This window comes from Pteronotus mesoamericanus, unplaced genomic scaffold (genome assembly GCF_021234165.1).
Source record: "Pteronotus mesoamericanus isolate MK-2021 breed Mesoamerican mustached bat unplaced genomic scaffold, CSHL_Meso_final contig_37, whole genome shotgun sequence".
NCBI classification, from domain to species: Eukaryota; Metazoa; Chordata; class Mammalia; order Chiroptera; family Mormoopidae; genus Pteronotus; species Pteronotus mesoamericanus.
Window position 1 is genome coordinate 898194 of NW_026555144.1, and position 927578 is coordinate 1825771.

The 927578-nt window shown below is 37.7% G+C and overlaps 1 protein-coding gene, 3 non-coding genes and 3 pseudogenes across 4 annotated transcripts; 3 read left to right on the forward strand and 4 right to left on the reverse strand.

Moving 5' to 3' along the window:
* Positions 1-96479: 96479 nt before the first annotated feature.
* IL1RAPL2 (interleukin 1 receptor accessory protein like 2) lies at positions 96480-841019 on the forward strand. The gene is made up of 9 exons (XM_054576924.1): positions 96480-96793; positions 145754-145940; positions 177506-177659; positions 419048-419122; positions 728919-729048; positions 767596-767741; positions 790034-790177; positions 813910-814080; positions 840322-841019. Exons 1-9 carry the CDS (start codon positions 96480-96482, stop codon positions 841017-841019), a joined length of 2019 nt encoding a protein of 672 aa, XP_054432899.1.
* On the forward strand, positions 282461-283353 carry LOC129073230 (developmental pluripotency-associated protein 4-like; annotated as a pseudogene).
* On the reverse strand, positions 366332-369075 carry LOC129073229 (AP-2 complex subunit beta-like; annotated as a pseudogene).
* LOC129073261 (U6 spliceosomal RNA) lies at positions 442789-442895 on the reverse strand. The gene has a single exon (XR_008529424.1). It is a non-coding gene; the product is annotated as a U6 spliceosomal RNA (small nuclear RNA).
* Positions 509683-509784, forward strand: LOC129073259 (small nucleolar RNA SNORA32). The gene has a single exon (XR_008529423.1). It is a non-coding gene; the product is annotated as a small nucleolar RNA SNORA32 (small nucleolar RNA).
* LOC129073231 (S-phase kinase-associated protein 1-like) lies at positions 577988-578708 on the reverse strand (annotated as a pseudogene).
* On the reverse strand, positions 636999-637102 carry LOC129073257 (U6 spliceosomal RNA). The gene has a single exon (XR_008529421.1). It is a non-coding gene; the product is annotated as a U6 spliceosomal RNA (small nuclear RNA).
* Positions 841020-927578: the final 86559 nt, after the last annotated feature.

Sequence of the window (927578 nt, forward strand, 5' to 3'; positions counted from 1 at the left end):
TTTAATTAATAATTTAATTAAAATTAAAATTAAAAATTAAAATTAAAATCATTGTCACACAATCAGATTAATACATATTACATATATTTGTAATCTAAGGTATTGAAAAGTGTGAAAGGAACTGGGTATTCATAGACCCTTTTTATTATTCTTATACCAGTCCCCTTAGGATATCTTACAATGTTGGTTTCGTGGAGGTATATTCTTTTAGCCTTCTTTTTTCTGGGAAACTCCTTATTTTGCTGTCCATTTTCACTGAGAGTCTTGCTGTGCAGAGCAGTCTTGGTTGCAGGCTTTTGCTTTTCATGACTTGGAATATTTCTTGCCATTCCTTTCTGGCTTGTAGTGTTTCTGTTAAGAAGTCAGCTGTTAGTCTTATCTGGGATCCCTTATATGCTTCTAACTCTTTCTCCCTTTGCCGCCATTAGAATGCTCTGTTTGATATTTGTCATTTTAATGGCGATGTGTCTTGGAATGGGCCTCATTGTGTTCCTCTTGAGTGGGATCCTCTTTGCTTCATGGCCTTGTGTGATGTTTTCTTTACTCAAATTAGGGAAATTTTCCATGATTACTTTTTCAAACAGTTTCTCTATCTCTTCATCATCCTCTTCTTCTGCTATCCCTTTTACATGGATATTATTATATTTCAGGTTCTTCTGCATTTCCCTCAAAACCTCTTCATTCCTTTTGAGTCTCTTTTATTTTTCTGCTCTTTTTGGGAGCTTTTTTCTACATTATCCTCCAGCTAACTGACTCGAACCTCAGCTTCATGTAGCCAAATTTGGTTCCTTCTACTGTGTTCTTCAATTTAGAAATTGTATTTTTCCTTTTGTCTTGTCTCTTATTGATATTTTCTATGTTCTGTTTCATGCTGATGTAGTTTGCAGTAAGTTCATCGTAGTTTATCTGTAGCTTTTCATATTTCTCTCTACGCTCATTGAGTTCATTGAGCTTCCTTATAACCATTGTTTTGAACTCAATATCTGATAGTTTTCTTTCATCTCTTTCATTTAGTTCTCTTTCTGGGGATTCCCCCTTTCCCTTCAAGTGGGATGTACTTCTTTGTCTTCCAATTATGTGTGAAAATTTCTTTCTGCTTCTACTTCTTAAATTGATCTGACTTGATTTCCTGAGTTTGTGATGTGAGATTGTATGGTAGGAGACTGCTATTTTTCCTTTCTGAATCTGCATTTGATGATTTCAGATGTTGTCCCTATCTGACCTTAGGCAGTCTGATGGAGAGTTCAAGGATTCTCCTCTCTGTGGCTGCCTCCTTCAGCTGTTAATCTAGTCACTTTGCACTCCGCATGCTGGCTTAGAGAGCAAAGTGCAGGGAGCAATCCCACCTGGGGGCAGGGCTATTGGGTTCTCTGATGCTGCTGATGCTCAGGGGAATGGTCTCTGTCTAAGCAAGGTGGCTGCTGCTGCATGGGGGATGAGTCAGCAGCAAGATCCTGTCAGCTACACTCTCAATTCTCTTCCCAAAGCATGCATCCATGTTTCTTCTTATGGATATCTAGCCCACTCTGCCCCACCCTTTACCCTGGGGCCAACTCTGACCCAGGGTAAGTAGCTGCAAATATAAACTTATACATTGGCCCTTCAAACTGATCTTTGTGACTCCAGCTCCCTGTCTCTAGAACAGAGCAACCCTACCACATTTTGCAGCTGGGTGTTTTTTGTTTACTTTTTGGTCTGGTGCTGTAAGTTGAAGGTATCTGCTTTTGGTTTAGACCCCACTCTTCTCCAGGAGATCCAACTAGCCCTTTCAATATCCTTCTGGTGCTGCTGTCCATGGGAACCCAACCTGTCTTCTTGAGTCCTATAGCACTCCTTACTGGTTAGACTGCAATAAAGCTGATTCTTCTGTCTCTGAGGTTATATGACTCCTTTGTTGCTATTGTTCAATCATTTGATCCAGGTGATTTCTCCACAATTTAGTTGTAACTCTAGAATTATACTGAGAGGAGGTCAGTGTGACTTCTACTCCTCAAACTTCTTGATTATCCTACATATTAATTTTTCACTCACCTGAAAAATTTTTGTACAATATGTGAAATAGGGCTCTACATTTCTTTTATTTCAAGTAATAGTGGCCCATGCACCTTACTTGTTGAATAATCCTTATTTTACCCATTGATTTGAAATACCAACTTATTCAGGAGAAAAAGATGGCGGAGGAGTGAATGGAAGTCATGCTGATCTCCTCCTCCCAAGACCAAACTGGAATTGCGACTAAATAGTGGAGAAATCACCTGGAAATCAATGGAATGATGGTGGGAGAGGAGCCTTGGAGCTTCAGACAGACACTGGAATCAACTTTCAAACATCCGAATGGGTGAGAAGTGTGGTGGAGGCTCGAGAGGGTGGGCTGGGTGCCCATGGGCATGAGCAACAGAGGGACATTGAAATGGCCAGTTAGCTCCCTCCAAGAACAACGGGGTCTGAATCATAAACAGGGACCCCTAGAGTACAGCAGCTGAAACCAGGAAAACACACAAATGAAACACAACCTTGAAAAGCTTAGGGGCACTTTCTGCCAGAGACAGGCAGCTGGAGATGCAAAGAGACATTTAAAGGGCCAATGGAAAAATTTGCAGTGGCAGCTGCCCTCCTTGATCTCTGGATAGAGGCAGCAGCTGAGTGGGCTGGTGCCTGAGGAAAGACTAATGAGGAAAACTTTGTGAAGAGAACTGAGATGGTGGCCAGCGGAGCCCTGGTGATAACTGACCTCCCACTCTGCAGCTACCATCTCACTCAGGCATAAGTGCAGCAATAAACCTGCATTTTGCGAGCTCTGCACACAGCTTGTGCGTGTCTGGTCTGGGGGCTGAGTGAAGACTGGCTTGAATAAATAGTGGATCCCTGGCCAAAGGAGACACTCAACTGTCTGGAGACCCTTGAGGAGAGACTGGAGACAGAGGCATTGGGGAAAGAACTGGAGGAGTAACCGGAGAGTCTAGAGCTGACTCCTTCCCCTTTCCGTAGTCTTGATTTTGCATGGGCAGGCCATGTCCCAAAAGAAACAAAAGCGGGAAAGCACCCACTAGAGGGCCCTACACTGCCCAGTGCTGGTGCGCGCTTGCTAATGGCAGGCGAGTGCAAGAGTGGGCCGGCGACCGAGTGGACAAGCAAGTGCATCAGTGGGCTGGGGAGGGAGTGCAGAGTGGTCCGCAGAATTAGTGGATCTTTGGCCAAAGTGGACACAGAGCTGCCCGGATACCTTTGAAGAAAGACTGGAGACAGAGGCTTTGGGGAAAGAACTGGAGGGGTAACTGGGGAGTCCCAGTGCTGACTCCTTCCCCAGTCCACATTGTCCTTCTTGCTCAGGAGGACTACTCCCCTGAGTGACAGCAGCCTATAAGGACATGATAGTCCCACCATGAGGAGGCACTGCTTCGCCCTGCGATTCCTAAGCCTGAGAGATGAGGAGAGAGGGACGAGATTGACAATTACAGGAGACAGACACTGACAGTAGATTACAGGAAGTCTCAGACAAACAACACAAGGATATATAGCGTCAACAACTGACATCATCAGAGGCAGACCGAGAAAGAAAAAAAAAGAAAAAAAATAAATAAAAAGAACCGCCTACTACCATAGTAGTTTAATCGACAAAATCAGGAAATCTAGATGGATCAATTGAAGCAGAAGGGGGAAAAAAAACCTCACAAAAATGTGAAGAAAAAGAAGTTTTCCCCAAGTAAGGGGAAAGGAAGAATCCTGACAGAGAGAGCAAAAAGATATAGAGGCATGTGAACTATTGGATACTGAATTAAAAACAATGGCTGTAAGGAAGGTCAGTGAGCTCAGCCAGCTCAAAGAGAACAATGAGAAACTACAGGGAAACTATCAGGAACTCACTGCAAAATATATAAACTTGGATAGGGCATAGAAACTATCAAGAAGACACAAGAGGATATGAAGAATACCATTTCTGAATTAAACAACACAGTAGAAGGAATCAAAAGCTTACTAGATGAAACAGAGGATGAAATCAATGACCTGGAGGACAAGGTAGAAACAAGCTCCCAGAAAGAACAAGAAATGGAAAAACACTCAAAAAGAATGAAGAGGCATTTAGAGAATTCAGGACAACCTGAAACACAAAAATATCCACATAATAGATATTCCAGGAGAAGAACAAGAACAAGAGATGGAGAACCTCGTTGAAAAAGTAAAGATAGAAAATTTCCCCAATTTGAGAAGAAAGGTCTCACAAGTCCAGGAATCAAAGAGGGTCACATTCAAGAGGAATTCAGTAAGGCCCACTCCAAGACACATCATCATTAAAATGGCAACTATCAAAGACAAAGAGAGAATCCTCAAGGCAGCAAGGGAGAAGGAGAAAGTAATATACAAGGGGTCCCCGATACGGCTAGGAGTTAACTTCTCAACAGAAACACTACAAGCCAGAAGGGAATGGCAACAAATATTCCAAGTCATGAAAAGCAAAGGCCGACAACCAAGGCTGCTCTACCCAGCAAGGCTCTCAATTAAAATAGAAGGCGACATAAGGAGTTTCCCAGACAAAAAACAGCTAAAAGAATAAACCTCCACCAAACCAGTTTGCAAAATATGCTAAAGGGACGGATTTAAGAAGTTGAAGAAAAAGAGTGAGAAAGAGAAAAACACCAGTACAAAGGGAAAAAAATCAACAAGTACCTATCAATAATAACTCTCAATGTATATTGAATAAATTACCCAATGAAAATACACAGGGTAGCTGAATGGATAAGAAAATGTGACCCACACATATGCTGCCTATAAGAGACCCACCTCAGAACAAAACACTTACACAGATTGAAAGTAAAGGAATGGAAAAAAATATTCCAAGCAAATGGGCAAGAAAAGAAAGCAGGAATAGCAATACTTATATCAGACAAAATAGATTCCAAAACAAAGGCCATAAAAAGAGACCCAGAGGGACATTTTAAAATACTTAAAAGAAGAATCCATTAAGAAGACATAAACATTACAACTTATGTGCACCCAACATAGGAGCACCCAAATATGTAAGGAAAATCATTGAGGACTTCAAAAAAGAGACAGCAACACACTGATAGTAGAGGATTTTAACACACCACTGTCAAAAATGGACAGGTCTTCCAAACAAAACATCAAGAAGGACATTATGAAGCTGATTACGCATTAAATCAAATGGGCTAACTGACATACATAGAACCTTACATCCCAAAGAAGCAAATTACCCAATTTTATCAAATGTGCATGGAACTTTTTCAAACATAGACCTCATTTTAGGACACAAAGCAAGCCTCAACAAATTCAGGAAAATTTAAATAATTCGAAGAATTTTCTCGGACCACAAGGGCGTGAAACTGGAACTCAACCTCAAAGAGAAATCTTAAAAACTTACAAACTCATAGATACTGAACAGTACACTATTAAACCATGAATGTATCAATAATGAGATTAGAGAAGACATAAAAAAAGTTTCTGGAAAAAAATAAATTGAACATACAACAGTCCAAAACCTATGTGACACAGCAAAGGCAGTCCTGAGAGGGAAGTTCATAGCAATACAAGCCTACTTAAAAAGATCGAAGCATTTCAAATAAAACACCTAAAACTACAATTTCATGAACTGGAGAAACAACAACAAATAAATCCCAGAGCAAGTAGAAGGAAGGAAATGATCAAGATCAGAGCAGAACCGAATGACATAGAGACTAAAAGGAGAATTCAAAGGATCAACCAATACAGGAGCTGGTTCTTTGAAAAGATAAATAAAATCAACAAACCTTTATGCAGACTCATCAAGAAAATAAGAGAGAGGACCCAAATAAATAATATGAGTAATGAAAGAGGAGAAATAACAAGTGATACCACAGAAATACAAAGGATTGCAAGAAACTATTATGAAAAATTATATGTCAAGAAATTTGAAAACCTCCATCAAATGAAGAAATTTCTAGAAAAGCATAATCTTCCATCACTGAAGGAGGAATAAGCAGAAAGCTTGAACAGACAGATAACAGCTCAGGAAATTTAAGGAGTCATCAAGAAACTCCTGGTACACAAAAGCCCAGGGCTGGACGGTTTCACAGGAGAATTGTACTAAACATTTAAGGAAGATCTAACCCCTGTCCTTCTCAGACTATTCCAAAAAGTCTAAGAGAGGGAATAGTCCCAGACTCTTTTTATGAGGCCAGCATCACCGAAAACCCAAAACAAGGTAAGACCCTACAAGGAAAGAAAACTACAGGACAATTTTGCTGATGTACATAGACACTAAAATCCTCAACTAAGTATTGGCAAACCACATCCAACAATACGTGAAAAAGATTATCCACAATGATCAAGTCAGATTCATTCCAGGGATGCAAGGATGGTTCAATATATGCAAATCATAGATGTAATACATCAAAAACACAAAAGGAAAGACAGAAACCACATGATCATCTCAATAGATGCAGAAAAAGCATTCGATAAGGTACAGCATCCATTTATGATCAAAGTACTCAGCAAAATGGGAATAAATGGGGCATTCCTCAATGTAATGAAGGCCATATATGAAAAGCCTATAGCCAACATCATACTCAATGGGCAAAAACTAAAAGGTTTCCCACTAAGATCAGGAACATGACAAGGATGTCTGTTTTCACCACTTCTGTTAAATATAATATTGGAAGTCCTAGCCACAGCATTCAGACAGGAAACAGAAATAAAAGGCATCCAAATAAGAAAGGAGGAAGTAAAATTATAATTGTTTACAGATGACATGATAGTGTACATAGTAAAGCCTGTAAACGCCACCAAAAATCTACTTAACCTATTAAGTGAATTTGGCAAAACAGCAGGATATGAAGTCAATATTCAGAAATCAAAGGCTTTTTGTACACCAGCAATTAAATAGAAGAAGAAGAAATCAGAAAAAAAATACCATTCAATATAGCAAGAAGAAAAATCAAGTGTCTAGGAATCAATTTAATCAAGGAGGTAAAAGACCTGTACACAGAAAACTATACAACGCTGAAGAAATAAATTAAGGAAGACACATATAAATGGAAGCATATATCGTCTCATGGATTGGAAGAATTAATATCATCAAAATGTCCATACTACCCATAGCAATTTATAGATTCAACACAATCCCTATTAAAATAGCAATGATGTATTGCACAGAAATAGAACAGAAATTTCCAAAATTTATATTGAACCATAAATGACCCTGAATAGCCTCAGCAATTTTGGGAAAGGAAAACAAAGGAGGAGGGATCACAATACCGGACATCGAACTATACTACAAACCCATTATACTCAAAACAATCTGGTACTGGCACAAGTGGAACAGAATACAAAGCCCAGAAATCAGCCCAGGACTTTATGGGCAACTAATATTTGATAAAGGGAACAGAAGCGTAAAATGGAGTAATAATAGCCGCTTCAACAAATGGTATTGGGAGAACTGGACAGCTCCATGAAAAAAATTGATATTTGATCACCAGCTTACACCATACACAAAAATAAACTCAAGATGGATAAAAGAGTTAAATATAACTCGTAACACCATAAAAGTCCTAGAGGAGAACATAGGCAGGAAACTCTCAGATACACCCGCGCAGTAATTTTTTCACCAATATGTGTCCTAAAGCAAGGGGTATAAAGGAAAGATTAAACAAGTGGGACCTCATCAAAATAAGAAGCTTCTGCATGGCTAAAGAAAACATCAACAAAATGAAAAGGGAGCCAACCGTATGGGAAAATATATTTGCTAATGATACATCACATAGAGGTTTGATCTCCAAAATATATATAGAACTCACACGACTCCACTCTAAGGAGACAAATGATCCAACTGAAAAATGGGCAAAGGACCTGGGCAGACACTTTTCCAAGGAGGAGATACAGAGGGTCCAGAGACATTTGAAGGAATGCTCGGCATCACTAGTCACCAGAGGAATGAGTATCAAAACCATGATGAGATACCACCTCACACCAGTCAGAGTGGCCATCATAAACAGATCAACAAACATATGGTACTGGCAAGGCTGTAGAGAAAAGGGAACACTAGTACATTGTTGGGGGGAATGCAGACTAGTGCAGCCATTGTGGAAAACAGTGTGGAATTTCCTCAAAAAGCTGAAAAGGGACAAAGAACATGTATGAATGACTCATGGACACAAACAACAGAGTGGGAATTGACTGTGGAAATGGGGGATGGTGTGGGATGGGTAGAGGAGGGCAAAGTGGGAAAAATAAGACAACTGTAATAGAATAAACATGATTTAAAAATTAAAAAAATAACAATAACAATGAGAAAATATTATCTTCTTTCCAGTAGTTTGTCAGAAGATCGCTAGTTTATAATGAGATGCACCTATTAAAAGAATGCAAGGCACATATCTCAACTGAGTGTATATATTCCCTCACCTCTGGAAAAAGAAGGAGTGGATCAAACATATCCTCTTTCTGCATGATCAGTGATGCACAGGAATAATTAGTAGATATATTGTCTTTAATTTAGTTGGTGAATTAGAACTGTAAGTTCTACCAGACTTCTCAGAAAAAAGAGAACACTGAATAGGATTTCTTTGTGGTTAGTGATGGCTCTGATAATGGAGAAGAGGGTTATTTAAATACATATTTAAACATTCAAAGCTGTACATGCTGGTATATAAGTGAACTACTATTTCTCTTTTCTTAAGTGAACTTAAGATAAAGCTACATTTATCAAAGTTCTCATTTTATCCCCCTCTACAGTTCTTCAAAACCAACAGACTTTTAAACAAAGACCCTCCATAACTATTTAGCATATCTGTTCATGGGTCTCTCCCAAGATGATTTAAAGATAAGTAGCCTGTCTCAAACCTGGCTTGCTCCAGTGCTATAATCATTGATGATTCCTTTTCGAAGTAGCAAATTCTCATCAACTTTAATGCTATTAATCATGTAGTTAAATGTAACATCATCAGGACAATTTCAAGTTTTGTTTTTTTTTTTCCCTGAAGATACAACTTTGACTTCCTACATTTGTAAATTGGCTCATAACAGCTCTGGCACTCTGCTAAAGTGCTTAACTGGTCATTATTCCTTCCTCTTATTAAAAAGACTTCATGCTGCCAATAGCCCATGTCACCTTTTTGTTGTTTTTTAGTCATGTTACCTTAAAAACTGTGATACTTAAAACTTTTCAGTGGGCGGGGTGGGGATGTAGAATGGGTCAAAATCCATTTTTGAGAATCTGGAGAAAACTGGAAAATCTATCCAAAGGAAAAAATACACATACACACAGGTTTTGCATATATTTTGAGGGGATTTATAGATTTATAAAGCCTATCCACAGACCTCAGATTATAATGTTTCAGTGCCAAGATTCACAAACATATTTATTTGGAATAAGCACTATCCATACTGACTCATAGGCTCATTTTTAATATCATATTTAATAAATGATTTTATCAAAAGGTGTGTGTATTTCTGTTTTTCCCACTCTGAATTTCTCTTTGAACTTTTTCACCCGCTTCAAAAGTCTCAACTTCATTAAATTAATCACAGTGACAAGTGTATAAAATTTGAATAAATGTTTATCATATGTTTTTGTGATTCCTAAATGTATTATCTTGAGTTATTTATTTGTTTACTTATTTTTACTTAAAGAAGAATTTTTAATGTAACCACACCTTACACAACTTTGTACTTATTTAAATACAGTCGGATCATTCTTTATTTCAATGACACAATTTGTGTTACTTCCTCTTCCATCTGCTTGTGCTTGATTTCCAGGCATTTGGAAGAGGGGATATTGTTTGTTAAATACAAATACCTGTCTTCACTAAATTTACAATGGTTAATTTTATAAATTTCAAGAAAGGGATTGAGTTTGTTTTAGTTTCCTTTATATCTATTCCCATAGTTTAGCACAGTGCCTGACAGAAAGTGCTCAAGAAATGCATGTGAAATGTATGAGGCATTGAAACTTGCTAATATGGAAAAAATGTAATGTTTAAAAACATAATTTAATCATTGTAATACTGCCAGCTTCTTCAATGCTCATATATTTTTCTCAAAGTCATATGCTAACTCTTTACTAATTCTGGCTGAATGTTGATTATAGTGACAGGTATCCCACAGGAGGAAAGCCAGTCAAAATAGCATTTTTGAAGCTATGCAATTCTATTTCACCCAAGCACAGAAACTCCACATAAACTAATAAAAAATTGTTTCCAAATAGATGTTCTTTGATTGTGTTTAAGATATAGGTGAAAATAATTTGTTATTACTTTTTTCCTAAGTAAGTATATACTTACTTAAGTATTTAAAATCAGTTATCTCAAGTAGGTTAAACAGTTCTACAAAACAATTTCAGAAACCACATACTTCCCATTCAGTATAGAAAATCCTTCGACAATATCCCTCTACAATGACAAACGGCATGCTAATTTTGCAGGCAGTCTATTCCATTGTTGAAAAGTTCTTTCTAAATATTGACTCAAACCTTGCCTTATTGTAATTGTTGTGTATTTAGTCCTGGTTAAACCTCTGCACCCCCACAGAATAAACGTACTTTGTCTCCCATTTGAAAATGTCTCACATTTTATTGCCTCAAGTGGAGGTGACAGACTCACCCCATTGACCTAGCATGTAACTCTACACTGATATGTCTTAGCTGATGTCCAGGAAATTTCAAGCTAGAAATTATTTGGTGAATAGAAATTACATCCACAGTTTTCTCCTTGAACTGCCCCCTCTCTATAGGGAATCATGTGTGAAGGTAATATGACCACCATTCTTTGGTTTAGCATATTCCTTTTCCTTTCTCCAGATATATTGAAAGGCAAAATTTATCAAGGTTTCTTTCTGAAATGTTACAAGCCGCAAGTTAGTGAGTGATACTGATGTAGTTATACTGTGATGCTCCACCCCCCCGCCCCAAGGATTAAATAAGCTCCCCGTTTATCCATTTGTTAAAGAGATGACTAATTTTTCCTCTGGTTGGAGTTGAGTACAGCAGGTACAACAAAATTAATTAATATGCTGAAATGTGCCAGAAAATTTAATGTGGAAATTATCTTCATCTTACATATGACAAGGCAGCAAAGGTTTATGTTATGATGTAGGTAGGAACTGTACTAATTTTCTCAGAATGCAATCAGACATTTTCTTAATAATACATATAACAAAGCAATATACCAGAAACTGTGTATTTTTCCCAAACTGGTCAGGTATTGTTGCAAAGTTCTCCCAGAATGGCATCACTACATAAAATAATGATCATAGCAATTGCTCTATGTTCTTTGATATTTTGCCCAGAAATGTTTAGAGTTAATTACAGTATAGCAAAAAAGCTGCGCACATTAGTGAAAGGCTCATCTTTTCTTCCTTATTTTTCCTTCTGAAAATGTGAATATGGTAATTTTCCTCTATTTTTTGCATGTATGCAATAGAGATGTCCAAAAGAGCAAGCAAGGAAAGGAATTTAATTGTTAGATGCATTTGAGTAGATCTCAGCTAAGGACAGGGTAATCAGTGAAGTTATAAAGCAGTAAAAAACCAATAACTTTTATTCCCAACTAATGATTTTAATATATTTAAAATACAGATTTTTTTTTCATTTCAACAAAGGAAGAGTTATATTGTTAACTACTTCCCTAAGTACTGTTAACAACTATTCATTCAATATATACATCATGGTTTATTATTTTGTTTTATGCACAGGTATCTGCATTATATATGGAATAAGTCATGTGACTGAGGACCATAAGTGTTTATTTTGAGCTTGAGTATAAGTTGTACATGATGATTTTGTGGGAACATATATTTTTATAATAATCAGAAACAGATCTTTTGAGCTTCCAGCCACATTATACTAAGAAAATTATACATTTATAGGATTAGAGTGACTTCTAAAGTCACACAGCTGGGGTTTTTTTTGGGGGGGGAACATAGTGATAAAACTCTTTATGTGACCCTATTTAGAAGTCGCTATGCAAAAAATAGGCCCTAGCTGGTATGCCTCAGTGGATTGTGTACTGCCCTGCAAAACAAAGGGTTGTTGGTTTGATTCCCAATCTAGGGCACATGCCTGGGTCGTGGGCCAGGTCCCCAGTAGGGGGTGTGCGAGAGGCAACCACACATTGATGTTTCTCTCCCTCTCTCTAAAAATAAATAAAATTTTTAAAGAACAGAAAAAAGCCACCAAAATAATACCTTTAGACTTTATAACACATTTGAGCCTTGCCAATTAGTTGTATTAAATTAAAGTCTTCTTGTATGAAGTACATTCTTTGTTTCCTTAGCTGTGTTAACTTTTAGGTCTCGAGGACACCACAAGGATAATTCAAACAAATAAAAACAAATTTTTATTGAGAATTGCAGAAGAATTAAACAACTGCAAATAGAAACCTACCAGCCTCAAGGGCATACTCCTTTCATACATCTCCTAGCCCAGTCTCCTAGACTTCATTCCACTTAATGATACGGAGAATTTTATAACATACATAGTACAAATACAGAGAATTATTTTTGAGAATGCATTATAGTTTAGTATGTATACTTCCATATAACTAAATCAAAAGAGTCCAAAGGACTCTGCTATCTATTTCCAATTCCTTCTGGCTATGATACTTGTACTAACTATTAAAGAGTGGCTAAGAGAAGGATCTGATAGAATTATTGATCCTCCTTTCTGTGTCCCTGGGCTTTTCTCAGTCAGGTTTTGGTGAAATATTTCCTCTTTGCTTCAAGAACATTGTTGCTAACCCTTCATTTCTTTGTTTTTCTTTAAGTAATTGCTTGAAAATTGGACTGTAAGTGCTGTCTTTTTCCCTACTCATCCCCCTTCTGATTACTCTTTTCCATCATAACCTCTACCCTCAAACCAGTATTAACAACTTGGTGTATATTCTTGCATAACTTTCTATACACATAAGCATATACATAGGAGATTTTGTTCATTTTACACATGTGGGATCATGCTACATACCCTTCTAAGCATTCTCATTTAATGGTACATCTTTGAAATCCCTCCAAGTAAGCTGGTATGATATATCTAACTCATTTTTAAAAATTACTTTATAGTGTCATAATATGTGAGTGTAACAGAATTTATTCAACCATTCATGTAGTGTCTCGTGACTCCATATATTTGATAATGTTGTTGACTCACTTTGTTTTTACTACTGCTTCATATTCCATAGTTTCAAAATGCTACTTCTCTTGCTGCGCTTGTCCTGACTATCCCACCTATTCTAGTATTTGCTTCTAGCTTGTGTTTCATTGCCCTACAGTGATTTTTCTTTTTCTTTTCTTTTTCTTTTTCTTTTCTTTTTTTTTTTTTTTTGCATTTAGGCCTTAGTTCTATAGATGAAATGTAAACTCCTTAAGGACATGCATGGATTTTGTCAATTGTTACAGCAAAAAACAAAGTGCTCTCACTGAGATAGTGTCAGTTTGATAAATTAACAATGGTGGAGTAGAAGTTTTAGAGCTGTAAGTCTAGACTATGGAAGGATACAAGAATCTCAGAGCCTTAAGTTTTCTTTGTACTGTTATTTCTGCCTGTCATTTAACTATTTTCTAAACCCAACTCAAAGTATATCTTTTATAGATTGATGCTTAGTTTCGTGCATTGTTTGTCCCCATTAAGTTATGACTTCCTCCTAGACCTTTGATTATTTTTTCTTTAACCTCTTGCATACTCTTAGCCAGTGTGATTAATTTATTGACAAAATAGAAAGACTTCAGGGGTTTCAGATCAAGGGGTTATTCCAAATCTCAGGTAGCTCTGGAATTGCTGAGGATGTATCTCTAATCAGCAATTATCTGATCAAATATTATGTGATAATATTATGTGATAATAGTTATTATCTAACCTACATGTTGAGGATGTCTAGGATTAGAATTCTTATTATGCAACAGAACACCACAGTTCCTGTTGAGAACTAGGTGATCCTTTGTGACCCTTTTTGTTCTAGACTCCCTTACTACCCACTAAGGTCAAGTCCATCAAAGCTTGAGTAAGGCCTCTGCTTAAAACTCTTCAATCATTCTCCAGTACGTGCAGATTAGAGTACAAGTTGATTACTATGGGAATGAAGCCCCACATGTTCTCTTCTCATCCCATCTACATATTGAGCTTAATTTTCTACTACTCCTGCTGCTGATGATAATAATGATGTGATGGCAGTGGTAATGATGGTTATCTTTATGATAATGCTAATGTTTATTGAGTGCTTACTATATGCTAGACACATTATTCTACAGTTAAGTTTTCACAAACCCTAAAATGTATGTATTTTGTTATCCCTGTTTTATAGATGACCAACCCCAGTCTCAGATTGGCTAAGTAATGTGATATTACAGAGCTATTAAATGAGAACTAAGAATGTTCCACAAACAAACAAACCCCCCTCACATTGTTAACCACTACTCCAGTGCTTCTTAAATATTATTGTGTATAATAATCACTTGGAGCATTTTAAAAGAACATAATTTTTAGACCTCATGCAAGAAATTCAGATTCAATAGGTCTAGAGTTAAGGTCAATCAATATGTATCTTAACTTAGTCCCCCCAGGTGATTCTGATATATCAAAGCCCACTGTTTGGGAAGTACTGTCTCACACCAGTGCTTCTTAAATTTTAAAATGCAAAGAGTCATCTGGGGATCTTGTTAAACTGCAGGTGCTGATTCAGCAGATCTAAGGTTGAGCCTGATTTTCTGCATTTCTAACAGGGTATACATATTGCTGGTTTATAGGCCATAACTGAATCAGAAAATTCCTACACTACTGCATGACTTAGTGGACCAAGACTGAACGTCGACTTAGTGTAAACATGGGGATAATTTTAGTTAAATAGCATATAATACAATAAATATATCCCAGAGAACTCATGTGCAAATTTAATTTCTGTTACTTTAATTTCATTTTCTCATGGACTTTCATGGTGATTTCAGAGTTATTGCCATTATTTATTTCTGATAGATGTCTAATACTTGGTAAGAGACCTCTATACTCAATTACTCTAAAAGGAAGAGCTTACTAGATAGAGAAACTCTGCAGTGAGCTGTTTAGGAAAGTGAATGATTTTTTTTTTGTTATGTTTATAAGATATTTAAAAAGAGAAGACAATCTGAGATTCCTATATCTGAAAAAGATCAGAGAAATAATTTTATTCAAACTTTTAGTTTTAAAATTATGAAAGGAAAGGCAAAAAAAGAAAAATGGTGTGACTAAATTCACACGGAGTTAGTGGCAGAGCTGGAACACAAATCCTATTCTGGTTGGAATTTATATGTCCTTTTTGGTTTGTTGGTTTCATTTTCACAAAGTATTCTCAATTCTATCTTGGACTAAGTATTTGGCAGCTGTATTTTTACTTCTTCATGTAAGGGGAAAGGTATCAACACTTACAGCAATTTTCCCATAATTAAATATAATTTTAGACAAGATGCAGAAAACATTTCTTTTGAAAAGGGCCAGGCAATAAATATTTTCGGCTTTATGAGCCATCAGGTCTCTGTTACAACTATGCAACTGCAGCTGTAGAATGAAAACAACCATATATAATATACATATAAGATATACCTCTACTGCCCTGGCTGGTATAGTTCAGTGGATTGAGTACTGGCCTGTGAACCAAAGGGCCACTCATTTGATTTACAGTCAGGGTACATGCCTGACTTGCAGGCCAGGTCCCCAGTAGGGGGCGCATGAGAAGCAGCCAGAAATTGACATTTCTCTCCCTCTCTTCCTCCCTTTCCCTCTCTTTAATAAATAAATAAAATCTTTTGAAAAAAGATATACCTCTCCTGATATCTATCTATCTATCTATCTATCATCTATCTATCTATCATCTATCTATCAATTAAACAAATGACTCAGTATGGACACACAATTTTGAATTTTTATATGCCATTAAATATTATTCTTTTAACATTTAACCCACTTAAATTAAACTATAAAAACCATACTTAGTTCATAAGTCATTATAAAAACAGGCAGGAGGCCAGATTTGGCTGAAGGGTCATAATTTGCTGACCTTTCATGTAAATTAGTTTAATTCTTACAATCAAATACTAATATAACCTTTACTAAAGTAGAACAGATATTAATTTCTTGAACATCATACGGAAAGCAAGTTAGACTTTCAAAGTTCACTTGTAGCTTAGTGGTATTGCATGCATTCTAGTTACAAAGAAAAAAATCTGTCAGAAAGAGGCACATGGTAGTTTATGAAGGGATGCATCATTTTTCCTAAATTATTTCTAATCTCAAGGGGGAGAAAATGAAAAGCACAAGAAAGCAGACATGCTAAAAAGCAATTTGCTTCTGTATAGTTGCATCAGTTTTTTTTTTTTAAGTTAAGGACACTTTTTAAAAGGAGTCTATGTTCTGTAGTACTCACAGGTTAGGGGAAGGGAAATTTGCTGAAGTTGTAATGTGGTCTGTTCCTTTAATTTATGGCAAGGTGGCAGGAAAATGACAACAGTTTGAAGGCAACTGATGTACAGGTGGCACTTGGACAAATACCAAAGGTTTCAAAACTTGTCTTCTTGATTCATTGTCAGATCACAGGGAAGTACCAAGAAAAAAAAAGGAAAATGTCATATTAACATAGTTGTTTTGCAAATGTCAGCTTTATCAATGCTCAGGTAACCAAGTTGGGTCTCCACCATGTATTTATTTTAATCAAAGGAAAATCACAGTTGGAAACCCGACCAGAATGCTATCAAATATCACTAGCTTCATTTTGTTTGTTTTATTCAAAATGGTGGCTGGGTTACCTCTTCTCAGAGGGGTTCAATTAAGATAACACCAGCATTTAAAAGTCAGTAAGAGTCTTTATAATAATAATAATCAACATACAATTCAGTGTTCTTTAAAAGAAATAGGATTCCCAAGAGAAAACACAGGCATGAAATTAACCATTCCAGTGTGATATTTTCACTGGCTATCCAACCTTGGGGTCACCAGCTGCAATAGGAGGATGGTTAAGAAAAGATGACAATGTAACTGGCTGGCTTGCCACCTTACTTTCTTTCCCAAACTAATGAATTCCCTTATAAAAAGTTAACCTATAAGGAAACCTAGAAAAGGATTCTTGTTAGGGATATATGTAGAAGAAGGAATTAACTTCTCAAAATATTTACTAAGAATAGGTCATGCTGTTTCTTGTATTCCTTGTATTGTGATTAAAACAGAGAGAACACATTTTGGGCAAACTCATTAGTGAGAGAACAGCACAATTTGGAGTTTCTTGGGACATCAGAGGTGAAACAATTGAAATATATACGGGAAAATGCATAGAGTAAAAATTATGGCTCTGACTGTAGGAAACGAATTAACTAAAAACATGATATGTGTAGAGTTCTTTGTGGAATTGAAGTTTGTTCAATAAAAAAGTTTCTATGAAGTACGTTGCTTTTCCTACTTTACTGGAAAGAGTTGAGCATCAGAATTACCATCATTGTTTTTTTTTAAGCATCCTTGCATTCATAAATCTGAAGATATCTATAATTATCTAAAAATCTACCAAAATATTAAAGTGAAGGTAGACTTCATTTTGCCCACTAAGTTTATTACTGGAAATATTATGTGTAAGTAGAACCTCTGAATCAAATTCTATTTCCATACTGATTTTTGTGATTTTGGAGAGAGTTTAAACATTACTTTTATTATTGTTTTTCAATAAACTATGGTTGCTAACTCTTTAGCATTTTTCCTTCCTACTACTAACTTTTGTCAAATAGCAAGTTATAAACAAAAATTTAAATGTACTTGCAACTTAAGGCAATTTAGCTTTAATGATTTCTACATGGTGAAAGCAGTATTTACACAAATAACCATCTCAATCTACTTGCTCTTAATTTTATAGAATTTTAAGTAATGGATTCTACATGCATTTTTACATGAGAATATGTGTGCATGTGTGTGTGCACAAGTTTCTTTCATATAAATTTATAAATTTTCTTTCAGGACCAACAACCAAACAATTCCAAAATATTATTTATTTATATTATATCATCACAAAAAGACCTACAGATGTATTTTTATCAGAAAATGAGATATATACTACTTTTTTATTTCTGTGAGGTATAATTATAGCTTAGTATTTGTAACATTGTCTTGCACTCTATTTCTATTTTTCTAATTGACTTCTTCAACTTGGGCAATTTCTAATGTCACAGAATTATTGTATTAATTGTAAACATTTACCTGTGATACCAGAATAATTCAAAATTTATTCAGTCATAGTAGTTCATTTTACCTGATCAATCCAGTGATCAAATTCAATTCAACCTGCTTTCTGATGGAATGGGCCAATGGTTGGAGGGAAATATCTGGTCAATTAAGTCAAAATTGTAAAAAAAGTAGTTTCATGTAAACATGGCTATATTATGGGCTTTTGCCCCTCCACTCCATGTTACTGAGCTAGTGTAATGTGTTGCACACTCATTCTCTCAACAAATATGTATTGTTTGCCTATTATCTGAAAGACACTGCACTATGTTCCAGAGATATAGGGAGGAATAAGACAATGTCCCTTGTTTCAGTATTCTTAAAGACAGAATTATTCAAAGGCAGCTGCCTATTTAGTTTTTTTCCCACTCTAGTGTCAATATTGTGATTTTAATAGCTAAGTAGGGTTTTCTAGGTCAGATATATAATATTACCCATAGCGACTCTTCATCTGAGGGACAGGGGAGACTTTATGAATAAAAGAGTTGATAATTATGTGGGGCCAAACTCTATAATGAAGACTTTATGCATTTTAAAAGCCTATACAATGGACTCTAATATCAGCCTCCATTTATTCTTCATAAAGAATTTAGTGCTGTCCTGGCCTATTATGGATCTTCTTGTGTGTGCCCTATATTTGTACCTATCCCATCAAGTTTGTTCTCTGCTTCTTTTTTTCTAGTGAGACCCTTAATTCAAAGACTTAACCTTTGGTCCTTAAGAGCAGAAGTTACTGTGAAATTACTATACCTTGCATCTCTGTCTATGGTTTGTTATCTCTCCAGCCTCCCTACCAGAGTTGTTCTACTTGTTGAGGCTAAGATGGAGCAGAAAAAAGAGGGGTACTATTTTGGAAAAGACATATCTTACTTGGATTTAGAGCTAAAATATGGACCCCCAAAATGGTAATATTAATGCTGTAGTTGTCGGTGCCATCTTCTAGGTAACACAATTAAACATCTCCAGATAATGGTAGTTGCTATTTAATATATTTAATAAGTAAGCGTTGGGATACACTGTGGAACACATTATAATGAGGGAAATCCTACTGGTACTTTTTATTTCAGTTGTTCTTGGGAGTTTAATTGCTGTAGCTGCTGACTGGTGGTTCAGGAGTTAGAGAAGCCATAAAATACTGTATTTGTAGGATCCTCCTATAAACGCATATGTTACTACTATTGAGTTTTTTTTGTTTGTTTAGAGGCTGTAAAAATACATTTGTTAGTTGTTGATTTAGATTGAAATAAAAGAAGAATTTCAAAAGCAAATCTTTATGCTATCCAAGATTTTCATTATTTAATTGCCAGACTACATGCTATTGGAAAGCCTCATTTTGTAGTAGTAGAGATAATGGGTAAATGAATTATTTGACAGTACTAATACATGATAGTAGAACTAGAGTGGAAAATTAAACTGTGAGGCCCTTGGGTATGTGAGCTGTATCTTAAATTGTATTTTTAATCCTTAGTAACTATATAGTGATGGACATATAAACGCTCAAAAATCATTGGATTATTTTATAAAATCAAAATGATCATATTGGTAATTTATTACTGCTCTAGCTTAGAGGTTTCAGAAGAAATTTGGGAAATATTTACCTGTCACAGTGTTCCACAAAAAGGTATTTTATATAGGAGGCAAGGTCTTTCTAAAGACTACTGCCTTTGCACTATGTGTCAGGAGAGGTTTAGCATTTTCAATCACTGGTTGTTCTTCTGCTCTACTGAAACCTTAAGTAGAGGTTTTAAAAACTCAAGTTGTGGATTTGGAATTAACTCCACACTTTAGCATTTCTTGGGATTGCCACCACAGAGAGACCTGGGAGACTAAAGAGTTACACAGAAGGCCTGCAGGTTGGTATCAATTTTAATGGAATTGCCTCCATGTATGTCAAGTAGTGGGCAACAGGGAGGATGGGGGACATCTGTAATAGTATCAACAATAAAAAAAATAAATAATTCAATTAAAAAAAGACCAACTGCCAGCATGAGGAAAGATAGTGTTTGTCACTTCATGCATTATCAAATGGATTCGAGTGTTAACAAGGTGATTACACATTGCACCTGAATATGCATCTAGGTTAGTGTTTATCTATTGAAAGGAGATTTAATTAGGATACTGTTTATTTCACATTAATCCAGCTGAATTCAGAAGACTTTTATACAGCCAATTACTGTTATAAAACCCAGGCTTACACTAAATTTTCCCTACTACTAATTTTGCTTACTTTGACGTTTATTGTCTATTGCTCCTAAACCTTTTTTTTCTGGGCAGTTGAAAATGGGCTCAGTAAATATCCTCCACATAGATATGTGTAAATATGATCTCTATTTTCTGTCACCCTCTACTACATGCAGTGCACAAATGCTATGAAGAAAATGAACACTTGAATACTATAGTGAGTCATACTGTTTAATGAAGCTGTACTCAAATATGATGTTTACTTACATATACTCACTAATTGACTCTAAAGAATATCATTATTTGCTTATGGTTTATGTATTCAGGTTTTTTGGAAGAACTGAAGTCATCTTCAAAAAATTACATTATGTCTCAATATTTTAGTTGAGAGTAGGTTGTAACAAGAAACTAATTTTCTTCTAACCCCTCCCGATTGCATCACTGACTTCATGCACTGCATACTAAACTACATTTGCAAAAGATTAGTGGAGTTAGACTGCATAATGGGAAGGAATATTGTGGTGAAATTTTCTGGGGAAGTCAACTTTTAATTTATCTTGTAAGATGAGAGGGTTAGGTGTGAGAGGGCAATAGAGCCAAGTTAGAATGTCCTGCTAAGTTTTCTAATGCCCTGGCTTGGAGATATCATAAGGAGAGATAAACTATATAAATGTCTATCGGGCTGTGGGTGGTGAGGCTCAGTGGAATGAGTACTGGCTGGTGAACCAAAGGATTGCCAGTTCGATTCCCAGTCAGGGCACATGCCTGGGTTGTGGGCAAGGTCCTCAGTAGGGGACTTGTGAGAAGCAACCACACATTGATGTTTCTTTCCCTCTCTCTCCCCCTTACCCTCTCTCTAAAAAGAAATAAATAAAATATTTATAAATAAATAAATGCATACATACATACATGCATGCATACATACATACATACATACATACATATTGGATTGAGTAGTCCCCCCCGACCATGAACAAGTAATCTCTTGCCCTGCCAAGTAAGCCAAGTTAGGAATGTGATATCTGAGTCATTGTGTGCTTTCTAGTGCATGAATGAAGACCTATAATAGGAGATTCTTGAGAATTGGAGAGCTGAGGCAGATAGAGTGTAGATAAGACTGTACAAAGGGGCCTGTTTTTCTACACATTCTAGAATTGTGCTGTCCAATGCAATAATCACTAACTAAGTATGTCTACTTAAATGTAAATTATTTCAAACAAATTCAATTACAAATTTAGTTTCTTAGTCACATTAGGTACATTTCAAGTACTCAAGACCCACATATGGCTGATTACTACTATATTGGCAAGAACAGATATAGTACATTACCATTACTGCAGAAAGTTGTGTTGGACAGTACTTTTCTGAAGCAATGGGCAGGAATAACTATTTGACACATTAGGTGATAGGGGGCCCCCAGAGAGTTATGAGTTCCAAAGTGACCATAAAACTCTTTTTTTTTGTGGAACAATTAAGAACACCATTGATATTAAATGACAAAGCAAGAGACAAAAGCACATAGATACATATTTCAAGCTCTTGGAAAGTTCAAATTCATTCTGTGATGATTTTCTTTTAAAAATATACGTTTTATTGATTATGCTATTACAGTTGTCCCAATTTCCCCCCTTTGCCATCCTCCACCCTGTACCACCCATTCTCTCTGTCTATCCCACTGTCCTTAGTTCATGTCCATGCGCCATGCATATAAGTTTTTTGGCTTCTCCATTTCCTATACTGTTTTAACATTCCCCCTGTTTATTTGGTACCTACCAATTTGTAGTTCTTAATACCTGCATCATTTCCTCCATTCTCCCCCTCCCCTTCTCAACTGATAACCATCCAAATGATCTCTGTATCTATGATTCTGTTTTTGTTCTACTAGTTTGACTAGTTTGTTTTCTAGATTCAGTTGTTGATAGTTGTGAAATTATTGCCATTTTAATGTTCATAGTTTTGATCTTCTTTTTCTTAAATAAGCCTTTATAGTATTTCATAGAATAATGGCTTGGTGATGATGAACTCCCATAGCTTTTCCTTGTCTGAGAAGCACTTTATGTGCCCTGCAATTTTAAATTATAGCTTTGCTGGAGAGGGTAACCTAAGTTGTAGGTCTTTGCTTTTTATGACTTTAAATACCTCTTGCCAGTCCCTTCTAGCCTGCAAATTTTCTTTTGAGAAATCAGCTGACAGTCTCATGGGAACTCGTTTGCAATTAACTCTCTGCTTTTCTCTTTCTGCTTTTAAAATTCTCTCTTTATCTTTCACATTTGGCATTTTAATTATGATGTGTCTTGGTGTGGCCCTCTTTGTGCCCATTTTGTTTGGGATTCTCTGTTCTTCCTGGCCTTGTATGTCTATTTCATTCAGCACATTAGGGAAGTTTCCTTTCATTATTTTTTCAAATAAATTTTCCATTTCTTGTTCTTTCTCTTCTTCTTCCACCTATATGATTCAACTATTGGTACGTTTGAAGTTGTCCCAGAGGTTCCTTAGCCTACCTTTTTTTTTTTAATTCTTTTTTCTTCTTGCTGTTCTGATTGACTGCTTTATTTCCTTCCTCATGTTCCAAACCATTGATTAGATTCTTGGCTTCCTCCACTCCATTTTTTGTCCCCAGTAAATTTTTCTTTATTTCACTTAAAGTGTAACCTTCATTTCTGCTGGAGTATTTTTTTATGCTATTGAAGTACGCAGTGAGTTTCTTGAGCATCCTAATAACCAGTGTTTTGAAGTCTGCATCTGATAGCTTGCTTAGTTCCATTTTGTTTAGTTTTTTTTCCCCTGGAGTTTTATTTTCTGCTTTTATTTGTGTCATCTGTCTTTGTCTGCTCATTTGGCAGCCTCCTTGTGTTTATTTCTATGTATTAGATAGAACTGCTTTGTCTCTCTGTCTTAGCAGTGTAGGCTATTGTAGAAAAGCACACAGGTAAGTTGAATAAATTGAATGAGACAGAGCCTTAGGTAATCACCAGGATTGGGCAACCTGTGTAAATTAGGTTGATGGAGTCTTTGATATGGTGTTGCCCTTCTGTGGTTCTGTGTTGGGGAGGGCTCAGAAAGAGGACAATGCTGCTGCCTGGCCTCTGGAGTTTTGTTCAGGAGGAGGCTGTCCCTTGACATTTGACCTGATGCCAGACACCTCAGTTTCTCCCTGTAAGCCACTGGCAACCTTTCAGCTGCTTCCCTGTGGCTGGAGACTAGAGGGAGTGCATCTGAGTAAGGCCTGAATCCATTGCAGGTCCTTTACGAGGAGATGCCTTAGAATCCTGCAGTTTCTTCCACTTCACCGACGTCCACTGGTTTTTGCAACCAGAAATTATGGGAACTCACTTTCCTAGCACCCTGGTCTTGGTGGTATGGTGTAGGGCTGAGATCCCTTACTCCTGAGGTATCCCTCCCTATTTTTATCTACCACACATGGGTGTGGGGCCATCCATTATGCATCTTTGGGTCTCCACACATCTCTGCATCTCTACCTTTCCTGCCTGTGTGGATAAACATGACTTTAATTCTTTGGTTGTCAGAATTTCATACAGCTTGATTTTCTGATGATTCTGGGTGATAGTTGCTTTGTAATTTTTCCTGTGGTTGTGTAAGAAGATGAGCCATGTTTTCCTCTGCTTCCATCTTAAGTGGAACACTCAGTTTTCACTAGAAGAATAAAGCTAACTGTATACTATTTCAGGGTGATTGAGGGTTTACTTTTTTAGGTTTTGTTTGTGTTGATTTGTCTGGTGCTTTTAAATAAATACCTATATCTGGTAGACTTGTCATTTAAAATCTTACTTATTTTAGTCTGATTTAGGCATTATCAAACTGCTGCTGCCTATACTTCCAGTATAAAATCAAACCTGTATAAAGGACATCATGAAAGCATAATTATTTGTGTTCTTTTTATTGTACAGTCTGTTATCAGCTTCAGGGATATAGGGGATAAGAAAACTTTGGTAAGCATTAAGTACTAATCAGGCTTCCAGGCGAGATGACAGAGTAGATAAACATGATACTTGCATCTTCCCATGATGACCTCAAAATTACAACTAAATTACAGAACAGCTGTTATTGAAATCCACCTGAAATCTTGCTGAACAGAACTTTTATAACTAAAAATATCCAGAAGCCACACCAAAACTGGTAGGAGGGGTGGAGATTCTTAACAGGCTCACCACTCATCCATGTATGATAGTTAAAAATTGGGAGGAATATCTTAGCTGCAGAAGGCACCCCCTGAGAAGTGAAGGGTCCCAGCCTCAAATAAGTCTCTGCAGTCCAGGGTTCCAGTTCTAGGAAGGGAAGTCCCCATAACTTCTGACTGTGAAAACCAGCAAAGCTTGTGGCTGAACGAGATGAAGGGCTTCTGGAGTCCCAGGCATTGTAGTTAAAAGGCCCATATGGACTTATTCAGAGTCATTCACTCTGAGCTCCAGTGCTGGGGTAATAGCTTGAAAGGCACTAAGGACATACAGGAAGAACTGAATTATCTGGATTCAGGGAAAAGGCTGGAGGGCATTTTTCTCCCACACAAAAATGCTGGAAGAGGTTATTTTTCCTCTTCTGGGTCCTCTCCTTGCAGGCTCAGGCCAGTGCTATATCTGAGTCTCCATCAACCTAGCTCACACTCTTCACCCTGCCCTTGTAATTTCCTGACACTCCACCCCACCCCACCTCACCTAAATTTTGGCCCCACCCAAGCTACTTCTAGGGGCTTTTCAATATAAATGGCCTGCCTTGGCTCATGCTTCAAACTTTCTTCAGATCTCTAGAAGATCCACAAACCATAAACAAACAGCATCTTACCTTGGCTTCTCCCATATCTCTTGTTGGTATGCAGTCTGGCAGTAGCAGCAGCCGGCCTCAGTTCCCAGCTTAGCCTCTCCCAGGCATCTCCAAGCCAAACAATTGGCAACAATCTGCAGCTCAAATTGTTGTTCTTGCTGGATGGCCCAAGGCAGGGCACAAGCAGTGGCTGATCCTTCCTGCACCTTCCTGCACCTTCCTGGAGGCCTCAGAGCCAGGGAACCCAGTGGACAGCTTCAAACCATGCTGGACACCACCCAACTGCATCCATGAGCTACACATTCCAAGGGCAGAGTCAGTGGACACAAGAAAGCTGCAGAAGCAAGTCCTAGTCCATGGGGCAGACACCTGCACAGTACCTCCTCTGCTGTAGTCAGGGCCAGTCCTTACAGCTGATCAGACTGAGGGTCAATCCATTCTATTGATGGGCCAGTAGCAATCAAGGCTCAACTACAATAGGGGGTGCACACAGCCCACCCAGGGTGTACACCTGGAGTACCTTACTCAGGTGACTGGGGAGGCTGCACCACTGGGCTGCACAGGGCACTTACTCTATAAGTCCACTCCACCAAGCCTTGAAGACATAGCAGCTCTACCTATTACAAACACAGGGAGGCTGCCAAGATAAGGAGACAAAGAAACATTTCCAAAATGAAAGAACAGGACAAAATTCCAGGAAACATACTAAACAAAATGGAGATAATATACCAGATGCAGAGTTCAAAACATTGGTTATAAGGATGCTTAATGAACTTGAGGAAATAATATATCAACTTAGTGAGAATATCAACAAAGAGATAGAAAACATCGAAAAGAACTAGTCAGAAATGAAGAATTTGATAACTAAAATTAAAACTACACCAGAAGAAATCAAGAATAGATTAGATGAAGCAGAAGATTGAATCAGCTATTTGGAACAAATGGTAGCAGAAAACACTATCAGAACAGCAATAAAAAAATAAAAATAAATAAATAAATAAATGAGGATGGTTTAAGGGGCCTCTGTGACAACATCACGTATACCAACATTTGCATTGTAGGGGTGCCAGAAGAAAAGAGAGAACAAGGAATTGAAAATTTATTGGGAAAAATAATGATAGATAACTTCCCTAAACTGGTGAAGGAAATAGACATACAAGTCCAGGAAGCACAGAGTCCCAAACAAGATGAACCCAAAGAGGCCCACACCAAGACACATTACAAAGTGCCAAAGGTTAAAGACAAAGAGGGAATCTTAAAAGCAGCAATAGAAAAGCAGTTAGTTACCTACAAGGGAGCTCCCATAACACTGTCAGCTGATTTCTCAACAGAAACTTTGCAGGCCAGAGGGGACTGGGAATAATTTTCAAAGTAATGAAACATAAGAACCTACAACCAAGAGTACTCTACCCAGCAAAGCTATCATTTAGAGTCAAAGGACCAATAAAGAGTTTCTCAGACAAGAAAAAGATAAAAAAGTTAATTACCACTAAACCTATATTATAAGAAATGTCAAAGGGTATTCTTGAAGAAGAAGAAGCAGGAGGAGGAGGAAGAGGAGGGGGGCCAAAAATATGAATAATAAGCCTTTGCCAGTGTGGCTCAGTTTGTTGGGCATCGTCCTGCAAACCAAAAGGTCACTGATTTGATTCCCAGTCAGGGCACATACTTGGATTGCAGGTTCAGACCCCAATCAGGGCACATGCAAAAGGCAACTGATTGATGTTTCTCTTACATCAATGTTTCTCTCCCTCTATTTTTCCTTCCCTTTCCCTCTGTCTAGAATCAGTAAAAGAATATATATATATATATATATAGATAGATAGATATATATATAGATATATATATAGATATCTCTCTCTCTCTCTCTATATATATATATATAAATGAATACATATCTATCAACAATCACTTCAAATGCAAATGGATTAAATGTTTTAATAAAAAGTCACAGGATGACTGAATGGATGATTAGATAAAAAATTATGGTTCATATACACAATGGAATACTACGCAGCAGAAAGGAAAAAAGAACTACTAAACTTCGCGACAGCATGGATGGAACTGGAGAACATTATGCTAAGCGAAATAAGCCAGGGGGTGAAAGACAAATACCATATGATCTCACCTATAAGTGGAACCTAACCAACAATACAAAGATGCAAGGAAAATAAGACTAGCAACACTGAAAGGAATAGAAATCAACAGAGACAAGAGGGAAGGAGGGAGTGGGGGTGGGGACAAGGAAGGGAAGGGGAAAGTCAAGGAACATATAGCAAGGACTCATGGACAAAACCAAAGGGGAAGAGCTGAGGGAGGGTAGGAGGGAGGAGGCAAGGGAAAGTGGTGGGGGGTTGGCAGAGACAAATGTATTTGAAAAAATAAATTAAAATAAAATTAAGAAAGAAAAGAAAACAAGACCTATACATATGCTGCCTACAAGGTTCTCCCTTCAGATCAAAAGACACACACAGAGTGAAAGTGAAAGGATGGAAAATATTTTATGAAAATGGAAGTGAACAAAAAAGCTGGGTCACGATACTTATACCAAACAAAATAGACTTTAAAACAAAGGCTACAACAAGAGACAAAGAAGGACACAATAATTCTACTTCTGGGTATTTAGCCAAAGAAACACAAAACACTAGATCAAAAAGACATATGCATGCATATATTAATTGCAGCATTATTTACAATAGCCAATATATGGAAGCAGCCTAGGTATCCATCAATAGATTAATGGATAAAGAAGAAATGGAGCTCATATACAATGGAATATGTCTCATCCTTAAAAAGGAATTAAATTTTGCCATTTATGACAACATAGATTAGCCTAGAGATATTGTATGGAGTTAAATAAGTCAGGCCAAGAAAGACAAATGCCATGTGATTTTACTTATCTGCAGAATGTAAAAAACAAATTAAACAAACAAATCAAACAGAAACAGACACATAGAAACAGAGAATATTTTGATGGTTGCCAGACAGATAGGGTTTTGCGGGCACTGTTTGAAACGATGAAGGGATTAAGAAGCATAAATTAGTAGTTACAAAACAGTCATGGTTTTACCTATAGCATAGGGGATATTGTCAATATTATTGTAATAACTCTGTATCGTACCAGATGGCTGCTACATTTATTGGGGTGATCACTTTGTAAGTTATATAAATGACTGTAATCACTGGGTTGTACATCTGAAACTAATAAAATATTGTAAGTCAACTGTTATTGAAAAATTAAAAATGTACTAATCAAATGTGAAGCTATCAGAAAAGATGAAATACTGCCTTTTGTGATATGGGTGGATCTTGAGAATATCATGCTAAGCAAATAAATCAGACAGAAAAATTTAAGAACCATATGATTTTACTCATATGTGGTATAAAAACTAAAAGCAATAAGTAAACAAAGAAGAAAAACAATCAAAAACTTATTGGTACAGACAACAGTATGATGTTACTGGAGGGAAGGGCATCAGAGATAGTAAAGGGTAAAGGGGTCGGTCAAATATATGGTGACAGAAGATTTGGCTTTGGGTGGTGGTCACACAATGCAGTATACAGGTGATGATAGAATTGTACACTTGAAGCCTATATAACCTTATTAACCTCTGTCACTTCAATAAATTCAATTAAAAATAAAAAGAATATATTAACTAAAAAGCAAGTAAAATGAACAGCTCTATAATTATATTATCCATAATACTTAAAGAAATATACACATTTTGATAATGAAAAGATGTTTGCTTGCATTATTTTCTGTGAATTTTCTATGGAATTCGTGGCTGTACTTCCCTCAAAATGCAATCTCCTTACAGGTGAGTGTAATGGTAATTCATGTGTTCCTATTTAAGTCCTTATGGAATTGAAGGGTGACTGCTTGCTTATGTAGATGACAGACATTAGGATTAAGTAGTTCCTTGCAATTTCTTTTCTTTTCTTTTATTGTTCAAATATATCTGTCTCATTTTCCCACCACCACTTTCCCATGCCCCAGACCCCGACCCCCCACCCTCAATTCTTTCCAATTTTTGCTTTGTCTATGGGTCCTTTATACATATTCTTTGATTTGACCCTTCCCCTTCTTTTCTCTGTTACCCTCTCCCTCCTTCCCTCTCGTTACGGTCAGTTTGTTTTTTCCTTCAATGTTCCTGATTATATTTTCCTTGCTTGTTTGTTTTGTTGATTAGGATCCACCAAAGGTGAGATCATATGGTATTTGTCTTTTACCCTCTGGCTTATTTCACTTAACCTAACGCTTTCCAGTTCCATCGATGCTGTTGCAAAGAGTAGTAGCTTGCTCTTTCTTACTTTCTGCTGTGTAGTATATTACATTGTGTAAATGTACCATAGTGTTTTGATCCACTCATTTATTGATGGGCACTTAGGTTGCTTCCAGCACTTGGCTATTGTACATTGTGCTGCTATGAACATTGGGGTGCATAAGTTCTTTTGAATTTGTGTTTTGGGATTCTCGGGGTATAATCTCAGCAGTGGAATTGCTGGGTCAAAAGGCAGTTCCATTTTTAGCTTTTTGAGGAAATTAAAAAATGTTTGTAATTTCTTTGTACCATTTCAAATGCCTCCACTGACCAGCAAGGAAATTAATTTAGATAGTTCATATGTTATTTTGGATGAATTAGTTTATTTTCCCCTTATTTCATTCAGCAGTGGAGCATCTATCATCTTTGAGATATTATTATCAAGACTGTAAAATTCATGAAGTTAAATTAACTATTCCTTGTCCTGACGGTGTTTATAATCTAAAAAGAGATGCTACAAAAAAAAAAAAGAGGAAAATGAAAATCACTGAAAGAGAGATATAGGCAAGATACCATGGAAAATCAGAAGAAGTAAGTTTCTTTGGGGCTAGGAAACTGGCAACATGACTGCCATTTATTAAATACTTACTATATGCCACATTTTTAACCTATATAACCTACTGTTACACCGCCATGTCTAAAAGGCTAATTCTTTTATGGAAATAATACATTTTCAGTAGTAGATAAATATGAATATAGTTAAAGTGCATAAGATGATATACAGTATTTGTAGACCATAGACAGTTAACCTCAAATCAGCACTTGGGTGTTCCCTTTCTCCTTTTCACTCCTCTGCCCTCTCCCCAGAGTACTGACTATGTTGTGCTAGCGACCCATATAATAGAAGCCTGTGAGGCTATCCTTTTTGTGTCTATGCTGTTTGTTTTAGATTTCCACAAAGATAAGTGCTTTTAGAGTATTGACATTGGAGAAGTATAAAAATGAATAAATATGTTTATTGGTAAAAATGATAATTTCTTGTGTAACTTTGCCAACATCACTAAAAAGAGCCCTTACCAGACATAAGGGTTACATGGAAAAGGGGCTATAGAAGCATAACACTTCATTGTGTCCCTACTCCCAGGACTCTCATACTCACATTATTTCATCCAATCATAAAAGACTTTATGAAAGTCTTAGAAGGATTTGGACATTGAATATGGTAGAAAGACATTGCATTCAAAGGTACGGATTTAAATCCCATGATTTGTTTTTCCTTGCCATTGTTTGTTTCCTTTTTTCAATGAAATATATTACACAAAATAAGTCATATATTTTAGATTGAATTCAGAACAGTGAGTAGTTCATTCTGAGAAAAGGAATGGGATATGGAAGAGCAGTAGGACATAGAGCTGGAGAGATTAGTAGAGAGAAGTAGAGTTGAAGAGGGTCTCAAATGCCAAATAAGTTGTTGGAATTAATTTGGTAGAAGCAAAGAGCTAAAAAACCATCTAATGTGACTCTACCTTTTTAAAAAAATGACAGGTGTTGCTTGCTTTCTCTTTTTATGAACTAAGGTCATAGTCACACAGACAATTGTTACCTAGTTAAGTGGTACAGGGGATGTGTGGTAGATCTGCCTTCTTGGTTCATTCAATTACCATCAGACGTGGAGTGGTTCAAGTATGCTAAGGGGAAGAGGGAGATGCAAAAGAAATTAAATTAATCAATGACCTCTGACTTCAGAAAGTTTTATAGTTTAATTAGGGCATAGATTGTAGTCAGACTTAACATGACCAAAGAACAGCACTGCAGCAAGTGCTGCTGAAATTTCAATAGTCATTATCCTTTTTACCTTTTTATTGCATTTGAGAATGCAATGAACTGCATTCTCAAATTCACTTGCAATTGTGACGATTGTGTGGTGAAATTCTGCTAAAAGGCACATATGTTGAGATTAGGCACTACCTTTTTCTGCTTTCCTTCCTTTCTTGACTAGAATGCAAGACATTACTAGGCTGGAGTTAGGCAGCCATCCTGGGACCATGAAGTGATAAGCACAAGGATGAAAATCAAATATCAAGGATAAAGTATAAGAATAAGATGAACTTAGAATGTTGATGATTCTGCAAAGCAGTTATACCAGCCTTGGGTTTCTTACTTCAGGCCTTGTCATGCAAGAGGAAAAAAACCCTGCCTATTTCTTTCAGCCACTGAGGATGGGTTTTCTGTCAGTCTCAAAGCTAAGTGCAAACCCAATTGATATAATACTTTTGAAGTAGTAGCCTATCCCAAAATGCAAATTTATATGTAAATGCTAACAATTTAAGAAGGCTTTATGGAAAAGTTTTTAAGCTTAGGTGGAAGTCCTTAAGTATTAAAGGGGCAATTTCAGATGTTTGATAGCAAATACTAATACAATGTAGTAATGAGAAATGATGTTCTTGAGATGAAATGATTTTTGAAAAGCCAATTGTATAACAATTATTGTTAGGAGTGTGAGAAGTTAATGCGGGTGTGTGGAAGAAAAGAAGTGCAAGTTGTGGGTATGAGAAATCTTGGGGTCCAAATAGTAACCATGAAATTCGCCAAACTCATTGGCACACAGAGGTTGCAAGGGAATGCACCAGCCAAAATGCAAAGTTCCTTCCCTGGGATCTGTGTCCTCATTTATTCTTATAAATGAAACTATGCTCTGTCTCAAGGCAAGCCTAAATAAAGCCATTCTTTTTCATTAGTAAGTTCTTAAAATCAATAATGTTTTATTTAAGGAAAACTTTAGCTGTTATTAATTTATATCTCATTAATTTTACACTTTGTTTTCCAAGGATCAGCCTAAACAAAATTTTCATTGAGATTTTAATCTACAGATTATATGTAATTCTATGGAAATAACCAAGACACACAAGATTAGGCATTCGAAAACCAGAAGTGAAAATTAGTTTAAAAACTTTGAGTTTTGCAAGCCTTTGAAGGAATTTATAGGTCACTTAAAGGAATGTCATGTAGAAATAGATAGTGGTATCATAGGTGAATGAGACAGAGAGAGGAGGGAGATAGAAACAGAGAGAATTTTCTGATCTTAAGTGTATAATTCAAGGTAAATTAGGTTATATATTTTTTATGTGTAGAAGCTAAGGCAAGCTACTATGTCTCAAAGAAAGAAAACCTTATATCTAAATGTTTTAGATGCCATATATCAGAATCTTTGATTAGCAATCAAATAGCATCTCAAAATGGCATTATACAAGATTGTGTAGCCATAAAGACTAAGAATTTAGTACACTTTTCTGTAAAAAGCAGTTGCCTGAAAGTAGAACATCAGTAACCCATTATTTCCTTTGCATCAAATTAACACATCACAACCAATGGTTATTTCCAATTATGTGGCACCAAATGAATCTTAAAATAATTAGACAATGGGTATCCAAGATAGTGGAAGAGTGAGTGGAAGTTACACTAACCTCCTCCCAGAACCAATCTCAAATAACAACTAAATTGTTATTCACCCAGAACAAACAACTGAAAAGTAGTGAGAGAAAAGCCTTATAACCACAGACAGAAGAATCTGCTTCACCACAATGTGACTGGAAGGGAGTGTGGTGGAGACTTGAGAAAGCTGGTTGAGTGTCCATGGGCAGCAGCTGAAGTGCTGGAGGGATATTTAAGCAGCCAGTTAGATCCCCTTCAGAAGTGTGGGCTCTGAACTCTAAGCTGCGATACCCAGACTAGAGCACCGCAGCCCAAAAAGTACACAGATAACATCCAACTGTGAAAAGTGGCAGGGTTGTTCTCTGACAGAGATGGATGGCTAGAGAGGCAAAGAGTGGTTTAAAGGGCTAACACATAAATTTTCACTTGCATAACTTACCCTTAGTTCTGGCAAAGGTGGGGACAGAGTGGTTTGGGAAGAGAACTGAGAGAATAGCTGCCAGGATCCCAGTGCCAGGATCCCATACGGCAGCAGCCATCAAGTTTAGACAGACCACTCCCCTCCAATTGGCAGCAACCTGAGAGGAAACAATAACCCTGAACACAGAAGGGACCCTGCCCTGTCCTGTGATGATTAAGCCTGACTTCTGAATGCAGAGTGACTAGATTAACAACCAAAGGAGTCAGCCACAAACTGTAGATTTCTGGTAGTCTTGAATAGGCTGCCTAAGGTTGTTGGAAGTCACCATCTAACATCACCAGAGGTGGATCCAAAAAGAAAAAAAAAAAAACAGTGGTAAATACTAGATGCTACTGAGATGAAATCCACTGTGGGTTTCTCCATGATTTGAGATATTTTCTTTTTGGCATAGCTTCTTAATTTCACTTCTTATCCTTCAAGTCTGTGCATCTTAAATCAATAGATTTATACTCTATTTTATTTCAATTCGCATATTTTGTTCCTCCATTCTCTTACCCCATTTTACCTTCTTCTTTCTTCTCATTATTTTCATTTTAAATTTTCTCTCTTGCTACAACTTGTTTCCTTTCCACACTCTTACTTTTCCTCCTCTGTCCAGCCTATCAAAACCAATTTTCCTGTCAATTCTCATCTCATATTCTTTTTCCCACTCCTAAAATACCAGCGTTCTCTCTCCACCTTTAGAAATCTCTGTTTGCTAGTTATGGATAGAGCAGTTTTTGTTGCATTTTGTCAATTTTATCTCTAGATCTTCACTAATTTTGTATTTCAAATATGAAATGTTCTGTTCCCATTCCTACTCTTTTATTGTCCCAAATTTTAATTTTTCCCTGTCTTAGCGTGTTTTTTTTTCTCTTTTATCCTGCCTTTTTTCCTCTATTTTTCTTTTTCCTTTTTCTTTTCATATCAAGTTTTATTTTTTCCCTGTCTTAGCCTTGTTTTCCTTAATCACTGCTTGGATTCCCTCTCCCCCTACAATCTCAAAATCACTTCCTTTTCCTCCGGGCATCCCTTAAGCTATTTTTCTTTCTTCTTTCCCCTTTTATTTCTCATCTGACCTATATTAACTTTATCTAATTTGTTGTTGATAGGGCTGTAGTGGGTATTTCTTTCCAATTTGAATCTTACCTTTTTATTATTTATTTAGTTTTTCATTTTTCTTTCTCTTTCACTCTTTATTATATTTTCTTTTAACTTCTGTTTAAACCTAATACTATAAGCTTCCTTTCTTTTAATCCATTCCACCTTCTTCATTCCCTCTTTTATTCATGATGTAAAATTTACCTTCTGTCTTCACATTACTCTAGTTCCCTACTCTTATTAGTGCTCCTCTCTCTACTTGCTCAAAATCATTTTTCTTTCAATAGGTCATCTCACATTTGCTCTTTTTTAAAAATAATAGTCTTAATATCTTTACATCCTTATCAATACTTGTTAATTTTCTATTGATAGTGGGATTGTGAGTAGGAGTTATTTTTGCAGGTTTGGGTTTGTTTCCTGGACTTCGTGGTTTTGTTCTGGCAGTACCTTCACAACAGTATACAAGACGTGGTGGCTGGAGTGACCCTCAGTCAACCACGTGGAGGGAAGGAACCACAAAATAATGACCCAAGAACAACCAAAACTTAATTAAATCCAGAGAGCCAACATAAATGGCTTGAAGCACAGCCCAAGAACATCAAGTTCAGGAGATCAAGGAGACTTCACCACTGAATCACACAGGTCTCCTACCATAGAAGTTCACACCACCAAAGTCAGGGAGTCAAAACAGGTCAATTTATGAAGCAGAATCAAACAAGAAGAGTCTCCCCTAAAATGGGAAGAGAATAAAGGAAAAACACCTCCCAATCACAAGGAAAGGAGGAATCCAGAGAAAGACTGCTAAACAAAATAGAGGCAAGTAAACTATCAGATATTGAGTTCAAAATAATGGTTATAAGGAAGCTCAATGAGCTCAGTGAGAATAATGAAAAACTGCAAGGAAGCTACCAGACACTTATTGTGAACTACATCAACATGAAAAAGGGCATCGAAACTATCAACAAGAGCCATCAGTAAAGGTAGAATACGATTTCTCAACTGAAGAACACAGTAGAAGGAATCAAAAGCAGGCTAGATGAAGCAGAGGACTGAATCAGTGAGAAGGAGGACAAAGTAGGAAACAATTCCCAGAGAGAGAAGAAAAAGGAAAGAAGACTCATCAAGAATGAAGGCTGGTTAAGGGAACTTAAGGACAACATGAAACATAATAGTATCTGTATCACAGAGATACTACAAGGAGAAGAGGAGCAAGGGACAGAAAATCTGTTTGAAAAAGTGATGATGTAAAACTTCCCTAATTTGAGGAGAGAAAAAGTCATGTAAGTGCAAAAATTACTAAGTGTCCCAGCAGATGAACCCAAGAGGCCCACTACAAAGATACATCATAATGAAAATGACAAAATTCAAAGACAAAGAGAGAATCTTGAATGCAGCAAATGAGGAACAGATAGTGATATACAAGAGATCTTTGATAAGGTTAGCAGCTGATTCCTCAACAGAAAAACTACAGTCCAGAAGGGAAAGATGGGAAATATTCCAAGTAATGAAAGGCAAAAGCCTGCCACCAAGACTACTCTACCCAGCAAGGCTCTTATTTTAAATGGAAGGTGAAATAAGAAGTTCCCCAGGCAAAAGAAGGCTAACAGAATACACCTCCACCAAACCAGCATTGCAGAACATGCTAGAAGGTCTGCTTTAAGAAGATGAAGAAAAAGAGAGTGAGAAACAGAGAGGAACACTAGTGCAAAGGGGGAAAATGGCCATGAAAATTACCTATCAATAATAACTTTAAATGTAAATGGAATAAATGTTCCAATAAAAAGACATAGTATAGCTGAATGGATGAAAAAGCATGACCCACACATATGTGGCCCACATGAGACCAACCTCGGAAAAAAAAAAAAAAAAGACTTGCACAGACTAAAATTGAAGAGTTGGAAAAAATATTTTAAACAAATGGATAGATAAAAAAATAACCTGGGGTAGCAATAACTGTATCACAAAAAATAGATTTCCAAATAGAGGTCATAAAAAGAGATTGAGAAGGTCACTTCATATTACCAAAGGGAATAATCCATCAAGAACACATAAATATTGTAATCAAATATGAACCCAACATAGGAGCTCCAAAATACATAAAGAAAACCATGGAAGCCATCATAAAATATGTAGACAGCAACACACTGATAGTAGGAGATTTTAACAGCTCATTGTCAAAAATAGAAAGAACCTACAAACAAAATATTAAAAAGGATATTGTGGAACTGAAAGACACATTACATCAAATGAACTTAAATGATATGTACAGAATCTTGCAACCCAAAGAAGGAAAATACACATTCTTTTCTAAAGCACATAGAACATTTTCAAAGATAGGTCACATGATAGAACACCAAAAAAGCCAAAACAAATTCAAGAAAATTGATGTCATATCAAGCATTTTCTCAGACCACAAGGGCTTGAAACTAGAAAAGAAACTCAAGGAAAAATATCAAACACATTTAAATTTATAGATATTGAATAGCACACACTAAACAATGAAAAGGTTTATAACGAATCAAGAAGAAATAAAAAATAGAAAACAATGAAAATGAATACACAACAGACAGAAACATGGCAGACAGCAAAAGCAGTCTTTAGAGGGAATTTCATAGCAATAAAGGTCTACCTAAAAAAGACAGAAACATTAAAATAAACAACCTAACCCTACATCTACAAGAACAGGAGAAATAACAACAAACAAAGCCCAGATAAAGTAGAAACTATGAAATAATCAAGATCATAGCATAATTAAATGACAAAGAGACTAAAAGAACAATTCAAAGGATCAATAAATCCAGGAGCTGTTTCTTTGAAAAAAATATACAAAATCGACAAGCCTTTATCCAGACTTGTAAAGCAAAAAATACAGAATACCCAAAAAAATAAAATCAGAAAGGAAAGAGGAGAAATTACAATCAATACAGCAGAAATACAAATGGTTGTAAAAAATTACTACAAACAACTATAACCCAAGAAATTTGAAACGTGATGCAATGAACAAATTTCTAGAAACATATACTCTTTGAAAACTGAAAGAAGCAGAAAGCCTGAAAAGACAAATAACAGCTGATTAAATTGAAGCAGTAATCAGAAAACTCCTGGCACACAAATGCCCTGAATCAGATGGATTCACAAGAGAATTTCACAAAATATTTAAGTAAGAGCTGACCCCTGTCCTTCTCAGACTATTTCAAAAAATCCAAGAAGAAGAAAGACTCCAAGAATCTTTTTATGAGGTCAGCATCATCCTAATCCCAAAATCAGATAAAGACAAAAGAAAGAAAGAAAACTACAGGCCAAAATCACTGTTGAACATAGATGCTAAAATAGTTAACAAAATATTGGCAAACCCCATCCAACAAGAAGTTAAGCAGATCATCTACCATGATCAAGTTGGATTCATCCCAGGGATGCAAGGATATTACAGTTATTTGTAAGTCAATAAACGTAACACATCACATTAACAAAAAGAAAGATAAAAATCACATGATCATATCAATAAATGTGGAAAAAACATTTTATATGGTATAACACCCATTTATGATAAAAAAAAACACTCAGCAAAGTGGGAGTAGAGGGAGCATACGTCATCATAATAGAGGTCATGTATGAGAAACTCAATAGCCAACATCATACTGAACAGGCAAAAACAAAAATTTTCCCCACTAAGATCAAGAAGAAGACAACCATGTCTGCTCTCAACATTTTTATTCAACATAAATTTGGAAGCTCTCGCTCCAGTTATCATACATGAAAAAGAAATAAAAGTGATCCAAATTGTAAAGGAGGGAGCAAAACTGTCATTGTTTGCAAATGGCATAATAGTATACATAGAAAATCCTATAGACTATACCAAAAATCTTCTTGACCGAATAAGTGATTTGGCAAAAACAGCAGGATACAGTCAATACTCAAAAATTGAATGCATTTTTGTTGTAAAATATTGAAAGGTCAAAAGCAGAAATCAGTCCTGGCTGGTGTGGCTCAGTGGATTGAGTGCCATCCTGTGAAACAAAGGGTCGCTGTATTGATTCCCAGTCAGGACACATGCCTGGGTTGCAGGCCAGGTGACCAATAAAGGACACAAAAGAGACAACCACACAGTAATGATGCTATCCTTCTCTTTTTCTCTTCCTCTCCCATTTTCTAAAAATAAATAAATAAAATCTATTAAAAAAGAAACAGAAATCAGAGGAAAATCCCATTTGCTATAGCAAAAGAAAAATAAACTACCTAAGAATAAACCTAACTAAAGAGGTTAAAGACCTATACTCATAAACCTACACTACTCTGAAGAAAGAAATTGTGGAAGGCACAAATAAATGGAAGGGTATAATGTGTTCATGGATTAAAAGAACTAACATCATCAAAATACCAATACAACCAAAAGCAATTTTTAATTTAATGCAACCCTTATTAAAATATCAATGACAAAGATAAGGACTTGAAACTAGGAATCGACCTCAAGAAAATACTCAAAAACATTCAAACTCATGGAGACTGAATAGTATGCTATTAAGCAATGAATGGGTCAATAACGAGATCAAAGAATTTATCAAAAATTTTCTGGAAACAAATGAAAATGAACACAAAGTCCAAAACTTATGAGACACAACAAAGGCAGTCCTGAGAGGGAAGTTCATAGCAACATAGGCCTACCTAAAAAAGATAGAAATATCTCAAATAAATGACGTAACCCTCCAGCATCGAGACCTGGAGAAACAAAAACAAACAAAGCCCAGAACAAGTAAAAGGAAGGAAATAAACAAGATCAGAACAGAATTGAATGATTTAGAGACAAAGAACAATTCAAAGGATTAAGCAATCCAGGAGCTGGTTCATTGAAAAGATAAACAAAATTGATAAACAAAAGCTTTAAGGCAGACTCATCAAGAAAAAAAGGGAGAAAACTAAAATAAATAATATTGGAAATGAAAGAGGAGAAATGACAACTGATACTACAGAAATACAAAGGATTGTAAGAAATTACTATGAACAATTATATGCCAAGAAATTTGAAAACATCGATGAAATGGACAACTTTCTAGAAAACTATAACCTTCCAAACTGAATGAAGAAAAAGCAGAAAACGAACAAACCAATAACAGCTGGGGAAATTGAAGCAGTAATAAAAAACTTCCAGCACACAAAAGCCCTAGACCGGAAGGTTTCACAGGAGATATTTAGAAAACATTTAAGGAAAAGCTAACCCTGTCCTTCTCAGATTATTCCAGAAAAATCCATGAAAAGTGAAGACTCCCCAACTTTTCTTATGAGGCCAGAATCATCTTAATCCCAAAACCAGATAAAGACACAACCAGGAAAGAAATCTACAGGCTAATGTTACTGATGATCATAGACACTAAAGTCCTCAACAAAATTTTGGCTAACCACATCCAGCAATACATAAAAAGGATGATCCACCATAATCAAGTTGGATTAATCCTAGAGTTGCAAGGATGGTTCAATATTAGCAAATCTATAAATGTAATACATCACATAAACAAATGAAAAGACAAAAATCACATGATCATATCTAAGATGTGTAAAAAGCATTTGATAAGGTACAGCATCCATTCATAATATAAACACTCAGCACTGGGAGAGTAGAGGGAGCATACCTCAACATAATAAAATCCATATATGAAAAACCTACAGCCAACATCACACTCAATGGGCTAAACCTACAATGTTTCCCACTAATATCAGGAACAAGACAAGGGTGTCCACTTTTACCACTTCTATTCAACATATTATTGGATGTCTTAGCCACAGTGCTCAGACAAGAAAAAGAAATAAAAGACATCCAAAGTGGAAAGGAGGAAGTAAAATTGTCATTGTTTGCAGGTGACATGATAGTGTACATAGGAAACTTGACAGACTCCACCAAAAAACTACTCCACCTAATAAGTTAATTTGGCAAAACAGCAGGATACAAGGTCAATATTCAGAAATCAAAGGTATTTTTTTACACCAAAAATGAAATATGTGAAGCAGAAATCAGGAAAAAAATTCTATTTGCTATAGCAACAAGAAAAATAAAGCACCAGGGAATAAACTTAAACAAGGAGGTTAAAGTTGTGTACTCAGAAAACTTCACTACACTGAAGAAAGAAATTAATGAAGACACAAATAAATGGAAACAGATACTGTGTCCATGGATTGGAGGAATTAAAATCATCAAAATATCCATACTACACAAAGCAATTTATAGATCCCATGCAATCCTTATTAAGATACTAATGATGTATTTAACAGGTATAGAAGAAACATTTCAAAAATTTACATGGAATTATAAACCACCTCAAATAGCTGCAGCAATTTTAGGAAAGAACAACAAAGTAGGAGGGATCATAGTCCCTGACACCAAACTATATTACAAGGCCACTGTACTCAAAACAGTCTGGTACTGGCATAAAAATAGATACCTAGATAAATGGAACATAACAGAGAGCCCAGGAATAAACCCATGTCTCTATGGTCAACTAATATTCAACAAAGGTGGCACAAGCATAAAATGGAGTAAAAGTAGCCTCTTCAACAAATGGTGTTGTGTGATCTGGTCAGCTACATTAAAAAAAACTGAAATTTGACCACCAACTAATACCATACTAAAAAATAAATTCAATATTGATAAAAGAGTTAAGTATGTCACAACACCATAAAAGTCCAAGAGGAGAACATAGTGTGGAAACTCTTAGATATTCCACACAGTAATATTTCACCCATATGTCCCCTAGACCAAGGTTCATAAAGGAAAGAATAAACAAATGGAACTTCATCAAAATAAGAAGCTTCTGCACAGCTAAAGAAAACATCAGCAACATGAAAAAGGAACCAATAACAGGGAAAAATATATTTGCCAATGGTCCATTGGAAAAGGGTTTGACCTCCAAAATACATAAGAACTCACACAACTCCATTCCAGAAATACAAACAATCCAGTTAAAAGATGGGCAAAGGATCTGAACAAACACTTCTCCAAGGCAGATATCAACAGGGCCCAGAGACATATGGAAGGATGCACCTCATCACTAGCCATCAGAGAAATATAAATTAAAACTGCAATGAGATACCGCTTCACATATGTCAGGATGACCATCATAAATAAATCAACAACAAGTGCTGGTGAATTTGTGAAGAAAAGGAAACCCTTGTATACTAGTGGTGGAAATGTAGACTGGTACAGCCACTGTGGAAAACAGTATGGAATTTCCTCAAAAACCTAACAATGGAACTACCTTTTGACCTGGCAATTCCATTGCTTGGAGTAGTCCATAAGTATCCTGAAACGCCAATTCAAAAAACCTGTGCATCCCAAAGTTCATAGCAGCACAAGTTACAATATCCAAGTGCTGGAAACAGCCTCAGTGCCTGCCAGTAAATGAGTGGATCAAAAAAACTGCGGTACATTTACACAAAGGAATACTATGCAGCCGAAAGAAAGAAGTAATGCCTACCCTTCACTACAACATGGATAGTTCTGGAGAGCATTATGCTAAGTGAAATAAGCCAGGGAGTGAAGGACAAATACCATATGATCTCACCTACAAGTGGAACCTAATCAACAAAACAAACAAGTGAGCAAAATAGAATCAGAGACATGGAAATAAAGAACAAACTGACAGTGAACAAAGGGGATGGGAGAGGGGGATAATGGGGAAAGAAGGGAAAGGGTCAGATGAAGGAACATGTATTAAAGATACATGGATAAAGGAAATAGGTGGGGAGGCTTGAATGCTGGATTTAGGGGGTGGGTAGGATGGGGTAGAATAATGGTGGAAAATAGGGACAATCTAACTGAACAATAAAAATTAAAATAAATAAATAAAATCTTTAAAATATTTATGACAAAAAAATGAGAACAAGATATGTAGTTGCTTTGGAAATTCCTGCAATTGACATTTTGCCACAACATGATTTCAGATTATGTCAAATTGTACAAATGCATGTTTAGCCTGCTTTGGAGGAGGGATTCTTTTCAATTCCATCATGTTGGGAATATTTCCCACAAAATAATAACAGTGCCTTTGATATGCAAAAGTTTATAATTGCTTTTGTTACTCTGTCAAATGCAAGCTGAAATATTGATTCTTTGTTTTATTATCCAGCATATCATGCAAAATAATAGAAGTTACTGTTTATATCCTTGAGTTCATGAGATGGAGATCAAATTCTCTTCTTCCTGAAGTCGTTTTCTTTTTCTCAGAGGTGTTCTTTACCCACAACCTTGAAAAAAAATAAAAGAGTTTAACTTACCACTGAAGGATTTTGACATTCAGAGTTTCTCCTTAGTCTTCATGTGTATCTCAGCAGTCCCTTATATGCATAATAATTTTGCTAAAAGAGTTGCCTCTTGGAAGGGGACTTTTTAATAAAGTATCCATATAACTACCTACTTATCTACTATTTGATCTTAGTGCACTTTTAAAAAGTTTTCCAGGAGTCTCATTCTTCCTCATCATTTAAACATGAATAATGTTTGCCCTGTTCATTTTTTAAAAGAAACTTACATTTTATTCACCTGGGCTCATTTCACCTTCCACTCATTGCTCAAGAGGCCTTTCCCTGGATGTTGCATTTTCCCCATGATTAGTCACATGGGGAAAGGAGAATGGGAAGGAACAGTGTGGAGGAGAAACAGTCCTTCTGCAGCTTCAGTGAAGATCATTTAAATTTGTGACTTTCAGAAGACATTTCCAGTTTAGGGCATGTGTCCATTTTCTCACACAGCGATTCTTTTATAGAGACATTAAATACTTAGAGCTCTTGGTATACCTCTTAGACTCAAAAGATTACAGCCAGAGCCTCCTTTGGACAATTGATATGGGTAATGTGTGAGTGTATTGTCTTTCTTCTGTTTCTGTTTTTCTATTTGCTTATGACAATCTTTCCTGTGCTCATGGTTTCTTGTCCATCCTCCCTGGGTGGAAACCACCACTTACCGACAGCTGGTCATTAGCAACACTATTTTTTTCTTAATTCACTTTTTATTTACTTTTATTTGTTATGAATTTATTGTGGTGACATTGGTTAATAAATGGAGTGGTACATTTACACAAAGGAATACTACTAAACTGCAAAATCGAATGAACTCTTACCTTTTGTGACAGCATGGATGGACCTGGAGAATATTATGCTAAGGCAAGTAAGCCAGTAACAGAAAGACACACACTATATGTTTTCACTTATATGTGGAATCTAATGAACAATGTAAGCTGAAAAACACAATACAAACAGACTTATCGATACAGAGAACTGACTTACAGATATCAGAGGGGCGAGGTTGGAGGTCTGGGTGAACAAGAGGAAGGAAATAAGCAACGTTATTTATTTTGACTTTTATTGTATTTTTCCGCTAGCATTTGTCTACCTTTTACCTTCTTTCACCTCCCCCCACAAATCACCACATGCTCTTGATGTCCATGGGTACCATTTCTTTCTTGCTCTATCCCCCATCTCCTACCCAGCCCCTACTCTCTTATCTATGAGTCTGTCTCTATTTTACTTGTTAGTTCACTTTCTCCATTAGATTCCACATACAAGTGAAATCACATGGTATTTGACTTTCTCTGACTGGTTTATTTCACTGAGTATAATGTTCTTCAGGTCTATACATGCTGTTTCAAAGGGCATAATTTTATTCTTTTTATTTTTTTAATTTTTAAATCATGTTTATTCTATTACAGTTGTCTCAATTTTTCACTCTTGGCCCTCCTCCACTCTTCTAACCCCATCCCCCTCTCCCACAGTCAATTCCTACTCTGTTGTCCATGTCCATGGGTCATTCATACATGTTCTTTGTTTAGTCCCTTCTCATTCTTTCCACCATAGTCCTCCTTTCCCTTCCCCTCTGGTCACTTTCACTCTGCTCCATATTTCCATGCCTGTGGTTTATTTTGTTCACTAGTTTATTTTGTTGAAAATATTACCCTTTTAGGTGAGACCATATGGTATTTGTCTTTCACTGACTGGCTTATTTCACTTAACATAATACTATCCATTTCAATACATGTTGAAGAAAAAGGTAGGAGTTTCTTCTTTCTTTCTTTCTTTCTTTCTTTCTTTCTTTCTTTCTTTCTTTCTTTCTTTCTTTTGTTAAATGCAGATTGATTTTATTTATTTATTCTTAAATATCAGATTCCATTATAAAATATTCTTAAAAATTAACCGCATTATAAAGTCTCAGTAATTAAAACAACATGACACCAGCACAGAAATAATCAAGTAGATCAATGAATTAAAATGGGCCTTGTAGAAACAAACGTATATATCTGTATAACAATGTAATATATGACTAAGTTGATATTTCAAGTCAATCGGGAAAATAAGTCTTATATAACAGATAAGGTGCATGGGCCACTATAACTTGAAAAAAAATATAGAACCATATTTCACACATTATACAAAATATTCATTTGAGTTAAATATCAATATGTAGGAGAATCAAGATGGCAGAGGAGTGAGTGGAAGTTACACTGACCACCTCTCAGAACCAACCTGGAATTACAACTAAATTGTGGAAAAATCACCTGGAACAAACAACTGAACAATAGCGACAGAGGACCCTTATTACCTCGCACAGACAGAAGAAACACCTTTAGCACAACCTAACTGGTAAAGAGTGCGGTAGAGACTCAAGAAGACAGGTGGGGGTGCCCACAGGTGGCAGCACCAGAAGGATATTGAAACAGCCAGTTGGAATCCTCTGAGAAGAGAGGGGTCTAAAGCAAAAGAGGGATATCTAGCCTACAACACCAGAGAACAAAAAGTACACAGAAAACAGTCAGCTGCGAAAACCAGCAGGGTTGCTTTCTCCAAGTGACAGGTGGCTGGAGAAACAAAGAACTGTTTACAGGGCCAATGCACAAATTTTTATTTGAAGCCACTTACCCTTGTCTCCAGCAAAGGAAGGGGCAGAGTGAGCTAGAGACCCCTTATGAGAGACTGGGAAAGGAGGCTTTGGGGAGAGAACTGAGAGAACAGTTGGTGGGATCTTGGTGCTGACTCATTCCCGATGTGGCAGCAGCCATCTTGCTCAAGCAGAGACCACTCCCCCAGAGTGGCAGCAACATCATAGGACTCAATAGCCCCATTCACAGGTGGGATTCCATCCCATCTGGTACTGTCAAAGCTGCCTGCGCAGTGCAGAAGGGCAGCCACAGATAGTAGACCCCTGGCTAAAATGGGCACAGAGAGGTCTGGAGACACTTGAAAAGAGACTGGGGACAGAGACTTTGGGGAAACAGCATCCAGTGGGATCAAAGTGTTGACTCCTCCCCCATACGGCAACAGCATGTGAGGGTCCAATAACCCTGCATCCAGGAGGAATTCCGACCTGCCCTGAGCTGTCTAAGGCGGCCTGCTGAGTGCAGAGTGGCTGTATTAACAGCTGAAGGAGACAGCCACAATCTGGAAGTCTCGAACACACTGCCTAAGGCCAAACAGGCACAACATCAGATATCAACATGCATATCAACAGGCCAGAAAGTAAAAACAGTGTTCTCCTACCATAGAAGTTCACACCACAATGTCAGGAAATCAAGAAAGATCAATTTAAGAAACAGAAGCAAAAAATAAGAGTCTCACAAATAATGGGAAGACAAAGAAATACCCCCCACTTGAAGGGAAAGGAGGAATCCCTAGAAAGAGAACTAAATGAAATAGAGGCAAATAAACTATCAGATATTGAGTTCAAAGCAATGATTCTAAGGAAGATCAATGAGCTCAGTGAACTCAGAGATAATTACCAAAAAACTGCAGGGAAACTAGGAGGAACTTACTGAAAACTATATCAGCATGAAAAAGGACATAGAAACTATCAATAAGGCACAAGAGGAAATGAAGAATACAATTTCTGAATTGAAGAACACAGTAGAAAGAATTGAAAGCAGGCTAGATGAAGCTGAAGACTGAATCAGTGAGCTGGAGGACAAGGTAGAAAAAAGCTCCCAGAAAGAACAAGAAAATGAAAAAAGACTCAAAAGCAATGAAGAGGCATTTAGGTAAATACAGGACAACCTGAAACATAATAATATCCATATAATAGGGATAACAGAAGGAGAAGAAAAGGAGAAAGGGATAGAGAACTCTTAAGGGATAGAAGAAAAGGAAGTGGGATAGGGGAATTGGGAGGAAATGGTGATGGTATTATGAAGTACAAAGTGGTAGTTACAGAATAGTCATGCAGATGTATAAAGTACAGCATAGGCAATGTAGTCAGTAATATTCTAGTAACTATGTATGGTGTCAGGTGAACACGAGTTTTTCAGTATGATCAGTTAGTAAGTTATATGATGTCTAATCACTGGGTCATATAACTGATAGTAATATCTTATTGTATGTCAAGTATAACTGAAACATTTTTTAAAATTATTTAAAAAAGATTTTGGCTTTAACTCTGAGTTTGGAAGCTGTTGAGGGTCGTAAGGACCAATGACATGATTTAACTTTCACTTTAAAATCACTCAGTCTGTTTAACAGAGGCCAGATTGGGGTGAGAAAAGTGTAAGGGAAGAATCAAGAACAGTTAGAAGTCTATTTCAATAATCTAATCACAGATAATTGAAATAAGGTTGCATGACATAGGTCATGATAATTTGTCAGATTTAGACATATTCCAAGGGCAGAACCAAACTCATTTGCTAAGAAGTTAACTATAGAATATAAGAGACAGAAAACTGTCTGGGATGACTACTTTCAGCAACTGGAAGGGTTAAAGTGCCACTTGTTTAGATGTAGAAAGTTTTGTAAGAGCAGATCTGACAACGGAAGATTTTGAGATGCATAGTAGATATTCATGTGATGATATCAAGTGGGTAGTTAAATATACAAGTCTGAAGCTAAAAGATAGGTCCCAAGATGGAAATATAAGTGTGAGAGTCATAATCCTATAGAAGAAATTCAAAGCCATGAGACTTGATGCAATCACTAAGGAAAAAATGTCATAGAGAAGAGGTCCTGTGAATCTCTAGGGCAGTCACATATGTAAATCAAATTAGAAAGAGACTAACAAACAAAACTATGAAGGAATAAAAAAAAACTCAATATGCAAAATATAAGGGGTTTTAGGAGAAAATACAAAATAATATTTTTCATACCCTGAAGTAAAATATTCAAACCCAGAAGCTACAAGTAAAAATATTGACAATATGACTATATTAAACATTTAAGACTATACAGTAATACACATATAAAAAAGTTAAAGGAGAAGTAATAGAATATGAAAGTATTTGCAACTCATCTAAAAAATGGTTAATATACTTTTTGAGGGAAAAATTCTACAAACCTTTAATCAATAAACGGATAAAGAATACCACAAAGTCACTTAAAGATTTTAAAAAAAATAGAAATAGGCAAGAAATATACTAAAACTAGTTTAGTTTCAACAAAAAATAAAGGAACAATTAAAATAACACAACATTGCACAATCAGATCAATAAGTATTAAAAATATTGGTAATATCAAGTATTGGTAACTCTGAAAGGAACTGGGTATTCACAGATTCTTTTTCTTCATCTTCTTAAAGCAGTCCCTTTAACATATATGACAATGATGGTTTGGTGGAGATGTAGCCTTCTTTTCTCTGGGAAATTTCTTATTTCTCCTTCCATTCTCATTGAGAGCCTTGCTGGATAGAGCAGTCTTGGTTGCAGGCCTTTGCTTTTCATGACTTGGAATATTTCTTGCCATTCCCTTCTAGCTTGTGGTTTTTCTGTAGAGTAGCCAACTGCTGACCATACAGGGGCTCCCTTATATGTTACTACCTGTTTCTCCCCTGCTTCCTTTAGGATTATATTTGTCTTTGATATTTGCCATTTTAATTATGATGTGATTTGGAGTGGGCCTCATTGGGTTGCTCTTGTATGGGACCCTCTGTGCTTCCAGGAATTTTGTGTCTTTTTCTGTCCTCCAATTAGGGAAGTCTTCCATCATTACTTTTTCAAACAGGTCCTCTATCCCTTCCTCCTCTTCTTCTCCTTCGGGTATCCCTATTATATGGAAATTATTATGTTTCAGGTTGTCCTGAACTTCCCTGAATTCCTCTTCATTTTTTGTGTCTTTTTTCTTTTTCGTGCTCTTTTTGGAGCTTTTTTCTACCTTATCCTCCAGCTCACTGATTCATTCCTCTGTTTCATCTAGCCAGCTTTTGATTCCTTCTACTGTGTTCTTCAATTCAGAAATTGTAGTCTTCATTTCCCTATGTGTCTTATTGATAGTTTCTATGTCCTTTTTCATGCTGATATAGTTTGCAGTATGTCCCTCATAGTTTTCCTGTAGTTTTTTTGTAATTCTCTCTGAGCTCACTGAGCTCATTGATCTTCCTTAGTACCATTGCTTTGAACTCAATATCTGATAGTTTATTTGCCTCTATTTCATTTAGTTCTCTTTCTACGGATTCCTCCTTTCCCTTCGAGTGGAGGGTATTTCTTTGTCTTCCTGTTATTTGTGAGACTCTTCTTTTTTGCTTCTGCTTCTTAAATTGTTCTCTCTTGATTTCCTGACAGTGTGGTGTGAACTTCTACGGTAGGAGAACACTTTTTTTTTTCTTTCTGGATCTGCCTCTGATGATATCAGATGTTGACAATGTCTGACTTTAGGCATTCTGTTCGAGACATCCAGTAATCTGTCTGTGGCTTTCTCTTTCAGCTGTTAACCTAGGCCCTCTGCACTCAGTAGTCTGGCTTAGAGACATCACAGGGTAGGGCAGAGTCATTTCTGGGTGCAGGGTTATTGCGTCCTCCCACTCTGCTGCCACTCAGGGGATTGGTTGGCCTGAGCCAGATGGCTGCCGCCATTGGTGGAGGAGTCAGCACTTGGAACCTGCCAGTTACTCTCTCTGTCCTTTCCTGAAAGCCTCCGTCTTCAGTCTCTCCTCAACTGTCTCTAGACCACTCTGCACCCCTTTTAGCCAGGGATCTAATAACTGTGGCTGCCCCTCTGCAGTCCGCAAGCCCGCTAAGAGACACCACTGGTCTAGGTTGAGACCCTCCTGCAGTGGGGTTATTGGGTCCTCTCACAGTGTTGCCGCTCAAGGGAGTGGTCTGCCTGAGCAAGATAGCTGCTACAGTGTGTGGGAAGAGTCAGCACTGGGATCCTGCCAGCTACTGTATAAGTTCTCTCCCCAAAGCCTCCTTCTCTATTCTCTCCTCAGGCATCTCTAGCCCACTCTGCTCCCACCTTTGCCAGAGACCAGGGTAAGTGGCTTTAAATAAAAATTTATGCCTTGGCCCTTTAAATGGCTCTTTGCATCTTGAGCGGCCCATCTCTGTCAGAGTGTAACCCTGCTGCTTTTCACATCTGGCTGTTATCTGTGTCCTTTTTGGACATAAATTATTATGTTTCAGGTTGTCCTGAACTTCCCTGAATTCCTCTTCATTTTTTGTGTCTTTTTTCTTTTTCGTGCTCTTTTTGGAGCTTTTTTCTACCTTATCCTCCAGCTCACTGACTCATTCCTCTGTTTCATTCCTCACTGATTCATTCCTCTGGTGCTGTAGGCTGGAGAACGCCACTTATGGTTTAGACCCCTCTCTTCTCAGGGGGTCCAACTGGCCTTCTCAATATCCTTCTGGTGCTGCCTCCCATGCACCTTGCTCAACTTTTTGAGCTCTACTTCACTCCTTACCAGTTAGGTTGTGCTAAAGCTGTTTCTTCTGTCTTTCTGAAGTTATAAGGCTCCTCTCTCACTAGTGTTCAGTTGTTCCAGTGATTTCTCCACAATTTAGTTGTAATTTCAGGTTGCTCCTGTGAGGAGGTCAAATGACTTCCACTCTCTCCTCTGCCATCTTGATTCTCCTCTATTTTCTGTTTATACTTTTTGTCGTCATTACTACTCTGTGAGATTTGATCTTGCCTTTCTTCAACCACATAACCAAGCAGGCTAGGATTAGGAGTCCAACTCCTCTCACCATTTGTCTGAATCTTCAATCAGGAACTCTTAGATCAGTGACTATAGTAGTGAAATAGATGCTTGAACTCTGATACTCAGAGACAATGAGGAGAAGGAAAGTTTGGCCTAGCACTCTGTGATGAAAAGGTGGAAGTATTTATCACTTATGATCAAGAATTTTGCTCATCCCCCACAGGGGTCCTCTTACTAGGGAATGATGCCTTCTTCTCTCTGTGAGCCAGCTCTATGGGATGAAACCAAATGTTCAGGAGCTAAATACTACTTACTAAAATCAGTTTTATTTTTCCTTATCATGGACTTCTCCAGCTGCAAGACCACACTCTTGGATTGTTGCTAAAGATGGCAAAGCACCTGGTCAATTTGGTCAATTCAATAAGTCCAGTGGTCAATCACTTTAATAGAAAATGACAAACACACACACTTATGTGAAAACAGCTTTGGGAGTTTTACAGAGAGAACTGAGATAACATGGCATTGCCCTAGCCCATCCCTCAACACACACACTGAAATAGCAGCTTCCAGAACAGCCTTGCCCACAATAGTATTGGGGCAGCTTCATCACAAATCTATAAACCTGGAGAAGTGTGTCTTCAGGAAAGGCAGTAAAGGAACATGCACTTTGGAATCTAGAAACTATTTTGCCAAATTATTTTTATTATCAATAGCAATGTTTGTAGTTTTAGAATATTTACTAGGCACTAGGATCTGTTCTGGGTGCTTTATATAATTTACATTCCATTCTCTAGTACCCCAGAAGAAAGGTACTACTACAATCCTCATTTTATAGATGGGAAAACTAAGGAATAGAGAGGTTTTCTAACTGTCCAGTGTCACACAGCCACAATTGATAGCAGACTCAATTTAAACATAGGTATGCCTAATTGCAGTTCCTAAATTCTTTAGAAAAAAGTCCTCTTCTTATTTTCTAACAAATATGTGAATGTGACCAAGTAATTTAACCTCAAGATTCCCAATCAATGTGCTACATATAAGCTAAAAGAGTGCTAACACTTTGATTCTTCAGCTCTTGGTGTGGCCAGTAAGGCCTAGTATGGCAGCCAGTTAATTAGATATGTTAGAAATCTTGCCATTTTATCCCAATGTGTAACCATATTTTATCATTTTTATGTGCACAATGACATGAACAAGTTAAAGCAGTACAATTTAATTTCTGTGAAATTCATTGTTCTCATCTATAATGTGGAAATGATCAAAATTATTTTCTATATATATATGGAATTGGCCTATGATTTTGGAACCTGAGAAGTAACAATGTCAGCAGTCAGTACACTGGAGACCCAAGACAGCCAATAGTGTAAATTCCAGTCCAATTGCCAGTGGACTCAACTCAGGGACAGGTCATGTTTCATTTTGAGTCCAAAGGCAGGAGTGAACCAATGTCTTAGCTCAAAGCAGTCAGGCAGGAGGAAATTCTCTCTTACTCAGAGAAAAGTCAGCCTTTTTGTTTGATTATTTAAAGGACTTTATTTATTTATTTTTAGAGAGAGGGGAATGGAGGGAAAAAGAGAAAGAGAGAAACATCAATGTGTGGTTGCCTCTCGTGTGTCCCCTACTGGGGACTTGGCCTACAACCCAGGCATGTGCCCTGACTGGGAATAGGACCAGTAACCTTTTGGTTTGCAGGCTGGCACTCAATCCACTGAGCCACACCAGCTAGCACAACTTTTTTGTTTTAGTCAGGCTTTCATCTGACTGGGTGAGGTCCATACACATGATGGAGAACAATTTGCTTTACTCAGTCTACTGATTCAAATGTTAATCTCATCCAAAAATACCCTTATAGGCACACTCTTAATAATATTTTACTAAGTATCTGTGAACCCTGTGGCCTAGTCAAACTGATATGTAAAATTGACCATCACAGTTACCTTAGCATTATATCGGACATGCGGTAAGGACTTAGTGGAAGATTCCCTTTTCTCAGGTCCTCTTCCTTGATCTTTATCACAACTTTCTACAGTAAGTAGTCCTACAATACATAGGGCTAGTATCTCCACTTTACAATAATAAAATCAGATTCAGCCCAGATATTCTCAAGTGTTGTTATTTTTCTTTTTTCTTTTTCACTATACCATCTAACCTTCATGCCACTCTTTGGTGAATGATTTAACTTACTAAGAGTCAGAGAACTTCTAAGAGCTAAGTATATCTTTCATTTTTCCCCCATGTCTACTTAATAAAAACTATCCATCTGGGGTCCTATTTTCTCAACAAATTAAAGCTGGTTGATGATAGGAGTAATGGGTTAAGGAGATAAATGAATCTATGTTAACATATAATAATAATATATCTGCTAGGAGGTTTGTCACTCTAATTTGGTAAAACTGCATGATTTCCCAAAGGTTCTTATACTCTGTTTTCTCTTCAGAACGAACAATTCTTTCACCTTTTACCAAAGACTCTAAAAGGTGGCACAAAGGAGGTTTGCCCAGGTAAATACATTTTGTTTGAAAATCTTTTGTTGCCTCTCAAAATGAACAAGGCCTGGTGGGTGCAGTGGTGGGAGTGAGGAGGTTCTTCTTGTCCTCCTAAGCTGACCTGGTCCTCAGGCTTAGTCAGGAAGAGCAATAGGCTCTGTATGCTGAAGTTTTGAAAAATCAGCAGACACCAACAAGTTATCTACTTCAGATCCCCTCTTCCAGCTGCCTCATAATAATGAAGTCAATGTCATAAAGGCCAGAACATAGGTAGCCACAGCTTCTGCCTTCCTCCAAAAAATTTCCAGGAAGCTTCCTAATAGTGACCCAATACAAAGAGATATATAGCAAAGACAGAGAGTCTTTTGAATCTTTTGTATTTGTTATGTGGACAGCAGTATGCAAATATGATAATAGGGAGAGAAATTACAAATGAACATATTAAAGTATTTATAACATCTTAAAGGGAGATTATTAAGATAATGAGTTAAATTATGGTTCCCAGTGTGAATTGTATTAGTGCTACTGATATTATACATTATTTCTAATAATATAATTTGTAATTCCTAATATTAAACATAATACCATTCAGTATATTACTGATAGTTACCACTGTTAAAGTTATAAATTAAACTGTATTTACAATCACTACTATTAACAATAACTAAATCTTACTGAGAGTATAATAGATGCTAATACCGTGTTTTCTAAGTCCCTAGTGTGTATTCATTATCAAATCCTTACAGTGATGCTATTAAATAGGCAAGATATTATCTGTTTTGCTAATATGAAAATTGGAGCACAGAGATGTTAAAATAATTTCTCCAAGGAAACACAGATAAGGCATTACAAGAGTGCTATACTGTTTGTCTAGAAATTTCTTTTCTAGACTTTTCTAGTATTTCATGTCATTTTAGAATCTGTTGGAAATAGGCAAAAAGTAGTGTAAAGGGTCCATAAAAGACTGGACGTTTGTCAGTGTTTTGATGAGTCCATCTCTTTTATTTTTTAATAGGGTTCAGAGAAATTTAGGCACTGGCTAGAAATCAAAAAGCATTAAGCAAATCATAGCCAGAGACTGGGGCCTGGGCTTGGAACCCCCCATTTATCAAGGTGACAGGCTGAGGGAGAAGGTGGTAGACTTATCCTGGTGATGTAAAGCTCATGTTCTCTTGGGAGTTGTTGAGCCAGCAGGACTAAGATAAAAGAGACAGAAGGATTTAAATAAGAAAGTTCATGTTTTGGAGGTATCTATATTTACTAATGCCCCACCTCAGCTGAAGAAAGGTTGTTCAAATCCAGAAATCCACCCTTTTGAAATTGAAATTCAAATAGAATGTCCCCATCTAACCATGGGAACTGCGGTATCTCTGGAAGCAAACCACATTCTCCACTGGTATTCCCAAATTGTCCCTACGGAGCCTTTAACAGAGCCCTCTGGGGCCTGTGGTGGAAGGAGGTTCCTAGAAGGAGATCATCTGATATGCAGTTGATGTCTGTGAATATGAATGAAGACACACATGTTACTAAAGATGGTTATATGCAGGAATAGAATGAACAGGATTACAGAAGTCAGGAAGAATGTGTGGTCTATCATAGGTACCAGAGACAACAGGCCCACCTCAGTGCAGCTTTCTTCCCATTTTCTCTTTGTCCCCTCATACCTTACCCTCTTACTGCATAGATAATAAGGCTAAGTTTGTATTTTGAAGAGGAGTCTTTTTCCATTGCCAGGTATTTTGTGTGTCTGTAGAGGAACATGATCTAGCCTCAATCATGTTAGGGAGCATATCTGAGGACATTGGCCATGATATCCCCATTTGTTTTTATTTTGGTTAAAATCTTGATAATCTCAGTACTAATTAAAATGGTCAAAACCTTTGTGTTTATGTGAATGTGACTGTGGCCTGGGCAGACCCTGTTGAGCACACTCCCTGTAATCTCTACCCCAACTCACCTGGTCTGCCTACCTTCTTGTGTCTGCCTGGAACATAAATACCCTGAAGGGTGAAGGTTAGTGCTGGGGAATCAGAAAATGTCCCTCCTTGGCTTTCACAACCACAGGGTAATTTATGCTTCAGGAAATATTTCTGACTATTCACAATGTGACAGAGTCAAATACCAGATCTCTGTGAATTCAGCCCATTCTCTGTCTTAGAGTTCATGATCTGGCTATGGTGAAGATAGAGAGAACAGCATGGAAGTGGAATAGCACCAAGAGTTTGGGTTGTGGATGAAAGAGATAGGGAAGAAGTGAATGAGAAATTGAGAGAAGGAAGATCCATCAATGGTGGGGAATATTGTCAGGGTACTTTGGGGGGGTTCAATTTTATTGAAGTATAACTCTTGGAGCAGACTCTTGTGCTCTTACACATTTTGCTGGGTATACCTACAGTGCAAGGTCTGACCACACTTTACTCGGGCCATTTCCTAAGGTTGTGTTTACAGCATGCAACTTTGAAAAATGAGGTAATGTCTCTCTCAAGACAAATACTGAGCTAGCTTACTGCTTGCTACAAACTGGTGGGTTCCCCAAGCTCATTGTTCCTCAATTCTAATGCAAAAAATCCATCTGGATCGCTGTGTCATTCCCGTGGAACTCAAGGAATGAGGGTAACCTATGAAAATATACTGATTTTCATACTACTGCTGTCCCAAAAGTAGTAATATCATTCACTTGTTTCCAACCCACAAGTCTTATTCTTCTACCAGCATCTATTAAATAGTATCTGGCTAATTTATTAGCTTATAAGTACAGTAAAATAAAATCTCCAACATGGCAATAACATGTACAAAAAAGTGTGCATATTTCATTTTATTTTTTAATTAAAATTTATTTTTTTTTAGAAAGGGGGGAGGGAGAAAGAGAGGGAGAGAAACATCGATGTGTAGTTGTCTCTCAAGCGCTCCCAACTGGGGACATGGCCCGCAACTCAGGCATGTGTCTCGACTGGGAATCAAACAGGCAACACTTTGGTTCACAGGACAGCACTCAATCCACTGAGCCACACCAGCCAGGGCAAAATTAAGCATATTTTAAATCTACAGCTTAAGAAATTGACAAAAGTGAACATATCTGTGATTAAGCAACCAGATCAATGAGCAGAGTCTCACCAACCATCAGAACAGCCGGGAGTTGATGCTCTTGGGAAGGCTGAGGATCTTAAGGAAGAGGATCATCTTCAGAAAGAGAACAAGTCTTACAGAGTCTGTAGCCAGGTATAGAACTGACAGCTGGGAACTATGAGGATCTTGTCACATTTCTCCTGGCTCTTGGGTAGACTGCTGAAGTATGTGGCATTTTTTTTTTAGCTGATGGTTAGTTGATAGGCATCAGCCTACAGGCATTATGCATCACTGGCTTTGGAGCATGTGGTTGAGCAAAGGAGGCAGGGTAGCACCTGTGGATAGAGAGGGAATAGCACTTCCCCTCCCAACTCCAGACCTTCTCTATCCTAAAAAGAGGAAAGCAGCAGGGACTTTAAGAGAGGCATAAGGACCAAAGACAGCTGGAAGTCACAGGGAGCAGACCCTGAGTCAACAGGAATGCCTGGGGAGGGCACATTCACAGAATTGTCACATCCTTTCTAGGAGAACTTGTGTCAGGTAAGATTGAACAGAAGCGCAATATATATCATTTTTGAGAACTGCATATCCCCAACTCTCAAAGTCCTTGGGAAGGGGCAGAAACCATGCCAAGATAGTCAGCACAGTGTGACCCTGGACAAGAATACCTGTAGTCTGCCAACCATCAGCACCAGAAGGCCAGGATGCCCTGGGAAGAGGAGAGAATCAGCTCTATTTGGCAGTCCTGGGAGGACAGCTGGGTGAAACTTGGTAGGCAAAACACATGCCTGGAAGGCCTAAGGACAAAGAGTTTGAACAGGGCAAAGGCAGCAAGGGCAAGAGACTAGAGATACTAACATAGAAAAACCAGTCATGTTTCTAGATAGAAAAGGAGAGGAAGTGATGTGAGAGGCCTCCTTAGGGTCCTGATAATCTATGGATTAAAAAAAGAAAGAGGTAGGGATTAAAAATGTATATTATGGTGACCTTGGTTAATAAAATTATATAGGTTTCATGAGTACGATTCTATAATAAATTATCTGTATACTATATTGTGTGTTCGTCACCCCAAATCAAGTCTCCATCCATCACCATTTATCCTTCCATTGCTCTCTTCTACCTCCCTGACTCCTTTCTCCACCTAGTAGTCACCATGTTGTTGTCTGTATCCATGAGTTGTTGTTTCTCTGTTTTTTTAAATAAAAAGAAGTATACTAGAAAAAATGTCACATTTATATGTATTGTGTAAAGATAATTTATCATATTTTTAAACTCCTTACCCAAGGATATGTTTATTGATTTTTGAGAGAGAGAAAGGGAGAGAGAAAGGGACAGAGAGAAACATCGATGTGAGAATGAAACATCAATCTGTTGCCTCCTGTACACACCCTGACTAGAGATTGAACCAGTACCTTAGGTATGTGCCCTGAACGGATATCAATCCCACAAACTTTTGATGCACAGGACAATGCTCCAACCAACTGACCCACCCAGCCAGGGCATAATTTCTCATAGTTATAAAAGTATTAGCCCTGGCTGGTGTGGCTCAGTGGATTGAGTGCTGGCCTGTGGACCAAGGGGTCACTGGTTGGATTCCCAGTCAGGGCACATGCCTGGGTTGTGGGCCAAGTCCCCAGTAGAGGGCACATGAGAGGCAAGTACACTTTAATGTTTCTCTCCTTTCCCTCCTCTCTAAAAATAAACAAATAAAATCTTTAAAAAAAAATAAAAGTATTGATGTTATAAGCAAATATCTGTGGATACAAAAATTCAAAACAATAATATTCTTGAAACTTCATAAATTAAGAAATTCCTTTTAAAAAGTGATTAATATGAAAAAACATGTTGTTGCTAAAGAAATTGCAATCTCTTGACATAGATGTGAAACTCTCTGTTGTAGATACAAACTAAAAGTAAGAAGAAAACCAATTTTAAAATGTTATATTAGTTTTCTATTGCTGTCATTACAAATCACCACAAGTTTAGCAGCTTCAAATAACACCCATGTATTAAATCAATGTGTGGTAGATCAGAAGTCCATGTAGGCTCAACTGAGTTTTCTGTTTAGGTTCTCAGATGGCCAAAGTCAAGTGTCAACTGGGCTGGACTTAGATAAAGGCTCTGAGGAAGAATCCCCTTCTATGCTCATTCAGAGTGTGTACAGGGGCCAGGAGCTGCTCTCTGTGCCTCAAGGCTGTTTGTGTCCCTCCAGTGTCCCTTTTCATCTTCAAAGCCATCAATCCTGCTTGGTGTGGTTTTCATGCTTCAAGTTTCTGTGATTTCCCTTTTTTCTGTACCTGGAGAAAGCTTTCTGCTTTGCAGGCCCTGTGTGATTAGGTCAGACTCACTTGAATAATCTTATAATATCCCAATTTCATGGTCAACTGTGCCATATGAACTTACCATTATCACAAAAATAATATTTCAGTCATATCCACAAGTTTTGGGGAAGAGGATGGGGCATCTGAGCAGCGAGTGGGCCATTGTCAGATTTCTGTCAACAAGAGTGTCTGTGGGGTTGGAGGCAGGGACTTCATATTTGACTAGGAACATCAGGCTCCAAAGGTCTACCCCACACCTTCAGGCAAAGTGGGGTCTAGGAACTTGTTTTGGTGAGGGAGGTAGGTATGTGAGTGAGAGGAAGATAGTAGCCATATCCTAGAAATGGTGACCTCTTAACAATTTATGATTTACTGATATTGATGGGTCCCAGTAATAGAGCTACAATGACTGGAGGAGAGAGTAGAAGGAGAGGAAAATGGATCAGGGGGCCCTTTGGGTTCTGAGACTTAAGGTTTCCTCATTTCTAAGTCTCTTAAAAAGAATGTGGAGAACCACCCTTCCTGCCCCCAGCCACCTAAATAAGGGCAGTACTTATCCCTCTGGAACTTCATGGTGAGGCCTATGTGGCAGGGTCATATCTGATGTACAGAGTCACCTCCATCTGCGTCACATTGAATGACCTAGGAATATGGTGGGTAACAACTACATGTTTGCTCAGGAGCAGTTTGGGAGAGAGCCCAAAACAAAACGGAGCCCAGCAGAAAATGGTGTCTGTGGCCTCTAACTTCAGTTTTCTAGGAGTATTGAAGGAGGGGAACGGATTGGTCTAGCTTCCATAGTCTGGTCCAGGGATGGGGCACTGAGCCTGAAGCTCCTTATCCCAGTGACTCTAAATCTGGCATTCTGGGCTGTTATTCTCACATGCTCTGAAGAATGTCCAGGCCCAATGGTCAATAAGTAACCATTAACAAGAAATTATGGCCTGGACTGGGTTGGCATGTCCAGGTAAACCATACCCTCTCTGTTTTACCCTCTAGAGAGTAAATCATCCAGCCATTTACTAGTGTGTGGCACTAGTGTTGGAGTGGTGTACCTAGGGTTCTGTTTCCTTTTTGTTCAATCCTTTCCTGAGGATATGTTTATTGATTTGGGGTGATGAACACACAATATAGTATACAGATAATTTATTATAGAATCGTACTCATGAAACCTATATAATTTTATTAACCAAGGTCACCATAATATACATTTTTAATCCCTACCTCTTTCTTTTTTTACTCCATAGATTATCAGGACCCTAAGGAGATAGAGATAGAGATAGAGAGAGAGAGAGAGAGAGAGAGAGAGAGAGAGAGAGAGAGAGAGAGAGAAAGAGAGAGAAAGAGAGAGAAAGGATCAATATAAGAGAGAATCATCAATCAGTTGCCTCCCTTACACACCCAGGCCAGGGACTGAGCCTGCAACCTTTCAGTACATGGTATAATACTCCAACCAACTGAACCACCTGGCCAGGGTTGTGGTTCTGTTTCTTAAGTGTACTTAAACTGATCCTGTTTTTAAGTCTTACCTTCAACCTCCCACCACTCCTAGAGAAGATTCTTACCTCCAATTCCTCACAAATCTTTATCCCATTAACACCTCTCCTGTTCCTTCTCTCACTGCCTCATTCACCCAAATGTCATCATCATTCATTCATCCCTTCCTCCTCCCAGGGAATGGAGACTCATTCCATTCTCTCCACAGGCTTCCAGACCATGCCAAAAGAGCTGGACTTTATCCAAGTATATACTGGATACATTCAGGCTAGAAGCCTTGTACTACTACTATGAGATGTCAAATACTAGCTGCATAAATAGCCATAAACAACAGACTGTTGACCTGATGTGTCTTCTTTTGAGCAGGGAGGGCAGGACAATTGGATAAAGGTGAAGAGGGTGGTGGTAGAGATGGAGAGAGAGAGAACACTCAGTAAGCAAGCAATATCTTTCTTTACATTTTTATTTTTTAAAGTTTGCTTGGTCTTTTTACTTGGGCTACTAGGAATCTAAGCATCATAAAGAAGAATTAATGAATCTTTCAGAAGCATTTATTATGCACCAATACTCTACTGGGTGCTTTTGGCCTGAGATACTTGAAATGAGTCTCCTGACAACATCTGGAGGGAGAGATTTATCCCCTCTTGCCTCTACACTGGTCACCCCCACACCTGCCTGAATCCCCAATATCAGCACCTCTAATATAACTACTGTGTGTGCTTATGACCATCTTTTGATGAAATAGAAGTAACCCTCTTTCTTTTCTTATATATCATGATCATAATATAATGACTTGCATAAATATATTAAATATATATGATAATTATTCCCATTAATATCTAAGAGAAGAGTAGTGGTTAAAAGAATGAAACATGGTCTTAAACTGGCTAGGAAGCCAGAGGCAAGATGATTAACCTCTCTGAGTCAGTTTGTTCAAATGTAAACTGAGGATACCCGTAATATCTGTTACATATAAGGTTGTTATGAAGATTAAATGAGTCATTGCATGTAAGGTGTTTAAAGAAGTGCCTGTTATGTGGTAAGGAGTTAAGAAAATCTCTTGTTATTAATATTACCATGATTTCTACTATGTACGAGGTTTTAAATCAATTAAACCTGAGAAAAATCCTGTGAAGTCTGAATTTTCCCTAGTTTACAAGAAATACTCACTCCTAAAATTAACATTAATTGCAAATATAGTATCAATATAAATGCAAATAATAATATCAGTGATGCCTCATAATTATCTTTGTTTTACAGATGTATGCCAATATTCTCAGGAGTGATATTAACTATGATTATAATATAATGTAAATTATATTTCAAAATCATCTCCATTTCACAGGTGGAGAATAGATAACATTATATTCTTATATTGCCATCCATCAAAAGGATAGCTGTAATAATAATACTTACTATATCTATTGTTCTAATAATAATAACATTAACCATGTGATATTATTATGCCATTTCCCAGAGGGAACAGTACCACACTAGCATTACCAGTAGTAATAGTAGTTACTGCACACACACACACAGATTATATGTATATGTTATACATGATATATATGTATGTATGTTTATATATGTTGTATACATATATAATTAATACATAATATATGTATGATATATATTTTTTTCATTTCACATTTAATTTTTTTCAATTACAGTTTATATTCAATATTATTTTGTATTAGTTTCAGGTGTACATCATAGTGGTTAGACAATCAATCATATGTTTTACAAAGTGTTCCTTCCAATATTTCCAGTACTAACCTGGCACTATATATATTTGCAATAGCACAATAATGCAAGGACCTGCATTAATTCTTTGCCTCAGTTATCCTGATTTTGCAAAGATTAAAAGGTTAACACAAGAGTTTCTTAGCAGTATAGAATTTCTTTATAATTAATTATATTCCTTGGTAAATTATCAAAATTGTGTTGTACTTAATATAATACTTGTAATAAATAATATGATTATGGTATACATAATATTAAGTAATACAATTTTGGTATTCATTATAATGAGCAATTAATAATATAAACACTTAATTATAACAGTTATAATGGATATTACACCTTGGCCAGTGTAGTTCAATTGGTTGGAGCATCATCCCATAGACTGAAAGGTCATAGTTTCAATTCCTGGTCAGGGCACATAGCCAGGTTATGGGTTCGATCCCCAGTTGGGGCACATATGAGAAGGCAACCAGTTGATGTTTCTCTCATATCTCTCTTTCTCTCTGTCTCCTCCCTCTCTAAAAGCAATGGAAAAAAAGTCCTCAGGTGAGGATTAAAAAAAATGAATGCTATAAAGGTAAAACAATTAAATAATATAAATAATGAATGATGATATAAACATAAATAACCATGTATGCAAGATTATCTTTGATTAACTTCCATGACCCATACAAAGTGGTGGTCCCTGAGTGGGAATAACAGGAGATTGATAAAGGACAACATAACACAAAGATACAACACAAGACAATTAAGAGAAAAGCAGGGGCCAGGTGGGACATTGTCCTCTGGTGAACAGTCCCTCTGATGGAGAGACAATGACAATGACCACAGTCTCTGCATTTATTTTATAGGGATTGGTTAGGTAAAGCTCAAAGGAGTTTTTCAGATTTAGAGGAACACTGTGGGTATGGATTGTTCCATTCCCAAGCTATCTAGATGATAAAACTTTCTTCTGCAAAGGTTGCAGTCATCTTCAGCAGAAGCTTGCAGGTATCTACTCCCTTCTCAACCTCCCCGGGCTCGGGCTGTCACCAGTTGCCAGCTTGCTCTGCCTTGCAGATAACAAGCAGTTGAGCATGGCCTTGCCAAGCACTTAACCTGGCTCTTGACGTCACCCTTCACCATCCTCCACAATTAACAAAAGGTAAAACTCATTACATGCTTTCTTGGTGCTTTTTGCATGGTCAACTAATATTATAAATTATAGTATTAATATAACTACAAATTACATTATGATGGGTATTCTATAATTGCGCATCTTTTACCATGATGATGGACAACCAGTACTTAGGCACAGTGACATATATGAATTATCTAATATTAACCTAAGTGCACATAATAATATTATAGACTCTCCTGTATACATACCCATTTCTGAGAGGGGAGAATGCAAGGCCAGCATCCTGGATAGTGAAACTGATTATGGTGCTAATATGCAGATGCAAGCTATATTCAGGAAATACTTTGAATGTGGCAATTTCCATTGCAGGGAAGGCCTGGAAAGCTCCGCCATGAGTATTTCCCCCTTGAGCACCAGACTGAGCCATGTTAGTGCTACAGGTACCTAGCCTCCTTGTGCTGTGCCTCACAGACACTCCCTGCAAACTCAGCACCAATTTCAGGGGCCCATTTGGTGACTTCTCAGCCCACAGTGCCAAACTGCTGGCTCTGCCCTGATGTGTTACCTTCTGGCAGTTACTGAGGAGTGGCATTCTGCTGTGCCGGTGGCTTGGAAATTTCCTCCTCAAAGCTGTGCAGACCAACCAGAACTTCCAGGTACCCCATAGCTCCTGTATCTCCAAGAGGTTGGGATTGGTCACTGGAAGTGGGTGTGCAGGTCTGCCACTGGGGGAACAGAGAGAATAAATGGCTTCCTTTTTCCATTACAGGCCCTCCTCCACATGGACCTGGATGAGGCTGAGGTTCAGAGTGCAGACCATGTGCACAGTTCCACTGGATGGATATGTGCACATGAGGGAAGGGGGAAAGAAGGGAAGGGCTCAGGATCTGGAATCTGCATCTGGAGATGATGTGAGTCCACAGAAGTTGTAAAGCTACTCATCTTTTTGTCCCATCAGTCTTGGGACCAGTAAATTTCCTTCACCCCAACTTATATGAATAGATAAGTGAAGAAAAGTGCCAGCCAGTGAGTCATGTAGATATCTGAGGGAATAGTATACTAATGATAGGGCACAGCCATTGCAAAGGGCTGGGGCATAGAAGAAACTTTGCTGCTTTTATGAACTACCTAAATTGCGAGGAACAATTTGTGTTGATAAATAATAAAAATATTTACCAACTAACAGCAGTTCTGAACCCCATCTGGTTTTACCCTCCTTTTTATGCTAGTTATAATTTTATTTAATGCATGTTTGTTTAAATTTATGATATTTTATACAACATATTAGGATGAGTCATATGAAATTGTCAATATTTGACCTGTTTGATTTATAAAAACAGCAATTTCACATGATGCAATCTATCATAGTTAACTTATAAATATAGTTATAAATACAGTTGTAATGGAGGAGCTCCAAACTGAGAAGATGCTTAAGTGTTTGTGATATTCCATTCCCCCCCCAAAAAAAAACAAAAAAAGAAAAAGAAAAACATTCAGTTGGCTAGAGGATGTGGACATACTGTTTATTATTTGCCTTACAGTGGAGTGCACCAATGATGGATTGGTGTGAGAGAGACTGTACCTCCTCCAGTCTGACACTCATTATAAGGGATCCCAGAAAAAGGCAGCACGGGTCCAGGTTGCACAAACCACTGTGTGGCTCAAAGCTACATTACAACAGTATGTATGTGCAGAAGAAAAAAGTCAAGAAGCAGTCAAGGGACAGAAAGCCACTCCCAAAAAAAGAAAAGGAGAGAATTAAAATCCATTTCCTAAACAATACACATTCCTTCTGGCCAGGGGCCCCCGATAAGCCCTCAGTCATGTCAAGGGGAAGGGCCATGCCCACTGACACAACACTTCATCCCAACATTGCTCTCACACCTCTCAATCTTCACATTAATACTTCTAGTGGGGGACCTGTGTGGTGAGCATGTTGACACATTGCATCCATGTACCACAGATACAGTAAAGTCTACATCCTAAGACTAAAAGTTCAACATAGAAACCAAAGAAGCCCAGAAGGAGGAAACACCACCAATAGTCTGTAGCAGTTAGTACTGCAATATTCTTGCACAGGGTTCCTGATATGCATCCCATAAGTTGCACAGTTTCATTTGTAGTCCCATTTCTGCATTCAATACATATGGCTATGGGCTGCCGTACTTCTACCTGTAATGCTGGCAGTCACCCCACATTATCCCAAACTATGTACCTGAGCTATAGTTTGGTGTGGTTAACCTGATCTTTCATGAGGGAAAACACCTTCTCACGTGTCTGTTTGAAGAGGATGTTAGATGCTTTCCCGTCTTGCAGCCAGCTCCAGCATATCTAGTTCACAGGGTAGATCCACCATGGCAAGCCAGCAGAGGCCACATTTGGGAATTCAGTGTAAACCCAACAGTCTGAGCAGTTGTTTTCAGCAACCAGCATTCCTGCTTATTGGGGGGAAAGTGTTGTTTCCAGAGAATCGAGCCAGACAACCCCTAAGAATCTGACAGAGAAACCAGGTAAACAAGGTCATAGTATACATTCTATGAAAACAGAAAGAACGCAAAGGTTAATGAACACAAAAAATCATAAACCCGTTTCTGGGCCTCCAAGAGTGTCACATGAGAGGACTTCCAAATGCAAAACTTTTGCTGAAATGAAATTAAGCAGTGACAATCTGATAGATCTTTTTTATCTGTAGTTTAAATGTCTTTGGTGATATCATCAGGTGCTCAGACAAATTCTGTATGGTTGACACTGCATCAGTAGTTCTCAGTAATTCCAAATCAAATGATGAAGGAAAAAAAGAAGCACTAATTTGAAAGAAAACCAGAGAAATTCAGGATCCAGTCTAGTTAATAGGTGAGAAATAAAATTTTACAGACAATTCACTGAATTAGTGTCCACTTTCCATAATTGTAGATAACAGATTTTATTGAAACATAATTTTCCCCTAAAGTCAACCTTAATTCTCTCAAGAAGCCAAATCAGACCAATTCATTTACTGTATTAAGTCCAGTTTCAATTTGGCCTGATTATTTGCATAAACTCAACAGGAATAACAATTAATCATATGAGCTTTCTTAAAGTTATTGTAATTTGCTTGAATATTATGAGAAGTTCCTGGATTGAGCTTTAATTTGCCCCACAGGACTGGAAAGCTAAGCAACAAACTTCAGTAATGCTTTGCCTGCAGTACCTTCAGATTTGGGTGAGTTTCTCAAGTTCTTGAGGTTACCAAAATGTCTTGAGGTTCTTCCCATGCCATATTATAGGAAAGTAACCTTCATGCTTTATGTCTGAAGACTGCTATTAACCATGCAACTAAGTAAGGTACCAGGCCATTTCTCCAAGGGACTTTTATTGGCTTCAGAGTCAATCTTAATTCCTTATGGCTTTTTGATGGCATCCAGAGTTCAGACAAGACTCCTTTGATCATAACATTCCAGACAAAGACTTAGTTGATAAAATCACAATTGGTAACTGGCTTTACATGTCCTGTTATGACAAAATCATATTACTATTGGATTTATGCAAACGAAAGTATTGCTATGGTAAGAATAATACTCATTAAGAGCTTCCAAATTCTAGGGGAATTAAGTAGGGAGAAAAATATAAATGTCTCGATATTGCTTATGAAAGCATATTTTGCCAAATTTCTTTAAGAAACAGAAAGTTTTCTTATGTCTTAAAACAAAAGATTAAAAATTAATAACATTTATTCAATGAAAAGTTATAAAAGTCATAATCATCTTCAGTTTATTATGTTCCATAACTAATTTATGATTATTCTGCTTGTCTGCAAGTGCCTCTATACATCCAGTTATTTCACAGAGCTCTAGTAATCTTCACTCAGTTCAAAGGTATGATCCAAAAATCAATTCTCAGAAATCTGCAATACAAAACAGAGTCCTCTCCATGAACCACTCCCAAGGCATAATATATTTTTAAATGCATTGGAACAAAACAATGACTGTTTATAATGACAGAACTTAAAATGACATGGTTACAGAGTTCAATATAATGCAATTGACAGAGGAATTTGCTTTCCTGTAACAACATTGTAAGATAACAACTAAAATTAAAAATGAATGTATGTTAGAACTTATATAATTCTTAGATCACATACTTTAATAATAAAAATATGTGTATACAAATAGAACATACTTAATATTTATTTGACAGAACTTCCCATGTACTTTAAGCATATTAATTTTTCCCAAAACTTCTCCTTTATAAAAGATGGAGAACAAATACTTGATGTATTCCAGGGGCCCATTGGAACAACCTAAGGTCATTTCTTAATTAAAAAATCTTAAAATTTGAACTTTGGGAAGGCTGTCAAACAAAATTAACCAAAACATTATAACATAAACTTTTTGTAAAACAACACATTTTTATGGTAATAACTTGAAAAGATATTAATTAAACTTAAAACTGGTTTTCACATCAAATAATTTGTCCAGAGCACAGTATCCTGTTTAATTTATGTAAGTGTTTACTTTTTTTAAGCCAATAAAACATTTCACCCTAGTTATGCCATACAGGGGCTAAAAAACACATGACATGTACAATACAAACACATATAACTTAAATATCATACACATAAAGGCTGAACACAAAAACTATATACATAATTTGACCTACTAATTTGTGTAGAGAAAGGATATGATGTTCTCATTTGCTTGTCTTTTTTAATCTTCCCTCTACACAATCCTTCTGAAACTTTCCTAGCCTCTTTTAATCCAAAAATTAGAACAATCTACTTTTAATTTTATGTTATTCAAAACATGTCATAATGTATATATTTTATTAATGAAGCCATATATTCTTTCCCCAACTTAAAGATAAATAATTAACATTCTTTAGATTGACAAATTCAAGAATACATATCCTAAATAAAACCCCATTTACCATAACTATACCATTAGCAAAACAATTCTAATAAGTCTAAAATGGGACCTAAGCAGCTCCTTTCCAAATAAGAAACAAAAACAAAATTTAAAGCAAAGGTAAAATTTCAAAAAGGGACTAAGACCAGCCTTAGACTCTCATCTCCTTATCTTTCTGTCTAACTTAAGTTCACCCTCTAATAGCTGTATTTTTGCTCCAGGTGCTTCTTCCTTTCCCCCCACACAGGTCCTCTACCAGGCCCGTGGTAGTGTTGGGGGTGTCCCCCAAATATGGTGAACCACAGAGGGATTCTCCTCACTACTCCCAGGATTACCCCCTGGACTCCCCCACCAAAAATGTTATCACATTCAGTCTACTCAACAGGGGTATTTTCTGGAGTATCCTATTAATAATGTTAATTGTAAATCAGGACCTTCAAACTGAGGAAGTGCTTAAGTGTTTGTGATATTCTAGAAAAAACAAGGAAACACCGTGGTGGACTTGCTGATGTGGGCATGCCTATTATTACTCACATAACAGGGGAGTATATCTATGGTGGACAGTTGGTGTGAGAAAAACTGTAACTCCTCTAGTCTGAGGCTCACTATAAGGGATCCCAGATAAAGGCAGCATGGGTCCAGGTTGCAGAAACCTATGTGTGGCCCAGAGGTACATTACATCAGTGTGTATGTGCAGAAGGAAAAAGTCAAGAAGCAGTCAAGGGACAGAAAGCCACTCCCAAAAAGGGAAAAGGAGAGAATTAAAATCCATTTCCAAAACAATACACATTCCTTCTGGCCAGGGGCCCCCTGATAAACCCTCAATCATGGCAGGGGATAGGGCCATGTCCATTAATCCCAGAACAGTTATAACAATTTATTTTATAATATAAATATGTTATGTGACTAAATAAGTATAAAATAAACACATTACATGCATATATGTATTTGTTAATGGCAAACAGCACCAGATGTTAGACATTGGTCCTTGAGTTTGGCTAGGAAAGAATTCAAGACTTAAATATAAGCATAAGTTTATTTAGAATAGTAGAAGGAGGGAGCTAGCCAGGCTGCATGGACTCAGGAAACTAGTTATAGAGGCAAAAGAATTGCCCTTGGAGCTCAGGAGAAAGAAAGAAAAGGTACACATCTTGAGGAAAGAAAGAGGGAAGAAAAGCATGTGTGTGTGCATGAGAGAGAGAGGGCGGTGAGGGGGAGGAAAATGTGCTGGGTCCTTCATCTTGAGGGGATTTGTGTGCTTTCTAAAGGTGAGGGTGTTAGGGGAGGTCTCAGGGGAGGATATCAGTAGCATATTCATCTGTTTTTCCAGGTGTGCCCTTTTAGGATAGTGGCCTCTACTGATTAGTCAGAACTAGGATAGGGAGTCATTAGTCATTGTATCTGATCTTGATGTCAGCAATGGAGTCACTTCATTTGGTTTTGCTGTTTTTTTGGGGCATAGAGCTGAAACACAAATGATACCTAAATGTTATATTTAGTTTAACTGAAAATCTGTCTCTTCAGTCAACAGACCTGAAGCTTTATTCTAAGATTATTTGATGTGGGCCAGACCCTCATTGTCCTGAGGGGTTAATGCTTAAGAGAGTGGTGCAAGAACTTGTATGGGAGTCATACGAGGCTGCTCTCTGGCCCCATTTTTTGTCCTATAAAGGAGTCTATCACAGGAATAGCAATATGCCAGAGGCAGAAGGGTCAGGGAAGGGTCCAAACTTCATGTCCAGTAATATGCTAGAGAAGGAAAGATCACTCTGGGGTGATGTCTCACACTACAATACTTGTTTTCCCAGTTTTGCCCACTACTAGGCACCTGAGACTTTATGCCCTGGTGACCTTGTGTACCTGGCCTATTGTCCCTACTCTGCTTGTGCCTGTCTGACTACTACATCATACACAAATTTATAAACCATAACTATGATATGCAATCTACAATAAAGAAAATGTAAATATAATTATGAAATATAAGTATGATATGTAATCTATAATAGTATATCAGTTATTATAGCATACACCTAGAACACATGTGAGTATATGCAATTAATATGAAAAATATATCATGTTAAAATATTTCATGATGGCTGTTTGCTGTCCTGAAATTAATTTTATAGGTAATATGACTCACCTATAACACAAATTTGAAAGAAACGTAATGATCTAAATGTAATACAAAAATGATATAAAAGTCAATTTTATTGAAATAATGTATATTATCACATCTAAAGGCTTGAAGAATACTGTAGAAAAATTAACAAAATAGATATATAATTAATAGAAGTAGTAATATAATCACAAGTGTAATAGGTAAGATTTACTGAGCATTGATTGTGTGCCAGGCTCCACTGTAAACACTTTGAGTGCACTGAGGTCTGTGACCTTAAAACCCCCTGAGAGAGCCAGGGTGAGGGCTTCCATTATTGGCAAAAGGAGAGGCTTATGGCAGCTGAATGGTATGCCAATCTTGCATATGAAGAGGAAAATAAGTTATCAAAAGAGGAAGGCTAGGTCCTAATCTGCACTTCCTTTGTAGTCTATACATCTTAGTGGACCCAGAATTTGACTTGAAATAGGGGGAGCCAAGCGTAGAGTAGAAGATGTGGACCCTTCCTCATGCTTGTCACTTTTAGAGCCTTGTTATCTTAAGTAAAAATTGTGTCTCTGCTGTGAATTAGAATTTTCCCTATATCGCAGAAGAATGTTGACAGTTCCAGAGGTCTCATCCTGAAATCTGTGTGGCAGTACACAGCATAGTAACAATTAATTTGGGGGCAGAAAATATCTCTATAATCTGAGGTTTGCCCCAAATAGGGCTGTGTGATAGGTGTAGGGTGTAAGGATAAGTGTAGGGTCTAGTGTATGAGGTGTGTACATTACTCAAGGGATGCTCTCTTCGACTTCAATTGACTGGAATCCCCCTCACAAGAGTGCTGAGTAAACTGATATTTATTCACACCAATACTCCCCACTGTAAGGCAGACTTTTGGTCACTACAATAATTTTTCTTCAGAGCACCTGTCTATGTATTCAAGTCTAAAAGTTGGAAGGAATAGTGATTACATCCAGGCAGAGATTAAAGGTAAGAATGGAACTGTGTATGGTGCTTAAAAATTATATTAATTACCGTATTTTGCTGTGTATAATGCACATCCATGTTTTGGTGCTCATTATATACAGGATTATTATACCCATTACATGTACTAATATAAAATGTGCATCCTTATTTTTCCTCAAAAATTTGGGTGAAAAAGTGCACATTATACATGGCAAAATGCAGTATACCTGTGATGTTTTATTTATTTTTTAATAAAAGAAAGCTACTGAAAGCAAATTGGGGAAAAGTTAACATTATTATATTTAGATGGTGGAATCATGGGAGTTTGTAATATTCTTCTTTTTACTTCTCTGTAACTTTGAAACTAAGAAAAAATCAAAACAAATATTAATAACATAGATTTTCCAGTTTACCATGGATGCAATTCATCTTCATAAACAAAGATATCACTAACCATCGAATAATCAATTTTTTTGGTGCTGGGTTAGAGTGTGTTCAATTTAATTTCTCCATTTCTTTTGGGAGTAGAAATTGATTTTCTCAGTCACATATCTCTCTAAAAAGGTAAGGGTGGAATGACAACCTAGAGTTTCTGATCTTCACCCAGCTCTATGCTCTTTTCACTCTTCCACACCCTCTTCTTATAGTGCCTTGGCATTGGGGTGTAGGGTAATGACCATGAGTGTCTGATAAATCTTCAGTTAATCCAGAAAGATTTCATTCTTATCACAGTTATCTAGTTAGAAAGGCATAAATGTGAATTTGGACATTTAGAAAATACTTTCAACAATCCAAAGGGTAACCTCCAGCTAATGTGAAAATTAACATGACCGAAGTAGTTCATTCTACTCACACTTAATTGTGTGAGATTGCATGGGATGAGAATGTATAAACCTATATTCAGTAAGACCCACTAAGCATCTGGCCCAGGAAGTGCTTGAGGAGAAATTACAAAAAGAACATAATATGTAACCATGACTAATGTGCCAGTCAGTGTATTAGAAAAAACAGGATGCCACTCCTAACTTTATATCTAGGTAAATTAATTTCAGTACATGATTAGGGTTTGGTTGGAAGAGGCGTGGAATTTGGTAGAAATGTTATAAGGGTAAAGACAGGACAAGAGACCTCAGCATAACTGCTCTCTGACAAGGTGGGCTAAGTTAGGACAAGGAGGGATGAGGTTAGCCTGTCAAGAGCAGGGTTTTTCTCTTGGAGAGTGGTAAGCAGCCATTTTGACAGGGCCTGGTTTTGAAAGGCTTGGGAAGTAGACTGCGGCTGACTCCCAGGGAATCGTGAGTTCTGGGTCAGGGATGTGGCAGAATTCATTTTTTTTTATTCCTGTGTCTAGTGATGCTAGCTAATGGAAAGCTGGCACTCACTTGTTATGGGGAACATATTTTGTGCATTGGGACCTATCCTCTGACATTCCTATCAGAGTTTGACCACACCACTGATGTGCTGCATAGTGACAGGAGGAGGATTTTAAAGTGTCTGACAAATGCAAAAATCTTTTGATTATTAGTGATTTTGGGAAATAAATACACAATTTTATTTTTTACAGATTTAATCTGCCTATTATGTGCAATGCACTGGGCCTTGTCCTAGCGATACAGTAAAGAAGACACCTATTTAACTGGGAAGAAGATGTATAAACAAACAAATGGACAGCATAACAGGTGAAAAAGTTCACTTGAGACAATTAAGTGCAATTTAACAAAATAGAAGAAGTGGCATTTGAAACTGTGTCTTGGAAAATGAGGAGGATATCAAAAGATAGGCATAGAGGCAAAGGGGTTTCTAGTGGAAGGAACAAGAATAACAAGGGCATGTTCAGGGAGTAGTGAGTCTTGATTAAAGGGTAGAATGTGTGAAGACTTGTGGCTAGGGGTGGGAGGAAGAAAATACAGACAGTCCATCTTTATAAGTGAACCAGGGGAACTAGGCTTAGGGATTTACATATTAGGAGCCACTTCAGATTTTGAACAGTAAAGGAACATGGCCTTATACTTTCGGTAGTAGTTTGTAGGACAAATTGGAATGGAATGTTTGAAAGATCATAGAGTATATTGCAACAGTCCAAGAAAGATATAATAATGGTCTTGGCTTTCATTTCTATGAGAATAGAGAAGAGGGAAGATATTTGGGTGACTTTTTAGAAATTACAAGTTTTAGTGTTTTCTGGAAGGAGCAGGAGGTGGTCAGTGAGAAGGGAAAGACAAAATTAAGGGATGAATCCCAAAGTTTTGGCTTGGATGACTGTGTACATGGGAGGCAGAGATTTGGCAGGGGAGACATGGGATGTGAGGAAGCAACAGAAAGCCTACTAGAGGGGTTGGTGGGCAGTGCTGATATCCTGTCTCCTACAGGCACATTTGCTGCTATACCCTTGAAATTAACATCAGTGGATCTGAGAAGAACTACTGATTAGTGGCTAATTCCCAAGGAGGCTCATCGGGTCTCAGGTAATCAGGAGTTGAGGATTCAGTTGCAATGCTTTATATGGCTTCACCACTGCAATGTAATTGAAGCTCATTTGTTGGATAAAAATTAAAAATTGAAGGAATAGTATTGACAAAGCATAGCACAGATCCTGCAATGAAAGAGAAATGAAAATAGTTGTTAGCCCATTATTAAGCATAATAACTAGGTTGAAATGAGATGAAGGACTTCATCTGGGAAGAACTTTCCCATTGATTAATAGTAGAGGGTAAAGGTGTGAAAGGAAAGCATATAATCCAATTCATAAAAAATGTAGATTTTTTTTAAAACCTGAAGCAATAATCATTTATTGTATCTGCGGAGCTGAAATGAGGGATAATCTCCCTATGGATGGATACTGATACACAGATGAAATTTTAAAAATCCAATTTTTTCACCAATAGAACTTTATTTAAAAAAATAGAGAAACAGCTCTGTCCACATTTCCAAGATGGGAATAAGGAAGCAGGGGACCAAAAACAGGGGTAAAGGCTATGCACTTCTTGGAGAATTTGATTTCTTGTGCTTGGGGCTGGCTGCCCACTTGAGGTAGGCAGCTTCCACTGCGATGGGTATAAATAAAAAGGAAGTTGTTGACAAGTGTGTGTTTGAGGGAGAACTGAGAAAAAAGCAAAAAACATTCAACTCCCACATTAAAATATTAAGAACAAGGAGAATAAATTTATATTCAGTTAGTATAATACATAAGTACAAATGTTAAGATAGGCCCACAATGTTATTTCTAGTTAACAATTTTAGGAATTGGGTGATCATTCCTAGATATTTAATTTTAAATAAATCAATACATGTCTGATAAAATGTATCCAAGTTTTTGATCTGATCTTCAGAGGTTAAAAAATGCATAAATTATTAATACTGCGTGTAGTTAATAGATAAATAACTGGCACACATTATTTGACTGCTGATATTCCCACAGTGGTTATTACTTGGGGATATAATATTACTCAGCTGGACAGGTTGACTCTCCTGGATAGGTAAGTGCTCTTTGGAATATGTATGAAAATTTGGGTAACACCAAGCATATTTTAGTATTTTAATGGCTCATGTGCTGAGATGAGGATTATGGGAGGCAGTATATAGAGCATACAGTAATTAAGCAGATAGGTTCTGAAGTCCAATTTACCTGGGTTGGGTTCCAAACTTCATCACTGCAACTTGAATGACCTGGAGCACATAGCTTAAACTCTCTGAGCTTTTCGTTTTCTCTTCAGTATAATGGGTATAATGAGAGTTCCTACCAGAGTTGACATAATAATGAAGTGAGAAAAAATATATACAAAGCATCTAACACAGTGCTTACCTGTTCTGTACTAAGGGCTTGATGAATGCCAGCAACTGCTTTTGTCACACATTTCTGTGCTGGGTCATGCACCTGCTGTGTATGTAACCTGGACATCCAGTTTGAGCATGCCTAAGTTTTGGCTCCCTCTGTTATCCACAATGGTGCATCCCCAGAAGTGTGCTGTTATCTTTCCCCAACCACTGATTGGCAAGTAACAAATCCTTAGTTTTAGAGATTAGGTAGAGAAAATTTAAGTGCTACAGAAAAACTTGGACAACCCGCTATCTAGGGGTCAGGTTGTTGAACTTCCCCCAACAATTGCCCAGTTGATTTAAAAGCAGGAGAGCTGGCCATGTAAATAAATGGGATATAACGGTAGTTGAGATAATTACAAGGAAAACCGGTTTAAGTAAGTAACTTATTAATCACAAACAGATAACAAATTAGTATTAGATGTATATCTCCAGGCAAAGGACTTAAGTTGTAATGAATGTCCTCAAGAAATCTGGAACTTCCATATTTTTCAGGTGATAATTATTCATTTTACTTAAAGGGATTTCCAATTTGGGACAAAAATCAAAAATTGACAATTGCAAAAACACCCAAAATGCACACACGCATCCACACACACGTACACACAGAATAAGCAGTTCTTTATGTAGTTATATATCCTATTTTTATTGTTCTTCTATTCTTTTGTTTCCTTTTTTTAAATTTATTTTTTCAAATACATTTGTCTCTGCCTTCCCACCACCACTTTCCCTTGCCTCCCTCCCTCCCTCCCTCCCTTCCTCAACTCTTCCCCTTTGGTTTTGTCCATGAGTCCTTGGTATAACATCCTGGACTTTCCCCTTCCCTGCCTTTTGCCTCGCCTCCCCCACCACTCCTTCCCTCTTGTCGCTGTTGGTTTCTTTTCCTTTCAGTGTTGCTACTGTTATTTTCCTGGCATACTTGCATTGTTGGTTAGGTTCCATTTATAGGTGAGATCATATGGTATTTGTCTTTCGCCCCCTGGCTTATTTCGCTTAGCATAATGCTCTCTAGTTCCATCCATGCTGTCACGAAGTTTAGTAGTTCTTTTTGGTTTTTTGCTGCATAGTATTCCGTTGTGTAAATGTACCATTATTTTTTGATTCAATCATCTACTGAGGGGCATTTAGGTTGCTTCCAAAGCTTGGCTATTGTAAATTGTGCTGCTATGAACATTGGGGTGCATAGGTTCCTTTCAACTGGCGTTCTGGGATTCTTAGGGTATAGTTCCAGCAGAGGAATCAAAGGATCAAAAGGCAGTTCCAATTTCAGCTTTTTGAGGAAATTGCACACTGCTTTCCACAATGGCTGCACCAGTCTGCATTCCCACGAATAGGGTATTAGTGTTCCATTTTCTCCACAGCCTTGCCAGCACCTATTGTTTGTTGATCTGTTTATGATGGCCATTCTGACCGGTCTGAGGTGGTACCTCATGGTGGTTTTGATCTGCATTTCTCTGATGGCTAGTGATGCTGAGCATCCTTTCAAATGTCTCTGGGCCCGCTGTATCGCCTCCTTGGAAAAGCATCTTCCCAGGTCCTTTGCCCACTTTTTCATTGGATCGTTTGTCTTCTTGGAGTAGAGTTGAGTGAGTTCTTTATATATCTTGGAGATGAAACCTCTGTCTGATATATAATTAGCAAATATATTCTGCCATATGGTAGACTCCCTTTACACTTTGCTGACATTTTTTTAGCTATGCATAAGCTTCTTATTTTGATGAGATCCCACTTGTTTATTCTTTCCTTTATGTCCCATGCTTTAGGAGACATATCGGTGAAAAAATTGCTGCGTGGGATATCTGAGAGGTTCCTGCCAATGTTCTCCTCTAGGACTTTTATGGTGCTGCGACTTATATTTAAGTCTTTTATCCATCTTTAGTTTATTTTTATGTATGGTGTCAGCTGCTAATCAAATTTAAATGTTTTCCATGTAGCTGTCCAGCTAACACAACACCATTTATTGAAGAGGCTATTATTACTCTATTTTATGCTTCTGTCCCCTTTGTCAAATATTAGATGCCCATATAGATCTGGGCTTATTTCTGGGCCTTGTATTCTGTTCCACTGGTCTATGGGCCTGTTATTGTGAGAGTGCCAGATTGTTTTGAGTATAGTGGCTTTGTAGTATAATTGGATGTGCGGTATTGTGATCGCTCCTACTTTTTTGATTAGGGTGATGCTGGCCTCATAAGAAGAGTCTGGGAGTCTTCCGTTCTCTTGGATTTTTTGGAATAGTCTGAGAAGGACAGGGTTTAGCTCTTCCTTAAATGTTTTGTAAAATTCTGCTGTGAAACCGTCCAGCCCTGGGCTTTTGTATGCCGAGTATTTCTTGATTACTGCTTCAATTTCCACAGCTGTTATCGGTCTGTTCAAACTTTCTGTTTCTTCCTCCTTCAGTGTTGGAAGATTATACTTTTCTAAAAATTTATCCAATTCATCAAGGTTTTCAAATTTCTTGGCATATAATTGTTCATAGTAGTTTCTGACAATCCTTTGTATTTCTGTGGTATCAGTTGTTATTTTTCATCTTTCATTTCTGATATTATTAATTTGGGTTTTTTCCCTTTTTGTCTTGATGAGTCTACTTAATAGTTTGTCAATTTTAGTTATCTTTTCAAAGAACCAGCTTCTGGGTTGGTTGATCCTTTGAATTGTTCTTTTCTTGTCTATATCATTAAGTTCTGCTCCAATCTTGACTATTTCCTTCCTTCTCCTTGATCTGCGATTTATTTGTTGTTGTTCTTCCAGTTCTTGAAGTTGTAGTGTTAGGTCTTTTATTTGAAATATTTCTGTCTTTCTTAGGTAAGCCTGTATTGCCATGAACTTCCCTCTCAGGACTGCCTCTCCTGTGTCTCATAGGTTTTGGACTGTTGTATGTTCAATTTCTTTTTTTTTCCAGAAACTTTTTTTATGTCTTCTCTTATCTCATTATTGACCGATTCATTGTTTAATAGTCTACTGTTCAGTCTCAATGAGTTTGCAAGTTTTTGAAGTTTTTGTTTGAGGTTGATTTACAGTTTCAATCCCTTGTGGTTCGAAAAAATGTTTGGTAATATTTCAATTTTCCTGAATTTGCTGAGGTTTTCTTTGTGTCCTATCATGTGGTCTATCTTTAAAAATCTTCCATGAACATTTGAAAAGAATGTGTATTTTGCTTCTTTGGTATGTAAGGTTCTATATATGTCAGTTAAGTCTATTTAATTCAGTGTGTCATTCAGCTCCACAATATACTTACTGATATTTTGTTTGGAAGATCTGTCCATTTTTGACAGGGGGGTGTTTAAATCCCCTACTATTAGTGTGTTGCTATCTATATCTTTTCTGAAGTCATCCAACAATTTCCTTATATACTTGGGGGCTCCTATATTGGGAGCATGTAAGTTTACAATGCTTATGTCTTCCTGATAGATTCTTCCTTGAGCATTATAAAGTGCCACTCTGTGTCTCTTTTTATGGCCTTTGTTTTGAAATCTATTTTGTCTGATATAAGTATGGCAACTCCTGTCTTTTTCTCTTGCCCATGTGCTTGGAATATTTTTCCATCCCTTTACTTTTAATCTGTGTAGGTCTTTTGCTCTGCGGTGGGTCTCTTGTAGGCAGCATATGTGTGGGTCATGTTTTCTTATCCAGTCAGCTATCCTCTGTATTTTGATTGGGACATTTAGTCCATTTACATTGAGAGTTATTACTGATAGAAACCTATTCATTTTTTCTCTGCAACTGTGTTTTTCTCTTTCTCACTATTTTCCTTCATCTTCTTAAACCAGACCCTTTAGCATTCCTTGTAGTGCTGATTTGGTAGAGATGTATTCTTTTAGCCTTCTTTTGTCTGGGAAATTCCTTATTTCCCCTCCTATTTCAATTGAGAGCCTTGCTGGTTAGAGCAGCGTTGGTTGTAGGCCCCTTCTATTCAGGACTTGGCATATTTGTTGCCATTCCCTTCTGGCTTGTAGTGTTTCTGTTCAGAAGTCAGCTCCTAGCTCTAATGGGGCCCCCTTTTATGTTACTTACTCCTTCACCCTTGCTGTATCAAGGATTCTCTCTTTGTCTTTTATCGTTGCCATTTTAATGATGATGTGTCTTGGAGTGGACCTCCTGGAGTCCCTCTTGAGTGGTGTCCTCTGTGTCTCCTGGATCCAAGAGATCTTTTCTCTCCTCAATTGGGGATATTTTCCATCATTACTTTTTCGAGGAGGTTCTCCATCCCTTGCTCCTCTTCTTCTCCTTCTGGTATCCCTATTATGCGGATATTATTGCATTTTATGTTGTCCTGCATTCCCCTGAATGCCTTTCCATTCTTTTTGAGTCTTTTTTTCCATTTCTTGTTCTTTTTGGGAGCTTTTATCTACCTTATCCTCCATCTCACTGATTCTATGCTTGGGTTCATCCAGCCTGCTTTGAATTCCTTCCACTGTGTTCTTCAATTCAGAAATGGTATTCTTCATATCCTCTTCTGTCTTCTTGATAGTTTCTCTGTCCTTTTCCAGGTTGATATAGTTTGCTGTAAGATCCTGATAGTTTCTCTGCAGTTTCTCAAAGTTATCTTTGAGCTGGCTGAGCTCATTGAGCTTCCTTAGAACCATTGTTTTGAATTCAATATCTGATAGTTCCCTTGACTCTATTTTCATTTAGGTCTCTCTGTGGGGAATCCCCTTTTCCACTCATTTGGGGAAAGACTTCTTTTTCTTCCCATTTTTGTGAGAGTCTGTTAAGTAATTTATTTGTTTATTTATTTATTTTTTCCTTCTGCTTCAATTGGGTCATCTAGGTTTCCTGACTTTGTGGATTAAACTTCTATGGTAGTAGGTGGGTCTTTTTATTTATTTATTTATCTATCTATCTATTTATTTATTTGCTTGTTTATTTATTTTTCCTTTACTTTTCTTTCTGTGCCTGCCTCTGATGTTGTCATTTGTTGACCCTATATGATGTTGGGTCATATGTTTGAGCTTCCAGGAGTTTACTCTCTGTGTCTGATTCCTGCTTTGGGCAGCTCTGTGACCCCTTCGGCCAGGGATCCACTATTTCTGTGGATCGCTCTGCACTCTCAATGGGGCTCCTTGAGTATGCTCTCTGCCCGGCATTATCCCCTGCCCGCCTTGGCTCGTGAGTCTTGTCCCAGCCCAGGGGGCTTATTCGCAACCTCGCGTACTCGTCTCTCCACCCAGGCCAGCAGGCACCCCGGCACTGGTCAGTTTAGGGTCTTCCATTGTGTGCTTTCCCTGCTTTTGGCTCTTTGGGTGCGTTGTCTGCCCTCGCCTAATGATTACTATGGAAATGGGAGGAAGTCAGCTCCAGGACTCTCCAGTTAATCATGTCTCCAGTCTCTCCTCCAGGGACTCTGGGCAGCTCTGTGACCCCTTTATTTGGGATCCACTATTTCTGTGGACTGCTCTGCACTCGCGGGCCTGTGTGGGTCGGTTTACGCCTGACCTCGCCAATCTGTGCACTCCCTTGTAGGCCCCATCGGTGCCAACTTGTGAGAGGCCTTGCCAGCCTGCACGAGCCCTCGCCAGCCCGCGCAGGTCCACAAACATGCTCGCCAACCCTCGACGACCACTGGGCGCAGGTGTGTGTGCCTGCACTGGGTGGTTTTGGGCTGTCTTTTGTGTGCTTTTCAGCTTTTGGCTCTTTGAGGGTGTGGTCTCTTCCTGTACAGTGGAGACTACAGAAAAGGGAAGGAGTCGGGACTCCCCGGTTCCTCCTCCCTTTCTTTCCGCAACGCCTCTGTTTCCAGTCTCTCCTCAGAGGTCTCTGGGCAGTTCTGTGACCCCTTGGGCCAAGGATCCAATATTTGCGTGGACCACGTTGCAATCGTGGGCAGTCTGGTTTGTGCGCCCCCACTTCTGCCTCTTTCGGGGAGCGCCCTGCTTTCCCATGGAGACTACGGAATGGGGAGGGAGTCGCGACTCCCCAGTTCCTCCTCCCATTCTCTCCCCTGCGCCTGCTCCTCCTGTCTCTCCTCAAGGCTCTCAATGCAGCTGTGTGTCCCCTTTGGCCAGGGATCCTCTATTTCTTCCAGCTTGTCTGAACTTACCCCCCCCAGCTCACACGTTCACAGAAGTCAAGTTAATTGATTCCCTTATGCCTGAGCAAGATGGTAGCTACAGAGTTGGAGGTGCATTATCACCGTGGCTCCACCGGCCGCCATCTCAGTTCTCTTCACAAAGTTTTCCTCACCAATCTTTTCCCAGGCACCAGCCCACTCAGCTGCCACCTCTACCCAGAGATGAAGGAGGGTGGCTGCCACTGCAATTTTTGCATTGGCCTTTTAAATGTCTCTTTGCATCCCCAGCCACGTGTCTCTGGCAGAGAGCGCCCCTAAGCTTTTCGGGGTTGTGTTTTGTCTGTTTTCCTGGTTTTAGCTGTTGTAGTTTAGAGTTTCCTATTTAAGATTCAGACCCCGTTCTTCTCAGGGGGGTCTAACTGGCTGTTTCAATGTCCCTTTGGTGCTGGTTCCCGTGGGCACCAAGCCCAACCTCTCGAGCCTCCACCACACTTCTCACCAGTTGGGATGTGTGTGAGTTGAATCCACTGTGTTTCCATGGCTCCAAGTCTCTTTCCCTGCTATCATTCCATTGTTTTCCAGGTGAATACTCACTATTTAGTCACAATTCCAGTTTGTTCTTGGGAGGAGGAGGTCAGCGTGACTCCCATTCACTCCTCTGCTATCTTCCTCCTCATCTCTGTTCTTCTATTCTAGTTGTCCCAATTTTCCCTCTTTGTCCTCTTCCACCGAGCCCACACCCCTCTCCCACAGCCAATAGCCACTCTGTTGTCCATGTCCGTGGGTCATTCATACATGTTCTTTCACTAGTACCTTCCCCTTCTTTCCACCATTATCCCCCTCCTGCCTCCCTGCTGGCAACTATTAATCTTTTCCATGTTTCCAAGTCTCTGTTTCTATTTGGCTCATTAGTACATTTTGTTCTAATAAGTGAGATCATATGGCATTTGTTCTTGAAAGTGAAATGATATGGTGTTTGTCTTTCATTGACTGGCTTATTTCATGAAGCATAATATTGTCAACTTCCATCCATGCAGTTGCAACAGGTAGGAGTTCTGTCTTTCTTTCTGCTGCATGGTGTCCTATTGTGTAAATGTACCACAGTTTTTTGATCTACTCATCTACAGATGTGCACTTAGGCTTTTCCAGCATTGGTTATTGCAAATAACATTGCTTAGAGTATAGGGGTACATAAGTTCTTTGGAATTGGTGTTTTGGGATTCTTAGGGTATATTACCAGCAGTGGAATCACGGGGTTAAAAGACAATTCCATTTTTTAAATTTTTTCAGGAAATTCCATACTGTTTTCCTCAGTGGCTGTACCAGTCTGCATTCCCACTAACAACGTATTAGGGTTCCCTTTTCTTCACAACCTCGCCAGCACTTGTTGTTTGTTAATTTATTAATGATGGCCATTCTGACCAGTAGGAAGGGGTTCATCATTGTGGTTTTACTTTGCATCTCTCTGATGTTTAGTGATATTAAGCATCTTTTCAGATGTTTATTGGCCCTCTGTATATCCTCTTTGAAGAAGTGTCTATGCAGGTCCTTTGACCATTTTTTAAAAAAGATTTCTTGTTTATTTATATACAGAGAGGGGAAAGGATGAAGAAAGAGGGGGAGAGAAACATCAATGTGGGGTTTCCTCTCATGCACCCTCCTACTGGGGACCAGGCCCACAACCAAGAGATATGCCTTGACTGGGAATTAAACCAGCATCCCCCTGGTTTGCAGGCCAGTCCTCAATCCACTGAGCCAGACCAGCAAGGACCATCCCCTGCTTTTTTTTTTTTTTTAACAACCTAACAAAATAAGTTTCTTTGGTCTCTAATTTTTTTTATTTTTATTTATTATTATTAAGTTTAAAATTTTTATTGTTGTTCAGTTACAGTTATCTCCATTTTTTCCCCATCACTCTCTCTTGCCCTACCCACGTACCACCTCACACATTCAATCTTCCCCACCATTGTCACTGTCCATGTGTCCTTTACACATGTTCCATGACTTAGCCCTTTCCCTTCTTTCCCTCATTATCCCCCTCCTCCCTCCCATCTGGTCACTGTCAGTTTGGTCTTTGTTTCCATGTCTCTGGTTTTATTTTGATCAATTGTTTGTTTTGTTGATTAGGTTCAACTCATAAGTGAGATCGTATGGTATTTGTCTTTTACCACCTGGCTTATTTCAGTTAGCATAATACTCACTAGTTCCAGCCACGCTGTCTTGAGGGGTAGGAATTCTTCCTTTCTGCTGCATAGTATTCCATTGCATATATGTACCATTGTTTTTTGATGTACTCATTTTTTCACGGGCACTTAGGCTATTTTCAGCACCTGGCTACTGTAAATAACAGTGCTATGAACATTGAGGTGCATAGGTTCTTTTGAAATGGTGTTTTGGGATTCTTAGGTTATCATCCCAGCAGTGAAATTGCCAGATCAAAAGGCAGTGGAATGGTTAGTTTTTTGAGGAAATTCCATACTGTTTTCCACAGTGGCTGCACCAGTATGCATTCCCACCAAGAGTGTACTAGTGTTCCCTTTTCTCCACACCCTCGTCAGCACTTATTGCTTGTTGGTTTGTTTATGATTTCCATTCTGACTGGTGTGAAGTGGTATCTCATTGTGGTTTTAATTTGTATCTCTCTGATGGCTAATGATGCTGAGCATCCTTTCATGTGTTTCTGGCCCCTCTGTATGTCCTCCTTGGAGAATTGTCTGTTCAGGTCCTTTGCCCATTTCTTAATTGGACGGTTTGTCTTCCTGGTGTGGAGTCTTTGAGTTCTTTATATATTTTGGAGATCACACCTTTGAGGTATCATTGGCAAATACATTTTCCAATATGGTTGGTTCCCTTTTCACTCTGCTGATGGGTTCCTTAGCCATGCAGAAGCTTTTTAATTTGATGAAGTCCCATTTCATTATTTTTTGCTCTAGAGGACATATTGGTGAAAACATTGCTGCATGGAATATCTGAAAGTTTCCTGCTTATGTTCTCTAGGATTTTTTTTTTTTTTGGTGTCGCAAATTATATTGAAGTCTTTTATCCATTTTGAGATTATTTTTCTGTATGGTGTAAGTTGGTTGTCAAGTTTCATTGCTTTGCATGTATCTATCCATATCTCCCAACTCTATTGTTAAAGAGGCTATTTTTACTACATTTTATGCTCTTGCCCTCTTTGTCGAATATTAAATGACCATATAGTCATGGGTTTATTTCTGTGCCCTCTATTCTGTTACATTGATCTTTGTGTCTGTTTGTATGCAAGTACCAAACTGTTTTGGTTACAGTGGCCTTGTAATATTGTTTGATATCAGGTATTGTGATCCCTCCTATTTTTAAAAATATTTTATTTATTTTTAGAGAGAGATAAAAATAGGGAGAAAGAGAGAGAGAGAGAAACATCAATGTGCACTTGCCTTCATACACCCCCACTACTATGGACCTGGCCCACAACCCAAGCATGTGCCCTGACTGGAAATGTGACTTTTTGGTTCATAGGTCAGTGCTCAATCAACTGAGACACATCAGCCAGGGCCTGGTATTTTATTGATTTTTTAAAAAGAATTTACTTATTTGCAGAGAGAGGAAGGGAGGAAGAATGAGAGGGAGAGAAACACCAGTGTGCAATAGATACATTGATCAGTTGTGTCTTCCATGCCCCCAATTGGCGTTCTGGTCTGCAATGAAGGCATGTGCCTAGACCTGGAATTGAACAGGTAACCGTCTGGTCTGCGGGCCAACACTCCATTCACTCAGCTACACCTGCCAGGGGTGTCTTTGGTATGTTAATAGGGATTGTGATGAATCCTTAGATTGCTTTGGATGGTATGGACGTTTTGATAATGAATCTACAGGGTTTTGATTACATTGCCCTTGTAGTATAGCTTGATGTAAGTATTGTGATGCCTCATACTTTGTTCTTGTTCCTCAAAATTTCTGAGGCTATTCAGGGTAATTTATGGATCCTTATAAATTTTTAAAATATTTGTTCTATATCTGTGAAATATGTTATTGGTATATTAATATGGATTGCATTGACTGTATAAATTGCTTCAGGTAGTAGGGACATTGTGATGATGTTAATTCTTCCAGTCCATGAACACAGTATATGCTTTCATTTATTTCTGTCTTCCTTGATTTCTTTATTCAGTGTTCTGTAGTTTTCTGAGCACAGGTCTTTTACCTCCTTGGTTAAATTTATTATTAGGTACTTTATTTTCCTCATTGCTATAGAAGTGGGATTTTTTCCCCTTAATTGCTGTTTCTGATAGTTCATTGTTTGTGTACAAAAATGCTTTTGATTTCTGAATATTGACTTTGAGTTTGGCTGTTTTATCATTCACTTATTAGGTTAAGTAGAGTTTTGGTGGAGTCTATAGGGTTTTCTTTGTACACTATTATGTCATCTGCATACAATGACAGCTTTACTTCCTCTTTTCCAATTTGGATGCCTTTTATTTCTCTTTCTTGTATGATCACTGTGGTTAGGACATCCAACACTATGTTGAACAGAAGTGGTGAAAGTAGACATCCTTATCTTGTTCCTGATCTTAATAGAAAAATTTTTAGTTTTTGCCCATTGACTATGATGTTGAAAGTAGTTTTCTCATAGATGTTGAGGTACGCTCCCTGTATTCTCACTTCACTGAGTGTTTTTCTTTATCACAAATGGTCTCTAGATTTGATCCAATGCTTTTTCAGCATCTGTTTATATGATCATGTATTTGTTTTCATTTTGCTTACGTGGTATACTATATCCATTGATTTGCAAGTATTGTACCATCATTGCATTCCTGGGATAAATCCCACTTGATCATGTTGTATGATCTTTTTCATGTATCGCTGGATTGGGATTGCCAATAGAGGATTTTAGCATCTATATTCATTAGTGATATTGGCCTGTAGTTCTCTGTCTTTGCTGTGTCTATACCTGGTTTGGGAATTAAGATAATATGGCCTTGTAAAGTGATTTTGGGAGTCTTCCTTCTTCTTGAGTTTTTTAGAATAGTTTGAGAAGAACAGGAGTTTTTTCTCCTTTGATTGTTTGGTAAAATTTGCCTGTGTAGCCATCTTGTCCAGGACTTATTTGTGAGAGTTTTTTTATTACTGCTTTGATATCACTATGTATTATCAGTCTATGCAGGCTCTCTGTTTCTTTTTGTTTCAGTTTTGGAAGACTATATGTTTCTTTGGACAACTATCTTAAATATTATGTATTGACTTTCTCTGTGTTTTATGGACTTTGTTTGAAGTCTAGTTTGTTTGATATAAAAATTGCTACCCCAGATTATTTTTTCATGTCCATTTGCTTGGAATATTTTTTTCCATCTCTTAACTTTCAGCTTAAGCATACCATTTGTTCTGATGTGGGTCTCCTGTAGACAACATATATACATATTGTATTTTCTTATCAATTCAGCTACCCTATGCATTTTGATGGGAGAATTTAATCCATTCACATTTAGGGTTATTATTTTAAGTGTTTATTCACTGTAATTTTTTCTCTCTGTGTCTGTGCTCCTCTCTCTATCTTTTTCTTCACTTTCTTAAAACAGTCCCTTTAGCATCTCTTGCAATACTGGCTTGGTAGAACTCTAGTATTTTAGCCTTTTTTATTTAACCAGAGAGCTCTTTATTTCTCCTTCCATTTTGAATGAGAACCTTGCTGGAGAAAGTGGTCTTGATTACAGATCCTTGCTTTTCCTTACTTGGAATATTTTGTACCAGTCCCTTATAAATTATAGTGTTCCCGTTGAGAAATCAGCTTATAGCTTTAACAGCGCTTCATTGTATGTTACCAGCTGTTTCTCCATTGCTGCCTTTAGGATTCTCTCTTTCTCTTTAAAATTTGCCATTTTAATTATGATGTGTCTTGGCATGGGCCTCTTTTGGTTCATCTTGATTGGGACCCTCTGTGTTTCTTAAACTTGCATGTTGTTTTTCCCTCACTGAGTTAGGGATGTTTTCTGTCATTACATTTTCAAATAGGTTTCTATCCCTTGACCCTTTTCTTCTCCTTCTGGAATCCCGATGATGCAAATATTATCACATATCATATTGTCCTACAGCTCACTTAAACTATCTTCATCCATTTTGAGTCTTTTTCTGTTTGGTTTGTTTTGTTGCTCTGACTGGGTTTTTTTCTACCTTGTCTTTCAGCTCGCTGATTTGATCCTCTGCATCTTCTAGCTTGTTTTTAATTCCATCTAGTGTATTTGTAATTTCATATATTGTATTCTTGATTTCCTTCCAGTTCTTATCCACAGTTTCTATGTTCTTTTTTATGTTGATATATTCCCCACTAAGTTCCTTGTAGTTCTCACTGAGTTCCTTTAGCATCTTTATAACCATCACTTTAAACTCTATGTCTGATACATTGCTTGTCTCAATTTTGTTTAGCACTCTTTCTGGGGATTCATTCTTTCCTTTCTATTTGGGATTCCTTCTTTGTCTCCACATTTTATGTCTCTCTTTTTCTTTGTTTCTGCATGTTAAGTTGATCTGCTTTCACTCCCTGTCTTCTTGTGGTGGCCTTCTGTCATAGGAGTCCTGTGGGATTTAGTGATGCAGCCCCCTTGATCTCCTGAGCTGGATACTCTAGGGATGCCCTTTATGCAGTTTGTGTGTGCTATCTTGTTGTAATTGGATTTTAATTATTGTTGGCTCATTCATTGGTGGGCTCTGTCCTCTAGCTGGTGGACTGAAAGTCACAGTCCCCACCACATCTTGTATTCTCTTGTACAGGAACATCCAGAACAAAACAAAACAACCTAGCCAACAAAACCCACACCAAAAAAAGTACCCTGAAACTACTACTACAATATTAACAAAAATGAGCTAAGATTAATAAAGGTGGGTCGAGAATAAGAATAATATATAACAGTAAAGTAAATATGAGGTGACTAAAGGCAATAAAAATAATTTTGAGAGGGTAGGAGGAAGACAAATAATAAAAGTTGGACATTGAACAAGGTAAAGAAGTGAAGAAAATGAAAATTACAATGTAAATAAAATAGGGATGGAATAGGCTAAATTTGAGTGAGAAGAGGGAAGAATACATCATGAAATTTGGAGAAAAAAAAATAGGAACCAAATTGAAGAAAAACAACTACTGCAGTTATATCCCCAACAAAAGAGCTAAGTTTAATAAAGGTGGAAAAAGGACAATCATATCTTAAGAAAGAAAAAAGAAAGGAAAAGAAAGATTCTGAGATATCTGAAGAAGAGAAAAATGATTTTGAGTGGAGAGAGGGAAGATAATAAGCATAAGGGTTAGAAACCAAGCTAAGAAGGGGAGAAAATAAAATACAAAATGAATGTAGGACTTCCAGCTAAGATAGAAGCATAGGAAGAAACACTTTGCTTCCTCGCACAACCATAAGGACAACAACAAATTAAAAAAAAAAAAACTGCTAGAAAATTGAACTGTATGGAAGTCTGATGACCAAAGAGTTAAAGAAGAAACATTCATCCAGACTGGACTCCTCTTCCACATGCAGCACCAAAACACAGAAAAGTGGGTTGCTCCACCCTGGCAAATATGTAAGGCTCCACTCCTTAGAATGTAACAGATGCACGGAGACAAAGAAATATGGCCCAAATGAAAGAACAGATCAAAATTCCAAGAAGAGATCTAAGCGATGAAGAGATAGACAACCAATCAGGTGCAGAGTTCAAAACACTGGTAATCAGCCCTAGCTGTTATGGCTCAGTGGATTGAGCACAGGCCTGTGAACCAAAGGGTCACCAGTTTGATTCCCAGTGTGTCACAAGCCTGGGTTGCAGGCCAGGTCTCCAGCAGGGAGCTAGCGAGATGTGACCACACGTTGATGTTTCTCTCCTTTTCTTTCTCTCTCCCTTCCCTTCTCTAAAAATAAATAAACACAACCTTAAAAAAACACTGGTAATCAGAATGCTCACAGAAATGGTTGAGTATGTTGTAAAATAGAGGAAAAAGTGAAGGATATGCAAAATGAAATAAAGAAAAATATACAGGGGACTGACAGTGAAGGGAAGGAAACCAACAGTCAAATCAACAATTCAGAGCGGATGGAAGAAATAAATACTCAACCAGAACAGAATGAAGAAACACAAATTCAAAAAAAAATGAGGAGAGGCTTTGGAACCTCAGGGGCAACTTAAATGTTCCAACATCTTAATCATATGGGTGCCAAAGAGAGAAGAGGAAGAGCAAGAAAATGATACTTACTTGAAAGAGTAGTGAAGGAGAACTTCCCCAACCTGGTGAAGGAAATAGACTTCCAGGAAGTCCAAGAAGCTCAGAGAGTCCCAAAGAAGTTGGACCCAAGGAAGCACACACCAAGGCACATTGCAATTACATTACCCAAGATTGAAGACAAGGAGAAAATCTTAAAAGCAGCAAGTGAAAAAGAGACAGTTACCTTAAAGGTGTTCCCATAAGACTCTCAGCTGATTTCTCAAAAGAAACCTTACAGGCAAGAAGGGGCTGGAAAGAAGTATTCACAGTTATGAAAAGTAAGGACCTACATCCAAGATTACCCTACACAACAAAGCTATCATTTAGAATGGAAGGGCAGATAAAGTGCTTCCTAGATAACGTCAAATTAAAGGAGTTCATCATCACCAAGCCCATATTATATGAAATGTTAAAGGGACTTATCTAAGAAAAAGAAGGATATCAAAAACTATGATCAGTAAATGACAACAAACTCAACAATTATCAACAACTGAAACTAAAAAACAAAAACAATCTAAACAGCTAGAACAGAAAGGGAATCACAGAAATGGAGATCACGTGGAGGTTTATCAGCAGGGAGGTGGAAGGGGGAGAATAGGGAAAAAGGTACAGGGACTAAGAAGCATAATTGGCAGGCACAAAAGAGAGAGGGGGAGGTTAAGAATAGTATACGAAAGGTAGAAGCCAAAGACCTTATATGTACGACCCATGGAAATGAACTAGGTGAGGGAAAGTATGCTGGTGAGGGTGTGCAGGGTAGAGGGAACATAAGGGAGGAAAAAATGGGACAACTGTAATAGCATAATCAATATAATATTTTTAAAAAGTAAAATGAATCTAAGACTGAGCAAGAGCAAGGTGAAATAGAGTAGGACAGGGGAACAGTAAAGAATGAGATTTAAAATAAAAAATAATGATCAACTAAGTATAAAATTGAAGAAATGCAACAGCAATCCCCATATCAAATGACAATCAAGGAAATAGTAATAAAAGTGAAATGACAATAAGGATATTATAAGAAAGGGAAAAGACTGTGAGATGATTAATGGAAAGAACGATGGTTTTGAGAGAATGGAGGGAGGAGAAATAGTAAGAGTGAGGAACAGAAACTAGGCATAGAAATGGAAAAATAAAATTTAAAACAAAAATAAGAAAGATGAAAGCAAAATGGAGTAAGAGAAGGGAAGAGTAAAATATGAGATTGGAATTAAATCTAAAATAAGAATAAAAAACTAATAATAAATATAAAATATATGTATAATAATATAAAAATAGTGAAATAATAGGAACAAAATTGAAGACAAAGGAAAAATGTTGAAAATATGTGCAGGAGAAAAAGTAGCAAATAATTAAAATGAAAGGGGATGGAATTCGTCTCAGAAGAGTCTAGTGTTTGTTAGCCTACTGTCTTCTCCTTCAGGATCTGTCCCTGATGTTAGCTGGTGACCCAGTCTAGCTTTGCACAGCCTGTTCAACATTACAAGCAATTATAGTCTGTCGCTGTCTCCTTCAGGCTTGGCTGGCCACCGCTGTTCTGCCCTGATGGCATTTGATCAGCACAAGGCCCAAGGGTGGTTCATCTAATGTCTGACAGCACTTCATGTAACACACTTCTGCCTGCCCCCAGAGAGGACCTCTGGTGAGACCAGAAAAGTGGTGTCCCTGGGTCACCCCTGGGAGGCACTTTTCAGTCTTCAAGGAAGATGGTGAGTGTGCTTCCCTCCCCCTTTATCACACATCTTGGTCTGGCCCAGATTATTTCTAGTAATGTATAGTTTCTGATGAATTAGCTGCCTATTTCATGTAAGGGGGCAGTCTGTGTAAAAGGGTCAGCTCTTTTCTGCTTGGTGCTAATGGAAGCTCTGTATGAGAGCTAAGGCTGGGTGGGGCACCTCTTGCTGTGCCAATTCCTAATCTCTATGCTCTGCTCTTTTCAGTTGAATAGGGCCCAAGGAGGACCCAGTATAGTGTCTTATTAAAGTTCATGGAGGCCTCCTTAGGAGAGTCTCTCTCTTTGCCTGGCATATGTGAACCTGGCAGGGGGTTTTTGAACCTGGTCTTACTGTTCTGCAGAGTTTGCAGTCCTGAAGGTAGGGGATGGGCACAACTTCCCCTTTCCAGAGCTCTATACTCTGGTTTTAGTGTTCCTGCCTGGCTGGAAAGTATCTCAGGTGCTCAGCTCCTGCCTGTCCAGTTCCCAGCTCACTGCTCCTGCAGGAGGCTAACCCTCCATTCTGTACACAGCCCCCTTCTCAGCAGTCACACTGGGTTAGTCCCCCATAATCTCTTCACTGTGTAGCCTTCCACTCCTCCTGGCCAGCTGGGTTCAGCAGACAAGAACATCGCTTTGAATCTGGCCACTTTGCTGGCAGGGCAGCTGCATGCATCTGCTGGGTTCCCTGCTCAGCCACCTCTCCACTCGCTCCTGAAAAAGTTCCTATATGTCATCCACATTACATCTCTGAGCCACTGCCTGGCTCTCCACACAGTCCACTTCCCCAAAAGCCAAATGACTTTCTTAGTAAGGTCTAGCTGCAGCCTGCTAGTGCCTCCAACAGTTTTAGGAACTAGAATTTCTCTCTGGGTCTATCCTGGTTGGCGCTGCCAGGCATGTAAGTTCTGCTCACTCTGTGTGTGCAATGTGCATTTCCCAGACTGTGTATACATTCCCAAGTCTCTCTTGATTAGGATCGGGGGTTACCTGTGTGGGACCAGGACCCCCCACAGCAGGAGGGGTGGGGGCTACTAAACTGTGGTTTCTCTGCTCTCTTCTCCACTGCAGGCACCTTGTACAGGGTACCTCCCTTTCAACTTATACAATTTCTTATTATAAGGCGCAAAGCCTTCTTTCTACTCCTTGGCTGCAAAAATTCATATCAGCTAAGACTCCATAGATTGTTTAGGTCACTTGTCAGAATATCAGCTGAAAATCCATACTGGGGGCATGAGCAAGTGGGATCAGCTTCCACCTATTCGATCACCATCTTCCCATCTCTCCTCTCTATGTAGCTATACAAGCTCTGTTCAGAAGGTATCCTGCCATGTAATATGAAACATAGAGACATTTATTGAAGAAGGTACAACATATGCGAGAAACATTGTACATAGGATGATGATGCCTCAGTCCCTTCAAAGTAGGCACCTTGAGATCACATACAGTTCTCCTAAATTCCATCAGCTGCCCCATTGTATTTTCTTGAATCATATCGATGGTCTGAAATTTCTTACCTTTGAAAGGTGATTTTAGTTTTGGTGAAAGCCATAATTCACAGGGTTGCAAATCTGGGTTGTTAGGGGGTCTGAATCATCTGGGTTGATTTGATGTTTCACAAAAAACTGCACAAGATGTGATGTATGAGAAGGCGCACTGTCGTGATGAAGCTGCCAATCACCAGTTGTCCATATTCGTAGCCTTCTGAATCATCGAGAGTTTCTGCAGAGGAATGTTCAAGTTTAATACAAAATTTGATTCAGATTTAGTACTCTACTTACTCAGACATTTTTTGAATGCAAGAACCACATAGTACACATGCTCACTCAAAGGCGCACTTCACAGCCGCCACTGAGTAGTACAGTGAAGTTGTTATTGTCCACACATATGCATTTCAGTCCACTCTCCTTGGCTGCTGGGTTATATCGATGTCACACAAACCATTATAATTATATTAAAAATAGCTAGACTTTTTCCAGACAGACTTTCATATGTCTTATTGTCCCATACAAATTGTCATGTACCTGACCATTAGAGTTTGTAATTTTATTGCACACAATACTTTAATAAAATCATATTATAATTATTCTTATTGATAATAACATACCATTTTCTTTTAAGGATTTACGAACTTTTCTCAAGGCTTTGTTTTCACAGCAGGTAGGAGTGGTAGGGTTTGCTCTTTTGACTGTATTGAGGAGGAAACAGAGGCTTCTTTATAAAGAGGCTAAATAAGTTTGCTTTGGTCACTCTGGGTACTTTCCAGGGGACTGTATTAGGTTTTACCTCTACGAGTCTCCTTTTGGAAAAATAAATTGCACGGACACTAACATGCACTTTTATATGCTTCATACACTCTTTGAATCTTCATGTCAAATATTCTAAACATATGTTTATTTTTCAGATTGGAGTGAAAATGATTAACATGGAGACCTTTGTTTTAAAGTGGCTTCCTTTGCTCCATTATAATTGGTTTTGGATAGCTCAGAAATTAGAGGATTTCTGCCAAGAAGATCAAACCAAGAGCAATAACTTTGAGCCTAACAGAAAACTAAATCAAGAGAGTAGATATGAGAATCCAAAGAAACACAATTGTTATTTTAAATATTACTTAAATTGTTATTCATAAGACTTAAGAATGATCAGAAATGGATAGTTTAGAAATAAGAAGTGTTTTCTAATGCAATAACAGGGTTATTTATAATCATACTGTGTGATTGTGAACCAGAGCACAGGCATACACTCACTTATACTTTCAATGGTTTTGCTGTGTAGCAAGCTTCAATCCAACTGCAGAATTTTACTGTTTTTTGGTTTTTTCATTTTTGATAATAGTGTTTTCCTTCCTGCAATGTCTCTATTTACACTTGCGGCTTGGTCAGTGAAAACCAGTCATCAAACCACCTGTGGAAGAAGCCAATATAATCAGAAACCAAATTTCTTGGGACCCTCTTGGAGGTTGACTGAAACAGGTGCCATTGGAGTTGTAAACAAAATAGAGCTGGATTGCTCCTGAAGTAGAGACTAGTGCTGATGAGGTCAAGCTTGTAGATTGCCTTCCACGGTGGGCTACTCTGTTCTAGAATATCTCCAACCTGTCCATAGCCTGAACCTTTGCCAGTTACATCACAGATCGCTTCCTTCACCTCTTTGCCAAATGAGTATGGAGTGTCAACATATAAGGGGCTCTGAAAGTGTGGCATGTTATTGTGAACTTGTTATTACAGAATCATGACTTGCACTGGTGATTTCAGATGACATCATCTTTGATTCTTGAAATGGCCCTTGGCCAATCGAGTTTCACGTGATCTTTCCCTTCCTTCTGCTTTTCTGTGACCCTCTCATAATTTTCAGTGCTTAAACTCAAGGTTTCAGTCTCTTCACGCTGTCTTGCCACCAGACTTTCTGGGAGTCTTTCCTCAGTACATCCTTCTGAATTGGTTTACTAGTCCCAAACGTAAAAATTAAATGCACGCAATCATATCCCCCCTCATCTTGCCCAACTATTGATTTGTTTTCCTTAGAGCAGCACCTCAATAAAAACAACTCTTACCACTTGTTGGAATCTGGTAGTGATTCAGTGCTCTCTAGATGAATGTTCAGTGTGGAAAAATATTTAGTGGTAGGTGGCCCTTCATTGATTCCCTCAGGTCTCTTGAGATACCTTATATTGTAACCTTGTACTGTGAATACTAAAGGAAAAGAATAAAGGGCATGATGTTTGGGAATTTTTGTCCCCATTACTATGTATCTTTTCTTTGCCTACTTGCTACCTTATAACTAAATACCCCCTCTCTGCTACCCAAAGTTAGGGAACAGAAGAAAGTGAACCATAAGACTATTAAATCAAAGGCATTTTGCTCAGATGTTACTTAAAAGGAAATTAACTCTCAATGAGTTCTCAAGCTCTGTATGATAAAGCTAATTGTAACAAAAGTTAAATGTCTTCAACTGCCTTAGAACATGAATGTTGTGTCTGAGGAACAGATATGTTGATAATCTTCAATTCCAGCCATATCTTATTACTAAATGGATCAAAAAGCCTATTAACATTGTAAAGGTGTATATTATGCAAAAGATCTTTTAGAGGAGGTAACTAAAGGGATTTAGAGAGAAAATAGAAAGACCATTCCAAAGAGTTTTTTTTTCCCCCTATAAATTAGGTAATTATAGAAGTTGAAGCTACTTTGCCAAGACAAAATTTTTAATTCAAAAACACTTGATATGCACTTTTTGGTTAGGGAAAAACAAAAATGGAAATATCAATTTTTTAAAAATGTATGCCAATGTTTTCTTTCTATTAATGAACTTTTAAAATTAAACTCTTTTAAAACACTTATATTGTTACTTGTCAGCTGTGTTAATTCATTGAAACCATGACAGAGATAATCCATAAAATGGAATAACATAAAATTAAATATGATAAAACAATAAATATTAAAACTGCATTTAATACAGAGGTATATCACTCATAATTTATTATGACCCAGAAAGGTCAACTCATGCATATTTCCCTGTCTCTGTCCTTGACAGTTATGAGACAAATGACAGGTAAATGACTGATACCAGGCAGTGAATAAAAAAGCCCCCAAAAGGTAGCCATTTTTAGTCCAGTCCAGCAGTACCTTCTTGACTTCAACAGTACACAATACAAAATGATGGATCTTGTACCCTCTGAATTCTCAAATAAAGTTCAAATACTCTTCAGCATAAATTTAGAATGAGTTATTTGATTTTTAATTTATTTCCAATGAATCCTTCACATATTATAAGAAGATTTGGGGGAGCTTATAATAAAAGCCAATATGCAGCAGAGCAGTGAAAATTGAAGTCATAAAGAGAAATTAGAAAACACAGAGTTCAAAAACTTTCTTGGGCCATAGACCCTTTGAAAATCTAAAAATGAGCTATGGAACATCTTCCCAGAAAAGTATAACTAAGCACATAGGCACAACATTTTACCAACAACCTTGAAATCTATCCAGGCACACTCTTCCCTGGGTGTCCATGCACCCCTGGTTAAAAAAAAAAAAAAAAAAAAAAAAAAACTTGTATATAGAAAGAAAAATTCTAAGGTAAGATAGTTATTACACTTGACCATAGCATTTAGCTCTGAAGTTGCTGTCAGCTGAGGTTAAAAGAGATACACATTAGGTTATAGAGTTCTCAACATCTAAAAAGAAAAGGTGAACATCAGGTCATAATTTATAAGTGAAAAATATCATTTATAAAAGGGTAATCAAGTAATACTAAGGGATATAGCATAATTTGATGAAAATTTTTTGAAAATAAGCAATCGGATGTAGAATATCTATGCTAATGTATTGACTAGCATAATAAATTAGTCATAGTGTCTCATTCCCAACCCTTCAGGAAAGAAGGAATTTATGTCTTTTTTTATGGTAGCGTTACCCACCTAATATTATTTAATTAATACTGATATTAATATAATACATTCTCATGAGCACACACCAGCTGAGCAGCAAGGGAGGCCTAAGGGTATAAAAAGAAATCAAATTGTGAATAAATACCTGGTATTAATAGGTCATACTATTGAACACTTACATGTACATAATGGTAAATAATTACTTTAGGTGTCCACTGCTTCCTGCCATGAATTTACTTTCTAAAAGGCAAATAAATAACATAATAGTTCTTGTCAGTGATAGGCAAAAGCAGTATAAGGTTGGGGTTAAAAACACAGTCTCTGTAATCAGAGACTGTTTTTCTACCACTTATTAGCTGTGTTACCTTGGGCAAAGTAACTGAATCTCAGTTATTTATTATCTGTAAAACAAGAATAATAAAAGTATCAATCCCAGGGCTACTCCTAGACTAAATAAGACCCCTGTGGAAGTGTTTGTTTTGTGGGGCTCCTGTCTATAAAATTAATTTGAGTCAACTAAAACCAAAATGTCAGTGTCATTCTAACAATTCAGTCTCACACTGTGATGGTATTAGGATATACCCACGACGTCCCAGGCAAACCCCATAGCCATGAGTGTTGGAGCTCCTTGGTGGATCTAGTCAAGCCCAAATGGAAGGTTACTGTACAGGATTAGAAATACCCCAAAGGTACAGGGCTAGAGGAGGTATTCTGTTTGCCCAGGTCCAAGGAAGACACTGGTTTACCTGATAGGACCACTGGGAAGACTGAATGATATAATCTAAGTAAAGCCCTTGACATAGTGCCTGGCTCATAGTAAGTCCTCAGTACACATCAGCATTGATTGTTGCTCATATATCACCATTATATACAATGCTCACTGTATCTCATGACTCATCTGGTTCTCTTTCAGTGGATGGATGCATTGATTGGTCAGTGGATCTCAAGACATACATGGCTTTGGCAGGTGAACCAGTCCGAGTGAAATGTGCCCTTTTCTACAGTTATATTCGCAAAAACTATAGCATGGCCCAGAGCACTGGGCTCAGGCTCATGTGGTATAAAAACAAAGGTGATTTGGAAGAGCCCATCATATTTTCAGAGGTCAGAATGAGCAAAGAGGAAGATTCAATATGGTTTCACTCAGCTGAGGCACAAGACAGTGGATTCTACACTTGTGTTTTAAGGTGAGTGCTCCATGAAAATATTACTCTGTACCATAGCTGGTAGTAATTTGATTATGGCTGGAGTGTGTTCAGGTGTGCCTCACCTCATACATTAGGTATGTTTTTGAAAGGTTGCTGTGCATGAAGAGCTTCCATAAATTCAATTCTAATTATTTATTGGAACTACACTGCAGGTTCTTACCAAATTTTCATAAAATGGGACTCCCATTTACTGTGTGTGCTCATGTATTTGGAAAATTTTATGATTCATTTCTTCCCCAACTCCACCACTGCCCCAGGGCCTTATATTAAAAATTGTTTTTGTGTAGAGCCAGTTGGCTCAATGGTCTTGATATCTGGCCATGAAAATAACAAGTATCACTTAGGCCAAGGTCCCTCCTGGCTTGTTGGAAAATAGCTTCAGTTGCTGCTTGGTTATCTTGTAGCCAATGAGCTACTGTTGAGATTCTTCATAGAATTGCAATGTGAGTTTGAGTCTATTGTTTCTAAATACTCAGCATGGACCCCTGTAAACATACAATCTGAGTTCCTAGGTGCTATACCGGAAACATTTCACATACAATTCCTGCTTGCGAGAAGTTTACAGTCAAAAGCAACCTTTTTTATCATTAGGGATTCCACAATATGCCCTTCCTTCCCCCTCCACCCCAGTGCTAACATCTAGGATATAGGATCTCAGATAGACTTCATTAAGTGTTAAAGTGGGTAGCTGAGATAACTTTTAAATCACTTCAATTTTGTCATTTTGGGAGTCTGTGATCTTGCCCACCAGGGACCTTCACTGTATTATTTGATTTTATCTTCTTGGAAATTCAGACCCTTCTTATTTTTGTCTCTTGTGGACTTTGTCTAATGCTAATGCTATGTCACCTCTTCAATCGAAAGCACCTGGAAACCCCTGGTGAGGCCTCATTCTTCAAAAGCCCAGGAGAATAAGATGGTGTATAAATAAAGAACCTTTTTGATACTCTAAGAGCCACCTTTTTATGTATGTGGAGAGAGTGTTATTGAAACAAATAGTGAATTTAGTCTTAGTTTTTGGCGGGCAAGAACTCTAGGATATTGACAGAGCTAGAACTCATTCTGATCACACCCTTAGTAATAATGAATATTTAAGCTACTTGAGCAGCTGTTAGTAAAATTGGTAAGTGGGTATAATTCAGCTTCAGTGACTAACCCTATATGCTTTAGGGTGCTGCTATTATTTTCTTGCTTAGCCACTGTCCATCTCCAGCACTCATTAAATCCTGACAATCAAAATAGAACTCTTTCCCTCCCAACTCCATTTGCTATTTTCTTTTGTTTTCACAAATTTGAAATTTTATTTGCAAAGCATCAGCTCACCTTATACAGGAGCTACACTTAAAATTAATTATTGCTTACTTACCTTACCCTGTTTATGCCTCCAGTCTTGTTACCTTTCCTCTCTTCCCTTCTCCATTCTAACACCATTCCCCTACTCTGAACAATGTTAACAATCTAATGTGTATCCTTGTACACATTCTTCCTACTCTTTCAGACATATGAACATATATACTTGAGAGTTTTCTCCTCAGTGCTTTACAAAAAGCAAAGGAGACATATATTTCTCTCCATTTTCTTTTATTAGTAAAAGTACATAGTAAAAGTCACTTGATAGAGTGTTCAGTCATCAGCCTCACAATTAAGGAGCTATCTTAGAATATTTCATCTCTTTATACCTATGAATACAATCATCTTTCACCTGAGTGATTCCTTCAGCCTGATTCTCATTTCATATCTCCAAGAAGGTGAGTTTAATAAAGAGACTGTGCATATGATTCCACTATTTATCTTTCTGACCACTGTCAGGTCCGTCAGAGCTGTGCTTCTGACTGCCCATGTAATGTGACAAACAGCCACGTGTTTGGTTTACTTCATGCGACTTCTCTCATAAGTGGTTCATATTTTATGGGTAGCTGGGGTACCAACTTAGTATGTTGGATGAGTAGTGTGTAATAAAAACCAGAATTAGAAATGTAAAAAAAAAAGTATATAATATTCTGTGTTGCTTTATACTATTTGATATCACAATTTAGACAATTTCCATTTCCCTACTGATGTGCATATACTTTGTTTCTAGTTTCTTGCCCCTATAACAATGCTCTGATAAAAGCCCTCATTTGTTTTTAAATGAACTTTTTAAAAATATTTTATTTACTTTTAGACAGAGGGGAAAGGAAGGAGAAATGGAGAGAAACATCAATGTGTTTTTGCCTCTCACACACCCGCCACTGGGGGAACTGGCCTGCAACCCAAGCATGGGCCTTGACTGGGAATCGAACCGGTGACCCTTTGGTCCACAGGTTAGCACTCAATCCACTGAGCCAAACCAGCCAGGTCAAAATAAACCTTTAAATTTTGGGAAAGTTTTAGATTTACAGAATTATTACAAAGATAGTACAGAAAGTTTTTGTATGTTGTATATCCATTTCTTCTGCTATCAACACCTTACAGGACTATGGAGCATTTGTTACAATTAATGAATACATAGTGCTACATTATTATTAAGTCTATTCTTCATTGAAATTTCCTTAGATTTTCCCTAATGCTCTTTTTTCTGTTCCAGGGTCCCATCTGGGATACCATATTACATTTAGTTGTCATGTCTCCTTAAGCTCCTTTATTGCTAAGGCAATTTCTGGACTTTGTTTCTGATGACCTTGACAGTTTGAGTAGTACTGTTCAGATACTAGGTAAAATGTTGGGATCTTAATTGGGATCTGATTGGTTTTCAGAGTTAGACTGGTGTGATGCATTTTGTGAGAAAGATCACAGAGGTAAAATACCATCCTCAATCACATCCTATCAAGTGTATAAAGTATCTGTATGCCTTATCACTGTCAATATTGACTTTTATCACGAGCTGGAGATTGTCTTCCTCCACTGTAAAGTTACTCTTCTTTATTTTTCCTTTTTAATACTCTTATCTTTGGAAGAAACTAGCTATTCACAGCCCGTACTTAAGGAGTGGGAAATTATGTTCTACCTCATTAAGTGTTGAGTCTGTACATAAAATTATTTGGAATTCTTCTGCATGAGATATTTGCCTCATTTCTCACAGTTACTCATTTATTCAATCATTTATTTATATCAGCATTGACTCATGGATATTTACATTATGCATTGGGTTATAATCCAATGCTACTTTATTTTCTGGCTTAAATTATTCCACCTTTGTCCATTGAGAGCTCTTTCAGTTGGTGCGTCTGTCCCTTTGACACAACCTTATAATTGTTTTTTTTAAGCATTTCATTTTATAACACTACAATAAGATATCCAGCCTTGTTCATTTCCTGCCCCAATCTTAGATCTGCCGTTTGTCCAAGGAGTCCTGGTTCCTTTTTTTTTTTTATTCTTCAAATATATTTGTCTCCGTTTTCCCACCACCACTTTCCTCTGTTTCACCCACCCCCACCGCCCACCCTCAGTCCTTCCCCACTTTGGCTTTGTCCGTGGGTCCTTTATACATGTTCCTTGATTTGACCCTTCTCCTTCTTTTCCCCATTACCACTGTCCCTCCTTCCCTTTCATTACTGTCAGTTTGTTTGTTTTTTTCTTTCAATGTTGCTAAGTATATTTTTCTTGCTTGATTGTTTGTTGATTAGGTTCCACTTATAGGTGAAATCATATGGTATTTGTCTTTCGCCCCCTGGCTTATTTCATTTAGCATAATGCTGTTCACTGCCATCCATGCTGTTGCAAAGGGTAGTAGCTCTTTCTTTCTTTCTGCTGCATAGTATTCCATGTGTAAATATACCATAGTTTTTTGATCCACTCATTTATTGATGGGAACTTAGGTTGCTTCCAGTACTTGGCTGTTGTAAATCATGCTGCTATGAACATTGGGGCGCATAGGTTCTTTTGAATTGGTATTTTGAGATTCTTAAGGTACAATCCCAGCAGCGGAATTTCTGAGTCAAAAGGCAGTTTTATTTTTCGCTTTTTGAGGAAATTTCAAACTATTTTCCACAGTGGCTGCACCAGTCGGCATTCCCACCAATAGTGTACTAGGGTTCCCTTTTCTCCACAACCTTGACAGCACTTGTGGTTTGTTGATTTTTTTTTTTATGATGGCCACTCTGACTCGTATGAAGTGGCATCTCATTGTGGTTTTAATTTGTGTTTCTCTGATGGATAGTGATTCTGAGCATCTTTTCATATGTCTCTGATCTCTGTGCCTGGTTTCTTTTAATAGAGAAACCATGATTTGGGTGCTTGCTGTGATTTTTGCTACTGGGGTTTGTATGCTTTAAAATGCAGATATGAGATATTTAGTAATACTATCCACCCATTTGAATCATAGCAGAAAAATTTACTGTTTGTGACCTCTCAGTAGCCAGTTAATCATTTTGTGTTTGTTTTTCCTTTGGCCAGTATCAAGAGTGATTAGTTGAATTTTTCAGTATGTCAGTAGGTTATTAATAAATAAATGGTGGGAAGGTAAGTCATATTTTGAGAGGCAGTTTCGGTCCCAGAATTACTGTCTCCCTGTCTTCCCACATGAATCTTTTCAGTGGAAGCACTTGGTAGGATAAAACTGATAAGATTAATTTTATTTCACTAAATCCCACATATCACTTTCTCAGCAACTTGGAACAAGGGGCTACTTAAGCTGTGGACGAAGATAGACATATCCATATAATCCTGAATTGAATTCACAGTTATTTAAGAGAATAATTAAATGTAATTGAACATTAACAGAATCTGTGTGTTTGGGGATCACAATATTCAAGTGCTGAGAACAGGTTGTGGGTTCAAAAATCATTATGACTAATTATCTCTCAAATGAACTAGGCAAAATAAGGAAACTCATTTTTAAATGGGAACATAAGTGACGATTTTTGTGTTTTTATTTTTTTTTGGTAATCATTGATGTAAAAGACATTCTAAAATCTGAATCCCTCATAAATTCTTTCTAAAGTGTTCCTTAACACATTTACCAGCTCTGAGTCATGATCTTTACCTTGCTACTCATCACATTTGTGTGATTCTTTCTCTAGAAAAACAACATCACTAGAAGAGTTGAGTAAGGTAGAGATATTTGAAATAAGAACTGCAGTATGTCACTAGTTATTGAATCTGTACAATTAGTACATGAGGGTTTATTATATTAATCTTTTTACTTTTTAGTATGTTTGAAATATTCCATAATAAAAATAAAAATAAATACAGGTGTAATGTAATTTTGGCTGATTTTAATGGCCCTTAAATGATCCTGACCTATGAGTGCCTATGTAGATATATTAAACAAGTTTTATATTTCAGTCAACAGTCATTGAGCATGTACCATGGGATTTGCTTTATGACATATTGCAATGAAAACTATGCCTTTAGAAAGACAAATAATTGTTCTAGTCTTCCTAAGACTCTACAAAATGCTTTTATCACCTTACACCCTCTTATTGTACTTCATACCATGGTTACCCAGAGATTTTCAAGGACAGTGAACATTTCTTTTCTTTTAATCATTGTTCAGTTACAGTTGTCCCAATTTCCCCCTGTTGCTCTCCCCTGCCCCACCCACAACCCCACTCCCTCAGTCAATCCCCACTATGTGATCCTTTACCATGGGTTCTTTATACATGTTCCTTGACTAGATCCTTCCCCTTCCTTCCCCTGTTATCTCTCTCCCCCCTCACCTCTGGTAACTAATGAACATTTCTTCTAAGTAAATTCCAACTTAATTATTGATCCTTGAAAAGTTAGAGCCAACAAGTCAGTTGCGCAGATAACAATTTCCAGGAGAATAGACAGTTTCTTGCAGGAAAAATGAAAGCCTGGATATTACAAAACTTATTGACTTCAGAAAAGATCAAGATTGTACAGCAGGGTCTTGAGACAGCAATGATGACTTCTGTGGCCCACATAGGCTAAAGTGTGAGGCAGTGAGTTATTTTTTCTACCTACTTTTGGTTATAAGCAAGATTCTCTAATTTACTTATTTTTGTAGCAATTATGCATAAAGGAACACATATATAACTTGAAAAGTGTATTTTTTAGACCTTCAAAATTTAATAATCTACTTGTTTATAAAATTATAGGTACCTTAAATAGGAAAATAGTGGCAATTGTAATCTATTTTTATTTTATTAATAATGAATTTGAACACTGTAATGTTTAGAAATATAGCCATACTGTTGTATTTTAGCTATGTAATATTCAGAAATATAATCATTACAATACCTATGTAATTTGAACTACAGTTAGTTTGTTTATTGGAAGAAAACAGATGTTTCCAGTTTAGTTAGCAGAGTTACATGCTTTATAAGAATTAATAGGTTATAATTGATAGCCATAAAGCAGGAATTGATTTCATATAATACTGGAGAAATAGCTAATACTGGTCTTGATATATATATATATATATATATATATATATATATATATATGTGTGTGTGTGTGTGTGTGTGTGTGTTGTGTGTGTGTGTATGTATACATTTCCTTATATATAAGCAAATATATAAACAAATAATATATATTATATATTATATACATATTATATATAAACAAATATATATATATATTTGTTTAACCTCTTGTATGATTATACAAACATTAGTGACTTTCTGTTTCAAGGTTCTTTTGCTCACATCTTGTTTTATTTTAAGATTTTCTTTCTTTATTTATTTATTTACTTTTAATTTTATTTCAATTTATTTTTTCAAATACATTTGTCTCTGTCTACTCCCCACCACTTTCCCTTGCCCCCTCCCTCTTTCCCTCCCTCAGCTCTATCCCTTTCGTTTTGTCCATGAGTCCTTGCTATATGTTCCTTGAATTTCCCCTTCCCTTCCTTTTCCCCACCCCCCCTCCCTCCTTCCCTCTTGTCTCTGTTGATTTCTTTTCCTTTCACTGTTGCCGGTCTTATTTTCCTTGCATCTTTGTATTGTTGGTTAGGTTCCGCTTATAGGTGAGATCATATGGTATTTGTCTTTTGCCCCCTGGCTTATTTCGCTTAGCATAATGCTCTCGAGTTCCTTCTATGTTGTCGCAAAGTTTAGTAGTTCTTTTTTTCTTTCTGCTGTGTAGTATTCCATTATATATATGTACCATGACCTTTTGATCCAATCATCTACTGATGTGCATTTAGGTTGCTTCCAACACTTGGCTATTGTAAATTGTGCTGCTATGAAAATTGGGATGCATAGGTTCTTTTGTATTGGCATTTTGGTGTTCTTAGGGTATAGTCCCAGCAGGGGAATCACTGAATCAAAAGGCAGTTCCATTTTCAGCTTTTTGAGGAAACTCCACATCGCTTTCCACAGTGGCTGTACCAGTCTGGATTCCCACCAACAGTGTGCTAGGGTTCCCTTTTGTCCACAACCTCGCCAGCACCTGTTGTTTGTGGATCTGTTTATGATGGCCATTCTGACCGGTGTGAGGTGGTACCTCATGGTGGTTTTGATCTGCATTTCTCTGATGGCTAGTGATGCTGAGCATCCTTTCAAATGTCTCTGAGCCCTCTGTATCTCCTCCTTGGAAAAACATCTACCCAGGTCTTTGGCCATTTTTTGATTGGATCGTTCATCTTCTTGGAGTGGAGTTGAGTGAGTTCTTTATATATCTTGGAGATCAAACCTCTATATGATGTATGATGAGTGAATGATTTTCCCATATGGTTGGCTTCCTTTTCATTTTGCTGATGCTTTCTTTTGCTGTGCAGAAGCTTCTTATTTTGATGAGGTCCCACTTGTTTATTCTTTCCTTTATGTCCCTTGCTTTAGGAGACATATCAGTGAAAAAATTGTTGCGTGGGATATCTGAGAATTTCCTGCCGATGTTCTCCTCTAGGACTTTTATGGTGTTGGGACTTATATTTACGTCTTTTATGCACCTTGAGTTTATTTTTGTGTATGGTGTCAACTGATGATCCAATTTCTATTTTCTGCATGTAGCCGTCCAGCTCTCCCAACACCATTTGTTGAAGAGGCTATTATTCCTCTGTTTTATGCTTCTGCCCTCTTTGTCAAATATTAGATGCCCATATAGACATGGACTTATTTCTGGGCTTTCTATTCTGAACCACTGGTTTATGGGTCTGTTCTTGTGCCAGTACCAGATTGTTTTGAGTATAGAGGCTTTGTAGTAGAGTTTGATGACCGGTGTTGTGATCCCTCCTACTTTGTGTTTCTTTCTCAAAATTGCTGATGCTATTCGGGGTCGTTTATGGTTCTATATAAATTTTTGAAATGTCTGTTCTATTTCTGTGAAATATGTCATTGGTATCTTAATACAGATTGCGTTGAATCTATACATTGCTTTAGGTAGTATGGACATTTGGATGGTATTAATTCTTCCAATCCATGGACACAGTATATGCTTCCATTTATTTGTGTCTTCCTTAATTTCTTTCTTCAATGTTGTATAGTTTCCTGCATACAGGTCTTTCACGTGTTTCTTTAAATTTATGCCTAGGTACTTTATTTTTCTTCTTGCAATATCGAATGGTATTTTTTTTCTGATTTCTTCTGCTTCTCTTTCATTGCTGGTGTACAAAAATGCCTTTGATTTCTGAATGTTGACTTTGTATCCTGATGTTTAGCCAAATTCACTTATTAGGTTGAGGAGATTTTTGGTAGTCTACAGGGTTCTATATGTACACTATCGTGTCATCTGCAAACAATGATAACTTTAGTTCCTCCTTTCCAATTTGGATGCCTTTTATTTCTTTCTCCTGTCTGAACTCTGCGGCTAGGACTTCCAATACGATGTTGAAAAGAAGCGGTGAGAGTGGGCATCCTTGGCGTGTTCCTGATCTTAGTGGGAAAGCTTTCAGTTTTTGCACGTTGAGGGAGATATTGGCTGTAGGTTTTTCATATATAGCCTTTATTACGTTGAGGAATGCCCCATTTATTCCCATTTTACTGAGTGTTTTGACCGTAAATGGATGCTGTACCTTATCGAATCCTTTTTCTGCATCTATCGAGATGATCATGGGTTTTTGTCTTTTCTTTTAATTATGTGATGTATCACGTTTACTGATTTGCCTATATTGAACCATCCCTGCATGCCTGGGATGAATCCCACTTGATCGTGGTGGATAATCTTTTTAATGTATTGCTGGATGTAGTTTGACAATATTTTGTTGAGGATTTTAGGATCTATGCTCATCAGCGAAATTGGCCTGTAGTTTTCTTTCTTTGTAGGGTCTTTGTCTAGTTTTGGGATCGGGGTAATTTTGGCCTCATAGAAATTGTCTGGGAGTCTTCCCTCCTCTTGGTTTTTTGGAATAGTCTGAGAAGGACAGGGGTTAGCTCCTCCTTAAATGTTTTGTAAAACTATCCTGTGAAATCGTCCAGCCTTGGGCTTTTGTGTACCTGGAGTTTCTTGATGACTGCTTCAATTTCCCCAGCTGTTATCGGTCTGTTCAAGCTTTCTGTTTCTTCCTCCTTCAGAGTTGGAAGATTATACTTTTCAAAAATTTGTTCATTTCATCAAGATTTTCAAATTTCTTGGCATATAATTGTTCATAGTATTTTGTGACGATCTTTTGTATTTCTGTGGTATCAGTTGTTATTTCTCCTCTTTCATTTCTGATATTATTAATTTGGGTCCTCTCCCTTTTTTTCTTGATGAGTCTGCTTAAAGGCTTGTCAATTTTATTTATCTTTTCAAAGAACCAGCTTCTGGATAGGTTGATCCTCTGAATTGCTCTTTTCGTCTATATGTCATTTAGTTGTGTTCTAATCTTGACTATTTCCTTCCATCTACTTGCTCTGGGATTTATTTGTTGTTGTTTCTCCAGTTCTTGAAGTTGTAGTGTTAGGTCTTTTATTTGAAATGTTTGTATCTTTTTTAGGTAAGCCTGTATTGCTACGAACTTCCCTCTCAGGACCGTCTTTGCTGTGTCCCATAGGTTTTGGGCTGTTGTCTGTTAATTTTCATTTTTTTTCAGAAATTTGTGATTTCTTCTCTTATCCCATTATTGACCCATTCATTGTTTAATAGTGTACTGTTCAGTCTCTGTGAGTGTGCACCTTTTTTAAGTTTCTCTTTGAGGTTGATTTCCAATTTCAAGCCCTTGTGTTCTGTGAAAAAGGTTGGTATTATTTCAATTTTCCTGAATTTGCTGAGGTTTGCTTTGTGTCCTATCATGTGGTCTATCTTTGAAAAACTGCCATGAGCATTGGAAAAGAATGTGGATTTTTCTTCTTTGGGATGTAAGGTTCTATATATGTCAGTTAAGTCTCTTTGATTCAGTGTGTCATTCAGCGCCACAATATGTTTCTTAATGTTTTGTTTGGACGAACTGTCCATTTTTGACAGTGGGGTGTTGAAATCCCCTACTATCAGTGTGTTGCTTTCTATATCTATTTGAAGTCATCCGGCAATTTCCTTATATACTTGGGGGCTCCTATATTCGAAGCATATAAGTTAACAATGCTTATGTCTTCGTGATAGATTCTTCCTTTAAGTATTATAAAGTGCCCCTCTGGGTCTGTTTTTATGGCCTTTGTTTTGAAATCTACTTTGTCTGATACAAGTATGGCAACCCCGGCCTTTTTCTCATGCCCATTTGCTTGGAAAATTTTTTTCCATCCCTTTACTTTCAATCTGTGTAGGTCTCTTGCTCTGAGGTGGGTCTCTTGTAGGCAGCATATGTGTGGGTCATGTTTTCTTATCCATTCATCTACCCTGTGTCTTTTGATTTGAGCATTTAGTCCTTTAACATTGAGAGATATTAGCGATAGAAACTTACTCATCTTTTCTCTTTGTACCTGTGTTCCTCTCTCTCTCATTCTTTTCCTTCATCTGCTTAAACCAGTCTCCTTAGCATTTCCTGGAATGCTGGCTTGGTAGAGATGTATTCTTTTAGTCTTCTCTTGTCTGGGAAACTCTGTATTTCCCCTTCTATTTTAATGGAGAACCTTGCTGGGTACAGCAGCCTTGGTTGTAGGTCTTTGCAATTCAGGACTTGGCATATTTGTTGCCATTCCCTTCTGGCTCGTAGTGTTTCTGTTAAGAAGTCAGCTCCTAGCCATATTGGGGCCCTCTTTTATGTTACATTGTCCTTCTCCCTTGCTGCCTTGAGGATTCTCTCTTTGTCTTTGACATTTGCCATTTTAATGATGATGTGTCTTGGAGTGGACTTCTTTGAGTCCTTCTTGAGTGGGGTCCTCTGTGCCTCCTGGATCCATGAGAGCCTTTCTCTCCTCAAATTAGAGAAATTTTCCATCATTACTTTTTCAAGGAGGTTCTCTGTTCCTTGCTCCTCTTCTTCTCCTTCTGGTATCCCTATTATATGGATATTATTGCGTTTCAGGTTGTCCTGACTTTCCCTAAATGCCTCTTCTTTCTTTTTTTATCGGTTTTCCATTTCTTGTTCTTTCTAGGGGCTTCTTTCTAGCTTATCCTCTATCTCACTGATGCGATCCTCGGCTTCATCCAGCCTGCTTTGAATTCCTTCTACTGTGTTCTTCAATTCAAATATGGTATTCTTCTAATCCTCTTGTGTCTTCTTGATCGTTTCTATGTCCTTTTCCAGGCTGATATAGTTTGCTGTAAGATCCTGATAGTTTCTCTGCAGTTTCTCATAGTTCTCTTTGAGCTGGCTGAGTTCATTGAGCTTCCTTAGAACCATTGTTTTGAATTCCTTATCTGATAGTTCCCTTGCCTCTATTTCATTTAGCTCTCTCTGTGGGCAGTCCCCTTTTCCACTCATTTCGAGGGAACTTCTTTTTCTTCCCATTTTTGTGAGAGTCTGGTAAGTGTTTTTGTCCTTTACTTTTCTTTCTGGGACTGCTTCTGATGATGTCAGTTGTTGACCCTATAGGACCTTGGGTTGTTTGTTTGAGCCTGCCAGGAGTCTCCTGTCTGTGTCTGACTTCTGCTTGGGGCAGCTCTGTGACCCCTTCAGTCAGGGCTGGGCTATTTTTTTGGATCTCCCTGCACTCTCACGCCGGCTCCTTGCGCGCGCTCCTTGCACGGCCGTATCCCCCGCCTGCCTGGGCTCGTGTGTGCTTGTCCCAGACCAGGGGGCTTATTCGCGACCTCGTGTACTCATCTGTCCCCCCTGCCCGGTGAGCTCCCTGGCACTGGTCAGTTTAGGGTCTTCTATTGTGTGTCTTCCCCGCTTTTGGCTCTTTGGGTGCGTTGCTTGCCCTCGCCAAATGGGGACTATGGAAATGGGAGGAAGTCAGCTCCAGGACTCTCTGGCTAATCCTGTCTCCGGTCTCTCCTCCAGGGACTCTGGGTAGCTCTGTGACCCCTTCGGGCTGGGGATGTACTAATTGTGGGCAGCTCCGCAATCACGGGCGGGCGGGTCAATTTATGCCTGCCCTTGCCGCTCTGTGCACTCCCTCGCAGGCCATATCGGTGCCAATCTCTATATCACTATTTTAACAAATGTTAAAGTAAGTCCTCCTTTTGCTTCCTACTGTAACTGGATTCCACCCTCCTTGGATTTTCACTGGATTCATCTCTGCCAGTTCTTTGCCCTGGGTTTAGCAATGATGGATTCAAGTTTCTCACTGAGAAAACTGATAAGAAGAAAATCTTTTAGCTCTGGTTCCCCTCCCTCTTGTTCTTTTTATCAAACTTCTGGGAGGAATGTGCTATCCATTCTATAGCTCCTCAGTGTCAGGAAATATGACATGTTCAGCCCCAGTTCAGCCAGGTCAGGAGCCTCCCCAGGCCTTCGCAGATTTCTAAGATGCACCCAGGCACAGAGCATTAATCACGATGATTATCTTTGACATTATTCAGATTTTATTTATTTAATTTTAGAGAGAAGGGAAAGGAGAAAGAGAGGGAGAGATACATCAGTGTGTGGCTGCCTCTTATGCACCCCCTACTTGGGACCTTCCTAGCAACCCAGGCATATACCCTGACTGGGAATTGAACCAGCGACCCTTTGGTTCACAGGCTGGCGCTCAATCCACTGAGCCACATCATCCAGGGCTTATATCATGGTTTTAATCTATTCCAAGAGTTACCAATTCAAAATACTGTCAGGGGCCAAGAGTATAATATAGTGATTGTGGCATACTATCTAAAACATTTTAGAGTATTAAAGACTGTAGTAATCCCTCCGTAACCTCATTTTCATGTATTCTACTCTTGCCACCACCTCTAACTCACTGTTTCTTAACCCCAATTCTGTTAATTTTTGACCCCACCCAGAGTTGCAGCTAATTGATCTCACAGTTCCTTCAAAGCCCTATGCTTTCTTCTCACCTTGCAGAGTTTAAATTCCTTGATCAATTATTTTAATCACTCCAACATACAAGGGTGATTTTAGAGCATGAGACTTTGAGAAATTGACCAATTCTTAGAAAAGAATCTAACTGACATAACTAATGACACCTTAACTGGCACATTTTTAGCAGATGATGCTTCCATGGAGAAAATATATGTTTAAAGTGGGTAAATGCCCTTCTCTGCCTTTTCCCTTATTAATGAAAGGAAATGCTGCTGATGTCAGTATTGTCAATCAGAACATGCATTCCATGTTTGTTTGTTTTTTTCTCAGAAATGAGGATGAATTCACAGAGAGCCATCTCCACTATCTCACATTATCAAGATAACTAACTGATTAAGGATTGGTAAGTACAGTCTATATGGCTGTGAAGAGAAAATCTAAGGAGGGCGATGTGTAGTTCCACCCCAAGGTCTTGATATAATTAAATCAAGTCCCAGATTAACACCAATCAACACATACTCATTTCCGGACCAGATCATATTCTTCAACACTAAGGCAATATACTCTTATCTCTGTAGAGAAATCTTAAATTTGCAGTCTCATTACCTATTTCCTCCCAATACCTTCCTCTTGTACCCCATAAAGGAGGGGGATTTTGTCATGTTTCATATCTACATTCATCTCTTTTAATCCCATGCAGGATTTCTCTTTCTCTCTCTCTCTCTCTCTCTCTCTCTCTCTCTCTCTCTCTGTTCCCCCTTTTTTCCTGAGTCTAAAGTTTACCCCTGAACTACCGACTCCCACACTTGACACAAATATTCACACAGGGTAGACTTTTCCATACTTTTAGTTGCTGACTTAGTGACTGTAACGCTCAGGTCACTGAGGTCCAGAGATTATTAATTTGGTAAAGTACATGTTTTTTTTTTCTAATATGTTAAGTTTTATCAATAGAAACAGAAATAGATAGCAAAAAGGCAATTATTATGAGATGACATTACAAAGAATGATGTTGGGAAGACAAATATTTTACAACAGGGTGTAAAGCTTCAGAAAATTCTGATTGTTAAGGTTTTAAGGGAAGGTTCCTATAAGGTAATGTCTTTGTACAAACTCTTTAGCAAACTTTTAACTTTGATCCCACATGAACTTTAGCAAAGATCAAAAAAACATTATTGTTTCTAAATAAAATATGGTTTCATTTAACTTTACATTAGAGACAGGTGTAGGCAAGTTTGACTTTTCAGTGTGTAGATAGGTCATTAGAAAGAGGTAGGTAAACAGGGGCTCCTTCCCTGGTTACTCCCTCTCACTACTTTGCTTACTATTTTCTCAAATGGAAAACCCAGACAGGATCACTACCATTTTTTTCTAGAGATAAAAATCACTGATTTTGATCAAGACATTGACCCTTGTGAAATTTCTATTCCCTTTTCTTACTTGTTAGTGCCTTTTTTTTGTTTTTGTTTTTTTTCCTTCCAGCAACATGGTTTTTAAAGCTGTCTTACTCTTTAATGGCCCATCTCACTAAGCATGCTAGCCGAAAGGCTCAAAGACCAAATCATATCACCTCTGTTGGGTTTGTTGTGGCTTTTTAATGATAGAAGTGGAATTAATTTATTTATGTGATTTTCAGTGAAAAAATGTTAAAATGGGTATAAGACATGAAATCATAAAAATGCCATTATCTTTCCTTAATTCTACCAGGTATAAAACCCAAACCCAAATCCAAAGAAACTGGCTTAATCATTTACTGAAAAAAAAATAAGTTATGAAAACAAGCTGTAACATCAGAGGTTTGTTTCTGGTATCCTTTCTAGAACTATTCACCTTCCTTTCCAATACCTCCTTCTAGACTCCTACTGCCCTCTCCTTTGGTTTTCTTTCAGTTGTGCCCTATCTAAATTGGGTCCTCTGTGAGGCTTGATGATCCTTTATTCCACCTACGCCGATGTTATTCCTAAATGTGCTATTGCCAAGAAGCACCCATCCCGACCTTCTATCTTCCCTCACTCTCTGTGACTTGTCTAAGGTGCACACAGGTAGGATCTCTCTTGGTTTCCTATCACTTTGCCACACAGGTCAGTGTCTGCTTTCCTCTGCCCTAGTTCAAAAGGAAGAAGGTGGCCTTTCCAAACCTACCCAAGCAGGTAAATTCAATTCATTTTATTTTTTGTGTATTTGTGAACATTTAATTATTTTACTTGCACAACACAGAAATATATAAAGAAGTAAAAGACCTGCATCTTACTGTTCCTATCTTATTCAATTTTTCTTAAGAACATTTTACTGGACCTTTTCCTGTGCTCAAACATAATTCCATAATATAGAGCATACATAAATCTATATATCTATATATCATACATATACACACAAAAATATTGGTGGATATTTTGTTTTACAAATATAGGGATCCTGTCATATGATTTTTTTCCCATTGAACAATGCAATAGACATGACTCCAATACAGTATGAATGGATTGTCTATCTCATTCTTTTACATTTTTTTTTGCATTTTTCAGCTATCTCCTTCCCCATGGCTACAATTTCTCCCATATGCAGAAGAACCCTCTCTCAGCTATTTATCTCACCTTACTTGTTCCCTTCATGGCAAGGAGTCCTTAAAGAAGAGCCCCCCTTGGTGACTGCATGTCCTGCTCACCCCTCAGTCCTTGCAGTTTGGATCCTGCTCTTCTTCTGTGTAAATCTGCTCAAAAGTCAAAAGGGCATGCCAGACCCAATGAACACTTAGGAGGCCCCCTGTAACCCTCAGCAGAGCTGAACATGCTCCCCTTACAGCTGTCTTCCCCTTTGGCCTTCATGAGTCTCTGTTCTTCTAATTCTTTCCCTGTCATGACTGCTCTTAATTACATCATTGCCTCCATGGGATGGCATCTACTGGGTAGAAGCTAAGGATTCTGCTGAATATTCTAAATACACAGGAAAACCTCCTGAAACAAAGAAGTATCTAGCTCCAAGTGTAAACAATGCTGAGGTTAGAAAACCCTGTCCTAGAAAGATATAAACATGCCCAAGGACATTTCTGACAAGTGTGGGCCCTATAATAACTAGCTAGGGATCTGGTCTTAAATCTGAATAATGATTATCCACATGTGTCCCCAAAAGACATAACCCAAAGTCAAATTCAGCTGCTGCAGAGATGTCCCAAGGATGTGACACCTTCAGTCTCTAGGTCTACAGTCCCCAGGTGATATCCTGGGCTCCAACAGTTGTTTCAGTCTGGTGTGAGTCCTCACCATCCTTCCAAGTGGTGACTCAGACCATCCTCCCAACTCCCCCTTTCTCAATTCACCCCGTCCTTTTGGAGACTGACTTCCCATTGGGATATGTGCTATTTCACATTTCTGAATTCACTGAAGGCTTTGTATACAGATTCCACTCCCACATTTATCCTGGTTATGGGTTGGGGGGTAGGATCACTCAGGGTGTCACCATGCTTTGGTCAGTGGTCTACCAGCAAACCCTCTGTGCACTGCAGTTGCTGACTCACCTCTTTGAGAGTGGCTCCAGTTCCATGTTCAGGTTTGATCGCCCCCAGTTCTGCTCACAGGGAATGTGGAGGATTCTCTTGTCCTGAGGCTGAACAACCATAGCAGTCATGGCTTGCAGCTGGTGCTGGTGTCCTCTGTAGGCAGCCCTGAGGGATTCCCTTATACGTGGTAAATCTTTGCTGTTGTAAGCCCAGGGTTAACTCCAGGCCTGTTTTAATCGTTTCTTCTGATACAGCTCACGACATGAACAAGTTTCTTGCCCAATTCATCCGTGGAGACTCGTGGGGTGCAGGAGCCCCAACTACCCATCACTCCCTGAGGCACCTGTCCAGCCAGTCCCAGGATTTTCTTGGATGGTCTGTGGTTTGCAACTGCTCATCATTCCAGGAAGTAGAAAAGTGGTTGGGCCACCACTTTCTTATCTCTGGGGTCACAGAATAACTCTTCTGCTTCTCTGCCTTTCTGCTCCTTGAGATGTCTTACTGGTGTCCTCTAAAATACACTTATCCTCTATAAAGCACATGGCTCTGCTTTCCCATACCCAGGGCCAGGCCTCAGCTGTGGCCTCCATGTCCATGGGTCTGACCTTGGCCCCAACTCCAACTAACCTACTGCTTCATTGCCCAATACAATCCTGATTATGGAATCTGCCTCTGTTCCAATTCTCTAGTATGAGAATCTGTTTGGTTTGAGGTGGGTCAAATGTCTATTCCTGCTGCAATTATCTAGAGCCTAAGTGGAGGGTGAGAGATTGGGTACCCATGTCCACCAGATACTAAGGTAGCTGAGAAACACACAAACAGAAGCTGCAGCATTTCTGGGGTGTCACATGTCACTGCCCTGGAATGAAAAGTGGGTCACCAAATAATGGTTCTGTCTCTGTGTCTCTTTCTCCCTAACCTCACAAGGTATAATGTCTCCAGCCAATTCCTCACATCCTACCTCCCACCCAACCTCCTCACTTCTCTCACACCCCCTTGCCCCATCATCCTACCCATCCTTTACCCCACAGTCTTCCCAAAGCCTCCCCCAGCTCCCCTATTAGAATATTGATTCCCCATTGAGATATGTTTCTGTTTAATTCCACAATTCTGAATTTAATGTTTAAATGTTTCTATAGCCAGATTTGCTTCCCACAGTGGAAGCAAGTTTTCCGTCGTAAAAAATTCACAGCTCTACAACAAGGGCAGTCCCAAACCCCGGGCTTTTGAAATATTGCAGGTCTCCTTTGCTGACAGGGTTTGGTGTCTCTCCTATCTCTTTGGAGTTCTTGAGGGACTGTTCCATGTGCCCTCACATGAGACTGCAAGCTCACACCAGAGGGCCCCTTGAGACTTCTAAGATGGAACTGCTGCTGTGAAGGCTCCTTCTGGTGGAGATGGTAAGGATGCAACCAGGAAGGGGAATGAGGGGCATGAATATGGGCATGCCAATAAGGTAAGAATGGTAAAGCAGACCTGCGCTTCAGGGTCTCAGAGAAATAAAACATGTTTGTTTGGTTTTTTTTTTTTTCCTACTGACCTGAGATCTCCCTGTTTCTGCTTGCCAGAGGTGTTATCTTTTTTGCTTGTCAGCTCCAGGAAGCAGCATGAGACCACCACCCACCTCCTTAGGGGCCTCTGCCCCTGATGCTCCTGCTGTCCTCATTGCCCCTTCCTTCCCTTCCACCTCCTCTGCATTTTCTGCCTTCCTCCTCCTCCTGCAGTGTCAACAGCAGTAGCAGCAGCTCCTTCTTTGTCTTCTTCCTTACCAGCTCCTTTGGTCCAAGCCGCACTGGTAGTGGCCAAGCCTGGCTCCTCTGTGACCATCTCCTGGTCTTGGGGAGACCCCATCTCCTAGAGAGAAGTGGGCAGGGTTAATTTCTGTTTAGGGGCGGGGCAGAGGGTGGGATGAGGAGAAGAGGCCAGGAGGCCACGTGGGGTAATCTTACAGCCCATAGTAGCTTCCATCTCAGCAAGCCCTTCTCTTTCAGAACCTCAGTTTGGCCAAGGTCAGCCTCAGCCAGTAGGCTGCCTCCTTTCACTTCATCTCCTGCTATACTTTGAGCTCTTTCAGGTCTGAGGCTAAGGCTTGTGAGGCCAACTTTTGCAGTTTGGATAATTTGTATTATCCTATAGTCATTTAACTGACCCTGATTTCAGGTGAAGCACATGCCCAGGGACAGGTTACTCCAGGCACAGGACTCTTTAGCCTTCCTGGTTATCCCGCTGTCCTCCAGGACGGCCCTGAGCTTGTTTTCCATCCCTGTGTAGGAGAGCAATATATTCTCCAGGTAGAACTTTGGGCCTTTCATGTGTCTGGTCATTTTCTCACTGACAAAGACCATCACATTGACACGATGGAAACTAGCAGAGAGATCCTCGGGTCTCAAGGCCATGACTGCAGAAGGACTTATAGGCCTAGTTGTTCTGCAGGGCTGAATCAACCAGTTAGCCCCTCCCCTCTGACTCCTCCCAATGGCTTGACCTCTTCAGACCCTCTCTTCCCCCCCAGGATACCTCCAACCAAGCTTCATCTCTCCAGATGGTAGCCAGAGGAAGTGTGTGTGGACCACACCAACCTACCAGCCTAATGAGAGAGGCTATCTTTGGAGTCTTACAAGCCAGAACTGTTCCAACTTCCAGAGACAGCAGGGATGAGAGCAAATGCACCAAGAAGTCCTTTCTCCCCTTGCCCCAGTATTAATGGACATAAGGGACCCCACTACATTGTTCAAAGCTCTTGAAGGTGAAACAGGACTGGTCAGAAATGACTTAGAGCCAAGAATGTGAAGTACTAGTAATCAAGTATAAAAAAATTTCACCCATCCCTCACTGACACAATGGTTTGTCCCATGCAAAGGTAGGGGGTGTTTTCATGCTTGACTTGGGAAATTCCAGAATAGGAAAGATCCCCGACCTCTCAGGGGCCGCAAGTACCCACTGGAGGAAGAGAGTGGGGCCAGAGGACAGCCTAATTCCCCCATTGACCCAGAACTGGATGTTATAGGCACTCTAAATGGTCATAAATCCTGGCCTTATGTACCCCTGACACTGTCTTGAATGTGCCTACCTCAATGCCTCCCACCACCTTAGTCCAGGGCCCACACTCCCCACCATCTTTTCCCTGGACCTCAGCTACCATTTAATGCCAGGTCTGTCTCCTGTCCTAACATCATTATAGGGATCTGACCATGTCTCTTTAAACTTCCAATGGCTCTCTGAAGTCTATGGGATAAACCAGACAAACCCTAGGTTGAACCTTACTCTGCCACTTACTATATGAACTTGTGCTATAACTGAATTTCAGCTTATATCTGTAGGCTTACAATGAGGACTGAATGAAGCACTTGTGATCAAGTTCAAAAGGAGTCAGTACCCCATCATAATGGTTTGTCCCATGCCAGAAAACTCACTAGCAGTGAATGTTCTAGGTTCTAGGAAAGGAAACAGCTTCAACCTATGGTAGCTTTCGGAGCCTCTCCTGGAGGAAGATTTTGTAGCTCCTGAATTCTAATACAAAGTGCTAATGCAGCAAACTTTTCCTTTTTTATTTAATTTATTTAAACTAAAAACAAAATAAGCCCTGGCTGGTGTGGCTCAGTGGATCGAGTCCTGGACTGCGAACTGAAAGACTGACAGTTTGATTCCTCGTTGGGGCATGTGACTGGGCTGTGGGCCAGGTTCCCAGTGAGGGGCTCACCAGAGGCAACCACACATTGATGTTTCTCTTCCTCTCATTCTCCTTCCTTCCCTCTCTCTCTGAAAATAAAGAAATAATCTTTTTAAAAATTCCCAAAAATCCAGTTCACCTATTTCTCCTCCTCACCCCAATGGCCCTACCCTCTGGCAACCACCAATCTGTTACATGTATCTATGATATTGTTTTATATATACATATTATACATACTTACATATACATATATATGGAAACATTAACAAAACAAAAGGGAAACCTAGGGAATGAAGACAATATTTGCAAATTGTGGACAAAAAAGTGATGCTGTAATACATCATAAATCCCTAATAGGGCTGGCCATTGTGGATACTCATGTCCCAAACCAATGCAATCTTTATTCTTTTTTTATTTGAAGATTTTATTTATTTATTTTTTAGACAGAGGGTAAGAAAGGGAGAGAAACATCAATGTGTGGTTGCCTCTCACACACCCCCTACTGGGGTCCTGGCCTGCAACACAGGCATGTGCCTTGACTGGGAATCAAACAGGCAACCCTTTGGTTTGTAGGCTGGCACTCAATCGACTGAACCACACCAGCCAGGGCCTATCCTTATTCTTTACTGAAAGGTTTTTAAGCAATATATATATATTGCTTAAAATTGCTTATTGGGTTTGATGTTATATTTATATATATATGGAATATAATATATGGATTGGTTTTTAAGCTATATATATATATATGGAATATATGTATGGAATATATATATGGAATATATGTATGGAATATATATATATGGAAAGGTTTTTAAGCTATATATTCCACATATAAGAGAGGTCTTGCAGTATTTGCAATTTCCTTTCTGACTTAATTGACTCAGCATAACACCCTCAAGGTCATCCATGTTGCCACAATGGCAATTTTTCATTTTTTATGGATGAATAATATTCCATTGGGTATATATCCCATTATTTCTTTATCCATTTATCCACCACTGTAAACTTAAGTTGCTTCTGTATACTGGTTATTGTAGATAATGCTGCAATATGCATGCAGGTGAATATATCTTTTCAAGTTAATGTTTTAGTTTTCTTTAGATAAATACCCAGAAGTGAAATTGTTGGACCATGTGGTTGTTAAAGAATATGTAAATTTAAAGATTTACTTGACTTTATTGACTGATCATGAATCAGATAGCATGCAATCTAATAAACAGAGAGGTACTCCTAGAAGTTTACAAGATGGAAGGATTTTATAGGCAGAAACTGGGCAGTACAACAAAGTTATTAGCAAAATCAAAGAAAAGATTATTTCAGGCAAAAGCATCTTTCTTTGGGGGAAAGCCATCAGGGGTCTTATCAGGAAGATTATGCTACTAGTGTTGATTAGAAAATCCCAGACTTAAAGTCATATACCTGGCAGAGGATCAAACTGCAACTAAATCTGGTTTGTCGTTCTTTAAGGAAGGAACTCTATCTTGGGTTTGATGTTTCTTTTTATTAACAATGCAGTTTTAGTTTTAATTTTTTTAGGAATCTCCATACTGATTTCCATATTGGCTGCACAAATTTACATTTCCACCAACAGTGCAGAAGGGTTCCCTTTTCTTTAAATACTGGCTATCACCTGTTATTTCTCATCTTTTTGAGGATAGTCATTCTAACAGTTGTGAGGTGATATCTTATTGTGATTTTGATGTGCATTTTCTTGATTAATGATTGTAAAACACTCTTTTGTATGCATTCTTTGGAAAAATATCTGTTCGGATCTTCTTCCCATTTGTTAATTGATATTTGAAAAAAAACTTTTTTGCACCCTGGCTAGTGTGGCTCAGTGGATTGAGCGTTGAACTGCGAACCAAAGGGTTGCTGGTTCAGCTCCCAGTCAGGGCATATGCCTGGGTTGTAGGACAGATCCCTGATAGGGAGCGCTCAAGAGGCAACCACATATTGATGTTTTCTCTCCCTCCCTTCCTCTCTCTCCAGAAATATATAAATAAAATCTTTAAAAAAATTTGCTATTGAGTTTTATGAGTTATTTATATATTTTGGATATCAACCCCTTATCATTTATATGAATCTGTTGACATAAGAAATGTCCAAATTTGTAGAGAATTTTTATGACTTTATCTGAACCAAAACAAATGACATATGTTAGGCCTCAAGATCTCAAATGATCCCAAGAATAACATCTTCACTTTCTTTTATGCATTTGCAATTAAGGAGGGAACATAAGGAAGATTATATGAAGGTTGGAAGAAGCTGGCTGGGGGAAGCTGGAGGAAGATTACGAGATAGTTAAGATTATTTGCTCTCTTGAGCGTGGTCACCCTTTAGAAAGAAGAGTCTAAAAAGAGGCATTTCAAAGGTGTGTTAACATAGATGCACAAGAATAGTGGACAGGGCTTGCTTAAAACCTTTCACCAAAGTAGTTAGGGGCCTGGGGCTTCACTACACACCATGCTCTGCCCAGTCAGAAATTTATGATTTATTACATAATTTATTGGTCCACATTTTGCAAATATCTTATCCATTCACTAATTTACTTTTGAATTTTGTTGATTTTTCCTTTGATGTGCAGATGCTTTTCAATTTGATATAGACCCACTTGTTAATTTTTGCATTTGTTCCTTTAGCTTTTGATGTCAGAGTCAAAAAATCTTCACCAAGACCTATGTCAAAGAGCTTACCATCTGTATTCTTCTAGAAGTTTTATGGTTTCATGCCTTACATAGAAGTCTTCAACCTATTTTGAGTTAATTTTTGGTATGGGGTAAGATAATAGTCCAGTTTTATTCTTTTACATATAGTTGTCTGGTTTTTCCAACATAAATTTTTGAAGAGACTGTCCTTTTCTCATTGAATATTCTTGGCTCCTTTGCATAAATTAATTAAACATGTACATGTAGTTTATTTCTGGGGTTCCTATCCTGTTCCATTGATCTATGGTATTTGTTTTATATACAATTACCATGCTGTTTTGATCACTGCAGCATTGTAGTATAGTTTTAAATCAGGAAGCATGATGCCTGAAGCTTTTTTTTTTTTTTCCAAGACTGCTTTGGCTATTCTGGAGCTTTTGTGAGTCCATACGCATTTTAGAATTGTTTGTTCTATTTCTGTGAAAAATGTCATTGGAATTTTGAGAGGGATTGCATTGAATCTGTATGTTACTTTCATACTATAGATATTTTAACAATGTTAATTCTTTAATTCCATTAGCACAAATATCTTTCCATTTATTTGTTTCTTGTTTAGTTTCTCTCATTACTTTCTTGTAGTTTTCAGTATACAGGTCTTTTATCAATACTTCCTTGGTTAAATTTAATCCTAGGTGTTTTATTCTATTGTAAGGAAAATGTTTATTCTTCAGATGCAAAGATGATTCAACAACCATAAATCAATCAACACAATTTATCATATTAACAAAATGAGGGATAAAAATCATATGATCATCTCAATGGATCCAAAAATACATTTGACAATTTAACATAGTTTTATGATAAAATCTCTCAACAAAGTGTATATAGAAGGAATATACATTGCTATAATAAAAGCTATACATGACAAAACCACAGCTGATAGTATACACAATGGTGAAAAGCTGAAAGATATTTCTCTAAGATCAGGAACAAGACTAGGATGCTCACTATAACCACTATTATTATTTCAACATAGTATTGGAAGTTCTAGCAACAGGAAGCAGACTAGAAAAAAAATAAAGATCATTCAAATCTTTATTTGATGAAGATTTGAATGAAGCAAAACTCTATTTTTAGATGACACGTCTAAAGATTCCAACAAAAATAATTTCAGAAATAATAAATGAATTGGTAAAGCTACAGAGAAAGTTAATATACATAAATATATTTCATATCTATACACCGAAAAGAATGATCCAAAAGAGAAATTAAGATAAAAATCTAGAGGGCAAGATGGTGGAGGAGTGAAAGGAAGTCACACTGACCTCCTTTCAAGATCAATCTGAAATTACAACTAAATTGTGCAGAAATCACCTTGAGCAAACATCTCAACAATAACAAGAGGGAAGTCTCATATAATGAGATAGAAAGAAGAATCACATTTAGCACAACCTGACTGTTAAGGAGTGCAGGAAAGACTTGAAAACATGGGCAGAGCACCCATGGGCAACAGCACCAGAGCAATAATCAAATAGCAGGTTGAATACCCCTGACAAAAGTGGGGTCTAAACCATAAGCAGGGATCTCCAGCCCAAAAGGTATGCAGAAGACACCCAGCTGGAAAAAGAAGCAGAGTTGCTCCCTGCCAGAGACTGGCAAAGCTGTTTAGAGGATCAATGCAAAAATTTATATTTGTACCCACTTACCCTGGGCTCTGGCAAAGGCAGGGGCAGGGTGGGCTAGAGACACCTGAGGAGAAATGGGGAAGGAGGCTTCAGGGAGAAAACTGAGGGAAAAGCCAGAGAGATCTAGGTGCTGAGTCATTCTCCATATGGCAGCAGCCATCTTGCTCAGGCAGACCACTCCTCTGAGATGCAGCAGCATAAGAGGACACAATAGTACTGCCCCTCCCTGTGATGCTTAAACAGTCTTCTGAGTGCTGATTAGATTAACAAATGAAGGAGACTGCCACAAACAGTAGATTTCTGCAAGTCTCCAATAGTCCACCTAAGTTCAGACAGGATCAACATCTAGCATCATCAGAGGAAAATCCAGAAAGAAAAAAAAAACAAAAAACAAAAGATAGAAGTTCACAACACAAAGTGAAGAAGTCAAGTAAGATCAATTTAAGAAGCAGAAGAAAAAAGAAATAAGAGTCTCACAAATAATGGGAAGAAAAAAAACAATTGAAGGGAAAGGAGGAATAACGAGAAAGAGAACTAAATGAAATAGAGGCAAGTAAATTATTAGATATTGAGTTCCAAACAATGGTTCTAAAGAAGCTCTATGAGCTCAGAGACAATTAAAAAAATATACAGAAACTACAAGGAACTTACTGCAATCTATATCAGCATAAAAATGTATATAGAAATTATCAGTAAGAGGCAAGAAGAAATGAATAATATAATTTATAAACTGAAGAACACAATAGAAGGAATCAAAAACAGGTTAGGTGAAGAAGAGGATCAAATCAGTGAGCTGTAGGACAAGGTACAAAAAAGCTCCCAGAAAGAGCAAGAAGATGAGAAAAGATTAAAAAAGAATGAAGAGGCATTTAAGGAAATGCAGGGCAAACTGAAATGTAATAATATCATTATAATTGGGATACCAAAAGTATAAGAAGAGGAGGAAGAGATAGAGAACATGTCTGAAGAAGAAATGATGGAAAACCTCCCTAATTTGAGAAGATTAAAAGACACACAAGTCCCGGGAGCAGAGAGGGTCCCACTCAAGAGGAACCCAATGAGGCCACTCCAGGACAAATCATCATTAAAATTGCAAATATCAAAGACAAACAGAGAATCTTAAAAGCAGCAAGGGAGAAATAGATAGTAAAATGCAAGGGAGCTCTGATATGGCTAGCAGCTGACTTCTCAACAGAAACACTATAGGCCAGAAGGGAGTGGAAAGAAATATTCCAAGTAATGAAAAGCAAAGGCCTGCAACCAAGACTGCTCTACCCAGCAAGGCTCTCAATTAAAATGGAAGGTGAAATAAAGAGTTTCCCAGAGAAAAGTGGGCTGAAAGAATACACCTCCACCAAACCTGCCCTGCAAGGCCTGGTAAAGGGACTGCTTTAAGAAGATGAAGAAAAAAGAGTAAGAAAGACAGGAATGCAAGAAAAAAGGAAAAAAATTAATAAGTACCTATCAATAGTAACTTTAAATATAAATGGATTAAATGTTCTCATGAAAAGACAAAATGTAGCTGAACGAATTAGAAAACATGACTTGCACATATGCTGCATACAAGAGACCCATCTCAGAACAGAGGACCTACACAGACTGTAAGTAAAAAGATGGAAAAAATATTCCAAGCAAATGCACAGGAAGAAAAGAAGGGGTAGCAATACTTATAAAAAACAAAATAGACTTCAAAACAAAGGCCATATAAAGAGATCTAGAGGGGCACTTCATAATACTCAAAGGAAGAATCCATCAAGAAAATATAAACAATGCAATCCCATATGCACCCAAGATAGGAGCACTCAAATATATAAGGAAAATCTTGAAGGACATCAAGAAAGATATAGACAGAAACACACTGATAGGACGGGATTTTAACATCCCACTGTCAAAAAATGGATAGATCTTCTAAACAACATATCAACAAGGGTATTGTGGAACTGAACAATGCATTAGATGAAATGGGTTTAACTGACATACAGAGAATCTTTCATCCCAAACATTCAAAATACACATTCATTTCAAAAACACATGAATCAGTTTCAAAGACAGACCACATTATAGGACACAAACAAGCCTCAACAAACTCAAGAAAATTGAAATCATAAGGAGCATTTTCTCAGACAACAAGGGCTTGAAACTAGAAACCAACTTCAAGGGAAAAACTCATAAACATTCAAACTCATGGAGATGGAATACCATGCTGTTAAAAAATGAACGGGTCAATAATGAGATCAAAATAGAAATCCAGTTTCTGGAAACAAATGAAAATGAACACAAAACAGAATAAAGCCTATGTGGCACAGTGAAGGGATGTTCATAGCAATAGAGGTCTAACTAAAAATATAGAAATATTTCAAATAAACCACTTAACCCTACATTTTCAAGACCTGGAGAAACAACAAACCAAGCCCAGAGAGAGTAGAAGTAAGGAAATAATCAAAATCAGAACAGAATTGAATGACATAGAGACTAAAAGAAAAATTCAAAGGATCAACCACTCCAGGAGCTGGTTCTTTAAAAAGATAAACAAAGACAACAAGCCTTTAAGCAGAGTCATTAAGAAAAAAGGGTAGAAGAATCAAATAAGTAATATCACAAATGAAATAGGAGAAATTACAGCTGATAACAAAAATACAAAGGACTGTAAGAAATTACTATGAACAAGTATATGTCAAGAAATTTGAAAACCTGGATGAAATGGACAAATTTTAGAAAAATATAAACTTCCAACACTGAATGAAGGAGCAGAAAGCTTGAACAGACAGATAACAGCTGGTGAAATTGAACAAGTAATCAAAAAACTCCCAGCACACAAAAGCCCTGGACTGGACTGTTTCACAGGAAAATTTTACAAGACATTTATGGAAGAGCTAAGCCCTGTCTTTCTATGACTATTCCAGAAAATCCAAGAAGAGGGATCACTCCAAAACTCTTTTTATGTGCCCAGCATCTTACTAATCCCAAAACCAGATAAAGACATAACAAAGAAAAAAAAATTACAGGCCAATATTGCTGATGAATATAGATGCTAAACACCTCAACAAAATATTGGTAAATTCTATCCAGAAATACATTGAAAAGATTATGCATCATAACCAAGTGTAATTCATCCTAAGGATGTAAGAATGTTACAATATTCACAAATCAATAACTGTAATATATAACATAAACAAAGGGAAAGATGAAAATCACATGATAATATCAATAGATAAGGAAGGAGAAAGTACTTGATAAGGCAAGCACACATTTATGATAAAAACATTCATTTAAGTGGGAGTAAAGGGAGCATTCATCAACATAATAAAGGTCATATATGAAAAACATACAGCGAGCATCATACTCAATGAGGAAAATCTAAAAGCTTTCCCACTAAGATTGTAAACAATGTCCACTTTCACTGTATCGATTGAACATAGTATTGGAAGTCCAAGCCACAATGATCAAACAATAAAAAGAAAGAAAAGGCATCCACATTGGAAAGGAGGGAGTGAAACTGTCATTTTTTGCAGATGACATGACTATACATAGAAAACACCATACACTCCACCAATAACAATTATGAGGGGCAACGGGTTGAGCGGAGCGCAGGGCACGGGCACACCTGTATCTGAGGGTTACTGTCTGGAGCCAGCTGAGGAGGGAGTGGGCCTCTGAATCCTGCAGAGCCTGTCCCGGGGTTGTCACAGATGGGGGGGGATAAACACTAGTAGTCACAAACACTCCTCTGTTTTCCAGGAGTGGGGATATGGCAACCTCCATCTCCTGGAGAAGGACCCGAGCCCCTGTCTTCAAAAGCTTCTATTGATAACCATATGCATAGGGGTATGGATGCAAAGCTCATTTTTTATCCTTTCTCCTACTTTTTATTTTATTATAGTTTATTTTTTTATTTTTTTAATTTTTAAATTATGTTTATTCTACTACAACTGTCTCACTTTTCCCCCTTTAACCCCTTCCAACCATCCCACCCCCAACCCTCACTAGCACAGTCGATTCCCACTCTGTTGTCCATGTCCATGGGTCATTCATACATGTTCTTTGTCTACTAACTTCCCCTTCTTTCCTCTATTGTCCTCCTTCCCCATCCCCTCTGGTCACTTGCAGTCTGCTCCATGTTTCTATGCCTGTGGTTTATTTTATTTGTTAGTTTATTGTGTTGAATAGATTCCACTGATAGGTGAGATCATATGGTATTTACCTTTCACCAACTGTCTTATTTAACTTAGCATAATATTATCCAGTTCCATCCATGTAGTCTCAAAAGGTAAGAGTTCCATCTCTTTCTTCCTTCATTCCATTCCTTCCTTCCACCTTTCTTTCTTTCTTTCTTTCTTTCTTTCTTTCTTTCTTTCTTTCTTTCTTTCTTTCTTTCTTTCCTTCTTTTTTCTTTCTTCTCTCTCCTTTATAAATGCAGATTTATTTAATTTATTTTTTAATATTCCAAGTCAATTATAAAATATTAAAAAGATTTAAACAATTATAAAGTCTAATCAATTAAAACAACATGACATGAGCATAGAAATAATCAAGTAGACCAATGAAATATAAAGAGCATTCTGGAAACACACATTTAGATCTGTCTAAAAATGTAATGGAAGATTAAATTGATATTTCAAATCAATGGGTAAAATAAGGCTTATTCAACAAATAAGGTGCATGGACCCCTATTATTTGAAATAAAAGAAGTATAGAGACCGATTTCACACATTATACAAGAAATATGCAGGTGAGTTACGAATCAATATGTATGAGGAAAAAGATGGCGGAGGAGTGAATGGGAGTCATGCTGACCTCCTCCCAAGGCCAAACTGGAATTGAGACTAAAGAGTGGAGAAATCACCTGGAAAACAATGGAACGATAGAGGGAGAGGAGCCTTTGAGCTGCGAACAGACAGTGGAATCAACTGTCACACATCCAAATGGGTGAGAAGTACAGTGGAGGTTTGAGAGGGTAGGCTGGGTGTCCACAGACACCAGCACCAGAGGAATATTGAAACGGCCACTTGGATCCCCCTGAGAAGAATGGGGTTTGAAACATAAACAGGGACGCCTAGACTACAGCAGCTGAAACCAGGAAAACACACAGACAAAACGCAACCCCTAAAAGCTTAGGGGCGCTCTCTGCCAGAGACAGATGGCCGGAGATGCAAAGAGACATTTAAAGGGCTAACACAAAAATTTGCTGTGGCAGCCACCTTCCTTGATCTCTGGGTAGGGGCAGTAGGAGAGTGGGATGGTGCCTGAGGAAAGATTGGTGAGGAAAACTGTGTGAAGAGGACAGAGACTATTGCCAATGGAACCCCGGTCATAACTCACCTCCGACTCTGCAGCTACCACCTTGCCCAGGAATAAGAGAATCAGTTAACCTGCCTTTTGCATGCCCTGCACACAGCTTGTGTGCATGTGGGCTAGGGGCTGAGTGCAGAGTGGATGGAAGAAATAGAGGATTCCTGGCCAAAGGGGACACACGGCTGCTGGAAGACCCTTGAGGAGAGACTGGAGACAGAGGGGTTGGGGAAAGAACTGGAGGAATATTTGAGAGCAGAGTCCCTCCCGATTCAGTAGTCTCCATTCATGCAAGCAGGCCACACTCTCAAAGAGGCAGAAGCGGAGGTGCAATTAGGGTCCAGAGAAATAGTGGGTCCCTAGCCGAAGTGGTCACAAAACTTCCCAGAGTCCTTTGGGGAGAGACTGGAGACGGGATTAACCAGAGAGTCTCAGAGGTTACTTCTTCCCATTTCCAAAGTCTCCATTTTGCATGGACAGGTCACGCCCCAAAAAAGCGAAAAGCAGGGAAGGCATACAATAGAAGACCCTAAAATGACCAGTGCTGGGGCACGTGCCAGGTGGCAGGGGAGCGAGCAAGGTTGGGCCAGTATTTTGGCCCACACCGGGGCGAGCACACTCAACGGGTGAGTGAGCAGAGCAATCCACATAAATAGTGGATCCCTGGCTGAAAGGGTAACAGATCTGCCCAAAGCAGGAGTCAGACACACAGAGAGAGTAGATTTCTGGAAGGCTCAAACACATGACCCAAGGTCAGATAGGGTCAACAACTGACATCATCAAAGGAATACCCAGAAAGAAAACCAAAGAAATAATAAATAAATAAATAAATAGAAGACCCACCTACTACCATAGAAGTATAATTCACAAAGTCAGGAAATCTAGACCGAACAATTGAAGCAGAAGCAAAAACACACAAACAAACAAACAAATAAATAAATAATATAATCTCACGAAAAGAGGAAGAAAAAGAAGTTCCTCCCAAATGAGGGAAAACGAGCAATGCCCACAGAGAGAGCTAAAAGAAATAGAGGCAAGGGAACTATCAGAAATTGAAATCAAAACAATGGCCCTAAAGAAGCTAAATGAGCTCAGCCAGCTCAAAGATAACTATGAGAAACTGGAGAGAAACTATCAGGATCTTACAGCAAACTATATCAACCTGGAAAAGGACATAGAAACTATCAAGAAGACACAAGAGGATATGAAGAATACCATTTCCGAATTGAGGAACACAGTAGAAGAAATCAAAAGCAGGCTAGATGAAGCTGACGTAAAATCAGCGAGATGGTGGACAAGGTAGAAAAAAGCTCCCAGAAAGAACAAGAAATGGAAAAAAGACTGAAAAAGAATGAAGATATGTTTAAGGAAATGGAAGACAACCTGAAACGCAATAATATCCACATAATATGGATAACAGAAGGAGAAGAAGAGGAGCAAGGGATAAAGAAATTATTTGAAAAAGTAATGATGGAAAATTTCCCCAATTTGAAGAGAGAAAAGGTCTCATGGATACAGGAAGCACAGAGGGTCCCATACAAGGGAGGACCAAGGAGGCTCACACCAAGACACATCATCATTAATATCGCAAATATCAAAGAAAAGAGAGAATCCTAAGGCAGAAGGAGAGAAAAAGGGAGTAACATACAAGGGAGACCCGATACATCTAGGAGCTGACTTCTCAACAGAAACACTACAAGCCAGAAGGGAATAACAAATATTCCAAGTAATGAAAAGCAAACACGCACAATCAAGGCTGCTCTACCCAGCAGGGTTCTCAATTAAAATAGAAAGGGAAATGAGTTTCTCAGGCAAAAGAAGGCTAAAAGAATACGTCTCTACCAAACCAACATTACAATATATGTTAAAGTGACTGGTTTAAGAAGATGAAGAAAAGGAGTGAGAAGAAGAAAAACAGAGGTACAAAGAGAAGAAATGAATCGGTTTCTACCAATAACAACTCTCAATGTAAATGGACTAAACAGCCCAAACAAAAGTCATAGGATAGCGAAATGCATAAGAAAACATGATCCACACATATGCTGCCTACAAGAAATCCACCTAAGAGCAAAAGACCTACACAGAGTGAAAGGGATGGAAAAAAAATATTACAAGCAAATGGACAAGAGAAGAAAGCAGGGGTTGCAATACTTATATCAGACAAAACAGATTTCAAAACAAAGGCCATAAAAAGAGACTCAGAAGGACACTTTATAATACTTAAAAGAAGAATCCATCAAGAAAACATAAATATTGTAAACTTATATTCCCTGAACATAGGGGCACTCATATAGATAAGGAAAATCTTGGACAACTTCAAAAAAGATATAGACAGCAACATACCAGTACTAGGGGATTTTAACACCCCACTGTCAAAAATGGACAGATCTTCCAAACAAAACATCAACAAGGATATTGTGGAGCTGAATGGTGCTCTTCAACAAATAGACTGAAATAGACTGACATATACAGAACCTTACATCTCAAAGAAGAAAAATACACATTCTTTTCAAAGGCCCATGGAAGTTTTTCAAAGATAGACCACATGATAGGACACAAAGAAAGGCTCAGCAAATTCAGGAAAATTGAAATAATACCAACCTTTTTCACAGAACACAAGGGCTTGAAATTGGAAATCAACCTCAAAGAGAAAGTTCAAAAACTTGCAGACTCACAGAGATTGAACAGTAGCCTACTAAACAATGAATGGGTCAATAATGAGATAAGAGAAGAAATAAAAAAAATTCTGGGAACAATTGAAAATGAAGATACAACAGTCCAAAAGCTATGGGACACAGGACAGGTAGACCTGAGAGGGAAGTTCATGGCAATACAGGCTTACCTAAGAAAGATAGAAAAATTTCAATTAAAAGACCTAACACTACAACTTCAAGAACTGGAGAAACAAAAACAGATAAATCCCAGAGGAAGTAGAAGGAAGGAAATAGTCAAGATTAGAGCAGAACCGAATGACATAGAGACGAAAAGAACAATTCAAAGCATCAACTAATCCAGAAGGTGGTTCTTTGAAAACATAAATAAAATTGACAAGCCTTTAAGCAGACTCATCAGAAAAAGAAGGGAGAGGTACCAAATAAATAATATCAAAAAAAAATGAAAGAGGAAAAATAACAACTGATACCTCAGAAATACAAAGGATCGTAAGAAACTACTATGAACAATTATGTGCCAAGAAATTTGAAAACTTCTATAAAATAGACAAATTTCTACAAAAGTATAATCTTCCAGCACTAAAGGAGGAAGAAACAGAAAGCTTGAACAAACCAATAACAGCTGGGGAAATTGAAGGTGTAATCGAGAGACTCCCGGCACACAAAAGCCCAGGATTGGATGGTTTCACAGGAGAATTTTACAAAACATTTAAGGAAGAGCTAACCCCTGTCCTTCTCAGACTTTTCCAAAAAATCCAAGAGGAGGGAAGACTGCCAGACTCTTTCTATGAGGCCAGCATCACCCTGATCCCAAAACCAGATAAAAACCCTAAAAAGAAAGAAAACTACAGGCCCATTTCGCTGATGAACATAGATGCTAAAATCCTCAACAAAATATTGGCAAACCACATCCAGCAACAAATTAAAAAGATTATCCACCATGAGCAAGTGAGATTCATCCCAGGCATGCAGGGAGGGTTCAATATATGCAAGTCTATAAACGTAATACATCACATAAAGAAAAGGAAAGACAAGAACCACATGATCATCTTGAAAGATGCAGAAAAAGCATTTGATAACGTACAGCACCTATTTATGATCAAAACACTCAGCAAAATGGGAATAAATGGGGCATTCTTCAATGTAATAATGGCATTTATGAAAAACCTACAGCCAACGTCATACTAAAAGGGCAAAAACTGAAAGCTTTCCCGCTAAGATAGGGAACAGGACAAGCATGTCCGCTTTCACCACTTCTTTTCAACATCGTGTGGAAGTCCTAGCCACAGCTGTCAGACAAGAAAAAGAAATAAAAGGCATCCAAATCGGAAAGGAGGAAGTAAAATTATCATTGTTTGCAGGTGACATGATAGCATACATAGAAAACCATGTAGACTCTACTAAAAAACTCCTCAATCTAATATGTATATTTGGCAAAACAGCAGGATACAAGGTCAATATTCATAAATCAAAGGCATTTTTGTACACGAGCAATGAAATAGTAAAAGAAGAAATCAGAAAAAAAATACCATTTGATATAGCAAGAAGAAAAATAAAGTACCTAGGAATAAATTTAACCAAAGTGGTAAAATACCTCTACACAGAAAACTATATAGCACTGAGGAAAGAAATTAAGGAAGACACAAATAAATGGAAACATATACTGTGCTCATGGATTGGAAGAATTAAGAACATCAAAATGTCCGTACTACCCAAAGCAATTTATAGATTCAATGCATTCCCTATTAAGATACCAATGATATATTTCACATAAATAGAACAGATATTTCCAAAATTTATATGGAATCATAAATGACCCCGAATAGCCTCAGCAATTTTGAGAAAGAAAAACAAAGTAGGAGGGGTCACAAACCGGACATCAAACTCTTCTACAAAGCCACTATACTCGAAACAATCTGGTACTGGCACAAGAACAGATTCATAGACCAGTGGAACAGAATAGAGAGTCCAGAAATAAGCCCAGGTCTTTATGGGCAACTAATATTTCACAAAGGGGGCAGAGGTGTAAAATGGAGCAATAATAGCCTCTTCAACAAATGGTGTTGGGAGAGCTGGACAGCTACCTGGAAATATTGAAATTGGATCATCAGCTGAAACCATGAGTAAAACTAAACTCAAGATGCATAAAAGACTTAAATAAAAGTCCTAGAGGAGAACTTTGGCAGGAAGCTCTCAGATATCCCACACAGTAGTTGTTTCACCGGTATGTCACCTAAAGCAAGGGACATAAAAGAAAGAATAAACAAGTGGGACCTTATCAAAATAAGAAGCTTATGCACAGCTAAAGAAAACAACAGCAAATTGAAAAGGGAGCCAACCATAAGGGAAAATATATTTGCTAATGATTCATCAGATAGAGGCTGTATCTTCAAAATTCATAAAGAACTCACTTGAATCCACTCCAAGAAGACAAATGATCCAATGAAAAAAATGGGCAAAGTATCTGGGTAGATCCTTTACCAAGGAGGAGATACAGAGGGCCCAGAGACATTGGAAGGGATGGATGCTCGCCATCACTAGCCATCAGAGAAATGCAGATCAAAACCACCATGAGGTACCACCTCACAGTGGTCAGAATGGCCGTCATAAACAGTTCAACAAACAACAGGTGCTGGTGAGGCTGTGGAGAAAAGGGAACCCTAGTACACTGTTGGTGGGTTCCACTGTGGAAAGCAGTGCAGAATTTCCTCAAAAAGCTGAAAATTGAACTGCCTTTTGATCCAGTGATTCCTCTGCTGGAACTATACCCTAAGAACACCAAAACACCAATACAAAAGAACCTATGCACCCCAATATTCATAGCAGCACAATTTACAATAATCAAGGGTGGACGGAACCTAATTGCCCATCAGTAGATGATTGGGTCAAAAAATTATGGTACATTTACACAATGGAATACTATGCAGCAGGAAGAAAAAAAGAACTACACTTTGTGACAGCATGAATGGAAGTAGAGAGCATTATGCTAAGTGAAATAAGCCAGGGGGTGAAATACAAATACCATATGATCTTACCTGTAAGCGGATCCTAACCAACAGTATAAAGATGCAAGGGAAATAAGACCAGCAACTCTGGAACGAAAAGAAAGCAACTGAGACAAGAGGGAAGGAAAGAGGGGTTGGTGGGGGAGAAGGGAAAGGCAAAGTCAAGGAACATATAACAACATAATAGGGGTCATACATGAGAAACCCACAGCCAATATTTTATTCAATGGGCAAAAGCTAAAAGCTTTCCAACTAAGATCAAGAACAAGAAAAGGGTGTCTGCTTTCACCATTTATATGCAACACAATATTGGAAGTTCAAGGCACTGTGATCAAACAAGAAAAATAAATAAAAGGCATGCAAATTCGAAAGGAAGAAGTAAAACTGTCATTGATTACAGATAACATAATTGTATGCATAGAAACTCAATAGACTCCACCAAAAAACTGCTCAACCTAATAAGTGAACTTGGCAAAACAATGGGATACAAAGTCAATATTCAGAAGTCAAAGGCAGTTTTGTACATGAACAATGAGATATCAGAAAGAGAAATTAGGGAAAAAATCCCATTTGCTAAAACATCATGAAAAATAGTGTACCTAGGAATAAACATAACTAAGGAGGTAAAAGACCTGTACTCAGAAAACTACACAACACTGAAGAAAAAAATATGGAAAACACAAAAGATGGAAGCATATACCATGTTCATGGATTGGAAGAATATCCACACATTTACGCAATGGGATACTATGCAGCAGGAAAAAAGAAAGAGCTACTACCCTTCACTACAGCATGGATAGAACTGGAGAGCATTATTCTCAGTGAAATAAGACGGGCAGAGAAAGACAAATACCATATGACCTCACCTATAAGTGGAACCTAATCAGAAAAGAAAGCAGACAAGGAAAATATGACCAGCAACATTGAAAGAAAGAAGAAACCAATGGGGAGGGGAAGGAAGAAGGGAGTGGGGTAGCGGGAAGGGGAAGGGGAACAGTCAGATCAAGGAACAGGTGTGAAGGACACATGGACAAAGCCAAGGTGGGGAAGGATTGAGTGGAGGAGGTGTCGGGTGGGTCAGGGGAAAGTGTTGGCAGGTAAATGGAGACAAATGTATTTGAAAAATTGAAAAAAGAAGAAAAGAAAATGTCCACACTACCCAAAGCAATTTATAGATTCAAAGCAATCCCTATTAAAATACCAATGACATAATTCAGAGATAGAATACAAACATTTCAAAAATTTATATGAATCCATAAATGAACCCAAATAGCCTCAGCAGTTTTGAGAAAGAGGAATTAAGTAAGAGAGATCACAATACCTGATATCAAGCTAAATTAATAAATCGCTGTAATCTAAATAGTCTGGCACTGACATAAGAACAGACACATGGGTCAATGGAACAGAATAGAGAGCCCAGAAATAAACCCATGTCTCCATGGTGAACTGACATTCAATAAAGGGGGCAAGATTATGAAATGGAGTAAAAATAATCCTCTTCAACAAATAATGCTGGGAGACCCAGTCAGTTACATGCAAAAAATAAAACTCAATCACTCATTTATACCACACACACACACACACAAACTTAAGATGGATAAAAGACTTAAATATAAGTTGTGATATCATAAAAGTCCTACAGGAGAATATAGGTAGGAAAATTTCAGATATTTCAGGCAGCAATATTTTCACTGATATGTCCTACAGAGCAAGGGATATAAAGGAAAGGAAAAACAAATGGGACTACATCAAATTTAAAACCTTCTACACGGCTAAAGAAAACATCAACAAAATGAAAAGGGAGCCAACCATATGGGAAAATGTATTTGCGAGTGATACCTCAGACAAGGGTTTGATCTCCAAAATGTATAAATAACCCACATAACTCCACACCAGGGAGACAAACAATCTACTTTCAAAATGGGCAAAGAACCTGAAGAGGTGCTTCTCCAAGGCGAACATATGTTGGGCTCATAGACCTATGAAATGATGCTCAGCATCACTAGCTATCAGAGAGATGCATATTAAAACTACTATTACATACTTCATACCAGTTATAATGGCTGTCATAAAGAAATCAACAAACAAGTGCTAACAAGGTTGTGCACAAAAAGGAACCCTAGAACATTGTTGGTAGGAATGCAGACTGGAGCAGCCACTGTGGAAAACAGTATGGAATTTCCTCAGAAAAACTAAAAATGGACCAGCCTTTTGACCTGGCTATCCTACTGCTGGGATTATACCCTAAGAATCCTGAAACACAATTCAAAAGAACCTATGCACCCCAATGTTCACAGCAGCACAATTTACCATAGCCAAGTGCTGGAAACATCCTAAGTGCCCATCAGTAAATGAGTGGATCATAACAAATTAAATTAGGAGGAAAACTACCTATAAACTACCTACATAGTTTATACTTTGGAGGGGTAGAAGTGAAGACACATAGGAGTCACTGGAAACTTTGCATAGAAGTCTGGTCATTAGTATAGGAGTCATTTGCCTAGGAAATTCCCAGAAAACTTAGTGGAACAATTTTCTTAAAAAAATCCTCACCCTAGGATGTGTTTATTCATTTTGAGGGAGAGAGAGAGAGAGAGAGAGAGAGAGAGAGAGAGAGAGAGAGAGAGAGAGAGAAGGGAGAAACATTAATTGGCTTCCTCCCTTATGACCCCTAAGTGGTGACTGAACCTGCAAACTTTTGGTGTATGGGATAACACTCCAGCCAACTGAGCTGCCTGGCCAGGGCTTTAGTGAAACTCTTACTAACAATTTGACCTCCATGGTTCTGGATTTGGCCTAGTAGCTAATACTCTTAGTACCTGGAATTTTCTGCCTTAGCTACTCTCTCTTGATTCACTTCATTTTGTGTTTAGGTCACTATATCTTTTTGATCCCTTCAGAACTTCATGGCTCTCTGGTACTAAGTCTGTTGCCCAGGTGATCTCTTCTAGATGCTTTCTTATCAAGTAGTTCTCCTAACTCAGTGGCATACCTTAACCCATTACTACCAGTGTTGTTTTATTTTGTTGGTTATTCATAATTACTATATCACATATACATTATAATTATTATTTGTTAAATATGCATAACTAGTAATCCTAGCAGCAATAACAATTCTAAATACAATTTATTAAATATCTACTATGTATAAGATGCTATATTATGTGTTATATATATTATTTTAGTTGTTATAACAGCCTGGAAATGTCTGGTATTGCAATCATTCCAACTGAAAACAGTAAATATACTTTTGTTCATGGTTTTATAATGAAAATAACTTCTTTCTCCAGCCTCCAATGGAAACACCATAAGGACTTATCCTCTTTTTTTAGTTGAGGAAAATGACTGAGAGATGTTATATACCTTGCCCAAGTACATAGAATGAGTTGAACCCATGGGATCTTAGCATTTTGTGAAACAAAACAAAACAAAACAAAACAAACCACTGCATTATTAGTGATACCTTATTTAACTTACCATGTTTTCTCCCTGGGGGTAAATACATTCAAAGTAGCTTCTTCAAGGACATTGGGAATTCTATTCAATTCTGCTTTTGAGACTGCTGGTCAATAGTTTTGTTTCACTGGGGTAATAACATAACAATGGCTAGGTATTTAATAAGTAAGTCTCCTTCACCTACATGGATGAAAACCATGGAGCAGATATGATCAATGTCTGTAACATTAAAATCTGTTCATAACATTACATACCTAGCAGAGATCATTCTCTTTCTTATGTGTTCAATATCTTTTAAAACCTGTAAATATTTATTTTACATCCATCCCTTATATTTACCCTAGTCTGATTAGTCTTCAGATCTGGCCAGTACATTCCCTTTAGGTGGAACGCTGATGCACAAAAACTTTGCTACTCCTTACCTTTGTGGTGCAAAAATAGTTGAAAAATTATTGAATCATATTTAAGTAGGACATGTGATATTTGACCAGCCATATACCTGAATCTATAAAATGGGATGGGTGGAGGCTGATTCAAAAGTAGAGCAGAAAGAACATGTCTCTTGAATACATGCCTACTCATTTAACCAACTAACATTTACTGAGTACCCACTATATATTCATTTAGATCCCAGGAATAGAATGATGAACAAGATCAACAAATTCTTTGCTTAAATTTACCAAATAAACAAATGATAGAATATCAGAGAGAAGAGCAAATGCAAAAGTCCATGGCTTGAATAGCCTTACTGTACTTGAGGAAGAGAGAAAATGCTATTGCGATGACACCCTAATGAGTGAAGGACAGAGTATTATGATAGGTCAGAACATGTAGGGCCTCAAAGGGAGTAAGAAGATATGAAAATGCTTATCACTGAAGTAATGAAAATGGGGTCAAGTAAAGCCAAACACATTGAATTAATTTTTACCTTCTTGCCTGAGACTTAAAAAAAAAAATCTGGTGCCTTTCGTTTTTAATGGGCTGTCAAATATCTAACAAGAGAATGAAGTGCTATTACATTTGATCTCCAGTAGGCATATCTTGTCTTTAGGTTCTAGGAACCTACACTGAGGAAGAGAGAAAAGTAATATCTCACAATCTACATTGATTAATAAGGTTGCATTTGAATATCAGAATAGGAGTGATTTGATAGCATCCTTCACAGATGACATAGACATGAGAATAGTCAGCAGTACTTGCCAGTGATTAACTTTACTAGAAATCCAAATAGCAATTATTTTTATTAACTTAGTTTATAAATCAAATGGACAGCAACAATATGCACTCCTGTGCTTTGTAAGATACCTGGCATATTGTGAAATTTCTGAGTACTTAGTAGTATGAATGCTAACAATATTGTGAGACCATCTTGAAATTATTGTTTGTCTTGTTAATCATATATGTAAGGATTGTAATCACTTGATTTTTTTATTTTTTATTGAAGTAATTGGGGTGACATTAGTTAATAAAATCATATAGGCTTCAGATGTATAATCTATAATACATCATCTGTATATTGTATTGTGTGTTCACCACCCAAAGTCAGGTCTCCTTCCATCACCATTTATCACTCACCATTACTCTCTTCTGCCTCCTCCCATCCCCCTTTCCCTCCAGTAATCACCATACTGTCATCGGTGTCTATGAGTTTTTTTTTTCCTTAATTCCTTCACATATTTCACCCAGACCCATAACCCCCTTCCCTTCTGACAGCTGTCAGTCTGTTTTCTATCTATGAGCTTGTTTCTATTTTGTTAGTTTTTTTAAATTAGATTTCACATATGAGTAAAATCATATGGTACTTGTCTTTCTCTGACTGGCTTATTTCACTTAGCATAATGCTCTCCAGGTCCATTCATGCTGTTGTAAAGGGTAATATTTCCTTCTATTTATGACCAAGTAGTATTCCATATTGTAAATATACCACGACTTCTTTTATCTATTCATTCACTGATAGACAGTTGGGCTGCTTCCAAATCTTGGCTATTGTAAAAAATGCTGCAATGAAAAGAGTGGTGCATATATTTTTTTGAATTGGTGTTATAGTTCTTACAGTTATGTTCCCAGAACTAGAAACTCTGGGAATTAAGACAGTTCCATTTTTAATTTTTTGAGGTAAAACATACTGCTTTCCAAAATGGTTGTACAACTCTGCATTTCCATCAACAGTGCATGAGGGTTATCTTTTTACCACATCCTTGAAAACACTTGATGTTTGTTGATTTATTGATGATAGCTCTACTGACAGGTGAGAGGTACTATGTCACTGTGATTTTAATTTACGTTTCTGTGATGATTAGTGATGTTTAGCATCTTTTCATATGTCTATTGGCCATCTGTATGTCCTCCTTGGAGAAGTGCCTATTCAGGTCTTCTGCTCATTTTTAATTGGATATTTTTAGTTTCAATTTTATAAATTCTTTATAAAATTTGATTATTAACCTCTTACCAAATATATCATTGGTGAAAATGTTCTCCAATTCAGTGGGTTGTCTTTAAATATTGGGTTTTTAAATTTATTTATTTATTTTTTCAAATACATTTGTCTCTGCCTATGGCCCACCACTTTCCCTTGCACCCCCTCCCTCAACTCTTCCTTTTTGGTTTTGTCCATGAGTCCTTGCTATATGATTCTTGACTTTCTACTTCCCTTACATTTCCCCTGCCCCATCTCCCACCTTCCCTCTTGTCTCTGTTGGTTTATTTTCTTTTCAGTGTTGCTGGTCTTCTTTTCCTTGCATCTTTGTATTGTTCGTTAGGTTCCACTTATAGGTGACATCATACGGTATTCGTATTTCGCTCCCTGGCTTATTTTGCTTAGCAAAATGCTCTCGAGTTCCATCCAAGATATCACAACATTTAGTAGTTCTTTTTTTCTTTCTATTGCAAAGTATTCCATTGTGTAAATGTACCATCATTTTTTGATCCAATCATCTACTGATGGGCATTTAAGTTGCTTTCAACATTTGGCTATTGTAAATTGTGCTGCTATGAACATTGGGATGCATAGGTTCTTTTGAACTGGCGTTTTGAGATTCTTAGGGTATAGTCCCAGCAGGGGAATCACTGGATCAAAAGGCAGCTCCATTTTCAGGTCTTTGAGGAAATTCCACACTGCTTTACACAGTGGCTGCACCAGTCTGCATTCCCACCAACAGTGGACTAGGGTTCCCTTTTCTCCACAGCCTCGCCAGCACCTGTTGTTTGTTGATCAGTTTATGACGGCCATTCTGACCGGTGTGAGGTCGTACCTCATGGTGGTTTTGATCTGCATTTCTCTGATGGCTAATGATGCTGAGCATACCTTCAAATGTCTCTGGGCCCTCTGTATCTCTTCTTGGAAAAGCCTCTGCCCAGGTCCTTTGACCATTTTTTGATTGGATCATTTGTCATCTTGGAGTGGAGTCGAGTGAGTTCTTTATATATCTTGAAGATCAAACCTCTTCTGATGTATCATTACCAAATATATTTTCCCATATGGTTGGTCCCTTTTCATTTTGCTGATGTTTTCTTTAGCCATGCAGAAGTTTCTTATTTTGATGAGGTCCCACTTGTTTATTCTTTCCTTTATGTCCCTTGCTTTGGGAGACATATCAGTGAAAAATTTGCTTAGAGGGATATGTGAGAGTTTCCTGCCAATGTTCTCCTCTGGGACATTTATGGTGATGCAACTTATATTTAAGTCTTTTATCCATCTTGAGTTTATTTTTGTGTATGGTGTCAGCTGATGATCCAATTTCAATTTTTTGCCTGTAGCCATCCAACTCTCCTGACACCATTTGTTGAAGAGGCTATTATAGCTCCATTATATGCTTCTGCCCCCTTTGTCAAATACTAGTTGCCCATATTGACCTAGGCTTATTTCTGGGCTTTCTATTCTGTTCCAAATGCTATATGGGTCTTTTCTTGTGCCAGTACCAGATTGTTTGGAGTATAGTGGCTTTTTAGTAGAGTTTGATGACCAGAATTGTGATCCCTCCTACTTTGTGTTTCTTTCTCAAAATTGCTGAGGCTATTCAGGGTCGATTATGATTCTATATAAATTTTTGAAGTGTCTGTTCTCTTTCTGTGAAATATGTCATTGGTATCTTAATAAGGAATGCTTTGAATCTATAAATTGCTTTGAGTAGTATGGACATATTCATGATATTAATTCTTCTAATCCAAGAACACAGTATATGCTTCCATTTGTTTGTGTCTTCTTTAATTTCTTTCTTCAACATTGTATAGTTTTCTGTCTAGAGGTCTTTTACCTCTTTGGTTAAATTTATTCCTAGGTACCTAATTTTTCTCCTTGCTATATCGAACGGGAATTTTTTTCTGATTTCTTCTTCTTCTATTTCATTGCTGGTGTACAAAAATGCCTTTGATTTCTGACTATTGACTTTGTATCTTGCTGTTTTGCCAAATTCACTTATTAGGTTGAGTAGATTTTGTAGAGTCTACAGGGTTTTCTATGTACACTATCATGCCATCTGCAAACCATGATAGCTTTACTTCCTCCTTTCCTATATGGATGCCTTTTATTTCTTTTCCTTGTCTGACCACTGTGGCTAGGACTTCCTATATGATGTTGAAAAGAAGCGGTGAAAGCGGACATCCTTGTCCTGTTCCCGGTCTTAGTGGGAAAGCTTTGGTTTTTGCATATTGAGTATGATGTTGGCTGTGGGTTTTTCATAAATGCCATTATTACATTGAGGAATGCCCCATTTATTCCCATTCTGCTGAGTGTTTTGATCATAAATGGGCGCTGTACCTTATTGAATGCTTTTTCTGCATCTATCGAGATGATCATGTGTTTTTTGTCTTTTCTTTAATTTCTGTGATGTATTACATTTATTGACTTGCCCATATCGAACCATCCCTGCATCCCTTGGTTGAATCCCTCTTGATCATGGTGGATAATCTTTTTAATGAATTGCTGGATGTGGTTTGCAAATATTTCGTTGAGGATTTTAGCATCTATGTTCATCAGAGAAATTGGCCTGCAGTTTTCTTTCTTTATAGAGTCTTTATCTGGTTTTGGGATTAGGGTGATGTTGGCCTCATAAAAATAGTTTGGTAGTCTTCCCTCCTCTTGGATTTCTTGAAATAGTCTGAGAAGGAGAAGGGATAGCTCTTCCTTAATTGTTTTGTAACGTTCTCCTGTGAAACCATCTGGCCCTGGGCTTTTGTGTACTGGGAGTTTCTTGATTACAGCTTCAATTTCCCCAGCTGTTATCTGTCTGTTCAAGCTTTCTGTTTCTTCATCCTTCAGTGTTGGAAGATTATACTTTTCTAAAAATTTGTCTATTTCATCAAGGTTTTCAAATTTCTTGGCATATAATGGTTCATAGTAGTTTCTGACAATCCTTTGTATTTCTGTGATATCAGCTGTTATTTCTCCTCTTTCATTTCTGATATTATTAACTTGGGTCCTCTTTCTTCTTGTCTTGGTGAGTCTGCTTAAAGGCTTGTAGATCTTATTTATCTTTTCAAAGAACCAGCTCCTGGATTGGTTGATCCTTTGAATTTTTCTTTTTGTCTCTATGTCATTCAGTTGTGCTCTAATTTTAACTATTTCCTTCTTTCTACTTGCTCTGGGATTTATTTGTTGCTGTTTCTCCAGTTCTTCAAGTGTAGTGTTAGGTCTTTTATTTGAAATATTTCTATCTTTCTTAGGTAAGCCTGTATTGCCATGAAGTACCCTCTCAGGACTGCCTCTCCTGTGTCCCATAGGTTTTGGACTGCTGTCTGTTCATTTTCATTTGTTTCCAGAATTTTTTTGATTTTTTCTCTTATCTCATTATTGACCCATTCATTGTTCAATAGTCTACTGTTCAGTCTCCGTGAGTCTGCAAGTTTTTGAAGTTTCTCTTTGAGGTTTATTTCCAGCCTCCAGCCCTTGTTGTCTGAGAAAAAGTTTGGTATTATTTCAATTTTCCTGAATTTGTTGCAGCTTGCTTTGTTTCCTATCATGTGGTCTATCTTTGAAAAACTCCCATGAGCATTTGAAAAGAATGTGTATTTTGTTTCTTTGGGATGTAAGGTTATACATATGTCAGTTAAGTCTATTTGATTTTGTGAGTCATTCAGCTCTGCAATGTCCTTATTGATATTTTGTTTGGGAGATCTGTCCATTTTTGACAGTGGGGTGTTGAAATCCCCTGCTATCAGTGTCTTGCTGTCTATATCTTTTTTGAAGTCAACCACCAATTTCCTTACATACTTGGGGGCTCCTATATTGGGAGCATATAAGTTTACAATGTTGATGTCTTCTTGATAGATTCTTCCTTTAAGTATTATAAAGTGCCACTCTGGGTCTCTTTTTATGGCCTTTGTTTTGAAATCTACTTTGCCTGATAAAAGTATTGCAACCCCTCATTTTTTTCTCTTACCCAATTTCTTGGAATATTTTTTTCCATCCCTTTACTTTCAATCTGTGTAGGTCTCTTGCTCTGAGGTGGGTCTCTTGTAAGCAGCATATGTGTGGGTCATGTTTTCTTATCTATTCAGCTACCCTGTGTCTTTTGATTAGGACATTTAGTCCTTTCACATTGAGAGATATTACTGATAGAAACTTACTCATCTTTTCTCTTTGTACCTGTGTTCCTCTCTCTCTCATTCTTTTCCTTCATCTGCTTAAACCAGTCCCCTCAGCATATCTTGGAGTGCTGGTTTGGTGGAGATGTATTCTTTTTGCCTTCTCTTGTCTCGGAAACTCCATATTTCCCCTTCTATTTTAATTGAGAGCCTTGCTGGGTAGATCAGCCTTGGTCGTAGGCACTTGCTTTTCATTACTTGGAATATTTGTTGCCATTCCCTTCTGGCTTGTAGTTTTTTTGTTGAGAAGTAAGCTCCTAGCCTTATCAGGGCCCCCTTGTGTATTACATTCTCTTTCTCCCTTGCTGCCATGAAGATTCTCTCTTTGTCTTCGACCGTTGCTATTTTAATGATGATGTGTCTTGGAGTGGACCTCTTTGAGTTCCTCTTGAGTGGGGTCCTCTGTGCCTCCTCGATCCATGAGAGCCTTTCTCTCCTCAAATTGGGGAAATTTTCCATCATTATTCTTTCGACGAAATTCTCTGTCCCTTGCTCCTCTTCTTCTCCTTCTGGTATCCCTATTATGTGGATATTATTGCGTTTCAGGTTGTCCTGCATTTCCCTAAATGCCTCTTCATTTTTTTTTTTTTACTCTTTCTTCCATTTCTTGTTCTTTCTGGGAGCTTTTTTGTACGTTATCCTCCATCTCACTGATTTTCTCCTCAGCTTTATCCAGCCTCCTTTTGATTCCTTCTACTGTGTTGTTCAATTAAGTAGTGGTATTCTTCATATACTCTTGTGACTTCTGACTTCTTCATAGTTTCTATATCCTTTTTCAGGTTCCCATAGTTTGCTGTAAGGTCCTCATATTTTCTCTGCAGTTTCTCATAGTTATCCTTGAGCTGGCTGAGCTCATTGAGCTTCCTTAGGACCATTGTTTTGAATTCAATATCTGATAGTTCCCTTGCCTCTATTTCATTTAGTTCTCTCTGTGGGAAGTCCCCTTTTCCACTCATTTGGAGGGTACTTCTTTTTCTTCCCATTTTTGTGAGAGTCTGTTCAGTAATTTATTTATTTATTTATGTATATATGTATGTATGTATGTATGTATGTATGTAATTATTTATTTAATTTTGCTTCTGTTTCAATTGGGCCATCTAGATTTCCTAACTTTGTGAATTAAACTTCCATGGTTATAGGCAGGTCTTTTTATTTATTTATAAAATATTTAATTTTTTACATTATTTTTTTCTGCTCTCATTTGGTGTTTTTTTCATACCTTGTCTTCAAAACTGCTGATTTGATTCTCTACTTCATCTAACCTATTTTTTATTCCTTCTGGTTTACTCTTCTTTTCAGATATTTTATTCTTCATTTTTGAGTGTTTTTTTTCATGTTCTTTATGTACTTTTTTTAATGCTTTTGAGCATTGTTATAACCATTACTTCTAAGTACGTATCTGTTAAATTGCTTGCTTCCATTTCATTTAGCTCTTTTCTGGAGATTTCTCCCATTCTTTAATTTTAGGCCTTTTTCTTTTTCTCCTTACTTTGGCTGCCTCTTTGTATTTGTTTTTATATATTAGATAAATAGATATGCTATGACTCCTAATCTTTGTGTGGTAGCCTTATGTAGTAGGTGCCCTGTGGGTTCTGATATTGCAGTGTCCTTGATCTCCTGATGTAGGTTTTCCAAAATGTCTCTTGTGTGAGTCATCCAAGCCTTTCTGTTCCAATTGAGTCTTGATTGCTATTTGTACCTTTGTGCCTAGAATTGACCCTCAGTATGGGTAACAGTGAGGCTCAACCCCGTCTTTGTCCTATGAGCTGCTTTGCAGGCTCTGACCTCATGAAGTATAACTTGTCTCAGCAGAATTTGTTTCCTGCACAGATCTCTCTTTGGATATGCCACTTTTGAAACTTCTTGGATCGTGCTCTGATGTTGTTTAAAGTTGCCTACTTCTTTTGCTGGTTCTGGTTCTCTTGAGACAGGTTATAGTGTAGAACATTGTCAGATGCTCCCTGTGACTGGTCATGGGCAACCTGTTAGAAGAAGTATCAATGTGGCTTCTTTTTTAAATCCTCGATTAGAAGACTTATCATGTAATTTAAAAAAAAATACTTGGTTTTGAAGTATACTTGGTACTTTGTATTTTTAACAGCAGGTATTCATTGATTTTTTAAAAGATTTTATTTATTTATTTTTAGAGAGAGGGGAAAGGAGGGAGAGAAGGAGAGAAACATCAGTGTATGGTTGCCTTTCATGTGCCCCCAACTGGGGACCTGGCCAGTAACTCAAGCATTTGCCCTGACTGGGAAACAAACAGGTGGTCCCTTGTTTCACAGTCTGGCACTCAATCCACTGAGCCACATCAGCCAGGGCTATTCATTGATTTTTTAAACAGATATGGTCTGGTAATTCCTACCAAGAAATAAGACATTTACTTTCTTCTAAGACTTACCAGGCTGTTTCTAATGTCTTCTTCCACTTTCCAGTTTTTATTGTGTGTGTTAATGTATGTATGTTTGTTTTTGATATCTTCTGGAGTCTATGTACAGTAGGGTGGAAAAGACCATTGGATATACTTTAAGAAACAAAGGCAGTATTATATTTTATAAATATTCTTAGGTAACAAGTTAGGTAATTAATGACAAGTTTCTAAAGTCATCTTATAGTAAAATTTAGTGCTGGAACTCATTTATAATGCAAGTTTTGGTGGAAAAAAATAATCCAGGCAGATGACTTTCTACTAGGATTTGTCCTTTGCAGGAGTCCAAATTTGGACCCCTGACATATCTCAGTAAACAGTATAAAAATCTATGTTAGTTAAGGAGATTTTTCTGAACATTCATCTGATTTTTGGTATGTATCCTGAGTGTAGAGGTATATATATGTTGGCTTAGAAATCAATGGAAATATCAAATAACCCTTAGAATATCTGGTAATGGACTGACCATAGGGGCAGAGCAGAAATGGCTGTATTTCTAGTTATAGACATTCTCTCAAGTATTCACTATCAGATTTTTAACATAAAAATATTTATCTTTTATTAACCAATGTCACCCCAATAAATTTAATACAGGGAATATTTTTCTTGGAAAAAACGTATGACTATCTTATGGTTCAGAAGATGGTTACATCTATTCTATGTGGCTACCTCATGGTCAGAAACATCTGAATTAGCATTTTTCATATTTTCTTGTCAGTTGAAGTGGAAAACTGTTCTAGGGTTTTTTAATATTGTTTTTCTGATTTCTAAGCAATATCCTTAATGGAGATTTCAATACTCTTGAAATATATAGAGTGCAATGAAGTTGTAATCACCCAATAAAGCCATTTTACTATTTCTCTGTTCCTACAGAAATTCGACATATTGCATGAAGGTGTCAATGTCCTTGACTGTTGCAGAGAATGAATCTGGCCTGTGCTACAATAGCAGGATTCGCTATTTAGAAAAATCTGAAGTTACTAAGAGAAAAGAGATTTCCTGCCCAGACATGGATGACTTTAAAAAATCTGATCAGGAGCCTGAGGTTGTGTGGTACAAGGTAACTCATCATGGTGTAAAACACATTTTTGTACCTTAAGTCAAAACTGGTCTGGGAATAGGAAAAGGGTGAGACTTTATTTCTAGATTTTGGTATTAGATATTTTACTGAGAAATCACCAGATCCATAGCTAAGTAATTCAAAGCTATAAATCCTATATACCACTAGTTTTAATGTACTTCCATCAGCATGTGTCAGAAGCAATCCCACCTTTTCCAATTCCTACAAAAGATGGGCTTGCTTCTGACATATGCTGATTTAAGTAAGTTTTTGAGTTACATAGAAATATTATTTATTGTTATGAACAAAGGCCCATCTTTATAAGTAATAGTATAAAGAATAACTGTTATTTTGGTCTATATTGTGAGAATCACTGCAGTTAATGGAGAAGAAAGAAACTGGTCCAGTACAGGATGTGTGAACACCACAAATAACATGTTTAGTTAGAAATAAACCATATTCAAAAGTTTAACAAAAGAGAGTAAAAGGGACTATTTATAGAGGTGTGGCAAGGAAAAAGCAGTGTCACTGGAACCTGGAAAGAGTGATGTAAGCCTGTCCAGAGCTGTGGCCTTAATGGATCATATGGGCTGTGGCAGATAGAAAGGGAGTGGGAAGGATAAATACCTTAACTGCTCTTATCTCCTGCCTTCCAGTTTACTGTTAGTACCTTCCCCTCTCACTCATGCAAACTCAAACAGAAGCCAGGGAGCAAAACCAAGAGATAGAAAAAAATATTCTTTACCTTCCTTGGTGATAGAGAAGGGCCGAGAAGGTCAGAAAATGGATCTAGGCTATGAAGCAGAGAAATAACTTTACAACCTTCCAGCTATGATACTTTCACTACTAGCCAGAGGCTCTGTGGTCCTATAACAAGACTGGATACCCACTCCCAGCTCTGAGCCACAGAATTTTAAATATGATAACCAGGGATGACCAAGGAGGTTTATGCACGAGTGCAGTGCACATTGTTGAAACCAAACACACATAAAATGTGGAATAGGCTGTTTCTATATTATCTGACAGACCCTCAGTTCTCAGGGAAGACTAAACCCTAGCTCCTACACCTTCCAGTGGTTTTACTTTTTGAAAGCCTCTCCATTTGACATCTGGAGAATTTACCTATAGAGACCAAAGCCATGTCCTGAACTAGGACTTCAAACCTCTATGTGAATTGTCCTGCAGTTTTTATTTTCTTAAGGAAGATAAGATTATGACAGATAAAAAGGAACATGGTATTCATTATGCATATATATAGAATATTCATAACTTTGTAGGATTCTTTGCACATCATCAACTTTCTTAGTAATTATTAAGCACTTTCTATGTGCCATTTATTGTGCTAAGCTTGGTCACTACATTATCTCATTTACGTCTCAATGGAACTCTGCAAGGTGGACACTATTATCCTCATTTAAAAGAGAGAATACTGAGGTGTAAAAAGATGTAGAAATTTGTCCAAAGTTACTTAGCTAATAAAGCCTGATTTTGTATTTAAGGAAGTGTGACTCCAGAGTCCATTTTTCTTAATCACTACACTTTCCTAAAATCAGTCTGGGTATATACCCAGCCTTGATAACAGAATTTCTTTCATATACAGCACTAGTTAGATGATCCCACCAAAAGCTCGAGTAACATGGTTTTATTTCAATTTTATGGTTGAAGAAGGGAAGTTGACCAACTCAAAAGTTACCAGGTAGGAGTAAAATTCAGATCATCAACTTTTTCTTACAATATTAATTCTATTATTTCATCTTTCTGCTAAATTCTTTCATTTATTCACATCTGTAGATATCACTCTCATACCAAAACAATTTATTCATTGGGCAATGCAGACCCTCAATATTTCTTAGTAATGGACCAACAATGGTGAAGCAAATTACTTTTCCAGCTATGCCTGGATATCATTTAATATTTCTACAACATTTTATAACAAATTAATAATAATAACATTTTTCAAGATGGCAGAGGACTGAATGGAAGTCACACTAACATACTCTCAGTCCAATCTGAAATTACAACTAAATCTTGGGGAAATTGCCTGGGACAAACAAATGAACAATACCTAGAAAGAAGCTATATAACCTGGGAAAGACAGAAGAGTCATTAACACAGAATGACTGAACATGCACAAAAACCCACAAGACATTGTGGGTAGGGTGACCCTCAGTCAACAAGCTGGAGGTTAACACCCACCAAAGAATGACCAAACAACACTCAAAACCCAATTACTTCCAGAAAGCCAACATAAATGGCATAAAAGGCACCCAAAGAGCAGAAAGTTCAGGAGATAAAGGAGACTGAACAATTGAATTTCATAGGTCTCCTACCATAGAAATTCACACCACAAAGACAGGAGATCAAGACACATCGACTTAAGAAACAGAAGAAAAAAAGAAGAGTCTCACAAATAATGAAAAGACAAAGAAACGCCACAAAATCAAAAGGAAAGGAAGAATCCCCAGAAAGAAAGCTAAATGTAATAGAAGCAAGTATGTTATCAGATACTGAGCTCAAAATAATGGTTATAAGCAAGTTCAATGAGATCATTGAGCTTAGGAAGAATTACCAACAACTATAGAGAAACTACAAAGAACTTACTGCAACCTAAATCAGCAGGAAAAAAGACACAGAAAATATCAACAAGAGGGAAGAGTAAATGAAGAATAGATTTTATGAATTAGAGAAAACAGTAGAAATAATCAAAACCGGGCTAGGTGAAGCAGAAGATATAAAAAAAGGGATACAGGGCAAGGTAAAAAAAATCTGAGAAAGAGCAAGAAAATGAAAAAAAGACTAAAAAAGAATGAAGAGGCATTGAGGGAAATGCAGGACAACATGAAACGTCCTAATATCCATATAATAGAGATACCTTAAAGAAAAGAAGAGGATCAAGAGATAGAACACTTTTAAAAAATAATTATGGAAAACTTCCCAAATTGGAGGAAAGTCATACAAGTCCAGGAGGCACAGTGGGTCCCATTCAAGAAGAGCCTAGTTATGCCCACTCCAAGATGCCACATCATGAAAATGGCAAATATCAAAGACAAACAGAGAATCGTAAAGGAAGCAAGGGAGAAACATGTAGTAACATAAAAGGGAACCCCAATACAGCTATCAGCTGATTTCTCAACAGAAACACTGCAAGCCAGAAGGGAGTGACAAGAAATATCCCAAATAATGAAAAACAAAGGCCTTCAACCAAGACTGCTCTACCCAGCAAGGATCTCAATGAAAATGGAAGGCAAAATAAGGAGTTTCCCAGACAAAAGAAAGCAAAAATAATACATCTCCACTAAACCAGCAGTGCAAAATATGCTAAAGGGAATGCTTTAAGATGAAGAAAACAAGTCTATGAATACCCAGTTCCTTTCAGAGTTGCCAATACTTGATATTACCAATATTTTTTAATAGGTATTAATCTAATTCTGACAATGATGTGTTATTTTAATTGTTCCTTTACTATTTGTTGAAACTAAACCTGTTTTAGTATATTGCTTACCTATTTCTATTATTTTTAAAAAGTTTTAAATGACTGGTATTATTTATTCACTTTTTGATTAAATGTTTGTAGTATTTTTTCCCTAAAAAAGGAAACAAAACAAACCTTTAACACTATTTTAGATTTGTTGCAAATACTTTCCTCTTATATTACTTGTACTTTAACTTTTTATATATATATACATATATATATGTATATATATTACTGTACAGTCTGAAATGTTTAACATAGTCATAGTGTCAATACTTTATACCTTCTGGGTTTGACTATTTTACTTCAGGGTAAGACAAATATTTCTTTATATTCTCTCCAAAACCTCCTTAGATTCTACATATTGATTTTTAACTCACCATCATATTGGTTGTATAATGTGTGAAAAGGGCTCTATATTTGTTTCATTTTAAGTAATAGTGGTCCATGCACCTTATTTGTTGAATAAGCGTTATTTTACCCATTGATTTGAAATATCAACTTAATCATATATCACATTGGTAGACATATATACCTTTGTCTCTAGAGTGTTCATTATATTTCATTGAACTACTTGATTATTTCTGTGCTGGTGTCATGATGTTTTAAGTGTTGAGACTTTATAACGGTTTTAATTTTTAAATATTTTATAAATAACTTTGACATTTAAAAAATAAATAAAATTAATCTGCATTTAAGAAAGAAAGAGACAGAGAGAGATGGAAATCCTGCCTTTTATGACAACATGGAAGGAACTAGAGAATATTAAGCTAAGTGAAATTAGTCAGTTGATGAAAGACAAATACCATATGATCTCACCTATAAGTTGACTCTATTCAACAAAATAAACCACAGGCATGGAAACATGGAGCAGACTGAAAGTGTCCAGAGGGGATGGAGAGGGGATGGGGAAAGAGGATAATGGTGGGAAGAAGAGGAACAGACTAGACAAGGAAGACATATGAAAGATTCATGGACAACAAAGTGGAAATTGACTGTGGCAGCAGGTGTGGGAATGCGATGGGTGGAGGAGGGTAAAGTGGGAAAAATTGAGACAACTTTAATAGAATAAACATGATTTATAAATTTTTAAAAAATTCCACCAAGAAAATGAAAAAGACATAAGGTAGCTGAAAATATTTGAAAACCTGACCTGCACATATGCTTCCTACAGGAGAACCACCTCAGAATAAAGGACATACACATGCTGCAAATAAAGAGATGAAAAAATATATATTCCTAGCAAATAGATAGGAAATAAAAGCAGGGGGAGGAATATTTATATCAGACAAAATAGATTTCAAAACAAAGGCCATGAAGAGAGACCCAGAGGGGTAATTTATAATATTCAAAAGAAGAATCTATGAAGAAGATATAAACATTGTAAACTTATATGCACCCAATATAGGGGCAGTCAAATATATAAGGAAAATCTTGGAAGACTTCAAGAAAAACATAGATAGTAGCACACTGATAGTAGGGGATTTTAACAACCCACTGTCAACAATGGAGAGATCTTCCAAACAACGCATCAGTAAGTATATTATGGAACTGGACAATGCATAAGATCAAATGGATTTAACTGATATAGATAGAACCTTTCACCCCAAAGAAGCAAAATACACATTCTTTTCAAACACATATGGAACATTTTCAAAGATAGACCACATGGTAGGACACACAAAAAAAAGTCTCAACAAATTCAAGAAAATCAAATCATAACAAGCATTTTCTTGGACCACAAGGGATTAAAACTGGAAACCAACCTCAAGGAAAAAACACAAAACATTAAAATTCATGGAGATTGAATACCATGCTATTAAACAATGAATGGGTCAATAATGAGATTAAGGAAGAAATCAAAAATTTTTTTTGGAAACAAATGAAAATGAACACACGACAGTCCACAACCTATGTGATACAGTGAACGTAGGCCTGACAGGGAACTTCATAGCAATAGAGACCTATGTAAAAAAGACAGAAATGTTTCAGGAGGTGGAGGAATATGGTGTAGGAGTGAGTGGAGATCACATTGATATCCTCCCAAGACAAACTTGGAATTGTGACTAAATTGTGCAGAAATCAACTGGGAAACAATGGAACAATAGTGTGAGAGGAACCTTGCATCCGTGGATGGACAGTGGAATCTACTTTCACACATCCTAATGGGTGAGAAGTGCTGTGGAGGCTCGAGAGGATAGGCTGGGCACCCACAGGAACCAGCACCAGAGGGACATTGAAACCATCAGTTGGATCCCCATGAGAAGAACAGGGTCTGAATTATAAGCGGGGACCCCTAGACTACAGCATCTGAAACCAGAAAAACACACAGACAAAACACAACCATGAAAAGCTTAGGGGCACTCTCTGCCAGAGACAGGTGGCTGGAGACAAGAAGAGACATTGAGAGGGCTAACACAAAAATTTTCAGTGGCAGCTGCCTTCCTTGATCTCTGGGTAGAGGCAGGAGCAGAGTGGGCTGATGCCTGAGGAAAGATTGGTGAGGAAAGCTTTGTGAAGAGAACTGAGACAGTGGCCAGTGGAACCCCGGTGATAACTTACTTCCCACTCTGCAGCTACAATCTCGTTCATGAATAGGGAATCAAACCTGCCTTCTGCATGCTCCACCTAGGGCTTCCTTGCATGTGGGCTGATGTGCTGAGTGCAGCGCAGCCAGCAGAAATAGTGGATCCCTGGCCAAAGGGGACACAGAGCTGCCTAGAGACTCCTGAAGAGAGACTAGAGATGGAGGCATTGGGGAAAGAACTGGAGAAATAGCCAAGGATTCCCGGAGCAGACGCCTTTCCCATTCCATAGTCTCCATTTTGTGCAGGCAGGCCATGCCCCAAAGAAGCAGCAGCAAGAAAGAAAATAGTGGCCTTGCCCTCAGGACTGTCCAGCCAGGACAACAGTTGCGTGTGAGACTTGGTGCTGAGTGCAGAGCTGCCAACAGAGATAGTGGACCATGGGCAAAAGGGGACACGGAGCTGCCTAGACACACTTGAGAAGAGGCTGGAGGCAGAACCCTTGGGAAGAGAACTAAGGGAGTAGCCGGGGGATATCATGGTGCTGACTCTTTCCACATTAAACAGTCTCCAACTTGCTCAGGCAGATCACTTTACTGAGTGACAGCAGCGTGTAAGGATATGGTAGTCCTGCCTTCAGGAGGCACTGCCCTGCCCTGTGGTATCTAAGCTGGACAGTTGAGGGCAGAGTGACTAAATTAACAATTTCAGGAGACAGGAAAAAAAGTAGATTTCTGGAAGGCTCAAACAAATGTCCTAAGGTCAGAGAGGGTCAACAACTGACATCCTCAGAGGCAGATCCAGAAAGAAAAGAAAGAAAAAGAAAATACAAGTAATAAACAAGCAAACAGACCCGCCTAATATCATAGAATTTTAATAGACAAAATCAGGGAATCAAGACTGATCACTTGAAGCATAAGCAAAACAAAAATACAAAAAAACAAAACAAAACAAAAAAACAAACAAACAAAAAACACTCCTAAAAATAATGGGAAGAAAAGGAAATATCCCCCAAGTAAGGGAAAAGGAGGTATCCCCAAACAGAGAGCTAAATAAAATAGAGGCAGGTGAACTATCACATACTGAATTCCAAACAATGGCACTAAGGAAGCTCACTGAGCTCAGCAAGCTCAAAGTGAAGTATGAGAAACTACAGGGGAACTATCAAGAAGTTCCTAGAAACTATATCAATCTGGAAAAGGACATAGAAACTATCAAGAAGACAGAAAAGGAAATGAAGAATACGATTTCTAAATTGAACAACACAGTAGAAGGAATCAAAAGCTGACTAGATGAAGCAGAGGATCAAATCAGCGAGCTGGAGGATAAGGTAGAAAAAAGCTCCCAGAAAGGACAAGAAATGGAAAAAAGACTAAAAAAATGAAGATGCATTTAGGGAAATGCAGGACAATCTGAAACACAATAATATCCACATAATAGGGATACCAGAAAGAGAAGAAGGGGAGAAAGGGATAGAGAACATCTTTGAAAAAGTAATGATGGAGAATTTCCCCAATTTGAGGAGAAGAATTTTCTCAAGGGGCCAGGAAGCACAGTGGGCCCTATTCAAGATAAACCCAAGGAGGCCCACTCCAAGACACATCATCATTAAAATGGCAAATATAAAAGACAAAGAAAGAATCTTAAAGGGAGCAAGGGAGAAACAGGTAGTAACATACAAGGAAGCCCCGATACGGCTAGGAGCTGATTTCTCAACAGAAACACTACAGGCCAGAAAGGAATGGAAAGAAACATTTCAGGTAATGAAAAACAAAGGCCTACAACCAAGAAAGATGTAACATAGCAAGTCTGTAAATTAAAATAGAAAGGGAATAAGAAGTTTCCAAGAAAAAAGAAGACTAAAATATACGTCTCCATCAAACTGGCACTGCAAGATATGCTAAAGATACTGGTTTAAGAAGATGAAGAAAAATAGTGAGAAAGAGAAAAACACAAGTACAAATGGAAAAAATGAATATGTTTCCATCAATAATAACTATCACTGTAAATGGACTAAATGCCCCAGTCAAAAGACACACAAGAGCTGAATGGATAAGAATACATGACCCACACATATGTTGCCTACAAGGCACCCATCTCAGAACAAAGGACCTACACAGACTGAAAGTAAATGGATGGAAAAAAAAACTATTGCAAGCAAATAGGCAAGAAAAAAGCAGGGGTAGTGATACTTATATCAGACAAAATAGGTATCAAAACTAAGGCCATAAAAAGAGACCCAGAGGGACTCTCTATAATACTTAAAGGAAGAATCCATCAAGAAAACATAAATATTGTAAACTAATATGCACCCAACATAGGAGCATAAAATATATAAGAGAAATCTTGGAGACTCCAAAAAAGATATAGACAGCAACACAATGATAATAGGGGATTTTGACACCACACTGTAAAAAATGAACAGGTCTTCCAAATGAAACATTAACAAGGATATTGTGGAACTGAATGAAGCATTATATGAAATGGACTTAACTGATATATATAGAAACATCCATCCCAAAGGAGCAAAATACACATTCTTTTGAAATGTGCATGGAACTTTTTCAAAGATAGGTCACATGATGGACACAAAGCAAGCCCCAACAAATTCAGGAAAATTGAAATAATAACAAGAATTTTCTCAGACGGAAAGTGATTACAACTGGAAATCAGCCTTAAGGACAAAACTCAAAAACTTGCAAACTCATGGAGACTGAACAGTAGGCTATTAAACAATGAATGGGTCAATAATGAGATAAGAGAAGAAATCAAGAAGTTTATGGAATCAAAAGAAAATTAACATACAACAGTACTAAACCTATAGGACACAACAAAGGCAGTCCTGAGGGAGAAGGTCATAGCAATACGGACCTACATAAAAAAAGATAGAAATTTTTCAGATAAATGACCTAACCCTAAAACTTTAAGAACTGGAGAAACAACAACAAATAAATACCAGAGCAAGTACAAGGAAGGAAATAATCGAGATCACAGCAGAATTGAATGACAGAGATGAAAAGAACAATACAAAGGATCAACCATTCCTGGAGTTGGTTGCTTGAAAACATAAATAAAATTGAAAAGGCTTTATCCAGACTCATCACAAAAAAAGGAATAAGATACAAATAAATAATATCAGAAAGGAAAGAATAGAAATAACAACTGAAACTACAGAAATACAAAGGATATTTTTTAATTTAGTTTTTCAAATACATGTGTCTCTGCATACCCCCACCAATTTCCGTTGCCCCTCCCTCCCTCCCTCCCTCAGCTCTTTCCCTTTTTTTTCCTTCATGAGTCCTTGCTATAGGTTCCTTGACTTTCCCATTCCCTTCATTTTCCCCGACCCCCTCCCTCCTTCCCTCTTGTCTCTGTTGATTTCTTTTCCTTTCAGTGTTGCTGGTATTATTTTCCTTGCATCTTTGTATTGTTGGTTAGGTACCACTTATAGGTGAGATCATACGATATTTGTCTTTCGCCCCCTGGCTTATTTCGCTTACATTAATGCTCTCCAGTTCCATCCATGCTGTCGTGAAGTTTAGTAGTTCTTTTTTTTTCTTTCTGCTGTGTAGTATTCCATTGTGTATATGTACCATCATTTTTTGATCCAAACATCTACTAATGGGCATTTAGGTTGCTTCCAACACTTGGCTATTGTAAATTGTGCTGCTATGAAATTTGGGGAGGATACGTTATTTTGTATTGGCATTTTGGTATTCTTAGGTTATAGCCCCAGCAGGGTAATCACTGGATCAAAAGGCAGTTCCATTTTCAGCTTTTTGAGGAAATTCCACACTGCTTTCCACAGTGGCTGCACCAGTCTGCATTCCTACCAACAGTGTACTAGGGTTACCTTTTCTCCACAGCCTCGCCAGCACCTGTTGTTTGTGGATCTGTTTATGATGGCCATTCTGACTGGTGTGAGGTCATACCTCATGGTGGTTTTGAACTGCATTTCCCTGATGGCTAGTGATGCTGAGCATCCTTTCTAATTCTTTTGGGCCCTCTGTATCTCCCCCTTGGAAAAGCATCTTCCCAGGTCCTTTGCCCATTTTTGGATTGGATCGTTTATCTTCTTGGAGTGGAGTCAAGTGAGTTCTTTATATATCTTGGAGATGAAACCTCTATCTGATGTACCATTAGAGAACATATTTTCCATTTGGTTGGCTCCCTTTTCATTTTGCTGATGTTTTCCTTAGCCATGTAGAAGCTTCTTATTTTCATGAAGTAACACTTGTTTATTCTTTCCTTTATGTCCCTTGCTTTAGGAGATATTTTGGTGAAAAAATTGATGCATGAGATATCTGAAAGTTTCCTGCCAAAGTTCTCCTTTAGGACTTTTATGGTGTTGCGACTTATATTCAAGTCTTTTATCCAACTTGAGATTCTTTTTCTGTATTGTGTCAGTTGATGATCCAATTTCAATTTTTTGCATGTAGCCATCCAGCTGTCCCAACACCATTTGTTGAAGAGGCTAGTATGATTCCATTTTATGCTTCTGTCCACTTTGTCAAATATCAGATGCCCATATAGACCTAGGATTATTTCTGGGCTTCCTATTCGGTTACACTGCTCTATGGATCTGTTCTTGTGCCAGTACCAGATTGTTTTGAGTATAGTGGTTTTGTAGTAGAGTTTTATGTCCAGTATTATGATCCTTCCTACTTTGCTTTCCTTAATCAAAAGTGATGCAGTTCTTCGGGGTCTTTTATGGTTCCATATAAATTTTTGAAGTGTCTGTTCTACTTCTGTGAAAGAAGCCATTGGTTTCTTAATAGGGATTGCATTAAATCTATAAATTTCTTTGGGTAGTATGGACATTTTGATGATATTAATTCTTCTAATCCATGAGCACGGTATAAGCTTCCATTTATTTGTGTCTTCTTTGATTTCTTTCTTCAATGTTGTATAGTTTTCTGTGTATAGGTCTTCTACCTCCTTGGTTACATTTATTCCTAGGTACTTTATTTCTCTTCTTGCTATATTGAATGGTATTTTTTTTCTGATTTCTTCTTTTACTATTTTATTGCTGGTATACAAAAATGTCTTTGATTTCTGAATGTTGAATGTCTATCCTGCTGTTTTGACAAATTCACTTATAAGGATGAGGAGTTTTTTGGTAGATTCGACAGGGTTCCCCCATGTACACTATCATGTCATCTGCAAACAAAGATAGCTTTACTTCATTCTTTCCTATTTGGATGCCTTTTACTCTTTCTCTTCTCTGATCGCTGTGGCTAGGACTTCCAATACGATGTTGAAAAGAAGCGGTGAAAGCAGGCATCCTTGTCGTGTTACCGATCTTAGTGGGAAAGCTTTCAGTTTTTGCCCATAGAGTATGATGTTGGTTGAAGGTTTTTCATATATGGCCTTTATTACATTAAGGAATGCCCCATTTCTTCCCATTTTGCTGAGTGTTTTCATCATAAGTGGGTGCTCTACCTTAGAAAATGCTTTATCTTCATCTATCGAGATGATCATGTCATTTCTGTCTTTTCTTTTATTTATGTGATGTATCACGTTTATTGACTTCCGTATATTGACCATCCCTGCAGGCTTGGGATGAATCTCACTTAATTGTTGTGGATAATCTTTTTAATTTGTTGTTGGATGCGGTTCGCCAATATTTTGTTGAGGATTTTAGCATCTATGTTCATCAGTGAAATTGGCTTGTAGTTTTCTTTCTTTGTAGGGTCTTTATGTGGTTTTGTGATCAGGGTGATGCTGGCCTCATAGAAAGAGTCTGGGAGTCTTCCCTCCTCTTGGATTTTTTGGAATAGTCTGAGAAGGACAGGGGTTAGCTCTTCCTTAAATGTTTTGTAAAGTTCTCCTTTGAAACCGTTCAGTCCTGGGCTTTTGTGTGCCGGGAGTTTCTTGATGACTGCTTCAATTTCCCCAGCTGTTATCGGTCTGTTCAAGCTTTCTGTTTCTTCCTCCTTCAGTGTTGGAAGATTATACTTTCCTAAGAATTTATCCATTTCATCAAGATTTTCAAATTTCTTGGCATATAATTATTCATAGTCGTTTCTGACGATCTTTTGTATTTTTCTGGTATCAGTTATTTGTCCTCTTTCATTTCTGATATTATTAATTTGAGTTCTCTCCCTTTTTTTCTTGATGAGTCTGCTTAAAAACTTGTCAATTTTATTTATCTTTTCAAAGAACCAGCTTCTGGACTGGTTGATCCTTTGAATTGTCCTTTTCATCTCTATCTTTCAGTACTGCTCTAATCTTGACTATTTCCTTCCTTCTATTTCCTCTGGGATTTATTTGTTGTTGTTTCTACAGTTCTTGAAGTTGTAGTGTTAGGTCTTTTATTTGAAATATTTCTATCTTTTTTAGGTAAAAATGTATTGCTATGAACTTCCCTCTCAGGACTGACTTTGCTGTGTCACATAGTTTTTGGATTGTTATCTGTTCATTTTCATTTGTTTCCAGAAAATTTTTATTTCTTCTCTTATATGATTATTAAACTTCATAGTAGTAGGTGGGTCTTTTTAAATTATTTATCTATCTATCTATCTATCTATCTATCTATCTATCTATCTATCTATCTATTTATTTGTTTTCCCCTTACATTTCTTTCTGGACCTGCCTCTGATGATGTCATTTGTTGACCATATATGACCTTGGGTCATTTGTTTGAGCCTTCTAAGGGTCTATTGTCGGTATCTGACTCCTCCTTGGGGCAGATGTGTGACCCTCTTCGGTGAGGGATGGACTCTTTTTTGGAATCGCTCTTCATTCTCACAACAGCTCCTCCAGTGCGCTTCCCGGTCGGGCAGGATCCCATGCGTGCCTGGGCTCGCGCGTCCTTGCCCGGGACCAAGGGCCTATTCGGGACATCGCGTACTCGTCTGGCCCCCCTGACCGGTGAGCTCCCTGGCACTGGTCAGTTTAGAGTCTTCTATTGTGTGTTTTCCCCCCTTTTGGCTCTTTGGGTGCGTTGCTTGCCCTTGCCAAATGGAGACCGTGGAAATGAGAGGAAGTCAGCTCCAGGACTCTCCACTTAATCCTGGCTCCAGTCTCTCCTCCAGGGATCTGGGCAGCTCTGTGATGCCCTCAACCTGGTATATGATAATTCTGTGAGCGGTTCCACAGTCGTGGGATGGGCAGGTCAATTTACGCCTGCCCTTGCCGCTCTGTGCACTCCCTCATAGGCCATATTGGTGCCAATCTTCGGAGGTCATGACGGCCAGTTCAAGTGTTCGCCAGCCTGCCCGGGTAACACACAAGCTATCCCACCCTCGCTGGCCACTCGGCGCAAGTGTGCGCCTGCCCTGGGTGGTTTTGGGGTGTGTATGTGTGCTTTTCAACTTTTGGCTCTTTGGGGGTGTGGCCTCTTTCTGCATAATGGAGACTACGGCAAGGAAAAGGAGTCGGGACTCCCCGGTTCCTCCTCCTGTTCTTTCCCCAATGCCTCTGTTTCCATTCTCTCCTCAGGGGTCTCCGGGCTGTTCTGTGACCCCTTCAGCCAATGATCCACCCCCTGTGTGGACTGTGTTTCAATTGCGGGGAGTCTGATTCATGCTCGCCCATTTTCTGCCTCTTTGGGGGTTCGCCTTTCCAGCCCACAATGGAGACTCAAGAATGTGGAGGGAGTTGGGACTCCCAGGTTCCTCCTCCCTTTCTTTCCCTAATGCCTCCATTTCCAGTCTCTCCTGGAGCCTCTCCCAGCAAGTCTGCACTCAGCCACCTAGCTCACACGCACAAGCTGTGTGTGGAGTGCACAAAAGTCAGGTCAATTGTTTCCTTTATGCCTGAGCGAGATGGTAGCTGCAGAGTGGGAGGTGCGTTATCACCGGGGTTACACTGGACGCCCTGTCAGTTCTCTTCACAAAGTTTTCCTCACCAGTCTTTTCCCAGGCACCAGCCTACCCTGCTTCCGCCTCTACCCAGAGATAAAGGAGGGTGGCTGCCACTGCAACTTTTGCATTGGCCCTTTAAATGTCTCTTTGCATCCCTAACCACCTGTCTCTGGCAGAGAGGGCCCCTAAGCTTTTTGGGGTTGCATTTTGTCTGTATTTTCTTGGTTTTAGCTGCTGTAGTTTAGGGGTCCCTATTTATGATTCAGACCCCGTTCTTCTTGGGGGAAGCTAACTGGCCTTTTCAATGTCCCTCTAGTGCTGGTGACCGTGTGCACCCAGCCCACCCTCTCAAGCCTCCACCGCACTTCTCACCCATTGGGATGTGTGAGAGTCGAATCCACTGTCCGCGTCTCCAAGGCTCTTCTCCCACTCCAGATACAAAGGATTCTAAGTAAATACTATGAGTAATTATATGCCAAGAAATTTGAAAATCTTGATGAAATGGACAAATTTATAGAAAAATGCATTCTTCCAACAATATATGAAGAAGCAGAAAGCCTGAACAGACTGATAACAGCTCGGGAAATTGAACAGTAATCAAGAAACTCCTGGCACACAAATGCCCTTGGCTGGACGATTTCACTGAATTTTACAAAACATTTTAGGAAAAGCTAACCACTGTCCTTCTCAGACTATTCCAAAAAGCCCAAGAGGAGGGAAGACTCCCAGACTCTTTTTTGTTTTAATTTTTTAAAACATTTATTTACTTTTTAGATACATTTGTCTCTGCCTCCCCCCACCTCTTTCCTTCGCCCCCTCCCTCCTTCCCTCCCTCAGCTCTTCCCCTTTGGTTTTGTCTATGAGTCCTTGCTATATGTTCCTTGACTTTCTCCTTCCCTTCCCTTTCCCTGCTCCCCCCTTCCCTCTTGTCTCTGTTGATTTCTTTTCCTTTCAGTGTTGCTGGTATTATTTTCCTTGCTTCTTTGCATTGTTGGTTAGGTTCCGCTTATAGGTGAGATCATATGGTATTTGTCTTTCGCTCCCTGGCTTATTTCACTTAGCATGATGTTCTCCAGTTCCATCCATGCTGTCGTGAAGTTTAGTAGTTCTTTTTTTCTTTCTGCTGTGTAGTATTCCATTGTGTAAATGTACTATCATTTTTGATCCAATCATCTACTGATGAGCATTTAGGTTGCTTCCAACACTTGGCTATTGTAAATTGTGCTGCTATGAACATTGGGGTGCATAGGTTCTTTTTTATTGGCGTTTTGGTGTTCTCAGGGTATAGTCCCAGCAGGGGAATCACTGGATCAACCCAGACTCTTTCTATGAGGCCAGCATCACCCTGATCCCAAAACCAGATAAAGACCCTACATAGAAAGAAAACTACAGGCCAATTTTGCTGATGAACATAGATGCTAAACTTCTCAATAAAATATTGGCAAACGGCATCCAACAAAAGATTATCCAGCATCATGAAGTCAGAATCATTCCAGGAATGCAAGGATGGTTCAATATACACAAAGCAATAGATGTAGTATATCACATAAACAAAAGGAAAGACAAAAAACACATGGTCATCTCAATAGATGCAGAAAATGCATTTGCTAAGGTACAGCACCCATTTATGATCGAAACACACAGCAAAATGGGAAGAAATCAAACATACCTCAATGTAATAAAGGCCATGTATGAAAAATCTAGAGCCAATATGATACTCAATGGGTAAAAATTAAAATCCTTACCACTAAGATCGGGAACAGGACATGGATGTCCGCTTTCAACACTTCTATTAAACATACAATTTGAAGTACTATCCACAGTGGTCAGAGATGAAAAAGAAATAAATGACATCCAAATTGGAAAGGAGGAAGTAAAACTATCATCATTTGCAGATGACATGATAGTGTACATAGAAAACCTTGTAGACTCTACCAAAACCCTATTCGATATAATAAGTGAATTTTCAAAACAGAAGGAAGCAAAGTCAATATTCAGAAATCAAAGGAATTTTTGTACACCAGCAATGAAATAGAAGAAGGAACCAAAAAAAAAATAAAATAAATTCCATTTGCTATAGCTACAAGAAAAAAAAAAGTACCTAGAAATAAATTTAGGAGGAGAAAAGATGGCGGAGGAGTGAAAGGGAGTCACGCTGACCTCCTCCCAAAACCAAACTGGAATTGCAACTAAATAATGGAGTAATCACCTGGAAAGCAGTGGAGCGATAGTGGGAGAGGAGCCTTGGTGCCGCGGACAGTGGATTCTACTCTCACACATCCCAACGGGTAAGAATTGCGGTGGAGGCTCGAGAGGGTGGACTGGGTGCGCACGGGGACTGGCACCAGAGGGACATTGAAACAGCCAGTTAGTGTCCCCCCGAGAAGAACGGGGTCTGAATCATAAACAGGAACCCCTAAACTACAGCAGCTAAAGCCGAGAAAATACAGACAAAACACAACCCCAAAAAGCTTAGGGGCGCTCTCTGCCAGAGACAGGTGGCTGGGGATGCAAAAAGACATTTAAAGGGCAAACGCAAAAGTTGCAGCGGCAGCCACCCTCCTTGATCGCTGGGTACAGGCGGCAGCAGGGTGGGCTGGTGTCTGGGAAAAGAATGGTGAGGAAAACTTTGTGAAGAGAACTGAGACTGCTGCCGGTGGAGCCCGGGTGATAACGCACTTCCCACTCTCCAGCTACCATCTCGCTCAGGCATAAGGGAATCAATTAACCTGCCTTTTGTCCGCTCTGCACACAGCTTGTACGCCTGTGAGCTACGGGGCTGAGTGCAGACTGGCTGGGAGAGCCTTGAGGAGAGACTGGAGACAGAGGCATTGGGGAAAGAACGGGAGGAGGAACCGGGGAGTCCCGACTCCCTCCCCGTTCGGTAGTCTCCGTTGTGGGCTGGAAAGGCGCGACCCCAAAGAGGCAGAAGCGGGGTGCGCATGAACCAGACTGCCTGCGATTGAAATGCAGTCCGCACAGGGGTTGGATCCTCAGCCGAAGGGGTCACAGAACTGTCCAGAGGCCCCTGAGGGGAGACTAGAAACGGAGGCATTGGGGAAAGAACGGGAGGAGGATCCGGGGAGTCCTGACTCCTTCTCCTTGCCGAAGTCTCCATTGAGCGGGAAGAGGCCACACCCCCAAAGAGCCAAAAGCCGAAAAGCAAACATAGAAACCCCCAAAACACCCAGAGCAGGTGCGCACACTTGGGCCGAGTGACTGGCGAGGGTTGGTGAGCGTGTGTGTGAACCACGCGGGCTGGCGAATGCTTGGACCTACCGGCAAGGCCTCACACAGACTGGCACCCATATGGTCTGCGAGGGATTGCACAGAGGAGCAAGGGCAGGCGTAAATTGACCTACCCGCCGGGATTGCGGAGCAGCCCACAAAATAAGTAGAGCTGCCCAGAGTCCCTGGAGGAGAGACCAGAAACAGGATTAACCAGAGAGTCCTAGAGCTGATTTCCTCCCATTTCCATAGTCCCCATTTGGCGAGGGCAAGCAACGCACCCAAAGAGCCAAAAGCAGGGAAGACACACAATAGAAGACCCTAAACTGACCAGTGCCGCGAAGCTCGCGTGCCAAGGGGGGCCAGGTGAGTACGCGAGGTCGCGAATAAGCCCCCTGGTCTGGGGCAAACACATGCGAGCCCAGGCAGGTGGGGGACCCTGCCGCGCTGGGAACGCGCTTAAGGAGCTCTCGTGAGAGCTCAGAGAGATCCCAAAAAATAGCCCAGCCCTGACCGAAGGGGTCACAGAGCTGCTCCAAGCAGAAGTCAGACACAGGCATTAGACTCCTGAAAGGCTCAAACAAACAACCCAAGGCCCTATAGGGTCAACAACTGACATCATCAGAGGCAAGCCCAGAAAGAAAAGTAAAGGACAAAAATACTTAACAGACTCTCACAAAAATGGGAAGAAAAAGAAGTTTCCCCCAAATGAGTGGAAAAGGGGACTCCCCACAAAGAGAGCTAAATGAAATAGAGGCAAGGGAACTATCAGATATGGAATTTAAAACAATGGTTCTAAGGAAGCTCAATGAGCACAGCCAGCTCAAAGATAACTATGAGAAACTGCAGAGAAACTATCAGGATCTTACAGCAAACTACATCAGCCTGGAAAAGGACATAGAAACTATCAAGAAGACACAAGAGGATATGAAGAATACCATTTTTGAATTGAAGAACACAGTAGAAGGAATCCAAAGCAGGCTGGATGAAGCTGAGGATCGAATCAGTGAGATGGAGGACAAGGTAGAAAAAAGCTCCCAGAAAGAACAAGAAATGGAAAAACTGCTCAAAAAGAATGAAGAAGCATTTAGGGAAATGCAGGACAACCTGAAACGCAATAATATCCGTATAATAGGGATCCCAGAAGGAGAAGAAGAGGAGCAAGGAATAGAGAACCTCCTCGAAAAAGTAATGATGGAAAATTTCCCTAATTTGAGGAGAGAAAGGCTCTCATGGATCCAGGAGGCACAGAGGACCCCACTCAAGAAGGACCCAAGGAGGTCCACTCCAAGACACATCATCATTAAAATGGCAACTATGAAAGACAAAGAGAGAATCCTCAAGGCAGCAAGGGAGAAGGAGAAAGTAACATACAAGGGGGCCCCGATACGCCTAGGAGCTGACTTCTCAACAGAAACACTACAAGCCAGAAGGGAATGGCAACAAATATTCCAAGCCATGAAAAGCAAGGGCCTACAGCCAAGGCTGCTCTACCCAGCTAGGCTCTCCATTAAAATAGAAGGAGAAATACGGAGTTTCCCAGACAAAAGAAAGCTAAAAGAATACATCTCTACCAAACCAGCACTCCAAGATATGCTAAGGCGACTGGTTTAAGCAGATGAAGGAAAAGAATGAGACAGAGAGGAACACAAGTACAAAGAGAAAAGATGAGTAAGTTTCTATCAGTAATATCTCTCAATGTGAATGGACTAAATGCCCCAATCAAAAGACACAGGGTAGCTGAATGGATAAGAAAACATGACCCACACATATGCTGCCTACAAGAGACCCACCTCAGAACAAGAGACCTACACAGATTGAAAGTAAAGGGATGGAAAACAATATTCCAAGCAAATGGACATGAGAAAAAGGCTGGCGTTGCCATACTTGTATCAGACAAAGTAGATTTCAAAGCAAAGGCCATAAAGAGAGACCCAGAGGGGCACTTTATCATACTTAAAGGAAGAATCTATCAAGAAGACAGCAACATTGTAAACTTATATGCTCCCAATATAGGAGCCCCCAAGTTTATAAGGAAATTGTTGGATGACTTCAAAAAAGATATAGATAGCAACACACTGATAGTAGGGTATTTCAACACCCCACTCTCAAAAATGGACAGATCTTCCAAACAAAACATTAATAAACATATCGTGGCGCTGAATGACACACTGAATCAAAGAGACTTAACTGACATGTATAGAATCTTACATCCCAAAGAAGAAATAAATTTAAACAAGGAGATAAAAAAGCTGTACACAAAAAAAGATACAAAAATGAAGAAAGAAATAATGGAAGACACAGATAAATGGAAGCATATACTGTATTCATGGGTTGGGAGAATTAATATCCTCAACATGTCCATATTACTCAAAGCAATTTATAAATCAACGCAATTCCTATTAAAGTACAAATGATGTTTTTCTCAGAAGTAGAATAGACATTTCAAAAATTTATATAGAACCATAAATGACCCCCAGTATCCACAGCAATTTTGAGAAAGAAAAACATAGTAGGAGGGATCACAATACTGGACATCAAACTATATTACAAAGCCACTATAATCAAAGCTATGTGGTACTGGCATAAGAACAGACCCATAGATCAGTGGAACAGAATAGAAAGATCAGAAATAAGCCAAGGTCAATATGGTCAATTAATATTTGACAAAGGGGCAGAAGCATAAAGTGGAGTAAAAATATCAGGTTCTAGAAAATGATGTTGGGAGAGCTGGACAGCTACATGACAAAATTGAAATTTTATCATCTGCTGTCACCATACACAAAAATAAACTCAAGATGGATAAAAGACTTAAGTATAAGTTGCAACACCCTAAAAGTCCTAGAGGAGAACATTGACAGGAAACTCTGAGATATCCCAAGGAGCAAAATTTTCATCAATATGTCTCTTAGAGAATGTGACATAAAGGAAAGAATAAACAAGTGAGACCTCATCAAAAATAAGAAATTTCTTTATTTTCTTGGTTAGGTTCCGCTTATAGGTGTGATCATATGGTATTTGTCTTTTGCCCCCTGACCTATTTTGGTTAGCATAATGTTCTCTAGTTCCATCCATGCTGTCACAAACTGTAGTAGTTCTTTTTTGTTGTTGTTGTTCTGCTGCTTAGTATTCCATTGTGTAGGTGTATCATAGTTTTTTGATCCAATCATCTGCTGATGGGCATTTAGGTTGCTTCCAATACTTGGCTATTATACATTGTACTGCTATGAACATTGGGGTGTCTAGGTACTTCTGAAAAACAAAAATATAAGGCAAATAAGACCAGAAACACTGAAAAATTTAAAAAAAGAGAAGAAACCAAAAGAGACAAGAGGGAAGAAGGGAGTAGTAGGCGGGGAAAAGGAAGGGAAGGGGCAAGTCAAGGAACATATACCAAGGACTCGTGTACAAAACCAAAGTGGGGAGGGGTTGAGGGAGGGAAAAGGGGAGGGGGCCGGGAAATGTGGTGGGGGAAAGGCAGAGACAAATGTATTTGAAAAAATAAATATTTTTTTAAAAAGACAAAAAAATAAAAGATCACCAACGTTTGACTGTCAAAAAAGAAGAAGAAGAAGAAGAAGAAGAAGAAGAAGAAGAAGAAGAAGCAGCTTCTGCATGGCTAAAGAAAACATCAGCAAAATGAAAATGGAGCCAACTGTATGGGAAAATATATTTGATAATGATATATCAGATAGAGGTTTGATCTTCAAAATATATGAAAAACTCACATGAGTCCACTCCAAGAAGACAAATTATCCGGTTAAAACATGGGAAAAGGTCTTGGGTAGACACTTTTCCAAGGAAGAGGTACAGAGGGCCCAGAGTCATTTGAAAGGGGGCTCAGTATCTGTAGCCATTAGTGAAATGCAAATTAAAAGCACAATGAGATGCCGCATCACACCGGTCAAATGGCCATCATAAACAGATCAACAAACAGGTGCTGGATAGGCTGTGGAGAAAAGAGAACCCTAGTACCCTGTTGGTGTGAATGCAGACTGGTGCAGCCATTGTGGAAATCATTTTGGAATTTCCTGAAAGTGCTGAAAATGGAAATACCTTTTTACACAGTGATTACACTGCTGGGATTATACCCTAAGAATCCCAAAACACCCATTCAAAAGAACCTACGTACCCCAATGTTCATAGCAGCACAATTTACAATAGCCATGTGTTAGAAACAACCTAAATGTCCATCAGTAGATGATTGGATCAAAAAATTATGGTACATTTACACAATGGAATGCTAAGTAGCAGAAAGAAAAAAAGAACTTCTACAGTTCTTGACAGCATGGATGGAACTAGAGAGCATTATGCTATGCAAAATAAGCCAGGGGGCAAAAGACAAATACATATGATCTCACCTATAAGTGGATCCCAATCACAGAATAAAGATGCAAGGAAAATATGACCAGCAACATTGAAAGAAAAGTTGAACCAACAGGGTCAAGAGGGAAGGAGGGAGGGGTAGGAGGGGAAAGGGAAAGGCATGGTCAAGTCAAGAAACATTTATCAAGGACTCATGGACAAATCCAAAGTGGGGAATGTTTGAAGAAAGGAGGTGGGGGAGGAGGGCAGGAGAATGTGGTGGGAAGGTGGAGATAAATGTATTTGAAGAAAAAATAAATTAATAAAATAATAATGATAAAATCGTTTCAAATAATCCACCTAACCCTACAACTTTAAGAACTAGAGAAACAATATCAAATAAAGTGCAGAGTGAGTAAAAGGAAAAAAAAAATGAGATCAGAGTAGAATTAAATCACATAGAGATGAAAAGAATATTTCAAAGTGTCATCAAAATACTGGAGATGCTTCATTGAAAAGATAAACAAAATAACAAGGTTTAAACAGACTCATCAAGAAAAAAGGGGAGAGGACCCATATAAATAGTATCAGAAATGAAAAATGAGAAATAACAACTGATACTATGGAAATACAAAGGATTGTAATAAATTACTCTGAACAGGTATATGCCAAGAAATTTGAAACCTGGATGAAATGCACAAATTTCTAAATTAAATATTACCTTCCAAAACTGAATGAAGAAGAAGCAGAAAGCTTGAACGGACTGATAACAGCTGGGAAAATTAAAGCAGTAATCAAAAAACTCTGGCACACAAACGCCCTGGTTGGGAAGGTTTCACAGGAGAATTTTATAAAACATTTTAGGAAGAGCTATCCACTATCCTCAGACTTTTCAAAAAAATCCTAGAAGAGGGAAGACTCTCAAACCCTTTTTATGAGGCCAGTATCATCCTCATCCCAAAACTAGTTAAAGACACAACCAGGAAAGAAAACTACAGGCCAATATCTCTGATGAACATAGATACTAAAGTCCTCAACAAAATATTGACAAATCACATCAAGCAATACATTAAAATGATCATCCTTCATGATCAAGTGAGATTTATCCCAGGTATACAAGGATGGTTCAATATTAGCAAATCAATAAATGTAATATATCACATAAACCACAGGAAAGACAAAATTCACATGATCATATCAATCGATGCAGAATAAGCATTTGATAATGTACAGCACCCATTTATGATAAAAACATGCAGCAATATGGGAGCAAAGATGACATCCCTCATCATAATAAAGGCCATATATGAAAAATCTGCTGCCAACATCATACTTAATGGACAAAACCTAAAAGCTTTCCACCAAAGATTGGAAAGAAGACAAGGATGTGTGCTTTCACCACTTTTATTCAACATAGTATTGGACGTCCTAGCCACAGCGATCATGGAAGAAAAGGAGAGAAAAGGCATCCAAGTTGTTAAGGACGCAGTAAAACTATTACTGTTTTCTGATGACATGATAGTATGCATAGAAAACCCTAAAGACTCCACGAGAAAACTACTTGACATAGTAAGTGAATTTGGCAAAACAGAGAGATACAAAGTCAATATTTATGCAAAGTCATAAATCTAAGGCATTTTTGTACACCAAAAATGAAATATCAGGATCAGAAATCATTGAAAAAATCCAATTTGTTCAAGCAACAAGAAAAATAAAGTACCTAGGAATAAATCTAACCAAGGAAATAAAATAACTGTACTCAGGAAACTATAAAACACTAAATAAAGAAATTAAGGAAGACAGAAATAAATGGAAGCATACACCATGTTCATGGATTGGAAGAATTAACATTATCAAAAGGTCCACACTACCCAAAGCAATTTATAGATTCAATGCAATCATCATTAAAATGATGATGTACTCCACAGATATAGAACAAACATTAAAAAAAATTATATGGAACCATAAATGACCCTGAATATCCTATCCACAGCAATTTTGAGAAAGAAGAGCAAAATAGGAAGTATCACAATACCTTACATCAAACTATATTACAATGCTACTTTACTCAAAACAGTCTAGCACTGGCATAAGAACAGACACCTAGATCAATGGAACAGAATAGGGAGCCTAGAAATAAACCCATGTCTCTATGGTTTATTAATATTCAATAGAGTGGGCAGAAACTTAAAATAGAATAAAAATAACCTCTTCCACAAATGGTGTTGTGAGACCTGGACAGCTACATGCAAAAAAAAAAAAAAAAAAAAAAGAAAAGAAAAGAAACTCAACCACCAACTTACACCATACACAAAAATAAACTCAAAAATGGATAAAACACTTAAATATTAACCTTGGCACCATAAAAATCTTAGAGGAGAACATAGGCAGGAAACTCTCAGATATCCCACAGATCAATATTTTCACTGATATGTTCCCTAGAGAAAGGGTCATAAAGGAAAGAATAAACAAATGGGACTTCATGAAAATAAGAATCTTCTGCACAGATGAAGTAAACATGAGCAAGATGAAAAGGAAACCAACTTTATGGGAAAATATATTTGCTAATGATACCTCAGACAAGGGTCTGATCTCAAAAATATTTAAAGTACTCATATGACTCCACTCCAGGAAGACAATCCAATTTAAAAAATGGGCAAAGGACCTGGACAGGTACTTTTCCAAAGAATACATACACAGGGACCAGAGACATATGTAGTGATGCCCATCATCACTAGCTATCAGAGAAATGCAAATTCAAACCACAAGGAGATACCACTTCACACTGGTCAGAATGGCCATCATGAACAAATCAACAAACAAGTGCTGGCTAGGGTGTGGAGAAAAGGGAAACCTTGTACACTGCTGGTGGTAATGCATACGGGTGCAGCCACTGTGGAAAACAGTTTAGAATTTCCTCAAAAAGCTAAAAATGGAATTACCTTTTGACCCAGCATTTGCACTGCTGAGATTATACCCTAAAGATCCGTAAACACCAAGTCAAAAGTACCTATGCACCCCAATGTTCATAGCAGCACAGTTAACAATAGCCAAGTACTGGAAGCTACCTAAGTTCCCATAAAAAATCAGTGGGTCAAAAGAGTACGGTACATTTACACAATGGAATACTACACTTCAGAAAGAGAGAAAGAGCTACTACCCTTCACTTCAGCATGGATTGAACTGGAGAGCATTATGCTAAGTGAAATAAGCCAGGAAGTGAAAGACATATACCCTATGGTCTCTCTTAATTGGGACTTAGTCAACAAAACAAACAAACAAGAAAAATATAACCAGCAACATTGAAAGAAAAAAAGAAACCAATAGTAATGATAGGGGAGGAAGGAGGCGGGTAATGGGGATAAGAAGAGGAGGGGTCAAGGCAATGAACATGTATAATGGACACATTGACAAACCAGAATGGGGAAGGATTGTGGGTGAAGGTGGTGGGGGTCATCGGAAATGGTGGCAGGAAAATGGTGACAAATGTGTTTGAATACTAAAAAATAAAGAAATAAGTAAAAAAATAAAAATAAAAGCAAAAATGATAAACAGATCAGTTGAATAGTATAGAGAAACCAAAGCCAGATAAAAATAGGTATGTATCAGAATTTAGTATACAATAGCACTTCATTTTAATGGTTATGAAGGGGGGATAATAGCTTATTAAGTTCTATGTCCACATAATTGACTATTCATTTGGAAAAAATTAATTAGATCTCTGACTCATACCATGTTTATGAAATACTCCAGGCAATTTATAAGGAGTTAATTTCACCTACTAAAATTGTAGAGAAAAGTTTAGGAATGGCCATTTCTAAATGCTTTCACTCATTATAATGAGATAAGATTCAAAAGTTGAAAGCTTTACATTGCTTTATCTTGTGATACATCATGACAGTTTTCTTTCAAGGAGGAAAAAACATCATTGAAGATCACATAATACCACAACCAAATTGACTAATACTTTGTTACTAAAACAAATTGGCAAAATGCTTGCAGGTATTGAATCACCTTTGGAAATGTAATGATAATATGTGCTTTCTTTTGTAACCATAAAGTTGTACTCCATCCTTGCATTTTTAATATCATAACTAGAGTTTTCAATGGCATATTTTTCCAGAAAGAATGAGCTATGAAACTCATGAAAGCTTCAGTTTGAAGTGTGCCAAAGAAGTACACTCAGTGACACAAGATTAAGACCCATTTATCCTTGCTTTTCCCTCCTAGATAAGGCAGTAGAAGCGAGAGAAAGGTTCTTTACTATTTGTAAATTATGAAGAATATGAGGTAGTATGGGCAGAATGAGTCCTTGAGTATGGGGACCTGGATTCTGGTTCTTATTGCACCATTAAGGTAGATAAGTAATTAGGATCTTGCTGAGCCTCTGTTTCCCCATATATAAATAGGTATAATAATTTCTACCATATATCTCAGACATGTTATAAAAATCTAATGAATGAAGTTCTGACTTGATATTTCCTGCTACTATGGAAAAGGAAATGTTACATGGGAAGCTAGAAATGTAGTTGACTTAAGACATCTCAGATTCTAATTGGAAATTTTATGTTGAGTTTTTAAAGTAATTTATTCTAGCCCTGACTGGTTTAGCTCAGAAGATTAGGCATCAACCCACAAATCAAAAGGTCACCAGTTCAATTCCCAGTCAGAGCATATGCCTGGGTTGTGGGCCAAGTCCCTGGTTGGGGGCATGTGAGAGGTAACTGATCAATGTTTCTCTCGGACGGTGATGTTTGTCTTTCTTTCTCCCTTACTTTCCCTCTCTCTAAAAATAAATAAATAAAAATCTTTAATAAAATAAAAACAATAAATGTATTCTATATAATGTACATATATAAAATTCATCCTTTTTACTTATATAATTTGATGTGTTTTGCCAAATGTATACACCACAATCAAGATATAGAACATTTCTATTACTCTAAGTTTTTCCATGTCCCTTTATAGTTAATTCCTTCCTCCCAGCTGCAGTCCTTGGTAGAAACTCAACTATTTTCTGCTCTGGTAGTTTTACATTTTCCTAAATATCATGTAAATTGAATTGTATGTTATGGGGCCTTCTTTGCCTTTCTTCTTTTACTTAGCAAGAAACATTTGAGATTTGTCTATGTTGTGCTATCAATAGTTCATTCCTTTTTTTCTGAGGAGTCCAATATTCCACTGTAGAGATGTACCATTGCTTGGCCATTCACCTATTGATGACCATTTGGATCATTGCTGGTTTTTGATGATTAAGAATAAAGGTCTCAGTAAGGTTGATTTTTGAGTGCAATATTTCTTGATTTATCAAAATGATGTTTTGTCAACTTTCATAATCTTTTGATGTACACTTTTCTAAAATGTAACAGGAGTTTGCCATTGTTCTTTCCTAAATTGGTATAAGAACCTAGGCTTTGAAGCAACTTCCAAAGATAAAAACAGCCTGAAGCCAATTAAAACCTCTTGAGTAATGTCTCTTTCTACAGTCTAACCACCTTCTGTATATTCATTTGAATGGTCTTTCAGAAATGCACATCTGACCATAGGATGCCACTATTTTAACTGTCCAATAAGTCCATAAAACCACTAAGTGAATAGCCTTTTTTATTGTTTATAGGTCCTGACCATGTGCCATGCATGTTCATCCACTATCTAATTCAAATCTTAGAACTAATGAAACATAAGTCATACATTGGCAGAACTGGGATTTGAACCCCGATGATGTGCAAATATTTTAGATTGCAATTTAAGGTTTTTAATATCTGGTATGAACTTACTCAGTGCCACTCTTAACAGAGTACAGATATTTATAATTTGTTGTCCACTCAATGCTTTTTCACATTTGGGTGCTCTTACAAATGTTCTTCCCTCTTTCCAGTATGTCCTACCTGCCTAACTTTCACATGTGGTTTAAACCTCAATTAGATGCATATAGAAGCTCACCTGCATACCAGACTTCTCTGTTCATGCCCAGTGTGCTGTAATCATGGATGCTCCAGCGTTAGAACGACTTAAGATATTTCTTTTCCTTTCTCCTTTTTGTCTTCTGGTATTCTCATTGCACTTGCATTACCTCTTTTGTATTTCACTCACAGTTTCAGATATTATGCTTTATTTCCATTCTTTTTTATTTTTGTTTTTAAGTTTGGGAGGTTTCTACTGACATACTTTCAAATTCACAGTTGTGCTCCTATCTCTTCCATCTTGAGGAAAGTTCAGGATCCCTACATCTAGATGTCCAGATGTTCTCTGAAATAGTTCAGTCTTTAGGGGAATGGAGAGAAATAGAACTGAAGGGGTGTTAGGTATTTGAAAAAAGACGTTTTGAGGACCCGAGATTATATCATTGGCTTATGCTTGCAGTGCTGTTTTGTGTCTGAATTTCACTATCAGAATAAATACATTTTCCTTGTGTTCTTGCCGTGAGAAATGAAATACATGACCTGAATAACACTGAAGTTTCCATGACTGACCAACAAAACTGATTGAAAAACAACTGTGGATATGATTCTGATATCTCAGGAGTGAGATATAAATACATTAGTGAATATTTCAAGGTGGAAACTCAGGGATCCAAATATTGCTGACATCAGGTTACTTCAAGGGGCTTAGTTAACAGATGTTTCCATTGAACATCCTGGGCTCCCAACCCATCAATTGCTGGCAAGTGATATCTGCCACTCAGGAAGGATGGGAGGCAGGGAAGGAAGCTGAGCTTTAAGGGTTGTGACTGATTAAAGATGTCCTACAACAAACTACTCTATGAGGGGACATCCATGTCATGAAGTGGAGATGTTTGTTGAACTTAGTCATATTCAGCAAGACTGGCACTCAGCAAAATTTTCAGGTATATGATATTTATTTTAATGGTCTCAGAGTCATTAAATAATAGAGGGATTACACACTAAAGACGATATTAGGGATCTGTTCACTTTTGAGGCTTTGGCGGTTTGTTGGTTTAACTGTGGCATAGAAACATGTAATCTTACCTCAGATAAACAACCATATTGATATTTGACCAATATGTTTCAAATTTCCTTGCCTAACAGCCTGTCATAATTAAATTAAATAGGCCTGGGACATTGAAGTATTGTAATGTTGTGTGTCCACTAGGAAAGAGATGATGGCATAATTGGGGGCAGGAAAGAAGCAGTGACAGTGTTAAGACTAGCAGCCAGTAATTTAAGGAAGGGATGCTGAAAATAATGGAATAAAGAGCTTGAAAGACTTGTGAGGTTCGATATAGGTACCCTGATATTGGTAAGATAGCCAATCAGGTAACTTTGCGAAGGATTGGTTGGTGAGGGACAGGACAGTCATCTACAAAACTCTTTTGAACAAAATGTAGTTCTTCTACCCACCTGCTAGGATTAGTGTTGGAGTGGCCTCTTAAGCGCTATACACTTTCAATTGGTTAGTGTTACTGGGGGATGGTTAACTGATTAGTAAAGATTTGTTTTTTTTTAATTTAATAAGTTCATTAGTACTAATTTTCACAAGCAGAGCTGGAGGTTTGCAAGAGACATAATTCAGGATTGTGAAAGTTCAGGGATGGAAACATTCTGTGTAATGGATGGCCATGAGCATAATGAGTAAACCCTGCAAGCCTGTAGATTGCAGCTGTTCACAGGGTAGCATATATTATCCCCCTTATGCAGTGCAAGAAACAGACCTAGATAAGTTAAGCAAATGTGCCCAAGATCACAGAACACGGGAGAAACCCAGATTTTGACTTAGAGTTTTCATGTTCTAAAGCCAATGTCTCTTTTCAATCATACAACATTGTCTGAAGAAGGATGGAATTGACATAGATTACATTTTTTCTATGCCCCAGTTAACAAACAAACAAACAAATAGACCTATATTGGTTACAAAGAATCTTTTATAATTCTAGATGGCAACTTAGAAAGTACTTAGGTACTATCCAGATATATCCTGGAGAATATGTGAGGGTTACAGTTTATTCTTCATCAGGAATTATTTTTTAATTTCTATATATGCTTTTTACTTTCTGGGGAAAAAACCAAAGCAGTGTGTAGAGAAAATGAAAATGGTTAGAGTTAATTGCATATGAACTTTCCCTGCAAAATGACATTAGCAAAGAATGCTATTTGTCTTTGATTAAAATGAGTGTGTGGGTTCATTTGTCTTCCCTAACCACCACTATGTGAAAGTGAAGCAGCCTAGATTCCATTTTCCTTTCCTCTCAAAATGCTCAGGGAGACCATAGTTTTGTTTAATGACCTTCAAAATTATCCGTTAGAAATCTGAGACTATCAGAGTTGGAAGCAATGAAAACATAATTGTAGATTATTATTGTATGACGATAGCGGCAGCTGGGCTATTTTTTCTTTCTGCTCAGGCTTTCTTCTTTATTTTCCCAGAAACCTTATATCCCAAAGTTTAACTCAGAAGCAAATTCCATGTAGGTTATAAACCTCACCAGACATGATATGCAATATAATTTCAGACAGATCTTTAACTGTTCTTTGGAAAGACCCTACAGAGTAAAGAAGTTTTATGTATAGATGCCCTAGATAGTATTACTTTTGTTTACTCTCTGAAAATGTGTGTGGGTAGTTGTATTGGATATAAAGCAAGCATAGCTCTTAAGTATTGTACTTGTGAACTTAAGTGCCACCTTTTGTGGTTTGTTGTCAAAACTCCCACTATCATAAAAGAAAAAAAAATTTGTTACAGTAAAAAATAATAATACATTTGTACTTGTTTTCCCAAATCATTTACACTCATGCAAAAAGACACACATAGATACACATGCAGAGCTGGGAACTGAACAACAACACTGATTCTATCTTTACATGAATTTTAAAGATGTGTGTGAGGAGGGTGGGGGTGAGTGGGTGAGGAGAGGCAAAGAAGAATTTTTTATAGTTTTATAGTTTGGAAATTGGAAAGTGCTCTCAACAATTATTCACATAGTTTATCTCGCACTTTGTTATTATTTTTTAATCCTTACCCAAGGATATGTTTATTGATTTTAGAGAGGGAGGAACAGGGAGAGAAAGGAGAGAGAGAGACATTGATGCAAGAAAGAAACATTAATCAGTTGCCTCCTTCATGTTACCTGACAGGGGATACAACCCACAACCTAGGAAAGTGCCATGACTGAGGATTAAACCAGTAATTTTTGGTGTAAGGGATTATGCTCCAATCAATTTAGCCACCCAGCCAGGGCCACAATCAATTTTTTATTGCCTTAACTGAGATACTGAGAATTTTTTATGTTAAAATATTTTACTTTGATTATTCAGCACTCTCTCTCAACTATTTCCTACACCTCCATTGATGTTTGTAGAGCTTTTGGTTACCACTTTGTTTGAACATTTTAGATGAGTAGCAATCAAACTGGAATAATATCTAAAAAGCAATCTGAGAACATTCCAAAAAGACAAGGCCACTTGACTGGATATTCTTACATATCTGGCTATTGCTATATCCTTGTCACTCTCTGGAAAAGAGATAAACATTTCCTTCTAGGGAAGTTCAATCCCAATAGCAAGATCCACGACATTCCCATCAGGAGAGTAGAAAAATATATTGCTGAACCCAAAAGTAGGTAGATAATATATCCATTCTGTTACAAAAACAGAGTATGTCCTCATTTTACTTAGCTATGTTTCTAGAGAAATTTTTAAGCCAAGTTTTCTAGACCTCTGTCTTCATCATACAAATGGATCTCTTTGCTATGGGGAGGGAGACTCTGGGATATTATTATAAGTTTTTACTATGTGAATTAGTTCATTAAACCATTGTTAACATCATTGTTAATGTGAAAGCTTATTAAAATATTTTAATAATACCTAAAGCACCCTTGTGGTATACTATGTTGCTAAATGATAACTACTCTTAGGAAATATCCCTGCCTAAAAGAAAGAGCCAGAGCATTATGATGCCATTTAGTGATGTCTGAGGTTCTGCTATACCAGTTTTTCATTCAGGGGGCTTGTAGGCTTTTCTGTTTTAGCAGAATGTCTCCTAGATAATTTTTGCTATTTGGATCAGACCTTTAAAATGGCTCTTCAGGTGACAGTTGTGATATGTGAATTGGAAACCTTGTGATGTTTTCTGATCATTTACTTAACTCATTAGTTATATATTTTGAAAACTAAAGAGAAGAATAATAAAAGTGAAAGTACAAACTTGTACATACTAAGACAGCGATGCAAATTTTTATTTTTCACTTGCATGAAAATATTTTCTCTGCAGGAATGCAAGCCAAAAATGTGGAGAAGCATAATAATACAAAAAGGAAATGCTCTTCTAATCCAGGAAGTTCAAGAAGAAGATGGAGGAAATTACACTTGTGAACTTAAGTATGAAGGGAAACTTGTAAGACGAACAACTGAATTGAAAGTTACAGGTAGGAATTGGCCCCTCCAAATTATGGCAATTGAGATTTTGAGTAGAATTTTATATAAAGACAAATAAGAATGTCCTACAAAGAGCCAATTTTCTGTGAATTTGGAATGGCTACAAAGCAAATAGTTGAAAAGTTCACTATTAAAATGTTGTACTGATAAGCTATATGCAGAACATGAACAATTAGTTTAGGGAACTGAGGCTCAGTTGCTGTAGGCCTGTTCTATGCCTTTATGAAATATTTTTAACTATAAGGTTCCACTTATAGGTGAGATCATATGGTATTTATCTTTTACCACCTGGCTTATTTCACTTAGCATAATGCTCTCCAGTTCCATCCATGCTCTTGAGAAGGGTAGGAGTTCCTTCTATCTTTCTGCTGCATAGTATTGCATTGTGTAAATGTACCATAGTTTTTTGATCCACTCATTTACTGATGGTCACTTAGTTTTCTTCCATCACTTTGCTATTGTAAATAATGCTGCTATAAATATTGGAGTACATATGTTCTTTTGAATTGATGTTTAAGATTCTTAGGGTATAATCCCAGCAGTGTAAATGCTGGATTAAAAGGCAGTTCCACTTTTAGCTTTTTGACAAAATTCCAAACTGTTTTCCACAGTGGATGCACGAGTCTGCATTCCCTCCAACAGTGTACTAGGGTTCCCTTTTCTCCACAACCTCTCCAGCACCCATTGTTTGTTGATTTGTTCATGATGGCCATTCTGACCAGTGTGAAGTGGTATCTCATTGTGGTTTTCATTTGCATCTCTCTGATGGCTAGTTATGATGAGCATCCTTCCATATGCTTCTGGGCCCTCTGTACGTCCTCCTTGGAGAAGTGTCTGGTCAGGTCCTCTGTCCATTTTGTAATTGGATTGTTTGTCTTCCTGGTGTAGAGTCATGTGAGTTCTTTATATATTTTTGAGATCAGACCTTTGTCTGAGGTATCATTGGCAAATATATTTTCCCATATGGTTGGATCCCTTTTCATTTTGCTGATGTTTTCTTTAGCCATGCAGAAGTTCTTTATTTTGATGAAGTCCTATTTGTTTATTCTTTATTTTATGTCCCTTGCTCAGAGACATTGAAATAAATAACAAACTGACAGTAACCAGAGGGGAGGGTGGAAGGGGATAACGGGGGAAGTAACGGGAGGGTCATGAAGGAACATGTATAAAGGGCCCATCGACAAAACCAAAATGGGGCAAGATTGAAGGTGTGAAGTGGGGTGGGTGGGAGAGGGTTAAGTGGTGGAAAAATGGAGACAACTGTACTTGAACAATAATAAAAAATAAAAAGAAATGAAAAAGTATATTTTATTTTTTTAATTTATAAATCATGCTTATTCTATTACAGTTGTCTCCATTTTTCCCCTTTTGTCCTCCTCCACACATCCCACCCTGCTGCCCTCATCCATAGTCAATTCCCAGTCTGTTGTCCATGTCCATGGGTAATTCATACATCTTCTTTGTTTATTCTGTTCTTCTTTCCATCACTGTCCTTCTTCCCCATCTCCCCTGTCACTTTCAGTCTGCTCCATTTTTCCTTGCCTGTGGTTTATTTTGTTCATTAGCTTATTTTGTTAAATAGATTCCACTTATGAGTGAGATCATATGGTATTTGTCTTTCACTGACTGGCTCTTCTCACTTAGCATAATATTCTCCAGTTCCATCCATGATGTCGCAAAAGCTAGGATATCCTTTTTCTTTTCTTAAAGAAATAAAAAAAAATATGATGGGATTATGGTTGTATTTTGAAGGTAGATACAGCATGTTTTTGCATATACAGTTTTAGACGTTTTGGGGGATTTGTAACTAAAAGTTTGGAGTTGTTGATTATTGAAATGTGGAAGAATGTGAATCAGGAGTTTGTTTTCAAACAATTTGTATCTGAGATGTCTCTAAGACATATAACTGAAAATGTGGTTTTAAGGGTTTATACCATGAAGATATAAATTTGTGAGGAAAAAGCATATAAATGGTAAACAAATCCATGAGATCATTGAGGCATGTAGATAGATAACAGAGGATGCCCAAGTTCTGAACTGTGAAAACCTGGCAGCATTAGAGGTTGGGGAGATAAGAAGAAACTGCAAAGGAGAATGAGGAGAGCATCCATTGAAGCAGAAGGAAAACCAAGAAGGAGTAACTAAAGTCAGTTGAAATCCAGAAGGACTGTGTTGAATGCTGTTGATTGGTCATACAAAATAGAAATCAGACCTTTAGATTTATAAACATAGATACTGCTATATGACAAAATTTTAATCTTAAAACCTACATTCCTTTCATTATATAACACTGCCTTTCAAGATCTTTGTCCTTAAGAATATTTCTTTTTACTTCTTTGCATAGCATTTACTTAAGAACCTGTTTTATGTCACTCATTGTCCTAGCTGCTAAAACCCAAAGGTAAATAATGTTTAGTCTCTACCTTTAGGGAGTCCATGGTATAGTGAAGAAGTGAACTATATTAACAGTGATAATAAAGTATGTTTAGTGCTGCAGTATAAACTTGCACAAAATATTATGGGAACACAGAATTTATCTTGAATAAAGGTACGGTAACATGGGAGGCTTTGAAAAGGGGATAAATTTTGACAAGGAATTCAGCAATGAGTTAAAAGTTCAATTTAAAAAAAGCAAAGTTTGGTAGCCAATCAAGATGGTGGAGGACTAAGTGGAAGTCACACTGACTTTCATCCAGGACCAACATGGAATTACAACTAAATGTAGAGAAATCACCTGGAATGAAGAACTGAAAAAGAGCAAAAGAGGATCCTTTTAACCTCAGACAGACAGAAGAATCAGTTTTAGCACAATTTAACTTGTAAGGAGTGTCACAGATACTTGAGAAGGTGGGCTGGGTGCCCACAAGCAGCAGCACAGGAAGGATATTGAAATGGCCAGTTGGATCCCACTGAGAAAAGTGGGGTCTAAAGCATAAGCAGGAATCCCCAGACTACAGCACCAGAGACCAAAAAGTACACAGACAATAGCCAGCTGAAAAAAAAAAAACAGCAAGGTTGCTCTCTGACACATATGGGCAACTGGAGATGCAGAGCCATTTAAAGGGCCAATGCATAGATTATTGTTTGCAGCCTCATTCCCTGGGCTCCCACAGAGGCAGGGGCAGAGAGGGCTAGGGACACCTGAGGAGACACTGGGGAGGGAGGCTTTAGGGAGAGAACTGAGAGAATACCCAGCAGGGTCCCAGTGTTGACTCCTCCTCCAGATGGCAGGAGCCTTCTTACTCAGGCAGACCAATCCCCTGAAAGGTAGCAGCATGAGAGGACCCAATAACCTTGCCCCTAAGAAGGACTCTGACCATTCTGTGGTGACTCTAAGCTGGCCTGCTGAGTGCAGAGTGACTATATTAACAGCTGAAGGAGATACCAACAGACAGTAGATTCCTGAAGTCTTGAACAGATCACCTGTGGTCAGACAGGGTCAACATCTGACATCAACAAAAGAAGATCCAGAAAGAAAAAGAAAACAGTGGTCTGCTACCATAGAAGTTCATACCACCAAGTCAGGAAATCAAGACAGATCAATTGAAGAAGCAGAAGCAAGAAAGAAGAATCTCACAAATAATGGGAAGACAAAGAAATATGCATCTATCAAAGGAAAAGGAGGAATCCTCAGAAAGAAAACTAAATGAAATAGAGGCAAGTCAACTATCAGATATTGAGTTCCAAACAACGGTTCTAAGGAAGCTCAATGAGCTCAGTGAGCTCAGAGAGAATTACAAAAAACTGAAGGGAAACTATGAGGAACTTACTGCAAACTATATCAGCATGAAAAAGGACATAGAAACTATCAATAAGACAGAAGAGGAAATGAAAAATACAATTTTTGTATTGAAGAACACAGTAGAAGGAATCAAAAGTCGGCTAGATGAAGCAGAGGATCGAATGAGTGAGCTGGAGAATAAGGTAGAAAAAAGCTCCCAGAAACAGCAAGAAAATTAAAAAAAAAAAAAGACTTTAAAAGAATGAAGACGCATTTAGGAAAATGCAGGACAACATAAAACGTAATAATAGCTGTATAATAGGGATACTAGAAGAAGAAGAAGTGGAGCAAGAAATAGAGAACCTGCTTGAAAATGTAATGATAGAAAACTTCCCTAATTGGAGGAGAGAAAAAGTCACAAAATGCCCAAAAGCACAGAAGTACCATTTAAGAGGAACTCAATGGGGCCCACTCCAAGACACATCATTATTAATATAGCAAATATGAAAGACAAACAGAGAATCCTAAAGGAAGCAAGGGAGAAACAGGTAGTAACATATAAGGGAGCCCCAATATGGTTAGCAACTGACTTCTCAAAAGAAACACTACAAGCCAGAAAGGAGTGGCAAGAAATATTCCAAGTCATGAAAAGCAAAGGCCTGAAGCCAAGACTGCTCTACCCAGAAAGGCTCTCAATTATAATGGAAGGCAAAATAAGGAGTTTCCCAGACAAAAGAAGGCTAAATGAATGCATCCTCACCAAACTAGTGTTGCAAAATATGCTAAAGGGACTGCTTTAAGAAGATGAAGAAAAGAGTCTATGAATGCCCAGTTCCTTTCACAGTCAGCAATACTTGATATTACAAATATTTTTATTACTTATTAATCTGATTGTGACAATGATGTGTTATTTTAATTGTTACTTTATCTTTTGTTGAAACTAATCCTGGTTTTGTATATTTCTTGCCTATTTCTATTATTTTTTAATAAAGCTTTAAATGACATTTCAAATTCTTTATCTTTTTTTGACTAAATGTTTGTAGAATATTTTCCCTAAGAAAATACTATCAACCTTTTTTTTAGATGTGCTGCAAATACTTTCCTAAGCTATTACTTGTCCTTTAACTTTTTTATTTGCATATTATTGTTTGGTCTTAAATTTTTAATATAGTCATATTGTCAATATTTTACTTTATAGCTTCTGAGTTTGAATATTTTATTTCAGGGTAAGAAAAGCATTATTTTGCATTTTCTCCTATAACAACTTAGATTTTATATATTGATTTTTAACTCCCCTGAATATGTGTTGTATAATGTGTGAAATAGGGCTCTATATTTGCTTCATTTCAAGAAATAGTGATCCATGCACCTTATATGTTGAATAAACCTTATTTTTCCTATTGATTTGAAATATCAATTTAATTATATATTACATTGTTAGAAAGATGTAAAAAAAGCAAAATTTATCCAGAAATTATTCACCAATCTGAAATATATGAGCACTGTTTTGAGAAATGGATTATAATTTATCAAGTGGAGAAGTTGGAGAAGTGCTAGAGAAATAGGCAAGGGCCAGATGATTCAGGGTCCTGGATGTTATGCTAAGGAGTTCAGGTTTTTTCTTGTAGATGACTGGTTGCCATTGAAGTCTTTTACTGGGAGAACATTTCTGTATTACAGGACTCGGTGACTACAAACTGGGTAAAAGGAAGAGAAAAAGAAACAGATGAATAACTTTCTCATTTCTGGTTGGGTGATTGAGCTGATGGTTATTCCAAAGTCTATTAGATTATTTAAGTTCCACTGAGTATGTCAGAAGGAGTACAGATCTCTTGCTCAAATTTGATTAGATTTAAACATCCTTACACTAGAGAAGTGAATACAGAATAACTGGATAACTCACTAACACTTAGTAGAGTTGGATTTTCCTCTAAGTGAACCACCTCAGTTCATCAAAGTTTCTTTTCTAATAGGAATATTTCTCTTTTGCTAAGGCAAAAGTGGGTCAACTTCTGGGACACTGGCTCTGAAGGACTATTATCCGAGATCCACAGCTGGGTCCTTAGGCCCTCATAAAGACTGTTTCTGCCTATTGAAAACCTCTTCTAGGCTTAATCAAAATCAAAACCATTTTGAAGTATAATGAATTACTACATTTTGTGCTGCATTGCTATTTGTTGGAGCCTCTTCCATAGAACAGAATGTCTGAGAACTGAGTTCAAAGGAACAATTTGTTCAGCGTTTTGTTCCTTAAAAAAAAGGAAATGAGAATCTTACAAAATATATATATTAGAAATGTATATGTAAATATACTTATGAAAAAAGGCCTGCCCACTGCCTTTAAATATTTGCTTATTCTTCATTAATTATTTGACAGAATATCAGGGGAAGCAAGAATGAAACTTGAATGTGAAGACCTCTGTCCAACTGAATCATAATGTTTTTCAGGCTATCATGGTGGATTTCTGCCATTTACAAAATGGTCCAAAAATCATTAGGAATATGAGCCACAGTTTTCAAACATAGGCCTTATGTTCTGTTAGAAACTATTGTTGAAGTCACATAGCTTTGTTAAAGAAACAAAGAGAATATTTTCATCAGTCTTTACATTTTTTATTGTTCAAATATATTTGTCTCCATTTTCCTACCCCCACTTTCCCCTGCCCCACCCACCCCCACCTCCAACCCTCAATCCTTCCCTAATTTAGCTTTGTCCATGGGTTCTTTATACATGTTCCTTGATTTGACCCTTCCCTTTCTTTTCCCCATTACCACCCTCCCTCTTCTCCTCTGGTTACTGTCAGTTTGTTTTTTCTTTCAATGTTGCAGATTATATTTTACTTGGTGGTTTGTTTTATTGATTAGGTTCCACATAAATGTGAGATTATGAGATTATATGGTATTTGTCTTTAAACTCCTGGTTTATTTTGTTTAGCATAAGGCACTCCAGTTCTATCCATGCTGTTGCAAAAGGTAGTAGCTCTTTCTTTCTTTCTGCTGCATAGTATTGTATTGTGTAAATGTACCATAGTTTTTTGATCCACTCATTTATTGATGGACACTTAGGTTGCTTCAAGCACTTGGCTATTGTAAATTTTGCTGCTATGAACACATAGGGGTCCACAGGTTCCTTTGAATTGGTGTTTTGGGATTCTTAGTGTATAATCCCAGTAGTGGAATTTAAGACAGCTCGTTTTTAATTTTTTGAGGAAATTCCATACTAGTGTCTAAAGTGGCTGTACCAGTCTGCATTCTTACCAACAAGTGCACCAGGGTTCCCTTTTATCCACATTCTCACCAGCAATTGTTTGTTGATTTGTTAATGATGGCCCTTAAGTGTGAGGTGGTATCTCATTGCGGTTTTAATTTGCATCTCTCTGATGGCTAGTGACCTTGAGCATTCTTTCATATGCCTATGGGTCTTCTATATGTCTTCCTTGGAAAACTATATGTCCACATCCTTTGCTCTTTTTTTAGTTGGGTTGCTTGTCTTCCTGTAGTGGAGCCCTGTGGGTTCTTTATATATTTTTGAGATCAAACCTTTGTCCGAGGTATCATTGGAAAATATGTTTTCCTAAACTATTGGTTCCCATTCCATTTTGCTGATGTTTTCTTTAGCTGTGCAGAAGCTTCTTATTTTATTAAGTTCCACTTGTTTATTCTTTCCTTTATATCACTTTCCCTAAGGGATATATTGATGAATATTTTGCTGTGTGTAATATCTGAGATTTTCTTGCCTAGGTTCTTGAATGATTTTTATGGTGCCATGACTTATATTTAAGTATTTTATCCATCCTGAGTTTATTTTTGTGCATGGTATAAGTTGGTGGTCATGTTTCCTTTTTTTTTGCATGTACTGTCCAGATCTCCCAACACCATTCGTTGAAGAGGCCATCTTTACTACCTTTTATGCTTCTGCCCCCTTTGTCAAATTTAATTGACCACAGAGATAGAGGTTTATTTCTGGGCTCTCTATTCAGTTTCATTGATCTATGTGCCTGTACCAGACTGTTTTGATTACAGTGTCTTATAGAATACACTTTGACATCAGGTACTGTGATCCCTCCTCCTGTGTTCTTCTTTCTCAAAACTGCTGTGGCTATTCAGGATCATTTATGATTCCATATAAATTTTTGAAATTATTATATTATATCTCTGAAATATGTCATTGGTATTTTTATAGGGGGTGTTTTGAACCTATAAATTGTTTTGGGTAGTATGGACATTTGGATGGTATTAATTCTTCCAATCCATGGACACAGTATATGCTTCCATTTATTTGTGTCTTCCTTAATTTCTTTCTTCAGTGTTGTGTAGTTTTCTGAGTACAGGTCTTTTACCTCATTGGTTAAATGTATTCCTGGGTACGTTATTTTTTGGGCACTATAGCAAATGGGGTTCTTTTCCTTATTTCTCACTCTCAGATTTCATTGTTTGTATATAAAAATGCCTTCAATTTCTGAATATTGATTTTGTATGCTGCTCTTTTGCCAAATTCACTTATTAGGTAGAGTATTTTCTTGGTAGATACTGTAGGATTTTCTATGTACACGATCATGTCATTTGCAAACAATGACAGTTTGACTTCCCCCTTTCCAATTTGAATGCCTTTCGTTTCTTTTCCTAGTCTGATCACTGTGTCTAGCCTAGATTGCTTCCAATACTATATTGAATAGAGGCGGTGAAAGCAGACCGCTTTTTCTTGTCCCTGATCTTAGTGGAAAAGCTTTTTATATTTTGTCCATTGAGTATGATATTAGTTGTAGGATTCTCAAATATGGCTTTAATTATGTTGAGGTATGCTCCCACTACTTCCATTTTGTTGATTGTTTTTATGAAAAATGGGTGCTGTACCTTATCATATACCTTTTCCACATCTATTGATATGATTGTGTGGTTTTTGTCTTTTCTTTCTTTATCTGATGCATTATGCTTATTGATTTGCAAATATTTTACCATCCTTGCACAACTGGGATGAATCCCATTTGATCATGGTGGATGATCTTTTAATGCATTGATAGATGCAGTTTGGCAATATTTTGTTGAGGATTTTAGTGTCTATGTTTATCAGCGATATTGGCCTGTAGCTTTCTTTCTTTCTTATGTCTTTACCTGGTTTTGGGATTAGCATGATGTAGGCCCCCTAAAAAGAGTTTGAAAGTCTTCCCTCTTCTTGGATTTTTTTGGAATAGTCTGAGAGGACAGGAGTTAGCCCTTCCTTAAATGTTTTGTAAAATTCTCCTGTGAAACAGTCTAGTGCAAGGTTTTTGAGTGCCGGGAGTTTTTTGATCACTGCTTAAATTTCCCCAGCTGTTATTGGTCTGGTCATGCTTTCTGCTTCTTCTTACTTCTGTGTTGGAAGATTATATTTTTCTAAAAACTCATTGATTTCACTCAGGTTTTCATATATCTTGGCATATACTTGTTTGCATTAATTTATTACAATCCTTTGTATTTCTGTGATATCAGTTGTTATTTCTCCTCTTTCATTTCTGATATTATTTATTTGGGTCCTTTCTATTTTTTCTTGATGAGTATGGTTAAAGCCTTGTTGATTTTGTTTATCTTTTCAAAGAAACACCTCCTGGATTTAATGACCCTTTGAATTTTCTGTTTCCTCTCTATGTCGTTTATTTGTCCTCTCATCTTGGTTATTTCTTTCCTTCTACTCTCCCTGGATTTGTTTGTTCTTGTTTGTCAAGTTTTTCTAGATGTAGGGTTAGGTTGTTTGTTTGAAATGTTTCTATCCTTTTTAGGTAGACCTGTACCACTATGAACATCCTTCTCAGGACTGCCTTTGCTGTGTCCCATTGGTATTAGGTTGTTGAATGTCCATTTTCATTTCTTTCCATGAACTTTTTGATTTCTTCTTTGATCTCCTTATTGACCCATTCATTGTTTAATAGCATGCTATTCAATCTACACGACTTTGAATATTATTTAGTTTTTTTTCCCCTGAGATTGGTTTCTAGATTTATGCCATTGTGGTCTAAGAATGTACTTGATAATATTTTAGATTCTTGCATTTGTTGAGGCTTGGTTTGTATCCTAACATGTGGTCTATCTTTTCAAAGGTTCAATGTACGTTTGAAAAGACTGTGTGTTTTGCTTATTTGGGATGAAAGATTCTATATATATCAGTTACGTCCATTTTACCGAGAGCATTGTTCATTGCTGCAACACCCTTGTTGATATTTTGTTTGGAAAATATATCCACTGTTGATAATGGGTTATTAAAATTTCCTCCTATTACTATGTTACTGTCTACATGTTTCATGAAGACCCCCAAAATTTTCCTTATATATTTGAGTGTTCCTAGGTTGGCTGCATATATGTTTATAATGTTTATATCTTATTTTTCTATAATTCTTTTTTTTTGAAATTTGTAAATCATGTTTATTCTATTGCAGTGTTCTCAATTTTTCTTCCTTTCTTCTCCTCCACCAATCCCACCTTGCTCCCAATTCCCATAGTCAATTCCCACGCTGTTGTCCATGTCCAAGGCTCATTCATACATGTTCTTTTTCAGTAGCTTCCTCCTCTTTCTGCAATTGTTTTATTTTTTTTATTTTATTTTAATTTATTTTTTCAAATAAATTTGTCTCTGCCTACCTCCCACCACTTTCCCCTGAACCCTCCCTCTTTCCCTCCCTCAGCTCTTCCCCTTTGTTTTTTTCCATGAGTCCTTGCTATATGTTCCTTGATTTTCCCCTTCCCTTCTTTTTCCCCAACCACCCTCCCTCCTTCCCACTTGTCTATGTTGATTTCTTTTCCTTTCAGTGTTGTTGGTCTTATTTTATTTGTATCTTTGTGCTGTTGGTTAGGTTCTACTTGTAGGTGAGATCATATGGTATTTGTCTTTTGCCCCTGGCTTATTTTGATTAGCATAATGCTCTGCAGTTACATCCATGCTGTCTCAAAGTTTAGTAGTTCTTTTTTTCTTTCTTCTGTGTAGTATTCCATTGTGTATATGTACCATTACTTTTTAATCCAATATCTACTTATGAGCAATTAGGTTGCTTCCAACACTTCGCTATTGTAAATTGTGCTGCTATGAACATTGGGGTGTATAGGTTCTTTTGTATTGGTGTTTTGGTATTCTTAGGGTAGAATCCCAGCAGGGGAATCGCTGGATTAAAAGGCAGTTCCATTTTCAGCTTTTGGAGGAAATTCCACAATGCTTTCCACAGTGGCTGCACTAGTCTGCATTCCCACCAACAGTGTACTAGGGTTCCATTTTCTCCACAGCCTCGCCAGCACCTGTTATTTGTTGATCTGTTTATGATGGCCAATCTGACCGGTGTGAGGTGGTACTTCATTGTGGTTTTGATCTGCATTTCTCTGATGGCTAGTGATGCTGAGCATTCTTTCAAATGACTCTGGGCCCTCTGTATCTCCTCCTTGGAAAAGTGTCTGCCCAGATCCTTTGCCCATTTTTTGATTGGATCGTTTGTCTTCTTGGAGTGGAGTCCAGTGAGTTCTTTCTGTATCATGGAGATCAAACCTCTATCTGATGGATCATTAGCGAATATATATATTCCCATAGGGTTGGCTCCCTTTTCATTTTGCTGATGTTTTCTTTTGCCGTGCAGAAGCTTCTTATTTTGATGAGGTCCCACTTGTTGATTCTATCCTTTATGTCCCTTGCTTTAGGAGACATATCAGTGAAAAAAATGGCTGCGTGGGATATCTGAGAGTTTCCTGCCAATGTTCTCCTCTAGGACTTTTAAGGTGTTGCGACTTATATTTAAGTCTTTTATTCATCTTGAGATTATTTTTGTGTATGGTGTCAGCTAATGATCCAATATCTATTTTTTGCATGTAGCCATCCAGCTCTCCCAACACCATTTGTTGAAGAGGCTATTATGGCTCCATTTTAAGCTTCTGCTCCCTTTGTCAAATATTAGATGTCCATAGAGACCTGGGCATATTTCTGGGATTTCTATTATGTTTCACTGGTCTATGGGTTTGTTCTTGTGTATACCAGACTGTTTTGAGTATAGTGGCTTTGTAATAAAGTTTGATATCCGGTATTGTGATCCCTCCTACATTGCTTTTTTTTTCTCAAAATTGCTGTGGCTATTCGAGGTCGTTGATGGTTCCATATAAATTTTTGAAATGTCTGTTCTATTTCTGTGAAATATGTCATTGGTATCTTAATAGGGATTGCATTGAATCTATAAATTGCTTTGGGTAGTATGGACATTTTGAGGATATTAATTCTTCCAATCCATGTCACGGTATATGCGTCCATTTATTTGCGTCTTCCTTAATTTCTATTATCATTTTTTTAAATTTTATTTTAATTTATTTTTTCAAATACATTTGTCTCTGCCTCCCCCGCACCACTTTCCCTTGCCCCCTCCCTCCTTACCTACCTTAGCTCTTCTCCTTTGGTTTTGCCGATGAGTCCTTGCTATATGTTTTTTGACTTTCCCCTTCCCTTCCTTTTTCCCACCCCCCTCCCTCCTTCCCTCTTGTTTCTGTTGATTTTTTTCAATGTTGTATAATTTTCTGTATACAGATCTTTTATGTCTTTGCTTAAATTTATGCCTAGGTACTGTATTTTTTTTCTTGCTATATCGAATGGTATTTTTTTTCTGATTTCTTCTTCTTCTATTGCATTGCTGGTGTACAGAAATGCCTTTCATTTCTGAATGTTGACTTTGTATCCCGCTGTTTTGCCAAATTCACTTAATAGGTTGAGGAGTTTTTTGGTAGAGTCTATAAGCTTCTCTTTGTACACTATCATGTCATCTGCAAAAAATGATAGCTTTACTTCCTCCTTTCCTATTCGGATGCCTTTTATCTCTTTCTCTTGTCTGACCTCTGTGGCTAAGACTTCCAATACGATGTTGAAAAGAAGGGGTGAAAGCGGACAACCTTGTCCTGTTCCCGATCTAAGTGGGAAAGCTTTCAGTTTTTGCCCATAGAGTATTATGTTGGCTATAGATTTTTCAAATATGGCCTTTATTACATTGAAGAATGCCCCATTTATTCTGATTTTGCTGAGTGCTTTGATCATAAATGGGTGCTGTACCTTATGGAATGCTTTTTCTGCATCTGTCCAAATGATCATATGGTTTTTGTCTTTTCTTTTACTTATGTAATGTGTCACGTTTACTGATTTTCATATATTGAACCATCCCTGCATGCCTGGGATGAATCCCACTTGATCATGGTGGATAATCTTTTTAATTTGTTGCTGGATGCGGTTTGCTAATATTATTTGAGGATTTTAGCATCTATGTTCATCAGTGAAATTGGCCTGCAGTTTTCTTTCTTTGTAGGGTCTTTATCTGGTTTTGGGATCCGGGTCATGCTGGCCTCATAGAAAGAGTCTGGGAGTTTTCCCTCCTCTTGGATTTTTTCTAATAGTCTGAAAGGAAAGGGGTTAGCTCTTCCCTAAATATTTTGTGAAATTCTCCTGTGAAAACGTCCAGTCCTGAGCTTTTGTGTGCTGGGAGTTTCTTGATGACTGCTTCAATTTCCCCAGCTGTTATCGGTCTTTTCAAGCTTTCTCTTTCTTCCTCCATCAATGTTGGGAGATTATACTTTTCTAAAAATTTGTCCATTTCCTCAAGATTTTCAAATTTCTTGGCATATAATTGTTCATAGTTGTTTCTGACAATCCTTTGTATTTTGTGGTATCAGTTGATATTTCTCCTCTTTCATTTCTGATATTATTAATTTGGGTCTTTTCCCCTTTTTTCTTGATGAGTCTGCTTAAAGGCTTGTCAATTTTATTTATCTTTTCAAAGAACCAGCTTCTGGATTGGTTGATCCTCTGAAATGTTCTTTTCGTCTCTTTGTCATTCACTTCTGCTCTAATCTTGACTATTTCCTTCCTTCTCCTTGCTCTGGGATTTATTTGTTGTTGTTTCTCCAGTTCTTGCAGTTGTAGTGTTAGGTTTTTTATTTGAAATGTTTCTATCTTTTTTAGGTAAGCCTATATTGCTATGAACTTCGCTCTCAAGACCACCCTTGCTATGTCCCATAGATTTTGGACTGTTGTCTATTCAGTTTGATTTGTTTCCAGAAATTTTTTTGATTTCTTCTCTTATATCATTATTGACCCATTCATTGTTTAATAGTCTACTGTTCAATCTCCATCAGTTTGCAAGTTTTTAAAGTTTCTCTTTGAGGTTGATTTCCACTTCCAATCCCTTGTGGTCTGAGAAAAAGTTTGGTATTATTTCAATTTTCCTGAATTTGCTGAGGTTTGCTTTATATCCTAACATGTGGTCTATCTTTGAAAAACTGCCATGAGCATTTGAAAAGAATGTTTTTTTTCTTCTTTGGGATGTAAAGTTTTATATATGTCAGTTAAGTCTCTTTGATTCAGTGTGTCATTCAGCACCACAATATGTTTATTAATGTGTTGTTTGGAAGATCTGTCCATTTTTGACATTGGGGTGTTGAAATCCCCTACTATCAGTGTATTGCTGTCTATATTCTTTTGAAGTCATCCAACAATTTCCTTATAAACTTGGGGGCTCCTATATTGGGAGCATATGAGTTTAAATGTTGATGTCATCTTGATAGATTCTTCCTTTAAGTATGATAAAGTGCCTCTCTGGGTTTCTCCTTATGGCCTTTGTTTTGAAATATACTTTGTCTGTTACAAGTATGGCAACACCGGCCTTTTTCTCATGCCCATTTGCTTGGAATATTTTCTTCCATCCCTTTACTTTCAATCTGTGTAGGTCTCTTGCTCTGAGGTGAGTCTCTTGTAGGCAGCATATGTGTGGGTCATGTTTTCTTATCCATTCAGCTACCCTGTGTCTTTTGATTGAGGCATTTAGTCCTTTCACATTGAGAGATATTACTGATAGAAACTTACTCATCTTTTCTCTTTGGACCTGTGTTCCTTTCTCTCTCATTCTTTTTCTTCTTCTGCTTAAACCAGTCCCCTTAGCATATCTTGGAGTGCTGGTTTAGTAGAGATGTTTTCTTTTAGCCTTCTTTTGTCTGGGAAACTCCGTATTTTCCCTCTTATTTTAATTGAGAGCCTAGGTGGGTAGAGCAGCCTTGGATGTAGGCCCTTCCTTTTCATGGCTTGGAGTATTTGTTGCCATTCCCTTCTGGCTTGTAGTGTTTCTGTTGATAAGTCAGCTTCGAGGCATATTGAGGCCCCTTGTATGTTACTTTCTCCTTCTCCCTTTATGCCCTGAGGATTCTCTCTTTGTCTTTGATAGTTGCCATTTTAATGTTGATGTGTCTTGGAATGGACCTCCTGGATTCCCTCTTGTTTGGGATCCTGTGTGCCTCCTGGATACACGAGAGCCTTTCTCTCATCAAATTAGGGAAATTTTCCTTTATTACTTTTTTGAGGAGGTTCTCTATCCCTTGCTCTTCTTCTTCTCCATCTGGTATGCCTATTATACAGATATTATTACGTTTCAAGTTGCCCTCCATTTCCCTAAATGACTCTTCATTCTTTGAGTCTTTTTTCCATTTCTTCTTCTTTCTGGGAGCTTCTTTCTACCTTATCCTCCATCTCACTGATGCGTTCCTTGGCTTCATCCAGCCTGCTTTGGATTCCTTCTACTGTGTTCTTCAATTCAGAAATGGTATTCTTCATATCCTCTTGTGTCTTCTTGATAGTTTCTATGTCCTTTTCCAGGTTGATAAATTTTGTTGAAAGATCCTGATAGTTTCTCTGCAGTTTCTCAGAGTTATCTTTGAGTTGGCTGAGCTCATTGAGCTTCCTTAGAACCATTGTTTTGAATTCAATATCTGATAGTTCCCTTGCCTCTATTTCATTTAGCTCTCTCTGTGGGGAGTCCCCTTTTCCACTCATTCGGGGAGAACTTCTTTTTCTTCCCATTTTTGAGAATCTGTTAAGTAATTTATTTATTTATTTATTTATGCTTCTTCTTCAATTGATCTGTCTAGATTTCCTGACTTTGTGGATTAAACTTATATGGTATTAGGCGGGTCTTTTTATATATTTATTTATTTGTTTTTTCTTCGCTTTTCTTTCTGGGCCTGCCTCTGATGATGTCAGTTGTTGACCCTATATGACCTTGGGTTGTTTGTTTGAGCCTTCCAGGAGTCTACTGTCTGTGTCTACTGTCTGACTCCTCCTTGCAGCAGCTCTGTGACCCCTTCGGTTGGGACTGGACTATATTTTGGGATGTCTCTGCAGTCTCATGCTGGTTCCTTGATCGTGCTACCAGGCCTGGCAGGATACCCCGCCCGCTTTGGCTCTTGTGTGATTTCCCCAGCCCAGGGGGCTTATTCGCGACCTAGCGTACTCGTCTGGCCCCCTGGCTGGTGAGCTCCCCGGCACTGGTCAGTTTATGGTCTTCTATTGTGTGTTTTCCCCGCTTTTGGCTCTTTGGGTGCGTTTCTTGCCCTCGCCAATGGGGACTACAGAAATGGGAGGAAGTCTGCTCTAGGACTCTTGGGTTAATCCTGTCTCAGGTCTCTCCTTCAGGGACTCTGGGCAGCTCTGTGACCTCTTCGGCCCCGGATCTACTAATTTTGTGAGCTGCTCCGCAATCTCGGGCAGGTCGGGTCAGTTTAAGCCTGCCCTTGCCGCTCTGTGCACTCCCTTGTAGGCCATATCGGTGCTAATCTGTGGGAGGCCATGCTGGCCAGTTCAAGTGTTCGCCAGCCCGCGCGAGTCACACACACACTCACCAACCCTCACTGGCCACTCAGCGCAAGTGTGCGCACCTGCACTGTGAGGTTTTGGGGTGTCTATGTATGCTTTTCGTCTTTTGGCTCTGTAGGGTTATGGCCTCTTCCTGCAAAATGGAGACTAGGGCAAGGAGAAGAAGATGGGAATCCCCGGTTCTTCCTCCTGTTCTTTTCTCAACGCCTCCATTTCTAGTCTCTCCTCAGGGGTCTCTGGGCATTTCTGTGACCCCTTCGGCCAAGGATCCACCCCCTGTGCAGACTGCATTTCAATTGCGGGCTGTCTTTTTCATGTGCGCCCCGCTTCTGCCTCTTTGGGGTCGTGCCTTTTCCAGCCCACAATGGAGACTACAGAACGGGGTGGGAGTCGGGTCTCCCCGGTTCCTCCTCCCGTTCTTTCCCCAACACCTCCATCTCCGGTCTCTCCTCAAGGCTCTCCCAGCCAGTCTGCACTCAGTCCCCCAGCTCACATGCACACAAGCTGTGTGCAGAGTGCACAAAAGGCAGGTTAACTGATTCCCTTATGCCTGAGCGAGATGGTAGCTGCAGAGTGGGAGGTGCATTATCACGGGGCTCCACCTGCTGCCGTGTCAGTTCTCTTCACAATGTTTTCCTCACCAGTCTTTTCCCAGGCACTAGCCCACCCTGCTGCCGCCTCTACCCAGAGATCAAGGAGGGTGGCTGCCACTGCAATTTTTCTGTTGGCCCTTTAAATATCTCTTTGCATCCCCAGCCACCTGTCTCTGGCAGAGAGCGCCCCTAAGCTTTTCGGGGTTACATTTTATCTGTATTTTCTTAGTTTTAGCTGCTGTAGTTTAGGTGTCCCTGTTTATGATTCAGACCCCCTTCTTCTCAGGGGAAGCTAACTGGCCCAACCTCTCGAGCCTCCACCGCACTTTTCACCCTTTGGGATGTGTGAGAGTCAAATCCACTGGCCACGACTCCAAGGCTCCTCTCCCGCTATCATTCCATTGTTTTCCAGGTGATTACTCCACTATTTAGTCGCAATTCCAGTTTGGTCTTGGGAGTAGGTCAGTGTGACTCCCATTCACTACTCTGCCATCTTCTCTCTATCTCCACTATTGTTTTCTTTCCCCATCCCCTCTGGTCACTTTCAGTCTGCTCCATGTTTCCATGCCTGTGTCTTTTGTTCTTTAGTTTTTTTTTTTCTTGAATAGAGTCCATTTATAGATGAGATCATATGGTATTTGTCTTTCACCAACTAGCTTATTTCACTTAGCGTAATATTCTCCAGTTCCATCCATGTTGTTACAAAAGGTAGGAGTTCCATCTTTCTTTCTTTTTTTCTTTCTTTCTTTCTTTCTTTCTTTCTTTTCTTTCTTTCCTTCCTTCCTTCCTTCTTTTCTTTTCTTTCTTTCCTTCTTTTTTTTCTTTCTTTCTAAATGCAGATTGATTTTATTTATTTTTTAAATGTCAAAGTCAATTACAAAACATTTCAAAAAATTAAACCATTATAAAGTCTCAGCAATTAATACAACATGACACCAGCACCGAAATAATCAACGAGATCAATGTAATATAATAAGCATTCTAGAGACAAATGTATATATCTAACAATGCAATATATTATTAAATTGATATTTGAAATCAATGGGTAAAATAGGCTTATTCAACAAATAAGGTGCATGGACCACTACTACTTCAAATAAAACAAATATAGAGCCCTATTTCACACAGTATAGAAGAAATATTCAGTTGAGTTAAAAATCAATATGTAAAATCTAAGGAGTTTTAGGAAACAATAAAAACTAATATTTTTCTTACCCTGAAGTAAAATATTCAAACCCAGGAGGTATAAGGTAAAATATGGACAATATGACTATATTAGACATTTAAGACTATATAGTAATATACATATAAAAATAGTTAAGGGACAGGTAGTAGAATGGGAAAGTATTTGCCACACATATAAAAAAGGATTAATAGTTGTCTTTATTTTTTTGTTTTCTTTTTTGGGAGGGGTGGATTCTTCAAACCTTTCATCAATAAATGGATAAAGAATACCAAACAGTCATTTAAATCTTTTTTAAAATAACAGAAATAGGGAAAAATATACAAAACCAGGTTTAGTTTCAACAAATAATAAAGTAACAATTAAAATGCATCATTGTCACAATCAGATTAAGATGTATGAAAAATATTGGTTATATCAAGTATTCGCAACTATAAAAGGAACTGGGCATTCAAAGACTCTTTTTCTTCATCCTAAAATACTCCCTTTAGTATATTTTGCAGTGCTGGTTTGTTGAAGATGTATTCTTTAGCTTTCTTTGTCTGGGAAACTCCTTATTTCACCTTCCAATTTAAATGAGAGCCTTGATGGGTAGAGCAGTCTAGGTTGCAAGACTTTGTTTTCATTAGTTGGAATATTTCTTGCCATTCCCTTCTGCCTTGTAATGTTTCTGTTGAGAAATCAGCTTCTACCTTTATCAGAGCTCCTTTGTATGCTACTACATATTTCTCCCTTGATGCTGTTAAAATTCTCTCTTTGTCTTTAATTATGATGTGCCTTGAAGTAATCGAAGACATTTTTGTACCCTCTTTGCTTCCCAGTCTTGTGTGACTTTTTCTCTCCTCTAAATAAGGAAGTTTTCTATCCTAACTTTTTCAAACAGGCTCTCTGTCTTTTGCTCCTTTTCTTCTCCTTCTGGTATTCCTATGATTTGAATGTTGTTGGATTTCATGTTGTCCTACAGTTCCCTTAAGCTATCTTCATATTTTTTTGGCCTTTTTTCATGTCGCTTCTCTATCTCTGTATTTCTTTCTGCTTTGTCTTTACTCTCACTAATTCAGTTCTCTGCTTTATCCAACCTGCTTGTAATTCCTTCTAGTGTATTTTTTATATCAGGTCTGTATTCTTCATTTTTTTCCTGGGCCCTGTTTATAGTTTCTATTTCCTTTTTATACTAATGTAGTTCGCACTCAGTTCCTTGTAATTGTCAATGAATTCCTTAAGCATCCTCATAACCACTCTTTTGAATTCTATATCTGATAGTTTGGTTGTCTCCATTTCATTTAACTCTTTTACTGGGGAATCTTCCATTCCTTTTGGTTGTGGGTTCTTTGTCTCCCCATTTTAGGTGACTCTTTTTGTTTGTTTCTGCATTTCCAGTTACTCTGCTTTGGGAACTGTCTTTGTAGGTGAACTGTGGTAGAGGTACTGTGGGACGCAATGGTGTGGTCACTTTGATTTCCTTGTCTTGGTGCTCTAGGGTTGCCCTTTCTTTTGTTTGTATGGACTCTCTTGTTGTACTTGTACTTTACCTGTTAGTGTCTCCTTTGTTGGCAGGTTCTCCCCTGCAGCAGGATTGCTGGTATTCATGAATCCCACATTGTCTTCTACGCTGTTGTACAGGTGTTGGTGAACAAAGTAGTGTTACTGGACAATCAAGCCTATACCAGCAAAAAGAACTCCCTTACCACATCAGCAATCTCATCTGTGATTGCACTAAGATTAATAAAGGTAAAGAAATATTGCAGGTATTATAAGATATAACAAAATTAATATGGGATGACTAAAAGCAGGGAAAATGTTGTTGTGTGGTAATAGGGAGGAAAATTGATAAAAGTTGGGGTGGAACTGAGGTGAATAAAGGGATAGAGCAAAATTTACAATGTAAGTATAACAAAAAAAAGAGGTATGAGAACAGTGGAGTAAGAAGGGGGAAGAGTATACTATGAAGTTTGAAGTGAAATTGAAAAGGTACTGGACCAATGGGAGCAAAATTTCAGAAAAGCCACAGCAAGGTCTATAGTAACAACAGCTGAATAAATTTTAATAAAGGTAGAATGGGGATCAAAATATTGTACAGAAGCAAAAAGTGAATATGAGATTTCTACAGTAAAGAAAAATGATTTTGACAGGATGGGGACAGCAAACTAATAACAGGAAGGAGTAAAGGCAGAGAGAAGGGTTAAAATGAAAAAGAATGAAGAGAAACAATGAAATAAAATTACTCATTCAACTGATCAGGGGCAAAGGGAGGGCAAAGTGGAGTAAGATAGCAGGAGAGTATTCTATGGGATTTAAAGTACGAACAAGTAGTAAACAAGTAGGAGTTCCTCTGTATAAGTAGAGCAATAACCATGATATGTCACTCAACTAGCCAGTGTTTATAAAAGGTGGAACAGAAATAAGACTCTTATTAGAAGGGGAAAAGGATGTGAGCTGACTTAAGAAAGAAGAGTGCTTATGTGAGGTTAGATGGAGGAGAAATAGTGAGAGTAAGGGATAGAAACTTGCTGTAGTGTGGGAGAAAATAAAGTAACTACAACAGTAATAAAGCTCAGGAAGATGGCCAACTGGATTAAGATGAGGGAAGGGCGCTATGTGGGATTTGGAATAACAATAATATGATAAGGAATATGTAATCTGAATAAAACAAATAAAAAGTAAAAGACCAAGTGTAGTGTGTCACTTGGGATAGAAGTTAAATGAAAGAATAAAAATTAAAATGCAATATAAAAGGCAGAATAAACAACAAATCAAGCAATAAAAACAGACAAAATAAATTAGCAGTAAGAAGAGAAATTAAAAAAAATACATGCAAGTTCTGTAGGATAGCAAAGTGAAATTTGTCTCAGCTGTTGGTGTTTGCCTTCTGGCCTCTTTCTGAATTCTTCTCTGTCTCTGGTTTTCTCACTGCTCCAGGTCTTACTGTCCTACTCTTGGGGAGGGTGGGGGAAGCCTCTGCTGATTTTAAACCTGCCAAGCCAGTTTTGCAGGTCTTCCTGGAGAGTGACTGAGCTGTTTTTTTCCTTCTTTGTGGTTCAGCAAGGATGAGGGCTCAGTCTGGGCTACAAAAATCACAGGAGCTGGGTTTCCAGCCCAGGCCCTCAGAGCACTGTGTGGCTTGCTTGCATTGTCCACTCTGCGCATTTACACCAGGCTGCACTGATAATCCACCTCATTTTACAACCCATTGATCAGTTTGTGAGGTGCACTGAGTGGGAGCAAATCGCGCCCACGCCCCTCCCTCTTTGCTGGCCCAGCTACTGCATGCACATGGTCCCTACACAGGGGCTCAGTTCTTTTTTTGAGAAAAGTCCCCTTGGGTGCTGCCTGATACTCCTAACAAGTGTCTGGCTTTCCACATGGTCCAACTCTCTAACCAGCCGAGAGTCTACCTGGGTCATGGCCAGTCGATGCTCAGCTCTTCTCCCAGCTCCATGCGTCACCCAGCTCCCCAATTTCTCTGGTACTGTCCCAGCCAGCAATCACAGTTCCAGCTGGGGCACCCCACTGACTGTATGTCATTTACCACCTTTTTATCCCCCCAGCAATTTTACATGTCCAGGTCTCTCCCCACTGTGGGTTGGGGACTTCCCCACTCTGGGAGAAGAAGGAGCCTCTAGGCTGCTATTGCTGACCTGGGTCTGTGAGTTTCAGAGCCCATCCTGGGGTTGTCACGGATGAAGGGGAATAAACACAAAACGCTGCAAACGCTTCTCTGTTTGCTGGGAGAGCAGATGGGGCACTTCCCTCTTACTGGAGAAGGCCGTGGCACATCCCTTTCTTGGGGAAGGCCCCGTTGCCCTTTGTTCCAAGGCTTTTATTGAAAATCTTATCAGTGGGGTATGTAACAGGAATGCATACAATATCTCATTACATCAGTATGGTAAGTTTCGCAGTGAATATATGATGCTTTTAACAAGGCAAGCGACAGGAGTACACTGTTTTACATGGGTCCAAGAGGAGACTAGAATCAACAATAGAGACTATAGATAAGGGGAAAGTAGACTTAAAGGTGCCTTAAAGATACAGGGTAAGGGGTGTAAATAAAGCAAATGTCTTAACAAGGTAAGGGGTGTAAATAAAGGTCCTTCACAGCATGAACTGACCAGATATCTGAGGGAGGAACAGAGCACACTCTAAAGAATTTACTTTTAGGTTTGATTACCCCGGGACTCGCCAGATCTGATTTAGGGCTGTTTTTCCTGCACTGTTTCAAGCCTGAGCCAGGCAGGGGGAGGGAGCCACCAATGGTTAAGGGGATTGCTTCTCAGCTGCAATGAGGACTCTAACCGTGTCCAAGCCAAGCTGAGGGGTTCAGAGGGCCTTTTCACCCCTTCTCCTTGTCCCCCAATTTCTAATCTGCTGCCAAAATTGGCCAACGCCTGTCTGAGGTCGTAAACCTCAGCATGAGGTCACTTGCCTGTCATTGGCTAATTGACCCTCCATGGCAAAGCAGAGAGGCAGGGGCTATGCCCCTCCTGGGTGTGGGGGGGGGGCAACAGGGCAGGCCAAGTCTCCTCAGGAGTCTGTTTCTCCAAGGCCTCCTGATTATTTCCAGCCTTGGGGCCCTCCAGCCTGTTGGCATAGTTATAGCTCCTGAAACCAGCCCAGGCGTTTCCCAACACCTTAACACCCATTTTTAAGCATGCTCTGCACACTTGGGCTTCCAAACTTCCTATCAGCTGGGATTCTGTTGTCCGTTCACTCTGTTCTTCAGAAGATCAGCTAGATGTCCCTGTTGGGTTCACAAGCAAGTGGGTTCAGCTCCCATGTACATCAATGCCATCTTCCTGTATCCAAACTGTTTCTAATGTAGTTTACAAATATGAAAAAGGCACTGATCATATTTATCCTTTTGCACAGAGTTTCTATTCTTTCTGCTCTGACCTTCTGACTTAGTTTTTCTTAAAGCCTTCAGCAGTTTCTTATATCTCTTCAGTCCAAATCACAATATTTTATCTGTATTTCCTATGATTTGAGAGGCCCAGGCTTTTTTGGGAAATTTTATTTTTTTTTATTGTTTCAATATACACTTTGGGAAGTGTGAGCTTACAAGATGTTCCCTGGAGAAGTAAACATAATTCAAATCATGAAGTGTCTTTTATGATGTGAGTCAGGTTAAGAAGTTTAGGCTTGTTTATTAAGACAATGGTGAGCCACTTATGTGTTTCCTGCCAGGTGTGATATTATCAGATTTTCATTTTAGAAAAATCACCCCAGCTGTCCTCTGGACTAGAAGTGCGAAAGACTAGAGTGAAGAGAAAAGTAAAGAAACAAGAGATGGCAATGATGCTTAAACTAAGGTATTGACTGTGGAGAATAAGAGAATAAATGGATTTGAGAGTTATTTTGGAGGTAGAATGTATATAGGACTCGGTGAGTAATTGGATGTGGGAGGTCAGGGAGCAAAATTAGTTAAGTATGACATCCAGGTTTCTGGTACCATTTATTTAAATTTAAAACCAACCAGTCTACCTTGTAACCATATTTATTTGGAAAACTATTATGTTTATCTTTCCTTTCTACATTTCTAAATGTTATTGGACACTCAGTATGATATAATAATTAGGAATACAGGACACAGGGTCAGATAAACCTGGGCTTATACCCTGGCTCCTTACTCTCTGTGTATCCTTAAGAAAGTTGCTTAATCTTTCTGTGCTTCCTTATCTATAAAATGAGAATAATCATAATACTTACCTCATAGGATTCTGATGAACACAAAAAGAGTTAATCTACACAAAGTATTTAGAACAGCACCTGGTACTTAATGTATACTCAGAAAATGTCAGAAATGTTATGATTTTTATTATTATTATTACTATTAGTTTTAAGCCACTTGAAAAACTACTACTGAAGGCTCTGTTTTTTATTTTTAACATTTTTCAAGAGCCCACATTTAGAATATGAATGAACATCAGTGACTTCTAACATTCCCATAAGCACCCAGAGGATAAGATTTGGAAGAAAAGGGGGGAAAGTATGAAAAGTCTCCTATATTTAGTTGCCCATTTAAGGTAAAAATTATGTTTGTTTTGTGGCCATTCAACCCAGTGATTTGGGTCTATCATCAACAGTCTTCTTACTTATTAAGGTAGACCAGAGACTCTCAAAAATGACATTTTTCAATTTTTAATTTTTTCTTAAGAAGTAAAAACAATACAACTTTGATAGTAGAAATGAAATTTGAGAACAAGACAGAGTTAATTCTGTGAGGCAGCTGTCATTATAGTCAGCTCTCAGTATCTGTGGGTTATAAATCTGAAGATTCAACCAACCATGGATCAAACAGTATGTTTCATATGCAATTGAGAATCCACAGATGCAGAGGGCCAACTGTATGCATTACTCCACACCACTTTATATAAAGTACTTGAGGATCTGCAGATTTGTTATTTGCAGGGGGATTCTAGAACCAATCCCCCATTGATACCCAGGGACTACTGTATTTCCATTTCATGGATGAGGAAACTGGAGTTTAGTATAAAAGTTAAATAACTTGCCTATAGTCACAGATATAGCTATAAAGTTGGGATTCAAGGATCATACATTTTACTGCTGAACAATAAGTATTTTACAAATTATTCTGTAACAACCACTCTTAAGCACTATAGAGAATATATATTCCTTATCTCCAGAAGTTTTATATTGGAGAACTATATAAGATTGTGTAGAAGTAGGGGCTAGGCTATATGGCACAAGTATTAAGCACCATAGAAACAAACAGCTGAGTAGTATTCCAATGTGTAAATATCCCATACTCATTTTATCCACTCATCTACTGATGGACATTTGGGCTGTTTCCATATCTTGGCAATTGTAAATAATGCTGCAATGAACATAAGGCGCTTATATTATTTCCTATTAGCGTTTTGGGTTTCTTCAGATATATTCTCAGAAGTGGGATTGCTGTGTCAAAAGGCAGGTCCATTTTTAATTTTTTGAGTTATCTCTATACTGCTTTCCATAGTGACTGCACCAGTTTGCATTCCCACCAACAGTGCAAAAGGCTCGCCCTTTCTCCACTTCCTCGCCAGCACTTGTTGTTTGTTGATTTATTGAGGGTAGCCATTCTGGCATGTGTGACATGATATCTCATTGTGGTTTTAATTTACATTTCTTTGATGATTAGTGACATTGAGCATATTTTCATATGCCTAATGGCACATCTGTATGTTCTTTTTGGAGAAGTGTCTATTCAGGTCCTTTGTCCATTTTTTAATTTTTTTTTTTGGTGTTGAGTTTTGTAAGTTCTTTTACTTGGCCATAAAAAAGAAGAAAATTTTACTCTTTACAACATCATGGATGGATCTGGAGAACATTATGCTAAGTGAAATAAGCCAGGGAGAGAAAGACAAATACCATATGATTTCACTCAAATGCAGAATCTATTGAACAATCCGAACTAATAAGGAAAACAGACAGACTCATAGATAGAGAGCAGGATGACAGCTAAGGTGGGTAGGGGAGGTTAAGGGATAGACAGTCTGAGGAAAAAGGCAAAAGGTGTCATGGACATGGACAACAGTGTGGTGATTGCTGGGGGATGGGGTATAAGGGGACTAAACGGCAATGGAAAACATACGATAAGAAGAAGGATAAAAAAATAAAGGGAACAAGCTTAATGGAAAAAAGACAAACAGACAGAAGACATCACTGGACTTTGTTAAGTAAGGGAAGGTTTTTGGGAGGCGATAGAACCTGAGGAAGCTCTCAAAGGAAAATGTAAGAAATAGATAGTTTGAAGTTGGAGATAAGAGAGAAGGTTATTCAAAGTGAGTCAAGAACAGAATACAGACAGAGGCAGAGGAATTAATACAGTGTGTCTTGAAAGGATTCATGACCTGTTCATGGTAAAGGACAGCACAATGAGGTCTGGTATGGCAAAGTAAGCTAAGCAAATAGGAGGAATTTGACACTCACCTCAGGGGTTTTCCTTTGCCTTGGAACTGTTTATTGAATAAGCAAATTTCTGCTTGTTACAACTTTTGCTATTTTTATTCTTAAAACAGCACATGAGATACATTGGCTTTTCAAAATGATGTTTCATATTATGTTTGTAAGGAGAAATATAACAAGATGAGTCAAGGTGGCCAAAGGGAATCATAGCTATTTATTTCAACACAATACAAAACTGCTCTCATGCTGCTGGATTTTCATGGTCACCAGGATTTCAGAGATACATTAACAGTAGTTAATGTTTCAAATTATATCTTTTATTCTCCTTTCTTTGACAGGCTTTTGTTTCTTTCAAAGCTCTACCAGTTGTAGGAGGCCCAGGTGTTGCTGTCACAGTTAATAAAGCCTTTGTGGGGCTAAAATATTGTGCTGCTGCACAGCCTTCCCACAGCCCAGAAAAAGAGCTTTGAAATGAGCTGTTCTTTCTGTATTGGCTAATGTTTAGGTTTCAACCTGACACAGATCCCAGGTTGACCTGCAATTTGTCAGTGAGAGTATAACAATAAGCACGCTTTGCTCCCTCTAATACTATAGCAGGTAACACAGAAAGCTGGTAGCCTGTTGAATTACATGAAATGATCCAAGCTAGAACAAAATTCCCAACATATTAAAAGTCGGTGCCCACATTTATAAAGTCAGGCACCTGAATTTTGCCTGGTATGAAGCATTAGGCTGTGGTATTAGGAAATTGCGCTCAAGGACCATAACATCATAACCTTGAAATTATTGTCATTGACATGCTTATTTCCACCCATTGTATGGAAATGTTCTCATGAAAAAGAAAATATGATTCTAAAAAGTGCCATAGAATTATGAACTTCTGGGGGATTTAAAAGGTTGCTCTCATGCTTATTTTCTTGTCACTGATTTTTTATTTCCTATTTTATTTATGTTAGTCTACATGTTGGTCAAATCAAATACAACTTGTAGTATTTATTATTTGGTGACTTTACTGCTGCTTGTACAACACATAAAGATGTTTCTAGTATGTCAATAATGCCAGAATATCACAAATAATGATATATCATAGATATAACACTATGCACACTTACATGCACACACAAGCACATAGGAGTCTGACCTTGAGAGACCCAGAAAAATTTTAGGTAGCTGTCATGGAAAAGAATGCTAACAAAACAGGCAGAGTTCACATTTTCCATTGACAAGATAACAGAAATATTTATGTTCTCAAAAACAGAAGGCAGAAAACCCAAAATGTAGGGATACAGGTATATTTTCATACACACATTGTGTATATGTAAGTGTCTGTGTGTGTGAAGTTCACAATGACATAGAAGAGGGCTGTGGGCCATGGGGAGAGATAGTACAAGACCTAAATTTGAACTGACTCATGATATCATTCTCTGTACCTGTGCACCATCTCTGTCTTTGTACATAAATGTCATTTCTCACTGGAAAATCTTTCCCTCCATCTTTGTTTGGGAAATCCTGCCCCATCCCTCAAGTTTCAGTTCAAGTACAGCCTCTTTCATGTAGCTGCCCCTGATTTTATGTCACCACATCAAAAATGTGTCCTCTCATGTGGCTATGGGGGTGGGACATAAATGCTGGGGACAAGGGATTGTTGGAGACATGGTGATGGGAACAAGCTAACAGAAATAATTAGAATTTTACTTCAGAACTTGTGCTTTATAGTCATAACAACCACTCCTGGTGATTTTCATTATCAAGCAAGATTGGGAAAACACTGACTCATTCTCTGTCCACTTAATTTATAGATGAGACAACTGAGGCTTAGAAAGGTAAGTGACTTGTGTAAGATCATGCAATCATTTATTGACAAACTATGATATAGTTAGCCCACTATCCTTTTAGCCTAGTTATGTACTCCTTTATATTATATTCCCACAGCAGGGTTAGCTTTATAATTTTTAAGACCCAGTATAAAATAAAAATGTAGGGCTCCTTGTTCAAATGTGATTAGAAATTTCAGGATGGTAAAGCAGAACATTAAAACAAGCACACCACCCTTCTACATGCAGAGCTCTGTGCAATTGCACAGATCACAGACCCCGTAAAGCTGTCTCTGTCACACAGAGAATGTTGATTGTATTTAACATGTGATAGGCCATCTATTAATACTTGTTGGGTGAATGGGTGAATGAATGGGTCAGATTAACACCTCTTATTTGCCAGGAATCTATGAGGGTGGACACTAGAAAAGTATGTTTTGTTGGAAACATAGGAGAAAAGAAAAACAAGTCTGGAACATTAGACATGGAGGTACTAATGCTTATGTTGAGATATGTACATGAATTTTTGCACAAGATTTGATGTTACATAGTTTGTTTAGTATAAACGATTCCAAGTAACCAAAACAGGTTCTCTGACTGGTAAAAACAATGAATTTCAAATACTTAGCAACCATGACTGAGGAGGAGGTTTTGCAGCCATATGAGATCAGGAGGCTGGGAGGAAAAGGAAAATAAATGGTTGTCTATTGGACAACTGTACATATTTAATAAGGAATTGTTTTGGGTACAAAAATAAATACTTTGAATTTGTTAAATCTGATATGCCTGGGTAATTGGTGTGTAGCTAGCTCTTCTTAGTAAAGCTTAGATCTAAAGAATAATCAAAGCTTTTCTGAGAAAACTGTAAATCCTTATGATATCACCTGACCTTTGAAAGTCACAGCTGCTGTGGGATATTATCTGTATCATCTGCATGGTTCATAGTATCCCTTTAGACCACAGATTCTTAATTTATTGTTGTACTAGTTTTCTATTACTACATAACAAATTACCACAAATTTAATGGTTTTTTAGCTACTTTTTTTTTTAATTTCACTTTTTCTATAGGTCAGAAGCCCAGGCACAGTGTAACTGGTTTCAAGGATCAGAGTGTCACAAGGCTGAATTAAAGTTAATGTGTCAGCTCTGTTCTCATCTGGACCTTTAAGATTTTCTTCCAAGCTCACTCAGGTTGATGACAAAATTGTGTTTCTTGTGATTATAGGAATGTCATCTCCATTTTATTTTCACTGTCACCTGCAGGTCATTTTTAGCTTCTAGATGCTGCTCTCAAGTCCTAGTTGCATGGCCTCCTATAGAGGCAACTCCTAAAATGGTTATTTGCTTTCTTCCAGACCAGCAAGAGAACATCTCTGCTGCTTAGAACTTTGACTTTTCCAGGCTTTTGAGTTTTCACATTATTAAGTCAGGGTTAACCAAAATAATCTCTCCCTTTGTTAACTCAAATCAATTGAATGGGGACCTTAAGTTCATCTACAGAATTCCTTCACCTTTACCGGAGAACATAACCTAATCATGTGAATGATAGTCAATCATATTCTCACAGGGGATTACATGAAGTGTATACACCAGGGGTCAGGTTTCTTGGAAGCCATTTTAGGATTGTGCCTACCACAATGTCCATGAATGAACTGTTTTCCCCCTTCAGGTATATTCTAGGTTCAGTATTTGATAGAAGCACCAAGAAATGATTTATAGGAGGAATGCTTTTCAAAAGGGGAACTTCTAAGCAAATTCTTGCTTATTCTTACAATTTTTTGGCAAATTCTTACTACATAATGCATTAAAATATTTATGTAAAATAATCCAAACATTGCTTCTAGTACTGATTAAAATTACATATATGATACACATGCTCACAAACCAAACACCCAAACTTGACAATGAACTGGAAAGTTTATAAAGTATAAAAGATTGTGTGGGCAGGCATGGGCCAAGGGTCAACATGCATATGCTGAACTTTAGGAGGTACTAAGTGGGGCTGATGAACATCAAAATTGCCTCACAGACCTCTTGGTGTACACTCCCAACAGATTAGAACCAGAAATTTGTCTTTTTGTTGTCCCAGAGATGATTTGGTCCAAGGATCTTGACTGATGCTAACCAAGTTCACAAGGACTGATGTGTAAAGCTAAAGGCCACATTAGTTAATTTACAATGAGACTTACAACAATTATAAGGGATTGTTATTCTCACCTCCTAACCCTTGCTTTCTTGCTTTATTGGCAGATATACAGGGAAAGTCAAATTATTGTCAGAAAGGTATAGAATCAGAATGAAGCAAATTAACTAAGCGATTTAAATGTTTAATAGACCAGAATGAGGTGTCTGGGATCTCCATCTCTGCAAGTGAGATTTGCCTGAGGCTGGGAACAGGTAGGCAAGAACCTCTGTCATACAATGTTTTGGAATGATCTCACACACTTCCATGGCTGACTCACTCCCTGGAATTGAAAGCCTTGCCCCTTGCTGCCTTAGGAGGCTCCTCTAAAGGCTTACACTTGTATAAATGAACTTTAAAGACATATCCAAAAATCACATAAAATGTTATGCAAAACACTATGCATTCTTCCTGGAGGACAATCACCAGCTTTCATTAAAGGAGATCCATGAACAAAATGCCATTAAGAGCTACTCACAGGCCAAATAATATGCATTGGCAAAAAAGTGACCTGGAACCAAATAGTTATTTGTGAACAAATTTTACCAGTGTATCTTCAGGGAAACAAATAATTTGAGTGTAGTGTTTATTAAAATGAGACAGCAGATGTCTCAATTTTCATTTAAGACATATCTTTGGTTGTACAATTTTGTTTTAAAGTAATGGTTAATGGACATTTCCAACAGATTTTTGTATTAGCACACTTCTTTGTTTTTAATTTACCATTGAGGGAGCATCTGCCACTCTCTTTGTCACATTTGTTTAACTATGTCTCTATTCTCCTTCTCCATCTAGCTCTCTGTAACAGTTTGAGAGATGACAAGGAGTGGGCTAGTGAGATAGATTTTACTGTCCCTGTCGCATATTAGCTGGGGTAGACAATCACCAATTCTGAATGCATTACATTTTGTTCCCTATCATTCTGTAAATTATTTCACATGAAGCTAGGGACCTTTTGGCTAGGCTATAAACAACTTGAGGGCAAGAATGAAGTCTTACGCTGTAATATATCTAACATGATATTGGGCAAACAATAAGACTTTAATAAATACTCAGTGAATTTATTTCAATTCAGCAAATAATTTCAAGAAGGCATTGTGTGTAGGAACTGTAACAAAGAATGTGACAAAACTGTACCTCAGGTTTACAATCTAGGGAGTAAAAGATTATCATAAACTAAAGACTGTAATGTGATACAAGGTTAGAACAGAACCAAATGAAATAAATGAGTAAAGTATCAGGTCAGATCTTATGTCACATCTGGGTGTGGGGGGTTGCTGGGTAGGGTATTGTGTCAGAGAATAGAGAGGCAGAGGAGGTAGAATTTATATAATGTGACTAGAAATGGAATACAGAGGGAGGTAGTGTTTCAGGTATAAGAAGGAAAAAAGAAGCAAGAAACAATATTTAAGATAAATAGATGTGCATTATGTGCCCCATGTGTGGTCTACATTTCCCCTGCCTTTTCTGTCTGGTCCTCTTCCCCCTTCTCTACTTTCTCAAATGGAAATGCCTGTCATGATCCAGATTAAATATCAGCATCTCTATGAAAGTTTTTTGTTCACTAAGGCCAAAAAAAAAAAAAATCTCTCATTATTCTGAAAACCTATAGTATGCTATCTATTGGATTGGAAAAAAAAGTTCATTTCGGTTTTTTCCCCCCGTACAATGGCGCTGATAGCACATAGTTGCCTTTAACTTCATTTGAAATAATTTTGTTAGATTTTATTGTGACAGCTGTCATGTCAGTGTGCATTTTAAAAAACTTATCAAAATTGGTGAATTTTTGTGCAGACATTTTAATATTTAAGATGGAAAAAATATTCAACATTTTCAGCGTATTGTGCTTTATTATTTCAAGAACGGTAAAAATACAACTGAAATGCAAAAAAAAAGATTTATGCAGTTTTTGGAGAAGGTATTGTAACTGATTGAATGTCTAAAAAGTGGTTGGTGAATTTTCTTGGTATTTTTGACAGTTTAGCCAAATAGTTCTTTGCTGTGGGGCTGTCTTATGCATTGGAAGACATTTAACAGCAGCTCTGGCTTCTACCCAATAAAAGCTGAAAGCAGAAGATAGGTGACATAGTCAAAATACCCAAATCAATAAAGTTATTGGTGAAAGTGAAAAAAAAAACAGTATGTTTCTTAAGGGGAAAAAAAAAACTAAACAGACTTTTTGGCCAACCCAATACATCTCTTCTGGGTCACTTTCTGCACTTTAACATAGTTTATGTACTTGTACAATTTATCTTATCTAATAACATTAATAAAAAATATCCCCTTAATGTATGTTGTAAATTATGTTTAAAAACCAATTTCACATAGATTATTATATTATTCTCTTGGTTATAGATAGAAAAGAAAACAGGTGCAGAAAGCCTCAAGTTTTACATTTAGAGCCAGGATATGAATCCAGGTTTTCAGAATTCACGCCAGGTTGTCTTTCTGATTTTGTTTTCAGCAGGTCTTTCTTTGTGTGCATATGTATATGGGATAACTATGAAGGTGACAAAAGATATGCTGATATTTAGAGTGTTTCACCCTAGTTGGTTTGGCTCAGTGGATTACGTCCTGGCCTGTGAACCAATTCCCAGTGTAGGACACATGCCTGGGTTGCAGGCCAGGTACCCAGTGGGGGACATGTGAGGTAGAAACACACACTGATGTTTCTCTCCCTCTCTTCCTTCCTCCCTTCCCTTCTCTAAGGATGAATACATAAAATCTTTAAAAAATAATTTTTTTAATTAATTTATTTACTTTTTAAATACATTTGTCTCTGCCTTCCCCCCACCTCTTTCCCTTGCCCCCTCCCACCTTCCCTCCCTCAGCTCGTCCCCTTTGGTTTTGTCCATGAGTCCTTGCTATATGTTCCTTGACTTTCCCCTTCCCTTCCCTTTCCCTGCCCGCCCCTTCCCTCTTGTCTCTGTTGATTTCTTTTCCTTTCAGTGTTGCTGGTCATATTTTCCTTGCTTCTTTGCATTGTTGGTTAGGTTCCGCTTATAGGTGAGATCATATGGTATTTGTCTTTCGCCCCCTGGCTTATTTTGCTTAGCATTATGCTCTCCAGTTCAATCCATGCTGTCGCGAAGTTTAGTAGTTCTTTTTTCCTTTCTGCTGCGTAGTATTCCATTGTGTATATGTACCATGACCTTTTGATCCAATCATCTACTGATGTGCATTTAGGTTGCTTCCAACACTTGGCTATTGTAAATTGTACTGCTATGACATTGGGGTGCATAGGTTCTTTCGTATTGGGATTTTGGTGTTCTTAGGGTAGAGTCCCAGGAGGGGAATCACTGGATCAAAAGGCAGTTCCATTTTCAGCATTTTGAGGAAACTCCACACTGCCTTCCACAGTGGCTGTACCAGTCTGCATTCCCACCAACAGTGTACTAGGGTTCCCTTTTCTCTACAGCCTCGCCAGCACCTGTTGTTTGTTGATGTGTTTATGATGGCCATTCTGACCGGTGTGAGGAAGTACCTCATGGTGGTTTTGATCTGCATTTCTCTGATGCCTAGTGATGCTGAGCATCCTTTCAAATGCCTCTGGGCCCTCTGTATCTCCTTCTTGGAAAAGCATCTGCCCAGGTCCTTTGACCATTTTTTGATTGGATCGTTTGTCTTCTTGGAGTGGAGTCCAGAGAGTTCTTTATATATCTTGGAGATCAAACCTCCATCTGATGTATGATTAGCAAATATATTTTCCCATACTGTTGGCTCCATTTTCATTTTGCTGATGTTTTCTTTAGCCATGCAGACGCTTCTTATTTTGATGAGATCCCACTTGTTTATTCCTTCCTTTATGTCCCTTGCTTTAGGAGACATATCAGTGAAACAATTGCTGCGTGGGATATCTGAGAGTTTCCTGCCAATGTTCTACTCTAGGACTTTGATGGTGTTGTGACTTATATTTAAGTCTTTTATCCATCTTGAGTTTATTTTTGTGTATGGCGACAGGTGATGATCCAATTTCAATTTTTTGCATGTAGCCGTCGAGCTCTCCCAACACCATTTGTTGAAGAGGCTATTATGATTCCATTTTATGCTTCTACCCGCTTTGTCAAATATTAGATGCCCATAGAGACCTGGGATTATTTCTGGGCTTTCTATTCTGTTCCACTGGTCTATGGGTCTGTTCTTGTGCCAGTACCCGGCTGTTTAGAGTATAGCGGCTTTGTAGTAGAGTTTGATGTCTGGTATTGTGATCCCTCCTACTTTCTGTTTCTTTCTCAAAATTGCTGTGGCTATTCGGGGTCGTTTATGGTTCCATATAAAATTTTGAAATGTCTGTTCTATTTCTGTGAAATACGTCATTGGTATCTTAATAGTGATTGTGTTGAATCTATAAATTGCTTTGGGTAGTATGGACATTTTGATGATATTAATTCTTCCAATCCATGAGCACGGTATATGCTTCCATTTATTTGTGTCTTCCTTAATTTCTTTTTTCAATGTTGTATAGTTTTCTGCATACAGGTCTTTTGTGTCTTTGGTTAAATTTATGCCTAGGTATTTTATTTTTCTTCTTGCTATATCGAATGGTATTTTTTTTTTCTTATTTCTTCTTCTTCTATTGCATTGCGGGTGTACAAAAATGCTTTTGATTTGTGAATGTTGACTTTGTATCCTGCTGTTTTGCCAAATTCACTTATTAGGTTGAGGAGTTTTTTGGTAGAGTCTACAGGGTTCTCTATGTACACTATCATGTCATCTGCAAACAATGATACCTTTACTTCCTCCTTTCCTATTTCGATGTTTTTTATTTCTTCCTCTTGTCTGACCGCTGTGGCTTGGATTTCCAATACGATGTTGGAAAGAAGTGGTGAGAGCGGACATCTTTGGCATGTTCCTGATCTTAGTGGGAAAGCTTTCAGTTTTTGCCCGTTGAGTATGATATTGGATGTAGGTTTTTCATATATGGCCTTTATTATGTTGAGAAATGCCCCATTTATTTCCATTTTGCTGAGTGTTTTGATCATAAATAGGTGCTGTACCTTATCAAATGCTTTTCTGCATCTATCGAGATGATCATGTGGTTTTTGTCTTTTATTTATGTGATTTATTTACGTTTACTAATTTGCGTATATTGAACCATCCCTGCATCCCTGGGATGAATCCCACTTGATCGTGGTGGATAATCTTTTGAATGTATTGCTGGATGCGGTTTGCCACATATTTTGTTGAGGATTTTAGCATCTATGTTCATCAGCGAAATTGGCCTGTAGTTTTCTTTCTTTGTAGGGTCTTTATCTGGTTTTGGGATCGGGGTGATGCGGGCCTCAGAGAAAGAGTCTGGGAGTCTTCCCTCCTCTTGGATTTTTTGGAATAGTCTGAGAGGACAGGGGTTATCTCTTCCTTAGATGTTTTGAAAAATTCTCCTGTGAAACCGTCCAAACCAGGGCTTTTGTTTGCTGGGAGTTTCTTGATTACTGCTTCAGTTTCCCCTCCTGTTATAGGTGTGTTCAAGCTTTCTGTTTCTTCCTCCTTCAGTTTTGGAAGATAATACTTTTCTAGAAATTTGGCCATTTCATAGAGGTTTTCAAATTTCTTGGCATATAATTGTTCATAGTAGTTTCTTACAATCCTTTGTATTTCTGTAATATCAGTTGTTATTTCTCCTGTTTCATTTCTAATATTATTTATTTGGGTCCTTCCTTTTTTTTATTGATTAGTCTGCTTAAAGGCTGGTCGAATTTATTTATCTTTTCAAAGAACCAGCTCCTGCTTTGGGTGATCTTTGAATTGTTCTTTTCATCTCTGTGTCATTCAGTTCTGCTCTCATCTTGATTATTTCCTTTCTTCTACTTGCTCTGGGATTTATTTGTTGTTGTTTCTCCAGTTCTTGAAGTTGTAGTGTGAGGTCTTTTATTTGAAATGTTCCTATCTGTTTTAGGTAAGCCTGTATTGCTATGAACTTCCGTCTCAGGACTGCCTCTGCTGTGTCCCATAGGTTTTGGACTATTGTATGTTCATTTTCATTTGTTTCCAGAAACTTTTCAATTTCTTCTCTTATCCCATTATTGACCCATTCATTGTTTAATAGTCTAGTGTTCAGTCTCCATGCGTTTGTAAGTTTTTGAAGTTTGTCTTTGAGGCCGATTTCCAGTTTCAAGCCTTTGTGTTTCAAGAAGATATTTGGTATTATTTCAATTTTCCTGAATTTGTTGAAGCTTGCTTTATGTCCTATCTTGTGGTCTATCTTTGAAAATGTTTCATGCGCATTTGAAAGGAATGTGTATTTTGCTTCTTTGGGATGTAAGGGTCTACATATTTCAGTTATGTCCATTTGTTTCAGTGCATCACTCAGCTCCAGAATACCCTTTTTGATGTTTTTTTTTTTTAAAGGTCTGTCCATTTTTGACAGTGGGGTGTTAAAATCCCCTATGATCAGTGTGTTGCTGTCTACATCTTTTTTGAAGTCATCCAAGATTTTCCTTATATATTTGGGTGCCCTCATGTTGGGTGAATATAAGTTTACAATGTTTATGTCTTCTTGATGGATTCTTCCTTTAAGTATTATAAAGTGTCCCTTTGCAGTCCTTTTTGCGGCCTTTGTTTTGAAATCTATTTTGTCTGATATAAGTATTGCAATGCCTGCTTTCTTCTCTTGCCCATTTGCCTGGAATATTTTTTCCCATCCTTTTGTTTCAATCTGTTTAGGTCTCTTGCTCTGAGGTGGGTCTCTTGTAGGCAACCTATTTATGGGTCATGTTTTCTTCTTCATTCAGCTATCCTGTGTCATTTGATTAAAACATTTAGTCCATTTACATTGAGAGTTATTACTTATAGAAACCTATTCATTTATTCTCTGTCTACCTATGTTTTCCCTCTTCTCTCTCCTCTTCTTCATCTTCTTAAACCAGTCCCTTTAGCATATCTTGTAGTCCTGGTTTGGTGGAGACATATTCCTTTAGGCTTCCTTTTTCTGGGGAAACTGCTTATTTCCTCTTCTATTTTAATTGATATCCTTGCTGGGTAGAGCAGCCTTGGTTATAGGCCCTTGCTTTTCATGACTTGTGATATTTGTTGCCATTCCCTTCTTGCTTGTAGTGATTCTGTTGATAAGTCAGCTCCTGGCCGTATCGGGGTCCCCTTGTATATTACTTTCTCCTTCTCCCTTGCTGCCTTGTGGATTCTCTCTTTGTCTTTCATATTTGCCATTTTAATGGTGATGTGTCTTGGAGTGGGCCTCCTTGGGTCCCTCTTGAATGAGGTCCTCTGTGCTTCCTGGATCCATGTAACCTTTCTCTCCTCAAATTGGGGAAATTTTCCATCATTCCTTTTTAAAAGAGGTTCTCCATCCCTTGTTCCTCTTCTCCTTCTGGTATCCCTATTATGCAGATATTATTGCATTTCAGGTTGTCCTGCATTTCTCTAAATGCCTCTTCATTCTTTTTGAGTCTTTTTTCCATTTCTTGTTCTTTCTGGGAACTTTTTTCTACCTTATCCTCCATCTCACTGATTTGATCCTCGTCTTCATCCAGCCTGCTTTTGATTCCTTGTACTGTGTTCTTCAATTCAGAGATGGAATTCTTCATATCCTCTTGTGTCTTCTTGATAGTTTCTGTGTCCTTTTCCAGGTTGATATAGTTTGCTGTAAGATTCTTTTAGTTTCTCTGCAGTTTCTCATAGTTATCTTTGAGCTGGCTGAGCTCATTTAGCTTCCTTAGAACCATTGCTTTGAATTAAATGTCTGATAGTTCCCTTGCCTCTATTTCATTTAGCTCTCTCTGTGTTGATTCCTCCTTTCCCCTCATTTGTGGGGGAACTTCTTCTTCTTCCAATTTTTATGAGAGTCTTATTTATTTATTTATTTATTTATTTATTTATGCTCTGCTTCAATTGATCCATCTAGATTTCCTGACATTGTGGATTAAACTTCTATGGCAGTAGGCAGGGATTATCTATCTATCTATCTATCTATCATCTATCTATATATCTATTTATCTATCTATTTATTTTTTACTTTTCTTTTTGGGTCTGCCTCTTATGATATCAGTCATTGACCCTATCTGACCTTGGGTCCTTTGAGCCTTCCAGGAATCTACTGTGTGTGTCTAACTCCTGCTTTGGACAGCTAAGTGTCCCGTTCGGCCAGGGATCCACTATTTTTGCAGATCGCTCTTCACTCTCAAGCTGGCTCACTTGAGCGCGTTCCCTGGCCCCAGCAGGTTCCCCTGCTGGCCCGGGAGTGCTCGCATTCAGGCCTTGGCAGATGCCCTTGCTCCGGGTGGGCTGGCGTAATGGCCTGACCTCGTGTGCTCGCCTGCTTCCTGGCGTGCACCCTGGCACTTGTCAGTTTAGGGTGTTTTATTGTGTGCTTTCTCTGCTTTTGGCTCTTTTGGGGCATGGCCTGCCCGCTCAAAATGGAGACAACGAAAATGGGAAAAAGTCAGCTCCTAGACTCTTCATTAATCCTGTCTCCAGTCTCTCCCAAAGGGTCTCTGGGCAGCTCTGTGACCCCTTTGGCTAGGGATCCAGTATTTCTGCAGACCTTAATTGCACAACTTCTTGGTACCCAGCCCACTCCTGCCTCTTTGGGGGTGTGGCCTGCTTGCGGAAATGGGGACTATGGAATGGGGAGGGACTCTGCTCTGGAATTCTCAGATAATCCTCCAGTTCTTCCTCCAATCCCTCTGTCTCCAGTCTCTTCTCAAGGGTCTCTATGCTGCTGTGTGTCCCCTTTGGCCAGGGATCCTCTATTTCTTCCAGCCAGTCTGCACTCAGCCTCTAGCCCACATGCACACAAGCTGTGTGCTGGGTGGAGAAAAGGCAGGTTAATTGATTCTCTTATGTGTGGGCAAGGTGGTAGCTGCAGAGTGGGAGGTGAATTATTACTGGGGCTCCCCTGGCCACCATCTCTGTTCTCTTCACAAAATTTTCCTCGCCATTCTTTTCTCAGGCACCAGCCCACTCTCCTGCCACTTCTACCCAGAGATCCATTAAGGTGTCTGCCACTGCACATTTTTGCATTTGACCTTTAAATGTCTGTTTGCAACTCTAGTCACCTGTCTCTGGCAGAGAGCGCCCCTAAGCTTTTTAGGGTTGTGTTTTGTCTGTGCCTTTTCCTGGTTTCAGCTGCTGTAGACTAGGGGTCTCTGTTTACGGTTCAGACCCTTTTCTTCTCAGGGGGATCCAAAAGGCTGGTTCAATGTCCCTCTGGTGCTGGTGCCCGTGGGCACTAAGCCCACCCTCTGGAGCCTCCACCACACTTCTCGCCCATTAGGATGTGTGAGAGTTGAATTCACTGTCTGTCCACAGCTCCAAGGCTCCTCTCCCTCTATTGTTCCATTGTTTTCCAGGTGATTTCTCCACTATTTCGTCGGAATTCCAGTTTAGTTTTAGGAGGAGGTCCGCATGACTCCCTTTCACTCCTCTGCCATTTGTGATTTTTTCCTTTTCCTTTTTTCTCTTTTGTTTGTTTGTTTTTTCTTGATCTAATAGTTTATTTTAGGTTTTTGCAAAGTACAGTCCAGCTCTTCAAGTAGAAAACAAACATGCATCATTGAAAAGAGAAATAAAGTCTTCAAAATTATTTGATTTTGGACAGGTCACTTGTTCTCTTTATATGCTTTTCTTTTTTTTTTAATTTTTTTATTTATTTATTTTTTCAAATACATTTGTCTTTGCCTTCCTCCCAATTTACACAATGGAATACTATGCAGAAGAAAAAAAAAACTACTAAACTTTGCGACAATGTGGATGGAACTAGAGAGCATTTTGCTAAGCAAAATAAGCCAGGAGACAAAAGACATATATCATATGATCTCACCTATAAGCAGAACCTAACCAACGATACAAAGATGCAAGGAAAATAAGACCAGCAACACTGAAAGGAAAAGAAACCAACAGAAACTAGAGGGAAGGAGGGACGGGTGGGCTGGGGAAAAGGAAGGGATAGGGAAAGACATGGGATTGTTTTCTTAATCTCCATTTCTGTTATTTTATTATTTGCAAATTAAAATTCAACTGATTTCTGGATATTAATTTTGTATCCTGCTACCTTGCTGAATTGATTTATTAGTTCTAGTAGTGTTTTTTTTTGTGGAATCTTTGGAGTTCCCTGTTTACAGTATCAGGCCATCTGCATATAAAACAGTTTTACTTCATGCTTTCCAATTTGGATGTATTTTATTTCTTCTTCTTGTCTGATTACTATGGCTAAGAGTTCTAGTACTGTGCTGAATAAGAGAGGTGAAAGGAGACATCTTTGAATTCCTCCCAGTCTTCAGAGGAATGCTTGTAGTTTCTGCCCGTTGAGCATAATTCTGGCAGTCAATTTGTCATAGATAGCCTTTATTGTATTTACGTATGTTCCTTCTATTCCCAGTTTGCTGAAAGTTTTAATCACAATTGGTGTTGGATTTTATCAAATGTTTTCTTCTGCATCTATTGATATGGTCAAGTGGGTTTATAGCCTACATTTTGTTTATGTAATGAGTCACATTTATTGATTTGCGAATGTCATACTAATCTTGCATTCTAAGAATTAATCGCACTTGGTCATGGTGTGTGATCTTTTTGTTGCATTACTTTATTCACTTTGCTATTTTTATTTTATTTATTTATTTGTTTGTTTGTTTGTTTGTTTATTTATTTATTTATTTAAGGATTTGTGTCTATGTTCATCAAGGATATCGGCCTACTTGGCCTATAATTTTCTTTCTTCTTTGTCTTTATCAGATTTTGGAATTAGGATAATCATAGCTTCATAAAATGAGTTTGTGAGCCCTCTCTCCTCTTGAATTTTATGAATTAGTTTGAGAAGAAGAGGTATTAGTTCTCAGAATGTTTGGTAAAATTCACCTCAGTAGCCATCTCGTCCAGGACTTTTGTTTGTTTGGGAGTTTTGTTTTTTTTTTTAATTACTTCTTCAATAACACTAGGTGTAATTTGTCTGTTCAGGTTCTCTTATTTCCTGATTTACTTTAGGAGTATTGTATGTTTCTAGAAATTTATCCATCTCATCCAGTTTCTCCAGTTTGTTGACATATCATTCATAATGTTTTCTTACAATGCTTTATATTTCTTTGCTATTTTTCCTCTTTCATTTATGACTTTATTTATTTGGGTCCTCTCTCTTTTTATTTCCTTGATGAATCTAGTTAGATTTATCAATCTTGTTAATCTTTTCAAAGAACCATCTCTTGGATCTATTGATCTCTTGTATTTTTTTAGACTCTATTTCATTTATTTCTGCTCTAATTTTAATTATTCCCTTCCTTTTACTCACATTGGGCCTTGTTTGTTGTTCCTTTTCAAGTTCCTTTAAGTGTAAAGTTATGTTGTTTGTGGTTTTTCTTCTTTTATAACATAGACCTGTAATGCTATGGATTTGCCTCTTAGGATTGCTTTCCCATTGTTCCACAGATTTTGGATTGTGGTGTCCTCATTTTCATTTGTTTCAAGGTAATTTTTTTTTTTATTTCTCCCTTGATCTTCCATTCATCCATTCATTGTTTAATATCATGCTATTTAGCTTCCATGGATTTGCATATTTTTCAGTATTTTTCTTGTGTTTGATTTCTAGTTTCATAGCATTATGATCTAAGAAGATGCTTAATATTATTCAAATTTTCTTAAGTTTATCGAGACATTTTGTGTCCTAACACGTGGTCTATCTTAGAAAATGTTCCATGTGCACTTGTAAAATATGTATACTCTAATGTTTTGAGGTGAAATGTTCTGAAGATGTCAATTAATTCCACTTGATCTAGTTTGTCATTTAAGACTGCTGTCTCCTTGTTGACGTTCTGCCGAGAAGATGTATCCATTGAAGTCAATGGAGTGTTAAAGTCTGCAACTATGACTGTATTTCTGTCGATCTCTCCCTTTATGTCCATCGAGATTTGCTTTACATATTTAGGTGCTCCTATTTTGGGTGAGTAAATGTTTACTAGGGTTATATCCACTTTTTGGATTGTTCCTTTTATCATTATGTAGTGTCTTTCTTTGTCTCTTATTATAGCCTTAGTTTTAAAGTCTATTTTGTCAGATATAAGTACTGCTACCCCAACTTTTTCTTTCTTTTCCATTTGCATGAAATATCTATTTTCATCCTTTTGCTTTTAGTCTGTGTGCATCTTTCAATCAGAAATGGACGTCTGGGAGGCAGAATATATATGGGCCTTGTTGTCTTATCCATTCAGCTACCCTATGTCTTTTGGTTGGAGCATTTAAGCCATTTACATTTAAGATGATTATTGATAGATACATATCTAGTGCCATTTTATTATGAGACTCTTTTCCTCTGTTGTTTGTTGTTGTCCTTCTTCTTTTTCTTCTTCTCCTCCTCCTCCTCCTTCTTCTTTCTTCTTCCTTTTCCTTCTCTTTCACTTCCTCCTTCTTTTTCTTCTTAATTCATGCCCTTTAATATTTGTTGCAATAGTGTTGCGATGTTAACAAACTCCTTTAGCTTTTTCTCATCTGGGAAGCTCCTTCTTTCTCCTCTGATTTTAAATGATAGCCCTGCTGGATAAAGTAGCCTTTGTTGTAGGTCCTTGCTTTGCATTACCTTGAATGTTTCATGCCACTCCTTTTTGGCCTGAAATGTTTTTGTTGACTAATCAGATGTCAGTCTAAGTGGTGTCCCCTTAGAGGTAACTACCTTGTTTTCTCTTGTGGCTTTTATGAGTCTCTCCTTGTTGTTAAACTTTGTCATTGTAATTATGATGTGTTTTGGTGTAGACCTCTTTAATTCTAACTCTTTTGGACTCTCTGAGCTTCTTGGACTTGTGTGTCTTTTTCCTTCACCAAATTACTGAATTTTTAGGTCATTCTTCAAATACCATTCTTGATCCTTTGCTTGCTCTCTTCTCCTTCTGGTATTCCCATGATGTGCATGTTGTTACACCTCATGTTGTCCAAAATCTTTTTTAAGTTCTCCTCATTTAAAAAAAATTATCTTTTTACTGCTCTGTCTGGGTGGTTTTTTCAAACTTGTCTTCCAAATCACTGATTTGATCCTCTGCTTCATCTAAACTACTATTTATTGCTTCCAGTGTATTATTTGTTTCAGATATTGCATTCTTGATTTCTGACTGGTTATTTTTTTATGGTTTCTATGCTTTTTTTATGCTGTCTAATTTCCATATAATCATTACTCTAAACTCTTTATCTGAAAAATTGCTTGCCTCCATTTCATCTAGTTCTTCTGGATAATTCTCTTGTTATTTCATTTCAAGTGTGTTTCTTTGTCTTCCCATTTTGGCTGTTTCTTTGTATTTTGTGCCATAGTTGTTACAAAGCAGTTATTAAACTGATCAGCTGTTAGACTAATCAAGTTGTAATCATCAGCTGGACTTAACCACTATGAGATGATGCAGAGTAATTCCTGCAGTAAGGTATATATCTTCCACTCAGGCTGATGCCACCTAGTGGGGAGTGTTGTGCTTGAGAAAGATGGTTTTCACAGTATGGGGAATGACTCAGCATGGGGATCCTGGTGGCTTTTCCTTCAGTTCTCTCCCCAGAGCAACCAACCCCAAAATATCCTCAAGTGTCTCTACTCCACTCTGCCCTTCCTCTGCCAGAGCCCGTGGTGACTGCAAATTAAATCTTGTGCATTGTTCTTTTAAGAGGCTCTGTACATATCCAGCTGTCTCTCCCTAGCAGACAGAACCCCTGCTACTTTTCACAGCTGTATGTTTTCTGAGTTCCTTTCCTGCTCTAATGCTGCAAGCTGGGGAGCCCAGCTTGTGGTTTAGACCCCACACTGCTCAAGGGGAACCACATGGCTGGTGAAATTTCCCTCCAGCACTTTAGCTGCCACCCATGGGAGCCCAGCCAGCCCTCTCATACCTACTGTGCATTCTCTACTAGTATCATTGTGGTAATGTGGTTTCTTATGTCTATACATGGTTATAAGGATTCCCTCCAGGTAGTGTTCAGTTAGTTATTCAGGATGATTTACCTACAATTTAGTTATAATTCCAGATTGGTCCTAGGAGGAGGTTAATGTAGCTTCCACTTATTCCTCTTCCATCTTGGATTTCACAATCTTTTTCAATTTAAGTAGTATTTACCAATACCTACACATTTATCTTATCCCTAAATTTTTAGTTCCCTAACACAATATATGAAGAAGCAAGTATACTTGAGAAACTCAGTATGTGAAGGACCACCAGAGAGATTAATTCAATCATTGAATAATCATGACTTCATATATTTTTTAGTTAAGCAGAGGATTTTCATATATATATATATATATATATATATATATATATACACATACACACATATATATATACACATAAAATATCACATGGATGAAGTCTTTTTAACATGAGGCCTTTCTGAGATCCATAGCAGGCATTTTTAGTCTTCTGATACTGTAATACTTTCAAGAAAGAAAAGTAAATATCCATCTACTTATCTATAATTTTATTTTATTTCAAAACCTTTAGAGAATATGTAAAATGGATTCCAAGTCAATACTTCTCAATTAGAATCTTCTTGCTCTGATTATGATAATAGCATTTTAGGCCATTATCCAACCACCATGTCCTCCTTCAGATGCTACAATCTTTTCTTCATGCCTTGGGGTATACCACGCAATACATCCTCTTGAGGTTTTTAGTGATTTAATTTGCTTACTCCACTAACCCACAAATCAAAGCTACATCAATGATTAGTATAACCTAGTAATGGCATAAGAACAAGAATAAGTTTAAGCTGTTTGTCTATATTTGTATTATAGGGAGCAATATGAAAATCACACCCACATTATAATAAAGTGTTTGAAGCTTAGGGCATAAAAGTTCCTATGTGGTAGGCTGCAGACAGGACATTATTATCTGTACCACCAAAGTAGGGAGTGTACCCAATATCTATGATGCTTTTGTTTAACTCTCTCACTTAGGTATGAAGTGCTATAAAGTTAATACACACACACACACACACACACACACACACACACACACACACACACACACACTTTATCTTAAGCAGAAACTATTGAACATAAGCCTAAAAGGCTTTTGAACATTCTGCCTTTTGCTTAGGCTTAATACACTCTGATATTTGGAAATGCAGTATAATAATTCTCATAAACCAGGAGTCAATTACTTATGTCCAAGGAAAATAAGATGAAATACAAAGAATTGAGTAATATTGAGAACTTGAACACAAAATACAGTGTCTGAACTCTAGGCATTTCACTTTTGATTTCTATTAGCAGTGATTCTTTTCTGTTATAAAAATTATTTTTTTAAAAAAGAGAAAAGAACTGATGTGCATATATACTAACTTCCCTGTACTACACTATAATCCATAAAAAAATCTGCCTATAAATAAGGTATAAAAATCTATTAGAAATTAAAGTACTTTAATTTTCATTACATCCAGACAGACTTCTGCCAAATGAGAAAGTAGATATCATACTGACTGAGGCTTCATTTTGTGACAGCAGGAGGGATCTGACTTGAAAGGCCCTGAAGAAGAATGTTGTCCATTGAAATTCTGGTTGTGGGATACAGAAATAATGTCAGGGTCACAAGGTAGCTGGGGTAGAGCTGTCTTTGACTGAATGTGGCTGTTATATTTCCAAGATGCAGCCTAGTCTCTGGATCCCATTGGCGACTCAAGTGTAAAGGGGGCCTATTCTACCTTAAGAGCATTTTTTTAAAACTTCACTGTATAATAATTTAGCATAAAAAATAATGAGTGGCTGTTTTCTACAGGTAGGATTTTTGAAAGGGGCAATTTTAAATAGCCTTTTATACTTTTAGCAGAGATAATACACAAGTTTTCCTTGGTCATAAAATAGGCTGGCTGCCAAACCTAGAAGGAATGCAGATGTGGAATTGACTTTGAAATAAACTGAATCTCAATGGTCCCTTTAATAAAACAGCATACAGATCTGTTTGTCAAGTGATATAGAATTTTTTGAAAATTCATTGATTTATATCCATGTATTTTTTTCCCCAAACTCTTCTTCATAGCTGTCCTCCTCCCCTTCGTCTCCACTCAATAGCTGGAAAGGGTTTATCTTGTATCCAATTCTGGCTCCTGAATCTTGAACCAAGTGTTAACCTTTAGTGTTGCATGTAGAGTGTAGTGGAGTCTAGGGTTGGACAATCTTGGACATCAATCATGGGTGAGTCACTTACTAGTTATGTGATCCTGGGCAAGGCACTTAACTTCTATGAACCTCATTTTCCACATATATAGTTGGACTAATAGTAGCACTTATGTTGTAAGTTTGTCTGATGATTAATCAAGATAAAGTAATAAGAGAATTGCAGGGAATATGGCAGAGAAGTGAATGGAAGTCACACTGATCTCCTCCCAGTACCAAAATGGAATTGCAACTCAATTGTGGAGAAATCACCGGGAAAACAAGGTAACTACAGCAAGAGAGGAGTCTTGGAGCCTCAGACAGATGGTGGAATCGACTTTCACACATCTTAATGGGTGACAAGTGCAGTGGGGGCTCAGAGGGTGGGCTGGGCGCCCACGGGTGCCAGAACCACAGGGATATTGAAATGGCCACTTGGATCCCCCTAAGAAGAACAGTCTGAATCACAAGCAGGGACCTCTGGCCTACAATATCAGAAACAAAAAAAGCACAAAGAAAAAAGAACTGCAAAAAGTGTAGTGGTGCTCTCTGCCAGGGACAGGAGGCTAGAGATGCAAAGGGACATTTAAAGGGCCGAAGCAGAAATTTGCAGTGGCAGCTGCATTCTTTGGTCTCTGGGCAGAGGCAGGAACAGAGTGGGCAGGAGCCTGATGAAAGATTGGTGAGGAAAGCGTCGGGGAGAGAACTGAGACAGTGGCCAGCGGGGCACCAGTGATAACTCACCTCTGATTCTGCAGCTTCCATCTTGCTCAGGCATAAAGGAAACAATGGATCTACCTTCAGGACACTCCACCCTGGCCAGGAGTTGCATGCAGGCCTGGGTGCTGAGTACAGAGCAGCTGGCAAAGATAGTAGATCCCTGGCTTAAGGGGCACAGAGCATCCTAGAGAAGCTAGAGAAGAGACTGGAGACTGAGGCATCATGGAGAAAACTGAGGGAGTAGCTGGGGGTTCCCGGTGCTGACTCCTTCCCCAATCCGTGGTTTTCATCTTACTTAGGCAGACCACTACCCTGAGTGGCAGCAGCCTGTAAGGACACAATACATTACAATTGAGGAGGACCTGCCCTGCCCTGTGGTGCCTCAGCCTGACAGGCGAGGGCAGAGTGACTAGATTAACGATTGCAGGAGACAGACACAGAGAGTAGATTCCTGGAAGTCTCAAACAGACTGCCAAAGGTCAGACAGGGTTGACAACTGATATCATCAGAGGCAGACCCAGAAGGAAAAGAGAAAAAAAATACCCACCTACTACCATAAAAGTTCACATCACAAAGTTAGGAAATCAAGACAGATCAATTTAAGAATCAGAAGCCAAAAAAGAAGGATCTTGCAAACAGTGGGAAGACAAAGAAACACCACCTAAATGAGGGGGGAAGAGGAATCCTCACAAAGAGAAATAAATGAAATAGAGGGAAATAAACTATCAGATATTGAAATTTTAAAAAAATGTTCTAGGATGCTCAATGAGTTTAGTGACCTCAAAGACAACTATGAGCAACTACAGGGAAATTATCAGGAATTTACTGCAAAATATATCAACATGTAAAAGGACATAGAAACTATGAATAAGACACAAGAGGAAATGAAGAATGCCATTTCTGAATTGAAGAACATAGTAGAAGGAATCAAAAGAAGGTTAGAGAAAAAAGAGGATCAAATCAGGGAGGGGGAGAACAAGGTAGAAAAAAGCCCCAAGAAAGAGCAAGAAAATTAAAAATGACTCCAGAAGAATTAAGAGGCATTCAGGCAAAAGCAGGACAACCTGAAACAGTAATATCCATATAATAGGGATACCAGAAGAAGAAGAGGAGAATCAGGGGATAGATAAACTGTTAGAAAAAGTTATGATGGAAAACTTCCCTAATTGAAGGAGAGAAAAAGTCACACAACTCTAGGAAGCTCAGAGGGCTGCATTCAAGAAGAACTCAATGAGGCTCACTCCAAGACACATCATCATTAAAATGACAAATAACAAATAAAAGAAAGAATCCTAAAGGAAACAAGGGAGAAATAGGTAGTAACATACAAGGGAGCCCCGATACGGCTAGGAGCTGACTTCTGAACAGAAACACTACAAGCCAGAAGAGAAAGGCAAGAAATATTCCAAGTAATGAGAAGCAAAGCCCTACAACCAAGACTGCTCTACCAACAAGGCTCTCAATTAAAATGGAAGGCAAAATAAAGGGTTTCCCAGAAAAAAAGAAGGCTAAAAGAATACATCCCCACCATAACAGCATTGCAAGATATGATAAAGGGACTGGTTTAAAAAGGTGAAGAAGAGTGAGAAAAAGAAGAACACAGGTACAAAGGGAAAAAATGAATAAGTACCAATCGATAATAACTTTAAATGTAAGTGGACTAAATGCTACAAACAAAAGACACAGGATAGCTGAATGGATAAGAAACCATTGGCAACACATATGCTGCCCTGAAGAAACCCACCTCAGAATAAAGGACCTACATAGTCTGAGAGTAAAGGGATGGAAAAAAATATCCCAAGGAAATGGACATGAAAAAAAGGAGGGGTAGCAATACTTATATCAGACAAAATAAATTTCAACACAAAGGCCATAGAAAGAGACCCAGAGGGACACTATATAATACTCAAAGGAAGAATCCATCAAGAACATATATAAACATTGTAAACTTATATGCACCTAACATAGGAATACCCAAATATAAAAGGAAAATCTTGGAGAACTTCAAGAAAGACACAGACAGTAACAAAATGATAGTAGGGGATTTTAACACCCCATTGTCAAAAATGGATAGATTTTCCAAATAAAATATAAACAAGGATATTGTGGAACTGAATGATGCACTAGATCAAATGGACTTAACTAATGTATATAGAACCATTCATCCAAAAGAAGCAAAATACACATTCTCTTGAAATGCACATGGAATAATTTCAAAGATAGACCACATGATTGTACACAAAACAAATATCAACAAATTCAGGAAAATTGAAATAATAACAAGCATTTCCTCAGAACACAAGGGCTTGAAACTGAAAACCAACCTCAAGGAAGACCTCAAAAACATTCAAACTCATGGAGACTGCACAGTAGACTATTAAACAATGAATGGGTCAATAATGGGATAAGAGAAGAAATCGAAAAGTTTCTGGAAACAAATGAAAATGAACACATGATAGTCCAATACCTATGGGACACAGCAAAGGCATTCCTGAGAGGGATGTTCATAGCAACACAGGACTACCTAAGAAAAGATAGAAACATTTCTTTTTCTTTCTTTTTCTTTTTTATTTATTTATTTATGTTAATTTATTTTTTCACATACATTAGTCTCTGCCTACCCTCCACCACTTTCCCTTGCCCCCTCCCTCCCTCCCTCCCTCAGCTCTTCCCCTTTGGTTTTGTCCATGAGTCCTTGCTATGTGTTCTTTGACATTCCCCTTCCCTTCTTTTTCCCCACCCCCCGTCCCTCCTTCCCTCTTGCCTCTGTTGATTTCTTTCCCTTTCAGTTTACCTGGCAGGGGAGATACCATGATCACGATAGAAACATTTCAAATAAATGACCTAACCCTACAACTTCAAGAACTGGAGAAACAAGAACAATACATCCCAGAGCAAGTAGAAGGAAGGAAATAATCAAGAACAGAGCAGAATTGAATGACATAGAGATGAAAAGAACAATTGAAACAATCAACCAATCCAGGAGCTTGTTCTTTGAAAAGATAAATAAAGTCAACAAGGCTTTAACTAGGCTCATGAAGAAAAAAAAAAAAAAGGAGAGGACTCAAATAAATTATAATAGAAATGAAAGAGGAGCAATAACAACTTATACAACAGAAATACAAAAGATTTACTATGAGCAATTATATGTGAAGGAATTTGAAAACTTTGATGAAATGGACAAATTTCTAGAAATGTATAATCTTGCAACACTGAATGAAGAAGCAGAAAGTCTGAATAGACAGATAATAGCTTTAGAAATTGAAGCAGTAATCAGACGAGATCGGGCGCGTTCAGGATGGTATGGCCGTAGACCATCCTGAACGCGCCCACAGAACCTAACCAACAATACCAAGATGCAAGGAAAATAAGACCAGCAACAGTGAAAGGAAAAGAAATCAACAGAGACAAGAGAGAAGGAGGGAGGGGGGCAGGGAAAAGGAAGGGAAGGGGAACGTCAAGGAACATATAGCAAGGACTCATGGACAAAACCAAAGGGGAAGAGCTGAGGGAAGGAAGGAGGGAGGGGGCAAGGGAAAGTGGTGGGGGGGAGGCAGAGACAAATGTATTTGAAAAAATAAATTAAAATAAAATTTTAAAAAAAGCTGTTTTCAATTAAAAAATACATTTGTCTCTATTTTCCCACCAATATTTTTCTTAAAATAAATAAAATATTGTCTAAAAGGACAACTTGTGGCCTGTCCAAAAGGCCGCAAGTTCCCTTGAAGACATTCTTCTAAAGAAAAAATAAAAACAAACAAAAAAAATACATTTGTCTCCATTTTCCCACCAATATTTTTCTTAAAATAAATAAAATATTGTCTAAAAGGACAGCTTGTGGCCTGTTTAAAAGGCCACAAGTTCCCTTGAAGACATTCTTCTAAAGAAAAAAAAAAAAAAAAGAAAAGAAATTGAAGCAGTAATCAAAAACTCCCAGCACACAAAATTCCTGGACCAGATGGTTTCAAATGATAATTTTACAAAACACTTAAGGATGAGCTAATCCCTGTCCTTCTCATACTTTTCCTGCAAATCCAAGAAGAGGGAAAACTTCCAAACTTTTTCAATGAGGCCAGCATCATCCTAAACCCAAAACCAGATAAAGACAATACAAAGAAATAAAATTACAGGTCAATATCATTGATGAACACAGACACTAAAATTATCAAAATAATATTGGAAAATCATATACAGCAATACATTAAAAAGATCATCGACCATGATCAAGTGGGGTTCATTCCAGCGATGTAAGGATGGTTCAATATAGGCAAATAAATAAACGTAATACATCACATAAACAAAAGGAAAGACAAAAACACATGATATGCTCAACAGGTGTAGAAAAAGCATTTGACAACATACAGCACCCAGATATGATAAAAACCCTCAGCAAAATGGGAATAAAGGGAGCATATCTTAAAATAATAAAGTACATATATGAAAACCATACAACCAACATCATACTCAATGGGCAAAATCTAAAACCTTTCCCACTAAGATCTGGAATAAGACAATGATGACTACTTTTACCACTTTTATTCAACAAAGTATTGGAAGTCCTAGCCACAGTGGTCAGACAAGAAATAGAAATAAATGACATCCAAATTAGAAAAGAAGAAGTAAAATTATCTTTATTTGTAGATGATATGATCATATACATAGAAAACCCAATAGACTCCACCAAAAAACTACTCTACCTAATAAGTGAATATGACAAAATAGCAGGATACAAAGTCAAAATTCAGAAATCAAAGGCATTTTTGTAACCAAAAATGAAACAACAGAATCGGAAATCAGAAAAAACAATCCCCTTTGCTATATTAACAAGAGAAATAAAGTACCTAGGAATAAATGTAACCAAAGACGTAAAAGACCTATACACAGAAAACTATACAACACTGAAGAAAGAAATTAAGAAAGACACAAATAAATGAAAGCATACACTGTGTCCAAGGATTGGAAGAATTAACATCATCCAAAAGTCTATAATACCCAAAGCAATTTATAGATTCAACGCAATTCCTATTAAAATACCTATGACATATTTCAAAGACAGAGAAAAGATATTTAAAATTTATATGAAACCATAAATTACCCCAAATAGCTGCTGCAATTTTGAGAAAGTAAACAAAGTAGGAGGGATCATAACTCTGGACATAAAACTATACTACATGGCCACTGTAATAAAAAAGTCTTGTACTGGCACTAGAATAGACACATAGATCTGTGGAACAGAATAGAAAGCCCAGAAATAAACCCATGTATCTATGGTGAATTACTATTTGACAAGGGGGCAGAAGCATAAATTGGAATAAAAATAATATGTTCAACTAATAGTGTTGGGAGAGCTGGACAGCTACATGCAAAAAATTTAAATTCAACGACCAACTGACAGCATACACAAAAGTAATATTAAGATGGATAAAACTTAAATATAGTTCATAAAACCATAGAAGTTCTAGAGGAGAACATAGACAGGATACTCTCAGATATCCCATGCAGCAACATTTTCACCAATATGTCCTCTAAAGCAAGGGACATAAAAGAAAGAATAAACAAGTGGGAACTCATCAAAATAAGAAGCTTCTGCACGGCTAAAGAAAACATCAGAAAAATGAAAAGGGAACCAACCATATGGGAAAATATATTTGCCAGTGATACATCAGATAGGGGTTTGATCTCAAAAATATATAAAGAACTCACTCAATTCCACTCCAAGAAAAACAATCCTATTAATAAATGTGCAAAGGACCTGGGAAGACACTTTTCCAAGGAACAGATAAAGAGAGCCAAGAGACTTATGAAAGGATGCTCAGTATCACTAGCCATCAGTGAAATGCAAATTAAAACCACAATGAGATTCCACTTCACACTGGTCAGAAAGGCCATCATAAAGAGATCAACAAAGAATAGGTGCTGGTGAGGTCGTGGAGAAAAGGGAACCCTAGTACACTTTTGTTGGGAATGCAGAGTGGTGGAACCACTGTGGAAAACAGTGTGGAATTTCCTCAAAAAGCTGAAAATGGAACTACCTTTTGCTCCATCAATTCCACTGCTGGGATTATACCCTATGAAACCCAAAACACCGTTCAAAAGAACCTATGCACTCCAATGTTCATAGCAGCACAATTTGCAATAGCCAATTGCTGGAAGCAACCTAAGTGCCCATCAGTAAGTGAGTGTATCAAAAAACAATGGTACATTTACACAATGGAATACTATGCAGCAGAAAGAAAGAGCCACTACCCTTCAGAACATCATGGAAGGAAATAGAGAGCATTATGCAAAGCAAAATAAGCCAGGGGTGAAAGGCAAATACCATATGATCTCATATATAAGTGGACCCTATCCAACAAAACAAACAAGCAAGGGAAATATGACCAGCAACATTGAAAGGAAAAAGAAACCCACAGAGTCAAGAGGGAAGAAGGGAGGGGGGTGATGAGGATAGGGATGGGAAGGTTCAAGTCAAGGAACATGTATAAAGGACCCATGGACAAAGCTGAAGTGTGAAAGGATTGAATAAGGTAGGTGGGCGAGTTGGGCAGGGGAAAGTGGTGGCGGGAAGGTGGAGACAAATGTATTTGGACAATAAAAAAAAAGATTCGTGTAATGTTTTAAATTTCCTCAAAATGATAGATTCTGCTTTTTTGTTGGGGCATTTTAATTCATACTTCATTGTATATATTATCATCAAAATTACTGTCATCATCATCATCATTTTGGTCAACATGTTCTATAGAAGCTGACCATCAGGGGTAATCATAGAATCAAGCAGATATCTCCAGGAAAGGGTTTTTCTGTAATGGAACCATTGACATTTTGAATGGGCTTATTCTTGGTTCAGGTGGGAGGTAGCTATCCTGTGCACTATAGGATATTTAGGTTCATCCCTGGCTTCTACCTGCTAGATACCAATAACCCCCCTATCTTTTGCCTAAGATGTGTAACCAAAAATGTCTTCAGACATTGCCAAATGTCCTCTAGGGCAATAATGTCCCCAGTTAAGGACAACTGCTCTATGCATTCTTTGGTTTAATAATTTTCATAAAAAAACTGTCATTCTAACATTCATATACCTTTTGCTTTTTATTACCTTGACTCTGGTTTCATCTGGCAATTTTGGTCTTAATTTTTAACTCTATTTTTTGTTTCTCAAAGCTCCCTGTTTTTTGTCTTTATATTGGAACCTAAATCCTATTCTTTATTTTACTTATTCCAAACCCTGAAGCACTGTGACTGCCAGTTATGACCCGTAATATATCTGTGGACCAACAACTTATTGTTCCCTACTTTGGGGTTTCAGCCCTTCTGTCAATCCTTAGTACTGTACCAGCAACCTTCTACCAGTGTCTTTCCTTTATTTATTTATTTTTTTAATAAAAAGTGATTGAAATGAGGACTCTGGAGCCAGGCTTCCTGAGTTGCAATCCCAGTTCTGCCAACTGCTCACTTAGTGACCCTAACTTTAAAATCTCTATTTCTAAAATAAGTATATTAATAGTATTTCTGGTTTATTGTTGCATTAGGTGGGTTAAAATATACTTAGAACACTTCCTGGCACAATGGCAAACACCATGTAAATGTAAAATATTATGATTACTACTCTTATAAAGACTGTCATGTGAGATCTATTAGAATAATTCAAGAGTTAACTAACTTCCAGGTCCCACCTCAGTGCTTCAGAAATGCTGCCAACTTTTTTCATGGCATGGCACATATTATAATTATAAATTTTTGTTCAGCAAAGGATTAAAGAGACTTAAGGCTTTGACCACCTGAGGGTTGAGAAGTTAAATATGTCAGCCATGTGTAACCCATTTGTGACATACAGTGTCTATAGCAACCTGATTTGCAAGCTTTGCACCTGGCTCATCCAAAATAAAGGAGAAAGTACCAAGTGGTGACCAATTTAGGAATTTTGATTTCCAGTTTTGACACTTAGACATGAGCACTTTCTAGGTCTACAGGACTGCAAGGTCTATAGCTATTCTGTGGCTTTCCTCTTTGAACAAATTAAAATAAAATAAAAGAAGGCAATATTTGTTGAACATCATGACATTTTCAACATGTATATATATTTATTCTAAAACCTAAGAACTTAGAAAATCCCACAAGTGTAGAGGTATGAGAACTTATCTCAATAATATGAGAGAACAGGAGCTCTTTCATAAAATTTCACATGATGACACACACTTTTTTATTTTGTGACTTTCTTTGGAGAGGTTTGGGACAAAAATAGCCCTGCTTGAGCCCTATGGCTTTAATTTTATGGCATGACAGAACTGTTTTTCATTTGCAACGTCTCCAGCAATTATATTAATCAACTCATTAGCATATGCTTCCTCTGTATGATTCACCCTATTTAGGCAATTGTTCCTTGGTCTCTTCAGTAGAATATGAATAACATACTATCTTCCTCCCAGAGACATTCTACAGTGTGGTTTTAATATGTTGAGCCAGGGGAAAAAAAAACATTGTCTTTGAGTCAACTTTCTGAAATCTACTGGACAAAAGGATGGTACAAATGGACTTTTTGAGGTAAAGCAGTTGGCTAAAAAAGCTAATCCTTCAAATTAAGTTCTGACTTACACATTAGGCTACTAGAATCTGTAGTACTAGACACATTTATCCCAATTTTACATTGCTATTGTCAATGTCTTTGTGACATTGATAATTCATGCCTCAACTTTGGTGTTAACCATGTGATTGACCTGATTCTTTTCTTATTCCAAGCCCTCCCATATTAATTTCCTAAAATATAACTGTTTGTATAATTTCTTTCTCCAAAATTCTTTCTTGGCTCCTTATCACTTCATGAATAAACTCTGAGGAATCATAGAAACCCTAGAATGTCATTATTGGAAGGAATCCTGAAGCATAATTCAGTGGCTGTCAAACCCTGGTCTTTGTACCAGTGCCATAAATTTGCACCAATCTTCAGTGGAAAGAGAAAAATAAAAGTAATCATTTCATAAAAATCAGTTTGTACATTTAAAAATTATTTGAAATTACCTTACACTTTTTTGTTGTGATATCCGTTATGATGTAATGACACTAATAGATGGTAGTTTTTAATTTTTTGTTGTTTTTAATGTACATCCTTGGCAAAATGATGTTGGCACAGTTTCGTTGTTTCATTCCCACCCCTTTTAAAAATTTTACTGATCTGAGTAAGGGCAAGGAGGTAGAGGAGTGAATGTAAGTCACACTGACCTCCTCCCATGACCAATCTGGAATTACAACTAAATTGTGGAGAAATCACCTGGAACAAACAACTGAACAATAGTGTGAGAGAAGCCTTATAGCCTTGGACAGAAAGGAGAATTGGCTTTAGCACAACCTGACTGGTAGAGTGCAGTGGAGACTCGAGAAGGCTGGCTAGGCACCCACAGGGAGCAGCACAAGAAGAATATTTAAGTAGCCAGTTGGATCCCCCTGAGAAGAGCAGGGTCTAAACCATAAGCAGGAATCCCTGACCTATAGCTCCAAAGCCCAAAATGTACAAAAATAACAGCCAGCTGAAAAAAGCAGCAGGGTTGCTCTCTGCCGAGATGGGTGGCTGGAGATACAAATTAAAATGGCTAACACATAAATTTTTATTTGCAGCCACTTACCCTGGGCTCCAGCAAAGGTGTGGACAGAGTGGGCTAAAGATGTCTGAGGAGAGACTGGGGAAGGAGGCTTTGAGGAGAGAACTGAGAGTGGCCAGCTGGATCTTGGTCCTGTCATCCCCCATACAGCAGCAGCCATCTTGCTTAGGCAGACCGCACCTCTGATCAACAGCAGCATGAGAGGACACAATAGTCTTGCCCCCAGGAGGGACTCTAGTCTGGCCTGGTGGTGTTTAAGCCTGACTGCTGAGTACAGAGTGGCAGCCACAGATAGTAGATCCCTGACTAAGGTGGGGGCAGAGTGGACTAGAGACACCTGAGGAGAGACTGGAGATGGAGGCTTTTGGGAGAGAATTGAAGGAGTTGCCGATGGAATCCCAGTGCTAACTCATCTCCCATATGGCAGCAGCCATCTTGCACAGGCAGACTACTACCCTGAGTGACAGCAGTGTGAGAGGAAACAATAGCCCTGCCACAGGAGGCACTCTGTCCCACCCTGTGGTGCCTAAGCCTGACTGCTGAGTGCAGAGTGACTAGATTAACAACTGAAGGAGACAGCCACAGACAGTAGATTCATGGAAGTCTCTAACAGACTGCCTAAGGTCAGATGAGGTAAACTTCTTACATCACTAGAGGTGGATCTAGAAAGAGAAAAAAAAAGCAGTAAATACTAGAGGCTACTGAGATGAAATCCACTGTGGTTTTCTCCATGATTTGCAATATTTTCTTTACTACATAGCTCTTTGACATTAATTTCAGTTCCATCAAGCTTGCATATTAAATCATTAGATTTTATACTAATATTTAAATTCTCTCCTTTCTTATAATAGTCTTAATCTCTTTACAGCCTTATTAATCCTGGTTCATTTGCAGTTGATAGTGGGATTGCAGGGAGATTTATTTTTGCAGATGTGGGTTTTGTTCTAGCAACACCTACACAAAAAGACACAAGACATGATGGGCATAGTGAGCCTCAGTCAACCAGCTGAAGGGAAGGACCCACCAAAGAATGGCCAAACAACAATCAAAACTCAATTACTTCCAGAAAGCCAATATAAATAGCATAAAAGGCATCCAAAGAGCAGCAAGTTCAGGAAATCAAGGAGACTGCATCACTGAATCTCACAGGTCTCCTACTATAGAAACTCACGCCACAAAGTCAGGAAGTCAAGGCAGATCAATTTAAGATTACTTTATCCAGCAAAGCTATCATCTAGAATGGAAGGACAGATACATTTCTTCCCAGATAAGATATAGTTAATGGAGTTCATCATCACCAAGTTCTTATTATACAAAATGTTAAAGGGACTTATCTAAGAAAAAGACAGCAAACTCACAACTATCAAGAACTGAACCTGAAACAAAAACTAACTAAGCAAACAACTAGAATAGGAACAGAATCACAGAAATGGATCAGAGGTGAGTTGGGGGAGAATGTGGGAAAGGGTACAAGGAATAAAAAGCATAAATAGTAGGTACAAAATAGACAGGGGGAGGTTAAGAATAGTATAGGCAATGGAGAAACCAAAGAACTTATACGTATGACCAATGGACATGAACTAAGTTTGGGGGGGATGCTGGTGGGAGGGAGAGTTCAGGGCAGAGGGAAATAAAGGGGACCAAAAAAATGGGACAACTGTAATAACATAGTCAATTATATATATGTGTATATATATATATAATTGATATATTACGTATATAGAAATATATCTATTATTGAAATGTATATATATAGCATATATATAACTGAAAGTGAAAACCCACAGAAGTGGTTAGGCTTGAGGGTTTATATACCACTTTATCAAAGGGCAGTGCATTGAGAAAAAGTGACAAGATAAAGGAAAATGGTTTGGGTTTCTAGGGACAGTAAATAGTGGAAATATGGATATATAAGTAATGGAAGATAAAGGCTATTTCAGTAAGGTTTATTTATGCAGATTCATCTCAGTATTGACTTTTTATCTCCTGTTATGTGTTGTTTTCTTCTTCCTTGTATGGGAGAGAGGAGGGAGGACGCATTCACAAAGGGATATTTATACCCTGCCTTTAGACAGTGGGGAGAGGGCAGAGATTTCTCCTGTATCTACTGTTTCTTAATTTCTTTCAGTTCAAAATAATCCTTATGCAAGAATGATGTTTTGATGTGGCATATTCTGATACCCCTCATTAGTGAAGTCTTTTAATCAATATTCAAACTATTGTGAATGTAAATTAACATAACTTTTTCGTCACTAAATCATTAGAAATCAAACTGATTTCAGAAATGTAACAGAACCAGTGGGTTCTATTGCTCTGGGTTTTATTGTCTGCCAGCAATAAGAACTATGACTCCCAATGCCAGAGTCTTATGAAAAGGAAAGGAACTATTTATTCAAATGTTATACAGGTTTAGAGCAATAGCAGAATTCTGCCATTAAAACCCAAACCCTTTAGAAACAAAAAACACCCACAAACACACAGCCCTGCCCCTTCTTGCCAAACCAGGCCAATCATACGCACTGTCTCTCAGGAAAAGAAATAGAAGTCTGTAGCTTGGCTGGGCAGATTCCCATCTGTATTCCGTCTTCCTCCAGTTTTCCATACTCGGGCAGGCTCCTCCTCTTATTCCAAAACTGCATCCTCATTTTGGGCCAGTAGGGGTCCTTCTGCATTCTTTTAAACTGCATGGACAAGACCTCCCACACAGCTACTACATCCTCCTTTTCTGCTTCTAAGCTGTGTGGTCAAGAGCCTGAATGGCTGAGCAGGAAAGAGCGTCTCCTACTCTCCTTACCACATGGTCTAGAGCTCTAGCATACCTGCCACACTTGCATTTAAATTCCAGGGCAGACTTTCCTTGGTAACCCCATTTCCAACTCCTCCCGCAAAGGGTTACATCTTCCAGTAGTCTGGTCTCTTTTGCCTTTCTCAGCTTCCATTGTTTCTCTGGGAAAGCGTGACTCCCTGATGAAGGAACTGCCTCCAAGCCATTCTTGCAGGTGCAGACTATGAGTTAGAGTCAAGCTAATCTCCCTGGCATCCAGCATCTAGCACAACTGTTTAACATCTATGAAGCTAGCCAGTTGTTATTGATATGCAAAGTAACTCTTTTGTTTTCCCCCGTGGAGAACTTTTTAAAACATTTTTTAAATTTATTTATTTTTTCAAATACATTTGTCTCTGCCTTCCCCCACCACTTTCCCTTGCCCCCTCCATCCCTCAAATCTTCCCCTTTGGTTTTGTCCATGAGTCCTTGCTATATGTTCCTTGACTTTCCCCTTCCCTTCCTTTTCCCCCACCCCCACTCCCTCCTTCCCTCTTGTCTCTGTTGATGTCTTTTCCTTTCAGTGTTGCTGGTCTTATTTTCCTTGCATCTTTGTATTATTGGTTAGGTTCCACTTATAGGTGAAAAACTATTCTAAGTTTTTCACTTTTGATCCCCACAACAAACTTATGAAGTAAGCATTATTATTCTCCTCATTTTATAGATAAGAAAAATGACAGACAAAAGTGTTAATTTCCTTGCCCACCTTAAGACACTAGTACCAACTAGGATTCAAAGCCAAATTTGAAGAACTGCAGTGTCACTACTCTTAAAGACAGTTGATGCTGCTGCCACATAATCTACTCAGTGGAAGAACTCAGCAACCAGATAGACACAAGACTGAAATCTGCTACAAACAATATTAACCCATTTGAAAAAAAAATAATCAAAGCTTTATTTAGGGATATACTATGTCTGATTTTTGAAAGGTACAATATTTGGGACATAATTCACTTTTCAATGTAAAGAAACACCACTTATACATTTTTGTGGGGGTCACAAAAAATGTGGAGTGAGATTTTATTAGCAAATGACTGTTTTCCAATTTTAAACCTTACCAGTTTAACACTCAAGGTGATTATACAGGAAAATGTAATGGAGTTAAACAGTAAACATAATTATTTCACTTAGATAATTTAATGAGTCAGAATATAAATATTTCTCCAATATTTGATTCTGCAGGTGAAATAATGATTTTATTTACCAGAAATAATTTCCAAAAGCCAGACTGTATTCACTCATTATTTCTAATTTTTTGCTTTTCCTCTTATTTATAATGTTACCCTCAGGCAATCAACTCCTCATTCAGTGAATACATCCCTGAAATTTGAAGTGTTATCGCTGTTCACAGATCCTAGTTTACCTGATTTCCCTTTTACCCCTTCCACTTTTACAATACATGCTATATCTTCCTATGAAACCAAACTATTAAAGTATTTTCCATTATTTCTTCCCTTTCAAATGTGCCAACCTCATGACACCTTCAGTAACCCACTGTCAATTGTGGTTTGTTGATCACCACGCCACCATATTTTCTCAATGTAAATGAAAATCTGTTATTTAGCATCTTTAGGTGTTCTCTTTGAAACTGGCTACAAATCATGAACTGATTATTTTTTATATTTGTTATGTGTCTATTCATTTCAAAAGTGAAAAATTGACCAAGTGTGGGCCCACATATATTTAGTTTGACCCCTATTGTTTTCAAAATTTACATTACTTGCTAAATTTTAAACATCCAATAATCACATACAAATCTTTATTTCCAGATTCTTTCAGTTCCTTTATGTCAATTATGGCTGGAGAAGACTAGCAGACACCTCCTTTAAAAAGAGAATATATTACCTAGGTTAGACAAGTCACTATATTTCTCTATTGTCATACACCCTTGGCTCATTCATTCATTTTTATTGTTAGACTTACTCTTGTAGCATATAATTTTGGAAACCCCAAATATTTTGCAAGGAATAAATATTTATTTTAGAAAAATAGAAGATAAAAATAAGCTGGGGGAAAAAAAAAAACATTTGTAGCCTCACCATCCAGAGATAGACCACATTAACACTTGGTGTATATTCTACCAGTTGAATCTCTGAAAATAGGTAGGTAGGAAGATAGACAGGTAAATATATTTTAGAGTCATGGTGAAACATCAATATTTTGTATTGTTTTTCTTTATTGTAATGCAATGAATCCATACTACTTAGAGAGTGAAGAAGGCTCAATTAGTTTTCTAGTAAACTCAGATGGGCCAAAACACCTTTTGTTTCAATGTCTGGCATGAAAAATATATCCCAATAAGCCAGTCTAGTTATTTTGCTTAATAAATTAGTGATTAAGATTGAAATTATATAATACAATCCCCAATATTTAAAAATCCTTATAGTCCTTATTTGGTAATATCTGAGATGGTTGTTCAGGAAATGGCTGTAGGTGAGGAAAGTATATTAGTTTAGTACTAAATTTAGGATATCCTGTAAATCTTGAGGCTTCACATAAATTCCACTTTTTAAAATGTGTCCTATGCTGGTATTTTCTCTATATCATTTTTAGGGGGTTAATAATTCATTACCTCTGACAACGCAACCTTAAATTTTTTGCATAGCCATTAAAAAGGCCTTTTTAATAGGCTTAAATCTGTGTCCTTACAACTTCTAACTATTAGATTTAGTTCTATTCTTTAGACCCACAGATAATAAATTTATTTCCTTTTTCTGCACATTAATCATCTCAATATCTGAAGGAAACAATAATGCTCTTCCCAACACTCAAACTCCAGCTCACTCAATAGTTCTTTATATTGATTGCAGGGTTCTCAGGCACTTCATCTTGAGTGATCCCTTTGAAACTGCAGTAATATACTAATATCCCACATATTTAGTGCCTGTAAGAGAAAAATATATAATGTAAAAAATGAAATCCCTTTTTTTTTCAACAACAAATATTTATTTATCACAGTTCTGGAAGCTGTGGAATCCAAAATCAAGGTGCTAGCAGATCTAGCATCTAGCGGGGACCTGCTTCCTGGATGGCAGATAACTGTCTTCTGGCAGTTTCCTCACAAACAGAGAGAAAGAGAGAGGAAACAATAGTCTCTTTTCTCTTCTTATAAAGATACGCATTCCATCATTGGGGGTTTACCTTCATGACCTTATCTAAATCTAATGCTCTCCTAAAGGCCATCGCTCCTAATACCATCCCATTGGGGGTTAGATTTTTAAAAATTATTCCAATACATTTGTCTCCATTTACTCTCTCCAGTGCCCCACCTACCCCAACTCCCTGGCTCAAACCTTCCCCACCTTGGTTTCATCCATGTGTCCTTCACACCTGTTCCTTGATCTGACGCTTCCCCTGCCCCTCCCAGCTACCACCCACCATTCCTCCCTCCCATCCCTGTTGTATTCTTCTTTCTTTCAGTGTTGCTAGTCATACTTTCTTTGCCTGCTTGCTTTGCTGATTAGGCTCCAGTTATAGGTTAGATCCTATGGTATTTGTCTTTTACCGCCTGGCTTATTTCGCTTAGCATAATGATCTCCAGTTTCATCCATGCTGTCACAAAGGGTACCAGATCCTTCTTTTTTTCTCCTGAATAGCATGCCATTGTGTAAAGCTACCATAGTTTTTTGATCCACTCATTTACTACTGGGCACATAGTTTGCTTACAGCACTTTGCTATTGTAAATGGTGCTGCTATGAACATTGGGGTGCATAGGTTCTTTTGAATTGGTGTTCTGGGATTATTAGGGTATAATCTCAGCAGTGGAATTGCTGGGTCAAAAGTCAATTCCATTTTTAGCTTTTTGAGGAATATACAGACTGTTTTCTAAAGTGGCTGCACCAGTCTGCATTCCCACCCACAGTGTACTAGGGTTCCCTTTTCTCCGCATCCTCACCAGCACCTGCTGTTTGTTGATTTATTAATGATGGCCATTCTGACCAGTATGAAGTGGTATCTCATTGTGGTTTTAATTTTCATTTCTCTGATGTCTAGTGATGCTGAGCATCCTTTCATATGTCTCTGGGCCCTGTGTATGTCCTCCTTGCAGAACTGTCTGTTTAGGTACTTTGCACATTTTTTAATTGGATTGTTTGTCTTCCTGGAGTAGAGACAGTTTGAGTTTTTTATATATTTTGGAGACCAAACCTTTGTCTGGGGTATCATTGGCAAGTATATATTCCTATATGCTTGGCTCCCCTTTCATTTTGCTGATATTTTTCGCTGTGCAGAAGCTCCTTACTTTGATGAAGTCCCATTTGTTTATTTTTTCCCTTTATTTCCATTGCTCTAGGGGACATATCGGTGATAATATTGCTGAGAGTTTCCTATGTTCTTTTCTAGGACTTTTTATGGTGTCGTGACTTACTTTGAAGTCTTTTGTCCATCTTGAGAGTATTTTTGTGTATGGTGTAAGCTGGTGGTCGAATTTCAATTTTTTACAGGTAGCTTCCAGCTCTCCCAACACCATTTGTTGAAGAGACTATTTTTACTCCATTGTATGCTTCTGCCCCCTTTGACGAATATTAATTGTCCATAAAGACGTGGGTTTATTTCTGGGCTCTCTATTCTGTTTCATTGATCTATGTGTCTGATCTTATGCCAGTGCCAGACTGTTTTGATTACACTGGCCTTGTAATATAGTTTTATGTCCTGTAGTGTGATCTCTCCTACTTTATTTTTCTTTCACAAAATTGCTGTGTACATTCGGGGTCGTTGATGGTTCCATATAAATTTTTTAAATGTTTATTCTATATCTGTGAAATACGTCATAGGTATTTTAATAGGGTTGCGTTGTATCTATAAATTGCTTTGAGTAGTATGGATATTTTGATTATGTTAATTCTTTGGATCCATGAACATGGTATATGCTTCCGTTTATTTGTTGTTTCCTTAATTTCTTTCTTCAGTATTGTATAGATTTCTGTGAACAGGTCTTTTACTTCCTTGGGTCAGTTTATTCCTAGGTACATTATTTTCTTTTTGCTATAGCAAAGAGGATATTTATCTTGATTTCTGCTTCTGATATTTCATTTTTGGTGTACAAAAATGCCTTTGATTTCTGGATATTGACTTTGTATCCTGCTGTTTTGCCAAATGCACTTATTAGGTCAAATAGTTGTTGGGTGGAGTCTAGGGGGTTTTCTATGTACACTATCATGTCATCTTCAAATAATGTTACTTTTACTTCCTCCTTTCCAATTTGGATTTCTTTTTCTTTCCTGATTGTTGTGACTAGGACTTCCAGTAATATGTTGAATAGAAGTGGTGACAGCGAATATCTTGTCTTATTCCTGACCTTGGGAAAGCTTTTAGTTTTTGCATATAGAATATGATGTAGCCTGTAGGCTTTTCACATATGGTCTTTATTATGTTGAAATATGCTCCCTATATTCACTATGCTGTGTGTTTTTATCATAAATGAATGCGGAACCTTATCAAATGCTTTTTCTGCATCTATTGATATGATCATATGATTTTTGCCTTTCCTTTTGTTTATTGAAGTATCATGTTTATTTATTTGTGAACATTGAATCATACTTGCATCCCTGGGATGAATCCGACTTGATTATGGTGGATGATCTTTTTAATATATTGCTGGATGCGGTTTGCCAATATTCTGTTGAGGATTTTAGTGTCTATATTCATCATCAATATTGGCCTGTAGTTTTCTTTCTTTGTTGTGTCTTTATATAGTTTTGGGTTTAGGATGATGCTGGCCTCATAAAAAGAGTTTGGGAGTCTTCCCTCTTCTTGGATTTGTTGGAAAATTCTGAGGAAGGGAGTTAGATCTTTAATGTTTTGTAGAATTCTCCTGTGAATCCATCTGGTCCAGGGGTTTTGTGTGTTGGGAGTTTTTTTATTACTGTTTCAATTTCACCAGCTGTTATCAGTCTGTTCAGGCTTTTTGCTTCTTCTTCATTCAGTGTTGGAAGGTTATATTTTTCTAGAAATTTGTCCATTTCTTTGAGGTATTCAAATTTCTTAAAATGTAATTGTTCATAGTAATTTCTTACAAACCTTTGTATTTCTGTGGTATCATTTGTAACTTCTCGTTCATTTCTGATATTTATTGGGCTCCTCTCCCTGTTTGTTGTTGTTGTTGTAGTTGTTGTTGAGGAGTCTGCTTAAAAGCTTGTAGATTTCACTTATCTTTTGAAAGAACCATCTCCTGGATTGCTTGATCTTTTGAATTATTTTAGTCTCCGTGTTATTCAATTCTGTTCAGGTTTTGATTATTTATTTTCTTCTACTCACTCTGGGCTTTGTTTGTTGTTGTTTCTCCAGTTCTTGAAGCTTGAGGGTTAGGTGGTTTATTTGAAATATTTCTATCTTTTGTAGGTAACCTGTATTGCTATGGAGTTCCCTCTCAGGACTGTCTTTACCGTGTCCCATAGGTTTTGGACTGCTGTGTGTACATTTTCATTTTTTTTCCAGAAACTTTTTGATTTCTTCTTTGATCTCATTATTGAGCCATTCATTGTTCAATAGTGTGTTATTCAGTCTCTATGAGTTTAAACGTTTTTGTTTCTTTCTTTCCGTTGGTTTCTAGTTTCAAGGCCTTGTGGCCTGAGAAAATGTTTCTTATGATATCAGTTTTCCTGAATTTCTTTAGGCTTGTTTTGTGTCTCATAATGTCTTTCTTTGAAAATGTTCCCTGTGCATTTGAGACAAATGTGTATTTTGCCTCTTTGGGATGAAAGACTATATATAATGTCATTTAAGTCCATTTGATCTAATACATTGTTCACTTCCACAATATCCTTGTTGATGTTTTGTTTGGAAGATCTATCCATTTTTGACAATGGGGTGGTAAAGTCCCCTACTGTCATTGTGTTACTGTCTATATCTTTCTTGAAGTTCTCCATGATATTCCTTTTATTTTGGGGTGCTCCTATGTTGGGTGCAAATAACTTTACAATGTTTATGTGATTTTGATGGATTATTTATTTGAGTATTTAAAGTGTCCCTCTGGGTCTCTTTTTATGGCCTTTGTTTTGTAATCAATTTAGTCTGATATAAGTATTGTTACCCCAGCTTTTTTTGCCTGTCCAATTGCCTGAAATATTTTTTCCATCCTTTTACTTTCAGCTGTGTAGGTCCTTTGTTCTGAGATGGGTCTCTTGTAGGCAGCATATGTGTGGGTCATGTTTTCTTATCCATTCTGCTATCCTATGTCTTTTGATTGGGGCATTTAATCCATTTATTTTTAAAGTTATTGATACGTACTTATTATTTTTTTAATAATAAGTCTGTGTTTCTTTCTTTCTCCTTCTTTTACTTCATCTTCTTAAAGCAATCCCCTTAGCATATCTTGTAGTGCTGGTTTGGTGGAGGTGAATTCTTTTAGCCTTCTTTTGTTGGGGAAACTCCTTATTTCGCCTTCTATTTTAATTTAGAGCCTTGCGGGGTAGAGTAGTCTTGTCTGCAGGCCCTTGTTTTTCATTGCTTGGAATATTTCTTGCCATTCTTTTCTGGCTTGCAGTGTTTCTGTTGAGAAGTCAGTTGCTAGCTGTACTGGGGCTCCCTTGTTTGTTAACACCTGTTTCTCCCTTGCTGCCTTTAGGATTCTCTTTTTATCTGTGGTATTTGTCATTTTGATGATGATGTGTCATGGAGTGGGCCTCAATTGGATCCTCTTGAATGGGACTGTAATGTCCTTCCTGGACTGGTCTGACTTTTTCTCTCCTCCAATTTGGGAAGTTTTCCTTCAGTACTTTTACAAACAGGTTTTCTATCCCTTGTTCCTCTTCTCCTTTTGTATCTCTATTATATGCATATGATTACATTTCAGAATGTTTTGCATTTGCCTTAATGCCTCTTAATTCTTCTTGAGTCATTTTTTCATTTTTCTTGCTCTTTCTGGGAGCTTTTTCCTACCTTGTCCTCCAGCTCACTGATTTGATCCTCTGCTTTGTCAAACCTTCTTTTGATTCCTTCTACTTTAATTCAAATTTTGTATTCTTCATTTCCTCATACCTCTTATTGATTTTTTCTATGTCTTTTTTCATGCTGATATAGTTTGCAATAAGTTCCTCATATTTTCCTGCAGTTTTTGGTATTTCTCTTTGAGCTCTGAGCTCAAAGAGCTTCCTTACATCCATTGTTTTGAGCTCAATATCTGATTGTTTTCTTACCTCTATTTAATTTAGTTTTTTTTTTTTCTGGGCATTCCTCCTTTCCCTTCAATTGAGGGGTGTTTCTTTTTCTTCCTATTTTTTGTAATACTCTTCTTTTTTGCTCCTGCTTGTTAAATTGATCTGTCTTAACTCCCTGACTATGTGGTGTGAACTTCTATAGTAGAGGACTACTTTTTTTTTTCTTTCCTCCTTTCTGGATCTGCCTCTGATAATGTTAGCTGTTGACCCTTTCTGACGTTAGGCAATCTTTAAGAGACTTACATGAATCTACTGTCTGTGACTGTCTTCTCCAGTTGTTAATCTAGTCACTCTACAGTCAGCAGTCATGGATGGGCAGATTCCTTCCAGGTAGCAGGGCTAGTCATTTCTTTCATGCTGGAGCCACTCAAGTGAGTAGTCTGCCTGAGCAAGAGGGCTGCTTCCATATGGTGGAGGAGTCAGCACTGGGATCCCCCTGGCTGCTCCCTTGGTTCTCTCCCCATTGCCTCCATCTCCAGACTTTCCACAAGCATCTCTTGACCACTCTGCATCTCCTTTAGCCAGGGATATACTATCTCTGTCTTCTGCTCTATACTCAGTACCCGGTCCTGTGTAACACTGGGCCAGCGTTGAGCTTACTGAGAGTATGTCTATTGTGTCCTCTCATGCTGCTGCCGCTCAGGAGAGTGGTCTGCCTAAGCTAGATGGCAGCTGTGGAATGGGGGGTGAGTCATCACTGGGACCCCACTGAGCACTTTTTCAGTCCTCCTTTCCCTGTCTTTCCTCAGGCAGTTACAGCCCATTTTGCTCCTGTCTCCACCGGAGACCAGGCAAGTGGCTGCCACTGCAAATTTTTGCTTTGGCCCTTTAAATGGCCCCTTGCATCTCTAGGCTCCTGTCTCTGACAGAGAGCACTGCACACTTTTCGCTGCTGGCTGTTGTCTGTGTGCTTTTTGGGCTGTGGTGTTGTAGGCTGGAGATCCCTGATTATGGTTTATACCCTGCTCTTCTCAGGTGGATCCAACTGGCCATTTCAATGTTCCTCTTGTGCTGCTGCCCAAGGGCACTTACCCCACCTTCTCGATCCTCTACCATACTCCTTAACCAGTTAAGTTGTGCTAAAGTTGATTCCTCTGTCTGTCCAAGGTTTTAAGGATCCTCTTTCACTAATGTTCAGTTGCTTGTTCCAGGTGATTTCTCCACAATTTTGTTGTAATTCCTGGTTGGTCCTGGGAGGAAGTCAGTGTGACTTTCACTAACTCCTCCCCTGTCTTGAATCTACAAAATCCCATTTTAATAAGAATTTAGTTTCCTTTCAATTTAATTATACCCAATTCTTGTTGCTGTTGATAAGGCTCCTTGTGCTGAATCATACAAACAATTACATAAACTATTGCATTCTATCTGTTGCAAACATAATGTTGCTGCAATCTTTACCTTTCAATATTATACCAAATTTTAAGTGTCTCTTTAATTCAGTGTCAATTTAGCTATTCACCTATTTTAAAATTAACTTTACCTATGAAGATGAAAATCCTAACGACTCCTCATACTATATTAGTCAGTATGAGATTATTTACTGAGAGGAAGCCTGGTAAGTCATAAACCCTGAAACCTCCATCCTGAGGTCAAATTTCTAAAGGGCAGTCATGTTTGTGCCAAAAAGCCTAAAGGACAACTTTCACTTGCTATATTCCTTGGAGTATTTTAAAGAAAAGCAAAAGTAATCATTTATTATTTAAGGAGAGAATAGCTTTTTCTCTATCCTCTTAATTTCAGTGATTGAGGCCTACAAATTAAACTGACAAAAGACACATTGACAGAGAAAAAGCATACACATTTTATTGCTATTTTTACATGCACAGAAAAGAAGTAGAAAACGTGATGCAGTTAGACCCAGGACTTATATTTCATTTTAACAAAGTGTGATAAGTTGTGAAATGACTAGGCAAATGAAAAGAGTGTTTGTGTGTCTAAGGGTTGGGATAAAGGAAGAGAAAGTGAAGAGGAAATGTACAGTCCATAAAGGCTGTTTAGAAAGATTTATTGGCAGAATTAAGTTGTCTCTGGTGAATTATTCTTGTCTTCCTGGTATGGGAGGCAACGGGGTATAACTTTACAAAATGAAATTTATACTCTGCTTTTAGGAAGGGGGTGGACAGAGAGCTCATCCTATATCTACTGTTTCTCAATTGCCTTCAGCTTAAAATAATTAACATGCCAAAGTCGCATATTTTTGGTTGGCTTCTCTTGATCCCTTTCAATTGCTCAAAACTAAACTTGGCATTCTTGTTATTTGTCAACTTGTTCAAAGGAAATATGTTAACCATTTATTGTCACATTGTTTACTTTTGAGATAACTGACATCTGCCCTCATCTCTGATGTGTCAGAAAATAGCTCAGATTGTTGAAGTTCATCACCAAAGATTGAACTATAACATTCATAGTCTGTTCCATATAACCCACACTTGATTACATAGTGACTTTTATTATTCTCTAGTTAATGTGTATGTCTTGTCTTGCCAACTGTTTTATAAGCTTTTTATATCCAAGGTTCATGTTTTCTACTTCTTTTGTCCCCCCCCCCCACCTCACAGCACTTAGTACAATGAATACTTAATAATTACTTTTTAACTAGGCAAGATCTGAATGTGGGCTGTGTAGCTTGGCTCCACTCTGACATTCCAGTTTATGCCATCAACCCCACCCAGCTTTCTAGCAAGACTTCATTCATGTGGAGACTGGGCAGGGAAGATTAGATGACTTAGGGAAACCAGGCCTCAACACTGGAGAAAAAACTAAAAGTTTCTATGCTTCTGCTCAGATGTCAGGCACCCCAGATCTTACAGATATATAGTGCACTATTTGAGGCTAGCTTATCCTCACAGGTTTGAGGCTCTTCATGTGGCCTTACACGTGTTCTTCACTGATAAAGAGTGTTTACATATTAGGCCAAGTGCCCCCCTCAAGTGATGGTTTACATGTTTATTTTGAGAGACTTAATCTTCCTCCTGGTAAGTATTCTTCTCACTCTCTCGTAAGAAATATAAAATTTGTGTCCAGACATGAAGGTTTCGTATTAACCAATGTTTCAGTGTTTATTGAAAAAATTCTTTTCTCTGTTGCTCTTTCTTTGATCAGTTGAAACATGACAGCCATATATTCTCATGCTTTTAAGTCTATTAGTCATCATTTTTCACATTACCTGGGATTTTGTTGTTCTTCATGGTAGAAGACAAACCTTTTAATTCTTTTTTTTTCTCAGAAATTATCAGCACTCTAAAAGAGCCACTGAGATTTTCCTAATCAGGATTATTTTTTAATTGTTCCAATCCTTCTTCTCTAAATTATAAAAGCACGATAGTAACATGTATGTGGAAGGGAAACCGGTTGTTGATTAAAGACATTTTAATAGTTCTAAATATCCTATTTTAGGACATACCATGTAGAGAATTATTTTTATTATATTTTATTTATTATGCTATTACAATTATCCCAGTTTTTCCCTCTTTGCTCCCCTTCACATGGTATATCTCTTCTCTCTCGCTATCCCTCCCTTAGTTCATGTCCATGGGCTGTGCGTGTAAGCTCCTTGGCTTCTCCGTTTCCTATGCTATTCTTAACTGCCTTCTGTCTATTTTGTTCCTATGAAATATGCTTCTTAATCCCTGCACCATTTCCCCATCCTCTCCCTTCTCCTTCCCAGTTTATAACCCTCCAAGTGATCTCCTTATTTATGGCCCAGTTCCTGTTAATGAATGTTTGCTTAGTTAGTGTGTGTCTGTTTGTTTTAGATTCAGTTGCTGATAGTTGCAAATTCGTTGCCTTCTTAATGTTAATGGTTTTGATCTTCTTCTTTTCCTTAAATAAGTCTCTTTAACATTTCCTGTGATAAAGGCTTAATGGTGATGAACTCCTTTACTTTACCTTATCTGGGAAGCACTTTATCTACCCTTCCATTATAAATTATAGCTTTGCTAGACAGAGTAATCTAATTTGTAGGTCTTTGTTTTCATCATTTACTTGCAAAACTTCTTTGGAGAAATCTGGTGAGTCTTATGTGAACTCCTTTGTAGGTAACTCTCTGCTATTGTCTTGCTGCTTTTAAGATTCTGCCTTTATCTTTAATCTTTGGCATTTTAGTTATGATGTGTCTTGATGTGTTCCTCTTTGGATCCAACCTTTTTGGGACCCTCCATGTTTCCTGGACTTGTATGTGTATTTCCTTTGCCAAATGAGGGAAGCTTTCTTTCATTTTTTTTTTCAGAAAGGTTTTCAATTTCTTGTTCTTCCTCTTCTCCTTCTGGTATCCCTATGATTTGGATGTTGGCACATTTGGAGATGCCCCAGAGGTTCCTAAATCTATCCTCAGTTTTTTTTTTTAATTCTTGTTTCTTCTTTTTGTTCTGATTGGATGTTTATCTCTTCCTTACATTCCAAATTATTGGTTTGAATCCAAGTTTCCTTCCCCTATCTGTTGGTTTCCTGTGGATTATTCTTTATTTCACTTAGTGTAACCTTCATTTCTTCCTTCCTTTATTTATTTTTTTGTCATACTCAAGGAGGTCTCTGAGAATCATGATAACCAGTGTTTCGAACTCTGCATCTGATTGATAGGCTATCTCCACTTTGGTTAGTTATTTTTCTGGGGTTTTATTCTGTTCTTTCATTTGAGCCAATTTTTTTTATCTCCTCCATTTCACAGTCTCTGTGAGTTTGTTTCTGCATATTAAGTAGAGCTGCTTTTACTCCCTGTCTTAGTAGTGTGGCCTATGTAGAAAAGACACCTGTAAATAGTGTGTGGCAGAACTTTAGGTAATTGCCAAAGTGGGGCACCCAGTTCACCCCTTTGTGGCTGTGTAGGGAGGGCTTGGACAGGGGACAGTGCTGCTGCCTGGCAGTTATCTTTGCACTTGCCTCATTTCCAACCACTTCACCTCCTTCCTGTGTGCAACTGGCATGCTTCCAGCTGCTGCCCCAGTGGCAAATCCCAGAGTGGGTAGTTTCTTCCTCCACTCCAACCTCCACTGGTATTTACAGCCAGAAGTATTGGGGATCTCTCTTCCCAGGCTAGAACCCTGGGCTGTGCTGTCTGGCCTAGTGTTGGGCTAGCTCACTCCCAAGGAATCCCTTCTGTTCATTCCACCACTGCTGCCGCCACCACTGCTCCCACATTTCCATGCTACACAGCCTCTCTGCCCATCTCCGTGACTCTGCCCTTCTTACCCATCTGGATGAATGTGTCTTCTCTGAATCCTTGATTGTTGAATTTCCATACAGTTCAATTTTCTGATGGTTCTGGGTGTTATTAATCTTGAGATCTGGCTGTAATTCTTTCTATGGTTGTGCAATAAGGTTTAGCATGTCTACCTATGCCTCCATCTTGACTGGTGAGAATTTTTAAGGTAAAATTCACAGGATTTTTTTCTTTAACACTCTACATGTGGATTGTAAAACAGTGAACAAAAGTGCCAAATCAGCTATGCCGTTAGTAATTTGATAAATTAACATATCAAAATTTAAAATTAATAGTTTTATTAGTTGATAAATGAATACTTAATAAAGTGAATACAATGTTCAAGCACGCCAACACTGCATATAACAAAAGTAAGTTTATCTTCTGCCCCACACATTTAGCCTTGCTGCTGAGTAGCAATAATTCTTAATAGGTATTTGTCTGAACTTCCCCAAAATTTCTATGATATGAAGTTCTATACCTTGGGCCCCCCATACTTCACAGTATGTCTTCAAGATAATTATAATTCAGCATTTATTTCTTTAATGATCCTTTAAAATTATTACGTATACTTTTCAGTATATGAATACTTCATAATTTATTTTTACCTTCTCATCTAGGAGATTTAGAGGTGGTGTGTGTGTGTGTGTGTGTGTGTGTGTGTGTGTGAGAGAGAGAGAGAGAGAGAGAGGAAACCATCTTAAATATTCAATTTCTCAATGTATGAATTCGCCAAGTAGATTAGATTGACAATATGTTAACACAATCATTTTCTTGTTATTTCATAATTATTGCAGTTAGTACAAAACTCTATCAACTCAAATCTCTATATATTTTGAAGACTCATTCTATATCCAGTATTGTTCTAGACACCAATGTATATAAAAATTTTATAAGAAAAAATTCCTGCTCATACATAATTTCCTTGGTAGTTAATCTCACCTATAAATGGAACCTAACCAACAATGCAAAGATGCAAGGAAAATAAGACCAGCAACATTGAAAGGAAAAAAAAAAAAACAACAGAGACAAGAGGGAGGGAGGGGCGGTGGGGGAAAAGGAAGAGAAGGGGAAGGTCAAGGAACATATAGCAAGGACTCATGGACAAAACCAAAGGGGAAGGGTTGAGGGAGGGAGGGAGGGGGCAAGGGAGAGTGGTGTGGGGTAGGCAGAGACAAATGTATTTGAAAAAATAAATAAATTAATTAAAAAATACCAGATTTATACATCTAAAATAATTAGAGAAGAGTATGAGTCTGGTTACACTGGAAAAAGAGTTCCAATGTGAACTCACTTAGGTACTCATTATAAATAAGCAGGCACTGAGAATGGAAGCAGGCAACTGAAGTGACCCTTTCCATCAGAAGATTTCTACACTGGGAATATTCCCTAAACTTCTGGGTCATCTGAGATGTAACCTAATATCAAATTTGAAGTCTCTGGACAAATTTTGAAGCTTCTGTCCTCACAAACACCTTTATAGAAAGTAAATAAATTTGACAAAACAAGCAAACTACAAATTGAAATATTTCTCTGTCTCAAGGTTATTTTTGTTCTAATAAAAACTGAATAACAGTCTTTCCAATGTGCACAGATATGAACTTATCTATACTGTATAGATGCAGGGGCATGGTCATACTAACTCATTTTTAAAAGGACATTCTACTTGTTTCACTGGAAACTGCTGGTTGGGGAAAAATGTAGTTCTTATTTCAGAGAAGCAAAGAAAACAAAAAGGAAGAAGGCTGATTTTTGTTAAAATACTAATCTTTGAGGTTTTAGATGGGAGCAAAGTATTTGAGGTTTAAAATATTGTACATGAATATCGAGAAGGTAAAGTTTTGAGAAAAGACAGTATTCACCATTTTAACTTTATGAAGAATGTTTTATTTTACTTACATCTTTCAGCTTGCATTTACACACTTGGAATTTGGGAACTTTTAAAAGATGAAGATGTATAGATTAGAAGCCAATATTTTGATGGGTTATAGGCTTCCTTGTGTTAATACAATCATTTGAGAAAAATGATATGGTGATAAAATCTGATAAAATACACTTGGAAGAAAGCAGGCTGTGCTGGATATTCACAATTTTAGAAAATGTTTTGAGATAACAGAATTAATGAGCAGGTTCACAGAGTACATTTAGTTAAAATGAAAACAGTGAATGGAAGAAAGTGGCTTTCCTATAACAGATTTTGTATCTAAGCTGTAAAACATATAGTGAAATATATTTTTCATCCAAATAAATAATTCAGCTAGTCATATATCTCCTATTTCTTGTAACTTGTTCACCAACTAAGAGCATATGTTCTAACATTTAATAAAGTACAAAATGCATCAGCTTCTCAAAATGTACTGTTTTTTAAAAAAAATTATATTCCATACAAAAATATTTCTTTAATATCTGCAAAACATTAAAGCATTATGGTATGCATCATGGTAGACATTGTGAGGAATGCCAACTTAAAAGGTTGTCCACTGGTCTTAGCATCCAAAGACTTGCCTTGTAATTTCAGCTTTGCCACTTACTAGATACATGATCTATAGATTCACTTACTGTTTTGTGGCCTGGGGTCTGCATTCCATGATCTCTCAGATGCCTTTCAATTACAATATAGACCATTCCAATGAGTAAAATTGTTTGTATCCTCAATAAGTTCATAGTATTTTGTGAGGAGTGATAGTGTTACAGGAAAAAAAAATTATGTGAGAAGGCAGGATATCAATAATTTCAATAGAGTGACAAAATTATGTAGTATTTCAAAGAAAGGAGCTGGCACATCAATGGATGATGTCATTAGTACCTTCCTAGAGCAAATGCTCTAGAAGTATTAGGCATTGATAGTCAGAAACAGGCGTAATGAGAAATAGTATTCTCCTTTTGTAGACTTTCTCTATTTTGGGTATTACTAAGGACTTGTCATTGACAAAGCAAAATTGGCAGAAAATCACTATTTGAAGATTTTTATTTTTGAAGTAACTAGGCAATAAGCATATGTTGGAGTGGTAGACAATGAATCCAAATCGGAGATGATGAACTGGGGGTCTAGGAATGGGTCATAGGAATGGAATTCTCACAAATGCTAATAGCAATTGTTCCTTATATTTGTATAATACCTAATCTGCAAAGTACTTTGATATCACACATATCTAGGATATGAGAGTATGACAAAGTTGTTAACAGCATAGCTTTGGATTCAAACGAGGCTCAGTTTATATCCCAGTTCTGCCATTTACAAGTGGTATAATCTTGTACAATCACTTGTCCTCTTATGCCTCAGCTTTGTCATTTCAAAAGTGGGGATACCAAGTACATCATGAGATGGCTCTACGGTTTAAATAAATTGTGTATATAAAGCACTTAGCAATGTGACTGACACATGAGATATACTAAAAAATGGGTGAGATATTGTTCTCTTTGAATAGAAAGTCAAAACTGAGGCTCTGATATTCTGCATCATTTATTAGAACACAGTATTCTTTTCTATTACACCAGTGAATCCCATTTGAGTTTTTTGTCCTCACTCCTGCCCACAGGGACCTGAGAAGGTGATAATGAGAATATTCAAGTAATGTTCAATATTTGAAAGGAGCCTAACAGAGTGCATTCATATACTTGTAATAAATCATACCACCTGACGACAATGTCAAGTTTCTTTGCTTTGCCTGAAATTATATCACCTAATTTTGGTAATACTGAATATCTCATGCTGATGAAAAACTGATTGGCAGATATATATATTTGATGACTATAAATGAAGAAAGTGAATTTTATATCATACATTCCGTTGCTCTAGGAGAAATTTCTATAAAGCTTGGGAGAACATGGAGGAAAAATTAAATATTCCCTTGTTGCTGAAACTATTGAGAAGCAATGTACTGCACCATGTTTTCTCTCTGGTTCAGGGAGACTGGTAAAAAGAAGGGTAGACAGATTGAAAGCAGTGGTCAGAGAGAAATTCAGAGTTTGAGAGCTTAAAGGTACATTTTTTTTTTACATAATAACCATTCTTGAAATGAAGGCATGTTTTGTGGTTTCCTCTTTTGAGAAGAAGATGAAGAAACTAAGACACAGTGAAGAACAAGGAATTGGCCCAGTTGACAGAAGCAGCTTGTGGCAGAGCCAATATTTCAACTCAGTGTTACGAATCCTTGTTCCAGAGTTCTTTCCACTCCAAAGCAAAACAATATAGCCATACAATCTTGAGTTCATCACAATGTCCACAATGGAATTTCTCTAGTACTGATTTCAATATTGACTTTTCTAGTTAAAAACATATAACACTTTTTAGAAGATGGACGAAAATGCAATTAAAGACTTACAGACAGCTAACATACTAAGGTCTCCTTTCTATTTATTGATTGGCTGATTTATTGACTTGATAGTGCAGATCATCATTGCCTGTTCTGAACATGAACTGAGAATCCCCTGGCATGACTTTGTTCTTCAGAGTTAATACAAATGTAACAGGCACAGAGGGATAAAAGTATGAATAATAGTAGTTATTTACTAAGCACCCTTCATAAAGAAGGAACTTTACTCATGCATCTCTATTTATTGAGTGCCAACTGTGAGCCAGATATTCTAGGAAGTGATATAGCAATGAATAAGATAGACAAAAGCCTACCCTTGTGAAGGTCACATTTTATTTCCGAAGTGTTTTTTATATGGATTACCTTTAAACACCTTATAAGATTGGTAGCTATTATCCTTAATTTGCAAATGAGGAAGTAAAGGTAGAGTTCATAAGTGACTTATTCAAGATCACACAGCAAGGAATACTAGATTTAGAAGTTGAACCAAGATCTATCTGAACCTTATATGCATAATTTCTCATTATTCTTAGTTTCATTTCTAACTATGCTACTCACCAGAGAACTTGTTTCTGCCATTACTCTAAACTTGGAATGCCCCTTGTATACTCCTTAACTTTATATCATACTGCTGAAAACATGAAGGTCAGGAAACCAAAGATAGAAAGGCAAAAAATGCATTCATGTTAATGAAACAAGTCGTGCATGGGCTTGTGTACATGTTATGTGCCATTGAGTCAGCTCTGATTCTGACAATCTGATGAATGAGTATTGTCCACAATGCACTGTCCTCAACATCCCTGCTCAGCTCCTGTAGATTGACGTCTGTGGCTTCTCTTACATAATTAATCTATCTCCTATTTGGTATTCTCTTTTTCTTCTGCTTTCTATTTTGCCCAGCATTACTGTATTTTCCAAAGGACCCTATCTTCTCATGTGCTCAAAGGAGGACAAGTTCATTTTGTCATTTTTGCCTCCAAGATGTTTTAGGGTTAATTTCATAGCTGGGAATATGAGAATGTAGTTGATCTTAGGTCTGGCCTCTAATGGCACATCTTTGCTCTTGGTGAGCATTCTGAACTCTTCAATTGCTGCTCTTCGTGTCTCAGCAGTTATAGGCTTGCTCACACACTAAACAGAGAGGGTAATATACAGACACTGTTTGATCTGAGGAGAAATTTGGGGCAAACAGACAGGAAACTTTTTATATTAATAAATAGAATATTTTTAGTTCTTTCTCTTTTTATTTTTACATATATTGGTTATTTATTATATGTCAGCCACTACACATTTTATATATATTACTATGTTTAATTCTTACAGCAACCCAATAAGATAGATATTGTTATTATCATTCTTACTATCTATCTACATGGGGAAAGTAAGGCATAGAAAGATTAAATAACTTGCTAAGAACTCCTAGGTGGCTAGTAAAACTTATTTAAGAGAAATTTAAACCTAGGCAGCCAGTTTCAAAAGTTTATAATCACCAGAATAATACATACAATATAGCTCATAAACACCAGAATAATACATATAACATAGAACCATAGTTAAATGATTTCTTAAAATAATCCAGATGTGATAAGATAAAGGTATAAACTATGGTATTAATAATGAAAACAAAAGGAGAGTATAAATGCAATAGTCATTTTAGAAAAAAAAAAACAAAACAACAACAGCAACTGGGTTTGCCAAGTCTCAGATTTGAGTAACAAGGAGAATGATTGTAGAGATTGCTATTATTATTTAATCAAAAGAAATTAAAGATTTGGGAGAGAAAATACACAATTTGTTTTTTGTCATTCTGAGATTGAATTGCTATTAAAATGTGCATGTTGAAGGATATCTTAGTAGATGCAATATGGAACTGAAGATTAAATGTGAAGACAGAACCAGGCTCTGGAGGCAGAAGAGAGGTGTGGGAAGAGAAGATAGTAGAAGCCAAGATAATATATGTGAATTTAGAAGGAGCAAAGGCTTGCGACATGTAAGACAGTTCCTTCTTTCTGAAAATTCAACCTCAGATTTAGCTTCTCTCTAGCTAGAATGTTTCCCTGGTTTCTTAGACCCCTGTCAAACCACAATATGATGTTCCATTTAGGAAAGGAACTACTTAACAGATTAAGCCTTTAAAAGGTTTAATCATGGAGCACCACATGATTTATATGAGATTATTTTTCTTCCCCTGGTTAGTTATACCATCTAACTTTACCTAGACATGTAATAACTAGAAGGTTTTAAGTTATTCAGTTAGACTCTTTATTTCAAAGTACTTATTCTGCTAGTTGAGAAGAATGCCTTTTTTTATTTTTTAATCAGTGGGGGACTTGATGAAAGAGTTGGAGGTTAATGTAACATTTTTCTTTCTCACTGTCTTCTAATAATGAGCACAAATGCATAGTTTATTAAAGATATTCAAAAGTGTTATATTCCTTGAGCTTTTCTACCAAGTCAATGGCATTTTGAAATACTATTTTTTTCCTAAAGTATAAAAGACCCATCTAACCATTATATAAAATAAAGAAATTCTGTTTGTATTAATATCTCGAATCTAGTCTTAGGGTAGCTGTTTTATAGATTTACTGGTGCAACTCTCTTGCAGATGCTTGTGATTTAAAGAGAAATTCATGGAAATAGAATCTGTATAAAAAACAAAAACAGAAACCAAGGTATTAGGTAACTCACTTGGAGATCATGTCACATTCATCATGTTTTTGCCATGTTGTTTCAGTGATGTTTTGGAGAGTATTTGGGACTCATGTTCTTGACCTTCAGGTGTCTTGGGAATGGTTCAGGGTGAAACTCTTAAGGATATTAGGTTATATGGGTTGGGCTATCCCCCACTTCAACCTGCATGATTTGAGGCTCTCCCCACATTTTGACCCTAACCAATTTCTCTAAGCTTCCAAAAGGCTATAAAATTTTCTAATTCTACTGCTGTCAAGCTCTTTGTTCCCTCATTTGATAATCAAATAATTTAATAACAGATTTCACTTTAGGAAATAAAAATACATCGCTGCAAAATCTGATATGTGTGTGCAGTATTTTAGTTGGTGCACTTACAAATAGGTACCTAGTCATATTTTTCTCCTCCAATGTGCCTCACATAGTGATAAATATAAAATTTATGTTCAGAAAAGACATTAATTGACTACTCCTTGTGTTTCGTCACTCAACTAGTCTTAGAAATTATGGTGAGAACGGTAATAGAGGAAGAAATTTTTCATCCTGACTCATGGTTCCTCCAACCACAGAGATATGAGCCACCTAGTGATGAAGTCCCAGAAAAAAGATTAGACGGTAGGTTTCATTCTTGTCTATCAGAGCATGAGACTGGTTTAAGTGATTTTCCTAGTTAATGTTAACCATCTTCTCATTTCCCATGTTCAGCCTTACAGATCAAATAGACTGTTGTCATGACATGTCCTCACCTCTTTTTCCAACCCCTAGGTTACTTCCTCTCACGACCATGGCCTATGTAATTTGTTATCCCAGCAAGATTGTGCTTTTTGCTTTAAATGTTTCCACTCTTTCTTTCTGAATTTTTTTTCTCTTATCTTCACGGAGAGGAGGGTAGAATTTTTTTCTAACAAAGAGGACAGATATGGTGGTTAGAATTGATGGCAAGATCTCCTGATCTTACAATTCTATATTTTATGTATTTATATTCAAATTGTTCAACAATTATACCAGCCAGTACCCTACAATTTCCAGCATTTCCAGAAATGATGATGTGTCATCTGAATAGGGTTTCTTTCCTGTTAAATCAAGTCTCTCAGTATACATTCAACCTGCGTGCTAGAAAAGAATATTTTGGATCACAGGAAAAATCAAAACATACTGATGTATATTTATTCTAGTTTCTCACAGTGTCATTTGCCACTAAAGAGACACCCAGGTAGTATGTCACCCTAACTGATAAAAAATTCCATGAATAAATATATATTTCCAATACAAGCAGCTTTTTTGTTTATGTTTTAAAAACATTTTAAGCCAGAAGTATATACTTTATTCTCACATATAGTGATATATAGATACAGGTAGAGGTATATTTATTTTTGATGAATGATTCATGGTGTATATAAAGTATCATTACAATATGTTTGATTTAGATTCATTTCTGGTAAATGCATTGAATGTGGCTTTTGGAATTTTACAGCTGTGAAAAGTATTTTAGTTCAGAGTAACAAATAAGATGAATAATAAAATATATATGAATTCTTATATGTCTGTACAGAACTTGCCCTGAATGCAATAAATACTCAAACATTATCACTTTATTTACACATAAGTTTCTTTTTTAAAATTATATTTTATCGATTACACTTTTACAGTTTTCTCAATTTTTTCCCCTTTGCCCACTTCCACCCAGCACCCCACCACTCCCTCAGGCAATCCCCACACCATTGTTTCCTGTCCATGAGTCACCTGCGTAAGTTCTTTGGCTACTCCATTTCCTATACTGTATTTTACATCACCATGGTTATTCTGAAACTACCTATTTGTACTTCTTAATCCCTTGACATCTTCACCCATTCCCCTATACCTGCTCCCATTTGGCTACCAAAAAATTGTTCTCTGTATTCATGACAATATCTCTGCTATTCTTGTTTCTTTAGATTTTTTTTTATGTTCAGTTATTGATATATATTTAATTTTAAGGATGCAAAAATGTTTTATTTTTATTTTTTGAGTAATAATACTAAGTATTTCTTATTTATTTTTCCATTTTAATTTTAATTATTATTTTTGAATCATGATTATTCTATTACAGTTATCTCAATTATTTCATCTTTACTCTCCTCCACCCATCTGACCCTTACCCCAATCCCTCAGCTAATTCCCATTCTGTTTTCCATGTACATGAGTCATTCACTCATGTTTTTTGTTTACTCCCTTCTCTTATTTTCACCATTGTATTCCCTCTGGACACTTTCAGTTTGCTCCATGTTTCCATGCCTATGGATTATTTTGTTCATTAGTTTATTTCGCTGAATAAATTCCACATATCGGAGAGATCATATGGTTTTCGTCTTTCACTGGCTGGTTTATTTAACTTAGCATAATATTCTCCAGTTCCATCCATGTTGTTCCAAAAGGTAGGAGTTCCTTCTCTTTTTTGTAATGTAGACTGATTTTTATTTATTTTTTTAAATATCAAAATTAATGATAAAATATTTAAAAATGTAAATCCATTACAAAGTCTCAGCAATTAAAACAACATGACTCCAGCACAGAAATAATCAAGTGGATCAATGAAATAAAAAGAGCATCCTAGAAACAAATGCATATACATCTATCTAACAATGTAATGTATGATTAAATTGATATTTCAAATCAATGGGGAAAATAAGGCTTATTCAACAAATAAGGTGCATGGGCTTCTATTGCTTGAAAGAAAACAAATATAGAGCCCTACCTATTTCACACATTATACAACAAATACTCAGGTGAGTTAAAAAACAATATGTAAAATCTAAGGAGTTTTAGGAGAAGATACAAAATAATATTTTTCTTTCCCTAAAGTAACACACTCAAACCCAGAAGCTATAAAGTAAGATATTGACAATATGACCATATGAAACATTTAAGACTATATAATAATATACATATAAACAATTAAATAACAAGAATAGAATAGGAAAGTAATTGCAACACATCTAAAAGAGGGTTAATTTTTTTTTTCTTTTGGGGGGAATTCTACAAACATTTAATGGATACAAAAAATGAATACAAAAAATGGATAGGAATACCAAAATGTCATTTAAAGCTTTTTAAAAATAATAGAAAGGGAAGGAGGGAGGGGGCAAGGGAAAGTGGTGGAGGGGGGAGGCAGAGACAAATGTATTTAAAAAGTAAATAAATTAAAAATAAAAAGAGCAATGGTGGGGACTGACTTGGGACTAGGGGATCTGCAGGGCAAGGGAGAGCAATGGGGGGAAATTAGGATGTAATAGAACAATTAAAAAAAAGAAAAAACTAAAGGAGTTCATTATCACCTAACCATTTGTTATATGAAATGTTAACAGGACTGACTTAAGAAAAAGAAGATCAAAATTATGAACATTGAAATGGCAACAGATACATATCAATCAACAATTGAATCTAAAAAACAAATTAAGCGAACAAGAACAGAGACAGAATCGTGGATACAGAGAGGGTTTTGATCATTGCCAGATGGGCGGGAGCTCTGGGGGAAAGAATGAAGAGGTAAAGTGGTTACAAAGTACAAATAGGTAGTTTCATAATACTCAGTGGGATGTAAGGTACAGTATAGGAAACAGAGTAGCCAAAGAACTTGTACACATGACCCTTGGACATTAACAATGTTGTGGATTGCCTGAGGGAGCTGGGGTGTTGGGTGAAGGGGGGGAAAAAGGGGAACAATCAGGACAACTGTAATAGCATAAAAAATAAAATACAATTAAAAAATAATAGAAAGGGACAAGAAATATACAAAAACAGGTTTATTTTCAACACATAATAAAGTAACAACTAAAATAAAACATGATAGTCACAATCAAATTAATAAGTATTAAAAATATTGGTAATATCAAATATTGGTGACTGAAAGGAACTGGGTATTCATAGAATAGTTTTCTTCATCTTCTTAAAGCAATCCCTTTAGCATATTTTGCAATGCTGGTTTGGTGTTTTCCTTTAGCTTTCTTTTGTCTGGGAAACTCCTTATTTCGCCTTCCATTTTAATTGAGAGTCTTGGGTAGAGCAGTCTGGGTTGCAGGCCTTTTCTTTTCAAAACTTGGAATATTTCTTGCCATTCCCTTCTGGCTTGTAGTGTTTCTGTGGAGAAGGCAGCTGCTAGCTGTGCTGGGGCTCCCTTATATGTTACTATCTATTTCTCCCTTGCTTCCTTTAGGATTCTCTGTTTGTCCTTGATATTTGCTATTTTAATGATGATGTGTCTTGGAGTGGGCCTCATTGGATTCCTCTTGAATCGGACTCTCTGTGCTTCCTGGACTTGTGTGCCTTTTTCTCTCATCCAATTAGGGAAGTTTTCCATCATTATTCTTTCCAACAAGTTATCTATCCCTTCCTCCTCCTCTTCTTGTATCCCTATTATATAGATATTATTACATTTCAGGTTGTCTTGCATTCCCCTAAATATGTCTTCATTCTTTTTTAGTCTTTTTTTTTCCATTTTCTTGCTCTTTCTGGGATCTTTTTTCTACCTTATTCTCCAGCTTGCTGATTTGATACTCAGCTTCATCTAACCAGCTTTTGATTCCTTCTATTGTGTTCTTCAATTCACTAATTGTATTCTTCATTTCCTCTTGTGTCTTATTGATAGTTTCTATGTCCTTTTTCATGCTGATATAGTTTGCAATAAGTTCATCATAGTTTCCCTGCAGTTTTTTTGTTATTCTCTCTGAGCTCACTGAGCTCACTGAGCTTCCTTAGAACAGTTTTTTGGATTCAATATCTGAAAGTTTACTTTAATCTATTTCATTTAGTTCTCTTTCTGGGGATTCCTAATTTCTTTTTGGCTGGGTTGTGTTTCTTTGTCTTCCTATTATTTGTGAGATACTTCTTTTTTCTTCTGCTTTTTAAATTGATATGTTTTGAGTTCCTGATGTTATGGTGTGAAATTCTATGGTATGAGACCGCTGTTTTTTTTATTTTCTGTATCTGCCTCTGATGATGTTAGACATTGTCCCTGTATGACCTTAGGCAGTCTGTTCTAGACTGCCAGGAATCGACTGTCCGTTGCTGTCTCCTTCAGCTATTAATCTAGTCACTCTGCACAGAGCAGTCAGGCTTAGATAACACAGAGGGGGCAGAGTCTCTCCTGGGGACAGGGTCATTGGGTCCTCTCACACTGCTTCCACTCAAGAGAGTGGTCTGCCTGAGCCAGATGGCTCCTGCCGTATGGGGGATGATTCTCCACTGGAATCTCCCCAGCTATCCTCTGTGTTCTCTCCCCAAAGCCTCCATCTCCAGACTCTCCTCAAGCATCTCTAGACTACTCTGCACCCCCTTTATCCAGGGATCTACTATCTGTGGCTGCCATTCTTTCCTCAGCAGTCAGGCTTTAGCGCTACTGGGGCAGGGTCAAGTCCCTCCTGTGGACAGGGTTATTGTGTCCTCTTATACTGTTGCTGCTCAGGGGAGTGATCTGCTTGAGCATGATGGCTGCTGTGGTATAGTGGATGAGTCAGCACTGGGATCCCACCAGCTACACTCTCAGTTCTCTCCCCAAAGGCTCCTTCCCCAGTCTCTCATCAAGCGTCTCTATTGCACTCTGCCCCTGTCTTTGCCACAGCCCAGGGTAAGTGCCTGCAAATAAAAATTTATATGTTGTCCCTTAAAAGCCTATTTGCATCTCCACCTACCTGTCTTTGGCTGAGAGTAATCCTGCTGCTTTTTGCAGCTGACTGTTATCTGCATAGTTTTTGGAGTTTGTTCCTGTAGGATAGAGATTCCCACTTATGGTTTAGACCCTGCTCTTCTCAGGGGGATCCATCTGGCCATTCATTTTCCTTCTGGTGCTTCCACCCATCGGTGCCCTGCCTTCCTTCTCAAGTCTCTGCCACACTCCTTACCAGTTTGGTTTTGCTAAAGCTAGTTCTTTTGTCTGTCTGAGGTTGTAAAGCTCCTCTCTTGCTATTGTTTGGTTGTTTGTTCCAGGTGATTTCTCCACTATTTAGTTGTAATTCCAGGTTGGTCCTGGTAGGTGGTCAGTGTGACTTCCATTCACTCCTCTGCCATCTTGATTCTCCCCAGATGCAAGAATGTTTTGATGTATATTTATTTATTGACATTTTATAGTTCATGGTTTGGTTCTTCTTTTTCTTAAAGAAGTTCCTTTAACATTTCATATAATAACGGTTTGGTAATGATGAATTCCTTCAGTTTTTTCTTTCCTGAAAAGCTCTGTATCTGCTCTTCAATTCCAATGATATCTTTGCTTGGTAGAACAATCTTAGCTATAGGTCCCTGCTTTTCATGACTTTGAGTATTTCATGCCTATCCCTTCTAGCCTGCAAAGCTTCTTTTGAAAAATCAGCTGACATTCTTATGGGTACTCCCGAATAGTTAACTAAATGCTTTTCTCTTGCTGCTTTTAAGATTCTCTCTCTGTAATTAACCTTTGGCATTTTAATTATGAAGTGTCTTGCAGTGTGCCTTTTTGCATCCGTCTTGTTTGGGACTCTGTGCTGCCTGGGCTTGCAAGTCTATTTCCTTCTCCAAAGTAAGTTTTCTTTCATTATTTTTCCTGCTCTTTCTCTTCTCCTTTTGGCACCCATTTGATGCAAATGTTGTAATGCTTGAAGTTGCCCCAGATGTTGCCTACACTATCCTCATTTTTTACATTATTTTTTCTTGATGTTCTGATTGTTTTGTGTGTTTATTTGTTTCCTTATGTTCCAGAAAGTTGATTTGATTCTTGGCTTCATCTGTTCTACTGTCATTTCCTTTTAAATTGCTCTTCATTTCAATTAGTGTATCCTTATTTTCTGACTGGATCTTCTATGCTTCTGAGGTCCTTATTAAGTTCCTTGAGTATCTGTATAAAGTGTTTTAAATCTGCACCTGATAGATTGCTTATCTCCATTTTGTGTAGTTCTTTTCCTGAAAATTTAATCTGTTCTTTAATTTGGGGATTTTTTCTTTGTATGTTCATTTTGGCAGCCTCCCTGTGTATGTTTCTATGTATTAGGTAGTGTGGCTATCACTCCATGTCTTGGTAGCATGGCCTAATGTAGTAGGTGTCCTGTAGTGTCCAGTGGCACAGCCTCCCCTTTGACCCAAGCTGGATATTTGAGGTGTGCCCTTCATGTAAGCTGAGTACACCCTCCTCATGTAGTTGAGCATTAGTTGCTTTTGGCAGGTTAATGGAAGGGATTTACCTAGGCCAGTCAGCTGCTTCGATTTGATGTAGTAGCACCAAGTTAATGGTCATACAAAGTTGACTTATTTTGGGGAAATAAATGATACCACTAAGATGAAAAATGCTGCTATGAACACTGGGGTGCATAGGTTATTTGAACTGGTGTTTCAGTGTTCTTAGAGTAAAATCCCAGCAGTGGAATTACTGGGTCGAAAGGCAGTTCCATGTTTAGTTTCTTGAGGAAACTCGAAACTGTTTTTCCACAGTGGCTGCACTAGTCTTCATTCCCACCAACAGTATATTAGGGTTCCCTTTTCTCCACAATCTCGCTAGCACCCATTGTTTGTTGGTTTGTTTATGATGGCCATTCTGACTGGTGTGAAGTAGTATCTCACTGTGGTTTTCATTTGCCTCTCTCTGATGGTGAATGATGCTGAGCATCCTTTCATATGTCTCTGGGCCCTGTGTATATACTCCTTGGAGAAATGTCTGTTTGAGTCTTTTGCCCATTTTTTAATTGGATTGTTTGTCTTCCTGGAGTGGAGTCATGTGAGTTCTTTATATATTTTGGAGATCAAACATTTGTCAGAGGTATCTTTGGCAAAATGTTTTCCCATATGTTTGGTTCCCTTTTCATTTTGCTGATGATTTTTTTAGCTGTGCAGAAGCTTCTGATTTTGATGAAATCCCACTTATTTATTCTTTCATTTATATCTCTTGCTTTAGGGGACATATCAGTGAAAATATTCCTTTATGGAATATCTGAAATTTTCTTCCTTATGTTCTCCTGTAGGACTGTTATCATCTTGCAACTTATATTTAAGTATTTTATCCATCTTGAGTTTATTTTTGTGTATGGTATAAGTTCATGGTAGAGTTTCATTTTTTTGCATGTAGCTGTCTGGGTCTCCCAACACCATTTGTTGAAAAATCTCTATTTATTCCATTTTATGCTTCTGCACCTTTGTTGAATATTAATTGATGATAGAGAGATGGATTCATTTCTGGGGTCTTTATTCTGTTCCATTGATCTTTGTGTCTGTTCTTTTTCCAGTACCAGACTGTTTTTATTATGGTGGGCTTGTAGTATAGTTTGATATCAAGTATTGTGATCCTTTCAACTTTGTTCTTCTTTCTCAGAATCACTGAGGGTATTTGGGGGTCATTTATGATTCTGTATAAATTTTTGAAATGTTTGTTCTCTATGAAATTATTCATTGGAATTTTTATAGGGGTTATGTTGGATCTATAAATCCTTTTAGGTGTTATGGACATTTTGATTATATTAATTCTTCCAATCCATGAACACAGTATATGCTTCCATTTATTTGTGTCTTCCTTAATTTCTTTTCTCAGTTTTGTATAGTTTTCTGATTACAGGTCTTTTACCCTCTTGCTTAGGTTTATTCCTAGGTACTTTATTTTTCTTGTTGCTATAGCACAGGTAATTTTTTCCTGATTTCTCATTGTGATATTCTGTTGCTTGTGTGCAAAAATGCCTTGCACACAATTCAAGTCAATTTTTGAACATTGACTATACCCTGCTGTCATGCCGAATTTACTTAAGTTGAATAGTTGTTTTTGGTGGAGTCTATAGGGTTTTCTATGTACACTATCATGTCATCTACAATCAATGATGTTTTACTTTCTCCTTTCAAATTTGGAAGGAGAAATTCAATCCTTCTGTTTCTTTATTTTGTCTGATTGCTGTGGCTAGGACTTCCAATACTATCTTGAATAGAAGTGGTGAAAGCAGATACCTTTGTCTTGTTCCTGATCTTAGTGGTAAGTCGAGTAATTTTGTTTAATTTGATTCAATTTATTTTTCTTCTGATAAATTCAAGTAAAATAGTAAATATACTTTTTTTTCAAAATAGAATACATTGTGATCCTACTGCTATAAAAGCATTTTTTTCTCCATCTTTCTACTTACATTTCTTTAGATGGCTGGAATAATTTTTAATAAATTTTAATAAAATATTTCTGATAAGTATAAGAAACATCCTAGACAGCAGCAGAGTACATTGAAGCTCTGTTCACTTGTTCCCAGATCCAGACAAATCTTGCAGCTGAACCACAAAGCAGCCAACACAAAAATCCAGTGGAGAATGAGTGAGAGCAGATGTGAGCGGTGGCATACTTGGTCAGGACTGCTTGGAGTCTGTGCAAGTGGGAAGGTGCCTGCCTGCCTTCAGGGCGCTCAACAGTAGATGGTTCAAATCTCCTAATGGAACAACTGTCATTGCTGTAGCCCAACCCACCACTTCTGGCTGCTGAGAGTCACAATGCCTGCATGGTGGTTCAGGAGTTGTGAGCCCCAGGAGCATAGAGAGATGGGAGCCGGCCCCTCTAAGGCTGAGAACTACTGGAGGGAGTGGTGAGTGTGGCAAGTGCCCTCTACCACCACTCCATGTTATAGTATTGCTGCAGGGCTCTTCCCAGCCCCATCTGGGAGAGCTCCAGAGAGAAACTCTATATAAAATTTTTGGAGGCTCTTACAGCCAGTGGCCATCCCTGACAGAGAGAGAGACTTAGATGTTTTTGAGAATGGGGAGTGCATTGAGAACAAGCCCTACAAGGCTTGGTGCTACAGCATGGAAGCTACATAGATAGTCTTTTAAAAGAGGAGCTGAGGCAAGACTCATGATTTGGCAGGTATCCAGTGCTCACATACACATGTGCACAGTGGCCATGCAAACAAAGAACTCAGAGGGATAGAGTCACACTGAAAGGACTCGAGTACCCAGCCCAGCATGGCTGGTGAGCAAGAGACTGTACAGATTGAAGAGTTAAGGCCCAACTATCCAGTGAAGGAATGGCAAGCTGGATACAGGAAGGCCAGGAGCTGAACACCTAAGACTGGCTGTAGCCAGGCAGGGCCCTTCACAAATAGGTGAGCCCAATCTCCACCTGCAGGATTACAAGCTCTGTAGATCAGTGAGTCCAGGCTCAGGAGCCCCCTTCTGGGAGTATTCCACAGGGCAAAGAAGAAAACATTCTGAAAGGGCCCTTTACCTGACACTACAAGCTACACTGTCCCTTGGGATCAGGGCTGGGAGATTAGAGACAGGCACAACAAGGGGTGTTCAAGTTGCCACCCAGCCTCAGCATCTAGGCAGTGGTGCCATCTGCACTAAGCAGGAAAGAGCTGCCCCCTTTACACATATTGGCCCCTCACAAGAAATGGATGGGTAATTTACTAGAAACCATACATAATTGGACAGAAACTAGGGTAGACCAAGACATGTGGTGAGGGGACAAAGAAACATTCCCATCATCTTCCATAAAGACTAAACAGTGACCATCAGGGGTGACAGTTTTCCACCCTCCCAATCACACCTGAGGACCCCTCTGGAGGAAGTGGAGTAGGTGCTTCCAGTTGTTAGGGGTCACTAAATGAACCACTTCTGTGCCTGGAGCTGATGAAAAGATGGCAAGGCATAACAGCGGGACCAGCCAAATCTGTAGGAGACAGTCTTAGATTGTGGATTGCTTGTAGTCTGAAATTAGGCTGCCTAGGGCCAGAGAAGGACACCATCTGACATTACTAGGGCTGGGTTCAGAAAGAGAGGACAGCAATAAACACTAGATTCTATTGAGACATATCCACCTGTGATCTTCTTCATGATTTGCATTATTTCCTCTCCTGCATATCTTTTTAACATTCATTTGTTTTCCTTCAATTTTGTGCCTACTATTTCACTAGTTTTTATATTTTAGTTTAATTAAAATCTCATTTTTTTCTTCCCCCTTCTTTTAGTTAATTTAACCTCCTTCCTACCTCTTCTTATTTTTTGTTTTAAATTGTATTTTATCTCTTGCTACAACTTGTTTCTATTATGCACTCTTACTATTTCTACACCCTCCAGCCTCTCAAAACCATTTTCTTGTCATTAGTCCTTTTACATTCTCTTTCCCATTCTTAAAATACCCTTATTCTCTCTCCATCTTTATCAATATTTGCTCATTGGTTGTTGATATGGTAGCTGTTGTTGCACTTCTTTTATTTCTATATCTTCATTATTTTTGTATTTCAAATCTCTAATTTTAACTTTCCCCCTTTCCATTCCAGGTTGCCTTCCTCCTATCCTGTTTTATTTTTGTTTGTTTTGTTTTAATTTTTCCCAGTCTTAGCCTGGTTATAATTCCTCACTCTTAATATTCCATCTCCCCCATCCTCTCAAAATCACTTTTCTTTCTTCTAGACCTCAAATAAACTTTTCTTTCTTTATTTTTTCCTTCTTGACCCCATTCTACCTGCATTAATCTTTGTTCATTTGTTGTTGATATTGCTGTGGAGGATCTTTTTCCAATTAGGTTTTTTTTCACTATATATTTTTTCAAATTTATGTTTAAACCTAATGCTTTACTTATCCCTTTTCTTACTCCATTCTGCCTTCTTCCCTCCTTTTTTTAATATGTGATGAAAATTTTCTTTTCTTCTTTCTTTGCCATGTTCCTATTCCTTACTTTTATTATTTCTCTTTCCTTGACCCTCTCATAATCACTTTCCTTTCAATTAGTCATCTCATTATTGTTTTTCATTTTTATAATAGTCTCAAAATCATTTCACCATTATTAATATTTGCTTATTTGCTGTTGATAATGTGGTTGTGGGTGGGGTTTATTTTTGTAGGTATGTGTTTTTTTCCTGGGTTGTTCAGTTTTGTTTTGGAAGCCCCTGTATAACAGCAGATAAGACCTGATGGGCAGTGTGAACATCAGTCACCCAGCCACAGGATAAGATGACCCAACAACAACCAAAACCAAACAACAAGCAGAGAGGCCTTACAAATGACATAAAGGGCATCTGAAGAGCATCCAGCTCAGCAGATCATGGAGACTGCACCACTGTGTCCCACAGGTCTCCTAACAAAGAAGGTCATACAACAAAGACAGGGAGTCAACGGAGATCAAACTAATATGTAGAAACAAACAAGAATAGTCACCTAAAATCAGGATAAAATAGAGCAATTTCCAATTAAAAAAAGTAGGAATCACCACAGAGAGTTCTGAGTGCAATTGAAACAAGCAAACTATCAGACATTCAATTCAAAACAATGGCTATAAGGATGTTCAAGGAGCTCAGTGAAAACAACAAGGAACTCCAGAGAAGCTACAATAAACTTAATGGGAACTATAGCAGCATGCAAAAGGACATAGAAACTATGAAAACCAGCCAGGAGGAAATCAAGAATACATTAGAAGGAATTAAAAGCAGGATAGATGAAGCAGAGGATTGAATCAGAGTTTGAGGACAAGGTAGAAAAAGAAACTCCCAGACAGAGCAACAAAACAAAAGACTAAAAAATAATGCAGAGAGTTTAAGGTAGGTGCAGGACAACATGAAACATAACAATATCTGTGTTATGGGGATACCAGAAGGAGAACAAAAGGAGCAAAGGATAGACAACCCATTTGCAAAAGTAATGGCAACAAACTTTCCTAAATTGATGAGAGGGAAAAAAAAAATCACACAAGTCTAAGAAGCAAAGAGGGTCCCAATCAAGATGAACTCAAAGAGGCCCGCTCCCAAACACATTATAATTAAAATGGCAAAACTTGAAAAGATAACAGAGTAGTGAGTGGAAGTCACGCTGACCTGCTCCCAGGACCAACCTGGAATTACAACTAAATTGGGGAGAAATCACCTGGAACAAACAACTGGACAAAAGTGAGAGAGGAGCCTTGTAACCTTGGAGACAGAAGAATCCACTTTAGCACAATCTAACAGGTAAGGAGTGCAGTAGAGATGTCAGAAGGTTGGGCGGGCCACAAAAAGGAGGCAGCACCAGGAGGATATTGAAACAGCCAGTTGGATCCCTCTGAGGAGAATGGGATCTAAACCAAAAGTGGGGATCGTTAGCCCACAGCACCAGAGCCCAAAAAGTGCATAGAAAGCAGCCAACTGTGAAAAGCAGCAGAGTTGCTGTCTGCCAGAGACAGGTGGCTGGAGATACAAAGAACTGTTTAAAGGGCCAACATATAAATTTTTATTTGCAGCCACTTACCCTGGTCTCCAACAAAGCCTACAGCAGAGTGGGCTAGAGACGCCTGAGGAGAGACTGGGGAAGGAGACCCTGGGGAGCGAACTGGGAGAGTAGCCAGCAGAATCTCGGTGTTGACTCATCCCCCATGTGGTGGCAGCCATCTTACTTAAGCAGAGACCACTGCCCTTCAGTGGTGTAAGCATCAAAGGACCCAATATCCTCACCCCCAGGTGGGATTCCACCCTACCTTGTACTGTCTAAGCTGACTGCAGAGTGTAGGCTGGCAGCCACAGACAATAGATCCCTGGAAAAAGGGGGCACAGAGAGGACTGGTTACACTTGAGGAGACACAGAGGATGGAGGCTTTGGAAAGAGAATGGAGAGAGTAGCCAGCAGGATCCCAGTGCATACTCCTCCCCCATATGCACCAGGGTGAGAGGACCCAACAACCTTGTCCCCAGGGGGGACTCCAACCACCCTGAGCTGTCTAAGGTGGCCTGCTGAGTGCAGAGTGAATAGATTAACAACTGAAGGAGACAGCCACAACAGTAGATTACTGGAAGTCTCAAACAGATTGCCTAAGGTTAGACAGGGTCAACATCTGACATCATCAGAGGTAGATCCAGAAAGTAAAAACAGCAGTCTCCAACCATAGAACCTCACACTACAAAGTCAGGAAATCAAGACAGATCAACTTAAGAATCAGAAGCAAAAGAGAAGAGTCACACACATAATGGGAATAAAAGAAATACCCCCCACTCAAAGGGAAAGAAGGAATCCCCACAAAGAGAACTAAATGAAATAGAGGCAATTATACTATCAGATATTGAGTTTCAAACAACGGTTCTATGGAAGCCCAATGAGCTCAGTGAGCTCAGAGAGAATTACAAAAAACTACATGGAAACTACAATGAAATTACTGCAAACTATATCAGCATGAAAAAGGACATAGAAAATATCAATAAGAGACAAGAGGGAATGAAGAACACCATTTCTGAATTGAAGAACACAGTACAAGGAATCAAAAGCAGCCTAGATAAAGCTGATAACTGAATCAACGAGCTGGAGGACAAGGTAGAAAAAGGCTCCCAGAAAGAGCAAGAAAATGAAAAAAGACTCAAAAATAGTGAAGAGGCATTGAGGGAAATGCAGGACAACCTGAAACGTAATAATATCTGTATAATAGGGATACCAGAAGGAGAAGAGGATGAGGAAGGGATAGAGAACCTATTTGGAAAAGTAATGATGGAAAACTTCCCTAACTGGAGCAGAGAAAAAGTCACACAATTCCAGGAAGCACAGAGGGTCCCAATCAAGAGGAACCTAATGAGGCCCACTCCAAGACACATCATAATTAAAATGGCAAATATCAAGGACAAACAGAGAATCCTAAAGCAAGCAAGGGAAAAAGAGGTAATAACATATAAGGGAGCCCCAATACATCTAGCATCCGACTTCTTAACTGAAACACTGCAAACCAGAAGGGAATAGCAAGAAATATTCCAAGTCATGAAAAACAAAGGCCTGCAACCAAGACTGCTCTACCCAGCAAGGCTCTCAATTAAAGTGGAAGGCAAAATAAGGAGTTTCCCAGACAACAGAAGGTTGAAAGAATACACCTTCACCAAACCAGCATGGCAAAATATGCTAAAGGGACTACTTTAAGATGAAGAAAAAGTTTCTATGAATACCCAGGTTCTTTCAGGGTTGCCAATACTTGATATTACCAATATTTTTAATACTCATTAATCTGATTGTAATAATGATATTATTTTAATTGTTCCTTTACCATTTGTTGAAACTAAACCTGTTTTAGTATATTTCTTGCCTATTTCTATTATTAAAAAATAAACAAACTTTAAATTACTTTTTGGTACTCTTATGCATTTATTGATTAAAGGTTTGTAGAACTCCCCCCCACACACACACACAAAAAAAAACAACTATTAACCATGTTATAGATGTATTGCAAATACTTTTCTATTCTATCCCTTGTCCTTTAATGTTTTTATATATGTATTACTATATAGTTAAGTGTTTAATATGGTCATATTGTCAATATTAACTTATAGCTTCTGGGTTTGGATATTATACTTCAAGTCATGAAAAACATTAGTTCTGTTTTCTTCTAAAACTCCTTAGATTCTATACATTAATTTTTAACTCACTTGAATGTTTCTTCTATAATGTGTGAAATAAGGTTCTATATTTGTCTTATTTCAAGTAATAGTGGTCCATGTACCTTATTTGTTGAATAAGCCTAGTTTTATCCTTTGATTTGAAATATCAACTTATTCATATATTGTTAGATATATACGTTTGTCTCTATAATACTCATTATATTTCATTCATCTACGTGATTATTTATGTACTGGTGTCATGTTGGTTTAATTGCTAAGACTTTATAATGGTTTTAAATTTTTAAAATATTTTATAATTAACTTTGACATTTAAAACATAAATAAAATCAATCTGCATTTAAGAAAGAAAGAGAGAGAGAGAGAGAGAGATGGAACTCCTACTTTTTGTGACAACATGGATGGAACTGAAGAATATTAAGCTAAGTGAAATAAGCCAGTTGATGAAAGACAAACACCATATGACCTCACCTATAAGTGGACTCTAGTCAACAAAATAAAATAACAAATAAAATAAACCACAGGTACGGATACATGGAAAAGACTGAAAGTGACCAGAGGGAATGGGGAAAGACGACAATGGTTGATAGAAGGGGAAGGGACTAGAAAAAAACATGTATTAACGACATCTGGACATGTATAATAGAATGGGAATTGACTGTGAGTAGGGGGTGGAGGTGGGATGGGTGAAGGGGGGTAAAGGGGTAAAAAGTGAGAGAACTATAATAGAATAAACATGATTTATAAATTTGAAAATAAATAAATACATAATTTTTTTAAAAAGAGAAAAAATAAAAACTAATATAAAAAGATAAGTTAAAAAACATTTTAAAATAAAGAAAAATAAAATGACAAAACTTAAAGACAAAGAGAGATTCTTAAAATCTACAAAGGAGAAACAGTAACATATAAGGGAGCACTAATAAGTCGAGCAGCTAATTTCTCAACAGAAACACTACAAGCCACAAAGGAATAGCAAGAAATAATTCAAGTAATAAAAAGCAAAGGGCTGCCACCATGACGATTTGAGGCAGCAAGATTCTGATTTAAAATGGAACATGACATAAAGTGTTTCCTATTAAAAAAGGTAAAAGAATACATTACCAACAAACCAGCATTACAAGAGATGCTAAAGATCTACTTCAAGAAGAAAGAGTCCTCCTGTAGTGGCTTATGGGATTGAGCACCAGACTGCGACCCAAAGGGTCACCAGTAAGATTCCCTGTGAGGGCACATGTCTGTATTACTGGCCAGGTCCCCAGTGAAGGAGTGCAAGAGAGGTAACCACACATGGATGTTTCTCTCCCTCTCTTTCTCCTTCCCTTCCCCTCTCTAAAAATAAATAAATAAAATATTTTTAAAAAATAAAGAAAAAAAAGAAATACACAGAGGATTAGAGAGAGAGGAACAAAGGAAAAAAGAAAAAAATTGCAATGAGTATGCATGTATCAATAATAACGTTTAAAGTAAGTGAATTATATGCTCCAATCAAAGGCATTGGGTAGCTGAATGGATAAGAAGATATGACCCACATTATTTCTGGCCAAGATGGAGGCATAGGTACATTAACTTTACCTCTTTGCAAAACCAAAAGAAAGACAACAAATTTAAAAACCAAAAAATAACCAAAACTGCCAGAAAAAACTAACTGTATGGAAGTCCAACAACCAAGGAGTTAAAGGAGAAACATTCACCCAGACTGATTAGTGGGATGCAGATGGGTAGCTGAAGCAGAGAGGACATGCAACACGACAGCGGCTAGAGGACTGTGCGGGCTAGGTGGCAGCTGATGGACTGGGTAATACTGAATTTCTCCATGGATAAACTGGGAGGAACAACTGGAGAGTGAGACAGACTGCACAATCCAGGGTTTCAGTGCAGGAAAAGAAAGCTTCAAAATCTCTGGCTGGAAAAACCTGTGGGGTAGGCAGAAGCAGGAGAAACACCCGTCCTCACAAGAAAATTCATTGGAGAGGCCCTCAGCGTCCTAGAATGTACACAAACCCACTCACCCAGGAATCTTCCCTAGAAGGGCCCAAGCAAATTGTGGGAAGCAGGAGAACTGACTGCAAGTGACCAAGAGCAGAGCAAATGGCATTGATCCTTCTTGGATCTCTCCTCCATATACAGCACTATAACACAGAAACATTGGTTGCCCTGCCTTGGTAAATAACTAAGGCTCTGCCCATTACAACATAGTTGACATGCTGAAACAAAGAAATATGGCCCAAAAGAAAGAATAGATCAAAGCTCCAAAAATAGAACTAAGAGATGAAGATATAGCCAACCTATCAGATGCAGAGTTCAAAACACTGGTGATCAGGAGGCTCACAGAAGTGTTTGAGTATGGTTGCAAAAGACAGAAAAAAGTGAAGGGTATGCAAAGTGAAATGAAGAAAAATGCACAGGGAACCAACAGTAAAGGGAAGGAAAATGGGACTCAAATAAAAGATTTGCAGTAGAAGGAAGAGGTAAGCATTCAACCAGAATAGAATGAAGAAAAAATAATTCAAAAAAATGAGGAGAGGCTTAGGAACCTCAGGGACAACTTTAATGTTTCAACAGCTGAGTCATAGGGGTGCCAGAAGGAAAAGAAGAAGAGCAAGAAATTGAAAACTTTTTGAAAACATAATGAAGGAGAACTTTCCCCAAACTGGCAAAGGAAATAGACTTCCGGGAAATCCAGGAAGTTCAGAGTCCCAAAGAAGTTGAACCAACGGAAACACACAACAAGGCACATCATAATTACATTACCCAAGATTCAAGACAAAGAGAGTATGTTAAAGGCAACAAGAGAAAAGGAGACATTTACCTACAAAGGAGTTCCCATAAGACTATCAGAAGAATTTTCAAAAGAAACCGGAGCGTTTCCAGATGGTGGAGGAGTGAATGGAAGTCACAGAGACCTCCTCCCAGGCCAATCTGGAATTAAAACTAAATTGTGGAAATTCAACCAGAATAAACAACTGAAAAATAATGAGAGAGAAGCCTTATAACCTTGGACAGACAAAAGAATCAGCTTTAGGAAAGTGATGGTTAAGTGGTATGGCAGAGACCCAATAAGGCAAGCTGGACGCACACAGGCATCGAAGTGAGGAAGATATTTAAACAGCCAGTTGTATCCCCCTGAGAAGAGTGTGGTCTACATCATAAGTGGGGATCCCCAGCCTACAGCACCAGAGCCCTAAAACTGCATAGATAACAGCCAGCTGTGAAAAGTGGCAGGGTAGCTCTCTGCCAGAGACAGGTGGCTGGGGATGCAAAGTGCCATTTAAGGGCCAATTCGTAACATTTTACTTGTAGCAACTTACCCTGGGCTCCAGCAAAGGTGTAGGCAGGGCAGGCTAGAGACACCTGAGGACAGACTGGGGAAGGAAGCTTTGGGGAGAGAACTGAGAGAGTAGACAGCAGAATCCTGGTGGTGACTCATCCATTATATGGCAGCTGTCATTTTGCTCAGAAAGACCACAACCCAGAGCTGCAGCAGCGTGAGAGGAAACAATAGCCCCAACCCTATGAGGGAATCTGCCCTGACCCTGTGGTGCTTATAACTGACTACTGAGTGCAGAGTGGCAGCCCCATAGAGTAAATCCCTGGCAAAAGGGGTCTAGAGGGGTCTAGAGACACTTGAGTACAGACCGGAGACTGAGGGTTTTGGTAGAGAACTGAGAGACTGTCTGGCAGGATTTCAGTGCTGACTCGTCCCTCATACAGCAGCAGCCATCATGCTCAGGTACATGACTCCCGTGAGCAGCAACAGCAAGAGAGGGAACAATATCCCTGCATCCAGAAGGGACACTCTCCTGGCCCAGAGCTGCCTAACCCTGACTGCTGAGTGCAGAATGATTAGATTAACAACTGAAGGAGTCAGCCACAGGCAGTAGATTCGCAGAATCCTCTTACAGACTGCCTAAGGTCAGCTGGGGTCAACATCTGACATCATCAAGGCAGATTCAGAAATTTAAAAAAAAAAAGTGGTAAATACTGGAGGCTGCTGAGGTGAAATCCACTGTGGTTGTCTCAGTGATTTGTGATATTTTCTTTACTACATAGCTTTCTAAGGTCCATTAGGGTCCATTAAGTTTCTGTATATTAAGTCATTAGATATTATACTAATAGTTTATTTCTCTCCTTTCTTATAATACTCATAATGTCTTTACAGACTTATTGATACTTGTTCATTTGCTATTGATGGTGGATTGCAGGGGGGCTATTTTTGCAGATATGGGTTTGTTTCTTGGGCTTTATGGTTTTCTTCTGGAAGCAAATTCACAAAAACAAACAAGACATGGTGGGCAAGGTGACCCTCAGTCCACCAGCTGGAGGGTAGGTCTACCAAAGAATGACCAAAAACAATCATAACCCAATTAATCCCAGAGAGCCAAAATAAATGCAATAAAGGGCATCCAAGGAGCAGCCAAGTTCAGGAGATCAAGGAGACAGGACTACTGAATCTCACATGTCTCCTACCAAAGAAGTTCACATAAAAAAATCAGGAAGTCAAGACAGAAGAAGCAGAAACAAAAAAGAAGAGTCTCCCATATAATGAGAAGACAAAGAAACAATCCCCCATCGAGTGGGAAGGAGGAATCCAGAGAAAGAGAAATATAATAAAAAGAGGCAAGTAAGCTATTACATATTAAGTTCAAAACAATGGTTCTAAGAAAGCTCAATGAGCTCAGTGAGCTCAGAGAAAATTACAAAAAGTACAGGAAACCTATGAAGAACTTACTGAAAACTATATCAGCATGAGAAAGGACATAAAATCTATCAACAAGAGGCAAGAGGCAATGAAGAATACAATTAGTGAATTGAAGAACACAGTAGAAGGAATCCAAAGCATGCTAGATGAAGCACAGGATCGAATCCATGAGCTGGAGAACAAGGTACAAATGAGCTTCCAGAAAGAGCAAGAAAATGAAAAACCACTAGAAAAGAATTAAGAGATGTTTAGGGAAAAACAGGAGAACCTGAAACATAATAATATTAATATAATAGGGATAGCAGAAGGAGAATAGGAGGAGCAAGGGATAGAGTACTTGCTTGAAAAAGTAATGATAGAAGTCATCTTTAAGTGGAAAATAGAAACACAAATCCAGGAAGCACAGAGGGTCTCATTCAACAGGAACCAAATGAGTCCTACTCCAAGATACATCATTATAAAAATGGCAAATATCAAAGACAAAGAGAGAATCTTAAAGAAAGCAAGGGAAAAACAGGTAGTAACATATAAGGGAGCCCCGGTAAAGCAAGCATCTGACTTCTCCACAGAAAAAAACTACAAGCCAGAAGGGAATGGCAAGAAATATTCCAAATCATGGAAAGCAAAGACCTGTAACCAAGACTGCTGTACCCAGCAAGGCTCTCAATTAAAATGGAAGGTGAAATAAGCAGTTTCCCACACAAAAGAAGGTTAAAAGAATACACCTGCACCAAACCAGCTTTGCAAGATATATTAAAGGTACTGCTTTAAGACAATGATGAATGAGTGAGAAGGAGAAGAACACAGGTACAAAGGGAAAAAAATAATAAGAACCTATCAATAACAACCTGAAATTTAAACAGATTAAGTGCTCCTCTCAAGAGACATACTATGGCTGAATGGGTTAGAATAAATGAGTCACAAATATGCTGCCTACAAGAGAACCACTTCAGAATAAAGGACCTAAACAGACTGAAAATAAAAGGATTCAAAACAATATTCTTAGCAAATGGACATGAAAAAATAAAACACAGTCGCAATACTTATATCAGACAAAATAGACTTCAAAACAAACACCATAAAAAGAGTCCCAGAAGGACATTTCAAAATACGCAAAGGAAGAATCCATCAAAGAAATATAAACATTGTAAACCTATATGCACCCAACATAGCAGCAACCAAATATATAAGGAAAATCTTGAAGGACTTCAAGAAAGACATAGACAGAAGCACGCTGATAGTAGGGGACATTAACACCTGACAGACAGCAATGGATAGATCTTCCAAACAAAATATCAGTAAAGATACTGTGGAACTGAATGACACATTAAATCTAATGGACTTAACTGGCATATAGAGAGCCTTTCACCCCAGAGATGGAAAATGCACATTCTTTTCAAGAGCACATGGAACATTTTTAAAGATAGACCACATGATAGGACAGACAAAAAGCCCCAACAAATTCCAGAAAATTGAAATCATAGCAAGCACTTTCTCAGACAACAAGGGCTTGAAACTAAAAACAAATCTCAAGGAAAAAACTCAAAACCATTTAAACTCATGGCAGCTGAATACCATAGCATTGAACAGTGAATGGGTCAATAATGAGGTCAAAGATGAAATCAATAAGTTTCTTTAAGCAAATGAAATTGAATGCACAGCAGCTCAAAATCTATGGGACAAGTTGAAGGCAGTCTTAGGAGGGATGTACATAGCAATACATGTTTACCTAATAAGATAGAAACATTTCAAATAAACAACCTAATCCTCCATCTTTAAGAACAATAACAACAAAAAACAACAACAATAAACAAATCCCAGAGCAAGTACAAGGAAGAAAATATTGAAGATCAGAGCAGAACTGAATGACATAGATACTAAAATAAAAATTCAAAGGATAAATAAATCCAAGAGGTGTTTGTTGGAATGATAAACAAAATCAACAAGCAGCTTCATCAAGAAAAAAAAGAAAGAGGACCCAGATAAATAGTATCAGAAATGAACCAAAGGGGAAGAGTTGAGGTAGGGAGGGAGGGAGGGAGCAAGGGAAAGTGGTGAGGGGTACGCAGAGACAAATGTATTAGAAAAAATAAATTAATTAATTAAAAAAAGAATGCAGCAAGTAGCTCTGATGGTAAAAAAAAAAAAAAGAAATGAAAGAGGAGAAATTAAACTGATACCACAGAGATACAAAGAATTGTAACAAATTATTATGAACAATTACATGCCACAAAATTTGAAAACCTCCATGAAGTGGACAGATTTCTAGAAAAATGTAATCTTGCAACACTGAATGAAAATGAAGCAGAAAGCCTGAACAGACCGATAACAGCTGCTGAAATGAAAGCAGTAATTGAAAAACTCCCAGCACACAAAATCCCTGGACTGGATGGGTTTACAGGAGAATTTTGGAAAACATTTAAGGAAGAGCTAACCCTTGCCCTTCTCAGACTTTTCCAAAAGATCCAAGAAGGGGGAAGACTCCCAAACTCTTATAAGGGGTCCAGCATTATTCTAACCCTGAGATAATGACACAGGAAAAAAAAAGCACAGGTCAGTGTCACTGATGAACATAGATTCTAAAATCTTCAGCAAAATATTGGCAAACTGCACCCAGCAATACATTAAAAAGATCATCCACCATGATCAAGTAGGATTTATCTCAGGGATGTACGGATGGTTCAATATTCACAAAACAATAAATGTCATATATCTCATAAATAAAAGGAAAGACCAAATCACATGATCATATCGATATATGCACAGAAATCACTTGATATGGTACAACATCAATTTATGATAAAAACACTCAGAAAAGAGGAAATAAAGGGGGCATACCTCAATATAACAAAGGCAATATAAGAAACACCTACAGCCAATATCATATTCAATGGGCAAAAACTAAAATCTTTCTCACTAAAATCAGGAACACAAGGGTGTCTTCTTTCACCACTTCTATGCAACATAGCATTGGAAGTCCTAGCCACAGTGATCAGACAAGAAAAAGAAATAAAAGACATCCCAACTGGAAAGAAGGAAGTAAAACTGTCAATGATGTCACATGACATGAGATTATACATAGAAAACCCTATAGAATCCATCAAAAATTACTCAGCCTAATAAGTGAATTTGGCAAGACAACGGGTTACAAAGTCAATATTCAGAAATTGAAGGTAATTTTGTACACCAACACTTAAATATCACAATCAGAAATGAGGAGAAAAATCCCATTTGCTAGAGCAACAAGAAAAATAAAGTAACTGAGAATAAATTTAACCAAGGAGGTAAAAGATCTGTACTCAGAAAAGTACACAACAGTGAAAAAAAAAAAAGTGAAGGATGACACAAATAAATGGAAGGGTATACCATGTTCATGGATTGAAAGAATTAACATAATCAAAATGTCCATACTACCCAAAGAATTTTATAGACTGAAAGCAATCCTTATTAAAATTCCAATGATGTATTTCACAGATATTGAAAAAACATTTCAAAAATTATATGGAACTATAAGTGACTTTGAATAGCTAAAGCAATTTTGAGAAAGAAGAACTAAATATGCGGGATCATAATATCTGATGTCAAACTATATTTCAAGGCCCCTGTAATAAAAGCTGCCTGGTGCTGGCATAAGAATAAACACGTAGATGAATGGAATTACATAAAGACCCCAGAAATAAACCCATGTCTCTATGGTCAATGAATATTTGACTAAGGGGGCAGAATCATAAAATGGAGTAAATATACCCTCTTCTAAAAATGGTGTTTGGAGATCTGGACAGCGACATTCAAAAAAACGAAATTTGACCACCAACTTACACCATACACAAATATAAACTCGAGATGGATAAAAAACTTAAATATAGGTCGTGGCACTATCAAAGTCCTAGAGGAGAACATAGTCAGGAACTCTCCATGCAGCAATATTTTCACCGATATGTCCCCTAGCACAAGGGCCATAAAGGAAAAAAATAAACAAATGGGACTTCATCAAAATAAGAAGCTTCTGCACAGCTGAAGTAAACATGAGCAAGATGGAAAGGGAACTAACTCTATGGAAAAATATATTTGCCAGAGATACCTTGGACAAGGGTTTGATCTCCAAAATATATAAAGAACTCAAATGTCTCCGCTCCTGGAAGACAAACAATCCAATTTACAAGTGGGCAAAGGACCTCAAGAGATACTTCTCCAAGGAAGACATACACAGGGACCAGAGGCATATGAAAGGATGCTCATCAACAATAACCATCAAAGAAATGCAAATTAAAACCACAGTGAGATATCTCTACACACTGATTATAATGGCCATCAGGAACAAATCATCAAAAAAGTGCTGGCAAAGTTGTGCAAAAAAGATAACCCTAGAACACTGTTGGTGGGGATGCAGACTGCTGCAGTCACTATGGAAAACAGTTTAGAATTTCTTCAAAAAGCTAAAAATGGAACTGCCTTTAGACCCAGCAATTCCACTCTTGGGATTACACCCTAAGAATACCAAAACACCAATTCAAAAGAACCTATGCCTCCCAGTGTTCATAGTAGCACACTTTACAGTAGCCACATGCTGGAAGCAACCTAAGTTCCCTTCAATAAATGAGTGGATCAAAAAACTATGGTACATTTACACAATAGAATACTATGCAGCAGAAGGAAGGAAGGAAGGGAGGGAGGAAGGAAGGAAAGGAGGAAGAGAAGAAAGAGAAAGAGAAAGAAAGAAAGAAAGGAAGGAAGGAAGGAAGGAAGGAAGGAAGGAAGGAAGGAAGGAAGGAAGGAAGGAAGGAAGAAAAGAGCTACTACCCTGGGTGACAGAATGGATGGAACTGGAGAGCATTATGCTAAGTAAAATATTTCAGGTAGTGAAAGACAAATACCGCATGATTTCACCTGTAAGTAGAACCTAATCAACAAAGCACAGAAGCAAGAAAAATGTGACCAGCAACATTGAAATAAAATAGAAACCGACAGAAGCGAGAGGGAAGGAGGGAGGGTCAAATCAAGGAACATGTATAAAAGACCCATGGAAAAAGCCAAAGAGGGGAAGTATTGAGGGTGGAAGGTGGAGGATGTTGGGGCAGGGGAAATGATGGCAGAAAAATGGAAACAAAACTATTTGAACACTGAAAAAAAATTAAGAAATTACAAAAAAAAAGGCTGGAAAGAGGTACTCAAACAGAGAAGTCAGAAGATTTTCTTTTTATCAATGTCAAATTATATTCTAAATATGAAAAATGCAAAAGGCAAGAAGTGTAACTCCAAAAAGAAGTCGGCGGGGAGATTGGCTGGCAAATTACAACTAGTAAAAGCTGGAGTAGTACATCAGGCTGCTGGTGAATCAAGTATAGAAAGAATCTGAGGGGAGGAAACCAAACAGAAAAGATCTAAGAAAGTTGACAAAGCTTCCTGTCTACAGGAGATGGCATAAGACAATAAAAGAGGAAGAATTTGGAAGAAGATACCAATTCCTCCATTGCCTCTTAAATTGCCACCAGTTGGCCTTCTTAATAGAGACATGATGAGGGCTTGGTGCCAGCAATTAAATCTGGGTATGAAAGGCTTGAAAGTGAAGCATATAAGAGGCTGTGTGAATATGCTTACCCTCATCAAAAGTATATTCCTGTCTCATAAAAGGAGGCCAGGGTCTTGACAAAATCAAAAAGAAAACTGAAGATGGAAAAAGAGGGAATTAGTCTGAAAAGTTTTGGTCTTCCTGAACTGACTGCTCCCCCTGAGGAGGGGATGCTTGCTCTTGGAGGTGCTACTGCTCTCCTTGAGGGAATGGACAGTGTTGTGACAGCTTCCATGTCAGAAGCTGTGTTCACCTCCTGGAGCAGAATCACAGCCAGTGCTGGGAAGATGGAGACAGTGTGGTCACCACAAGAGGCCTCTGGTGTCAGGTGGTGTGTGGTCCATGGGCGAAGTCTCCCTGCATACAGAGAAAGTTGAGTTAAGCTACAGTTTTATGCTGGGCAAGCCTGGGTTCCTGAAAAACAAGGGAAAGTGTGTGCATTATCCTTGCTACCTGCCTGCAGCCTTCCACCCTCGCACCTGGAGGACAACATGTTGTGCCGCCAATGTGTTCATAGGAATAAGGTTTTAATGAAAAGCCTCCAATAAAAAGAATACAAATATGATTATAATTAAAGGTAGAAAGGTGACTATGATCAACTCTGGTGCCACTGACAGCTGAACTCCAGGCTACTCAGACACCCTCCACACTTCCTGCCTACAGGACCCACAGACTGGTGGGAGCAAGGGTTACCTTCAGACTCTCAACATGCCTGTCATTTCATCTGTTGGGATGTAGACATTTACATTTTAAAATGTAAAAGCATTTCATTATCATTCACTGCAGTGAATAATATGAATAAGTCATACTACCAAACAACTATCCTTCTGAAACAGAAGTGACCTCAGCACCTCCTTCATTGTAGAAACCTCAAGTGAACATTGCAGAGAGAGTGGAGAAATGAGAGTGTGCTCCCACACTAGATTCTTGCCTCAGAATTTCGGCTCCTTTAGGGGGCTGCTGCCTTCTAAGTTTAATAACTTCAAACTGTTGACTATCTGGAGCCAAAGGAAAACCTGTTATTCTCTCCATTCCCCAAAAGTATGTTGTTAATATACAAAACATTTTTTAAACATTTTACTTCTTTGTTTTTGAAGAGAAGGGGAAGGAGAAAGAGGAAGGGAGGCATCAATGTTTGGTTGCCTCTCACACACCCAACCTGGCCCACAGCCCAGGCATGCGCCTTGATTGGGAATTGAACCAGTGACTCTTTCTTTAGTTCACAGGCCAGCACTCAATCCACTGAGCCACATCAGCCAGGGCTTAATATACAAAACATTTTTCAAAGTTTTCTTAACCTGAGTTTTCTATGGTGTGTCTTCTGAGATAAAAACACAGGGCACTTTTCAAGTATTATTTCCAGTTGTAGCTGTTTTGTATGTTTCTGCTGTTTAAAAAGTACAAGGTTATTTCTTAGTCATAAATACATAATATGTTTTAAATGTGTATGTAAATTAATTCATTTACTGTGTTTAGGAAACTTCATTGTATGCAAATTATCGTTAGTGCTCTTAACTCAGTAGAATTAAGCCACAAGGCATGATTATTTGTCGTCATCCTTACTATTGCATGTATATTTTAATTTTGTTTTCTTTTTAAACTTTTTCCTTTTATTCATTGGATTGCTCAAGTTTCTATTTTATTTCCTTACTCTCTTCCTTTATTAATTTGGTAATTTTACTTTGCTTTCTAATTCTGTCTATTCTCTTCCTAACACACTAAAATAAACTTAAGATTCTCTCTATATAAAGTAAGTCCTATTCTACCATTAAGATTGTATAGTCACCCTTCCTTACTGCCCCAGCAAATAAAATCTATAAAGTCACATTCCCCAACTCCCTAAAATCCATGAACTCAAAACTACTATAAAAGTTTTAACTACCTTACTCTACTCCCCACTTCACTGTCTCTCCCAATCTCTTCAAATAGTTCATGGAAGGGAATTACATGACTAAGGGATCCTGTGATATGGTCTTGATAGGGGGAGCCAAGAAAAAAGCCATTTTACCCATCTGGAAATTACAGATAATAGCCCCAAATGTATGTCTGTGCCCACAAGCACACACGTGGTGTGTTTATGTGTTCAAGATGTAAGGTGCAACTGGAATGTGATAGGAGAAAACTTGGGCCAGCCCTCTAAACTTCTCCTGGCTCCCAAGGGCCATAGAAGGCTCCCAAGAGTTGGTGCTGAATTAACAGCTGGAGTGGCAGGTCCTGCCAACACATTGCTGACTGAGGCAAATGAGTTTGCAAGTACAAAGTCTGAACTCACTGATAGGAAGCAAAAAGTGAAAGTGGCCACATCTTCAAAAATCCCCAGCCCTAAGTGGCAGACAAAGGAAGGAAAAAGGATATGAGGAAAAAAATAATACTAATTCAATGAATTGAAATTATAAATTTCTATATTCAAAAGGATGAGGCATATAGACAAACTGATTATGTCCATCCTAACCATGTATCCAAATTTATCACCGGGAATGGTACAAGCATTAATGTGTTTTCTGATGGGATGCAATATATGGCTGACAATATTCTTGTCAAAAAGATCTAACAGGAATCTACTCACAAGAGAACAATCAGTCCTGATTATACCTGTTGTCTCATAATTAAATGAACGTACTTGTTTTGTGTGGCAATTACTTAAATGTATCTATATAATAAAGTCCACAGAGCTATGCCCCTAAGTGTGTATAGTTTACTGTCTGTAAGTTATATATTACTTTTTAAAAGTAGTCTGGTTTGCCCCTGACTGGTGTGACATGACTCAGTGGGTTCGACATTCCACAAATTGAAAGGTCTCTCGTCCACATGCCTGCGTTGCAGGGCAGGTAACCAGCTGGGGGATTGAGAGGGGCAACTGATTGATGTTTCCCTCTCTCTTCCTCCTCTTCTCTCTAAAAAGAAATAAAATCATCCATTTTGGTTTGAGTGATAAAATATAGATCTAGTTAAAAGGATGTTTTAGTAATAATTGAGAAACTTTGGATATATACTACAACAATGTTGAATGTCTTGGTTGTGATAAATATATTGTGGTTGTAAAAGATTATAGGCAAAGGACCTGGGCAGATGCTTTTCTAAGGAGGAGATACAGAGGGCCCAGAGGCATTTGAAAGGATGCTCTGCATCACTAGCCATTAGAGAAATGCAGATCAAAACCACCATGAAGTACCACCTCACACCAGTCAGAATGGCCATCATAAACAGATCCACAAACAACAGGTGCTGGCGAGGCTGTGGAGAAAAGGGAACTCTAGTCCACTGTTGGTGGGAATGCAGACTGGTGCAGCCACTATGGAAAGCAGTGTGGAATTTCCTCAGAAAGCTGAAAATGGAACTGCCTTTTGATCCAGCGATTCCCCTGCTGGGACTATACCCTGAGAACACCAAAACGCCAATACAAAAGAACCTATGCACCCCAATGTTCATAGCAGCACAATTTACAATAGCCAAGTGTTGGAAGCAACCTAAATGCCCATAAGTAGATGATTGGATCAAAACATCATGGTACATATACACAATGGAATACTACGCAGCAGAAAGAAAAAAAGAACTACTAAACTTCGCAACAGCATGGATGGAACTGGAGAGCATCATGCTAAGCGAAATAAGCCAGGGGGCGAAAGACAAATACCATATGATCTCACCTATAAGCGGAACCTAACCAACAATGCAAAGAAGCAAGGCAAATATGACCAGCAACACTGAAAGGAAAAGAAATCAACAGAGACAAGAGGGAAGGGGGGGGCAGGGAAAGGGAAGGGAAGGGGAAAGTCAAGGAACATATAGCAAGGACTCATGGACAAAACCAAAGGGGAAGAGCTGAGGGAGGGAAGGTGGGAGGGGGCAAGGGAAAGAGGGGGGGGAAGGCAGAGACAAATGTATTTAAAAAGTAAATAAATTAATTAAAAAAAATAAATAAATTAAATGAAAAAAAAAGATTATATATGTGTACATAATCTCTAGCATTGTTTTATGATTATTGAGTAGTATAAATATATACACAAAATATACAAAGAATATTGCATTAGCCACTGACCATTGGTTAATGAAGTACAAAATATATGGGTGTTATACCAAATTTAATGTTTAATAATTTTGAAATAAAAACTTATTTTGAAATAAAATAAAAAAGTAGTACTCAAACTCATGAAAGGGAAGAATCTATATCCCAGAAGACTTTATCCTGAAAAGCTATAATTTAGAATGGAAGGAGAGATAGAATCCTTCCCAGATAAGGTCAAGTTCAAGGACTTCATCATCACCAAGCCTTTACTATATTAATTTTTTTTAAAAATCATATTATTTGATTACAGTTATCTCAATATTTCACCTTTGACCAACTTCCTCATCCCCCTCCCCTCTCCCACAGTCAATTCGCACTGTGTTGTCCATGTTCATGGGTCATTCAGACATGTTCTTTTTCTAATCACTTCTTTCCACTATTGGCCTCCTTCCCCATCCCCTCTGGTAATTTTCAGCCTGCTCCATGTTTCCTTGCCTTTGGTATATTTTGTTCATTAGTTTATTTTGATAAATAGATTCCATTTTAAGTGAGATCATATGGTATTTGTCTTTCACATACTGGCTTATTTCACTTAGCATAATATTCTCCATTTCCTTCCATGTTGTCACAAAAAGTATGGGTTCTTTCTTTCTTTTAAAATGTAAATTTATTTTATTTATTTTTTTACTGTCAAAATCTATTATAAAATATTAAAAAATTTAAATCCATTATAAAGTGTCAAGAATCACAACAACATGATACCAGTACAGAAATATTCAAGCAGATCAAAGAAATAGAAGGAACATTGTAGAAACAAATATGTATATCTGTCTAAAAATGTAATGTATCATTAAATTGATATTTCATGTCAGTGGGGAAAATAAGGCTTATTCAACAGATAAGGTGCGTGGACCACTATTACTGGAAGTACAAAAAATATAGATACCTATTTCACATATTATACAAAAAAATATTCAGGTGAGTTAAAAATCAGTATGTAAAATCTAAGGAGTTTTAGGAGAAAATAAAAAAAATAATATTTTTCCTTACCCTGAAGTAAAATATTCAAACCAGGAGGTATAAGGTAAAATACTGACAGTATGATTATATTAAACATTTAAGACTATATCATAATATACATATAAAAATTAAAGGACAAGTAATAGAATAGGGAATAATTTGAAACATATATGAAAATAGGTTAATAGATTTTTCCTCAGGGAGAAAATTCTAGAAACATTTAATCAAAAAAATGAATAAAGTATACCAAAAAGTCATTTAAAGCTTTAAAAAAATAAGAGATATATGCAAGAAATATGCAAAAACAGGTTTAGTTTCAAGTAATAAAGTAACAATTGAAATAGCATATCATTATCACCATAAGATTAATAATATTTAAAACTATTAGTAATCAATTACTGGTGACTGTGGAAGGAACTGGGGATTCATAGACTGTTTCTTCATCTTAGAGGAGTTCCTTTAGCATATCTTGCAATGGTGGTTTAGTGGAGGTGTATTCTTTTAGCCTTCTTTTGTCTGGGAAGCTGCCTATTTCACCTTCCATTTTCACTGAGAGCTTTGCTGGGTAGAACAGTCTTGGTTGCAGGCCTTTGCCCTTCATTCTCTGGAATATCTCTTGTCAGTCCGTTCTGGCTTGTAGTGTTTCTGTTGAGAAGTCAGCTGCTAGCTGTATCGGGGCTCCCTTATATGTTACTACCTGTTTCTCCCTTGCTGCCTTTAGGATTCTCTGTTTGTCTGATATTTGCATTTTAATTATGATGTACCTTGAAGTGGGCTTCATTGGGTTCATCTTAAATGGGACCCTCTGTGCTTGCAGGACTTGTGTGACTTTTTTTCTCCTCTAATTAGGGAATTTTTCCATCATTATTTTTTCAAATAGGCTCTCTTTCCCTTGCTCCTCTACTTCTCTTACTAGTATCCCTATTATATAAATATTATTATGTTTCAGGTTTTCTTGCATTTCCCTAAATGTCTTCTCATTCTTTGTGAGTCTTTTTTTTTTTTTCTTGCTCTTTCTGGAAGCTTTTTTCTACCTAATCCTCCAACTCTCTGTTTCATTCCTCTGCTTCATCTAGCCTGCTTTGGATTCCTTCTACTGTGTACTTCAATTCAGAAATTGTATTCTTCATTTCTTCTTGCTTCTTGTTGATAATTTCTATGTCGTTTTTTATGCTGTTCTAATTTGAAGTAAGTTCCTCATAGTTTCCCTGTAGTTTGTTGTAATTCTCTTTGAGCTGAATGAGCTTCTTTAGTTCCATTGTTTTGATTTCAATATCTGATAGTTTACTTGTATCTATTTCATTTATTTCTTTTTCTGGGGATTCCTCCTTTCCCTTTGATTTGGGTGTGCCTTTGTCTTCCCATTATTTGTGAGCCTATTCTTTTTTGTTTCTTTTTTTTTAATTGTTCTGTCTTGAGTTCCTGACTTTGTGGTGTGAAATTCTATGGTAGGAGACCGCTGTTTTTTCTTTCTCTACCTACATCTGATGCTGTCAGATGTTGACCCTGTCTGACCTTAGTCAGTCTTTTCAAAAATTTCAGGAATCTACTGTCTGTGGCTGTCTCTTCTAGTTGTTAGTATAGTCACTCTGCACTCAGCACTCAGGCTTAGACACCACAGGGCAGCCAGAGTCCCACCTGGGGGCAGGGTTATTAGGTCCTCTCATGTAGTTGCTGCTCAGAGGAGTAGTCTGTCTGTGGGTGATGGCTGCTGCTGCATGGTGGATGAGTCAACACTGGGATCCTGCTGGCTACTGCCTCCATTCTCTTTCTAAAATCTCCTTCCCCAGTCTCTCCTCAGGCATCTTCAGCCTAATCTGCCCCGTCTTTGCTAGAAGTGAGAGTAAGTGGCTGCAAATAAAAATTTACATGCTGGGCCTTTTAAAGGCATTTTGCATCTCAGCTGCCTGTCTCTGGAACCAACTGACCATTTCAATAGGATCTAGCTGACCATTTCAGTAGGATCCAACTGTCCATTTCAATAACCTTCTGGTGCTGCCTACTGTGTTCACCCCTCCCACCTTCTTGAGCCTACTGCACTCCTTATCAGTTAGGTTGTGCTAAAGCTGATTCTTCTGTCTGTATGAGGTTTTAAGGCTCCTTTCTTGCTATTTTTCAGTTTTTTGTTCTAGGTTATTTCTCCACAATTTAGTTGTAAGGCCCAAGTGGTCCTGGGAGGAGGTCATTGTGACTTTCATTTACTCATCTGCCATCTTGATTTCTCTATTTCTTATTATTATATGAAATGTTAAAGGGACTTATCTGAGAAAAAGTAGAATATCAAAAAGTGTGGACAGTAAAATGATAACAAACTTGCAACTATCAACAACTGAAACTGTAAACAATGAATACAAAAAATAATAAGCAATCATTGGAACATAATCAAGAAATGGAGATCACATGAAAGGTTATCAGGGGGAAAGTGAATTGGGTAGATTGGGGGAAAGGTACAGGGAATAAGAAGCATAAATAGTAGGTGCAAAATAGACATGGGTAGGTTAAGAATCATATAAGAAATGGAGAAGCCAAAGAACTTATATGTAGAACCCGCAGACATGAACTGAAGGGGGAAATACTGGTGGGAGAGGGGGTGCAGTGTGGAGTGGAGTAAAGGGGAGGAAAAAAGGGGTAACTGTAGTAGCATAATATACTATCTATATCATGATCTGCATATATGCTCTCTATAAGACACCCACAGTATAACAAAAGAGCTACACCAACTGAAAAGTGAAGTTATGGAAAAAGTATTCCCAGCTAATTGACATGGAAAAAAGCTGTTGTAGCAATACTTAAATGAGAGAAAATAGATTTCAAAGAAAGGACATGTAAGAGACAGAGAAGAAACCTACATAATACTTAAAGGAGAAGTCCATCAAGAAGGAAGAACCCCTGTAAACATATATGCAACCAACAATATAGGAGAACCTAAACATATAGAAAAATCAACAGGACTTCAGGAAAGATATCGACAGAAAAACACTCATTGTAGGGGATTTTCACACTCCATTGTCAACAATAGATATATCTTCCAGACACAGAACCAACAAGGATATTATGACCTTAAACAATACCCTAGATCAAATGGACTTAATTGATTTATATAGAAACTTTCACATTGAAGAAGTAAAGTATGCATTCTTTTCAAATGTGCATTGAATATTTTCATAGACATTATAAATTTTAGGGCACAAAATAAGCCTAAACAAATTTGAGAAATTTGAAATTTTATCAAGCATCTTCTCATATCACAATGACTTGAAACTAGAAGCAAATCTCAAGGAAAAAACTGAAAAAAACGTTAAAATACATAGAGACAGAATAACATGTTATGAAATACTGAATGGGTTAATAATGATATGAAAGAGAAAATCAAAAAGTATCTGGAAACAAAGAAAAATGAACACAAAACAATCCAAAACCTATGAGACACAGTGAAGGCAGTCCTTTAAGGGAAGTTCATAGCAATACATGCCTACATAAAGAAGATTAAAAAATCTAAAAAAAAACCTAACCCTACATCGAAAAGAACCAGAGGGAAAACAATAAGCAAATCCCAGAGAGAGTAGAAGAAAGGAAATGATCAAGATAAGGATAGAATTAAATGATCTAGACTCTGAAAGAAATATTCAGAGTCAATAAACACAGGAGCTGGTTCTTTGAAAAGATAACCAAAATTGACAAGCCTTTAACCAGACTCAAGAAGAAGAGAAAATATAGAACCCAAATAAATAAAATCAAATGAAGGAGGAGAGGACTTCCAAAACCTTTTTTACGAGAACAATATTATCATAATTCTAAAACAAGGAAGGGCACTACATAGAAAATAAAACTATAGGCAAATATCTCTGATGAACACAGATACTGAAATCCTCAACAAGATATTTGCAAAATGGATCCAACAATACATTGAAAAGATCATACACCATGATCAAGTAGGATTCATCCGAGGGATGTAATAATGGTATAATACTCACAAATCGATAAACATAATACATCACATAAACAAATGAAAAGACAAAAATCACATGATCCTATCAATAGATGCTGGAAAAGTATTTGATAAAGTAGAGCACACGTTTATGATAAAAAACACTTAGCAAAGTGAGAATAGAGGGAGCATACTCAACATAACAAAGGCCATAAATGAGAACTCTATGGCCAACATCATACTCAATGTGCAAACACTAAAAGCTTTACCCTTAAGTTCAGAAAGAAAACAAGGATGTCTGCTTTCACCACTTCTATTCAAAATATTCTTGGAATTTCTAGCTACAACAGACAAGAAAAGGAAGTGAAAAGCATCCAAATTGGAAAGGAGGAAGTAAAACTGTCACTGTTAGCATATCACATGATAATGTACATAGAAAACCCTATAGGCTCCACACACACACAAAAAAAATCAACCTACTAAGTGAATTTGGCAAAGCAGGATATAAAGTAAATATTCAGAAATCAAAGGGATTTTTCTATATATAAGAAATGAAATAACAGAAAGAAAACTAGGACAAAATTCCACTTACTATAGCAACAAGAAATATAAAGTACCTAGAAATAAACTTAACCAAAGAGGTTAAAGACCTGTACTTGGGAAACTATAGAACATTGAAGAAAGTCATTAAGTAAGAAAGAAATAAATGGAGGCATATACTGTGTTCATGGATTGTAAAAATTAACATAACTAAAATGTTCATACTACCCAATTCAATCTATAGATTCAGTGCAGTCCCTATTAAAATACCAACAGCATATTTCACAGATCTATAAAAATATTTTCAAAATTTATATGGAACTAAAAATGACCCTAAATATCCTCAGGGATCTTGAGATACAAGAACAAAGTAGGAAGAATCACAACACCTTAAATCAAACTATATTACAAGCCCACTGTAATCAATACAGTGTGGTACTGACACAAGAGCAGACACATAGATCAATGGAACAGAATAAAGGATCCAGAAATAAACCCATGTCTCTCTGGTCAAAAAATTGACCAGACCACACCAGCCAAGGTTTTTAATGTTTTTTTTTGTGCTCTTCCATATATCATAAATTTTCATCATGTTGTTTCTATAAAACATTGAATATATTATTGATTATAAATATTGTTTTAATGTGCATAACATTTTCGTTTGCTGTGGTAGAGAGAATAATGTGTCCTCCCAAAAAGATATCCACATTTTAATCTTTAGAACATGTGAATGTGTTTGGTTACATAACAATGGGGTATTAATGTTGCAGATGAAATTAAGTTTGTTAATCAGGTGACCTTGAGTTTGGGGAATTATTCTGGATTATGTTGGTGTGTCCATTGTAATTGTGAACATCCTTAGAAGAGACAGAAGAGAGAGGACCAAAGAAATGACAGCATGAGAAGGAAGAAGCTAAGTGTTGTTGGCTTTGATGATGGAGTAATGGAGCCACGAACTGCAGCATGAAGGCAAATTCCTGAAGCTGGCAAAGGCATGGAAACAGATTCTCACCAAGAGCCCAACAGAAATATGCAACCTTGACAATAACTTGAATTTAGTAAATTTACATTGCTTAATTTAAGCTGCTAAATTAGTGGCAATTTATAACAGCAGCCATATAAAATCAATATAATGCTTTCACCCATTCCACTACAGTTTATTCTGTACAGCAGGTAGAGTGAACTTTACAGATTTGCAGTTGTCTAGTAAAGTAGCCACTAGCCACAAGTGGCCTATGAGCACTGGGAATGTGGCTGGTTTAAAAATGGGGTATGCTAAATGTGTAAAATACCCACTTGATTTTAAAAACAGTATAAAAATGTAAAATATGTCATTAATGATTTTCTACATTCACTTCAATTTGAAATATTTTGGAAATATTGGGTTAAAATACAAATTAAATTAATTTTAACTCTTTTTAAGTTGTTATTTATTTTCTTTTTCATTAAATGTATTGAGATGACATTGATTAATAAAATCATACACATTTAAGTGCAGATTTCTATGATATATGATCTGTATATTGCATTATGTGCCTATCACCCTAAGTCAAATAATGTTTCATCACCATATATTTGGTCCTTTTCACCACTATACTGTTTTCTCTATCTATGAGTTTAAGTTTTATATCCCACAAAAGAGTGAAGTTATACGGTTCTTAACTTTTTCTGACTGAATTATTTCACTTAGCAAAATATTCTCAAGATTCATTCATGTTGCAATTGGTACTATTTCATCTTTTCTTATGGATGAGTAGTATTTCATTGTGTATATGTGCCTCATCTTTACCCACTCTCTTATCTAAGGACACTTTTGTTGTTTTCATGTCTTGAACATTGTGAATAATAATGCAATGAACATAGGGGTGCATATATCTTTGCAAATGAGTGTTTTCAAATTTTGGGGGTAGGTACCTTAGAAGAGGGATTGCTAGTTCATATGGTAACTTTATTCTTAATTTTTAAGGAATCTACATACTGTTTTCCATAGTGGCTGTACCAGTTTACATTCCTACCAGCAGTGAGTGAGAGTTCCTTTTTTCCCCACAACCTCTCCAACACTTGTTATTATTTGTATTGCTGATAATAGCCATTCTAACAGGTGTGAGCTGATATCTCAGTGTAGTTTTGATTTCCATTTCTATAATAGTGAGGTTGAGCATTTTTTTATATATCTGTTTGTCATTTGTATGTCTTCTTGGGATATATGCCTGTTCAGGTCCTCTTCCCATTTTTAAAATTGTATTGCTTGTTTGGTATTAAGATATATGAATTCTTTATAAATTTTGGATATTAACCACTTGTCAGAGCTGTGGTTTGAAAGTATCTTCTCCGATTTGATCAGTTGCCTTTTTGTTGTGTTGGTCATTTCTTTTTAAATGTATTTTTATTATTAATTTTCCATTACAGTTTTCCATTTCCATTACCACCCCCTTATAACCCATCATCCCTACAATCACCACACTGTTGTCTATGTCCATGAGTACTGTTGGCTTTTTGCTCTATCCCTTTACCCCCTAAAATCCCCCTAGAGTTGTCACCCTGCTTTCTATCTGTGAGTCTGCCTCTATGTTGCTTGTATGGGCATTTTAATGATGTTAATTCTTCAAATCCATGAACATGGCATATGCCTCAATTTATTTATATCTTCCTTAATTTCTTTCTTCCATGTTCTATAGTTTTCTGAGTGCAGGTCTTCTACCTCCTTGGTTAAATTTATTCCTAGGTACTTTATTTTTCTTGTTGTTATAGTAAATGGGATTTTTTCTCTAGTGCTCTCTGGTACTCCATTGTTGGTGTACTAAAATGCCCTCAATTTCTGAATATTGATTTGTAACTTGCTATTTTGCCAAATTAATTTATTACTCAAGTTGTTTCTTGGTAGATTCTATAGGGTTTTCTATGTATACTATAATGTTATCTGCAAACAATGACAGTTTTACTTCCTCCTTTCCACTTCGGATGCCTTTTATTTCTTCTTGTCTGATTGCTATGACTAGAAATCCCAGTACTATGTTGAATGAGAGTGTTAAAAGTGGACATTTTTGTCTTTTTCTTGAGCTTAAGGGGAGAGCTTTTAGTTTTTTTTCCTGTTGAATATAATGTTGGCTGTATTTATCATATATGGTTTTTATTATGTTGAGCTATGCTCCATTTCCAGTTTGCTGAGTGTTTTTGTCATAAATGAGTGCTGGATCTTGGTATCTTGGGTTATATCTTCAAACCTTTGGGAATAGATAACCAAGGAGACAGCTCTATTCCAGTGCCTTTTAAAAACACTTGTATGTTCAAAGACTATTTCCTCCTTAAATGAAGTCCTTAAATTTCTTATTTTTTTTCTCCTTTAAGTATATCTTATTTAGGATATTTGAAAAACTGCTGGTGACTCATATTACCACTTGCCTTCTTTGAGGATACACACATGTCTATTTCCACATTTAAGCCGCCATGGGAATGGACTTGGAGTGATGAAGAAAGAAATATATAAACAGCACTTAATATTTTAGTAATAGTTGTCATAATATAAATGGATCAATGACAAGACCAATGATACCTTTTGTTTCCTACTTGTTCAGTCTCTCCTGCTTTTATCTGATTATGCATTGGTCATTTCAACAACTGGATATATCACTAACAGCACTATTCACAAGTTGTTTTTAAAAAATATTAATCCAATCAGAATGGTTGATTCAGTAATTTTGGGTGAATACGCAGACGGTGTGTGAAAGCATCTATAAGCCATTGTAATGGGCAATAGGGTATGAATCACTATTTTGGGGGTCTAAATTAAGAAAATGAATACTGGGAAACATAAAGCTTTTTGGAAGTTAAGGAATCTCCAAATATATCTTAAGCCATTCTGAAATTATTGTTTTAGAACCTTATGTAATTCAAGATATTTAGGGCAGTATTTGCAGTAGTAATACTTTTTTACATAGTCAATTCACTATTCATAATCTAGGTGACACTCTTCAGAAATATATGTCTACTTGAGCCTGTTAATGCAACACCAAAATGAAATTATTTTCCCTTAGTGTGATGCTCAGCAGTATTGCTATATACAAGTATGATTGTACTGTGCTTTCTTTATATTTTCTAATAAATTATGACAAAGTCAGAGCTTAAGCCTAGTCTTTCTTAAATGACATAAAAATATATTTTCCTACCTTAAGATTTTTCAGCAATAGTTTCTGTCTTAAAAGTTAAACTTTCCATGTTGTCACGAAGTTTAGAAGTTCTTTTTTCTTTCTGCTGCGTAGTATTCCATTGTGTAAATGTACCATTACATTTTGATCCAATCATCTACTGATGGACATTTAGGTTGCTTCAAACACTTCACTATTGTAAATTGTGCTGCTATGAACATTGGGGTGCATAGGTTCTTTTGTATTGGTGTTTTGGTATTATTAGTGGAACCTAACCAAAAATACAAAGATGCAAGGAAAATAACACCAAAAACACTGAAAGGAAAAGAAATCAACAGAGACAAGAGGGAAGGAGGGACGGGGGGCAGGGAAAAGGAAGGGAAGGAGAAAGACAAGGAACATATACCAAGGACTCATGAACAAAACCAAAGGGGAAGAGCTGAGGGAGGGAAGGAGGGAGTGGACAAGGGAAAGTGTTGGGGGGTAGGCAGAGATGAAAGTATTTGAAAAGATAAATTAAAATAAAATTTAAAAAAAGTTAACCTTTCTTAGCATTTCTTTCTTTCTTTCTTTCTTTCTTTCTTTCTTTCTTTCTTTCTTTCTTTCTTTCTTTCTTTCTTTCTTTCTTTTTCTTTCTTTTTAAATACATTTGTCTATGCCTCCCCCCTACCACTTTCCCTTGCGCCCTCCCTCCTTCCCTCCCTCAGCTCTTCCCCTTTGGATTCGTCCATGAGTCCTTGCTATATGTTCCTTGACTTTCCCCTTCCCTTCCTTTTCCCCACCACCCCTCCCTCCTTCCATCTTGTCTCTGTTGATTTCTTTTCCTTTCAGTGTTGCTGGTCTTATTTTCCTTGCATCTTTGTATTGTTGGTTAGGTTCCACTTATAGGTGAGATCATATTGTATTTGTCTTCCCCTCCTGGCTTATTTCGCTTAGCATAATGCTATCCAGTTCCATCCATATTGTTGCGAGTTTAGTAGTTCTTTTCTCCTTTCTGCTGCGTAGTATTCCATTGTGTATATGTACCATGATTTTTTGATCCAATCATCTGATGATGGACACTTAGGTTGCTTCCAACATTTCGCTATTGTAAATTGTACTGCTATGAACATTGGGGTGCACAGGTACTTTTGTTTTGGCATTTTGGTGTTCTTAGGGTATAGTCCCAGCAGGGGAATCACTGGATCAAAAGGCAGTTCCATTTTCAGCTTTTTGAGGAAACTCCACACCGCTTTCCACAGTGGCTGTACCAGTCTGGATTCCCACCAACAGTGTGCTAGGGTTCCCTTTTGTCCACAGCCTCACCAGCACCTGTTGTTTGTGGATCTGTTTATGATGGCCATTCTGACCGGTGTGAGGTGGTACCTCATGGAGGTTTTGACCTGCATTTCTCTGATGGCTAGTGATGCTGAGCATCTTTTCAAATGCCTCTGGGCCCTCTGTATCTCCTCCTTGGAAAAGCATCTGCCTAGGTCCTTTGCCAATTTTTAATTGGATCGTTTGTCTTCTTGGAGTGGAGTCGAGTGAGTTCTTTGTATATCTTGGAGATCAAACCTCCATCTGATGTATCATGAGCGAATATATTTTCCCAACTGTTGGCTTCATTTTCATTATGCTGATTTTTTTCTTGGCCTGCAGAAGCTTCCTATTTTGATGAGGTCCCACTTGTTTATTCTTTCCTTTATGTCCTTTGCTTTAGGAGACATATCAGAGAAAAAATTGCTGCGTGGGATATCTGAGAGTTTCCTGCCAATGTTCTCCTCTAGGGCTTTTATGGTGCTGTGACTTATATTTAAGTCTTTTATCCATCTTGAGTTTATTTTTGTGTATGGTGTCAGCTGATTATCCAATTTCAATTTTTTTTTTTCATTTAGCCGTCCAGCTCTCACAACACCATGTGTTGAAGAGGCTATTATGGCTTCATGTTATGTTTCTGCCTCCTTTGTCAAATATTAGATGCCCACAGAGAACTGGGCTTATTTCTGGGCTCTCTATTCTGTTCCACTGGTCTATGGGTCTGTTCTTGTGCCAGTACCAAATTGTTTTGAGTATAGTGGCTTTATAGTCGAGTTTGATGTCCGGTATTGTGATCCCTCCTACTTTGTGTTTCTTTCTCAAAATTGCTGAGGCTATTCGGGGTCGTTGATGGTTCCATATAAATTTTTGAAATGTCTGTTCTATTTCTGTGAAATACTTCATTGGGATCTAAATGGGGATTGTGTTGAATCTATAAATTGCTTTGGGTAGTATGGGCATTTTGATGATATTAATTCTTCCAATCCATGAGCACGGTATATGCTCCCATTTATTTGTGTCTTCCTTAATTTCTTTTTTCAATGTTATATAGAATTCTGCATACAGGTCCTTTACGTCTTTGGTTAAATTTATGCCTAGGTACTTAATTTTTCTTCTTGCTATATTGAATGGTATTTTTTCTCTGACTTCTTCTTCTTCTATTGCATTGCTGGTGTACAAAAATGCCTTTAATTTCTGAATGTTGACTTTGTATCCTACTGTTTTGCCAAATTCACTTATAAGGTTGAGGAGTTTTTTGGTAGTGTCTACAGGGTTCTCTATGTACACTATCATGTCATCTGCAAACAATGATAGCTTTACTTCCTCCTTTCCTATTTGGATGCCTTTTATCTCTTTCTCTTGTCTGACCGCTGTGGCTAGGACTTAGAATATGCTGTTGAAAAGAAGAGGTGAGAGTGGACATCCTTGCCGTGTTCCTGATCTTAGTGGGAAAGCTTTCAGTTTTTGCCCGTTGAGAGTGATATTAGGTGTAGGTTTTTCATATATGGCCTTTATTATGTTGAGGAATGCCCCATTTATTCCCCTTTTGCTGAGTTTTTTCATCATAAATGGGTGCTGTAACTTATGAAATGCTTTTTCTGTATCTATCGAGATTATCATGTGGTTTTTGTCTTTCATTTATTTATATGATGTATCATGTTTACTGATTTGCGTATATTGAACCATCCCTGCATCCCTGGGATGAATCCCACTTGATCGTGGTGGATAATCTTCTCAATGTATTGCTGGATGCGGTTTGCCAATATTTTGTTGAGGATTTTAGAATCTATGTTCATCAGCAAAATTGGCCTGTAGTTTTCTTTCTTTGTAGTGTCTTTATCTGGTTTTGGGATCAGGGTGATGCTGGCCTCATAGAAAGAGTCTGGGAGTCTTCCCTCCTCTTGGATTTTTTGGAATAGTCTGAGAAGGACAGGGCTTAGCTCTTCCTTAAATGTTTTGTAAAATTCACCTGTGAAACCGTCCGGCCTTGGGCTTTTGTGTAGTGGGAGATTCTTGATGACTGCTTCAATTTCCCCAGCTGTTATGGGTCTGTTCAAGCTTTCTGTTTCTTCCTCCTTCAGTGTTGGGAGATTATACTTTTCTAAAAATTTGTCCATTTCATCAAGATTTTCAAATTTCTTGGCATATTATTGTTCATAATAGTTTCTGCCAATCCTTTGTGATTCTGTGGTATCAGTTGTTATTTCTCCTCTTTCATTTCAGATATTATTAATTTGGGTCCTCTCCCTTTTTTTCTTGTTGAGTCAGCTTAAAGGCTCGTCGATTTTATTTATCTTTTCAAAGAACCAACTTCTGGATAGGTTGATCCTCTCAATTGTCCTTTTTGTCTCTATGTATTCAGTTCTACTCTAATCTTGACTATTTCCTTCTTTCTACTTGCTGTGGGATTTATTTGTTGTTGTTTCTCCAGTTCTTAAAGTTGTAGTGTTAGGTCTTTTATTTGAAATGTTTCTATCTTTTTTAGGTAAGCCTGTATTGCTATGTGCTATGAACTTCCCTCGCAGGACTGCCTTTGCTGTGTCCCATAGGTTTTGGACTTTTGTCTGTTCAGATTGATTTGTTTCCAGAAATTTTTTCGATTTCTTCTCATATCATTATTGACCAATTCATTGTTTAATAGTGTACTGTTCAGTCTTCATGAGTTTGCAAGTTTTTGAAGTTTCTCTTTGAGCTTGATTTCGAGTTTCAAGGCCTTGTGGTCTGAGAAAAAGTTTGGTATAATTTCAATTTTCCTGAATTTGCTGAGGCTTGCTTTGTGTCCTATCATGTGGTCTATCTTTGAAAAACTGCCATGAGCATTTGAAAAGAATGTGTATTTTTCTTCTTTGGTATGTAAGGTTCCATATATGTCATTTAAGTCTCTTTGATTCAGTGTGTCATTCAGCGCCACAATATGTTTATTAATGTTTTGTTTGGAAGATCTGTCCATTTTTGATAGTGGTGTGTTGAAATCCCCTACTCTCAGTGTGTTGTTGTCTATATCTTTTTTGAAGGCATCCAACAATTTTCATATATACTTGGGTGCTCCTATATTGGGAGCATATAAGTTTACAATGTTGATGTCTTCTTGATAGCGTCTTCCTTTAAGTATTATAAAGTGCCTCTCTGGGTCTCCTTTTATGGCCTTTGTTTTGAAATCTACTTGGTCTGATACAAGTATGGCAACCCCGGACTTTTTCTCTTGCCCATTTGTTTGGAATATTATTTTCCATCCCTTTATTTTCAATCTGTTTAGGTCTTTTGTCCTGAGGTGAGTCTGTTGTAGGCAACATGTTTGGGTCATGTTTTCTTATCCATTCAGCTACCCTGTGTCTTTTAATTGGGGCATTTAGTCCATTCACATTGACAGATATTACTGATAGAAACTTACTCATCTTTTCTCTTTGTACTTGTGTTCCTCTCTGTCTCATTCTTTTCCTTCATCTGCTTAAACCAGTCCCCTTAGTATATCTTGAAGTGCTGGTTTGATAGAGATGTATTCTTTTAGCCTTCTCTTGTCTGGGAAACTCCGTATTTGTCCTTCTATTTTAATGGAGAGCCTAGCTGGGTAGAGCAACCTTGGCTGTAGGCCCTTGCTTTTCTTGGCTTGGAATATTTGTTGCCATTCCCTTCTGGCTTGTAGTGTTTCTGTTGAGAAGTCAGCTCGTAGGCGTATCGGGGCCCCCTTGTATGTTACTTTCTCCTTTTCCCTTGCTGCGTTGAGGATTCTCTCTTTGTCTTTGACATTTGCCATTTTAATGATGATGTGTCTTGGAGTGGACCTACGTGAGTCCCTCGTGAGTGGGGTCCTCTGTGCCTCCTGGATCCATGAGAGCCTTTCTCTCCTCAAATTAGGGAAGTTTTCCATCATTGCTTTTTCAAGGAGGTTCTCTGTCCGTTGCTCCTCTTCTTCTCCTTCTGGGATCCCTATTATATGGATATTATTGCGTTTCAGTTTGTCCTGCATTTCCCTCAATGCCTCTTCATTCTTTTTGAGCCGTTTTTCCATTTCTTGTTCTTTCTGAGAGCTTCTTTCTACCTTATCTTCCATCTTACTGATTCGATCCTCAGCTTCATCCAGCCTGCTTTGGATTCCTTTTACAGTGTTCTTCAATTCAGATATGGTATTCTTCACATCCTCTTGTGTCTTCTTGATAGTTTCTATGTCCTTTTCCAGGCTGATATAGTTTGCTATAAGGTCCTGATAGTTTCTCTGCAGTTTCTCATAGTTATCTTTGAGCTGGCTGAGCTCATTGAGCTTCCTTAGAACCATTGTTTTGAATTCCATATCTGATACTTCCCTTACCTCTATTTCATTTATCTCTCTGTGGGGAGTCCCCTTTTCCACTGATTTTGGGGGAACTTCTTTTTCTTCCCATTTTTGTGAGAGTCTGTTAACTATTTTTGTCCTTTACTTTTCTTTCTGGGCCTGCCTCTGATGATTTCAGTTTTGACCCTATAGGATCTTGGGTTGTTTGTTTGAGCCTTCCAGGAGTCTAATGCCTGTGTCTGACTCCTGCTTGGAGCAGTTCTGTGACCCCATTGGTCAGGGCTGGGTTATTTTTTGTGATCTCTCTGCAGTCTCATGCAGGCTCCTTGAGCGCACTCCCATGGCGGCAGGATCCCCCACCTGCTTGGGCTCGCTTGTGCTTGCCCCAGACCAGGGGGCTTATGCGTGACCTCGTGTTCTCATCTGGCCCCATGGCCGGCGATCTGCGCGGCACTGGTCAGTTTAGGGTCTTCTATTGTGTATTTTCCCTGCTTTTGGCTCTTTGGGTGCGTTGCTTGCCCTCGCCAAATGGGGACTATGGAAATGGGAGGAAGTCAGCTCCAGGACTCTCCGGTTAATCCTGTCTCTGGTCTCTCCTCCAGGGACTCTGGGCAGCTCTAGTAATTCTGTGGGACGCTCAGTAATCTTGGGCGGGCGGGTCAGTTTATGCCTGTCCTTGCCACTCTGCGCACTCCCTCGCACGCCGTATAGGTGCCAATCTGTGGGAGGCCTTTCTGTCCGGTGCAAGCATTCGCCAGCCCGCGCGGGTTACACACACGCTCGCCAACCCTCGCCGGTCACTTGGTGCAAGTGTGCGCTCCTGCACTGAGTGTTTTCTGGGTGTCTATATGTGCTTTTTGGCTTTTGGCTCTTTGGGCTGTAGCCTCTTCTCTCGCAATGGAGACTACTACAAGGAGAAGGTGTCAGGAATCCCCAGTTCCTCCTCCAGTTCTTTCCCCAACACCTCAGTTTCTAGTCTCTCCTCAGGGGTCTCTGGGCAGTTCCCTGACCCCTTCAGCCAAGGATCCACCCCCTGTGCACACTGGGTTTCAATCGCAGGCAGTCTGGTTCATGCGCTCCCTGCTTCTGCCTCTTTGGGTCACGCCTTTGCAGCCCACAATGGAGACTACAGAACGGGGAGGGAGTCAGGACTCCCCGGTTCCTCCTCCCGTTCTCTCCCTAATGCCTCCATCTCCAGTCTCTCCTCAAAGTTCTCCCAGCCAGTCTGCACTCAGTCCCACAGCTCACACTTGTACAAGCTGTGTGCGGAGTGCACAAAAGGCAGGTTAATTGATTCCCTTATGCCTGAGCGAGATGGTAGCTGCAGAGTGGGAGGCGTGCCATCACCGGGGCTCCACTGGCCACAGTGTCAGTTCTCTTCACAAATTTTTCCTCACCAGTCTTTTCCAGGCACCAGCCCACCCTGCAGCCGCCTCTACCCAGAGATCAAGGAGGGTGGCTGCCACTGCACCTTTTGCGTTTGTCCTTTAAATGTCTCTTTGCATCCCCAGCCACCTGTCTCTGGCAGAGAGTGCCCCTAAGCTTTTTTGGGGTTGCGTTTTTTCTGTATTTGCTTGCCTTTAGCTGCTGTAGTTTAGGGGTTCCTGTTTATGATTCAGACCCCGTTCTTCTCGGGGGAAGCTAACTGGCTGTTTCAATGTCCCTCTGGTACCAGTGCCCGTGGACACCCAGCCCACCCTCTCAAGCCTCCACTGCACTTCTCACCCGTTGGGATGTGTGAGAGTAGAATCCACTGTCCACGGCACCAAGGCTCCTCTCCCACTATCGCTCCACTGCTTGCCAGGTGATTACTCCCTTATTTAGTTGCAATTCCAGTTTGGTTTTGGGAGGAGGTCAGCGTGACTACCATTCACTCCTCCACCATCTCCTCTCCTTCGTGATGAATGTCCGTTCCAGCAAATTAGTCTTGGCTTAATACATGCGTGGCTCCCTTTCATAACAATCAAAAATAAGTAAGACTTTTCCAGGTGGAAGTATCCAACATAAAGTGTTGTTTTCTTCTCTCCTCTAGATAAGCACTCCACAACAAGGAGAAAAATACAGAATTAACACACACACCCATCGTCACACACACAGCATGTTTGAGAAAACCAGAATAACAGGGGCTATTGTGCAGGGTGATGGAAGGACGGGTATAGAGAAAACACAGCTACCTCCATTAGCATTTTAATAGCAAAAAACGTCTTATACTTAGTAGAACATGATAATCTGCATTTAAATGGGAATGTTGTAAAAGAATAACAAAAAATTACTTATGTTAGAAATGTTGTTTTTCTGGGTTTTGTTGTCTGTTTTCTTTATGGCATAACCTTTCTATATCTTAAACAAAGATTAAAGCCACTCTTTTTGAAGTCACTGAATGAATTCTTGAGAAAATATTATCAGAGCCAATCTTCAATCTTTAATAAGAATATCTTAATTTGATAAATGAAAAATAATATCCAGGAATTGAGGCATTTGAAATGAACATTGGTCTCACATCAGATTTGGAAAATCAAAGTCAAACTAAAGTATTTTAGCTTATATTTGCTAGAAATAGATAGAGAAATGATAACGATAGAAAATATAGATATAGTCAGACTTGACTGTTTTGAATAATGGGAATGTGTCATTTTCACAAGATACCATTTAATAAGCAACACCCAGCGAAGTCTTTTACATAATTCCTAGATACTGAACATTGTTTTCCTTAGGTAAATTTCTATTTCTTTTTTGCCCTCACCTTGCCCTGCACCCATACACACATCCAGCAATTTTATCCCTATTACAACACACCAATTGCTCCCATATCTTCTTTTACCTATGTTTATCATGGTGTCTTTAATTAGACTGCCTTATTTCAAATCTCTTTTCACTACTTCCTGGCCTTGTGACCATGACAAGTCATCTAATCTCTCTGAATATCAGTATCTGTATCTTTAAAGTAGGGGTACTAATGGTACTACTTGAGTCTTACTATGAAGATGAAAAATTATGCATGTGATGTAATTTACCATAGTGCTTACAATAAATGTAAGCAATTATTTTTATTAATTCAAATCATCCTGCTAATGCTACTACTATGTTTCTACCACTAGCATCCTAAATACCCTACAGATATTAAACCACCTTCTTAAAGCATCCTCTTACCCCATAGACTTCCTGTATTTTAAAGAGAAAATATATGGGCTCTTTTCTAACCCAACTTTTGCACCAGTCTCATTTGTTTCTCATGTCAAGAGAAAAATGCCAGGAAGATAAAGGAAACAGGTTTTGGGGTAATGAAATCCAAACCCAAAAAGCAACATATTAAAAACAAGCAGAAACAAACAAGCAAGGACAATATAAGCAGCAACATTGAAAGAAAAAAGAAACCAACAGAGTCAAGAGGGAAGCGGGGGGCGGGGAAAGGGAAGGGAAGGGTCAAGTCAAGGAAGATGTATAAAGAACCTACAGACAAAGCCAAAGTTGGGAAGGATTGAGGGAGGGAGGTGAGGAAGGGGGGCAAGGGAAAGTGGTAGCAGGAAGGTGGACACAAATGTATTTGAACACAAAATAAAAATTAAAAGAAAAAAAAAACAAGCAGAACATCAAAGCTGTTCCTTTAATAACTCTACTTCCCTTAGCTCCTTGACACCTAAGCTACAGTATTTCTTTTTTTCTTTTTTTTTCTTTTTTCTTTTTAGTTTATAAAAGGTGTAATTTATTTTTTTCATTTTTTAAATTTATTTATTTTTTAAAATACATTTGTCTCTGCCTAACCCCCCAACTCTTTCCCTTGCCCCCTCCAACCTTCCCTCCCTCAGCTCTTCCCCTTTGGTTTTGTCCATGAGTCCATGCTATATGTTCCTTGACTTTCCCCTTCCCTTCCCTTTCCCCGCCCCCACTTCCCTCTTGTCTCTGTTGATTTCTTTTCCTTTCAGTGTCGCTGGTCATGTTTTCCTTGCATCTTTGTATTGTTGGTTAGGTTTCGCTTATAGGTGAGATCATATGGTATTTGCTTTTCGCCCCCTGGCTTATTTCGCTTAGCATGATGCTCTGCAGTTCCATCCATGCTGTCGCGAAGTTTAGTAGTTCTTTTTTCCTTTCTGCTGCGTAGTATTCCATTGTGTATATGTACCATGATTTTTTGATCCAATCATCTACTGATGGGCATTTAGGTTGCTTCCAACACTTGGCTATTGTAAATTGTGCTGCTATGAACATTGGGGTGCATAGGTTCTTTTGTATTGGCGTTTTGGAGTTCTCAGGGTATAGTCCCAGCAGGGGAATCACTGGATCAAAAGGCAGTTCCATTTTCAGCTTTCTGAAGAAATTCCACACTGTTTTCCACGATGGCTGCACCAGTCTGCATTCCTACCAACAGGGTACTAGGGTTGCCTTTTCTCCACAGCCTCGCCAGCACTTGTTGTTTGTGGATCTGTTTATGATGGCCATTCTGACTGGTGTGAGGTGGTACCTCATGGTGGTTTTGATCTGAATTTCTCTGATGGCTAGTGATGCTGAGCATCCTTTCAAATGCCTCTGGGCCCTCTGTATCTCCTCCTTAGAAAAGCACCACCCAGGTCCTTTGCCCATTTTTTGATTGGATCGTTTGTCTTCTTGGAGTGGAGTCAAGTGAGTTCTTTATGTATCTTGGAGATCAAACCTCTATCTGATGTATCATTAGCAAATATATTTTCCCATACGGTTGGCTCCCTTTTCATTTTGCTGATGTTTTATTTTGCCGTGCAGTAGCTTCTTATTTTGATGAGGTCCCACTTGTTTCTTCTTCCCTTTATGTCCCTTGCTTTAGGAGACATATCAGTGAAAAAATTGCTGCCTGGGATATCTGAGAGATTCCTGCCTATGTTATCCTCTAGGACTTTGATGGTGTTGCGATTTATATTTAAGTCTTTGATCCATCTTGAGTTTATTTTTGTGTATGGTGTCAGCTGATGATCCAATTTCAATTTTTTTCATGTAGCCGTCCAGCTCTCCCAACACCATTTGTTGAAGAGGCTGTTATTGCTCCATTTTATGCTTCTGCCCCCTTTGTCAAATATTAGATGTCCATAGAGACCTGGGCTTATTTCTGCACTTTCTATTCTGTTCCACTGGTCTATGGGTCTGTTCTTGTGCCAGTACCAGATTGTTTTGAGTATGGTGGCTTTGTAGTAGAGTTTGATGTCCGGTATTGTGATCCCTCCTACTTTGTGTTTCTTTCTAAAAATTGATGTGGCTATTCAGGGTCGTTTATGGTTCCATATAAATTTTTGAAATGTCTGTTCTATTTCTGCGAAATACGTCATTGGTATCTTAATAAGGATTGGGTTGAATCTATAAATTGCTTTGGGTAGTATGGACATTTTGAGGATATTAATTCTTCTAATCCATGAGCATGGTATATGCTTCCATTTATTTGTGTCTTCCTTAATTTCTTTTTTCACTGTTGTATAGTTTTCTGCATACAGGTTTTTGTGTCTTTGGTTAAATTTATGCCTAGGTAATTAATCTTTTTTCTTGCTCTCTCGAATGGTGTTTTTTTTTTCTTTCTGATTTCTTCTTCTTCTATTGCGTTGCTGGTGTAAAAAATGTCTTTGATTTCTGAATGTTGACTTTGTATCCTGCTGTTTTGCCAAATTCACTTCTTAGGTTGAGGAATTTTTGGTACAGGCTACAGGGTTCTCTATGTACACTATCATGTCATCTGCAAACAATGATAGTTTTACTTCCTCCTTTCCTATTTGGATGCCTTTTGTCTCTTTCTCTTGTCTGATCGCTGTGGCTAGGACTTCCAATACGATGTTGAAAAGAAGCGGTGAGAGCAGACATCCTTGGCGTGTTCCTGATATTAGTGGGAAAGCTTTCAGTTTTTGCCTGTTGAGAGTGATATTAGGTGTAGGTTTTTCATATATGGCCTTTATTACGTTGAGGAATGACCCATTTATTCCCATTTTGGTGAGTGTTTTGATCATAAATGGGTGCTGTACCTTATCAAAAGCTTTTTCTGCATCTATCGAGATGATCCTGTGGTTTTTGTCTTTTCTTTTATGTATGTGATGTATCACGTTTACAGATTTGCGTATATTGAACCATCCCTGCATCCCTGGGATGAATCCCACTTGATCGTGGTGGATAATCTTCTCGATGTATTGCTGGATGCGGTTTGCCAATATTTTGTTGAGGATTTTAGAATCTATGTTCATCAGCGAAATTGGCCTGTAGTTTTCTTTCTTTGTAGTGTCTTTATCTGGTTTTGGGATCAGGGTGATGCTGGCCTCATAGAAGGAGTCTGGGAGTCTTCCCTCCTCTTGGATCTTTTGGAATAGTCTGAGAAGGACAGGGCTTAGCTCTTCCTTAAATATTTTGTAAAATTCTCCTGGGAAATCGTCTGGCCCTGGGCTTTTGTGTGCCGGGAGTTTCTTGATGACTGCTTCAATTTCCCCAGCTGTTATGGGTCTGTTCAAGCTTTCTGTTTCTTCCTCCTTCAGTGTTGGGAGATTATACTTTTCTAAAAATTTGTCCATTTCATCAAGATTTTCAAATTTCTTGGCATATAATTGTTCATAATAGTTTCTGATCATCATTTGTGTTTCTGTGGTATCAGTTGTTATTTCTCCTCTTTCATTTCTGATATTACTAATTTGGGTCCTCTCCCTTTTTTTCTTGATGAGTCTGCTGAAAGGCTTGTCAATTTTATTTATCTTTTCAAAGAACCAGCTTCTGGATTGGTTGATCCTCTGAATTGTTCTTTTTGTCTCTATGTCATTCAGTTCTGCTCTAATCTTGACTATTTCCATCTTTCTACTTGTTCTGGGATTTATTTGTTGCTGTTTCTCCAGTTCTTGAAGTTGTAGTGTTAGGCCTTTTATTTGAAATGTTTCTATCTTTTTTAGGTAAGCCTGAATTGCTATGTACTTCCCTCTCAGGACCGCCTTTGCTCTGTCCCATAGGTTTTGGACAGTTGTCTGTTCATTTTCATTTGTTTCCAGAAAATTTTTGATTTCTTATCTCATTGTTAACCATTCATGGTTTAATAGTGTACTGTTCAGACTCCATGAATTTGCAAGTTTTTAAAGTTTCTCTTTGAGGTTGATTTCGAGTTTCAAGGCCTTGTGGTCTGAGAAAAAGTTTGGTATAATTTCAATTTTCCTGAATTTGCTGAGGCTTGCTTTGTGTCCTATCATATGGTCTATCTTTGAAAAACTGCCATGAGCATTTGAAAGGAATGTGTATTTTTCCTCTTTGGGATGTAAGGTTCTATATATGTCAGTTAAGTCTCTTTGATTCAGTGTGTCATTCAGCGCCACGATATGTTTATTAATGTTTTGTTTGGAAGATCTGTTCATTTTTGACAGTGGGGTGTTCAAATCCCCTATTATCAGTGTGTTGCTGTCTATATCTTTTTTGAAGTCATCCAACAATTTCCTTATATACTTTTGGGCTCCTATATTGGGAGCATATAAGTTTACAATGTTGATGTCTTCTTGATAGCGTCTTCTTTTAAGTATGATAAAGTGCCCCTCTGGGTCTCTCTTTATGGCCTTTGTTTTGAAATCTACTTTGTCTGATTACAAGTATGGCAACGCCAGGTTTTTTCTCTTGCCCATTTGTTTGGAATATTATTTTCCATCCCTTTACTTTCAATCTGTGTAGGTCTCTTGCTCTGAGGTGGGTCTGTTGTAGGCAGCATATGTGTGGGTCATGTTTTCTTATCCATTCAGCTACCCTGTGTCTTTTGATTGGGGCATTTAGTCCACTCACATTGAGAGATATTACTGATAGAAACTTACTCATCTTTTCTCTTTGTCCCTGTGTTCCTCTCTGTCTCATTCTTTTCCTTCATCTGCTTAAACCAGTCCCCTTAGCATATCTTGGAGTGCTGGTTTGGTTGAGATGTATTCTTTTAGCCTTCTCTTGTCTGGGAAACTCCGTACTTCTCCTTCTATTTTAATGGAGAGCCTAGCTGGGTAGAGCAACCTTAGCTGTAGGCCCTTGCTTTTCTTGGCTTGGAATATTTGTTGCCATTCCCTTCTGGCTTGTAGTGTTTCTTTTCAGAAGTCAGCTCGTAGGCGTATCGGGGCCCCCTTGTATGTTACTTTCTCCTTCTCCCTTGCTGCCTTGAGGATTCTCTCTTTGTCTTTGACATTTGCCATTTTAATGATGATGTGTCTTGGAGTGGACCTACGTGAGTCCCTCGTGAGTGGGGTCCTCTGTGCCTCCTGGATCCATGAGAGCCTTTCTCTCCTCAAATTAGGGAAGTTTTCCATCATTAGTTTTTCGAGGAGGTTCTCTATCCCTTGCTCCTCTTCTTCTCCTTTTGGTATCCCTATTATACGGATATTATTGCATTTCAGTTTGTCCTGCATTTCCCTCAATGTCTCTTCATTCTTTTTGAACCATTTTTCCATTTCTTGTTTTTCTCTGAGAGCCTTTTTCTACCTTGTCCTCCATCTCACTGATTCGATCGTCGGCTTCATCCAGCCTGCTTTGGATTCCTTCTACTGTGTTCTTCAATTCAGAAATGGTATTCTTCATATCCTCTTGTTTCTTCTTGATAGTTTCTATGTCCTTTTCCAGGCTGATATAGTTTGCTGTAAGATCCTGATAGTTTCTCTGTAGTTTCTCATAGTTCTCTTTGAGCTGGCTGAGCTCATTGAGCTTCCTTAGAACCATTGTTTTGAATTCCATATCTGATACTTCCCTTGCCTCTATTCCATTTAGCTCTCTCTGTGGAGAGTCCCATTTTCCACGCATTTGAGGGGAACTTCTTTTTCTTCCCATTTTTGTGAGAGTCTGTTAACTATTTTTGTCCTTTACTTTACTTTCTAGGCTTCCCTATGATGATGTTAGTTGTTGACCCTATAGGGCCTTGGGTTGTTTGTTTGAGCCTTTCAGGAGTCTAATGCCTGTGTCTGACTCCTGCTTGGAGCAGCTCTGTGACCCCTTCGGTCAGGGCTGGGCTATTTTTTGCGATCTCTCTGTGCTCTCACGCGGGGTCCTTGACCCCTTTCCCAGCGTGGCATGTTCCCCCCTGCCTGGGCTCGCATGTGCTTGCCCCACACCAGGGGGTTATTTGTGACTGCGCGTACACATCTGGCCCCCTGGCTGGTGATCTCCGAGGTACTGGTCAGTTTAGGGTCTTCTATTGTGTATTTTCCCAGCTTTTGGTTCTTTGGGTGTGTTGCTTGCCCTCGCCAAATGGGGACTATGGAAATGGGAGGAAATCAGCTCTAGGACTCTCCGGTTAATCCTGTTTCTGGTCTCTCCTCCAGGGACTCTGGGCAGCTCAACTTATTTTGTCAGCCGCTCCGCAATCACGGCTGGTAGGTCAGTTTACGCCTGCCCTTGCCCCTCTGTGCACTCCCTCGCAGGCCGTATGGGTGCCAGTCTGTGTGAGGCCTTGCCGGCCAGTGAAAGCGTTCGCCAGCTCGCGTGGGTCATACACAAACTCGCCAACCCAAGCCGGTCACTCGGCACAAGTGTGTGCGCCTGCTCTGGGTGTTTTGGGGGTGTCTGTTTCCTTTTCAGCGTTTGGCTCTTTGGGGGTGTGGCATCTTCCCGTGCAATGGAGACTACGGCAAGGAGAAGGAGTTGGGACTCCCTGGTTCCTCCTCCCGTTCTTTCCCCAATGCCTCCGTTTCTAGTCTCCCCTCAGGGGTCTCTGGGCAGTTCTGTGACCCCTTCGGCCAAGGATCCAACCCCTGTGTGTACTGCGTTTCAATCGCGGGCAGTCTGGTTCATGCGCGCCCCACTTCTGCCTCTTTGGGGTTGCGCCTTTCCAGCCCACAATGGAGACTACCGAACGGGGAGGGAGTCGGGACTCCCCGGTTCCTCCTCCCGTTCTTTCCCCAACACCTCCGTCTCCAGTCTCTCCTCAAGGCTCTCCCAGCCAGTCTGCACTCAGCCCCACAGCTCACAAGCGTACAAGCTGTGTGCAGAACGCACAAAAGGCAGGTTAACTGATTCCCTTATGCCTGAGCGAGATGGTAGCTGCAGGGTGGGAAGTGCATTATCACCCGGGCTCCACCTGCCGCCGTGTCAGTTCTCTTCACAAAGTTTTCCTCACCAGTCTTTTCTCAGGCACCAGCCCAGCTGCTGCTGCCTCTACCCAGCGATCAAGGAGGGTGGCTGCTGCTGCAACTTTGGTGTTTGCCCTTTAAATATCTTTTTGCATCCCCAGCCACCTGTCTCTGGCAGAGAGCACCCCTAAGCTTTTAGGGGTTGCGTTCTGTCTGTATTTTCTTGGCTTTAGCTGCTGTAGTTTAGGCGTTCCTGTTTATGAATCAGACCTTATTCTTCTTGGGGGGAACTAACTGGCCGTTTCAATGTCCCTCTGGTGCCAGTGCCCGTGGGCACCCAGCCCACCCTCTCGAGCCTCCACCGCACTTCTCACCCATTGGGATGTGTGAGAGTAGAATCCACTGCCTGCGGCACCAAGGCTCCTCTCCCACTATCACTCCACTGCTTTCTAGGTGATTACTCCATTATTTAGTTGCAATTCCAGTTGTTTTTGGGAGGAGGTCAGTGTGACTCCCATTCACTCCTCCGCCTTCTTTCCGACCGGCTACAGTATTTCTTTATAATTTGTCCTGGTCCCCTATCACATGTCTTGCCAACCAAACTTTTGTAAATTGCAGCACTTTCTTCTTTTTTCTGTCGTCAGTTCATTTCATTCCTGATCGACAAGTGTTTATTGAGCACATGGTCCTATGTTAGGAAATCCAGAGAGAGCAGTTTTTATGAAACATAAAATCTTGAAGTACCGTCTCTTTATTTTTTATAACACAAGAAATTGGATTTCTATAGAATTATATAAAATTATTGAAGAGTTCCAAATTGGCTGCAGAGTAGGTGGAAGCTGCACTCACCTCCTCCCAGGACAAAACTGGAATTAAAAACTAAATTATAAAGCAAACACACTGAATAATGAACTGAACACTAGCTGAAGAGAAATATTATAACTAAGGATTTATAGAAGAAGCCACATTGAGACTGGTAGGAAGAGCAGCAATGTGGAAAGGGCTGGCTGTTCTCCCATTGGCAGTGATGAAGATCTGGAGGAATATCTCAGCTTCTTCATGTTCCCCCTTATAAATGAGGAGTCTAAAACCCAAGCTTGGATCTTCAGCCCAGAGCACCAGAGCCAGGAATGGGCTCCCACATAACATCTAGCTGTGAAAATCAGTAGTGTTACTGTCACCCAGGTAGAAAGAGGAGTTTTCTGGGTAGACAAGAACCCTCTTAAAGGGCTAAGCACAAAATTTCATTCACAGTCTCTCACTCTGGGCTTCAGTAGAGGTAGGCAGAACAATCTAGAGTCTCATGAGAAAAGTCTGGGGTTTGTAGCTCTGGAGAGAGAGTTAAAGGTAGAGCTACCAAAATCCCAGTGCTGTCATTCTCTCATACAAGGTGCCATTTTTCTTCAGTCGAGCATTCTTCTCCTTTGCAGCATCAGCCTGTAAGAAAGCAATAGCCCCACCCTCTGGGGTCCATAATGCACCATGCTGTGGAGCTCACACTATGCTGAGGAGTACAGAGGCTCTTTCAGTGACAAAAGTTTACCGGAAGATGGTAGGCAGAAACAGCAGGAGGCATATCTCCAAGTATCTTTGAAACTTTGCTAACAAAATGCACAAGCAGTCAAGCCTGTGCCAGTAAAATCTAGGCTTGGTGCTCATCTGGGTTCTTCTCATGCACACCAGGGCCCAGAATAAGAAGATACAAACTGTGGATCTCTTGTAGCTCCAAACAGGTGTCTGAGTGGCCAAGTGTCATTCACAAACAGCATCTTACATTGGTCTGTAACAGAGTCTCTATCAAGTGGCCCAGGGACAAGGCACCCAATACCAGCTTCAGATAGCATCAGAGTAGGATCCAATAAGATTCACAAGAAGCATATCCAAAGGGAGATTTTGACAGGCACAAAACTCTACTGAGGCAAATTCTTTTTCATGTCGTCAGCACCTGCACAGGACCTTATATGTCATGGCCAATGTTGAGTATTACATTCAGCCATCCTGAGGGTCAATCCTATGCATGAGTGGGCCAAAAATCAATCAAGACTAATTACAACAGAAGGGGCCACATAACTAACCCAAGGGACATCCCTGGAGTACACAGCTTGAGTGATCGAGGGAAACTGAATCACTGGACACCACAAGATATCTACTACATGAGGCCACCTTACGAAATCTGGGAGTCATAACAGATCCACCTAATATGTAGAAAAAGCACAAAGAGGCAGCCAAAATAAGGAGATAAAGAAACAGGCCCCAAATTAAAGTACAGTAGAAATCTCCAGAAAAAAAGAGCTAAATGAAAAGTAGGCAAGTGATTTATCAGATAAATAGTTCGAAGTAATGGTTATAAGGAAGCTCAACAGCATATAAAATGACATAGAAACCATAAAAAAAGGAAAAATCAGAAATTAAGAATGTAATATCTGAAATGAACAATACAGTGGAAACAATAAACAGTAGGTTGGATGAAGCAGAGTTTCGATTCAGTGATGTAGAAACAATGTAGAAAAAAAACCCAATGAGACAGCAAAAAGAAAAGAATTAATTAATGAGAATAAATTAATGCAGAGTTGGGATAACATGAAGCATAACAACATTTGCATCATAGATGTATGAGAGGAACAAGAGAGCTAGGGATTGAGAACATATTTGAAGAAATAATGAATGAAAACTTCCCTAACCTGGTGAAGGAAAAAGACACAAAAGCCCAGGAATCACCAAGAGTCTCAAGATATACCCAAAGAGGTCCACTCCAAAACACATCATAATTAAAATGGCAAAGGATAACACAGAAAGATAATCTTAAAAGCCACCTTAGAAAGACATTTATTTTTCAAAAAGGGAGATCGCATAGACTGTCAGGTGATTTCTCAACAGTAACATTTTAGACCAAAAAGGATTGACATGTAGTATTCAAAGTGATGATAAGAACCTACAACCAAGATTATTTTACCCAGCAAGGCAACCTTTTTTTATTTAGTTTTTATTGTATTTTTCCCATTACCATTTAATCCCCTTACCAGCCCTCCAACAATCACCACACTGCTGTCCATTTCCATGAGTCTTTTTTCATTTTGCTCACTTCCTCCACCCTCTAACCTCCTCCCTGACTAACTGCCATCTGCTCTTCATCTATGACTCTGTTTCTGTTTTGCCTGTTAGTTGAGTTTGTTCATTAGATTCCATATATAAGCACCTCTAGGTTTCATTGCAGCAGTATTTACAACAGCCAAAATTTGGAAGCAACCCAAGTGCCCATAAGTATATAAGTGAATAAAAAATTTGTGGTACATTTATACAAAGGAATACTACTCAGCAATCTAAAAAAAGGAAGTCTTATCTTTTGTGACAGCATGGATGGACTTAGAGAGTATTATGTTAAGTGAAATGAGACAGTCAGAGAAATACAAGTACCATATGATTTTACTTATATGTGGACTCTAATGAACAAAATAAGTTAACAAATAAAATAGAAACAGACTCTTAGAAAAAGAGAACAGACTGATAGCTGTTAGAGGGGAAGGGGATTGGTATAAAAAATGTGAAGGGATTAAGCAAAGGGAAAAAAACATGTAGACAGGGACAACAGTATGGTGATTACCAGAGAGAAAGGGGGGTGGGGAGAGGTAGGAGAGAGTAGATGGGGGATAAATGGTGATGGAAGGAGACTTGATTTGGGATGGTAAACATACAATACAATATACAGACAGTGTATTACAAAATTGAATTCCTGAAACCTCTATAATTATATTATCCAGTGTCACCCCAATAAATTCAATAAAAAAGAAAAAATAAATATGTAATATGCTAAATAAATTGAAAAGTCAATTCTGTTTAAAGACATCAAATTTCTTACATATAGACACTAGTGGTTTAAAATCTGTGTGAGTTATACGAACTCCTTAGCTCCAGACTCCAGCTATACATATAGATATTGTAGTTTTCCCTCTCTGTTGAAACTGAATTTCACTAATTCTCAGCTTTGTTTTCCTCAACATGAGTAAAGTTCTGGATGTTTAGAAGAAAAATAAGAGATATTTCTATTATTTAGCTCTAGCAACAGCATGAAAATAGTTAATCAATCAGGCAGATTAAAGATACTGCAGGCAACCCTTCCTATAAAGATATTTGATTCAGATTATATTTATAAATTTGATGACACAAAGAAAGGTTTTATAAATTTGATACATTTCATAATAAGCTGTCACGATTAGTAAAGAACAGAATTTTTGGCCCCTTACCAAAGAGTGTCATTCAGTGGATTTTGTGTTGATCCAATAATCTTCATTTTAATGAACAAAGCAAGGTGATCATAGACTACTTTTGGAAACTACTCAACTCTGCACTTGTAGCATGAAAGGAGCCATAGACAATACATAACAAATGTGACTGCTTTCCAATAAAATTTTGTTTACAAAAACATGCCCAATGCTTCTTATCACCCATCGGACAGTCATAGTACACATACTTTTCAGACCTTGACCACAGACCTAAAGAATCAACTCTTTTTTGCCCCTGGTGGGGTGCCTCAGTTTGTTAGTCCATTGTCCCAATACACCAAGGTTGTAGGTTTTGTCCCACATAAAATAATCAACCAATGAAAGCAAAAAATAAAGAGAACAACAAATTGTTTCAACTGTGGTAGTAAAACCCAGTTCTACTTAAAAAATAAGAGGAAGAGCAAATTCAAAGAGTTGTGTACACAAAATAAAGAAGAATTCTTATGATGCATTTCCTCCAGAAATATCCTTGTAAATTAACCAAGCCATAACTTCAGTTGGCAAACATTCTCTCTTCCTTACATTTCCACATCTTAATGCCTCTATGATAATAGTATGAGATTGAACAATAGCGTATCAACAGAGCAATGATGTAATACACCTGAAATTTGTGCTACCATTTACATTTCTTTTTTAAAAATATTGAACATGTTGTATTTTTATTTTTTTTAATTTTTAAACATTTTTCAAATACATTTGTCTCCATTTACGCACCACTTTCCCCTGCACCAACCATGCCCACCTCCCCCCTTCAATGTTTCCCCACCTTGGCTTCATCCACGTGTCTTTCACACCTATTCCTTCATCTGACCCATCCCCTTCACCTCCCCACTACCTCTATCCCCCTCTCCCTCCTGTCCCCATTGGTTAATTCCTTCTTTCAATGTTGCGGGTTATATTTTCTTTGCTCACTTCCTTTGCTGATTATGTTCCAGTTATAGGGGAGATCATATGATATTTGTTTTCCACTGCCTGGCTTACTTCACTTAGCATAATGCTCTCCAGTTCCATCCATGCTGTTGCGAACAGTAGTAGTTCGCTCTTTCTTTCTGCTGGGTAGTATTCCATTGTGTAAATATACCATAGGTTTTTTGATCCACTCATTTACTGATCAGCACTTCCATTGCTCCCACCACTTGCCTATTGTAAATTGTGGTGCTATGAACATTGGGTGCATAGATTCTTCTGAATTGGAGTTTTGGGATTCTTAGTGTATAATCCCAGCAGTGGGATGGCTGGGTCAAAAGGAAGTTCCATTGTTAGCTTTTTGAGGAAATTCCAAACAGTTTTCCACAGTGGCTGCAGCTGTCTGCAGTCCCACCAACAGTGTACCAGAGTTCCCTTTTCTCCACAACCTCGCAAGCACCCGATGCTTGACAATCTGTTTATGATGGTCATTCTGACCATTGTGAAGTGGTATCTCACTGTAGTTTTAATTTGTATTTCTCTGATGGCTAGTGATGCTGAGCATCCTTTCATCTATCTCTGGGCCTAGTGTATGTCCTCCTTGGAGAAGTGTCTACTCGGGTCCTTTGCCTACTTTTAATTGGATTGTTTGTCTTCCTGGAATAGAATTGTGTGATTCTTTTATATATTATGGAGATTAGACCCCTTTCTGAGGTACCATTGGCAAATATATGTTCCCATATGGCCATTTCCCTTTTCATTTTACCGATGATTTCTTATGCTGTGCATAAGCTTCTTACTTTGATAAAGTCCCATATATTTATTCTTTCTTTTATGTCCCTTGCTCTAGGGGACATATCGGTGAAAATATTGCTGTGTGGGATATCTGAGAGTTTCCTGCCTATGTTCTCCTCTAGGACTTTTATGATGTTACAACTTATATTTAAGTCTTTTATCCATCTTGAGTTTATTTTTGTGTATGGTGTCAGTTGGTGCTTAAATTTCAATTTTTTGCATGTAGCTGTCCAGCTCTTCAAACACCATTTCTTCAAGAAGCTATTTAGATTCCATTTTATGCTTTTGCCCCCTTTGTCAAATATTAATTCACCATAGAGACATGGGTTAATTTCTGGGCTCCCTATTCTGTTCCATTGTCTATGTGTCTGTTCTTATGCCAGTACCAGACTGTTTTGATTACAGCGGCCTTGCAATGGAGTTGATGTCAGATATTGTGATAACTTCTACTTTGTTCTTCTTCCTCAAACTGCTGCAGCTATTTGGGGTTGTATATGGTTTCATATAAATTTTCAAAATGTCTGTTCTATTTCTGTGAAATACATCATTGATATTTTAATAGGGATTGTGTTGAATCTATAAATTGCTTTGGGTAGCATTGCATTTTGTTTTTTTTTTTAATTTAATTTTAATTTATTTTTTCAAATACATTTGTCTCTGCCTACCCCCCACCACTTTCTCTTGCCCCCTCCCTCTTTCCCTCCCTCAGCTCTTCCCCTTTGGTTTTGTCCACGAGTCCTTGCTATATGTTCCTTGACGTTCCCCTTCCCTTCCTTTTCCCTGCCCCCCCTCCCTCCTTCCCTCTTGTCTCTGTTGATTTCTTTTCCTTTCAGTGTTGCTGGTCTTATTTTCCTTGACTCTTTGTATTGTTGGTTAGGTTCCGCTTATAGGTGAGATCATATGGTATTTGTCTTTCGCCCCCTGGCATTTTGATGATGTTAATTCTTCTAATCTATGAACATGGTATATGGTTCCACTTATTTGTGTCATCCTTAGTTTCTTTCTTCAGTGTTTTATAGATTCCTGCATACAGGTCTTTTACCTCTGTGGTTAAGTTTATTTCTGGGTACTTTATTTTTATTGTTGCTATAGCAAAGGGGATTTTTTTTCCTGATTTCTGATTCTGCTATTTCATTGTTGGTGCACAAAAATGCCTTCAATTTCTGAATACTGACTTTGTATCCTGCTGTTTTTCCAAATTCACTTATTAGGTCAAGTAGTTTTTTGGTGGAATCCATGTGCTTTTCTAAGTACACTATCATGTCATCTGTAAACAATGATAGTTTCATTTCTACATTTCCAATTTGGATGTCTTTTATTTATTTTTCTTGTTTGATCACTGCAGCTAGGATTTCCAATATTATGTTGAATGGAAGTGGTGAAAGTGAAATTCCTTGTCTTATTCCCTATTTTAGTGTGAAATCTTTTAGTTTTTGCCCATTCAGTATGATGTTGGCTGTAGGTTTTCCATATATGGCCTTTATTATGTTGAGATATATCCCCTTTATTCCCATTTTTTTGAGTGTTTTAATCATAAATGGGTGCTGTACCTTATCAAGTGCTTTTTCTGTATCTATTTATATTATTATGTGGTTTTTGTCTTTCTTTTTCTTTATGTGATGTATTACATTTATTGATTTGTGAACATTGAACCATCCTTGCATCGCTAGGATGAATCCCACTTGATCATGGTGGATGATCTCTTTACTTCATTGCTGGATGTGGTTTGCCAATATTTTGTTGAGCATTTTATCATCTATGTTCATCACCGATATTGGCTTGTAGTTTTTGTTCTTGGTTGTGTCTTTATCTCGTTTTTGGATTAGGATGATGCTGGCCTCATAACAATAGTTTAAGTGTTTTCCCTCTTCTTAGACTTGTAGGAAAAGTCTGAGATGGACAAGGTTAGGTCTTCCTTAAATGTTTTGTAAAATTCTCCTGTGAAACCATCTGGTCCAGGGCTCTTGTGTGCTGGGAATTTTTTTTTTTTTTTGATTACTACTTCAAGTTCACTTGTGGCGATCAGTCTGTTCAGGATTTCTGCTTCTTCTTCCTTCATTATTGGAAGGTTACATTTTTCTAGAAATTTGTCCATTTCACAGAGGTTTTCAAATTTCTTGGCATATAATTGTTCATAGAAATTTCTTACAATCCATTCTATTTCTATGGTATCAGTTGTTATTTCTCCTGTTTCATTTCTGTTATTATTTATTGGTGCCCTCTCCCTTGTTTTCATGATCAATCTGGTTAAAGACTTGTTGACTTTGTTTATCTTTTCAAAGAACCAGCTCCTGTATCGGCTGATCCTTTTAATTGTTCTTTTAGTATCTATATCATTCAATTCTGCTCTAATCTTGATTATATCCTTTCTTCTACTTGCTCTGGGCTTTGTTTGTTATTGTTTCTCCAGTTCTTGAAGGTGGAACATTAGGTACTTTCCTTGAATTATTACTTTATTTTTCAGGTAGGCCTGTATTTCTATGAACTTCCTTGCCAGGACTGCATTTGCTGTTTCCCATAGGTTTTGGACTGTTGTGTGTTCATTTTCATTTGTTTCGAGAAACTTTTTAATTTCTTCTTTGATCTCATTAGTGACTCATCCATTGTTTGATAGAATGACATTCAGTCTCCATGTGTTTCAATGTTTTTTTAATTTTTTTCCTTGAGGTTTCTTTCTAGGTTAGAGCCATTTTGGTCCGAGAAAATTCTTGTTATGATTTTGATTTTCCTGAATTTGTTGAGGCTTGTTTTGTGTCGTATCATATGGTCTATCTTTGACAAATTTTCATTTGCATTTGAAAAGTATGTGTATTTTGCTTCTATGGGATGAATGGTTCTATATACCTCAGTTAAGTCCATTTGATCTAATGCATAGTCTAGTTCCACAATATCTTTGTTGATATTTTGTTTGGAAGATCTATCCATTTTTGATAGTAGGGTATTAAAGTCCCCTACTCTCAGTGTGTTATTGTCTATTTCTTTCTTGAAGTCCTCCAAGATATTCCTTATATATTGGGGTGCGCCTATGTTGGGTGCATATATATTTCCAGTGGTTATGTCTTCTTAATGGATTCTTCCTTTCAATATTATAAAGTGTCCTTCTGGGTCTCTTTTTATGGCCTTTGTTTTGAAATATATTTTGTCTGATATAAGTATTGCAACCTCTGCTTTTTTCCCCTGTCCATTTGCTTGGAATATTTTTGCCATCCCTTTACTTTCAGTCTGTTGAAGTCCTTTATTCTGAGGTGGGTCTCTTGTAGGCAGCATATGTGTGAGTCATGTTTTCTTATCCCTTCAGCTATCATATGTCGATTAATGGGGACATTTAATCCATTTACATTTAAAGTTATTATTAGTAGGTACTTTTTCATTTTCTCCCTTTTGTACCCATTATCCTCTCTTTCTCCCTCTTTTGCTTCATCTTTTTAAAGTAGTCCTTTTAGCACATCTTGTAGTACTAGTTTGGTGGAATTGTATTCTTTTAGCCTTCTTTTGTTTGGAAAAATCCTTACTTCATCTTCCATTTTAATTGAGAGCTTGGTGGGCAGAATAGACTTAGCTGCAGGAACTTGCTTTTTATGACTTGGAATATTTCTTGCCATTTCCTTCTGGCTTGTAGTTTTTGTTGTTGTTGTTGTTGTTGTTGTTGTTGAGAAGTCAGCTACTAGCCATATCGGGGCTTTCTTTTATGTTACTACCTGTTTCATCCTTGCTGCCTTTAGGGTTCTCTCTTTGTCTTTGATATTTGCCTTTTAATTATGATGTGTTTGGAGTGGCCCTCATTGAGTTCCTCTTGAATGGTACCCTCTGTGCTTCCTGGACTTGCACAACTTTTTATTTCCTCCAAATAGAGAAGTTTTCCACCATTACTTTTTCAAACAGGTTCTCTATCCCTTGCTCCTCTTCTTCTCTTTCTGGTATCCCTATTAATTGGGTATTATTATGTTTCAGGTTATTCTGCATTTCCCTAAATGTCCCCTCATCCTTTTGAAGTCTTGATTTCATTATCATGCTCTTTTGGGGAGCTTTGTTCTATGTTGTCGTCCAGCTCTGTGATTCAATCCCCTGATTCATCAAGGCTGCTTTTGATTATTCCTACTGTTTTCTTCAATTCAGAAATTGTATTATTAATTTCCTCTTGCCTCTTATTGATAGTTTTTTGTCTTTTTTTATACTGATATACTTTTTAATAAGTTCCCATTGTTTCCCTGTAGTCCTTGATAATTTTCTTTGAGCTCACTGAGCTTCTTTAGAACCATTGTTTTGAACTCAATATCTGTTAGTTTGCTTGCCTCTATTTCATTTAGTTCTCTTTGTGCTGATTCCTCCTGTCCTTTTGACTGAGGATGTTTTCCCATTATTTCTGAGCCTCCTCTTTTTTGCTTCTGCTTCTTAAATTGGCCTGTCTTGACTTCCTGACTTTGTGTTGTGAACTTCTATGGTGGGAGACTGCTGTTTTTTACTTTCCAGATTTCCCTCTGATGCTGTTAGCTGTTGACCCCATCTGATCTTAGGTAGTCTTTAAGAGACTTCCAGGAATCTACTGTCTGTGTCTGTCTCTTCCAGCTGTTAATCTAGTACTCTGTCCTCAGCAGTCAGGGCCTGTTAGAGTCCCTCCTATGGGCAGCGCTATTTTATCTTTTCATCATGCTGCTGCCACTCAGGAGAGTGGTCCGCCTGAGCAAGATGGCTCTTGCCATATTGATCAGGAGTCAGCACCAGGATCTCCCCAGCTACTCCCTCAGTTCTCTCCCAGTCTGTCTCCAGGCTCTCCTCAATTGACTCCAGACCACTCTGCATCCCCTTTAGCCAGGGATCTACTATGTGTGATTGTCGCTGTGTACTCAGCACCCAGGCCTGTGCAATGCCTGGCCAGTCAGAGTATCCTTGGTTTGGGGCTATTGTATCCTTTTGAGGTGTTGCCACTCAGGGTAGTGGTCTACCTGAGCAAGATGGCAGATGCAGAATGGGTGAGTGAGCCAGCACTGGGACCCTGCTGTCCACTTTGTGAGTTCCCTCCCCATCACCTTTTTTTCCAGTTTCTCCTCATGCAGCTCCAGCCCACTCTGCCCCTGCCTTTGCCAGAGCCCCGCATAAGTGTCTGCCACTACACATTTTTCTGTTGTCCCTTTACACAGCTATTTGCATCTCCAGCTATTTTGCCTGTCTCTGGCAAAGTGTACCCTGATGTTTTTCACCACTGACTGTTATTTGTGTGCTTTTTGGGCTCTGGTGCTGTTTGTTGGAAATCCCTGTTTATAGTTTTGACCCTGCTTTTTTCTGGGAAATCCAAGTGGCCATTTCAAAATCCCTCTAGTGCTGCCATCCATGGGTGTCTAGCCCACTTTCTCGAGCCTCTACTGCACTCCTTACCAGCTAGGTGTGCTAAAGCTGAGTCCTCTGTTTGTCTGAGGTTTGAAGGCTACTTGCTCACTATTGTTCAGTTGTTTTCCAGGTGATTTTTCCACAATTTAGTTGTAATTGCAGATTGGTCCTGGGAGGAGGTCAGTGTGACTTCCACTCACTCCTCTACCATCTTGAAATACTTCTACTATATCTTAATCAACATAATTATTTATCTTACCCAATATAGTCCCACAGCATATATTTTTATTACCTGCCATTTTTTCCTGTTAGAACATATTTTAAATTCAGGGTTTATGCTTAATTTTTATACTATACCCTAAGATCATTTCAGAAACACTTGTTTTTCAGTTTATACAGCATCTTTTTTCATTAGAATGTTAATGTTCATGACTATGATATCATTAATATACTAAAACTGCTGCTAATGTTAATTCAGTGACATTTGATGTCACAAAAGTTATTGGCAACTTGGAAATTGAAGAGACTATGATTTCATTTTTGGTCTTATATCTACAAAGCTATTGCATTTATTTAAGATAGCATGTTAGATCAATTTGAGTTGATACGTATTCTTAAAAATTTTAGGCTACACAATCAAAATATTTGCTTACCAAGTGCAATGCAATTTACAGTATTAAATAGACCTGGTTTTATAGCATAGTACTGACTCTGCAAACTCATTGTGTCATGCTAGCTATTTTGGTAAAAGTTGTTGAGTAAAACTTGAGTAAAATTAGCATTAAATGAAGCAAAACATTTTTAAAAGAATTTCCAAATTTATCCTAGCTTATAAAGCTCATGTGTAGTATGATTGCATATAAATATTTATAAGTTGGCAGTAAGTGTTTTACTGTTGGTAGGATTGATTAATAAGAAGTTTTAACCAGAAACTCAAATTAAAATTAAGTGCAGATGAGTAATGCAATCCCACCAGGTAGCTTCTCTCAAAGTTTCTAGGATAAGACGACCAGTAAATGGGACTTTTCCTGTGACATGTGATCTGAGAGGTAAACTCCATCAGGAACTCAACTTTTTACCTAGCAAATTTGATAGATGCTTAAACAGCAAAATAAAAAAAAATGTATACTGACATCCCTTTATATTTAGTATGTGTATTTCAGCACCAAAATCTCCCTTGTAGAGCAAACATATTTTTCTCCAGGTTTTTCTTACAGGCCTGTTAGCCTTCAGGAAAATTTATCTGACCTCTAATATTTCCAAATCTTCATAACAGGACCTGATTGTATTTATTTTTAACCAATTTGTTTCTCTTAAAATGTAGAAAAATCTCTTCTTTTTACTCAATAAAACTGTCAACATCTTAAGGCAAAGAAAGAGCATTTTTTTAGAAGCATTATGTAGAGCCATCTCCAGAAATAACATGTTCTATAACTTTATAGCTATGATATCTTTCTTTGAGACAGATAATGACCTGTATACTCTAAGTGTTCTCTAGTCTTGGCATTAACAAGAGGATACAAGAAGTAGAGAGGGTTTATAAGTGAATGTAAGATAACTAAAGAAATGGAAATTATGTGCAAATTACATAGGAAAAAAAGAAACAGTGGAAAAGAAATATTGGTGTAAAGAGATTCTTGTAAAAGAAAGTGGGGTTAAGAAACTTATGAGGAGAGATTTGAATATATTGTAGGAAATTTGATCCAGATTCTTTTTGTATATACTTTGGCTAAAACTTTTACAGACTTATAAATTGCTTAATGACAAGCTCAGGGTACCAAACCAAGAACCACCATGTTCCAAGGTTTGTGTAAGCAGGATCAACCACAATTAATTTTGGATGGTAAATTCAGTGTCCTTAGTCTTCATTTTCTGTGCTGTTTTCACACCAGAATGTTCCCACCATAACTGTAATATCTGGTGTTCAGTATCCTACCCAGGGATTCAATCTCTCCCCATGGAAAATCATAACATCTGGACAATATTTAGGGAGCCCATTCACTCTGTAGAGTTAATGATGAGTGAGACAGTTTGGCATTTTTTCCTTTCTTATGGAAATATGTCTTGGGTGAAGAAATGACTTATTTGATAAATTTTAAACATATCTCAGTTACCTGGAAGAGCTTTTTACTAACACTTAAATTATAGTACCTATAGGCAATTGGCCACTCATAAAGTCTGCTCTATGGCTAGCCATGTGAATATAGGTAAGAAAGTGTTTTCCAGTGTTTGACCCAGACTTATCGCTAAGCTTTATTTCTGTTGTTGTTGGTGGTGGTGTTGCTTTTGTTCAATTAACTTTAAATTTAGTTTTCTTCAGATAAAACTATGATATATATGCTAGAGAGCTCTGAAAGACTTATTCTAATATTTTCTATGAAATAATATGTCTTTTATATTTATACAAAGTTATTAGGTGAGTAGGATGGGAGTGTTTTCATAGAATTCAGAGCAAACCTTAAGATATAGACACCAATTAAAAAGTGCCAAACAGGTCTTGGGGAAGCTGCTTACTGCACCTAGGGAGCTCAATGCTAAATAAAATTATCAATTTTTTGTTTTTAACCTAAAGTAATTTCTCATCAAGTTATTTTATCTATCCAAACAATTACCTGGCAGTGAGTGTAATAATTGTTTGTGTTTTTTTGTCTGTTTATTTGTTTTTGGGGAACTAACATTTGTAATGTTATAGACCATGCCTAAGCATGAATCATTAGATAAACATGAGTTTTAATATACAAAACTTTTCTTGCCTTTAATAAATGGCTGGCTCATTTGTATAGAAGATAAAATGTTATTATCCTTTTGTATTACTTTCCACATAGTTCCACAAGGCTTAATATTCTAATCCAACAATGTTTATTTATGAAATGTACACACATGCCTATCACTGAGTACAATATATTAACTATCAATGTGTTTTTTTTTAATACTGTGACTATATTTGTATTAAGCAACAATTAAAAATCATCTACTATTTGGTTGGTCCCATTTATATTAGCTTATTGAAACTACTTTCCACATGTTATCGACCCCTAGTTCAATTTACTGGAGCAAAATAAATCAACCTAAGTGAATTAAATGCTTCTACTAGTTACTAAATCTACAAAATTAGGAAATCTGGCGGGATAAATAGAGGGTACAATAGATATATACTCTAGTATTCCTTCAAGAAATAAACATCTAGGGAGATCCAAGATGGTGGCAGAATAGGTGGAAGCTAAGCTCACCTCCTTCCAGGACAAAACTAAAATTAAAACTAAATTACAGAACAATCATCCTGAATAACCAACTGACGATTAGCTGAAGAGAAGTCTTATAACCAAAGATTTACAAAGGAAGCCCCATTGAGAATGGTAGGACGGGCAGAAACATGACCATCCCATGGATGATGGCTGAGGTTCTGATGGGATATTTTAGCTGTCGGGGGGTTCCCCTGAGAATTGTGGGGTCTAAACCCCAAGTTGCGCTCCCCAGACCAGAGCACCAGAGCCAGAAAGAGGCAACCACATAACATTTGGCTGTGAAAAGCAGCAGAGTTTCTGTACCCCAGGGAAAGATGGTAACCTGCTATAGACACTAAGAGCCTCTTAAAGAGCTAAACCATACAATTTGTTCCTAGCCACCCAAGTAGGTTCCAGCAAAGGAAATAAGGAACATACTAGAGTTTCATGAGGAGAGTTTGGGGTTTGCAGCCCTGGAGAAGGAGCCAAAGGGACACCCGCCAGGATCCCTGTGATGAGTCATTGTCTCATACTACAGACATGATCTTTTTTTGGTGGAATGCTCCCCTCTGTGCATCATAGCCAGGAGAAAATCAATAGTCCCACTCTCAGGATTCCCTCTTGCCCCACCCTGTGGAGTTTCTGCCCTGCTGTGGTATATAGCCAGAGGCTCTTTCAGTGACTGAGCCTAATAGGAAACCAGTGGCAGAGACAGGCAGAAATAGATCTCAGGGTGCCTTGGGAATTTTGGTGACCTGTCACTGAGTCCAATGTTAGTAAAATCCAGCTTGTTATGTAGCTTTCTTGGTTCATCATGCACATACTAGAGCCCAGCAGAGGCAGCCACAAACTGTGGATCCCATGTAGCCCCAAATAGTTTACTAAGGGCCACAAGCAATGTCTTACACTGGCCTGCACCAGCGTCCCTCCTAAGAGTTCAGAACAAACACACTTAATAGCCAGCTTCGGACAACATCAAAGCAGGTTCCAATAAGCTTCATAAGCAGCATATCCAAAGGGAGATCTCAGAAGGCACAAAATCATGATAATTCAAATGCTGCTTCCTGTGGTCAAAACCAGCAAAGCAACTCAAATACTGTAGTAGGGGTTGAGTTTCACAGTCAGCCAGCCTGAGGGTCAATCTCACCCATTAATTAGCCAATAGCAATAAAGACTCAATTATAACAGAGGGGCCCACATAACACATACAAGGAACATTCCTGGAGCACCAAGATCAGGTGATCAAGGTGAGTGCACCACTGGACTCAACAGGACACCTATTATATAAGGCCACTCCATGAAGACTAGGAGTCACAGCAGATCTCTCTAATACATAGGAACAAACAAAAAGAGGCAACCAAAATGGGAAAACAAAGAAACAGGCCCCAAATGAAAGAACAGTAGAAATCTCCAGAAAAGCAGCTAAATAAAATTGAAGCAAACAATTTATCAGATATAGAATTCAAAATAAATGCTATGAGGATACTCAACAGCATAAAAAAGTACATAAAAATCATAAAAGAAAACACCAATCAGAAATGAAGACTGCATCTGAAATGAATATATTGGAATAAATAAACAGTAGGATGGATGGAGCAGAGGATTGAATTAGTAATTTTCAAAACAAGGTAGGAAAAAGAACCTAATCAGGGCAGAAAAAAAGAAAAAAAATTAAAAATGAGGATAAATTAAGGTACTTTGGGACAACATGAAGCATAACAACATCTGCATCAAGTGGTACCAGAAAGATGAGAGAGAGAGAGAGAGAGAGCAATGGGTAAAATTCTTATTTGAAGAAATAATGACAGAAAATTTTCCTAACCTAATGAAGGAAAAAAGACATGTAAGTTTAGGGTGCACAGAGAGTCTCAATCAAGATGAAGTGAAAGAGGCCCACAACAAGACACATCATAACTAAAATGGAAAAGTTTAAAGACAAAAAGTGAATCTTAAAGGTTGCAAAACAAACACAGTTAGTTACTTACCAGGAAGCTCCAATAAGCCTGTTAGCTGACTTCTCAATGGAAACATTTTAGGCCAGAAGGGACTGGCATAAAATATTCAAACTGATGAAAACCAAAGACTAGCAACTGAGCTTATTTTTCCCAGTAGGATTATAACTGAAAATTAAATGAGAAATAAAGAGCTTCAAGACAAGAATGAGCTAAAGGAGAAGTTTACCACCAAAGGAGGATTATAAGAAATGTTAAAGCATGTGCTTTAGAAAAAACAAGGAGAAGATGAAGAAGATGATGATAAGGAAGAAGAAGGAGGAGAAGGAGAAGGAGGAGGAGGAGAGGAAGAAGAGGGAGAAAGAAGAGAAGAGAAGAGAAGCTCAGTTAAAAAGTGGCAATAGATATGTACCTATCAATAATCATTTTAAATGTAAATAGCTTAAGTTATACAAACAAAATAAATAAAATATTTGAATGGATAAGAGAATAAAACACATATATATGCTATGAGAGACCCACATCAGAATGGAAGATACACACATAGCAAAAGTAGAGGGAAAAAAAAAAAGATACATGATGCAAATTAGAATGGAAAAAGCTGAAGTAGCAATACTTATATTTGACAAAATAGACATTAAAACAAGGACTGGTAAGAGACAAAGAACACCACATAATTATAAGGAGAAAAATTCATCAAGAGGATATAACCCTGATAGACATTTATGCTCCAAACATAGAAGAACCTTAATATATAAAGCAAATCCTTATGGTTATAAAGGAGAAATTCACAGTGATGCAGTAATAGAAGAGGGTTTTATAACTTCATTGACATGAATGGATACAGTTTTCAGACAGACAGAAAATTAACAAGGAACATGTGACTTTAAATCACACACTAGATCATATGGATATAACTGATATATTCAGAGCATTTCACCCCAAGGAAACAAAATATACATTCTTCTTAAGCGCACATGGGATATTTTCTAGCAGGGATCACATATTAGGACAAAAAACAAGTCTCAATAAATTATATAAGATTGAAATTATATCTAGCATCTTCTCTGATCATAATGGTATGAAACTAGAAATCAATCACATGAATAAAATTGGAAAATACATAAACAGATGGAGGCTGAGTAACATGTTACTTAACAATGAAAGAGTTAACAATATTAAGGAAAAAATCAAGATACCTTGAAACAAATAAAAAATGAAAACAAAACAAGCCCCAAAACTATGGGACACAGCAAGAGCAATTGTAAGAGAACAATATATTACATTACATGCGTATCTCAATAAACAAGAAAAATCTAGAATAAACAAGCTAACATTATATTCAAAGGAACTTTAAAAACAACAATGGCTACAATAAGCAAAATGAAAGATATAATAAATATCACAGCATAAATTTAAAAAAAAGAGTATAAAAACAATACAAAACATCAATAAAAACAAGAGCTGGTTCTTTGAAAAGATAAATGAGATTGATAAACCTTACCCAGATTCATGAAGGGAAAAAAAGGACCCAAATAAATAAAATCAGAAATGAAAGGGAAGTATCACCAAACACCAAATAAATACAAAGTTACATAAGGAGGGACAAGATGATGGAGAAGTGAATGGGAGTCACACTTACCTACTCCTAGGATGAATCTGGAATTACAACTAAATTGTGGAGAAATAACCTCGAACAAACAACTGATACAATAGCAAGAGAGAAGCCTCATAACCTCCAACAGATAGAAGAATAAGCTTTAGCACAGCATTACTGATAGGGAGTGTGGTGGAGACTTGAGAAGGCTGTCTGAGTGCCCACAGGCAGTAACACCAGAGGGATACTTAGATGGTCAGTAGTATCCCTCTGAGAAGAGTGTGGTCTACACCATAAGTGGGGATCCCCAGCCTACAGCACCACAGCCCAGAAAGGACACAGATAATAGCCAGATGCGAAAAGCGGCAGGGTTTCTCTCTGCAAGTGACAGATGCCTGGAGATGCAAACATCCACTTAAAGGGCCAACATATAAATATTTATTTGCAGTCATTTACCCTGTTCTGCAGCAAAAGTGGGGGCAGAGTGGGCCAGAGACACCTGAGGAGAGGCTTGTGAAGGAGGCTGTGGGGAGACAACTCAGAGGGTAGCTGCAGGGATCCAGTGCTGAGTCTTCCCCCATACGGGAGCAGCCACCTTGCTCAGGCAGACCAAACCCCAGAGAGGCAGCAGCATGAGGGGAAACAATAGCCCCTGCCCCCAGAGGGACTCTTCCCTGGCCCTGTGGTGCTTAATCCTGATTGCTGAGCACAGAGTGGCAGCCACACATACTAGATCCCTGTCAAAAGAGGTGGACACAGAGTATACTAGAGACACTTGAGAAGAGACTGGATAGAGAAGTATTGGGGAGAGAACTAAGAGAGTTGCCACCAGGATTCCAGGAGCACAGGTATCCCCCATAGGACAGCATCCATCTTACTCAGGCAGACCACTCCTCTCTGAGCAGTATGAGGGGAAACAATAGCCCCAAACCCAGAAGGGATTCTGCCCCGACCTGTGGTGCCTAAACCTGACTGCTGAGTGCAGAGTAACTAGATTAACAACTGGAGGAGAGAGGCACAGACAGTATATTCTCGAAGAGACTGCCTAAGGTCAGATGAGGTCAACATCTGGCATCATCAGAGGTGGATCCAGAATGAAAAAAAAAAAACAGTAATAAATACTAGAGGCTACCTAGATGAAATCCACTGTGCTCTTCTCCATCATTTGTGATATTTTCTTTACTACATAGCTTTTTAAAGTCCATTTTGGGTACATCAAGTTTGTGTACATTAAGACATTAGATTTTATACTAAAAGTATATTTCTCTCCTTTCTTATAATAATCTTAATCTCTTTATAGCCTTATTGATACTGGTTCATTTGCTATTGATAGTGGGATTGCAGGGGTGAGTTATTTTAATGGATCTTAGTTTGTAACCTGGGCTTTGTGGTTTTGTTCTGCTAGCACCAGCACAAAAAACCAAGAAGATGTGGTGGGCAGAGTGATTATCAGTCAGCCAGCTAGGGGGAAGGAACCACAAAAGAATGATCAAACAATAATCAAAACCCAATTACTTCCAAGGAGCCAAAATAAATGCCATAAAAGATATTCAAAGAGGATCCAAGTTCAGAAGATCAAGGAGATGGTATGACTGAATCTCACAGGTCTCCTATCATGCAAGTTCACAAACAAAGTTAGGAAGTCAAGACAGATCAATTGAAGAAGCAGAAGCAAAAAAACAAAAACAAAAACAAACCAAAAAAACAAAAACAAAAAAAAAATACAAGAGTCTTTCAAATAATAGGAACACAAAGAAACAATGCCCAATTAAAAGGAAAAGAGGAATCCCCAGAAAGAAAAAATAAATGAAATAGAGGCAAGTAAACTAGGAGATATTGAGTTCAAAACAATGGTTATAAGGAAGCTCAATAAGCTCCGTGAGCTCAGGAAAAATTAGGAAAACTATAGGGAAACTATTATGAACTTACTGCAAACTATATCAGCATGAAAAAAGGACATCGAAGCTATCAATAAGACACAAGAGTAAGTGAAGAACACAATTTCTGAATTGAAGAACACAGTAGAACAAATCAAATGTAGGCTAGATGAAGCAGAAAATCAAATCAGTGAGCTAGAGAACAAGGTAAAAATGAGCTCACAGAAAGATCAAGAAAATTAAAAAAGACTCAAAAAGAATGAAGAGGTGTTTAGGGAAATGCAAGACAACCTGAAATGTAATAATATCCATATAATAGGGATACCAGAAGGAGAAGAACAAGGAATAGAGAACCTGTTTGTAATGATGGAAAAATTTCCTAATTGGAGGAGAGGAAAAGTCACACAAGTCCTGGAAGCACAGAGAGTCGCATTCAAGAGGAACCCAATGAGGCCCACTCCAAGACATATCATCATTAAAATGGCAAATATCAAAGACAAACAGAGAATCCTAAATGCAGCAAGGGAGAAACAGGTAGTAACATATAAGGGAGCTCCAATATGGCTAGCATATGACTTCTCAACAGAAACACTGTAAGCCAGAAGGGAGTGGCCAGAAATATTCCAAGTAATGAAAAGCAAAAGCCTGCAACCAAGATTGCTCTACCCAGTAAGGCTCTCAATTAAAATGGAAGGTGAAATAAGGAGTATCCCAGATAAAAGAAGTCTAAAAGAATATACCTCCACCAAACCAGCACAGCAAGATCTGGTAAAGGGAGTGCTTTAAGAAGATTAAGAAAAAGCGTGAGAAACAAAAGAACACAGGTACAAAAGGAAACATGAATAAGTACCAATCAATACTAATTTTAAAAGTAAATGGATTATGTGTTCGAATTAAAAAAGACTTAGGGTAGCTCTAATTGGTGTGGCTCAATGGATTGAGAACTGGCCAGCGAAACAAAGGGTTGCTGTTTCAATTCCCAGCCAGGGCACATGACTGGGTTGTGGGCCCGGTTGCCCCAGGGGGTCCGCGAGAGGTTACCACACATTAATGTTTCTCTCCCTCTCTTTCTCCTTCCACCCTTCTCTCAAAAAAAAAAAAACAAAACATAAAATCTTCAGAAAACAAAATAGGGTAGCTTAATGTATAACACATGATCCGCACACATGCTGCCTAGAAGAGACCCGACTCAGAAAAAAAGACCTACACCAACTGAAAGTAATGGAAAAAATATTCTGAGCAAATGGCCAGAAAAAAATCACCATGGTTGCAATATTCATATCAAACAAAACAGATTTCAAAAGCCATCAAAGAGATCTGGAAGGGCACTTCATAATATTCAAAGGAAGAATCCATTAAGAATTCATCAACATTATACATCTATAAGCCCCCAGCATAGGAGCACCCTAATAAATAGGGAAAATCTTGGAAGACTTCAAGAAATATATTGACAGCAACACACTGATAGTAGAGGATTTTAACACCTCGCTGCCAACAATGAATAGATGTTCCAACAAAATATCAGTAAGGATATTGTGGAACTGAATGACGCATTAGATCAAGTGGAATTAAATGAGATTTTATATATATTCATCCCAAAGAAGTGAAATAAACATTATTTTCAAATGCACACGGAACTTCTTCAAAGACAGACACAATGATAGGATGCAATACGAGCTTCAACAAATTCATGAAAATTGAAATCTTAACAAGCATTTTCCTGGACCATGAGGGCTTGAAACTACAAAGCAACCTCAAGGAAAAAACTCAAAAACATTCAAACTCAAGGAGACTGAATGTCATTCTATTAAACAATGAATGAGTTAATAATGAGATCAAATAGGAAATCAGAAAGTTTTGGGGAAAAATTGAAAATGTTCCAACAATCCAAAACCCATGGGACACAGTGAAGGCAGTCCTGAGAAGGAATTTCATAGCAATACAGGCCTACCTAAAAAAGATAGAAACATTTCAAATAAACCACTTAACCCTACATATTCATGAATGAGAAAATCAACAACAAACAAAGCCCAGAGAGAGTAGAAAGAAGGAAATAATCAAGATCAGAGCAGAATTCAATGACATAGAGACTAAAAGAAATATTGAAAGGATCAATAAATGCAGGAGCTGTTTCATGGAAAAGATAAAGAAAATCAACAAGTTTTTCAGGAGACTCATAAAGACAGAAAAAGGAGAGGGCTTAAATAAATATCAGAAATGAAAGAGGAGAAATTACAACTCATGCAGCAGAAATACAAAAGATGGTAAGAAATTACTATGAACAATTATATGCCAAGAGATTTGAAAACCTGGGTGAAATGAACAAATTTCCAGAGAAATATAACATTCTAACACTGAATGAAGAAGAAGCAGAAAGCTTGAGCAGACCAATAACAGCTGGTGAAATTCAACCAGTATCCCCAAAACTCATGGTATACAAAAACCCCGGATCAGACAGTTTCACAGAATTTTACAAAACATTTAAGGAAGAGTTAAACCCTGTCCTTCTCAGAGAATCCCAAAAAATCCAAAATGGAAGACTCTCAAACTCTTTTGATAAGGCCAGTATCAACCTTAAACCAAAATCAGATAAAGGCACAATAGAGAAAGACAACTACAGGCCAATAACACTGATGAACATAGATGATAAATCCTCAACAAAAATATGCAAACCACATCTAGCAAAACATTAAAAAGTTAATCCAATATTATCAATAAGGATTCATTACAGAGATGGAAAAGATGGTTCAATATTCTCAAATCCAGAAATGTAATACATCACATAAATAAAAAGAAAGACAAAAATCATATTATCACATTCATAGATGCAGAAAAAACGTTTGATAAGGTACAACATCCATTTAAGATAAAAAACACTCAGCAAAGTTAGAGTAAAGGGGGTATAACTCAACATAATAAAGGCTGTATATATAAAAAGCCTATAGCCAACTTCGTACTCAACAGGCAAAATGTAGAAGCTTTTCCACTAAGACTGGGAAAACGACAAGGATGTCTGCTTTCACCACTTCTATTCAACATAGTATTGGAAGTCCTAGTGACAGCAATCAGACCAGAAAAAGAAATAAAAGGCACCCAAATTGGAAAGGAGGAAGTAGAATTGACATCTATTACAGATGACATGAGAGCAAACATAGAAAGCCCTGTAGACTCCACCAAAAAACTACTTAACCTAAATATTCAATTTGGCAAAATGATGGGATTCAGAGTCAATATTCAGATATCAAAGACATTTTCATACACCAACAAGAAAATATCACAATCAGAAATCTGGGGAAAAAAATCCCACTTGCTATAGCAGCAAGAAAAAAAATACCTAGGAATAATCTTAATCAAGGAGGTAAAAGACCTGTACTCAGAAAATTACATAACATTGAAGAAAGAAATTAAGGAAGACACAAATAAATGGAAGCATATACCGTGTTCATGGATTGGAAGAATTAACACCATCAAAATGTCCATACTACCCAAAGCAATTAATAAGTTCAGCACACTGCTTATTAAAATACCAATGACATATTTCACAGACATAGAAAAACATTTCAAAAATTTATATGGAACTATAAATAACCCCAAGTAGCTGCATCGATTATGAGAAAGAAAAATAAAGTAGAAGGGATCACAATATCTGATATCAACCTACATTACAAGCCTACTGTAATCAAAACATCCTGGTATTGGCATAAAAATAGACACATAGATCAATGGAACAGAATAGAGAGCCCAGAAACACACCCATGTCTCTATGGTCAATTACTATTTAACAAAGTAGGTGGAAGCATAAAATGCAGTAAATATAGCCTCTTTAAAAAGTGATGTTGGGAGATCTGGACAGCTACATGCAAAAAAATAATGAAACTCCACCACCAACTTACACCATACACAAAAATAAACTCAAGATGGGTAAAAGACTTAAATATAATGTCATGGCACCATAAGTGTCCTAGAGGAGAGTATAAGCAGGAAACTCTCAGATATTCCACACAGCAATATTTTCAACAATATGTCACCTAGAAAAAGGGACATAAAGGAAAGAATAAACAAATGGGCCTTCATCAAAATAAGAAGCTTTTGCACAGCGAAAGAAAACAGTAAAATGAAAATGGAACCAACAGTATGCAAAAATATATTTTCCAATGATACCTCAGACAGGGGTTTGATATCCAAAATATATAAAGAACTCAGATGACTCTACTTCAGGAAGACAAAAAATCCAATTAAAAAAATGGCCAAAGGACCTGAACAGACACTTTTCCAAGGAGGACATAAACAGGGTCCTGAGACATATGACTGGATGCTCAGCACCACTAGCCATCAGAGAAATACAAATTAAAACTGCAGTGAGATACCACTTCACAGTGGTTAGAATGACCATCATAAACAAATCAACAAACAAGAATTGCTAGGGAGGTTGTGGAGAACTAACTCTTGTGCACTGTTGGTGGGAATGCAGACTGGTATAGCCATTGTGGAAAGCAGTTTTGAATTTCCTCAAAAATCTAAAAGTGAAAATGAATTTTTACCCAGCAATTCCACTGCTGTTATTATACCCTAAGAATCCCAAAACACCAAATCAAAAGAACCTGTGCACCTCAATTTTCATAACAGCACAATTGTCAATAGCCAAGTGCTGGAAGCAACCTAAGTGCCCTTCAGTAAGTGAGTGGATTAAAAAACTATGGTGCTTTAACAGAAAGGAATTTTAAGCAGAAGAAAAGAAAAGAAAGAAAGAAAGAAAGAAAAGAAAGAAAGAAAGAAAGAAAGAGTTACTATCCTTTGGAACAGCATGGATGGAACTGGAGAGTATTATGCTAAGTGAAATAAGCCAGGTGGTGAAATAAAAATACCATATGATCTCACCTATAAGTGGACTGTAATCAATGAAACAGGCCAGCAAGAAAAATATGACCAGCAACACTGAAAGAAAAAAAACGAAGTGACAGTAACCAGAGAGGAGGAGGCATGGGTGTAAATTGGAAAATAAAGGGAATGGTGAAGTCAAGGAACATTTATAAAGGATGCATGGACAAAGCCAAAGTGGGGAAGGATTGAGCGTGAGGGGTGGGTGTAGGTTCAGCAGGGGAAAGTGGTGGTGGTAAAATGGAGACAACCTTACTTGAACAATAAAAAAAAGAAATTAGAATAAAATAAATAAAAAAGATACATAAGAAAATATTTTGAATAAACTAATATGCCAGCCATTTGAACAATTTGAACAAAAATGGATAAAATTCTAGAGACATAACTTTTTTTGACACTGAACCAGTAAGAATCAGATAATCTGAATAGACAGATTCCTATTAATGAAATTGAAACAGTAATAAAAAAAAAAACTTTCTATATTCAAAGATGGCTTCACAGGTGAATTTTACCAAACATTCAATTATGAACTAATACCTATGCTTCTCAAACTCTTCCAAAAATTCAATAAGAGGTAAGATTGCTAAACTCATATTAGAAGCCCAGCATTATCCTAATTCCAAAACAAAATAAAGACACTACAAAGAAAGCCAATATCGCTGATGAAAATAGATGCTAAAATCCTCAACAAAATATTATCAATCCAGATCTAGCAATATATTAAAAAGTGAAATTTATTGTGGAGATTCAAGTTTGATATAATATCCACCAATCAGTAAACGCGATGCACCACATAAAAAAATGAAGGATAAAGGATAAAAAACACATGTTTATTTCAATAGGTGCATAAAAACCATTTGACATGTTCCATTAGCCTTATTTAATAAAAACTCTCAGTGTATTGAGAATAGAGGGAACATACTTCAATATAATAAAGGCTATATATGGCACACCTGCAGCCAGCATCATACTTAATGGGCAAAAACTACAAACATTTTTCTTAAGATTGGGAACAAGTCAAGGATGTCCACTTTCACCACTCTTATTTAATGTAGTACAAAGTTTTAGCCACAGAGATCAGAAAGAAAGAAGAAATAAAGACATTTAGATGGGAAAAGAAAAAGTAAAACTGTCATTATTTGTTGATGACATGATCCTTAATGTAGACAACTGTAAAGATTCCACCAAAAAACTAATAGAATTGAAAAATTAACCCAGTAAAGTAGAAGGATAGAAATTAAATATCTAATAATCAGTTGCATTTTAAAAATATTTTATTTATTTATTTGTAGACAGAGGGAAAGGGAGGAGAAAGAGAGGGAAACATCAATGTGTGGTTGCCTTTTGTGTGCCCCCTACTGTGGATCTGGCCTGCAACCCAGGCATGTGCCCTGACTGGGAATCAAACCAGTGACCCTTTGTTTCTCAGGCTGGTGATCAATTCACTGAGCCACACCAGCCAGGGCTGCATTTTTATACATCTATAATGAGCTATTAGAAAGGGGATATAATAAAACAATTCCATTTACAATTGCTTCAGAAGGCATAAAATACCTAGGAATAAATTTAACAAAGGATCTAAAAGACCTTTACTTAAATGAAAGATGATACAAATAAGTGGAAGAATATGCTGTGTTCATGAATAAGAAGAATTAACATTGTTAAAATATTAATACTACCAAAAGCAATCTAAAAATTGAATGTAATCATATCATGATGACAATGGCATATTTCACAGAACAGATAAAGAACAATATTCAAAAAAATATATATAAAACCACAAAAGACCCTGTATAGCAACACCAATCTTGAGAAATAAGGACAGAGTGGAGGAATAATGCTACTTGATTTCAAACTATAACCCAAGACCATAGGAATGAAAAGGTTCTGCCATAAAAACAGACATAGATCAATGCAACAGAATAGAGAGTAGCAAAATAAACCTAAGCTTTTATAAGTATTTAATATTTGACAAAGGAGGCAAAAATCATATGATTGGATAAAGATATTTCATTCAATAAATGCTGTTGTAAATATTGGATAGTTATATGCAAAGAATGAAACTAGACCACCTTCTTACACCATGGAAAAGAATAGTCTCTAAGTAGATTAAAGATTTAAATGTTAGACTTGGAACCATAAAAAATTTCTTGAAGAAACCTTGGACTGTAAAGTCTTGAACATTTCTCATAGCAATATTTTTTCTGATATATTTCTTTAGGCAAGGGAAACCAAAGAAAAAACTAGCAAATAAGGCTACATCAAACTAAAATTTCCTGTGCAGAAAAGGAAACCAACACAATGGAAAGACAACCCACTAAATTGGATAACATGTTTGCCAGTGATACATCTGATAAAGGGTTAATATCCAAAATGTGCTTAAAAAAACTTATAAAACATTTTTTAGGGTTTTAATTTTTTTTTAATCATTCCTTTGTTTTCATATACATTTTATTAGATAGCTAGTTAGGCCCATTAAAAAAAAAAAACTAAAAGTGGACTCAATTTAAAAAGAAAGATACAAAAACCTACAAATGAGTTACATTGATATATTTGCTAAACTATATTTAGGGGAAATGTACTGAAGTTTGCAACTAACTTTGAAACGCATCAGATATGATGGATTGTTGGATAGAGTGAAGGATAGATATGTGATGTAGAAGGAATACCACAGTGCTAATTATTGATAATAAGAGGTAGGTTTATGGATGTTCACCCTAAAAATCTTTTAACTTTCCAATATGTTTAAAGATATTTAAATTCATTGTTGATAAAAAATCTAATTATGATGTAAAAAGGTAATAAAAGGAGTTCTCTAATTTTTAATCTACTGATCAATCTATAAGCAGAGTGTGATCAATAAAGCCCTTCATGCATTAAAAAAAAAAACCTTTTAAAACTCAACATCAAAGAACAAACAACCTAATTAAACTAAGGCAAAAGATCTGAAAAGATACTTCTCTGAAGGGGACATACAGATTACCAATAGCCATATGAAAAGATGCTCAATGTCCTTAATCATCAAATAAATGTAAATTAAAACCACAATGAGATACAATCTCACACCTGTCAGAATGGCTACCATCAACAAATCAATAAACAACAAGTGTTGGTGAGGATATGGACAAAATGGAACCCGATGCATTGTTGGTGGGAATGCAGATTGGTGTATCCACTGTGGAAAGTAATATGGAGTCACCTCAAAAAGTTGAAAATGGAACTTCCGATGACCTAGTGATTTCATTTCCTGGAATTTATGCAAAGGAACCCAAAACACTAGATTCAAAAGAATATATTCACCCCTGTACTCATTGCAGCATTATTTACAATAGAAAAAATTTGGAAGCAGACCAGTTATTAAAATGCTGTGTTACATTTATACAATGGAATAGTACTTGGCCCTAAAAATATAGAAATTTTATCCTTTGTAATAACATGGATGGATTTGTGGGTTATTATGCTAAGTGAAATAAGCCAGCCAGAGAAAGACAAGAACCATATGATTTCACTCACATGAGGAATCTAATGAACAAACTGAACTAACAAGGAAAATGGGGACAGATTCATGGATGGAGAGCAGGATGACAGCTAGTGGTGGGAGAAGAGAGGAGTTGGAGGGATTGAGCAAAAAAGAAAAAGGACCCATGGACATGAACAACATGGACAAAGTGTGGAGATTGCTAGGGGGAGAAGTGTTTGGGGGAAGTAGAATAGGGTGTAAGGGCATTAAATGGTGATGGATGAAGACTTGTGTTTGGTGTTGTAAACACAGTACAGTGTACAGATAATATATTGTACAACTGTGTACCCAAAACCTATATAATTTTTTACCAGTGTCACCCCAATAAATTTAATACAAAGGAAATAAAAAATCAAACCTTTATAAACCTGTGTTTAGATTTGGTTCCATAACAATAAAATTTTACATCTGATATCACTAACCAATTTACTTACATTAACTTAATTTATCCTTGTATTTCCCTTACACATGTACAAATTTACTGAGTTTATGTTAAGTGTTTGTAATGAAATTAGGCTATAAGACTATAAATCTGAGGTAGCCATGACTGGTGTGGCTCTGTGGACTGAGTGTCAGACTGCAAAGCAGAGAGTTGCTGATCCAATTCCAGTCAGGGCACTTTCCTGGGTTGTGGGCCAGGTCCCCAGTGGGGGATGCATGAGAGGCAACCACGCATTGATATTTCTCTCCCTCTCTCCCTCTCTTCCCCTCTCTCTAAAAATAAATAAATAAAATACTGAAAAAAATAAATCTGAGGTAGACAGTTCAGGAATTATTATATCCATTTTAGAGAACAAAAATTGGAGACACAAGGAAATTTATATATGTACCAAAGTTTAGAGTTGTAAAGCTGGGACAGAATTCCAAGAATTTTGACTTAATCTTTTGATTCTTCCACTCTGCCTCTTGTAGTACAGGTACATGGTCTAGCTTAAAATGCAAAAGTTAATGATATAGATATGGCACACAAAGCATGATCCAAGAAATAAAAAAATAATAATAAATTGAATCCATCAAAATTTAAAACTTTGCTCTATGAAATAATTATAAGACAAGTCACAGAGAGTGAGCACATATTTGCAAATCACATATGTAACATAGTGTTTGAATGAAATACTATACAGCTGTGAAAAAGATAGAACTTTTATCCTTTGTAAGAGCATGGATGGACCTGGAGAACATTATGCTAAGTGATATAAGCCAGTCAGAGAAAGACAAATGCCATATGATCTCACTTATTTTATATGTGGAATCTAATGAACAAAATAAAGTGACAAATAAAATAGAAACAGAGGCATGGGTACATGGAACACACTGAGACTCAGAGGGACGAGGGGAGGATTGAATGAAAGAAGGGGAATAGGTTGGTCAAAACATATATGCATAACCCATGGACACATACCAATGTGGTGATAGCCAGAGAGAAGGGGGGGCAGGGGCTGGGTGGTGATCAGGAAAATGGGGGAACATGGGGACATCTGTGATAGTATAAATAATAACAAAATTTAAAAAACTCATTAATGAGAGATTTTAAATTAAAAATAAGGTGAATAGACACTTAACCAAATAAGGTATACAGATGGAAAATAGGCACATAAAAAATGTTACACATTATCAGTCATTAAGGACATGCTGATTAAAACCCCATTGAGCTACCATTGAAAGTCCATTAAAATTATTAACATTAAAAAAAATTTTCCGACAATACCAAGTGCTGTCAAGGACTTGGAGAAACTGGGACTTTCACATACCCTGGTAGAAATGAAAGATGGTACAGCCACTCTGGAAAGTAGTGGGACAGGTTCCTATAAAGTTAAACATATATTTACCATATTTACCCCAGCAATCTCAAAATAAACTCTATGTTTGCCAAAAAAAAAAAATCTGTACATAAGTATTTATAGCAGCACTATTTGTAATTGTCAAAAACTGGAAATAGTCAAAATACCTTTCAACAAGTGAATGAATAAAGACACTGTAATGCATCCACACAATAAAATGGCATTCAGAAGTAAAAAAGAATCAACGATCAACACATGCAACAGTATGAATAAATCTCAAATGCATATATTTGGCAAAAGGAACCAGATACAAAAGATTACATACTGTATTCCATTTAGACAGCATTTCGGAAAAGGAGAAACTATATGGAGGGGAAAAAAGATCAGCGATTATGAAGAGGTTAAAGATGGAAAAAGAGACTGACTTTTTAGGGATAGCATAAGAGAAATTTCTGATGTGTTCTAGAGCTATTCCGTATCTTGTTCATGGTCATATTTACAATAGTCTATGAATGTGTTAAAGTTCATAGAACTATGTATGCAAAAATGTCAATAGGATAATTATTATTTATTAATCCTTATAGTTAAAATTCACCCTAGCAAATTTCTTGTAAAAATTTGTAATATTTGAATTCAGCCCTACATACTTCTTTACTTTTATCAACAACACTCTAACCATCTAATCTCTCAACATGTTCCTTATCTCAGCTTTCAGGATATTATCTGATGAACCAATTCATAAAACCATTCAAATAACTGCTAATGGCTACACATGTTTCTTCTAGTAGGGTCATTTTAATTTGAACAGGTTACCAAAGTCTTAAATTAATGCAATACATCTCAGTGGGTGGGATTCCAAGCATTGGCCAGTGAGTAAAGGAACCATTGTAGGGAGGAAGTGCCAGGAGAACCTCCTATATAATGGAAGCATAAATGCTTAACTTTTCAAATTTTATTTTGGAGGTTGTGTAAGAATATGTCATAGTCTATGTGGATATGTATTATATGTCACCCCCCAAATACAGAATACCTTCAGGCCAAGAAAGGAAATCATAGTTGGAATAAAAATAAGTGTCTAGAAATCTTAACTTCTTAATAAAAGAAAGCACTTAATTGAAGAATTTCTTAATTTTGAATCTATGCAAGCTTATTGTAAATGCAGATTTGCATATACATACAATGGAATACTAGTAATCTATAAAAATATGAAATATTGCCATTTGCAAAAATGTGAATGGATCTTGAGATTATTATGCTAAGTTAAATAAGTCAGAGGCAACAGGAAAAGAACTGTGAGATTTCACTCATATGTGGGATATAAAACAAAAAGCAACAAACACAAATGAACTCATAGATACAGACAGCAGAATGATAGTTATTAGAGTGGAAGGGGCTTAGAGGGAAGATGAGGAGGGGAAGGGGAGTCAAATATATGATAATGGAAGGAAACTAGACTTTTATTGGTAAAGACACAATAAAGTATATAGATATCAAAATATAATGTTGCATACCTGAAATTTATTTTTAAATTTCTGAAGAACCTTCATGCTGTTTTCCATAGTAGCTGCATCATTTTACACTCCCGTCAGCAGTTCAGAAGAGTTCCCATTTCTTCACATCCTAGCCAACACTTGTTATATGTTGACTTTTTGATAATAGTTATTCTGACAGATATGAGGTGACAGATATCTCATTGTGGTTTTGATTTGAATTTCCCTAATGATTAGTGGCATTGAGCATTTCTTCATATATTCATTGACCATCTGTGTATTTTCTCTGGAGAAGTGTCTATTCAACTTTTCTGCCCATTTTTTCATTAGACTTTTTAAGTTGTATGAGTTCTTTATAGATTTTGGATATTAAGCCCTTTTTGGATATGTCATTTGCAAACATCTTCTCCCATTCAGTAGGTTGTCCATTAATTTTGTTGATGGTTTCCTTCACTGTGCAAAAAACTTTACAATTTAATGTAGTATCATTTGTTTGCATATAAATTGCTTTTAAAAGGTATCTAACAGGCCCTGGCTGGTGTTTCTCAGTGGATTGACTAGCCAGCCTATGAACCAAAGGGTTGGCAGTCCAATTCCCAGTCAGGGAACATGTCTGGGTTGTGGACCAGGTCCCCAGTATGGGTCATGCGAGAGGCAACCACGCATTGATATTTCTCTCCCTCTCTTCCCCCTCCCTTCCACTCTCTCTAAAAATGAAAAAAAAATCTTTAAAAAACCCAAAAAATGACCTAATAGTAAAAGCCCCTTTCAATGTAAAACATTTAAAGTAATGTTACCTGTAATTTATTTATTTTTAAGTTAAATTTGCATACCATGGTTTCTTAAAGTGAGATACACCTATGCAAGAACTGGGTGGTTTTGAACACTTGCAGAATTTATTACTTATATCCCTGTCATTCTTATTGATACCATATACAGGTAAAGTAGAATTTATAAGCTAAGCTAGTAACTGTATAGTGAATATCTCTACATTTATCATATAAATTCATGTTTCTTAGATCTCAGTAAAAGTAATAAAGATACTTAAAATAAATTGGACCTGCAGTTATTTTCAAAATGACCCCAGTGACAATGTGTCTGAATTTAAATATTATACCTATATCCATTTTCACTTTCATGTCAAATTTGAAAAGTATATGTTTCTAAATGTATTTTTAATCCTCACCCAAGGATATGCTTTATTAATTTTAGAGAGAGAGAAGGAGAGAGAGGGAGCAGAGAGAGAGAGAGAGAGAGAGAGAGATTGATGTGAGAGAGAAACATCGATTGGTTGCCTCCTGTATGCACACCCCAACTGGTGATCAAACTTGCAATGTAGGTATGTGCCATGAGCAGAGATTAAACCCACAACCTTTCAGTGTACAGAATGATGTTCCAATCAACTGAGCCACTCTTTCAGGGTTCTAACTGTACTTTTTTGCTACTTTCCAAATTAAGTAAACTGCAAACATAGGAAATATTAAAATTAAGATAAGATGTTTACTTTATCCATTTAGAGGCACATGCAAGGAACTAGTCTTGGATTATATCTACTTAATCCCAATATCGCTGATCAATCCCAATTAAAAACACTCCACACTAGTGTCTTTATTGAGGAGAAAAACAATATAACAGAAAATATTACAGTAGGTTAATAAAATAGTTGAGTAACTGAACATTTAGTCTCATTAACCTCAATTTCAATAGGTTGGGTATAGGAAGGTGTTTTTCTTTTTCAGCATGACATGAGTAAGTTAATGATTTGATCAAATTTTATTAGAGTTTAAAAATAAGAGATGGGTATTACAGTATCAGAGAGACCAGTGAAGCTACCAAATAATTTAACCTGGGAATTAAAACTCATCAAAACTTGCAGCCAGGACATGCCTAAATATTTTCATTTCATCAAAATAAAATGGCTGTGAATGTGTAAGTATTACCAGCTCCTTGCTCTCCCAGGTATTCTATGTCCTCCTATTCCCTCCAAGTCTAAGCATTTTCCACCTTCCCCCAGAATCTCCAAGTAGGATGATGTCTAAGATTAAATGAATATTTAAGAATAGCACAGAGGTGAATTACTTGAGAAATACTGACCTAGTTAAGCACTGGATAGGGATATATGCCAAGGATTAAGGAAAAGCTTTGGCTAGGAACAAGAGAATGATTTAAACAATATAAGATGTGAGATCCTGTAGCAGCCAGCTCCAGATAAGAGAGTCAGGAATGTTAAATAAGGAGATAATTAGGGAAAAGTGGTAAAAGACTAAGCTTGGTAACCCAAAGGAGTAATTTCTAAAAACTCTGTTATGGGGTGACTTAAAAGGTGATTTAGTGATCTGTGTGCATCAGAGGGAAGTGTTATGTGGGGAAAATGAGTCATGGAGATAGGAGATATAGAATCCTTTTTGTGCCCTGGCTGGTGTGGCTCAGTGGATTGAGCATTGGACTGTGAAGCATAGGGTTGCCAGTTTGATTCTCAGTCAGGCGACATGCCTGGTTTGCAAGCCAGGTCCCCAGCAGAGTACACATGAGATGCAATCAAACATTGATGTTTCTCTCCCTCTCTTTTTCCCTCCCTTCCTCTCTCTAAAAATAAATAAAATCTTAAAAAAAATCTTTTCTGTGCTTATATTTTAGACTAAGTTGATATCATTGAAGCGTTTGTTCCTGTCAGATGGGCTGTTTTGTATTGAACTACAGCAAAGTTGTTTATTCAAAATTGAGTTTTTCAACACATCAGAGTGACACAATTGCAGGGTATTGCTATTGCATTCTTCCTCTCCAATTAGTACTTAAGACCCCAAAGAAGACAAATAACTATGAATAAGGAAGTTGTGCATACGTCAGGTTCATGTAGAAAATGAGAAGCCACATAGTGTCCTGTCTCCTGTCAATTAGTGACCCACTTTTCTGTCCTTACCCTATTGACATTTTTGAACTTGAAACCTACCTTTTCTGTGATCTTGGCTTGATTATTGGTCCTGTCTTTTATGTTTATGAACTCACTACCTATTTGCTACATCTGCTTCACTTCAGATCCTGATTATATCCTTTGTTTTTGAGCCTAAAAACCCAACCACAAGTCCTAATTTTCCCTTGCATGAACGTTTAGTTTTGGAGTTTTCACTCAGACTGTGATCTCATTCCTATTAATCCCACTATGTTGGCTCAAGTCAAAGTACTCAAGTCTTTCCCCTAGCAATATCACTTTTTTCTGAACAAGGGAAAGGGGATTAAAAGGGTAGAAGAGAGATGATACTAAGGAGTCATTAAGGTAGTTCAGAAAACTTACTTAACATTTTGTATTTTATTTCAAGAAATAAGACCCATCTTCTATAAAATGTTTCTTGGTATAGAAAAACATACTTCACAGGATGGATAACTGCTCTGTCCCAGAGTAGTGTTATGTAGATGTGGAATGAGCCAGACCCAATGAGGACAGACAATAGCAATGAGAACAGGATACAAATTTGAAATCCAAGATTATCCTGCATAATGAAAATAATCTGGTAACCTTAGCTGACTGTTAAATTAAACTTGTCTTAGAAGACTGTTTGGGGGTTCAGGAACAAGAGTCCTCAGGTATATTTTATTTGACAGCTATTTGTGACTGCATAAAAAAGGTGGGGACTGCCTGGGTGAATATCTTTCACAGCTAAATTGAAACATACTGACTCACATAGAAAAAAGTCATGGAGTTACACTTTTCAAAATAAATTTATATGCCAACCCGGAAACCATCTCTCAAATGCTAATATGTGAAGGTTTGTCCCCTTAGAAAATGAATTCAATTTTGAATTATCTATACTCTAGACCTTGAAAGTCTTTAGTCATTTCTCCCACTGAAAAATGGAGATGTTTGACTTAGTGACAAATGATCTGCCAACAGTGTTTTCTTTCTTCTATTACTGCCTTAGTTGTATATTTATTGAGTTAACAGTGACTGATGATGGCATTTTAAATACTTCCTGGTTTTTCTGGTAAAAAATATAGCATATTTTAACTGTATTATAATTTTAGATTTAAGCACAACAAATATATTTTTATAATCCTTTAGTAGTGAAGCCAAAATTTATGCAAATGGATCCATTCTGTCTTTATCCCAAGCAACTCTGACGAAAAGATGTCATTTAAAGTAACGTTGCTTATCATTCAGAGATGCAACAGCTGAAGTCTGCATTGTTTAATATGAAATAACTTTGTAGTTTCCAATGCCTGGCAAAAATCTGTATATGTCACATTATAACTTAATTCAAGTGTGATCCAGAGGCAAAAATACCACCCACAGTTTAAATTTTAAAATAAATAATAGGACTAAATAAAATTTTGTTCAGAAATATGAACTCCCTTAAAGCCTGGAAAAAGGAATATTCAATCAGGTTAAATATTTTTTAATTTTTATTTTTAAATGATTTTATTCTATTACAGTTGTGTCAATTTTCCCCTTTTGCCCTCCTCCACACATCCCACACCACCCCCACCCAAACAGTCAATTCCCACTCTGTTGTGCATGTCCATGGGTCATTCATACATGTTCTCTGTTTAGTCCTTTCTTTTTCTTTCCATGATTGGCCTCCTTCCCCATCCCCTCTGGTCACTTTCAGTCTGCTCCATGTTTCCTTGCCTGTGGTTTATTTTGTTTGTTAGTTTATTTTGTTGAGTAGAGTCCACATATAGATGAGATCATATGGTATTTGTCTTTCACCAACTGGCTTATTTCACTTACCATATATTCTCCAGTGATATCCATGAGGTCGCAAAAGATAGGAGTTTTTTCTTTCTTTTTTCTTTTTTTAAATGTAGATTGATTTTATTTATTAATTTTTTAAATGTCAAGATCCATTATAAATTATTAAAAGTTTCAATCCATTATAAAGTCTCAACAATAAAAACATGACACCAGCACAGAAATAATCAAGTAGATCAATGAAATAAAATGAGCATTCTAGAAACAAATGTATATATCTGTATAACAATGTAATATATGATTAAATTGATACTTCAAATTAATGGGGAAAATAAAGCTTATTCAACAAAGAAGGTGCATGGACCACTATTACTTGAAATACAACAAATATAGAGCACTATTTCACACATTATACAAGAAATATTCAGGTGAGTTAAAAATCACTATGTAAAATCTAAAGAGTTTTAGGACAAAGTGAAAAATAATATTTTCTTACCCTGAAGTAAAATATTCAAACCCAGAAGCTATAAAATAAAATATCGACTATATGATTATATTAAGTATTTAAGACTACACAGTAGGATAAAATATAAAAAGAGTTAAATGACAAGTAATAAAATAGGAAAATATTTGCAACACATCTAAAAAAGGGTTAATAGTTTTTGGGATTTTTTAAATTAATTTATTTATTTTTCCAAATACATTTGTCTCTGTCTTCCCCTCACCACTTTCCCATGCCCCCTCCTCCCTCTCCCTCTCTCAATTCTTCAGTTTTTAGAGTTTTTTAGGGAAGAATTCTAAAAACATTAAATCAAAAAATGGATAAAGAATAACAAAAGGTCATTAAAGCTTTTGAAAAGTAATAGAAATAGGCAAGAAATATACAAAAAAAAACAGTTTCAGTTTCAAGAAGTAATAAAATAACAATTAAAATGATATCACTGTCAGAATCAGATTAATAAGCATTAAAAATATTGGTAATATCAAGTATTCATGACTGTGAAAGGAATAGGGTTTCATAGACTTTTTTTCTTCAACTCTTTTAAGCAGAACCCTTTAACTTATCTTGCAGTGCTGGTTTGGTGGAGGTTTAGTATTCTAGCCTTCTTTTGTATGGGATACTCCTTATTTCACCTTCCATTTCAATTGAGAGCCTTGCTGGTAGAGCTGTCTTGGTGGCAGGCCTTTGCTTTTCATGACTTGGAATATTTCTTGCCAGTCCCCTCTGGCTTGTAGTGTTTCTGTTGAGAAGTCAGCTGCTAGTCATATCGGGGCTCCCCTGTATATTACTACCTGTTTCTCCTTTGCTTCATTTAGGATTCTCTCTTTGTCTTTGATATTTGCCATTTTAATGATGATGTACCTTCGAGTGGCCCTCAGTGGTTCCTCCTGAACAGTACCCTCTGTGCTTCCTGGACTTGTGTGCCTTTTTCTCTCCTCCAATTAGGGAAGTTTTCCATCATTACTTTGTCAAACAGGCTCTCTATCCCTTGCTCACCTTCTTCTCCTTCTTGTATCCCTATTTTATCGATATTATTATGTTTCAGGTTGTCCTGCATTTCCTTATATGCCTCTTCATTTTCTGAGTCTTTTTTTAAAATTTTCTTGTTCATTCTGGGAGCTTTTTTCTACCTTATCCTCCTGCTCACTGATTTGATCATCGGCTTCATCTAGCCTGCATTTGATTCCTTCTACTGTGTTCTTCACAGAAAAATACAGAAATTGTATTTTTCATTTCCTATTGTCTTGTATAGATAGTTTCTATGTCCTTCTTCATGCTGATATAATTTGCAGTAAGTTCCTCATAGATTCACTGCAGTTTTTTCGTTATTCTCTTTGAGCTCATTGAGCTCATTGAGCTTCCTTATAACCATGTTTTAAATTTAATTATCTGATAGTTTACTTGCTTCTATTTAACTTGTTTATTTTCCTGGGGATTCTTCCTTTCTCTTCGTCTGGGGGATGTTTCTTTGTCTTCCTGTTATTTGTGAGACTCTTCTCTTTTGCTTCTGCTTTTTCAATTGATCTGTCTTGATTTCCTGACTTTGTGGTGTGAACATCTATGGTAGGAGACCGCTGTATTTTTCTTTCTGGATCTGCCTCTGATGATGTGAGATGATAACCCTGTGTGACCTTAGGCAGTCTGTTGGAGACTTCCAGGAATCTACTGTCTATGGCTGTCCCCTTCAGCTGTTAATCTAGTTATGCTGTAATCAGCAGGCTGGCTTAGAGACACCAACCACAGGGGGGCAGCGTTCCTCCTGGGGGTGGGGTTATTGGGTCCTCTCACACTGCTGCCACTCAGTGGAGTGGTCTGCCTGAGCCTGGTGGCTGCTGTTGTCTGGGCGCGGAGTCAGCCTCAGGATCCCACCAGCCACTCTTTCCATTCTCTCCCCAAAGCCTCTGTCTCTCCTTCAGTGTCTCTAGACAACTCTGTGCCCTTTAGCCAGGATTCTACTATTTGTGGCTGCCTCTCTGTATTCAGCAGTCAGGCTTTAGCACTTCTGGGCTGGGGCAGAGTCCCTCATGGGGGCCAGGCTACTGTGTCCCTTCATGCTGTTGCCACTCAAGGTAGTGGTATGCCTGAGCAAGATGGCTGTTGCTGTATGGGGGATGAGTCCATCCTAGAGTAGGATTTACTCCAGGGATACAAGTATGGTGCAATTTTCACAATCAATAAATTTGTTACATCACACAAACAAAATGAAAGACAGAAATCTCATGATCATATCAATAGATGCAAAAAAAGCATTTGATAAAATTTAGCACCCGTTCATGATAAAAACACTCAACAAAGCGGGAGTAGAGGGAGAATGACTTAACATAATAAAAACAAACTATAAAAATACTACTTTCAACATCATATTCAATAAGCAAAAACTAAAATTATTTCCCTTAAGATGAGGAACAGGACAAGGTTTTCTGCTTTTACCACTTTTATTCAACATAATAATCAAAATCCTAGCCACAGTAATCAGCCAGGAAGAAGAAATAAGTGGAATCTAAAGTGAAAAGGAGGATGTAAAACTGTCATTATTCACAAATGACATGCTAGTGTAAATAGAAAACCCTGTACGCTTCACCATAAAATTGCTCGACTTAATAAGTGACTGAAAAAATAGCAGGATGCAAAGTCAATATGAATAAATAGATGGTATATCTGTACACCAACAATGAACTATATGGAATGGAAACTAAGAAAAACATTGCATTTCCTATAGCAACAAGAAAAATAGAGTAACGGGATAAATTTAATGAAGGAGATAAAAGGCCTGTACGTGGGAAATTATAGAACACTGAAGAAAGAAACTGAGGAAGATATACATAAATGGGAACATATACTGTGTTTATGGATTGGAAGAATTAACATCATTAAAATGTCCATGCGACCAAAAGCAATCTGTGCATCAAAGCTATTCTTATTAAAATATTAATGAGATATTTCACAGTTCTAGAACAAATATTTCAAAAATGTATATGGAAATAAAAAAGACTTGAATATCCTCAGTAATCTTGAGAAAGAACAAAGTTGTAGGGATCACAATACATGATATCAAACTATGTTACAAGGCCTTCATAATCAAAACAGCCTGGTACTGGCATAAGAACAGACACATAGATCAATGGAACAGAATAGTGAGCCCAGAAATAAACCCATGTCTCTATGGACAATTAATATTTCACAAAGGGGGCATAAACATACAATGGAATAAAGGTATTTTCTTCAACAAATGGTTTTAGTAGATCTGGTCAGCTATATGCACAAAAATGAAACTTGACCTCCAAATTATACCATATACAAAATAAACTCAAAATGAATAAAAGACTTAAATATAAGTGGGGAAACCATGAAAATCCTAGAGGCGAACATAAGCAGGAAAATTACACATATCCCACACAGCAATATTTTCACCAATATGTCTACCAGAGCAAGGGCCATAAAGGAAAAAAAACAAACAAATGGAATTTCATCAAAATAAAAAGTTTCTCTATGGCTAAAGAAAACATCAGGAAAATGAAAAAGGAACCAACCATATGGGAAAACACATTTGCCAATTAGACCTGGGACAAGGGCTTGATCTCCAAAATATATAAAGTACTCACACAACTCCACTCCAGGAAGACAATACAATTAAAAAATGGGCAAAGGACTAGAATAGACAATTCTCTAAGGACATACAGAGGGCCCAGAGGCATATGAAAAGATGCTCAGCATTACTTGCCATCAGATAAATGCAAATTAAAACCACAATGAGATTCCATTTCACACCAGTCAGTGGCCATCATAAACAAATCCACAAACATGTGCTGGTGAGGTTGTGGGGAAAAGGGAACCCTAGTACACTGTTGGTGTGAATGTAGACTGTTGGAGTCACTGTGGAAAAGAGCATGAAATTTCCTCAAAAAATTAAAAATGAAACTGCATTTCTGACCCCTGAATTCTACTGCTGGTAATATATCCTAACAATCCCTAAAAACCAATTCTAAAGAATTTATGCACCCCAGTGTTCATGGCAGCACAGTTTACAAGAGTCAAGTGATGGAAGTAACCTAAGTGCCCATGAGTAAATGAGTGGATCAAAACCTGTGATACATTTACACAACAGAATACTACACAGCAGAAAGAAAGAAGCTCTACTACCCTTTGTGACAGCATGGATGATACTGGAGAGCATTATGATAATTGAAATAAGCCAGGGGGTGAGAGACAAATACCATATTATCTCACCTATAAGGAGAACTTAATCATCAAAACAAACAAGTAAAATATAACCAGCGACATTGAAAGAAGAAAAAAACCCAATTGTAATAAGAGGGAAGAAAGGAGGTGGGTAAGGGGGAAAAGAAGGGGAAGGGTCAAATCAAGCAACATATATAAATGACCCATGGACAAAGCCAAAGTGGGGGAGGATTGAGGGTGGGAGGTGGGGATGGGGGGAGGGGGAAAGTGATGGCAGGAAAATGGAGACAAATATATTTGAATAATAAAAAAATTAAACAAAACAAAACAAAACAAAAAAAGAGAGCGGTTTCTCTTCCATTCTTACAGTTCATTTTTTTCAAAATATAATCAATTAAAAATTAAATGATGAATATTAGTGTATAAAAAAGCAGCTCTCTAGAATCTCTGAGAAGAGAGAGATCCATAAATAATCATAGAAGGGCTCACAGAGTGCATTGGATTTGAGCTAGGCCTTGGGAAAATTGGAGGAGTCATTCTGAGTGAGAAACACATTGGAAAGACAAGAAACACTATTGAGTATTGTCATTAATTAATCCATCTAATTTGAAAAACCTGAAACCAACAAAGATGATTGTAATTCTAACAGAGAAGTATACAAAATCCCAAAGTAACTGAGGATTGAGTTGTGGCTTCCATCATATATAGTTTTGATTTGTGACAAAGTTTATACACTTTCCTCCTCTGTAAAATGGAAATATCAAAGACTTTACTAATTTCCTCATAAGGTTGCCATAGAAATCCAATTCACAAATGTATGTGAATGTTCTTTGTAAATATAAAAATTTACTCTAATGGAAGAGATTATTATTCCATATTATGCAAAACTGATTTCCCTCACAAACTTCTATTCTTGGAAAATCCCCAGAAATACTCATTGAAAACTTCAAAAAAATAGTTTTGCTTCTTCCTCTCAGAGTTCTTCACTGGACTATTTATAAACGGCTCCATGAAGACAGTTGAAGGTCTGAAGCTAGCCTTCAGGCAAGCAGTGTCTAAATTTATTACTGGATTAATGGATTTAACTGGTCACTGGTTGGCTGCTATAGTGAACTAGAAACCATCTAAATAGGTTCAATTTTTTTAATCCAGTGAAGATACTACATGTGAAGTGCTCATAGATTATGATCTAACCTTTGAAATGAAGATTCTTTATCCTCCTTTAAAGGACAAAGGACCTACCGTATGAGCATATAACAAACAGCATAGGTATAGAGCTCATATTGTACATTATTAGGGGGCTCAGGTGTAGAAATGACAAAGGTTGGTGTGTTAATGTAAATGTAGGCATACTTTTATGTTCACATTTGTCAGAGGTAAAAACAAACAAACAAACAAACAAACAAACAAAAACTAATCATGCACAAGATGGAAGCCTGGAATCACTTGAAGGCATTAGAGGCCAGAGCCAGCTTTTAAATATACTTCCAAGTTTATGGATAATAGGGAGTTAACAACTGTACATTTTTGGATATTTATCCCTTTTGCCCAGGTTATCCAATTTCTTGACATATAGCTGCTCATAATAATTTTTTACACTCCTTTGTATTTCTATGGTATCAGTTTTTACTTCTTTCATTTTTGATTTTATTTATTTGGGTCCTCTCTCTTTTTTTCTTGATGAGTCTGGTTAAATGTTTGTTAATTTTGTTTGTCTTTTCAAAGAACCAGCTCCTGAATTCATTGATCCTTTGAATTGCTTTTTAGCATCATTTAATTCTGATCTGATCTTGATTATTTCCTTGTTTCTACTTAATGTGGGCTTTGTTACTGTTCCTCTAGCTCTTTTAGATGTACAGTTAGGTTATTTTTTGAGATTTTTGGATCTTCTTTAGGTAGGCATGTATTGCCCCGAGCTTCCCTCTCAGGACTGGTTTTGTTGTGTTCGATAGCTATTGTGTTGTTGTGTGTTTGTTTTCATTTTTTTCGACACTTTTTGATATTTCTTGATTTCATTGTTAACCCATTCATGAGTTAATAACATGTTATTCTGCCTCCACAAATTTGAATGTTTTTGAGTTTTCTTCTTGTGGTTAGTGTCTAGTTTCAAGCCATTGGGATCTGAGAAGATGCTTGATTTCATTTCAAATTTCATTTACTTGTTAAGGCTTGTTTTGTGTCCTACCATGTGGTCTATGTATGAAAATTATCCTTTCGCATTTAAGAATAATGTATATTTTGCTTATTTGGGTTGAAATGCTCTTTAAATATAAATTAAATTCATTTGATCCAGAATGTAATTTAATGCTTCTATATCCTTATTTATTTTTTGCCTGGAAGATCTGTCCATTTTTCACAGTGTTTTTCTTCCTGGAGTGGAGTCATCTGAGTTCTTTATATATTTTGGAGATCAAATCCCTGAGGTATCATTGGCAAATAAATTTTCCCATATGGTTGTTTCCCCTTTCATTTTGCTGCAGTTTTCTTTACCTGTGCAGAAGATTCTTATTTTGATGAAGTCTCATTTGTGTATTTTTTTCCTTTATGTCCCTTGCTCACGGGAACATAACAGTGAAAATATTGCTGCATGGGATATCAGAGAGTTTCCTGCTTATGTTCTCCTATAGGAATTTATGACGTTGCAACTTATATTTAAGTCTTTTATCCACCTTGAGTTTATTTTTGTGTATGATGTCAGTTGTCAGTCTAATTTCAATTTTCTGCATGTAGATGTCCAGCTCTCCCAACACCATTTGTTGAAAAAACTATTTTTACTCCATTTTAGGCTTTTGCACCCTTGGTTGAATATTAATTGACCACAGAGACATGGTTTTATTTCTGGGCTCTCCACTCTGTTCCATTCATCTATGTTGCTGTGCCAGTAGCATACTGTTTTGATTAGAGTGGTATTGTAACATAGTTGATGTCAGGTATTGTGATATCTCCTATTTTGTTTTCCTTTCTCAAAATTGCTGCAGCTATTCGGGGTCATTTATACTTCCATATAAATTTGTGAAATGTTTGTTCTATGTGAATTTCATCATTGATATTTTAATAGGAAATGCATTGAATCTATATATTGCTTTGGGTAGTATTGACATTATGATGATGTTAATTCTTCCAGTCCATGAACATGTTATATATTTCCATATATTTGTGTTTTTCTAAGTTTTTTTCTTCAGTGTTGTATAAATTTCTGCATACAGGTCTTTTGCCTCCTTGATTGAATTTATTTCTAGGTACTTTATTTTTCTTGTTGCTATAGCAAATGAGTTTTTTCCCCTGATTTCTGCTTCTGATATTTCATTTTTGGTGTACAAAAATGCCTTCAGTTTCTGATTATTGACTTTGTATAATGCTGCTTTGCTAAATTCACTTATTAGGTTGGGTATGTTTTTGGACGAGCCTATGGGAATTTCCATGTACATTATCATGTCATCTGCCAACAATGAGAGTTTTACTTTCTCCTTTCCAATTTGGATGCCTTTTATTTTTTTTTCTTGTCTGATCATGGTGGCTGCCCTTCAAATACTATATTCAATAGAAGTGGTTAAAGCAGACATCCTAGTCTGGTTCCTGATCTTAGCTGGAAACCTTTTAGTTTTTGCCGATTGAGTACGAGGATGGCTGTAGGTTTTCCATATATGGCTCTTATTATTTTGAGATATGCCCCCTTTATCCCACTTTCCTGAATGATTTTATCATAAATAGGTGCTGTACCTTATCAAATGTTTTTTTCTGCATCTATTGATATGATCATGTGGTTTTTGTCTTTCCTTTAGTTTATGTGATGTATTACGTTACTTGATTTACAAGTATTGAACCAACCTTGCATCACTGCGATGAATTCCACCTGATCATGGTGGGTGATCTTCTTAATGTATTCCTGAATGCGATTTGCCAGTATTTTGTTGAGGATTTTAGCGTCTATGTTCTTTGGTGATATTGGCCTGTAGTTCTTATTTATTTATTTATTTATTTATTTATTTATTTTTCCTGGTTGTGTCTTTATCTGGTTTTTGGTTGAGGTTCATGTAACCCTCATAAAAAGGGTTTGGGAGTGTTCCTGCATCTTGGATTTTTTTGGAATAGTCTGAGAAAGACAGGTGTCAGCTCCTCCTTAAATATTTTGTAAAATTCTCCTGTGAAACTGTCTGGTCCATGGCTTTTGTGTGCTGGGACTATTTGGATTGCTGCTTCAATTTCACCAGCTGTTATTGGTCTGTTCAGGCTTTCAGCTGCTTCTTCATTCAGTGTTCGCAAGTGTTATTTTTCTAGAAATTTGCCCATTTCATCTATATTTTCAAATTTCTTGGCATATATTGTTCATAGTAATTTTTGAAATCCTTTGTATTTCTGTGGTATCAGTTGTAATTTCTTCTCTTTCATTTTTGTTATAATTTATTTTGGTCCTCTCCTTTTTTTCTTGATGAGTCTGCTTAAGGAATTGTTGATTCTCTTATCTTTTCAAAGAACCAGAACTTCTACTGTTTGATTTTTTGAATTGTTCTTTTGGTCCCTATGTCATTCAATTCTGATCTGATCTTGATTATTTCCTTTCTTCTACTTGTTATGGGCTTTGTTTTTTGTTGTTTCTCCAGTTCTTGAAGCTGGAGGGTATGTCATTTATTTGAAATGTTTCCATCTTCTTTAGGTAGGCCTGTATTGCTATGAATTTCCTCCTCAGGAATGCCTTTGCTGTACCCCATAGATTTTGGACTGTTCTTTCATCATTTTCATTTGATTCCAGAAACTATCTGATTTCTTCTTTGATTTCATTATTGACCTATTCTTTGTTTAAAAAAGTACTATTCAGTCTCCATGAACTTGAATGTTTTTTAGTTTTTCCTTGGGATTGGTTTTTATTTTCAAGCCCTTGTGATCTGAGAAAATGCTTGTTTTGATTTTGATTTTCCTGAATTTGTTGAGGCTTGTTTTGTGTCATATCATGTGGTCTAACTTTGATAATATTCTATGTGCATTTGAAAAGAATGTTTATTTTGCCTCTTTTGGATGACAGGTTCTATATATGTGAGTTAAGTCCATTTGATCTAATGCATCATTCAGTTCCACAATATCCTCGTTGATGTTTTGTTTTGAAGATCTATCCTTTTTTGACAGTGGGGTGTTAAAATCCTCTACTCTCAGTATGTTACTGTCTATTTGTTTCTTGAAGTCCTCCAAGATTTTCCTTAAATATTTGGGTGCTCCTATGTTGGGTGCATTATGTTTACAATGTTTATCCTTCTTGAAGGATTCTCCTTTTGAATATTATGAAGTGTCCTTCTGGGTATCTTTTATGGCCTTTGTTTTGAAATCGATTTTGTCTGATATAAGTATTCCTACCCCTACTTTTTTTCAGTGTCCATTCACTTGGAATATTTTCTTTTCCAATCCTTCACTATCAGTCCATGTAGGTCCTTTCTTCTGATGTGGGTCTCTTGTAGGCAGCATATGTGTGGGCCAACAAATGTATTCTTATCCATTCAATTATCCTATGTTGTTTGATCGAGGTATTTAATCCATTTACCTTTAAAGTTATTATTGATAGGTACTTATTCATTTTTTCCCTTTGTACCTGTGATTCTCTCTTTCTCACACTGTTTCTTTATCTTCTTAATGCTGTCCCTTTAGCATATCTTGTAGTGCTGGTTTGGTGGGGTGTATTCTTTTAGCCTTTTTGTCTGGGAAACTCCTTACTTCCTTTTCCATTTTAATTAAGAGCCTTGCTGGGTAGTGCAGTCTGGGCTGCAGGCCCTTGCTTTTCATTACTTGGAATATTCCATGCCATTTCCTTCTGGCTGTATTTTTGTTGAGATGTCAGCTGCTAGCCTTATCAGGGCTCCTTTGTATGTTACTACCTCTTTCTCCCTTGCTGCTTTTAGGATTCTCTGTTTGTCTTTGATATTTGCCAATTTAATTATGATGCATCATGGAGTGGGCCTCATTGATTTCTTCTTGAATGGGACCCTCTGTACTTCCTGGAGTTGTGTGACCTTCTCTCTCCTGTAATTTGAGAAGTTTTCCATCATTACTTTTTTAAACAGGTTCTCAATCCCTTGCTCTTCTTCTCCTTCTGGTATCCCTATTATATGGATATTATTACGTTCCAGGTTGTCCTACATTTCCCTATGCATCTTCATTCTTTTTTAGTCTTTTTTCATTTTCTTTCTTTTTCTGGGAGCTTTCTTCTACCTTGTCCTCCAGCTCATTGACTCGATCCTCTGCTTCATCGAGGCTTCTTTTGAATCCTACTGCATTCTTCAATTCAGAAATTGCAATCTTCATTTCCTCTTTCCTCTTATTGATAGTTTCCATATCTTTTCATGCTGGTATTGTTTGCAGAATGTTCCTCATAGTTTCTGTGTAATTTTTGGTAATTCTTTTTGATCTCACTGAGCTCACTGAGCTTCCTTAGAACAGCTAGTTTGAACTCTATGTCTTATAATTTACTTGCCTCTATTTCATTTGTTTATCTTTGTGGGGATTATTCCTTTCTCTTTGATTGGGGTGAGTTTCTTTTTCTTCTCATTCTTTGTGAGGTTCTTCTCTTTTGTTTTTGCCTCCTAAATTGATCTATCTTGACTTCCTGCCTCTGTGGTGTCAACTTTTATGGTAGGGGATGGCTTTTTTCTTTCTTTCTTTCTGGATCTGTTCCTGATGATGTCAGCTGTTGACCTCATGTGACCTTAGGCAGTCTTTAAGAGACTTCCAGAATCTACTGTCTCTATATTTCTCTTCCAGTTTTTAATCTAGTCACTCTGTCTTTAGCAGTCAGGGCAGGGTGGAATCCCTCCTGTGGGCTTGGCTATTGTATCTTTCATGGTCTTGCCACACAGGGGAGTGGTCTGCCTGAGCAGGATGGCTGCTGCCATATTGGGGAGGAGTCAAGACCGGGGTACCCACTTCCCACTCCTTCATTTCTTCCCCAATGCCTCTATCTCCAGACCTTCCCCAAGCGTCTCTAGACCAGTCTGTGTACCCTGTAGCCAGGGGTTTACTATCTGTGACTGCCACTTTATACTCAGCACCCAGGCCCATGCACCACTGGGCCAGGGCTGAGCATATAGGGATTGTGGCTATTGTGTCCTTTCACACTGCTGTCCCTCAGGAGAGTGGTCTCCCAGAACAAGATGGCTGCTGCCACATGGGGGAGGAGTCAGCAATGAGACCCTGCCATCCACTTTCTCAGTTCTTTCTACAAAGCCTCCTCCCCCAGTCTCTCCACAGGCAGCTCCAGACCACTCTGCCCCCATCTCCAGCAGCAACCAGGGTAAGTGGCTACCACTACAAGTTTTTGCCTTGGCCCTTTAAATGGCTCTGGATCTTTAGCTGCCTGTCTCTGGAAGAGAGCACACTGCTGCTTGTCACAGCTGGCTGTTGTCTGTGTGCTTTTCAGACTCTGTTGTTGTAGGCTGGAGATCCTCACTTATGGTTTAGACCCTCCTCTTCTCTGGGGAATCCAACTGGCTGTTTCAATATCCCTCTGAAGCTGCCAGTTGAGGGTGCCCAGTCCACCTGTTCAAGTCTCTACCACACTACTTACCAGTTAGATTGTGTAAAGGCAATACCTCTGTCTGTCTGAGGTTTTAAAGCTCTTCTCTTGCAATTGTTCATTTATTTTCCAGGTGATCTCCACAATTTAGTTGTAATTCCAGATTTTTCCTGGGAGGAAGTCAGTGTGATTTCCACTCCTCCTCCACCATCTTGAGGTCCACTGGTTGAGTTCTCATATCCTATTAGCTACCCTATATCTATGTGTGTGTGTGTGTGTGTGTGTATGTATGTGTACATACACACACACACACACACACACACACACACACATATATATAATTTTTTATTGTATTTGAAGTATAGTTGTTTCCCTTTCCCTACCACCACTTTCCCCAACAGCATGAGTGGAACTGGTGAACATTATGCTAAGTGAAATAAACCAGGCAGTGAAAGACAAGTACCACATGATCTCACCTATAAGTGGGTCCTAATTAACAAAATAAAAAAAAATACCCTATGGAGTTTGATTGGAGAATTTAATCCATTTACATTCAAGGTTATAATAATAGGTGTTATTCATTGCCACTTTTCTGCTTTGTACCTGTGTTCTTCTCTATCTATTTCTTCTTCTTACAGCTGTCACTTGTGCATATCTTGCAATGCTGGTTTCATGGAAATATACTCCTTTAGCCTTTTTTTCTCTAAATCTGGGAAGCCATTTATTTTGCCTACCATTTTAATTGAGAGCATTGCTGGATAATGTAGTCTTGGTTGTAGGTTCTTGCTTTTCATTACTTGGAATATTTTGTGTCAGTCCCTTCTGGCTTGTAGTGTTTCTGTTTAGAAATAAGCTTATAGCCTTATTGGAGTTCCCTTTTATGTTACTAGCTGTTTCTAGTAAAGAAGAAAGAAGATCCCCTCTTTGTCTTCAAAATTTGTCATTTTCCTGAATTTATGTGACTTTTTCCTTCACCAGATTAGGAAAATTTTCTGTCAGTATTTTTTCAAACAGGTTTCTTTTTTAAAAAAATATTTTATTTATTTATTTTTAGGCAGAGGGGAAGAGAGTGAAAAAGAGAGGGAGAGAAACATCAGTGTGTGGTTGCCTCTCATGTGCTCCCCACTGGTAACCTGGCCTACCACCCAGGCATGTGCCCTGACTGGGAATCAAGCCAGCGACCCTTTGGTTCACAGGCCAGCACTCATTCCACTGAAATATACCAGCCAGGGTCAAACAGTTTTTTGCCCCTTGCTCCCATTCTTTTCCTAGTAGTATCCCCATGATGTGAATATTGTTGTGTTTCATGTTGTCTGAAAGTTCCCATAAAGTATTTTCATTTTTTTTAAATTTCATTCTTCTGACTGGGTATTTTTTTCTACTTTATCTTCCACCTCACTGATTTGTTCCTCTGCTTCATATAGGCTGCTTTTAATTTATGTTAGTGTATTTTTCATTTAGATATTAGATTCTTCATTTCCAGCAGGTTCTTTGTCATAGTTTCTATGTCCTTTTTCATGTTGATGTAGTTCCCACTAAGTTTCTTTTAGCTCCCATAAATTTCCTTGTAGTTCTTTTCATGTTCCTTGAACATTCCTATGACCATTACTTTGAACTCTATTCTGATAAATTTCTTGAATTTCATTTAACTCTTTTTCTGGGGATTCCTCCCCTCTTCTAGATTGGGGATTTTTTCTTTGTCTCCCAATTTTAAGTGACACTTTTTGTTTGTTTCTGCATATTAGATTGATCTGGTTTGACTCTGTCTTCTTGGAGTGGCCTTCTATGGTAGGAGCCCTGTGAGATCCAGTGGTGTATCTCCTTCATATCCTGGGCTGGATGATCTAGGGATGTCCTTTATGCAATTTATTAGGGCTCTCCTGATGTATTTAGGTTTTTATTGTTGTTGGCCCATTCATTTTTGGGCTCTACCCTTTAGTTGCTAACTGAGAGTCTTACCCCACCATGTCTTTTATGCTGACAGAACAGAATAAAACAACACAGAAAACAAAACCCACACCAGCAAATATTCCCCTTAACAGCATCAATATCAATAACAAAGGAGCAATGATTAATAAATGTGGAAAGAGAATAATAATATATTAAGAAAGGAAATAAGGATATGGATTACTATGGGTAAGAAAGATGATGATTGTGGCCCTGGCTGATGTGGCTCAGTGGATAGAGTGCCAGCCTGCGAACCAAAGGGTTGCCAGTTTAATTCCTAGTTGGGGTACATATCTGGGTTGTGAGCCAGGTTTCCAGTTGGGGAGTGTACAAGAGGCAACTACACATTGATGTTTCTCTCCATCTCTTCCTCCCTTCTCCTCTCTAAAAATAAATAAATAGATATTTTTTAAAAACTTGCTTGTGTAACAGGGCTTCTGAGAGGGGAAGCCTGCAGCTGCATAAAGGGAGTCCCTGACAGCAGGGGAGATTCAGGGATGAGAGAAAAAACAAAACAAAACAGAACTTGCTGAGCAGTTTGGGAATCAAAATGATTTTCCACTCGCAAGCCTGTGGATGGTGCTCTACCCTACTTCACGAGGAATGCCTGCCACTGTTTTGGCTGGAGAAAAGGAACCTAGTAGACGAGGGGAATTTTTTTTTGACCCATTCTAAATTTCTCTCACCCACAGCACCAAGCCATGCTGTATCCACAGGTTCTTTCCCACTGGGACCAGTGGGGCAGACAGTTTCAAAATCTGTGCAATGTAAGGATGAGACCAAAACAGAAAACTTGGTAAGTGGATGGGGGGGGGAACAAAGCTTTTCCAGTCACAAGTTTGCAAACAGTGGTCCACCCCCCCCAGCACAAGCTTCCCCTGCTGCTGGAGCTGGGGCTGTATAGAAGAACCTAAGAGAACAAGAAAATTGTATATTGACCCATCCTGAACTTTTTCCAGCCAAGTCAAGACATGCTGGATCTTAAGATCCTTTCACACTGAGAACAGCTGCACAGAGAGATCAGAAGTTTGCACAATGATGATTTTCTTGGGCCACACCCAACTCAGCTTGCAAGAAAACCAGGGGCTGCACAGAACAGAGAGTTCTGGTCTCTGTTACCTGCAAAGACTGTTGGCTAGTAATTAGAAGGATGATGGATGAGTTGAGCCAGTGGGAAACTCTGCAGGGAGGCAAACCTACCTGCACTCTACAAACCCATGCAAAGGGAAGGGAGTGCCTGCCTCCTCATGTAGAATTATAGGCACTATCTTCAATGCGGAAACTCCACAGAATAATTCTACAAGATCCAATATTCCTCTGTTAGGGCATTTCTTCAAAGGGATGAATGAGAACATGTGAGAATTTTGGAGGATAGCACCTGACAGCAGGAAAAAGAACTCAGCCTCCTACTGAGGCCTGGGAAAGAGACAGTTTAGCCCCCACCTGCAGTCTTGGCTTGCCCCAGTTCCAGTGGGAGGCTCCTTTTATATTTCCCCTCAAGTTCAGAGCTTCTGAGCTCACTCTTGCAAAGGGGAAAGTTGAATATACCCATTCTGAACCAGCAGTGAACCCTCCTGAGGAAGCAAGTGCCCAAATATCTGTCAATAACTGAAGGGATTGGCTCTGAGTATGTGCTACTCTCCTCTCACAGAGTACACTGCAGACTGCAAAACTTACAAAGAGGAAACAAGCTAGCCCTATCTCAACGGACTTGATCTCAGCTTTCAGACCCTCATCAAAAAGCTCTAGAGGGAAATCAGGAAACCTCAGGTAAGGGCAAAGAGGCTGAAAGGAGGAAACCAACCATGGAGAACTTTGGCCCTTATACAGACCGGCCATCAGCTCCAAACAGGAAACAGCTGACCCTTTTACACAGGTTTGGCCCCTCACATGAAATGGATAGGTAACGCTTCAGAAACTATTCACTACTCGACATAATCTGGGACAGATGAAGACATGTGGTTCAGTGATAGGGGAACACACCCACCATCTTACCTGAAGTCTGAACAGCACCTCCCAAGGGAGATCCAGGGTTCCAATCGTTCCAAGTATACCAGAAGTCCTCTCAGAAATAGGTGAGTCAGCAGCTAGGCTTCGACTAATGGCACAACCACAGAGCGGCAGGTGGAGGCAGTACCTCCAGTGCTCTTAGTCATTATTTGACCTATCCCTGGGTCTTTTGTTGATAAAAAGCCAGCCATGCAGATCAGCAGGGACCATCTCAGATGCAGCCTAGCATAAAAGAGACAGCAACAGACTGTGGATCACTTGTAGCTTTAAACAAACAGGCTGCTGATGTCGGGAAATGCCCTATCTGATTTCAGGAACTGTAACCCCACCAACAAGTGAGAGGGCCCCAAGGCTAGAAATAATCAAGGAGGCTTTGGGAAAACAGGCCACTGAGGAGATTAAATTTGTCCCCTCGGCAGAGGCGCAGCTCCTCCCTCCCTCACATCACCCTGCTTTGCCCTGTGATGGTCAGTTGTTGATGATGGGTAAGTTTTCTCATGAGGAGAAACAACCTAAGACAAACATCGGCTGGTATGGGCAGCAGACAGGGACTTGGGGGACATGGAGAAAGGGGAAAAAGCCTGGCACCTCTTGGCTCGGCTGGGACATGGCTGGAGTCCTCATTCCATCTGAAAGAAATCTCCTTTTCTCTTGATGGCTCTCTCCCCGTTCCTGGCTCAGGTTCGAAACAATACTGGAGACAGTCCTAAACAAGATCTGGTGGTTCCCAGGGGAAATCAGACCTAAAAGTAAATTCTTTAAAGTATGCTTTGTTTCTCCTTCAAAAGTTATGATAGCCACCTCATGCTGGGAAGGAAATTTACATTATTCACGGACCCTAACCTTAAACCCTTTGGCACTCTTATGTTTACTATGCTCTCCTGTTTACTCGTCTCCTTTGTTTACTAGTCTCCTCTCGGACCCATGTAAATTTGTGTGTTCCTGTCGCTTGTTTCCTTCAAAATATCATCTATTCTCTGTAAGCATTAATATACTGATGTAATGAGATAACCTGTGTATTCCTTTTACCTAGCCCCACTGACAACCATTTCAATAAAAGCCTTTGAACAAAGGGGTTTGGGGCCTTCCCCACTAGAGGGAAGAGCCACATCTCCTCTCCTGGCAAAGAGAGAAGTGTTTGCGATGACTTGTGTTTATTCCCCCCATCCATGACAACGCTGGGATGGGCTCTGCAGGATTCAGAGTCCACTCTACCATCTCTGATGGCCCCAGACAGTAACCCACAGATCCCAGAGCACCATGCTCCCCACGACACGCTCTGTGTCCATGGCAGTTGTTGCCCGGATCAGGGACGAGCAGCAACCCAAGTGCCACTAGCCTGTGACAGTCCTAGAGCTACATGGGCTTACACAAGCCTCAGACAACACCAGAGTCATATCCAGAAGGAGTACACAGAAGGCACGCGCTAAATTCTACTCAGACAAATTCTACTTCCTTCTCATTATTTGTATTATTTTTCCATTCAAATTGCTTTTTTTAGTGATGTTTATCCTTATTTTAATATTTAATGTCTTTTTCTGTTTTGGAAATGTGCTTTCAATTACAAAATCGCAAACTACATTAAGAACTGCCATCCATGGCACAGTGTGGAGAAGCCATGGACAAGGACTGACAGCAGAAGCAGGTGGCAAGAGTTGGGAAGTGGGTCAAGAAGTGGTTAAACATTCACAGGAAGCTAAAACTATTTAACAGGTTGTACCCTAATTTAGCACAGGTTACACTAGTCACTACCTTGGTGGGTGGCTTCATTGTATTTGGGTTCAGATTCTACATGACAATAGCATTTCTTCCAGTTAAGAGTCCTTGGCTTGCACCGATCACAGGGTGGCTGGAGGGCACCGGACCAGCCTATTAGTTTTTCAAAATGTTATTGTAGACCTGATAGATGTACTGAGAGACTTCAGGAGCTCTGCACTTTAGTGACAGCATATAATTGGGGTTTCCTGGCTGGATATGTAGCTCAACCAAGATCCAAATTCCATTGGTGAGCTTCAGAGATTGGTATAGCATGTCTTGCACTTCCACATTTCTCTTGGCAATAGTATAAATGTTGTTGTTTTGCAGATTGCTGGAAACAGTGTCAGCATTTAAATGACACTCCTTAATCTGAAACTGAAATTAATTTTCATTGGGAATATCTTTCCACATTGCGAGGAAGACCTGGTGTTCTGTTTTGCCATCTTCTACAAAAAGCACATTGAGTGGGATGAGGCAGCTAAAGTAGAAGACATCAATATTGTTTTTCATAGCCACCTGCAGGTTATTCAGAGGTTCCACCTTCATGACTGGGCCCAAGGTGTTGAGAGGCAGGGAGACATCGATGCTCTGATTTGGCATCAGTGGTATGTGGATCGCCAGGGGAGTGCTGGAGATGACACCATTCTTGTTAAACTATTCTTGTTAAATTGGATCACAATGTCTGTCATGTGCTGCAGAGCTTTGTTGGTGAAGTTCATCTCCTTATAGATGTGCCCCTGAAAATGAGTAGAGGTTCCAGAAATCTCCAAGCCTGTAGCCTTTACTGCAGGCAGCCAGACAGCCTTAGGAGCCATGTATCCACCATGGGCCATGCTTATCCCTGTGGAGAGTTCAAACAGATTTTTCAGGCCAGTGCTGATCATGGCAGGGGTAGGGGAAGGAGCAAATCCTCCTCCCAAGAGATCCACTGCTCCCACCTGCATGTAGGAAACCTGAAGCACATTGACTGGAGGACTGAGGTCTAGGTTTAAAAGGTCTCCCAGAAGGTCACCTTCAGAGGGTTGCTACAGATTGGTGGCAGTGGTGGTACCAACAGGGTTGTCACCAGCATCAGTGCTCCCATGATGTATTGGCAAGTGTTTGTGATGTATTCCATGACTTCCTTCCACAAAAGCATTGGGAGGCTTGTGGTACACAGAGGCCAAAGAGCTAATGTGGCAGATTAGCTCATCCAGCAGAGTTGGCTCAATGAGATCTTTCTTCTCAGAGATCAGTGGTTTCTCAGACAAGACTACTTCTTTGGCTGTGACAGGATCCGTTGAGAGAAACTGACAATAAATATAGCCCCTATCTCAAAGGTCAGGATTATCAGAATCCTGTGTTGCCAAGCTCAAGACCTGCTGCACCAGCCCCTGTGTTTCCAATGGCTTCTTGAGGAACAGCTTCAGGATGGCTGTGAGCAGAGTGAACTGCACCTGGGTGCTTTCACCATGAAAACCCTCCAGGAAGCTCTCTCATAACTCATCTGTATTGTTAATTCATTCAGCATATTTTCCCACAACCCAAATCATAGCTGTTTGAGCATCTGGCTTATCCAGAGAGTCTAAGTTCTCACAGAGAGTAGCAATGATACTTTCATACTTGTTGGGGTACTTGTGGAAGATGTCCCTGATGACAATTGCCTCTTGGACCACATAATTTACTTTTGTCTGGATGAGATCAAGCAATGTGCTTACACAATGTTCTGCAGATTGTTCCACTTTGATGACACACCGTCCAATGGTCCACACAGGTTTGTGAACAAAATCAACACCTACCTCTGTGGCATATTCCTTCATTTCGAGCCAGACCCTGAGCAATATTGGCTTGGGATGCTAAACAAATCACGATGTCCAACTTCTCTAGTTTAATATAGATGGGATCATTATACTTCACAAAGAAGACTTTGATTTCCTGCTTTAAGATTTCAGGCCTTTTCTGAACAATTAGGTTGATGTTCCTCAGGGCGACATACTATACCTCTGGTTCCCTCGAGAGCAAAATGACAATTTAAGGGGCCAACTTCTTCAGCAGCACATTGTAGTAGTCAGAGTCTTTGGGCAACAACTCCAGAAATTTCATTAGGACTTTCACTGCTGAAAGCACCACCGCTGAGTTGGCATGAGACAGCCAGGGAGTCACCCACTCACAGATGCTCTGAGCCTCTTGGTAATCTTTAGGGTTATAATTGGACAGGCAGTATAGGATGAAAATCTGGCCCCATTCAGTGTACTCACTCAGGACTGTCAGTAGCTTATTAATGTTCTGTGAGTTCGAGTCAAGTGAGTTGCTATTTGGATGAGATTCGCTGATTTCAGATAATGCTGCTACAGCATTAGTTACCACCATTGGATTTGAATCTGCTATGAGATCCCACAGAGAACCCAGAACTCCCTGATCATCCAATATCATGGAGTTTTGCCACGCAGACTGCTGCTGTTTTCTGAGCACAGGGATCTTCATCCTTCAAGCACTTGCAGAGGGTCTCACAGAGATATTCTGTAATCTTGTTGACCCAGATGCACCCCGTGGTTCTGACTGCCAAGGCTCGAATCAGAGGATTGGGATCTTTACATTCCTTCACAAAGCTGTTGACAGCCATGATAGCCATGTCTGGCTGAGTCTTGGTGCTGTTCATCAGGTAGAGATAGACAAGCTTCTTTAGTTCCAGGTTGTGACTCTGCATGCAGTTCACTACATCTGTAAAGAGAGAGCTCACATCCTTCCCCAAAGTCATAGCAGTGATCACTTTCTTCACAGACTCCTTTCTCTTTTTTTTTCTTTTCATTGTTGAGTTCAGCCTTTAATTAAAAGATTTTGCCTTTTTAATTTGTTCTGAAGTATTTGGAGTCAGTCATGGTGTTGGCTCTTTAATGTGTACCAGAGGCAAGGAGAGAGGTGGTAGAAGCAGCCAGAGTTCGGCAAGAGTGGTGCTGTAATGGTTTCCTGCACGTTATGCTCAAATTGCTTTTTAACATTTTTTGCTTTTCCATCATTTTTGTTTCTATTCTCCCTATTTTTATTTCAAACCTCATATTTTACTCTTCCCTTTCCTTTTTTTCCCATGAATAACAGTCTTAATTAATTAATTAATTAATTATTAATTTTTAATTGTTCAAATACATTTGTCTCCATTTTCTCACCACTGCTTTCCCCTGCCCCATGCAAACCCACCTCCCATCCTCAGTTGTTCCAAACTTTGGCTTAGACCATGGGTCTTTTATACATGTTCCCTGTCTTGACCCTTCGCCCTCTTTTCCTGGTTTCCTGCTCCCACCTCCCCTCTGGTAACTGTCAGTGTCTTTTTCCTTTCAATGTAGCTGTTTATATTTTTCTTGCTTGTTTGCTTTGCTGATTATGTTTCCTTTATAGGTGAAGACATATGGAATTTGTCTTTCACTGACTGGCATGTTTCGCTTAGCATAATACTCTCAAATTCCATACATGCTGTCGCAAAGGGTAGTAGCTCTTTCTGTGTTTCTGCTGCATGGTATTCCATTGTGTAAATGTACCATAGTATTTTCATCCACTCATTTACTGATGAGCACTTAGATTGCTTCCAGCACTTGGCTATTGTAAATTTGCTGCTATGAATACCGGGGTGTATAGGTTCTTTTGAATTGCTGTTTTGGGATTCTTAGGGTATAATCCCAGCAGTGGAATTTCTGGGTCAATATTCATTTTCATTACATTTTTGAGGAAATTCCACACTATTTTCCACAGTGGCTGCACCAGTCTGCATTCCCACCAGCAGTGTATGAGGGTTCCCTTTTCTCCACAACCTCGCCAGCACCCGTTATTTGTTGATTTGTTTATGATGGCCATTCTCATTGGTGTGAAGTGGTATCTCATTCTGGTTTTAATTTGCATTTCTCTGATGGCTAGTGATGATGAGCATCCTTTCATATGTCTCTGAGGCTTCTGTATGTCCTCCTTGGAGAAGTATCTGTTAAGGTCCTTTGTTCATTTTTTAATTACATTGTTTGTCTTCCTGGAGTGGAGTAGTAATGAGTTCTTTATATATTTTTGAGATCAAACCCTTGTCTGAGGTATCATTGGAAAATATATTTTCCAATAAGATTAGTTACAGTTTTCTTTAGATGTGCAGAAGCTTCTTATTTTGATGAAATCCCATTTCTTTCTTCTTTCCTTTATACCACTTGCTCTAGGGGACATATCAATGAAAATATTGCTGCATGGGATGCCTGAAAGTTTCCTGCCTATGTTCTCCTCTAGGACTGTTGTGACATTGTGACTTATATTTAAATCTTTTATCCACCTTGAGTTTATTTTCATGTATGGGGTAGGTTGGAGGTCTATTTACATTTTTTTGCATGTAGGTATCCAGATCTCCCCACACCATTTTTTGAAAAGGCTATTTTTATTACATTTTATGTTGCTGCCCCTTTTGTTGAATATTAATTGACCATTGAGACATAGGCTTTTTTCTGGGCTCTCTATTTTGTTCCATTGGCTTATGTGTCTGTTCTTATGCCAGGACAAAAATCCTTTGATTACAGTGGGCTTGAAATATAATTTGACATCAGGTATTGTGATCCCTCCTACTGCATTCTTCTTTCTCAAAATTGCTGCACCTATTTGGGGTTGTTTATGGTTCCCTATAAATTTTTAAGATATGTGTTCTATATCTGTGAAATATGCCATTGGTATTTTAATAGGGTTTACATTGAATCTATAAATTGCTTTGGGAAGTATGGACACTTTAATGATGTTAATTTCTTCCAGTCCATTAACACAGTATTTGCACCCATTTATTTGTGTCTTCATTAATTTCTTTCTTCAGGTTGTGTACTTTTCTGAGTACAGGTCTTTTACCTCTTTGGCAAAGTTTATTCTAGGTACATTATCTTTCATGTTGCTACAGGAAATGGGATATTTTTCTCATTTCTAATTCTGATATTTCATTTTTAATGTACAAAAATGCCTTCAATTTCTGAACATTGGAGCTGTATCCTGCTTTTTTCCCAAATTCACTTATTACATCAAGTAGTTTTTTGGTTGTGTATGTAGAGTTTTCTGAGTACACTATTATATCATCTGCAAACAATGACAGTTTTACTTCCTCCTTTCCCATTTGAATACTTTTTATTTCTTTTACTTGTCTGATTGCTGTGACTAGGATTTCCAAAGACTATATTGAATAGATGGTTAAAGCAGACAACCTTGTCTTGTTCCCAATCTTAGTAGGAAAGCTTTGAGTTTTTGCCCATTGAATATGATGTTGGCTGTAGGTATTTCATACATGGCCTTTATTATGTTGAGGTATGCCCACTGTATTCACACTTTGCTGAGTGGTTTTATCATAAATGAATGCTGTACCTTCCTAAATGCTTTTTCTGCATCTGTTGATATGATCATGGAATTTTGGTGTTTCCTTTTGTTTATGTGATGTATTATGATTATTGAGTTGTGAGTATTGAACCATTGTTGCATCCCTGGAATGAATCCCAATTGATCATGGCAGATAATCTTTTTAATATATTGCTGGATGCAGTTTGCCAATATTTTGTTGAGCATTTTAGGATCTATGTTCATCAGCAATATTGGCCTGTAGTTTTCTTTCTTTGCTGTGAGCTTATGTAGTGTTGAGTTAGGATGATGCTGGACTCCTTAAAACAGTTTAGGATTCTTCCCTCTCCTCAGATTTTTTGGAAAAATCTGAGAAGGATAGGAATTAGTTCTTGCTTAAATGTTTTGTAAAATTCTCCTATAAAACCGTCTGGTCCAGGGCTTTTTTTGTGCTGGGAGTTATTTGTTTAAGTTTCACCAGCTGTTATAGGTCTGTCCAGGCTTTCTACTTCTTTGTTCTGTGTTGGAAGGTTAAATTTTTCTAGAAATTGGTTCATTTCACCCAAGTTTTCAAATTTCTTGGCATATAATTATTCACAGTAGTTTCTTATAATCCTTTTTATACCTTTGGTATCAGTTATTTCTCCTCTTTCATTTCTGATATTATTTATTTGAGTCCTCTCCCTTTATTATTTATTTATTTATTCATTCATTTGTTCATTTATTCATTTATTTTTTATTAACCCTCTTTTTTTTTCTGGACTTCTTTTTCTTTTTAAATTTATTTACTTTTTAAATACATTTGTCTCTGCCTCCTCCCCACCTCTTTCCCTTGCCCCCTCCCTCCCTCCCTCCCTCAGCTCTTCCCCTTTGGTTTTGTCCATGAGTCCTTGCTATATGTTCCTTATTGACCCTCTTAATACCTGTCAATTTAGTTTATCTTTTTACAGAACCAACTCCTGGATTTGTTGATTCTTTGAATTATTCTTTTGGTCTCTAAATCATTCAAATCTGCTCTAATCTTGATTATTTCCTTCCTTCTACTTGCTCTGAGCTTTGGTTGTTGTTGTTTAACCAGTTCTTGAAGCTGTAGTGTCAGGTTGTTTATTTGAAATGTTTCTAGCTTTTTTTAGGTAGGCCTGTATTGCTATGAACTTCCCTCTCAGGACTGCCTTTGCTGTGTCCCATAGGTTTTGGACTGTTGCATGTTCACTTTCATTTTTTTCCAGAAATTTTTATATTTCTTCTGTGATCTCATTATTGACCTACTCAATGATTAATAGAATGATATGCAGTCTCCATGAGTTTGAATGCTTTTGAATTTTTTCCTTGAGGTTGATTTCTAATTTCAAGCCCTTGTGGTCTGAGAAAACAGTTATGATTCCAATTCTTTTGAATCTGTTGAGACTTGTTTTGTGTTCTATCATGTGGTCTAGCTTTGAAAATATTCCATGTGCATTTGAAAAGAATGTGTATTTTGCTTCTTTGGGGTGAAGTTTTTTATCAATATCAGTGAACTCCATTTGATCTAATCCATGGTTCAGTTCCAAAGTAGCCTTTTCCATATTTTGTCAGGAAGATAGATCCATTTTTTAAAGTGGTGTGTTAAAATCCCCTACTATCAGTGTGTCACTGTCTATATATTTCTTGAAGTCCTCCAGTGTCCTTCTGTGTCTCTTTTTATTGTCTTTGTTTTGAAATCTATTTTGTCTGATAAAAGAATTGCTACCCCTGCTTTTTTTCCCCCTGCCATTTGATCAGAATATTTTTTTGAATCCATTTACTTTCAGTCTGTGTAGGCCCTTTGTTCTGAGGTGGGTCTCTTGTATGCAGCATATGTGTAGGTCATGTTTTATAATCTATTCAACTACCCTATGTCTTTTTATTGGAGAATTTAATCCATTTACATTTAAAGTTATTATTGATCGATAAGTATTCATTTTTTTCCTTTGTACCTGTGTTCCACTCATTCTCACTGTTTTTCTTAGTCTTCTTAAAGCAACCCCTTTAGCATATCTAGCAAGGCTGGTTTTGAGAATGTATTGATCGATACATATTCTTTTTGCCTTCTTTTGTCTGGGATACTTCTTACTTCCCCTTCCATTTGAATTGATAGCCTTTCTGGGTGATGCAGTCTTGGTTTCAGGCCTTTGTTTTTCATGATTTGGAAAATTTCTTGCCCTTCCCTTCTGGCTTGTAGTGTACCATTGAGAAGTCAGCTGTTACCCATACCGGGGCTTCATTATATGTTACTACCTCTTTCTCCCTTGTTTCCTTTAGTATTCTCTGTTTCTCTTTGATATTTGTCATTTTAATGATGATGTGTCTTGGAGTAGGCCTCATTGGGTTCCATTGAGTGGGACCCTCTGTGACTCCTGGACACGTGTGACTTTTCTCTCCTCAAATTAGGGAAGGTTTCCATCATGACTTTTTCAAAGAGAGTCTCTATTTCTTCCTCATCCTCTTCTCCTTCTGATATCCCTATTATACAGATATTATTATGTTTCAGGTTGTCCTGCATTTCCCTAAATTCCTCTTCATTCTTTTTGAGTCTTTTTTTTTTTTCCATTTTCTTGCTCTTTCTGGGAGCTTTTTTTCTACCTTGTCATCCAGCTCAGTATTTTGATCCTTGGCTTCATCTAACCTGTTTTTGATTCCTTCTACAGTGTTCTCCAATTCAGAAATTGTATTCTTCATTTCTTCTTGTCTCATTGATAGCTTCTATGTCCTTTTTCATTTTGATATAGTTTGCAGTTAGTTCCTCATATTTTCCCTTTAGATTTTTGTAGTTCTCTCTGAGCTCTCTGAGCTCATTGACCTTCTTAAAAACCATTGTTTGGAACTCAATATCTTCTAGTTTACTTGCCTCTATTTCATTTAGTTCCCTTTCTGGGGATTCTTCCTTTCCCTTCGAATGGTGGGTATTTCTTTGTTTTCCCATTATTTGTGAGACTCTTTTCTTTTGCTTCTGCTTCTTCAGTTGATCTGTCTTGATTTCCTGATTTTATGGTATGAACTTCTATGGTAGGAGGCTGCTGTTTTTTTCTTTCTGGATCTGCCTCTGATGATGTCAGATGTCATCCCTGTCTGACCTTAGGCAGTCTTTTGGAGACTTCCAAGAATCTACTGTTTGTGGCTGTCTCCTTCAGCTGTTAATATAGTCACTTTGCACTCAGCAGGCTTGTTTAGACAGCTCAGGGTGGGGTGGAGTCCCTCCTGGTGGTGGAGATATTGGGTCCTCTCCTGCTGCTGCCACTCAGTGGATTGGTCTCTGCCTGAGTTTAACCTGGAAAGGGGAAGATTTTCAGAAGGTCGTAGTGTGAAAGAGATCAAGATTGAAGTAAAGAACAAACTGACAGTACCCAGAGAGAAGAGGATAACAAGGGGAAGAAGGGGAAGGGTCATCAAGAAACATATATAAAGGACCCATGGACAAAGCCAAAACAGGGGTAGGATTGATGATGGGAGAGTGGAGACAACTGTACTTTAATAACAATAAAACATGATTATTTAATGACAAAAATATGGGTAATAAAATTATTTTTCTAAATATAATGAAGTCTGTCAGCAGATATTTTAAACATTGGTATATAGAAGGCTTATTGGTTTATTTTGTGTTATTCCAAAAATCAGATAAAAATCAAATAGATAAAATACACACAGAGAATATTTTTCCTGAATGTTAGAATACATTTCAATAGAGTTATTCAATACTGAAATCATCAACCATGTGAGCCTATTAAAGAATAGCTATCAAGGCAAAGCTAAATGCTCGGGACTCTTTAGAGAGATCTTGTATTAGGAGGATAGAGTCTTTCTAATTATCATTCTTTGGGACTAAATGATTGTTGAAATGACACAAACTGATCAGGATTATATTAAGCTTATACTTATCAAGGACTCTGGAGCCAGACTACTTCAGTTCAATACTCAATTCTGTTTCTTACTAGTTATGTGACCTCCAGCAAGTCACCTGATTTCTTGATGCCTCAGTTTTTTATCTTTAAAATATAGATAGTAATAGCATGTTCCTCATACATAGACTGGTAAGCATTAAATGAGATGATATCTGTTATGCCTTTAGAACAGCACTGAACTAATAGGAAGTGCCATTTAAGTGTTATATATTATTATTTTCCAGAAATGTTGATGATGATGCTTCTCCCTTTTCTTCAGTAAATGTAGCCTTTCATTACAATTAAATATATTTATACTAGATATAAAATAGAATGCCATCCTGACAAAATCCTTTAAAACACTGAACAAACAACTAAAATTGTTCTGTAGATTTCTTATTCAAGGAGCTCTAAAAATGGCATAAGCAGCTACATTATACCTCCGGAATGTGTTGTTGGAAGTTGTAACTTTAGGAGAACATTTCCCATTTGATAGCTTATATTTTTAGAGTTTAAAAAAAAATCATAGTGCAAGATTTGGAAGCAGCTTAAGTGTTCATCAATAGATGAATGGATAGAAAAGCAGTGGTATGTTTACACAATGAAATACTACTCCACCATAAAAAAGAAGGAAATCTTACTCTTTGGGACAGCAAGATTGGACCTGGAGAGCATCGTGCTAAGTAAAAGAAGCCAGTCAGAGAACATCAAGTATCATATGATTTCACTCTGTGGAATCCAATGAACAAAATCCAGTGAACTGACAACCAAAATATAGACAGACTCATAGATTGAGAGCAGGCTGACAGCTGTCAGGGGAGGCAACTGAGGGGTGAGTAGGGAGATAGAGGGATTGAACAAAATAGAAAAAAAGAACTCATGGACAAGGACAACAGTGTGGCGATTTGTGGGAAGAGAGGATTGGGGGCAGGTGGAGAAAAAGTATGTGGTGATAAATGTTGATATATGGAGACTTGACTTGTGGTGGTGACCAAATGATACTGTGTACAGAAGAAGTGTTGTGGACTGAAAGGAAATCAACAGAGACAAGAGGGAAGGAGGGGGGCGGGGAAAAGGAAGGGAAGAGGAAAGTCAAGGAACATATAGCAAGGACTCATGGACAAAACCAAAGGGGAAGAGTTGAGGGAGGGAAGGAGGGAGGGGGCAAGGGAAAGTGGTGGGGGGTAGGCAGAGACAAATGTATTTGAAAAAATAAATTAAAATTAAATTAAAAAAAAAGAAGTGTTGTGGAATTGTGCCCCTGAAACCTATATAATTTTGTTAACCACTGTCATGTCAATAAATTTAACTAACTGGGCTTTCATAAAGGATAGGGCAAAACAGGTTTATAGTTGCAAGCACAGGGAACAGAGTTAATTATTGTATTATTATTTATTAATTATTATATTACTTTCCCTACTTTTAAACCTACTTTTGTCCCACCATGTATTTCTTATTTTGGTAATCCTCATATTAACTGTATGAACTACACAAGGAAATTATTATCCCCATTTAAAGCTGGTGAGACTAACCAACATAAAAGTTAAGTGAATTGCCCGAGGTCACAGAATAAATTTTTAGTAAAGGCAGGATAAAAACTCAGGTCTCTAAAATTTCAGCCCATGGCCTGGGCAATATACCATATGGAGAGTGAACTGCTTTTAGTCTGTCCATTCTGTTGATGACAAGCTTAATTTCCTTTTGATTTTGCAAGGTTTACAGGGAGTCAATAAAATCATTCACTTAAGCTCAATGTATTATCTACATAGACACTATTGGAACACACCTACCAGCTAATTAATTTCCTTATACATTATTATAGATCTTTTGCAAAATTGTAGAGAAAAGTGAAATTTCCTTTAATAAGATAAAAGTTAAACATGATTTCTTACTCTGGATCTTTACATATAAGTACTCTGATGGCTCAAGGTATTGGAAAATTGAATTTTTGGAGTGAGATTTGCTTTGGTGATTCTTGTACTCTGTCTCTACACTACCCCTACTTCTTCACTCCCACCCTTGTTTTTTTCAACCTTTCTGTCCTTGTCACACATATTCTCAGTCATACATTATATTGCATCCCCACCCTAGAAGTTGATACAGCTTATGTTTTATTTAATTGGCAAACAAATAATGATTACTACCATTTATTGAGAACTAAATACAAGGGCAGAAACAAAAAGCCCTAAAATTATCTTCTGGAAGGCAGATCCCTTGTAGTACAGGTTTTCCACACTAAGTGAGTGTTCTAGACATCCATTGTATCAGTGTACCAGCTGGCATCATTGTGACAGGCTGTGTTAAGCTTCAGTGAATTTTTTTGAAGACTCTTTCAACATGTTTGCCCATTTCATGATGGGTGATTTGAGTGCAAGAGCACATATGGCACTGAGTTTTCAGTGATTTTTGATGAAAAATGTCATGACTACCATGCTCCACCGTCCTTATTTAAGCAGTCTTGTCCCAAGTGACCAATTTTTGTTTGTTTGTTTCCCTGGGTGAGAAAAGTCCTCAAAAGGAAACATTTTAACAATGTGGAAGAGGTAAAACAAACAAAAAAAATAGCAGAAGCACTAAAAGACATCAAAATCGACAAGTTCAAAACTGCTTTGAAGAGTAAAAAAAAAAAAACACATCTTGGCAGGAGCATTGCATCAAATGGAGAGTACTTTGAAGGTGACTGAAGTTTAAAAATGTAAGAAAAAATACACAACTATTTATAAATAAATTAGAGGTTTTTGATCCACCATCGTATGACTTAGGTCTGTACTTTGCACTTTAGAAGTATGATTTCATTTGATCCATATAACAATCCTAATGAGTGGGTAATATTACCACCCACAGTTATGCATGCATTAAGAAAAGGGAATGCCAAATAATTTATGATGCATAACCAAGACCACCCAGCTATTGTCAGAGCCAGAATTCAGATTCAGATGTACTTAAATCAGAGCCTATGTTTTCAACAACAACATTATAGGGTTTGTGACTGAGATACATGTGGAAGATGTTTTTGACAGTAGGGATAGGCTTCCTTTATAAGATCATAACATATAAGCAGCCCTATACTAATGAATATCATGGACGTTTTCTTTTCTTAAGGTATATTTTATTGATTATGCTATAACAGTTGTCCCATTTTCTTCTCCCCTTTATTTCCCTCTTCCCTGCATCCCTCCTCTCCAACCAGCATTCTCCCCCTTAGTTCATGTTTATGGGTTGTACATAAAAGTTCTTTGACTTCTCCATTCCCTATGCTATTCTTAACTTCTCCCTGTCTATTTTGTACCTACTATTTATGCTCCTTATTCCGTGTACCTTTACCACCACTCTCCTCCCTCCTCCTACCCACTGATAACCTTCCATGTGATCTTCATTTCTGTGATTCTGGTCCTGTTCTAGTTGTTTGCTTAGTTTGTTTTTGTGGTTTGGTTTTTTAGGTTCAGTTGTTGATGGTGTGAGTTAGTTGTCATTTTAATATTCATAGTTTTGATTTTCTTTTTCTTAGATAAGTCCCTTTAACATTTCATATAATAAGGACTTGGTGATGATGAACTCCTTTAACTTGACCTTATCTCAGAAGTACTTTATCTGCCCTTCCATTCTAAATGACAGCTTTGCTGGATAGAGTCATCTTGGATGTAGGTCCTTGTCTTTCATAAGTTTGACTACTTCCTTCCAGCCCCTTCTTGCTTTTAAGGTTTCTTTGGAAAAACCAGCTGATAGTCTTATGGGAACTCCTTTGTAGGTGACTGTCTCTTTTTCTCTTGCTGCTTTTAAGATTCTCTCCTTATCTTTAATCTTTGGTAATGTAATTATGAGTTGCCTTGGTGTGTGCTTCCTTGGGTCCAACTTCTTTGGGACTCTGAGCTTCCTGGACTTCCTGGAAGTGTATTTCTTGCGCCATATTGGGGAAATTCTCCTTCATTATGTTTTCAAGTCAGTTTTAAATTTCTTGCTCTTCCTCTTCTCTTTCTGGCACCCCTCTGATTTGGATGCTGGATTCTTTAAAGTTGTCCCAGAAGTTCCTAAGCCTCTCCTCATTTTTTTTTTAATTCTTGTTTCTTGATTCTGTTCTGGCTGAATGTTTATCTCTTCCTCTTGCTCCAAATCATTGATTTGAGTCCCAGTTTCCTTCCCTTCACTCTTGGTTCACTGTATATTTTTCTTTATTTCACTTTACACAACCTTCATTTTTTCCTCTATTTTGTGACCATACTCAACCATTTATGTGAGCATCTTGATTACCATTGTTTTGAACGCTGTGTCTGATAAGTTAGCTATCTCTTCATCACTTAGTTCTTTTTTTTTTTTTTGACTTTTGATCTGTTCTTTCATTTGGGCCATATTTATTTGTCTCAGTACACCTGTTATGTTGTAATGGGCAGAGTGTTAGGTGTTCCCCAGGGTGGATCAACTCACATTGCTGTGTTGTGGTGCTGCATGTGGGGGAGGACTCAGAGATGGAACAATGGCATTTGCTCAGCTCTTCGAAGATTTTCAGTCACTCCTCCCCCTGTTACCTATAAGCAACTTGGTGCTGATTCCTGGGTAGCTGGGTTTGTAGATGTTCTAGGACAACTCTGTGTCTCTACATCTATAAGTCCTGTGAGGCTGGGAGTTTCTCCCACCGCCACAACCCCAACAGGTTTTTACATCTAGAGGTTTTGAGGCTTTTTTCCCCTGCACTGGAACCTTGGGTTGCGTGGTCTATCTCACTCCCCTGTTGTTCCTGTTGGTTTATCCACATGCAAATGTGGGACTGCCTGGTCCACCAGCCACTGACTCACCCATCCAATTCTCCAGCTACTGCCTTACTATGTGTCCTTTCCACCCCAGCTGCCTGTCTCTGCCCCTCCTACCAGTCTGGATGTATGTTTCTTCTTCATCTCCTTGGTTGTTGGGCTTCCATACAATTAGATTTTCTAACAGTTCTGAGTATTTTCTTTTTTGTTTTTAAATTTGTTGTCGTCCTTCTTTTGGTTGTGCAAGGAGTCAAAGTGTATCTACTATGCCTCCATCTTGGCCAGAAGTCAGACATTTTCAAAGTTTGGATACAAATGAGACAGGCAAGGATTAGGGGTTTTTGGCTTCCCAGGAACTAAAATTCCCTCCTCATAAACTAGGCAGTGTCTTTTTCTTCTTTTGGGCTATCTGAGACTAAATAGATAGATGCTTGTGAGCTCCTGCAAAAGTGATGATTGGACACTGGCCCATAAAAAAAGGTCCTAAAGTCCTAGGTTTCATTGAGACATGTAACTAGACTGTCATGCTAAAACCAAGTAACTTAATGCAGCAAGATTTATCTGCAGTATTTTCACTGGTTTGTAACCCCAGGTAACCATTACCACAGACAAGTTTCCTGAAAACCATTTTGTTCTCTCACAAATAATCTGACCACATCTTGACTACAGACAGCTTTAAAGATATGCACCCCAATGTTCATAGCAGCACAATTTATAATAGCCAAGTGTTGGAAGCAACCTAAATGCCCATCAGTAGATGATTGGATCAAAAAATTATGGTACATATACACAATGGAATACTACACAGCAGAAAGGAAAAAAGAACTACGAAACTTCGCGACAGCATGGATGGAACTGGAGAGCATCATGCTAAGCGAAATAAGCCAGGGGGCGAAAGACAAATACCATATGATCTCACCTATAAGCGGAACCTAACCAACAATACAAAGATGCAAATAAAATATGACCAGCAACACTGAAAGGAAAAGAAATCAACAGAGACAAGAGGGAAGGGGGGGCGGGGAAAGGGAAGGGAAGGGGAAAGTCAAGGAACATATATCAAGGACTCATGGACAAAACCAAAGGGCAAGAGCTGAGGGAGGGAAGGAGGGAGGGGGCAAGGGAAAGAGGTGGGGGGGCAGAGACAAATGTATTTAAAAAGTAAATAAATTTAAAAAATAAAAAAAAAGAAAGTGCATGTTTGCTGTAGAAGAATCCATTGACACCAAATGAAGTAGGTGTAAGGTCAGTAGAGCCTTGAATACCTGACTTTCAAACATTGGTCCAGATCAGAGGATGATGGTATGGGGCGAGGAGACATTCAGACCCTAAGATGAATTAGACTACACCTAGATGCCATTTTATTTACTCCAAGATAGAGAAGACTGTAGTGGGGAAAGACAGGAAGTGGCTATCATGTCAAAACATTAGCCTTCTTTATGATATACAAAAACTGCTTATTTAGAGCTGTAGTTTCTCTTTCTGAGCATTGGGTTCAATCTCTTGACATAATGATATCAGGAACTGGATGATAATGATACCTGAGGAAATACATACCCTACCAGAAAATATGGGGCTGTCTTTAAAGTTCTAGAATTAGTGGGGAAATTTTTGAGGTTGATTCAGAAAGGAAAGGCATTGTTTTTCAGGAGACTCTCTACTTTGAAAAAAATTCTGAGATTTCATATTTCTATTTCTGGAGACAACATCTTTGCCTTACTGGCCTCCCAGTTGGATTTAGATAATAATTGAAAGGAGAAAATGCTATGTAAATTCAGTTTATTTTTGTCTGTTCTTTGATTATTCTTCATTCAGTAATTACATCTTGAAATTACCTAGCCTAAATTTTCTCCTTGGAACTATGAACAGTCACAAATGACCTCATTTGAAAATCAATTTCAACATCATAAGTCATTAACTTATATTTAGTTAATTAAATTAGTGATCATCAGTATGAAAAAGACAGGGAACCATCTTGGAAAACTCCCAGAGGCCTGCTATCATGTGGGAAATTATTCAAGATTTTTAAAGGTCAGGTTGTGACTTCAGTGACAAAAATTAAAGCAAAATGACTGTTGTTCAATATTTTTCCAATAGGTTTGATTTCATTTGAAATGTTATTACATATTCATCTTAGAGAGAGTCAGGGTAAAAGATCCAGCTTTAAAGTTAGAGAAACAAATGTGACAACAGTTCTGCCACTTTTGCTAGCTGGGTCACCTTTGTCAATTTACTCAATCTTTCTCAATCTTAATTTCCTCAACAATAATACTGAAGTAAAAGAATTAGAGCTTAAATCTTAGTTTTGACCCCTAGAGTTTGTTTATCCTTAGGTGAGAAATTTAAGTTCCCTGAACTTCAGATTCCTCATCTGAAAAGTGAAAGTAACACCCTGAATTTTGTAGATTTTTGATGGCCATGCATTTGACTTGCTCATGCAAACAAGTGGATTACTAATGAATATGAAAAATTCCCTTGAAATTCAAAGCTGACAAGAAGGAGGGTAAAGGAATAATGCCTTTTGATTGATACCAGCTCTGTTTTCCACTTTAAACACCCAAACTAAGTACATCTTTGTGTTAGCATGGCTCTCCACTTGGGAGGTCAATTTCTTCCTGAGTTCAAAATATCACATCATGTTTAATGCCCACCATAATATTATTCTGTGAATTAAAAAAATATTGTTATGAAATGTTTTATTCAAAGCAATTACTTATTTAATAGCTACAGCTGTAGTCTTCATCAGGGACTACAGTCATTATTCAAATGGATAAAATTGCTTAAGTTATACCTTGCTTTTCTTTTATTATTTTGCATTACAAAATATGTCGATAGGTTATCAATGCCTAATGAGTTTAGCAGCCATAAATAAATAAATAAATAATTAAAAGTATCTCAATCTACTCAAATAATTAATTGCCTTGATAGACTTTTGTTTGAGCCAAAGATTATGTCTATATTCACAAACTATTATGGATGAAATGACACAAAAAAAGCTCATTTCATAAAAATAAAGTATATGCAATGCGTGTAGTTGTTCCACATAATAGCCAAGATGTAATATTACTCTTTAAATTCTATTTATATTTTATTTGATTTCCTCTTGTTTTATTTTTGTAGGTAGAATAATGCTTCTCCATAAAAAAGTGTTCACATATTAATCTGCTATGAGAAAATATTAAGCTGGATAGTAAAGGCAAATTAAATTTGAAAATGGAATTATGTTTACTAACCAGCTGACTTTAAAGTAGGGAAATTAGTCTGACTTATCCAGGTGAGCTCAATGGAATCACAAGGGTCCTTAAATGTAGAAGAGAGACCAGAAAAAAAATATTGGAATAATGTAATGTGAAAAGGATTCAACTTCCCATTTCTGGCTTTGAATATGGAAAAAAGGCCAAGCACAAAGGAATGTGGGCAGCCTCTAAGAAACTGGAAAAAGAAAGGAAATAAATTCTCTCCTAGAACCTCAGAAAAGAACATATCCCATCCAACATCTTAATTTTCACCCAATAAGACCCACATCAGACTTCTGACCTCATACACTTTAAGATACTAATATGTGTTATTTTAAATCACTAAGTTTGTGGTAACTTGTTACAGCAGAAATGAAAAGTAAAACATGCAATTATAACTTTTTGTCATTTACTACAGCCTTTTGTACATGCCCATTTCTTGTACTATATTAACATTTTTGATATAACTGTGTATTTATGAAATTTGCACTTTACATTTTCAACTCCAGCACAGGTGTACAATTTACTAGAGTACCTTTCTACAACAAAACTATAAATGTTTGTTAACTGATTGAAAGAATGAATGATGCCAAATAATTTAAGATTGACTTTTCATCCCACTTTTTGACCTGGAAAATTATGTAGACACAGCTAAATTTATGCAGTCAATTCATCTCTCCAACTCCACAAATTCAATTAAATTCCCTTCTCTCTGTCTCTCACTCTTTCTCTCTGTCTGGTAGCACTTATACAGAAACAGGATGCATTTTAAATTAAAAGGAAATAGTCTTAAATCAAAAATCAAGGAAGAGGGGTGACAGTATAGAGTAGTAGCTATGAGCTTAGACTCAAAAGTCAAATAAAGTTAGGGTGAATCCTGGACCTATAATATATTTATCAGCAATATGGCTTTAGGCAAGTCTCATAATTTCACTGAGTCTCAATTTTTTCATCAGTCAAATGTTGATAATATTAAGAACTACTTCATACACTGTTGTGCATATTTAATGAGAATGAGTATAAAAGAGTTTTGCATGGAATTAATGTTTAAACAATGTTAGTTATGGTACAGTGGCAAGAATATTGAACCTTAATTCAGGAAACATAGAGTTTGGTTTTCATTATCACTAATATGCAATATGATGTTCAGCCAATCCCTTTCTTTTCTGCCTTTCAGTTTCTTTATCTGTAATAATAGCCAGATGAACTACACAAATAACACCTTATCCAACTCTAAAATTATCTACCCTTGAGTATCTTCCTATATTCTTAGGCACCACTGTCTGTATCAAAATTCTAGGATATGAGATATCAGTAAATATAGAACCGAATGACAATGTGGATGCAAGTTAAAAATTAATCCATGCCATAAACATATGATATATTTATTATTGAGTCATGATACAAAATGAAATTCTGCCTTTTATGACAACATGTATGGAAATTGAGGACATTATGCTAAAAGAAATGTCAGACAAAGAAATACTTCATGATATCACTTATTTGTGGAATGTAGAAAAAGAGGAGCTTATAGAAAACATCAGGAAAATGTAAAGGGAACCAACCATATGGGAAAATATATTTGCTGATGGAACCTCTGACAAAGGCTTGATCTCAAAAATATATAAAGAACTCACAGGACTCCACTCCAGGAAGACAAACAATCCAATTAATAAATGGGGAAAGGGGAAAAACTCAAGACGGCAGAGGAGAGAATGGAAGTCATGCTGACCTACTCCCAGGACAAATCTGGAATTATAACTAAATTGTGGAGGAATCACCTGGAACAAACAACTGAACAATAGTGAGAGAGGAGCCTTATAATGTCATACAGTCAGAAGAATCAGCACTAGCACAACCTAACTGGTAAGGAGTGCAGTCAAGACTCAGGAAGGAGGAATATTGAAACTGCCAGTTGGTTCCCCTGAGGAGAGAGGGCTCTAAAAAATAAGCAGGGGTCTGCAGTCTACAACACCACAGCCCAAAGTACACATATAAAAACCAGCTCGGAAAAGCAGCAGGGTTGCTCTTTATCAGAGAGAGATGGCTGGATATGCAAAGAGCTGCTTAAAGGGCCAACACATAAATTTTTATTTGCAGCGACTTACCCTGGTCTCCGGCAAAGGCGAAGGAAAAGTGGGCTAGAGAAACCTGAGGAGAGACTGGGGAAGGAGTCTTTAGGGAGAGAACTGAGATAATTGGTAGTGGGAACATAGTGCTGACTCATCCCCCATACAGCAACAGCCATCTTGCTCAGGCAGACCACTCCCCTGCATGGCACCAGCATGAGAAGACACAATAGTAGACCTGCCCCAATGAGGGACTCTGTGCCTGCTTCTCTCTACTTAGTAGTCAGTCTTTAGCACCACCAGGCCAGGGCAAATAGTAAATCTGTGGCTAAAGGGGGCACAGAGTGGCCCAGAGACACTGGGAGAAAGATTGGAGAAAGAGGCTTTGGGAAGAGAATGGAGAGAGTAGCTGGTAGGATCCCGGTGCAGACTCCTTCAATATATGGCAACACCCATCTGGCTCAGGCAGACCACTCCCCTAAGTGGCAGCAGCATGAGAGGACCCAATAACCCAGTCCCCAGATGGGACTCAGCTCTGCCCTGTGTTGCCAAAGCATGACAGCAAAAAGCAGAGTGACTAGATTAACAACTGAAGGAGACAGCCATAGACAGGAGTTTCCTGGAAGTATCCAACAGACTGCCTAAAGTCAGAAAGGGTCAAAATCTGACTTCATCTGAGTCATATCCAGAAAACAAACAAACAAAAAAACCCCCAGCAGTCTCCTACCATAGATGTTCATATCACAATGTCAAGAAATCAAGACAGATCAACTTAAGAATCAGAAGCAAGAAAGAAGAATCTCACAAATAATGAGAAGACAAAGAAACACACCCCAGTTGAAGTGAAAGAGGAATCACCAAAAGAGAACTAAATGAAATAGAGGCAAGTAAACTAGCAGATACTGAGTTCAAAACAATTGTTCTAAGGAAGCTCAGGGAGCTCAAATTGAATTACCAAAAACAACAAGGAAAGAATGAGGAAATTACTGTAAACTATATCAGCATGAAAAAACACATAGAAACAATCAATAAGAGACAAGAGGAAATGAAGAATACAATTTCTGAATTGAAGAACACTGTAGAAGGTACCAAAACTAGGCTTAATGAAGCCAAGGAGTGAATCAGTAAGATAGAGGACAAGATAGGAAAAAGATCCCAGAAAGAGCAAGACAAGGGAAAATGGCTCAAATAAAATGAAGAGGCATTCAGAGAAAAGCAGAACAACTTGAAACGTAATAACATCTATATAATAGGGATACCATAAGGAGAACAAATGGAGCAAGAGATAGAGAACCTGTTTGAAAAAATAATGATGGAAAGCTTCCCTAATTGGAGGAGAGAAAAAGTCACATAAGTACAGTAATCACAGTGGGTCCCACTAAAGAGGAACCCAATGAAGCCCACTCCAAGACACATCATCATTAAAATGGGCAACTATCAATGACAAAGAGATAATCCTAAAAGCAGCAAAGGAGACATAGCTAGTAATATACATTGGAGCCCTGATATGCCTAGCAGCTGACTTTTCAACAGAAACACTACAAGCCAGAAGAGAATGGCAAGAAATATTTCAAGTCATGAAAAACAAAGGCCTACAACCAAGACTGGTCTACCCACCAAAGCACTCAATTAAAATGGAAGATGAAGTGAGGAGATTTCCATACAAAAGAAAGCTAAGAGAATACACCTCCACCAAACTAGCACTATAAGATTTGCTAAAGGGAATCCTTTAAGAAGATGAAGAAAAAGAGTGAGAAAGAGAGGAACACAGGTAAACAGGGGGAAAAAATGAGTAAGTACCTTTCAATAATAACTTTAAATGTAAATGGATTAAATGTCCGAATCGAAGACATAGGATAGCTGAATGGACAAGAAAATATGATGAATACAAATGATGCTTACAAAAGACCCACCTCAAAAGAAAGGACTTACACAGTTTGAAAGTAAAGTGATGGAAAAAAAATATTCCAAGCAAATGGAATGAAAAAAAAAAGCAGAGGTACCAATACTTATATCAGACAAAATAGATTTCAAAACAAAAGCCATAGAAAGGGACCCAGAAGAACACTTTATAATACTCAAAGGAAAAATTCATCAAGAAGACATAAACATTGAAAACAGATATGCACCCAACATATGAGGACCCAAATATATAAGAAAAACCTTGGAGGACTTCAAGAAAGATATAGATAACAACTCACTTTTAGTAGGGGATTTTAACACCCCACTATCAAAAATTGATAGATCTTCAAAAAAAAATCAACAAGGATATTGTGAAATTGAATGAAGCATTATATCAAATGGATATAACGGACATATATAGAATCTTTCATCCCAAAAAAGCAAAATGGACATACTTATTAATGCACATGGAACATTGTCAAAGGTACACCTCATGATAAGATACAAAACGATCCTCAATGAATTAAGGAAAATAAGACCAGCAACACTGAAAGGAAAAGAAATCAACAGAGACAAGAGGGAAGGAAAGGGGGTGGGGAAAAGGAAGAGGAGGGGAAAGTCAAGGAACATATAGCAAGGACTCATGGACAAAACCAAAGGGGAAGAGCTGAGGGAGGGAAGGAGGGAGGGGGCAAGGGAAAGTGGTGGGGGATAGGCAGAGACAAATGTATTTGAAAAAATAAATTAAAATAAAATTTTTTTTAAAAAACAAGCACTTTCTGGGACCACAAGGGCTTTACACTCAAACTCATAAAGAATGAAAAGTACAATATTAAACAATGAATGGGTCAAGAGCGAAAGCAGTCCTGAGAGGGAACTTCATAGGAATACAGGCCTACCTAAAATAGAGAGAAACATTTCAAATAAATGACCTAATAATCCAGCTTCAAGAACTGTAGAAACAACAAAAAACAAAGCCTTGAGAAAGTAAAAGGAAGGAAATAATATCAGAGCAGAATTGAATGGCATAGAGACCAAAAGAACAATTCAAAGGATCAACCAATACAGGAGCTAGTTCTCTGAAAAGATAAATAAAATCGACAAGCCTTTTTAGTAGACTCATAAAAAAGGGGGGGGAGGGGACCCTAACGAATTGTATCAGAAATGAAAGAGGAGAAATGACAACTAATATCACAGGAATACAGAAATTTAAGAAGTTGCTATGAACAATTACATGCCAAGAAAATTGAAAACCTCAATGAAGTGGACAAATTTCTAGAAAAATATAACTTCCCACACTGAATTGAGGAGAAGCACAATGACTGAACAGACTGATAACAGGTGGTGAAATTGAAGCAGTAATAATAAAAAAAACTCCCAGCACACAAAAGCTGTGGACTGGACTGCTTCACAAGAGAATTTTACAAAATATTTAAGGAATGTTAACCCCTGTCCTTCTCAGACTATTCCAAAAAATCCAAGGAGAGGGAAGACTCGAAACTGTTTTTTGGAGGTCAACATCATCCTAATTCCAAAATCAGATAAAGACACAACCAAGAAATAAAACTACAGGCCAATGTTGCTGATGAAAATAGACGCTAAAATCCTCAACAAAATATTGGTAACCTGCATCCAGCAATACACTAAAAAGATCATCCATCCTGATCAAGTAGGATTCATCCCAGGGAAGCAAAGATAGTTCAATATATGCAAATCAATAAACATAATGCATCACATAAATAAAAGGCAAAATCATATGATCATATCAATAGATGCTGAGAAAGCATTTGATAAGGTTCAGCACCCATTTATGACAAAAACACTCAGCAAATTGGGAATAAAGGGGGTATACCTCACCATAATAATGGCCATATATGAAAAACCTACAGCCAAAATTATACTCAATGGGGAAAAATTAAAATCTTTCTCACTCAGATTGGGAAAAAGACAAAGATGTCCACTTTCACCACTTCTTTCAATAGTACTGGAATTCTTAGTCACAGATCAGACAAGCAAAAGAAATAAAAGGCACACAAATTGGAAAAGAAGTAAAGCTGTCATTGTTTGTAGATGACATGATAGTGTACATGGAAAATCTCATAGATTGCTCCAAAAGATTATTTGATTTAATAAGTGAATTTGGAAAAACAGCAGGAAATAAGTCAGTATTCAGATATCAAAGGCATGTTTGTACATGAGCAATGAAATGTAAGACGCAGAAATCAGGAAAAAAATTCTCTTTGCTCTAGTAACAAGAAAAATAAAGTTCCTAGGAATAAATTAACCAAAGAGGTAAAATACCTGTACACAGAAAACTATACAACATTGAAAAAAGAAATTAAGGAAGACACATATAAATGGAAGGATATACAATATTCTTCGATTAGAAGACAACATCATCAAAATGTCCATACTACAGAGAGCAATTTATAGATTCATTGCAGTCCCTATTGTTATGCCAATGACGTATTTCACAGACATAAAATAGACATTTCAAAAATTTATATGGAACCATAAAGGACACCAAATAGCCTCAGCAATTGTGAGAAAGAAGAACAAAGAAGGAGAGATCGCAATACTGGACATAAAACTATATTAAAAGGCCACTGTATTCAAAACAGTCTGGTGCTTTCACAAGAATAGACATATAGATCAGTGGAACAGAATAGAAAGCCCAGAAATAAACACAAGTCTATGGTCAATTAATACTCTACAAAATGGGCAGGAGCATAAAGTGTAGGAAAAATAGACTCTTAAACAAATGATATTTGGGGACCTGGACAGCTACATGCCAAAAAAATGAAGCTTGACCACCAATGTACACCATACAGAAAAAAGTACTAAAGATGGAAAAAGAATTGAATATAAGTTGTGACACAATAAAAGTTCTAGAGAAAAACATAGGCAGGAAACTCTCAGATATCCCATGCAGCAACATTTTCACCAATATGTCCCCTAGAGTCAGAGACATAAAGAAAAAAATAAACAATTGGGACTTCATCAAAACAAGAAGCTTCTGTACAGCTAAAGAAAACATCCTCAAAATTAAAAGGGAGCCAACCATATGGAAAAATATATTTGCCAATGATACCTCAGACAGGGGTTTGATCTCCAAAATACATAAAGAACTCGCACAAATCTACTCCAGGAAGACAAACAATGCAAATACGAAATGGGCAAAGGACCTGAACAGACAGTTCTCCAAGGAGGACATACACATGGCACAGAGACATATGAAAGGATGCTAATCATCACTAGCCATCAGAGAAATGCAAATTAAAACCACAATGTGATACCACTTCACACCAGTCAGAATGGCCATTATAAATAAATAAAAAAACAATGGGTGCTGGCGAGGTTGTCGAGTAAATGGAACCCTAGTACACTGTTGGAGAAAAATCAGACTGATGCAGCCACTGTAGAAAACATTTTGGAACTTTTTCAAGATGCTAAAAATGGAACTGCCTTTTGACCCAGCATTTCCCCTGCTGGGAATTTAACCTAAGAATCCCGAAACACCAATTCCAAAAACTTACGCATCCCACTGTTCATAGCAGCGCAATTTACAACAGCCAAGTGCTGGAAGCAACCTAAGTGCCCATCAATAAATGTGTAGATTAAAAAAAAATGGTACTTTTACACAATGGAATACTATGGAGCAGAAAGAAAAAAGAGCTACTACCCTTTGCTACAACATGTATGGAACTGGAGAGCATTAAGCTAAGTGAAACAATCCCAGTGGTGAAAGACAAATACCAAATGTCTCACATATAAGTGGAACCTAATCATCAAAGGAAGCAGGCAAGGGAAATATGATAGCAACTTTGGAAGGAAGAAGAACCCATCAGGGATGGGATGGAAGGAGGGAGGGTTGTAGCAGGGAGGGGAAGGGAAGGTCAGATCAAGGAACAGGGGTGAAGGACACATGGATGAAGCCAAAGTGGGGAAGGATTGAGGGGGGAAGGTGGGCATGGGTGGGGCAGGGAAAAGTGGTGGCGGGTAAATGGAGACAAATGCATGTGAAAATTTTTTTAAGTAATAATTTAAAAGAAGAAGAAGCAGGAAGCCAAAACAGACTGATTACACCTGGTAAAATCGAAGAAGTAATCAAAAAACTCCTGGCACACAAAACTCTGCATCAGGTGGTTTCACAAGAATTTCACAAAAGATTTAAGAGCTGACCCCTATTCTTTGCAGACTACTGCAAAATATCCCAGAAGTGGGAAGACTCACAGAGTCTTTTTATGAAACAGGCACCATTCTAATCACAAAACCAGATAAAGACAGAATAAAGAAAAAAGCTATATGCCAATATAGCTGATGAACATAGATGCTAATATCATCAACAAAAGATTGGTAAACTGCATCCAACAATACTTCAAAATGGCCATACACCAAGATCATTTGGGATTCATCCCAGGGATTCAAGGATGGTACAATATTCACAAATCAATAAATGTAATATATCACATAAACCAAAGGAAATACAAAAATCATATGATTATATCAATAGATGCAGAAAAAACATTTGATAAGGTACAGCACTCATTTATAATAAAAACACTCAGAAAATGGGTGTAGAGGTAGCATACCTCAACATAATAAAGGCAATATATGAGAAATCTACAGCCAACATCATACTCAACAGACAAAACCTAAAAGCTTTCCCACTACCATCAGCAACAACACAAGTTTGTCTGCTTTCACCACTTCTATTCAACATAGTATTGGAAGTCCAAGCCACAGTGATCAGAGGAGAAAAAGAAATAAAAGTCATCGAAATTGGAAAGGAGGAATCAAAGCTTTCATTGTTTGCAGATAATATGATAGTGTATATAGAAAACCTTATAGACTCCACCAAAACACGACTCTACCTAAGAAGTGAATTTGGTAAAACAGCAGGATACAAAATCAATATTCAGAAATGTAAGGCATTTTTGTACACCAAAAAGAAATATCAGAAAGAGGAATCGGGGGAAAATCCCACTCACTATCACAAGAAAAATAAATTACCTACATCTCAGTCTATCCAATGAGTTAGAAGCCCTGAAAAACACTGAAGAAACACCTACATTAGTACCTGTTTTCACTAACTGAAAGAAATCCCAAAATACAAAGAGTATTTTTGGTTTTATGGGAAAAAAGGAAGAAAAGTGAAAATAGAGTTCAGCATTTGTTTTGCAGCCAGCCCTTATAAAGGCAGTGTTTGTGCACCCAGAGCAGCAAGAGCAGCACTGCCAAGCCCCTTCCAAGGAGTTACACTCAGCATCTCAGCCTCAACCCTCATAACTTTGAACTCTGTCTATGAGCATCTGTGCTTTATTTTGGTTTATTTTGTGCATCCATTAGCAAGATATGTCCTAAGGCATTAGAAAAGCCTAAGAAAAGTTGTAAGGGTATTAAGCTCAAGAGTAAAACTAGATGTAATTAAGTATATTTGTTATTATTTGCTAGATTATTTTTATCTGGGTAGGCTCAAAAACTTTTCCAAAGAAATTACTGGTAATAGTGTCCCTTTATGCCATTTTGGCTTAAGGAATATAAAGTAGGAATTCTTTACTTTTGGGTAACAGGGGAAACCTGTATTTAATTTTATATGCTATTGTAAATCTAATATTTGTTTAAATTTCATTTAAATGCATTCTGATGGTATATAGAAAAAAACCCTGAAAAAAGAACTTGAGGAAAACACAAATAAATGGAAACATATAGATAGATGTTCATGAAATGGAAGAATTAACATCATCAAAATGTCCATAATACACAAAGCAATTTATAGATACAGTATAATCACTACTCAATACCAATGACACATTTCACAGATATAGAACAAACATTTCAAAAATTTATATGGAACCATAAATGACCCTGAAATAGCCACAGAGATTTTGAGAAAAAATTACAAAGTAGGAAGGATCACAATACCTGATATAAAACTATATTACTGGACCATGATAATTAATATAGTCTAGTACTGGCATAAGAACAGACATATAGATCAATGGAACAGAATAGAGAGCTCAGAAATAAACCCAAGTCTCTGGTCAAATACTATTCAGTAAAGTGTAGTAAAAATAGCCTCTTAAACAGATGATGTTGGGGGACCTGGACAGCTACATGCAAAAAAATAAAACTGGACCACCAATGTACACCATACATAAAAAATAAACTCAAGATGGATAAAAGACTTACATATAAGCCATGACACCATGAAAGTCCTAGATGACAATATAGACAGGAAAAATGAAGATATTCCACACAGCAATATTTTCATTGATATGTCACCTAAAGCAAAGGACATTAAAGAAAGAATAAAAAATTGTGACTTCATTAAAATAGAAAAGTTCTTCATGGCTGAAGGAAACACCAGCAAAATGGAATGGGAACCAACCATATGGGGAAATATATTTGGCAATGGGATCTTTCACAGGGTTTTGATCTAACAAAATATATAAAGAACTCACACGACTCCACTCCAGAAAGACAAACAACAAGATTAAAAAATGAGCAAAAGACCTGAAGAGACACTTCTCAAGGAAGACATAATGAGGTTTCAGGGAAATAAAAAAAAAAAAAAAAAAAAAAACATGCTCAGCATCATTAACCATCACAGAGATTCAAATTAAAATCACTTCACATTAGTCACAATAGCCATCAGAAACAAATTCACAAGCAAGTGCTGGCGATGTTGTGGAGAAACAGGAACCCTAGTACACTATTGGTGGGAATGCAGACTGGAGCAGCCACTGTGGAAAACTGTGCAATTTCCTCAAAAAGCTAAAAATGAAACTGCCTTTTGACCTAGTGATTCCACTTCTGGGATTATTCCCTAAGAATCCTGAAACACAAATTCAAAACAATCATGTGCCGTGATTTTTATAGCAGCATAATTTACAAAAGCTAAGTGTTGGAAGCAACCTAAGTGCCCATCAGTATATGAGTGGATGATGGAACTGATACATTTGCACAATGGAATACTACACAGCGGAAATAAAGAAAGAGCTATTAGGATTTGCTGGCTGATTTCAAATGTGTTCAGCCAGTGAAAAAGTCAAATCTCATGCTTGTTAGTTGTATCATTTTCTATGTGTATGTTATAATTCAAATATTTAATAGATTAGTTTATTTTTTGCTTAGCACAATACAGACAACTTTGTGAGAAGTGGGATTTTTTTTGGTTTTAAAAAAATCTAATAATACTTCGAGAGATTTGGAAAGATGGCGGAGGAGTGAAAGGGAGTCACGCTGACCTCCTCCCAAAACCAAACTGGAATTGCAACTACATAATGGAGTAATCAACTGGAAAGCAGTGGAGCGATACTGGGAGAGGAGCCTTGGTGCCACGGACAGTGGATTCTACTCTCACACATTCCAACGGGTGAGAATTGCGGTGGAAGCTCGAGAGGGTAGGCTGGGTGCCCACGGGCACTGGCACCAGAGGGACATTTAAACAGCCAGTTAGCTCCCCCCGAGAAGAACGGGGTCAGAATCATAAACAGGAACCCCTAAACTACAGCAGCTAAAGCCAAGAAAATACAGACAAAACACAACCCCAAAAAGCTTAGGGGTGCTCTCTGCCAGAGACAGGTGGCTGGGGATGCAAAAAGACATTTAAAGGGCAAATGCAAAAGTTGCAGCAGCAGCCACCCTCCTTGATCGCTGGGTAGAGGTGGCAGCAGGGTGGGCTGGTGCCTGGGAAAAGACTGGTGAGGAAAACTTTGTGAAGAGAACTGACACAGCGGCTAGTGGAGCCCGGGTGATAACACACTTCCCACACTGCAGCTACCATCTCGCTCAGGTATAAGGGAATCAATTAACCTGCCTTTTGTGTGCTCCGCACACAGCTTGTACAAGTGTGAGCTGCTGGGCTGAGTGCAGACTGGCTGGGAGAGCCTTGAAGAGACACTGGAGATGGAGACATTGGGGAAAGAACGGGAGGAGGAACCAGGGAGTCCCGACTCCCTCCCCGTTCGGTAGTCTCCATTGTGGGCTGGAAAGGCGTGACCCCAAAGAGGCAGAAGCGGGGCGCGCATGAACCAGACTGCATGCGATTGAAACCCAGTGTGCACAGGGGGTGGATCCTTGGCTGAAGGGGTCAGGGAACTGCCCAGAGACCCCTGAGGAGAGACTAGAAACTGAGGTGTTGGGGAAAGAACTGGAGGAGGAACTGGGGAGTCCCAACTCCTACTCCTTGCCATAGTCTCCATTGCGCGGGAAGAGGCCACACCCCCAAAGAGCCAAAAGCTGAAAAGCAAACATAGACACCCCCAAAACACCCAGAGCAGGCGCGCACACTTGCGCCGAGTGACCGGCGTGGGTTGGCGAGCGTGTGTGTGACCCACGCGGGCTGGCGAACGCTTGCACCTGCCAGCAAGGCCTCACACAGCCTGGCACGCATACGGCCTGCGAGGGAGTGCACAGAGGGGTAAGGGCAGGCGTAAATTGACCTACCCGCGGCGATTGCGGAGCGGCCCACAAAATAAGTAGAGCTGACCAGAGTCCCTGGAGGAGAGACCAGAAACAGGATTAACCGGAGAGTCCTAGAGCTGATTTCCTCCCATTTCCGTAGTCCCCATTTGGCAAGGGCAAGCAATGCACCCAAAGAGCCAAAAGCGGGGAAAATACACAATAGAAGACCCTAAACTGACCAGTGCCCCGAAGCTCGCGTGCCAGGGAGGCCAGATGAGTACGCGAGGTTGGGAATAAGCCCCCTGGTCTGGAGCAAGCACATGCGAGCCCAGGCAGGTGGGGGACCCTGCCGCCCTGGGAACACGCTCAAGGAGCCCACGTGGGAGCGCAGAGATCCCAAAAAATAGCCCAGCCCTGACAGAAGGGTTCACAGAGCTGCTCCAAGCAGGAGTCAGACACACGCATTAGACTCCTGAAAGGCTCAAACAAACAACCCAAGGCCCTATAGGGTCAACAACTGACATCATCATAGGGAAGCCCAGAAAGTAAAGTAAAGGACAAAAATACTTAACAGACTCTCACAAAAATGGAAAGAAAAAGAAGTTCCCCTCAAATGAGTGGAAAAGGGGACTCCCCACAGAGAGAGCTAAATGAAATAGAGGCAAGGGAAGTATCAGATATGGAATTCAAAACAATGGTTCTAAGGAAGCTCAATGAGCTCAGCCAGCTCAAAGAGAACTATGAGAAACTGCAGAGAAACTATCAGGATCTTACAGCAAACTATATCAGCCTGGAAAAGGACATAGAAACTATCAAGAAGACACAAGAGGATATGTAGAATACCATTTCTGAATTGAAGAACACAGTAGAAGGAATCCAAAGCAGGCTGGATGAAGCCAAGGATCGAATCAGTGAGATGGAGGACAAGGTAGAAAAAAGCTCCCAGAAAGAACAAAAAATGGAAAACCGATACAAAAAGAATGAAGAGGCATTTAAGGAAAGTCAGGACAAACTGAAACGCAATAATATCTGTATAATAGGGATACCAGAAGGAGAAGAAGAGGAGCAAGGAATAGAGAACCTCCTCGAAAAAGTAATGATAGAAAATTTCCCTAATTTGAGGAGAGAAAGGCTCCCATGGATCCAGGAGGCACAGAGGACCCCACTCAAGAGGGACCCAAGGAGGTCCACTCCAAGACACATCATCATTAAAATGGCAAATGTCAAAGACAAAGACAGAATCCTCAAGGCAGCAAGGGAGAAGGAGAAAGTAACATACAAGCGGGCCCCGATACACCTAGGAGCTGACTTCTCAACAGAAACACTACAAGCCAGAAGGGAATGGCAACAAATATTCCAAGCCATGAAAAGCAGGGGCCTACAGCCAAGGCTGCTCTACCCAGCTAGGCTCTCCATTAAAATAGAAGGAGAAATACGGAGTTTCCCTGAAAAAAGAAAGCTAAAAAAATACATCTCAACCAAACCAGCACTCCAAGATATGCTAAGGGGACTGGTTTAAGCAGATGAAGGAAAAGAATGAGACAGAGAGGAACACAAGTACAAAGAGAAAAGATGAGTAAGATTCTATCAGTAATATCTCTCAATGTGAATGGACTAAATGCTCCAATCAAAAGATACAGGGTAGATGAATGGATAAGAAAACATGACCCACACATATGCTGCCTACAAGAGACCCACCTCAGAGCAAGAGACCTACACAGATTGAAAGTAAAGGGATGGAAAAAAATATTCCAAGCAAATGGACATGAGAAAAAGGCTGGCGTTGCCATACTTGTATCAGACAAAGTACATTTCAAAGCAAAGTCCATAAAGAGAGACCCAGAGGGGCACTTTATCATACTTAAAGGAAGAATCTATCATGACGACATCAACATTGTAAACTTATATGCTCCCAATATAGGAGCCCCCACGTTTATAAGGAAATTGTTGGATGACTTCAAAAAAGACATAGACAGCAACACACTGATAGTAGGGAATTTCAACACCCCACTGTCAAAAATGGACAGATCTTCCAAACAAAACATTAATAAACATATCGTGGCGCTGAATGACACACTGAATCAAAGAGACTTAAATGACATATATGAAATCTTACATAACAAAGAAGAAAAATACACATTCTTTTCAAATGCTCATGGCAGTTTTTCAAAGATAGACCACATGATAGGACACAAAGCAAGCCTCAGCAAATTCAGGAAAATTGAAATAATACCAAACTTTTTCTCAGACCACAAGGCCTTGAAACTCGAAATCAAGCTCAAAGAGAAACTTCAAAAACTTGCAAACTCATGGAGACTGAACACTACACTATTAAACAGTGAATGGGTCAATAATGAGATAAGAGAAGAAATCAAAAAATTTCTGGAAACAAATGAAAATGAACAGACAACTGTTCAAAACCTATGGGACACAGCAAAGGCGGTCCTGAGAGGGAAGTTCATAGCAATACAGGTTTACCTAAAAAAGATAGAAACATGTCAAATAGAAGACCTAACACTACAACTTCAAGAACTGGAGAAACAGCAACAAATAAATCCCAGAGCAAGTAGAAGGAAGGAAATAGTCAAGATTACATCAGAACTGAATGACATAGAGACAAAAAGAACAATTCAGAGGATCAACCAATCCAGATGCTGGTTCTTTGAAAAGATAAATAAAATTGACAAGCCTTTAAGCAGACTCATCAAGAAAAAAAGTGAGAGGACCCAAATTAATAATATCAGAAATGAAAGAGGAGAAATAACAACTGATACCACAGAAATACAAATGATGATCAGAAACTATTATGAACAATTATATGCCAAGAAATTTGAAAACCTTGATGAAATGGACAAATTTTTAGAAAAGTATAATCTTCCAACACTGAAGGAGGAAGAAACAGAAAGCTTGAACAGACCGGTAACAGCTGGAGAAATTGAAGCTGTAATCAAGAAACTCCCAGCACACAAAAGCCCAGGGCCAGACGGTTCCCCAGGATAGTTTTACAAAACATTTAAGGAGGAGCTAACCCCTGTCCTTCTCAGACTATTCCAAAAAATCCAAGAGGAGGGAAGACTCCCAGACTCCTTCTATGAGGCCAGCATCACCCTAATCCCAAAACCAGATAAAGACACTACAAAGAAAGAAAACTACAGGCCAATTTCGCTGATGAACATAGATGCTAAAATCCTCAACAAAATATTGGCAAACCGCATCCAGCAATACATCAAGAAGATTATCCACCACGATCAAGTGGGATTCATCCCAGGGACACAGGGATGGTTCAATATACACAAATCAGTAAACGTGATACATCACATAAATAAAAGAAAAGACAAAAACCACATGATCATCTCGATAGATGCAGAAAAAGCATTTGACAAGGTACAGCTCCCATTTATGATCAAAACACTCATCAAAATGGGAATAAATGGGGCATTCCTCAACATAATAAAGGCCATATATGAAAAACCTTCAGCCAATATCATACTTTATGGGCAAAAACTGAAAGCTTTCCCACTAAGATCGGGAACACGACAAGGATGTCCGCTCTCACCGCTTCTTTTCAACATCGAATTGGAATTCCTAGCCACAGCGGTCAGACAAGAGAAAGAGATAAAAGGCATCCAAATAGGAAAGGAGGAAGTAAAACTATCATTGTTTGCAGATGACATAATAGTGTACATAGAGAACCCTGTAGACTCTACCCAAAAACTCCTCAACCTAATAAGTGAATTTGGCAAAACAGCAGGATACAAAGTCAACATTCAGAAATCAAAGACGTTTTTGTACACCAGCAATGCAATAGAAGAAGAAGAAATCAGAAATAATATACCATTTGATATAACAAGAAAAAAAATAAAGTACGTAGGGATAAATTTAACCAAAGACACAAAAGACCTGTATGCAGAAAACTATACAACATTGAAAAAAGAAATTAAGAAAGACAGAAATAAATGGAAGCATATACCGTGCTTATGGATTGGAAGAATTAATATCCTCAAAATATCCATACTACCCAAAGCAATTTATAGATTCAGTGACGTATTTCACAGAAATAGAACAGACATTTCAAAAATTTATATGGAACCATAAACGACCCCAAATAGCTGCAGCAATTTTGAGAAAGAAACACAAAGTAGGAGGGATCCCAATAACGGACATCAAACTCTACTACAAAACCACCATACTCAAAACAATCTGGTACTGGCACAAGAACAGACCCATAGACCAGTGGAACAGAATAGAAAGCCCAGGAATAAGCCCAGGTCTCTATGGACATCTAATATTTGACAAAGGGGACAGGAGCATAAAATGGAGCAATAACAGCCTCTTCAACAAATGGTGTTGGGAGAGCTGGACGGCTACATGCAAAAAAATTGAAATTGGATCATCAGCTGACACCATACAACAAAATAAACTCAAGATGAATCAAAGACTTAAATATAAGTCACAACACCATCAAAGTCCTAGAGGAGAACATTGGCAGGAAACGCTCAGATATCCCATGCAGCAATTTTTTCACTGATATGTCTCCTAAAGCAAGGGACATAAAGGAAAGAATAAACAAGTGGGACCTCATGAAAAATAAGAAGCTTCTGCACGGCAAAAGGAAACATCACAAAATGAAAAGGGAGCCATCCCTATGGGAAAATATATTTGCTAATGATACATCAGATAGGTTTGATCTCCAAGATATATAAAGAACTCACTCAACTCTACTCCAAGAAGACAAACGATCCAATCAAAAAATGGGCAAAGGATCTGGCAGATGCTTTCCTAAGTAGGCAATACAGTGGGCCCAGAGGCATTTGAAAGGATGCTCAGCATCACTAGCCATCAGAGAAAGGCAGATCAAAACCACCATGAGGTACCACCTCACTCCGGTCAGAATGGCCATCATAAACAGATCCACAAACAACAGGTTCTGGCGAGGCTGTGGAGAAAAGGGAACCCTTGTACACTGTTGGTGGGAATGTAAACTGGTGCAGCCACTATGAAAAGCAGTGTGGAATTTCCTCAGAAAGCTGAAAATGGAACTGCCTTTTGATCCAGCGATTCCCCTGCTGGGAGTATACCCTGAGAACACCAAAAGGCCAATACAAAAGAACCTATGCACCCCAATGTTCATAGCAGCACAATTTACAATAGCCAAGTGGTGGAAGCAACCTAAATGCCCATTAGTAGATGATTGGATCAAAAAATCATGGTACATATACACAATGGAATACTATGCAGCAGAAAGTAAAAAATAACTACTAAACTTCGCGACGGCATGGATGGAACTGGAGAGCATCATGCTAAGCGAAATAAGCCAGGGGGCTAAAGACAAATACCATATGATCTCACCTATAAGTAGGACCTTATCAACAAAACAAAAGGAAACATAATATAGTGAAATACATTGAAATAAAGAACAAACTCTCATTAGCCAGAAGGAAGAGAGGAGGGGAATGAAGGGGTAGGGGTTTGAAGGAACATGTTTAGAGGACACATGTATAAAACCAAAGGGGCTAAGATTGAGAGTGGGAGGTGCGGACGGTGGGGTAGGGGGAGTGGTTGAGGGAAGATGGAGACTACTGTACTTGAACAACAATAAAAACAAAAGTTGACTCGGAGATCGTATTTATTTGTTCCATGGTGTCAAAGACTATTTTAACTTGTGGTTAATAGAGGCATGATCTTTTCTTCCCGGGGTTCAAAAATCTTGTTAGGGAAACTAGATATACTCATATAAGTTGAGGCTTATTTTTTTATTCAAAGCAGTGTATGCTATGAACAAAATTAGTGGTTCCAAGAAATAGTAAATCCTTTATGATTTCAGAGAGAAGGAATATTAACCTAGGCTTTTATTATAGAACGCTTTATGGAGGACGTATCACTTAAACTGTCATTTGGGAGCTAGACAGGAGTTTGGATGACAAAAAGGAAAGAAAGGCCTTAGAATGGCATTGTGTGAGTAGTGAAATCAGACAGAACTCAGTTCCAATCCAAGATTTAGTAGAAAAAAGCTGCTTGACTTTGGGAAAATTGCCTATAATATGTAATCCAAAATACCTTAGAATAGTGCTTAGAACAAGTAGATACTAAATGAATGATAACTGTAGTAACTATTATTATTTTATTTCAAGGTTAGGGAAAGTGTTTAAGGCAAGATGCAGAGTTAGAAATTAATGAAATGTGTTAATGGAGCAAATAGGAAAGTAACTTGTATATACAGCATGATAAAGTAGGAGAAGAATGGGGGGGGAATCATGAAGATTGATTTTTTAAGACTATATCATGAATCCCTTTGTGTTCCTGGCTGACAGATTCATATTTGATCTTTTTGAAAACTATAGGATACATTGGTCCTAGCTGGTGTGGCTCAGTGGATTGAATGCCAGCCTGCAAACCAATGGGTCGCTGGTTCGATTCCCAGTGAGGGCATATGCCTGGATTGTGGGTCAGGTCCCCAGCAGGGGGCATGTGAGATGCAAGCACACATTGATGTTTCTCTCCCTCTCTTCCCTTCTATAGAAAGGAAGGAAAGAAGGAAGGAAAGAATGAAGGAAGGAATGAAGGGAAGAAAAAGAAAGAGAGGGGATATAGGATACATTGATACATATTGAATGTTTAAATATCATGATGAAAATAATAATTTTGAAAATGTGATTTCAGTGTTTGTGTGTTGAGTGAATTTGGATGTTTCCATTTCATTGACCTTAACACAGACATCCTATACTGACTTCATTCATAGAAATTAATGAGTTACTTTATGGTACTAATTATATGAGTTCATACAGTTATTATTCTTTGCATCAAGCTGTCCTACTCCTTCCCACTTGGCTTTCTGACAAAGCTAATTACACAGACAAGTCAACAACAAAACATGATAATGAAACTTGTAATAACAGTATATAATACTTAGACAATACAATATAGTGAAATAAACTGATTTATTCATTCAAACAACTAATTCTACTGATTCATTATATTAGTTTACAGAAATTGACCAATAACTTCCGACAGATCAATTGATCTGGTTGTACAAGTGGACACAACCTTTAACTGCAATAGCAAAGAAAGAGATTATTTTGATAATTCTATTCAAGAAAGTTAGTGTCAAACATCTAAAACCTAGCTTTAGGAAAAAGCAGGCAGTTTCAGTAATTGTTTAATTAGTAAATTAAGACTAATATCATGCTATACTAAGTAGAGCAATTCTATTTAAGGATAATTAAACATAAGCAGCTACAGAGGGAAATGCAGGGGAGGAATTGTGGACTGAAACATTAGTATTAAATGACAGATACAGAGGGCCCAGAGGCATTTGAAAGGATGCTCTGCATCACTAGCCATTAGAGAAATGCAGATCAAAACCACCATGAGGTACCACCTCACACCGGTCAGAATGGCCATCATAAACAGATCCACAAACAACAGGTGCTGGCGAGGCTGTGGAGAAAAGGGAACTCTAGTCCACTGTTGGTGGGAATGCAGACTGGTGCAGCCACTATGGAAAGCAGTGTGGAATTTCCTCAGAAAGCTGAAAATGGAACTGCCTTTTGATCCAGCGATTCCCCTGCTGGGACTATACCCTGAGAACACCAAAACGCCAATACAAAAGAACCTATGCACCCCTATGTTCATAGCAGCACAATTTACAATAGCCAAGTGTTGGAAGCAACCTAAATGCCCATCAATAGATGATTGGATCAAAAAATCATGGTACATATACACAATGGAATACTACGCAGCAGAAAGGAAAAAAGAAGTACTAAACTTCGCGACAGCATGGATGGAACTGGAGAGCATCATGCTAAGCGAAATAAGCCAGGGGGCGAAAGACAAATACCATATGATCTCACCTATAAGCGGAACCTAACCAACAATGCAAAGAAGCAAGGAAAATATGACCAGCAACACTGAAAGGAAAAGAAATCAACAGAGACAAGAGGGAAGGGGGGGGCAGGGAAAGGGAAGGGAAGGGGAAAGTCAAGGAACATATATCAAGGACTCATGGACAAAACCAAAGGGGAAGAGCTGAGGGAGGGAAGGTGGGAGGGGGCAAGGGAAAGAGGGGGGGGAAGGCAGAGACAAATGTATTTAAAAAGTAAATAAATTAATTAAAAAAAATAATAAATGACATACCTTGCTCCTATTTTTTCAATCAAAACATCAAGCTTAAGCAGCAAATTTTTTTAATTATTTATTTTTCCAAATACATTCGTCTCTGCCTTTCCTCCACGACTTTCCCCTACTTCATCCCCCCTCTCCCTCCCTCAATCCTTCCCCACTTTGGTTTTGTCTATGAGTCTTGCTATATGTTCCTTGAATTGCCCCTTCCCTTCCTTTTCCCTCTGTCCACCCCTCCTTCCTTCCCTCTTGTCTCTGTTGGTTTCTTTTCCTTTCAGTGCTGCTGGTCATATTTTCCTTGCATCTTTGTTTTGTTGGTTGGGTTCCACTTATAGGTGAGATCATATGATATTTGTGTTTTGCCCCACAGCTTATTTCGTTTCGCATAATGCTCTCTAGTTCCATCCATGCTGTTGTGAAGAGTAGTAGTTCTTTTTTTCTTTCTGCTGCGTAGTATTCTATTGTGTATATGTACCATCACTTTTTGATCCAATCATCTACTGATGGGCATTTAGGTTGCTTCCAACACTTGGCTATTGTCAATTGTGCTGCTATGAACATTGAGGTACATAGGTTCCTTTGTATTGGCGTTTTGGTGTTCTTAGGGTATAGTCCCAGCAGGGGAATCACTGGATCAAAAGGCAGTTCCATTTTCAGCTTTTTGAGGAAATTCCACACTGCTTTTTACAGTGGCTGCACCACTCTGAATTCCCACCAACACTGTACTAGTGTTCCCTTTTCTCCTCAGCCTCACCAGCTCCTTTTTGCTGACATGTTTACAATGGCCATTCTAACCGGTGTGAGGTGGTATCTCATTGTGGTTTTGGTCTGCATTTCTCTGATGGCTAGTGATGCCGAGCATCCTTTCAAATGTCTCTGAGCCCTCTGTATCTCTTCCTTGGAAAAGTGTCTGCTCAGGTTCTTTGCCCATTTTTGGATTGGATCATTTGTCTTCTTGGAGTGGAGTTGGGTGAGTTCTCTATATATTCTGGAGATCAAACCTCCATCTGATATATCATTAGCAAATATATTTTACCATACGGTTGGCTCCCCTTTAATTTTGTTCATATTTTCTTTAGCTGTGCAGAAGCTTTTTATTTTGATGAGGTCCAACTAGTTTATTCTTTCCTTTATGTCCCTTGCTTTAGGAGACATATCGGTGAAAAAACTGCTCTGTGGGATATCTGAGAGTTTCCTGCCAATGTACTCCTCTAGGACTTTTATGGTGTTGTGACTTATATTTAAGTCTTTTATCCATCTTGAGTTTATTTTTGTGTATGGTGTCAGCTGATGATCCAATTTCAATTTTTTTTCTTTTAATTTATTTTCTTTTAGCTGTTCAGCTCTCCCAACACTATTTCTTGAAGAGGCTATTATTGTTCCATTTTATCCTTTTGCCTCCTTTGTCAAATATCAGTTGTCCATATAGACCTGGCTTATTTCTATTCCACTGGTGTGTTCTTGTGCCAGTACCAGATTATTTTGAGTATAGTTGCTTTGTAATATAGTTTGAGGTCCAGTATTGTGATCTCTCCTAGTTTGTTTTTTCTTTCTCAAAATTTCTGTGGCTATACATGGTCTTTTATGGTTCCATATAAATTTTTGAAATACCTGTTCTATTTATGTGAAACACGTCATTGGTATCTTAATAGGGATTGCATTGAATCTATAAATTGATACGCAGCAAATTTAAAGATTAACTCAGACCCCAATCTTTTCCTCTAGAGATCCAGGATAGATTTTCTAATAAAATTGTCAATCTCCACTATCATGTTCAGAAGCCTTGATATTGACAGCCCCCTTTAATTTTCCATGCATTAACTTTGAAATTAAGGTGAGATTTTAAAAGCAACAAAATAATTCAGCTTGCTTGCCATGGCAACATGTGCTCTAGCTATTCTACAAACTCCATAATTATGCTGGGTGCCAATTTTTCTGTGGGCTAATGATCAGGATCCAGGTGAACTGCTGCATTTGCTGCCTTATCATTACAAACAATCTGCAATTCTTGACATTTCTCAGGCTTAGACAGGATAGTAAAATTCAATGGGCCTCCACTCCCATACATCACATTGGGATGTGTTAGGGCAAGTTCATGTTCATATTCTTCCATTCATAAGTCTAAGAAAAAAACCCTAAATATCTCGAAAGTCCTACAGGGAATCATGTTTCAGCTGGTTATTTGTCACACAGCCACTGCCACTGGCCTAGGAACCTTAGCTTAGTTAATTAGTGTGTAGTCAAAGATGTTAAAACCATTGATCCAGTACTGAGCATTTTTACATGTTTCTTGCCTCCAACTTATATCTGTCTTCCTATTCATTCTTCTAATGGGGATTTTTGGTCACAGGGGGTTCAAAATGAGACAATTTAAGCTTCATTTAACTTCTTCAAACTGGCCATAATTTTAACTATCTTCCTTACTCTCAAGGTCATTGTGTAGATTACTTGAGCTAATATATCTGAAAGCACTTTGAAAATTATGATCCACCTACAAATGTAAGGCACTTAAAATTATTATTAATATTAATAAATGTCACTTCAGTAATTGACATTTAACTATAATAAAATCAGTGTAAATGTAGTCATAGCCCACGGGAGGAGCTAAAGTAACGATAGGAGACAATGATGACTATAAATTCATATCCTAATTAAAGTAAGACAAAATATTCATCTTCGAGCATGAAATATATTACTTACAATAGCTTCCTACTTATCAAATTTTAATTAATTTATTTGGAGACAAGGCGCATTTGAAAATAAGACTAAGAGCAGTTTTTATCAAGCTAAGTATCTCACCCAGTCCCTCTCCCTAGAGGAAATAACAGTTTCACATGTATTCAATCAGAAATATTCCATACTTACACATATAAATTTATATATGTATGTGCATGTATCCATATCTCATATATGTGTATTTTATGTATTTACATATTTTATTCAAAGCTTTTTATACTATGCACACTTTTTATAACCTTGCTTTTCCATTGAACAGTTTATCTTGGAGATATTTCCATAATAGATATATAGACTTAGCTAATACTTTCAAATAGATGCATAATAATATATCATTATATGAAAGTACCATAATATTATTTAACCAGTCTCCTACTGATAGGTGATTTGGTTGTTTCCAATATTTTGTTATTATAGACAAAAACAAGCAAAACAAAATGGAACGTTTGTTATGACTGGATTGTGAATTCAAATATTTAAATTTTGTTTAAAGAATACCTTTTAGTTTCAAATAATATTTAAATATAAACTATTAAAAATAACACACACATTTAGAAAATGAAGAATATAGATATTATATTTTTATTTACCTATATTATGCCAAAATCAGCTAAGTTAGAAAAATATATTCTTTGATTCCATAAAGAAAAGATGCGTTATAGGGCATTAATAAAGATTTATTGGAAAAATCAGAATAATTCACTATTTTTTTTTTATTTCAAGCAATTTGAATATCAGGAAGCTATAGCTGTTATGGAAAGCTCACCCTTAAGCAAATTTCTGTGAATGTGTTTGTTATAAACATCTGCTTTTGGAATGTCACCAAATTTATATATTTTCCTAATCTTACCTGTCATGTGATCAACTTTTCTTTCTCTTCTAAACTTCCTTGCAAATATGAGATTCACTTCTCGTATGTCATCAGGGACTTCTTAAGCCAGTCCATTAATGATGTTTTAATGATTCTCTTATATGCCCACCTCTATTCTGTCTCCTTTGCATTTCCATTTAATAATAGTTGAGTTGGACAGTTGAAGTATAACATAGTTTAGGGACAATTGAAAAGAATTCAGGATATAAATAATAACTTCATATAAGTTTTGCCATGAAGAATTTTTATCTATGTGCCACATCCTCTCATTTCCTTCTTGCAGGTGCTTCTCAAAGTTGCTTTTTTATCTTTTTAAATTTATAAATCATGTTTACTCTATTACAGTTGTCTCAGTTTATACCTATTTAACCCCCTCAACCATCCCACCACTAACCCCTACTCCCACATTCAATTCCCACTCTGTTGTCCATGTCCATGGGTCATTCATACATGTTTTTTTTCCAGTCCCTTCCCTTTCTTTACACCATTGTCCTCTTTTCCCCTCCCCTCTGATAACTTTCAGTCTGCTCCATGTTTCCGTGCCTGCGGTTTATTTTGTCCTTTACTTTATTTTGCTGAATAAAGTCCACTTATAGGTGAGATCATATGATACTTGTCTTTCATCAACTGGCTTATTTCACTTAGCTTAATAATCTCCAGTTCCACCCATGTTGTCACAAAAGGTAGGAGTTCTATCTCTCTCTCTCTTTCTTAAATGCAGATTAATTTTATCCATTATTTAAATGTCGAAGTTAATTATAAAATATTTTAAAAAATAAAATCATTATAAATTCTCAGGAATTTAACCAAAATGACACAAGCACAGATAATCAAGTAGATCAATGAAATACAATGAGCATTGCAGAGACAAATGTATATATCTGTCTAGCAATGTACTATATGATTAAGTTGATATTTCACATCAATGGGTAAAATAAGGCTTATTCAACAAATAAGGTGCATGGACAACTATTACTTGAAATAAAACAAATAGAGAGCCCTATTTCACACATTATACAAGAAATATTCAGGTGAGATAAAAATCAATGTGTAGAATCTAAGAAGTTTTAGAAGAAAATAGAACTAATGTTTTTCATGACCTAAGGTAAAATACTCAAATGCAGAAGCTATAAAGTAAAATACTGACAATATGATTATATTAAACATTTAACAATATAGTAATATGCATATAAAAAGTTAAAGCACAAGTAATAGAATAGAAAAGTATTTGCAACACATATAAAATATGATTAATATGTTCTTTTGTTTTTGTTTTTTCAGAGAAAGAAGTTCTACAAACCTTTAATCAATAAATGGATAAAGAATACCAAAAAGTCATTTAAATTTTTTTAATAATAGAAATAGGAAAGAAATATACTAAAACAGGTTTAGTTTCAAAAAATAGCAAATGAAGAATTAAAATAACACCATTGTGACAATCAGATTAAAGAGTATTAAAAATATTGGTAAGATAAAGTATTCGGAACTATGAAATGAACTGCGTATTCATAGAAACTTTTTCTTCATCTTAAAGCAGTACCTTTAGCATACTTTGCAGTGCTGGTTTCGGGGAGGTATATTCCTTTGGCCTTCTTTTTTTTTATACTTTTTAATTTCATTTTAATTTATTTTTTCAAATACATTTGTCCCTGCCTACCCCCCACCACTTTCCCTTGCCACCTCCCTTCTTCCCTCCCACAGCTCTTCCCCTTTGGTTTTGTCCATGAGTCCTTCCTATATGTCCCTTGACTTTCCCCTTCCCTTCCTTTTCCCCGCCCCCCTCCCTCCTTCCCTCTTGTCTCTGTTGATTTCTTTTCCTTTCAGTGTTGCTGGTGTTATTTTCCTTGCATCTTTGTATTGTTGGTTAGGTTCCGCTTATAGGTGAGATCATATGGTATTTGTATTTCAACCCATGTCTTACTTCGCTTAGCATAATTCTCTCCAGTTCCATCCATGCTGTTACGAATTTAGCAGCTGTTTTTTCTTTCTTTCTGCTGCGTAGTATTCTATTGTGTATATGTACCATCACTTTTTGATCCAATAATCTACTGATGGGCATTTAGGTTACTTCCAACACTTGGCTATTGTCAATTGTGTTACTATGAACATTGGGGTACATAGGTTCTTTTGTATTGGTGTTTTGGAGTTCTTAGGGTATAGTCCCAAAAGGGGAATCACTGGATCAAAAGGCAGTTCCATTTTCAGATTTCTGAGAAAATTCCACACTGCTTTCCATAGTGGCTGCACCAGTCTGCATTCCCACCAACAGTGTGCTAGGGTTCCCTTTTCTCCACAGCCTCGCCAGCACCTGTTGCTTGTTGATCTGTTTATGATGGACATTCTGACCAGTGTGAGGTGGTAACTCATGGTGGTTTTGATCTGCATTTCTCTGATGGCTAGTGATGCTGAGCATCCTTTCAACTGCCTCTGAGGCCTCTGTATCTCCTCCTTGGAAAAGCATCTGCTCAGGTCCTTCGCCCATTTTTTGATTGGATCGTTTGTCTTCTTGGAGTGGAGTCAAGTGAATTCTTTATATATCGTGGAGATCACACCTCTACCTGATATATCATTAGCGAATATATTTTCTCATATGGTTGGCTTCCATTTCATTTTGGTGATGTTTTCTTTTGCCGTGCAGTAGCTTCTTATTTTGATGAGGTCCCACTTTTTTATTCTTTCCTTTATGTCCCTTGCTTTAGGAGACATATCAGTGAAAAAAATTGCTGCGTGGGATATCTGAGAGTTTCCTGCCAAAGTTCTACTCTAGGACTTTGAATGTGTTGCGACTTATATTTAAGTCTTTTATCCATCTTGAGTTTATTTTTGTGTATGGTGTCAGCTGATGATCCAATTCCAATTTTTTGCATGTAGCCGTCCAGCTATCCCAACACCATTTATTGAAGAGGCTATTTTTGCTTCATTTTATGCTCCTGTCCCCTTTGTCAAATATTAGATGCCCATTGAGACCTGGGCTTATTTCTGAGCTTTCTATTCTGTTCCACTGGTCTATGGGTCTGTTCTTGTGCTAGTATCAGATTTTTTTGAGTATAGTGCCTTTGTTGTAGAGTTTGATGACCGGTATTGTGATCCCTCCTACTTTGTGTTTCTTTCTCAAAATTGCTGAGACTATTCGGGATCATTGATAGTTCCATATAAATTTTTGAAATGTCTGTTCTATTTCTGTGAAATATGTCATTGGTATCTTAATAGGGATTGCGTTGAATCTATAAATTGCTTTGGGTACCATAGACATTTTGAGGATATCAATTCTTCCAATCCATGAGCACAGTATATGCTTCCATTTATTTGTGTCTTCCTTAATTTCTTTTTTCAGTGTTGTATAGTTTTCTGCGTACAGGTCTTTTACGTCTTTGGTTAAATTTATGCCAAGGTACTTTATTTTTCTTCTTGCTATATAGAATGGTATTTTTTTTTCTGACTTCTTCCTCTTGTATTGCATTGCTGGTGTACAAAAATGCCTTTGATTTCTGAATGTTGACTTTGTATCCTGCTGTTTTGCCAAATTCACTTATTGGGTTGAGGAGTTTTTTGGTAGAATCTTCAGGGTTCTCTATGTACACTATCATGTCATCTGCAAACAATGATTGCTTTGCTTCCTCCTTTCCTAATTGGATGCCTTTTATCTCTTTCTCTTGTCTGTCTCCTGTGGCTAGGACTTCCAGTACCATGTTGAAAGAAGCAGTGAGAGTGGACATCCTTTTTGTGTTCCCGATCTTTGTGTTCAAGCTTTCTGTTTCTTCCTCCTTCAGTGTTGAAGATTATACTTTTCTAAAAATTTGTCCATTTTATCAATATTTTCAATTTTCTTGGCATATAATTGTTCATAATAGATTCTGACAATCCTTTGTATTTCTGTGGTATCAGTTCTTATTTCTCCTCTTTCATTTCTGATATTATTAATTTGGGTCCTCTCCCTCTTATTCTTGATGAGATTGCTTAAAGGCTTGTCAATTTTATTTATTTTTTCAAAGAAACAGCTTCTGGATTGGTTGATCCTTTGAATTGTTCTTTTCTTCTCTAGGTCATTCACTTCTGCTCTAATCTTGACTATTTCCTTCCTTCTACTTGCTCAGAGATTTAGTTGTTGTTGTTTCTCCAGTTCTTGAAGTTGTACTGTTAGGTCTTTAATTTGAAATGTTTCTATCTTTTTTAAGTAAGCCTGTATTGCTATGAAATTCCCTCTCAGATCCGCCCTGCTGTATCCCATAGCTTTTGGGCTGTTGTCTGTTCATTTTCATTTGGTTCCAGAAATTTTTTGATTTCTTCTCTTATCTCATTATTGAACCATTCATTATTTAATAGTCTACTGTTGAGTGTCCATGAGTTTGCAAGTTTTTTTGTGTGTGTTTTAATTTTTGTTTAATTTTTTAATTTTATTTACTTTTTAAATAAATTTGTCTCTGTATCCCCCCCCACCTCTTTCCCTTGCCCCCTCCCTCCTTCCCTCCCTCAGCTCTGACCCTTTGGTTTTGTCCATGAGTCCATGCTATATGTTCCTTGACTTTCCCCTTTCCTTCCCTTTCCCCGCCCCCCCCCTTCCCTCTTGTCTCTGTTGATTTCTTTTCCGTTCAGTGTTGCTGGTCATATTTTCCTTGCATCTTTGCATTGTTCGTTAGGTTTCGCTTATAGGTGAGATCATATGGTATTTGTCTTTCGCCCCCTGGCTTATTTCGCTTAGCATGATGCTCTCCAGTTCCATCCATGCTGCCGCAAAGTTTAGTAGTTCTTTTTATCTTTCTGCTGCATAGTATTCCATTGTGTATATGTACCATCACTTTTTGATCCAATCATCTACTGATGGGCATTTAGGTTGCTTCCAACACTTGTCTATTGTAAATTGGGCTGCTATGAATATTGGGGTGCATAGGTTCTTTTGTATTGGCGTTTTGGTGTTCTCAGGGTATAGTCCCAGAAAGGGAATCACTGGATCAAAAGGCAGTTCCATTTTCAGATTTCTGAGGAAACTCCACACCGCTTTCCACAGTGGCTGTACCAGTCTGGATTCCCACCAACAGTGTGCTAGGGTTCCCTTTTCTCCACAGCCTCGCCAGCACCTGTTGTTTATGGATCTGTTTATGATGGCCATTCTTACCGGTGTGAGGTGGTACCTCATGGTGGTTTTGATCTGCATTTCTCTGATGACTAGTGATGCTGAGCATCCTTTCAAATGCCTCTGGGCCCTCTGTATTTCCTCCTTAGAAAAGCACCTGCCCAGGTCCTTTGCCCATATTTTTGTTTTTGAAATTTCTCTTTGAGGTTGATTTCCAGTTTCAAGCCCTTGTGGTCCAAGAAAAAGTTTGGTATTATTTCAATTTTCCTGAATTTGCTGAGGCTTGCTTTGTGTCCTATCATGTGGCTTATCTTTGAAAAACTGCCACGAGCATTTGAAAATAATGTGTATTTTTCTTCTTTGGGATGTAAATTTCTGTATATGTCAGTTAAAACTATTTGACTCAGTGTGTCATTCAGTGCTACAATATGTTTATTAATGTTTTGTTTGGAAGATCTCTCCATTTTCGACAGTTGGGTGTTGAAATCCCCTACTATCGGTGTGTTGCTGTGTATATCTCTTTTGAATTCATCCAACAATTTCCTTATAAACTTGGGGGCTCTTATACTGGGAGCATATAAGTTTGTAGTATTGATGTCTTCTTGATAGATTCTTCCTTTAAGTATGATAAAGTGCCCTCTGGGTCTCTCTTTATGGCCTTTGTTTTGAAATCTACTTTTTCTGATACCAGTATGGCAACCCCGGCCATATTCTCATGCCCATTTGCTTGGAATATGTTTTCCATCCCTTTACTTTCAATCTGTGTAGGTCTCTTGCTCTAAGGTGGGTCTCTTGTAGGCAGCATATGTGTGGGTCATGTTTCCTATCCATTCAGCTACCCTGTGTCTTTTGATTGGGGCATTTAGTCCATTCACATTGAGAGATATTACTCATAGAAACGTATTCATCTTTTCTCTTTGTACCTGTGTTCCTCTCTGTCTCATTCTTTTCCTTCATCTGCTTAAACCAGTACCCTTAGCATATCGTGGAGTGCTGGTTTGGTAGAGATGTATTCTTTTAGTCTTCTCTGGTCTGGGAAACTCTATTTCCCCTTTTATTTTAATTGAGAGCATAGCTAGGTAGATCAGCCTTGACTGTAGGCCCTTGCTTTTCATGGCTTGGAATATTTGTTGCCATTCCCTTCTGGCTTGTAATGTTTCTGTTGAAAGTCAGGTTGTAGGCGTATCGGGGCCGCCTTGTATGTTACTTTCTCCTTCTCCGTTGCTGCCTTGAGGATTCTCTCTTTGTCTTTGATAGTTGCCATTTTAATGATGATGTGTCTTGGAGTGGACCTCTTTGAGTCCCTCTTGAGTGGGGTCCTCTGTGTCTCCTGCATCCATGAGAGCCTTTCTCTCCTCAAATTAGGGAAATTTTCCATCATTACTTTTTCTAGGAGGTTCTCTATCCCTTGCTCCTCTTCTTCTCCTTCTGGTATCCCTATTATATGGATATTATTGCATTTCTGGTTGTACTGCATTTCCCTAAATGCCTCCTCATTATTTTTGAGTCATTGTTCCATTTCTTGTTCTTTCTGGGAGCTTCTTTCTACCTTATCCTCCATCTCAGTCATGCGATCCTCGGCTTCATCCAGCCTGCTTTGGATTCCTTCTACTGTGTTCTTCAATTCAGAAATGGTATTCTTCATATCCTCTTGTGTCTTCTTGATAGTTTCTATGTCCTTTTCCAGGCTGATATAGTTTGCTGTAAGATCCTGATAGTTTCTGCAGTTTCTCATAGTTCTCTTTGAGCTGACTGAACTCATTGAGCTTCCTTAGAACCGTTGTTTTGAATTCAGTATCTGATAGTTCCCTTGCCTCTATTTCATTTAGCTATCTCTGTGGGGAGTCCCCTTTTCCACTCATTTGAGGGGAACTTCTTTTTATTCCTATTTTTGTGAGAGTCTGTTAAGTGTTTTTGTCCTTTACTTTTTGTTATGGGCCTGCCTCTGATGATGTCAGTCGTTGACCCTATAGGACCTTGGGTTGTTTGAGCCTGCCAGGAGTCTACTGTCTGTGTCTTACTCCTGCTTGGAGCTCTCTGTGACTCCTTCGGTCAGGGCTGAGCTATTTTTTGTGATCTCTCTGCACTCTCCTGCCTGCTCTTTGAGCTCTCTCCCAGCGCGGCAGGATCCCCCGCCTGCCTGGTCTCGCCTGTGCTTGCCCCAGATCAGGGGGCTTATTCACGACCTCGCGTACTCATCTGCCCCCCCCTCCCCGGTCAGCAAGCTCCCTGGCCCTGGTCAGTTTAGGGTCTTCTATTGTATGTTTTACCTGCTTTTGGATTTTTGGGTGCGTTGCTTGCACTAACCAAATCGGGACTACGGAAATGTGAGGAAATCAGCTCCAGGACTCTCCAGTTATCTTATCTCAGGTCTCATCCAGGGACTCTGGGCAGCTCTACTAATTTTGTGGTCCACTCTGCAATCACAGGTGGGTAAGTCAATTTACGCCTTCCGTTGCTGCTCTGTGCACTCCTTCCCAGGCCCTATCTGTACCAATCTGTGGGAGGCCTTGCCAGCCAGTGCAAGCCTTCCCCAGCCCGCGCAGGTCATAAACACGCTCGCCAACCATCGCTGGTCACTTTGGCGCAAGTGTGTGCACCTGCACTGGGTGTTTTTGTGTTGTCTATATGTGCTTTTCAGCTTTTGGCTCTTTGTGTGTGTGACCTCTTCCCACGCAATGGAGACTAAGGTAAGGAGAAGGAGTCGGGCCTCCACAGTTCATCCTCCCATTCTTTCCACAATGCCTCCGTTTCTAGTCTCTCCTCAGGGGTCTCTGGGCAGTTCTGTGACCCCTTCGGCCAGGGATCCACCACCTGTGCAGCCTGCATTTCAATCTCAGGCAGTCTGGTTCATGCGCGCCCTGCTTCTGCCTCTTTGGGGGTGCGCCTTTCCAGTCCACAGTGGAGACTACAGAACGGGGAGGTAGTCCGGACTCCCCGTTTCCTCCTCCCTTTCTTTCCCAATGCCTTCGTCTCCAGTCTCTCCTCAAGGCTTTCCCAGCCAGTCTGTACTCAGCCCTGCAGCTCACACTTGTACAAGCTGTGTGCGGAGTGTACAAAAGGCAGGTTAATTGATTCCCTTATGCCTGAGTGGCATAGTACCTGCAGAGTGGGAGTTGCGTTATCTCCCGGGGCTCCACCGGCCACCGTGTCAGTTCTCTTCACAAAGTTTTCCTCACCAGTCTTTTCCCAGGCACCAGCCCACCCTGCTGCCGCCTCTACCCAGAGTTCAAGGACGGTGGTTCTTTTGGCCTTCTTTTGTCTGTGAAATTCCTTATTTCACCTTCCATTTTACTGGAGAGCCTTGCTGGGTAGAGCAGTTTTGGTTGCAGGCCTTTGGTTTTCATGGCTTGGGATATTTCTTGCCACTCTCTTCTGGCTTGCAGTGTTTCTGTTGAGAAGTCAGCTTCTAGCTGTATCGGGGCTCCCTTATATGTTACTACCTCTTTCTCTCTTGCTTGCTTTAGGATTCTCTTTTTGTCTTTGATAGTTGCCATTTTAATTATGATATGTCTTGGAGTGAGCCTCATTGGGTTCCTCTTGAATGGGACCCTCTGTGCTTCCTGGACTTGTGTGATACATTCTCTCCTCCAATTAGGGAAGTTTTCCATCATTACTTTTTCAAACAGGATCTCTATCCATTCCTCATCCTCTTCTCCTTCTGGCATCCTTATTATACAGATATTATTACATTTCATGTTGTCCTGCCATGCCTCTTCATTCTTTTTGAGTCTTTTTTCATTTTCTTGCTCTTTCTGGGAGCTCTTTTCTACCTTGTCCTCCAGCTTGCTGATTTGTTCCTCAGCTTCATCTAGCCTGCTTTGGATTCCTTCTACTGTGTTCTTCACTTCAGAAATTGTATTCTTCTTTTCCTTTTTTTGTCTCATTGATAGTTTCTATGTCCTATTTCATGATGATATAGTTTGCAGTAATTTCCTTGTAGTTTCCCTGTAGTTTTTGGTGATTCTTTCTGAGCTCACTGAGCTCATTGAGCTTCCTTAGAACCATTGTTTGGAACTCTATATCTGCAATTTTAGTTTCCTCTATTTCATTTAGTTCTCTTTCTGGGGATTTCTCCTTTCCCTTCAAGTGGGGTGAATTTCTTTGTCTTTCTATTATTTGTGAGACTCTTCTCTTTTGCTTCTGATTCTTAAGTTGATCTATCTTGATTTCCTGACTTTGTGGTGTGAACTTATATGGTTTGAGACCGCTGTTTTTACTTTCTCAACCTGCCTCTGATAATGTCAGATGTAGACTCTGTCTCAACTTAGGCAGTCTGTCTGAGACTTCCAGTTATCTACTGTTTGTGGCTATCTCCTTCAGCTGTTAATCTCTTAGCTCTGCCCTCAGCAGGACACCTTACCTCAGGGCGGAGAGCAGTTCCTCCTGGGGGTGGGGTTATTGGGTTCTCTTAGGCTGCTGCTGTAAAGAGGAGGAGTCAACGCTGGGATTCCAATGGCTACTCTCTCCATTCTACCCCTGAAGCCTCCATCTCCAGTCTCTCTACAAGTGTCGCCAGATGTCTCTGTGCCCCCTTTAGCCAGGGCTCTACTCTCTGTAGTTGCCATGTTGCACTCAGCAGGCAGCTTAGACAGCACAGGGCAGGGTGGTATCCCACCTGAGGGAGGGGTTGTTGGGTTCTTTGACACTCATGTTACTCAAGGGGAGTGGTATCTGCTTGAGCAGATGGCTGCTACGGCATGCGTGAAGAGTCAGCACTGACATCCCACCGGCTACTCTCTCCATTCTCTCCCCAAAGCCTCCTTCCCTAGTGTCTCCTAAAGCATCTCTAGACCACTCTCCCCCACTTTTTCTAGAAACCAGGGTAAATGGCTGCAAATAAAAATTTATGCCTTGGCCCTTTAAACAGTTCTTTCCATTTCCAGCCACCTATCTCTGGCAGAGAGCAACCCTGCCACTTTTTGCACCTGGCTGTTTTCTGTGTACTGTTTGGGCACTCTTGCTGTTGGCTAGAGATCCCCCGTTTGGTTTAAACCCCTCTCTTCTCATGAGCATCCAACTGGACATTTCAATATCCTTCTGGTGCTGCCGTCAGTGGGCGCCCTGCCCACATTCTCAGGTCTGCACCACACTCCTTACCAGTTAGATTGCACTAAAGCTGAGTCTTCTGTCTCCGAGGTTACAAGGCTCTTCTCTTGCTATTGTTCAGTTGTTTGTTCCAGGTGATTTCTCCCCAATGTATTTGTAATTCCAAGTTGGTCCTGGGTGGAGGTCAGTGTGACTTCACTCACTCCTCTGCCATCTTGATTCTCTTTTTTTTTTAATTCCCCCAGACTCAACTGCACTGACTCCTCATCCCCATGCTGCAGCATTGTTACTGCATCTTCTTAGCTAGTTTTCTTGTTCTTCATCCCATTCTGTATGTTAAGCCAATCACCATTAGATAGCACTTCTCTTGAGTCTCTTGGTGTTTTTGTTCCAAGAATTTACAATGGCCTTCTAGTTGAATACATCATGTGCAAATTCTTTTGTATGTTTCTCTGAGTCCTCCAGAATTGAACTCCATTTTACCTATCTAGTTTCAGTTCCAGTTATTGCACATCACAAGCAACTTGCTTTTCACCCCACCCCACCCATCTCATCATCACCAGATCCTTCTTCTAGTCACAATATGGTTGGAAAGTTCTAACTCAGTTTGTCAGTTTGTATTGATAATCTTTCCTGCGTTTCTTCTTCCTCACTCTGCTTTTCCAAATCTTTTCTACTCTTTAAGGTCTATGTGGAAAATATTCCCTTAAAAGTTTTCCCAATGCTGACCTCTCTTTTCTCCATTTCTTTTCCATATATGGCCTGAGAGTTCAAATGCTACATTTTTATTAGATTGTAATATTTGTTTTATTAACTTTATTTTAATGTGCTAATTCTGTCTTCATAGTCTTAGATTGTGAATCTACTTTCTTCTCTCTTATCGCTTTATTGTAGGATTTGGTGGACACACATGCTCAATAAGTTTTTATCAATTATTCTAATAAAGATATTAATGCTTTATTATATTTCTTTGGAAGCTGTGGTGGGGAATGGGGGGGATGATTCAGAGGCATAGGAAGTTCAATCCGCCTATAATGTCCATTAGAGTTATAGTTCATTAACAATGTGTAGCACCACAAAGTAGATATGGCGATTTAATGTTTATCTGATTATACTTTTAAAATCTATATTTCTTTAAATTCACAAGTTTATAAAAACCACTTAATATAGTCTATTTGTTTGGTCTTATTGGAAAGTATAGTTATCAAAATGACCTATTTAAAATGATCAATGGTGCTCTAAATATTCTGGGAAATGGATATTGCATGGATAAAGTAAGAACTCAAGTAGGAATACTGTCTAATAAAAGTTTACACACCATCAAGCCTACAAACATTAAATATCATACATGGTAGAATCTACATTAAATTGTAATTTATTTCTGTTTTCCCATTGCCTTCTTTCATTTTCTCTTTTAGCTTTACTCACAGACAAGCCTCCCAAGCCATTGTTCCCCATGGAGAATCAGCCCCACGTTATAGATGTTCAGCTGGGTAAGTTCCCTTCTGGGAATAATAGATCCTAAACTTGCTCTCTGTTAACAGATTGGGAAAATTCCATGAACCAAGAAAGGTTTTTGCCACTATTATTACATGGAAATCAATATGCATCTGTGCATTTATAACTATGGAGTTCCGTGCAATAAGGGTTTAAGAAAATGAGTTTGTGTTGTGTCAAGTACTGGTAATAGTAATTGGTTACAGTGGGTATTAAGTGTTCTGTAGAATAGAGCTTTTAAACTCTGTGATTGATAGATTAATTGGTGTATTGCATTAGTGATTTGTACAGGAAATTCTTCATGGTTGTCAGCCAACTTTATTTTTAAATTTATAGAGGATTAACTCTTGAGGAAAAATCACATTTCTAAAAAAATAAAGGAGCCACTCAAATAATCTGTTTAAAGGTTTTGATAATATATTGCCAATGGCACAATCTATGGATATTTAAAACTTGTTTTAGGGTAAGATCCTGAATATTTATGAATCATATGGTTTTGGGAACAGTACAAAGTTGATTTATGGCTTCTTTTGTCTTTTTTCAGTCTGAAATAAGGACAAACGATTTTGGGGCTTTTGTGTATGTCTATGTGTGTGTGTGTTCCCCAAACACTAATGCTTGTATTTAAAAAACCGTAAGCTTAAAACCCAGCAAGTCTTTCAACTGTGGCCTTTACTCTAAACCATATACTTTATTATTATTTTTTAATTTATTTTTTCAAATACATTTGTCTCTGTCTACCCCCCACCACTTTCCCTTGCCCCCTCCCTCCTTCCCTCCCTCAGCTCTTCCCCTTTGGTTTTGTCCATGAGTCCTTGTTATATGTTCCTTGACGTTCCCCTTACTTTTCCCCGCCCCCCTCCCTCCTTCCCTCTTGTCTCTGTTGATTTATTTTCCTTTCAGTGTTGCTGGTCTTATTTTCCTTACATTTTTTTTATCTTGCTCAAAATGGAAGACATTCTTAGAATTGAAGAGTAAAATGATATCTGATAGATGAAAACTTACCAATGTCTAAACCGTGTACTTTAACATTGGTAAGCTTTCATCTATCAGATATCATTTTACTCTTCATTTCTAAGAATGTCTTCCATTTTGAGCAAGATAACTGAGTGAACATCCTGGAAATGTATTAGACTTACTTTGGGGATATGATTTATTGAAATATGTGACTATTGTGGTAGCTACAAATTATATGGCCAGGGAAGATGGATAGGCCCCAATATTTGACTCATTTTGGAAGTTTTTGACTATAACTTTTAAAAATTTGTATTGAACTTATTGGGATGACCTTGATTAATAAAATTATATAGGATTCAGGTGTACAATTCATCATTTTCATATTGTATTGCGCATTCACAACTGTAAGTAAAATCACCTTCCATCACATTTTATCCCCCTCATTACCCTCTTCCATGTCCCCCACCCTCCTTTCTCTCTGGTATTCACCATACTGTTTTCTGTGTCTGTGAGATTTTTTACCTTGGCTTAATTACTTTAAGATTTTCACCCAACCCCCAAACCCCCTCCACTCTGACAGCTGTCAGTCAGTTCTCTGTATCTATGAGTCTGTTTCAATTTTGTTCATTAGTTTATTTTGTTCATTAGATTACACATGTAAGTGAAATCATATGATACTTGTCTTCCTCTGAATGACTTATTTCACTTAGCATAATACTCTGAAGGTCCATCCATGCTGTTTCAAGAAGTAAGATTTCTTTCTTTTTTATGGCCAATCAGTATTCCATTGTGTAAATGTACCAGAGGTTTTTTATCCACTTATCTACTGATGGGCATTGGTGCTACTTCCAAATCTTAGCTATTGTAAATAACACTGCAACAAACATAAGGGTGCATATATTGTTTCAAATTAGTGTATCAGTTTCTTTGGATATTTTCCCCACAGTGGAGTAACTATGCCATGAAGCAGTTTAATTTTTAATTTTTTTAAGGTAACTCCATACTTCTTTCCACAGCTGATGCACCAATTTGCATTCCCACCAACAGTACACAAGTGTTTCCCTTTCTCCACATCCTTGCCAACACTTGTTGTTTATTGATTTATTGATGATAACCCTTCTGACAGGTGTGAGGTTGTATCTCATTGTGGTTTTAATTTGCGTTTCTTTGATAGTAGGGAACTTTTCATATATCTATGGGCCATCTGTATGTCCTCTTTGGAGAAATGTCTATTCAAATCTTTGCCCAATTTTTAATTGTATTGTTGGCTTTTTTTGGTTTTGAGTTTATAAATTCTCTATAAATTTTGCATATTAACCCTTTCTCAGATGTATCATTAGCAAATATGTTCTCCCATTTTAGTGGATTCTCTTTTCATCTTGATGATGGTTTCCTTTGATGTGCAAAAATTTTTAGTTTGATGGAGTCCTAATTGTTTCTTTTTTCTTGTTTCCTTTGCATGAGGTGGTATATCAGAAAAAAATATTTCTATGAGAATTGTCTGAGATTTTACTGCTGATGTTTTTTAAAGGTTTTTATGGTTTTGTGTCTAATGTTTAATTCTTTGACAGCTTTTGAATTTATTCTTGTGTATGGTGTAAGAAGGTGGTCTACTTTCATTCTTTGTGTGTATCTGTCCAATTTCCCCAACGCTATTTACTGACTAGACTATCCTTACCCCATTGTATGTTTTTCCTTCCTTTGTTAAAATTTAATTGACCATAAAGGCATGAGTTCATTTCTGGTCTATCTATTCCATTCCAATGATCTATATTTCTGTTGTTTTTCCAGTACCATGCTTTTTTTATTACTGTGGCTTTGTAGTCTAGTTTGATATCAGGTAGCATGATTTCTCCAACTTTGTTTTTTTTTTTTTTCTCCTCAAGATTGCTGTGGCTATTTAGGGTATTTTGTGGTTCTATATATATTTTTGAAATATTTGTTCTAGTTCTGTGAAATATACCATTGGCATCTTGATAGGAATTATGTTGAATCTATAGATTGCTTTGGGTAGTTTGGGCATTTTAATGATGCTAATTTTTGCTACCCATGGCCATGATATATATTCTCATTTGTTTGCATTTTATTTAATTTCTTTCTTCATTGACTCAACTTTTGATCTTTCCAATACAACTTGTATTGGTAGAAGCATATTGCTATCATGAAAATGGGTGAGAGAAAACTACATTTCTAAGAGCTTATTCATTTTTCTAAAATGAAGTATAGAACATTGTAGTTAGTGAAACCTAGAAATATAAGTACCATTGTATTTTTTAAGTAGAGAAAATAATAAACATGTGGTCATGAGTGGGCTGTGGGAATAGTGAATATTTTGAATATAATAGGGAAATATTAGACTATGGCTGTCTCCCCACCACTTGTATTATTTTTCACTCATTACACTTTGTTAAAGTCAGATCTATATGATCTGAAACACCCATTCCGTAATTTTTACTTACATCTTCCCACCCATTCTGGGATAAAAATACCTCAAGGGGAACCTGTGACTTGCCAGGGGTTACATAAAGCCATGAAATGATCTTGTGTCACTAGTTTTCATGGAGAGTCAAGTGCCTAAATTGATGTTGTATGAAAACACATATTAAGGAATAAAAGTCAAAATTCATAGTATTTGAAATGAAACATGAGTAAATTTTGTGTTTGTCACCCTGGGTGAATACCTCTTTATTCTCTGCCATGAGGCAGACTTCAACAGAAAAATCTGAGCAGTATTCCTCTAAAGCAAGAAGAGAGACCATTGTAAGGATTACATTTTATTCAGATGCACTGGCTGCAGTACATGTATATGTGCTATTCAGGACATGTATAATATATGTATTTTATATAAATATATATTTCAACATGGATATAAATACCAACATAACCCACTACAACACTACCCTGTAAATTACTAAAGTAATATGCTTCTAATTTATGTTCGATAAAAGGCTGAAATTTTCATTTTTTACTTTCTTTTATTAAATATTTTATTTATTTATTTTTAGAGAGATAGGAAGGATGGGAGAAGAGAAGGAGAGAGATGTTGATATGCAAGAGATACATTGACTGAATGATCTAGCCTGTGATTCAGGAATGTGCCCTGACTGGCAATCAAACCAGTGACCTTTCTGTTCACAGACCAGTGCTCAGTTCACTGAGCCACATCAGCCAAAGCCCATTTTTTACTTTCTAACACAATTTGAAAACAACTTCATTTACAGGAATGTAGACACCTGGCCATTTTTAATCCCAGAATGCCTGTTTCTCTGAAATGCTAAATGAAATTCAGAGAATGAAAGACAAAATTAGTTAAATCAGATCTTTGGTAGTTCAAGGAGGACATGAATGTTTAATTTTAAGTGGTATTTAATTTTCCAAAAATTTATTTAGCCTCCTTTATTTACAACTGGAAATGATTTTCTAACTTGTTCTTATGCTTCAATAGTCAGGTGATATTAAGACAATTGTAATTATAAGATTGATCCTCAGTTTTGCAGTCAGGATGATGAGGGTTTAGAAACTCAAAAGATTGGATCAAAAGGTTATGGTACATATACACAATGGAATACTATGCAGCAGAAAGAAAAAAAGAACTACTAAACTTCACGACAGCATGGATGGAACTGGAGAGCATCATGCTAAGTGAAATAAGCCAGGGAGCGAAAGACAAATACCATATGATCTCACCTATAAGTGGAACCTAACCAACAATACAAAGATGCAAGGAAAATATGACCAGCAACACTGAAAGGAAAAGAAATCAACAGAGACAAGAGGGAAGGCGGGGGCAGGGAAAGGGAAGGGAAGAGGAAAGTCAAGGAACATATAGCAAGGACTCATGGACAAAACCAAAGGGGAAGAGCTGAGGGAGGGAAGGAGGGAATGGGCAAGGGAAAGTGGTGGGGGGTTGGCAGAGGCAAATGTATTTGAAAAAATAAATTAAAATAAAATTTAAAAAAACTCAAAAGATAAAATAGAGATTGAGAAAGATAATTGGGGCAATTGTACAACCTTGACTATAAGGGAAATGCTTTTGGAATTCAGTAATATTATAAAACCTTCTGGAATTATTTTCCTTTATTTTTTCAAGTTTGTAAAGCATATTAAGCTTTAGACATCCTCAAACTAGAACTACCAGAAATAACAACAATCCAATGGCTAAGCACATGCAAAATTAAGGTTTCCTAAATTCCAGTACTTAAAATTTGAGACATTGTGGTAGATTTAAAGTTGCCTACATATTTTTTTTCCTATTCCTACCATTAAAACATACTTTCTGATTCCCTTCCCCTTGAAACTGGGTGGGCCTACGGACATGCTTGACCAGGAGAGCATGGCATAAGTGATATTCTGGGATTTTGAAGGCTGGATCAAACGAAACCCTGCAACTTCTATTTGAATATCTTGGTCTGCTCTGAAACTACTATGCTGTGAAAAGCTAAAGCCACATGGAGATGTCCTAGGGTAGAGGATGAAAAACCATGTGAAAAATGAGAAGCTAATGAGCACTAAAGCACCAAACATGTAGTTCACCAAAAAAATCTTAAAAAGTCATGGCCTTAAGAAGTCATAAGCAAAATGAAATGGTTATCAAGTAAGGTGTAGTATTGTAAACAATAAATAACCAGAACAACCATTATTTAGTTTTCTATAGAAATGGAATTTCCCTTAATCCCATTATCCTCATGGGCAAGAATCCCATAGGCATTTTATGCAAAATGATATTGTGGAAATACTTGAGTACTAGCTTCAAGTTAATTTTAGAATACATGGTCTGGAATAATGGTTCATATATTTATTTTGAGAGTTACACTCGGTTCTCAGTATGCATATTTTTGTACTCAATCCAGTAAATTAAAAATTTTGGTAGAAAAGAAAGTAACTCAGGGACATGAACAACAGTGTGGTGATTGCCATTGGTGGGGGGTGGTGTAAGGTATTGAAGGGTATGGAAAGGATAAATGGTGATGGAATGAGAATTGACTTGGGGAGGTAGACACACAATACAGTATATAAGTGATGTGCTGTAGAATTGTGCACCTGAAACATATATCATTTTGTTAACCAGTGTCACCCCAATAATTTCAATTAAAATTTTTAAAATATTTTCTAAGTAGAAATAAATATTTGTTAGTGTATGAAGTTGTCATTGGTACAAATAATTTGGTCTATCTCTGTAGGAAAATAAATATCTTGACTTTCTCTCCTATAGTGTAATCCATTAGTCATCCACAAGATTCTAGAAATTTATATACATTTTACTGACATAGTGATGACAGTTTGGCTGTTGCTAGATTGTATTCACAGTGTAATGCTGAAAGAAGATTAATCTTAAACAAATAATTGTATATTTTGAGATGATAAACTTATTTTAACAAAATAATCTGAAAACTATTGCTTTCGCAATGCAAGTCTATTCAGCTGCAGATGACTGTGGTAATGTATGAAATATGAAGACAAAAGCAATGTACAGAACTCATAAAAATCTAATTTTGTCTTGTTGCTTTCCATTTATTTTCTCTCTCTGAAGATATATTTAGCTTTTAATTTAATAAGTAAACCTTTACTCTACCAGAGATAATTATATTTTGGCAGTTGAAAATAAATATATTTTCAATAATTTTCTAAAAAAATAACACTGCATTATAGCATATTAATTTATATTGCACTTTAATACCAAAATATTACAGCATCAGAGCATAATGACACCACTTGAAATGTATCAATGTGAGGCACTCCCTTCTTTGTACACTGCTTTTTTTTTTTTTTTACAGAATCCAAGCACATGCATTACAAACTAACAATTTCACAGAAGCTTGACAAAGCCAAAAAGCCATAAACAAAAAATATATATAAAAAGGCTGTATGTCTGGTATCTAATTTCAATTATGGATGAATGTGGAAATATGCTCTGTTCTTATCATTGATGTTAACTTTGTTCTTGGACATTTTTTAAGACTTAAAACAAACCAGTCAGTGTTATGCAGAAAATAAATATAAACACCATTTAATTTCTTTTTCTGATTCAAGGAAAAAAAAACGGCATGGAGTACAGAAAGCATAAACAAAAACCATCTCAGCTCAGTGGACTAGTTAAAGCTAATTCAATACGTTACATGTTTCAAAAAGCCAGATAGTTGATCTATAGATTAATCTGATTCAGTATAAAATTTTACTTTATTTTACTTCTATTCTCATTCACAATTTATTTATAAGTTATTCAAATTCATATTTCATGACTGTGTCATGTTCTGCTGACTCAAATTATCTCTGTGCATATAAGGATTATTAACTTTTAACAAAAATTGATTTCACCAGTATATAAATTTCTACTGAAAATTATATTAGGTACCCTACAAGACCACTGTAAAAGACTCTACAAGAGAATAAAGTAAAATATAATATTTAATGCAATACTGAGGACTAGAAGACAAAAGTAAATAACTAACTGAATCCAAATTAGGAAATTACCTGTTCAACAAAATCTATCTTTTTAAAATTTTATTTGCCTACATATGAAACTACTGTTTGACACAGCAATCTCACATATGGGAATATATCCTAAGAATTTTGAAATACTAATCAGAAAGAATATATGCACCCCATGATCATAGCAGTGTTATTTACAATATCCAAGATCTGGAAACAGCCCAAGAGCCCATCTTTAGATAAGTGGATAAAAAATCTGTGGTGCATTTACACAAAAGAATAGCACATGGCTCTAAATAAGAAAGACCTCTTATTCTTTGCATGGATGGACCTGGAGAATATTATGCTAAACAAAATAAGCCAGTCAGAGAAAGGAAATTTCATATGTTCTCACTCATATGTGGAGTCTAATGAACAAAAAAACATGATGAACAAAATAAAACCAGAGGCATGTATACATGGACCAGACTGACAGATCTCAGAGATGTGGGGTAGGGGACTAGAAGGGATTAAAAGAACATATTTGCATAAATGCATGGCCCATGGACACAAACAACATGATGACAGTCCAGGGAGAGGGTAGCTGGAGGGGGTAAAGGAAGGGAAAAAGAGGTCATCTATAATAGTACCAATAAAAAAAAAAACTTTACTTACATTTTTGCAGTCATAGTGGATGCAAAGCACTATTAGAACCTGGTAATACAGAGGTCAGTAAGTAAGGTTCTTTGCCTTAAGGTATTCTAAGCCTAGTGGGATAGACAGATGTATAAGTAGAATTATAATTTAGTTTAATTGTCAAAACAGAGATGGGAAAAGGGAGTGAGGTTTTGTGTGTATGTGTGTGCATTTGTGTGTGTGTTTGTGTGTGTTGTGGCAATGCTAAATAAATAAACTTTCCCTTTCTTTCACTTAGTATGTTGACATATCTTTTTTCTTACTAATTAATTTATTTTTTCAAATACATTTGTCTCTTCCTTCCCCTCAAAACTTTTTCTTGCCCCTCCCCCCTCTCCCTTACTCAATGCTTCCCCACTTTGGCTTTGTCCATGAGTCCTTGCTATATGTTCCTTGACTTTCCCCTTCCCTTCCTTTTCCCCCACCCACCCCTCCCTACTTCCCTCTTGTCTCTGTTGCTTTCTTTTCCTTTCAGTGTTGCTGGTCTTATTTTCCTGGCATCTTTGTATTGTTGGTTAGGTTCCACTTGTAGGTGAGATCATATGGTATTTGTCTTTCACCTCCTGGCTTATTTCATTTGGCATAATGCTCTCTGGTTCCATTCATGTTATCACGAAGTTTAGTAGTTCTTTTTCTTCTTTCTGCTGTGTAGTAATCCATTGTGTAAAGTTACCATAATTTTTTTAATCCAATCATCTACTGATGGGCATTTAGGTTGCTTCCAACACTTGTCTATTGTAAATTGGGCTGCTATGAACATTGGGGTGCATAGTTTCATTCTAATTGGGGTATTGGGATTCCTGGATCTAGTCCCAGCAGGGGAATCACCAGATTAAAAGGCAGTTCCATTTTAAGCTTTTTGAGGAAATTCCACACTGCTTTCCACAATGGCTGTACCAGTCTGCATTCCCACTAACAGAGTACTAGGGTTCCCTTTTCTCCACAGCCTCGCCAGCACCTGTTGTTTGTTAATCTGTTTATGATGGCCATTCTGATCGGTGTGAGGTGGTACCTCATGGTGGTTTTGATCTGCATTTCTCTGATGGCTAGGGATGCTGAGTATTCTTTCAAATGTCTCTGGGCCCTCTGTATCTCCTCCTTGGAAAACTGTCTGCCCAGGTCCTTTGCCTATTTTTTGATTGGATCATTAGAAACTTTACACTGTTATGACTACTCTGTTCTGGAAATACTATACTGAAGGGTGTCATTGTACTTCTTAATATGAAGCCATACAAGAAATAAGGCCTAAATCTTGTAAGGAGCAAGATATTGACTTCCTGTTATATGACTACAATGTAAAATGAGATCATCTGTATGACAGTACTTTTTACAATATAAAGCAGCATGCTCTTGGAAAACATCATTATTATTATAAATGTACCTTGAGATCATGTGAGCTTATTCAGCAGTCACATCACACTCTTGGTCAATATTTTAAACTTGTGGTCAGCTAAATCCTCGAACCATTTTTACAGGAATTACTACAGGAGAGAGCCCCAAAATAATCTAATCCATGGTTAGTGATAAATACGCCAATCATTTTTTGCCTTTGAGAAAATAGACTTAATAGTGTCTAGATTTCCAGGGCTAACTACCAACTTAACATTTTTGACAAGTTTTAAGTCTTATCAACCCACACAAGCCACTCTGACAAAATTCAGTGACCTAGGTACCTTTTAAAATGTTTGTCTGTATGACAACAAATACTTGATTTAAGGCCTCTTTTACCCATTTGTGGCATTAATGTAGGAATTGCCTGAAACTTTTGATTTCTTCTTTAGTAGCTAATGGGTTTGTTTTCATTATCTGCTCCCTGTGGTCAAAAACTGCAAATTTCATGGAATTTTAAAAGTGTGAGCAATTTAAATTATACAGAAGTACAGAAACCATAAATAATATCAACCTTAAGAACTCATGATTAGTATGGTTAAAACAGATAAATGGGGAAACATACCTTTTCCACCATATTTGTTTCCCTCATTAGGAACATTCAAGATCATTTACTTCTCAAGCCTATAAATCAGAGCCATCTCTTAAATCATGGATTAAAAGTATATAATGAAAGGATTGGAATTTTTTAATGCAGTTATTTCAATTGCTTAGTCTATTGGTACTTCTCCATAGGGAATGTTATAGTGTTTTCAAATATTGAGCTTTTTTAAAATTTATTTTTAATTAATTTATTTTTTCAAATACATTTGTCTCTGCCTGCCCCCCACCACTTTCCCTTGCCGTCTCCCCCACTCCTGTCCTCAGCTCTTCCCCTTTGGTTTTGTCCATGAGACCTTGCTATATGTTCCTTGACTTTCTCCTAAAACAGTTTCTAGTGAATTATTTGGACTACTTTAATCCAGAAAAAGCAAGTACATTGTGTAATATTTGAAAACTATTAACTCTTTCAGTCTTTGAAATCAGCTTCCATATTGAATTGTGAAAAGTAGACTGTGATTTTGACTAACCCTAAAAACCTCAGACTATTTTATTGAGTATTTGCCACAATAATACAGTAGTTAATCCTATGTAATTGGACTGGCTACATTTTATATGAAATATCTGCCTCTTAGACTTAGTACATGTACTAATTTCCTTGGACTGCCATAACAAAATGTCACATATTGGTTGGCTTTTTTGAGTTTATGTGTCTTTTTTTTAATTTAAAACAATTTTCTATTACAGCAGACCTTCAATATTATATTAGTTTTAGGTATATAGTGTAGTGGTTAGATATTTATATAACTTATGAAGTGATCCCCCTGATAACTCTAGTACCTACCTGATGCCATATAGTTATTATAATATTATTGATTAAAACAAAATAATTGTATTATCTCACAGTTCTAGAGACCGAAGTCTGAAATGAAGGTGTCAGCAATGTTGACTCTGAGGCATAATCTGTTCCACGTCTTCTCCTAGCTTCTGGCAATTGCCAGTAGTGTTTGGTGTCCCTTGGCTTGTTGATGTCTCTGCCTCTGTCATTACATGTTGTTCACTCACTTTCTGTGTCCCTTTTTGTTTCTAACTTTCCTTCTTATTATAAGGGTAAAAATGATCGAATTATAGGTCTTACCTTACTCCTGTATTACCTCATCTGAAGTATTCAGAACCCTATTTTCATATAAGGCCACAGTCATAGGTACCAAGGGTGAGGTACATAGTTTTGGGGGGACACAATTCAGTCCATAATACCACACCTACTTGAAATTTGATGAGAAGTAAAATCCTTAGTCTCAAAGTGAGAAGTTAGCTGTATTAAATCTGAATATTTGGAATCCTGGACATTTGAGTTTTCATATCACTGGTGGCTTCTGGAAAGACATACTAGTAGACAAACAGATGGACAGGTCTTGTTAACTTTACAAGAGAAGTCTTACCTAAAAATAGGCTTTGTGCTGAATCTACAAGTCTAGCTTACTAAGTCCAGGTAAGGAAATCCGTGTGTATATATGAATCCCCTTTCAAAATCAGCCCTTATTTGAAGTTTCTTTTTTTAATTAATTAATTAATTTATTTTTTCAAATACATTTGTCTCCGCCTTCCCACCCCCACTTTCTGATGCCCCCCGCCCCCTTCTCCCTCCCTCAATCTTTCCCCACTTTGGCCTTGTCCATGAGTCCTTGCTATATGTTCCTTGACCTGCCCCTTCCCTTCATTTTCCCCCACCCACCCCTCCCTCATTCCTTCTTGTCTCTGTTGGTTTCTTTTTTTCTTTCAGTCTTGCTGGTCTTATTTGTATTTTCCTCCCTTAGGGTCATAAGGGCTTACTCATTTTAGCTCTCTCTCTTGACAGAAATATTTCCTCATTGCTGGGAAAATTCTGAGGTCCTTGTTGTATAAATGCGGGATTTGTGTATTTCTGTATATCGATTTGTGGTATACCACTACTTTTTCTCAGGCACTGTGTTAAATGCTGGAAATGCATTAGTGAACAGGAGAGACATAGCTTCTGTCTTCAAGAAGCTTGTAGTCGAATACACTTGGAAATGGATTGGATATGGGGTGGTAAAAAAAAAAAGAATATTGTAATGAAAGTCAGATTTCTGACTTGAACAATTGAGTGAGTAGAGATATAATTTAATACAGTGGACATTTTAATTATCTATTACTGTATAACAAGCACCCTACAATATTTAGTGGCTTAAAAGCAATTATTCATTTTTTTCTCATGATGCTGTGAGAGGCTGGTATTTCTGCTGCTGCACGTGATTTTGACTGGTCATTCATACAGTTGCATTCAGCTGAGAGTTTGGCTGAGCCTAGAGCACCCATCATGGCCTTACACTCACATTTCTGGAGACTTGGTGCTGACCTGTGTCAGAAGCACCTCATTTCTCCTCTACATTCTTCTTTTTCCACATTTTTTATTATTTACTTGTTTAGTCCAATGTTCTTTACTTAGAGACTCTAAGGCAAGCAGAAGATACCAGACCCATTAGTAACTAGGCCTGGAATGGGCATCACTTGCAACATTTTAAGTTTTTACATATAATTTTTACATGAAATCTGAGATATGGTTATCCCAAGTCAGCCAGTGTGTTTTACACTACATTCCTCCTATCTCTTGTTCTTACAAAATGAGACCTACTCTTGAATTTTCCTCCTTTAAACATTTTTCAAGCTAACATTTGAAGTAAATGTAACTTGTTTTCTCAAGGAACCTATATTGCCTGTGGAAAATTAAGTAAATGGAACATCATTTTGGAAACCAAGAAATTGGGTTTTGGCTATATTTTTTTTTCTTTTTCTTGTATCCCAGATGGATTCCTGTTATGCCATTTTATGTTGTTCTTACTCTGTTTGACAAAAGAGTGATTTAATTTGTATTTGAATAATTCATATATTCTGCAAATAACAAATAGTAGCCTTTGGCTCTACTATTTTGATTTTTTCAACCATGAATAATTTTCAAGGTATGCCATTGTACATCTTCTCTTGTTTACAGCCTGGGTGAACTGTGGAATAAAGGTGGAATGGCCATCAAATCAAAATAAACAATACTGAGAAGGTGAAAATAATTTGTCATGAGATTACTTTTCAAAGCAAGGATTAATCAAGATAAATCTGTTTTATTACTCTCTGCCTTTCCCCTGTCCCTTACCACACACACACACACACACACACACACACACACACACACAAGACCATGTGATTTAAAAGTTTATGTGTATAATAATGGGGTGGATGTTGAAATTGAATAATGTAATAACTAAAGTTGCACTAATTTTTTAGTTTATTTTGAAAAAGAATTTTACTATGTATGAACAGTCTCTAGCTTCATTTCAAAAAGGAGTCTGACAGCACTGCATTCATCAATCCTAGACTTGAAACTTTCTTAGGGATCTCTAATTATCTCAGTTTTCTAAACTTTTATTTTTAAATTTTAATTTATTTTAATGTCAATATTAAAAATTGTTTAGCACATACTTAAGAGAAACACAGGGTATCAAATCAAAATGATAATTTTAGGACCATACAAGATTGAAGAATCATTACCTATTTCAGTGGAATTTCCCATTTAGTTATAAAATTATTTCTAAAAAACCAGCTTAAAGCTGAAACTGCATATGAAAACATAATGAGAAGAATTAGATTTAGTGAAGGAGTAAATCCTTAATGATATCCCAATCCCACTGGAGTCCAGCCACTGCCATAAATCTCCTAGGGTTGTGTTTTATTGAAATGTACTGCTGCCTGATAAATCCACTGATCCTTTATAAAGCTAACTTTAATTATTTTTCCACAAGGAAGGATGAGACCCAGAAGCTCCCTGAATGTAGGAGAGTGGTGTTTTTAAAATTTAGTTTAGACTCCATATAGCAAACGTGGCACTACTAGGCCCACAGTCAGATTCCATTCAATACTTGGACTGCCTTCAACATCTGAGTCATTTTAAGAGATTATATTGTTAAGATTAGCGCAAATATGTGATGTATGAAAATGTATCCAAAGCTGGTGGCAGCATTAACCCATAGATATAAGATTACAGTACTCATATCACTTAGCTTTAATCATCAAGTCCTTTCTCCTTCACCAAAATTAATGAAAACCTGTCTTTGAATTTCACGTTGTCCCTATACTGCTACCTGCATATCATAAAGTTTACTTGAAGTTACTAATGTTTGGCAGTTCTGAAAAAATTTCCTCAGTAGATGATCTTATGCTTCAGAAATTGGAAATAGTAGTTGTGGAATCACATTAGAAGGTCCCTAAGGAACTAACAGGAAAGAAAAAAAGGGAAATTGTTTCTTTACTGATGACTTATGAAAGGGAAAATATTAACTTTCTCATTTCTTTCTGTGTCCTATACTGGTATATTTATTCACTGACCAAACACCAGTACTTACAGAGTCATTCTCAAAGCAGTGAGGGAAACTATTGACTAGTAATTTCCAAATAATTGACAGCAGGCTCACAAATTAATAATAATAAAATTATATTTTATAAAGCAAAGAACACTTCCCTAATCATTAGGTGACAAGGGATATGGTCCTACTTGTGTCACACAGAGGCTTGGTGGTACAAGGCTAGAAATTTTGCTTCAGTAACCCATATTTTTATTTGTAACCCAAATAATAATGATTCATCATACAATTATGTATTATTGACTACTTGTTATGTCGCAGGCCCAGATCTAGTCACTGGAGATATAGCAGTAAACAAGACCGACAAAGCCTCTGTCATCATGGAACTTAGATTTTAGTTGGGGAAAAAGACAGTTATTAGAGAATCAAACAAGTACATAAGATGTCCACAGATTTTTATTAAGTTCTATGAAGGAAAAGAATAAGATAACATGATATGAATTCACTGGGCAAGACTACTCCATTAGAAGTAGCTAAAAAGGCCTCATGGAGAGGTTACATTTAGTCTGAGAACTGGAGAATAGAAATGATCCAATCATGGAAAAATCTCAAGGAACTTAAGACAAAAAGCCTGCTTTTCATTGGCTAACGTGAGGATTATAAACTGGGAAACTGTGGGCATGAACTAGAGAGAAGATGATTGGCCTTTATAACAACTGGGCCTCATTAGTAGCCTCTTGCTAACTAGAAATAATAATTTTCTCATTAGTTAATATATTTGAAAATGCATAAATCATATTTGACTTCATAAAGAGATATAAGCACATGTATATGCCTGTGTGCTATGCCTCTGAGTTCTACTGGCAGTGAGCAGTGAGCTAGCAATCAATTAAATATATCTAAAAGGGGAAGATCAATGATAATATGGAGTTTATAGACAAAAAAATAGACAAATTGGACAGTTATTGAGTTGATATTATTTGTAGCAATCTCTAAAAGAAAATGGAACTAGCTGTCAAAATCATAGGTTAATGCTTCCAACTAGTCCAGAAAGATATATGTTTTAAAATCAAATTTATAATCAGTTTTATAAAAGCTTAAAATTTGTTAAGTTTAAGAAAGGCTTCATAGCCTCTCCCTAACTTAAAGTTTAATAGTGAATATCAGTCTATCAAGTCTCTGTGTGGGAATGAGTGTATTTTTGTGCATAAGTGTGTGCAGGTTATACATGCATTTGTGTATGTGTGTGCATTATACCCACTGACATCTCACTGAGTATACCTTACAAAAAGCTAGATCCAAATTTTGGTAACCTGTATGAAAACCAAATGGGTTTTGTCTTTGGCCGCACAACTTTTATTCCATATAATAGATAAAATTATGCTCCCTCAAAAGATGGCCATATACTAATCACTTTATTTTGTGAGTATGTTACTTTACATGACAAAATGAAATTAACATTGCTCTTGGGATTATCCTTTATAACTTAGGTGAGTCTAATGTAATTACAAGAGTCTTTAAAAGTAGAAGAAGGATCTTGGCTATTATAATTAATGTTGCTATGAGCATGGGGGATCATATATATATTTTTGTCTTTGTGTTTCAGGATTCTTAGGGCATAGTCCAAGAACTGGAATCACTGGGTCAAAAGGCAGTTCCATTTTTAGTTTCTTGAGGTATCTCTGTCCTGCTTTCCACAGAGACTGCATCAATCTGCATTCCCAACAACACTACACTAGGATTCCCTTTTCCCCACATCCTCGCCAGCACTTGTTGTTTGTTGATTTATTATTGATGGTAGACATCCTGAGAGGTGGGAGGCAATATCTCATTGTGGTTTTAATTTGCATCTCTCTGATGATTAGTTATGTTGAGCATTTTTTTAATATGTCTATGGGCCCTCTGTATGTCCTCCTTGAAGAAGTGTCTATTCAGGTACTTTGTCCATTTCTTAATTGGGATGTTTGTCTTCCTGGAGTTAAGTTGTATTAGTTCTTTGTATATATGAATAGTAAACCTTTATCAGATGTACCATTGGCAAAAATATTTTCCCGTGCAGTGGGTTTCCTTTTCATCGTGCTGTTGGTCAAGATCTGGAAACAGACTAAGTGCCCATCAGTAGATGAGTGGATAAAAAACTATGGTATTTATGCAATGAAATACTACACAGCAGTAAAAAAAAAAAAGAAAAGAAAGAAAAGAAAAAGAAACCCTTGCTGTATGCAACAACATAGATGGACCTGGAGAATATTAAGCTAAGTGAAATAAGCCAGGGAGTGAAGGACAAACACCACATGATCTCATTTATATGTGGAACATAATGAATGCAATGAACTAATGAACAAAATAGAAACAGAAGCAGAGATACATGGAACAAATTGACAGCAGCTGGAGTGAAGGTAGGGGACTGAATGACAGATTGTGAATGGATTAACCAGAATAACACTTGTACATGAACCATGGTAAAGGACAATAATATGGGGATTGACTGAGTGAAGGGAGAATGTGAGGCTGCGTGGAGGTGGGAAAATGGGGGGGGGGTAGCAGGAACAACTATAATAGCATAAATAATAAAAAATAGGTTTAGCATTTTATAAAAGTAGAAGAAGGAGTCAGAATACGTCAGAGCTATGTGATGTAATGTCAAGCTGGAGTCAAATCTACTGTTTCTGCCTTTAGAGGTGGAGGAAAAGGGCCACTAGCCAATGAAAATGACAGCTGTTAGGACCTGGAAAAAGGCAAGGAGGAAGATTGTACACTAGAGCATCAAGAAAAGAATGCAGCTGTGCCAACACCTTGATTTTAGCCCAAGTGAGGCCAGTGTCAAACCTACAGAACTGTAAGATAACAGCTCTGAAACCTATGGAACAGGATAAAAGATTTATAAATGATCTATCCGAAGATAATGACTTTATAAACAAAACATGTAAGAATCTCCTACAACTATATAGCAAAAAAAAAAAAAAAAAAAAAAAAAAAGAGAGAGAGAGAAAGAAAGAAAGAAAGAAAAGAAAACAGAAAAAAAGAAATAAACATCAAATTTTAAAAATGAGCCAAGGGCTTGACTAGACATTTCTCCAAAGAAGACACACAAAAGGCCATATATGAAAAGTTGTTCAAATAATCATCAAGGAAATAAAAATCAAAACCACAATGAGGTATTGCCACACACTTGTTAGGATTACTATTATAAAAATAAACAGAAACAAAGGAAAAGAGCTCTCAAAAGATGAAAGCAAGTGTTGGGAAGGAAGTGGAGAAAATGTAACCCTTGTACACTGTGACTGAAAATGTAGAATGGTGCAAGCACTAATCCAAGCAATATGGATGGCTCTCAAAAATTTAAATATAGAACTACCATATAATAAAACAATCCCATTTCTTGGTTTATATACAAAATAATTTAAAACATGACCTCAAACAAGAATCTTCACCCCTATATTTATTGCAGCATTATTCACAATAGCTGAGATATGCAAACAACCCAAATGTTCTTTGACAGATTAATAGATCAAGAAAATGTGGCCCTGGCTGGTGTGGATTGGGCACCAGCCTGCAAACCAAAGGGTCACTGGTTCAATTCTTGGTCAGGGTACATGCCTGGGTTGCAGGCCATGTCACCGGTGGTGGGGTGCACATGAGAGGCAACTGCACATTGATGTTTCTCTCCCTCTCCTTCTCCCTCTTTTCCTCTCTGCCTAAAAGTAAATAAATATATTTTTAAAAGAAAGAAAATATGCACATATATACAATGGAATCTTATCCAATCTTATAAAAGGAAATCCTGCCATTTGCAACAACACAGATGAGCCTAGAAGACAGTACATTAAGTGAAATATGCCAATCATTTAATAACAAATAATGCATGATTCTATTTATGTTTGGTATCTAACACAGTCAAAGTCATACAAGAAAATAATAGAATGGAATATTAGTTGCAAGGAATTGGGTAAAGAGAAAGTGGGGAATTGTTGGTCAATTGGTATAAAGTGTCTCTTATACGAGATTAATAATTTCTGGACATATGCTGGACAACATAATACCTATAGCTAAAAATATAGTATGATGAAATGTAAAATACATTTAAACGATAGATCTCATGTTGTATTCTCACCACAAGAAGAAAACAAAATACAAAAGAACATTGGGGATTCTTGGAGGTGATGGATATATTTAGTACCTTGATTGTGGTTGTGGTATCATGAGTGTATGTCATATGTCCAAGCTTGTCAAGATGTATATATCATCCATCGTCAAGGTTGTGGAGAAAAGGGAATGCTAGTACACTATTGGGAGTGCAGACTGGTGCAGCCACTGTAGAAAACAGTTTGGAATTTCCTCAAAAAGCTAAAAATGGAACTGCCTTTTGACCCAGAGATTCCACTGCTGGGATTATACCCTAAGAATCCCAAAATGCCAATTCAAAAGAACCTGTGCATGCCACTGTTCATAGCGGCACAATTTACCATAGCCAGGTGCTAGAAGTAACCTAAGTGCCAATCAGTAAATGAGTGGATCAAAAAACTATGGTACATTTACACAATGTACTACTACACAGCAGATAGAAAGAAAGAGCTACTACCTTTGCACAGCATGGATGGAACTGGCGAGTATTTTGCTAAGTGAAATAAGCCAGACAGTGAAAAACAAATACCATATGATCTCACCTATAAGTTGAACCTAATAAGCAAAGCAAGCAGGCAAGGAAAATATGACCGGCAACATTGAAAGAAAGAAGAAACAGATGGGGACAGGAGGGAGGGAGGCGGGTAGCAGGGATGGGGAGAGGAAGAGTCATATCAAGGAACAGGTATAAAGGAAACATGGATGAAGCCAAGGTGGGGAAGGATTGAAGCAGAGAGGTGGGGGTGGATGGGGCAGGGGAATGTGGTTGCAGGTAAGTGGAGACAGATGTACGTGAAAAATTTAAAAATAAATAAATTTTTAAAAGATGTATATATCAAATGTCAGCAATATTTTTGTATAAAATTATACCTTAATAAAGCTAAAATATAATGAATAAATTAAATATAATTGGTGACTTTATGTGACTTTTTAAAAAGATTTTATTTGTTTATTTTTTTAAAAGAGGGAAAGGGAGGGAGAAAGAAAGGAAGAGAAACATCAATGTGTGGTTGCCTTTCCCATGGCCTCTGCTAGGAACCTGGCCCACAACCAGGCATGTGCCCTAGACTGAGAATTGAACCAATGACCCTTTGGTTTGCAGGCCAGTGCTCAATCCACTGAGCCACACCAGCCAGGGCATTATGTGATTAAGTTTTATGACAGCTTCTTACAGCAGCAGCAAACTATTTGGGTTGGACAAAAAGTTTGTTTTTTTCCATAAGATGGTTCTGTAGCACTTAGTTCTCTCTAACTTCATTTGAAACAATTTTTTTTAGATGTTATTGTGACAGCTGTCGTATCAGTATGCATTTTTTTAAAAATCTTATATTGCCCTGGTTGGTTTGGCTCAGTGGATTGAGTGCTGGACCTGCGAAACCAAGAGTGACTGGTTCGAATCCCAGTCAGGACCCATTCCTGAGTTGTGGGCTAGGTCCCCAGTAAGGGGCATGCAAGAGGCAAACACACACTGATGTTTCTTCCCATCTCTTTCTCCCTCCATTCCGCTCTGTCTAAAAATAAATAAATAAAATATTTTAAAAGAAGCTTGTCAATATTGGTGAATTTTTGTGTAACCATTTTAATATTTATTCCCAAGCATTTCTTTCTTTCTTTCTTTATTTTTAAATACATTTGTCTCTGCCTCCCCCCACTACGTTCCCTTGCCCCCGCCTTCCCTCCCTCAGCTCTTCCAGTTTGGTTTTGAACATGAGACCTTGCTATATGTTCCTTGACTTTCCCCTTCCCTTCCCTTTCCCTACCCGCCCCTCCCTCCTTCCCTCTTGTCTCTGTTGATTTCTTTTCCTTTCAGTGTTGCTGGTCATATTTTACTTGCATCTTTGTATTGTTGGTTAGGATCCGCTTATAGGTGAGATCATATGGTATTTGTCTTTCGCCCCCTAGTTTATTTTGCTCAGCATAATGCTCTCCAGTTCCATCCATGCTGTCGCGAAGATCAGTAGTTCTTTTTATCTTTCTGCTGCATAGTATCCCATTGTGTATATGTACCATCACGTTTTGATCCAATCATATACTGATGGGCATTTAGGTTGCTTCCAACACTTGGCTATTGTCAATTGTGCTGCTATGAACATTGGGGTGCATAGGTTCTTTTGTATTGGCCTTTTGGTGTTCTTAGGGTATAGCAGGGGAATCACTGGATCAAAAGGCAGTTCCATTTTCAGCTTTTGGAGGAAATTCAACACTGCTTTCCACAGTGGCTGAACCAGTCTGCATTCCCACCAACAGTGTGCTAGGGTTCCCTTTTCTCCACAGCCTCGCCAGAACCTGTTGTTTGTGGATCTGTTTATGATGGCCATTCTGACCGGAGTGAGGTGGTACCTCATGGTGGTTTTGATCTGCAGTTCTCTGATGGCTAGTGATGCTGAGCATCCTTTCAAATGTCTCTGGGCCCTCTGTATCTTCTCCTTGGAAAAGCGTCTGCCCAGATCCTTTGCCCATTTTTTGATTGGATCGTTTGTCTTCTTGGAGTGGAGTCGAGTGAATTCTTTATATATATTGGAGATCAAACCTCTATCTGATGTATCATGAGCGAATATATTTTCCCATATGGTTGGCTCCCTTTTCATTTTGCTGATGTTTTATTTTGCCGTGCAGTAGCTTCTTATTTTGATGAGGTCCCACTTGTTTCTTCTTTCCTTTATGTCCCTTGCTTTAGGAGACATATCAGTGAACAAATTGCTGCGTGGGATATCTGAGAGTTTCCTGCCAATGTTCTCCTCTAGGACGTTGATGGTGTTGCGACTTATATTTAAGTCTTTTTTCCATCTTGAGTTTATTTTTGTGTATGGTGTCAGCTGATGATCCAATTTCAATTTTTTGCATGTAGCCGTCCAGCTATCCCAACACCATTTATTGAAGAGGCTATTATTGCTCCATTTTATGCTTCTGCCCCCTTTGTCAAATATTAGATGCCCATAGAGACCTGGGCTTATTTCTGGGCTTTCTATTCTGTTCCACTGGTCTATGGGTCTGTTCTTGTGCCAGTACCAGATTGTTTTGAGTATAGTGACTTTGTAGTAGAGTTTGATGTCCGGTATTGTGATCCCTCCTACTTTGAGTTTCTATCTCAAAATTGCTGCGGCTATTCGGGGTCGTTTATGGTTCCATATAAATTTTTGAAATGTCTGTTCTATTTCTGTGAAATAAGTCATTGGTATCTTAATAGGGATTGGGTTGAATCGATAAATCACTTTGGGTAGTATGGACATTTTGAGGATATTAATTCTTCCAATCCATGATAACGGTATATGCTTCCACTTGTTTGTGTCTTCCTTAATTTCTTTTTGCAAAGTTGTATAGTTTTCTGCATACAGGTCTTTTATGTCTTTGGTTAAATTTATCCCTAGGTACTTTATTTTTGTTCTTGCTATATCGAATGGTATTTCTTCCTCTGATTTCTTCTTCTTCTATTGCATTGCTGGTGTACAAAAACGTCTTTGATTTCTGAATGTTGACTTTGTATCCTGCTGTTTTGCCAAATTCACTTATTAGGTTGAGGAGTTTTTTGGTAGAGTCTACAGGGTTCTCTATGTACACTATCATGTCATCTGCAAACAATGTTAGTTTTACCTCCTCCTTTCCTATTTGGATGCCTTTTATCTCTTTCTCTTGTCTGACCGCTGTGGCTAGGACTTCCAATACAATGTTGAAGAGAAGCGGTGAAAGCAGACATCCTTGGTGTGTTCCCGATATTAGTGGGAAAGCTTTCAGTTTTTGCCCGTTGAGTATGATATTGGCTGTAGGTTTTTCATATATGACCTTTATTATGTTGAGGAATGCCCCATTTATTCCCATTATGCTGAGTGTTTTGATCATAAATGGGTGCTGTACCTTATCAAATGCTATTTCTGCATCTATCGAGATGAACATGTGGTTTTTGTCTTTCCTTTTATGTATGTGATGTATCACGTTTACTGATTTGCATATATTGAACCGTCCCTGCATCTCTGGGATGAATCCCACTTGATCGTGGTGGATAATCTTTTTAATGTATTGCTGGATGCAGTTTGCCAGTATTTTGATGAGGATTTTAGCATCTCTGTTCATCAGCAAAATTGGCCTGTAGTTTTCTTTCTTTGTAGGGTCTTTATCTGGTTTTGGGATCAGGGTGATGCTGGCCTCATAGAAAGAGTCTGGGAGTCTTTCCTCCTTTGGATGTTTTGGAATAATCTGAGAAGGACAGGGGTTAGCTCTTCCTTAAATGTTTTGTAAAATTCTGTGAAACCGTCTGGACCTGGGCTTTTGTGTACTGGGAGTTTCGTGATGACTGCTTCAATTTCCCCAGCTGTTATCAGTCTGTTCCAGCTTTCTGTTTCTTCCTCCTTCAGTGTTGCAAGATTATACTTTTCTAAAATTTGTCCATTTCATCAAGATTTTCAAATTTCTTGGTATATAATTGTTCATAATAGTTTCTGATCATCATTTGTATTTCTATGGTATCAGTTGTTATTTCTCCTCTTTCATTTCTGATATTATTAATTTGGGTCCTCTCCCTGCTATTCTTGATGAGTCTTCTTAAAGGCTTGTCAATTTTATTTATCTTTTCAAAGAACCAGCTTCTGGATTGGTTGATCCTCTGATTTGTTCTTTTTGTTTCTATGTCATTCAGTTCTGCTCTAATCTTGACTATTTCCTTCCTTCTACTTTCTCTGGGATTTATTTGCTGTTGTTTTTCCAGTTCTTGAAGTTGTAGTGTTAGGTCTTTAATTTGAAATGTTTCTATCTTTTTTAGGTAAGCCTGTATTGCTATGAACTTCCCTCCCAAGTCTGCCTTTGCTGCGTCCCATAGGTTTTGGACTGTTGTCTGTTCGTTTTCATTTGTTACCAGAAATTTTTTGATTTCTTCTCTTATCTCATTATTGACCCATTCATTGTTTAATAGTGTAGTGTTCAGTCTCCATGAGTTTGCAAGTTTTTGAAGTTTCTCTTTGAGGTTGATTTGGAGTTTCAAGGCCTTGTGGTCTGAGAAAAAGTTTGGTATTATTTCAATTTTCCGGAATTTGCTGAGGCTTGCTTTGTGTCCTATCATGTGGTCTATCTTTGAAAAGCTGCCATGAGCATTTGAAAAGAATGTGTATTTTTCTTCTTAGGGATGTAAGGTTCTATATATGTCAGTTAAGTCTCTTTGATTCAGTGTGTCCTTCAGCGCCACAATAAAAAATATGGAACGCTTCATGAATTTGCGTGTCATCCTTGCGCAGGGGCCATGCTAATCTTCTCTGTATCATTTCAATTTTAGTATATGTGCTGCCGAAGTGAGCCCATGATGATTTTATATTCATATACATTGTGAAAGAATTCTTCACATTGAGTTATTAACACATTCATCAACTCACATATTTAACTTTTTTCTTTTTATTTGTTTCTAGGTGGCAATATTTAAGTTCTATATTCTTAGCAAATTGCAATTATATAATATTATCAAGTATACATTAGATCCTCATATTTTATATATCTCATACCTTAAAATTTTACTCTTTCACCAAACGCTCCCTATTTCCTTGAACCCCTCGCTAGCAATAGCATGATTTTCTAGCCTCTGTATCTAAGAGTTTAAATTTTATTACAGGTTTCAAATACATGTATACCATCCATTATTTGTATTTTTCTTTCTTTTTTAATAATTTTATTTTTTTATTGCTCAAATACATCGGTGTCCACCTTCTTGTCCCCCTCCCCCACCTCCCTCCCTCAGTTGTTCTCCTCTTTGGCTCTGTCCATGGGTCCTTTATACATGTTCCTTGACTTGACCCTTCCCTTTCCCCATCCCCCACTGTCTCCTTCCCTCCTGATCCTGTTGCTTTCTTTTTTCTTTCAATGTTGCTGGTTATATTTTACTTACTTGCTTGTTTTGTTGGTTAGGTTCCACTTATAAATGAGATCATATAGTATTTGTCCTTTTCCCCTAGCTTAGTTAACTTACCATAATGCTCTCTAGTTCCATCCGTGCTGTTGCAAGGTGCAGTAGTTCTTTCTTTCTTTCTGCTGCATAGTATTCCATTGTGTAAATGTACCATAGTGTTTTGATCCACTCACTTACTGATGGGCATTTAGGTTGCTTCCAACACTTGGCTATTGTAAATTGTGCTTCTATGAACATTGGGGTGCATAGATTCTTTGAATTGGCATTTTGGGATTCTTAAGGTATAATCTGAGCAGTGGAATCTCTGGGTCAAAAGGCAGTTCCATTTTTAGCTTTGTGAGGAAATTCCATACTGTTTCCCACAGTTGACTGCACTAGTCGGCATTCCCACCAACAGTGTTCTAGGGTTTTCTTTTCTCCATAGCCTCACGAGCACCCAGTGTTTATTGATCTGTTTATGATGGCTATTCTGACTGATGTGAAATGGTATCTCATTGTGGTTTTAATTTGCATTTCTCTGATGGCTAGTGATGCTGAGCATCCTTTCAAAAGTCTCTGGGCCCTCTCAATCTCTTCCTTGGGGAAGTGTCTGTCCAAATCCTTTTCCAATTTTTTAATTGGATCGTTTGTCTTCTTGGGGTGGAGTCATGTGAGTTCCTTATATATTTTGGAGATCAAACCTCTATCTGATGTACCATTGGCAAATATATTTTCCCATACGGTTGGCTCCCTTTTCATTTTGCTGATGTTTTCTTTAGCCATGCAGAAGCTTCTTATTTTGAAGAGGTCCCTGTGTTTATTCTTTCCTTTATGTCCCTTGCTTTAGGGAATATATCAGTGAAGATATCGCTGCGTGAGATATCTGATTTTCCTGCCTATTTTCTCCTCTAGGACTTTAATGGTGTTGCAACTTATATTTAAATATTTTATCCATCTTTAGTTTATGTTTGTTTATGGTGTCAGTCTGTGATCAAATTTCAATTTTTTTCCATGTAGCTGTCCAGCTCTCCCAACACCATTTGTTGAAGAGGCTATTTTTACTCATCAAAATGTCCATATGACCCAAAGCAATTTATAAATTCAACATAATCCCTATAAAAATACCAATGACATATTTCACACACATAAAACAGACATTTCAAAAATTTATATGGAGCCATAAGGAACCCCAAATAGCCACAGCAATTTTGAGAAAGAAAAACAAGGCAGGAGTGGTCACAATACTGGACATAAAACTATATTACAAGGCCACTGTAATCTAAACAGTCTGGTACTGGCACAAGAACAGACACCTAGATCAGTGGATCAGAATAGAAATCCCAGAAATAAACACATGTCTCCATGGTCAATATTTTACAGAGGGGGCAAAAGCCTAAATTAGAGTAAAAATATTTGTTTTTCTGATCGCCTTTTTCACTTTGCATATACTCTCTAGGTTAATCTAGGTTGTCACAAATGACACGATTTACTTATTTTTTTTAAAGCTGAAAATATTTCAGGATGTTGTGGGACAGAAGTTGGAGTCCTGCTGCCCGCCACCACCCCCTAGGCAAAATTCTGGAAGCAAAGTTTTGGTGATAAAGGAAAGGACCCTTTAATCAAAAGCTTCACCATTTTGGAATAACATCTTTCCAGATGCATTAGTTACTTAAACATATCAGTTAAGGCTGCACTCTAATTATTTAGTTACAGCTTTAATCACTTAAATCTATAAACTAAGACTAAACTCACACCTGAGTTTTATCATTCTCTCTGTTAGTTTGAATTATCTTCTATAGGGTTAGATTACATACTAAAACAACATAAGATTCAAAAGCTACACAACTTTGGAAGAATGACTGGATTCTGCATCTGTGGTCATCCCCTAGCCTCTTCCACAACATGCAAAGAAGAATAACCCTGCCGCCCTCTGCCAGACCAGCCTGATCCTAGGCTGTGCCGAGTTTCTTCCCATCCAAAATACCATCTGTTAGTTAATATAGGCAGGCAGCTGCAGCAAGATCACCCAGGCATCCCAGAGGAAGAATAGAGCCTCAGAGCCAGAAAGATCCCATATCTGCCCATCTGAGTGCCCTTCTATTATTTCAAATCTTCTTGCCCATAATTCCATGTGCTCTGGAGGCATACAGCTTCTCAGCCGATTCCATCCTAGACTGTTTATCATTGCTTCAGGGAACCTCCTCCTACACCCCTCCTCACTTCTTCCCAGTGTACTGATCAGATTTCTCTGTATCGAGCATATATATCCCATTTTCTTTATTCACTTATTGATCCGCACTTAGGTTGTTTCTGTACATTGGCTAATGTAAGTATGCTACTATGAACATTGGAGTACAGATATTTCATTTCATGATGTCTACCCAAAAGTGAAATTATTAGAGTATATGGTAGTTTTATTTTTAATTTCTTGATGAACCTTCATATTGTTTTTCATAGTGGCTGTACATTACCATCAACAGTGCAGATGGGTTTGCTTTTCTCCACATCCTTGACAGCATTTGTTATCTCTTGTTTTCTTGATAATAGCCATCTGAACAGGTGTGAGGTAATATCTCATAGTGCTTTTGTGTTTCCCTGATGGTTAGTGATGTTCAGCACCTTTTCATGGACTTGTCATCTATATTGATGTCTTTTTTGGAATGTTTATTCAGTTTTTTTGCCCAATTTTTAATTGGGTTATTTTTAGTTGTTATTGAGTCCTATGAGTTTCTTGTATTTGTTTTATATTAATCTCTTATTGGTTATTTGGTTTGCAAATATTTTCTCCAATCCCATAAGGTACTTTTTAATTTTCTTGATGGATAGTAATATCTCATTGAATATGAGGTTTGGAAATATTTCCTTCCATTTCATTGTGTATCTTTTTATTTTTGTTGATGGTTTCCTTTGCTGTGCAGAAACATTTTAGTTTGATGTAGTACTACTTTATTATTTTTGTTTATGTTGTCTTTGCTTTTGGTGTCAAATTCAAAAAAAAAATCATCGACAAGACCCTGTTTTCTTTTAGGAGTTTTACCACATTAGGTTTTATGTTAAAGTATTTAATCTCTTTTGAGTTGATTTTTGTGTCTGGTGTAAGACAGGGTTCCAGTTCCATTCATTTGCATGTGAATCTAGAGTTTTTCCAACATTATTTATTGAAGAGACTATTCTTTCCTTATTATATATTCTTGTCTTCTGTATTGTAAATTAATTAACCATATATGCATGGGTTTATTTATGAGTTCTCTATTCTGTTCCATTAATCTATGTGTCTGTTTTTATACCAATGTCATACTGTTTTGATTACTATAGATTTGTAATACAAGTTGAAAGTAAAGAAGTGTGATGATGTCTCCTTTGTTCTCCTTTCTCAAGATTGCTTTGATTCTTTGCAGTATTTTGTGGCTCATTACCAATTTTTAAATTGTTTTATTTCTGTGAAAAATGACCTTGGAATTTTGGTAAGGATTGCATTGGATTTGTAATATGGATATTTTAACATTTTTAATTCTTCTAATCCATGAGCACAAAATATCTTTTTTTTAAAAAAAATATTGTATCTATTCATTTTCAGAGGGGAAGAGAGGGCGAAAGAGAGGGAAACATCAATGTATGGTTGCCTCTTGAGCACCCCTTACTGGGGACCTTGCCCATAACCCAGGCATATGCCCTGACTGGGAATAGAACTAGTGACCCTCTGGTTTTCACCAGCATTCAATCCACTGAGCAACACCAACCAGGGCAAAATATCTTTCTTTTTATTAGTGTCTTTTTCAGTTTACTATATCAATGTCTTATAGTTTTCAGTGTATAGATCTTTTACCTCTTAGGTTAAATTTATTCCTAAATATTTTCCTCTATTTGATGCTATTGTAAATGGGATCTGTTTCTTCTTTCTGATATTTTGTCACTAGTAGATAATAACACGTGTTTCTCCGTATTAATTTTGTATCCTGAAATTTTACTAAACTAGTTTATTCTAATAGTTTTTTAGTGAAGATTTTAGGGTTTTCTACATATAACAACATACCATGTTTAAATAGAGACAATTTTGCTTTCTCCTTTCCAATTAGTATTTTTTTAATTTTTCCTGATTTCTCTGGCTAGCACCTCTAAATACTGTGTTGAATACAAATGGCAAAAGTAGTCATCCTTGTCTTCTTCCTGCCATTAAAGGAAACACTTTTAGGTTTTCACCATTTAGTATGTTAGCTGTGGATTTGCAATATATGACTTTTATTATGTTGAAGTGCATTCCCTCTGTACCCTGTCTTTTAATATATATTTTATTGATTATGCTATTACAATTGTCCCATTATTTCCCTCCCCTTTTTGCCTTCCATCCTATACCAACCCAACTCCCAACATTCTCCCAGACTTAGTTCATGTACGTGGGCTGTACATATAAGTTCTTTGGCCTCTCCATTTTCCATACTATTCTTAACCTCCCTCTGTCTATTTTGTACCTACTATTTATGCTACTTATTCCCATATCTTTTCTGCTATTTTTCCCCCCTGCCCTCTGTTTTACTGTTCATAGTTTTTTTATCTCTTTTTTTCTTATATAAGTCCCTTTAACATTTCATAAAATAAGAGCTTGCAGATGATGAATTCCTTTAACTTGACCTTATCTGAGAATCACTTTATCTGCCTTTCCATTGTAAATGATAGCCTTGCTGGATAGAGTAATCTTGGATGTAGGTTCTTCCTTTTCATGACTGTGAAAACTTCTTGCCAACCCCTTCTTGCCTGTAATGTTTCTTTGGAGGAACCAGCTGATGTTTTATGGGAACTCCTTTGTAGGTAACTGTATCTTTTTCTCTTGCTTCTTTTAAGATTCTCTCCTTATCTTTAATCTTGGGTAATGCAATTATGATGTGCTTTTGTGTGTGCTTCCTTGAATCCAACTTCTTTGGGACTCTCTGAGCTTCCTGGACTTCCTGGAAGTCTATTTCCTTTGCCAGATTGAGGAGGTTCTCCTCCTTTTTTTTTTTTAAATAAATTTTCAATTTCTTGCTCCCCCTCTTCTCTTTCTGGCACCCTTCTGATTCAGATGTTGGATTGTTTAAAGTTGTCCCAGAGGTTCCTAAATCTCTCCTCATTTTTTTTTTTTTAATTCTTGTTTCTTCATTCTGTTCTGGTTGAATGTTTATCTCTTCCTTCTGCTCCCAGTCATTAATTTGAGTCCTGGTTTCCTTCTTTTTAGTGTTGGTTCCCTGTATATTTTTCTTTATATTACTTTGCATAGTCTTCATTTTTTCTCCATTTTGCGACCATACTCAACAAATTCTGTTAGCATCCTGATTACCAGTGTTCTGAACAGTGCATCTGATAGGTTGGCTATCTGTTGATTACTTAGTTCTGTTTTTGGAGCTTTGATCTGTTCTTTCATTTGGGCCCTATTTCTTTGTCTCAGCATACCTATTACTTTGGAAGGGGTGAAGCCTTAGATATTAACCAGGGTGGGGCAACCCAGGTTGCTGAATTGTGATGCTGTAGGAGGGAGGGTGTCTGAGAGGGAACAGTGCTGCTTGCTTGGCTCCCGGCCAGATTTCAGTCACTTCGCTTACTACCCACCAGCAAATTGGGTCCTTCTGGTGCTGATTTTTAGGTGGGAGGGTTTGTGTACATTCTAGGACCCCTTGGATCTCTCCATGGTCTCTCTTTTGAGGCTGGGAGTTTCTCCTGCCACTGCAACCCCCACAGGTTTTTACCTCCAGAGGTTTTGAGGCTTTCTTTTCCTGCACTGGAGCCCTGGATTATGTGGTCTGTCTTACTCCTCAACTATTCCTCCAGTTTATCCACACACAAATGTGGGAACACCCAGACCACAATCCACCGCCTTGCCTTACTTCCTCTCCACCCCGGCTGCCCATCTTTTCCCCTCCTACTGGTCTGAATGAGTGTTTCTTCTTTAGCTCCTTGGTTGTCGGACTTCTATGTTGTTCAATTTTCTGGAAGCTCTGGTTATTTTTTGTTTTTAAGTTGGTTGTTGTCCTTCTTTTCATTGTGCAAGGAGGCAAAGTGTATCTACCTATGTTTCCATCTTAGCCAGAACTGTACCCAGTTTTTTGAGAGTTTTTATCATGAAAACATGTTGAACTTTGTCAAATTCTTTTTCTGCATATTGAGGTGATCATATGTTATATTTATCCTTCATTTTTTTAAAGTGGCATATCTATTTTATTGATTTGCAGATGTTGAACCTTCTTTGTACCCCTGGAATAAATCCTACTTGATCGTATTTTGTTACCTTTTTAATGTATTTCTGAATTTGTTTTGCTAATATATTGTTGAAGATTTTTGCATCTATGTTCATCAGTATATTGACCTGTAATTTTCCTTTTCTTTAGTATCTTTTTTTCTGGTTTTGATATTAGCATAATGCTGGCCTCAAAAGATATATTTGGAAGTAATCACGCATTCAGGATTGACATTAGTTCTTCTTTAAATGTTTGGTAAAATACACCAATGAATCCATATGTTTCTAGATTTTTTGTTTTTGTTGTTATTGTTGTTGACACTTTATGGTTTCTTATTGGTATCAGGTGACTGTTCAGACATAGATCATTACTCTTTCATTACTACCATTCTAACAGAGCTGTCTCTCTGATTCCACAAGGCCATATTTTCCATGTGTTTTCCTACAGGTAAGAAGTTTTTATCTGTATATTTTGGAAACATGGAGGCCAATGTTGCACTTCAACTGTGGCATTTCTTTCTTACTCTCTTCAAACCCATTGAAGTATTAACAACCATATTTTCTGAACAAAAAAATTAGAATGCATCATCTAGCATTATTTTTCATGATTTGTAAATTTATTTATGTAGAAAGTTTTACAAGGTTTGAAAATAAAATCACACTTGGTTATGTATTTAATGTATCACATTTGTTGACTAGAATAAAATCTATTAGATGAGAACAATTTCAAAAAAATGCAAGTATTGAGAATCATCTTTCAAATTAGGGTCAGACAATACCCACAAACAAAGCAGTGGGGAAATTTTTAGCAATTTTGATTTTTTTTTATTTATACTGACTTATAGTTAATAGAAGCATATGAATATATTTTTTAATTTATTTTTTTGTTCAAATACATTTGTCTCCACCTTCCCACCACCACTTTCCCCTGCCCCCTAGTTTTAAAAAACTTTTTATCCAGCCCTATATACATATATAGGGTTTTACTCAAATTACATGATCATACACACACAGTGGAATTCAATAATGTAGTACATATATGATGTGATACAATTATTTTATTCAATTTGTTTTTACAAATCTATTGATTTCTATCAGCTGCAAAACAAAAAAGGGAATTTTCTTGGGCAAATGTCCTCAAAGGGAAGGCATACTAAGGCTGAATATTATCCTTGACTTGAAGTTGTTCACTTTAAAACCTATAACATCTCATTTTTCCTAAACAGTTCTATAAAGTTTCTAAATTATTAAAACTAATTCATTCAGGATCTGATAACTCCATTTACCTTTAGGCTTTGGGTCAGTTGATATACAGGATGAGATGGTATTACCTCTGAGTATACTTCTTGCCGGAAGCACCAATACAGTACTTTTCTCATCCTTTCCCTCATTTCTTTGAAATATTAAACTTCATAATAATTCTAAGTCATTGTTTATGGAATGTTTCTGTTAGTATTTCAAGATTTTCATAAAAATCTGAGAGGGAACAAAGATATCTGACTTTACTGTTGACAGTAACAGATGATTATGGAACTAAGAAGGGCAACAGAAGAGCTGGAAGGCACGTATATAAACTTTAATTTTCTAGTTTTACCCTAGATTGAAACCAGCAATGTTTAAAAGTTCAAGCTAGTTCCATAAAAGCAAATTTATATTCTTTATCAAATCATACAAAATGGTAATAGAATGGGGAAGACTAGTGTTCACTAACTGTAAACCTGTGGGTTGCCAGAAATGATGAGTCACAAATCATCTGGTATTAACAAACATTAGTCTACTCTCAGTGGGTATTTCCTAAGAATTGGTTGACCAGCTCACTTTCCGACTTCAGGATTTGGTCAACTAACCAAAGACTCTCTCACTAGATAACACCTTGAAAAGCTGCCTATTGCAGTTTTTCACTTATTAGCAATGATCATTGGAGCCCTAATGCTTAATTTCTCCAGTACAGGAGAAGCAGTGTGACCCAGTATAATATGGAAGCAGTCGAGGCAACAAAACACTCTTGTTTCCAACCCTGCTGAATCTTCAACAAGCTGTGCTTTAATTTATTCTTTTACTACATGAGAGGAAAGATACCTGCTAGATCACAGTAAAAAAATAAAAAATCTTATATGTGGTGAAAGACTTTGAAACAGATAGTGTAAAAATCCAAAAATGTAGAATTTTGTTAGAAATAAACATTACATTTTAAACTACAAGGTTAAATGTAGCTAAGAAATATGAGCAGGTGTTTCACAGTATATAAGGTAGCCCATGAATCAAAGGTGGGCAACTAAAGGAGGCTTTTGAAGAGAAATCACTGTTGTGCAGTGGATGGGGGTAGCCACAAAAATGAATCAAAAGGTTAATAGAAGTTTTGTTTTATAGTTCTTTATAACCAAATTCCTTAAGGACCAGGTGCACCAGTTAGCCACTGTAAACAAAAGTCTTACTTTCTTTAATTTGTTTAAAACTTTAACTTTTGTCAGCCTCCAGGGCATATCCTGCTAGAAAAAAAAATATATATCAATCAAATCAAGGTTAAGGACCAGGAGTGATGGAAAAGGGACAGTTAGAATAGTAGTGGACATAGTGTTAAGAAGATCTGTGTAAATTGTCCAACATTATGAACATGTCATGAAAAAAAATACTACTACTACTACTAGTACTACTCTTAGGCTATGAACACAGAATACTTTTCTTTAGGGATTTCTATGGATTTCTAGCTATTTCCTCCTTCACCATCCCTGGGAAATCATAGATGTGTTATCAATGATCACCACATCCTTTCAGCCAAAGAGAAAAGCACAGACCAAGGCTTTCCTGAGAAGCCTAGGAGACATAAACCCACACACTTCTTAAATATTTGGTGATCATAAGTCATTCTCACAATCTAATGAAAACTACACAAACTACAGAGAAAATAAGGTTCATACCATGAAAATTATGCATGCAATTTGAAAAAATTCAGAGTGACTTGGATCCCAGTTCAGAAACTACGTTAGCCATCTTCTGTATGTGTGTTTTCCAAATTCTCCACCAAGGACAAAGATCAGTGAGGATATTTGAATATTTTCTTACTTGGACATTTAGGTCATAAAGAAATTTAATGAACTCTCAAGTTAGGGATTAGCAATTTGGAGGGTTACTGGAATGCAATAAATGATAATATTTTGGGAGCTCACTGTGGCCTTCAGTGATCAAGGGACTCTTCAGTGAGTCACAAGGATCTGAACACTGTTTCAAATATTTAAAGCAAGAGAGAGGGAATAGAAGACTTGCTTAGGCTATTTCATAAGACTATCTTGACTGAATAGAGATTCCTGTTAAGAGCTTCCTGGAAAAGAAAATTGGGATCTATGATCTGAGTTCCTTGATATTTTCTTTGTAACTCTGCATCAGGGAAATGGATCTAGCTTATCTGATGAAAATAAATGGGGAATATCATATAAACTTGTAATCATTGTACCTTTATACTTCTGACTCACTTTAGTATATGTGACAAGTGCTTGTATTCAGAGAAAATCTATTCCTAGAGGAGTAAGTTGATTGTCAATAAGATTTAGAAGTTTTTGAGGTGTAAGGAACTGTTTTTGAGTGAAGTTCAAAGCCCACAAATCAGGGGAAGGATTGAGAAATAGGTATAAATAAATAATATGGGCCTCAAATATTTTATTTTGGATATGTGATTCAGTGTCTGGGGATAGCTGTTTCTGATTATTTTTCCTAGCCAGACCATGTTCTCATTGAGTACATACTATTTATTTAGAGAGCAAATAAGCCTGTGCAGCAGATATTTGGCAAGAAGAAATCTCATTCCTCTTGCACTGGGCAGTGGGCAGGGATTTTTCATTTAATCTGTCATTCTGAACTTGCTGCACTGTTTACAAAAGTCACAGCAAGTTATTTTATTCAGAGTTGACTTTTGACAGCATCCCTGGAACACAAGGTAGACTTAGCACATAATTACAAGATGGCTTAACATCTGGAAAATAAGCCAGGGATCATCCAGATGTTGGGTTTTCAGGATGTCAAACTGCAATGGAAGACTCTTAGTGGGCATTTGATACCATGTTATAGTAAATACAGTATCATGAACATAGTAAGCAATAAATGTGAAAGTGAGTAGTGATCTTTTTAAAACAGGCATCTGAAAATTATTCCCACATTCACTGGATGATATTTTAATGTATACTATGTCCTAGGCACATGGCTTGGGATATAGAAATAATACATAGTTCTTTTCTGGAAGGTTCTCAAAGCCATGTAGAAGACATAGACAAATAGATGCGTAATTAGAGTATATAGTGAGTCATGATGTGATATAGATATGCATAGTTCTAAAATATTTCAAAGGAGGGGAAATTCAACTAGATAGAAAAATTGAACAGTAGTACAGGCATAGAGATGTAGTGGTAACAAAGAGGGTGGTAGTAGTAGAACACTTAAAATTGGGCTCCAGGTATCCAGGCCAAGATGGAGGTGTAGGTAGATACATTTTTCCTCCTCAAACAATGAAAAGAAGGACAACAACCAATTTAAAAACAAAACATAACCAGAGCTTCCAGAAAATTGAACTGTATGGAAGTCTGACAACCAAGGAGCTAAAGAAGAAACATTCATCCAGAACATTGGGAGAGGTGGAGATGGGCATCCAAGGCAGAGAGAACACACAGCAAGGCAGTGACTGGAAGACCATGCATGCAAGGTGGTAGCTGGTGGTCTGGGCCATTCCACATGTGCTTGTGAATAAACCAGTAGCAACAGCTGGGGAATGAGAGAGACTGCGCAACCCAGGATTCTAGTGCAGGAAAAGGACGCCTCAAAATCTCTGGCTCTAAAAACTGTGGGGATTGCAGTGGAGAGAGGAACTCTCAGCCTCACAGGACAGTTCATTGGAGAGACCCACAGGTTCTTAGAACATACACAAACCCACACACCTAGGAATCAGCACTGGAAGAGCAAAATTTGCTGGTGTGTAGTGAGGGAAGTGACTGAAATCTGGCCGGGAGCCAAGCAAGTGGCACTGTTCCCTCTCAGACTCTCTCCCTCCTACAGCATCAAAATTCAGCAACCTGGGTTGCTCCACCCTGGTGAATACCTAAGGCTCCACCCCTTCCAAAGTAATAGGTATGCTGAGACAAAGAAATAGGGCCCAAATGAAAGAACAAATCAAAGCTTCAAAATAAAACTAAGTGATTATGGGAGCCAACCTATCAGATGCACAGTTCAAAACACTGGTAATCAGGATGCTAACAGAATTGGTTAAGTATGGTCGCAAAGTGGAGGAAAAAAATGAAGGCTACACAAAGTTAAATAAAGAAAAATTTACAGGGAACGAATAGTGAAAGGAAGGAACTCGGGACTCAAATCAATGATTTGGAGCAGAAGGAAGAGATAAATATTGAAAAAGAACAAAATGAATAAAAAAGAATTTTAAAAAATGAGCACTTGGAAGATGGGAGTGGGTAGAATTGGGGAACGTGGTGGTGGGAAAATGGAGACAAATGTATTTGAACAATAACAAAAAAGTTTTAAAAATTGAGGAGAGGCTTACGAACTGCTGAGACTTAAAACCAAATATCCAAATCAGAGGGGTGCCAGAAGAAGAGAAACACAAAAAAAATTGAAAACTTAATCGAAAAAATAATGAAGGTCAACTTTATGAATCTGTCCAAAGAAAGAGATTTCCAGAACACCCAGGAAGCTCACAGTGTCCCAAAGAAGTTGGACCAAAGGGAGCACACACCAAGGCACATCATAATTACACTACCGAAGATTAAAGATAAGCAGAGAATATTAAAGGCAGCAAGAGAAAACGATAGATAACTACAAAGGAATTCCCATAAGACTATCAGCCAACTTCTCAAAAGAAACCTTGTAGGCAATAAGGGGCTGGCAAGAAGTATTCAAAGTCATGAAGGACAAGGACCTACATTCAAGGTTATTCTATTAAACAAATGTATCATTTAGAATGGAAGAGCAAATAAAGTGCTTCCCAGATAAGGTCAAGTTAAAGGAGTTCATCATTACCAAGCCCATATATGAAATGTTAAACAGATTTATCTAAGAAAAAAGGTGAAGATCAGAAATTATGAACAGTAGAGAATCAAGATGCCAGAGAGAGAGTGGAAGTCACACTGACATCCTCCCAGGACCAACCTGGAAAACAACTAAATTGTAAAGAAATAACCAGGAACAAACAACTGAATAGTGAGAGAGGAGCCTTATAACCTCGGGCAGATAGAAAAACTAGCTTTAGAAAACCCCACCTAGTAAGGAGTGCAGAAAACAATCAAGAAGATGGGCAGGGCACCCACAGACAGCAGCACCAGACAGACTAAAACGGCCAGTTGGATCCCCCTGAGAAGAGTGAGGTCTAAACCAAAAGCAGGGATCTCCAGCCTATAGCACCAGAGCCCAAAAACTACACAGAAAACAGCTAGCTGTGAAAAGCTTCAAGGGTGCACTCTGCCAGAGACAAGTGACTGGAGATGCAAAAATCCATTTAAAGGGCCAACGCATAAATTTTCATTAGTAGCCACTTACCCAGGGATTCAAGAAAGGCAGGGCCAGAGTAGGCTGGAGATGCTGGAGAAGAGACTGGGGAAGGGGTATTTGGGGAGAGAACTGAGAGAGTAGCCAGAGTGACCCAGTTGTGACTCGTCCCCCATACAGCAGCACCCATCTGGCTCAGGCAGAACATGCCCCTGAGCTGCAACAGCATGAGAGGACTCAATAACCCCATCCCCAAGAGGGATTCTGCCCCACCCTATAGTGACTATAAGCCCATCTGCTCAGTGCTGAGTGACTAGATTAACAGATGAAGGAGACAGACACAGACAGTAGTTTCCTGCAAGTCTCTAACAGACTGCCTAAGGTCAGACAAGGTCAACAACTGACATCATCAGAGGCAGCTCCAGAAAGAAAAAAAAAAAACAAACAGTGGTCTCCTATCATAGAACTTCATACCACAAAATCAGGAAATCTAGACAGTTCAATTTCAGAAGTAGAAGCAAAAACGAAAAATCTCACAAATAATGGAAAGACAAAGAAACAACCCCTGGTCGATGGGAAAAGAGGAATTGCAAAAAAGTGATTTAAATGAAACAGAGGCAAGTAAGATATCAGATACTGAGTTCAAAATAATGGGTCTATGGTAGCTCAATGACCTCAGTGTGTTCAAAGAGAACAACAAAAAACTACAGGTAAACTATGAGGAACTTACTAAAAACTATATCAACATGAATAAGACCATAGAAACTATCCATAAGAGACAAGAGGAATTGAAGAATATAATTTTTGAATTGAAAAACACTGTAGAAGGTATCAAAAGCAGGCTAGATGAAGCAGAGGAATAAATCAGTGAGCTGGAGGACAAGGTAGAAAAACAATCTCAGAAAGAGCAAGAAATGGAAAAAAAAGACTCAGAAAGAATGAAGAAACATTTAGGGAAATGCAGGACAACCTAAAACATAATAATATCCATATAATGGGGATACCAAAAGGAGAAGAGGAAGAGCAAGGGATAGGGAACCTTTTTGAAAAAGTAATGATAGAAAACTTCCTTAACTGGAGGAGGGAAAATGTCACATAAATCCATGAAGCACAGAGGGTCCCATTCAAGAGGAACCAAATGAGGCCCATTCCAAGACACATCATCATTAAAGTTCCAAATATCAAAGACAAACAGGGAATTCTAAAGGAAGCAAGGGAAAAAGAGGCAGTAACATATAAGGGAGCCCCAATATTGTTTGCAGCTGACTTCTCAACAGAAACACTACAAGCCAGAAGGGAATTGTATGAAATATTCCAAGGAATGAAAAACAAAAGCCTGCAACCAAGACAGCTCTAATCAGAAAAGCTCTCAATTAAAGCGGAAGATGAAATAAAGAGTTTCCCAGACAAAAGAAGCCTAAAAGAATTCACCTCCACCAAAGCAGCACTGCAAAATATGCTAAAAGGACTGCTTGAAGAAGATAAAAGAGTCTATGAATACACACTTCCTTTCACAATCACTAATACTTGACATTACCAATTCTTTTAAGATGTATTAATCTGACTGTGGCAATGATGTGTTTTTTAATTACTTTATTATTTGTCAAAACTAAACCTGCTTTTGTATATTTTTGTCTATTTCTATTATTTTTAAAAAGCCTTAAATGACTTTTTGGTATTCCTTATCCATTTTTTGATTAAAGGTTTGTTGAATTTTTTTCCCTAAAAAAAAAAGTAAAACAACCCATAAACTATTAACCCTTTCCTAGATTTGTTGCAAATACTTTCTTATTCTATTATTTGTCCTTTTACTTTTTTTATATGTATATATTAATATAGTCTTAAATGTTTAATATGGTCATATTGTTAATATTTTACTTTATAGCTTCTGGGTTGGAATATTTTACTTCAGGATAAGGAAAACATTATTTTTAATTTTCACAAAAAACTTACTGGACTTTACATATTGGTATTTACATTACCTGAATATTTTTTGTATAATATTTGAAATAGAGCTCTATATTTATTTTATTTCAAGTAAAAGTGTTCCACACACCTAATTTGTTGATAAGCCTTATTTTCCCCATTGAATTGAAATATCAATTTATATTACATTGTTTGACATAATATATATACATATACATATATACATATGTATATATACATAATATATTACATTGTTTGACAGATATATGCATTTGTTTCTCAAATGCTCATTTTATGTCAATGACCTATTTATTTGTTTCTGTACTGCTGTCATGTTGTTTTAAATACTGAGACTTTATAATGAATTTAAATTTTTAGGTGCTTGAGGAGGGTCTGGAGATGGAGACATTGTAGAGAGAAGTGAGGGAGGAGCCAGGGGGTTCACCGTGCTGACTCCTTCTCCATTCCACAGTCCTCATCTAGCTCAGGATCACCACAGCCCAAAGAGGCAGCAGCAGGAAAGGAAACAACAGCCCTGTCCTGAGGGCACTCTGGCTCAGACAGGAGTTGCACATGGGCCAGGGTGCTGAGTGCATGGTGGCCTGCAGAGATAGTAGACCCCTGGGAAAAGGAGACACAGAGCTGCCTAGAGATGCATGAGGAGAGACTGCTGTCAGAACCATTGGGGATATAACTAAAGGAGTAGCCGAGGGGATCCCAGTGCTGACTCCTTCCCCATTCCACAATCTCCATCTTGCTCAGGCAGAAAACTCCCCTGAATGGCAGCAGCTTGTATGACATAATAACACAGACCTCAAGATGAACTGCCCCACCCTGTGGTGCCTAAGCCTGACAGCTGAGGGCAGAGTAACTATATTAATAATTGCAAGAGACAGACACAGACAGTAGATTCCTGGATGTCTCAAACAGACTGACTAAGGTCAGAGAGGGTAAACAACTGACATCATCAGAGACAGACCAAGAAATAAAAAAAAAAAAAGACCCTCCTACTACCATAGAAGTAAAAGCCACAAAGTCGGGAAATCAAGACAGAGACAGATCAATTTAAGAACAAAAAAAAAAAAAAAAAAGTCTGACAAATAATGGGAAGGAAAACAAAACACCCCCTGATGGGAGAAAAGGAGAAATACCCATATGGAGAACTAAAAAAATAGAGGCAAGTAAACTATCAGATACTGAATTCAAAACAATGGTTCTAAGAAAGCTCAAAGAGCTCTGCAAGCTCAAAGAGAACTATGAAAAAGTACAGGGAAAATATCAGGTACTTACTGAAAACAATATCAGAATGAAAAAGGACATAGAAACTATCGAGTCAAGAAAGAATGAAGAAGAACATTTCTGAATTGAAGAGCACAGTAGGAGGAGTCAAAAGCAGGCTAGATGATGCTGAGGATCGAATTAGTGAGCTGCTGGACAAGGTAGAAAAAAGCTCCCAAAACAGGAAGAAATGGAAAAAACACTCAAAAAGAGTGAAGAGGAGAAAAAAGATGGCAGAGGAGTGAATGGGAGTCACAAGAAACTCCTCCCAAGGCCAAACTAGAATTGAGACTAAATAGTGGAGAAAATACCTGGAAAACAATGGAACAATAGAGGGAGAGGAGCCTTGGAGCTGCGGATAATGGAATCAACTTTCACACATCCTAACAAGTCAGAAGTGCAGTGGAGGATTGAGAGGGTGGGTTGGGTGCACATGGGCACCAACACCAGAGCAACATATAAACGGCCACTTGGATCCCCCTGAGAAGGACAGGGTCTGAACCAGAAACAAGGACGCCTAGACTAGAGCAGCTGATATCAGGAAAACACACAGACAAAACTCAACCCTGAAAAGCTTAGGGGCACAATCTGCCAGAGACAGTGGCCTGGAGATGCAAAGAGACATTTAAAGGGCTAACCCAAAAATTTGCAGTGGCAGCTGCCTTCCTTGATCTCTGGGTATAGGTGGTAAGAGAGTGGGCTGGTGCCTGAGAAAAGATTGGTGAAGAAAACTTTGGGAAGAGAACTGAGACGGTGGCCAGCAGAGCCCCGGTGATGACTCAGCTCCCACTCTGCAGCTACCGTCTCGCTCAGGCATACGGGAATCAATTAAGCTGCTTTTTGTGTGCTCCGCACACAGTTTGTGCGTGTGTTAGCTGGGGGTTGAGTGTAGACTTGCTTGAAGAAATAGAGGATCCTTGGCCAAAGAGGGCACACCGCTGCGTAGAGACCCTTGAGAAGAGACTGGAGATGGAGGAGTTGGGGAAAGAACTGGAGGATTATCTAAGATGTCCAGAGCAGATTCCCTTCCCATTCCATAACCCCAATTTTGCGCAGGCAGTCCACACCCCCAAAGAGGCAGGAGTGGACACACTAGCTGAAAGGTGCTTGATTACAACGTAGTCCACAGAAATAGTGGATCCCTGGCTAAAGGGGTCACAGAGCTGCCAAGAGACCCTTGAGGAGAGACTGGAGACGGAGGCATTGGGGAGTCCTGGTAGTACTCTTCCGCAGTCCACAATCTCCATTTGACTCAGGCGGACAACTGCCCCAAGTGACAGCAGCCTATAAGGGCATGATAGGCCTCCCATCAGGAGGCACTTCTCTGCCCTGCCCTGTGGTGCCTAAGGCTAACGGATGAGGACAGAGTGACCAGATTGACAATAACAGGGGACACGGTAGATTCCTGGAAGGCTCAAACAAATGGCCCAAGATCAGATAGGGTCAACAAATAACATCATCAGACGCAGAACCAGAAAGAAAAGTAAAGTAAAAATAAATAAATGATAGATAGATAGATAGATAGATAGATAGATAGATAGATAGATAGATAGATAAAAAGACCTGCCTACTACCATAGAAGTTAATTAAAAAAGTCAGGAAATCTAGACAGATCAATTGAAGCAGAAGCAACAAAAAATAAAATAATTAATAATAATAGACTCTCACAAAAATGTGAAGAAAAAGAAGTTCCTCCCAAATGAGAGGAAAGGAAGAACCCCACAGAGAGAGCTAAATGAAATAGAGGCAAGTAAACTCTCAGGTATTAATTTCAAAACAATGGCTTTAAGGAAGCTCAGTGAGCTCAGACAGCTCAAAGATAACTATAACAAACTGCAGAGAAACTATAAAGATCTTACAGTAACCTATATCAACCTGAAAAAGGATATAGAAACTATCAAGAAGACAGAAGAAGATATGAAGGATACCATTCTGAATGAAGAACACAGTAGAAAGAATCAAAAGCAGGCTAGATGAAGCAGAAGATCAAGTCAGTGAGATGGAAGATAAGGTAGAAAAAAACTCCCAGAAAGAACAAGAAATGGAAAAAAGACTTAAAAAGAATGAAGAGGCATTTAGGGAAATGCAGGGCAACCTGAAACGCAAAAATATCTGCATAATAGGGATACCAGATGGAGAAGAAGAGGAGCAAGGGATAGAGACCCTCTTTGAAAAAAGTAATGATGGAAAACTTCCCTAATTTTTGTAGAGAAAAGGTTTCAGGAGTCCAGGAAGCACAGAGGGCTCCATTGAATAGTGACCCAATGAGGCCCACTCCAAGACACATCATCATTAAAATGACAAATATCAAAGACAAAGAGAGAATTCTAAAGGCAGCAAGGAAGAAAGAGGCAGTAACACACAAGGGGGCCCCAACATGGCTAGAATCTGACTTCTCAACTGAAACACTACCAGCCAGAAAAGAATGGCAAGAACTATTCCAATTAATGAAAAGCAAAAGCCTACAACCAAGGATGCTCTTCAGAGCAAGGCTGTCAATTAAAATAGGAGGGGAAATAAGGAGTTTCACAGAAAAAAGAAGGCTAAAAGAATATGTCTCCACCAAACCAGCACTGCAAGATATTCTAAAGGGACTGGTTTGAGAAGATGAAGAAAAAGAGTGAGACGAAGAAAGACACAGGTACAAAGAGAAGAAATGAATAGGTTTCTATCAGTAAAAACTCTCAATGTAAATGCACTAAATGCCCCAATCAAAAGACACAGGCTATCCAAATGGATGAGAACACATGACCTATGCATATTCTGCCTACAAGAGACCCACCTCAGAACAAAAAACCTACACAGATTGAAAGTAAAAGGATGGAAAAAATATTCCAAGTAAATGGCCAAGAGAAGAAAGCAGAGGTAACAATACTTATATCAGACAAAATAGATTTCAAAACAAACGCCATCATAAGAAAACCAGATGTCACTTTATAACACTTAAAGGAAGAAACTATCAAGAAGACATAAACATTGTAAACTTATATGCACCCAACATAGGAGCATCCAAATATATAAGGAACATCTTGGATGACTTCAGAAAAGATATGGACAGCAACACACTGATAATAGGAGACTTTAACACCTGACTATCAAAAATGGACATATCTTCCAAACAAAACATCAACAAATATATTGTGGAGATGAATGGCGGATTAAACCAAATGGACTTAACTGACATATATAAAACCTTACATCCCAAATAAGCAAAATACACATTTTTTTTCAAATGCTCATGGAAGTGTTTCAAATAGACATGATAGGACACAAAGCAAGACTCAGCAAATTCAGAAAAGTTGAAATAATATGAAGCATTTTCTCAGACCACAAGGGCATGAAATTGGAAATCGACCTCAAAGTAAAACCTCAAAAACATGCAAACTCATGGAGACTGAGCAGTAGTCTATTAAACAATGAATGGGTCAATAATGAGGTAAGAGAAGAACTGGAAAAATTTCTGGAAACAAATGAAAATGAACATACAACAGTCCAAAACCTATGGGACACAGCAAAGGGAGTCCTGAGAGGGAATTTGATAACAATACAGGCATACCTAAAAAAAGATAGAAACGTTTCAAATAAAAAAACCTAACACTACAACTTCAAGAACTGGAGAAACAACAACAAATAAATCCCAGAGCAAGTAGTTGGAAGGAAATAGTCAAGATCAGAGACAGAATTGAATGACATAAAGATGAAAAGAACAATTTAAGGGATCAACCAATCCAACAGATGGTTCTATGAAAAGATAAAAAATATCGACAAGCATTTAAGCAGACTCATCAAGAAAAAAAAGGGAGAGGGCCCAAATAAACATATATCAGAAAGGAAAGAGGAGAAGTAACAACTGATACAACAGAAATATAAAGGATTGTAAGAAACTACTATGAAGAATTATATGCCAAGAAATTTGAAAACCTTGATGAAATGGACACATTTCTAGAAAAGTATAATCTTCCAACACTGAAGGAGGAAGAAACAAAAAGCCTAAATAGACTGAAACATCTCAGGAAATTGAGGCAGTAATAAAGAAACTCCCAGAACACAGAAGCCCTGGACCAGATGGTTTCACAGAATTTTATAAGACACTTACAGAAGAGCTAACCCCTGTTCTTCTCAGAGCATTTCAAAAAATCCAAGATGAGGGACGACTCTCAGTCTCCTTTTATGAGGCCAGCATCGCCCTAATCCCAAAAACAGATAAAGACGCGACAAAGAAAACTACAGGCCAAATTTTGCTGATGAACATAGACACTAAAGTCCTCAATAAAATATTGGCAAACCGCATCCAGCAATACATTAAAAAGATTATCCACCATGATCACGTGGGATTTATCCCAGGGATGCAGGGATGGTTCAAAGAAAAACACAGTAGGAGGGATCACAATACTGGACATCAAACTATATTACAAAGCCATTATATTCAAAACAATCTGGTACTGACACAAGAACAGACCCATAGACCAGTGGAACAGAACAGAAAATCCACAAATATGCCCAGGTCTATATGGGCAACTAATATTTGACGAAGAGGGCAGAAGCACAAAATGGAGCAATAATAGCCTCTTCAACAAATGGTGTTGGGAGAGCTGGACCGCTACATGCAAAAAATTGAAATTGGATCATCAGCTGACACCATACACAAAAATAAACTCAAGATGGATAAAAGACTTAAATAGAAGTCGCAACACCAGAAAAGTCCTAGAGAAGAACATTGGCAGGAAACTCTCAGATATCCCATGCAACAATTCTTTCAATGATATGTCACCTAAAGCAAGAGACATAAAGGAAAGAATAAACAAGTAAGACCTCATCAAAATAAGAAGCTTCTAAACGGCTAAATTGAACATCAGCAAAATGAAAAGGGAGCCAACCGTATGGGAGAATATATTTGCTGATGATACATGAGATACAGGTTTGGTCTTCAAAATATTTAAATAACTCACATGACTGCACTCCAAGAAAAACAAATGATTTAATTAAAACTAAACATAGTACCTGGTCAAACGCTTTTCCAAAGAAGAGATACAGAGGGTCCAGAGACATTTTAAAGGATGCTCAGCCTCACTAGCCATCAGAAAAATTCAGATAAAAACCCCAATGAGATAGCACATCACACCAGGCATAATGGCCCTCATAAACAAATCAACAAACAACAGGTGCTGGCGAAGTTGTGGAGAAATAGGAACACTACTACACTGTTGGTAGGAATGCAGACTGGTGCATCCATTGTGGAAAGCAGTGTGGAATTTCCTCAAAAATCTGAAAATGGAACTGCCTTTTGACCCAGTGATTCCCCTTCTGCGACTATACCCTAAGAATCTCAAAACACCAATTCAAAAGAACCTATGAACCCCAATGTTCATAGCAGCACAATTAACAACAACCATGTGTTGGAAGCAACCATTAGTAGATGACTGGATCAAAAACTATGGTGTATTTATGTAATGGAATACTATGTAGCAGAAAGAATAAAAAAGAACTACTACACTTGGCGACAGCATGGATGGAACTAGAGAGCATTATGCTAAGTGAAATAATCCAGGGTGTGAAAGACAAATACAATACGATATCACCTATAAGTGGAACCTAACCAACAATACAAAGATGCAAGGAAAATAAGACCAGGAACACTCAAATAAAAAGAAACCAACATAAACAAGAGAGAAGTGTGGGGGCAGGAAAAGGGAAGGGAAGGGTCAAGTCAAGGAACATGTATCAAGTTCCCATGGACAAAGCCAAAGTGGGAGAGTATTTAGGAAAGGAGGTGGGGGAGGGAGGCAGGAAAAAGTGGTGTGGGGGGAATGAAGACAAATGTATTTGAACCATAAAAATGAAAGAAAATAATTTAAGAAAAGAATGAAGAAATGTTTAGGGAAATGCAGGACAACCTGAAACATAATAATATCTTTCTGATATGGATATCAGAAGAAGAAGAAGAGGAACAAGGAATTGAGAACCTGTTTAAAAAACTAATGATAGAAAACTTCCTTAATTGTAGGAGAAAAATATCTCACAAGTCCAGAATGCTCAGAGGGCCCTGTCCAAGAGGAGCCCAATGAGGTCCACTTGAAAACACATCATCATTAATATGGCAAATATCAAAGACAGATAAAGAATCCTAAGGGCAGCAAGGGAAAACAGGTAGTAACATACAAGGGGGCCCCAATACTGCTAGCGACTGATTTTTCAATGGAAATGCTACAAGCAAGAAGGGAATGATGAGAAATATACCAATTAATGAAAAGCAAAGGCGTGCAACTAAGAGTGCTATATCCAGCAGGCTTTCAATTAAAATGTAAGGTGAAATAAGGAGTTTCCCAGACAAAAAGAACAATAAAAGAATATACCTCCACCAAACCAGCCCTAAAAGATTTGTTAAAGTGGTATAAGAAGATGAAGAAAAAGAGTGATAAAGAGAAGAAGACAGTTACAAAGGGAAAAAATGAATAAGTACCTATCAATAATAACTTTAAATGTGAATGGACTAAATGCCCTAATCAAAAGACACAGGAAAGCTGAATGGATAAGAAAACATGACCCATGCATATGCTGCCTACAATAGACCCACATCTGAACAAAGGACCTACACAGATTGAAAGTAAAGGGATGACAAAAGACATTACAAACAAATGGACAGGAAAAAAAAAGCAATGGTAACAATACTTATGTCAGACAAAATAGATTACAAAACAAATGCCTTCAAAAGAGATCTAGAAGGACATTGTATAAAAGGAAGAATTCATCAAGAAGATATAAACATTGTAAACTTATATGCATCCAGCATAGGAACACCCAAATATATACGGAAAATCTTGGAGGACTTCAATAAAGATATAGACAACATGCTGATAGCAGGGGATTATAACACTGCGCTGTTAAAAATCAGTAAATTTTCCAAACAAAACAAAAAATGATATCGTGGAACTGAATGATGCATTACATGAAATGGACTTAACTGACGTATATAAAACCTTTGAATCCATGGAAGCAGAACTACCATTCTTCTCAAGTGCACATGGACCTTTTTCAAAGATAGACCACGTGATAGGACACAATACAAACCGTAACAAATTTTGGAAAAATGAAATAGTAACAAGCATTTTATTCGATCACAAGGGCTTGAAACTGGAAACTTCAAAAACTTTCAAACTCATAGATACTGAATAGCACTCTATTAAATGATGAATGGGTCAATAATTATATAAGAGAAGAAATCAAGAAGTTTCTGGAAATGAAAATGAACACAAAACAGTCCAAAATCTATGGGACACAGCAAAGCCTGTCCTGAGGGGGAGGATCAGAACAACACTGGCCTACCTAAAAAAGAGAAACATTTCAAATAAATGGCCTAACCCTACAACTGCCAGAACTAGAGAAACAACAACAAATTAATCCCAGAGCAAGTAGAAGGAAGAAATAATAAAGATCAGAGCAGAATTGAATGACATAGCGATGAAAAGAGCAATTCAAATGATCAAGGAGCTGGTCCTTTGAAAAGATAAACAAAATCGATGAGCCTTTAACCACACTACTCAAGAAAAAAAGGGAGAGGACCCAAATCAAGAATATCAGACTTGGAGGAGGAGAAATAACAACGGATACCACGGAAATACAAAGATTTGTAAGAAATTGCTATGACAAATTATATGCCAAGAAATCCAAAAACTTCAATGAAATCAACAAATTTCTAGAAATTTGTCTAGACAGTTCACTGTTGGTGAGAATGAAGACTGGTGCATCCACTATGGGAAACAGTTTGAAATTTTCTCAAAAAGCTAAAAATGGAACTGCCTTTTGACCCAGCAATTGCACTGCTGGGATTATATCATAAGAATTCCAAACACCAGTTCAAAAGAACATGTGCACCCCAAAGTTCATAGCAGCACAATGTACAATAGCCAAGTGTTGGAAGCAACCTAAATGCCCATTAGTACATGATTGGATCAAAACACTATGGTACATTTACACAATGGAAAACTACGCAGCAGAAAGAAAAAAAAAGAACTACTAAACTTTGCGACAGCATGGATGGAACTCGAGAGCATTATGCTAAGTGAAATAAGCCAGGGGGCAAAAGACAAATACTATATGATCTTACCTATAAGGGGAACCTAATCAACAAAACAAACAAGCAAGGAAAATATAACCAGAAACATTGAAAGAAAAAAGAAACCAACAGAGTCAGGAGGGAAGTGGGGGTGGGAAAAGGGAAGGAAAGGGTCAAGTCTAGGAACATATATCAAGGACCCATGGTCAAAGCCAAGGTGGGGAAGGATTGAGGGAGGAAGGTTTGGGGGGGTAGGTGAATGTGGTGGTGGGAATGTGGAGACAAATATATTTGAACTAAAAATAAAAACTAAGGTGAATTAAAAATAATAAATAAATATTTAAAAATGAACCAGACTTTTTTAATATTTTATAATTGATATTGATATTTTAAATAAATAAATAAATAGTATCTCCATTAAAAAAAACACAACAACAACAGAGAACTAAAGAAGGAACTCTTAACTTTTGCAACAACATGGATGGAATGGGAGGATATTATGCTAAGTGAAATAAGTCAGTCTGTGAAAGACCAATGCCATATGATCTCAACTTTAAGTGGAATCTATTCAACAAAATAAACTAACAAAATAAACCAAAGTCAAGGAAACATAGAGCAGACTGAAAGTGACCAGATGGCATGGAGAAGGAGGGCGATTGTGGAATAGAAGGGACTAAACAAAGAACATGTATGAATGACCCATGGACATAGACAACAGAGTGGGAATTGACTCTGGAGGGGGATGTGGTGTAATTGGTGGAGGAGGGAAAATACAGAAAAAATGAGACTACTCTAATAGAATAAACATAATTTTAAAATAAAAAAATTAAAAATATAAATAAAAAGGAAATAAAAATAAATTAAAAACAACTAAAATTTAATAATTAAGAACAAAATACTTAAGAATGGGTGAAAAGTTACCAGGAATAAAAAGCATAAATTGTTAGTACAAAATAGATGGGGGGAGGTTAAGAATATTATAGGAAATGGAGAAGCCAAAGAAGTTATGTAATGACCCATGGACATGAACTAAGGGGGAAGGGGTGCTGGTGGGATGGTGGGTGCAGCGAGGAGGGGAATAAAGGGTAAGGGAAAAATGAGACAACTGTAATAGCATGATCAATAACACATATATTTAAAAAAAGAAATTGGGCTCCAGGTTTTCAGACTACTGTTTTTTCCTCTTGATGTAAGAAAGATATTGTAGAACATCACAGAAATCAAAGTCAGGAATCTTTTGAAAGAATGTGGCCATTAATTAAGTAAACACCATTTATTTCTTTATTGGCTACACTAAATGCTGAGGATTGGATAGGTAATCAATATGAAATGACCATAGATCATTCTCTAAAGAAACTAAAAAACAACAAGTTATAATAGTCTATTCACAGGGGCGGTTACGTTCTGTAGGCATTTGATGATTTGTGACACCACAGCCCAAGCACATGTGGGCTGGACCCACACACTATGCAGCAGAAGGTAAAAGTAAATCACTGTATGTTCTTATCTAAATATTTATCTTTCTTACCTTGAGAAACCTGTGATAAGACTGTTCATTCATTCTTGGGTCATCAAGTTCAGAGCTGACTTGACATTATGTAACAATATAATATTGTAAATATTGTACTGAATTTTCTCCATATTCCAACTTCATGTACATGTTTCAACTGCAGTCCTTCCAGTACCTTAGTTCAAGTACAGTAAAAAATCCCATAGCTATCACCTAAGATCCTCCAGTTCTTAACAAACATTAATTCTCAGTACTTCTTTCATTCATTTTATAGAGCAAATTGAAATGCTTGCTGTTTCCCACATATGCTCTATCATTTCCCACCAATGTGTTTTTGTTCAACCTGTCTCCTCCATTGGAAAACTTTTTCTACCATTTCTGCATAGTCAAATCCTACTCCATAATTTAAGACCACACTCAAAAGCTACCTCTTTCCAAGGAAACTTCTGATTCCCAGTTTAACATCTCTCAAAAACAAAATAACATGTTATTAGTAGCCTCCAGGTTAGTATTTACTACTGACATATTTCAAGTATGTAGCTACTAGAAAAAATGTAAATAGATTGAAGTATAGTCACATAATATCATCACTCACTGGCTTACATTTCTATCTTCTTCTTGAATGAGTGAGAAAGGCTAGTATGTCAGCAATTGTTTATAGTCTCCAACTGCCTTGCTTAGGATACAACTGAGACAGCTGTATATTTTTCACCATGACTGTCCTGGTTGAAAAAAATGATTAACAATAAACCACATCTTCAGAGATCATCTAGTCCTATCATTTCACTTACAGGTTGGGAAAGTTAAGGCCTTAGTAAGGAGAGGGATTTACCCCCAAAATACACATAGTTAGAAGCAGGAACACTGATTTCCTTATCTTAGTCTTAGAAAGTGTTATGTGTGAGGTGATTGACATACGTACATGCACATGCACAGATATTAATTTGCATATATATATGCATATATATGTTGGGGTTCCAATAAATTTAGAAAGTAATATGCCCTATACTATCCTCTTAAAGATTCTATCATGATGTCTTCCCAAATATAATCAAAACAGCTTGTAGATGAGAAAAAGTTGGATGTATTGCTTAGACACCTACCTTAAAAAAACCTTGGTTGTATCTCCAAGTGATGAAGGTAAGAACAGAATTTATGAAGAATTGGGAAGTTTGTTTATGGTTGGGGTTTCAACATGGAGGTTTGACTAGAATTGACTAACAACCATAATGCAAAAGTCTAGAATGTGTTTTCACTTCAAATCTTTCTAGAAAACTGTACTTTATTTTGTTCTCTCTAAAATTCATACTTCTTTGGAGGCTATTTAGAAGGTGATTAGTTATGAAATGTATAAAAGCACTGATTTATAAGGGAGCAAGTATCCTTACAAATAGTAGCAGTTTTTCTGATGACTGATCTAACCATTCTGCCTGTCTATGCTGTTTCTATTACACACTACATAATGATTGCTTTCCCTGTGAGAACTTTTCAAGTTGTAAAGCTTTCAACTGAGGACCCAAGGGTGCTGCAAGCATTAAGTGTCTGCAATAGATCATTCCAATTACCGTTTCATCATTTTGAACCAGAATAACCTTTCTTTGTACCCATATTGCATTACCTCATTTGCATTTTGAGATACTCATGCTCAGGTGATTTTCAGATATTGCTCTTCTGTCCCACATTTTCGAGCAGATAAACCATTAAGAACAGCTGGGAAGCAAGACAGACCACACAATCCAGGGTTCCAGCATGATGGGAAAAAGCCTCAAAACCTTTTCATGTAAAAACCTGTGGGTGTTGAAGCATTGGGAGAAACTCACAGCCCCAAAGGAGAGACCCACAGGGTCCTAGAATGTACACAAATGCACCTACCAGGAATCAGCACCAGAAGGGTTTAATTTGCTTGTGGGTACCAGGGGAAGAGACTAAAGCCTCGGAGAGCTAAGCAAGCAGCATTGTTTTCTCTCAGAACCCTCCCCCACACACAGGGTCACAATGCAGTGACCTTGGTTGCTCTGCCCTGGCAAATACTTGAGGCTCTGCCCCTTACAATGTAACAGGTGTGCTGCCACAAAGAAATATGGCCCAAATGAAAGAATAGATCAAAGCCCCCCAAATAGAATCGAACTAAGTGATGAAGAGAGCCAACTTATCAGATGCACAGTTCAAAACACTGGTAATCATGGTGCTCACAGAAATAGTTGAGTATGGTTGCAAAATGGAGGAAAAGGTGAAGGCTATGCAAAGTTAAATAAAGAAAAATATACAGGGAACCAACAGTAAAGGGAAAGAAACCAGGACTAAATTCAACAATTTGGAGCAGATGGAAGAGATAAACATTCAACCAGAACAGAATGAAGAAACAAGAATTAAAAAAAAAAATGAGGAGAAGCTTAGGAACCTCTGAGACAACTTTAAGCATTCCAACATCTGAATCACAGGGGTGCTAGAAGGAGAAGAAGAGGATCAAGAAATTGAAAACTTACTTGAAAAAACAATGAAGGAGAACTTCCTCAATCTGGCAAAGGCAATAAACTTCCAGGAGATCCAAAAAGCTCAGAGTCCCAAATAAGCTGGACCCAAGGAAGCACACACCAAGGCACATCATAATTACATTACCCAAGATTAAAGATAACGAGAGAATCTTAAAAGCAGCAAGAGAAAAGGATACAGTCACCTACAAAGGAGTTCCCATAAGACTATCAACTGATTTCTCAAAAGAAAACTTACAGGCAAGAAGGGGCTGGAAAGAAATATTTAAAGTCACGAAAGACAAGGACCTACATCCAAGATCACTCTATTCAGCAAAACTGTCATTTAGAATGGAAGGGCAGATAAATTGCTTCTCAGATAAGGTAAAGCTAAAGGAGTTCATCATCACAAAGCCCTTATTACATAAAATGTTAAAAGGACGTATCTACAAAAGAACTTATGCACCCCAATGTTCATAGGAGCACAATTTACAATAGCCAAGTGTTGGAAGCAACCTAAGTTTCCATCAGTAGATGATTGGATCAAAAAATTATGGTACATATACACAATGGAATACTACACAACAGAAAGGGAAAAAGAACTACTAAACTTCGTGACAGCATGGATGAAACTGGAGAGCATTATGCTAAGCGAAATAAGCCAGGGGGTGAAAGACAAATACCATATGATCTCACCTATAAGCAGAACCTAACCAACAATACAAAGAGTCAAGGAAAATAAGACCAGCAACACTGAAAGGAAAAGAAATCAACAGAGACAAGAGGGAAGGAGGGAGGGGCGGGCAGGGAAAGGGAAGGGAAGGGGAAAGTCAAGGAACATATAGCAAGGACTCATGGACAAAACCAAAGGGGAAGAGCTGAGGGAGGGTAGGAGGGAGGGGGCAAAGGAAAGTGGTGGGGAGGAGGCAGAGACAAATGTATTTAAAAATAAAGAAAGAAAGAAAAAAAAAAGAAGAAGATCCACCCCGGTTGGTGTGGCTCAGTTGATTGATTGCCAACTTGCAAACCAAAGGGCTGCCAATTCAATTCTCAGTTGGGGAACATCCCTAGGTTGCGGGCCAGCTACCCAGTGTGGGGCACATTAGAGGAAACCACACATTGATGTTTCTCTCCCTCTCTTTCTCCCTCCCTTCCCCTCTCTGTAAATAAATAAATAAAATCTTTTTAAAAAAAGTTTTAAAAAGATGATTAAAGCTATGAACAGTAAAATGACCACAAGCTCACAGTTATTGACAAATGAACCTAAAGAAAACAAAAACAAACTAAGCAAACAAGTAGAACAAGAACAGAATCACAGAAATGGAGATCAGAAGGGAGGGGTAGAGGAGAATGGGAGAAAAAGTACAGGGAATAAGAAGCATAAATATTAGGTATAAAATAGACAGGGGGAAGTTAATAATAGTATAGGAAATGGAGAAGCCAATAAAGTTATATATATGACCCACGGACATGAACTAAAGAGGAGGGAGAAATGAAAAAAGAAAAACATGACTTAATCACACATTTATCCTCTGAGGAACAGAACAAAAATATGCTATTGAAAATATCAGACCCCACAAAATGAATCACCACATGGAACATATATCTAATAATTTAGTAACATATTTTATTAATGTTCCCCTCAAGTCATTCTTCCTTGATTTGTTCCCCCATGTATTAGAGATTAAATATTGAGTTAAATATTTAATCTTGGACCAAATATCACATTTAGAAATAGCATGGGTCCCATCATGTCTAGAAAAGCACTATGCAGCTCTTATTCCCATGTGTGAGGTTATTGACAGGATTACTGTCAGACTTTGCTATTATGGGCCCTATCAATCCTGCCAGGAAAAAAGGGACTCTGATGGTTTGGCTTCTGCTCTTTGCCAGGATCTGAATTTTTTCTATGCTTTACAATTTGGCTACACAGACATTTTAGGAGTGTTATTTGAGATCTCCACTGTTTATTTAGTTGTAATTCAAAAATAAACGAGCCAGGGCTCGGTAGCTCAATTGGTTAGAACGCCATCCCAATACACCAAAGATGTGGGCTTGATCCCTGGTCAGGAAGCATACCAGAAACAACCAATGAATATATAAATAAGTGAAACAACAAAATGATTCTCTCTCTCTCTCTCTCTCTCTCTCTCTCTCTCTCTCTTCTCTAAAATAATCCGTAAACACATTTTTTAAATATACATAAAGTTGTCTTTGGGCTGTTTTTTTTTTTAATTTTTTGGTTTAGTGCTTTGTAGGAATGACACATGTATTTCACATATATCAAAGTTTGATGAAAGTAATACTATTCATATTTGTTAGTATCAATCCCCTTAAATACATTTCTCGATTTCATCATTACCCTAACACTGATATTGACCAAGAACTAATAGTTCCATTTTGTCGATGAAAGAGTTAAGAGCATTTTTATTTTTATTTTTATTTTTTTATTATTTTTTTGTTCAAATACATTTCTCTCCGCATGCCCACCACCACTTTCCCCTGCTCCCTCCCCAACTCACACCCTCGATCCTTCCCCACTTTAGTTTTGTCGATGAGCCCCTGATATATGCTCCTTGACTTGACGCTTCCCTTCCCTTTCCCTGTCAATCACTCAGTCCTCCCTTCTTGACTCTGTTGGTTTCTTTTTCCTTTCATTGTTGCTGGTCATATTTTCCTTACATCTTTTTTTCTTGGTTAAGATCCACTTAAAGGTGAGAACATATGGTATTTGTCTTTTGCCCCAATGTTTATTTCACTTAGCGTAATACTCCCTAGTTACATACATGCTGTCGCGAAGTGTAGTAGTGATTTTTTTTTCCTTCCGCTGCGTAGTATTCCATTGGGTAAATGTACCATTGTTTATTGATCCAAGCATCTTCTGATGGCCATTTAGGTTGCTTCCAATACTTGGCTAAGGTACATTGTGTTGCTATGAATGATGGGGTGCACAGGTTCCTTTGAATTGGCATTTTGAGATTTTAGGGTACAGTCCCAGCAGGAAAAACACTGGATCAAAAGGCAGTTCCATTTTCAGCTTTATGAGGAAATTCCAAACTGTTTTCCACAGTGGCTGCACCAGTCTGCATTACCACCAACAGTGTCCTAGGGTACCGTTTTCTCCACAGCCTCACCAGCCCTTGGTGGTTGTTGATCTGTTCCTGAGGGCCATTCTGACCGGTGTGAAGTGGTATGTCATTGTGGTTTTAATTTGCATTTCTCTGATGGCTAGTGATGCCAAGCATCCTTTCAAATGTCTCTGGGCTCTCTGTATCTCTTTCTTGGAAAAATGTCTGACCAGATACTTGGTCCATTTTTTAATTGGATCATTTCTCTTTTTAGAGTGGATTTGTGTGAGTTCTTTATATATGTTGGAGATCAAACCTCTATCTGATGTATCATTAGCGAATATATTTTCCCATACAATTCGCTCCCTTTTCATTTTGCTGATGTTTTCTTTTGCCGTATAGAACCTTCTTATTTTGATGAGGTCCCACTGGTTTCTTCTTTCCTTTATGTCCCTTGCTTTAGGAGACATATCAGTGAAAAAATTGCTGCGTGGGATATCTGAGAGTTTCCTGCCAACGTTCTCCTCTAGAACTTTTATGGTGTTGCAATGTGTATTTAAGTATTTTACGCACCTTGATTTTATTTTTGGGTATGGTGTCAGCTGATGATCCAATTTCAATTTTTTGCATGTAGCCGTCCAGCTCTCCCAACACCATTTGTTGAAGAGGCTATTATTGCTCCATTTGATGCCTCCTTTGTCAAATATTAGATGCCCATAGAGACCTGGGCTTATTTCAGTGCTTTCTATTCTGTTCCCCTAGTCTATGGGTCTATTCTTTCACCAGTACCAGATTGTTTTGAATACAGTTGCTTTGTAATACAATTTAATGCATGGTATTGTGATCCTTCCCACTTTGCTTTTCTTTCTCAAATTGCCATGGCTATTTGAGGTCGTTTATGATTCCATATAAATGTTTGAAATGTTTGTTCTATTTCTGTGAAATACATCATTGGTATTTTAATAGGGATTGTGTTGACTCTATAAATTGCTTTGGGTAGTATGGATATTTTGATGATACTTATTCTTCCAATCCATGACCACGGTATATGCTTCCATTTATTTGGGTCTTCCTTAATTCCTTTCTTCAGTGTTGTATAGTTTTCTGCATACAGGTCTTTTACCTCCTTGGTTAAATTTACTCCTAGGTACTTTATTTTTCTTCTAGCTATATCGAATGGTATTTTTTTTCCTGATTTCTTCTTCTTCTTCTATTTCTTTTCTAGTGTATAAAAATGCCTTTAATTTTTGAATATTGACTTTATATCCTGCTGTTTTGTGAAACTCAGTAATTTCAGTAGTTTTTTTCCGGGAGACTACAAGGTTTTCTATATACACTATCATGTCACCTGCAAACAATGACAGTCTTACTTCCTCCCTTCCAATTTAGATGTCTTTGATTTCTTTTTCTTGCATGACCGCTGTGCCTAGGACTTCCTATAATATGTTGAGTAGAATTGGTGAAAGCAGACATCATGCCTTGTTCCCGATCTTACTGGGAAAGCTTTTAATTTTTGCCTGTTGAGTATGATATTCAATGTAGGTTTTCCATATATGCCCTTTAATGTTGAGATATGCCCACTTTATTCACATTTTGCTGTGTATTTTGATCATAAATGGGTGCTATGCTTTATTGAATGCTTTTTTGGCATCTATCGAGATGATCATGTGGTTTTTGTCTTTCCTTTTTTTTATGTGATGTATTACTTTTATTGATTTGCATATATTGAACCATCCCTGCATCCCTGGGATGAATCCCACTTGATCATGATGGATGATATTTTTAATGTATTTCTGGCTGCAGTTTGCCAATATTTTGTTGAGGATTTTGACGTCTATGTTCGTCAGCAAAATTGGCCTGTAGGTTTCTTTGTACCGTATTTATCTGGTTTTCAGATTAGGGTGATGCTGGCCTCACTAAAAGAATCTGGGAGTATTCCCTCCTCCTTGATTTTTTGGAATAGTCTGAGAAGTACAGGGTTTAGCTCTTCCTTAAATGTTTTGTAAAATTCTCCTGTAACACCATGTGGCCCAGGGCTTTTGTGTGCCCTGAGTTTCCTGATTACTCCTTCAATGTCCCCAAGTGTTATCAATATTTTCAGTCTTTATATTTTTCCTCCTTCAGTGATGGAAGATTATACTTTTCTAGAAATGTGCCCATTTCATTGAGGTTTTCAAATTTCCTGGCATATAATAGTTCATAGCACGTTCTTACAAATCTTTGTATTTCTGTGGTACCAGTTGTTATTTCCCCTCTTTCATTTCTTTTTTTTTTATGTATCTTTTCTTTTATTACATTTTTAATGCCCATTTTCCTAACTCTTAAAATACTTCTTTCAAGAACATAGGGCCAAGATAGACAATTTATTGATGCATCATTAAATATATACTCAGACAACATTTCCTCACCTGTGATTTATTTTATATATTTTTTACCACATTCCTGCAAGTATAATAATGCCTTTTCTTTTTTTATGCCTTTGATGAAAGTCATCATGATGAAAGTACAGGCACATTGCAGAGTCAAGGAGTAAAACAATGCATTTTACTGAAATGTACAAACTAAGAAGTGTGATGACTTAGGCTATATCAGTGTATTTTCTGTGAAATAGGGAAAAAATTGCAACCACATTCTGGCTCAAAGCTTACATTGGAAAGATAAGAATGTTTTTGTTTTTAAATAAGTTTTTCTTACTTTTGAAACTGGGGAAAGGAACTGTAAATATTATATGTCATTTATACAACTCTTTAATTAAGAGTCCTCTCATCTAATTCAGATTATAATTCTAATTATAAGGAAATACATTTCTGACAGTGCTTGGAAATTTAGTTACTTTTTATCGATAGGACACTTAAATAACTTCTAAATTAAAAAAATGACTTTATTGGTTGCTTCACATGATTTTAAATACGAATAAAATCAGAAATTCCTCCCATCCTGTGTAAAACACTGTCTTTGCCCTGACTCCATATCATACTTCTTCATCCTATTTCTTTTTTTTTAATTTATTTACTTTATAAATATATTTGTCTCTGCCTCCCCCACACCTCTTTCCCTTACCCCCTCCCTCCTTCCCTCCCTCAGCTCTACCCCTTTGGTTTTGTCCATGAGTCCTTGCTATATGTTCCTTGACTTTCCCCTTCCCTTCCTTTTCCCCGCCGCCCCTCCCACTTTCCCTCTTGTCTCTGTTGAATTCTTTTCCTTTCAGTGTTGCTGGTCTTATTTTCCTTGACTCTTTGTATTGTTGGTTAGGTTCTGCTTATAGGTGAGATCATATGGTATTTGTCTTTCGCCCCTGGATTATTTTGCTTAGCATGATACTCTCCAGTTCCATCCATGCTGTAGCGAATTTTAGAATTATTATTTTTTTCTTTCCGCTGCATAGTATTCCATTGTGTATATGTACCATGACTTTTTGATCCAATCTTCTCCGGATGGGCATTTAGGATGCTTCCAACACTTGGCTATTGTAAATTGTGCTGCTATGAACATTGGGGTGCATAGGTTCTTTTATATTGGTGTTTTGGTATTCTTAGTGTATAGTCCCAACAGGGAAGTCACTGGATCAAAAGGGAGTTCCATTTTCAGCTTTTTGAGAAAATTCCATAGTGCTTTCCACAGTGGCTGCACCATTCTGCATTCCCACCAACAGTGTACTAGGGTTCCCTTTTCTCCACAGCCTCGCCAGCCCCTGCTGTTTGTTGACCTGTTTATGATGGCCACTCTGACCAGTGTGAGGCTGTACCTCATGGTGCTTTTGATTTGCATTTCTCTGATGGTTAGTCATGCTGAGCATCCTTTCAAATGCCTCTGGGCCCTCTATATCTCCTCCTTGGAAAAGCGTCTGCCCAGGTCCTTTGCCCATTTTTTGATTGGATCATTTGACTTCTTGGAGTAGAGTTGAGTGAGTTCTTTATATATCTTGGAGATCAAACCTCTATCAGATGTATCATTAGCGAATATATTTTCCCATACAATTGGCTCCCTTTTCATTTTGCTGATGTTTTCTTTTGCCATACAGAACCTTCTTATTTTGATGAGGTCCCACTTCTTTATTCTTTCCTTTATGTCCCTTGCTTTAGGAGACATATCAGTGAAACAATTTGTGTGTGGGATATCTGAGAGTTTCCTTCCAATGTTCTCCTCTGGGACTTTTATGGTGTTGCGACTACTATCTAAGTCTTTTATCCATCTTGAGTTTATTTTTGTGTATGCTGTAAGCTAATGATCCAATTTCAATTTTTTGGCATGTAGCCGTCCAGCTATCCCGACACTATTTGTTGAAGAGGCTATTAGTGCTCCATTTTATGCTTCTGCCCCCTTTGTCGAATATTAGATGCCCATAGAGACCTCGGCTTATTTCTGGGCTTTCTATTCTCTTCCACTGGTCTACAGTTCTGTTCTTGTGCCAGTACCAGTTTGCTTTGTGTATAGTGGCTTTGTAGTACAGTTTGATGGCCGGTATTGTGATCCCTCCTACTTTGTTTTTCTTTCTCAAAAGTGCTGAGGCTATTCATGGTCATTTACGGTTCCATATAAATTTCTGAAATGTCTGTTCTATTTCTGTGAAATAAGTCATTGGTATCTTAATAGGGATTGCGTTGGATCTATAAATTGCTTTGGGTAGTATGGACATTTTGAGGATATTAATTCTTCCAAACCATGAGCACGGTATATGATTCCATTTATTTGTGTCTTCCTTAATTTATTTTTTCAATGTTGTATAGTTTTCTGCATACAGGTCTTTTGTATCTTTGGTTAAATTTATCCTTAGGTACTTTATTTTTTTTTCTTGCTATATCGAATGGTATTTTTTTTCTGATTTCTTCTTCTTCTGTTGCATTGCTGGTGTACAAAAACGCCTTTGATTTCTGAATGTTGACTTTCTATCCTGTTGTATTGCCAAATTCACTTATTAGGTTGAGGAGTTTTTTGGTAGTGTCTACAGGGTTCTCTATGTACACTATCATGTCATCTGCAAACAATGATAGTTTTACTTCATCCTTTCCTACTTGGATGCCTTTTATATCTTTCTCTTGTCTGACCGCTGTGGCTACGACTTCCAATACGATGTTGAAAAGAAGCAGTGAGAGCGGACATCCTTGGCGTGTTCCCGATCATAGTGGGAAAGCTTTCAGTTTTTTCCCATTAAGTATCATATTGGCTGTAGGTTTTTCGTATATGGCCTTTATTGCATTGAGGAATGCCCCATTTATTCCCATTCTGCTGAGTGTTTTGATCATAAATGGGTGCTGTACATTATCAAATGCTTTTTCTGGATCTATCGAGATGATCATGTGGTTTTTGTCTTTTCTTTTATTTATGTGATGTATCACGTTTACTGATTTGCGTATATTGAACCATCCCTGCATCCCTGGGAGGAATCCCCCTTGATCGTGGTGGATAATCTTTTTAATGTATTGCTGGATGCGGTTTGCCAATATTTTGTTGAGGATTTTAGCATCTATGATCATCAGCGAAATTGGCCTGTAGTTTTCTTTCTTTGTAGGGTCTTTATCTGGTTTTGGGATCAGGGTGATGCTGGCCTCACAGAAGGAGTCTGGGAGTCTTCCCTCCTCTTGGATTTTTTGGAATAGTCTGAGAAGGACAGGGGATAGCTCTTCCTTAAATGTTTTGTAAAATTCTCCTGGGAAACCGTCTGGCGCTGGACTTTTGTGTGCTGGGAGTTTCTTGTTGACTGCTTCAATTTCCCCAGCTGTTATTGGTCTGTTCAAGCTTTCTGTTTCTTCCTCCTTCATTGTTGGAAGATTATACTTTTCTAAAAATTTGTCCATTTCATCAAGATTTTCAAATTTCTTGGCATATAATTGTTCATAACAGTTTCTGATCATCATTTGTACTTCTGTGGTATCAGTTGTTATTTCTCCTCTTTCATTGCTGATATTATTAATTTGAGTCCTCTCTCTTTTTTTCTTGATGAGTCTGTTTAAAGGCTTGTCAATTTTATTTAACTTTTCAAAAAACCAGCATCTGGATTGGTTGATCCTCTGAATTGTTCTTTTTGTCTCTATGCCATTCAGTTCTGATGTAATCTTGACTATTTCCTTCCTTCTACTTGCTCTGGGATTTATTTGTTGTTTCTCCAGTTCTTGAAGTTGTAGTGTTAGGTCTTCTATTTGACATGTTTCTATCTTTTTTAGGTAAGCCTGTATTGCTATGAACTTCCCTCTCAGGACCGCCTTTGCTGTGTCCCATAGGTTTTGGACTGTTGTCTGTTCATTTTCTTTTTTTTCCAGAATTTTTTTTGATTTCTTCTCCTATTTCATTATTGACCCATTCATTGTTTAATAGTGTAGTGTTCAGTCTCCATGAGTTTGCAAGTTTTTGAAGTTCCTCTTTGAGGTTGATTTCGAGTTTCAAAGCCTTGTGGTCTGAGAAAAAGTTTGGTATAATTTCAATTTTCCTGAATTTACTGAGGCTTGCTTTGTGTCCTATCATGTGGTCTATCTTTGAAAAATTGCCATGAGCATTTGAAAAGAATGTGTATTTTTCTTCTTTAGGATGTAAGATTCTATATATGTCATTTAAGTCTCTTTTATTCAGTGTGTCATTCAGCGCCACAGTATGTTTATTAATGTTTTGTATGGAAGAGCTGTCCATTTTTGACAGTGGCATGTTGAAATCCCTTACTATCAGTGTGTTGCTATCTATATCTTTTTAGAAGTCATCCAACAATTTGCTTATAAACTTGGGGGCTCCTATATTGGGAACATATAAGTTTACAATGTTGATGTCTTCTTGATAGATTCTTCCTTTAAATATTATAAAGTGCCCTCTGGGTCTCTCTTTATGGCCTTTGCTTTGAAATCTACTTTGTCTGATACAAGTATGGCAACCCCGGCCGTATTTCCATGCCCATTTGCTTGGAATATTTTTTTCCCTCCCTTTACTTTCAATCTGTGTAGGTCTCTTGCTCTGAGGTGTGTCTTTTGTAGGCAGCATATGTGTGGGTCATGTTTTCTTATCCATTCAGCTACCCTGTATCTTTTGATTGGGGCATTTAGTCCATTCCCATTGAGTGATATTACTGACAGAAACTTACTCATCTTTTCTCTTTCTACCTGTGTTCCTCTGTGTCTCATTCTTTTCATTCATCTGCTTAAACCAGTCCCTTCAGCATATCTTGGAGTGCTGGTTTGGTGGAGATGTATTCTTTTAGCCTCCTCTTCTCTGGGAAACTCTGTATTTCCCCTTGTATTTTAATTTAGAGTCTTGTGGGTAGAGCAGCCATGGCTGTAGGCCCTTGCTTTTCATTACTTGGAATATTTGGTGCCATTCCCTTCTGGCTTTAGTGTTTCTGTTGAGAAGTCATCTCCTATGTATATTGGGGCCCCCTTGTTTGTTCCTTTCTTCTTCTCCCTTGCTACCTTGAGGATTCTCTCTTTGTCTTTGATAGTTGCCATTTTAATCATGATGTGTCTTGGAGTGGACCTCCTTGAGTCCCTCCTGAGTGAGGTCCTCTGTGCCTCCTGGATCCATGAGGGCCTTTCTCTCCTCAAATTATGGAAGTTTTCCATCATTACTTTTTCTAGGAAGTTCTGTATCCCTTGCTCCTCTTCTTCTCTTTCTGGTATCCCTATTATATGGATATTATTGCATTTCAGGTTGTCCTGCATTTCCCTAAATGCTTCTTCATTCTTTTTGAGCCATTTTTCCATTTCCTGTTCTTTCTGGGAGCTTTTTTCTACCTTGTCCTCCATCTCAGTGATGCGATCCTCGGCTTCATCCAGCCTGCTTTGGATTCCTTCTACTGTGTTCTTCAATTCAGAAATGGTATTCTTCATATCCTCTTGTGTCTTCTTGATAGTTTCTATGTCCTTTTCCAAGCTGATATAGTTTGCTGTAAGATCTTGATAGTTTCTCTGCAGTTTCTCATAGTTATCTTTGAGCTGGCTGAGCTCATTGAGCTTCCTTAGAACCATTGTTTTGAATTGCATATCTGATAGTTCCCTTGCCTCTATTTTGTTTAGCTGTCTCTGTGAGGTGTCCCCTTTTCCACTCATTTGAGCGGAACTTCTTTTTCTTCCCATTTTTGTGAGTCTGCTAAGTATTTTTGTCCCTTACTTTTCTTTCTGGGCTTGCTTCTGATAATGTCAGTTGTTGACCCTATAGGGACTTGGGTTGTTTGTTTGAGTCTTTCAGCAGTCTAATGCCTGTGTCTGACTCCTGCTTGGAGCACATCTGTGACCCCTTCTGTCAGGGCTGGGCTATTTTTGGGGGTCTCTCTGCACTTTCACGCGGGCTCCTTGAGCACGTTCCCAGCGCGGCAGGATCCCCCACCTGCCTGGGCTGGCTTGTGCTTGCCCCAGACCAGGGTGCTTATTCGCGAATGCGCGTACTCATCTGGCCCCCCTTGGCACGCGAGCTTCGCGGCCCTGGTCAGTTTAGAGTCTTCTATTGTGTATTTTCCCTGCTTTTGGCTCTTTGGGTGTGTTGCTTGCCCTCGGCAAATGGGGACTACGGTAATGGGAGGAAATCAGCTCTAGGACTCTCCGGTTAATCCTGTTTCTGGTCTCTCCTCCAGGGACTCTGAACAGCTCTACTAATTTTTTGGGCCGCTCCGCAATCGCAGCGGGCAGGTCAATTTACGCCTCCCCTTGCTGCTCTGAGCACTCCCTCGCAGGCCATATGGGTGCCAGTCTGTGTGAGGTCTTGCAGGCCAGTGCCAGCGTGGGTCACACACATGCTCGCCAACCCTCGCCGGTCACTCCACGCAAGTGTGTGCGCCTGCACTGGGTGTTTTGGGGGTGTCTATGTGTGCTTTTCGGCTTTTCGCTCTTTGGGGGTGTGGCCTCTTCCCGCGCAATGGAGACTAGGGCAAGGAGAAGGAGTCGGGACTCCCCGGTTCCTCCTCCCATTCTTTCCCCAATGCCTCCGTTTCTAGTATCCCCTCAGGGGCCTCTGGGCAGTTCTGTGACCCCTTCGGCCAATGATCCATCCCCTGTGCGGACTGTGTTTCAATCGCATGCAGTCTGGTTCATGTGCGCCCCGCTTCTGCCTCTTTGGGGTCACGCCTTTCCAGCCCACAATGGAGACTATGGAACGGGGCAGGAGTCGGGACTCCCCGGTTCCTCCTCCCGTTCTTTCTCCAACGCCTCAGTCTCCATTCTCTCCTCAAAGCTCTCCCAGCCAGTCTGCACTCAGCCCTGCAGCTCACAACCTTACAAGCTGTGTGTAGAATGTAAAAAAATGCAGGTTAATTGATTCCCTTATACCTGAGCGAGATGGTAGCTGCAGAGTGGGAAGTGCATTATCACCCGGGCTCCACTGGCCGCTGTGTCAGTTCTCTTCACAAAGTTTTCCTCACCATTCTTTTCCCAGGCACCAGCCCACCCTGCTGCCGCCTCTAGCCAGCGATCAAGGAGGGTGGCTACCGCTGCAACTTTTACACTTGCCCTTTATATGTCTTTTTGTATCCCCAGCCACCTGTGTCTGGCAGAGAGTGCCCCTAAGCTTTTTGGGGTTGCGTTCTGTCGGTATTTTCTTGGCTTTCGCTGCTGTAGTTTAGGGGTTCCTGTTTATGATTCAGACCCCGTTCTTCTAGGGGGGAGCTAACTGGCCGTTTCAATGTCCCTCTGGTACCAGTGCCCGTGGGCACCCAGCCCACCCTCTCGAGCCTCCACCGCAATTCTCACCTGTTGGGATGTGTGAGAGTCGAATCCACTGTCTGCGGCACCAAGGCTCCTCTCCCACTATCGCTCCACTGCTTTCTAGGTAATTACTCCATTATTTAGTTGCATTTCCAGTTTGGTTTTGGGAGGATGTCAGCGTGACTTCCATTCACTCCTCTTCCATCTTTCTCGATCCTAAACCTGTTTTTGTATATTTATTGCCTATATCTATTATTTTTAAAAAGCTTTACATAACTTTTGGGTATTCTTTATCCATATTGATTAAAGGTTTGTAGAAAATTTTTCCTAAAAAACATCTTTTAACCTTTTTTTAGATGTTAGGCAAAAATGTTCCCATTCTATTACTTTTCCTTTAAATTTTTTTTATGTGTATATTACTATATAGTCTTAAGTGTTTAATAGAGTCATATTGTCAATATTTTACTTTATAGCTTCTGGGTTTGAATATTTTACTTCAGGGTAAGGAAGATATTAGTTTGTATTTTCTTCTAAAACTCCTTAACTTCTACGTATTGTTTTTTAATTCACCTGAATATTTCTTATATAGCATGTGAAATAGAGCTCTGTTTATTTTATTCAAGTCATATTGATACATGCTCCTTATTTGTTGAATTAGCCTTATTTTACCCATTGAAGTATCAATTTAATCATATATTACATTGTTAGACAGATATATACGTTTGTATATAGAATGCTCAGTATATTTAATTGATCTTGATTTTTTCTATGCTGGTGTCATGTTTTAATTACTGAGACTTTATAATGGCTTAAGCATTTTTAATATTTTATAATTGACTTTGACATATAAAAAATAAATCAATCTGCATTTAGAAAAGAAAGAAAGAAGAAAGAAAGAAAGAAAGGAAGGAAGGAAGGAAGGAAGGAAGGAAGGAAGGAAGGAAGGAAGGAAAAAAGGAAGGAAGGGAGGAAGGAAGGAAGGAAGGAAGAGATGGAACTCCTACGTTTTGCAACAACATGGATGGAACTGGAGAAAATTATGCTAAGTGAAATAAGCCCATTGGTGAAAGGCAAATACCATATGATCTAACCTATAGGTGGAATCTACTCAACAAAATAAACTAAGAAATGAAAAAACACAGGCATGGAAACATGGAGCAGACTGAATGTGACCAGAGTGGATGAAGAAAGAGGACAATGGGGGAAAGAAGGGAAGGGACTAGACAAAGAACATATATGAATGATCCATGGACATGGACAACAAAGTGGGAATTGGCTGTGGAAGTTGGAGGTGGGGTGAGATAGGTGGAGATGGTAAAGGGGAAAAAATGGGACAACTGTAATAGAATAAACATGATTTAAAAATTTAAAAAAATAATTAATTAATTGAAAATTTGATGCAGATTTGATGCGCTCCTCACTCAGTCATTTTGAATGCCAGGGCTATACAGTACAGATGCTCACATGCTTATTCAACAGTGTCTACCACTCCCGCTGACTATTACAGTGATGTTTTCATTGTTCATGCATATTCATTCCAGTCCACTCTCCTTCGCTGCCAGTTACATTGATGTTTCACAAACTGTTCTCATTATATTAACAATGGCTGGTATTTTTTTCCAGATAGACCTCATAATTATCATATTTAAGAAATCTAACATTGATACAAAATTAGATATATCCATCTATCTATAGATAGATAGATATATAGATAGATAGATCTAATATATACTCTGTATTCAAATTTCCCCAATTGTCCCAATAATGTCCTTTATACTTTATAGTATTTTTTGGATCCAGAATACAATAGAATGATATTCATTGCATTGATTTATCATGTCTTCCTCTTTTAATCTGAACCAGTTCCTTAGGATTTTTTAAATTTAAATTTATTTTAAATTAATTTCTTGACATTGATGTATTTGAAGCAACTATTCCAATTATTGTGTAAAATTACCTTCCATTTGAATTTGATGATTGTTTTCTCATGATTAAATTCATATCATACATTTTAACCATAATGCTACTTGGGTGATTGTCATGTCCTTCCCTGTGCCTAACTTCAAGAGGCTCATTAATTATCATTGTCTCATTACTGATTATTCTCAATTTGATCATTTGCTTGAGGAAGTGTCTGACATATTAGTCTACTATAAAGGCATCTTTTAGCCTGTATAATTAATTAATAATGCATTGGCCAATACCTTAAGACAATTTGAATACCCCGCTCTACAAAATCTTTTGTTGATGTTTCTTTTCTGAACTAGTTATTACAACAGTGGTTGCCTACTGCTGATTTCTAACACCTTATACCTGTATTAGTTGGTATTCTTACATAAAAGGAGATCTGCTGTCTTTTATTAGTATTAAAGTGAACTCATAGACTCTTTTCAATTCAATGTTGTCCATTTAATAATGGACAAATCTTCTATGTACAGCTGAGTGAATTATTTTTATTACAACTTTAACCATGTTTATATGTCTAGCAGGCCATTTAGAACATGTGCATTTTTGTTTAACCATCCATCTTCAGAGTTTTTTTATTTCCCCAAACTGAAAATATACACCCATTAAACATTCTTCCCCCATTACTCCCTACCTTAACCTGTTGGCAACCACCATTCTACTTTCTGTCTCTATAAGTGGAATCATAAAATATAGATTCTTTTGCCCTGGATTATTTCATGTAATATAGTATCTTCAAAATTTATCCATGTTGTAGCATGTGTCAGAATTTTCTTTTTTAATGCCGAATAATATTCCATTGTGTGAATATACCCCATTTTTCTTATATGGACACATGGGTTGCTTTATAAAAGCTATTTTTGTAGCTATTATAAATAATGTTTCTTTGAAGACTGGTGTATAAATATCTGATTGAGTCCCCGATTTAAATTTTTGGGGTATCCAGAATTGGAAGTGCTGTATTATAAAGTATTTTTTTATTGTTGTCCAAGTACAGTTGTTTCCATCCCCCCCCCAACATTCTCCCCTGCCCCACCCATCCCCACATCCCACCCTCAGTTTTACTCCCATTTAGCCTTTGTCCATGGGTACTTTATACGTGTTCCTTGAAGACCCTTCCCCTTCTATTCCCCATAATTCCCCTCCCCCACTCTCTGGTTACTGTCAATTTGTTCTTTATTTCATGTTTTTAAATAAAATTTTTATATTTAGAACTAGCCAGCTGGACTCAGTTTAGATGATTCCAATTTTGTTGTCAACATCCAGGGCATCATAGTCTGGAGTCAGTCAAACATACGCCTTCTTCTCCCCATCAGCCCTGATCAGGGTGTTGACCCTGGCCACATCAATGTCATAGAGCTTCTTCACAGCTTGTTTGATCTGGGGCTTATTGGTCTTGACATTCACAGTGAACACAAGTGTATTATTGTCTTCTATCTTCTTTGTGGCTGACTCTGTGGTCAGGCAGAACTTGATGATGGCATAGTGGTCAAGGTCTTTTCTCCTGGGAACTCTCTTCTGAAGATATTTAGGCTGCCTTTGGAGCCACAGTGTCTTAGACCTCTGGAAGGTGGGACACATGTGGATCTTCTATTGTGTGTGGTGGGGGGGCTGTGGACACCTTTTAGCACTGCATTCTTTTCCTTTGAAGCCTTTGCCTTGGTTTGGGCTTTGGGAGAGGCAGGGGCTTCCTTTTTAGCTTTCAGCACCATCTTCCAGTTTGTTCTTTATTTCAATATTTCTGCTTATATTTTGCTTGCTTGTTTGTGTTGTTGATTATGTTCCACATGTAATGAAGAGATATAGTATTTGTCTTTCACTACCTGTCTTATGTCACTTAACAGAGTACTCTCCAGTTCCACCCATGCTATTGAGAAGGGTAGGAGGTCCTTCTTTTTTTATGCTACATGGTATTCCATTTTGTAAATATGCCACAGCTTTTAGATCCACTCATTTACTTATGGGCACTTAGATTGCTTCCAGCAATTGGCTATTGTAAATTGTGCTGCAATGAACATTGGGGTGCATAATTTCTTTGAATTTGTGTTTCAAGGTCCTTAGGAAATAATCCCAGAAGTGAAATTGCTGAATCAAAAGGCAGTTCCATTTTTAGATTTTTGAGGAAATTCCATAATGTTCTCCACAATGGCTACACAAGTCTGTATTCCCACCAACAGTGTACTACAGTTCTCTTTTCTCCAAAACCTCACCAGAACCTGTAGTTTATTTGTTTATGATGGACATTCTGACCTGTACGAAGTGGTAACTCATTGTAATTTTAATTATCAACTCTCCGATAGCTAGTGATGCTGAGCATCCAATCATATGTCTCTGGGCCTTGTGTATGTCCTCCTTGGAAAAGTGTCTGTTCAGTTCTTTTGCCCATTTTTTAAAGGATTGTTTGTCTTCCTTGGGTGGAGTTGTGTGCATTCTTTATATCTTTTGGAGATCAAACCCTTGTCCAAGATATCATTGGCAAATGTTTTCCCATACATTTGGTTCCCTTTCCATTTTGTTGATGTTTTCTTTAGCCATGCAGAAGTTTTTATTTTGATGAAGTCCCATTTGTTTATCCTTTCCTTTATATCTCTTGTTCTAGGGGACATATTTGTGAAAATATTGCTGCATGTAATATCTGAAATTTTCCAGCCAATGTTCTCCTCTAGGATTTTATGGTGCCATGACTTATATTTAAGTCTTTTATCCATATTGAGTTTATTTGTTTATGGTGTAAGTTGGTGGTCCAGTTTATTAACTTTTTCTTTTTCTTTTCTTTTTCTTTTTTGTCATGTATCTGTTAAGATCTCCCAATACCATTTGTTGAAGTGGCTATTTTTACTCTATATTATGCTCCTGCCCTTTTGTCAAATATTAATAGACCGTAAAGACATGGGTTTATTCCTGTGCTCTCTATTCTGTTCCATTAACCTATGTGTCTATTCTTATACCATTTCCAGACTGTTTTGATTACAGTTGCCTTGCAATATGGTGTGATGTCAGGTATTGTGTTTGCAGATCGGTACAGCCACTATGGAAAACAATATGGAGATTCCTCAAAATATAAAAAAAATAACTACTATATGACCCAGGAATCCCACTTCTGGGTATTTATCTGAAGAAATCCAAAACACTAATTTGAAAAAAAATATATATACATCTTTATGTTCATTGCAGCATTATTTACAATAGCCAAGATATGGAAGAAACCTAAGTTTCCATTGATGAACTAATGGATAATGAAGATGTAGTACATATATACAATATATATTATGCAACCACAAAAAAAGAATGAAATCTTACTATTTGGGAAAATATGGAGGGACATAGAGAGCATTTTTCAAAGCAAAATAAATCAGATAGAGAAAGACAAATATATGGTTTCACTCAAACAGGGTAGAGAAAAAGCAGGTTTACAGTTGTGTGTATGGAAAATAATAAAATAATTAATAAATAGTAATACAAGAACAAACTGTTTACCATACTCACAATTGTCAACCTACATTTTCTTCACCTTATATGTTTAATCTAAAAAAACACAAATAAAACAGAAAGAAACTCATAGACACAAAGAACAAAATTATAGTTGCCAGATGAAAAGGACTTAGGGGCTGGGTATAAAACATGAAGGGAGGGGGAGGGAAAGATGGCAGAGGAGGGAATGGGAGTCATGCTGTCCTCCTCCTCCCAAGACCAAACTGGAATTGTGACTAAATAGTGGAGTAATGACCTGGAAAACAATGGAACTATAGTGGGAGAAGAGCCTTGGAGCTGCGGACAGACAGTGGATGCAACTCTCACACAACCCAACGGGTGAGAAGTGTGGTGGAGGCTTGAGAGGGTGCGTTGGATGCCCATGGGCAACAGCACTAGAGGGATATTGAAACGGCCAGTTAGCTCCCCCTGAGAAGAATGGTGTCTGAATCATAAACAGGGACTTCTAAACTACAGCAGCTAAACCAAGAAAATACAGACAAAATGCAACCCTGAAATGCTTAGGGGCACCCTCTGCCAGAGACAGGTGGCTGGAGATGCAAAGAGACATTTAAAGGGCAAACGCAAAAGTTGCAGTGGCAGCCACCCTCCTTGATCTCTGGGTAGAGGTGGCAGCAGAGTGGGCTGGTGCCTGGGAAAAGATTGGTGAGGAAAACTTTGTGAAGAGAACTGAGACGACAGGGGGTGGAGCCTCGGTGATAACACCCCTCCCACTCTGCAGCTACCAACTCGCTAAGGCATAAGGGAATCAATTAACCAGCCTTTTGTGTGCTCTGCACACAGCTTGTGCATGTGTCAGCTGGGGGGCTAAGTGCAGACTGGCTGGGAGAGCCCTGAGGAGAGACTGGAGACAGAGGCATTGGGGAAAGAATGGGAGGAGGAACTCGGGAGAGCCAACTCCCTCCCTCTTCCGTAGTCGCCATTTTGGGTAGGCAAAGAACGCCCCGAAAGAGGCAGAAGCAGGGCGCCCATGAACCAGACGGCCCGCAATTGACCCGCAGTCAACACAGGTGGTGGATCTTTGGCTGAAGGGATCACAGAACTGCCCAGAGACCCCTTAGGAGAGACTGGAAACAGAGGCATTGGGGAAAGAATGGGAGGAGGAACCGGGGAGTCTGGACTCCTCCTCCTTTCCCTAGTCTCCATTGTGTGGGAAGAGGACACACCCCCAAAGAGCGAAGAGCCAAAAAGCACACAATAGAGAGCCGAAAACCACCCAGTGCAGGCTCACACACTTGTATTGAGTATCTGGCAAGGGTTGGCAATTGTGTGTTTGGACCTACACCAGCTGGCGAGGGCTCGCGCGTGCTGGCAAGGCCTCCAACAGGTTGGGACCGATTGGGCCTGCGAGGGAGTTAGCAGAACACCGAGGCAAGTGTAAATCAACCCACGCGGACCTGAGATAGCAGAGCAGTCCACATTAATAGTGGGTCCCGGGCCAAAAGGGTCACAGAGCTGCCCAGAGTCCCTGGAGGAGAGCCTAGAGACATGATTACCGGGAGAGTCCTAGAGCTGACTTCCTCCCATTTCCATAGTCTCCATTTGAGGAGGGCAGGCAACGCCCCAAAAGAGCAAAAGACAGGGAAAGCACACAATAGAAGACCCTAAATGGACCAGTGCCAAGGTGCCCGCTGGCCTGGGGGCCAGACGAGTATGCGAGTCGCGAAGAAGCCCCCTGGGCTGGGGCAAGCACACATGAACACAGGCAGCGGAGGGCAATCCTGCCGGACGGGGAGCACAATCAAGGAGCCAGCATGAGAGTGAAGAGTGATCCAGAGAAATAGTGGATCGCTGGCCGAAGGTGTCACAGAGCTGTCCAAAGCAGGAGTCAGACACACACAGTAGATGCTTGGAAGGCTAAAACAAATGACCCAAGGACATATAGGGTCAACAACTGTAATCATCAGAGACAGGCCCAGAAATAAAAGTAAAGGGAAAATAAATAAATAAATAAATAAATAAAAGGACCCACCTAGTACCATAGAGGTTTAATCCACAAAGTCAGGAAATCTAGATGGATCAATTGAAGCAGAAGCAAAAATAACTAAATAAACAAATAAATTACATAACCTACTCTCGCAAAAATGGGAAGACAAAGAAGTCCCCCCAAATGAGTGGAAAAGAGGACTCCCCACAGAGAGAGCTAAATGAAATAGAGGCAAGGAAACTATCAGATATTGAATTCAAAACAATGGCTCTAAGGAATATCAATGAGCCCAGCCAGCTCAAAGATACCTATGAGAAACTCCAGAGTAACCATCAGCATATTACAACAAACTATAAACCTGGAAAAGGACATATAAACTATCAAGAAGACACAAGAGGATATGAAGAATACCATTTCTGAATTGAAGAACACAGTAGAAGGAATCCAAAGAAGGCTGAATGAAGCCGAGGATCGAATCAGTGAGACGGAGCATAAGGTAGAAAAAAGGTTCCAGAAAGAACAAGAAATGGAACAAAGACTCAAAAAGAATAAAGAGGCATTTAGGGAAATGCAGGACAACCTAAAACGCAATAATATCCATATAATAGGGATACGAGAAGGAGAAGAAGAGGAGCAAGGGAAAGAGAACCTCCTCGAAAAAGTAATGATGGAAAACTTCCCTACTTGCGGAGAGAAAGGGTCTCATGGATCCAGAAGGCACAGAGGAACCCACTCAAGAGGGACTCAAGGAGGTCCACTCCAAGACACATCATCATTAAAATGGCAACTATCAAAGACAAAAAGGAATCCCCAAGGCAGCAAGGGAGAAGGAGAAAGTAACATACAAGGGGACCCCGATACACCTATGAGCTGAATTCTCAACAGAAACACTACAAGCCAGAATGCAATGGCAACAAATATTCCAAGTCATGAAAAACAAGGGCCTACAGCCACGGTTGCTCTACTCAGCTCTCAATTAAAATAGAAGGGGAAATACAGAGTTTCCCAGACAAGATAAGGCTAAAAGAATACATCTCTACCAAACCAGCAATCCAAGATATGCTAAGGGGACTGGTTTAAGCAGATGAAAGAAAAGAATGAAAGAGATAGCATCATGCTAAGCGAAATAAGCCAGGGGGTGAAAGACAAATACCATATGATCTCACCTATAAGCAGAACCTACCCAACAATGCAAAGATGCAAGGAAAATATGACCAGCAACACTGAAAGGAAAATAAATCAACAGAGACAAGAGGGAAGGGGGGGCAGGGAAAGGGAAGGGAAGGGGAAAGTCAAGGAACATATAGCAAGGACTCATGGACAAAACCAAAGGGGAAGAGCTGAGGGAGGGAAGGTGGGAGGGGGCAAGGGAAAGAGGTGGGGGGGAGGCAGAGACAAATGTATTTAAAAAGCAAATAAATTTAAAAAAAAATTAAAATACATTCCAGTAGAATAAAAAAATGAGAGAGAGAAAAACACAGGTAAAAAGAGTAAAAATGACTAAGATTTTATTAGTAATAACTCTCAATGTAAATAGACTAAATGCCCTAAACAAAAGACACAGGGTAGATGAATGGATAAGAAAACATGACCCACACATATCCTGCCTACAAGAGACCCACCTCAGAGCAAGAGACCTACACAGCCTGAAAGTAAAGAGATGAAAAAAAATATTTCAAGCAAATGGGCAAGAGAAAAAGGCCAGGGTTGCCATACTTGTATGAGACAAAGTAGATTTCAAAACAAAGGCCATAAAAAGAGACCCAGAGGGGCACTTTATCATACTTAAAGGAAGAATCTATCAAGAAGACATCAACATTGCAACTTATATGCTCCCAATATAGGAGTCCCCAAGTGTATAAGGAAATTGTTGGATGACTTCAAAAAAGATAAAGACTGCAACACACTGATAGTAGGGGATTTCAACACCCCACTGTCAAAAATGCACAGATCTTCCAAACAAAACATTAATGAACATACTGTTGCACTGAGTGACACACTGAATCAAAGAGACTTAACTGACATATATATAACCTTACATCCCAAAGAAGAAAAATACACATTATTTTCAAATGCTCATGGCAGCTTTTCAAAGATAGACCACGTGATCGGACACAAAGCAAACCTCAGCAAATTCAGGAAAATTGAAATAATAACAAACGTTTTCTCGGACAACAAGGGCTTGAAACTGGAAATCAACCTCAAAGAGAAACTTCAAAAACATGCAAACTCATGCAGATGGAACAGAAGACTATTAAACAATGAATGGGTCAATAATGATATAAGAGAAGAAATCAAAAAAATTCTGGAAAGAAATGAAAATGAACAGACAACAGTCCAAAACCTATGGGACACAGCAAAGGCAGTCCTGAGAGGGAAGTTCAAAGCAATAAAGACTTACCTAAAAAAGATAAAAACATTTCAAATAAAAGACCTAACACTACAACTTCAAGAACTGGAGAAAAAACAACAAATAAATCCCAGAGCAAGTAGAAGGAAGGAAATAGTCAAGATTAGAACAGAACTGAATGACATAAAGATGAAAAGAACAATTCAAAGGATCAACAAATCCAGAAGCTAGTTCTTTGAAAAGATAAATAAAATTGACAAGCCTTTAAGCAGACTCATCAAGAATAAAAGGGAAAGGACCCAAGTTAATAATATCAGAAAAGACAGAGAAGAAAGAACAACTAATACCACAGAAATACAAAGGGTTGTCAGAAACTACTATGAACAAGTATATGCCAAGATTTGAAGTTTTAAAACCTTGATGAAATGGACAAATTTTTCAAAAAGTATAATCTTCCAACACTGAAGGAGGAAGAAACAGAAAGCTTGAACAGACCGATAACAGCTGGAGAAATTGAAGGAGTCATCAAGAAACTCCCAGCACACAATAGCCCAGGGCCAGACAATTTCACAGGAGAATTTTCCAAAATATTTAAGGAAGAGCTAACTCCTGTCCTTCTCAGACTATTCCAAAAAATCCAACAGGAGGAATGAATCCCAGACTCTTTTTATGAGGCCAGCATCACCCAAATCCCAAAACCAGATAAAGACCCTACAAAGAAAGAAAACTACAGGCCAATCTCGCTGATGAACATAGATGCTACAATCCTCAACAAAATATTGGCAAACCTCATCCAGCAATTCATTTAAAAGAGTATCCACCATGATCAAGTGGGATTCATCCCAGGGATGCAGGGATGGTTCAGTATACACAAGTTACTAAATGTAATACAACACATAAATAAAAGAAAAGACTAAAACCACATGATCCTCTTGATAGATGCAAAAACATTCGATAAGGTACAGCACCCATTTATGATCAAAACACTCAACAAAATGGGAATAAATGGGGCATTCCTCAACAAAATTAAGGTAATATATGAAAAATCTATAGCCAACATCATACTCAGTGGGCAAAAACTAAAAGCTTTCCACTAAGATCTCGAGCACAACAAGGATGTCTGCTTTCACAGCTTCTTTTCAACATCGTTTTGGAAGTCCTAGCCACAGCAGTAAGACAAGAAAAAGAAATAAAAGGCATCCAAATAGGGAAGGAGGAAGGAAAGCTACCATTGTTTGCAGATGACATGAGAGTTTATATAGAAAACCCTGTAGACTCTACCAAAAAACTCCTCAACCTAATAAGTGAATTTGGCAAAAGAGCAGGATAGAAAGTCAACATTCAAAAATCAAAGGCATTTTTGTACAACAGCAATGAAATAGAAGAAGAGGAAATCAGAAAAAAAAATACCATTCTATATAGCATAAAGAAAAATAAAGTACCTAGGAATAAATTTAAGCAAAGTGGTAAAAGATCTGTACTCAGAAATCTATACAACATTGAAGAAAAAAATTAAGGAAGACACAAATAAATGGAAGCATGTACCGTGCTCATGGATTGGAAGAATTAATATCGTCAAAATGTCCATACTACCCAAAGCAATTTATACATTCAACACAATACCTATTAAGAAACCAATGACATATTTCACAGAAATAGAACAGACATTTCAAAAATTTATATGGAACCATAAAAGACCTCGAATAACCGCAGCAATTTTTAGAAAGAAATACAAAGTAGGAGGGATCACAATACTGGACATCAAACTCTACTACAAACCCACTATACTCAAAAGAATCTGATACTGGCACAAGAACAGATCCATAGACCAGTGGAACAGAATAGAAAGCCGAGAAATAAGCCCAGGTCTGTATGGGAATCTAATATTTGACAAAGGGGGCAGAAGCATAAAATGGAGCACTAACAGCCTCTTCAACAAATGGTGTTGGGAGAGCTGGACAGCTACATGCAAAAAACTGAAAGTGGATCATCAGCTGACATCATACACAAAAATAAACTCGATGGATAAAAGACTTAAATATATGTTGCAACACCATCAAAGTCCTAGAGGAGAACATTGGCAGGAAACTCTCAGATATCCCACGCAGCAATTTGTTGACTGATATGTCTCCTAAAGCAAGGGACATAAAGGAAAGAAGAAACAAGTGGGACCTCATCAAAATAAGAAGCTACTGCACGGCTAAGGAAAACATCAGCAAAATGATAAAGGAGCTACCTGTATGGTAAAATATATTAGCTAACGATACATCAGATAGAGGTTTGATCTCCAAGATATATACAGAACTCACTTGACTCCACTCCAAGAAGACAAACGATCCAATCAAAAATTGGGCAAAGGACCTGAGCAGTTGTTTTTCCAAGGAAGAGACACAGAAGGCTCAGAGACATTTGAAAGGATGCTCAGCATCACTAGCCATCAGAGAAATGCAGATCAAAATGACCATGAGGTACCACCTCACACCGGTCAGAATGGCCATCATAAACAGATCAACAAACGACAGGTGCTGGCGAGGCTGTGGAGGAAAGGGAACACTAGTACACTGTTGGCGGGAATGCAGAATGGTGCAGCCATTGTGGAAAGCAGTGTGGAATTTCCTCAAAAGCTGAAAATGGAACTGCCTTTTGATCCAGTGATTCCCCTGCTGGGACTATACCCTGAGAACACCAAAATGCCAATTCAAAATAACCTATGCACCCCAATGTTCATAGCAGCAGAATTTACAATAGCCACGTGTTGGAAACAACCTAAATGCCCAGCAGTAGATGTTTGGATAAAAAAATTATGGTACATTTACACAATGGAATACTATGCAGCAGAAAGAAAAAAAGAACTACTACCCTTCATGACATCATGGATGGAACTAGAGAGCATTATGCTAAGCGAAATGAGCCATGTGGCAAAAGACAAATACCATATGATCTCACTTATTAGTGGAACCTAACCAACAATACAAAGATGCAAGGAAAATAAGACCAGCAACACTGAAATGAAAAGAAACCAACAGAGACAAGAGGGAAGGAGGGAGGGGGTCGTGGAAAGGAAGGGAAGGGGAAAGTCAAGGAACATATAGCAAGGACTCATGTACAAAACCAAAGGGGAAGAGCTCAGGGAGGGAAGGAGGGAGTGAGCAAGGGAACGTGGTGGGGTTAGGAAGAGACGGATGTATTTGAAAAAATAAATAAACTAATTTAAAAATAAAACATAAAAATAACGTGAAGGGATTAAGAAACATAAATTGGCAATTACAAAATAGTCATGGGAATGTAAGTTATAGCACCCTCCATAATGTCCTAATAACTATACATGGTGTCAGGTGGGTACTAAACACTATGCTGCACACCTGAATGTAATACACTAAATGGTGATGGTAATTGACAAAAATTTTCAAAGAGAACAGCATGGATAGAACTGGAGAGAGTTATGTTAAATGAAATAAGCCAGGCAGTGAGAGACAAATAACATATTATCTCACCTAAAAGTGGAAACTAATTAAAAAAAAAACAAACAAGCAAGAAAAATATAACCAGAGATATTGAAATAAAGAACAACCTGTAATCAGAGGGGAGGGGGAGGAGGAGAAGAAAAGGGGAAATAATGGAAAGAGTCATCAAGGAACATGTAGGAAAGACTCATGGAGAAAGCCAAGGAGGGGTTAGGATTGAGGGTGGGAAGTGGGTGGTGGGTGGGGCAGGGGAGTCTGTTGGGGCAAAAATGAAGACAACTGTACTTGAACAACAATCAAAATACAAATTTTAAGAAAGAGAACACTTCTATTACATTCAAATATTCCCCATGCTGTCCCTTTGTAGTCAAGCTCCCCTACCTCTCCTAAACGTTGTCAGCCATTGATACACTCTCCACCCCTAGAGTTTTGTCTTTTCCTGAGTGTCATGTAGATGAGTTAATAACGCACATAAATTTGTCAATCTTGCTTTTCTTTTTTATCGTAATGCCTTTAAGATTCACCCATGCTGTTGTGTATGTCAATAATTTGTCTCATTATTGGTGAATAGCATTCCAATGAATGGATAAAAGCTATTATAAACATGCATATAGGCTTTGTGTAACCATTTCTCTAGGGAAATACCCAGAATATTCTTAGGCCATATATAACTCTATATTTATATTTGTAAAAAAAATCACCAAACCATTTTCCAGAGTGGCTGTAAAATTTTAGAGTCCCAGCTATAAATCTGTGAGAGGTCTAGTTTCTCTGCATCTTCACTATCACTCAATTTTGTCACTGAGTAATGGTATTTCACTGGAGTCTAAGTTTGAAGTTTTCTAATGACTAAAATATTGAGCATACTTTCATGTTTTTATTTGACATCTATATATCTTCACTGGTGCAATTTCTGTTGAAATAGTTCACTCATTTTTGTTGAATTCTAAATTATTTTTAACTTTGAGGGTTTTTAAAAAATATATTAAAATAGTGAGTCCTGGCTAGTGTGGGTCAGTGGATTGAGCACCAGCTTGTGAACCAAAGGGTTGCTGATTCAAATCCCAATCAGGGCACATGCCTGCATTGTGGGCTACGTCCCTAGTGTGAGGGTGCACAAGAGGCAACCATATATACTTCTCTCCCACTCTTTCTCCCTCCTATCCCCTCTCTCTAAAAATAAATAAATAAAACCTTTAGGAAAAAAATAGTGGGCTTATTTCACATGTAAAAAATGAGATTTTGACAAAGATTTCATTGAACCTGTAGATAGCTTTGAGTATATTGTCATATTAATAATACTAAGTCTTCTAATTCATGAGTGAAGAATGTCTATTTATTTGTGTCTTTAATTTATTTTAGCTACATTTATACTTTTCAGTGTACAAGTCATCCTCATCCTTGGCTAAGTTTATTTCTAAGTGTTTTATTATTTTGATGCTTTTGTAAATCACATTTTTTCTTACTTTTCTTTTTGAATTATTTATTGTTAGTGTATAGAAACTAGTAATTTTTTTTAATTCTTATCCAGCTCAGCAAATTTTTACATATAAATACATCCACGTAATCAACATCAAGATATAGAATTTCCCATCATCCCAAAATATTCTCTCATGTTACTTTCCAGTCAATACTCTTAAATCATTATTGCAGAGTCTGTTAACACAGATGTGATTGGTAAGTTTTTGAACTTCATATAATAGATTGAAACAGCATGACACTCTGTTTCTCAGTATTGTTTTAATGGACAGAAATTTATTAGGTTCCTATGTGTTAAACAAATATTCTAAGTATTCGATAGCTACACAGAAATATGAGAGTCTCTACCTTCCAGTAACTTAAATTTTAGTAAGAGAAAGAAGTCACCACCACTTGAACAGGTGCGGTGTAGGATAGATACAAACTGAACTGGATGAATAAGCTTGGGTCAGTAATATGACTCTCAGGGTCCTATAATGTTTTTTGCACAAGGTAAGATAAGAAGGATGGTGGGATTTGTCAAGTAAAGGAAAATATGTGCAAGTACATGGGCATGCTGGGCTTTTTTTTGAAACTACAAGGATATCACTTTTTCCGGATTGTAGCTGAATGACTTTCTGTCCAGTGGTGGACAAACAGGGGTATGTTGTGCTCAATGATTTTGAGATGCACTCATATTATCCCTGGATCACCAATTTATTGTTTTTTTTTTTATTCTGAAGAGATTCTATTGCATGACTAAACCAAAAAATTTTATTCACTCTCTTTTAAATGGGAATTTGGGTTATTTCCATGTTCCGGCTTCTGAAAATACAACTTATATCAACATTCTTAAGATCTTTGGTAAATATATGGGCTCATTTCTCTTGGATATATACCTATGTGTGGAATAACTAGGTCATGTGGTAAGTATATATTCAACTTTAAAAGGAACTGCCAAATCTTTTTGCAAAACATTTGAGTGTTCTTGATGTTGCAATTATTTTTCATTTTGTCCTTTCTGGTGTATGTGGTCATATTCATGGTGGTTTTAATTGGCATATCCCTGATTACAAATGATACTGAGAACCTTTACATACGCTTATTTGTCATTTTCTTTGATGGTCTCCTTTTGGGACTTTTGACGACTTAAAATAGTTTGTTTTTCTAATTGAATTTTACAAGTTCTTTGTATTTTCAGTATGAGAGAGAAATAGAAATATTGAGATTATGTATTTTATCTGAGTCTGTGGCTTGCGCTTTCACTATTTTTAATTTTGTTTTAATCCTCACCTAAAGATATGGTGAGAGAGAGAGAGAGAGAGAGAGAGAGAGAGAGAGAGAGAGAGAGAGAGAGAGAGAGAGAGAGATCAGTCTGTTGCCTCTTGTATGTGTCCTGACTGAGAACCGAACTCACAACCTTTTGGTGTATGGGATGAGTCTCCAACCAATTGAGCCACCAGGCCAGGCACTTTTTCACTTTATTAATCATGTTTTTGATGAACAAAAGTTCCTGATTTTAGCAAACTCTATATTATATTGTTAATGCTCACCTTTCCTTAAATTATACCAGTGAGAGCCTCCTCAAATTGCCTCCTGTGTTCTATTGAAATATCTTCATCAGTTTTCAATATTTTCTTACTTGCTGGCACACAGTGTTTTAAACTCACTGTGTACTTCCCCTTTCCAGCCCTGGAAGGATTGCTGGTTCATTTTAGTGAAGGGGGAGTGACTTTTTGAAGCCAAGGTGTGTGGACATTAGTTATACTCATTACTATTGGTGTGTCATTGATTCTAGACTTTTTCAGTGTGCAAATGAGTTCATATGAATATATCTAATTCCAATCAAAACCAATGGTTTTGTTCTTTCCTCTTTTTCATATTTCCTCAACCCAAAGCATGAAACCTGATTCCCTAAAGCATTGATATATTTATTTGTTCACTCATACAATACAGTAAAAACTTTTAGAATTTCTATACCCATACCAATATAAAAATAAATATTTTAATTATAGTTCAAAATTTTTATGCCCCTAAAATATTCACTGATGCCCAGGCCAGGTGGCTTAGTTGCCTGGAGTGTCTTCCAGTGCACCATAAGTTTGCAGGTTCAATTCCCAGTCAGGACACTTAACTAGGTTGGGGGTTCAATCCCTGTTCTGGGTGCATTCAGGAGGCAACTGACAGATGTTTCTCTCTCTCTCTTTCCCTTCCTCTCTCTCTAAAATCAATAAACATATCTTCACATAAGGATGTAAAAGATATTCACTGAGTGTTCATAGATTAGACTGTACAAAATTTAATTTGATTGCATTTTATCCATTAGGTTATCTATTTTTGTAGAGTTAAGTACCTTTGTTTCTGATTGTATGCGATTTTAATATTTTCCCTAAGCTATTTTTTCTTTTTTTAAAAAAAGATTTTATTTTATTTTAAGAGAGAGGGGAAGGGAAGGAGAAAGAGGGAGAGAAACATCAATGTGTGGTCGCCCCTTGCACACCCCCTACTGGGGACTTGGCCTGCAACCCAGCAGACGTGTCCTGACTTGGAATCAAACTGGTGATCCATTGTTTCAGAGACCAGCACTCAGTCCACTGACCACACCAGCCAGGGCTCCCTCACCTTTTTAAATTTATGTATTTAAATATGTAAACATCAACATAGTTCAAATATCAACATTTTATAAAAATTAAAGTCAGAGAAGTTCTATTCCTTTCAATCCATGCTTACCAACTCCTTTTATGTAAACGATTTCATTTATTTCTGCTTATTTATTTATTTATTTATGTATTTACGTATTTATGTTTTTTATTTATTTATACTGTTTGTTCTATTATAGTTGTCCTAATTTCTTTTTTTTCCTTTTGGCCCCCCTCCACTACAGTCAATCCCCTCTCCATTGTCCATGTCCATGAGACATTCACATATGATCTTTGACTAGTCACTTCACATTCCTCCCACCATTCCCTCTCTCCCTCCTTTCCTCCTACAAATACCTGCCTGTTTCATGTTCCCATGTTGTTGGTTCCATTATTCTCATTAGTTTATTTTCATCATTATATTCCATTATAAGTGAGATCATATGATATTTGTTTTTTACCAACAGGCTTATTTCACTTAGCATAATAGTCTCCAGTTTCATCCATACTATTGCAAAAGGTAGGAATTCCTTCTTTCTTTCTGATGTGTAGTATACCACTGTTTAAATGTACCACAGTTTTTTAATCCACTCATATATTGATGGGCACTTGGGCTGTTTCTAACACTTAGCTATTGTAAATAGTAATGCTATGAATATAGGGGTCCATAAGCTCTTTTGAATTAGTGTTTCAGTGTTCTTAGTGTATATTCCCAGCAATGGAATCACTGGATCAAAAGGCAGTTCAATTTTTAATTTTTGAGGAAATTCCATACTGTTTTTTACAGTGGCTGCACCAGTCTGCATTCCCACCAACAGTTCACTAGGGTTTCCTTTTCTCCACATCCTCACCAGCACTTGTTTGTGGATTTATTAATGATAGTCATTCTGATAGTTATGAGGCAATATCTCATTATGGTTCTATTTTGCATCTCTCTGATGGCTAGTGATGTTGAGCATTTTTTTCATGTTTATGAGCAATCTATATATCCTTCTTGGAGAAGTGTGTATCCAGTCCTATGCCCATTTTTTAATTGGGTTGATTGTCTTCCTAGTGTTGAGTCATATGAGTTATTTATATATGTTGAACCTTAAACCCTTGTCTGATGTGCCATTGGCAAATATGTTCTTCAAAAAGATCAGTTCCCTTTTCATTTTCATGATGGTTTCTTTATCCATTCAGAAACTTTTTAATTTGATGTAGTCTCATTTGTTTATTGTTCCTTTATTTCCTTTGCCCTAGGATATGTATCAGCAAAAATATTGCTACATAGGAAGTCTGAAATTTTACTGCCTCTGTTTTCCACTAACATTGTTAAGGTATCACAACTTATATTTAAGTCCATTATCAATTTTTGAGTTTATTCGAGTGTATGATATACATTGGTGATCTAGTTTCATTATTTTGCATGTAGCAGTCTAGTTCTCCCAATGCCATTTATTGAAGAGGCTATTTTTACTACACTTTATGCTCACGCCCCCTTTGCCAAATATTAGTTGTCCATAGAGATATAGGTTTATTTCTGGACTCTCTTTTTCTGTTCCATTAAAAAACATGTCTGTTCATATGCCAATACCAGACTGTCTTGATTACAGTGGTCTTGTAGAATAGTTTAATATCAGGTGTTGTGATCCCTCCAACTTTGTTTTTCTTTCTCAGGATTGCTGAGGCTATTTAGGGTTTTTTATAGTTCCATATATATTTTTGGAATATTTCTCCTAGATCTGTGAAATATGCCATTGTATTTAAGTAGGAATTGTGTTGAATCTACAGATTTCTTTGGGTAATATGCACATTTTAATGATGTTAATTCTCCCTATCTGTGGACGCGGTATATGCTTCTATTTATTTACATTTTCTACAATGTCTTTCTTCAGTGTTTTATAGATTTCTGAGTATGGGTCTTTTACACACTTGGTTAAATTTATTGCTAGGTAATTTTTTTTTGTCATCGTTGCTATAATAAATGGGATTTTCCCCCCTAGTTTCTATTTCTGATAGTTCATTGTTTGTGTACCGAAATGCCATAATTTCTGAATATTGACTTTGTATCCTGCTACTTTACTAAATTCAGTTATTAGATTGAGTCATTTTTTGGTGGAGATGATAGAGTTTTCTATTTATGCTATCACATTGTCTTCAAAAAGTGGCATTTTGCTTCTTTCTAATTTAGATGCCTTTTCTTTCTTTTCCCTCTTTGATTACTGTGGCAAAATTTCCAGTACTGTGTTGAATAAGAGTGATGAAAGCAGACACCTATATCTTGTACCCAATCTTAAGGAAAAAGCTTTTACTTTTGCCCATTGAGTATGATGTTGACTGCAGGTTTCTCATATATGGCCTTTATTATGTTGAGGTATACTCCCTCTATTTCCACTTTGCTGAGTGTTTTCATCATCAGTGAATGCTGGATTTTGTCAAATACTTTTTCAGCATCTGCTGATACGATCATGTGACTTTTGTCTTTCATTTTGTCTTTGTTATGTATTACATTTAGTGATTTGCAAATATTATAACATCCTTGTGCCCCTGGGATGAATCGCACTTGATCATGGTGCATGACTGGTTTAATATATTGATGGATCCAGATTGTCAATATTTTGTTGAGGAATTTAGCATCTATATTCATTATAGATATTGGCATGTAATTTATTCTCTTTGTTATATCTCTATCTGGTTTTGGAATGTGGATAATACTGGGCTTGTAAAAAGAGTTTGGGAGTCTCTCTTGAATTTTTGGAATAATTTGAGAAGGATAGGTGTTAGTTCTTTTTAAAATGTTTTGTAAAATTCACCTGTGAAGTCATTAAGTCCAGAACTTTTGGGTTCTGAGAGCTTTTTTGCTTACTGCTTCAATTTTGCTGGTTTTTATTTGTCTGTTCAATCTTTCTGCTTCTTCTTCACTCAGTTTTAGAAAATTGTATGTTTCCAGAAATTTGTCCATTTTACCAAGGTTATCCAGTTTCTTGGCATACAGGTTTTCATATTAATTTCTGAAAATACTTTGAATTTATGTGGTGTTGGTTGTTACTTCTCTTCTTTTGTTTCTGATTTTGTTTATTTGGGTCCTCTCCTATTTTTTCTTTTTGGGTCTGTTAAAAGTTTGTCAATTTTGTTTATCTTTTCAAAGAACCAGCTGCTGGATTCATTGATTCTTTGGATTACTTTTTAGTCTCTATATCATTTAATGCTGCTCTAATCTTGATTATTTCCTTTATTCTACTCACTCTGGGCTTTGTTGTTGTTCCTCTAATTCTTTTAGGTGTAGCATTAGGTTGTTTATTTGAGATCATTTATATCTTCTTTAGGTAGGCCTGTGTTGCTATAATTTACCCTCTCAAGTCTGCCTTTACTATGTCCCACAGGTTTTGGATTGTTGTGTATTCATTTTTAGTTGTTTCCAGATACTTTCTTAATTTTCTTTGAGCTCATTACCCATTAATTATTTAATAACATGTCATTCAGTCTCCATGTGTTTGACTGTTTTTGAGTTTTTTCCTTGAAGTTGGTTTCTAGTTTCAAGCCATTGCGATCCAAGAAGGTGCTTGATATGATTTTAATTTTCTTGATTATTTTAAGGTTTGTTTTGTGCCCTACCATGCGTTCTATCTTTGAAAAATTTCCATGTGCATTTGAAAAGAATGTGTGTTTTCCTTCTTTGTGGTAAAAGTTTCTGTATATATCAATTAAGTCCACTTGATCTAGAGTGTTGTTCAATGCCAAAGTATCCTTATTGATTCTTTGTTTGGAAGATCGATCCATTGTTGACAGTAGGATGTTTAAATCCCCTATAATGACTGTACTGCTGCCAATCTCCTTGTAAAGTCCTCCAAGATTTTCTTTATGTATTTATGTACTCTTATTTTGGGTGCATATATGTTTACAAGAGTTATATCCTCTTATTTGACCGCTCCTTTAAGTATTACGAAGTGTCCTTCTGTATTTCTTTTTATGGCTTTTGTTTGAAAGTATATTTTGTCTGATATAAGTATTGCTATCCTAGCCTTTTTTTCACATGTCCATTTGCTTGGAATATTTTTTCCATCCATTCACTTTTTGCCTATGTAGATATTTTGTTCTGATGTGGGTCTCTTGTAAACAGCATATATATGGATCTTGTTTTCTTATACACTAAGCTACCTTATGCTTTTTGATTGGAGCAATTGATCCATTTGCATTTGTTTACTATTGATAAGTACTTGTTCATTACCATTTATTCCTTTTTACCTGTGTCCTTCTATCTCTCTCTTTCTTCTTCTTCTTCCTAAAGGACTCCCATTATTACCTCTTACAGTGCTGACCTGGTGAACATGTACTATTCAACTTCTTTTTTCTGGGAAGCTCTTTATTTCACCTTCCATTTTAATTGAGAGCCTTGCTGGATAGAGTAGTCTTGGTTGCATGTCCTTTCATTTCATTAATTGGAATATTTCATGTGAGTCCATTCTGGGTTGTAGTTTTTTCTGTTTGGAAATCAGATGATAGCTTTATCAGAGCTCCCTGGTATGATACTAGCTGTTTCTCCCTTGCTGCCTTGAATATTCTCTCTTTATCTTTAAAATTTGCCTTTTTAATTATGATGTGTCTTGGAGTGGGCCTCTTTGGGTTCATCTTGATGGGGACCCTCTGTACTTCCTGAACTTGCATGAGGTTTTCCCTCTCAAAGTTAGGTATTTTTTTCTCATTATTTTTTTCAAATGGGTTTTCTATCCCTTGCTGTTTTTCTTCTTCTTCTGATATTCCTATGATGTGAATGTTGTTATGTTTCATGTTTTCCTGAAGCTCCCTTAAACTATCCTCATTCTTTTTTAGTCTTTTTTTTTCATTTTGTTGTTCTGACTGGATGTATTTTTCTACCTGTATTCCAGCTCACAGCTTCAGTCCTCTGCTCGATCTACCCTGCTTTTAATTCCTTCTCATGTATTCTTCATTTCTGATATTGCATACTTCATTTCCTCCTGGTTCTTTGTCATAGTTTCTGTGTCATTTTTCATGCTGTTGTATTCCCACTAAGTTCCTTGTAGCTCCTATAAAGTTCCTTGTAGATCTCATTGAGTTCCTTGATCATTTTTAGAATCTTTTATTTTTATTTTTTTATTTTTTTATTTATTTTTTCAAATACATTTGTCTCTGCCTACACCCCCACTTTCCTTTGCCCCCTCCTTCCTTCCCTCCCTCAGCTCTTCCCCTTTGGTTTTGTCCATGAGTCCTTGCTATATGTTACTTGACTTTCCCCTTCCCTTCCTTTTTAGAATCTTTATGTTGAATTATATGTCTGATAGATTGCTTGCCTCAAATTCACTTAGCTCTTTTTCTGGGGATTCCTCCCTTCCTTTCAATTGGGGTTTGTTTCTTTGTCTCCCCATTTTAGGTAATTTTCTGTTTGTTTCTGAATTTCAGATTCACCTGTTTTGACTGCCTGTCTTCATGGGGTGACCTCTGTGGTAGGAGTCCTGTGGGACTCAGTGGTGCTGTCTCTTTGATCCCCTGATCTGCATGCTCTAGGAATGCCTTTTATTCAGTTTATATGGGGTCTCTTGTTGTACTTGGGCCTTGATAATTGACATCTCATTCATTGGTAGGTTCTCCCCCCTGGCTGGCTGACGGGGAGTCACCGCACCCACCACTTCTTGTATGCTGTTATACAGGTGCTGGCAGAACAGAGTAAAAGTACCTAGAAAACCAAACCCATGTCATCAAAAATGTCCTCTTACCATATGAGAAATATCAACAGCAACTGAGCAAGGACTAATAAAGGTGGAAAGACATTTGGAATATTACTAGATAGGGAAAAATATGAAATGGCTAAATAAGAGAACAATTATTTTGAGATGATAGAGGGAGGGAAAATAATAAGAGTGGGGGATAGAAACAAGGTGAAGAAAGGGAAAAAATAGAATTTAAAACATAAGTAAAAAGAAAGCATGGTGGCAAAATGGAGTAAGAAAAGGCAAGGGTATAATATAAGATCTGAAATAAAATTGAAAAAATAGTGAACCAATCATATCAAGATTGAAGAAAAACTACAACAGACTCAGTAACAACAGATGAACAAAGATTAATAAAGGTGGAAAGATAATAAGTATATTAACAGAAAGAGAATATGAGATGTCTACATTTAAGAAAAATGATTTTCAGAGGATAGAGGAGGGAGAAATAATAAGAGGAAGGAATGGAATCCAGGGTAAGATTGTGAAAAAAGAAAATTCCAACCTCAAATAAGCAAGGGTAGCAGGAAGTCAAAATATAGTAAGACAGGGGGAGATACCTATGAGATTTGAAAAAAAAAATAAATAGGAACAAAATTGAAGAAAAACAACAATAACCACAATATCCACACCAAACAAATAATGATTAATAAAGATGGAAAGAAGGAATGTTATACAGAAGAAAAAAGAATGTGAGCTAACTAAAGGAAAGAGAAATGATTTTGAGAGGTTAGGAGGAGGAGAAATAGTAAGAGTAAGGAATAGGAACAAGGTGTAGAAAGAGGGAAAATAAAATTTAAAACAAAAATAACAAAGGAAGAATGAAAAATGGAGTAAAACAGGAGAAGTGCACAATGTGAGATTGGAAATAAAAATAAAATTAAAAAAATGTAAAACCCTAAATGAAAAGAATAGAAAAGATAATAATAATGAATTATTTGGAATACAACTGAAGAAAAAAAATGTTGAAATGCTACGTCAGAGAAAAAAAATGATGTGAATTATGGAGCATAATGAGGTGGGATTCACCTCAGCAGAGTTGGTGTTTGCCTTCTGTCTTCTCCTTCTGGATCAACCTCTGGCTTTTTATCAGTTCAAGGTCCAGGGGTGGGTCATCCAACTTCTAGCACCACCATGTGTATCATCTTCACCTGTCTCTAGAGGGGGTTTCTATTGCAATTGGAAGGTGGGACCCCTGGGTTTCCCCTGGGAGGTGCTGTTCAGTCTTCTGGGAAAATTGTTTATTGTTCCCACTAGCCCTGTGCCACCCATCTTGGTCTGTCCCAGATTATTTCCAATAATGTAGTTTCTGATTAACTAGTTTTCCATTTCAAGGGAGGGGCCAATCTGTGTAAGAGGGTCAGCTCTCTCCTTCTTGGTGCTGACGGCAGCTCTGTGTGAGAGCTAAGGCTGGGTGGGGTCCTGATTCCCCCCTTGCTGAACCAATTTCTGATTTTTCTGCCTGCTGGTCTCAAAGCAATAAGAGCTCTGTGGAAAAGGTGTTAGAGGTGGGAAGGATGTCCAACTTGAGAGAAAGGGAACTGGAGAAAAAGTATCTAAGAGGAAGCAACTATGTACACAGAAATAGAGGAAAATCATAGCATGTGAGGAGAGGACAGTGGGGGTGGAGGTACAATTCATGGAGGAGGTGGACAAAAGATACAGAGACTGGGAATGTAAGTTAAACTGCCTGGTGTGAGTATTAGGGGAAGTGGGAGGAAAGTAAGTGGAGCTTGAACTACACTGCTACAGAGCTTGGATTTTATCCTGTGGGCAACACAGAATTACTGAAGTTTCTTGAAGAAGGATATGTTATGATCAGAGCTGTGCATTAGAAAGATTAAACCATTGTAGAAGGTTATAAGGAGAAGAGAAAGGTCTAATTACTAAGTTGATTGTATAGTCCAGGTAATACATAACTTGGGTTAGAACCAAGGGACAATTGTGGAATATAAAGGAGGGGGTAAGTTCAAGAGAAATTTCAGGAGGAAGCAAGAATGAAGATTTGAAAATCTACAACACCTGCTCTGCTTAGGATATGTCACAGCTCAGCATCCAATGATCTCCACAATCTGTCCCAGCTACTTTCTTTAGATTTATTTTTCACTGGGCATGTCATATGCCTAATTCTCCAAGTTGTATTGGGTTGCATTCCTTTATGAAAGTACATCTTGCACCTTTCCACTTGCTTCCCTTATATCCACATATAAAATCCTACCCACCCTTAAAAGTTTATTTCACCCGAGTTGCCAGTTGGATTACCAGTTAGGGCACATGCCTGGGTTGAGAGCCAGGTCCCCAGTAGACCACACATTGATGTTTCTCTCCCTCTCTTTCTCCTTCCCTTCTCTCTTAAAATTAAATAAATAAATGCCCCCCAAAAGTTCAATTCAAATGTAATCTCTTTCACCAATCTTTCCTAATTTTTTTTCCTACTAGGATTGACTCCCTCCCCTATTCTCCCACAACATTTAATTTTTACCTCTAGCCTAGCATTTCTCTCACTTCATACATACATTTTACAGTATTTTATTAGCCACAAAATAAAGTCCAAAACCTTACAATGAAATCCAAGGCCTCTAACAAAAAATTAATAATTTAAGTGATCATTACCAAGGCATTTGCCGTGGACATGACCACAAAATATTTATGCACCAGGTTTTCTTTCTGCAACATTGCTAGCATTCAGCCTATTGTGAACATTTTAAAAAAGAATTCATCATTTGGTCATTGATTATCTTTTAATTCATTCAACAAATATTTGCATACTTAATATACACCAGTCACTTTGCTGGATCCTGCAGATAAAACAGGGAAGAAGACAGATTTAGTACTTATTCTTATGGAACATACATTCTACTAGAAGAGGATGACAAAAACAAACAAGTAAATAAATTGATAAGAGTTGTACTCAGTGATGTGCAGGACAAGCACAAGGGGCTGATATGAAGAATAATGCAAATCAGGAAGGGGAAAGTTCTTTTTAATTTTATTTATTTTTAGAAAGAGGTGAAGAGAAGGAGAAAGAGAGAGAAAGAAACATCAATGTGTGGTTGCCTATCATACACCCATGACCTGACTGGGAATCGAACCATGGCCCTTTGGTTCGCAGGCCAGTGCTCAATCCACTGAGCCACACCAGCCAGGTTGGAAAGTTCTATTTTAAATAAGGTGGTCAACAAAGGCCTCACTGAGAACATGTATTTATGGTCAGGTGTAATGGACAGGAAGGAAGTAGTCTTGTGAGAAGTGTGAAGAATGCCATTCCAGGCAAAGAGAAAAGGGGCTATGCAAAGGCACTGAGATAGGAAAAGCTTTCTTATAGCCAAAGAACTAAAATAATACTAAAGTGGAGTTGAGCACAGTGAATGAGGAGAAGAATGGTATGAGGAGAGGCTGAATAGCTTTAGGTTGTGTGGGACATGGTAAAGCCTATAGCTTTTTATTCAAGTTTAGTGGGGATCCACTTAAGAATGATAAGCAGTAGAGTAATACAATTTAACTTACATTTACAAATAATTATTTTTTCCTTCTCATTGGGTAGTGTTGGAACAGTAACGGTTAAATGGGGTCTAGGTTGACAGCTATTGCAGTAATCTAAGCAAAAAATAGTGTTTGCTTGACCTAAGGAAATGTCAATGTATATAAAGAAAAGAGGGACAATTCAGTGGATAGTTTGGAGATAACATTGTCAGGAAGTACTGAAAAATTGGATGTGGGAGAAGAAAAGTTTTCAAGGGTGATAATTAAGCTTCTGATAGCAGAAATTAAGTAGGGCTTTTTCCTAAAATGCAGGCTACTCATGTAGGAAGTAGGTTTGGAGAAGAGCAATAGAGTTCAATTTTGCTCATCTTTATTTTGAGATACACATTACACAACAAATTAAAATGTCAGTTTGTCAAAGGGCTTTGAATCAGGGTCTTAGTGAAACAGAATGAACTGGAGTAAGTTATTACATAATCAACATAAAATAATTGTAATTAAAGCCATGGTATTAAATGAGATTTACATAGAGAATACAGAGAGAGAAGAGAAAGAGGAGCAAGTAGCCCTGAAGAATTCCAACTTTTATCTTTTAATTTATTTTATTGTATTTTTCCATTACCATTTATCCCTCTTATATGCACTCCCCAGCAATCACCACACTGTGTTACAGAATGGACCTGTTGAAGGGCCCAGATACCGTTACTGAAACAAGCCCCCTCCCCCAGGGTCTTTCTGTACTATGGTTCTTTGCCTGCTGCCCTTAGGAATTATAGCTCTCAGTGACAAAGTCTGGTGAAAAGGAAAGGAACTATTTATTCAAAAGTTATACAGGTTTAGAGTAATGGTGGAAGGTCACCGTTAAATATTAAAGTCCCTTTAAAACACCCACCAGCACACACAGTCCTTCCTTCCCTCCTTTGCCCAGTCATATTAGTCAGGCAAGTCACGGGTACCTTATCTCATGAAAAGAAATAGAAGACCATAGCTCAGCTAGACTCCCAGTTCCTTCCGGTAATCCGCACTCAGTAATCCAATAATTACTTCCAGTAATTCATGGGAAGGCCTCCCGCGGCTCCCAGCACCATCAGTTGTGTTGTTGGGTGATCTCCAGTTCTTAATCCAAAACCACATGACACCCCCTCATGGCCCACCAGCAAGAGTCCTTTCACCCCTTTCCTTCCTGCACAGTTTCACATTGTTCCCTTGTGTCCATGGTTTCAAACCACTAAGAGAGAACTCTGCATGGCTGCTACATCTTTCTTTCCTGGTTCCTAAGAGGTGTGGTCAAGGGAGCCCCCTCTCCACTCCCAAAACCACGTGGTTACACTCCAGCATGGCTGCTGTACCTGGGTTTAAATCTTGGCGTGAATCTTCCTCTGTAACTCCATTTCTGACTCCTCCCACAATTGGCCACACCTGCTTGCACTCCTGTATTTCCTTCCTTTCTTAGCTGCCATAGTTATTTTGGGCAGGTGTGGCCCCGTGGCGTGGAGCGAACCATCTCCAAGCTCTTGTGCAGGCACTGTAACCAGGAGGAGCTGCCTCCCAGTCATATCACGGGTCAAAGTCACTCCCATCTCCCTGGCTAGACTTGTTGATATGGAAAATAACAATTGAAGCTATCCTGCTGTTATTCGTATGCAAAATAACTCTCAAGGGCCCTGCTCCATGAGAAAAACCATATGGTCCAGCAATCCCACTTCTGGGTATATATCTGATGGGAAAGAAGTCAATATCTCAAAGAGATATCTGTACCACAATTTTCATTACAACATTATTCGCAATAGCCAAGATAGGTTAACAGACAAACTGCTTGTCAAGAGATGAATAGATAAAGAAAATGCCACACACACACACACACACACACACACACACACACACACACACACACTTTTGAATAGTATTCGGCTAACAAAAGGAGGAAATCCTACCATTTACAACAACATGGATGAGCCTTGAGGGCATTATGTTAAGAGAACTAAGTCAGAGAAAGGCCAATACTATGTGATCTCACTTATAGGTGGAGTCTAAAAAAACCATGAAATCATGAACAGTGTATGCTGGTTGCAGAGGGTGGTTGGGTTGGGAGAAGTGGGGAGAGGTTATTCACAAGGTACACATACTCAACTGTATGCACACTCATGAATGGTAACTATGTGAGTTGATAGAGGGGTTAACTGCCATTGTGTTAACCATTTCACAATATTTACATATATAAAATCACATTTACTCTCTAAACTGAGACATTGTATGTCAATTGTATCTCAGTAAAGCTAGAAGAAAAAAATTCACTCGTTACCCCTTAAACACCCCCCAAACCATTGCTATCCTTAACACCCAAGAATCACTAATTTGTTTTTGTACTTATAACTATGCTATTTCACAAATGTTACATTAATGGAATCATGAAATATGCATATTTTTGAGATTAGATGTTTTTTCACTCAGCAAAATTTTCTTGAGTTTTATCCAAGTTGTATGCATTAGTAGTTTATTCTGTTATTGCTGAGCAGTATTATATGGAATAGATGTGCCACAGTTTATTCATCCATCGGAAAACATCTGGATAGTTCACAATTTTTAGCTATGACTAAGAAAGTTACTCTGAAAATTTATATACAAGTTTCTTTATCCTGATTCATTTTTGTAACCGCATAAACCTTCATTGTGTGGATTTCTTATATATATTCATATAAGTTATTTCCAAACTTTTGACATTATAAACAATAGTGCAATGAATAATTTGTGAATATGTATTTTTATGTTATTGAAGGTGTATCTTCAGAGTACATTCCTAGAAGTAGGAATATTGGGTCAAAGAATAAATATGTATTTAGATTTTAAGCTATTTCAGTAATGTACTGTGGGTGGTTCATACTGGCTCTTCTGTATAGATAAAGAAAACATCAGGAAAATGAAAAGGGAACCAACTGTATGGGAAAAAAGTATTTTCCAATGAAACCCTGGATAAGGGTTTGATCTCCAAAATATGTAAAGAACTCATATGACTCTACACCATGAAGACAAAAAATCCAATTAAAAAATGGGTAAAGGATTTGAACAGACACTTCTCCAAGGAGGACATACACAGGGCCCAGAGACATGTGAAAGGATGCTCAGCATCACTAACCATCAGAGAGATGCAAATTAAAACCACAATGAGATACCACTTCACACCAATCAGAATAACCATCATAAACAAACCAGAAAGGAGTCTTGGCAAGGTTATATAGAAAAGGGAACCCGAGTGTACTGTTAGTGGGAGTATAGACTGGTACAGCTGCTGTGGAAGACAGAATGGAATTTCTTCAAAAAACTAATAATGGAACTGCCTTTTGACCCAGGAATTATATTCTTAGGAATATACCCTAAAAATCGAGAAACACCAATTCAAAAGAACCTATGCACCCCAATATTCAGAGAAGCATTATTTATGATAGCCAAGTGCTGGAAGCAGCCTAAGTGCCCATCAGTAAATGAGTGGATCAAAAAACCTGAGGTATATTTACAAAATGGAATACTATGCAGCAAAAAGAAAGAAGAAACTCCTACCCTTCATGACAGTGTGAATGGAACTGGAGAGCGTTATGCCAAGTGAAATAATCCAGATGGTGAAAGACAAATCTCATCTATAAGTGGAACTTAATCAACAAAACAAAGAAGTGAGTGAAATAATACCAGAAAGATGAAAATAAAGAACAAACTGACAGTGACCAGAGGGAAGGGAGGGGAGTAACAGGGAAAAGAAGGGGAAAGGTCAAGTCAAGGAACATGTATAAAATACCTTGGATAAAGACAATGCAGGGGAGGATTGAATGTGGGTGGTGAGGGTGGGTAGGGCAGGGGAGAGTAATGCAGAGAAAATGGGGACAACTGTAACCAAACAATAAAAAAAAAAAAGTTGTTACATTTTCAGGAATTTTGTGAACTAATTGTAAAATACGGATACTAGTAAAAATTTGATCATATACTTACCATTAAAATAATATTTTAAGTACAAAAATCCATCACTTCCTAATTCTTTTTAACTACCATTTACTATTAGCTAAGTTCTTTAAGTTATATATGTGAACTGTAACTATATGGTGGGAAAAGTATACAGGGTGGGGTAAAAGTAGTTTTATACTTGTTTGTATAAAATAATGCAATAATTAATAAATAATAATACAATAATAAACTATGGATGAAACTATGGACTGTTTCACATACTCACAACTGTAAGTCTACTTTTGACCCACTCTGAAATCATGTGCTAATGTGCATGTCTTCCCAGTTTGTGTTCCGTGACTTTACCTTGATAGCCTGAAATTGGTCATGATGGAGCAATTGTCACCAAAGGTATCAGTAAATGGTGCACATCAGGAATTTTTGGTTTTGGCTTAGGGTTTTTTTCCCCCTAGAGAACCAGCTGTCAAACATTTAGCAGCATACCATTGTGTATTTTGGAATTCACCTCAAAGGAGTCATTTCACTCTGCAGTCTTACTAGCAATATATGAGAGTGACTTTCTCCACAGCCTCACCAAGAGTGCATTGTCAAACATTTGAATTGTTTCAAACTGATTGAAATAAATTGTTACTCAGTGTAGTTTTAATTTGTATTTCTCTTATTACAAGCAATGTTGAGCATATTTTAATGTATTTAAGAGATAATAATACATATTCGTCTGAACTTTTTGCTCATATCTTTTGCCCACGTTTCTTACACAATTTTGATCTTTCCCATTTTTTCTCTGTTTTAAAGAGTACATATTTATGAATTAGGGATACTAGCCCTTTTGTGTTACATGTTGCAAATAACTTTTATTAGTTTTTCATTTGGCTTTTTGTTTTACTTATGATATTTTTTGCCGTGAATACATTTTTATGTGACTAGATTTGTCAATATTCTATTGCATTGGAAATTCAAATCATCATTACAAGGGTTAACAATCCTCTTTCATATGATTTCAGTTGGGAGCAATAGATCAAACAAATACAATTAAATAGATATTAGGTGCCTATTATGGATGCAGTGAATACAAAAACAGAAGAAGTCACATCCTTCACTCAAGGAATACATAATTTTATGGGAAACATAAACCTATGCATAAATTTTCTGTATTTGCTGTTAATTGTATTTGACTAGGTTCTGTTTAAATAAATCTAATGCTAAAATAGGTACATAATACTATGTAGTAATTCTATTACATTCCTTTTTAGGCTTACCCTCCCACTTAGCATGACCACTATTTCATATGTATTTCCTCCTTAATTTAAGCTTCCAATAATTACTTATATTTGTTTACTTTTCCTCTTTCCTCAATGAAAAAAGTCACATGTGGTTAAAAGCACATCATTGTCACAATCAGATTAATGAGTATTAAAAATATTGGTAATATCAGGTATTGGCAACTCTGAAAGGAATTGGGTAACCACAGAAATTTTTCTTCATCTTGAAGCAGTCCCTTTAGCATATTTTGCAGTGCTGGTTTGGTAGAGTTATAGTCTTTTAGCCTTCTTTTGTTTAGGAAACTCATTTTACTTCCATTTGAATTGAGAGCCTTGCTTGGTAGAGCAGTCTTGGTTGCAGGCCTTTGCTTTTCATGACTTGGGAAATCTTGTCATTCCCTTCTGGCTTGCAGTGTTTCTGTTGAGAAGTCAGCTGCTAGCTGTGCCGGGGCTCCCTTATATCTTACTAACTCTTTCTCCCTTGCTTCCTTTAGGATTCTCTGTTTGTCTTTGATATTTGCCATTTTAATGATGATGTGTTTTGGAGTGGGCCTCATTGGGTTCCTCTTGAATGGGACCCTCTGGGCTTCCTGGATTTGTGTGACTCTTTCTCTCCTACAATTAGGGAAGTTTTCCATCATGACTTTTTCAAACAGGTTCTCTAACCCTTCCTCATCCTCTTCTCCTTCTGGTATCCCTATTATGCGGATATTATTATGTTTCAGGTTGTCCTGCATTTCCTTCAATGCCTCTTCATTCTTTCTGAGTCTATTTTCATTTTCTTGCTCTTTCTGGGTGCTTTTTCTACCTTATCCTCCAGCTCGCTGATTCGGTCCTCAGCTTCATCTAGCCTTCTTTTGATTCCTTTACTGTGTTCTTCAATTCAGAAACTGGATTCTTCATTTCTTCTTGTCTCTTATTGATAATATCTATGTCATTTTTCATGCTGATATAATTTGCAGTAAGTTATTTGTAGTTCCCCTGTAGTTTTTGGTAATTCTCTCTGAGTTCACTGAGCTCGTTGAACTTCTTTAGAACTGTTATTTTGAACACAATATCTGATAGTTTACTTTCCTCTATTTCATTTAGTTCTCTTTCTGGGGATTGCTCCTTTTCCTTTGAGAGGGGCATGTTTCTTTGTCTTTCCATTATTTGTGAGACTCTTCTCTTTTGCTTCTGATTCTTAAGTTGATTTGTCTTGATTTCCTGACATTGTGGTGTGAACTTCTATGGTTGGAGACTACTCTTTTTACTTTCTGGATCTGCTTCTGATGATGCCAGATGTCATCCCTGTGTGACCTTAGGCAGTCTTCACAAGACTTCCAGTAATCTACTCTTTGTGGCTGTCTCTTTCAGCTGTTAATCTATTCACTCTGCACTCAGCAGGCCACCTTAGACGGGTCAGGGTGGGGCGGAGTCCCTCCTGGGGTTGGGGTAATTTGGTGCACTCACGCCACTGCTGTATGGGGGAGGAGTTCACACTGGGATACTGCCAGCTACTCTCTCCATTCTCTCACTAAACCCTCTGCCCCAGTCTCTTCTCAAGTGTTGCCAGACCTCTCTGTGCCACATTTATCCAGGGATCTACTCTCTGGCTGCAACTCTGCACTCAGCAGGCAGCTTAGACAGCATGGATTGGGGTGGAATTCCACCTGGGGACAGGGCTATTGGGTCATTTTACGCTGTTGCCGCTCAGGAGGTGTGGTCTCTTCCTGGGCAAGATGGCTGCTGCCAAATGGGGGATGACTCAGCACCGAGATCCCGCTGGCTACTCTCTCAGTTCTCTCCCCAAAGCCTCCTTCCCCAGTCTCTCCTCAGGTGTCACTTGCCCACTCTGTCCCCTCCTTTGCCAGAGACCAGGGTAAGTGGCTGCAAGTAAAAATTTATGCCTTGGCCCTTTGAACCGTTCTTTGCATCTCCCGCTGCCTGTCTCTGGCAGAGAGCAGCCCTGCTGCTTTTCGCAGCTGGCTGTTTTCTGTGTACTTTTTGGGCTCTGGTGCTCTGAGCTAGAGATCCCCACTTTTGGTTTAGACATCACTCTTCTCAGGGGGATCCAAGTGGCCATTTCAATATCTTTCTGGTGCTGCTGCCCGTGGGCGCCCCGCCCACCTTCTCAGGTGTGTACCACACTCCTTACCAGTTAGATTGCGCTAAAGCTGATTCTTTTCTGTCCATGGTTACAGGGCTCCTCTCTCACTATTGTTCAGTTCTTCGTTCCAAGTGATTTCTCCACAATGTAGTTGTAATTCCAAGTTTGTCCTGGGAGGAGGTCGGTGTGACTGCCACTCACTCCTCCGCCATCTTGATTCTCTTATACTATGCTACATTTTAAAGAACAAGAATGTAGGATACTGTGTGATGAAGCTTATTGTAGTCAGCCAACTTAGTGTGATTACTCTCTCCAAAGAAGAAAACTTCCTCTTGGCCTCTATGAAAAATAAGCTATACAAATAGCTTTCATTTGAGAAACTCGTTTATATATCATCTCTATACTAAAAATATCACTGTGAAAATCTCTTTGAGATGTGTTCTTTCTTCCCCTTTACTGGGAATGTTCAAGAGGATAAAGATCACCAACATTTATTGAACACTTCTTATGTGTCATTAAAGTCTCACAAGAGTCCTAAAAGAAATATCCTGTTATTCTCATTTTACATATGAGACAACTAAAGCATTGAATGCATGATTGTCAGGATGCAAGTTCAGTCTAGAAATTGAAATTGGAATTAAAATCCATGTAGTCAGACTCCACAATATCCACTACTTAACTACCATTTTATACAACATAGCTAGCATTATTTATCAGAGATATAAATATATTAGTTCATTGAAGAGTGAAATGTTTTATTACCTCTCAGAAGAAATAGTGACATTTATCTCTTTGTAAGAAAACATTGCTCCTTTATGGATCCATGAGAAAATAATTCTCAATGCAGATATGTTTCCAAGGAAGTGACCTGGCACTTTCTTTCATCTACAAATCTTGTGAAATCAGTAAACATACCTGTAAAGATCAGTCACTAAATCAAACAGTAAATCTTACATGCATTTTATGTAGTTCAACCCTGTAAAAAATAAGAAAAAAGAAATATGTTTATATATAAATGTGCAACAATATCAGGAACAATGCATTGACTGGGTTGAAAGATTTTTTGAGTGCTGTAGAGTTGGAGAAGAAACCCAAATATGAATATTTCCAATCTTTCCCCATACCTCACACAGTAGGCCCCATCTTGCCAGATAGCACATTAGATCTATGCAAATGCACTGAATGTGACATATGCTGAGTTTATTTGTAATGTCTCTTCTGGATGTCACTGATACTCACACTGCCTGAAAGGCTGACTGAGTTTGTGAGCATTTCTGGAGAATCAGCATAAGTTTCTGAAGACAAGAATGACCACAGCAGAGACTGAACACCTACTGAGAGTTAAGCATAATTTACTTACTATGATTCTCTATGAATGGCTTTCTTCAATTAGTATACTCTTTTTAAGATCCATCCATGTTGTAGCACATATCAGTACTTTCATCCTTTTCACAGCTTAATATATTTTCTTGCATGGGTATATCACCCATGTTTAGTCATTTATCAATTGATGGAAATTTGTGTGTATTTTTCACTTTTTGAATACTTTGAATAATACCACCATGGATATTTATGTGCAAGATTTTACGTGGACTTTTTTTTTTTAATTTTTCTTTGGTATATATCTAGAAATGGAATAGCAGAGTGGATCATAAGATAATGTTATGTAAAACTTTGATGAATTTGAAGAAATTTAAAATCCTACTAGCAATTCATAGTCTTCCAATTTATTCATATCTACACCAACACTTGTTATTGTCTGGATTTTTAATTAAAGTCATCCTAGTCAGCATATAGTGGCATTTCATTGTGGTTCCGATGTTAATTTCCCTAAAGACTAATAGTGTTGACATTTATTTTTCAAGTGTATTGACCATTTCTTTATCTTCATTGGATAAATATCTATCCAAATCCATTGCTCATTTTTATTTTTTTATTTTTTTAATTAATTTATTTACTTTTTAAATACATTTGTCTCTGCCTTCCCCCCACCTCTTTCCCTTGTCCCCTCCCACCTTCCCTCCCTCAGCTCTTCCCCTTTGGTTTTGTCCATGAGTCCTTGCTATATGTTCCTTGACTTTCCCCTTCCCTTCCCTTTCCCTGCCCCCCCCCCTCCCTCTTGTCTATGTTGATTTCTTTTCCTTTCAGTGTTGCTGGTCATATTTTCCTTGCTTCTTTGCATTGTTGGTTAGGTTCCGCTTATAGGTGAGATCATATGGTATTTGCTTTCGCCCCCTGGCTTATTTCGCTTAGCATGATGTTATCCAGTTCCATCCATGCTGTCGCAAAGTTTAGTACTTCTTTTTCTCTTTCTGCTGCGTAGTATTCCATTGTGTATATGTACCATGATTTTTTGATCCAATCATCTAGTGATGGGCATTTAGGTTGCTTCCAAGACTTGGCTATTGTAAACTGTGCTGCTATGAACACTGGGGTGCATAGGTTCTTTTGTATTGCCGTTTTGGTATTCTCAGGGTATAGTCCCAGCAGAGGAATCGCTGGATCAAAAGGCAGTTCCATTTTCAGCTTTCTGAGGAAATTCCACACTGCTTTCCATAGTGGCTGCACCAGTCTGCATTCCCACCAACAGTGGACTAGGGTTCCCTTTTCTCCACAGCCTCGCCAGCACCTGTTGTTTGTGGATCTGTTTATGATGGCCATTCTGACTGGTGTGAGGTGGTACTTCATGGTGGTTTTGATCTGCATTTCTCTGATGGCTAGTGATGCAGAGCATCCTTTCAAATGCCTCTGGGCCCTCTGTATCTCCTCCTTAGAAAAGCATCTGCCCAGGTCCTTTGCCCATTTTTTGATTGGGTCGTTTGTCTTCTCGGAGTAAAGTCGAGTGAGTTCTTTGTATATCTTGGAGATCAAACCTCTATCTGATGTATCATTAGCAAATATATTTTCCCAAATGGTTGGCTCCCTTTTCATTTTGCTGATGTTTTCTTTAGCCGTGCAGAAGCTTCTTATTTTGATGAGGTCCCACTTGCTTATTCTTTCCTTTATGTCCCTTGCTTTAGGAGACATATCAGTGAACAAATTGCTGCGTAGGATATCTGAGAGTTTCCTGCCAATGTTCTCCTCTAGGACTTTGATGGTGTTGCAACTTATATTTAAGTCTTTTATCCATCTTGAGTTTATTTTTGTGTATGGTGTCAGCTGATGATCCAATTTCAATTTTTTGCATGTACCCGTCCAGCTCTCCCAACACCATTTGTTGAAGAGGCTGTTAGTGCTCCATTTTATGCTTCTGCCCCCTTTGTCGAATATTAGATGCCCATAGAGACCTGGGCTTATTTCTGGGCTTTCTATTCTGTTCCACTGGTCTATGGGTCTGTTCTTGTGCCAGTACGAGATTGTTTTGAGTATAGTGGCTTTGTAGTAGAGTTTGATGTCTGGTATTGTGATCCCTCCTACTTTGTGTTTCTTTCTCAAAATTGCTGCAGCTATTCGAGGTCGTTTATGGTTCCATATAAATTTTTGAAATGTCTGTTCTATTTCTGTGAAATACATCATTGGTATCTTAATAGGGATTGCGTTGAATCTATAAATTGCTTTGGGTAGTATGGACATTTTGATGATATTAATTGTTCCAATCCATGAGCACGGTATATGCTCCATTTATTTGTGTCTTCCTTAATTTCTTTTTTCAATGTTGTATAGTTTTCTGCATACAGGTCTTTTGTGTCTTTGGTTAAATTTATCCCTAGGTACTTTATCTTTTTTCGTGCTTTATCGAATGGTATATTTTTCCTGATTTCTTCTTCTTCTATTGCATTGCTGGTGTACAAAAACGCCTTTGATTTCTGAATGTTGACTTTATATCCTGCTGTTTTGCCAAATTCACTTATTAGGTTGAGGAGTTTTTTGGTAGAGTCTACAGGGTTCTCTATGTACACTCTCATGTCATCTGCAAACAATGATAGTTTTACTTCCTCCTTTCCGATTTGGATGCCTTTTATCTCTCTCTCTTGTCTGACCTCTGTGGCTAGGACTTCCAATACGATGTTGAAAAGAAGCGGTGAGAGCGGACATCCTTGTCGAGTTCCCGATCTTAGTGGGAAAGCTTTCAGTTTTTGCCCGTTGAGTATGATATTGGCTGTAGGTTTTTCAGATATGGACTTTATTACGTTGAGGAATGCCCCATTTATTCCCATTTTGCTGAGTGTTTTGATCATAAATGGGTGCTGTACCTTGTCAAATGTTTTTTCTGCACCTATCGAGATGATCATGTGGTTTTTGTCTTTTCTTTGATTTATGTGGTGTATCACGTTTACTGATTTGCGTATATTGAACCATCCCTGCATCCCTGGGATGAATCCCACTTGATCGTGATGGATAATCTTTTGAATGTATTGCTGAATGCGGTTTGCCAATATTTTGTTGAGGATTTTAGCATCTATGTTCATCAGCGAAATTGGCCTGTAGTTTTCTTTCTTTGTAGGGTCTCTATCTTGTTTTGGGATCAGGGTGATGCTGGCCTCATAGAAGGAGTCTGGCAGTCTTCCCTCCTCTTGGATTTTTTGGAATAGTCTGAGAAGGACAGGGGTTAGCTCTTCCTTACATGTTTTGTAAAATTCTCCTGGGAAACCGTCTGGCCCTGGGCTTTTGTGTGCTGGGAGTTTCTTGATTACTGCTTCAATTTCCCCAACTGTTATCGGTCTGTTCAAGCTTTCTGTTTCTTCCTCCTTCAGTGTTGGAAGATTATACTTTTCTAAAAATTTGTCCATTTCATCAAGATTTTCAAATTTCTTGGCATATAATTGTTCATAATAGTTTCTGATCATCATTTGTATTTCTGTGGTATCAGTGTTATTTCTCCTCTTTCATTTCTGATATTATTAATTTGGGTCCTCTCCCTTTTTTTCTTGATGAGTCTGCTTAAAGGTTTTTCAACTTTATGAATCTTTTCAAAGAACAAGCTTCTGGATTGGATGATCCTCTGAATTGTTCTTTGTGTCTCTATGTCATTCAGTTCTGCTCTAATCTTGACTCTTTCCTTCCTTCTCCTTGCTCTGGGATTTATTTGTTGTTGTTTCTCCAGTTCTTCAAGTTGTAGTGTTAGGTCTTTTATTTGAAATGTTTCTGTCTTTTTAAGGTAAGCCTGTATTGCTATGAACTTCCCTCTCAGGACCGCCTTTGCTGTGCCCCATAGGTTTTGGACAGTTGTCCGTTCATTTTCATTTGTATCCAGAAATTTTTTGATTTCTTCTCTTATCTCATTATTGACCGATTCATTGTTTAATAGTGCACTGTTCAGTCTCCATGAGTTTCCCAGTTTTTGAAGTTTCTCTTTGAGTTTGATTTCGAGTTTCAAGGCCTTGTTGTCTGAGAAAAAGTTTGGTATTATTTCAATTTTCCGGAATTTGCTGAGGCTTGCTTTGTGTCCTATCATGTGGTCTATCTTTGAAAAACTGCCATGAGCATTTGAAAAGAATGTGTATTTTTCTTCTTTGGGATGTAAGGTTCTATATATGTCAGTTAAGTCTCTTTGATTCAGTGTGCCATTCAGAGCCACGATATGTTTATTAATGTTTTGTTTGGAAGATCTGTCCATTTTTGACAGTGGGGTGTTGAAATCCCCTACTATCAGTGTGTTGCTATCTATATCTTTTTTGAAGCCATCCAACAATTTCCTTATAAACTTGGGGGCTCCTATATTGGGAGCATATAAGTTTACAATGTTGATGTCTTCTTGATAGATTCTTCCTTTAAGTATGATAAAGTGCCCCTCTGGGTCTCTCTTTATGGCCTTTGCTTTGAAATCGTACTTTGTCTGATACAAGTATGGCAACGCCAGCCTTTTTCTCATGTCCATTTGCTTGGAATATTATTTTCCATCCCTTTACTTTCAATCTGTGTAGGTCTTTTGCTCTGAGGTGGGTCTCTTGTAGGCAACATATGTGTGGGTCATGTTTTCTTATCCATTCAGCTACCCTGTGTCTTTTGATTGGGGCATTTAGTCCATTCCCATTGAGAGATATTACTGATAGAAACTTACTCATCTGTTCTCTTTGTATTTGTGTTCCTCTCTCTCTCATTCTTTTCCTTCATCTGCTTAAACCAGTCCCCTTAGCATATCTTGGAGTGCTGGTTTGGTAGAGATGTATTCTTTTCGTCTTCTTTTGTCTGGGAAACTCTGTATTTCTCCTTCTATTTTAATGGAGAGCCTAGCTGGGTAGAGCAGCCTTGGCTGTAGGCCCTTGCTTTTCATGGCTTGGAATATTTGTTGCCATTCCCTTCTGGCTTGTAGTGTTTCTGTTGAGAAGTCAGCTCCTAGGCGTATCGGGGCCCCCTTGTATGTTACTTTCTCCTTCTTCCTTGCTGCCTTGAGGATTCTCTCTTTGTCTTTGACATTTGCCATTTTAATGATGATGTGTCTTGGAGTGGACCTCCTTGGGTCCTTCTTGAGTGGGGTCCTCTGTGCCTCCTGTATCCATGAGAGCCTTTCTCTCCTCAAATTAGGGAAATTTTCCATCATTACTTTTTCAGGGAGGTTCTCTATTCCTTGCTCCTCTTCTTCTCCTTCTGGTACCCCTATTATACAGATATTATTACATTTCAGGTTGTCCTGCCATGCCTCTTCATTTTTTTTGAGTCCTTTTTTTTCATTTTCTTGCTCTTTCTTGGAGCTTTTTTCTACCTTGTCCTCCAGCTTGCTGATTCGGTCCTCAGCTTCATCTAGCCTGCTTTGGATTCCTTCTACTGTGTTCTTCAATTCAAAAATTGCATTCTTCATTTCCTCTAGTCTCATTGATAGTTTCTATGTCCTTTTTCACGCTGATATAGTTTGCAGTAAGTTCCTCATAGTTTCCCTGTAATTTTTGGTAATTCTCTCTGAGCTCACTGAGCTCATTGAGCTTCCTTAGAACCGTTGTTTGGAACTCATTATCTGAAAGTTTACTTGCCTCTATTTCATTTATTTCTCTTTCTGGGGACCCCTTCTTTCCCTTCGAGTGTGGAAAATTTCCTTGTCTTCCCATTATCTGTGAGACTCCTCTCTTTTGCTTCTGATTCTTAAGTTGATCTGTCTTAATCTCCTGACTTTGTCATGTGAACTTCCATGGTTGGAGACTACTATTTTTACTTTCTGAATCTTCCTCTGATGATGTCAGATGCCATCCCTGTCTGACCCTAGGCAATCTGTTGGAGACTTCCAGGAATCTACTGTTTGTGGCTGTCTCCTTCAGGTGTTAATCTAGTAACTCTGCACTCAGTAAGCTGCCTTAGACAGTCAGGGCAGGGCGGAGTCCCTCCTGGGGTTGGGGTTATTTGGTCCTGTCACACTGCTGCCATATGAGGGCAGTGTCTGAACTGAGATCTCACCAGCTACTCTCTTCTCTCCTTAAAGCCTCCATCCCTAGTTGCTCCTCAAGTGTCTCCATACCTCTCTGCACCCCCTTTAGCCAGGGATCTATTGTCTGTGTTTTCCACCCTTCACTCAGCAGGCGGCTTACCACAGGGAACGGTGGGATCCCACCTAGGGGTGGGACAATTGGGTCCTTTGATGCTGGTGCCACTCAGGGGGAATGGTCTCTGCCTGAGCAAAATGGTTGCTGCAGCATGGGGGATGAGTCAGCACCGAAATCCTGCCGGCTACTCTCAGTTCTATCCCCAAAGCCTCCTTCCTCAGTGTCTCCTCAGGCATCTCTAGCCCACCCTTCCCCCATCTTTGCCGGTGACCTGGGCAAGTGGCTGCAAATAAAACTTTATGCGTTGTCCCCATAAACAGTTCTTTGTATCTCCTGCCACCTGCCTCTGACAGAGAGCAACCCTGCCACTTTTTCCAGCTAGCTGTTTTCTGTTCACCTTTTGGGCTCTGGTGCTCTGGGGTAGAGATCCTCACTTTTGGTTTAGACCCCACTCTTCTCAGGGGGTCCAACTGGCCATTTCAATATCCTTCTGGTGCTTCCACCTGTGGGCGCCCCTCTCGCCTTCTCCAGTCTGTACCACACTCCTTACCAGTTAGATTGTGCTAAAGTTGATTATTTTGTCTCCAAGGTTACAAGGCTCCTCTCTTGCTATTGTTCAGTTGTATGTTCCAGGTTATAGCTTCTCAATTTTGATGTAATTCCAGGTTGATCCTGGGAGGAGGTCAGTGTGACTTCCACTCACTCCTCCACCATCTTGATTCTCTCTTAGAGAAGATTTAGAGTGCTGTTCTGCAGGTATTCTAACTTTGGATCCACCTGTTTACAATTCTGCTCTTCCTTGATATTAGAGGTTTGCTGTCACATTTCCAAAGAGAAGAGAGACCATTGCCCTAAAGTCTATTAAATGAAATAGAGACACTGGAATAATATAATGTCATCTAAGAGAGATACTATTTTTTTCCTGGAGATCCTAAAATAAACAGTATTTTTTGACAAATTTGACATCCTGCCTGATCCTAAGAGAAATACTAGGACTCTGCGTATTTTTGAGTAAGTTTAAATGTTAGCAGCTTTACAGGGAACAGAAACAACTTCTTGATGCTTATGTCTCTGTTAATTAAAAAGAAAAATTATATCTTGTGAGTACTATTTAATTTGGGCAAAAATTTATACTGTTCCTTTGCAGTTTTCATGCTACTCCCTTTTTCTGAAATAAGAGACCAATACATAAGACCCTTTTCTTAATTCCATCCTAGAGAACAACTTCAACCATTAACATAATTACTCATTTTCATGTCCTTGATGCTAATAGAAGGTGTGTCTCAATGTTGAGTAAGAGTTAGGAAGAGTAGCCTTTCCCCCAAGCCTGAAAAAAAAATCTACTTGGAAATTCACATAGTTTTGAATAGTTTATGGCACAGAAAAAATATGTTATGCTTTCATAGGAAATTGTTGTGCACTGTATAACTGTTGACTTGCTAACAATCTGCACTGCATTATTGATTTATTGATTCCAGAAGTAAAAGAAGCTTGCATACATTGTCTTTGGAATGTTTTACCTTTTATTTAATATGTGTACTTTTTAACGGTATTTGTTCACTTAGACTGCTACAGTAATCCTGAATATCTAAGGATTCACATTCCATATACTTCTATCACCTGTATTGAGAGACAGCATGATGTGGTTGTGAAAAGTGTAGACTTCGGGCTCAAAATACCTGGAGTAAGGTCTCGTTTCTACTGATTACTTGTCTTGTGACCTTGGACAAGTCTTATCACCTCTTTTCACCTCAGTTTCTTTTACTATAAAATGGAGATATAGTAGTATATGTCTTATAGAGTTCTGTTAGCAAGTGAACATAATGCAAAGTATATAGTATGCCTGATCATTGATAAGCACTATTCAAGCGTTAGCTATAAATAGAAAGTACTCAACAGAAAAAAAAAAAAAGGCACATCTCACAATCTTCCTTTCCTACTACCTTCATTTCAGAATGTTGTCTAGGTGGAGCAACATCCATATTGGCCAGAAAGGAAGGATTCCCTCCACTCCACTTTCAGTTTTTTGTCCTTTTTATTATTTAAGACAAAGGGCAACTTGGTTAAATAATTAGTTTCCTATTATAAGTGATGTGCACATAGTAACACTCAATAAATATGTATCCGTCTGAATAAGAATGATAATCACATTTGGTTTCATAATTTCCCAAAAAGTGACTCAAGTTTCTGCTTACACTCTATGTACTTTCAGAAATCTAATATAAAATTTTCCTTCCAAATCAAGTAGAAAGTAGAAGTATTTTATAGAAATGTTCTATTTATGATCTTCTTCTATATACTGAACACATTTTACATGTGCCATGGGATTTGTCTGTTTATACCTGCTGCTACTGCTTAATAAACTCCTAAGAATAATAACAAATAATCACAAAAAATGGATGTAAGAAGTCTGTGTCCTAATTAAATCTGTTTACCTCAAATTTGTTACATTTTTTTCATTCCCTGAGTGTAGGCTTCACTCCATGTATGGTACAGTTTTTAATCCCTTCCCAGAGCAGACATTTCTCTTTATTCTACATTGTCTTTTCTAAGCCTCAGACTATTGACTCAGGGAGTCTTCTAATTTTTAGTCACAACCCAATTTCTCTTTGTCATGTTACTGAGACTATTGAGTTTCTCGAGTTCAGAAAGAAAACATTTCCCAGTATCATGGGTGGTTAACTCAGATAGTCAGGATATACTAATGAAAGCAAGGCTGTGGGCTTTTAAAAAAATAGTTTATTTTTATTGCACTTTTTCCATTACCATTTATCCTACTTACACCCTCTTCCACTTCCACACATCAGCCCCTCCACAATCACCACACTGTCATCCATGTCTATGAGTCCTTTTCCTTTTTTGCTCAACCCCACCACCCTCAAATCCCCAAGAGCTATCATCCTGCTCTCTGACTATGAATCTGTCTCTATTTTACATGTTAGTTCAGTTTGTTCCTTAAATTCCACATAGGGGCGAAATTATATATTTCTCTTTCTCTTACTGGCTTATTGCAGTTAACATAATATTCTCGATGTCCATTGATGTTGTCCCAAAATGTAAAATTTTCAACTTTTTTACAGCCAAGTACTATTCCATTGTGTAAATGTACCACAGCATTTTTATCCACTCCTCTGGTGATGGACTCTTGGGTTACTTCCATAACTTAACCATTGTAAATAACAATGTGGCAAAAATAGGGGTGCATATGTCATTTCAAATATGTGTTTTGGGATTATTTGGATATAAATCAATAAGTGGAACTTCTGGGTCATAAGGCAGTTCCATTTTTAATTTTTTGAGAAATCTCCATACTGCTTTCCACAGTGAATGCAACAGTCTGCATTCCTAGCAACAGTGCAAAAGGGTTCCCCTTTCTCCAAATTCTCACTAGCTGTTGTTTGTTAATTTATTGATGATAAGCATTCTGACAGGTTTGTGATGCTATCTCATTGTGGTTTTAATTTAAATTTCTCTGATGATTGGTGACATTGAACATCTTTTCATATGTCTATTGGCCATCTGCATGTCTTCTTTCAAGAAGTGTCTATTTAGATCCTTTGCCCATTTTTTAATTGGATTTTTTTATGTTGAGTTTTATTAGTCCTTTATAAATTGTGGATATTAACACCTTATCAAATGTACTGGTGAATACATTCTCCCATTAAGTGGGTTGTCTTTTCATTCTGTTGATGGTTTCCTCAGCTGTGCAAAAACTGTTTTATTTTGATGTAGTCCCATTTGCTTATTTTTTCTTTTGTTTCCCTTGCCTGAGCACATCTATCAGAAAAAAAAAAAAAGAAATATTTCTGCAAGCAATGTCTGAGATTTTATTGCCTATGCTTTCTAGGATTTTTATGGTTTTTAGTCTAACATTTAAGTCTTTAATCCATTTTGAATTTATTAATATGTGTGATGTAAGAAGGTGATCGAGTTTAATTTTTCTGCACATATCTGTCCAATTTCCCCAATACCATTTCTTGAATAAACTATCTTTAGCTCATTTTATGATTTTTGCCTTCACTGTGAAATATTAATTGACTATAAAGGCATGGTTCATTTTTGGGCTTTCTATTCTGATCCTTTGATCTATATGTTGGTTTTTATGCCACTACCATGCTGTTTTTGATTATTATGACCTTATAGTATAGTTTAATATTAGGTAGCATGATTCTTACAACTTTGTTCTTCTTTCTCAAGATCGCTGTTGCTAGTTGGGGTCTGTTGTGGTTCTATATAAATGTTTGGAATATTCATTCTAGTTCTGTGAAATATGTCATTGACATCTTGATAAGAATTGCATTGAATCTATAGATTGCTCTGGGTAATATGAACATTTTAATGATGATAACTCTTCCTATCCATGAATATGGTATATGCTTCCACTTATTTGCATCTTCTTCAATTTCTTTATTTAGTGTCTTCTAATTTTCCAAGTACAGGTGTCTTACATGCTTTGTTTAATTTGTTCCTAGGTAATCTATTCTTTTTGAAGCAATTGCAAATGAGATTGTTTTCTTAGTTTCCCTTTCTCTTAGTTTGTTATTGGGCACATAACAATGCAACTCATTTTTGGATATTAATTTTGTATTCTGCTACCTTATAATTCTAATAGTTTATTGGTGGAATCTTCTAGGTTCTCTATATACAATATCATGTCATCTTCAAATAATTACAGTTTTTCTTCTTCATTTTCAACTTGGAGGCTTTTTATTTCTTCTTCCTGTCTGATTGCTGTGGCTAGGACTTCCAGTACTATATTGAATAAGAGGTAAAAGCAGACATCCTGTCTTGTTTCTGATCCTAAGGGGGGCACTTTTAGTTTTTACCCATTGAGTATGATGTTGGTTGTGTGTAAAGGTCACACATGGTGTTTACTACATTGAGGTAATGTTAACAAAGAGTAATTGGGGCCCTGTTGTCCACACAAGCCTCTAGGCAAAATCCTGGAGGGAATAGATTTGGCAATAGAGGAAAGGAGTCATTATTCGAAAGCTACACAATTTTGGAATAAAAATAACAGCTTTCTACATGCATTAGTCACTTAAGCCTATCAATTAAAGCTAAACTCTAACTCTTTAGTTATAGCTTTAATCACTTAAGGCCAAAATTTTTAACTCCTGAGTTCTCCTCTCATTCCACCTATTAGTCTTTTTCTTATTTATATAGGGTTAGTTTATAAACTTAAACAACATAACATACAAAAACTACATAATTTTGGAAGAATGGCAGGCTTCTGCCTCACAGCTTGTTCCCTCTAAAACATCTGAAGAAGAATAACCCTGCGACCCCCTGCCAGGTCACCCTGATTCTAGTCTGTGCCCAGAGTTCCTTCTCCCATCTAAAACCCATCCAAATTACCATCTTTTGGGAAACACAGGCAGCTGCAGCACAATCATCCAGGCATCCTGGAGGATGAGAGCCAGAGAGACATTCTCTGTCCTTTTTATTTTAAATCTTCTAGCCAATAATTCCATGGTCTCCAGAAGAGTTCAGCTTCTCAGCCAATCCTGTCCTAGACTGTTTACCATTGCCTTGGGCAAACTCCTCCTATGACTCATCCCTAGTCCTCTGCAGTGATCAGATCTTTCTGTATCAGTATGTTCCCTCTATTCCCACTGTGCTGAGAGCTTTTTATCATAAGTGGGTGCTGGATTTATAAGGGCCAGTTAACGTAGTGCTTTTCCACCGGGATAGCTCTGAAAAAGATGTGTAGTCTTGACCAAAAGGGAGATTTGTTTAGAGGTTGTGGATTGTTAAGCAGAAAGCCATCTCCCATGACTAGAAAAAAAAAGAAAAAGAAAAAAGAAAACTTAGATGCACACCTGACAAGTTCTGAATCTGAAGAGCCATCTTTGTTTATGCAATGTGAGCATATAACACCTTTCCAGCCAATGGTTACAAGTGAGGTCACATGAACTGTAATAATGCCAATATCTTTGTCCTTTTATTTCTATTTCTGTATTTCAGGATCTCTTGATTCCACAAAAGTGGTCCCATTTATAGAGAAGAATCCCTGGAGGTGTCTCACCTTGCTCACAAACAGTATTCATATTCATCCACTTCTGGCCTTTGGTCAATGTCTGTTCCCCAAAAAGACACTTGATGATGCCACTTTATTGCTGTCAGTGCTGCCATACCATCATGTGGGACCATTAATTCTTGCTTAGGGTAATCCATTCTTGTGCTCTTCAGAATGGCTAAACTTGTGATGAGCCAAATTAATACTTAAGGTCTTTTTAGGTTTCACTGTGTCAGTGCTACTCTGGTTAAAACAGGGACCATGTTCTCTGACTCCAGTCTATAGCACTTTTTCACTGGGACACTAAAGCAGCATTGCTTGTGTTGCTGTCTTTCTCTGTTGCTATTGTAAAAATAGCTCCTTTGGCTTCTGTCCTAAGTTTTACTCTTCATGATGATCAAATTCTAATCCTTGAGACTTTGTGGGACACACACCAGAAACAATTTTGGACTCCTCATATTCCTTCCTTTCCTCCATAACCTGTATAAAACATGAACAAAATATTCCCTATGACTTCAGCCTACATAGAAATTGATGCTACTAGTTTACCATATTCATCCTGACTTGGCTAAACTCTGGCAGTAGACATAACATAGATCAAGCTGAGATCTCTACCACATGTTTAAAGAATGAAACCTCCTCAATAATATGTTTGAAGACTCTGTTGTTGTGACCCTGGCCAACTTAGAGTAAGGTGAATTCTATGGTAACATTTCAAAAGAGCAGGGAAGATCATTGATACCCACTTGTGGTTCACACATGCATTCTAATCTTCCTTCAGTTATTGGACAGATACCTGGACTTTACTCCCAAATGTATCTCCTTTCACTTATGTCTTTTGATCTTTAAAAAGAAGACTTCCTGGAAGAAGGAATATGCCACACTCTTAATCATTTACAGCTGATTGGAAATGAAAAACCTGAGCTGGTTTTTGGTAGGAACCAAAGCAGGACAGAGTCAAACCCAGAAAGAAAAATTGGAGTATGGTCTCCATAGGGAGTAAAAACATGAAAGACTGTCAGGCTTTGAGTACAAATATAAATGTACTCACTTCACAGTGCTTTGTGAGGACCATGCCTTTGATGAACTATGCTGCTTGTTAATCGAATCTTTGACACTACCTTCTCTATCCTACCCAATAAGGAGAAACAGTTTTTCATTTTCAAATGTTATTTTTATGCCCTGTAGAAAAAGGTGGTAACATTCCATCCCTCTTGTGTATAGGGATTTTTCCCATTTTTTCTTCGCTCTCCTCTTATTTTCAATTGCGATGACAAAACTACCACCAACAACATTGGAGAAAATAATGCAAAAATCCCACCATAGGCCTATCGTACTCCAAATAAGAGAACTAGAAACAGAAAAGAAAGGGAGTCCAGAGGTCAGCTTCCTAGTTTTCATTAGCAGGTAATCATAATGGCCCCATTTATTTACTTTATTTACTTTCACATTTGACCTAAGTAAGCTTCTTTTTATTTTTATGGATGATTTATGACATCATGAAAGTTAGTTCATCATAATTCATTTGAGTCAGATAATCTAACAACCCAAAAGAAGTATTAAACTCTACAAAGAAATGTTATTTTCTAGGAACACTAGTTTAATAAAATGACTTACCTATAAAATTACTCGCAGTATGGACCCTTAGAACTGTTCTGGATTATTACAGTACACAGAGGGATGAGACCCCTGATACCATATTATCACTGAGATATAAGGATGTGGCCAAGTAAATATCAATACTCACTGCTTACCTTCAGAAGTTTCAGCTTCACCTTGGAAGTCAGGTTAAAATGAGGAAGTTCTAAAAGAAATCTTCTTTGATCCATATTTGTTTTGAAAGCCCTAACCTAAAATTTGTAGGTGGGTAAGAGCATGAGTTACTCAAGTGGCTGTACATGCTGAGAGGTATGTAGTCTCCTATAAGTCATAGCTGATAGTTATCAAATCCAAATTAGACTTGAGATTCCAATCAGCACTGAGGAATCTATATATATATATATATATATATATATATATATATATATATATATATATATATATATCAACAGGAAAAGCGATGTTAATTACTACCATATGAAGAGTATGCATATGAATCATACATGAGTAATGCTAAAGCTCAGAGCTATCTCTTTTCACAGTGTAGTAGATCAAGTGGTTCTGCTTCATTTTTCCAGGGCCCAATAGCTTGGCTTCTCCTTGAACTAATGCCTAAAGCCCTCATTTCTCTTGACCTTTGCTATGATGTATTTCTTAAAAACAATAGTGCTATGCAGGAATGTGCAGAGGTGAAGATTTGAGGACAATGCACCCTTTTGTATCAGAAGGGGGGAAGTATTCACAAATATCAAATGGATAATACCCAGCCAATTACAAAGTCAACAGAAGATGTCAGGATTAGAGTAGGAAACAAACTGACAGCGAGGAGTAGTACTTCAATGTTTCTGATATTTACAAATAGATATGGGAAATGAATATTGGCTGGATGCACCTGGCTTGAACCTTCTTGCTCATTACTTCCTTTATATATAAAGTTACTCTAACTCTCATTGAACTGTCATATCTGCTTTGGTGCTGTGCTACTAAAAGGGAAAAGTCAGGATTTGAGATTCAGAGTTACTCTACTAAGGTGATAGACTAGTAAAATCTACTATGACCTGAGAAGAAATTTAAAGGGAGCAGCATTGTTTTTTTGAAAACCACATAATATGGGGCATCTTAGGAAACTTAATTATAGGCCTCCTAGCTAGGCTTCCATGTAGCAGGAGCTTATGCCTGCACTTAAGAGAAATAGCAATTGTTCCATTCACCCAGAGGGCTTAGTTTGGCTTTGACTTTCAGGCTTCTCTTCTTAGGAAGAGGATCAGTAGACAATGAGAAGGTTATGGCCTCCTTCATCCTGAAGGAGCTGAGATTTTCCTCTAATTGGAAAGCTTTAGTTAGAATTTATTCATCCAGTCAATGAATATTTATTTAGTGAGTACTATATTCCAGGCACTATCCTAGGTTAAAAAAAGAAAATAGAGCTTGCTTTGATGGAAGTAATGTTTTAGTGGTAAAGGGAGCAAGACAATAATAAGCAAACATACAAACAAATAAATATATATTTGGTCAGATGGTAAGAATTATTAACAATAAAAACCAAGCAGGATAAAGTAAAAGAGAGTACGAGTGGTGGCTACAATTTTAAGTAGGACAGTTATGGAAGGCTTCTCTGATAAAGTAATATTTGATTTTAACAATGCACATTTATTGAACACCTATTATGTGCAAGCCACATTAATGAAATCATTCCATTTTCACCCAAATTCCATGAGGTAGAGACATTATTATTCTTGTTTTACAAATGGGGAAGTTGGAACTGATAGAAGTCAAACAACTTGCCCAAGGAAACAAAACAAGTAAGAGACAGCTGGGGTTTGAATTCAAGCAGTCTGGTACCAAATGCCATGCTTGGAATCACTGTAATACCATTACATTTTTGACTCTGCAAAATGGCAAATGGGACTGAATACTGTCCAGTTGGCCCTGCAAGGCACAAATGAGACAAAGCAAAAGAAGCAAAGTAAGGGAAGTAGCTCACAAGAGCACAAAAAGAGAAGGGGAAATAAAAGGACTGATATTCAAATATTGTTCTACGTGTAAGCTATTTTCAACATAAAGTCTTATTTAATCCTTCCAACTAAACTATGAGGTAGTCATAAGAATACCTATTTTGCAGGTGATACAAGTACAGATGCTAAGCAAATTGCTCAAGGTCTCATGGTCACAAAGGAAAAGCCAAAAGAATAAATTTGGGTCAGTCAGTCATTAAAGTCAATCATTATTTCTGCTATACCAGGCTGTCTTCAGAGAGAAGAAAATGAAAGACAAGGAAATCCAGAGTGAAATACATGAACTCAAAAAGACAAAGAGGGAGAGGCAGCAAAATAATGACTTAATAGCTTTGGAAGGTCAGAGAAAAACAATGGATTGACAAATATTTAATAGCACCTTCATCCTCAGCCTATTTCCCCACAACAATTTAGGTGGATTCTTGAGTTTCTTCAGTTTGGGGATTTCAAGAATTGGCATGTCTAGTTTTTCAAAAATATCTGGTTTTTATATATAAAATAGCCTTTGACCAGTGCATCATCTTCTTTAACTGTCGCTGTCATTGAATCAAGTGCTCCAGTAAAACAAAACAAGCAAATTTAGTAAGGAAATGAAGAAGTATTTAAAACCCATTAGGCAATTGAGGACTTGCATTTAGGTGTTTGATAACCAACTTTTTTTTTCCTTCAGATACACTTGCTAAAGCTGTCACATTTATTTTTTTGTTGTTCAAGTACAGTTGTCTCCATTGTCCCGCCACCACTGTCCCCTGCCCTACCCACCCCCACCTCCCACCCTCAATACTTCCCCCTTTAGCTTTGTCCATGAGGCCTTTATACACGTTTCTTGATGACCCTTCCTCTTCTTTTCCCTATTATTCCCCTCCCCCACACCCCTCTGGTTACTCTCAGTTTGTTTATCAATTCAATGTTGCTTGTTATATTTTGCTTGCTTGTTCATTTTGTTCATTAGGTTCCACTTACAGGTGAGATCACATGGAAAATGTTTTTCACCCCCTGGTTCATTTCACTTCACACAGTGCTCTCCAGTTACATCCATACTATCATGAAGAGTAGTATCTCATTCTTTCATTAAGCTATGTAGTATTCCACTGTGTAAGTGTACCATAGTTTTTTGATCCACTCTTTTACTCATTGGCACTTAGGTTGCTTACAGCACTTGTCTATTGTAAATTGTGCTGCTATGAACATTGAGGTGCATAGCTTCTTTTGAATTGGTGTTTTGAGATTTTTAGGGTAGAATTTAAGTAATGGAATCACTGGGTCAAAAGGCAGTTCCATTTTTAGCATTTTGAGGAAATTACAAACTGTTTCCCACAATGGTTGCACCAGTCTGCATTCCCACCAACAGTGTACTAGGGTTCCCCTTTCTCCACAGCCTCCACCCACTTGCAGTTTGTTGATTTGTTTATGATGGCCATTCTGACCTGTGTGAAGTGGTATCCTATTGTGGTTTTAATGTGCATCTCTCTGATGGCTAATGATGATGAACATCCTTTCATATATTTCTGGGCCCTTTGAATGTCATCCTTGGAGAAGGGTCTGTTAAGGTCCTTTACCCATTTTTTAATTGGATTGTTTGTCTTCCTGGAGTGCAGTCAAGTGAGTTCTTTTTGTATTTTAGAGATCAAACCCCTGTCCAAGGTATCATTAGCAAATATATTTTCCCATACAGTTGGTTCCCTTTTCATTTTGCTGATGTTCTCTTTAGACTCACAGAAGCTTCTTATTCTGGTGAAATTTGTTTATTCTTTTATTTGAGTCCCTTGTTCTAAGGGACATACTGGTGAAAATATTGCTGTATGGAATATCTGAGAGTCTCCTGTCTATATTCTCTTCTAGGACTCTTATGGTATTGCAACTTATATTTAAGTCTCTTATCTATCTTGAGTTTATTTTTGTGTATGGTGTCAGTTGGTGGTCATTTTTCAATTATCATAAATGTGTGCTGTGCCTTATCAAATGCTTTTCCCTCATCTATTGACATGATCTTGTGATTTTTGTCTTTCTTTTTGTTTATGTTAAGTATTATGGTTATTGATTTGTGAATATTGTAACATCCTTGCATCCCTGGGATGAATCCCACTTGATCATGATATGTAATCTTTTCAATGTATTTCTGGGTGGAATTTACCAATATTTTGTTTAGGAGTTTGGCATATATGTCCATCAGTGATATTGACCTGTAGTTTTCTTTCTCTGTTGTATCTTTATCTGGTTTTGGGATTATGATGATGCTGGCCTGATAAAAAGAGTTTGTGAAACTTCCCTCTTCTTGGATTTTCTGGGATAGTCTGAGAAGGACAGGGGTTAACTCTTCCTTAAAAGTTTTGTAAAATTCTCCTATTGAGTCCAGGGCTTTTGTGTGCAGGGAGTTTATTAATTTAGTGCTTCAGTGTCACCAGGTGTTATTGGTCTGTTCAGACTTTCTGCTTCTTCTTCTTTTGATTTTGGAAGATTATATTTTTCTAGAAATCTGTCCATTTCAATGAGGCTTTCAAATTTTTAGCATGCAGTTTTTCATTGTAATTTCTGACTATCTTTTGTATTTCTGTGGTATCAGTTGTCATTTCTGCTCTTTCATTTCTGATATTATTTACTTAGGTCTTCTCCCTTCTCTTCTTGATGAGTCTGCTTAAAGGCTTGTTGATTTTGCTTATTTTTTTCAAAGAACAAGCTCCTGGATTTATTGTTCTTTTGAATTGTTCTTTTAGTCTCTATGTCATTTAACTCTGCTCTGATATTGATTATTTCCTCCCTTCTACCTGCTCTGGGTTTTGTTTGTTTTGTTTCTCCAGTTCTGGTAGATGTCAGGTTAGCTTGTTTACTTGAAATATTTCTATCTTTTTTTAGGTAGGCCTGTATTACTATGAACTTCCCTCTTAAGTCTGCCTTCGCTCTATCCCATAGATTTTGGACTGTTGAGTGTTCATTTTCATTTGTTCCCAGAAACTTTTTGATTTCTTCCTCAATCTTGTTACTAACCCGTTCATTATTCAATAGCATGGTATTCAGTTTCCATGACTTTGAATGTTTTGGAGTGGTTTCCTTGATGTTGCTTTCTAGTTTATAGACCTTGTGGTCTGAGTAAATGCGTGTTATGATTTCAATTTTCTTGAATTTGTTTAGGCCTTTTTTGTATCCCATAATGTGATCTATCTTTGAAACTGTTATAAGTGCATTTGAAAAGAATGTGTATTTTGCTTCTTTGGGATAAAAGGTCATATATATATAATATAAAATATATATTTTATATTTTACATAATTACATATGTATATTAATACATATACATATATTATATAAACCATTTTATATAATACATATATTATATAAACCATTTTATATAATACATATATTATATAAAATATTTTATATAATATATGTATATGTAATCAGTTAAATCCATTTGATATAATGTATCATTCAGTCCCTCAATATATTCTTTGAGAATTTGTTTGGAATATCTATCCATTGTTGACAATGGAAAATTAAAATCCCCTCGTATAATTGTGTTCTTGTCTATATCTTTCTTGAAGTCCTCCAAGATTTTCCTTATATATGGGTGCTCCTATGTTGGGTGCATATAAATTTACAATGTTTGCCTTCTTGATGGATTCTTCCTTTGAATATTATGAAGTGTCCTTCTATGTTTCTTTTTATGGCCTTTGTTTGGAAGTCTATTTTGTCTGACATAAGTAATACTACCACAGCTTTATTTTTCCTCTCCATTTGCTTGGAATATTTTTTCCAACCATTTACTTTCAGTTTGCATAGGTCTTTTGTTCCGAGGTAGGTCTCTGTTGTAGGCAGTATATGTGTAGGTCATGTTTTCTTATCCATTTAGCTACCCTATGCCTTTGGATTGGAGCATTTAATCCATTAATATTTGTTATTATTGATAGGTACTTATTCATTTTTTTGTCTTTGTACCTGTGTTTCTCTCTCTCTGTCACTTTTCTTCTCATCTCCTTGAAACAGTCTCTTTAGCAATATCTTGCAATCCTGATTTGGTGGAAGTGTGTTCTTTTAGCCTTCTTTTGTCTGGAAAACTCCTAATTTCACCTTCCATTTTAATTGAGAGCCTTGATGCATAGGACAGTCTTGGTTGCAGGCCTTTACTTTTCATTACTTGGAATATTTCTCACCATTCCCTTCTAGTGTTTCTGTTGAGAAGTCAGCTGCTAGCCTTATCAGCCTCCCTTGTATGTTACTTCCTTTTTATCCCTTGCTGCCTTTAAGATTTTCTCTTTGTCTTTGATATTTGCCATTTTACTTAGGATGTGTCTTGGAGTGTGCCTCTTTGGGTTACTCTTGATTGGGACCCAGTGTGCTTCCTGGACTTGTGTGACTTTTCTCTCCTCAAATTAGGGAAGTTTTCCATCATCACTTTTTGAAACAGATTTTCTACCACTTGCTCCTCTACTCCTCCTTCTGGTATCTCTATTATATAGATATTTTTGCTTTTCATGTTATCTTGTATTTCACTTAACCCCTCTTTGTTCTTTTTGATCATTTTTTATTTTCTTTCTCTTTCTGGAAGCTTTTTTCTACCTTATCCTCCAGCTCACTGATTTTATCCTCTGCTTCATCTACCTAGCTTTTCATCCCTTCTACTGTGTTCTTCAATTCAGATATTGTGTTCTTTATTTCCTCTTGGCTCTTATTTATACTTTCTATGTCATTTTTTCATGCTGAAATAGTTTGCAGTAAATTCCTCATATATTCCATGTAGTTTTTAGTAATTCTCACTAAGCTCATTGAACTTCATTATAAGCATAGTTTTGAACTCCATATCTGATAGATTAGTTGTTTTTATTTAATTTAGCACCCTTTCTGAGGATCCCTCCTTTCCTTTTGATTGTGGGTTGTTTCTTTGTCTTCTCATTATATGTGAGACTCATCTTTTTTTTTTTTCTTCTGCTTCCTAAATTGATCTATTTTGACTCTATGACTTTGTGGTATGAACTTCTATGGTAGGAGATCTGTGAGATTCAGTGGTGAAGCTTCCTTGATCTCCTGAACTTGATCCTCTTTGTTGCCTTTTATATATGCCATTTATGTTGGCTCTCTGGAATTAGTTGGGTTTTGATTGTTGTTACATCATTCCTTTGTGGATCTTACCCTCCAGCTGGTTGACTAAGGGTCACTTGCCCATCAAGTCTTCTGTGTTTTTGTGCAGGTACTTTCAGAACAAAACCAAAAAGCCCAGGAAAGGGACCCACATCTATAGAAATACCCTCCCACAATCCCACTATCAATAGAAAATGAACCAGTGTTAATAAGCATGTAAAGAGATTAAGACTATTCTAAGAAAGGAGTGTAATAAACTATAGTAAAAAATCTAGCAACTTCATATGCACAATCTTGATGGACAAGGAATGAATGTTAAAAAGGAAAGAAAATATCACAAATTAAGGAGAAGACCACAGTGGATTTAGTCTCAGTAATCTCTAATATTTATCAGTGTTTTTTTTTCATTCTGGATTGGCCTTTAGTGATGTCAGTTGCTGACCCAGTCTGACTTTAGGCAGTCTGTTGGAGACTTCCGGGGATCTACCATCTGTGGCTGTCTCCTTAAGTTGTTAATGTAGTCACTCTTCACTCAGCAGTCAGGTTTAAGCACCATAGGGTAGGACAGAGTCCCTTCATGGGTGAGGGCTATTGCTTCACCTCAGGCTGCTGGTTCTGGGTGGGGAGTGGTCTGCCTGAGCATGAGGGCTGCTGTGGAATGGGTGATGACTCAGAACTGGGATTCTGGCATCTACTCTCTCAGTTCTCTCCCCAAAGCCTCCATCCCATCTCTCCTCAGGTGTCTCTAGCCCCCGCTGTCCTCACCTTTTCTGGATCCCAGAGTAAGTGGCTGAAAATTAAAATTTGTGTATTGGACCTTTAAATGGCTCTTTGAGTCTCCAGCAACCCATCTGTGGCAGAGAGCAACTCTGCCATTTTTCACAGCTGACTGTTATCTGCATACATTTTGGGCTCTGGTGCTGTAAGCTGAGGATCCACACTTATTGTTTAGACTCCACTCTTCTCAGGGGATCCAACTGATCACTTGAATATTCCTCTTGTACTACTCACTATGGGTGCCCTGCCCACCTTCTCGGGTCTCCACCGCACTCTTTACCAACCAGATTGTGCTGAAGTTGATTCTTCTGTCTGTCCAAGATTGTAAGGCTTCTTTCTCACTATTGTTCAGTTGTTTGTTCCAGGTGATTTCTCCACAATTTAGTTGTAATTCCAGATTGGTCCTGGGAGGAGGTCAGTGTGACTTCCATTCACTCCTTCACCATCACTTAACATATGCTTTGCCTACCAACCTTTTCCTTTATAATATCACAGTAGTAACTCTATTGAATGTTGTAATAACAAGCTGATGGACAACGTTATCAACAAAAGCCTAATGGAACACTACCTGCCGTGTGTCATATTTTGTGGGGAATAGAAAAGCCAAGATGTCATTACATCACTTTTGGGATGGGGCAAATTGAACCCACTCATTATTCTGAAGAAGCGGCAAGTCTGACTTTCACCCCATGGTTTTCCTTTCTTTTCCCTGTTCTTCTCTTTTCACTCCCAGACAATGGCTTTGACTTTTGCTGAATATTATACAAGAAACAAATAAAACAGCAAAGAGACTTGTCTATCTTATCCTTAACAGAGCTTTAAGTGGCTCCATAAAAAGGAAAGCTGAGGGAGGCCCAGTGTGGGAGACTAGCCATTTCCATCATTTATATTCTTCATATAATTCTTTTTTTTTTCAGCTGTAAAATGCAATTTCAGTGGCTGTTGCTTTCTCAAAACTTTCTAGGATTCATTACATATTTTTGAGAACTAGGTGTTTGTTAATTTTTTAGACATTCAGGAAATGTAGTCATTTTTAGAATATACTAAGGTGACTGGAGAAAACATTGAAATTTACCTCTGGCTCTGTAAAGCCAGATAATGGGCTTATAATTTATTGTCTGTAGAAAATATAGAATTAGAACTGTAAGTTGAATATAAATAGTGAATGGAGTTGATTTTAAGGAGATTTTGGTTAATATATATGCCTTGAGGACATAGAAAACAAGAAATTTTATTCTGGTATGCATTTTCCAATTTTCCTGTGAGGGACTAAGGCCTCACTTCTATTACATCTCCTTTTGCTAGTGCCCATCTGTAAAATAGGAGCAGTGTCATTTTTACCATAAATATTCTCAGAAAATGTCTTATAGGAATTTTAATTTCCATTTATAAACAAAGTACAGATGAATGAGATTAAATTTTAATGGACTGACATGATGTGAATACGAATGTGGATATTTTCTCTGTACCAGTTTCCCACATTACACCTCCATCATCAGCCACTGGCATCTAAGCAGTCAGTATGGAAAAAGTGTTGTCTGCCATCAAAGTCTATATTTGGTGAATAATAGTTAATTAAAACACATTTTTTGTTGCTTTGGGTTGAATTGGTGCCAAGTTACATTTCCAAGATACCATTGACTATCTGCTATCAGCAAGGGAAAGGAAATGGGGCAAATAAATAAGGAGAAAGAAAGATTATAGTGTAATCTGTAAAAAAATGTGATTATAGAACATGTTCCACAAATTAAGCAATCCATGGAGTGTAATTTGTCTGGTGAAGATCTTCAGAGTGTTGTGTCAGTCAGAATCCGAGAGCTACCATCCTCACTTGGCTTGTAGGGATTCATGTGGGAATAAAAGGAGGGGAAGCCAGTATGTATGGAGGCCAGATAAGAGGCAAAGAAAAACAAAGTGCTTTGTTTGCAGAAGTCTCCTCAGATCAATAAAACCATTGCCAACTCAGCAACTGAAACAAGTATATTCTTAAGTGGCAACTGCCCAGGAAGAGCTTAAGTCTAATATGAACCTCCATAGGGCAGGTCACATAGAAGGAGTGGAACAAGAAGAAGGGCCCCATAAATGGGTATCCTCCTATAGCCAACCATCTCACTGTTCTTCTTGGTCACAGGTTTTAACTTTAAGTTTCTGCTTTTAGCTACCTAGCTACTCAGCCAGGGGACCCTGTCTCCCACATACTTTCCAATTGAGCCAGAATTGGAAAACTGGACCATACTGTATATTTTTTGATAAGCTGGGGGATTATCCATGCCTTTTGATTATGTTAAGAACTTTAAGAAGTTAAGTGTCTATTTCCAAAACTGATATAAGCCAGCCCTCCAAACAAGATACAGATACCAGCTATGGGGTATGTTCTAGTTTGACAATCAGTTAATTGACAACTCCCTCTCTTGATCCTCAAAATATTTTCACCCACTTAACCTGTTTTAAAAAGTCTTCAGAGCACTAACCCTGAGGTGGACACTATTATGCACTGAAAATATAAAGTGATTATGATATAGTCACTCTCAATATAGTAACAGAGATATATGTATGAAGAAATTGTTGAAATGTTAAGTGTTAAGGTAGGCATATATAAAAAACTGTCTGGAGATTGAAGACTGTTACACATAGATGATAATATTTAATCAGTTTAAACATAGGTACATGACAGAAAAATATTCTAGGTAGAGGGGAGCAAGTGAACGGCACAAAGGCATAAATGTGTGTGGCCTGTTTAATGAACAAGTGACCCAATAAAATGGGGGAAATTATGGTATAAATAGCAGAATTCTGGTTATTAAAACCAAAATGGTAAGCTAAAGCAAGGCCATGTAGAGTCTCCTATGATTAGTTTAAAAACTAAATTAGATTTCATTCTAAATAATAGTGACCATCTAACAATTTTAAGCAGAAGAAATCTTGTTTTGATTTCCATTTCAGGAACCTAGCTTTGTGATATTGCCTAGAAAACAATACTGAAAACAGGGAGAGTGGTTAAGAAGCTGTTGCAATGACTCATCCAAACTGCTAAAGTACTGCATAGGGGGGATGTGTGTGTGTGTGTGTGTGTGTGTGTGTGTGTGTGTGTGTGTGTGTGTGTGTTGGGAGGGATGCTAGCAAGTGATGTGGAAGAGAAGTGAAGCGTTTGGTTTCAGGCATAGAAGTAGAGATGACAGGGCTTAGTAACTGATTGCATGTGTACAATGCAGGAGAGGAAGGAGTAGTGGCTGATACCCAGTTTTATGATTTTGACTAATGAGTGAATGATAGCACTGGAAAAGCAAATGCCTTCCCAAACTATCTGCTCTCTTTATATTCCCTATTTTCATTGTTGGCTGACTTTCCTCTCTTATTTCAGACAATCTCTTGACAAGAAGTTTGCAAAAATGTTTGAGAAACTCAGACTATAACAAATTAAGGACATCTGAAAACCCACACTGCCAGCGAAGCTGTGGTTTGAAGTATAACCAAAATAATATCTTCAAGTATAAGAAAGATTTTTAGAGGAGGTTTTAAAACCTTTGAGTTTTTTCTATGCAGAATAGAATATGAGGTAGTGGGATAAAATTATAGTAAATAACATTTCAGTGGGATAAGAGGAATTTTTTTTTATTACTCTAGGGAAACAATAAAATGAAACAACTGAATGGAATGGAAGCTATATGCCTCTTCAAGAGGAGATATGATAATCCTGAGATCTAAATAATTAAAGACAACAGTTTGAAGGCAGGGATCTAGATAAGATAATCTTTCCAAAAGTTTGTTCTATAAATGTCCTTCTCTTCTGCCCCAACCAGATATTCCCAGAGGAACTATCATCCCATTGATGTGATATGACTGAAAGGTCATAGCAATAATTAAAATTATCTAACCCTGATGGCTCTAGAAATGGATATAAAGATCAGAGAGCATGTGAAAAATGCTTACTTTAATTTTTTTAAAAAATTTAAATGAAATCTTTAAGGCCAGCTCTTGTTAGAGGAAAAAATGCACCTAAGAACCAGTACTTAGAACCTACTAGCTATCCAACATTAGGAGGGGATGGAGGGGAGTTGTACAGGTAGAGAGATGCAAAGCGATGAATCAAACATTTCATTAAGCATGAAAACAGTACTTTACACTTCCTCTAGGATAAAACTGTAGATTTGTGAGAAGAGTATCTGAGATTTGAGGCCTATGGGGTATAAAAAGCATGAGAATTCTCCATACTCTGGCACACAGGCAGGGGACATTCATACACATTCGGCACAAACAATACACATGTCTAAAACATGATTACAGCAGAATATAAAAATAAAGTATTTTAATGATTAGAAATGAGCCAGGTTCCTAGTGGAGAATTATGCCAAGAATATAAGAAGATCAGAAGACTGGACTTCCAGCAAAAATAAAACAGAATCTTACCCAAGTGTAAATCTTTGAGTAATGGATCACCTTTTTCCTCTGTCATCTTGAGTTCATTTACATTTAAATTATTTATTCCACTGCAATGGATTATGTCAATCTGAATTATTTGGTGTCTTCTACCATACCATTATTTCTGGGTGAATTTAGAAGACTGATATAAAGAATCTCATTTGTAAATTTGTCTTGGATTTTCTCAGCCTAGAAAATTTACAGACTTTGTTAAATATAGTATTGATACATTAGAATTTGTTCATTGGGATATATTGGTTTATTGCAGTTGGTAAATTTTGATATAGAAATACCAGCAATCTCCCATCATCACAATCAAGGTCATAAATACAACCATCCTTCCAGGTTCCCTTCTCTTGTGTCTCTGTGCTCTCATCTTCCCCTGTCCCTGTTCCTTCCTGCACCCCTCCCCACCTATCATACAGCAGGTACCCCCTATCTGCCTCCCGTCACTGTAGGCTACTTTTTTTTTTTTTTTGGTCTGAAGCACTTCACTTCTCTGATTTGCCTCTTAAAGAAACTCTTATTTATTTTAAAGGAAAATAATATAGCTGGTGAAAACTCAGTAGGAACAAGACACATTTCTTTTGTAAATAGCCCCTTGGTTGAATTTTTGGTTTATACATAACTTGTTAGAATGTGTTATTTATGAGGTGGCAATGTGCGAAGCTGTCCTCTGGTGTGGTTCATCAAGTCCCTGAGAAGCCCAGCACCCTAAGGAATGACTATTTTTTTTTACTTTTGAAAAACATTTTATCGATTATATAATTATAGTTGTCCCATTTTTTTCTCCCATTTATCCCCCTCCACCCTGCACCCCCCACTAGCATTGTCTCCCCTTACTTAGTTCATGTCCATAGGTCGTACATGTAAGTTCTTTAGCTTCTCCATTTATTATACTATTCTTAACCTCCCCCTGTCTATTTTGCACCTACCAATTATGCTTCTTATTCCCTGTATTTTTTACCCCATTCTCTCTCCTCTTTTTCCCTACTGCTAATTCTCCATGTGATCTCAATTTACTGTGATTTTGTTCCTGTTCTAGCTGTTTGCTTAGTTTGTTTTTCTTTTTAAGTTCAGTTGTTGATAGTTGTGTTTGTTGCCATTTTATTGTTCATAGTTTTGATCTTTTTTGTCTTAGATAAGCCCCTTTAACATTTCATATAAGAAGGGCTTGGTGATGATGAACTCCTATAACTTGACCTTATCTGGGAAGCACTTTATCTGTCCTTGCATTCTAAATGGTAGCTTTGCTGGACAGAGTAATCTAGGTTGTTGGTCCTTGCTTATCATGACTTTGAATATTCTTTCCAGCCCCTTCTTGTCCATAAGGTTACTTTTGAGAAATCTGCTAATAGTCTTATGGGAACTCCTTTGTAGGTAACTCTTTCCTTTTCTCTTGCTACTTTTAAGATAATCTCTTTATCTTCAGTCTTGGATAACTTAATTTTGATGAGTTTTGGTGTGTTCCTCCTGGGGTCAAACTTCTTTGGAACTCTCCCAGCCTCCTGGACTTGCATGTCTAGTTCCTTGGCCAGATTGGGGAAATTTTCCTTCATTTTTTGTTCAAATAAGTTTTCAATTTCTTGCTCTTCCTCTTCTCCTTCTGGCGCTTCTATGAGTTGTATGTTGGAACATTTAAAGTTTTCCCAGAGGCTCATAAGCATCTCCATGTTTGTTCATTTTTTTTTTTAATTCTTGTTTCTTCATTCTGTTCCAGTTGAATGTTCATATCTTCCTTCTGCTCAGCATTATTAATTTGAGTCTCGGTTTCCTTCCCCTTATTGTTGGTTTCCTGTATACTTGTCTTTATATCACATTGTATAGCCTTAAGTCCTTCCTTTATTTTGTGGCTGTAATCAATCATTTCTCTGGGCATCGTGATTAAGAGTGTTTTGAACTCTGCATCTGACAGTTTGGCTATTTCCTTGTCACTTAGTTGTTTTTCTGGAGTTTGATCTGTTCTTCGATTTGGGCCATATTTCTTTGGGGACACCTGTTACATTGTAAGGGGTAGACCCTTAGGTGTCCGTGAGGGTGGAGCAACCCACTGTTCTTGATCAAGAAGATGAATCATGAGTAGTGATATCCCTCTTCTTTCTTCAAGCAGTCTCCTCTCTCATCATAATTTTGATTTTGTGACATTCTCTTCCTATCCTAGATGTGCAATATAGCATACATTTATTAAAAAGAAAATCAAATGTGTGTTATATTTCAATAAATGTTATTAAAAAGAAAAAATAAAGTTTATTTACTTTAACATTATTATTAAAATCTTATGACACCTTTTGAGGTAACTGAAAGCATACCAGGTGCAGATTTTGGAAAGGAAGGGTGTCATGAAACCTATTTTAGGCTGTCCTGACATAGTGTGTCCCTGAGATGTATTTGTAACAACATTTTAGGCATCCTGGAAATTTAATATGGAAAAGACTGGTAGTTATTTGGCTCCTTCAGAGAAGTAAATAGGAAATTTTTGGTTACCACATTTACCTTTTTCCTTAATCATGTCAATCCAGGAATTATCAACTGGGTAAATTTTAATTAAGGCTATTTTTGAGTGCAGACATTCATTGAATCAATACTTTCCATTACTGCACTGTGTGGAATGCCAGCTTTAAAAAGGAAGTTATGTTAGTGTGAGAATGAGTGCAACCTTTATTAACTGCATGAAATAACTGGCATTGTATCTAGCCCTCCCTCAACTCAGACCCTAATCTCTGGTATATATGACTCACCCCAGAGCTACACTGGCAGCATTTTCATTTTTTTTTAAGAGTCAAATCTCACACCATTTCAAGGAACTGACTGTGTGTATACTTTTTATGAATAATAATTTACTGCTGAATTGTTGCTCTTATTTAATTGCTGTACCAGATCCGCACAAATTGAATTTTTATACTGTCTACATAAGAAACATTCATATCCCTAATTTTATATAAAATAATTTATCATAAAAGGATAGAAAATTAAAAATGATTTTATATTTTATTAATCATTTATACTTTTAAATTTTCTATTACATCTTTCATCCTCATTACAAACCAGTGTGGAAGATTATTAAGCCCACTGAGTTTAAATGCTGTATGTCACACATCTAACAATAAAACTAAATCTGGAATTTTAGTCTCATGATTTGCAGTCATACTCTGTGGCAATGAGTAAGCCTATCACAAATATTTTACATCTTACAGTCACATTTTAGAATTATACTTTCCTGCACAGCCATATGACTTGATTTGGCCATTGAAATAAGAACTGAAACAACAAGTGTAATTTCTTGATGAAAACATTTAACTGCCATTGCTCAGTTTCAGCATTTCAATTACTTTTCTTTTCTGATTGTGGAAGATGGATCAAGATGGATCCTTCTTTAAGTCTGGATCTTTGGATCTTTGAGCAGTTTCCATGGACAGAGACTCCACCCCCCCACCAACATGAAACCTAAATAAGAAGTATACCATTATTGTGTTAAGAAAATGAGACTTTAGTGATTGTGGATGTTGAATAACCTAGCCTATTCTGACTTAAAGATTCACTCTTTCTATAGGAATGATGAGTATGTTGTCATTCAATTATGCCTTCCTCATAGCTTTATACCTGTTGAACTTTGCTCCTATGGAGTCAGTACTATTTTTGTACAACAACATTAACAACATTTTATTACTACTCTCAGATGAAAGCATTTTAGATTTGTAGGTATGCTAAAGTGAGAGTCAGTTTTCTATTCTCTTTAAGTGCACTAAGGGTAGATTAATCACAGATTGAGAGCTTCAAAGAATTTTATGAGTCCAACAATTCCACTTTTAAGCAGGTTAACTTTTTCTTGACCTCTGTCATACATGCTTTGCATCAGAAAGGAAAATATATGACATGAAAAGAGAAGATTATGAACAGTAGTAAAGAGGAACATTACAGTGATTACAATATCATGCATTTGGAGACTGCCAGCCCTATTAAACTAGGTGCACTTCAAATATCACCACCTATGAAACAAGGAAAGAGGGGGGAGAATGTGAGATTGTATATGAATTGAGAAGGAAGATAGTTATATTTAACATTAATTTAAAACCAAACATTCTCTTCTGGCAGGATGGAAGTAGATTTCTCTGAACATAAAGGACCATGTTTGAGAATGCACATTTTAGATGTTACTATAGCATTAAAAATTAATAGTCAACTTCCAGCAGCTATAATTCAAACTTGAAGGCTTATCCCTCGCCACATTCAAAATCCCATTCTATTCCCTTAATTCAGCTTACGAAATCATGCTCAAGGAAAAATACAGTATAGCCTAGAGAATCTTAGAATCATAAGCTTAATTGATTCTAAGGGGCTTTAGAAATATTTGGTACAACTCCGTCTCTTACAGATGAAAAGACTGAGCCCAAGAAAAAGGAAAACACTTGGCTCAGTTCATATGCAAATATCTACATTGCAGGCTTCATCTCTATTTTATAAAATCTTAAAAGTGTCCCATAAGCAAGTTCCTAACTTATCTGTAAGTCAGTTTGGTAACCTGAAACATAAACTAGATCCTCAGTATGTTGATAAATAATGATGATAATTTTTCAAAGTATTTATAATATGCAAGGTTAGACACCTACCTCAAATAAACCTAAATATCCATGGCCTTAAACAAGATTGAAATGGTTTGGTTAATTTTCCCCTCACATGTTCATCTACATGTAAGTAATCCATGGCTAATAAAGTGGATCCATGTTGTGAAGGACACACATTCCATTATTCTGAGACTCCACTATCCACAGTTGCCCTTATCCACAGGATCAAAAATGATAATCTCATACTATGGTTGTAATGGGTACTACTTACCTAATGAGCTACTCCTTTCTTAATAACAATTTGTTTTTAATTGATTTATTTTTTTAAAGTTTTTATTTTTTAATTTCTTTTCTTTTTTTATAATTTTTCAAATACATTTGTCTTCATTTACCTGCCACCGCTTTCCTCTGCTCCACCCACTATCACCTCCCCCACTCAATCTTTCCCCACCTTGGCTTTGTCCATCTGTCCTTCATACCTGTTCCTTGATATGACCCTTCCCCTTCCCCTCCCCACTACCCTCCTTTCTTCCTCCCTCCCATCCTCATCAGTTTCTTCTCTACTTCAATGTTGCTGGTCATATTTTACTTGCCTGTTTCCTTTGCTTATTAGGTTAAACTTATAGGTGAGATCATATGGTATTTCTCTTTCACTGCCTGGCTTATTTCACTTAGCACAATGCTCTCCAGTTCCAACCATGCTGTGCGAAGGTAGTAGCTCTTTCTTTGTATCTGCTGCATAGTAGTCCATTGTGTAAATGTACCATAGCTTTTTGATCCACTCATTTACTGATGGACACTTAGGTTGCTTCCGGCACTCGGCTATTGTAAATTGTGCTGCTATAAACATCAGGGTGCACAGGGTTTTTTTTTAATTGGTGTTTGGGATTCTTGGGTATAATCCCAGCAGTGAAATGGCTGGGTCAAAAGGCCGTCCAATTTTTAGTTTTTTGAGGAAATTCCAGAATGTTGACAGTGGCTGCAGCAGTCTGTATTTCCAACAGTGTACTAGGGTTACCATTTCTCCACAACCTCGCCAGCATGATTTATTGATTTATTTATGATGGCCATTCTGACAGGTGTGAAGTGGTATCTCATTGTGGTTTTAATTTGCATTTCTCTGATGGCTAGTGATGCTGAACATCGTTTCCTGTGTCTCTGGGCCCTCTGTATGTCCTCCTTGGAGAAGTGTCTGTTCAGGTCTTTTGCCCATTTTTTTAATTGGATTGTTTGTTTTCCTAGAGTGGAGTCCTGTGAGTTCTTTAAATATTTTGGAGATCAAACCCCTGTCTGAGGTACCATTGGCAAATATATTTTCCCATATAGTTGATTTCCTTTTCATTTTGCCGTTGTTTTCTTTAGCCATGCAGAAGCTTCTTATTTTGATGAAGTCCCATTTATTTATTTATTTATTTTTCTTTTATGTGCCTTACACTAGGGGAAATATTGGTGAAAATATCACTGCATGGGATATCCAAGAGTTTCCAGCCTATGCCATCCTCTAGGACTTTTATGGTGTCACGACTTATATTTGAGTCTTTTATCAATCATGAGGGTTTTTTTGTGTATCATGTAAGTTGGTGATTGAATTTCAATTTTTTTTCATGTAACCGTCCAGATCTCCCAACACCATTTGTTGAAGAGTCTCTTTTTACTCCATTGTATGCTTCTGTACCCTTTGTTGAATATTAATTGACCATAGAGACATGGGTTTATTACTGGGCTCTCTATTCTAGTCCATTGATCTATGTTTCTGTTCTCATGCTAGTAGAAGACTGTTTAGATTACAGTGGCCTTGTAATATAATTGATGTAAGGTATTGTGATCCCTTCTACTTTGTTTTGCTTTCTCAAAAATTGCTGCAGCTATTTGGGCTCACTTATGGTTCCATATACATTTTTTCAATGTTTGTCCTATGTCTGTGAAATACGTCATTGGCATTTTAATAGGGATTGCGTTGAACCTATATATTGCCTTGGGTAGTATGGACATTGATGATGTTAGTACTTCCAATCCATGAACACAGTATATCCTTCCATTTATTGGTATCTTCCACAATATCCTTGTTGATGTTTTGCTTGGAAAATCTATCCATTTTTGACTGTGGGATGTTAAAATTCCCTCCCATCAGTGTGTTACTGTCTACATATTTCTTGATGTCCTCTAAGATTTTGCTTTTATATTTGGGTGCTCCTATATTGGGTGTATATATGTTTACAATGTTTGTCTTCTTGATGGATTATTCCTTTGAGTATTATAGAGTGGCCTTCTGTGTCTCTTTTTATGGCCTTTGTTTTGAAATATATTTTGTCAGATATAAGTATTGCTGCCCTTGCTTTCTTTCCCTCTCCATTAGCTTGGAATATTTTTTTTTTCCAATTCTTTACTGTCAGTCTGTGTATGTCCTTTGTTCTGAGGTGGTTCTCTTTTAGGCAGCATATGTGTGGATCTTGTTTTCTTATCCATTCAGCTATCCTATGTTTTTGATTGGGACATTTAATCTATTTACATTTAAAGTTATTAATGGTAGGTACTTACTCATTTTTACCCTTTGTATCTGCGTTCATCTCTTTCTCTTCATCTTCTTATAGGAGTCCCTTTAGCATATATTGTAGTACTGGTTTGGTAGAGGTGTATTCTTATAGCTTTCTTTTGTCTGGGAAACTCCTTACTTCACCTCTCATTTTAATAGAGAACCATGCTGGGTAGATTAATCTTGGCTGCCAGCCCTTACTTTTCATTACTTGGAATATTCCTTGCCATTCCGTTCTGACTTGTAGCGTTTCTGTTGAGAAGTCAGCTGCTAGCCATATCAGGGCTCCCTTATATGTTAATACATGTTACTCCCTTGTTGCCTTTAGGATTCTCTCTTTGTCTTTGATATTTGCCATTTTAACTATGATGTGTCTTGGAATGGGCCTAATTGTGTCCCTCTTGAATGGGACTCTCTGTGTTTTCTGGACTTATTTTAATTTTTCTCTCCTCCAATTAGGGAATTTTTCCATCATTACTTTTTCAAACAGTTTCTCTGTCCCTTGTTCCTCTTCTCCTTCTGGTATCCCTATTATACAGATGTTATTACATTTCAGGTTCTCTTGTATTTTCCTCAACACCTCTTCATTCTTTTATTTTTTTTTTCATTTTCTTGCTCTTTCTGAGAACTTTTTTCTACCTTATCCTGCAGCTCGCTGATTGAATACTCTACTTCATTGAGCCTCCCTTTGATTCCTTCTACTGCTGTTTTCAATTCAGAAATTGTATCCTTCATTTCCTCTTGCCTCTTATTGATAGTTTCCATGTCTTTTTTTTTTTCATGCTGATATAGTTTGCAGAAAGTTCCTCATACTTTCCCTGTAATATTTGGTAATTCTCTTTGTGCTCACTGGGCTCACTGAGCTTCCTTAGAACCGTTGTTTGGAACTGAATATCTGATTGTTTATTTGCCTCTATTTCATTTAGTTCTCTTTTTTTGTGATTCCTCCTTTCCCTTCAACTGGGGGGTGTTTCTTTTTCTTCCCACTTTTTGTGAGACTCTTTTTTTGTTTCTGCTTCTTAAGTTGATCTGTCTTGACTTCCTGACTTTGTGGTGTGAACTTCTATGGTAGGAGACCACACTGTTTTATTTATTTCTAGATCTGCATCTGACAGTGTCAACTGTTGACCCCGTCTGTCCTTAGGCATTCTTTAATAAACTTCCAGAAATCTATTTTCTATCTCCTCCAGTTGTTAATGTTGTCACTCTTCCCTCAGCACTCAGAGTGTAACAGAGTCCCTTATGTGAGCAGAACTATTGTGTCCTTTCACTCTGATGCTTCTCAGGGGGAGTGGTCTGCCTGAGCTACGAGGCTGCTGCCGTATGGTGGAGGAATCAGCAATGAGATCCCCTCGGCTACTCCCTCAATTCTCTCTCCAGCGCCTCAGTTAGCAGACTCTCCTCAAGTGTTTCTAGACCACTCCATGTCCCCTTGAGCCAGGGATCTACTATCTGTGACTGCCACTCTGTACTCAGCTCCCAGGCCTGCACACCACTGAGCTGGGGTCAAGACTCTTGGGAGCATGGCTTTGTGTCCTTTCATGCTGCTGTGGCTCAGGGTAGTGCTCTACCTGGGGTAGATGAAAGCTGAGGAATGCAAGTTGAGTCAGCACTAGGACCCCTCTGTCCACTTTTTCAGTTCTTTCACCAAAACCTCCCTTTTCAGTCTCTTCTCAGGCATCTCCAGCCCACTCTGCTCCTGCCTCCACCAGAGCCTAGTGGAAGTGGCTGACACTACGAATGTTTGCATTGGTTCTTTAAATGGCTCCTTGCATCTCCAGTTGCCTGTCTCTGGGAGAGATCGACCCTGCCAGTTTTCACAGCTGGCTGTTGTCGGCATGCTTTTTGTGCTCTGGTGCTGTAAGCTGGAGATCCTCTCTTATGGTTTAGACGCTGCTCTTCTCAGGTGATCCAACCAGCTATTTCAATATCCTTCTGTCATTGGTGCCCCTGGGTGCCTGTTCCACCTTCTCGAGACTCTACCACACTTTTTCCAGTAAGGTTGTGTAAAAGCCAATTCCCCTTTCTTTCTGATGTTTTAAGGCTCCTCTCTCCCTATTGTTCAGTTGTTTTCTGGGTGATTTCTTCCCAATTTAGTTGTAATTACAGATTCGTCCTGGGAGAAGGTCAGTGTGATTTGCACATACTCCTCCACCACCTTGAAGTCTCCCCTATTGATTTATTCTTGAATAAATTTGCCTTAATTCAATGGAAAAGTTGTCTAGAGTAATTAACATCAAAGATTATTGGAATTTTATTTGGAAAAAAGAGCAATAAGGGAGAAAATGGCAAGACACGTCTACTAATATCTACTAATGTTAGTTGATAGCATGGTAAAGGAGACTTGAGGGAGACTCATGAGAACTACCCCACAGATAAGCACCCACTCTATTTATATATAGGATTAAACCCTTGATTTACACCTAATTTTCACTTTTCTACTAAAGAGGGAATTACCAAAGCCTTCTTTAATGATTAGTCCCTTTATCTGATTACAAAATCAGATTTTTAGAATTTTACCTTCATCCCTAGAAAAGATATCCCAATTACTTCTATTTTCAATTTTCCTTCAGAGTAAAGACACTCAGTCTGCATGCCTCATGATATAATTGCTCATAGCATATGGTGATATCATTCTTTTTATGACCTGCCCAATATTTATCAGGCTCTGAATTTCCTCCTGCTCTGGAAGAAAAACATCTAGAAATAAACATGATTTCATTTTTTAATTGTTATTCTATTATAGTTGTTCCACTTTTTGCCCCTTTGCCCTCTACCCAGCCCACCCCCACCACAGTCAATTCCCACACCATTGTCCATGTCTATGGGTCATTCATACATGTTCTTTGACTAGTCCTTTCCCCTTCTTTCCCCCGTTATCCCCCTTCCACCTCTCCTCTGACCACTGTCTTTATATTTCTATATCATTCGCTTTATTTTTCTCATTAGTTTATTTTGTTCATTAGATTCCTCTTATAAGTGAGATTATATCATATTTATATTTCCCTGTCTGGCTTATTTCACTTAGCATAATGCTTTCCAGTCCCATCCATGCTCTTTCAAAAGGAAGGAGTTCTTTCTTTTTGCTGTGAAGTATTCCATTGTGTAAATGTTCCACAGTTTTTTGATCCACTTATCTACTGAGGGGCACTTGGGCTTTTCCACCATTGGCTGTTGTAAATAGCACTGCTATGAAGATAGGGGTGCATAAGTTATTTTTAATTGATTGATGTTCCGGGATTCTTAGGGTATATCATTATGAATGGAATTGTTGAGTCAAAAGGCAGTTCCATTTTTAATTTTAGAGGAAATCCCATACTGTTTTCCACAGTGGCTGCACCAGTCTGCATGTACAAAAAGTGTACTCAGGCCCCTTTTATCCACATCCTTTCATTGATAACACTTGCTGTTTGTAGGTATATTAATAATACCCATTCTGACAAGTGTGAGGTGATATCTCATTGTGGTTTCAATTTGCACCTCTTTAATGGCTAGTGATGTTGAACATCTTTTCATATGTCTATGATCCTCTTATATATCATCCTTGGAGAAGTGTCTTTTCAGGTCCTTTGCAATTAAAAAAAAATTAAAAAAATTTCTTTATTTATTTGTAGAGAGAGGAGGAGAAAGAGAGTGAGAGAAACATGAATGTGTGGTTGCATCCTGTTCACCCCCTGCTCTGGACCTGGCCTGTGACCTACACTAGGAACCAAACTGGTGACCCTTTAGTTCCAGGCCAGCAATCAATCCACTGAGCCACACCAGCTAGGTACCTTTGCCAATTTTTAATTGGGTTGTTAATCTTCCTGGTGTTTAATAGTATGAGTCTTTTATATATATACAGTCTCAAACACTTGTCCAATGTATCACTGGCAAATGTGTTCTTCCATATGGTCAGTTACTTTTCCATTTTGATTATGGTATCTTTAGCCATGCAGAAACTTTTTAATTTGATGTAGTGCATTTTTAAAAATATTTTCCTTCATTTCTCTTGCCCTAGAAGAGACACTGGCAAAAATATTGCTACATGTGATTTCCGAAATTTTACTGCCTATGTTTTCCACTAGGACTTTCATGGTATCATTACATATATTAAATCCTTTATCTATTTTGAGTTCATTCTGCTGTATGGTGTAAGTTGGTGATTTAGTTTCATTTTTTTGCTTGTAGCTGTTCAGTTCTTCAAACATCATTTGTTGAAGAGGCTCCTTTCCCTCTATTGTATTTCTGATCCCTCTTTGTTAAATATTAGTTGACCATAGAGACATGGGTTTATTTCTGGGCTCTCTAATCTGATCCATTGATCTATGTGTCTGTTCTTATGACAGTACCAGACTGTTTTGATTACAGCGGCCTTGTAGTATAGTTTATTATTAGGTATTGTGACTCCTCTGGCTTTGTTCTTCTTTTACAAGGTTACTGAGGCTATTTGGCGTCCTTTTTTTTTTTTTTTTTTGTTCCATATATATTTTTGAAATACTTCTTCAGGATCTGTTAAATATGCCATTGGTATTTTAATAGGAATAGCATTGAATCTATAGATTGCTTTGGATAGTATGGACATTTTAATGCTGTTAATTCTTACAATCTGTGAACACAGTATATGCTTCCTTTTATTTTTATCTTGCTCAATTTCTTTCTTTAGTGTTGTGTAGTTTTCTGAGTACACCTCTTTTACCTCCTTCGTTATGTTTATTACTAGGTACTTTATTTTTCTCGTTGCTATAGTAAATGGGATTTTTTCTCAGTTTCACTTTCTGATAATTCACTATTGGTGTACAGAGATGCCATTAACTTCTGAAGATTGACTTTATATCCTACTGTTTTGCCCAATTACCTCACTAGGTCAAGTAGTTTTGTGAAGGAGACTATAGAGTTTTCTATATACACTATCATGTCATCTGCAGATAATGACAGTTTTACTTCCTCCTTTTCAATTTGGATGCCTTTTATTTATTTTTCATGTCTTATCACTGTGGATAGAACTTCCCGTACTATGTTGAATAAGAGTGGTGAAAGCAGACACCCTTGCCTTCTTTCCAAACTTAAGGGAAACTCTTTTAGTTTTTGCCCATTGAATATGATGTTGCCACTAGGATTCTTGTATATGGCCTTTATTATGTTGATGTAGGCTCCCTCTACTTCCACTTTGCTGTGTGTTTTTATCATAAATAGGTGCTGAATTTATCAAATGCTTTTTCATCATCTATTAATAAGATCATGGGATTTTGTCTTTCATTTTGTTTATGTGGGGTATTACATTTATTGATTTGCAACTATTGTACCATCCTTTTATCCCTGGGATGAATCCCTCTTGATCATGTTGTATGATCTTTTTAATATTTCTGGATCTATTTGGCCAACATTTTGTTGAGAATTTTAGCATCTATGTTCATCAGAGATATTGACTTGTGGTTTTCTTTCTTTCTTGTGTCTTTACCTGGTTTTGGAATTAGGAAAATACTGGACTCACGAAAAGAGTTTGGGAATGTTCCTTCTTTCTGAGTTTTTCAAATAGTTTGTTAATGATAAGAGTTAGTTCTTCTCAGACTGTTTGGTTATTTTTTTAAGATTTTATTTATTTATTGTTAGAAAGGGGAAGAGACAGTGAAAGGGAGGGAGAGGAACATCAATGTGAGGTTTCCTCTTGCACACATCCTACGGGAGATTTGGCCCAAAATATAGGCATGTGCCCTGACTGGGAATCGAACTGGTGACCCTTTGGTTTGCAGGCCGATGCTCAACCCACTGATCCATACCAGCCAGGGCTGTTTGGTTAAATTCTTATGTGAAGCCATCCAATCCAGAGCTTTTCTTTGCCAGGAGTTTTTTGTTTTTGTTTTTGTTTTTAATTAATGCTTCAATTTCGCTAGTTGTTATTGGTCTGTTCAGGCTTTCCACTTCTTCTTGATTCAGTTTTGGAAAATTTTATGTTTCTAGAAATTTATTCATTTTACCTAGGTTGTCTAATTTCTTGGTATATATTTGTTCATATACCAATTTCTTATAATCCTTTGTATTTCTGTGGTATCATTTTTAAATTATCCTCTTTTGTTTCTAATTTTGTTTCTATTTTTTTCTTGATGAGACTGGTTAAAGGGTTGTCAATTTTGTTTACATTTTCAAAAAACCAGCTCCTGGATCCCTTGATCCTTTGAATTGTTTTCTTTTTTTTTTTTTTTTTTTTAGTCTCTTTGTCATTTAATTCTGCTCTGATCTTGATTATTCCCTTCCTTCTACTTTCTCTGGGCTTTGTTTGTTGTTGTTCCTCTAGTTCTTGTAGATGTGGGGTTAGGTTGTTCATTTGAGATATTCTATCTTTTTAAGGTAGGCCTGTATTGCTATGAACTTCCTTCTCAAAGCTGCTTTCCCTGTGTCCCATAAGTTTAGGTTTGTTTTGTGTTCATTTTCATTTGTTTCCAGATCCTTTTGGATTACTTTCTTGATCTCTGTTAACTCTTTCATTATGTAATAACATGTTTTTCAGTCTCCAAGTATTTGAATGTTTTTTTTAGTATTTTTTCCTTGATGTTGGTTTCTAATTTTAAGCCATTGTGGTCTGAGAAGTTGCTTGATATGATTTCAAACTTCTTTGAATTTGTTGAGGTTTCTTTTGTGTCTTACAAAAGATAAACTCAGGCTGAAAGTGAAAGGATGGAAAAAACTTTTCCAACTAAACAAACATTAAAAAATAAACCTCGGACAGCTATACTTATGTCAGACAAAATAGACTTCAAAACAAAGGCCATAACAAGAGACAAGGAAGGTCACTACATAATACAGAAGGGAGTAGTCCAAGAAGAGCATATAACCATTGTAAACATATTTACATTCAACATATATAAGAAAAAACCTCTGAAGACTTTAAGAACGAGATCGACAGTAATACAGTCATCATAGGGGATTTTAACACCCCATTGTCATCAATGGATATATCGTCCAAACAAAAAATCAACAAGGATATTGTAGCATTTAATAACACTCTAGATCAAATGGGCTTAATTGATATAAAGAGCACTTCACTCCAAAGAAACTATACATTCTTTTAAAATGCACATGGATCATTTTCATGAAGGTTTTCTTTGTGTACCAGGGTCCTATAATTGAAGAGTCATCAAACTCTGACCCAACGACCAAATCTGACCAACCACTATTTTCGTAAATAAAATTTTATGATAACACTGTTGTGCTCATTTATTTAATTTATGAATTCTTTATGGCCGTTTTCATACTATGTTGGTAAATTCGATGCCACAGAAACTGTATGACTGGCAAGGCATGAATTATTTACTCTCTGGCCCTTTGTTTAAAAAGTTTGCTAAACTCTATTCTAATGCACTAAAGTGAATTTAGGGGGGATTAAACATACTTTGACATGGCTGTAGGAAAATGCGCATGTACTGAAGTCATAGACATAAATCTAATGGAGAAGATAGAAGCCATGCAGAACTTTGGGTACATAATAAGATTAAACTTCATCCTGAGAGTAGTGGAAAACCATCAGAGCTCTTATTTATGTATTTATGTGTTTATGTATTTATTTATTTATCTGCTTGTTTGCTTTTTATTTATAGTAGACATACAATATTACAAGAAAGAAACAACATGATTTTGTGAATGGATGGATGGATGTTAGTATTAAGGCAAAGGCAAAAATACGTGATGATATATATTTATGACTTAGAAAACTAATGCATGGTGTGCCATAGGACAGAGAAGAAAACTGCAAGGGAATAGGTGGGTTCTGTCTTCTACATGTTGAATATGATATGATTGTGATACATGCAAGGGTAAATATTCTTTAAGCAAATTGAAACATGAGTCTGGAACACAATTAGGAGTTCTGAGATATAGACATTGATGTCATAAGGTACAACTGGAACTTTAGGCAATGTTTTGAAAAAAATCATTTGAAGAACTTTATAGTGTAAGAACAGCAGAAGATCAAGGGTGAGCACCCAAGGTTAGCACCAGAGTTTAATAATTGCAGAGGAAACCCATGAAGAAGAATGACAGGGCTATGAAGGGCATTGAAAAGAAGCTGCTAGTGCTTAAGGATGATTTTAAAAAAAGGAGTATCATTAAATACAATAAAACATGAAAATTTAAGAGGGAATGCCTAATACCTAAGACAAATCAAACAATAAAGTAATGGTATGGCATGAGATTATTCATTGGCTTTGTAAATGTGGAGGTCAGTGGTGACATTAGTGAGAGCAATGACTGGGAAAGAAGGAAAAGGAAACAGTGGATAAAAGCTAATTTTTCTGTAAAAGACTGAAGTAGACAATAAATAGCTAGAGAAATTATTTAATGAAGGGAATGTTCCTTGAGGATGGCAAAAACTTGTGTAAATTTATTATTCCAAGGCTAAGGATTCTACACAGAAGAGGGAAAATATACAGTAAAGGACCACTGGAGCCACAGGCTACCAGGCCAAGCAAAGTCTGTACATGATAGTTCCATCTTCTAGTCTCTCAGGTCACTGTCAACCAGGCTAATCCAAAAGGGGCTGACATTTAAACTTTAGATGATAATCACATGTCTAAGAATATGATTTGTAACTCAATGAAACTTGCCTTTTCAACATTGTCTTTCTTTAGTAGCATCAAACAAAGGGAACATGTTTTATTTTTTTCCCATTAGGCAGGTATCACTGCAAGGTCCAGAGGGAGGTTGGATAGCATGTGGGTGTGTGGAGTATTGAATTGTTCCTCTCCTTTCTATGATGGTACTTGAATGTGCAATCTGCTCTATGTTAATGCTGTTTTTAGAGAAGTAAATAGTAGTATTATATATACTGGAGAGAAACCTAAGTCCTTTCTTTACTGTGACAGATGGTACAAGTTTGTGAGACTGAAACAGTGAGCATTGCTGCTTGTTTGGCGGGAAAAACAGACATTCTATGCAACATGTTAATAGATACAATCTATTAAAACATCCCTTGACTCTTATATACATTAACCAAACCACCTATTGGTGCAAAGTTAGAACTGAAGATACAGAAGTAGATGAGCAATCAGTCTAGCATTACTAAGCCTTCTGAATATAAATGCCAAACTTTCAATAGGTCAGGAGGTCAGCAATATAAAATGTGCTCATGCTGTACAGGTTCCAGTAGAAATTACCTTGGAGGTATTTACAAGGCTTAGCTCAGTCACTCCCTTTGAGGAATTTATATTCCATTAGGGCACTGACACAAAATTATGTGATAGAACACTTATGTGTAACACCTACATGTCCTTTCTCCCTTGTCAGTGTTAGAAAGACTTAATGGAGAAAACTACAGAAATGCCCCAGAGTAGCAGATGACATGAGAGTATTGAAGTGAGTAATGCCAAAACAGTTACATGACTAATTATTTTAGAGAAGGAAAGAGCCAAAAATTCATTTATTCAACAAAATTTCAAGTGCCTACTCTGGGCCAGTCTAATTGTTAATGAAGCTGAATACTATAGAATTCCACTTTTTTTTTTAAGATGGGCCCATGTGCCATTAATAGAAAGTTACTTCTAGAAATAATTGTGAAAATAAGGATACCTAAAACTTACTTTGATATTCTTATTGAATATATCTCGAGGGAGTAATGTGTAAAATGTTGAGTGAGAAAATTTCTTCTCAATAACTCTCAAGCCCTGTCTTAGCCCTCATGCTAAATCCTGATGTCATTAACACAGTAAAACATGATTTACCACAATCTGTGTATGTTTTGTCACCTCAACTATGTTGTAGCTGTATCAAAGATAGTTTATCTCTTCTGCATTTCTTTTCCTCCCACATAGTAGGCACTAGGTACATACAACTGTGATTGAATAAAAAAAAAAATTAAACATACCCTTTCTTAGTCAAAACTGAGGGCACAGTTTTTAGACTTCACTGATCCATGAGAAAGTGTGTTTCCACCTTCCAACTATCCCATCTATAACCTTATACTGAAGAAGTTTAGTGCCAAAATATAATAGTTTTTCCACTATTAACCATAGTTTCCACTCCCCCTAGCAAACACCTTGTGTTTTTGTTTGTTTGTTTGTTTGTTTGTTTGTTTTTTCCCATTCTGTGCTAGGACCTAAGACAAAGTAAAAAAAAAATGTGGTTTCTATTGCTCTGAAGTTATGAGATCCTTGAAGAGTTCAACGTGTTCCCATTTGTATGAAAAGTTTCACTTTCTTTGTATAAGGCTTACTTTATAATCATCTGTAATAGCAGAAAGGCTGTGAGAATTTTTTACCAGCTTCCATGAAAATACTTATATATGATTTTCTCACACTGTGGATAGGTCCTGAAACAAAATTTTTTGAAGGAGGGGTAACTTACTGTGTTAATGGTTAAATGACATGTCAAACATGGGGTTGTGTAAGACATAGATCATGCCTTCTAAACTTGGTTTGGTATTTTAATGTTTACATTGGTCATTTTTCCTGCAAGTAACTTTATGTTTTAAATCATTTTTATTTACATCGACTAATACTTTTTCTGAAGTAATAAAAACTGCCTCACTGGAATTGAAATATTTACTTTTTAGTTTAACCCCCTAGAATTCCAAATACCAATGTTAATGAGACAGAAATGCCAAGAAAATCCTGATACAAGTGTTACCAGAGCTCAGTGTAAGGTGAGATGCTTTCAAAGGTGTTGACCCCTTGGAAATATACCAGTAATAATTACAAAGGGAACAGAAGCCAAACTCTAGTCCCAATACTTATGAGACAAATTGATACTGTTCCTACCACTAAGGTTAACAAGAAACACTGAAAATTGATCAGCAATTTCCAAAGTCTATATAAAAGACCCTTGCTTTAATGCCTTTCTAGAGCAGTGTGATCAATAAATATTTGTTGGATAAATGAATATAATAATTAGCCTGCATTGCCTTACAGGTCTATATTGTGGAAGTGTCTTATAATTGAGATACATTTTATATTAACAGCCTTTGACTTCTTCAGGAATTAAATTCCACTGGATAGAAATGTCATCTACAGTAGTATTCAGCCCCCTACCCTCAGGAATATTGTTAGCAGTAGACTTCTGGTACTTGCCAACTGCCTGACTTTTGCTTGACTTGTAAATCTTATAGATGAGCTTTCTACTGGGAGGAAAAATCCTACTGGTTGGTTACATTTACATGGCATTTGGGAATATCAGTGCTAAAATAGAGTAGTTTTTTTCCCCTCAAACTAATACTTCATACCTGTCTTGTTATATGAATGACTGTAGTTTCACTTTCATAGAAAAAATGCAAACCCTTTGGTTATTATTCAACCCCTAAAATAAAATCACGTAAGACAAAGGTTTCATTACAATCATGGCTAGAACTTTTAAGACTACCTTAAACTTAAATAAAAGAAAGAACCAAATTGTTTTTATTTCTCCAGGGAAATATTAGCAAATTGGCCTCCATTATGGTATCCAGTCATTTCTATTTAGTAATCACTTAAATGGCAGGCTGAGAATAAATAATAATAACATCTCTACTACTGCTACTTCTACTATTTATATTCCTACCATTACTGATAAACATAGAGACTTTACTATAAGCCAGACACTAAGCTAATTATTTTAATTAATTACCACTCTTAATCTTCAAAATAAATCTGCATAATAGATATTAATACTCCACATAACATGTAAGGAATTAAGGCTCTAAGGGAGACATTAATTGTTCAAGATCACATAAATATGGAAGATGTGAAAGCCAATATTCAATTCTGACTCTAGCACCAATCTATATTATTACCCATTAGTCCATATTTTGCCTCAGAACATTGACAGGTTGGTTAATATGCTGTATATCAAAATATTGGACACCTTCACTAAGTGCAAGACAAATAATTTGGAATGGCTGTAGTGTCCCAACAGACAACACACACCAAAGAATAGAACACACATTGTGCTCTATGTCTCTCTGTCTCTCTCAAGTATTGTAGCATGGATTGCTTTTGCATCTTATTTGCTGCAAAGTAATTGTTCAGGTAAAACTTTCTTCACATCCACACTCAATAAATATGTGTTGCTACATAAATCTAGGATATTTTTAAGGCCATTCAATGGAGCATTCATGACAAATCATCCTATGTGCTTTCCTGCCCCAAGTCCCATATTTGTATCCAGTGATATCAGGATAAAATAAACCAAAATGAAAAAGAGCTTTTAAATAAGCAGCCTCAGTTATATGGCAAGAAATAGACTTGGAGGAACATATCCCTAGGTGATATTTATGTTTGGTGCTGGCAGGAAGTGGAAGGCTAAGAACTAGTAGTAAGTGAGCCCTACATATTTTTTGTCATACTCTGGCAAAAGTGATTTCTCTTGTGTCCACCAGTGAAATAACTGTACATTTCCTAGAAGTATGTTATTCCCCATTTTCCCTAACAGGGGATCCAGGGCAATCAACTTGAATCAACCATCATAGGTACAGCTGGGGATTTTGCTAATGCAGAACATTTTATAATAGTAGAAAAGTAAGAATTCTGAAGGAGAAGAGCCAGCATCAGTCAGATTTCACAACTAAGTACCTAAGTTTGCAGGACAGGGCAAGCAAACACATTTTTCAACTCCAAAAATTATCAAGCCAAGACCTTAAGCTTCCTCCAGGAAAAGCTTCTCAAGAGTAAAGTAGAAAACTATCCCTAGGGTAATCTTTAAAGGCAGAGGCTTTGGCAACTCTTTTGATTGATTTAGAATTAATTCTGGTAGGCCTCACAAGGCCAATTTTGTATAACTTAAAGTATTTCATAGAAATTTTTAAAATAAATTCAGAAATATATTTTTTTAGAGATTTTATTTACTTATTTTTAGAGACAAGCAGGGAGGAAGAAAAAGAGGGCGAGAAACATCAATGAGTGGTTGCCTCTCAGGTGCCCCCCAAACTCGGGACTTGGCCCACAACGTAGGCATGTGCCCTGACTGAGAATATAACTGGCCGCACCCTGGTTCACAGGCCAGCACTCAATCCATCGAGCCACACCAGCCAGGGAAGAAATACAGAAAAATCTTAAATTTCCATGTGACTAAGTAGGAGGGTGAAGGGTAACATACTTCAAAGTGGACAAGGTGGGGAGAGAAGATAATCCTAAATCGTTTACACTTTGTTTGGAAATGGATTTTGAGATTTTTGTTTTCCTTCTGCGGACACACTTTAGTTTTTGGTCAGACTCGTATCTAAAGTAATTGAGAATCCCTGAATACACACCAGCTGGCTTAAGATAGGGAACCCAGAAGTAAGGGCTTAACCTAGATTTTGTGATGTAGCAAAATGAACTACAAAAGGGATTAACTGCAGAAAATTGGTCAGGGCTTGATTTCATTGCTCTGAATGTAATTTCTCTATCCAAGCTAAAAATTAACATTAAAAATTAAATTTGTTTCTGTGCTTTAAAAATAATCTTTGAAGCTGTTTATTGGTTGATTATAAAATTACAAATGTTTGTTATAGAAAAATTTGAATGCATAGGAATGATAATGAATAAAATAATTACCAATAATCCCACCATTTGAGGATAATGATTGTTAATATTTCAGTGTATTTCTGGACAGAGTTCATACATAATAATAAATATATATAAATTATAAACTTTAGACCTAACTATATTTAATTTCTTATCCCTTTCTATTTAATATTTTATTAGGAACATTCTCCATATATTTAAACATTCATCACAAGCAAATTGGATTATATTTTATGGATTTTTACCAAGTGGAAATACCATAATTATTTAATTATCTCCTTTTGGACATGTGTCTAATTTTTCACTAACATAATTAATATTATTATAAACAATTTAAACAATTACCTTTGCTTATTCCCTTGAGACATGAAGATTATTATATTAAAGAAAATATATGTATATATTTTAGACTGTTCATAATATAGTTAAACTTGTTTCCAAAAAGATTATATAAATTTGCAGCCATACTGGCAGTATATACACATGTGTCCATTTTGCTATACCCTCCAAAGTCTAGAATGCATGTACACATGCACATTTTAGCAGGAATATAGTAAGCATGTCAATTGCTAGTGTTTGTAATAATTTTATTTGAGTTAAGGTTTAGGTTTATAGGCTATTTGTATTATATTTTCTTATGTATTCATGTGCTTTAGCAATATTTCACTTGGATGTTAATTTTTTATCGTTGATTTATATTATTTCTTTATATAAATGAGGGTTATAAACACTTTATCTGCCAAATTTTTTGCAAATTTTATTCCAGCTTCTCTGAGGAATAATGTACATACAATAAAATTAATCAACCTTAGGTATACAGTTTGAGTTTTGGTAATAGTCAGTTGTGTAACCCTCACAACAATCAATATGTCGAATATTTCCATCACCCTCCAAAATTCCCTTGTTACCATTTACAGTCAATCCCACCTTCCTATCTAGTCTCAGGCAAACAATGATCTGCTCTATAGCATTATAAATTTCCCTTTTCTAGAATTTTATAAAATGAGGGTTTATAGTACATATTATTTTGTATCTGGCTTATTTCACTTAATATAGTTCTTTTGGGGTCATCCAAATTATTCTGATATGTTTTTACTGATTAATTTTTTTCTTGTGATTATGATCATCTTTTCCTATTTCTTTTCATGCCATTGATTATGAGTTTTATGTTATTAGATTTTAGGGTTATTTGCATTCTTTTAAATATTAGTGGGTTTTATTCCAGGATGTAGTTGTTACTTGGAATCAGTTTTATTCAATTGCATATTATTTTTAAAATTTTAGTTTAGGTCAAGAGAACCTTTAGTCTAAGACTAATTTGTCCTCAAGACTAAGGCAATGATACCCTTGTGAGTACCCTATCTACTATATGAGGAAATCTTTCCACTTCAGCTACTGGGGACATAAACTACATCTAGCCTGGTTTATGCTTTAATGTTTTTCTTTTATTCCTTAATTCTAGCTTTCTGGCTCCAAAACATCCTCTAACACATGCACAAGCCAGAACTCAGCCACAGACTTGAGAGTACACCTCTGCATATGCTGTCCTATCCTCTCCAGTCTTTAAACTGCAAATTATAGATGTCCTAATCCCATCAAACTCCAAATTCTGTCTCCTTAACTCAAAGATACTACTGACCTCTGTTGAGTTTCCCTTTCTCTATGTTGCAGCCTGGAAACTCTCCTCAGGTAGAAAGCAGGGACAATGATAAGGCTTACCTCATTTTGTTCCTGCTCATAGAGATCGCTGCCCTATTCTGTTTCTTACCCGATGTCTAAAACCTATCATTTCAGCCATTCCTTATTTAGGGCAAGAAGTTAAATCTGGCCCTCTTACTTTATCATGGAAAACAGTGACAGTTCTGTATTTTTTCTTGAACTGATTTTGTGAAGATATATTTTCTATACATTTTCCCATCACATTAAGTTTTCAAATTTATTGACTTAAGCTTGTTGATAAAATTTTTACTTTTTATATCTGCTTAATCTGTAACTAGTCTCTTTTCTAATAAAACTATATTTATTTGTGACTTATCTTTTTTCTTGCTTAATCTTTCCAAAACTCTGTGTAGTTTGTTAGACTGTTTAATAAGTCAGCTTTTGGCCCTGGCTGCTGTGGTTCAGTGGATTGAGCACAAGGCTGCAAACCAGAGGGTTACTGGTTTGATTCCCAGTGTAGGGCACATTCCTGGGTTGCAGGCCAGGTCCCCAGCAAGGGGCGTATGAAATGCAACAACATATTGATGTTTCTCTACCTCTCTTTCTCCTTCTCTTCCCTTCTCTAAGAAAAATAAAATAAAATAAAATAAAATCTTAAAAAGAAAAGTCAGTTTTTGCTTTTGTTGACCCTTTTTATTATTTGCTTTTTTTCTATTTCCTTGATCTCCCTGATGTCTTCTCCTCCTCCTCCTCCTTCTTCTTCTTCTTATTATTATTACTATGCTTTTGATACTATTATACTTCCTTCTACTTTCTTTCAGTTGATTCTGTCATTCCTTTTCCACTTTATTTTATTTTATTTTTTTATTTTTAAAAAGGGGAAAGAAGGAGAAAGAAAGGGAGAAAAGCATCAATGTGTGGTTGCCTCTCACGTGTCCTATATTGGGGACCTGGCCCGTAACCCAGGCATGTGCCCTCACTGGGAATTGAACCGGCGACCTGTTGGTTCATAGGCCAGTGCTCAGTCCACTGGGACACACCAGCCAGGGTTTTTCCCTTTTTTTTTTAAGTTGGAGATTTGTCCTATTGATTTTATGCCTCTATTCTTTTATTAGTATAACAATTTAAACTATGATTTTTTTTGGAACACATCTTTCACTGCATTCTGCATATTTTGAGGTGCTATCATTCATTACCACCAAGTTTTAAGTATTTTTAAAATCCCATTATGATTTCTCCTTTCATGCTGAAAGTAGGTTTTTTTTTGCACATTTATAGGGGTTTACTATTGTTTCTTTTAACATTTTATTAGCTAATGTCATTTAATGTCTTAATTTATTTTATTTTTATAATTAACTTTCAACATAATTGCACTATGATCAGAGAATATTATTTGTATGGTACCAAGTCTTCTAAATTTGTTAAGACTGGCTTTATGTCCAGGCACATGATGAATATTTTTGTAAAATGTTAGCTTGAGAACAATTTGCTTTGTCTAATTGCAAAATCGGATTTTTTAAAAATTTATTTTTTTTAATTTTTCTTTTTTTAACAATTTTCTTTTTACTTCTTTTTTAATTTTTAAATCATGTTTCCTCTATTACAGTTGTCTCAATTTTTGCCCCTTTACCCCCTCCACCCATCCCACCCCCACCCTGCACTCCCACAGTCAATTACCACTTTGTTGTCCATATCTGTGGGTCATTCATACATTTTCTTTCTCTAATCCCTTCCCCTTCTTTCCACCATTGTCCTCTTTCCCCATCCCCAATTGTCACTGTCAGTCGCTCCATGCTTCTATGCCTGTGGTTTATTTTATTCATTAGTTAATTTTGTTGAATAGATTCTGCTTATAGATGAGACGATATGGTATTTATCCTTCACTGACTGGCTTAGTTAACCTAGCAAAATATACTCCAGCTCCATCCATGTTTTTCAAAATGTAAGAGTCCTTCTTCCTTTCTGTTTTTAAATGCAGACTGATTTTATTTCTTTATTTTTTAAATGTCAAATTCCAATAAAAATATTTAAAAAATTAAATCTATTATAAAGTCTCAGTAATTAAACCAACATGATACCAGTACAGAGATAATCAAAGAGATCAAGAACATAAAATGAGCATTGTAGAAAAAACATATATCTCTCTCTAAAAATGTAATATATGGTTAAATTGATATTTCAAATCAATGGGTAAAATAAGACTTATTCAACAAATAAGGTGCATGGAACATTATTACTTGAAATAAAACAAATAGCCCCATTTCACACATTATACAAGAAATATTCATATGACTTAAAAACCAATATGTAGAATATAAGGAGTTTTGGAAAACAATAAAACTAATATTTTTCATGTCCTTAAATAAAATATTCAAACCCAGAAGCTAAAAAGTAAATATTGACAATATGACTATATTAAACGCTTAAGGCTATATAGTAATATACATATAAAAAGGATAAAAGACAAGAAATAGAATAGGAAAGAATTTCCAACCCATATAAAACATGGTTAATGTTTTTTGTTTTTTGGGGTTTTTTTAGGGAAAAAAGTTCTACAAACCTTTAATCAATAAATGGATAAACAATACCAAAAACTAATTTAAAGCTTTTTCAAAATAATAGAAATAGACAAGAAATATATAAAAAGAGGTTTAATTTCAACAAATAGTAAAGGAACAAATAAATAACATCATTGTCACATTAATGAGTATTAAAAATATTGGTAATATCAAGTATTGGCAACTCTGAAAGGACCTGGGTATTCATAGAAACTTTTTCTTCATCTTAAAGTAGTCCCTTTAGCATATTTTGCAGTGTTGGTTTGGTGGAAATGTATTCTTTCAGCCTTCTTTTGTCTGGGAAACTCCTTATTTTGCCTTCCGTTTTAATGGAGAGCCTTGCTGGGTAGAGCAGTCTTGCTTGCAGACCTTTCCTTTTCATCCCTTGGAATATTTCGTACCATTTCCTTCTGGCTTGCTGTGTTTCTGTTGAGAAGTCAGCTGTTAGCTGTATTGGGGCTCCCTTGTATGTTACTATCTCTTTCTCCCTTGCTACCTTTAGGATTATCTACTTGTCTTTGATATTTGACAGTTTAATGATGATGTGTCTTGGAGTGGGCCTCACTGGGTTCCTCTTGAATAGGGCCCTCTGTGCTTTTTTCCAACACTACTTTTTCAAACAGGTTCTCTATCCCTTGCTCATTCTCTTCTCCTTCTAATATCCCTATTATGTGGATATTATTACGTTTCAGGTTGTCCTGCATTTCCCTCAATGCCTCTTTATTCTTTCTGAGTCTTTTTTCATTTTCTTGCTCTTTCTGGGAACTTTTTTCTACCTCGTCCTCCAGCTCGCTGATTTGGTCCTCAGCTTCATCGAGCCTGCTTTTGATTCCTTCTACTGTGTTCTTCAATTCAGAAATTGTATTCTTCTTTTCCTCTTGTCTCTTATTGTTAGTTTCTATGTCCTTTTTCATGCTGATATAGTTTGCAGTAAGTTCCTCGTTTCCCTGTAGTTTTTGGTAATTCTCTCTGAGATCCCTGAGTTTCCTTAGAACTGTTGTTTAAAACTCAATATCTGATAGTTTATTTACCTGTATTTCCTTTAGTTCTCTTCCTGAGGATTCTTCCTTTCCCTTCGTGTGGGGTGAATTTCTTTATCTTCCCATTATTTGTGAGACTCTTCTCTTTTGCTTCTGCTTCTTGAGTTGATCTGTCTTGGTTTCCTGACTTTATGGTATTAACTTCTATGGTTGGAGACCGCTGTTTTTACTTTCTGGATCTGCCTCTGATGATGTCAGGTGCCAACCCTGTCTGACCTTAGGCAGTTTTTAAGAGACCTCCAGGAATCTACTGTCTGTGCCTGTCTCCCCCTGTTGTTAATCTTTTCACTCTGCCCTCAGTATTCAGGGCCAGGCAGAGTCCCTCTTAGTGGTGTGGCTATTGTGTCCTTTCAGGCTGCTGCCACTTGGAGGAGTAGTGTGTCTGAGCAAGATGGCTCCTTCCGTATGGGGTAGAGTCAACACTGGAATACCCCCAGCTACTCCCTCAGTTCTCTCCCCAAAACATCTGTCTCCAAACTTTCTTGAAGTGTCTGTAGACCTCTCTACATCCCCTTTTGCCAGGGATCAACTATATTAGACTGCCACTCTGTACTCAACACCTAGGTGTGTGCCACGCCTGGCTGGAACAGATCCTCCTTGGGTCAGGACTATTGTGTCCTTTCATGCTGCTGCTACTCAGGGGAGTAGTGTGCTTGAGCAAAATGGCAGCTGTGGATTTGGGGGGAGTCTGCACCGGGATCCCGCCATGCACTTTCTCAATTATCTCCCCAATGCCTCCCTCCCAGTATCTCCTCAAGCAGCTCCAACCCACTCTGCCCCTGCCTATGCCATAGCCCAGGGTAAGTGGCTGCCACTACAAATTTTTGCATTGGATTTTTAAATGGCTCTTTGTGTCTCCAGCCACCTGTCTCTGGGAGAGAACACTGATACTTTTCACAGCTGGCTATTATCTGTGTGCTTTTTGGGCTCTGATGGTATAGGTTGGAGATCCCTGCTTATGATTTAGACCCTGCTCTACTAAGGGGGATCCAACTGGCCATTTCAACATCCCTCTGGTGCTGTTGCCCGTGGGCTCTTAGTCCACCTTCTTGAGCCTCTACCGCACTCTTTACTAGTTAGGTTGTGCCAAAGCCGGTTCCTCTGTCTATTCCAGGGTTTGAGGCTCCTCTCTTGCTATTGTTCAGTTGTTTTCTAGGTTATTTCTCCACAATTTTGTTGTAATTCTGGATTGGTCCTGGGAGGAGGTCAGTGTAACTTCCAGTCCCTCCTCTGCCATGTTGAAGTTCTTCCCATAATGAGACTTTTAACTGTTGAGGGTTTTCATGGGAGCATAAAATACATTAAAGTTTTCCTCTATTTCCCATTTATTTTATGTTCATTTAGTTGCACATTTTCCATAATTGATATTCACCTATATTTTCTCTAGTTTTCTTTTTTTAACTTTATTTTTTATTTTATTTTTTACTTTAATCTTTATTGTATTTTCCTTTACAATTTCATGTCTTTATACCTCTTTCCCCCTAGCATCACACACTGTTGTCCATGTCCATGAGACTTTTTCTTTTTGCTCAGCCCCTCCACCCCTAAACTCCCTCTGCCAACTACCTGTTATCCTGTTCTCCATCTATGACTCTGTGTCCATATTCCTTGTTACTTCAGTTTTCTCTTTAGATTCCACATATGAGTGAAATAATATGACTTTTGTCTTTCTCTGACTGGCTTATTTCACTTAGCACAATGTTCTCCCAGTCCATCCATACTGCCTCACAGGGTAGAATTTTCTCTTTTTTATATGGCTGAGTTGTATTCCATTGTGGAAAAGTCTCCTAGTTGTTTTATCCACTCAGCTACAGAATGGACACTTGGGCTGCTTCCATACCTTGGTGATTATTAATAACACTGCAATGAACACAAGGGTGCTTATGTTCTTTTGAATGAGTGTTTTAGGTTCCTTTGTATATATTCCCAGAAGCAGGATCTTTGGGTCAAAAGGTAGATCCATTCTTACTTTTTTGAGCTATCTCCATACTGGCTTCTGCAGTGGCTACACCAGTCTGCATTCCCACCAATGATGGAAAAGTGTTCCCCTTTCTCCATACCCTCACTAGCACTTGTTGTTTGTTGATTTATTGACAATATCCATTATGACAATTGTGAAATGGTATGTGGTTTTAATTTGCATTTATCTGATGATTAATGATGTTAAGCATCTTTTCATATGCCTATTGGCTATCCTTATGTGCTCTTTGGAGAAGTGTCTATTTAGGTATTTTGCCCAGTTTTTAATTGATTTGTTTGGGGGCATTTTTGATGTTGAGTTTTGTAAGTTCTTTATGAGTTTTGAATATTAACCCCTTATCAGTTGTATCTGCAAATATCTTCTTCCATTCTGTGGGTTGATCAAGTGGGATTTATTCCAGGAATGCAAGATTGGTACAACATACACAAATCAATAAATGTGACTCACTCCATAAAAACAAATGAAGGAAAGTAACACATGATCATATCAATAGATGCATAAACAGCATTTGATAAAATCAAGCACCAATTTATTATAAAAAAAAACTCTTAGAAATGTGGGAATAGAGGGAAGATAACTAAACATAATAAAGGCCATATATGACAAACCCGCTGCCAACATCATACTCAATGGGAAAAAAATACAAGCGTTCTCCTTGAGATTGGGAACAAGACAGGGATGTCCTCTTTCACCTCTCCTATTCAACATAGTACTGGAAGTCCCAACCACAACAATCAGACAGGAAGAATAAATACAGACATCCAAATTTGAAAGGAAGAAGTAAAACTGTCTATTTGCAGATGATATGATACTGTACATAGAGAACCCAAAGATTCCACTCAGAAACTAGTAGAACTGATAAGTGAATTAAGCAAAATAGTAGAATACAAAATTAACACCCAGAAATCACTTGCATTTTTATATGCCAAAAAATAACTAACAGAAAGGGAAATAAAGAAAGCAATCCCATTCAAAATTAAATATCTAGGAATAAACCTAACCATGAATGTAAGAGACCTGTACAAGGAAAATTATAAGACACTGAAGAAAGAAATTGAAGAAGATACAAATAAGTGGATGCACATATTGTGTTCATGATAGGAAGAATTAATATTTCATTGAACTAGAACAAATGTTTCAAAAATTTATATGGATCCACAAAAGGCTCAACAGAGCAACAGTGATCCTGAGAAAGGAGAATATAGTTGGAGGAATCATGTTACCTAATATCAAATTATAAGACCATAGTAATCAAAACAGCATGGTACTGGCATAAAAACAGACACATCAACCAATGAAACAGAATAGAGAGCCCAGAAATAAAATCACACCTTTATGGTCAATTAATATTTGACAGAAGAAGAAAGTACATACAATGGGCTAAAGATAGGTTATTCAATCAATGGTATTGGAAAAATTCAACAGATACATGGAGGAAAATTAATCTAGGTCACCTTCTTACACCATACACAAAAATAAATTCGAAATGTATTAAAAACTTAAATGTTAGACTTGACATCATAAAAATCCTAGAAGAAAACATAAGTAACAAAATCTCAGACATTGCTCATAGCAAAATTTTATTGATTTCCCCAAGCAAGGGAAATAAAAGAGTAAATAAACCAATGGGACTATATCAAACTAAAAACTTTTGTACAGCAAAGGAAAACATCAACTAAATAAAAAGAGAACCCACAGAATGGGAGAACATATTTTCTGATACATCTGATAAGGGGTTAATATCCAAAATGCATAAAAAACTTAAAAACATTAACAGCAAAAAAGCAAAGAACTCAATTTTTAAAAATAGGCAAAGGACCTGAATAGACACTTCTTCAAAGAGGACAGGCAGATGGTCAACAGACATATGAAAAGATACTCAATATTACTAATAATCATAGAAATACAAATGAAAACCACAATGAGATATCACCTCACTCCTGTCAGAATGGCCATCATCAATAAATGAACAAACAAGTGCTAGTGAGGATGTGGAAAAAGGGGAACCCTTTCATGTTGTTGATGGGAATGCACACTAGCACAGCCACTGAGGAATACAGTATGGAGATACCACAAAAAATTAAACATGGATCTGCCTTTTGACCCATCAATCCCACTTCTTGGAAGGAATCCAAAACACTAATTGAAAATAACATGAGCACACCTATATTCATTACAGTGATATTTACAATCACCAATATATGGAAGATACCTAACTGCCCATTCTGTAGATGAGTGGATAAAACAACTAGGATACATTTACATAATGGAATACTACTTGGCCATAAAAAGGAAGAAAAATTTGCTTTTTGAGACAGCATGGATGGACCTGGAGAACATTAGGCTAAGTGAAATAAACCAGTTAGAGAAAAATAAATACCATATAATTTCTCTCACACGTGGAATCTAATAAACTGAAATAACAAACAAAATAAAAACAGACACACAAAGAACAGAATGACAACTAAGGAGGGGGCATGGTAGGAGGTGGAGGGATTGAGCACACAGGAGAAAGGACTCATGTACATGGACAACAGTGTTGTGATTGAGGGGGAAGGGGCATAAGGGGACAAAATGTAATGATAAAAATACATTAAAGAAGGAAAAAAATCCCATCAATAAATGAGTGGATCAAAACACTATGGTACATTTACACAATGGAATACTATGCAGCAGAAAGAAAAAAAGAACTACTAAACTTCGCGACAGCATGGATGGAACTGGAGAGCATCATGCTAAGCGAAATAAGCCAGGGGGTGAAAGACAAATACCATATGATCTCTCCTATAAGTGGAATCTAATCAACAAAACAAACAAGGAAGAAAAATATAACCAGCAACATTGAATGAAAAAACAAACTGACAGTAACCAGAGGGGAGGAGGATGGGAGGGTAATGGGGAAAAGAAGAGGAAGGGTCAAGGCAAGGAACATGTGTAACAGACCCATGGACAAAGCCAAAGTGGGGAAGGATTGAGGGTAGGAGGTGGGTTTGTGTGGGTCAGGGGAAATTAGTGGCTGGAAAGTGGAGACAAATGTATTTGAACAATAAAAAATAAATAAAAAAGGGAAAAAGAAAAAGTCTTATTTGTTTTTTAATAACCTGGGATATGTTGCTTTATTGTTTTAAGACCACTGACCAATTGTTTCAGCATTATTTATCTGAAATGCTCCCTTTACCATATACTAAATTATCAGGTATTAATTGACCTACTTTGGAGCTCCATTATGTTTCCTTTATATCTTATTCTGTCTCTATAGAAGCACCATAGTATTTTTAAAAAATACTTTATTTATTTAATTTTAGAGAGGAGGAAGGAGGAAAAAAGAGAGAGAGAGAAACATCAATGTGTGGTTCTCTCTTGTGTGCCCCTCACTGGGCACTTGGCCTGGAACCCAGGTATGTGGCCTGACTGGGAATAGGACCAATGACCTTTAGGTTCACAGGTCAGCCCTCAATACACTGAGCCACACCAGCCAGGGCTGAAGCACAATACTCTTAAATATGAAAACTTTACATGTTATTTTGGCCTATGAGAGTCAAAGTATTCATAAAGAAGTTACTCTTGACCAGGTGTCTTTTCCAGTTAGTAGAATATGTGCCAATACACAGAGTACTGAAATCATGTGGCATTCTTAAGGACTGCCTTATATATAGTAACTAGAAGATAGTACTTTAGTCCAGAGTAGATATTGAGGCCAGAAAATATTGGGGCCAGGTTCTAATGGGTTTGATTTCTCTGTTAAGATTTTAGAATTATCCTCAAGGCAGGGTTAGACCTATCAGAGACTTTGAACAGGAAAATAATATGATCAGTTTTCTTTGGCAGAAGTGTGAAGATGGTTTAAAGAGGATGGATCCTGTGTTACTGTTGTAGGAATTGAAAAATGGAGACCTTTGCAAGCTGGATTAGTCAGATGAAGCTTTATAAAGGAACTGTTAATCTGTGGAAGAATAATAAAATGTGATTAATTTAAGGAGAACATTCCATTGCATGGATTTGGGGGATAAAATGTTATACTTTATATTTGTATTATTTTGATCCTATGTCCCTTTGAGAATAAGGACAATTATAAAATATACAAATTCAATGTATTGGGTGTGGATATCTTTCCACATAATCTAGTTTAAACCAAGGCTGTCTTTGTGACAAAATGATGCATTATGATTTATTTCAGTAATCAACCTTTAAAATGTTAAATAAAAACATTTTCATTCATTGAAATAAAGAATTATGGAGAGACTTTCTTAAGATTTTATTTATTTATTTTTAGGGAGAGGGGAAAGGAGGGAGAAAGAGAGGAAGAGAAACATCAATGTGTGGTTGCTTCTTGTGTGCCCCCTACTGGGGACTTGGCCCACAACCCAGGCATGTGCTCTAACTGGGAATCAAACTGGCAACCCTTTGCTTCACAGTCTGGCACTCAATCCACTGAGCCACGCCAACCTGGGCTGGAGAGAATGTTTGACACAACTAAAGATAGACACACTTCCAATTAAAAAGGCAGTTTGGTCATTGAAAAATGCAGGAAAGAGTAAGTAGGCAAATAAAGTAGAACTTCAAGTTGAAGGCTAAGCAGAAATGATTAATTTTAGCAGGCAGAAAACAAAATGGTTACAGAATTAATGTTTCTGACTTAACTATTTCTGACTCTAGTACAGAGTAAGAAGGTGTTAATGGGCTATTTAAACCTTGAAATGTAATTGTTTAAACTAATTATTTTGGGTTACATAAGGCCAGAGTTTTTGTTGTTGTTATTGTTTATTTGTTTGTTTGTTTTGCCAGAGTTGTTTTTTTTAAATTACTGATACAACTTGTTAGACATAAGATAACCAAAATAAACTTGGAAAACTTTCAAAGGCTTCTATAATTTTCCCACTTTTTTTTTTTTTACTTTTGCAAGTTGTTTTATTTACAATGCCAACTTTTAAAAGGTCACTAAACTAAAGTTAACTGGACAACAAACTAGGCAGAAATTGTCTTACAAAAAGAGGGAAAGCCCAAAATGCCACTTACCATAGAGGACTCACAATTCAGTTTTATTCAGAGCAAAGAGAAAAGAAACTTTTTGATCATACTGGAAGAAACTCAGCCATAGGTTTGGAATCTGTACCCAAACTACACATGCAATGAGGACAATACTCTGCTAATACAGTTGATGTGCTGCTGCATTTGTCTACTGTTTGTCTAATATTAACAATTATAAACAGAGCAGTGCAACTAGTATTTGGAACAATCCTTACAGTGTTACAGTGTCAGGCACAACATTTCACTTCTCTTCGCACCACTGGTTCTCTTTGCATACCTGGGCTTCTTCTTTGGTAAGGTCGTTTTTGATGTTGAAGGCCTTGCGAATCTCTTCAGGAGTTTTCCCCTTGATCATATTGGCAACAGTCTTGCATGTAACATCAAGCAAACCTTTGATATCTAAATAGTTTGCAGCCAGAATAAGTTCAAAAAGTGTTCGTTGGTCAACTTTCAGGAATTCTTGGTCCCATACAGTGATATCATCAGTTCGTTTTTCTTTGTTCTCATCATGCTCTGGAGGAGGAGGGTCATCCTTGTGGTGGGTGCACCACTGAATAACCTTTTTTAATATTGCTGCATTAACATTTGGTAGAGGAACTGGGTCATCATCACCTTCATCATCCATTCCCAAATCCTCTAACATGGTCTTGACAGTCACAGTTTGGCAATTTCAACATCAACTTCAAATATCTCTCCATCAGAACTCTGCAACTTAATTGAAGGCATGGTGCACAGTAGAGAGCAGGCCGGAGGCTGACAAGAGCGAGGCACCATCAGCAGAGACAACAAGGAAAGGTGGAGAACAATGTCCTTTCCACTTTTTCTATTTGTAATTTCATGGCTAACTTAATTATTTACTGATTATAAATAATTTATTATTGTTAAACTAATTTGAAAGATTAACACTAGTGAGCATCTAGCATGGAGGAACTATACTAGTTTTTTTTTTTCTTAATTTATCTATGTCTAAGAAAATTCAAGCTAAATGTGTGCTATCATAGCCTGGTGATGCACATGGATTAAACAGTGGCAACTTCCTGAAATAAAAGCAGAGTTCAATAGGGTCAAATTCGACTCTGTTTCGGATCTTTTCTGTAACTTCATCTTCTGAATCACTGAAGAATGTCACACCCCTTGTGTAGTAACCTCTCTGTGAGTAAACTGCTATTCTGAGCAACTACTTAAAAGTGGTTTTTTTTCTGTAGGTACAAAATATTTTTAAAGTCCTAGGAAGAAAAAAAAGGTGGGGGAGAGCCTGATGGATAACTCTTTTTATTTATTTATTTTTTTATTGTTCAAATACATTTGTCTCCATTTTCCCACTATCAGTTTCCCCTGTCCCACTCACCTTCACCTCCCACCCTCAATCCTTCCCCACTTTAACTTTGTCATTGGGTCCTTTATACATGTTCATTGACTTGACTCTTTCCTATCTTTACCCTGTTACCCCCTTCCCTCTCCCCTCTAGTTACTGTTGGTTAGTTTTTTTCTTTCTTTCAGGGCTGCTGGTTATTTTTCTTGCTTGTTTGTTTTGTTGAGTGGGTTCCACTTATAGGTGAGATCATATGGTATTTTTCTTTTCACCCCCTGGCTTATTTCGCTTATCATAATGCTCTCCAGTTCTCTTTTAAAAGCCAGTTCATAATAGACAGCAAATAACTTGGGCAGAAATTAGAGGTTTTTAAGCAAAGATATCAATATTAATATTATTATTATTCATAAGAAGAGAGATAGTTTGGGATGATCAAAAAGTTCTAGAAATGATAGCAGTGATGGTTGCAAAACATTCGGAATGTAATTAATGCCACTGAGTTGTACATGTAAAATGGTTAAAATAGTAAATTTTATGTATATTTTCCCACAATTAATTTTGAGAAGGAGAGGGCAAGAGAGAGAGAGAGAAGGTAGAATTCTCTAATTGTAAAGAGTTCCCCAGGAGGAGCTTTTTTTGGATATGGGAAAAAAATTATTCTGTATATTGCTGTCATCCTCTGGAGGAGGAGGGTCATCCTTGTGGTGGGTGCACCACTGAATAACCTTTTTTAATATTGCTGCATTAACATTTGGTAAAACTTTAGCTTCTTTTTTTAAGCACATGAAAGCTGAATAAGGTAAAGCTGTCTCTCCTCTTTCCATCTTATCTCCAGGAAGAATATCAGCATTTTAAACTGAAGTGAGTAAAGCTTGTGAGTCAGGAATAGATAAGGTCTTACCAGAAGGTAATTATAGGTAGCAAGTGATTAAGATGTTTCAGTGGCTAAAGTGACCAGCTTCATAACAAACCTTGATGCCCTGCAGCCTCAATCAGAGCCAACAAATCAGGCAGATGGTGAACAGCACTTGTGCCCAGGCCAACACCTAGAGCAACTTTTCAAAGCTGGAATGATTCAAAGTGAGTTCAGATTAGATTGAGGGACAGTAGGATTTAAATAAGCTTGTTAGGATTGATAACAGTCTATATTTTATTGTAGTAGGTGCTCTTTGTTTTTACTTCAGGTATACTGCATTATGACTTTTGATAGATTCATGCCATGTAGACATCAAATTCATAAAGTTATTTTTAAATAGAGAGTATATGTTGACAGAAAAAAATAAATGAGGTATGATAATCTATGGTTCATTTTAGTGATTCATGCCTACAGGTAAACAAAGAGCAAAAATTAGCTGGATAACCCATGTTTATACCACCATGTGATAGCAGCTATCTGAGTTGCAAGTTCATTCAACTAAGCTAAAATAACCCAAGTATTAAAGACATGACTAGTATATAGAATGTTTCAAATTTCTAGAAATAAAACGTATATTTATTTTTAAACATTATGTTTTCCTCCAGCCTCCAAATCTTTTTACAGGCAAAGAACCACTAAATATAAGTCATGGGAACAATAACTAATTTGCCCAGATCTTAACATGCTATACTCCAAGAGAAATTCTAGTTGCCTTTGTGAGTCATAAAGAAAAGCAGCAATGTCCTTCCATTAATCAATCCCACTGAATTCTGATTATGTATTTCACCCAGGGTTTCATTAATTCTTTAAAATAATGTGAGCTTGACATTAGGACCATAATAAAAGTTTAGTTTGTACCTCAAATTTCGATGTATTGCTGGATCCTCTTTGCCAAAATTTTGTTGAGGATTTTAGCATCTACGTTCTTCTGCGATATTGCCTGTAGTTTTTGTTTTTGTTTTTCTTTGTTGTGTCTTTACCTGGTTTTGGAATTAGGAAAATACTGGCCTTCAAATTTGGATAAAAAGATTTTAAGAGTCTTCCCTCTTGTTGAATTTTTTGGAATAGTTTGAGCAGGATATGAGTTAGTACTTCCCTAAATGTTTGTTAAAATTTGCTTGTGAAACCATCTGGTCCCGGCTTTTCTGTGCCGGGAGTTTTTTGATTACTGCTTCAATTTAATTAGCTGTTATCAGTCTATTCAGGCTTTCTGCTTCTTCTTGATTCATTTTGGAAAATTATATTTTTCTAGAAATTTGTCCATTTTGCCCAGGTTTCAAATTGTTTTGCCATATAGTTGTTCATATTAATATCTCACAATCCTTTGTATTTCTGTGGTATCAGTTGTCATTTCTCCTCTTTCATTACTGATATTATTTATTTAGGTCCTCTCCCTTTTTTTCTTGATGAGTCTGCTTAAAGGCTTGTAGATTTCGGTTATCTTTTCAAAGACCCAGTCTTAGATTTATTGATCCTTGGAATTGTTCTTTTAGTCTCTATGTCATTTAATTCTGCTCTGATCTTGATTATTTCCTTCCTTCTACTCACTCTGGGCTTTGTTTGTGTTGTTCCTTTAGATGCAGTGTTAGGCTGTTTATTTGAAATGTTTCTCTTTTTTTACGTAAGCCTGTGTTGCTATGAACTTCCCTCTCAGGACTGCCTTCACTGTGTTCCATAAGTTTTGAACTGTTGTGTGTTCAATTTCATTTGTCTCCAGAAATTCTTTGATTTCTTCCTTGATCTCATTATTAACACATTCATTGTTTAATAACATACCATTCAGTATCCATGAATTTGAATGATTTTGAGTTTTTCCCTTGAGGCTGGTTTCTAGTTTCAAGCCCTTGTGATCTGAAAAAATGCTTGATATGATTTCAGTTTTGAAAGTAGTTAATTGTCTGTGTCTGTGCTTCAATGCTTAATGGGAGAAATAAAGAGAACTTTGCGACCTGGGTTCAGATATTGCCAGGAGAGATTAATGGGCTCCTTGCTTAAATTTCTAAATAGTACCTGCACAGAGAGTTTGCCAGCAAGAGAAATTGCTGGGCTGTCTGCCTGTCTATAGCTGCTTTTGGTAACAGCTCTCAGTGGGAAAAAAACAAGCTGCAATCGATGGGTATAGGAGCTATTGCATATACATTTTTATGTAGTAAGTACTTCCTTAGCTGGTGGGTTGGTTTTGGTTTTTGCAATAGAAGAAATATTCTTAAACACCATCTTAAAGACAGTGATTATTTTGTTGACTTATTTTATTGAACCACATTTTATTTCAATCAGGGTAGATTTAAAAGGCATTTTATAATAACTTTACATCTTTATTTATTGAATTATAATTTACATTTAAGAAAATTCATATGTTTTAACTATGCAGATTGATAATGTTTGACAAATATAAACATCCATGAAATCACCATGTTAAGTAAGGTAAAAAAGTTTTCTGTCTCTCTCAAAATTTCCTTTGTCCTCCTTTGTAGTCAGTCTCCAATACCTCACCCAATCTTGCCCCAGGCAAACAGTTATCTTTTTTTTTTAACTATAATTCATTTGATACATTCTAGCACTTCCTGTAGATGTGATCATAGAATATAGCCCTTTGGTTTATGGCTAATTTTGCGTAACCTAAGTTCTGTGAGCTCTATTCATGATTTTGTGTGTATCAGCAACTGTCTATTATTTTTATTTTTATTATTATTACATGAACATAACACGCATTGTATCTGTTCAACAGCTTATGGGCCTCTAAGCTATTTTTGGTTTTTGGCTATTATGAATTATGCTGCTATGTATCTTCACATACAAGTCTTTCTGTAGATATATATTTTTATTTCTCTCAAGTAAATACTTCAGAATAGAATATTTAAATCATGTGATAAATGTTTTTACCTTTATATGAAACAATAAAATTGTTTTAAAAATAGGAGTACTATTTTACAATTTCATCCTCAGTGGATGAAAATTGCAGTTGCTTCACTTTCATACCAACAGTTGATATTATCAGTCTCTTGTACCCATTGTAATAGTTGTACAGTGTTATCTAATTGGATGTTAATTTGCATTTCCCTGAAGTGTAAGGATATCAAGCTTCTTTTCATGTATTTATTAGGTATTACTGGATTTTCTTTTGTGAAATATCTGTACAAGTCTTGTGTACATTTTTATTGAATGGTTTGTTTTTGAAATGGAAGAGATCTTTTTAATATTTTGAATAATAGTTCTTTGTCAGATATAAGTGTTGCAAATATTTCGTCCACCTATGGCTTGCCATTTTATTTTCTTAATAGTGCCTTTTGAAGAGTAGAGATTTTTACTTTTGATTAAGTTTAACTATCAATTTTTTATGACTCATATTTATCTATCTAATGGTACTTGGTACTTTGGTACTTTGGTACTATCTAATAAGTTATTATGTTATGTTAAGTTTAGTAAGGGCATGGACTTGGGAATGGCTTATACCTGGTTTCAGGGGCATTGCCACTTTGTGATTCTAGGCAAGCAACCTAACCTTTTTGTTTCTGTTTCCTCACATGAAAATGGGAATAATTCTATTATCTACCTTCAAAGACTGCTATGAAGATTAAAATTGATAATATATTTAAAATACATGATGCAGTTTCTGGAATAGCAGGCACTTAATAAATTGCAGCTGTTATTATTTGCAAATATGTGTCTTTTGGACTTTGTCATCATCCCTTCCTCTTTTCTTCCCCTATCAGGCAGGCAGCCAAGAAAATTTCCTTACACACATTGAATATTAAACTCTATAAGCAGGTTGCAACTAAAGATGACTCTAGCACACTTTGGCTCTAAATGAAGCAGTCAAGGTGATAATCCCTGAAAAAAAAAAAAGAGTATTATAAGAGCAAGTGAGCAGGGCCCTGAGTCACCATTGACCACCTTAAGAAGCAGCTACTCAATTCTGAGGACTTGCCTCTTTGGGCTCCCAGAGAATCAAATAACTTAATGTGAGACAATCAGACCTTCTTTTTCATATATGATTTCCCATATTTGATTTTGTATCTCATTCTATTCTAAAAGACATTTTTCTTATTTTCATATCCTCTCAAATTTGGAAAGATATTACTTTCTTGACCTTGTCACAATTAATAATAGCTATTTCTTGCTAATGAGCTATTACCTTCAACTTCACATAATTCTTCTGACAGCCTGGCTAATTAACAATGTTTGACCACCCTCTCAAATCAGCTGGCAAGACTTTGGGCTTTCACACTGAAAAAGTTATTTGAAAATTACTTACCAATCTTTCCTACTGTATGTGAAAAATAAATACAGGGTTGCTGAGTGTGGAAGATTCTCTTCAGTGTGTACTTACCATATAAAGCCAACTTAAAGGTCTTTTTAATGGATTATCTGATAATGATTAGATGTAGTCTCAACTACATCATCACGGATAAACACCTATTTGGAGCATTATCATTAACTAATTTTCATAAAGAAAAATTGATGTATTTTTAAGGGAAACAATCAATCTGCTTCAATTCTTTTAAATGGACAGTATAAAGGAAGTTATTTTCATTATTCTTGTAATGTAGTATAACTTTTAGGAAGCAATAAACAAACATTGTGTTGAATATCATTGTGTCTAAAATATTTCTCTATTTATGTTTACTTCTCTAAATAAATTCCTGGGAAAAATAGAATAAACATTTTTAAAATTCTTGATAATTTCTAGTAAGTTACTTTCCATGAGATTTATATATGAGAAAATGCAATTTTTCCTAGCTCTTTGTCATTATTGGATATTATTTTTTAATTTATTTATTCATTTTATTTATTTTTATTTTTATAATAAATTTATATATTTTTCCAAGTATATATGTCTCTGCATTCCCTTCACCACTTTCCCATGCCCCCTCCCCCTCTCACTCCCTCAATCCTTCTCCACTTTGGTTGCCCCTTCCCTTCCTTTTACCCCGCACACGGGTCCCTCCTTCCATCTTGTCTCTTGGTTTCTTTTTCTTTCAGTATTGCTGGTCTTACTTTCCTTGCATCTTTGTTTTGTTGGTTAGGTTCTGCTTATAGGGGAGATCATATGGTATTTGCCTTTCACATCTTGGCTTATTTCACTTAGTATAATGCTCTCTAGTTCCATCAATGCTGTTGTGAAGGGTAGTAGTTCTATTTTTCTCTCTGCTGGATAGCATTCCATTGTGTAAATGTACTATAATTTTTTGATCCAATCATCTACTGATGGACATTTAGGTTGCTTCCATCACATGGCTATTGTTAATTGTGCTGTTATGAACATTGCAGTGCAGAGGTTCTTTTGAATTGGCATTTTGGGATTCCCAGGGTATAGTCCCAGCAGGGGAATCACTGGATCAAAAGGCAGTTCCATTTTCAGCTTTTGGAGGAAATTCCACACTTGCTTTCCACAATGGCTGCACCAGTCTGCATTCCCACCAACAGTGTACTAGCGTTCCCTTTTCTCCACAGCCTAGCCAGCACTTGTTGATCATTAATATGTTTGGGATGGCCATTCTGACCGGTGTGAGGTGGTAGCTCATGGTGGTTTTGATCTGCATCTCTCTGATGGCTAGTGATGCCGAGCATCCTTTCCAATGTCTCTGGGCCCTCTGTATCTCTTCCTTGGAAAAGCATCTGCCCAGATCCTTTGCCCATTTTGAATTGGATCATTTGGGTCTTGCAGTGGAGTCGAGAGAGTTCTTTATATATCTTGGAAATCAAACCTCTATCTGTTGTATCATTAGCAAATATATTTTCCCATATCATTGTTTCCCTTTTCATTTTGCTGATGTTTTCTTCAGCTGTGCAGAAGCTTCTTATTTTGATGAGGCCCCACTTGTTTATTCATTCCTTCATGTCCCTTGCTTTAGGAGACATATCGGTGAAAAAATTGCTGTGTGGGATATATAAAAGTTTCCTGCCAATTTTCTCCTTGAGGACTTTTATGGAGTCCTGACTTATATTTAAGTCTTTTATCCCTCTTGAGTTTATTTTTGTGTATAGTGTCAGCTGATGATCAAATTTCAATTTTTTGCATGTAGCTGTTCAGCTATCCCAACGCCATTTCTTGAAGAGGCAATTTTTACTCCACTTTATGCTTCTGCCCCCTTTGTCAAATATTAGATGCCCATATAGCCCTGGGCTGATTTTTGTTCCACTGGTCTATGGGTCTCCTCTTGTGCCAGTATCAGATTGTTTTGTATATAGTGACTTTATAATATACTTTGATGTCTGGTATTTTGATCCCTCCTACTTTGTTTTTCTTTCTCAGAATTGCTGTGGCAATTTGGGGTCGCTTATGGTTCCATATACATTTTTGAAATGTCTGTTCTATTTCTGTGAAATACATCATTGGTATCTTAATAGTGATTGCATTGAATCTATAAATTGCTTTGAGTAGTATGGAGATTTTGATGATGTTAATTTTTCCAATCCATGAACACGGTCTATGCTTCCATTTATTTGTGTCTTCCTTAATTTCTTTCTTCAATGTTGTATAGTTTTCTGCGTACAGGTCTTTTAGCTCTTTGGTTAAATTTATTCCTAGGTACCTTATTTTTCTTCTTGCTATATCGAATGGTATTTTTTTTTCTGATTTCTTCTTCTTCTATTGCATTGCTGATGTACATAAATGCCTTTGATTTCTGAATATTGACATTGTACCTGCTGTTTTGCCAAATTCACTTATTAGTTTGAGGAGTTTTTTGGTAGAGTCTATAGGGTTTTCAATGTACACTATCATCATATGCAAACGATGATAGTTTTACTTTCTCCTTTCCTATTTGGATGCATTTTATTTCTTTTTCTTGTCTGACTCCTCTGGCAAGGCCTTCCAAAACAATGTTGAAAAGAAGTGGTAAAAGTGGACAGCATTATCGTGTTCCAGATCTTAGTGGGAAAGCTTTTAGTTTTTGCCTGTTGAGTACGATGTTTGCTGTAGGTTTTTCTTATATGACCTATATTACGATGAAGAATGCTCCATTTATTCCAATTCTGCTGAGTGTTTTGATCATAAATGGGTGTGGTACCTTATCGAATGCTTTTTCTGCATCTATCGATATGATCATGTGTTTTTTGTCTTTTCTTTTATTTATATGATATATTATGTTTATTGATATGTGTACATTGAACTATACCTGAATGCCTGGGATGAATCCCGCATATTCATGGTGGATAATTTTTTAATATATTTCTGGATGCTGTTTGCCCATATTTTTTTAAATATTGTAGCCTCTATGTTCATCAGCGCACTTAGCCTGTAGTTTTCATTCTTTGTAGCGTCTTTATCTGCTTTTGGATCTAGGGTGATGCTTCTCTCATAAAAAGGGTCTGCGAGGTTTCCCTAATCTTGGATTTTTTGGAATAGTCTGAGAAGGACTGGGGTTAGCTCTTCATTAAATGTTTTGTAAAATTCTCCTGTGAAACCGTCCAGCCCAGGGCTTTTGTGTGCCAGGAGGTTCTTGATTACTGCTTCAGTTTCCGCATATGTTTTCGTTCTGTTCAAGCTTTCTGTTTTTTCCTCCTTCAGTGTTAGAAGATTATACTTTTCTAGAAATGTGTCCATTTGATCAAGGTTTCAAATTTCTTGGCATATAATTGTTTATAGTAGTTTCTTAGAATGGTTTCTTTCTCTGTGGTATCAGTTGTTATTTCTCCTCTTTCATTTCTGATATATATTTGGGTCCTCTCCCTTTTTTTCTTGATGAGTCTGCTTAAAGACTTTTCAATTTTATTTATCTTTCAAAGAATCAGCTCCTGGATTGGTTGATCCTTTGAATTGTTCCTTTCATTTCTATGTCATTCCGTTCTGCTCTCATCTTGACTATTTCTTCCCTTTAACTTGCTCTGGGATTTATTTGTTGTTGTTTCTCCAGTCCTTGAAATTGTAGTGTTAGGTCTTTTATCTGAAATGTTTCTATCTTTTTCAGGTAAGCCTGTATTGCTATGAACTTCCCTCTCAGGACTGCTTTTGCTGTGTCCCAATAGTTTTGGACTGTTGTCTGTTCATTTTCATTTGTTTCCAGAAAAATTTTTATTTCTTCTCTTATCTCATTATTGACCCATTCATCGCTTAATAGTCTACTGTTCAGTCTCCATGAGTCTGCATGTTTTTGTAGTTTCTCTTTGGGGCTGATTTCCAGCTTTGAGCCCTTGTGGTCCGAGAAAAAGTTTGGTATTATTTCAATTTTCCTGAATTTGCTGAGGCTTGCTTTGTGTCCTATTATGTGGTCTATGTTTGAAAAAGATCCATGCACATTTGAAAAGTATGTGTATTTTGCTTCTTTGAGATGTGAGGTTCTATATATGTCTATTAAGTCTATTTGATTTAGTGTGTCATTCAGCTCCACAATATCCTTGTTGATGTTTCATTTGGAAGATCTGTCCATTTTTGACAACGGGGTGTTGAAATCCCCTACTATCAGTATGTTGCTGTCTATATATTTTTTGAAGTTGTCCAAGATTTTACTTATATATATTGGTGCTCCTATATTGGGTGCATATAAGTTTACAATGTTAATGTGTTCTTGATAGATTCTTACATTTCGTATTATAAATTGTCCCTGTGGGTCTCTTTTTATGGCCTTTGTTTTGAAATCTATTTTGTCTGATATAAGTATTGCTACCCCAGCTTTCTTCTCTTACCCATTTGCCTGGAATATTTTTTTTCCATCCCATTACTTTCAATTTGTGTACGGCTTTTGCTCTGAGGTGGGTCTTTTGTAGGCAGCATACGTGTGTCATGTTTTCTTATCCATTCGGCTATCCTGCATCTTTGAATTGGGGAATTTAGTCCATATACATTGAGAGTTATTACAGATAGAAACCTATTCATTTCTTCTCTTTGTACTTGTGTTTTTCTTCTTCTCACTCTTTTTCTTCATCTTCATAAAGCAGTCCTTTTAGCATATTTGTAGTGCTTGTTTGGTGGAGCTGTATTCTTTTAGCCTTCTTTTGTCAGGGAAACTCCTTATTTCCCCCTTCTATTTTAATTGAGAGCCTTGCTGGGTAGAGCAGACTTGGTTGTAGTCCCTTGCTTTTCATTACTTGGAATATCTCTTGCCATTGCCCTCTGGCTTGTAGTGTTTCTGTGGGGAAGTCAGCTTCTAACCGTATCCGGGTCCCCTTTTATGTTACTCCTTGTTTATCCCTTGCTGCCTTTAGGATTGTCCCTTTATCTTTGATATTTGCCATTTTAATAATGATGTGTCTTGGAGTGGACCTCCTTGGCTCCCTCTTGAGTGGGGCCCTCTGTGCTTCGAGGATCCATGAGACCTTTTCTCTCCTCAAATTGGGGAAATTTTCCATCATTCCTTTTTCTAAGAGATTCTTTATGCCTTGCTCTTTATCTCCTTCTGGTATCCCTATTATGCAGATATTATTGCATTTCAGGTTGTCCTGCATTTGCCTAAATGACTCTTTATTTTTTTCAGTCTTTTTTTCCATTTCTTGTTCTTTCTGGGAGCTTTTTTCTACCTTATCCTCCATCTCACTGATTCGATCCTCGGCTTCATCTACCCAGCTTTGGATTCCTTCTACTGTGTTCTTCAATTCAGAAATGGTATTCTTCATATCCTCTTGTGTCTTCTTGATAGTTTCTATGTCCTTTTCCAGGTTGATATAGTTTGCTGTAAGATCCTGATAGTTTCTATGCAGTTTCTCATGGTTATCTTTGAGCTGGCTCAGCTCATTGAGCTTCCATAGAGTCATTGTTTTGAATTCAATATCTGATAATTCCCTTGCCTGTATTTCATTTAGTTCTCTCCGTGGGGATTCCTCCTTTCCTCTCATTTTAGTAGAACTTCTTTTTCTTCCCATTTTTGTGAGAGTTTATTATTATTTATTTGTTTGTTTAGTTATTTATTTTTGCTTCTGCTTCAATTGATCCATCTAGATTTCCTGACTTTGTGGATTAAAATTTTATGATAGTAGGCGGGTCTTTTATTTATTTATTTATTTATTTATTGTTCTTTACTTTTCTTTCTGGGTCTGCCTCTGATGATGTCAGTCGTTGACCCTATCTGACCTTGTGCCATTTGTTTGAGCATTTCAGGAATCTACTGTCTCTGTTGGACTACTGCTTTGGGCAGCTCTGTGACTGCATCGGCCAGGGATCCACTCTTTCTGCGGATCACTCTGCACTCTCACGCAGGCTCCTTGAATGTGCTCGCAGGCTTGGCACTCGAAGGCTGGATGCTTGCCTGCCACCATGCTCGCGCTGTGGCACTAGTCAGTTCAGGGTCTTCTATTGTGTGCTTTCCTAGCTTTTGGCTCTTTGGTGGGCGTAGCCTGCCCTTGCAACATGAATACTATGGAAATGGGAAGAAGTCTGCTCTGGGACTCTCCAGTTAATCCTGTCTCCAGTCTCTCCCCATGGGTCTCTGGGCAGCTCTGTGACCCCTTCGGCTAGGGATCCACTATTTCTGTGGACCCTAATCGCGCGCCTGCTTCTGCCTCTGGAGGTGTGGCCTGCCTGCGCAAGTGGGGACTACAGAATGGGGAGGGACTCTGCTCAGGGAGATCTCAGATAATCCTCCAGTTCTTCCTCCAACATTTCCATGTCCCATCTCTCCTCAAGGGTCTCTATGCAGCCGTGTGTTCCCTTTGGCAATGGCTCCTCTATTTCTTCCAGCTTGTCTGTACTCAGCCCCCAGCCCACACACAGACACAAGCTGTGTGCAGAGCATGCAAAAGGTATGTTTATTGACCCACTTATACCTGAGCGAGATGATAGCTGCAAAGTGGGAGGTGAGTTATGACCAGGGCACCACTGGCCACTGTCTCTGTTCTCTTCACAAAGTTTTCCTCACCAATCTCTCCTCAGGCACCAGCCCACTCTCCTGCCGCTTCTACCCAGAGATGAAGGAAGGTGGCTGCCACTGCAAATTTTTGCATTGGCCCTTTAAATGTCTCTTTTTGTCTCCAGCCACCTGTCTCTGGCAGAGAGCACCCCTAAGCTTTTCAGGGTTGCTTTTTGTCTGTGCGTTTTCCTGGTTTCAGCTGCTGTAGTCTAAGGGTCCCTGTTTATGGTTCAGACCCTGTTCTTCTCAGGGGGATCTAACTGGTCATTTAAATGTTCATTTGGTGCTGGTGCCCCTGGGCGCCCAGCCGACCCTCTCGAGCCTCCACCATGCTTCTCACCCTTTGGGATGTGTGAGAGTTGAATCCACTGTCTGTCCGCAGCTCCAAGGCTTCTCTCCCCCTATTTTTCCATTGTTGTCCAGGTGATTTCTCCACTATTTAGTCCCAATTCCAGTTTGGTCTTGGGAGGAGGTCCACATGACTCCCATTCACTCCTCCACCATCTTTTCTCTCTCTCTCTCTCTCTCTCTCTCTCTCTCTCTCTCTATATATATATATATATATATATATATACTTAAAATTTCAAATAAATTTGTCTCCATTTATCCGTGACCACTTTACCCGGACCCACCGACCCCAACCTACCCCCTCAATCTTCCCTCCCCTTGGTTCCATCCATGTGCCCTTTACATCTGTTCCTTGATCTGATCCTTCCCCTTCCCCTCCCTGCTACTCCCATCCCTCCCTGTGTCCCCTACCCATTGGTTTCTTCTTTTTTTTCAACATTGCTGTTCATATTTTCCTTGTCTGCTTGCTTTACTAATTAGGTTCTACTTATAGACAAGATCATATAGTATTTGTTCATCATTGCCTTGACTACATAACTTAGCATAATGCTCTCCAGTTCCATCCATGCTATAGGGAAGGATAGTAGCTCTTTCTTTATTTCTGCTGCCTAGTATTCCATTGTGGAAATGGACCATAGTTTTTTGACCCACTGTCTTACTGATGGGCCCTTTGGCTGCTTCCAGCACTTGGTTATTGTAAATTGTGCTCCTATGAACATTGGGGTGAATAGGTCTCTTTAAATTGCTGTTTTGGGATTCTTAGAGTATAATCCCAGCAGTGGAATCAGTGGGTCACAAGGCAATTCCATTTTTAGTTTTTGAGGAAATTCCAAACTATTTTTCACAGTGGCTGCAACAGTCTGCATTCCCAACAATGGTGTAATAGATTATCCTTTTTTCCACACCCTCCCCAGCACCCATTGTTTGTTGATCTCTTTATGATGGCCATTCTGACTACTGTGAACTGTTATCTCATTGTGGTTTTAATTTGCATTTTTCTGATGAACAGTGATGATCAGCATCCTTTCATATGTCTCTGTACCCTGAGTATGTCCTACTTAGAGAAGTGTCTATTCAGGTCCTTTGCCCATTTTTTAATTGGATTGTTAATCTTCCTGGAGTGGAGTCCTGTGAGTTCTTTATACATTTTGGAGATCAAATCCCTGTCTGAGGTATCATCGGCAAGTTTATTTTCCCATACATTTGTTTACCTTTTCATTTTGCTGATGTTTACATTAGCTGTGCAGAAGCTTATTTTGATGAAATCACATTTGTTTATTTTTTCCTTTATGTCCCTTGCTCTAGGAGACATATCGGTGAAAATATTCTGCATGGGCTATCCAAGAGATTCCTGCCTATGTTCTCCTCTAGTATGTTTATGCTATTGTGACTCATATTTAAGTATTTTATCCATCTTGAGTTTATTTTTGTGTATGGGGTAAGTTGGTGGTCAAATATCAGGTTTTTTGCATGTAGCTATCCAGCTCTCCCAACAACATTTGTTGAAGAGACTATTTTTACTCCATTTTATGCTTTTGCACACTTTGTCAAATATTAATTGACCACAAAGTCATGAGGTTCATTCTGGGCTCTCTATTCTGTTCCATTGATCTGTTTGTCCATTCTGATGCCAGTATCAGACTTTTTTGATTACACTTGCCTTGTAATATAGTTTTATGTCAAGTATTGTGATCCCTCCTACTTTTTTGTTCTTTCTTAAAATTTCTGCAGCTATTCCAGGTCGTTTATCGTTCCATATAAAATTTTTGATGTGTTTGCTCTATGTAAAATAGGACATTAGTATTCTAATAGGTATGGCGTTGAGTCTCTAAACTGCTTTGGTATATGGATATTTTGATGATACTAATTCTTCCAATCCATGAACACAGTATATGCTTCCATTTATTTGTATCTTCCTTAATTTCTTTCTTCTGTGTTGTGTAGTTTTCTGAGTACAGGTCTTTTACTTCCTTGGTTAAGTTTATTCCTAGGAACTTTATTTTTCTTGTTGCTATAGCAAATGGGAATTTTCCTGATTTCTGATTCTGATATTTCAGTGTTGGTGTACAAAAATGCCTTTGATTTCTTAGTATTGACTTTTTATCCTGCTGATTTGCCAAATTCACTTTTTAGGTCAAGTAATTTTTTGGTGCTGTCTATGGGATTTTCTATGTACACTAACATGTCATCTGCAAACAATGATAGTTTTACTTCCTCCTTTACAATTTGGATGCCTGTTATTTCTTTTTCTTGTCTGATGCCTGTGGATAGGACTTCCAATACTATATTGAATAGAAGTGGTGAAAGCCGACAACCATGTCTTGTTCCTGATCTTAGTAGGAAAGCTTTTAGTGTTTGCCTGTTGAGTGTGAGGTTGGCTGTAGGTTTTTCATATATGGCCTTCATTATGGTGATGTATGCTCACTTTATTCCCACTTTGCTGTATGTTTTTATCGTAAGTGGGTTTCTTATCATATGCTTTCTATACATCTATTGGTATTGTCATGTGTTTTTTGTCTTTCCTTTTGTTTATGTGATGTATTATGTTTATTGATTTGCCAATGTTGAAATAACCTTGTATCCCTGGGATGAATCCCACTTGATCATGGTGGATGATCTTTTTAATGTATTGCTGGATGCAGTTTGCCAATATTTTATTTAGGATTTTTGCATCTATGTTCATCAGTGATAATGGACTATAGTTTTCTTTCTTTGTTGTGTCTTTATCTGGTTTTGGGATTTGGATTATGTTGACCTCCTAAAAGTTTAAGAGACTTCCCTCTTCTTGGATTAGTTTGGAAGTGTCTGAGAAGGACAGAGCTTAGCTCCTCCTTAAATGTTTTTTAAATTCTCCTGTGAAACCATCCGATCCACTGCTTTCATGTGCTGGGAGTTTCTTGATTACTGCTTCAATGTCACCAGCTGTTATTGGCCTGTCCAGGCTTTCTGCTTCTTCTTCATTCAGTGTTGGAAGCTTATATTTTTCCAGAAATCTGTCCATTTCATGGAGGTTTTCAAATTTCTTGACATATAATATTCATAGTAATTCCTTACAATCTTTTGTGGTGTCAGTTGTTATTTCTCAACTTTCATTTCTGATATCATTTATTTGAGTCCTCTCCCTTTTTTTATTGATGATTCTCCTTAAAGCCTAGATAATTTTATTTATCTTGTGAAAGAACCCAATCCTGGCTTTGTTGTTCATTAAATTGTTCTTTCTATCTCTATATCATTCATTTCTGCTCTGATGTTGATTATTTCCTTCCTTCAACTTCTTCTGGGAATTGTGTTGTTTCTTCAGTTTTTCAAGCTCTAGGGTTAGGTCGTTTATTTGAAATATTTTAATCTTTTTTTAGATAGGTCAGTATTGCTATGTACTGCTTTCTCATGTATACCTTCGCTGTGTTCCATAGGCTTTTGACTCTTGTGTGTTCATTTTCATTTGTTTCCAGAAACTTTTTGATTTTTTCTTTGATCTCATTATTAGACAATTAATTGTTTAATAGTATGCTATTCAGTCTCCATGAGTTTGAAAGTTTTTGTGTTTTATCCTTGAGGTTGGTTTCCAGTTTCAAGCCCTTGGGGTCCAGGAAAATGCTTGTTATAATTTCATTTTCTTTTGTTAAGACTTGGTTTGTGTCCTACCATTTGGTCTGTCTTTGAAAATGTTCCACGTGCATTTGAAAAGATTGTGTATTTTTGCTTCTTTCGGATGAAAGGTTCTGTATATGTCAGTTAAGTCTATTCGACCTAATGCGTTATTCAGTTCCACAGTACCTTGATGATATTTTGCTTGGACGATCTATCCATTTTTGGCAGTGGGATGTTGAAATCCTTTCCTATCTTTGTGTTACTGTCTGTATCTTTCTTGAAATCCTGCAAGTTTATCCTTGTATATTGGTGTGCTCCTGTGTTGGGTGCATATAGGTTTACAATATATATGTCTTCTTTATTGATTCTTCCTTTGAGTATTATGAAATGCCCTTCTGGGTCCCATTATGGCCTTTGTTTTGAAGTCTATTTTGTCTGATATAAGTATTGCTATCCACGCTTTTTTTTCCTGTGCATTTTCTTGGAATACTTTTTTCCGTCATTTAGTTTCAGTCAATGTATGTCCTTTATTCTGAGGTGGATCTCTTGTAGGCAACATATCTGAAGGTCATGTCGTCTCTCCATTCAACTACCCTATGTCTTTTGATTGGGGCATTTAACACATTTACATTTAAAGTTATTATTGATAGGCACTTATTCATTTTTCCCCTTGTACCTGTGTTCCTCTCTTTCTCACTCTTTTCTTCACCTACTTAAATCAATTCCTTTAGCTTGTCTTGCAGTACTGGTTTGGTGGAGGTGTATTGTTTTTCCTTCTTTTTTTTCCGTGAAACTCCTTATTTTGTCTTCTTTTTTAATTGTGAGCCTTCCTGGGTACAGTAATCTTGGTTGCAGCTCTTTGCTTTTTGTTACTTGGAATATTTCTTGCCATTCTCTTCTGCCTTGTAATATTTCTCTTGAGATGTCAGCTGTTAGCCACACCAGGGCACAGTTGTATGTCACTACCCTTTTTCCCCTTGCTGCCCTTAAGATTATCTCTTTGTCTTTGATATTTGCCATTTTAATTATGATGTGTCTTGGAGTGGGCCTCTTTGGATTCCTCTTGGTGGAACCATCTGTGCTTGCTGACATGTGTGATTTTTTTTCTCTCCTCCAATTAGGGAAGTTTTCCATCAGTACCTTATCAAACAAGTTTTCTATCCATTGCTCCTCTTCTTCTCCCTCTGATATCCCTATTATATGGATATTTTTACATTTCAGGTTGTTGTGTATTTTTATTGATTTTCAGTTTCTTGCTGTTTTTTAGAGTTTTTTTCCTAACTTTTCCTCCTGCTCACTGATTTGATTCTCTGCTTCACGTACCCTGCTTTTGAGTCCTTCTATTGTGTTCTTCAGTTCAGAAATTGTAATTTTCATTTGCTCTTCCCTCTTCTTTATAGTTTCTATGTTCTTTTTCATGTTGATATAGTTTGCAGTAATTTCCTCATACTTTCCCTGTAGTTTTTGCTAATTCTCTCTGAGCTCACTAAACTCATTGAGCTTCCTTAGAACCATTATTTTAAACTCAATATCTGATAGTTTACTTGCCTCTATTTCATTTAGTTCTCTTTGTGGGGATCCTTCCTTTCCTTTCAATTGGGGGTTTTTCTTTGTTTCCCCTTTTTTTGTGAGACTCTTTTTTTTTGCTTCTGCTTCTTTAATTGATATGTCTTGAGTTTCTGACTGTGTGCTGTAAACTTCTATTGTAGCAGACCTGTGACATTCAGTAATGCAGTTTCCTTGATATCCTGAACTTGGTGCTCTCTGGATGCCTTTTATACCATTTATGTTGGCTTTCTGGAAGTAATTGCATTTTGATTGTTGTTTGGTCATTCCGTGATGCATCCTTCCTTCCATTTGGTTGACTGATGGTCCTCTGCCCACCATGTCTTGTGCGTTTTTGTGAAGTTTCTGTCAGAAAAAAACCCATAAAGCCCTGGAAACAAACTCACAGCTGCAAACATAACTCCCCTGCAATCCCACTATCAACAGTGAATGAACTTGTATTAATAAGCCTACAGAGATTAAGAGTATTTTAAGAAAGGAGAAAAATAAACTATTAATCTAAAATCTAATAACTTATTATGCACAGACTTGATGGACCCTAAATGGCTGTTAAAAAGCTATGTTGTAAAGAAAATATAAATTATCGAGAAGACCACAGTGGATTACTTCTTGGTAATCTCTAATATTTACTACTGCTTTTTCTTTCTGGATCTGCCTGTGATTATGTCAGATGTTGACTCCGTCTGACCTTAGGCAGCCTGTTCGAGACTTCCAGGAATGTATTGTCTGTAGCTGTCTCCTTCAGTTGTTAATCTAGTCACTCTGTCCTCAGCAATCAGGCTTAGGCACAACAGAGCCAGGGCAGAGTCCCTCTTGGGGTCCAGGTTGTTGTGTCCTCTTATGCTGCTGCCACTCAGGGGAGTGGTCTTCCTGAGCCATATGGCTGCTGCTATTTGGGGGATGACCCAGCATTTTTATTACATTGGCTACTCTCTCAGTTCTCTCCCCAAAGCCTCCTTCCCCAGTCTATTCTCAGGTGTCTTAGCCCCTGCCTTTGCAAGATCCCAGGATAAGTGGCTACTAATAAAAATTTTTGCATCGGCCCTTCATACAGCTGTTTGAGTCTCCAGGCCACCTATCTCTGGCAGAGAACAACCCTACCACGTTTCACAGCTGGCTGTTATCTCTGTAGTTTTGGGGCTCTGGTGCTGTAGCCTGGGGATCCCTGCTTATGGTTTAGACCCCACTCTTATCAGGGGGATCTGACAAGCCATTTTAATATCCCTCTGGTGCTGCCACTTTGGGTGCTGAGCCCTCCTTCTTGCGTCTCTACCACACTCCTCACCAGTCAGGTTGTGCTAACGCTGGTTTTTCTGTCCGTCCAAGGTTATAAGGCTGCTTTCTCACTATTATTCAGTTGTTTGTTCCAGATGATCTCTCCACAATTTACTTGTAATTCCAGATTGGCCTCATAGGTGGTCAGTTTGACTTCATTCACTCCTCTGCCATCTTAAAAAGCCCTGATTTTGATTCTTAATCTAAATTGTTTGTAGCCATGAAACAGAATGAGCATCATTAACTAACATGGGATTGAACACATGGCCTTGGTTTTGAGAACAGTGTTTTTAAACACTTAATGGACTTGATGATCCTTTGCTTAGTCATTTTGGAAATATCAGTAGATGATTTAAAGACAGGGCAACCTATCTGATTGCATCCAAAATTCCTCAACATACTTACATACCTGTGGTTTCTCCTTTCTGTCACTGCTTTGCTTTGATTTTTTTTTTTTAGCTCCTAAAGAATAGTTTCTAAGCATGTGATAAATATATCTAATCTGTGAGAGTGCTCCAGATTGGCAGATTCTATTTGACTCATTCCCAGTCTTCTCTTTTTAATCATATCATAACTATACCAATTTTGAAAAAGACTTACATGATAATCAAATATTTTTAAATATTCATTTAGGAGCTGATATGCATTATAAATATGTATTCAGTAGTGACACAGTAAATAACATCAATTTTTTGAACTGAATTAAAAGTAATTAATAATAATAACAATAATAATGATATAAGCATAAAGGGTGCCTAGGATTTTCAAAATACCAGTTTATCTAAGCATCATGTCCTGTGAACAAATGCACAGCTAAATATACAACAACTATGAGAGACCAATTAGAACAGCAGAAGCATACTTCTCAGTAGGAATATTTCTGTCCTTTGACATTTTGGTTCTGGAACAAATGGGATATGTTGTTCTATTTCTGTTATTATATTTCAATTATAGAATCAGAAAGTACATAGGATTCTTGAGTTCATCTCTTCCAGCTTCTATCACAATGAAATTATATTTTATATAATAATACCTATGACAGACAGCCATTTAGTCTTCCTTTGTGTTCAGTGACAAGTAACATACATCCTTTAAAAGCAGCCTTTTTCATTGTTGAAGAGTGCTGACTTTTAGAAAAATCACTTTCTGTGTAGGTTTTAACTCTAACCATCACAATTACTTTTACTGTCTTGACTAATATTGAATAAATCTAACCTCATTACCTGACAGTTATTTTTTTTTAAATATAGCTACCATTATCTAACCACCTATGATAGCCCCCACCCCCACTAAACTCTTCTCAAGTTTGAAAATCCATAGATTCAACATCTGTTTGCTAATGTGAGGTTGTCTTAAAACCTGCCCAGTTTCCTTTAGAACTATGTAGATCTGGGCTCAAATATTGGTTCCCTATTATGTGAACCTCAAAATGGGGGAAATGATTACTGCTGCAGGAGATTTTATGAGAATTAAATTGCTAGGTAATTCTTATCTAATATTATTGGTTAACTAAAGTGATAACCATGTTACACATGTTCATAAGAAACCTATGAGATAGTTATTGTTATTATTTACCCATTTTTTATGTAAGAATGTTGAGACAATAAGCATTTGTCCAAGGTCACATAATTAACTGTGGCAGAGTCAGGATTTGAACCCAGGCAATCTGGCTCCAGAGATTTCATCTTTGCCCACCATTGTTTACATTATTAAATATATATTCGTGTAGTATAGTGTCTGTTAGAGCAGTGGCCTCATAAATGTTTTCTTTCCAAGTCATCATTCAGCCATCCCTCTTCTGAGTACTCTTTAGTTTTTCAAAATCTCAAATGTGGGCCTGATAACCCAATTATAATATAATAAACTAAAACAGAGTGGCAATTGCTTGCAGTTCTAGGACCAGGTTGCATTTGGACACACAGTAATTTCTCCTGTCTCTGACAGCTACATAAATATCCTTCCCTAAATTATGGTGATTCATTCATTTATTCATCAAACATGTATTGAGAACCTGTCACAAATTAGGCACAGTATTATTTGTTGAGGATACAATAGATTATGAACTAAGATATATAGTTCCTGCCTTTGTGAAGCTTAAGAGTCTGATTTTTTTTATTTTAACTTTTTATTTTTGTTCAGTTACAATTGTCCTCATTTTCCCTCCATTATTCTCCCCTACCCTGCCCACCCCTCCTCTCCCACATTCAATCCCCCCTTTGTTGTCCTTGTCCATGGGTCCTTTATACATGTTCCTTGAGTTGAACTTTCCCCTTCTTTCCCCTGTTACTCATCTCCTCTCTGGTCACTATCAGCCTGTTCAGTGTTTCCATGTCTGTAGTTCTATTTTACTTTTTAGTTTATTTTGTTCATTAGATTACCTTTATATGGTATTTGTCTTTCCACATCTGGCTTATTTCACTTAGTATAATAGTTACCAGTTCCATCCATGCTGTTGCAAAAGGTAGGACTTCTTTCTTTCTGCTGTATAGTATTCCACTGTGTAAATGTACCACAGTTTGATCTTTTAAAGACAAACATTAAACAAGTAAACACAAAATAAACATATGATGACTAATAGTAAGAGGTTATGAAGGAAATGAACAGCATGCAATAAGAAAGAATATTAAGAGGACTGTATTCTAAATTGACCGATAGGTGCTTAATGATGAGTTTCCATGGAAGAAAATGTAGGCTGAGATTCAAAGGGTGAGTTGGTGAGAGCCAGGGAAAATGTGGGGAAAGAGCATTCCAGGAAGCATTCAAGAACAGGTTGAAGGCCCTGAAGAAAGAGTTTGACCTGGTCAAAGACCTAAAGGAAGGCTATTGTAGTTGGGGAAGAGTGAAGAGGAACCAGAATGATTCCAAATGAGGTTGGAAAGGTAAACTGTGACTATTTCATGCCAGGTGATAATGCTGCCACAGTAGCTAAGTGGGACAATGTTGCATTATTGTACACAGTGTTTGGAGAGGTATCTTGAAAGGAGGCAGCTCAAAATGATGTAGCAAGGAAACTCTGAAGTTGTTTGTATAACTAACCTGAGGCTTATACACAAACATGCAGTCAGTCCATAAATACTGGTAATCCTTCTCACTAGTGCCTCCAAAAACCAATCATCTACATCTACAATTCCCACCTTAGGATGCCATTTTTTACCTAGCTTTTTTTTTTCCCTTCAGTCTTCCTCAGATATTCTTCGTGTCTTCCATATAGAAGTTTTGTAGGAAATGGTATTTGATGTAATTTGCATAAGTATCATTTACCCCTAGATATAAGGATGGAATCTGCATACTAAGAGGGTTGAGGCTAGCCCTGTGGTGGCAGCAATAACATCAAGTCCCAAAGTTAGGCTGTTGAGTCATGCTAACATAATATGAATCCTCATAACCATGTATTATCTCTGCCACTAATTTCCTATGTGATCTTGAACAAACAAAGTTAAACTTTCTGAGCCTCAGTTTTCACATCTGAAACATGGACTAATAATACTTATCTAGGAGAGTGGTTGTGAAAATTAAATTAAACAAGATACTTCATGTGTGTGAAAGCACCAGCCACAATACCTGATATGTGGTAGATACTCAATAAATGATAATATTATTTTTTATGATATGGAAGAGAATAAACCTCTTCTACAAAGTCATCATAGGGTAATCATTCACTTTCAAATCATAAAACTTATTTATGTTAGTATATTTGGATGTAGATTTCTAATTTGAATTTTGCTAATTTTAATTTCTACTGTATTTTTATGGAAACATAGTTCTAAAAACTGAAAGGAGCCTTAGGAAACTATTTGCATTCTCATGTTTTAGTAAGAATAGTCAAGAAGTGTCCTGATCCTGAATCCTATAGAACAAACACATACATAATTATCACAAAATACTAATTCATCCTTTCCTCTGTGCCAGACTGTGCTAGGTCCTGGAGATATTAAAGATTGATAAACATGATCTGTACCCTCATGAAGTTTATAATCAAAGGACAATGACAAATCTGCTTGAAACTATGTTACAAGACAGGATCAAACAAGTGTTAAATACATTTTCTGGGAGCACAGAGGAAGGAGTAATAAATTCTACCTATGGATATGGCCACAGTGAATAGACCTCTTATTATGTGTAATCTGACTTCAGTTAGGCATGCTGATATCTCCAGACTCATTTGCTTCACAACAACTTAAAATTTGCATTTTATCTCATAACACATAATGATGTGGAGTGTATTTTCCTCAGATCAATTGACAAGCATTTCTTGACTCTCTAATCTATGCTAGAGTTTTGGAGGGGTTACAGAAATAGATTATCTGTTCCCTGCCCTCAAGTGCCTACAGCTGAAAGTGAAAAGCCCCACAACATGGCAAATTAAGAACAATAAACTATTCACTGTAGAGCTACCTTTGAATACATTCAGAGAAAGAGCTCAGGATGAGTTGGAATAATTAGGAAAAAAAAAGCAGAAATCATTGTTCTTGCAGATACGCACATCAGTTCAGACTTTTAGAAACTACCCACAGGTATTTAAAAACCAATGCCTTTCAAATATTCTCCACTGAATGAAAACTCAAAGAGAAAAATAATTTCAGTGTATCAGAATCTCTCCCAGTGCTTGTTAATCTGAATTTATAGGAGTGCTTTTTTCTGTTAATAATCTTAGCTGGAAAATTCTTAGCTGTTCCAAAGACAGGTATGTTAAGCTTGTATTAGCAAAGATAACAGACAGGATTACAGACTCTCTGAGCTGTATATGTTTCAAAAAAGGAGAAACCTGACTCACCCCACCCCCCAAAAAAAATTAGGGATGCAAAGAAATGCTTTCAAAACTTGCTTCTTTGGCAGATGAGTCTTTGAAAAAGATGTTTTAAATTTTTAGGTCCCCACACACATCCTTTTGTCAGTGAAATTGCACAAGAAGGTGTATTTGGAAAGAAGCTGACAGGGAGAAATGAGGAAAGATGCTGAAAGGCATTAATAAGTTGGAAGAAGGTCAACAACCCATTTCGAGCTCATTAAATCTATTAACTCATTTCAGAGTAGTCCCAGGTGGAACTTGTGCTGACATACCCACAATTCCCTCTCAAGCCAAGAGCAATAGAGAAAAGAGAAGAGTAAATGTGATGGCAGTTTCTAGGCTACCACTTACTTCTAAGTATGATGAATTGAAATTTCAGATGCATTAGTTTTGGGGGAAGGTTTTAAATATAAACATGGTCAACTGTGCTTAAGAGGTGAAAATTTTTATTAGGTTTTGAAATAAAAACATAAAGTTGAATATTTCTTCATGCTAGTCACTTTAAGTCCATTGAGAGATTATTTTCTACCTGTCATTGAAATCATTCCTGTTTTCAAAACGTAACAGTTCTCAAAATTCAGTGTGTATCAGAAATACTTGGAGAAATGACTTATGCCCCCCTCTCACCAATGATTCTCATTCAGTAACTCTAAGGTTTGGCCCAGGAATCCACAGGACTTGTGATAAGAAAATATTTAAATAATAACAAGAGGGAAACAGCTTTTCAATTCCTCTTAGAAACTGTCTTTATAGTTTTCTAGCATTGTTCTTAATGGAATGGAATTGAACCATAAGCCCGTCCTGTAGTTTGAAGGTTGTTTTTATGTAGTAAGAACTGACATGACATGGCCATTTAGAAAAACCTTGATTTTTCTAAATTAGGACTGCAGTTTTGGTCAGACTGGCATTTATTGCTTTATTTAAAAAAATAAGAAAAAAAAAAACAAACAAACCCTTGTCATGTCGTCTATATTGCCTTACATTTAAACATCATCTTCTTTTTTAAAATTTATTTTTATTTTTAAATCATGTTTATTCTATTACAGTTGTCTCAATTTTTTTCCCATTTGCCCTCCTCTACCCATCCCACCCTGCCCCCCTCACCCACAGTCAATTCCCACTCTGTTGTCCATGCCTATGGGTCATCCATATATGTTCTTTGTTTAGTCCCTTCCCCCTTTACACCATTGTCCTCCTTCCCCACCTCCTCTGGTCACTTTCAGTCTACTCTATGTTACCTTGTTTGTGGTTTATTTTATTCATTAGTTTATTTTGTTGAATAGATTCCACTTATAGTGAGATCATATGGTATTTGTCTTTCACTCACTGACTTATTTCATTCAGCATAATTCTCCAGTTCCATCCATGATGTCGCAAAAGGTAGGAGGTTCTTTCTTTTCCTTTCTTTCTTTCTTTCCTTCTTACTTTCTTTCTTTCTAAATGCAGATTGATTCTATTTACTTTTTAAAATATCAAAGTTAATTATAAAATATGAAAAAACTTAAATCCATTATAAAGTCTCAGCAATTAAAACAACATGACACCAGCACAGGAATAATCAAGTAAATCAATGACATAAAATGAGCATTCTAGAAACAAGTGTGTGTGTGTGTGTGTGTGTGTGTGTGTGTGTGAGTGTGCACGTGTGTATGTGTAGCTGTCTAACAATGTAATATGATTAAATTGATATTTCAAAACAATGGGGAAAATAAGGCTTATTCAACAAGTAAGGTGGATGGACCACCATTACTTGAAATAAAACAAATATAGAGCCCTATTTCACACATTATACAAAAAATATTCAGGTGAGTTAAAAATCATGTTCCTGCCTTTTGATCCAGTGTTTCATCTGCTGGGACTATACCCTAAAAATCCCAAAACGCCAATTCAAAAGAACCTATGCACCCCAATGTTCATTGCAGCACAATTTACAATAGCCTAGTGTTGGAAGCAACTTAAATGCCAATCAGTAGATGATTGGATCAAAACGTGATGGTACATATACACAATGGGATACTATGAAGCAGAAAGAAAAAAAGAACTACTAAACTTCGCGACAGCATGGATGGAACTGGAGAGCATTATGCTAAGCAAAATAAGCCAGGGGGTGAAAGACAAATACCATATGATCTCACCTATAAGCAGAACCTAACCAACAACACAATGATTCAAGGAAAATGAGACCAGCAACACTTAAAGAAAAAGAAATCAACAGAGACAAGATGGAAGGAGGGAGGGGTGGGCAGGGGAAAGGGAAGGGAAGGGGCAAGTCAAGAAACATATAGCAAGGACACATGGACAAAGCCAAATTGGGGAAAGATTGAGGGAGGGAGGGGGGAGGGGGCAAGGGAAAGTGGTGGGAGGAAGGTGGAGACAAATGTATTTGGAAAAATCAATTAATTAATTAAAAATTAGTAAGTAAAATGTAAGGAGTTTTAAGAGGAGATTCAAAATAATATTGTTCTTATCCTGAAGTAAAATGTTCAAACACAGAAGCTATAAAGTAAAATATTGACAATATGGCTATATTAAACATTTAATACTATATAGTAATATAACTATAAAAAAGTTAAAAGACAAGTAATAGAATAGGAAAGTATTTGCAACACATCTAAAACAGGGTTAATAGGTTTTCGTTCATTTGTTTGTTTTTGTTTTTTAGGGCAAAAATTCTACAAACCTTTAATCAAAAAATGGATAAAGAATACCAAAAATGTTTTTATATGTATATTACTATATGGTTAAATATTTAATATAGTCATATTGTCAATATTTAATTTATAGATTCTGGGTTTGAATATTTTACTTCAAGCCATGAAAAATATTAGTTCTATTTTCTTCTAAAACTCCTTAGATTCTACATATTGATTTTTAACTCACCTGAATATTTATTGTATAATGTGTGAAATAGGGTTTTATATTTATTTTATTTCACGTAATAGTGGTCCATGCACCTTATTTGTTGAATAAGCCTTATTTTATGCATTGATTTGAAATATCAACTTAATTATATATTACATTGTTAGACAGATATATACATTTATCTCTAGAATGCTCATTATATTTCATTGACTTAATTGATTATTTCTATACAGGTGTCATGTTGGTTTAATTCCTGAGACTTTATAATGGTTTAATTTTTTTTAATATTTTATATTTAACTTTGACATTTTAAAAAGTAAATAAAATCAATCTGGATTTAAGAAAGAAAGAACAACAGAGAGATGGAACTCCTACCTTTGCAACAACATGGATGGAACTGGAGAATATTAAGCTAAGTGAAATAACCCAGTTGATGAAAGACAAATTCCACATGATCTCACCTATAAGTGGACTCTATTCAACAAAATAATCTAACAAACAAAATAAACCACAGGCATGGAAACATGGAGCAGACTGAAAGTGACCAGAGGGGATGGGGAAATAGGACAATGGGTGAAAGAAGAAGAAGGGAGTAGATAAAGAACATGTATGAATGACCCATGGACATGGACAACAGTGGGAATTGACTGTGAGATTGAGGGTGGGGGTTGGATCGGTGGAGGGTGTAAAGGGGTAAAAACTGAGACAACTGTAATAGAATAAATATGATTTATTTAAAAAAAACTTTTTAAAATAATAGAAATAGGCAAGAAATATACAAAAACAGGTTTAAACATCATCTTCTAACACTCTCCGTTAAGATTATGAGTATTTTCCAATTAAGAACAAGCATTATTTATTTTATACTTCTAACTGTAGTTTACGAGTAAAAAATTGAAACTGCAAAGAAGCTATGCGATCATCCTAATATCACACAGTAACCATTGGCAGAGAGTTGAAGAGAATCTGTATTTTGTGAGTCCCAATGCAGTGTTCTGTCAGACAGTGCTGCCTTAAGATAGCAAATATACATGGAAGTCTGAGGATTTACATTTGAGTCATGAATACTAATATGTTTCTGTGTCCCTCCTGATTAACCCTTACCCTATTACCCTTTAACCCTACCACATCTCATATACTTTCAATGTGAAGTTCTCTTCACATTCTTTTTTGTAATATTTCATTATTTATTTTTAGAGAGGGAAAGGGAGGGAGAAAGAGAGGGAAAGAAATATCAATGGGTGGTTACCTCCTGAGCACCCCATACTGAGGACCTGGCCTGCAACTTAGCCATGTGCCCTGACTTGGAATTGAACCAGCGACCCTTTTGTTCACAGGCTGGCACTCAGTCCTCTGAGCCACACAGGCCAGGGCTCTCTTTCCATTCTTTAAGAATTAATTTAGTATCCATGATTCTGTCTCTGTTCTTCTTTGCTTAGTTGATTCTTTAGATTTAATTGTTGAAAGGTATGTGTTTATTACCACTTTATTTTTCATAGTTTTGATCTTCTTTTTCTTAAATAACTCCCTTTAACATTTCATATAATAATGGTTTGGTGATGATGAACTCCTTTAGATTTTTGTTGTCTGGAAAGCTCTCTATCTGCCCTTCAATGGACATGAACAAAAGGGCGGGGTTGCCTGAGGGAGTGGGGGTGATGGGTAAAGAGAAAAAGGGAGAAAAATTGGGACAACTGTAACAGCATAATCAATAAAATATAATTTCAAAGAAAAAATACAAAGTTAAAATACAAAACAAAAAAAAATTAATTTTCTTACTTCAAACCCTTAGAAAGTCAGAACATTGTCCTCTTGAAGACATGAAGTTGTGTTGATTACCATTTAAAATCAGATCAATCCTTGAGACTTGATTTTTTATTTAAAAAAATAAGACAGTTTTACCAGATCATTTGGTGGCTTAGGAGTGAATAGGCTCGAAGGTGTGTACTGAACATGCACCCCAGAATCACATTCTGTATTAAGGAAGTTAGTTTGCTTCACAAAGTCAGCTCTTTTCAGCCATTCTCCATATGTCAAGTTCAGAAATGACACCTAATTTGCTGAAACCATTAAGTACAAAATCTCTGTAAGAGTTAACTTTTCCTGTTCAAGTGAGACTGTGTCAACAGAATTCCTTTATTTTGCTGGAGATTGTGTGTATGGAGATGAAGGAGGTGGTGTCAGGATAGGAGGAGCATTTTCCTAGTGCTGACTGTGCCTTTTAAATAGGCTTGCAGGCTGTCCTTTGATGCTCATTTCAAAAATGAAAACTACCAACTCATCTATTGTAGCTCAACAAGGAGATTAGTTCACATAATATGAGGAGATCACAACTTGCCCATAAGTACATGTGAAGGGTCTGAATTATTAGCAAAACATCCCTTTTAAAATCAGCCATCTACTGCATATGTTGTCTAGAGACTCAAGGGGCAAAGGTGTTTTATATCCTTGGCATGGCTGTTGTTAAACTATAATTTTACAAAAAAAATGCAAAGTCATGTCTCACATACAGATGTAAAATGAATAAATGCTGAAGACTTTGTTTAATTCATTAATGAGGAAACTGGTGAGGTATTACACAACCAGTTTGAGGGAGAAGTCAAGGAAAGAAGAATGGTATATAGTTCAAGAATATTAAAATGCATGTGCAAAAAGAAGCACACTGGCCTCTTCCAAAGTCTGTGTGGGGGGGTTCAGTGGACACCTAGTGGATAGATTTTACATGTCTATGGGCAAGAATCACTCTGCCTTGCTAACAGTTTTCTACAGATCACAGAGATATGAAATTTTTCAGGCAGTGTAAGACTAGATACATTTATAGTAGAAGGATGTGATCTCGACTATGCATAGTTTTCCATTCAAAGATCGTTTTTTTCTCTGCACTGTGTTGGGGGAAACGGCCCAGCCTTAGCAAAGCTAACCATCGGGCTAAAAGTCACAGGCTCCATGCTGCCAGGTCTTAATAATGAACTGGCCAATTGAAAAAAAAAAAAGTATTGAACCTTGTTTTAGGATGCCTTCAACATGCTTCTGGGATTGTTTACTCCTTTCTTCCTGGGAAATGACACTTTGTTCATGTGACAGTTGTAGTTTTATGGCAAGGAAACAGAAGATGAGATTAGCCACTTCGCATTAAAAGGAGATAAAAAGCCATATTTTCCCATTCACTTTATTCTCCAGATTCCCTTTCCCCACACACAAAAAAATGCTATCAGTTGCTACTCTTTCCTACACCATAAACCACAGCTTGCCACAGAAGTTTGTTTTTGACTTGGTAAACTTTTAGTATTCTATTTGGCAGATTTTCTATTTTTCTTTTCTGTATAATTCATTCACTAAAAGTGTATGCAGGGAGACCTGATACATATGCACACATTATACACACACCATGTAGGAATTAAATTTTCAAATTTACCCCCAAATTATGTTATCACCCATTTGATTATTCATGCTAAAGAAGAGGAGCAGAGGCTTGGCTCATCCAAGATGCTATGTAATACCCAAATCATGTGATGTGTGTTTATGTGCTAATGTTTGAAATGAGATGTGCCTTATGGAAACAGGCATTACAGAGAAAATATACTGGAAACAGTTAAAAACTCAAAGTATAGTCATACCTCAACTATGTTTACAACCAAGGTGAATTAAGATTATATTTTAGCCTCACTTTACAACTCTATAAAATGAGGAGTTCGAGCAAAGTGATGGCGAAAGTTCCTTTCAGCTCTGACAATTTCAGTATAATCTGGGGATTGACTTTAAGCAAAAAAGGAAACCAAACTCTAGCTCAAGGGAGCACTGTGAAGCTATTCAATCTCCCCTCTTGACCCTCCTTAATTCTTCCTTGTGACTGTCCTCTTCAGAGTAGACCCCTCTAACTTTCAAATACTCACTTACACCCTCATTAAGTAATATGAATGGCCACCATTTATTGACTGCTTATTAGTGCAGGCACTCTGCCAGATACTCTATATGAGTTACTGCAGCTATCACAACAGCCCCATGAGATAGAGACCATTAACTCCATTTTATAGAAACATAAATGAGGCTCCAATATAGCAAATAACTTACTCAAGTCACTGTAGATGATAAGCAACAGTACTGAGATGAAAAGTAAATCTGACTTTAAATTCAGATGTTTTATAAAAAATATATTTATCAAGCAAGTTATGTGCAAGAATTGTGAAAGGAACTATGGAGAACAAAACATTATGCAAGATTTAACAACTGCCTTTCAAGGTTTTAACCAAGGTGGAAAATTGATTATTAATTTGGGTTTTAGGAAAAATGAAGAAAAGTCTCTGAAAAGTAAACATTAAGTGGATTAAGTGTCAACAAATTAAAAAGTGAAATATTAAAAGAACAAATCACGTAATAAAGGAAAATAAAGCAATTAAGAAATAAATTTCTTATGATCTTATTTATTCATTCCTGCCCAAATTAAAGATTTCATCTCTACCATAAATTGCTGTGTGAATGTGAGGAAATCCCATTTCCTCTCTGAATTTTAATTTCCTCACTTCTTAAGTGATAAAGATAACTGATGATTTCTAGTTCCCTCTCACTGAGATTCTGTGGTTATATGATAATACATGACTCTGTTGCCTACATCGTCTGGAATTGAAGAATGGAGACTGAAGAGGACTTCACGCAGGGATCTGATCCAGTTATAGGGTAAGAATTATTTAAAAAAAATAAATTTTATGTATTTATTTTTAGAGAAAGGGTAAGGGAGGGAGAAAGAGAGGGAAAGAAAGATCAATGTGTAGTTGCCTCTCATGCATCCCCTACTGGGGGCCTGACCCACAACCTAGGAATGTGCCCTGACTAGGAATCAACCCGGCGACCCTTTGGTTTGCAGTTCAGCACTCAGTCCACTGAGCCACGCCAGTCAGGGAGAGAATTCTTTAAAGAAAATGTGCATTTCCAAAAAAGTAGCCCACAGAACTTGCATAACCCTTTTTGTACTAAAGCCTAATTGTGATAAGGGGGAAAAATATCCACAGCATCTTTTTAAATAGCACACATTTGTATCTGAGGGAAAGTGTACAGAAAAATAGGGGGTGCCAGAAAGGTAAAGACAGGTTGAGTTAGTGCTTCTGGTGCATCTGCTGAAATGTATACAGTTCAGCCAAAGAGTTAAAGCTGAATAGCTCTAATTGCCAAGAATTCAAATTAGGCATATTCAACAGTCATAAATACCCCAACTATCCATCATATTGCCTTGTCCTTCTTCGTAGCAAATGGAAAGGGATGATGAAAGTATGCTTCCCTGACACAGTCTCCAGTTTCACTGGAAAACAAGCCCTCCTTCCTCCAGCATCCAGAATCCAATTTCAGGAATAAACAAAGCCAGACCTGCTTCTCTATGGATCAATATAGTAACCCAGTCATTTATTGACTGGACATTTAGCCTCCCTGTAAGAAGTAAGATGGTGTGGCACTATTCAAGCCTTTATGTCTTATGTAATGAGAATACAAGATTCACTCAGTGCAAACTTAGGAACTTCCAAGGCCTTGACATTGTAATGGGCAGATGAAGGGATTCAATTATGTCAGAGGCCCTTAACTTTCATTCTTCTTTTGAGTGCCTTCATCACAAAAACCACAGCTAATCCACCTGTAAGTTCTGTTTTGACTAAAGGAATACAGTACTTTTAAAGTTGTTGTGGATAAGCATTAAAGATGAAGCAGCCTAAAGTTTATTTCCCCAAGTTGGTCTTCCATCTTCCTAACTAATGTTCACGCCTGCCACCTCCCTCCATTTTTGTACCTTATTTTTTTCAATCTCATACAATCTTTCCTTTGTCTTATATCTCCCAGGTCCTCTATTATTGTCTACTTTTTTTTTTTTTTTTTTGGCTTTCTGCCTGCGCCTTAATCTTTTCTGAACTTGCTATGGCTTAACTCTGCTGACAACCACACAGAACTAAAAAAGTTACTGACCCCTGAACTCCAGGATGTTCAGGTGTGGTCTTCATAAACTTCCTAAGATTAAAGGCCAGTCCATATTCCTTTGCATTCTCCATCATGTCTAAGGCTGGATGCTGAGCAAATGGTCAATAAATCATTTTTAGTTAAGTGTAATGGATCAATCATTCATTTACGCTTTAATTTGGCCCTGGGAATAAATTATTTTGGCTTGTGTCACCTGACAATATTTGACATTTATAATGAGGACTCAGAATTTGGCTTGCTTGAAAGACCATAGATTGTTAGTATTCCTACTCCCAGTATTGAAAGAGACTTGTTAAAAGCTTCAAGAGGAAAGTAAAGTTGTCTTTTTTACTTTTTAATTGAAGACAGTGGACGAAGGAGTTGGAGGAACTTCTTTATAACAATTCTTGGCAACAATCATTCATCTGTTTTGCCCTCAAAAGACATCTTACTTTTACAAAATGATTACAAATCAAAAGCAAGATGTTAGTTGAGTTTTATTTCTGCTGCATAGAACAGACATTTCCATACTTGAGTTCTATTAGGCTTGGGCTCTCTCACCCTTCCATTAAAATTCACCTTCACTTAGCCCATGTAATCTAACTTGTATAAAATTGTCATTATTGAGGAACTGATTCCAAATGTAACAAACCAAAAAGTTAACTTTCTCGGTTGCAAAAGCCACGGTCCCAGATAGATATAATCACGAATGTCAGTTCTCAATGAGAGGAGTTTGAGCCATACTTGGTTGTGAAGTTTACACCAAGTTTCTCTTCCTTGCTGCCTTGAGGAAAAGAATTTGGCACAGAAATATGTTAGTGTTCAAGTATGAAGGTACGCTGTCAACACATTTGTTCCTTTAATTCACTTCACAGTCAGGGAAACTTCTATCACCTTCCAATGACGAAAGAAAAATGGTTACAGGCCATGTATGTAAGAGAGATAAAATTATTGATCTTCAAGATACTGCTTCTCTAATACCATTTTTATGATTTCATTTTTTGCCAAACACTTTTTAAAATCTTGTATAGACTTTCAGACCAAGAAAATTTGTAGATAAAGGGGCAACCAAGAACTAAGTCATTTAGGTCTTTATGCAGCCTGTTAAGAGCGTAAAAGAGAATGAACATATTCATAAATTAATAAGCCTTATTTAAGATTTTTTGTAATTATTGTTTGCTTTATTTTCCCCCAAGGAGATATGATAAACCCAACCGGACCTCTGGTTAACACCTAAGTTGAATTAATCTGAGTGCATACTAGTTTCCCCTTTGTTTACTAATCTTCCAAGAATATGAACAAGGGGACAAATACTTACTTTGAGTCATCAAATTTCAAAATAAAAGGAAAAAAATTAATAATTTTATTATTAAGCCTTATACCAATTTGACAGTAAGTTTCCTAGTGTGGGAAATTATCTACAGGCAGAGCAGGTGACCTATGTGCTGTGGACTAAAAAGTTTTAGGGAAGCTTCTCTATCTGAGCTCCTACCACCATTCCCATATATAGACTAATGTTTAAAATATAATGATTAAAATATCTTTAAGACTTAAAAGGTTTGGCCCTGGCTGTTGTGGCTCAGTGGATTGATTGCCGGCCTACATACCAAAGGGTCGCCGGTTTGATTCCCAGTCAGGGTACATGCCTGGATTGTGGGCCAGGTCCCCCGTAGGAGGCACGTGATAAGCAACCACACATTGATGTTTCTCTCCCTTCCCCTCTATCTAAAAAATAAATAAATAAAATATTTTTAAGAATGGACTTAAAGTTTTGATTTTTGTTTAAAATATTGTATATAAAACAAATATTTTATATAAAACATATATAAATATATATGTATTATACATACATATGTATAATATATTTTATTTATTTACATGCTTTTATTTTTTTATTTTTTAATTTATAAATCATGTTTATTCTATAACAGTTGTCTCAATTTTCTCCCCTTTACTTCCCTCCACGCATCCCAACCCCAGAGCCTGCTCCCACAGTCAATTCCCACTCTGTTGTCCATGACCATGGTTGATTCATACATATTTTTGTCTAATCCCTTTCCCTTCTTAATACCATTGTCCTCTTGCCCCATCTCCTCTGGTCATATTCAGTCTGCTCCATGTTTATATGCCTGTGGTTTATTTTATTTGTTAGTTTATTTTGTTGAATAGAGTCCACTTATAGGTGAGATCATATGGTATTTGTCTTTCATCACCTGGCTTATTTCACTTAGCTAAATATTCTCGAGTTCCATGCATGTTGTCAAAAAAGGTAGGAGTTCTACCTCTCTCTCTCTCTCTTTCTTTCTTTATCTCATTCTTTCATTTCATTCCTTCCTTTCTTTCTTTCCTTTTTTCTTTCTTAAATGAAGATTTATTTATTTTTTAAATGTCAAAGTTATTTATAAAATATTAAAAAAATTAAAACCATTATAAAGTCTCAGAAATTAAACCAAATTGAAACCAGGACAGGAATAATCAAGTAGATCAATGAAATATAATGAGCATTCTAGAGACAAATGTATATATATTTTTAACACTGTAATATATGATTAAGTTGATATTTCGAATAAATGAGTTAAATAAAGCATATCCAAAAAATGAGATGCATGAACCCCTATTAGTTGAAATAAAACAAATATAGAGCCCTATTTCACACATTATATAACAAATATTCAGGTGAGTTAAAAATTAATATGTAATATCTAAAGGGTTTTAGGAGAAAATACTAACTAATATTTTTCTTACCCTGAAGTAAAATATTCAAACCCAGAAGCTATGAAGTAAAATATGGACAATAAGACTATATTAAACATTTAAAACTGTACATTAGTATGCATATAAAAAAAGTTAAAGGACAAGAAATGGAATAGGAAAGTATTTGCAACACAACTAAAAAAGAGTTAATGATTTGTTCTGTTTTTTTTTTATTGAAAAATTCTACAAACATTTAGTCACAAAAAGGATAAAGAATAACAAAAAAATAATTTAAAGCTTTTTAAAAATAATAGAAATAGGCAAGAAATATACAAAAACATGTTTAGTTTCAACAAATAATAAAGGGACAATTAAAATAACATATCATTGTCACAATCAGAGTAATGTATATTAAAAAATATTGGTAATATCAACTTTTGGCAACTGTGACAGGAACTGGGCATTCATAGACTCTTTTTCTTTATCTTAAAGCAGTCCCTTTAGCATATTTTGCAGAGCTGGTTTGGTGGAGGTATATTCTTTTAGCCATCTTTTGTCTGGGAAATTCCTTATTTCACCTTCCATTTTAACTGAGAGCCATGCTGGGTAGAACAATATTGGCTACCCACCTATGCTTTTCATTACTTGGAATATCTCTTGCCACTGCCTTCTGGTTTTCACTGTTTCTGTTGAAAAGTCAGCTGTAAGTCCTATCAGAGTTCCTTTATATGTTACTACCTGTTTCCCCCTGCTGTCTTTAGGATTCTCTGTTTGTCTTTAATATTTATGATTTTGAAGATGTTGTGTCCTGGAGTGGGCCTCACTGGGTTCGTATTGAATGGGGCCCTCTGTGCTTCCTGGATTTGTGTGACTTTTTCTCTCCTCCAATTAAGGAAGTTTTCCATTATTACTTTTTCAAACAGGTTCTCAACTCCTTCCTCATCCCCTTGTTATGGTATCCCTATTATATGGCAATTATTATAATTCAGGTTGTCCTGCATTTTCCTGAAATCCTGTTCATTCTTTTTGAGTCTTTTTTCATTTTCTTACTCTTTCTGGGAGGTTTTTTTCTACCTTGTCCTCCAGCTCACTGATTCATTCCTCAGCTTCATCTAGCCTGCTTTTGATTCCTTCTACTGTGCTCTTCAATTCAGAAATTGTATCCTTCATTTCCTCTTGTATCTTATTGTTAGTTTTTATGGCCTTTTCCATTCTGATTTAGTTTTCAGTACATTCCCTGTAGTTTCCCTGTAGTTTTTGGGAGTTCTCTATGAGCTCACTGAACTCATTGACCTTCCTTAAAACTGTTGTTTGAAACTCAATATCTGATAGTTGACTTGCCTCTATTGCATTTAGTTCTCTTTGTGGGGATTCCTTCTTTCCATTTGAGTGGGTCATATTTCTTTGTCTTTCCATTATTTGTGAGACTTTTCTTTTTTTCTTTTGCTTCTACAGGTTATATGTCTTGATTTCCTGACTGCGGTGTGAACTACTATGGTAGGACACCGCTGTTATTACTTTCTGGATCTGCCTCTGATGATGTCAGATGTCTTCCCTGTCTGATCTTAGGCAGTCTGTTGGCGACTTCCAGCAATCTCCTGTCTCTGGCTGTCTCTTTCAGCTGTTAATCTAGTTACTCTGCATTTAACAGGCTGCCTTAGACAGCTAAGGGCGGGGCTGAGTCCCTCCTGGGGGAAGGGTTACTGGGTCCTCTTATGCTGCTACCATATGGTGGAGGAGGCAGCACTGGGATCTTGCCAGTGTCACTCTCCATTCTTTCCCAAAAGCCTCCCTCCCCAGTCTCTCCTTAGGTGTCTCCTGACCTTTCGGTGCCCCCTTTAGCCAGGGATCTACTGTCTGTGGCTGTCACTCTGCACCCTGCAGGCAACATAGACAGCACAGAGTGGCATGGAATCCCACCTGGGAGCTGGGCTATTGGGTCCTCTGACAATGCTGCAACTCAGGTGGAGTGGTTCCTGCCTGAGCAAGATGGCTGCTGCCACATGGGTGATGAGTCACCACCAAGATCATGCCAGCTACTCTCTCAGTTCTCTCCCCAAAGCCTCCTTCCCACTTTCTCCTGAAGTGTCTCTAGCCCACTCTGCCCCTGCCTTTGCTGGAGACCAGGGTAAGTGGCTGAAAATAAATATGTATGTTGCCCTTTAAATAGCTCTTTGCGTCTCTAGCTGCCCATCTCTTGGAGAGAGCAACACTGCCACTTTTTGCAGCTGGCTGTTTTCTGTGTAATTCTTGGCCTCTGGTACTATAGGCTAGAGATCCTTGCTTTTGGCTTAGACCCTGCTCTTCTTAGGGTCGGCCAACTGGCCGTTTCACTATCCTTCTGGCGCTGCCACCTGTGGAGGCCCCACCTGCCTTCTCAGGTCTGTACCACACTCCTTATCAGTTAGATTGAGCTAGAGCTGATTCTTCAGTCTCTGAGATTACACGACCCCCCTGTCACTCTTGTTCACTTGTTTGTTCCTGGTGATTTGTCTCCAATTTACTTGTAATTCCAGGTTAATCCTGGGGAGGAGGTCAGCATGACTTCCACTCACTCCTCCGCCATCTTGATTTGCCTCCTAAAAATTTTTATCCCAATATATTTTTCTTCATTTATGTGCCACCACTCTCCCCTGCCCCACTCACCCCCAAAACAATTTTTTTTAATCTAAGGTTAGGTTTCTATTCACTTACCTTGAGTCTACACAATCTCTATGTAAAGAGTCACCTTTGAGAGAACAAGCAAAGAATGCCAGAATATATTTAAATTAGAAGTCAATTCTACAATGAAAGTTCTCACATTCTTACACTAATCACTATTGATTCCTTTAAAACTGAGCAAAAGAGTAGGAACAAATAATGCCCAAAGGGATCAGCAGGAAGTAGGATTTCATTTACTTAAATTCAATAAAAACATATTGAGACCTTACACAGTATTATAAGGAAGACAAAGTTCTTTTTCTAATATTCTAATTGTTGGAGAGAATTAATGACATGTGTTACTTGTTCAGTTAAAGAGTTCTAACAAAAATCAGAATCAAGAGAATCAAGATGTCAGAAGGGTGAGAGGAAGTCACACTGACCTCCTCCTAGTACCAATCTGGGATTACAGTGAAACAGTGGAGAAACAACCTGGAACAAACAACTAACAATAGTGATACAGGAGCCTTATAACCTTGGACAGATACAAGTATCAGCTTTAGCACAGCCCAACTGGTAAGGAGTGTGATAGAGAGCCAATAAGATGGCTGCATCACCTACTTGTGGCAACACCAAAAGAATACTGAAACAGCCAGTGGGATTCCCCTGAGAAGACTGGGAACTAAACCATAAGCCGGGATCTCCAGCCTACAGCACCAGAGACTGAAAAGTACAAAGATAACAGCCAGCTGTGAAAAGCAGTAAGGTTGCTCTCTGCCAGAGACAAGAGACTAGAGACATAAAGAGCTTTTTAAAGGGCCAATGCATATTTTTGTTATTTGCAGCCACATACCCTGGGCCACAGCAGAGGTCAGGGTAGAGTGCAATAGAGATGCCTGACAAGAGACTGGGGAAGGAAGTTTGGGGAGAGAACCGAGAGAGGTGCCAGTGGCATCACAGTGCTGATTCCACCCTCATACAGCAGCAGCCACCTGGTTCAGGCAGACCACTACCCTCAGTGGCGACAGTGTGAAAGGAACCAATAACCCTGCCCCAGGAGGGACTCTGCCCCAACCTCAGCTGTCTAAAGGCCTGCGGAGTACAGAGTGACTAGATTAACAGCTGAAGGAGACAGCCACAGACAGTAGAATCCTGGAAGTCTCAGACTGCCTAAGTTGAGACAGGGGAAATATCTGACATCATCAGAGGCAGATCAGAAAGAAAAGCAGTTGTCTCTAACAATAGCGGTTCACACCACAATGTCAGAAAATCAAGACAGATCAACTGAAGAAGCAGAAGCAAAAAAGAAAAGTCTCACAAACAATGGGAAGACAAGGAAACACCCGCCAGTAAAAGGGAAAGGAGGAATCTCCAGAAAGAGAACTAAATGAAATAGAGGCAAGTAAACTATAAGATACTAAGTTCAAAACAACAGTTCTAAGGAAGCTCAATGAGCTCAGTGAGCTCAGAGAGAATTACACTAAACTACAGGGAAACGACTAGGAACTTACTGCAAACTATATAAGTATGAAAAAAGCCATAAAAACTATCAATAAGAGACAAGAGGAAATGAGGAATACAATATCTGAATTGAAGAACACACTAGAAGAAATTAAAAGCAGGCCAAATGAAGCAAAGAATTGAATCAGTGAGCTGGAGAACCAGGTAGAAGAAAAGCTCCCAGAAAGAGCAAGAAAATTAAAAAAGACTCAAAAGGAATGAAAAGGAGTATAGGGAAATACAGAACAACATGAAACGTAATGATGATGGTATAATAGGAATATGAGAAGGAAAAGAGGGAGAGCAAGGGACAGAGAACATGTTTGAAAAAGTAATGATGGAAAACTTCCATGATTGGAGGAGAGAAAAAGTCACACAAATCCAGGAGGCACAGAGGGTCCCATTTAAGAGGAACCCAATGAGGCCTACTCCAAGACCCATTATAGTTACAATGGTAAATATCAAAGACAGGGGAGAGGAGCCTTGGAGCCGCAGACAGTGTATTCAACTCTCACATATCCCAACGGGTGAGAAGTGTGGTGGAGGCTCGAGAGGGTGGGCTGGGTACCCACGGGCACTAGCACCAGAGGGACATTGAAACGGCCAGTTAGCTTACCCCGAGAAGAACGGGGACTGAATCAAAAACAGGGACCCCTAAACTACAGCAGCTACAAACAAGAAAATACACACAAAACGCAACCCCGAAAAGCTTAGGGGCGCTCTCTGCCAGACACAGGTGGCTGGGGATGCAAAGAGACATTTAAAGGGCCAACGCAAAAATTGGAGTGTCATCCACCCTCCTTGATCTCTGGGTAGAGGTGGCAGCAGGGTGGGCTGGTGACTGGGAAAAGACTGGTGAGGAAAACTATGTGAAGAGAACTGACATGGAGGCAGGTGGAGCCCCGGTGATGACACAGCTCCCACCCTGCAGCTACCATCTCTCTCAGGCATGAGGGAATCAATTAACCTGCCTTTTGTGTGCTCCACACACAGCTTGTGCATGTGAACTGGGGGGCTGAGTGCAGACTGGCTGGGAGAGCCTTGAGGAGAGACAGGAGACAAGGTATTGGGGAAAGAACAAGAGGAGGAACCAGGGAGTCCCGACTCCCTCCCCTCTCCGGAGTCTCCAGTGTAGGCTGGAAAGGCATGCCCCCAGAGAGGCAGAAGAGGGCCGCATATGAACCAGACTACCTGTGATTGAAACACAATCTGAACACGAGGTGGATCCTTGCAAGAAGGGGTCACAGGACTGCCCAGAGTCCCTTGAAGAGAGACTGGAAACGGAGGCATCGGGGAAAGAATAGAAGGAGGAAATGGGGAGTCCTGACTCCTTCTCTTTGCCCTAGTCTCCATTGTGCAAGAAGAGGCCACACCCCCAAAGAGCCAAAAGCCAAAAAGCACACATAGACCCCGCAAAGCCACCAAGTGCAGGCGTGCACACTTGCGCCAAGTGACCAGCGAGGGTGGGCGACCGTATTTGTGACCCACGCGGGCTGGTGAACACTTGAATAAGCCGGCAAGGCCTCACACAGATTGGCACCTATATGGCCTGTGAGGGAGTTGACAGACTACCAAGGGCTGGTGTAAACTGACCCGCCCAGCCTGTGATTGTGGAGCAGCTCACAAAATTAGTAGATCCCGGGCTGAAGGGGTCACAGAGCTGCCCAGAGTTCCTGGAAGAGAGACTGGAGACAGGCTTAACCGGAGAGTCCTGGAACTGATTTCCTCCCATTTCCCTACTCTCCATTTGGCGAGGGCAAGCAACACAACCAAAGAGTCTGAAGCAGGGAAAATACACAATAGAATACCCTAAACTGACCAATGCCGGGGAGCTCGCCACCAGGGGGGCCAGACGAGTACTTGAGGTTGCGATTAAACCCCCTGGTCTACAGCAAGCACTCGCAAACCCAGGCAGGCAGGGGATCCTGACCTGCCGGGGAGCCCGCTCAAGGAGCCGGCATGAGAGTGCACAGCGATCCCAAAAAATAGTCGAGCCCTGACCAAAGGGATCAGAGAGCTGCCCCAAGCAGGAGTCAGACACAGACAGTAGACTCCTGGAAGGCTCAAATAAACAACCCAAGTTATATAGGGTCAACAACTGACATTATCAGAGGCAGGCCCAGAAAGAAAAGTAAAGGAAAAAATAAATGAATAAATAAATAAAAAGACCAACCTACAACCAAAAAAGTTTAATCCACAAAGTTAGGAATTCTAGAGAACCCAATCGAAGCAGAAGCAAAAATAAATAAATAAATAAGTAAATTACTTAACAGACTCTCACAAAAACGGCAAGAAAAGGAAGTTCCTGCCCAAATGAATGGAAAAGGGGACTCCCCACAGACAGAGGTAAATGAAATAGAGGAAAGAGAACTATCAGACATTGAATTCAAAACAATGGTTCTAAGGAAACTGAATGAGCTCAGCCAGCTCAAAGATAACTATGAGAAACTGCAGAGAAACTATCAGGATCTTACACAAATTATATCAACCTGGAAAAGGACATAGAAACTATCAAGAAGACACAAGAGGATATGAAGAATACATTTCTGAATTGAAGAACACAGTAGAAGGAATCCAAAGCAGGCTGGATGAAGCCAATGATCGAATCAGTGAGATAGAGGATAAGGTAGAAAAAAGCTCCCAGAAAGAACAAGAAATGGAAAAAAGAATCAAAAAGAATGAAGAGTCATTTAGGGAAATGCAGGACAACCTAAAATTCGATAATATCGGTTTAATAGGGATACAAGGAGAAAAAGAGGAGCAAGGGATAGAGAACCTCCTTGAAAAGGTAATGATGGAAAATTTCCATAATTTGAGAAGAGAAAGGCTCTCATGGATCCAGGAGGCACAGAGGACCCCACTCAAGAGGGACTCAAAGAGGTCCGCTTTAAGACACATCATCATTAAAATGGCAACTATCAAAGACAAAGAGAGGATCCTCAAGGTAGCAAGGGAGAAGGAGAAAGGAACAAACAAAGGGGCCCCAATATACATAGGAGATGACTTCTCAACAGAAACACTAAAGCCAGAAGGGAATGGCACCAAATATTCCAAGTAATGAAAAGCAAGGGCCTACAGCCATGAGTGCTCTACCCACAAGGCTCTAAAGTAAAATACAAGGGGAAATACAGAGTTTCCCAGAGAAGAGGAGGCTAAAAGAATACATCTCCACCAAACCAGCACTCCAAGATATGCTGAGGGGACTGGTTTAAGCAGATGAAGGAAAAGAATGAGAGAGAGAGGAACACAAGGACAAAGAGAAAAGATGAGTAAGTGACTATCAGTAGTATCTCTCGATGTGAATGGATTAAATGCCCCAATCAAAAGACACAGGGTAGCTGAATGGATAAGAAAACATGACCCACACATATGCTGCCTACAAGAGACCCACCTCAGAGCAAGAGACCTACACAGATTGAAAGTAAAAGGATGGAAAAAAATATTCCAAGCAAATGGACAAACGAAAAAGGCCGGGGTTGCTATACTTGTATCAGAAAAAGTAGATTTCAAAACAAAGGCCATAAAAACAGACACAGAGGGGCACTTTATAATACTTAAAGGAAGGAGCTATCAAGAATACCTAACATTGTAAACATATATGCTCCCAATATAGGAGCCCCCAAGTATATAAGGAAACTGTTGGACAACTTCAAAAAAGACATAGACAGCAACACACTGATAGTAAAGGATTTCAACACCCCACTATCAAAAATGGACAGATCTTCCAAACAAAACATGAATAAATATATTGTGCAGCTGAGTGTCACACTGAATCAAGGAGACTTAACTAACATATATATCGAACCTTACATCCCAAAGAGGAAAAATACACATTCTTTTTAAATGCTCATAGCAGTTTTTCAAAGATAGATCACATGATAGGACAAAAAGCAAACCTCAGCAAATTCAGGAAAATTGAAATAATAAAAAACTTTTTCTCGGACCACAAGGGATTTAAACTGGCAATCAACCTTAAAAGAGAAACTTCAAAAACTTCCAAATTCATGGAGACTGAACAGTGCACTATTAAACAATGAATGGGTAAATAATGAGATAAGAGAAGAAATCAAAAAATTTCTTGAAACAAATGAAAATGAACAGACAACAGTCCAAAACCTATGGGACACAGCAAAGTCAGTCCTGAGAGGGAAGTTCATAGTAACAAAGGCTTACCTAAAAAAGGTAGAAACACTTCAAATTAAAGACCTAACACTACAACTTCAAGAACTGGAGAAACAACAACAAATAAACACCAGAGCAAGTAGAAGGAAGGAAATAGTCAAGATTAGAGCAGAACTTAGTGACATAGCGATGAAAATAACAATTGAAAGGATCAATGAATTCAGAAGATGGTTCTTTGAAGAGATAAATAAAATTGACAAGCCTTTAAGCAGACTCATCAAGATAAAAAGGGAGAGGACCCAAATAAATAATATCAGAAACGAAAGAGGAGAAATAACGACTGATACCACAGAAATACAAAGGATTGTCAGCAACTACTATGAAAAATTATATGCCAAGAAAGTTGAAAATCTTGATGAAATTGACACATTTTTAGAAAAGTATAACTTCCACCACTGAAGGAGGAAGAAACGGAAAGCTTGAACACACGGAAAAGAGCTGGGGAAATTGAAGCAGTAATCAAGATACTCCCGGCACACAGAAGCCCAGGCCCAGATGATTTCACAGGAGAATTTTACCAAACATTTAAGGATGAGCTAACCCCTGTACTTCTCAGACTATTCCAAAAATTCCAAGAGGAGGGAAGACTCCCAGACTCCTTCTATGAGGCCACCATCACTCTGATCCCAAAACCAGATAAAGACACTACAAAGAAAGAAAACTACAGGCCAATTTCGCTGATGAACACAGTGCTAAAATCCTCAACAAAATATTGGCAAGCCGCATCCAGCAATACATTCAAAAGATTATCCACCACAATCAAGTGGAATTCATCCCAGGGATGCAGGGATGGTTCAATATACACAAATCAGTAAACATGATACATCACATAAATAAAAGAAAAGACAAAAACCACATGATCATCTCGATAGATGCAGAAAAAGCATTTGATAACGTACAGTACCCATTTATGATCAAAACACTCATCAAAATGGGAATAAATGGGGCATTCCTCAACGTAATAAAAGCCATATATGAAAAACCTACAGCCAATATCATACTCAACGGGCCAAAACTGAAAGCTTTCCCACTAAGATTGGGAACATGACAAGGATGTCCACTTTCACCGATTCTTTTCAACATCATATTGGAAGTCCCAGCCACAGTAGTTAGACAGGAGAAAGAGATAAAAGCATCCAAATCGGAAAGTAAGAAGTAAAACTATCATTGTTTGCAGATGAGATGATGGTGTACATAGAGAACCCTGTAGACTCTACCAAAAAACCCCTCAGTCTAATAAGTGAATTTGGCAAAACAGCAGGATACAAAGTCAACATTTGGAAATCAAATGCATTTTTATACACCAACAATGAAATAGAAGAAGAAATCTGAAAAAAAAATATCTTTCGATAAAGCAAGAAGAAAAATAAAGTACCTAGGAATAAATTTCACCAAAGATGTAAAAGACCTGTATGCAGAAAACTATACAACATTGAAGAAAGAAATTAAGGAAGACAGAAATAAATGAAAGCATATACCATGCTCATGGATTGGAAGAATTAATATCATCAAAATGTCCGTACTACCCAAAGCAATTTATAGATTCAATGCAATCTCTCTTAAGATACCAATGACATATTTCACAGAAATAGAACAGACATTTCAAAAATTTATATGGAACCATAAGTGACCCTGAATAGCTGCAGGAATTTTGAGAAAGAAACACAAAGTAGGAGGGATCACAGTACCGGACATCAAACTGTACTACAAACCCACTATACTCAAAACAATCTGGTACTGGCACAAGAACAGACCCATAGACCAGTGGAACAGAATAGAAAGCCCAGAAATAAGCCCAGGACTCTATGGGCATCTAATATTTGACAAAGGGGGCAGAAGCATAAAATGGAGCAATAATAGCCTCTTCAACAAATGGTGTTGGGAGAGCTGTACGGCTACATGCAAAAAATTGGAATTGGATCATCAGCTGACACTATACACAAAAATAAACTCAAGATATATAAAAGACTTAAATGTAAGTTGCAACACCATAAAAGTCCTATATAAAGAACTCACTTGACTCCACTCCAAGAAGACAAACGATCCAATCAAAAAAATGGGCAAAGGACTTGGGCAGACGCTTTTCCAAGGAGGAGATACAGAGGGCCCAGAGGCATTTGAAAAGATGCTTGGCATCACTAGCCATCAGAGAAATGCAGTTCAAAACCACCATGAGCTACCACCTCACACCAGTCAGAGTGGCCATCATAAACAGATCAGGAAACTACACGTGCTGACGAGGCTGTGGATAAAAGGGAACCCTAGTCCACTGTTGGTGGGAATGCAGACTGGTGCAGCCACTATGGAAAGCAGTGTGGAATTTCCTCCAAAATCTGAAAATGAAACTGCCTTTTGATCCAGTGATTCCCCTGCTGGGACTATACCCTGAGAATCCCAAAACGCCAATACAAAAGGACCTATGCACCCCAATATTCATAGCAGCACAATTTACAATATCCAAGTGTTGGAAGCAACCTAAATGCCCATCAGTAGATGATTGGATCAAAAAATGATGGTACATATACACAGTAGAATATTACTCAGCAGAAATAAAAAAAGAACTACTAAACTTTCTGACAGCATGGATGAAACTGGAGAGCATTATGCTAAGTGAAATAAGCCAGGGGGCAAAAGACAAATATCATTGGTATTTTAATAGGGATTGCATTAACTTTATAAATCGCTTTGGGTAGTATGGGCATTTTGAAGATATTATTTTTCCAATCCATGACCACTGTATATGCTTCCATAATTTGTGTTTTCTATAATTTCTTTATTTGGTGTTTTATAGTTTTCTGCATATAGGTCTTTTGCCTCCTTGGTTAAGTTGGTTCCTAGGTACCTAATTTTTGGTGTTCCTATATCAAAGGGGATTCTTTTTCCTGACTTCAGATTCTGATATTTCATTTTTAGAAGACAAACTGCCTTCAAATTCTGTATATTGACTTTGTATTCCTCTACCAAATTCACGTATTAGGTTGAGTACTTTTTTGGAGGAGCCTATGAGGTTTTCCATGTAGTCTATTATGTTATCTGCTAACAATGATAATTACTACCTCCTTTCTAATTTGGATACCATTTATTTCTTTTTCTTATCTGATCGCTGCAGCTAGGAGTTCCAATATTATGTTGAAGAGAAGTGGTGAAAATAGACATCCATATCTTGGTCCTGATCTCAGTGGGAAAGCTTTAATTTTTGCCCATTGATTATGAGGTTGCCTCTTTGTTGTTTTTTTTCCCCATTTATGGCCTTTATTATGGTGAGGTATGTCCCCTTTATTTCCACTTTGCTGAGTGCTTTAATCATACATAGTGCTGTACCTTATAAAATGCTTTTTCCACATCTAATGATATGATCATGTTTTTGTCTCTACTTTTGTTTCTGTGATAGTTTACATTTATTGGTTTGTGAATATTAAGCAATCCTTGCATCCCTGGGATCAATCCCACTTGGTGACGGTGGTTGATCTTTTTCATTTATTGCTGGATATGGTTTGACAGTATTTTGTTGAGGATTTTAGCATCTTTCCTCATCAGTGATATTGGTCTGTTTTCCTTTTTTGTTTCTGTATTTTTCTGGTTTGGGGATTAGGATGATGCTTGCCTCATAAAAGGCATCTTGGAGTCTTCTCCCTTCTTAGAATTTATGGAATAGTCTTAGATTGACAAGGATTAGCTCTTCCTTGAATAGTTTGTAAAATTCTCCTGTGAAACAATCCGGTCCAGGGCTTTTGTGTGCTGGGAGATTTTTGATTGCTGTTTCAATTTCACCAGATGTTTTAAGTCTGTTCAGACTTTCTACTTCTTCCTCATTCAGGCCTGGAAGGTTATATTTTTATAGAATTTTTTTTTTTCATTTCATCGACATTTTCAAATTTCTTTGCATGTAGTTTTTAGTAATTTCTTACAATCCTTTGTATCTCTGTGGTATCAGTTGTTATTTCTCCTCTTTCATTTCTGATATTCTTTGTTTGGTTTCTCTCCATTTTTTCATTGATTCTGCTTAACAGCTTGTTGATTTTGTTTCTCCTTTCAAAGAACCAACTCCTGAATCAGTTGATACTTTGAATTGTTCTTTTAGTGTGTATTTTATTCAATTTGGTTCTGATCTTCATTATTTTCTTATTCTTATATTTTTTAAATACATTTGTCTCTGATTCCCCCCCCCCCACTTTCCCTTGCCCCCTTGCCCCAACTTCCCTCAAACATTCCCCTTTGATTTTGTACTTGAGGCCTTGCTACACATTTCCTGACCCTCCCCTTCCCTTCCTTTTCCCCTGTCCCCCAATCCCTCCATCGCTAATATCTCTGTTCATTTCTTTTCCTTCTAGTGTTGCTGGTCTTATTTTCCATGCATCTTTGTATTGTTGGTTAGGTTCCGCTTATAGGTGAGATCATATGGTATTTGTCTTTAGCCCCCTGGCTTATTTCACTTAGCATAATGCTCTACAGTTCCATACATACAATGCTCTGGAATCGCAAAGTTTAGTTCTTTTTTTCTTTCAGCTGCATAGTATTCAATTGTGTAAATGTACCATTGTTTTTTGATTCAATCATCTACTACTGGGCATTTAGGTTGCTTCCAACACTTGGTTATTGTAAATTGTGCTGCTATGAACATTGGGGTACATAGGTTCTTTTGAATTGGGATGTTGGAATTCTTAGGGTATAGTTCCAGCAGAGGAATTGCTGGATCAAAAGGTAGTTGCATTTTCAACTTTTTGAGGAAATTCTACAGTGCTTTCCACAATGTATGCACCAGTCTGCATTCCCACCAACAGAGTACTAGGGTTCCCTTTTCTCCACAGCCTCACCAGCACCTACCGTTTGTTGATCTGTATATGATTGCCATTCTGATCGGTGTGAGGTTGTACCTCATGGTGGTTTTAATCTTCATTTCTTTGATGGCCAGTGATGCTGAGCATCCTTTCAAGTGTCTCTGGGCCCTCTATATTTCTTCCTTGGAAACATGTCTGCCCAGGTCCTTTGCCCATTTTTTGACTGGATAATTTGATTTCTTGGAGTGCAGTCGAGTGAGTTTTTTATATATTTTGGAGATCAAACCTCTATCTGATGTATCATTAGCAAATATATAATCCCATAGAGTTGGCTCCCTTTTGATTTTGCTGATGTTTTCTTTAGCTGTGCAGAAGATTCTTCTTTTGATGAGGTCCCACTTGTTTATTCTTTCCTTTATGTCACTTTCTTTAGGAGACATATCGGTGAAAAAATTGTTCCGTAAGATATCTGAGTTTCCTGCCAATGTTCTCCTCCAAGACTTTTATGGAGTCATGACTTATATTTAAGTCTTTTATCCATTTTGAGTTTATTTTTGTGTATGGTGTCAGCTGATGATCCAATTTCAATTTCTTGCCTGTAGCCATCCAGCTCTCCCAACACCATGTGTTGAAGAGGCTATCATTGCTCCATTTTATGCTTCTTCCCCCTTTGTCAAATATTAGATGTCCATAGAGACCTGGGCTTATTTCTGGGCTTTCTATTCTGTTCCACTGGTCTATGGGTCTGTTCTTGTGCCAGTAGCAGATTGTTTTGAGTATAGTTGCTTTGTAGTAGAGTTTGATATCCGGTATTGTGATCCCTCCTACTTTGTTTTTCTTTCTCAAAATTGGTGCTGCTATTCGGCGTTGTTTATGATTCCATATAAATTTTTGAAATGTCTGTTCTATTTCTGTGAAATACGTCATTGGTATCTTACTAGGGATTGAGTTGAATCGATAAATTGGTTTGGGTAGTATGGACATTTTGATGATATTATTTCTTCCATCATGAGCACGGTATATGCTTCCATTTATTTGTGTCTTCCTTAATTTCTTTCTTCAATGTTGTATAGCTTTCTGCGTACAGGTCTTTTACCTCCTTGGTTAAATTTATTCCTAGGTACTTTATTTTTCTTGTTGCTTTATTGAATGGTATTTTTTTCTGATTTCTTCTTCTTTTTCATGGCTGTTGTACAAAAATGACTTTGATTTCTGAATGTTGACTTTGTATCATGCTGTTTGCCAAATTCACTTATTAGGTTGAGTAGTTATTTTGGTAGAATCTACAGGGTTCTCTATGTACACTATAATGTAATTTGTAAACAATGATAGTTTCACTTCCTCCTTTCCTATTTGGATGCTTTTCATTTGTTTTTTTTTTTTTTTTTGACTGACCGCTGTGGCTAGGACTTCCAATATGATATTGAAAAGAAAGTGGTGAAAGCTGACATCCTTGTTGTGTTCCTGATCTTAGTGGGAAAGTTTTTAGTTTTTTCCCATTGAGTATGATGTTGTCTGTAGGTATTTAATTTATGGCCTTCATTACATTGGGGAATGCCCAATTTATTCCAATTTTGCTGAGTGTTTTAATCATAAATGGGTGTTGTACCTTACCAAATGTTTTTTTTTTCTGTATCTATCAAGATGATCACATGGTTTTTGTGTTTTCTTTATTATGTGATGTATTATATTTATTGACTTGCATATATAGAACCATCCCTGCACCCTGGGATGAATCCGACTTGATAATGGTGGATAATCTTCTTAATGTATTGCTGGATGCGGTTTTCCAATATTTTGTTGCGGATTTTCGCATGTATGTTCATCAGCAAAATTGGCCTGTAATTTTCTCTCTTTGAATGGTCTTTATCTGGTTTCGGGATTAGGGTGATGCTGGCTTCATAAAAAGAGTCTGGGATTCTTCCCTCCTCTTGGAATTTTTGGAATAATCTTAGAAGGACAGGGGTTAGCTCTTCCTTAAATGTTTTGTAAAACTCTCCTGTGAAACCGTCCAGCCCTGGGCTTTTGTGTGCCAGAGTTTCTTGATTACTGCTTCAATTTCCTAATTTCAATTATAACCGGTCTGTTCAAACTTTCTCTTTCTTCCTCCTTCAGTGTTGGAAAATTATACTTGTCTAGAAATTTGTCCATTTCATCCTGGTTTTCAAATTTCTTGGCATATAATTGTTCATAGTAGTTTCTGACAATCCTGTGTATTTCTGTGGTATCAGTCGTTATTTCTCCTATTTCGTTTCTGAAATTATTAATTTGGGTCCTCTCCCTTTCTTTTGTGATGAGTCTGCTAAAAGGCTTGTCAATTTCATTCATCTTCTCAAGGAACCAGCTCCTGGATTAGTTGATCTTTTGAATTGTTCTTTTCTTCTTTCTTCCTTTCAGTTCTGCTCTAATATTGACTATTTCCTTCCTTATAGTTGCTCTGGGATGTATTTGTTGTTGTTTATCCTCTTCTTGAAGTTGTAGTGTTAGGCCTTTTATTTGAAATATTTCTATCATTTTTAGGTAAGCCTGTATTGCTATAATTTCCCTCTCAGGACTGCCTTTGCTGTGTCCCATAGGTTTAGGCTGTTGTATGTTCATTTTCATTTGTTTCCAGAAATTTTTTTTTATTTATTCTCTTATCTCTTTATTGACCGTTTCATTGTTTAATAGTCTACTGTTTAGTCTTCATGAGTTTACAGGCTTTTGAAGTTTCTCTTTGAGGTTGATTTCCAGTTTCAAGCACTTGTGGTACAAGAAAACATTTGGTATTATTTCAATTTTCCTGAATTTGTGGAGGTTTACCTTGTGTCCTATCATGTGGTCTATCTTTGAAAAACTCCCATGAACATTTGAAAAGAATGTGCATTTTTCTTCTTTGGGATATATGGTTCTATATATGTTAGTTAAGTCTCTTTGATTCAGTGCATCAATCGTCTCCACAATAACCTTATCGATGTTGTGTTTGGAAGATCTGTCCATTTTTGACAGTGGGATGTTGCAATCTCCTACTATCACTGTGTTGCTGTCTATATCATTTTTGAAGTCATCCAAGATTTTCCTTGTACACTCGGGAGCCCTTATGTTGGGTGCATATAAGTTTAGAATGTTTATGTCTTCTTGGTAGATTCTTCCTTTAAGTATTATAAAGTTTCCCTCTGGGTCTCTTTTTATGGACTTTGTTTTGAAATCTATTTTGTCTGATATAAGTATTGCAACTCCTGCCTTCTTTTCTTGCCCGTTTGCTTATTTTTTTTTCCATCCCTTTATTTTCAGTCTGTGTAGGTCTTTTGCTCTGACATGGGTCTCTTGTCGGCACCATATGTGTGGTTCCTGTTTTCTTATCCATTCAGCTATCCAGTGTCTTTTGATTGCAGCATTTAGCTCTTTTCCATTGAGAGTTATTACTGATAGAAACCGATTCATGTTTTCTCTTCGTACCTGTGTTTTTTTCTTTCTCACTCTTTTCCTTCATCTTCTTAAACCAGTCCCTTTAGCATATATTGTAGTGTTGGCTTGGTAGAGATGTATTCTTTTAGCTTTATTTGTCTGGAAAACTTTGTTTTTCCTCTTCTATTTTAACTGAGAGCCTTGCTAGGAAGAGCATCCTAGGTTGTAGGCCTTTGCTTTTCATTACTTGGGATATTTGTTGCCAATACCTTCTGGCTTGTAGTGTTTCTGTTAAAAATTCAGCTTCTAGCCATATCAGGGCCCCCTTGTATGTTACTTTCTCCTTTTCCCTTCCTGTCTTGAGGATTTTCTCTTTGTCTTTGATAGTTGCCATTTTAATGATGATGTGTTTTGGAGCGGGCCTCCTTGGGTCCCTCTTGAGTGGGGCCCTCTGTGTCTCCTGGATCCATGAAACCTTTTCTCTCCTCAAATTGGGGAAATTTTACTTTCTCAAAGAGGTTCTCTATCCCTTGCTCCTCTTCTTCTCCTTCTGGTATCCCTATTATGCGGATATTACTGCGTTTCAGGTTGTCCTGCATTTCCCTCAATGCCTCTTCATTCTTTTTATGTCTTTGTTCCATTTCTTGTTCTCTCTGGGAACTTTTTTCTACCTTATCCTCCATCTCACTGTTTTGATCCTCAGCTTCATCCAGCCTGCTCTGGATTCCTTCTACTGTGTTCTTCAATTCCGAAATGGTATTCTTCACATCCTCTTGTGTCTTCTCGATAGTTTCTATGTCGTTTTCCAGGTTGCTATAGTTTGTTCTAACATCCTGATAGTTTCTCTGCAGTTTCTCATAGTTATCTTTGAGCTGGCTGAGCTCATTGAGTTTACTTAGAACCATTGTTTTGAATTCAATATCTGATAGTTCCCTTGCCTCTATTTTATTTAGCTCTCTCTGTGGGGAGTCCCCTTTTCCACTCATTTGGGGAGAACTTCTTTTTCTTCCCATTTTTGAGAATCTGTTAAGTAATTAATTAATTTATTTATTTATTTATGCTTCTGCTTCAATTGATCCGTCTAGATTTCCTGACTTTGTGGATTAAACTTCTATGGTATTAGGCGAGTCTTTTTATATATTTATTAATTTGTTTTTTCTTCACTTTTCTTTCTGGGCCTGCCTCTGATGATATCAGTTGTTGACCCTATATGACCTTGGGTTGTTTGTTTGAGCCTTCCAGGAGTCTACTGTCTGTGTCTGACTCCCACTTTGGGGAGCTCTGTGACCCCTTTGACCAGGGATCCACTACTTCTGTTAATCGCTCTGCACTCTCATGCCAGCTCCATGAGCGTGCTCCTGCCTGGCAGGATCCCATGCCCGCCTGGGCTTGCGCGTGCTTGCCCCCACCCAGGGGGCTTACTCCTGACCTCACACACTCATCTGGCCCCCTAGCCCGGCTGGCACCGTGGTACTAGTCAGTTTAGGGTCTTCTATTGTGTGCTTTCCCCACTTTTGGCTCTTTAGGTTCTTCACCTGTCCAAGTAAAATGGAGACTCTGGAAATGGGAGAAAGTCAGCTCCAGGACTCTCAAGGTAATCGTGTCTCCAGTCTCTCCTCCAGGGACTCTGGGCAGCTCTGTGACCCCTTCACCCTGGGATCCACTATTTCTGCGCCCATTCTGCTCTCGCTGGCTGGCGCGGTGGGTTTACCCCTGCCCTTGCCAATCTGTGCACTACCTCGTAGGCCCCATGGGCGCCGATCTACAGGAGGCCTTGCCAGCCCATGCAGGTCCACACACACGCTCGTCAACCCTTGCAGGCTACTTGGCGCAAGTGTGCGTGCGTGCATTGGGTGGTTTTGGTCTGTCTATTGTGTGCTTTTCGGCTTTTGGCTCTTTGGGGGTGTGGCCTGTTCCCGCACAATGGAGACTACTGCAAGGAGAAGGAGTCGGGACTCCCCGGTTCCTCCTCTCATTCTTTCCCCAGCACCTCTGTCTCCAGTCTCTCCTCAGGGGTCACTAGGCAGTTCTGTGACCCCTTTGACCAGGAATCCACTATTTCTGAAGACCGCGTTGTAAATGCGGGCCATTTGTCTCATGCACGCCCTGCTTCTGCCTCTTTGGGGGTGCTTCCTCCCAGCTCAAAATGGACACTATCGAATGGGGAGGGAGTCGGATATCCCCAATTCCTCCTCCTGTTCTTTCCCCAATGCCTCTGTCTCCAGTCTCTCCTCAAGGCTCTCTATGCAGCTGTGTGACCCCTTTGGTCACGGATCCTCTATTTCTTCCAGCTTGTCAATACTTAACCCCCCATCTCACACATGCATAAGCTGTGTGTTGAGCGCACAAAAAGCAGGTTAACTGATTCTCTTATGCCTGATTGTGATGGTAGCTGCAGAGTGGGAGGTGAGTTATCACCCGGGCTTTGCCAGCCTCCATCAAACATCGTTTTTCTCACCAGTCTTTTCCCAGGCACCAGTCCACTCTGCTGCCTCCTCTACCCAGAGATCAAGGAGGGCGGCTGCCAGTGTAAATTTTTGTGTTGGCCCTTTAAATGTCTCTTTGCATCCCCAGCTGCCTGTCTCTGACAGAGAGCACCCCTAAACTTTTTGGGGTTGCGTTTTGTCTGTGTGTTTTCCTGGTTTTAGTTGCTGTAGTCTAGGGGTCCCTGTTTATGGTTCAGACCCTGTTCTTCTCAGGAGAATCCAACTGGCCATTTCAATGTCCCTCTGGTGCTGGTGTCTGTGGGTGCCCAGCCCACCCTCTCTAGGCTCCACCGCACTTCTCACCCGTTGGGATGTGTGAGAGTTGAATCCACTGTCTGTCCGCGGCTACAAGGCTCCTCTCTCTCTATAGTTCCATTGTTTTCCAGGTGATTTCTCTACTATTTAGTCCCAATTCCACTTTGGTCTTGGGAGGAGGTCAGCGTGACTCCCATTCACTCCTCCATCATCTTCCTCCAATTATATATCTTCTTAGGTGAAGTTCTTTAAAAACGCAGTCCTTCCCTTGGTACTGATCATTTCTTAAGGTCCTACATTTCTCTGTGGGTTATGGCCTCCTCCGTCTCAGTCTGATTATTTTCGTTCTTCCACTCACTCTATGTTTTGTATGCTGTTGTTTGTCCAGTTCTTGAAGCTGGAGGGTTAGGTTGTTTATTTGAGATGTTTCTGTTTTTTCTTTCTTTTTTTTCTTTTTTTCTATAGGCCTGTATTGCTATGCACTGCCCTCTCAGGGCTGCCTTCAGCATGTCTTATAGGTTTTGGATTGTTTTGTGCTTATTTTCATTTGTTACCAGAAATTTTTATATTTCTTCTTTGATCTCATTATTGCCCCATTCATTGTTATTATCATGCTATTCTGTCACCATGAGTTTGAATGTTTTTGAGTTTTTTCCTTCAGATTGGTTTCTAGCTTCAAGCACTTGTGGTCTGAGAAAATGCTTGTTATGATTTTGATTTTCCTGAATTTTTTGAGGCTGGTTTTGTGTCCTATCATGTGGTCTATCTTTGAAAATATTCTGTGTGCCTTCGATAAGAATGTGTATTTTGCTTCTTTTGGATGAAAGGTTGTAATATATGTCAGTTATGTCCATTTGATCTAATATACCATTCATTTCCACAATATCATTGTTTATGTTTTGTTTCGAAGATCTAACCTTTGTTGACAGTGGGATGTTAAATTCCCTTCCTATCAGTATTACTGTCTACATCTTTCTTTAAGTCCTGCAAGATTTTTCTTATATATTTGGGTTTCTCTATGTTGGCCTCATATAGATTTATACAGTTTAGGTCTTTTTGATGGATTTTTCCTTTGAATATTATCAACAGTCCTCCTGAGTCTCTGTTTATGGCCTTTCTTTTGAAACTTATTTTTGACTGACATAAGTATTGCTACCCCTTCTCTTTTTCCCTGTCCATTAGTTTACAATATTTTTTTCCATCCTTTTACTATCAGTATGTGTAGGTCCTTTGTTCTGAGGTGGGTCTCTTGTATGCAGCATATGTGGAGATCATGTTTTCTTATCCATTTTGCTATCCTATGTCTTTATATTGGGACATTTAATCCATTTACATGTAAGGTTATTATTGATAGGTACTTATTCATTTTTTCCCTTTTTACCTGTGAACAGCTCTTTCTCACTCTTTTTCTTCATTTTATTAACGAGTCCCTTTAATGTATCTTGTAGTGCTGGTCTGGTAGAGGTGTATTCTTTTAGTCTCCTTTTGTTTGGGAAATTCCTAACTTCACCTTCCATTTGAATCAAGAGCCTTGCTCGGTAGAGTAGTATTGACTACAGGTCCTTACTTTTCATTACCTGGTTTCTTGTCATTCCCTCCTGGCTTGTAGTGTTTTTCTTGAGAAGTCAGCTTCTTGCCATATTGGGGCATTGTTTCATGGTACTAACCCTTTCTCCCTTGCTGTCTATAGGATTCTCTGTTCGTCTTTGATATTTGCCATTTTAATGATGATGTGTCTTGAAGTGGGCCTCACTGGGTTCCTCTTGAATGGCACCCTCTTTGCTTCCTGGACTTGTGTGAGTTTTTCTCTCCTCAAATTAGGGAATTTTTCCATCATTACTTTTTCAAATATGTTCTCTATCCCTCGTTCCTCTTCTTCTTGTATCCATTTTATACAGATATTATTACCTTTCAGGTTGTTTTGCATTTCCCTAAACACTTCTTCATTCTTTTGAGTCTTTTTTTCATTTTCTTGGTCTTTCTAGGAGTTTTTTCCTACCTTGTCCTCCAGGTCACTAATTAGATCCTCTGCTTCATTGAGCCATCTTTTGATCCCTTCTACTGCATTCTTCAATTCAGAATTTGTATTCTTCATTTCCACTTGCCTCTTATTGATAGTTTCCATGTCATTTTTTATGCTGATATAGTTTTCAGGAAGTTCTTCATAGTTTCCCTGTAGTTTTTGGTAATTTTCTTTGAGCTCAGTGAGTTTCCTTAGAACAGTTGATTTGAACTCAATATCTGATACTTTTCTCACCTCTATTTCATTTAGTTCTCTTTTTGGGATTCCTCCTTTCCTTTCTATAGGGGTGTGTTTCTTTTCCTTCACACTTTTTTATGAGACTTTCATTTTTTGCTTTTGCTTCTTACATTGGTATGTCTTGACTTCCTGATTTTGTGGTGTGAATTTTATGGTAAGATACAGCTTTTTCTTTTTTCTTTCTGGGTCTGCCTCTGATGCTGTAAGCTCTTTACCCCATCTGACCTTACACAGTTTTTAATAAAGTTCTAGGAATCTCCCATTTGTGCCAGTCTCCTCCAGTTGTTAATCTAGTCACTCTGCCTTCAGCAGTCATAGTGGTGCAGATTCCTTCCTGTGAGCGGGGCTATTTTTCCTTTTCACACTGCTGCTGCTCCCGGGCAGTGTTCCACCTGAGCATGATGGCTAATGCTGTATGTGGGAGGAATCAGCACCAGGATAACCTCCGCTACTCTCTCACTACTCTCTCCAGTACCTCTGTCACCCTTCTCTCCTCGAGCATTTATAGACCACTCTGCATCCCCTATAGGCAGGGATCTAATATCTGTGACTGTTGCTCTGTCCTCAGCACCCAGGCCTGTGTAACATCTGGCTGGGACCAAGCCTCTTGGGAGCATGGCTTTGTGTCCTTTCATGCTGCTGCTGCTTGGGGGAGTGGTCTGCCTGGCAAGATGGCAGCGGCAGAATGGGGTGTGAGTCAGCACCAGGACCCTGCCGTCCACTTTCTCAATTCTTTCCCCAAAGCTTCCTTCCCCAGTCTCTACTCAGGCAGCTCCAGACCACTCTGCTCCTGCCTCCACCGGAGTCCAGGGTAAGTGGCTGCCACTACAAATTTTTGTGTTGGCCCTTTAAATGGCTCCTTGTGTTTCCAGTCACCTGTCTCAAGCAGAGAGCAACCCTGCCACTTTTCATATCTGGCTGTTATCTCTGTTTTTTGGGCTCTGGTGCTGTAAGCTGGAAATCCACACTTATAGTTTAGACCCTGCTTTTCTCAGAGGAATCTAACTGTCCATTCAATATCCCTCTGGCGTTGCCTCCTGTGAGTGCCTATTCCACCATCTTGAGCCTTTACTGTATTCCTTACCAGTTAGGTTGTACCAAAGCTGATTCCTCTGTCTGTCTGATGTTTTAAAGCTCCTATCTTTCTATTGGTCAGGGTTTTTTTTTTTTTTTATGTGATTTCACAATTTAGTTACAGTTCCAGATTACTCCTGGGAGGAGGTCATTGTGACCTCCACTCACTCCTCCACCATCTTGATTTCTCCACCATTTTTTTTCAAACAGGTGTTCTATCCCTTGTTCATCTGATTCTCCTTTTGTAATCCCTATTTTACTTATAGTTTACAATTCATGTTTTCTTGTAGACCCTACTTCATTCTTTTTGGTTCTTTTTTCTCTTTCTTGCTCTTCCTGAGAATTTTTTTCTACCTTGTTCTCCTGTTTGCTGATTTGATAAAAATATGGAATGATTCATGTGTTCTGTGTGTCATCCTTTCTCAAGGGCCATGCTAATCTTCTCTGCATCATTCTAATTTTAATATATTTGTTGCTGAAGCAATCACTGTACCACAGTCTTTGATCCACTCATCTAGTAATGGGCGCTTAGGCTGTTTCCAATACTAGACTATTGTAAACAGCGCTGCTATGAACCTAGGGGTCCATATGTTCTTTTGAGTTGGTGTTTGGGGTTTATTAGGGTATATTCCAAACAGTGGAATTCCTGGGGCAAAAGACAGTTTCATTTCCAGTTTTTTGAGGAGATTCCATATTATTTTCTACAATGGCTGCCATAGTCTTCATTCCCACCAACAGTGCACTAGGTTGTTCTTTTCTACACATGCTTGCCAGCATTTGTTGATTGTTGATTCATTATCATCATCCTGACAGGTGTGAGGTTATATCTCATTGTGGTTTTAATTTGCATCTCTCTGATGGCTAGTAATTTTTAGCATTTTTCATATGTTTATGGGATATCTGCATGTCCTTTTATAAAAAGATTTTTCATTTATATATTTATTTTTAAAGAGGCAAGGAGGGAGAAAGGAAGGGAGAGAATCATCAATATGTGGTCAACTTTTGCACACCCCCTAAAGGGGCCCTGGCATGCACCCAGGCATGTGCCCTGTTTGGGGATCAAACTGGCAAGCCTCTGGTTTGCAGGCTGGTGCTCAATGCAGTGAGCCACACCAGCCAGGGCTGCATGTCCTTCTTGAAGAAATTTCTGTTCAGATCCTTACCCTGTTTTTTAAATTGGATTGTTTGTCTTCCTGATGTTGACAAATACCAAATAGACTTTCAAAGCATGTAGGCCCTAAAACAACCATTAGCTGTCCATTTGTAGGGTCTGAGAGTTAGGAAAAAGATCTGGTTGAATCGACAAGTGGGAGAGTAAGAAGATAAAGATGTGAAGCAGATTGTTATTGACTATACTCGGGCTTGTGTGTGTTCCTTTTAGTAGGTTACAGAGGTGAACCAAACTAATGTAAAAGACCAGGGGCGGAGACAGAAACACCACTGCAGGATAATAGAAAACAATTCAATTGTGTGCTCTCCCTGGGTGACTCTTCTGGCTCTTAGCTTCTTTACAAGAAAATTGGACTCAAGTCCATAGTCCTAGAATTTATTCTATGTATTCTGGTCCAGAAAATGTTTCACAGCTGTAAAAAGTCTTACACAGTGTCAGAAGCTGGGTAAACTCCTTTACAGCACTGCCCATCTGCCACATTTCATGCCCAGTCAGCCTTTGGCATCTTGGCAGAAGGTTCTCAAGAGGGTGCCATTTGTGCTGGTGATTTGATCCCACCCAGTGGTAATACTTTCTGATGATGACCCTTCTGACCCATATTGATAATGTTGTCTAATGGTACAATAATATATTCATGCAAGCCCTGTTGTCCCCAATATCATTACTATATATATGCTATTTCAATGCTATCTCCAACATAAGTTCAACTTTAGTTTTTTCTCTCTCCTCTTTTCTTCTCACTTTTGCTCTTCCTTACTTCAACTCTTCCAGAAGTCTTACTCTTCTCACTCCTGTTTTCTTTCCCTATCCTTCATATGACATAAACTTGATTCAACACTAGGTACCCAGGATATTTCTAAGCTCTCTCTCTTGCTTTAATGTTGATCCTGGGGGTAAAAGAAGCTATTCTGTGTGTTCAGTTGCTTTGTACTCCACAGTGAAGGCATTATGATATTATATAAAGTTAAAATTATATCACAGCAATGTATGGAAAGTTGAGTGTGCATGCATATGCCTGTGTGTCTGGGTTTGTGTGTATTGTTTATCAGTGCTTTTGTGAGACTTTGTCCAATAGTTCAAATCCTGAGGCTTTTCATTCTGTAAAAGGGTTAAATTAGAAAGGGCAAAGGATCGTAACTACAAATGTTATTCTTAATTGTTATAGTTATAATTAGCAGTATTTGTCAGGTTTGCTTTTTTAGACATAGTCATTTTAAGACATTAAAAGAAATTATCATCCAATATTTGCAAACTCATCAAATCATTTTTGTTACTTTACAAGAGATGAAACTGCTGCTGTTCAGGGTATCTTCAGTCTATATTAAACACTGAGTACTTATTCTGTGTCTAATCAGGTGCTGTGAAAGATTAAAAAAAAAAGGAGTAAGATAAAACCCAAACCCTTAAAAGAGTTTGGTTAGCAAAATATAGGTACATGTACTTTCTTTGTTATTTCTAATTAATTTATTTATTTTTAAAAATGTTTATTCTATTACAGTCGACTCAATTTTTCCCCCTTTGTCCTCCTCCATGCATCCCACCCCATCCCCTGCTTCTATAGTCAATTCCCACTCTGTTGTCCATGTCCATGGGTCATTCATACATGTTCTTTGTTCAGTCCCCTTCTCCTTCTTTCCACCATCGTCCTCCTTCCTCATCCCCTCTGGTCAATTTCAGCCTGCTACATGTTTCCATGTTTGTGGTTTATTATGTTCATTAGTTTATTTTGTTGAATAGATTCCACTTATAGGAGAGATCATATGGTATTTGTCTTTCAACAACTGGCTTATTTCACTTAGCATAATATTCTCCAGTTCTATCCATGTTTTCTCAATAGGTAGGAGTTCTTTCTTTCTTTTTAAAATACAGACTGATTTTATTTATTTTTTAAGTGTCAAAATCCATTATAAAATATTTAAAAATTTAAATCCATTATAAAGTCTAAACAATTAAAACAACATGACACCAGCACAGAAATAATAATGTATATGAATGAAATAAAATGAGCATTCTTGAAACAAACATATATATCTGCATAACAATGTAATAAATGACTAAATTGATATTTCAAATCAATGGAGAAAATAAGGCATATTCAACAAATAAGGTACATGGACCACTATTACTAGAAATAGAACAAAATATATAGAGCCCTATTTCACACATTATACAAAAATATTCAGGTGAGTTAAAAATCAGTATATAGAATCTAAGGAGTTTTAGGAGAAAATACAAAATATTTTTCTTAAACTGATATCAAATATTCAAAACCAGAAGCTACAAAGTAAAATATTGATGATATGACTATATTAAACATTCAAAACTATACAGTAATATACATATAAAAAAGTTAAAGGACAAGAAATAGAATAGGGAAATGTGCAACACATCTACAAAAGCGCTAAGAGTTGTTCGGTTCTTTTTTTTTTAGGGAATAATTTTTACAAACATTTAGTCAAAAAATGGATAAAGAATACCAAAAAGTCATTTAAAATTTTTATAATAATAATAATAATATAAATAGGCAAGAAATATACAAAAACAGATTTAGTTTCAACAAATAATAAAGTAACAATTACAATAACACATCATTGTCACAATCAGATTAATATGTATTAAAAATATTAGTAATATAAAGTATTGGTGACTGAGAAAGGAACCGGGTTTTCATAGACTCTTTTTCTTCATCTTCTTAAAGCAGTCCCTTTAGCATATCTTGTATATCTGATTTGGTGGAGGTGTGTTCTTTCAGCCTTCTTTTGTCTGGGAAACTCCTTATTTTGCTTTCCATTTTAATTGAAAGCCTTGCTGGGCAGAGCAGTCCTGGTTGCAGGCCTTTATTTTTCGTGACAGAATATTTCTTGCTATTCCCTTCTAGTCTGTGGTGTTTCTGTAGAGAAGCCAACTGCTGACCATACAGAGGCTCCTTTATATGTTGCTACCTGTTTCTCCCTTGCTTCCTTTAAGATTCTCTGTTTGTCTTTGATATTTGCCATTTTAATTATGATGTGATTTGGAGTGGGCCTCATTGGGTTCCTCTTGAATATGACCCTCTGTCCTTCCAGGAACTTTGTGTCTTTTTCTGTCCTCCAATTAGAGAAGTCTTCCATCATTACTTTTTCAAACAGGTTCTCTATCCCTTCCTCTTCTTTTCCTGATATCCCTATTATATGGATATCATTACATTTCAGGTTGTCCTGCATTTCCCTAAATGCCTCTTCATTCTTTTTTAGTCTTTTTTTCATTTTTTTGTTCTTTCTGGAACCTTTTTTCTACCTTATCCTCCAGCTCACTGATTCGGTCCTCAGCTTCATCTAGCCTGCTTTTGATTCCTTCTACTGTGTTCTTCCATTCAGAAATTTTATTCTTCATATCCTTATGTCTCTTGTTGATAGTTTCTATGTGCTTTTGCATGCTGATATAGTTTGCAGTAAGTTCCTCCTAGTTTACCCATAGTTCTTGGTAATTCTTTCTGAGCTCACCCAGCTCATTGAGATTCCTTAGAAACATTGTTTAGAACTCAATATCTAATAGTTTACTTGCCTCTATTTCATTTAGCTCTCTTTCTGGGGATTCTTCCTTTCCCTTCAATTGCGGAGGTGTTTCTCTGTCTTCCCATTATTTGTGAGACTCTTCTTTTTTGCTTCTGCTTCTTAAATTAATCTTGATTTCCTGACTTTGTGGTATGAACTTCTACAGTTGGAGACCGCTGTTTTTTTTTCTTTCTTGATCTGTCTCTGATTATTTCAGATGTTGACCCTGTCTGATATTAGGCAGTCTGTTTGAGACTTCCAAGAATCTTCCTGCCTGTGACTCTTTCCTTCAGTTATTAATCTAGTCACTCTGCACTCAGCAGTCAGGCTTAGACACTAAAAGGCGAAGCAGAGTCCCTCATGGGGGTGGTGTTATTCGGACTTCTCATTGCTGTTGCCACTCAGGGGAGGATTCTGCCTGAGCCAGAGGGCTGTTGCCATATGGGGTTGTAGTCTGCACTGGGATCCCGCCAGCTACTCTCTCCATTCTCTTCCCAAAACCTCTGTCTCCAGTTTAAGTGTCTCTAGACCACTCTGTGTCCCCTTTAACCAGGTATCTACTATCTTTGACTGCCACTCTGTACTCAGCTGCCAGGTTTTAGCTCCATCGGGCAGGGCAGAGTCCCTCCTGGGGCGGAGCTATTGTGTTGTCTCATGCTGGTGCCACTCAGGGACATGGTCGGCCTGAGCACGATGGCTGCTGCTGTTTGGGGGATGAGTCAGCACTGGGATCCCATCCACTACTCTCTCTTTTCTCTCCCCAAAGCCTCCTTTCCCAGTCTTTTTTCAGGTGTCTTTTGCTCATTCTGCTCCTGCATTTGCTGGAGAGACCAGGGTAAGTGACTGCAAATAAAAATTTATGTGTTAACCCTTTAAAAGGCTCTTTGTGTCGCCAGCCACCTGTCTATGGCAGAGAGAAACCATGCCACTTTTCACAGCTTGTTGTTATCTGTGTACTTTTTGTGCTCTGGTGCTGTTGGCTGGAGATCCCCACTTATGGTATAGACCCCGCTCTTCTCAGTGGGACCCAACTGGCCATTTCAATATCCTTCTGGTACTGCTACATGGGTGCCCTGCCCACCTTCTCAAGTTCCTACCACAGTCCTTACCAGTTAGGTTGTTCTAAAGCTGATTCTTCTGTGTGTCTGATGTTATACGGCTTCTCTCTTGCTGTTGTTCAGTTGTTTGTTCCTGGTCATTTCTCTATGATTTAGTTGTAATTCCACATTGGTCCTGGGAAGAGGGCTGTGTGTCTTCCCTTCACTCCTCTGCCATATTGATTTTCCTAAATGTACTTTCTTAATTAGGTCAGAGGTTTCAAGATACCTGAATCTAGCCCAGCCCGTATCTCCATGTTGATAATGAAAAACTGCCTCTTAGTTTTCTACTATGGGAGAACTATAATTGATAGGTAGACTCAGCTGCTTTGCTCTGAATCTTCCACTGCCTTAGGAACAATGATTCTCACAGGATGTCCATAACAAGGACAGTGCTTGGCAAGGGCACAAGGGTAGGCTTATTCCTAGGAGAAGCAGGACTCCTATGATGGATGGCTTTAGCTGAAGGATTTCCCATTGGCTTTGGCTAAACTTTATTAGAATTGCTCTGTGGTTTAAAATTTCTTTTTCTTTTTTTTTTTTTTGATGTTGCTTTTTTTTTTTTCCAGTTTGTATCCTTTTTTTAATTTTTTTTTATTTTTTAATTAATTTATTTACTTTTTAAATACATTTGTCTCTGCCTCCCCCCCACCTCTTTCCCTTGCCCCCTCCCACCTTCCCTCCCTCAGCTCTTCCCCTTTGGTTTTGTCCATGAGTCCTTGCTATATGTTCCTTGACTTTCCCCTTCCCTTCCCTTTCCCTGCCCCCCCCCTTCCCTCTTGTCTCTGTTGATTTCTTTTCCTTTCAGTGTTGCTGGTCATATTTGCCTTGCTTCTTTGCATCTTAAGTAACTCTTCTAACCTTCTCCACAAGGGTCAGAACTGCATCACAGGCTATTGGCTCTTGTGTCCTTCTTTGTTTCCCTCCTTGGTATTTCTCTTTATTTCCACCCCTCCCCTCAATGAAGCTCTTGCATGTCTAATCCTTCCATGGCTTCTGCATATCAGAGAACCTGAACCAACATATCACACAGCTCTGTCAGCTGACGTTACAAGTCGCTTGGTCACAAGAAAGACCTGATTAGCATTCTAATGTTTCAAATAGCTGTAGCATAACGTACAAAAAGAACATGAACTGTTCATTTATGTTCTCTGACCCTATTACCATATCTGTAAAATGGGGCTCATAATACTACTTCACAATGTTTCTGAAAAGATTCATAACATACACAAAACCCTTATAACATGGTAATCCCTTGATAATATTTATTCATATTAATGAGGAAATAGCTTTCTTACTAATGGCAGATCTTATGCTGTACCTTCATAAATGAATGACTATACTTTCTCATTAGGAAAAAAATAGATAATCTGAGGAAGATTAAAAGAATCAGAATTTTTTTCTGATCATCAGAATTATGTTTTGTTTTAGTTTTTGTTTTTGGTAGAGTTGATGAGAGATAGAAAATGTTCCATATGGAGGTATGGGCTCCTGAAAACTCTGCCTATTGACTAAAATGCCTTGAACTTGTCCAGCTTGCTTTGTGCAGGTCATCTTCAGCTGGGAGGAGACAAAAAAATGACTAAAAATAATTAAAGGAATGAAGAGTGAGAAAGTGAAATTCAAGTTCTAAGATGCAAATTAATAATCAAATTTGTAGATATGCCTATCTTGAACTATCTTTGACAGCTTCACTGGGCCTATGATTTTGCACAGAATCTGTAGAGTGGTGAAATACTTTGTGAAAAGAAAAAAAAAAGTAAGGAAAAGCAAATTCTGATTCTTTCAGGGATGCATCATTATATCATTGTAACATTTGCTGCACTGAATGAGATGATCTTAGGTGTTCAACATACTTGACTCAGAGATATTGTAGTGTATTCTGTTTCCAAAGGCAACAACACAAAACCATGATTATTCCTTTGGAAAAAGGTATAGGCAAGCTAGTCATCAAGTTTGTGTGTGGCCACCAGAAGGGTTAGAGAAAGTAAAATAGCACAAGGTTTCCAGTGCAGTCAACCCCAAAGTGTCAGTGTCTTCTCAGAGTCCTAGACTGAAGGCAAAGCAGAATACAATACTCCTAATGATAGTGATGGGTGAAAATAGTCAGTAGGTTGTTTATTAGGGTTGAAGCCTTTTAGATTGCCAAAGTGCCATTTTCTGTGTTATTGGTAGATGATAATAGAAAATTATAACTGAGAGATCCAATATACAACTGAGGATAGCCCTTGATTATTAGCTCTCTGCCACCTTCCATGCTTTCTAAGTTTCTGAATTTAAAAAATGTAAAGATTTAGGAAACATTTCCGTAGTGGGCTAGCCTCTATCCCCTTATCTCAGTTAGCTCATAGTATTTACTCAAGGCTCAATTCTGTTTCCCAGAATTCCTTAATTGAACTGATTCCTCTATCTAGCATCAGTCAAGAAGAATGAGACCAAAAAAAAGAGAGAAGATTCTAATAAGGGCCATAAGGCCATAAAGGTTCCTAATAAGAAATTGAAATTGCCACATAAAGATTAAATAATGTTCACTGTATTTTTAGTGCCCAGAGTATTAATTTCTCTCCACCTCCTTGATAAAACAGTAAATCTGGCAAGGTATGTGTAATGACTCAGTTAACCAGAGTGATTAACCAGAATGAGTGATATTGTTTCCAGTATTTTAACCAGTAAATTACAGTCATTAAAAACTTGATAACATAATAGGTTTAAATTACTATGTAGGTAACTCCCCCAAAAATACTTAAGTTGAATGCATACAAGTATAGCCAGAAGCTACAATGAGGTAGCACCAAAACTTGGAGTATAGAAAAACCTTCCTGGTGGTAGAAATTGAAGTATTCAAAGAGTGGAACAGAGCAACTTGGCTCTCTGTTAACCCAAGTGAAGCATTTCTGTCATCTCATAAGGGAAAGGGCTTATATTGCCTCTGGAATTTTCCACACAACTAGAGATTGGATAACAGGCAGCAGAAAGTATCCCCTAGGGATATCGGTTGACAATGTCTTCCTAGAGGTGAAGAAAGGAATCTTGAGTCTTCCAAAGTCTTCCCATCCTTCAGTAAGAAAACAAAAACAAAAACAAAAAACAACAACAACAACAACAAAAATGTGAAGAAATGTAGCAGGGCCAAAACTGTAGCACATGTTAGAGAAACAACAAAATGAGTAAAACAGACTGTGACATAGGGTCCAGATGGCAACAAGAGTTGTCCTCCCCTTACATAGTAGTGTCAATAAAGGGCCAATATTTAGGCTAAGCCAGGATTCTTAACATCAGCACTCTTGAAATTTTAAGCTGTATACTTCTTTTTTGTGAAGTCCATCTTGTGCTCTGTAAATATTTAGCAACATCCTTGCCCTCGATCCACTGGATCCCAGTAACCCTACTACAACATCCATTTATGGTAATCAGAATTTAAATTATTCCAGATGTTGCCAAATATCCTGTGATGGGGGATTACAATGAGTTTATAACCACTGGTTTACAGCGACATTTGGAGGAGCGCCTCATGGTGATGGAAGGCTATACCACTCTCAAAGGATGGGTGAGTTTCACCTATTATTCTATTAGAGGGTAATGCCAAATGTCATGTGTGTGTGTGTGTGTGTGTGTGTGTGTTTTATAACCAGCATTACTGGAATCCCTATTCAAATAGCTGTGATTTATTTTAAAATGTTACATTTCTTCTGAATCTTCTATTTGTAGAAATAATAATACTGTACTTATCTTGAAGAAAAGTAGTGTTTATCCTGGGTAGGGTTCCTTGCTAACCTCTTCTTAAATAACAGCACATTTGCACAGCCCCTGGTCTATTGGTTTCCAGTACCCATGTAACAGACTGAAGCTAAAAAACACATGGGAATCAAGCTACAATATTAACCATTTGAGTATGAGACTCCTACATCATAACAGTGGCCCAAGAGCCCAGCATTCAAATAAGCACACAAATGGTCATCAAGACTTTGTAGATGGCATAATGTACAATCATGCTGGTAAATTACATTACCTTAGAAATGATACATAAAGTTTCCATCTGTATTACAGTGGTAAGCTCAGATATTTCAAAAGTTGGTTATGATTTTCAAAACCTTCTGACAGTATTTGTCCCTTAGGTTTTAGGAAAGTGTTACTGTATCATGTGAAGGCCTAGGTTTTTACCCTATCATTAGCTCTGTTTGGGTTACTGAGAACTAGGGAAGGTGGGCACAGAGTTCAGGAACATAACCCTTTCCTGAGGATATATAAGTTGGTAATTCTTCATATAATAGTGGTACTTTGACTAATTTTATTTTTATGTAACTACATAATTTACCCAAGAAAGACAAAAAAAGTTTGATCTCTGTCCACAGCAGAAATAATTCTTCTGTACAGTTCAACTCCTTAGAGAAATACTGTTTTTTAGTTTAGTTGTTTTTTTTTTTTATGTTAAGTAAAATTTCAACTGGCATTTGTTATCAAGAAAAATAAAAGAGGCTAATTAAAAAAATATTCTTGGCTCTAGGAGCCTAGGGGGATATATCCTCTTTTTTATTGTTTATTCCACTACATCTGTCTCAATTTTTCCCCTTTTGACCCCCTCCACACAGCCAAACCATCTAGCCCACAGGGCAAGAGATAGATGTTCTTTTTAAAATTAGAGGTTTAATTGTATGACTATTTGGCATTAAAGACAGCAAGATTATTTGTTTTATACCAGAGCAGTGATGACAAAGAGCAGGAAAATAAGCCGAAGAAGAGAAAACCAGAGGGAATTGAGATTGTTCAGCCCTAGAAAGGATGGCTAAGAGATGACTTAGTAATGATCTTTCAGGACCTGAAGGGAAATCATTAGGACCACATGCTCCCCATCTGTGGTAAGGGTGAAGCCACAAGAAATGATGTTATAACATAAGACAATTTAAGAAAGAATTTACAGCAGTGAAGTTAGTTAAACATGATAATATATTACCATAGATGTTATGAAATTACCTCCGTGCTGTTTTACATTTTGGTTTCAAATGCAATAGATTCTCTCTTATCTAGAATGATTGAGGTGAGATTTGAATGGAAGATCAGCGGAATGGACAAAATATATCAAGATTTTTCTCAAGTTCTATGATTCTGTGAAGTCTGTACCTTTAGTAACAATATGTCCCCTAAGGTGTTAGTTTTACAATGTGATTTTTTTTTGCATTGTATTTCCACTTAATGAAATTTTAATTTCTCAGTTACTTCCAGTTATAGAAGTTTATTGTGTGAATTTTCTACCCTTGTGGATTATTGAAAACTGGGACTCCGCCTCACTGCTCCTCATCTTTTTTTTCCCAACTATTGTTTATCTCCTTTTGCTAATTCTCCTACCTTTCAATCATGTATTCACTCTCATGCAGAGTCCTCCTGGAATAATGTATAGGCTTTGTAAAATATTTAGCACATAGTTTGAGGACCATTTAATAGCTAATTATTATTTTATAATTTCAGGATATTATACAATATGAGATCATGTGATCCCATACAGTGATAATTTTAGCATGATTCATAGTCTTTTCACTTGACCTTCACTTAATATATGTATTTGGATCCATGTTGGCTGTATCTACATCAAAAGAAGAATTTGTTAGATCTTTTATTTGAATTGTTTCTATCTTTTTTAGGTAAACCTGTATTGCTATGAACTTTCCTCTCAGGACCGCCTTTGCTGTGTCCCATCGGTTTTGGACTATTGTCTGTTCATTTTCATTTGTTTCCAGAAATTTTTTTTATTTCTTCTCTTATCTAATTTTTGACCCATTCATTGTTTAATAGTCTACTATTCAGTCTACATGAGTTTGCAAGTTTTTGAAGTTTGTCTTTGAGGTTGATTTCCAGTTTCAAGCCCTTGTGGTCCGAGAAAACATTTGGTATTATTTCCATTTTCCTGAATTTGCTGAGGTTTGCTTTGTGTCCTATCCTGTGGTCTATCTTTGAAAAACTGCCATGAGCATTTGAAAAGAATGTGTATATTTCTTCTTCGGGATGTAAGGTTCTATATATGTCAGTTAAGTCTCTTTGATTCAGTGTGTCATTCAGCACCACAATATGTTTATTAATGTTTTGTTTGGAAGATCTGTCCATTTTTGACAGTGGGGCATTGAAATCCCTTACTCTCAGTGTGTTGCTGTCTATATCTTTTTTGAAGTCATCCAACAATTTCCTTATAAACTTTGGGGCTCCTATATTGGAAGCATATAAGTTTACAATGTTGATGTCTTCTTGATAGCTTCTCCCTTTACGTATTATAAAGTGCCCCTCTGGGTCTCTCTTTATGGCCTTTGTTTTGAAACCTACTTAGTCTGATACAAGTATGGCAACCCCGGCCTTTTTTTCATGCCCATTTGCTTGGAATATTTTTTTCCATCCCTTTACTTTCAATCTGTGTAGGTATTTTGCTCTGAGGTGGGTCTCTTGTAGGCAGCATATGTGTGGGTTATGTTTTCTTATCCATTCATCTACCCTGTGTTTTTTGATTGGGGCATTTAGTCCTTTCACATTGCGAGAGATTACTGATAGAAACTTACTCATCTTTTCTCTTTGTACCTGCCTTCCTCTCTCTCATTCTTTTCCTTCATCTGCTTAAACCAGTCCCCTTAGCATATCTTGGAGTACTGGTTTGGTAGAGATGTACTCTTTTAGTCTTCTCTTGTCTGGGAAACTCCGTATTTCCCCTTCTATTTTAATGGAGAGCCTAGCTGGGTAGAGCAGCCTTGGCTGTAGGCCCTTGCTTACGATGGCTTGGAAAGTTTCTTGCCATTCCCTTCTGGCTTGCAGTGTTTCTGTTGAGAAGTCAGCTCCTAGACGTATCAGGGCTCCCTTGTATGTTACTTTCTCCTTCTTCCTTGCTGCCTTAAGGATTCTCTCTTTGTCCGACATTTGTCATTTTAATGATGATGTGTCTTGGAGTGGACCTCTTTGAGTCCCTCTTGAGGTGGGTCCTCTGTGTCTCCTGGATCCATGAGAGCCTTTCTCTCCTCAAATTAGGGAGATTTTCCATCATTACTTTTTCGAGGAGATTCTATATCCCTTGCTCCTATTCTTCTCCTTCTGGTATCCCTATTATGCAGATATTGCATTTCAGGTTGTCCTGCATTTCCCTAAATGCCTCTTCATTCTTTTTGAGTCATTTTTCCATTTCTTGTTCTTTCTGGGAGCTTCTTTCTACCTTGTCCTCCATCTCACTGATTCGATCCTCAGCTTCATCCAGCCTGCTTTGGATTCCTTCTACTGTGTTCTTCAATTCAGAAATGGTATTCTTCATATCCTCTTGTGTCTTCTTGATAGTTTTTATGTCCTTTTCCAGGTTCATATAGTTTGTTGTAATATCCTGATAGTTTCTCTTTAGTTTCTCACAGTTATCTTTGAGCTGGCTGAGCTCATTGAGCTTCCTTAGAACCATTGTTTTGAATTCAGTATCTGATAGTTCCCTTGCCTCTACTTCATTCAGCTCTCTGTGTGGGGAGTCCCCTTTTCCCCTCATTTGGGGAGAACATCTTTTTCCTCCCATTTTTGTGAGAGTCTGTTAAGTATTTTTGTCCTTTACTTTTCTTTCTGGGCCTGCCTCTGATGATGTCAGTTGTTGACCCTATAGGACCTTGGGTTGTTTGTTTGAGCCTTCCAGGAGTCGAATGTCTGTGTCTGACTCCTGCTTGGAGCAGCTCTGTTACCTCTTTGGTCAGGGCTGGGCTATTTTTTGGGATCTCTCTGCACTCTGACGCCGGCTCCTTGAGCATGCTCCCAGCGCAGCATGATCCCCAGCCTGCCTGGGCTCGCATGTGCTTGCCCATGACCAGAGGTCTTATTCACGACTTCACGTACTCATCTGGCCCCCCTGGCCGGCGAGCTCCCCGGCACTGGTCAGTTTAGGGTCTTCTATTATGTGTTTTCTCCGCTTTTGGCTCTTTGGTTGCGTTGCTTGCCCTCTCCAATGGGGACTACGGAAATGGGAGGAAGTCAGCTCCAGGACTCTCTGGTTAATCCTGTCTCTCATCTCTCCTCCGGGGACTCTGGGCAGTTCTGCTAATTTTGTGGGCTGCTCTGCAGTCGCGGACCGGCGGGTCTATTTATGACTGCTCTTGCTGCTTTGTGCACTCCCTCACAGGCCATATTGGTGCCAATCTGTGGGAGGCCTTGCTGGCCAGAGCAAGCCTTCGCCAGCCCGCGCGGGTCACACACTTGCTCGCTAACCCTCGCCGGTCACTCGGCGCAAGTGTGTGCACCTGCACTGGGTGTTTTTGGGGTGTCTATGTGTGCTTTTTGGCTTTTGGCTCTTTGGGGGTGTGGCCTCTTCCCACACAATGGAGACTATGGCAAGGAGAAGGAGTAGGGACTCCCCAGTCCCTCCTCCCGTTCTTTCCCCAATGCCTCCATTTCTAGTCTCCCCTCAGGGGTCTCTGGGCAGTTCTGTGACCCCTTTGGCCAAGGATCCACCCACTGTGCAGACTGCGTTTCAATCGCAGGCAGTCTGGTTCATGCGCGTCCCACTTCTGCCTCTTTGGGGTCGCGCCTTTCCAGCCCACAATGGAGACTACAGAACGGGGAGGGACTAGGGACTCCCTGGTTCCTCCTCCCGTTCTTTCCCCAATGCCTCTGTCTCCAGTTTCTCCTCAAGGCTCTCCCAGCCAGTCTTCACTCAGCCCTGCAGCTCATGCGTACAAGGTGTGTGCAGAGTGCACAAAAGGCAGGTTAATTGATTCCCTTATTCCTGAGCGAGATGGTAGCTGCAGGGTGGGAGGTGCATCATCACCAGGGCTCCACTGGCTGCCGTGTCAGTTCTCTTCACAAAGTTTTCCTCACCAGTCTTTTTCCAGGCACCAGCCCACCCCACTGCCACTTCTACCCAGAGATCCAGGAGGGTGGCTGCCACTGCAACTTTTATGTTGGCCCTTTAAATGTCTCTTTGCATCCCCAGCCACCTGTCTCTGGCAGAGCACACCCCTAAGCTTTTCGGGGTTGCGTTTTGTCTGTATTTTCTTTGTTTTAGATGCTGTAGTTTAGGCGTCCCTGTTTATGATTCAGACCCCGTTCTTCTCGGGGGAAGCTAACTGACCGTTTCAACATCCCTGTGGTGCTAGTGCCCGTGGGCACCCAGCCCACCCTCTCGAGCCTCCACCGCAATTCTCACCCATTGGGATGTGTGAGAGTCGAATCCACTGTCCACGGCACCAAGGCTCCTCTCCCACTATGGCTCCACTGCTTTCCAGGTGATTACTCCACTATTCAGTTGCAATTCCAGTTTGGTCTTGGGAGGAGGTCAGCATGACTCCCATTCACTCCTCCGCCATCTTCTCTCCCCCCCTTTTACTATTCTGATTTGATATTATTTCTTTATCAAATGTGTGGGTTGCATATATTTTCCCCCATGTTAACCTTTTTATGCTTTTAATGGTATTTCACAGAGGAAAATATTTATGTGTTTAAGTTTTTCAAAAGATTATATTTATTTTTAAAGAGAGGAAAAAGGGGGAAGAAAGAGAGGGAGAGAAACATCAATGTGTGGTTGCCTCTCACACACCCCCGACTGGGGACCTGGCCTGAAACCCAGGCTTGTACCATGACAGGGAATCAAGCTGGTGACCCTGTGGCTCACAGGCCAGCACTCAATCCATTGAGCCAGGGCTAAACATTTAATTTTTATGAAGTCCAGTTTATCCATTTTTCCTTCTTAGATTATGTTTTTGGTATCAAGTGTGAGAAGTCTTTGCCTAGTCCTAGATTCCAAAAATTTTCCCTAATGCTTTTTTTTTCAGAAAATATTATAATTTTACATTTTACATTTATGTCCTTGATCCATTTTGAGTTAATGTTATTATGTATGTTGTGAGATTTATTTCAAGATTTTTTAAAAAGTATTTATCACTATTCTAGCACATTTATTTAAAAAGCTATCTTTTCCCCATTGTCTTGCTTTTACATCTGTAAGCAATCAGTTAGGTATATTTGTGTGGGTCTATTTCTGAGTTTTCTGTTCTCTTAACCTATGTGTCTATCCCTCCACCCATATCACACTGTTTTGATGATTGCAGCAGTATAATCAATCCTGAAATGACATACACTAATTCCTCCCTTATTGTTCATTTTTATCAATGCTGTTTTAGCTATTCTAGGATCTTTGCATTTCTGTATAAATTTAGAATAATCTTGTCTTGACATACAACAATTCTTACTGGAATATTGATAAGAATGAATTAAACCTTTATATCAATTTGTAGAGAACTGACATCTTTACTATGATGAATCTTCTATGGCATGAATAATGTTTCTCCATTTACTTAGATCCTCTTTTTGTATTTGTCTTTTCATTGTTTGGAATTTTCAGCCTATAAATCTTGTACATGTTTTGTTTGATTTACACCTATTTAACATTTTAATGATTGTAAACAATATTGTATTTTTATTTGTCTTATTTGTGTTTTTCTAGAACCCATGATATCTTTTTTCTTTTTTAAGTATATTTTATTGGTTATGGTATTACAGTTGTGCCATCGTTTTCTCCCCTTTATTCCCTTCCGCCCTGTATCCCCCACCCCACCAGCATCCCCCCGCCTTAGTTCACGTCCATGGGTCATATATATAAGTTCTTTGGCTTCTCCATTTACTGTACCATTCTTAACCTCAACCCTGTCTATTTTGTAACTACCAATTATGTTTCTTATTCCCTGTACCTTTTCTCCCATTCTTCCCCCGTTCCCTCCCTGACGATAACACTCCATGTGATCCCCATTTCTGTGATTCTGTTCCTATTTTGATTGTTACTTAGTTTTTTTTTGGTGGGGTTTTTTTTAGGCTCAGTTGTTGATAGTTCATAGTTTGTTGTTATTTTACTGTTCATACTTTTTATTTTCCTCTTTTTCGTAGATAAGTTCCTTTAACATTTCATATAATTAGGTCTTGGTGATGATGAACTCCTTTAATTTAACCTTATCTGAGAAGCACTTTATCTGCTCTTCCATTCTAAATGATAGCTTTGATGGATAGAGTAATCTTGAATGTAGGTCCTTGCCTTTCATGACTTAGAATACTTCTTTCCAGCTCCCTCTTGCCCATAAGTTTTCTTTTGAGAAATTAGCTGATAGTCTTATGGGAACTCCTTTATAGGTAACTCTCTCCTTTTCTCTTGCTGCTATTAAGATTGTCTCCCTTTTCACTAATCTTGAGTAATGTAATTATGATGTGTCCTGGTGTGTTCCTCCTTGAGTCCAAATTCTTTGGGACTCTCTGAGCTTCCTAGACATCCTGGAATCCATGTCATTTGCTAGATTGGGGAAGTTTTCCATTATTTTTTCAAATAAGTTTTTAATTTCTTGCTTTTCCTTTTTCCTTCTGGTGTCCCTATGATTCAGATGTTGGACTATTTAATGTTGTCCCAGAGATTCCTAAGCCTCTCCTCATTTTTTGAATTCTTGTTTCTTCATTCTGTTCTGGTTGAATGTTTATTTCTTCCCTTTGTTTTAAATCATTGATTCGAGTCCTGGATTCCTTCCATTCACTATTGGTCCCATGCATATTTTTCTTTATTTCACCTCTCATAGCCTTCACTTCCTCTTTTATTTTGTGTCTGTACTTGATCATTTCTTTGAGGATCCTGATCACCAGTATTTTCAACTCTCCATCTGATAGGTCGGCTATCTCCCCATAGTTTAGTTCTTTTTCTGGTTGATCTGTTCTTTCATTTGAGCCATATTTTTTTTTGTCTCAGCACATCAGTCTGGATGAATGTTTCTTATTTAGCTCCTTTGTTGTCAGACTTCCATACAGCTGTTTTTCTGGCAGTTCTGTTTTTTTTTTTTTTAAATGGGTTTTGTAAGGAGGCAAAGCACATCAATGTATGCCTCCATCTGGGTTGGAACTCCCTTTTATTATAGAAAGTGATTTATGAAGTTACAAGGAGCTCTGATGAAGGAAGGTTGGCAAAATTATACCTCATCTTTTATTTTAATTTTTATAAATTTATTGTTGTTACAATTGTCCCACTTTTTTCCCCATTGCTCACACCTACCCCACTCGCAGAGCCAATCTCACTCATTGTCAGTGCCCATGAGTCCTCTCTCCAAGTTCCTTTGCTTTCCCCTTCCCCTTCTTTTCCCTGTTATACCCTTCCTCCTCCCCTTATTTGTCTTATTTGGTTTTTATTTTAATTTTGGTATCCATAGATGTATAACTGTACAAATATTGATTCTTGACTATTTATATCTTGATACATTGCTGAAATCAAAAGTTTTAGTTTTTTTAGATTCATTGGTATTTAAAATTTGTATTTATTTACTTATTTTTGGAAAGAGGGGAAAGGAAGGAGAGAGGGAAAGAAACATTTGTGTGTGAGAGAACCATCAATTGGTTGCCTCTTGCATGCCACCCAACCTGGAACTGGTCTGCAATCCAGGTATGTTCCCTGACCGGAAATCAAACTGGTGACCTTATGCTTTGCAGGATGATGTCTAACCAACTGAACCACACTAGTCAGAGCTAGATTTGTTGGTATTTTTGACATTTACATAATGTCATCTGCAAATTGGGACAGTTTTATTTCTTTGTCTTTAATCTACATGCCTTTTATTTCTTTTTCTAGCCTTATTGCACTGGCTGGAATTTACAGCAACATGATAAATAAGTGTAGTATTTTTCACCTATAAGTAAGGTGTAATTTTCTGTCTACTTTTAAATTTTATCTTCGTATTTACCTTTCAGAAGTTTAAATATAATGTGTCTTGGTATGGATTTCCTTTTTGGTTTTTATCTTCTTTTGGTTTCACTCAAATTTTAGAATGTATAGGTTTTTGTTATATGCCATATGTGGGACATTTTCAGCCATTATTTATTTGTGTTCTTTTTAGCCCCTCCTTCATTTTCTTCTCCTCATGGAATTCCAACTATGTGGATGTTAAATCTCTTGTTATAGCCCCACTGGTCCCAGAGGCTCTTTTTATTTACTTATTTGTTAGTCTGTTTTCTCTATGTTGTTCATAATTAGTTATTTCTGCTGCACTATTTGCATTTCACTGGTTCTTTCCTCCATCCCCTCCATTCTGCTTTTCAGGCCAACCACTGACCTTTTAATTTTGGTTATTGTATTTTTTCAGTTCTAAAATTTCCTTTGGGTTCATCTTTATTCCTCTCTATATTTTTTGTTAACACTATTATTTGCTGAATTTATTTTTATTTTATTCAAGTGTGTTCTAATTGTTGAAACATTTTTTTGCCATGGCTGTTTAAGCCATTGTTTGATAGTCCTAGCATCTCTATCCCTTTGTATTAATGTCTACTAATTCCTTTTTATCATTTATTTGAGATTTTTCTATTTTTTTTTCTATAACTAGTGGTTTGCAATTTAAATATGGATTTTTTCTATTATGTTTTTATTTAAACTTTCCATTTAATCTGGCTTTATCTGACATTGTTCTAACAGTAAAAGGACAGGAGTTATCTCATTATTGCCTGGGGAAGGTAGAAGTCTAGGTTCACTATTCAGCTTCCTTTGAAACCCAAGGATCTCTTTAGTGCTGTATGGGTGGGAATTCCAAGTTCTCCCGTGGTTTCCATTGACTCCATCATGTGAGTGGCCTCATTATTACTTGGCAATGGTGAAAGATGTCCTGGGAAAACAACACAAGTGAAGGAATGCCTCATTATAGCTGGGTAAGGATATCAGTCCAGACTTTGCACATGGTCCCCACCAACATAACAGAATGAGGTTGGTCCTTGTTAATAGCTAGTGGGGATGAAAGTCATGATTTCCTATTTGACCATCTCCATCAGCACTCTAATAACAGGGTTAAGGAATGTTGTTTTAGCATCCTGAGAGTAGGCATCTAGGCTCCCCAATCAGCCTTTATCAACAGAGTGGTGGAGTAGGGACATAAACTTTTTTTCTGTTATATTTAACTAGATTAGGGCAATTATTGACTGAAAGTTTTCTATCTTGCTAAGCTTTCTCATCCCTGGTCCTTTAGTGAGAGCTGGACTTTTGTTGGACTTTTTTTTTTTTTCTGTGACTGTTGACATTTTCAGGTTGCTGGCTTGTTCAGCAGTAAATCTTGGATATGTGAAACACAAAGAAAACTCAGAGAACTCAACATCATGTAAATATTTGGGTCCTGAATTTCCTAGCCCATCTGTCTTCTCTCTACCTTTAAGAATCTTATATTTGTTTTATTCATAATATCCAGAACTTAGTTATACATAGCAGGAGGAACAGGGGAAACTACATCTACTCCATATTCCCAGAAACAGAAGCATTCTAAAGTAATTAAAAAAAAATAAGCCCTGGGTGGTGTTGCTCAGTGGGTTAAGCACCAGCCTGTGAACCAAAATGGTCACTGGTTTGATTCCCAGTCAGGGAAGATTCCTGGGTTGTGGGCCAGGTCCCCACTTGGGGTCACATGTGGGGCAACCACACATTGATGTTTATCTCCCTCTCTTTCTCCCTCCCTTCTCCTCTCTCCAAGAATAAATAATTTAAATCTTTAAAAAATAAAAATAAAATAAAATAAAAATTGAGTCTACATGGGTAAAAATGGATATTGTCACATTGGTTAAAAGTAATGAGTCCTTTCAGGGTCACTAACATAACAAGCTAGACTAGAGCTTCTTCACAGTAGCTTTCATCATCTAATGGCAATATGACAGAAGATGCTGGTGGTGACAAACAACCTCTCAGACACAAATTACCTTTAATGGCCAGTTGGAAGGCAGGAGAGGTTTTTGAAGTCTTCATAGGTTGTTAGTGTTGATTACAAAGAGACCACCCCACTCAAAAATTATTCTTGCCTCGATGGTATTAGGCTCAGTAGAAGCTACCTAGGAACTTCTCGGAGGCGAGCAAGACAGAGCCAATTAAAACAATATAGAAGAAAAGCAATCTCTTGTACCCAATGGCTCCCTCTTTGCCCAAAAAGAATGTTAACATTTGATCATCTACACCCTTGAAAGAACCTGCTAAAGATTACTGTGACAAATCTTGGGAAATTTACTTCACCATTAGATGCTGCTTGATACCGTATTGCAGGGGCTGCAACCCAAGGCACAAAAATGTTAGATGAGTGGCCTCTTCAGTCATTACATAGAAGTAACTGAATGTGCAAATACATGGCACTTTATCAAAACTGGATAATAATTACATGTTACTGTTCATTTCCCTTAACTGGTGTTCTTGTCAGAAAAACAGAAATAAACTCTTATAATGCTTTAATAAATATTTACTAAATAACCAGGTAGGATATAAAATTCTATTCTTAGATAATATTTGACAAGACCCACAGTAATTTTATTATTTTCTGCTGTTTGCTATGTACACTTTCCATTTTTTAGAGTTTCAAATTTATCTTGGGGTTGTTGCTATTGTCGCTTTTGTTATTAGAGCTTTCTATTAACACTTGTGTTTCATTAAAGAGGAACTTTACTCCTTAATTGAATAACATAAATAATTTAGTATAGTTTCTATCCACCTGTTTTCAGGTGTATGCATTGAATATTTTAGAGTTGATAACTTAGGTAACAAGGAAATTTTTCACTGAACACTGCCATGCCAAAGATAATGTTATCAGTTCTAACAGTCCCTGATAAATTCGCCCTGTTTATATTAAATTTACATATTGGGTCTTATGGCTTATGTAAAACCTGCTTATCTATATAGAATTATTTTATTCACTAATCATCTACATGTAGTTCACTTTCCCAAACTTACACTACTTCCCCCATTCCATATTATTTAAACTCCTGTAATTTCTTATATTCTTCATGACCAGGCTCTAAAACAATAAAAGAGAAAAATTTAAGTTAAATTGCAGACAATATTAATAGTCTGATTTTAAGAAAATCAGAAAAATTTTTATTTCACTGTAGTCCTTATTGGAAATACAAACAGTTCAATATAAGGCAGACAACATTGTTGGTACACTAGGCTAAGGATTCTCAGTTTCAGTACTATTGACATTTAAGACCTGAAGATTCTTTGATAGAGAAGAGACAGTCCTGTGCTCTTCAATAGCACCCCCTAGCCTCTATCTGCTAAATTCCAGTATTAATCCCCGTAAACTCAAAATGGTTCCAGACATTGCTAAATGGCTCTTGGGGCACAAAATCACCCCCAGTACTACAGTACTAGACATACTCTGTGAGAAGTTTAAATGGAAGTTAAAAAATAATTTTCTCATGGAGATTATAATATCATCAAACCCTACTAAATATCACAGCTTATTAGGGAAATGAAGTTATTCCAGGGAAAAATATCCTAACAGGAAATGGTACTCCTTGCCCCTTAATAGTAAAGTACAAATTGACAATGTCTATCATCTCTGGGAACTCTGATTACTTACTTGCTTCCAAAATTATGGATCCATTGTTTTCTGATTTGTGACCCAAACCAAGAGATATCAATAAACATATAAAGAATATAGGTAGACAATGGAAGGAAAGATGACAAATGTAAATATTACACAGATACTAAAATCTACAAGAATCAGCACTGCATATTTAATTTTTTTCATATCATGTTTATTCTATTACAATTGTCTCAATGTTTCCCCCTTTGCCCTCCTCCACCCATCCTACCCAGCCCCTGCTCCCACAGTCAATTCCCACTCTGTTGTCCATGTTTATGGGTCATTCATACATGTTATTTGTCTAGTCCCTTTTCCTTCTTTTCACCATTGTCCTCCTTACCCATCCTCTCTGGTTACTTTCAGTCTGCTCCATGTTTCCATGCCTGTGGTTTGTTTTTTTCATTAGTTTATTTTGTTGAATAGATTCCACTTATAGATGAGATCATATGGTATTTGTCTTTAACTGGCTGGCTTATTTCACTTAGCATAGTATTCTCCAGTCCCATCAATGTTGTTGCAAAAGGTAGGAGTTCTTTCTTTATTTCTTTTTAATGCAGATTAATAGTATTTATTTATTTTAAAATGTCAAAATCCATTATAAAATATTAAAAAATAAAATTCATTATAAAGTTTCAACAATTAAAATGACACAACTCCAGCACAGAAATAATCAAATAGATCAATGAAATAAAATGAGCATTCTAGAAACTAACATATATATCTCTAACAATGTAATATATGATTAAATTGATATTTCAAATCAATGGGAAAAATAAGGCTTATTCAACAAAGGTGCATGGACCTCTATTACTTGAAATAAAACAAATATAGTCTTATTTCACACGTTATACAAAAAAATATTCAAGAGAGTTAAAAATCAATAAGTAAAATCTAAGGAGTTTTAGGAAAAAATACAAAATAATATTTTCTTACCCTGAAGTAAAATATTCAAACCAAGAAGCTATAAAGAAAAATATTGACAATATGACTATATTAAACATATAAGACTATATAGTAATGTATGTATACAAAAGTTAAAGGACAAGGAATACAGTAGGAAAGTATTTGCAATACATCTAAAAAAAGGTTAATAGTTTTTCTTGTTTGTTTTTTAGGGAAAAAATTCTATAAACGTATCATCAAAAAATAGATAAAGAATACAAAAAGGTCATTTAAAGTATTTTAAAGATAATAGAAATAGGCAAGAAATATACAAAAACAGGTTTAGTTTCAACAGATAATAAAGTAATAATTAATATAGCACATCATTATCACAATCAGATTAATAAGTATTAAAAGTATTGGTAATATCAAGTATTAGTGAGTGTGAAAGGAACTCAGTATTCATAGATTCTTTTTTATAATCTTCTTAAAGCAGTCCCTTTAGCGTATCACGCAATGCTGGTTTGGTGGAGGTGTATTCTTTTAGCCATCTTTTGTCTCAGAAAAGACTTATTTCGCCTTTTATTTTAATTGAGAGCCTTGCTGGGTAGAGCAGTCTTACTTATAGGACTTTGCTTTTCATTACTTAAAATATTTCTTGCCATTCTCTTCTGGTTTGTGGTGTTTCTTTTGAGAAGACAGCTGCTAGCCATACAGGGGCTCCCTTATACTTTACTACCTCTTTCTTCCTTGCTTGCTTTAGGATTCTCTGTTTGTCTTTGATATTTGCCATTTTAATAACGATGTGTCTTGGAGTGGGCCTCATTGGGTTCCTCTTGAATGGGACCCTCCATGGTTCCTACACTTGTGTGACTTTTTCTCTCCCCCAATTAGGGAAGCTTTCCATCATTACTTTTTCAAACAGGTTCTCTATCCCTTCCTACTCTTCTTCTCCTTTTGGTATCCCTATTATATGGATATTATTTCGTTTCAGGATGTCCTTCATCTCCCTAAATGTCCCTTCATTCTTTTTGAGTCTTTTTTTTTTTTTTTTCATTTTCTTGCTCTTACTGGGAGCTTTTCCCTCCCTTATCCTCTAGCTCATTGATTTGTTCCTCTGCTTCATCTAGCCTGATTTTGATTCCTTCAACTGTGTTCTTCAATTCATGAATTGTATTCTTCATTTCCTCTTACCTCTTTTTGACATTTTCTATGTCCTTTTTTCATGCTGATATAATTTGTGGTAAGTTCCTCATAGTTTCTCTAGTTTTTTGTAATTCTCTCCAAGCTCACTGAGCTCATTGAGCTTCCTTAGAACCATTTTTCTGAACTCAATATTTGATAGTTTACTTGTTTCTATTTTATATAGTTTTCTTTGTGGGGATCCCTCCTTTCCGTTCAGTTGTGGGTTTTTATTTGTCTCCTCATTATTTGTCAGACTCTTCTTTTTTACATCTGCTTCTTAAATTGATCTGTCCTGATTTCTTGACTTTGTGGCATGAACTTCTGTTCTAGGAGATCAGTGTTTTGTTTTGTTTTGTTTTGTTTTGTTTTGTTTTTTTTTGTTTTTTTTTTTTTTTTTGGATCTGTCTGTGATGAAGTCAACTGTTGGCCCTGTCTGAACTTAGGCAGTCTGTTCAAGTCTTCCTGGAATCTACTGTCTGTAGCTGTCTCCTTCAGTTGTTGATCTAGTCACTCTGCACTCAGCAGTCAGGCTTAGACACTACAGACCAGAGCAGAATCCCTCCTTCGGGTAGGGGTATCGGGGCCTCTCATGCTGCTGCCATTCAGGGGAGTGGTCTGCCTGAGCCAGATGGCTTCTCTCATATGGGAGAGGAGTCAGCACCAGGATCCTGCTGGCTCCTCTCTCAGTTCTTGCCAAAGCATCTCTCTCCAGTCTCCCCTCAAGTGTCTCTACACCACTCTGCCACCCCTTTATCCAGGGATCTACTATCTGTGACTACCACTCTGTACTCAGCTGTCAGGATTTTGTGCTACTCGGACAGGCCCAATTCCTTCCTGGGTGTGGGGTTCTTGGGTCCTCTCTGGCTGTTGCCACTCAGGGGAGTGTTCTGCCTGAGCAGGATGGCTGCTGTTGGATGGGGGATGAGCCTGCACCAACCTTCTGCTGGCTATTCTCTCAGTTCTCTCCCCAAAACCTCCTTCCTCAGTCTCTCTTCATGTATCTCTAGCCCACTCTGCCCCCGCCTTTGCCAGAGATCAGGGTAAGTGGCTACAAATAAAAATTTATGTGTCTTCCCTTTAAAAGGCTCTTTGCATCTCCAGCCATCAGTCGCTGGCAGACAGCAACCCTGCCGCTTTGCCAGCTGGCTGTTTGCTATGTACTTTTTGGGCTCTAGTACTGTAGACTGGAGATCTGTGCTTATGGTTTAGACCCTGGTATTCTCAGGGGGATCCAACTGGCCATTTTAATATCCTTCTGGTGCTGCTGCCCATGAGCACCCCACCCACCTTCTTGAGCCTATACCACACTCCTTACCAGTTAGATTGTGCTAAAGCTGATTATTCTATCTGTCCAAGGTTATAAGGCTCTTCTACCACTATTCTTTAGTTGTTTTTTTCCTGGTGATTTCTCCACAATTTAATTGTAATTCCAGATTGATCCTAGGAGGAGGTCAGTGTTACTCCCACTCACTCCTCCACCATCTTGATTCTCTCAGCACTGTGTTCATAAATAGCTAAGAGATGAGCAATAGATTTAATGGCAGTAAGAAATAGCAACTCCACATTTTATAGGAAGACCTAGAGTTGGTAGGTGCTGTTCTGGTTATAAAATGGGTGACCATGGATTTCCTTGAGTTTCTATTCCCTGTATTCTGAATGGTTCAAACTAGGAGTCAACAGAGTGACAGTGACAAGAGTATATCCAAAATCTCTAATGCTTAACATACACACTCACATACAAACACACTATCCATTTTGATAGCCTAAGGATATACCTAAATCTTATCAAAGAGCAACAGTCCTCTTAAGTCTTACTTTAACAAACTCGAAGGTAATAAAATTTAATTTATATTGCATATGACTAACAAATAGAAAATAAGATAATTTCTTCTATATTAAGCATAAACTTTAATATTAAAATACATATAAACAACCAGAAAAAGAGAAAATGGGGCATAAATGAAAAAGTCAAAATATGATTTGCTTAAGGGATGAAATATATCTTCCAAATATGTCAAAAGATGACTTCCTGAAAAGTCTGTCTACTAGTAAGTGATAGAAAAATCATTCCTTAATTACTCTCCACAGCTTCTGATTTCTTAGACTTATTTGTTATAGCAAATCATAGTGAAAAATGGGGGAATAACAGACTAAGAAACTAAAATCACACTTGGGCTCTACTTAAGTTATCACCCAAGTTATATATCATGGCAGGTCAAATGTTTCTTTTATGAATTCTTTCTGTTAAATCATAAAATTCTTTGATAGGGAGTATACAGTCAACTCTGAAATATAAATTCAGAAAGATAACCAAGAATTAAATCCAGTGTTAAAACAAGTTTCAGAGTAAAGTAAAACCATGACTTTCATACAGATATAAAAATAAATGTAAGTTAAAATTTAATTTTACTTTTAAAATATGAAGAAACCAAGCCGATATTTTCCTGGTTCAAAATAAAGTCTCCAATGCCTCCATCACCAGACTCTCCTCAAGAGTCTCTAGTCCACTCTGCGTCCCTTTTATCCAGGGATCTACTATCTGTGACTACCATTCTCTACTCAACACCCAGGCCTATGCAATACTGGTCCATGCTGACCCTACTGGGAAAGTGGCTATTGTTTCCTCTCACGCTGCTTCTACTTCGGGGAGTTGTCTTCCTGAGCAAAATGGCAGCTGTGGAATGGAGGGTGAGTAGCACTGGGGTCCTGCCATCCACTTTCTTAGTTCTTTCCCCAAGCCTCCCTCTCTAAGCTCTTCCCCCAGGTGGCTCCAGCTTACTCTGCCCCTGCCTCTGCCAGAGCCCAGGGAATGTAGCTGCCACTACAAAATTTTTTTGGTCCTTTAAATGGTTCTTTGTCTATCCAGCTGCCTGTCTTTGCCAGAGAGCACCCTTCCACGTTTCACAGCTGTCTGCTATTGTGTGCTTTTTGGGCAGTGGTGCTGTAGGCTGGAGATGCCCACTTATGGCTTAAATCCTGATCTTCTTAGGGGAATCCAACTGGCTGTTTCAGTATCACTGTGGCATTGCCACCCGTGGGTTCCTATTCCACCTTCTCAAGCCTCTACTGCACTCATTACCAGATTGGTTGTGCCAAAGTCGGTTCCTCTGTCTGTCTGAGGTTTTAAGGCTCCTCTCTCACTAGTGTTTATTTGGTTTCCAGGTGATTTCTCCACAATTTAATTGTAATTCAAGATTGTTCCTGGGAGGAAGTCAGTGTGACTTCCACTAACTCCTCTGCCATTTTGAAGTCCTATTGTTCACATTTTTAATATTTTTTTCTTCTATTTCTTAAGGAAGACTCTTCAGCATTTTCTGTAATATAGATTTGGTGGTGATGAACTCCTTTAGCTTTTTCTTGTTTGGAAGCTCTTTATTTATGAATTTGGACCTAGTTAACAATGAGGAGTCCTTGGCAGATATATTCCTTCTTGATGTTCATACCTGAAAGTCAAATAACAGTGGAAGTGAGGTTCCAGGTTAGTTTCCACAAGAGGGCTCTTTAAGCCTTAACTTCATAAAGTCAGCCTTACTTAGTTCCTTGATGTTTCTGGTCACATCTGATCAAATGAGTTGAATTCTCAAATATAACATCCCAGGCAAGTATTTAGTTGTATAACCAATGTCTCCAATGATGTCGTTGTATTAATAAAAGGAAAACAGATATTTTTTGAATGCATGCAAATAACTATATTGATATTAAAATAAGAAAAATATTTAATAAACATTTCTAAATTTTTAAGGCATCAAATATGAAGAATAAAGTATCATTTAAAAAGATTTTCATTTCTATTTACAAAAGCAGAGTGTACTGCATTGCTATGAGTTATAGATAGCTTTAAAAGAAGAGAAAGGATTTTCTTCAATATCCTGAATATCAAACATTAAAACATAAAGAATATTTTAAAATCACATCACTTAATTCTTATAATTAATTTTTGTACCAAAAGATCTTGTGTTAGCATAAGCCTGTACCCAAAAATAATTGGTATGATACTTTTCTTTGGGGTCTCAGATAGTCTTTTGGATGAAGATGAAGTACTCAGACCTGTAGCTAGTTTAAAGTACTTTCAAAGAAGCATCAGGTTAAAACAAGCAAATACAATCATCTATGCATAACAAAAGATTTAAAATGGCTGTGGCTAATTTATTACAGATAACTTTAAAAAGTGACATACCTATTTCAGTTTATTACAAGAATAATGTAATTGACAAGAAAACTTGTTTCTTTGACAGGCAAAACAAGGTAGTAAATTCTGTCCAAAGAAGTTTTTAAACAAAATAAATATAAACACACTGATTAATCTTCTTTTCTTTTTAAATTTTTGTTGCATTTATTGGAGTGACACAGGTTAATAAAATTATAAAGGTTTTATGTGTATGATTCTATATCATATATATATTGTGTTGTGTGTTCACTACCCAAAATCAAGCAGTCTCCTTCGTTACCATTTATCCCCCCTTTACCTTTTTCTACCTCATCCCACCTCCTTTTCCCTCTGGTAATCACCACACTGTTGTCACTGTTGTCTGTGTCTATGATTTTGTTTTATTTGTTGTTGTTGTTGTTGTTGTTGTTTTTTTTTGCTTAATCCCTTCACCTTTTCACCCAGCCTCACAACCCCCCTCCTCTCTATCAGCTATCAGTGTGGTCTTTGTATCTATGAATCTATTTCTATTTTGTTTGTTAGCTTATTTTTTCATCAACCCTACTTTCAAAAACAAAAGTGGATATTACATCTAATTTTAAAAAAATGGATGAACATAATTTTTACTGAGTAAAAAGTCTTGAGATATAACATGTAATTATCCTGTTATAATATACAATGAATATTCTAATGATATAGTAAGGATATAACAAGAATCTATCAATATCAAATAAAGTGATTCCATGGGTAGTATATCAGAAACATCTCTGTTAATAAAACTCCATAGGTAAGTGAGAATCTACATTTGCTAATCACTGGTCAAAAATATCCTACATCAATATTAAAGAATGAAAAGTTGTGACAAAGTTAATATTTTTAATAACTAAAATTTAATTGATAACTCTATATTGGTATCATCTAATAACAGGCAAAACATCACCATGACTCCGATAAATAGAAACATATTGTGGACAGCAGGGCTTTGACAAATCTCTTGGGGTTCTCCACACTGTATACAATTTCTAAATATTTGTACTAATAACACTTATCCATGCAAATTTAACTTGGAGGAGGCTAAGGACCTCTTCTGATTTGAGAACTCTCCTTATGTAACTCACCGATAGTAACATATCAAATAAACCTAATTCTTTCTATAACCTCTTAAAAAAATATCTGTGCCTTCCCAGGGAGCCTAAAAAGATAAAGCAGTTTTAGGTATAAAAGATAACGTAGACGTTTTATTTTATTCTATTGTACATGTAGGATTTGCTTTTATGAAGGCAAAATTGGAGGAGAGAGATCTTTCCCACCTCTTTTTAAAAGATCACAATCTTCCCTAGCTGGAGTGGCTCAGTGGATTGAGCACCAGCCTGTGAACCAAAGGGTGACCGGATTGATTCCCAGTCAGGGCATATGGCTGGGTTGCAGGCCAGGTCCCCAGCAGGGGGTATGCAAGATGCAACCACACATTGGTGCTTCTCTCCCTCTCTTTCTCCCTCCCTTCCCCTCTCTGAAAATAAATGAATAAAATCTTCAAAAAATAAAATAAAAGGTCACAATCCTATCAGATTACGGCCTTACCCTTATGACCTCATTTAATCTTAATTATGTGCTAAACACCCTATCTCCAGTTACACCCATTGGGGATTAGAGTTTCCACATGAGAATTTGGATGGAATACAGTTTTACCTATAGCACACAGACAGATAGAACTCCTAACTTCAATTCTAAAATTTCAGCCATGGATCAACAGTAAACATAGAAGAATATAACTCACTGTTCCATATCAAAAGCTGTTCTACTCTCAGTGGGTAAAAAATACTTAAAAATACTTAACTGACTTGAGTTCAAAATAGACAATCAGAAAATATTAACAAACAAGATGTTTTCACAAGACAGGCACAAGGTTTCTACACAACTATTAATCAATATGCAGGGATCACCAAATGATCAAACCATAAAACCAAATCCCCAATCAAAAAGGCAAATAAAATACATTATTTGTTGTTTTTCACCTAAATTATAGATCTCTATAAATAATTCAATGTTATAGAATAAAATAGTATTTATATGAATTGCAAATGGGGAAAAAATTGGCTTTTCCATGAGGTCGAAGGGAGGAAAATCAATTAAACCTCTATGAAGGAGGAAGAATTCACAATCTACAAACAGCGGAAAATAGCCCAGAGAAAATGAACAGAGCTAGAAAAAGATAGGCCACAAGTTTTACAGCAAAACGTAAATTTTTACTGAAACACAGTATTTATACTACAAATAGAAATAATTGAGAACCGTTTGTTTTTAATGCATTCTATAATTAATTTTGTTGGGACTATTGCAGATTACATTTCTAACAGAGTTTTTTTCCAGATAATCTTCTGAGTTCACATACTCATAGACTGTGGAAAGTAACAACCACCACCACAATCATCATAATGGTTATTAGTTTTTACATAGTACTTATTCTGTGCATGTTTCTAAGCACTCCACATAAATTAAGTAAATACTAATATTCTCATTCTATGGATGAAGAAACTAAGCCACAAAAAATTGAGATAATACATATATGGTTTCAGATCTAGCAAGTGCTAGTAGTAAACCACTGAGATGTGAGTTAGTTATTTAAAGAATCTCACCTGGATTGTATTAAGTTGTTTGATGTAATCTACAAAGTACAAAAAAAAATAGAACATTCCTGAAAACTCAATAGTCATTCATTCTTTCATCACCTCATTGAATAATTATCGAGTGCTACTATATCCCAGGTGCTATGCTTAGTGCAATAAATACATAAGGATGGGGTTCAGGACATGATAACCAAAAATATAGCACCTTGGCACATTGTATATTTTAACTTGAAAGGGTTTGAAAAAATGGGAGAAGTAGGAAAATCGCTCTGACTTCCTCTGCCCCTTGCCATTCTTCCCTGGAACAGGCCATAAACCCTCCTGTGGAAGGTTTCCTTGCTATACCCTGAGGGAAGGAGTACCTTTATTTCTGAAGACAAAGGGATAGGTAGAAGAATTTGAACAGACTGGGCCTTGCTAATTTTGTCCCATTTTACTATTGTTACCTCATATTTTTTAGCCGGTCTTATTTCTACATGACTGCCCACTCTTCATCAAACCTCGCATAAAAATACACAAGTATAACCATTTCTTTGGGTTTTCATTTTTTTATGCAGTCTCCTGTGTCATATAAAATTTATATTAAAATAATTGTTATGCCATATGATCTCACCTATAAGTGGAACCTAACCAACAATACAAAGATGCAAGGAAAATAAGACCAGCAACACTGAAAGGAAAATAAACCAACAGAGACAAGGGGGAAGGAGGGAGGGGGGTGGGGGGAAAGGAAGGGAAGGGGAAAGTCAAGGAACATATAGCAAGGACTCATGGACAAAACCAAAGGGGAAGAGCTGAGGGAGGGAAGGCGGGAGGGGGCAAGGGAAAGTGGTGGAGGATAGGCAGAGACAAATGTATTTGAAAAAATAATTAATTAAAAAAAGAGAAAAAAATTAATTGGTATGCTTTCCTCCTATTAGTCTGACTTTGTCAGTTTATTTTCAAACCTAGCTTGGAACCCTAAGTAGGTTGAGGAAAACTTTTTATTTCCCTAAAATATACGAGTGAGGTAACATCCATAGTGTTGGCAGGGAGACAGACATGTACTCAGACAATTATAAGGCAATATACAGTAACAGGAATCAGCAGTTTGCTAATGCAGAGAGGCATATTTCAAATAGTGAATGAAATGAATAAATGAAATGAACTTGGTTAATGAAAGAAAAGGTTGAAAATATGGACTGGTATGAGGTTGGGTAGGATGTTGAAAACCAGAAGAAGTAACTTTGACTTTATCCTGAAGTCCAAGGGAAACAATGTAATGTCTTAATCAAGATTGGCATTTTAGAAAGATTACTCAATGGGCAGTACAAAAGTGGTATTAAAAAGCCAGTAAGGCCGAATCCAGAGAGACAGATGTATCACTTGTCCAGAAAAAAAGAAAAACGCCTCAAAATTTAGTGAACTATTAATTTCCTCAGGATTCTCTTCATCAACAGTTTGGGCTGTGCTCAGCTGGGCCATTCTTCTGCAGATCATTCCTAGGATCTCATTCAGATATCTAATCATTCGTACTAGGTGTTTGTTGGGTTTCCCTATCCCTGTGATTTTTCATCCTCCAGAAGGATAGTCCAAGCTTCTTTACATGGTATGGTAGGCAGAATAATGCCTCCAAAGGTGCCCCCAAAGCCTGTACTTATATAACCTTACATGGCAAAAGAGACACTGCAGATATGATTAAGTTACGGATCTTGTGATGGCTGGATTATCCTGGATTACCCAGAAGGTCCCAATTTAATCACAAGGGTTTTTAGAAGAGGAACAAAAGAGGATCAGTCAGTGAAATAGATGTAACAACAGAAGCAGAGGTGAAATATTTGGAGAACATTTGAAGATGTTACATTGCTAGCTTTGAGGTTGAAGGGGCCATGAACCCAAGGAATGCAGGTAGTCTACTGAAGCTGGAAAACACAGGTAACTGTTTGTCCTCCAGAGCCTCCAGAAGTCAACCGGATCAGCCAACACCTTGACTTTAAGTCAGTGAGATTGATTTTGTACTTTTGATCTTCAGAACTATATGATAAATTTGTATTATTTTAAGCCACTGAGTTTATGGTGATTTATTATTACAGCAGTAGTAGGAAGCAAATATATATATGAAAATCTCAGAGCAGCATGAGATTAAATATAAGCAGAAGCAACAAGGCCTCCTGAGGCCTTGTTCAGAAGTCACACAATGTCATTTTTGCTGCATTCTGTTAGTCAGTAAAAGTGACAAGGCCAACCTAGATGCAGGAGTAAGAAAATAGTAATATTCTCTTGATGGGGAGAGCTATGAAAAATGCATTGCCTTTTAAACCTAACTCAAGTAGTTAGAGCAATCCAGGTAAGAAGTGAAAAGGAATTTAAGTTGCTATAGGAGTAACAGAAAGGAAGGAAAAGTACAAAATATATTTAGTAGGTAAAACCATCAAAATTTTATAATTAAATGAATGTGGAGCATGAGGGAAACGAAATATATTTGATCTTCACATGAAGTTAAATACACATTATCTACCTACCTTTAGCACAGGAAGAAAAATGACCTACATTTATCCCAGAAGGATTAAATGACTGTCTGATATCCCATAGATGGAACTAGAACAAAGTCTGCTGACCCCCTGATCTTTTCTCCTGTCTGGACTATGTTGCTTACATATCTTCTTTTCAGTGCCTTTACTTCACCCCTTCCTAAAATCCCAGATTAATGGAAATATTCCCCTGTTTATTACTTTATATGAATGAATGTCCATGTTTAGTTTTACTCGAAGTTTTACATAACTGGTACAGCAACATGAAGAATTCCCAAGCCAGATAATGGGAAAATCAATAGAGAAGCTAACAATGAAAATGTAAATCTAAATAAAGCTCTCTTAGTAATCATAATATTGGACAGCAGGTATATGATGTTGAATTGACTAAGATTGAATTTTTGAGGGGTTGTGGTATATAAAAGGAAGAAATGTTGTTTATGACCTTTTCCCCTAGAAAAGTGTTATTTTTTCTTCACTTTGTCTTTCTCCTTATTAATCATTAGTAAGCTGCAGAAGCAACAAACACCAAGAGTTGAAGAAGGTTAGTTTCATTTCTTAAGAATTATTATATCATGTAACTAGTTCCCTTAGCAACTATGTACATATCTCTCCATAGTATCTTGAAAATTGCAAAGACAAATATGGTAAGTAGTGCTCTCGAACTTATCAAACAATTGCTTCTAAATACTTTCACTTTGAGTATCCATGCAAAAAACTACATTTTAACTTTTGGTCTGAATCCTGGTAGAAAATTATTTTAACATTATTTAATGAACCAATAAATAAGTGAGGTAATCAAGAAACAAGGAATTACCATATTTTCAAGGAACAACAATGTCAGGTAAAAAGTAAACTTACACTTTGAAATTGCCCATGCCATAAAATACTGTGCCATGTATTATAGAACATCTATATTACCTCCATGGAACTTACAGATGAATGATATTAACCTAGGTACATTTTCTTATGGTAAGAAATCTAACCAACATAAAATAGTGTTCAATGAGTGCTAGATGCTATGATAATTATTATATTAAAATTTATAGAAAAGTATCTTACAAAAGAAAGGTATCTGTTTCCTTGATACATATTATCTCTGTACAAAAAGTCATGACCTTATTTAAGCCTAAGTTTACAAAGCAAGTAACTACAGTAGCAATATAAAAGCTACCATTTACTGAGCATCACTATGTATCCAGGCATTTTAAATGTACTATTTCATTTAGACATCACAAAAACATTCTATTGAAAATACTCTTAGGTTAACAATTATTATAAATAAGGAAGTTGAAGTGGAAAGAAAGAATGACTTGAGCAAATACCCACAACTGGGAAGTGATAAAGCTGGAAATTGAATCCATGATTCAAATCCGTTTCTGCCTGAATCCAAAGCCACGTAATTAAACAATTGCTCTTTTGCATGTACTGCAGTGTCTTCATATAAACTTCTCTAATGGTGCCCCTCTAAATCCAAATGAATTCAGAGACATGAAAATAAGGAACAAACTGACAAATCAGAGAGGAGGAGGGGAGAGGGATAATGGGGGAAAGAAGGGTAAGGGTCTAGTTAAAGAACATGTATAAAGGACCCATGGTAATGGACAACAGGATGGGGATTGACTGAGGGATTTGGGGTGGGGGACCACAACAGTGGGAAAGTTGGGATAACTGTAATTGAACAAAAATTTTAAAAATATAAATCCAGAAGGAAAATTATAGAGGAATCCCCATTTAATTGCCATTTCTACTCTAATCCTATTATTTTTCCAACTCGTGTATCTTCACTCTGCTTTGTAAAGTTCAAACACACTCTTTTAATATTCATGTATCCATGACCATGGAAAGATATAAGCATAAGTCATGGTTCCTTTCCTCAGAGTTCATAAGATAGTTGGAGGTGTAATGCAAACAAATGGAATACTAGAGAATCATAGGTAATTTAATAAAAACAAGTGTCTGAATTTATCATATTTTATCTAAGATATGTGGACTTCAGCTACATAAATCAGTAAAAAATAGGAATAGGCCAGCCACAGACTCAAGTTAATGAGACTGACATAGCTGGAGGGCTTCATTCTAGGACATTAGTTCTCATCCCAGTGTATCATATCTAAAGAGATATAATATCTAAAGGGATGTAGTCTATCTGGACTATGGTTAATAAATAACCAAGGAGCCTCAATGTGGTGTTTAGGACTAATAGTGCCTAAAAGCTGTTGAAGTGTTAACAATGTGGTTCTTAATGATGAGTAATTATGGAACTACATTTCCAGCCCCCATCAAGTAAGACTGAAAGACAGCCAAAAATTAAGCAGAAGATCATGGTTCTAACCAAATGGACTGGAGTTCAAGGGCAATGACAAACCTCATCAGGGAAGTTGTAAGAATTGGGGTAAACATAACAAAAAAGGAGGAACATGAGAAGACTTGGAGCACATGTGAATACGGAGGGTTCAATATAAGGATACTATATGCTAAGGCTATTATCCAGTTTCCACTCATAGCACCAGAGAAAACATATTCAGAAACCCCAGGAGAGGAGTTTCTGGGATCCAGATACAGCCATAACAGGGTGTTTATTTTGGGTGGCAATACAGCTGAAAAAATGACCAAAATGTCAGTCGAGGAGGGAAAGCAAGAACCCATGTAAAAATTGTGTCAAATGCCAAATGTGAAGGTTGAAGCAGAACCATCAGTGGGAGAAAGAATAGTATTTGGAAGGAGAAAAATCAACAGTCAATTAAGAGGTAGTGCTCAGAATATGTAAGAGCTAGCTATTCAGAGCTGTAGTTGTATATGGTGAGAAATCGATTGAGCCTTTTGTTTATACGGTGCCAGCTGAAAGGTGAGGCGTTTCAGTAGACATAGTGGCTTGCAGAATATCAAGACAGAAAGATGAATTCCAAACCCCACCCATATATGGGATGGATGGGCAGTCCTAACATACTTTTCTCTTTGGCCAAAATTGGCTTAGAAACTGCAAGGCGTTATGAAGCTATATATATATACATGGCACTTGAAGACTGAATCAATATTATGTTTTCTTCATATATACACCACTAATGTTTTTGAATTGTATGCAAATGCTGTTGTGGTGAATAAAATGCCAGTTCATTTCAAATCATTAGTGAATTAGTAGATATTTCTGTCATTATATATTTTTCTAAAAAGTACATACAAAAATAGAGGTGGTAGTCCAGGGAATTTTTAGAGATGGTAATCCAGGGAATGATCTAGGCTGTGGAAAACCTTTTTTAAAAATCATTTTATGAGTGGTATGATTGTATAAACCAACAGTTTTCCCTCCTGCTACCTGAGATTCAGGATAGACCATCAGAATGTGGGTATGTACAGCTCGAACTGCTTCTTAAAGAGCTGAATTCTTCCATAACTTTTTACTTTATACAGATGCCACTAGATTACATTTTTTACAATCATCGTCATCATTATTAATACTTTATTACACTTTGTACTTGACAGAACACATTCAAATCTACAGAGGTTGGTTTGCTGTGGAGCTAAAAAGGCATAAACCTTACAAGGCCCCTTCAAACCTCTGAGAGTAGCCTTAGCTATGCTTTGCTCTGATCATATTTTTTGTAAAATTTTCAGTACATAATTTAACTGAATTCAGTTAAGACACTTTTCCTCTTGTCCAGTGGCATTGGAGTAACCATAGGCATTTTAGGGGTCTAGCTGAGGAAATTCAGTTGAGCTGGTGAAATATTTTATTTGGGTTTATAAGACGTAAGATTCATAGTCATATCTACATATATAGTTCAGTTATGCTAGCCATTCCAGTGTTGAATGACTTCCAAAGAACTATCTTACCAACCGCCCCTGTGCTGACTTACTCATTGACCTGAAGCCACAAAACCAGAAGTCATATTACCATAGTAACATGTACTAAAGTGTTTGACAACAGAAATATAAGTGAATGGTAGAGAAATAAGCTTTAAATATATAGAGCTAGAAGCAGCCTGTACAAAATCATCCTATATATAATAGAAGAGTGATTTGAAAATTTGGTATATGTTTTCTCTAAATTAGACAGCGATTCTCAAACTTTACATGACATTAATCATTATAAGTTCTAAAGATGAAGAAAACTTCTAAAAGTATTAATAATAAAAAAAATTCAGCCAATCATGTTAGAGGAAAGATTGAAAGCTCTTTCTATTCTGTCTATAGAAAATATTATAAAATTGTCATATGGGAAAGAAAACAAACATGTGATAAAAGTGTAAGGAATAAAAGTATTACAGAAGTGTGCCAGGCAGTTAATTTGTGAAAATGTTATGTTGGGTTTTTTTTCCTCCATTCCATGATGTTTGTGGCATTTTCAGCTTTCAAAAAGTATACTATAAAGTGGTTTATTTTCTCATTCTAAAAATATATTTACTTTCATGCCTAGTTTTGTATTTTTAATTTCATATTGTTTTGCTTAAAGGCACCTCCTTGAAATATGTAAACTTTAGACCCACAAAACCTGGATTGGTCCTTGCACCTGCATTCTGTCATTTAATCTGCATAATATTCCTAGATACATATATATTTTACAGATTAGAGGAATTCAGTTCACTCACTTAATCTTTCAGCAAATATTTATTGAGGGTGTTCTATGTGCTAATTGTTCTTCTAGGCCCTGGCAACATAGCAGTGAACATCACAGAAAAAAAACCAAACAAACTCTGTACTCATATATCATACATTCCAGTTGAAGTTAAGGCAACTTTTAAAGCTATATTGTTATTTACTCTGTGCCATATTATATAATTGAAAAAGAGTTCAATTATCTTGGTCCTAAACCTAGATATTCTTCCTCCAGTGTATTTTTCTGTCATATATTAGCTTAACCTGCCATGGTCCTTACTTCATCTCCCACATTCCTCTGTGGAATAAGGATTGGAATTGATACCCTTCTAGTCTTGGACAAATCTCTGCTTTCCCTGTGAGGTCATAGTAAAGTGAGATGCATTTCTTAGAAAGGTTTACTTATTTTTAACATGGCTTTATTTTAACATGTTTGGAATTGATACTGTTCTAGTTTTGGATAAACCTCTGCTTTTCCTGTAAGAGAGTATAAAGTTAATGCTCTCCTTCCTCCTTAAGTGCTCCCCAGTGGTGCCCCATGTTTACCACCCATAGCTGTCTTCCCTCTTCTCTGAATCACATCCTAGTATAAAGTGAGATGCATTCCTTAGAAGGGTTTACTTATTTTTTAACATGGCTTTATTTTATCTCTTTTGAATGAAGCATACCACAAATGTAAACTTTTTGGGTTTTTTGTCCTTTTCTCAAGGTCATTGCTTAGATATTGTTAGTTTCCAAGTTGCAAAATGTTCCTATTGCAGAGGACACATTGTTAGTCATCAATTTTTACTTTCTAGGTAAAAAAGAATAAGAGCCTGCCACTTTCAAATGTCTTTCAGCAGCCACTGAATTTCTTTCAGTATTATCTATCATCTATATTCTTCTTCTTCTTCATCATCATCATCATCTATTGTAGTTGTTTTTTGTTTTATTTTTATTTATTTACTTTTGCCTAGAGTTTTTCTCTCTGGCAAGTTCTCCTACTTTTCATTCACTGTGGAAGTGGTTGGTATTAATAAGAAAAGGTAAATTCTCCGAAGGTTATTCAATACAGGAAAAACCATAATATAAATTGAAGTGACTAAATTGTTCAGTAAGAGTCACTTTTTATGCACTGCCTTTCGTTTCATCAATGCATTCAGAGAAAAAGTAAGTTCTGAAGTTAATTTCCTTGACAAATATGGCAGGGAGCTAAAATTGAAACTGAGGCAAGAGTGGGTTGTTTGGGGCTTAAATTATGGAGATAATTGAGTTATGTACCACTTTATTCTCCATGTTTAGATAACCTTATACATCATCTGACTTTCTTCAAAGGTGTACATCATAACAAAACTGTCTTTAAATGACTTGCCTGCTCTTCCAGACTCAAGTGCTACAGTTTGATTTCCTTCATTTCAGCATAGCTGCCTATCACTCTCCCAGGAAGTCGAGGTTGAAGTTCTTGAAAAGTGCTTAAATCTCAGTTGGGTTTTATGGTAACATTGTGCTAGTGTGCCTTGGTAACAAAGCATTCTGGGTTTTAAAACCAAAGCCCATTGTTTTAATGGTTTCATTTTTATTTTAAACATGCCATTAAGAAATAAAATATGATGGAGAGATCAAACTTTCTGCTTCAACATTCCTTTAATTTATTGCTGGTCTAGACCTTATTTATTAAAGGGAATTTAGTTATATAATTCATTATTTTATGTTTCCTTTATAAAAAAAAAGTTCTCTTCATGATCATGCTGATTGAATTCACAGATGAAACACAATGCTATTTAATTTCTCTCATACTACTAACTTGATAACATTTGAAATCTTTATTATCTTATTGTCTTTTTTAATGCTCTACTTCCTCCTTAAGTGCTCCCCAATGGTGCCGCATGTTTACCACCCATAGATATCGTTCCCCTTAAATGAATGACATCAATATTTTCTCCTGGGTCACATGTCTTATCTCTCTTTGGGCTTTATGGTCAGGTACCACAATAAGTATTTACTTAAAAATGAATTAAGGTTAGAATTATGAGAATTTTATTTGTTGTCTCTCTTCTTTCCCTAGCAGTTTTTTGTTTTATTTTTCCAGCTTCAATACTATTTTTTTATTTTATTATTATTTTTTATTGTTCAAATATATTTGTCTCCATTTGCCCACTGCCATTTTTGCCTCCCCGCCTATGCCCACTCAAAATCCTCAATCCTTCCACAGTTTGGCTTTGTCCATAGGTCCTTCATACATGTTCCCTGATTTGACTCTTCCACTTCATTTCCCCATTACCCACCTCCTCCTCCCCTCTTGTTACTGTCAGTTTGTTTTCTCTTTCACTGTTGCTGGTTATATTTTTATTGATTGATTGTTTTGTTGATTAGGTTTCACCTATAGGTGAGACAGAGTCTCTCCTCAAGCATCTCTAGTGAACTCTGTCTTTGTCTTTGCCAGAGACTAGGGTAAGTGGCTGCACATAAAAATTTGTGCATTAGATAGCCAGTGATATCCCAGTGATGACTCTTACCCATATGGCAATAGCTATTTTGCTCAGGCAGACCACTGCCCTGAGCAGAAGCAGCATGAGATGTCACAATATCCCTGGCCCCCAGGAGGCACTTTCCTGGCCCAGTGGTGCATAAGCCTGACTGCTGAGTACAGAGGGGCAGCCACAGATAGTCAATCCCAGGATACAGGGGACAAACAGTGGTCTAGAGACACTTGAGGAGAGTCTAGAGACATAGACTTTGGGGAGAGAACTGAGAGAGCAGAAGGTGGGATCCGGTGCTGACTCCTCCCCCATACAACAACAGCCAACCTGCTCAGGAAGATCACTCCCATTGAGTGGGAACAGCATGAAAGGACACAATCACCCTGTCCAAAAGAGAGACCCTGTACTTCCATGTGATGCTTAAACAAGAGTGCTGAGTACAGAGTGACTAGATTAACAGCTGAAGGAGACAGCCATAGAGAGTAGATTCCTGTTAGTCTAAAAAAGGCAGAGGAAATGAAAAATTCAATTTCTGCATTGAAGAATACAGTAGAAGGGATCAGAGGCAGGCTACATGAAACCGAAGACTGAATCAGTTAGCTGGAGGACAATGTAGAAAAAAGCTCCCAGAAAGGGCAAGAACATGAAAAAAGACTCAAAAAGCATGAAGAGGCATTTAGGGAAATGTAGAACAATCTGAAATGTAATAATACCCATATAATAAGGATACCAGAAAGAGAGAAGGAGGAAGGGATAGAGAACCTGTTTGAAAAAGTAATGATGGAAAGCTGCACTAATTACAGGAGAGAAAACACTCACACAAGTCCAAGAAGCACAGAGGGTCCCACCCAAGATGAACACAATGAAGCTGACTCCAAGACACATCGTTAAAACGACAAATATCAAAGACAAACAGAGAATCCTAAATGAAGGAAAGGAATAAAAACAGGTAGCAACATACAAGGGAGCCCTGATAGAGCTAGCAGCTGACTAATCAACAGAAACACAATAAGCCAGACGGGAATGGCACAAAATATTTCAACTTGTGAAAAGCAAAGGGCTGCAACCAAGACTGCTCTGCCCAGCAAGGCTCTCAACTAAAATGGAAGGTGAAATTAGGAGTTTCCCAGACAAAAGAAGGCTAAAAGAATACAGCTCCACCAAACCAGCATTGCAAGATATGCTAAAGGGACTGCATTAAGAAAAGGAAGAAAAGGACATTGGGATAGCTCCCTTGTACTCTTGAAAGAAACGCTGTGATGGACAAAAACTCCAGTCCTAGGATTGGCTTTCATTATGTAAATCCTTCAAGCCATCTCCGGTTGTAAAACTCTATGATGATCAAACAAACAAGATCCTGATAAGCTATAATTTACACACTGGCTGAGATTTATCCAGTCCATCACCAATGCAGTTCAAGTCGGTATCAAAACATGGACAGTGAGCAGAACACATGAAGAATGTCAGAAGGACTGTAGAATGCTGCACTTAAAAATGTGGGTATCACAGGTCACTGCTACCTATATTGTTGCAACTTGAACCTAAATGGCAACTTGCTCTCTCAAGTCTCCATTAAAAATTCATAAATTTGAGGGATTCACAGATGGCAGAGGTGTGAATGGGAATCACGCTGACCTCCTCCCAAGACTAAATTGGAATTGTGACTAAATAGTAGAGAAATCACCTGGAAAACAAAGGAATGATATAGAGAGAGAAGCCTAGGAGCCGTGGACAGACAGTGGATTCAACTGTCAAACATCCCAAATGGTGAAAAGTGCAGTGGAAGCTTGAGAGGGTGGGCTGGGCACCCACGGGCACCAGCACAAGAGGGACTATGAAATGGGCAGTTGAATTCCCCTGAGAAGAACAGGGTCTGAACCATAAACAGGGACCCCTATACTACAGTAGCTAAAACCAGGAAAACACACAGACAAAATGCAACCCAAAAAAGCTTAGGGATGCTTTCTGCCAGTGACAGGTTGCTGGGGATGCAAAGACACATTTAAGGGTCAACACAAAAATTTGCGCTGGCAGCCACCCTCCTTGATCTCTGGGTACAGGCGGCAGCAGAGTGGGCTGGTGTTTGGGAAAAGATTGGTGAGGAAAACTTTGTGAAGAGAACTGAGACGGTGGCCAGTGGAGCCCTGGTTATAACTCACCTCCCACTCTGCAGCTACCATCTCACTCAGGCATAAGGGAATCAATTAAACAGCCTTTTGTGCACTCCGCACACAGTTGGTGTGCATGTGAGCTGGGGGGCTAAGTGCAGACAAGTGGGAAGAAATAGAGGATCCCTGACCAAAGGGGTCACAAAGCTGCATAGAGAGCCTTAAGGAGAGAATTGAGAGAGAGGCATTGGGGAAAGAATAGGAGGAGGAACTGGAGAGTCCCAACTCCCTCCCCATTCTGTAGTCTCCACTTTTCGCAAGCAGGATGCGCCCCCGAAGAGGCAGAAGTGGGGCGCGCGCGAGACAGACGGCCTGCGATTACAATGCAGTCTGGAGAAATAGTGAATCCTGAGCCGAAGGGGTCACAGAACTTCCCAGAGACCCCTGAGGAGAGATTGGAGAAAGGGACGTTGGGGAAAGAATGGGAGGAGGAACCGGGGAGTCCCAACTCCTTCTCCTTTCCGTCATAGTCTCCAAATGTGCGAGAACAGGTCACATCCCCAGAGAGCCAAAAGCTGAAAAGCACACAATAGACAGCCCAAAACCACCCAGTGCAGGTGCGCACACTCGTGCCAAGTGGCCTGCAAGGGTTGGCGAGCGTGTGTGTGTGTGGACCCGCCCGGGCTGGCGAGGGCTCCCATAGGTTGACGCCCATGGGGCCGGAGACGGAGTGCGCAGATCGGCGAGGGCAGATGTAAATCAACCCACGCGGGCCCACGAGTGCAGAGTGGTTTGCAGAAATAGTGGATCCCAGGCTGAAGGGGTCACAGAACTGCCCCGAGTCCCTGAAGGAGAGACTGGAGAGAGGATTAACCGGAGAGTCCTGGAGCTGATTTCCTCCCATTTCCATACTCTCCATTTTGTGCAGGCGGGTGACGCCCCCAAAGAGCCCAAAGCGGGGAAAGCACACAATAGAAGACCCTAAACTGACCAGCGCTGGGGCGCCCGCCGGTGGCGGGCACCAGAAGAGTGAGTGAGGTAGGGTGAAAAAGTGCCCCTGGGCTGGTGAAGCACATGAGCGCCCAGGCGGGAAGAGGATCCTGCCTAGCCTAGGAGCCTGCTCAAGGAGCTGGCTTGAGAATACAGAATGATCGAGAGAAACAATGGATCCCAGACCGAAGAGGTCACAGAGCTGCCCAAAGAAGGAGAGAGACACAGACAATAGACTCCTGGAAAGCAAAGACAAATGAACAAAGGTTGTGTAGGGTAAATAACTGACATAATCAGAGGCAGACCCAGAAAGAAAAGTAAAGAAAAACAAACACACAGACAGACAAATAAACAAACCCATCTACAACCAAAGAAGTTTAATCCACAAAGTCCGGAAATCTAGACTGATCAATTGAAGCAGAAGCAAAAGTAAATTAATTAATTCATTAATTCTGTAATTGACTCTCACAAAAATGCAAAGAAAAAGAAGTCCCTCCCCAAATGAGTGGGAAAGGGGAATCCCCACAGAGAGAGATAAATGAAATAGACGCAGCGGAACTATCAGATATTGAATTCAAAACAATGGCTCAAAGGAAGCTCAATGAGCTCAGCCAGGTCAAAGATAACTATGAGAAACTGCAAAGAAACAATCAGGATCTCGCAGCAAACTATATGAACCTGGAAAAGGACAGAAAGTATCAAGAAGACACAAGAGGATATGAAGAATACCATTTCTCAATGGAAGAACACAGTAGAATAAATCGAAAGCAGGATGGATGAAGCTAAGGAGCAAATCAGTGAGATGGAGGATAAGGTAGAAAAAAAGCTCCAAGAAAGAACAAGAAATGGAACAAAGGCTCAAAAAGAATGAAGAGGTATTTAGGGAAATGCAGGACAACCTGAAACGCAATAATATCCCTATAATAGGGATACCAGAAGGAGAAGAAGAGGAGCAAGGGATAGAGAAACTCTTTGAAAAAGTAATGATGGAATATTTCCCCAATTTGTGGAGAGAAAAGGTCTCATGGATCCAGGAGGCACAGAGGGCCCCACTCAAAAGGGACTCAAAGAGGCCCACTCCAAGACACATCACCATTAAAATAGCAACTATCAAAGACAAGAGAGAATCCTAAAGGCAGCAAAGGAGAAGGAGAAAGTAACATAGAACGGGGCCCCGAAAAGGCTAGGAGCTGATTTCTCAACAGAAACACTACAAGCCTGAAGGGAATGACAACAAAAATTCCAAGTAATGAAAAGAAAAGGCCTACAACCTAGGATGCTCTATCCAGCAAAACTCTCAATTAAAATAGTAAGGGAAATACAGAGTTTCCCAGACAAGAGAAAGCTAAAAGAATACATCTCTACCAAACCAGCACTACAAGATATGCTAAAGGGACTGGTTTAAGAAGATGAAGGAAAAGAGTGAGAAAGAGAAAAACACAGGAACAAAGATAAAAAAGGAATTGGTTTCTATCAGTAAAAACTTTCAGTTAAAATGGATTAAATGCCCCAATCAAAAGACACAAGATAGCTGAATGGATAAGAAAACATGACCCACACATATGCTGCCTACAAGAGACACACCTCAGAGCAAAAGACCTACACAAATTGAAAGTAAAAGTATGGAAAAAAAATACTCCAAGCAAACAGGTAAGAGAAGAAAGCAGGGGTTGCTATAGTTATATCACACAGAAGAGAGTTCAAAACAAAGGCCATCAAAAGACCCCAAAGAGACACTTTATAATACTTAAAGGAAGAATCTATCAAGAACACATAAACATTATAGATATATATGTACCCAACATTGGGGCATCCAAGTATATAAGGAAAATCTTGGATGACTTCAAAAAAGATATAGACAGCAACACACTAATAGTAGGGGATTTCAAAACCCCACTGTCAAAAATGGACAGATCGTCCAAAAAAAAAAAATCAGTAAGGATATTGTGGAGCTGAATGAAAACTGAATCAAATACACTTAACTGACATATATAGAACCTTACATCCCAAAGAAGAAAAATGCACATTCTTTTCAAATGCTCATGGAAGCTTTTCTAAGATAGACCACCTGATAGGACACAAAGCAAACCTCAGCAAATTCAGAAAAATGGAAATAATATCAAACTTTTTCTAATACTGCAAGGGCTTGAAACTGGTATTCACCCTCAAAGAGAAACTTCAAAAACTTGCAAACCCATGGAGAATGAACAGTAGACTATTAAACAATGAATGAGTCAATAATGAGATAAGAGAAGAAGTCAAAAAATTTCTGGAAACAAATGAAAATGAACAGACAACTGTCCAAAACCTATGGGACACAGCAAAGGCGGTCCTGAGAGGGAAGCTCATAGCAATACAGGCTTACTTAAAAGAGATAGAAACATTTCAAATAAAAAAACCTACCACTACAACTTCAAGAACTGGAGAAACAACAACAAATAAATACCAGAGAAACTAGAAGGAAGGAAATAGTCAAGTTTAGGGCTGAACTGAATGACATACAGATGAAAGAAACAACTGAGAGGATCAACCAATCCAGGAGCTGTTTCTTTGAAAAGATAAATAAAATTGAAAAGCCCTTAGGCTGATTCATCAAGAAAAAAAAGGGAATGGACCCAAATAAATATTATCAGAAACAAAAGAGGAGAAATACCAACTGATACCACAGAAATACAAAGGATTGAAAGAAAGTGCTATGAACTATTATATGCCAAGAAATTTGAAAACCGTGATGAAATGGACAAATTTCTGGAAAAGTATAATCTTCCAACACTGAAGAAGGAAGAAGCAGAAAGTTTGAACACACCAATAACTGCTAGGAAAATGGAAGCTGTAATCAAGAAACTACTGGCACAGAAAAGCCCTGGGCCAGACAGTTTCACAGGAGAATATTACAAAACATTTAAGGAAGAGCTAACCCCTGTCCTTCTCAGACTATTCCAAAAATTCCAAGAGGAGGGAAGACTCCAGACTCTTTTTATGAGGCCAGAATCACCCTAATCTCATAATCAGATAAAGACCCTACAAAGAAAGAAAATTACAGATCAATTTCACTGATGAACATAGACTCTAAAATCCTCAACAAAATATTGGCAAACCACATCCAGCAATACATTTAAAAGATTATCCACCATGATCAAGTGGGATTCATCATAGGAATGTAGAGATGGTTCAATATATGCAAATCAATAAACGTAATACATCACATAAAAAAAAGAAAAAACAAAAACCACATGATCATCTCAGACAAAGAAAAAGCATTTGCTAAGGTACAGCACCCATTTATGATCAAAACACTCAGCAAAATGGGAATAAATGTGGCATTCCTCAATGTAATAAAGGTCATATATGAAAATCCTACAGCCAACATCATTCTCAATGGGCTAAAACTAAAATCTTTCCCACTACGTTCAGGAACACGACAATGTATTCCACTTTCACCACTTGTTTTCAACATCGTATTGAAGTCATAGCCACCACGATCAGAAAAGAAAAAGAAATAGCAGGCATCCAAATATGAAAGGAGGAAATAAAACTGTCATCATTTGCAGATGACATGATAGTGTATATAGAAAACCCTGTAGACTCCACCAAAAAACTGCTCAAACTAATAAGTGAATTTGGCAAAACTGCAGGACACAATGTCAATATTCAGAAATCAAAGGCATTTTTGTACACCAGCAATGAAATAGAAGAAGAAGAAATCAGAAAAAAATACCATTTGATATATCAATAGGAAAAATAAAGTATCTAGGAATAAATTTAACCAAAGAGGTAAAACACCTGTATGCAGAAAACTACACAACACTGAAGAAAGAAATTAAGGAAGACACAAATAAATGGAAGCATATACCGTGGTCATGGATTGGAAGAATCAATATCATCAAAATGTCCATACTACACAAAGCGATTTATAGATTCAATGCAATCCCTATTATGATACAAATGACGTATTTCACAGAAAGAGAACAGACATTTCAAAAATTTATATGGAATCATAAATGACCCTGAATAGCTGCAGCAATTTTGAGAAAGAAAAACAAAGTAGGAGTAATCACAATACTGACATCAAACTCTATTACAAAGCCACTCAAAACAATCTTGTACTGGCACAAAAACTGACCCATAGACCAGTGGAAGAGAATAAAAAGCCCAGAAATAAGACCAGGTGTATATGGGCAACTAATATTTGACAAAGTTGTAGAAGCATAAAGTGGAGTAATAATAGCCTCTTCGACAACTGATGTTGGGAGAGTTGAACAGCTTCATGCAAAAAATTGAAACTGGATCATCAGCTGACACCATACACAAAAATAAACTCAAGATGGATAAAAAGACTTAAATATAAGTCCCAACACCATAAAAGTCCTGGAGGAGAACATTGGCAGGAAACTCTCAGATATCCCACGCAGCAATTTTTTCACTGATATGTCTCCTAAAGCATGGTCCATAAAGGAAAGAATAAACAGGTGGGACCTCATCAAAATAAGAAGCTTCTGCATGGCTAAAGAAAACATGAACAAAATTAAATGGGAGCTAACCCCATGGGAAAATATATTTGCTAATTATACATCAGATAAAGGTTTTATATCCAAAATATATAATGAACTCACTTGACTCCACCCCAAGAAAACAAATGATCCAATAAAAAAATGGGCAAAGGACCTGGGCAGATGCTTTTCCAAGGAGGAGATACAGAGGGCCCAGAGGCATTTGAAAGGATGCTCAGCATCACTAGCCATCAAAGAAATGCAGATCAAAACCACAATGAGGTACCACCTCACACCAGTCAGAATGGCCATCATAAACAGATCAACAAACAACAGGTGCTGGCGAAGCTGTGGAGAAAAGGGAGCCCTAGTACACTGTTGGTGGGAATGCAGACTGGTGTAGCTATTGTGGAAATCAGTGTGGAATTTCCTCCAAAAGCTGAAAATGGAACTGCCTTCTGATCCAGTGATTTCCCTGCTGGGACCATATCCTATGAATCCCAAAACACCAATTCAAAAGAACCTATGCACCCCAATGTTCATAGCAGCACAATTTATAATAGCCAAGTGTTGGAAGCAACCTAAATGCCCATCAGTAGATGATTGTATAAAAAAATTATGGTACATTTACATAATGGAATTCTACACAGCAGAAAGAAAAAAAAAAGAACTACTAAACTTCGGGACAGCATGGATGGATTTAGAGAGACTTATGCCAAGTGAAATAAGCCGGGGGCAGAAGACAAATACCATATGATCTCACCTATAAGTGGAACCTAACTGAAAACACAAAGATGCAAGAGAAATAAGACTAGTAACACTGAAAGTAAAAGAAACCAACAGAGGGAAGAGTGAAGGGGGGAGCGGGGGCTGGGGAAAAGAAAGGGAGGGGGAAAGTGAAGGAACATACAGCAAGGTCTCATGGACAAAACCAAAGGAGAAAGATTGAGGGAGGGAGGAGGGACGGGGCAGGGGAAAGTGATGCGGGGAAGGCAGAGACAAATGTATTTGAATAAATAAATTTAAAAATTTCTTAATTTTTTTTACACTTTTCAAATGATAAGGAGGAAGCTAATGTCTCTTTCAAGTTGGTTTGTAGCTAAATGCACATATGTGATTTCTTGAACAAATGCCATGGAATTTTTACCACCTCCATTATGTCTTATATCCAGAACCTTTAAAGGGTAAACCCTGAATAATGTTCAGCAACCTAATATGAACATTAATATGCCATCTTAATTTCATTAATAATAAGTAAACAGAATCACTCTGAATAAAAGTTAATGTCAAAAATCAAAAAAAAAAGGAAAATGAATAAAAAGAGTGAGAAAGAGAAGAACACAGGTACAAAGGGAAAAAAATGGAAACCAGTAAGTATGTACCAACTATAATGCTAAATATAAATGGAGTAAATACTCCAATCAAATGACATAGTGTAGTTCAATGTATAAGAACCATAGAAATGCTGTCTACAGGAGACCCACCTGAAACAAAGGACATACACATACTGAAAGTGAAGGTATGGAGTAAAATATTCCAAGCACATTAAGAGGAAAAAAAAAAGCAGGGGGTAGTAGGACTTGTATTAGACAAAATAGATTTCAAAACAAAAGCCACAAAAGGAGACACAGAATGACACTTCATAACTCTCAAGGGAAGAATCCATTAAGAAGAAATAAACATTTTAAACCTATATGCACTGAACACAGGAACACCCAAATATAGAAGGAAAATCTTGGAGGACTTCAAGAAAGATAGATAGCAACACACTGATAGGGGATTTGAACACCCCACTGTCATAAATGGAGAGATCTTCCAAACAAAACATCAAGTATATTGTGGAACTGAACAACATTTTAAACCACATGCACTCAACTGACATACATAGAACATTTCATCCCAAAGAAGCAAAATAACCATTATTTTCAAATGCACATGGAGCATTTTCAGAGGTATACCACATGATAGGATGCACTACAACCCTCAACAAATTCAAGAAAATTGAAATCATAACACGCATTTTCTCAGATCACAGGGACTTGAAACTAGAAAGCATCCCCAAGGACAAAACTCAAAAGCATTCAAACTCATGGAGACTGAAACGCATGCTATTAAACAATGAATGGGTCAATGATGAGATCAAAGAGGAAATCAACAAGTTTCTGGAAACAAATGAAAATGAACACACAGCAGTCCCAAACTTATGGGGCACAACAAACTTAGTAAGTCCCACAAACTTAAGGGAAGGCTGTCCTGAGAGGGAGGTTCAAAGCAATGCAGTCCTACTTAAAAAGATAGAAATATTTCAAATAAAAGACCTAAACCTACAGCTTCAAGAACTGGAGAAAAAAATCATACAATGCCCATAGCAAGAAGAAGGAAGGAAATAATCAAGATCAGAGCAAAATTGCATGACAGAGAAATTAAAACAATTCAAAGGAACAACCAGTCCAGGAGCTGGTTCCATGAAAAGATAAACAAAATCGAAAAGACTTTCAAGAGACTCATCAAGAAAAAAAGGGAGAGGACCCAAATAAATAAAATCAGAAATGAAGGAGGAGAAATAACAACTGATACCATAGAAATACAAAGGATTGTAAGAAATTACTATGAGCAATTATATGCCAAGGAATTGGAAAACCTCAGTGAAATGGATAAATTTCTAGAAAAATGTAACCTTCCAACACTGAATGAAGAAGAAGAAGAAAGCCTGAAAAGACTGATAACAGCTGGTTAAATGGAAGCAATAATCAAGAAACTTCTGGCACACAAAACCCCTAGATTGGACAGTTTCACAGGAGCATTTTACAAAACATTTAAGGAAGAGCTACCCTTGTCCTTCTCAGATTATCCAAAAAATCTTAGAAGAGGGAAAACTCTCAAACCCTTTTTATGAGGCCACTTCCATTCTAGTCCAAAAACCACATAAAGACACACCAAGAAGAGAAAACTACATGCCAGTATCACTGATGAACAGAGACGCTAAAATGCTCAATAAAATATTGGCAAACCGCACCCAGCAATACATTAAAAAGATCACCCACCAAGAATAAGTGGTATTCATCCCAGGGGTGCAAGGATGGTTCAATATTTGCAAATCAATAAACAGAATACATCACATAAACAAAAGGAAAGACAAAAACCACATCATCATTTGATGTGGAGAAAGCATTTAAATAAGGTACAGAATTAATTTATGATAAAAACACTCAGGAAAGTGGGAATAAAGGGGACATACCTCAAAATAATAAAGGCCATATATGAAAAACTTACAGCCAACATCATACTCAATGGGCAAAAACTAAAAGCTTTCCCACAAATATCAGAAACAAGACTTGGTTGTCCGCTTTCACCACTTCCATCCAACATAATATTGGAAGTCCTAGCCAGACTGATCAGACAAGAAAGAGAAAGAAAAGGCATCCAAATTGGAAAGGAGAAAGTAACACTGTCATTGTTTGCAGCTGAGATAATAGTTTTCATACAAAATCCCATAGACTCCACCAAAAAACTACTCGACATAATAAGCGAATTTGGCAAAACAGCAGGATACAAAGTCAAAATTCAGAAATCAAAGCATTTTTGTACACCAAAAATGAATTATCAAAATTAGAAATCTGGAAAAAATTCAATTTCCTACAGCAACAGTAAAAATAAATTTACTGGGAATAACCTTAACCAAGGTGGTAAAACACCTCTACTCAGAAAACTGCACAACACAGAAGAAATAAATTAAGGAACACACAAATAAATGGAAGCATATACCATGTTCATGGATTAGAAGAATTAAGATCATCAAAATGTCCATTCTACCCAAAGAAATTTATATATCCAATGCAATCCCTGTTAAAATATCAATGATGTACTTCACAGACATAGAAAAAATATTAAAAAATGAATATAGAACCATAAATGACCCTGAATAGCTGCAGCAATATTCAGAAATAAAAACAAAATAGGAGAGATCACAGTGTCTGACATCAAACTATATTACAAGGCCACTGTCATCAAAATAGTCAGATACTGGCATAAGACCAGACATATACATCAGTGGAAAAGAATTGAGAGCCCAGAAATAAACCCATGTCTCTATGGTCAATTAATATTCGACAAAGGCAGAAGCATAAAATGGAGTAAAAATAGCCTCTTCAACAAATGGTGTTGGGAGAGCTGGACAGCTACATGCAAAAAAAATTGAAATTCGACCACCAACTAACATGGTACACAAAAATAAACTCAATATTAGTAAAAGACTTAAATATAACTTGCAACACCATAAAAGTCCTAGAGGAGAACATTGGCAGGAAACTCAGATATACCACATAGCAATATTTTTACCGATATGAGCCCTAGAGTAAGGGACATTAAGGAAAAACTAAACAAATGGGCCTTCATCAAAATAAGAAGCTTCTGCACAGCTAAAGAAAATATCAGCAAAATGAAAAGGGAGCCAACCAAAGGGAAAATGTATTTGTCAATGATACGTCAGATGGGGCTTTGATCTCCGAAATATACAAAGAACTCACACTGCTCCACTCCAGGAAGACAAACAATCCAATTAAAAAATGGGCAAAGGACCTGAACAGACACTTCTCCAAGCGGGACATACACAGGGCACAGAGACATGAAAGATTGCTTATCATCATTAGCCACCAGAGAAATGCAAACTAAAACCACAATGAAATAGCACTTCACACCGGACAAAATGGCCATCGTAAGTAAAACAACAAACAACAGGTGCTGGTGAGGTTGTGGAGAAAAGGGAACCCTAGAACACTGTTGGCGAGAATGTGAGTGGTGCAGCCACTGTGGAAAACAGTTTGACATTTCCTCGAAAAGCTCAAAATGGATCTTCCTTTTGACCCAGTGATTCCACTGCTGAGATTATACCCTAAGGATCTCAAAACACCAATACAAAATAACCTATGCATCCCAATGTTCATAGCAGCACAAGTAACGGTAGTGAAGTGTTGGAATCAAACTAAGTTTCCTTCAATAGATGAGTGGATCAAAATACTATGGTACACTTATAAAAATGGAATACTACACAGGAAAAAGAAAGAATTACTACCTTTTACAACAGCATGGACAGAACTGGATTGCATTATGCTATGAGAAATAAGCCAGAGGGTGAAAAAAATACCATATGATCTCACCTATAAGTCGAACCTAATCAACCAAACAAAGAAGCAAGGAAAATACAACCAGCAACACTGAAGGAAAAAAAGATATTGACAGTAACAAGGTGGAAGGAGGGAGAGGGGTAACAAGGAAATGAAGGGGAAGGGTCAAATCAAGGAACATGTATAAAGGACCCATGTACAAAGCCAAAGTGGGGAAGGATTACAGTTTGGAGGTGGGGGTGTGTGGGGCAGGGGAAAACAGTGGTGGTAAAATGGAGAGAAATGCATTTGAACAATATTTTTTCTTTAATATATTAACAATAAAAACCAAATTTATGTGTTGGCCCTTTAAATGGCTCTTTTGGTCTCCAGCCACCTGTCTCTTGCAGAGAGTAACATTGCCACTTTTCCCAGCTGGTTGTTCTTTGTATACTTTTTGCGCTCTGATGCTGTAGACTGGAGATCCCTGCTAGTGATGTAGACCCCACACTTCTCAGGGGGATCCAACTGGCCATTTAAATATCCCTCTGGTTCTGCCGCCCGTGGGCGCCCAGCCCGCCTTCTCCTTTCTTTACCAAACTCCTTACCAGTTAGGTTGTGCTACAGCTGATTCTTCTGTCTCCGAGGTTATAAGGCTCCTCTCTTGCTATATTTCAGTTGTTTGTTCCAGGTGATTTCTCCACAATTTAGTTGAATTTCCATATTCGTCCTAGGAGGAAATCAGTGTGACTTCCATTCTCTCCTCTGCCATCTTGCCTCTAGACCAGGAGTTTTTGGTTTTAATAAAGAATAATGAAAAGTAAAATGAATTGACCTGAGGACAGAAAAACAGATGGCCTTTAAGGCACCATGCATGACAATTATATTTGCAGGAGGAATGGAGAATCAACAGAAAATTTTGAACCTTTATACCATAAAACACATAGTGTTATATTATGTACAAATATGTGCCTAGCTCTCAAAATATCTCATAGCATGATTCTTATCCACTTATTTAAACATTTGACATCTGTTTAGGAAATCATTTTTCACAATAAAACTGTTTTTTAAGCTGGTGTTAAGTTACACTTGTCCACATTTTTCCCCAATTGCACTCCCCTGCCCTCTACCCACCCCACCACCTCCCACATTCAGTCCTTCCCCCAGAGGACTTGTTCCTTCACTTGACACTTCCCCTTCTTTCCCCTTTTACTCTCCTACCCCTCCCCTTTGATCACTGTCAGTTTGTTTTTTATTTTCTATTTTTCTTGCTTGTTTGTTTTGTTGATTAGTTTCCACCTGTATGTGAGCTCATATGGTAATTGCCTTTAATCACTTGCCTTATTTCACTTAGCATGATACTCTCTAGTTCCATCCATGCTGCCACAAAGGATAGGAGTTCCTTCTTTCTTTCAGCTGCGTAGTATTCCATTGTGTAAATGCACCATAGTTTTTTGATCCACTCATTTACTGATGGGCACTTAGGCTGTTTCTAGCACTTGGCTATTGTAAATTGAACTGCTATGAACATTGGGGTGTATAGGTTCTTTTGATCGGTATTTCAGTATTCTTAGGGTATAATCCCAGCAGTGGAATGCCAGGTCAAAAGGCAGTTCCGTTTTTAGTTCTTTGAGAAAATTCCATACTGTTTTCCACAGTGGCTGCACCAGTCTGCAATCTCACTAACAGTGTACTAGGGTTCTCTTTTCTCCACATCTTTGCCAGCACTAGTTGTTTGTTGATTTGTTTGTGATGGCCAGTCTCACTGGTGTGAAGTGGTATCTCATTGTGGTTTTACTTTGCAGCTCTCGGATGGCAAGTGATGCTGAGCATCCTTTCATATGTCTCTGGGACCTGTTTATGTCCTCCTTGGAGAAGTGTCTGTTCAGGTCCTTTGCCCACTTTTAATTGTATCGTTTGTCTTCCTGGTGTGGAGTCATGTGAGTTCTTTACATATTTTGGAGATCAAATCTTTTCCAAGGTATCATTAGCAAATATATTTTCTTGCACGCTGGTCCCCTTTACCTTTTGCTCATATTTTCTTTATCTGTGAAGAAGGTTTTTTTAATTTGGTGAAGTACCTTTTGTTTATTCTTTCTTTTATATCTCTTGCTTTAGGGGACATTTCGGTACAAATATTGCTGCGTGGAACATCTGAAATTTTCCTGCCTGTGTTCTCCTCTAGGACTTTTAAATGAGACCCAGAGAGTATTTATTCTTCACTATATTTCTGCATTTGATCTTGCATTTCTCTTACTGACTACTCATTAGTTTAAAATGTGTATGTCATTTCAGTCTAGTTATATCTGTTCACTTCAGTGCAACTGTGAGTTGATTCCCTTAGTCATGGAAGAAAAGGCTGTTTACCTGCCTGCATGCCAGTAGAACAATTGTTATTTTTGAACTCTCTCCTGTTCTCAATATTGACTGCTGAATTCATTTGATCATTGTAAGAGCATCCTCATAAATTTCAAATGAAAAATTACATCCTTAATTTTTGAATTGATGTTGTGTCTGTTTATTAATGTTGCAATTATTGGGCATTTGCTTCTTGTTTAGTTTTGTTGTGTTTTCTTATTTGCAGCATTTTGTTCATATATTGTAAGAGTGACCTCTAGTGAGAAACATCTGTACAGTTATAATATCAGCCTCTGGGGCCTCTAACCCTATCCTTATTTCCATAGGTATTGGTGTCATAAAAATACAGCTAGCTAGACCCCCACAAATATGGCAAATTGTCATCCAAGAATAAAAAGCCTAAATTAAGATTCTTGTTATTAATTGCCATTTATTTTATTCTCAAACTTTGGCTAGTAAAGGACACCTGCATTCTGGGTATTATGCAATAGCAAAGACAATTCTTTCAAAAATGCCCTTGTAAGGAACTGGAAGTAAATTATGACATTATTTACGAGCTAGATGTACTTGACTACAGAAAAATTTTTTTTCAAGTCTTTTGATGCCCTTGGCAATCATGTTGTAAATAATTGGCTGGTTCAGTCATCTGTTCTCCTTCTACGCCAGAGAAAGGAAATGTTTTTTCTTACCACAACACAAGGTGGACACAAGGCATAAAGAACACACTGTATTCCTGAGAGACAACAAGCATACTCTCTGCCCTCACACAAAGTCAGCCAAAAAATTTGCAGCATGGTCAATGGCATTTCTTATCCCCCAAAGAGTTTAAATGACATATTTACCTGCTTTTCAAGGACAAGTTCCCCTTGCAATAAAGATAACAATCTCTCATATTGACATAGTGATTTAAAACTTAAAGAACACACTTTCAATTACATAATTTTTTTTCTTTTTACCATCCTTCAGAAGTTGGTATTATCTATCACATTTTAGTGATGAAAAATATGAGGCTAGTGAGATTAAGTGGCACATACAAAGTGACACATAATTAATAGATGATGGAATTTTATGTCATTAGACTCCAAACTTAGTGTACTTTTTCTCACAGCTGCTTCATAGTCTAACAATGAGAATTTCTCCAAAATAATGTCATTTTTTTTCCAAATAGCCTAAATACAAATTGATATGAACCTTGAGGAGAGAAAAAGAAAAATTATGATATGGTTGTATGGGTCAGAGAATATTTTGATCGAGAAAGTCAAATATGCTAAGTGAAATAAGCCAGTCAGAGAAAAAAAATACTATATTATTTCACTCCTATGTGGAATCTAAGGAACAAACTGAACTAACAAGCAAAAGAGAAACAGACTCATAGATGGAGAGCAGATGACAGCTAGTGGGTTGTAGGGGTTAGAGGGTAGAGGGATTGAGCAAAGAGAAAGAAGTTCTCATGGACATGGGCAACCGTGTGGTGATTGCAGGAAGGGTATAAGGGGACTAAATGGTAATGGAAAAAATACAATAAAGATTAAATTTTAAAAAAACTTTAACAAATAGAAATAATGTAGAAAGATGAGAAAACCCATTGCAAGTTATGCAAAATCAACACAATGGGAGAGTATGGAACATACAGGAAATAAGAAGCAGTCAAAATTTCTTAGTGTCAGAATATGGTGGAAAATAAGATTGGAAAAAATTGTAATGAGGATATTAAAGCCTTTTAATTCTGTAACAAGTTTTTTCAACATCAGCATGATTGATATTTGAAATTACATAATTTCTTTTTAGGTGGGAGCTGTCCTGTGCAATGAAGCATGTTTGATAGCACCCTTACCACCTCCCCTAGCTGTGACAACCAAAATTGTGTACATATGTTGCTAAATGGCCCCTTCTAGGTTAAAAGTGCCCACCCCCTATAAAGAACCACACACATTTGTAGATGATGTGAACCATTTCAGATTTTGAAGTAGAAAAGTGTCACAAATCAGTCTATGCTTAGCGAAGACAATCATGGCAAACATCTACAGAACAAATTGGAAGAGGGAAAAAGTTGAAGACAAAATGGTCTATCCAGAGGATATGATCTCACAGTAAGGGCCAGAGGCAGCTGCTATACAGGAAAGAACATTAAACTATCAAACTTAGAGTAGGGACACTTGAATTGCATTGCAATCTCTTCCAACAGTTAGCATATATTCTCAGACAAGTCATTTAAAAGGTCGAGCCCTGTTTCTGAGGTACAGTGTGAGGGAGAGGATTAAACATGATGATCTTAGTTTCTTTCTGAGCTCCATACATTCTGAGTGTGTTAAAAATAGAAATGCAGATATGCCATTACCTTTATTTGCATCCACTCTTCTCCATATGTCTTTCAAAAGAATCTTGGTGGGTAACAAATGTGTATCTGATTTTGCTGGATAAACATAAACAGCATTATCTCACTTCTCAGATTAAGTTGGGTGATAATACACGTCAAAAAAGTGAAAAATCTGAATTATGAAATGCATGTAGATGTATTATTTTCAAGTACATGACGCACTTAGGACATAGATGTTGAACTATTGCCTAAAAGAAGTATTTTAGAGGCTAGTTTAATTAATTAATTTAGCATTTACTGAAAGCATACTAAGGGTAATGCACTGTGATAGGCTTCTCAGGAGTTACAAATATGAATTATTTATGGGGCCCGCAAAGAAGCTTACAGCATATTAATAGAAGTCAGCAATATGCACAACAACAGTATAGGGTAGAATGTAATATATTCCAGACAAATCATATGGGCAAGTCTCATAAACATCAACAGGCTGATTTTCAAATTATTTAATATTATAGCATACAGACTCTTTTGTATTCTATTCAGAAATAGAAGGCAGTTTTGTACATCAATAATGAAATATCAGAAACAGAAATCATGAAAAAAAGTCCCCTTTGCTATAGCAACCAAAAAAAAAAAAAAAAACTACCTAGGAATAAACCTAACCAAGTAGATAAAAAACCTGGACTAAGAAAATTACACAACACTGAAGAAAGAAATTAAGGAAGAAACAAATAAATATAAGCACATACCATGTTTATGGATTGGAAGATTTTCCATCACCAAAATGTCCATACTATCCAAAGCAATTTATAAATTCATCGCAATCTTTATTAAAATACCATTGACATATTTCACAGATATTTGACAAACATTTCAAAAATTTATTTGGAACCATAAGCAACCTCAAATAGCCTCAGCAATTTTGAGAAAGAAAAGCCAAGTAGGTGGGATCACAATACCTTATATCAAAGTATATTACAAAACCATTGTAATCAAAACAGTTGGGTACTGGCATAAGAACAGACACATAGATCAATGGGACAGAATAGAGAGCCCAGAAATAAACCCATGTTCTATGGTCAATTAATATTCGACAAAGGGGACAGGAGCATAAAATGGAGTAAAAATGGACTCTTCAACTAATGGTGTTGGGAGAGCTGGACAGCTACATGCAAAAAATTGAATTTCAACCACCAAATTACATCATACACAAAAATAAACCCAGGATGGATAAATGACTTGATTGTAAATTGTGATACCATAAAAGTCATAGAGGAAAACATATGGAGGGAAATTTCAGATAACCCATGCAGCAATATTTTCACCTATATGTCCCTTAGTGCAAGGGACATAAATGAAAGAACAGACAAGTGAGATTTCACCAAATCAAAAAGCTTCCTCACAGCTAAAGAGAACATCAGCAAAAGGAAAATGGAACTAGCATATGAGAAAATATATGTGCCAGTTGAGGGGGTGCATGTCCGGGTGCCAGGCGAGCAGGATACCCCATCCCACAGAGTCCCTCCAGCTGCCACAGATGAGGAAATAAGTCATTCCAGACACTCTCTGTCTGCCAGGAAAAGGGAGTGGCAATTCCCTCTAGTTGAGAATGCCCAAAGCTCTTCTCTTGAAGTGGCTTTTATTGAGAAAGATACAGGCACAGGTATACAGCAAGCATGCAAAGCTCATCGATCAATGTAAAAAGGCTACGTTTACAGAAAATAGATAGAGATCATAGATAACAATTGAAGGAACACAGAGATTTGCCTCAGGTCAAGGTCTTGTAGAAAGAGTGGTGCCAATTCAGCCCTGAAACCTGGGAAACTGATCTCATCCTATGCTCTACCCCAAACATCAGTATAGATTAACTCTAGGACACTCTTAGCAAAGTAAGTTTCATAGGATTTAATGCATTCATTTATCCAGGCCTACTTGTACCCAGGGAACTGCCTGATCCATTTTATGGCTGTACCTGCCTTTAGTATGTTGTAAAATTAGTATTGTGTAAATTTAGTATTTAGTATCACTGACGCAGTCAGGCGGGTGGAGCAGAGAAGCCAAGAGATACGGAGACATCTTTCAGATAGAATGAGGACTCCAGCCATGACAGAGGTGTGGGGTGAGGGTCTTTTGCCCCTTCTCCATGTCTGCTTAGTCCCTCCCTGATGGCTCCTATGTGACTACACCTGTCTTAGGTAGCCCCTGCCATCGAGGGGTCATACCAATCATTGACTAACCAGCCATCCTCTGGGCCAAGCAGGGTGATGTGAAGCAGACAGGGGCTATGCCCCTGCCAAGAGGACCGGTTTTGTCTCCTCAGTGGCCTATTTTCCCAAGGCCTCCTTGTTCAGCTACAGCCTTGTGGCCCCCTCACCTGCTGGCAAGGCTACAGTCTCTGAAACCAGACAGGACAGTTCCTAACAGCCAATGATACTTCGGACAAGGTTTGATCTCTGAAATATGTAAAGAACTCACATGACTCTACACCAGGAAGACAAACGATACAATTATAAATGGGCAAAGGCCTGAACAGACACTTCTCCAAAGAGGACATAAACAGGTCCCAGAGACATATGAAAGGATGCTCAGCATCACTTGCCATCAGAGAACTGCAAAGTAAAACCACAATGAGATACCACTTCACACCAGTGAGACTGGCCATCACAAACAAATCAACAAATAACTAGTGCTGGCAAGGATGTGGAGAAAAGAGAACCCTAGTACACTGTTAGTGAGAATGCAGACTGGTGTAGCCACTGTGGAAAACAGTATGGGATTTTCTCAAAAAACTAAAAATGGAACTGCCTTTTGACCTGGCCATTCCACTGCTGGGATTATACCCTAAGAATACTGAAATACCAATCAAAAGAACCTATACACCCCAATGTTCATAGAAGTGCAATTTACAATAGCCAAGTGCTAGAAACAGCCTAAGTGCCCATCAATAAATGAGTGGATCAAAAAACTATGGTACATTTACACAATGGAATACTATGCAGCAGAAAAGAGGAAGGAACTCCTACCTTTTGCCACAGACTAGGTAGAACTGGAGAACATTATGCTAAGTGAAATAAGTCAGGCAGGAAAAGACAAATACCATATGATCTCACCTATAAGTGGAACCTAGTCAACAAGACAAACAAGGTAGGAAAATATAACTAACAACAGGGAAATAAAGAATAAACTGACAATAACCAGAGTGGAGACAGGTGGGGGATAATGGGGGAAAGAAAGGAAAGGGTCATCATGGAACATGTATGAAGAACCCATGGACAAATACAACTGGGGGAGGATTGAATGTGGGGGTTAGAGTGGCTAGGGCATGGGAGAGTAATGGGTGGAAAGTAGGCGCAACTGTTTTTGCAGGATAAAAAAAAATTGAAAAAATAAATAAAGAGAAGATTGTGAAAAAATAGTATAGAATACAGCTTAATTCCAAGTTTAAAATAATCAAATCAACTTTTTTAAAATTCCGTACTTTTTTCTTGAGTTGCTAAAAACATTTGAATAAGAAAAAATACATGGCAACAATTATCGATCAACTTAATTAATATGTATGAGTAATATATAACTTAATTAAAATAGTTCCACACATAAACTTACCTCATTTGCCAATGGGGCCTTAACAAGTAAACAAGAATAGTTGGCAACCAACTATTTTTATATGCAAATGGTTGTTTTAAAAGCTTGAAGTCATTCTCTTTTTAAGTGACAGGCAAAAAATATTTAAAGTGATGAAAAGCAAGGACCTACAATCAAGATTACTCTACCCAGAAAAGCTATCATTTAGAATAAGAAGACAGAAAAATAGTTTTCCAGACAACAAAACCTGAAGGAGTTCAACACCACCAAACCAGTACTATAAGAAATGTTAAAACATCTTCCTTAAGATGAGAGGAAGGTAGCGGGGATGGATAAAATAGGTGAAGAGACTAAGAAGTAGTCACAGAACGGTCATGGGGATGTAAAGTACATCATAGGAATATAGTCAGTAATGTTATAATAACTGTATATGGTGTCAAATGGGTACTAGATTTATTGGAGTAATAATTTAGTAAGTTATATAATGTCCTACTCAGTAATTACTGAGTTGTACACCTGAAACTACATAATATTGTATGTCAACTGTAATTGACAAATAAAAATTTATTTAAAGTCAAAAAAAGTGTTTGATACATTAAATACTCCTCCTAAAATCTTGTCTATATTAGTTTGTTTCCTTTTTTGTCAATCGTTGTTCAAAATTAGCAGTGTTTCTAATGATAAAGTTTTAGCATATGCCATATAATTAAGTCCATGTTTTGCAAGAATGTTTTTCCTGTTATTTTCTTTTTCTTTGTCTTTTATTCAGGCTACAAGAAGAGCTATGTACATAGAAGATATATTACTTTGATAAATGATATTTTATGTACACACACAATCATGTGCACATATACACAAAATAAAGGGAAATTGTCAGAGACAGATGTAATTAATAGAGAAAGAAAAGACTATGTCATAGGAAAATATATAGATATAGATAGATCACAGCAAATAATAATATCTACAATGGATACACAGTGGAACCTCAGTTCTTGGACTTATTTGTTCTGGAAAACTGTTTGAGATATGATTTGTTTGAAAATCAGAACTCCTTTCTTTGTCACCTGAGAGATGTGTGACTCATTATACAGGTATCAGCATGAAGGAGATATTGGGTTAAGTATCCAAACCGAAGTTTTGTTAGACAACAGAGACATTTTTTCCATGAACAACTTGGTCAAGAACTGAATTTTTCAAGAAACAAGACATTTGAGAAATGAGGTTTGACTGCATGTGTGTGAGTAGGTGTATATACGTATGTCTATATGACGGGAGACCCAAAACACCCAAATTTTTGGTATGGGATATCTTTCAAGAAAATTACACTATATAGAGTCAAATCTATGCCCTCCCAGTGTGTATGCTTATTTTTTCCACTTCTGAAAAAAGTAATAAACCCTCTCTGAGATTTCTAGTTCTCACTTTGAATCTCAAATTCAGCTAGGCAGTGGTTCCCAATCATAATCTCTTAGACTGGGTCTTGAGATTTGCATTTCCAAGTGATTTCTCAAGAAGATTCTCATATGCACTCCTGCAATGAGAACCATGACAATACAAAAATAAGGGCATTCTGTACCATTGGAAACAATGGAACAGGCCTGATACTGTTGATACTCACAATATTACTTAAACACAGTTTCTCAATGTATGTCATGTTACAGATTGTTCTGAAAAGAATGCAACTTTGAGATCTGTGAATGTATATGAGGAAAGACCCTCCAAAACCAGAATTTATTTATGAAATTTATTCTAATATGTTTAAACTTCAGTTATCTTCAAATTATCAAGATATTTTCCCACTGCTCTAACCAGTTTTTGAACCTGTCAATTTTGATACCTGTTAATACTTCTGCCGTTTTTTGTTTCACCTCTTTCACAACAGCAACATTTCCCTTTGAGGACTTTTTTCATCCAGGGAAACAAACAAAAGTCACTCGCAACAAGGTGGGGTGAATAGACAGGGTGGGGCACAGGGATCATGCAGTTTTTCACCAAAAACTGCTGAACACTCAATGCAATGTGGGCAGGTGTGCTTGTAAATCATGCACCATGAAATAGGCAAACACATTGAAAGAGTCTTCAAGAAAAATTCACTAAAGCCAAATGCAGTCTCTCACAACACCAGGAGGCACACTAATTCTGTTGTGTTCCTAGAACACTCACCTAGCCGGAGAAGTCTGCCAGAGGATAATTCCTGTTGTTTTTTTTTTTTTTTGGGGGGGGGGTCCCTCATCATGTGCATGCCTCAGCCAAAGAAAAGAGATATGCACAATTTGCAAACATTCAGGAATGAGTTATACCATTTGAATGTCTTATTTTTCTTTATTTTAGGTGCTAAGTTACTGCACTGCTTTCATCTCCTATTTAATGAAAAAGGCAGATAATGAAATTAACAGCCAAGTCAATTTGGCTCCTTTAGCTGTTTTTGGTAGGGAGGGGATATTTAGAGAAGTTAAACTAATATACAAAATGTGGTTTCTTATTGTTTATAGAATTCAATTAACTCTGTTTTCCTTATCCCTTCTTTGTAGATAACCATAGATAATTATATTTGGGTAATTTTGACCTTAAAAATGAAACATCTGGAATTATCCAGATATGTCTTATAACATATATAGGAAGAATGGGAATAAAAACAAGTAAATTTTAAATATAAAGTAGAAAAAAGAAAAAACAAGTATATATAAGGAAAGACTCATGACGAGAAAGAAGCTGTAAAATACAAGAGGTTATTCTAGTTAGTATTTATACTAACTAGAGCTCCTTCCCATAAATACACTCAAGGTAACAATGTAAATATTGGAAGGAAATTATTCACAAAGCTTGGGAAAGCTAAGACTAGGCATTTGTAGGTAAGAAAGGAAAGGTTTAAGGTAACTATTAAGAATGAGTAAATAACAGAAGTACAATTTGAGAATAGACTACTAAAAGAAGATCTAGAAGTTGTGGTTGGTTCAGATACTATAAGATTGATAATAGTGAAAATGAAACTATGCTCCAGAGGACAATCTCCTTAAAGAGAAAAGACATAAATGAAACAAGGAATTTAACTAAAACAAGCACAGCTTCCTTTCTTGTATGCAACCACACCCATTCTTAAACTGGGGGTATTGTTGTCAGAAAATCAATTCAGAACTTCTGTGTGCCTAATACTGTGCTACCTACTACAAAACACAGGAAAAAAAGGCCCAGTTCTTTACCCTCAGGTAGCTCAATGCCTGAACTTTTTGCAAGAATCGTATGCAAAAATAATAATAATAATAATAATATCTTTGTTGTCTGATTCTAATGATAAATACAAAGGATAGAGGTTTACAAGGGCATTGGATCTTTTACATCACCACCTTTTAGTTGCAGAGACTATTTGATATTATTAGCTTGAGTGTTTCTTCCAAAAGATGTATCCTTCTTTCCTCTGTTTACAGGCTGTCTTCCCATCCTATTTCTAGCTAGAAAAAATAGACACATTTCCTCAGTCAAGACTGCTCTACTTTCTTGAAGAGATAGGCTGTCTTCTTCCATCAGAATATGTATGGCAGAATATTGGTATGGTAGAAGACAAGTTCATGTGCATAAAGTATAATTCACATTGGCCAATTCCCTGCCAAAATGCATTGGAAAAAATAAGATTTCCTTCCTTTTCTAAATTATATAGTTAAGGAAAATCATTGTTGAGTATCCTCTTAATTTAAGAGCTGCAGCGTAGAGAAGGTGTTTTCAATCAAGACTTGGCTACAGAGAGTAAGTGAAAGAGGGTATAGAAAATGGGCCAGGGTAAAAGGATGTTAAGAGACCCAGTTAGCTCCACTTAAAGAGAGGAGAGTGTGACAGAAACAATTATCTTTGAGACTTTTCCTAAGTCACTACTGACCTATTTACACTGTGGGAAATATGGGACACCACAAGGCATGGCTTAGACGAGGAATCTCATGGAAATTATCTTTAGTAAAAAATTCTTAGTAACACTGTGAAGTCTTTGAAGACAGAGACCAACTGTGTATTATTTAACCTTATATCTTCTCAACACATTGGAAAAGATCTTACTCATAGAAGGCATTTGTTATATGTTGTTGAAATGAAAAGACATACTGTAGAAGAGACCAAAAAATCTATGAAATTTCATAATATAGGGAAATCATTGTTTGCAGAACCCTACTTACAAGATATTTAAGAGTGTAATAGCAGTGTAAGGGCAAAGGTGCAGTGTATGACAGTACTGGGAGAATATATTTTGCTTTTTTTAATTTTGTGCATTATGTACTATTTAATTTTCTAATTATTCATTACTTTCATACAAGAAATTACATATTTATAGAGCCTTTATAAAGGAAATGGAGGGAGAAACTCCTGGAAGATATGACTAGATCCAAAGGACAGGAAAAGTGGAGATTGTAGAGGAGATGAGAGTTCCCTGCAGATTTCAGAGATTTAGAAGAGAAAAAAGATTGTTGAGCAGCTGCTCTGAGGACTTTGAATCAATAGATGCATATTGAGAAATTTTAGAAAGCTCTGCTGATGTTTTCTTCAGTCATGCAGAAGCTTCTTATTTTGATGAGGACCAACTTACTTATTCTATCCTTTATGTCCCTTGTTTTGGGAGACATATCAGTGAAAAAATTGCTGTGTGGGATATCTGAGAGTTTCCTGCCAATGTTGTCCTCTAGGACTTCTATGGTGTCATGACTTATATTTAATTCCTTTATCCATCTTGAGTTTATTTTTGTGTATGGTGTCAGCTGATGATCCAATTTCAATTTTTTGCATGTAGCCATCTAGCTCTCCCAACACCATGTGTTGAAGAGGCTATTATTGCTCCATTTTATGCTTCTTCCCCCTTTGTCAAATATTAGATACCCATATAGATCTGGGCTTATGTCTGGGCTTTCTATTCTGTTCCACTGGTCTATGGAAAACATCAGCAAAATGAAAAGGGAGCCAACCATATGGGAAAATATATTTGCTAATGATACATCAGGTAGAGGTTTGATCTCCAAGATATATAAAGAACTCACTCGACTCCACTCCAAGAAGACAAACGATCCAATCAAAAAATGGGCAAAGGACCGGGACAGACGCTTTTCTAAGGAAGAGATACAGAGGGCCAAGAGACATTTGAAAGGATGCTCGGCATCACTAGCTATCAGAGAAATGCAGATTAAAACCACAATGAGGTACCACCTCACACCGGTCAGAATGGCCATCATAAACAGATCAACAAACAACAGGTGCTGGTCAGGCTGTGGAGAAAAGGGAACCCTAGTACACCTTTGGTGGGAATGCAGACTGGTGCAGCCATTGTGGAAAGCAGTGTGAAATTTCCTCCAAAAGCTGAAAATGGAACTGCCTTTTGATTCAGTGATTCCCCTGCTGGGACTATACCCTAAGAATCCCAAAACACCAATTCAAAAGAACATATGCAACCCAATGTTCATAGCAGCACAATTAACAATAGCCAAGTGTTGTAAGCAACCTAAATGCCCATCAGTAGATGATTGGATCAAACCACTATGGTACATTTACACAATGGAATACTACGCAGTGGAAAGAAAATAAGAACTACTAAACTTCGCGACAGCATGGATGGAACTTGAGAGCATTTTGCCAAGCGAAATAAGCCAGGGGGTGAAAGATAAATACCATATGGTTTCACGTATAAGTGGAACCTAACCAACAATACAAAGATGCAAGGAAAATAAGACCAGCAACATTGAAAGGAAAAGAAACCAAGAGAGACCAGAGGGAATGAGGGAGGGGGCGGGGAAAAGGAAGGGAAGGGGAAAGTCAAGGAACATATACCCAGGACTCATGGACAAAACCAAAGGGGAGGAGTTGAGGGAGGGAGGGAGGGAGGGGGGAAGGGAAAGTGGTGGTGGGAAGGCAGAGACAAATGTATTTGAAAAAATAAATAAATAAAATTATTAAAAACACATAAAAAATAAAGCTCTGCTATACTAAGCAATTATTATACTGCCCTGTTTTTCCAGAACTCTTGCTAAATATGTGCATTAGTTTTCAAAGAAAAATGTACATCCCATGGAAGTGTATGGAGAACCACCTTCTTTAGGTTATTCAATACTAGAAGAGTATTAGAGCTCATTATATAAAATTAGTCAATTGTTTCACCATGGAAGGTGCAAAAGAGTTAGTAGTAGAAAGTTACAGTGAGGAAGAAGTATTAAAGCTAGCAAGCCTGAGTGGCTATGAACAATACAGGATACCAGCAGGGAAAGGGAGAAGAATGATGGAACGCAGAATCCAAATCCAGCAGAGTGGCTAAGTGTTACAAGAGTAAAATCAGGAGTACCCGGAACTGGGGATCAAATTGAATGGGGATAAAGCATTGGTGGATGCATGAAATCCCAAAAAAACAATTCACTATCTTTCAGAATTTTATTTCAGTCTATTCTTGGCATAAGACTCAGAATTTGACTTCTTTCTCTGTAGACAACTATAGGTCTTTGTTTCTTTTAATCATTGTGACTTTCAGCAAAGGCATGAAGAAGAGGTGACTTCTTGTATATCATGATATTGTTAATTGCAATAGCTTCAAAATCCTTTACTTTTGATGTTAATATATCCTTCTGTCTTTAAAGAATAGAACATTGCTCAAGACCACACAGAAGTTTAGAAACAGAAGTGGGACCTGAACTGAAGTTTTTTCACTGAAGCCTTTGTGCATATTTGTCTATCACCCTGCCTAATTTAGACATTTCAGTCAGGAGGAGGTGCCATGTTCATCATAATTTCAAGTTTCAAAGACCATCCAGATAGAAAGACTCATGAGATATGAAATACAGACACAATTATCTTTTAAATAATTGTTATATATTATTTTTTTAATTTTATTTTGATTTATTTTTTCAAATACATTTGTTTCTGCCTACCCCCCACCACTTTCCCTTGCCCCCTCCCTCCTTCCCTCCCTCAGCTCTTCCCCTTTGGTTTTGTCCATGAGTCCTTGCTATATGTTCCTTGACATATACTTCTGTGTGGTCTTGAGCAAATATTAGTGTATATGGACCATAATTTTCTCATCTATAAATGCATATCACTAACAGAAAAATACATATATAATGCATCTAATATATATGTGTATATATATCTATATATAGAGAGATGCATATTAGATGCATATATATACATCTAATATATGTGCACGCGCGCATTTGTGTATGTGTGTGCGGAGAGAGAGAGAAAGTAAGAGAGAGAGAGAATATGGAATGGATGGATACAGGTCCAAAATTTGCAGGGCAGGCCATTGGTAAAAGCAGGCTGTAATTCTTGAGCAGGAGCTGAAGCTGTAGTCCATAAGCAGAATTTCTTTTTCTTCAGGGCAACCTTATTTCAACTCTCAAGGTCTTTCAACTGATTGAGCTGGGCCCATCTAGATTATCCATGATAATATCTTAAAGTCAACTGAGTACAAAATTTAATTACATCTACAAAATTTTTTCACAGCAGCACCTAGATTGTTACTTGATTGAATAACTGGGGATTATAGCTTAGCCAAGTAAACGCATAAATTTGGCAACACAATTATTTCAAAACTTCTGGATTTCATGGTTTACTAAAAGTTAAATAAAAAAAATAGAGGGGATGATATTATTGGTTTACTTTTATTTTGCCATATAAATTACCTTATTTAATAAAATATACTATTTAATATATAATTGTTAAACAATTATTAGTAACAAGTAGTTCTTTAATGGAATATATTTAGTTTTTTGGAAAAACCTATTTCTATTTTTCTCATTTTACTCCTACTCTCATGGAGCACCCCTAGTTTGTGCAGTTTGGAAACCACTGGAAGTTGTCATCTCTAGTGTCTCTTGCAAATCTAACATTCCCTGAATTTTTTAAACTAATCAAATGACAAATGATTGCTATTTACATGGGGTTCTATTGTTGTTAACATTATTACAATGTGTTTATTAGCATGTTATAAAATCATTGGCTGGAGTGATCTTGGGCAATTTAATGCATCAGTCTGTGCCTCAGTCTCCTCCCACAGCAGTCGTGCTTACCTCCGAACATTGTTCCAAAGAATTGAAAATGTGAGATGTTTCCCTGGCTGCTGTAGCTCAGTGGATTCAGTGCCATGGCCTGTGAACCAAAGGGTCACCGGTGCAGTTCCCAGTGAGGGTACGTGCCTGGGTTGCAGGCGAGGTCCCCAGTATGGGATGCATGAAAGACAACTGCACATTGATGTTTTTCTCCCTCTCTCCCTCCCATCCCCTCTGCAAAAATAAATAAATAAGATCTTTAAAAATATGTGAGATGCTTAAGGCATATTGGTTCATAAAAGGTTTTCAATAAACATTGGCCATTTGTTGTTACTAAAAAAATTAAAAGAATAGAACATTGATTTGAACCTATTAAATCAATAGAATGTGAGTAATCCACTCTTCTATTCTGGATCTATCAAACTCTCTCCCTTTCCTCTTCTGGAATCTACGGACATGTGGAGAGAAAGGTTCCATACACAGAACAATGCAAGGGAACACCAAACACTCAAGCAAAAAGGGATGATCACCCTCTCTGATTACTATTGCCTGAATGTAGTACTCTGGTCATTTTCATAGACATATAACCATTGAAGTTCTTTTCTGTCCTTTCATTATAGACTCTGTTTTAATGGTAGATTTCTAAAGGTAACAGAGCATCTCTGTTCCTCATTCCTTTCCTTTCTAACCTCTTCTCTCTTTAAGAAAGTTGGGGAAAGGAAAATCTTCAACATAGGGCATATTTTTTTTATTTCTATGCTGCCTTATTCCAAAATAGATTTGAGATGTCTTACAAAGATATATTTAATAACAGAAAAAAAGTTTAAAAATATTAAAAATTAGGAAATTTGAGCTATACATTTTAGAATCAAACAAGTACTATTGGGCATAACTGCATGTTTTTGCACTATGCTAGTGTTTCTAAGAAAATGAAAGTGAAATATAAGAAATGATTTCTACCACATTCCCCTGACCCCCTGTCCCCTCTCCCTACCTCAATCTTTCCCCACTTTGGCTTTGTCCATGACTCCTTTCTATATGTTCCTTGACTTAACCCTTCCCTTCCCTTTCCCCCGCTCCCCTCTTCCCTCTTGTCTCTGTTGGTTTCTTTTTTCTTTCAGTGTTGCTGATCTTATTTTCCTTGCACCTTTCTTTTGTTGGTTAGGTTCCACCTGTAGGTAAGATAATATGGTATTTCTCTTTCACCCCCTGGCTTATTTCACTTAGCATAATGCTCTCTAGTTCTATCCATGCTGTCGCGCAGTTTAGTAGTTCTTGTTTTCTTTCTGATGCATAGTATTCAATTGTGTAACTGTACCATAATTTTTTGATCCAATCACATACTGATGGGGATTTAGGTTGTTTCCGACATTTGACTATTATAAATTGTGCAGCTATGAACATTGAGGTGCAGAGGTTCTTTTGAATTGGTGCTTTGGGATTCCTAGGGTATAGTCCCAGGAGGAAAATTTCTGGACCAAAAGGCAGTCCCATTATCAGCATTTGGAGGAAATTTCACACTGCTTTTCTAATGGGTGCACCAGTCTGCATACCCACCAACAGTGTTCTAGCATTCCGTTTTCTCCAGAGCTTCACCAGCACCTGTTTGTTGATCTGTTTATGATGGCCATTCTGACTGGTGTGAGGTGATACCTCATGGTGGATTTGATCTGCATTTCTCTGATGGCTAGTGATGCTGAGCATCCTTTCAAATGTCTCTGGGCCGTCTGTATCTCTTCCTTGGAAAAGCGTCTGTCCCGGTCCTTTGCCTATTTTTTGAATGGATCGTTTCTCTTCTTGGAGTGGAGTCATGTGAGTTCTTTATGTATTTTGGAGATCAAACTTCTATCTGATGTATCATTAGTGAATATAATTTCCCATACGGTTGGCTCCCTTTTCATTTTGCCGATGTTTTCTTTAGCCATACAGAAGCTTCTTATTTTGATGAAGTCCTAGGTGTTTATTCTTTTCTTTATGCCCCTTGCTTTAGGAGACATATCGGTGAAATAATTGCTACGTGGGATATCTGAGAGTTTCCTGCCATTGTTCTTCTCTAGGACTTTTATGGTGTCATGACTTATATTTATCTCTTTTATCCATCTTGAGTTTATTTTTGTGTATGGTGTGAGCTGATGATCTGAGTTCAATTTTTTGCATTTAGCTGTCCAGCTCTCCCAACAGCAGTTGTTGAAGAGGCTAATATTACTCCACTTTATGCTTCTACAGCTTTGTCAAATATCAGCTGTCTATAAACCCCTGGGCTTATTTCTGGGCTTTCTATTCTGTTCCACTGGTCTATGGGTCTCTTCTTGTGCCAGTACCAGATTGTTTTGATTATAGTGGCTTTGTAATATAGTTTGATGTACAGTATTATGATCCCTCCTACTCCGTTTTTCTTTCTCAAAATTGCTGCGGCTGTTTGGGGTCATTTATGGTTCCATATAAATTTTTTAAATGTCTGCTCTTTTCTGTGAAATAAGTCATTTGTATCTTAATAGGGATTGCATTGAATCTATAAATTGCTTTGGATAGTATGGACATTTTCATGATATTAGTTCTTCCAATCCATGAGCATGGCATATGCTTCCATTTATTTGTGTCTTCCTTAAATTCTTCCTTCAATGTTGTATAATTTTCTGCATACAGGTCTTTTTCCTCCATGGTTCAATTTATTCTTAGGTTCTTTATTTTTCTTGTTGCTATATCAAATGGTATATTTTTTCAGGTTTCTTCTTCTATTTCATTGCTGGTGTACAAAAATGCCTTTGATTTCTGAATATTGATTTCGTATTCTGCTATTTTGCCAAATTCACTTATTACGTCGAGGAGTTTTTTGGTAGAGTCTACTGGGTTTTCTATGTATACTACTATGTCATCTGCAAACAATGATAGTTTTACTCCCTCCTGTCTTATTTGGATGACTTTTATTTCTTTTTCTTGTCTGACCACTGTGGCTAGGACGTCCAATATGATGTTGAAAAGAAGTGGTGAAAGCAGACATCCTTGTCGTGTTCCCGATCTTAGTGGGAAAGATTTCAGTTTTTGCCCGTTGAGTATGATATTAGCTGTAGGTTTTTCATATATGGCCTTTATTACATTGAGAAATGCCCCACTTATTCCCATTTTGCTGAGTGTTTTGATCATAAATGGGTGCTGTACGTAATTGAATACTTTTTCTGCATCTATTGAGATGATCACGTGGTTTTTCTCTTTCCTTTTGTTTCTATAATTTATTTTTTTATTAATTTGCATATATTGAACCATACCTGCATCCCTGGGATAAATCCCACTTGATCATGGTGGATAATCTTTTGAATGTATTGCTGGATGCAGTTTCGCAATATTTGTTGAGGATTTTAGCATCTATGTTCATCAACGAAATTGGTCTGTAGTTTTCTTTCTTTGTAGGGTCTTTATTCATTTTTGCGATGAGGGTGATGCTGGCCTCATAAAAAGAGTTTGGGAGTCTTCCCTCCTCTTGGGTTTTTCGGAATAGTCTGAGAAGGACAGGGGTTAGCTCTTCCTTAACTGTTTTGTAGAATCCTCCTGTGAAACCACCTGGCCCATGGCTTTTGTGTGCCGGGAGTTTCTTGATGACTGCTTCCATTTCCCCAGCTGTTATAGGTGTGTTCAAGCTTTCTCCTTCTTCCTCCTTCTGTGTTGGAAGATTATACTTTTCTAGTAATGTGTCCATTTCATCAAGGTCTTCAAATTTCTTGGCATATAATTGTTCATAGTAGTTTCTCACAATCCTTAGTGTTTCTTTGATTTCTTACAGTCCTTTGTGGTATCAGTTGTTATTACTCCTCTTTCATTTCTGATATTATTTATTTGGGTCTTCTCCCTTTTTTTCTTGATGAGTCTCCTTAAAGGCTTGTCGATTTTATTTATCTTTCCATAGAACCAGCTCCTGGATTGGTTGATCCTTTGAATTTTTCTTTTTGTCTCGGTAATTTACTTCTTCTTTGATCTTTATTATTTCCTTCCTTCTTCTGCTCTGGGAATAATTTGTTGCTCTGGGATTAATTTGTTGTTGTTTTTACAAGTCTTGAAGTTGTAGTGTGAGGTCTTTTATTTGACATGTTTCTATCTTTTTTAGGTAGGCATGTATTGCTGTGAACTTCTCTCTCAGGACTGCCTTTTCTGTGTCCCATAGGTTTTGGACTGTTGTATGTTCATTTTTATTTGTTTCCAGAAATTTTTGATTTATTATCTTATCTCATTATTTACCCACTCATTGTTTAGTAGTCTACTGTTCAGTCTCCATGACTTTGGAAGTTTTTGATGTTTCTCTTTGAGGTTGATTTCCAGTTTCAAGCCCTTTTGTTCTGAGAAAAAGCTTGGTATTATTGCTTTGTGTCCTATCATGTGGTCTATCTTTGAAAAAGTTCCATGAGCATTTGAAAAGAATGTATGTTTTGCTTCTTTCCAGTGACAGGTTCTATGTATGTTGGTTAAATCCATTTGATTCAGTACATCATTCAGGTCTACAATATCCTTGCTGATGTTTTGTTTGGAAGATCTGTCTATTTTTGACAGTAGGGTGTTAAAATCTCATACTATAAGTGTTTTACTGTCTATATCTTATTTGAAGTCCTCCAAGATTTTCCTTATATATTTGGGTCCTTCTATGTTGAGTGCATATAAGTTTACAATGTTTATGTCTTCTTGATGGATTCTTCCTTTAAGTGTTAAAGTGTCCCTCTGGATCTCTTTTTGTGGCCTTTGTTTTAAAATCTATTTTGTCTGATATAAATATTGAAACCCCTGCTTTCTTCTCTTGCCCATTTGCTTGGAATTTTTTTTTCCATCCCTTTACTTTCAATCTGTGTCGGTCTTTTGCTCTGAGGTAGGTCTCTTGTAGGCAGCATATGTGTGGGCCATGGTTTCTTATCCATTCAGCTGCCCTGTGTCTTTTGACTAGGGCATTTAGTGCATTTACATTGAGAGTTATTATTGATATAAACATTCATTTTTTTCCTTTGTACCTGTGTTTTTCTCTTTCTCACTCTTTTTCTTCATCTTCTTATCTAGTCCCTTTATCATATCTTGTAGTGATGGTTCGGTGGAGATATATTCTTTTAGCCTTCTTTTGTCTGGTAAACTCCTTATTTCGCAGTGGTGAGGGAAATGCCGAGACAGATGTATTTGAAAAAAATTAATTAATTAATTTAAGAGAAAGCTTTTTAAAAAATAATAGAAATAGACAAGAATTATACAAAAACATATTTAGTTTCAGCAAATAATAAAGGAATAATTAAAATAAAAAATTGTTTCTATTACTGAGGACTATATAACATTTAGATGAGAAGGTGAGACAAAAATCTGTGAAAAGTCAATGTGGAATAGTGGTTAGGATCTTTGACTGTGGAGTCAAACAGTCTGGTTTTACATCTCTCCCACTTATAATATTTGTGATTTTGAACAGGATGTTTAAATTCTCTCCACTTCTGTTTATTTGCAAAGTGAGTATATAATACCTTTACTGACTAGGATTCTATGAGGATTAATTTAGAATATATAATACACTTAGCATATTTTGTTCTGAAAGTTACATGAAGTAAAGCATAACTGTTTGACTCCTTATGAGTACATTCAAATAGGATTCAGAGAAAGGGAAGAAGTCAGTGTTCACATAAGGTACTCAGGGTTGACTTTGTGGAATAGGTAACACTTGAGCTAGGTATGAAAGGGTGAGACTTTAAGTGCACAAGGAAGGAAAGTAAAGGCAAGTCAGGCAAGTAGGCAGCAAAGTAGAGTATAATGAATGACAAGACCCAGATAATTTGTAGTAAAATGAAATTAATAGTCCAAAATAACCCTTATGGAACTTCCAAATATCAATAATGTGACATGGATCAGATCAGTAATCTGTGGATACATTTGGGTTTCATTTTCTCAACTTGGCACTAAAGCCTGATATTTCCATTTTCATATTAAAGGATTCTTGTGGAATAATTGTAAACATTATTTCTGGGACTCCAGAAAGCCAGCAAAATTTATCAAGGAGAATGGCATCTATGTTAAAACCACAGCCACATTTCCATATTTTATATTTTTTTAAAAGACTTTTAAAAAGATTTCCACAGCCACATTTTAAATCACACTATTATTCCCAGAAAACACATCAGTATTTTCTTCAGTCACTATGTAATACCTGTATCAATCTTCCGGTATTTTCATGCTTGTACTGATGCATTTCTCCTCTGAACTGGTACAGGAAGATTTAACTAGCATGCCACTCCTAGTACCAGAAATTTTGATCGTATTAAGAAGGGATTCACAAGTACTTTTGATGATGCAAAGGGGGATAATGTGAAAAAGATTTATTTCCAGTCAGATGTTCTCAAATGACAAAGGTGGCCTCATTTAAAGGAGGTAATAGTTACCCTGTATTCTATTTTTACTACTTTCTTGCCTGGCTACTAGAATAGACCTTACTTTATATACCTGAACACTTAATTCCATATAGTTTGAAACTAGGTAAATAAAAACAAATGAAATAATTTAAAATATAAATCTCAAATTTAGAAAGATGGCGGAGGAGTGAAAGGGAGTCACACTGACCTCCTCTCAAAACCAAACTGGAATTGCAACTAAATAATGGAGTAATCACCTGGAAAGCAGTGGAGCGATAGTGGGAGAGGAGCCTTGGTGCCGCGGACAGCGGATTCGACTCTCACACATCCCAACGGGTGAGAATTGCGGTGGAGGCTCGAGAGGGTGGGCTGGGTGCGCACGGGCACTGGCACCAGAGGGACATTGAAACAGCCAGTTAGCGTCCCCCCGGGAAGAACGGGGTCTGAATCATAAACAGGAACCCCTAAACTACAGCCGCTAAAGCCGAGAAAATACAGACAAAACGCAACCCCAAAAAGCTTAGGGGCACTCTCTGCCAGAGACAAGTGGCTGGGGATGCAAAAAGACATTTAAAGGGCAAACGCAAAAGTTGCAGCGGCAGCCACCCTCCTTGATCGCTGGGTACAGGCGGCAGCAGGGTGGGCTGGTGCCTGGGAAAAGACTGGTGAGGAAAATTTTGTGAAGAGAACTGACTCTGCGGCCGGTGGAGCCCGGGTGATAACGCACTTCCCACTCTGCAGCTACCATCTCGCTCAGGCATAAGGGAATCAATTAACCTGCCTTTTGTGCGCTCCGCACACAGCTTGTGCGCGTGTGACCTGCGGGGCTGAGTGCAGACTGTCTGGGAGAGCATTGAGGAGAGACTGGAGACAGTGGCGTTGGGGAAAGAACGGGAGGAGGAACCGGGGAGTCCCGACTCCCTCCCCGTTCGGTAGTCTCCATTGTGGGCTGGAAAGGCGCGACCCCAAAGAGGCAGAAGCGGGGCGCGCATGAACCAGACTGCCTGCGATTGAAACGCAGTCCGCACAGGGGTTGGATCCTCAGCCGAAGGGGACACAGAACTGCCCAGAGGCCCCTGAGGGGAGACTAGAAACGGAGGCATTGGGGAAAGAACGGGAGGAGGAACCGGGGAGTCCTGACTCCTTCTCCTTGCCGAAGTCTCCATTGTGCGGGAAGAGGCCACACCCCCAAAGAGCCAAAAGCCGAAAAGCAAACATAGACACCCCCAAAACACCCAGAGCAGGCGCGCACACTTGCGCCGAGTGACTGGCGAGGGTTGGCGAGCGTGTGTGTGACCCACCCGGGCTGGCAAACGCTTGCACCTGCTGGCAAGGCCTCACACAGACTGGCACCCATACGGCCTGCGAGGGATTGCACAGAGGGGCAAGGGCAGGTGTAAATTGACCCGCCCGCCGCGATTGCAGAGCGGCCCACAAAATAAGTAGAGCTGCCCAGAGTCCCTGGAGGAGAGACCAGAAACAGGATTAACCGGAGAGCTGATTTCCTCCCATTTCCATAGTCCCCATTTGGCGAGGGCAAGCAACGCACCCAAAGAGCCAAAAGCGGGGAAAACACACAATAGAAGACTCTAAACTGACCAGTGCCGCGAAGCTCGCGTGCCAGGGAGGTCAGATGAGCACGGGAGGTCGCGAATAAGCCCTCTGGTCTGGGGCAAACACATGCGAGCCCAGGCAGGTGGGGGACCCTGCCGCGCTGGGAACGTGCTCAAGGAGCTCTCGTGAGAGCGCAGAGAGATCCCAAAAAATAGCCCAGCCCTGACTGAAGGGGTCACAGAGCTGTTCCAAGCAGGAGTCAGACACAGGCATTAGACTCCTGAAAGGCTCAAACAAACAACCCAAGGCCCTATAGGGTCAACAACTGACATCATCAGAGGCAAGCCCAGAAAGAAAAGTAAAGGACAAAAATACTTAACAGACTCTCACAAAAATGGGAAGAAAAAGAAGTTCTCCCCAAATGAGTGGAAAAGGGGACTCCCCACAGAGAGAGCTCAATGAAATAGAGGCAAGGGAACTATCAGATATGGAATTTAAAACAATGGTTCTAAGGAAGCTCAATGAGCTCAGCCAGCTCAAAGAGAACTATGAGAAACTGCAGAGAAACTATCAGGATCTTACAGCAAACTATATCAGCCTGGAAAAGGACATAGAAACTATCAAGAAGACACAAGAGGATATGAAGAATACCATTTCTGAATTGAAGAACACAGTAGAAGGAATCCAAAGCAGGCTGGATGAAGCTGAGGATCGAATCAGTGAGATGGAGGATAAGGTAGAAAAAAGCTCCCAGAAAGAGCAAGAAATGGAAAAACGGCTCAAAAAGAATGAAGAAGCATTTAGGGAAATGCAGGACAACCTGAAACGCAATAATATCCGTATAATAGGGATACCAGAAGGAGAAGAAGAGGAGCAAGGGATAGAGAACCTCCTCGAAAAAGTAATGATGGAAAATTTCCCTAATTTGAGGAGAGAAAGGCTCTCATGGATCCAGGAGGCACAGAGGACCCCACTCAAGAAGGACCCAAGGAGGTCCACTCCAAGACACATCATCATTAAAATGGCAAATGTCAAAGACAAAGAGAGAATCCTCAAGGCAGCAAGGGAGAAGGAGAAAGTAACATACAAGGGGGCCCCGATACGCCTAGGAGCTGACTTCTCAACAGAAACACTCCAAGCCAGAAGGGAATGGCAACAAATATTCCAAGCCATGAAAAGCAAGGGCCTACAGCCAAGGCTGCTCTACCCAGCTAGGCTCTCCATTAAAATAGAAGGAGAAATACGGAGTTTCCCAGACAAAAGAAAGCTAAAAGAATACATCTCTACCAAACCAGCACTCCAAGATATGCTAAGGGGACTGGTTTAAGCAGATGAAGGAAAAGAATGAGACGGAGAGGAACACAAGTACAAAGAGAAAAGATGAGTAAGTTTCTATCAGTAATATCTCTCAATGTGAATGGACTAAATGCCCCAATCAAAAGACACAGGGTAGCTGAGTGGATAAGAAAACATGACCCACACATATGCTGCCTACAAGAGACCCACCTCAGAGCAAAAGACCTACACAGATTGAAAGTAAAGGGATGGAAAATAATATTCCAAGCAAATGGACATGAGAAAAAGGCTGGCGTTGCCATACTTGTATCAGACAAAGTCGATTTCAAAGCAAAGGCCATAAAGAGAGACCCAGAGGGGCACTTTATCATACTTAAAGGAAGAATCTATCAAGAAGACATCAATATTGTAAACTTATATGCTCCCAATATAGGAGCCCCCAAGTTTATAAGGAAATTGTTGGATGACTTCAAAAAAGATATAGATAGCAACACACTGATAGTAGGGGATTTCAACACCCCACTGTCCAAAATGGACAGATCTTCCAAACAAAACATTAATAAACATATCGTGGAGCTGAATGAAACACTGAATCAAAGAGACTTAACTGACATATATAGAATCTTACATCCCAAAGAAGAAAAATACACATTCTTTTCAAATGCTCATGGCAGTTTTTCAAAGATAGACCACATGATAGGACACAAAGCAAGCCTCAGTAAATTCAGGAAAATTGAAATAATACCAAACTTTTTCTCAGACCACAAGGCCTTGAAACTCGAAATCAAACTCAAAGAGAAACTTCAAAAACTTGGAAACTCATGGAGACTGAACAGTACACTTTTAAACAATGAATGGGTCAATAATGAGATAAGAGAAGAAATCAAAAAATTACTGGAAACAAATGAAAATGAACAGACAACTGTCCAAAACCTATGGGACACAGCAAAGGCGGTCCTGAGAGGGAAGTTCATAGCAATACAGGCTTACCTTAAAAAGATAGAAACATTTCAAATAAAAGACCTAACACTACAACTTGAAGAACTGGAGAAACAACAACAAATAAATCCCAGAGCAAGTAGAAGGAAGGAAATAGTCAAGATTAGAGCAGAACTGAATGACATAGAGACAAAAAGAACAATTCAGAGGATCAACCAATCCAGAAGCTGGTTCTTTGAAAAGATTCATAAAGTGGACAAACCTTTAAGCAGACTCATCAAGAATAAAAGGGAGAGGACCCAAATTAATAATATCAGAAATGAAAGAGGAGAAATAACAACTGATACCACAGAAATACAAATGATCATCAGAAACTATTATGAACAATTATATGCCAAGAAATTTGAAAATCTGGATGAAATGGACAAATTTTTAGAAAAGTATAATCTTCCAACACTGAAGGAGGAAGAAACAGAAAGCTTGAACAGACCGATAACAGTTGGGGAAATTGAAGCAGTAATCAAGAAACTCCCAGCACACAAAAGTCCAGGGCCAGACGGTTTCCCAGGAGAATTTTACAAAACATTTAAGGAAGAGCTAACCCCTGTCCTTCTCAGACTATTCCAAAAAATCCAAGAGGAGGGAAGACTGCCAGACTCCTTCTATGAGGCCAGCATCACCCTGATCCCCAAACCAGATAAAGACCCTACAAAGAAAGAAAACTACAGGCCAATTTCGCTGATGAACATAGATGCTAAAATCCTCAACAAAATATTGGCAAACCGCATCCAGCAATACATTCAAAAGATTATCCATCACGATCAAGTGGGATTCATCCCAGGGATGCAGGGATGGTTCAATATACGCAAATCAGTAAACGTGATACACCACATAAATCAAAGAAAAGACAAAAACCACATGATCATCTCGATAGATGCAGAAAAAGCATTTGACAAGGTACAGCACCCATTTATGATCAAAACACTCAGCAAAATGGGAATCAATGGGGCATTCCTCAACGTAATAAAGGCCATATATGAAAAACCTACAGCCAATATCATACTCAACGGGCAAAAACTGAAAGCTTTCCCACTAAGATCGGGAACACGCCAAGGATGTCCGCTCTCACCGCTTCTTTTCAACATCGTATTGGAAGTCCTAGCCACAGCGGTCAGACAAGAGAAAGAGATAAAAGGCATCCAAATAGGAAAGGAGGAAGTAAAACTATCATTGTTTGCAGATGACATGATAGTGTACATAGAGAACCCTGTAGACTCTACCAAAAAACTCCTCAACCTAATAAGTGAATTTGGCAAAACAGCAGGATACAAAGTCAACATTCAGAAATCAAAGGCGTTTTTGTACACCAGCAATGCAATAGAAGAAGAAGAAATCAGAAAAAATATACCATTCGATATAGCACGAAAAAAGATAAAGTACCTAGGGATAAATTTAACCAAAGACACAAAAGTCCTGTATGCAGAAAACTATACAACATTGAAAAAAGAAATTAAGGAAGACACAAATAAATGGAAGCATATACCGTGCTCATGGATTGGAAGAATTAATATCCTTAAAATGTCCATACTACCAAAAGCAATCTATAGATTCAACGCAATCCCTATTAAGATACCAATGACGTATTTCACAGAAATAGAACAGACATTTCAAAAATTTATATGGAACCATAAACGACCTCGAATAGCTGCAGCAATTTTGAGAAAGAAACACAAAGTAGGAGGGATCACAATACCGGACATCAAACTCTACTACAAAGCCACTATACTCAAAACAATCTGGTACTGGCACAAGAACAGACCCATAGACCAGTGGAACAGAATAGAAAGCCCAGAAATAAGCCCAGGTCTCTATGGACATCTAATATTTGACAAAGGGGGCAGAAGCATAAAATGGAGCAATAACAGCCTCTTCAACAAATGGTGTTGGGAGAGCTGGATGGCTACATGCAAAAAATTGAAATTGGATCATCAGCTGACACCATACACAAAAATAAACTCAAGATGGATAAAAGACTTAAATATAAGTCGCAACACCATCAAAGTCCTAGAGGAGAACATTGGCAGGAAACTCTCAGATATCCCACGCAGCAATTTTTTCACTGATATGTCTCCTAAAGCAAGGGACATAAAGGAAAGAATAAACAAGTGGGACCTCATCAAAATAAGAAGCTTCTGCACGGCTAAAGAAAACATCAGCAAAATGAAAAGGGAGCCAACCATTTGGGAAAATATATTTGCTAATGATACATCAGATAGAGGTTTGATCTCCAAGATATACAAAGAACTCACTCGACTTTACTCCAAGAAGACAAACGATCCAATCAAAAAATGGGCAAAGGACCTGGGCAGATGCTTTTCTAAGGAGGAGATACAGAGGGCCCAGAGGCATTTGAAAGGATGCTCTGCATCACTAGCCATTAGAGAAATGCAGATCAAAACCACCATGAGGTACCACCTCACACCGGTCAGAATGGCCATCATAAACGGATCCACAAACAACAGGTGCTGGCGAGGCTGTGGAGAAAAGGGAACTCTAGTCCACTGTTGGTGGGAATGCAGACTGGTGCAGCCACTATGGAAAGCAGTGTGGAATTTCCTCAGAAAGCTGAAAATGGAACTGCCTTTTGATCCAGCGATTCCCCTGCTGGGACTATACCCTGAGAACACCAAAACGCCAATACAAAAGAACCTATGCACCCCAATGTTCATAGCAGCACAATTTACAATAGCCAAGTGTTGGAAGCAACCTAAATGCCCATCAGTAGATGATTGGATCAAAAAATTATGGTACATATACACAATGGAATACTACGTAGCAGAAAGAAAAAAAGAAGTACTAAACTTCGCAACAGCATGGATGGAACTGGAGAGCATCATGCTAAGCGAAATAAGCCAGGGGGCGAAAGACAAATACCATATGATCTCACCTATAAGCGGAACCTAACCAAGAATGCAAAGAAGCAAGGCAAATATGGCCAGCAACACTGAAAGGAAAAGAAATCAACAGAGACAAGAGGGAAGGGGGGGGCAGGGAAAGGGAAGGGAAGGGGAAAGTCAAGGAACATATAGCAAGGACTCATGGACAAAACCAAAGGGGAAGAGCTGAGGGAGGGAAGGTGGGAGGGGGCAAGGGAAAGGGGGGGGAAGGCAGAGACAAATGTATTTAAAAAGTAAATAAATTAATAAAAATAATAAAATAAAATAAAATAAAATATAAATCTCATATAGATATAAATAACATTTCAATTAGTATCATTGCACAAATTAGCTAGTCTACAAACCTAGATTTCTAGATCAATAAGGGGATTTTTAAAAGTCATTTAATTTTAATGCATTTATAGAATTTGCCTGTTTTTTCTTCCACCTAAAATATATAGAGAATCGTGCGCATTTAACTTTGAACTACTAATTCAATCCAAATTAATACTTTTACAATTATATGAATGCCTGCATACATGTACAGTGATTTGTTTACTTCAACTCTCTTGATATCTCTTTTTGCTGAGTAGGAATTGAACTTCCTAGTGTAATGAGTTGAATCCCTTTGTCAAACTGAGATACATAAACCACTGGGTCAAGAAAAGCAGGACCATAATCCAATATCAGCAGAGCCAATATAATCTTTCAGGGGACAGTGGAGCAAAGGGAATTAGGGTTCAAGGCAAGGGGCTCTGCAGTAAACAGTCAGAGGTTAGTAAATACACAGGAACTAGGACTACAGGCACAGCAGTCAGTCAGAATCAAACCCAGAACACCAGGGTAAAGAGACCTTGGAGCTAAAGCCAAAACCTGCCAGAGACAGACTCATATCCTCTTCATTTTACAAAGAGCAACAATGACCAGTGGGTACTCCCAGAGCTAGAAATTCAAAGGAAGCAATTCTTCCCACCTGGAGAAACCTAACATTTAACTATTCTAGGCCAGATACTTAAAATATGAGAATATCAGACATGAAAGTGTCCTTAGAAAGTCTCCTGGCTGACCCTATCATTTTTTAAAAAGAAGAAATTAAGGGTATTTGGGGTAATGAAGTTGTGAAAAAGGATCACAACAACTTAGTGAAAGGGCTAGAAATATAATTTCAGTGTCCTGATCCCAATATTCTGTTCATTACATATCTCTGTCTTGCCCACAACTGTTGCCCTTAAGTAGAATATATGACTAAGAAAACTAATATCTTCAGACACTGAGCCAGGCTACTCCTGCTGTAAGATACAAAAGAGGAGAAAGTGAGTTTTATGCGCATGATATGTAGTCACAATGGAAGTCCTACTTATTCACTTTAGATGAAATTCAGTAACAGAAATTTTAATTGGAATGAGACAACTTTCTAAGTCCTGTAACTAAACAATTCATCCTCCAGTGGACTTTGCACTACTTACCCATATGAGCGAATCATAAGCCTTATGCTGTGCTACTTGTCTTTAACATAGAAAAATAACTGAGCATATTCTCCACTATCATTAAAAAAGATTTTTGGGCCTTATGTACCTTGTTTAACAGAGATGTAAAAGAACTGTACACTGAAAAATATGAGCTATTGGTTTAAAACAATGAAGAAGACAAAAATAAATGAAAATATATTTAATGAACATGTATTAAAAGAATATATTATTAAAATGTCCATACTACCAAAAGCAATACAGCAATTCAATGAAAACTTTATCAAACTGCTAATGTCATTTGTCATAGATATAGAAAAAAATAACCCTAAGATTTTTCTGGAACCACAAAAAGCCCTAAATAGCCAAAGCAATCTTTTTTTTTCTTTTTTTTACCCAAGCGATTTAGCATTTTTTTTTAATTTATTTATTTTTTTCAAATACATTTGTCTCTGACTACCCCCCACCACTTTCCCTTGCACCCTCCCTCCCTCCCTCCTTCAAATCTTCCCCTTTGGTTTTGTGCATGAGTCCTTGCTATATGTTCCTTGATTTTCCCCTTCCCTTCCTTTTCCCTCGCCCCCCCCCCTTCTTCCCCTTGTCTCTGTTAGTTTCTTTTCCTTTCAGTGTTGCTGGTCTTATTTTCCTTGCATCTTTGCATTGTTGGTTAGGTTCCACTTATAGGTGAGATCATATGGTATTTGTCTTTCGCCCCCCAGCTTATTTTGCTTAGCATAATGCTCTCTAGTTCCATCCATGCTATCGCAAAGTTTAGTAGTCCTTTTTTTCTTTCCGCTGCGTAGTATTCCATTGTGTAAATGTACCATAGCTTTTTGATCCAATCATCTACTGATGGACACTCAGGTTGCTTTCAACACTTGGCTATTGTAAATTGTGCTGCTATTAACATTGAGGTGCATAGGTTCTTTTGAATTGGTGTTTTGGGATTCTTAGGGTATAGTCACGGCAGGGGAATTACTGGATCAAAAGGCAGTTCCATTTTCAGCTTTTTGAGGAAATTCCACACTGCTTTCAACACTGGCTGCACTGGTCTGCATTCCCACCAGCAGTGTACTAGTGTTCCCTTTTCTCCACAGCCTCACCAGCACCTGTTGTTTGGTGATCTGTTGGCCATTCTGACTGGTGTTAGGTGGTACCTCATCGTGGTTTTGATATGCATTTCTCTGATGGCTAGTGATGCTAAGCATCCTTTCAAATGTCTCTGGGCCCTCTGTATTTCCTCCTTGGAAAAGCATCTGCCCAGGTCCTTTGCCCATTTTTTGATTGGATCTTTTGTCTTCTTGGAGTGGAGTCGAGTCAGTTCTTTATATATCTTGGAGATCAAACCTCTATCTGATGTATCATTAGCAAATATATTTTCCCACATGGTTGGCTCCCTTTTCATTTTGCTGATATTTTCTTTAGGCTTGCAGAAGCTTTTTATTTTGATGAGGTCTCACTTGCTTTTTCTTTCCTTTTTGTCCCTTGCTTTAGGAGACATATCACTGAAACAGTTGCTGCATGGGATATCTGAGAGTTTCCTGCCAATGTTCTCCTCTAGGACTTTGATGGTGTTGCGACTTCTGTTTAAGTCTTTTATCCATCTTGAGTTTATTGTTGTGTATGGTGTCAGCTGATGATCAAATTTCAATTTTTTGCATGTAGCCGTCCAGCTCTCCGAACACCATTTTTTGAAGAGGCTATTATTGCTCCATTTTATGCTTCTGCCCCTTTGTCAAATATTAGATGCCCATATAGATCTGGGCTTATTTCTGGGCTTTTTGTTCTGTTCCACTGGTCTATGGGTCTGTTCTTTTGCCAGTACCAGATTGTTTTGTGGATAGTGGCTTTGTAGTATGGTTTGATGTCCGATATTTTGATCCCTCCTACTATATTTTTCTTTCTCAAAATTGCTGCGGCTATTCGGGGTCGTTTATGGTTCCATATAAATTTTTGAAATGTCTGTTCTATTTCTGTGAAATATGTCATTGTTATCTTAATAGGGATTGTGTTGAATCTATAAATTGCTGTGGTTAGTATAGACATTTTGAGGATATTAATTCTTCCAATCGATGAGCACAGTATATGCTTCATTTATTTCTGTCTTCCTTAATTTCTTTCTTCAATGTTGTATAGTTTTCTGTGTACAGGTCTTTTAATTCTTTGACTAAATTTATTCCTAGCCAAAGCAATCTTGAAAAACAAAAACAAAGTTGGAGGTATAATGCTTCCAGATTTCAAACTATGTGACAAAGTTATAGTAATCAAAACAGTATATTGTATTGGCATAAAAACAGATACACAGATCAATGTAACAGAGCAGAGGCCTCAGAAATAAACCCACACATATATGGTCAATTAATTAATGACTAAGGAGCAAAGAATAATGCAATGAAGAAATGGCAATTTCTCCAATAAATGGTGTTGGAAATACTCTACAGCCTCATGGAAAAAATAAATATGCATTGCCATCTTCAAACATATGCAAAAGTTAACATGAAATCTATTAAAGACTTGAATGTAAAACCTAAAGCTCTAAAACTGCTAGTAGAAAACACAGGCAATAAGTTCCTTGATATCAGTCTTGGCAATGATTTTTTTTTTTTGTATGTGACTCCAAAACCAAAGGTAAGAAAAGCAAAAATAAACAAATAGGACTACATACAATTAAAAATCTTCTGCACAGAGCCCTAGCTTATGTGGCTCTGTGGACTGAGCACTGGTGTGCGAACCAAAGGGTTGCCAGTTTGATTCCCAGTGTAGCGCACATGCCTGGGTTGCAGTCCAGGTCTCCAGCAGGGGGCATGTGAAATGCAAATACCCATTGATGTTTTTCTCCCTCTTCTCCCTCCCTTCCCCTCTCTAAAAATAAATAAATCTTAAAAAATAAAAATATTGTACATAGAAAATGAAAGCATACAAAATGAAAAGGCAACCTACTGAATGGGAGAAAATATGTGAAAATAAGTGGTTAATATCCAAAATATAAAGAACTCATATAACACAACAGCAGAAAAACAAACATCTGATTAAAAATTGGTAGAACAGAAAGAAAAAAAGAACTACTAATCTTCGCGACAGCATGGATGGAACTAGAGAGCATTATGCTAAGCGAAATAAACCAGGGGGCGAAAGACAAATACCATATGATCTCACCTATAAGTGGAACCTAACCATCAATACAAAGATGCAAGGAAAATATGACCAGCAACACTGACAGGAAGAAATCAACAGAGACAAGAGGGAAGGAGGGAGGGGCGGGCAGGGAAAGAGAAGGGAAGGGAAGGGGAAAGTCAAAGAACATATAGCAAGAACTCATGGACAAAACCAAAGGGGAAGAGCTGAGGGAGGGAATGAGGGAGGGGGCAAGGGAAAGTGGTCGGGGGGAGGCAGAGACAAAATTATTTAAAAATAAAGAAAGAAATAAAAAACAATGGTAAACAGAAAACAACCTAAGTACCCATCAGTATATGAGTGGATCAAAAAAATGTGGTACGTTTACACAATGAAATACTATGCAGCAGAAAGGCTGAAAGAACTCCTACCCTTTGCAACAGCATGGACAGAACTGGAGAGCATTATGCTAAGTGAAATAAGTCAGGCAGTGAAAGACAAATACCTTATGATCTCACATATAGGTGGAATCTAATCAACAGAACAAACAAGTGTACAAAATAGAACCAGAGATGTAGAAATAGATAACAAAGTGACAGTGACCAGAGGGGACGGGAAAGGGGGATAATGGGGGAAAGAACAGGAAGGTCAAACCAAGTAACGCATATAAAAGACCCATGGACAAAGACAATTGGGGAGAGCACTGAAAGTTGGAGGTAGGGGATGGGTAACACAGGGGAAAGTAATGGGGGAAAAATGGGGAAAACTGTAATTGAACAACAATAAAAAAAATTGGTAAACTGTGTAAGAATCTTGTTTATTGTGAGATTATCTTTTCTAATGTGGCAGTGTTATATACACCTTTTTTTAAATTTTTATAGTGTAGATTAGTTTTCCTTGTTTCTTGTACATTAGATGTTATTTGATCTTTATGCTATTTTTAGTAATTTAAAAAAATACAATTCTATGTTAGTACCTATAGAAAATGGACAGGAAATCTGAAAAGACATTTTTCCAAAGATATTTAAATAACCAACAGGTCTGTGAAATAAATACTCAACACCACTAAGCATCAGGGAAATGCAAATTAAATCACATGAGATATCACCTCACACCTGTTACAATAGCTGTTACAAAAAGACAAGAAATAACAAATTTTGGTGAAGATGTCATGAAAAAAGTACCCTTGTGCACTATTGGTGGTGATGTAAATTGGTTCAACTACTATGGAGAATGGTGTGGAGGTTCTTTAAAAACTTAAAAATAGAAATATCATATGATTCAACAATTGTACTTCTGGATATTTATCCAATGAAAACCAAAACACTAACTCACTAAACATATGTGCCCTCCCATGTTTATTGCAGCATTATTTACAGTAGCCAAGATATGGAAACAACTTAAGTGTCTACTGATGGATGAATGGATAAAGATGGATGGTCCTTGAGAGCATTATGCTAAGTGAAATAACTCTATCTCAGTTATTTCACTTGCAATATGATTTCACTTATATATGGAACCATTTTTGAAAAAAAGCTAATTAGATACATAAAACAAGTTTGTGGTTGTCAGAAGTGGGAGTAGAGGGTAGGTAAAAAGGGTAAAGGATGTTAAAATGTACAAACTTCCAGTTATAAAAGAAATCATTGGGACATAATGAACAGAATGGTGACTATAGTTAATAATTCTGTATTGCATATTTGAAAGTTGTGTAGAGTAAATCTTAAAAGCCTTCATCACTAGAAAAAATTATAATTAATATAGTGATGAATGTTAATTAAACATTGTGGTGATTATTTTGCAATGTATACAAATATTGAATCATGATGTTATATACCAGAAACTAATACAATGCTATATGTCAATTTTACTTCAATAAAAAGCAAATGAAAGTGATATGAGTATTTTTGTACAAGTTTTTTCATGGATATAAGCTTTGATATGGATTTGTGGATCATATGGAATATGACTATTTAACATTTTAAGAAACTGTTGATTAACTCCCTAGAATTTAATAGAAATAGAATCATAAAGTATGCACTCTTTTGCCTGTATTCTTTCACTTAGCATAATTTTTTTGAAATCTCAAAATTTTCTGTTTTTTTAATTTGAACATTTTATTTTATTTTATTTTTTATTTTTATTTTTTATTTTTAAAATTAATTTATTTTTCCAAATACATTTGTCTCTGCCTTCCCCCCACTACTTTCTCCTGCCCCCTCCCCTATCTCCCTCCCTCAGTCCTTCCCCACTTTAGTTTTGTCCATGAGTCCTTGCTATATGTTCCTTGACTTGCTCCTTTCCTTCCTTTTCCCCTGCCCACCCCTCCCTCCTTCCCTCTTGTCTCTGTTGGTTTCTTTTCCTTTCAGTGTTGCTGGTCTATGCTGTGATATAACAATACTGCATTCTATTTCATACTGGTCATCTCTACTACCAGAGTGGATATTAACATAGGAATATCTTTGAAAATGTTGGCAGGCAAAACAACACAGTAGCAAACAGATGCAAATAGTAGATAGCAGTTTTTACATGCACATAACCCAGATTTTAGAAATGCCTGGATAAATTCTGTTTCAGGTTATTTGTCCAATCAGTGCAGAGATTTCTCACATGCTTTTTGAAAGAGGAGATGCCTACTCCATGGAACACACTCTCACTATTTGGCACAAGAACTGATCATTTGGGGATACTACTCAGAGTACGGTGTATGATGTTTGTATGGTTTTACTGTTTTGGCTGTCAATAAAAGCCTTCAAAATGTTTATTCAGCATTTGTTGAAACTTGAACACTGAATTTGTGTCTTGCATTTATTATTATGGGAACCAGTCTTAAAGGAAACTAAAAACATTCCCAGGAGAAATTTCAGGAATAGTTAATACCCATTGTGTAGTGCCAAGAATAGGGCAGACACTGTCAGTTTTAATAGACCACCTTGAGGAGACTCCTTGGTGCACATTGCCGTAATTGTCTTTCTCCATTAAAATTAAATCAGGCCTGGGCACTCACATGTTGGAATCACTGAAAGTTGTTTTATATAATCTTTTACGATAGCTCAAAGGAATTACAACCAGAATTTATATGTATAAATGTATATAATGGTAGTTTTAGCAACTGGGATTCCTTATAATAATGTTTATCACAGACTCTGGATTTTTTTTCCATGTGGTTTCACATTCCTTCTTACTTTCGATTTCATGAAAATGATGAGCAATGATGTTAGAAAAGACCCTGTCATTACACACATGAGAAATCGGTTTATAAAATTTAAGTAATCTGGTCAGGGTCAGATAGTCTGTTTTTTTCATGATAGGTCTAAAACTTGGATCCAAGTGTCTTCTTAGTCCAGTGCACTTTCCACTATACAAGGCTGCCTTTCATTTGTACACAAATTTATATCACAAAGCACATGTTCAAAACAACAATGAATAACCTTGTTTCAGATTTGTGTTAGACTTATAAAACAGAATAATGATATCAAAGGTTTTGACAATGGTTAAATGATCCCAACATGTCATTTTTCTGAAGTATAAATTTGTACTGCAAGAGCAATATTTGGCATCAAGTCACTTATTATGGTTAAGTCCAACATCTCATCATTGTCCACATGTCTATGAGGCTCACTTTTTTTTTCCCATTTGTTTATTTTTTTCATTTTTTTATTGGTCAGATACATTTGTCTCCATGTTCACGCCACCACTTTCCCCGCCCCACCCACTTCCACCTCCCACCCTCAATCCTACCCCACTTTGGCTTTTTGTCCATGGGCCCTTTATACGTGTTCCTTGATTTGACCTTTCTTCTTTTCCCCATTACCCCCTCCCTCCTTCCCTCTGGTTACTGTCAGTTTGTTTGTTTTTTTCCTTCAATATTTCTATTTATATTTTTCTTGCTTGTTTTTTTGATTAGGTTCCACTTATAGGTGAGGTCATATGGTATTTGTCTTTCACCCCCTGGCTTATTTCTGTTCTATGAGGTTTTCTTAATTTCCACTTTGTCTTATGTAGACTCTAACTCTCATTAAAACTGTTTCTTTGTGAAAATTTTCCTCAAAGAAAGCCATCTTCTATTTATGGTGATTAAACAGAAGGGGTCCCAGAGAAAGTAATCATTCTGAGATGATGGAAATTTTGGATCGATTCATAAGAGAATGGAAAAAAATGTAGCAAATGTCCACAGCTCAGAACAAGTATGGGAACAAAGAAAAAATATTTTTGAAATTGTTTTATCTAGTGCTCCAGTAAGGTCTAAAATTCTTTGTTATAGAGACAATGATATATTATATTATAATTTACAAATTGGGGGATTTCTTTGTCAGAAATGTCAAGATTGTGCTCTCTATACCACTCTTCTCTTACTAATCTACTTTGTAAGAAGAAAAAAATCAATATTATTAAAAATAATTGCTTAATGTCTGATAATACATTTACAATTTAAAATATTTTAACTATAATAACAAATATGAATGTAAACAAAGATGAATAACAAAGATGAATAATAAAAAGTGCTTAGGTAATGCCTACAATTATTTAAGCACTGTTGGTAACAAAGAATATAGATGACATGGTTACAATGAGCTGTCCCTGCATGAACTTTTTATTGAAGTTTCTGTAATTAAAAAATTCCCCCTTTGGTTATATTATCCAATTTTGAATGGACAATTATAAGACACATTTTCCTTATGCAATCTTAATAATAGTGGATAGTCTATCCTATGCTTTCTTACCAATCAAAAATTAAACTATACTTTAGATTAATATCAGTTTATAAGGCAATTCTAAGTAAACAGTAATTAATACTCTCAACAAATAAAAATAAAGGGATATTCTTTCATTTTGGTTCTTTTATATTAGTTCCAAGTGGGGAGGCAGTAAAAATAAGCAGGCTTTAAAACTGAGGTTTTGAATTTTCTCACTTTTGATAAATTTTGAATTTCCAAATTTCCAAGAAGGTTTTGTAACATTTAAATTTTTTTCTCTTGTACAGTGATAAGATGTTTGGAAGATGAGTTGGAAATGGGCCACATTTGAGTTTTCCTTTGGATATTAAAAGGTTTTTTTGTTTGTTTGTTTGTTTGTTTTTCCTTTCACCCTGGAATAGACAGTAGCTAGTTGCTCATTCCTTTTTTTTCCCCCTGTCATTCTCAGGTAAACCTCTGAAGATTCCTTGCAAAGCATTCTTTGGATTTAGTGGAGAGTCTGGACCAATGATATACTGGATGAAGGGGGAGAAATTTATTGAAGAACTAGCTGGTCACATTAGAGAAGGTGAAATAAGGTACAGAACTTGAGTTGCTAATTTTTTTGTCTTTGCAGTAAAGCAATGGAACATCCTAGAAGAGCTTCTGCCAAGGAGTTTAATAGTAATTCCAAATCATTTCATTTTTTAAAAAGCTGATCTGGTGAAGAGCGTGAGGCTGGATGCCTTAAGAAATGAAAATGTTTTCTCAGGTTCTAAGAAGATGCAATCAGATGTAATGACCCTTCAAAGCTGCCTAGGCAAATTTCTCTGAGTTTCCAAAGTTTAGGTCACTGGTACACATTCCAGTCACAATGAAAATCCAAACTACATAGGTGGCTCCTCAGAGCACTTAGAAAATGCTCATTTACTCCTTAGGAACAAACAACTTTCATATATCATAGGTATAAAGCTACAGTGGTGGTAGTAAGCTAGTACTCACCAAATTAACTTTTGATTCCTGTTCAATAGTTTGTTTGTTGTTTTTTTTTTTTTTTTCGGTACTAACTGCTCGTACTGAAAGTAACTAATTTTTTGGATTATTGCCTCCCTGGGCCTCTTTTCAGTCTCCTGTTATGCAGATAACTCCCTGGTATACAGACATCTATTTTATTGGTTTTTTTAATCCTAAAGAGTATGATCTCATTTGTAAAAATCAGGGATAAGGAATTTTTTCTGTCACTCAGTATGTGGGGTGGTTATAAGAGAAAAACATTTAAATGTTACAAAGCCTTCTTGGAAATTTGGAAATTCATGAGAGGTGGAACATTTCTCATTCCAAAAGGGATTGGGACCCTTATCTCTCCACTCCCATTAAGAGTCATGTAGTAGAAACTAATCCAATACTTCAGTGCAGCTAATGTCAAAATGCATTATTTCATTTTTTTTATCAAACTTATAGCAGTGTAAAAGGAATAAGCATTCTTCATATTATTTAGTATGATTAAATATAATTTATAATAACTGCCACAGCATTTTCTATTCATGTTTCTATTTCAATAACTCCCCTCTAAGAGTTCATAACATTGAGGGTCCATGAAACCCTGGGTGCTTATGCAAAATATTGGCTATGTGAGCATGTTTATAGGAAGAAGGTACATAAAAAGGTGCCTGATATCATTAATCGTAAAGGAAATCCAAATCAAACCCTGTGATAACACTTCATACTCTCCATGATTATAACAAGTATTGGAAATGGTGTGAAGAAATTGATAACCTCATATACAAGATCAGTCTGGAAAAAGTCCAGTCTTTGTTAATATAATGAGAATGGTTTGTGTGACATTGATGTAACCTGGAAGCCAAAGGGGCTGGAATGCACATATGTGAACAATGACGACTTCACTGTTCTAGCTAGTGGGGCAGTAGACACCAGAGAGTGAACATGTGTAATGTGTGGCCATCACATTCAAAATGACTGAGGAAGTAGAGCAACAAATCTGCATCTAATTTTGTGTTAAGCTTGAACATTATCCTGTGGAAACTATTGGGATGATTCAGAAGGCCACAGCTATGGGCAACTGGTGACTGGCAACTTCATCACAACAATGTGCCCACTCATGCATCTCATCCCGTGCAGAGTTTTTTTGCAAAACATCAAACCACCCAAGTGACTCACCCTCCCCTACAATCTAGATGGGGTGCCCTGCAACTTCTGGCTCTTCCCAAAACTAAAATTACCTTTGAAAGGGAAGACATTTCAGACAGTTGATGAGATTCAAGAAAATATGACAGAGCAGCTGATGGCAATTGGGAGAACTGTGTGAGGTCCCAAGATGCCTACTTTGTCCTATATACAGTTTCTCATATATTGTATCTTCTTCAATAAACGTCTCTATTTTTCATATTACATGGCTGGATAGCAAAATAGTGCCTCTACTTTGGATAACAATCTGGTAGTTCTTCAAAAAGGCCACCAGCATTACTAGCAATTCCCCTCCTAGATATATTAACAAAAGAAATCAAAATGTACATTCTCACAAAAACTTATACACAAATGTTTATAGGAGGTTTTATTTATAATAGATAAAAGGTAGAAATAACCTAAATGCCCATCAACTGATGAATGGATAAATAAAATATAAAATCTTTATACAATGGAATGGTATTCAGCCATAAAAGAATGGAGTATTAATACAAACTGTGACATGAATAAACTTTGAAAATATTCCCAGTAAAAAGACAGTGACCAAAGATCACTGTTTTATTATATGATTCCATTTATTATATGAAATGTCTAAAATAGGCAAATATATAGAGACAGAAAGTATATTAGTGGTTTTTTGAGGTTGGTCAAATGAAAAGATGGGGGTAGAAACTTAAAATGTATAGTTTTGGTTTTGCCGTGGTGAATACAATACAGCATAAAATACACTGTTTAAAGTCTATAATTCAGTGACATTAAATATATTTACAGTGTTATACAATTACTGCTACTATCTAAGAAATTTTCATCACCACAAAAGGAAACTCTGTACCTGTTAAATAGTCTGGGACTAATTTTTTTTAAATATTATTTATTTGTTTGTTTATTTATTTTTCAGCATGAAAATAAGTTTATTTTGAATTCCTAGGTCCTAAACTCTATGTTTCCCCACTCACATTTTATATCTTCAATATACAGAGGTTTTCTAAAATAAAATAGCAATTATTGCATGATAGTTCAGCAGTCTGGGCTCTGGTTTGAATTGATTAAAAAGAGATGTTTCTAACTATATGCTAGAACCTCAGTATAGTGTGGGACTCAGTTAACAAATATTTTTACAACTCTTTTCCCAACAATTCCTTTTAGCCTCATTTGACCTTTTCTACCCAACAGAAAGAGAGTGAATATGATGTTATTTTTTTAAATTTATTTACTTTTTAAATACATTCATCTCTGCCTCCCCCCTACCACTTTACCTTGCCCCCTCCCTCCTTCCCTCCCTCAGCTCTTCCCCTTTGGTTTTGTCCATGAGTCCTTGCTATATGTTCCTTCACATTCCCCTTCCCTTCCCTTTCCCTGCCCCCCGCTCTTGTCTCTGTTGATTTCTTTTCCTTTCAGTGTTGCTGGTCATATTTTCCTTTCATCTTTGTATTGTTGGTTAGGTTCCACTTATAGGTGAGATCATATGGTATTTGTCGTTCGCCCCCTGGCTTATTTCGCTTAGCATAATGCTCTCCAGTTCCATCCATGCTGTCGCGAAGTTTAGTAGTTCTTTTTTTCTTTCTGCTGCATATTATTCCATTGTGTATATGTACCATGACTTTTTGATCCAATCATCTACTGATAGGCATTTAGGTTGCTTCCAACACTTGCCTATTGTAAATTCTGGTGCTATGAACATTGGGGTGCATAGGTTCTTTTGTATTGACCTTCTGGTATTCTTAGAGTATAGTCCCAGCAGGGGAATGACTGGATCAAAAGGCAGTTCCATTTTCAGATTTTTGAGGAAATTCCACACTGTTTTCCACACTGGCTGCACCAGTCTTCATTCCCACCAAGGGTGTACTAGTGTTCCCTTTTCTCCACAGCCTTGCCAGCACCTTTTGTTTGTTGAACACTTTATGATGGCCATTCTGACCGGTGTGAGGTGATACCTCATGGTGGTTTTGATCTGCATTTCTCTGATGGCTAGTGATGCTGAGCATCCTTTCAAATGCTTCGGGCCCTCTGTATCTGGGCAGACCTTGGAAAACAGTCTTCCCAGGTCCTTTGCCCATTTTTTGATTGGATTCTTTGTCTTCTTGGACTGGAGTCAATGAGTTCTTTATATATCTTGGAGATCAAACCATGAGCGAATATATTTTCCCATACGGTTGGCTCCCTTTTCATTTTGCTGATGTTTTCTTTAGCCTTGCAGAAGCTTTTTTTTTTTTTTTAATGAGATCTCACTTGTTTATTCTTTCCTTTATGTCACTTGCTTTAGGAGACATATCACTGGACATATCATTGAAACAGTTGCTGCATGGTATATCTGAGAGTTTCCTGCCAATGTTCCTCTCTAGAACTTTTATGGTGTTGCGAATTATATTTAAGTCTTTTATCCATCTTAAGTTTATTTTTGTGTATGCTGTCAGTTGATGATCCAATTTCAATTTTTTACACGTAGCCGTCCAGCTCTCCTAACACCATTTGTTGAAGAGGCTATTATTGCTCCATTTTATTCTTCTGCAACCTTTGTCAAATATTAGATGCCCATAGAGACCTGGGTTTATTTCTGGGCTTTCTATTCTGTTCCACTGGTCTATGGGTCTGTTCTTGTCCCCGAACCAGATTGTTTTGAGTATAGTGGCTCTGTATTAGACTATGATGTCCGGTATTGTGATCCCTCCTACTTTGTTTTTCCATCTCAAAATTGCTGGGGCTATTTGGGGTCATTTATGGTTCCATATAAAGTTTTGAAATGTCTCTTCTATTTCTGTGAAATATGTCATTGGTATCTTAATAAGGATTGTGTTGAATCTATACATTGCTTTGGGTAGTATAGACATTTTGATGATATTAATTCTTCCAATCCATGAGCACAGTATAAGCTTCCATTTATTTGTGTCTTCCTTCATTTACTTTTTCAATGTTGTATAGTTACCTGCATACAGATCTTTTATGTCTTTGGTTAAATTTATGCCTAGGTACTTTATTTTTCTTCGTGCTATATCGAATGGTATTTTTTTTCTGTGATGTCTTCTTCTTCTATTGCATTGCTGGTGTACAAAAATACCTTTGATTTCTGAATGTTGACTTTGTTTCCTGCTGTTTTGCCAAATTCACTTATTAAGGTTGAGGAGTTTTTTGGGTAGAGTCTACAGGGTTCTCTATATACAATATCATGTCATCTGCAAACAATGATAGCTTTACTTCCTCCTTTCATATTTGCATGCCTTTTATCTCTCTCTCTTGTCTGACCTCTGTGGCTAGGACTTCCAATACGATGTTGAAAAGAAGCGGTGAAAGCAGACATCCTTGTCGTGTTCCCGATCTTAGTGGGAAATCATTCAGTTTTTGCCCGTTGAGTATGATATTGGCTGTAGGTTTTTAATATATGGCCTTTATTACGTTGAGGAATGCCCCATTTATTCCCATTTTGCTGAGTGCTTTGATCATAAATGGGTGCTGTACCTTATCAAATGCTTTTTCTGCATCTATCAAGATGACCATGGGTTTTTGTCTTTTCTTTTATGTATGTAATGTATCACGTTTACTGATTTGCGTACATTGAATCATCCCTGCATGCCTGGGATGAATTCCACTTGATCGTGGTGGATAATCTTTTGAATGTATTGCTGGATGCGGTTTGAAATATTTTGTTGAGGATTTTAGCATCTATGTTCATCAGCAAAATTGGCCTGTAGTTTTCTTTCTTTGTAGGGTATTTACTGGTTTTGGGATCAGGGTGAGGCTGGCCTGATAGAAAGAGTCTGGGAGTCTTGCCTCCTCTTGGATTTTCTGGAATAGTCTGAGAAGGACAGGGGTTAGGTCTTCCTTAAATGTTTTGTAAAATTCTCCTGTGAAACCTTCCGGATCTGGGCTTTTGTGTGCCAGAAGTTTCTTGAGGATTGTTTCAATTTCCCCACCTTTTATCGGTCTGTTCAAGCTTTCTCCTTCTTCCTCCTTCAGTGTTGCAAGATTATATTTTTCTAAAAATTTGTCCATTTCATCAAGATTTTCAAATTTCTTGGCATATAATTGTTCATAGTAGTTTGTGACGAACATTTGTATTTCTGTGGTATCAGTTGTTATTTATCCATTTTCATTTCTGATATTATTAATTTGGGTCCTCTCCCTATTTTTCGTGATGAGTCCGCTTAAGGCTTGTCAATTTTATTTATCTTTTCAAAGAACCAGTTTCTGGATTGGTTGGTCCTCAGAATTGTTCTTTTCATCTCTATGTCATTCAGTTCTGCTCTAATCTTGACTATTTCCTTCCTTCTTCTTGCTCTGGGATTTATTTGTTGTTGTTTCTCCAGTTCTTGAAGTTGTAATGTTAGGTCTTTAATTTGAAATGTTTCTATCTTTTTTACATAAGTATTTATTGCTATGAACTTCCCTCTCAGGACCACCTTTGCTGTGTCCCATAGGTTTTGGACTGTTGTCTGTTCATTTTCATTGGTTTCCAGAAATCTTTTATTTCTTCTCTTATCTCATTATTGACCCATTCATTGTTTAATAGTATACTGTTCAGTCTCCATGAGTTTGCAAGTTTTTAAAGTTTCTCTTTGAGGTTGGTTTCCAGTTTCAAGCCCTTGTGGTCCGAGAAAAAACTTGGTATTATTTCAGTTTTCCTGAATGTTCTGAGGTTTCCTTTGTGTCCTATCATGTGGTCTATCTTTGAAAAACTGCCATGAGAATTTGAAAAGAATGTGTATATTTCTTCTTCGGGATGTAAGGTTCTATATATGTCAGTTAAATCTCTTTGATTCAGTGTGTCATTCAGCACCACAATATGTTTATTAATGTTTTGTTTGGTAGATCTGTCCATTTTTTGACAGTGGGGTGCTTAAATCCCCTACTATCAGTGTGTTGCTGTCTATATCTTTTTGGAAGTCATCCCACAATTTCCTTATAAACTTGGAGACTCCTATCTTGGGAGCATATAAGTTTACAATGTTGATGTCTTCTTGATAGATTATTCCTTTAAGTATTATAAAGTGCCCCTCTGGGTCTCTTTTTATGGATTTCGTTTTGAAATCTACTTTGTCTGATACAAGTATGGCAATCCTGACCTTTTTTTCATGCCCATTTGCTTGGAATATTTTTTCCATCCCTTTACTTGCAATCTGTGTAGGTCTCTTGCTCTGAGGTGGGTCTCTTGTAGGCAGTATATGTGTGTCATGTTTTCTTATCCATTCAGGAACCCTGTGCTTTTTGATTGGGGAATTTAGTCTAGTCACATTGAGAGATATTACTGATAGAAACTTACTCATCTTTTCTCTTTGTACCTGTGTTCCTCTCTCTCTCATTCTTTTCCTTCATCTGCTTAAACCAGTCCCCTTAGCATATCTTGGAGTGCTGGTTTGGTAGAGATATATTCTTTTAGCCTTCTCTTGTCTGGGAAACTCTGTATTTCCCCTTCTATTTTAATTGAGAACTGGGTAGAGCAGCCTTGGCTGTAGGCCCTTGCTTTTCATGGCTTACAATATTTGTTGCCATTCCCTTCTGGCTTGTAGTGTTTCTGTTGAGAAGTCTGCTCCTAGGCGTATCGGGGCCCCCTTGTATGTTCCTTTCTCCTTCCCCCTTGCTGCCTTGAGGATTCTCTCTTTGTCTTTGATAGTTGCCATTTTAATGATGATGTGTCTTGGAGTGGATCTCTTTGAGTCCCTCTTGAGTGGGGTCTTCTGTGCCTCCTGGATCCACAAGAGTCTTTCCCTCCTCAAGTTAGGGAAATTTTCCATCATTACTTCTTCGAGGAGCTTCTCTATTCCTTGCTCCTCTTCTTCTTCTTCTGGTATCCCTATTATACGGATATTATTGCATTTCAGGTTGTCCTGCATTTCCCTAAAGGCCTCTTCATTCTTTTTGAGCTGTTTTTCCATTTCGTGTTCTTTCTGGGAGCTTTTTTCTACCTTAACCTCTATCTCACTGATTTGGTCCGCAGCTTCATCTAGCCTGCTATGGATCCCTTCTTCTGTGTTCTTCAATTCCGAAATGGTATTCTTCATATCTTCTTGTGTCTTCTTGATAGTTTCTATGTCCTTTTCCAGGTTGATATATTTTGTTGGAAGATCCTGATAGTTTCTCTGCAGGCTGTCATAGTTCTCTCTCAGCTGCCTGAGCTCATTAAGCTTCTTTAGAACCATTGTTTTGAATTCAGTATCTGATAGTTCCCTTGCCTCTATTTCATTGAGCTCTCTCTGTGGGGAGTCACCTTTTCCACTCATTTGAAGGGAACTTCTTTTTCTTCCCATTTTTGTGAGAGTCTGTTAAGTAATTTACTTATTTATTTATTTATTTTTTCTTGTGCTTGAATTGGGTTGTATAGATTTACTGACTTTGTGGATTAAACTTCTATGGTTGTAGGTGGGTCTTTTTATTAATTAATTAATTAATTTATTTATTTTTCCCTTTACTTTCTTTATGGGCCTGCCTCTGATGATGTCAGTTTTTGACCCTATATGACCTTGGGTTGTTTGTTTGAGCCTTCCAAGAGTCCTGTCTGTGTCTGACTCCTGCTTGGGGCAGCTGTGTGACCCCTTATTTCGGGGTTGGACTATATTTTGGGATCCCTCTGTACTCTCAGGCTTTCTCCTTGGTCGAGCTCCCCAGCCTGGCAGGAACCCCGCCCACCTTGGCTCTCCTGCGCTTGCCCCAGACCAGGGGGCTTATTCGCGAACTCCCATATTCATCTGGCCCCCCTGGCCGGGGGGCTCCCCGGCACTGGTCAGTTTAGGGTCTTCTATTGTGTGTTTTCTCCTCTTTTGGCTCTTTTGGTGCGTTGCTTGCCTTCGCCAAATGGGGACTACGGAAATGGGAGGAAGTCAGCTCCAGGACTCTCCAGTTAATCCTGTCTCTCGTCTCTCCTCCAGGGACTCTGGGCAGCTCTGTGACCCCTTCGGCCAAGTATCCACCCCCTGTGCAGACTGCATTTCAATTGCGGGCAGTCTGGTTCATCCGCGCCCCACTTCTGCCTCTTTGGGGGCGTGCCTTTCCAGCCCAAAATGGAGACTAAAGAACGGTGAGGGTGTCGGGACTCCCCGGTTCCTCCTCCCGTTCTTTCCCCAACGCCTCCATCTCCAGTCTCTCCTTAAGGCTCTCCCAGCCAGTCTGCACTTAGCTCCCCAGCTCATAGGTGCACAAGCTGTGTGCAGAGCACATGAAAGGCAGGTTAACTGATTCCCTTATGCCTGAGCGAGATGATAGCTGCAGAGTGGGAGGTGTGTTATTACCGGGGCTCCACTGGCTGCCGTGTCATTTCTCTTCACAATGTTTTCCTCACCAGTCTTTTCCCAGGCACCAGCCCACCCTGATACCGCCTCTACCCAGAGATCAAGGGGCGTGGCTGCCACTGCAATTTTTGCGTTGGCCCTTTAAATGTCTCTTTGCATCCCCAGCCACCTGTCTCTCGCAGAGAGTGCCCCTAAGCCTTTCAGGGTTGCATTTTTTTCTGTATTTTCTTCATTTTAGCTGCTGTAGTTTAGGGGTCCCTGTTTATGATTCACACCCCGTTCTTCTTGGGGGAAGCAAATGGCCGTTTCAATATCCCTCTGGTGCTAATGTCCGTGGGCACCCAGCCCACCCTCTCGAGCCTCCACCGCACTTCTCACCTGCTGGGATGTGTGAGAGTCAAATCGACTGTCCACGGCTCCAAGGCTCCTCTCCCACTATCATTCCATTGTTTTCCAGGTGATTACTCCACTATTTAGTTGCAATTCCAGTTTTGTCTTGGGAGGAGGTCAGCATGACTCCCATTTTGTCCTCTGCCATCTTCTCTCTCATATTTATTTATTTTTAGATAGAGGGGAAGGGAGGGAGAAAAAGAAGGAAACATCAGTGTGTGGTTGCCTCTCGCACACCCCCATCTGGGGTCCTGGCCCGCCACCCAGACATGTGTTCTACACAGGGAATGAAACTGGCGACCCTTTGCTTCACAGGCTGGTACTCGATCCACTGAGCCACACCAGCTATGGCTAATTTTTGCAGTAATAAAAATGTTACAGAATTGACTGTGGTGATGGTTACTGCACATATCTGTGAGTATACTAAAAAAATAGATAATTTTACATTTAAAATGGATGAATTATATAGTATCTACACTATATTTAAATAAAGCTGTTTGAAAAACATATTTATTGCCTAAGCACAAAATAGATGTTCTGAAAAAGAAATCAATAATGTATTTGCAAATAGTTCTTAGCTATTAATTCCCATTTAAACTTTGTTTCCAAATTAGTAACACTTTATTAGCCAATTTCATGTTAAGGTTTATAAAATTAATACAACTTAATTTCTTTTAAATTTTGTTGAAAATACATGTTTATAATTATTCTCAATGTACCTGTCTGTAAAAGACTTTGAGGGTCATCTTCATTTTTGAAAGAAACTGGTATCCAAGGGGCAATTGGTAGGTAGAATGGTATGTAGCTGCCAAATTTCCACTACTGAAAAGCTCATAGATATGTTTTCTGATCAAAAGTAGTAGTTATATGAGTTTAAGATAGCTATCTCCTTTTTTCAGTACATGACTGACTAAATTTGTCAAAATAAACATATTTATTGGGGTATAATTAACATAAATTAAACAGCACACACTTTAATGTGTATAATCTATAAGTTCTGACTGATATATGTATACACCTATACATGATATATGTGTGGTAAAATCATCACCATAACCAAGAAAAGGAACATATCAGTTACCCACAGGTATCAGACTCCCCCCTTGTAATTCCTCCATCCTGCCCTTTTTTCATAACAACACTGATCTTTCTGTCCCTATAAATCAATTTTCACCTTTAGAGATTTCTATAAATGGAATCATACAGGTTATATGCATTTTTTCTTAATTCTTTCACTTAACACTTTTATTTTAATATTCATGCATGTTGGTACATGTATTAATAGTTTATTCTTTTTATTGCAGAGTAGTATCCCAATATCTAGATATAGACAGTTTGGTTATTCATTCACTTGTTAATAGACTTTTGTTTTGTTTTCAGTTTGGGGGCCACTATAGATGTGGACCTGAGAGAAAGATTCATTTTATGTGTCCCCCAAGAAAGAAATTCAGATTGAACTGTCAGAGTTTCCTGCATAAGATCCTGCTCACTTAAGCTGCCTGAGTCAACTGCTATAAGAGAAACTCTGGTTCTGTCCTTCTACTAAGGATTGAGACCTACCCCATCCAATTAGAACTGCACAATTTGTATACCTAATTTACATTAAAAAGACCTTTTAGGCATACATTGGCACAGGCCTCTTAAGTCACTGCGCCCTAAGGAAATCTGAACCCATATGTAGTACCCACTCACAATGGTCAGGATATCCCACACAACAGCATCACAGCCTTTCCACTGACACTTGAAGACATCATTTGTAGGGATATTAAGGAATTGTGCAAGTTTGTTTTTTTTAATTAAACAATTATTTTTATTACTTTATTGTTTTTAAATTTAATTTTTATCTACCATTTTTAAGTCATTACAACAAACTGCTCTTTACAAGCTCTACCAAGTATATTTAGAGAATTCCATTATTTGGAGGAGACCCAGTGGAAGCCATCATTAAGAGAGCACTTCTTAATATCTGACCCTGTGTTAAACTTAATGGCAACAGTTTGCAAAGTGGTGTAAAACAGTTCATAAAAATGATAGCTCTTGGCTGTAAGCAATATAGGAAGAACAGCGCAGTCCCACATCTTTACAGAACTTCCTCTTAATTGATCTTATTAGAGTCTTGGCGATTCCAACAAAACAAAGATGTAAGGAAAATAAGACCAGCAACACTGAACGAAAAAAGAAACCAAAGGAGACAAGAGGGAAGGAAGGAGAGGTGGGCGGGGGAAAAGTAAGGGAAGGAGCAAGTCAAGGAACATATAGCAAGGACTCATGGACAAAGCCAAAGTGGGGAAAGATTGAGGGAGGTAGAAGGGGGCGGGAGACATCAGAAAGTGGGGGCGGGAAGGCGGAGACAAATGTATTTGAAAAAATAAATTAATTAAATTTAAAATATGTACTTATAATGAGCTAGTTAGTGCATAGTTCACAATGCTAATTAAAAAAAAAAGCCAGAGAGATTGAACCAGGTATATTAACAGGACATAATAGCCTTTAATTTTGCCTGCAGGGTTACGAATTGCTTTTGACTATGGAAGGAGACTGGATGAATTTAAATGCAATTGCTTTGCCCCAATGGAGAATAACTTTTGGATTATAAATCTCACTTTACAAATCTCCCTATTAATATCTAATGTGTTTTCCTCAAGCAATATCATAAAACAGTTTAATAAATCTTTTATAATTTTTGACCTAAAAAGCATATTCAATTTATCTTAAGTATTTCTTTCAAATGAGTTTCTTAAAATGCAAATAATCTCATTTACTTTCAATTCCTAAAAGACTACAAGTTGAATATGAGCTTTGTTTTTAGTTTTGGTTTCTTCATTCCAGCTCCACTATATTCTGGCCTTCTGTTTCCACCTCTGTACCTTATCATCCTCTCCTAGAATGAGTGAAATGCTCTTCACAAAGGAGGGATTATGATATAGGTACAAAAAGATTACATTTTTGAAATAAGGTGAGTCAACGTTAAGACTCCATATAACCTATTATTAACTTACCATTTAAAAGAATATGGTTCTGTAAACATGTAGCTTGTTAACAAAGTATATAGGAAAATATTGAAGTCCCAGACAAGCTGACACAAAATGATGGTCTCTGTTTTGGCAATTTCCTCCCACTTGCCTATTCTGGTCTTCCCAAAAATTAGCTAATACAGACACATACACACAAACTGTTTTCTTCCTCCCCGCTTCAACTCATCATGCTGGAAGAAGAAACACTGATAATTTTGCCTTTGATTTAAATATTTTAAATATCATCATACCTATATGTGAATGTAGATTTTGTAAGTCACAAGAAGGCCTCAGTGGAAAATTAAACTTCAGAGCAGCATCGTTTTACCTAGGGACAGTGTTAACTGCCACTTATATGAAGGATCATTTTTGGAAGAGTGGTGACTCTACTATTCAGCTTCACTTCCACATTGGGACTTGGCCTTGATGTAGGCATAAAATATATTTAAAACCTACTTAAGAAATATTTTTTATTTCTCTTTACTTAGTGAACAGACTATAGATGCCCAAGTCAAATATGGTGTCTTATGTTGTAAGCTGCTCTAGATTGAAAACTATAATTATTAAATAAAAATAATAATTCCAGGGATACAAGATGGCAGAGGAGTGAGTGGAAACTACATTAACCTCCTCTCAGGACCAATCTGGAATTATAACTAAATTATAGAGGAATCCCCCAGAATAAACAACTGAGCAGTAGTGGGAGAGAAGCCTTATGACCATGGACAGACAAAAGAAACAGCTTCAATACATGACTTATACGAAGTGCAGAGGAGATGTGAGAGGACTCTGTGGGATCCTACAGGCAGCACCTGAAGTGCTGGAGGAATATTTCAGCAGCTGGGGGTTCCCCCTAAGTGTGTGGGGTCTAAACCCAAAGCAGGGCTCTCCAGCCTGTAGCATCAGAGCCTGAAAAGAACCCAGATAAGATCCAGCTGTGAAAAGTTGCAGGGTTTCTCTCTGCCAGGGACAGAAAACCAGAGTCGCAGAAAGCCTTTTAAAGGACCAATGCATGAAATTTCATTTGCAGCCACTTAACCTGAGCTCCAGCAAAGGGGAGGGGGGCAGAATGGCTGAGGAGAGACTGGAAATGGTGGCTTTGGGGAGAGAACCGAGGGAGCAGCCACTAGGATCCTGGTGCTGTGTCATCCCCCATAATGCAGGAGCCTTCTTGCTCGGGCAGACCACTCCCCTCCAACTGGCAACAACCTCAGGGGAAGCAATAGCCCCACTCACAGAATTACACTACCTAACCCTGTGGTGCTTAAGCCTGACTGCTGATTACAGAGTGACTAGATTAACAACTGAAAAAAATTAGCAGTAGACTGTTGATCCCTGATAGTCTTGAATAGGCTGCCTAAGGCCAGATTGGGACACCATCTGACATCACCAAAAGTGGATCCAGAAAGAAAAAAACAGTGCTAAATATTAGGTGCTACAGAGATGAATTCCACTGCAGTCTTCATGATCAGCAATATTTCTCTCTTGCATACCTTTTAATATTTATTTCTTGTCCTTCAAGTTTGTTCATATTGTCACTAGATTTTATATTATAGTTGATTTAAAATTTCATATATTGCTCTTGCCTTCTCTTACTCCATTTTACCTTCTTCTTTCCTCTTCTTATTTTCATTTTACATTTTGGTTTCCTTCTTGCTATAACTTGTTTTCATTCTGCACTCTTACTATTGATCCCACTATCCAGCCTCTCAAAACTGTTTTTCTTGTCATTGGTCATCTCACATTCTTTTACCTGCTTTTAAAACACACTAGTTCTCTCTCCACCTTTATCAATCATTGCTTGTTAATTGTGGATAGGGTGGTGGTTGTTACAGTGTTTCAATTTTATCTCTAGATCTTCACTATTTTGATATTTCAAATCTCAAATTTTATTGTTCCCCTCTCCTACTCCGTTCTTCCTTCTTCTTGCCTTTTGTTTTTTCATTGCAAATTCTAATTTTTCTCTGTCTTATCCCAGTTTTTGTTCCTCACTCTCAGTATTCCTAATCTCTCTATCATCTCAAAATCACTTCCTTTTCCTCTATACAACAATTAAGCATTTATTTCTTTATTTTGTTCCTCTTATTCCCAACTCAACTATATTAATCTTAGCTCATTTTTTTGTTGATAGTGCTCTAGTAGAAAACAGCTCTGAGAAAAAGCAAGGAAAAAAAACTGAAAAAGAATGAAGAGGCATTTAGGGAAATGCAGAACAACCTGAAATGTAATGATATCCATATAAGGATGCCAGAAGGACAAGAGGATGAGGAAAGAATAGAGAACCTGTTTGAAAAAGTAATGATGGAAAACTTCCCTGATTGGAGAAGAGGAAAAGTCACACAAGTCCAGGAAGCACAGAGGGTCTCATTCAAGAGGAACCCAATGAGTGCCACTCCAAGGCACATCATCATTAAAATGTCAAATATCAAAGAGAAGGAGAGAATCCAAAAGCAAGCAAGGGAGAAAGAGTTAGTAACTTATAAGGGAGCCCCAATGTAGCTAGCATCTGACTTCTCAACAGAAACACTGCAAGCCAGAAGGGAACGGCAAGAAATATTTCAAGTAATGAAAAGCAAAGGCCTTCAACCAAGACTGCTCTACCCAGCAAGGCTCTCAATTAAAATGGAGGGCAAAATGAGGAGTTCCCCAGACAAAAGGAGGCTAGAAGAATACACTCCCACCAAACAAGTACTGCAAAATATGCTAAAGGGACTGCTTTAAGATGAAGAAAAAGAGTCTATGAATACCCAGTTCCTTTCACAGTTGCCAATACTTGATATTACCAATATTTTTAAAAATATATTAATCTGATTGTGACAGTGATCTGTTACTTTTCATTGTTCCTTTATTATTTGTTAAACTAAACCTGTTTTTGTATATTTCTTGCTTATTTCTATTATTTTCAAAAAAGCTGTAAATGATTTTTTGGTATTTTATCCATTTATCAATTAAAAGTTTGTAGCATTTTTCCCCCCTAAAAAAAAACCCAAATGATTATTAACTAATTTTTAGATGTGTGGCAAATACTTTCCCATTCTCTTACTTGTCCTTTAACTTTTTTTATATGTATATTACTACATAGTCTTAAATGTTTAATATAGTCATATTGTCATTTTACTTTATAGCGTTGGGGTTTGAATATTTTACTTCAGAGTATGAAAAATATTAGTTTGTATTTTCTCCTAAAACTCCTTAGAGTCTATGTATTGATTTTTAACTCACCTGTATATTTCTTGTATAATGTGTGAAATAGGGTTCTATATTTTTTTTATTTCAAGTAATAGTGGTCCCTGCACCTTATTTGTTGAATAATCTTTATTTCCCCATTGATTTGAAATATGAAGTTATTCATATATTACATTGTTAGACAGATATGTTAGACAGTACATACATTTGTTTCTAGAATGCTCATTATACTGCATTGATCTAGTTGATTATTTTTGTGCTGGTGCCATGTTTTAATTGCTGAGAATTAACAATAGTTTTAACTTTTTAAATATTTTATTATTGACTTTTACATTTAAAAAATAAATAAAATCCATCTGCATTTGAAAAAGAATGAAAGAAAGAAGAAAGAACTCCAACCTTTTGCAACAACACGGATGGAACTGGAGAATGTTATGCTAAGTTAAATAAACCAGTTGGTTAAACACAAATACCATATGATCTCACCTATAAGTGAAATCTATTGAACAAAATTAACTAATGAACTAAATAAACCACAGGCATCAAAACATGGAGCAGACTGAAAGTGACCAGAGGGGATGGGGAAAGAGGTCAATGGTGGAAAGAAAGGGAAGGGACTAGACAAAGGACATGTATGAATGACCCATGGACATGGACAACAGTGTGGGAATTGACTGTGGGAGCAGGGGGTTGGGGTCAGATGAGTGGAGGAGGATAAAGGGGGAAAAATTGAGACAACTGTAACAGAATAAAAGTGATTTAAAATTTTTTAAAAAAACAAAAAATAAAATAAAAAATAAAATGCCATGTAGACTCCACCTTCTTTGAGTGACTACTGCCTTCTTACCAGTGATACCCCCATATCCAGTTTGCTACTTTTATATATTACTGCGAATACCCAATTGCTGAGCCACCCTTGCCTCATGACAGTACTGAACCCCTAAATAATCCCTCTTCTGATCCCTCCTTAAAAATCCAACCATTTTATAATTAATCAGGGCATACTAGACTCTCCTCCGAACCTTTCAGTAGCACCCAAAATGTTGCAAAGATATTTTATTCCTCCCTTCTATCAAGAAATTACCCACAGTTTGACTGGAGTGCCCCATATCAATTTATTCAGTCAAGAAATCTGATCTTTTCATACTATGTGTAGGCTTGATCTTGGTCTTTGATCAAACTTTAACAGGCATAAAAAAAACAAATGACACTAAAGAAAATATTGTTTAAGAATTTATTTTTATTCTGTATTTCTTATTCTCAATTATTGAGACAATGATTACTCTCTTACTAAGGATAATGACCCAGAGACTATGGAAAATGTCTAGACATCAAAAAAGGAATTAATTTGATTTAGGGAAGCAATTACACTGTTTGGAAATCAGAATTTGATGTTTCATCTTATTTTATATAGGGGAGAATCAAATCTCTTTCCTCCTTTTTTTTTGCTGTATTAAAATTTTTCCAGCTGTATTGAGCTATGATTAACAATAAAAATTACATATATTAATAGTATTCAATGTGTTTTAGCATATGTATGCATTGTGAAATTATTACCACAATCAAGGTAATTAACATATCCATCCCCACGTGTAGTGCCATTTCTGAGTGTGCAGTGAGAACATGTAATATTTACTATCCTAGCAAAGTTCAAGTATAGAGTACCATATTATTAACTATAGTCATCATGTTGTGCATTAGGTTTTCAGAACTTCTTCATCTAATAACTGAAAATTTGTGCACTTTGAGCAGCGTCTCCCTATTTTTTCCACCTTGAGCTCCTGGTAACTATCATTCTACTGTCTGTTACTATGAGTTCAGCTTTTTTAGGTTCCACATGAAGGTGATATACAGTATTTTCCATTCTCTTTTTCACTTATTCTCTTAGCATTGCATTATCAAGAGTCCTCTATGTTGTTGCACATAGCAAGATGTCCTTCTTTTTTAAGGCTGAATAATATTCCATTGTATACATAAATGACAGTTTCTTTATCCATTCATCTGTTGATGGACACTTTGGTTGTTTCTATATCTTGGCTATTATGAATAATACTGAAATGAACATGAGAGTGCAAATATCTATTTGAGGTCCTGATTTAATTTCCTTTGGATATATACCCAGAAGTGGGACTGATGGATAACATGGTATTTCTACATTTAATTCTTGGATGAATTTCTGTACTATTTTCTACAGTGGCTGCACAAATTTACATTCCCACCTCCAGTGTAAAGGGTTCCCTTTTATCCATATCCAGGCCAATAATTCTTATCTTTTGTCTTCCTGATAATAGTCATTCTAACAAGTGTGAGAAGATATTTCATTGTGGTATTTATCTGCATGTTCTTTGAGGATAGTGAAGGAGTTGAACACCTTTTATATACATGTTGTCCATTTGTGTCTTTGGAGAAATGTCTCTTCATGTTTTTTACCCATTTTTTAAACAAGTTAGTTGTTTTGTTTAGTTTTGCTTTTATACTGAGTTGTAAGAGTTCCTTGTAAATTTTTGATGTTAAGCTCTTATCAGATATACAGTCTGTAAAAATTCTCTCTCATTTTATAGGTTATCTTTTCACTTTTATTTTTATTGAGGTATAATTGACATATGATATATTAGTTTCAGGTGTACATCATGATTACAATATTTGTATATATTACTAAGTGAACATCACAATAAGTCTAGTTAACATCCATTACCAAAATCTTTGTCTTGGCGTGAGAAGATTTAATTATATAAAATAGTACTATTAACTGTAGTCACCATACTATACATTACATCCCCATGACTTACTGACTCCCTTTACCAATTTTGCCTACCTCTAACCCCTGCCTCTAGCAACCGCCAATTGATTTTTGTATCTATGATATTGTTTTTTGCTTGCTTGTTTGTTTGTTTAGATTTTACATATAACTGAGATCATATAGTATTTGTCTTTGTGTGACTTTACAAAATATTTAGTCTGATGCAATCTTGCTGGACTTTTTTCTTGCTTTTGTTGCCTGTGTTTTAGTATAATATGCAAAAAATATCATTGTCCAGATGAAAGTAAAGAAGTTTTTCATTACTTTTTTTTTTAGTAATTTCATGGTTTCAGGCCTTATGTTTACATTTCTCATATTTTTGTGGATTATTTTATATGGTGTGACAGAAGGGCCAAATTTCTTTTTTCTCCATGTGGATATACAGTTTTCCCAATATCATTTATTGAAGATGCTATCCTGTCCCCATTTTGAACTCTTTGAATACTCTGTGAAGATCAGTTCATCATAGATGCATAGATTTATTTCTGGGCTCTCTATTCTGTTTCATCTGTCTGTATATCTCTTTTTATATTAGAACCATGTTTTCATTATAGTAGCTTTGCAATATAATTTGAAATTACCATGTGTGATAAGCCCCGCTTTGTTTTTCTTGCTCAAGATTGCTTTGGTGATTTGGAGTCTTTTCGAGTTCCATGTGAATTTTAAGATAGTTTTTGCTATTTATGTAATTAATGCCATTGAGATTATGATAGAAATTATATTGAATTTGCAGACCACTGAATAGTATGTACATTTTAACGACATTAATTCTTGCAATCTAAGAATGCAGGATGTCTTACTTTTCAAAAAATTTAAATCATGTTTATTTTAATACAGTTGTCGCAATTTTTTCCGCTTTGCCCCCCTCCGCTAATCGCACCCCCATCCCCAACTCCTACAGGCAATTCCCACATTGTCATCCATGTCTATGGGTCATTCATAGATGTTCTTTGTCTAATCCCTCTCCTTCTTTCCACCATTGTTCTCTTTTCCCGTCACCTCTGGTCACCATCACTCTGCTCCATGTTAAGATGCCTGTAGTTTATTTTGTTCATTAGTTAATTTTGTTGAATAGATTCCACTTATAGGTGAGATCATATGATATTTGTCTTAAACCAACTGGCTTATTTAACTTAGCATAGTATTCTCCAGTTCCATCCATGTTGTCACAAAGGTAGGCGATCTTTCTTTCTTTCTTTCTTTTTCTTTTTCTTTTTTTTTAATTTATTTACTTTTTAAATACATTTGTCTCTGCCCCCCCCCCACCTCTTTCCCTTGCCCCTCCCACCTTCCCTCCCTCAGCTCTTCCCCTTTGGTTTTGTCCATGAGTCCTTGCTATATGTTCCTTGACTTTGCCCTTCTCTTCCCTTTCCCTGCCCCCGCTTCCCTCTTGTCTCTGTTGATTTCTTTTCCTTTCAGTGTTGCTGGTCATATTTTCCTTGCATCTTTGCATTGTTGTTTTTTTCTTTTTCTTTCTTTCTTTCTTTCTTTCTTTCTTTCTTTCTTTCTTTCTTTCTTTCTTTTTCTTTCTTATTTTCCTTTCTTTCATTTTTTTAAATGCAGATTTAATTATTTTTGGAAATGTCAAAACTCATTATAAAATATTTTTAAAAATTTAAATCCAGGTGTCCCCTGCCCCCTTTTCTTTCTACTTTTGTTTTTACTTTTCTTAAATTTATTTACTTTTTAAATACATTTGTCTCTGCCTCCCCCCTACCTCTTTCCCTTGCCCCCTCCCTCCTTCCCTCCCTCAGCTCTTCCCCTTTGGTTTTGTCCATGAGTCCTTGCTATATGTTCCTTGACTTTCCCCTTGCCTTCCCTTTCCCTGCTCCCCCTTCCCTCTTGTCTCTGTTGATTTCTTTTCCTTTCAGTGTTGCTGGTCACAAAGCTGGTGAATGTTGCATCAGAATTCCACCCAGATGTGTCTCATTCCAAGGCCCGGCACTTGTGAGCCACTGCTGCCCTCTTCTGGGCATCGGGCAGTACTGCCACGTTGTACCAGGCACCACATTTTAACACCTCAGCCTCCAGCTCTGCTTGCTAAGGGGTATCATCTACGGGGGAGGGACGGGGCAGGTAGAGGGAGTTCTGGTCCCAAAGCCATGCAGAGCCCCCTCAAATTGCACCAGTAAAAGCAATATATATTAAAAAATAAATAAAAAAATAAAAAAATAAAAGTTTAAATACATTATAAAGTGTCAGCAATTAAAACAACCTTGGACCAGCACAGAAATAATCAGGGAGATCAATGATGAGAAAAAAGATGGCAGAGGAGTGAATGGGAGTCACACTGACCTCCTCCCAAGTCCAAACTGGAATTGTGACTAAATAGTGGAGAAAACACCTGGAAAACAATGGAACAATAGAGGGAGAGGAGCCTTGGAGCTGTGGACAGACAGTGGAATCAACTTTCACACATCCTAATGGGTGAGAAGTGCAGTAGAGCCTCGAAAGGGTGGGCTAGGCGCCCACAGGCCACAGCACCAGAGGGTCATTGAAACGGCCAATTGGATCCTCCTGAGAAGAACAGGGTCTGAACCATAAACAGGGACCCCTAGACTACAGCAGCTGAAACCAGGAAAACACACAGACAAAACGCAACCCCAAAAAGCTTAGGGGTGCTCTCTGATAGAGACAGGTGGCTGGAGATGCAAAGAGACATTTAAAGGGCCAACACAAAAATTTGCAGTGGTAGCTGCCTTCCTTCATATCTGGGTAGAGGCGGCAGGAGAGTGGGATGGTGTCTGAGGGAAAATTGATGAGGAAAACTTTGTGAAGACAACAGAGACGGTAGCCAGCAGAGCCCCAGTGACGACTCACCTCTCACTCTGCAGCTACCACCTGCAGGGAATCAATTAACCTGCCTTTTGCATGCTCCGCACACAACTTGTGTGTGTGTGGGCTGGGGACTGAGTACAGACTGGCTGGAAGAATTAGAGGATCCCTGGCCAAAGGGGACACACAGCTGCATAGAGATCCTTGAGGAGAGACTGGACACGGAGGGGTTGAGGAAAGAACTGGAGGATTAGTTGAGAACCCCTGAACAGACTCCATCCCCATTCCGATGTCCCCATATTGGGCAGGCAGGCCATGCCACCAAAGAGGCATAGGAGGGCGCAGGAGCTGGAAGGTGTGCGATTACAACACTGTCAGAAGAAATAGTGGATCCCTGGCCAAAGAGGCCAGAGAGCTGTCCAAAGACCCTTGGGGAGAGACTGGAGACAGGATTAACCGGAGAGTCCTGGAGCTGACTCCTTCCCCTTTCTATAGTCTCCATTTTGCGCAGGCAGGCCAAGCCACCAAAGAGCCAAAAGCGGGAAAGCACACAATAGAAGACTCTAAACTGACCGGGTGCCTGGACGTGCACATGGGCGGCTGGCGATGGCAGGCCCCCTGCTGGGTAGGTTACCCGCCAGGGCCGGCATGCACGTGTAAGTTAGCCGGCAAGGGATTGCAGGCTAGCGAGTGAAGAACTGTGTACAGAAATAGTGGATCCCTGGCCAAAGGGGTCACAGAGCTGCCCAGAGACCGTCGAGGAGACACTGCAGACAAAGGCGTTAGGGAATCCCGGTGCTGACTCTTCCCCAGTCTAATATCTCCATCTCGCTCAGGCAGACTACTCCCCTGAGTTACAGCAACCTATAAGAGCACAATAGGCCTGCAAGCAGGAGGCACTGCACCGCCCTGTAGTGCCTAAGCCTGACAGATGAGGACAGAGTAACCAGTTTGACAACTGCAGGAGACAGACACAGACAGTAGATTCCTGGGGCTCAAAAGAATGGGCCAAGTCAGACAGCATTAACAACTGACATCATCAGAGGCAGACCCAGAAATAAAAGTAAAGAATAAATAAATAAGTAAACAAAAACACATGCCCACTACCATATAAATTAATCCACAAAGTCAGGAAATCTAGACAGATCAATTGAAGCAGAAGCAAACAAAATAAAATAATATAATATACTCTTCAGAAAAATGGGAAGAAAAAGAAGTTCTCCCCAAATGAGGGGAAAGGAAGAATCCCCAGAGAGAAAAATAAATGAAATAGAGGCAAAGGAACTATCAGATATTGAATTCAAAACAATGGCTCTAAGGAAGCTCAATGAGCAGAACCACCTAAAAGATAACTAAGACATATTGCAGAGAAACTATCAGGATCTTACAGCAAATATATCAACCTGGAAGAGGACATAAAAACTATCAAGAAGACACAAGAGGATATGAAGAATACCATTTCTGAATTGAAGAACACAGTAGAAGGAATCCAAAGCAGGCTGGATGAAGTTGAGGATCGAATCAGTGAGATGGAGGACAAGGTAGAAAGAAGCTCCCAGAAAGAACAAGAAATGGAAAAACGGCTCAAAAAGAATGAAGAGGCATTTAGGGAAATGCAGGACAACCTGAAACGCAATATTATCCGCATAATAGGGATACCAGAAGGAGAAGAAGAGGAGCAAGGGATAGAGAACCACTTTGAAAAAGTCATGATGGAAAACCTCCCCAATTTGAGGAGAGGAAAGGTCTCACAGGTCCAGGAAGCACAGACAGCCCATTTCAAGAGGAACCCAAGGAGGCCCAATCCAAGACATATCAGCATTAAAATGATAAATATCAAAGACAAAGAGAGAATACTAAACGCGGCAAGGGAGAAACAGGGAGTAACATACAAGGAAGCCTCAATATGCCTAGCATCTGACTTCTCAACAGAAACATTAAAACCAAGAAAGGAATGGCACGAGCTATTCCGAGTAAGGAAAAGCAAAGGCCTACAACCAAGGCTACTCTACTCAGCAAGGCTCACAATTAAAATTGAAGGGGAAATAAAGAGTTTCCCAGACAAAAGAAGGCTAAAAGAATACATATCCACCAAACCAGCACTACAAGATGTGCTAAAGGAACTGGTTTAAGAAGATGAAGAAAAAGAGAGAGAAAGGTAAAAACACAGGTACAAAGGGAAAAAATGAATAAGTATATATAAATAATAACTCTCAATGTAAATGGACTAAATGCCCCTGTCAAAAGACACAAGATAGCTGAATGGATAAGAAAACATGACCCACACATATGCTACCCACAAGAGACACACATCAGAACAAAAGACCTACACAGATTAAAAGTAAAGGGATGGAAAAATATATACCAAACAAATGGGCAAAAGAAGTAAGAAGGGGTAGTGATACTTATATCAGACAAAATAGGTTTCAAAACAAAGGCAATAAAAACAGACCCAGAAGGACACTTTATAATAGGTATAAAGGAAGAATACATGAAGAAGACATAAACATTGTAAACCTATATGAACCCAACATAAGAGCATCCAAATATTTAAGGAAAATCTTGGAGGACTTTAAGAAAGATATAGACAGCAACACACTGATAGCAGGATATTTTAACACCCCACTGTCAAAAATGGACAGATCTTCCAAACAAAACATCAACAAGAATATTGGGGACCTGAATGATACACTGAATCGAATGGATTTAACCGACATATATAAAACCTTCCATCTCAAAGAAGCAAAATACACATACTTTTGAAATGCGGATGGAAGTTTTTTGTAAAAATAGACCACATGATAGGAGACAAAGAAAGCCTCAGAAAATTCAGGAAAATTGAAATAATACCAAGCTTTTTCTTGAACCACAAGAGCTTGAAACTGGAAATCAACCTCAAAGAGAAACTTCAAAAACATGCAAACTCATGGAGACTGAACACTAGACTATTAAACAATGAATGGGTCAATAAGGAGATAAGAGAAGAAATAAAAAAATTCTGGAAACAAATGAAAATGAACAGACAACAGTCCAAAACCTATGGGATACAGCAAAGGCAGTCCTGAGGGAGAAGTTCATAGCAATACAGGCTTACCTAAAAAAGATAGAAACATATCAAATAACAGACCTCACACTAAAACTTCAAGACCTGGAGAAACAAACAAATTAATCCCAGAGCAAGTAGATGGCAGGAAATAATTAAGATCAAAGCAAAATTGAATGACATAGAGACAAAAAGAACAATTCAAAAGATCAACCAATCCAAGACCTCGTTCTTTGAAAATATAAAGGAAATCGACAAGCCTTTAAGCAGGCTCCTCAAGAAAAAAAGGGAGAGGACCCAAATAAATAATATCAGAAATGAAAGAGGAGAAATAACAACTAATACCACAGAAATACAAACATTGTCAGAAACTACTATGAACAATTATATGCCAAGAAATTTGAAAACCTTGATGAAATGGACAAGTTTCTAGGAAAGTATAATCTTCCAACACTGAAGGAGGAAGAACGAAAAAGCTTGAACAGATCGATAAGAGCTGGGAAAATGGAAGCAGTAATCAAGACACTCTTGGCACACAAAAGCCCTGGGCCAGACGGTTTCACAGGAAAGTTTTACAAAACATTTAAGGAAGACCTAACCACTGTCCTTCTCAGACTATTCCAAAAAATAAAAGAGGAAGGAAGACTCCCAAACTCTTTTTATGAGGCTAGCATCACCCTAATCCCAAAACCAGATAAAGACACTACAAAGAAAGAAAACTACAGGCCAATTTTGCTGATGAATATAGATGCTAAAATCCTCAACAAAATATTGGGAAACTGCATCCGGCAATACATTTAAAAGATTATCCACCCTGATCATGTGGGATTCATCCCAGGGATGCAGAAGTGGTTCAATATACGCCAATCAATATACGTAATATATCACATAAACAAAAAAAAAGACAAAAAAACACATGATCATCTTGACAGATGCAGAAAAAGCATTCGTTAGGGTAAAGCATCCTTTTATGATCAAAACAGTTAGCAAAATGGGTATAAGTGGGGCATTCCTCAACATAATAAAGGCCATATATGAAAAACATACAGCCAACATAACACTTACGGTCAAAAGCTAAAAGCTTTCCCACCAAGATACGGAACAGGACAACGGTATCTGCTTTCCCCACTTCTTTTCAACATGGTATTGGAAGTCCTAGCCACATCATTCAGACAAGAAAAAGAAATAAAGGGCATCCAAATAGGAAAGGAGGAAGTAAAACTATCATTGTTTGCAGATTACATGATAAGGTACATAGAAAAACCTGTAGACTCCATCAAAAAGCTTCTCAACCTAATAAGTGAATTTGGCAAAACAGCACGATACAAAGTCAATATTCAGAAATCAAAGCCATTTTTGTATACCAACCATGAAATAGAAGAAGAAATCAGAAAAAAAAACATTCTATAGAGCAAGAAGAAATTTAAAGAACCTAAGAATAAATTTAATCAAGGAGGTAAAAGACCTGTACGCAGAAAACTATACAACATTGAAGAAAGAAATTAAGGAAGACAAATAAATGGAAGGATATACTATGTTCAAGGATTGGAGGAATTAATATCATCAAAATGCTCATGCTCCCCAAAGCGATTTATACATTCAATGCAAACCTTATTAAGATACCAATGACGTATTTCACAGAAATAGAAAAGACATTTCAAAAATTTATATGGAACCATAAATGACCCTGAATAGCTGCAGTAATTTTGAGAATAAAAACAAAGTAGAAGGGATCACAATACCGGACATCAAACTCTATTACAAAGCCAATCAAAACTATCTTATACTGGCACAAAAACAGACCTATAGACCAGTGGAACAGGATAAGAAGCCCAGAAATAAACCCAGGTTTCTATGGGCAACTAATATTTGACAAAGGTGTAGAAGCATAAAGTGGAGTTATAATAGCCTCTTCAACAACTGCTGTTGGGAGAGCTGGGCGGCTATATGCAAAAATTGAAATTGGATCATCAGCTGATACCATACACAAAAATAAACTAAAGATGGATAAAAGACTTAAATATAAGTCATGACTCCATAAAAGTCGTAGAGGAGAACATTGGCAGGAAACTCTCAGATATCCCAGGCAGCAATTTTTTCACTGATATGTCTCCTAATGCAAGGGACATAAAGGAAACAATAAACAAGTGGGACCTCATCAAAATAAGAAGCTTCTGCATGGCTAAAGAAAACATCAGCAAAATGAAAAGGGAGCCACCCGTATGGGAAACTATATTTGCTAATGATACATCAGATACAGGTTTGATCTCCATGATATATAAAGAACTCACTCGACTCCACTCCAAGAAGACAAACGATCCAAAAAATAAATGGACAAAGGACCTGGGCAGACGCTTTTACAAGGCAGAGATACAGAGGTCCCAGAAACATTTGAAAGGATGCTCAGCATCACTAGCCTTCAGAGAAATGCAGATCAAAACCACCATGAGGTACCATCTCACACCAGTTAGAATGGCCATTATAAACAGATCAACAAACAAGGGATGGTGAGGCTGTGGAGAAAACAAAATGCTAGAAAACTGTTGGTGGGAATGCAGACAGGTGCAGCCATTGTGGAAAGCAGAGTGGAATTTCCTCCGAAAGCTGAAAATGGAACTGCCTTTTGATCCAGTGATTCCCGTCCTGGGACTATACCCTAAGAATCCCAAGACGTCAATTCAGAAGAACCTATGCACCCCAATGTTCATAGCAGCACAATTTACAACAGCCAAGTGTTGTAAGCAACGTAAATGACCATCAGTAGATGATTGGATCAAAACACTATGGTACATTTACACAATGGAATACTATGCAGCAGAAAGGAAAAAAGAACTACTAAATTTCACTACAGAATGGATGGAATTAGAGACCATTATGCTAAGTGAAATAAGCCAGGGGGCGAAAGACCAATACCATATGATCTCACCTATAAGTGGAACCTAACCAACAAAACAAAGATGCAAACAAAACAAGACCAGTGACATTTAAAGAAAAAGAAACCAACAGAGACAAGAGAGAAAGTTGTGGGCAGGGAAAGGGAAGGGAAAGATCAAGTAAAGGAACATGTATAAAGGACCCATGTACAAAGCCAAAGTTGGAAAGGATTGAGGAAAGGAGGTGGGGGAGGGAGGCAGGGAAAAGTGCTGGTGGGGGGAAATGAAGACAAATGTATTTGAACCATAAAAATAAAATAAAATATTTAAAAACAAATTATAAAACCATGATCCTGGAAAAATAAAAAGGAGATCAATGAAATATAATGAGCATTCTAGAAACAAAAGTATATATGTGACTAACAATTTAATATATGATTAACTTCATATTTCAAATCAATGGAGAAAATAAGGCTTATTCAACAAATAAGGTGCATAGGCCACTATTACCTGAAATAAAACAAATATAGAGCCCTATTTCACACATTATATAAAAAATTATTGAAGTGAGTTAAAAATCAATATGTAAAATATAAGGAGTTTTAGGAGAAAATACAAATTAGTATTTTTCTTAACCTGAGATAAAATATTCAAGCCCAGAAGCTATAAAGTAAAATATTGAAAATATGACTATATTAAACACTTAAAACCATGGAGCAATATACATATAAAAATGATAAAGGACAAGTAATAGAATGGGAAAGTACATGCAACACATCTAAAAAAAGGGTTAATATTTTTTTAGGGAAAAAATTCTGCAAACTTTTAATAAAAAAAATATATAAAGAATATCAAGAAGTGATTTAAACCTTTTAAAAAATAATAGAAATAGGGGAGAAATATACAAAAACATATTTACTTTTAACAAATAATAAAGGAACAATTAAAATAACATCATCATCACAATTAGATGAAAATGTATTAAAAACATTGGTAATATCAAGTATTAGTGACTGCGAAAGACACTGGGTATTTATAGATCTTTTTCATCATAAAGTAACCCCTTTAGCATATTTTGCAATGTTGGTTTGGTGGAGGTGTATTCTTTTAGACTTCTTTTGTCTGGGAAACTCCTTATTTCACCTTCTATTTTAAGTGAGAGCCTTTCTGGGTAGAGCAGTCTTGGTTTCAGGCCCTTGCTTTGATGACATGTAGTATTTCTTACCATTCTCTTTGGCTTCTAGTGTTTCCGTGGAGATGTCAGAAGCATGCTGTTATGGGCAGCCTTATATATATTACTACATCTCCCTCCCTTGCTGCATTTAGGATTCTATGTTTGTCTTTGATATTTGACATTTAAATGATGGTGTGTCTTGGAGTAAGTCTCATTGGGCTCCTCTTGAATGGGACCCTTTGTGCTTCCTGGACTTGTGTGACTTTTTCTCTACTCCAAACAGGCAAGTTTTCCATCATTACTTTTTCAAATAGGTTTTACATCCCTTCTTCCTCTTCTCCTTCAGGCATACCTATTATATGGATATTATTATGTTTCAGGTTTTCCTGCATTTCCCTAAATGCCTCTTCATTCTTTTTGAGTCTTTTTTTCATTTTCTTGCTCTTTCTGGGAGCTTTTTTCTACCTTATCCTCTACCTTGTTTATTCGATCTCCTGCTTCATCGAGCCTGTTTTTGATTCCTTCTACTGTATTTTTCTATTCAGAAATTGTATTCTTCATTTCCTCTTACCTCTTATTGATAGTTTCTATGTCCTTTTTCATGCTGATATCGTTTGCAGTAAGTTCCTCATAGTTTCCCTGTAGTTTTTTTGTAATTCTCTCTGAGTTCATTGAGCTTCCTTAGAACCATTGTTTTGAACTCAGTCTGATAATTTACTTGCCTCTATTTCATTTAGTTCTCCTTCTGGGGATTCCTCCTTTCCCTTCAATTGTGAGGTATTTCTTTGTCTTCCCATTATTTGTGAAACTCCTATTTTTTGCTTCTGCTTCTTATATTGTTCTTCTTTGATTTCCTTACTTTGTGTGGTGAACTTCTTTGGTAGGAGGCTGCTTTTTTTTTTTCTTTCTGCATCTGCCTCTGATGATGTCAGCTGTTGACCCTGTCTGATCTTAGGCAGTTTGCTTGAAAATTCCAAGAATCTACTATTTATGGCTGTCTCCTCAAGCTGTTATTCTAGTCACTCTGCACTCAGCAGGCTGGTTTAGAAGCACAGGGCGGGCAGAGTCCCTCCTGGGGGCGGGGCTATAAGGTCCTCTCTTGCTACTGCCCTTCAGGGTAATGTTCTGCCTGAGTCACATGGCTTCTGTCATATGTGGGTGAGTCAGTACTGGCATTCTGCTGGCTATTGTTTCAGTCGTCTCCCTAAAGCTTCCTTTCCCAGTCTCTCCTCAGGCGTCTCTAGCCCACTCCACCTACGCCTTTGCTGGAGACGAGGGTATGTGGCTGCAAATAAAAAATTATGTGTTGGCCCTTTAAAAGTCTCTTTGTGTCTCAAGATGCCTGTCTCTGGCAGAGAGCAACACTTCCCCTTTTCGCAGCTGGCTGTTATCTTTGCACTTCTTGGCTCTGGTGCTCTAATCTGGAGATACCAGCTTATGGTTTCAACCCCACTCTTCTCAGGGGGATCCACTGGCCATTTTAATATCCATCCAGTGCTGCTGTCTATGGGCACCTCACCTTCTTGAGTCTCTTCCACATCCTTACCAGTTAGGTTGTGCTAAAACTGATTCTTCTGTCTCCAACATTATAGGGCTGCTCTCTCGCTATTGTTCAATTGTTTTTTCTAGGTGGTTTATCCACAATTTAGTTGTAATTCCAGATTTGTCCAGTGAGGAGTTCAGTATGACTTCCACTCACTCCTTCACCATCTTGATGACCAGCATGTATTTCTATTTAGCTATTTCTTTTTCAGATGTTCTTTGTTAATGCAATATAATTTTCGTTGGGCAACTTTTTCACCTCTTTGGTTAAGTTTATGCCTAAGTTTTTAAATAATTTTTGTTGTTCTGAAAATAGAATTATTTTCTTAACTTCCTTCTTCTGCCTTGTCTGGTTTCATCAAGCATTTTTTATGCTTTAATTTTCTCTTCTCTCTGAGCATATCAATTACTCTTTTTCAAAAATGTTTTTATTGTTGTTCAATTACATTTGTCCCCAAATTTCCCTCATTGCTCTCCCCTGTCCTGCCCATCCCCCCTCTCACATATTCAGTCCTCTCCCTCTTGTCCTTGTCCATGGGCCCTTTATACCTATTCCTTGACTTACCCCTTCTCCTTCTTTCACCCATTAACCACCTCCCCCCTCCATTCAGGTCACTGTCAGTTTGTTCTTTATTTCTATGCATCAGGTTCTATTTAGCTCATTTGTTTCTTTTGCTGATTAAGTACCATTTATAGGTAACATAATATGGTATTTGTCTTTCACTGCCTCGCTTATTTCACTTAGCATAATATTCTCTAGTACCATCCATGGTGTTGCAAAAGGTGGGAGTTCTTTCTTTATTTCTGCTGAGCAGTTTCATTGTGTAAATATACAATTTTTTGATCCACTCATTTACTGATGGGCACGTGGGCTGTTTCCAGCACTTGGTTATTGTAAATAGTGCTACTATGAGAATATTGGGGTGCATACGTTATTTTGAATTGGTGTTTCAGGATTCTTAGTATATAATACAAGCATTGGAATCACTGGATCAAAAGGCAGTTCCATTTTTAGTTTTTTGAGGAAATTCCATCCTGTTTTCCACAGTGGTTTTACCAGTCTGCATTCCCACAGTGTACAAGGGTTCACTTCTCTCTTCCCCTTCACCAGCACTTGTTGCTTGTTGATTTGTTTATGATGTCCATTCTGATGACCGGTGTGAAGTGGTATCTCACTGTGTTTTTAATTTGCATTTCTCTGCTGGCTAGTGATGCTGAGCATTCTTTCTTATGACTATGGGCCCTCTGCATGTCCTTCTTGGAGAAGTGTCTGTTCATGTCCTTTGCCCATTCTTTAATAGGATTGTTTGTCTCCCTGGTGTGGAGTTGTGTGAGTTCCTTATATATTCTGGAGATCAAACCCATGTCCAAGGTATCATTGGGAAATATGTTTTCATATAAGTTGGTACCCTTTTTATTTTGCTGATGTTTCCTTTAGCTGTTCAGAAGGTTTTTAGTTTAATGTAGTCCCATTAATTTATTCTTTCCCTTATATCTCTTGCCCTAGGGGACATATTAGTGAAAATATTGCTGTGTGTAACATATGAAGTTGTCCTGCCCATATTTTCCTTTAGGACTTTTATGATGTCACGAATTATATATAAGTTTTTTACCCATCTTGAGTTCATTCTGGTGTATGATATAAGTTGGAGGTCTAGTTTTACTTTTTTGCCAGTACCTGTCCAGATCACACAACACAATTTATTGAAGAGACTATTTTTACTCTATTTATGCTCCTGCCCACTTTGTGAAATATTAGTTGGCCATAGAGACATAGGTTTATGTCTGTGCCCTCTATTCTGTTCCATTGATCTATGTGTCTGTTCTTATGCCAGTACCAGACTCTTTTGATTACAGTCACCTTGTAATATAGTTTGATGTCAGGTCTTGTTATCCATCCTACTTTGTTCTTCTTTCTCAAAGTTGCTGCAGCTATTTGGGGTAATTTATGGTTCTATATAAACTTTTGGAATATTTGTGGTATATCTGTGAAATATGTCAGTGGTTTTTTGATAGCTCTTGCCTATGAGACCAGCATTATTTTAATTATGAAACCCAATGAAAATACAACAAGGAAAGAAAACTACAGGGCAATATCACTGATGAGCATGGATGTTAAAATCTTCTAAAAATATTAATTAACCAGATCCAGAAATGCATTAAAAAGATCATACCACATGATCAAGTGGGATTAATCCCAGAGATCCAAGGATAGTACAATATATGCAAATCAATAAATGTGATACATCTCATAAAATGAAAGACAAAAGCCTCATGACCATATAAATAGGTGCTGAGAAAGCATTTGATAAAATACAGCACACATTTATGATAAAAGCACTCCGCAAAGTGGGAATAGAAGGAACATACCTCAGTATAATAAAGGCCATATGCTAGAAACATAGAGCCAACCTCATACTCAATGGGCTGTCTGTTCTCACCAGTTGTATTCAACGTAGTATTGGAAGTTGTAGACACAGTGATTAGAGAAGAAAAAAGTAAAAGGCATGAAAATTTGAAAGGAAGAAGTAAAACTGGCATTGTTCACAGATTACATGAGAGTGTACATAGAAAACCCTATAGACTCTACCAAAAAAAAAAACACTTGATGTAATATATAAATTTGAAAAACGACAGGGTATACAGTCAATATTCAGAATGAAGGCATTTTTGTAAACTAACAATGAAATATCAGAGATAGAAACTCAGGGAGAAAAAATCTCATTTACTATAACAACAAGGAAAATAAAATACCTAGGAATAAAGTTAATCAAGGAGGTAAAAGACCAGTACTCAGAAAACTAGAGAACACTGAAGAGAGAAATTGAGGAAAACAACAACAACAACAACAACAACAACAAAAAGATGGAAGAGAATAAAGTATTCATGGATTGGAAGAATTAACATCATCAAAATGTCCGTGGTATTAAAATCAATATATAGATTCAATGTAATCCCTAATAAAAGTGCCATTTGGAGAACTTTAAGATTGTGGAGGAATGAGTGGAAATCACACTGACATCCTCCCAGGAACAATCTGGAATTACAAACAAATTGTGGAGAAGTAACCTGAAAACAAATTAACAATAGAGATAAAGGAGCGTTAACCATTCAGACAGACAGAGGAACTGGCTCTGGCACAACCTAGCTGGTAAGGAGTGCAGTAGAGGCTTGGGAAGGTGGGATAGGTGGCAGTGCCAGAGGGATATTGAAATGGCCAGTTGGATCCTGCTGAGAAATGTGGGGTCTACACCATAAGCAGAGAACTCCAGCCTATAGACCCAGACCCCAAATATCACACAGATAGTAGCCAGCAGTGAAAAGCAGCAGGGTTGCTCTCCTGCACAGACATGTGGCTGGAGAGGCAAAGTGCCACTTAAAAGGTCAACACATAAATTTCTATTTGAAGCCACTTACCCTGTCCTTTGGCAGAGGTGGGGACAGAGTAAGTTGGAGCTGCCTGAGGAAAGATTGGAGAGGGAAGCTTTGGGAAAAGAATTGAGAAATTGGACGACAGGGTCCCGGTGCTAACTCACCCACCATTATGCAGCTGCCATCTTGCTCAGGCAGACCACAGTCCCAAGCAGCAGCAGCATGAAAGGAAACAATAACCACACTCCCAGTACCATCTGCCCCAGCCTGCTGTTGCGCAGGCCTGGGTGCTGAGTAAAGAGCAGCAGTCATAGATAGTAGATCCCAACTAAAAATACGAGGAGTGGTTTAGAGACGCTTGAGGAAAGTTTAGCAATGGAGGCATTGGGAGAGAACTGATGGAGTAGCTGGTGGGGATATGGGTTGTGATTTCTCCCCATACAACACCAGCAATCTTGCTCAGGCAGACCACTCACCTGAGTCGCAGCAGTGTGAATGGACACAATAACACTGACTGAAGGAGCGACTCTGACATCTCTGGCTAATGAGGGCAGAGTGGCTAGATTAACAACAGAAGGAGAGAGACACAGACAGTAGATTCTACTGGAAGTCTCTTAAAGACAGACTAAGGTCAGAAGGGGTCAAGAGCAGGGATCATCAGAGGAAGATCTAGAGAGAAATAAAAATTAAAAGAGGTCTCCTACCATAGAAGTTCACACCATGAAGTCAGGAAGTCAAGACAGATCAATTTAAGAAGTAGAAGCAAAAAAGAAGAGTCTCACAAATAATGGGAAGACAGAGAAACACCCCTCCCATCGAAGGGAAAGGAGGAATCCCCACAAAGATAACTAAATGAAATAAAGGCAAGTAAACTATCAGATATATACCTCAGAACAACACTTCTAAGGAAGCTCTGTGAGATCAGTAAGCTCAAAGAGAATTACCAAAATCTACAGGGAAACTATGGGGAACTTATTGCAAACTATATCAGCATGAAAAAAAGACATGGAAATAATCAATAAGAGGCAAGAGGAAATGAAGAATATAAATTCTCAATTGAAAAACACAGTAAAAGGAAGCAAAAGCAGGCTCAATGAAGCAGAGGATCGAATCAGTGAGCTGGAAGGTAAGGTAGAAACAAGCTCGCAGAAAGAGCAAGAAAATGAAAAATGACTAAAAATTAATGAAGATGTATTGAAGGATATACAGGGCAAACTGAAACCTAATAATATCTGTATAATAGGAATACCAGAAGGAGAAGAGGAGGAACAAGGGTTAGAGAACGTGTTTGAGAAAGTAATAATGGAAAACTTTGCTAATTGGGGAAGAGAAAAAGTCTCACAAATCCAGGAAGCACACAGTGCCCTATTCAAGAGGAACCCAGTGAGGCCTACTCCAAGACACATCATCATTAAAATTTCAAATATCAAATACAAAGAGAATCTTTAAGGAAGCAAGGGAGAAGAAGTAGCAACATATAAGGGAGCCCCAATTTGGCTAGCAGCTTACTTTACAACAGAAACACAACAAGTCAGAAGGGAATGAAAAGAAATATTCCAAGTTATGAAATGTAAAGGCCTGTAACCAAGACTGCTCTGCTCAGCAAGGATCTCAATTAAAATGGAAGGCGAACCAAGGATTTTCCCAGACAATAGGAAGCTAAAAGAATACACCTACAATAAACCAGCGTTACACAATATTCTAAAGGGAGTACTTTAGGAAGATGAAGAAAAAGAGCGAGAGAGGATCATAGGCAAAAAGAGAAAAAAGGAGTAAGTACCTATCAATAATAACTTTAAATGTAAATGTATTAAATGTCCCCATCAAAAGACATAAGAAAGCGGAATGGATAAGAAAACATGACCCTCAAATATTCTGCCTACAAGAGACCCACCTGATAACAAAATACCTACACTGAATGAAAATGAAGGGATGGAAAAACTGTTCCAAGGAAATAGACAGGAAAAGAAAGCAGGAATATGAATGCTTATGTCAGCCAAAATAGATTTCAGAACACAGGCTGTAAAAAGAAACCCCAAAGGACATTATAATACTCAAAAGAAGTATCAATCAAAAGACATAAACGTTGTAAACTTATATGCACCCAACATGGGAGCACCCCAATATATAAGGAAAATCTCGGAGGACTTCAAGAAAACTTTAGACAGTAACACACTAAGAGTAGGGGATTTTAACACCCCACTGTCAAAAATGGATAGATTTTCCAAAGAAAACATCAACAAGAATATTCTTGAACTGAATAATGCAGTAGATCAAATGGACTTAACTGACATATATGGAAATTTTAATCCCAAAGAAGCAAGTTACACATTCTTTTCAAATGCACACAGAAAATTTTCAAAGATAGACCACATGAAAGAACATAAAACAAGCCTCAACAAATTCAGGAAAATCAAAATCATAACAAGCATTTTCTCAGACCACAAGGGCTTGAAACTAGAAACCAACCTCAAGGAAAAAAGTCAAAAACATTCAAACTCATGGAGACTGAATAGTACACTATTAAACAATGAATGGGTCAATAATTAGGTCAAAGAAGAAAACAAACAATTTCTGGAAACAAATGAAAATGAACACACAACAGTCCAAAACCTATGGGACACAGCGAAGGCAGTCCTGAGAGGGCAGTGCATAGCAATACAGGCTTACCTAAAAAAGATAGAAATATTTCAAATAAACGACCTAACCCTCCAATTGCAAGAACTGGATAAAGAACAACCGCCAAAACCCAGAGAGAGTAAGAGGCAGGAATTAATCAAGAACACTGCAGAATTGAATGACATAGATAGTAAAAAAACAACTCAAAGGATCAACAAATCCAGGAGATGGTTCTTTGAAAAGATAAACAAAATCAAAAAAAAAATTTAAGCAGATTCATCAAGAAAAAAAGAGAGAGGACCCAAATAAATAATATCAGAAATAAAAGAGGAGAAATAACTACTGATGCCACAGAAATACAAAGGATTGTTAGAAAATACTATGAACAATTATATGGCAAAAAATTTCAAAACCTCAATGGGATGGACAAATTCCTAGAAAAATGTAACCTTCCAACACTGAACAAGTAAGAAGCAGAAAACCTAAACACACCAATAACAGCTGATGAGATTGAAGCAGTAATCAAAAAACTCCCAGCACACAAAAGCCCTGGACTGGACGGTTTCACGGGAGAAATTTTACAAAATATTTAAGGAAGAGCTGACCCCTGTCCTCCTCAGGCTATTCCAAAAAATCCAAGAAGAGGGAAGACTCGCAAACTCTTTTTGTGAGGCCAGCATCATCGTAAACCAGATAAAGACACAACCAGGAAAAAAACAAAAACAAAAACAAAAAACTACTGGCCAATATCGCTGATGAACATAGATGCTAAAATCCTCAACAAATTATTGGCAAACAGCATCCAGAAATACATTAAAAAAATTATCCACCAACATCAAGTGGGATTCATCCCAGCGATGGAAGGATAGTTCAATATTCGCAATCGATAAACGTAATATATCACATAAACAAAAGTAAAGATAAAAACTACAAGATCATATCAATAAATTCAGGAAAGGCATTTGATAAAGTACAGAACCCATTTATGATAAAAATCACTCATTAAAGTGGGAATAAAGGGGCATACCACAACATAATAAAGGCCATATATGAAAAACATACAGCCATACAAAGAACCTATACACTACAATGTTCATAGCAGCACCATTTACAATAGCCAAGTGCTGGAAGCAACCTAAGTGCCCATCAGTAAATGAGTGGACCAAAAAATTATGGTACCTTTACATAATGGAATACTACACAGCAGAATGAAAGAAAGAGTCCTACCCTTCGCGACAACCTGGATGGAACTGGAGAGCTTCATGCTAAGTGAAATAAGCCAGGCGGCGAAAGACAGATACCATATGATCTCACCTATAAATGGAACATAATCAGCAAAGCAAGCAGACAAGGAAAATATGACCAGCAACATAGAAAGAAGGAAGAAACCAATGGAGACAGGCGGTAGGGAGGGAGGGAAGGAGGGAGGGATGTAGCGGGGAGGGCAAGGGGTAGGGTCAGATGAAAGAACAGATATGAACCTTGGACACTTTGGACAAAGCCCAGGTGGGGAAGTACTGTGGGGGGGGGATGTGTGGGTGGATGGGTCAGGGGATAGTGGTCACGCGTAAATGGAGAAAAATATATTTGAAAATTTTTTAAAAAGAAATAAATTAAAAATAAAAACTGAAAAAAATGGCCATTTACTTTTGAATCACTTTAACCCACTTTACCTTCAAGAAAAATATGTTAAGCATCGTATGTATTATTCCCAGCTTAAAGATGAGTAAAATTAAGTCACCACTGAATTAATGACTTTGTAAGGATTCACCTTGAGTTTATATGTGGGAGGTCTGTACTTAAATCCCAGTTTTTTCTGAGCACAGCTCTTCTCCCACTTTATGCTAAATATTAATAAATCAGAGAGTTCTTGTCCACATCCTTACCAGTACTCCAAAAAAGAGATGAGAATTACTTCCATTCTCCAATTTTACATTTTGCAAATACATGCATTTGAGAGCCTTGTCTCTGAAATTAACAACAGGATTGTCACCATTGACTAAACTTACATTTTGTTTTCTTTAGTCAAAAGCAGCAAGACACAGAAAAGAAAAGGCAGCAGGGTACCAACCCCCTTTCACCTCACTCAGTAGGTAGCTGGTTGTTGTTTAGAGAATAATTCTCTAAATAAACAAGAGGCACACTCCTCATGAAAGGTTCCTGGCAACATAGTTCTTCTGTGAAGAACACCTGTTCCTGGTCATCCAAGACCTTTGCAACTTTACTTGAGGAAGCATTAAAGTAGGTCCACGATAAAATATAAAATGAGACAAGGTTTCTCTTGTGAGGGAGGGGAGGAGAAAGGCAAAGGGAGAGCAGTATTTGGAGAAAACAGGGCCCTGATTGAGACCTAGCACCACTGTGGAGATAGGGCATAATGCATGTAACCAGAATTGACACAAAGGCAGGAGAAAATAGAGAACAGGCTTTTCACTGATACTTGGGAACAGAAGACCACTAACACTCTCAGTTTACTTATTATAATGCAACTATATTAAAGGTCACTTTCTTTTCCCTCTCGACCCCTGATGTGAAAACTCTAACGTATAACACAAACTCGGCACTCGTACAGTTTTTTTTCTTCATGCCATAGTATAAAAATCCGGTCTGTTTATATAAGCTCAGCTTATAATATGGAGCCCAATGTTTCCTATTTATTGCCATACAAATCATGCTTGCTTTATTTATCAAAGCCTAAAGGCATATTAATGTTTCTTTTTACTGGGTGAATTCCTCATGTCTTTCATTTCACATCTGATCTTCACATCAATAGACAATTTTTGTGTTTCCTTGCTGAAGTTCTGCACATACATCCAGTCAGGATTCTTCATGCCCGCTGGAGACCTTTGTGAGCTTTGTAAGCATCTGCAGTATTCTTATGGCTGCTTTCTCCACAAATCAACCCAATTTATCCAAGAATATTGTCTTTATTTCAGGCTACTCAAAGAGCATCTAGGAGAAAAAGAAGTTGAATTGGCACTCATCTTTGATTCAGTGGCGGAGGCTGACTTGGCAAATTATACCTGCCACGTGGAAAACCGAAATGGACGGAAACATGTCAGTGTTCTGCTGCGTAAAAAGGGTATTTAGTTTTATTATTATTACTATGGTTTGTTTACCTACCAAGTAAATATCAAAATTAGATTTGTTCCTGTTCTCATGTTATCATTTACTATAAATTTCTACATTCTTTCTTTTTTTAAAATTTTCATTATTAAATCATGTTTATGCTATTACAGCTGTCTCAATCTTTCCCCTTTTGCCCTCCTCCAATCATCCCACCCCGCCCCTCACTCCTCCCACAGTCAATTCCCACTCTGTTGTCCATGTCCACAGGCCATTCATACATGTTCTTTGTCTAGTCCCTTCTCCTTCTTTCCATCATTGACCCCGCACCCTCTGGTCACTTTCAGTCTGCTTCATGTTTCCATGCCAGTGGTTTATTTTCCTCATTAATTTATTTTGTTGAATTGATTCCACTTATAGGTGACATCATATGATATTAGTCTTTCACTGACTGGCTTATTTCACCTAGCATATTCTCCAGTCCCATCCATGTTTTTACAAAATGTAAGAGTTCCTTCTTCCTTTCTTTTTTTAAATGCAGATTGATTTTATTTATTTATTTTTTAAATGTCAAACTCAATTATAAAATATTGAAAAAATTAATGAAGACTGGTGCAGCTGTTGTAGAAAACAGTATGGAATTTCCTCAAAAAGCTAAAGATGGAACTGCCTTTTGATTCAGTGATTCCCCTGCTGGGAATATACCCTAAGAACTCTAAAATGCCAATTCAAAAGAACCTACGCACCCCAATGTTCATAGCAGTACAATTCACTATAGCCCAGTGTTGGAAGCAACCTAAATGCTCATCAGTATATGATTGGATAAAAAAAATTATGGTACATTTGCACAATGGAATACTACACAGCAGAAAGAAAAAAAGAACTACGACACTTCACGACAGCATGGATGGAACTAGAGAGCATTATGTTACGCAAAATAAGCCAGGGAGCAAAAGACACATATCATATAATCTCACCTATAAGTGGAATGTAAACAACAAAACGAAGATGCAAGGAAAATATGACCAGCAACAATGAAAGAAAAAAGAAACCAACAGAGTCAAGAGGGGAGGAGGGAAGTGTAGGCGGAGAAAGGGAAGGGAAGGGTCAAGTCAAGGAACATATATCAAGGACTCATGGACAAAGACAAAGTGTGGAAGGACTGAGGGAGGGAGTTGGGGGAGGGGAACAGGGGAAAGTGGTGGTGGGAAGGTAGAGACAAATGCATTTGAACAAAAAAATTTAAAAAGATAAAAAATAAAATAAAAAAACATCCATCATAAAGTCTCAGCAATTAAAACTACATGACAGAAATAATCAAGTAGATCAATGAAATGAAATGAATGTTCCAGATGTAAAGGTATATATCTTTCTAACAATGTAATATTTGATTAAATTGATATTTCAAATCAATGAGGAAAATAAGGCTTATTCAACAAATAAGGTGCATGGACCACTATTACTTGAAATAAAACAAATATAGAGCCCTATTTAACACATTATACAAAAAATATTCAGGTGAGTTAAAAATTAATATGTAAAGTTTAATGACTTTTAGGACAAAATACAGAATAACATTTTTCTTACCCAGAAGTAAAATATTCAGACACAGAAGTTATAATGTAAAATATTGACAATATGACTACATTAAACATTTAAGACTATACACTAATATACATATAAAAAAGTTAAAGGACAAGTAATAGAATATGAAAGTATATGCAACACATCTAAAAAAGGGTTAATACTTTTTTTGGTTCTTTTTTTAGGAAAAAAATTCTATAAACATTAGGTAAAAAAAAAAAAAAAAGGATAAAGAATACCAAAAAGTCATTTAAAGCTTTTTAAAAATAATAGAAATAGGGAAGAAATATACCAAACAGGTTTAGTTTCAACAAATAATAAAGTAACAATTAAAATAACACATCATTGTCACAATCAGATTAATGAGTATTAAATATATTGGTAATATCAAGTATTGGCAACTCTGAAAGGAACTGAGTATTGATAGACTCTTTTTCTTCATGTTCTTAAAGTAGTTTCTTTAGCATATGTTGCAATGCTGTTTTGGTGAATGTGTATTCTCTTACCTTTCTTTTGTCTGGAACACTCCTTATTTTGCCTTCGATTTTAATTGAGAGGCTTGCTGGGTAGTGCAGTCTTGGTTGCAGGCCTTTGCTTTACATTACTTCGAATATTTCTTGCCATTCCCCTCTTGCTTGTAGTGTTTCTGTTGAGAAGTTAGCTGCTGGCCCTACAGGAGCTCCCTTGTATGTTACTACCTCTTTCTCCCTTGTTTCCTTTAGGATTCTGTTTGATGTTTACTATTTTAATTACACTGTGTCTCGGAGTGGGCCTCATTGAGTTCCTCTTTAATGGGACCCTCTGTGCTTCATGGACTTGTGTGACTTTTTCTCTCCTCCAGTTAGCAAAGTTCTCTATCATTAGTTTTACAAACAGGTTTTCTATCCTTTGCTCCTCTTCTTCTCCTTCTGGTATCCCTATTATACGGATATTATTACGTTTTAGGTTGTCCTGCATGTCCCTCAATGCCTCCTCATTCTTTTTTAGTCTTTTTTCATTTTCTTGCTTTTCCTTGGAGCTTTATTGTTTTTATTTTATTTTATCTTTTTATTGTTCAAATACATTTGTCTCCATTTTCCCACCACCACTTTCCCCTGCCACCGTCGCCCCACCCTCCTTAAATCCTTTACCATTTTGGTTTTGTCCATAGATCCTTTATACATGTTCCTTCACTTTTTCCTTCCCTTCCCTTTCACCTCCCCCTTCCCTCTTGATTCTTTTAGTTTCATTTTTCTTTCAATGTTGCTGGTTATATTTTCCTCATTTGTTTGTTGAGCTTTTTTCTACCTAACCCTACAGCTTGCTGATTCAATCCACTGCTTTATCGAGCCTGTTTTTGATTTCTTCTACTGTGTTCTTCAATTCAGAAATTGTATTCTTCATTTCCTCTTGCCTCTTATTGATCATTTCCATGTCTTTTATCATGCTGATATAGTTTGCAATAAGTTCCTCATAGTTTCTCTGCACATTTTGGTAATTCTCTTTGAGCTCACTGATCTCACAGAGATTCCTTAGAAGTGTTGTTTTGAAGTGTATATCTGGTAGTTTACTTGCCTCTCTTTGTGGGGATTCCTCCTTTTCTTTTGAATGAGGGGTGTTTATTTGTCTTCTCAGTATTTGTGAGACTCTCCTTTTTTGCTTCTGCTTCTTTAACTGAACTCTCTTAACTTACTGACTTTGTGGTGTGAACTCCTATGGTAGGAGACCACTGTTTATTCTTTGTGTACCTGCCACTGATGATGTCAGATGTTGACCCTGTCTGACCTTAGGCAATCTGTTCGAGACTTACAGGAATCTACTGTCTGTGGCTGTTTCCTTTAGTTGATAATCTAGTCACTCTGCACTCAGTCATCAGGATTAGACACCACAGGGCAGGGCAGAGTCTCTTCTGGCGGCGGGGTTATTGGTTCTTCTCACGCTGCTGCCACCCAGGAGAGTGGTCTGCCTTAGCAAAATGGCTGCTGTCATATAGGGGAGGAGTCAGCATTTGGATCTTGCTGGCCACTCTCTCAGTACTCCCCCAAAGCCTTCCTCCCCAAAGCCACCCTCCCCAGTCTCTTCTTAGGCATCTTTAGCCCACTATGCTTCCACCCCTGTCAGAAACCATGGTTAGTGGCTTCAAATAAAAATTTATGTGTTGGCCCTTTATAAGGCTCTTTGCATCTTGAGCCACCTGTCTCTGGCAAAGAGCAACCCTGCCACTTTTCACAGATGGCTGTTATCTGTGTACTTTTGGGGCTCTGGGGCTGTAGGCTGGAGATACCCATTTATAGTTTTGACCCTGCTCTTCTCAGGGGGATCCAACTGGCCATTTCAATATCCTTCTAGTACTGCTGTCCATAGGCACTCTGTGCACCTTCTTGAGTCTCTTCCACACTCCTTACCAGTTAGGTTGTGCTAAAGGTGATTCTCCTGTCTGTCCGAGTTTATGAGGCTCCTCTCTCGCTATTGTTCTATTTTTTCCAGGTGATTTCTCCACAAGTTAGTTGTAATTCCAGATTGGTCCTGGGAGGAGGTCAGTGTGATGTCCACTCACTCCTCCACCATCTTGATTTCCTGTCTTTTAATGGAAAATATATTTCTCTCTTGCTGTGGATAGTAGTACAAAATGATTATGATCTAAAAGATTAGGAGGTGGATAATTGAAATGAAATATTATTATGTGTTAAATTCAGTAAGATACAATGTACCTTGTTTATGTGTTACTTCAAATTTGATAGTTATTGGCACTTAATATTAACTTCATATTTCGCCTTTATCTTATGAAATACTAGGAATTTCATTATTGAATCGGACAAAATCACTTTTTTTATTCCCCAAATAAAATATAAATAAAAATAATGAATAGTATTATATAATATTTTCCAATTGTTATAATAAACATTAAAAACAATATTTCATTATATGACCTGGTGTTAAGAGGCTTTTAGCAGGTGCATATATTTTTAAGTAGTTTGGCATTTATGGAGATCCCTCTCTAGAACTAATTCCAGTTGGGGTGGAAATTTTATTAATAAGCAAAACAAACTGTAAGTTTACAGATAAAGAAGATGAAAACAAACCTAGAAACAATAAACCAAACAAGCTTCTGAGATTGGCTTTTACCCTGCCACAACACTTAATTATTGCAAAAGGCTTAATAGGTTCTGTATGTGTGCATCTGGCAAAGGTTTTGTCAATGTAACAACAAATATTCTCAAACAGTGTTCTTGTTGTCTAGGATATAGAGCAATATAACAGATTCAATCAGTGAGGTCACTAATTGTACCTCCTTGCCAAGATGGAATTTCTGTTTTCCAACCAACTCTAATTCTTGACCTCAATCTGCAACTCTAGAACTAGGGAAATGCCATTATTCTGAAATAATGTTTTTATTTCTTTCTCTATTTATTTTATTCTTTCTAGTTCCATTTTTTACTCTGTTGGAATTGGTTCCATCTTAAAATATTGAAGTATTTAAGTATAATGGAGTCTAATATCAAAAGTGAAGTTAACAGTCCCTTGTTGACAAGGTCCTAGTTCAGCCACCAATTTATCTACCTGGTTCAAGCCCTAACTTGACTGATTTGACATCCTGAACCTCTGTTTCCTTATCCGTAAAACAGGGATAATAATAATGAACTTTTAGAGTTATCTTGAGACTAAAATGATCATGATGTGTTATGAAATGTAACATGTTTAAACAGGGTTTGCTATGTACGGAAACTGGATAAGTCCTCCTGTGCACTAGGCAAACTCTTAGTCCACCTACACAAAGGGCAGACATTATGTCCAGATACCTTACAGCAAGAATCACTTTGTTCCTGTCCATCATAGTTTTATTTAAGCTCAGAATACCTCTAAAACAGGGTCATTTGCATCTGTGTACCTTAAAAAAAAAAAAAACTTGGGCAGCGTCTGGCAACTAATAGACACTCAGAACCCATTCTGGTTAATGAATGAAGAACATTCTCTTTTATTATTGAGGTTCATGTAAAGCAAGCATTGTGCCAAATTCTGGAAAATAGAGTGCTCAATAAGATACAGATCTGCAAGCCAGTGTGAAGCTTATAGACCCCTGGGCAGTGAGTATGCAGAGAAAGACAAACATTAAACAAAAAATTGCACAAAATATATATAGTGTTATAATTAAAAACCTGCTATGAGAAAAAATAATAGGGTTCCTATCATTTAGTCAGTGGAGATAGAAAAGGGTGTATTTAAGATTTCAAATAAATCCATTTCTCTTTAATAAGTAAAGTAACCACTGACAGGCCTTAAAATTTCTAATAACCTGACATTAGAAACCAAAGCATATTGTAAAACTACCACCTCCCAAGGCTTCTGCAAGGAAATGTGTCTAAATAATGAATATCTGTGAATACTATTAATTCTCATCTTCCTGATCTCCAAATATTAGTGTTCCCCAGGGTTTAGATCCCCTATTCTCATTCACTTTATTTTTAATTGAATTTACTCGGGTGAGATTGGTTAATAAAATTATATAGGTTACAGGTGTAAATTGTATGTTCTCCACCACAAGTCAAGTCTCCTTAAATCACTATGTATCCCCTTTACCCTCTCCTACCTCTGAACATCTCCCTTTTCTTCTGGTGATCACCTACTGTTGTCTGTATCTATGAGTCTTTCTTTTTTTTCATTTATTTTCTTTAATTTTTCAAATACATTTGTATCTGCCTTCTCCCCACCACTTTCCCTTGCCCCCTCCCACCCTCTCCCTCAATCCTTTTCCTTTGGTTTTGTCCATGAGACCTTGCTACATGTTCCCCGACCCTCCCATTCCCTTCCTTTTCCTCCATCCCCCCTCCCTCCATCCCCTTTGTCTCTGTTCATTTCTTTTCCTTTAAATGTTGCTGATCTTATATTCATTGCATCTTTGTATTCTTGGTTAGGTTCTGCTTATAGGGGAGATCATATGGTATTGGTCTTTCGCCCCCTGGCTTATTTGGCTTAGCATAATGCTCTCCAGTTCCATCCATGCTGTTTCAAAGTTTAGTAGTTCTTTTTTTTTTCTTTCTGCAGCGTAGTATTCCATTGTGTAAATGTACCATACTTTTTTGATCCAATCATCTACTGATGGGCATTTAGGTTGCTTCCAACACTTGGCTATTGTAAATTGTGCTGTTATGAACATTGGAATGCATAGGTTCTTTTGTATTGGCGTTTTGGTATTCTTATGGTATAGTCCCAGCAAGGGAATCACTGGAACAAAAGGCAGTTCCATTTTCAGCCTTTTGAGGAAATTCCACACTGCTTTCCACAGTGACTGCACCAGTCTGCATTCTCACCAACAGTGGACTAGGGTTCCCTTTTCTCCACAGCCTCGCCAGCACCTATTGTTTGTTGATCTGTTTATGGTGGCCATTCTGACTGGTGTGAGGTGGTACCTCATTGTGGTTTTGATCTGCATTTCTCTGATGGCTAGTGATGCTGAGCATCCTTTCAAATGTCTCTGGACTCTCTGTATCTCTTCCTTGGAAAAGCGTCTGCCCAGGTCCTTTACCCATTTTTTGATTGGATCACTTGTCTTCTTGGAGTGGAGTCGAAGGAGTTCTCTATATATCTTGGAGATCAAACCTCTATCTGATGTATCATTAGCAAATATATTTTCCCATAGGGTTGGCTCCCTTTTCATTTTGCTGATGTTTTCTTTAGGCATGCAGAAGCTTCTTATTTTGATGAGGTCCCACTTGCTTATTCTTTCCTTTATGTCCCTTGCTTATTTTGTTTTTCTTTTGCTTAATCCCTTCACCTTTTTTACCCAGCCTCCTGGCCCCCTACCTCTCTGATAGCTGTCAGCCTATTCTCTAGTCATTTCTATTTTGTTTTTTTATTTTGTTCATTAGATTCCATATATGATTGAAATCATATGGTACGTGTCTTTCTCTGACTGGCTTACTTCACTTAATATAATGCTCTCTAGGTCCATCCATGCTGTCACAGTAGGTAAGATTTCCTTCTCTTTTACAGCCAAATAGTATTCCATTTTGTGATTGTACTGATGAACACTTGGGCTGCTTTCAAATCTTGGCTATTGTAAATAGTGCTGCTATGAACGTAGGGGTGCATAAGTTCTTTTTAATTAGTGTTTCAGGATTCTTAGGGTATATTCTTGGATGTGGAATCACTGGGTCATAAAACAGTTCCATTTTTTAATTTTTTAAAGTATCTCCATATGTTTCCCTCAGTTGTTATACCAGTCTGCATTCCCACTAACAGTGTGCTCAGGTCCTCTTTTCTCCACGTATTAATCAGCACTTGCTGTTTGTGATTTATTGATGATGGCCATACTGAAAAGTGTGAGGTTGTATCTCATTGTGGTTTTAATTTGCATCTCTCTGATGATTAGAGATGTTGAGAATCTCTTCATATGTCTATTGACTGTCTGTATATCCTCTTTGGAGAAGTGTCCATTTAGGTTCTTTGTTCAGTTTTTAACTGGATTTTTTTTTTTGGCATGAGTATTATAAGTTCTTTATAAAGTTTGAATATTAACCACTTATCAGATATGTCATTGGCAAATATGTTCCCCCATTAAGTGGGTTGTCCTTTAATTTTGTTGAAAATTTATATGATTTCATTGCATCTCCATCTGAATATTTTCTTTATCATTTATTGGTCGAAAACTTTTAAATTTATATAGCTAGCCTATACTTAATGCCTAAATTCCAGAGTTGTATACATAACTACCTATTCAATAACTATTAAAAATTCTACCAGTAGACATATCAAGCTTCACTTGTTCTGAAGCAAATCCCTTCTTTTCCCTCTCTATGAGCCTGATCCTCCAGTTTCTTAACATTTTATTTTTTCTGCTCACATGCTAAATCTAGTCCACCAGCAAGTCTCATGGCCCTGCTTTAAAAATACACCCAGACTCCAACCACTTTCCTCACCGCCACTGTTACCAGCATAGCCTGAGCCAACAGAATCAATTGCATTGCTTACTACAATAACCTCCTAAAAGGCCTCTCTGCTTATCCCATCTTTCCACACAATCTATTATCACAGCAACCAGAAGGATCTTTTTTTATTTTTTTGCAATTAGTAATGTTTTATTGCATCCCTTTTAGTTTTTTTTAATTTTATTTTAATTAATTTTTTAAATATATTTGTCTCTGCCAACCCCCCACCACTTTCCCTTGCCCCCTCCTTCCTTCCCTCCCTCAAATCTTCCCCTTTGGTTTTGTCCATGAGTCCTTGCTATAGGTTCCTAGACTTTCCCCTTCCCCTCCTTTTCGCCACCTCCCTCCTTCCCACTTGTCTCTGTTGATTTCTTTTCATTTCAGTGTTGCTGGTCTTATTTTCCTTGCATCTTTGTATTGTTGGTTAGGTTCCACTTATAGGTGAGATCATATGGTATTTGTATTTTACCCCCTGGCTTATTTCGCTTAGCATAATGCTCTACATTCCAACCATGCTGTAGAGAAGTTTAGTAGTTCTTTTTTCCCTTCTGCTGCGTAGTGTCCCACTGAGTACATGTACCATAACTTTTTGATCCAATAATCTACTGATGGGCATTTAGGTTGCTTCCAATACTTGGCTATTGCAAATTGTGCTGCTATGAACATTGGGGAGCATAGGTTATTTTGTATTGACATTTTGGTATTCTTAGGGTATAATCCCAGCAAGGGAATCACTGGATCAAAAGGAAGTTCAATTTTCAGCTTCTTGAAGAAATTCCACACTGCTTTCCACAGTGGCTGCACCAGTCTGCATTCCCACCAACAGTAGAATAGGGTTCCCTTTTCTCCACAGCCTCGCCAGCACCTGTTGTTTGTTGATCTGTTGGCCATTCTGACTGGTGTGAGGTGGTACCGCACTGTGGTTTTGATCTGCATTTCTCTGATGGCTAGTGATGCTGAGCAACCTTTCAAATGCCTCTGGGCCCTCTGAATCTACTCCTTGGAAAAGAGTCTGCCAGTTTATCCTTTGCCCATTTTTTCATTGGGACATTTGTCTTCTTGGAGTGGAGTCGAGTGAGTTTTTATATATCTTGGAGATCAAACCTCTATCTGATGTATCATTAGCAAATATTTTCTCCCATGTGGTTGGCTCCCTTTTCATTTTGCTGATGTTTTCTTCAGACGTGAAGAAGCTTCTTATTTTGATGAGGTCCCACTTGTTTATTCTTTCCTTTATCTCCCATGCTTTAGGAGACATATCAGTGAAAAAATTAATGTATGGGATATCTGAGAGTTTCCTGCCAATGTTCCCCTCTAGGACTTTGATGGTGTTGTGACTTATAATTAAGTCTTTTATCCCTCTTGTTTTTTTTTTTTTTGTGTGTGTGTGTGTGTGTGTGTTTGTGTGTACGGTGTCAGCTGATGATCCAATATCAATTTTTTGCATGTAGCCATCCAGCTCTCCCAACACCATTTGTTGAAGAGGCTATTACGGCTCCATTTTATGCTTCTGCCCCCTTTGTCAAATATTAGATGCCCATAGAGTCCTGGTCTTATTTCTGGGCTTTCTATTCTGTTCCACTGGTCTATGGGTCTGTTCTTGTCCCAGTACCAGATTGTTTTGAGTATAGTGGATTTGTAGTAGAGTTTGATGTCCGGTATTGTGATCCCTCCTACTTTGGGTTTCTTTCTCAAAATTGCTGCAGCTATTCAGAGTCGTTTATGGTTCCATAAAAATTTTTGAAATCTCTGTTTTATTTCTGTGAAATACGTCAATCGTATCTTAGTAGGGATTGTGTTAAATCTACAAAGTGCTTTGGTAATATGGACATTTTGATGATATTAATTCTTCCAACCCATGAGCATGATATATGCTTCCATTTATTTGTGTTTTCCTTAATTTCTTTCTTAAATGTTGTATAGTTTTCTGCATACAGGTCTTTTACGTCTTTGGTTAAATTTATGCCTAGGTACATTATTTTTCTTCTTCCTATATCGAAAAGTATTTTTTTCTGATTTCTTCTTCTTCTATTTCATTGCTGGTGTACAAAAATCCATTGATTTCTGAATATTGACATTGTATCTTGATGTTTTGCCAAATTCACTTATTAGGTTGAGGTGTTTTTTGGTAGAGTCTACAGGGTTCTCTATGCACACTATCATGAAATCTGCAAGCAATGATAGCTTTAGTTCCTCCTTTCCTATCTGGATGACTTTTATCTCTTTCTCTTGTGTGACCTCTGTGGCTAGGACTTCCAATACGATGTTGAAAGGAAGCGGTGAGAGCAGATATCCTTGCAGTGTTCCCAATCTTAGTTGGAAAGCTTTCAGTTTTTGCCCATTGATTATGATGTTGGCTCTAGGTTTTTCATATATGGCCTTTATTACGTTGAGAAATGCCCCATTTATTCCCATTTTGCTGAGTGTTTTGATCATAAATGGGTGCTGTACCTTATCGAATGTTTTTTCTGCATCTGTCGAGATGATCATGTGGTTTTTTGTATTTTCTTTTATTTATGTGATGTATCACATTTACTGATTTGCGTACATTGAACCATCCCTGCATGCCTGGGATGAATCCCACTTGATCGTGGTGAATAATCTTTTGAATGTATTGCTGGATGCGGTTTGCCAATATTTTGTTGAGGATTTTAGCATCTATGTTCATCAGCAAAATTGGCCTGTAGTTTTCTTTCTTTTTAGGGTCTTTATCTGGTTTTGGGATCGGGGTGGTGGTGGACTCATAGAAAGAGTCTGGCAGTCTTCCCGACTCTTGGATATTTTGGAATAGTCTGAGAAGGACAGGGGTTAGCTCTTCCTTAAATGTTTTGTGAAATTCTCCTGTGAAACCGTCCATCTCTGGGGTTTTGTGTGCCGGGAGTTTCTTGATTACTGCTTCGATTTCCCCAGCTGTTATCGGTCTGATCAAGTTTTCTCCTTCTTCCTCCTTCAGTGTTGGAAGATTATACTTTTCTATAAATTTGTCCATTTCATCAAAATTTTCAAATTTCTTGGCATATAATTGGTCATAGTAGTTTCTGACGATCCTTTGTATTTCTGTGGTATCAGTTGTTATTTTTCCTCTTTCATTTCTGTAATTATTAATTTGGATCCTCTCCCTTTTATTCTTGATGAGTCTGTTTAAGGGCTTGTCAATTTTTTTTTTTATCTTTTCACAGAACCAGATTCTGGTTTGATTGATCCTTTGAATTGTTCTTTCTGTCTCCATGTCATTCAGTTCTGCTCTAATCTTGACTATTTCCTTACTTCTTCTTGCTCTGGGATTTATTTGTTGTTGTTTCTCCAGTTCTTGAATTTGTAGTTTTAGGTGTTTTATTTGAAAAGTCTCTTTCTTTTGTAGGTAAGCCTGTATTGCTATGAACTTCCCTCTCAGGACTGCCTTTGCTGGGTCCCGTAGGTTTTGGACTGTTGTCTGTTCATTTTCATTGGTTTCCAGAAATTTTTTGATTTCTTCTCTTATCTCATTATTGACTCATTCATTGTTTAATAGTCTACTGCTCAGTCTCCATGAGTTTGCAAGTTTTTTCAAGTTTCTCTTTGAGATTGATTTCCAGTTTCAAGCCCTTGTGGTCCAAGAAAAAGTTTGGTATTATTTTAATTCTCCTGAATTTGCTGAGGTTTGCTTTGTGCCCTATCATGTGGTCTATCTTTCAAAAACTGCCATGAGCATTTGAAAAGAATGTGTATTTTTCTTCTTTCGATTGTAAGGTTCTATATATGTCAGTTATAGATTCAGTCTCTTTGATTCAGTGTGTCATTTCATGCCACAATATGTTTATTAATGTTTTGTTGGGAAGATCTGTCCATTTTTGACAGTGGAGTGTTGAAATCCCCTACTATCAGTGTGTTGCTGTCTATAACTTTTTCGAAGTCATCCAACAGTTTCTTTTTAAACTTGGGGGCTCCTATATTGGGAGCATATAAGTTTACAATGTTGATATCTTCTTGGTAGATTCTTCTTTTAGGTATTATAAAGTGCCCCTCTGGGTCTCTTTTCATGGCCTTTGTTTTGAAATCTACTTTGTCTCATACAAGTATGGCAACACCAGCCTTTTTCTCTTGCCAATTTCCTTGGAATTTATTTTCCATCCCTTTACTTTCAATCTGTGTAGGTCTCTTGCTCTGAGGTGGGTCTCCTTTAGGCAGCATATGTATGGGTCATGTTTTCTTATCCATTCAGCTACCCTGTGTCTCTTGATTGTGGCATAGTCCATTCACATTGAGAGATATTACTGATAGAAACTTACTCATCTTTTCTCTTTGTACCTGTGTTCCACTCTCTCTCACTCTTTTCCTTCATCTGCTTAAACCAGTCCCCTTAGCATATCTTGTAGTGCTTGTTTGGTAGAGATGTATTCTTTTAGCCTTCTCTTTTCTGGGAAACTCCGTATTTCCCCTTCTATTTTAATGGAGAGCCTAGCTGGGTAGAACAGCCTTGGCTGTAGGCCCTTGCTTTTCATGACTTGGAGTTTTTTTTGCCATTCCCTTATGGCTTGTGGTGTCTCTGTTGAGAAGTCAGCTCCTAGGCATATCGGGGCCCCCTTTTATGTTACTTTCTCCTTCTCCCTTGCTGCCTTGAGGATTCTGTCTTTGTCTTGGATAGTTGTCATTTTAATGATGATGTGTCTTGGAGTGGACCTCCTTGGGTCCCTCTTGAGTGGGGTCCTCTGTGCCTCCTGGATCCATGAGAGTCTTTCTCTCCTCAAATTAGGGAAATGTTCGATCATTACTTTTTCGAGGAGGTTCTCTATCCCTTGCTCCTCTTCTTCTCCTTCTGGTATCCATATTATACGGATATTATTGTGTTTCAGTTTGTCCTGCATTTCCCTCAATGCCTCTTCATTATTTTTGTGTCTTTTTTCCATTTCTTGTTCTTTTTGGGAGCTTCTTTCTACCCTATCCTCCATCTCACTGATTCGATCCTCAGCTTCATTCAGCCTGCTTTGGATTCCTTCTACTGTGTTCTTATCTTCAGAAATGATATTCTTCATATCCTCTTGTGTCTTCCTGATAGTTTTTATGTCCTTTCCGAGGCTGATATAGTTTGCTGTAAGATCCTGATAGTTTCTCTGCAGTTTCTCATAGTTATCTTTGAGCTGGCTGAGCTCATTGAGCTTCCTTGGAACTATTGTTCTCAATTCAGTATCTGATAGTTCCCTTGCCTCTCTTTCATTGAGCTCTCTCTGTGGGGAGTCCCCTTTTCCACTCATTTGGGGGGAACATGTTTTTCTCCCCATTTTTATGAGAGTCTGTTAAGTATTTTTGTCCTTTACTTTTCTTTCTGGGCCTGCCTCTGATGATGTTAGTTGTTGACCCTATATGATCTTGGGTTGTTTGTTTGAACCTCCCATGAGTCTACTGTCTGTGTCTGACTCCTGCTTGGGTAGCTCTGTGACCCCTTCCATCAGGGCTGGTCTATTTTTTGGGTTCTCTCTGCACTTTCACGCGGGCTTCTTGAGCGCGCTCTCGGCACAGAATCATCCCCTGCCTGCCTGGGCTCTCATGTGCTTGCCCCAGACCAAGGGCCTTATTCGGGACCTCTCTTACTCATCTGGCCCCCCGGGCCAGTGAGCTCCCTGGCACTCATCAGTTTAGGATCTTCTATTGTGTGTTTTCCCCGCTTTTGGCTCTTTGAGTGCATTGCTTGCCGTCGCCAAATGGGGACTACAGAAATGGTAGGAAATCAGCTCCAGGACTCTCTGGTTAATCCTGTCTCCAGTCTCTCCTCCAGGGACTCTGGGAAACTCTGTGACCCATTCGACCGCGGATCTACTAATTTTGTGAGCCGTTCCACAGTTGCAGGCGAGCGGTTCAATTTATGCCTGCCCTTGCTGCTCTGTGCACTCCCTCTCAGGCTGCATCGGTGCCAATCTGTGGGATGCCTTGCTTGCTGGTGCAAGCATTCCCCAGCCCGCGTGAGTCACACACATACTCGCCAACCCTCGCTGTTCACTGTGTGCAAGTTTGCGCACCTGCACTGGGTGTTTTTGGGGTGTCTATGTGTGCTTTTCGGCTTTTGGCTCTTTGGGGGTGTGGCCTCTTCCCACACAATGGAGACTAGGGCAAGGAGAAGGAGTCGGGACTCCCCAGTTCCTCCTCCTGTTCTTTCCCTAATGCCTCCCTTTCCAGTCTCTCCTCATGGGTCTCTGAGCAGTTCTGTGACCCCTTTGGCCAAGGATCCACTACCTGTGCCGCCTGCGTTTCAATTGCAGCCAGTCTGGTTCCTATGCACCCCTTTTCTGCCTCTTTGGGGGCGCGCCTTTCCAGCCCACAATGGAGAGTATGGAACGGGGAGGGTGTCAGGGCTCCCTGGTTCCTCCTCCCGTTCTTATCCCAAGGCCTCCGCCTCCAGTCTCTCCTCAAGGCTCTCCCAACCAGTCTGCACTCAGTCCCCCAGCTCACATGCACAAGCTGTGTGAGGAGTGCACAAAAGGCTGGTTAACTGATTCCCTTATACCTGAGCGAGATGGTAGCTGCAGAGTGGGAGGTGCATTATCACCCGGGCTCCACAAGCTGCCGTGTCAGTTCTCTTCACAAAGTTTCCTCACCAGTCTTTTTCCAGGCTCCAGCCCACCCTGCTGCCGCCTCTACCCAGAGACCAAGGAGGGTAGCTGCCACTGCAGTTTTTACGTTGGCCCTTTAAATGTCTTTTTGCATCCCCAGCCACCTGTCTCTTGCAGACTGTGCCCCTAAGCTTTTTGGGGTTGCATTTTGTCTGTATTTTCTTGATTTTAGCTGCTGTAGTTTAGGGGTCCCTGTTTTTGATTCAGTCTCCGTTCTTCTTGGGGGAAGCTAACTGGCCATTTCAATGTCCCTCTGGTGCTAGTGCCCGTGGGCACCCAACCCACCCTCTCAAGCCTCCACTTCACTTCTCACCCGTTGGGATGTGTGAGAGTCGAATCCACTGTCCACAGCTCCCAGGCTCCTCTCTCACTATAGTTCCATTGTTTTCCAGGTGATTACTCCACTATTTAATTACAATGCCAATTTGGTCTTGGGAGGAGGTCAGCTTGACTCCCATTCACTCCTCCGCCATCCTCTTTCTCTCCCCTTTTAGTTTTTCTTTAAACTTTTTCTCACATCCTTGCCTGTGGCCAGAGAGGCAGAATTAGAAGACATGTGCTTCTCAAAACCAGCCTGGGGAGAGAAAGGACAGACCCGGGAAGCAGGGGCCCTCAATCAGTGATCTGTCCAGCTGCGCGGAGGAGGGAATGGCCTGGCTTCTCTGGCCTAGAGGAGGAGGGTGATGTTTTTTCCTGAAGGATCTTTTTATATGTAAATCAGATAATATTATTTCTCTAATCAGAACCATGCAATTACCGAATCCCACTGTTTACACTTATAATAAAATCTCAAATCATCTCCATGGCTTAAAGACATAACACAATCTGTTGTAATGTCTGATCTCATTGTCTACCTCAATCTGCCTCAAATATCACATGTACTAGCCTCTTTTCTTTTTATTTACCCCCTTTTTAAAGGGTACAATTTGATGCCTTTTTGTATAGTCTGAGATATGTGCATCAGTCACCTCAAAAAAAAAACACTTTAGCTACCATTTACTTCTGCATACCCTCCAGAACCAGCCAACGCCATTTCTTATGCTCACAAAGCACAGTCCTGGCACATGGTTTCTACAGTTGATATTTCCTCTGCCTGAGACATCTTTCTCCAAGCTATTCCCATACTCATTCCCTCTTTTCATACAGGTCTCTGCTTAAATATTACCTATTTTATAAGGATTCCATGGCTGTCCTATTTCAAATAATATTACCCATCAATGTCTTTAAAAATTTTTAGCTTTATTGGGTTAAAATTGACAAAATTGCAAGGTATTTAAAGTGTACAATGTGATGACTTGATATGTATATACACTGTGAAAGGACTTACCCGATTGATATAATTAACACATCCATCACCTTACATATTTACATTTTGTAAACACATTTGTTATAGGATCTTAGCACATTTCAATTATACAGTATAGTGTTATCAACTATAGTCATCATGTTATAGTCATTATATTATTGTTATTATGTTATAGTCATGTAGATTCTCAGCCCCTATTTATCTTATAACTAAAAATTTGTTTCTTTTTACCAACTTCTTCCTATTCCTTCCCCTACTACCCAGCCACTGAAACCACTTTTCTACTCTCTGTTTATATGACTTCAACACTGTTATTTTAGATTCCACATGTAAGTGATATCATATGGTAAAATATTTATGGTTCTCTCTCTGGCTTATTTCACTTAGCATAATCCCTCTAGGTACCTCCATGTTGTAACAAGTGACGTGATTTTCTTCTTTTTTAAGGCTCAATAATATTCCATTATATATGTATATATATTTTTTTCTTGATCCATTTATTTATTGATGGGCAACGCATCATGTTTTTCCCCTCTAACTTGGCTCTGTATTTGTTTATTTATTCATTATTTATTTGATATTACATTATGGGTTTGTTTTCTTCTTGTCTCCCCCTACTAGCAGAATATAAACTCTGTGAAAGCAAGGACTTGTTTTGCCTTATTAACTGCTATATCCTTAGTGCATAGAACAAAGTAAATGTTCAGAAATATTTATTGAGTGAAAATCCTCTTCTTAAAGGACCAGATCAATAAGGTGATAGATGGATAAAAAGGATTGGTAAAGAGATTATTTATCAGTGATCTTGTCTTGATTAGTGTCTGCCCTGGGCTAGCTCTGTGCATTCTGTTTTCTTTTTTGAATTAAGTATTTTTATTGGTTATGCTATTACAGTTGTCCCATTTTTCCCCCTTTATCTCCCTCCATCTTGTACCCCCATTCCCTCCAAAGACAGTCACATTCCAGATTGTGGGTTAAAAACTAAAAGGCCTCAGGGGCCAGGAAGATACTGATATTTTTTAAAAAGTGGCACAATTTACAATAACTAAGTGCTGGAAGCAACCTAAATGCCTATCAGTAGATGATTGGATCAAAAAGTTATGGTGCATATACTCAATGGAATACTACGCAGCAGAAAGAAAAAAAGAACTACTAAACTTCGTGACAGCATAGATGGAACTGGAGAGCATTATGCTAAGCAAAATAAGCCAGGGGGCAGAAGACAAATACCATATGATCTCACCTATAAGTGGAACCTAACCAGCAATACAAAGATGCAAGGAAAATAAGACCAGCAACACTGAAAGGAAAAGAAATCAACAGAGACAAGAGGGAAGGAGGGAGGGGGGGTGGGGAAAAGGAAGGGAAGGGGAAAGTCAAGGAACATATAGCAAGGACTCATGGACAAAACCAAAGGGGAAGAGCTGAGGGAGAGAAGGAGGGAGGGGGCAAGGGAAAGTGGTGGGGAGTAGGCAGAGATAAATGTATTTGAAAAAATAAATTAAAATAAAATTTAAAAAAAACTCTAAAAAAAAAAGAGGGCTGGATACTAGAAATAACAAAACACGGAATATGTGCCTCACTTTAAAGAGGCAGTCACTACTTCTTTCTAGAAGATTATTGCCATGTTTGCTGGAATGTGATTCCAGGGATATGAGAACTTCAAAGTTTTCAAGTTAAGCTAAAGGACTAGATATAAAAAATCATTTGGTTTTTAAATATTTGTACCCACCTTGTTGAAACACTATATGGACAAAAACCATTTTCTGCCCAAACTATATCAGTTTTCATTCTGTGTTTTAGGTAGAAATTAAAATTTTTCAGTCTACTTTTTAAAAATTGTAAAATGATGATGTTTACCTTCCCTTACTCATTGTCCTTAGGGGCTCTCTATAATATGGTGGGGCTCCAGAAAAAGAGAAAAACAAAGCACTATGGCTCTGTTCCAACCATTTTAATCAGACAGAGGTTGGAATGGCCTCCTAAAGCTCACATACATCCTTTGGAGATTATCATTTCAGGGTTTATCATATCATTCCTTAGTCTTAGTGGCTGCAGTGTTTCCACCTGGCAGAAGATTGACTTGGTTTATGGAATAATAATTTTCTGATGAACTAAAAGTCAAATATTAAAAATGACCTTAGTGATCATTATGAAAAATAAACATTTAATGAAGCATTTCATGAATCCTTTCATAAACTGAAAATGTCTTTTTTTTTTTTTTTAATGAAAACTCATGTGAAATATATCCAACTCACAGGGTCAGGCTTTGTCCAAGAAAGATGTCTTACCTATGCAGCTTCTACCTGCACTACCACTTCCTCACTCTCTGATTAGCTATTTGACAATAAATACAACTAACATTTCAGTAAGACATTTATACTACTTGTGTGTGTGTGTGTGAACCAAGTCTCTGAACTTAAAGAAATTCTAATAATTGTTCCTTCTCTGTGCATACTCTCTTCCCAACAAAATTAACATATCACTGAACACTGAATCTCTCTCTCTTTCTCTTTCTGCCCCCGTCTCTTTAGCCCTTCTCTTTATTTATTTCCAATGCTACTGCTCCAGTTTGAAAGCCCAACCTCTCTAGAAAACCTTCACGTGGAATCTCCTTGCCTGATTACCAACTTTTGAGCAAACTCAAAACATTTCTAACCTTTCCTCTCTGCAGTCCCTTGGCTTCAGCTGTTATTTGTCCTATACTATATTACCTAATCTTTGTGTTTAACAAACAAATGGTTGGATTCAAACTAAAAAGGTTAAAAAGAACTACACTTGAACTTTGGGTACATAGAAAAAGTTACAATCCCATAAACATTTGCTGTTCTTTCTACAGCTATTCTTGTGAAGTGTATATAAAACACAGTAAAAATAAAATGACTTTCACCTTCTTAGTCAGGAAATAATCCCAGAAACATAGGCCCTGATGAGATGAACAATGGAAGTTGGAAAAAAAGACAAAAGAGCCCTGGCTAGTGTTGCTCAGTGGATTGAGCTCCAGACTGTGAAGCAAAGGGTCGCTGTTTCGATTCCCAGTCAGGGTACATGCCTGAGTTGTAGGCCAGGTCCCCAGTGGGGAGTGAATGAGAGGCAACCACACAGTGATGTTTCTCTCCCACTCTTTATCCTTCCCTTCCTCTTTCTCTGAAAATAAATAAAGTCTTTAAAAAAAGAAGACAAAAGAAAAGCCAGTTGTCATCTTGGTGATGACAATTCTGCCCTCTGATTATAGAATACATGTTTCCCTTTTAATGTGGCTGCCTGGGCTGAATCAAAGTATACTGTTAGAGTTTCAGGAACTAGGCCTACAGTTTTCAATATAAACAGCCATCATTAGGTACTATCTCTCACAGGCATTTTTATAAAATGTATCCCCCCAAAACAAAGGTACTTTTCAACACCATGGTTTTCTCCCATACCTTTACTGCTGAAAAAATTATCTGCTACTTGGGAGCACAAGCTGTTCCTGCTGCTGAAGTTTTCCATCTAACTAATAGCAGATTTACTCTGTAAATAATATAAATTGCTGAAATTTTCCAATTCAATGACTTTGAAAACAGGTGAAAGTTTTTCTGACCAAAGAAAGACAGACTGAGAGCGCGAGAGTGAGAGCAAGATCTAGAGAGAGAGAGAGAGAGAGACATTAATTTGTTGTTCCACTTATTTATACATTCATTGGTTGATTCTTGTATGTGCATGTGCACCCTGACTGGAGATCAAACCCACAACTTTGGCATATAGGGGCAACACTCTAACTAACTGAGCTACCCAGCCCGGGTTTTGTGGCTTAATTTTCAAAATGACCACATTTTTGCAGCAGGTAGACCAGAAATAGATTCCAATTTCCTGTCCCTACTTGGTATGTGTCCTTTCATAATGTTCCCTACTAATACATTTTGCTCCTCACAGCAGCTTCACTCCCTTGCTTTTTCTACCCTTTTCCCTCTCCTTACTCAAAAAGAGTGACATTTATTTACATTCCTTACATTTCCACTCAGTGACTCTCATGAATGCCCATGCTGTCTCTGGCTACCTTCATCTCCTGTCTCACTTCACTTCTTTTCCAAGACCAAATTCCCTCTCTCCCCATGAAACCTAAAAATTCCCTTCATATACTGAACTCCAGGAATCCCCTCTTCCCTTCCTAGTGCAACTACAGGATTCTTCAGTACCCTGTAATGAAGTGCCTGGGATATATTCAGTCCTTTAATTCTACCTGGTGAATTGTATTTTAGCTTCTTTCCTTGAAATTGAAAAGACAGAGGAGCCAAAATTCACTGTAAGTCATGTGTTAAGAATCATTAGCAACATGAAGAAACTGGATGGAGCTTATAAAATGGTGGTGTGAAAAAGAGTCTTGAATTTGAAGTTAGGATATCTGGGTTCAAGTCCCATCTTGACCATGTCTTAAGTGTATGATTTGGGTAAGTGTGTTAAACTACTGAGTCTCAGATTCTTAATCTATACATTTGGACCAACAATTCTTGCCCTATTCATCTAAGGATTACTTAGAGAATAGATAAAGTAGTTGAAATTTTTTATGTATAAAATATATCACTCGTCATATATATTATATATGGTTTTCTTAATATTAATCTTAATTGTTATATTGAACATGACTAATTTTTCTTAAATAGCCTATATAGAAACAAGGGACATTCCCAAGGGAACATTGATGCTATGGTTGTGAAGAGACCTTAAAGATGTCAGTCTCTCATGGTCATAAATTTGATTTTGACAATGTCCCAGAATTGATCCATCCAGGGAAGTTGACTGATTCCAACCGAACTCGTAAGCAACTTATGTGTAAACTAGAATGATATTCCCTCTTCCAGTTTCTAGTTACATGGTAAACTGAATTATTAATGTGTCATTTGGTAATAATACAATTAGATTAAGGGGAACTTAGCTAATCTTTTAGTCAATTTTATATATATTATGTCCTTGTCCCACAGTAGAAAATATGTCTGATATATTTTGGATTCAGCATTTCTGCTCTGGACATTGCAGAATTCACATTCTAAATTCTCTATTGACTTCATATTTCTCTAAATTCTATGATACTATACCCTCTTTTGATGATACACCCTAGATTTGTTGTTACTAATTAAGCTACAGTGAAGTTACTATTCCCTAAGGCTTGGATACATCATTTTTCCTACCATTATGTGTTTATTTAATTGTTCCAACTCTAAGAGACCTAGGGATATACCAATAGAGCAGCCTAAGACTTCTCTCAGGTTTCCTGGTGCTGAATAGGCCAAGTAATTAGCCTGGATGTTTCATTTTCATTCACTTTTAGCCTCTTGAGGCATATTATATTACATATATATTATAGTCATTTATTCAAATAAATAGGGAAAATGGATAGGCTAATTTCCCCTGCTTACCTTCTATTGGATTATGTTCTCCTAGGGTAAAATGAAACAATTAAATCCTGTAAGCTCATTAGATTTTATTTGATCCTGATAATAATTTTATGATGCTGTTCTGTAGAAGAATAGGGTCTGTAGCCTGAAAAGTACTAGATTGTAATCTTTCTCAGCCAGTAAGATACTTTAACAGAAGCAACAAAATCTTGGCCCTGGACACAGAAAAAAAGCCTCTCTAATGGTTTCCTGAAATACACTTAATTCAAAAATGTATGGGAGATCTAGATGTGTTCAAATCAAATTGAGAATGATATTCCTTTGGATATAGACTTACCAATTTCAATAGTAAAATTATTACAATATTTAGAATAGAGGGAATTTTACAAATATTTGAGTTATACAAACATATCAAGAACAAAGCTACTTATTGCATTAAGCAAGAATCTTCTGGAAGAAAAACAGAATGGGTTGTACATCTTATAGACAAGAATAATAAGACAATTTCAAGCATAGCTAATTTCATTACCTTTTCTTGTTTATTTTGTTTGTTCCAGATTTAATTTACAAAATTGAGCTTGCAGGAGTTGTGGGAGCAATCTTCCTCCTCCTTGTACTGCTCATGGTCATCTACAAATGCTACAACATTGAACTGATGCTCTTCTACAGACAGCATTTTGGAGGTGATGAAAGTACTGATGGTAAGCTGTCTCCAATTGTTCAAATTCAATTAAGGGTATGACACTGTGATTATGTAAAAAAAGTATTCCTATTCTTAGGAGATACATGAACATGAAAAATTATTTAGAGTTAAAGGACTATAGCTAATGCAACTTACCTTCAAACAACTCAGAAAGCTTTTATTTATTTATCAAGAAAGAAAGCAAAGAGGAAAAAATGTTAATGGTAGATTAATCTCGGTAAAGGATATGTGGGTGTTCTTTGAAATAGCTTTATTTTTGTAATGTTCCTGTATGTTTCAAATTATTTCCAAATAAACAGTTCAACAAGGAGACATTAATTGGTCAGTAGATTAAAGAAAATTCTGTCAAAGCTCTTTATCTTACTAAGAAACAAATTAAAAATCAATTTCATTTTTTCTTTAGAAAATTCAAATTTAGATATAATTTTTAGCCCTTCTTCTGAAATTAAATTTATTGGAGTGATATTGGATAGTAAGATTATATGGGTTTCAAGTCTGTATTTCTATGACACATGATCTGTATATTGCAATGTGTGCCCACTATCCAAAGTCAAATTATCTTTTGTTATCATATATTTGACCCCCCTTACCCTTTACTAACCCCCAGCCCCTTCTCTCTGGTAACCACCATACGATTGCCTGTGTCTATGAGTTTTTATTTGTTTGTCTTTCTTGTTCGTTCATTTGTTGCTTTCAGTATTATATCCCACATATGAGTGAAATCATACAGTTAACATTTTCTGTCTGACTTATGTTGTTTAGCATGGTATTCTCAAGGTCCATCCATGTTGTCACAAATGGTATGATTTTATCTTTTCTTATAGCTGAGTAGTAGTCCATTGTATATATGTACCATACCTTCTTTATCTAATCATCTTTAAAAGGACATTTTTGTTTTTTCCATATCTTATCCATTGTGAATAATGCTGCAATGAACATAGGGACACATCTACCTTTATGAAAAAATGATTTCAAGTTTTTAAGGTTGATACCCAGAAAAAGGATTGCTGGGTCAGAGGATAACTCTATTCTCAATTCTTGCAGGAACCCCTATACTGTTTTCCATAGTGGCTGTACCGGGAGCCAAAAACTTAAAATGGAGAAAAGAAAGCCTCTTCAATACACAGTGCTAGGAAAATTGGAAAGTCCCAAGCAAAAGAATGAAAAAGGATTACAATTTTTCCCACATATAAAAATTAACTCAAAATGGACAAAAACCTAAATATAAAATTTGAAAAAAAATCCATACTGAACTTATGGATCTTGGTCTTAGACCAGATTTTAAAATTTGACCTCAAAGGCAAGGAAAATAAAGGACAAAATAAGTGAGTAAGTGAGTGCATCAAATTAAAAAACTTCTGCACAGCAAAATAAATGGCCAACAGGAGCACCATAAGAAACAAACAATCAAACAAACTGAATGAGAGAGGGTATTTATAAACAACAGCTCCAGCAAGGGGTTAATATGCAAAAATATTTTATATTTATATTTGTGTGTGTGTGCGCGCGTGTGTATATATATATATATACACACGCGCGCGCACACACATCTTCCAACTTTTTGATTCCTCCAGCATTGTTCTTCTTTCTTAGGATTGCTGTCACTATCCAGGGTCTTTTGTGGTTCTATATAAGTTTTTAGATTATTTATTTTCTAATTCTGTGAAATATGCCATTGTTATTTTGATAGGAATTGCACTGAATTAGGTAATATGGACATTTTAACAATGTTAATTATTTTTATCCATGAGCTCGGTATATGCTTCCATTTATTTGTATCCTCTTTAATTTCTTTCTTCAGTGTCTTACAATTTTCCAAGTACAAGAATTTCACCTTCTTGGTTAGATTTATTCCTAAGTATTTTAGTTTTTATGATGCAATTGTAAATGGGTTTATTTTCTTAGTTTCCTTTTCTGATAGTTCATTATTAGTGTATGAAAATGCAACTTATTTCTGGAGATTTATTTTCTGTTCTGTTGCTTTATTATATTTATCAGTTCCAGTAGTTTTTTGGTAGACTCTGTAGGATACTCTATATACAGTATTATGTCATCTGCATATAACAACAGTTTTACTTCTTCCTTTCCACTTTGGATGCCTTTTATTTCTTCTTCCTGTATGATTGCTGTGGCTAGGACTTCCAGTACTATGTTGAAGAAGAGAGGTGAAGCTGGACATTCCTGTCCTGTTCCTGATCTTAAGGGCAATTCTTTCAGTTTTTCCTCATTGAGTAAATATTAGATGTGGGTTTGAAATGTCTGGAATATATTATGTTGAAATATGTTCCCTCTATTACCACTTTGCTCAGAGTTTATATCATAAATGGGTGCTGGATTGTGTTAGAAACTTTTCTGCATCTATGGATATCATATGATTTTTATCCTTGACCTTGTTTATGTGGTGAATCACATTCATTGATTTGTTGATATAGTACCAATTTTGCATCCCAAGAATAAATCCTGTTTGATCACAGTGTATGATCATTTTAATGTATTGCTGGATATGATTTGCTAATATTTTTTGAGGATTTTAGTATCTATGTTCATCAGGGATATTGGCCTAAAATTTTCTTTCTTTGTAGTATCTTTGTTTGCTTTAAAATTAGGGTAATGCTGGCTTCATAAAATGACCTTGGGAATCTTTCCTCCACTTGAATTTTTTGGAATAGCTTGAGAAGGATAGGTGTTAGTTTTTTGAATGTTTGTTAAAATTTCCCTGTAAAGCCATCTGAACCAGGACTTTTGTTTATTGGAAGTTTTCTAATTACTCCTTCAATATCATTAGTTGTAATTATTCTATTTACATTTTTTTCTTCCTGATTCAGTTTTAGGAGATTGCATGTTTCCAGGAATATATCCATTTCTTCCAGTTTGTCTTATTTTTTTGACATTTACTTCTTCATAATATATCCTTTTTTAATTAATTAATTTATTTTTTTCAAATACATTTGTCTCTGCCTACCCCCACCACTTTCCCTTGCCCCCTCCCTCCCTCACTCCCTCCACACTTCCCCTTTGGTTTTGTCGATGAGTGCTTGCTATATGTTCCTTGACTTTCCCCTTCCCTTCCTTTTCCCGCGGCCCCACCTCCTTCCATCCGTCTTGTCTCTGTTGATTTCTTTTCTTTCAGTGTTACTGGTCTTATTTTCTTTACATCTTCGTATTGTTGGTTAGGTTCCACTTATAGGTGAGATCATATGGTATTTGTCTTTCGACCCCTGGCTTATTTCGCTTAGAATAATGCTCTACAGTTCCATCCAAGCTGTCGCGAAGTTTAGTAGTTTCTTTTTTCTTTCTGCTGCTTAGTATTCCATTGGGTAAATGTACCATAGTGTTTTAATCCAATCATCTACTGATGAGCATTTAGGTTGCTTCCAACACTTGGCTATTGTAAATTGTGCTGCTATGAACATTGGGGTGCATAGGTTCTTTTGTATTGGCGTTTTGAGATTCTTAGGGTACAGTCCCAGCAGGTGATTTACTGGATCAAAAGGCAGTTCTATTTTCAACTTTTTGAGGAAATTCCACACTGCTTTCCACAATGGCTGCACCAGTCTGCATTCCCACCAACAGTGTACTAGTGTTCCCTTTTCTCCACAGCCTCGCCAGCACCCGTTGTTTGTTGATCTGTTTATGATGGCCATTCTGACTGGTGTGAGGTGGTACCTCATTGTGGTTTTGATCTGCATTTCTGATGGGTAGTGATGCTGAGCATCCTTTCAAATGTCTCTGGATCTTCTGTATCTCTTCCTTGGAAAAGTGTCTGCCGAGGTCCTTTGCCCATTTTTTGATTGGATCGTTTGTCTTCTTGTACTGGAGTCGAGTGAGTTCTTTATATATCTTGGAGATCAAACCTCTATCTGATGTATCATTAGCAAATATATTTTCCCATAAGGTTCGTACCTTTTCATTTTGCTGATGTTTTCTTTAGCCGTGCAGAAGCTTCTTATATTGATGAGGTCCCACTTGTTTATTTTTTCCTATATGTCCCTTGCTTTAGGAGACATATCGGTGAAAAAAATTGCTGTGTGGGATATCTAAGAGTTTCCTGCCAATGTTCTCCTCTAGGACTTTTATGGAGTCATGACTTATATTTAAGTCTTTTATCCATCTTGAGTTTATTGTTGTGTATGGTGTCGGCTGATGATCCAATTTCAATTTTTTGCATGTAGCCGTCCAGCTCTCCCAACACCATTTGTTGAAGAGGCTATTATTGCTCCATTTTATGCTTCTGCCCCCTTTGACAGGTGTTAGATGCCCATATAGACCTGGGTTTATTTCTGGGCTTTCTATTCTGTTCCACTGGTCTATGGGTCTGTTCTTGTCCCAGTACGAGATTGTTTTGAGTATAGTGGCTTTGTAGTATAGTTTGATGTCCGGTACTGTGATCCCTCCTACTTTGTTTTTCTTTCTCAAAATTGCTGTGGCTATTCGGAGTCGTTTATGGTTCCATATAAATTTTTGAAATGTCTGTTCTATTTCTGTGAAATATGTCATTGGTATCTAAATAGGGATTGTGTTGATTCTATAAATTGCTTTGGGTAGTATGGACATTTCAATGATATAAATACTTCCAGTCCATGATCACAGTATATGCTTCCATTTATTTGTGTCTTCCTTAATTTCTTTCTTCATGTTGTATAGTTTTCTGCATACATGACTTTTACCTATTTGGTTACAATTATTCCTAGGTACTTTATTTTTCTTCTTGCTATATCAAATAGAATTTTTTTTCTGAATTCTTCTTCCTCTATTTAGTTGCTGGTGTACAAAACTGCCTTTGATTTCTGAATATTGACTTTGTATCCTGATGTTTTACAAAATTAACTTAGACTGAGGAGTTTTTTGGTGGAGTCTACAGGGTTTTCTATGTACACTTTCATGTCATCTGCAAACAATGATACCTTTACTTCCTCCTGTCCTATTTAGATGCCTTTAATTTTTTTTCTTGTCTGACCACTGTGGCTAGGACTTCCATAATGATGTTGAAAAGAAGCAGTGAAAGCGGACATCCTTGTCGTGTTCCCGATTTTAGTGGGAAAGATTTTCGGTTTTGCCCGTTGAGTATAATGTTTGCTGTAGGTTTTGCATATATGGCCTTTACTAAGTTGAGGAATGCTCCATTTATTATCATTTTGCTGAGTGTTTTGATCATAAATGGGTGATGTCCCTTATCGAATTCTTTTTCTGCATCTATTGAGAGGATCATGTGGTTTTTGTCTTTTCTTTTATTTATGTGATGTATTACGTTTATTGATTTGAATATATTGAACTATCCCTGCATCCCTGAGATGAATCCTACTTCGTCGTGCTGGATAATCTTTTCAATGTATTGCTGGATGTGGTTTGCCAATATTTTCTTGAGGATTTTAGCTTCTATGTTCATCAGTGAAATTGGCCTGTAGTTTTCTTTCTTTGTAGAGTCTTTATCTGGTTTTGGGATCAGGGTGATGCTGACCTCATAAAAAGAGTCTGGGAGTCTTCCATGCTCTTGGATTTTTTGGAATAGTCTGAGAAAGACAGGGGTTAGCTCCTCCTTAAATGTTTTGTAAAATTCTCCTGTGAAACCGGCCGGCTCTGGGCTTTTGTGTGCTGGGAATTTCTTGATTAATGTTCCATTTCCCCAGCTGTTATCGTTGTGTTCAAGCTTTCTGTTTCTTCATCCTTTATTGTTGGAAGATTATACTTTTCTAAAATTTGTCCATTTCATCAAGGTTTTCAAATTTCTTGGCATATAGTTATCCTCTTGTGTCTTCTTGATAGTTTCTATGTCCTTTTACAGGTTTATATATTTTTTTGTAAGATCCTGATAGTTTCTCTGCAGTTTCTCATAGTTATCTTTGAGCTGGCTTACCTCATTGAGCTTCCTTAGAGCCATTGTTTTGAATTCAATATCTGATAGCTCCCTTGCCTCTAGTTCATTTAGCTCTCTCTGTGGGGAGTCCCCTTTTCCACTCATTTTGGGGGAACTTCTTTTTCTTCCCATTTTTGTTAGATTCTGTTAAGTAGTTTACTTACTTATTTATTTATTTATTTTTGCTTCTGCTTCAATTGATCCGTCTATATTTCCTGACTTTGTGGATTAAACTTCATTGGGAGTAGGCGGGTTATTTATTTATTTATTTATTCCTTTTCTTTCTGGGCCTGCCTCTGATGATATCATTTATTCACCCTATATGTCCTTGGGTCGTTTTTTTGAGCCTTCCAGAAGTCCACTGTCTGTTTCTGACTCCCACTTTCGGCAGCTCTGTGACCCCTTTGGCCAGGGATTCACTGTTTCTGTGAATCGCTCTGCAATCTCATGCTGGATCCTTGAGTGTGCTCCCCCGCCCAGCAGGATCCCTCTCCCACCTGGGCTGGCGCACTTGCCCCAGCCCAGGCGGCTCTTTTGCGACCTCGCGTACTTGTCTGGCCCCCCAGGCCGGCGGGCACCCCGGTACTGGTCTGTTTAGGGTCTTCTATTATGTGCTTTCTCTGCTTTTGGCTCTTTGGATGCGTTGCCTCCCCTCGCGAAATGAAGACTATGGAAGTGGGAGGAAGTCAGCTCCAGGACTCTCTGGGTAATCGTGCCTCCAGTCTCTCTTCCAGGGGCTCTGGGCAGCTCTGTGACCCATTCGGCTAGGGACCCACTATTTCTGTGAACCGCTCTGCACTCACGGGCCCGCATAAGTCAATTTACCCCTGCCCTCGGTGATCTGCGTACTTCCTCGCAGGCCCCATCAGTGCCAACCTGTGGGAGGCCTTGGCAACCCGCGAGAGTCCTTGGCAACCCTCGCCGGCCACTCAGTGAAAGTGTGCGCGCCTGAAGTGGGTGGTTTGGGGCTCTCTATTGTGTTCTTTTCGGCTTTTGGCTCTTTGGGGGTGTGGCCTCTTCCCACACAGTGGAGACTACGGAAAAGAGAAGGAGTCCGGACTCCCCGGTTCCTCCTCCCATTCTTTCCCCAACATCTCTCTCCAGTCTTTCCTCAGGGATCTCTTGGCAGTTCTGTGACCCCTTCAGCCAAGGATCCACTACTTGTGCGAATTGCGTTTCAATCACGGGCAGCCTGGTTCGTGCACACCCCACTTCTGCCTCTTTGGGGGCGTGCCTTGCCTGCCCAAAATGGAGACTATAGAATGGGGAGGGAGTTGGGACTCCCCGTTTCCTCCTCCCATTCTTTCCCCAACGCCTCTGTCTCCAGTCTCTCCTCAAGGCTCCCAATGCAGCTGTATGACCCTTTTGGCCAGGGGTCCTCTATTTCTTCCAGCCAGTCTGCACTTAGCCCCCAAGCTCACACTCGCACAATATGTGTGCGGAGAGCACAAAAGGCAGGTTAATTGATTCCCTTATGCCTGAGCGAGATGGTAGCTGCAGAGTGGGAGGTGCGTTATCACCGGGGCTCCACCAGCCACTGTCTCAGGTCTCTTCATAAAGTTTTCCTCACCAATCTTTTCCCAGGTATCAGCCCAGTCTGCTGCCGCCTGTACCCAGAGATCGAGGAGGGTGGCTGCCACTGAAATTTTTGCATTGGCCCTTTAAATGTCTCTTTGCATCCCCAGCCACCTGTCTCTGGCAGAGAGTGCCCCTAAGCTTTTCGGGGTTGCGTTTTGTCTCTCTATTTCTTTAATTTTAATCAGTGTGTGTCCTTAATTCTGCGGTGGGCCTTTTGTAAACAGAATATATATGTATGGGTCTTGTATACTTATCTATTCAGCTACCATATGTCTTCATGGAAGCATATACTCCATTTGTATTTTAAGTGATTACCGATAGGTATGTCTTTATTACCGTTTTATTGTTTACCATTATATTTTTTTTTCCATTTTTCTTTCTTCTTATTAAGAATTCCCTTTAACATTTCTTGTTATACTGGTTTATTGGTCATGAACTGCAGCTCTTTATACTTTGGGAAGCTCTTTATTTTTCCCTCAATTTTATTTTATTTCTTTAAATTATATTTTATTGATTATGCTATTACAGTTGTCCCATTTTTCCCCCTTCCACTTCCTTCAGCCAGCATTCCCCAGTCCCTCAGGCAATTCCCCCACCAGTGTTCATGCCCATGGGTCATGTGTATAAGTTCTTTGGCTACTCTATTTCCTATACTGTATGTTACATCTCCATGGCTATTCTGAATCTACCTATTTGTACTTCTAAATCCCCTTGCCTCTTCACCCATTCACCCACACCACCCTCCCATCTGGCAATCAATCAAAACCTTCTCTGTATTAATGATTTTGCATCTATTGTTCTTGTTTGCTTAGTTTATTTTTTAGATTCAATTTTTGGTAGATTTGTATTTTTTGCCATTTTATTGCTCATAGTTTTGATTTTCTTAAATAAGCCCCTTTACCATTTCATATAATAATGGTTTGGTGATAATGAAATCCTTTAGTATTTTTTTTTTGTCTGTAAAGCTCTTTATCTGCTCTTCTATTCTAAAGGATAGCTTTACTGGATAGAGCAATCTTGGCTTTAGGTTCCTTTTTCATCACTTTGAATATTTCTTGTCAATCCCTTCTAGCCTGCAAAGTTTCTTTTGAGAAATCAGTTGACAGTCTTATGGGAACTCTCCTGTAGATAGCTAAATGCTTTTCTCTTGCTGCTTTTAAGTGTATCTCTTCCTCTTTGACCTTTGGTATTTTAATTATAGTGTGTCTTGGTGTGTCCCTCTTTGGGTCCATCTTGTTTGGGACACTCTGTGTTTCCTGGCCTTGCATGTCTATTTCCTTCAACAATTTATGGAAGTTTTCTGTCATTATCTTTTTCAAATAGATTTCCAATTTATTGCTCTTTTTCTTCTCCTTCTGGCACCCCTCTGATGTGTATGTTGGTACAGTTGAAATTGTCCCAGAGTCTCCTTACACTATCCTAATGTTTTTGGACTCTTTTTTCTACTTGCTGTTCTGATTGTTTGATTTTTGCTTCTGTATATTCCAAATCATTGGTTTGACTCTCAGCTTCATCCACTCTACTCTTGATGCCCTGAAAACTGTTCTGTATCCTTCATTTCTGACTGAGTCTTCTTTATGCTGCTGATGTACTCACAAAATTCCCTGAGCATCCTTATAGGCAGTGTTTTGAATTCTGCATCTGATAGATTGCTTATCTCCATTTTGTTTAGTTATTTTTCTGGAGTCTGTATCTGTTCTTTCATTTGGGTCTTGTTTCTTTGTCTCCTCATTTTGACAGTCTCCCTGTGTTTGTTTCTATGTATTAGGTAGAGCTGCTTTGACTCCATTTCTTGGTAGCATGACCTAATGTGTTTCGTAGGGTCCAGAGGTACAGCCTCCCTTATTTCCCAAGCTGGATGAAGAAGATATGCTCTTCTTGTGTGCTGAGTACACCTTCCTCTTGCAGTTGAGCCTTGGCTGCTGTTGGCAGATCAAAGGGAGGGATTTAGCCATGCCAGTCAGCTGCAAGGACTGGCTGTGTCCACTGACCACCAACCTCCAGCCTCTGAGGAGGATCACCTGTGCAGGGGCCCATTCCACAGGACAGGACTTACTTCAGCAGGGCTCTGGAGCCCACTGAGTCCACCACTTCAGAGTGTCACTTTGGAGGTGTTTGGGTGGTGGTGCTTTGACATGGTCTGTAGCTGTCCACTGGATGTGTAGGCTCTGGGGTTTCCCATGTAGTGCAGGCCAAGGTCAGCCACCATCTGTGTTCTGTCTGTGGTTGCTTGCCATAAGCTAAAAGGGATCTGCAGATTTACTGGGCTTAGTGGTGCCCAAGCAAGGCCTGGCTATGAACTGAGGAAAGTTGCTACTAGTGCTGGGCCTAGGGCCATTTAGCAAGTGGTACTGGGTGCTCACTGAGGCCAGCTGTTGTTTGTTTAAGAAGGCCTAAAGCATGTGCCAAAAGAAGCCATTCATGGGTGGGCCCATAAGTTGGGTGGGGTGGAGCCACAGGGAATCACCAGTGCAGGCTAAACGTGTGAGCCAAGTTGATGGAGTCTCAGGTATGGCACCTACCTGCCAGCTCTGTGGATCTGTGTGGGGCGAGCTCATAAAAGAAACAATGGCCTCTGCCTGCAGTTCCATCTTGGAGAAGGCTCCCCCCTAGCACTTGTCCTGATGCTAAACACTACAGTTCCTCCCCGTATGAAACTAGTGCCTTTCAAGCTGCTATCACAGTACTAGAGCCCAAAGAGAGTGAGTCTGAGTAAGTCCGTGTTTGGGTCTTTTAAGAGAAACTGCTTGGGAATCTAGCAGTTTATTCCATTTACTCAATCACCACTGGTTTGGAGACCCAAAAATTATAAGGATTTATCCTCCTGGCACCAGAACCCTGGGCTTGGGATCCTAAGTGTGAAGCTGAGACCCTTTACTCCTGGGATATTCCTCTAGATTTTTATTCACCACCCATGGGTGTAGGACCAGCCCATTCCACATATCCACATCTCTGCCCCTCCTACCAGTGTGAATGGATGTGGTTTCTTTAGTTCCATAGTTGTCAGACTTCCATTCAACTCTTTATCACCTTCAATTTTAAATGATAGCCTTGCTGAGTAAAGTTGTCTTGGTTACAGGCCCTTGCTTTAAAAAAAAATGTTATTCTATTACACCTGTCCCAATTTTGCCTTCTATGATCTCCTCTGTCCAGCCCAAATTCTGTTCTCACAGTCAATCCCCACACTGTTGCCCATGTCCATGGGTCATTCATACATGTGCTTTCACTAGTCCCTTCCCTTTCTTCCCACCACTATCCTCCTTTTTCCTCTTCTCTGGCCATTGTCGGTCTGTTCCATGCTATCATGTCTCTGGTTCTCTTTTGCTCCTTAGTTTACTATGTTCATTAGATTAAGATGAATGGATCAAAAAAAACAGTACATTTACACAATGGAAAAATATACAGCAGAAAGAAAGAAGGAACACTTAACTTTTGCAACAGCATAGATGGAATTGCAGAATATTATGCTAAGTGAAATAAGCCAGTTGGTAAAAGACAAATACCTTAGATCCTTACTTGTCATCACTTTGAATAATTTGTGTCAATCACTTCCAGCCTGAAATGTTTCTGATGATAAATTAGCTCACAGGCTTTATGAGAGCTCCCTTGTAGGTAAATAGCTCTCTTTCTCCTTCTGCTTTTAAGATTCTCTCTTTGTCTTTAACATTTGCTATTATAATTATGATGTATCTTGGTGTGGGAATCTTTGGGTTTATCTTGTTTGGGACTCTGTTACTCTTGGACTTATGTGTCTTTTTCCTTCCCTAGGTTAAAGAAGTAGTCATTCATTATTTCATCAAATACATTCTCAATCCTTTGTCTCTCTCTTCCCCCACTTTTTTTTTGGCATCCTTATGATGCAGATATTGTTGGGCTTCATGTTGTCCCAAATGTCCCTCAAACTGTCCTCATTTTTTTTTCATTTGTGCTGCTCTGATTGTGTTTTCTGCTACGTTTATTCCAAATCACTGATTTAACCCTCTGCTTCATCTAACCTACTGTTTATCCCTTCTAATATATTCTTCACTTCAGATATTGTATTCTTCATTTTTTTCTTAAAATATTTATTGATTCATTTTAGACAGAGAGAGAGGAAAAGGTCAAGGGAGAGAGAGGGGAGAGAGAGATCTTTATTGCTTTGTTGTTTGATTTATTTTTGCATTAATTAGTTGTTTCTTGTATGTGCCCTGACTGGGGATTGAATCTACGTCTTTGCTGTATCAGGACAATGCTCCAAACAACAGAGCTAGTCAATCCGGGCTCTATTCTTTATTTCTGACTGGTCCTTTTTAAATGATTTTTATGCTGTTTTTCATATTGTTGAAATTCTCACCAAATTACTTGAGCATCCTTGTAACCATTAACCATTATTTTTAATTTTATATCTGTTAGATTGCTTGCCTTCACTTACTTTAGTCTTTTTCTAGGGATTTCTCCTGTTCATTCTTTTGGGTCATGTTTCTTTGTCTCTCCATTTGAGCTACTTCTATATGTTTGTTTCTGTGTATTAGTTAGATCTGCCAGGTCCCCAGTCTTGGTATGGTGGTCTTATGCAGTTGGTGTCCTGTGGGACTTAATGGTACAGTCCCTTGATCAGTTGAGCTGGGTTCTCTAGGAATGTCCCTTATGTGGGTTATGAGAGTTCTCCTGTTATAATTGAGTCTTGATTGCTGTTAGACCATCTACGTTTGATTTTGGCCCTCATGCTGGCTGACTGTGACGATTTTCCCTAATAATACTGTAAAACCTGCTGTGCAAATGAAGAACACATAAAATGGAATTTGCCTCCATGGGGTCTGTGGACTGCTGAGACCTCCCTTTGGAAGTACCACTTGGATCTAATTGTGTGGAGCTAATTGGATCTTGCTCTTATATTTTCTGAAGCTGGCCACTGGGTGTGATAATAGTGAGGCCTCTTGGAAGGAACTGTGGTTCAGGACAATGTCATATACTGCTTGGCACTGGCTCTGAGCAACCTGCTTTGACGTACAAAGTGATAAACAGTTTGTGGCTGGCTCTGCTGGGCCTTATTATATATGGGAAGGTCTAAGCTGCATATCAAAGTGGGATTACATCAGCACCGAGCTGAGGGGCAAGTTAGTAAAAAGTCCAAGGCACTCTGAAATATGCCTCCACCTACCAACTGCCAGTTAGATTCAGTCACTGAAAGAGCCTTTAGTGGTACTCGAGTTGCAAGAGGTAGGTTCTCAGCAAATCACCATGTAAGATGAGTAGTGTTCACCAGATTGATACAGGTTCAAACTAAGTGTCAGTGCTGGATTTGAGGCCACTCACCAAAATTGTCAGCGTATATCAAGGCTAGCTGGCAATTACGAGGTATCCCCCACCTTAGTGTTGGGGCAGGATTTCAGGGAGACATGAGGGTAAGGCCAGCAGAGTTTATCAGGCCCAAAGAGTTCATAATTTGGCTGTGTCAAAGGAAGGCCTCTGCACTGGTTGGATGTGCTAGGGAAAAATGGCACCCTTCCTAGAGCCACGGAACTCAGCCTATTCTTGGATTCTGCATGGACCTCTTGGCATCCCCTGGCTCTGCAGGGTAGGGCTGTCAATAATCTAGATTGTGGGTGAACTGAGACTCTAGAGGATGGTTTTAATGGATCTCGTTGATGTGGAAGCACTTGTCAGACTCACTGAAGGTGGGCAAATGGACCCCATCCCAGAGCCACACAACTCAGTCACTGACACCCACTGAGTCTTACTGATACTTTTAAACCCTGACACTGTAAAACCCTGGGCCCAGACAATTGTCTCCTCCACAGGGTATGATCTCCACATGATAGGGTGACAGGAAGTCCAGAGGATGGGTCTATTGCTTTCCCCGAGGCTGATGCAATAAATAAGGGAGTGCTCCACCCAAGAAAGATGGCATATGTGGTGTGAGAGAGGGACTTAGCACAGTTATCCTGGTGCCTGGACCTTCAGCCACCTCCTAGAGCCACAAACCCCAGTCTCTTCTCACTGTACTCTAGTCTACTCATTCTTCCCTCTGCAGAGGCCAAGGTGAATCATTGCAAATGAGATTTTGTGCTTTGAACCTTTTAGTGAGTGCCTGTGTCTCTAATAGACTCCTGTCTCTCCCTGGCAGACAGAATCCCCACTGATTTTCACAAACACATGTTATGTGGGCTCATGTTATGTGGGCTCCTCTTCCTTTCTCTGGTGCTCTGGTCTGTGGATCCCCACAGGGGGTTGATACTCTATGCTTCTCAGGGGGGACTTTTGTAGCTGAGATAGCCCTCCAGAATCTCAGCCTCCTCCTGAGGGAGCAGGGACAGCCCTTTTCTTGTCTCTGCCCTTCCTACCAATCTTGATGTGGCTTCTTCTGTAAATCCTTGGTCAAAACATTCCTGTTCAGCTAACCTTCAGCTGGTTATTCAAGTTTATTGTTCAATATTTTAGTTGTAATTACAGTTTGGTCCTGGGACAATGTGAATATCACTTTCATTTAATCTTCCACCATCTTGTGCCTCAAAATGCCTTCTTTTTTAATATTTCCAATTATAAATTGCATTGATATATAAATATATAGATGAATAATGAAAAAACACTTAGGCCCTAATAAATAAATGCACAAAAGGACATGAACAGATATGTCATGTCATAAAAATAATTAAAAAAATGAATATTCCATTTCACTTGAATATTCACATATTTTAATAAAATAAAATCTAACAGGTTCACTTTTTTTTGTCTTATTATTATTATTTTTTATTGTTGTTTAGGTACAGTTGTTCGTTTTCTCACCACCACCTTCTTCTGCCCATCCACTCCCACCTCCCACCCTCAATCCTTCCTCCCTTTGGCTTTCTCGATCAGTCCTTTATACATGTTTTTGATGACCCTTCTGCTTCTTTTCCCCATTATCCCCTCTTCCCTCCGCTCTGGTTACTGTCAGTTTCTTCTTTATTTCAATTCTGTTGATTCTATTTTACTCCTTTGTTTGTTTTGTTGATTAGTTTCTACTCATAGGTGAGATCATATGGTATTTGTCTTTCACTGCCTAGCATATTTCTCTTAGCGTATTTTCTCTAGTTCCATTCATGTTGTTGTAAAGGGTAAGAGCTCCTTATTACTTTCCATTGCATAGTATTCCATTGCATAAATGTATCATCATTTTTAATCCATTCATTTACTGATGGACACTAAAGTTGCTTCCAACACTTGGTTATTATAAATCATGTTGCTATGAAGATTGGGGTGCAGAGGTTCTTTCGAATGAGTGTTTCAGGATTCATAGGGTGTAATTACACCACTGGAATTGCGAAGTTAAAAGTCAGCTCAATTTTCAGTTTTTGGGGGACATTTCAAACAGTTTTCCAGAGGGGCTGTACGAGTCTGCATTCCCACCAAAGTGTACTAGGCATCCATCCTCTCCACAACATCACCAACACTAGCTCTTTGTTGATTTGTTTATAATGGCCATTCTGACTGGTGTGGCATGGCATCTCATTGTAGTTTTAGTTTACATCTCTCTGATAGCTAGTGATGCCGAGCATCTTTTCATATGTCTCTGGGCCCTGTTTATGTCCTCCTTAGAGAAGTGTCTGTTCAGGTCCTTTGCCCATTTCTTAATGAGATTGTTTGTCTTCCAGGAGTGGAGTAATGTGAATTCTTTATATATTTTAGAGATCAAACCTTTGTCCAAGATATCATTGCCAAATATATTTTCCCATGCATTTGGTTCCCTTTTGTTTTGCTGTGGTTTTCGTTAGTCATGGAGAAGCTTCTTATTTGATGAAGTCCCATTTGTTTATTCTTTTCTTTATGTCCCTTGCTCTAGGGGACATATACATGAAAGTATTGCTGCATAAAATATCTGAGATTTTCCTAATTATGCTCTACTCTAGGACATTTATGGTGTCACAACTTATATTTAAGTTTTTTATCCATCTTTAGTTTATTTTGGTGTGTGGTGCAAGTTGGAGGTCTAGTTTCATTTTTTTTTTTTTACGTGTACCTGTCCAGATCACCCAACACCATTTGTTGAAGAGGCTATTTTTACTCCACTTTATGCTTCTGCCCCCTTTGACAAATATTAATTGAACATAGAGACATGGGTTTACTTCTGAGCTCCCTATTCTGTTCCATTGATCTATGTGTCTGTTCTTATGCCTGTACCAGACTGCTTTGATTACAGTGGCCTTGTAATGTAGTTGCTGTCATATACTGTGATCCATCCTACATTATTCTTCTTTCTCAAAATTGCTGAGGCTATTCTGGGTCATTTATGATTTCATATAAATTTTTGAAATGTTTGTTCTATAGATTTGAATTATTTCATGGGTATTTTAATATGGATTGCATTAAATCTATAAATTGCTTTGGGTAGTACGGACATTTTGATGATGTTAATTCATCCAATCCATGAAAGTGGTATATGCTTTCATTACTCTGTATCTTCCTTAATTTCTTTCTTCAGTGTGTGAAATTTTCTGAATACAGGACTTTTACCTACTCATTTAGCCTTATTCTTAGGCACTTTATTTTTCTTGTTGCAATAGCAAATGGGATTTTTCCTGATTTCTTATTCTGATATTTCATAGTTGGTGTTTGAAAATGCCTTTGGTTTCTAAATATTGACTTTGTATATTGTTGTTTTGCCAGATTCACTTATTAGGTTGAGTCATTTTATTGTGGAATATACAGGGTTTTCAATATACACCATCATGTTATCTATAAACAATGACAGTTTTAGCTCCTCCTTTCCAATTTGGATGTCTTTTATTTCTTTTTCTTGTCTTATCTCTGTGGCTAGGGCTTCCGATACTATGTTGAACAAAAGCGGTAAAAGTGGACATCCTTGTCTTGTTCCTGATCTCAGTGGGAAAGCTTTTAGTTTGTGCCCATTGAGTATGAGGTTGGCTGTTGGTTTTTCCTATACAGCCTTTATTATATTGAGGTATGCCCCCCTTTATTCCCACTTTGCTGAGTGTTTTTATCATCCATGGGTGCTGTAACTTATCAAATGCTTTCTCCCCATCTATTGTTATGATGATGTGATTTTTGTCTTTCCTTTTCTTTATGTGATATACTATGTTTATTGATTGTGAATATTGAACCATTCTTGCATCCCTGGGATTAATCCCACTTGATCACAGTGTATGATCTTTTTAATGTATTGCTGGATATGGTATCCCAATATTTTGTTGAGGATGTTAGCATATATGTTCATCAATCATATTGGACAATATTTTTCTTGTGTCTTTATCTGATTTTTGGATAACAATGATGCTGGCCTCATGAAAAGAGTTTGGGAGTCTTCCCTCTTCTTGGGTTTTTTTTGGAATAGTCTGAGTACAGGGATTAGCTCTTCATCAAATGGATTGAAAAATTATCCTGTGAAACCATACAGTGCAGGGCACTTGTGTGACAGGAATTTTTTTATTACTACTTCAATTTCCCCAGCTGTTATCAATCTGTTCAGGCATTTTGCTTCCTCTTCATTCAGGGTTGGAAGGTTATATTTTTCTAGAAATATGTCCATTTCATCAATGTTTTCAAATTTCTTGGCATATAATTGTTCATAGTAATTTCTTACAATCCTTTGTATCTCCTTGGTATCAGTTGTTATTTCTTCTCTTTCATTTCTGATATTATTTATTTGGGTCCTCTCCCTTTTTTCTTCATGAGACTGGTTAAAAGCTTGTCAATTTCACTTAATTTTTCAAAGAACAGCTCCTGGATTTTTTTTTTTATCATTTAAATTGTTCTTTTAGTCTCCATATCATTCGATTCTGCTCTGATCTTGATTAATTCCTTTCTTCTATTCACTGGGCTTTGTTTGTTGTTGTTTCTCCGGCTCTCGTATATGTAGGCTTAGGTTGTTTAATTGAAATGTTACTATCATTTTTAGGTAGCCCTTTATTGCTATTAACTCCACTCTGAGGAATGCCTCCATTGTATTCCATAGATTTTGGATTATTGTTTGTTCATTTTCATTTGTTTTCAGAAACTTTTTTGATATCTTCCTTGATATCATTATTGACAAACTCATGGTTTCATAGCATATTCAGCCTCCATAAGTATGAATGTTTTTGAGTTTTTTCATTGAGACTGGTTTGTAGTTTCAAGCCCTTGTGGTCTGAGAAAATGCTTGGTATGATATCAATTTTCTTGAATTTGTTGAGGTTTGTTTTGTGTCCTATCATGTGGCCTTTCTTTGAAAATATTCCATGTGCATTTGAAAAGAATGTGTATTTTTCTTCTTTGGGATGAAAGGTTCTATGCATATATCAATTAAGTCCCTTTGATCTTATGTGTCATTCATTTCCACAATGTCCTTGTTGATATTTTGTTTCGAAGATTTATCCATTGTTGACAGTGGGGTGTTAAAATCCCCTACTATCATTGAGTTGTTCTCTATATCTGTCTCGAAGTCCTCCAAGATTTTCCTTATATATTTGGGTGATCCTATGTTGGGTGCACATAGGTTTACAATGTTTATGTCTCCTTAGTGGATTCTTCCTTTGAGTATTATGAAGTGTCCTTCTGTGTCTCTTTTTATGGTCTTTGTTTTGTCATCTCTTTTGTTTGATTTATGTATTGTTACCCTGGCTTTTTTTCCTGTCCATTTGCTTAAAATATTTTTTCCATCCCTTTACTTTCAATTAGTGTAGGTTCTTTGTTCTAAGGTGGAACTCTTGTAGGCAGCATATGTTTGTGTCATTGTTTCTTATCCATTCAGATACCCTATCTTTAGACTGGATCATTTACCTTGTACATACAAGGTTATTATTGATAGGTACTTATTCACTTTTTCCCTTTGTTCCTGTGTTCCTGTCTTTCTCACTTTTTCTTAATCTTCTTAAAGCAGTCTCTTTTAGCATATCTAGCAATGCTGGTTTGGTGGAGGTATATTCTTTTAGCCTTATTTTTTTTTGTAAACTCCTTGTTTCATCTTCCATTTTAATTGAGAGACTTGTTGGGTAGAGTTGTCTTGTCTGCAGGCTCTTGCTTTTCATTACATAGAATATTTCTTGCCTTTCCCTTCTGCCTCGTAGTGTTTCTGTTGAGACATCAGCTGCTAGTCATCTCAAGGCTTCCTTTTATTCTGCTACCTGTGTCTCCTTTCCTTCCTTTAGGATTCTCTGCTTATCTTTGATATTTGCCATTTTAATGATGATGTGTCTTTGTGTGGAGCTCATTGAGTTCCTCTTGAATGGGACTTCCTGTGCTTCTTGACTTGTGTTATTTTTTCTCTCTCCAAATTAAGGAAGTTTTCAATCATTGCTTTTTCAAACAGGGTTTCTAACCCTTGCTCTTCCTCTTATTTTCCTAGTATCCCTATTATACTGATATTTTTACATTCCATGTTGTCCAGCATTTCCCTAAATGCCTCTTCATTATTTTTGAGTCTTTTTTATTTTCTTGCTCTTTCTGGGGACTTTTTATACCTTGTCCTGCAGCTTGCTGATTCAGTTCTTTGTTTCATCTAGACTGCTTTTGATTCCTTCTACTGTGTTCTTCAATTTAGAAATTGTATTCTTCAATTCCTCTTGTCTCTTATTGATAGTTTTTATGCCATTTTTCATGCTGATATAGTTTGCTGTAAGTTCCTCTTAGATTCCCTGTCATTTTTTTCTAATTCTTACTGAGCTCATTGAGTTTCCTTAGAAACTTTTCTTTGAGCTCAATATCTGATAGTTGACTTCCCTTATTTCATTTAGCACCCTTTCTGGGGATTCCTCCTTTCCTTTCAATTGGGGGTTGTTTAATTGTCTTTCCATTTTTTTGGTGAGACTTCCTTTTTGTTTCTACTTCTTAGATTGATCTGTTTTGACTTCCTGACTTTGTGTTGTGAACTTCTATGTTTGGAGACCTGTGAGATTTAATGGTGCATCTCCTTGATCTCCTGAACTTGATGCTCTTGGGTTGCCTTTGATATATGTCATTTATGTTAGCTCTCTGGAAGTAATTGGGTTTTGATTATTGCTTGGTTGTTCTTTGGTGGGTACCCTCCTCCAGGTGGTTGACTGAGGGTCACTCTGCCCCCCATGTCTCATGTGTTTTTGAGCAGATGCTGCCAAAACAAAACCACAAAGTCCAGGAAACAGACCCACATTTGCAAAAACAACTGGCCCCTGCAATTCCACTTTCAACAGCAAGTTAACCAGGATTATTAAGGCTGTAAAGAGATTAAAACTATTATAAGAACAGAGAGAAATAAACTATAGTATAAAATTTAGTGACTTAATATGCACAAATTTGATGGACAATAAATGAATGTTAAAAATCTATGTGGTTAAGAAATATTGCAAACCATGGAGAACACCATAGTGGATTTTGTCTCAGTAGCCTCTAGTATTTACTGCTTTCTTTTCTTTCTGGATCCACTTTTGGTGATGTCAGATGTTGACCCCATCTGACGTTAGGCAGTCTTTGCGACTTCCAGGAATCTACTGTCTGTGGCTGTCTCCTTCAGGTGTTAATCTAGTTACTCTGCATTCAGAAGTCAGGCTTAGGCACCACAGGGCCATAGCAGAGTCACTCCTGGGAGTCAGGGCTATTTTTTTCCTCTCAGGTTGCTGCTGCTCAGAGGAATGTTCTGCCTGTGCAAGATGGCTGCTGCCGTAAGCGGCTTGATCCTCAGCACCAGGATCCCAGTGTCTACTCTTTCAGTTATTTCCCCAAAGCCTCTGTCCACAGTCTCTCCTCAGGCATCTCAATTCCACTCTGCCCCTACCTTTTCTGGAGCCCAGTGTATGTGACATCAAATGAAAATTTATGTATTGGCCCTTTAAATAGCTGTTTGCATCTCTAGCTGCCAATCTCTGGCAGAGAACAACTCTACCACTTCACAGCTGGCTGTGATCTGTGTACTTTTTGGCTCTGGTGCTATAGGCTGGGGATTCCTGCTTATGGTTTAGACCCCACTCTTCTCAGGGGGATCCAACTGGCCATTTCAATATTTCTCTGGTGCTTCTACCTATGGGCCCCCAGCCAGCCTTCTAGTCTCTCCAGCACACTCTGTACCAGTCAGGTTGTGTTAAAGCTGATTTTTCTATCTGTCTGAGATTATAAAGCTTTTCTCTCATTATTGTTCAGTTGTAAGTTCTCAGTGATTTCTCCACAATTTAGTTGTAATTCCAGATCGGTCCCAGAGGTGGTCAGTGTGATTTCCATTGACTCCTTCACCATCTTGCTGATCTCCATGCTGACTTCTTAGCCAGTTTTGATATAATTCATTTTATTTCAATCTACAAAACCTTGATGGCTTTCTTTATTTTATCTGTGATTTAGTCATTAAATATTTATTAAATATCTAGTATGTGTCAGGCACTATGCCAGATGTATTCACATATATTTTTTATCTGGATCAGCACTATACACATACTCACACACATTCACAAATGCAGGTACTATAATAGGGACTAGGGATATAATAATCAACAAAGTTACACAGTCTTTGCACATTTGAAGCTAAAGATTTCACACTATGTTTGGCATAGAAGCAGAAGAACTGTGTAGTACACTGAAATGACTTCCTAATAGTAAACAAGATTACAATGAGGTTTTAAAACAAGAAAGGACAGGTGTGACAACAGGAAAATTCTTTCACAGTGTGCTTCACTTCCTCATAACTTCTCTTTTCATTCTGAACTGGATACCTATGGTGACCACAGTGTGAGCCCTCTTCATTCTAATTTTCTGACTGCATTGCACTCTATTTTCTGGTTCCTCAGATGAGTTTAGTCAGCACAGTTTAACTTAGAGGAAGGCTCATTAGTCTTGTCTAGAATAGTGTTGTTGCTGAATTGCTATTTAGTTTTAAAACAGTTTGTAGATCTTGCTGTTAACCTTATTTGTATCATGTTGTTGATTTTGTTTTATCCATCTTGCTCTCCTCTGTAAGCAACAACTGTGGCTATCCATGAGGGATTATTGGCTGTATACATGAAGCTGTAATGTATTTTTAAATCTGTGGCATCTGCATCACTGCTTACTTTCTAGTTGGCATCCTAGAGCTTCTGGGACATATGCCATGGTAGCTTTGAGAGCTCTCTTCCTGCTTTGTCCAGTCACCATAAGTTCTTCATCTTTAGTTTGCCTTAAAGGGAAATCACCAAAACCAGAAACAACCTTTTTTCCCCAAAGAGTAATGTGTTTTAGGTAAAATATTAGGTAAAATTTATTATCCAGATATATTGAATGTTAACAAATATCAATGTCATCCATGTTCATTGTCATAACTTGATTTGGGATATATAAATAGAGAAATATTTTTCTAGTAGAAAGTCTTTGTAGCATCACCTAGACTACGATACATGTGCAACAAGGATAGGATCAGGAATATGTGAGTTTAGCCATGGCTGGAGGCCAAAAGTCATAGTCAGGACAAGTAATGGAACAAGAGTCTAGAAAGCCTGGTCAGTTGAAAGAGTTAGGTAGTTATTACAGATGGTTCGTTCATAGTATATGTTCAACAAATTATTGTTGAAAGAATTAATTAAGTAGTTGAATTCAGGGAGGTCTGTAAGATAAAGAAGTTATCAAAGTCAGAATAAAAAAAAGGTGGTGTCTGATATTATGGACATTATGGAGTTTGAGGCAGCTCCAGGAACAATGAAATATATTCTTTTCATAGGAATGGAGCTGTTTGTTCTTTGGACTATTTTATTCTTCTAGTTGTGTATCATAGGCAGTTGTAAGTCCCAGATGAAGAATTATAGCTGGAGAAAGTCAAGTGCCTGCAGGTGCATCCTGAGCTTGATTAGAGCATGAGCAGAGAGGTGTTAGGATTACTGGGAGGTTCTTACATTAGCATTGCACATGTGAACATTCTCTCTTCCAAGTGGTGTTTTATGTATAACAATGAAATGTGCCCCCTTTGTAAGCCAAATTATCTCAGCTATCCAGGCAGCCCTTTGTGCGCATCTGCTTCTAGGCAATCAAGTAACTCAACCAAGGTTTATGGAAGCCTTTCACAGCCAAAGGACATGTGAAGCTCCTGGCTTCAGGCACCATCTTAACATAAATAACCAGAGTTCCTTTCACGAGAGGGCGCTTAAGGTTGGAATCTTCCTAGAATTAGAACGACATAATCCTGCCTCAGATAACTCTAGATAGCCAGAGTGTCCTGCCTACTCCTGTCATATCCTTTGTTCCTCCTTCAGCAGGTAGAACCAAATATTTAATTGTATAGGTAAATGAGTGGCTGTTTTATTATGTAAAATACCTTTTGGTTAGGTTTTAACTATACTCTAATCAGATCTTTTTTAATGGAAATATGTTGATGTGTTTTAGAACCAAATCTTGAACTGTTTGCCTGTCTTTTAAAATTATTATTTTCAAGTATATGGGTTTAATTAATACTAATAATTCCAGATGAGTCTATGCTCACTACACTAAATTTTGAAAATTATATTTTCTATAAATAAGGGAATTTTGGAAAGCACAATAACTTTTCTAAAACCAGTGGGGGCTAATACCTTGAGTAACTGTATTCATTACTATTTTTCAGGAAAAAAATACATATAGAGAGGTTGGCTCTGGGTAAATACAACAAAAGAGGTAGAATATACATTCTCAAAGCACAGTTATCTTTCTGGCTAAATATGTGAAGAGAAAACCTAATTTGCCAATAGTGAAAGAATGTATATTTTGAAATAAAAAAGGCTTCTTTTGGAAGCTTCTGTCAAATTAGTTGGCCATGGATTGAACATGAATAATAGGGAATGCACTTGTATAAAACCCAGCTGCTGTCTCTAATATTTGGTAATAAACTGCTTTTTGTATATGAAGATGATAACACTAACCAACTGGAAGTATGGCATGTACTGTGAGTAGTGTTTCTAGGAATGAGGCTGGATTGTTACCATTTTCCACACTATAGGGCTCCACCCTTCTTGGATCTCTTGCATATATTTGTGCAAACTAAGTTTAGTCTGACCAAGTAACAAAGCCAAGCCAACTGCCACAGAAAATGTTCAAATCCATGCCTTTGGTCTATTTAGCCCTGCATTCAAATGCACTGAGCTAATTCTTCAGACATCACTGAATATCACAAATATGTGTAGTCCCAAAGAATCACAGGTAATAATTGTCTCTATTATTCTACTTGACTATTGCCCATTACATAAAATTTCAGGTCATATTATAGATTAAGTTATGTTGAAATGTACTGGATTTCTTATAACATGACAAGTGACTTATTTTTTCCAGTTATTAACAGTCACTGATTATAGTGCTTATTCCAGCCTGTTAGTGGTTATAGATTTTTAGTACTTGAAGATAGCCTGTTAATATGTGCAATCCTTTTGTTCTTCTTGATATTTAAGACAACAAGGAATATGATGCTTACCTCTCTTACACAAAAGTGGACCAAGATACTTTAGACTGTGACAGTCCTGAAGAAGAGCAATTTGCTTTTGAAATACTGCCAAATATCCTAGAAAAACACTATGGATATAAACTCTTCATTCCAGAAAGAGACCTGATCCCAAGTGGAAGTAAGTACTTTCAAGTTTTGTATTTTAAAAGTTTGGTTCCTTTAGGAAGTAATATGGAAGCTTCAAATATTAGAGCCAAGTATTCAGATAGTTGTTTATCACAGGAGATTTTACTAAATTAAAAATTTTCCCCAATGCCTGTGTTCTGACATTTTAACATCCACATTTTTAAAAAGGCACTTACTTATATTTAAGGTATAGTTTTGAAATTGTGCCTTAATGGTATTTTTATTTTATTGCCCATGATGCTCTTTTGAAAAAAAATAATAATCTGTATAAAGTCAGTTAAAGTCTTTTTGATGCATTTCAATTCCAAAGCTGGTCTTTTGTCATTGTGCTTCTACATATACCTACAATTGTCACTAATAACTGAATTTATGCCTTGTCACTCATTTTCAGATTTACAGAAAAATAGGCACTTAAAAAGATATGTGAGGCCACTGGGAACTGCACTTTCACTGTGGATTTAAATTATTTTTAAGAAGTTCTGGATTATGTGGACACAAATGATACTTTTAAATTATGTTACATATTGAAACTTATATTTTAGCTTTCAGAATAAATTCAGGTTCAAGTAAAAATATATACTTTGGTCCTAGCTAGTGTGTCTCAGTGGATTGAATGCCAGCCTGTGAAGCAAAGGGTCACTGGTTCAATTCTCAGTGTAGGACACATGCCTGGGTTTTGGGCCAGGTCGCCAGTAGGGGGTGCGTGAAATGCAACCGCACATTGATGTTTCTCTCCCTTTCTTTCTTCCTCCCTTACCCTCTCTTAAAATAAATAAATAAAATCTTCACACACACACACACACACACACACACACACACACACACACACACACACAGTTCCTGTTAATGTTCAGAGTGTTGTATAGAGTAAAGTGTAAAGGCAATACAGAAAAGCCTGATATGGACCCTGCTCTCAAAAAGCTTAAAATACCATTAAGGGAAAGTAAAAGTGCTAGAATTAATTTACATGAGAATTTACTTTAATATCCTTGAGAGGCAAAGCTGAAATGTGACCATAAATCATTTGGTCATTTATAAATATGAAACAACAAAATTAAAAAGATTGTATTTTCAGTACTTCACAGTATATAAATATTTTCACACATGTCATTTTATTTCACCTTTACAATAACCCTGTGTAGAGAGAGGACAAGTACTATCCTCTTACAGATGAAGAAATAAGGCTTCAAAGAAGACCAAGATCACACAGCTGGTGAATGGTAAAGCTGGAATTAGAACATAGATCTCTTTGACTCTGGTTCTCACTTCATTAGATCATGCTATTCCTCAATAACATTTATTCAGATTTAGTGACAGTGGTCACTAAACTGACAGGAGATAAATTGAAACAACTGAGTTTTGGTTGTTCATCTCTTTTCTCAGGGTACATATGTATCTATGTATATTTGTGCATGTGAGTATGCACATTTACAAGTGCAAAGAATAAAGAAAACAGTATTTACTGCTCCGTTACTTTCCTGTACCACAAATGAAAGAATTCCCCAAACTTCTTCCTATGGTCCTTCACTTCTTTCTTTCTGCAATTTTCTTCATTTTCATTACTTCATATACCACTTGTACATTGATCAAGCACCAGTGAACATGGTTATACCTCAGAGTCATTTTTTTATTCTTCTGTATCTTTCTCCCAATTCCAGTGTTCATGGCATCTTTTTCATTCTCACTTGTACCATTCTAGCAAAGGCCTTAATTAGCTCACTTCTGAAATGTTGAATAATCTCTACCTTCCCTGTTTTTTCTTTCATCCATCTGGTCCCACTAATATGTATGCCTCCTTGATCATGTCACTCCCCTAATCAACATCATTAAATTGTTCACCATTTGCTATAGGATAAAATTTATAACTCTTAGCTAAACATTTCTACAGTCTGGTGCCAACTTAGATCTATCTTCTAAAATTATCTCCTACCATTTCTTCTACTTATACTTTCTACTCTAGTCACATTGTGCCTTTGATATACATTGTGTGTCCTTGTAATGCTTTTGTTCATGTTAGTCTTTCATACCTTTATAAATCCTACTTATCTTTCTCCATACAACTGCCTTTGTGAAAAGCCCTTAATAATTTCTCTAGCCCTAGAGATTATAATCACTTGTTTGACCATAAATTTTTTCGCTCTTGTGATATTTTGTATTATTTTATGTGCATTTCCATCTATTTATGTCAGCAAGGTTGTAAGCTTCATGAGGGCAGGGACTCTATCTCATTTATTATCATATCCCTGTCTTCATATAAGCAGAATAATTGAGATCATTGAATGCTTCATAGATGCTTGTTGATTTTGTTTGGACAGTGTTGGTTTAAAACAGGAAGAAATAATGAGAATAAAATAAATAAAGGTTTAAATTTTTTTCATTGTTTTTAAATTTTAGTTTTCAATTACAGTTTACATTCAATATTATTCTGTATTAGTTTCAGGTGCACTGCATAGATTTTTGCATGACATTATGTAACAGACATTTTCTTTAACAAAGTGAATATGAAAGTTTCAAAGGTATTTTCTACTGGAAGAAAAAAATGTGATTAAATCATATAGACAGTGTCAATCCTTAAAACATGTTAATGAGTATATTACTTTTATTTTTTCAAATATTTGCAAAAATAACTACAAGTTGTTAATTAATCACTGATAAAAATTAAAAGACTTCTTTACCATTTTGGGCTTAATTCATTAGACTACTGTGTATGTACTGTATGGTTCCCAAAAATATCTTGTTAAATGTAGAAATTCTGTAAAATCTACATTTAGAGTGATAATAGCTTAAATTGTACTAAATTAATATCATTACCATAGTAGAATTTATATTCAATGTCAAATCATCTTCAGCAAAACTCACTGCGGTGCTGGTCTTTCTGGTTTCTTGCATTCCAAATTTGTTATTCCCACAATAACCAGTCTTTATCAACCTTACCAGGTGAATTGAAATAGCAGATTTTATGTCTGAATATTTCAACATCATCTTTATTCTGAACTAGAAAACAATGTTTCACCATTGGACAGATTAGAAATGGAAATGGGAACAATATGGAACACAGGAGAGCCACTTTACCTGTAACTTAGTAGATAACACTTGCTTACCGTGTAAGGAAGCAGCTATTTGTACATGGGTGAGACCCAGAGAGAATGAGGGGGAGAGAGATGCATCTCAAAATTGTGTCCTCTTAGTGCTCACAGATAGTCTATTTTGATGACTTGACGAGTGAATTGAATCAACCTGCTATATCAATTTAGCCAAACATGTGGTAGAATATTTTATACCTCATTGAGTCAGCTACTTGTTTGGCTGATTTCACTGAATTAATTAGTTATTTTGCTGCATTATAGACACCCTTCTTGACCATAGAGTGTAAGGCTAATACAAGCTGTATTTACTAACTCAAAACTACTATAGTTGAGGACTGTAACGACACTGCATAAAAGATGATAGGAGATTATCACCTACTATAACTTGGCATTTAAAGGACTTAAAATAAAAACACCCAAGAAGATGTCACCAGAATGTGCAGATATGTTGCAGTTCATAACAATCACTTTAATTTTTTTGAGATTATACAACTATCAGACTGAGCAGGGAGTTGGATCCTGGATACCCAATCGTGCACAGGAAGAAAGACACCTTTAAAAGTAAACCATTGACACAATTTCAATTTTTAGATGCAACCACTGGAGGGTGTTTGACTTTAATCCTTACTTCCTGAACAAGGTAATTCATGTTCTCTGAATTCCTATTTGTGAGTGTAGCCTGCAGAAGTTCTTAAAAAGATCCTTTGACAATTTTTCTTTTCCATCAACATTTCAGAGCTGGTAGACCAGTCACCCATGTCACGAATAACGAGTTTTTCCTTGGCAGTTTTAGCACACATTCAGGAAGTCGATAAAGTATATGAATAATATACTTGATTTACACATGAATGACAGTAGAACATTTTGGACTTGGCGTATGTATGCTATTAAAGAAGCTTCTGTGGTCTGTATTTGTAGCCATTGTTACAGATTTAACAGGTTTTGCTATGTAAATATAGAAACATTCCTGTAGAAGGGGGGGACCTAGTTACAGCATTATGCCTTTTGTCCCTCACATCTCATTTAAAACATGTTGACTTAAGACTACTTGTTTCTCCAAACACTAGCAATGAGGCCTTTAAAGATTGTAAAAGCAGACTTCCTAATATTCTTGATCTACAACAATAATTTTATATGAATCAAATTAATGAAATCTATGACATAAGGCCATTCATACTTAACACTTCATTTTGATGTATCTTCAGGTTTTTTCTTTTTGCACCACTCTCATGGTATTCCAATTTAAAATCATTAACACATAAATCTTTCCAATGCATACACTTTCAAAAGTACATGAGTGGGGAATGGATCTCCCTCCACACCTCTCCCTCCCCTGACTCCGTCTCTCTTTTTCTCCCTCTCTTCCTCTGTCTCCTAAGAGTTCTTGAAAGCTTCAGTATATTCATGGCACTTTCCAATGTGAGGTCAAAGCGTCTGTACCCTTCTTACATGGCCTACTAGGAAAGTGTCCTTTGGTCATCATGAACCAGCACAGATGGGGAGATTTGACATAAAAATTTTCTCAATGCTAAAATTAAAAGTCTTCAAATATGAACATTATTTTCCTGGCAGTGACCTACCTTTCCATTTTTGGACCTGTATCCAGGATCTTTCTTATGTTCTCAGGTATGGTGCCTGAATGTGGCAAGAATTCCTACTTTCCAGTAAAAATGTGGTCGGTCTCTTCACAGCTTAGAAACATCTGTCCTGAAAATATCAAAAACAACTTTGTTGCCAACAGGCATCTTAATGTCAGAAATGACAGACAACCAAAAGAAAACCAGATTAAAAAAACACCCTACTCAAAACTATCTAGAGACAAAAACTTGAGAAGCAGAGATTTTCTCACTCCTGCAGCTGCTGGGTATTATGGTGTAAAGTACTTTACACAGAGCACACTGTTCTCATGGGGCCTAGAGGATCCTTGAGGAATGAACAGATGTGCTCTGAATCTGACATGTGACCAAGAGAACCTAGCTGTGTAACTGAGATCCTGACATTGGGGACATTTTTGGATGAGTACCCTTTAGGCTCATGAGTTCATCTTATCTCAATGTTTCTGCAGAGATTTAAAGAAACATGAAATTATGAAAGTTTATTAAATTCAGCTGAGGGCCATTGATCAGATGGAGAAAATAACTTTCTAAGACTTAGAGCATAAATATCCCAAACGAATGGCTTTTGTTTGCCTTCAGGAAAAACAAGTAAAGTGTATACACACACACACACAATATTTATTAACAATTTTATTTTTAAGTATATTTTATTGAGTATGCTATTACAGTTGTTCCATTTTTCTCCCCTTTATTTCCCTCCACGCTGCAACCCCATCCCTTCAGAATTCCCCCCGCTTAGTTCATGCCCATGGGTGGTACATATAAGTTATTTGTCATCTCTATTTACTATAATATTCTTAACATCCCCCTCTCTATTTTGTGCCTACCAATTATGCTTCTTATTCCCTGTACCTTTTCCCCCATTCTCCTGCCTCCTTTTCCCCACTGATAACCCTCCATGTGATCTCCATTTCTGTGATTCTGGTCCTGTTCTAGTTGTTTGCTAAATTTGTTTTTGTTTTTAGGTTCGGTTCCTGATAGTTTGAGTTTGTTGTCATTTTACTGTTCATAGTTTTGATCTTCTTTTTTCTCACATAAGTCTCTTTAACATTTCATATAATAAGGGCTTGGTGATGATGAACTCCATTAACTTGACCTTATCTGGGAAGTACTTTATCTGCCCTTTCATTCTAACTGAGAACTTTGCTGGATAGATTAACCTTGGATGTAGGCCCTTGCCTTTTGTGACATAGAATATGTCTTTCCAGGCCCTTCTTGCCTGTAAGGTTTCTTTTGAGAAATCAGCTCATAGTCTTACGGGAATTCCTTTATAGGTAACTATCTCCTTTGCTCTTACTGCTTGTAAGATTCTCTCCTTATCTTTAATCTTGGATAATTTAAATATGATGTGTCTTGGTGTGTTCCTCCTCAGGTCCAACTTCTCTGGGATTCTCTGAGCTTCCTGGATTTGCACATCTATTTCCTTTACCAGATTGGGGAAGTTTTCTTTCATTATTTTTCAAATAGATTTCCTATTTCTTGCTCTTTCTCCTCTCCTTCTGGCATCCCTGTGATTTAGATATTAGAATGTTTAAAATAATTCCAGAGGTTACTAAGCCTTTCCTCATTGTTTTTGAATCCTTGTTTCTTCATTCTGTTCTACTTGAATATTTATTTACGTGTTTTGTTTCAAGTAATTGATTTGAGTTCTGGTTTCCTTCCCTTCACTCTTGTTTCCCTGTATATGTTTCTTTATTTTGCTTTCTTTTTTTTTATTATTCAAGAATTTAACATCTTTTTTTAATATAAATTAATTAATTTATTTTTTTCAACTACATTTGTCTCTGCCTTCCCCCCACCACTTTCCCTTGCCCCCTCCCTCCCTCCCACCCTCCCTCAACTCTACCCCTTTGGTTTCCTCCATGAGTCCTTGCTATATGTTCATTGACTTTCCCCCTTCCCTTCCTTTTCCCCCACCCCCTCCTTTCTTCCTTCTTGTCTCTGTTGGTTTCTTTTCCTATCAGTGTTGCTCTGTAGCCTTCACTTCTTTATTTTGTGAATGTACTCAGTCATTTCTGTGAGTATCCTGATTACTAGTGTTTTGAACTCTGCATCTGAAAGGTTGGCTATCTCCTCATTGCTTTGTTTTTTTTTTCCTGGATTTTTGCTCTATTCTTCCATTTGGGCCATATATCTTTGTCTTGGCACACGTGTTACATTGTAAGGGGTGGAGCCAGAGCAGGGCAACCCACTTTGCTGCATTGTGGCACTGTATGTAGGGGAGGGATCAGAGAGGGAACAACGCTGCTTGATGGGCTCTCGCCCTATTTTCAGACACTTCCCCTGCTACCCAGGAGTGAATTGGGCCCTTCTGGTGCTGATTCTCTAGGGGGTGGGTTTGGGTTCGTAGGTCTCCATGGGTCTCTCCAATAGACTCTGCTGTGAGACCAGGAGTGTCTTCTGCCACCACAACTCCCACAGGATTTTACAGCCAGAGGTTTTAAGGCTTTAGTTACCCCACACTGGAACCCTGGGTTTCATGGTCTGTTTCGCTCCCCAGTTCTTTCTCCTGGTTTATCGGCAAGTGAATGTGGGACTGCACCATCCTCCAGCAACTGCTTTGCTTCCTGTCATCTCTGCCCCACCCCATACCAGTCTGGATGAATATTTCTTCTTTAACTTCTTGATTGTCAGACTTCCATACAGTTCAATTTCTGGCAGTTCTGGTTGTTATTTTGTTGTTGTTGTTGTTGTTTTTGTTTTTAAATTGGTTGTCCTCCTTCTTTTGGTTTTACAAGAAAGCAAAGCATATTTGCCTATGCCTCCATCTTGGCTGGAAATCTATTAACAGTTTTAAATTGAGACAGTTCTGGCTGAAGATTTAGAAATATCCAAAGATGTCTAACTGGGCTTTGAGTAGTTAAAATAATTCTTCAAAGGCTTTAACCTCAGTCTCCCCTTTTATTCATAGGAATGTTATGGAGAGCTCTACATGAGTTATTTGTGAATCATTGCACCTGAGAAAGATGCTAATAAAATAAAAATATTATCATGCATATAGTTGATCAGCAATGTCTATTGAAATTATATTTATGAATTTGGCCTCAAGTATCAAATTGGCTTTCCAATTGTTTTCATGCTCAATTTTTCTGTGAGTTTCTCTCACTCAAAAATCTTAGGAACCCTTCAGTAATATAAGGAAAAGATATATAATGTCTAATTTCATTCTTGAATTTGCTATATTCCCCTGACTAGTCTAATCTTCAGTTCTTTAATGCTTAGCACTGGCCATATGATTGTGCTGACAATGAAATAAATGACTGGAGAAAACATCTGGTGTCAGATGATGCCTAGTCACGTCCGAAGTGAGGCATGCAGAAAACTTTTTTGTACAGGGATCTGTAGTCCTCATTTTCAATAGTTCCTCTAATAGCTGGACATATTGGACACCATTCAAGTAAATTGTCCTCATGGAGTAATAAAATAATTTTACAGGCAATCTGTGAAAATGTGAGGCAAGGCTAACATGAACAATCATGGAAATTTAACACATTTTGTACAATTTACTCACATAAAATAAAATCAGATATGCCAACCATTCCCTTTCTGTTAGAGTTTAGAGAGAGGAAACTACTACATTATACTCAGGAATGTACTGATGTCAATGGACAAGGTGTCTTATCAAAGTTTGAGGTAAAGGAAGAATCCATTTTCTAGAATTTCAATCAGGAAACATGTTGTTTGGGAAGCACAAAGAACAAGCACCTTTGAAACAAAAAAAGAGTAGGGGACCAGGATAAAATTGTCTTAAGTACTGAAGGAGCCACATGCAAGACTATATAATGGGCAAGTTGTCTTTCTCATATTTACTAAGATTGCACTGATTGGACTTGGTATATCTACAAGTTTTTAGGGTACGAGGTTAGTGGAAAAAAGAGTAGGGGTAGAGCCTTTTGCAGGTTATCTTTGCTACTCTTAATATTACCTTTCTTTCAATAATCTCCAAATGTGTTCCATTACCTATCTCTACTCTTGGCAAGGAGGTCAAGAAAGAAAGGAAAGAATTTAGAGAAGTGGGCAACATTTCAGAGTATATTCTGCCCACTACCATGCTCTCCTGCCCACGTACAAATTAAATGCAACAGTGAAAGTAAAGGATCCACTTTCAGAAATGTAAGTCAAAAGTCTAAATAAATATAGTTCCCTACAGTCACAGGGTCTCAGAAAACCCATGTTAATTGTTTATTAACCTGTTAATCAGAAATAAAACTCCTACCAAATAAATTGATCCTAGCAAGCTATGTGTGAATTAGCAAGCCAAGGACTTGGAGATGGTAGGGACATAGAAGGTTTTGGTAGGGTGATATCATACACTGTTTAGAAATCCACCTCTTCCCCCTCACACACACATAGCTAAATAAAAATTTTGTTGCCTCAATCTCTGTGGCAGACAGAGGTGGAATCTTACATCTTCTAGAAATAGAATCAACACCCCAAAGTTTTAGCAACAACAGCCAAGATAAAGAGTCAGGTTGACAACCTGTATAACTCTTTTGGTAGGTTAGTATTAAGCATCATTATTGAAAATGCAGACAGTATTTTCAGTGAGACCACATTATAAAGACCCCCACTGTAACCTAGTTATATGAAAAGGCTAGTATTTTTTACAAATACATAGTGCTGAATCATTAATTTTTCTTTGATAAATGGAAAACCTATATTATTTTGCTGGTTTCTTCACACCAGTAATAGGAAAGGAACCATCTCAGTCACTGTCAGAAACTGTCTTGATTTTAAGTTTTGGTATATTAAACTATATATTTTATAAGTATCATTGTTGATAGCAATCACTTAGCTAATGTTCAACAAAAATTAATTGAGTGTTACCTGTTTTGAAGCATCCTGTCTTGCCCTAATGATTTGCCTGTTTAATTGATAGTGAATGCATGGAACTGCAGGTAGAAGCATATCAAACTATTATATGAACCTGGCAAAGTAATAAATTATGCTTTGGCCTATAATCTGTATTTTTTAAAATTTTTTAAATATGCTAACTGCCCCTAATAATGAAACTGACATAAGTGGAAGTGCTGACATAAAATGTAATTTATAGGTTGCTATTTGATTTGTTTAATAATTTATGGTTACTTTACGGTTTGATAATATATAGTTAGTATGCAGTAGCAAGACCACATGGAAATTCATGAATATAGAATGTTTTCTCCTTGTCTTTCTGCCCACGTCTGCAGCAAATTCAGAACCTGAAATTTAATGGAGTACTGAGTTCTTTTGGAAAGGTATATACATCCCTTTAGAAAATTTTATTTGGGCTGCCATTATTTGTGCTTCCATTTTGTGGCTTGATTTCTACCTCAAGTATATTTATTGTTGTTGTTGTTGTTGTTGCTTTGTTAATGCACTTCCTATTTTCAAGTCAGTTTTATGTATCTAATTCTACATTTCTAAATGTACCTGAATTTTATACCAGCACTCCTGAAAGTGATTTTTTATTTTGAATTTGATTTGCCTTTAATATGGTTTGAAGCAATCATTTTTCTTGTTTTCTACAAATAATGGTGCTACTGGCATGACCTTTCTTCACTTCTCTAATAGATACACATCCCAAGGAGGACCCACAGACAGTGAATTTTCTCCTAGAATACGTCTCTAACTTTCTGTCAAAAGTAAAAGATTCTTTGCAGGTGCACATATGATGTGGAAAATGAGTTTATACCCATGTAAGCACCCCTATGAAATCTTTCTTTGCCAAACTGTGAAGATCACAGATAGGTTAAGTGTAATTAGGTCTGTTTCATGTCTGACAATCTGATATAGTTTCACATCCTTGTCTAGAGAAGACGAGGGTCCTTTAGTTTATTCTGTTATTACAGGTTATTTTAAAACTTGCAAAGACAAAAATGACCTTTAATTTAAGGGATATTTTATATTTTTAAGGAGGGGAAAAAAGAGTTTTTTTAAGGGATTCCTGCTACTCAGTTGCCAAATTTGCCTAGAAAAGTCAGAAAAGATATTGCAAACATTCATATGTGATGTGGAGTAAGTAATTTTATTTGGAAAAAAAGTCCCCATATTTATTTATTTTTATCTATTATGAGTTTTTATTTTTTTTATTTTTTTATGTTTTGTCATAATAAATTAAATGTCTTTCTTTTTATTTTTTCAAATACATTTGTCTCTACCTGCCCCCCACCATTTTCCCTTATCCCTCCCTGCCAACCTTTCTCCTTTGGTTTTGACCATGGTACCTTGATATAAGTTCCTTGACTTTCCCCTTCCCTTCCCTTTCCCCACCCCCGCTTTCCCTCTTGTCTCTGTTGGTTTCTTTTCCTTTCAGTGTCACTGGACTTATTTTCCTTGCATCTTTGTATTGTTCGTTAGGTTCCCCTTATAGGTGAGATCATATGGTATTTGTATTTCGCCCCTGGCTTATTTCACTTAGCATAATGCTCACCAGTTCCATCCATGCTGTCGCGAAGTTTAGTAGTTCTTTTTTTCTTTTTGCTGCATATATTTCAATTGCGTAAATGAACCATAATTTTTTGATCCAATCATCTAGTGATGAGCATTTACGTTGCTTCCAACATTTGGCTATTGTCAATTGTGCGGCTATGAACATTGGGGTGCACAGGTTTTTTTGAATTGGCATTTTGGTATTCTTAGGGTATAATCCCAGCAGGGGAACCACTGGATCAAAAGGCAGTTCCATTTTCAGCTTTTTGAGGAAATTCCACACTGCTTTCCACAATGACTGCCCCAGTCCGCATGCCCACCCACAGTGTACTAGTGTTCCCTTTTCTCCACAGCCTCGCCAGCACCTGTTGTTTGTTGATCTGTTTAGGATGGCCATTCTGACTGGTGTGAGGTGGTACCTCATTGTGGTATTGATCTGCATTTCTCTGATGGCTAGTGATGCTGAGCATCCTTTCAAATGTCTCTGGCCCTCTGTATCTCTTCCTTGGAAAAGCATCTGCCCAGGTCATTTGCCCATTTTTTGATTGGATCGTTAGTCTTCTCAGAGAAGAGTCAAGGGAGATTTTTATATATTTTGGAGATCAAACTAATATATGATATATCATTAGCAAATATATTTTCCCATAGGGTTGGCTCCGTTTTCATTTTGCTGATGTTTTCTTTAGCCATGCAGAAGCTTCTTATTTTGATAAGGTCCCACCTGTTTATTCCTTCCTTTATGTCCCTTGCTTTAGAAGACATGTCACTGAAAAAATTACTGCGTGGAATATCTGAGAGATTCCTACCAATGTTCTCCTCCAAGACTTTTATGGAGTCATGATGTATACTTAAGTCTTTTAGCTATCTTGAGTTTATTTCTGTATATGGTGTCAGCTGATGATCCAATTTTAATTTTTTGCATGTAGCCGTCCAGCTCTCCCAACACCATTTGTTGAAGAGGCTATTATTACTCCATTTTATGACCCCTTTGTCAAATAGTAGATGCCCATAGAGACCTGGGCTTATTTCTGGGCTTTCTATTCTGTTCCACTGGTCTATGGGTCTGTTCTTCTGTTTCTAAAAGATTGCTTTGAGTATCGTGGCATTGTAATATAGTTTGATGTCCGGTATTGTGATCCCTCCTACTTTGTTTTTCTGTCTCAAAATTACTGCAGCTATTTGTGGTAATTGATGGTTCCATATAAATTTTTGAAATGTCTGTTATATTTCTGGGAAACACGTTATTGGTATCTTAATAAGGATTGTATTGAATCTATAAATTGCTTTGGGTAGTATGGACATTTTGATGATATTAATGATTTGAAACCATGAGCACGGTATATGCTTCCATTTATTTCTGTCTTCCTTAATTTCTTTATTCAATGTTGTATAGTTTTCTGCATACAGGTCTTTTACCTTCTTGGTTAAATATACTCCTAGATACATTATTTTTCTTCTTGCTATATCAAATGGTATTTCTTCTCTAATTTTCTCTTCTACTATTTCATTGCTGCTGTACAAAAATGCCTTTGATTTATGAATATTCACTTTCTATCCTGCTGTTTTGCCAAATTCACTTATTAGGTTGAGGAGTTTTTTGGTAGAGTCTACAGGGTTCTCTATGTACACTATCATGTCATCTGCAAACAATGATAGCTTTACTTCCTCCTTTCCTATTTGGATGCCTTTTTTCTCTTTCTTTTTTCTGACCACTGTGGCTAGGACTTCCAGTACGATGTTGAAAAGAAGCAGTGAGAGCGGACATCCTTTTCATGTTCCCGATCTCACTGGGAAAGCTTTCAGTTTTTACCCGTTTAGTATGATATTGGCTGTACGTTTTTCATATATGGCCTTTAGTAGGTTGAGGAATGTCCCATTTATTCCCATTTTGCTGAGTGTTTTGATCATTAATAGGTGCTGTACATTATGGAATGCTTTTTCTGCATCTATTGAGATGATCATGTAGTTTCTTTGTATTTTCTTTTATTTATGTGATGTATCATGTTTACTGATTTGCATATATTGATCCATCCCTGCATCCCTGGGATGAATCCCAATTGATCTTGGTGTATAATCTTTTTAATGTATTGCTGGATGTGGTTTGGCGATATTTTGTTCAGGATTTTAGCATCTATGTTCATCAGAGAAATTGGCCTGTAGTTTTCTTTCTTTGTAGGGTCTTTATCTGGTTTTGGATTCAGGGTGATGCTGGCCTCATTGAAAGAGTCTGGGAGTCTTCCCTCCTCTTGGATGTTTTGGAATAGTCTGAGAAGGACAGGGGTTAGCACTTTCTTAAATGTTTGGTAAAATTCTCCTGTGAAGCCGTCCGGACCTGGGCTTTTGTGTGCTGGGAGTTTCCTGATTACTGCTTCAATTTCCCCAGCTGATATCAGTCTGTTCAAGCTTTCTGTTTCTTCCTCCTTCAGTGTTGGAAGATTATACTTTTCTAAAAATTTGTCCATTTCATCAAGATTTTCAAATTTCTTGGCATATGATTGTTCATAGTAGTTTCTGACAATCCTTTGTATTTCTGTGGTATCAGTTGTTATTTCTCCACTCTCGTTTCTGATATTATTAATTTGGGTCCTCTCCCTTTTATTCTTGCAGAGTCTGCTTAAAGGCTTGTCAATTTTATTTATCTTTTCAAAGAACCATCTTCTGGATTGCTTGATCCTGTGAATTGTTCTTTTTGTCTCTATCTCATTCAGTTCTGCTTTAATCTTGACTATTTCCTTCGTTCTACTTGCTCTGGGATTTATTTACTGTTGTTTCTCCAGCTCTTGAATTTGTAGTGTTAGGTCTTTTATTTGAAATGTTTCTATCTTTTTTAGGTAAGCCTGTATTGCTATGAACTTCCCTCTTAGGTCAGCCTTTGCTGTGTCCCATAGGTTTTGGACTGTTGTCTTTTCATTTTCATTTGTTTCCAGATTTTTTTTGATTTCTTCTCTTATCTCATTATTGACCCATTCATTGTTTAATAGTGTACTGTTCAGTCTCCGTGAGTCTGCAAGTTTTTGAAGTTTCTCTTTGAGGTTGATTGCCAGTTTCAATCCCTTGTGGTCCGAGAAAAAGTTTGTTATTATTTCAATTTTCCTGAATTTGCTGAGGTTTGCTTTGTGTCCTATCATGTGGTCTATCTTTGAAAAACTGCCATGAGCATTTGAAAAGAATGTGTATTTTTCTTCTTTGGGATGTAAGGTTCTATATATGTCAGTGAAGTCTCTTTGATTCAGTGTGTCATTCCATGCCACAATATATTTGTTAATGTTTTGTTTGGATGATCTGTCCATTTTTGACAGTGGGGTGTTGAAATCCCCTACTATCAGTGTGTTCCTGTCTATATCTTTTTTGAAGTCATCCAACAATTTCCTTATAAACTTGGGGGCTCCTATATTGAGAGCATATAAGTTTACAATGTTGACGTCTTCGTGATAGACTCTTTATGTATTATAAAGTGCCCCTCCGGGTCGTTTTTTATGGCCTTAGTATTGAAATCTACTTTGTCTGATACAAGTATGGCAACCCCAGCCTTTTTCTCATGCCCATTTATTGGAATATTTTTTTCCATCCCTTTACTTTCAATCTGTGTAGGTCTCTTGCTCTGAGGTGGGACTCTTGTAGGCAGCATATGTGTGGGTCATGTTTTCTTATTCATTCAGCTACCCTGTGTCTTTTGATTGGGGCATTTAGTCCATTCACATTGAGCGATATTAATGATGGGAACTTACTCATCTTTTTTCTTTGTACCTGTGTTCCTCTCTCTCTCATTCTTTTCCTTCATCTGCTTAAACCAGTCCCCTTAGCATATCTTGGAGTGCTGGTTTGGTAGAGATGTATTCTTTTAGCCTTCTCTTCTCTGGGAAACTCCGTATTTCCCCTTCTATATTAATTGAGTGCGGCATAGAGCAGCCTTGGCGGTAGGCCCTTGCTTTTCATGACTTGGAATATTTGTTGCCATTCCCTTCCGGCTTGTCGTGTCTCTGTTGAGAAGTCAGCTCCTAGGCGTATCGGGGACCCCTTTTATGTTACTTTCTCCTTTTCCCTTGCTGCCTTGAGCATTGAAAAGAATGTGTATTTTTCTTCTTTGATAGTTGCCATCTTAATGATGATGTGTCTTGGAGTGGACCTCTTTGAGTCCCTCTTGAGTGGAGTCCTCTGTGCCTCCTGGATCCATGAGAGCCTTTCTCTCCTCAAATTAGGGAAATGTTCCATAATTACTTTTTCGAGGAGGTTCCCTATCCCTTGCTCCTCTTCTTCTTCTTCTGGTATCCCTATTATACGGATATTATTGCGTTTCAGGTTGCCCTGCATTTCCCTCAATGCCTCTTCATTCTTTTTTAGTCTTTTTTCCATTTCTTGTTCTTTCCGGGAGCTTTTTTCTACCTTATCCTCCATCTCACTGTGTTCTTCAATTCAGAAATGGTATTCTTCATATCCTCTTGTGTCTTCTTGATAGTTTCTATGTCCTTTTCCAGGTTGATATAGTTTGTTGTAAGATCCTGATAGTTTCTCTGCAGTTTCTCACAGTTATCTTTGAGCTGGCTGAGCTTATTGAGCTTCCTTAGAACCTTTGTTTTGAATTCAGTATCTGATAGTTCCCTTGCCTCTATTTCATTGAGCTCTCTCTGTGGGGAGTCCCCTTTTCCACTCATTTGGGGTAAACTTCTTTTTCTTGCCATTTTTGTGAGTCTGTTAAGTAATTTACTTATTTTTTTAATTTATTTTTGCTTGTGCTTCAATTGGGCTGTCTAGATTTCCTGACTTTGTGGATTAAACTTCTATGGTTGTAGGTGGGTCTTTTTTATTTATTTGTTTGTTTGTTTGTTTGTTTATTTATTTATTTATCCCTTTACTTTTCTTTGTGGGCCTGCCTCTGATGATATCAGTTGTTGACCCTATATCACCTTGAGTTGTTTGTTTGAGCCTACCAGGAGTCTCCTGTCTGTGTCTGACTCCTGCTTGGGGCAGCTCTGTGACCCCTTTGGTCGGGGCTGGACTATATTTTGGGATCACTGTGCACTCTCACGGGGGCTCCTTGATCGCGCTCCCCGGCCTGGCAGGATCCCCCGCCTGCATGGGCTCTCCTATGCTTGCCCCAGCCGAGGGGGCTTATTTGCAAACTCGCGTACTCGTCTGGCCCCTCTGGCCTGCGAGCTCCCTGGCACTGGTCAGTTTAGGGTCTTCTATTGTGTGTTTTCCCCACTTTTGGCTCTTTGGGTGCATTGCTTGCCCTCGCCAAATGGGGACTACGGAAATGGGAGGAAGTCAGCTCCAGGACTCTTCGGTTAATCCTGTCTCCGGTCTCTCCTCCAGGGACTCTGGGCAGCTCTGTGACCGCTTCAGCCCAGGACCTACTAATTTTGTGAGCTGCTCCGGGATCGCGGGCCGGTGGGTCAATTTACGCCTGCCCTTGCCGCTCTGTGCACTCCCTCGCAGGCCATATCGGTGCCAATCTGTGGGAGGCCTTGCCGGCCCGTGCAAGCGTTTGTTAGCCCGCGTGGGTCACACACGCTCGCCAACCCTCGCTGGTCACTGGGCGCAAGTGTGCGAGGCTGCACTGGGTGTTTTTGGGGTGTCTATGTGTGCTTTTCGGCTTTTGGCTCTTTGGGGGTGTGGCCACTTCCCGCACAATGGAGACTACTGCAAGGAGAAGGAGTTGGGACTCCCCGGTTCCTCCTCCCGTTCTTTTCCCAACGGCTCCGTTTCTAGTCTCTCCTCGGGGGTCTCTGGGCAGTTCTGTGACCCCTTCGGCCAAGGATGCACCCCCTGTGCAGACTGCGTTTCCATGGCGGGCTGTCTGGTTCGTGCGCGCCCTGCTTCTGCCTCTTTGGGGTTGTACCTTTACAGCCCACAATGGAGACTACAGAATTGGGAGGGAGTCGGGACTCCCCGGTTCCTCCTCCTGTTCTTTCCCCTATGCCTCCGTCTCCAGTCTCTCCTCCGGGCTCTCCCAGCCAGTCTGCACTTAGACCCCCAGCTCACACGCACACAAGCTGCGTGCAGAGTGCACAAAATGCAGGTTAACTGATTCCCTTATGCCTGGGTGAGGTGGTAGCTGCAGAGTGGGAGATGCGTTATTACGGGGTTCCACCAGCTGCCATGTCAGTTCTCTTCACAAAGTTTTCCTCCCCAGTCGTTTCCCAGGCTCACCAGCCCACCCTGCTGCCGCCTCTACCCAGAGATCAAGGAGGGTGGCTGCCACTGCAATTTTTGTGTTGGCCCTTTAAATGTCTCTTTGCATCCCCAGCCACCTGTCTCTGGCAGAGAGCGCCCCTAAGCTTTTCGGGGTTGCATTTTGTCTGTATTTTCTTGGTTTTAGCTGCTATAGTTTAGGGGTCCCTGTTTATGATTCAGACCCCGTTCTTCTTGGGGGAAGCTAACTGGCCATTTCAATGTCCTTCTGGTGCCAGTGCCCGTGGGCACCCAGCCCACCTTCTTGAGCCTCCACCGCACTTCTCACCCGTTGGGATGTGTGAGTGTCGAATCCACTGTCCGTGGCTCCATGGCTCCTCTCCCACTATCGTTCCATTGTTTTCCAGGTGATAACTCCACTATTTAGTCGCAATTCCAGTTTGGTCTTGGGTGGAGGTCAGCGTGACTCCCATTCACTCCTCCGCCATCTTCCTAATCTCCTAGTTTTGTTTTGTTTTTGTTTTTTTAATCCTTTGAATTATTCTCTTTGTCCCTATGTCATTCAATTCTTCTCTGATCTTGATTATTTCCTTCCTTCTACTTTCTCTGGCCTTTGTTTCTTGCTGTTTCTCCTGTTCGTGAAGCTGTAGATTTAGGTCATTTATTTGGAATGTTTCCATCTTTTTTAGGTAAGCCTATATTGCTATGAACTTCTGTCTCAGGACAGACTTCGCTCTGTCCCATAGGTTTTGGAATGTTATGTGTTCATTTCCATTTGTTTCCAGATCTTTTTTATTGCTTTTTGATATCATTATTGGCCTATTCTTTGTTTAATAGCATGCTATTCAGTTGCCATGCATTTGAATGTTTTGAGTTTTTTCCTTGAGGTTGGTTTCTTGTTTCAAGACCTTGTGTCTGAGAAAATGCCTGTTATTATTTCAATTTTCCTGAATTAATGAGGCTTGTTTTGTGTCCTATCACATGGTCTACCTTTGAAAATATTCCATTTGAATTTGAAAAGAATGTGTATTTAACTTATTTGTAATGAAAATTTCTATATATGTCAGTTAAGTCCATTTGATCTAGTGCATCGTTCAGTTCAACAATATTTTTGTTTATGTTCTGTTTGGAAGATTCATCCATTTTTGACAGTGGTTTGTTAAAACCCCCTTCTATCAGTTTCTTTCTATCTATATATTTCTTGAGTTTTCCAATATTTTCCTCATATATTTGGGTGCTCCTATGGTGGGTGCATATAGGTTTAAAATATGTATGTCTTCTTCATGTATTGTTCCTATGGGTATTACGATGTGTCCTTCTGTGTCTCTGTTTTAGCCTTTGTTTTGAAACCTATTTTGTTTGATACAAGTTCTGCTACCCCTGCTTTTTTTCCCTCTCCAGGTGCTTGGAATATTTTTTCCCATCCCTTTATTTTCAGACTGTGTGGGTCCCTTGTCCTGATGCAGGTTTCCTGTAGGCAGCATATGTGTGGGTCATGTTTTCTTATCTAATCAGCTACCCTATATCTTTTGAGTGGTGCATTTAATCCACTTACATTCAAAGTTATTATTGATAGTTACTTATTTATTTTTTCCCTGTATACCTGTGTTCCTCTCTTTCTCACTCTTTTTTTTTTTTTAATGTGCTTAAAGGTGACGTTTTAGCATATCTTGCAGTGCTGATTGTTGGAGGTGATTTCTTTTAGTCTTCTTTTGTCTGTGAAACTCATTTCGACTTCCACTTTAATTGAGAGCCTTGTTTGGTAGAGCAGTCTGGTTGCAGGCCTTTGTTTTTCATGACTTGGAATATTTCTTGCCATCCCCTTCTGGCTTGTAGTGTTTCTGTTGAGAAGTTATCTTCTAGCCTTACAAGAGCTCCCTTGTAAGTTACTGCCTCTTTCTCCCATACTGTTTTTATGATTCTCTGCTTGTCTTTGATATTTGCCATTTTAATGATGATGTGTCTTTGAGTGGGCCTCATTGGGGTCCACTTGAATGGCACCCTCTGTGCTTCCTGGACTGTGTGACTCTTTCTCTCCTCCAATTAGGTGATTTTCCTATCAGGACTTTTTCAAACAGGTTCTCCATCCCTCGCTCCTCTTCTCCTTCTGGTATCCGTATTATATGGATATTATTACATTTCAGGGTGCCCTGCATTTCGCTAAATGCTTCTTCATTCTTTTTTTTTTTCATTTTCTTGTTCTTTCTGGGAGCTAATTTCTATCTTGTCCTCCAGCTTGCTGATTCGATCCTGTGCTTCATCAAGCCTGCTCTGGATTTCTTCTACTGTGTTCTTCAGTTTAGGAATTGTATTCTTCATTACTTCTTGTCTGTTATTGATAGTTTCTATGTCCTTTTTCATGCTGACATGGTTTGTGGTAAGTTCCTCTTAGTTTCCATGCAGTTTTTTAAATTGTCTCTGAGCTCACTGAGTTCACTGAACTTCCTTATAATCGTTGTTTTCAACTCAATATCTGATGGTTTCCTTGCCTCTATTTCATTTGGCTGTCTTTGTGGGCATTCTTCCTTTCCCTTTGACTGGGGGGTGTTTCTTTGTCTTCCCATTATTAGTAAACTCTGCTTTTTTGCTTCTGCTTCTTAAATTGACCTGTCTTCCTTTCTTGACTTTGTGGTGTGAACTTCTCTGGTCTTTCTGGACCTTCCACTGATGATGTCACCTGTTGACCCCATCTGACCTTTGGCAGTCTTTAAGAGACTTCCAGGAATCTACTGTCTGTGTCTGTCTCCTTCAGCGGTTTATCTAGTCACTCTGCACTCATAAGACTGGCTTAAACACCACAGGGAAGGAAAGAGTTCCTCCTGGAGTGGGGTAATTGGGTCCTTCATGAGGCTGCCACTCAGGGGAGTAGTCTGCCCTAGTCTGATGGCTGATGCCACACTGGGGAGGAGTGAGCATCGGGATTCCTTCAGCTCTCCCTCCATTCTGTCTCCAATGACTCCATCTCCAGCGTATCCTCAATTTTCTTTAGAACACTCTGAGCCCCCTTTAGCCAGGGATCTACTATCTGTGTCTGCCACTCTGTACTCTGCAGTCAGGGCCATTGCTGCATGTGTCCTTGGGGAGGGGCTATTTTGTCTCTACACGCTGTTGCTGCTCAGGGGAGTGGTCTGCCTGAGCAAGATGACTGCTGCTGTATAGAGGATGGATCAGCACTGGGATCCCATCGGCTGCCCTCTCAGTTCTCTCCCCAAAGCCTCTTTCCCCAGTCTCTCCTTAGGCCTCTCTAGCTCACTGTGTCCCCGCCTTTGCCAGAGACCAGGGTAAGTGGCTGCAAATGAAAAATTATGTGTTGGGACTTTAAAAGGCTCTTTATATCTCCAGTTGCCTGTCTCTGGCAGAGATAGAGAGAAACCTTGCTGTTTTTCACAGGTGGATGTTATCTGTGTACTTTTTGGGCTCTGATGCTGTAGGTTGGCAGTATCTGCTCACGGTTTAGAGCCCACTCATCTCAGGGGAATCCAATTTGCCATTTCAATATCCTTCTGGTGCTGCTGCCCGTGGTCACCCTGCTCGCCTTCTTGAGTCTCTACTGCGCTCCTTACCAGTTAGGTTGTACTCTGCCTTCAATTTTAAATGACGGGTCTCTCTGGATGTTGTGACCCCTTTGGCCATGGATCCTCTATTTCTCCCAGCTAGTCTGCACTCAGCTCCCAGCCCCCATGTGCACAAGCTGTGTGTGGAGCACACAAAAGGCTGGTTATTTGATTCCCTTATTCCTGAGCGAGATGGTAGCTGCAGATTGGGAGGTGTGTTAACACCGGGGCTCCGCTGACCACCATCTCTGTTCTCTTCACAAAGTTTTCCTCAGCAATATTTCGTCAGGCTCCAGCCTACTGTGGTGCCGCCTCTACCCCGAGATCAAGGAAGGTGGCTGCTACTGAAAATTTTTGCGTTGGCTCTTTAAATGTCTCTTTGCATCTCCAACCACCTGTCTCTGGCAGAGAGCGCCCCTAAGCTTTTTGGGGTTGCATTTTGTCTGAGTGTTTTCCTGGTTTCACCTGCTGTATTCTAGGAGTCCCTGTTTATGGTTCAGACCCTGTTCTTCTCAGGGGGATCCGATTAACCATTTCAATGTCCTTCTTCTGCTGGTGCCCTTGGGTGCCCAGCCCACCCTCTTGAGCCTCCATTGAACTTCTCACCCGTTGGGATGTGTAAGAGTTGAGTCCACTATCTGTCTGCGGCTCCAAGGCTCCTCTCCCTCTATCATTCCATTGTTTTCCAAGTGATTTCTCCATTATTTAGTCGCAGTTCCAGTTTGGTCTTGGGAAGAGGTCAGCGTCACTCCCATTCACTCCTCTGCCATCTTTCAGGTGTCTCAAAATTTCCTTTTTTATTTCTCCTTGATAACAAGCTTTTTTAAGGATTTTATTTATTTATTTATTTTTAGAGAAGGGAGGAAGAAAGAGTGGGAAACAAACATCAGTGTGTGGCTCCCTCTTACTGGGCAGTGAGCGGCAGCCCCCTACTGAGGATCTGGACCGCAACCCAGGCATGTGCCCTACACTGGAATTCAAACCCGCAACACTTTGTTTCTCAGGCTGGTGCTCAGTCCACTGATCCACACAAGCCAGGGTGATAACAAGCTTTTTATAAATGGTTTCTGGAGGTGTCTCAAATGTCTCCAAAAAACCCACAGCCTTACCATAGGTAACAACATTGCCCATCAGAGACCACGCTAGCCATGGATGAGCAATATCTTGATACCTGTTTTTTCATAGTTTATTTGGAACTTTTCCAAGTCTATATATCCTGATTGATCTTTAATTCAGGGACAGCAAACTTTCTGTGTAAAGGTCCAGATTGTAAGTATTTTAGGCTTTGTGGATTACATATGGCTTCTGTTGCATCACATTCTTTTTATTCTTCTTTTTACAAAATCTTTAAACAGTTTAAAAACATTCTTAGTTCACAAGCCATACAATAACAGGAAATGATTATAATAGATCAGGCTCCAATTCAGTCACTGGATTAAGACATGTAATCCGGGGTTAGGAGGACATTATATTGGACATTTGATACATAGTAGTCAGCAACAATTCCCTGGCTACAGATTAGCAAATGACAAATATTAACTCTACCTCTTTTGTCTCTTGTTAATTTACTTATATTTTCCATGCTGGCGAGGTCCTTGTTTTTTGTTGTTGTTGTTGTTTGTTTGTTTGTTTGTTTGTTTGTTTTTTCATAAGTGTAAAGAAAAAAAGAGAAAGGAAGGGAGGAAGGGGACAAAGGGAGGTAAATAAGAGAGAAAAAGAGAGTAAAAGAGGGAAAGGCAGGAAGACAGAGTGAGGAAAAAAGCAAAAAGGGAGGTAAACTAAGAAAAGGGAGATGGAACAGAAAAAAAAAATAATGGGAGAAAGAGAGGTAAAGAGGAAAAAAGGGAGGGAGAGAAAAAGAAAAACCGTAGAGTGAAAAAACCGAAGGAGAGCCAGAGTATGGAAGCTAGGGCACAGTCTTCTCCTTTTCCTTAAAGTCAGACAGATTGTAGAGGCACCTCCCCAGCTGCTTACAAAGATTGAGGTTGCTGCCTAGCCACTGATCGTAATCCCAAGAAGTGAAGTGTGGGCTTCACATCTGAAAATTTCCGCTCGGTTTTTCACCAAGTGAAATGGAACAGAAAATTTGAGGCCCAAGCAAATGGCTCTTGTTTCCTTTAGGCCATTTTGGCTGCATCTACCCAGGGAAAATTTTGAGATACTCACTGACTGACTCCAGTGCATATGATTAATGTATATATAGGGCAAACCAGGATAATTCAGATCTTTTTTTCTTCCACAGGAGGTTTTCAGCAGGAATAATCTGGATGGTTACCTCAACTCTCCACTAGGCTTTGTCAGAATAAGCACAATGAGTGTAATATGCAGGAGACAGGGACCATTCCCTCTCTCCACGGTTCCCTTCAATACCCACATCCTGCATAGCTGAGCATACTGGGATCTTTCCTGACAGGCTTTCATTCTGGAGGAAATAGCAATTTCTGTCTAATGAATCTCTAAGAAAGTCCCACAAACCCTAAATGTTGCAGTGTCTTTAGCTGTCAACTGGCAAAATATAATAGGTGAAGAAGCAGACAGAACCATATTAATGGGAAAAATATACCCCATTCTCTTCTCCATTTGAGGAAGGGTATAGCAAAGCCAAAGCCCATGAGTTCCTAATAAAATTAATTACTATATATGTGGATATTTTCTCTAACTACTATGAACACTTGGGTTGTATTTTTTAAGAAGCTACATATGAGGAGGGACCCGCCAAAAAATCCTGGAATTATGTTCTAGAGGACAGGCCCCTTATAGTATAGACTTCTTCCATTAGGTGAGTATTCTAGGAACTCACCTGTATCAGTGAACCAGCTGGCATTGCTATGAGAAGCTGCATTCAGCTTCAGTGAATTTTTTTTGAAGATTCTTTCAGCGTTTTTGCCCATTTCACGATGGGTATACCTGCCCACACTGTGCTGAGTGTTCAGCAGTTTTTGACCAAAAATGGCATGACACCCATGCCCCACCCTCCCTGTTCACCCAATTTCACCCTGAGAGACATTTTTCTATTTCTGCAATGAAAAAAGTCCTCAAAGGGATACGTTTTGCCAATGTGGAAGAAGTGAAACAAAAAATGGCAGAAGCACTAAAAGGCATCAAAATTGATGAGTTCAAACTGTTTAGAGCAGTGGAAAAAATGCCTCAATAGGAGTATTGCATCAAATTGAGAGTGCTGTGAAAGTGACTGAAATTTCAAGATGTAAGAATAAATACACAATTTTTTTAATAAATAAATTCAGGTTTGGGGGGTCTTCCTATACACACACACACACACACACACACACTTATACCCTCATATATATTATACATATAATATATATATTTTTGGTTTTTAAAAGTATAGTTAACAAGTAAATTAAAGTACATCTCAACATGTAGAAATAGTGTTTTTCATAGAAATATGAAGAAACAATTTTTAGAGGTATAATGTTACAGAGGTATGTATAGGCATTTTTTTAAAAATTAAATGAAAAGTTGCAATTAATGAGGAAAGAACACTACTCAGAATAACTACTTGGTAAATTATTTTGTAAAGAATTTTTCTATAAAATTAACACAAATCATAATTTACCTGGTAAAGTTGCATTTTAATGGACTCCTGCACTTATACCATGATTTTGGGTTTGAGTTTTGTTTTGTTTTGTTTTGTTTGGAGGAAAGTTGAGAAGAATAATGGGAAAGATGAATGATAGTTTATTTTGCTATATCTTATGAATAACTTCTAATGATGAAGCTTCCCACATAACTTCTTTCTTAAAGGGAGCAGAAAGAAAGGAAGAAAATGAAGAGTCAGAGCTGTTGATACATTGGGATAATATTTTTCCACTCTATTTAAGCTTTTTACCTTATTTTGCATTCTGTTTCACCAGTTCTCTAAATGATCATTACTGAGTGATAACATCCCCGAGGCTTTTTGTGTGGTGTTTTGTTTTTGTTTTTATTTTCTTGCAGATTTTAATGCCGATTTTCCCCTGAATATGTAGTCTCTAAAGTAAAATGCTTAAAATTCTGAAGAGATTCTTTCCCCACTTAGTAATTGCTTTATTCCCTCAGATAAAATCATTTTAACTATTGCATAAGAAAGTCCTAAAATGTATTAAGTAAAAACGAAAACAGCAGTAACAATAAATTGTAAAATGGGCAATTCTATGTGTATCTCTTAAAAAGTTCTTTGTTTATGTGTAGGGTGTGTAGAAAGTTTGCTCATTTTCACTTGTGAAAGTGTTTTGACTGCCAAGTTGTGGAAATAGACCCTGGAAAAGAGAGATCATCTGTAAAATATGCATCTGTAAAATAAGTTTCTTTTCAAATGGCTTGTACTGGTCTGTTTGGTGGCTAGATACTGTGTACTGAATGTGGATCCTTGAAAATGGCCTGTAACCTTGGGCAGATTTTCAGTGACAAATGTTGCTATGTTTTCTGTAAGCACTGCTTCTGCTAGAGAGCACTATACATTAGACAAGGCCTTGTGCTCTGCTTAGTAAAGACAGCTCTCTGTTGCTGCACCTGTGCCCTAGTCTCCATTTGTTAACACATGTGTGTGTTTCCCTTTTTGGCAAATAAGGCTTTGGGGAGGATGATTGCCAAAGGATTATTCCATGGTATAAATAAATTTTGAGTTGAGTATTTTTCGTCCATGGAAAGGCCATAACATATTCATCTCATTCTTAGAATTGGTCTACAAAGTAGGACAAAAACTTCCTTCCCTGCCAATAGACTCCTCCTCCATTCCTATTAATTTCATACCACCTCCCCACCTCCAACTCCACCTCTCTCTCCTGCTCTGAACAAAGAGCAGCTGGTTCAAATTAAACTCCTGGGCATTCACACACCACTTCTCTATATCCAGGTCTGAAGACCAAAATGGGGAGCCTAAGGTTACAAATTAACATAAAGTATTCTGAGAAAAAAAGCTATAGTTCTAGAAGAGATTATCCACCATCTGTATCACAGTATCTTTGAAGTAGGTCATATGCATAGACCACCTTACTTGTTTAGCAGTTGAAAACTAGGGATAAAAGCAAACTAAAACCATAAATACAGTGACTCTTCAGTCATTAAAAACTTCCATTTCTCTTTTCATCAACTGAATGGCTGCTTGTTTACTTAAAGTACTAGCCTGGAAGTTTGCCTTAAATTAAATGATCAAATAAATAAAAATAACTGAAATGCACCTAAGCTCTGAAGAGGTCAGATTTAATATTAGCCAACAGAACACTGTAAGTAATAAGGGCAAATAAAATGAATATTTTAAAGAGCTTTTTATTTTTTTTAAGGAAATGAGCTTTCTGAATGTGCAATACATCAAAAGAAAATGTTATGTACATTAGTGAAATACTGGATCTTTACTATCCCAAAGTGCAAAGCTAATGCTTTAAAGACTGGAAATGTCTTTGTTTTACTTTTTCTCTCTTTCTGTGATTTGTAGCATATATTGAAGATCTCACAAGATGTGTTGAGCAAAGCAGAAGACTTATTATCGTACTATCTTCAGACTGTATTCTCAGACGAGGCTGGAGTATTTTTGAATTGGAAAGCAGACTCCATAACATCCTGATCAGTGGAGAAATCAAAGTGATTTTGATTGACTGTACAAAATTAAAAAGGAAGATGAATTGCCAGGAAGTGGAATCACTAAAGGGTAGCATCAAACTTCTCTCACTGATCAAGTGGAAAGGATCCAAAAGCAACAAATTAAACTCTAAGTTTTGGAAGCACTTAATATATGAAATGCCCATCAAGAAAAAAGAAGTGCTTTCTCGGTGTCATGTTCTGGACTCTGCAGAACTAGGGCTTTTTGGAGAACTCCAGCCTATACCCTCTATTGCCATGACCAGCACCTCAGCCTCTATGGAGTCATCTCAAGCTGATCTCCCTAATTTCCACTATACACATTCAATGCAAATACAGCACTGTTGCAGAGGTTATAAACGTGAGATGCCAACTATCACTTTGCCGGTACCTTCCTTAGGTGACAACTACACTTACTGTAACCTGCCTCTAACACTACTCAATGGACAGCTACCCCTTAATAATCCCCTGAAAGATACCCAGGAATTTCATAGAAACAGTTCCCTGCTACCTTTATCATCCAAAGAGCTTAGCTTCACCAGTGATATTTGGTAATGAAAAATCTGACATCCTCAGAACAGCGATGTGAGCATAGAGAATTTCTGCCATACCAAGTATATATAGTATACCTAATAACATTGAGGTGCTGAAAAAGTGTTTGAAGAAAAAGGCACAGAAATTGAAGCCACTTCAATTTATTGTTTACATTCCCAGAACAGTGGGGGCAAGGAGGACCTGCTTTTGTAATATAGCACCTTGTTCCAATGTACAGTTTTAATTTCTCCCTCAAAAGGAAAAAAATTAATCCTATTGTTTTAGAGTAGGTGTTACGGTACAAATTGCAAGCTTAATAGGTGAGCTACTTTCCACATATTTATGAATATTCCAGTATTTATATGGTATTTGAAGTAGTGATAATTTAAAGACATTTATTGAACTTGAAAATTCTAAATTACATTTAAGGGGAAAGGAGAACTTCTATAGAGTAACTGAAAAATCAATAATTATCAAGAAAAAAGTGTTGAGATACTGAAATTGGAAAATTGTTTGTAGAGGAAGATTAGTTAATAAGTGTAATTGAAATGATTAGAACATCTTCAACATAATGGACAAGTTCTGTACACTAAATCAATAGCTCTTAATCACAGCTTTTATTAGGCAAGCACATATTCTGTAGACAAACAGGTAGGTGGGTAAACAACATGCATTTCTTAAGCAAATGGATAGACAGGTTGTTATTTTTTTAGAATGATTTTGAACAAACCTTATGGCTTTCTAGCCTATTTTAAGTTTTACAAACTTGAAAATACATTTTAAGGTATGCATCTTATTGTTTGCTAACAAGTTCACATTTGGATTTTATTCCCAAATAATCTTTCAACCTTCTATAAGCTTTATGTGAAGATGTGAGCATCTTCCTACTTTTATTCAGAGCCATTGGAGTTAAATTTAAACAAATATTGACTTCCGTGTCAGCAGTACAAAAACAATAAAACTACAATAATCACAGATGAAGTGCTAAATAATTCAACTATACTAGTGGTAAAGCAGTAATTGTAGTGATTCTCATCTGAAATGTAGTTGTGAAACAGACTATTCTGTACATACACAATATCTGCTTGGCATGGGTGCAAGGTTCCTGCAGAAGTATCCTTATTTCTGGTGCTTCAAAGAGTACATTTTATAGACTAAGCTTCTCCACCTTCACATTGTGACTCTTACTGTACCCTACCAAATATCCCAGTGAATAATCTGAAATATTACAAGTTTTCTGTAAGGAATATTCTCTTTTTCTTCATATTTATTGTGGAATACTACTATGTGTTCTTCCCAATTAATCAGTTTTGGTGTGTTCTCCACTAAGATGCCTTGAGTGTCAATTATTATTCAAATTTGATTTTGGAATTTTGCAAATATTTCTTAAAGCATATTTTTGGACAAATATAAGCAAGGGAAAATGTACACAGTATATGAAAATTAATTTCCCCAGCCATTGTAATTGTGAACCTCTGGTAAGGCTTGAAATCAAGGTAGCCCATCTGTTGTAATTGTGAAACAATAGATAATATGTTTTGATTATTTCTTTCAACCTCTCTACAATATCAACTTCCTGTGGTCCATGGGTTTTGTTCAAAGTGCTTGTTTCTCTATTATTTTACTATATAAGACTATTCAAGAAACATATTATATACCAAGAGTATGTGAAAGCTTAGCAGTGGTACATTTCATTTCATAGTGGGGCAATTAGATGCTTCTTGAGAAATCCTATTCAACACATACAGACGTTTCATAGACTTGTTTTTTACTGAGAAAGGTGATTTTGCTTCTGTAAAAACTATAGGTATTTCAAAATAGAAATTTATCAATGCTGAACTATTTCCAAAGTGTTATAAAATTGTGTATGTTCTCATTGTTCCTTAATTATATGTGTAATTACTAAGTTATTAACTTGCATGACATTAGTTGTATATATTCAAGTAACCAATTGTACTTTTTATTATTTAGTTTTTCACAGAATTCCAAATTAATTCAAATTAATTTGGAATTAATACTCAAATATTCAATATTCAAATATTCAAAATTCAAATATTCAATATTGAATATTCAATATTCAAAAAAATATTGAATAGTATTTTTGAACTAACAGTTCAGTATTAAGCATGCCATTTCTGAAAATATATGTGTCCCTCTGCTTCCTTTATTTACAATGATTAAAAATGGGCTGCAATTTGAGTTGGCTGGCTACAATTTGTCCTTTCACTACTAGTTGGTACTCAAAAACAGAGCATTCACATTTGTGCTGGGGGACTTGACAAGAAACTTTTTCTACCATTTTCAGGAACCGATGTGTACTCTATCTATAAAAATGTATTTCTAGGTGGCAATTGAAAATTTGATTTTCATCTGAGATTTTTAAAAGATATAGCCCATAAGGGTTTAACGAATGTTTATCCTAGAGCATGATGTAGTCTTCCAATTTCTTTCACAGTAGGAATTTTTTTTATTTAGAAAAATACTCATGCAACTAGTTCCCATACATTCATAACAAATTATTTATCTCATTAATGAACACTGCACATAATTTTAAAATTATATACTATTTTAAGGTAGAAAAATCTAAAAATGTATCTATGAGACAAATGAGATTTACAGGAGCAATAGATGCATATGAAATGAAAACTACATTAAAAATAAGCAATGCTCAGACATATGGTCAACACGTATATGGTTCTGATTTGGCAAAATATGAAATCTGGCAGGTTTTATAATCTATTGTCCTCAATATGACTATTAAGGCTCAAAAGTACCAGAGAAGTTCCTGAATACAAGAAGACATCTCTTATAATCCCTTCTAGGCCTTAATTTAATTAGATCCAAATCTCTTCAGCTTTTAATTACTTTCATTTAATAAATGGGTACAAAGACAATTGAGAAATTCTGGTAAGGTTTGAAACCAAGGTAGCACCATATGAAAAGATAATATTTTGAGGATTGTGGTTAGCAATTTGGGTCCTATAAGTAGGATGCAGGCTGCAATGAGGAGAGAACCATTTACATTATGAAAGAGAACTTTATAGAGGAGTTTCAAAAGAACATGTAAATCAGTAAATAACCCTACAGATTATTTTTGAACAATTTAGAAAATAGCAGGTGTGAGAAAGAAGGAAATTGTGCTAAGAGAAAAAAAGTGACACCCTGACACACTTGATTACTGAAGGGCTTACAAGTGTATGGAATCACTGGTTTCATGCTTTACTGACATTTGGAATTTTACTTTTAAATAAATTGGTTGGTTTTCAGAAGTGCTTTTTAAAAAGTAAGTAATGACCAAGAGAAATATCATGAAAATTACTCATATAAATCTTTACACTCATATTTATTCCCCAAGGTGTGGTAGTGAACTGATAAAACCAGAGTGAAATTAAGACAGAAAATAGTTCCACAGTGATCAGTTAAATTTGAATACTTGAAACTTTTGTTGCTGTTTTTCTGGGAGAGAAATTAATGTTGAAAAGAGTCTGGCTCAAATTCCTCTATTACTCATACATTTTTGTTCTAAGATATTTGATAGGAGGCCACAGCATTGGAAATTAATGATCTCTTATTAATGTATGTGGCTGTTTGATATACAAAAATCATTTGCTTCAAATGCTTTCACATCAAATTTAATTTTTTTAATCAGTCATAGGCAATTTAAGAATTGCTTATGCAATTATCTTGCAATGTGGTTATTCAGCACTCTGTAATTAATGTGATATCAGAACCTGTAAAAGCACCTACATCTATCTAAAACTGTCTTCCAAAATGCTCCCTGATGTTTGACCAACCACATTTTTTTCCAGATGGTAGTAAAGGCAATCATGAATATCTGTTGAGTGGCACTGTGTAATGTCCACTAGATAAAGTATACTAGATTTTTTTAAAATGAAGTCCCTATTTTCAAGTAGTTTACACATCACATATATGAAGAAAATGGTATTTGCAAAAATATTCCAGTGTAGGAAAATTAATATTATACATACAAAGTAGACAAGTAAGGTGGATTGATTTAGGCCCAAACTGGGCAAGAGATAAGTTTGGAATTGAGGGAACAGTGGTAAGAATGGAGATTTCCGAAGTGTAGAGAATAGTGCATGTGAAGACTGAGGTGAAAAGAATCAAATCCTATTATCTGAAAACTAGCATGTTTGACTACAAGAGGAGAAATCTGTGTGAGAGCATATTAAGAAATAAAGCTGGGAGAGATGCTGGAACATTCATCTGGTATCAGATGAAGGAAGAACTAGGTAAGGGAAAATTATAGGGGCTGGGAAACCATTTGGAAGACTGTTTTCATAGTACATGTGTGAGCTAATATGAGATGGAGGGAGGTACCTGGATATTCTCAGAAAAAGGCAAATATGAAGAGGAAGAGGAATCGGCAGGATGTAGTGATGTGAAAGTAGAAAATGATGAAGAAATAAAGTCAATAAAGACTCCAAGGATCAAGAAAATTAGTTGCATGAGCTCTGGCTGGTGTGGTTCAGTGGATTGAGTGTTAGCCTGTAAACCAACAGATCACTAGTTTGATTCCCACTCAGGGCACATGCCTGGGTGGTGGGCCTTGTCCCCAGTCGGGGGCACACAAGTGGAAACCACACATTTATGTTCCTCTCCCTCTATTTCTCCTTCTCCCTCTCTCCAAAAATAAGTAAATAAAATGAAAAACATTTTTTAAAAAGAAAATTACTTGTGTCAAAAGAATTTGTTTCAAACATTTAACTTACTGTCTGAATTCAACATCTTCACACTGTAAGGACAAGAATAGAGACAACACAATGGTAGGTGCATTTTCTACTCGAACAATCCCTGAAGAGTATGCAGGGGAGTAACATTAAGGAAAGACAAAGTGATTCTGCAAAGACAGCTTTGAAAAAAATCACTACATTCACTCCATTTAATATAATCTCAGAATCTCAAATAAGTAAGTGATGGAGTTTGGTCCCTTAGACCTCATCTTTTAATTCTTTTTAAATCCCTAACCTTATTTTGGAGTAAAGAATTGTGGTCTTGAAATGAAGGAAGCCTTCTTGGAAGTTACTCAATTGCTGGGAACTTCAAGAAGGAGAGATCACAGGTGTTTTTCTCCAATTTTAAAATAGAGAAATTGGACAAGGTTCACAAAAAGCAAAAAAAAAAAAAAACATATTAAATTGTATTGGCATAGTGGAAGGAGGTACAGAGATTGCACTTGTGAAAATTAATAAAGAATTGATAACAACATAAGGCTTGCATCCAAGGAACTGAATTTTCACCAAAATTGAAGGCACAGTGATTACTATCTTTAAAATTATGAATGACTCAACAAAATACTACAAGCAAGAAGGGAATAGAAAGAAATATATCAAGTAATGAAAAGCAAAGGCCTGTACTGTGGCTGGAGTGGTTTAGTGGATTGGTAACCAGCCTATGAATCAAGGGGTTGGTGGTTCAATTTCCAGTCAGGGCATAAGCCTGAGTTGCAGGCCAGGTCCCCAGTAGGGGACATGCTAGAGGCAACCACACACTGATGTTTTTCTCCCTCTCTTTCTTCCTCCCTTCCCCTCTACCTAAAAATAAATAAATAATATATTTAAAAGAAAAGAAAAATCCTGAAACCAAGACTATTCTACCCAGCAAAACTCTTATTTAAAATTGAAGGCAGAGTACAACCTAACTGGTAAGGAGCGCAGTAGAGACTCAAGAAGGCGAGCAGGGTGACCACGGGCAGCAGCACCAGAAGGATATTGAAATGGCAAATTGGATTCCCCTGAGATGAGTGGGCTCTAAACCGTGAGCAGATACTGCCAACCTACAGCATCAGAGCCCAAAAAGTACACAGATAACATCCACCTGTGAAAAACAGCAAGGTTTCTCTCTATCTCTGCCAGAGACAGGCAACTGGAGATATAAAGAGCCTTTTAAAGTCCCAACACATAATTTTTCATTTGCAGCCACTTACCCTGGTCTCTGGCAAAGGCGGGGACACAGTGAGCTAGAGAGGCCTAAGGAGAGACTGGGGAAAGAGGCTTTGGGGAGAGAACTGAGAGGGCAGCCGATGGGATCCCAGTGCTGATCCATCCTCTATACAGCAGCAGTCATCTTGCTCAGGCAGACCACTCCCCTGAGCAGCAACAGCGTGTAGAGACAAAATAGCCCCTCCCCAAGGACACATGCAGCAATGGCCCTGACTGCAGAGTACAGAGTGGCAGACACAGATAGTAGATCCCTGGCTAAAGGGGGCTCAGAGTGTTCTAAAGAAAATTGAGGATACGCTGGAGATGGAGTCATTGGAGACAGAATGGAGGGAGAGCTGAAGGAATCCCGATGCTCACTCCTCCCCAGTGTGGCATCAGCCATCAGACTAGGGCAGACTACTCCCCTGAGTGGCAGCCTCATGAAGGACCCAATTACCCCACTCCAGGAGGAACTCTTTCCTTCCCTGTGGTGTTTAAGCCAGTCTTATGAGTGCAGAGTGACTAGATAAACCGCTGAAGGAGACAGACACAGACAGTAGATTCCTGGAAGTCTCTTAAAGACTGCCAAAGGTCAGATGGGGTCAACAGGTGACATCATCAGTGGAAGGTCCAGAAAGACCAGAGAAGTTCACACCACAAAGTCAAGAAAGGAAGACAGGTCAATTTAAGAAGCAGAAGCAAAAAAGCAGAGTTTACTAATAATGGGAAGACAAAGAAACACCCCCCAGTCAAAGGGAAAGGAAGAATGCCCACAAAGACAGCCAAATGAAATAGAGGCAAGGAAACCATCAGATATTGAGTTGAAAACAACGATTATAAGGAAGTTCAGTGAACTCAGTGAGCTCAGAGACAATTTAAAAAAACTGCATGGAAACTAAGAGGAACTTACCACAAACCATGTCAGCATGAAAAAGGACATAGAAACTATCAATAACAGACAAGAAGTAATGAAGAATACAATTCCTAAACTGAAGAACACAGTAGAAGAAATCCAGAGCAGGCTTGATGAAGCACAGGATCGAATCAGCAAGCTGGAGGACAAGATAGAAATTAGCTCCCAGAAAGAACAAGAAAATGAAAAAAAAAGAATGAAGAAGCATTTAGCGAAATGCAGGGCACCCTGAAATGTAATAATATCCATATAATACGGATACCAGAAGGAGAAGAGGAGCGAGGGATGGAGAACCTGTTTGAAAAAGTCCTGATAGGAAAATCACCTAATTGGAGGAGAGAAAGAGTCACACAGTCCAGGAAGCACAGAGGGTGCCATTCAAGTGGACCCCAATGAGGCCCACTCAAAGACACATCATCATTAAAATGGCAAATATCAAAGACAAGCAGAGAATCATAAAAACAGTATGGGAGAAAGAGGCAGTAACTTACAAGGGAGCTCTTGTAAGGCTAGAAGATAACTTCTCAACAGAAACACTACAAGCCAGAAGGGGATGGCAAGAAATATTCCAAGTCATGAAAAACAAAGGCCTGCAACCAGACTGCTCTACCAAACAAGGCTCTCAATTAAAGTGGAAGTCGAAATGAGTTTCACAGACAAAAGAAGACTAAAAGAAATCACCTCCAACAATCAGCACTGCAAGATATGCTAAAACGTCACCTTTAAGCACATTAAAAAAAAAAAAGAGTGAGAAAGAGAGGAACACAGGTATACAGGGAAAAAATAAATAAGTAACTATCAATAATAACTTTGAATGTAAGTGGATTAAATGCACCACTCAAAAGATATAGGGTAGCTGATTAGATAAGAAAACATGACCCACACATATGCTGCCTACAGGAAACCTGCATCAGGACAAGGGACCCACACAGTCTGAAAATAAAGGGATGGGAAAAAATATTCCAAGCACCTGGAGAGGGAAAAAAAAGCAGGGGTAGCAGAACTTGTATCAAACAAAATAGGTTTCAAAACAAAGGCTAAAACAGAGACACAGAAGGACACATCGTAATACCCATAGGAACAATCCATGAAGAAGACATACATATTTTAAACCTATATGCACCCACCATAGGAGCACCCAAATATATGAGGAAAATATTGGAAAACTCAAGAAATATATAGATAGAAAGAAACTGATAGAAGGGGGTTTTAACAAACCACTGTCAAAAATGGATGAATCTTCCAAACAGAACATAAACAAAAATATTGTTGAACTGAACGATGCACTAGATCAAATGGACTTAACTGACATATATAGAAATTTTCATTACAAATAAGTTAAATACACATTCTTTTCAAATTCAAATGGAATATTTTCAAAGGTAGACCATGTGATAGGACACAAAACAAGCCTCATTAATTCAGGAAAATTGAAATAATAACAGGCATTTTCTCAGACACAAGGTCTTGAAACAAGAAACCAACCTCAAGGAAAAAACTCAAAACATTCAAATGCATGGCAACTGAATAGCATGCTATTAAACAAAGAATAGGCCAATAATGATATCAAAAAGCAATAAAAAAGATCTGGAAACAAATGGAAATGAACACATAACATTCCAAAACCTATGGGACAGAGCGAAGTCTGTCCTGAGACAGAAGTTCATAGCAATATAGGCTTACCTAAAAAAGATGGAAACATTCCAAATAAATGACCTAAATCTACAGCTTCACGAACAGGAGAAACAGCAAGAAACAAAGGCCAGAGAAAGTAGAAGGAAGGAAATAATCAAGATCAGAGAAGAATTGAATGACATAGGGACAAAGAGAATAATTCAAAGGATTAAAAAAACAAAAACAAAACAAAACTAGGAGATTAGGAAGATGGCGGAGGAGTGAATGGGAGTCACGCTGACCTCCACCCAAGACCAAACTGGAATTGCGACTAAATAGTGGAGTTATCACCTGGAAAACAATGGAACGATAGTGGGAGAGGAGCCATGGAGCCACGGACAGTGGATTCGACACTCACACATCCCAACGGGTGAGAAGTGCGGTGGAGGCTCAAGAAGGTGGGCTGGGTGCCCACGGGCACTGGCACCAGAAGGACATTGAAATGGCCAGTTAGCTTCCCCCAAGAAGAACGGGGTCTGAATCATAAACAGGGACCCCTAAACTATAGCAGCTAAAACCAAGAAAATACAGACAAAATGCAACCCCGAAAAGCTTAGGGGCGCTCTCTGCCAGAGACAGGTGGCTGGGGATGCAAAGAGACATTTAAAGGGCCAACACAAAAATTGCAGTGGCAGCCACCCTCCTTGATCTCTGGGTAGAGGCGGCAGCAGGGTGGGCTGGTGAGCCTGGGAAACGACTGGGGAGGAAAACTTTGTGAAGAGAACTGACATGGCAGCTGGTGGAACCCCCGTAATAACGCATCTCCCACTCTGCAGCTACCACCTCACCCAGGCATAAGGGAATCAGTTAACCTGCATTTTGTGCACTCTGCACGCAGCTTGTGTGCGTGTGAGCTGGGGGTCTAAGTGCAGACTGGCTGGGAGAGCCCGGAGGAGAGACTGGAGACGGAGGCATAGGGGAAAGAACAGGAGGAGGAACCGGGGAGTCCCGACTCCCTCCCAATTCTGTAGTCTCCATTGTGGGCTGTAAAGGTACAACCCCAAAGAGGCAGAAGCAGGGCGCGCACGAACCAGACAGCCCGCCATGGAAACGCAGTCTGCACAGGGGGTGCATCCTTGGCCGAAGGGGTCACAGAACTGCCCAGAGACCCCCGAGGAGAGACTAGAAACGGAGCCGTTGGGAAAAGAACGGGAGGAGGAACCGGGGAGTCCCAACTCCTTCTCCTTGCAGTAGTCTCCATTGTGCGGGAAGTGGCCACACCCCCAAAGAGCCAAAAGCCGAAAAGCACACATAGACACCCCAAAAACACCCAGTGCAGCCTCGCACACTTGCGCCCAGTGACCAGCGAGGGTTGGCGAGCGTGTGTGACCCACGCGGGCTAACAAACGCTTGCACGGGCCGGCAAGGCCTCCCACAGATTGGCACCGATATGGCCTGCGAGGGAGTGCACAGAGCGGCAAGGGCAGGCGTAAATTGACCCACCGGCCCGCGATCCCGGAGCAGCTCACAAAATTAGTAGGTCCTGGGCTGAAGCGGTCACAGAGCTGCCCAGAGTCCCTGGAGGAGAGACCGGAGACAGGATTAACCGAAGAGTCCTGGAGCTGACTTCCTCCCATTTCCGTAGTCCCCATTTGGCGAGGGCAAGCAATGCACCCAAAGAGCCAAAAGTGGGGAAAACACACAATAGAAGACCCTAAACTGACCAGTGCCAGGGAGCTCGCAGGCCAGAGGGGCCAGACGAGTACGCGAGTTTGCAAATAAGCCCCCCTCGGCTGGGGCAAGCATAGGAGAGCCCATGCAGGCGGGGGATCCTGCCAGGCCGGGGAGCGCGATCAAGGAGCCCCCGTGAGAGTGCACAGTGATCCCAAAATATAGTCCAGCCCCGACCAAAGGGGTCACAGAGCTGCCCCAAGCAGGAGTCAGACACAGACAGGAGACTCCTGGTAGGCTCAAACAAACAACTCAAGGTGATATAGGGTCAACAACTGATATCATCAGAGGCAGGCCCACAAAGAAAAGTAAAGGGATAAATAAATAAATAAACAAACAAACAAACAAACAAATAAATAAAAAAGACCCACCTACAACCATAGAAGTTTAATCCACAAAGTCAGGAAATCTAGACAGCCCAATTGAAGCACAAGCAAAAATAAATTAAAAAAATAAGTAAATTACTTAACAGACTCACAAAAATGGCAAGAAAAAGAAGTTTACCCCAAATGAGTGGAAAAGGGGACTCCCCACAGAGAGAGCTCAATGAAATAGAGGCAAGGGAACTATCAGATACTGAATTCAAAACAAAGGTTCTAAGGAAGCTCAATAAGCTCAGCCAGCTCAAAGATAACTGTGAGAAACTGCAGAGAAACTATCAGGATCTTACAACAAACTATATCAACCTGGAAAAGGACATAGAAACTATCAAGAAGACACAAGAGGATATGAAGAATACCATTTCTGAATTGAAGAACACAGTGAGATGGAGGATAAGGTAGAAAAAAGCTCCCGGAAAGAACAAGAAATGGAAAAAAGACTAAAAAAAGAATGAAGAGGCATTGAGGGAAATGCAGGGCAACCTGAAACGCAATAATATCCGTATAATAGGGATACCAGAAGAAGAAGAAGAGGAGCAAGGGATAGGGAACCTCCTCGAAAAAGTAATTATGGAACATTTCCCTAATTTGAGGAGAGAAAGGCTCTCATGGATCCAGGAGGCACAGAGGACTCCACTCAAGAGGGACTCAAAGAGGTCCACTCCAAGACACATCATCATTAAGATGGCAACTATCAAAGAAGAAAAATACACATTCTTTTCAATGCTCAAGGCAGCAAGGGAAAAGGAGAAAGTAACATAAAAGGGGTCCCCGATACGCCTAGGAGCTGACTTCTCAACAGAGACACGACAAGCCGGAAGGGAATGGCAACAAATATTCCAAGTCATGAAAAGCAAGGGCCTACCGCCAAGGCTGCTCTATGCCGCACTCAATTAATATAGAAGGGGAAATACGGAGTTTCCCAGAGAAGAGAAGGCTAAAAGAATACATCTCTACCAAACCAGCACTCCAAGATATGCTAAGGGGACTGGTTTAAGCAGATGAAGGAAAAGAATGAGAGAGAGAGGAACACAGGTACAAAGAAAAAAGATGAGTAAGTTCCCATCATTAATATCGCTCAATGTGAATGGACTAAATGCCCCAATCAAAAGACACAGGGTAGCTGAATGAATAAGAAAACATGACCCACACATATGCTGCCTACAAGAGTCCCACCTCAGAGCAAGAGACCTACACAGATTGAAAGTAAAGGGATGGAAAAAAATATTCCAATAAATGGGCATGAGAAAAAGGCTGGGGTTGCCATACTTGTATCAGACAAAGTAGATTTCAATACTAAGGCCATAAAAAACGACCCGGAGGGGCACTTTATAATACATAAAGAGTCTATCACGAAGACGTCAACATTGTAAACTTATATGCTCTCAATATAGGAGCCCCCAAGTTTATAAGGAAATTGTTGGATGACTTCAAAAAAAGATATAGACAGGAACACACTGATAGTAGGGGATTTCAACACCCCACTGTCAAAAATGGACAGATCATCCAAACAAAACATTAACAAATATATTGTGGCATGGAATGACACACTGAATCAAAGAGACTTCACTGACATATATAGAACCTTACATCCCAAAGAAGAAAAATACACATTCTTTTCAAATGCTCATGGCAGTTTTTCAAAGATAGACCACATGATAGGACACAAAGCAAACCTCAGCAAATTCAGGAAAATTGAAATAATAACAAACTTTTTCTCGGACCACAAGGGATTGAAACTGGCAATCAACCTCAAAGAGAAACTTCAAAAACTTGCAGACTCATGGAGACTGAACAGTACACTATTAAACAATGAATGGGTCAATAATGAGATAAGATAAGAAATCAAAAAAATTCTGGAAACAAATGAAAATGAACAGACAACAGTCTTTCTCCTTTTTGAAATGCAAATTTAATTTATTTATCATTTTAAATTGCAAATTCCATTATGATATATTTAAAAATTTAATTCCATTACAAAGTATCAGCAATGAAAACAATATGACACCAGCAGAGAAAGAATCAAGTAGATCAATGAAATGAAATGAGCATTCTAGAAACAAACATATATCTCTGCCCAACAAAGTAATATATGCTTAAATTGATACTTCAAAATGAATGTGGAAAATAAGGCCTATTTAGCAAATAAGGTACATTGACCACTATTACTTGAAATAAAACAAATATAGAGCCCTATTTCACAAATTGTATAACAAATATTCAGGTAATTGAAAAATCTATCTGGAAAGTCTAAGGAATCTTAAGTGAAAATACAAAATACTATTTTTCTTAGCCTAAAGTAAAATATTCAAACCCAGAAGCTAAAAAGCAAAATATTGACAATATGACTATATTAAACATTTAAGACTGTACAGTCATATACATGTGAAAAAAGTTAAAGGACATATTATAGAATAGGAAAATATTTGCAATACATCTCAAAATGAGTTCATAGATTTTGGGGGGGGTGGTTGGATAGGGAAAAATTCTACAAATATTTAGTCAAAAATGGATAAAGAATACCAAAATTTATTTCAAATTTCTTAAAAATAATAGAAATAGTCAAGAAATATACAAAAACAGGTTTAAGATTCAACAAATAATAAAGTTACAATTAAAATAACACATCATTGTCACAATCAGATTAATAACTATTAAAATTATTGGAAATATTAAGTGTTGTTGACTGTGAAAGGAACTGGGTATTCGTAGACTCTTTTTCTTCATCTTGTTCAAACAATCCCTTAAGCATATCTTGCAGTGCTGGTTTGGGGGAGATGTATTCTTTTAGCGTTCTTTTCTCTGGGAAACTCCTTATTTAGCCTTCTATTTCAATCAAGATCCTTGCTGGGAAGAGCAGTCTTGGCTGGAGTCCTTTGCTTTACATGACTTGGAATATATCTTGCTATCGCCTTCTCACTTGTAGTGTTACTGTTGCAAAGTCAGCTGCTAGCCATACAGAGGCTCCCTTGTGTGTTACTACCTCTTTGTCCCTTGTTTCCTTTAGGATTCTCTGTTTGTCCTTAATGTTTGCCAATTTAATGATGATGTGTCTTGGAGTGGGCCTCATTGGGATCCTCTTGAATGGGAACCTCTGTGCTTCCTGGACTGGTGTGACTTTTTCTCTCTTCCAATTAAGGATGTTTTCCACCATGATTTTTTCAAATAGATTCCCTATCCCTTCATCCTCTTCTTTTCCTTCTGGTATCCCTATTAAACGAACATTATTACGTTTCAGTTTGTCCTGCATTTCCGTATATGTATCCTCAATTTTTTTTACTTTTTTTTTTCATTTTCATGCTCTTTCTGGGAGTTTTTTTCTACTTCAGCTCACTAATTTGATTCTCTGCTTCATCAATCCTGCTTTTGATACCTTCTACTGTGTTCTTCTAGTCAGAAATTGTATTCTTCATTTCTTATTGCCTCTTATTGATAGTTTCTTTGTGTTTTCCATGTTGATACAATTTGCAATAAGTTCCTCAGAGTTAACCTGCAGTTTTCCATAATTCCTTTTGAGCTCACTGAGCTCATTGAGTTTCCTTATAACTATTGTTTTGAACTCAACATCTGATAGTTTACTTGCCTCTATTGCATTTAGTTGTTTTTGTGGGAATCCATCCTTTCCCTTCAACTGGGGGGGGGGTGTTTCTTTGTCTTCTTGTTATTTGCAAGACTCTTCTTTTTTGTTTCTGCTTCCTAAGTTGATCTGCCTTGACTTGCTGACTTTTTGGTGTGAACTTTTACAGTAGAAGACCCCTCTATTTTTTTTTCTTTCTGTATCTGCCTCTGATCATGTCAACTGTTGACCTCGTCTGATCTTAGACAGTCTTTTTGAGACTTTCAGGAATCTACTCTCTGTGGCTGTCTCCTTCAGCTGTTAATTTATTGCTTCTGTACTCAGCAGTCAAGCTTAGATAGCACAGGATGGGACAGAGTCCATCCTAGGTGTGGGGTTATTGGGTCCTCTCATGCTGCTCTCATTCAGGGGAGTGGTTTGCTTGAGCCAGATTGCTGCTGCCATATGGGGGAGGAGTCAGCACCAGGATCTCTCTGGATGCTCTCTCCATTCTCTCCCCAAAGCCTCCATCTCCAGTCTCTCCTCAAATGTCTCTAGAGCACTTAGCAACCCCTTTATCCAAGGATCTACTATCTGTGGCTGCCACTCTTTACTCAGCAGTCATGCTTTAACACAACCAGGCCAGGGCAGAGTCCCCACTGGGTGTGGGGCTATTGTGCCCTTGAGGCTGTTGCCGCTCAAGGGAGTGCTCTGCCTGAACAAGGTGGCTGCTGTGCCAATGTGGGATGAGTCAGCATGGGGATCCTGCAGGCTACTCTTTCAGTTTTCTCCCCAAAGTCTCCTTCCCCTGTGTCTCCTCAGGCGTCTCCAGCCCACTCTGCCTCTGCCTTTGCCGGAAACCAGGATAAGTAGCTGCCAATAAAATATATGTGTTGGTCCTTTAAAAGGCTCTTTTTGTCTCCAGACACTTGTCTCTGGCAGAGAGCAACACTGCTGCTTTTCGCAGCTGGCTGCTATCATTGTGCTTTTTTGGTTCTAGTGCTGTAGCCTGGAGTTCCCCGTTTATGGTTTAGACCACGCTCATCTCAGGGGGGATCCAACTGGCTGTTTCAATATCCTTCTGGGCTCGTGCCCATGGACACCCCACCCACCCTCTCGAGTCTACCACACTCCTTACCAGTCATTTTGTGCTAAAGCCAATTCCTCTGTCTGTCCAAGGTTTTAAGTCTCCTCTCTCACTGTTGTTCACTTGTTTGTTCTGGGTGATTTCTCCACAATTTAGCTGTAATTCCTAATTGGTCCTGGGAGGAGGTCAGCCTGACTTCCATTCACTTTTTTGCCATCTTGATTCTGCCTCTTGCATGGAAATTTAAATTTCCTAAAAGCTGATTTGGAAGTTTGTTGATAATATCACCAGATGAGTTGTGTTTTCAAAGGAGATTTTTCTTTTCTACTTAAAGAAGACATCTTTCTCATGACTAGCATTTCTTAAGAAGTGATTGCTTTTAGAGTGAGACAATATTTTTAAGAGTTGATCATAATGAACTATCTGGGAAAGTATGGCTGGGGTGATACCAACAGTATAGGAGAATTTGCTAAAGAAACTCCTGAAATATCATTTCCTAAAATGATCTGAATGCAACTAAATGACTAAGACATTAAGTCCGGAATAATATATATAAATCATTTTTTTATTTATGAAATGGCTGGATATTTGCTACCTGAAAACAGAGAGATTTGTTATAGGCATAAACAAAATAGGTAACCATTTATGGAATATGATTTGAAGAAAATCAAAATGCATGAGGAAGTTCCTGAAATACCTATCATTGGTATTTTAAAATAATTTTAACTAGGCTGAATCATGTTCCCATGAAGTTACCATAATCTTGGCCTTTATGACTTGACCAAACTCTCTTATCAAGAAGTAAAGCACATTTACTAGTTATCACCTTAACACAGGTATTAACTCATGCAAATTTAGAACTAAATGGGACCTTCAAGGTCATCTATTTTAAACTATTTATTTTTCTTGTGAAAAAACTGAGGCCTGGAAACCTCTCACAAGTATCTCTCTCAAGTGACATAGAATAGAGAAGCCTTCAATTATGGGCCAACTGATGGATAAAATTTGATAAAGATGGACAGAGACAGAAAGCAAGAAGGATTCTGGAATTCATGAAGACACTGGATACATAGTAATGCCAGGAATATGCTTAAGATGGAGGTGGGAATTAAATGGACACCAAGCAGAAGACCCAACATGAGTTAGCTTCACCTAAAAATAATTTTGTTAATATACACAATACTACTTAATGCACATAACAGTCTTTTGTGATTACTTCATCTTCCACAATGGTTAAAAAAATCATTGAGTATAATACTGGTTTAGACTTACTTATTTGGCAGATAAAGATATAAAGCTTTAGTCCTTCCCACAAAGACTCAAGTAGTGCAGCAAATGACTAAGCCCAGGTTTGGGAAGTTTGTTTTGATTACAGGTAGTGCTCAATTGTATAAGAACATGGCAAGCTAAACTATCTTCAGATCAAAGTAAGTCTTTCCAGGTTTCTAGAACTGTCTTTGCTAATGTGTGTAGAGAAAATACAAATCAGCTGTTCTCAAGTACTTTGAAAAGCACAAATAAAAAAATAGAAAATATTCTGCACACTTGGATTTCCACAAGTATAAAAAACAAAAAGGAATTGTCTTCTGAGTTTCCAAGTCTTCTCAAAAGTACTCTTATATAATGAACAAAATCCTAAATTGGGACATATCTTTTATCAAGTATTAGGACCAAAATCCACATAATTGTTCCCTGATTACAATGATCATATTATGATCATTTAGCCTAACACATTGAAAATCTATCTTGGAATAAAAATGTATTCATCAAAAAGAAATACAGAATATCAATATAGAATCCAACCATTACACTATACCAAACCATTTATCATTTAGATTTAATAAACAGTAATGCTGCCAGAGAAAACAGAAAAAAATCTGTCAACATTTTTCTTGAGCTTGATGAAACCACAAAGCCATAGACTAGGCAGTAACATTTGATTAAAAAGCTCAATGCTTCAAGACAAGCTAGATTATTATGTGAAAAATACTGTAAACTACTCATCTAATTTATTTTGCACTGATGCCAATTTCATGAAGTCAGTTTTATTGGGATTTAAAGATTTGTTTTTTCAATTCCTTTTCCTTCCCTTCCCTCTCCTTCCTCTCCCTTGACTTATTTTCCCAAGTGAGCAAATGAAGTTCTTGGCAACATTGTGGAGGATGGAGGTCATTGATCTCTCTTTTTTCCTTTTCAATTTCAGTTACAGTCAAGGATGCAATCATGCTTCAACAAGCAATGCTGAAGCAAAGGCTAGACTTTATTGCTTCATTTGTGGTAGTTCTTTAAACATTTTCTGTTCTCTACTGCTGGTTTCCTATAATCTCTTTAAACATGGAATGTTAGGAGTGAGAGGGTCCTGATGAATCATCCAAAACCTTTATCTTAAAGATAGAAAAAAAATGGGACTCTGAAAGGTTAAGATTGACTTATCCAAAGACTGAAAACTAAACAGTGACAGAGCTAAAACTAGAATAAAATATTTTTTTAAACATTTATTTTTATTATTCAAATACATTTGTCTCCATTTACCCGCCACCACTTTCCCCTGTCCCACTCTCCCCACCACTCCCTCACTCAATCCTTCCCAACCTTGGCTTTGTACATGGGTACTTTATATATGTTCCTTCACTTGACACTTCACCGTCCTTTCCCCATTAAGCCGCTCTCTCCTTCCCTCTTGTTTCTGTTGGTTTCTATTTTTCATTAAATGTTGCTGGTTATATTTTCTTTGCTTCTTTGTTTTGTGGATTAGAATCCGCTTATATGCGAGATCATATGGTACTTGCCTTCTGTACCCTGGTTTATTTCGCTTAGCATAAGGTTCTCCAGTTCCATCCATGCTGTCCCAAAAGGTATAGCTCTGTCTTTCTTTCTGCTGTGTAGTATTCCATTGTGTAAATGTACCATAGCTTTTTGATCCACTTATTTACTGATGGACCCATAGGTTATTGCCATCACATGCCTATGGTAAATTATACCTAATAAATTAGGTTCTTCTGAATTGGTATTTTGGAATTCTTATGGTGTAATCCCAGCAGTGGAATCACTGAGTCAAAGAGCAGTTCCATTTTTGGCTTTTTGAGGAAATTCCAAACTCTTTACCATAGGGGCTGCATTGCCAACAACAGTGTACTACGGATCCTTGTTCTCCACAACCTCACCAGCACCCATTGTTTGTTGATCTGTTTATGATGCCCACTTTGATTGGAGTGAAGTGGTATATTATTGTGGTTTTACTTTGCATTTCTGATGGCTAGTGATGCTGAGCAACCTTTCATGTGTCTCTGTGCCCTGTATATCTCTTCCTTGGAAAAGTGTCTGTTCAGGTCCTTTGCCCATTTTTTTAATGCGATTGTTTGTCTTCCTGGAATGGAGTTCTGTGAGTTCTTTATATATTTAGGAGATCAAACATTTGTCCAAGGTATCATTGCCAAATATATTTTCCCATACAATTGGTTCCCTTTTCATTATTCTGATGTTTTATTTAACCGTGCAGAAGCTTCTTATTTTGATGAAGTCCCATTTGTTTATTCTTCCCTTCATGTCCCTTGCTTTAGGGACATATCAATGATAATAGTGTTGCATGGGATATCTGAGAGTTTCCTACCTATGTTATCATCTAGGACATTTATGGTGTTGCGACTTATGTTTAAGTCTTTTACCCATATTGAGTTTACTTTTGTGTGTGCTGTCATTTGATTGGTCAAATTTCAATTTTTTCCATGTATTTGTCCAGCTCTCCCAACACCATTTGTTGAAGAGGATATTTTTACTCCATTTTATACTTCTGCCCACTTTGTTGTATATTAATTGATCATGGAGACATAGGTTTACTTCTGGCTTTTCTATTGTGTTCCATTGACCTTTGTGTCTATTTTTATGCCAGTACCAGAGTGTTTTGATTACCAGTGCCCTTCCGATATAGTTTGATTTCAGGTATTGTGATCCCTCCTACTTTGTTTTTCTTTCTCAAAATTGCTATGGATATTCATGGTTATCTGTGGTTCCATACAATTTTTTTAAATGTTCTATGTCTGTGAAATCCATCATTCATATTTTAATAAGGATTCCATTAAATCTATAAATTGCTTTGGATAGTATGGACATTTTGATAATGTTAATTCTTCCAATCCATGCACACGGTATATGCTTCCATTTATTTGTGTCTTCCTTAATTTCTTCCTTTAGTACTAGATAATTTTCTTCATACATGTATTTTACCTCATTGGTTAGGTTTATTCCGAGGTACTTTATTTTTCTTGTTGATACAAATGGAATTTTTTCCTTCATTTCTGCTTCCACTATTTCATTGTTGGTGTACAAAAATGCCTTCAGTTTCTGAATATTGACTTTTTACACTGCTGTTTTGCCAAATTCACTTATTAGGTCAAGTAGATTTTGGGTGTAGTCTATGGGGTTTTCTATGTACACTATCATGTCATCTGCAAAAAATGATAGTTTTACTTCCTCCTTTCCAATTTGGAAGGCTTTTACTACTTTTACTTCTCTGATTGCTGTGGTAGGAATTCCAATACTATGGAGAATAGAAATGGTGAAAGCAGACATCCTTGTCTTCCTGATCTTAGTGGAAAAGCTTTTAGTGTTTGACATTGACTATGAGGTTGGCTGTCCGTTTTTTCATGTATGGCCTTTATTATATTTTGGTGTGCCCGTTTTATTCCCACTTTGCTGAGTATTTTTACCATAAATGGGTTTTGTACCTTATCAAAAGCTTTTTTTTTGCATCTGTTGATACGATCATGTGGTTTTTGTCTTTACTTTTGTGTATGTGATGTGTTACATTTATTGATTGTGAATATTGAAACATCCTTGCATCCCTGGTATGAATCCCACTTGATGAGACAACTTCAAGAACTGCAGAAACAACAACAAATAAATCCCAGAGCAAGTATAAGGAAGGAAATAATCAAGATCAGAGCAGAACTGAATGACACAGAGACGAAAAGAACAATTCAAAGGATCAACCAATCCAGGAGCTGGCTATGGGAAAAGATAAATAAAATCGACGAGCCTTTAAGCAGACTCCTCAAGAAAAAAAGGGAGAGGACCCAAATAAATAAAATCAGAAATGAAAGAGGAGAAATAACAACTGATACCATAGAAATACAAAGGATTGTAAGAAACTACTATGAACAATTATATGCCAAGAAATTTGAAAACCTTGATGAAATGGACAAATTTCTAGAAAAGTATAATCTTCAAATATTGAAGGAGGAAGAAGCAGAAAGTTTGAATAGATCAATAAAAGCTGGGGAAATGGAAGCAGTAATCAAGAAACTCCCAGCACACAAAAACCCTGAACTGGACGATTTTACAGGAGAATTTTACAAATCATTTAAGAAAGAGCTAATCCCTGTCCTTCTCAGACTATTCCAAAGGGAAAAAAAAATCCTGGATGCAGTTTGCCAATGTTTTGGTCAGGATTTTAATGTCTATGTTCATCAATGATATTGGCCTGTAATTTATTTCCTTTGCTGTGTCTTTATCTGGCTTTGGGACTCGCTTGATGCTGGCCTCATAAAAAGTGTTTGGGAGTCTTCCTTGTTCTTGGATTTTTTTGGAATGGTCTGAGAATGACTTAGGTTATCTCTTCCTTAAATGTTTTGTAGAATTATCCTGTAAAACTGTCTGGTCAAGGGCATATGTGTGCCGGGAGTTTTTTGATTAGTGTTTCAATTTCACCAGCTGTTATCGATCTGTTCTGGCTTGTTGCTTCTTCTTCATTCAGTTTCAGGTTATATTTTTCTAGAAATGTTTCCATTTCACTGAGATTTTCAAATTCCTTGGCATATAATTGTTCATTTTTTTTTCTTACAATCATTTCTATTTCTGTGGTATCAGTTCTTATTTCACCTCTTTCATTTCTGATATCATTTATTTAGGTCCTCTCCCTTTTTTCCTTGATGTCTTCTTAAAGACTCGTCAATTTTTTTGATCTTTTCAGTGAACCAGTTCATGAATTTGTTGATCCTTTGAATTGTTCTTTTTGTCTCTTTGTAATTCAAATTTGCTTTGATCTTGATTATTTCCTTCCTTCTATTTGCTCTGGGCTTTGTTTATTGTTGTTTCTCCAGTTCTTGAAGCTGGAAACTTAGGTCGTTTATTCGAAATGTTTCTCTTTTTTAAGTAGGCCTGTATTGCTATGAACTTCCCTCTCAGGACTGTCTTTGCTGTTTCCCATAGGTTTTGGACTGTTGTGTGTACATTTTCTTTTGTTTCCCAAAACTTTTTGATTTCTTCTCTGATCTCACTATGACAAATTCATTGTTTTATACTGTGTTATTTAGTCTTCATGAGTTTGAAGAGTTTCAGGTTTTTTCCCTGAGGTTGGTTTCTAGTTTCACCCCTCGTGGTCCAAGAAAATGCTTCTTATTATTTTAATTTTCCTGAATTTGTTGAGACTTGTTTTGTGTTCTATCATGTGGTCTATCTTTGAAAATGTTTCATGTGTATTTGAGAATAATGTGTATTTGCTTCTTTGAGATCGAAGTTTCTATATATGTCATATATGTCTATATATTTTTCTATATTTGATCTAATGCATCATTTGGTTCCACAATATCCTTGTTGATGTTTTGTTTGGAAGATCTATACATTTTTGACAGTGGGGTGTTAAAATCACCTACTATCAGTGGGTTATTATCTATTACTCTCTTGAAATCCTCCATGATTTTCTTTATATAGTTTGGTGCTCTCATGTTGGCTGCATATAGGCTTAAAATGTTTATGTCTTCTTGATGGATTCTTCCTTTGAGTGTTATAAAGTGTCTTTCTTGGTCTCTCTTTATGTTTTTTTTTTTTTTTTTGAAATCTATTTGCCTGATATAAATATTTTTACTCCTGCTTTTTTTCCCTGTCTATGTGCTGGGAATATTTTTTCCCATCCCTTTACTTTCAATCTGTGTAGGTGCCTTATTCTAAGGTGGGTGTCTTCTAGGCAGCATATGTATTGGTCACATTTTCTTATCCATTCAGCTCTCTTATGTCTTCATTGGGCCATTTAATCCATTTACATTTAACGTTATTATTTATAGTTACTTATTAATTTTTTTCCCTTTGTACTTGTGTTCCTCTCTTTCTCACTCTTTTTCTTCATCTTCTTAAAGCAGTCACTTTAGCATATCTTGAATTGCTGGTTTGGTGCAGCTGTATTCTTCAGTCTTCTTTTCTCTAGGAAACTTCTTATTTCACCTTCCATTTTAATTGAGAGCCTTGCTGGATACATCAGTCTTCGTTCTAGGCCTTCGCTTTTCATGACTTGGAATATTTCTTGTGATCTCCTTCTGGCTTGTACTGTTTTTGTTGAGATGTCAGTTGGAAACTATACCAAGGCTCCCTTGTATGTTACTACCTGTTTCTCCTCTGCTGCCTTTAGGATTCTCTCTTTGTCTTTGATACTTGTCATTTTAATGATGATGTGCTTTTGAGTGGGCCTCATTGTGTTCCTCTTTTATTGGATCCTCTGAGCTTCCTGGACTTGTGAGGCCTTTTGTCTCCTCCAATTAGGGAAGTTTTCCATCACTACTTTTTCAAACAGGTTCTCTATCCCTTGCTCCTCTTTTTTTTTCCTTGTGGTATGCCTATTATACAGATATTATTACGTTTCGGTTTGTCCTGCATTTTCCCAACTGCCTCTTCATTCTCTTTGAGTCTTTTTTCATTTTCTTGCTCTTTCCAGGAGCTTTTCTCTACCTTCTCCTCCATCTCATTGATTTGACCTTCTGCTTCATTGAGCATGCTTTTGATTCCTTCTACTGTGTTCTTCAATTCAGAAACTGTATTCTTCGTTTCCTCTTGTCTCTTACTGATAATTTCTATGTCCTTTTTCATGCTCATATAGTTTGTAGTAATTTCCTCATAGTTCCCCTGTAGTTTTTCATAATTCTCTTCGAGCTAACTGAGCTCACTGAGCTGCCTGAGAACCATTTTTTTTTTTATTTCAATATGTGATAGTTTACTTGCCTCTCTTTCATTTAATTCTCTTTCTGGGGATTCTCCTTCCCTTTGTTTTGAAAAGTGTTTCTTTTTCTTCCCATTATTTGTGAGACTCTTCTTTTTTGCTTCTGCTTCTTAAATTGATCTGCCATGATATTGCCTTTGTTGGGTGAACCTCTATGGCCAGAGACTTCTCTTTTTTTTTTCCTTTCTGCATATGCCTCTGATGATGTCAGCTGTTGTCCCCATTTGACATTAGGCAGTCTTTGAAAGACTTCCCAGACTCTACCATCCGTGTCTATCACCCCTGTTGTTAATCTAGGCACTCTACCTTCAGTAGTCAGGCGTAGGTACCACAGGGCAGGACAGAGTCCCTCCTGTGGGCCAGGTTTTGTGTCCTTTCACAATTCTGCCTCTTAGGGGAGTGGTCTGCCTGAGTAAGATGTAAGTTGTGGAATGGTGGAATAGTTAGCACCAGAAACCCCCTGGCTACTCCTTCTGTTCTGTCCCCAATGCCTCCATCTCCAGACTCTCCTCAAGTACCTCTACACTACTCAGTGACCCCATTAGCCAGAGAATTTCTATCTACTGTCTGTGACTACTGCTCTCTATAGGCCGGGGCAGAGCCTCCTGAGCATGGGGCCATTGTGTCCTCTCTAGCTGCTGCCATTCAGGGGAGTAGTCTGCCTGAGCAAGACAGCTGTTGCTTTATTTGGGAAGAGTCAGCACCAGGATTCTCCTGGCTATTCCCTCAGTTCTCTTCTGAACGCTTCTGTCTCCACTCTCTCCTCAAGCATCTCTTGACCACTCTGTGTCTCCTTTAGCCAGGGATTTACTATCTATGACTGCTACTCTGTACTCAGTACCCAGGCCTGAGCAATGCTGGAACATGGCAGAGTCTCCTAAGAGCAGGGCTATTGTGCCTTTTCATGCTGCTGCTGCTGCTGCTGAGGAGGGTGGCCTGCCTGACCAAGATGGAAGCTGAGGAATGGGGGATGAATCAGCACTGGGACCACACCAGCCACTTTCTTTGTTGTTTCCCCAAGCCTTCCTCCGCAGTCTCTCCTCAGGCATCTCCAGCTTACTCTGCCCCTGTCTTTACCCAGAGACCAGCGTAAGTTGCTGCTAGTACAAATTTTTGCATTGGTCCTTTAAACAGTTCTTTGGGTCTCCAGCCACCTGTCTGTGACAGAGGGCAACCCTTTTCTTTTTGTGGATGGGTGTTCTCTGTGTGCTTTTTGAACTCTGGTGTTGTAGGCTGGAGATCCCCGCCTATAGTTTGGATCACACTCTTCTCAGGGAGATCCATTTGCCCATTTCAATAATCCCCTGACGCTGCCTTGCATGGGTGCCCAGTCTACCTTCTCGAGCCTCCACCACAATTCTTACCAGTTAGGTTGTTCTAAAGCTGATTCCTCTGTCTGTCCAAGGTTTTAAGGCTCCTCTCTCACTGTTGCTCCATTGTTTTCCAGGTGATTTTTCTACAATTTAGTTTCAATTTTAGTTTGGTCCTGGGAGGAGGTCAGTGTGACTTCCACTCACTCCTCTGCCATCTTGAAGTCTTAGAATCCAAGATTCTTGAATGACCTATCTTTCAACAATCTCAATCAAGTTCTTAGAAGTTCAAAGATTTTATTCTTATTATATTTATCCATCCATCTACCTTTGTAGGTGGATGGCAGCCAATATCTTGCTAATTCATATAATTTTATTTTCATTACATCTTTATATCACATGGATTCATCTGTGAGATCCTGAAATGTTTAATCAAATATACTCTACATATACAAAATAACTGGAACCAAATGTGAAACTTCCTGCCCCACAACCACCACCACCACTTTCAGTAGAGAGGGCATGTTTGTCTGGATTATGTTAGTTTAACTTACCCTTAATGTTGTTTTCTTATCCCAAACCAGCTCGGGATATTTGTAGGTATTGTAAGACATAATAATAGATATGGGTCCTACTATTCTGATTGAGATGAATGTTTCAATATGAGAAGCACTCTGAGCACCAACTCTGGGGCCAAACCATCAGAATTCAAATTCCATATCTGAATTTACAGGCTATTTTACTTTGGATAAGTTTCTTAAATAGTCAATACATACATTTCCTCATCTGTAAAATAGAGATGAGGAAGTGCTGATAACAATAGCATCCACTGAATAGGACTGTTGAGAAATTTAAATAAACACATAGAGTGCTTAGAAAAAGCTTCACATATAGCATGTGTTATAAAAGTATCAGCTGTTACTTGTATTTTCCTCTCTGTTGTACAGAGTGGAAAAGTTGAAGCAGCAAATTAATGCTCAGCATTGAGCATTACAAGGAATATGTTAAAGGATTTTAACCATGAAATGTATGTAAGGAAGGTGCTGTTAATTTACTGCTGTTAATTTACTAATCACATCTTTTCATGAAAGCTGGTGGAGTACATATTTTCTTTGAAAATATCATCATAGTCTTCTTTTTATTGTTCAAACACATTTGTGTACACTTTCTCCTGCCCCACTCACCCTCACCTCCCAACCTCAGTCCTTCCCCACCTTGGCTTTGCCCAAGGGTCCTTTATACATATTCCTTGACTTAACCCTTCCCCTTCTTTTCCCCGTTGCCCCCCCCTTCCCTCTGGTTTCTGTCAGTTTGTTTTTTCTTTCAATGTTGCTGGTTATATTTTTCTTGCTTGTTTTGTTGATTAGGTTCTACTCATCATTGTCTTTATTTCAATTAATATTTTATTTTGAATGTCATTCTTATTGAAATTACAAAACAATTCAGACTTTTCCTTAATTCATGAAATAGATCCTCCAAGTACTTTTGAATTAGTCAGTTTTGATTCTATTTCAATACTCCCATCTCTCCCCAATGATAGTAAACCTAGATATTTTTAAGAAAGAGGTAGTTTTTCAACCTGCCAAGTTCCCTGGATTTGTCACTCATAAAGATCTCAACATGTTTGAAAGGCCAAAATAATAAATAGGAATTTCATCAGATCAAGCTATTGCATAGTTGTTGTTTTTAGGCAATCACAAGTTGAAATGAGTCAAAAGTGTGATGTAGCTGCTTAGAAAGCAAATTTTATGTTATAGTAGAGCAATATGAGTAGAATAATCAATTCAAGGGAGTAACTGGGTACTACTCAGACATCTGGTAGGTTGTGTTCATTTCTGGGCACCCACATTCTAATGGAAACTTTACCAATCTAGAGAGATTTCAGAAGATAGTCTAGATGGTGAATTTTTTGAAATAACACTGTGGAAGGGTGATTAATAAAAACTGGAAGTATTTTTCTTTTTCTGAAAAAGAAAAAGTTTTAGGCAACATGTGATGCGGAAGCAAAACTAGAGCATTCAGCATATCCACAAGGAGAGAACCAAGATAATGAGTACAACTCATGGGGAGGCAAATTTAGGTTCAAGATCAAAAAGCTCTATCTAAGGATACAAAATACCCATAAATGGAATGAATGGGCTGCCTTACAGAACAGTAAACTCTGTCACTGGAATTACCAGAGACCAGGAGAAAGCACAAAGGTTTTCTACCTTAAGTTTGAGGTTAAAATAGTTGATATATAAGGATATTTTCAAGTCAGACCTACTCGCACTTCTATTAATTCATATAAAACAAAATTGTAATTATTTGGTGGCATTTGTTTTCCCTACTAGACTGCATTGTCAACTCCTTAAGGATAACAAACCTAATTCATTATTCTCTTTGTTGTATCCTTTCTGCTTAGAAATGCACAGGGCCTATAAGGGGAACTCAAAAGAGCATTTTGAGACAATTATACAAAAGACAATATAATGTTGTGCTTTTCCTGAAGGCAGGAAAATACTGAAAATATACTCAGAAACCTGGTAACATCTGAGGATGATTTCAGCTGCCATATAATTCTTTTTGAGAATTTTAGCCACAAAGAATCCTGCCTCAAAGCCTCGATCATCTTTCTCCTCCTATGATATCATACCTTTGTTTTGTTTCCAGCTTCTTCAGTTGAGAATGGTTCCTGATTATTTGTGCTGGCAAGAATATTTCTGTAGATGCTCTTAAGGTAAAACACAGCATTATGAAACCATGAGATCTACATCAAAGAACTTTTTTTCTACTTGTATTTGCTATTATGGCTCAGTTGTTCTGAAGACTTTGACATATTTTTAGTTGCCTGATTTTCTATATAAAAAAAGAGAACTCCATCATCCTTAGGGCCCTTGAAAGTCCCTGGAAGCTCTAGCAAGGCAGATGAGTCTGCCAACCTCAGCACTCTGCCAGTTTCCATCCTGTACATTGTTTAACCCTCAGGGTAGAATGAATGCTTGTAAATATTCTCTCATAACATTTATTTGGCAAGAAAAACAGATAAAAAGATAGCAACCAAGGGTCACACTTTTTACATTCTGTGAGAATATCTTTAAACATCTTCTGCTTTTATTTTTACAAAATAAAAAGCTCAAAGTTTTGTGACAATTCCTCTCATTATCTTTTGTTTTGTTTTGTTTCTTGGATGGGGCTATCATATTCGCAGCCTTAGATTTCTTAATTTTTTAATCTTTGTTTGACTTGAAAATGCTAAGTTACATACCCTACCTTTTCTCTTCTTATTCATCCTTCTTCTTATGTTTGGTTTTCAATTTCTAGAGGGGGCATTCAATTTAGGAGAGCACTTATGGTTAATGAGTATCCATAGGTAGGATTCTGGAAACACATAAACACTCTGAGATTGTGAGCTGAGCAAAATTATGTATATTGCTATGTATATGTATTTTCTCTGAGGAATAAGATTCATAAATTCAACTAAATTCTCAACATGGCTATGAGCCAAAAACATGTTCAGAACTCACATTGCAAATAAATCTAGACAAATCTGCTTTAAGAGACCTCTTCAGAAAATAAAATAAGAGTGTCTGACCTCAAAAGAAGTTTCTTTTCAAGAGGAGTTTTCTCTTTCTTTGAGGAGCTCTTATGAAATGAGACTAGAACTTTCTGAATTACAAAAACTGGTTTTTGGACTGTGCTTTCACACCTTCAGATTAAGTCTCCTTATTCAAATTGCTGGAATTTACAGACTACAAGCTTAACTGGAAGAAGAGACATAAGAGTCAGTTTCAGCTCCTAAAGGAGAAACAGCAAATGAACTGTTGCTGGATTTATAAATCTTTTTTTTCAAATATTTTAGGTTCACTTATTTGTAGAATGCTGGAGAAAATATTCCAGTATATTAATATCTGTGAATTTACATGTGTAAACCTGTGGACATTTCTTTATCAATCTGCATTTATTCAGCACTCAAAGATTATTTACACACTCCCAATCCCTGAAAAGCCTGAAAACGGAGGGTTACACAGACTCCCAATTATTTATGCATAAAAATATGAGGTTTGGCTATCGTACCACTGACATTGCTAAACATTTTTGGCCTCCTCACAAGGTAAAGAGTAGAAATGTGGTGGTTTGTGGGTTTACATTCCATAGTCTGCATTGGTCTGTGGGGGAAGTGAAGAGTGGGGAGAAAAAGAGTTCCTTCATCTTCTTAAGCTATTTATCAGACACAATGTTTCATCCATTGAAGCACAACATCAGAATTTGGACATTTTCAGGTTTTTTCAACTTGGAGCTCTCATTTCAGCTAAGTCGCCCTCTTCACTAATGCTATTCCCTATGGATATGCTTGTTTTGGTGAGATAAAGTGGGATTACATAAGAAGTGCTTATGTGAACATTTCACACTTGGTATATTTTGTTCCTCTCCTACCATTATGAAATCAGGGGCAATGATTTATACTTTATATACACAATGTTCAGTGTATAACACTCACTGTCTACTGATGGATTCCAATCTTTGTGTTGACCAGCAATTTCTGACTATTACTGACTTAAAGTAATATCTCTAACTCTTCGAAATGGGGTGGTTAGATTTTAATTTTTCATTTGAAGGTACAGAACAGAGCTCACTGGGAAAATGTGGCTTTACACAGCCAAATTCGGTCATTCTGTCTTAATTGTGGTCAATTTGGTTTGGTTTGAATTAGACAAGATTAGAAGCTTTCAGGTCATACTATCATTCACATGTGCACAGAATATGACCTTTCTAATATGTATATTTAAAAACAGAGGAAAGGGTTTAGGTTCCAAAATTGTTCCACATAGTAATGTCAGTATTTTTTAGTTCAAATCATTTTGGGAGAATGCAAGGAAGTTTTATAGAAGGGTAAATCAGATGAACTATTACTTCAAGTCCTTGTTTTTATAAGTTTATTGGCCATCCATTAAAATATAAGCTCTATGGGGGTATGCACTTGTATTTGTTTTGTTCCCTTTGCTAACCTAGTAACTCTAACAGTCCCTGGCAGAGAGGTTGCTCAATAAAACTTTCCAAGTAGACTTAATCAATCAATGAGATCTTAGTGAACAGTAACTATATGTCTAACAAACTGTTAACTTCTCTAAAGATATAAAGAAACTTTTTAAAATGGAGCAGTCCTTATCATCCATGAGTTCAGAATCAACCTGAGAAGATCAAATGAACAAATACAAACAAACAAACAAACACACACGGTGAAGCACCCAGAGTAAGAACAGAAAGGTTTGAGTTCTCTTTCTGGCTCTGCTACTAATTTACTTAGTTGGCTTGGACAAGTCCTTTATTGGGGATGTGATCATTTCCTCATTTGGGAAACTGTAGATTATATACACTTAGAAATTTAAAATATGATAATGCTATATTTACAAATTCAGAGAAGCCTGACACACAGTGAGACATAGCAGCCAACGAAAGGGTCGGGTAAAAGATAAGCTGGAAGTTGACCTTCAAAGATCAATAGCACTGACCTCTGTGGAGGAAAAGATTGTGAAAACTTCAAGAAGAAGTACAACACATGAAAGGCATGGAGTAAAATATGAGTTTGACATAGTTAGAATGTCTTCAATAGTGGAGAATATATTTTGGAGAAGAGAGAGAAATAAAATTAGCAAGTGGTAAGAATCCATGTACTAGGAAGGACAATGTGTCAATAAAGAGAATTGTAGCCAATACAGGAGATAAGAAGCAGTCATATATGAAGTATGCACATATGTGTGTGTATACACTCATATATACAAGATACTAAGTAGAACAGAAAAACAAGAGACTAAGTCTTCTTGAGGAAGTTACACTTTGACTTAAAATGAGAATAGAAGTTTTCTAAGTGACCAAGGAGAAGAAGAACATTCCAAACAAAAAGTACAGAAAATACAAAGAGAAAAAGAAATGAAATAACATGCATGTCTAGAGAAGTCTGAACAGAATATTATCACTGGAGCATAATGTGTGACAATTTTAACAGAAGAAAGTTAGTGTTTCAGTTAGACCCATTCATTTTCAATGTTCATTATATATGACATCCAAAAAATTTATATCTATGGACTAGGTTGACCTAGGTGACCTTAAGAAGCTTTTAACTTGATAGCAATGTTTTCAAATGGCTAACACTACTTATTAAAAATATATGCCTTTCCTTCAACAAATGAATGTAGCTGTATCTTCTGCCCCCAAACCTAATTAACTTCGGAGTGCAATCTCAATGCTGAAACACAGATTTCCACAAAAGCAACATGAATAATGACTGCTTAGAACCTTTTAAAGAAATCAGTAGCATTTCTTACTAAACCGGTAACAGGAAACTTTTGATGTGAAATTTATATAAAAGAAAATTAACCATTTAAAGTGTACAATTCAGTGACATTTTGAACTTTTAGAATGTTACATGATCACCACCCTTATTAGTTCCAAAATATTTTTATCACACCAAAAAGAAAACTCCACACTCATTGAGTAGTCACTTTTTCTTCCTTCTTTCCCAAGTCCTGAGCAACCACAGTCTGCTTTCTTTCTATGTATGTGCCTGTTTCAGATATTTCATTAAAATGAAACCATTTGCCATGTGACATTTTTGCATCTGGTATTTCATTTAGCATCACATTTGTGGGGTTCAGCAATATTGTAGCATGTATCAGCACTTCACTTCTTTTTATGGATGCATAATATTCCTTTATATGGATGTACAACATTCTATTGTCTCCATCTTTTGGTTATTGTGAATAGTGCCGCTATGCACATTTATGTACGTAATTTTTGAACAAATGTTTTTAATTCTTTGGGGTATATACTTAGAAAAGAAACTGCTGGGTCATATGGTAATTCTATGATTAACATTTTCAGGAAATGTTAAACTGTTTCTACAATAGCTGCACCATTTTACATTCCTACCAGCAATGTATTGGGGTTCAAATTAGTCTACACAATCAACAACATATGTTTTCATTTCTTTTTAATCTATGGCCATCTTTGTGGGTATCAATAAGATAGAATTTGCAACAATATAAGACAGGGAGAGAAAATCTATTTCAAGTTCCCTTTGGCCATCTATCAATCAAAGAAAACTCGTTGGTCTCTGCCTAAAGTATTAAAATCAATGCAAACTTAGCACCATTGCTGAAAACCATCATCATCAATGAGTCACAAATGTCACTCCTTTTAAAATTGTTTTCTGTTGGAGGAATCAAGATGGTGGAGGACTGAGTGGATGACACACTCACCTCCTCCCAGAACCAACCTGGAATTACAACAAAATTGTGGAGAAATCACCTGGAACAAACAACTGAACAATAGTGAAAGAGGACCCTCGTAACTTCAGAAACAGAAGAAACTGCTTTAGTGCAATCTAACTGCAGCGTGAGAGGACCTAAAAACTGTGACACTAGGAGGGTCTCCACCTTGCCCTGAACTGTCTAAGGCAGCCTATGGAATGCACAGTGACTACATTAACAGCTGAAGGAGACAGCCACAAACAGTAGATTCCTGGAAGTCTCTAACAGGCTGCCTAAGGTCAGACAGGGATGACATCTGACAACATCAGAGACAGATCCAGAAAGTCAAAACAGGGGTCTCCAACCACAGAAGTTCACACCATAAAGTCAGGAAATCAGAACAGATCAACTTGAGAAGAGGAAGCAAAAAAGAAGAGTCTCACAAATAATGGAAAGACAAATAAATACCTCCAACTCAAAGGAAAAGAGGAATCCTCAGAAAGAGAACTAAATGAAACACAGGCAAGTAAACTATCAGATATTGAGTTCCAAACAATAGTTCTAAGGAAGCTCAATGAGCTCAGTGAGCTCAGAGAGAATTACAAAACTACAGAGAAACTACAAGGAACTTACTGTAAATTATATCAGCATGAAAAAGGACATAGAAACTATCAAAAAGAGAAAAGAGGAAATGAAGAATGCAATTTCTGAATTGAAGAACACAGTGGAAGGAAAAAAAAAAGCAGGGTAGATGAAGCCGAGGATCGAATAGGCGAGTTGGAAGAGAAGGTAGAAAAATGCTCCCAGAGAGAGCAGGAAAATAAAACAAAAAAAGATTCAAAGAGAATGAAGAGGCATTCAGGGATATATAGGACAAACTGAAACATAATAATATCAATATAATAGGGATACTAGGAGAAGAAGAAGAGTAAGGGATAGAAACCTGTTTGAAAAAGTAGTGATGGAAAACTTCCCTAATTTGAGGAGAGAAAAAGTCACCCAAGTCCAGGAAGCACAGAAGATCCCATTCAAAAGGAACCCAATGAGGTTCACTCCAGGACACATCATCATTAAAATGGCAAATATCAAAGACAAATAGAGAATCCTAAAGGCAACAAGGGAGAAAGAGGTAGTAACATATAAGGGAGCCTCAATATGGCTAGGAGCTGACTTCTCAATGGAGACACTGCAATTCAGAAGGCACTGGCAAGAAATATTCCAAGTCATCAAAAGTAAAGACCTGCAACCAGGACTGCTTTACCCAGCAAAGCTCTCCATTCAAATGGAAGGTGAAATAAGGAGTTTCCCAGACAAAAGAAGGCTAAAAGAATACACCGCCACCAAACCAGAACTTCAAAATATTTTAAAGGGACTGCTTTAAGATGAAGAAAAAGATTCTATGAATACCCACGTCCTTTCACAGTCACCAATACTTCATATTATCAATGTTTTTAATATTTTAATCTGATCGTGATAATGATGTGTTATTTTAATTGTTACTTTATTATTTGTTGAAACTAAACCTATTTTTGTATTTCTTGCCTATTCCTATTATTTTTAAAAAGCTTTAAATGACTTTTTGATATTCTTTATCCATTTTTTGATTAAATGTTTGTAGAATTATTTCCCCTCCAAAAAACAAAACAAAACAAAAACATTAACCTCTTTTTAGATGTGTGGCAAACACTTTCTTATTCTATTACTTGTCCTTTAACTATTTTTATATGTATATTACTGTACAGTCTTAAATGTTTAATAAAGTCATATTGTCAATATTTTACTTTATAGCTTCTGGGTTTGAATATTTTACTTTAGGCTAAGAAAAATATTAGTTTGTATTTTCTCCTAGAACTCCTATGATTTTACATAATGATTTTTAACCCACCTGAATATTTCTTATATAATGTGTGAAATAAGGCTCTATATATTTTTTCAAGTAATAGTGGTCCATGCACCTTATTTGTTGAATAAGCCTTATTTTACCCATTGATTTGAAATATCAACTTAATCATATACTACATTGTTAGACAGATATATATGTTTGTCCCTAGAATGGTCGTTATATTTCATTGATCTACTTGATTACTTCTGTGCTGATGTCATGTTGGTATTATTTCTGAGACTTTATGATGGTTTTAAATTTTTCAATATTTCATAATTAACCTTGACATTTAAAAAAATAAAGTCAATCCACAATTAAGATAGAAAGAATGAAAGAGAGAGAGACAGAACTCCTACATTTTGTGACAACATGGCTAGAACTGGAGAATATTATGCTAAGTGAAATAAGCCAGTTGATGAAAGACAAATACCATATGATCTCAGCTATAAATGGAATCTATTCAACAAAATAAACAAACAAACAAAATAAACCGCAGGCATAGAAACATGGAGCAGACTAGAGGGGAAGGGGAAAGAGGATCATGGTTGAGAGAAGAGGAAGAGACTAGACAAAGAGCATGTGTGAATGACCCATGGACATGGACAACAGAATGGGAATGGACTGTGGGAGCAAGGGTTGGGATGCGTGGAGGTAGGTAAAGGGGGAAAAATTGAGACAAGTGTAATAGAATAAACATAATTTATAAATTAAAAAATAAAAATAAAAATAAATGAATAAACAAATCTAAAAAAATTCTGTTAATTTCATTCTGAAGAGAATGCACACAAACACACAAACACACGCGTGCACACACACACACACACACATGATCCAGCACAAATAATGCCCCCTTTTAATACAAAATATTTTTAATGCTCTCTTGCTTGATTTTTGCATATTTTATTTATTTATTTTTAGAGAGAGGGGAAGGGAAGGAAACAGAGAGGGAGAGAAACATTGTGGTGTGAGAGCGAAACAGTTGTCTCTCACATCCCCACAACCAGGGACCTGGCCCACAACCTAAGCATGTGCCCTGACTGGGAATCAAACTGGTGACCTCTTGGTTCACAGGCTGGCACTCAATCCACTGATCCATAGCAGCCAGAGCTAACAGAAAATCTTTTATTACAAAAGCATAAGCATGTAATTCTGTAACATAACACTATCACACTCAAGCACACCATATAACACTTTAGGTCTAACGTTCAAATTAAAACTATAAATTATTACACCCATATTATTACCCTACCAACCACACTCAAGCAGGCATTACTTCTGCTGGACACTGTGTGTATCTCTCTCTCTCTCTCTCTCTCTCTCTCTCTCTCTCTATATATATATATATATATATATATATATATACATACACATACATATATATATGTATATATACACACATATATACACATATATATATAGATATCCCAAATATTCAAAAGGAGAATACATAAGATATCTAACCACATCTAGCTACACAAGTATAAAAAGAAACTACTCAAATCTCAAGATGACAAGTTAGAACATCTTTATCTCCTATTAAAATTATATTTCTTTATTAACATTAAAGCCTATAGATGCTATTTGCTTTGTCAAAAGCTCATGTTTATAAAATATATCAGACTGTTAAACCCTGGGGATGAGTTCAGCATTTCTTTATCATCAATAAGCACTGTAACTAATTTTCCAGTGATTTAAATTCTGATCACACCCTTGAGTGAACTAAACTTCTTGGGTGGGGTAGAAAGCAGACAGCTTTATATGAAAATTTTAGCACTGAACAGCCTCTGGCAAGACAAAACAGCTGGATGAGCAGCATAGAGAAATTCGTATGAACATGGGACCAGATTATATGATGCTTTCTGTCTTCCAGATCATTAGAACAAAAAAATTTGCCAAAATTAACTATTCCACAGATGAAATCCAAAGCTAAAAGCAGCATAAAATCCACACAAGAAAATGGAATTTGAGCACCATTTTGTCCTTAAACATATACATTGTATGAAAGTTGTGAATGATACTAACTGCAGCTAGTGAAGAAACTTCTAGGTATTTAGCTCTTTCTATCAGTCCAGATATACAATTCAAGACCTAAGGAAGAGCTTCTTGAACATCTAAGAGACAAGAAACCATAATGGAAGACTAAAGAAAAGTGAGGTATGGTGGAGAAAGTTTTCAACTGTGAAGTTCTTCAAGACAAAAATAAATGTACTCATCTGTTGTTGTCTCTGTTGGGTCTGCCCTAGCATAATAACGCATGGTGTTTTCCTGCATAGAGAGAAATTTTATGGCTGCATGGCAAAGTATAGCCCTGACCTCCCCCTCAATAAAAATCTATCCTATTAGTCTGCCTTAGTACCTGAAAAATTCAACATTAAATTAATTCTTTCAGCTTTATACATTACTTCCAGGGGATCTCAGAGCCAACATAGTAACAAAGAAGGCCAGGGTCAAAACAAAATCTTTGCCTTAGAAAAATACATTAACAATAACTTTCCAAATAACATGATACTTGAATTTATAGTGTTCACTTGTGTGAAGCACCATGCTCCATATTTTAGGTGCACTATCTAATTTAATCTACACTATGACCAAAGCAATATTATTCCTGTCTTGTCAATGGAGAGAGTACAGTTCCAAGGTTGTGAGATTTGGACAAGTTCATACAATTTGCCAGTGACAAAATCAGAACTTATTATATATGTAAAAATTCATCTGTGTTTTCCTGAAAAACAAGAACTTCGCCACAAAGTATTTTGTATTCATTCTTCCATGATACCAGGGGTAGGGGAAAAAACGCTAATTTTTCTTTTAAAAATTAATCATAATTTACATACAACTATGTATATATATTAGTTTCAGGTATACAGTGTAATTATTCAATATTTGCATATATTGCAAAATTATCACGAGAATAAGTTAACATAAGACATCATACTTAATTACAGTTTTTTTCTTCTGATGAGAACTTTTAAAATTGACTCTCTTAGCAACTTCTAAATATGCAGCACATTATTATTAACTATAGTCTCCATGTTGTACATTACATCACAATGCCTTATAATTGGAAGTTGGTATCTTTTGACTCACTTTACCAATTTTGCCTACACCCAACCCCTTGCCACTGACAACCATCAATCTGTTCCATGTATCAATAAGCATTTTTTCTCCTTTGATACGAGATGTAAGTGAAATCGTACAGTATTTATCTTTGTCTGACTTATTTCACTTAGCATAGTGACTTCAAGGGCCATTCATGCTGTCAAATTAGCAAAATTCCATCCTTTTTATGGCTGAGTAATATTCATGTATGTGTGTGTAATATATATAAACATATATACCTATATTCACCTATTGATGAAGACCTAGATCACTTCCATATCTTGGTTACTTTAAATAATTGTTCAATGAACATACAGGCATATATATTTTCAAATCAATGTTTTAATTTTCTTAAGATAAATATCCAGAAGTGGTATTGCTGGATCATATGTTTGTTCTATTTTTAATTCATACTGTTTTGCATAGTGGCTATGTCAGTCCACATACCCACCAACAATGCATACTGGTTCCCCTTTTTCACATCCTCAGGAACACTTGGTTTGTTTTGGATTTTTTTGTATTTATTAAAATACCCATTCTAACGATTTTCAACTGGTATCTCCTTGTGATTTTTTTTATGGTTGTTCAATTACAGTTGTCCTCATATTTCCCCTGTTACTCTCCCTTACCCTACCCACCACCTACTCTCCACATTAAATTCTCCCCCTACGTTGTTTTTGTTCATGAGTCCTGTATAAATGATCCTGGACTTGACACTTCCCCTTCTTTCTCTAGTCATCCTCCACCCACCCTCTCTGATCACTGACAGTTTGTTCTTTGTTTCCATGTGTCTGGTTCTATTTCACACATTGTGTGTTTCCTTGATTAGATTACATTTACAGTTGAAGTTATATGTTATTTGTTTTTCACTGACAGGACTATTTCACTTAGCATAACACTCTCCAGTTCCATCCATCCTGTCTCAAATGGTAGGGGTTTCTTCTTTCTTCTACATAGTATTCCATTGTGTAAATGTACCACAGTTTTTTGATCCATTCATTTTCTCATGGGCACTTAGGCTGCATCTAGTACTTGGCTATTGTAAATTATGCTGCTATAAACATTGGTTTGCATAGCTTTTTTGAATTGGTGTTTCAGTGTTCTTAGGGTATAATACTGGCATTGGAATTGCCAGATCAAAAGGCAGTTCCATTTTTAATTTCTTGAGGTAATTCCATAATCTATTCCACAGCGTCTGCAACAGTCTGTATTCCCACCAATGGCGTACAAGGGTTCACTTTGGTCTACAACCTCGCCAGCACTTGTTGTTTGTTGATTTGGTTATGATGGCCATTCTAACCGGTGTAGGGTTGCATTTCATTGTGGTTTTACTTTGCATCATTCTGATTGCTAGTGATGCCGGGCATCCTTGCATATGTCTCTGGGGCCACTGTATGTCCTCCTTGGAAAAGTGTTTGTTCAGGTCCTTTGCCCATTTTATAGTCGGAGTGTTTGTCTTCCTTGTGTGGAGTTGTGTGAGTTCTTTGTACATTTTGGAGATCAAACCCCATCTGGGGTATCACTGGCAAATGTATTTCTCCATGCGGTTGGTTCCCTTTTAATTTTCCAGATGTTTTCTTTAGCCATAAAGAAGCTTCCTATTTTGATGAAGTCCTAATTATTTATTCTTTCCTTCATGTCCCTTGCTCTAGGAGACCTATCAGTGAAAATATTGCTGGGTGAGATATCTGAGAATTTCCTGTCTATATTCTCCTCTAGGACTTCTATGGTATCATGGTTTACTTTTAAGTCATTTATCCATCTTGAGTTTATTTCTGTGTATGGTGTCAGTTGATGGTAGAATTTCAATTTTTTTGCATGTAGTTGTCCAGTTCTCCCAACACCATTTGTTGAAAAAGCTATGTTTACTCCATTTTATGACTAAGCACCTTTTATCGAATATTAACAGACCATAGAAACACGGGTTTATTTCTGGGCTCTCCATTCTCTTCCTCTGATCTATGTGTTTGTTCTTATGCCACTGCCAGATTGTTTTGATCACACTGGCCTTGTAATATAGTTTGATGTCAGGTATTGTGATCCCTCCTACTTTGTTTTTCTTTCTCAAAATTGCTGAAGCTATTTGGGGTCGTTCATGATTCCATATAAATTTTTGAAATGTTTGTTCTATGTCTGTGAAATACATCATAGGTATTTTAAAAGTGATTGTATTAAATCTATAAATTGTTTTGGGTAGTATAGACATTTCAATGATGTTAATTCTTCCAATCCATGAACATAGTATATACTTCCATTTATTTGTGTCTTCCTTAATTTCTTTCTTCAGTGTTGTATAGTTTTCTGCATACAGTGCTTTCCTCTCCTTGCTTAAGTTTACTCTGTAGTACTTTATTTTTCTTGGTGCTATAGCAAAGGGGATTTTTATTCCTGCTTTCTGCTTCTGGTATTTCATGGCTGGTGTACAAAAATACCTTCCATTTCTTAATATTGACTTTGTATTCTGCTGTTTTGCCAAATTCACTTATTACATCAAGTAGTTTTTGGTGGAGTCCATGGGACTTTCAATGTACACTATAATGCCATTGACAAACAATGATAGTTTTACTTCCTCCTTTCCAGCTTGGATGACTTTTATTTCTTTTCCTTGTCTGATCACTGTGTCTAAGACTTCAAATACTGTGATGAATAGAAGTAGTGAAAATGGACATCCTTGTCTTGTTACTGGTGTTAGTGGGAAAGATTTTAGTTTTTGACAATTGAGTATAAGGTTGATTACAGGTTTTTCATATATGGCCGTTATTATGTAGACGTACGACCACTTTATTCCCACTTTGCTGATTGTTTTTGTCATAATTGGGTTATATACCTTATCAAATGCTTGTGCTGTATATATTGATATGCTCATGTGATATTTGTATCTCCTTTTGTTTTATTTTTTAAATTTTATTTTCATTTATTTTTTCAAATACATTTGTCTTTGCCTACCCCCCACCACTTTCCCTTGCCCCCTCCCTCCTTCCCTCCCTCAGCTCTTCCTCTTTGGTTTTGTCCATGAGTCCTTGCGATATGTTCCTTGACTTTCCCCTTCCCTTCCTTTTCCCCACTACCCTCCTTCCTTCTTCTCTCTGTTCATTTCTTTTCCTTTCAATGTTGCTGGTCTTATTTCCCTTGCATATTTCTATTGTTGGTTAGGTTCCCCTTATAGGTGAGATCATATGGTATTTGTCTTTTGCACCCTGGCTTATTTGACTTACCATAATGCTCTCCAGTTCCATCCATGCTGTCGTGAAGTTTAGTAGTTCTTTTTTCCTTTTTGCTGCGTAGTATCCCATTGTGTATATGTACAATAATTTCTTCATCAGATGATCTACTGATGGGCACTTAGGTTGCTTCCAACACTAGGCTATTGTCAATTGTGCTGCTATGAACATTGCGGTGCATAGGTTTTTTTGTATTGGCGTTTTGGTGTTCTTAGGGTATAGTCCCAGCAGAGGAATCACTGGATCAAAAGGCAATTCCATTTCCAGGTTTCTGAGGAAATTCCACACTGCTTTCCACAGTGGCTGCACCAGTCTGCATTCCCACCAACAGTGTACTAGGGTTCCTTTTTCTCCACAGCCTCGCCAGCACCTGTTGTTTGTGGATCTGTTTATGATGGCCATTCTGACCTGTGTGAGGTGGTACCTCATGGTGGTTTTGATCTGCATTTCTCTGATGGTTAGTGATGCTGAGCATCCTTTCAAATGCCTCTGGGACCTCTGTATCTCCTCCTTGGAAAAGCCTCTCTGCAGGTCCTTTGCCCATTTTTTGATTAGATCGTTTGTCTTCTTGGAGTGGAGTCGAGTGAGTTCTTTACATATCTTGGAGATCAAACCTCTATCTGATGTATCATTAGCGAACATATTTTCCCATATGGTTGGCTCCCTTTTCATTTTTGCTGCTGTTTTCTTTAGCCGTGCATAAGCTTCTTATATTGATGAGGTCCCGCTTCTTTATTCTATCCTTTACGTCCCTTGCTTTAGGAGACATATCAGTGAAAAAATTGCTGCCTGGTATATCTGAGAGTTTCCTGCCAATGTTCTCCTCCAGGACTTTGATGGTCTTGCGACTTATATTTAATTCTTCTATCCATCTTGAATTTATTTTTGTGTATGTTGTCAGCTGGTGATTCAATTTCAATTTTTTGCATGTAGCCGTCCAGCTCTCCCAACACCATTTCTTGAAGAGGCTATTATTGCTCCATTTTATGCTTCTGCCCCCTTTGTCAAATATTAGATGCCCATAGAGACCTGGGCTTATTTCTGGGCTTTCTATTCTGTTCCACTGGTCTATGGGTCTGTTCTTGTGCCAGTACCAGATTGTTTTGAGCATAGTAGCCTTGTAGTAGAGTTTGATGTCTGGTATCGTGATCCCTCCTACTTTGTGTTTCTCTCTCAAAATTGCTGAGGCTATGTGGGTTCGTTTATGGTTCCCTATAAATTTTTGAAATGTCTGTTCTATTTCTGTGAAATACGTCATTGGTATCTTAACAGGGATTGCGTTGAATCTATAAATTGCTTTGTGTAGTATGGACATTTAGATGATATGAATTCTTCCAATCCATGAGCACAGTATATGCTTCCATTTATTTGTATCTTCCTTCATTTTTTTTCTTCATGTTGTATAGTTTTCTGCATACAGGTCTTTTACCACTTTGGTTAAATTTATTCCTAGGTACTTTACTTTTCTTCTTGGTATATCGAATGGTATCTTTTTTCTGATATCTTCTTCTCCTATTACATTGCTGGTGTACAAAAATGCCTTCATTTCCCAATATTGACTTTGTATCCCGATGTTTTGCCAAATTCACTTATTAGGTTGAGGAGTTTTTTGGTAGAGTCTACAGGGTTCTCTATGTACACTATCATGTCATCTGCAATCAATGATAGCTTTACTTTCACCTTTCCTATTTGGATGCCTTTTATCTCTTTCTCTTGTCTGACCGCTGTGGCTAGGTCTTCCAATACAATGTTGAAAAGAAGAGGTGAAGCTGGACATCCTTATCGTGTTCCCGATCTTAGTGGGAAAGCTTTCAGTTTTTGCCCATTGAGTATGATATTGGCTGTAGGTTTTCCATATATGGCCTTTATTACATTGTGGAATGCCCCATTTATTCCCATTTTGCTGAGTGTCTTGACCATTAATGGGTGCTGTACCTTATCGAATGCTTTTCCTGCATCTATTGAGATGATCATGTGGTTTTTGTCTTTTATTTATGTGATGTTTCACGTTTACTGATTTGTGTATATTGAACCATCCCTGCATGCCTGGGATGAATCCTACTTGATCATGGTGGATAATCTTTTTAATGTATTGCTGGATGCGGTTTGCCAATAGTTTGTTGAGGATTTTAGCATCTGTGTTCATCAGTGAAATTGGCCTGTAGTTTCCTTTATCTGTAAGGTGCTTATCTGGTTTTGGGATCAGGGCAATGCTGGCTTCATAAAAAGAGTCTTGCAGTCTTCCCTCCTCTTGGATTTTTTGGAATAGTCAGAAGGACAGGGGTTAGCTCTTCCTTAAATATTTGGTAAAATTCTCCTGTGAAACCGTCCAGCCCTGGGCTTTTGTATACCTTGAGTTTCTTGATTACTGCTTCAATTTCCCCGGCTGTTATTGGTCTGTTCAAGTTTTCTCCTTCTTCCTCCTTCAGTGTTCGTAGATTATACTTTTCAAATTTGTCCATTTCATCAAGATTTTCAAATTTCTTGGCATATATTGTTCATAGTAGTTTCTGACGATCCTTTGTATTTTTGTGGTATCAGTTGTTATTTCTCCTCTTTCATTTCTGATATTATTAATTTGGGTCCTCTCCTTTTTTTTCTGGAGGAGTCTGCTTAAAGGCTTGTCAATTCTATTTATCTTTTCAAAGAACCAGCTTCTGGATTGGTTGATCCTCTGAATTGTTCTTTTCGTCCCTATGTCATTAAGTTCTGCTCTAATCTTGACTATTTCCTTCCTTCTGCTCGCTCTGGGATAAATTTGTTGTTGTTTCTCCAATTCATCAAGTTGTAGTGTTAGGTCTTTCATTTGAAAGGTTTCTATCTTTTTTACGTAAGCCTGTACTGCTATGAACTTCCCTCTCAGGACTGCCTTTGCTGTGTCCCATAGGTTTTGGACTGTTGTCTTTTCATTTTCATTTGTTTCCAGAAATATTTTGATTTCTTCTCTTATCTCATTATTGACCCATTCATTGATTAATACTCTACTGTTTAGCCGCCATGGATTTGGAAGTTTTTAAAGTTTCTCTTTGAGGTTGATTTCCAGTTTCAAGCCCTTGTGGACCGAGAAAATGTTTGGTATTATTTCAATTATCCTGAATTTACTGAGGTTCGCTTTGTGTCCTATCATGTGGTTTATCTTTGAAAAACTGCCATAAGCATTTGGAAAGAATGTGTATTTTTCTTCTTTGGGATGTAAGATTCTATATATGTTAGTTAACTCTCTTTGATTCATTGTATCATACAGGGCCACAATATTTTCATTAATGTTTTGTTTGGAAGATCTGTCCATTTTTGACAGTGGGGTATTGAAATCCTCTACTATCAGTGTGTTGCTGTCTACATCTTTTTTGAAGTTAACCAACAATTTCCTTATAAATTTGGGGGCTCCTATAATGGGAGAATATAATTTTACAATATTGATGTCTTCTTGATAGATTCCTCCTTTAAGTATTATAAAGTGCCCTTCTGGGTCTCTTTTTTTTTTTTTTTTCGCCTTTGTTTTGAAATCTACTTTGTCTGATACAAGTATTGCAACCCCGGCCTTTTTCTCATGCCCTTTTGCTTGGAATATTTTTTCCATCCCTTCACTTTCACACTGTGTAGGTCTCTTGCTCTGAAGTGGTTCTCTTGGAGGCAGCATATGTGTGGGTCATGTTTTCTTATCCATTCAGCTACCCTGTGTCTTTTGATTGGGGCATTTAGTCCATTCACATTGAGAGATATTACTGATAGAAACTTACTCATCTTTTCTTTTTGTACCTGTGTTCCTCTCTCTCTCATTATTTTCCTTCATCTGCTTAAACCAGTCCCCTTAGCATATCTTGGAGTGCTGGTTTTAGTAGAGATGTAATCTTTTACCCTTCTTTTGTCTGGGAAAGTCTGTATTTCCCCTTCTATTTTATTTGAGACCCTTGCTGGGTAGAGGAGCCTTGGTTGTAGGCCCTTTCTTTTCATGACTCAGAATATATGTTGCCATTCTCTTCTGGCTTGTAGTGTTTCTGTTGAGAATTCAGCTCGTAGGCATATCGTGGCCCCCTTGTATATTCCTTTCTCCTCCCTTGCTTCCTTCAGGATTCTCTCTTTGTCTTTGATAGTTACCATTTCAATGATGATGTGTCTTCGAGTGAACCTCTTTGAGTCCCTCTTGAGTGGGGTCCTCTGTTCCTCCTGTATCCATGAGACCATTTCTGTCTTCAAATTGGGGAAATTTTCCATCATTATTTTTTCAAAGACGTTCTCTATCCCTTGCTCCTCTTCTTCTCCTTCTTGTATCCCTATATGTGGATTTTATTGCGTATCAGGTTGTCCTGCATTTCCCTCAATGCCTCTTTACTCTTTTTCCATCTTTTTTCTATTTCTTGTTCTTTCTGGGAGCTTTTTTCTACCTTATCCTCCATCTCACTGATTCAATCCTCAGCTTCATCCAGCCAGCTTTGGATTCCTTCTACTGTGTTCTTCCATTCAGAAATGGTATTCTTCATATCTTCCTGTGTCTTCTTGATAGTTTCTATATCCTTTTCCAGGTTGATATAATTTGTTGTAAGATCCTTATAGTTTCTCTTCAGTTTCTCAGAGTTATCTTTGGGCTGGCTGAGCTCATTGAGCTTCCTTAGAACCATTGTTTTGAATTCAATATCTGATAGTTCCCTTGCCTCTATTTCATTGAGCTCTCTCTGTGGGGAGTCCCCTTTTCCACTCATTTAGGGGGAACTTGTTTTTCTTCCCATTTTTGTGAGAGTCTGTTAAGTAATTTACTTATTTATTTATTTATTTTTGCTCCTGCTTCAATTGGGCTGTCTATATTTCCTGACTTTGTTGATTCAACTTCTATGGTATTAGGTGGTTCTTTTTATTTAATTATTCATTTATTTAGTTTTTCCCTTTACTTTTCTTTGTGGGCCTTCCTCTGATGATGTGAGTTGTTAACCCTATATGATCTTGTGTCGTTTGTTTGAGCCTTCCAGGAGTCCACTGTCTGTGTCTGACTCCTGCGTGGGGCAGCTCTGTGACCCCTTCCATCAGGGTTGGACTATTTTTTTGGATTTCTCTGCACTCCCATGCTGGCTCCTTGAGCGCGCTCCCAGTGAGGCAGGATCCCCCGCCTGCCTGGGCTCGCATATGCTTGCCCCAGACCAGAGGGCTTATTTGCTACCTCCCATACTCGTCTGGCCCCCCTGGTCATTGGGCACCCCAGCACTGGTCAGTTTTCGGTCTTTTATTGTGTGTTTGCCCTACTTTTGGCTCTTTGGGTGCATTGCTTGCCCTCGCCAAATGGAGACTATGGAAATGGGAGGAAGTCAGCTCCTGTACTCTCCAGTTAATCCTGTCTCCGGTCTCTCCTCCAGGGACTCAGGGCAGCTCTGTCACCCTTTCGGCATGGTATCTACGAATTCTCTGAGTCGCTCCGCATTCACGGGCCACACTGGTCAATTTACGACTGTCCTTGGCGCTCTGCACTCTCCCTCATAGACCATATGAGTGAAAATCTGTGGGAGGCCTTGCCAGCCCCTGTGAACCCTCGCCATCCCACCTGGGTCCACACACATGCTTTCCAACCCCCGCTGGCCACTCAGTGGAAGTGAGCGCGCCTGCACTGGGTGGTTTTGGGGTGTCTATGTGTGTTTTTCGTCTTTTGGCTCTTTGCGGGTGTCGCCTTTTCCCGCACAATGGTGATTACGGAAAGGAGAAGGAATCGGGACTCCCCGGTTCCTCCTCCTGTTCTTTCCCCAATGCCTCCGTCTCCAGGCTCTCCTCAAGGCTCTCCCAGCCAGTTTGCACTCAGCCCTCAGATCACACACACACACAAGCTGTGTGCAGAGTGCACAAGAGGCATGTTAATTGATTCCTTTATGCCTGAGCGAGATGGTAGCTGCAGAGTGGGAGGTGCGTTATCACCGGGGCTCCACTGGCCACAGTCTCAGTTCTCTTCTCAAAGTTTTCCTCACCAGGTTTTTTCCCAAGCACAAGCCCACCCTGCTGCTGCCTCTACCCAGAGTTCAAGGAGGGTGGCAGCCACTGCAAGTTTTGTGTTGGCCCTTTAAATGTCTCTTTTCATCCCCAGCCACCTGTCTCCAGCAGAGAACGCCCCTAAGCTTTTCAGGGTTGTGTTTTGTCTGTATTTTCTTGGTTTTAGTTGCTGTAGTCTATGGGTCCCTGTTTATGGTTCAGACCCTGTTCTTCTCAGGGGGATCCAACTGGTCGTTTCAATGTCCCTCTGGTGCTCATGCCTGTGGGCACCCAGCCCACCCTCTCGAGCCTCCACCACACTTCTCACCAGTTGGGACGTGTGAGAGTCGAATCCACTCTCTGTCCGTGGCTTCGAGGCTCCTCTTCCACGATTGATCCATTGTTTTCCAGGTGATTACTGCACTATTTAGTCACAATTCCAGTTTGGTCTTGGGGGGAGGAAGTCAGCGTGATTCCCATTCACTCCTCCGCCATCTTAATCCCCCATTTTCTTTTTGATTTCTTCTTTGATCTTTTTGTTTACCCATTCATTATTTAATAACATGTTATTTAGTGCCCATGGATTTGATTGTTTTTTGAGTTTTTTCCTTGAGGTTGCTTTCTAGTTTCAAGCTTTTGTGAGCTGAGAAAATGCTTGCTGTGATTTCAATTTTCTTGAATTTGTTGAAGCTTGTTTTTTCTCATATCAGGTGGTCTATCTTTAAAAGTGGTTCATGTGCATTTTAATGGAATTTATATTTTGCTTCTTTCAGGTGAAATGTTTTGTATATATCAGTTAAGTCTATTACACATAGAGTGCCACTCGGTGCCACAATATCTTTGTTGATTCTTTGCTCAGATGATTTTCCCATTATTGACAGTAGGGTGTTAAAATCCCCTAGTATAATTGTGTTCTTGTCTATATCTTTCTAGAAGCCCTCCAATATTTTTCTTATATATTTGGGTGCTCTATGTTGGGTTCATATATGTTTACACTATTTACATCTTCTCGATGGATTCCACATTTAAGTAGTATAAAGTGACCTTCTCTCTCTCTCTCTTTTTTTTTTTTTTTGGACTTTGTTTTGAAATCTGTTTTGTGTGATACAAGTATTGCTACCCCAGGTTTTCTTTCTTCTTTTTTTTTTCCTCCTGCATAGTTGTTTGGAATATTTTTTTTTCCAACCATTCACTTTAAGTCTGTGCAGTTTACGGTTCTGAAATGTGTCTCTTGCAGGCAGCATATGTGTGGTTCATGTTTTCTTACCCATTCAGCCTCCCTTTGTCTTTTTACATTTCATCCATTTACATTTAAATTTATTGATAGGTACTTATTCCTTTTTTTTTCCCCATTTGTACCTATGGTCCTCAGTTTCTCTCTGTTTTTCTTCATCTTCTTAAATCAGTCTGTTTTGCATATCATGCTGTGCTCGTTTGGTGGAGGTGTATTTTTTTAGCCTTCTTTTGTCTTGGAAACTCCTCATTTCGCCTTCCATTTTAATTGAGAGCCTTGCTGAGTAGAGCAGTCTGGTTGGAGGCCTTTGCTTTTCATTACTTGGGATATTTCTTTCCATTCCCTTCTGGCTTGTAGTGTTTCTGTTCAGAAAACAGCTGCTTGTCTTATTGTGGCCTCTTGTATGTTATTACTTGTTTCTTTCTTGGTGCCTTTAAGATTCTCTCTTTGTCTTTGATATTTGCCACTTTAATTATGTGATGTGGAGTGGGCCTCTTTGGGTTCCTCTTGAATGGGACCTTCTGTGCTTCCCGGGCCTGTGTGACTTTTTCTTTCCTCAAATCAGGAAAATTTTCCATCACTAGTTTTTCAAACACATTTTCTATCCCTTGCTCCTCTTCTTCTCCTTCTGGTATCACTATTATATGGATATTATTACATTTCATGTTGTTCTGCAGTTCCACTAACCCCTCTTGTCCTTTTTGAGTCTTTTTTCCTTGTCTTGCTCCTTCTTGGAGTTTCTTTCTGCCTTGTCTCCCAGGTCGCTGATTCCTTCCTCTGCTTCATCTAGCTTGATATTGATTCCTTCTACTGTGTTCTCCCATTCAGAAATTCTATTCTTCATTTCTTCTGGGCTCTTGTTGATTGTTTCTATGTGCATTTTCATGCTGATATAGTTTGCAGTTAGCTCCTCATAGTTTCCCTGTTGTTTTTGGTAGTTCTCACTGAGCTCATTGAGCTTCCTTAGAACCATTGTTTTGAACTCAATATCTGTTAGTTGATTTGCCTCTATTTCATTTAGCACTCTTTCTGAGGATTCCTCCTTTCTTTTGGATTGTTTTTCTCTTTGTCTTCCCATTATTAGTGAGACTCTTCTTGTGTGCTTCTGCTTCTTAAAATGATCTGTTTTGGCTCTCTGACTTTGTGGTGTGATCTTCTATGGCAGGAGACCTGTGAGATTCAGTGGCGAAGTCTCCTTAATCTCCTGAACTTGATGCTCTTGGGATTCCCATTATGCCTTTCATATTGGCTTTCTGTAGGTAATTGGGTTTTGGTTGTTGTTGGGTCAGTTTTGGTGGGTCGTTTGCTCCACCTGGTTTGACTGAGGGTCCTTTCACCCACCACATCTTGTATGCTATTGTGCAGGTGCTGCCAGAAGAAAACCACAAAGCCCAGGAAACAAAACCACACCCACAAAAATAATCCCCCCAAAATCCCACTATCAACAGCAAGTGAACCAGTATTAATAAGGTGTAAATAGATTAAGACTATTATGAGAAAGGAGAGCAAATATAAGATGACCTACTGAAAGAAAAAAGATTTTGAGAGGGTAGAAGCGGGAGCACTAATAAGAGTTGGGAGTCGGAACAATGTGAAGAGGGAAAGTAATATTTACACCATGAGTAAAAAAAGGAATGAAGGAGGAGTATGAACAAGCCTGATGGACAAGATATGAATGTTAAAAAGCTATGCAGGTGAGAAAACATTGCAAGTCATGGAGAGGACCACAGAGGATTTCATCTCGGTAGCTTCTAGTATTTAGAACTGCTTTTCCTTTTTGGATCTCCCTCTGGTGATGTCAGATGTTAACCCTCTCTAACCTTAGGCAGCCTGTTCAAGACTTCCAGGGATCTACTGTCTATGGCTGTCTCCTTTCATTGTTAATCTAGTCACGCTGCACTCAGCAGCCAGGCTTAGACACCATAGGGCAGAGAAGAATCTCTCCAGGGTTTGGGGCTATTGTCTCCCCTCAGGCTGCTGCTGCTCAGAGGGGAGTGATCTCCCTGAGCGCAGTGATATGCCTGGGCAGAGTGGCTGCCACTGTACGGTGGATGACTCAGCACCTGGTTCCTGGCATCTACTCTCAGTTCTCTCTCCAAAGCCTCCGACTCCCCAGTCTCTTCTCAAGCGTCTCTGGTCCACTCTGTCCCTGCTTTGCCTGATATCTAGTGTCTGTGGCTGACTCCTTAGGCTGTTATTATAGTCACTCTGCATTCAGCAGTCAGACTTAAGCACAACAATGCCAGGGTAGAGTCCCTCCTGGGGTCAGAGCTATTGTTTCCCCTCAGGCTGCTGCCCCTCGGAGGGGAGTGGTCTGCCTGAGCAGAATGACTGCTGCCGTACAGGGGATGACTCAGCACCAGGATCCCAGTGTCTACTCTCTCTGTTCTCTCCCCAAAGCCTCCATCTCCAGTCTCTCCTCAGGCGTCTTCAGTCCACTCTGTCCTCACCTTTGCCCGAGCCCAGGGTAAGTGGCTGCAAATGAAAATTTGTGTGTTCACCCTTTAAACAGTTCTTTGTGTCTACAGATGCCCATCTCTGGCAGAGAGCCACCCTGCTGCTTTTCGTAGCTGGCTATTATTTGTGTACTCTTTGGGCTGTCATGCTGTAGGCGGGGTATCCCAGCTTAGGGCTTAGATCCCACTATTCACAGGGGAATCCATCCAGCCACTTAATTATCCCTCTGGCGCTGCTGCCCATGGGCGCCCAGCCTGCCTTCTCGAGTCTCTATCACACTCCTTACCAGTCAGGTTGTGCTAAAGCTGATTCTTCTGTCTGCCAGAGGCTATAAGGCTCCTCTCTTGCTATTGTTCAGTTGTTTGTTCTTGGTGATTTCTCCACAATTTAGTTGTAATTCTAGATTGGTGCTGGGAGGAGGTTAGTGTGACTTCCATTCACTCCTCCACCATCTTGCCGAATGCCAGATTCATTTTTCTTCTTGCTGTTCTGATGGAATTTTTCTTCCATGTGTTCTAAATGATTGACTTGGTTCTCAGCTTTGTGCTCTCTGCTGTTGATTCTCTGTAATTTTTTTTTTAATTTCACTTAGTGTAACCTTTGTTTTTGCCTGGACCTTTTTTAGGTTGTTGAAGTACCCAGCGAGTTCCTTGAACATTAAAATAGCCAGTGATCCTGGGTTCATCTTGATTGGGAACCTCTGTGCTGCCTGGATTTGTGCGAATTTTTCCCTCACAATGTTAGGGAACTCTTTGTCATTATTTTTTAATATCCTTCCTCCTTTTATCCTTCCAGTATTCCTATGACACAAATGTTGTTACATTTCATGTTGTCCTGAAGTTCCCTTAAACTGTCTTCACAATTTTTTGTGTCTTTTTTCATTCTGTTGCTTTGCCTGAGTATTTGTTTCTAGCTTGATGACTAGGTCCTCTGCTTATTCCAGCCTGATTGTAATTCTCTGTTGTGTATTTTTTATTTCAGATGTGGTATTCTTCATTTATTTCTGGTTCTTGTTTATAGTTTCTGTTTCCTTTTTCATGCTATTGTTGTTTCCATTCAACTACTTGTGGTTTTCATTGATTTCCTTGAGAATCTTTATAACCACTTTTTTGAATTCTATATCTTATAGACTGCTTGCCTTGATTTCATTTAAGTCTTTTCCTGGGAGTATCTCCATCCTTTTCCAATGGGGGTTCTTTCTTTGCTGATTTCAGGTGACTCTTTTTGTTTGCTTCTGTGTCTCATGATACTTCGCTTTGTCTCCCTGTCTTCATGTGGTAGACTTCTATGGTATGAGTTCTGTGGGACCCAGTGATGCAGTCTAATTCTTTTCCTAGTCTGAATGCCCTAGGGTTTCCCTTTGTTCAGTTTGTGTTGGCTGTCTTGTTGTACTGGGGTTTTGCTTGTTGATCATTCATTTATTGGTGCATTTCCTCCCCTCCTCCATCTGGTCTACTGGTAGTCACAACTGCTGCTGCATCTTGTATGCTGTTGTACAGGTGCTGGTTAATAAAACAGTATTACCAGAAAAGCAAACCCACACCTCAAAGAAAACCCCTACCATATAAGCTACAATTGAGCAAAGCTTAATAAAGGTGAAGAGAGATTATGAATATTATGAGATAGGAAAAATAGAATGAGATGACTAAAAGATGGGAAAATATGTTGAGTAGAAAGAGGGAGAAGAATTATTAAGAATAGGGATAGAAACAAGGCAAAGAATGGGAGAGAACAAAATTTAAAATGTAAGTAAAACACAGAAGGGCAATAGTAAAAATGGAGTAAGAAAATGGAAGAGTATACTATGAGGTTTGAAATAAAATTAAAAATGTATTGGACCAATGGGAATGAAATTGCAAAAAAAAAAAAACACAGCAGGATCAATACCAATGACAAGTAAGTGAAGATTAATAAAGGTGGAAAGGCAATAGGATTAATGTATAAAAAATAAAAGTGAAATTGAGGTGTCTACTGTAAAGAAAAATGATTATGAGAGGATGGGGGAGGAAAACCAGTAAGACTAAGGAGTAAAACCCAGGATAAAAAAAAAGGGAGGGAGAAACAATAAAATAAAAATTATTCCCTCACCTGATAAAGGGCAGGAGGAAAGCAAAATGGAGTAAGACAGGGAGAGAGTATCCTGTGGGATTTAAAGTACAAACCAATAGTGTAAAAATAGGAGTTCCATTGGAGATGAATATTAATAACCATGAGATCCTCTCCCAGCTAGCCAAAATTTACAATGGTGGAAAGGAAATAAGACTATTATAAGAGGGGAAAAAGAATGTGAGCTGAGTTAAGGAAGGAAGGGTGTTTATGTGAGGTTAGATTGAGGAGAAATAGTAAGAGTAAGGAATGAGAATATGGCATAGCATGAGAGAAAATAAAGTATACAGCAACAGTAAGAAAGGTCAGGAAGATGACAAAATGGAGTAACACCAGGGAAGGGTGCTGTGTGGCATTTGGAATAACAATAATATGAAAAAATATGTAATCTGAATTGAAAAAATAAAAAATAGAAGACCCAGAGCAGTGAGTTAGTTGGAATATCAGTGAAGTTAAAGAAGTATTAAAAAGCTACATGAGTTTAGAGAATCAAGATGGTACAGGAGTGAGTAGAAGTCACACTAACCTCCTATTAGGACCAAACTGGAATTACAACTAAATTGTGGAGAAATCACCTGGAACAAACAACTGAACAATAGCGAGAGAGGAGTCTTGTAACCTCAGAGACAGAAGAATCAGCTTTATCACAATATAACTGGTAAGGAGGGCAATAGAGACTCAAGAAGGCGGGCAAGGCACCCACAGGTGGCAGCACCAGAAGGATATTGAAATGGCCAATTGAATCCCCCTGAGAAGAGCGCTGTCTAAACAAAAAGTAGGGATCCCCAGCCTACAGAATCAGAGCCCAAAAATTACACAGAAAACAGGCAGCTGCGAAAAGCGGCAGGGATTCTCTCCGCCAGAGACAGGGGGCTGGAGACACAAAGAACCATTAAAAGGGCCAAACCATAAATTTTTATTTGCAGCCACTTACCCTTGTCTCTGGCAGGGGCGGGGGCAGAGTGGCTAGAGTCACTGGAGGAGAGACTGGGGAAGGAGGCTTTGGGGAGACAACTGAGAGAGTAGCAGGAGGGATCCCAGTGCTGACTCATCCCCTATATGACAGCAAGCATCTGGCTCAGGCAGACCACTCTCATTAGCAGCAACAGTGTGAGAGTAACCAATAACCCTGCCCCGAGGAGGGATCTGCCTGCCCTGCCATGCCTAAGCCCGAGTGCTGTGGGCAGAGTGGCTAAATTAACAGCTGATGGAGACAGTCACAGACAGTTGATTCCTGGAAGTCTTGAACAAACTGCCTAAGGTCAGACAGGGTCAACATATGACATGATCAGTGGTAGGTCCAGAAAGAAAAAAGCAGCCTCCTACCACAGAAGCACACACCACAAAGTCAGTATATCAAGACAGATAAATTTAAGAAGAAGAAGCAAAAGCAAAAGAGAAGAGCCTCACAAATGATGGGAAGACAAAGAAACACACCCCAGTGAAAGAGAAAGCAGGAATCCCCACAAAGAGAATTAAATGAAATAGAGGCAATTGAACTATGAGATACTGAGTTCCAAACAGCAGGTATAAGCAAGCTCAATGAGCTCAGTGAGCTCGGAGAGAATTATCAAAAACTACAGGGAAACTACGAGGAACTTACTGCAAACTATATCAGCATGAAAAAGGACATAGAAACTATCAAAAATAGGCAAGAAGAAATGAAGAATACAATTTCTGAATTGAAGGACACAGTAGGAGAATCAAAAGCAGGCTAGATGAAGCTGAGGACCAAATCAGTGAGTTGGAGGACAAAGTAGAGAAAAGCTCTCAGAAAGAGCAAGAAAATTAAAAAAGACTCAAAGTGAATGAAGAGGCACTTAGGGAAATGCAGGGCAACCTGAAATGTAATAATATCCGTATAATAGGAATATCAGAAGGAAAAGAGGATGAGGAAGGGATAGAGAACCTGTTTGAAAAAGTAATGATAGAAAACTTCCCTAATTACAGGAAAGAAAAAGTCATACAAGTCCAGGTATCACAGAGGGTTCCTTTCAAGAGTAACCCAATGATGCCTACACCAAGACACATCATAATTAAAATGGAAAATATCAAAGACAAACAGAGAACCCTAAAGGGAGCAAGGGAGAAAGAGGTAGTAACATATCAGGGACCCCCAATACGGCTAACAGCTGAGTTCTCAACAGAAACACCTCAAACCAGAAGGGAATAATAAGAAACATTCCAAGTAATGAAAATCAAAGGCTCGCAGCCAAGACTGCTCTAACCAGGAAGTCTCTCCACTAAGATAGAAGGTGAAATATGGAGTTTCCCAGACAAAATACAGCTAAAAAAATACACCTCCACCAAACCAGCATTACAAATTATGATAAATGGAATGCTTTAAGAAGATGAGGAAAAAGAGTCTATGAATACCCGGTCCCTTTCACAGTCACCAATACTTGATATTACCTATTTATATATTTAAATTAATATTTTAAATTTATATTTTACTAGGTATATATATATAATTACTAGATATATATATATATATATATAGCTGTAATATATTTTAGCTGTAATTAATAAATTACTAGGTATATATATTTAATACCTAGTAATCTGATTATGACAATGATGTGTTATTTTAATTTTTACTTCATTATTTCTCAAAGCTAAACCTGTTTTGTATATTTCTTGCCTATTTCTATTATTTGTAAAAAGTTTCAAATGATTTTTTGGCATTCTTTTTTTTTAATTTATTTACTTTTTAAATACATTTGTCTCTGCCTCCCCCCAACCTCTTTATCCATTTTTTGACTAAATGTTTGCAGAATTTCTTCCCCAAAAAATGAAACAAAACAAACCATTAACCCTTTTTTAGATATGTTGCAAATGCTTTTCTATTCTATACCTTATCCTTTAACTTTTTTATGTGTATATTATTGTACAGCCTTAAATGTTTAATAAAATCATGTTTTCAATATTTTACTTTATAACTTCCGGGTTTGAATATTTTACTTCAGGTCATGAAAATATTAGTTTGTATTTTCTCCTATAACTCCTTACATTCTATATATTATTTTTAACTCACCTGAATATTTCTTGTATAATGTGTTAAATAGGGTTCTATATGTGTTTTATTTCAAGTAATAGTGGTCCATTCACCTTATTTGTCGAATAAGCTTTATTTCACTCATTGATTTGAAATATCAACTTAATAATATATTAAATTGTTAGACAGATATATACATTTATCTCTAGAATGCTCATTATATTTCATTGATCTACTTGATTATTTCTGTGCTCATGTCATGTTGGTTTAATTGCTGAGAGTTTATAATGGATTTCAATTTTTAAATATTGTATAATTAACTTTGACATTTCAAAATAAATAAAATCAATCTGCACTAAGAAGAAAGAAAGAAAGAGAAAGAAAAAGGGAGGAAAGAAAAAGAAAGAAAGAGAAAGAAATGAAGGAAGGAAAGAAAGGAAGGAAGGAAGGAAGGAAGGAAGGAAGAAAAGAAAGAAAGAAAGAAAGAAAGAAAGAAAGAAAGAAAGAAAGAAAGAAAGAAAGAAAGAAAGAAAGAAAGAAAGAAAGAAAGAAAGAAAGAAAGAAAGAAAGAAAGAAAGAAAGAAAGAAAGAAAGAAAGAAAGAAAGGAGGGAGGGAGGGAGGGAGGGAGGGAGGGAGGGAGGGAGGGAGGAAGGAAGGAAGGAAAGAAAGGAAGAAAGGAAGAAAGAAAGAAAAAGAAAAGAAAGAAAGAGAGATGGAACTCCTACCTTTTGCAACATCATGGATGGAATTGGAGAATATTAAGCTAAGTGAAATAAGCCACTTGATGAAAGACAAATACTATATGATCTCACCTATAGGTGGACTGCATTCAACAAAATAAACTAACGAACAAAACAAACCACAGGGATGGAAACATGGAACAGACTGAAAGTGACCAGAGGATGGGGAAAGAGGATAATGGTGGAAAGAAGGGGAAAGGACTAGAGAATGAACATGTATGAATGACCCATGAATATGGGCAACAGAGTGGGAATTGACTATGGGAGCAGGGCATTGGTGTGGGATCGGTGGAGGGGGGTAGAGTGGGAAAAATTGAGACAACTGCAATAGAATGAACATGATTTATAAAGTGATAAAATAGATAAAAAATAAAATGCTACATGAAAGGGAAAAAGAAGAAGAAAGAGAAAAGCATGCAAGTTCTGAGGAAGAGTGAGGTGAAATTCATCTTAGTGTTCACCCTCTGACTTCTTTTTGCATCTGTTTCTGGTTTATTATCAGCTCAAGGTACCATGGTGTGTCATCCAACTTCTGGCAACACTGCCTGTATCTCCTTCCTGTGTCTCTAGAGGGAGTTTCTGGGTTTTTTTTTTTTGTTTGTTTGTTTGTTTTGTTTTGTTTTGTTTTAAATTTTATTTTAATTTATTTTTTCAAATACATTTGTCTCTGCCTCCCCCGCACCACTTTCCCTTGCCCCCTTCCTCCTTCCCTTCCTCAGCTCTTCCCCTTTGGTTTTGTCCATGAGTCCTTGCTTGAGAGGGTGAGGTACCTGTGTCTGCCCGGGGAATCACTGTTCAGTCTTCTGGGAAAATTTTGGATGTTTCCCCCTGCTCCTACACCTACCATCTTAGTCTGTCCCAGTTTACTTCCAATAATGTATAGTTTTTGGTTATATAGCTTTCCTTTCATGGGGGGTGGGAGGCAATCTGTGTAGGAGTGTCAGCTCTCTTCTGCTTGGTGTAGACTGCAGTTCTGTGTGCAATCCACGGCTGGGAAGTATCCTGAATCCCCCTTATTGCACCCTTCCTTAACTTCCTGCTTTGATGGCCTCAGTGAAATAGGGTCTTGGGGCCCAGTGAACTTTCTCTCCCTGTAGGGAGTTCAAAGTGGGCTCTTTTAGGCATTCGTTTTGCTCTCTTACTGTAGTGGAAATGCCCCCTGCAGATTGTTAAGCCTGCCCTGCCGATTTTGCAGATCTTCCCCATTCATGCTGGAGTCGGGAAGCTGGACTCAATCTTCCCTTCCTGGAAGCTCTGCTAAGAAAAGGGGCCCAGTCTGGCCTCAATTTTCCTCAAGTGCACATTTCCCTGCCCCTGGCCATCAGAGCATGCTGCAGCCCACACTCTCCACTCTGTGCTGCTGGATGGACTGAGGTGAAGAAAACACCTCTCTTTGTACCCCTTTTATGAAACCACCCAGGTGTACTGAGTGGGAGCAGATCATTTCCTCAACCCTCCCTCCTTGTTGGCTGGGCAGCTGCATGTTTGGGGTTTATACCTAGCACTCCTCAGCTTTCCTCCTGAAAAAATAGCTCTCTGAGCACTGCCACTGCAGTACCAAGCTACTACCCAGCTTCCACACACTCCAACTCTCAAAAAAGTCAAGAGTCCATCTCTGTCATGGCCAATCATAGCACCCCCTCTTCCTCTAGCTCAAGGTGCAGCCATAATTCCCCCCACTCTCTGGCACTGTCCCAGTGTGCATCCTTTGCCACAGCTAGGGTGTGCTGCTAGCTGTGTGTGTGTGTGTGTGTGTGTGTGTGTGTGTGTTTGTTTGCGCACGCGCACAGAGCCTGGTTCTCCCCTGGGACTCCACACATTAAAATTGCTCCTGGCCGCTGGGTCTGTGGATTCCCCACCCTGGGAGGGAAGGCTGCTATCTATGATTGGGTTCTTGGATACTGTTCCAGTGGCAGCCACAGTTTCTGGCCCCATGCCTGGGGACTTTCCCTGTCCACCTATAATACCTCCTTACCACCTGTTTTGAAGAATACTCTGCACTCTTTGGCTTTAGAACATCATATCAGCTAAGATTCTCTTGACTGTTCACTTTGTTCTTCGGAAGATCAGCTAAGTGTCCAAGTTGGGTGCACAAGCATGTGGGCTCAGCTCCCACCTACTTTGCTGCCACCTTCCTCTCCCAGAGGAGCTTTCATTGAAGACAGAAAGCCATCCAACATAATTTGCAAGGTGGAAAAAGGAAAAAGAAGGTAAAAGGAAGAAGTACATCTGTCAATATTTCCAGATGGCATTATACTATATATAGAAAACCCTAAAGTCTCAACCAAAAATTATTATAACTAATAAAGTAATTCAGTAAAGTTCAGAACCCAAATTAATATTCAGAAATCAGTGACATTTCTGTACATTAATAAGGAACTACCAGAAAGAGAAATTAGGAAAACAATCACATTTAAAATTGCATCAAAAATGAAATACTTAGGAATAAATATGCCAAGGAAGCAAATTCCTGTACTCTGAAAACTATGACATATATGTAATAAATTGAAAATGACTTAAATAAATAGTATGTTATACCATGCTCCTGGATGAGGAGAATTAATATTATTAAAATGTCCATAATGCCCAAAGTAAACTAGTTTTAATGCAGTTCCTATCAAAATATAAATAGTTTTACTACAAAACTAAAACAAATAATCCTAAAATTTTTATAAGGCCATAAAAGTTCTCAAATAGACAAAGTAATCTTGAGAAAGAAAAACAAGGCTAGAGGTATCATGCTTCCTGATTTTAAACTATACTATAAAGCTATAGTAATCCAAATATTGTGATACTGTCACAGAAACAGATATATTGATCAATGGAACAGAATTGAAAGTCCAGAAATAAACACATACTTATATAATCCATTAATTTATAACAAAGAGGCAGGGATATAAAATCAGGAAGAGATAGTCTCTTCAATAAATTGTGTTAGGAACACTGAGCAGAACAGATACATGCAAAAGGTGAAGCTGAAGTACTTTCTTCCTCCATATACAAAATAAACTCAAAATGGATTAAAGACTTAAAGGTAAGACCTGAAAACATAAAACTCTTAGAAGAAAGCATAGGCAATAAACTCTTTGACATTTTTAGTAATATTTTTTAGATATCCCTCTTAAGGACAAAAAAGGCAAAAATACATAAATGGAAACCTACATAACAAATTTAAAACTTTGATGAAACAAAGTAAACCATCAACTAAAAATATAAAGACAACCTACTAATGAGAGAAGAGATTACAAATGATAATAAAGCATAGGACTTTTACAGCGATTAATATTCAAAATATATAAAGAACACATAAAACTCAACATCAAAAAAAACAAACAAACAATTAGATTTAAAAACGGGTGGAGGACCTAAGATGACATATGTATAGCCAACATACATATCAAAAGATGCTTAAAGTCATTAATCATCAGGGAAATGCAAATCAATGAGATATCATCTAACACCTGTTAAAATGGCTATTATCTAAAAGTATCAAGTAACAAGTGTTGGTGAGAATGCATAGGAAGGGGAACCCTCATGCATTGTTGCTATTGTAAATTGGTGCAGCTAATATATTAGTATATTAGCATAAATTTTCTCAAAAAAAACCCAAAACTCCTTTAAGACCCAGAAATTCCACTGCTGGGTATTTATTTGAACAAAATTAAAATACTAATTTGAAAAGATATATGCACCACTATCATCACTGAAGAATTATGTACAATAGCCAAAATATGAAAACAATAAAGGTGTCCATCAATATGTAAATGGATATAAAAGGGGGGGGCTAAAAAACTGGAATTATCTTCTGGAGGGCAGGCCCCCTGTAGCAAAGTCTTCTCCCACTAGGTGAGTGTTCTAGGAACATATCTGTATCAGTTTACCAGTTGGTGTTGTTGTGAGAGGCTTCGTACACCTTCACTGTATTTTTTTGAAGACTCCTTCAACATGTTTGCCTATTTCCTGATGGGTGATTAATGAGCACACATGCTCACACTATGAGGGTGTTGAGTAGATTTTGACAAAAAATGGTATGACCCTGTGCCCTATCCTCCCTATTCACCCAATCTCACCCTAAGCAGCATTTTTGTTTAGTTTACCCAGATGAAAAAAATTATCAAAGAGAAATGTTTTGCCAATGCTGAAGAAGTGAAACAACAAATGGCAGAAACACTAAAAGGCATCAAAACTGATGAGTTTAAAGACTATTTTGAGCAGTGGGAAAAAGTCTCAACAGGTGTATTGCATCAAATGGAGAGTACTTTGAAGGTGAGTGCACTTTAAAGATGTGAGAATAAATACACAAGTTTATAAATAAATTCTGAGTTTTTTTGGGTCCCCCTCATGTGTGTGTATATAAATGTTTAATATATATGTATAAATGTTATATATGACATAAATGTATGCCCCCATAACATTTAGCCAGGTCCCCAGTAGAGGGTGCATGAGAGGCAACTGCACATTGATGTTTCTCTCCCTCTTTCTCCCCCCATCCCCTCTGTATAAAAATAAATAAATAAAATCTTTAAAAACGTTTTTGAACAAAAATAAGAAAGATGAAAGCAAAATGGATTACAAGATAGGAAGAATAAAATATAAGATCTGAATTAAAACTAAAAAAAATAATAAAAATAAAAAATATATACAAAATAAAATTTTTAAAAAAGTGAAATATTTAAGTCTTTTATCCATCTTGAGTTTATTTCTGTGTACGGTGTCAGCTGATGATCCAATTTCAATTTTTTGCATGTAGCCGTCCAGCTCTCCCAACACCATTTGTTGAAGAGGCTATTATTGCTCCAATAAATGCTTCTGTCCCCTTTGTCAAATATTAGATTGGCAGGAAACTCTCAGATATCCCACGCAGCAATTTTTTCACTGATATGTCTCCTAAAGCAAGGGACATAAAGGAAAGAATAAAGAAGTTGGACTTCATCAAAATAAGAAGTTTCTGCACAGCAAAAGTAAACATCAGAAAAATGAAAAGGGAGCCAACTGTATGGGAAAATATATTCGCTAATGATACATCAGATAGAGGTTTGATCTCCAAGATATATAAAGAACTCACTCAACTCCACTCCAAGAAGACAAACGATCCAATCAAAAAATGGACAAAGGACCTGGGCAGACACTTTTCCAAGGAGGAGATACAGAGGGCACAGAGGCATTTGAAAGGATGCTCAGCATCACTAGCCATCAGAGAAATGCAGATCAAAACCACCATGAGGTACCACCTCACACCGGTCAGAATAGCCATCATAAACAGATCAACAAACAACAGGTGCTCGCGAAGCTGTGGAGAAAAGGGTACCCTTGTACACTGTTGGTGGGAATGCAGACTGGTGCAGCCACTGTAAAAAGCAGTGTGGAATTTCCTCAAAAAGCTGAAAATGGAACTGCCTCTTGATCCAGTGATTCTCCTGCTGGGACTATACCCTAAGAACACCAAAACGCCAATACAAAAAAATCTATGCACCCCAATGTTCATAGCAGCACAATTTACAATAGCCAAGTGTTGGAGGCAACCTAAATGCCCATCAGTAGATGATTGGATCAAAAAATTATGGTACATATACGCAATGGAATACTATGCAGCAGAAAGAAAAAAAGAACTACTAAACTTCGCGACAGCATGGATGGAACTGGAGAGCATTATGCTAAGCGAAACAAGCCAGGGGGCAAAAGACAAATACCATATGATCTCACCTATAAGTGGAACCTAACCAACACTACAAAGATGCAAGGAAAATAAGACCAGCAACACTGAAAGGAAAAGAAATCAACAGAGACAAGAGGGAAGGAGGGTGGTGGGGTGGGGGAAAAGGAAGGGAAGGGGAAAGTCAAGGAACATATAGCAAGGACTCATGGACAAAACCAAAAGGGAAGAGCTGAGGGAGGGAAGGAGGGAGGGGGCAAGGGAAAGTGGTGGGGGGTTGGCAGAGACAAATGTATTTGAAAAAATGAATTAAAATAAAATTAAAAAAAACAAAAAAAACAAAAAATAAAAATAAAAATAGTGAAATGATAGGAACAAAATAGAGGACAAATAAACAATATTAAAAAGTTATGTAGCAGAAAAAATAACACAAATAATGAAAAAGAACAAGATGGATTTTGTCTCAGCAGAGTCTAGTTTGATGGCCTACTGTTTTCCCCTTCAGGATTCGTCCCTGGTAATGTCAGCTGGTGACCCAGTCTAGCTTTATGTAGTGTGTTTGAGGCTACAAACAATCCACAGACTGGCTGTCTCCTTCAGGCTTGGCTGAGATGGCCCCTGTTGTTCTGCCCTGATGGCTTTTTTCAGCACATGGACAAGGGGAAATTCATCTAAGTTCTGACAGAACCACATGTACCACTTCCATCTGCTTCCAAAGGGGGCTGCTGGTGCAATCAGGAGGGTGGGATCATGGATTGCCTCCCTGGGAAGTGTTTTTCAGTTTCAGGGAAGATGGTTGATATATTCCCCTGCTTCTATGCTACACATCTTATTCTGTCCCAGATTATTTCCAATAATGTATAGTTTCTAATGAGTTAGCTATCTGTTTCATGTTAGACACCAATCTGTGTAAGAGGGTCTTTTCCTCTTGGTGCTGACGGCTGCTCTGTGTGAGAGCTGAGGCTGGGCAGGGCCCTGACTACTTCTTGCTGCACCAGTTTCTAATCTCTCTGCTCTGCTGCTGTCAGTGGCATAGGGCCAGAGGAGGAGCAAGCATAGCATCTGATAAAAATTCGTAAAAGGCTCCTTTGGAAATTCTCTTTCACCCCTGCAGATATGCAACCATCAGGGGTTTCTTGAGCTTGGCCTTACTGTTCTGTGGAATTTGTAATCCTGGAGGTTAGAGTTGGTCTCACTTTTATTTTCCCAGTGGTTTGTACTCCACGGTATGAGTTGCTCTGACTGGCTGAAAAGACTCTCAGGTACTTAGTTCTTGCCCATCCAGCTCCTAGTTCAGGTGCTGCAGCTATGGACATGCTCCTTACTATGTGTGTGCTTCCTGAGTCTCTCGGACTCCATAAATCCTCCCAAGTTGCTCCTGATTAAGATTGGGGTTCTCTGTGTAGGACTGGAACCCCTTGCTCTGAAAAGAACATGAGTTACTAAGCTGCATTTTCTATTCTCTGTTCTTTCCTTTGCTTCAGGTACCTAGTACAGGGTATTACCCCATCACCTTATAAAATCTCTTACTGGACAGTGCAAAGCTTCCTCTGTACACCTTTGCTTCAAAAATTCATCTAAGCTAAGATCCTGTTGATTGTTCACATCACTTATCTGAAAATTCATGCTCAGGGCAGAAGGAAGTGGGCTCAGCTTCCACCTACTCAGCTGCTATCTTCTTCTTTCTTTTTTTTTCTGGATTTTCTTAAAATAGTAAAGCACAATAAGGTGAAAATGTTGCATATTTTTCTTGTATCTTCAATATTAAAATGGCTACACAAAAATTGACCTATTTTGATGTTTTTTTAAAAAATATTTATGTTTTTTTCAAGATTTTATTTATTTATTTATTTTTAGAGAGGGAAGGGAGGGAGAAAGAGAGGAAGAGAAACATCAATGTGTGGTTTCATCTCACACACCCACTGCTGGGGACCTGGCCTGCAACCCAGGCATGTGCCCTACACCAGGAATCAAACTGGCAACCCTGTGGTTTGCAGGCTGGTGCTCAGTCCACTGAGCCACACCATCTGGTGCTATTCTGATGTTTTTTTAGTGCACTCTGATATGACATCTCTCACAATAAAATCTCACAAAATTGTTTCAAATGAAGTTAAAGACAATTAAGCACTACTAAAGCCATTTTATAGGTGAGGGGGAAGAAACAAGTTTTTGTCAAATCCAATAGAAACCATAGCAAAGAAAATACAATATCTGAAATGAAGACTACACTAGAAGGAATAAACATTAGGTTGAATGAAGCAGAGAACTGAATTGGCAATTTGGAAGACAGGATAGAATAAAACACCCAATCACAGCAGCAATTTTTTTTTTAAATTAGGATAGTATAAGGGACATTTGGGACAATATGAAGTATAACAACATCCACATCATAGGGGTACCAACAAGAGAAGAGAGAGGGCAAGAGATTGAGAAATTAGTGGAAGAAGTAATGACCAAAAATATTTTTATTCTGGTGAAAGAAAAAGACACACAAGTCCAGGACTTGCAGAGAGTTCCAAACAAGACAACCCAAAGGGCTCACACCAAGACACATTATAATTAAAATAGCAAAGGTTAAGTATAGAAAATGTTAAAAGAAGCAAGAGAAAGAAAGATATCTAAAAGGTATCTCCCATAAGACTGTAGTTGATTTCTGAACAGAAACATTTCAGGCCAGAAGAAACTGGCATGAAATATTCATAGTGATGAAAAAGAAAGACCTAAAACCAAGACTACTTTAAAATTGAAGGAACAATAAAGAGCTTCCCAGACAAGAACAATTTAAAATAGTTTGTTATCACCAAACCAGTATCACAAGAAATGTTAAAAGGCCCACTTCAAGAAGAAGAAGGGAAAGGAAGAAGAAAGAGAAGAAGAAAGAGGAGAATAAAGAGGGGGCAGTGGTGGAGGGGGAGAAACAGATGAAGAAAATGAAATAGACTCATAGAGAACAGACCGAAAGTTGTCAGGGTGCACGTGGTTTCAGAGATGGGTAGAAAGGGTAAAGGGATTACGCAAAGGAAATAAAACTCACAGAAACAGACAATGGTATGGTAATTACCAGAAGGAAATGGGCATGGGGAGGTAGAAAGGGGTATAGGATGTATAAATGGTTATGGAAGGACATTTGACTTGGAGGTGGTTAACACACAATACAATATACAGATGATGTATTATGGAATTCTACATCTGAAGGCTATATACTTTCATTACCACTGTCACACAAGAAATTCAATAAAAAAGAAAAAATGGATCAAAATAGTGTTTTCAATAAAAGGTATTGGGATAATTGAACCACCATACACAAAAAATAAATCTAGAAACAAACATTATACCCATCACAAAAAATAACTCAAAATGGGTCAGACTTACATTTAAATTCAAAACTAATAAAACTCATAGCAGAATACATAGGAGAAAACCTAGAAGATCTCAGATATGGTGATGACTTTTTAGATAGAACCCCAAAGCCACAATCTATGAAAATGATAGTAGATAAGCCAGACTTCATTGAAATTAAAAACTTTCACTCTATGAAAGAAAATGTCAAAAGAAAAAAAAAAAAGAGAAGGCACAAAAATGGGAGAAGACATTTGCAAAAGACACACCTGATGTAAAAAAAAAAAAAAAAAAAAAAAAAAGAGACTTCTTACCAAAAAAATATAAAGTAATCTTAAAATTCAACAATAAGAAATCAAACAACCCAATTAAAAATAGACAAAACAGACTTCAAGATGGTGAAGGAGTGAATGGAAGTAAAACTGACCTTCTCCCAGGACCAAGCTGGAATTACAACTAAATTGTAGAGAAATCACTTGGAACAAACAACTGAACAGTAGTGGGACAGGAATGTTATAGCCTAAGACAGGTAGAAGAATCAGCTTTAGCACAATTTAACTGGTACGGTAAGCAAGAGAGACTCCACAAGGCAAGTGGGGCACCCACAGGTGGCAGCACCAGAGTGATATTAAAAGAGCTAGTTGGATCTTCCTGAGAAAAGCAAGACCTAAACCATAAGCGGGGATCTACAGCCTACAGCACCGGAGTGCAAAGGGTTGCTCTATTCCAGAGAGAGGCAGCTGGAGATGAAAAGAGCCTTTTAAAGGGCCGATGCATAAATTTTTCTTTGCAGCCATTTATCCAGGTCCCTGGCAAAGACAGGGTAGAGTGGACTATGGATGTCTGAGGAGAGACTGGGGAAGGAGGCTTTGGGGAGAGAACTGAGAGAGTAGCTGGCAGGATCCCAGTGCTGACTAATCTGCCATACAGCAGCAACCATCTTACTCAGGCAGACCACTCCCCTGAGTGGCAACAGCGTGAGAGGACACAATAGTCCTGTCCCCAGGAGGGACTGGGCACTGGCCCAGTGGTTCTAAAGCCTGACTGTTGAGTACAGAGTGGCAGCCACAGACAGTACATCCCTGCTTAAAGGGGGCACAGTGTGGTCTAGAGAAACTTGAGGAGAGATTGGAGACAGAGGCTTTTGGGAAAAAAATAAGGGAGGAGCCTGTGGGATCCTAGGGCTGACTCCTCCTCCATATGAAAGGAACAATGTGGCTTAGGCAGATCACTCCATGAGCGGCAACAACGAGAGAGGACCCTATAACCCCGCCCCCAGAAGGGCCTCTGCTCTGCCCAGTGGAACCTAGGCCTGAATGCTTAGTTCAGAATGACTAGATTAACAACTGAAGGAGACAGCCACAGAAAGCAGATTCCTGGAAGTCTCGAGCAGACTGCCTAGGGTGATACAGGGTCAAGACCTGACATTACCAGACAGATCCAGAAAGAAAAAATAATGGTCTCCTATGACAGAAATTCACACCACAAAGTCAGAAAGTCAAGACAGATCAACTTAAGAAGCAGAAACAAAAAAGATGAGTTTCACAAATAATGGGAAGACAAAGAAACACCTCCCAGTTGAAGGAAAAGGTGGAACCCCACAAAAACAACTAAATGAAATAGAAGTAAGTAAACTATCAGATATGGAGTTCAAAACAACTCTTCTAAGGAAGCTCAATGAGTTCAGTGAGCTCAAAAGAAATTACAAAAAACTACAGGTCAACTGTGAGGAACTTATTGCAAACTATATCAGCATGAAAAAGGACAAAGAAACTATCAATAAGAGGCAAAAGGAAATGAAGAATACATTTTCTGAATTGAAGAACATAGTAGAAGGAATCAAAAGCAGGCTCAATGAAGCAAAGGATCGAATCAGCAAGCTGAGGGGACAAGGTTGAAAAAAGCTCCCAGAAAGAGCAAGAAAATGAAAAAAAGACTCAAAGTGAATGGAGGGGCATTTGGGGAAATGCAGGACAACCTGAAATACAAAAATATCCAAATAATAGGGATACCGGAAGGAGAAGAAGAGCAAGAGATAGAGAACGTGTTTGAAAAAGTAATGATGGAAAGCATTTACATGGAGGGTCCTCTTTCACTACAGTTCTGTCGTTTGTTCCAGGTAATTTCTCCACAGATTAGTTTTAATTCCAGTTTGTTCTTGGGATGAGGTCAGTGTGACTTCCACTCACTCCTCTGCCATCTTGATCCCTTAACCCTTTTTTAGATGTCTTGCAAATACTTTCTTATTCTATTATTTGTCCTTTAACTTTTGGTATATGCACATTACTGTGTAGTCTTAAATGTTTAATATTGTCATATTGTCAATATTTTAGTATATAGATTCTGCGTTTGAATATTTTACTTCAGGGTAAAAAAAAAAAATAGTTTGTATTTTCGCGTAAAACTCCATAGACTTTACGTATTGATTTTTAACTCACTTGAATATTTTTTGTATAAGTGAAATAGGGCTCTATTTTTTTTATTATTTCAAGTAATCGTGGTCCATGCACTTTATTTGTTCAATAAGACTTATTTTCTACATTGATTTGAAATATCAATTTAATCATGTATTACATTGTTAAACAGATATATACATTTCTTTCTAGAGTGCTCATTTTATTTAATTGATCTACTTGGTTATTTCTGTGCTGGTGTCATGTTCATCAAAATAAGAAGCTTCTGCATGGCTAAAGAAAACATCAGCAAAATGAAAAGGGAACCAACCACATGTGAAAATATATTTGCCAGTGAAACCTCGGCAAGGCTTTGATCTTCAAAATATATAAGGAACACACATGACTGTACTCCAGGAAGACATAAAATCCTATTAAGGAATGGGCAAAGGTCCTGAACAGACACATCTCCAAGGAGGACATACACAAGGTCCAGAGTCATATGAAAGGATGCTCAGCATCACTAGCCATCAGAGAAATAGAAATTAAAACTACAATGACAGCACCCATTTATGATCAAAACACTCAGCAAAATGGGAATAAATGGAGCATTCCTCAACGTAATAAAGGCCATATATGAAAAACCTACAGCTAATATCATACTCAACGGGCAAAAACTGAAAGCTTTCCCAGTAAGATCGGGAACACAACAAGGATGTCCGCTCTCACCGCTTCTATTCAACATCGTATTGGAAGTCCTAGCCGCAGCGGTCAGATAAAAGAAAGAGATAAAAGGCATCCAAACAGGAAAGGAGGACGGAAAGCTATCATTGTTTGCAGATGACATGATAGTGTACATAAAGAACCCTGTAGACTCTACCAAAAAACTCCTCAACCTAATAAGTGAATTTGGAAAAACAGCAGGATACAAAGTAAACATTCAGATATCAAAGGCGTTTTTGTACACCAGCAATGCAATAGAAGAAGAAGAAATCAGAAAAAAAAAATACCATTCGATATAGCAAGAAAAAAGATAAAGTACCTAGGCATAAATTTAACCAAAGACACAAAAGACCTGTATGCAGAAAATTATACAACATTGAAAAAAGAAATTAAGGAAGACACAAATAAATGGAAGCATATACCATGCTCATGGATTGGAAGAATTAATATCCTCAAAATGTCCATACTACCCAAAGAAATTTATAAATTCAACGCAATCCCTATTAAGATACCAATGACGTATTTCAGAGAAATAGAACAGACATTTCAAAAATTTATATGGAACCATAAACGACCCCGAATAGCCGCAGCAATTTTGAGAAAGAAACACAAAGTAAGAGGGATCACAATACCAGACATCAAACTCTACTACAAAGCCACCATACTCAAAACAATCTGGTACTGGCACAAGAACAGACCCGTAGACCAGTGGAACAGAATAGAAAGCCCAGAAATAAGCCCAGGTCTCTATGGACATCTAATATTTGACAAAGGGGGAAGAAGCATAAAATGGAGCCATAACAGCCTCTTCAACAAATGGTGCTGGGAGAGCTGGATGGCTACATGCAAAAAATTGAAATTGGATCATCCGCTGACACCATACACAAAAATAAACTCAAGATGGAAAAAAGACTTAAATATAAGTCGCAACACCATCAAGTCCTAGAGGAGAACATTGGCAGGAAACTCTCAGATATCCCACGCAGCAATTTTTTCACTGATATGTCTCCTAAAGCAAGGGACATAAAGGAAAGAATAAACAAGTGGAACCTCATCAAAATAAGAAGATTCTGCATGGCGAAAGAAAACATCAGCAAAATGAAAAGGGAGCCAACCGTATGGGAAAATATATTCGCTAATGATACATCAGATAGAGGTTTGATCTCCAAGATATATAAAGAACTCACTCAACTCCACTCCAAGAAGACAAACGATCCATTCAAAAAATGGGCAAAGGACCTGGGCAGATGCTTTTCTAAGGAGGAGATACAGAGGGCCCAGAGGCATTTGAAAGGATGCTCAGCATCACTAGCCATCAGGGAAATGCAGATCAAAACCACCATGAGGTACCACCTCACACCGGTCAGAATGGTCATCATAAACAGATCCACAAACAACAGGTGTTGGCGAGGCTGTGGAGAAAAGGGAACCCTATTACACTGTTGGTGGGAATGCAGACTGGTGCAGCCACTATGGAAAGCAGTGTGGAATTTCCTCAGAAATCTGAAAATGGAACTGCCTCTTGATCCAGTGATTCCCCTGCTGGGACTATACCCTGAGAACACCAAAACGTCAATACAAAAGAACCTATGCACCCCAATGTTCATAGCAGCACAATTTACAATAACCAAGTGTTGGAAGCAACATAAATGCCCATCAGTAGATGATTGGATCAAAAAATTATGGTACATATACACAATGGAATACTACGCAGCAGAAAGGAAAAAAGAACTACTAAACTTCGCGACAGCATGGATGGAACTGGAGAGCATCATGCTAAGCGAAATACGCCAGGGGGCGACAGACAAATACCATATGATCTCACCTATAAGCGGAACCTAACCAACAATGCAAAGATGCAAGGAAAATATGACAAGCAACACTGAAAGGAAAAGAAATCAACAGAGACAAGAGGGAAGGAGGGTGGGGGGGCAGGGGAAAAGGAAGGGAAGGGGAAAGTCAAGGAACATATAGCAAGGACTCATGGACAAAACCAAAGGGGAAGAGCTGAGGGAGGGAAGGAGGGAGGGGGCAAGGGAAAGAGGTGGGGGGGAGGCAGAGACAAATGTATTTAAAAAGTAAATAAATTTAAAAAAATAAACAAAATAAAAATCAAGAGAAAAAAGTGAATATAATAACAATGAAAAAAAAATAAAAGTACAATGAGATACCACTCCACACCACTCACAATGAACATCATAAACAAATCAATAAACTTGCTGGTGAAGTTGTGGTGTAAAGGAAACCCCAGTAAACTGTGGTGGGAATGTAGACTGGTGAAGCCACTGTGGAAACTAGTTTGGCATTTCCTCAAAAAGCTAAAAAAAGAACTGTCTTTTGACCCAGCAATTCCACTGCTGGGATTATACCCTAAGAATCTCCAAACACCAATTCAAAAGAACCTATGTACCCCAAGGTTCATAGCAGCATTATTTACAATAGACATGTGCTGGAAACTGTCTAAGTGCCCATAAGTAAATGAGTGGATCAAAAAAATGTGGTCCATTTACACAACAGAATACTATCCAACAGAAAGAAGGAATTCCTACCCTTCCTGACAGCATGGATGGTAAGTAAAATAAGCCAGGCAGTCAAAGACAAACACCATATGATCTCACCTGTAAGTGGAACATAATCAACAAAGCGAGTGAGCAAATTATAACCAGAGACATGGAAATAAAGAACTGTCAGTTGCCAGAGGGTAGGGGGGAGAAGAATAACAGGGAAAAGAAGGCAAGGGTCATCAAGGAACATATGTAAAGGACCCATGGACAAACACAACGTGGTGAGGGAGGATTGAACATGGAAAGTAGGTGTGGGTAGGGCTGGGAATAATAAGGGGGGCATGGGGACAACTGTAACTGAACAACAACAACAAAAAACCCATGAACTTAGGCTGACTTTGATTTGTAATGTAGGTTCATCAACTGCATCAAGTATATAATTCTGGTGGGGGACATTGATAATGGGGGAGGCAATGAATGAGGAGGGTATCTGGGAAATCTCTTTACCTCTCCTTATTTTTCTATGATCCCAAAACTGCTATAAAAAGTATAAACTCTTCAAAAATAATTCAATATCCCTCAAAATAAATTAGGTATGGAGTTAAATAACATGCATCTCTTATTGTATATGAGGTATATTTATAAGTATAGTATTTGTTTTAAAATCAGAAGACATTGATATGAATTAATATTGGTAGACTTATAGTTCTTCATGAACTAATCAGCAGGAAAATCCCACTGCAATTAAAAAAATATTAAAATATTGGCATCATCTATTGGAGCAAGAATGTGGAAATATGAAAACCCTTGCAAACTGCTGTGGGAATGTGTTTGCTACCAAACATTTAGAAAAAAAAATATGAAAATAGCTACTAACAGTTTTAAATGTGTATGTCTTTTGAAACAAAAAAATTCAGCTCTGAAAATCTGCACTTAATATTATAAGCATTAACACATAGCATATTTTTCTAAGAATATTGAAAGGTTATTTATAAAGAAATAAAACCTGGAAACCACTTGAAAGTAGCTCGCACCAATAGGTTTAAAAAATTATCATAGATATATCCTATGGTGTATCATGTCTCTATTCAAAACGATGGGTTCATTCCTTGTACATTGACCAGCAAGATATTCATTAAAATGATAGTTACAAAATAGTCATGGGTATGTAAATTATAACACAGGTAATATAGTCAATAATATTTTGATAATTATGTATGGTGTCATTTGGGTACTGGAAATATCAGGGGAAACCACTTTTTAAAGTATACGATTGTCTAACCACTATACTGTAAACCTGAAATTAATACAAAATCATATTGTCTTTCACCCCTGGATTATTTCGCATAGCATAATGCTCTCACCTATAAACTGAATCTAACCAACAAAACAAAGATGCAAGGAAAATAAGACCAGCGACACTGAAAGAAAAAGAAACCAACAAAGACAAGAGGGAAGGAGGGAGGAGTGGGCAGGAGAAAAGGAAGGGAAGGGGCAAGTCAAGGAACATATAGCAAGGACTCATGGAAAAAGCCAAAGTCGGGAAGGACTGAAGGAGGGAGTGGGGGTTTGGAGACAGGGGAAAGTGGTGGAGGGAAGGGGGAGAAAAATGTATTTGGAAAAATAAATACATTAATTAAAAAATAAATAATAAAAAATAATAAGGAATGTAAAATGTACTTGGAAAACATCTTTAAACATTGTACTTATTTATTTGTCTTTTTCTTTATTTAATAGTCTATTAGAGTTGTCTCAATTTTCCTCCTTCTGCCTTTCTGCTCCAAGTTCCATCCATGCTGTCAAAAAAAGCAGGATTTCCTTCTTTCTTTCTGCTCTGTAGTAGTCCATTGTGTACATGTACCATCGTTTTTTGATCCACTCATCTACTGATGGGCACTTGAGTTGCTTCCAACACTTGGCTATTGTAAATTGTGCTGCTATGAACATTGCGGTGCGTAGGTTCCTTTTTATCGGCGTATTGGCATTCTTAGGGTATAGTCTCAGCAGGGGAATCACTGGATCAAAAGGCAGTTCCATTTTCAGCTTTCTTAGGAAATTCCACACTGCTTTCCACAGTGGCTGCACCAGTCTGCATTCCCACCAACAGTGTAATAGGGTTCCCTTTTCTCCACAGCCTGGCCAGCACCTGTTGTTTGTGGATCTGTTTATGATGGCCATTCTGACCGGTGTGAGGTGGTACCTCATGGTGGTTTTGATCTGCATTTCTCTGATGGCTACTGATGCTCTTTTAAAAACAGAACATTTTCATTGCATTTAAGTAGAGAATCTCATGCAGAAATACAGTTAAGAAGGGTTTTTCTTTTTCTGCTTGACTTAGGTGGACACCAAACATCAAAGTGATTAACATAACCAAGTTGTTGCAAATTATTTCAACACTTGATTTGGATACTTTGAGCATGTCAGCTGTCTCCTACTGGATATAATGTTAATTGTTCATTCGATCCCTAACAATTTCAATTGGTCTACCTGACCGTGGGGCATTGCCAAGTGAGAAATTTCCAATACAAAACTTCACAAGCCACTTTAGACACATTTGATCAGTCACAGCAACTTCTCCATACAATGCACAAATCTTTTTTCTGCAATTCAGTTGTATTTTTACCTTTCTTGAAATAAAAAAAAAAAAAGCCTGAACAAAGATGGAGGAGGAGTGAAAGTCACACTGACCTCCTCACAGGACAAACCTGGAATTACAACTAAATTGTGGAGAAATCACCTGGAAAACAACTGAACGATAGTGAAAGAGGAGCCTTATTTCCTCTTACAGAAGAATCAGCTTTAGCTCAACCTAACTGGGAAGGAGTGTGGTAGAGACTCAAGAAGGTGGGTGGGGTGCCCACGGGCAGCAGCACCAGAAGGATATTGAAACAGCCAGTTGGATCCCCCTGAGAGGAGCAGGGTCTAAACCATAAGCAGGGATCTCCACCATACAACACCAGAGCCCCAAAAGTACACAGATAACAACCAGCTGTGTAAAGCAGCAGCGACGCTCTCTGCAAGAGACATGTGGCTAGAGATGCATAGAATCATTTAAAGTGCCAACATATAAATTTTAATTTGCAGCTACTTACCCTGGACTTTGGCAAAAGTAGGGGCACAGTGGGCTGGAGATGCCTGAGGAGAGACTGGAGAAGGAGGCTTTGGGGAGAGAACAAATAGAGAAGCCAATGGGATCTTGGTGCCTCCCCCATATGGGAGTATCCATCTTGCCCACGCAGACAACTCCCAGGAGTGGCAGCAGCATGAGAAGATCCAATAACCCCTCCCCCAGGAAGGCCTTGGCCCTGTCCTGTGATGTCTTTAAACCAGACTGCTAAATGCAGGCAGACTAGATTAATAGCTGAAGGAGACAGCCACAGAGAGTAGATTCCTGGAAGTCTCAAACAGACTGCCTAAGGTCAGACAGGGTCAGCATCTGATATCATGAGAGGCAGATCCAGAGAGAAAAAAAAAACAAAACAAAACAATAAAACAAAACAACAGCAGTCTGCTGCCATAAAAGTTCACACCACAAAGTCAGGAAATCAGGACAGATCAACTTAAGAAGAGGAAGCAAAAAAGAAGTCTCACAAATCATGGGAAGACAAAGAACTACCGCCCACTCAAAGGGAGAGGAGGAATCCCCAGAAACAGAACTAAATAAAATAATGGCAAGTAAATTATCAGATACTGATACAAAACAACTGTTCTAAGGAAGCTGAATGAACTCAGTGAGCTCAGAGAGAATTACAAAAAAACTACAGGGAAACTACAAGGAACTTACTGCAAAGTATATCAGCATGAAAAAGGACATAGAAACTGTCAATAATACAAGAGGAAATGAAGAATACAATTTCTTAATTAAGAACACAGTAGAAGGAATCAAAAGCATGTGAGATGAAGCAGAGGAGCGAATGAGTGGGCTGAAGGATAAGGCAGAAAAAAGCTCCCAAGAAGAGCAATAAAATTAAAAAAAATACTCAAAGAGTGTGAAGAGGCATTGAGGGAAATGCAATACAACCTGAAACATAATAATATCCGTATAATAGGGATATCAGAAGAAGAAGAAAAGGAGGAAGGAATAGAAAACCTGTTTGAAAAAGTAATGATGGAAAACTTCGCTAATTTGAAGAGAGAAAAGGTCTCACGGGTCCAGGAAACAAAGAGGGTCCCATTAAAGAGGGACACAATGAGGCCACTCCAAGACACATCATCATTAAAATGGCAAATATCAAAGACAAACAGAGAATCCTAAAGCAAGCAAGGGAGAAAGAGGTAGTAATTTATAAGGGAGTCCTGATAGAGCTAGCAGCTGACTTGTCAACAAAAGCACTACAAGCCAGAAGGGAATGGCAAGAAATATTCCAAGTCATGAAAAGCAAAGGCCTGCAACCAAGACTGCTCTACCCAGCAAGACTCTCAATTAAAATGGAAGGTGAAATATGGAGGTTCCCTGACTAAAGAAGGCTAAAAGAATACATCTCTACCAAACCAGCATCTCAAAGTATGCTAAAGGGACTACTTTAAGAAGATGAAGAAATATAATTTATGAATACTCAGTCCCTTACACAGTCACCAATACTTGATATTACCAATATTTTAATATTTATTAATCTGATTGTGACAATGATGTGTTATTTCAATTGTAACTTTAATTGTTGAAAACCTGTTTTTGTATATTTCTTGCTTATTTCTATTATTTTTAAGAAGCTTTAAATGACTTTCTGGTATTCTTTATCTATTTTTTGATTAAAGGTTTGTAGAATTTTTGCCCTAAAAAAAAAATGTATTAACCCTGTTTTAGATGTGTTATAAATACTTTCCTGTTTTATTACTTGTCTATTAACCTTTTTTATAGGTATATTACTATATAGTCTTAAATGTTTAATATAGTCATATTGTCAGTATTTTACTTTATGGATCCTGGGTTTGAATATGTTGCTTCATGGTAAGGGAAATTTTATTTTGAATTTTCTCCTAAAACTCCTTAGATTTTATATATTGATTTTTAACTCACCTGAATATTTATTGTATAATGTGTGAAACAAGGTTCTATATTTCTTTTGTTTCAAGTAATAGTTGTCCGTGCATCTTATTTGTTGAATAAGCCTTATTTTCCCCATTGATTTGAAATATTAATATAATAATATATTACATTGTTATATATATATATAAACATTTGTTTCTAGAATGCTCATTTTATTTCATTGATCTACTTAATTATTTCTGTGCTTGTGTCATGTTGTTTTAATTGCTGAGACTTCATAATGGATCTTGACATTTAAATGAATAAATAAATAAAATCAATCTGCATTTGAAAGAGAGAAAGAAGAAAGAAAGAAACAAACAAACAAAGAAAAAAATAAAGAACTACCTTTTGTGACATCATGGATGGAACTGGAGATTATGGTAAGTGAAATGAGCCAGTCGGTGGAAGATAAATACCATATCGTCTCACCTATAAGTGGAATCTATTCAACAAAATAAACTAACAAACAAAATCAACCACAGGCAAGGAAACATGGAGCTGACTGAAAGTGACCAGAGGGGATGGGGAAGGAGGACAATGGTGGAAAGAAGAGGGGACTAAACAAAGAATATGTATGAATGTCCCATGGACGTGGAAAACAGAGTGGGAATCGTCTGTGGGAGCACGGGGAAGGGTAGGATGGGTGGAGGAGGGCCAGGAGGGCAAAATTGAGACAACTGTAATAGAATAAACATGATTTAAAAATTTAAAAAAAACTGAAATAAAAAGAATATACAGAAAAAAGAAGAAATAACAAAGCCTAATGTGCCAAAAAGTTGTTTATCTTCATTCATCTTCAATATGAAAATGGCTACACAAACCTTCTCCAGTTTTGGTGAGCATTCTTTAATGCACACTGATATGACAACTGTCACAGTATAATCTAACAAAACAATTTAGAATGAAATTAAAAACAAGTACGTGCTATCAGAGCTATCTTACAGAAAAAAAAAAAAATGAACATCTTGGCCTGTCCAATATAAGCACATTTTTCCTTAATTGTTATGAGTTTTACCTTTTTGGAATTTCTATCCATTTATGCTTCTTCCTTATTACTTCCCATTAAAAATAAATGAAGACAGCTACTCCAGCTCCTCAACTAAGGCTTCCCTTCAAAAGGCTACACATCACCAGTCCTTCAAACTTTCCAAAACTTATGATTTCTAAATTATCCACCATTCTACTTTCCCTAGTTTGGCAACTAGGGAATGATAAATAAATATCATTTATTTAAAATGTAATACTTTGAAATAATTAATCACACCTCTTCATAAATCTTTGCCTAGCATAGAGTACAATTAATAAAACTGTCCTTGATTTCTATGTTTTATTGGTCTTTCTGGTATCACTGCAATACTAGGTTAAAATTGCCTTCTAAAGCTGTTTCTTTCTTCTTCTGCTACAGAACTTATTGTTTTTTAAACTTAGGTACAAAGTTTCACACTTATATCTATAAAAAGTCATCTGGTTGGTTTAGTCTTATAATTCTAGGTTCTTGCACAGTCTGATTCTCTATAGAATGGCCCTGCTACTTTAATGCTCTAGCTTGTGCCATAAGTAAAAATGACGGCTGGAATAAAGCAGCCAAAAGCCAGTAAGAACTGGCCTTAATATGTGCTTATTCTTGGCTCCATTTCAGTTGTCCCCCCTCCCTGTCTCCCCGTCTGCTTCCCTTTTATGACTCCCCAGGTTATTCATCATTCTAGCTTCTTGTCAGCTCCAGACTCATCTCTAGTTTTATCTCCTCAGCTTATCTTCTTCACTGCCTCACAAACATATGCCTAATTTATTACTTTTTCTTCTACCCTATCCTGGCTTTGGGACACTTTCCTTTGAACTAACCCTAAAAACTACTTTATGTCTCAGCCCAATCATTTATCTAACTCTATTCCTTTCTTGTTCTGACCTTGGAGTGCCATACCCAGGAAAAATACTTCAACCTATATTTAATAATTCTTTCCAATTTCAGTTCATTAACTAAAGTTATGTGAATATCTTTCATATTTTTATCTAATCCATTCATAAATAAATTGAACACAGAGTCAAACACAGAAAATCTCTATCACATTCTTTTTAGTTTCTGTCCTTAGAATTCTATTTACTTTTATCTCTAAATTTTAACAAACCTGATTTCTTAAATCATATTAAGTTGTCTGATACAGTGGCCAATAACCTCATGTATCTAAATAAACTTAACTTTGCCTTAATTAAAACTAAATAATATTTAAAATCCATTTCCTAAGTTGTAGTAGTTACATTTCAAGTACTCAAACTCATGCTTCGTAAGGCTATCATATTGGACAGAGCAGCTACAAAACATTTTTACCACCACAGAATGTTCTATTAGACAGTGCTATTCTCAAGTGCTCAACATAAACTTGTACCAATACTAAATGTTCTCTCCAATTTTCTATTGATTCATTAGTCAATGGTTTTGTTCAACTAGTCATGAATATGCATGTCTGTGCTTTATCCAGCCCATGTTTGTCTACCTTGTCTAAGAGGATATTATACAATCCTTTGCTGAAATAAAAATCTAGTACTACAGTAGTATCCCGATCTATTTGGTGAACAACTCATTTGATTAGGTATTTGTTGCTTTGTAACAAGACATCTCAAAATTTAGTGACTTAAAACAGTAATATTTTCTTCTCTATTATGGTTTCTATTCTTTTAAAATATTTTATTTATTTATTTTTAAAGAAATGGAAAGAGCGGAATATAAGGAGAGAAACATCACTTTGTTCCCTGACAAGGAATTGAACCAGCGACCTTTTGGTTTGCAGTACAATGCCCAACCCACTAAGCCACGCCACTCAAGACTCTCTCATCTTTTCTATGGGTTAGGAATTTGAGAGTGGCTTAGGTAAGGGTCTGTCATAAAGTTGCAGTTAGACATTGCCTGTTACTGCTATCATTTTAAAGCTTGCATGAAGCTGGGAAATCCACTTCCTAAGTGGCCCATCCCATGATTGGGAAAATGGTATTGACTCTTGTTTCTAGGCCTCAGTTCTTCTTCATGTAGGTCTCACTACAGGCTGGTCTGCTTCAGTGTCCTCAAAGCTTGGTCATTGACTTCCCCCAGTTTAAGCAATCTGAAAGACCTAGCTAAATGCTTCAATGTCTATTGTGATGCAGATTTATAAGTCATACATTATCACTTTTATCATATTCTATGAGGCACATCAGGATCAGCCCTGATTCACTGCAGAAGGAGAGTGCACAAAATAATGTCATGAATAACAAGATGCTTGGTTGATTGGGGGTACCTTGAAGGCTTGATATTACACCACTCAAAATAAAAAAATTAGCTGGTTTGTCCTTGCTCATTATTAGTGTATCCCTGCTTGCTCCTGGGAAGCATCTCCTAAAAGCCATCTTTATACTATTTGTGAGAATTCCCCTAGAACCATCATCAACTTTACTGGTCTATAGTTTCTGATATCTATCTTTTTGTTATGGTTTGAAAATTTGAATTTTCCCTGTTTTCAAACTTGAAGTACTCCTATGTTCCAAAGATCACCATAATCACATTTGCAGTTGCTTTTTTTAAAATTTTAAGTGTGTCAGTGAAATACAAATACTATATGATCTCACCTATAAGTGGAACATAATCAATGAAACAAACAAACAAGCAAAATATAACCAGAGACGTTGAGATAAAGAACAAACTGACAGTAACCAGAGGGGAAGGGGGAGGGGGATTATGAAGGGGGGAAGAAGGGGAAAGGTCACCAAGGAACATGTATAAAAGACCCATGGACAAAGCCAAAGCGAGGAAGGATCAAGGGTGGAGTGGGTGGTGGAGCAGGGGAAAGTGGTGGCAGGAAAATGGAGAAAACTGTACTTGAACAACAATAAAAATAATAATTAAACAAAATGATAAGACAAAACAAGAAAAAATTGTCATTTTTATGAACCTGAAGATTTGCCTCAAGCACAACAGCTGAGTGCTCCCCGTCAATCAATTTTCTTTCCTCTCCTCTCCACTATTGTGTAGTGTATCACAATAATTTTTATTGAATTAATGTGCTCTCAGAACATTCTTGATTTTGTGTGTGTGGGGGGTGTGCTGCTCTCTGCAAAACATAAGTGTGAAAAAGAATCACAGTTCTTGATATACGTATATCAAGATAGATATATATATATATATATTCTTATAATTTACATATATAAATCACATATAAATTATATATATACAAATTTTTATATATATAGTTTACATATAACTTCTGGATCACCAACTAGCTTTTCTATCATTGTTCAGAATTAAATCAAGAGTAGCAATTTTTCTTATTCTATCTTTTATCTTCTAATAAACAAAATAAATCATCAGCATGGAAATTCAAGGAGTTATCAGATTCTGATTTTTATTTTAGAAAAAAATCTAAGAAAATTATTTTAGAATGAGTTATATCTATTTATTTCACCTGGAAACAGATTATTGATATATGTTGTTAAGTTGCAAGGTAGTATATATTGTGTGGTCTAATTTTTGTTAAAACGATAAAAGAACAAAAGAATAAGGAGACAAAACCAGGTGTGTGTGTGTGTGTGTGTGTGTGTGTGTGTGTGTGTGTATGTGTGTTTTATAAAGTATTTCATCATGGAGAATGTTGTAGAAAGATATACACCAAATTGTTAACATCCTGAAGGATGGAGTGGTGTTGGTGGTATGGGATTGGATGGAGAAGTTACTATTATTACCTTTCTCTGCATTAACCTTTGAATTTTTCAACTTATTACAATGAGTATGTATCAATTTTGTAAATTTTTCTAATACTATATTAAAAATATGTTCTCTATCATTATTACCAACTGCCCTAATGGTAGTATTGTACCTGCACTCAAGAAAAAGTACTGCCCCTGTAGTTCCTGTCATTAGTCTGTAGCATACTCCCATAATATCACGTGTGTTTCCTTTTTACCCTCAATCAAAATGAGATCCACTCTGCTTGTGTGATGTATTCTTTTCTACATAATGGAAATTTATTAAAGTTCAGTGCTATTATTCCTTCTATGATTGTTTTTCTGTCTTTTCAAAATATACATTCTCTAGTTGTGGATTGCTAATGACAACTTACTTTCTCAAGCCTCAATGATATTTTGGAATTTAAAGACATATTTCAGCTTTACTACATTCTCTATACCTTATGCATTCATAGTGAAATACAAATAGCTTTTATAATTTAGGAAGCCCACTTCAGAAAAGAAATGTAAAGTCAATACATAATTACTAAGGCCACTCCCAGGACGTTAGAAGTGCAACTTAGGTGTCTTGAAGCATACACTTTATTAGCATCAAGATGAATGTGCTCCTGTTCTCATTCATGAGGGATGAAGGAGGGTGGTTACCCTGAAATTGCTGGATTGGGAATGAAAGGAATGAAAAGCCTGAGAAAAGAAGGAAGCCCCATTACCAAAGTCAGAGATATATCTGACTTTTAGTTTTAATTTCCATGTTTTAGTTCTCTTTATAAAACAATTATCTTTTTATAGAGTAGCTTTCTATTTTTCAATAGCAACAAAACCTGTGTTCAGTTAGGATTAAATTTCCTAGGCCCCATTTTAGAAACAAGCATAGCTCAAATCATGCTGAGCTAAAGAGTATTCCATAAGAAGTAACAGAAGCTTTGCAAACTATGGTCAGAAGGCACGTTTCATAACCTTTAGTTTGGGAATCATCAGGTGGCTTGTTGATTTGTCCCCAGAAGAGTGGTGTGTAAAAAAAAATCAAAGAAGTGGTGGGAAGAGTGTGGGGGACTGTGGCAGAAGTCCTACAGTTGCAAGTATCTCCATAAATAATAAATAAAACCTTAACAAGGTCCTGTAGCCCATTGGTTCCCAAAGGAGTTTCCTCCCTCAACAAGGAGTTCCTGAGTCTCTTTGAGATAAGCTGCTCAAGTCCCTCACAGATGTACTGGGAGATATTGGACCTGGAATGGTTGCAATCACAAATGTACAAAGATGCATTTTCAAGAAGATTGCTATATAACTTTATTTCACTATTCACACCCAGGACTAGTAATGTAGAGAGAAAACTCGCCCTAATAGAAGTTTGCATGATACTGTAGTCATATTTAAACATGACGTGTCAAGGTAGAGGAAAACCGATAAATGGAAGAACTTTTTGTTTGTATAAGTGCTTAATAAATATTTAGTGAAGCATTTATGAGATTCATTTTAAAGTGTCTAATATATTGCCAATCATAGATGTGTAAATGAAAGAATAAGAAAAAGCAGTGTAGAATCTTTTCAATCTATATTTTTCATAATATACACATGTTGTTGCATTATAATTTCTCCACATTATGGCCATTAGTAACTTACAAAAAATGAATATATAGTTCTATGTATACAGAGACATAAGTACTGATGTTAGAGTTGTTTTTGCAAAAATTGTGGCTGGCTGTACAAAGGGGAGGTGTAATCAAGGACAAATATTTGGAGAGATGCACACTGGACTTTTGGAGGATCAAACCTATACCCTTGGCACCACATCTATAGTACGCCTACCAACTGAGCTAACTGGCTGTAACCATACTATTTAACATCTCAGGTCTGCTAAGCATGATTTCTTTTTTTTTTTAATTTATTTACTTTTTAAATACATTTGTCTCTGCCTCCCCCCCCACCACTTTCCCTTGCCCCCTCCCTCCTTCCCTCCCTCAGCTCTTCCCCTTTGGTTTTGTCCATGAGTCCTTGCTATATGTTCCTTGATTTTCCCCTTCCCTTCCCTTTCCCTGCCCCCCCCCTTCCCTCTTGTCTCTGTTGATTTCTTTTCCTTTCAGTGTTGCTGGTCATATTTTCCTTGCATCTTTGCATTGTTGGTTAGGTTCCGCTTATAGGTGAGATCATATGGTATTTGTCTTTCGCCCCCTGGCTTATTTCGCTTAGCATGATGCTCTCCAGTTCCATCGACGCTGTCGCGAAGTTTAGTAGTTCTGTTTTTCTTTCTGCTGCGTAGTATTCCATTGTGTATATGTACCATCACTTTTTGATCCAATCATCTACTGATGGGCATTTAGGTTGCTTCCAACACTTGGCTATTGTAAATTGTGCTGCTATGAACATTGGGGTGCATAGGTTCTTTTGCATTGGCGTTTTGGTGTTCTCAGGGTATAGTCCCAGCAGGGGAATCACTGGATCAAAAGGCAGTTCCATTTTCAGCTTTCTTAGGAAATTCCACACTGCTTTCCATAGTGGCTGCACCAGTCTGCATTCCCACCAACAGTGGACTAGGGTTCCCTTTTCTCCACAGCCTCGCCAGCACCTGTTGTTTGTGGATCTGTTTATGATGGTCATTCTGACAGGTGTGAGGTGGTACCTCATGGTGGTTTTGATCTGCATTTCTCTGATGGCTAGTGATGCTGAGCATCCTTTCAAATGCCTCTGGGTCCTCTGTATCTCCTCCTTAGAAAAGTATCTGCCCAGGTCCTTTGCCCATTTTTTGAATGGATCGTTTGTCTTCTTGGAGTGGAGTCGAGTGAGTTCTTTATATATCTTGGAGATCAAACCTCTATCTGATGTATCATTAGCAGATATATTTTCCCATGCGGTTGGCTCCCTTTTCATTTTGCTGATGTTTTCTTTCGCCATGCAGAATCTTCTTATTTTGATGAGGTCCCACTTGTTTATTCTTTCCTTTATGTCCCTTGCTTTAGGAGACATATCAGTGAAAAAATTGCTGCGTGGGATATCTGAGAGTTTCCTGCCAATGTTCTCCTCTAGGACCTTTATGGTGTTGCGACTTATATTTAAGTCTTTTATCCATCTTGAGTTTATTTTTGTGTATGGTGTCAGCTGATGATCCAATTTCAATTTTTTGCATGTAGCCATCCAGCTCTCCCAACACCATTTGTTGAAGAGGCTGTTATTACTCCATTTTATGCTTCTGTCCCCTTTGTCAAATATTAGATGTCCATAGAGACCTGGGCTTATTTCTGGGCTTTCTATTCTGTTCCACTGGTCTATGGGTCTGTTCTTGTGCCAGTACCAGATTGTTTTGAGTATAGTGGCTTTGTAGTAGAGTTTGATGTCTGGTATTGTGATCCCTCCTATTTTGTGTTTCTTTCTCAAAATTGCTGCGGCTATTCGGGGTCGTTTATGGTTCCATATTAATTTTTGAAATGTCTGTTCTATTTCTTTGACATACGTCATTGATATCTTAATAGGGATTGCGTTGAGTCTATAAATTGCCTTGGGTAGTATGGACATTTTGAGGATATTAATTCTTCCAATCCATGAGCACGGTATATAAGCATGATTTCTTAAAAATGCAACCTCCTTCAAGTCTTCACTGAATAAGGTTTGTTCTCAGGAAAACAAACAAACAAACAAACATAAAAAAAAGCCTCTCTGAAAGGAATGGGAATGGATTTTAACAATTTTAAAGCATTGAGAATGGACGTGTATTTTTTTCCTCTGGAAGTTTTTTAAACTTGAAATTCATTTTTGCCTGTGAGGTGAGCCACTTGGTAATCTCTGCTCAGGCAGGTCACTGCCTACTCTTGGGCTACAATTGGGTTCCATTTCTTTTTATAAAGCTCTCATTATTTCTGTTAGGAGGGCTTGAAGGCTGAAAGGAGGAAAGAGGAACTGGATAACTCAGTGGCCTAGATAATGTCATCTGATCTCACTACCCTGAGGCTTTTTTTAAATTTGGCTCCTCTTCACACAGTTTCAAAATATACACCAGCTCTTCAACAGTCATTGACAAGTGGGCTCTGGAGTCAGACTGCCTGAATTGGAAACCAGGCTCCTCCAATTACTTGTTGTGAGGCTTCAGAGAAAGTACTCCATCTCTCTGTGCTTCAATTTCCTTGCTTATGAAATGGAGCTAATTAACAACCTTGAATTTTTTTAAAAAAAATAAATTAGATAACATACACAAAACACACTTAGTCCAGAATATACAGCAAGCATTCAATAAATTTTAGCTATTAAAAAAAAAAAAACATTGCAAAGCACTCAATACCTTAAGACAACAGAATGGGATGGAGGAGAAAGGGATAGAATACATATGGGACATAGAGTGTTTGTTGGCAAAGAAATTAATTTTGGGTAAAACACAATCTGACAATTTCCTATACCCTGGATAGACTAAGGTTGTTTTTATGTAGTTTGAGGTCAAGAAAGAAAGAAATAAACAAACAAACAAAAAAAACACTTGAAAGAGGGGTGGGGGAATGATGGTTATGGGGGTGAAAGGAAAAGAAGTCCTGAAGTTGGAAAATAAGTACCCTATTTCAAAATGTCTTTCAAGACTGAGCCTAATGCTTGGAGACCATCTATTTGCCTTCTGGTCTGCTGGCTGTGGGCCACAAACCCCTCCCCATAATGCCAGTTTACAAAATATAGTTTCCATGATCTTCCTTGCTTCTTTTTTCATTGAAAATATTACTAACTTTAAAAATGTGTAGGTTCTCTATCAAGTTCCAATCAAACACCTAAGCTTCCTCTCCCCCCTCCATGGGGGTCCAAACCTGCATAGTGGCTAATCCCAATTGAGTCATGAAGCTGCTAGAGTCCAAGGAAGCCTTACAACTAGAGAGCCCAATGATATAGCCTGGATTCTTTTGCCTGATCTGGACTGTCCTCTTAGGCTAAAACAATCCCTGCAATGGGGTTGGGGGAGGCACAGGGCATTTCCCTACACCCTACTTTCAACAAACCACTTAACTTATGAACACGTCTTCCCTTTAGCAAAGACTATCTCAGAATTCCTCTAAATGTTATATTTCTTGACTCCATGTCTTCATTTCTAAAAACTAGATGTGTTTATAAAAGTGTAACTTTCTATTAACTAGCTCACCTGCCCATTTGTAGTTATGAAAAGTTATTTTCACACTCACATTAAGCAAGATACAGAAGAGATTTAATGATCATCCAGGAATTTTTGCACTGTGTTTTAAAAAGGCAAGATTTTGTGCAGTGGAGTGTCAAGATTTGAATTCTTGGGAAACATAATTTCTTTATTCACATTTGAATTAACATTAAAAATTCAATCCAGAACACCCGAATTTCTTTTTGTGGAGAGGTGGTAGTTAACACATCCATTAACAGAAGATTTTCTTTATTTAACCAGACCTGTTTCCACAGACAGGCTTGTGGACATTACAGAGCTCACTGAGCCGGGAAATTGAGGAATGTAAAGAACGAGGTCAAACTTGGAAGTTCAAAGAGATATGAAATAAACAATATCCACCAATATATAAAAATAAGAATTACAAAAGTTAGAAGGGTGGGTCAGAAATGGTGAGGTCCAAGTCGTTGGGAAGAATTATTTAGGCAAATCTTCCTAGAGGAGGTAAAATATCTTAATGAAAAAAAGAAAGAAAAAGGAAGCGAACACCCCGCGTCATTTTCGACCCCAGAGTGTCCGATTGCAAGTTTGCGAACGGTCTGTGAGCTCCAGGGAAAGTAAGCAACTTCGGGACATTTTTCTAAAGTGCTCTTCGCCGTGTAAATGTTTAGAATGCGTTTAGTTTTATGCGCAGATTCTTTTTCCCATAAAGTCCTCAAAAGAGTGAATTGCATTTGTCAGATTCTTTTAAATCGTGTTTCGGACTCTGCGCTTTGTGGGAGAATGGAGAAGAGCCTGGGCGCAGGGAAAAGTTTTGTAACAAATGAGCAAATGAATGAAATTCAGACGAAAAGCTGGGGACCTGGAAGGACGCAGGGACTTTGTCTCTGCAAGGCGTGCACGGAGAACTGCAATCCTAGGACGAGGATAGCCGGGAGTTCAGAGACTTTGCCTGCCTTAATCCGCAGCACCTGTAACAGGTGCGGTTCTGACTGGGCTGCCAGGGCTTGGGTCCGGAGAGATGAAATCCGCCTCAAGGGGACTTCACAGTGGCCCTGTTCACGCTACAGTGTGCCCTGGGCTACAGGCTTTCAAAGCCGAGCTGTGGTAGCCCTGTAGCGTATTTGGTGCTCTCTCCCCGCCCGCACAGGGTCTCACCTAGGTGGGATTCCCTACCTAGTGGAAAATCATTTCATTATCTAACTTGATGAATCTTTGCAGTAAATGGAGCAATAAAATCAGAGGGACAGAAGAGAAAATAGACAACTAGAAAAGTCGCCAAGTGTTTCATGGGGAGATGGGGGCGCGGGCTGTTTGAACTGTGGCAGAGCTGTGGGGCCCGGACTGGAAGTGTTGCGGGTCCGGACGGTTTTTCCGGGGCTGGCAGCTGCATTGAAAATGTTTCCCGTGCAACATTCGCCAGAGGGAGCTGGGGGCGGGGGCGGTGGGCGCAGAGGTGGAGATGGGAAGGGGCAGGAGGGCGGGGTAGACCGAGAAGGGCTGGCTCCCAAACCGTTATAGTCCTTCAGCACCTCCCTCTTCCATTGCCCCCAAGCAGCCCGCCTCCCTGCTGCGCGGCGGCCCACCTGGCGACGTGACGCAGCACCAATCCCCTTCGAGCTGCTCCTGGGGTTGGCCCCCCACCTCCTTGCACCGTCCCCCTCCCCACCCTGAAAGAGGCGCACCTTGCCCGGGCAGACGCTGCGC

Coding starts and splice junctions, on each gene's coding strand:
- IL1RAPL2 (XM_054576924.1), top strand. CDS start 96,480: ATGCTCACTGTATCTCATGACTCATCTGGTTCTCTTTCAGTGGATGGA. Junction 419,123..728,918: donor CGTTATAGATGTTCAGCTGG/GTAAGTTCCCTT, acceptor TGTCATTCTCAG/GTAAACCTCTGAAGATTCCT. Junction 814,081..840,321: donor AGACCTGATCCCAAGTGGAA/GTAAGTACTTTC, acceptor TGTGATTTGTAG/CATATATTGAAGATCTCACA.